Source organism: Sphaerodactylus townsendi, linkage group LG03 (genome assembly GCF_021028975.2).
Source record: "Sphaerodactylus townsendi isolate TG3544 linkage group LG03, MPM_Stown_v2.3, whole genome shotgun sequence".
In the NCBI taxonomy this organism is placed as follows: Eukaryota; Metazoa; Chordata; class Lepidosauria; order Squamata; family Sphaerodactylidae; genus Sphaerodactylus; species Sphaerodactylus townsendi.
The window spans coordinates 83619407-84772839 of record NC_059427.1 but is presented as its reverse complement, the minus strand read 5'-3'; the positions used below and the strand labels follow the sequence as shown (position 1 = coordinate 84772839).

Sequence of the window (1153433 nt, the reverse complement as noted above, 5' to 3'; positions counted from 1 at the left end):
TGTGCAAAAACATGAAAAATGCAGAATGGAAACAATACATGTGAGTTACCTTACATAACTGTAATGAGGGTAAATACACAGCATCACAAATAATAAGCAGTGGTGGAGATGGCTACAAACCCAGGTGAGAGATTACCATCATCAGTATACCTAATAGTGGACATGACACTGTGGCTACTCAAATCCACAGATTAGGCTGCCTTGACAGAAGGAAGACTTTTCTCCAAACATTCTCTGACAAGCAGAAAAATCCCCAAAACAAAACAAAAATATAGGCAGTGATGTTTAAAAACACTCCAAAACGGAAAGTGGTTGTCTGTGCTTGAACACAGAACTATCCTGGAAACAAAGCTCTGAACAGACAAGGGAGGACAATGGGAGCAACTTCCTCCTCTCCTGACAGCTGTTAACTACTGTGTTGGAGCTGGATGGACAGGATAAGGAAGTCTCTGATGCTGACCCACACACACACAACTACAAACCCTCAAACCTCCCACACTGCTACCCTGCTGTCAGGATCTGTTGACCCCGGCAATAAGCAAACTCTAGGATTTAAAAATCCTAGAAGGTAGTGCAGGATTTAGATGAAGAGAGGCCCTATGCTGTTCCACATGTGAGGCCCCTCCCAATCCCCCACCCTCATGACTCGAGGAAGATGGAAGAGTGTTTTAAACAAAAATGAGTAAAGTCAAGGATGACGTGTGTTTAAAATTCCGCATTCCACAATTCCTCCTCTAAACGACGTAACACGTTATTGTTAAATACCATAGTGCAGCGATTCCCAACCAGGGTTCCGTGGTACCCTGGGGTGCTGTGAGCATGTCCCAGGGGTACTGCAGCAATACTACCGACCTCCCTCACTTTTGTGGTGTCTCCCACCGGCACCAGCAAGGACATGGAGTGGCCCAGGGGGCAGGGCCTGCCACAAGGTTAGCAGCCACTTCCGCCGCCCCCACTTCCCTTCACCCTGGGAGGAGAAGGTGGGGGGGTGGCAAGCAGGGGCACTGGGAGGGGAAGGTTGGGGGGTTGGCAGGGGTACCATGAGATATGAAGAGTGAGGTCAAGGGTACCGTGACGTTGGAAAGGTTGGGAAACACTGCCATAGTGGTTGAAAAATGCATAAATGTATTATCCTGAAATGGAGTGGAGTGCAAGGAAAATTACTGAACGGTTGTTTAGAAATTACAGTGCCTTATGACAGCATATGTAAGAAAGGCCTATAACAGTGTCAAAAATATCATACAGCTTGGCTGGAGGCCTCCTAGATTTTGATACCCTAGGGTTTCAGTCTGCCAACCTTATAGGTAAATTCAGCATTGTTGACAGGACACTACAAACAACATACAAGAAAGTTTTGCTGGAACTGAATTCCACTACAGCACCTCTTGCTTGATATCTCTTTCCCAGAACATCCCTACAACCCCCACTCTTGGGAACCCAGCGGGCTGAAATCACCAAAAGCATTCCTTTGTTGTTTTCGCAAGTGGAACATGGCTGCCTTATTGTCTGTTTGTACTAGATCATCTTTCCTGCCAGGATTTCTGTGAATTAGTTGAGACAATAATGAAGAGCTCTTAATTCTAACACACTGATAAGCAGGGATGTCTCTGAATTTGACCGAACACTTGTGCCTCAAACTCCCCACACCAGGGTTTCAAACAGGAAAGGGATGCATCAGTTGTCACCACCATATCTTGTACCTTCATTCCAAACTCCATATTATCATACAGACATGTGTTAGGTCTCTGCACACCATGGCAGAATCCTCAGATAGTGAGTCTTCAGAAGAGGAGACTGTGGCTGGGCTATCTGGGACCCACAGCATGGCAGAAGCCTTGGATATGGAGTCTGATGTAGAGGAGGCTGTGGCTGGGCCATCAGAGGTCCAGCCAACTCAGGAAGACCTAGAGCCTGAGCCTTCAGTAGTGGGCACAGGCTCAGGGCCAGGGGCTCAGGCAACACCCAAGGAAGCAGCCTCTGGGATGGAAACTGCTACCCCAAAGCTACTGTCAGATCCCAGCTCTGTCCTTCCCCAGTACCCAGTTGTTCAGTCGGAACAGCCCGTCAGTTTCTGCATCCGCAGGGTTACCTGAACCCCAGGAATGATGACAAAGGCAGCTGCAGAGGAGCTGCAGGAGCTACACGAGAGGAGTCGCAGCAGCAGGTTGGCAGTTTTAGAGCAAGCAAGGAGAAAGAGGGAGTCCTTGCAGGAGCCAGACTAAGGGAGTACAGCTGGGGGAGGTTGGCAATTAGTGGGAAGGCAAATCTATATATAAGGCTGTAGGAATAGGGCTGCAGTGTGGCAGCAATGTTGTTTTGGGATGCTTGTGTGGGTCCTTGCCTTGGACTAAATAAACAGTTAAGTACCAGACTGCTGTGTTACGGCCTTAACAGGGGTAAGGATTTTATTAAAGGGATTCTCCACCAGCTTCTAAAAATATAACAGCACAAAAGTAGCAAAGGGGAATGAGCTCTCACGTTGGCAGCGAGAGGGGCCGAGAGGGGATCTTTTAGACTGTATCTACGGGGAAGGAATTCTGGCAATTGATATTCCACAGAGAAGCAAGAGTCCAAATTGAGTTTAAAATATTTATATAAATTTGTTTAAAAATACAAAACAATAACAGTGAGACAATACAAGAGCACATACATTCTAAGTCTCCTAAGATATAAAAAAAGGTTTTAAAAAAGATAGATTTGGATGATAGAAATGGAGGGGGGTTTTCAGGGAAATACTGCTACCTAAATTCATAGCCAGTGAAGAAGATCTTAGTAGAAGGCAAGCGATTTCAAAATGACCAGCATCTGAATCCAAGCTTAAGGATCTATATCGGTCTCAAACTGACCAGCACCAAGAGAGGTAAGTTAGGCTTAGTAATGAGCACATACGTAAGTTGGGGTGAACTGACCTTTCTGCATTTGCCCAGGAAGAGCGCGTGGAACAAGGCAGTGAAAGTTTAAGTTTCCTTTTTTCTAAATTCTGGAATTTTGCCATGCTACTTGCTGGTGAGCCACCATGACTCTTTCTATTGTTCCTACAACCTTGGGACAATGGGAGTCAATTGGTCCTAGATTAAGTCAGGAAGCACAGAATGGCTTTATGCAAAGTAATCCCCCTACAGCTCCTTTGCCTCTCAGTATTCAGATTTGAATGAGGCTTGACTTAGATTCAGGATGGGGTCTTCTTGTAGGGAGATCATATCTATAGGTTGGGGAAATGCAAGGAAGGAACCATCTGTTGCTAGAAGAGATAGTGAAATTCAGCAACTGATGCTAATGTAGCTTTCCATCTTCTTTGTCTTTAACAGTTTCTATAGCAAGGTGTGGTAATCAAGCATTCTCGTGACTCAAATGAGGCCTCCAAGTTATGCTGGAGTAACTCATTATCTTAGCTTTTGTTAAAGTAGTTTTGACCTTTTGACATGCTGCTACCTACACCCATAGGAGTTAGTTGACATTTGGCAACTGGCTTTTGCCAATATGATTTTAAAGCAGAAATATACTGCTGTGAGAAATATATATATTTTATAGGATTGGTCAGAGGGCTTACAGCTGTCTTGACTTCTGCTTGGCGGGGGTCTGGGCCATGTCATCCAACCATTTAGTCAATGACTTAGCCCTTTGGGTACCTTCAATTAAGCACCTCCACAAACCACAGCTGTAACAGCCACATGAACAGCTTGGCCAGTAAGCACATTGCTGTAGTTGATGCCATTAACCCCAAGAGACACTGAATCTGCCTAGTCTCCTGGTAAGTGGGTCTGAAAGACTTACAGTAGACTTTATTCGCTCCCCCCTTTCAAGAGGGAGAAAAGTCTTCCCCACCACTGAATCCAAACAGGCCCCTATACACGGTACCTGTTGTTTTGGATTCAGCTTAGATTTCTTCCAGTTAATGAACAAACCCAAGTCATCACAAAACTGTACCACCTTTTCCATGTCCCTTTGCAACTGTACCTCAAAGGAGACCCCCACCAGCCAGTCATCAAAATTGTACAACCCTGCAAATGTCAATACACAATTACAGGGGTTATACATTGCATAAAAATCTTAGGGATGGTAGATAACCTAAAGGACAACATTGTATACTGGTAAACTTTACCCTCATTCTTAAATTGCAGCCACTTTCTTTGGTTCTCTTGAATGGAAATGTGGAAATATGCATCCTTCATAATAAGAACTGCAAACCATTGTGAACCTTTTAATAACTGAATAACATATAACAGTGAAACCATGCAGAATTTCGTTACATAGAGATACTTGTCGCGTCACCTGGCGACTGTTCATCAGGCCACGTGGAGCAGCGGAAATGGCTTTTTAGTGCCTCTAGTCTAGGCAATGGAAGGAGGCCTGAACTGAGCAAGGTAGCAGCAGCAGACTTGCAGCAGCAAGCAATTGGGAATTAATGGATTGCGCCCGGCAGATCACAGTGCAACCTCATGCAGCACGTGAGGGAGGACAACAAGAGGCCTGCTGCAGTAGGTCCAGTAGTAACAGGGATCCCTCCTTGTTCTTTTTAGAGCTTGGGCAGGAGATGCCAGGGAAAAGGGCAAAGAAGCCCCAGAGGGAGGGAGGAGCCCCAATGGCAGGAGGGAACATCTGGTATTTCCCAGTCTGGGACTGGCAACCCTAAAGAAAAGATACAGAAGAGGCAGTCTCAAGAGAGGAGAAGGAATAAAGTAACATAACCATCTCCACTATCTGCTTTTGATATACTGATTTATAGTTCTCTTGCCTCACTCTGTTAAAATATATCTGTGTTTATTGTCTAATCAGCTCACTGAAAATGGAAAATGAACCATTTTTTCTTTAACTTGTTCTATAAAGTTGTAGTAATATTAATAAGTGTATTTATACAAGTCTATCTACAATATAGAATATAAAAAAAACTGTTTTAATAGCTTATCGATGCTACCTTTCCACCCAAATGGGATGCCCAAGGTAGCAAACATCATGAGTACTGGCACCATTTTTTATAAACAAAAGAAAAAGCATGGCTGATAGGTATACCAATAGTTACTTTATTCCTGTAGTTACTTTATTCCTACATATTCTGCAGATGCAATTTCTTATTATAAAATATAATTTTATTTTGGTCTTGCAGCATTCAAGAAGAGCATTTTAGATTGAGGCTAAGTGGAGATAGCAGAATATGGGCACAAGCATAACTAACACAGTGAATGACAGACAGCTAAATTATTCAGATATCAATAAAAATGTAAATTAAGTCCAAAGCTATATCAACTAACAATGTTGAAGTTCCCCCTCTGAAGGCTTGTGGGTATACAACCTTTTACTTCTGTGTTCCTTATAAGAGGCATCTGTTATATTTGCCTTAATGCAACTGGCAGTCTCACCCTAATGAAGGGAGAGTAGTAATTCTCTCACAGAGTTCCCATGACTGCAACATATGGGTGGACAGTCATTGTCAGCATTAGTCCTTAATTTTTATTACTTTTCACATGTGATATAAGCTCAATTCTAGAACTGGCCAAAGTGATTTGATTATATTACAAACATATGGTTGGATGGTAGTGGGAGGGATTAAATTCACAGTACTGGCTTCACAATTCATATTCTTATCCAGCAAAAGCTGCACATATTGCAACCTCAACCACTGATAATACTTCATGGCACAAATGTCCAGCTAAATGTTCCGTGCCTCAAGCTTTTGGGCGTTATTATTGACACTGACACATTGGTCAGTTAATTGCAATCAAACATTGTCAAATATTCCAAGAAACCAAAAATGCCATTGTGTAGGTAGAAGCTAACCTTATAAAATTCATTATGGTATTATTCATTATCAAGGGTGGGAATGAGGACTGTCTGGCCTCAAGCTCTGTGGTAGTTAGGAGTCAACCTAGCAGCAAAACTGTGGGCAAACTTGAACAAAGCTCTAGGGTAAAGGCAGACTGCCGCCAAAATGACCCTTGGAAAAGATAAGGTGATTGGTTACTCTTCTCCTAGTCTCAAATGATGTAGGACCTCTGAGGACTCCATCTTGCTTGCTGTAGGAGCCTGTTTGCCTGCTATTTAAAATTCCTGTGACTGAGTTCAAATTTAGAAAGATAGGCTGGCAGCCTTTAAAAGTGGACTTATGCTTTCCTAGTTTAATTTGTCTTATTTTTGTTTTAATTTTATTTTTACCAATTGGAAAGCAATCATTTTGTTGAGTTATTCACAGTTCTAGAAAACTCTATGGTGTCAAGAATTGTAATAGTGCATTATACGTTTAAAAATCAATTTTCTTTGACAATAACAATTGAGTAACATGTTTTGCTCTTAGCTTCAATATTAAATCAGTCAGTGACTGAACTACCTTTTTTGTTAAAATACAGTTCATATTTTTAAAATAGTTGACGATTATTTTACCAGCTAACTCTATTTTTAAGTGATGTCTCTGGTTCCTCATCTTGAGTGGAAAGAATCACCACAGGAGCATTTACATTAATAATTTTCTGCTGAAACTGTATTAAAGTGATGTATTTAATGCCAGAAGCAGTCATGGAATATGCTTTACTTAAATATAAATTGCTAACTTAAAACAGGGATTTAATTATCTCTTTTTTTCTTTGAGAATTTCAATTTATTCTGCAATTTAACACCTTCCCTGGAAGGATGGCTCATCATTGTGCACATCTATATGGTTTTGAATTTATAGGATGCTGTGTTCTACTTAACATAGACTGGCTCCACATAACTGACAGGACTAGCTTGGGATAGGAATGTGCAGTGCACTCTGGGGACCTCACTCTCTGTAGTGTTTTTAGAAATGTTCTACATTTTTTAAGACACTTCCTGCATTTTTCATTCTAAATTATAGAACTTAACCTTTCTCAAAGGAAGCTACTTAATTTTTCACACACTAATTTCAGTGGGAGAAAGGTAGGATGATTCTGTGCATGTCTTTTTAGAAGACAGTTCCAAGGAGTCCAGTGGAACTGTGTGTGTGTTTACGATGGTGAGTTTAAACATATGTTTAGCTCTCTTCTATTAGGATCAATGAAACTTTAAGTACTTGATTTTTGGCTACAAATCCATTTACAGGAAATCACACATGTGCGTACATGGTTTAAAGATGATAAAATGTCAGTCAAAACAAAGCATTCAAAGGGGTCGCTCATCCACTGTCCAAAGTAATTAATATAAAAAGTCATTGTAATGTGTGTGCAAGTGGCATGTGACTAGGAGAGAGTTGGGGGATAACCTGATTCTTTTTAGCAAATTAGCCTTCTTACAAAAAAATGCCTTAATTAGACATTACAGGTGTAAATACCAACAGGGAGGTGTCATTTGGGGCTGCAATCCTCACCACCTGCTGAAATCCTATCAAATCCTCTGGGAAAGGGTGGGATACAAATACGATAAAATAAATAAATAAAAATAAAGTCAATGTAAATATGTGCAGGACTATGTGCTTAAGTAAGTATGTGCACAAGTATTGCAGTCTTATGAGTTGTGGTGCCAGTTTTCCTGTTTTGAATGGCATGAAACAAGAAAGCCAACTGGACTTGAAAGGCATAGGGCCCTTTAAGCAGTTTCATTCAGGATTGAAATGCAAACACATTCTGCTCCAGTAAGTTTGGATGCAAGAGTAACTGCATATGACCCAGGATTCCATATCCTTCTGGTATAGTCTGTAAGAAAAAAATACATTAAATGAAATTCTTGTACATGAGTAAAGCAGCAAGAAGAGGGAACCACTTCATTTAACCTGTGTTTTTGGAAACAAGATTATGCACGGTTATGACTGCAATCGTTTGCATCTATACCTCTGAGTAAATGTACTTTGCTATGAGAATTTGTTCTGAATCTATCAGATGTGCGAGAAGGATAAATATTGTTGCAACCAGGGAGGAAGAAAAGTGGAACAGAATTTCAAACTCTGCATTCGCAAAGGTTGTTATGAAAGGAAAGAGTTATTAAACCCACACATGTGCCACAAAACAAGTGAGGCATTTGGTGACTCCACAGTAGCTAAGACCTTCTGAAATAGTCTTCAATTAGGCTGATTTTGCACAGTAAAAACTCTCTGTGCTATATCAGGGAGCACAGCTGCCGTGGCGCTCTTTACCCTGCTGTTGACTTCGCACTGCTCCCTGGCTCTCTCCACTTGCACTGCAAGGTCTTCGGCAAGGTCTTCTACGAATCCCCCCCCCCCCCGGCTCCCCCCACTCACTTTCACCAATTTAGTTGACTCGGCACAAAACAGGAACTGGGATTCAGCACCCTCCCCCTCCCCCATCTAAAATCCCTGCATGTGCAAGGGAATCGCAGTATTCCAACCCTCCCCCCATCTAAACTTGTGTGTGCAAGGGAATCGCTGCCCTCCCATTCGCAGCGCCTTCACATGCCGCTTCTCTGCAAGGTTTCTCAAGGTTTTTGCAAGGTTTTGTAAGGTTTCTCCCTCTGTGTTTTTAATTCTACTGCAAGGGAGGGGGAAGGCACCCATGCATTGGAGGAGTGGTCCAGGGTGCCAAAGAAGGAAAAATGGCCTCGTTCTGCTGCCAAGGAGGTTTCTCAGGAGTGGAAGCCACCAGATCAAGAGAGGGGCATTCCAAAAGATTCCCAAACTTTGTAGTTCTGGAAAGTCTTGTAGCAAATCCATTCCTGTGGGACTCTGCCGGGCAACAGCATGCCAGACACGCTGCAGGTGCTGTGGGTAACTCCCCATTGTGCTGGAGCATTCCCCGTGCCAACAATGGGGCACTTTTAACAAGCAAAATCAGCCTTAGACAACTTATTATTAACAGATGGAAGTCATTTTTGGCAGAAGATCCCTGCCTTGGTCATATCACATTGCATGTAGGGCAAATGAATCTTTGCATGGTTGGCAATGTGTTTCAGATTATTTCTAAAGTACAAGAGGCATTTCAAGTCAGAAATGTTATACCTTGACTGATGTAATCTGGCTTGATCTGAAAACTAATCCCCTGCTGCAGTCAGGAATGTACATTCCTTTATCATTAAAGCAGTTGTATTTCAAAATTACTGCAGAGATATTTTCTTAAGAGAGAAGCAAGTGCTGTATAGATAATAAAGCTCTCCTTGGATCAGGTCAGTAGATATTACCTGTGAAGGTCTAAATATCTTGCTGTGCATGGAATAGGCATTAAAGAGGCAGGTGGGTCTGTTCTATCCGAGAGGATAGCCCTTGGGCATCTCAAGATACTTGGCTGCAGTTTCAGCTTCCAAGTAAATTCAATGGGAAGAACCTATGCCAATTCTCCCAACAGGTCCTGGCTGACCGCCATATCACAAGCACAGTGGTGGGATCCAACAATTTTAGTAACAGGTTCCCATGGTGGTGGGATTCAAACTGTGGCGTAGCAGCAATGGGGCTGGGCGGGGCACAAGGGGGGGTGGCCAGGCATTCCGGGGGTGGGGCATTCCTGGGCAGGGCTGTGGCAAGGACGCAGCCGCTGTGCCGGTCCTTGGGCGGGAAACGAATGCATGCAGGCGCAGGCTGCCACGCACGCCAATGCACCTCCTGCTAGACTGCTTCAAGTTCTGCGCACTACTGCTGAGATGAGGGACGTAACTAAGGCAAAAATCATGTGGCAAAATCACCAATTAGTAACCCCCTCTCGGTACACACAAATAATTAGTAACCTGCTCTCGGGAACCTGTGAGAACCTGCTGGATCCCACCTTTGCACACATGGGGAGTGCTCTGAATGAACTCCTAAGCTACTTCTTTCTTTTAAAAAGTGGGGAGTGCTCTGAATGAACTCCTAAGCTACTTCTTTCTTTTAAAAAGTTGGCACGTGTGCCCCAATTGAGAGAGGAAACATGTCAAGGAGTGGCACAAGCATCCCATCAGTCTCATACACATCAGGCTGCCTTGTAGAGAATCAAATGTTTGATCCATCAAGGTTGGTCTTGAGCAATCAGCCTGGCAGCAGCTCTTCAGGGTCTCGGTTAGGGATATTTCACACCTACTACATGGTCCTTTTAACTGGAGGTGCCAGGGATCGAAACTGGGATCTTCAGCATGCCAAGCAGGTGCTCTACCACAGAGCCTTGGCCCCTGCCCAACATCCCTGCAGAGCTGGTATATGGACTACTGCAGCAAACAAATCCAAGTCCTTATGAGGATCTGTGTAAAGACCTGTGTGTTAAGTCCAACAAGGCAAAAACCACTTTGTGGAGTCAAGTCAGGTTAGGAAAACTGCAGGCTGCAATCCAAATATGAATATGTTTGTTATTTTTTAAAAAATAGCGTTTTGTGGTCTCATGCATGGAACTCCATCATGTCTGATTAGAACCTTCACGTCAGACTGGACATAATTCCAAGATTTCCTGCTATCCCAGAAAATAAGCTGTTTGTCCTTCAATAAAGCCGTTCTCTTTATTAATCCTACTATGCAGCTACCGAGCAGTTTTCCAGGTTACCATCAGCAAGCAAATTGAAAAGGTTCCCTCCTTTAGACCAAAAACTTCCTTTGCTTATAAGCTCAAAGTGGAGTCTAATTGGATAATCCAACTACCCTGTGCTCTTTAATGAAAGTACAGAATAATTACAGAATACGGCAAAGCTATCAAATAAACTAATTAGTAGATTTATGAGCCAAGCAATCCAAATAGATTGAGCTGATGAAGCAAACTCCTGTTTGCAAAATCAAGCCAACAAGTAACCATTACTCATTCCATTTTTCCTAAGCGGTGTAAAGAGCACTTTGAATTAAAGATTGATACATTCATTATTTCTATTAGTAAAATGAGAAAGAAAGCCAATACCATTGAAGAGAATTGGTCTGGGGTTTAGATATCCATGCACTTTTCATTAAAATCACTATTGCTGAAAGACTCCCAGCTGCTCAAACATTCATGGCCAAACTACTCATGGATATTGATTGCCCCTATGAGGCTGCAGGAAATTCAGCTACGCTGGTTTATACTAGCTGAGAATCTGGTCCAGATTTCAGTTTGGATGACTAGAACATAAAGAAAAGCCACACCAAACTTTGCACAGTTCTTGTAAAATTAGCACTGCGACAATAGGAAAAATATCCAAAACATTTGCACACGTGTTTGTTTTGCAGCACATGCTGCATATGTGCATTCTGTACATACCGTTCTTCTATGCAGAAGTGCCCTATCCATGTAGAAAAATTATAAAGTTTGACACAACCTTCTGTTGCAGGCAGCTCTGACATTCTAAATCTATGCACTTGAGCCTTTCCAGATGATTAAATTTCAGTTCAGTAACTGTGCAGCTGCTACCCATTTGTTAAGCACTTCTCTTGCAGCCATATTATGTTTTTCAGACTTAGATATCCAACCTCTTCTAACGGAAAGAATGTAATTCTTCCTCTGAGGGTGGGGGAAGATGTGGCTGTTGGCTCCTGAAATGGGCTTCTTCTGCCCCACTCTTACTGCTGAGTTCTAGCACATATTTTGCCATACATCATGTATTTATTTATTTATTTGATTTCTATCCACCTTCAAATGCATCCTAGGGCAGGTTACAACCATCTAAAAAGGCTTCTCACATTACATTATGGAGTGCACATGGGCCTGTTTTTATGTGCAGCTGAATAGGCACATACACAAGTGGTTTGTAACGTTTATTTCCTATAATGGAAATGTATTTCTATACCCAAAGAAGCCTGTTTTTATTTTATTGTCTAGTCCATGGCATTGAATTGAATAACTTGCAAAAGGGACTTGTCTTTACAGTATTAGTTCTATACATAGCCATAACACTTTTGTGCTTTACCACTTCTTGTGTTTGTGTTATGTGTCATCAATTTGCTTCTGATTTATGGTGACCCTATGGATTAATGACCTCCAAAATGTTCTATCATTAACAGTCTTGCTCAGATCTTGCAAACTGAGGGCTGCGGCTTCTTGATTGAGTCAATCCATCTCATGTTGGGTCTTCCTCTTTCCCTGCTTGTGGAGCTATTCCTCCTCCCAGCCTTCCTGCCTTCCCCTTCTCTGGCAGCCATTGGCCTGTCCTCACTCCCATTTGCCTGGGAGGGGGTGGCACAGCTGTCTATTTTATGGAACAGTTGGATCACCTGGGGGTAGCCCCTGGTGGGTAGCTGGCTCACTCACCCTGGGGAAGCCTGTTGCTGGCCCATGCCAGGGGCCTTTCCTCATCCCTCTAATTCTCCTTCCTTCCCCTCCCCCACTTCACTCCCTCAGTCCTTCTCTGTCTCTGCTCTTTTATTCCTAATCCACTGTCCTCTTCATCCCCTCCCATACCCCCCCCCACTTCACCATTGGTCTTCAGGCCATCTGTTGGCCTTGGCTGTGCTCCTGTGTGGCTGCCCAGCTCTTGGCCCTGCCTCCCTCTTTAAGCGCAGGAAGGGCAGAAGCCTCCTGCTCCCTCCCTTGTGGCTGCACAGAGGCAGGTGTCCTGTCAGTGGCAGGCCTGGCCACTGGGCCCAATGTGGAAGGTCCTGCTGCCCCATTCCAGGCCAGCCCAGACACTGCGTGCTCTTGTGCTAGGTTCTTCTGCCGCACCTCCCTACCTCCTGGAGGTGACTCAGTAGTGTTGGCTCAGTGTGGTTCAGCATCTTTGTCCCATGCCACCCTGGTGAGAAGGGGGAAGGTGGCATATCAGGTGATTGCCACGGCTTTCAGGGGCTCATGCATTGGATGAGTGTTGGATGAGTCCAGGGTGGCGGTCCTCCCCAGACATGCTGCTTTCAACTTTTCCTATCGTTATTGTCTTTTCTAGTGGCTCTTGTCTTCTCATTATGTAACCAAAGTACAAAAGCCTCATTTTAGTCTTTTTTGCTTCTAGGAAAGTTCAGACTTGATTTGATCTAGAACCCACTGATTTGTTGTTGTTTTAGTGATCCATGGTATCCATAAAACTGTCTTTCAACACTACATTTCAAATGAATCAACTTTCTTCCTATCACCTTTCTTCATAATCAGACTTTCACACCCATACATAGTAAAGGGAAATTATCTTGGACACCAGCAACACATCCTTATGCTTAAGAATCTTTTCAAGTTCCTTCATGACTGCCTTTGCCAGTCTCAATCTCCTCCTGACTTTTTGTTGCAATCTCTCTTTTGGCTGATGAGTGAGCCAAGGAAAATAACATTTTGACAATTTCAGTTTCTTTACTGTCATCCTTAAAGTTGTGTAATTCCTCACTAGTCATGAATTTTGTCTTCTCAGCATTCAGCTGTAATCCTGCTTTGGCACTTTCTGCTTTAACCTGATGCGGCTGGCCTCCACACGAGCCAGGACCTTTACGGCCCTGGCTCCGGCCTGGTGGAACACTCTCCCTCCAGCTGTCTGGGCCCTGCGGGACCTTGGTGAATTCCGCAGGGCCTGTAAGACTGAGTTGTTCCGCCGGGCCTTTGGAGTGTCCAGTCGCTGAGGTGTGCCCCCCCCCCGCTCCCCCTCCTTTGCTTCGCTCCTTGGGCTTTTGTTCACTATTTTATACTTTATTTGTATATTTATTGCTATTTTAAGGAAGCGTTTGGCCGCTCCCTCTCTTTTTGGGGGGTAGTTTAAAGGAATTGGGCTACGGGACGCCATCACCATCATTACTATTGTTATTGTTTTTGTCCGCTGCTTAAATGGTTTTAATTGTTTTAATGGATTTTAGTGTATTTGGTCACTGTCGTGCCCCTTGTTATGTTTTGTATACATAGTGTTGAATACCGCCCAGAGCCCCTTGGGGATTGGGCGGTTTATAAATTTAAAAAATAAATAAATAAATAAATAAATAAATAAATAAATAAATAAATAAATAAATAACCTTCATCAGTAGTCATTTCAAATCTTCACTATTTTCTGCCTGTAATTGGTATCATATGCATATTTCACATTGTAAATGTTCCTTTCACCAATTTTCACTTCATCTAAATCTAATCCAGCTTTCTTTATTGTATGTTCTGCATATATATTGTAATCCTTATCTCACACCTTTGCCAATTGGAAACTGTTACGGAAAATGTTCTCAAAGAAGATCTCCAAACAAGGCGGTCAGCAGTAAGCAGTTTATTGAATACATGGCTGCAGGCATGGAGAGAGGGCACCTGAGGTGCAGTCTCTGGAGGGGCTCTACAACACAGCTCCTCTTATACCTTATTCCTCCCTCTCACTCCTGTCCACCCATCAAGTCCTAGCTGATACGGAAGGCTCACAATCTCCAATCCCCTGATTTCTTTAACAATGTTTCTATATATGGTATATTATTTTTAGTTGTCAGCATGTACTAATTGCTGTCTCATCTCGACCTTTACACTTGTTTTCTATATGCTTTACTTCACTTCCCCATGACCCACTTCCCCATTTCTTGACTGGTGTGGACCTGCAACTATTAATTTTTCCTTTACATGCTGTTTCTCCCTATTCTGTCCTAACAGTAGCAGGAGTATAGGTTGCACATCCAAACCACTAGATGCTACAGCACCCCCATTTCCCTTAAAACCAACCATAGTTTTTCACAGTCAAAAACTTTGCTGTTAGATTCAAGTCCAATAGCATCGTAGAGCCCAACAAGAGTTTTGGAGTATAAGCCTTTGAGAGTCACAGCTTTCTTCTGTGTATATGCAACACAAGCTGCTTTTCTTTTGAAATTCTCTTGTATGTTCCAGTAACCAATGTAAATTTACAATATGATCTCTAGTTCCACTTCCTTTTTTAAATCCAGCTTGAACATATGGTATTTGTTGTTTTAAAAATGGTAACAGTCTTTGTTGTTATGATTTTGAGCATCACCTTGCTTGCATGAGAAATTAATGTGATGACCCAATAGTTACTGCAATCTTTGACATCTCCTTTTTTGGAATTAGAACATAAGTTGAGTGTTTCCCATCGGTAGGCTATTGTTTTGTTTTACATAATGGGTGGCATATTCTTGTTAAGATTTTGATGGCCCCAGTGATTTGGAATAGTTTTATTGATATCCCATCTACTCCTGTTGATTTGTTTCTCCCAATTACAATCAGTCGTGGATACTGAAATATCTTTCAGTAGTGATAACATGTGTTGTCATACTTTTTTTGCTTCACTCACATCAAGCTTTTCAGATGACAAGGCAGTTTCTCAATGGCCACAGTCCAGTACTCAACCCAAGGATGTAGGTAAGGGGGGTTCCTGGGTTTAAGCTCTCCCCATTACATGTCCGAAGCTCCGCTCCCCCCTTGTGGTATTTTGTATTTTTAAAGTTTTTTTTGTTTTTGGCCTGCAGAGGGCACAGTTTTTAGTCTAGCAGTACTGAATTTTCAGGATATCTTTAGGAGACTCTCCTGATGATACCACCCAAATTTGGTGAGGTTTGGTTCAGGGGTCCAAAGGAGGTGCCCCATCCCCCATTGTTTCCAATGGGAGCTAATAGGAGATGGGGGGCTACACCTTTGAGGGTCCATAACTTTGGACCCCCTGAACCAAACCTAGGTGGTATCATCAAGTGAGTCTCCTAAAAATACCCTGAAAGTTTGGTTCTGCTAGCTCAACAATTGCACCCCTGACAGCAGGCATCCCCCAAATTTCCCCAGATTCTCCTTTTAAATCCACCCCCTTCGGCATGGATTGAAAGGGAGAATCTGAGGTCCCCATTAAAGGGAGAATCTGAGGTCCCCATTGAAAGTGATGCTGTTTCAGGGTGCAGGAGAATCCACCCCAAAACAGCATCACTTTCAATGTTGTTTTAACTGAGGACCCCAGATTCTCCCTTTAAGGTGGATTTAAACACCCTAGTTTAAACACCATTGAAAATGAAGCTGTTTGGGGGTGGATTCCAGCATTACAGCGCCTGCCCATGGGGGTGGGGGGGCAAAACTAAGATTTTGCACCAGGCTCCATTTTCCCTAGTTACACCTCTGCCTGGAGGGGAGGGCAGAAGGGACTGCCAGCTGCTGGCTGGAAGCCCAGCTGGTGGGGGGCAGGGCAGGGCAGGGCAGGGCAGGGAGGGCAGGGGAGTCTGCTGTCCCTGGCCTTGGAGAGATGCTTTTATAAGCATTGAGGTTGGGGTGGGGCTTGAAGAGGCATGGCCATGCCCCCAGGGGCGGGTGGGGGCATGACCCTGCCCCTGAACCCCCCCCATAAAAATCTATACCTATGTCCCTGATACAAGCTATTAATTTCAAAGGGCCTAAGCATAGGACTATGGCCAATACTCTTCTGGCATTTGTGACGGTACAACTATTCTCTGTTTATTCACTGCTGGACAAGAAGCCAAAACCCACATCAAACCTTCTTAATCTCAAACTTACTATCATTTGGAATGCTGAAAAGTAGCTACTGTAACAATGAAACCCTTGCAACAATTTGTAATATCCCAATAATGAATGCCATCGTGTGCAGAGATGCTGCATGCTCCTGTCCCTGCTGCCTACAAATCAGACTTTTGCTTCAGGGCTTTGCTAATCATAATTACTGGCCTCCTTTCTCCTGTGCTTTCAGAAATATTGGATGTATTTTTTGGCCAAGATTATGAAAGTATACAAGGACTCATGGCAGTCCAAGGACCTTCTGTTAATTTGTTTTTGTATGTGTTCTCTGTCTAATTTTCATGTAACATCTCATTATATCAGATGGCTCTGTAATCGTGTTTAATATTGGCTTACCCAAGGTAGTTCAATCTGGCTCCAGGCTTTTAATTACATTTTACCCTCTTAAACCCATTGATTCTGTCTAGACTTCAAATATGAAACTTTCTATTGCTCAGCTTTTTTTGTTGCTCAGCTAACCTTTGAATTAGAAATCCGCACAGCAGAATTCTGTGTGACATTTTCAAGAGATTGTCCTCTGTTAGATCTAAGGGTTGATCCTTTCTTGTGTATATCATGGCAAGATGCAGAGATTTAAAATATGATCAAACGTTTTGAGTAGGATAAGAAGCAGAGGGGAACCTAGTCTGTATTATTGAAAGTGATGGGACTTATAAAATCCTGCTAAGCACTCTGATCCCAGAGTCAGCATAATTCCTGTGCCCTTGTGCAGATAGAGTGCTTTGATCACTTTAACCTGAACTTCCCATTATGATGAAACATCAAAACCAAATACAGATACAGCATTCTGTGAAACCTGCTTACAACTATATCTTGTCCATAGCTTACACAAGTTTGTATATCACTTGATGTACTTAACGATCGGCAGTGGAATGTGTGAAGATTCAACTGAAATGTGGTGCATGTTAGGGAGCCTTCTGACCCGCAAGTTCTATCTCTGTGTTAGGTGGCTCATTCACGTATGCAAGGCATAATTTGAGAATAAGGAACTCAAATTATGAACATGCATGCATGAACCACATAATACAGGCCTATTCCAGTGATTGCTCACAGCCTGTGGAATTCTCTGTCTGATCACATGGCTTTATAATGTTGTTCAAGACCTTTTTTAAAAAATCAGAAGGTTTTTGAAATAGGTAAGTTTGATTTTCTAGTGTCAACTGCTTTCTGTTACTTCTGCTTATTGCTGCTTATGGTTGCTCTTTTAAAAAATGTGCAGGATTGCACTACTAAAATATATCTGATTTGTTTTATTTGAATTTATTAAAATGTATTCATCTGTATTTGTTAGCTACCCTTGCCCAGCCATTCTCTAGCCATAATCATACAGATTTTTCAAAAAGTTTGAAAACAACCATTGGAAAACAATTATCTGAAAATTACTTATCTGAATATTACAATTCAACCATGAATGCTTCTTGTTTTTCTTCTTGTTGCTATACTTGTGCAATATTATATGGTACCTGCGAAAGTTAACTCTCCTAGTTGTATGCCATCAACTGTGACCCCTCCCAAATTCAGTAATTCTTTTCAGCAAAACAGAGGTCTCTGGCAGTCAAAACCTTCACTGTAGCTAAGAAGAAGGAAGATATCCATCTTTGGTTCTGAGTCCTTTCCTACTCTCTCATTCTGTCTTTATATATTCTCCCAGATTCACATTCCTGTGCTGCTTACCAGAATCCAGGGAATGCCGGCTGAAACCTAATGCCAAATCCACTGGGTAACCCTGGGCCAGTCACTCAGTCTAACAAGGCTCAGAAGGTAATTCTAAGGGGGGAAGGGAAGAAGAATAGTTTGAATTTATACCCCCCTTTCTCTCTTGTAAGGAGACTCAAAGGGGTTGACAATCTCCTTTCCCTTCCCCCCCCAACAAATACCCTGTGAGTTGGGTGGAGCTGAGAGAGCTCCGAAGAACTGTGACTAGCCCAAGGTCACCCAGATGGCGTGTGTTGGTGTGCACAGGCTAATCTGGATTCTCCAGATAAGCCTCCACAGTTCAAGCAGCAGAGTGGGGAATCAAACCCGGTTCCTCCAGATTAGAGTACACCTGCTCTTAACCACTATGTCACTGCTGCTCCCTATGGGACCCTAAATTCCTTGGGTGACAGGAATAAGCTGATAGGATTGATAAATGCTATGCTTTTTCAATCTGTTCTTCCTTTCTCCAATTATTCAGACTGCCCCATAGCAGGCTGTTCCACAGCCAAGGCCCAACAAAATAAGCAATTTCCACTATCAGCAGTTAGCATAGTAGCTTTAACTCTGTTATTACATGATATCTATGTTTCTGAAGTATAACTGTACATGGAAAAAAATGATGTGATGTTTGATCCCAAGGTGGAACATGCTTCCAGGCAAGGTATTTGTTTCCTCTTCTTTGTTGTGCTGTTCCTCATTTTCTCCCTTGCTACTGTTGTATTCCGCTTTCAAAACTATCAAGTGACTCAGAAAACTGGATCCTGTGTCATATATGTTTCTGAAATCTCCTCCCCCGCCCCGATGTCATTACATGAAAACGTTATCTTCCCTTCCTTAACATTCACCTAGTCCTGATTAGAATTTTTCATTTCTTTTCTGTTTGTACTGACAAATTGCTGTCTTTCACAAAACTCATTTTCAACATTTTCCTCTCATGCTACAATTTTCTTACTCCTATTCTTCAAACTTTAATCAAACTCCTCTCAATCTTCCACATATTCTCTTCTCTAGCCCCCATCCATCCATTTCCTCCTAATTTTGAATCTTGCCACTCTATCAACTTCTATTTCATCTGCACAGACAGACCATGAATCTGTAATTGTCACATCGCCGTGCACATTTTGTTTCATCATATAGTTCCTTCCATTCTTGGACAACCCCATCCATTCTTTTCCCTTTAGTCCCCTCTTACATGGCCCTTCATTGATTGATGATGCTTTATAGTGATGGATAGCTCAATCATAACTGCTATGTGCTTAAACCCTGCTAATATACTTTAATTCTCACCCTCAAATTTTAATGTAGGGAAGTACAATTCCATTTTTTTAAATGCCAGAGGTTACATAAATCATATTGGTGGCTCAATTCTTGTGATATGCTCTAGCCATAGAAGTGCACACAGGGAATTGTACCACTTCAATTAAAGTGGTATTCTGTATTGTCAAAAAGGGTGCAGAGCCATACAGTTCTGACTTATTTGTCACTATAAATCACTGTTCTTCATACACACACAAAGGGTATTATTAGGCGAATAGTACTAGAGTTGTTGCAGTGATTCTTTGGATTTTGTGCTACTATGCAATTATGAGGCTGCACTCTCCCACCCACTCTCTTGTTGTCCTTGCTCTTCTTCTGTTACACCTGTGACAGTCCTTTCCATTCCAGGTTAAACTGCATAGAGGCAGGTGAGAATAACCAAAACCAGAGTGGTGATCAAAGGTGGGAATGGGGCCCAAATCACCACCTGTATTTCAACTAACTGGTTTCCTTGGCTTTTCAAAAATCTTTTTCTTTTGAAGTTAAAAATTACATTGAAGTTAAAAACGATGTTTCTATCTCCATCATCAGGTGAAGTACCAGACATTCTAAATGAAACTACCAGAGTCCAACACACTAGTCAAAAATTATACATCCCTTATATACTGTTTAAAATGTAGCTGTTGAGAACAAATCAATTGCCTTTTGATTGCTTGAAAGGCAACCATTATTCGTGGATAAATAGAGTGGTCAACACATTTGATCGCAGCCCAGTTTCCTTTCAGTAGGTTAAATAAAATAAAACAGAAATGTCTTACTGGAGTTGGCATGGGAAAAGATAGGAGGGTGGTAAAAAGATTTATTGAAATCTGTGTTTAAAACATGTGAAGTGTTTGTCTTTATTTTATTGCATTTTATTAGCTTTTTTATTTCATTTTATTAGCTTTATTTTATTTCATTTTAAACTTTCATTTTATTAGCTTTTTATTAGCTTTATTAGCTTTAATACATATCAACATCTCATAAACTCCAGCAGGATTTTAAAACAACTAAACATGTAGTAGTTCTGATGAAAGTTACATGGCTAGAGAAGAACAATGGAGTCATGGGGAGTCCAAGGAAGGTCAGCCACTGTATAACGCTGTTGCTGTCATCAACCATAAGCCTGGCAGAACATTTCCATCTTACAAGCCATGCAGAACTGAACTAAGTTTCACAAGACTTGGCTCTCATCAGGCAGAGAATTCCATCATTCATGAGACATTTTCGAAAAGGCCCTGGCTAAGAACAGCTGGATAAACCTCATGCCAGAGACCACCAGGAGATTGCTCCCAAATGAGCATTATTCTCTCAGCAGAGGGGCATGTATTGGAAGAGACTGTCCTGTAAATATAAGAGTCCCAGACAGGTTAGGCCTTTAAAGGTGAGTACTAATACTTGAACTTGTTTCAGTATTCAGTTTGGAGCCAATGAAGCTGGTTGAGGCCTGGCTGTATGTGTATTCTCCATAAGACCCACCAACCACATTCTAGACCAGTTGTAATTTGCAGATCAGCCTCATGGGGTGCCCCTTCTAGAGTGAGATACAGCAGTCTAATCTGGAGGACATTGTTGCATAGAACATAGTAGCTAGATCAGGCTTGACAAAGCCAAAGAATGCTGTCCTATCAATGTTTGTGACCTGAATCTCCAATGAAAGGGCATGGATCAAAAAAGAAGAGGAGGAGGAGGAGGAGGAGGAGGAGGAGGAGTTGTTTTGATTTATATCCCCCCCTTTCTCTCCTGTAGGAGACTCAAAGGGGCTTACAATCTCCTTGCCCTTCCCCCCCTCACAACAAACACCCTGTGAGGTGGGTGAGGCTGAGAGAGCTCCGAAAAGCTGTGACTAACCCAAGGTCACCCAGCTGGCATGTGTGGGAGTGCACAGGCTAATCTGAATTCCCCAGATAAGCCTCCACAGCTCAGGTAGCAGAGCGGGGAATCAAACCCGGTTCCTCCAGATTAGAACGCACCTGCTCTTAACCACTATGCCACTTCTGCTCCCATAGGAGAGCTATGACTGTTTGCCTAATCACCATGATTCTTTCTGACTGTAGACAAAGGATAAAAAGCAAGCCTGGGTGTAGCTTGACTGCATTTCAATGTTGCTCTGGTCTGTTGGTGTCTTGGATTAATTTTGCTGCCTGTTGTTGCCTGCCTGGAAAGACTTTCTTCTTTGTTAAGTGACAAAACTGGTCTGTCCTTTGCTTTAAAAATAATTGATTGTAAGCCCCTTTGAGTCTCCTATAGGAGAGAAAGGAGGGATATAAATCCAAACTCCTCCTCCTCCTCCTCCTCCTCCTCCTCCTCCTCTTCTTCTTCTTCTTCTTCTTCTTCTTCTTCTTCTTCTTCTTCTTCTTCTTCTTCTTCCTCCTCCTCCTCCTCCTCCTAATGTGTGATTCCATTTGTCTGAAAGAGATGCCTCCCTTTCTCTCTTTTCCATTGCCTAGAAACCTGTTAGAGGAAGAAAAACGAGGTCTAGAATCATTAAAATGCTGGCCTCAGATATTCTAAAAAAAAAATTGGAAATATTTGGGATCCACCTAGCAGTATTTCCAGATTCCTGAGTACTACTCTGGATACACAGATATTTCCAAAAATACTGGTATTGTATTTTTCAAGTATATATTCAAACCAGAAATATCCAAATGCACATTCTTACCTTGCATGCCCTCAGCACCATAGGCATCATGTAGAAGGTGCATTGGGCTGCCAGTCCCCACTCTCCCCTCCCAGGAGCAAGGAGCACTGCAGTATTGTCTGCTGGCACCTCCTCCTGCACCCCCCCCCCGAGCCTTTGACTCCCACCACCTTGGGCTGTTGCTCCCCCACTCTGTTGCTGTCATCACCAGCTTTTGGCTGGGCTTCTGCTACACTGCCCAAATCTCTCTCAGGATTAGAGATGTCCTCACCAGGGTGCTCATGTGAGGGGAAGCAAGTCCACACTTCCTGGAGCTTCTGCCTCCCTGGGCAGGCAGGGAAGCAGAGCTCTGAGTGTGTGTTTGTCTTCTTCATGCTCTCAGCCCTGATGGAGATTGTGTGAAAACCCAAACAAGCCACCTTCCTTCAAAGAGCTTCCATTCCTGCTCCCTCCTCTCTGTACATCCTCACTCCCTCCGATCACACCTCTTCCAGGCTAGTATAGCCATTCCACCTGGAGAGTTTGGGGCCGGGGCGCAGTTGGGCAGGTGTGAGAGGCAAGGTAATCACCATTTTATTAATCTAAGTCCCTGCTCAGCACCTTCCATTTCTTCTTTCTTGTGGCAGCACATCTAGTTCATTGCATCGTTGTAGTATAATTTGGAGTATTAATGCCCTGACACTCTCGTGATGTTATAACTTGGAGTAACAGAACTGTGAATAGGTGTGTTCTGCCCTTGTCTCCCAGGGAAAGGGTCATACCAACCACTGGACTGAACCATCTCTCACTTTGAAAGGTGCCTGCAACTGCATGGAAAACCAGTTGGCTTAAGCAGCTGACTACGTGCTGAACTGAGCTTTACCACATCACCATGACCTACATTTTATATTAAATATTGCAGTGGTGTGGGTTTAGGAGTTCTTATATTGTTGCATGGCTAGATGCAGACGAAATAATCCATGTGTTTGTGAATTCACGTGGCCGCCATGCCACCAACAACTTTCTGAAACTTCCTAATATAACCATTATGCATCCTATTGGTGCAGTTTGATAGGGGCTCATAGAGGTCCCCTTTTCTCTGGGGAAGCACTTCTAATCCATACAGGTGTACAGACCTTCTCCAAAAAGAGGAATGGAGACATTCCTTCTGTTCTGTACATTACCAGAAATTACTTTCTCATAATACATGTAATACCACATATTCACCTGTTTATTGATTGTTAAGCCTGTGGTTTAATCTGTTTCTTTCAATTATTTATTCTTAAACAGTTATTTAAAAAATACTGTTTTATGTTGAATACCACAAAACAATTTCCTAACAGGCAAGAGTTGACTTTTCTGACAATTCATCTGATGTCAATGGCTTTCTATTGACTTTTTCAAGTTCCTTCAAGAACACTAACCTTGTTCAAGCCTGACAATGCATTTAATTAGTTATAAGCCCTTTCTACATTGCATAAATTGTGTTAAATAAATGGGAAAAACATGTCTTTCCAGGCATTGTAGCCCCTTTTTATTACAAGCCGTTTTTCCTCTCTCTCTTCTCCTTTGCAATATAATTGACTCTCCCTGTCAAATGCAAATCCAGTAATGCTTTACTTTAAAATCGAAGAGGTCATAGCTCAACAGTGTCTGCAATACTTTTCATGCATGAAGTTATAAAAAAGATTATGAAATGCAGAAAAAAATTCTTAAATTAAATATAAAAATAGAAATTCACTAACAGTCCCTTGCTTATTAGTTGGACTATAAGATGCAATCTATCAAACGCGTGTTGCAAAAGAAGTCCTACTGAATCTTCAGTAGTGGATTCAATGTAGTTGTAAAGAAATTAAAAGTATATTCATTTCACTGAGTCAGCCACAAGTAACTTTTGATGACCACTTGGAAGGCTACTAATCTCCATCGCGGTCAGCGGCACTTTAGAACGGTGGACGCAGACGCTGGAGATAACATCTGGTGGAGATCGCCAGCAGCGGGAGACCGGAGGTCCGTGTTCCTAGCGAGTCTCCCGTCTGCCGGTTCCTGGCACCTTTTATTGTTACTCTATCAAGCGTGTAGGGGGGAGGACTGGGGGTAGATCCGGGAGAGCTGGAGGTCGGGGGGAGATCATCAAGTGTGATGCATGATCTCATCTGGCTACACGTCGTCGCGGAGAGGAGCCGATGACCCAGCTGTCCTGAGCCTAATCCTTACCTGGGGGGCAAGATCATTTGTCCCTGCGCCCGGTGATTTGAGATTTCCAGACAGTCTCCATGACCCGTGACTCATGGGGGGGGGGATGAGGAGTGAGTCGCTGATGCGACCCGGCAAGGAGCCGCAGGGTCCGCTTGGCGTCCTAACGCTCTACTCACGGCACTGCTGGGTCCGGCAGTGCAATACCTACATCTCCTCCTTTTTTACATTTTAGAAAACAGGGGGGTCGAAACGCCTAAGGGCGCTTAATTTAAAGGGACGCTTTATCTCCTCCGCCGTTTGGTCAATGTTGACCAAGCTGCTTTGTGCAACATTAGAACTTGGTTGCTTGAGGGTAAGGGGAAATGCGAGGGTTTCTTACACACGTTACAGGCAATATTAGACACGCATTGAACTAAACAAGATCCGGATAACAAGGCACACAATTAAACCAATGCAGAGCTGTACAATAGCACTCAACCATCCTCCCGACAGCCAGCTCCAGAGGGCTGGACCACCAATGGGGCAAAACATCATACTTCAGATTAGATACAACTTCTTGCAGCCTCGCGACTTTCATATGAACTCAATTGGGAACTATCAGAAAGATTAAAACAACACATATTATGTACATTCTCACAACCTTGGTGATGTAATAACAATGAAGTAATCAATAGCTGCAACGCATTGTCTAGGGTCGCTTGACGGTTCCTGCTGCTCCGGAGGCCAGAGCGTCCAGAGCAATGGAGGTAGAATTGATGGGCTTCGCAAGGGCACAGGCCAGCCGGCCAATAGTCTTGGTGTTACAGGAAACAAGTCCGGGGCTCCACACAAGGGAAGGTGCGAGGGGGACAGGCTCCGCCTTGGAGAGGCTGCTGACCCGTCGTTTCGACAGGTGAGGGATCGAAGGCAGAGCGGAGCGGCGGCGGCGTAAGCGTCGAGGCTCCAGGGGTGGAGCCTGGGGTAGCAGAGAGTCCCGGCAGACAGACAGGCGGAAATGCAGCAATAACAAATAACATAACTTCAAAAACTAGGGCATGCAATAAATTTAAACAGCAAAACATGGCTAAACGATACATAGGCTGGATGATGGGCGGAAGGAAGGCAACCCGTGGTTGCATAATTGTCCAATGCATGGCTCTTGCTGTTTGACTACCAAAGCTACAGAGCGATGGCGTTAGAGTCCATGGATTTCTCAAGAGCGTAGGGAGAGCTACTGATAGTCTTTAGCATTGCAGGTTCAGTGATTCTCACGAGCAAGGTTGTGAGAGAAGGCGTGTTCCAACAATTATTCAAGCGGCTGAAAACAGCGGAGAGTTCCAAGGGTTAATCTATCAGGAATGTTCCTGGCTGCAATTCCAAGTTTCAGCCAGGGGGGCGGCAGAGAGGGAGAGAGAATGGCGGCTGTAGATGAGGAGCAGCGACACACAGCGTCAACCTTTGAGCCATAGCTGGCCCGAATGGCAGCCTGGGTTGCGATCTCCGTGGAAGAATGGGTGTACTGGTTCCAGAGAGGTCCCTCCCATCTTGGCCCAGGCTGGAGGGTGATCGGGCTCTCTCAACAGGGCGGCGGGGTCGGATCCTCCAGGGAGGCCCCGCTCCATCTCCGGGATGGGGCTGGCCTGGCATGGCGAGCTGGACTCCTGTATAGAAGAGAAAAAACAAGCGCCGCTTTTCCCCCAGGGGTTTTGCGTGCTGGCTGAGTTAATTCGTTCTTATAGATGACAATGGAAAGCCCGAGCCCTGAGTGGGGGGGGGCGGGCAATTTTGATAGAGAATAGAGAAGAGTACTTTGGATATGGTCTGCTGGATGAGACCTTGATTGGGTCAATAGGGGGAACTACTCCCCTTTTTTTCGTTTGTTTTGGCCAAGCTTTCGTTAGGCGCAGTTGGCCCATTCCGACAACGATCACTTGCAACATTCAAGGCGTTAAGAGATACAAGGCAGGGAATTGCCCGAAGGCTTAGGAGAAGGGAGAGGTCATATCCAGGTCGGATGTTTGTTTGTAAAACAATCCCAATCACCGTCTAAGGTGTGGGTTTTTTGCAAAGCAACTTGAACAATTCACAATTATAGTCATATCGTAATATAGCATCTATAGGAAAGATATAGAGAAGATGCAAAGAAAACAGTTCCCTGGGCTTGAGGTTTGATCACAGGAGCAAATTGAGAGGGGTTTGCAAAAAGCCCTTTATCAGATCCTAGATCTAGAGGTGGGGTGCGTCAGCCCATTAGAAAGAGGGAGGGTGTGCAGAAAGGAAGGCAGGGGAAGGGTTTGGAAGTCAGCTCTACCTTCCCCTCCCGTGAGGGACTTTGGCCGGTTTGAGCTCGCTTCCTACCTTCACAGCGGAGGCTGTGTAAGATAGGTGTGGCTGAGAGACCCCTTGGCACTGTGACTAGCCAGGGAGCCCCTCAGCAGAGAATGTGGGAGCATGAAAATGATTTTGGCTTCATATGTAAACTTGCGCCCACGCCAATGTGGCAGTGTAGGCTCAGATGGACGAAGGAAAAGGTTATCAAGGAGAGGTTTGAATAAAAGTTTGGAAGGTTTAAACTAAGATGGAGGCGGCTTGAAGCAGGTCCCATCGGTATCCTGGGGAGCACGCATACGAGCTGTGTCCCGCTTTAAGGCGGATGCTGTAATGGGCTAAGCCTTTCAAGGCATTGGCACACATAATCAGAAGGAGAAAACTTTAATTGAAGCACAAGAGCATAGCTTAGAAGCAATGGAAAAATCCCCTATGAGGGGAAAACTTTAGGGTCTCTTGAAAGGGGGCAAGACATACAGAACATACATAGGCATACAGAGCACATATAAAGTAACGAGGAGGATTGCAACTCTGATTTGAGATTTTGCTCTCTCTGAGGTGCTGACGATTTTGCTGCCACTGGGAGCTTTGAGCTTAGGGCTTTGCACAGGCTCAGAGGCTATGAGATCTGGTTTGAACCTTACAGCTGGAGAGGGCCAAGGGGGGCTTCTTCTTCACGAAGGACTTTTGGCTTAAGGCCATTGTGCGAGCATCTTCCCCTTTCCATGCCTCATTGTCCTGTAGATTGGCTATGGGGCATTCTGAGGAGGGCTCAAAACGGCAGTCCTCTTCCGTCAGCATTCCTTTCTGCTGCAATTCAGTGACTGTGGACTCTGCAGATATTTTTAAATGCGTGCCATACTAGGGCACTGTCGGAGGCACGGTGACACTGGAAGTAGAACGGACTAGCAGAGCAGGCAGGATAGACGTAGAGGGGTGGCGAGCAACGAGATTTAGATTAGCTGAACTTAGATTAGACTCAAGTGAGAGCATAGAGGCAGGGTGTTCCGGTGAACTTGGCAGTTTCTGCAGGATGTTTGTCCATACTTGGATGTGGATGGCTCCCTGGTGCATGGGGTCGATGACCCCTGGGATGATGAACAACCCCTGTTCAGCGGCGGAAGCTTTTGGCAAGACCAGCCTAATGGTCTCCGTGGGGATGGGATCACTATACTGAGCTGGAGCAGCGAAGATCTCATGGGGAGCTCGGGGAAGGGTTTGAGGTCGCGGATCTTGGTTCCGGGCTGGGGAGATGCCCGAGGCGGGCCTCCCCAGCGGGCATTGGGAGGCGCCCGGCCCTAGACTTTCCTGGGGGTCGCCGCCCTCTGGGGAGAGACCCTCCTCCGTCCAGGGTTGTAGGCCCCCCCGCCGGGCAGCCTACAATTCCTCCGGAAATGTCCTGGCTTGCCGCAATTGAAACACTTCGTCTCGGGGCTGCCTCATGGCAGCGGAGAGGCGGCGACTAGAAGGCTGGCTTGATGGGCGAAAAGACCCGATATCCTGGCAAGCTTTGAGCATGTCGGCCAGCTTCGGGGTTCCTTCCTAGGCCTGTGATAAACTGCGGCACTCAGCGGAGGCGTTCTCCTTGGCAAGGCGCTTAAGGAGTTCGCCCTGGGCCTCCTCGTTGTCAACCTGCCTCTTGAGGGCCTCCTGGAGCCTGTTCACAAACTCAGCATAGGGCTCTTGAGGCTTCTGCCGGGTGCTAGAAAAACTTTGGGTTGGCTGCCCGGCATTGGGGACTTTCAAAAACGCCTTGTAGGCGCATTCAGAGGCGACCGTAAGGGTGGCCACCCGGCAGGACGATCTGATTGTTGGGGTTACTGGAAGGCATCAAAGCCGTAAAGCTGAGCGGCTGTGTAGAGGCGCCGCCCGAGGCGGCTGCCCTGCTAAAGCATTGCCGGGCGGAACTTCGGCTCTCCCAGATCACAAATTGTGCAGGGCTCAGGAGCATGTGGAAGGTGGACTTCCAGTCGTCCGGAACCATTAAGTGATTCCCTCGCGACCGCCTCTAGCATGCCTCTCACATAGGGGCTGGTGACTCCTACGTCCCGCACCGCTTATCGCGGAACTCAGTGAGGATGTTATAGCTTAAAGGGCGATTTTCGACAACCCGCCGAATGACGCCACCCTCCCCTCAGTATCTGTGAAGTGGACGGGGGCACAATGCAAGAATCTCGGCATCGTCTTCCGTCAGGGTTTCTTTCTCCTGCAGATCGTGGCTATTACGTGCTGCGAGAGTTTTGAAACCCTAGCCATTACGTGGCGCTGACGGAGGTGCAGTGGCTTCGGAAAATGAAGGCGGAGCAAGGGGAGGGGGCGGCTGAGCCGCGGGAGAGTTTGAATTGGGTGAAGGAGCGAGGGGCAGAAGGAGGACAGGCGTCCAATTTAGTGGATAGAGAAAATTCCGGGGTTGAAATTGAAGGTGAAAGATCGAAAGGAGGGCGGCCTACAGCAAGGGAGCCATAGGTCCTGCAGGCTGATGGCGACAAAACATTGTCTCCATCGTCAGTAGCAGCGACATCGGGCGCTACGAGGCTCTGTGCGAAAGAGTCGCCGATGTTTTCCCAGTCCTTAAGATTCAATGTCCCCCCCTCTGGGTACCATGGACACTGAGCTTCAATCTCCTCAACCAATTTGCGCAGCTCCCTTCTCTTTACGGGGACCCTGCCGCATTTCGTTAACGCTTTCAGTTCGTCAACGTGCTTGTCATAAGCCCTGCTTTTGCAAGCTCCCATACTCACCGGTGTTCCGTCGGACGAGAGAGTGTCCTAGGACGCGTGTCTCTGGATGCGCCGATCCAGAGGACAGGCGATACCGAAACGGTGGTCCCTGGATGCGCCGATCCAGCGGACTTCGGTATCGCGGACCCTTCCCCAGGCGACGGTGAGCAGGGTGGAGGTTCGAGGATTCCCGGGTTTCGGCACCAGCTTGTAGTCGACCCACGGTCAGCGTAAGAACGAAGACGCAGACGAGATAACATCTGGTGGAGATCGCCAGCAGCGGAGACCGGGAGGTCCGTGTTCCTAGCGAAGTCTCCCGCCTGCCGGGTTCCTGGCACCTTTATTGTTACTCTATCGAGCGTGTAGGAGGGAGGACTGGACCGGAGCTCCGGGAGAGCGGGAGGTCGGGAGATCATCATGTGATGCATGATCTCATCTGGCTACGTGCGGAGAGGAGCGTACGCGTCTGAGCCTAATCCTTACCTGGGGGCAAGATCATTGTCCCTGCGCCCGGTGATTGAGCCAGACAGTTCATGACCCGTGACTCATGGGGGGATGAGGAGTGGGGGTGCGATGCGACCGGCAAGGCCGCAGGTCCGTTGGCGTCCCAACGTTCTACTACGGCACTGCTGGGTCGGCAGTGCAATACTACAACCACTGTTTTCAATTTTTCTATTCCGTTTTTTTGAAGAGTACTTAAAGAATAAGACTGAAGTTGTACATTTACATGTAAAGCCCCTCGGGGATAGGGCGGTATAAAAATCTAATAAATAAATAAATAAATAAATAAATAAATAAATAAATAAAGGCCACTGAATACAGTGAGAATTACTCTCAAGTAAACATTCAATAGATTACATTACAGATCAAATAGAAGATGAAAGAGACATCCTCATTTTGGAATGTGCATTTTAGGCTTGCTCCTGAACACTTTGTCTCCATTACTTGGACACACACACACACACACACCCCCTGCTAGGGAAGTGTGCCCAGACCTGGGCTATACTTTTCCATTTGTATGCCTTCCAAGAGTTGGAAACACTACAAGAAAACAGCTGTCCTTTGGGTTGCCATGACAACAGATACAAATTATGATCAAACTCTTATGAAAAGAAGGAATCTCACTCTCCATAGGGCATGTGAAGCTTGCTGAGCTGTTTTTAAAGAGGCTGGGGAAATCAATGAGGTATGGAAGAGGGAATTGAAGGAGGAAATAAGCAAGTGAACAGCAAACAAGAGAGAGAGAGAGAAAGAGAGAGAGAGAGAGGAAAGATCAAGTCAATTTTCCCATGCTAAATGAAAACTTGGTCTGAAAACCAGTCATAGACAATACAAATTTGTCTGGCCACAAAATGATGTTGTCTAAATCTAGGGCAGAAACCTGGTGATTACCTTTAAATCTCTTAATAGTTTGGAATCAGAATATAGAACAGTGGTGGCGAACCTTTGGCACTCCAGATGTTATGGACTACAATTCCCATCAGCCCCTGCCAGGATGGCCAATTGGCCATCCTGGAAGGGGCTGATGGGAATTGTAGTCCATAATATCTGGAGTGCCAAAGGTTCGCCACCATGGATATAGGACCACTTATACCCATATGAATCTGTTCATCTCTTAAATTAGTCTTCAAAAGCTAGGTCTCTCCTCCAACTTGCCTGGAGCTGAGTCTCTTGAGTCTCAGGTTGAGACTTAACCTTTTCCACAGACATTTTGCTGATTTCCTGGTTCCTACTTGCTATTTTCTACCATTTTTAGTTCCCTGTGTTATTAATTCCCCCACTGAGCCATATTTACTGCAGAATGAAGGCCACGAGGAGTATATACTCAAGTATAAGCCGTGGCACCTAATTTTACCACAAAAAACTGGGAAACTTATTGACTCGAGTATAAGCCTTCGAACTTGACTCAGTAGCAGCTAAAAACAGAAGGTTTGGGAGCAAGATGAGATAGAGTTGCTTAACAGAGTTTGCATTAGGGATGAGCAGCTTTCAAGCAATCTAGGAACACAAATGAACCACTGTTTTCCTCCAAATGCATAATAATTCTTGGATTCATAGCCATGCCAGCCTAAACTTTGCTCCAAAGAAAGTCTTTGTCTTCAGCAACATCAGTATTTGGCAGTAAACTACTGTATGAAGAATTGTATTCATCTAGAATGCAACTCACCGATAACCATTAGGAGAGAAATGCCTTGGTTTCTTTTAACACACACACACACACACACAACCTAGTTGTAATGCTATGCAGGCTGTCCTTACAGCTTGTTTTTACGGCTCTCTGGTAAGTTAGAAAAAAAGCAGCACCATGTTTACCGGATTCCAACAGCAGCCCCAGCTCCGGCCGCCATCTTGGAATTATCATATATACTCAAGTATAAGCTGATGCATAAAAAATGTGCTGAAAAAGTCAGCTTATACTCGAGTATATATGGTAAGGAATGCTTGTGATTGGCTGGCTGCTTGAAGGGGAGTTCTGAAGACAGAGTGAAGGATTTCTGAGAGGAGTTCGGCACAGAGCGGGCTAGTGAGCGGATGTGTGGAAAGGGCTCCATTCTCTGGTGGTTTTAATATACTCTGATTGAGAGACTAGAGAGTCAGATAAAAGGAAGTTGTACTGAGTCCTTGGTGTAAACAAAACAGTCACACTTAAGAAACAAACAGGTTGCTATTTCGATTTCTCCAAAGAGAATCCACACAGATACTAAGCAGAGATGCTTATGACAGCTGTGGGGTTTTAATAAAGAAAAAAGAGGAAAGTTACTTTCTGAGAGTTATAAGTAATTCCTGCTCTGAAAGGCAATGAAAATCGGCATGAGAAGAAATGGTTTTTAGAACAATTTAGAAAAATGAGGGCAAACAAGAAGTCTTTCTGGTTAAGAAAAGAAAAAGGTGAATATTGTTTCATAGCTACTTAAGTGTATATATCTGTCTATAACAGCCTGATTGAAACATCTTAAAGGAACTAAGCTAGAAACTTGAACTAAATTGTAACCAAATAAGGAGAGAGCTAAACCAACAACTTATATTTATTAACCTGTTGACTTGCCTGTTTTAAAGTTTCTTGATATTTATTATGTTTTTTGTAAATAAAAACTTCATTTTTCATCTTTTCTTTAGAGTTATCAAGTGTCTTGTGCCTTAGTTGTGTTTCTGACAGAAGAGAAGGGTTTATTTCAATTATCTCAAGCAAACCACTGCCTGGCTGAGAACTGCCTAGACTGAGCAGCAGAGTAACTTTTTTTTTCATTATAAAGGTGGGACAACACAAAGTGAAACAATAAACACCAACCCGTTTCCACTACCGTTTTATTATGACAGATAACCAAAGGGGCTGCTCAATAACAGTGTAAGTTGGCAGTTGGAAATTTGGAGGGAAAATCACCTCAGGGCACAGGCTACTTGTCTTAAACAGTTCTATTCAGAAGCTTTTGCTTATTAATACATGATGTGAATGCTTTTAAGATTTTACTTATTTTATATTTTAACTTTCACTGTATTTTTATCTTTTTTACTATGAGTAGCTTCTGAAGCCAAAGTGCAAGTGAATTAAAGTGATCCTTCTGCACCACCCATCTCTCATTTTTCATCTGATTTAGTGAGTGTGTTTACTTTTTGAGGCAGGTTCAACTGTAGCCTCTAACTGTGTTTCTTCCTTGTGTTCCCCCGCCCCACACACACACACACTGTCTGAAGGGAAGATAGGCTTCCTATTCATGAAGTGGGAGTGATCCAGCCCATATCTGATAGACTTGGGACCTGCATACCTACAGGACCATCTCTCCTGGTACATTCCCCAAAGAGCACTTAGATCTGTGAATAATAACTTGATGGCAGTCCCTGGCCCAAAAGAAGTTTGGCTAGCATCCATCAGGTCAAGACTTTTCAGCTTTGGCCCCAGTCTGGTGGAATTTTCTTTGCAATGAGACCTGGGCCTTGTGGGACTTTATTGCAGTTCTGATTCAGAGACCTTTATTGGGCATATACAACACGGGGACAGAAAGAAAGAGGCAAAAGTAAATCCAGTGGGGAACAGTGAAAAATATTGTGAACAAGAAGCCAAGGGAACCTAGTTCATAGTGCACAGCAAAACTTTGGCTAAGATTTCCATTATTTCAGCCTCAGGATTATTGAGCAACCAAATCATCTTTGCGCTGGCAGAGAGATCTGAGAATCCAGCTGAGATTAAGGCAGAGAAGTTGGGCCTAAAGCTGCAGAAGACCAAGATGTATTCAAGGGAATCAATATAGGAAAGGCAGAAAGACAATGTCGATCATGCCGAGGGATGTTTAAGAACCGACCTTGAAGTAAAGATGATGGAAAGGAATTGCATCTTGCTCTTGAGAGTGCCCATCTAAGTTTATGGTTTGGGAGTTGGTTCAGATAGTGGGCAACACAGAGCTTTCGGGGAGTGATCCCAAAGTACAAGAGTGAACCAACAAGAGTGAACCAAGAGTGTGCCTTGTTCAAAAGGTATTGAAATTCCTGATCAAATAATTTATTTTTTAGTTGGCAAAGAACCTCGTTGGCAATGAGCATGAACAGGGAGTCCCAGACAATGCCCAATGAAGAGATCTTAGCCTCAATTAGAAACCACCAGTCAGAGGTCTGGAGCTCATGCATCACTAGTTGGTCCAAGCTGTCTGGTTCAGAATGGAAACAGAGGTGTCCCCAAAATTTGAAAGTGCCGACCCACACCCTGGTTTCCAGAAGGTGCTGTCCTGCCTCAAGGCAAAGGACTGTTATGCAGTTCTGCAGGGCCTATAAGGCAGAGTTGTTCCAACAGCTGTATGGTTGATACAGCGATGATACCATCTGGTTTCCCTCTACCTTCTTTTCTTCAAATCTACCGTCAGTCCCTCAAGGGTACTGAACATCATTTATCTCCATCTGTGACTGTCAGAATTGTGAATTATAGGAATTTATGGATATTTTAAACATTTTATATTATTATTATATTGTTGTTTGGAATGTTGTGAGCAGTCCCAAGCCCAAAATGGATGGGATGGGATATGAAATTTAATAAACTAAACTAAACTGATGTTGCTGTGTCATTTGAAGCACCATCTACCATTCAAGAATAGAAATCAGACAGCAAGGCATGAGAACAGGCAGAAATCTTCCACCCACTCCTACATGTCATGAATAACTTCAAAAATATTTAGAACATTTTACAAATGGGTCCTATTTGGGTAAGATCTGGACTTGTAAATTTCGATCTGCATATTATACCTTCAACTTCATTCCAAACCCAAAGTGTTCTATCCTCTCCAAGTTTCTTTACCCAGGTGCGGCAGCTACTTACACTGTTCTTTCCTGTCTCCCTGGAATTATTTCCCCTCCATTCTATGGTTAAATAACAAAAAGAGATCCACTGTAAAGGGATGTCATTCTGGGATAAGACAGCCTAACTTCCTATAGATACTGGAAGAGCCTGATTGCAGAGGCGTAGCTTGGGAAAATGGAGCCAGGGGCAAAATCTGAGTATTCCACCCCCTCCCCCGCCCATATGGGCAGCCGCCCCCCTCCCACAACTAAAGAATGATTTTTTGCGCCAGGTCATCTCAAAGTCACCATCACATTATAGAACATGCCCCAGCTCACAAATGTCAAAATCCACTTGTCTAAACACACCCAGGGCTCCCTAGTTTAAACAACATTGAAAGTGATGCTGTTTTGGGGTGGGGGGAATCCACCCCGAAACAGCATCACTTTCAATGTTGTTTAAACTAGGGAGCCCAGATTCTCCCTTAAAACCCAAAGGGGATGGATTTAAAGGGAGAATCTGGGGAAATTTTGGGGTTGCCTGTAAGGGAAGCAAAGTTAAAGCTAGCAGTACCAAAATTTCAAGCTATATTCAGGAGACTCTCCTGATGATACCACCCAGGTTTGGTGAAATTTGGTTCAGGGGGTCCAAAGTTATGGATCCTCAAAAGGGTAGTCTAATCTACTATTAGCTCCCTTTGGAAACAATGGGGGATGGGGCAACCCTTTTGGTGGTCCATAACCTTGGACTCTCTGAACCAAACTTCACCAAACCTGGGTGGTATCAGAATAAGTCTATCCTGATGATACCACCCAGGTTTGGTGAAATTTGGTTCAGGGGGTCCAAAGTTATGGATCCTCAAAAGGGTAGTCCAATCTACTATTAGCTCCCATTGGAAACAATTTTGGAGGTCCATACCTTTTGGAGGTCCATAACTTTAGACTCTGAACCAAACTTCACCAAACCTGGGTGGTATCAGAAAGTGTGTCTCCTGAGGATTTCCTGAAGTTTGGGTGCCGCTAACCTAAGAATTGCGCTCCCTGCTGGCCAAAAATGTAAAATACACTAAAAATACAAAAAACCTCCAAACAAACATAATTTTTCCACGCCCCCCACATGATCAAATGGTGGGTGCCTGGGACATTTGTCCCCATATGTCCCAGATGCATCTACGCCCCTGACTGACTTGACACCAGCTAACCTGGAAAGAGAACTTAGTAAAGTTAAATTATGGATAGCTCAATAAAAAGTTTAAGTGTACAGCAGCACTGAAGAAATGCAGATTCCATGCAAGTAATCTCCGTATTCCAATACTGTAATATATAAATATACTAGCAATAAAACACATTGCACAAAAAATACAACAGGCTCTAGCAAACTGTTGCTAGTATGCCTTCCTTAAATAGAAGCAGACAGTGGGTTCTGCCCTTTTTACATTATACAACGCACTAACACCAGTGCAGCTTGCTCCCTCCACTTGCACGCTTGTGCAGTTCTTTAAAAAGCGAGTCATTGCCAATACACCTTGCCTTTTATATAGATAAGATGGTATGGTCACCTTTGGAATACTGCACACAATTCTGGTCACCCATTTAAAGACAATAGAGCTGGAAAAGAAAGAAAAGGGCAGCCAAAATAATCCAGGGGCTGGATAACCTTTCTTATGAGAAAAGGCCTTGGGTCCCCCCTTATGTTCATTCTATAGAGTAGTATATTCAGCAACTCACTTCAGGTTCATATTCTATCAGTTTTAATAAGTCTTTCTTCAGAAATATGTTTCATATATATATACTCTTAGCCATTACATCAAATTCCCTTTTATTACGTAAGAACTGAGCACATAAATTCCAATCACAGGCACAGATCTCCCTTAGGCATTTGCTCAGCACTAAATCAACTCTTTATCATCTCCTTTATTGTGTTTCAGAGCAGGCTCAAAACAGAAAGTGAGAAAGAGATAGGAAAGTTCTGAATGTTTGAAAATAGCCTGCAATAAAAATGCTTATGAATTAAGGAGATTTAAAACTCTAAAAGTTTCACTTTGGCTAAAACCTCATTTCCTCCAGGCTTTGCCAAACTTGGTATTCTAAAAGTTTATGCGGGAAGATGTTATGACATGCTAGGCATGTGCAAAATGGGTTGGAAAAATTAGACAAGTGGATAAAGTGCCCACCACATTCTTACTCATCTAGCAATTACTATATGAAGTAGCATGTGTAACTACTACCAATCCACTGGGATGTACTCATGTTACACTAGAGAAATAAAACTGCTAAGAAAGAAAAATAAAGAGATAGCAAAAACTCTATAGGAAAACAAAGAGATAACCAGAAGGTCTGTTCCTACCTTCAGTAGGTGCCTGTGCCTAGTATGGAGGAAACAGGGAGAATAAGGTGCAATTCTGTCCATTGGCCAAAATCACTCCCAGTGAACTAAAGCAGAGTTATGGCCAGTGAACATCAATGGATTTAGAAGGATGTAACTACTTAGGACTACAATTGTTAGTGAATTGGACTGGGGAGTTATTAGAGAGTACTGATGAGCCCACTCTCTATTTCTCCCTGACTTTCAAAAAGGAAGTGGACCTTAAAGAAAATCTCGGCATTCTATTATGACTTCCTCTAGTTTTGTGGTAAAACTGGGCAAGTTTTTTACTGCCTATCTACAGCAACTCAATGGCATCAAAAAGGAAGGGTTCAGAAGGCCTAAGAAGGATTCAGAAGGCTAAATGCATGTGGAGGTTACGTTAAGTGTGGGTTTTGAGATATGAAGTGAATTGCAGAAGATCTGTTCAATCCACAGGCCATCCTCCTCTGCCTTACATTACTGAACCTGTCCTGATATCAGTTTGTTGTCGGGTTGGATTAGGTTATCCAGCAGAAAGCAAGGATGCAAGATGTCAAGCAGATGGGTGGGGCACCAGTGTATTGAAGGAGTTAGCTTCCACAGTGTCAGGGACCCTTCTTCTTATCCAAACTGCCAGGAATTGATAAAAGCATCAGAAGTAACCTCTTACAACGAGATTGTGTCCCGCAAGAGGCATAGCACAACAGACTTCCACACACAGTGTTCTGCTGAAGCTACATTGGCACAGGACCTTGAGTACTTTGCAATGACACATTTTCAAATCATGGGTCATAACAGTATCTTCTTAAAGTAGGGGCAGATGGTGACAAAGAAAGACTTATCAGAACCTCTCAGCTCTTTTATAATGGGTTTAAAATAGTTTTCATCAGATTTAGAACATGTCAGCATGCTAGAGTTGTGCTGAAAAAATGGAATAAAAATTGTCTAATTACTAAGAGAGTCATAATTATGTAAAGTAAGTTAATCCTCCTGTTCCCTTGTGTGACGGCAAGTGTGTGCATGCTTACAGAGTTAGAAATAATGAAGCATACTATATAGCCTTAATTTTTACAGAAGAATTAAATTCATCCCAAAGCCCTGGTTATATTATGTGAAACTGGGACCAGATGATATTCAAAGTCAGGAAAATTTCTTCCAAGCATTATTTATGAGCCTAAAATGTACAGGTCCAGGAACTCATTTAAGAATAATAATCTTTCACATCTTGATCTTGCCTTTTCTCCAAGATCAGACAATAGACAATTCTCTATTTTATCCTTGTGTAATCCTGTGAAGTAGGTTAAGTAACCAAGGTTGAATCCCCACTACCATCTTAGCCAGGTTTCAGAACACAAACTAACCAGGTTTGAGGGACGACCTCCCTATTGCTTGTGTAGCAGATTCTGTTTCTGGCGCTCGTTCTCCCTGTTAATCCGCATTCTGGCAGGACCTGGTTGCAAGTGGCATAAACCCCATTAACATGGTTTAGAGCTGATCTGAGGGGAGGGATGAGGGTTGAAACCCTAACTTGTTTCCCGCCCTGGAGTGTGACGCAGAATTCGGGCAACCAATCAGCGATGTGATGCATGCGCAGCCTTTCCTTGATTTCGTTTCCACTTTTGCGATCGGCCAGCAGAAGAGGACGCAAACATTAAACAGTCAAACGTGTAACTTTGAATTGTTAATGGTTTACACAGGTAACGATTAACTGTTTGCACAGTTAAATGTTAAACTTTTACAAGCTGATTTTTTTTTAATCAAGCCCCTACAATGTACATTTCTGCAGTGGGAAAAGGTCCCGCCCCATCAAGGCACGCCAGCCAATCAGGGGAGACCGGCGAAGTGAGCTTGCCTGGTAGTGGGGATTGCTAAGAGTTCTGCAACTGGGTTTGTCTGCTGTGTGCTCTCTGTGGTGGGGTGGGAGAAACTCCGATGAAGAGGACGCACTTTCATAATGAACAGGTTTGGATCTGCATGCAGATTTCAAGTGGGGATTCGACCCAAGTTAATTTTATGGGGCTTAAACCTGTATCTCCCCAGCCCATTTTAATATACCACCTCTTTACCAGACTGGCTTTTTAATCTAGCCCACAGCTCTGACACAGAATCTACCATACCCCAGATATCTCCACAATTTCACAGAATCTACCATACCCCAGATATCCCCACAGACTATGCTACATGTAGGTGAATCCCATGGACAATTTTCTTTCGAAATAGAAACATTTCAAACGTAGTTCTGGTGGGTTTTCCAGGCTGTGTGGCCGTGGTCTGGTGGATTTTGTTCCTAACGTTTCGCCTGCATCTGTGGCTGGCATCTTCAGAGGTGTATCACACAGAAAAGTCTGTTTCACACTGTGTCTAAGTGAGAATGGAAAGTTTAGTTGGGTATATTGTCCATGTCCCAGGGTGGGAAAACAATCATTAAGTGTTTGGGTGGAACATGCTATGCAAAGGTGTGGTTGAGTGCATTGTATTGCAGGTGGGATTATCCGTCCATTTTTTTTAAGACCAAGAAAAACCCAGAGGACTGAGGAGAAACAGCCCACCACCGGAAAAATATTTCTACCATACATAAAGGGAATCACAGATCAAATAGGGAAACTGATGAAAAAGCATTACCTTCAGACCATCTTCAAACCCACCAGGAAAATACAGCAAATGCTACGCTCAGCAAAGGCCAAAAGAGACCCTCTCACTTCTGCAGGAGTATATCGCATACCCTGTAGCTGTGGAAAGGTCTACATAGGAACCACAAAACGCAGCATTCAGACCCGTATTAAGGAACACGAAAGACACTGTCGGCTTAACCATCCTGAAAAATCTGCAGTTGCAGAACATGTGTTAAACAAAACTGGACATAATATTTTATTTGAGAACACTGAAATTCTGGACAGTTCAGAAGCTTACTATGTCAGACTACACAGGGAGGCCATTGAAATTCACAAACACCAGGACAACTTCAGTAAGAAAGAAGAGACGTTAAAAATTAGCAAAGCCTGGCTCCCAGTACTTAAAAAATGGACTGATAACCCCACCCGCAATACAGTGCACTCAACCACATAGTAAGTTCCACCCAAACACTTATTGTTTCCCCACCCTGGACATGGACAATATACCCCACTAAACTTTCCCTTCTCACTTAGACACAGTGTGAAACAGACTTTTCTGTGTGATACACCTCTGAAGATGCCAGCCACAGATGCAGGCGAAACGTTAGGAACAAAATCCACCAGATCACGGCCACACAGCCCGGAAAACCCACCAGAACCAGTTGAATCCGGCCGTGAAAGCCTTCGACAATACATTTCAAACGTAGTTTGAACACACATTTTCAAAAGACAAACGTTTCAAAAGTAGTTTGAACACACATTTTCTGGGTGGGGGATGTCTTGCAGTAGGCCAAGAACATGTTCAAACCACACTTAAAATGTCCTGCTTGCACATTCAGTAGGAATTATTTTCATGACTCTTAGATATGGCAATGCTGACTTACAGCTGCAGTTTCTGTACTAGGACGGTCATGGCAATGCTGAAGGCATGTACTGAACTTAGCATTCATATATTTTTTTGATTGCCACTACGAGAACAGCATATTAAGAGCTCATAGTGGCATACAAATTACTGATCAGACTGAATTCAACTCATGCTCTTGACATTCCTTCACCTATCTAAATGCAGCGTGGCAAGGTTGGAAGTGAGCTGACTGAAGGCATTGTGAAAACAGGCCATCAGAAAACCTTGCTAGCGCACAAAATAGTTTAGGAAGGGGAGCAGGTCAGTGATGCCAGGTGGGCAGGAGTTTTCAGTTACAAAAGAGACTGGAATCTCCATTTCCATTTGTACAAGTTGCACACATGGATTGACGTTGACAATAAAGCCTGCCCAAGCAGTAGGATGTTTATTGCAAAGCTGCATGAGGGCCTCACATTCTTCGGCTTCAGTCCAAAGGTCATTGCAATGACATAATAAAGTATCAGAATATCCGATCCATAAAAAGCTTTATAATGGTATTAAAGCAAATGGACCTGTTCATAATTAACTACATTTCATTCCATAAAAGCACTTCATGGCTTCTGTGCTGCTATAAGGAAACTGGCCACAATATGTGATGTGTATTTGTCCTTAATGAACAATGGGGAGTTTAATTTGCATCAAGTCATTAGCCTCTGTTACCCAAACTACAGAGTTGAATAGGAATATCCTCCTGGGCAAGGAGACAATATAAGAGAAAGTAGCTTAAATATACTACCCTAGGTGACCCATCAATACCATAAACACTGTTCTGGAGGGGTATTTTGGTAATGTCCCACGTTTTATTATGTTCCATTATAGCTGTTGTAGTGACGCCTGACTGAAGAAGAAACTGATTTTGATTATGCATTTTAGTTCTAAACATCAGTTGACTATGATACTGATATGAAAGTTTTACATAGGTTTACATAAGAGAGTTGTTTGTTTTTATCAGAAACCCTTAAGTGCCATGTAGTAAGTGTTAGGAATAATTTATAAAAACAGTTCTAATAATTCCAAAGCAAACAGCAATACTTTACAGAATATAGATGTCTGTACTGAACCAACCCATAAAAATAGGTATATTTTCTGGTTTGAATGACCTACAGTCATATGCTGGGTTATTCTAGACAAAACTAATTGCAGTAATATAGACTCTAGTAATTCTGCACACAATCACACTATAAATCATCACATTAAATAAAATATAACATTTGTAGTCTTAATGATACAATCTCAGCTGGCCCCGGAAGCAGAGAAGTGACAGCATTTTCACAACTGATCCTACCCATGCGTTTGTACCAGTGGCGTAGGAGGGGCAAATGGCGCCCAGAGCAAAATGGCACCCGGGCCTATTCCCATGCACCACCACCACCCCCATGGCAGCCTCCTCACTTACCTTCTGCTGGGCCTGGGGGGAAGGGGGAGGGGTGTGAGGGTGATTTTCCACACACACACACACACGTGATGCCAATGGCATGCACCTGAGGCGGGGCACCCTGTGATAACTACTCGATTGATTTGTAGCACACATGCACATATTTTATTTTATTTTTATTTTATTTATTGGGCTTATAGACCACCCTCCCCTGAGGTGTGATTAGACTGACTTTGTTAGAGTTTGGTGGGGACTGAAGTAACTAATGTTATCAGTTGAATCTGTGAAACTGTCTTTCTCAAATCCAAACTCCTCCTCCTCCTCCTCCTCCTCCTCCTCCTCTTCTTCTTCTTCTTCTTCTTCTTCTTCTTCTTCTTCTTCTTCTTCTTCTTCTTCTTCTTCATAAGTGGATACTTGCATTCATTTCACTGTATTATTATTATATTAGGATTTGTCAGCTACCTTTCTACAAGAAAAAACAAAATATTCAAGATGACTCAAACCACCATATTTTCAAATGAATTTTTATTGTTTTCAATAAAACCCAACATTACCACCACTCAGACTCAATAATACTATAAAGCTATTGGACAAGGTGGAAATTACAATCAAATAGAAACACATGTGTAGGCTGGCTGTTGGACTCCAATTCTGTAAATCTTTCTTTGCGAACAATCTTTTGAATAAATTTTGACATGATTCACTAACAAAAATTCATATTGTACATCTAAACTGCAAACAATCATGGGAAAGGTTCTTTGAAAACACCTGAAAGCTGACTACAATCCAAATTGCTTTTCCAAAGAAAACACTAAAAAAATTCCATACCCATGCTCCACTGTACGCATTCAGTCTTGGCACTCAACATTATCTCTACAGGGACACATTATCACACAGACAAAAAAATGCATCTCTCCCAGAGATACATTAGATTACAGAACTGCTGTTTGTAAAAGGATGTGATACTTCTCCCACTTGTTCACTTTAATCTGAGCTGCTCTTCGCAGTTCTAATGGCTTTCCTAATTGAATTCTACTGGCAGTCTACTTTTCATTGTGATTCATATTGTAACAGTACCTGAGTTCGTACACGAATGAAAAGTAACCATCAATTCACAACTGCACCTAAAAAAACCTGAGTTTCTCAGAATGTTTGCTAACATTAGGTCATTCTTCAGGGTTCAGCTCTGTTTCTGCATGGTCCACATATTCCGGGCTGAGCAAGGGAAATATCCCAGTTTGGCCAAGAAGTTTGCACAGCTCCCTGTCCTAAAGCGGGTTTGTCCCACAACATTTCTCTCATCCCGGGATTTTCAAAAACAGCCAATTTGGTGAATCTTTTCAAAAATCCCGCAGTGAATCTGCTACCATGCAAACATCATGGGAGCAGAACCAGTTTATTTTTCTGGCCCAGCCACCAGATCGCCCCACCCACCCCTAATCTCCCCACCTGAAGTTTTTCCTCCAGGTTTTCACTCAATTCCTTCACAGAAACAGGCAGCCATGTGAAGGGAGAAACTGGGATAAAATAGACTTGGATTGTAAGATACCAACTGTCATCCGGTATAATTGTGCTGTGCAGAAATGGCCATATTGTAACTGTACCTCAGATCCTCTACGTATGAAAAGTAACCATTGATTCACAACTGCACCTTAAAAAACCTGAGTTTCTCAGAATGTTTGTTAATGTTATGTGAGTTGTTCTTCAGGGTTCAGCTCCATTCCAGAGGCGTAGCTGGGCCAAAGTGCGCCTGGTGTGCATGCTACATTTTCTGCCCCCCATGCCCCCAGGCGCCCCCCGTGGCACCCTGCCTCCCCCCATGGTGCCCCCTCCCCCCTTCCCACACTTACCTTAGTTCCTTTCCTTTTTCAAAACTTTTTCAGGCTGCAAAAGGCCTGTTCTCAGTAAAAACTGCCTGAGGAACTATACTTCCCAGGAGACCTGGTGAGCCCCAAGGTCTCCTGGGAACTGTAGTTCCTCAGGCCGTTTTTATCGAGAATAGGCCTTTTGCTGCCTGAAAAAGTTTTGATAAAATGTATAGGAACTATCAAGAATGTGAAGAGTACTACATGGGGGAGGCGGAGGGGCCTGGGGTGATTTTTCGCCCCCCAGGTGTGTGCCCGATGCATGGCGCATCCCCCCTCCCCCTTGTAGCTCCACGACTGCTCTATTCTCAACATTTCTAGAATTTAAATCTCTAAGAGGCTGGGTAGTTGTTGTCTTTACAGCACATAATGGTAAATGCATGTGCATCAACAGTCAGCTACCAGATGACAGCCTTTCCATTTCACAATCTGCAGCTATTGAGGATTGTTTATTAATTTAAACTATTTATCCCTTACCCCTCTCTTCAGGCTCAATGAAGCCTACAAAACATCAAAAACTGCAAAGATACAAAAATTAATGTCCAACAACAAATCGAAAATAATCCACAATTAAAAACAATATACAAAGTTAAAAAACAGCCCAAAATACCAAACCAAATCTGAAGTTTTATGAACTGTTGGAGGACAGCTTCATTTTCTAGTTTATCATAAAATAAACCATCGTTCTTTTGACTGTTAAATCAATAAGCTATAGAGGACGGAGCTCTTGTCCAGTAAATGAATATACCATACAGTAGGCAGTACAAAGCCTTCAACAATAAGTAATAATGAAAATGGTTGGAGTCTACAAAGTGATCTATTTACGGTTTTAATTGTTTTTTTATATATGCCTATGTTTATATATGCCAAAATAAACTATCAGTGCTGTCCTAAGTATATCCCTTCCTGGTGTATACTGCTTCAGACTGCAGATAAGGGTAATCTTAGTACTGTGGTACTGTGACAGGTAGCTTACCGGTACTTTGGAGGGCTGCTGATTAAATAGCTTGGTTCAGTTCCACAGAGAGTAATATGGAAATACTGATTTCATCTTCAATGAAAGGCTAACCAGATATGTCTGAGATTAAGGCATGGCAACAGGTTTAAACAGCAAAGAAAAGGAGATTGCAATGATTCATATGCACTGTATATTACTGAGCAGACAATTCTTCGCTATTTGATAATGGAATATATAATGCAATATATATATATATATATATATACACACACACACACACACACAGTTTTGAGCAATTTTTACACAAATATCACTGATAAATTACTGTATTATGGGAATGGAAAATTTCCAAGGTAAGATCCAGTCACCACTGATATTTCAGAAAGAGCTACAACTCACAGATTCATACACATTGCCTTACTAACTCATAACACAATGTAGATCGACATAGCATGAATCTTATCGTCTATGTTTGACACAATGTAGAAAATTGAAGAACTTGTTCTTCATACAGCACTATCACAACATTCTGTGTCCAAGGAAAGCTCATTATTATTGGTATTCCTATACAATTGCCAAAAAATAATTTGATTGGATTAACTGGTAAATCTGAAAAGACTTGGATTTTGTAATGCCCTCCTCCCACCCCCATGCTCAGGAGCTTCAGTTCTGAAGATGACATATTTACACAGCACTAAGAACACCAAGGGGAAAAAAGACCTTGAAAATTGTTTGCAAAATATTAATCCATTTTGGATTGGAAAAATATACAATCAGCCCAGTGTGCTGTCAATATGAGAAAATTAAGGATAAAACCTTAATTGAACACAGGTAATTTCTCCTATGGGAAAAGTGATTGCCCTGTGAAGAACGAGGAAACAGAAATAACCACGAAGACTCTGACTGTTGCCTTCACTACTGAGTTGGAGATAGGTAAACCAAAAATCTTTGTAGGTCAGGTGATACAATGTGATACCTATGAATAAAAAATCCCCTTCATTAAGAAGTGACCATTCGATATTTCTGTTATATGGCAACACAAATATTAGATTGAAAATATCCAGTGGACATTATACATTCCCACATGTATGTAAGCTAGAACTGCAATGTGTGCATGCATAGAAATTAATATGTAAACTATGTGAGTCTTCAGTATGAAAAACTAGTACCAGCAATAAAACGCGTTGTGTGAAAAAAAACACAACAGGCTCTAGAAAACTGTTGCTGGTGGGGCCCCACCCCTTTTACATTATACAATGTGCTCTCTTCAGTGCAGCCTATTGCCTCTGCTTGTGGCGTGCCTGCGGAGCTCTTTAAAAAGTGAGCTTTCAATATACTTTGCCTTTTATATTGATATCTGTGTGTGCTACAAATAATCACAGCAATATACGAGATAGTGACACTGATACAGAACAGAGAACAGATTAACAGCAGATTTACACTAAAATTCGTATTACAGGGGAAAACCTCAAACTGACTACATAGCAGTACTCTCCCATACATTAGTAAAAATAGCACACAAATCACACTTTGTCAAACATTGGACAGTTACGTAGCACAGCAGCTATGCAATTTGCAAAGCACCAGGAAGAACCTTACAATGCTAAGCCTCAGTACAAAACATAATTAACTCAGGCAAAGAGATGCTGTTTATGGGATGCTGCTTATACATAAATAAAGAACCATTTCTTCAAACATAGCTGACTTAGGGCAACCGAGTAGAGCTTTCAAGGCAAGAGATATTCAGGGGTGCTTTGAAACAACCTTTGCATATACCTGCAGAGCCCATGACTCTCCTCACTGCTGTTCAAGTTTAGCCTGCCCTCTGGAGTGAAGGAAAGGACTTCTCTACCTGCTTGCTCTCTCCTAAGCATAAGGTACAGAAGCTGAGATGACAGAGTGAGATTGCCAAAGCATTCAAAGAGAGCAACTTGTTTATCAGGGGTCTGAGGTCTCCCACTTTGGTGACCAACCACCCACCCCTCACTAGACATTTTTGCCAGTTGAGTGGCAGGAGAAAAAAGGTGATCACAGGTGTAGGCAATGCAATAATATCACTTCGGGTATGTCTGGCAGTGACTATTCTGTTCCCCAAGCGATCTAATATCAAGTGCCTTGCACTCAGCTAGAACAGAATGTAAGACCCACAGACAAAATGAGTAACAGTTCAAAAACAGTTTAATAACATTGCAAGTTTAGGACTCTGACTCCTCCCATGAAGTCTAACTAATAAAGAATACTTGCGATGCTGGAAACAATTGGACATTATTTGAAGAGTTTGCAGGTACCAATTCTTCCTTGCTTCCAAGAAAGTCCGCTCTGCTTCTTGCTTCTCCTGAGTTTTCCACGGTGTCCTCTTTCTGGACTCTGTTTTCCTGCAATCTGTTGAAGCTTGCTTACTCTTGAGTACTATGGATCTCTAATATCTTATACATAACATCTTAGACATCTGGGATATTGCTGTCTCCAACCTTCCACAGACACCTGAAACTAAAACAAACTGAAAAGGGGACTGCTAACCAATAAGAGATATTAGAATGCTCTTGCCTATGGAGGGCTTCTCAAAGGGACAGGGTTTTAGGTTCCCTCCCACAGAATACTGTACAAAAACAATTAAGCCTACTCTACCTATGGGTGTAACTGAGACTTAAACAAAGAAAATAGCAAGAGGGTCTCTAGGGGGCAAGACAGTGACATCTCCGCATAGCTAGTAATTCTGTATTGTTTGGCCCAAATTGTATGATTAAGCCACAGAGTTTGGGCTGAATGCCAGAAAGTTGCCTATAAAACAATGGGGTCACTCTCAGCCACACCAGAACTGACTCATCACCAGTGTTGTCAGACCATTGCCAGCAAGGGTCCCTCCTCCCAAGGACATAGGTGGGGGGGTTCTCGGGTTCAACCCCCCCCCCATTGCATGTCCAAAGCTCCACCCTCCGTTTGTGGGGGGGGTTTGTATTTTAGTGTTTTTCTGTTTTTTGCCTGCAGGGGGTCCAGTTTTTAGGCTAGCAGCACCAAACTTTCAGGGGTTGTTTGGGAGACTCTCCTGATGATACCACCCAGCCTTGGTGAGATTTGGTTCAGGGGGTCCAAAGTTATGGACTCCCAAAGGGGCTGCCCCCATCCCCCATTGTTTCCAATGGGAGCTAATAGAAGATGGGGGCTACAGATTTTAGGGTCCATAACTTTAAACCTCTTGATCCAAACCTCACCAAACCCAGAAGGTATCATCAGGAAAGTCTTCTAAAGATCCCCTGAAAGTTTGGTGCTGCTAGATTAACAATTGCACCCCTGACAGCAGGCACCCCCCAAATATCCCCAAATTCTCCTTTTAAATCCACACCCTTCAGCATGAATTTAAAGGGAGAATGTGAGGTCCCCAGTTTAAACATTGAAAGTGATGCTGTTTCAGGGTGGGGGATAATCCACCCCAAAACAGCATCACTTTCTATGTTGTTTTAACTGGGGACCCCAGATTCTCCCTTTAAGGTGGATTTAAAAGGAGAATTTGGGCTCTCTAGTTTAAACACCATTGAAAGTAATGTTGTTTGGGGGTGGATTCCAGCACCACAGCGGCCGCCCGGGGTAGGGGCGCAAAACTCAGATTTTGCACCAGGCTCCATTTTCCCTAGCTATGCCTCTGCCCAGAGGGAAGGGCAGAAGGGGCTGCTGGCTGCCGGCTGCCAGCTGGGAGCCCAGCTTTTGGGGGGCGGGGGAGGCCAAGGCAGGGTAGTCTGCTGTCCCCGGCCTCGGAGAGCTACTTTTATAAGCACTGGGGAGGCATGGCCATGCCCCAGGGGTGGGTGGGGGTGTGGTTCCACCCACCCCCAACCCCCCCATAAAAAATCTATACCTATGTCCCTGCCTCCTCCAGTGAAACTCCCACTGGTCACTACTGAGTCTTGAAAAAACTATCATAGGCCAACTTGATGAACAAATGAACTGCTTTAGAGGGTGGACTATATGGCATTATGCCCCACTGATTTTCCTCCCTTCCTCAAGCTCCATCCTCCACAGGTTCCATCCCCAAATATCTAGGAATTTGCCGACCCAGAGTTGAAAACCCTAATTCTCAAACAGAACTGTGAAGCATTAAAGTACCTATTTCCTCCAGAAAATAAACTTCAATCGTGTTGTTTCAAAGAACAGCACTGTAATATGCCTGTACAGACTACTGAGGGAATGATATAAAATGATACACCAGGAACTAAGAAAGTCAAATTATTTTCTGTGCTTTGATGTCTATGTGTGTTTTGCACTGTGGGGCACATGTGAAATGTACAGGGAAAAGCTCAGAGAATAAGTGAATCTGGGAGGTTAACATAGGAGAAAAGCCTGTTTGAACTCAGCCTGATGACAGATTGCCAAGTATATATAAATATATTAATTCTTATGCTGTCATTTTTGCATGGCATAGATAAGTGACTTTTCAAGTCATAAACATTACAGTTCAATTTAAATATAATTCTACAACCATAATTTTCCTAAAGAATAAGATAAAATAAGTAAATGTTAAGTGGAAAGAAAGAAGCATTTATCACATTTTAAAAAAACTTGATAAAGCATGAAATAGAATCCAGTTTCATCAGAAGTACAATTGTTTTTGCAATTTACAGCTACTTTACAGATAGCATCTATGGGACTGATAGTACCTAGAGTTCTTACAATGATAGTGGACACAAGGAAGATTTCTGATGTCCTGCTGTTGAAGGTGCTGGAAAATTAAAAGAGTATTTTATGGCCTAAACTGCTACCAACTTACAGCGCAAGGTTCAATTCTTCCTCCCTCTTATTTTCTTTATTCTCTCCATGTACACATGTTACTGCTGCAGCTCGGGTAACAATAAGTGATTTCATCTCAGCAACGTAATGAGGCACAGGAAGCCTATGATCTTCAAAGCACAAGATTTTATTCAGAGATGGTGGTCACAGCTCAGGCAGGAGAATCGCGCTCTTGCAACCCAGTGCAAGAACTTTTATTCCCAAACTTCAAAGGGGGCAAGGGGGCAGGTATTTGGGGGTAAGTCCCTTACCAAACACCAATAAGAAAACAACAATACAAAAGCAAGATACAATTACAACTTTGAATGGGATCACAAAATCCCGCTGTCAAACGTAGTCCCGCGAGATCTCGCAATGGTGCTGAAAGGAAAGCCGATAAGATCCATTCAGGAAATCCAGGTGGGCTCGCTACCACCAGCTATATCAGATGGCTGTTTCCTTCAGTAATGCCCTGAGGCTCCCGCTCCTCATCTTTGCAACAAAGAAAAGTTCAAACTGTTTTCCAAGGCTGGGGACCTCTGGGTGCTGCCAACAGATTTGATTTGCAAGTCCAAAGGGGGTCTGTCTTTGCTAAGGAGTCGGCTGGGTGTTGGTCTAGGCTGCATTCCAGAGCCAACTTCCTTGTAATATCAGCCTCTACAGGCTACTGTTTTTGCTGACAAACACAAATCTTGAGAATAACACTTTAAATTTAAACATTAGGGAACACAGTACAATACAAGCATATCCTAAATTAACAATAACAAAACCCTAAGCTAACTGGGGAACCTAGTCAAACTAAAATCCTAAGCAGAGGGCAAATCATAAATTAAACTCTAAAGGGGCTTTTATTACATCCTAGAATGGCATAAACAAGAGGGAAACCATACAACATTGGCATAATCGCACGTTCACGACCTTTGCAAGCCTTATGTAGGCTTCTGAGCCACCTACAAGTGCCCTCAGCTGGTCCAGGTGCATGCTGGAGTTTCAGTGTAGTCCACATAAACTTGACTCAGGAAAATATTCTTGTTTTATTTTTCCTGAAGCGTAAATACACACACACACACACACCATTCCCTTTAATTTTCTTCAGCATTCTTTTGTTGATTTGATCTTTGAAGGTAGAGCTCTCTTTTGCTTAGTATCATTTATAAGTCTGTTCACTAGAATGTATGGTTGCAAGCCCCAGTACTGGTAGTGGGGGGATCCCTCCTTTACTGCCCCATCCCACAACACTATTCAGCTGGCCTTTGGGGGAATTTAGGGCAATAAATTTACTCTGAGGCCTCTAGTGTCCAAAACACAGTGAAGTAATTTCCAATGTATACCGGAAGTGATATTGCACTGCTGATAACCATGGGATACTATAGTAGTTGACTAAAACTTTACTACCATAGAGTGTTGCCACAGTCATTAGCAATGCAATGACATCACTTCTGGTGCATGTTGGAAATGAGGTCACTGAATTTCAGCGTAAGTTTGCTGCTCTGAGTTCTACTCTGCCCCCACCCCCACCCTGCCTCTGCTGGCTGCCAGGAGGTACCTGGTAGCCCTATTGGAATTTTAGTTTTCATACTGCCTTGTCCAGCTGTTGCCGTTTTAATAAAACTACCAGTACTAGTTACTGAACAACCCTATTCACCTCAGTCTGAATGGTTGTGCCACATTCAAGTGGTAAGAGCTGTATTGTAACTGGTAGTCTTACTTAACTGGATTTCTGATAGTTAATTTGAACTGGTATTGGTGCCAAGTAGGATTTATAAAGTTGTTGAGTTGGTAATTTTGTCAAGTATGATTGATTTTAAAGTTAGAGCTAGATTGCCAACTCTGGGTTGGGAAATTTCTGGAAATTTGGAGGTGGAGACTGAGAAAGATGGGGCTTGGGGAGTGGTGGGATCTCAGCAGGGTATAATGCCTTCACCCTCCAAAGCTGTCATTTTCTCCAGTGGAACTGGTCTCTGTCACTTAGAGATCAGTTGGGATTCTGGGAAGTCTCCCGGTTCCACTTGGAAGTTAGCAACCAGGGTCACAACAGAGATTGAATTATATTATAGTAGATTTTGAATATTAAATTTCATTTGCTTACTGGTTTGCTAGAGTTTTCATTGGAAGGATTTTACATTGTAAGCAGTGCTAACATTGCTTAGATTTTGCACTGTAAGTTAGGTAATAAACAGTTGGTAGCATTGGAAGGAGTTGGCGATTCAAGTTAAGGATTACGCAGATTTACCATCAGGGATGTATCTGTAGAATATGGTACCCAGGGCAAGCACTACTACTGGCTAACGCCATCCCCCCAGCTCCATGTGGAGTTTGGATGCCAGCACCATTCACTGCTGAGCTCAGCTAGGCCAAGTCCAGCTTTGAGCTTACCGTTTAAAGTTCAACCCAGACAGGCTGACCTCAGCATCAAACTGAGCACTCTGCCCAGCTCCAGTTTTATACTGCTGGCTCTGCCCTCCAAGTTCCACATCTGAAGATTTGGGTATTGGAAGGCTTCTGAATTGCAAAATGGCAAGGATTTTGCATTGTAAATTGGCAATAAGCAGAATAGGTGTTGCGGGTGGATTGGTGGCCCTCCCGCTCGATCATGCTTCCCCCAAAGAAACTACCGACACAATTTTAAAGTGGATAAGTAAATGGCCATAGCCAAAGAACTTTATTAACAGAAAGCATAGGAAATATAGATGGCGCAGCATGGGGGGTGATCCAAGCCTCTGGGCAGCACAAGTGCTAACCCCAGGGCAAACCGATTCCTCAGCCCGGTGCTGGAGGAATAAAACCGGCGAAAGATTGGAGTGAGACAATGTCCAGGTCCTGCGAAATGCCCAATGAGCTGGAGGGCCCCATCCAGCTTGAAGCAAATTTTATAGAGCGCAAGCTTCTCCAGCCCCCCAGCAGCGTCCCTTCCTTGAGCTGTCTGCTCCACCCCTTTACACCTCTTAAGGAGGTGTGCCAAACAGGGGAGCTCCCCAGCTCCCCTTTCCATCAGATCAACTTCCCCATGCGCAACCCCGCCAATGGCTATGACAAAACAACAAGTAAAATACAACCCAACAAAGCAGGGACCGGGTGGGAGGGAAAACCGTCTTCTTGCCAGGCTCCGAATGGGGGCCTGGCCGCAGGCTGAGGAGCCTTTTAAAGGCTCCTGCCCAGCCCCCTTGACTTGATCGCTACTCTCCTGATGCGCGAGAGCACGGCCAGGTCACAGCGGCATCGACCACTCGGCTGGCCTCCCAACAGGCCAGCCGACGTCGCTGCCGCCAACCACGCATGCGCCCGACTCGGCACGCATGCGCGGAAGCCTTCCGCCGACCAGCCGCATCAGCGGCCGGGCAGCAGCCTCCCTCCAGGATTTTTAAATAAGCAATATTGTCAACATTACTACATGACTTCCAGTGATATAGGGAAGTGACAACACTTCCAGTGGTGTAACAAACGTAGGCACTGAGAACAGGACTTATATATGTTCGATGTGTGAAAGGCTAGATACTAATTAAGTGGCAAGTGTAAGATAAAACATCCCCCTTTAAAGAAAAGGTGTTGATAATTATACAGAAAATTATATATTACCAGCTGCAAGAGACATGAAAAAAATCAGCACACTTCTAACAACTGTACATAGCACCTTCCTGGATATTTCAACGGAACCCTTACGTTGGTCTGGAGGTTGAACAGGCTGTAGAATAATAATAAGAAAAAGAGTTTGGATGTATACCCCACCAAACAAGCTCTTTTCCCTTCCACTCCCCACAACAGACACCTTGTGAGGTAGGTGGGGCTGAGAGAGTTCTAAAGAACTGTGACTAGCCCAAGGTCACCCAACAGGAATGTAGGAGAATGAAACATCTGTTTCATGAGATAAGCCTCTGCCACTCAGGTGGAGGAGTGGGGAATCGAACCCGATTCTTCAGATTCGAACCCACCTGCTCTTAACCACTACACCAAACTGTAAAAATTATTAGAAGGAAAGCAATAAAATATACAAATGAATGAAAGCTGAATTAAACCAGGTCTTCCTCTCCCTAAAAGAGTCTTCTTTTATTGATTTAGAAAACAAACAAATCCAGTTTTTTTTCTTTATGAGTTGGTCTATATTTTATATCTGAGAATTAAGAAAGCATGCACTAACATGGATTACATTGGATTTTTTCCCAATGCTTCTCTTATAAGGGTAGATTTTTTTAAAAATTACCTTGGATGCCAAATCATGTTTTTGATGCCAAAACTTCCAATTGGGAGCAACTGTAGAAAATAACAGGTGGAACCTATTTGTTTTGATGGCAACCACACTTTTATTGTCATATTTAATTTGGTCCTGAGAAACCAAGAACACTGTTAATTTTACTTACCACAAGAACATCAAAAATGTTGCAATAAATCGCGTCCCAGGCTTCAGCCTGGGACGACATTGCAGGGGGGGAGGAAGGAATGGAAACCTCTCCCCGCCGGCCGGCTGAGCCTGTCACGTGGCCGGGTACCGGCACGTGACAAGGGCTTCAGAGCAGCCCATAAAAGGGCTGCGTCGGCGGGGTCTGGCATCTTTTCGAGGCCGGCAGGTTGAAAGGAGGTTGCTGCTGGAGTAGCGTGGTTCCTTTGCGGCCTCGTCTAGAGAGGGGATCGGTTGGCTGATCCTCTGGGCATCTTTGGGATCATTCTCACACAGCTTGAGGGAGCGTGGCTCGGTTGCTGCTGAGTTTGGCAGGTTTTGAAAAGGGGCGGGGGTAGCGTTGGGACGTTCCCTCTTCCCTACCCTGTCCCTTGTTGAGGACACCAGCGGACTTGGGCGAGTCCGTGGGTGCGGCGCCGCGCATTCCTTCGGGTTGCGCGTGGTTGGGCTTGCGGTCCCTCACCCGTCCATCCCGGCCGCTTCGTCGGCGCGCCGCCGGGCGTCAGTCGGAGTTCAGGAGTGCGGCCGTTGGCCGGCCGTGCACCCCGTCCCGGCCTCGCACGCAGTCCGTTGATTGGGCCGTTGCTCGATCTTGGCCTGCCGCTTGACCCGCGAGCGCTGAGTCTGCGAGGCAGGCGTAGAGCCTTGCTTCTCGGCTTGCGGCCGCGGGTGGGGAGCCGCCCGCGTGCCTCTCGCTGGGGCCTGACGGCAGCGGAGGCGGGGCGCCAGAAGAGAGCGGTGGCCATTTTGGTCTCTCGCTTACTCATTTCGTTTATCAAGGGGAGCGGCGGCCATTTTGAGCCTTCGTTTTTGAGACGCATATTCCCTCCTCAACCCCTCTCTCCACCCCCCCCCTTCCTTCCCATAAGAGAGCAGTCATTAGAACTATTTAAGGCTTTCTGTTTATGGAAGGGTCTGCTTAGGCCTTTCGTTTTTCGAAGGGTCTGCTCAAGAAAGTCCTTTTGTAATTTAGAATAAGTTTACTTTGTAACTTACAGTAGGTTTACTTTGCAATTTTAGATTTAGTGTGCATTCTGTGCCATGGCCTCAAAGGCAAAGAGTAACAAAAAGAGGGCACGGAACGTGGGCCGGGATACAGCCATCAGGGCTTTAGAGCAGGGCCAAATGGGACCCACTCTGGGAATACCCCGGGATCCAGCGGCGGGTGCACCCCAAGACGATCTGGGGGTGCCTGCCATCCCCACTCAATCGGAGGTTCAAGCCTCTCCTTCCAGCTTGGCGGGGGGTGTGGCACCCGCTGGGGGCCGACCGGAGCAAGTTCGGTTAAATACAGAACCCAGCAGGGCGTTGTTGGGGCCGGGTACTCCAGGCCCATCTCGGCCTCCTTCCACGCGAGCTGGCCCGAGCAATCCTTCAGGGTTCATGGCTCCTATGGCGCAGAGTGGATTACCTACAACTTAGGGTTCTGTTTTCATGCCATGTCCCTACCCATATGCCCCATTCGTGGGCATGGGCATGAACGTGAATCCTGGCATGTGTTGGCTGGGGCAATTTAACCCCGCCCCTGGATTTGGACAATGGCCAGGTGGTTTTGGAGTAAGCCAACAGGTGCACCCCAGTCTGTGGCCTCATCAAGGGCCCAGTTCTCCTAGCCCCCCTTTCCGGGGGCCTCAGATTCAGCAGAGCTTGGGTTCCTCGGTTTCCTCTTTTCCGGGACCTCAGGTCCAACCGAGCTTGGGTGCCTTTGTTCCCTCTTATACAGGGACTCAGTTACAAAGTTTGGGTTCCCCGGTTCCCGCCTTTATAGGGACTCAGGCTCAACAGAACTTGGGTTCCTCAGTCCCCCTTCTTGCAGGGATTAACACCCAGCAGGGCGGGACTTCCGATGTACCCCCTTTTGTTGGGACTCAGGCCCAGCAGAGCTTGGGTTGCCAGCCACCTTCTGGAGGCCTAGCTCCTTCAGTAGCGGCGGGCCCCATAGTTCAGGGTCCAGAGTTGGCAGGCTCTTCAAGCCAATCGGCCAGAGCACGCGCCAGAGCAAGACGTAGGGGGAAGAAGGCCTCTCGTCGTTCTCATCGTTCCCCTAGTTCATCCTCATCGGGTGAGTCGACGGATGAGGAGTCCGCCCAGGCGGCAGGGGATTACTGGGAGCGGGGGGAAAAGGTGCCAGCTCTCCCTCAGTGGATCATTCAAAGGAGAAAAGGGGACCTTGCTGTAGCGGACAGTGCAGGGAATCCAGAGCTGGCAGCTTTCTGTTCAGCATGGGATCCTGGAGATCCTCCGGGCTCCCATTTACCGAGAAAACTGAGAGAAAGAGCCCTGGACGGCTACTACGTGGACCTCTTCACGGTTTTGCGGCCGGAAGAGGATCCTGAGGAGTCCGGTTCCCGTTCGGCCAGAAAGAAGAGGGAACGCCCGGAAAGAGCCGAGCGTTCTTTTGACAACTGGTCAAAAGGGTTTGCGGAGTATATGGCACTTATTGCAGCCGCCTACCCTCTAAGGGCCTGGCACCTGGCTGCTCACTGGGCCAATGTTTTGAAAGCCCGATCCCTCTCAGGGGACGCAGCAGCATTGAAATATGATGAAGCATTTCGAAAGAGTGCTTCACATCGCCCAGGCCGTAGGTGGGACATAATCCACGATCAAACGTGGATGACAAATGTGGTCAAGGTCACCCCTGCTAGTGGGGAAAGGTCGAAGAAGAAAGGGGTTAGCCAGCGAGAACCGCCACGTCACTCCTGTTGGGCCTTTAATCAAGGCTCTTGTAGGAAAGATAAGTGCAGGTTTGAGCACTCTTGCTCTAGATGCTTCGGGGCTCACACCAGGATACAGTGCCCTCAACTGGCGCGGCCTCCCTTTCAACGTGGCCGGAACCCTGGCTCCGGCGGCGCTAAGAAGGACGGTGGTGGCCAGGGAGGATCCTTCCCCGTCCAGAAGGCTTGAAGTCCCGGAGGTCCTGCAGAGTCTCGCCCCCTCCCCGGTGCGTGTGCGTCTTTTATCCCAGTGGCTGGACAGGTACCCGCGTCGGGAAGACGCATTATACTTGAAGGAGGGATTCCAATGGGGTTTCCGCATTCCTTTTTTGGGGAACAGGGAGGCAACATCAGCTCCCAACTTAAAATCAGCCAGGGAATTGCCTGCGGTAGTGGCCGCCAAAATTTCAAAAGAATGCCTGGCGGGTAGGATTGCAGGCCCCTTTGCTGAGCCTCCGTTACCCAACCTCAGGGTTTCCCCATCGGGTGGTCCCCAAAAGACCCCCGGGGAGTACAGAATGATACAGCACTTGTCCTACCCTGCAGGGGGGTCGGTAAATTGACTTTATCGACCCAGGCATCTGCTCTGTTCGGTATGCGCCACCTTGGATGAGGCAGTGGGAGTCTCATCCGGGGAGATGTGGAAACAGCATCAAGAAGTTAAAGCAAAATGTGATATACAGTCAGCCTTTTCGGCTGCTGCCCATACACCCCAAGGACTTGAACTCTTTAGGTTTTCAATTTGGACGTGACGATGGTATGTTGTTGATAAATGCATGCCCATGCGCTGTGCGATAACTACTGGGCAAGGCTTTTGAAAAATTTAGCACCTTTTGGAATGGGCAGTCAGAGATCGCATGCCATCAGCAAAAGTTACTCATTACCTTGATGATTTTTTTTTTATCTCAGGTAGGCGCAGCAGACACACTGGTGACTGTGCAGCGATGTTTGTTGCTCAGCATTTTCAGGACTTAGCGGCAGAGTTGGGAGTTCCTTTGGCGGCCGTGACAAGACCAAAGGAGCCTGTGGCTCCTTTGCTTAATCCTACTTAGGAATTCAGTTGGACACAATAGCAGGAACGGCATCTTCCCTGCCCCTTGATAAGCTGATAAGCGTTCGCGCTAACATTGATTAGTGAAATCTCTGCAAAAAAAAGGAAGTGCCGACTACTCGCGGAAATACAGTCCCTGCTTGGGCAACCTTAATTTTGCATGCAGGGTGGTCTCCCTGGGAAGGGCCTTTTGTTCCCGTCTGGCCAGGTCCATGGCAGGCTACTCAGTTCCCCACCATCACATCAGAATTGGTGACTCCTCGGGTTTCGCGGCGAAGACCTAAGGGTTTGGTTAAGCTTTTCTTTGAAAATCTACAATGGGGTTCTCAATTTGGCAGGGTGCCTTAGGAGCTGCAAGAAAGTTTTCAAGTTCACACCGATGCAGCTGGCCTCTATAGGTTTTGGTATTTATTTTAGGGGCCAGTGGTGTGCAGGGAAATGGCCATCAAGCGTGGAATCAGACTGGAATTTTGCGGGATATGACTTTTCTCTGGAGTTGTTGTTTCCCTCTGTGGTGGCTCGCGGGTTCCACATCTGGAAGGGTGTGTTTAGCGATTACACAGTTAAGTTCTGGTGTGACAACCAGGCTGTTGTCAGGGTAGTAAACCGGCAGTCCAGCCGGTCAGAGCGTGTATCGCGGCTAGTACCGGAATTCGTGTTGGTTTGCCTGTCTAACAACATCTCTTTTAAAGCTGTTTTCTGCCAGGTATAAATAACAACATTGCTGACGCCTTGTCTCGTCATCAGGTCAGCCGCTTTCGCTCCCTAGCTCCCGAAGCCAGCCAGTTTCCGGAGAAGTGTCCAGACCATCTGTAGCGTCTTGGAGGACAGTCCATAGCCGAAGGTTGCGTCTTTGTGCAGCTCACTGGCCCCAGCTACCTGCGTCGCTACGCGTATGAAGGGGCTTTGAACGCACCTTTTTTTGCATTTGGTGCAGCTTCCCATCGCTGAACCACCTGTGCGGCAAGGGTTTGCTAAGGATTTGGTTCTCCGGTATCTGGTGGAATTGAGGGGACCGGTCGAATGGCTGCCAGGGACTATTAAGGTCCATTTGGCTGCCATTTCCTTTTCAGCCAGGCTCACTTAGGGATCACCGAAAAACCACTCCCGGTCCTTTGAAGCTAGACGTATCGCGGTGGCCGGGTGGCAGCGTGCTTCCCCTAGGCCACAGGGACAGTAGGCTATTCCCATCACCAGGGAGCTCTTAGGGGACTCTCTAATTAATGCTACAGAAACAGTATGTGACTCTGCTTTCTATGAGGCTGCACTATTTTCGAAGCCTTCATTTATTTTCTTTGGCCTTTTATGGGGCCTTTCGGTGTAGCGGATTAGTTGCTCCGTCATTCACCACATCATCGGCCCCTAAGGCTTTGTACAAAGAGTCGATGTTTCCATGGCCGATGGGAGCCTACTTATATGGTTGGCGGTCCAAGACTTCAACCAGCGGCGTCGAGGCACCAGAGTGACTTTGGCCCCTTCCCCTAACAGGGTCTCCCTGCCCGGTGGCACACATGGCTGTGACATTTTTGGCCGTTCGTCCTCGAAGGGCAGGGTCCACTGTTCATCCATAGTAAATGGATTGGCAGTGTCCAGGATACCAATTCTACAGCTGGTTCTGTGGCATTGTCTACAGTTTCCAGTGGAGCCTCCCCGCTGAACAGTTTGGTTCTCACCCTTTCGAATCGGAGCGGCAAACCCACGGCCTCTCCAGGGAAGCGACACTCTGTAACTGATGATTCAGGCTTTAGGTCCGCTTTGGAGGTCGCTAGCCTATCGCGGTTTATGCGTCCGGCCTTCACCTCCTCACTGTAACTTCTCTTGTTCTCTTTTTATAGTTCCGTATTGGCCCGTCGGTACTGGAAGTTTTGGCTGGTTGGTCACAGTATTATTGTCCACTGGGCGGGCCGCTATCGCGGAAAAGAACAATCTGGCTGGGGAGAACATCTGGGCCTGGACACCTCTGTGGATATTCGCTGGCTGGCGAGACGAGGCATGATGTGGCCTGCTCTGCTTCTCCGGTTACGGAACTCCGTCCTGCAATTTGGCTTCCCTGATGCAGGGCAGCTTGGGCTGCCCTATAACCAGGTTCAGCGGTTTGCTGCCTGGGGGCCAGGATGTGCTCTGATATGCTCGCCCAGCTTCAAGGTTTTGGTTATGTTAAATAAACATCAACTTGGCGAAAATGACATTCCTGCCTCTAAAGGGGTGGCGTTGCAGAACTCCATGAGGGACGACTTGATGCTGCTCCACCGTAAGATGCCGAAGACCAAACTGTTCTGGTCGTGCTTACTAGAGCCGCCAAGGACTTGGAGTGAACGCTGTGAACTCCGGCCAGGGTTAACACAAACCAGGTCTAAACTGTGTCAGGTCCAGCGGCCCGGCTGGTGCCTTGCGTTGAGCATGGGGGGATGTTATTCCCCATGTTGATCTATCTCATGCTCTGCCAGGCATTGTTTTTTGCCCTCGATGGAGAGTCCCATACTTTATCGGATTGGGGCCAGGACATCTGGTTGCATGATGTCCGGGCCCATGCTCCCTGCTGCAGTGGCTTCGCGGTTCACCGCACTGAGCTGGCTAAAATCCGTTTGCTTTGATGCAGTAAGCTTTGCGGCACGCACTGAGCGATGTGACTCTGGGCTGCGCTGAAGCTGGGGGGGCGGGAGCCAAGTTATTGGTTCAACAGCTCGGTGGCGGAGGGCATAAGAGCACATCCTATTTGGGGAAGGCAGTAGCTTGCGTGCCGGACCTTCCCCACCTCGGGGGCCTCCATATGAGGTCCGTGGTGGCGATAGAGCTCTGGTAAGCAAAGCCTTGGGGCCGTGCTTTTCGAGAGCTTCGCGTCTGCCGACGCAGGGAGGGGTGTCACAAATTGGATTTGCGTCCATGTGGCATCTAGTAACTTCCTGTTCCAGTCCCTCGGGGGATATGCCGGACAGGGGTTCTGTCCGAAGGGCCTAAGGGGTCAGCTTGGGCTGCCCTATAACCAGGTTCAGCGGTTTGCTGCCTGGGGGCCAGGATGTGCTCTGATATGCTCGCCCAGCTTCAAGGTTTTGGTTATGTTAAATAAAATTTGGGCTGCGGCCGATTTATTTCCAACAAGTATGTGTTAGTGTCTTGATTGGAATGAGTCTCCACACATCCCCATGCAAAGCATTTTTTCTCAACTTTAGTCAGTATCATGGGAGCTGGATACATTTATATGAGCTATCTGAAAGATGATTGTGCAAATGAAAATACCAGTCAAGCACTTGGAAATATTTCAGGGAGGTTTTGAGAAATTACTCATATATTATTTTGAGATAAGAAATGGGACATCTAGGAAGAAGCAATTATGTTTGGCCATTTTCCTCCAGAAGTATGTGAATACACTATTTTGTAGGCTTCAAAACATATATGGAATCTTAGCAATTCAAATAACTAGTTGCTGAGCCCTGATGACACTTTCTTATGGGAATGTCTTGTAGAGTTATTTTTTAAAGAAAAAATATTAAGATATGCAAGGCTTTTATCTCTGAACCCTGGAGGCTAAGAGAATGATAACAGGATGGTGACAAGAGTTATTCTTCAAATGTTCATAGCCTGTGACATCAGAAGTATGTCTTATGAACAACAGGAGCACTATTGTGGAAAAAAGTGTCAGAACCCTCAGAGAGGAGCACAGTCAGGTCATCTCTTGCCTCACAAAACACATTGCTGTTTTTTATCATCTTCAATCTTTGTGTCATCACATTACATCATAACTGTTTTTGTCTCCAAACCACTCTTTCCAGACACATATCTTGACTTGTACCTGGAAAAAATATCTCAAATAACTTACACATTTTGTATTTTTCAAATGACATAAGTGCACTGCATATTCTGTTTATTACGAAGTGACAACAGCAGAAACAAAATGAGACTACTTTGTACTTATCTGAACCACCACAATCAAAAACATTGATCTTGCTCCTGCCTAAGGTTGCCATTGCCAACTCTGCTTTGGGAAAATCCTGGAGACTTGGGGGCAGAGTTTGAAGATGGGATGAACCACAGCAGGAATGTAATGCTATGTAGTCCACTTTTCAAGCATGCCACTTCTCCAGGGAAATTGATCTCTATAGTCTGGAGATCTGTTGTAGTTCTGAGAGAACTCCTGCTCTACTCCAGAGTTTTAGGCATAGCGCTCCGTGCAGCAGCTATCTTCTTACCACAGGATTATGCATCTTGCTGACAGCAAGTGCTGCAAAACTACTATAGTAAGTCACAGCTATGTTTAAGCCCTCTTTACATCAATTTAGCATATGCAAGAAGCCACAAGAGAAAATGTTCCAACTGCAAGCAAGCATTTTCTTCGGGTTCATACTCCAAAAAACAGCAAAGGTAGCATGAGGATATTCATCTTCCTCAGTACCCATTAAAACTAGCAGCTGGTTTCCTTAATCCCAGGAGAGAAATCATGGATTTACAGAGCTTCTGCACCAGCTGCAGCACCCAGGCTCAGGCAAACCTCCACAGCCTACTGATTAGGGGAGTTAGGTGAATAGTCCTCGTGCCTGGGAGAGCTAAGTGATGTGATGCCCTGCCTCCTAGTACAAGACTACTGTGACTGGCCCAACCAGGCGGTGGTGCTAATAATATGTTCAACAGGGCACCACAAAATAGCTGCTTCCCAAAAAGGCTGTAACAATTCTCCAAGCTTAGTGTGTTGAAGAACAGTTGTCTTTATTGTTAGAAACAGGCACACATATGGTTAGGACTGAAATTGATTCATGATTAAATCTAAACTTTCTAAATCTAGCCACCTTGCACCATGAGGATTGACAGGTATCAATATTTTAATTAATAAATCAGCCAAGAAACCGAGGGAGGTACCATGATAATGAACTCAGGGAATTGGAATTAGAAACTTAAATTCTGTACCACACCTCAAATGAACGACGCATCTGCAACACACAATTCACACTCCTCCTTTGAAATGCACTTGATTCTAAACATGACTGACAGAACAAATCAACCAACCATCCATTCACTGAGTTGCTCTAGCATTTAGATGAAGTTACAGTCTAAAAAACTACCTGCAGAATTCAAATGCTTTAACACATGAAAGGTATAAGGGGAATTGTCAGGACAAAAGAACTCTTCAGATCTGTTCAGAGTAGCATTCTTGCCTGTGGGCTATAAAGGCTGTAGGTTTTGAATCTGCACAAGCACCCAGACATCAGTCTAGCTCAGAAGGAAAAAAAGGCAGCTATCAAAACTAAGAGAGAAAATAGTATTTCATACAGAACTGTACTAATGGGTTTGTCTCTGTTGCTTTCTGAAAGAAAGCAGGGGCCTGTCATTCAAAATCCCGTTGAGTTTAAAAATTGATGTATTTTATTCCTAAATTTTACCAAATGGCAAACAATTGAATTAAGTTAGTGGTTCCCAAAAATTTTCAGACTGCAACGCCCTAGGCTCCCAGGTCACATTTCCAATGTCCCCTTTCCCCCCATCCCACTCACACACACATAAAGATACACACCTCTTTCTTGATATTAGGTCTACAAATTCAAAACAACAGCAAAGAGAGTGATGCTTTTCCTTTTTAAAAAATCTTGCCTTGCAAAGCAGCTGTGATACGGCTGTTTGCCTTGGTTTCCCCAGGATACACAGAGAGTGCTGCTGCTTTTCCTTTACCACATGGCAAGGATGGAAGGACAAGATCTTTTTTCTCCCCAGTTGTTCCAGGAATCTCTGCCCTGCCTCCCTAACACCCCCAAAGATCCTCTGAAGATGCCAGCCACAGATGCAGGCGAAGTGTCAGGAGAAAATACTGCTGAAACACAGACATACAACCCAGAAAACCCACAACACCTCAAAGTTCCTCATGGCCACCATTGATGTTTCCAGGGGGGCGGTACTACCCACTTTGGGAATCCCTAAATTAAGTAGAGCAAAACATCATTTAAGTCTATTTTAATTTTAGTTAAGAAAAAGGAACATCTTTTTCTCAAGGTTGACTCAGCCTTCTATCCTTCCGAAGTTGGTAAAATGAATGCTTAGTTTGCTGGGAATATAGTGTGGACAGTGGAAACACAGTCTACCTAGCAAACATCATGATGTGACATCACCCAATGGGTCAGTAATGACTCAGTGCTTACACAGGAAACTACCTTTACTTTCTCTCCATGTGCAGAAGACAAATCAAGGTAGATCATTCTGTGATATGTTGGTGCATCAAGGATGATCTACATTCTTCTAAATGAGTGTGCTTACATAAACTTGTGTATGCACACACATACACCTTCCTTCACATACTGAAACCATCTAGTCATTGCCCTGTTTACTGGTTGTGCACCTGACCATCTGACCATCTGCCAGCCCCCTCCCAGAATTTGTCCACTCCCAGGTTTTGATCACTGGGGTGTGATACCAGATACCCCTTATTATTAATTATTAACTATTTATTGTAGGATGCTGCTGCCATAGTTTTAAGATTTGTATTTTAACTGGGGTTATTCGATTTGTTTTATTATGGTTGTTGTTGTTTTGTTGTACACTGCCCTAAGCCCTTCGGGGGTAGGGCGGTTTATCAAATCGAATTAATAATAATAATAATAATCATCATCATCATCATCATCATCATCATCATCGGTCAGAGATTAATTAGTCCATATTTTCAGTTAAAATTATGGATTTTGAGTTCAGCACCAAACTGAATAGTTGTGCAATCATTCGGCAGCATCTATTGCATACTATGTCTCTCTGTGTATGTGTGTGTAAAGCTCCATCAACTCACAGCCAACAGGGCAACTTCTTAGGGTTTTCAAGAAAAGAGACTAACACAGGTGGTTTCCTGTTGCTTTCCTTCACCTAGCAATGCTAGTATTCCTGCTGGTCTCCCATCCAAATATAATGACAGATGACTCTGCTTAGATTCCAAGATCTGATGAGATCAGGCTAGCCTAAGCTATCCAAGTCAAGGGATGCTACGTTAGAGATTTATAGATTTTCAAACGATGTGAAACGCAAGATGAAGCATTTCACTCCTGTTCCCTGCAATCTTTCTGCGATCAGCTACTCTCACATAATATATGTTGCGTTTGACTAATGCTTGGCACTTCAGTAAAGAGAACGACTTTGCTGCAGTTCTTCTCATGGAATGAAAGCCCAGCCCATTGATTTAAACCCAAACTCATATAGAGGAATGTTCAGCAATGTTTACTCATGTAGAATGTGCACAGAACATTAGCCACAGTCCTATAAACACACTTCTTCATGCACACAGTGTTAATCATGATCCCATAAACAAATAGCTGGAGATTTATGTGATATACTTTATGGAAAGGAAGTTATGGTACAGAGCAATAACTGTTACTTCTTCTCAAGTCTGATTATAGAAAATGAAGCTCTCTTATTTCAATTATTAGTTTATGATAACAGATTTATAGACAGAAAACTGAAGTGGTTTTGTTCAGAGATGATGCTTATAATAACTAAGTTGTAATGGTTTGGGTTCCACCTTAGAGCTTGGTGCACAGTCTCAAAAACAATCCCAAAATAAACAAAATTCACAGTCACATGCATGGTATCTGAATTACTGATCCATGGTCTGAAATTATTCTTTACATCCCCATCCAGAGTCCAAGGCAGTGGGACGCAGCACCACTGCCCTGCAGCCATGCCACCTCCAGAGGGCTTTCAGCCAGCTCAGGGAGGTGGGAAAAACAATAAACCTTCCAGCTGTAAAAGTTCTCCAAGGGGCTGAATGGACTTACACCACTCTCTTGGGTGGCCTACATCCAGGACACCAGCCACAGTGCCCATGACCTAAAAGCCCATGACAGAACCAACTAGCATTGACTCCTCCCCCAGGAATACCCCCAGCCCCCTCCCCATGCTAGTGTCCAATTAAATGCCAATGCAGGGTAAAACACCAGCTGCCCTCCCAGGTCGAGCATGTGGAGGTCCATGGCACCTCCCCAGTTGCCCACCTCACCGACACATTTGCCAAATGCACTGGCAGGGTGGGAAAATGCACTGGGGCAACCTTGCACCAGCTCTAAAGAGCCATTCGCTCCCTCTCCCTTTGGATGGGGCTAAAAAAATAAGTAGCATCATCTTAGAGTCACGGAAAATCATATTTACACTGTAATACTCAAAATGCTGTACTAATGAAATGTGTGTGGAAATCTACCGGTGATTGCTATCAACTGAAAAAGTTTGGAGTCTTTAAAAGCTATTTGTTATAGAAATTTAAAAATTCTGAAGAGATATTCCTCCACAGTTTAATGATATAAAATATATTTCAGTGTTGCCTTGCAGAGACATTCTGCCATTAAATTATTATTGGAACTATCCAGATTAAAGTTGACAGATGTGAAGTCTCGTTCCAGCTCAATCCAGTATAAATAATAGGAAATTCTTCAATCAATTCTAATTCAGCAGTTTCATGATGGAGTCTCTCTTCCAAGTCCTTCCGTTTAAGACCATTGATTTTCACCAATAACAGAGTTCCCTCAGAGACTCCAACATGAAACTGCTGAATTGGAATTTAAAAGTTTCTTACGACCTGTGCTCCTGGACGACTGAACAAGGACTCAATTCTATATGGCTCTATAACTATTAACTACTTGAGCAAAACCTGGGACTTCCCAGCTATTACAGGTAACAACCTGTGAACAGGCACACTGTGTTTCTCTTAATTCGATTTGAATGTTTACATAATTACTTGTTGAATTTCACATGAACACATGAATCTGCCTTATACTGAATCAGACCCTTGGTCCATCAAAGTCAATATTGATTACTCAGGCTGGCAGCGGTTCTCCAGGATCTTAGGTGGAGATTTTTCAAATCACCTACTACCTGATCTTTTTAACTGGAGGCACTGAGGATTGAACCTGGGAGCTTCCTCATGCCAAGCAGATACTCTACCATTAGACCATCAAGGTCAATATTATCTACTCAAATGGGCAACAGCTCCCCAAGATATCAGAGAGGTCTTTCACATTACCCGCTACCCAGTCCTTTTGACCAGTGGTGGGATTCAAATAATTTAACAACTGGTTTTTTACAAGCACCATTTTAACAACCGGTTCTGCCGAAGTGGTACGAACCTGCTGAATCCCACCACTGCTTTTAACTAGAGATACCAGGAATTGAATCTGTGACCTTCTTCATGCAAGCAAATGTTCTACCATTGTTCCACAGCCCCACTCTACCCAATTTCAAGGCCCCTTGGTCCTGTTGTTCATTTTTTCCCCACACTTGCTCTGTAAAATGTCTGTTTAGTGAGAATGCACTCGTAGTATCTGGAGAAAGTCAGCTCTAGTTCACAAAAAATTATGCTGGACTACAAAAATCCTTTTTTTTTGCTACAAATTTGTATTAAATTTGTTCTCAGAAACAGGGGCAAGTGTAAATGATTAACTCAAGGCCATCACACACATGCAATATCCAAAAGACTCTGAAAATTCTGAGAAATGGGATATTTTTACACATGACAAGCTAGTACTCCACCAGAGAAAACCAAATCTTCTTGTGGTTTAGAAAGGTGCCTTGAAGACGTTCTATTGCAGCTGCAAGACTGGAGTTGGAGGAGGGAATATACACCTATGCATGCAGAATATTAGCTTCATTTAACAGTAGAGATTGAACTCTCCATAGGGCTAGGCTGAATGTGTTACTGTCACAGTGTGACATCAATCTTCTTCATAATGAATAATGACTGTAGCAAAAGCATCACCTCACTGGTATCAATTGCTGTGTATGCCTGTGCCTCTGTTAAAGCTGATATGGATACTACAGTTTACTACTCAGAGCTAGCAGATGAATGAGCCCTTCTAAAGGTAGTGGCAATATGAGATGCTGGCCATTTCAAATCAGATTTGTTGTTGAAGTTTAAATAGAATTAAGTAACAATCCAGGCAGATCATGTAAATAGCCTGAAATACAATACAGAGGTGAACTTCTAGATCTGCTGTTGCTGGTACCTGCAATACCTTATATAGTCCTGACCAATATATTGGCATCTATAACACTTTATAAATATACAAAATCCAACAAACAATGTAAATTATTTTTCAACACACAAAATGCATGCAAGGTCTAGTATGTTTCACAATTGGGATTTTACCCCACGTGGACAGCAGGATGTCCCTTATGTTTTGGGGAGCAACCACATGATGGTGCATTCCAAGCATAACTTGTGGGACACTCAGAGCATTCCACTTTGAACTGGATCAAAGGAGGAACTACAGGATGGCAGCTGAGCTCCCTCTTCCAAACGGCAGAGCTAAACTCTGCACTGCCTGCCTAACCTACCCTACCCGCCGCCATGGTGTAGCAGTTAATCTGGAGAACTAGGTTTGATTCCCCACTCCTCCACATGAGTGGCAGACTCCAATCTGGTGAACAAGGTTTATTTCCCCATTCCTCCACATAAAGCCTTCTGGGTGTCCTGGAGCTAGTCACGATTCCCTCAGAACTCTCTCAGTGCCATGTACCTCATGAGTTGTCTGTTGTAGTGAGAGAAAGGAAAGGAGTTTGTAATCTGCTTTGAGACTCCTTATAATTTAGAAAAACGAGGCATAAATTCAAACTCTTCTTATGCTCTTTTAACCCTCTAACAGGCATTCCTACACCCCCCTCTGCACAGCTGAGCTGCAGTGCAGCTTTGCACCATGATTGAGCTAGGAAGGAACGTTGTCAGGCTGCAGGGGAAACACAGCATGACTGTTGTCACATCAGGGCTCTTGCACCAACATAATGGAGGGAAAGGGCAAGAGGAGGGAAGACATAGTTAGTCAGCAGACCACGGATTAAGCCTGTAGGTGCTGTCTTTGCCACTTGCTGCTACTTCCACAGTTGGGGCACCTTTCTCCCATCTCCATATAGAAGCGGCTTCAATATGCTTACAACACTGGATAGGCTGACAATAGATGCAGTGGGTGGGAAGAGAGTAAGGAATTTCCTTTGTAATATTCTCATCTCCACATGTTTCAGCCAAACAATTCTTGTTTCTCTTTGGGTTGTGCCTTGTCTTACTAATTGACACTTGAAAAACCACATATAAATTGGTTCATTAACAACATTGACCTGTTGTCTCCATTTCTTACCAACCTTTCTCAGGAGTATAGAATTAAGCCAAAATTAATTGTTCCATTAACAACATGCTGCAGGTTGAACCTGTATAACATTTCATCTTTCAAAAGGTTTCTCCTGGGTTTACTAGGCCTTCAAAGGGTTGTCCTTAAAGTTTCCATTAATCAGCATAATTTCTTGCTTACAGTTGCCGGTAATGACAGCTGGTATCTTTTTGAGTTAGTGAGACTACAATTTTTAAACCCCACTCCTCCCCACATCAAAAATTGTATAGAATGTATACAAAGAAATACAAGAAATCTTTTTAAAATATATGTAATGCACCCTTGTCTCTGTTGAAAAACATCTAAAGACTCTACACAGTTATTTCTGGTTCCAGAAAGGATTTTTTAAAAGTGAAAACAAAATCTCCTCTCTTCTCTCAAAAATCGTCATCTTTCTCCCTAAAATGGAAAGGAAACTTATTACAAGCCAAACAGCTAGATTTGAGTCCAGTAGCAAGGAGAGACCAACACAATTTTCAGGGTGTGAGCTTTCAAGAGTCAAAGCTCCCTTCATCAGATGCATCAGAGTTTGACTCTCAAAAACTCATCTTGTTGGTCTCTAAGATACCAGTGGGCTCAAATCTAGCCGTTCCACTGCAGACCAGCAGGCTATCCTCTGGAACTATAATTGCCACCCAATATTCCCCTCTCCAAGTCACCCATTTAAAGAACAAATGTGAATGAACCACAACACTAAGCATTTTCATTTAGGAAAACAATGTTAGTATCTCATGAATGGGTTCAGCCATTCCAAAGTGCAATAAAAATCAGAAGACTATGATTCTAAAGCTCAGCCAGACAGGTGGAGGAGGAGTCACCTTAGGCAGTTTCACCTCTCCTGTGATTGAACCAGGAAACACGTCCCTCACATAAAGTCAGCTCCAATGAATGTGAATTTGTTTTCTAACTGCCCAACAAGCAGTTATTATGTTTTCAAGGGGAGGGAAGCAGAAGAGAGATGAGCAGTCAAACTGGCAGCCAGAATTCTAGCGGGGAGAAAACAGTTCCCTAAAGGAAAGAGAGATAAAACAACCCTAAACCAGAGGTCCCCATGGTGCCCATCAACTCCTTTCCTGGAATCTTCCAAGTGTTTTTAAAAACTGGACAGGGCCGAGTGGAGATTTTGCCTCTCATGATTTCTGACTGGCCAATGCACATCTAATTGGGCAGATTTTTTAAAAAAAAATTGTAGCAGCTGCCACCAAAGTATCCTCACTGTGTGGTTGTGAGGCAACAAAGTATTTTTAAAATATTTTTAAATGGTATCCTTTTACATGACATCCTGTTAAACAGAGCTTCTGCCTGAAATGTTGAAGAATCCCTGATACTTTGTGGCCAGCATTGTGACTCTGTGTCATAGCCATGTTGTGGTTCTGCCCATCACCCTGTGTTATTCCAAAGTGCCAACAGGGTCAAAAAGGTTGGGGACCTCTGCTCTAGACTCACTATATGCTCTCCTTCCTCTTAGGTTCTGCCTGACTGCCAGTTTAAAAGTTGATGTAATTGTTCTATGCTGCATTCCTTTCTTCTCTGGATGGAAAACAACCAGTCTTCTGCAGTTTTCCAAAAAGGAACAGTTCTCACTAGTAACCATAAATGAGTAATTCTGCATCTGTGCTTTAAAAGAAAAACTTTATCAGTGGAGCTTAATGGTGGATAGTATCTTTAAAAAAAACACCTTGCTACAAATAGATCATACTTGCTAGATTCTAGGTAGGCTAGCCTATACCTTTCCAAAACTTGTCGCTTAAGATTAACTTAATTAAAATGTTTTTAAAAGCTTTAAATCACACACTCTTTTTGTGCCTGGCCAAACAGTATAAATTACAGTGCTGGTTCCTGGGCAGTCCATTCTATTCCAGACTGAGGTTAAGTGATAGTTCAAGATTTGCCTTAGGCTCTTGGATTTGTCCTCCCTCTGGTCCTTGGAGCAACTGTTTTCATGGGATCACCTGCAGTCCTGCACATGAAGACCTGCATGCATGCAGAAGACATTGAAGAATTTGACAGAACCACTTAAATTTTAAAAAATGTTTACCTTTTAAAAATATTTAATTGCAGTTTGTTTTAATTGCTTCTGATTGGGTTTGATGGTGAGTTGGTTGAGGGGAGGTTGGGTCTAGGTCCAAGGGTTCAGGCTAGACCTACAGGCCTGGTTTGACCTGGTTATTTAAAAGTTGGGGGTGGGAGTTGATTTTCTGCTGAGAAAGGTGATGTTAGCTGTAGGGGTGTGGGGGCATTGGGAAGGGAGGGCATGCCTCTCTGCTGTTATCCTGGAGGAAAAAATGCCTTTTCCCCTCCATTTGAAACAGTGGGAGGTTGGGGAGCGTGCTGTTCTGCTTCAATTGTACTATGCTGGAGATTTTATTGGGAGGTCACCCTTCTGCTGCTGGTGACTTTCCTCAGATGATCCACCCAAGTTTGTTGAAGTTGGGGGGGGGGGTGTCCAATGGTATGGGCACCCAAGTGAAAGAAAACTTGGGTGAGAATTACCACCAGCAGTGAGGCAAGTGAAGGAAAATTCTGAGGAGAGTCACTGGTAGCAGTGAGGCAAATTTGGTGCCCCCGCCTGGAACAACAACCCCACCAGAGCCTTAATAAAAACTCCAGCACAGAGCAGTTGAAGCAGAACAGGAAGCTCCATGTAAAATGTTGAGAAAAAAGTGACCTTTTCATTGTAATTCAAGCCAAAAGCATAATATAAATTGATTTGTTTCTCAGGGTTGGGTCATACATACACTCTATATGTGGCAAATTTATTTTTCAACTCTCCATTGTACACTGCAAACAAATAGTTTGAATCACCCATTATGAGCACAGATCACAGATCACAATTTGTTATGTTCTTAATCAACCCATATAATACACTAAATTATGGTTTGTGTTTAGGAGACGCAATTAAATAGTCAATTTGTTAAGTGCCCAGGATAATCTGAGCTGGGTGGAGAAGGGGATCTCCTACACATGGATTAGTGCTGTGAATCAATCTTTGTGCAGCATAATATTACATAGCAAAACCCTTTATATTATTAGCCTGCCCATCTACTATTCTACAGTGACTCTTAAATCCAAAAAGCGACTGCAGACCAGATTGCACACAATTTCTGATGTAACATTGGGTCTACTTCAAAGCCACCATGAGTCATTTGGAAACATGTAGGATCTTCAGCTTTGACCTGAACCACCAATTACTTTTGCTTTTTGAACTCTGTCAGAGAGATCGGCTTGGGATATTCAACACTACAGCAGTTAACAATGTATAAATTTCTCACACTTCTGCTGAGTGCATACATTCAACCCTACTATGGAGTTGGAAGGAACTCCGAAAAGCTAAACAAAATTTCTGTGAAGTACTTCAGCCATTAGTAAACACTAATTCTCCTAAAACATTTATTTTTTCCTAAATTGGTGTCTTAAAGGGTAATCTGTGCAACATATTTCTAAAACATGACTGGAGACTAAAATTTATAACCATGTTCAACTTGAAGAAAACAATACAATGCATTTCTTTCCAAAAAAGCAGATTCATTCAAAAATCTGAACTGCATAATCTGTTTTTCCAGAAGAAGAAGGCCCAAGTAAAGATATCACCATATCTGTTTTTGGTCTCTTTACTTAACACAAGCACAAATCATGCACTCACCATTATGATTTATAAAAATACAAATAGAATCACACAAGAACTGCAATAAGCTTTATTCCCAACTAAGCACTCACTACCCCACATCCCATCACCTCAATAGACACTCAGGAATGGGTTGAAGTGCTTTCCAGTACAGAATGGTGTGGTTTTTCCCTGATGTTAACCAGCAGGATTAATGCCTCCAAAGAACCAGAATGAATATTATAGCTTTGTTGTGCCTCTTTCCACAAACATTACACAACTCTTTGATTCAAAGACCTCATAGCAGATTTTATCTTTGCAATATTCTGGAGGATGGAAACTGCACATGGAACTGCCAAATTAAGCATCACTCTTCTCAGAACATTCTCTTCTCCACTCCCATGGGAAACCCTACTATGGCTTGACCGTTTTCTGTTTGAAGTTAGGCTTATTAAGTGATCATAAGATAAACATTGATATGGTAGTGCTGGCATATTTTTAAAAGGAACACACAAAACTGTCTTATGGATCAGACCATTGATCCATTATCTTGATGCTGTCTGCCTTAACCCATCCATATTCCCAGAGAAAGTCTTTCCCAACATCTGCTATTTAAGGTCCTTCAACTAGTGTTGAGCAGAAGACTTCTCTGTGTACATAGTACATATTCCCCTTTGAACCCAGCCCACCAATCCATTCCTCTAAGGATTTTCTATCCAAAAAAAAATTCCTATGAACCTCCAAGCCTGCAAAGTTACTTCAAGCTGTGAATGGCCTGTTTTCTTCCGGAGAAAGTACTTTGTCTGCTTATACCCATAGGCACTGGCACATTCAAAGAGTGTTGAAACAGAATACGGATGTATCATGTTAGTCCTTGATTTTGGGTCCTCCATCACATCTGAGATATGTAGTGGAACTGTTATTATGATAAGATTAAAGCATATGTTCAATTTTTAAAAATGCCCACACCCATTTAGAAGATACAGCAAATGAAAGCTGCATACACACACACACACACACACACACACACACACACACACACACACACATGCGAGCCAGGTTTTTACAGAAATGCTTCAGAAGCAGGTTGATCTCTTTCCGGCACTTGCTAAGAGTAAATCTAAAGTTTACATGCTTCTCATTTAATCAACAAAATGGCTCTGAATTCTGTGCCTGCAACAAATGTCAGCTTTTCAAATGTAAAGTGACAGGAAACAAGCCCACTGTCAGGACATGAAGAGAAACTACATGCTCAGTGCCAATTAGGGATGCTCAGATACAAAGAAAGATATTTATTTGTGTCCTTCAGGTCAAGGAGGGTTAACGCTTTTATTTTTCAGCTAAAATGGGTGGGGAAATATATGCTCTGCTACTTTAAAATCCCATGCAGGTTATCACAGTAATCCAGAAATCTGTGTTTTCTATGCCTGTGGGATTGCTCTGGGCTTAATTAGGTTTTGGTTTTACAAAAGCATCTGTTGCCTGTTGCGTGCTCTGCAAATCTGAGGGGACTGCTACAGGCTCTGTATACGTTTTGTTTTTATAGAAAACAAAAACTTTATCAAGCCTTGAGCAGCCATGCTGTCCCCGAGGCCTCTGACACTGCATGAGCATGCAAAATGGAGCAGTGGAGCACACAGCACAATGGACAGCTACAAACTGAGGGCACGGATGGAGCCCAAACCATCCAGATATTCCTTGGCAAGCATCCATCTATCTCTTTTTTTCAGCCAATTAATCCCAGGTGATTGGTTCCCCAGCAAAATGGATCAGGGTGGGGGGTACCAAAGGAGGAAAATAACCTTTGGAAAAATATGGCTGAATATTAACAAGCATTGTTAAGCCTAGACATGAAATACTTCCAATAAAGCACATCCTTATCATCAGTATGGCTGCAAAGGCAGAAGGAATTAGTTGTACTAAAGACCTCGGCTAAAAACCCTCTGAGTACCTTAAAGCCTCTATCATTAGAGAAGAAATATAGTAGCAACTTCATATAATCAATAGCACTCTCTGCTAAGTCAGGTTTGTAACAGCATTCACAGAGCGGGCACCCTGCCCAGTGTATTAACATAAATCACAGTGTTTGTAGCCAGACTGACCCCACAGCATGGGGTCATGCTTAGGTTTCCTGCATGATTGTGCTGGTGCTCTTGCAATCAGTATTAAATGCAGGAAGCACTCCTGGAATACTTTTTTCTTCCAAGCTACAATTGGGATGCTAGCCATGAACATTGCACAGCCTGCAATGGCTCTTCAGTTGCCCCTCTCATGTAGCTAGTGAAAAGCTAGTAGCAGATGGAACTACAGTGTTTATATATACTGCTTAAGCATATAAAAAACCCCAAATAAACATTATCCAACTGTGCCCCAGGATACTATGACTATGGCACTCTAAGCTAGGAGAAAAGAGGCTGTGTAAATGTAAATGCTCCCACTGAATTCAATAGAAGTAAAAATCAACTGTCCTCCACTGCTTCTCACCATGCCTATGCCACCACGGCTCTCCTAAGCAATACATAAGCTCTATCAGTTCACTCATACTTCAGAGGATGTATAGAGAATGCAGTTACACCTCTTTAACTTCATGTTGTGCATACTCTGGAACGGGTCCAGGGGAGGACAACCAAAATGGTAAAACATCTGGAATCCATGCCCTATGAGGAGAGACTTAGGGAGCTGAGTATGTTTAGTTTGGTGAAGAAGTGATATGATAGCCATGTTTAGATATTTGAAAGGATGTCATGTTGGTGAGGGAGCAAGCTTGTTTTCTGCTGCTAGGACCAGGAGTAATGGGTTCAAGGTGAAGGAAAAGAGATTCCATCTAAACATCAGCAAAAACTTCCTGACAGTAAGGGCTGTTCAACAATGAAATGCACTACCTTGGCATGTGGTGGAGTCTGGAGGTTTTTAAACAGAGGCTAGATGGTCATCTGTCTGGAGTGCTTTAATTATGCATTCCTGCATTGTAGGGAGTTAGACTTGATGGTCCTTGGGGTCTCTTCCAACTCTATGATTCTATGATACTTAGAACACAAGTGGCAACTTTGGAGATCAGAAAGTAAGAGAAGGGACATTTTGCACACACACAAAAGGAATAACTTTGCACAAGAGCCAATGAGGAGAACAAACATCATTCAAAGTTATTGCTAACACTGCTCTACTCAAGTACTGGACCTCACAACCATATTACAAGAGTCTCCACTTTATTCCTGGGGGAGCAAGATCAATATATCTATAGAATAGAAATCTCCTTCCTCAAAATGGGATTGCTGTCTCTTATTATTCTGTCGCCACCACAATATGTAGATACTGTCTATCATCTTAAGAACTCTTCATTGCTCAACCACTTTCAGCAATGCTTCCCACATAGGATACACAGAGAAGAAAGGAGCTCTTTGAGATATTTGGGCATCACTGTGTAGTGATATTGCTTATCACAGTGATAAGCAATATCATGCTTCTCTGACCTCACAGAAAGATGAGGGAAAGAGGGAACACTGCAACATTTCTAGGTAAATCCCCAACCTACTGGCCAAACACTGTGGTGTCATTATTCCCATTGTCTTGCATGGTCAGAGCATCTTGCATGGTATACATGGAGCAGTGTAAAACAAAACTGTAGTCAGAGTTCCAATACAGTTTCCTATGGAGCTGTGGTTCCCACCTGGGATAAAAGTACCCCCAGGGGGTATGCAAAATTACATAATGGGTTTGTTTATATGGGGGTAGAATTTTATGGAAATGGGTTGCAAAAGGGTACACAAGTGAAAAAGGTTGGGAACCACTGCAATAGAGGATGGGCAAGTACCGTTCCAATTACTATACTATGTCCTCTAACATGAATCTCAAAGTGTGGGTGTCAGAAATTGAACAGAACAGAGATGGTGCCATTGCCAAACAGATTTTGAAAGAGGACGGGAATTTCTTATGCTGTGGCATGGTATCGCTTTTCCTTTATTTCCTTGACCTAGCAAAAGTTCTTCCACCACTCCAGGTATAATCCCCTCAGCAGAATTGTCCTTAAATGGGAAGGGTTTCATATTTCATCAGGGGTTCCCTCCAGTGGTGGGATCCAAAAAATTTAATAACAGGTTCCGATGATGGTGGGATTCAAACAGTGGCGCCGCTGCACACACGCACCTCCAGTCCCTATTGGGCAGGGAGGTTGCTTTAGTAACCCCTTCTGGGCACTCAGAAAAAATTAGTAACCACTTCTAGAGAAGTGGTGAGAACTGGTTGGATCCCACCTCTGGTTCCCTCTACCAAGTAAGCTGTGGGGGTGGTAGGGTCATATGTGTGGACTACCTAGTTTCTTTTACTGTTTGTCCATGTGTTAAAAGGATATAAGTTTACAAAATGGTACTTGACTTGTCTTCTACAGAAATCATAGGAATATGGAAATCATAGGGCTCCTAGGAGTAGACCACAGTCCTTTATCCAAGTAAGGGTTCAGTGATGCCTTTGTTCCTTTGCTTGCTCTTTTTTGGAGGGAGGGGCATAGCAACTGCAATTGATAACTTTGGCACTGTTATTATGCTTTCAGTTCCTCCAGGCTAGGATTTTTGTATTTTTATTACCCTGGTGGTAGAATACAGGATACCAACCAGCCACATCATACTTCACCAACACTGCAGGCCTTAGGACTGAGTTACTTGGTTCTTTTTTCACATTTGCCACATTTGATACTATATTCCAAATACTAAATCAGTAATAAAGGATTCCCAAAACTAACACTTGGTGATTAAATGAAGAGTTTTTTTGAAGGAAGGGATAATAACCAGCATCATGGCGTAGTTACAGCACTGAATTAGGAAGGTCTGTGAGACCGAGGTTTAAATCCCCACAGTACTATGAACTTCTGGTGACCATGGGCAAGTGACTTTTTCCACTTAAACCTCTCTCTCAGAACTTGTCCTGCACTCTGGAGGCAGTCCTTGTCAGGTCTACTCTGGAATAGTGCCCTCAGGTCTGAATGGCATACACTAGAGCTGGAGGCAAGGTGCCAGAGGCAAGGAGTTTGCATCTACAGGACTGACTGATCCAGCAAAACAGACTGGGAGGGATTCAGACTCAGCAGCACTGCTAACAAGTATTGATGCTCTATCACTCTGATTGCATGGCTCTGGGGTGGAGGTTGCATGCAACTAGTTTGGAACTTTGCCTCCTTTGGACTACCTTAACCCAGGCCTTCTGCTATAACCCTTCCTGAAGTGGGAACAGGCCCTGGGGGACTGTGGGCCCAAGGTCAAGACCTACTCAGTGAAAGCCTGGTGGTGATTTCAGGGGCCAGCTTGCAGGTCCCAACAGGGCTCCTCTGTCATGCTAAGTTCTCCCTGGTCCCCCTGGTCGTCATCAGCTGGCTGCTCTTCCCCTGAGAATTCCAAGTCTGAGTGACTGAGCTGGTCAGAGGAGGTCAATTACAGGACTGTTGTGAGGAGAAAATGGCAAGGGTGAGAATGATGTACACTGTCCTGATCTCCTTAGAGGATATGATGGATAAAAGGTTTCACCCGATTCATTAATTGGTTGGTTAAAATAATTACAGGAAAGTTTTGCTGTTTCTGTCAGGAAAAGAGAAAGCTATCACAAATGAAGATTTCCCTCCCCTAAACCACTGGAAGACAAATTCAGAATGAGGACATATGCAAATTGACAGAACAACAAGCCAAGAAAAAAATAAAACAGAAGGGGTAGAGAATCTTAATCCTTTCTTGAGAAATTACATTGCAACTACTAAGGACCACAAAATTCAGCACATTGTGTTCTGAATCTTTCAGTTCTCACAAGGAACATCTGCTCGAAATACTGATAGGAACAGCTGGGTGATGAACTTTGATGTGAATTATTCAAACCCACTTCATCCTCTGCAGCTCTTTCAGATACTGGGTGGTAGTGTTACAGAGACAGAAACATTCTTGACTTGTTGAATAAATGCAATTTCACTGCATAAATATGGTCTGTTTAACTGATTCATTTGAGATCACAAATGTCATACATAGATAGTGTTGCTGTGTAGGAAAAATGTTTACAAAGTACACAAAGATCAGCCCACATTGTATGTTCATATAACTGCATGTATGCATACTGAGGAAAAAAATGGCAAATGAAGGATTCTATGCTTATGTGACAGTAAAATAAATGTGTACACAAATAAACATTGTATGTGGCAATAATCAGACATTTACAAGCTTTTTTTCCACTATGCTGTCATTTTAAGAGAAGAAAATTGATCATGTTTGAAGTTGCCTTTATCTACTGTGAGAAGAAATAACTAAAGAAGCTGGAATCCAAAAGAACGAACCTAAAGAAGGAAGCTTTACTGGGCTAACAGGTAATGGGAATTGTATTGTATTGTGCAGTATTCAAAAAGCTATGCATGGGCCCCAAGTTTTGTTTCTTTATGTTCAATATAAAATAGTAATTTCCCTCCGCCTTATCACATGAGTCATGAAATAAAACATTCTATGATTTTTGAAATGACATTAATAGTCCCTGTCATGGTAATGGGTTTGCAGACTGGGCCAGCTCCAGTAATGGGTATCCATTCCCCCTCCCAATGCTTAGGAACCCACTGTGCAGCCAGTTCCCAAAAACCAAGGCAGATTTAACTTTCATAGGCAGCAGTTCCTGCCAGACAGGTGGCAAACTACTCCGGAAACTAACATAAATTTCAGAAACAATGAATGACATAAACGTGGTAACCACAGATTAGAAATAGGCAGAAGGTCACTCTGGGGTAGCCAGTCACTCTTCAAGCTGTTAAAAGAAGCTCTCCACCCCTCCATCTTTGCTGCTGTAGACACTTGCTTCTCCCTCCCTATAAGCAACTGGAGCAGCATGTCTCCACTTGTGCAAAAGAGAAGGTGGTGCAGATCTGCTCTGAAATGCTGTAATTTTTTCTGTACAAGCCACCATTTTGTGGGTGGCTCCATTTCCCAAGCCACCATATTATTGACAGTAGTTCTGAAGGCTCTTGGAAAAATTTCTCCCAGAAAAAACAGAGCCTGCTCTCTCTCCCGCTGCCCTGGAATAATTCCATCCCTTGCTTAAAACAAAATTAACATATCACAGGCTAAAGTTACTATTTTATTCACCACATCAGCTTATAAAATTCTTACAGAAAGCTCTGTGCTTGTTTGATTTTCCCATGTCAAAATGAAAATTGCAACCCAACATCAATTTAATTAATTTTTTAACAAACCTAGCACCGCAGGTGACAAGCATTATTGTTGTACTTTGGAAAGTGGTTGTCTTTTACAATGTATCATTTGTCCTGAAATGAGCCAACAAATGTCCCAAACAAACAAGGCCCTTAAGACCAGTAATGTTAATTTCATTACTTGCATCTCAGCCCAAATGTCAATGGAATTTCTAAATAAGTATGCTAAAAATCCTTATGGTACTGAAGCTGAACGACAAAATGCCTTCCTTTGGAATAATGAGACTCGGGTCAATAGGAATACCTCTGACTTGGTTGGTTAAATGCTTTTAGGACTGCAATTTCTGAATAATTAGAAACTAGTAAATACAATTGAAGAGACTGGAAGATTGCCTAGTGAAACCCATGCCCCCCCCCCCCCCCCCCCCGAGGCACAGAAATTACAGTTTCATTGCAGGCAATACATTTAGTTGCGTCCCACTATTGGCTGAAGATTATGAATGCATTTTAAAGTATTCTTTAAAATATCTTTGAAAATTATTCATGTCCTGCGACACTAAAAAAAATTATTGGGGTCACAGCTAGGTAAATCAAGGTCATACATGAGATGCCAGTTTCAACAGTGGAAACCATGTACATGTCAGTGGCTCATGGCAGGAAGTCTGCCTCTTCTGTCTAGAGGGTACCATGTCCTATCTCATCAGTAACTTGAAATAAAATCTGGTTGATCTCATTTATGCAGCCCTACCTAAGCTCTTTGGAGGTGCTGTGGAGATACAAGCATTAGCAAGAAAATTGAATAGACCCTTGATCATTAATTGAGTCATTGCATTAGCTGTCTGCTAAGTGCCATCTGGCCTCTGTGTATCTTTTCCAGCATGCTCTTTGTTAAATCCCATTTTCACACCCAGTATCCAACACTTGGCAATAACAGGTGGCAATAAATCTGTTAGAAACTAATGCACTTTATGCTGAAACTTTGCCACATCACTTTCACCAGCTTGGTGCACACAAGAGTCCCATGTGTTCTCTGAAGGCATGGGGATGGCATGCAGGAGAAAATGCATTGGACCTTCCCTGTCTCCATACAATAACCTGATCATCAGTAGGGGCAACTGCACAGAGGAAGCAGCCACGTGAACTCTCCCTCCCTATGGTCAACAATGCTATTATTGGTGCATCAGTAAATGCAGGGAGGGAGAGTGAGCAGCTGCTTCCTCCTCACAGACCAGGCTATCATACAGAGGCATCATGCCCACTCCAGCTTCTCCTCATGCGTTCAATAAACACATGGGCCTGTCATGTGCACCAGAGTTTGGGGAACCAGCAATAAAGCACGTCTTTGGTGTGTGTAGCTGTAACAAGGTCAGAAATTCTAGCCTAAAAAGGCTGCCTTATCTATGCCACTCATGTCTTTGAGCCCACAATATTATCTAACTGGTTCAATGTCTTGGCAAGTGCGAGCTGAGCTGCGCTCAAGCTGCCATGTGTCTTGAAGAGAGTTCTCTTTGGATACCTTGATAACAATTCTAATATTCACAGATATACTGATTACTGAAATATGATGCTACTGCCATAGCTGTGTACTTTGTGATAGTAAAGACCTGGTAGGGCAGTACTTGAGTTAGACAATTAACTTCTCATGCTTTACCCAGCCTTCCTACTTTCTAGAGATGATTGGTCTAAAAATGAACCTTAACAACACAATTGCAAATTTTGCCATGTAATAAATTAGACTGTGAAAATTCTGGTGGTTAACAGAGTGGGGATGCAAATGGGCAGAAGAAGAGAAAGAATGAGGGAGGGAGGAAAGTGAGTCCCTTCCAAGAGGAAAATGTGAAGCTTCAAAAACTTTGTTCTTTGGCAAAAATTGGATCCTCTGCTTCTGAAAGGTCAGAACCTCATGCCTGCTACTGGGCTCAGGCAGAGATCATTACCTCAGACCTTTTTCCATGCTCCCCTCAGCCATTCTGATTCTCCCTGTCCAGAATTCCACATGTGACTCACCACCGAGACTCTCAGATTTGCTTCACAGAGGATCAAGAACTCTTTCTGCTCACCCTAAGAAGAGAGTGTGAATCAGAGGTGGGATCCAGCAGGTTCTCACAGGTTCGCGAGAGTAGGTTACTAATTATTTGTGTGTGCTGAGAGGGGGTTACTAATTGGTGATTTTGCCACGTGATTTTTACCTTAGTTACACCCCTTCTCTCAGCAGTAGCACGCAGAACTTGAAGAAGTCTAGCAGGAGGTGCACCGGCATGCGTGGCAGCCTGCGCCTGCGTGCATTCGTTTCCCGCCCAAGGACCGGTGCAGCGGCTGCATTCTTGCCACAGCCCCACCCAGGAATGCCCCACCCCCGGAATGTCCAGCCATGCTCCCATCATGCCCTGCCCAGCCCCATTGGCACTACGCCACAGTTTGAATCCCACCACCATGGGAACCTGTTACTAAAATTTTTGGATCCCACCACTGGTGAAGATTAGTTGGAGAAGTGTAAATGAGAGTGAACCCCTATTGGACCCCACATATGCTATCCCATCTGTTTAATTTCTGTGTCATGGAATTTTTTATGACATTCAAGTAACTCTTCTGTTTTCAACAAATTGATTTTTTTCATATATAACAGGATCTAGTCCACCTTCTTTTTGACATTCATAGAGAAACATTTTGGTGGTGGAAGTTGTTCTTGTGGAAAAGGTTATAAAGATTTCTATCAAAGCTGGTTTTATTCACTTTTTGTATCACCGGTCTGGAAAAAAATATGTAGCAAGGTGATAAAGAAAGGATAATGGTACAAACTGGAGGGGCAAATCATTGTCAATTTAAGAGGCAATGGTAATAAACTTCAAAATGATTTGGGCCATGCTGGAGTGGGTTGGTAAATGATTTATGTGGCTCACTGGAGGTAAATGGAAGATGGTGATTTAGGGCTGTAGTGGTTGTCACAGGATTGGTTTAGCAAAAAGCTACAGGTAAAAAGGACAAAAGTCATTATATGCTATTTTCAAAATACACAGATGTAGCTATTGCGTTGCTATTTTATTCCCTCTTTCCCATTTTAGTGCAAGCAATAGATATATATAATGCACATCCTAACATAGCTTTCCTACAGAAAAAGCGTGCATTTGTGTTGCCTACAGGGCAAAGATTTTATTGTGTGTATGTGGATATTGACTTCTCATATCAACCATCCAGTCTTCATATCCAAGACAAAACACGCAGTCCTATCGCTAGTCATATACTATAACATGCAGACAGTTTTATACCAGTTTTGTACTGGTAGAAGTTTAGTTTGCATTATAAAACCCACTCATGCTTTAGCTGATACCTGAAATGTGAAGTAACTTGACAAAAAGATGGTTCTTCTTTTTTAAACGAAGGACAATGAAATGTATTGGAAATAGTACAAACCAAGACAAGTATTAACAGGTAACAAAGAGATATAAGATTTCAGCATTTAAACTGTCCAAGAGGGGAATAAAACCCCTTTCAGGTACATTTTAATACTTTGTTAATACTTAAGTGGGTACGCTTTCACCTGCCAGCCCACCCCCCACCTCCAGGAGCAAGAGTTGGAGCATTGTGCTCCCTGTCAACTTCTCCTCCTGAGCCCTGCCCCCCCTCCACCACCAAAGCCTGAAGTGGCTTTAAAATTAAGCTTACTTTTCTTTCTGGCTAGCAGTGCTATGGCTGGGAGGAGACTGGGTGGGAGGAAAGGCCAGGGAGGGTGCTCCTTCCCTAGCCTTGTTCACACCCCCAATCTTCTTCCATCCCCAGTGCTGTTTTGTCGCCTGCAAGTAAGGTAATCTCAATTTTAAAGCAATGCAGGCTTTTGCAGGGGCAGCAGTGGGGGGACGAGGGCCAGGGGAAAGAACGTGGGTGACGTTTCCCTCCCATCCCCGCCACTGCTGCTGAAACTCTGGGAGATTCCACACAGCCAGTCTAAAACAGGATAAGGAGGCAAAAAAACATTTGGGGGCAGAGATTCACACAGAACACTCTCCCAAATCCATTTTAGAGAGCCGAACCTGGGTTAAATAAAGATCACTAAAAAGCTATCTTTTTCCTGTAACCTGGGTTTCAAAAGCATCCTGCTTGCCTGTGCAAACTACGGCAGCAGGAAGCGCCCAATTTCCCCCTTTCATCCACCATTTGAGTAGATTCTCTATAGGCTGCCATGGGGAGTGATTTTTGGTTTCAGGGGGAAATCTCTGACCATCCACCATTCCAAAGTCCCAAGCACAGGGTGGAGGGGAAGGGATACTTTTTCCCCCTTTCTTGTTTGAACACTGCATATCTGCGGAGGTCTCTTGGAGGCCTCCGTAGTTACACATGCTTCCTGGGAAGAAAAAAAAGTTCCTATGAGAAGGAGTTGCAGTGTTTACTGCCACTTCCTGAACGGGTGAGCTTCTTATGTGCAAAGGGGGAGAGGGGAAAATGGGTTCATTCATAATGAATGAGCTGTGCAGAAAGGGCCTCTCTCTGCCTCCTTTCTTTCTCCCTTTCTCTTTCCCCTTCTGATATGGCTCCTCTGCTTTTGAGGAGAAATAAGTATAAACTCATTTGGTAAAGCAGAAGTAGTGATGGAAAAAGCTTCACCTATACATGGATATTAAGACACAGGGCTGAAACTTCCCCTCCCCCTCAAAAAAACCTGACAAAATGATTGTGTCAAAAGATCACAGTTCCATGTCCACAAGAGCTCTCCTTTACATCACTTTTTCTTAGATTCAGGGGCTTCCAGCTTCCAATGACATGTCGACTAGATCTAGACTAGCATTCGATGTAGTGACATCTGTCAAGGTTTAATAAAAGTTAATTTTGTTACTAGGTTCATTCAACATCATACCTCTCCAGTGACGCAGATTATCACACCGAGTTGTAAATGTATACCTCATTACCTTGATTTTCTCAGTACCCTGTTTGATTCTGCACATATTACATTTGCATAGAAGTATGGCGACTGGCTGCCACAGACTATACTTGCCAAACTAATGGAAATCTCTGCTACCTTGAGTTTTTGAATTGAGAAAAAAAATCAAACGCTTATCCAACAGCATTCCATGGTTTTTAGTCTGCCAGTAATCTGGAGTTTTTTAGCCCTTTTATCCATTCTGGGGAGTACATAATTGATAGCCTAAGAGTGTTCACATGTGTGGCTAAATTGACGATGAGCCTGTTGCATACTGTCAAAGTTAATGTCTGTTGATGGGTCATGCAGAAGAGGAGGTAGAGCAGAGACCCATGGAATATAGTAGATTTCTTTATTTACATTATAAACCCAATTGAAATTAAAACTTATAGGTGTAGAAAAATCTTCCTAATATCCAGTATAAATATTTTAGCTATATTTTTGGACCCACCAGACCCCTATTGGAAAGGCCTGGCTGCGCTGCAGGGCTGACTGTGGTAAAGGTTGCCTACTCCTGCTCTAGTTGGCTTGGCTCCTGAGGAAGAGCTGTGGAAGCCTCACTTGGACAGCAAAATCTGGATGGGTGGGGAGGCAATTTCAGTGCTTGCCCTAAGCACCATTTTCTGTAGCTATATCCTTGGGTCTATCCAGGTCAGGGCAATACTTTTATTACACTCTGGTTAAATTGATATAATTAATCCAGCAATACTCTCTCAGTTTGTGAACAGGGAGAGCATCCCATTCTTTTGTTAAGCAAAACCATTCACCAAACTCCTTCTTAAGTTATAACATCCAACTGTCAAATACCAACTGTCAAATCGTTACTGACCTTGTGCCTCCCAACACACAATTTCAATTGGTTGTTAAATCCTGCTTTCTTTAGCTACTCGATTTCCAGGTAATAAAGCTGCTGTAGTCTATACTACTGCCCTTTCCAGGTTCTTTGCCAGAGGTGTCTAGCTCTACATGCATAAACGTGGTGCTGCGCCAGGGTAGACTAGAAATTCTGCTAATAGTCCTTTGACCCCACTGCCTCTCTACTTCACCTATAAGATATTGCCTTGGACATTTTTTGACATGATTAGACTGAAACCTGCTGAAGTTTAGACTGTTGGGGCCTTTGAATCTCTGTAGCATGGTCAGCCCCCAGAGGCTGTCGAATGTAGATGAATTCCTCATAAGCCTTCAGGCCTTTTGCTCCACCATGGCCAGCTCTCAAACTTCAGTCAGTTAAAGGATAGAAGAATCATATATCCGGCCCTAAAATAATTGGAGGAACAGTGAGATAAAAATGTGATAGAAAGATCTGAAATATGTGCAAATGGCCAGATGCTTTCTTCCTTCCCTAAAGCCTTCCTGTTCTTTGGTTGAAGGAAAAAAATGAAGCAGGTGGGCCAACACCTCAAGCATAAGCAGAGAAAAACTTGGAATATGTAAAATATGTGGATGAATTTCAATTACTGAAGTCTGAGAATGTGAACAAATTTCTTGGACCAATGCAGTCTCTTACCAGCTGGATCAAGAAGGTAGTAAACGTCTGAATTATAGGGTGGAAAAGTTCCTGCCATCTTGAAGAATGCAGTGGTACAAGTGCCCTGAAAAAAGTACCTTACCTGGATTCAAATCATTATATATTCAGGAATGTATCTATGGAAAACAGTGCCTATGGCAAGAACTGTCATTGTAACCCTGCTGACAAGCTGTGCATCTTGTTGGTTGAGGGCAGCAGGAGCCTCTCCCTAAAGCTCGGCTTGGTGTGGGGCAGGTCTGGTGCTGCCAGTGCCTGAGCAACCCAAGAAGTTGGACAGCGGGTAGAGCAAGGCAAGGTGCGCAGATGGAGAGGCTGTGGCAGATGGGCAGGCAAGCAGGGATGGCATCCACCATCAAATGGTGCCCAAAGAATGTGCCATACCTGTCCTACTTTAGATACACCACTGCATATATTGGCAAAATATTACCTTTGGCGGCAAAGCACTGATTAGATGATGGCAATGCAACTGCAAGGGGGCATTTATTTGTGGGGAGCTAATTATTCGAATCTGTTTCATTATTACCGGTATCTCAGGCTTGTTTTTGGAATAGGAATTGCCTTGGTCATATTGATAGACAATCTTCACTAGCCAAGAGACAAAGAAACTGCATCCAGTTTGATTTTCCTGGTCTCGTAGCAGCATTCCACACCATCTATCATTTGGCACTCTTGGACTGGCTAGCTGAGATGGGAATCAGGGTCAATGCCTGCTGGTCCAGTGTGCACCTTGTTGCTGGCTCAGTATGGTATGAGCCTCTCCCTGAAGCATGATGCAGCATGGGAGCAGGCCTGGTGCCACCGATTGCCTGAGAGAAACCAAGGGACTAGAGGCAAGGTGCATAGATGGTTCAACTGCAGTGCACAGGCAGGCAGACAGGGTTTGTGCCAACCACCAAGTGTCACCCAGGGCACCTGCCGTTCCTGCCATACACACACGCACACCACTGCATATATTGATTGCAAATATTACCTTTGGGGGCAAAGTACTGATTGGATGATGGCAGTGCAACTGCAAGTGGGTAGCTGGTGCTGGTGGGAGGGGGGAGGGGTAATTACCTGAAACTGTTTCACTGTAGTCTCAAACCTGTTTTGTAATAGAAACTGCCTTGGGCATTCTGATAGATGATGATGAGGAAGAGGTAGTAGTAGTAGTAGTAGTAGTAGTAGTAGTAGTAGTAGTAGTAGTAGTAGCAGTAGCAGTAGCAGTAGCAGTAGTAGTTTCAATTTATAGCCTGCTTTTCACTCCTGTAATGAGTCTCAAAGCTGCTTAGAAACTCCTCTCCCTCCCCAACAGATACCTTCTGAAGTAAGTGGGACTTAGAGAGTTCTGAGAGAACTATGACTAGCCCTAGACACTCCAGAAGTTCTGTTTCCTACAATGGATGGCCTATATGTAATGATGGTTACATGCAAATTTCTCCAGCAGGGCAAACAGTTGCTCTCTGGGATAGTTTCAGGTTGGGAAAAAAATATGAGGGGAGGGACCAAGCTCTTTCTCTGTACTTGCTGGAATTCTAATTTGGATTCAACCCTCACACACTGGGAAAGTAGAATTCCCAGCACACATGTGATCCAAAAACCTTGTGGAGGCCAAAAGAACTTTGTGCTGTTGGCTGATAATGATGGAGTCATCCAAGGAGTCGGGATTGAGTCCATCTTGGGTAGAGTTGCAGTCCCACAAAAAATGGCAAGCTAATAGCTTGGAGTGCTATTAAATCCATGTCTGCTGCAGATAGTGCTTCAACCAGCTCTATAGACCTTCCTTGAGAAGCATGTTTTGGCCATAGATAAACTTGCTCTGACTATGTCCAGGTTACATTACTGTAATGCGCTCCATCTGCAGCTGCCTTTCAAAACAGTTCAGAAACTTCATTTGGTCTAGCAAGTGGATACAAAACAGGCACTGAATCCCCAGTACATAACTTACAAAAGCTAAAAGATTTAGACTATTTGCCATTTTGCTTCTGACTCCAATTTAAGAGCCGGTTCTTACCTATGAAGCCCTGAAGGGTCTGGTGACAGGGTAGCTAAAAAGCTACCTGCTGTCATATCAGCTTGCCTAACAATTAAGATCAGCATGGTCCTCAGTCTCCAAGCCTCAGAGACAAGGTAATCTTTCACCAAGGAAAAGGCCTCATTATAGAATTCCATTTAGTAACCATGCACTGTCAGGTTAACACATTTGTTTTATCCAGCTCTTTTGATTTGATCCCCACCCCCCAGACAATCTTAAATACCAGTCACAACTATTTTTTTTCTTTTGCTACTTCATGCAAATTTTAGACCATTCTATTTATTGTAGTACTTTTCATGAATTAAAATTCAGGCAGCCCAATCCAGATGGGGGTGGGGGAATGTGATGGCTGTGGAAGGTGTAGCTGCATTGCAAGCAGCCATGCCTCCTCCTTACAGGTTCCCTGGCAGAATGAGCACAAGAAAAACCATGAAATTCTCCTGCCCCTGGGAAATTCCATGGGGGAAAAAACTTGCACCACAAAAATCATAGCACAAGTTTGGGGCCATCTGCAGCAGTGTCCAGGGACTGAAAGCTCGGCAGAAGCCATCTGCAGTCAGCTCCACCCCTGCCCCCCCCCCTCAGAATGCCTTCTCCCCTATTAACATATCATTCCACACCAGACAGGTGCTGCATCTACCCACACTTCTGGGTGCAGGCACCACAGAGCTCCATGGCACCCTCTGGAGGCGTGGGTGCCCTTTATGCCAGCAGGGTGGGCACCCATGTAAGTGCAAGCTCACACAACATCCAATGGGGGATTCATCCCCCCTCCACTCTGGATTGGGGTGTTAAGCTGCTGTAATGAGTGAAGTAGCATTTATTGTATGAAGCCAAGGCCCATTAAAATATATTGTTGAGATGTTTACTTTGGGTTGGATCCTATTGGATTTTTCAAATGCTGCCAGCTTTTTCTTCCAGTGCAAAGAGCATCCTACCAACATAAAAGGCTCTTTTACCAGCAGGCAAGGCTGTTGTGTGGGCGGAGCATTTCTTGTGCCAGTGTCTGCATCAACCCTTGAAGTAAGAAATAGTAGGAGCCAACACTGTAATTATTACAGGATGTTAGTGAATCTATTACTTTATGTTTCAATTTGTTCGTCACTATTAAGAGATATTATAGAAATATATCTAACAAAAATTAATATTAACTCAACTCAAGTGAATCATACCACATACTATACAGGAGCACATCAAATGCAGAATCTCAAAAATCAATTGAGTAATTGACATTTGATCAAATACAAGGCAGAAAAAAGTAGCAAGAACATAAAAGCATTCTCTATCATATGATTTTGTGTCTGGATAAAATGTTCATTATTCCATATATTATGGTAGAAATAGAGTACTTCCCAGAAAAGCACTGTCTTCCTTATCCAGTAAACTTCTGCAAACTTAAATGCAGATGTTAATATTTTAAAGATTTTAGAGGGGAAATCTGTTGAAAGATTTACAGTCCAATCTGATAAAATGTCTTTCACTGATGAGAAGTAAACAGAACTTGTTGGCACTGGGAGTATTTTTGCTAGTACAGCTAAAACAGCATCCTAAATTGGGCAAGAGATAAAGACCTGTTAGTTTACCAATCTAGGTAATTTATCACCCTGTGTATTAGTAGCAACACAACTCCCCCCCACACACACACACCTCCCAAAACACAAAAGTGCACACCATGCTCTACAACAGCCATCAGAAATGAGTCTTTCTTATTGTTAGAACAGCTACAGGGGTGATAAGTAGATAAAAGAGTTTCAATTATGAAAAATTGCTTTGGAGAGAAAATGTATCCTCTTATGTATGCAAAAACTGGTTTTGGCAGAGGGAATAATTAATACTGTTAATGAAATTACTTTTTCGTACAGATCAGTCATTATCATTGCTGGCAGTTAGAAAGAAAAAGAGAAAGCAAAGGCAAGAACTGAATGCTCATGAACTTCCTGCAATGAACTATCATGGCAAATCCCCATTGCTGAGGGAGGCACCCTCCACATTTTTTACTAGTTTTCTATAAAAATCCCTTGATTTCCTTTTGTAATCTTCACTCATACATCCCATAATTCTGCAGATATTTAGATTTAAGACATTTGAACAGGTCCCTCCATTTTAAAAAACCCTCCCTTTCTTCCATGGAAAATTTTCCATAAATGGAAATATAGACTGTCAGGGAGAACATTTCTAGTTTAGCTTTCTTCAAAATGCCAAATCTCGGTTCATGCAGTGAGTTATTTTATTGAAGGGGAAGGCATTAAACATGAGATTCCCAAGAGACAGATTGAAGATAAAAGTTCAGGAAAAGCTGTGCCCATTTTGTTGTATTGGATGTGATCAGATGGTTTCTTGTGTGGAGTATCTTTCAGCTTGTTCAGTCATAGGAGGCAGACAGGATTCTTGGAAGTTTGAGACCAACTACTTGCTTGAATGACTGGCTTAAATCTGTTGTGGAGCGGGGAGAGGGAGCAGACTGACTGGGTCCAGGAGACAGTAAATGCCTCCCTGAGAAAGAGGTGGTGCCTCTCAACTTCAAGCAGGTTCCTAAAAAAACCTACTCTGGACCCAAGAGTTTGAATAATTACTGTTCAATCTCAAATGTACAATTCATGATCAAGGTGACTGAACAAGTGGTGGCTGGCCAAAATCAGAGATTTCTAAATGCAAAGGATTATTTTGATCCATTTCAATCTGGTTTCATACCTAGCTAGACTTTGTTCTCCTTGGTGGATAACATGCACCAGAGGATAAGTGGGGAAGTGTGACCCTGTTAATTCCCTGGACTTCTTGGTGGCTTTTGGTACCATCAGTCCTGATATCCTTCTGGATCACCTTTTGGGACTAGAACAAAGTCACTGTTCTGCAGTGGTTCCAGTTCTACAACAAATACAACAAATACAAAACCTTTAATGGCATATATGTTCCAGTTCTATCTGAAGGGCAGGGGCATAGCTTCCTAAAATGGGGCCCAGGGCTCACCCTGGGTGCCACCACACACACACACACACACACACACACACACACACACACACACACACACACACACACACACACACACACGGGGAGAGAGAGAGAGAGAGAGAGAGAGAGTTGCAAGCAGTTTGGAGGAGGGGTGCATTTGAACACTGATGAGTGGGTCTTGCCCTGGGCCCCAATTTCCACACGGAGATCAGGAGTGGGGCCAGCCGGGTTCACCCTGCCCCCATATTCTACCGGGCTTTTGGTTGAGGCCATTCATATGTCCCATTGTCATCTGCCAGCCTCCCTTCAACAATGAACCATCAATGTATATTGTAACTCTGTGTTACCCTCCCTTGACTTCTCCCATGCTAGGACAGTTCTTTAATGGGGATTTATGTTGGAGCTGGGCTGAATAGTTTCTCATAGACTCTAACGCTTTTGCCATCTTGAGTTTTTAATAATATGTCTGAAGAATAAGTTTTATGTATTAGTATAATATTTTTAGATATATCTGTATGCTGCCCTGAGCCTGATTTAGGCCAGAAAAGATGGGATATAAATTCAACAAAATAAATTTAAAAATAAAAATGAAATCTCCATGTGGAGATCAGAGCAGCAAAGTCCTGTTTGATCCTGACCTTGGCGAGGATACCCGCCTGCAGTTTAGAGCTCAGTCCTCGCTCAGGCCAGAATCAAACTGAGCAGGGAGTCTGTCCACTTTATACTGTTGGCTCCACCGCCCCCAAGCCAGGTGAAGCCTATGCAAACATATGCATAAAGCCTCTGGGGAAAGTTATCTGGAGATCTGGGCTGAACTACCACCAATATGCAGATGAAATTCAGCTTTATGTTCCTATGGATCCCTTAGAGACTGGGGAAATTACAGACAGATGCCTGGAGGCAGTTTTGGAATAGATGAGAGCTTACAAACTGAAAATCCCAATCGAACAGGTGCTACTTATTGGGGCAGTGTGGGGAGGTCTGGCCCAGAATATTTATTCATTTACTTTATCTAAATTAAATTGTTACAATGTGCTTTATGTGGGGCTGTCCTTTAAGACAGTTTGGAAACTGCAGTTGGTACAGAATACTGCAGCCTGAGTGTTAACTGAAGTGAGTCCGGGTAATATTACTCCAGTCTTATTCCATCTACACTAGCATCCAGTTTGCTTCTGGGCAAAATTCAAAGCGTTTGTATTAACCTTTACAGCCCTGAAGGACCTGGGAACAACATACCTTAAGGACTACTTTCTCCTGTGTGAATCTACCAACCAGTTCTGGTCAGCTTCAGAGGCTCTACTTCAGTTGCCCCAAAGCATCAATAAAACAAAATTTAAAAGTATGTTAAATCATGAACAGATGGGATAAGGGGCTTTTTGAGCCACTGAGTAAAATCCGATGGTTGTGTGATTTGAGGTACTTGAGTGTCTGGAGTCCCTGCCATTGGACTTCCCGCTGCCAGTCTCCCCCCCTCCTCTCATTCTGGGCACACCACCCAACCCAGTCACCCACAGGACCCTACTTGAAAACCCAGGTATCAGGACGGTGAGGAGGGTGGTCCCAGGAATAGCAAGGACCCAGAGAGGAGCCAGGCTAGCCCAGGTGCCTCAGATGTTTGCTGCCCCCAGGAGCAACAGCAGAACAGCAGCCCTAGCACTTCCCTCTTGGCACACCACAACTGAAGCAAAGGCACAGATACTGGAAGAAGGGGCAGGGGAGGAAACGGGCCAGCAGGTCCCAGGTCCTATAGCCACCTGATGCCACATGTAGCAAAGAGCAGCTAGGTGAGAGACAGGGGTTTAAAAACCATCTGAGAGGATGGACCAGGACATGGGGGCAGGAGCAAGAATGGAAGCCAGGAGGTGGAGAGAGCACAAGGAGAGATATATAAGGCATAGGGGCCCGGTTGGTCGAGGAGGAGAAGCTGACCCTCTTTTCAGCCAGTTGAGGCCCTCTTTTCAGCCAGTTGGGTCACACTCTCTCCTCTAGAGAAGGCATCAGATTGAGGCCATAGGATGGATCCCGTAGGCCACAATGGGCTGGCACGGGCAGGAGCAAGGAGCCCTGGACATAATGTTGAGAATATCTGTGAACTAGCAAAACTGTGATATAATCTGTCTTCCTACTGAGGCAGTGGATGGGCTCAGTCCTTACTATAAAAACAGAAATGAGAGAACTTCTTCACCTGCAGATTTGCCAGGTCTTTATTCTCTGAATGTATTACCCGCCTTCTTTGCTGTACAGGACATCCAAAGGAAACACTGTGAAATTATCACTTATGATTGATCACCTACACTCCCATTTGGGGGGGGGGGGGATCCCGATTTCTCACACACCTTTGTTCAAGTCAGTTTTACATCCACAGAAAACAATCATGTTATCAGCTAAAGTGGGCATTCCAAGAACTAAGCCAAAGTGAGATTACTAAATCAAAGTGAAGCCCTTTGAAATGCTACTCTATTGCGCTCTGTACCTTTGCTGTCCTCTTAAGTGTTATCTTAGTCGGTTTTGACCAGCCTTTGCAAGAGTGAGCTGTTTAAAAAGCCAGAACATAGACCTGATGGCAGAAGCATGGCTGCTGTGTCAAACAGCATCCCTTCTCTTGCTTGTTCCACCAGTAGCAACACAAATGACAGTTTCCTCACCCTTGCTTCTATTTCTGATTGCTGCCACTTGCAAAGGATTGGGAAATCTGTGAAGTGATCAACCTACATATTTTATATTACCAGATGTTACCAGGGGAGGAGAAGAATGTTGGCTTCAGAAACAGACATGCATCTTTAGCAGTGTCTAGTTCCAGCCTAACTGTGTAGGCTCGGGAAAATGTGTTGATAAATTCCAAACCTGTATAGGTTTGACCCTGTGCAAACACCAGGTCATTACTGACCCATGGGATCACATCACAATGCTTACTAAGCAGACTTCGTTTACAGGGTGGTTTTCCATTGCGTTCCCCAGTCAACTACACTTTACCTCCAGCATGCTGGATACTCATTTTACCAACCTTAGGAGGATGGAAGGTTGAGTCAACCATGAGCCAGCTACCTGAAATTGACTTTCATTGAGATTGAGCTCAGATCTTGAGCAAAGCTTGACTGCACTACTGCAGCTTACCACTCCTGTGTACTTACTAAGAAATACTTTGCAATTCAAAATATAATAAATAACCATTTTATTCTACTACTTGGGCTTAGAATGTGATAACATGAACAATATGAAACCTTTTTACTTTTTGCAGCCATTTAAGAAGACAATCTGAATGAATGCAAATATTAAAATCTTTTCCCAATCCTCATGTTAACTTCTATTATGAGTGAAGTAATAGCCACATGGGTGCCAGAAATTTTAGGATCTGGAAAACAGCTGAACATTTTTGGTTAGCTGTATTCAAATGACATGAGCAAATATTTGTTTGTGAATGGCACCAACTGGCTTGTTGTGTTCACATATCCACTTCCTCCTTCCCCTACACATGGAACATGATAGAAGGCTTCCTGCATTCAGAAGCCTTCAATCAAACTCCAGTTTGTAGTGATATCCAAATGTGGATGCCAGACAAACTGGCATTTATTTCTGTCAGACCATAAGCTTGCAGAGGGGAGGGGATTGCATGTCTATTATTAGAGGCCACAGAAAGCTGGAGTTTGGTTGAAGGTTTCCAAAACCAGAAAGACTTCAGTGGTGCTTTGTGCACAAAGAAAGCAAGGAGGTAGCACACACACATGGCAAGGAGCCACATTTGTGTCCATCCAAGTGTGCATGTTTTGAATGCAGCCTAAACATACAATATGAGATGCAGAATTTAACTTCCCAACAATCTCAGTTTATTTCTGTTAAGCATGAACTGTTTTCCGGTCCTTAAGGAATGCTATGTTGGGGTATTTGCAGACAACGTACTTCTGAAATTTCAGAAGCTGAAGTGGCCAATAAGGTAGTCTCTCAGTGCCCTGCATAGCTCACTGGCTTTGTAAAGAATACCAAAAAGTGATGAGTGGTAGCTAATACACTGCACTGCAGGTACTATTGATGCTCTAATGATCTCCTCTGTATTTCAAAATACTCTCTGGAGGGGGTGGTTTTCAGTGCAGGAGGGTATGCTTAACCTTTCCTACTCCAGTTATTTTCCCACTTAAATGCCCCCCCCCCGCCGCCCCGCAACCTGCATTTGCTTTTACTCAGCAGGATGGGGGTAGCATCTTTCAGAAGAAAAGCAACTGACAGTGGGTGGTTAAGAATATCCTTCTCCCCTGTTTCTTCTTAACTGAAAACTGCTGCTTGTTAGGCATCTCAGCAATGAAGACAAAGGCATTGAAGCATCACTTAACCTGGTTGAAGAATAATATACATTTTAGCCTTGATTTTATTCTTGATCAAAATGTGCTAGAGAAAAAAGAGGCAATATCTTAATAATGGTTTTGTGACAACAAAGGCCCACGTGACCATTATATTCAAGTTGAGGTTCACGCGCAGCTTTGTTTAGCTATGTTAAACATAAACAGCATGTCCATAAAAGTAGCTTGTCTCCATGCTGCATATACATTTACAAATAAACAGATTCATTTTTAGCCTGGTACAACTATTAATGTTTTGGAAGCGCTGTTAAGTGTCTGTGGGCAGGAATCATGCATCCACAGCACCTGCAAAATTAATTACAGAGAACAAGAATCAGGTTAAGAATTTGGCTGCATAAAGCAGAAGATAAATGGGCATCTTTCTAATGGTTTCTGTTCCTAAAATTGTACACTCTGAGGTTGAAAATAATGTGCCAAAGAAGAATGAAACTGGAGGCAAATCTTTTGCTGAGCTACCTGGATGTAAGAAGGGCTAGAAATCTGTCTAGTGACTTCAGGAAATGTGAAGGAAGGGGAGGAGTGGAATTGTGTCATTGTCTGACACATTGAAACTATAAACCTAAATGCTAATGATTTCAGTTCTCCTGACAACCTCACTGTGGTTTTCCCACAATATTGGCATATCATTGTGATCTATGATGTAGCCTTTGTCCAGAACCAAGCATATCCCTAGCAAATTCTGTCTAACCATGAATCTGCCCCCAACAATGGAAATTACAGAAATCAGATTGAAGCATAGCAGGTAAGCCACTACTTAATGTCACTTAGTGATGATCCTGCATTTCATGGTGTATTCCAGGAATGGTCTTTCATGCAGCGCAACTTGCCTACTGCAGTTAGGAGACTGATCATTCTAACTCAGTGGTTCCCAAACTTTTTGAGTTTGGCAACCCCTTTCTAACATAAAAAAAAATAGACCTCCATATGGGAATTAATGTCCAAAGTAACAAAAAGTTATTATGAATTCAGTAATGCTTTCAAATGAATTTATATTTTATTAATAACAGCAGCATACACATACATTTGAAAAATGGGAATATGTGTGAGTCATGTTATTTAGCCCATATACTGCAGTTTTATTTACCTATTTCTTATACTGATTCATTTAATAAGATGGCTGAGCCTGTTTCCCAGGTTTAAAAGATTGGAAGTCTGGTTGAAGCATTCCCAGTATAAGAAAGCTTCAGGTTTATATAGTTTGGAGTTTCTGGTGCTATTGCCTAGACTCCTGTGCAAATGCAGTTAGCTTTCTGCACTCATGGGAATTCACTTGGATGCCTAATGAGCTTTTAGTTCTTAAGAAAACAACTGAAGGGTGCTTATTTATTTAGATTTCACCCTAGCTTTTCAGTGATAGGTTGGCTTATAAAGAAGCTCACTGGTATCACAAATGATAGTGCAAAATGTTCCTTATTGAGAAAATTCAATTGTGCTGGATCCAGGCATGAACAAGGAGTATCTGCCTCCACTCCTACCCATAGCAATTTTAGTGATAGTACTTGGGTTCGGAGGAAGGGGGACCTCATCTCCAGAATGCATTGTCAGATATCTGGGCACCTGTGTTGATCTTCAAGACAAAAATCTACAGATGACCAAAATAAATGAGAAGTCTAATGGCACTGTGATCAGTGACAAAATTTATTCCAGTATAAGCTTTCTTGAGTCAGAGGCGGAGCTACCAGTGGGCAGGGGGCACATTGCACTGGGCACGTGCCTGGGGGGCAGAAAATCACCCCCATTCCCCTGTGGTGGCCCTTCCCATGGCGGCCCCCCCACTTACCTTAGTGAAACAGTGCAGGCTGGGAAATTGGCCAGTTCCCTTCAGGCTGAAAACAGCCTGATGGGAACTACACTTCCCATGAGACCTTTGAGCCCCAAGGTCTCATGGGAAGTGTAGTTCTTACCAGGCCATTTTCAACCTGAAGGGAACAGGCCAATTTCCCAGCCTGCACTGTTTCACTAAAGTAAGTGAGGGGGGCAGGGGGTCATGGAGGGGGGCGGAAAACATAGAGTGCGCATCGGGCACAGTATGGCCCAGCTATGCCTCTGGTCAGAACTCATCTCAGATATATGAACTGACAAGGGATTTCACCATTCTATCTAACTGACCTCTTGATGCCCCCTGCAGGGTCTTCTTTTCTTTTTTGTACATCAGTCATTGCCTTTTCCAATAATATGTTCCATTGAGCCAGTAATGTCCATGTGTTAGAGGGGGCTTACTTGTTTTAACTGAATCATGGTATCATGTGATAGGAAACTGAGGAGTGAAGTATCCTTGCTCTCCACCCTAGAAAAGCTCCAGGTCTACGCGTGCACCCGTGTGTGTACCCACACATCGTTCATATATACTTCATTCAGGTCCAAGCACTTTCTACAATGTGGTACAGCCAAAGCTATGTTGAACTGCTGGTTTTTCTTTTTCACATATGTGACAAGTTTTATTTAAGTTCTTTTAGACATGATTTGTAATCACTTCCTTCCAGGATAAAAGCACAAATATTTCCCCAGCCACTTGATAATCATATTTACAAAACATTGCTTCCTACTCAAGCTCAATTACAACTGCTAAAATTTATTACATCGTAATAGATAATTGTTTTGGTTTAATTGGGATAAAGGTATCTGTTACAGAGGTAGCAAATGAATGTTCCAACTATTGGTGTGTAATTTGAAAACATGTGACAGCATTAGTCTGCTCAGTTAACCCAGTTTTGTATTGATCAACTACAGTCCTATTTAGTCAAATGTTGCTGAAACATACACTTTTCTTGAATTGTAACATCTTTCCACAGTTCTACTGTTTGTAGCTTTGATGGATGGCAAGAGGTCCTGCCCCTTTCTGTCAGCCACCAATTCCCTTTATGCCTGTTTGATTTATGTATGCAGAACAACTAACAGTCAATCAGGGCCCATGAGTGACCAAAGAAGCCCAGTGGGGGGAGGTGAAAGACAAAAAGCTGTTGCATTGCCAGCTTAGATCAGATAGCGGTCTGAACCTTCTGACAGAGAGAAACTGGAGAGATCCAGTCTCTGAATCTGCCTTGTGCAAGCAAACTAATCCAGTAAATGTGTGGAAATAAGGTTTGCACCTCCAGAATATTAGTTAGGGGAGGGAACCTGTCTGAGGAGACTATAAAGCTCAGTCTGCCCAATTCAATTACTCAAGCAGCCAGGGATGACAGAACTGCGGTGCCACCCTGCTGCCTTCAGAGGGCTTTCTGGTGGTGCTGGGAGGTGGCAAAAGCCAAACCCCTCCTCACCACCAGACAGCCCTCCATAGGGCTTAATGGACTTATGCCACCCAAAAGTGTGTCATAAAGTCCAGACTTCCGTGCAACCAGCCATAAATCCAGGTGGATGCTGACTAAAGTTGGCTCCATCCCCTGGGAAAAGTTTATCACCCCCCCCCCCCCCCGTCCAGTGTCCAATTGGGACACCAGTACAGCTCTGCAGCAGCCTGAACATCCAGATTTCGCTGCTGGAGAGCTAAGGAGCGGTCAGCCACCAATGCCTTTGCCCCCTCCACCAGTGCAAGGGCCCCTTGCACCAGCAAAGGAAGCAAATGCATCAGCGCACCCATCTGTTGCTCCCTAAGGACATCCCCCCCCATTTGGATTGTGCTCAGAGGATGCTTTGAGTACAAGCATGCTAAATCAGTGAAATCTTATGAAAATAATTTGTGCTTGCAGAGGGATAGGCTGATAATATTTCTCAGGAGACTTTGGAAACTCCAGAATCTGTTTTTTATGACAAAGCAGGCTCACATAGTAAATGATCAAGGAAGATTCCATAGTTCAGTAGTTTCTGAGGGAAACTAGTAAAAAAATTGTGATTCTTAGAGGAGCACACAATTACATTGTGAGAACCCTGAAAGTAAGGCTAATCTTTACTACAAGAATAAAAGCTTTGCTGTAACTGGTTCGTGAACTCAAGAATTCAATAAATAAGCAAATAAATAAAGGCTCATTCATTTATACCCTGCCTTTCTCCCATAATGGGGAACCAGTGAGGTTTACATCATTCTCCTCTTCTCCAATTTATCTTCACAACAATCTTATGAGGAAGAATATGTATTTAAATTCAAATGTATTTTATTGTGAATTGCTTGTACACCACCCTGAGCCCTTTCAGGAATGGGTGGCTTAAAAATCCAAAAATAAAATAAATAAATAAGCTGACAGAGGATGACTGAAATCTGAGAGTATGACTGAAGTTATAACATCTAAAATGTTGTAATTTAAGTGTCCAGCAAAAACTCTTAATTTATGTAAGTAGGTTTAAGCCTCATTACTGAACATCCTTATTTCTCCTATCTATGGTAGTGAATAAAGGTTATTGGCTTTTATTGTGCTTCCCTGATGTTTTGTATGCATTAACTGCATTTAAAAGGCCATTGTCTGTAGAAGACTGGGTTAGAGATCACTCTGGTTATACTATGCAGCACACTACCTCTGTTTAAATAGCATTTAAAACTCCAATTTTTACAGTAGCCACCAGTATAACTTCATTGCCCTAATGGATACTTCATTAATAAGATGAAGTGAACTCTGATTCACGAAAGTTTCAGCTGGAATAAATTTTGTTAGCATCTGCAATGTCATTGGACTCTTTCATTTTACTGTTTACAAATATGGCTACCAGTGTGACATCATCGTCATAGTGTCATAAATCCTCAATGTTAATCGATGATGGTCATCATGGAAAACCACTGCAGGCATCACCTCTGTCATAGCAGATAGAATGTTTTCCAAAGGCAAGAAAAGATCTCTGAAATCCAGTACTAGAAGGCAACATCAGGGTAAGGTGTAGTGGTTAAGAGTGGTCGACGCTAATCTGGAGAACCAGGTGTATTTCCCCACTCCTACACATAAAGCCTGCTGGGTGACCTTGGACTAGTCCAAACTCTCTCAACCCCAGCTGCCTCACAAGTAGGGAGAGGAAGGGAAGGAATTGTAACAGTGCAGTCATGTGGTATAACTCTGAGGCAGCATTCCCAGGCTGGAATGCCAGTGGAAGCTGATTAAAATCATCTCCACCCCCAGGAATGCCCCCCACCTCGCATGCCAACATGCACTCAAATGCTGGTTTAGCTTGCTGGCAGTGTCCACTTCCAGGTTTGGCTGCTGCAGAGCTGTGTAGCACTCAGACACAAGCATATTTGCTCTTTCCGCCAGCATGCATTCCTGTTACACCAGCGGACATGGCAAACACATTGGCAGGGCCTTTGCCACTCCCAAACGTCATTTCAGCTTCCTCTGGATTGCACTAGAAGTCACTTAAAGATTCCTTACAGGAGAGAAAAGCTGGGTAGAAATCCAAACTCTTTTCTTGGCCTTTCTGGGCATCTGGCCCCTGTGACAAACCATGTGTTGGACTAGATGGACTAGCATTATGATCCAGTGTAGTTCCTCTTGTGTTCTTTTTAATATCAAAAGACAGAAACTTACGGAAGGCAAAATTCAAACAAAACACAAATTCAACTCCAATGCCTATTAAGTCCAGTCATTCCAGCAAGCAGAAATAGGTAACTTCTGCAATATTTCCAGAAGGTGTTGAGGTTTGAATAACTTCATTTACAAACATAATTCTCAATCTATAGCTATTGCTTACATGAAAAAAAATACTGTACTGTGTACCATCTTGGTTTATTTTGAGAGCTAAAAATGATAAAACAGTGAGAGTTTTGTGGATGACTGCTTATGCACAAGGCATCTGCTGCTCGATGGGGGCAAATGTACGTCACCACAAGATTTCTTACGAACAAATATTTTCTCAAGCCCCACTTTCTATTCTTCCCACTTCTGGCATGAATTTAATTTTGCTTCGCAGGCAGAGCAGGCAAAATTGCCAGTGGGCAGAGCTTTGCCCAAGACCTCTTCCCTCTGCCCACAGCCAGCCCACCTAGTCTCACCACCCCCCACCAGCACACACACTCCCTCACACTGCTTTGTATGTTTTCTCCTCCACCTCTCTAAATGCTTGTATCGATACATTGATAGAAACAACACAAGCAGGGTCTCTTTTTGACTCCACACCACCTTTCCCATTCTGCTTCTGTCCTATCCAATGATTGGGAGGGCAGTTTTAAAACTTTCTTTCAGACAAGTTTTTATTTTTAAAACAAGCTTCTCTTTTTGGCTTTTGCAAAGGAACAACACAAACAGGGTCTCCTTTTGACTCCACCTCATCTCTCCTGCTGTGCTTCCACCCTCCTCGGTGATCTGGAGGGCTTTTTACAAATTTATTTCAAACAAGACAGTATTTTAAAACAATTTTCCTAGCTGCAGCAAGAAGAGGGGGGAGGGGAACCTAGCATATGGTTCCCTTCTTCAGCAGGGTGGGGTCCAAGGAATGGCTTTGCCTCTTTCTTTTGAGGAGAGTTATGCTGGGAAAGGGGCTACAGTATTGATATACTTGCTATCACAGGTATATCAACATAAATGCAGTTTAAAGGGCTTTAAGAAAGCCCTTTATCTTGCAACTACAGGTGTGATTAGATCTGGGCTTTTAAGGGAAGTTGATAGGCACAGTTAAGAGAACCAGTAAAAGCTGCAGAGACCCATTGAGACCAGCAAGCCAGCTTCAGGGCAGGCAGAGAATGGCTTCTCATCATGAATAAACAGGAAGATACGAGGAGACCCTCTGCAAGTCCACTGCACACTGAAAAGCCCCAGAAGAGCCCCAAGGTAAGCGTTCTATGCTTAACAGAATGATGAGTTCACAAACCTTTTTTTTCCAGTTAGCGTACAGGAATTAGATTCAAACTGGGATCATGTCACGGGCGGGGGTGGGGCAGAGGGGCTAAGTTCTCCCCCATGCTATTTTACCAATTTAAAATAGCCACTACTTCCATTTGCAGAAATTTGGACATGGCCCTCTGTCCCTTGTTTTCCCATCAAATTGAAGCTGACATGGCAACCCAGTCAGATTTTCAAGACAAGAGACATTCAGAGGTGCTTTGTCATTTCACTCCCGGTATTCCATGGTGGGCTCCAATCCAAATAATATCCAAGGCTGATCCTGCTTACCTTCTGAGATCTGTCCAGATTAGGCTAGCCTGGGCTATCCAGATCTAGACCTCTGTCACCTGCCTCAAAATAAAATAGAATCTTTTCATTTCACAACTTACTTCATCCTCAGATTAATATCTTAATGATAAAATCGTCTCAACATGAACTGAGTCATCTCAGGTTCAGTGATGAGATAAGAAAGTCTCCTGAAAGATATTACTGTATCCAAGGACAAGCTTTTTTTGCCATCAAGTCTCAGCTGACATCCCTATAGGGTTTTCAAGACAAGAGACCATCAGAAGTGGTTTGCCATTGCCTGCCTCCATGTCACAACCCTGGTATTCCTTGGAGGTTGCTTATCTAAATACTAACCAGGGCTGACCCTGCTTAGCTTCTGAATCTGACAAGGTCAGGCTATCCAGGTCAGGCCACAAGATGTTTCTCGGATGCACCAAATTTCCAAGCAGCCCCGGGGGGGGGGGGGGGAGTTCTTATTTCTTACACTTGACATTTTGTGCATGTGCAAATTCAAAATGGGCAAATAACTCCCCCCCCCCATCTGTTTTGCCCCAGGAACATGGCACATGGGGAAGTCAGGAGCATTTCTTCCTCTAGGTCACAGTTTTGAGACAAATTGGGGGAGGGGGCTTTAAAAGAATATTTCTTACAACTACTGTTGGGTTGCAGGGTTCCCCAAACCTGACTCATTTAAAAGGTCTTGTGTTATTGGACTCTAAAAAGCAGCTTTATATCCTGGAGACAAACTAGTAGTAGCAACATAGCCATAGATAGCACAGAATTTCAATGAATGGCAAGGAATGTGACACAATTTCCTTTCTCCATGACCCATTTATGATCTTCAACCAGGAAGATGGTGCCCACAAGAAGTCACTGAGGGTGCTGCGCTCGGCTGCTTGCCACTTGAGCAGAATTTCTGATTTACTGTCAGTGAAAATCATTCCTACGTGACTAAACTCCACACATTACTAGTGAAGCAGAACAACCAGCACACATGGTGCGTCTCGCCTTTGGCTCCTACATGGAAGCTATTATGACGGTTGATTCATCCATAGGAGAAGCCAAGACAAAGATAAATGAGGAAAACTCAGCCATTGCAACATCAGACTTTCTCTTTCATCTACTCCTCCAAAAGGAGATGTATAGGAAGTCAAGGCAAAGAAAAGAATCAGTTTTCAAACATAATGCCTTTTATATACAGTTTATAACTAGTGCATATAGGAAGAAGGTGAGGTAATATTTTCTTCAGGAAGATTTAAATCAGCAGTGTTTTTTATTAATTGCTTCTGGATACCTTTTATTGCATATAAATTTTAAAATACCACTGTGGGAATCTCAGTCCTCCAACAGACTAGCTTTAGCTGCACTTGAAATTCTTGATGATCAGCCTCCAGGCATACCACTCATTTTGCTACTTATACCTTCATTATCACTTGACTCATTAATCATACCTTTCGCTTGTACAACTGTCTGAGCGGCCAAAAGCATCGCATGGAGGGAGGCGGGGGTTAGGAATCATTTTCTTATAACATAGAATTGTAAAATGAACTTTCTTCCATCACTAGGATTTGTTTTAATTTAAACAATTTAAAAACTATTGATTTATTACTTTTGTGGGCATCATTAAAACCAATTCCATATACTTTGAGTGTGGTGTGTAGAAAGTGTCATTAGTAAGTTATGTGAGGGTAGGAAAGAAGGATTCTATGGAAATGATCTGAATTCAAAACAAATGCTGTGAAGAAAAATATGCAATAGTATCATTCACCTGCAAGCCTGACAGACCTACTCTGCAGCAGACTCAAAATAATAGCGACTGCCAGTCAGTATGAATGAGTACCTTAGAACTGAAGCAAGCTCTTAGATTCCACACCTGTCAATCTGAATTTTATTCACACTAATGCACTGAGAAGTCCTAACACTTGAACAGATGATGGGGCATAATTACTACAGAAAGCTTCTAACAGCCCAATTCTAGGCATGTTTACTTAGAAGGTCCACCAAGTTCTTCTCACAGTTGTCTGCATAAGACTGCAGACTAATAGGAACAGTTGCACAAACTTATAGCTGGACTATTTTTAAGCAAAAAAAATGTGCCTCTTACATATTAAAGAAAAGGTATATTCTTCAGGGAAATCATGTTTTTGGCCTGGAAGTATTTATGCCAGGTTGAAAAGGGCTCTTTGCAGTTACTTAGTAAGGGATACATTTTTCACATACTTAGATGTATTATTTTTCTCAGCTTCCTGTAACCTTTGACTAAATTTGACATTTCAGGTTGTCACCTTTTTGTAGATACCTGGCTGGCACAGAACTTTTATAAGGAAAAAATGACGTAGAAGTTGTAATGCCTCCCATTCCAGTCTTCCACTCTGGCTACAAAACAGAATTCTACTGGCTGCCCCAGGTGCACCACAACATGAGTGGAGGAAAGAGATAGCATGGCACATAAATAAAGGCAAGGCAAATAAAGCAATAGACATCATTCTCTTTGCAAGGACATGACCTGCCTGCCTGTGCGGAATTGAGCCTGCAATTTAAATTCTTTACGTACCTGTAGTTTTTCTTTCTTTATATGATGAAGAGTACACTTCCTATTCAGTCTCTCTCTGCTTCCACTTCAAAACTCCATAATTTTTGCTGCAAACATAGTAAAATGATGCTACAAGAGATTAATGAAATAAACTCCTTAACACTGTATGGCCATATACACACAGGTCTCCTTCACTTTGAGTGGACATTCCCCTTGGATTTGATTCTTGGTTACACACATAGTTCCCCCTCTTCAGCACTCACCCTGCTTTCAGATTAGAGAATCCTCACAGTTTCCAAAACCTGTCAGAGTGTAACATGTTACTGTTTCCTCCGGGTTTCTCTATTCATCTCCCCCCCCCCCCCCCCCAGCACAGTACTTTCTCTGGTTTTTCTGGCCATTTTTCTGGGTTCCTTTTTTATTTTCACACTTAAAGTCTACAGCTGGTGCAGTAGCCTGTGATAGGGAACCTGGTGAAATTTACAAGACTATTTCAGCAATCTATCATAAGTCAAAAGAAGCACCCCCACCCCCCAAGAAAAGGTGGCAGACAAAGGTTGCATGGGAACAACAAAGAGGTGGGGGGGCAAGCAAAGTGGCAGATCAGCTGGGATAGGGAAACAAAAAACATGGGGTGGGGGGAAATAGTATAAACAGGAAAACCCCACAGCAAAGACAGAGAATCAACTACTTCTGAACTGCAGGGTAGGTAGTATGTGCATATATGACCTGTATGACTCATTGTACAAACTTACTAGTTTCATACCGCTGTTTAAAAGTGTCTGCTGCCATACATTTCATGACCTGTATGCATTCTCTAAAAACCCACTCACAGCACACCTTGATTCTGAGCTCTATTATTATTATTATTATTATATTATTATTATTATTATTATTTTATTATTATTATTATTATTATTATTATTATTATTATTATTATTATTATTATTAATTGTATTTATAAACTGCCCTCCCCCGAAGGGCTCAGGCTATAACCCCTCTTATGAAGTAAAAACTGACCAAACTCCAGAATAATGTTGATTTAACATTTAGATATGTAAGAAAAAGTGATCAGGGCATTGTACTAATGGACTGTACTAATATGCACTGTAATATCTCTCTATGCATGTTCTGAAAAGTAACTTTTAAAATGTAGTTTGTTTTTAGTTATGTAAAGCAATAACCAGGAACTTTTCAGTTCCTTTAAGAAGCTATGGTCCCAAATTCAGCTGAAATCACATTCAAGGGCCCGGGGTCATAAGTAGTCAGAGGGAGGCTGATCCTGCTGGCTCTGTATGGGCAGTTGTATCCTGGAAGAGTTGGAGGTCAGGTCCCATAACCCAGCTAGAAGCAGGTGGCCCAAGAGTGGTGGGAAGCCCAGTGTACAGGCTGGGCAGGCCCAATGTGCCGCCACATCAATACACAGCACTGAGGAGGATCAGAGCCAGGGTTATGTTGACAATAGTTTAGCAGGGAATAATTCAAGAGATACCAAGTCCATGGGAGAGTTCAGAGCAACGTCCATCCAACCAGGAATCAAAAACCAGGAAGGTGCACAGCAACAAGGAGAAGCCAAGAATCAAAGTCAAGAAGCCAGTCTGTAGTCAGTCAAGGTCTGGAAATGACAGTGGCGTGCAGACAAGGTCAGGAAGAACACACTTTGCAACCACAACTGCAGTTTCTGCCAAAGGCCTTTCATTCCTCAGAGCTACTTACCTGGGACTGCTCCTACAAAGATAGGTAATGCCTAGCCTGTAATCTTGCTGAGCAAAGCATCTTCTTTAAGGACAGTCTCAATCTCCGTCTGCAGTGCTGGCTTACATCTGGAGATCCAGACCTACTGGCATTTTCCTTAGTCCTGTTAATTAGCTCTGAGCCAAAAGCCGGTACTGGTTCAGGCTCTACAAATTCAACTGGCGTCTCTCTGCAAGGCTCAGTTAACTCTTCTTCAAATGAGCTGTCAGCTGCAGCAGGGGGAGCCATGATACCCAGGTGAGTCAGACACACACTTCCGGTGAAAGCTACCCCACCCCTCGCTTACATGGCTAGGTTGCAGTTGGTCTCTTCCCCTCCCTCAGCCTAACTTTGCCACCCATCTTGGCTCTTGGTTGTTATTTTGCTCCTGTTCTCTGCCCAGGGTAATGCTGATCACCACTCTGGGGTGAGGAAAGAATTTTCCTCTGGCCAGATTGGCCAAGGATCCTGGAGGTTTTTCACACTCCTTTAGGCATAGAGCAGTTGTCATTGGGGAGTTGGGGGAAGGTACTTCTGAATGTCCTGCATTGTGCAAGGGGTTAGACTAGATTACCTTTGAGGTTTCTTCAGCTCTATTTTTCAATGAATTTTCTATGTCTTTGTCACAGCTGGGATGGCAGTTGGGGCACTGGGATGGATCCATGGGGGGGAGGTTGTGTTTGCAAGCCTGCCTCCCCCATTTTTAACGACTCCCTTATAGGTCTTGGAGATGGAGCCGTTCAGCAGCATGTTGAGGTGAGGGCTGTTAGCTGAATCACATTATCAGCAGCTTAAGCCCATGTGGGATCCCAAGAGTTTGCTACTCCATAGTTTCCCCCCCCCCCGGTAGTCTGGAGGGGATGGATTTATCAGGCAGCAAGTGGGTCACCTGATTCTGGAGCTATCCCCAAGCTGTACCAATGTTCCTGCACTTGTATTATTCAAAGTTGTGGCCTACTTTTCCTCAGTTGGTTATGCATGGTGTGCCATTTCCTCCCCTGCCCTGCTTCTTCCCTCGCCCTTGGGTCCACAATCCAAATAGAATGCAGGTGTATACTGCAAGCTTTCAATAGTATTCTAAGATAAAATTTTCATTCACTTAAGCTTAAAGGAAACTGGGATGTCTTATCATGAGTTTAGAATATAGTTCTATTCAGATTTGATTTTGTAAAATATTAAGTTTACAACTACTTCAAGCTGAAACTTCAAATTGTCCCTCATAAAACTCTGTGTTAACCACACTGAACCAAAGATGTCTCCTAGTAGAAACAGAATTTCAGTTCTATTACTGTTGAATTCCAGCATAGACTGCTTTTTCATGCTGAAATCCACTGAGCTCCCTCAAAGCCCATATGATTTTGTGTCCAAAATAAGCCACCTTCCAAAATTATGCAATATCTTGCCAATTTTCATCAGCCACTCCTAAATCTCTCTCCTTACCCTACTTCTACATGTGTCACCTCCAATTTGCAAATTAACAGTTCTGCCAGGACAAATGTCCAAATTTAATACAAGTAATTCCCTTTGCTGGAGATGATTACAAGCAGGAGACATATAAATACCTTACAACTCACATAATGGAAGGACAGACTTGAAAGAATCAAACAGTTTGTTCCCTCAAAAGCCGCATTAGTGGCTCTCAGCAGGATAGATAATTATTTAAAAGATTAATATTCACATCTGCAGACTATGAAGATATCATTATCACACCGTTTTTCCCCCTGTGGTATTTCCATTGCCCTGTTGACTGTAAGCAGTCCTCCATTTCTCCACTGTTTTCATTGTTCTGCAGAAACATACACACACATCTCTCTAGCAATCACCACTTCATATAAATGGAGGCCATTAAGCTAATCTCTAGCTCATCATAGAGCCCTTTCCAATTTGATGGCCTTTATTATTGTTATATGATACCATCAAACATATAATATATTTTTAATCAGATTGGTTATTTTTATGAAATTTCCTGTACTAAATTTGAGGACTGTGGAAAGGCAGGATAGGAGTGTGTGGAGAGGGAGTTATGACTAGATCTGGCTACTGTCTTCCCAGACATTCTGGATATCTTGGGGCCAAACTAGATGTGACTGTGAACAGATCACCTATTGTTTATTAAACTGTAAATTCCAGAAAGGGGTTGTGGCTGTGAAAGAATATGACCACTTTCCCTTTGCTGTTTTTGCAGCGTGAATCTCCCACTGCCTTAGGGCTACTGTTATATCAGTACCTGTATTTTTCTCTCCAAGCTACCAGGAGGACAAAATGATGTCAAAAAAGCACTGAGCCCATTCTGCTTCCCTTCCATGATGACAAGGCCTTAAACCAAACTGGAGCCCCACATGCGTATAATTAAAAGTTGAAGACAAAAGCCTGTGGGAGATGTATTCACAGATCTCTAGCCATCATTTCAAATTTGTCCTCACTGCACAATCCTTGTTTTACCATTATTACATTCTATTTGCATGGATAATGTAGTACAGGCTTGGCTCCTCTGCTTCGAATATTTGTATGACAAATAGGAATCCAAAAAGTGGAATTTGAGGAAACTTTACCTATTGAACTTCTGTCTCTCATGCAGCTGTCTTGCCAAGAAAAGTTGGCAAAATTAGTGTCACAAGCCACAATTTGCAATGACATCACCTGTCTTTATAAGGTGGCTATATTCCAAAATGAATGGGTCTTCTGCCTAACAGGGCAGATGGTCCAGATCTGAGCTTGTCTTGTTGCAGTGGTGGAAATCTAAGTTGTGGTGTATTGCCCTGTTTCAAAGCTTTTAAAGGGTCAGCAGCTCCATCAAAATATTGTAATATGATTATTTTTTCTCCAGAGTTTGTGTTAAGCCAATCATCCCTAAAAAGGGGACAACTGGTTTTGCCACTACTAGTTCCAAAAATCATGAGAATTTTTGGTTCCTTACATAGCCTGAGAGGCTTTGAATTCATTATGCCAATCACTTTAAAGAAAATCCTTCACAAGGCCAGAACCATTAAGAAAGTAATTTTGCACTCCTAATCTGCATTATAGGATGTTCAGCATTCAACACTGGCCAACTAATATATTGCACTACAGAGTATTTTGGATACAGAGTGGTACTGCAGAGGCATAATGTTGCTCCCAGTGACAGAACCGTTTCCAGGAAACTGGGATTGCAATGCAATGTTATCAAATTATTACTACTCTTGCTCTTCTTCATGGATGAGCAGTAGGTTGAAATTGATACCTGAGGGCCCCAATTGCCAGTATCCTGAGAGGATAGAAAAAAAATGTAGGAAGTCTGCTCTTACCACCCTTGAGCCACAAAATAAAAAAGAAGAGGCTGCGGAGATCTTCTCTTGGCTGCTCTACCCTCATTAGTTCATCCTTAGAAAGCTAAGCTGAGATGCTTTCTAGGTCACATTAGCTATCAAAACTGAATGTGATAAAAAAAAGTTGTACAGCATGTCCAAAAACTATTTGAGATTTCCCCACAGGATTAAAAATACCGGTAATCCCTGAGAAGAGGATAGAAACATTTGAAATAAATCCCATGACACAGGACAGGAAACAACTCTATTCCACATTCTCATCAGTGGAATTGCTGTAATGAAGTTTTAAATTCCTTTTTACCTTATTACCTTTAGCAGAATCAAGACTAACTTTCTCTGAACAGGTTGCAGAGTTCATATCACTGAAAAAAGGAGGTTGGGAATGAAGCTGTTGCCACAATGGAGTGAAGTAAGAGGTGGGGTCTTCCAAGGACTGGCCTTAAAACTGATACTAATTTAATTAGCTTGCAAACAATCTGGAAACTGGACTTAGTAATTATGTGGCTAAGTTTGCAAATATCACCAATTATTTCAGATGATGAAAACCAAAGCAGACTGTGAAGAGGTGCAAGAGGATTTGTCCAGAATTGGTGAGTGGGCAACATGTTCAATGTCTTATGTACAGTGATGGGTCCTGGGGTTTAAAAAAAGTCCTAATTTTATATATAGTATGATAAAATCTGACCTGTCAGAGACCAACCAGGAAAGATATCTCAGTTTCATGGTAGACAGTTTAATGAGAACATTGACTCAGTATGTGGCAACTGTGAAAAGGACAATGTTATGCTTGGGATTATTGGGAAAGAGTTTGAAAATAAAGTGGCCAGTGTCTTAATGCCTTTGTGTATATATCCGTTTGGAATACTGTGCACCACTCTGCTCACTCCATTAAAAATGTTATTGCAGAACTGAAAAGGTACAGAAAAGGGCAGTCAAATTTATTAAAGGTGTTTATTTGTTTACATTATTTATAGTCTGCCTGTCTCTCTGAGACTCAAGGTGGATAGCAATATAAATTGATACAATGAAAAGGCTAGGATATCCAATAAGCACTTCAATAGGATTTGCAATGCAGAAATATGAAAATGAACAGGTATCTCATACAAAGCTGAAATAAAACATAAGCATTTAAACATGACATGTCAAACAATGCAGAAATTCCCAGTAGAAGCATATACCTACAACAACAGAGGGTTGTAGTTAGTATAGTCTACTATACTATACACTATACTATACTACAGTAGTCTACAGTTCCTGTGCATTTACCACAGCATCTTTCAGAACCATTTCATTACAGTACATGTCTTATTTGTGCGGGTGAAACCCTTCCTAAATAATTCAGTTTTGCACAGTTTACAGAAAGCCAAGAAAGTGGGAGTCTTCCTGACCTCTTCAAAAAATTGGAGTTCACAACAGAGAATGCACATGGATGGGCATTTGTTGATTTTGACCATTTGCAGGATAGCACCTGTAGAATCCCTGCTCAGATGAGTAGAGCATGATGAAGCATAGGGAGACAGGCAGTCCATGATGAAGCATAGGGAGACAGGCAGTCCAGAGCCCCTTGGGGATGGGGCAGTATAAAAATCTAAATAATAAATAAATAAATAAATAAATAAATAAATAATATGAAGGACCAAGGTCATGAAGGGCTTTATATGTGATATTCAGCCCAGTGGTGGAATTCAGCAGGGTTCGCACCACTTCAGCAGAACCAGTTGTTAAATGGTGCTTGTAAACAATTAGTTGTTAAACTGGGGTGCTGTGTGGTTTCCGGGCTGTAAACCCGTGTTCTAGCACCATACAACCTGGAAACCACACAGCACCCCAGTGATTCTGGCCATGAAAGCCTTTGACAATACAGTTGTTAAATTATTTGAATCCCACCACTGGAACCAGTTGTTAAATTATTTGAATCCCACCACTGATTCAGCCCAGTAACTGATGGGCAGCCAATGGAGCAGCTATAGAATGGGAGTAATATAAATGTTTCATCTAGCTCCTCTTAATAAACAACCTGCAGCATTCTGTACCAACTGAAGTCTCCAAGTATCTTCCAGGAGAAAGCTGTGTACAGTGCATTACAGTAGTCTAGTCTTGATGTTACCATGGCATGAGTCCAGGTGGCCAGACCAGTCATGTCATAGTAGAGAGACATCTTGCAGGCTAGACTGGGTTGGAAGATTTTTATTTTTTTTTTGCTGCTGACTTTCATTGTAGAGAAAGCGTTCAAAGCATTTGGAGCTTTTTATAGTATGTATGGTTTTAAAAAATCATTATTATTTGAATCCAGATATTAGAGATCTGAACAGTATTGGTATTCCCTGTTTCCTGGGTTCCAAATACTGGTTGAATCCTGTCTCCCTGCCCATCCCACCCACCCTCACTTCTAGGATTCCAATGTTTTTCAGCTCCATTATTCCCTATAGGCAATATTTCTGAGGGGGGCCTGAAAGGGCTATTTTTAAAGCTACTGGCACCAAAATTTTGATGGAGCTGCTGATGCCTGTTCTTTAACTAATTCCCAGATTTCAAGTGAACCAAGAATCACACCAAACCAAATAGGAATGCTGTTGCAAGCCTAACAAATGTAAAATCAAGGACTAAAGCCAATGGATAACCTGCAAATCTATAGAATTCAGAATTCAGAGACCTTTATTAGGCACCAGGATGAAATACAGATAAAACTGTGTAGTAGTATAATCTGGGTACAAATTGACAAAATGACAACCACTCATCGTTTCTGAGTGTACAAACATCAGGGAAGAGACCCAAAGGATTATTTCACGATATTGAGCAGAAATTTAGCCACCGTTTCTAATAGCTTGGGATCCTCATTGTTCAGGAGGTGGTTCAAATCAGAATTTGGGGGGCACTGCAAATCTATAACGAAGTCAAACCCAGAATCCACCACAAAGAGCAAACTGGACACAGAGTTGTGTTCTTTGCTCGAGTTAGAATCTGTGGCAGATTCCACATGGGCCAAAAACAGCGGTGTGAAAATGGTGTGAAAATGTTTTAAAGAGTTTAAAATGTAAAAGGGTTTAAAATGGTGTAAAAGCATGTACACCATTTTAAACCCTTTTACACCATTTTCACACCGTTTTTGGCTCATGCGGAATCTGCCACAGATTCTAACTCGAGCAAAGGACACAACTTTGTAAAGTCAACAAAAACCATTTTAAAAAGTACAAGCTAAGAGAAATCAACCTGGCAAGCCAATACCAAGCTCAGGAAAACTCAGGCCCCTTCCGCACATGCAGAATAAGGCACTGTCAATCCACTTTCATTGCACTTTGCAGCTGGATTTTACTGAACAAAATAGCAAAATCCACTTGCAAACAATTGTGAAAGTGCATTATTCTGCATGTGCAGAAGGAGACTCTGGGGAGGAGAGGTGCAGAAAAAAGAAAGAAAAATAGTCCTGGGTGCCTAGAAATGCAGGGTCCTGATAATCCCTGTTAATACCAAATATTTGCTGGATTTGGGGCAGGGGGGATCCATTTACTGGTGTCCTGAAAAATCCCAGATACCAGAGACTCCAATATATCTGAAAAATACCAACATGTATTTTGGATACATATTGGACTTCGATATTTCTGAATGTATCTGAACCCATATCCCTAGCTTAGTTGGCCATGCTAGGCAAGATGATATCAGATTAGATGAGCGATTGGCATAGTGGTTAAACTGGGACACCTTGACCAACCACTCACAGCCTAACATAGTTCAGGGGATTGTTAAGAGGATAAAAGCTCCTTGAAGCAAGAGGTTCAGCTGATTGATCTCTGAAAAAACAGCAAGATAGACCAGCTTCAGAATTAGTATATGGTCTGCTATCTCCATATGGAATTTTTGCTCTTTTCTGAGAATATGACAACTTTCTCAGTTTTAACACAATTTCTCGTTCCAATAACCACTGAACACCTGTATGACATAGGTATACATTGATTGTGGTTCCAATCTCTTCACACAGTTCTCTGGAATTCGTGGCATTTCCATGGGTATGATTAACAATTATAACAATCTTGATGAGACCAAAGGGAAGTGTTTTCACAGTCAAAGCACATTGATGAAGCCTACAGTGGGCAAATGGGGGGGGGGGGCAGCCTGCCTAACAAATACTCAGACCTCAAAACAAATGGTGATTAATAGTGATCCATCAATACATATGCAAACTAATTTCTCCCACATCTCCTTCTTGTGTGCAGTATATTCTCCCAGCATCTTGAACTAAGTGGCCACGTGCCCACTTGGGGTGGGTGATCTCCTGCCCCCAGTGAGTCTTGTCTGCTGGCACTTCAGCAACCAACAAGAAAAAGGAAGAAAAAAATTAATTTCTCAGAAGTGTTATCACACCACTGCTGCTGACCATGTCCCCATGTTCATGTCCCCCCAGTTTCCCATTGGTTGGAAACCCTATCTTGAACATACCTATACTGAAGGCAGTTGCAACCATCAGTTCAGAGAACTGATCGTCCTCTAGCAGTAGGATTGCCAGATCTAGGTTGGAAAATTCTTGGAGATTTGGGGGCTGACAGCAATTGACTTGGATCTGGGCCAACTCAGTGGTTTTCTTGATGTCATTTCAGGGCAGGAAAACAGGGGGTAAGGCTTAATTCCCCTTCTCCCCCATGGGTCTCAATCAGTGGTGGGATTCAGCAAGTTCTCACCACTTCGGCAGAACCAGTTGTTAAAAGGGTGCTTGTATCCAGTCAGTTGTTAAATTATTTGAATCCCACCACTGCATATAGCCCACCCCTCCAAAGCAGTTGTTTTCTCCAGGGGAACTGATCTCAGTTATATGGAGAATAGTTGTAATTCTAGGAGATTTCCAGGCCCCACCAGGAGGTTGGCAGCCCATATTTCGGAAACCCTTGCTTCTTCAAATACTGAGCATCCACAAGCGATTATGCACTATGGCAATGATGATTCATCCAAATTAAAGGCAAAGTGGGGGCTTGTTTTAATTTTTGCATCTATTTCATATAAAACTTCATTCATCTCAAAGATCCAGCTTCTCACAGTATGATTCAAAAGTGAGTTCATCTTTCTGGCTTGTTGCTCCCCAAGGACAGGCCTTGTTGCTTCTATTCAACAAGATTTGACAAGATCTCCTTCCAACTGTATGGGGCTTCTTACATTCAGCAATTCAGAAAAGCAACGCAGTCAGAGGCTTCAAGAACAGCTTCGTTTGTCTGAGAAAAGTGTCCAGGTAAATTCACCTGGGAAGATTACAGAATGTGCTCCTCCTTTTTAAAGAACTCAGTATCTTTTGCAAATGCTGTTAGTACGAAGAGGTCTTTTGATTTGCTGGTTTTTGTACTGTCTGTACTAAAAACTTCCCTGCCAAGCATGTGTTGAGGCTTTTTCATGGACTTGTCAATAATACTTGTGAAGTCCCATTGTAAAAATACTTCTATGTACAACTGTTTCTTTCCTTAAGCCACGATAGTTATGTTTCGGTGCCTGCAGTAACCTCTCCATTCCAACTCCCATCCTTGGTTTTAGGCTATATTCCTAGGTACCCATCTGTAGGGATTGAAAGGAATCTACAAGCAATGCTTTTGGGTGCGTTAGGCCCTGGTCCATTCTTCACAGCACAAGTGACATCCCAAGGACCTTTAAAAAGGTGTCTTGGGAAGGAATTCTGCACAGCTGACCTCCACAGACCATGCAGTCTCATTACCCTCATTACCCCCAAGTTAGGAACTCAGATTGTGGTTCAGTTCAAGTTACATCGCATGCATGTTTAAGTATCCATATATTATTTTCTCACTCACAGGTTACCACATTTAAGTATACATGTCCTCAGACTGCCCACTGCAGTGTGACTATGGACAAAAGGCACTGGAGAGAGAATAGTTAGTGGCCGTGGGAACAAGAGTACTTAGTCTTGTTCTCATGACAGAAGATGAAAAGGTTAACAGCAGGACTTTTCCTCCTGTTCAGCCAGTTGAAAAATTGGAGTACCTGCAGTGGTTTGGACACCTCTGTACAGCTGTACAAGGGAAGAACTGTGGCTAAGTGGATGAGCTTCTGCTGAGCATGCAGAAGGTCCCAGGTTTAAACCGCAGCATCTCCAGTTAAAAGGATCCAGTTGTTGATGATGTGAAAGACCTCTACCTGAGATCCTGGAGAGCTGCTGCCAGTCTGAGTAGCCAATACTCACCTTGATGGGCCAATGCTCTGAATCAGGATAAGGCACCTTCACGTCTGTGTGTGTTCACTTGTGTGATCTTATATAATTCACCTTCTGAAGGATAATTCATGTTGTAAGTTAACTAAGCATCTGGCTTTAGAACCAGTTGTGGAAAACATCCCCCCTCCCAAAACCCTTGTCTATGTAAAAATGACAATTCCAATGAAGGTTATTATGCTAAACGTCAGTTAGAAGCTACCATTCAAATTTAGGCAAATATTAAAAGGTATTTTGAGGGGAAAGGCTTTTAGTCACAGCAGCTGATCTTTGTGGTACTGTTCCATTAGGCTACAGTGACCTCCAGTGTCCGATTTTAGATGGCAGTTTTCCAAGGCCAAATTTTCCTACCCTTATTTTTGTGTCAGTCATTCTTTTGCCACCATTTGTAAACAAGAGACTGGGGAGGATTCTCACTGGAGATGTTATTAGAGTTTTAGATTGATTACCTTCTAATTCAGTGATGTGAAGCATTCATTAATCTGCTGTTAGTTCTAATTGCTACATGCCCCTCAAACTACAAACTTAATTAGATAAAAAAATATACAGGCATGACAGAGCAAAGCATTGAAAATTACACCTGAGGAAAATGAAAGGAAAAGACTTGAGGAATTACACAGTGCCCCCTTGAAAGATTGATGCAAAAATTAAATGCCAAAATAAAAATTATGCAGCTGTCAATTTTTTAAAAAAATTAACACAAGCAACAGTCACTACTTTGGTCTGATCTAGGAAATCAGGCAAACATTAAATTGGCAGCAAAAGCCATCACCACTATGGACAGTCTGGGAGAAATGAAAACTAAGTTCCTGCATACCTCCATTTGTTTCAGTGGTTAAAAGCAACCTATGTGGTGATCTCAGTGAATGGAGTTACAAAACATGTTTCAGTCCCAATATTTGGCGGTTTATAGTTAATGTATCGTCCACAAGGTCATAGTGAGAATCCAGGCATTGTACCACAGATAATATGGTGCCAGTGAGGCTGTGTTTTGAACCTCATATAACATCAGTGGAATATCATTCTCTGTCCCATCTCATTGGGCACTGCCATGCTTGCACCCCTGAAAATGCTCCACTTTAGTTTTATGAACTTAAGGCCATTTGGTAAAGTGAGAGTATTATGAACTGTTGGATAAAACCGATAAAACAAAAAAATACTGATAGATCTGAATTTTAAAAAGTGCTTGTAAGAATATCTTAGAGACATTGGTAGTGAAATTTCAGAGACATTGGTAGTGAAATTTCAGATAACTTATCCCATAACTTATGTGTCAATTAAGCAGTTTATGTTCAACTCTCAGAGAGGCACAACATTAGTCACTGTAGGCAAAACCTAGGAATTCCCTGCCAGAAGGCTTGTGTTGTTGCCCGCTGAGATTGTCACCAAAAGTACTCAGAATAATCATTCTAACCCACTCTTAAACATTTGAGAAAATTCCAAACAACATTGGGCAATCAAATCCCTCCTTGCCAAGTTAAATAATAAAAGATAAGGCCATCTTCCTGGGTCAATGAACGTTTAACTCCAAAGTGACTATTGGTGTTGAAACCCCTATTCTTCTTCTCAAATTACATAACCAGAAATCCCAAGATTGAGTTTGAGAGACCCTAGTCCCCTCAAATGAGGTTGCTTTTCCCCAAAGAATAACATTCTCAACTAAACTGCTAAAACATAGCTCACATTCCAAGATCAGGCTCTTTATTCTACCTTCTCTAGATGTCACTCAGCCTCCCCTTGGGAATCTCACTCCTAGCCACTCCATAGCTCCTGTTACCAGCCAGACCTGAGATGGGGTGGGGCGTGCTGTTTTTAGAAAAGCAGTGTCTCTTCCTCTCACATGTTCCCTATAGGGTGCCCTGGGCCAAAGATGGGCACCATCTTCTGTGCTGGTTCAGGGGTACCAGTAGGGTAAATCTTACCAGGCATATCTCCCTGTCAGTCACTGAAATGCATAACAACCAGCCTCACCTTTCCTACAACAATCAGGAACAACAAAGGCTTATGCTTAGGAAACCAGTCTCCACCTTGGGACTGCAGAGCAGCTGCCTCTGGTTCAACAAAGGATATTCTAGCTAATATCATCTAGATTTCCTTTCAGTTATTCTTCAAGGCATTAATACAATCTTCCTTTTTCCTGACTAACCCTTAGGAAAGATCACCTTCATCTGAATTGGAATAGCTCCAGAGCTGTGATTCATCAGATCACTGTAAGATCTAATCATCTTTGGACATTCCCCAGGCTTGAGTCATTAAGCCTAAATGTCCACCTCCGGAGAACAAAAACCATGTTTGTCCTGGGAGGATTAGCTCTTTTAGCATAACCTGAGGGTCCGATTTTCCCTATGAATTAGCTGCCCACCTTCCAGTCAGTGCCCATTGGCTCAGTTACACTGTGTGCCAGCTGCTTTCACCCTGTGTCTTTGGAGTTCAATGCAGGCATTAAATTCTGCTTTCTCCAACCTTTCCACTCCAAGATAAGGTAATTATCATCTTTCCCTACAAAAACCTGATCTATTCCAGACCTTTCCCCTTAACACATTCTAAATCCTGGGACTGTGTGAACTCTTTGTGTGCTTGTTATCATTTGCATGTGTATGATTTTTTTTCCTTTTAATAAAACTTGTTAAACTTTATCCTGACTCCTGCATGTTTCTTTGGAGAAAAATCTACCATGAAAACAGGCAGAAAGATCTTATGGTTGTCCCCTCTTGCTTAGCAAGGTCTGACCCCACTAATTCCCAACTCTAAAAAGGGCAGATGGCAGCATGTTGCGTAACACTCCCTCCTTCCTGTCTGGATTACTGCCACTCCACCTTCCCAAGAAAACCCTATCTCCATCCAGTCCCTATCTCCATTCTCTAGCTGACCTATGCCTCTTTTTTATCCCTGACTCTTTCCGCACGGGCGGAATAGAACGCCCCAGGGACAACAACAACGCTATCCCTGGGCAGGGGTTCGCACGGGCGGCGCTGCTGCATCACAGTAGCAGTGGCCTCGCCACCCCCAAGTGGCGCAAAGACACTGCTTCCGAACCTTGCTTCCGTCCCTGAATGCCATACCTAGTCTCCTGGCTTCTGGCACGTCACAGAGGCCAGGAGATACACCCCCCTGGCCTGCGACTCCAGAGCCGCCGCTCCAGCCTGTGGGGGGGGGGGGGCGTCCCCTGGCTTCTGCAATGTGCTGGAAGCCAGAAGACAAAGTACACTCAGACTTCCTCACCGGGATCGTCCGTGCGGCGATCACGCAGGGGTGCGGCCAGGCACATTTATTTGACTCATCTTCGCTGGTGCCTCGCAAGGGAAAGGGCCCCTGAAACTTTCCCCCACCATCAGCCCCAGCTTTGGGAGTCTTCCTTCCACTTATTACTGATCCTCCCCTCTTTCTTCTTCCTACTTCCTTGGGGGTGGGGGAAGGCTTTCTTTTACTTTCTAAAAACTTATTTCTGTTTTCTCTTCCTTTTCATAATCCCAGCTACCCATCATAAATTAATCACCAACTCATGTCATCTTTCCTCAGTCATTAAAAGAGGTGTTTATCCATCCACTACTTTGAAAAGTATCACTAGAGAATACTGTTGTGGTCAATTGCCATGCAATTTTTAATATACCTTTTCTGCACAAGAAGATTAAAACAGTGGTTACAGAACAAGTCTTCCTGGATGACTCATCTGCTTTAGGCCTCATTAGGTCTTCTAGAGTCAGGCCAGACTATGGGGCAGAGTGGCTTCAGTAGATGATCTCCCTTTGAATGTAGACAAGAGCTGTGCCCTTGTTGTTGTTGTTGTTCTGTTTATTTACTGCTTCTGGTAAGATGCACCATGCCATCTTGCTAAGCTGTTTGTAGGCATCAGGGGTGTGCTTTGGGTGTGGTTTAAATAATTTATTTTGGATAGGATTCAAATAGTTGTTCTTGGGGATCAGCTGGCATCAGTGTGGAACCTGTCTTCTGGTTCTTTCAAAGATTAGTCTTATTCTCCATGCTATCTATTCCTTGTATAAAGCCCTTAGGAGAAATTGTTCACAACGATATACCAACATTGATATATCAGCCTTAATATATTGACAATGCCCAATTCTGGATTTCCAAACTTCCCAGGGCTGCTGTTTACGTCCTGAGACAGTGCCTGGCTACTGCGATTAAATGGTTATAGGCAAAAAGGCTAAAACTGAATCCTGGCAAGACAGAGGGGATGTTAATTGAGAAGACTGAGGCCTTGGAAGGCATTGTGCTTTTCACACTTCATTGGTGTCAACTAATTTTTACTGACAGTTGAAGAGTCTTAGGGGTCTTACTGGATGCAGCAGTGTTGTTGGAGAAGCAAGTTAATTCAGCAGCAATAAAATGCTTTCTACCATCTTCATTTAGTTCAGAAGTTGGCTCCCTTCCTGGACCAGGCTGATCTGGCCTCATGGATCCAAATAATCATAACCTCAAGGTTGACCTTTTATAATGTATTCTACATTGTCGCCAAAGACAGCCCAGAAACTCCAGCTGTTATAGAACACTGCAGCTCAGTTATTATGAGGAACTAGGCAAAGTATCCATATTACGCTAGTTCTGAAGCTGTTCTGTTGGCTACCAGTTAGTTTTTGGGTTTAATTCAAGGTACTGTCACCTACCAAGTCCTTCATTGTCTCGGGCCCAGATATCTAAAGAAAAGTGCACCCAATACTGCAGTTGCACTCATCTGATAGTCCAACCCTGCAAATGGCTGAAGGCTGGTCAGAAGAGCTCCCACAATTCTATATATTCTGCAGAACGATAAAACAGACTTGTTCAGGAGGACATTTTTATCAAGAGAACGGGGGTATAGTAAAATGGGAGCTGTTCATGAAAAATGTTTATATACTGCTTATTCTATGTATTCCTGGTTTTTACTGCATTAATTTGTTTTCTTTAATGTTGTTTTTTGTATTTCTTACGTCATTAATACTGTTCCTATTGCATAACATATTGAGTCTCAGCAAGCAAAGAAAACTATAAAAATATAAATAAGAGGTCACTTCCAAGCACACTTGTTTATACAGATATCCCACACCTGAGTTCAGCGTGCTCTTGTGAAGGTGTACACATGCACCTTCTCCTGTTGTAACAGTTATATTAGTAAACTATTGGGAGGAAAAGGTGCCAGTGCTGTCCAGATCAGAATGTTTGGTCTTGGAATTTGCAAACATTGACGTAGCTGAAGCCACGGGCAGGAATGGCATCATGAATGATGTGAACACTGGGAAAAAACGAATCTATTTTTTGTGGAAGTCTGGATATATTAAGAGGTTCCTTCTGGAAAGATTTATACATAATAACTTTGAAAAATAAATTCTAAAAATGCTACCTGATATGGAGCAAACAATGTACCTGCTGTTACATACTACAAAAGATTAAAACAATTATTCATTTTCTTTCTCCACACATTTCAGTTTTCATGCTTCTGGATCAATATGCAATGTAACTAAGCACATTAATCCACTTTCAGTGCCTAAGGACACAGAGAGCACAATCCAGCCAATATTAAGTTACTATTTATACCATTACTCTCAATGGACAAGTTAAACACATGCTTAACTTTCTTCATATGAAATCCACAGATCTTGTAAGTGTGTACTTTTGCTGGGTAGTGCATATATGCTCAAATAGAGCATGAATCAGATATTAAACTGATAAGGACTGATTAACTTCATAGTGAAAGTTTTCCCAACCAAAAGCCTGAGAATGATACACAATATTCCAAATGGAAATGTACACAACGTCATTATTATACTGGTCATTAAAATGGGTTGTAGAAGATCTGTAGCGATGGCCTGTCTTTTGACTTTTGATCAGGTAATTGTGGCTGTAAAATATATATATATTCCATCTTATTCCTTGCCATTTTGTTATGAGCATTGTTAACCTGATTTGGAACATTACACCCATGATCTTGAGGTCATGAGGCACAAGTAATAATGTTAGGTCATTTCAATGCCAGAATTAAAAATGGCAATTTAAGGGTTAGGGAACATGACAATGATGCTGACCTCTATAATAGTAAGAAGAATATAAAAAGACCCCTCCCCCCCATTTAATAAACCTGGAGTGATTCTCAGCCAATTGTTTAAGAAGCTGAAGTTTATAATATTAAAAGGTAATGTAGAGGATGATAAATATGGGGAATTCACTTACAATTAGAAGAGCAGTGGTATGATCTACTGTATATTAATATCATCAACTCTTTGTGATATTAGATTGTATTTTGAAGTAGGTCAATGTGGCCACAATTTGTATTTTTGAAACCTTATGGGATAGCCCATGTTAAAATTACTCATCTGAAATGGCCCCATACTTTTCAACATGAAATATAACAGGTGCTGGATAGTGAACCATTTCCTGAGTTTCAGTAAATAGTTCTTGAAGCACAAGAGATTGAAACTGCCCTGACACTATATGGTGAGTTAATAAAATCCTTAAGGCCCTTCTTGACTGAAAACATTAAAATATCAAATTGAACAGGGCAATTTAAGAATAACTTAAGTGAGTTAAAAAGTGAGTGCTCAAATGTGAAAAATCAACTGAGGTTTACTATTAGGTTGTATAAGTAGACTCAGATTAACTGCTTACTTTCTTTGAGCTCTTTAATAAATAAACTCTACTCTGAAAAAAAAACTTATCTCAATAAGAGAATCAAGACAGGACCTTCCTTTGGCCTTAACTCAGACTTGCAGAACTTTTGACACATCCTTGTGACTTCATTAGACTCTTATGTGTCTAAGAACTGCTGGGAAGAATACTTTTAAAATTATTTAACAGTCCAACTCAAGAGGACAACAGAGTTTACATTCTCATGATAATGCCATCAACTGATATACCAGAGTGGCCTCTTGTATCTATCAGTGAAACAAAAACTCTTATTTTTGCAATCAGGTATAATGAAACCTCAGGAGAAAATTTCATTCCACCACCCCTGCCCCGTTTGCTGAAAGCTATTCAGGACTGATAGGCACCTGTTTACCCTATTTACTTATATAGATAAGTCTGGTAGATTTTCCCAGGACCTCTTCTACTGTTCCGTCAATATGGAGGAGGAGCATACTGATCAGGTGGATGTGATAGGAAAACTCTGTGCAAGACATCTTCTACTGAAGCTGGAGGCATGCAGAAATGTGAACAATTTGTAAGCACCAAAGTTAATTACAATTAAACAGGGGCATTCAACCCTAGACCATTGCCTTATTGCAACATCTTATTAATAAATACTAGAATGGATTTTCTAAGCAATTATATATGCCATTTATCTATCTCAAAGCCAAATTTGATTCCATCACAAGATATCATTTGTGGAGAAAATTAATATAAGCAGTGATAATAGGTTGTTGGAGCATATTAAAGGCATTTACACAGACACCAGCTTAAAAATCAGATTAGGTGTCTATGATCAACTGTTTAGATCAGTTAAAACCTCAAAAGGAGTGTGTCAAGGTTGCATCTCAGCTCCATTACTTTTTAATTTATACATAAAGGATATGATAGCATATCAGTCAGGACCCCAATTTTTTCCAGCAAGAGTAAGTAAAACGGCCACCTCAATTTTACTCTGCACAGATGATATATTTTTATTTCCCACACCCAAATTGGTCTCAGGAGGCTGTTGAAATAGTTCAGTTCCTACTGCAATCTACTCCATGTAAATTATGATAAAACTAAGATAATGTTATTTAGAATGGCAACATAAATGGACAATGGATGAGAAGCCATTAGAAGAGGTGTCTGGTTTTAATTTTTAGGTGTGGGGTTCTATCAGTCAGGCTCTTGGGCAGCTCATATTGATTATGGCAAGCATTATTTAGAAAAGATTCTCCTTGGGATCCCTAGGTTTTATAGGAAGAGAGGAGGTTGCCTGATTTCTCCAACTTGGAAGAAAATGTTATTAAATGAAATTTTATCATGGTTGTTTGTTAGTGATAATAACCTTGTTAATTAATAGATGCTGATTTTTTCTGAGCTTACCCATCATTTCACTAAGCATAAAGAAAAGTAGCTGAGTTTATACCCACCACAATGTGTCCCGTGCACTGTATTTTATACTATTCATACAGAGTGAATGGTAGTAATTCCTCTAACTTGTGAAATGTATCAACAAGCTTCCAGCAATGAGTTCCCATGAAAAATTCAGTTGGATCAAAACACACTACACAGAAGTTTTCATTTGCTCAGTTTTACTCAACCAAAATGCAGTGTGCTGGCGAATTTATATTTACACTTAATTTATATTAAGTCTAACACTGAACTTTGCTGCTGAGAGGTCTGTCACAGACAAGGCTGGTCCAACTCCAGAAACCACCTATTGAAGAAGAAGAGTTTGGATTTATATCCCTCTTCTCTTCTGTAAGGAGACTCAAAGGAGCTGACAATTTCCTTTTCCTCCCCCCCACCCACAGCAAACACCCTGTGAAGTGGGTGGGGCTGAGAGAGCTCCGAAGAACTGTGACTAGCCCAAGGTCACCCAGCTGGCATGTGTTGGAGTGCACAAGCTAATCTGGTTTATCAGATAAGCCTCCATAGTTCAAGGGGCAGAGCAGGGGATCAAACCCGGTTCTCCAGATTAGAGTGCACCTGCTCTTAACCACTACACCTCCATAACATATGGAAGCTGATGACCTGGCTCACCCAATCTTACCAGATCTCAGAAGCTAAATAGGTTCACACCTGATTACTATTTCAATGGGGGACCACCAAGGAAGTCCAGGGTCATCATGCCGTAATAGACAATGATAACGGACCTCTGAATGACTTTTGCCATGAAAACCCTGTGAGGTCACAAGTCAGTTGCAACTTGACAGCAAAATACAAACAAAAAATTATCGATTGCATGTGTACTATGACCCCCAAAATGTAACGCATATTTTGGAAACAGTGTCTAAACGGCCATCAAGTTGCAGCCAACTTATAGCAACTCCATAGGGATTTCAGGGTGAGATAAGAAAATAATTGGTTTGCCATTGCCAGTCTCCAAATAGCAACCTTGGACTTCCTGGGTGGTCTCCCATCCAAGTCTTAACTAGCCTGGCTCTGATGAAAATGAGATTTATTTCTGAATATGTACATCATCATCATCATCACCACCTTTACTAGGCATTGAGAGAATAAAGGAAAGTAATTATGTACATGATCAGACTGTAAATTTACTTAGATCTTTGTATGCTGGTATATGGATCACAACTGCACTTACAAGGGGCAATTACTTCAATAATGATTTCCCAAAAACATTTTCAAGAAACATTTTAAAAGACCTTAAATAAAAATATTCTATAAGATCAATTAATTATTTAACAAGAGGGAAAGTAAATGTGTTTATTAGAGATTAATGATAAATAAAGTTGGGATGGTAAATTCAGATATAAAGATAAGAAATGGGGAATAAGAGAGGAAAGGGGAATTTATATTAAAAATCTTTGACAATGGAAAACTAGGTTAGAAGGATAGCTTTTATTAATTTGTTTCAAATAGTAAGTTGATAGAAAAGGTTTAAGAAAAAAGAGGAACCTATGCTGGGTTTGAGGCTTAATAACAATGAAAAAAATGTTATGGATAAGACTGACAGCAGGGTATGGCAAAATCAATTGGTTATATGTAGTCTATGTTTATGTAATACAAACCTTTCTTGTGTAAGTAGAATAGGGTGGCTGGATCACCCTTGTTGCAGAAAAACCAATAAAAATGAATTTAGAAAACTACATTTATTCATGATAATCTCAGTCTACTTTATTTTTTAAATTGTGTATCCAAGGAGAGCTCTTTACAATCTTATCATTCTTGAAACATATTTTATACAATGTATTTACAAATAAAACATCTTTGCATTTATTGCCACTCTACATAAAAAATAAAATAATTTAGAATCTGAACAAAAAGATGTGTCATTGATTTTTTATGTCTGCACTATATTTCTCAAACACTGTACATTTTAAGCAATGCAAAATTCTGATATTTACAGTTCTTACAGCACTGGCTGGTTACCCCTTTAACTGTTAAACCAAGCCAGTAAGTGGTAGGAAAGTGGAACAGAACGGTGATATTCAAATAGCACTATTTTTAAAAAATCAGAATTTCACATACAGATGATTCAAATGAACTAACTTGTATTACACTGTATTAATGTCTACTTGCCGTATGGGGTAAGAAAGAAAAATCCTGTAAGCTTTGGGGCAAATGCAGCTGTTTGGTAAGCTTCTTAAATAAATGTACAAGTAGTGCAAAAAAGGAAAACACTTCCATTCCCCTTGCTTTGCGGTGCAATGCTAACCAGTGTCACAGTCATATATAATCTAGGATCCAGTTGAACTGAGTGGACTGAAAATTAGCTTCCCACAAGCCAATTCAAACAGAAAATTCAAATACAGTAAGCAGTTCATTCAAAAAGACTGGAGCAGCAAAAATAGGTTCATTTCTGATTTTTTTTTGTATAAACATATCAACATATCTCCAAATATACATCTACTTTGGGCTGAGATCAAAAGGAACATGCCTACATAAACTCCTCCTTTTCAAAAGCTAACTTCACAGAACCACTACCATCCCACTCCAAGCTGTACTTCCGAACTCCGTCAAGGTCAAAAAGCAGATGAGAGATTTGCTATGAGAGCAACTGCATCAGAAACCTGGTGAAAATACAGTATCACGTATCTGCCAGCAGTTTACCTTTGCTCTTGTGCTGAATTCCCCCAATTGCTTTTTGAACTCAGAGAAATTAAGAGTCCTTTTTGCAGAGTACTGTGATGGAAGTTTGTGTGTTAAACAACACAAGTGAAGGTTAATAAAATAAAATAAATAAGCTTCTGAAAAGGAAGGTCCGCAAGCTATCTGCATGAAGCTGTGCAACATGAACACACAAGCAGACCTTTGGATACAGCTTTTAGGTTTATACCTTAGATAAATGGAAGGTGCTCTAATCTGAACAAAACAAGCCATCCTTTGGAAATCTAAGAAATCTACAACTGCCCATCAAATTCCATCAAAGAATATTCGTAGCACTTAAACCTATATCATAGAGATGTGTTCTGAGGAAACTTATAAAAATACTGACAGGACAGCCAAACCTAGTCCCCTTCGTAGTTGAGCTTATCTCATCAGCATGTAGTGTCAAAGCACAATTCTGTTCAGAAATGACTATATACAATAATCACTGTTTGGCATTTGAGCTGAACAAGCAAGCCACAGATCATAATAAATAAAAAATGACTTCATTTTCTAAAAAATTCCAGCAATTTATGATACTACTAAGAGGTAACGGTGCACTGTTAGCACTGAGTCCTGCAGTGTTGTTTTTTTAAATGAACTGAAGAGGAACTAAAGAATGTTCCCTCTTTTTCATGCAAAATATACAAGCCACCATACACAAATGGCTGATGAGAACTGGGCCTGTGGTGTAAGGATTAGACGCTAATCATAATGCCACCAAAATAAACCAAGATCCAAGAACTCTGTAGAACTATCTTACAAAAATAGCTATATTAAAATCTGTTAGATCTGAAGTTATATTTTCAAGCCCTATTAAAAGGCAATCTTTGAAAGGATCTGGCTCAGATGCTCAGAATCAGCACAGTAAAAACATTAAAAATGCACATACAATGTAAGGTACTTTGAAAGCGCTTTAAGGAGCTATTGCAGCTGGTTTGTTGTGTAGCAATTATTAATATTGCATAGCTGAAAAATGAGGTCACTTGACTTGCATTAACCCTGCAAGTTTACACATGGAAGGAGGGGCAGACACATTTGCTAGTGGTACGTGACTCTTGGCCAAGAACAAAACTATCTAGAGGAGTCCAGACTGCTTAGCAACAGCCAGCACATTAAGTGGTTTTAGTGATTGTTCCAAATGCTATGTGGAAATACAGGTGCTGTTTTAAAGTAAGAGCAAAGACACTCGCCACACTTCTAACAACCACTTTAAAGTAGTCCACTGAGTATAAGCCAAGTAAGCTCAAAAATTCACTACCTGTCAAAGCTGCAACAGGATTGGCATATAGCTTTGATAGTGAGGGAAACAGGCAAATCATTCACTGTCACTGTTCATGTACCTGTGAAGACACTTATGTCATCAAATGAAGTGAGGATGGTCTTTTAATGTATTAAGTGATTCCAAGGACACTGTTAATGAGGTGGATGTGTCATAAGTAATGTCCTTGAGTACACATAACATTATCCACCGAGAGTGCAGTGAAAACAGTGATTCCACAGCCGTAGCTCTGAAATCTAAAATGAATGACTAGATGTACTATGGGCATAACATGGAGAACCCCCACACCACCAGACATTCCCGCAACATGCACTTTGATCCTGGTCAAGAATGTAGGTGAGATGGAAATTAAGTGGCAGATTTCAGAGGAAGAAGAATGGCCTGAACCATTTCTGAGTACAAACAGAGAGCCACATTTTTTAATATGCCTTATGCTGCATATATAAATTAGCACATCAGAAAGAATGAGATAGCATAGCACATATTCTTTTTATTGGTGTGCTAGAACTTCATTCAGTCTTCTCATTTTGCTGTTTGGTTGACCATGCAGACAGGATGAAGTGAGGTCTCTAGGAAAGATTCCTCCTCCTTCACATCCCCCCCCCCCCACTGCTGGAAGAATGTCATTGTAAGAACAGCCATTTTCTTCCAAAAATACAGTTAGCAGACAAGGCTCAAATACATTATCAAGGGAACATGCCATTTCAATATACTCTATATCAGTGGTGGCGAACCTTTGGCACTCCAGATGTTATAGACTACAATTGGTCATGCTGCCAGGAGCTGATGGGAATTGTAGTCCATAACATCTGGAGTGCCAAAGGTTCGCAATAGAGTATATTTTGACATATGGTATTTGGGCCTCAGTACAATAATAATAAAAAGAAGCACTGAGATTTTAAATCAAGCATTTAAAAATCTAATTAATGGATGTAAGCCCTTTGCATCACTTTTTAAAAGCAACCGAATATATTTTCTTCCTCATTGTTAGTGTCTGAAAGATTTAAGAGAAAAGCTGTCTGCATCAGAAATAACTTCAGTGCTCACCATAATTTGCAAATATGGTGAACGGAGGAAAGACTGAAGGAATGGAACACTTCATTTTTTCACTCAAGTTTTTGGTTGGTTTCATATAGGCCAAAAGTAACAATAGTAACACTTGTCTGTGAACCCAGATTTCCAGTTTGATCATTGTTTTCAACAGAAAACACAATGAAAGGTTTCTAGACACGTATGTAGAGATGTAACTGGAAGTGGATTTTAAAAAGAAATCTCCTTTTAAAACAAAAGTCCAAGTAGCTTCTTTACATGTATGCAATAATGCAAACTTTGGAAAAAATAAAAGGGCAGCTGCTAAAACACGTTTTAAGAAAAACAACCATATGGTGGAAAAAGCTTTCAGTATCCACTTGGACAGCTGATGATGTTAGGCCAAATATGCATGAGGTATGTGAGGATGGATGAACTCAGTTGGTTCCACTGAATTTAGATTTACCACATTATTTGCTGGACAATCTGTTGGCCATCCAATTTGATAGTCTACAGTCCCTAAGCTTTGGCACATGGTGATGACACCAGCATACACCAGGGCTTGGACAACTCAGCGCTTGATGCACTTTTCAGAATGTGCTGCAGAATTCAGTAGCTTCTGAAACTGGTGGCAAATTGGTTGATATTTCAGAACATATGGTCCCTAAATGGCAATGAAAATAGACTTTGGATGTTCTGAACTGCTGGCAACAGGGGAGAGAAATAGAATTATGATACCCCCACATTAAAAAAAAATTAGCCTTGAGCAGAATTCATCTTGAAATGGTCATAAACCCCTTCTGAGCACAGATCTCTTGTGAGGTTATTGGTCTTTGGGAAGTTGAAGTACGCTTCCACCTTAGCAAAAGACATTGCCTGGCTCATCTTACCCCTATATACAAAATCAATGTCACGAATGTAGTTCTGTGACTAGGATGAAAAGTCGCTCTATGTACACTTTCAGTGCCCTACATCACTTACAGCAGTCAGTCGGTGTGTGTACACAGGACAAACACAATAAACTGTAAAAGCCGAAGCTCCCAATCTATTTCTTCCAGGTTCTTTCCATCAGTATTTTAAATATTCCAGTGTCAGTAGTAGATTTCTCTAGCAGGTGTAGTCAGTAAATAGCAAATGCTTTCTTGAATGTGTGTGTATGCAAACTTCAGTAGCGAAGTATTCCAATATACCATTTCTTCCAGCCGTATGCTCCCGACCTTACACTTGGGAAATTCAGTTCAGACTCAATTCAGGATCCTGGCTGTAAATAAAACAGCTGATTGCACCAGTGGAAAAAAAAATAAGCAACATCTTATTTCACAGGAGCGTGTTCACAGCAGGGCTTTCACATTGCCACACGGCTCACCACTGAGCAAAGGTTGACAGTCTTAGCATACACTTGTCCTGCCATCAAGTGCAATACCAATGGGCTGGCTAACAGTCAGGTATCTGTATCTTCCAAAAGCCACCAAAGTAGGCAGACATGAATTTCTTTTCCCTGCATTCACTTAACATGTGTCACAACGGTTTGTGAATCACAGCGACTCCTGCAAAACAATAGAACATACATTAACAAATTGCCCTCAATCAAATTTTGGAATCCATCAATTTAAATATTCATGTGCTGCCTAACCACAATGACTCAGAGTAGCTTGCAAAATCCTAGGTCAGACAGAAATGTACATTTCACTTCCCCACCCCCCGGACAATCACAGAAAAAAAAATCAGACACAGCTCGATCCGCAGGAATTAACTTGCCTTATAAAGTGGCTGCCCAATGCCCACCGAGAAGAATAGTCTTGGAACTCTTTCAGAAAGAAGACACTGGATGAGCTCTCCACTCCTTAGGAAGGATGGAGCCATTACCAGAAAAAGAGCACACATGTGCTTTCTGCAGAGCTCAAGCATGAGGGGTGAACAGGCTCATAATCTCTTGCCTGCACTGAGACTTCTAGAATGCACCGATCCCATTCCTGGCACAGGCACAGCAGGCAAAAATTCTACAGATTGGGCTTGGATTCTAGGAATCAATTCCACACACACAATATTTATTGAAATGCAAGACTAGGTTGTTTCACAGTGTGCCATCATAAAAGGGATATCATCTTATATTTGCACACACATTACACTTACATCCCATTATAATTTTGGGGTGCATGTAACATTAAGGGGTCATCTTCCTTTCAAGTAAATACAGTAGTCTGCCCTATGGACCACACTTCCCCTTCTGCTTGAACTTCCATTTGAACAAGGTCGATGGTTTTCAATTGGCCCTAGCACAAACAAGTTGTACTGGAACAGAAAAAGTGTTCCATGGGAGAGACTATCAAGTGTGCATGGAACTCATTCATAGGATCCAAGCCATAACTTCTACACATGGATGGGCATCAATAAGATTTCTGCTTGTCACCCAGAAGCTTGTTAAAAGCAAAGGATCTGTTCACAAATGAGGCTTCAGTCATCATTAAATAGAGAGAAACCCTATCAAGAAGCCACAGTATTGTACCCATCACAGAACAAGGAGTTGTCTGCTCACATGCTGTTCTGACCTGGTTCAATTTCCTGCTTACCTGCATAACTTCTCCCAGTGCTCATATTGGTTGGTAATAATGTCCACTTATCAGTGACAGGATTATAATATTCTACTGATGCTAAATTGCAAGAACCATCATCTCCTCCAACCACATAGAGAAGCCCATTGACTGCACAAACTCCTGTGGATTAAAATGAGATATTTTATATCTAAGCAACTCTAGAATTCAGGCTAGATGGACGAAAGAAACTCCAAGAAAATACAAGGCTGATTATAATGGTGATATGGTGGTGTTATTATTGTTGCAGATTTCAGAGTGGGTGGGCAGAGGGGACAACAGAGGAAAGGGGAGTCAGAAGCAGGCAATTGTACAAATAACAAAAGAAGTCTCCTGGGCAACCAAAAACCGTGCAAGCAAATGGTTTTGAAGCCAAAACATTTCCTATGCAATCCTAAGAGCGATGTTTTCTTGCAATCCTAAGAGCTAAAATATATATTATTAAGAAGAAAGGTGAGATTCCCTAGAAATCACATTATATGCTCGATTCTAGAGTCCTTGCTGCCAGTACAGGTAGCTAAAATACATGGGATCTTATTTGCTATCCAAACACTGTTTCTGCTTTTTACAGATCCCTTCAAACCTACCTGTCTTAATTTTTAAGGCAAAGTTCTCTAAAGGTTCCTTAAAACAGGATGATAAAATGGAGACATCATTAATAGCAACTACCTGCATTTCTTCTACACATATTCATGTCGGCCACTTGTTTCCAAGTATTTGTTCCAGGATCATATACTTCCACACTCTTCCTCACTAGAGGTCCATCGTGTCCTCCTGTAGCATACAATTGTCCACTGAGGACACCAACACCTGCAAAGCAGAGCACACCATTAATCAAGCCTTCCCTACACCGGCCATTCCTATTTGGCTATGTCAGACAATGCCCTCACTATAAATTTCAATGACATAAGCAGAATCCTACCATAAGAAGGACACTACTGTCCTTATATACACACATTAAGACACCATCCTGTAGGCTGTTTATTAGCCTGGAATTTGACAACATTCATACATCATTATATTACCGCCCTTTAATAGTTAAAAGGGACTAGATGTCATGATAACCGAGTCCCATGGCCATGCAAATGATAAACTGCAGAAGCCCAACACATTGTGTTCACTGCTGAATTAAAGCTGATCAGTAGAATATGGCTTTGGATACAACCATCTTTGTAGGATATGGCTTTGGATACACTTTTTGCCAAGCACACAAAGACTTCCTTGTTTGGTTGGTTGGTGGTGCAAAGTCATCATAGTTGAAAGGGAATTTGTGAAAGGAAGATGCACACTGTAGCTGCCAATACTGGATTGGATACACTCAGAGGTGGGATCCAGCAGGTTCTCACCAGTTCCCGAGAGTGGGTTACTAATTATTTGTGTGTGCCAAGAGGGGGTTACTAATTGGGTCCGCTTTTCCGTCTCCACACCCTCACCTCCCCCTCTCCTCTTCTTTCTCGTAGCCCGGAGCTTGCCGGCTAGGAAGAGGAGGGACCCTTTAACTACTGTTGGGTCCAGGGGACTCTTTACTTGCTTGGTAGGCTATTTATTTTGGCACTCTGTCTGTTCATTTTATGATAAATTGTCATTTACCATGATGCTTGGCCACTTAAAAGCTCTGTATTCCTGTATGTGAGAATGTTATGCTAATCTATGTCTCTAATCCTGGATTAATTAATGTGAAATATTTGCAGAATATACAGTATGGATTGTGAATTCTAGTTCACAATGGATGATGTTCTGGTTTATTTTTTACTTTAAACAGAAGAAAAAGAAGAGTTTGGATTTATATCCCCCTTTCTCTCCTGCAGTAGACTCAAAGGGGCTTACAATCTCCTTGCCCTTCCCCCCTCACAACAAACACCCTGTGAGGTGGGTGGGGCTGAAAGCTGTGACTAGCCCAAGGTCACCCAGGAATAAAAAGGGAGTGTTAATGACTGATTTTAGGTATTTATGGGGCTAAAGGATTACAAAGCATTTTGTATAAGTGAAAGGTTAAAGGTACTAACTACTAATGCTTACTCAATTTTTTAAAAAGTCATGACCTGTGTATCCTGGCAGTAGCCTTGATATCTAGCTCTTGAATATGCCTATGCAGTAGGAATGGTCCATCGGATCCATGTTTTAATGAATTTGTGTCTTAATCTAAAGTGCAAATTATTTTGAGTATTTTAAGTAACTCTAACCCTTCAGAATATAGTTAACAAACAGCGGTGATGGTGAATCTTTATTAAACTGTAGTGACCACTCATGATTTCACAGTTGGCATAAAGTCCTGTTGTTTCCTATGGGGCTGGTTAGCGAAGGTAGAAAACGGGATAATTCTCCCTGTTGGGCTGTTTTAAAAACATGTTTTAGAAATATGGTAAAGTTCCTTGTTTAAGGAAAGTATCCTTCTTTTGATTTCTAGAAACAAAATTAAGTATTTGAAAGTATTAAGTATTTGATAGGAAGTCAATTAGAGGAGAAGTAGTTGTTTCTGTTGGCAGTAGACGATAGGACTTGCTATAATGAGTTTAAATTATGGACAGAAAGATACCAGCTGGAAATTCGGAACTTTTTTTTTTTACAGTAAGAGTTTTTTTACAGTAACAAAGAAATTATTAATGCCTTGCCCCCGGAATGCCCGGCCACGCCCCCATTGTGCCCCGCCCAGCCCCATTGGCGCTACGCCACTGTTTGAATCCCACCACCATGGGAACCTGTAACTAAAATTTTTGGATCCCACCACTGGATACACTAAATACTTCTATCACAAAGTTGGACTTCACACTTTCAAAAGTCTGGCCTGCTCCACTCCATCTATGGAAATTCTACATAGGCTCCAACCTCCTTTGGATGTGGTAATCGTAATCAAGTAGAATACTAATTAAACTGAACACTCATAAACAGCCCCACCCACATGTTGGACACCCAGCTGTGGTGCCACAGTTGTGCCTGGCCACTGCCCCCAAAGAGCCTTATCAGCAACACGGAGACAACCAAAAGCTTCCCCGCCTCCAAGAAGCCTCCATGGGTCACACCACAGTTATGCCAGCCAAAAGACTGGTTTAAGTACAGGTTCCGGCCTGCCAGTAAAGGCCATGAGAGAGCCGACTAATGTCAGCTCCTCCCCCAGCTTGCCCCTACTATGCTGACAGCAGAGGCACAGGGACACTAGCGCATGTTCTGAGCTATGGCAGCGTTTTCACACCCTCCGCTGCGGTAAGGGCCCCAGAGAGTGCAAATCCACTGTCATGGCTGCCCCGCCATTCCCAGTAGCAGATTCGCCACCCCCTTTTGGATGGGGCTGTTAGTGAGCATTGTGGAATTGTCACACGAGTAAGCAAGCAGAGAATGTTCTTCTGCCATCCATAATCATGACAAAGCTGAAGAGAACCTCCTCATTTTATTTTGCAACCTTTTAACATTCTTTTCAGCTCCGTCTCTCAGTATAACAGCAAGGTGGAGTCACTCAGGCCTTACACCCTACACATTTTGCATGCGGGTGGGGGGGGGGAGTTGGAGGAGTTCTGATGGTGGGAACCCAGAGGGAAGGACAATTTCCATCAAAAGGGATAACTGTACATAAACAAATAACATTGATAACAAAAAAGAGAAGGAATACATGAACGACACTTGTCTTTACTAAGCACTTGGAGGTATCCTGGGTACTGGCATAAACAACCCTTCCTCCCTCAGTAGCTGATCAATCAATCCCCAGGAGCAACAATCAAACTCCAGCCAGAATTCCATTCCAATCCCTGTATGGAATCCACAGCAAGGATACTGCCTATTCCTACTGCAATGCACACAGTATGTGAAAATGCAAAAAGACCAGTAACACCACTTATCAGTAGGCATCCAGATGTCCCTCTGTGGGACTGCAGACTCTATGATCCTAGCAGGGTTCCCATGCCTTTGAAACACAATTGTCAGTCAACCACAACAAATGCAGCCGTTGCCGGCATGGGCTGTTGTGATGAGAAAGCTCTACTGGCTGCTTTGCTATCTTCAAAGGCACAAGTACCCACCTGGATCAGTCAGCAACTTGATTCCTATCTTTATCTTTTAGGACTCTCAACATTGTTACAGTTGGATAAAAGCTTTGCCTGTTATCCAACTATGAATAGCAGAATTAGTGGCTTCAAGTATCTGGCTGGAAGGTATTTGTGAGGTTGCATTATTTGTTCATTGCTGCTCTGTGATTTTGGTGTGCTATTCTGATATCATAATGATAAGCCACTTTGAGTCCTGCTGTGCTGGAAAAAAATATTTCAAATAAATAAGTGTGCATTTAATATTGCTCATATCAATATTCTAAGAAATATACACTGCTATACTGAGCAATGTTCCCAGCAATCTAACTCCAAGAAGACTAGATGTTAGTATAGCATGCATGAATTCAGGTTTACAGCATGAATGAATCTCTACTCAAATAACAGCAGGAAAGAGAGACCACAAGGAGATATTTTCTAGTGACCTGAAGCCTACTGATTCTTTAAACAAATTTATACTGTTCAGAGATTTAGTGATGGCAAATGCGGAATACCTGCACCACTGCGCCGAGTACTCATATCTGACACATAAGTCCACTCATTTGTGGCTGGGTTATATTGCTCCACAGTACTAAGGCACTGACGTGATGCTCCGTCATAACCACCAACAGCATACAGTTTCCCTAGAAGAAATTAATATGCACCATTGCACATCAAGAGGATCAGTTAAAAAGAGAAGATATATAGAAAGGTAGTATTTTACAACAAATATTTCATGATTGCTGCTTGGCATCACAAAAATGTGTGAAAGTGTCACTTGACTGTTACCTGTATGGAAAAGTTTGTATGCCAGGTTCACAGAACAATAACACATGGAAAAGTTTTTCCTAAGCAACAAATTTTCAAGAAGCTTTAATTAATGAAAATGGTTGGTCTCATTTTCTTCCTCTTACACAATGAGAACACAAATTTCTCTCTGATCTAGTCCAAACATTTTAAGACATCACTATATCTAATGAAGTTTTTATCTTGTCATGGGACCTTACCTGTCTGCATTAAGTCGCACACACATACACACACACGTTGGCACTAAGGAACCAGCCAAACATGAGAGATTTTTGGTGAAATCTGAAAAGTTACCTGGCTGAGCATGGGGTTACCTAGGAATAAGTTAGGATTTCTCTGTAGACAAAGAGACATGGGATTTTAAGAGCACTGAGGGATGGTTACAGAATGGAGCAAAGTATCCGATTTCCTAAAGTGGGAAAGAAGCCAGAACATCTCCGCTTTCCTTCCCCTCAAGAAAGTGAAAGGCTAATTTCACACTAGCTAGAGGTGTTCTCGACCTGCTATTGTACAAATTAAAGCTGCTCACAATATAGAATGCTGAATCACAGGTCGCATTATCAGGCTTCAGTGAACTCAGAGTCTGGGGTCATGGCAGTGCTTAGATCATTTATGATTTATGTTCCCAAAAATGCTTCTAGTATAGTCTTCTCTATAAATATATTTTTGTTTAGTGGTTTTAGGGGTACATTACCCCACAAATACCATTTAGTATTTATGAGGTACTGAATGGTATAGATTAGGATTCATACCTGCATGGATACCCTGAGCACCATTCAGCCAGACAGCGAAACACATTAGCATGACAAATAAGAAAATACTCAAAACCTGACAAGCAAGCTTCAGTAATCAATGAGTGTAGCCAGCTGCAGCTCAAGGAAGGGATTTCTTTACAGAACACTTAATTCCACCTGACAATTTTTAACAAGCTGAATTTCATTTATTGATTCTCAGAATGCAATTTTACACCTAATAGAGCTCCAGTGGCTGAAACAGCAGTTTGCTATTCTTACCTTCCACTACGCCAACTCCAACACTGCTCCTTCGTGTATTCATGGGTGCCACAAAGAACCACTCATTTGTTTTATGGTTGTAGGCCTCCACAGATGCCAGCCCTATTTCAAAAAGGATATCAAAAAGGATTTTCTGGTTCAACAGTTTAGGACAGTACAGTGTCCTCTTTGTCACAGGTGCAATTTTGTCTTAAGGAAAACCCAAAGCAGACAGACCTACAGCCAGGAAACTATATACTTAGGCACCAGAGACATCCTGGCATGTTCCCAGTGGCGTATCTGTCAGGGATAGAGGGGTACCCCTTGTCCCCAAGCGCCACTAATCTGGTCACGTGGTGGGCACAAAATTGGCCCCCCATGTAACTAGGTCTGGCGCAAAGATAACAAGGCAGCAGGAAGTCCTGCTCTTCGGGCTCCCTCGGCCCTGCCTACGTCATCATCATCAATGTGGGCGGAGCCAAGGATGCCCGAGGATGCTGCCCCCTTCCCCTTCCCCCAAGCTGCCAGGAGGCCAGCAGCCCAGCTTCTGCCCTCCCCTCTGGGGAGAGCAGAAGAGACTTCCATCCTCCGAGAGGTACTTTTATAAGTACTGAGGCTGGGAGCAGGGCTTGAGGGCATGGCCATGCCGCTGGGGTGGGGGCACAGCCTCCCTGAGCCCCGCCCCTGGCCTCAGTGTTTATAAAAGCACCTCTTGGATGATGGAAGACAGCAGTCTCTTCTCTCCTTAAACGGGGAAGGCACGGGGGAGGGGGGGTGCAGCTCAGTGGGGGAGTGTGGCTCAGGCACAGTGGACGCCATTCCCCCCAGATACTCCTCTGTATGTTCCGTTGCCAGTGCTAATAGGCTTAAATGTGAATCTACATCTGGGAATTACATCCCGGTTCTCCTCTCTCAATTTTCCCCAAAACAAAGGATTTTAAAAGCAGCACTTTTGATATTTTCTGTTTTCTGCATTTTGATATTTTAAATAACACAGGCTTCTCAATAAAGATGGCCTTCTGCTGAACGATGGCCTCTGCAGTGCTGAAGTGTCCTTTGAATAGATTACTTCTGCTGTGCACACTTTCCAAAGAGACTGCGAATAAATTAAGCCAGGTTATGGCAAGAAGTCTGCACAGACTGCCAGTTTTTCACAAAACAGGAAGCTCTGAAATTCAGAGATGGGAGCTTTGTGGAGACCCCTAGCCCTAGTACAGTGTTCTTGGCCTTGCGCAGGAGCATACCTGTGCTTCCATCAAATCCACCAACAGCATAAAGAAGCTCATTTAGCACAGCAGCCCCTAAAGTGCTTCGTCTTTCTTGCATGCTGGCTATTGATGTCCACTGGTCTTTCACGCCATCGTATACATCTACTGTTCGGACTCGTAAAGAGCCATTAAAACCTCCCACAGCATAGACTTTGCCTGCCATGAACACCACGCCTGTTAAAAACAAATGGAGAGAGACTTTAGGCTAGTTGTGTATGAAAAAGTCTGATCACGATACTTGCTGCCACAGATTCCTTTCATCCACACAGAAAAGCAAGATTTCAAATGTGATGGCATGCATAGAGTCACCACAATGCAAAGTAAGGTGGGACCTTAAATGATGGAGCAGAAACATTTCATTTGGGGGCAGGAGGAGTTCTATAGCACATTTATGAAAATCCAGGTTTGTCACTCAATAAGGAGATGCATACAATAACAGCTCCCTGTTTACATTTGCAAGATAGACAAATGTTTGGTTGTTGCATTCATATTGTACATTTTAAGGAGCATACTGAAAACATCTTAAGTGCTCGCACAAACACACAGAAACATGGCCTTCCATAGGCCACTTTCTAACCATGTCCATTATTTTAGATTATGAAGCCTAAAATAAATATTTCAGGGAACAGAACATTTATAATGTGCCCAAAATAATACATATTTGGGATTCTCACAGAGGTCAGCAAAGAAAGAAAAATGTTACCTGCTCGACATCTCCGAGAAGGAAGCTCTGCCACCTGATCCCACCTTTCCTCTTCAAAGTCATAACACTCCACACTTCGAATGGCTTTGGGTGCTTGCCCACCCACTACAATCATAACCTTGGTTGAAAGAGTGGGAAATTACAGGATAAAAGAAACTGGAGTACTAGCAACCGCAAGCAGATATTTGGAAAATAGAATCCCTGCTCTCCCAAAGCTGGCAGACCACACACAGCAGAATCAGAACTCACCCATGAAAAAGAAAGCATTTTATTGTAGAAGCATGAGAAGTTGGCATTTGTAACTTTAAACTTGGAGGAATGCCCAAGCATTACTGGATAAAACACTGCTCGCAGCCTTTGGGCACAGATTGTGCATTCTAGCTGTCACAGATTATCTAGCATGCTTTGCAAAGGTAATTAGTTCAGATCCCAAAAGAACTACATTTTCACTAAAAATGTGCGATAGTTTCCTAGAATTATATGAAACTTCTAGGAATAATAGGAACGCTGGTGGTGCTTAATTTCAGGAGAGACTTGTTAACACAGGGAGATTCGAATGAAACAAAGTGGGGGGTGGGGACCAATTCATTGTTAGCAAGTCTCACATCCATTTATATTCACGCATGTGTAAAACCTAACTTCCTTCAAATTGCCAGGGCCTTGAGCTCCTTTACAGCCTAGCTGTCCTAGATACTCACTGAGTTAGTCCCCAGGATAGACACTATTACACAAAATTCTGATGATATTCAGGATCTCTGAGTAGGGCTGTCGGGGCAAATGCTAATGGGCTTTAGAGTACTCACTCCTTGCTTTTTTTGCTTCTTTTGCACAATTCAGGCCACAGAATGTCTCCAGCGATGCAAATATCATGGTAGAGACAAATTCATAGCACACAGGATAATTTCAGTGGGTTCTGAATAGCTGCTGATGGAAAAGCTCAGATGGAAAAGTGTTTTGCTTGGATCCACCACAGCGCTTCTGTGAACTGAAAGATTTCCATCTGCACAGCACAACCTTTTTTCTTGCCTCACTTCTCATTCAGCAACCCTAAATGCTGTCTCAAATGCCCAGAAGGGTTGCAGAGGGAAGGAGACAAGGTCGTTGTACTCCACATGTGGAAATCTTTCTGTCTTTAGAAACTCCCTGGTGGATCCAAACCAGCAGGTGTTCAAGATGGAAGTCTTCCGCAGCCACAGAAAGTATTCTAAGCAATGTTGTATCAAAACCGTTCATTTGCTAACAAATCTAATCTTCTACAGGTTAGTTCAAACATGCCCTAATGTGAAAATCTCATATGCCGGTCCATCTATAGCATCTACGTGACTTTGGCACAGTTCAGACACTTAACCAGCTCAAGCATCCTGTTGTCATGACACAGGAGCATATAGAGTCCCTCTCCTCGAAACTGGGCAACATCTCTTAGAGACAAGAGCATGGCTTGCCACGCTCAAATATTGGCTGCGCATCTGTTTCAACCATGATGCAGCCTCCTTGTCATATAAAGCCCTCAAGACTTCTTGTCACTCGGAATGGTGGGGCATTATAGAAACAAAAATTAACAAATTAGGCTATTCTTTGGATTATCTGGCCATGCTACCATCTAAAGAGACTTTCCAGCTTCTGAGGAGAAGGCTGTTTGACCAGGAACGTCAGATCCTACTCGAAAAGGCTTCCAGGACTTGCTCTCCTTTAGCTCTAGGCATCACCTACACTGGTAATAAGGGGGCTCAATACCTGCACCAGATAATCGTGCCCAGGCTCCGTAGAGCAATGATGTTGGCCCGTTGCAATGCCCTTCCATCAGCCGTATCGACAGGGAGATTCACTAAAACCCCTTACCACCTAAGGCTATGCATATGCAATGGGAACTGTGTAGACTCTATAGATCATATTCTACTTTATTGTCCACTTTACACAGGACCCAGAGTCAAACACCGGTCACCTCTGCTACTCAAAAAAGAGTATGCAGCTGACTTGCAAAAGATTACCTTTCTGTTGGACAGATCCAGCAGCAATGTAAACGATGCAGTCACCAAATTTTTGGATTTGTATATAAAACAGCGCTTTAGGAGCAAATCCTGAACATCAGCCTTCTCTACCTGTCCATTTATTTTAGCTTCCCTCTACTTGGTTAAGTGGATCTGTGTATATAATGTTGTTATGCCAATAAAGGTTCTTTGTTTGTTTGAGTCCCTCTCCCCAACAAGCTCATAAGAGTACAATGAGGACAGTCCACACAACTATCCTCTTACACAGAAGGCCAAGTTGTACTTTTCCCTCTCACCACTGGGAAGGAAACAATTATGAAATTTGGGGCTCTGCAGACAGACCTCCTTAGAGATGATACTGCATTAGGAGCATAATGGAAAGGCATGCAAGTGCTTACTCTTCAACCACACAAGAAGTTTCCTAGTCCAGGAGAACATCTGAACTGGACCACTCTGTCCAAGGAGATAACGTCTGTACACTATGACTCACATAAGTCCAACTCTTGCAGCTGCTCCACCACAAGATGAAGACAAAAGGACTGGAACTGTCAGGCAGTACAGCACATGAAGGCACGTGTGAATATCTGATGCAGACTTTATATAAGCAGTGGTACATGGGAATATGGACCGTGCTCCGCTAAATATACTGTGCTTTTAAGTTTAGCAAATGTGTGAACTGCGCCTGGCCTCTTCTTCAACAAGACTCAGTTTTATTGATTTATTATTTGATTACCTTTGGCAGACTGACTGGTGTCCTTGGCTTTGTTCTAGGATTCTTTATCAGTTGCCTTTGATCCAGAGGAAGTAAGTGATACTTCATGGCCTCAATAAGAAAATCTTTACATGTATTATTATTCTTGATTAAAGCTTCTTCTTCAACCGTCTGAAAATTCAGGGTAAAAAGTCAGCATAGCGGTCACTTGTGAAAATAAGCTGTTAAACTTTTAAAAGTGCTACAGATGAACTTAACACTAATAAATTTTTTCTGATGTGACATAATTCATAAATTCTGTGCCACTTTATCCAGATATGATCTCATAATGCCATCTTTATATTTCATCCATGAGAGCAGTATTTAAACAGGGCAGTAATATTTATAACAGGATAGTACCGCATAGTCAAACATTGTTGTATTATCTAATTTACGTATTGAACAGCAGTCCTATGTTAAAATGCTCATGACAACTGTACTTGTTACAATATTAACTCAAGGTCCATAATACGTATGTCAAAAAAATAATTCAGTTCTGAACCTTATAGTCTGAGAAACCCAGTGCTTATTGGGGAAGCTACATTCATATACAGAAATTCATAAATATACATCAACACGTATTTGTTTTATATACAGAGGAGTTTTATTCTACATGTCAGTCAGGCAACTACTAAAACAATATTAAATATCATAAGAATAAAAGAATACAAAGTCATTTAAAATATCAATTTATAACAATAATATACTGGAACCATCTTATGAGTACAAGTGGGTCCAAGAGAAATCAGGATGGAAGAGCAAATTTAAAAAAAACCACTAAACACTAATGCAGCACAACCAGCCAACTCAAAGCTTGAGTGAATCAAAATGTTGAACTGATACCTAAAGCTTGAAAGGCTGGCTGCTCTGATGTTCCAGTAAAACAAACTCTAAAAACAGTGACTCCTAAATTTTTTTACCAAAATTCCATGCATCATTTAGGACACAGCTTCATATCCCACTAACCGCTGTGTACAACTGGTTGTGGTAGTTTTTCTGGGCTGTGTAGCAGTGGTCTGGTAGATCTTGTTCCTAACATTTCGCCTGCATCTGTGGCTGGCATCTTCAGAGGTGTACCACAGAGAGAAGTCTGTTACACACTGTATCCAGTGAGAAGGGAATATTTAGTGGAGTATATATTGTCCATGTCCTAGGCTACCAGTAATTAAAAACACCAGAATCAAAGGCCAAGGGCATGCTAGGTTCATGGACAATGGACTCCACCCAGACACAGGGTTTGCATTCACTAAGACTGTTGCTGCTGCAGGGAATGCAAATGTGAATCACTCCATGGACTGAAAAACCCCACCCACAATACAATGCAGTCAACCACACCTTTGCATACCAAGTTCCACCCAAACACTTACTGATTGGTTCCCCACCCTGAGACATGGACAATATATCCCCACTAAACATTCCCTTCTCACTGGACACAGTGTGTAATAGACTGTGATATACCTCTGAAGATGCCAGCCACAGATGCAGGTGAAACGTTAGGAACAAGATCTACCAGACCACGGCCACACAGCCCGGAAAACCCACCACAACCAGTTTAATCCGGCCGTGAAAGCCTTCGACAATACATTGCTGTGTACAAGTTCAACCCTAGTTCTGTTTAGCTGTGCTTTCAAGTTTAAAGGGCTCTAAATGTGTATCCCTAGTACAACAGCATGTTTAGAGACTAGAGTTATCCACTGTTCTCTTGTCTAAAGCCCATGCATGGTTGTCAACAAATAGCAAGTCACAATGAAAAGAACACAAGCAACCCAAGCATATAATGTATACATTTCAATCCTACAAGATTTTGAAGCTCACTAACCTGTACAAGGTAATCTCTGGGCAAGAGGGGGAGACGAACGTGCTCCATCAGCTTTGCCATATGTTCCAAGCGGGACTCTTTTTCATAATTTATCCAAGAAATGACAGATTCAAATACCTGAACAGAGTAAGAATAAAACTAGGTGAAGCGACATAAACCCAACATAGTAAACAGGAGTTTAGAAAGCCAGGCCATAGGTATGCAGAAAGTAACACAAAGAAGTTTCAGAGGTGGCTTAAAAGGAATCAGTGTAGTATATTTTTGTTCAATGTTCACTTGGACACAAATATATATTACTTCAATCAGCATTTTTATAGCTTCAAATTTCACACAAACTTTAAAAACACACCTGGGGAATTTCCTGCCTATCCCCCCATCCCACTTCTAATTAGTTACATTCATTTTTCTCCACAGCTTTGATAACTAACTCATTGTTTTATTTATTTAGGATAGTAACCCTCACAGAGATCTAGATAATTACAAATAAGATAATAAGATAAATAATTACAAATAAGAATATAATCACCCACAATCCAAATGCATCAAAAATTCATCGCTCCCATCCCTATTCTAAAACTCAAAAATGAGGAGGAAAATATTATGTGAGCAAAAATAACTATGCAAACAACCATTTAATAAAAGCTTGCAAGCAGCAGGTTAAGGTGATGGCAGCCATTACCTTCCCAGTCCCAGGCAGGCCTTTATGCGCTCTCTAGGCAAGAGGCCCGGATTGCAGCTCTGCAAATGGAATGAGCCACTGGCATTCTGAAAGCCAACTCATACTATTTTAAAATAGAGATTTTCTGTACATTGAAGGAATCATAAAACTTTGTGCTGAAGGCCACAAATACAATCTAGACCCAGTGAAGTCCCAGACACACAGATAGTTAGCACCTGGTAGTTAGCACCACAAGCAACATCAGTCCGAAATATTGCCCCTTAGCTGACTATTTTAAATGTCTTTTGACAAGGAATGCTACATATTGTGCTCCAAACTGAAAATACATCATGCAGGGTTTACTTGTGACGTTTTCAAGAGAAGGGGTGTTTGATTTAATGAGAGAACAATGGGATAAAGGAGTCCACTGGGACTTAAACAACAATCACACTTGTTCACGTAATCACTTGAAAAACCATATCATTTGACCAGAGTAAATTCATGAAGGGGCCTTTAATCCAAAGTGGCATCAACTACATTCTAATCTTGTAGCATTTTCTGCAAGAAGTTAATTAATTGCTCATTTAACTGTGGGTTAAATCATGCACTTGATGCCTTCTCATATCTCCAGCTTAATTAGTGGTTGGTTAAGGGGTGATCTTTGTCCAATTATACACGTTACTTAGATGTTTTAGGTGGGGCATTCTTGAATCTGCATTAAGTCTTTCTAGCACACTAGTTAACACCTATTTGAAAACCGCATATTTCATTCATCTCATATATTTTTTACATATTTTTTCCAGAAATTCCAATTATACTCTTGGATGACACAGGAGTGGGCATACTGTATTTCTAAGAAATAATAGCTGCAAAGTCAGTTGACAATGACAATATTATGGTATTGTCTTTTAATCTCTGTGCACAAATAAACCCTTGAAATGAAAGCTCTGAAATGAAGAAGAGAACGTCATAAGCAACGTTAGATGGCCACTGACAAAAAATAGAGTATAACTAAAGTAAATAAGCTTTTGCCTAATGTCTTTGATTTCCTCTTCTTCCTATCCAGGACCTATCTGAAATGTCCCACAACACCACCCTAAGCAGAGTTACACAATGCTAAACCCACGAACTTTCATAAACTTAGATGGGTATTTTCTCTATAATTATAAAGGCTAAGGGGCATTTTTTAAAAAATTAAGTTTTGTCATCAAATATTTTAAAACAATTTTGTAGTAGTTTGGGAATGGAAGTAAGTTTTTGAGGTGCACTCAGCACGGCAAGTTTGGATGGATGTGCAGAGCAGATGATCTATCATGGTTTCTGAGAACAAGCGCATCCCATAAAAGGCACATGTAAATTATTCTGTGAAGAGATGCTCTGAAACGAGTTTTCTTATGGAAGCATTTTCTGAGCAGCAGACACACATGGTATGAAGTTCCAAATAGGAGTAATCAGGATTGGTCGCTTTGAGTAATCATACATGCAAAAATTATTTTACTTGGCTTTAAAAGTCTTGAATGGCTCAACATAGAATTTTTGAGCCTCTTGAGCCATAATTGTGCCAGCAGACAAGTCTCCTAATGTTAAATTTCTACTAATTTCTGAAAATATTGCTTTTTGTAAATTTCTACAGGTTGTCCTTTCATAAAAGTAGGAGCCTGCAGTTGAACCTTGAACACCTACACAAAAACGACAGGTTCCTCGTGACTCTAGCTGGGTACCATCTCCATTAGAGGGTCAGCATCTGATTTGACTTCCAGGGCCTGTGCTGCTAGACTTGACATCACGCACAACACACACCTGCACCTGTGAATAAATCTCAAAACCATGGCTTCCAGATTATAGATTGGTCAGCAAAACATACCTTTTCCTCTGACGAAACTGTGAGCTTGTCACTAGATATTAAACTGCAAACTTGGTCCAAACTAAGGCTGAGAAATTCTTCACCAAGCATCACCTCAGGAAAGTGCTGCTCTGTTCAAAACAATCAGAGTTTAAGAAAAGAGAGATTATAATGAAATTCATGAATTAAAATCAACAAAAAATTAGCAACAGTCAACCTTAATGGTTGTGCTATGAGAGCACAATAACAGAAGAATAATCTGTCTGGCAGGAGCACAAGTATGCCCTGAATTAGCTAGAGAAGTAGGGTTTCCCAAGCACATCTTCAGTATCTCCAGATTTTAGAAAACCAATAAGGTCTCCTAGATGTGGGGCTGCCTTCTTCCCAGCTCCCCTCCAAAATCTAGTAGTTTAGAAATCCACACATAGAAAACTCTTTTTCATCTGCCAGTTGCTAGACTGTGCTTCTCCTCTACCCAACTGTTTGTTGTACATTGCCCAGAGCCCTCTGGGGGTGGGCAGTTTATTAAATTTAACAAACAACAACAGCAGCAGCAGCCGCCGCCAGTCCAGTGTAATGGTTGGTGATGGTCTAGTACTGTGGAGACATGGATTGAAATCCTCTCTCAGACATTGGGCTCAAGGGGTGACTCTGGCCAGCAAGTCACTCTCCCTCTCCCTCAGACTAAGCTCAACTGATGGAAGAACAAGATAAGAAATGAGGTATGAGAGAGAGAACAGAAATATTATGGTGCTACCTTTCCCCCCAAGTCTGCAATTTTTGCTGCTATTCTCATATTGTTTCTTTTAAAAATGCTGATATTTCTATTACTGTAGATCTTATATCTGTGTCGGCCAGCAGATGGCACTCAAAAATGAGCACGTTTCCAAAATCTGTGGCATACAGATCATTCTGTATAAACAAACATGTGTGAGAATACTGCATTTCTCATTAAACATTCATAATTTAACACAGAAATTTACCTATCCATTGCTCTATAATATCCATCAACCAATTCTTTATTACAGTTATAAACCAGCAGAATAAAACATACATTTCTTTCCTGCTGCTAACAAACTCAAACCATTTGCTTCAAGGCTCCATCTAGAGCCGTGGTGGCAAAACTTTGGCATTCCAATTGGCCATGCTGGCAGGGGCTGATGGGAATTGTAGTCCATAACCTCTGGAGTGCCAAAGGTTCACCACCGCTGATCTAGAGGATATTTTGTTTTAGGTGACCTCATGCACTCCTTGTTTCCCCTTTTACTCTCACTTTAACAGGCAGATGTTTGACTCAACATAGTTAATGTACAGCCAAAGAATTTCGATAGCATTTTTGAACGGCATTTCATTAACATCACATAGGATGTTGTACTAAAAGGGCCCCACAAAAGCCAATAAAACAACAAATGCAGGTCTTGTAATTACCCAAAAGCCAAATACAAATTAAATGCAAGAGTTGTCAAGTTAAAGATTGAACAGTCCTAACAAAAGAAAAGAAAAATCTTTTAAGCACCAGCCATTTGTCCCGAACCAGCTTTTCTTTTGCTGGGCAAACGCCAAACGAGTACATAAAAAGGTTTTATCAAGATTTGAAAATCATTTGAGACACACCCAGCCTTTAATACCAGCTAGTACAATTCATTTACTGTGTTTTAAATCTCACTTTGAGAGCATTGAAAAGGTTGGACTAAGCATGGATCTGAGGAGTCAGAAAGAAAGCAATTTTCTGCTTGCCTGGTGGGTTTGCTTTATCATGTGAACACAAGTGCATACAATAAATGGTGTCCTCTAAGCCAGCATGATCACATTTGAAATAAATCTTTAGAATAATCAGAATAATAATTAATAATGTGCAGTAAGATCATTACAAGTGGGTACCTGCAAGAATCTGCAGGGAGCATCTCATTTTCTCTCTGAAAGTTCCTATGGCCTGTCCACTTCCGTGCTCTTGTTTCCACTAAACAACCAACCTACCTTTTTTCAGTCCCTCTATTTTTATTTTTTCCTTCCTCACCCCAGCAATCTGTACCTGGGAAAACTATAACATAGTTGTGTGGTGCCAGCCTCTGGACCAGGGCTACCTGCATGGTAGGGAACCCTCAAGGATTTGTGGGGACACATCACTTTCCCATGTTCCCCCCCCCCACACACACACACACATTATTTACTCTTTCCCTTAGCCCAGCACCCCCGATATCCTCTCCCCTTCTCTGCCTCATTCTCACCTTCTCAGCCATTAACTAACCATCTTTTATCTGCCTCCCATCTTCAGCTATGTTTATTATTTATTTACTTCATTTATACCTCATCTTTCTCCAGTGGTTCCCCCATCTACTTACATCATTTTCCTCTCCTACTTTTTATCCTCACAACAACCCTGTGAGGTAAGGCTAGAATAAAAGTATGAGACTGGCACAGTATCACCTAGTGAGCTTCCATGGCAGACTGCTTTGAACAAGGTCTCCTAGACTCAAAGGGGCTTACAAACTCCTTTCCCTTTCCCCCTCACCAGAGGCGTAGCTGGGACAGAGTGCACCCCATGCACACTCTGTGTTTCCCCCCCGCCATGGCGCTCTCCCCCCCTCCCTTACGTTAGTTCAGCCTGCAAAAGTGGCCTGTTCCCTTCAGGCTGAAAACGGCCTAATGGGAACTACACTTCTCATGAGACCCTGGGGATCGCAAGGTCTTCTGGGAAGTGTAGTTCCCACCAGGCCTTTTTCAACCTGAAGGGAACAGGCTACTTATCCAGCCTGCACTGTTTCACTAAGGTAAGCGTGAAGGGGCGGGAGGGGGCACCGTGGCGGGTGATTTTCCACTGGGGGCTCCCAGGCGCACGCCCAGTGCAAAGCGCACACCCCCACCCACTGGTAGTTCTGCCTCTGCCCCTCACAACAAACACCCTGTGAGGAAGGTGGGGCTGAGAGAGCTCAGAAGAACTGTGACTAGCCCAAGGTCACCCAGCTGGCATGTGTTGGAGTGCACAGGCTAATCTGAATTCCCCAGATAAGCCTCCACAGTTCAGACAGCAGAGCAGGGAATCAAACCCGGTTCCTCCAGATCAGGGTACACCTGTTCTTAATCACTACGCCACTGCTGCTCCTGAACAACAGTATGCAGCTAGGCTGTCCGGGGGTCGCCGCACCAGCTCGCCCCGGACTTGGACGGTCGGGGGGCGGGGCCAACAGCGCGACGGCGGCAGGACCCGGCAACGACCGTCCCCGCAGCAGAGGCGCTAGCGGGGGGCCGGAACGGCCAGATGACGGCAGCAAAGAGGCGCAGCTGCAGCTTGACCAGCAGCTGCGGCTCATCACGCCATCAGCGGGGCGTGGACAGGATGCCGGCAAGGCCGGGAACGCCCCAGAGAACCCGGCGAGCCTATATAAGGGGAGGACGGACGGGAGAGAGAGGCTGGCCGCAACGGGGCTTGGGAGGGTTTTGCGGGCGCCCAAACAAGATGGGGAAAGAGCCGTGGGAGAAGGGTGGTGGAGTCGGGAAAGAGGAGCACGGAGGATAGCAAGGGGGTGGCTCGACAGAGTAGCAGAAGAGAGAAGAGAGAGAGAGCGCGGAGAAGCAGAAGAGAGAGGAGAGAGAGAGCGGAGAAGCGGAAGAGAGAGGGGGGAGAGAGAGCGGAGAAGCAGAGGAGAGAGGAGAGAGAGCAGAGGAAACGTAGGGAAACGAAAGGAGACGAGGGGAGGGAGAGAGGCTGACCGGGGAAGGGACAGCAGACCCCCTATAGGAGGGGCTGCAGACCCCAGGGGCAAGTAGGGAGAGTCCAGCAGAAAGGGAGGGGCTTCTTCCCCTCCTCCCTCTGAGGGCACCCTGTGGTTTAGGCAGCTGACTGTGTTGAGTGCCCCAAAGACCGGGGCTACTGACGAGGAGACCAGCACCTCGGAAAGGGATGGTGGGACGGCTTGTCAGCCACAATCGCAGGAGGGGGAACGCCACATAGGCATAGGTGAATCGAGTAAGCTGGGTGATATCATGTCACCCAGTAGTTGCTGCCAGGCCCAACCCTGGTAAGTCCTCCCACAAAGGCCAAAACAGACCCTGTTACTCCTGCCTGCCACTGACAGAAATCTAAGCCTAGAATGCTGTGGCTGCCTAGCAATAGTTACAGAGGGCTTCCATTTCTTAAAGCTACAAGAACTCCTTTTTATCACATTGAAGTTTTTTTAAACCCTCACAATGTTTCTTGTTCCCTAGATTTCAGATATTTCTGAAACCTGGGCATAGTTCAGGTTTGCAGAAACACCAATCTTGTCCATTCATAGCTACAGTCAGTGGATTTGTATTCTCAAATACGCCCAACTTGGCTATTAGAACATACAAGCAGGGGGACTTCTGGGAAGCATAGCATTTTTCCTCTCCCCCACTATTAAGTCTTTCTGTTCCCTGAAAACTCATATAGTATCTCCTCTCTCCTGCTTCTTTCTCTCCTTCCAACCTAACAGCCAAGCTATCTTTATCTCTCCCCCCAATCTTCAGCTTTCTCTCTTTCCCTCCCCTTGGCATGAAAGCTAGCATGGCCAGTGGTTAAGAGCTGTGTACTCTAATCTGGAGAAATGGGTTTGTTTTTTCACTCCTCCACATAAAGCCTGATGGGTGACCTTGAGCTAGTCTCAGTTCTTTCAGAACTCCATCAGTCCCACCCAACTCTCAAGGTGTCTGTTGCGGGGAGGAGAAGAGAAGGGCAATTGTAGGCCACTTTGAGATACCGTAAAGGTAGAGAAAAGCAGGGTAAAAAACCAACTCTTCTCCTCCTCCCTGGAAAAACTCTGACCTAGCTGTCTGGTGCTAGCTTCCAGGCTAGGCCCAGTTGGGAGGTATAGGAATCTGAAAGGACTTGTGGGGTGAAGTGCCTCACTTCCCCTGCATTCCTCTCCCTGCACTTTCCTTTTTCCCTCCCACTGTTCCCCAGCCACCATATCCACCACCTTCTGTCCTTCCCACCAATCAATTAATCACGTTATCTTTTATCTGCTCCCATGTTCAGCTATATTTACTATATACTTCATTTATGCTCTGCCTTTTTCTATAATGGCAACCCAAAGCAACTTACAACATTCTCTTCTCTTCCATTTTACCCTTACAACAACCCTGTGAGGTAGGTTATTCAGAGTCTGTGTGTGCCTGGCCCAAAGTCATCCAGTGAGTTCCCATGGCAGAATGGAGATTCAAACCTAGAAGACCCAGATCCTAGTTTTGCACTCTTAACTGCTAAGCCCCGCTGGCTTTGGTACAGTGGCTGTTGTAGAATAGCAGCAAACAGCCACTCCTGCAAGATGTGTGGTAGCAAGTTGTCCAGTGGTTGCTGCCAAAGCAGCCTTGGAAAGAGCCCCTGCCCTTCACAAATTGAAACTAAGCCTTAGAGGATGGTACTACTGTTGTGGTTTCCTAGCAATGTTCACTGAGGACATTTGTTTCTTAAAACTACATGTGCTGTTTCCAATACTGGAGGTGGGGGAGGTGTTAACATCCTTTTTTTAGGTTTCAGATTTTTCTGCAAGCCTCGAGCTTTTTTTCAAGTTTGTAGAACATCTTTGTCTATTCATGGCTCCAGCCTCCAAATTTAGGGATCCACAGATGGGCCATATTGAGAATGACACATATTGATGATTGTTCCATCAAAACACACAAAAGTATTTTTACTTGTGTCTTGCTACAGTTAAAACAAGCAATTAATATTAAAACATCACATTTTTAAAGCTTCTGTTCTTTTAATAATCAGCAACTTCATCAAGTTATTTAGTTTTCCCTCCTCCCTCATTGCTTGCTTATGCTGAAGCATGAAACTGCTGTGATCACCTGCATAGGCATTGGCCTGTTGCAGTAGTTCGGTGCATGTATGTACATCTGCAAAGGCGCGGATTCCAAGGCAATTTGTGGGATGTAGCTGAGACTGAAGAAAATCGCAACAGTTTTGTCGGACATCCATTAACTGCAATAGGCTGGCTGCTGGCAACAACACCTGAACAGCAGAGAAAGGAAAGCAAGAGTCACTAGTTGAAGGGCTAGACTGTATTCCCCAAAAAAGAACCTCTTGCAACTTGATGCAGCATTCTTTAACGAAAGACTATGAAACAGACAAAGGTGTTATCGGTACTGAAGGATCCTTGGACAGTTAGTATGCAGTTGTCCTTGGAGATTTCTCCTCCACTTTTCCATTAAGGGCAAAAAAAACCTTTCAGAAGCAGAACAGTACTGGTTATGCACATCAAAGCAAATTCACCCAAATACTAAGATTTCCCTAGAAAGCAGGCAACAGCTGGTGTTCCCAAACAAGGAATACAATAGAATACTATCTCTATTTGCCCATTTTGATCTTTTCCTGTACTCAATAAACTAACATGCATAATTCCTCAGTGTTTTGACTTCACTACATTTAGTCCATCATCCCAGTTACAGCTTTCCCCAATATAATATACAACCCTTACACTAGAGAACTAATGTGATGTAATGGTTAGAGTGTCGAACTAGGAAGATTCAAGCCACATTAAGCTGACTGGATGGACTTGGGCTGGTCACTTTCTCTCAACCCAGCCTAACTCAGAGGGTTACTGAGAGAATAAAATAAAAGCTGGATGAATTATGTGAGTCATCTTAAGCTCCTTGGAGTAAGGGCAGTATAAAATGTGACAGATGGAGACAGCTGTTGCTCCACATGCACACTTCCGTCCAGAACGTACATTTCAAATTAAATAATTGTTGTATATCTGCTAAGCAGCCACTGCATACTAACCCATCTCACTCAACTGTTATACAACAATGCTCATGTGCTATAATTGAATCACTGTAGCCCTCTGTGACATGAACTCAGAATAGTCATAACAGTGAGCCATGTCAGAAACATTCTTCTTAATAAGTTCCACTGATACATTAACAGGAAAGAGGTAGCCATACTGCACCTTATGACAGACAGCGGTAGAAGTATAATTTTTTTAAAAAAACTGCTGTTCTGTCTGCAGCCATTGTTGTATTCATTCAGAGAGAGGCATAGAGGCCTGGAAACAGGAGGAGCCACTTGATTGGCTGTGGCCTCCTACTCTCTGACTGAGCAAGTAATTGTATGATGCAGAGAAAGGGAGGATGTTAAACTCCTTGTTACAACAAGCTGAGAGGTTTTTGGTCTGAATCCTTCATGCTGTTAAGACCTGTCTTAACTGAGTGAAAATTAATCATCTCTAAGGAGATAGTTCTGTCAAAGAGTGTGACAAACTATTGTTATCAACCAGTGTGCTGGGTGAAAGCAATCAAATACACAGACAGAGTGTACTGGTGGGAAATGTTTAATAATAGGCCAGCTGAAGAGACTTTATAAACTAATTTAGCAATATCTCCTAGGGAGAGAAGTGTTCCAGTGTGCCAATGGGTCTGAAGTATTAGAATTTGCTTTGGTTTACCTCAGTAGAGAGTTTGTGTTTTGTTTTCAGGTTTTACCTAACTGGGAGGGCTGTGTGAGTGTACTGAGTGAATGTACCTAGCTATGTTAGGACCCTCTATGTGGGTACCATAAGCCAGAATATCCAGGCAAAGGAACTGTACAAACTGTGAAACATCTTTGAAACGTCTAAGTTAAACTGAACTAAGTAATCTTAAATCTGTGCTGAAGAAACCAAAAACTATTAACTCTCTGTGCCAAACTTTCTTGTGAATAGTATAAATATATTCCTCTTGCCTTATTTGTCTCATTCAAGTCCATCTCCAAGTTAATATTCCTACCATTACCATCTCCTCTACCTGTTAAATAAACCTGTGTTACTGTTAAGTTTAAGTAACTAATGTAGTGTGCCTTTGTGAAGGGAGTGCCTGTAGAAAAGAAAAATAAAAATCAGCGAATCTCCTTCTTCTGGTGTGTGATAAGAGGGCTGAGGGAAAGCACTTTCAAACAAACGCTGTCTTATTTCTGAAGTGCCTTAGACCCTGAAGCAGGAGTGAGTGGTTTCTCTTGGTGATTTAGAAGGTTGAAGGGGATGTCTTTCTCACACCCCATCCTCACAAAACCCACAAAAAATTGTATTCTGTTAAAGCCAGCAAACTGGTTACATATCTGAAGAATAAAAGTCATATCAGCATGTGACATGCTAATAGTGTAAAGCTGCCATCACCCTAATGTACCAAGCAAAGGCCCATAGAAATATGACCTGAGGCACTCACATGTGCTTATCAGTTAGAGGGCTCCTTTCACATTCTTATTAAAGTAAAAAAGACCCTGACAGGGGGGGGAAAAGTTCATGGTCCTCTAATTATCCACTGTTCTCAATTTAATGGTTGGCCAGTATTAATTTTGCTTTTTCCACCATAAAAAACTACTATTTTTCATTCTGCTGGAAATGATCCATAGAAACGTGACAAGTATAGTTACAATTCTGTGTTCAGAAGGACCAAATGTGTTTGACCGCTGCCTTAACTTGCTACATCCCAAGAGAACAGTAGTAAAAGTGAAACATGCCCTAAGGTGCACTCACTGTACAATTCCAACAAGAAAAAACCAATCCAGCTGGGTCACATGAGAACATTATAAATCAGTAACTTTCTCAGAGAGCACTGTAACCCCAACAGGCAACAATAAAACACAGAAAATTAATTAAGCTATGGGTTTCCAGAGCTAGAACAGATCCCTACAACAGATTAGCTGAAACTAATAATGAGTGTTCCCTTTACATCAAGTATCTATGAATTACTTTCATACCTTACTGTAATTGACTCCAAAATTTAAGTGCAACTTACACCATGGTTTAGGATAAGCAAATTATTCACAGTGGTGACACCTCATTCCAAATCCCCAGATGACATTATGAGAAATGTAATGAGAGGGGAAGAAAGTTTCAACAACCCAGCCACTATAACTTCCACAAAATCCACTCATTTTAAAGGAAAGCATTAAGTTACAAAACATGTAGTTTCCAAAACTTCCAAGTGTCGATGTTCTAGCAAAGCTATAACATTAGCAGAACAGCCATGGGTCAATGACAGAACACACATTAGCAGAACAGCCATGGGCCAATGACAGAACACAATTCCCAAGTTCAATCCCTGACATGCCTAGATGGAAAAAATGCCTCTGCTTGAGACCTTGGAGAATCACTGCCAGTCAGAATGGACAATACCTGGAATGAGGTTGCTTCATACGTTGAGTATCAAGTTTGGCATTAGTTTACAGCATGCCTTTACACTGCCAAAAAATGAACAACATATTTCAGATGTATTTTGCAGTATACAATGATAAAGCACTGCCTTAGATTCGAAACAAATCCATACAGATCTCTAATTTTAATAATCAGGTAAACTTTTAAGCTCTCCTCACCTGAACATTCTCTTCTGTGACTTCTATCTCAGCTGTATAGATGTAATCAATCAGCTTACTTAATGTCAGTCCATCAACATCTTTGATTTCAATCTTCTTTGCTTTGCTTTCAGTCATATCTCCTTAAAAAAGCAACACAACAAATTTATTCATACTCTGAATTTGACTTCTCCCCTCACTTCTCCATACGTTCAATAGGAATGTTACCCCCAAACCTCCCCCAGAATGGTCCAAACCTTCAGAATGATACAAGCAAACTCAATTTTGTCAAATCTAAGACACGCTCCCAAGTTGGTCAGTGCTACCTTCAAAGCTACTTTTAAGGTCTATTTGGCAATTGAAGGTTTCTCTGCCGAAGGGCTTGTCACACCTCAAAGAACTGAACAAAAATGTGAACCACTTCCTACTATTCAAAGAACTGAACATGAAGCATTTTAATAGTATGCTTGATAACAAGAGGTCCAGATATATATCTATTGATACTCTTCCACAAAGAAAAATGGGAAGGGGCTTTATTCTCTTTTCTACATTCTTAAAGGAACAGAAGTGAAGAGGTAGCTAGCTTGTACTCTCTCAACAGGATCTCTATTTGAAGGAAACTTCACCACAAAGAAAACTGATAATGGTACTTAAAGCCCAGCACATGTACAGTATATAGTACCACATACCTTCTGAATGCTGGAAAGTAGATAGGCTCTGTGTTCTGCAACAGCAGCCTCCAAACCAGGAAGCCTACATAAGGGACAGGCCAGAGAATGTGCGTACGCAGTCCGAACTGCACAGAAGCCTTACGCAGATTGCATAGGCATTTAACATGGGAAAGCAGGGACAAGAATGTGGGCCCTACAATAAGCCTCCATGCAAACATGAGTGGTCTATATGGGGTACACACATGCACAGTGCGTGCACACGCAGACTCTCCCTGTGAAGAATGCTGCAATATTGCTGATCACAGGGAGAGGGTGTGTGTGCAGACACTTCCTCCACGTTTGCCCCATGCAGACTACTCAGAGATTGCATGGAGACAGGAGATAGTGCCAGCATATTCATGCCTGCTCTCCCTCCTTACGTGGTGACTGCCCACATGATGGGGATGTCTGCATAGGTAAGAGGTATCCTTTAATACAATTATGCTTGTTATTGAGGGCCTTTATATTTTTCTACATGTGGGAAAAAATGGAGGACAGCATTATAGTGGAAGTTTCAAACGTATATTCTACTGCCTTTTAGAAGTTCTGCCAGTAATCCTGAATACTTCATAAAATACCAAGCTTCTCTCAATCCTGCATTAGGGCCATCTGAAGGAGTCCGTTTCACAGAAGCTGTTTTGAAGGAAAGCAGATTATGGATTTGAAAGTGCTTCCACCCACACACAATGTGTTTCCACACTGCAAGTAATCATGATTAATCTGCAGCTTTCCTCTGGCCTTTATATGAGGCTTTGGGCTTTCTTCATGTCTAAAGAGCAAGACTGATGCCATTGTTTAATGACTGTTGCCCACCCCTTCCCTTTAACTACTGAAAGTCCCATCCTCTCATTTTGTCACTACATATTTTCCAGATGCTGGGCTGCCAGAATAGAATCCTGCTTGCATGCCACAAACTGCTACAGAAAAGATTACATAACGTTGATAAGCTGCTTGATTTGTAATACACAAATAACTAGAACTTGAAAAGAAGTACAACAGAATGTGCCATTCTGTTACTTGAATTTTTCATAAAGCCAGTATTAATCTCACGGTCAGTGTAACACTCCAGTTCCCCGAACATCTGATTTTTCAGGCATCCTGGATGTCTCCTGAGAAGTCTGAATAAACAAGGTCATGCCACATGTATATGTACTCACTACTTACTTCCGACCCCATATTCATTCTAGGGTTTGACCTGATGAATTTTAACACTGGGGGAAGAGAGAGAGAAACTGCCTCTGTGTTCCAGCATCATGGCTCCAATCCAAATTGGGCTCCCCCATGGCTGCTTTTAAATGAAACTAAAGATACCAAGAGATCTGATCTCTGATCTCTTGCCTCGCATCTAGTTAAACCCCCGGAGACTTCTAAAGGTCCTTTGTTTCGCAGCCAAGAGCTTCTATGTGGTGCGCTCTGGCGGATGCTAGCAAAGGTTTTGTGTACCGTGTGCATATCATCCTCAAAATTCTGCACCGTGAAAGAATTCTGCACCCTGTATAATGTACGTGCAGATATTTGCCTGTTTTGTGCAATTTACTTTTGCTGAGCCTGACAGGGCCAAAGCACTGATCAGGGAGAGCATGATGGAAGCCGCGCACTACCAGCTGCTCAAGCCTGATTCTCACCCTAGGGTTGGCTTCTGAGGTTTAATCAGGCATTGCCTTAACAACCTCAAGCCCAAAACCACAGTTTAAAGGAGCTGGAACTTTCTCCTTGAAATAGAAAACGAACACTGAGATGCTGCAAATGCTGAGTTCTGTGCTCAAGACTGATCTCTACATGGAAATCTTCATGGAAGGAGTTGGCCTGTGCCAACCTTCCTTCTTCCCTCAACAGTCTTCTGCTTGTCTTGCAAACACTCTGTGAGGTTTAAGAAAGTCTCATGAACAAAATGCACCACAACATAAGGTACTGCAGTAAGGTGACAAAGATGGAAGAGATTTCAACCCATTCCCCCCTACCTTATTGAAGGTTGGCGCATGCTGTTCAGGAAGATCTCCCAACCGTCATAGACAATAAGTAGCAAGCAGCTGAAAGAAGGGAAGGACAGACCTGCTCTATGGAACCCGCCCACAAGCTTATTCTCTGGATCCAACTCAGGGTAAACACATAATTGAGGGATACATGGACACCTTGATAAAGTGACTAGACTGAAATACAGCAGCCACAATTGCACTCATATTAATTGAACAAATCTGTAGTCTTATGCAAAATTCCATGGGTTGTTAATGCATGGAGGCAGCAGCTTGAGGGTGGGAGTCTGAGTGTTTATTTTTGTTGGCTATGAGAGAGGGAATATCAGGCAAGGCTCTCTGAGCTATTTGTGTACTTGAAGCATTCATACATTAGCTAAATAGCTGTATTTTGGACCAACTGAGTATGCAGCCTACTTGATTCTAGTCTTCATTATGTCGGCAGCTAAATCAACACTGAATTGGCCCAGTCAAAACACTGAATGCAGGCCCAATCTTATCTTCCATATTCCCTTTCCTCCCTCAGATGGTGGCGCTGGGGGCAATGCTCCCTGTGCCCCCTATTTTAAACAGTAATGTGGCAGAAGCTGCTTCCTTTCCCTGCTATATTCATGGTGCCAAAGCGAAGAGGGAAATGGAAGGCTGGAGGGGGAAATGTGCAATCATGTAAGCTACTGCTTGGCAACAACACAGGCTTAATGCCTCCTGCTAATCCAGAAGCCTACAGGATGCCTGAATGGCTGCACTTAACAATCCCCTTCCCTTTCCAACATAATCTTTCCTCGCAGCCAGCATAAATGCAACTGGAAATGAAGAAGTTGTCATTACCACATCTTCATTTAAAATACCAGTGGAGAAAAGGAGGATTGCATCCCAATCTTTTCTCCCCTCCCCACTTCCTGACACCAGAATTTGTGTAGTAGATACTGCTGATAGGCTACCGGGAGCCACACAGATGTCACCTATATGTTACTGTCATTGAGATCAAACAGGTAGAAAGCACAGTGTAGATTAGGAACAATGTATTAGAACACAATTTATTATTCAGTGCGTCAAATAGGGGGTTTCATATTTTTTTTCAGAGTCACATGGCAATTGTAGGAAACTTCACCAAGAGCTGCAGAGCTCCATTTAGGTGGAGAGCCTGGCACCAGGGGAACAAGGGGCTCTAGTCTCCCCTCCCAGGCCACTTTCCCAAGCTGAAATGGACCCAGGGGCACCTTTTTCTCCTGACCCAACTTGTTTAAAAATGCACTGTGTATAGTTTAGCCCTCTAATAGGCTTCAAAATTATACCCTCTTGTGTCTAAGGGCCTTTTCAGACGAAACTAGTTTCCTATAGGTTATTTACTATTTTGCTAATTTCTGTATCCCACAGGAACATTGCCACACATGATAAATTCACACCTCTAGTTCGCTATGTGTGTCTTTGTCTAATAAAAATAATACAAACATAGACAAACAAATTTACTGGGGCATAAACTTTTGCAGACAACAGGCTACTTCATCAAATACACAAGGTATGTTTCCAGCTGGCATGTGGTAGAGACCAAAAGTCATATTGTTATGGAAGTAAACTTTTATAAAACCTTTATATGGTAAAAACTTTTATAACAATATCTCTACACACAAAGTCCCTGCCTTAAGTTCCGGGCTATGTTTGGTTGGTAATGGAGTCAGAGATGCTTTGCTAGAATTTGTAGCAAAAAGCAAATATTCAGTGGTAAAAGATACTGGCCAGTATCCAATCATGCAGCTCAGAAAATTTAAGTTTTCCTGAGGAGTGTGGTGGAAATTTTGACAATTGCCTATCTGCTGGCTGTTCTTGGTTTTGCAGACCGTGTGGCTATGGTCTAGTACAGGGGTAGGGAACCTGCGGCTCTCCAGATGTTCAGGAACTACAATTCCCATCAGCCTCTGTCAGCATGGCCAATTGGCCATGCTGGTAGGGGCTGATGGGAATTGTAGTTCCTGAACATCTGGAGAGCCGCAGGTTCCCTACCCCTGGTGTAGTAGCTTATGCTCCTAATGTTTTGCCTGCAATCTATGGCTGGCATCTTCAAAGACATGTCACAATGAGTTTCTCTCCATGGCACAGTATAGACTGACTGTGTGGTGGGATATACGTTTTGTCTATTACACATGGGGATGAGGCCCATTTGGAGAGCTGGTCTACCCAGTGTAACAAAGAACTGGTAGATCGGGCCTCCACTACCCATTTATTTCAACCTACCATTAAGCAGAATTGGTAGACCTGTTCTCAGCAGAGGTCAGGCCTACCTATTACTTTCAATTATGGGTGGAGAGCAGGTGTAGCCGCTGTTACGAGGAACTGGCCTCCGCAGAGGACCAGTCTACCCATTGCTACTTAGCAGCAGGTAGACCAGTGGAAGGAGGTGGAGGCTAGTGGGGCACTGCAATTGCATTGTTCTTTGCACCAGAGCTCATACTGGGGCTTGCCTGACCCTAAACAAGCCAATGCATTTACAGTTGCATTTGTTGTTGCATTAACTCCACCCAGTAAATGGACCTCATCCCATTAGGTGGACAAAAGATGTACCCCATCAAACAATCACTTCACACTATGCCATGGAGAAAAACACATCTTGCAGTTGCATGCCTCTAAAGATGCCAGCCCTAGATGCGGCTGAAATGTTTGGAACAAAAACTACAAAACCATGGCCACGCAGCCCAGAAAACCCACAACAGCCAATTGATTCCGGCCATGAAAGTCGTCAGCAATACATTAAATTCCCTATCCCACTGAAGTTGTGTCTTTTTACGAAAAGTTAATTATACTGTGTGCATAACACTTCCTCCACAGATCTGGGTTATGCTCTGTGCTGTTCCTTATATTCTATTTCAATAGAATTCATAAGGTCTACTTACAGCACACACAACAAGGCAAATTATATCATAAAACTTGGCAGCTTTTAATTTGAGACAAATTGTTCATGTGGAACAACCCACCATACGGACTGAGCAAGTTTCACTGCAAATGTTCAAAACAAAAGATCAGCAATACCTCAATTAAATTTGTCCAATCTGTGGGATGAACCACTTCACAATAACTGATCATTAGAAAGGCTCATGAGTGCCCACTTGTACTGCCGTAAACCTTATGTTTGTCCCTGGTCCAGAGGAACACGTCCATACAATCATTGGCCTCTACGCAAACTGTAATGGTTGATTAGAAGAAAATGGGGTTATAGTTGCATTTCCCATTAGTAGCAGCACCAAGCACAACACTGGTACTGAATGCGTATGTCAAGCAATAATGGTACTTTGTTAAGCGATACAAGGTTACCTGTAAACATTGCACAGAAATATGGACTGCAGGCTGATAGGACAACACGATGGGCTTCAATCTCAACATCTTCAGCGACTATCACCACATCACAGAGAAGTTGCTTGCTGTGGAGATACCAACAATGCTGGTTTTACAGAGTGTTCTTATACTGAAGTTTCCATAAGGCACACATCTGACAACATATTTGTTATCAAAGGGAACAAGATTGCTTGCATAATTAGATTTCAAAGTAATGTCTGTGTATCTATAATTCCTTCAAATGAAGTGGACAGAAATCTAAAATGTACACCTCTTACAGAGAACTGGATAAGGGAGAGATGAAATCAAATCTTTCCTTAATCATACCTTGGAATGCAAGATGATATTTTCTCTTTAAGAAGGAAATGTCTCTTTTGGTATATATGGCTACTCAAATTTGTTATAATGGGAATATGGAGTTAAACCAACAGAAAAGAAATATAAAATTCTTATGCATAGTTTGAAGACAGCCAAATATTCCTCCAATTGGCTGAGTTCATGATCCCGAACCAGTGGTGGCGAACCTTTGGCACTCCAGATGTTATGGACTACAATTCCCATCAGCCCCTGCCAATTGGTCATGCTGGCAGGGGTTGATGGGAATTGTGGTCCATAACATCTGGAGTGCCAAAGGTTCACCACCACGGCGATAGACAAATGTATTTTAATACTGTCCCTATGTTTCTCTCAATTGTGTGGCTTAGAACAAGCAATTTCATTAATAAGCTCATCTCTTATATGTTATGACAGTATTGGTTACCTGGGAGAGAAACAATCAGAATATCTGAGGAGCAAATGACATTAGCAATCCATAAGCAGAGATTTCATAAAACCCAATGTAACATTACTGTTTCGAGATCCAAATACACATGCAAAACAAAGTTGTTCAAGAGGGCAGAGAAAAGCTAGGAACATTTTGTTATTCATTGACTAATTCTGGGTTGAAGCCAAAGGTCGTTTTTTCATTCGTGGAAGAATTGGGGACAATGTGTTGATTTCCCCATCCTACCACAGGTAACCACTTCATACCCACTCCGCACTGTTCCTAAGGTCCCTTTGCCTCACACCATTTTCAGGAGTTCAGTCTGCTGAAACAGGAGAGGATAGGCACTGAAGTTACACTCCATTAGCAGAAGGAGATCTCCCATTCAGGCATTCACCAGAACCAGCCCTGCAAACTTCTGAAGTGCCGTTAGGTATCACACACTTGGTTTATAAGGTCAAACTGAAGCTACTATATACAATGACTTACATCAAGAAGGAAAAAATCCTTCAGCCAGCATAAACCCACAAATCTCAGGTTTGCAGAAACTTTAAATTCATGCTGGCTATTAATTAAAACATTCTTTAAAAGAAAAACTTAGAAACCCATTTCACTTGGCTTAACAGACAGCATATCTGCTAAAGGAATTTTTAGGGTACACTCTTATGAAATTTATTTCAAACAATGAGTAAATTAAAGAACCAAAAATCACAAAGGAGGTTGTCAAGTCCTCCACCTAAGCAAGTCACCTACTTACACCAGCCTATTTGCACTGTTTCTACCCTTTGCCAGAGGAAGATACAGAAAATTATGTCCATGATAATAACCAATCAGCAAGACCCAGAATTCTGGACTGGATTTGCAGGCAGCAGGGACATAGGTATAGATTTTTATGTGGGGGGGGGGGTTCAGGGGTGGGGACACACCCCCAGCCGCCCCTAGGGCATGGCCACGCCTCCTCAAGCCCCACCCCTGGCCTAGCACTTATAAAAGCAGCTCTCCGAGGTCGGGGATGGCAGACTCCCCTCTGGGCAGAGGCATAGAGGGAAAATGGAGCCTGGTGCAAAATCTGAGTTTTGCGCACGTGCCCCTGGGCAGCCGCTGTGATGCTGGAATCCACCCCTAAACAGCATCACTTTTAAACTAGAGAGCCCAAATTCTCCTTTTAAATCCACCTTAAAGGCAGAATCTGGGGTCCCTAGTTAAACAACATTGAAAGTGATGCTGTTTTGGGGTGGATTATCCCCCACCCTGAAACAGCATCACTTTCAATGTGGCATGGTTAGGTTATGCAGGTGCATTCTAATCTGGAGGAACCGCATTTGATTCCCTGCTCTGCCACTTGAGCTGTGGAGGCTTATCTGGGGAATTCAGATTAGCCTGTGCACTCCCACACATGCCAGCTGGGTGATCTTGAGCTAGTCACAGCTTTTCGGAGACACACCCACCTCACAGGGTGTTTGTTGTGAGGGAGCAAGGGCAAGGAGATTGTAAGCCCCTTTGAGTCTCCTACAGGAGAGAAAGGGGGAATATAAATCCAAACTCTTCTTCTTCTTCTAAACTGATGGCCTGAGATTCTCCCTTTAAATCCATGCCGAAGGGGGTGGATTTAAAAGGAGAATCTGGAGAAATTTGGGGGGTGCCTGCTGTCAGGGGTGCAATTGTTAAGCTAGAAGCACCAAACTTTCAGGGTATCTTTAGGAGTTTCTCCTAATGATACCACCCAGGTTTGGTGAAGTTTGGTTCAGGGAGTCCAAAGCTATGGACCCTCAAAGGTGTAGCCCCCATCTCCTATTAGCTCCCATTGGAAACAATGGGGGGATGGGGCACCCCCTTTGGGAGTCCATAGCTTTGGACCCCCTGGACCAAACTTCACAAAACCTGGGTGGTATCAATAAGAGACTCTCCTGATAGTACACCCCAGGTTTGGTGAAGTTTGGTTCAGGATGTTTAAAGTTATGGACCCTCAAAGATGTAGCCTTCATCTTCTATTAGCTCCCATTGAAAACAATGGAGGATGGGGCACCCCTTTTGGGAGTCCATAACTTTGTACTCCCTGAACCAAACCTCACCAAACCCGGCTAGTATCATCAGGAGAGTCCCCCAAACAATCCCTGAAAGATTGGTGCTGCTAGCCCAAACAATGCGCCCCCTGCAAGCCAAAAACCAAAAAAGCACTAAAATGTTTTAAAAACCTACAAATGGAGGAGCGGAGCTTTGGACATGAATGGGGGGGTTCAAACCCGAGAACCCCCCCTTACCTACGTCCATGGCAGGCAGTAGAACTCACTATTTATACAACCTTATTCCTCCCTCTCTCTCTGTCAAACCAACTTCCGTTCTCACAGGTCTCCATTTGTCATACAACATAATATTGCCAAGGAGCACTGCCTTGGCCAAAGGCAACCATTTCCAGAATCTCACACAAATGCCACTATATTTAATTCTATAACAATTCAACAGCAGTAGCAGATTGCTAAGAATCCATCATCTGTAAGTACCCAAATAAAGAGGCAAAAGAGGCTTAGGGGCAACTGTTGTCTGCTATGTTTAAAAGTGCAGTATGCACAAGGCAAACCATTAGCATCCACTGAGAAAGCTGCTCTGTCACTCTTCCATTATCCCCTATTTGCACACAAAAGGATTCATCTAATGTATATCAACCTACGCATGTTATACATAACTGAACTACCCAAGTGCTCAGGCATACACATAGTTTTATGATGACTTCCTCATGACTGTGCCAGCAGAAGGGAAAGCTCTTTCTAGTTTACCAGAACAAGGAATTAATAGGATGATTCCTATTTCCCCACAGAATTCTAGAGCCCTTTAGATATTACAGCAGATATTACAGTGTTGGGACCACTGTCCTTTGCCATGACCCCCCAGAACTGCTGTAATATTTAAAGTCCTACCCCCATCTGGGTGGAACAACCCGCATGTCTTTACGAGGCTAACATCCTCCAGCCAGGATTATTGACAGCCATTCGATGGTAATGATAATGCTTGATAGGACCCATCCACATGGCAACAACATTACAAGCAATGCAATGAGATAAATCTATGGCTGTTTCAACAGTATTACTATATCATCTAAAGAGATAAAGTAAGAGAATGCCACTCTCTTGTAGCAATGTTACAATCACCTTCCCCTGAATAATAAAAATACATTCAAATTTGGAATATTTGAAGAAGTTCCAGCTAAATGTAAGCACTTTAGTCACGCTGCCCTATTGCATTTAATCAGAATGAGGTCCCACTGTGCTTTCAGAATATCACTCAACTATTTGCATGGGTAACATACTTGCACAAAGCCATGTCTGAATTATACCATAAGCATAAAAAACTCAAAAACCTTCACTTGACCTTGCCCACTTTCTAAAAGGAGCTGGCAGGTGTCAGAAAAGACCTCAGTCCCTGAGCCCCATGTTGGAGATTGCTGCTCTAATAGATCCAGTGGTGGGGTTCAAATAATTTAACAACTGGTTGTTTATAAGCACCATTTTAACAACCGGTTCTGCCGAAGTGGTGCGAACCGGCTGAATCCCACCACTGAATAGACCCAAAGCCAGACCTGGGCATTATACGGCCCGCGGGCCACATCCGGCCTGCTGGATGACCCTGACTGGCCCCCTGCTGTGCTGGGGAGAAAGGCGTCTTTGAAAGCCCCACAGAAGCCGGTTGCCTTGGCTGCCAGGTTCTGTGGGGTTTTCAAAAGCGCCTCGCCCCCCTGCCTTTTGGCCCAGCCCTCCACAATATTTTCTGTTTCTTATGCGGCCCCATGGAAAAAATAATTGCCCACCCCTGCCCAAAGCCCTCTGATGCTTTGGTGTGGTTTTGCCTCATTTCCTGAGTCACAGAGCAGGCAGCAGCACAATGTGGGGAAGACAAGCGAGAGTGTAGGTCTGACTATGCGATAGCCAAGGCAGCAGACCCACCAGTTCAATATTCCCTTCTGAAGTCACAAAAAACAGAAAGCTAGTTTCCACTGTGCATAGATTAAAGTAGCTCCATTCTACCAAGGTAACATTCACAAGGTCACAGCTCCCACTTCACACACATTGATCACACTCATTGAGGCTGGAAACTTTAGTTAAATTCTTCCAAAGAACATTTAATAGCTGAAGGGGTAACTCCCTTGCCAATCGGTTAGAGTACATCTAGCTTTTTTCAACTTCTTTTAAACAAATGTAGGAACTCTCATTAAAGAATAAAAATCTACCGTTTGTGAAAACATAAAAGGTTTTAAAGTATGCCAGATGTTAACTAACTGATGTTGTGAAATCATCCACAAGCTCACTAATAATGAGGTATGTACATATCCATAAATGCAACATTTAAATGGACACAGTCAACCCCTTATTTAGCAATGTCATTTTGATCTATTTAAATAACTAAGCCTCTACAGAGAGACTCATCTTCAAGAAAAAGCAAAATAACATTTTTACTTTTTGCAGAAGCAAGGAAAAATATCCCTGCCCTGATATGTAATGTACTCTTTTGTTGTATTTCCAAGATGTCTGTATACAAAGATTTTATGTGTGGGTTAGCATGTACATATTTTGCACAATCCAGACAGACATGCATATGTACATAAGCATACAATTGGTTATATGAAATCACATTAAGCAGCGGTTACCTTTTTAATACATTTTCAGACCATATCATATACTGTCAACACTGCCCCATGATAAACAATACATATTGGACAGGTAAACAAACAGATGTAATTCTATGGAAAGACTACATGTGAATTCAACCAAATAAGACTTTCTTAATCACAAAAGTGAACATTAGTTCTTGTACAGCAATTGTTTACATACATCACATCCTGCTCTTCCACTGCATCATATGATATGAACTCATGCAGTGATTTGGGTCTGCCCAACCAGCCCTGTCAACCAAGCTTCTTCTTTGCCAGGTAAAGACATCAATAGCAAGAGCAAGGTTTTTTTAAGTAGCAACTCCAATGCTTTGGATCGGCAGCCAGGAGATATACAGAACGCACCTTTATTGCAAGAGCTTTGTGGGGCTTGCCAAGTAGTCCTTTCGATAGGTGGGGTTATTTTAGAAATTTCCTTCAGCTTCATTATCAGGTGTTCTGTTGGCGTATCAGTTTCTTTACATTGTCTTGATTTGACTGTCATGTTTATCATCCGTGATTGATCACAAGCCTGCTTAACCCAGGCAGGGTATAAATTCAAAAAATAAATATGGGCTGAGCAACACTTCATGATCCCTAAACACAAAACACTCTTCTCGCCTATTACTACAAAAATGCTCCAGAATGATGTAGCAGAAGGCACGATGGAGTGTTCTCCAAGCTAACATGAACATTTTAATTGGTCTGTAGGAGGGCTGGCAGTCAAACAGATTAGATGGCACCCTGGCAGTTTTTTTTTCTCTCTCTGTAGTTAGGTGTAGGTGTGATATTCCATTGTTGTTTTTTAAATCAGTTCCCATGCTGGAAACTTTGATTGTGTGGAGATTTGTGCCAAGTTAAAAGAAAAGAAAGTACACTGAAGCCACAGAGGACAGCTTATCTTTCTAGAAAAAATACTTTTAAAGAAGCTAGTGAGAGTGAGGTTTTGTTTGTTTTGAACCAAGTAACAACAGTCAGATGTACCTGGTGGAAAATGCAAGTCATTAAGTTGATAATAGTTCTCTTTCTTTCTATTAAATGACCTGTAAGCCATTGTGATTTGAACCAAAAGCATTCGTCCAGTGTGGTGCGGTGGTTATGAGTGCCAGACTAAGATCTAGGAGACCTAGGATTGAATCTCCACTCTGCTATGGAAACTTGCTAGATGAGTGGTTCTCAACCTTCCTAATGCTGCGACCCTTTAATGCAGTTCCTCATGTTGTGGTGACCCCCAACCTTAACATTTATCCATTTTACAGATGGAGAACACTGATGCAGAGAGTCTTAGACGACCCCGGTGAAAGGGTCATTCGACCCCCATAGGGGTCCCTACCCACAAGTTGAGAACCGCTGTGAGCCAATCACAAACCCCTCAGCCTAACCTTCCTTAGGGTTGTCATCAGGATAAAATTGAGGAGAGAGAGTAAGCTGTTTTGGTCCCAACTGAGGAAAGGGGTGAGATATAAATGAACAAACTAAATAAAATAAAATATATGCCACTTAAACAGAAAGTCCAGATGGCTCACAATAAAAACTTAAACATAAAACACAGCGCACAAAATGAATGTGAATACTCGCAGAAGACAAATGGTAAAAACCAGACAGAACAAAGGCGAGGTCAAAAATCTCTAATAAGCTTAACATGGGGAGGGGGTGGGACCTAACACAATGCAAAGGGACTCAGCAAAAATACTCCACATAACCTGACCCAAATGCCATCAGGAACTAGAAGTACTGGGAGCAGAACTCTGGCTCAGTTCAAGTATTTTCTTTGTAAGTTGCTTGCCATTCCCCTATGGTGACCTCAATGTCATAACAGTGAAGTTCTGCAGCAGGGGAGTCATCTGAACCACAAAAAGTCCTTTCCACACCAACTTCAGCCACCCTAATGAAGAGGCACTACAGATATGGAAAACAAATACCCATGTGATATGAAACTTTAAATGCTACTGGAACAATGCTTTAACAGGCCTTTTGTTGCTATTTTTAAAGTAAAACTCAAACTTGAATGCCAGCCAGCTCCAAGTAACAAGTGTGTGATGTGTGTAAGAGGATGCAAACATAATCCAAAAGAAGTACCTCCTTAATTCATTCATGACTTTGAACGCCTTTCCCATGTGACAAGGATTGATGGTCACTGTTCGGTCCTTATCTCCAGCTGCTTCAGGTGGTTCAGGGGACCTCTTGATGCTAGAGACAAGAAGGAAAAGCAATAAACATTTATCAATTTTATTTTATTCTCTCAAGATCTAGAAACAGACTGACAAAATATGACAGAACAGTACAAAACCACAATCTCAATCATGCCATCCATCTCAAATGTTCAGAGTTTTATTTGGCACAAGCAGCTGTTCATACCACATTTGTAAACTGTAACTGGAATACACTTTTAAGATTTCAACTATGCTGAAGTACATGCCTTCTATGAAACTATGTGAAATATGTGCTAGGAATACTTGAGTAAGTTCTTTGCCAAGATCAGTATTTGCAAACACCAGACACAGATTTGTAAAATCTACATTAGACCCACAGATATAGTTCTAACCACTTCCAAAAAATTAAGATAAAATTATATTATCTTAGATTTAAAATGCAAGAGCATAACCACATTGGATTTACCACTAATCCATTTGCAGCAGCCAAAATGCATTGTTTTGTTAATTCAGAGCCTCCTTGCAAACAGGCCAGAGAACAAATTTGCATTACAAGAAAGCAAGGACCACAGTTTTTATTACAAGTGCCTTCGGTGTCCTGACTGCCCAACCCTCCTCTCCGCTCCTCCCCACCCACCCCCAACACATGGCTCAGACAAAAGAAGCTATAGCTGGTTGTGATTTCTAAATCATTAACCATGCTTTATTTCATCCCTATACATCAGGATTAACACTGGGGCTTTCCCCACTGACAGAGTTGAACTGGTTTCTACCTAGGTTCATCTCAGTGAATCCCCACTGCCACCGAGCTCAACATTGTTTTGCCTCAGTTCCCCCCCCCCCCCCAGAACTGCGACATCCTTGTCGCAGTTATGAACTGCACTTTTCTGCCGGAACAAGGTCGATACTGCTTCGAAGTGGGGAAGCATCGAAACGACACCTCATCCATTCAACCAGTCACGAGCCGCTTTTGTAGCATGCGCAGAACAGGAGAGTCGTGGCGGGCAGAAAGCGCATGTAACTGTAAACTGTAAAAACTGTTAAAAAAAAAAGAACGCTCCCGTTTCCCACCATAACACAAGCGCCAATCACAATTGAGGAGCGAAACAGGCACCAAGATGATCCCGCCCACTTAGCTCGGTTCCAGGGGGCCAACTCAGTTGCTGTGAGGACAGCCTGGAATCGCGCTCCACTGAAGGGAACCAAGTCAACCTTAGCTCCCTTCTGTAGTGGGGAAAGCCTCACTGAATGGTTTGGAACCCTGGTTTGTACACAAACAATACCTTTTGGGTTGGAAGCAATGACAAACCTTACCCAATATTTCAGGGCTGTGTGAATTGGACTTTGGTTGGAACGTACACCGTGTTTAATTCAAAATGCATGAAGTCACTTTGATTGAAAATATTTTCTTAATCCAAAAGATTGTCTAAAGGCAATACCATTCCTCTACACAGCCCAGAAACAAACATAAAATCTTGCCAAACCAGTTACCTCACTAAACAAAAAATACATTGAGCTGAAGCACCAACTCAGTCATATGTAAACATTTCCTCAAAGAAGAAGCCTAACAGAACCATTTCCTAAAGAGAGAGGCCTCATTTAAATAAGATGCCAATCAACAAAGGATATACCCATGTGGATTCATTCTTGTTTGACCCTTGTCACAGTTAAATGGGTCACCTTGCCTTTCTTGGCAAGATCATTGAATCAGGAATCTGTGGCCAGCGGGTGAAGTAGCCATAGGGCACTAAGCAGGGGATTTTACATTTCCACTGGCCTTCAACTGGCAGCATATCTCTGTTGTGGCAAAGCTGCAGATGGAGGCAAGTGCCTCCACGATCACTGTTGGTAAGTCACTGTTACACAAAATGCCACACTGAGAATTAAATATATTGATTGGTAAGTTTTTCATCAATGCGGCCCCATCTGTAGACACTTAAATCTAAAGACTGGAGCCATAAACAAACAGACAGATCTTTCAACAGACCTATAAAATGCCCCAGGTTTGTAGAAATATCTGAAATCCTTAAAAAATATACATGGGGGGAGGTTTAAAACAGAAAGCACAAAATCTAAAGTTAAAAATGAGCTATTTGTAAAGAAACACTCTCACAAAGTTAGACATCAAGTAATCATCATAATAGTAAACACACTGAACCAGTCATCAGTATATCATCATGTACATTACAGTGTGTATTCCTAGAAGACAAAATTTAGCATGTTAAAACAATATACTCTTGAATAGGTTTAAATAGGCTTGCTGGAATTATCAGTCAGAATTATCATTATCTAATTCTGCAGATTTCCTGATATAAAATAATTGGACCCATTTCAAAAGAGAAATATTTCATAGGAGTGTTTTTCTTCCCTTAGCAATCCCTGAAATTTTTATTGGAAAAATAATTCTAAGTATTTAGGAAAAAAACATTTGTCCCAAAACTTCCCAGTTGTTTTTCAAACTTGCATATATTTAGCTGCAGCACCTCAACTCTTTTGCTCCCTCCATCGAATGCAAGCTTTTAATTTTCCCATATGAATTAATGGCACTCATTCAGTTACATAAGAAAAAGTAAAGAGATGCTTTCAAGCTAAAGCTGTATGCCATTTTCCAACATCAATCCTGTTGTTCTCCAATTGCACAGTTCTCTTCTATGCTCACTCTTAAGCATGTTGTTAAACATAAGGGCCTGCAGCTCAAGACCCTTTGAGATCACCGGTATACCTAATGGCTATCAGAACCAATTCAATATCCAAGCAGATGCCTGGGTCACCAAACAAGAAGGGGGCGCACAAACAGACTGGGAGGTGGCAAATGTTGTGACAAGCGCTGGCTGGCACTTTTTACCAGACCTGCACCACTCTTGTCTGGGAAGAACACAGGCTATAGAGATGCTGCATCCTCCTTGAGAGTCAGTAAAAGCAGCAAAGGAGGAGGCATATCCAACCATTACTTGTGCCAGCATTGGACTGAGTACCTCTGCAGCCCATCTTGGGGATAACACAGGCAGCCTGAAAGAAGGTATGATCCCCATACATGTCACCATCGGGCTCCACATATTGGAGCCTGGAGGGCATGAGAAGAGGTATGGCAAAATATGGTTGGCACCAGGGTAGCTTACCACTCTAAACAGATTATCAAGCAATCTTCAGAACCTTTTCTACTACACAGAAAGGGGTCTTCACCATCCATTGGTTCCCACAGAATGTTTCAAAAGAAACTTCCTCCCCTTCATTTAAATCAGTAACATAGAACCTGGAAAGTACAGTGATTACCATTTGAAAATACTTCTACCAAACTGGAAAAGGTAGTCTTTGGTCAGTGCTAAACAAGACTCAGGCAATGAAAGTGAATAGTCTTGTGGAGTTTTTTGGTATGCGAGAGGATTTTGGAAAGAGTTTGGAAATTGGAGCTGGTATTTAGGATTTTGTGGGGGTAGAAGCCAGCAGTTAAAAGAAAAGAGGAAGAATGACACACCAGAGATGGGCAGCAAGTGACATTTTTAGAAACCAACCTTGGTTTATGCTATTGTCCATCATCTTTTTGATGAAAAATCACAGGCATCTGCTGAATGAATTTGGCCCTGCAACTCATTTGATGCCCCAGCTCTATAGTGTGATGGAAGACTGGCACAAAAGGAAGGGCACCTGGTTTTCAGAGGGAAAGAAAATCAGCTTGCATTCTGTATTTTTAATGCTTTGAAACCATCAAGCACCATTTATTTCTTACTGTGCACTTTTTCCTTCTGCTGCCAACCTAATTATTCACAGAACCTGCACAAATATACCTTGCCTTGCAAGGGTTTCATTAAAGCCAATGCACAAAACATTTCTTCTTGATCCCTGTTGGTATACCCAAAAGTTGCAATTTGAAAACCAACATGCTGGGTGCCATTTGTACACTGCTAAACACAAGCCTTCCTGTTTCAAAAAGACTGCCACCTCCAACACCAGAAAGCCTAAGCAACAGCCAAGCTAATTTCCAACCTTGGCTGATGCAAAGATGCAACAGCATCAGTCAGAGAGACAGGCTGGAAAAAGGCAAGACCAGAACAGTACATCATGCAGAGATGTAGCCATCAGCATTCTCTGTGGGTGGGTACATTTAATTAGTTGTTTCTCTCTCACACTATGGTGCTTTGGCACACAATTTGGAAATTATTGTAATGTTTGGTTCAGAAATACAGTATGCTTTGAACGTGAAGTTTTTTTTCTCAAGGGGATGACTTGCTAGCTGTATGCTCTCTATTTTACCAACCAGTGAGAAGTTTCGGGACAGTACTCCCAAGATGATCCCTTTCAACTGAGACAGTACTGGAGCCTTATTGTGTTTCTGCAATATTTGCTATATTTACAAATGTAAAGGCAACGCATTCACAGGGGCAAAAAGGCACTCCTCAACAGCTGCAAATTCATTACCCCACACTGGATCCTCAGAGAGATCCTGCACTCCCCATGGATTTCACCCTTCAGCCAACACACAACTGTCTATTTTTCTCTTCCTGCCCTTGAAATTCTGCCGCTTCTTCATACATACATACATTCCCTCAGGGTCCAACAGTTATTGGGATATCTCCTCACAACAATTAGTGCCCATTAAAGGAAATATCAGTTGACAATTGGCCGTTAACTAAAGAATGGTCACCCTGCAGCAATGACATAATTATTGTAGAACAAGCCCATGTTCCCCATACACATACACTCATTTTTTCTGCAAACCCACATATATGGTTCTGTCACTCTTGTTACTTCCTTACATTGTACACAACACACTGTGCCCCATTAGCCTCACTGGATGTCTTAACAACAGTTTACCTTCTCTCTTGGGTCCCAATAAAGGTTTGAAGGAAGTAAAAACTTAGTTGATAAAGGACGGGAACACACTTACCTCAGACCAAATGAAAGTGTCTTAAATTCACATAAAAACTTTTGTCTATAAGTTTGTCTATAAGTTTAAACTTTAAAAAAAATTGTCTATAAGTTTTATGAGGATCATGTTACATTCAGGACTGTCAATCTTTCAGGTTAACACAGTAATTCAATTCTGCTCCAGAGCACAGACACACAATGGAATTTCCACACTTCTGAAAACGGTATTGGATTTGTTAAGCTGAGGTAACCTACACCTACAAAACTCTGAAGAATCTATTACTGTACTCTTGGAGATGTTATAATACAATAAAATATTATGATAATCAAAAGCAGGTATAATGCTGGACAAGTGCAGTCCAGGAAGTTTGGCAAAAAGATTTCTTGACAGTCAAAAGAAAACACAGTTCATTTCCAGGAAGTTTCTCAAGGGTTTTGCTTTTGTTCTGTGGAGGGGGGGGTGGGAACAGAAAAAAGATGCTGCTTACAAACAGAAAGAACAGTGTTGCCATTAAAAACGATCTGGATCAGCTCTCAGGAGTTCTCACTGCTTGCCCATCATGAAGAGGGGATAAGCCTTTTTTTCCAGAGTGATAACTGCCTATTCTACTTTCTACAAACCCGTGAGTTTTGTACCGCTACCCATAACCCAGAGCATATTATGGCTGCTCAGCTCCCAACTTGTATCACACCTGAGTTGTTCAAGTGCAGAAACTGATGGCAGCCAGAGATGGCTTTCCTGTTTGAAGAAGTCTTGACCTCATCCTGACTCAAGAGAGAGGCTAAATAGTGAAGAACCATCAGATTTTATGGAAACAAGAACCACTTCACCTGACATCTGTTCAATAGTTACTGTCTTCCACCTTAGTGACTATACACTGTTAGTGTTCAAACTCTTCAGCAAATATACTAAGTAGATTTCTTGCCCAGTACAGTGAAACAGGATGCAGCAGTCCAATGAACTGATGTTGTTTGAGGCAGGTTATCACAACGACAGTCTGAAGAGTACGATCGAAGTAAGGCAAAGGTGTAACATTTAAAGTGATTCTGCCAATATAACTGCCTGCTCACTGGCCCCATCGTTTAAGAGTGAAAGTATCAGAGTGAACTGTTAGACTTTGGAAAAATCATAGCTGCAATTACCTCTTGCACTGCATGTGAAAAGCTAGTTATTTCCAGTGTCAGTCATTTTGACATGAGGAAAGTTGCTCTACACAAACATGAAGAGAGACACAGACCCACAAGCATCAAATGTGGCTTCTACAGGCTACCACTTGAGAACCCTGATCAGAACTACCAGAATACCTGTGCCTGGGCTTTGTTACTGGGAAGAAGTTCAAATTAATATTGACTTGGGACCGAAGAAGGAACAATTTCATGAAAATGTTTATCAGAACTGAATCCTCAGTAATTCCAGCGGTCATTCTGAAATGTCTGGAAAGCAATTTAGAATTATTAACAGGAAGTACTAAATCCATCTTTAGCAACTTCAACATATAGATAAACCTGACTTGCATCATCTCATGTCCAATATGCAATCCTTGAATTATTTTGAAGAGAAAAATGATTGTCAAACCAGCAGTAGAAAAAAGGGGTGGTGGTGGAAATACTCCAAAAAGTAATGGAAAAGCCAGCATATTGGGGGTGGGGGGAAAGTAACTACTACTGTTACAAAAATCAAACCTCAAGAATATTCAGCTCAGTATTACTTTAGATACACAACTGTTCATGATGTAGCCATGAAACTTAGCAAGGAGAAGATTAAGGCCTCACTATGCTTTCCTGAATGTACTAATTGCAGAACTGGGTCATTTTGGGGAGAAAACAGAAAATAACACTGTGCGATATAGAACGGGCTTTCCAAAATTTCAAAGACATATTAACTTACTTTTACTATCAATTAGAAAGGAACTTAAGCAGTGGCTAGACAACAGCAAAATGGCTGCAATAGTGATTGCTTGGCAGCAAAAAGAGATGAGGAAGTATGGCTTTCGAAAGATAAAGCAACTGAATACACTCCACCAATGACAAACACCTTGCAAGGGCACTCTCCTATGTGCCAGCCACAAGACTGCTTGCATGGGAGACAACCACCAGGCGACCGACCACACATGACCAAAAGAGCCCCGCGCAGGCCAACTCAGAAGCCAGCCTGCATGGAGGTGGGGGACGAGGCTTAGCAGAGTGTGGCTGCGGCACCCGACTGGGCCGCCTGCTGCCGCTGAGCCCCGCCCCTGGCCTCCATGCAGGGTGGCTTTTGCCCTCACCAGGTCCTGCCAGCCTGCATGGAGGACGTGGGGACTTGGCCTACCCGAAGGCCGGGGCGAGCTCAGCAGTGGGCAGACTCGCCCCCTGAGCCCTGCCCCCCCGGCCTCCATGCAGGCCGACTTTTGCCGTCCCCAGGCCCTGCCAGCCTGCACAGAGGATGGAGGGTCTCAGCCTGCACAGAGGGTGGGGGGCTCAGCAGCAGGCGGCCCCGATATGCCTCTGTTACTCTTCCATGGGTTCAGGTCTGTTTTCATGAATTGATTCACCCTAGATGCATTTAAAACAGCTCTGGAAACTGTTTCTGCTAAAAGAATCAACTGCCAGTGCACAAATCTGCATCCCCACATAGGTCAGAATTAGCAAGGAATTTATGTTATGTTGTGTAAATGCACTACAACAATACACACATGCACCTCATTACAGATGTGACTGCTGCAGCCACATTAAGGCTACTCATTTTATTTCTTGTTTCCGCTGTTGGCAATGTTCACAACTATTTATTCAAAATCCATCACCTGAGTAGCCATTTTGGAAAATGCTATCATACCCAAAGTAGTACCAACCAAGAATGGGCATGTCATTATCAATTATATTTATAGCTCCATAATATTACCAGAAAGGGCAAAATAACTGGGATGGCAATATATTCAGTGTGTGAGTGCACATGTGCGTGCGGTCAATCAGCTTTTACTTATTTATTTTATTTGTACGCTGCCCTTCCTTTCATGGGCTCAGGACTCATTTGCAGGACCAATCTTTTCCTTCAGAACTTCTAATCAATAGCTAATCAATATTCTAATCAATTATTCAACCACTGCAAAGGACAGAATTCTCAAATTAGAAACACTATTAAAATTATTTCAGAAATTATTTTAGCTGATTTGATTTCCCTTCTTTTGCTATTAAAATCAACAATTTCCCTTTAACTCCCTAGAAAAGCTGTGTTTCTAGTATCTTGACAATCTCACTTACCTGTTGTTATGATGCCTCTAACATAATAATGAGTAAAAACAGTCAAGTCAACATGCTTTAGGTAAACTAACACTAGCTAGCATGGTGGTTAAGAGTGGCAAACTCTAACCTCGAGAGACAGGTTTGATTCCCCACTCCTCCACATGAGTGGCAGACTCTAATCTAGAGAACTGAATGTGTTTCCCCTGCTTTTACACATGAAGCTGGGTGGCCTTGGGCTAGACACAGTTTGTTCAGACCTCACTCAGCCTCATCTACCTCACAAGGTATCTGTTGCAGGAAGAAGAAGGGAAGGAATTTGTAAGCCACTTTGTGACTCCTTTAGGAGAGAAAAGTGAGCTATAAATACAAATTATTATTATTCTAGCAGCCACTAAGATCCCCAACAAAAAGAATGAAGCTTTTATTGTTGTATCATCTAGGTGAGAAGAATTGTTTCATTCTGACATGCAAAAAATCCTCTGTGGTTTATACCACATTAGAAGAATGAAGATGAGAGTAACTCTAGCAACTGATTTCTAGGTAAGGACATACTATGAATAAACTTTCATTTTGGTTTTCTTTCTGGTCAGCAGATATAATTAACGTACAAATCTTGGCTCCTGCCCCCTCTCTAGTTAAATCTGGCTTAATGTATCTTAACCCCATTAATTTACCCACTCCTTGCAATGGATAAAACTAAAAGATGTCAGGCAGAGGTGCTTTCCATGCAAGCTTTCAATTAAATCACATGTACAATTTGAACTCGGTGAAGTTCTATAGTCACAAATCTTCCCTTTAAAAGCAATGAAGTCTCTTCCTGATTAACATCAAGCAGCATAAAGCAGTCATGTTTACCAGACTGCCTATCCACATCTAACTGTCTGATACAGGATGGGGCAAAGCAAGCTATTTGCCTTGAAGAAATGTGTCACCTTCTACTAAGGATCAAGGCTGCTATGAACATAATATTGTCCTGCCACAGGTGCCATTGTCTAATACACACTACAGCACAGCAGCTTCTACACTTTGGAAACCAGAAACATTTTTTAATTCAAGTGATCTAGGCCTTGTAAATCTTCGTTCCTCTCTCTTTGTCACTTCCACTTGAAAGACTGTCCCTGCCCTGAGAAATTTACAAGCCTTTTTTTTTTGCTCTTCAAGTGCCACCAAAGAGCCAAGAGATGAAACAGGAAATCCTTAATTTGAATCTCTACCATGAACTTACTTAGACAAGCCACCTTTTCCTCATCTCAGTCCCCCTGTCCCTACCACACAGTGCACAATTAGAGGAAGAGGATGGAAATAACAATAATAATAGCCTACCTTTCAGAACTTCTGCAAGCCTTATAATAAGAGAATATATCTGAAGTGTTCTGAATTGCAAAGCTAAATAAATGCTAAATATTATTATATTATTTATGTTATGTTAATGGCACTGCAGAAGAAACAACTTCTGTTAGGAATCCTGCCTTCAGGCGACTTTGCTCAGCTCTGCTGCAAAATGAGGATGCATAAAGTACTGGAGTTTCTAAAGCTTCTTTCCATCTCCTAGTTACTACCTGAAAGGAAATGAATGTATCACTTCAGTTCATCCCACCTTTTCTTCTAATTTAAACATGTTCCAGTTCCATTTATTTCCCACAAACTAGAACAGGAAAAACCTGGCATGTTTACTCAAAACTACATCTCCTTCATAAGCACGTTTAGGATTCCAGCCTATACTCATAAGCCCATTAAAACTACCTAGGATATCAGAAACCCTCAAAATGTTGAAGACTCCAAGCTTTAAATCTGGTAAGGGTTTGTTCACTCTCTCCCTTCTAGCACTTTTTATAATTTACAGTTTTCACAAATTTCGTGTTTATAATTCACTGTAGTCATTCCCAATCTAGGGTATGTATACATCCATGGGTGCACACCAGAGCATTGGTGGGGAGGGGGGTTACATGAAAAAATTATGTAATGAGTTTGCTAATATGGAGGTACACTTTTAGAGAAATGGGTTACCAAGGGAGCAAAAAAAGGTTGCAAACCACTGATTCATTGGATTTTAAGAGATGGACTTTGTGAAAGTGCTATTAGATGTTACCCCCTGATCTCAAACTTCATACGCATACAATTTAAAAGTTTACTTCTAATAGACTCTCCCCCGCAGGAATAATCCAGAGACCAGGGACTCCATTCTTCACAGCCTCCTAACTGGTAGTAACATCAGCAAAGCAGACCAAGGCCCATGAAGAATTTCAAAACAAATACCTAATCAAGACCACCAATACACAACAAGTGACACTACTGACTGTGATTCTGCAACCACTGCCTTCAATAAAAGTGTATGCATTTCCCAGCACATTGTCAATAGACTGGAACATGCTGCCATGATTCTGCAATAATCCCTAGCTGAAAGTCAGCTCACTCAGCCAAGTTTTTATCGCTCTCTGACCAACAGTACAGAAGAAGAGAGATCATTCTGCAACACCCACATTCTTGAAAAAGTGCCCCCAGGCTATGAATCTGAGCCAGCAAATCTTTCCTCTCTATGGTGTGATCTATTGATCCACAGGTCTTTCCCACTGAATCACCACCAGGTAGATGTGCAACAATTATATGAAAAGGCCCTGGTAAGATCCAGGTTGGTAAGATCCAGGCCCTGGTAAGATCCAGGTTGGACTAATATACTCCAAGAAAGACCACCTCGGAAGAGTGGTGGAAAGTGATACAAAATACTGTGGCCAGATTACTAGCCAGAGTTTGCAAAAAGGAAAATATTATTCCATTTAATCTATAGTGGCTGCCTATTTATTTATATTCCCAACTCAAAGAGTTCATGCTGACCCTCAAAGCCCCAAATAGTGTGGGGGAAGAATGAAAGAACATTACTTACCAGATATATCTGCTTAGCCCCTTATATGTGAAACACTGCCACATGCCCCTGCACCACCAAGACAAAGCTAGTTGGAACATATGACAAGGCCTTTTCAGGGCTGGCAATACAGAACACCCTCTCTTGGAAGTCATCTTCATCATTACTTAGTTCTACAAGTGGTTTAGGAAAGGTCTTCACCTTTTTTTAGATGGTCACATTTAATTTCTCTGCCCTCACCTTCTTTCGTGTTGTTAACTCCTGTAATTATTTTTTATTGCTCAGGTATGTTTGTTGAGGTTATTCATTTTAAATGTCGCTTAATGGTGTTATAATATGTTGTAATCCACATGGAAAGTGTTTTAAACTGGGGAAAATTCCACTGATTTAAATGGGAACTATTCCCAATTAACATTACAGACTTAAAGTAATACTGGAAGCAGAGCTCCTTTACACCACCTGACCATAACCAGTGGCAGGTGTAAAGTGGATAACTTTATGTCTTGTGTGTCTACTTATCTATGTCTTGCGTGTCTACCTGTGTGTCTACCACATTCATGTGTAGCAAAGCCTGAAAGTTCTTTTTTTTCCCCCTTACATTACTTTTGTTCAAAATGTCAAAAGGAAGTAGTCAGCATATCCTGTTTTCAAGACAGTAAAACTGCTGGAATTTGTTTTGGTCATTACTTCAATCTGTTTGAGCCCTAACACAATGAAGCTGTGTTCAAGCCACACAAGAAAAGAAATCATTTGCACTTTGCCTAACAGGAAACACTGATGAGACTTCCAACTACAGTGTATTTGTTAACATAATAAAACACCCATAGTTCAGCATCACAGAAACTACAAGTGGACAATCCAATCCAAAAGGCAAGGCTCTATTACGATGCATCAGTCCTGTTATTATTGTTGCTTGCCTTGTCATCTGTCATAAGTTTCAGGTCACTGATTTTTTTTCTTGTTCTTGCTTTAAAGGATCAATATGTAATATCTTGACAGTGGATCTGTAAATGTTTTACATTCTAATTAGTTTAAGTGCCTTGGTAACTTCGAGCATGAGGCAATTAAGATTTAAAAGATTTGAAATAAACCACCAGAAACAGAATATACAAGAGGGGAAATTGCACTTTGTAATGTTTCAGCGAATGCCAGCTCACAGTTGAACTGTAAATACCAATTCACTATCCTTTTCTGTATAGTTAAGTATAACAGATTTCTAGAAAGTAATAGGGATTATCATGGGAGAGCAGTATACCAAGTGATCAATCACTGCAATAGTCCAATTATATCAAATCCTACTGTAAATTATCCTGAGAGATATAATTTGGCTATGACTGTCTATGTTTAATTACATCCAGGATGGACTACTGCATTGCATTCTACGTGGGGAAACTTTGATAAACTGCTTAGAAGTTTCAGATGGTGCGAAATACCCCAGTGAAGTTGCTTGCAGCAGGCATATGTTTATTACACCAATGTTAAAAGAGTTTCCTTAATCCTAATTTTCTTCTGCGCACTGTTCAACAGACTTGTTATAACCTATGAAGCCCTATATGGTCTCACACCCAAGTATCTGAAAGAGCATACTCTCACAGTTATGATCTTTGTCAGAGGCCCTGCTTGGTGTGCCCACAGGCTGGAATGGGCTCCTCAAAAACAGGTTTCTTACTCCCAGTAATGGCATCCAGATTATGGAGCCTCCTCCTCATGAAAGCTCACCTTTCACACTTATTGCAAAAGACAAAAAATGATACATAGAGAAAGAGAGCTGAGAACGAACAACCCTGCATTACGGTAGAATATCGGTGTGAGCCATTGTGGAACATTTTGACAGAAAGGCAGAAAACAAGTATGTCAAACAATAATACTGCACAATCAAAGAGATGACATAAAGATGAGAACATCAAGAAGCCACAGGCATCTCATGTGCAGCCACTACCTGACTGCCTGATCATTGAAATATTCCCAACCACAAATCCCAAGATAATTCAGTCAGCAGCTGTGGCCGAGAAAATCCCAGGTGCAAGAATAGCTTCTGGCACCCTACACCAGGAAAGCAAATTGCATGAATCAACCCTGTGTTACTTTAGTAAAATTCGAATGTGTTTCCATAGCAACCTTTTGGACTACTCCCACACATACACTTCCTGCACTTTTGAAATCCATTAAGCCTGTAACAAGTTAGCCTTTCACCTATGTTACTGCTATGCCAAGGAACCAAACAGGCATGTGTCTGTGGATTAGAAAGTGAATTCCACCATGGAGAAGGATCAGTTAGAAGTCCATACTCACTCTCATACTGTAACATATGACCAGGGATGCCTGCCTCCAGGTGATGCCTGGGGATCCCCCAGAATTACAGCTCATCTCCAGACTACAGATGTCACTTCCCCTGGAGAAAATGTATGTTTTGGAGAATGGACTTTGTGGCATTGAAGCCCACTGACGTCCCTGTCCTCCACAGGATCCATCACCAAACCTCTCGGAGTTCCCTAACCTGGATATGGTAACCCTACCCCCACATCGCCCATCAGTGGCCATGGGACAACTGGCCACCCTACCAGTTGGCCACCACTCCGTGCTCACAAGTAAGTTCACCTTTCTAGTAAGGTAACTCAGAATAAGCTTTCCAGAAGTTGTCCCAGTGAAAAAGCAGTGTTTGCTCAAACGGTTGCCTGTTGACATAAAGTTCCTGCAAGCTACAAACAACTGCAGGGAATCCCGGGTCAGATGCTGACAAAAGGATTTTCAATTATAAAACCCCACAGAGAGAGAAACGGAAAGAGGGAGGGTGAGACTTTTAAACAGAGGCCACCGGAGACAGGAAGTGGAGGGATAATCCATGGAACTGATGAAGGGGGGCTGCCTGGTGAATGAGCCACACCGAACGGGCGGCAACACGCAAACACACACCCCAACAAGAGCATGACAGCCGTCGAGTGTGCAGGGGCTGGACTGGGGGAGGCAGCCGTCGGGGCCCGTGACTGGGAAAGCTACGTAGATAATACTCCGCGTCGCCGGGAAGATTACAGCTAACTTCAGGGGGATGCTAACGAATCAAGCGAAGCTGTCTTCCTCGCTAGCAGAATGCCCTGTCATCTCCTCCACGCAAACACAAAGGCGCCGGCACTCTTCCAGTAGCGCCCCAACACACACACACACCTCGATCACAACAAACCTTTCGTCGTCCATTGTGCGTAGCCGGAGAGGAGCTTGAACTCTGCATGCACCCTCGTCTTCAGTCCTCAGGCTGTGCCCCTGGTTTTCCCCCCGTTCGTCCGGATCTGGGTGCAGCAAGCTGGGCGAATTAATCAGCGCCTGTGATTCAGCATGGCTGCAATCGGATTCCCCCTGTAGCTCCGCAGCGCGGCTTCCTCTTCACTCCTTCCTAAAGCAGCAGCAGCAGCAGCAGCAGCTTAACGTAGCAGCAGCACGCTCCTTACCCAGAGCTCCCCGCTGCCGCTCTTGCCCCAGCCTCGGCAGCCCACTCCCTTCTCGCTCTTTCCTCCTCCTCCTCCACTCCCTCCAAGCTTGCTACTCCGTCTCCTGGCAACAGCAGCTGTGGGCATAGGTACACTGCGCCGCCCCAGCTGCTGTGTTTGTACAGTGCATCCTTTTAGGCTGTCTAAAGAACACACACCAACAGGGAACTAGCAAAAATTGCAAAGCAAAGGACTCTTGGGCTCAGAACTGGCAGTTTCCCAAATGTTTATTGGATTCCTATCCCAGCCCTATCCACAATATAGCAATATTGTGGTAGCGATATACTTAATACATACATCTTGAAAAGTTACATGATGCAGCACCAGTATAAAAGTCTTCAGAGCTTGGATCTGGGCTTTCAGGTAGGCCTGCCTTTCAGACAGATGTGCTGTTAGTGTACAATGTTAGGGAGGATAGACACCATGCCTCTTGGGTCTCTTTGCAGACATACTAGCAGGAGTAGCAGGATGCTGAGGCACAGTCACTCAGTGTTTAGAATTCATTTTTTATGACAGTTTCAGAGATGCACTTTGTCCTGCAACACTCTGAACTTGCAAGTTAGGCACAGGCCGCCTCTGCAGGAGTGGGGTCATAACTCCAGCACTTCCTGTCATGCTGTACTGATACATGAGTGTGATGTCATGTGACTTCCTGTCACATGGTAGCAGTTCATTGTGACAAGGCAAGGATAAATACAAGAACAAGATACAGACTAGCCAGAACAACCACAAACTGAAGTAACATTATACCTTGGCTACACAATATATTAAGCATCACACAGGTAGTGCAACAAGTGACATGTGAATTTCATGTCCATGTGAAGAAATAGCCCTTCCCACCATGCAAATAGACAATATATAAGAAAATAGTTCTGTATTTTCAATTCAGATGGTTTCTTTTTTGGTTTCTTTTTTGTTCATTTGTGAAAAGCAATTATATCCATTTCCTCAGTGTGGCTCTTCGTAATCTTGTACACATTTCTACAGGATCATCCTCCCACTGATATAATTCATGTTCATCATTGTGACCCATACTGCCACAGGTTAAAGCTGGGTACCTGCTCTCAAAAGGATAAAGACTGATACATTAGAACAAAAATATTTAGGAAAAACTTAATACTGTAAGTGTTGCTAGGAAAAATAAAAAATAAATACCACAGAAAATACTAAGCACTCCGGTCTAATTTTTATTAAAACAAACTTTTCCCCCCATTTTAGAGAAGAGAGCTTCCATTTAAAGAATTTTTAAAAACTGGCTTTAAAAGTGAGCTAATATGCCCCCAAAAGTAACAGTATTCGAAACTTTATTCACTTTCCTATTCCAGCTCTGCTCCCCCATGTGGAATCCACAGGTTTGTACAGAGTGGGACTGTACCGCTTCCTTGGGTTGCTGCAGCCCACTGAACCACCTCCATTTTTTTTCCTGGGGATTTATTATTTATCCAATTGTGCTTCTTCTGAAGGATTGGCTAAGTGCTCCCGCTGAAATTTAGCTAATAGTCATAAAAACATTTATGAAATTATGTATTTTTAAATATTCAGTATCCGCTATGATTGGATTCTTAAGCATATCTGTTAGGATTCATATCTCTCTGAACTCAGTGGGAGCTGCAAGAAAACATACTAAGGATTACGTTCCTGGTGCCAACTAACTCTAAAACTATTCATGATGGCCTGGACAGCCAAGGTAAGTATTAGAATCAGTTTTTCATTGCAGAAATCATACTCAGAAATTAATGCACTTATGAACTTGTTTGCATGGAGTATTATTACTGAAGAATGCTCTTCCTCCTCCTCCTGGCACTTTTCCTAGATATTCCCCATTCTATTCTAAATGGACCTACATACCTGCAGGACCATCTTTTCTGAAGTTTTCTGCTGTGACAGCTGCAATTATCTGAGCAAAACCTTTTGAACATGCCACCCGACAAAATTGGCAACTTTCTATTAATGCACATTCTCTGTGCTGGCTCTGACATTATTGTTACCAACTAGCTTAACTGCACACATACTTATTGAACTCACACATCACAAAGTAGGGCCTGAGTATGTGTGTGTTACGCTGATCCAATGCCACTTCAGGAAAGCATGAAAGTGTCCTTTGTGTGCTCCAGACAGCCTTGATGAAACCTGAACCGGTGGGAAATTGTGCTAGAATTCTCATGCCTTACTAGCGATGCAAGATTAGTGTAACACTACTAAACAGACCTACCTGGATGTTAAATTGAAATCAGCATGACTAACTTCCTGGACAGTATTTTTAGGATTAATGTAGTTAGGCTGTTTTAAGTAGCTTGAGAAGGCATTCTGAGAAGACAAGAGGGGTCAAAAGGAAGGATATCCCTATCCATATTTACTATTTTTGCTAACCTGTTTTGGATTCCTTCTACCAATTTCTGGCTGTGATTTTAAATTGCATGTCAGACAAATTCAACAAGTGAATATTCTGAAGTATAATTCAGTGCCAGCAAAATCTGTACCTGTTTCACTGAAATACAAGGCACTAAAGAACTTCAGCTTTTTGAAAAGGGGGCAAATATAGGTCAAAACAATTAGCATGAGAACCAAAAACAGACTGGCCACTCCCCCATTTTCTTCCTTTCCTCCCATTATGAGGCATGGATATTGAATCAGTTGGGCAAAGGGGACAGGCGCTGACAATGTCACCTACTAGGAGCTCACACTTTCTGCCTTTGCATTATTTCTTTACTTTGCACATTTTCTTTCACACTTTCCCCCTAGAAGCTCAAGGTGGTGTGTATCTCCCTCCACTCCTCCAATTTATCCTTATAAGAAGCCTGTGCGACTGGCTGAAAGTCAGTCTGTGAACTTCATAGCAGAATGGAGATTGGGGCCCATCTCTCCCGAATCCCAGACCATAATGTAAACATACTACACTACATTTATTACAGACACAACCAAGACAGAGTCAAAGTTCCCATTGAACACAGAGAAAACACTAGGTTGCAAAATATTAACTGAAGGTATATTATCCTAAGAATGTACTGACCCAAGGTCTGCCAAATCTAAGCTCCAAAAGGAAATCAGGGCAAAAAAAAAGAGGAGTAGTAGTAGTAGTAGTAGTTTGAATTTATATCCTGCCTTTCTCTCCTGTAAGGAGACTCAAGGCAACTTACAAACTCCTTTCCCTTCCACTCCCTACAGCAGACACCTTGTGAGGTAAGTGGGGCTGAGACAGTTCTAAATGAACTGTGGCTAGCTAGCCCAAGGTCACCAGGAATGTAGGCAGTGGGAAAACAAATCTGGTTCACTAGACAAGAGGCTGCTGCTCATGTGGATGTATGGGGAATCAAACCTGGTTCTCCAGATTGGAGTCCACCTGCTCTTAATCACTATACCACAGATACATTATAGATGCATTTTTCCTACCACTCCAGTACTATTATAATAAAAGCTATAACTGAAAAAAATGAGCACTGACTGACCTGCTATCTATGGTTCAGAATCCCCCGGTGGGTTATGAGTGCCTACAGAGTCACCTTTTTGCCTACACAGTTGTGCAGAGGACAAGATGCCCATTCCCCTTTCAGTCTTTACACATGCCTGGAAAAAGTAGCTGAAGTAAGCAAACGATGGAAATAATTCCTTATTGGCTGCTCCTTGTCTCATTCCTTAGTACAGAATACCACCCCCCATGACCAGTTGTGTTCCTGCCCCTCTCTTGGCCTGCTGCCCACAAACCTAGCCTAGTCACTGTAAAAATGTCAGAACTGCCCATTTTCTGTCATGTGACTTCTATCATATGAATCATAAAATCATAGTGCTGGAAGAGGCCATATACATTTTTAAAAATAAAATATAGACCATCTAGTCCAACTCCCTGTTCAATGCAGGATCAGCCTGCAGCGTCCCTGACAAGTTTGCGACCCCCATTCACCAGGACTGCCATTTTTACCTCTGAAGCCATTTAATAGAATTCTAACAATTCTCAAGAGGCTGAGGCCAGAGGTGGAGTAAGGGGGGACTGCGCCCAAGGCGCGTGCGCACCCTGCACCGCTGCCGCGGTGCCGTCCAGCCCTGCCCCCGAACACCCCTTCCTCAGCCCGGCCACGCCCCCTCCACTGCTCTGCCCAGGGAGTCGAGCCCCACCCAGTCCCGTTGGTGCTACACCACTGGCTGAGGCCCTTGTCTATAGATGTCAGGGCAAAAGTACTCTTGAAAAAAACAAATAAAGGGCTGTTAGTTAAAAGATGCTTACTTATCCCATAAGCAGGAAGCTTCTAGTTGAGGAGCAAGGCAGCTGTCATTCAAACTCTGACAGTATAAATAGAACATGGAAATGGAACAGCTCCGGGGTAGGACACAATTGAAGTGATAAGCAGGGAAACGTAAACAGATGGCTATGCAAAGAACTACAAGTAATGCCAATCTTCCAGGGCCTAGCCCTAGGCACTAAATGTTACATAACAGCCCTCTAGTTCTGGTTACTATGATTTGCTAGATTTTGCTGATTTACACCTGCAAACTGTTGCTAAACAAATTTCATCATGTATACTGTACCACATTTTCTACCCTAGTGTATTTATGAACCTGGTATGAAACATCTCTTTGATACTTAGAATCATAGAGTTGGAAGAGAGCACAAGGGCCGTAGAGTCCAAACTCCTACCATGCAGGAACACACAATCAAAGCGCTCCTGACGAACAACCCCCCAGCATCTGTTTAAAAACCTCCAATGGAGACTCCACCATTCTGCGAGGAAGCATATTTCACTGTTGAATAGCCCTTACCATCAGGAAGTTCTTCATGTTTTCCTGTAGTTTGAATCCATTACTCCTTGTCCTAGACTCTGAAACAGCAGAAAACAAGCTTGCTTTGCTTTCAACATGGCTTACTCCCTATCTCTTCATCTTTCTACTAGGAAGTTCTTTGTCTATTTAATGTATGCGTATCAGGACGCTGTTAAAGGCACAGCAGCATCAGAGCTAGAACTGAAAAGTAGGTTACTAACACTGCAATCCTATGTAGAGTTATTGCAATCTAAGCAATAAATGGGCTTATAATGCAGTGACTCTTTTTCAGATTGCATTGTTATACCAGGCTTCTGTTAGAAGTACAGCAAAAACAGGCCAGGGCTGAGGAGCATAATCTTTCTATTCAAAATATCTGGAACCAATTCAGAAACTGTGGTGCTTTTCAAAACAGTTCTACTGGTGTTTCCTCCACAGGTTGACAAAAGCTATTCTCCAACAATGCAGCTTATTTTTTTCACAAAGCACTATTCCTCACAGGCTTCTAAAGTTTTAGAGAACCAGGATGGTATTGTGGTTAAGCTAGTATCTGGGAGACCCAGGTTCAGATTCCCTATTCGTGTCATGAAAGGTCGCTGGATGACTTTGGCCAGTCACATTGTCTCAGCCTTACCTACTTCATAGGGTTATTGAGAGAATAATATGGAAAAGAGAACTATGTAAGACATTTTGGGTCCGCATTGTGGAGAAAGGTGTACAAATTAATTAATTAATTAAATCTTCTTGAACAGATCTAAGTCAACGGCCCATTTCTCTATGATAGCATTCACCTTGTAATGTCTTCTGGTTGTCAAAGTCATCCCTTTGTGATTTTTAAATTGATAATTCGAAAACAAAAGAGTTTGGTAGAATGTGCAGTTACTGTAATCACATTCTTGCTCAGCAATGAACTCTATGAGAATTTAATTTCCCCCTGTTTTATGCTCCTGTTTTAATGACCTACCACACAGTCTGCAGGTGGTCAGAGAACTTGGTGCTCTAAAATGTTCAAAGACAAAACTGTGCATAGAGTTCAACACCAACTGAAACACCTTATTTTTATTCAAAACACTCATATTTTTATTGCCAGTAGCTGCCACCCTGTATGTGCAGTTAAACTGAAAACCTTTTTCATAATATATCTCCATAATATCATAGTGCAGGACTCAGAATATTGTGACCCAGGTTCAAATCCCCACTCTGCCACAGAAGCTTGCTGGGTGAACTTGTGCCAGTCACACACACTTAGTGTAACCTATCTCACATGGTCACTATGGAGATAAATGGAGATGAGAAAACATAAGCCACTTTGGCTTTCCATTGTGGAAAAAGGAGAGGTACAATTAGAGTAAATAAACATCAAGATTGCAATGTACGACTATTTATTTTCATAATGCTGCTCATTCAAACACAATTGCATCCATACATAAGAATCTTGCTGGCAGAGGCGTAGCTAGGGAAAATGGAGCCCGGTGCAAAATCTGAGTTTTGTGCCCCTCCACGACCAAAGTCCACCCTCCTCCACTACGACCAAAAAACAATTCTTTGCACCAGGTCATTTCAAAGTCAACATCACATTATAGAACATGCCCGAAACAGCATCACTATTAATGTTGTTTAAAATAGGGCAGGGGTCTGCAACCTGCAGCTCTCCAGATGTTCATGGACTACAATTCCCATCAGCCCCTTTTACCATGGCCAATCGGCCATGGTGGCATGGGCTGATGGGAATTGTAGTCCATGAACATCTGGAGAGCTGCAGGTTGCAGACCCTTGGACTAGAGAGCCCAGATTCTCCTTTTAACTCTACCTTAAAGGGAGACTCTTGGCTCCCTAGTTTAAACAACATTGAAAGTGATGCAGTTTTCAGGGAGGATTGCCCCCAACCCCAACCCCCAAACAACATCACTTTCAATATTGTTTAGACAAGAGAGCCCAGATTCTCCCTTTAAATCCACTCAAAAAGGGAGGTGGGGTTTAAAGGGAGAATCTGGGGAAAATTTGACGGTGCCTGTCAGGGGAGCAATGTTTAAGTTAGCAGTACCAAAATTTCAGGCTACCTTCAGGAGACTCTCCTGATGATAGCTCACAGGTTTGGTGAAGTTCGGTTCAGGGGGTCCAACGTTATGTGCCCTCAAAGTGTAGCCCCATCTACTATTAGCTCCCATTGGAAACAATGGGGGATGGGGCACCCCCTTTCGGGGTCCATACTTTTGGAAAAAGACCCAAGCCAAACTTCACCAAACCTGGCTGGTATCAGCAGGAGGCTATCCTGATGATAGCACCTACATTTAGTGAAGTTTGGTTCAGGGGGTCCTAAGTTATGGACCCTCAAATCTACTGCTCATTAGCATTATTGACTACCCTTCAGGAAGAAGACAGTTATTCCTGCCTGCTCTCTAAACCCCATGCATAATTTTATAAACGTGTACTGTGTTCCCCTCTAGTTGTCTCTTTTCTAAGCTGAAGTTTGACTCTTTGGCCTTTCCCAATAATTCCCAATACTGAATTTGCCTTTTTCAGTGCTGTAGCAAACTGGGTAGATATTTTCATCAAGCTATTCACCATGATAACCTCTCAGCAAGCTCAGACCCCTTTAGCATATTCTTAAAGCTGGGATTTTTTGTTCCAGACGTATCCTCATACACCTTAATTTGATAGTTCTTCCATTCTTCCTTCCTGCCTGTGGCCTGGATAGGTGTCCACAGTCCACAGGTATGCAATTGTACAACTCTTTTAAACTTAGAGCCTAGTCTCTCTATCCATATTACTTCTGTTGAGTTTATGTGTGCCCCCCCCCCCATTTCCTAACTTATTTAACTCTGTGGTCTCTGATATACGAAGCAATAACTCCCCATCCTGCCTATAGACACTCAAAATATCTCAATTGTCATTTAGCATCAAGCAGTCCAGCTCCTTGATCTTAGCTCAGGGGCTTTCAGAATAGGAAGCTATGTGCTTCCCTCTCCAACAACCCTCATCTCCCTCAAAACCTTTGCCCTCCTACGTTCACTCACAAGTTCTATGGTGCTTCTACCAATCATCCCTTTGGCTGAGTTGTCCCAAACCACAGGCTCCCCAGTTCCTGTCTGCTTTTCCCTGTTCCCTGTTCCCTGTCTGCTTTTCCCTGTTTCCCCAGTTCCTGTTTAAAACATTCTGCCATATTTGATCTTAAGTTGAATATCACTTGGATTAAGAACTGCATACAGGGTAACTTTTCTGAATTTGTATTATGTTGCTTTTAAGGTATGCTTAGCTACGAAGACACATTCTGACCAGAGTCATCATTAGTCATGCATTCAACTGCACATTTTAGAGAAAGTCGGAAAGTCTGTTTTTTATTTTTTTACATTACCATAGTTGCTTAACTCAGTACATTGGGGTACCTTAATTCATGAAAGAGGGTTACAACCTGCACACACACCCTGTCTGTGACAAGGGCTGAAAATGCAGATGTTCATGTTTGTCTTTTACTTTTCCAAGTGCATGAAAGAAATAAAGGCAAAAATAAAAACATGGTCTACAACTCAAATTAATTTTCCTCTGTTCTCTTGATGTACCTGAACTTTGGAAATGTGTCACCCCCTACTGGATAATGGTACAATAAGCCTTCCTAACATCAGCCTTTAATACCTAAGCAGAACATTTTAAAATAGTTATTATACCATAATGGTTAAAACAAATAAGAAATAACCTTGCATGTTAATAAGATTGGAAGTTCCCATGCTGTAGCCTGGAGAAAAATCCTGAAATTGTTTTGACAGAAACACATTAAATTATCCCAACATATTCCCAGACTGGAAGTAAGAACGCTTGAGTATTATACCAGCGTTAGACTGACACTGTCTCTACTGCAATTTCATTGTACCAGAATAACAAAGCTTTTGCACTGAGTAAAACCAACCCATGAAGATGAGTTCCACTGCAGGTCTTGGGATGGGGGTAGTTTTTCCCATGAATCAAGAAAGCTACTTACTTCATCTATTAAAAAGAAAGTAGCCATCTTGATCCATGGAAAAATATCCTCCTCCTCCCCCACAGCTGCTGTTTTGGGAATTCCTTCTTTAAACAGCCTATTGTTGGTCAGGTACAATACATTCTAGTGAACAGCCCAAGCGTCATTGAACTTCACGTAAAGCTTTTCCAGCAGTTTTAAAGAGTTTTTCTATGCCACCTGTTCAGAGTCCTGCTTAGTTCATGGCTTGAGCACAGACCAGTATTCATTTTAAGCCTTGTGGGTGCTTATAGGAGCTGCTAACTAAATGAAAAGGCATGTCCACTTAGCATGATTCCACAAGTATGCCACAAGAACTCTAGCCTCCATTTGTGTCATTTTCAAAATTCAGTATTAGGTGCTATAGATGTACAATTAAGTAGTTTGTTAAAGGCAGGAATTTTTAATTCAAATCCATTCATTCATAGAATTACTGGCCATGTGAAGGTTTTTAATTTATTTGGTATTTTGTGTGATAGGTTCATAAAAAGCTAAAGTTTCCCCTTCAGTTGTATCCAACCCTGTGGGTGCTTTTATAGGCAAGCAGTGATTTTATAGGCAAGCCGCTTTTGTGGGGTAGTTTGCCATTGCTTTCCCCGGCTATTCTTTATCCCCTAGCTATGACATAGGTACACATTTACCGACCAAGAAATGGATGGATGGCTGAATTGACCATGAGACAGCTGCCAGATGACCCCCAGGGGGATCGAACTCCTGACTCTGTGAGTGGCAGTGCAAGAACTTAACCACTATGCCACGCGGCTCCTAAGCTGGTTCATACAAACAAGTAATTAATCGTATGAACAAGCCAGTTAATAAAATATCAAATACATTGAGATTTAAGTTGTTGATGAACGAGTAACCCACCACTGGGTTTTAAAACTAGAACAGGTTTTCATATAAAAGCAAAATGTTATATGCCATATGAATACACAAGCGTATGTCTTCATTTATGGGCACGCATAACATTGCATACTATTCTGCCTATTTTGTAATAAAGTGATGGAAGTATGCTAGAAAGCCACATGAGATAGACAGTATCTTAATAAGAGAAAAATGAAAGTTCTGAGATTCATCTTGTAACATATTTAGATTCATGAATCTAGATATGGCTATTCAAGATTTCACTTTATGTTTCCAGGTAGTCTGTACTCATGTAATTATATCATCTTGTGCGAGCTTTTCTTCAGCCCAGATTGTGACACAGGACATTTTCACCTATCCATCGAACTACCGGCTAATTGATTGAGTTTGTCAACTGTGCAGGAACTACGCAAGTGAGGCTTCAAGATTAAAGATAATCTGGAAACAGCATTCACTAAGAAGATATGGGAAAACCATATCAATACACATTATCAATACAAATTATTGAATATTAACATGTTTAGGATTCAGAGAACCCTTGCATCACAGAAATTAAAACCACCTTTAGCCATTAGAATCTGATCATTTCACAAAGGCCAGTTTTGCTCTAGTGCATAATTTCCTACCCATAAAGATGGTTGAAAATGGAAAGGGAAAGGCAAGAGAACAGAGGATGTTCCTGAATAACTAGGGAACAGGCAGGTAGGATAACTAATTTACAATGGTAAACAATAGTCTACGCTTAAAGTAAGCACAAGATGGCTTATTTTTTCAAACATCTCATCAAGTTAACTTGTCATTGAATAATTGTATCTTAAACAACCAAGCTTCTTAATCATTTCAGTGAACATTTGCAGAAATGTTCACAAATTTAGAGCTCTGTAACTGCATCTTCATGACAAAAGAAAAGTGAAAACATCCATCCAAATAATGTTAAGGCAACTTCTGAATTTAGATTTATATGTGTATTCAACAAGATGTGCTCCAGCCTGATATAAGATATTAACATGCTACACATTCTGAACCGACTAATTATACAGTGGAGCCTAGTGGTTCATCTCAGGTGCCATGGCTTATTGAAGTTTTTTACTCAGGATTTTTTTAAAAAATGTGTCAGGTGTATATAATTACTAAAACAAACTAGAAACAAACTATACAATTACTAAAACAAACTAGGCCACTTTTGTATGGTTTATATTGCAGTACTAGGATTTGTCTATAAAAACACTTGCAGATATAAGTGCACTTTGTAACCTTGGCATTAAAAGTAAGCAGAAGCTAAAATACATAGTTTGCACAGCTTCTGTTCAAAAATTTCCCCAGGAATTAGCTTTTAGGAAAGTGGATTAAATTAGAAATATATTTGTCAGAGAATTTAGTATTAAGGATCAGATCAGCTATCATGCCTATTTTCCAATATGGATAAGTGCTTTATTGTTTCAAGATTATGCTAAAAGTAATTCTTTTGAAAAGACAGCTGGTGAAATCCACCATGGTGCATTCTCAGTTTTTACAGTTATACTACAGAAGGCACAACTATTTACATTTGAATGCCCATAATGGTAACAAAGCATAAACATATGGGCCCCAAGAGATATTCTGATAATAGAAATCAGAACTATTTCCTGTTTTCTTGCCTGAAGAACTGCATGACCATGCAGTAGTGAACTCTGTGGTGCTATCAAGGTCATCTCACACCCATATAAAGGAATGAGCACTAACATTATTTGGGGAATAAAAATGTTTAATCTTTACCTCTTTAACAGCATGTATTATTCTGCATCACATACTGCCGGATATAGACTTATTCTCCAAGTATTCCTCTAGACATGCATGTAGAAGTAAAAACCCCAGTACTATTACTGAATGTAGTTAACTGGCATAAATACCACTCATTTCACATTGATTTTTCACTAATTCCACCTCTTTCTAGTTTATCACCATTGGCCTTTCCCTCATGACAACTTGTCACACTAGCAGCTTAATATACATTCTTCTCAAACACCCTCTCATTGTACTGAAACAGTATTCTACAGCAAACAATAAACAAAATATTCCAGACATTGTGTCCAGACACCAAAGCTCTGCCCTATCTGTATGAAGTTTTACCTTCCCTCTAAAAGGGAAGGGCAACAGCAAATATGGAAAACCCAGGAACATTTAATGTATTGGAATTCACATTTCTCATTAATGGATACGCAGAATCCTAAATTACTTACAAGTACAGATGCTGCAAGAATTTCCAACACAGTATGTCTTTTGCTGAACAGATTATAGAGGCCTACTTTCACATTATGCTTTTCTTACACGTAAACTGTGCAAACAGCATGAAATCTGCACAAACTGCCATATTACGAACTAGTACTTTGCTATGAGCATGTTGCAAAACTGCAGCTAAATCAACATCGTTTAATGCTTTTCCTAGAGCGTAAGATACTATGAAGCAGACTTGTAATTGATATTTCCATTTCAAGTGAAGCTAAATTTGAGAACTGTGGCTGATCCACGTGCTCACTTTCAAAAATCAAAAAACCATAATACAAAAATCAAAATTATTTCTAAAATTAGTTAATCTCTTAATTTACAGCTGCAAACAGCTATATGAGTAGCCACTAGAACATGTGATGTAGAATATTTATGTGTTTAACTGTGCAAGTTGTCAGACTTGCTAGTTACTAATCCAAAGTTACCTTACAGTACATTTTTGCAAATAAGTCAAATATGCTTTGTCATAAATACTATAAAAAAGTTTGAACCAGAAATTTAACCATAGCAGAGGCCCTGTAAAATGCAGCAATATTTTGTTGAAGAAGTCTCAATACTTAAAGACCATTAACATTTTAGCCATTTCATACATACTCACTGAAGCATGTGAAGAATTGAATTCTTTATTTGCAATATCCATAACTATTCTATATTTCTAATCAGGAAGGCAGTTTCTGTCTAGAACATTGGTAATAGAACAACAAACTTCAATTCTACTGTGTGAAAGGGCTACAAATACATCAAGCAGGCTACAGAGATTTCTTTTTACAACTGGCACCTAAGTTGCTGGCTCATTTATCAATCACCTAACACAAAGTTGGAAGATTGGGCAGTTTAACTATGTACTCAAAATGCTTATTTTGCTGGGAATTAGAAACTTCTATCTGTTGAATCAAGTTCCACAAATTCTTTGACAAAATGTAGGTTTGACCTTTGCCATATATAAAGACCTAATAGACTACAGATTTGAAAGCGATTTTTTCATGTTGCTGGATGGTTACAATAGTCTACTCTTCTGCCAGCAGATGGCACTGTACAGGATTCTTTAATAAGGACAGTTTAGATAGTGAAGTCACTTCAACCAGATGCTATGCAAACAAAGTGTTTAATAGAAGGGAAGAAACTCTGGATCCTTTACAGGCAAGCCAATAAATAACACAGTGTGAAACTGAGCACTCTGAAGTTTTGAACACTTATATGAAAAAGCACATGCTTTAAATGTGTTAGAACTACATATACTGATAGAAAACTCCTTGCACAAAAAGCAGACCAACTATGTCAGCAAGGCAAATGGCCCACTTACAAAATGGTGGATGTACAATAAAGTATTTAAACAGTTCATCCACCAAGGGGCATGTCAAAATTCAGCCTATAACTCTGAAGTAACAATCCAATAATAGCAGGGCAGCAAAAATGTAATTGAAGCCTTTGCTAGAAATGAAGCATTTTACTCTAAACACGTGGAGAAGTTTGAGCAGACTCAAAGAGCCTTTGCTTTAACTGTATGGAATGAACTCTAGGAAAAAAAGACATGTAAAGGTCAATGAACACAATGATTTATTTAAAAAATAAAAATGTAAAAACGATTCCCCCCTTACAGCCATGGGATCAGAGTAGATTTTGTAGCAAAAAATGTGTAGGTATCCAAGTCCTTACAAAGTTAATTCCCCTTTCCCCTCCCAAGTTTTTACTCCGGAATCTGCACAACATTCCCTCCCAGCCCCAAACAAACCAAAATTAAAACAATCTTGTTCCTAGTATAAAAAACGACCAATGTCCAAGCAATAAAAAAATAGAGTCCATCAATGACTAACACAAAACCGCTGTGTGAGGCCCAGTCCATCTTCGGAAAGAAAGAAGAGTCCCGGGCAGCAGAGTAACCCCAGCAGGGGCATGGGAGAGCTGCTCCACCTCATGGCAGCTTTTCATATGGAGGTGCCCGCAGGCGAAGAGTAGGGGAGTAGGAATCCGGCCCGGTACAAACGGAGAGCGTACTCCATGCAGACAAAACTGACATTCCCCACAGCGGGCATGGGAAATCCCCGCTTAGAAGGGGCCTCCTCCGTAGCCTCCCCCGCCATAGCCGCCTCTGTAAGGTCCACTGTTACTACGGCCCCCCCAGCTGCCGCCCCCTCCGCCTCCGCTCTTCATAGGGCCATAGGACGACTGGTGCTGGCTGTAGCTGCCGAATCCGCCGTACCCGTTGCCATAATCGCTGCCGCCGCCGCCGCCGCCGCCTCCATAGGAGCCTCCTCCGCCGTAGGACCCGTAGCCGCCTCCACCGTAGCCTCCGTAACTGTTATAGCCGCCGCCGCCGCCTTTAGAGAGCCCGTTGTGGTCTCGGTTGCCGCCGCCGCCGCCCCTTCCTCGGCCCCTGCCGCCCCAGCCCGACCGGGAAGCCCCGCCGCCGCCGCCGCCGCCTCCCTGGATGTCTTCCCTGGGCACGGCCTTCTTGACCTCCACGCGGTGGCCCTGGATGGGGTGGAACTTGACCACAGCGGCCTTGTCGGCGGCGTCGTGGCTCTGGAAGTAGACGAAGCCGAAGCCGCGCTTCTTGCCGCTCTGCTTGTTGGAGATGATCTCGGCCTTCTCCACGGGGCCGAACTGGCTGAAGTGCTCCACCAGGTCGTTCTCGTCCAAGTCCCCCTTGAGGCCCCCGACGAAGAGCTTCTTCACTTTGGCGTGCGCCCCCGGCCGGGCCGAGTCCTCGCGGGAGACGGCTCGTTTTAGCTCCACCGCGTTGCCGTCCACGGCGTGCGGGGAGGCGGCCATGGCGGCATCGGCCTCCTCCACGACCGAGTAAGTGACGAACCCGAAGCAGCGGGAGCGCTTCGTCTGCGGGTTTAGCACCACCACGCAGTCGGTCAGGGTGCCGTAGGCCGAGAAGTGCTCCCGCAGCCCGGCCTCCGTCGTCTGCACGTTCAGGCCGCCGATGAACAGCTTACACAGCTGGGAGTTCTCCATGCCGGAGCCGCGGCCGCCACACTCCTCCGCGCCTCCTCTCTGCGGCCGCCGGCAGGGGGCAGCTGCGGCCTAGTAAAGGCGGCGGCTACACAGCAAGCGATCGTCACAGGCGGGAGGGCGGCCGCGGAGACCGGACCTACTTTAACCGGCAGAGAACGGGGGAAGGGGGTGGGGAAGAGGAAACGCACACGCACAAAATGGCGGCGCCTACTCCTCCTCAGGCGCGCTCACAGCCGGTTAGTGGTGCCCACACACAAAGGAAACGCTAGACGGCCCGCCTACCATGGCATTGCAGAACACGCCCCTAGTCTAAGACCTGAAGCGACTCTACAGCTACTTTTGCGTCAAACACTGTTTTGAGTGACAGCTCGGAAAGCCAATCGCTTTTCTTCCGGCCGCAACCGGAGTGTTTTAAAAAGTATACACGGGAAGGACGTTTGAAACACCCAATCCGGTTCACCTTAACGGAGTTGCGCAACAAAGAGGCGGGCACCTATTAGGGCTGACAGGGAGCCGGAAAAAGGCGACAGTTATGCCACTACGTTGGTGCGTAAAAACATAGGCCAATGAGAGTTCTCTTTTGCCGACGCGCGGGCTTTCTCGTCCGCGGGAGGGGGGTAGATAGCAGGTTTAGGGGTGGTACCAAAGTTCGTTTGAAAAGTTGAACGAGCGTGACCGTTACGAGTTTTTTGCGGCCGTTGCCGGGTTCTCATTCGAACTTGTTGGTAACCAAGTTAGAACTGGAACGAGCAAGCAAGCAGAAAACAAAACAAACAACATTCCTGGGAGGCTCCGTGAAGCCGATTCCCTCTGCTATATGTGGGGAAAGAATTTGAGTGCCCATCCGAAAAGCCCTGGCCCTTCCCCATGTCTCAAGCACTATGCGCCTCATTATTACTCGGGACTGTTGTGTCGCTTCGTTTAAAAGAACAAATCGATGTGGTTTTTTTCACTAACAACACAATACGCGGATCGTTGCTGAGAAAGGGAGAAGCTTGGTTATAGCCATAATTAAATTGCATTCAATTATTCCAAAGTTCTATCATTACAGATAACAAAAGCTACCCGCTGGTGACTTTTTGACTAGATGCCTTATATACCTGGCCTTTTGCGATTATTTTGAGTTTGTTGACATAGCACAGATCTGTCTTCGCTTTGCGGGGGGCGGGGCATCAAGTTGCCGCCAATTTATGGTAACTATAGAGTTTTCAAGGCAAGAGACAGTATGTAGTTGCCTTCCTTTGCATAGCAATCCTGTTACTACTTATTGGTCTCGCATCCAAATACTGACCAAGGGTTGATCCTGCTTAACGGTAGTCTCTGAGATCTAACAAGATTAGGCTAGGTTGGACTATCCGTATTTGGGCATGGCGTTTGGTAATGATTGTTTTGTAAAAACGTTTTTCAAGTAAAGAAAAAGTGTTTTAAAAACATTAAAACGGATGCAAAATAATGCTTGATTTGGGGGGGGGGGGGGTTACCACCAAGTTATGGCAATTCATGGGATTTTCAAAGCAAGAGACATACAGAGATGGTTTACTATTGCCTGCCTCCACTCATGACCCTTGTATTCCTTGGATTCCCTGATATTCCTCCACTCATGACCCTGGTATTTCTTGGATGTCTCCATCCAAATAGTTACAAGGGGCTAAATCTGTATAGCTTCTAAGATCTGATCAGATCAGGCTAGATCAGGGCTGCTATATTTTACCCCACCATTTTAATCTTTATTTTCTTAGATGAATTTTAGGAAAGAGGCATGGAATTAAGTTTTATTATATTTTGCAGTATAAAAGAATAACATTAAAAATTAGATGCAAGGTTAACTAGGAATATTACAGGCTTGAAGGAGTATTATTGGTAACATCTGTGAAATCTTCTGAATACGGCTGTTATTATTTTCTAATAGACAACTTTACCCTGATCTGCCAATACTTCTATTTGTTAATTGGGGCAATTTACACACAAGGAAGATTTTTGTGCAACCTCCCTCCACCCAGACTTGTAGAAAAATCTGAACTGGAGGATCATTGTCTGCCCTCGTGCACACCACATGTCTTCCCTGACCAGGCAGCATCCATCCTCCTCACCACATACAGCTGACATTGAAGGACTGAGAGCCGCCATTTGAGCTGGAGAGGGGAGGTTGAGATGGTGCTATGGAGTGCAGGGTGAAATGGAGCCTCCTGTTATGGGTACTTGCTTGTTAAAACTGCTGGTAAGCACAGGTGTCCTACTGAAGTTTTCCAGACTAAGCTGTAGGTACAGCACTGAGAAGCCATTGCTGCTGCAGCCCCTTTGATCTGGCCAGAATGCTTTTTCCTGGCCAGCCCCCATTATTTCTTTGGGGGCAATGGGGAAAGATATATACATGAACTTGTCGTCCTGTGCCTCCACAAACATTACAGAAGCTTATCTTGGGCTCAACAGGTGAACTCAGCAAGCCATATTGCCCTGAGAGCTCCAGGGATTCAACATTTGCAATATTTAGGAACTGAGGGGAGAAGCTTACTCTCTTCCCATTTGACACCCCCCCCCCAAAAAAAAAATGCCAAGGCTGGCTTGTGCTAGGTTGGAGAGAAAGTGATGAAATTGTCCTCAGATGATGTAGAGGAGTAAAATAATTATCTTTTCAATTTCCTGTGCCCTTTTAAGGGCTATGCTGCTCAACAAGGACAAATATCAGAACACCTGCTCTCCTTTGATCTTATTCCCTCTTCTAGGTAGCCGAGAAGTCATTCTTACTTGGGTTTTCTGCCAATCATTCAAGGAAGTATGAGGACAGTCACAGCTATCTTTGAACAGAGATGAAGGGCGTTTCAAAAATCTAAGATTCATCTGCGTACCTTTATTAATTTGTTTCTTTGATTTGGCCCATCTTTCTGTAATATGGTCTGAAGGCAGTTCATTAATCCCCAGGGACATATTCTACCCAGTCTAGCATCAGACAACTTGGTTTATCCCCTAAGACTTGGAGTCATCAGAGTGCAAGGAAAATTTGGTGCAGATGTTCTTTCTTGTGAAAATGAAATAATTGAGAAGCTCATATGAAATCATCAGGGGACTCTTGTACAGCTTCTGCCCCCACAGTGAGAGAAGAACAGCAGCAAGTAGATTGTGAATTACTGATTTGAATGGATTTCAAAAGGTTTAACTCTGGGATTGCATTGTAAAATATGCTTCTTTGGAACAGAGCAAGTTCCTGACTTTGCATCCCAGAAGGCAGGACTGCAAACAGCCAGCTGAGGCAAGTATTAGGTGTCTTCCCTAGTCTCACCTGGGTACCCTTCTCTTACTGTCAGCACATACACACAGCTTATATACCCTGCCAGGATTTCTTCACCCACTCAGTGTTCTATTGAAAGGCAATTAAGTCCACTCCCAGATCTAGAGTCTTCCCCATTCTTTGTTATAATTGCCATTTTAGTTAAATGTTTCCTGATCTCATTGCCTCTTGGTGGTGGCTGTTTTAAGAATGATGGGAGGAGGGGCTGTACTGCAGGACATTTAAAAATAGCATTTCATCCAGGAAATGGCGATGATGTCACCAACCTGGTCACAACCACTACCTAATAGGTTTATAACATTTCCCCATCTACACTAGGTATGCTAGTATTGGAATTCTAGTCAAAATGCAAAATATCTGAAACCCGCTCTGAAAAAATAGGAAAGACTATAGAGAAAACATTGTACTGTTTGCAGCATTGTCATTCAGATTCTCCTTAGTAATCATACAAACAAATGGTGAAAATTCCAGGCAAAACAGCTTGTGTCAAATCAACCAAAATCTAGCCCCTTCACTATCCAGTTTCAAGGTTCAATCCCCTCCCTACAAACAGACATTTTCAGCAATTTCAGTGCTATTCTAGGAGTAAAGGGAAGTTATAGAAGAAGGAAATGCATGTGAATTTGGAAAACAAAAAGGTAAGTACTGAGGCAGCAGGTAACATAAATGAAATATAACTGATAGGCACAGGGCAATAGCCCTGCCCCCGAGGCAAAAGCCGGTTACCAATAACCATCCAAAAGCTTCTTCAGTGTTCAGAGATTTATTGTTTTCTTTCAATTTTGTGCAGAAGAGGGAACTCTCCTTTGTCAAGCAGGGCAGAGAGGAGGTTCAAAGGGACTGTTGTTTGCGTAACATAATTTATACACCTGTAGAAACATACCTCCCTCTTACTCTGTCCATTGGCTAGATTTGGAATACGTATATATTACCATTTGAATTGCCCATCTGGTCACTTTGACATGGTGGCCATATCAACCACTAACTTCTTATATTTTAGTGAGAGGCCATTCCTAAATTCCAAAACGTGTTCACTAGACTGAACTAAAAAGTGCAGAAATCTCCACCCCCCTTCTCCCAAGCAAGGCCTCAACTAATGAATGTACAGCTCTTTGTTTAACTAACAGCAACTTACTGATCCTTTTTTGAATTACCTCTAATATACTTTATGTGATTAAATATATGGCTTCAAACATTATAAACTGTATGTTCATATCATAACTAGAGTGATATTTCTCACCTGTGTGTCTTTTTAAATTCTGTTACATTCAGCTTGATCAAGAGTTCAGTTGAGCTTAAAGGTTTGTACAGTATTTGGGGTCAATCTGATTGGTACTAATCAAAAGTATTACACTGATTTTAGGAAGTATTTAAGTCAGAAAGCAGCATTCGGAACCTTCCTGAAATGTAAGAAGGGTGCTGAGGTGCTAAGAGGATTTTTTTCCAAGGATTTTTATTTATTTTATTTATTTCCAAGGATTTTTAAAAAGTTATCAAGATAAATAAAAAAGATATGAAGCATCAAATGTGCTTACCAAAGCAAGTGTAGTTTTAAAAATGCCTGACTACAATGCAGAAAATTGACTCTCTGTGCATTCACAATCATCGGTTCAGTATGCTCAGATCCTGGTTGTATAAGCTAGTTGTTTGGAAATCCTAGGTGATAGATGGGACTTCCTATTTTATATCCTGCAAAGCTATAACGTTTTGGCTGAACTGCTGGTTCTGGCTGGCATATTTAATAATTTCTTTATAAGGAAATTTTCAAAGTGCACTGCTGTTTAGTTTTTCTCATTAACTTGACCAGATTCATTACTGATGCCTTGGAAGTCTCTCCCTATCTGATCTGTAAAGTTTGCAAACATTATTGTGATTCTTTTGGTGTCTGATCCTAAGTACATCAAACAACATCCCGCTGACTGTGATGGAATTCGCTTCTCAATAAATCTGCTTAGGGTTGCTTCAATCTCCCTTTCCAAAATATAATTTCATGTTAAATGTTATTGAGGAACCACATGGTGGCAGAGTAGCATAAAAGATCAATGTACATTCATGTAGACAATTCATAACTTTACCTACTAGAAGTCACAGGCTTTCTGTTTTCTCTTGATCCTACACATAATGTCCAAAAGAGGTTCTAACAGTGTTTCCTGTCATTTTGACTAAGACTGGCAACTGGATTCTCTGTACAGCAGCAACTCTTATCTAGGGCTGCTCCATCAGCATCACTGCTTATTCCAAACATTCATTACAACATCGCACACCTATATTCCATGTGAGAAGACCATCATTAAATGGACTAAGGGCAGAGTCATCTGTAAGATGCAGTTAGACTTCGATTGCTCTTTTAGGGTGGCTGAGTGCAATTTTAATTTCTTGCCTTATCCCCAAAAACACTCTAGAGAAGCTGTGAAGGTTGAGACTACTCTAAAGATACAAACATCTGTAATTTGAATGCTTGAACAATACAGTGAATTGCATCCAGAGAGATCTGAACACACAAGTTGAGGCGAGGGGCATTCTAGTTAATTTCGCTTTCCTGCAGCTGCCATTCAATTCCCCTCATGCTGTTCCTGGGTGTCCCCTGTCTCCCAGGAACAGCATTTCAGAAGTGGGTATTTGGGGCTGCAGCATGAGGAACTATATGGGGGGAGTTGTGTTTCACAGGAAGAAATTCCACCACTCATGATAAATTTCAACAAGATCCAAGTCACTATCCCCACCACAGAAGGGTGATCCTCAGGAAATAGGTGTTCATAATATAAATCAAGTGACTAGTTTGCCTCACTAATTTTAATGATCAGGATTGGATTAACTCTGCATATTTTGGTTTGTACCGTTGGTCATATTTTGGGGGGGTTAATGCTGTCTTTCTTCAGTCTTCACATGCATTTTTCCTGCTTCCCTTGCACACTCTTACTTAGCACAAAAATGACTTGATACTAGCAACTAATCTAGCACAAAAATGACTTGATACTAGCGACACAACTTTTCACCTGCCTTCCTCTTTGGATTATTGTTTTGTCACCATATTCAAAACAATAAGCAAAATAGAGCCTCTCCCTTTGAAAACAAACTAGCAGTTCATCTGTAGCTACTGTTTGTTCCTTCGGAGAAAGCACTGAAGCACTATACAGGCAACCTGTGTATTTAACAACAGGACAGATAGCAGGGTGGGGAAGCAGCGGTTGTTACTTCAGTTCCCCATACAATGATCCCAATCTTAGTTGAGGCCCCCTAAAGCTGCCATTTACACTAAAATAAAAACGTGTTGCAGTTAAGATCAAAAATCTCCCAGTGTCGCTTACCGGTAGCTTTCTCCTAAGAAAACCTCACTAACGGGATAAAAAGCCAAGAATGTATGGGAGTGTGGATTGCTTAAAATTTAACAACTATTTTTAAAATACGCTTGAGGTTGAACTTGATGGAGCACTCTGAAACTTAAAGACGCAACCTATCTGTGATGGATCCCAAGGATTCTAACACTAGGCTGTTGCTAGATATTCCACCTAAAAGGCTGTTGCAAGAACAAATTTGGCAAATAACCAATCCTCACTATTTTACGGAGGCTTTGAGGATGTGTCTGTACACTGCTGAAAATTAGTCAACATCATTCAGCTCAAAAGTCTAATAAAGTGGTTGTGCTGAAAAATGGCCATATTAAAAAAATGGTGCAAAATGAAGCTCAAACTTACATAGGCCAAAACTCAGTGCTGGGTGACCATCAATTATTTAATTTTGCAGGCATGAATTAACAGGCCATTGGATAAGGAGAGATGAGAATAGGTTTCAGCTGACAAAATAAATCTCTACAAAGCCTCTGAATGTACCATAGATACATTTTATATTTTGAACCTAGAGAGTAAAGTGATTGAGAAGAAGTAGAAGATTACTGGATTAGCTCCTCTCACTCCACTATAATTTCTAAACAGACATTATGATGTTGAAAGCAAGTCCATGAACTGCAGATCTGGTTTAAATTAAACATGGATTGGGTGTTCAGATACTAATCTATGCAAGAGGGTAAAGCGAAACATCAGAAGTATGATGATGAAGAAGTTGCGTACATCCTGAGACGCGAGGTCACATTTGCTCTGCTGCCATCCTATTGTAGGCATGTCTGGTGTCTAACACTTAGCATCGATTCCGCTTTGCCGGGCTTTATCTGCAATATGTGCTTAATCTTTTCATCAGATTGGAGCGATTATAAAATTAACTCTCCAATAAAGCTGTGACCGTGCCTTCTATTCAACCATCAATCTGTGTTTACCTAGTGCTGAAGGCTGCTTGGAGGTAGGTTTTTACTTGGCAATTTAAAAGTTGCACGAATATTCAAGTACTGCAAACACAGTTCTGCTATTCATTAACCATTACTGCAAACATGGTTGGTATAGAGAAAAAATATTGTTATTTTAGTGTTATTTTTAGCTGGTAAAATTATACTGACATCGATATGTTTATAACTGGTCTATCTATAATTGTTAGGAGTTGCATTCAAGTGCAATCACTTCTTTAAACCACCATATCATCCCTATGTTACCATCTAATGTTGCTGATTGGTCTTTATGGATGAATGAAGTCTTTTATTTGCCTTTTACTGTTATTTCTAATGCGTCTTCAGATGCTGTTTTCACTCAGAGGATTAAATAATGAGATTACGAACTAAAGTTGGGGACCTGTAAGGTGTCTCGATGGGCAGCATTATAAACAATTAGGAAATTTCCCCCATAATACAGTAGTATGCATTACACTGTTATATTTGGAGGAAAAGTACTGTTTAAAAGGGCAGGCATTTTCCAACCCTCATTTCATTCATACATCCACTTCGGGATGCCATAAGGTGTGAGGGGCTGCACACAACTTGTGCTGCTTAACAAATTGTAGGGCGGGGTATGTGTGTGTGTGTGTTTTTCTCCAGTCCTGGTCCTTCAAATCCAATTGATAGACTCCTGATCATGAACTTCAGTATGAGAACAATCTAAGGGACTGTGAGGAATCACAGAACGAGTGAATTGGTCATTCTGGCCAATAGGAAATATCTCAGTGGAGTGATGTTCTGAGTAAGCAACTCTTTGACTCCCCCAACCCAGAGTTACATATGGTAGCATCAGATGAGCCCCCGGGCAAGACTCACATGCTCTGGCCCCAAGTGAAATTCCTGCATGATGCCCACAGCTACTGCCAGCAGATAGTCCTCCCTCCATTGGGGAAGAGGAGAGATCCTTTTCCTGGGCTGTTTTTGCTTACAAGTTTTGCTTGAGTCATAGGGAGAAGAGCAAGGGATGGACAGTTTGGAAATTTCTTATGGTATATATATATTCCTTATTGTATGCATAAGATGTAGGATTGACATAGAAGGAGAGGCAAGGAGGACATATGATAGTGAAAAATGTTAACACCTCTGGACAGTCCAGAACAGTCAGATTTTCAGTTAGACTGGTGCCTGTCTCTTTCACAGTGGGTAGAAGGAAGACTTTGAACAGTTATTTCCTTTATAGTGCTGGAATGTGAGAAGCAGTACATATGTAAAATTTCAACAACAGCAGTATTTTACATCACTCCAATGCTGTGATGGGAAAATTTGTTGGTATTTGCAAGTGTCTGTCACAATTCAGACATGAAAGGGGTAACTGTGTGCATGCTAATTAGCTACTGAGGTCAGAGTTTTATGGCCAGTCCATTGATTAAGCTACTGGTTAGCTAACCCCAGCATTGCCTATGTGAGACAAGTCACGTAGTCAGAAGTTATAAAGTATGTTTCTTTGTACTACATGAGGTAAAAACTTTTTGTCTTGCTAGGTAGGCACCATGTGGGAGCACACGGTGCTAAGCTATGTAACCAACTGGTTCAGGTGGGTTTTCCGGGCTGTGTGGTCGTGGGCTGGTGGATCTTGGTCCTAATGTTTTGCTTGCATCTGTGGCTGGCATCTTCAGAGGTGTATCACAGAGGGAAGTCTGTGTGTAACTTCCCTCTGTGATACACCTCTGAAGATGCCAGCCACAGATGCAGGCAAAACATTAGGAACAAGATCCACCAGACCACGGCCACACAGCCCAGAAAACCCACTACAACCAGTTGAATCCAGCCGTGAAAGCCTTCGACAATATGTAACCAAGTTAATTTTTGGATAGGAAGCTGTTCTTTATTTTTCTTCCATGTAAACCTCCCTAATAGAAAGTACCGGTAAACTCTTTTCTAAAAACCAGCAACTGTCCATGGTCTCATTTGTGCTACTCTGCTAAATATATTAAGGTAAAAGTCCAACAAAATTCTACTAACTTTATTGTCTCTCCACATGTTCTGTTCTGTAATAAAGTTTTTATATGTAAATTGCAGTCACAGAACCGAGATGTTCACCAAAACATGGAACAGGAATGGGCAAATCTAAGTAAAAACCTTTACAGCTTGGTACTCCTTAATATTGCAGTCACCCAGTAGTGGGAGACACTGCTTGAAGATTTGACTAATGGATGTTTAACCTGTATAGCTTGGAACTTATTTATATGTTTAAGCTATAGTAGAATGTTTTGACTTAGAAGAACATAAGAAGATTCCCAGGCAGATGATTCTGGGAAGCCCAAAAGGAGGGTATGAAGGCAACAATTCATCCCAGTTGCTTCGGCTTCTGCAGTTGGTATTCAAAGGTATACTGCCCATGAACCTGGAGGTTCTATTTAGGTTTCAGTTCTAAGAAGTGTGGTTTTCCCAATATCTTGTCCTGAGCTTTGACTATTAGTAAAACTACTACTAAACATGCAGAGTTGCTTGTTTCTTCTTCCTAGTTTAAAAGATGGGCTTTTGTATGTCAAAGGAACTTCAGTTGTAAACAGGCTTCAACCTGATCTTAAATTTCGTGGCATTTTTTTTCTTGGAACTTTGAAAACAGCAGATTTGTGGCCTACAGGAGTTTCTTGAGAGCCCTAGCCATTCACACCGATTTAAGCTTACAGTGAAAGCATGCCCTTTATCTTCAAGGATATTCTGTGGCTGATCTAAAAGTCACTATTACACAAAAGAACTTCAAAAGGAGAATCTAATGGGTAAGTGCAGAAATAACTGGTTCAGTGCTATCATTCTTCACATTCCCCGCCCCCTGCTTTTTGAATAAAGATTTGGGATTATGTTTATTCATAATATTTTTACTTTCCCCTTTTATATTCTGCTTTTATCCCCAATGGGGATCTAAAGCAGCTTACAACATTCTCCCCATTTTTATTATGACTCAATTAGCATTTTATTTGCATCACTAACCCTGTGTAGATACCAATATTAACTAGTTATGCAGAGGCTGCAAGACAGAGATGTTCCACCAGGCTTTTGGTTGAGGCCATTCACTAGTCCAAAAGTTCATCTTGCCAGCCTTCTAATTTCTACCTAATTGTCATCCTGCTCATTTGTGCATTCCCTTCCCTGGATTTTAGAATCAGAGCAAACTAGGAGGGGGGCTAAAATAAATAGTTAGGCTTGGGGTTTCGGATTAGTATTAGATGGCCATTTTATGTATTTTAGATCCAGATTTTTGGGGAATCATTTATATTTTATCAATTTTAATGTTTTATTTCTTATGTAAGCTGCCCTGAGCCTAGGTTTGGCTGGGAAGGGCTAGGTATGAGTATAAATAAGCAAGCAAATAAATAAATAAATAAATTGCAAATGTTAATTATCCATTTTGTGAAGAAATACTTTCTTTTTTCTGACCTGAATCTATTGCACCTCAGCTGCTATGGATGCCTCTGAGTTCTAGTTTGGGGGGGGAGGGGGGGCAGAAAAATAACAGTGCGATCCTAGGCAGGTCTTTTCTGAATCCTACTCAGATTTATTCAAAGGAACTTACACCAGGAAGGTGTTGTTTGTTAGGATTGCCCTGGAAGTTTTCTGTCTCCCCACCGTGCCCATTTTTGTTTTCTAATTAGAAAAGCAACATAGTCTTTTAGCTTTTTTTAGTTGGAAAGGCATTCAACCTTTCTAGTCATTTTTTCCCCTCCCCCTTTACCTTTCTATAAATTTTCCAGATATCTTTTTAAAGCAATAGCAACAAGAACTGTGCAGAGTTTTTCAAATAAGAACATTTTTGTTGGAATGATTGAAGGAACACCATCACCTTCAGTGCCTGCCCCATCAGTGGCCAGCAGGGGCCTGACTGGGAGACAGCCAGTTGAGTTGCAGAGCTACGAGGAGATGCTAGTCCTCTCTTACACTGCTAACGTCTGGGAGCAAGCCAAATCTCCCAACTGAGGTGGCTTGGCTGCAGAAGTAATTTCAGTGGTTGTCTTTTGTATGTTTAATATGCATCATTAGTATCTGTGAGTTTCAAGTTTTTATTGTAATGTTGAAAACTGATGGTAGAAAGTGCCGTGAAGTCATAGCTGACTTATGGCTGCCCCGTAGGATTTTCAAGGCAAGAAACATTCAGGTTTGCCATTGCCTGCCTCTGCATGGGCAGAGAGAGTTCTGAGTGAACTGTGACTGGCCGAAAGTCAGCCAGCAGGCTTCATGTGGAGGAGTAGGGAATCAAATTCAGTTCTCCAGATTAGATTTCTCCCCTCTTAACCACTTCATGATCCTGGCTTTCATTCAGAACTAATGTACTATCAGTGGCAAAGTAATTGAGTTATGACCAGGAAGTTGCTAGCCAAAAATCTTGTTCTGGCCATGAGCTTTCTAGGCAACCTTAGTGTGGCATAGGCCAAAGGGCCCCATCAACATCAGTTATGGATGTATTCAAAATAACGTTTTTAAACTTTAACTTTATTTTAGATTTAACTTTATTTTAGATTATCCTGCTCTACCCCAGCCAAGCCTGGTTCAGGGTAGCGAATAACACAATAACAATAATACAATGCAATATAAAACTGAAGCCATGGGGCAGCATGACATCTGAACTTTAAAACATCAGGAATATGGAAGCACAGCGCACAAGAACTGTTGGTCTTAGAAATTCAGAGTCACTCTGTTCCCATACTCTTGATCAAAGCACATCACTAATTAAAGGCATTCTTTATATGGGAAACATCACAGAGCCCAGAAGCTGCATAGATACCTGGATTTGTTAGCATTTTGGCAAGTGTCTGCCACACAGTTCAGACATAAAAGAGTTAAATGTTCATGCTAATTAGTTAGTGAGGTCAGAGTGTTTGTACCAGTCTATTGACTAGCTATTGGGGAGCTAACCTAATGTTTTGTTAAGATAACAGTAGGAGCAGCATATAGCAGTCGTAGTGATCATTGCAGTCGTTAATGTGAGATTAGAGTAAGCTAGCTCACAGTTAGCATAGATAGAAAGGAGTTTCTTGTTTTTCCTCCTAAAGTAACTTTTTTCTCCCTTTATACCAAGTAAAGTTTTTTCTTATAACAGCAACTGACTCTGCATTCTCTTTTGCAACTCTGCTAATTTACATCAGGATTACTGTCCACTTTGAATCTCTTGCAATCCCTCTCACCTTCTTGGATCTAAGTATATTAGTTTGGAAAAATAAATAATCAAAACTATTTAGGTTTCCTTTACAACGACAGTTTCTGGAACTTTATAGTCAAGTCAGGAAGGACCATTTGCTCAGCCCACAGAGGCCATGAACGTATTGATGTCAATCTGAGTACCTACCCAGGTGCATTTTTCATACATAAAACAAGCACTTGTCGATAGGACAAACACTTATCATAGACCAGAATACTCCAGTAGGGCATGGCTCCAGAACTGAACCAATCTGGATCCAGCCCAAAGTTCACCAATAACACTCAGTCTCTAAAACTCTAGACCAGGGGTCCCCAAACTTTTTAAACAGGGGGCCAGTTCACGCATGGCCAGAGCCCAGCCGGGGGCCGGACCAAGTGCTGCCCGTGGGGGGGGCGCCATCCATCCGCCCTCGACCCGCCCCTGGCCGAGCCCCCCACCCCCGCAGTTCCCTTCCAATCCGGCCCTGAAGCTCCGCCGCCTTTCTCTCTCCCCCCTTTGCCACATTGGTACGGTTCCCTCCGGCCGCTTGGAATGAGCAGCGAGTCGCCCGCGCTTGAGGCTGTTTGTAAACCTGCGGGTCGGGGTGCCAAGCTCCAGGGGCCGCCTGGAGTTTGGCACCCCGACCCGCAGGTTTACAAACAGCCTCAAGCGCGGGCAACTCGCTGCTCATTCCAAGCGGCCAGAGGGGACCATACCAATGCGGCAAGGGGGAGAGGAGGAGAAAGGCAGCTCTGCGGCCGGAGGGGACCATACCAATGCGGCAAGGGGGGGAGGAGGAGAAAGGCAGCTCTGCGGCCGGAGGGGACCATACCAATGCGGCAAGGGGGGGAGGAGGAGAAAGGCAGCTCTTAATGCTGTTTGTAAACCTGGGGGAAAGGAGATAGAGAAGGGGGAGATCCGCTTCTGCCCAGCGGGCCGGATAAATGTCTTCCGGGGGCCTGATTTGGCCCCCGGGCTGTAGTTTGGGGACCCCTGCTCTAGACCAATGGCAAAAGAGATCACAACATCAGACCAATAGCAGCTCTTCCCATGGATGCCAAGGTAAATTCAGGTGCATAAGAGAGGCTCCTTAAGAGAATCACCACAAACACCTTGACACGGGACCTATCTACTTAAAGATAGACAGAGAGTGATTTTTCTTCCCCTGTTTAGCTTTCCTTTCCCTATGTAACCATTCACATCCCCTTTTATGTTCCCCTTCTTTTTTCTTTCCAATTTCTCATTGCAAACTGGTTCATCTTACTACAGTCTTGTTCTTCTCATTGCATCCTGGTTAGGAAATTCCTTCCAGTTATCCTAAACTCCATCCTTGTCCATATCCCTATACTTTCAAGTCCCGTTTCAGGCAGCCCATCACCTATTCTCATGGGGTTCGTTTCTTATAGAGTACCCAAGTGGCAACAACGTAATTAGGATCTAACAGTAACTTTATTTGGGAACATATCTTAAAATTATACAACTACACAATAGGATTGATAAAATTGGTTATTTTATTTGCTTCCAACCATTTCTATTTCTATTGTTTTGTTTTTTGTTTGTACCTTGTTAGGACAATAACGTTACTTTCTGGTTACTTCTCTTATTGCTCAGGGCAGGAGTCACCAGTGTGGTGCCCATGAGTGCAATGAACCTGCCACCCCTTTTCTGGTGCTTGCAAAATGAGTTCTTAAAATGAGTTTAGGAAGTAGGCAGGGACAGGTAGGACTTTCATCCAGCAAGGCTTTTCATTGACTACTGGAGATTTGATTGGTCATGCAGATTTTTAAAAAATGATGTTTTGGCAGCAGCTGCCACCACAGTACAAGGATGTGCACTGTGTGACTGAAGTTAAGTTGCGGCAACCATTTTGTGGCTGGCTCCACCTCCTGTGGCAACCACTTTGTTGCTGAGCCCTCCTTGCTGTTCCAAAATTTCAAATGTGCCCACAGGCTCAGAAAGGTTGGGGACCCCTAGCTGAGAGAACTGCTGTTTTAAAAAACAGGAATAGTGTATACAAGCAGCAAATTCAATTAGCTTCAGATGCTGTGTGTGGATTGTGTATGTATAGAGTGCACTCTGACATGTGTAGCCCTGCTGGAGGACTGACCTGGATTACATTAAGCAAGCTTCTGCTTCTCAGCCTAAAAACATTTGATCACCATTACAATATGGGAATAATAATAACGACATACATTACAAAGTTGACATAAGGATTACCAGAATAAGATATGTGGTGTGCTTTAGTCCTGAGAGAGTGCTATATATGTTAACTATTATTATAAGAACTATCTCTTGAATCTTATCTGTGATTCTAGAAGTTCCCCCAAATACTAGATATACACCACATTGCTTAGAAGCCAGTCACAACACTCCTGTTGATCTGATTGGGTTGTCGTGAAACAGTAAGGTAGAAAAATAAATATAGTTTTAATTTTGCCATCAGTAACACTGCAAAAAAAAAAGACTAACAATGTCTACTATATTTTGATACACCACATTCTACTCTGAAGTGATAAACATCAGCAAATATGCACAGCTCTGAAATCCAGCATGGATTTTTTAAAATGTAAACAAGTGTGCTATAAAACAGATAACTGCAAATCAGGTTGGAAGATAACACTTGGGAAAAAAAAGTCATGGAAAACATCATCCCCATGACTACTGGTCTCTCCTCCCAGTTGCCTCCTCATTGGTTTTCCTCTCCCCTCCGACTCCAGAGCTCACTTTATTTCTCCATTTCTCAGCTGTGGCTCTTCAGTGTGGTGGCTTCAGTTCCCAGAGGGAAATGTCAGTCAATCAGTTTGCTAGTTTATATCTGGTTTTAGTAAGAGAGATTATATACTTCTGATTTCTTTGGACACAAAATACAAGTCTCTTGATTCTGCCACAATTTAGCATGAAAAGGAAAAGAAGACCATTCAAAACAAGGGAGTGGAAATATTATTTGAAATTTCCAGAAGGTAAGATGTTGGAGAATTCATAGTAAGATTATCGTTTGTTTTCCTTTACTTGCCATATGGGTAACTGCTGGGATCCAATTCCCTCCTTATGAGCAAGTGGAAAGTGCTTTCACATGTGCAAAAGGGAAAGGACATTTCATTTCAGTGGCAGAGCCTTGCATCTCGTAGTGTGCCACTGTAGAAAACTTTAACTTTGAGGGGCTATGATGGGGTGCTGTTGGAAAGGGGAGCGGAAAACCTCTGTGTGCAAACACAACATTGTGTACTATTTTGGATCCCAGCAACTGCAGAATCATATGAATGTATATGACAAAGTATCACCTTCTCCAGATTATTTAGGAAACAAGTAAAACAGGATAGAAATAGAAAATTTATTTTCCGAATCTGATGTTCCTATGAAGACTTCTTTTATCTGTGGTCTTATTAAGGATTCTTCGGCATCTCCCTGAATGAAAGCTGTAGGTTGAATCAATTTGTGGTGCAGTTGTAATTAAAGATTTTTTTTCTTTGAGTGGCTGTGTATGACAGATAAACATTTATGCATGTATTATTTGTAAGGGAAGGAATTTGTCATGCAGTATGACAAATGTAAATTTTGTAAATAAACACAATTACCAAATACATTAAGTCTGAACTTTGAATAATATTATTTATACTAGAATGCAGATGGTTCTTGTTGCACAGTACAATTGTATAGATATAGGAGAAAGAAGGTGGGTGGGAGAAATGGGGTCATTGACCTTTGAAAAATGAGATTCCAAGAAGACTTTTGCTATCCCCACATTTTTTTAGCCCCCTTGGACAATCCTAGAACACTTTTGCATTTTATTTTATTCCAATCGTATCTTTAGCACTTGGAATAGTTTTGCAGATTTTTTACAATATCAATTAATTTTGTTGAGTTCTGTGGAGCCAGGATTTCATAACTGCAGACTCCAAAAGAACCTTGCCGATGCTCCATTCCAATGCTAAAATGTTTTGTATTGCAACTGTTGGACACAGGAAATCCTACAGAGACTCTGTCTGTTTAGAATGTATTTTCCCTCATCTTTCAAAGTACAAGAAATAAAGGGAACAAATCATGTAGCAGGAAAAACAGTGGACAGAGATATTTTTTTTAAATCCTGGCTAAGAGAAAAAAACTGGAAATAATAACCTCTGCTTCAGTGCCAGCAAAATGACTGAAACGGAGAGACCTTGCCTACATAATTTCTACCGGAATTAACAATTATAATGAAAGAAAACAAAGTGTTCAAATCTTTAACATATGTTTTGGACTGATTTGTTTAATAAAGACATGTCCCAAGCAGCTGCATTTATTACAGGTGGATATATTCTGGATTGCGGCCTCTCTGTTTTATCCTTACCTTTAATTATAGCCACCACTATTTTATTCAACGATAGATAGCTATGAACACACAAACACATGAAGCTGCCATATACTTAATCATTAGTCCATCAAAACCATTAGTCCATCAAAATCAGCATTGTCTACTCAGACTGGCCATGGTTGTCCAGGGTCTCAGGCAAAGTTCTTTCACATCACCTACTACTTGGTCCTTTGAACTGGAGATGCCAGGAGGGATTGAACTTGGGAACTTCTGCATGCAAGCTGATGCTGTACCACTGAGCCACCACCGTCTCCTCATATGGATATATAGAGTTGTTAAAATGGCCAACTCTTGTAGAAACCCTCACCAAAGCCACTGTCTGTCTGCACATCTGAACTGATTTACTTAATTCATATTTGCAAGTTACCTGATGCAGAACACTGAGAATTGGTTACTTTTAATCCAAGGTAATAACAGTATAAAATAGTAAATGGGCTTAGATGCAAAGTGAATAAGAATGCTTCAATTCTTGGAAGGTATTTTTCTCTCTCCCTTCCGTTGTCATCCACCTACACATGCACACATACTCATAACCAAAAAAATCTCCCAAAGTTTAAGGAATTCACTAGAGTGTTTGGGGTGAGGTGAAAACTGCAGCAAACACATCTCTGTGAATGCACCCAAGTATCTTCCACTTGTCAGGGGTGAAGGAATTGGATATAAGCCATTAATATTTTTATAATATAAAAGAATCCAAATTATGAAAATTTCCCCAGTATGAGGAATCTTGGATTTGGAGCAGAGTGTGGAAGAGTGCTTAACCTTTTCTGTATCCTTCAGTCTAAGTTGCCCTCCACAGATTTTCCTCTTGTGCACTTCTGAAGTCGCATTTCCATAGGAAAAGCAAATACCAGGTTTTTATTACGAGCCTACGTGTATAAAGTGTATTCCTTAGCAATAGTGTATGGAGAAATTACTACTAGCTGATCTAAAGCTTTATTTCCATTAAATTTCAAGATAAGTTTGCACAGTAAAATAGTAAAAAAGTACCTTATCTTAGAAGTGATACAGAAATGGAAAGGAAACATTGTAGCTAAAACTACATGTGTGGCCAGAGGAAATCCCTGTCTGCGTTGCTCAGAAGACTAAGGACCATTCACCCCTGTATGTTCACCATCCATTGACGGTAACATTATCAAGTGCTCACTTGCATGTTTCAACAAGCCATTTAAAATATTCATATTACCCAATGTTACTTTTTAGTGGAATTTATTGGCATCTTCAGCTGCAACATATTTAGTTGAACAATTTAAGTTACCCGGACTAGCAAACTCAGCCTAGCCTGTAGAATGGCCCATAACCTTGATATGGGTGACCTGCAATGTGTGATTACTCACAGGTGGCTACTAATTGAGGCTAGGATTTCCTCCTTGGGCCTTTCCTGGGACTCCTTGCTCATGCTTACTGCCACTGAGATCTATCATCAATTAAAAAATAAATTAATTCATCATGAATATCAATATCTTTTGAACAAAGAACAGAGTTCTTGTTAACCTCTATACTTTGGGATTATTCCCCAGAAGTTATGTGCTGCTAATTATGTGGACAATCATAAACTCAGATGGACATTCACAAGAGCAAGATGTAATTCTTTTCCATCACCATTACTTCAAGGTCGGTTTTCAAACATCCCTCGGTATGATTGGCATTGTTCTTTCTGCCCCTCTTATACCGACTCCCTTGAATACATCTTGCTCTTTTGCCTCAAATGTGACAGCTTTAGGCCTGATTTTTCTGCCTTAACCTTGGTTGGATTCTTGACTCTTTCTACTTATGCAAAAGTGATTTCTTTTGCTTAATAACCCTGAGGTTGAGATAACTAAAGCTGTAGCCAAATTTTTATTGTGTGTTCTGGATTAGGTCACCCTGGCTCTTGTTTATACTATTTACACTGCTTACTTTTGGATTTACCTTTTTTTTTCATTCTCATGTTGTAAATGCCTAATAAAGGTCACGGAAACTTCAAGCTACTAATAAAGTGGAACGTGCTGCTCAAAAGCTTATGCCTGCATGGGAAAAACATGGATAGAAATGATTGTCCAAGTAATTTGCTTTGTTTTCTGTTATATTTTTACAGCGTGTTTCCAAATCTTGGCTTTGCCTTGGAAGTGAAGAATACTTAATGATAGAGGTGAAGAATGACTGATCCAGGCATGTGTTTCAGTGTCACTTCTTAATGGACTATGGTGAGATGTTTTTCAGATATTTAAGGGGGCAGGAGGGGAGCAAACAACCTTCAGCAACGCATTCTCTTGCTGATGGCTATGACCATGCTGGTCTTCTATTTGCCATTGTATTCCTGGGAAGGTATTTGCACCTGATTCCTTGTTTTGCATATTGTTCTCATAATATGGCTGCCGTTTGTGAGGATTGACATTCTAGAGGGAAAAAACCTATGACTCTGGAATATATCCCTAAGCATATGTTTTAGGAAGAAAATTCTATTGAATTCATTGAGACTTTTGAGCAAACTTGTTTGAAAACTAGGGCCGTTTCTGCACCGACGCTGCTCTTCACGCCGCCAAGAGTGCTGGCGGCGAAGCGTATTCGCCGACGCATAGCGTCGCGAAAGCAGGCTGGGCGGAGGTTACCGCAGGAGAGGTGTGGCTCGCGACGCCTCTTCGCCCTCCTCCGTTTTCTACTCACGATGTCCTCGTCGCTAAGCCTGCTGGCTATCGCTTCGCCCATGCGCTGCCCCTCCGACCCTGGAGGTCGGAGGACAGTGTATGTAAACAACGCCAACAGGTGACGATGAGGACATCGCGGAGTAAAACGGAAGGAGAGGCGACGCGTTTTTCCGGGCGGGCGCTGGGTTCGCGACCGCTGGAAGATCTTTCCTCTAACAACAACCTTTAAAGGGTTGTTGTTTAGAGGCGACCCTGATGCTCGGGGAGGGAAGCGCATTCAGGTGCGCTGCTGCTGCGTTGCAGCAGCGGCGCTTCGTAACGGGCGGCCTGGGGCGGCGTTTTTACGCCCCAGGATGCCGTTTATGGGCCGTGCGGAAACGGCTAGGTGTTTGAATCTCAGATCAGCTGTTCAGCACACAGGTCGGGGCTGTCACACACAAACAGCATTCCCTGTAATTCTTCCTTCAGTGTCAAAGGCCATCCTATACATGATACAAGTGGCCAGGTGTTCACGCTCACATGAAGCTCTGTGCCTTGAAGCTCTACAGAGAAGCTTTGTATTTGGGATGACTGATGTGTCTTTTTTTTAAGATTTATGGTTTAAGCATAATTTTATAACTTTTGGAAAATCTTTAGTTAGCAACTTGTGTTTCTCTGAACCAGTTGTTCTAGAAGTATCAAATTCCTGGAGAATTTTAAAAAAAGCATAATTCCAAAAACATAATAATAAAATTGTTGCATAAATGAACTTCCCTTTCCCTCCCTTGTATTTTCAGAATTCTTCCACGATCAGATTGCTCCAAGAAGCAGCTCATGAAGAAAAAAAAATTAAGTACACTTGTTGAGTTACTCCAAGAAAATAATAAAATCAAAGGAGGTTTAAAAAAAAAACTGGCTTTCAATCTACAGTTATGTCTGTGGTTTCAAAGTTGTTTCATGAGTGGTGAAACACAGCCCAGCATGAATCTGTCTATGGCAAACAGCAGTAAATTACAGTTTCAGCACTTTGAATCCTGTCCATCATCTTTTCCTGCAGTCTTCTTGCTCATCACAGCTTACGCTATAGTGGTATTAGTGGGGTTTTTTGGCAACCTGTGCCTGATTATTATCATCAGAAAACAAAAGGAGAGCCAAAACGTTACCAACATTTTGATTGCCAATCTCTCCTTGTCTGATATCTTCATTTGCATCATATGCATTCCTTTCACCGCTTCATACACTCTGATGGACTATTGGGTTTTTGGAGACGCAATGTGTAAAATAACTAGCTTTGTTGAAAGTATGTCTGTCACTGCCTCCATATTCTCACTTATACTAATTGCTGTTGAGAGGTACCAGCTGATAGTGAACCCGCGTGGCTGGAAGCCCAACATTTCCCATGCATACTGGGGAATTGTCTTCATTTGGGGGTTCTCTATGATAATATCAGTTCCCTTTTTTGTGTTCATTCAAGTTAGTGATGAACCCTTTAAAAACCTTTCTTCCCACACTGATGCCTATATCAACATGGTTGTCTGCATTGAAGTGTGGCCATCTGTTGAAGAGCGACGGGTGTTTACCACAGCCATGTTGCTTTTCCAATACTTCTTCCCACTGGGGTTCATTTTTGCCTGTTACATCAAGATATACATGTGCCTTCAAAAGAGGCATGCTAAAGTTGATCACATAAGGGAGAATGAGAGCAGGCTAAATGAAAGCAAAAGGATTAATATTATGCTCTTTTCTATTGTTGTGACCTTTGCAGCATGCTGGTTACCTCTGAACATATTTAACATTCTGTTTGACTGGCATCATGAGGCACTAATGAACTGCCACCATAATGTGGTCTTTACCTTGTGCCACTTGGTAGCCATGATAGCAACATGCATCAATCCAGTGTTTTATGGGTTTCTAAACAAGAATTTTCAAAAGGATTTGGTTCTTCTGCTTCACAAGTTTAAATGCTTTGCATCTGTAGAGTTATATGAGAACATTGCCCTTTCAACTCTGAACACTGATGTGTCCAAGGGATCCCTAAAATTGAACAACGTGCCTGCAAATATCTGAAACAGGCAATTTCCCAACAGTTACTTATCTGTCTAGAACAGTGGTTCCAAACCTTTATTAATTTGCATTCTCCCTGGAAACTTGTTTCCCTAAAATTGTATCCCCATATAAGCAAACCCATTACATTATTTTTGTGTACCCCAAATGCTCTGGCTGAAAACATTTGTGTTCTTTGTATTGTACTGGCTTTAGTTGTGTTGCTTGGAACCTGAACTATCTTGCAAATAAGTAAAATAAAAATAATTATTAATAATTATTTAGCCCAGCAATTTAAGTTTCTGAAAATCTTATGTACTCTGCCTTGAGCTTCGTGGAAGAGAGGCAGGATGAGAAATGTAACCCAAAGATTACTGCTTCTCCTGGTCTGCCAATACTTTTACCTCTGATAAAGTTATACTAGTAGTTAGCATCTTTAAACAATTGCTCCTAAGTAATATATTTTCTCTGATCACCTAATCTATTCAGTTCTGTGCCAAATTGCATGCTCTTTTTCCATTCCTAATCTTTGCTTGTAAATGCTAATGTAGCTTCTTCTCTCAAAGTGGCAGCAAATCTGTCTGTCGATGTACCCACCTATCTAGTACAGTTTTATTCTGCTCTTCTTGCAAGGTGTCATATATGATTAGCCCTTCATCTTTTTATCCTCACAACAACCCAGTGAGGAATGTTAGGCTGAGAGAGAGAGGGTAGCCCAAGATTACACAGCAAGCTTCATGGAAGAATAGGGCTCTCTTCCAACATTCTGACTGTACACTGGCCAGCTGCTGTCTGTTGCTCTGTCTACTAATATGTAGCTTGTACTGGCAAATGATGAAGTTATTCTGTCATTGCAGAAGAGGCAAGAATGGGGGGGGGGGTGCAGAAGGAATGCAACCATTTTATTAAATGTCAACTAATGCTTTAATGACAACAATTAAGATATTTCCTGAGATCAGTCAGAATTGTTCAGGATAATGGATTTAAGTGCTTCACTAGATTAGACATCACTCTGGTGACCACTGCTTGAAGCATTCCTGTCCACTTCAGGCAAATTAGTTCAGATAAGTGCAGCTCAACAAGCACTTTATCTTATTTATCACTGGCACTGATCTCAAATTGACAAATGTGTGACTTCTCAGATTTTCAGTGGTTGTGATTAGAAACACAATGTTAGAAGCCCACGTCAGAGTACATATTGCTGAACCATACATGCTCATTTTGAAGCACATTTTGAGACATTGCCTTCAACTTGCCTTAGGAATGGCCAAATCAGACATGTATTAGCTCCCCTGCTAGTGTCTCAGATGTGCCTGGAGCCATATATGGGCTATGCTTATATGGATGAACCATTTCAATTAAATGGAACATCCACAGATGTTCACAGGCATGGGAGTCCTGATCCCTGGAGTCATGAGAGTGGCACTTTTTGAGCTGATCACTGATCACTTTTTGAGTAAATCAGTGGAGTGATGAGGATAGCACTGAGTGGCGGGAGTGACATTTTGTTAGTTGTTTCTGTACTCAGACCTGAGGCATTTTTGAATGGACAGATCTTGCCGAGATTTTTGTTCAAGCAGTTATTCAAGCAATATCCAAACTAACAGAACATTAAAAGCCAGTTTCTGTATTCCAAGGCCATTCTGTTATTTTGTCCATAGTGTGCGGACTGGAATTGCATTTTATCACACGAGTTGACCCTCTCATGATAGTGGTAATACTGTCTAGTTGTTTGTGCTTCACACTACTATGGTATGGACTTCTACAAGTGCCAGGAACATTGTGCTTGCTTCCACACATGTTCCAGTGTATATAATGGCTGCCCTTTTGGGTGCCTCTGATGTCATCAAATGATTCCATGTGAACAGAAACCAGCATAGAGGAGGCTGATCTCCCCACACATCCAGCAAGGAGATTTTAATTTTTGTCTCTGTTGATACTTGAGGTCCTCCTCTGTCTTTGTTTATAGCAAGTATGGTTGCAAGTTTTAATTAATAGCAATAGGTAGATTAATCAACTTGAGCTTTAATTGCAGGTCCAATTCCACCTTCTCATCAGTAATTAATTACTAAGACTGGAACAAGCAAAGACTCCTGAAAGGCAAGCCAAATATACAAGCTTCTTTTTCCCATTAGTGCTGTTGTCCTTAAAATGTGGCCCAGGATCACCACAGTTGGTCACAACTCTCTTGCAGGTGGATTGTGGGGTCAGGAGGGAGGAAGAAGGTGAGCTGAGAATGGAAACCCTGAAAGACTCAGTAGACAATTTGGATTTGTTTCTAGATTATGTACAAAAAGGCCATGATGAATGGATAAAATGTTCCTTGCCATCTTATGATAAATTAATGTGTGATCTACTGGGTGAGCATTCCGAATCATAATCCTTGCATTTTATGCCTGATTTAACCATGCTTCTGATAGGACAAAAGCATTTGGCTTTGTGGCTTTGCATTGGCATAATGACAAATTTAAACTGGGCTGTAATTTGAGCAAAACAAACAGGCGTGCTTAATTAGCATGCCAGTGCAACATCCATTCGGACTACAGACCCCTGGCATGCTAATTTAACAGCTCCCTTTCAATGAGATGCAGAGTGAATGCAATGTTGCACCATTAAGTGTTCTGTCCTTCCCAGCATATTATGTACATCAGGTCCAAGTAAGAGCCTAATACATGACTAACACTTTGCAAAAATGACTTGTTTTTTCTTATAAGGAGGCAACAGAATTTCATCGCATGCTGATCACCCACACAGTTGTTATGAATAGGGAACTGCCAAAATTGGACTTCAATGATAAATGTGAAATGAGTGGACCTAGAGAAATCAAAGCCTCCAACTAATCACTACAGAGTAAGGTGTGGGCTCGGAGTGCAGCTCATATATCATAGACATGTATCCTGGGCATGAAACTCTGAATGTATTCTTAAAGAATATAAATGACGACTCGGCAACTACATGCCAAAATCACATCTAACAGTAAACTGGTTGACTCCTGTGTGGATAAAGGAAAGCCACAAAACCGGGCCACTCAAAGATAAGGTAGGGTTGACTTTATAAATTAAACAAAAGTTTGGAGAAACCTGATGTGGACAAATGTATACCAAAAGGGACAGAATATTGAAAGCAGCTGAAAGACAATTAAAGGGGTAGGGGAAAGATTTTAAAGAGCAGACAACTCAAGCTCCTGAAAGTTTAATGCAGGCGTGTTGAACTCTTTTGGTTCAAGGGCCAAATATGACATGAAAGTAACCTGGTTGGGCCAGGCCCAGCAAGGGGGTGACTGTCTTGGCTGATACCAGAATGGCACTGAAGGGGTGCCTGGACTGGAGAGCAGCAGGGTGGGGTACTTGCCTTGAGAGAACTTCCCAGGCCTGTGAGCCAGCTGTGGCAATTCCCCCTTCATTCCCAATCTGGCCTGGTGAACCACTGGGCTCATCAAGCAAGGGTTGGGGGTGGGTTGCCTCAGCTGGCTCATGGGTCTGATAAGCCCCCTCTCAAGGGACTGGATCCAGCCCCCTGGGCCAAATATTTGACAACCCTGGCTTAGATAATCCTGGAAGGGGATTTTTTTGGAGGATGAACTGCTGAAATTTTCAAATTGTTGCCCCTCATGATTCCTTGAAATTCTAATGTATGTCATTTTATATTTGTTTAAAAAGAGGGTTACTGATGATTACATATTAGTCTTGTACTCTAACACCCTTAATATTTAAAGGTTAGATTTAACATTACTTTTGTCAACATCACATACTTTGATAGAGCCATTGAACATATTATCACTGGACTTTCTGGGCCAAAAGATATTTTAGCTCAATGAACAGTGCACAATAATCAGTTCCATATTTATGAATACCGGTATCTAAATTAGTCTACAGTTTCAACATTTGCTTATGAAAGGAGTAAGCCTCATAAAAGTCAGTGGGATATTTCTGAGAAAATTTGCTTTTGACTGTACAGTTATCTTGATTGTTTGTAGCTGATGGTCTATAGACAATGAGGAAGGAAAATCGTACTTTGCTGTGTAGAACATAAAACATACAGTAACAGTATTGTTTCATTAATAGTATTTCCATGTTTTTACTCACCCTGTAAAACTAGTGTGTTCCTAAACCTGTTCCTAAACAAGTTTGCTGTTAATATTTCTGTCTGCTTTCATAGGATCTGTTGTAAAATAAATATTCCTAGCAATGATGCCTGAAAGAGTGTAGATCATTCTAAATTTAGCCATACGATAAAGTATAAAAGCTAGTCAAATGTTAATTTCTTGGTGATTCGTCAGTGTCTTGTTTGTAGAAGATCTAGCTGTGATGGTGCATTGCCTGAAAACACCATTTGTGAGCTGTAAAAAAATCAAGAGATTCAGCCTAGATATGTGTCATTTACAGCTTACTCACTTTGTCTTCTCCAAATTATTTTTGAAAATGTATGACACTTTCTAAAACTTTGCTTGAAAATGTTCATATATAGAAGCATTTTCCAAAGGTTCCAGTTTGGTCTAGATTTTGGAACAAGATCCTGTTGGAAGCCATTGTAATAACAAGTTAAAGGCTTTGAAATGTTAAAAAGTTTGACAGATCTTCAAAAAGATAAGTTCAGTTCATATACTATACAGAATACTGCAGATGTTGAAGCGTGGAAGGGAAATAATCTAAAAATAATATAATGTCTATATATAAAATATGTTTGCAAGAGGCAGATTGCCGTCTAATTCAACCTTTAAAGGCATTTATTGAGAATACAACATTGTGTCTTAAATGCATAAAGCATACTACAATTATGTCTTTGATAATGTACATTTGACTAGAACTGTTTGTATCTTTTTCATTTGGAATTATAGATACACATTTTAACTGTGGATAAATCTGATCTGTACATTTCTGAGTTTGTATACCAAATGTTGTACAGTTTTTTTCCCTAAGTCTTGTACTTTGGAATGCTAAACTACTGTGATTCGCATTAAGCACATACTTTGAAAAACATTTTAAAAGTTCATGATTTCTCAGGAGCTAAGGAAGTTCAAACATTAAGCATTTCAAAGTACCAGGGTTGTCTGAAGATAAGTCTGGATGCTGCATAAAGTCTGTTTCATGTGACTCTGAATATGCATCTCCCCTGGCTCATAGGTGTTGACAGAATTATTTTCCACAAATCTAGCTTTGTATAAAACAAAGTGTTTCATGGAGAGACTTTCCACAACTTCGAAGTGGAGAAGATGGTAGTGACTGCCTATATTCCTTGTCTATGTTCTCCCTGCTGAGATGATCAAGTGAATAATTATGGTATAAGATGGAATCAAAGGGAAGAGAAACCACGAGACACAAAGAGTCTGGTGTTCAAAGCTAAACCTATTCATTGGAAGTCTTTGCATAACATTGTGCGCTTATAGTCACAGACAAAGACATAGGTGTATTCAGATATTTATGGCCCAATCCAGAGTGTGTGTGTGGGAGGGGGGTGAAGGCAATTGTGGAGGCAGAGAGACCTTGTGTTGGCAGATTTGCCCTCTCCAGTTCACTTACCCTGGTGGAGGGGCAAATCTGCTGGCAGGCAGCCAGTGCAGCCTCCCGGGACACCCCGACAAAGTGCAAGTGCTGCATTTGCATTCCCCCCCACACACACACACACACAACGCTGGCATAGAGGGAGCATTCTGGAAACATGACTGGGGGTAGAGCCACATAAGTTGGCTTCTACCTTAGCATTGCCTACTGGGACTTCGGCACCTGGGGCATGGATTTACCACTCTTTTGGGTGATGTAAGCCCAAAAGCCCAATGGAGGACTTTTTTGTTTTTTGCCACCCTGTGCCACCAAAAAGCCCTGTGGAGGCGGCAGAGTGCCCTAGGGGTCTGGATTCGGCTTCCCGCCTCTGTCATAAAATTTTGCATACTTTGGGGTTTGTGTATACAGCATTTCTAGCTGAAAATTTAAAAATTATGTGACTATTGTCCATTATAGCAACAGCACTGTGTTAACATTGACTGTTGTACTAATGAGTAATAAAATTAAAGCAGAATGAAATTATTTTGTTCATTAAGGTTATACACTATGGCTGTATAAACTGTTATTCATTAAAATAATGTGAAGACCAATAACATTTGAAGTATAAAATCTGTCTCTTCAGAGCTGAATGTGAAATTGCTGTGGACAGTGTGTCAGTGAAAACAAAAGTCTCACAAAACTTGGGGAAGTCTCCTTAAAAATGCCACCAATGTCACATCCTAAACATACCTCTTTTACAGGATAATCTGCCATCTGCTATCATCCATCCCTGGCTGTGGAACTTTTTGAGGTTTTTATGTCATTTGTGTCTTGGTCTGGTGCAGAGTTGAGTTAAGAAATAACTTGGGCCGTTTCTGCATGGGCAATTCATGGTGGCCTGGAGACGGTAAAAACACCGTCTCCAGGCCGCCATTCGCACGGGGGACGCAGCTGCAACGCAGCCGCGCTGCCCTCGCGCCGCCCGGCCGGCCTGAAGGCGGCGTTTCCCCAGAGCGCTTCCCAGCGCTCTTTTTTGGGAAACGCCGGCATGAAGCCGCTGCCGAGCGAACGGCAGCGGCTTCATGCTGCCTCCCCCACCCGGCACTCACCTTCTCCCCGGGCCTCCTGGCACAAGCTGCCGAGGCCTGGGGACACGCCCCCCTGGCCCTGCGCGCCTGCTTCAGGCACGCAGGGCCAGGGGGGCGTGTCCCCAGGCCTCGGCGACGCGCCAGGGGACAGGCCGGGTCGGCTGGGCGCCGGCGCTCCGCGGGGCCGGCTGCCCAGCTGCTTCAAGGACCGTCCATGCGGACGGTCCCAGCGTCTTCAGGTCGGCGCGCAATGCGCCGACCTCGCCGTTTCCGCCGCCGTGCGGAAACGGCCTTGGAGTTTGGCATTACACCTTTACTCATTGGATTCTAATTGAGGTTTTCAGTTCTGATTTTTAGGCTGTTGATAGCTGTCCTGAAATGGTTTATCAGCTGGGGCTGCAGCTTTGGACTTTCCTGACCCACCTCCAGCAGGTAGCCCTAACCCCCAGAGGACCACAGACCCAATCCCTGTCACCTCCTCCCACATGAAGGGAGAGCGGCACATCACTCACCCATCAGGTCAGCTCCACCAGTAGCAACCAGGTAGGAACCAGAGAGCAGGAGCACTGAGCCGTGGTGTAAAACTGCCCGGCTCTGCAAACAGTGGAAGCCACAATGGTGAGCTGCTCTAGTATGGGTGGGCCCCAGAAGCAGATGAGGGGACTGGTGGGCAGCAACAGAGGCAGTCGAAGACAGGGAGAGGCCAACGAAGCCTCGGTGTTGGGTGGGGCCAGTGATATATGTGTGGGTATGTGGGGGTTATATGTATATAAGATCTCCTACATTGTTTATGGATCAAGCTCAGCTAATCATGACATTATGATAATTATTCTGATAACCACCTACATGACTTTTACTTTGCTGGCAGACTAATTTGATGTGGTGAGATGAATATTTTACTTTTAACACAGCATGAACTGAACACTCTGCTGCCCCACTTTGCAAAGCCAGGATCAAGCTTTGAAAATGGGGTGGTGGGGGGTGCCTATGGTGATAGGGTAAACTCTCCTCTTCTTCACAGGTACCACCTGCTGAATCCCCCTCCCTTTGCAAATGGGGGAGTATGCCTATGGAGATGGGGATGCCCCTCCTTGGCATAGTTGGGATATTTAGGAGGGGCACCATTTCCTGTAGATATGCCCCATCCACATCTTTTGCCCTGGGAGGATTGATTGTCTAGAGCCTGTTGTATTTTTTGCACAATGGGCTTCATTGCTAGGAAAAATATTGCTAGTACAAATATTGCTAATCATAGCGTTGTGCTTTTTTGCTCCAGGTAAATGGTAAGGACCATAATCACCTCACCACATCAAATTTGTCCACCAGCCAAGTAAATGTCATATAGATATAATCATAATAACAAATGTCATGACTGAGTGAGCTTAATCCACAAACAAGGTTGGAGATCTTGTATACATATAAAGCCCCCTCCATACCCATACATATATCACTTGGTAAATTAGAAAAAAGGTGACTTCATTCTCATCACCACACCCTAAGTTATGATGAGGACTGAGCATACTCCTTTCAAGGAAGCACAAAATATTGGGGGTAGTAGAATATCAATCAGGGGTCAGAAATGGGGGGAAAGAAATAAAAAGTGGTATGATCAAGCCTGTATCAGCTTATGGTGTGCTGGCAGCTACATGTTGACCAAACACTCCCATTACCCACCCCCAGTTTCTCATTCTCTTATTCTCTGATCATTGTTCACTCCTTGCAATGGCAAACTTGGTGATTGAGTACTGGGCTATAAAGTTCCTACAAACCCTTTCTTGACTCTGCCAATTATAAAACACACACCCTCAGAGACTCTCCCAAGGACGTAGGTAAAGGTTCCCGGGTTCACACACACACACACACACCCCATTACATGTCCGAAGCTCTGCACCCGTTTGTGAGTTTTTTTGGATTTTAGTGTTTTTTTCAGTTTTTGGGCTCTAGGGGTGCAGATTTTAGGCTAGTTGATCAAGTTGCTAGTTAGGAAGAGCCAGCTTGTTCTGGATAGAGTTGCATTAAGTTTGAAAGAGCAGGTTCATATCTTGATAGTACTGTTAGATCTATGCCAGACTGCAGTAAAAGGGTTAATTTCAAGGTGCAGTTCTGACAGTAAAAATATGCAAAAAGATAATCCAGAGCTCCACCTGATTGGCTGGCTGAGCTGCAGCTATCTATAAGAGCCAGAGGGTGTGTGTTCATGAGAGAGATTGAGATAGAGTTTGAGAAAAACAGAGGGCCAGAAAGAAGGAGTTCTCAAAGCTGAGAGAAAAAGAATATTACTTCACCAGTGGCTAGAAAGCGGACTGCCATTTGTTAAATCTCTTTTTGGGTCTGACAAGAGGACAACAGAAACAGCAGACTCCAAAACACTGTGACCAAGTTCTGAAACTGTCTTGACTGATTGGATTCTGAGGACTTTGATGTAATTCTTATAGTGGGCCTATCAATATCTTTGCTAACTTAAAAATATTAGTTTCATCCTTTTATTATTTGAACCTTATGATTTTAAATTGTCTTTATATGCATATTATAGATTACTGAACATTTACACAGAGCTCAGCCAACTAGCCACTATTGGCTATTGTATGGACTATTGTACTGGAAAACTTTTTAAGCATTCGTTTATTAGTTTTTTACTGACTCCTGCCAGAACTTCCACTGTCTCACCTGAGCAGCTGAAAAAGAGAACTGGAGTTGATTGTCATCACCAGACAATCTCATGTAAATGTTAAACAGCATGGGAGGCAAAGAAAAAGTGTCGAATTTTTCCCCTTAGTGCTTCGTTTACACTAACATCCTCTATTGCCAATATTGATTTATCTTATTGCTATGTGTTAGCAGAAGGACATGGATAGCCTTATTGCCAGTGAAGGAGCATTGCCTTTTAATAATGGTGCAAAAAATCAGAAAAGGAGGAGATAGTCTGCTCTGCATCCTGCTGCAATCATTTTGCTGAGCACATTGAAGATAAAAATTACATTAGCAGTAACAGGATCAGATGGTCCCAGGGTATTGATTTGTCCAGTTGTGTAGGTCTCCTTTCAGCTTGGGCAGTCAGAGGATGCAAACTGGATTCTTGGAAGTTCAGTACTTATCACCTGCTTATGTGACCCTTACCTCTCCTGCCTGTTTATATTTGCTGGTGGACTGGGTCCAGGAGACAGTAAATGCCTCCATGGGGAGGGTCACTCCTGTCTTGCAGTGGGCAGTGGTTCATCACTCCTAAAGAAATCTACTCTGAGCTAGGAGAGTTGAATAACTACTAGTAGCAGTAATCTAAAATGCATCATTCCTGAGCAATTGATTGAATGAGGATAAGGGGACTACAATTATGTTAAAATTCATGGATTTCTTGGCACCTTTTGATAGCACCAATCAATACATCCTTTTTTGATTGCCTTTTGGCACTGGGAAGCACTGTTCTGCAGTGGTTTTGGTCCTGCCTTAAAGCTAAGTTTCAGAGAATGATGCTGGGGACTGCTGCTCTGCCTTTGGACTGGTGGAGTCCCACAAGCTTCCATTTTGTCCTCTATACATTTCAACATCTATGTAAAACCTCTGGGAGAGGTCATATGGAAAGTTGGGCTGAGTTGCCACCAATATGCAGATGGCACTCGGTGCTATTTTGCACTACCAGCAAATCCCAGGGATGCTGTGAGAACCATGAAAAGGTGCCTGGAGGCAATTCTGGAATGGAGGAGGACTAATACACTGAAAATCCTAACAAAAGAGAAGTATTACTGGTGGGGGACTGGAAAGGTCTGACTCAGGAAATGGGTTATTCTCCATTCTGGATGGGGTTGTACTGCCCCTAAAAAAGCTGTTTCATAGCTTGGGGGTGTTTATGGACCAAAGTCTCCTGTTGGATAAACAGGTGGCAACAGTGGCCAGGGGTGCCTTCCACCAGTGTTGGCTGGTGATCCAGTATTAACCCTTCCTGGATCATGCCACTGTGGTTGCTGCCCTGGTAACTTCTAAATTATATTGCTTTAATGCACTGCATGTAGTGCTGCCCTTGAATACTGTCTAGGAACTGCAGTTGGTACAGAATGCTGTGGCCAGAGTGTTGATGGGTCCCTAAGACCACATCACTCCATTCTTGCTCCATCTGCACTGGCTTTTTATTTGCTTCTGGGTTTAATTCATGGTGCTGGAATTGACCTTTAAAGTCCTGGATGACTTGGAGCCAGCATACCTTAAGGACTACTTTCTTCTATATGAATCTACCCACTCACTCCAGTCAACTTCAGCAGTACTGGTTTGGTTGCTCTTGCCATTTGAGAGTAGATGGGTGGCAACCCAAGAAAGGATTTTCATGGCACCATAACTTTGGAACTCCTTCCCACTGAGAATCTTCTATCTCCTTCTATTGGTGTCTTCTGCCAGAGGGTAAGACTTTTTTGTATTGCTTGGCACATCCTCAATTACAGTTATTGGCCCTCCTCCCTGATTCTGATGTAGTTTGTGTATGCTTATTTATCAAATTGTTTTACAATTTCAACATTGTTTTTAATTGTTCAAATGTTTTAATGATTTACGTGCGCTTTCCAGGAAACCCTGATCAGATAGAAAGGTAGAATTAAAACATTTTAAAATAAAATAAATAATCCATTCCCCCCTGGTTGTTGGCGACTTTAATTGATGATCATGTAGAAAAGCAGAATTATAATTACATTTCAACTTCCTGCCTTAAAGTTCACCTGCAGTGTGGGTCTTAGTGCCGTCAACTGAAACCCCTACAGAGATGGCTGTCAAACTAGAAGCAATACAGCCCTGACTTCATAGGACAGCCTTTATATTCTATTTTCTGAAAAGGTCAGAAATTACAGCTCTATAATATAGCACTCTTAGTTTCCATGGTAGTTTACAGTTTAACATAAGCAAAAAGATCCCTGCCCCAAGGAGTTTATTGTCTAATCTTAAAGATGGAGGGTTCCTCAACAGAGGAAGTAGAGAGTGCAAGGGGAAAGCAGCAAAGATTTTAAAAAATCTTCTCTAGGAAGCACATTAGACTCTGTAGCAAAGAAAGCATTAGAACTAGAGAGGAGAGGGTTATTTTAAGCCTTAATCTAAGGGATTAGGATGTAAATCGAGGTAGGTTGGGGAAAAGTTCTGCAACTGTCTTCTTTATGTAATTTTTTTATATTCTCAGCATACAGAAAAACATATATACTTCCACACTACTGTTACATCAATACAAAGCAAAAATATGAAATACAGAAGAAAACACACACAAAAATTAAAGCATAACTCATACATAAACTAGACTCAACCTAATTACACACCATAACACCAAATAATGACTTTGTGTTATATCATTGTTGAATTCTAATCCACTCTAAATTCATGCATCTATAATTAAACAATTTTCCAGTTACACACTGAATCATTTCTAATATCCTATTTCAATCTGCTGTTCTCTTTTAAATCTCAAATTCTGCAACTAAAACTATATTTTTGATAGTCTGTAAAAGGTTCCCAGTTTTCTGTATTACTGTCCTTTAATAAAGTTGTGAATGTTGCTATTTTTGAAACTTCTGTGACTTTCTGTATCCAGTCTTCATTTGTTGGGATTTTATCATCTCCATTTCTGTGCATACATTGTCCTTGCAGCAGTAAACAAATACATGAAAGCTGTATTGATTTGAGATGTCATCTCCCATTAGTCCCAACACAAAAACTTCAGATTTTTTCACCATTGTTATTTTCAGTATCTTTTTTATTTCTTTGAGTATCATGCCCCAAAAGGATTTAGCCACTGTACATACCCACAATGTATGAAAAAATATCCCTCATGTTTCTGGCATTTCCATCATCTATTAGATATTCCTGTATACATTTTTGCCAGTGGTTTTTTTTTTTTTTTTGGTGTCAGAAGAAGTTCTGCAGCTTTCTGATTGGTGGCATTTACTTCAGAAAGTTGAGGTAGCCATATATTATCATCACTACTTAGATTTTCTTGAAGGCTAATAACACTAACACTTCCAGAGATGGGAATATTATAATAGTGAACCTGGAACCAGTACTCCAGGGTGTTGCACAGTTGTCATCTCATCATCATTACTCCAGAGGATACTTACAGCTCTCACAAGCACTTTTGTGAGAGGAACATGTCTGTAGTAAAGAACACTGTGGATTCAATTCCTCTTACAGCATGTCTGCATGCAGAACTTATGAGGAAGTCAGCTATCTGTTACAATCCTTACAAACCAATGCACATGATGATCACATCAATCCATGCTAGTTTCCTGTCAATTGGTTGAATCCCCACTACCATCTTAGCCAGGTTTCAGAACACAAACTAACCAGGTTTGAGGGACGGCCTCCCCATTGCTTGCGTGGCAGATTCCATTTCTGGTGCTCGTTCTCCCTGTTAATCCGCGTTCCGGCAGGACCTGGTTGCAAGTGGCATAGACCCCATCAACACAGTTCAGAGCTGATCTGAGGGGAGGGATGAGGGTTGAAACCCTGACTCGTTTCTCGCCCTAGACTGTGACGTGGAATTCGGGCAACCAATCAGCGCTGCAATGCGCGCTCAGCCTTTCCTTAGTTTCGTTTCTGCTTTTGCGATCAGCCAGCAGAAGAGGACGCAAACGTTAAACAGTCAAACGTGTAACTTTGAATTGTTAATGTTTACACAGGTAATGATTAACTGTTTGCAGTTAAACAGTTAAATGTTAAACTTTTACACACTGGGGTTTTTTTATCATGCCCCTACAATGTACATTTCCGCAGTGGGAAAAGGTCCCGCCCCATTAAGGCACGCCAGCCAATCAGGGGAAACCGGTGAAGCGAGCTCACCTGGTAGTGGGGATTGCTAAGAGCTCTGCAGCCAAGTGTGTCTGCTGTGTGCTTGCTGTGGTGGGGAGGGAGAAACTCCGATGAAGAGGACAAGGTTTAACAACGAACAGGTTTGGATCTGCGTGCAAATTTCAAGTGGGGATTCGACCAATTCACAATGCAAATAGGGGCAAAATATAGAAGCACCATGACCAAAGCCTGGAAAATGTTGAACAAAGATAAAAGATAATTTCTACTTTCTGTACATAATTTCTTCTTTCTAAACTTTAATACTCCAGCACAGAGCATGATGTACTGCCATGCAGAGCCACTGGATAGGATCCTATGCTGCAAAGGGAAAGCCAGGGCCTTGTATACTGTTTATCCCTGTACAGGATAAACAAGGCTCTGTTTCCCACAGAAATGATAGAGAGAAATTAAGCGTCTGCATAGCAATCTTTGCACTTTCATAGCCTGAAAATTAGATTTTCAGATAAAGCATTCATTTAGCCACTTGAAATGGTGTTCTGCTGTTAGCACAACAGTAGTTAATTTGATTTGGGGTTGTGGTGACATAAAAGGCATTCATACTGTAGCTGCTAATTTGATTTCTGAAAAGGTATGAGATACACAGAAAGCAATTCAGTATTCCTGGAAATTGAATTTGATCCTACAAAATATTTTTAATATGGTTTGTCACAGGAGTTTGTCCTTGGGTTACTAGACATTAATGATAACACAAAGCTGGGTGACCTCAGTTACCTACTCCTATAGTTTTCTTATGTCAAAACAACTTATGCCTACTGATTTTATTACTCGGTATGTTTTGCAGGCTACAAATCCAATTTTTCCTCAGATGTCTGACTTCATGGACAGCTTATGCCCAGCTGTACCAGTACCACTGTATCATATTTTGACAGAACTGACTTTTTGATATCTGTTTTCTCATATTCTGGCCCAGTGCCTTGTAACCAGATCTCAGCTGTAAACCTGACTGATGCAGAATGACTCCAAAGGCAAACTTGATGGAAGCCCCAGTTCAAAGAAAAATCTGAAATCTTAAAAAATACATCAGGGGATTAAAAACCCCAATATATTAGAAACTCCACCTGTCACTTTAAGAAAAGAAGGCCATTGCATTCTCACAATACTACATTCGGAGACCTCTGTAAAGGATAGTTATTGGGGAGAGGGAGGCAAGAGAGGTGAACTGGGAGGAGGACTAACTGAGACCAGGCCCAGTAGAAACTACTGGCAATATCAACACAACTCAGCCAGGCTCAGCATCAGCCACCATACTACTTCACCAGACTTTTCCTGGGAAGAAGTTACTGGGGAAGGAAGAAGGGAAAGTTAAACACTGGAGGGGTGCAGAGTTGGCTGGTAGGTGGGAAGGAGAGAAGGAATCAGGGAAAAGGGAGAGACTATGGGGACTGCAGAGGAGGGAAAGAAGGAAAGTAGGGTAGTGGACATAGGAGTAAATGAAATCCCCCCACAAGTCATTTCAGGTGCCCTGCTCATATATGTGTAATGCTTTTATTCCTCTAACTAGGTTGACATTTACTTTATTATAAAAAAGAGAGACATTCTGCTGTCAAGCATGTCCAGAATGCCAACACAAAAATAGGATTAATGGCAGATATTTGTTACAAGAATCTTACTGGGTTCTTAGAACATTCAGGAGAGCAAACATTTTAAAGAACTGCATCATTTACCAGCTGTAGAAAGAATAGTGATGTTTTAACTAAGTAAACAGTATCAGAGCAACAGCATGGCTATACTTAGCAGCAAGCAACTTGTAGGATATTAACACCCTTCATTCCACTGATATATTCATGTTGCCATCCAACAGATATTGCTACCTATTGCTGATAATCAAAACTGTTCAAGCAAAGGTAGGCATGTGTTTTCTGCATCTCAGTGGAGATTAAGCACTATGGCACACACATTATAAGTGCCAATCTATACCATCACAGCTTTCACACAGACTGACTTTCAATTCACTTTCATGGCACTTTGCAACTGGATTTTACTATTTAAAATTGCAAAATCCACCTGCAAATGATGGCTAAAGTGCCCTGAAGGGATTGAAAATGAATTATTGAGTATGTGTGAAAGCATCCTAATCTGGTTTCATAAGCATTCTTTCTCTGCAGAAATGTATATTAAAAATATAGTTTGAGACTTTGTATAAGTAAAAGGGTATTCTTGTCACTTCATTGAATTACAATTCATAGTTAAATGCATATCAAACTATTACAAGCCTATAGTTCAGATATGCCCTCACCTGCTATCTGCAGCCCCATAGCCAAGATATCACACATTAGGTTTTTTAACAGCTGGCTAATACGCAGACATTTGCGATGGACATTATTATAGTCAGGGAATATCCATGCTAGGAAAAGTTTCATTTGCTAGATCTCCTCCTCAGGCAGCTGTCACAGGAATTTTGCCAGAAAAGTGTTGTAATCCTACTTTGTGGTCTTTTATTTTAAAAAATCTTTTAAAGTATTTTGAATTAGTGAAAGCAAGCTGTCCCAGAAATGCAGGGATGGCATAATACTCAACTTGCCAGTTATCTTCCCCGAGTGATCTTTTTATATAAATCAATATTATGGTTGCTAAGAACCTGGGGGGGGGGGGGGGATGCCCTGTCCCTGGAATAGAGGCTAGAGAGGATGTTATTTACCAGATGTTATTTACCCCCCTCTGTGCCATCTTCAACTGGCCATTTCTATAAACTAAGCCTCTGTTAAAAGGGCAAGGCATTTGTTCACAAGGTTGTTGGCACCACCACCCCATCAATATAAGGGCGTAAGGAACTTCTAGTTTAATTTATATGCTTATAGTTAGTCTTAACAGATATCTTTTGCAAAGAAGATTATCTTCTTGAAGTTTCCATCCAGACACCAGGTTTTGTATATGCCACCAAAACTCAATGTCTTAGCCAAAATGCATGTTATTGTATATTAAAAGCACACAGCTACTTTCTATAATAAACTAGACCAGCTGTCAGGCGGTGCTGAAATAGTCTATCAGGCATTTCTGCTTACTACTCTCTTGACTTCATGCTTGCAGTGAAAGCAGCAAGTGTTACCTCTCCTGCTTATCACATGAGAAATATATGTGGTTTATTTTCTAGCTTGGCTTGATCAACAACTCTGCCTTTGAGGTAAGGTATTTAGATTCATATAGCTTGTCTTTCCTTTATGAAGCCTACTCCTAATTGTCCAAACTTTGACAGCTCCTTCTCGAGGTGGCTAGGTATTTGATAAGGCAAATTTTTTTAAAGATATTAATGAAAAGACCTCTTAATCAAGTTTGCTTTTGTTCAAGATTGCTCCTCCTTGACTTCAAAGATGTGTCTGTATAAAAAATTATGTCAGGTTGCTCCTAATTATACTTACTGCAATCTTGCTGGTATCACACCTTATTAGGTTTAATTAACAACAGACCTGGAGAAAAATGTTCTGTCCCATTAATTTAATGGGATGTTATTTACCATGTGGGGAAGAAAGGTGGTATAGTATAGTCAGATTTTATCAGATCTCAGAAACCAAGCAGCAGACTTGGAAGGGAGACCTCCAAGAAAGACTCTGCAGAGAAAGGCAATGGCAAACCACCTCTGCTTCTCACTTGCCTTGAAAGACCCTTGCTGGGATTATCATGAATCAGATGCGATTTGACAGCATTTTACGGACACACATTTACCTTGTGACGTTATTCATCCCCATACCACGAAGAACTGCAGGTACTCATTTCCAAACATGAAGCCTCTATTTCTCCAGGGCTCATTCCGCACACGCAAAATAATGCACTTTCAAGCTGCTTTCACAACTGTTTTTGCCATTCCGCACAGCTTCAAAGAGCCCTGAAAGCAGCTTGAAAGTGCATTATTCTGCGTGTGCGGAATGAGCCCAGGTTTGTTGGAAGCCCTGCACACGTGTCTTCCGTAATTATCAAGAATTTAAAATCCACACCATAAATGTACTCTTGTTTGGAGTTGCGTCATCAACTATATCATGTAAAGGAACAAAACTGCCTTATCCCTCCTATGTCAACAACACTGGGGTAGATCTTACCCCATCCCACAATTCTGCTGAGCAAAGTTTGTTGCTTATTAAAATATTAGCGGGGCCCGGCCACACGTTGCTGTGGCTTATTGTGGTGAAATTGGAAAGGAACAGTAGCAGCAAATCAATTGCAGAGGCCAGCAGTACATGCTCATGCAAACATGCAGCCTGATACTGTGCGATGTCATTGATGTGTGTGCCCGCATTCCTTGGGGTGGGGAATGGAAAGGCACCCCTCCCACACATCTAGGCTGGCTGGGAGTAAGTTTGGTTGGTGGCAATGGGTGTCGTTTCTGAGGAAACCCTCTGAGGGGTGCGACGCAGCCATTCAAAGTATGTCATGGTTGCTGTACCGAGCTTACTCCTGAGTAATGCGTGCCTGGTTTTCTTAACTGTAACTGCAGTATTCAGGGAATCTAGGGTGCCTGGCTCCTCCCTCCTGTCCCCTGCATGTTGCCCCTCACTCTCTTCCCTCCCTCCCTTCTCTTCTCTTGCATGCCACCCCTCCTTCCCTTCCCTTTTCCCCCACTAGGGTGGGTCATATCAAGATGCTGGGCCCCCTGCCTCCCCTCCCTTGCATGCCACCCCTCACTCTCTCCCCTCTCTCACTTCTCTTCCCTTGCATGCCTCCCCCTCCGTCCCTTTCCTCTCCCTCCCTCTCTTCCCTTGCATCCCACCCCTTCCTCTCCCTCCCTTCCCTCTTCCTCGTGTGTATGTGTGTGTATGTGTTTCACTTCCACTCGAGTTACAGCCTATGTACTGTTTTCACTGCTCATATCTGGCCATCTGAGTGAACATTCTAAGCTGCATGAACATTCTAAGAGTGACAGTTACACACAGGCAGCTGCATGTCCTTCACCATGGAGCACCAGGAAAAGGTGTTTTACCTGGGCCAGGTGTGAAATTTCAGGTATGTAAACATCTAAAAACACTCTCACCTGGCTGACTATAGTGGCTGGGAATTTTCAGAGTTATACTACCACTAACAAATTTCAGGTATGTAAACATCTAAAAACACTCTCACCTGGCTGACTATAGTGGCTGGGAATTTACTGAGTTATACTACCACTAACAAAAACACTGTTAGCTTGATAGATAGATAGATAGATAGATAGATAGATAGATAGATAGATAGATAGATAGATAGATAGATAGATAGATAGATAGATAGATAGATAGATAGATAGATAGATAGATAGATAGATAGATAGATAGATAGATAGATAGATAGATAGATAGATAGATAGATAGATAGATAGATAGATAGATAGATAGATAGATAGATAGATAGATAGATAGATAGATAGATAGATAGATAGATAGATAGATAGATAGATAGATACCCATTTCCTTTCGGCTCAAGCGTGAAGCCTTCCTCCAGATTGTTGCTTTTCCACTTAACACTGGAGGATAACTGCTTAGGATTGAGAAAGCTTACTTGAAGGCTAGATTCACCCCACTGTCAACTGGAAGCAGCTTTGTATAATTGGGTTTGAGATTTTTCCAAAACTCAGTATCCCTTAGGTGAAGGATGAACTTGCAACTTTATGCATTCAACTCGTGATCTTTTCCTGTGAGGTATCAGTCCTCAGGATATTTGACACTATTAAAGTTAATGCATCTTCTGCCAAAGTTGTACTCAACTAGGACAGACAACACTCCTGTAGAAAGATGCTGCCCCTTTAATGAAAACTTAATGTGTCAAAATAAACTGGTGAAGCTTTTGATGGCATGTAAATAACAATTTGTTGCCTTGAAAACTCTATGGAGTCGCATAAGTCAGCTTTGACTTGACGACAAGTCACAGCATTGCTCGAAACCACAATAGACATCGAGGTCTTCACTAGACACACGCTGCAGTGGGGAGGGAGAAACCGCAATGAAAAGGTGCTGTTTCTTTTGAAACCTGGTTATATCCGCTTTAATTTCTCATTGGGGAAATGGCCATAGTATTCTCAAATCTCAGAAGCTAAGCAGGTTCAGCCCTTGAATGAGAGAAGGAAGTCCATCAGGGAAGTCCAGGGCTGCTACATGGAAATTACAAACCACCTCTGAATGTTTTCTGCCCTGAAAAAAACTATGAGGTCACCATAAGTTGGCTGTGACTTAACTGCCTTTCCACTCCCCATCTGCATTATGTGCCGTAAGTGCTGAAGCATTCTAATATGTGAAACTGGACCGCTACAGAAATGCCTTGAGAGATGAAACACATGATCTGAAGGGTCATGTGGTACAGCTTCTGTAGTATTCAGCTTCTTTAGTACTGTAGTGTTCAGATTAGACTTCAATTGGTGGAATTATGCCATTTTAACTGCTCCCCTGTAATAAAATAAAATTCTAGCTACTAAAAATTAGCACAAAAGGAAGAATATTTTAGCCTAATGTACTGTCTTGCTCTACCAGTTTTCCATTTGTAAAGAGTTTCTTAAATGGCCAGTGAATCACATACTCCACAAGAATTTGATATGTTTCACCCCCTCCCTCAAAAAAGGTTGATGTACAATATGATTGTTCTGTATATTTCTTCTGTAGTGCTACAATATTTCATACATTTATCTGGAAGTAACTCTATCTCAGTGGGATTTGCTTCTGTGTAAACATAAGATAGGACTGTCTGTCTCATTGCAGAAAGCTGATCCCGTTCACACAGTTCTTGATGTAATCCTTCATATTGGAGAAGATGTACCCAAATCACATTAATGACACTTCTATTTGAACTTTTTCTTAGTCACAGAATACGTGTGGATAGCATGCCAGTGATAGTGTGGACTTCGATACAGCTATCAAGTGCAATGAAGACATATAGGCTATATAGCATTCGAGTGATGTTTGCTTAATTATTCATATTTGAAAATAATTCTTAATACCAGCTGGTTGTTATATAAAGACAATGAAAAACCAAGTAGCAGAGATATGCTAGAACCTTTGACCACTAAACAGCAGAGCTATATCTACTTTCTTTTTCACCCCACTCAAGAAATGATTTGTTTTTTTTAATCAATGGCCAAGTGATCTGCTCAGAGCCATTTTTATGGAGTGACTATAAAATTCAGAGAGAAAATTTTTTTCCCAGTTCTTTTGAACTGGATATTCATCCATCTTCCACTTTGTGACAAGTACTACTCAGGCCGCCATTATCAGATATTGAAAAAGTTCTTCTAAAATTTTGGTGAATTTTTCAGCAATATGTTTAGTAATCTTAACATCCATCACAAATTTGATTTTTTAAATTTTCTGAATTTCTGCATGAATTTGTTTCTAATTTTTTAAAATTCTCCTGCATGTCCACCAGATATGGTAAAATGAACCATCCACTTCTTTTTGGCCGTTTCCACATGGCAGCGGAAACGGCTGGGTCGGCGCTTCTCGCGCCGACCCGAAGACGCTGGGACCGTCCACACGGACGGTCCCAGGAAGAGGCGGGCAGCCAGCGCCGCGGAGCGCCGGAGCCCGCACAATCCGGCTTGTCCCTGGGCCTCCGGCGCGTCGCGGAGGCCTGGGGACACGCCCCCCTGGCCCTGCGCGCCTGCTCGAGCGGCGCAGGGCAGGGGGGCATGTCCCCAGGCCTCGGCGACGCGCCGGAGGCCCAGGGACAAGGTGAGTGCCGGGTGGGGGAGTCGAAGTGAAGCCGCTGCCGTTCGCTCAGCAGCAGCTTCACTGCGGCGTTTCCCCAAAAAGAGCGCTAGGAAGCGCTCTGGGGAAACGCCGGCTCCAGGCCGGCCGGGCGGCGCTGAAGGCGCTGCTGCGCCTTGCAGCGCTCTCGGGCGAATGGCGGCCTGGAGACAGTGTTTTTACCGTCTCCAGGCCGTCATTTTCTGCCCGTGCGGAAACGGCCTATATTTCTAACATTTCCCTTTATAATTCTTATCCATCTACTTCTTACCTTTTGGAGTGATGTAATTGAGGGAATTTTCTTTTAATGTTTGACTGGCTATAACTTTTGTCCATAAAGTTTCCAATTATTGAAAGGAAATTTCTTCCTCGAAACTTGCATCCATCTGACTATACATGTTTCCACTTGTTATGTGTCTGTATCAAATTGAAGTAATAGTTTACAAATGCATCCACTATGGGAGTAGATACCTGCCCAGTGCCTTGCCAAGACGGATCTCTTTTTCCCCTTTTGTGGTGGGCCTGTTGCTAAACTCAGTGCATCCTGCCTGTATGCAGAAGCCAGGGTTGCAGGCCAGGGCCCCCAGATAAAGTGCAACCACAGTGCCAGGCAGGGGAGGAGGTGTCACAACCACCAGTTGCATCCTCTGCACCAGAAGCAGGGGCTAGGAAGCAGCACCAGGCAAGCAGTGGAGTCACCTGCGTGATAGGCAGCAGCATTACTTTCTTTGAGTGATAACGAGCTGGGGAGATTCAGAAGGGGAAGACATGAGGATGGCTGGCTGTGCTGGCACTCATCGGTAGAAATACAACTTCAAACGTCCTGTGTGCAGTTTCCAAGTATTGCCTTTGCAGTCAGCACAGTGACATTTGAATCTTCCTCCACAGATCCCTACAGCCCTTGGGCTATACATACACAGTTTCTAACTACTGGAATCTGCAGGACTGCAGGGAAGGATGGTCTATGGTTTCTTCAGCCCATTTGTTTATTGTATGGAGAAGAGAGTGTGGGGTGGGTTCCCTGAAGTCATTTTAGTGTTTCTTTGCTGTTAAAGCCTTCCTTGCAGGTTTACTATGTGGGTTTGCTGGCAAAAAGCATTCTAATCAGAGGCCATCAACAATGCTGACAGGAGCACTGCAGAATTCTTGGTTCTGTTGTGTTAGCTTTTGTTTGTATGGCTGTTCTTATAAGCACAGAACTGGGGGAGGGGTTCTGACTCTGTCCCTGTTAACCACCACAAAGGTGGGGCAGGAGGGCAGGCAGGGCCACTGGCCCTTGGCAGAGATAAGATATAAGCACCCCCTTTGCCTGCCACCTCTGCAGGATAAGTCACCTTGACCACATAGAAGTTGGGCTACCTTCAAGATCAATGAAGACACAACTTTAGCTTCCGTTTACATGCTCTATTTTTGGTCAGGCAATTAACATCACTCTGGCTATATCGAGCCCAGGCTCCACACATCACATCCTTCCCCTGCTTGCACACCAACCCACCTGGGATTCCCCACTTTTATCCATCTCAGGAGGTTCCCTCCCCTCTGGGAGCTCCCTGCTTCAGCCCACCAGTGACCGGTGAGCTGTCTGCTGAGCCCTGCTGACCTTCAGCTTTCCTGCCCCTCCCCCTTCATTGCAGCCTGGTCGAGGCAATTCCAGTTTCTCCACGTTCTCTGAGACTGCTGAAGACTGCTGATTGCAGCTTGGCTGAGGCTGTGCCAGCTCCATCCTTCACCATAGAACTGCTGAGGCTTGCTCCTGCTGCTCAGATCCTCCTGTCAATTCTCTGCAATTTCTCCCAGCTTCTGGCTTTCTGGAGGTCCCTGCTCTTGCTGGTAAGTCTGAGGAAAGGGCTGGCGGTTGTGGGGTGTTCCACAGTCCCTCAACAGGCATCTGTGACAGGGAGGAGGGTGACTGTTAAGAGGTGGGAGGCAGTCCCATCCCTGGACATAAGAGAAGTGCTTATCTGTGGCTCTAGAGCCAAGGCCAGTGGTCAGTGCAGCTGTGGGACCAGGTTGCCTCAGGTCAGCAGAAGCAGATGGCAAATTGCTGATGCTGTGAAGCCCTAGTAGTACAGTTGCCAATATCCAGGTTGAACCTAGAGACCTCCTGCTATTACAGTGATCTCCAGATGACAGAGATCAGTTTACATGGAGCTAGTGGCCACTTTAGGAGGTAGACTCTATGGCATTATACCCCATTGAAGTTCTTCCCCTTTCCAAACCTTACCTCCCTCAGTCTCCACATTCAAAATATCCAGGTATTTTTCAGTCTGGAAAACCCTATCTAAGGCCCCTTCCGGACACATGAGGCGACTCAGGTTCGACTCGTGTCGGCAGAATCGTACCTCAGCTCGAGTCCTCCCGTTCCTCCGCACAGCAGCTGACTCATGTCTCTGGAGCCGAGCTCAGAGGGCAGGACCACCTCCCTGCACTGTGTTCTGATTGGTTGCTGAGTCCTTCATTCTGCGCTTGCCCAAAGCTTTTCGCCGCCGCCACGAGTCTCCCCTTCTGCGCATGGGCGAAATACTGAACTGTGATTGGCTAGATGGCAGAGTCGAGTCGACGGAGATTCCGCACTCTGCCGGCTTCGGCTCGAGAGCAACCCAAGTCTGCCAGTCAACTCGACCCCCCAGTCAAGCTCAGAAATTCAACGGCGAGAGGGGGGTGAGTCGAGTCAGACACGAGTCCGAGGCTACGTCTGTGCGGAGGACTCGGGTCAGACTCAAATCGATCTAAGGTCGACTCCTACAATGCGGAAGGGGCCGAATAGACCAGAAACCAAAGCCATGTCTCCACAGCCCAGTGGGGTCCTGAGTGGTCAGGCCACAGAGTAGGCTAGAAGACAGTTGGTCACAAAAAATGCAACTGTTTTAAAGTCTTTTCCAGAGATGAGATTCAACAGCAAGCATTGGCTGTTTCCCCATGAACCAGAGAAAGGGGCAGGGACATGCAGTACTGTGAGGAATTATTGTTCTCTTCCAGTCAAGAGTCAAGAAAGATATTCTTCTCTCCTTCTAGCAGCTTATTCAGAGAGAAGGACAGGAGAGTGAAAGTGAAGATATCTCTTCCAGGTGGGAAGAGATGGATCAGATTGATGTTTCAATCTGCCTCCTTTCAGTCTGAGACCTCTGCGGGGGTGGAGAGTGAACTTGCAATGCCCTCTGGAATGCCTTATCTCCAGAGAGGTGCATGTGCAATGCTTGTGCTCAATGGTCTGTTCACTATTGGTTCTTGAACAGACTTAGGCCATTTATCCAGTCTCCTTCACTTTAAGCACATGTTCCATTAAAGTTTGAGTCTTGTTTATGCACACATTTCTCCCTCTTAGGCATTCACCCCGTTCTCAGATCGAAGGATCCCCACTATTTCCAAGAGCCCTCTAAATGTGTCTTTTCCCCCTCCCTTCACAGGGAAAGCAAATGAGATTCATATGCATTAACATTTCCTTTGGTTTTCTCGCTCCTATTCATGTTCCCTCCGCCCATACTACAGTAGTTCTCTCATTCTACTGGCCACCATTTCAGAAGGATCCGAAGGTTTGGGGAAGTTCCCTCCACACAGACACACAGACACACACAGGTTTATATTTTATTATTTTCATATTGCCTATCAATGGGGCAGTGAACCTAGCCTATCAATGGAGTGGTGAACTCGGTTAAATTAACAAGGTTAGGTTTATTAAGAAAATTCTAACCAGCCTTCTTCATCACTCTCCCACTCCCAGCTGCTACCTTCTTTCCTCCCTCCTCTCCCCGCCATGAGACTTTAGGCTTTTATTGTTCAGCATGGCTTACCTTGCCCTGGCTAGTGAATCAAGCCGTCTCTGCAAAGTATCAATAGACAAAAGATGTCAAAAGGGGGCATGCAATCTCCCAAAAAGGAGGTGGGTTGGCAACATGATGGATTGGCTCAGATGGGAAAACAAAAAACAACAGGAAAATAGAATGGGGTAGACAGGAAAACCCCACTGCAGAGTAAAGTTACAGAATGAACTGCTTCTCAGCCAGAGGGTAAGTAGTACATGCATCGAGCCCTTTGGGGGTGAGGCGGCCTATAAATCCAATAAAAATAAATAAACAGACAAACAAACAAATAACTAAATAACTAAATGGCATTCCCTGGGCGCTGCTAGCACCAACCCACCTCTTCACATTGTGCTTTGACTTTTCTGCTTGAGGAAGCAGAGCATCGTGGCATAGAGTAGCTTGCTTAGTGGGGCCATGGGATCGGCCTTTCAGATCAATGCTATCTTTCCAAGTAGGAATTTGATTTTAAAATTGAGTGCATGCTTATCAGATTTGTAGATGAAAATGAAACTGGTAAGGAGTTCATATGTTTTATTGGACTGACTAAACTAATCAATGTGATCTTAATAAACCATAGAGCTTGCCAGATAGCAAGAAAATTGAATTCTCCAATGACAGATATAAAGTACTACTTATAAGAAAGCAGGACCAAGACCACAATTATAGCATAAGTAATAACCAGGCAAAGTAACAGCGCTCATACCATCCACAGAATAATGATGCAGTGATATCAATTAGCAGGAACAACAATGATGATGGCGATGATACATTATAAAATGCCTCAAAACTAGACCGTGTATGGTGATTTACAGTGAGCAGGGTAGGCAGAGTAACAGTGCTCCAGCTCACATGGGTTGTACATCAGCCCTGAGTTCAATTATCTGAATTATAGAGAACAACAGTTTGAAAACATATCAGAGGAGAACAAAAATAATAAATAATTTAAGAACAATTCAGATAATATGGATTCTTCCCCCTACACTGACGCTGTTTAATTACTGTCTTAATGGCTGCTTTGTACAAACACGGAGGTCAGGTGAATTCTCACCATATGATTTAGTAATGAGTAGCCTGCAAAACAGATACTTTTCATGATATGAAAGTTCGCTCTGTGCTGCCTGACCAATGACTGTTTATTCACACATGTAAACCACCACCTGATGTAGTCATTCAGCGACAAACCTGCATGGGTGAACAAGTCACTCACACCAATAGAATCTAAGTAAAAGATGAAAGTTGCTTTAATGGAGTTTAGGAATTGTTAACTTTCATTTCATTGTGTTTTTTGGTAACTAGACTGCAATTTCTAAGTGCTCAATATAATTCACACACATTGTCTTAAAAATGTAAAGTAAGCCTGATATTATTATCTCAATATTTACTCTAAGGCTGAGAAACCATGCATTAGCAAGGTGAGATTTTATCAGTTTCTTGCTGTGAATTAAATTCTAAATATGAAATGGACATATGAAAATATAAATTCATGACTGCCCTGTCTGCTATACAATTAAACAATACTGAGGGGATAGATAACCACATTAAGATCTTTGCAATCTGTTTTCTAAAAAAAGATTCCAAAACAAACGTAACTGAAATGGAATTTTTCCTTCTCTGCACTATTTATCTTATTTTAATCTTAAAAGGCAGTGGTTCCCAACCTGGGGTGCATGATGTATCCCAGGGGTACATGCCAGAGTGGGAGTATGCAAAAATAATTACATAACAGGTTTGCTAACACAGGGATACAATTTAGGGAAATTGGTTGCCAAGGGGTACATGCATGAAGAAAGATTGGAAACCAATGTTTTAAGGCACTTTCAGATAACACTGAGGTGAGCTATAGTGGGGTGCGAACAGGGATCTCTTGCTGAAGCACTTCCTGGGGTGCTTTACAGTTACAATTAGAATGGGAATGTAGTTCATCTTCCTCTGCCAAGCCTACAAAATAGGACTAGCAGCAATCAGAACTTGTGCCATATATGCAACTGACATTCTAGTTTACCACATTGATCTCCAATGTATGCATTCGTGTGAAAGTTCCCTTGGCTTCATCTTTTCTGCCTACCTCTGCATCCTTTCTTGTTTAACTTTTCAAGTTTTTATTTCTTTTGCTCTCCATGAACTAACCTGGAAATCTACCAGATCTCATCCCCATTAGGTCAAAAAATGAGTTTCTGAAATCCTACCATGATGAGAGGCATGTCTCTCTCAGTTTGAGATGATCAGAGTTCTGAAATCTCCCATATGAATGCCAGACTTGCTCATTCTGTACCTTCTAATTGTAAACGTAAGAAGATATTAAACAGAAGCTGTCATAGTTCCAAACCCACCCAGCTCTTAACAATAACAAGCTGCTTTTACTGATGGTATGTTCCATTTGAGAAAGTTGATATAGGAAAATCTAAATCGTACACCATTAAGAGATTATTTACAGTTTTCCATCTTTACAAGCAATTCAGTTAACTTTATTTTTAATGAACTTTTGTTTTGCAACCTCAGGGCACCTCTTGCCTGTATATCCATTTTTTTTCCTGTTAAGCATTTATTTGGTAGACTCTAAAGATGGAAAATGCTAACAGCAGACTAAGGGCTATTATGCATGGAGAGCTTACCGCGACCAGAAGGAAAATTCACTGCCCAGTCTTTGCTTCAGGGCATGTTTGCTGTTATTACCCATTGTCCTGTTTTCCTTCAGTTCTCCAACTATCTGCAGCAGAGCAGACATTACCTTTTACCCTGGGGTTCGGTGCATTTCCTCTCAACAGCATCATGTTCATCGGATTGACAATTCCACCCTGTACAGGCCAGCCCAGCCGCATGTGTGTTCCCATTGGATGTGATCAGATATCCCCTCCCCCCACTCAGAAAAAATCACCTAATCTTAGTAGCTCATAGCTATAATAATTCAAATATCTTATGGAGCTGGGTATATTGCAATTTATACTGCAGTTTCGCTAGTGAGATTTCAGGAGAGAGTGCTCTTTTCACCAATGGGGAGGTGGACTTCAATGCAAGTACTTATCCAACCATGGCAGGAAAAATCCCCTTACAATAATATTGGTGCTTTTTAGGAGGGAAAGGAAAGCTTCCATCACGACACTGAGGGGACACCACCACAATCTAATGTGTCTACTGTAGCCTGCCATTTGCAATCCATCCTACAGACATCCTCTCCCAGCCTGTTGATAACTGGAATGGCTAGTGGAAGTCAGAAGGCAAGAAAAATGGCCAATCCACCATTTGGAGCCAAATACCATGTTTTCAAATGCAATAAAAGACAGCAATTTGCAGTGATTCTCTGTTTGTATTGATATGTCGATATTGTGCTATAATGAATGACAAATATTAAAGTAATAACAAATCTGAAAAGATTTTGCTCACTGTTTGCCCATCATTTCCATCCTTTGGTGTGAGGTAAGGGAGCAGTGATGGTGGGGCGCTGACAATCATTAATAGTGTGACCCACCTTTTGGCACATTCTCCCAATCCCCAATCCTCCCTTTTCTCCACAGGCTGCGATGCTGGCAATGTGTTCTGTTTAACACAAACTGATTCGTTTCCCATCTGTCCAAGCAGACAGCCCTAACAATCTTTCTGTGTCCAAATGCTACCCATATGGGTCAGAAAACAGTTGGTGGGAGAAAACAGGGGGGAGAGTGATCAAGGCAGAATGAGGATGAAGGAGGCAGCCACAGGGAGGGGGAAAAGGGAGAGGCATGCATGGGAGTGCAAAGGAGTGAGAGGGATGAAGCTAGGTAGGCTGGCAGAGGAAGATGTCTGGGGTAAAACTGTGCTCACTGGCAAATCACCATTGCTCTGTAGTGTTGCTTGGCATGGAGAAACTGAAAAGTGATAGTAGGGTGTGGGGAAATACGAGAAAGCAGGGCTCGGAGAAGTACAATAAGTCTTGCCCCAACATACATTCATCCTTGCCACATGGCAGAGACCTGTGCATAATTGGTCTTAGGATGAAAAATTTCCAATCTTTTTGAGAAGGATGAATTTACACAAATGGGCCAGTGCTACAAAGATATTCCTTAAAACCCTTCCCGTTAACAATTCAAAGCAAGTGATTAACTGTGTTGAGAGAAATCTCAGTGGCATGTCAAAACAATAAGGAAGATAAACTAAAGAACCTAAAGTCATGTAAAATTCTCATTTCCCCAGCATGTGACTTTTTTTTTACTTCTTTCTGAAGTGGGGTGTAGTTGGGGGTCAGTTTTTGAAAAAAATATTGGAACACACAGGTGATAAAATCTAAATCCTGTATCTAAACATACCTGGCTTTTTTTTTTTTTTGCACTCTAGTGATTTTTCCTCAGTATGGCTCCAATATCAGAAGTCATCTGGGCTGGGGGAAAATACTGAAAACACTGGAATAAAATGGGGGTGTTGATCTAGTACAGAAATATGAATACCAAATTAGGATGAAGAACGCACTCATCCCTGGAGTTCAGAATGTGATTTTGAGGCAGACATCATTTTTCAGCCTTTCACAATCTAATCAACCTCCTGGTTGTGAGGATAAAATGGAAGATGGAGGACTAGGACTGACCTATTCATTAGATGCACACAGATGATTGCCTAGACTGTCCAGAGGTGGTGGGCTGCCAAAACCAGCTCTGTTGTCAGCCAACCCACACTGTCAGGCCGATGATGAACCTGTTCCTCCTCCCCACCCCCACTCCCCACCCTCCCTGAGTTGGGGCAGAGACTTTTCCAGACCAGTTTTTGCTTCCAAATCTGTTGAGAGATGTGGTGCCTGTAAGATCCAGCTCCAGTGAGGGCGGCATAAGTAGCTGAAGCTTCACCATACTACACGGTTAAGGGAGTGGGTGACGGTGGTAGCAGCAGCTTCCCTGCAATTAGCTTTTTGACAACCTACAGGTGACAGCTGACAATCTCCCAATCTCCCACAGGTGATAGCTGACAGTCTCCCACAAGCATAAATTCCCACATCACACAAACCCACCTCTCTCCCTGACTCCCTCTTATCTCTCTCAGGAGGTTCCCTCTGTCCCATAAGCTCCCTGCTCCAGCCTCCTAGTGGCTGCTGATCTGTCTGTCATTGCCTAGCCTGAGACTGGCCCTCCTCCTTGATTGAAGCCTGGTTGAGGCTGTGCCACCCTGATCCCGTTCTCTAAGGCTACTGTGAGCTGCTGATTGCAACTTGGCTAGGGTAGTGCTATATCCACCCTTTTCCCTAGAACTGCTGAGGCCCTCCTGCCATTTCTCTGTAGTTTCTCCCAGCTCCTGGCTTATTGAATGTCCCTGCTCCTGCTGGTAAGTCCAAGGGTGGAGCTGCCAGTTGTAGGGTGCTCCAGAGTACTAGGGTGGGTGTCTGTGACAAAGAGAGGGGTGAAACAAGTTGACTGGTGCTGGGAGGCAGCCCCATCTCTGGGCATATAGAATCAACATTCTCCCAAAGCCTATGAAATGGTGCAGTGATGAGCAGAAAGTGCACAGAAATACCTGTTTGGCAAAAAGAAGAGACCACTGTTCTAGATGGACTTTATTTTTGACACTTAGCAACCTGCTGAGTCATCTGTCATCTCATTACCTTCCTACTTCCTAGGAAATTAAAACCAGACAACATGGCACCAGAATATTAATCAGATTGGAAAGCTTCTGCCTGCTCCAAAATGTTTAGATTCTAGAACATTTATCATATTTTCTAGTGGCGTGCAATTTGAGTGAGATTGTGGTGATTAAAATTCAGACAGCAGACACTTAAGTAAATGGGGTGGTAGGGAGTTTAATACACACTTCAGTCTTTTTCTGTAATGTGAGTTCCCATACTGTGCAATATCCTTTGCATTTAGGTTTCACCCAACCAAGTTGTTCAATGTTACAGTGCAGTCCATAACAGACTCAGGAGACAAATGCAGTGTACAATGCAATGAGTTCTGGCCACTTTTACATCAGGTAGAATGTGACTTTATGACTGAGATCAGATACAGTCTTCTTAACAAATCAGTGGGACTTAAAGGCTGCCAGCTTTTCTTTCTGGCCTTGCTCCTGTGCCTTTCAGTCACTCAGATTTCTGTACTTTAAAGGAACAGGAGTAAAATTAGTTAAACAAAAAAGACAACAATCCTATTCCTTGCAGAGCGCACCAAAAAGAAAAAAAATAACAACGAAAACACAAGAGAAAGCACCAACTTTGCAGCTACTACAAAGTGGTGTGGATAAATGATTTGAGCACTCCTGGAGTCATTTAATCTAAACAACATTAGCACTGTTGATGCAAAAGAAAACATTTCAGAGAACCCCTTGACAGGAGCTGTACATTCAAAAAGAGGATGGTGAGAGAGAATTTTAAAATGTGACTGCTTTCGTCTTCCCCATGATTTCTGTCACTGGGAATAAAAACAACACTTGCTTATAAGGAAATCAAAACAGATAATATGCTTTCCCAGAGACAGAAAAATCTGGCAGTCTTTTGATAGTGTCTGTAGTTTATGATTAGCATCTTCAGAGTTGGAGCAAGTTACTGAAAATTATACTCACAGTTGCTTTTATCTTGTTAAACTGCTCGGCTCAATTATTTCCCATTAGATGGCTTTGAAGACATGAAATTAGTTTCTGAACAGTGTAGTCAAACCACTGGTGATAAGCAATGGGCATCAACATTACTGGAGATTTCAAAGGACCTTAGCAGAATATTTTGCAGACATTTCTGTGTTTGGTCAATAGATGTTTCTGTGGGAAAATGTCTTTTGGATGCCTTCAGACTTCAACAAAGTTTTTTGACAAAGTCATCATCAGCTTCAAATAATTACACATAAGCAGAGATTTTAGCACTTAAAAATACAGTGACATCAACCATGACCCCAAATGCACCTTAGACAGATAACTACAGATAAATTAGAGAGACCCCAAACAAGCAAGTAATAGAGAAACGGCATTGTAAAAGAAGACCTAAATATTTAAAAGAACCACAAAATCAGGGTTACTAATGGGGCAGAGGAAATCACACAGTTATGGCTCTTTTAACAGTGTATGACTGTATAATTAATTTGACAGGAACGATATGTGTTCAGTTTTGGGAAGCTACTTAAGTTACAGGAGTTCTCTTTGGAATAGTAATCGGCAACCTTCCTTCTTAACATAATCATTATCCCCCACTCCACCCCCATCTTCCAATTTGACTGCTAAGTCCTACTGACTACATGGTTTCTTCAGTTCTTTACACTACTTGCCCTCTTCCTTGATAGTCCCTTTCCATGCCTCGTTAAATATTTGTTTATTCACTTCAACAAACTGTCTTCAGACTGTCCTGGGAATAGGTAATAGTTGCTGTGCATACATTGAAGCAATGCACTGCATTAGCAACTCAAGAAGCATGGATTCTAGGGAAAGTGCAAGCTCTCTAGAAGGGAACTGTGAGATTGCCCCATTCAGTCATTCTGGACATTCAAGGAATGTCCATGTGTAATAAGAGAGGTACAAAGGAAAAAAAATTGGTTGAACCTTGTGGAGCAACTAATAACAATAGACAGAATTTTGCTGCCACCTGCTGTTGGAATATAAGTGGAGAAAGTTATTTGAATGCTGCCATTGTTATGTCATGGCTATACTATCAGCCACAGGATGTGAGATGATATAGTATAGTCTGATCTCATCAGATCTCAGAAGCTAAGATGAGTAAGTACTTGGAAGGCAGCCCTTCAAGGAAGGTTCTGCAGAGGACAGCAATGGCAAACCACCTCTGCTTAATCACTTGCATTGAAACTGCCCCCCCCCCCCCCATAAATCAGTCACTATAAATCAGCTGCGACTTCACGGCACTTTCTACACAAACTCGCACACACACACACAAAATCAGTGTAAAACTTCCAGTTCCAGAAACAACTAGGTAATTTTGTGTGTAAGATTATTGACCTGGGGGTATGCTAGAGCTTTAGGCAAAACCTCTTAGGCGTTCCTCTCCTTTACATTTCACTTGCTTCTAGTCATCCCTTTTGGATTTGGTCACTGTAACCAGCTTTAGGCTTACTACGAAGCGCTTTCTTATTAGCCGAAAGTACTTGATGTGATGTTAGGTTGTATTGTGGATCTTGAAGAACTTCTTGTTAGCTGCCTTGCAGATCTTAAGGATAAGGCGGAGTAGAAATATGTTTACTCTATAACTAAATATTGGCTTCATCTGTATGGACTGCTTTCAGACTGCTGTAGTTTTCTGAAAGAATGCAAACATCATCCTCTAATTTTACAAACTTTTTTCATCCACTAATTTTCCAGACTTTCTTCATCAGTATCTTCTCCTCGCTTCTGGTGTAAAATTGTTATTCCTTAATTAAGAAATCATAGATATTCCCTATATATTCCACTTATTTGTAACATACTCTTAAATAAGTATAAGTAAATGTCTTCATATTTATTGACTAATTTCAGAGATTTATAGCTCACTTTTTCATTGCTATATTATACATATGTGTATGACACATAGGAAAATATAATTAAGTGTGCTATGAAATTAAATATGTCTTTATTTGCTGTTACAATGTGTTGTGTGTGTTCAGTGCCATCAAGTTGCTTCCAACTCATGGAGACCCTATGAATCAATGTCCTCCAAAACATCCCATCATTAACAACCTTGTTCATGTCTCACAAACTGAGGGCCATGACTTCCCTTATTGAGTCAATCCATCTCATGTTGGATTTTCTTCTTTTCCTGCTGCCTTCAACCTTTCCTAGCATTATTGTCTTTTTCTTTTGGTCGTTGCACTGGAAAACTTCAGTTTTGTGTATTTTAGCACACAGATGCATAGGGGGAAAGGGATCCCATTAATTTCATCTGATTGATCATTCCAGCTGAAACTAAATAACACAGACTTTTGCTTCAATGTACCAGCAAACAGATGTGGGTGGAGTCCACGGCCTAGTGGCAGAGCTTCTGCCTGGAATATAGAATATCCCAAATTCAGTCCCCAGAATCTCTAATCAAAAGGATTAGAGAGTAGGGGATGTAAAATACCTCTGCCTGGAGAAAGGCTACCAGTCATAATAGGAAAGAAAGACCTTGCTAGACCAATGGTTTGACTCCGCATACAGCAACTTTGTTTATGTTGGGAGCCCAGTCCTATCTGTATTTACTCACTAGTAAAGCCACTGAGTTCAATAGCCTTTACTATATGAGTACTTCTGTAGAGTATTACAGCTTTATGAACAGAGAATGTGTTTTGTTTGTTTGTTTGTTTATCATTTAAAATGCTGGTCTTTTTTATTTGACTGTCCCTGCTAATTTAAAAAATGATCTAAGGTGCCCAAAGGTGTTTTCATACAGATAAGCTTAGCAAGCAGCTGTCAAATGGAATCCCACACATTCAAGGAAGGTTTTGCAAGACCTAAAAACAGAAACCCTGTCTGTTAAGAAGCTAAATTAGTTTGATCTAACTTAAGTCAGAAGCTGATCAGAGACTATGCAGTCATGTATAAAGACTACCACATTTTTATCTTTAAAATTTATTCAGTTTCTCTAAAATAATCTGGAGCCCGGCAAAATTTGCCATGGACAGATTAATAACAGCGCATTATTTCTGAAATACACACGGAGGGCCCATAATTGAAATGAATTCTGCTTATTTAAGGGGAAAGCTTTAAAATGTTATCAAGAACAGCGGGACTGACCTCTTATACTTTCTCCTCCTCTAAGGAGGTGCCAGTAGGCTTACCAACACCAACTAATTCAGAGACAGAGAGCAGAAGCAGCAAAAGGGGCCTTGGATGAGGAATCAAAGATATGTGGTTAGCATAATTGCAGAATGCCAAAGCAAAGCAGGAAATGAGATGGTTTCCAGAATCAGAGGTCTGGACCAGCCATGTTCCTCTGGCAAATACGTTCCTGCTGGGGACAAAATGCTGTGTTGCTGTTTTTTGGATTTATACACTGCCCTCCCCCAAGGAGTTCCTTCCCAAAATGCTTCTTTTAATGTCCTCAAGACATTTTGCTTGTGCTGTTCAGAAAGGACCAACGTTTTCCATAAGCAATAGCATAAATAAAATGGTAGTTATGATTTGGCACTTATGAATCCAGTATATTAGATCTGAGAATTTAATCGTATGGGCTACAGTCATAATAAAAGCCATGGCTGGGTCTACTAAATTAAAATTGTTGAGATCCATACTGACTTTGATCATTAAAAGGATCCTGTAAATGTACAGAAAAACCTTTGGGATACATATCCACTGCAAAGACCTATAAAACCATCTTTCCAGTAGTACAGATCCAAAAGGTCAGTGAAGTGACACCTGGAATTACAGCTGCCAACAGGCATGAAGAATAATATCCTGTCCATTTAACAGGTGCCAGCATGGTATAGTGGTTAAGAGTAGCAGACTCAATAATCTAGAGAACCGGGTTTGATTCCCCACTCTTCTACATGAAGCCTGCAGGGTGATTTTGGGCGAGTCACAGTTCTCTCACAACTTGCTCAGTCCCATGTAACTCATAAAGTGTCTGTTGTGGAAAGAAAAAGGAAAGGTGATTGTAAGCTGCTTTGGAACTACTTTTGGTAGAGAAAAGTGGGATATAAAAACCAACCCTTCTTCTTAATATGTGGAAACGGGCAGCTGAAGCTTTTCATGGCATGGAGGTAAATAACATCATCTGATAAATAACATCTCTTTAAGCCCCTATCAAAGGGAAAGGACTTTTTCCTCCAGGTAGCTGGCAACACTACCTTGAATTAATATCAAAGAGTAACTGTGGTGGCAGGGAAAGGTTTAGAGTAGAAGTTAGAATAGGGGAAGTGTAAACTCTCTTTCTCTGATCCAGGACACACACATGTGCATTCTGCTGCTGTGAACTGAAAAAAGGAGGTGTATTCTGTTGTGGAGCTCCCCTATTTTCCATCTAATTCATCCTGTCTTAGGCATTGGACAGATATCTACTATTAGAATACAACTCTTAGTTGGGTATACAATAAGCACACCCCTATAGCTTCTGTGACCCTTCAGAGGAAAGCATTGTATGGCCCCAGAATCTGTTGATCAGTTCGGTCAGCGTTTATAAAAATGTTCTACTTTCCCTCCTCTTCAGTAATATTTAACAAGACTTTCTGCATCAGGAACACCTCCATTTATGTACCTGCAGACAAATCCCAGGGATTTGCTCTAGAAACCTGGAATATTTTAGTTCATGGAAGGCTCTGGACTAGCCAGGGCTTTCTGTGGCCAAACATGAGTTGGGAGTGTGATGTAGAATGCTCAGTAATTTGCTATATCTGCACACTGTAGGGAAGGACTAGTAACGGATGAGAGATTCTCAGTTGTTGTATCCTAATCGGGGTACCCCAGATAGGCTTCCAAGGAACCTTAGAGTTCCTCCAGAACAGAGTTTGAAAACCAGCTATTTAAGGCCACAGTCTAATCCATGCATACTTGTGATTTGGCAATCTGTTGGATTGAATTCAGAGGGATTTTTCTCAGTGAGCATTCATCAGATCAAGCATTTTGGCTCCAGCAGCTCTCCTTGTCTGTCAGGGTGCCTGAAAGGAAAGAATATGAAGTAGACTCTGTTGCACAAGCTGAGGGATAAGTCTTGGCAGATCAGATATTGCATGAAGGCATAAAGTCATATACCAGTGGCTACCACATGAAAAAAAAAGTGTGAGAATTGTTAAATAAAATATTTCAAACTGGGAAAATCAAGATATTTTACCAAGAAAATCAAATCAATATATACATTTGAATTTACCATACAAAGAAACCTATCAGGTTTTGCAGTAGTGTAAGTAGAAATTCTTTGAAAGAGACAGGGAGGGAGAGGATATGGTAAGTTTTTGGAAGAAATTGTTTTGTACACTGTAGGGAATAAAGCGCCCTAAAACAGACTGAAAATATTACAATGTAATCATGCAGTATTGCTCTGAATTGGCAATTATCCAAACATATCCCAACCCTTCTCAAAATAGCAGCAGGTACTACTTTCATCTTGGACTGGGAATAGTTTAAATTAAAACAGGAAATATATATGATGGGTGAAAATGCTTGAACTTTGGCACAGCCTGAGAGTATATATAAATCAGCAAATTACTTGATAGGCTGCCAGGAAGCATGCCTGTCATATCATTTAATAAGCGAAAGGACTTCTTGAATTAAAGATAGGAGCCAAACAATGAGATACATGCTCAGGGAAACTGAACAAGGTCTCTGAACATTTGATTCTGTAAGTCAGCTTTCATTAGGCAGATAACCTTGTGGTCAAGGTAACCATACAACTGTCTAGTTTATAAAACTGACATCATATGGAAGTGGAATTCCTTAGACTCTGCCTGGCAATGGCAATCTCTATAACCCTCTGTCCAAACAGCTTCCAAATTGCACCAGCCCTAAGCTGAGAAGTAACAGACTCTGTCCTTGTGCTCTTTCTAGATGGATTCCTTGATTATTTAACACTCCTCCCTTTCCATTATATTCATTTGTTTCTGTCAACAGAAAGGTTGCAGAGGCCCAACCTCTTGCTTTGAAGCAAGGGCAGGGCCTACTCCAGTTGAATGGTCAGACTCCTGACAGGATGATATGTCCATCTTGAAAGAAGCGTCCAGTTGAGCATCCACTGTCAAGTTACACTCCAGGCTGCAGTACATTTAAAGGGCAATCTTAGCTTGAATCATCTTATATCTAAAATCTGGAGTCTATGAAGAGGTTGTGATCAACATGTCAGCTATAATGACTGAGAAGCATGATTGTGGAATTTCAGACTACACTTTTAGGACAGGCAGTGAACAGCCACTGACACTAGCCCGGTATGGGCAACAACACCCATGTGTCAGGGGTGCGGCCCTGCCAGTAAGTTTCTATTTCCCAGTAAGTTTCTGTTTCCCCAGTTATTCTTGTTCCCGCCACTGGGAGGGACCGCCCCCAACAACCCCTATATATACTGGAACTGAGGGCAAGAACCCTCAGTTCCAGCACCCTGTAGCATAGGGCAACACAATTCAATAAAGTTCGTTTCTTTGTTCCAAAGTCGACTTTGTCTGAGTGTGTCCAGCCTTACACCATGTTGATTGAACATGTGGGGAAGAAGAACATGAGTATACCTTTGCATGATCATTGACTGGTAAGCCTACATATGGAGGAAGTACACATGTGTACACTCCTGCTCTGTTTTCAGGAATGTTGCTTTCTGAACGTTGCTGATCACGGACAGGAAGCATACATGCAGACATTTCCTTCATGCATTTATACTGTGCAGACAACCTGATGATCATGTAGAGGCAAGAGGAGGTACTAGTGCATCCTTGTTCCACACACGGTCAGTCAACATCCAAACAGGACTACCAGTAAAGCTGTCGAAGTAAAGGATTCAATAGGGAACTAACAGAAGAATAGAAAAATGAAGCTATTTTGAAAGAGCAGAATAGGAGAAAAGCCATGGTCCCACAAACACAACCATTGTTTAGAGGCACAGGGAACAATTATTTGGAAGCCAAATTCATTTCAGAAAAGATCAGTACAAGTGTTGTTTGTTGCTGACCTGTCCTGGCTTGAGACCAACAGTCATTGCTTCCTTATTGAGCTCTTCTTGAAGACACTGAGCTAAATTGCAACAGATCCATTCTGTGTGGCCTTAGCTAAAGCCAGCTATGGACTACCTTGTATTTACATGACAAACTCCTCCAAAATGTCAAAGCTTATGCAGAACTTACAAAATGAACGAATGCATTCACTGAGGATTTTTTAAATCTAGTAATGCTTTAAAGACTGACAAATTTTATTCCTGTGTAAAGCTCTATGGATTAGCGCTCATTTCACCAGATGTGAAACCAACTATTTTAAAATAGTTGGTTATCTTTCTGCAGGTGGAGTATATTTCCAAGATATGTTTTTGGTATAGGAATATAATTATTTCATAAAGTCAAGGCAATCAAAAAGAGGAGGGAAGACAGAGCCTCAAATACCAGACTTTATGCCAGCTTTGGGGCTTTTTGTTTTTGTTTTACTGTGTGAACAATCTAAGATAGTTGGAATAGCTGTTCTTTCCTTACCATCCTTGCATTCAAGCCAATGTCAAAAGTTCACTGAGTAATTATAATGCCAAGAGGTGAATAATAGTTGAAATTCCTCACACCAGACTATCCTGCCATAGGATCTAAGGGAATCCCATTGCCTTCAGTTACTGCCCAGGAAGGAGAGTGAATCTTAGGGCTGAACAATACATTCCCCTAAGCTCTTCAGGCATAACACATTATTTGAGAGACTAAAGTCAGGCACCGGCACCCCAGAACAAGCAGCTGCAGCACACTTGACATCTAGAGTTAATAGTTGGTAGCGACAAATGGTGGTGTAAGTTACTGAAATTAGTTGGAAAGCACGCAAGTGTCGCTTGCAACAGTCATGGACTGATGCTGTTTGCATATATGCTATGTATATGGTGAGGGGAGCTAGGGTGTGCTTAAGCCTACTGAAATAATGTAAGTTGCAAGATAGCATGTACATCAAGAATTTTGTGGAATCTTTTTTTCTTACTGTCAGTATCCATCTGAGTCTGTCGGACTATTTGACTATTAATAGCTGCTAACATTTCTGGATCTTGGGTAGCTCATGCATTCACATTCTCCCACCACCTCATGGGAATCATAGTTTGTACTCCCCCATACTATTAAAATAAATTGTTTTTAAACATATTTTACTGTCCTGAATAAATCTGAGGGAGCGAAAATACAATACAGTTTAAACACAGCAAAGTTTAGAAGACCTTTCAAATGCAAGGAGAAATATAAGAAAGTGCAACCTTTAAAAAAAAACACCCAAGCCCCAAGTAGTAAAATGAATGACCGGGTCCTCAGAGCCAATGATAAAACACAGATGGCCAGCCCTGATTAATGAAAACCTTATTTTTAATTAGTCATCAAGCCATTAATTTGTATGTCTCAGTAATTTACACATCTAGATGAGCTCTCCTGCATTGTAGAAGCACAGTGAGATGAACCAGACCTTTTTAAATTGTCTGTTAAAAGCACAAAAAACATATGCATGGGAAGATGAAGTATTATCATTAGCAGTTGGTGATGCCTCATGTATTAGCCAATAGTTGCCTGTAAGGCTGACCAATGAGATTTCAGTGGCAGTACTTTAGTAAACAGAAGCTGGAATTGCCAACTTCTCAGGCATTTGATTGTGAGATGTATTCATTCCCAACAGCACAATTGTTTCTGTAAGAAGTCAGGTAAATAAGAAGGGAAGAAAAGGCCTTGAGTTTGGCTGCACATCATTTTCTTTTCCTGCTGACTCACCTGCTTCTCACAGCAGCTGCTGGTGGGAATAAAAGTATCCCATAGCCAAGTGCCTGAGATGGAGAAAGAAAAACCACTTTGCATCTGAGGTGGCCAGCTGTCAGGAGGTATGTTTTCAAGGAGGAGAAGCTGAAGCCACAGATTAGTGTGTGTGTACATGAACAAACATATATGCATACACTCACACATCTCCCCAGCAGTGTCTAGATTATACAGCACCATTTGCCAGTAAGTACTTCAGATACATGTACCTTAAATAGAGAACTGTTAGCATGTTTACAGAACTGAGAACCCTTTTTTAATGTACCTTAGTTATAGGGAAATTCTGGGAAATTATTATTTTTTGTAGCTGCACTTCCTGGGCAAATGGGATCTAGGGCAGGTACAAGACTACCATTATGGCACCATAGATCCTCTGCAAAGCCATGTTTTTAATAGATTATTATTAACAATATTTTATTCTGCTTTTCCACATAACATAGGTCCACAAAGCAGTTCACATCAATGAACCTTTCAATACAGCAAAGTAAAAAACAGTGACAACTCAACAAAATCAACTGAATAATGTGGAGATTCATTGGGGGGGGGGGGTCTAATTTTAAAAGTTTTTCTCTCTCCCGGCATAAAACAGGCAGGAAGGTAGAAATCAGTTGCTTTCAAGTATCACCTCCAAGTACCAACCATCAAAACACTGGAAATGCTTCTGGCCATCCTGGCCAGAAGCAATGGTCAACTCACACCTTAATTGGAATTTGACACCTAGAAAGGACACAGAAACTTACAGGTGCAAAGGGCTACCTTTATCTTCCTAGAGATTTCAGGAAAGAGTTATTTGACCCACAATGGGTGGTAAATTGAAGCGATAAAATCCCTTAGAATGGAGGGAGAGGATCCAATTTGATAGCTCCATTCCAGCTGAATACATCTGGAGGAAAAAACTCTCACACCTGGCCTTGATTATTTTCATTGCCATGTACAGCAGACAAACAGCTTGCTGATTGGACAGAGATCCCAAGGTAATCGAAGGTTTTAGAATATTGTAACTTCTGTGTTATAGAACCGGCCTTAGAATAATACCTAATAGGATTTGTACAGAGTGAAGAACAGAGGGATTGCACATCTGCATCTTTCTTGTGTATTCCTTGCTCACTGTGTTGCTGTGTAGAGAGTATATCTGTGGCTTTTTACTTTTAATCAATTCTTTACTATTTTAAATGGTCCATGTCACATAGACCGCCACTGTTCAAACAAACTATTTAAAACAGGCACGGAGGAGGGAGGTAGTCAGCTGCTAAACCTGAAGTTCTCAACCTTCCTAATGCTGTGACCCTTTAATACAGTTCCTCATGTATGGTGACCCCCAACCCTAAAATTTAACCATTTTACAGATACAGAGAGTCTTAGGCGACCCAGTGAAAGGGTCGTTTGACCCCCCAAAGGGGTCCCGACCCCCAGGTTGAGAACAACTGTGCTAAACTGCTATTTCCCCAAGATTGTACAAGTGTGATAAATTGTCCATGCTGGGTATCAGAAGATGCAAGTACTAGATGGAGCCTTTGAACAAAAATGCAGAAGAGTTAGTTTTATATTCCGCTTTTCTCAACAATAAGGAGTTTCAAAGCAGCTTACAATTGCCTTCTCTTCTCCTCCTGCCCCCCAAAATAGGCATCTTGTGAAGTAGGTGGGGCTGAGGGAGTTCTGAGAGAACTGTAACTTGCTCAAGGTCACCCAGTAGGCTTCATGTGTAGGAATGGGAAAAACATTCACCATTCTTAACCACTACACCATGCAGTCCCATCACACATAACAACAGAACAAACAGACAGCAAAACAGAAAAGGGTTGACAGTGGGCCTTGATCATTTCAATGAATAGTTCAGTTTTCTCTTACCTTCTAAATGCCAACAGAGAGGGAGATCTAGTGGGAGATCTTGTTTCCAATGGGAGCTAATAGAAAATGGGGGCTACACCTTTGAGGGTCCATCACTTTGGACCCCCGAACCAAACTTCACCAAACCTGGGTGGTATCATCAGGGGAGTCTCCTAAAGATACCCTGAAAGTTTGGTGCTGCTAGCTTAACAATTGCACCCCTGACAGCAGGCACCCCCCAAATTTATGCAGATTCCCCTTTTAAATCCACCCCGTTTTGCATGGATTTAAAGGGATAATCTGAGATCCCCAGTTTAAACATTGAAAGTGATGCTGTTTAGGGGTGGGGGAGAATCCACCCCAAAACAGCATCACTTTCAATGTTGTTTTCACTGGGGAACCCAGATTCTCCCTTTAAGGTGGATTTAAAAGGAGAATCTGGGCTTCCTAGTTTAAACACCATTGAAAGTAATGCTGTTTGGGGGTGGATTCCAGCATCACAGTGGCCACCCATGGGGGGGGGGGGGCGCAAAACTCAGATTTTGCACTGGGTTCCATTTTCCCTAGCTATGCCTCTGCCCAGAGGGGAGGGAAGAAGGGACTGCCGGATGCCGGATGCCAGATGCCAACTTGGAGCCCAGTCGGTGGGGGGGGGGGCAGGGCAGGGCAGGGGAGTCTGCTGTTTGTGGCCTCGGAGAGCTGCTTTTATAAGCACTGAGGCTGGGGGGCAGGGTTTGGGGAGGCGTGGCCATGCTTCCAGGGGCAGGTGGGGACGTAGCACTGCCCCCGAACCTACCCCTTACAAAATCTATACCTACGTCACTGATTCAGGTAGATTTATATAAGAAGAGGCACTTTTCTATTTAAAAGTCAAAAAAGGCATTTTGTATTGGCTCCATAAACCAGCTGGAACCTAGCGCAAAAATTTTTGATCTTGTTTCCCCCAAAATTGGAGTAAAATGCTGCATTTGGCCTGGTCCTATAAACAGTCTGGTAATGGCATTCTGAACCAGCTGAAACCTCTGAAACACTATCTGAATACAGTCCCATGAACATCAATGTATAGTGGTCGAATCTGGAGGTAACCATGTTGTAGCCAGATCCTTCCTATCCAGAAAACCCATTTAAACCAGCCTGAATGATGGTGTGTCTCACCACTAACACTACTTGGATATTCAAAAAATAACACTTGATCCATGAACAAACCCAAGCTGCAAACCTGTGCCGTCAGTGTGAGTACAATCCCATCTAAAAGGAGCAGAATACATACTCCCAAATCTGGTAGGCCCCCATCTATTCTACTTTTCTTTGTCTGAGATAAGTCTCATCTGATTCTTCCAATCCATCACTACCCTAGATACTAATGCAGCATTTTGCACTGACTGCCTACATCAGGGGGTTTGCAACCTGTGTCTCTCCAGATGTTCATGGACTACAAATCCCATCAGCCCCTGCCAGCACGGCTAATTGGCTAATTGGCCATGCTGGCATGGGCTGATGGGATTTGTAGTCCATGAACATCTGGAGAGCTGCAGGTTGCAGACCCCTGGCCTACATGCTGATGAAAACGGGAGAAAGCAGTCAGTATTATGTACATGACTGCTTTTTTTATGATTTTGGATGATTATGAGAAATTCTTGCTCTCAGTTGCCTGATTCATAGCAGTAGCAACTTTGACTTGCTTTCACTTCCAAAAATGAATGCCAAAGCTTCAGATACTTTTTATTTTGCTTTGTTTTTTACCCTATACCAGATAAGATTTAAAGTGTAATTATCGGTTATTAATCTGCCATCTTTTGGGTACAAGAACTACTGCTATATTTTCAGCAACTGCTTATATATTTCTGATTCTAGAATATCACTCAGCAGATTTGTTTTCATTTAACCCCATACAGCTGACATTCCTACCATTCCATCACTCACAAGCAGGGATTTGTACATTAGAAATGTAGAACCACTCTAGACTCCAGAGAAGGAAAAGGCTTTGCTGCATTCTGGAAGAAGCTTTCTCTTTAAATTCAAATTATGGTTCAGAGAGGTGAGTGATGATTTCTGCTTAAAGCAGCACTCCGTATTCTTAAGACTTACAGTCCTTCTATTAAGTCCACGGATGAAGCTTGGCTTTTATGTTAGCATGGGATAAATGGATCAGTGGTGGCAACCTAAATGTTTGGATAAGATGGTCTTAGCTGCTGCTTGCAATGTTCCAAAAACTCTCCCTCCAAAACAAATCAAGTCTTTTGCATTGATCAGCAAAAAGGATTTCAGTGCCATGTTAATTTCCCAGGAGACAGGAGATTAGATTCAGGAGAGTTGAAATTCAATTTCTTAGCTCAAGGGTATAAGAGACAATCTCAACAAAAGTCGGATGGAAGTCAAGCAAATAATCTCTCAGTTTGTAAGAGCACTCCTTGACTACTCATAACCAAAGCTAGCTCCAGATTTTTGTGACAACTTTGACAAAGTGCTTCTTCCACTTTAGCACTGTAGTGGCTTGGCTAGCATAATTTTGTGTGTAAAATGTAGCAATTCAAAAGGCTACATGGAGTGGGCAAACTTCCATTTTACATAGGACACACCCAGAACAGAGACAGTTTGTTTTTAACCACACTGTTTTTAGTCAGTGTTCTAGTAACCCCCGGAGAGCTTTGTGCTGTAACAAAAGGATATGATACAACTTCATGTGAGGCCAAGCTAGTTGAAGACTGAAAGCAGTGCCTCTGTCCAGGCTTTATGCAAACATCTGTAGCACAACAGTGGAGACGCTCTGGTCAAACAGCCCCTAGGATTACTGTCCCACTCACCAAAGCATGTCATATAGACAGTACAGGTAGCTTGGTCCGTAAGGGAGCAAGTGAGAGAAACCATGACTCTTCCTACAACATCCTGGGGACTGAAGACTATGAACAGAGAACTGTCTCCTATAGTCCCTTTCCACTTGCATAGGTTTTCATGCAGAAGCTGAAGGACATTTCAGATTGGTGAAAAAGGATTGTGCATTTCATTGGGTCCAATCATTGTCTTCTGCTTGCATGAGACATAACACAAACACTGCTGTACCAGCATATAACCTATTTTGCAGATCATCGTATATCAGTCCACATTCTTTATTTGAAGTGAAGAGCCAAATTATTGTTTTTTAAAAAAATTATTACTCAGAATTGTCTTTTCCAGGCAATGTAAAATTCCCATCACTAATTAGGCTTCCAGAATGAAGAGTTACGATTTACTATACACTCCAGAATTCTACCTTCAAAACACAATTTAAGAAAAATTAAAAACTTACTAGATGAACAACATTCTTATTTATGATGTTGATGCTACATTATTTATGAACTTGCATCTCTGTCTAATGTTCCAACATACAGAGGCATTATCTCTTAGTAGATGCGCTGAGGATCAAACATGTACTGATTTGTTTAGTGTGCCTCATTGTAGCAATAGACAGGGACAGCAGCACCTGCATTTTCATTGACCTCATCATAATCTATTTGCTGCTGAGTTTGATTTTCACTTTCGTTAATGGAGAAGCTAGTCTCTGTGCCTCCAGCAACACCAATTGCATTAGAAGAGTATCATTAAGTTTAAGTATTGGTCCAATAATGTTTGGAGGGATTCTGAGAATACAATATGTATTATAACCTTTATTTAAAAAAGGTAAAGTTTCCCCTTCAGTTGGGTTCGGCCCTGGGGTACCGCTGCAAGCAGTGATTTCATAGGCAAGCTGTTTTTGTGGGGTAGTTTACCATTGCTTACTCAGCTATTCTTTACTTCCTAGCTATGTGCTAGGTACTGATTTACTGACCAAGGAATGGATGGATGGCTGAGTTGACCATGAGCCAGCTGCCAGGATATCTGACCTACAGGGGGCTCGAACTCCTGACCATGTGAGTGGCAGTGAAAGCACTTAACCACTACACCATGCGGCTCCTAACTTTTATTAGGACCAACTAAATTATACTTAACAATGTGCAAATGTCTGAATTATTCACAGCTCTTCTTCAGGCTGGATATTTTAAAATAATTAAAAATAGAAAAAGGAAGATGTTTCAGGATATAATATAAAATCCTGTGAACTGTAAAGTGAAAACCTTGGGAAGGCAGGTATCCTGGATGGTCTCTGTTATGGTGAGAGCCCCCCAACCCCATCTAACTTCCAGCACAAAACTATACAATTTGGGGTGGATTCTAGAATGTCACCCTAGCAATGCCTCCACTCATCGGTGCAATGCTGAAGACATTGTCTCCATCTCCCAAACTCTCTTATCAGATTGCCAGCTGCAGCTGGCCACCCTACTTAACTTGGTCAGGGCCTCACTACTAGTTAGCACTCATTGCTAGTCAGCTGTCCCTTAGAACTTGTCATGTCACCTACTGTGATCTGATCCCTCAGGGCAATTTTTGATTTTCTATAGAAATTAAATGCTTTAAGTTTATCATTAAACAGCAGTATGCTGCAGCATTACTTATATTCCCAGACAGTAGTACTGTGTGGAAATTTCTATGTCTACTTGTGATACTGTAGGCAAGCTGGAGAATTCCCTGTTGTCCATATTATTATTATTATTAAAAGTCACATCCTACAGTCACTTTCTAGTTGTATTTTATCCAAAAGGGCTTTAAACTTTACCCTAAAGTGTAATTTCTGCATTTTTGCAAATACAAGTAAAAGCAGGAAGACAATTTCTGTCAGACTTACAGAGAGCTACACATGATGTATGTTCCTTTAAATAAGATTGCTCTCCCACCACACCTGAAATGTATTTATGTATGGTGTTTTCTGGGCATTGATGATTGTTGTTCTTTCATTTTTTTCCATGTTGGTAGTTTGATGCAGTGGTTAAGAGCAGGCGGACTATAATCTGGAGAACCGAGTTTGATTCTCCACTCCTCCACATGAGCAGCAGAGTCTTATCTGGTGAATCAGGTTTGTTTCCACACTCCTGCTGGATGACCTTGGGCTAGTCACAGTTTGTTGAGAACTCTCTCAGCCCCACCTACCTCATAAGGGGTCTGTTGTGGGGAGAGGAAAGGAAGGCCACCTTGAGTCTCCTTACAGGAGAGAACGGCAGGGTATAAATCCAAATTCAAGTTTTTCTTGATGTGTCAAGGCTTTCTCTGATGATAATAAACTGATCTGCTGTTGTGTGAGACACCTGAACGTTATCCTGCTTACTGCAGCAAAAGACATTACATCCATAGTAGCTATTTTGTTTACTGGCCATCTTGTCACCAAGAGTTTACTAAATGAGTTTGCTCAAATATCTTCTGGCAGTGACAGTCCAAGCTCTGCTGTTCTACCTAGTAATCTTGAGTCAGCTGACAAAAAAGACAGAAATTTGAGCATACCCTGAGATCACTTCCTCAATTTATTCTTAAGTGATTAGAGTGACACCCAGTTACTCAGGGGGTCCACCAGCAGCTTAGTCTCAGATCAAGGAAGCAGCTCTTTGAAAACTTTTGTAGTGTGATTTGATTGCAGCATTCTTCAAGGAGATTGATGAATCTCTCACAGCCACTCAGATCTGTACTGTAGAGTTGCTTCTGAAAGAAAGAGTGTGTGACCAGAAAGATTTTTTTAACTGCTTACAAACACACGAACAGGTAGGTAATAGCATGTCATTTAACCATGGGGTAAAAGCTAAACAAAAAGAGTAAATTGATCATGTCTATGATGAATACCCTGCTGTTAAATGCTAGGACTCCGGGATGATACACACCATTTGTGTATATGGAGATTGTTATGCTCATTTCTGTTTGTTGAAATGCAATGGCAGCAAGCTTTAAAAAAGAAAAGCACTGCTTTCCGGCTTGCGTTTGTGCTGAAAGAAATACATTTGCTTTAGTAATGCATTTGAGCCGCTTGACAGGCCAGTAGATTTATACACCATCAGCTGCTTCTATATTGAATGCGACACATGTAGTTAAAATTAGAATTTAATAAGATCAAGTTTCCAAGGGTGGATTCTGCGATACATCCCTCAGACAGACAGGGCCCATGGCTTGGGCCTCCCGACACTAATGGATAGGTTTCTTGGCAAGAACATCGACCGCTGCTATTTGATTAATCCAGAAAATCTACATCCACTTGCTATCAAAACACCTCATTAAGTTTGATAAGTTACGTTTCATTTTGAGGCACTTGCACTGATGAAGAATTTACAGTGGGATAAGACACAGCAAATCAGGCCATTTGTAAACAATTCTTCACCTACATGAAATGGGACAATCACATTTTTATTGCATAATTTTTAGCACTTTTTTTGTAAAAGAATGATGCTGGCTTTTAAGCTAATTAGATTTTGAAAATGGGCTTTTATATAGAAGATGTGGATATAATGTTCTAAAATACAGTCTAAAATTAAAGTTTTCTTTTAAAAAAAACCCCAAGTTGATCAACAAGTCTAGTGGGCTGGATAGTCTAATCCAGTATCACTGTATCCTTTATTAAAAACAGTGTGTGATCAATTCAGAAGTCAAAAGGAATAGCTAATTTATATACTGAAAAGCTAATTTATATACTGAGTTCCTTCAACTTTCAGTTAATAGGCAGACTTCTGCATTATTCTGTTTTGAAATTCTGAATCATTCCAATTTTAACTTTGGGTGTTTATTTATTTATTTAAATATTTCTATACCACTTTTCTTTCCAATGGGAACCAAAGGAGCTTACAACATTTTAGGCTCACAACAACTGCATCCCTGTGAGGTTGGTTAGGCTGAGACTGTGACTAGCGCATGGTCACACTGCAAGTTTCCATGGCTGAACACGGATTTCAACCTACATCACCGAGATACCAGTCCTACACTCTAATCACTATACTATGCTGGGGTTTGCATATGATCTATAGCTGTGTTAAGAGGGAAAACCAGCATATAGGGCTCAGTGTATCCTTCTCGTATCCACCCTTTGCTTGGCCTCAGTGCACATGTATTGCAGCACACTGAGTTACATCTAGCCCCAATCACATCCCCTATAAACTGATCCAGTCATGATTCTCCTTTATGGGGCTCAGTAGCCGGGCATGAGGACAGATCATGTGCAAAGCCTATGTGCTAAATTAATTACATCTTAAAAATTAAACTGTACTTTAGAGGAACAGGGTGTGGGGGCACTGGGGGTTTTGTATGTTTTAAACTGCTATTTGTAAATCACCTTGAGCTACAAAGAAAAGCAGGATATAAATATTTAAATAATTTTAATAACATACATTCATTACTGTTTTCATTGAAATCTGCATTAAAATCTGCATTAAAATCTGCATTAAAATACAGGGCTTTTGGCTTGAAATATGCACATGTGAAGAATATATCTAATTAACCCTTTCGAATTTCTAATGTGTACTGCCTCTAAGTCTCACTTTGAGTTCTGAGATCAGTTCTGCTTGCAAGTACAGGATAGCATTGTAAACTTGTCATTTTCAGTGAGCTGACTGAAAACGTCCAAATCAAGGCCAACTAGATCAGTGGAAGAAGTTGCTTCAAGTGATTAAGGAGTCTCAAGAATGTCTTTGGGTTTGTTTTTTTTTAAGGGATTAACTAGCATGTCACATGCAGTAAATTCTGTTAGAGTGCAATGGATTGGACATGACCCATTCAGTCAGTTTCCAGGTCTATTGAGCCAACTGATGGTTCATCATCATGTCTTCAATGTACTCCCACATGGGGACTGTGCAGGCACTACAGAGCTTCCAGGAACTCCAGTGTGTTTGGAGTGCTCCCTCTCCCCTCTGTCTCAAGCTGAAAGCAGTGCAGCTTCCTTCCAGTCACGTGACTGAGGCAGGGAGAGCACTCCTCCCTCAGTTTTTTCTTTGCCACCATAGAGAGGACCTGTTTAATCAGAGCATGTTTATTTGCTTCAAAGCCATTTTCTTTCTCTTTGTTGATAAGGCATTGTTTAAAAAGTGCATGAAGTGTCAGACAAAGATGGCACAGAATGATAAGCATAATGAATGTTTATTTTGCCTTGGTGAGACTCATAACTCTGAGACATGTCTATCTTTCAGCCCTTTTACTCCAAAAGCCAGGCATGATTGGGTCTCCTAGATTAAGGCTGAGTTGTGGTGAAAATCCCTCCCATCAATAGGTGCTCCTACAGAGAAACCTCTTAAGAGGGATCGTATGCCTTCAGTTCTTCCAGTTTTAGTGGCTCCATCCAGCTCACCTTCTGAATCGGCCTTTGTCACCAAACAGGCAACCTCTGAGCCCCCTGTTAAAAAGGCTAAAAAGGTTAAGAATACTTCTCAGTCTAAATTTCTGTCACCTTGATGCAGAAGCTCATCTCCGATGCATCCACAGAGTAATGAGCCAACTGCTGTGTACTTAGCGGGACTCAGAGGACTCTGAGGCAGAACCTGAGGACATAGTGCAGCCAGAGTTGGCTGCTTCTGGGGAAGACCAGGCAGCAGAGCAAACGTCCAGTCCTTCCCTGCCTGATGACATACAGGTGGAGGAGCCTGCAGTTCCTCCTAGAGAATCCAGTGAAGCCAGCTGTGCATAGGAGGCAGAAGCAGAGGCTGTGACTGCAGAAGCACAGGAGTGCTCATTTGACAGCAAGGTATGGGAGATTAGAAATCTCTGCATCTGATGAGGACTAACTCCTCACAGAATCCCAGCCCCCTGAACAAGGTTCTCTATCTGAGCCTTGCAGTGAGCTTGCTTCTGCCTGGGTGCAACAAGTGTGTTACCTGTCACCGCTGTGTGCGTAGTTCTGCATTGATTCCTAGCCTGCTCCTCAGTTCTCCTTGACCTATTGGACTGTGACCTGACCACGCTTGTGCTTGCCACCTGCTTTGCCCTGCAGGGTCAGACCCAGCCACGCCCCTGCCTGTTAACAGCACACACAGGCTGATTGCATGGTTCCACAGCTGGCTGGTTCTTCTCAAAGCGGCTTACAATCACATTTCCTTCCCCTCCCCACAACAGACATTTGTGATGTAAGTGGAGCTGAGAGAGTTCTGAGAGAACTGTGACTAGCCCATGGCCACCCAGCAGGCTTCATGTGGAGGAGTGGGGAAACAAATCTGGTTCACCAGATTAGAGTCCACTGCTCTTTATCACTACACTATGCTGGCACGTCCCAATTTCTAGGTGGTTGGTCTCTGCAATTAGATTGGATTATGACAATGCAAAAGAGTGACTCTCTATTCCAGTTAATGCTCATTCCACCAGTCCTCAAGCCTTGTCATTGGCTTTCCTAATCAGTGTAGATCTCCAGGACATCTGTAAAGTGGCAACCTGGTCCACTTTTCCCACATTACTCTATTGATGTGGATTCCAGGAGAGGATCAGCTGTTGGGAGGGCAGTTTTGCGGTCATAATTTTGTTGACCAGCCCACACATGCCTCCAAGTATGTTGGCTACTCTCCCATGCTGGACTGCATTGAAGACATGATGATGAAAATAAAGTTGCACTTACCTGCAACTAATGTTCATTGAGTGTCTTCTCTGCAGAAATGTATCCTTTCCTTCTTTCACCGCTGGGAACTGCCATTTGTTCTGTTAGGTAGCAAAGAGAGAACTAAGGGAGGAGTGCTCTCCTCGCCTCCATCATAGGACCGTTTGGGTGGGAAACCCAGACACTCTCAACCTCTCTCAAAATGGAGGGGCAAGAGAACCCTCCAAGTGCCCTAAATCATTTAGAAGCTTTCTAGTCAGTTCTTTGTGGCCAGCCTGTGCATGCACAGTCTGCATGTGTGCCTGCACAAAAGACACTTGTTGAACAACAGTGTCAGGTAAGTGTGTTTTATGATTTCTCATTTTCAGATAAGAGAAAGGCAAAGGGAAATGTGTTCTATTCTGACAAAATTTTCTCTGTAACCATCAGCAGTAGGGGTGTCAGGTTTACAAGGAGCTCTAAAATTATTACAATACAATAATTTACAATGCAATCCTAAACTGAGTTATACCTTTGCCTAAATCTTCAGTCTCTTGGGACTGCAGGTTGGTGGGCTTTGGAAAGGTTTGTATTTGCTCAAAATCCTTGAAGTTGGCATCAGCAGCCAAAAGTGTCCTCACCATTTTGCATTTGGTAGAATGATTACTTTAAACTGTAATATTGATATAAGAGAGTATTGTTGATATATTCTGAATGCCATGTGGGCTTTAGAAACTTGAACATTTAGTACTATAGAAAAGCTCAATATCTAGTGTTTGTATCAAACACTGCAGCAGTGACCATGTCATTCCAGAACAGAAAAATTCTGAATTATACTTATAGGCAATGTACACAGTCCTTGCAATGTCTCCTTGAATGACACACTGGCCTTTATAGAAAAGTTCATCCAAGAGGTGCAATTGAGATGGGTGGAGTTGAGGGTGGGGTCTGGTGATGGTCATTTGATTATGTGTTTGTCCTCCTGCAACTTCCAAAGAACGTACTATATGAAGCAGAGAAGGACAGAACTGAACATAACACCAGACAGAAAATGTTAATAAGGATGTTGCTGGTCATGACTGCAGCCATTACAGTAATAATTGCAATAAGCTAATTTAAAGTGGAAGATGAAAATGAAGGTTTTCATAAACTGAAGGTTTATGAAATGAAGGTTTTAACACAGGGTGGCCAATTTGTTATGGCTTCCTAGTAATTTAAACAGTTGCTTAATGATGTGGAACTATTCCTTAGCAGCTGACAGAAAAGCTGCTCAAGAAAACAAGCAAAACTATTTCTGGTTCAGTTTTAAAGGTGGAATGGCAGAGGGCAAATGTCTCCAACATCTTCAAGATAGCTTAATTGGGACATGCTTAAACTGATGGTAGTAAAGAAGAACAGGAAAAGAATGTGCAGGATTAAAAGAATAACAATAGACAGCATATTTATTAGCTCTGGAAAAGAATTTGCATGCACAAAATGAATTGATTATATACTGAATATCTTTATAGGCTTTTAAGCATGTTTTTGTTTGCTTTTTATATCATATTTTTTCCAATGGATTTTTATGCCTTTAGTTTTTATTTGGGGGGTTTTCTCCCCACCTCCCACAAAACAAAACTGGGGGGGGGAAACCGGGGGGGGGGGGTTACCCTGATCAAAGCTGATTCTGAGTCAGCTTTTTCTTCATATGTAAGGTTTCTGTTGGCTTTCTTTGTCCCACCCAATCCCCTCCACCTCCAGCCCACTTTTGTGATGAAACCACTCCCTCAACTTCTACCCTCACCCAGAAGACAAGTGATTTCTTTTCTAACAGCACTAAAAATAAATCTCTAGTCCCTTCCATAATGGAAATATAAGGAAAAAGAGACTGGAGATTTTTTATTTAAATGAAAACTGGTAACTCAGGAATCTGCTAAACCTATTGATACAGTGCTCCAGCACTGTATATCAATATTTCAGTGCCATTTTTTAATTAAAAAAGAGGGAGTGCTGCTGTAATGCTGCCAGTGATACCACCAATGACAACAGTACCCTCCCACAAAAATCATTGTTGTTGAAGGCATGTGTGGAAGAAAATAAACTGACTCCACAACAGTGAAAATACAGAAGAGGGCAGACATTTAGGAGAACTGCTCCCAAACAGTTCTAATGCCTACAGATCAACTGCCAAGAAAATCAGGACCAAGTGGAGCATGTTAAAAAAGTCCAGTGTTTGCAGCACAGATTTACAAAGGAAAATAAATTTACATCCCAAATTATTCAAAACAAATTAATGGGCAAATTTTATATCTTCTTTTTATAACTTCCTGCAGTTAGTTTTGTTCTGCCCGCCTGCAAAGCAAGCAAAATGGAGAGCAGCACTAACTGAGTGTTGAACTTTTTATAATCCTATGGACACAAGTGTCTTGGCATTCTCCTCTCTCTTTTGTTTCTATTCTGAGGCAGTATCATCTACAAGCAACTAAGATCCAGGGCTTCGCCTTACATCCTTGGGGAAACCACCAACTCTCATTAATACCAAGGCTGCCAAGAGCCATCACCGGACAAAGATCCCCCTGCCCCTCAACCATACAAACCCAACTCAAATTACATTAATTCCTTGGCCTGGTTCCATGAGCCTCTAACATTTAGTTCCCATTAGCAGCCCTGATTAACACAGAGAAATTGTAAATTTGTCAGGGGAGGATATAGAGGAGCTAGTATCATACAAGGCACTGCTGTCATAGATGTGAAAGAAACAGGTAGAGAAAGGCAATATGTTCTTATGACTGACCAAATAGCTTTTGGGTCTAAACTTCTTTCGTTATGCTCGGGTGTTTAATTTCTAAACAGGGAAGTGCTGGGGCTAAATCTACTACTAGGTGGTTAGTTGTAGTGGTTGATGGAAGACTATTAAATGGTGCTAGCATGAAAGCCCTTCATTGCTTGATAGTTGTCACATTTATAAGATAATTAACATTAACCCTGCAGTTGGGTTGAATTCCAAAGACATGGGGGTAACATATTGCTCCTTAACTGAATAGAATAACTGCTATCCATGGTTAACGGGTCTGTCTTGGATTTGTCTCAAAATAAAACTTTATTCAGATTGTTGTAAGGATTCAAGGGATATTCTGACATTCTTGATCAGAGGTAATTGTTTTAGACCATTGTGAAACATAATTGTCAGGGAGAAGATGAGAAATTAGATCTCCCGTCAATGGTCTATAGTGCATTTTGAGCCAATATTTTATCATTACAAGTCATACTTAGGTTTCAATTAGTGACAATCAAGCTTCAAGGCGGAGAGTAGAAGAGGGGACAGTGTTAGGTACTCCCAATATTCTCCTTAAGAACAGGGCTTGTATTTGCTCAATGTAATTGTTAAATGCCTTTATTCATATGGGAATTCCAGAGAGGGTCTTCAGTACTACCTTAGCTTGGAAGACCTTTTAAAATTGGCCTTCCTGTAATAAAATTGGGCTACCCCTGTGGATGTATACTTGCCAGACAAGTTTATACAAAATCAATGAAAAGTCCATCTATGGTTATATTGGAAACTGAGCCCTAGATATTTAAAGGTCTTAATTTTCCAAGGAAGCAGGTGCCAATGCTTAGCAAATACAACCATTTTTTATTTTGAATAGTTCATTCTCAGTACATTAAATGGCAGTAATTAGCAAGAGCCTCTATTTTGAGATTTATTCTAGTACGAGAAAGAATAGTGGTATTGTCAGCATACAGCAGGAGTAGAATGGTACAACTGCCTAATTTAGGGGGATGACCATTGACCTTGCAGAGATGGACCTTCAGATCATTGATGTGCAGATTAAATAAGTGAATTGCCAGCACACAACCCTATTTAACACCTTGGTATGTTGATATCTTGTGTGTTAAGGAACCATGTTGGTCATATTTTACTTGGCAAGACATTGTACCATCTAGCTTCTGTATTAACATAAGTAATCATGGATCTATTTGCACCTGGAGTAACCTAGATCAGAGAATATTTCTAGAAACTATATCAAAAGCACTGCACTGCAATATACAACGTCTTCAGTTCATTATTATCAATCTATCTATCTATCTATCTATCTATCTATCTATCTATCTATCTATCTATCTATCTATCTATCTATCTATCTATCTATCTATCTATTTATTTATTTATCTATTTATTAAAAAGGAAAGGGTTGTACAGTGATCAACTGTTGATTTTTCCAATCTGAAGCCTGCTTGTTCCGGGCCAATGACATTATTTTCCACAATCCATTCCATTAGCTTCTTTTCAAAATGTTTGGCATATAATTTCCCCAGGATGAACAAAAGACTGATGGGTCTATAATTTTCTGGACAATCTGGCGGCCCCTTCTTATAAACTGGTATGATAACTGAAGATACCCCAAGTCTGGCATTATTCTGTGCTGGTCAATGAATGAGAAGAGTTTGGTCAGTACAGGAGTCCCCCAGTCTGCCTGTTCACATCTGACTTCAGCGCAGTCTTTGAAAGGGTGGGCGGGAAGGCAAGGAATTGGGAGGTCCTGCAGGTGGAAAAGGGGAGGATGCCTCAACCAATAAAAGAAGGGAGATTAACAAGGCCAAGGAAGGTTGTCTAAGGGTCTATGTTTGCCATTTGCACAAAATTTGACATTTTAAAAATCTCCTCAGGAACCTTTAGCTCCTCCTCTTCACTCACCATAGTCTTCCCTGATGAACATTTAAAACTGTTCAAGGGTTAAGACTTGGTTTAAATTAGCAGAGCTTCCCCTTGGAGCAAGATACATCCAAATGGTTTCTTGACTGCTATGGTATATTTTCCTGCTGCTATGACTAGCAATTGTGTGGGAAAGCTAGTGGGCCTCTGAATCTGGGATGCCCATCATGCAGTTTATGTGATTCTTCCTGAGCACCTTCTCTCTTGAGCTGGGGCTTGCCCCAGGATCAGATAGTGGAACCTTCTACAGTTAATTGTGACCATTTTACTATGTGTTTTGTGGATAAAATTGTTGGCATCTGATCCAATTTTGATTCTGCACTAACCAAGATTTTAAGTTCTCTAGTTCAAAAGGACACTTTTCAATTAATTAAACTTGAGGACATGAATAAGATAACTGAAAAACTGAAGCTTCCCACCAGTCTAATGTAGTTCACTAGTTCATGGCTAGTGTAATTTACCACAGAAGAGCTGCCAAACTGGATGGTGTTAATTATTAATTATTCACTGCAGGAAGATATTACATCTGCAATGTTAAAAGAGGCTACAGTCAACCCCCCTCCTGAAGAAACTAGCCTAGCTATACTGAATCTGGAAAAATCAACATTGTAGTAGTTTGATTTCTTCATGATACAAAGGTACTGTAAAGTTGTCATCAATAATTTGTAACATCTACATGAAGTTGCTGGAAGAGATCTATTGGAGATCTGGAGCACTATGTCATCACTATGCGAATGACGGAGTGATCTATCTGCCTTCCATCATAATCCTGGGAGGCAGTGGAAGTATTAAACCAATCTCTAGAAATAGTAAAGGAATGGATAAGTGTTAATAAATTGAAGCTTAATCCAAGCAAGACAGAAGTAGTGCAACTGAGTAACTAAAGCTGATCTGAGAATGGGGGTTCTTCAAATGCTGAAATGGGACTGTAATCCTCCTGAAAGATGAGGTGCACAACTTAGGTCAACTTTTAGATTCAACACTGTCTTAGATATCAAAAGATCAGAAATATTGTCAGATTTTAACAGCCAGAATCAATTGATTTGTGGGTTTTCTGGGCTGTTTTAGGGTTTTCTGGGCTGTTTTAGGGTTTTTGGGCTGTAAATAATAATATCCCATTTGACCAGAGATCAGAGATACAGAACTTGGATTTTTCCAAGCAGCTGGCAACCTAGTGAAGTCCTGTCTCCCTCTTGGCTTCCACTCCAGGAGAGGAGTCAGTTCATTATAATCCTCAGCTTCTGGCTGTAAAAGCTTAAATAGACCTTTGCTCAATCACTGATCATGAGATCTCTAGATCTGGGGACAGCTTCAATTTCAAGACAACCTGTTTAGAAGATCTGGCCTTGCCTTCATCACCTTGCCAGTTGCCACAGGTCCATAGAGCACCCCCCACCCCAATGCCTCTCTGGGCTGGAAGGTCTCCCTGACCTATGTCCAGAGGCGTATCTAGGCAAACTGGAGCCACCCTCCCGCACCGTGACCAAACCATTATTTTTTACACCAGGTCGTTTCAAAGTCATCATCACATTATAGAACATGCCCCAACTCACAAATCTGAACACAGCAATGGGCCATGCCATGCAGCAGGAATAAATTTTTTTGAAAGCATTTTCAAAATGCTTTCAAAATGTTTTATTACTGCTATGAAAACATTTTATGGTGTTGTATCCAGTCCCTCCAATTGGGGGAAACAGTGTCACTTTCAATGTTATTTAAACTGGGGACCCCAGATTCTCCCTTTAAGGTGGATTTAAAAGGAGAATCTGAGCTCCCCAGTTTAAACAAGTGATGCTGGAATCCATCCCCAAACAGCATCATTTTCAATGGTGTTTAAACTAGGGAGCCCAGATTCTCCTTTTAAATCCACTAAGGGAGAATCTGGGGTCTCCAGTTTAAACAACATTGAAAGTGATGCTATTTTGGGGTTGATTCTCCCCCACCTTGAAACAGCATCACTTTCAATGTTTAAACTGGGGACCTCAGATTTTCCCTTTAAATCCATGCCGAATGGGGTGGATTTAATAATAATAATAATAACCTTTATTAAGCATTGAGAGAATAAAGAAAGAGAGAGAGAGAAAGAAAGAAAGAAAGAAAGAAAGAAAGAAAGAAAGAAAGAAAGAAAGAAAGAAAGAAAGAGAGAGAGAGAGAGAGAGAGGGAGGGAGAGAGAGAGAAAGAGAGAGAGAGAGAGAGAGAGAGAGAGAAAGAACGAACGAACGAACGAACGAACGAACGAACGAACGAACCAACGAAAGAAAGAAAGAAAGAAAGAAAGAAAGAAAGAAAGAAAGAAAGAAAGAAAGAAAGAAAGAAAGAAAGAAAGAAAGAAAGAAAGAAAGAAAGAAAGAAAACAAGCATTGGCAGGAAAGGGGTGGATTTAAAAGGAAAATCTGGGGAAATTTAGGGAGTGCCTGGTGTCAGGGGTGCAATTATTAAGATAGCAGCACCAAAATTTCAGAGTATTTTCATGAGACCCTACTGATGATACCACCCAGGTTTGGTGAAGTTTGGTTTAGGGGGTCCAAAGTTATGACCCCTCAAAGGTGTATCCCCCATCTCCTATTAGCTCCCATTGGAAACAATGGGAGATGGGGGCACTCCCTTTGGGAGCCCATAACTTTGGACTCCTTGAACCAAACCTCACCAAACCTGGGTAATATCATGAGGAAAGTCTTTCAAAAAATTCCTGAAATTTTGGTGCTGCTAGCCTAAAAACTGCACCCCCTGCAGGCCAAAAATGAAAAAACACTAAAAATATTTTAAAAACACCAAAAAACCCTGCATTTTTGGCACTTGCCACAAGGGGGCACCGAGGGCAAGTGCCCTCCCTTTTCCATAGGCAGATACACCACTGCCTATGCCAGAAACTTGGTTACTGATGGCTGTTGGCATGGTTTGGAGGAAGGGTCCTAGTATCCAATTGAATTTTTAAAATCTAAATTGTGTCCTTTTGTGTGTGTTTTATAATCATTTTATTTATGTTGCTTTTAATGTGCTTTTATAAAGCCATCTTAAATTCTACAAATGAGAAGGGTGGCTTATAAATGTTTTAAATAAATAAAATTAATATCCAACAGAATATCAGGTCTGAATGCAAGAGGAGGAAACAGCTCTGGACAATTATATAAAAACCACCTTGTGGACTTTTTTAGTTGAAATACAGCATAAAAACAAATTAGCTAAACTTTGTCCCCATTCTACTAATCAGTACAACCTACACAACATACAAGCAACTGCACTGCAAACATACCCAGCTGCGTGAAGTTTATAGACTCCCACAAAGGCCATCTACTCTGTAAACTCCATTCTCCCCCTCGCAATTTTATTTTGTTCTCCTAGAAAGAAAGCAGAAACATTATTCTCTACATCCCATTGATTTTTTAAAAATGGACAAATCTAGCGATACTCAGAGTCGTAGCTGGGCCAGAGGGCACCAGGTGCACACTCTGTGTTTTTCGCCCCCTCGTGGCACCCTGCCTCCCCCACCCCTTACCTTAGTTCTAGGCTGGAGAAGTGGCCTGTTGCCTTCCAGCTGAAAATGGCCTTGTGGGAACTACACTTCCCATGAGACTCTGGGGCTTACAAGGTCTCATGGGAAGTATAGTTCCCACCAGACTGTTTTCAGCCTAAAGGGAACAGGCCACTTCTCCAATCTGCAGTTTGACAAAGGTAAGTGAATTTGGGGGGCGCCGCAGGGGGCGCCATGGAGGGGTACAGGGTATGATTTTCCACACACACCCCAGGCGCACATCCGGTGCAATGCGCACACACCCCGGCCCTCTGGTAGCTCTGACTCTGGTGATACTAGCTGTGTGTTGTTTATACTGAAAAGGGGTTCCCAAATATGCTTCCTTTCCCCAAATAATTCCCTAATCCAAAAACAAGTTGAACCCATTAAATATGAAACAGGAAGTACTTGTGGACATTTATCACACAAAAGTCTCCTAAGGGGGGAAATGTTACTATTGGAGGAAAGGACTAATTGAAACACTATGGCCAAAATCAGCAGTCCGTAAACACCTGACAAATACTAAGATCCAGATACTACTAAGAGGGTCACAATCTATGCCCACTTTGTCTAAATAAATAAAGGACCATACCCCTTAGTTGTTTCCTCTGTTTTTAATAAATAAAATAGATCTTTGAAGCAGAAAATCCTTACCACTAGGAGGCTCCCCAAGAATAACTGTGTCCTTGTCCTTCATTAAAGCATCTTCAATCACAGCACTAGAAATGGTTTAGCAGCCTATTGTTTCTAAATTTATAGACTTGAGTACAATTTACATAGGAATTGAGCATTCTTCAACAGACCTCCAATAATTCTGCACAGAAACAAAATTCTGTAGGCACCTAATCCCCCCAAATCATATACATTTTATGAAGGGGACTCTGGCTCTTAGAAGTTAATGCCACAATACATTTGTTTGTCTTTTAGGAACAGCTCGCTAACAAAATAGCACAAAGCATGAATTAAAGTTAAGAGTCTTCATCTCAGAATTGTCAGTTCCTTAAAGTAAAAATGATGAAGGGCTTTTATTTGGTATCTACAACTTGAGCAATATTTCTTCACACAAAAATCAGCAGATCTGAAACAAAGCCTATAGTTTTATATGTTGTTTGAGCTAGAATTTTTTTTAAAAATCCCACCATATGTTAAAAGATTTATTCAGAATCACAGCCACAAATCTCCTGCATTTTGAATCTCTTTGGTATACATGGGAGAACAAACATCTAATACATGTATAAGAAATCCACTGGAATATCTTAATCACAGAATCGTAATTTTGTTCCTTATCTATTGCTGCCTGCATGTTGTCTCATATCATTCACTAATTTGCTCTCTTTTTTAAAATTCTCATTCTGTAATGAAGGAATTCGATCAGTACGGTAATTATTGTACAGAATCACCCACCACATAAATTATTTCTAGCAAACTAAATTAAAGGAGCAACAAACTCTGCAGGGTCAGTATAAACTGGTGGCATATTGAAGGGTGGGGAATTACCTTTCAGCATTCCTGGAATCCATGCTCAGAATAATAAAGCCAATCCTTTTTCAAATAAAGAAAAACCACACAAATGAAAGCAAAATTAAGCAACAGTGATTAGCCTTTACAGTCTATCTGCATCATCAAAGGGCAGTAATAGTACTAATTATTTCTCATACATTGCTATATAAAATATGAAAATGACATGACTGATCTAGCCACACGTTTTATATTTAAGTGCTTTCTCCAGATGTTTATGTTAGATTGGTTACAGATTAATATAGATATTGGTGCAGTTTACATGCTTAAATCAATACATCTGTTGAGACTGCTTTGCATTTAAAATTTTAAAAGAATTTTAAAAAATCAAAAGTGAAAAAATGTATGCCCAATTTCTATGCTTCCATATGTTCTGTTGGGTTTGGATAAGAAAAGGCAGGATTAGAAGTCACAGAAGACAAAAATTGATAAACAAAATGTCCTTATAATCATTTTTGGATGACTTCATATTTATGTTAATTTTCTATATCAGTGTTGCACTTATAAGCTCATTTTCCATGAATGGGATTTTTGTTTCAGAGGTTTCTGGAAATATTGTCTATATATTGCTGACAAAGATTTTTGAAGTTATTTTTAAGTAATTTTTTCTTGGCAGATTCTCCAGCTTAGTAAACAAGCAAGTTGCAAGTCCCTAAAACAGTACAATTACTTCTATCATATTGTTCTGCTGATTCAAACCCAAGAAAATTACTTTCAAAAAGCACAAAATAGAATGTAAAATGCAAGTAAATGTTTAAACCATGGCTACATTATAAATGTTCTGAATTCATTTATTACATACAACAACACTACTGTTTGCTGAATTCATTGCATCCTAGTTGAACAGAAGGTGCAACAGATGGAGCATGTTTATTTAACAGCACACCCATGCATTAGAATTGAGCCAGTCTTACCTCTTTACTCGGAAGTTTCAGATATTCTTTTCCCCTCCCTCTGACCCCTACCTCATCCCAACAGCATTTATTTATCATCTACCCAAAGAACTCTTTGTTGCTGAAATAGATGTAATATACTGTCTACTTTTTAGATCTCTGGCAAAGTACTCCATGAAGCCTTACTGATATTTTCCTACCCCTCTCTACATTACATTTGTCCCTGCACTGGAGAGAGAATAATTGTACAAACATTTTAGCAATTCAGGTAGTTGTAATTATTGTTCTTGTCAACTGAGAGCATGACTGGTATGAACCTTATAATACTTCTGGTATTGGGTTGCAAAGATCCACCTCTCTTCATCTGGCAGAATCTAATTCAGTCATCTTCACTAAGATCTAGAGTTACACCAAGTAAAGGTTGCCATTTACGTGGCATACCGTGGTTGTTAAAACAACTCCCTTAGGAACAGTGCATGCTATTTCTTCTTTCAAGGACGAAACCATTTACAATACAGAGGTTTCTGCCAAATCAAATTATAATCTTTTGAAGCAGGAGAGCATAGCAAGAAGCATCACATTGTCTACGAAATACTTTGTGTACCATTGGACTGATAAAGCGGTTTTTGAATAACATGAAACAAGCGAGCTTAGATTTTTTTTTAAAGGTCAGCTAATGGAAGGCTGATTAACCTTCTGTTGTCTAAGTTGGTTGACAGTTGAAATTATGTTCTACAATCAACCACTGAAGTCTGCCTGAAAACTACATACCAGAAACCCTATTTCTTCATCCCAAATCCATGGAGTGTACTATGATTACTGAATGGAGACTGAAACAACCTTCATGCATGTTCAATGCCACTCTGAACATATGATTTTGCATGTCCTAGACATGAGATTTGGTATTCACAAGAAGCTCTAAAACTGAGTCCAAATTGTTCAGTCTTTGTAGGGCTGCTAAGTTTGCAGTTATTTTATGAATTCAGCATCCTCTTTTAGATGAATGTTCAATGGAAAGACCTTGATTCCTCTCCATAGAAGAGAATCCATTAAAAGATACCTTTTTTCCTTTCTCAAAGCAGCACTCAGAGCCACATTATATTCAAGAGATTGACAAAGATGTAAGATGAAATGTATTATTCTGACACAGTAATTTTCAGTATGCTTTCAAACTCTTTGAATGCAGCAGTAACTGCTATATACAGGGAATGACACAGGGTGGGACCAGATCTCGTAGTGTCATAATTTCTAGAAGTCATGGCTACACTCAATGCCAGCACACTTGCTGCTACAGCACAAATACTAGCAAGAATTACCTCCTCCCTTTCATTGGCCCAAAGAGAAGGATGTGTCCAGCATGGAAGTTAGAGATGTTGACCTGATGTCTCAGCAATCCACACCTAGGCTCCAAAGTGATCACCCACACTTCTTCCCTTCTCAGGATCAAGTTACATGATGCATCAGTGCTATATCTGCCAATTTGACCCATGCACATTACCTTTCTCCCCAGAACTTGGAGTTATCATCAACAGAGCAATTAGTATTATGTTTGTGTTGCTTACATTTCTGACAAGGCAAAGCTTTTGGATAAGAATGGACAGAAACCATCTTACTTTGTTCATCGATTACTGGACAACTTGTTTACACAACAGAATAGGTATTTTGGGAATAATGTCCAGTATTCTATAGAATGTCTTTTCAGCATAGGGTTGCCGGATCCTTCTTGGGAAATTCCTGGAAATCTGGAGGTGAAACCTAGGGAGGATGCGGAGGGACTTCAGTGGAGTATAATGTCAGAGAACTCAGCCTCCAAAGCAGCCATTTTTCCCAGGGTAACCTCTGCCATCTGGAGGTCAGTTGTAATTCTAGCAGTGCAATCCACATGGGGGGAGGGCTATTGAGCCAACATGACTCTGCTGCCTGCATCATTGCCAGACCATACAGTGTGGCTCCCAGGCACGAAAGCTCACGCTGTGTTGGCACTCCTCTACATCAGGAGTCCACACTGACACTGATGGGGACATTCCTCTTGCTGCCAGTGACTTATGCCTGCAAAAATGTAGGAGTAGCCCACTGGCATACAATGGGAAGTATTGGGCCATGGTTGAGTTTTTTGTTTTTCCTCCCTTGTTGCACCACTCCATTCCTCTTTGGAGGCAGCTACACCATCTTCAGCCACTAGGAAACTACCCCCACTCTCATGGACTGGGCTGTAAGAGAACTCCATGTTCAACCTATAGGTTGGCAACCCAATTTCAGTAACTGTCTGATCACAATACCTGCCTGATTAATCAGGAAAAGAAAATTGTGCAATAGTAGTTTTGTCACATTAAACAGGAGACATAAATATCTAAATCTGGTATAATTAAAGAGACAGATACCTTTTAGATTTTAGCTATCCTGCTGTCATGCTAATTGTTTAAATCTTCATTTTGATTTCTGATTCATGGCCAAGAAACTATCCTTAGTTTGTCATTCAGCCATAATCACAAACCGTGATTTGTGAGAAAAGGAAGTTGTCTGTTTCCAAGTTGCTTGCAAGAGGAAGGAGGAATAGAGCTTGCAACCAAGAGGAATGGCCAAGTTTGTTTATTTTTACATATTACATTCTTACAACCTTTACACTTAAGTCTGAACGTATGGGCGATCGGATAAACTTTGTCAATTGGATCAGTTTTGTCAATTTCACATAGAACTACCGATGTAACAGAGAGCGATGTTGAAGCCTGGGGCAATTGAAATGAGTACCAAGAGTAATCACTGCATGTAATTGAGGATGGTTGCAGTAACGATCATTCATTACTGCAGATCAAATTCTTCCTTAATCAATCTTAGTCTTCTTGCTTTCTTGTCTTTTTGGATTTCTCCACACTCAAATTAGTGAACCCCCTCCAATCCACACTGCACCTAATGTAACACTATAGAAAGAGGGTGAAATATATTAAAGTAAGGAAAAATAGACAGTCAGTAAATTCTTATTGAACGTATTGATCAATCAGAGACTTGCAAGCAGAACCTGCTGCTGAGTGTCCAACTGTGATATTGGAAAGTGAAGGCTAAGTCAGTGGTGTAGTGTTGCTTTGCAGGTCAGGCAGGATCTGGCCTGGCTGGGGCCTTTGCTGTGCTGCTCTTGAAGGACCTAGGTCTCTGCTGTGCTTTCTGGTAAGGAATAGGGGGGAAGGAGAGGTTGTAGTTGTTGAAGATGATGTGTGGAGTTGTTTCCTGACTTATTTGTCCTGACGAAGAAGATTTTGGTGTGGTGTGATTTTTATGATAAAGTTGAAGATAAGGAACACTGAGTTGATGGAAGTATTTGAGAGTATGTAAAAATAAGCAATCTATGACAATCCCCATAAGTCTCATTTTAACTCATTTTAAAGGAAGAACTGTTTATGTAGAGATATGGTAAAGAAATACGGTTTGCTTTGTTGTCCTGTTGTAACCTAGGATCAGTGTCCCCCATTATAACATTATTTTTCCTACAGCTGTTATACACAAAGGATGCAAAGAAGGTTGTCAGTTCTGGGAAGGGAAGTACCTGGAGATTTGAGGGTGGAGCCTGGGAGGGCATTGCTTTGGAAAGTAGGTTGTCAGGTCCGCTCTGCCCAATAGTTGGGGGTAGGGATAGGATTGCCAGATTTAGGTTGGGAAACTCCTGGAGATTTGGGGAAGGAGCCTGGGGACTACATGGACCTCAGCAGGATACAATGCCACAGAACCCAGTCTCCAAAGTATCAATTTTTTCCAGGGTAACTGACCTCTGTAGTCGGGAGATGACCTGTAATTCCAAGGGATTCCCAAATCTCACCTGGAGGCTGGCATGTCTATAAACAATGAGTCCTGTAGGCTCTGTTCTCAAATAAGCGTGGAAAGAAGTGCATGAAAAGAATAGTAAGCTTAATAAAGCTTATTATTGTTTTGTGTATACAAGAAATTAAATACACAATTGACAGAGAGGCCTAACTGAGTAGTATTACCAAACGGGTAGAGGGGCTGGTTGAGAATGAGGTGATTAGAAGGGGTAGTAGAAACCCGACCATTTTCACCCTAAGGGTATAAAGTATGACAGTACAGAGACCCTTAAGAACATAAGAACAAGCCAGCTGGATCAGACCAGAGTCCATCTAGTCCAGCTCTCTGCTACTCGCAGTGGCCCACCAGGTGCCTTTGGGATCTCACATGCAGGATGTGAAAGCAATGGCCATTTCATATACGTTGCCAAGCGTGAAATCGTGAGCACCTGTTTGGCATAAGGCATTTGCAATCTCAGATCAAGGAGGATCAAGATTGGTAGCCATAGATCGACTTCTCCTCCATAAATCTGCCCAAGCCCTTTTTAAAGCTATCCAGGTTAGTGGCCATCACCACCTCCTGTGGCAGCATATTCCAAACACCAATCACACGTTGCATGAAAAAATGTTTCCTTTTATTAGTCCTAATTCTTCCCCCCAGCATTTTCAATGTATGCCCCCTGGTTCTAGTATTGTGTGAAAGAGAGAGAAATTTCTTTCTGTCAACATTTTCTACCCCATGCATAATTTTATAGACTTCAGTTATATCCCCACTCAGACGTCTCCTCTCCAAACTAAAGAGTCCCAAACGCTGCAGCCTCTCCTCATAAGGAAGGTGCTCCAATCCCTCAATCATCTTCGTTGCCCTTCTCTGCACTTTTTCTATCTCTTCGAGACATCCTTGAGATGTGGCTACCTAAGGAACTGGAAACACAAGTGTACTCTAAGTGTGGTCGCACTTAATCGCTTTATAGAAGGGCATGACAATCTTTTTTCATGAAAACCCTTCTTCACTTCATTGACATGTCCTCTCTTAAACTGATCACTGTGATTGAGTATAAGGGGTAAGGATGGGGACAAAATCAGTTTGCTCTGGCTCTGCCCACCGCTTGCTGCCTGCCTTTAGCCCTATCAACCACACTGGGCAAATTTTTCCCTGCAACCAAGTGTTGCAAATTTCAAAATTTTATGTGCTATTATGTACATGGTTCTTCAGTGCCCCCACTCTTTCCAATAATAGTGGTTGGTTGTTTTGTGGCATCAGAGAAAGTCTGGAAAAATATTCTTGATAATGTTCCTGGTTGTCTGGCAGTAAATAGGCTTTCAACATTTAAAAAATGTTAATAGTAATTTAAAAACACAAAAAGTGCAATTGTAAAAAAAAGGTTGCACCTGATATAGTTTAAGTTTGTATATTTTAAATAGTTAAATGCTGACTTATGCATTAGTTGGTTGTGTGTATTGATTTTCTGACAAAAATAAACCTTATTCTTGTTATTTATATATTTTCCTTTTTACTTAAATAATTATTATGAAAGTATGGGAGGCACAATTTGATATTCTTGCCTTGGGTGCAAAATTAGCTTGTTACGGCTCTGGAGGTGAGGCAGTTTGTGTCCAGTGATGTGGCTTTTTCAGTGACGGCACCTCACATCTAGAGTTCCCTTGAGGTTGCCCTGCCCCTGCCATACTCTACTTTAGCTACCAGGCCAAATTGGGTTTTTTGCTTAGGCTTTTAAATTAGTATTCCATTTCTTTTGGCAGTTTTTGTGGTCTGCTTCTAGACTGAACGGACTGTCTCATGAACATCATTTTAACTTGCTCCATGTTATTTTATGTTTTTATGCCCCAGTTGTTTTTATTCTGTGACTTTAAGAGTTGTTTTCATGGCTTCTCTTACACTGTGGTTACATGATTTTATTGTTTGGTTTGTGAGTCACCTTAAGCAAATCTGGAGAAACAAATAAGCCATTTATAATGGCCATGGCAGCATTAGCTCTGTAAATTCATACAGATGCAACTGGACCTTTGTTCCAAATGAGCAAAATATTTGTTTTCAGTTATTGAAAATCTGCTGTTGGGGTAGCCATGCTAGTCTGCTCACTCACAGGCAAAGAGAAGTTTTATGGCGTTTTAAAGATTTATGAGATTTTATTCCATGGAGAGTAATATCCTTTTATGCAGATCACCTTATTTTAATTGCAGAGTTTCAAGCATCTGAATATAGGATCTCACTCCCCAGCCAGGTATTTTAACAAACAAACAAACCTTTCTTGCTAAGTGTTTCAGCATTCCAAAGTGAATGGCTAGGTCTCAAACCTTCATTTATTTTCAAAGGGTATTGTAATTTCTAAGGTTGTTTCTGCTGTTAAGACATCCCATTCCTTTGGATTAGCCAAGCTCATTTCCTCCTATGAAATTTTTCTTAAAGAGTGGAAAGTTTTCATCCTGTTAGCACATTCAATAAGGCATTAGTGTCTTTTAAATTTCAACTGACTGTTGACAAACACCATACAGGTAACAGTTGCTAAAGTGGTAATACTAACTGAATACCTCAATAGAAGTTAACCCAAACCTCTCTAGGAAATAAAGTCTAACAAAAACTGAAAACTAAGACTAAAGGACTCTCCACCTAATGAAGGGGCTGGCATATTACTTCTATTTGTACTCAGTGGCAACACTGCTAATTTTGGCATAGCACATTCCTTTCTATTACATGATGTCTGCCTACCATGCAGTTTGCACCTTATCTGTTAAACTTGCTTTTTATTACCCCTCAAGGGACGTAGAAGATCTTTGGGTCTAACATACAAGCCTGATTTATATGTTGTTTCCTGTACGTTTATAGGGAAATCTTGACCAAGCTCTTCCCTCTGAGTCCTGGCACTCAGGCCAGGCCACCAAGGAATGTCACAGTAAGTGCAGAGGCTGTTTGCTCCATATAATCACCCAATAAAATGTCTGTCTCACCCTATAGCCATGTGTATTGTTTACCTTTCTTATAGGACCAAGCGGAAAACCTCCAGTCTTTCCCTGACCATTGGTTCCCCAGCCAATGAAGAGTCTAGCAGCAGCAATAAAGCACGTCACAGTTATTTCACATTAATTCACCCATTTTCCATTGATCTTCAAAGAGTAGGTTAAACAATTCATTTTCTCTTCGCATTAATTGAAAACATGTAACAACGTTCTGCAAATATTGAGCCCCATATTGAGGCTTAAGTTTGTTTTCATTTGTTTATTCCTTTTCCCATTTCAAACATTTTTGGCATCACTCAGTGAAAGGATTAGAGCTAGTCATGTGGCTGTCCTGAAGCTTAGCCATTTGTCATATTCTTCTAAAGACATTTAAGAAAGGACAGTTGGATCAAAGCAGCTACTTAGTATAGAGGTGGAGAATTCAAAACATTCAGGGATTTAAATGCCTTTCAAGTGGCTGGGGAGAAGTACAGAGAGAGATTACATAAGCTTCTTTTTATATGATTATGCTAAAGCAAAAAGCAGATGCATTTTCAGCAATATCAATTATCTGGATTGTTTAGAACTTTGCTGAGCAATAAGAAGTTTCTGAGGTAGCCACTGAAGCAAATGTTTCCTTATGAGGTGAGAATATTAGAAATTTACAGCATTTTTGTAAAACTCATGTATCTATGCATGACTTCTTAGTAACAGCAACAGTTTCTCCAAAACATACAGCATGGATTCTTCCCTGATTACCTAGCCAGTTATGAAATGTTACAGTAGCATTTCTATTCTGATTGACTGTGTCCATATCCACTGTATTTAACATCAGCTCTTACACCATTACAGTTTTGATTAAATGAAAGATTTAAGCAGCCACCAAGGCTAGCTACTGCAATGCATGCCCTTTGTGTAATATACAGATGCAGACTCCATTGAAAAAGCAGACTGGATCTGCCTTTGAAGCAGCCCCTGTCTTTGTAAAGGTAAGCAGCATGATGTGTTTGGATCCAAGATCCCACTGCACAAAATGGAAAAAAACCCTTATTTACAGCCTTCAGGAAACTGATTCCAGAGTACTGGAAAATCCTCTTTTGTAGGGGGATCTTTATGTCTACGCTGTTTAATATGTCAAAGCACCATTTTTAGCAATCATTTCCCCTCGCAGATCAGTAGCCAAACTTTTGAAACTTCCATATCAACCACTGCAAAATGCCTGAACCAAACCATCATTCTCAACAGCGCGAATAGCTTAAATGTCTGGCTATACCAGCCAAAAAGGAAAATGTCCCCAGAATTGCCAGTCAAGCTTGCTAGGTAATGCATGCAAAGTGTTGCGGTCACTACTGATCTCAGAGAAAATTCCTCAGAACCTCAAATACATATTTTAAGTATTTTTATTAGTTATAATATATAATAAATGACATTAATGACATAGAAACAACATTCAAACAATTCATTACTGACATACAACTAGTAAGAGAGATGAGATTAAAAAGAGAGGAAAGAAAAGAGAGAAGAAGGTGAGAAAGAAGAAATAGTGGTTAGAGAATAGAAAATGAGAAAGTAAGAGTAAGAAGAAAGGAAAGTGAGTTTACATTTATTAAGGGTAACTATGGCCATTTCCAAGACGGGGTTACAATTAGTTGGGTCGGCGTTACAAGACGCTTGTACCTTAACCCTCTGGGACCATACACACGAACAGTCCCAGAAAACAACCGGAAGACGGGCGCCATGGGAGCTGGCCACACCAAGGTCGACCGCCGCTGCGGCCATCTGACGAGATCACCCAGTTTCAGGGACACGCCCTGTGCGACCGCTCCAGCGTCGCAGGGCAGGGGGGGCGTGTCCCCAGGCCTCGGCGACACACTGGACGGCCGCAGCGACGGTAGGTCAACAGTTAAAAGGGGGGAGGGAGGGCGCCTTCGAGCCGCTGCCGTTCACACGGCAGTGGCTCGAGGCCGCCGTTTTCCATAAACCTCACTGGGGAAGCGAGGTCGGAAAACGGCGAGGTCGGAAAACGGCAGCAGCTGCGCCCCCTGTGCGAACAGCTCCCTGGAGACGGCATTTTTGCCGTCCCCAGGGCGCTGTTAATGGCCCGTGCGGAAAGGGCCTATGATTGGCCCTTAAAATTTACATGATCGTTCTTATTTGTTATGCCACTGAAGAAAAGAGTCAAACAGTTTCAAAAACCAGCCTTGTTCAATATCTTTTTGAACATTTTACAGAAAGGGAAGAGAAAAGGTTGAGAGGGGAGAGCAGGGGTGTAGCTGCAATGGGGACATCTGGGGCGGCTTGTCCCGGGTGCTGCCATTGCAGTCACGTGGAGAGGAGAGCGGGGAGCGTGTGGGGTTGTTTGGAGGCCGGGGCATGTTGGAGACTGGGCATGTCGGGGTGCGGAGGAAGCACATGGGCAGTTGATGCCCTGGAAGCAGTTTCCCCACCCTTCATCACTGTGGGAGGGAAAATGTAATGATTTGAGATATCAATGAATTATTACTGTCATTAATTCCTCCAGTTTTGTTTAGCCTAATGAGATGGTTTGCCTTGGGATCAAATTATATGTCATTTTGGGAATCCGTGATTGCATTCTTCAACTTATAATTTAGCTTTGAAAAGCAGATATTGGAAAGAGTTTTTTCCACTGTTTCCCTCACATGTTCTTTCGTCAGTTGAAGATGCCCTGTCTTGCTTTTAGCCCAGGTATCAGTAATGAAATTCTAATAATTTAACATCTGGTTTGTTGTTCCCCCCTCCCTGCCTGTGCCCCCTGCCGCCCACTTACCTGGCTGCTGCATCCCCTTCTTTTGGATGTTGAGTTGGGGGGAGGTGAGGGAAGGTGGTGGAGGCGGCTCGGCCCATGTGCCACCGGGCCCGCCTGCCTGACCACCAAAGGGGCTGGGCTTCTTTCATTGGCCAGCCGTGAGAGGCAGCCAGCCTCAGAGTGGGCTGCACACCTGGAGGCTGGCTGCACAGCCCAGGGGGGCTTTCTCTGGCATTGATCGGGAGGCCTGGGTGGGCAGCAACTGCCAGAGGCCCCTTGGGAAGCTGGCAGGCTGCAGATCAGGCTGCGCACCTGGGCCAGTGGCAAGGCCTGCCAGGCTGGCCTTCCCAGGCTAGGATAGCAACTAGGAGGCCTGGTCAGGTTTCAGCTGGGCTGTGGCCACTAGAGGCCCCCATGGCCGCAAGCCTCTGGGCCGGCAGCACTGCTTTTAGAGGAGGCCTGCTTGTGCCCAGCTGCTCCGGGGCTCTGAAAGCCCCCTCACTCCCCCTGCCCTGGGGTCGTGGGATTCATTCAGCCAGTTCGCCAACCTGCACAAAAAATTAACTACCGGTTCTGCTGAACCGATGCGAACCGGCTGAATCCCATCGCTACCTGCTGTGTACCTGTGGCCAATTATCCAATGCAGGCTGTTCCCTGCTCTGATGCAAAATGTTGTGCCAGAAGTGCTCTCTTTTCCCACAGAAAGCAAGAAGCTCTGCCAGGGCGAGAGGAAGCGCATTGGGACAAGAAATCCTACTCTGATGCACCTCCTCTCTCAGCACGCTGCAAAGAGGAAGTGAATCAGGACAAGATTTCTTGACCCAATGCATTTCCGGTCCCACCACCTGCCAGATCACGGTGGGTAATCGGCCTGTGCTACACCTGTTCCCCTCCCCCTAGCACTGTGGCATCCTAAGAACACTTTCCTGGAAGTAAGCCCCACTGAATAAAATGAGACTGTCTTCTGAGTAGACATGATTAAGATGACTCCCACAGTTTCCCATTTCTATTTGTATTTTGTTAATTTATCTCTTACCATATTCAATTAGGTTGATGTGATTGTATGGACAAGTTTTTCATATATAAAAATTACAGCTGTTTTCCACCTTTTATAGGGCCTACAAAACATTAAAACCACCAAAGGACAGCTAGTGGTGTTTGAATGTCGAATACAAGCAACATCCACTTTTCAAGTTCGCTGGTACAGAGGGAATAATCAGATAATTGATTCTGCAGACTTCCGGATATTGAGAAAAAGTAGGATTTTTAAAATATATATATATACATATATATTTCCACTTCTAATGTAAGTGCTGTGTTTAAAAGAAAATGATCATTGTTCCTATTAGTGAAATGTTGATTAATAATTAGGTGGGTCTATAATTTGCAAGACTGGACTAAATTCTTTTATGCAAAAGAAACTTCCAGCCGCTTCCAAAATATTTGAAGCAAAAATATTTGAAGCAAAAATATTATCCTCTCTACTCTATGGAACTCTACTCTATGGATTTAGGATTTTGACAGCGATATTGATAAATTACAGTCCTCCTTTTACAGGAAAATTCCGGGAGCCCCAAAATGTGTTCCTAATACTATTATTTATGTGGAATTGGGCCTACATTATGTTGAAACTAAAGCTTGGATTATTTTCTTAAGATTTTGGTTAAAAATATTCTTTAGAGCAAATGCCAACTCTCTTTTGCCCTATTTCAAAACTGATCTGCTTGGTATTCCTGGTTTTCCAATTTAGAAATCAAAATAAAGTCCTTAGGTTTCTCCATGGAATTTTTTGAACCCCTAAATGATGATTACATACTTCGATTGCTTAGACAAAGAATCTTTGATATGGAACATCAAAAACTTCACCCATCACAGCCGGCCACATGCTCACCTGAGACACTGAATTTAACCACCTCCCACGGAAAAATGGCACAATATTTCTTCAATCTTGATAACCCATCTAATCGCGGAGCATTTATGCTTGCTAGGGTTAATGTTTTTCCCTCCAAAGTAATGGCTGGAAGATACCAAGGTATTCCAAATGTCTGTGCCCTGCTATTTCTGTGGACTCAATTCAGCATATTCTCTTAGATTGTCAACTTCATTCCACTTTACATAATACATATACAACTCCGCTTCTCAAAGCAAAAAATAGTCTGCCTATGACATATCTGGTGCCTTATCTATTAAATGATCTCTCCTCCAAGATAACACTTAAGATTGCTACCTTTTTAGCCGAGGTGATAAATGAAAGACATTAGCACTAACACATCTGTTCTGAATTAGTTGATTTAAGTATCGAAATATTTCGCCGTATAATTGAGGATTTTAGTCGAAGTGACAAATGAAAGTTGATAATTTTAATAATTCTGATCTTAATTAGTAGATTTAACTATTTAAATGTTTTGTCATGTATTTGCAGACTTGCATATATAGTATTTTAATATAACTGGTTCATTGGTTATTCCATTATTTTGTACCTATCTATATGACTATATCGTATGTAGCATTTTATATAATATGTCTAATAAAGGTCATACTGTATCAGTCAGGTTCTAATGACTATATCACATTACTCTTATCTGATAGTTACATCTCAAAATGGCATACTTTGATCCTCAAGAATGTTGAAACTATAGGTTTGCCTATTGATTCACTGCTCATGCTTACTTATTGGGAAGCCTTTAAATCAGTTAAGAACAGACTCCTGGATTTAGACTTTCAGAATCTGATGCTTGCTGCCAAAACAACATGTTTTCCCACCACTATGCTAATCCTATATGAGTGGGGTGTTATGACGTCATATCTCCGTGTACTAGTCAATTCCAATTAAAGAAGAACCTTGGCAATCGCAAGATGTAATGTATTGCCTTCGGCTCTACTGGAGGGGAGACATAAGAATGTGGAATGTTCAAACAATTCTGCTCCTGTAATACAGCCTCTATTGAAACATATATCCACTCTTTATTTGAGCGTTCCCAATTTGATAAAATCAGACTGAAATACAAGGATTCTATTTCATTGTACTGCCTATATTTACCAGATTGTTACAAAATTCCATATTTGAACAATCCTGAGGTATCATTCTGTGAAACAGTTGCTAATTTTTTCTTCTTAAAATTATGAATTGTTAATGTTTTTACTCTTTTTACTTTTTCTGCTGTAGCTGTTTTCTATGGATTTTGTTTTTGTTTTTGTATGTCAATAAAGGCTTATGTATGTATGCCTCATATGGAGACCTGTCTATGCAGCCATCCACATGATGCAGTTCTTCTCATTTTTTAAAAAAGGAGATATTATGTAAATCAAGTTTTTTGAGCCTCAGCATGTGGTACCCATATATCAAGAGGTCGGAGTGTTTTGTCTAAGCCCATGAATGAGCTTCTTTTCTGTTTCTGGCAACACAGAAGTGGAGGGCAAGGGGGGAGGTGTGCAGTGTGAAAGAGTGGGAAGGGTGGAGCTAAGTAAGCTGACTGTGGACAGAAAGAACATGTCTGGGGCAAAGCTGTGCTCACTGGCAAATATGCCCACTCTGGTGGCAAGGCAAATTACAAGTCATGCTAAAAGTGGTGTCACTTGCCATGGAGACAGTGGAAGGTGAAAGAGGGGCGTGAGGAAATATGTCCATATAAGAAATCTTACTGTGACAGACATTTGCCCCCACCACGCAGCAGGTACCTTGTGCATAACTGGGCCAAATTTCTGTGCTTTGGTTCTTTTCCATAATACTTCTCACATCTTTTCTCCCCAACTGTTGTCTAACAGGTGATGTGCAGAGGGTACAGAGAGGTTAAAAATAGGTGGGACAATGCAGAGCTAATGAGGGAAAGTGGAACAGGCATTAAAATTAGAACAAATGTGTTGTATTAGGTGATGCTGCATAGATTAGGATCTGATGAAATGATTATAATGAAATGCTAAGCCTTCGTGGCATTTCAGGCTGCATCAACACTGAAATCATACCACAAGCATCTCTCATATTAAGAGATTTTCCACATAAATCCGCAAAAGGCTCCATTGAAAGACATGCTATTGATTTCAGTGGGGCTATCACTGAGATTCACAAGGTTCATTTATTACGTTAGAACATGAGCATGTTATTTTTGTATCTCACAGTAATGTTTACTAGTATTACATCATTAAAAACACATGTTTGATTTTTAGCTCTCTAGTAGCTGAATAAGTATTTATAAGAGCCCGTTAAATCTCAGGGCAAAAGTCATTCCATCATCCCACAAGCTTCTTGTGTTGCATTGGGCATTATAAATACACTGCTTCTCCGACCAACATTGTGAGTCTAAAATGAATAGGGTCGTCAAATGGGCATGCCAACACACTTATTTCAGTAAGGGGCATGGTTCCCATTTGTTGATTCCACAACTTATTTATTTATTTATTTATTTGTTCCACTTTTATACCGCCCTTCCCCAAAGGGCTCAGGGCGGTTTACAACATGAATACATACAAGTGGATACATAAAGTAGAATGCGGTACTGAATTTATATACTCAGTTAAATGCAGCTTCCAAATTCGCATAAGATATTTAAAACAGATGGCGTTCAACCTTTAACTCCTCTAACTCTGGGAGGGGAACAGCGGATCGCAGTTGTTAATGGGCACCTATCAGCAGCCGGCCTCCCCAAAAGCCCAGCGGAATAACTCAGTCTTACAGGCCCTGCGGAATTCATTTAGGTCCCGCAGGGCCCGGACAGCTGGCGGAAGAGCATTCCACCAGGCAGGGCCAGGGGCATGTAAAGGCCCTCGGCCCTGGTGGGAGGCCAGCCGCGATCATGAGACGGCGAGGGGGGCGGGGACCTCCGAATGGTAAATTGGCCTCTGCCCTGACACTTGCAGAGACCGATCGCTGGTAGACATATAGGGACCCAGAGACGGTCCCTGAGAGGAATTATGAAGGTCCCAGGACCGCCGTAAGGCCTTAAAGCAGCGTTAATAATTCAAATACCTTGAAGGACGATTCCGGAATTCAACTGGGAGCCAAGTGCGCAAACGGCACAACATCGGGCGCGATGTGATCTTCTGGAGGCACCTCCCGTGAGCAGACGCAGTCCGCCGCTTGTATTACTTTAGGACCAACGTAGTTCAATTTCCGGAATCAACCTCAAGGGTAGGCCTGCATAGAAATGCGAGTTGCGTAAATAGTCGCTAATCTGGAGGTGACCGTTGCATGGATCAATACTGTGCAGCCAGATCCCGCCTGGGAGAGTGAAGGGGGCCAGCCCAGCCGGAGCTCATGAAGATGGAAAAAAGCGCGAACCAGGGTTACATGTGCCCCCTGGATCTCCATGGAAAGAGATAGAATCCAGGTGGACCCTGAGGCTGGGCGACCTGTGGGGCCAGGGCCACCAATGAGACCCCACTCTTTCCCACACCGGGCAGCGGGCTGGAAACCCCCCTCCCAGCTGCCTACAGCCAAAAGGGATTCTCAAAATCCTTGCTGGATTCAGTTTTAACCTGCTCTTGTGTCAATCTAACCAGCCAACCAAGCAGCTCCAAACAATGCTGTAGGAAGCTGCAGAGAAGTGCGGTGTCTGCTCCCCCCTCCATCGACAAGACCATGAGCTGGGTATCCATCAGCTGCATTGAGTGGCACCTCCAGCCCAAAGCTCGTACTCAGCTGAGCAAGGGGTCGCATCACTAGATCTGTTAAATAACAAAGCGGGACAAACAGCGCTCCTGGGAGGCAACACCGCCAACAAAGCTGGCACCTCCGGAGAAGCTTCGGGTCCCCCCGCGACCACTTACTTCTGCTGACCTCGGTCGGTCCCGAGAGAAACAGTAGGCAATCCATTTGAAGGGACAGTACCCAGCACCCCAGAAACGGCCAGGCGGTGGGTCAAGAAGGGTCGTGATCAACCACATCAAATCGCTTCGGTGAGATCTAACAACACCAGCAGCCGCCGAGTCCGCCTCAGTCAAGCTTGCATGCGGGAGCGTGATCTGTGGCACGGGCGGACGAGAACAGTCTCAGTCCCGTGCTCCAGCACAGAAGCCGGACTGGAAGGGATTCGAAGGCGTCGAATAGCCCTCCAGAAACCTTCACTGAAGCTGCCCAACACCCACTCTCTCCCTCTTTGCACTTCCCCAGAAACAGAAAAGATTCGGAGGACGGGCGGTAATTGGCCAGATCACTAGGATCTAAAGATGGTCTTTTTTTAGGAGTGGGCGGACCACTGCCTCCTTCAGCCCACCCAGACAAACTCCTTGCTCAAGGGAGCAGTTGATGATAGCCAACAGGTGGGGTCGTAGCTCCTCCCGGCATGCTTTAATAAGCCAGGAGGGGCACGGATCCAGAGGACAGGTAGTAGGTCTAACAGCAGCCAGGGCTCTGTCAACATCGTCTTCGGAGAGCAGGGAAAACTGGGCCAACTTGATCCCATTGTCCCATTAGATTCTTGTATGATTCAGTTTCCATGGGCCAACTTGATCCCATTGTCCCATTAGATTCTTGTATGATTCAGTTTCCATGGCACACAGCTTAAAACTGATTTTCCAGTGACAGAATTCTGCTGATCCATTGGTAGTTCCAAATGCCAGCTAAGTAGCCATGAATTATCATATGGGAACATGGAGATAAATTTTAGAGACAATCTACAAATTATATATAACCAGCTTTTTAAAAGAAATGGGTAGTGTGTGTATGTGTGTCTCTGCGTCTGTCTGTGTGTCTATCTGTCTATCTATATATTACTATACTTACTATCAATATTTTAAAAAGAAAAAACACTTTGGCAATGGGGGGGGGGGGGCCTGGCAGCAAGTGTGATGGGATGGGAAATGATGCCAGAGGTAGGCAGGGAAGCTTTGAGGTTTGCACCTTTCCATCCACATGACAGCTAATATGCTTTGACTCCAAGATTTCCAAAACATTGGATCAAAGCAGATTCTGGAAACAATGGAGGAAAGGAAGGAAAGCTCTGGAAAAGTAATGAGAGGAGGAAATGTCTTGTAGATACTCCTAAAAACGCACTTCAATTTGGGAGCAGGGGCAGAGTAAATCATCCATATGGAAGCAGAATGTGTTTGGCTGGCTGTTTTTGGAGACAGTTCAGAAACCTGAATTTCATTCATGCGGCAGTACAAATGTTGATTGAAACAAGCAAAACTAATCACTGAGTTTTAGAATATCTACATTTACTGGTTTTGGCCTTAACACCGGATGCAGCTTGGAACCAGCTATGAGCTTGCAAGAGTGCTGTGCTCATCCAGGCAGAATTTACTGACTTCATATCAGTGAGGGAGCCTAGCCATGATGTCTTTGCTGTTCCTTTGAAAGAGAAATAAAGCAAAATCATTTAAGAGATTCTTGGCTAGATTTCTGAAATGTTATAACATTGTTTCAAATCTCTTGTTTATATGATTGGTTTTTTCAAATCCAGGTGGAAAAACAAGAAAAATGGTATACAAATAAAATAAAATAAAATAAATATATAGAATATATATGTAGGCTTTTGCCAAAGTGATTTCTATAAATGTTAATACTTGAATATAAAAATATTTGCAATATTTAATCTTCCCTTGTTTCTCATATTTCATTTTGAGATATACCAATAAAATGGTTTATGTACCAAAAAATGTAATGTATAGATGCAACAAATACATTTACAGAGACTCAGGTATTTTTGTTTAAACAAATATACTGAGCAAGAACTGAACTACAAATAGCTCCCCTACCAAAAGGTAGATAGAGGAAACTGTCTTAGGTAATGTATATGGGGCACTCTTGGAGGTTGGCATTGGTAGTTATTTCATTTTCCACCATGGTGACTCCTTCCTTAGGGATGGGATCAGAGACAACAATAGAGGCAAAATGCAGTACTATGTGACCCCTGAAGTACTATGCTTTATTACATTTTTCCAATCAGAGAGGAAGAGAGCATAAGATTTTCTATCTCAGACTCCAAAATATCTTCAGCTGGCTCTGCACTACAAATAGGCACTCATTAGCAAATACAGGTATGCAACCTGGTAAAATGGTCCTGAAAACAGCACATAATTTGCAGCCAGTTAAGTTTGCCTGTGCTAAAAAAAAAAAGGCGGATCACATTTTACAAACAATCCATAATTAGATTCTCTCTTTTTCCTACAGAGGCCTGTTTATCCCTGGTCCCTGGTAAGTATTTGTAAATAAGTAGGCATTTGTGCCAATCTAGCTAAAGTTACACAGAACTGTGCTAGTACAACAACTAGTGACAATCCACATTCACATCAACACATACATTCAGCCATCCATTGCATGACCATGTGCCAAAGACTGTTTGATATTTCAGGGTCTCAATGCAGATGTGCAGTCTCCCTCACTGGACTGCACATTAGCAAGTTACTTATTATATTGTCGATAAAAATAAACAAATTACCAAAAACAGCCTTCCAGATAAAAGTGACAAAGCAGCACACAAATAAAGCTCACTTAGTTCTTAGGTACTTACATGTCAGACATTTAGCAGTAGTATTCAAAAGGGGTATGATTTGCTGCCCTGTCCCACTGAGTTGAATAAGCTTATGTAGCTGAAGCCTAGGAAACAATACATATTATATGGTTAACGATGCTGCAATCATATTTAGGCAGAATTCAGTACAGAGTAATGTACAGAATTCAGTACAGAGTACAGAGCACCGCCCAGAGCCCCTAGAGGATGGGGCGGTATAAAAGTTTAATAAATAAATAGGCCAATAGCTAAATGAAAAATACAGGCTGTATTTTTCCAAGGCTACCTTTACAAAAGCTGATAGTGTTCTGCATACACTCAGCTCTTTTTCATGATGCATTATGGAAATGCAGTGGCCATCCGACTTAGCCTGGAGAGCCAACAAGCCAAGGCAACGAGAAGCGAAAGTGCCTTCCTTCAAAGTGTTAGCTCTCTAAATTACGGTATCCAGAGGTTTACTGCCACTGAATGCAGAGGTTCCATTTAATCTTTCCTATGACCCTAGTCAAAGCCACCATGAGACAGCTAAATCCTTCCAGAACAATCATTAATTCTGTTCTAATTTAAAGTTTTAATCGTGCCTTTGGGCCCAAAGGATGGGGGAGAGAATATGGTATAGTATAGCCTAAGGGTGGACAAACTGTGGTTTGTGAGTCCCATGCAGCTCTTTACCACATAATGTGTGGCCTGTAGCTGGGTAGGCTGGTGGTTTTACAGGTGAAATTGAAGCCTCCCTCCTGGCACTGTCTCCTTCCACATATGTTCTCATCCATGCCCTCTGTCTTGCACTGCACGTTTCTTTTGCTACAGGACAACTTAAGGTCTTAGGGAGGGCAGATAGGCATCCTGCACAGAGCTTTTCAGAGGCTAGGAGAGTGCCTATCTCATGGAAATTGACACTGGGAGCAGACAGCAATTGACTTGGATCTGGGCCAACTCAGTGGTTTTCTTGATGTCATTTCAGGGCAGGAAAACAGGGGGCAAGGCTTAATTCCCCTTCTCCCCCATGGGTCTCAATCAGTGGTGGGATTCAGCAGGTTCACAGCACTTCGGCAGAACCGGTTGTTAATGGTGCTTGTAAACAACCAGTTGTTAAATTAATTGAATCCCACCACTGGAACTGGTTGTTAAATTATTGGAATCCCACCACTGGTCTCAATGCAAACTGTGCCCCCAAAAGTTACATTTTTAAAATTTTCTGGGAGGGTGGAATACCAAACTTCTGAGCATCTCTGGTTTTGTCCTGAGACTGGAATCCAAAGTCCTACTTTACACTCACCTAATGAGCTTTTTGGGTTTTGTTTTGTAAAATAGCTGAGTTTTAAAAGTGGCTTACCATGTAGGATGTGTAAGTAGGGGGCCTGTATGCCCAAGTGCATGCCCAAGCTCGAAGTCCCTGATGGACACACAGAAAGAATTCTAGTGACCAACTTTGTTTTACAACACAGCTACTTCTAAAGCATTTAGCCAAATTGTAACGGCAAGCTACTTTGAGACTCCTTTGGTAAAGAAAAGAGGGATATAAAAACCAACTCTTCTTTTTTCAAATTAAATTAATTTCCATCTTTGCTACTCATTATAATATTTTAAAACAATTTAGCAGACATTATGTATAGAAACAGAAGATGCATATAGAAATTATTTTTAAAGGAAACAGTATTATTTGGAAACAGTTTTTACAGAGCCCCTTCTTAGTGTTTAAAACCATAGAGCAGGGGTCCCCAGTGTCTTTGATCCTGCAGGCACATTTGGAATTCTGACACAGCATGGGGGATGCAGCAACAAAATGGCTGCCACAAAATGGCTGCTGCAGGAGGCTGAGCTAGTCACAAAATGATTACCACAGCTTAACTTCAGTAACACAGTGCCGATCCTTGTGCTTTGGTGACAATTGCTGCCAAAGAAACATTTTTAAAAATCCACACTGACAATTAAATCTCAATAGTTAATCAGAAGCCTTGCTTGCAGCAAATATGACGACTCACAATATTTCTACTAGCAGCAGTAATCAGTAACTATCTCTAATTTACACATTTTTCTCCACGTTTTGACCAAATATTTAGTTTTAGCCAAATAAGTACCATTAGCAATATATGTTTTTGCCCCTTTTGTTTTTATTTTTGGCAGTCTAATTTAATATTAATAACAATTATGTACATTAATTATTATTACATATTTGTATTTCTCAATATTTATATAAAAGGCTTGTAACAAAATGTGCATGTAATTATAGAAATGTGTAGTATTTGTTCATATCTAGTTGTTCTCAAACATCTGACGTTTATTCTATGTAAAATAAAGTTAAGCAGGTTTAACCACTGATATAACCTGAACTTGTCATATTTCGGAAGCTAAGTTGAGTTGAGCAATGTTGAACCACTTCTGATAAGTTGTTTGCCTTGAAAACCCAATGGGGTTGCCATATGTTGGCTGTGATTTGACAGCACTTTACATACAAATACACGCCTGTGGCCATTACTACATTCCTTGGCAAATTCCACAATTTAATCACTAGCTGTGTAAAGAAGTATTTCCTTTTCACCATTCTGAATCCACTGCCTATCCGTTTCACTGTACGTCCTTGAGTCGCCTGCCATGGTCAGTCTGCTATGATGGGATCATTGGAAGGTCTTCCAACTGAGGCCTAAAGCCCTAAGCACACCAATTGCAGCAGCCACCTTAATAACAGTGCTGCAGCTCCTTCCAGACACCACCAAGAGACAGATGTCTTCTCCAAATATTAACTTTTTATTTTTATCATCTTTGTAACTCTTTACCACAAAGTCCACAAAACTTTACAGCTCCATCCAAAGAAGGAGGGCAGATCTGCCTGTGGGAGCGGTAAGTGCTCACTTCGATGAATTTGCTATCCCTGAGACACTTATGCAGCCAACCCCACTTTCCCCAGCAGTGGGACATGGTGCAAGATGTTGGAACAGCATCCCTGCACCTGTGCCTTCACAGGTGGGGAGAGGAGCCAAGTTTAGTCAGCTGTCTCCTGGCCATTTGCCACCTTACGCTGTCAGTGGTTGGTTTACACTTAAGCCACCTAAAAGGTGATGCAAATCTATATAACCCCATAGGTTTCTTGGCAGCAGAAAAGCTTTTTCTCTTTGCAAGACTCCCGAGGTTGCCAGGAAGCCTCTCTGGGAGCAGCACAGCACTGCAGTCATCTGCTTGGCCATTTGGATTGGGCTGCCCATTGGCTTGAAGCTTGCAGAGGTTTCAGCAACAATATGGACAAGTTTGCAGAGAAGTCTTCACTTTCATTTGAAATAGAAAATAGCTCCACAGAACAAGTCCTTTTTACTTAATATTACCTAGTTTGTGGGGGGGAGGGGGGTTGCATACAAAACAGTTGTTTGCTGATGTTAGTCAACAAGGTTCATAAGTATGGCAAGATTCATGGGAGTTAGCCTTTGTTGTCTTCAGTGATAGACTACTGGTAGATAGGAATCCATGCTTTCCAGACACATTTGCAAGACTCAAAATAAGAAGCAGAGTAGAGCAATGCACAGAATTAACATTCCATACTGCACACAAACCTTTATTATATAAACAGAAGTTTTAATGAAATGGCAGTAGCACTTGTAAGAGTAATCAAGCACCAAGTATATCCAAGTATACCTGAGTTTTAATTACAAGCATGAACAGCAAAAGCTTATTGCATACTTTTGAAATATTTTTCCTGGTGCTGTTTTGTTTTCATCACTCATAACATTAAGTCCTGAATCTATGAGAAATTAGATAAATTTGCACTACTGGTTTCATGTGTGCGAGTGATAAAGCAGTGTAACCTTCGGCTCACAGGTTTCTGCCTCATGTATAATTTCCTCCTTTCAGAGGAAGTTTGCACGTTGGTGATCACAGAAGCGTTCCCTGAAGATTCTGGCTTATTTAGATGTGTGGCTGAAAATGAGTTTGGCGCAGTGGCATCCAGTGCATACCTTTTTGTTTTCCCAGGTAACTGCAGATTTCTCTCCCCCTAAGCAGTCCTTAGGGAGTACAAGACGTTTTCAGTGTTAAGTTTCTGCTTTAGAAACATGACTCTTTTCAACCTCTCCTTGTTTAACCTTGGGACAGACAGGGTTCAGTGTTATCACAGAATATAAGATCAGAACAGAAATACATTTAAAGAAATGAAAAACATGTCTTGTGGTGCAGATCAGTGTAGGGAACTGGTAAGAAAGTGTCCAAAGTGGTACAGCCCACCTTCTGATACGAGCTCCCTCAGACAGGCAGTAAGAAATGTAAGTTGCTGTCATTACCTGCTAAAGGGTTGACATTTAGCACAGTATCTACTCAAGCTAACATCCCTGACAAATTCACAGGCTCCTCCTCCTTTAAATCCTTATCTGTATCAATCAACTTGCTTGGCTGGTACAGTCTATGAGGTCATTGGTGGTGAAGTGCAGCTGTTCCCAGGCTTGTAGGTCACTGTCAGTGAAGATCTGAATTAAATCAGGATTGGTTCTGTTCCAAAAACAGTGCAGGGCTCTGGCATGGTTCATATGTCATGACAAATGCTCAGCCTTATGCTTCCCCTCTACTCCTCATGTATGGTTCAGAAATTAATCGCTTTCACAAAAAAACAGTTGCCATTTCACTAAAATTATAAACTTCAAATCCTGAATTCCAAACCACATTTTGGAAGCAGGAGAACAAACCTACAGTTTGTAGTTCTGACTTAAACTATGACTGGCCACAAAAGTGGAAATGCTTAATGTGAAAGGAAAGGGTTACTTGACCCTATGGATTTCTATGGCTTATTCTCATGAAGGGATGCAAAGAAAAGGAGAGAGAAAATAGTCTCATGTGACTTGTGCCTTTTAATTTCAAAAAAGTACTCCAGACACTTTCTATTTTCCCTTTATTGGCTCTAGATTATATACTAGATTCCATAAGGATTCCAATCTTAGTAAGCCATCTCAGGCAATTTTCTTGGATAGGCTGGCACCATGAAAGTTTTCCATCTAAATAATAGTTCCTCTATCCTGGCTGAAAATGTGATCCTAACTAGCTGCACAATGTCAGCCAGTTATTCAGGTTTCATTTTAAAGTACTGATGGCAACCAAGAGAGGATAATAGAACTTCTTTGAGTAAAGAATTGACAGATTAGGCAGTTTTACAATAAAGATTTTTTTTAATTGCCTTTCTACCTCCACAGAAGAATAATATAATGGTAAGAGTTGCTGTCATTGGTTTAATTTCTACTTGTGTCACTAAAAGAACTGTTTTCCAGGAACAGAAGAAGGTTTAAAAACCACTCCAGTATCAGTACCAACTATAATGAACATTACTTATGCACCTAAGAGCAATTACTGGTCCAATGCTGCTGGCCCAGCAAACCAAGCGGAGCATACAAATTCCTGGTGGCAGAATTATGGGGATGAGAGCAAGGATTTCTGTGGCATGTATGAAAACCCTTCAAAGAACTCAAGTTACTGGTAAGCCAATAAAACTGAATAGCCTCTCGAGCAGCAACTGCATTTCCAGAAAACAAACTACAAACAGTATTCCAAAAACCTGCCCTGAGTGTATGCTATGTATGCATTATAAAAGCCTAGCTGTCAGTTTCTTTGCATGCATGCTGTAAACTTACCCATGCTATGCGCAGGGAAGCTTTTGTGCCACATATCCTTTGCAAGAGCTTGCTTCAAAAGAAAGATTGAATGATATTTTGACAGACTAAAAAGACTTCTGCACAACCACAGGGCATGAACATACTAACCATGAAATGTAGCCACACAGATTTGCCAGAGTAATATGCAAAGTATGCAGATAATCTCTCCTGTCTGTAGCTACTGTGCCATCCATGGAACTGAAAATTCACATTAGCTCTGAAACTGTTGGAGATCAACACCAGAGCAAACTAGAACCAGTGCAAATACCCTTGCCAACTCTGCTAAATAGCTAATATTGCACTCTAACAATACCTAGGCATCCCAGTATCATATGTTTCCTGTTACAAAAGAGAATTTCAGTGGAATCAATTATTCCATTTCTAGATTTAGTAATCAACCTTCTAAGGCAAAATTACCTGTTCATAACACATAATTATCAGAAAGCCATACAAGGGTTTAGGTGGATTAATTAGAAAGATCCCATGGAATGATTAAATCTTCAAAACGTTATTTGTAATAGCAGGATTGTACATAAAACAGAGGTGCAGTCCTATCGGAAGATTTCAGTAACTCTCCCCCTTTTTTCATTTTGCTGGAACAAATTTTTGATATGTTACTTTAATTAATCTGGTTCTTCCAACTGAAATTTGCATACCGTGTTTCCCTGAAAATAAGACAAGGTCTTATATTAATTTTTGCTCCAAAAGATGCATTAGGGCTTATTTTCATGACTTTGCACCCCCCATGTGACCAGATCAGCCGCGCCGGAGAATCTGTAACTAGGGCTTATTTTTGGAGTAGGGCTTATATTTCAAGCATCCTCCAAAAATCCCGAAAAATCATGCTAGGGTTTATTTTCAGAGAAGGTCTTATTTTCAGGGAAACAGGGTATAAAACAGCTGTAATTAAAGGTAAAAACATAAAGGGATTATGACTCATTTCAGTTTAGGGTCATATCTATTTACTCTCATCAGTTAGCTTCCTCAGGATTAGGGAACTTGCACAGTGAAGAGATGGACTCGATCCTGTGCACATAGAAATATATAAGAATTATTCAGAAGTCCAGGGTACCATAAACAGCAGCCTTATAGTACCTCAGATCTACCTCACAGTAGCTCTAGACTGAATTCCCACTGAAAATTTAATCTAGCTACAACCAAATTTCAAAAGAATCGGCACCTTTTCATCCACGTTCCAACATCCTCACTGCAGCATGTTTCTACTGAGGACGTCTAGGCCTGCCTCTTGGGGGAGAGCCTGCTGTCAGGAGTGCAATTGTTAATCTAGCAGCACCAAAATTTCAGAGTATCTTTAGGAGACCCTCCTGATGATACCACCCAGGTTTGGTGAAGTTTGGTTCAGGGGGTCCAAAGTTATGGACCCTCAAATGTGTAGCCCCCATCTCCTATTAGGTCCTATTGGAAACAATGGGGGATGGGGCACCCCCTTTGGGAGTCCATAGCTTTGGACCCCCTGAACCAAACTTCACAAAACCTGGGTGGTATCAATAGGAGACTCTGCTGATGATACCACCCAGGTTCGGTGAAGTTTGGTTCATGGGGGCCAAAGTTATGGACCCTCAAATGAGTAGCCCCCATCTCCTATTATCTCCCATTGGAATGTTTTTTCAAAAAGGTGCATATACAAGCAGATCCAGGAAAATCCTGTGATAAGGGGCGGGGGGGGGGGGGGGATCAGAACCAGGACTGATCTGCGTTCCTCGGTTCGGCAGTGGGGAGATTGTGAGAAAACCTGGATATTTTGAGTGACTATCCCAGAATTAATCGCCAGTGGAAAATCGCCCCTAGCTATGCTTTTAGATACCCCTATGAAATATCTGAAAGCACAGCTACAGCTAACAAAGGAGCAAGCTAAAGGACACTTTTGAATTATTAGGGGCTTGAGCGGGCTGGTATCTCTGCCATCTTCCCCCACCCCTTATTTTAATTGCCATTCACTGCTCTCAAAATTCTGGCCTTTATGGAGCTTTTTCAGTTTTCATCATGTACTGTCCTGAAGGTATTTTTTTTCCCTTCTTGGTGAATTTACCTTCTTATCAGAAATAGTAGCTTGCAGGGGACTAAGAGGGGAGGGGAGGAATAATTTGGAAATGTCACACCCAAATCTCCCCCTCCTGGATTATGTAAACTTCTGGAAGGGCTTGAACAGCCTGGTTTATCTCCCCCACCCCCTCCCCCACCCCCCTTCCTTTTAACCAAGGCTAAGCAACTCAGCATTCTGACCTTCTGCTGCATATTTAGTCCTCATCATCCAAGGTTGGTTCTATAAGCTGGATCAAACTGGAATCTAGAATGCAGTCAGACCATATCAAAGTTTTGCCTCTGAACAAGCTGCATGGATGACATTGAGATGCACCTTCACAACCATGGGAATAATTCCAAACATCGTCCATTGAATGCAAATGTTTTGGAAAAGGAGAGAAGCATATAAAGAGGATATTGTCACAAAAAAGCCTACTACTGAGAATGTTTAGAAGACCCTTAAGAAAAAGCCGAACCATTACAACAAACTAATATCTGTGCTCTCAGCAGTGTATGCTCCCCTAAAAGAAGAAGAAGAGTTTGGATTTATAAAGAGACTCAAGGTGGCTTACAAGCTCCTTTCCCTTCCTCTCCCCACAACAGACACCTTGTGAGGTAGGTGGGGCTGAGAGAGTTCTGAACATACTGGGACTAGCCCAAGGTCACCCAGCAAGAATGTAGGAGTGCAGATACACATCTGCTTCACCAGATAAGCCTCTGCCACTCAGGTGGAGGAGTGGGGAATTAAATCCAGTTCTCCAGATTAGAATCCACCTGCTCTTAAACACTACACCATGCTGGTAAATCCTGTAGTGTTTGTTGAGGCTACTACATAGTAATTATGCACATTGTTGCATAATTCACTGAAAGGTCCTTACATCACTGTACTCCATTTTACCCTTGCAAACTTACCTCTGAGATAGGTTAAGCTAATATGACAGTCCCAAGCTCACCCAGCAAATAACCTAGGAAACCTAGGTCCTACTGATTCTCAGAACCCTTTTAAGATTATATGTTTTAAATGTATGTTTATATTATTAGCTTTAAGACCATTTTATTAACTGGTTGTAGGTGATTTGGATTGTGGGTTTTGTGTGTGAGTTGGTGGTTTTTGAAATGTGTCACCATGGTTTTATTTCTTTTTAGAGAATTAAATTATTTTGAAAACATATACAGAATTTGCCTCAGAAACATGCACAGGCAGGGTATACATCTTTTAAATAATAATTAAATGGTATTATGGTCAGAATCCACATATCACTGAATATTCCACTATTGTAATAACTAACTCCCTCAATTGCATTTTATTTATTTAGACATTTAGACCCCCCCCCCTTTTCTCCCCAATGGGAACTCTTTTTTAATTTTTTAATTGATGTCTGGGCTATCAAAAATGGTTTTCAACTAAGCATTCTGAATTCCTATTGGAATCAAAGGTGCTAGGATCTGACCAGAGAATGTGACCTTTAACACCCTCACAGCATTTTATGAATATGATTATTGCACTAAAAAAATTTTTCTCCTGTGAGGCTTCAGTCAGGACATATTTCCTTCTCACAACCACTTTTCTCGAGGAGGAATTTATGTTGATTGGTACCTAATTAACACACCACCCAGAGTGAGCGTCCCAAGTATTGGTATGCAAGCTGGAATCCAGAGGCGTTCCTCCCATTGGGCAAAGAGGGCAGATGCCCAGGACGCCCCCTTGTCGGGGGTGCAAAAACTGCAAGTTCGTTTGTGGGATTTTTTTGTATTTTCAGTGTTTTTCTGTTTTTGGCCTGCAGAGGGCGCAGTTTTTAGGCTAGCAGCACCAAATTTTCAGGGATGTTTCGGGAGACTTTCCTGATGCTATCATCCAGGTTTGGTGAGGTTTGGTTCAGAGGGTCCAAAGTTATGGACTCCAAAAGGGGGTGCCCCATCCCCCATTGTTTCCAAAAGGAGCTAATAGAAGATGGGGCTACATCTTTGAGGGTCCATAACTTTGGACCCCCTAAACCAAACTTCACCAATTCTGGGTGGCATCATTAGGAGAGTCTCCTAAAGATTCCCTGAAAGTTTGGTGCTTCTAGCTTAACAATTGCACCCCTGACAGCAGGCACCCCCCAAATTTCCCCAGATTCTCCTTTTAACCCCCCCCCCCCCACTTTGGCATGGATTTAAAGGGAGAATCTGAGGTCTCCAGTTAATGTCTGTTTAAATGTCTGTTTTTGGCCTGCAGAGGGCGCAGAGGGACATTTAAACATTGAAAGTGATGCTGTTTCAGGGTGGGGGAAAATCAACCCCAAAATAGCATCACTTTCAATGTTGTTTAAACTGGGGATCCCAGATTCTCCCTTTAAGGAAGATTTAAAAGGAGAATCTGGGCTCCCTAGTTTAAACACCATTGAAAATGATGCTGTTTGGGGGTGGATTCCAGCATCACTTGTTTAAACTAGGGAGCCCAGATTCTCCTTTTAAACCCACCTTAAAGGGAGAATCTGGGATTCCCAGTTTAAATAACATTGAAAATGATGTTGTTTCCGCTAACTGGGGGGACTTGGCACAACACCATAAAATGTTTTCATAGCAGTAATAAAACATTTTGAAAGCATTTTGAAAATGTTTTCAAAAAAATATTTCTGCTGTGTGGCATGGCCTATTGCTGTGTTTAGATTTGTGAGTTGGGGCATGTTCAATAATGTAATGGTGAATTGGAAATGACCTGATGTAAAAAATCATTGCTTGGTCACAGTGTGGGAGGGCGGCTGCTCATGTGGGGCCAAACTCCAGTTTACCTAGATACGCCACTGGGCGTAGCTACAAGGGGACCAGGGGGTACATGTTGCACCGGGCACATGCCTGGGGGGCATCAAACTCAGGTTTTGCCCAGGGCTCCAGTTTGCCTAGTTATGCCACTGCTGGAATCAGATTTAACCTTGTACCTTCATCTCTGACAAAAGGCAAACAATAAAAAAGGAGACAAGCAATCTGAAAGTTGGTCTATTTAGAAACGTTTTTTCTCTTCCCTAAATCTTAAGGTAGCCTTAAAAAGTAATATTGATTTTACTGTATTTTGAACCATTAGTTCAATTGGAAGAAAGAATTTCTTCAAAATATTTAGTTTGTAAAGGCAAACAGCGGAACAAATCATTGCATTCTTTTTTTGTCATTTGTGTTCAGGCTCTCTATCTTATAGGCGAAATTGCAGAACAGTATTTTGGCTGACCCCAAGTTTATCTGGGCCTTGCCATTTCCAGAAGTCAAATCAGAGTTACAAAAGAGGAGGGATATGTTTTTCTTAAAGTAAGCCATATATCCTAGAGAATCCTTTACAAATCTTTGTGACGATGCCCCACTGACTTCAGTAGAATTGTTTTCAAGTAAATATGTTTAGGTTTGTAACCTGATGATGATATTTTGGAGAACAGGCCCACAAAATCATATAAAGATTCTTCTTCCTTTTATTTTTTAAATCCCTTTTTATGCTGCCAACCCAGAGCAGCTTACATCATTCACCTTTCTTCCATAACAATCCTGTGAGGTAGGTTAGGTTTAGGGAGCATGACTGGCCCAAGGTCACCCAGTAATTTTTCATGGAACGAGTGGGGATTCAAACAGGGGTCTCCCAGATATTAGTCCAACACTCGTAACCACTACACCACACTTGCAATCTCACAATTCAAAAAATCTTAAGAACTCAGAAGAAATCATAGTTCATTATGTTCAATCATTTTTGCATTTATTATCAAGTTCAGGTTCAGTTTTTATTAAGGACTGCTAATCGTTTCTAGACCCACCCACGATTTTTTTAATGTAATGGCTATGTAGCTACGTCGTCACAAAGCATAGAGCTTCATGACCAAGAACAGCACACAAACATGTGCCCATTATTTGCATGCGGCTTCGTATGCAAGAAGAAAAAATTAAAAGGCGCATTCCTGCCCGCCCTGAATCTCCCGTTCTGCGCATGCCCAGGAGACTTAGTTGTGATTGGCTGACAGAACAAACAGAGACTCAGGGCAGGAAAACGATTCCCCATGATACCAGGCTCATTCCGTGTTCTCCAGAAAATGCCAGAAAAGATGTACTTTCCTGGCGGTTTCTGAAAAACCCTGGATGAGGGGGGTATTGCAGGGCTGGCACGGGACTGAGTCAAATTCGACTCAGGAGCCATGGGCAGTTCTCCCGTTGTGCCGGGACACCTACCAGGGCTATCACATGTTATTTCTCCTGTGGGGAATCGACCATTCACAGGTGGTTTGCCATTAACTGCCTCTGCTTCACAACCCTGGTATAGGTCTCCTATCTAAATACTTGCCTGGATTGATCCTGTTTAGCTTCTGAGATCTGACAAGATCAGGCTAGCCTAGGCTATCCAGATCAGGGAAGCATAACATTTTTCAGATTTTTACATAGGAGGAAATAAACATTTGGAGGGCAAGCTCCACCCACCTATGTCCCCTTTTTCATCTTTTCCACTCATTTCTTGGAAGGAAACCAAGATCAAAGCAGCAGAGTGCCACTTACCCATAATGTTGTTTGGAGTGGCATTCTTTCTTTTTCCAAAAAAATGTTCAACATTACAGTGATGATGACCAAAGGAAAATAAACCTGCAATAATATGTCATGAAAAATCTGTTACCAGGCAGATCCTGCAAAACAAATGTTGATTCTTTATTGGCACTCAAATTGTTATATAAAGGAAACAGTATGTTGGCAGTGCATTATGGAATCAATAGAACCCCTATCAAAGCATCCTTGTCAGCAACATAAATCTCATTGAAGTCAGTGGGACTTATGGGCAAACAGGTTTATCAAGGATTGAAGCCTTAATGCAGAAGAGCTAGAGAAGAATAAAGTCTGATTTTCACAGTGGACTATAGTTGCAGTTTCTACTTCAGTTTAAGCCGCAAAAACAATAATAAACTCAGTGGCTCCTGACTTTAAGATGAATCACATGCAATTATTCAGATTCCCAATTGCTGGGGTTGTGCTCAACCTTCACTGCAATTGAAATAAGTGTGAATAGTTGGGCAGCGCAAATCCCCTCCGTTGGTGACACATCACAGTGTCAGCATCAGCCTATCAGAGGGCACTTGTGCAGATTATACCTAACAGAACTAGGTAGGCACTAGGTCCCAAATGGCGCATTCTCAAACAAAGATGGTCCAGCATGTGGCGAATGAAGTTACAATTTTGTTTTTTTCTTTTGGTGAGCCAGAGTACAGGTGGTGCCCATCCTTCATTCTCCAAATTCCCAAAATGCCCACCGGCTCAATGACTTTGAGGCCCCTGACTCAAAATGTGAGCTACACAATCCCCCGCTCTCCATGAATCTTAAGAGGTGACCCTGGGCAGCAGCTCTCCCTAGCCTACTTCAGGAGGGTGCTGTGATCTTAAAAATGGGATGAGGAATGAACCAACACTGCTTGGAGCTATTTGGAGGAACGGCGGGAAACTGATAGGAAAGAAGCCTGAACTGTGATGTTCTTATTGCGATGCAGCACATGTAAGCTAAGAGCGACGGGGTAATTCTGTGGGGCTGGCGCGCCAAAACCTTCGAGGAGCGTGGCGTGCTTCTTGTGAAGGCAAGGGCGATTTGAAACGGCTTTTGTTTCGCCTGGCCGGCGCAGAGCAGTTTGCGCCTCTCGGCTGAGCAACTGAAACGTGGGCGAAGAGCAAACCTTTTTGCAGGCGCTTCTTGTGGCTGCGCAACCGAAGGGCCGGCCGTGGTTTGCTGAGGCTGTCTGAAGAGTCTCTTTGGGAGGAAGGCTGAGGGCTGTTTAAACAAAAGGGGCGCCGCGAGGATTCTTCCTGCAGCTGCAAACCTGGTCTGAAATCTGATCGCGTGCGCAAGGATTGCCGCTGGGCTCCTTCAAAATCAAAGTCTGCTCGGCGGGGAGGGCTCGCTTGTAAGCGCTCGCCGAGCCAGAGAGAGTCAAATCCAACACGGTGGGACCGGTCGCTTTGCGTCTGCAGCGCTCCTCGAGTAGTTCCGTCGAGGTCCTTCACCTAATGGGACTTTTTCGCGGGTATCGAAACTTCTTCAGGATTCCAGTCTTGGCAGTGGGCTTCCAGGCGCCGGCCAGCTGCCTCCAACTATTGCGGGAAATTTCGGTTTCTCTCCTCTCGCTTCCGCGTCCTCCTTTTTTAAAGGGGACTTTTGGCAAGCAGACCTCACTGCATTCCTGCCAGTTAGTTGGTGCGTGTGCGTTTGCTCCTCAAAATATTTATGCGCTGGTATTTATAGTTAGGTTTGCTGCTTGCAACTGGTCTCCCTTCTCTCTGCACCCATTCCCCACTCCATGGTGTGGAAAGATTTGTGCAGCTAAAGCTCCCTTACTTGGGAGTAAAGCCTGACTGAACTCAGTGAGGGTTGGTTCAAGCTGCCTGTCGAGAGGTCATTTCAGCTTTCGCTCGTTTGCCCCGTCCCGTTGTAAGGGGCAGCGTTCAAAAACGGCGGAGACTTTTATTTTGACACCTTAGCCTGGGTTGGGGGGACAAGCGAGCCCGTCAGATGTCATGATTTGGCAGCGGATAAAAGTCACTGGGCTTATTAATACTAAGATAAGGAGACAGCTATAATGACTGTAGGCTGTGCCAGTGAATGGTCAGCCTTAAACATTGGTTGAAAAGCCCTCAGGTGGCGCCTTCCTTTGGCTTAATAGGTAAGATCCTTTTTTGTTCCGCTATTCCCAGTTGGCTTTCCCGCGCTCCGTTTGTCCGGGGTCTGCAAGAAAGATCTGATTGAACTGTAGTAGTATCAGAGAGGCGAGGTTTCAGTTAAGTGCGTACAGTGTGTCGGGAAAACTTTGTAAGTCTTTAGGGAAGGGAGGTGTGGTGAAACGATTTCTTGAGAGTAGCGGGAACGCTTAACCTGTTGAGGAGGTCTCTCATTCATTGATGCGCGGGCGGTTGGAGCCTTTTGTTCTGAACTGGGGGTGGTTATGTGAAAACCTTCTGGCGGTTCTTCCTAGCACTTTTGAGGCAAGCCAAAGGCTTTGATTACAGTTCAGTTTCATATTCCTGGCTTTGGGAGGGTTTTTGTTTCCAGTTGCTGGAGAAGTCATATTTACCTGAAATTAGTCTGTGAGTTCTCTTGACAAAGAGAAATGAATTCTTGAATCAGTAAACTAATAACTTGATCTCTTGGAGGCTTCATGGAGGTTCTCTTATGAAAGGAATGTGGCATGGTGTACATATATAGCTGCTAGACAGCTGGTCTGGAGAAAGCAGCTGATGGGGTTGATTTTCCAATGGAAAAGCTGCTGGCAGGGAAGAGGTTAAGCATCCTCTTGCTCACCCCTGCTGCTTTGTTCAAAATAGCAGCCTTCTGAGGCTGCTTTTCTGGCTTTCCAAGTGTGGGGTGTGGGAGTTGGACACAGGAGGGTTTGCCCCACAGCCAAATTTTTAAAAATTTTTTAAAAAATTAGTTATACCTATGATCCTTTAAGTAGTTTCTGTTAGATTTCTTAAATAGTTTCTCTTTTTATAATCATTCCGTTAATTTTTTTTAAAAAGGCAGTAAGTACCTAAGGAGTTGACTCGTTTTGAAATACATCTTATTTCCAGGTATACCTTGCACAGCAACTCTTTTTCCATGAGTGCAGGCTCTGCTGCCCCACTTTCCTTTGCAGATATGATTCTAATTATTATAGCAATGATTCTGTAACAACCAGGATATAACAAGTGCTGCTATCACAGTGGAAATTTCTGTAAACTACCAATGCAGTCCTCAGCAGAGGTACATCCTTGACCTCATTCTATTTAGATTGATTTAGAAACATGTAACTCTGTTAAGGCTTTCACTGTGTGTCTGTGAATGCCCATGTATAAATAGCTGTATAAAGCTACTGAGAATCTTTGTGAGTTGCATAAATACTTTGGTTATCTATAGGTTGAATTCCATAACACTATCCTTCTTCAACATAGAATGCTTGTTAATTGGACAGAAGATCAGGAAATCTCAACGAAATCTTCAAGGGTGCCTATTGATCTAAAAACTCTAGATATTGGGAGGAAAGTAGGGATGGGGAGTCTAGTAGTGAGTTTCTTGCCATATATTAATGTTGATTTATTTCCATGCAAAATTCAGCCATCTGGGGAAAATATAGTGGGGCACAATTACTACCATTGTTACACAAAGTTAGTTTCTAATAGAGCATATGCAGCTGTAGTCATTTGCAGTATTGTATTGTTCTGAGGGTCTCTAGCAATTATGACTGCTACAGCAAATATGTAACGAACAAATACCTTTATTTGCATTATTTCTATACCTCCCTTTCGGGTTTAGGGCAATTTCTGACATTCATAAAACCATAGCATAATAAGTAAATTGATGACTGTTCCCCTTTTAAAAATAAGCAGCACTATATAACAGCAAGTTCAGTGGGAGAAGGATGTAGACTGTAAATAGACATGTAAATGTGTATGGATAATTGCTTCAGTTAACACTTGTGTAAACAAGTGAGATGCTGGTGGTGACTCATATGAAAATTCTGCTATTTCCTAAATTGTAGGTAGTAGTGGTCAAACACAATTTGAGGACAAAAACAAAGTATAAAGTTTTCAGATAGGAAAAGAAAATATTAGGTAAACATCTCTTAGGGAAGTTTTAGTTGCAGAATCCACTGCCAGAAAAAGGCTGTGGAGTACATCCTTCATTGATATCCTTCCAATTCTAGGACTGAAGAGACTCTTGGTAGTTGTTATGGCATGCCATTTATTTATTTATATTTTTATTGTTTTCCTAAAGGGATTATCATCATCAAGACAGCCACTCTTTCCTGAGGCAAGGGTTCCTTTCCACCGAGGAACCTAGCCAAGAAAGGCCACAAAATTTATCATCCATTTCTTCCAAACCACCAGCCCCAAACCCATTTTCACCCAAAGCACAGGAGAACTGTGAAAGCCTCCCAATGAGTGTCAGTAACCTCCCATCTGTATCCTCTATGTATCAACCAAGCATGTTTAACTATGAGCGTCCAAAACACTTTATCCAGTCTCAAAATGCACATCAAGAGAAACCACAGCCTCCAGGACCTGAACCATCTACTACGCTTCCAAGCAGGCAAACCAAACAGTCTTCCATTCTAATCCAGCCATGTCACCCTAGTGAGAAGAAATTCTCTTCCTCTTCATCATTGAGCTCGCCAATCTCGCTCTCCTCGCCTTCCTATAGCGCTTCATTTCCCGTAACACCTGCATCTGCACAGTCTCCTGCTAGCTCCTCATCTGGGCAGAGGATTTCATCCATGCATAACCAATCCCCTGCAGCATTCCTTTGCTCCATTTTGCCCTCCCACTTTGATTATAATAGCCAAGGTCCTTCCTCAGTGGAATCCAAGTAAGTATGCTTTCCCTTGCTTTGAATTGTGTGTATGTTTATGCCTCTTGAAACACTCCATATTGCTGAAATTGTGTGTCCATCTCAAGTCCTTTCCACACAGTCCAGGTGTTGACTCTGCAAATGGGAGAACAGGGAAACTGGGCTAGGCAAATTTTTAACTACCATCATTTTCCTAATATGGGATGCTTTTTACTGTTTTCCATAATCAAAAAGAGGTATGAGCTGTGGGATTTTCCCAAAACCTAGCAAAAGTGAAGATGAGGCTTTAAAAAAACAAACAAACTCAGATGCAAGATGTTACTAGCATTGGGAAATACTTGAGGTAAATGTCCAAATCAGTCTGGAAATACCTCGGCTTTATCAACAATTTGGTCATTTTGTGGTGAAAGATGCAGTAATCCCATTGATTTATGGTGAAAGGGGTTGCTGTGAACAGCATTGTCTTGGACAGTATCTTTTCAGTTAATGTTAATTGTGGGATTATTATATAAAACAAATGGGTTAACACAGGTCTGGAGTGTGATTACTGTTCTTTTGCTTAGAACAGGAATATCCAACTAAGCAGATTATAGTGAACTCCTAAATACACTTGCTGACCAAATCACTCAGCATAACTCAGTTTAGGGTTGCATTGCTAGGGATTCTTTCTATGTAGCATTTCCTGTTTCCATATTGGTGTATCTGGAGACTAAAATCCACAGGGATAGAGTTGTGTGTTTATCCTGTTTCTGGCATAGCTGTTGATTAAGCATGGCAGCAATGAGGCTTCCACATGGCAGGTTTCCCCACAGTATCCTTGTCCAAATCTCCCAGAAGTGGCCAACCAACAAGTTAGGCCAGCAGGGCTTTTGCAAATATTTAAAATAATTAGCACTAAAACATTGTTACATTGATAATATGCAGCAGTAATAACAGGTACAGCAGGTTTTCTGAATTTCCAGATATATTTTTTAATGTAAAAAGATGGTTTTTTTCCTTATATCTCTGTAAGGGAAGCAGATAGACACATCCTTTTGTAAACAAATAAAAGCTGGGAATTCAGAGAACCAACTGCACCCATTGTGACAACGATATATCAATATGATAATATTCTAGCAGTGATTTTATTTAAAACTGTTAAAAGTCTCTGGGTTTAAGGGAAGAAAATGGTTGTTATGCACAGTGTTAAAGAAAATGGCTGCTGAAGATCCAGAATTTCCTACACAAGCAGCTATCCCGGCTTTACTGCAATATTTTTCAAAACTTCAAAACAAAGCAAGGTTGAGGATGATCTGGGAAAACCCCAGGAAGTGCAAAGATGCACCGCAGTGCTGTGGGGAAATGGGGGAAAAAACCACTTCCCAAAAGCATTGAACTTTGTCAGATAACCTATGTAGAAGACGCCTAAGCCAGTGGAATGGAATAAGAGGCAGCATCACTTGGGTGCTGTCCAGCTCTGTATGGAAAATGCCTGGTGACTTTAGTGGAATCTAGATCCTGCTGTTCTCCAGTGTATTACACATTTGGCAATATATGCTTTGACTTTCAGCAGAATATGTAGAGGTCTAACTCTGGGAAATGAAAGGGAAAGGAACATTCTTGTTCCTCATCCTTAATGGAATGAGGAGAGCAAGTTTTCTTGAATGATGGTGAGGATGGGTGCAAACACTCAGAATGGGTGATAGCAAGAACTCTTTGTTATTTCACAACAAAAAAACAAATTATCCATACTTTTATCTACCCAACTTTCTTGCCTTCCTGCTTTAAAAAGCAATGACATCACTGTTCTGCTTAATGCCTGAAGGAAGGGCACAAAGGACAATGGTAGGAGGAATGGCAGGTACTAATAATAGGACTGAAACACAGGTGGCAGGAACACAAGAAGTCTGGGAACTTTAATACCAGTTGGAATTCTGTTTCAGAGAACGGCAAAAGGCTTACTGCATTTCTGAGGTTACCACCATAATACACTGTAAAATGTAATGCATTCCTTTAGTGGTTTTTAATGACAAATTAATATATGTCTACATTTTTATTAAATGATTCAGCATTAATAAAGAAATCCTTATTCATCTCTTGGGCTGCAATCCTAAAGCACACTTTCCCAAAAGAAATTCCACTGCAGTCTGTGAGACTTATTTCTGTATAATTGCGTAGGTGTAAGATGGAAATTGAATGATTTGCAAATGTGGCAGATTCAGAAGCAGATTCCCAGTCCATAAATCCTGCTATAACAATTAAGGGTTATTGATTTTATATGAAGGGCAGAAAAAGGAGAGTAAAATGCTGCCACTGGTATGGCCTGAAAGTTAGGTTAGATAATTCTGTTGATCTTCACCAGTGATTTGTATGAATTGGTTGTCTGACTGTAATCCTATGCAGAGTTTTCCAGTTTAAGCCCACTATAAATTGGTTAAAACAGCATGAATTTATATGAGTACAAATTGTAGTTCTCAAGCAAGATTCAGTCTTTGATTTTTAGATAATCCATGTATATGTGTTAGTGGAAGGAGAATTTCCTCCTTTTAATGGATGAGCTGTAAATGGCAAGCAACTGAAGTAAAAGTATTTTTAAAAATATTTATTTAAAGATACTCTCTTAAATGAATTAGTGGCAAAAAATATTTAATCTGATTAAATGTTGCAGCACTTCTAAAATGCTATGTTTTGAGAGCAAGAGGATTAATTTTCTTTATAAAAAGAAATAAAGTAGTGAGGATATTATTATAAATAGCTGTCCAGAGACTGAGGTACATTTACCTTGGCTCTCTGAGTTTAAAACAAATCAAGTGAAATCCCATTTTTGTGGTTCTGCTGTCTTGTGCAATGATGACAGTTTTCACGCCTTTTCATTATAAAAATAATTCTGAGAGAGAGGAAAACTCCATCCTAAGCAGCATTTTGCCTTCTAAAACCATGGAGTTAAACCCCTGTTTAGAAAGTGTTACTCTTATTAAAACTGATGACCTTAGATCAGAGCAGGGCTGTATAAGATCACATGTAAGATCTATCTCTTAAAATGTAGATTGTTTGGAAGCAAAGTTTTCAGTGAAAAAGCTGTTGGAAAAGTGCACATGGAACATAAGGCATAAGTCCCACAGTGGTCTGTGTTTCTGTTCCTGCAGTCTTTACAGTTGAATCCCGCGAGATACGTGGTACTCTGTACTACAGTTCGGTGAAACATAGAATTCTGTGCATAGTATTAGTGGGTGTCATCTTCTCTTTGCACATCAGCTGGATAATGAGGGACTTGTAATGGTGTTATCTTCAGTACCTTATATCAGTGCCAAACGACCAAATTGAGTCCCCTCCCTTTTCCCTTAAATTAGCAGTTATTCAAAGCCTATGTACAAGAAGCAAGCTAGCAGCACCAAGCAAGTGCAGAAGACTTCTGACAGAGAGATACAAGGAACGAAAGACGCTCTCATTCAAGACTTGGAAAGGAAACTACGATGCAAAGATAACCTTCTCCACAACGGCAACCAAGTAAGAAAGATATATATTGTGTATGCTGAAGACTTAGCAAGTTAACAACTGAATTGGATTACATGAAGTTTAACTATTCAAATAATTTTAATACATTAATGCTAAAAAAACTTTGAATTTTAAAAACAAATGAAGATGCACAAAGCTATTTGTCTTCTCTGACTTAAGTGTCAATCCAGAGGAGACTATCTGCTCATTTCAGAACTGCAGTGATTCTTCTGGAAGTCTGCTTTCCCAGGGCCATTAGATTCTACTGGCTGTAGTACTACTTGGGGATCAGATGTCTCTTGAGTTGCCAGTGCCTTCCTTCTGACCTAGTACCATTCTTGAATGTAGTTCTGTGAATCATAGATATCACCTAAGTTCGTGGGATGAGTGTGTGGAGAGCAATCTAAGTGCAAAGGTTCAAAGCAACCATGTGATCATGGACTTCTTCAAAGTGTGTGAAACTGTAGCACCACAGTTTGAATGATTTTCCTGAGTTGCATCTCCTTTCCCTCAATAGCATTTTGTTCAATTTACTCCATGTCTTGCTATCATTACAAGATGCATGTTGCTCTAGGAATTACAGAAAGGTGGGAAACTTAGGGCTGCTGTTTTCAGTGTCAAGTCCTTGTCTTTAAGGTAACTATGAAAACCATTGTTAGACAACCAGAGTCTTTTGAAAATGATGGAACAACTATAGGGTTTGGGGCAATGGCTTCTCCAACCTACTGAATCACGAGGGCCATAGGAGCAGGACAGTGTGGTTGGCAGGATGACTTTGCTTTAGGACAGTAGAATTGCACTAGATAATCTTATATCAAATTAATACGTTAGGACTGCAAAAGCATGAAGTCTCCTTTCCTTTCCTCCAATAAAAGTTCTATGATATATTGTTCTTGAGTATTAAGTAGTTTTTCTAGTATCTCCTTTAACATGACTATTCATTTTACTGATTTACTGATCAGATGTCCTCTTAAGTGCTGATTTGGTGGCTTTTGTGAGGAAAATAGTCTGCTGAATAGTGCTATCTATCTTATCCAAGATGATCATTTAGATCTGGTTGTGTAGATTCAAGCACAACACAGCTTCATGGCCAGAAATAAGTAGGTCACTTGCACAAATCCTGAGAAACCTACTAGTGGCCAAACATATATATTTATTACACATGAAACAGGCTGAAAGAATAATTTCATTTTTATTCTTTCTCAGTAGGAAGGATTTCAATAAGAACACTATTCCTCAAGTATATCAAACAGTGAAATACTTCAGAGTTTGGCGGCTGGTCTTGCAATACTTTGTGTTCTTACATAAGAGAGGTTGGGTGTGTGCTCCACAAACCTGCTAATGTTGTCAGTATTAGCTGTGCACTTTCAAGAGTCATCCTCATCTGCTTGGCTTTTTTGCAAGAACTTGTGGAGGATGACAAATACACAGCCTTGAAGACAAAATGTCAATTTTAAAAGGCTCTGGAAACCCTATTCTCCTTAACTGAAAGAACCAGACAGCTTTCTACAGTTGTGTATAGCTTGTCCTGAATTACAATGCTTCATATTTGAAAGAGCTTGTATTCAATTCGATTCTCATGGTGCTCCATGAGTTTGAGCAAATAGCAACTCTCTAGACAAACAGCAGCAGTGGAAGGCTTGACACCCCCTTCCCCAATCGAGTCTTGATCTGAATCATAGCTGAATGCTGGATTTTAAACATTGCTGGGAGTTGGAAGTCATGGAACCTTGCCTTTGGAGGATCAAATTGTAAGCTGCCACACTGTGTTGGTGTTGATATATTGCTTTATTTAAACATGACATTTATATTGAAGCAGTGCTGTTAAAGGAGGGGCTGTGGATCAGTGGTAGAGCAACTGCTTGGCATACAGAAGGTCTCTGGTTCAATCCCTGGCATCTCCAGTTGAAAACACCAGGCAGTAGGTAATGGGAAAGTCCACAGGCGGAGAGCCGCTGCCAATCTGAGTAGGTGGTACTCATCTTGATGGATCCACGGTCTGATTCAGTGCAAGGCAGCTTCATGTGTGTTCTTTGTTGCTCCTAATGATGTCTTGTGTCAGAACTTAAGAGTGAAACTGACTTCCAGGTGAAGTGTGTTTCCTTTTCCACCAGGGAGTAGAGACACCATGCGGCTCTACCAGCATGTTATCAGAAACATTTCCCATCGGCTACCAGCATGGCCCGAGTGGCCATGCACATGACAGAGGCGGGGTTGATGGGAATTGTCGCCTCTGAACTGATCTGGAGAGCCTATGTGTTCCTACTCCCCTGCACTAGTCCATTCTGTGTGTGAGTGGCTTGTCTTAGAACAAAAAATGAACACTTGTCAAGCTTTTGATGTGTGATGTGGTAATCTGGCAACATCTTACTCTTTGGAAATTTTTGGCTGATGTCTGTTTATAAAGCGGTGATCCTATTAATTCTTCCTTTCCCTTTTACCCCCTCTAAGAGTAGAAAACTAGCATTGCGGCTCAGATAGTGTTCTGTTTGCTTGGTACAAAAAAGCTTAGTTTGAAGATAGATGTAAAACTATTAGAGCAGGTGGAAAGAGCAGCCCTCCTGTAGTTACTTGGAATGTATCTTGACAAAAAGGGCCCACTGGGAATGAGGAGAAATAGTCCTTATGTTTGCAGCAATAGTCTATAGACCATGCTGAGTGTAGGCCCACTATAGAAAATCTCTTCCGCCCTGAAGCATCTGGCACTTAAATCAAGATCCTTTTTCTTCAGTTGATGAGTGGAATAATGGACACATTCATATGGTGTTTTAAAAGTGGGAGGGGGAGAGCAGTAGCTGTTCTGCCTGAAGCATGGTAGTAGGGGCAAGATTGCCCTCAGATCTTCAGTGGCCTGAACATCCGTCACTTGAAATTGTGGAGGAGGAGGCTGGGCTTGTTCCGTGGCTTAGAGATATGCTCTTCCTTCTAATATTTCCTTCCTTGATTCGTAGCTTGTCTCTCTCAGCCCCCCATACCTGATTATGGAAGTTTTCCTTTGTCATAATTAACAGGTTTTGCCATAAAGGCTGCTTCTATGCAATAAGTACTATCAACAGTTGATCCTGGACAGCAGTGGCTAGAGCTGCTGCTTAAACAGCTTGCCCCTTTGGTCAACATAAATTTTTTTTTATCCTTTTCTGTATGTTCTGCCATGAGCTCTGTCATGCCGAATAGAAATTAAAATTCAACCAAGTTTTTTCTAACTAGTTTTCCCTTTGCCCTGTTAAGCGTTTAAGCTACGAGGAGAGAATGGCTCGTAGGTTACTTGGACCAGAAAATGCCGCATCTGTATTTGAATCACAGAGTGAGGAAAATGCACAGGATTCACAGGTGGGTAGCCTTTATTGTATATGGCAAAAGGCTGTTGAGCATAAAACATAAATCATAAACCATAATTGGGATAGCCAGAGTTGAAGATGCTAATCAGATTTAAAAAAAAAAACTTTTCACCCTTAAGATACAACTTCAGCCTTTTGGGAGTTGGCAGGGGGGATGCCAAATCAAGCAACATCACTGCATATGATGCAAGTAAGTCAGTATCTGAAAGGGAAAAAAACCCAGCTTTTCTGCTTCTGAGGAGAAGTTTAAGCCTTTCAAGAACTGTGCAGAGGGAACTGTGCAGAGAGAACAATATAATCATACACATCTTTCAGAACCAGTATTCAACATAAATATACAGAGTTTCTGGGAGTAGCAGCCAGCAAGCAGAGCTGTTGGCCTTTGCCCAGGGTTATCCACTGAGGTCATGGCCAAGGTGGGGTTTGTATCCAGTTTCTTGTGCTGCCTGGTTAATGTGAGTAGGGTTACTCTAGCCCCTGGCTGACCTCCAGTGCCTCTCCGCGATGTATGTCTTGCCCTTGACTAGAGCATGTCCTGGAAACAAGAAGTTCTGAGTGACTTGCTGGCATTAGAAGGTGTTTGTCAAATATATTGGTTAGAGCATCTACTTCAATCCTACTCACAACTTTTAAAATTACACTGAGTGGTTGAACCCAAGAACAAATTTCTTAATAAAACTTAGTTTTTTCTCTCTGTACTGAAAAAAGCCTTTTCTGAACAGTAACCATTCTTAAGAGTGGCTACAGGGTTGTTGTTGTGTTGGGCTTTTTGGATGTAGGCCAGGGGTGTTCAATTCTGGCATCTCAGATGTTCATGGACTACGATTCCCATCAGTCCTTACCAGCCAATTGGCCATGCTGGCAGGGGTTGATGGGAATTGTAGTCCATGAACATCTGGGGTTCCAAAGTTGGACACCCCTGATGTAGGCAGTTCATTTAATTCGTATTGCCAAACAGAAATGAAATGATATATTTTATATACATACACATATTAGAGGACTTATGGTACTTTGTATTGACTTATTGTGAAATTATCATTTTAACTTCCTTTTAATGTGTGAAATTGCGCTGCATAAGTGGTTGTAGTGAGAGCATTCCTCCCTTGTTTCTGTAGGTCCTGTGGGTTAATGAATCCAAGCTGGTATGGTCAGTCCCTTTGTTTCTCCGCAGCAGTGTTTCTTCATTGTTCCAGGAAGTCATATTTGTCCTCTGCCAGAGGAACATGGTCTTGAGCAAAGGCGTGAATAACAGATTTGCTCCATTTATGTGTATGGAGAAAATCAGTTTTGCATTATATTTCTAGATAGTTGAAATAAAATCAGCTCTAGATATTGTTTTTGCAGAAATAGTGTCCAATATCTTTATCCAAATCGTAAGATTAGACTCTGGTGGCAACTCCCATATTAAAGTATATTTGTAAAAGTTTTTGGCTTGTAGTCTTGGTGGATGTGAAGAACTAGTTACAGAGCTTATATGTTGCAAATACTTAGAACTGTCAGTGCTGCACTTCCTATATTTAACTGTCCTCATTGTTGAAATGGTAGGAATACCACAGTGCCTGAATTATACCTGGTGTTGAATTCTATTACATTTGGTATGTTCTTCAAAACGCTAACATAAAAAAGTCTTGTTAGGGAGGGTAAAAACATTTCAGCTGCTGAAAATGTTTCTCTGATTTAGTGAAAAAGCTGTTGGAAAAGTTAGCTGGCGCTATGATCTAATGGGGAAAGTATTTTCCAACTTAAGATGTGTTAATTACCATTTGTACCCTTTTTGAGTGGATACGACAGTGTGCTGTTGCCAGTGCTGTATTAAAGTGACTTCTATTCCTGCTCAACTGAAGGACACCATGTCCCTAGCTCCCATTTCAGTTAGTCTAGTGGGATAATAGCCTTCCCTTTTTTCCTCTAACAAAGGCTACATCTTTGCCAAAATATTTTTGGTAAGCTGAGAGAATTGCATCATGGCACATATGTGTTTCCTGATGTCACTTGTTACTACTGATGACTGTGCGATAGAATAAAATTTACTGTTGCCCTAGAAAATTAAATGCTTGCTTTAATAGGGTTTCTTTTGAAAAGCAAGCTACTGAGATTGGATGTAAAGCTCAGACTCAGTTGTAACTGTTTAGCATGATCAGATAGTGGTAACGTCTTCTCTTGGTCTTCCCAGCAGCAGACTTTAGAAAGCACAAGACTGCAAGTGCCTTCAGTGCAAACCAGGTAACTGCTATGCACTGCTTTTCTGGTGCAATGTATTTTTTTGTGTATTCTGATGATACAGGACTGTTTTCAGTTTGTGTATGCATTTCATGTAGTTGGTAGAATGAAATACCTGAAGCTGTATTTAGTGGGGTGGCTGTCAAAATATGCCGGTTGCCTGATCAGTGGGGTGATACCTAATGCTTTAAGTAATGCATTTCAAAATGCATACTGATGACTTGAGGAACAGTGGCAGCTTATACAAAAATGCATATTATAATTTACTTGCTTCAGCATTTGTAAGGGAAAACTTTAAAGCGTGCAAAATCTGGACATTATACCTTTGAGTATGAAGAAGCCAAGAGCTCCATTATGTGAAGGTAGTTCTCTTATTCAACACGGTAATGGCTTTGTTTGCTACCATAGTGGAATTTCACATGCAGGAACATAATTTTGTCCCTTTGGGAATTTTGGTCCCTGGATGACTGTTTAGCAGTGGTATTAAAGCATACTGGGTATGCATGTATAGGTTGGGATTATCTGAGGATGGGCAATACAAGAAATATCATTTCTTTAAATTGGCAAATGTACTTTTATAGGAGCAGACCATCTTCAAGAGGGGAGAGAGGTGAGCATGGCTCCATCCAGGAGAAGTTTTTTCAGCCACGTTTTGTTCAAGTACCTGAAGACATAACAGTTGAAGAGGGACGATTCTGCAGGGTTGACTTCAAGGTAATAATAATTCCAAGTTGCTGATCAACATAAATGAAATTACAATAGTTCTATTTCCCATCCCATCCCCGCCCCCTCCCCCAAGTCATTGTGACACCGTGCAGCATTATCTCTTGTTCATCCAATGTTCTTGGGAAGCTCAAAAATGGAATATGAAGGTGGTAAAATTTCTCTCCGCCATCTGTTGTTTGGAAGAACAGTGCCTCTAATCAAGCATTTAATTCACTATTGTTAATAGCATTGATAAACCTAAATCCTCCATAAATCTTTCTAATCCTCTTTTAAAACACTCTAAGTCATTGGCCATCACATCTTGTGGTAATGAATTCTGTACATTACTTATGGAATTCCAGTATTAGGAATTAGTTAAAGCCTTGGGCAGTCTGATCACCAACAGTTCAACAGCTCTCTTATGTAGCTATAAAAATATGGAGCATTTCCTCTTCTATAGGCCAAGCTCTTCTATAGCTCCTTGTTGCTTTGGACAAGTGGCCAATATCGTATAGAAAGGAAAACATGGACATATATCTATCAACATTCTTGTTATCCTTCGCTTTTTCTCCAGTCTTGATTCATATTGACAGAATCTGCAAATGAGCCAAGAAGTTGGTATTTTGTTGCAAATTCTCAAATTGAATAGTTCCCTGGCTTGACTTTACTATCTTCACATTCTTTCTTGTGACCTAGTTTTGTGTTATACCATTTCTTTTATATGCTGCATACGCTACTGTGTATATAATTTGATAGTGACCATTTTTGTCCCAATCTTTTCTTCATCCAAAGTTAAGTATTTAGCTTTGTGCTCTAAAAACTTACAGGCCAAAATTTCCTTTAAAAATCTTAGTGACTATGTGTAAATGCACCTAAAGCCACAAGTCGCAAAACTAGATCAATTACCAATACATAGTTCTATTTCACATAATATGACATTTAACTGTTTTTCAGGGCTGTTTAATACATTACAAAATAGATTATATTTTATAAACTAGATCGAACTACAATTCAGAATCAGCTACCAGCATGGCCAATTGGCCATGCTGACAGAGGCTGATGGGAATTGTAGTTCCTGAACATCTGGAGAGCCGCAGGTTCCCTACCCCTGCCATAGATCATTCCACATTTTGATATACTTGTTATGATTTTCAAACATTAAATTCTCAAATACACTATATCCTGCTTGGAAATACTTTATAGAGCATGCCACTTGTTTTATTTTGGGACTTATATATTGGGACAGTCACAAGGTAGTCCCATACAGACATGATCTTGGGCATAAACTGTGGTAGTTTTCACACATGGCATTGCCCCACAGTATGTCTTGCCCTGACCAGGCTAGCCCAGCCTCATTAGATTTCAGAAGCTCATCAGGATTGTACTTGGATGGAAAACCACCAAGGAAGGGTTGCCTTAAGTTGACTGACTTGACATCACTTTCCTCCACCACTATCTTTCCTCTTGCAGGTCAGTGGACTACCAGCTCCAGATGTGGCATGGTATTTAAATGGACGGCTGGTTCACCCAGATGATTTTCATAAAATGATTGTATCTGAAAAAGGCTTCCACTCATTCATTTTTGAAGTAGTTCAAGTCTCTGATGCAGGAACATGGGAGTGTGTAGCTTTTAATCGTGCCGGAGAAGCTTCTTTCACAGTAAAACTGGATGTCATTGGTACGAGAGTGCTTGGATATTTCATGTGGTGTGTTTTTTGAACTGATTTATCTTGACTGTCTCTTCCTCATGTTCATTGTGATGGACATTTTGAAGCAGCAGAATTACTTTTAGGCTAAGCTTAAATGATAGTGATATATTCCTACACTAAGGATTGGGTTTGGAAACAATTTTAGTAACATTATTGAATGCCATTAGTTAAATGTACCTAATTTTGCTAAAGACAGAATAAATCCCTAATGGATTCTCTATTTTCCTCCTTCTCCATATCACACCTTTATTCAAACATTGGGACAAAAGATGCATACATGTCAATAAAGAATCCATGTTTAAGCTAGGGTTTCCCATCTGAATTGGGGCACCAAAAAGTTTATAATGGATCCATTGACCTCAGGCAGCAAGGAATATAATTTTATCAGGCTGTCTGGAATATATCTTTTATTGGCCTTCTGTTTCGCTTTTTTTGTTTGTTTTTGATCTGTTAATGCATGTTAAACATTCTAATTTTTTTTCTTGTTAAAATCTCCAGCACGAGAACACCGGAAAGCTCCAGCTTTCATATTTAAACCACAAAGTTTATGAGGGGGATTCAGCCCGGCTTGAGTGCCAAGTCTCGGCTATCCCTCCACCACAGATCTACTGGAAAAGAAATAATGAAATGGTACAGTTCAATACAGATCGAATAAGGTAGGTAGCTACCTGACTGGTGTACTCTCAGCTCATTGGAAGTCAAGGTAGAATCAGATTTTTGGTGGTCCTAGAGAGTTAGAAGTATTACAAATGCTCTTTTAATATAGGCTGTTGTCTCTGTGGTTCCATACACTAGCATAAGTATTGATTGGTTAATGGTATAGAAAAATTAATAGTAGAATTTGTCCTGGGTTCACTTAGCACTCTTTACAAAGTGTTGGTTTACAGAGTACAAAGTTGACCACCTTGCTTGCTTAAAAATCCAGATCTAGCTGCGATTGAATCTGGAGAAAAGAAAATGTCTGAACATTTCTGAAGAATGATTAGCATCTATGTGTTTAAGTACATTGATGTTTCATTGTGGGGAGAAAATGTAAACTGTTAATTCAATTTGTGTGCATATTTGTTTCCCCTAGTATGTTTCATGATGCTTCTGGGAAAGTCTGCCTGTTGATCCACAATGTAATTAAAAAAGATGCTGGCTGGTACACAGTATCTGCAGTCAATGAGGCAGGAGTGGCGACTTGTCATGCCAGATTGGATGTAGCCAGTAAGTAATCTTTTTTTTAAAAAAAATGTGAGTGTAGACCAGGGGTAGGGAACCTGCGGCTCTCCAGATGTTCAGGAACTACAATTCCCATCAGCCTCTGTCAGCATGGCCAATTGGCCATGCTGGTAGGGGCTGATGGGAATTGTAGTTCCTGAACATCTGGAGAGCCGCAGGTTCCCTACCCCTGATGTAGACTAATGTTTTGAGTCAACTTTTTGAGTACTTTCATCTAGCCTGACTTTAAATGCACATCCCCGGCAATGCAAAAATAGGACTAGGAGGCTACCTGCTCTGGAGATGGGTGCTGTAGCTGCCACTCCATGGAGCATCAGCAGTAAAATGTGGGCAGGGAGGCTGGTGTTGGCAATATCTTGACATCAGTCCAGTGCTAAAATGGAAAGTGACATCAGTGCTGAAATGGAAACTAACATCAGTCCAGTGCTGAAATGGAAAGTGACATGCTATGATTGCTGACTGCAATTTTTGAAGTCTTTACTACCCCACTTTGCTCCTGGGAACTGCCAATTAAAAACAATTTATACCCATTAGGAGTAAACTAAGTTGTTACCTGCATTGCTAAATTATAAAGGGGGGGTGGGTGGGAGTATTTGTTTCATAGTTGGAACACTAGGTAATAGGAAAGCTAAAAGTTGCATTGTCTCATTTTAACATGCACTTAGCATTGGTCCCCACACAAGTAATGGCCCTGTCCCATATAAGTTACCTATACCTAAATCTAAAAATTTCAGTAGGTTTAGGTCACTGGTATTCACTCCACTGCTTATGTAGAGCCACATTAACCATTACCATAAATCAGAAGACTGCTGACCACAAATCCATGAGGTAAGGGCCTTGACCTCATTTCTCATACTGAAGGGGCCACTACATTCTGGGAGGTTTTTTACATTCCTGAAACATGGAATGTGTGGCACTTTGGGGAACAGTGCTGAGAAGAGCCACATTTGCTCCTAAGGTACTACAGGTAACCTAAACCTGTGATACTAACCTGAGGTAGGATTAGGGTGCCTCTGTTCAACATGGACAGTATTGATGCGCTAAGCATGTGCATGTCTTCTGGGTGTGAGAGGCAATTATTAATTAAGTTCCTTAAGTCTATACTATGCAGCTACTCTGCAGTAGCAAAAAAGGGGATATTTCATTCACCTGTACAATAGTTTTTCTCCCCTTTATTGAAATGGTGATAGGAATTAATGCTTTAATATAATTTTCAAAATCTATTTCAGCTCACACGTACAAACCAGTTCCACATCCAAAGCAACTGAGGGTTCGACCAACTTTTAGCAAATACTTGGCACTGAATGGCAAAGGTTTGGATGTGAAACAAGCTTTCCTGCCTGACGAAGGCGAGTTTCAGCGTATGGCAGTGCAGTCCGGACTCTATGAGAGTGATGAACTTTAACTGAAACCAAGGGAGAAAAGTTCTAGAGCTGCTGCAACAGACACTTAGGTATGGCACATAGGTGCAATTAAGTGGTAGTTCCACTGATAGAAAACATATCTAATACATTTTTAATTTATATTTTGACTCCGGCTCTTACTTCCTGCTGTTGTGACTTACAAATTTGTGAAAATCAATCTTGTGTGACTGTCACAGTGGGAAATGGCAAATGTTTGTATTGTTAATTGTAAAGGCCAAGAATCCAGGCTGTGGATGACTATGAAAGTGCAGAGGTCTTGATGGCACCAAGACGAAGTCCCAAGATTTTTGTAAAAGTAGTTTTTATTTGTACTGCTTTGTTAATACCACTCCCAATAGTGTTACATTTTTCTGCTGGCTGAATACTAAGCATAACTTGAGTGTTTTCAATGATGATAGTAGTATACTGATGCAAATAAAGTTTTAAATACAACATGTGAATTTGCCAGTTATACTTTATGTTTAAGGAACGTATCAGACAAACTTAAATCTTGAGTTCTACTTTAGCTTGTATTTTAAAAAATGTTTTGCAGAGGGAACCTGTCTACATCAAGAAAACTAGAATTCCAGCCTCTTGCATACTCAAACCATATAGTGGATCTCTGGTTTGTTGGAAGTTAATTTAGTATCTGTAACTCTCCTTTTACAGACTTGATGGAATACCAAGGAGATTCAGATAACCAATCATAGTGCCATCTTAAGCAGAGTTACACCCTCTGTGCCCATGAACGTAGAAAGGAATAACTCAGTTTAGAATGGCACTGATAAAACATCACAACTTATGTTTCACAGGGAAAATTGGTCACAGCAAAGTTTACCCAGATCATTATTCAAAAGATATTTGTATACAAAGATGGAACGTGGCAGTTCTTGCTTGGATTGATGTCCATGGGAAGGGATTTCAGACACTGTATTTGGGAAGGATCTCCAGCAGGTACTCAAGGAGATTCTGTAACTTAGCAGCTCTTACAAAGAGACAACACTTGCTTCCAATGGGGGATGGGGCACCCCTTTTGAGGGTCCATATCTTTGGACCCCCTGAGCCAACTTTCACCAAACCTGGCTGGTGTCAGCAGGAGATTCTCCTGATGATATCACCTATGTTTAGTGAAGTTTGGTTCAGGGGGTCCAAAGATATGGACCCTCAAAAGGGTAGCCCCATCTACTATTAGCTCCCATTGGAAACACTGGTATTCACCAGTGGAAACCTCCCCTTTGGAGGTCCATAACTTTGGACCCCCTGAACCAAACTTCACCAAACTTGGCTGGTATCATCAGGAGTGTCACCTGACGATAGCCTGAAATTTTGGTGCTGCTAACCTAAAACATGCACCCCCTGCAGGCAAAAAACAAAAAAAAAACACTTTAAAATACCAAAAAACCACAAATGGTGGACAGAGCTTCGGACATGCAACGGGGGGCGGGGGGGTTGAACCCGAGAATCGCCCCCTTACCTACATCCTTCAAACTGAGTATTGTAATGCTCCTGTACAGGCCTGCGATATAGCCTCACTCTGACAAACTGACATCTTTTCTGAAAGCCAATTACCATCTACACTGAACTTTGCAAACACTTTAAAATCTGTTATACTAGCAATTCACACACACACACACACACACACACACACGAAAGCCAACCAGCAGCAAAGAAAAGATCAGCTCTGGGGAACATTCATTGCCCTTGGGTATTGGGGGAATTTCCCCCCTTGTTATCCCCGGTTTTCACAAAAACTTACAGCCCCCTTGTTATCCCCAGTTTTCACAAAAACTTACACAACCAGGGTAGAGCAATGCAACATGCCCCCTATTCTATGGGATAAAGAAAGAGAAAAAAAGGGAGAGAACAGGGAAGGGAAGGGAGGCCAGCCAAGATGGATACAACCCCATTGCTGGCCTCAAGTATAGGTCTGGGGGAACGGCTCTGTCTTGCAGGGTCCTGGTCTATCTGGCAGAGTGGTTCACCAGGGTGGAGCTAAGGCTGAAAAAAGTGAGTCTGGATACAACTCACAACACACTTGTCCTGATGCAAAGCTGCTCACACATTTCCAGTGTCAGAATGTGCGTTATTGTGCGAACTATGAACTACTATCCTGTGAATATGTATATAACTGTGTTTATATGCAATACAAAATATTTTTTCACATTCAGTAATACAGTACATGGTTGAACAGAATGTAAATCCCATAAAGCACAATTTGCAGCAACAGATGCCACCCTAAGTGTACAAATTTTGGGTTTTAGTAAGCAGACAGCAGGTAAAGAACAACCTTATTTGTATGTATTCTGTCAGCAAGCAATACCCAATTTAGGCACATGGACACTCTCCAAATACATCACATATAGTTTTTCCTTGGAAATTCACGTGAAGCATAAAATACAAACTGTGATCAGAACTTTGCCATCACTGTGAGGTGTACTTTCTATATATTATTCCCGGCTCAAACTCAAGTTTAAATACAAATTAAAATATATATCTTAACAACCAGCGTTCTGAGAGTATTATTCCACCTCCAAACTAACTCAAAGAACGTGAGAGATCAGAAACGAACAGGGCTGTTTCACGTGTAATAATTGCGGAGATGATTTCCACGGATGCCCTCCAGGGCTTTAGCACCACGATCCTGAAATATGCGTACCGCCTTGTTGATGACACTGCCGCCTTCCACCTGGTGAAACTCCGACATCCCCTCAACTGTTAAGGGGGAGGCGATTCTAAGCACTTAATTCCGCAGGGCTTGCATTTGAGGAAAGGTGCTTCGAACGGGGCTGCAAAGGTGCAGCAGCCTCTCCCTCTTAATATCCTCCAGGACAGGTGAATTATGGTCATGCGCTGCCCTTCCTCCGGGGCAGGGTACTCGGGAGGTTAGGCTGGCAGAAGCGAGCACAAGTTGACCTAGCGACTGCTGGGATCTCGGAGTCGACTCTCTTCCTTGCTAACTGCAAGAGGTTCTTCGTTGTTCGTTATCTGAACACGCTACATTCGAACGCCGAGGGGAGAAGAGGCGGCGGCGGCGGCGGCGGCGGCGCGGCAGCTCCTTTTCTTTCCAATCCTTTTCTTTCCAAGCTCCTTTTCTTTCCCGCCATGGATCTGCCGAAAACCACCAGCCAGGATACCAGCACGACAGCAGGACTAGGGAGACGAGGCACCGGTGGGTAGGGCCACGCTCACCTCCCGCCCTTTGGGGGCGAGCCCAGCAGCCTGCCATTCTCCACCCTGACTCTTTCCTGACGGATGGGGTCCCTTCTTCGCTCACCGCCTCCGCCGTCTTCCTCTCTAGCCTTCTGTTGGGAGTAATGTGGGGCCGATCAAAAATGTTACCCGAAGGGGCTTTAGCACCACGATCCTGAACCATGTGTACAGCCTGTTGATGTCACTGCCTGAAATATTTGTGAATGACAGTGAGGGGTGGCTCCCCCCCCCCCCCACAGGCGAATCAAGGACCTGTTAGTCATGGCTAATCGTGTATGTGCTGCTTTTAGATTCCTGGGGAAACCCTCAGCCATAGAGGTCAAAAAAGTCCAATCTGGAGTGTCCAAAAGCCATATGCCACCACCCACTTTCCCATCAGCATAATAATATGAAGGAGATTATGGTTGTTTTCTAACATTCTGGAACAGGGGTCCCCAACCTTTTTTAGCTTGTGGGAATGGTAGCTGCAAGAGATGGAGCCAACAATAAAATGTGTGGGAGTGAGGTTATGCGTAAATCTAATAATAACTCTTCACCATTTTCAATCAGAAGCTGTGTTTAACAGGATGCCTTTTTAAATGAACAAATTGTTTGAAACTATTTTTTTGCATACACATCTTCAGCTGTGCAGTGAAAATACTTGTGTTGCACTGGCAGCTGCTGCTGAAGCATCTTTAAATATCTGCACAATCATATCTCCAGTGGCCCGTTGGAAGTCCTGTTGGGCAAATGCCCCACCTGCCTCTGCCCACTTTCCAAAACACTTGGTGGGTACTACAGAAAGTGCTGATGGGCACCATGGCACCACAGACACCACATTGAGGAGCACTGATCAGAATGAGCAAGTATTGCCTGCTTGCTTTGCTCGTCCTCATATAATCTATTGTCCTCCACAATGATTCTTTGTCCTTAACATAAGGACATAAAAACTTAACTATCTTTCTGGCCTAGATAAAAGATCCACACAGCACAGCAGTTGGGGCTTTCCCCACTTACCTTCTGCTGCGCGCTACTCCAGGAAAGTAGTGCGGGGTCCAGCAGCGCTCCCTAATTCTGTAAGGGGCTGCAAACTACTTAGGCTGCCCTTAACACTGTTCTTTCTAGGACCACCTCAGTACGCGTCATTCCTGGCATTGAAGAAACGGCACCTTTTGGGGAACCCCGAGAGCGTGCCAGGAATGACGCGCACTGAGGAGGCGTGAAAGCAGCGCGCAGCAGAAGATGAGTGGGGAAAGCCCCACTTTCTAAGAGTTGTTAGCCAGAGTTTTCAGAGAACCTGGCAGACAAAGCAGACAGCAGCCTTTGCCTTTTTTACCTCCAATATTTGGCAGTTACCCTGACCTGGACAATCTGGGCTATCCTGATCTCATCAAATTTCAGAAGCTAAGCAGAATTGGCGCTGGTTAGTATTTGGATGGGAGACCGTGAAGAAACTCCAGGGTCATGATGTGGAGGCAGGCAATGTCAAATAAGGTTGCCAGCCTCCAGGTGGTGGTTGGAGATCTCCTGGGATTACAACTGGTATCCAGAGATCAGTTCACCTGGAGAAAATGGCTGCTTTGGGAGGTGGTCTCTTTGGCATCATACCCCATTGAAGCCCTTCCCCTCCCAAACTGCCATCCTCGGGCTTTACCCCCAAATTTCTAGGTAATACCCAACCAAGATCTGGCAACCCTCATGCCAAGAACGTAGGTAAGGTGGGGTTCTCGGGTTCAAACCCCCCTCCCCCTTCATGTCCGAAGCTCCGCACCCTCCTTTGTGGGTTTTAAAAACATTTTAGTGTTTTTTGTTTTTGGCCTGCAGGGGGCGCATTGTTAGGCTAGCAGCACCAAACTTTCAGGGATTGTTTGGGGGACTCTTTTGATGATACTACCCAGGTTTGGTGAGGTTTGGTTTAGGGGGTCCAAAGTTATGGACTCCCAAAGGGGGTGCCCCCATCCTCCATTGTTTCCAATGGGAGCTAATAGAAGATGGGAGCTACACCTTTGAGGGTCCATAACTTTGGACACCCTGAACCAAACTTCACCAAACCGGGCAGGTATCATCAGGAGAGTCTCTTACTGATACCACCCAGGCTTTGTGAAGTTTGGTCCAGGGGGTCCAAAGCTATGGACTCCCAAAAGGGGTGCCCCCATCCTCCATTGTTTCCAATGGGAGGTAGTAGAAGATGGGGGCTACACTTTTGAGGGTCCATAACTTTGGACCCCCCTGAACCAAACTTCACCAAACCTGGGTGGTATCATTAGGAGAGTCTCCTAAAGATACCCTGAAAGTTTGTTGCTTCTAGCTTAACAATTGCACCCTGACAGCAGGCACCCCCCAAATTTCCCCAGATTCTCCTTTTAAATCCACTCTCTTCAACATGGATTTAAAGGGAGAATCTGAAGTCCTCAGTTTAGAAGAAGAAGAGTTTGGATTTATATCCCCCCTTTCTCTCCTGTAGGAGACTCAAAGGATCTTATAATCTCCTTGCCTTTCCCCCCTCACAACAAACATCCTGTGAGGTGGGTGGGGCTGAAAGAGCTCCAAAAAGCTGTGACTGGCCCAAGGTCACCCAGCTGGCGTGTGTTGGAGTGCACAGGCTAATCTGAATTCCCTAGATAAGCCTCCACAGCTCAAGCAGCAGAGCAGGGAATCAAACCCGGTTCCTCCAGATTAGAATGCTCTTAACCACTACGCCACATTGAAAGTGATGCTGTTTCAGGGTAGGGGATAATCCACCCCAAAACAGCATCATTTTCAATGTTGTTTAACTGGGGATGCCAGATTCTCCCTGTAAGGTGGATTTAAAAGGAGAATGTGGTCTCTCTAGTTTAAACACCTTTGAAAGTGATGCTGTTTGGGGGTGGATTCCAGCATCATAGCGGCTGCCTGGGGGGGAGGGGGGCGCAAAACTCAGATTTTGCACCAGGCTCCATTTTCCCTCTATGCTTCTGCCCAGAGGGGAGGGCAGAAGGAACGGCCAGCTGCAGGCTGGAAGCCCAGCTGGTGGAGGGCAGGGCAGGGCAGGGCAGGGGAGTCTACCGTCCCCAGCCTCGGAGAGCTGCTTTTATAAGCGCTAGACCGGGGGCGGGGTTTGGGGAGGCGTGGCCATGCCCTAGGTGTGAGTGGGGGTGTGGCACCACCCCAAGCCCCCCCCATAAAAAATCTATACCTATATCCCTGCCTCATGCCAAACCAGTACCCTCTTTTACCAATCCACAGTTAATAGCATGTTGCTTGGTTAGGCCTGCCAATTATGTCAAGTTTTTAGTTATTCACATTCCCTTTGTGTTGCCTTTGAAAATGTCACATATTACAGGTGTTATGAAACCGCGACTGAGCCGTAGCAGAGAGCTAGAAATGAAAACTACCCTCCAAGAGCTATTGTTCTACAGCATTTTCCTTACTGATCTCTGTATATGTAAGTCAATGAGCAAAGAGGATCATTCAGAAAACCATATTTGCAAACTGCTAGATGTACCCAAGATTGTGTGCTGCATGTAAACTGCCCTGAAGCAATTTCTCAAGCACTGTCATATGGAAAGAGTTTAATAATATATGGTTTTATGTGGGATTGAATTGGTAAGAGGGGTGTGGTAGGAAGCAGCTGTGATCTAAAGTAGCAAAATGATAACTGGTGAACAGTGACAATGCTCATATACTGAAGTGATGGGATATTATTCAGTCATTATTAAAGGGCATGCAAATGCACATGTGATTTGGGCTTAATTCTCTCACACACAACATAATCCTCTGTTATCTGTTAGTGTTGGAAGCCTGTGAAGATGTGAATGAAGTTTCCCTATGTAACAGTGCCTTTCAAGAGTTTCATGTTATTAATGTAGCTGAAGCAGTGCTTTATTATATTTGACCTGTGTAAAAGAATAGAAAGAATGTCTGTTCTGAATTCCTATTAATAAATATGATAGGTAGGTAGGTTGGTTACTAATCTGAACAGGCCTCTTCTCTCACTTGGTTGTGTAGGATTTTCTAATTTCTTCCCTTTTAGTGACATTTGGAATGGTGAGCACAGATATGTATTTCCTAAATAAAGTCATGTCATCTCTCTTTCTGGACACCCCTGCGTCAGAAACAGATAATATTGACTTCAAGTCCATTTCAAACATTGCTCACTTTTGGCAGGTAAAGCTTTTATTTAATCTTTCCCCTGTTTGTTTAGGAACTGCGGGAGAGATCACTTTTTAAAACTATAGTTCCCAATAATTAATGATTTTGTTCAGAAGTCCAACGACATGTTTATTAAGAAGGCTCCAACAAAAAAGTAGTATTTGTTTCTCATACAAAAGTGTCCTCATGATTTGTTTTATTTAATTCATTCATACACCCCTTTCTGTCTAACGGGGCCCCAAAGTGGCTTATTTTCTCCTCTCCTATTTTATCCTCAGAGCAACACTCTGAGGAAGACTGGGTGTGTAGCCAGCCCACTGTCACCCCGCAAGCTTTGATGGCAAAGATGTGGTTTCAAATATGGGTTTCCCAGATCCATGTCCGATACTGTAACCACACCAGCATTCAGCATGTACCGTTCTAATTAGCACAGGCTCCCTTACATGCTCTAGCAATCTGCATGCATACTGCTGCATATGAGGGTATCCTTTGTTGAACAGATAGTTGATGCTATAGGTTTTTGGTGAGGGTGGGTCAGAATCAGTCTATTTGAAAGATATACCCTCTTAAATCAGCTTCTACCAACATTAAAGAACTAGTTTATAAAATTATGGGCCAGTGGTATCTCATGCCCTCTTGCCTTCATCAAATGATACCAGGGCACTAAAGTCTACCCTTGAAAGACTGAGGCGACACAGCTAATTTTCTATACTGCTGGTGGACATGCTTAAAAGTTACTTTGGGACAAGATCTTGTGTGTGTGTGTGTGTGTGTGTGTGTGTGTGTGTGTGTGTGTGTGTGTGTGAGAGAGAGAGAGAGAGAGAGAGAGAGAGAGAATTAATCATACAATACAAATACCATGACACTTTAATTGTCATTTTAGAAAACAAAATGATATTAAAAATCCAATATGTCCTAAAGAGGTAACTGATTTTGATACTGTAAGGATTTAAAATGCTGTGTGTGTTTCTTTAAAATGTGAGGTAAGTTGTAGAAGGAAAGGGTGTGAAAGGGGTTGAGAGAGTGAGGTGGCTGGTTGACACTGTAGGGTGTAAAGGGTTTTGAACAGAGAGAGAGTGTCAGTGTGTGCAAAAACTGAGAGAGTCTGTGCTGAACTGGAAGTGAAACTGTCTGTGCTAAACTGATAGTTAGAAGAGGGCTTGATGATATTAACAGCCTATTGTTATATAAAGAGTAGAACTAACCAAAGAAATAGGTAGAAACATTGAAAGATTTGGAGACAAATCCTAATATTATCTCAGAGGTATAATGGAGTGAGAGTATGGATTGTAGTGAAGTGAAAGTCACCTCAACAGAAGTTGTCAGATTGTTTTATTTATTGTAAATTATTTCTTGCAACCTTTAAGCTAAAGAACATATATAAATAAAATTTTGTTAAATGTAACCTGGAGTCCCACATAATTTCCTCAGGATCACATAATCTGGAATCCCACATAATTTCCTCAGGACCACATAATCCTTTGAAACTGCTTTAAACTTGGACATACTACTTTAGGAGAAAATAAAAATGTCTTTGAAATTAAATTCCTGGTTGCAGCTATATATAGATATGGAAAGGAATAAATGAAAATTATTTTGCACTTATCATATGTATTTACAAAGGAATAAGAGAGTGGTCATTGCAGATACTACTGGCAGCAAAATATCTGTTTGCCTCATACTGGAAAAAAGATCTTTCCTTGGGCAGTGGTATGAGAAAGTGTAGAATCTTTTAATTTTAGATAAAATATCTTCACAACTTAAAAGTGGCAAATAAATCATCTTGCTGTATGTTTGCTTAAAATAGATGGCTTCCTTTTCTAGAATATGTAGAGAAGGGGGCATCATAAAGTAAATTAAGCCCATTAAACTATCATATTATTTGCATTTATTAAATTTTGCTAAGTGAATACAACACATTGTGTGATTTCTGCAAGAAAGCACTAATGTATAATATGTCAAGTACTGGAATTTACCTTGACTGTACTAGAATGTTTAACTTACTGCTGTTGAATTTTTATTTTCTTGCTGCTGTTGTTATAAGCTAAACTTAAAAAGTTAAAATAAAGAAGTTTTGCTATGTTTAATCTAACATTAATTTCCTCTTATGTTATTTAATACAGTTTGCACAAGGACCTCTTATGGATGGCCTTTATTGGGACACATCTTATCCCAGTTCTTCTACGTTTGTTCACAGAAATACCAGTCATATCTACTATGAGAACTTACTGTTAGGAGTAGCCCAAGTCCGGCAGTTAAAAATCCGTAACGACACATGTGCTATCTATCCCTCGTTTCGGGCATTTATAAAAGAGTGCTATGGTCCGTACCGCTATCTGTCAGAGGATAAACAACCCTTTGGCCTTAAGAATAATACTGAGTAAGTATAGTGACAATGAACTTCCATGATGGTTCTTTTATGGATTTGAACCTATTTTGAACACAGTTTATGAAAAGTGAAACTAACAATGGAATTTGCCTTCATTGGAAAGGACTGGAAAATCCCACTGTTAATACTTTCTGTCCATGCAAAAATCTAACAGAACTTGACAGACGGGCTACATAAGGACCTACATGCAAAAAGGATTGGGGAGAGAACAGAAGTGTATCTAATCTCCATATTCACCCAAAAACCTGTGCGCTTGCAGTGGTTAAAATGTCAGACTAAGGCCCTTTCTGCACGGGCCTTTAACAGCGCCCTGGGGACAGCAAAAATGCCGTCCCCAGGGAGCTGTGCGCATGGGGGGCACAGCTGCATCGCAGCCATGCCGCCCTCACGCCTCCCCAGCGGTGTGAAGCCGCTGTTTCCCAACCTTGCTTCCCCAGCAAGGTTTTTGGGAAACAGAGGCTTCCAGCCGCTGCCGTGCGAACCTCTGGTGCATCGCACAGGCCAGGGGACATGGCCCCCCTGCCTTGCGACTTCTGAGCTGTCGTGCAGGGCAGGGGGCGTGTCCCTTGGCCTGTGCGACGTGCCAGAGGCCGGAGGACATGGTAAGGCATCTGGGGGACGGCACAGCCTGTGCGGATGCTACGCCGTCCTCCCCGTCATGTACGCCAACCCAACCCCCATCGTGGCCATATGGAAGCGGCCTAAGATTATGGGGAGACCCAGGTTTGAATCTGTATTGTGCTACAGGAGCTCACAGGAGACCTTGGCCCAGGCAGTCTGTCTCAGTCTCACAGAGTTGCCGTGGTGAAGATAAAAACTGAGGGACTGTGGATGATGAAAAGATGGGAGACTATAGTGACTGTGGAGACAGACTCAGAATGAATCTGATAAGGCATGTGATAGAGCTCATTTGAATGCCTAGTCCATGACAGTGCTGGCAAAGAAGCAATATTTTTCTGCCAACATTGCATCTGCACAAAATGGAGCTGCATAACTCTTCCGGGTAGTCAGGGACCTATAGGGCCAAAAACAAGAGGTGGACTGCAGCCTGCTGTGACAATTTTGCTAAGCAGTTTGCTGATGAAGTCTGTTGCATTCGTCCTGACATGGAGTCTACATTAGCAACAGCAGAACTGGATAGTCCAAGGATGCTGATTTGTCCAGTTGTGTGGAATACTTCTCAGCTTGTGCGATCTAAGAATATGGACAGGATTCTTGGATAAATCTGCTGGGGAGCTGGCAGACTGGGTCCGGGAGACAGTAAATGCCTCCCCGAGAGAGGGGGTGGCTGCTCCTGCCTTGAAATGGCCAGTAATGTGTCAACTCCTAAAGAAATTTGCTGTGGATCCAGGAGAACTTATAACTACCGTTCCATCTCAAACGTACAATTCATGAGCAGGTGATTGAATAAATGGTGGCTGGTCAACTTCAGAGATTCCTGAATTAAGTATATTGTTTGGATCCATTCCAATCTGGTTTCATGCTTGGTTAAGGGACTAAACAACTTCGATTGCCCTCATAGATGACATGTGGTAGGAGATGGCCAGGGGGAGAGCAATCCTGTTAATTCTCCTGGATCCCTTGGCAGCAGTCATGGTGTCTTTTTGGATGGCCTTTCGGGACTGGGACAGTGTTCTGCTGTAGTTCCAGTCCTACCTTGAGGATAGGTTTCAGAGTGTGATGCTGGAGTACTGTTGCTCTATCCCTTGGCCTTTGATCTGGGGAGTCTCCCAAGGCTGTTGTCCCCCATACTTTTCAACATATATGTAAAACTGCTGGAAGAGACTATCCAGAGATTTCGGCTGAGCTGCCACCAATATGATGGTCATCTGTATCTTGCACTATGTGCAGACCCAAAGGAGGCTGCAGAAACCATGAATAGGTGACTGGAAGCAGTTTTGGAACAGATAAAGGCTAACAACCTGAATCTCAACAGAGGTGCTTATGGTGGGGAGGAGGTCTGACCTGGGAAATAGGTTAGCCCCTGTTCTGAATAGCATTGTACTCCCCCCTAAAGGAGTAGGTACATAGCTTGGGGGTGCTCCTGGAGCTGGGCCTGCCATTGGATAAACAGGTAACAGAAGTAACTGGGGTCCCTTTCACCATATTTGACTGCTATCTTACCACTGTGATGCATGTCCTGTTATGATCTAAATTAGATAATTGCCATGCACTGAATGTGGGGCAGCCCTTGAAGACTGTCCAGAAATTGCAGTTGGTACTGCAGCCAAAATGTTGACTGGAGTGGGTCAAAGGGACCATATCACCACATTCTTCATCCATCTACATTGGTTTCTAATTTGCTTTTCGGCTGTATTCAAGGTGCTGTTGTTGATCTCTAAAGCCTTGTATGGACTGGAACCAGTATACCTTAAAGATTACCTTTTTCATAGAAATCTGCTCACTCCAGTCATCATGGAGGCCCTGCTTCAGTTGTGCTTTAGTTGCTTCGTAATCTGAAGCTAGACAGGTGGCAATCTGAGAAGGGCACCAAAGCTCTGTCATGGCACAAGGGGCATACCACCCAGGAGGACATATAGGATCAAATGCCGCCTGGCATGGGGGGTGTTCTTTCTACTCTTGCCCCGGGTGATATTTTTTATAGATATGCCCAGTGGTGGGATACAGCAGGTTCACACTTTGGCAGAACCAGTTGTTAAAATGGTGCTTGTAAACAACCAGTTGTTAAATTATTTGAGTCCCACTACCAGAACCGGTTGTTAAATTGTTTGAATCCCACCACTGCATATGCCCCTGCATGGCACCAAAATTTTAGAACTCATTCACCAGGGAGATTTCTCTTGCTCCCTCTATTGGTGTCTTTCATCAGCAAGTGAAGACTTTTTTGCTCCATCTGACTTACCGCTCCCCAATAACAGTTATTGTTGATCGTAGCTTCTAATGTTGTTTGTCTGTATATTTTAATTGAATGTTATATTGTAACTGTATTTTAATTTAAGTATTCTAATGCTTTTTATGTTTGCTGCCTTGTAGAACCTGATTGGGTGGAAAAGTGACATAAAATATTCTAAAGAAAGAAGAAAATATAGGTAGAAAGAAGAATGGTATAAGTCGCTTTGGCTCTCCATTGAGAAGAAAATAAAATATAAATGTAGTAAAGGCTGTTAATCAGTATCCTTGGGGAAGAGATTGCCCATACATAAAACATACCAGTTAACCATGTATATAAACACCATGCTAATATTTTAAATTTAGACTAAGACATAGTCATTCATTTACTATACCATGGGATCTCTTTGCAAGACGTGAGCCATGGCTGTTAATGGTAGTATGTTTTCGAGTTGCCATAGAGTCACTGTAAGTCAGAAGTAACTTGATAGCACATAACACACACATCATGGGCAAAATTCAGAATAGTTATTGAATTACCCAATGGGGGTGCACAATATTCAATGATTTGATGTAATGTGTTCTCAGATAGGTCTGTATAAGTAGCTCCATGCAAGTTTAGAGTCTTGCCAAGATAATTAGCAGTCTTACTTTTGATTTACGGTGGGCTTCTCAGCATAGAGTTCACTTTCCCAAATTTATTTGCTGTAGTTTCCCCTTTATCGCCTTTAAAACTAGCTGAGCAAAGGAATGATCTGGAAGCACCAGATGCTGCATTGTTGCTGAAGCTGAGTAGATATGGACCTAGTCAGGATCTTGGATCACTCCAACCACCAAATAAAAGTGGGAGATTATTATAATAAATATCTTTTAAATGCCTAATGAAATTTTAAAAAAACAGATTTTAGTTGAGCCTATTGGTTGCAAGATTTCATATTTCCCTCACTTGCCTTGTTACAATCACTTGTAGAATTGTTTTGGCACTAATTTGTCCCCTGTTTTGGGCAAATGATCACAGAAGTGGAATATATATGAACTAAACGTAAAGAGCATGATCCGTCCCCGTATTGGTAAAGTGCTCATGTGCAAGTCTGTTTCTCCCCTTTCCTTCCTGGGAACGTTAGCAGGCAATGGACCATTATGGTCATTGGAAAGTACCTGAATGCCTCCCATATTTTCCATACCATATCCAATCCTCCCCCTGTGCTCTGTGTAGTTACATGATGTGATAGAGGAGAGATGGAAACATCTCCAAAATCCTGCTTGATCTGCTCTGTTGCAGAGTTTGTGTACAGACTTATATTCAGGCACTAAGAAAGTGAGGAAGACAAGACTCCATTAGGACCACGCTGTGACTGGACTGGCACCGATGTAAAAAAGGACTATATTTTATGTGTGTGCTGTTAAATGCCATTCTGAGAAGAGGAGAAATCCCCATGTACTTTGAAAAGAATTTAGGTTACATTCCAAAGTGAATAAATCATGGGAATAGGAATGTGGTTATTGGCAAACCAACTCTGAATTTCTGTTGCCTTGAAGATCCTATGGAGTCACCATGTCAGTTATCATTTGACAGCAATAACACACACATGCAGGTACCCCATTCTCTTCTTTCTAACAGGTGGCGCTATTCCAATCCTAAATCACTATCCTTGTGGCATTGGGGCCGGATTGGTCTATACAGTAATGGGGGATTTACTTTCACCTTGCCCAAGTCAAAGAATGCAAGTATAGAGAAGCTCGCCTATCTCAAGGAACAAGGTTGGCTCACTCGAGGGACAAGAATAGTCTTCATTGACTTTTCAATGTATAATGCCAATGTAAACCTCTTTTGTGTAGTCAGGTAAGCTTTCATATTCACTGGTCTTGAGATACCATTTTTAACAAGGTATTTGTTTACTTTTTGTACTATCTGGAATCAGTATTTCAACTATAGTCAAATTGATATTTGCCTTATTCAGTAGCCACTGCTATACTTATTTCTTGTACTAAACTGTTGATTAAGACACTTGAGTCACTATTTCATGGGATATTCATTACTGTTATTATTCAAAATGTATTACTACTGCTACTCATCATCATCATTATTTAGTTCAGGAAAAATATATCATCCAGATTATGCTAATTGTGTTAGGTGTTAAAATAGACAAAGAGCTATCACATCCAGATGTAATACAATCTTCATGGAGTTTCTTCTAAAAACTGTTTGGAAACTTCAAATGGTACAACTTGCAGTAGAAGGCTTGTGTTGGTCATAGAAACGTTATTGCTGCCAGTTTGTTTCCAGGCACAATTTAAAGCACTGGTGCTTATTTCTTAAGCCGTTAAATAGGCTGGGTCCTACGTGTTTTAAGGAACACCATGTCCTGCACAAACTTGGCCAACAGATAAGATGAGCATCAAAGATCCAGTTCTGCATTTTCAAAAGTTAGATGGTAAGTGGCTAGAGAAATGGCTTTTTCCATGTTATCTTGACTGTGAAGTGTCTTCTGAACAGAGATTCACTATAAATAAGGTACCAAACAGTGTGTTAATTCTTTTGTAATATTGTGCCTTTTTAATTCCAATAGAAGTTGATTAACTGTACTTGCATATTTTTCTTTATATTTCTATTGTTCTGGTTGTAATTTTTATGTTCAATAATTTGAGCATTTTAAGAGAATGTGGCTAATATGCCCTCTAGATAAATTACCGGTAAATAAAAACTAGACTTTGAGGGAGGAAATCCTAATCTACAGGTAATAGTGAAGACTTTTGAGATTACAGTAGGAAACCTTCAAGGTTTTGAATCCACTTGTATGCATTTCATAATGCATTTTTAAAGAACCAGAGTGGTTGCATGTATGATAGTTTTATGGGACACCCCAGATGCTACTGCTTTTCTTTCCAGGCTGGTTCTGGAATTTCCTGCAACCGGTGGAATACTCCCTTCTTGGCAGTTCTACTCAGTAAAGCTTCTCAGATATGTCACTTACTATGATTATTTCTTGGCCTCTTGTGAAGTTATCTTCTGCCTCTTCATCTTGACTTTCATCATCCAAGAATTTATAAAAATTAAAACACAAAAAAAGGAATATGTTAAAAATGCTTGGAACTGGCTGGATGTATTATTGATCCTGGTAAGTCTCAGCTTTGTATGTAAGTTTGAAATCAACTGCAGGAAAAGATAACGATGATATCGTATTGGAAAGGTAAGGAACGAGGAAGATCTTTATTGTCAACATAGAGGGAAGTGAAAATGCTGAGGAAGGGGCCAGAAGCATGAAGGATGGGAGTATAAGGGTGTATTTTGGTAGGTTAGAAAATGAATTAGAAGAGTCTTAGGATTTGTTTCATTTTTGTATCTCTCATATGGCTGTTTTATGTAGCTTAAAGTGATACAATGATAAATATTAAAACCACCACACAAAGGCAACAATAAAGACCCCTTCTCTGGACATACCCATATAACTGAAGTGATGATGTTGGATTCAGAATAGCTCACGTGGAAATTGGGACTTTTCAGTTTCCTTTTTCCCACTGGGGCCTCTTGCATATGCCTCCACCCAGCCCATTAAAAGAAGATCCTAAGACTCTCTAGAATGGTTTAATGTGTGTATGCATACGGGGGAAAGACTTGTGTGTGGAGGAGAAGAGGTAGGAGAAATCAGAACTCTCTCCCCAAGCAAAAGCGTCTTCCATTTACTCCCTTTATGAATACTCTACCTCCATCAATTTCTCTTAAAACATAAAAGGCTTGCAAACACACATGATTTATATCCCATACTATTTTACTGATTAACCTCACATGTGAAGAAAATTTAAGAAGCTTCTGGACCTTACTGGTATAACAAACATTTTTGTGGATTTCCCCCCCAGTTATCTGTTTTTGCTATTGCTTTCAATGTTTACCGCACTGCAAAAGTATCCAGACTGATGGAAAATCTGCTCTCCAATTCATTTGCCTATCCAGACTTCTATTTTCTTGCATTTTGGCAGACGCGTTACAATAATATGATCTCAGTGAACGTCTTCTTTGCATGGATAAAGGTACTTCAGCTCATTATTTCCAAGCATATTAAAGTTTCTATTTTATACTGTGAGGGAAAACTTTAAAAGGTAAACTTAATGTGGAAGACAGCAACAGTTGAAGAACATTTTCATGGGTATAATACAGTGATGGCAAACCTTTTCGAGACCGAGTGCCCAAATTGCAACCCCAAACCCACTTATTTATCGCAAAGTCCCAACATGGCAATTTAACCTGAATACTGAGGTTTTAGTTTAGAAAAAACGGTTGGCTCTGAGGCATGCGTTACTCGGGAGTAAGCTTGGTGGTAGTCAGTGGCTTTGCTTTGAAGCCCCTGTGCAACTCTTCCAACAGGTGAATCATGACTCTAGGAGGGTTTAGTCAGAAGCAAGCCCCATTGCCAGCAACCGAGCTTACTCCCAGGTACAGGATTGCGCTTTTGTTCTTCGCATGAAAATCAGTGGGGTTTAACAGCGCTTAACAGGGTTACCTACACTGCTTCCCAAAACTAGGTCTTAGGTTTAATGCTAATAATCAAGCCCAGCAGCCCAGACCAACCTAGATATGTGTGTGTGTGTGGGGGGGGGATTCTGTTTGTGCGTGCCCACAGAGAGGGCTCTGAGTGCCACCTCTGACACCCATGCCATAGGTTCGCCACCACTGGTATAATAGGATCATTTCTGTTTCCTATGTCCAGTCATTATTTCTGACAAAACTTATTCTGAATAAAGCACTGTTACTTTATTATCAGGGAGAAGTTCAAAAACAGATGGTGGGACAGAGGGTGATTCCACACAGGCCCAATATAACAGGCACAGGCCTTCTAAAAAAAGTGTTATGGGAGAGAAGTTCCCACAGAACTCACCCCCCCCCAAACGCTGCTTACCCATTATATTTGCCTGAACCTGGGTTAAACAAAAGTTGCTAAATTATTGACTTGTTTCTTTAATGCAGGTTTCAGATGCTTTCTGCTTGCCTGTGCAAACTATGGCAAGCAGGAAGCGTTCAATTTCTCCCCCTCCCATCCACCATTAGGGCGGATACCTCAGGCGGCCACCATTAGGGTAGATTCCCTAGGCGATCGCCATGTTGTGCCAGTAAGTGTGGGGGGGATTGCGTGGGGGGATTCTCAAATGCGCAGTTAATAGGGAAACACAGTATTTCCTGCTTGAACTGTGCTGCCTCATGCAGCCGGGATCCCAGCGATCTCAGTTGGCCCCTGCACCCGCTGTGCAAACAGTGGCACAGGTAACATGGGTTCATTTAACCCATTAGTGTTGTGTGTGCAGAATCAGCCAGTGGCTTCTTCCATCACTGGAATTCCATGAGATTGTATCTGATACGTGACCCTCTCCCATAGCAGTTGATCATACAGTTTAGGATCTGGAAATCTCAACCTTGCTCTTACACCAGTGGTTCTCAACCTGGGGGTTGCGACCCCTTTGGGGGTCGAACGACCCTTTCACAGGGGTTACCTAAGACCATCAGAAAACGGTCTTTTTATATTTTATATATACCAATTTTATGGTTGGGGGTCACCACAACATGAGGAACTGTATTAAAGGGTCGTGGCGTTAGGAAGGTTGAGAACCACTGTCTTACACAATGCTTCTTAAAGATGAGGTTTTAGATATGGGACATCCTTTTCCATGACAAGTCTATAATATCAGTGGGCTGCTAAAGTAAACGTGCACTGTTTTAGAAACCCACAGTCTTTGGTTTGGTTCAGACTGGTGGCACAATTAAACCAACTTCCACAGTGTTTGTACACTATGCATAAATGAATGACTCAATCGCTACTTTCTCCTTTTCTGGGTAATGTGCAAAGAAAGAACAAAAGTATTTTTCCCTTCCGCCCATGAGACGTACAAGCCGAAATACATGAAATTTACCATGAGGAATATGTACAAGTTCTCCTTTGGCTCATAGGAAGAGAGGCAGGGTCTTGCAACACACCTGCCCATTTTTAGTTCTTGCCTCACATAATGTCTTCTCCATTTCACGATTGTACGGCTTATTTTTCCAGAATTTATGATATTAAAATTGAGTGAAGATTCAGTTCTGCCAGAATGGTATCCGTGGGTGTAATTTTCTGCTTTTCTGTTTTAGAGCCAGTTATAATATTCATTAAATTGCTTCCTATGGGAAAACTCTAGTGGCAGCCATAGAGAAGAAGTGGCATCTAATCCAGTACTGAGTGAAATGTGCTGCCATGCTCACAAAAATCACAGCCTTGGTGCAGCGGCTTATCTGTAAACGTGTTGAAAGAACTGCTGATACACCTACACTTGGTTACATCTAAGTACTAATTACCACAAGAAAATTCACTATATTATATGTTTACCCTCAAGGCTAGATTTATGTCCAGTACTTGGGATTTTTATTTGTTGACAGGGAAGGGAATATTATGGCCACTGCTCCTATTTCTTCTATACCCCCACTTCCTGCACACATCGTTTCCTTTGTTGCATGATCTTTAAAACTTAGAACTAGCCAGGCATCAAGTCAGCAGAATGCCTGTCAGACTTCTAGAAATCTCAGCCCAGGGGAGAGGTTATGTGTGAAACTGGGCTTAATGGTCCCTTAAGGCCAATAAAGCCAACCCAATCTACTTTACCTGGCTCTAGCTTTGTTCTATAGATACTTTTCACTTCTATCTGCTAATACTTCCACTTCTACACTAAGTAGTTTTGTACAATTGAATATTATTTTCAGCCAAATCTTAAGAGTGTTTTATTTCTGAATAAACTGTGCTGCACGTCACGCTGTATTAAATGGGACTTACTCTGAGTTTCTTGTTGATCAGTTTCAGGGGGTAGCTGTGTTGGTCTGCAGTAGAAAAGCTAGATTCAAGCCCAGTAGCACCTCATCTGTTTGTGTATATGTAAAGCACCATCAAGTCATAGCCCAGCCCAGTAGGGTTTTCAAGGCAAGTGATTAAGCAAAGTGCTTTGTCACTACTTCCCTCTGAAAAGTCTTTCTTGGTGGTCTCCCATCCAAGTAACAACCCAGTTTAGCTGATGAGATCTGACAAGATTAGGCTATACTATATTATTCAACATCCCCAGTAGCACCTTCGGGACCAACAATATTTTTGTGGTGTACACTTTTGAGAGTCAACGCTACTTTTGTCAGATCACCAACAGATTCCATATTAATTAGGTAGTTTTGTTGTGGGTTGGATCCAGTGATGCATGAACAGACAAAAAATGTACATAATGCAGTTCTGTTTGCACCAGCAATTGCACAATGGCAGCAGTAACACATAGCCCTTTAATATAATTTTAAACTAAAGAACAGTGTGTGAATGAAGTTATGAAATTGACAGCAGGTGGTTCACATGATTTCATTTCATTTGGTTTTGAAATTTATTGGAAGAAATGCCTTATGCTATGGCATGGCTTTCACCCGGAGAAAAGATAGTGGGGTTACTTGCACTAATTGCAATCAGACATAAGGGAATAAGTGTGTGTGTTTTTTGCCTGTGCAAGTACTGTTGTGCCTATGGAAATTTTATATGGGATTCAGTCCAATAAGTGAATCCCCATCATAATGTAACCTCGTCTATTCTCTTCTAGATATTTAAATACATAAGCTTTAACAAGACCATGACTCAGCTGTCTTCCACTCTATCCCGCTGTGCAAAGGACATCATAGGATTCGCAATCATGTTCTTTATCATCTTCTTTGCATATGCACAGTTGGGTTACCTGGTGTTCGGGTCACAAGTGGACGAGTTTTCCACCTTCCAGAACTGCATGTATGAAGCATTCCAAACTGTCTGGTACCATTCTATCATCAGTAAGAGCAGGTTCTCCTACAGTAGGTTGCTGGAGGCCATTAGCTGTTGGATGATTAGGTCCATGGGAGATGTTAGCATGTTGTGGATGGCCTGAACTGTTTTTGAATCTCATAGATTTTGCTGAAGTTTTAAGGGTTGACAGGAAATAGCAACATACAAAGTAAGAGAACTAAGCAGATCCTGGCTGGAAGCAAAGTTATTTATTTAGTTAAAATGTGTGTCCCCCTTTTCCAGAAAAGAGATATAATATCATTACAATTAACAAACATTTAAAGGGGTCATTTGTAACTCAAACAAAATAAATGGCAAAAACCCTGGTTTAGATTTTAATTGAATGATAATGTAATACAATATACTTCTTTAAAAACACCTATTTTATATTATTTCTTCCTCACTAGTTTTACCCAGTTTCGCATTGTGCTTGGAGATTTTAACTTTGCCAGTATAGAACAAGCAAACCGGATCCTTGGACCCATTTACTTCATTACATTTGTATTCTTTGTGTTCTTTGTATTGCTGGTAAGTGGTGTTTCAGGAAAATTAAATAGGAAACATAAAAAGATTTTGGTCTTTTAAATTTGAACTGGCTGAAAAATAAAAATTTACATCAAAAATGTTCAGGGGTCATTACGTCTGGGTTTTAATTTACACCAAAGTTATATTTTAGCAAAAATGTTTGCTGTGGCCTAGGAGTGCCAAGAACACAAATTTAACAATTATGAGATTGGAAGATGTTGGGAGGTCCACAATCTTAAAATTGTACTAATGCATTCTAGTTCCACAAGGTATAGTGGTAAGAGCGGTGGACTCTAATTTGGAGAACTGAATTTGATTCCCCACTCCTACACGTGAAGCCTGCTGGGTGACCTTTGGCTAGTTATACTTCTCCCAGAATTGTCTAAGCCCCACATACACTCTCAAAGGCTGTTTCCGCACGGGCGGTAAACAGCAGCCCAGGGACGGCAAAAACTGAGTCCCTGGGGAGGTGTGCTGCCCAAGCGGCGCAGAAACACCACTTTTGAACCTCGCTCCACAAGCGATGTTTTTCAAAAGTGGAACCTTCCACCTGTTGCCGTGCGAATGGCAGCGGATGGAAGGCTGCATTTCCCTCCTGCCTTCCCTGACTGGCTTACCTGCTCCTGCTGGCTTCAGTCGCATTGTGGAGGCCAGGGGACATGCCTCCTGCCCTCCGTCTCCAGAGCCGTCACTCTGGCCAGTGGGGTGTGTCCCCTGGTTTCCACAATGCGACTGAAGCCAGCAGGAGCAGGTAAGCCGGTCAGGGACAGCGTAGCTTGTGTGAAGGCTGCGCTGTTGCCTGTGCCCCTACAGGGACCGTCTATGTGAACGGTCCCAGGTTTACGCTCGCTGGCCGTAAAGAGTCTGTTATGGGGAGGGGAAGAAAAGGTGATTGTAAGCAGCTTTGAGACTCCTTTCTGAATGAAAAGCAGGGTATAAAAACCATCTCTACTATTCCTGTAAAATGTAGTATTTGTTAACTATTCACAAATGTTTTAATACAGATTCTTGCAAATTGCAAATTCTTGAGGTGTAGGGGGTGCTGTGAATTTGCAGAAGTTTACACCTGTGAAAGTGTCTCCATTCACTTCAGTGATTGAGCAGCTCTATAAAGGCCCCATTGCCTAAGTAAATAGGAAATCCTACGCACACCAGCAAGTGGAATCCAGTGCTGTGGTTCCAGGACATTAAAATTACTACATCAATTTTGAGGCCTCATGGACCTGATTTATATGTATATATTCCTATCTTAGAGGAGCTATTAATTCAGACTGGAACTACTAAGTGTTTTCTAGTCCAATCTAGCAGCCCAATCTACACTTGCATAGAACCAGTCAGAAGTAAGCTGTATTGTCAAAATAATCAGGAAGGAGAGTGAAGGGATGGATTTAATTCACTTGCAGCTTCCTCCTCCCACCTTTATAGCTGTTCACTACTGTTGTCAGTAACATGCATGTGTTTATAGCTGGTTTGTATGAGGGTTTATTTTTTTAATTTGTGTTTCTCTATTTTTAAGGACATCTCAGTAACATCCTGATAGATCTGAAAATCTCACACTTGCATTCTAAACATTTACCTTCATCAAATCATGAGTACTGGCATCTGTTTTTATCCCAGGGCTATGTCACCAGTACTATGTCCATCTCTACTAGAATGCTTTGTGTGTATATGTTTGTGTGTGTGCATGAGAAAGATTTATACATAGCTGAACATTATCACCTGCAGCATGAAACCATTCTGCTGTTGAAGCACTAGTAATGATTTGTTAATGAGTCAGGGAAAAGGGAGACGAGCTCAGGAAACAAGGATGTAACGAGGCGTGGAGCCAAGAGATAGAAAGTAGACTGCAAGTATTCTGTTGGGGAAGCCAACTGAATATGAAACCCATGTCCATCATTCCTGCTTAGCTAATCTTCTGGTTTCTGGGGAAATCAGAAGGCATGGTAGTCTGGCTGTGATATAAATGGAGTTTTTAATGCTTTGTTTTTGTTATGTAGCACTTCCAAGAAGAGTCTTGATACCTTTAGTGAAATAACAGAGAAAATGCAAAAAGTTTCTTCTGTAAAAGCAGGCATGAGTGGAAAATGCTGGTGTACCTTTTCATAATTGTCACAGTGACCTAGAAAGAGGAGCCAATCCAATCACTGCCAGACATCTTGACCTAACTAGCCTCAGATATAATTTTACATGTACAAATATGGAATATGACACAGGATATCCCATAATTTTTTCCGAAGTAAAAACTGCAGAGGGTCCCGAATTGGATTGTGCTTGTGCGACAAAAGAAAACCATTTTTAATCCCACCTTGTTCCTTGCAGAGTCTGTCCAAAAATCAATGGGAACATTGCAGTGAAATATTTCTTTAATGAAGCAACAACTTCCTACAGCATAGCTCCAAAGCGAACCCCTAATCTACTGATATAAAATACAGATTTTGAAAACCGTTATCTCTGTGATGATTCCTAGAATATACACTGGGATAAATAGGAGAAGGGGATAAATACAAATGTGAATTAGTAGACATTATCTGTGTGCCAATTATAAAGTAGCTGTTTTGTGGGCAGGTGTAATCCCATTCTAATGAGGATTGCCACTTTTTGTGATTTTTAGTCTTGATTAGTGTTGTTGTGCCATGTTACGACTTCTGAGTGAGATGGATCAGAGTAGATAACTTTTAAGATCCTACCCTTCCATTCATTCTCTGATTCTTTTTTGGACAGAACATGTTCCTGGCAATTATTAATGACACATACTCTGAAGTGAAAGCTGACTTTTCAATTATCCCTAGCAGAGAATTTGAGATCAGTGACCTTATTAGGCAGGTAAGTGTTTAAATGTTTTGGTCTTACAGCATTCTAAGCAACAGAACAGTGTATCAGATTCTTTCTCTATAGTAGCGGTGGTGAACCTATGGCATGGATGCCAGAGGTGGCACTCAGAGCCCTTTCTGTGGGCACACGTGCACAGAGTTCGTCATGTGGGGGGGGGAATCACCCCCCCACACACACACACACATCTAGGCTGGCCTGGGCACAATCCTTTTGCAGACCAAGCTGGGAGTTTGCTGGCTTAATGGGGCTTGCTTCTAGGTAAAACCTCCACAGAGTCAGTAGTTCACCCCCATTCGAAGTGTTGTATGGTTGCTTCACCAAGCTTACTCCGGAGTAACGCGCGCCTCTGAGCCAACTGTTTTTTCTAAACTAAAACCTCAGTATTCAGGTTAAATTGCCGTGTTGGCACTTTGCGATAAATAAGTGGGTTTTGGGTTGCAGTTTGGGCACTCGGTCTCAAAAAAGTTCGCCATCACTGCTCTATAGCATGTCAGCCATGATATTGACAAATCGGTGAGCAGCCCAATTCAGAGGGGGAGGGGCACAACCTTTTGCCAACATGGGTGCCCACCCTGCCTGTGCAAGGGGTAAAAGTGACGGGCACTCTGCATGAGTGGAAAGGGGCCTCATACCTTCAGCTACGAGCTTTTAATAAAATAATACACTATATGAACAGGCTAGCAATAAAATATGCTGCCTTGAAAGGCTGTGAAATCTCTTTGGGATTTTTTAAAAGAAAAGCTTGGGTGACTATGTATCAGGGACACTGGCGTAATGCCCATTGGGCAAGGTGGGCAGCTGCCCAGGGCATCACCTTGTGGGGGGCATCAAAATGCTGGGTTAGTTTTTGGGAATTTTAGTGGTTTTCCATTTTTGGCCTGCAGGGGGCGCAGTTTTTAGGCTAGCAGCACCAAATTTTCAGCGTATCATCAGGAGACTGTCCTTATGCTACTCCCCACGTTTGGTGAGGTTTGGTTCAGGGAGTCCAAAGTTATGGACTCCCAAAGGGGGGTGCCCCTATCCCCCATTGTTTCCAATGGGAGCTAATAGGAGATGGGACTACAGCTTGAGAGTTCCATAACTTTGGCCCCCCTAGAACCAAATCTGCACCAAACCTGGGGGGTATCCATTAGGGCAGCAACCTGATGAGACCTCCCGAAAGTTTGAGACTGTGCCTTCAGAAATATGCCCCCCAGCCTGCACCCAGCCCCATTTGACAGCAGTACAGAAAACTCAACGCATGAACAAAGATTCTTGGGCAAATTTCTAGGATGTTCCTTGCTTAGGGTGCATTTTTGGATGTATGCCGGCACCGGTAAAGGTGCAGGGATATCATCTGAGATGATGGCACCCCCCAAGCTTTGGTGCAGTTTGGTTCAGGGGTCCAAAGTTGCTTCAGGAGCCTCAAAGGGTAGCCCCCATCTCCTTGGGGCAAGAGGGAATTGGAGGATAGGGGCACCCCCTTGCTGAGGGTCTCATAGTGCAATCCTCTTGGACCCCCTAAACCAAACTGCACCAAAATGTGGGGGTACCATAAGGAAAGTTTCCAGATGATTCCCTGAAATTTTGGTGCCGATACATCAAAAAATGTGCCCCCTGCAGGAACATCCAATAAATTTGCCCAAGAATCTTTGTTCTGCATTGAGTTTTCTGTATTGCTGTCAATGGGGGTTGCTGGCTGGGGGGGGGGGGCATTTCTGAAGGCACAGTCTCAAAACTTTCAGGGTCTCATCATGAGACTGCCCTGATGATACCCCCAGGCTTGGTGCAGTTTGGTTCAGGGGGGCCAACGTTATGGACCCTCAAAACTGTAGCCCCCATCTCCTATTAGCTCCCATTTGAAACAATGGGGGATGGGGCACCCCCTTTGGGAGTCCATAACTTTGGACTCCTTGAACCAAACCTCACCAAACTTGGGAAGTAGCATAAGGACAGTCTCCTGATGATATGCTGAAATTATCAAAAGCTGATAAGGTTCGTGGCACTCCCTGCAGGTACCCAAAATGTCCCATGCAAAAAAAAAAATTGGTCGTGGTGGAGTGGTCACCATGGGGGGTGGGTGATCCAACTCTAGGGTTTGGCTCAGGGCTGCCAGTTTGCCCAGGGCTGCCTTGTTACGCCCCTGATCAGGGGTGCTGTAAGATACAAGATGTTGTATGGGGTATATCTAGATCAGGGGTAGGGAACCTGCGGCTCTCCAGATGTTCAGGAACTACAATTCCCATCAGCCTCTGTCAGCATGGCCAATTGGCCATGCTGGTAGGGGCTGATGGGAATTGTATCCCCCCCCACCCCCCCCCCCCCCCACCCCCCCCCCCCCCCACCCCCCCCCCCCCCCACCCCCCCCCCCCCCCACCCCCCCCCCCCCCCACCCCCCCCCCCCCCCACCCCCCCCCCCCCCCACCCCCCCCCCCCCCCACCCCCCCCCCCCCCCACCCCCCCCCCCCCCCACCCCCCCCCCCCCCCACCCCCCCCCCCCACCACCCCCCCCCCCCCCCACCCCCCCCCCCCCCCACCCCCCCCCCCCCCCACCCCCCCCCCCCCCCACCCCCCCCCCACCCCCACCCCCCCCCCCCCACACCCCCCCCACCCCACCCCCCCCACCCCCCCCCCCCCACCCCCCCCCCCCCCCACCCCCCCCACCCCCCACCCCCCCCCCCCCCCCCCCCCCCCCCCCCCCACCCCCCAACCAGCATGGCCAATTGGCCATGCTGGTAGGGGCTGATGGGAATTGTAGTTCCTGAACATCTGGAGAGCCGCAGGTTCCCTACCCCTGATCTAGATGAACCACCCCGGGCCTTTTCCATATCTACAGTTCTGTCCTACCAGATTAGTTGTTCACTGTCAAGAAAGTGAAGGGGAAATTTACAGAGTGTGATGTATTTGAATGGGACACACAACTCTCCTGGCCTCAGAAATCTACACATTGAATTAGGTTGCATGATTTCATTGTTCATCTGATTACTGGATGCCATTGTTCCGTTTTGAGATAAAGAAAAATTGTGCCTGCCCGCACAAAAAGTTCAGAACAGCAGCACTCTTTCACAGCAAATGTACTGTTTAACTCATATTTTGTATTTGTGTTCCCTGCATTAGAAATATGTAGCATATGTTTGGGGACTTTTGAAAGCACCCATTCTCTGTATTGTTCTTGTGCTCATTTTGAAAATATGGTGTTTTAAAGGTTGTCACTAGAAACGACTCTTTGGACAGACCTACACTTAATATGTGTGGGTGATGAAAGTGCAACGTCTCCAATAATAGCATGGACACCTCTAGTTGCGGTGAGATTACACATGGCATTAAAACCAGTTGGTTTTATATACTAGTGTGGTATTAAAAGTGTCAGTCTAGGATCTGGGAAACCTGGGTTCAAATCTACACTCTGCCATGGAAGCTTGCTGGGTGACCTTACACCAGTTGCACATTCTCAGCCTAAACTATTTCATAGGGATGTTGTCAGGATAATACGGAGGACAATAGAACATCGTAAGCAGCTTTGGGTCCCCATTGGGGGAAAAGTTCATTTAACATACTGCATGTACATGCATTGCCTTTATCACAAAATGCAAATCCTCTCTGCTCAGTGCTTGGACTGGAAGTTTCTTTCTCTGTTCAAAATCTAACATCCGACCACAATTCATTTAATTAAGCTGTTTGTTCTTTTATGCTCAGAGTTGCAATAAAGCTCTGGTGAAACTGAAATTGAAGAGTGCATCACAGACAGAAGATTTGTATGCAGTAAGGTAAGCACCACCAAAAAGACAAATAAGGGGATTCTAGATCAAATCAAACCTGAACTCTCCCTAGAAGCTAAAATGAGTAAACTGAAGCTAATCATACTTTGATTACATCATGAGAAGACGAGAATCATTGGAAAAGATAATAATGCTAGGGAAAGTCAAAGGCAGCAAGAAAAGAGGAAGACCCAAAGTAAGATGGATTCACTCTTTAAAGGAAGCTACAGTCCTCAGTTTGCAAGACTTGAGCGAGGGCTATTAACAATAGAATATTTTGAAGGATATCAATTTATAGAGTCGCCATGAGTCAGAAGTGCCTTGACACCACTTACCACACATGCAAGGCAGGAATTCTCATCCAGCAGTTTGCTTGGTTGAACAGCTTATCATGACATGGAAGGCAGTGGTGTAGCACCCACAGGACAGGGGGATGCCCCGGGCGGAGCAGCAGCGGAGGCATGGCTGGCCCGTCAAGGGGGCGTGGCAGGAGCATTCTGGGGTGGGGCAGGCAACGCTGCAGCAGGGGCACAGGGCACACGCATGCCCCAGGCAGTGGGCACAGTTTTCCCTCACTTCGTCACTGATGGAAGGTCAGCACAAACAGGAACCCTTCTTTCCCTGCTAAGGCACCATTCAGGACTGGTTTGATTTATGCATATCTGGGTGCGTTTTGTGAAGCAGACAGCATGGAGCACCCTAATGCAGACCACGAGTGGCTAACCTATCTGTGATTTCTGTTTAATGTGGCAGTTCTGGGGTAACTGTTCTTCCTCTTCCTCCAAGGCATGGAGGGTAATGTGAACAAGCATTAAGAATCATGTACACTTTTACATCATCTACTGTTGGTCTGGTCAGAAGTCCTACATAGCAGAAATCTTGTTCTTCTTGGTCATGGTTCCACCCCCTAATTCTAGTGTCAGTAGAAAGGAGAGGGCATAGTAATTTCATTTATTTAGGTGGGAGATACAGATAACATTGCACAAATTTGATAGAAAAAAAATAATTTTAAAAACCCACAAGTCCAAGGGATGTGTAGTGTGGAACAGTGAGTCACTGAAATAAAATGCGATAAGTGCTGCTCTAGACACAAGCTGATCAGAAATTTCAGTGGGAGACCTGAAAGCAGGATTTTGAATTATCTTTTTTTTCCCTGCATGGTGAGTGAAGTTGCCAACCAGTTTCCTTACAAAGATATAAGGAAAGATGCACAAAGAGCATTATACCCAATTGCTCAGTAAGAATGAAAGCTGCTCCTGGCTTTCAGTCAGTATTCTAGCCAATGAGTGCAAGGACATTATGATTGAGAAATAGAAACCATTGGTAGGATTGGAGTTTACAGTCTCCTGATAAAGCTGAGGCTACAGTTGTAGAAATAAATCCCACCAGTCAAGGCAAGTAAGACCAGAATATGAGACCATCTTGAGTACCCAGCTGTTATTAGTCTAGTTCTAACTGCATGACATTTGTGGTGCTTCTATAGTGGTACATTTACTGTATTACCCACTGCATATAAGGAGCAAATAAGCAATAAATGTGATGAGATGTCACATACCTATTTCAACAACAAGTTAAAGGGGGATGTGAGATACATACGTGGAATGGCAAGGCCACAATATTCAGTAATGCGTAGTTTTGCCCTTAGGTGGTAGAGCTTTAGGTAGTCAGTTATTGGAAGAAAAATTATGATTGTTTCCTTTCAGTTATGAAAAAGGTCTCAATATTTACCCTCTTCACACAATATAAAGAATTCAGTGACATTTTCCCATTTGGATTTTTTTGTTTGTTTGAGATAAGCCTTAGAAGAGGACAGTCAACTTCTAGAGCAAACATGGATCCAGATATTTCCAGAACCACTAGTACAGAGAGGGTAAGACTTTTATGTTGTAGTTTTTTCACTAATGAACTAACAATATCCAGTTGCAAGATAAGGGTATAGTACAGATTATATCTATTCAGGAAGAAGTAAAGAACAGTATATTGCAATAGTTTTTAAGATTTCAGGAGTACGTTTATAGTTTTGATATGGTGAAACTATTAATTTTCTTTTACAACAAAACATATTTACAATTTCCTAAGGATACATAAGTACCATAATTTTGCAATCTACAATAGGAGAACTAACTATTAGCTGGCATGGTAACCGTCTGAAGTAACACAACTGGTGGTTTATGAATTAAATCTGAAAGCCAGTACCTAGATCTAGATAAAATTCTATTCATAAATGTTAGTTGGGGTTTGTAACCCCTCATAAACCCAGATGGTGTTGTGATCTGGATAGTTTAGACTTGTCAGATCTTATCTTAGAAATTAAGCACGATCGGCCCTGGTTAATACTTAGCAGGGAGTCCACTAGGGAAATCTAAGGTGACACACAAAGGCAAGCAATGGCAAACCACCTCCGGCCTTGAAAACCCTAAAGAGTTGCCGTAAGTTGCAATTTGACAACTGTCCTTAGCATGGTGACCAAGAGTTTTCCTTGCCTCCAGTTCAGGGGGTGTATTTTGATATCTAATATTCTGTGCCAGGGTAATCAGAATTCTGCACCAAGCTGAATTATGCAATCTGCACAAGTTATGGATGGATCACAATTGTATAGATTTTATTTTGCATAATATATTTTGGGTTTGCTGGTCATGTCAAAGTAACCACCAGTTGCTGCAGACATTTTCAAGCACATGAAAGCTAAAAATGTGACTTTTTTTGTGTAAATGGAAGGTGGCATTGTCAGGAAGGTGAATTCCGGATCCTATCCAGTTTTTCTGTGTTCCTGCACAATCCAGTCCAGTTTTTCTGTGCTCCTGAAAAATCATTACATTCATCCTGTCCTTCATACTTTTTTCAAGCTTTTCCCTTTTGTTTGCACAAATTATAACAGACCTCATTGTAGTAGAAAGTATCTTACCCTCTCAGCTCCAACATATGGGAAAAAACCTGTTTCATTATGGCCATTTTTGCATTTGAAAATGATAATGGCTGTTTATTTCGGACAGGTGAGAAGGCAACGAGGTTCTTCTTCAAGACTGCATGATTCAGTTTCTCCTGAAGAGTTTCAAAGGTAAGCTAGGTGCCACAGGTACTATAGCAGTGATGGCGAACCTTTTCGAGACCGAGTGCCCAAATTGCAACCCAAAACCTGCTTATTTATCGCAAAGTGCCAACACGGCAATTTAACCTGAATACTGAGGTTTCAGTTTAGAAAAAACAGTTGGCTCTGAGGCGTGCATTTCTTGGGAGTAAGCTTGGTGGTTGTCGGTGGCTTTGCTTTGAAGCAACCATGCAACTCTTCCAACGGGTGAATCATGACCCTAGGAGGGTTTACTCAGAAGCAAGCCCCACTACCAGCAACTGAGCTTACTTGCAGGTAAAGGATCGCGCTGTAGTTCTTTGCATGAAAATCAGTGGGGTTTAACAGCGCTTAACAGGGTTACCTACCCTGCTTCTGCAAAACTAGGTCTTAGGTTTAATGCTAATAATCTAGCCCAGCGGCCCAGGCCAGCCTAGATGTGTAGGGGCAGGGGTGGGGGGGACTCTGTTTGTGTGTGCCCACAGAGAGGGCTCTGAGTGCCACCTCTGGCACCCGTGCCATAGGTTCACCATCTGTACTATAGTCTCTGGCTAAAGTTGGTAGCTTTTTAGCAACGTGTTGAATCTCTTTTTGATCCCACCCTTCAGGGAAGTGCACAAACTTATCCTCTTCTTTTTTACAGTGCAGTCTACATGCATTGAGGCAGCTGAGGACAGCAGTGCAAAGGTGGCACCACATTGCCTCTGCAGGGGCTTCAAGCGGCACAAAAAGAAGGGAAAGTTTAAATCTCTCTGGCTGCCTGAATTCCCTCCATAGGACAAACAGGCAATTCTACACCGTCGGGGGCCCAGTGTTTCCAGGCTGGAATACCAGTGGAAGCCAACTAATGTTGCCTGCCCCGCTCCTTCCTGTGATTGGATCCACTTGGATACCAGTGTAGCCCTGCAGCAGCCCAGACTTCCAGATTTCACTGGCATGGGGCAGTGGGATGCCGTGTGTTTTTGCACTCTCTGATTGTGTGGGTGCCCCTTATGCCCACAGAAGTGGCAAATGCATTGGCACAGTCCTCCACTGCTTTCACAGCACAATTCCCGCCCCCCACAAAAAAAATCTGGATTAGCTGCTCTTGTCATAATTCTCCAAAGTTGGATTGTTAGAGCAAGAACTTGATTGGCTGAGGCTCAAACTAGATGCTATGACTTAATGAGTTAGAAACCCAGAACCCAACTTACATTCTCTGCAGACAAACAGGAGCTGTGAGGAACTGTGTTTAAAAGAGCCACAAGAGACCAATTTCACTTGGGGCCACAATGTGGGAGGAGGAGGGATTTCCACCTCCAGCCCCAACAGACCATTTTTCTGAGCCAAAACAGTCCCAGGGATATTATTTGCTCCATTTAAGAGTTCCATGTACACAGAATACTGTGGGAAAACTGGATCCATCTCATTAAAAGTCATAACATCTTGCTTGAGCCAGAGATGGGATTTGAACTTGGGTCTTCTTAGTCTTAGTCCCGCATGAGAAGAATAAATGGCTCATGCCTGGACAGTTTTCCGTCCTAACATGTTTGCCTTTTAACATATTAATTTATTGTGGGTTCAATATGGAGACAGTGCTGTGTCCAACTTGACTATGGGCTGAGTTCCACATCAAAGAGGTCTCACCCTATTTCCTATGTAACAGTCATAAATGAGTGCCTCAATTCCCACATGTACCCCTATGGGGTAAAAAGAAAAACTAAAAAGATGTGAGAACCCTGATAGGAGAGGAGAGGGAACAGAACAGTACAAGTCTGGAGAAAGAAGCGATCCAAAGGGAACTGATGTCACATGGTACACTAACCACAGTCTAAAGGAAAACATGTAAAATGTCTCCTACATGCAATGCCAAAACAGCACAAATGGTTTTTGTAATGCTCAAGCAGCCTCGTAAGAAGCATGCTGAAAAATAATGTGCATTACTGGGCAAAAGAAAAAGAACCTTATTTTGATTTCCTAATGTTTGCCCTGATGTTCCAGGTTCAATCAAAAAAGGCAAGTAAAACCATGTAAATAAGCTGTATGTATTTCCATTATATTGAAGGGTTTTTTTTCTTTCTCCCCTAGGCTTTCCAGATATACAGCAGAACTGGAGAAACAGTTGACCCAAGTGACTACTAAGCTTGACTTAATTATGAAAAAGCTACCTGAAAGCACAGGATCAGGAGATAAGAAGTAGAAATAGAAAGAGGTGAGAGGAAGCAGCCAATTTTACAGCTTGGGCCCAAGAGGGTTCCTGTTATAGCAGGAATAGATTTTCTATCCATTATTGGATCAGAGCGATGTGTAGTGGTTAAGAGCGGCAGACTCTTATCTGGAGAGCCAGATGATTCCCTAGTCCTACATTAGCAGTAGACTGGATTTGTTTCCCCACTCCTCCTTGCAGCTGGGTGACCTTGGACTAGTCACAGTTCTCTCAGAATTCTCTCAGTCCAACCAACCTCACAAGGTGTTTGTTGTGGGGAGATAAAGGGAAGGAGTTTGTAAGCCACTTTGAGACTCCTTACAGTTGAGAAAAGCTGAGAATAAACCCAAACTCTTTTTCAACATGAGGGTTTATTTGGAGCACCATAAGTGATTCATTGGACCAACGGACCTCTGAACATCTTTTGCCAGGAGTTGGCATAAATCAAATGTGACTTGACACAGAAAAAAAAGAGGCTTTCACATCTGCTGAAGTAAATAGAATAGACTGGATTGTTAGCTGTATTTTGCCTCATTTGTACTTTGCAATTATCAAGGCACACAGAAGAGCCCTTGTGCTGATCCCCTGAATCCACTCTGTGCATTTACACTAATGCACATACTTTAATATTGGCTAACACCACACATGGAAGTGTAGCATGATAGGAAGAATGGTCCTTTTCAAGGTGGGCAGACGGTTAGTTCATTCTAATGCTTGCAGGTTATTAAGTCTATTTCTAGGTGATTCGTTCAAATAACTGGCACTTTAAAAATCCTAGTATTTCTCAGTCTCATATACTTTTCTCCACGCTTTTACGTACACATGCACTATATATTGCTAATGAGTTTTTAGAAGAAGAAGAGTTTGGATTTATATCCCCCCTTTCTCTCCTATAGAAGACTCAAAGGGGCTGACAATCTCCTTGCCCTTCCTCCCTCACAACAAACACCCTGTGAGGTGGGTGGGGCTGAGAGAGCTCCAAAAAGCTGTGACTAGCCCAAGGTCACCCAGCTGGCATGTGTGGGAGTACACAGGCTAATCTGAACTTACTGACAAAACAGAAAATTAATTCCCCAGGCAAGGGACTAGCAGAGATGGAAGACCGCCAAAGATTTAATCAACCAGAAGACTATATGAAACAATAAGGAGTTTAGGGAAGGCAAACCTAAGCATTTGTAGGCACCAACTAACATTGGACTACATGATTGTCCTGGAGAAATAAATAGAAGATAAACCCTCAGCTTTCAATTGTTACATCTTCCTCGAGTTATCACAAGTTGTTAAAACTGTTTTTCTTTCCCCACCTCTTTCCTGATACATGACATTCACAAGTTCATAAGTTTAGAGCTAGGATATTGCACTTTCATAGAAACCAATCAGGTTACGTTCGGAATCTTCAGTTTTGCTTTGTTCTTTTCTGGGTCTAAACCAGCTTCTGCAGTTAATTGCTATTCTGCATTTGTAAGACATATAAAGTGAAAAATCTATACTTCAACTTTTACACAGTAAAATATCTTAATAAATACCTTAATAGCAGTACAGTTGTTTTCCCCCAAAGGTACACTGATTGGGAAGTTGCTTCTGTGTTACCGTTTCCCCCCGAAAATAAGACAGTGTCTTATATTAATTTTTGATCCCAAAGATGCGCTATGTCTTATTTTCAGGGGATGTCTTATTTTTCTGTGTTCTGTTTGTCGGGCATGCTTCCAAACAAAAACTTTGCTATGTCTTACTTTCGGGGAATGCCTTATATTTTGCACTTCAGCAAAACCTCTACTACGTCTTATTTTCAGGGGATGTCTTATATTCGGGGAAACGGGGTAGTTCCTTTCTGTGGTAAATATGCCATCACCATGACATTAACATACACTTTTACAACATCTTATCTCAGTGTCAGAAAAAACATGGTGGGGTGATCTTAAGTCATCTCTCCGTACATTAAACCCCACTGTCAAGTATCCCAGACAGAGGGCTTAAACTGAAGATGTTGGGCCTGTTCCAGTGCTTTGGCAGATTTGCTTGTTGCAGCTAAATCTGCTTGATTGTGATGGAAGGACCAGCTGTAATCAAGAAGTCACAAATCCCCATTTGCTCTGTCTGATCCATTCTGTGAAAGAAAGAAAAAGCTAAAATTTTGCTTTGGATTTCCACTACACATAACCAGGGATATCAACTTGTATTCAGAGATGTATTTTTAATGTGGAATAGGGAAATGTATAAATGTATTTCATATGGAAGGAACAAGGTTGCTTATCTTTTATTACTGTATTCATTGACTGTATAGACCAGTGATTCCCAAACTTATTTGGCCTACCGCCCCCTTTCCAGAAAAAATATTACTTAGCGGCCCCTGGAAATTAATTTTTTTTTAAATTTTAATAGCAATTAAACAGAAAGATATATGTATTAATGTTTCTACCTTTTTCGTAAAATATAGTAAAGAAAGGTGTAAATTAGAAACATTGAACTTTGAAATTATGAAACTATTTATGAACTATTTATGAACTACGTTGTTCAAAGAAAAATTAAGCGTTATGAGCGGAATACATAAATCAATTATTCTAAATCTTATCTTCTTTCTTTTATGCTTTCACCACCCCCTTAGTTATTCATCGCCCCCCAAATGCACCTGTGGCTATCACCACCCCCCTGGATTGCTGCAGCACCCACCAGGGGGTGGTGGCACCCACTTTGGGAATCACTGGTATAGACCCATATGTGGGAGTATGTAGACCATAATACGTAAATTCTATTACTGTGACAAAAGAGCACTAGACTTTCTTCCGTAACCAAAATATTGTCACTTCTGCTTATGAGCCACAGGATGGGTGGCTAAGTTCTTAATGTTTATTGAAATTCCATGGTGGAGAGAAGGTACACGTTTTTTAGTATGGGACCACATAAAAGTCACAGACAACCAATCTCTTCTAGGTAATGTCAAGATTACAAGTAAGGCACAAATGCAGCTTCCCATAACTTATATCCAGTTTGTTTTGGAAATTGTGAGAATGACAAGTTACATAAAGCAGCTACTAAACTTGTTGATCTGCTGATTTCTACCTCCAGTGTCTTATTTGGTAATTTACTTGGGTTTAATGTCTGAGCTGTCAGACATGTTCCATGAGACAAGAAATTTTAAAGAGGGCCAAGGGCAAAATGTGCTACTAATTGTTTGGTTTTCTGTTCCTTTGGGCAGGAAAAAAGGAGCAAATGTTTCATTTCATACTGGAAGCTGGAATCCCTTCAGATAAGTAAAAAGAATATTGTGGAAGGATGGCTTACTAGCAAGGTGTTAGACTATCCAATGTAACAGAAAAATAAATTTCTTTTAATTTTGTACCTGATAACTACTTAAAAGTATTATATATTCAAGAGACTTTACGAAAGGAGGGCAAGACAGATGCCCCATTCAGAAAAGCTAATATGCTCGTTAAGGCAGGCTTCCCTATGAGTGCTGAAAATAAGTATAACCCAGAGCAACATCCAAATGAGAATGCAAACTTCCAGGTATGCACATGTACATCCTGTTGAAACTATACACAAAATGCATTTGAAATGGAATCCAATTCAACCTCTGTGTTCCTGCAACATGGGAAAAATCACAAAATAATTGTGATGCAGCCAGAGAGTGTTTTTGCCATGAGCAATATAATGCGCACATGGGCTGCCTTCTCTGGAGCTGAGAGGTAATTTCTGGAACTCATTTTTATATTCATAATCCTATTCTATTTTAAGTCTCTTGCATTACATTGAAAATACAACAGATGAGAAAAAATTAAGATAAAATTACAGCATTAAATGAGATCAGTCTTATGTTAAGTGCCAACTGTCATTTGAAAAATATGGCCCTATACTGCTTCAAAAAATGTTCAGGTGTGATCTGTCACTTCCAGACAACAGAGTGCAATAATTGTGATGCAGCCAAACAGTGTTTTTACCATGAGCAATATAATTCACACATGCAAGCAACAACGTGCTCTTAGTACCTTAATTGCAAAGCATCAAAATCTAGGAATGCCATTAAACAAAAGCAGGATGTGTCAAGAACAACTAAATCCTGCAGCTGGTATAAAATTAAAGAATCTTACAAATATACTTTTTTGTATAATCTATACTGCTTCTGCTGGTTGAAGAGAAGCAAGAAAAATAGGCAGGCAGATGTCTTGTCAAAAGCTTTTACAGCTGAAACCAGCTGGCTGTTTTCTGGACTGTGTGGCCATGGTCTGGTAGTTTTTGCTCCTAATCTTTTGCATGCATTTATGGCTGGCATCTTCAGATGCACATACAAAAAACCAAAGACAATACCTGAGTATAAAAAGTACATATGTGTGTGTGCATGTGCGCACGTGCACATTAACAGCACGGAAATTTATTGCATGATGATGACATAAACAATCCTATCATGCAAGTAGGCAAAATCTAGTGTATACAACCAAATGCATATAATGTCCATAAGAATTAGAAACAGTCCAAGACGAGCCCTGTGGTTCTAATGCTCATTTTGTGGAAATCTTTTTCACTCCTTCAGTGTACGTCTTACTTACAGTGTTAAGGATCACCTTCCCCCCCACATAATCTTGTAGTATAATCCTTTTAAAAATGATCATTCCATTGGATATAAATGTGCGCAGTGTAGTGCAAAGCTAAGCCAGGAAGGGCTTTCAGGCAGCCAGGTTTTTTTTCTTCTTTTTGGCAGCACCCCTGGCGCTGCCTGAAAGCCCTCTGGAGGTAGTGCAGCACTGGGACCATCCCTGGCGGCCTCTGGACTGGGCTACCCATTTGTGAAATGCAAAGGGAACCCTCGCTGCACTTCTTCACACAGAGTACAATAGCTGTCTCTTTAAGGGGTAATACCATGTAATACCATAAATATTAGGAAAGAATGCCTGATATGCAAATACTAGTTCCTGACTAATCTGCTGCCACTACTTGAGACTTTCTTTTCTTAGCCAGAACTGCATATTAAAAGAAGATGACATCAGGTTACAATTTGGAATCTCGTTAAATGCTATCTCTTAAATTGTGTGGACAGCGTTTACTGCTGATCCTAGAGAGGTACTGGCATCTGCAAGGAGTGAATCTGCATGTTTACTGGAAGCAGCTGATGTTGCCTGGTGAATGAGAATGGTTCTTAAAGGTGTGGGATTATCAATAGTCAAACTAAGAGCAATTCAAAATTCTAAGAATATTTTCAATGACAAAAAAGTTAACAAAAACTGGTTGCATTTTTAAGAAGCCCTTAAGCTGTTAGAAAGAAATAACTATGTACATTCTTTTATTTAATTTGGTTTTAATTCACGGACTAGATTTACAGTTTGCTATGTGTGCAGGCTCTGATTATGAAGTGCCACATTTTAATTTTTTAAGTGTGTGTCTGTGTGTGCGTGTATTTTTAAAAAAAGTAATCTTTCAAAATGATGCTCTGTTAGGCTTTTGTCTAAACCCCCACAAGAATATTTTTTGGAAAACACACATATATAATTGAATATAACAATAAAAGTTACTTTTATTATAAAAATCTATACAGTGAAATGCCAGACATAGCAATCATTTATATCTGGTTTATTTATATATATTTATATATCTATATATCCACATATATAGTTTTTACTTATACCAAAGTAAAACTATGTTATATCACAAAATGCCTAAGCCTACCATTTATTGCTCAATAAAAATGGTACAACACACACTGTCAGCATAACTGAGGCCATGCTAGCTATGATACTGAACAGCCAAACACTGCATAACACATACACAAAAGCAGCTGCTAATTCTGAATTTGAGCCAGGTGGATCACTCACTTTATAAAAATATTGGAATCATATAGATTTAAGTTTTATAAAGGAGGAATATATTATTTAAAACATTTAAATAGTGCATATTGACATTTTGCATGTGGTATATAAAACATTCATGTACAACACTATACAGTACACATAATGTTTGGATGCACCTGTGTCTGCAGACTGATAGAAAAGTAACTGAAGTGTACATTGCACAGTGGAGCTGAATAAAAGTCACAGATGATCTCCAGATTAAATTTCCAACCTTGCAATTTACTATGGTCCACTAAAAAAACCCTTCTAATTCTGTAAAAAAGCAAAGCATCAGAATATAAGATCATTTTACTGCTCTCTTTCAGGTTTCAAAATTACATGCCTACAATCACACACACAGAGAAAGCCTTTCCGTAGCGAACAGACGTCTGGAGTATCAAAACCCTACTTAAAAAAAAAACTATCCCATGTCAGCAGGCAGACTTGATGAATTTACATGCCAGTCGCTTCTTACTTTGCAAAAAATCATTTTTGGTCTTTCAGAAAGCAGTGAGAAAAAATGGTTGTGCTGACATCAGCTGATCATAAATACATGCAGCAAATAGGCACATGCAAAACATGGCCACAATCAACTCAAAAAATCCCAAAGCGCACCAATTTAAACACTTAGGGCTCAGCTAAATCCTATCACAGACGCAGTGCCTAATGTCATAATACAGATGATCCCCCTTGACTCCCACACAGCATTTGCCCATGGGTGTTCATCTGGTCTGGCTGCTTGTAAGGCCCCAGACAGATCATGTACAGACACTGTGGGGGAAGAAGATGAAAAGAGAGTTCTGTTATTCCCAAGCTGGAATCCCTCCATGGGCAGGTGGGATGCCCATAGCAGCACTGCCATGAACTCTTCGGGTTTTGCAATATTCAAAAAGAAATACATTAAAAGGCTGTTGTGTCATCTACATTAGACAAGGTAAACATCACCAAAAATGTTTCAGTTCTGAAGCTGTATCATGCAAGAATCATATATCTGCTTAATACCAAAAGTTAAATCACTTTGCTTTCCATTTCTCCAACAGTGACATAGTAGCAAGACTCCCTTCAAAGATGATTCTATCCATCTTAAGTCCATCATATTAATTATATTGGTTTTAGCCCTTGATAAAATACACTTATTTCAGATACAGCAGTTAGATAATTAACACAGGCCTGCTGAAGCTGTACAGCACCATCACATTCTCCCCCATCAAGGGGATGATGCAGAATCCAATTCAGACCACACATTAGGTCACCATGAGCTGATTAACTGATAAATTAACAGTAATGCAAGTCTTGTAGGCAATATGTGATATTAATGTTCAGTTTTCCAAGTTTTAAAAATACAACAAGCAAGGTCACTTTCTGGTTTGTCCATTGTAATCTGAAATTGAAGAGCAAATGGGAGTTTTAAGCTGCAATATCCACAGGCCACAAACCATTCTATTACATGACAGATGTCATTTGAAACCAAACAACGTTATTCCATAGCTGTCCTCTGAAAGGCATCTCAGTTCTGTTTTGGTGCCCAGGAACACAGTTGTGTTCTTAATTTGCTGCCATTGTTCCCCATAAGAAAAAGGCAACTGAGTAGTTCTGTGTTATACTAAGAAATGCAGACAAAACGAAGATTGCAGGTCCACAGTTTTGAACAGTTATTGTTCTACAGTTTTTTGGGAACAAGATTCACATGTAATAAAAAAAAGAGAAGAAAACTGGGTTTGCTAAAGCTGGACAGTCTCAAATGGGTAAGGTTTTCATTAGCTCTCTAGATTGGACCTACTTGCCCTTCAAATGTGGCACCATAATAAAGTGTACAAAACCAGCATTCTTTCAACTGTGCAAGACAAAGCAAACACCTAACAAGTACTATGACAGCATAAGAAAACAACCATTCAGTGTTATGAAGAAACATAACTTATATTGATTTTGAAGAATCTTGTTTGCTGATGAGAACTTCAAGAAGCCGAAGTCTGGCCTTAACTTTCTTGTACTCTCTGTACTCATCAAGCATGGGAGCACGATCTTCTTTCTGAACATTCCTGCAAAAAAGATAACCATATTAAGAAAATTCTGGCCAATTCAAACTGGTTTAAACCAATTCTGGCTATATCTAGGGGAGTCATTTTCCATGTTGCATCAGTGATCTCATAAGGTAATGCAGTCCACACCAAATCCTGTTATCTTTCAATTATTTTTGTTCATCTTTCTCAGCTTCTTGATACAAAAGCATGCAATTCAAATTCTACAAGTAGCTGTATTACTTTACTCTGTTTTAGACAAAACAGTGAAGTGTCTAATACAGTGGTTCTCAACTTTCCTAATGCTACGACTCTTTAATACAGTTCCTCATGTTGTCATGACCCCCATCCATAAAATTGGTATATATAAAATATAAAAAGACCGTTTTCCGATGGTCTTAGGTGACTCCTGTGAAAGGGTCGTTCGACCCCCAAAGGGGTCGCGACCCCCAGGTTGAGAACCACTGGTCTAATATCTTAAGATCAAATTTACAGCAGCATCAATTCTCATGAAATGGGCTCTGGATCATGAAAGTTTAGGCTGTAATACAGTTGTTAGTCTTTAAAGATGTGACAAGACACTGTTTGATCTCACTGAAGAAGTACAGACTGTCCCTTGCTCTGACTATTCAGAAGTGTATCACAGAAAATAAACCAAGATTAGGCCAAGAGAGGAAACAGAAAACTAAGCTAAACTGGAAGCTCTGGTTAGGGCATTCTTACTATTTTTACCATTTTTATTCTTACAATTTTTCTAGCAGGATGATAAGAATATGAAAAAAAATGGTTTGCTGTATTTTCAATAGTGACCTGAGTTTACAAATATGTCATAAAAGTTGTTTAACTTCTCATTTGCCCCTGAAGGTTAGTAATCAGAGGTGGTCACTGAATGCAAATGCTTCATTTGGGCATTTGATAGGTTTTTTTTCTTCTCAGCTAATTCTTCTCAGCTCATTCAAAGTAGATCTGCCTCTCCAGCTCTGCTCTCTGTGCCCCCACCTTCAGAGATAAAGCAGGTAGTGACTAGAGACTGGGGGGTACCTCACCTCTGGAACACCCCACTTTTGGAACACCCTCCCCCTTGAGGCTTGCCTGGCACCTACCTTACTTTCTTATAGGCACCAGGCCAAAGCTCATCTTTTTACCCAAACTTTTAATTAGCAGTTTTATCTTAGCTTTTTAATGGCATGCTTCTATTTTATGAATAGTTTTTGTACTGCTTATATCCACTAACTTGTTCTTGTGGCTTGTTTTTAATCTTGTGATGCGGCTTTAACTGTAAGCAGCATCAAGCAGGACTCTGAAGAGGCAGCATAGAAATATCCTAAGTAAATAAATAATTTAAACAAACAATAAATAACATGGTTCACATGGCCAAATTTATCTTCTGAACTTTAAATATATCATAATCACTCAAACTATACTTCACACAAGCATTTCAAAGCCAGATGAAACAATACAATCAAACCGGCAATCTTAAGGGCCATATCTAAATGAAAACAGCTAGATAAAGTATGATCCCAAAGTACAAATGAGTTCTATTGGCTAAGCCCTTTCCTGAATGTATGATCAAAATTGTTGTGACCTAACAACAAAACAACCTCTTGATCTTACTTCCCCAATATGATTCCTTCAGTTTTCCGGATAATCTGACACTGTTGCCAGTCCTTGATATTCTGTTTTTCCTGCTGCCTTCACATCTTTTTTCACAGTTGTTCGTGTGTTTTTTCTCTTCTCTTAGCACAGCCGTAGCACCACCTTTTCTAGTTTAATGGGGAAACCACTCCAAGAGACCTCTCAGGGTTACCAGCCCTTTAAGTTTCATTCTTCCATCTTACAGCTGCTCCCTACTTATTTCCAGTTTAGTTACTTTAATTATCTGTTCATTGGAAGGATTTAAAGTATAGTTCTTTTTTTCAGTCAAAGAGACAGATTATTTTCTCTTTTTATTTCCTTTATCACAATTGTGTAATTATAAAATGATGATGTGGCTGAAGAGAATACTTTTTTCTAGAGTATTTTTCAGGTCTACTTATTAGGGAAGGGCATTCAGTTAAAGTCAAACAGAAAAAAAGGGCCTTTTCAGTCGTAGCAGTTGGCACTGGGCTCGCTGCTGACTTACTTGAGATTTGGCTCAGGCAAAGAATAGGATAGCCCTGTAAGGACCCCAGAGCTTTAAGAAGTGTTGCTGGCTGAGTGAGAAAGATGTAATCCCATCAGCCTCTCTGTACATGAGAAATGGCACCATATGAACTACATTTCCCAGAGTCCTTTGTTTTTCATGTTCATCATTGAGAACATGCTGCTCCATTAAATAGTCAGATTTTGTTACAATAGACTAGGCATGGCATCCTCTTTGTATTATTTTATATACAAATTTTATTTTTAAGGGATGCTTATGCTGTGTCTCAACAGATGTTTCTTATGTGGCACATATTATAGAATGTCCAAAACCAACAATACAGCAGCAATAAAAATGCATAAATTCTTAATTTAAAAATTAAAATGCAAATTATTTTGCACTAAAATAAGATGGGAGAGAATCAGAAATTCACTTCTGTCAAAAGCAAGGAAGTATAAAACAGCTTTTTACCCGCTTTCTAAATCTCAAGAGAGACAGCACTATGGAAACAGAAATAATAAAAAACCTCCCTAAACAAGGTGCTACAACAGATGTCGCTGACAGCATACCCAACCTTCTTTCAGAAAGTGAGGGGAGAACAGTGGGAAGAGACATACTTCAGGTATCTTGTGATACCAAACCTTACAGGGCTTTAAACTGGCAGTCTGTATTGCATCTAGCAACAACTTGGAAACTAGTGAAATTCTTCCACAACTGGTAGGATATACTAATTGACATCCAAGTGAAATTTCCCAATTATTTTCAAAGGCAGGCCCACATTAAAAAGCACACTGCAGTAGTTTATACTCTTTTCCACCAAAAAATTTAAGTACAATTATAAATTCATCTGCCACTTCGCCCTGGACCTTATCTGTAGTAGAATGCTTCGCAGGGTCATAGTGTCTGCCTTGTTCTGTTCCCCACCCCACCTCTCCCCCACCTCCATTTGAACAAAGAAAAAAGAAAAAATCACCCTTACCACATTGTAGGAGATTGAGGATTAGGCCAGGGAGAGGCCTACAAAGTTGCATTTCATTTTTCCTGCCCCCTCCCCCAAGAGCTCTTCTTTCATTTTTCTAGCGTCCACCATTTTGTGTCAGCTTCAGGAACCTCTGTGCTGCCACCACCAGTTGCAGAATGTTCCCAGGAGTTTCCTCAGCTCATCTGATGGCCATTTCACTGTAAAAAGTTGATGAATAACAAAAGTGCTCTTTTTTTTTCCTCCCCTCCCCTTGGACAATCCTTAAAAAAGTTTTGGTATTTTTTTGATGTCATTTTTCTTTTGAGGAAGGTCTCTTTTGCTAGCTGTCGATGATACCTACCAAGAATCCTAAATCCATCTGCAGAAAGGAGATCTACCTCCCATTAAGAAGCAACAAGTAGACCTGTCTTCCATGGAGGACAGGTCTACCCACTATTTTCAATCGCTGATAGACCAGCCTCTGCAGAGGACAAGTCTACCCATTGCTTCTTAATGGGAGGTAAACCTGCCCTCCAAATGGCTGTGATTCTTAGATGGTGTCATGGTAGCTACAAAGACACCTTCCCCCAAAACAAAGAAGAAAATTGAGACGTGTGCAGGATCAACAGGAAAAACAAACTTTTTTCATCAACTTTTTATAATGAAATGGCCACTGGATGAGCTGCAAACAGAGGAAACTCTTGGGAAACATTCTGCAACTGGTGGCACCAGCACAGAGGCACCTGAAGCTGACAGAAAATGATTGATGCTAGAAAAATAAAAATAAGAGCTCTAAGGTGGTGGTAGGGGAGGCAAGTTTTGCTGATAGTCGTTCACTATAAATACTCTTTTATCAATCTATAATGTTTAATAGTGCACAGAATACTGGTTTTGACAAAATTGATTATTTAATGCTGATGGACATTCAGGACTATTTTCAACAGTGGAAACACAGTACTTTTACTTCCATCACACCACAACTGACCACACTTAGATCTTTTGGTAGAAAAGGGTATAACTATTTTTATCTCACTGTTTCCATTATCAACAATAATTTAATCTCACAATGACTGGATGTTAAACTGACCTTCCATTTTGCTGATAAAATCCCTCTTCAAATTCCCGTAGTGTTTTGCGCAATTTCTTTTTCTCAGCTCTGGCTTTCCAAAGTTGCTCCAATAATTCAGGCCTAAAATGCATTGTAAAAAAGAACATCAAAACATCAACAGCACAACAGATATTTCATTCAGTACAAAAGTGATTAGCTACATGACAAAAGACTTTTGATAAGAAGTTGTTTCATATTTTAACAGGTATCACAGTGGAAAAATTCCCTTGCCAATGAGACAGAAAACAGCCAAAGAAGGAAAGCAATTTATTTGAACTGCTAACATAGAACATCAATTCAGATAAAAATTCCTCTTTCACTGCTCCAATGTACTCCCATAAACAACTACAAGGCAGTTATTTTAATCATGAAATTACACTGCTGCTTTGTGCTCATATTTGCTTACATGGAAGCTGCACGGGTACTAGAGAGGCGAAGCTCTCGAGTCAATTTCTCTTGACTTTCTTCAACATCTGATTCTGAGTTTTCAACTGGACTAGCAGACTGTATTTGGGCACTAGATTTCAGGAGATCAGTGAGTTCTGATGATAGATCACCATCTTCTTCCTCTTCCTGCAACATAATGTAAAAGATGTGTTATGCATTTTATCATCCAGTCAGAGTCCCAGTATGCACAGTAGTTCTGGACAGAGTTACGTTTTTGCTGCTGTTAGGAAAAGTGATTAATGTGAAGTCTGCTCTAGTGAAACTCAAAAACTCATGCATTATTGGATTGGGACAATTGCTATCTACAGATATAAAAATACCTTAATTTCTTCAAAAAAGTGGGCTGTTTCTCCTTCTATGATAGGTTGTAACATTTGGCTGCGTCTCTTGGTTGATGGTGATCCCTAAAACATAAATATTTAACTCAGTCATCAATTATCCAAAATGGAGTATCTATAAAATAATTGGACTAAGAAATGTTCGACCAATTACTCCATAGCCTTGATACCTATCTCTTCAGCATACAAGTTAGTTACAAATGTCTCCTTATGAGAAACGAATTACATTACTGGGCTATCATTATTATTACACACATTATTTTGCTAACTCAACATCAAGTATTTGGCAAACATATGACACACAAACTAACACTACTCACAAGGATGGGAGTAATGCTTGCTCGAGTCAGCATTTGTTTCACAAGCCTGTATCTGTCATAGAGGGGTTTAACAGCATGTCTTTCTTCTCTGGAAACCTGAATGAAGAAAAGATACTCAACATGTCACTTTAGGAAAAATGAAGTTTGATAGTTCTTCCACTCTTTTTCTTTTTTGGGGGGTGGGGGAGAGAAAGGTCTCCCTGTTGTCATTGTAACTCTTAATCTCATAAATATATGCTTTGGGTATGTCCAGTTTTTCAGTTTTCATGAACCAATTCTGCATTAGAAAGTTCCTTAATTTTTTAGGATGCTTATGTATTTTAAAACTATCTGCCCATCTCTTGGAGACTAACTGATGGTCAATTAAATGGACCCCCTATGCCCTTATTGCTAAAATACTTGTATTACAATATTGGAGAGATAAATGCTTACCTGTTGTAAATCAATGGATTGACAATATTATAAATGTATCAGTATTAGAAAAAGTGGCATATAGAAAGCAATTCTGTATGAACTTATTTTTAGATATTTGGAAACCTTTTATAAAAAGCACCACTTCTGATATTTTTTTATTTCTATTATTTTTATGTCATTCCTCCTCTCTTTTCTTTTTATTATTAGTTACTAGATCCCCTCCCCTTTCACCATTTTTATTGTTTTTTGAAAGAAGAGAAAAAAGATGGTTCTTCCCACTCACTTTTAATTACGCATTCCAACACAAAATGCAAGTGAGAAAGATAGTTCCTATTAAAAGGTTTCTAACGTATAATTGTGGATGAAACTTGAAGATTAAGATGGCAACTGGACCAAACATCTTGAGATAAATACAGAGCTTTAGTAACCTCAGTCATTGGCTTGTCCTGCAAGGCCAAAGAAAACAATCTACTTTGAGGGTCCTTATCTCTTGTATCCTCAGATCCAGACAGCTCACCTTTCTTTTTTGGATTCTGACACACCTTAAAAGGTCCAACCTCCTGCCACTCCTATTCAGCATCAAGTTAAGTTTCAATTTTTGTAGCTGTGGTTTTAAAGTGCTGTCTTAATTTTAACTTGGGTTTAACAACCTTGTTATTGTACTTTTGTGATCGACTGAATTGCCCAAAGTTATCTTCAGCGCATAGAAAAACACATCTGTGACCAGAGGGTATGTGTGATTTCTGCTTATTTCCCCACCCACTGCCAATCATTTGCCTCCCATCACACCCAATGTTATCCTCAGGGTTCCCACAATCCCTGGGAGCAGAATTTTGCAAATAGGGTGTACAGAAGAGAACGATCTGGTCTGTAAGCTTTGCTCCACTTGTACTCCTTTGGATCCAACACTGTGCTTTGTAAATAAATAAGTAAATAATATTGGCATGCATTCTTTCGCCTAACAGTTGAAAAATTTGGAATTGTCAGGGTACTGTAATATATAATATTAGAATAATTCAAACTAAGTCAGAATCAAAGTATACAAAATCATCATTTGGATACTGAAATACATATTTATTAAATTAAATAACAGCATCAATATTTTCAGGTTAACCTTGAGGAGAAACTCCGCTTAAATCATTTGAATGCTGTGGCTGCAGTGATTAAGTGTGCTCCATGTGATCACTATTTTGCAGTTCATTCTCTGAGCATGAGCCATGTAGCAGGAATTCTGCCAACAGGCTTTTTAGGAACCAAATCCTAGAAAACCACTGAGGACAGCTCTTCAGTGATCTTGCATTGTCATGACAATTTCATCTTAAACAACTGCAGGCACAAGAAAAAAAATCTGAATCATTACCGGTCGCCCATGCTGACTTTCATAGTACAGGAGACTTTTTTGGAGTGAAGTTTTTTCTTCCACCAGATGGTCTTTTGTCATTTTCTGCAGTGCAAAAAAAAAAAAAAAAGGAGGCATTTAAACTTAAGTCTATTGCATCCTTGAATAACAATAAAAGATTTAAAAGGTTATGCTGAATAACGTCTGAACATTAGCCTTAAAACAAATTCCAACACAAACAACTGCTTTTTCTAAACATGCCTTCTCCCTTCACTCCACCATCAGGCAATGTTTCATATACCTTAAAACTGAATGGTCACTCTCATGCATACAAACTGAATGTATGCTTCTCAACTCTAGATCAGGGCAATAATCTGAAATGTTTGAATGCAAAAAGTAGTACAAATGATATCACTTTAAGTGACTGCATTAACATATCAACAATTTTAGAAGTGTCATAATAAAGCAAGCCTGAGATGAACATTTCCATTTTCTGATGCAGCAGTAAAGACAAATATACATACTTTTATATCATCTGGTAGGCATCCTTCAATTCGTTTTTCCTTTAGTCTTTTTAAAATGAGCTCAACTGTGGCCTCCTTGGTAGGTTTCTTCTCTTTCTGAGCAACTCGCAGGTCATCTTCATTTTCTTCATCTTCATGGTCCAGAGAGGAGCCAAAGCTTTTTGGAAGTGTGTTGCTTCGTGGACGTGACTGAGGTATGAATTCTCCATCTGAGCTTTTGTGCTTTGTATCTGTTGGCCAAAAAAATCATCCATCCTCAAATCAATTGGTTTGTGATTATTCTAGTTAAAAATAATTTAAGTCAAAATAGAAAGGGATGAGAATTCTCATCATGCTCATGAGAATATTCTTTAGGGGGATAAATTGTGGCCGCAGACTTACCGGAGGTCGCCTTCATGCCACAACACCAACCTGGACGTTGAACAGGGCTGGGCTGGCCATCCACCCTGCAGCTGCTCTGTGAGGGTGGGGACAGCCTCTTGGGGACAGGATGGGGTGGAGCATGACACAACCATGGTTGCATCATGCCCATCCCTCCTAAATTTAAGTCCCTGCCATCTGTCCTCAGCCTTAGTGTGCAAGCAGAGCAGACCCTCCCTCCCTCACTGCATTCACAGCTTTATGTTATGTTTTTATTTGTCAGTTTTAGGCAGTTTTGGGCATTGGGCTGAATGCATTGTGGGCCTTTGTACCTGCCCACCCCTTTGCGAGACCCCCCATAAGGATCCTGGGCAGTGGTGGGATTTAAATAATTTAACAACTGGTTCCGGTGGTGGGATTCAAATAATTTAATAATTGGTTGTTTACAAGCACCATTTTAACAACCGGTTCTGCCGAAGTGGTGCGAACCTGCTGAATCCCAGCACTAATCCTGGGGACCAAGTCCTACTTCAGATGCCCAACTCAGGGGCTGTTACATGGTTCCACTCCCAGGTGGTGGAGGTACAATCAGAGCTCTGTGCCCATGTGGAACCACTGGCTTCCCAACACTCCAGTTGGGACTGCGTTTCATCAGCCAACAGAGTAGTCAGCCAATGTCTGGATCCATTTGCTGTAATAAATAAACCTGTGGCCTTTTTCAAGCCACTTCTTGTGTTATTGTACTTTTTCTTCTACGCTTATTTTTCGATAGCACTGCCCCTGCCCCAGGGACTGCAAATATAAACCACCCCTTAGAAGGAGATCAAGATTCAGATATTCCACACTCTCCAGTGAAGATGACTGAAACACATTTTAGCCTCTCTTACCTTTTATTTGCTTTTTCAATTTGGTAAGCTCTGTCATCCACTTTAAAACCTTTGGATTTGCTGCAATATCACCATATGAGGGCTGCAAACAAGCAGGCATAATGTTAGCGTGTGGAAAAAAATCAGAAATGTCAAAATTCTACAAGGTTGTTGTGAGAATGAAATAGATAAATGTACATTATCCTTTTTTTCCTTTCAGGAACAATGAATATAAACATGGCAACACTGGAACATTATACATCTCCCTGTTAGCATTATATATAAGTAAATAGTAATTCCTGCCTAATAATCCTAAAAGAAAAAAGTTGTTGACAGATAAGGGGGTGGTTAGATTTAAATGTCACAGATGAAGAAGCCATTTTTAAAAAATAGATAAAATATTCTGAATGAAGTAGCTGGTTAACAGCATGCAGTAGTGAGCAAGCTTACCTTGAAGTTTTTGTCTTTTTCAAACTGTTCCTCAAATTGTCTGATTTTTTTCTGCAATTTTTTCACGAGCTGATAAGGAGTCTTGTCTTCCCTTCTGTCATCCTTAGAGCTACTAAATGACGCTCTTCGAGTTCTGAATTTTAGAAGGGGAAAAACACATAGATACTAGGCTGATGTATGTTCAAAAGAGAGCAGGCATACATTTACACCATAAATTCCATGCAGCAAAAGGAACAAAGGGTGTGCTAAAAGATGGCAGGGAGATTGCAGAGAAGCTGAATGAATTCTTTGCATCTGTCTTCACCCAAGAGGAGGTGAGGAACATCCCTGCACCTGAACCAAGCTTCTTAGGAGGCAAATCCGAGGAACTAGCGAACATAGTGGTAGACAAGGAAGAAGTTCTGGCAGCCATTGATAAACTAAATGTTACCAAATCCCCTGGCCCAGATTGCATTCACCCAAGAGTTCTTAAAGAGCTCAAGCATGAAATTGCTGATCTTCTCACTTTAATATGCAACTTTTCCCTGAAATCAGGCTCCATCCCTGAAGACTGGAAGATGGCCAATGTCACACCAATCTTTAAGAAAGGATCTAGGGGGGACCCGGGAAATTACAGGCCAGTCAGTTTGACATCTGTTCCTGGTAAATTAGTAGAACCCCCCACCCCCCCCACCCCACCCCCCCCCCACCCCCCCCCCCCCCCACCCCCCCCCCCCCCCACCCCCCCCCCCCCCCCCCCCCCCCCCCCCCCACCCCCCCCCCCCCCCACCCCCCCCCCCCCCCACCCCCCCCCCCCCCCACCCCCCCCCCCCCCCACCCCCCCCCCCCCCCACCCCCCCCCCCCCCCACCCCCCCCCCCCCCCACCCCCCCCCCCCCCCACCCCCCCCCCCCCCCACCCCCCCCCCCCCCCACCCCCCCCCCCCCCCACCCCCCCCCCCCCCCACCCCCCCCCCCCCCCACCCCCCCCCCCCCCCACCCCCCCCCCCCCCCACCCCCCCCCCCCCCCACCCCCCCCCCCCCCCACCCCCCCCCCCCCCCACCCCCCCCCCCCCCCACCCCCCCCCCCCCCCACCCCCCCCCCCCCCCACCCCCCCCCCCCCCCACCCCCCCCCCCCCCCACCCCCCCCCCCCCCCACCCCCCCCCCCCCCCACCCCCCCCCCCCCCCACCCCCCCCCCCCCCCACCCCCCCCCCCCCCCACCCCCCCCCCCCCCCACCCCCCCCCCCCCCCACCCCCCCCCCCCCCCACCCCCCCCCCCCCCCACCCCCCCCCCCCCCCACCCCCCCCCCCCCCCACCCCCCCCCCCCCCCACCCCCCCCCCCCCCCACCCCCCCCCCCCCCCACCCCCCCCCCCCCCCACCCCCCCCCCCCCCCACCCCCCCCCCCCCCCACCCCCCCCCCCCCCCACCCCCCCCCCCCCCCACCCCCCCCCCCCCCCACCCCCCCCCCCCCCCACCCCCCCCCCCCCCCACCCCCCCCCCCCCCCACCCCCCCCCCCCCCCACCCCCCCCCCCCCCCACCCCCCCCCCCCCCCACCCCCCCCCCCCCCCACCCCCCCCCCCCCCCACCCCCCCCCCCCCCCACCCCCCCCCCCCCCCACCCCCCCCCCCCCCCACCCCCCCCCCCCCCCACCCCCCCCCCCCCCCACCCCCCCCCCCCCCCACCCCCCCCCCCCCCCACCCCCCCCCCCCCCCACCCCCCCCCCCCCCCACCCCCCCCCCCCCCCACCCCCCCCCCCCCCCACCCCCCCCCCCCCCCACCCCCCCCCCCCCCCACCCCCCCCCCCCCCCACCCCCCCCCCCCCCCACCCCCCCCCCCCCCCACCCCCCCCCCCCCCCACCCCCCCCCCCCCCCACCCCCCCCCCCCCCCACCCCCCCCCCCCCCCACCCCCCCCCCCCCCCACCCCCCCCCCCCCCCACCCCCCCCCCCCCCCACCCCCCCCCCCCCCCACCCCCCCCCCCCCCCACCCCCCCCCCCCCCCACCCCCCCCCCCCCCCACCCCCCCCCCCCCCCACCCCCCCCCCCCCCCACCCCCCCCCCCCCCCACCCCCCCCCCCCCCCACCCCCCCCCCCCCCCACCCCCCCCCCCCCCCACCCCCCCCCCCCCCCACCCCCCCCCCCCCCCACCCCCCCCCCCCCCCACCCCCCCCCCCCCCCACCCCCCCCCCCCCCCACCCCCCCCCCCCCCCACCCCCCCCCCCCCCCACCCCCCCCCCCCCCCACCCCCCCCCCCCCCCACCCCCCCCCCCCCCCACCCCCCCCCCCCCCCACCCCCCCCCCCCCCCACCCCCCCCCCCCCCCACCCCCCCCCCCCCCCACCCCCCCCCCCCCCCACCCCCCCCCCCCCCCACCCCCCCCCCCCCCCACCCCCCCCCCCCCCCACCCCCCCCCCCCCCCACCCCCCCCCCCCCCCACCCCCCCCCCCCCCCACCCCCCCCCCCCCCCACCCCCCCCCCCCCCCACCCCCCCCCCCCCCCACCCCCCCCCCCCCCCACCCCCCCCCCCCCCCACCCCCCCCCCCCCCCACCCCCCCCCCCCCCCACCCCCCCCCCCCCCCACCCCCCCCCCCCCCCACCCCCCCCCCCCCCCACCCCCCCCCCCCCCCACCCCCCCCCCCCCCCACCCCCCCCCCCCCCCACCCCCCCCCCCCCCCACCCCCCCCCCCCCCCACCCCCCCCCCCCCCCACCCCCCCCCCCCCCCACCCCCCCCCCCCCCCACCCCCCCCCCCCCCCACCCCCCCCCCCCCCCACCCCCCCCCCCCCCCACCCCCCCCCCCCCCCACCCCCCCCCCCCCCCACCCCCCCCCCCCCCCACCCCCCCCCCCCCCCACCCCCCCCCCCCCCCACCCCCCCCCCCCCCCACCCCCCCCCCCCCCCACCCCCCCCCCCCCCCACCCCCCCCCCCCCCCACCCCCCCCCCCCCCCACCCCCCCCCCCCCCCACCCCCCCCCCCCCCCACCCCCCCCCCCCCCCACCCCCCCCCCCCCCCACCCCCCCCCCCCCCCACCCCCCCCCCCCCCCACCCCCCCCCCCCCCCACCCCCCCCCCCCCCCACCCCCCCCCCCCCCCACCCCCCCCCCCCCCCACCCCCCCCCCCCCCCACCCCCCCCCCCCCCCACCCCCCCCCCCCCCCACCCCCCCCCCCCCCCACCCCCCCCCCCCCCCACCCCCCCCCCCCCCCACCCCCCCCCCCCCCCACCCCCCCCCCCCCCCACCCCCCCCCCCCCCCACCCCCCCCCCCCCCCACCCCCCCCCCCCCCCACCCCCCCCCCCCCCCACCCCCCCCCCCCCCCACCCCCCCCCCCCCCCACCCCCCCCCCCCCCCACCCCCCCCCCCCCCCACCCCCCCCCCCCCCCACCCCCCCCCCCCCCCACCCCCCCCCCCCCCCACCCCCCCCCCCCCCCACCCCCCCCCCCCCCCACCCCCCCCCCCCCCCACCCCCCCCCCCCCCCACCCCCCCCCCCCCCCACCCCCCCCCCCCCCCACCCCCCCCCCCCCCCACCCCCCCCCCCCCCCACCCCCCCCCCCCCCCACCCCCCCCCCCCCCCACCCCCCCCCCCCCCCACCCCCCCCCCCCCCCACCCCCCCCCCCCCCCACCCCCCCCCCCCCCCACCCCCCCCCCCCCCCACCCCCCCCCCCCCCCACCCCCCCCCCCCCCCACCCCCCCCCCCCCCCACCCCCCCCCCCCCCCACCCCCCCCCCCCCCCACCCCCCCCCCCCCCCACCCCCCCCCCCCCCCACCCCCCCCCCCCCCCACCCCCCCCCCCCCCCACCCCCCCCCCCCCCCACCCCCCCCCCCCCCCACCCCCCCCCCCCCCCACCCCCCCCCCCCCCCACCCCCCCCCCCCCCCACCCCCCCCCCCCCCCACCCCCCCCCCCCCCCACCCCCCCCCCCCCCCACCCCCCCCCCCCCCCACCCCCCCCCCCCCCCACCCCCCCCCCCCCCCACCCCCCCCCCCCCCCACCCCCCCCCCCCCCCACCCCCCCCCCCCCCCACCCCCCCCCCCCCCCACCCCCCCCCCCCCCCACCCCCCCCCCCCCCCACCCCCCCCCCCCCCCACCCCCCCCCCCCCCCACCCCCCCCCCCCCCCACCCCCCCCCCCCCCCACCCCCCCCCCCCCCCACCCCCCCCCCCCCCCACCCCCCCCCCCCCCCACCCCCCCCCCCCCCCACCCCCCCCCCCCCCCACCCCCCCCCCCCCCCACCCCCCCCCCCCCCCACCCCCCCCCCCCCCCACCCCCCCCCCCCCCCACCCCCCCCCCCCCCCACCCCCCCCCCCCCCCACCCCCCCCCCCCCCCACCCCCCCCCCCCCCCACCCCCCCCCCCCCCCACCCCCCCCCCCCCCCACCCCCCCCCCCCCCCACCCCCCCCCCCCCCCACCCCCCCCCCCCCCCACCCCCCCCCCCCCCCACCCCCCCCCCCCCCCACCCCCCCCCCCCCCCACCCCCCCCCCCCCCCACCCCCCCCCCCCCCCACCCCCCCCCCCCCCCACCCCCCCCCCCCCCCACCCCCCCCCCCCCCCACCCCCCCCCCCCCCCACCCCCCCCCCCCCCCACCCCCCCCCCCCCCCACCCCCCCCCCCCCCCACCCCCCCCCCCCCCCACCCCCCCCCCCCCCCACCCCCCCCCCCCCCCACCCCCCCCCCCCCCCACCCCCCCCCCCCCCCACCCCCCCCCCCCCCCACCCCCCCCCCCCCCCACCCCCCCCCCCCCCCACCCCCCCCCCCCCCCACCCCCCCCCCCCCCCACCCCCCCCCCCCCCCACCCCCCCCCCCCCCCACCCCCCCCCCCCCCCACCCCCCCCCCCCCCCACCCCCCCCCCCCCCCACCCCCCCCCCCCCCCACCCCCCCCCCCCCCCACCCCCCCCCCCCCCCACCCCCCCCCCCCCCCACCCCCCCCCCCCCCCACCCCCCCCCCCCCCCACCCCCCCCCCCCCCCACCCCCCCCCCCCCCCACCCCCCCCCCCCCCCACCCCCCCCCCCCCCCACCCCCCCCCCCCCCCACCCCCCCCCCCCCCCACCCCCCCCCCCCCCCACCCCCCCCCCCCCCCACCCCCCCCCCCCCCCACCCCCCCCCCCCCCCACCCCCCCCCCCCCCCACCCCCCCCCCCCCCCACCCCCCCCCCCCCCCACCCCCCCCCCCCCCCACCCCCCCCCCCCCCCACCCCCCCCCCCCCCCACCCCCCCCCCCCCCCACCCCCCCCCCCCCCCACCCCCCCCCCCCCCCACCCCCCCCCCCCCCCACCCCCCCCCCCCCCCACCCCCCCCCCCCCCCACCCCCCCCCCCCCCCACCCCCCCCCCCCCCCACCCCCCCCCCCCCCCACCCCCCCCCCCCCCCACCCCCCCCCCCCCCCACCCCCCCCCCCCCCCACCCCCCCCCCCCCCCACCCCCCCCCCCCCCCACCCCCCCCCCCCCCCACCCCCCCCCCCCCCCACCCCCCCCCCCCCCCACCCCCCCCCCCCGCCACCCCCCACCCTACCCACCCCCCAGAGCACCCCCCCCCAGCCCCCCCCCCCCGAGACACCCCCCCCCCCCCCCCCCCCCCCCCAACCCCCTCCCCCCCCCCCCCCCCACACCCCCCCCCCCCCCCCCCCCCCCCCCCCCCACCCCCCCCCCCCCCCCCCCCCCCCCCCCCCACCCCCCCCCCCCCCCACCAGTCCTCCGACCTCCAGGGGTCGGAGGGCAGCGTGGGTGGGGCTGCGACGCCCCGCAGGCGACGAGGAGGACACCGTGAGTGGGGCGGGGGAGGGCGCAGAGGCGGCTCCGTGCGGAGCCGCCTGCCGCCTGCCGGCCTCCACTTCTCCCGTTTGCATGCTTGCATGCGAATGGGCTTGTGCCCCCACGCCGCCCGCACTCTTGGCGGCGTGGGGGCGCAAGGAGGCCGTGCGGAAACGGCCCAAGATGCAGGGTTACAACTAAGGAAGCCCTAGAGGGTTGCACAGCTCTCAAAATATGCTCAAGGGGCAGTGTAATCAGCAAAATATACAGGAAGAATTCAGGCACAGTGATAGTCCAGAGTCTAACAATCTCTTTAGAATTTTTTTTTTAAAAATGAAATGCATTATGAAAGAATACCGGTGCTTCACTCTGGTTCTGAAGCTCAACATTAGTTTTAAAAAATCACAGAAATAAAATCCTTTCTGCCACTGTAATATTTATGAAGCCTGGAATTCTTTGTAAAATTATAACCATTTTAAATTGCTCTTGCAGCTCACTATGGAGAAAGCTTATGGCAAGAAGATGGACAAAGCCCAAAAGAGGATTTACGCCTTGATTGACTATACTTTCCACACACATTCATCAATTCTTCCTCTTCAGAAAAACTTTGAAAATTTATATTGACCATTGTTAAACATACTGTGTCACTGTCCATATTTTTTTAAATAAAACCCTCATTACCAGAAAAGAATTAACATATCCCTAGGCACTAGAATTAAAGTTAGCCACAACTCAAGGCAAGTCTCCATCACAAAATTTGGTATTCTTCATAGCAGGTCCACTCGACCATAGAAGGTCTTATCTGGGAGTGGGGAATGTATGCTTGACACAACAAAAGCACTGCAGCTGCACCGCTGATGAAATCAAAACATATTTGTGGAACGTGAGAGCTCCTGTGTTTTTTTACTATTAAAAAGCAGCTTTCCTAGGCAGCTAAATCAGTGGAAATGTTGCTTACCTCTGAGCCTGAACTGAGCCCGATAAAGCAAATCCCTTTAACCTGAATTTTATGCATGGTTCGCTCTTAATATATAGATCTTTCAACAATGTAGATTTACAGAGCAGCTTCATAAGAGAGGTTTATATGATTGGTTGCGCAGTCATAGTTACACAGCACTCGCATTACAGCTGGACAAAAAATATGGAGGTGAAGATAAAGAAGTTCTCTGAAAACTGTATTCACTACCCACCGAACAAATGAAAGTGCTTTAGATGAATCTATTTTTTCTGGATCATGTAGAAAACGCTGGCTCTGCCCAAAATCCAGGCTCCGATGTGACAGTACTGGATGATTGTCCTCTTCCAAAGGATGATTAATTCTTCCAGCCTGTGGAGAAAGCTGAGCTTCTCCAGATTCACTATCTTCCTGCCAAGATTTAAAAGCAGGAAATGGCTCTACAAAACACAAAAAAATTGGAAATAAATGAAACTGGGCTATTAAAAAGTTGATTAAGACAAGCAAGTGTCCACCCAGTGCTTAAGTGCTACATATTGTGCACATAACAAAATGAACAGTGAAGTGCACTAGAAATCAACATATCAGCATGGAAAAGCCAAAAAAAATGTCCAGCATGCTCAGACTAAATGAACCTACTCGGTGTATAACACTTGTATATTTGTATCAGATTACAATTGTACAGTTTTGCACACTAAACAAAATTAGTGTGTACCTTCTACAAATTCTGGAATAATGGTAGTAGAGAGGTTTTTAATCACGCAACAGATATATTAAAAGATGACATACTGAAAATGCTGGAATGCAACAATCAGTGCTTAGATCTATCAGTATAAAATTTTACATAATAAAGTAAACTTTTACAACTCTAAAAAAATAAAGAAACAATTTTTATGCTGCAATATTTGAAGAATTCTGACCTTTGCTATCTATCACTGTGTAGGAACACCTCACTGGACTTTTGGAGTGACAACGAAGAAACAATTATGCTCAAGCATGGACTAAAGTAACTTAAAACACACCATTTTTCTGACATGTATGTCATATAAAAGAATGTAATTGTTCTGAAGATGCTCCAAATTAAAGTACGTAGGAGATTCCAAAAATTAAAAACCTTCAGCTGTTAGTCCCTTGAAATTTATTCACATTGGGAGGGGGGCATTCAATGTTCAGGGGCTGTCTGGGTGAAAAACAAGTACTACATTTCAATTTCCAGTGCAGATGTAATATTTGAAAATTAAAGACTAAAAGAATGCACCACAAAATGTCAATTAGCCCATTTCTACCTGTTTTCTGCCAAGAATAAAACTGTACTCAAGGGTGAAACGATGTACAAAACCTTTCTTAAAAAAAATATTACAACATGAACATATAAAGTTGCCCTATACTACATCAGACCATTAGCTGATTTAGCCAAGTTGGGTGAAGTCTGGCTGGCAGCATCTTTCAAGAGTCTCACGCAGAGGCCTCTCTCAGGCCGACCCCATGAGATCCTTTTCAACTGAAAAATCTTGGACTACAGCATAGGCTCTGTGACTGTGCTATGGCTCCTCAGGAGGCAGCAGGTAAAGGGGTAACTTGAAAGCAACCATGAAAAAGGCAGATAACTGAATGTATGGCGAACCATACTTACCCTCCCCTTCTCTCTGCAGATGCATTGTTTTGAAATCAATGAGGGGAAAAGTGATAGGGCATGGCGCTAATAAATGAAAAAATGGCAAAAAATACTGAAGTGAACATATCGCAGTTAGAACAAACCATATAAAACATGTAGGACACCATAAGGAAAGTCTTCCAATTGACTCTGGGCCAAGTGTGAGCACTGAGCTCCCATTAAAGTGTAGTAAGATCACACAGTGCTTGTCAGAATTAGGCCCTTTATTAATGAAAAGGCTTTCCAAAAATGGTAATCACAGCTCACAGACAAAAACGCCACCAAGTGTTCCCATCTTTTCACAGAAAACAACTTAAATAGGATTGACATAACAGCTTTTGCACACATTGGCTTAGCATTAATCCCATTCAAAACACAAGCAAGTTCATAGCCCTAAAGATTATTTTATGTACTCAACATGTACATTTGTTTGACTTAGAATGGCAATCATTAATATAAACATATCTGGACCTGATTCTTCATCGTAGGGTACTAAAGGATTCTTTATACCACTGAACTAGTGTGAATTTCCACAAGTTTACAGAGGAAATCTAGAAAGCCTTTTGAAATAAAGATTTCAGCACATGAGAACTCCTTTCCCAGATGATCAGATTTCGGCCAGGATCCAAAGGACCACACAAATACCTCTGCACAGGGGGTTTCAGCCTGTTGGCTTGTGCAGCAGTACTCATTCCCTCTACACACACCACCACTACTAAAGGTCAGGATTTCTTTAGCAGCAGCATCCATTGGTTCCAGAATGTGGGGGGGAAATGTACCCCATCGTTCCTCTGTGGATGCTGCCCCTAGATTATAGAACTAGACCCAGAACAAAATATTTTATTTGTCCCACCTTCATGGCTAAAAGCAAAGTCAGAAATGGACACCCCCACCACTGCAGACAACCAGCTTTCCCCATCCCTTTAAATGGATCAGTGGGCAGAAAGTTATTTCTTATGCTCGTATTTAAAATAAATTTAGTACGAAAGCTATTCACTCATTTGAATCTAAAGCATGGTTAACATGGGTATCCATCAACACTACTGCACGCTCAACACTGCAACAGTATAAACTACTTGAGGAGTGAGTTATTCAAATATACATAATTCAAACATGTACCAATTTTATTGTTCAAAAACTCACTAGACGAATAAAAATTAAACACCTTTAATTCCCCAAATGTACAATTATTTGTTTGCCTTTCAAGAGTAATTAGAGGAATCTTTGTTTTTGTTACCATACTATAGCAAAAAGTGTAGCCTGACATTAACATTACTAACAATACAGTCCTAAGGGGAGGGGCAAAAGGGCTCTGGAAACAGCATGACCCCTGCGCTGGATGTATAAGATACATCTATGCTGGTTCAGGAGCACATATGCCAGCACTGGGGAGCCGCATGGCTACCGGATGTCCAGGCGCTAGGGCAAATGTGGTATTAGCGCTGCACCAGTGCAAGAGTCCATGCCAGCATCAATGGGGGCAGAGATTACTTTAGTTGGCTTTTTGAGCCCTTTCAACCCACAAACACCCCCTTTTGCTGACATGCACTTACATCAGCAAAAAGGGTGGTACAGCCCATTGGACCACACAGGGGCCTCTCACAGATATCAGGGGAGGCTGCCTCCATTGTTTCTGGGCATTGCACTGCAAACCTCTGTGCAGTTAGTGAGGCTGTGCCTTGTCTAGCCACCACACATCTATCCCCTCCCCCTCAGAACTGGGCTGCCCTATCCATTTTATATTTAATACTGATACAGTTTATGTTGATTGTTTTGCTATTAGAATTTTTTTATTGTGATGAACATGATTATGTTTCCTTCGCTTTTTACTTTCCTTTTCTGTAACTTTTTTGTTGGTAAAATAATTTTCAAAAATTAAAAATGGATTGGGCTGCCTTTTTTGTTATGGCTACCTTTAACAGGAACTTGTGACAAAACAGAATTATGGTACCATGAGCACACAACAATTCTGCAATTAAAGGAATTATGTATTTCAAAATGTTAACTGAATTACAAATGTATTTCTAATTGTACATAATACTTTTAAAAAGATAGCAAATTTGCAAATACCTATACATACAGGGACATCACTAGGGTCTGGACTATTTCTCCTCTATAGACTTGTACAGGGATTCATTTTTTAATGCGCCAGCTGCATTGGCTCCCGGTTGAATTCCGAATCATCTTCAAGGTGTGGGTTTTGACCTTCAAGGCGTTATGCGGCTTGGGACCCTCGTATCTTCGGGACTGCATCACCCCATATGTCCCTACTCAGTCTCTGCGTTCAGCAGAGGCCAATTTGCTGGTGGTCCCCGGCCCCTCAATGATGCGGCTGGCCTCCACACGGGCCAGGACTTTTACAGCACTGGCCCCGACCTGGGGCCAGTGCTGGCACCAGGACCCTTCCTCCAGCTGTCCGGGCCCTGTGTTGTTCCATCAGGCCTTAGGAGTGTCCAGCCGCTGATGTGGTGCCCCCTCACTGATCTTTGCCCTTGCGCTGTTACATCAGGGTCCCCCTCATATTGAGGGGCCCGCAGTCGCCCTTCTTGGGGTAGGTTTTAATTGGGGTTTTCTGGACGCCTCTTGCTTATTTATTTATCTATTAATTATTAACCGCTGTTTTATAAGAGTTTTTAAGATGTTTTATTGATTATTAACGAGATGGAGCCTATGTGTTTGTGTACTGTATATTATTTGCTCCTGCTTAATTTTGTTTGATTCTTGTTGTTCACCGCCCGGAGCCCTTCGGGGATCGGGCGGTATAGAAATTGAAGAAATAAATAAATAAAATAAAAGCAAGGGCTTTCTTTGATCTGGAAGCCTCAACTGCAAAAAATATAACTCTCACTGTACTATGAACTTATTTTCCTGTCACTCTCACTTTAAAAAGCTCATGGTGAAGTATCAATGAAATACTGATAGCAAATCCCAATAGACTAATATTATGAGGAATCCAATGTGCATTTCTGAACCGTGTATATTTTAGAATTACTACGTTGATCAAAAAATATTAAGGCAGTCTGAATTACCTTCCCATTTATCACCATCATTCACATTCTTCAAATCTAGATGTGGCACAGGGACACATAGTGTTGCTTCTGGAGCATTATTATTTCTGTTTTTCAGTTCTCCTGATTCCGTATAAGCATCTGAATCACAAATCTTGCTATCAAAACCCTATAAATAAGTAGCAAAGATACTTTAATCAGTTTGTAACAGTTTCAATCAAACTTTTCTATGCTACTTGTGTGTTTTTCTTTCCCTAAAATTAAATGTTTGATTCAAATCTGAACTATAAACCAAATATTACACTAAAAATCCCTTTGTGCCTCTTCGCTAAAACCCTGCAGACCGTAACAAGAAAATGACCAAAGAATATTCAAAAGGCAGGGGGGTGTAGAGGAATACAATATTTACATTAGAGAAGACCTACTACATCTAGGCTATTGGCTACATTAGACTAGCTTGCTGTATATATTCTATAGTGTTGGTTAGTTTTTTTGTAATACATATTCTCTAGTGTAATACATATTCTCTAGTGTAAATTTGTAATACTTTGAGTTTTTTCTAGGGGCTGTGAGGGCAAACTCTCAGGCACTCCTGATGGACTACAGTTCCCAGGAGCCCCTTTCAGAATGGCCACGGTCATGCCCAACAAATGGGAATGGTAGTCCACACATCAGGAGTTCCACAGTGTTCGCCACCACTGCAGTGTAAATATTGACCAAGAAAACATCACTTCCATAAAATGGTCACCTTACCAATTCTAGGGAAACATGCATGCCCTTCCAAGTGAAGCCACAAAGTATAAATACATGTTTAAGATTTGCAGCATAAATGTACAAAAGAAACTGGGGTCGGAGGGAGCAAAGTCTTACCAGAACGCCCAGTCCTGAGGGTCAAATGCCTGTTGCCATCATCGAATGATGCACCATCTACTTGACCATAACATCTCAGTCTACTGCCTGAGCCAATGTCCCTGCCAAGCATGAATGAAGACAATTTATTATTTTATGCTACACTCTTAAGCCAGAAGTCCCCAACCTTTTTAAGCTTGTGGGTACCTTTAAAATTCTGACAGTGTGGTGGACACAGCCACAAAATGGCTGCTACAGAAGGCAGTAGGTAGTGGGTGAAGGCTGATGCAGGAGACAGGAGGTAAGAAGCAAGTACTGGGTCATTGTTGACAACACAATGTTTACTAAGCAGGCTATGTTAATAGAGTGGTTTGCCACTGCCTTTCCAGTTGCCAGCCACAAAATTGCTGCTGCTGTTTACCTCCAGTCACAAAGTGAAGATCCTTGTGCTGCCACAGCAACATTTTAAAAAAGCCTCCCGATCAAATCTCCATTGATCTGCTGGGCAAAAGCCACACCTGAACAAGGCTGCTTTTTAAAATCACTTGGTGGGCTCCAGGAAAGGTGTCAGCAGATGCCAGGGTGCCCATGGGAACCACATTGGGGGGTGCAAGTTTAACTTACCACTAGCATACAACCAAAAAAAAGAATACATTTTAATCTATGTGTTTGTCCATCATTCCTCTCTCTTGGTGTAATAGTCCCCAAAGGTTGAGCAACTTGTGCTGTGAAGACTGAGCTGTACAACTTTTGGTTTGTTAATTTAGACATCATGGAAATCACAATTTACAAAAATTATGGTTTACAAGCATACTTAGAAATATTGGTTTCTGCTTCTGGTTTGCTATTTATAGCAAATTGTTGCTTGGAAATTCAGACATTACAGATCAACCTGTGTGATAAACATGAACCTAGCTAGTGGTTGAACTGAACTGTGGTTTCTAATCCTGATTTGTGAGAGAGAAGAACTCTGGTTTGTCCAGGCATTCAAAGTCAGATGTTACCTGAAGACTTCAGTCTTCAATCTCCATGGCCATAGAATAATGAGCATGACCATGAACCAGGTTTGGACATACTACAAACTAAGGTTTATGTGTGACTCCTGAATGCAGCTAAATCAAGCCATGGTTGTCACTACCATAATTTAGTTGAATTTAGCCACAATGTACAACACTACCAAAGCTTGCTTGACTTCAGATAACTTTAAAGTTACCTTAAAAACGATTCTCTGACATCACAATTCATATGCTTGAAGTTATTAACAAAGCAGAAAAGGACATGAGGCCAGTTGGTTTTACATTAAATTATTTCCTTATATGCTTTGCCTTCCCCAACAATAATAAAAGCTCATTTACTTAAAATCAGCAAGCATCCCCTACCCCAATATCACAAAATACAGGCTTAATACTTTAATGACCTCACATAATAACTTTGGACAAAAAAGTATTGACATTTACACTACCTGCCAACAAATATAAATTCTTCACGCCCTGGAAATAGCTTCCAAAAGTAACTTTTAAAAAAAGAATGCTGTTTTTCTCTGATAGTCACAAGCATTTTGATAGACAAATGCAAAAGCTGAGGATTAGAATAAAACTGTCAAGACCATCTGGTTCCCCAATACTGTCACATATGTTGAAATACATACCTATCTCCAAGGGACCCCTCGGCTTCTCCTCCTCCATTACATGGCTTCAACAATATGCCTACTACCTGTTGAGGAAAAAACAGAGACCTCTAAATGATACTTCATGAAAGTTAAGACATCCATAGTTGCATGCTTGTAATAAACTAAGTTACAGTTTTATATGTGACTTGAAGTCTGACCCGAATAAGTTTCTATATTTCAAGAACTACAGCTCCTTTAACTTTATACAAACATGGCTAAAGTACAACATATCAAAATAGATAATCATACCATATATCATCCTTCTCATTTTTGGCTCATTTGAACAGCTCAGGCAAGCAGATTTTTGAAACCTAAGAACTGAAATGTACTAGTCATAGATCAAATCTGAGGCCTGGAGATCAGGATAAAATAATAGTGACAAACATGTTGAGGATTTGTCCTCAGCTTACGTAAAATGAAACAAGTCTGTTGGACTTTCTAAAAGGTACTATTAATCCTTGTTACTAAATAAAGCAGCAACAAGGGTAGAATGAGATGCAAAGCTGCTGGCAACAAGCACACTCATCCTGCCTAAAGCAGCAACTGAGTAGGACCAACCACATTTTGATCATTTATTAAACCCCAGTAACAAGGTCAAAACACTCCAAGGTTGTTTGCCAGTATACTCTAATAATTTTCATTCTTAATCCCTCAAACCTTATTTTCTTTAAGACTTATTTGGAAACTTTTTTGTAATTTCAACAAGTTGAAAACCATGAAAAATTATAAAACACATCAGCAGTGGAAAAATGTTACAGAGTCATTGTAGCCCATATTAAACTTTCCACAGCTTGTACAACCTATCTTAATAGTTTGAAAAGAAGGGGAGCTAACATAGAAATATATTAATATAATTAATTCTCAACATGGCCAAATATGTGCATGTTTAAAATCCAGAAACTGGAGCTATGAAATAGACAGTTCTTTCTACAAAATTGTGAAAAGTCTTAATCTGCAGAAAAATCTGAAATCTAAAAACAAATCTATTAGGGGCAAATCCCCCCCCCCCTTCCAAATGAGAGAAGCAGAGCCTGTACTTAAAAAAAAAAAGGAGATCCCAGTGGGCATTGTGGAGGCTGTCAGATTTTGATCCATTTTTTCATATCAGTAAAAGGCTGGGAAGTCTTGATCTAGATGGACCATGTTGTCACACCTCAAAAGTTATAAACAGGGTCAGCCTTTGTTAGTACTTGGATGGGAAACCACCATGAAGTCCAGTGTTCCTATGCAGAGGCAGGCAATGGCAAAAAAATCTCTGAACACCCTATGGGTCACTGTAAGTTGGTTGCAACTTGATGACACTTTCTACCACCGAAAGGTAGGGGGAGAGGGAACGGGTCTTTCCAAGGCGGTTCTGGCATTTGAGGGAGGATTCATCCTAGGCAGCATCCACCAGATGATTTGCTACTACGTGACCTACATGACTCATTCAGGCACAGCTGCCTACTACTATTCAGCAGCAGAATTCCCACAAAAGCCAGTGCGGTACATTTCAGTCTAAGATTTGGGAGATCCAGGCTCAAATTCCCATTCTGCTGCAGAGGGACACTGGGTGATCTTGGACTAATCAAACTCACAAAGCCTCATTTGCCTCACAAGATTGTTGTGAGGATAAAACGGAAGACAGAATGATGTAAGCTGCTTTGGGTCCACATTAGTGACAAAGGTGGGGTATAAATGAAGTAAATAAATAAATATAGCTGAAGATGAGGGGGACAGGATAAAAGGTAGGTTTGCTGGTTTGTGAGTGGGAAGGAAAAAGGAAAAGATAATAAGGGAGCTGCCAAAAAGAAGAAGAGAAGAAATAGTGGAGAAAGGATAAAGGGGAAATGAGGTTCCCCTTTGTGGGTTCCCCAGTGAGCAACTGTGGCCAGTCCAGAAAGCTAGCACCAGGCAATTTTTCCCAGAAACAGGCTGCCAGGAAGAGGAAAAGCTGAAGACATGGGAGTCGATATACGTAGGTTCACTGGTGGAGCTGAAAGAGAGAAGGAAGCGGAGAAATGGGATGGCTATGGGGGCTTTCAAGGAAGGGAAAGAAGAAATAGTTTGGGAGGAAAAAATGAGATGCCCCTTGCAAATCCCTGCAGGTTCCCCACTTGCAAAGATATAAATGCTTTAACAGATTTTTATGTTTGCTATTATGATATTTTATTGCTTATTCATCAGAACCACTGGAAATGTTATATTTATTGGAAGTAATGGAATATAGTTGTTACTAGCCTTAATGATTTTATTGTTCAGTTTTGCTTATTTTACTGAACTGCTTGCAAGAAAATTGATTATGAGGGGGCTTAAGAAAGTTATACAAATAATTAATACAGTTCTCAATATGTGTAGTGCCAGGAAATGGTCTGGGGTTTTTTGTTTGTTTTTCCATTTGTTGGTAAGACCTATATGTCACACTAGATCAGTGGTGGCGAACCTATAGCGCTCCAGATGTTCATGGACTACAATTCCCATCAGGGGCTGATGGGAATTGTAGTCCATGAGCATCTGGAGTGCCGTTGGTTCGCCACCACGGTCCTAGATACTGAGCACATTTTATGCTGTTTGAACACAATGTAGCCTCAGCAGGCCCACCAAAGTTGATGAATCTGCAGTACACATGACAATGCCTAATCTGAGTCTCTAAGGTTCACCATCACTGATCTGATTGAAAGACTGGGCAGGGCCAAGTACATCACTACGGTGGACCTGTGTAACAGCTATTGGCCTATTGGCAAGTGTGCTGGGATGAGGAGACTTCTCTAAAGCTATCATGATTACAATTTGTGACCATGTGTTTGGGCTGCATAATACACCCAAGTCCTTCCAGCAATTAATCAATTGTTACAGGGCCTATCAGAATTTGCATGTGCCTACTCAGTGACATGTGGCAAGATCACATGGTGCATATGCTTCATGTTTTCAACAAGATACAATCTGCTAGACTCACTGTTAAGGTGCAGAAATGAAGCTCCATGAAGAGCTCCCCTGCCGTCCCCCCCTTCTTGGGGTGAGTTTTTAAATTGAGCCTGGACGCCTCTTGTTTAATTTGCTAATTGTTAGCCGCTGTTTTTATGTATTTTAAGATGTTTTATTGACGGAGCCTATGTTTGTATTTTACTGGATTTGCTCCTTTTTATTGTTTATATATTATGTTGTTCACCGCCCGGAGCCCTTTGGGGATCGGGCGGTATAGAAATTGAATAAATAATAATAATAATAATAATTTGGATTGAGAATAAAGACTAAAGCCATCTTAATTCTGTACTAATTCACATTTTCACTTTGTACAATACAGATAGGAAAGTATTTACTGTTCAAAATACTTAAATCTAACATTTCCAGACTACAGCTATAGAACTTAGCATTCACATAGAGCAAGCATTCTGTGCTCCCTTACCTGATTATAGTCTTCTTCTTCAGATACAGAATCAGGTTGTACAACTTCATTGTCTAAACTAGTGCAATCCACGGTTTCAGAGCAGTCTCCAAAATTCTCATCATCTTTAGTAACATTCTTTTCAGTATTACCCCTTCTAAAAGGAACAAAACATATTTTTAAAATGGGAGAGGTAATCATAACATTTATTAACATTTGATTGACTATTGGTATTGAAACAAAGAATTCCATGTTAATCTTTGGAGGAAGGAGATATTATAATAATGGTATCTGAAGAACCTATAAGTGCAGTGTTGTTTAACAGTTAGATCAGTGGATGAGGAGAACCTGCTGAAATCCCTCCCCTGCCGTGAAGCAAAATGAGTGACCTGGGTCAATCCCCTCTCCCAGCCAAAGCTGTTGTGAGGATAAAATGGAGGAAGGAGAGTTATGAGCTCCATGAAGAAAAGACAGAATATAAACACAGTTAATAATTTGTCAAATACATTCATAGGAGTACATTTAACTACATTCAGAAAAGGGAACGAATTAACTGAACAGCCTGCTCTGCAACATTTCTAGGCAATACTCCCTCCAGTCTGCCACAAATAAGTTTGCTCTCTCTTATACCCACCCATGGGAGACATGGAAAGCTAAGATAATTCTGCCATCCCTCTTGCAAATGGAGCAGGTACTGATCAGGCAGTATCTACATAGATGTTCAACCAAGCCATTTTCAGATAGATAGGCTTGAATCTTCAGATCACTGCTCCAGCTTTTTCAACAGACTAGATGTAACACTTTGTATTTGCTTTCACCAGTTATGGAACACAATCTCCTATGTATTTAATTGGCCACAACAGAATATTACAACAGTCTGTTTCTTCCTTTGTTTGTGCCACTTCAGAGACTATGTTTTCTCTTAATATAAAGAGATATACAACTTTGCTGTGTTTCCTTTCCCGCACAACTTTTTTTAAAAAAATGAGATAATACTAAACAAGCATGTTAAATTATTATTATTAAATTGTTAAAGTGAATATAATTATTTAAAGTGAGTGAAGTAAATCACAGCATATCAACTTATTCACAGTCTAGCTTTCTCCCAACATGGAAAAAACACCACAGCTTCTTGATGTTATTGTTTTAAAGGTAAAGATGAGTTCATAATTCACTTTTTAAAAATTTATACCTGTAGCAGGTTTTAAGTTAAAAAAAGAGGACACAACACTACTGAACATATAATGGAGATCCATATGCGTGCCAAATACCAGCCCTACACAACTGTATTTTAACATTATAAAGAATACAATTCCATGTGTTTTACATTATATTTACACTAAACTGTAACCAATTAAACCATTCCATATATTTAATATAATTCCAGGTTTCTACATTAAACTAAATCAACTGACAAACAGATCCTACTTTTCTAGTCTATGAATTAAAATCCCAATGACCCTAACAACAGATTGATAAAATGCATTTTACATCATTCATTGTAATTTCAGTACTCAAACAGGCAATGTTATAAAATAAAATCTTACTGGTTGTTAGATCCTCCTTCATCCCCCTCAATATTTGCTTCATGACACACCATTATGTGCTGTAAATCCTTGAGATCTTGATCTATGCTGCTCTGCAGATCAAAGAGGTGTTGTTCTACAGCTGCTCTAATTGTTCTTTCCAAGATGCTTTTAAAAGAGAGATTATTCTTATTAATAAACTATTTTCTAAATTTGGCTAATTTTTTTAACCAGGATGCAGAGGTTATCGGTGCCAAAAGAAAAGCAGATTTAAAAGTATTTCTCAATGCATGGACATTTATAACGATCCACTATAAATTCTCAGGGAGCCAGGATGGTGTAAGAATGGCAGAGTCTAATCTGGAGAACTGGGTTTGATTCCCCACTTCTCCATATGGGCCCTGCTGGGTGACCTTGGGTCAGTCACAGTTCTCTTACAACTCTCTCAGCCAACACAGAGGCAGGCAATGGGCAAACCACCTCTGAAAGTCTCCTTGTCTTGAAAACCTATGACTTGATGGCACTTTCCAACACTACTTTACATTCTCAGCAAATGGTTCATTCAACTGAATAGTCTTCATTATTTAAACCACGGGTCTGCAACCTGTGGCTCTCCAGTTGTTCATGAACTACAATTCCCATCAGTCCCTGCCAGCATGGCCAATTGGGCATGCTGACAGGGGCTGATGGGAACTGTAGTTCATGAACATCTGGAGAGCCACAGGTTGCAGACCCCTGGTAAACCTTTCGAGAACTGCTGCTCTATAGTCAGTTTTGCTTACACCACCTTTTCACAAAGTTGCCTCTACCTCCTTTGCTTAGGCTACATCATTTTAAATCATGGGACTGATTTTTTGAAATGGCCTTGGAGATCAGGGCACTTTTACCACTTACTTTTAGGAATGCTTATAAGCCTTCCTCTTTCAGAGGTCTTTTTGTTGAGTTAATCTGATGATGCAGAAGAATGCACCTACATATTAATTGAAGTGGATGTTCTGTTGGTCAACTCTATTTTCTTGAATGTTTGGGTTATTTAATGCTATTTAACATATATATGTGGTCCCTCACTCAGCTAGTCTGGAGTTTTAAGCTGGGTTGTCATCAGTACACAGATTACACCCAGCTACATGTGCTGATGGATAGATAGATGGACACTGTCCCAGATAGACTGGCCAGTAGTCTGGAAGCTGTGGTGAAATGCTTGAAACAGTTGGATGAAACTAAATCTGTCTAAGGCTCCATCTAAGATAGAGGTCCTACGGCTGGCTGGGAAGCCACCAGTTTGGGTCAACAGCTTCCAATTTTGCACGGGGTAACATTAACACCAGCACCGACACTCAGGACCCTGGGGGTGATCTTGAATGCCTCCCTTTTTATGGAGGATCAGATCACGAATACAGCCAGAGTGGCATTTTTCTTTCTTTGTTAGTCTAGGCAGCTGCCGCCCTACCTGTGTCACATTTTTTGATCTGCAACTTCACAGACATCCAAGCAATATGCATCTTCACGCTTAGGATCCTTTTAACTTGGTTATGTAGAGCCGTTCTTGGGCCAGTTCCCAAAACTTTGAAGGGTCAAAATGTAGTGGTAAGAGACCTTCCATAGACCCCATCCATGAGGATATTTTACAACCAGTGCTCCGCCAGGTGCACTGGCTCTGGGTGGTGTACAGAAGCAGATTAAAGGTTTGGGTGTTAATCTTCAAAGCCTTAAATGGTCTGGGACCTTCATACCTTCAGGACCACCTCTTCCAATACATCCCCCAAAGAGCGTTATGCTCTGCTGGTAATAATCTGCTGGTGATCCCTAACCCTAAAAGTATCCAGCTGTCCTCAACCAGAGTTTTTTTTGGCTCCGGCCTCAATATCTATTGAGTGAGACCCTGGACCCGAGGGACTTGGCCCAGTTCTGCAATGCCTGCAAGACAGAGGCGTTCCACCAGGCCTATAGTTGAGGCAGCAGTGGTTCCATCTTGCTGAACACCCTACTCCTATCTTGGTTTCTGTTTTCAGTCATTTGTTAATTTATTTGTTAACTGTTCATTCTGATTAATTATTTCCATTGTGTGCCTTGTGTTTTCCTTGTGTTCCTTCTCTACTTTTTCTCCTTCCCTGGTTGTTTCCTGTTAGAGTTTAAATTTTATTAAGGGTGCCAGGGAGATCTAAACTTTTAATTATAGTTTTGTTACTGATTTGTATATATTGTTTTAACCATGATGTGACCTGCCCTTAGCCCAACTATATTCAGAATAGGGTGGGCTATAAATCTAATGAATAATAATGTCTTTATTAGATTTTTCTGCTATATTGCTAGAGTCTTTAAATCCTTAGAGGAAGGCAGAACACAACTATTCTACTAAATCGATCCATCACATTTAGGCAGCGCCTGGTATCTCACCTGACAATCCAGCACAATCCAGTACAAGACTTTTTAAGCAGCTCTGCAGGAAGGATACAACTGCACGAGACATGCATAAATCTTTCAATATGTTTCTAGATTTCTGCCAGGCTGTGCTTTCTAGAATATTTTAGGACAAGTATCAGTTTTTGATCCTTCCATAGTAATACTGTCACCCTTTTTCTGATGGTTCAAGTTCATTGGTGAGGGAAGAAATTCTAAAGTATAAGCCAGACTTACTGTGCTTGATTATAAAACATTTTGAAGCACTGATAATTTTATTTAACTTCATATTATTTGTAAGATCATTAACAAGGTTAAAAATACTAAGGAAATCTGTGTCTTGCTAGTGATCTGCTGCTATGATATAGAAAATACAGAAATATCTTCAATAATTAAAGGTATGAGCCATAGGGGGAGAAACAGCATTTGGTGAGGAAATGAACAATCAATTTAGATGGGAGACGGTTTCTTTGGAATACAAGGAGATCAGAAGCGTGTGTGCAATGTGCTAAGGAGCTGAACAAGAGTGGGCTCAAGGAACTGTTACTGAAGAAGCCAGTGGTCTGAGAAATAGGGACAGTGAGACTAGTAATGAAAAATGATGAGGGGGGAAATAGGGACAGTGAGACTAGTAATGAAAAATGATAAGGGGGGAAATCTCATTTTGAATCTATAAAAAGGGAAGGCTGTATATTCATATAGGGAATCAAGAGCATTTTGAAAGCTCAGGTGTTGTGGGTAAGATATGTGCTAACAAAATGAATTCAGTCTTGGGCACAACTTTCCAATTAGATCAAATCTGCCAGAATTTATCCACTGAAGGCTCAAACAATGCAACATTTCCATAATACAAAAAAAGTACTGGTTAGAAGTTCTATAAGGATTTTCTACTTACTCTGCAGAGGCTGGCAAGATGCTTAAGGGAGAGAGATGAGCACTGTAACAAAAAAGAAGGAATGATCTTTCTTTACCATAAATGTGCAATATCAAACAATTGTGGAACTTAAAAACCCACAAAGTGGTAGATCTTACATCTATCTCAAAGCACACTTCTAGTTCACCAGCTGACCTCTGCTTTCAGTGGAGAATGGAGAAAGCTGGAGCTAAAACTCACTCCTGGTTTCACTTCAAGCAAAGTGCTTGGACAATGTCTGAACATGACCTTAATTCAGTACTAAACATAATTGCTGAGAATGCAGAAATAAGACATAAGTAACTTTTATGCAGTATAAACTGTCCAGTGTATTAACCAGCCAATTCAAACTTCAAAAAAATGCCCAAACCATTTCCACTTAAAATGCCTAAGCCAATTACAATAACCATAAAGTTCTATCTTGTACATATCAAACTCATTTGATAATAATGTATCTAAACTGCCAATGTAGTTAACAAAAACAGAATTAAATTTCAGTGGCAAAAGACCTTCAAGTCACAATCCTAGGAAAAGGACAGATCATAAATCCAGCAGGCAACTTCTTTTTGAAAAAGTTGCCTTTCCTAATCCTTCAGGAGGCAACAACCTAGTCAGAGAAGAAGCCACACAACAACTTCATACCTTCAAAAATTTGTTAATATTAACAGCTACCAAAAAGTAACTCAACTGTAACATACATCAAACACTTATATAAATAGAGCTGCTTACGTCAGAAACGTTAACCTTTTAAGTTGATATATCAGAAATGCTTTGAAACCAACATTCAAAAACACATCAACATCGGGAGTACCAGAGGCAGTTAAGGCTGCAGTCACAGTGCCAGTCATCTCTTGCTCCATCCTAATTCCTTTGCTGATGATAGAAGAAAAACAGAGGAATGGGGCTGTAGGGGAAATCTGTGATACAGGAGGCATGACATTGATTCAGCCCCTACTATTGTATTCGTTAGGTTACAACAGGGGTTCCCAATCTTTTTGTGCCTGCAGGCACACTTGGGATTTTTACACAGCATGATGGGTACAGCAACAAAATGGCTACCACAAAATGGCTGCTGAAGGAGGTGAATCCAGTCCCACAGCTTAACTTTAGTAACATAGTACAGAGCCTTGTGATACAGCGGCAGCTGCTCTCAAAGCAATATTTAAAAAATTCTGCACAGCCAAGCAAATCTCCAACAGTCAATCAGAAGTCCTGCTGAGCAAAAACCCTACATGTTCCTGCCCACTTCCTAAAAACTCTTGGCAGGTGTCAGAAAAGGTGTTAGAGGGCCCCTTGTTGGGTTACTTACTATAGATGGGGTACTTACAATACAAGTGGTATCTTTTGTTGCCATTAATAGTAGTACCAACAGTTGACAAGCTATCAACATTGCACCAGAAAAACTAAAAAAATACATACACACTGGTCTCCTTTTACTCAATATTGGAACAAGAAGTTTTCAGAGGAACCAGTAAAGATATCAATCTTAAATTTGATACAGCACATTGGACTAGTGAAATTTGCCTATCACTGTAAACAATTTGCATATTACTGTAAGGTTTTTAAAGAACTGTTATCAATGCTCACATTAACAGCAATTCAAAATTCTAAGCCTATTTTAGATTACAAAAATTGGCATTTTAAAAAAATCCTTATGCTGTCAGAAACTGATGAGAGGAATAACTATAGTTATGTATATTCTCTTCCTTCATTTATTTAATTCATCAACTGTACGGGTTTGCACCATATACTGGTTGATTATGCACTGTTGCATCTTAATATATATAATAAAAAGAAAGGGTACTGGACCAGTTAATTAGATTTTGCAGCTGGACATGGGATTACATACATATTTATATAACGCTGATATCTTGATATTTATGTAAATCTACACATATGTTGATGAGATTCTTGTTGAACTGTTTTCCCATTTTCTATACTTTAAAAGGGAAGACAAAAAAACAAAACAGGAACTGAGATGTGGAAGGAGAAAACAGACACCTCCAACCAGAGAAACTCTCATGTCATCCATTTCTAGGGCAGAAGGGTTTAAAGCAAAGTCCAGCAACAACCAGTTGTCCACAAAGGGGGCAACACTTTCAGATTATAACAGCAAAGCATTCTGAGGTGCTAGGGTGAAAAATATGCTGTAGATTGTTTGGAAGACTGTAAGGCAATTGTCTGATACAGGTACACTTTGTGGTAAGGTAGGGGTACCACCACTATCCAGTTAGTAGCAGACATCTCCCAAGCCTGGGAGAAGAGAACCAAACAACCCCCTACTATGTAGTCACATGGAGGGTGACTTGTGGAATACACTGCCTCAGAGTGTGGTAGAGTATCCTTTCTTTGGAGGTTTTTAAACAGAGGCTGGATGGCCATCTGTCAAGGCTTTTTTTGATTGTGCATTCCTGCATGGCAGGGGGTTGGACTTGATGGCCCCTGTGGTCTCTTCCAACACTATAGTTCTATGATCCTATGATCACGTTAGTATCTACTCACAAAAGTGGTCACATGCTCCATTTGACTTTTAAGCTAGTAAGGTCAGGTGAGAAAGATCTCCATTCCTTCTTAATGGGTGCTGCCAATTCAGAAGCAAAGGAACCTTCAAGAAGCCATATGGATGGTCACCTGTAATTAAGCTTTCTTTTAAGTCCAAAGAAGAAATGAAGTTCTCCTTTTGGATTGTTTGCAAGATCATGTAGAGCAATTCCATTCTGAATTCTTAACTCACAGGTTAAGCCTTTTTAAGTTGAGGATCACTCCCCACTCTCCTGACTTCTTCAGCATCACAAATACAGGTGAGTAGATCCCTTTCCCCTGTTCTCGACTGGCACCTCCTCTATGGCCCCTTTCTCTATCAGATGTTGTACAGCTGAAGGATACCACTAATAGGACATCTCAATAGTTCTGTTTAACACGTCTACAAAAGAACTGTTTTGATCAACAGTGTGAATTACCAGTGATTCCATGATGCAGATACAAGTAAACTGAAAAGGAACATAATGTTACGCTCTTGTTCATTTTTGAAATGTGTCATGGCAACAGAATCTCACCTGATAATCCAACTGAACAAAATTACCCTAGACAAATTTCCCTACACAGAGAACCAAGGAGGAGGCCATCTTTGTCCACCATGACCACTGCATAGTTTTAATTAGGTATTTGTTTGAAGTGCAAGCTCCAGTGATCACCAAAGCTTGACTGAAGGCTCCCTCACCTCAGAGGAACACATTTGTCATGACTTAGATCTATGTGGGACAGAATTCTTTGCTGTACATTCTGGTAAGTTTCCAGGCAAGATATTCCAAGGAAAGATATTACTATCTGAAACATTCAGAGTAATTTGGAACGTATGTTCCAATGAAAATGGACACACCAGTTCTCTGAAGCAACTTCATTTAATGAATTATCTGGACAGGGACCTTGAAAAACCAGTTGGTTATAAGGAAGATAAGCCTAAGACCCTGATGTTAAATTTTATTCACCCAGCAGTGATGAGCTATGATTAGTGTCTACTGATGCAAATACCCATTATAGAAAGTAAACAAGGTTTTCTGAGCTGTTGTAGAATATTTTCATCTAGGAGCCACTTGCCTATATAAGGAAGACATAATACCACGATTTGGCACATGCTACTGTATCAGATATGATTACCACATCTTCTAATACAGGTCAGTCAGAGCCACCATCTTTACAAGTATGTCACTCCTATTACTTCACAAGACAAACAATGAGCTCCTAAGAAGTTTTTAGAAGTTTGAGTCCAGTGGTACCTTTAAGACCAACAAAGTGTTATTCTTGGCATAAGCTTTTGTGTGCATGCACACTCGTTCAAATACCTAAGAAATTAGTCACTAAGAATCTAATATGGAAACAACTGTACACACGTGCCAACTAGTACTCTTATTAAATAATTGCCAAAGCAGAGAAGACATACTCCAGACATAACACAAGTTGAATGAAGCTTTAGACAACTCCCTTTTGCTGTAAAGGAGATTCTCAATACCTGAGATAGATAGAACTGGTGAGTGACAACTGCAGCTATTTTCCCCAACCAAAAATTCAGCAGATCAACCTTTGCTGCTGCAGTAATAAAGATTTTGTTTCCTAAAGTCTACCAACTGGTTTCCAGGACAGAGGTTCAGGAGCTGTATTTTCAAATCTTCATGACAGTGTTGAGGGAAAAGGACAAAAAGATTTCTTGGGGTGCCGTTCTTATGGAGAGCATCTGTACACACAAACACACACAGCAGCACTGCAAAGTGCTACAGTTCTTCAAACACAGCTCAGTCCACTTCAAAGCCAACATTCACAATGGACTAGAAAAAGTAACAGCAAAGCAACAATTTCAAATTTTTCTTCCAGTCAACATTTCTTGATGCATCATTACATAGACTGAGGCATCTATTATTATTATTATTATTATTTATTAAACTTGCTATACCGCCCTATCCCCGGAGGGCTCAGGGGATATACCGCCCTATCCCCGGAGGGCTAATCTACTGCTTAATTAGCATACACATGATGTGGGGGGAAGCAAAATTATGAGAACAGGAAGACAAGCTATAGAGGAAATGTGTCAGGAACTACTTACGCCCTAGCATATGTAAAAAATTGGAGACCCAGTAAAGCACAGAGAAAGGATGGTTGATGGAAATTTGACCAGGCAGGGCCAAGAAACATAGAAACTACCTCAGTGAATTTTGAGATAAGAGCTAACTGAGAAAAGTGCCCCGTGAGTTAAACTGGGGTTGGAAGAGGAGTACAGCAAGGTGTAGAGTATATACAAGAGCACCACAGGGCTCACATGCAGAGGAAATTGCGATAATCTAGCAATATAATTAACTATGGGCTATATCTTGGGAGGAATACAATTAAGATTTCCTGTTCTAGACACAAATAGTCAGCTATGTCCATTCATGCTTTACAATATAAGTATTTAATGTACCAAAGAATATTTTACATATGCTAACATTTCATTTACTAGTACCAAAACGAAGTATCATAGTTGGACACATGTTTTCAAAACTCTGAACGTAAACTCCAAATATTATTCTTAAAAATTTACAGATAAATGGCAATTATGGCCAATTTCTATACCAAGACAATTCCTGTGTCAAAACAAATACAAAACCTGGCATGCTGTGGAAACAGGTGAAGTGGTAAAATGCTTAAGAAAAAAAACTGAGAGAAGGTTTGAATAATATTAAATAACAACATCAAATATAAACTTAATATGATCCAGATTAACTGTAAAATAGTAGACATCTTGTATTGAAACTAGTATATAAATGTTAGTGCAAAGTCAAGGATGACTCAGGGAAAGGGACAAAGCAAATCTTAGTAATGATCTTATGGAATGTGTCATTCTAGAAAAGGTACTATTTCAAACAGAACTTGGAAAAAATGGGACAACACATTTGGAGGAATTCACATCTAGAATTCTGAAATACTCAAATCATAACAGAGGAGGTGATAAATCTTCTAGCTCCCAATATGAATAATTGACAGTAGCCTAAGAGTACTTCAATACATTTTGCAGTTCTCTCCACACATACTCTTCCCTCTTATTGTACACATATGAAGGTTCTCAAAACATTGAGAATGGAACAGCATTACTCCGGAGTATAAAGAGTCGTTCCACCACTTAAAATTTATCTCACCAGTTTCAACAGGCTTTGGCAAATTTTAGTCCAAAAAAAATTTAGTCCAATATATATATATCTATATCTATATATCTATATCTATATCTATATCTATATATATTTTGTCATGCTCAAACTAGCATACTTTTTTTGTGTTTCAAATGCCATTACTTGGGGAAACTGCTGATGAAGCATGACACAGCAAAACTCAAGCAAACATTTCATATGCTACCTTAGTCGAGTAAGTTATTTGTTAATATGATTTCAAAGGTCTGAAATTTGCAGAAAACCTCAATTAGAACAAAATCACAAGCTTCACTGTAGATTATGTATGAACTATGTCATGCAAACTGTGTTTCACATTACAGTGAATAAATTCAAAGAACATTTATGTTTGTCAAATATATTCTAAAAGTTATTTCAATCATACAGAACTGTCCTTTTAGTATATTTACCTGTGCAGTAAAACTTTGCAGGCCATTCTGATTATTTTTGCTATTCCAAACGAGCATTTCATGTAAAAACACTTCATTTGAAAAACAATACAGTATGGAGTTCTCTGTTGGCTATTCATTCTGCTTTCTCAACGACTTCAATAGCTGCTTGCAAGATGGCACTTCTGGAGTGCTGCACTAAGCCCTGCAGTCTACATAGAAATAGACTGCAACATGAGGTCACTACTGACAATAAGCTGCCCAATCAACATTTTAGCTCTGGTGTGCTTTTCATTCTACCTATTCTTGATGCAAGATGGTAAATCCTAAGGATTCCTGAGAATAACATCAATCTTCCCAGTTTGAGTGCCATACAAGAAAATAATCACAAATAATCACAAGATAACATATGGTGAAATTTAAGACATTTGAACAAACCGTAAGCAGTAAGGGAACTGTGAGATTACCTTAGACAAACTATGACTGAACTGGGGGAGGGGACAGACAGGCTACAAAGCAGAAGAACTGAACACAACCACAAAGAAACTCTAACTAAAATAAAATCAAGCTTTCAGAGAATCTGAGATCAAATAAAAATCATATCAACAAAATTTGGAATGTTCTCAAAAGTGTTTAAAATGAAAATTACAACACACACACACCAAATGTAACACATGTAACAAATTCCCTGTGTCATGAATCCAACTCTCACAAACCTAAAGTCACTGCAACACAGACTATCAAACAGAAGTATCTGAATAAAATTATACACTGCTCTATTATTTCATAGTTATACTACCCAAATCTTTTCCAATGTTTTATTATTTTCCTTCTAAAGCCCTTTCATTATAAAACTGCTTACTTTTTGCCAATAAGCCTCTACCACTCTCACCACGGTAGATTTGTTCCAGTAGTCAACAACCCTCAAATAGTTATCGGTGGCTGATTATCCATGGGGCAGCTGCTGCGCGCTGTCACCTGGCATGCCTCGGGGCAAGAAATCTTGTTCTGACACACTTCCTCTCTGGTATGTGCCAGGAGCAGAAGCTCGTTGGGGCAAAAAATCTTGTCCCAACACGCTTCCTCCCTGCAGCACGCCAAGAGGAAGCACGTTGGGACAAGATTTCTTGCTCTGACTCGCTTCCTCTTGCCCTGCCTGTACTTCTATCTTTCCCCTCAGAAAGCAGGAGCACTTCTGGCGGGACTTTTGCGCCAGAATGGGGCAAAGGCAGGGCAGAGCTGGTTATGGGTAATCTGCCTGAGATTTCTGTATAAGGAAATATTAAAGCTATAGATAACTGATAAAAGGAAAGAAGTTGTCCTCCAACACAACCATTGAGTTAATCATGCAACTTCATTTTTTTCAAAAACAAGTCTTCTAATAGTTCAGTTACTATATTAGCACTATACATTATACATGTTAGTAATAACAGCTTCATCCTGCCCATATGGATAATGAAACCTGTGTGATCAGGGACAACCGCAGCTACCACTGAGGGTTCTGCAAATCTGAGGGACAAGTCTAAACTTCTCAAAATACAGTGGAACCTCAGTTTTGATTGCCTTCGGTTTTCATCTGTTTCGGTTTTCATCGATTTTTTCAGTGAAAAATTTATCTCGGTTTTCATCAATTTGCCTCGGTTTTCATCGATTTGCAGCAAGGTGCAGAGGGTTGTGGAGAAAAATCACCCGGACAAAGCTGTTGCAGGCCGTGTCTGCAACTTGTTTAATGACAATGTCTTGCCCCACTTCAGACAAATCTTAAAGAGCCATCAGAAACAGACCTCTTTGGACAGCTTGCTGATGCGACATTGGTCCACTGGCTCTGAACCTGGTCCCAGTGTTATTGTTTGTTACTGTTTTCAGCATTAAACACTATGTTTATTCACCAAAAAATGTGTTTTTGGTATGTTTTTTGGACTGCCAAGAACAGATTAATTGGATTTACATTGATTCCTATGAAAAAGTTTGCCTCGGTTTTCATTTATTTCGGTTTTCATCTATTCTTTTCGGACGGATTACCAACAAAAACCGAGGTTCCACTGTATTTTAAAGAGGGAAACGTTAGCTGTAATATCTGCATACGTGTAAATGTTTTTTAAAAAATCACCCTGGTCAGAGATTGGCAATTATAGTGGCCACAACAACCAGGCACTGCCAATCCATCTGCCTGGATATTTGGAATGGGGGTCTCAGAGGTCACCAGGATAGAGAAGAACATAATGGCAGTGGCCTGGGAAGGGTGGTGAAGATTTGATAGGAAGCCAGAACAACAGGGCAGAAAACTGGATCTCTTCTCACCTACTAAACCTGACAGGTTCCCCTCTTACATCTAATTTATTATTTAAAAGCCCTTCATCTAACATTGGGAGAAGAGGAAGTAATTCCCAAGTCATCCCAGGTAGAAAAGGCTCTTGCAAATGTAGGGTTGATCCAAACAAACAGAAGACCAATTCTGCTCACCCAAGAGTGGGGAATGACTTATAGCAATTTTGATTTCTCATGCAGACTCCCTGGAAGTAATCGTCAGGAACAGCTGTTTAGGAGGAGAAGAGTCATTTTGCAAGCTCACAGTTAAGTGGACTCAACTCACATTAAAGAGATTCTGCCCTTATCCTGTAACTCCTAATGCTATGAGTAAGACATCATTGCCTAATGCTATCCTCATAAGAGGCCAATTTTGAACTGAGACTGATGCCTAATTGCCTAAACACATACGGTAATAATCTGAAAGTTTTTCTGCTTTGTTTAAATACAAATAATTTCTCAAGCAAATCTTAAGCAGCAAGAATTTTGTGTGTGAAACATTCTGTTCTAAGGGCACATTAAAACATTCTGTTCTAAGGGTACATTAAGAAGAGATCTGCATATGATGAAATTTTGTTCCATTATAACTATCTTACTGTACTTTATTTTAATCCATTTAAAGAGTTTCAGTTAATGAAAGAAGCAACTATAAGTTCTGTGTAATTCAGTAAGTGTTTTCTCATAGCACAAGAGTAAACAAAGAAAATATTAAAAGCAGCTAGACTGACCTGTTTCTATGTACATTTTCCCACTACAGGAACTACAAGATCAGGAAAAAAAGCACTAAAAGATCAGGAAAACAAAGGACCAACTTGCAACAAGGCCACAAATCTAAGAACAAATTTTAAAGTGTTAAAAAGGTGTATTATATCTCCTCTCATGTGCTAGTTGTTTTGTACAACTGAACAATTATGCTGTCAGAAAAAGGCAGAAAATCTAAAAAAGTAAGAACTTCAAAAGAATCCTTTATTTATTTATTGAGCTTACTTCTTTGTTGCTCCCCTTCCAGGACAAGGGCTGTTCAAGGAGAATTACAACAATCTCCAGCATTTAAGACAAAAGGAAAAATCATACAATAAATCAGATGAGCAGCAATAGTTTAAAACTGGAAGGTCAGCACAAAACTTCAGCAAGTAATGAAATTTCAACCAGAAAGGACTCAAACCAACTCAGATTGTGAGCAAAGCCAGAATATGATTTTTAAAAATCCAGAGTTATATACAGCAATAAAATGGCCAGACATCACCGTACTAGAAGATGATCTGGAATAAAATTCAAACACCTGAACAAAAATTTCTTAAACCTGGCACCCAAAAGGCACTAAGCAAACCAGGAAGGATGCCATTAGGGGAAAAAATCTGATAGGCATCTACTTCTCCTCTGTGTGGGTGTGGCAATACCTTACTTACCCTGTATGCCCTGCTTCTATTTTTTTTGGGGGGGGAGGGGGGACTCCCCCCAGCAAAATGTAGGGCACACAAAATACAGGATATCCTTTAAAGATTCGGGTTTTCTGAAAACATGGGGCATTATTTTGAGTTTGTAGAAAGATTCATCCTGTCTATTCATAACTCCAGTCTTTGGATTTAAATATGTACCGAACTGAACTTATGGATATAGAGAAGAGGAAACAGTTTGGGGAGGGGGATACAGGTGAGGTGCCCTCAGAAATCCTTGCTTGTTCCCTACTGCACAACTGGGCCCAGTTCAGCAGCTGGGACTGCACAAAATTTTTCCAAGGACAGAAAGCCAGGGGGAGAGGAAAAGGGAAAGCTGGCAACAGGAAGCAGATAAATGTAGATTGGAGGGTGAGTGGGAAAGAGAGAAGAAATCACAAACAGGGAAGAAGCTAGAGGGCTTTTAGGGAGTGGAAAGAACAAACAGTGGGAGAAAGGGAAATGAGAGATGTCCCCTTGCCAGTCCATGAGGAACCCCCACTTTTATCTTATAAAGCTGGAGTCACCAATAATGAAATAGTCAGAAATTAATTTGTGTTTTATGTCATGATTATTTCTCTTGCAGTAAACTAATTTCTATTAAAATGTCAAAAAGGTTGGTAAATAAAATTTTAAGCTAGCATATATGGCATGATCTATCAAAATTTAAATGTGTTTAATTCCTGTTGACTTCAACAGAAGAGAATGAGGCATGTGCTTAACACATGCTCTGAAATTAATGGAGTGTTAAAGTGTTTAATTCTGACTGCACTTTGCCCACTGAATTCTAAACTTACAAGAGAATGAAAAGAAGTAGATGTGGAACTACTCTCTGACCGGATTCTTTGAAGTATCACAAGTAAGATACTAGATACATACATTTTGCCATTAATCATAGGGCCTAAGAACGATTTTGTCATGGTCAGCAACAGAAAAAGCTGGCGGGGTATTCATACATATATGCTGGAGCAGGGTGTGGGCAATTCATTTTCAACTGCAAAGCTTACTATCTCTCAGTTTGTCTCATAAGATACTTGTGGCTAAAATATTCATGCTAGGTCCTTAGGTAAGAAGATATAGATTTAATTAACAAAAAGGTCAGATGAGAGAACTCTGAATGGACGCTATTCCACTTGATGTTGACTGGCTCTCGAGAGTAAAAAAATACAACAATGTACTGCTTAGCTAATGCTGCCTATAGTAGAAATATCATCAATACCTTGTTGAAGCTGCAACACTGCATGACTCCAAGATGCTCTCCATCATATCTCGAGGCTCTATATCTTGCTTATATTCTGGGTCCATATTTTCTTCTTCTTCTGGCATTTCTGGCTGGTCAAGCTTTACATCATCATCCAATAGATCATTTATCTTTAAAAAAAATCAGTAAAAATCAAATGTCCCCAAAAATCAGATTAGTAACATCTCAAATCTTTAGAAAAAGTATGCTTTATGTAGTCGATAGTGGAGGAACAGGTGATAATAAATTTAGGTTTCCTAAAAATTCTGTGGTATAATGTATAAAATCCTCTTATGAACAACGGGGAGAAACTGAAATAAAGGAAAAGGCAATGCTGAGGACAAGTGAGCCACAGTGTGATAAAAGGGTGAAGTACCAATCCAATCCAATCACCTTTATTAGGCATAAAAGGGTGAAGTACTTGGGACAAAGAAAAAGGTATAAGAGGACTGACCAAGTGCAATGAAGTTTAAAAGCCCATGCAATTGAAGTCACTAGAAAGGGAAGACAAAAAGGAGACCAACGGGATAGAACACAGGTCAGTGAACTTGTAGGGCTACACAGCCAATGATGACATGAGAAGACCCTATTTTCACGAAAGTCAAAGCTCAAATGTTCAACATGCCGCAGCCAAGGATCTAGATTATGCTTTCTGAGGCCTAAAAGTGATTAGGAAAAAAACCTACACTCATAACAATTAAAACAGGTGAGGGGCTGTGGCTCAATAGAAGAGGCTCTGCTTTGCAGGTAGAAACCCCAGGTTCAATCCCTGGCATCTCCAGATAAAAGAACCAGGCAATAGACAATGTGAAAAAGCTCTACTTGAGGCCCTGCAGAGCTGCTGCCACTCTTAGCCAATGCTGATTTTGATGGATTAATGGTCTGACTCCATATAAGGTAGTTTCATGAGTGTTCATGTTACAGAATTGCTTAGCAATACCCTGAAGTTTGTATCTAATAAACAGGGTTTCACAAAGTTGCTCACAAGGGCGCAGAACCTCTACACAGCAGGACACACAGCTAAGTCAAGAACATATTTGTGAACTAGTGTTAATAATACATTTTTATTTACAAAATATTTAAACTTAAAACAGTACTTTGATATTCTTACCTGCTCAGTTATTGAACTTAAATTAGATGAGAAATCTTCCTCTTCATTTTCAAAAAGTTCATCATAATTCTCTAACAGTCCCGCCATAACTCTGCTAACTAGTTCTTGCTCTCTCAAATCCTCCACATCTGTGTAAATGCTAAGAAAAAAGGTCAAAATAAACGTTAAGATTTCTGAAACGCATTTTCCAAAGATTACTAACAGTTGCCTGCTCTGTAGATATTTTACCGGGGGGTGGGGGGGGTGGGGGGGGTGTCAGAAATGTACATATTACAAATTCTGATCCTATGTTTCCATCTGCATATCTCTCATCTCTGTTTCTAAGTTCATGAAAGTAATCTAGAACAATTTTATCTCCATCCTTTCCAGATGAGGCAATCACCATTATCACACAGGCTTAGGACCCAATCAGCTACAAGCAAGTCATGTAACATCATGCTCTCATGATATCAAACAGGAAAAAGAAGGAGGTAGAGTTATGATCTACAATTGTGGCAGCAACATAAGAGAACCAAGAACAGGTGGACACAAGCTGAGCACAAGGTGGGGGATGAGCACTACAGGAGGGACAAACCAGCAAAGGCAAATTCAGAAACCATTCTCACTGCAAAAGCTCTCCCTTGCCTTTTTTCTCCCTTTCCCCATACCCACCAGGCACCCGAGGCTCCTTGCCCCTGCTTGTGGCATGGGGTTCTTCCCCCATCTGCAAAATATCATGCTCTCAGACAGGGGCCTTTGGGCTGCAATGGAAAATAATGACCTGGAAATAGCAGAAAGCAAGGGAGAGCTTTCCCAGGCAGCGGAGGGAGACCTATGAATCTGCCTGTTCTAAAAAGTAATCCTTACTACAGAACAGTCTCATTGCGGCACATATATGAAGAAAGAAAAGACATAGTGTCCTAGCTCTGTATGCATACACACTAACACAAGGTTCTTCAATAAAACAGTCAACATGGCCTACAGGGCCAGGTAAACCACTAGTTGGAATTCTATGGCCCTCTTGAGGGTCATAAACCATGTGGTGAAGACCACTATGTTCCAGAGCTGTTCCCAGTGCAACATGATGAACAAATGACAGAAGCCCCAATATGTGCTCAGAAGCACTTGGTCACACACATTAATCTTGGGACAACAACCACGGTAAACAGGAACACCATTTGTTTTAAAAAATTATGCTACTTTTAAAGTAGTACTACTTTAATTTTACACTACTACTACAATTTTCTATTGCAATGCAAAATGCAATGTTTGAAAATATACATAAAAATAAGTTAAAACAATTAAAAGAGCTGTTGTTAAGATAAAATAGTAGCCACTGTGGTATGGTGATTTGAGTGCTGGACTAGGACCTGCCATGGAAGCTTGCTGGGCCAGTCAGACAAATACATTCAAACCTATCTCACAGGGTTGTTGTGAGGGGGAAAGGCAAGGTGTAAATGAAATAAAATAAAACTTGATTTTTAGATTAAATAGTTGAACTTCAAAAAACGATATGAACAGTGAACTTTTAGTCAATCATTTTTAATCAATGTGTTCACTGTAATAGCCTAAACAACAATAAAGCCAATTTTATGCAAAGGAAACTAAATTTTGTTCTGTCAAATAATTTAACTGCCAAATCATTCAGAAAAGTCTAAATGTATTTACTGCAAAGTTGCATTAAAAGCACATAACAAAATTCTGTAGTATCTAACTTACTGAAAGACATCGGGACCAAAAACTGCAGCCAAAGAACTTGCAGACCAAGTATCTTCATGATGTGATGCTACATTAGCTAAAAATCTACATAGAAATTTTAACAAACTGTAATTAAGAGGTGGAAGCTGCTGCAAGAGAAACCTCAACTTTCTTCCAAATTCATCTTCATTATAATCTGTAAAATGGAACGGAAGAACTGTTTAGTCAAATTGTGTGTGGGCTGCTGCACAACAACATCTTACAACATTTAACAAGATGACAAATTTCACTTCAATACCAAAAAAGTATGAAGGAATTTTTTGGCAATGCTGATTTCAAATTTTAAATTCAACCTTAAACAGTATGTAAGCATTCTAATGGATATACAACTTCCCACACCACATTATTTCAGCCTTTCCATACATATCTGTTCTATTGATTCTACATACCTGCTCTATTATTTCTTCTTATTCAGAATATTTATACTGATCAGTGCACAAAGAAGGATTACACCCAGTTGGTGTAAAATAGATTTACATAGACCTAAACAATGGATTTATATAGTCCTAAACACAGTCAACCCACTCAGTTTTGTAACCATTCAGAATATACTTTTAAAACTATCCTTATTAGCTATTAGTCCACAATCCTGACAACAATGATGGCACTGATATCAATAAGAGTAGTTAACATGAGCTAATAAACTATATTTTGCAGGAAACTTACTAAAACCACAGTAGTAACTTTTGTAAAAAAAATAGTACTGCAGGTGGACAGTAATGTGTTCCCACGAGCAGGGAAAGACAGAAAATATCCTTTGGGAACAAAGTCTGCACACAGACTACTAAAAACAAGTTGGTTATCTGCAATTATTTCTTCAAGTGGTCATTTCTAACATCAAATATGTGGTGTTTGTACCCAGAAAGAAGCCACTGATGAAAATTCTATCCTGTCCTTAAAACTGATGCTCAAATCTCCTCCTTTAAAGGGGCACAGGACGGGTTCCAAGAAGGGAGGAAAAAAGGGACGTGTCAAATTTGAGGGCATTTGTCACTTATAACAATAAGACTCAACAGACTGCAGTGTAAGATTCTTGTTAGCAGAAATAGTTTGAGCCTGGTTCCTACTGGACAGAGAAATGCGAAGACATGAAGCAGTAAGTTGGCTGAATCAAAGACTACATTTAGCTTTGAAAGAAATGCTGGTATTGCCACATTGCTTGTAATGTGGATTGCATTGATACTTGGTTGTGAATGGTCACAGATGGAAAATCCATAGCAGGCACGGTCAGCAGGAGACAGAAGGGCAGGTGGTCACAGAGATTGGGGGACAGCCAATTCTTAGTAACTGCTAAGATTCTTAGTAACTGCTAAGAAAACCCTGAATTCCCTTGTAGACTCAGAGGTTCTCAGCAAATCACCATCTGAGAACCACTGAGTTAGCAAATACACTTGAGGTTACATTTGAGGTTACAAACTGTCTATCACAAATCAGAAGTCGTCATCTGTCCAAAGGTGTTCTGTTGCAAATGACTGCCCTTTCCCCCCATTGTCCCTTATCCCTGGAACTTCCTGTCATAATTCACTTCTCAAAACGTACATTTTCCATGAAGCCTTTGGTACAGCGCCTTACCACTGAAACTAGGCTCAAGTATATGTCAGGGAACATATTTGTGCCTGATCACCCTCACATCCTTCTTCTTCGCTCCCACTAGAATCTCCCCACGTCTAATTTCAGACTGTAAGCTCTCCTATCTTCTTGTTATTCTGTAAAGTGCCATGTACACTGATAGCAGCCTATTAATACATACCATTTAAAAAGGAGATTAGATGTACAACCACGATTTACCAGATTACACAGAAGAAGAAAGGTCTTATGCTTCATTTTATCTTTCATATTCCTAGTTACGTATCAAGGTTTGGCATACATTTATCTCCCTTCCTATTGTAATGTAGACTGTAAATTACTAGCAACAGAAATGTAAGACAAACAGTTTTACTCATCAGGTAATACACTAAGCTGCGATTATAAGGAGGCTGATTTTCGTAGCAACGTAACCAAAGAAGAAAATTAGTGGAAGCATGCTCACCGTAACTTAAGATGACAGAAAGGTGAACTAAAATGGCTCATCTTTATTCCGGAGAGAAGTGACTAGTGGGGTGCCACAGGGTTCTGTCCTGAGCCCAGTGCTAATCAATATTTTTGTCAATGACTTGGCTGATGGAATAGAGGGCATTGTAATCAATTTTGCAGATGACAACAAATTAAATTCGGAAGGGTAGCTAATACCCCAAAGGACCAGGTCAGAATTTATAATGACCTGGACTGATTAGAGAGTTGGCTCAAAGCTAACAAAATGAATTTCAACAGAGATAAATGTAAGATACTACACTTAGACAGAAAAAAAATGAAATGCACAGATATAAGATGGATGACACCTGGCTTAACAACAGTACATGTGAAAGGGATATGGAAGTTTTAGCAAACCTCAAACTGAACATGAGTCAACAGTGTGATGCAGCAACCAAAAAAGGCAATGCTATTCTGGGCTGTATCAATAGGAATATAGTGTCCAGATCGAGTGAAGTAATAGTACCACTCTATTCTGCATGTATCAGACCCAACCTAGAATACTGTGTCCTGTTCTATGCACCCCAATTCAAGAATGATATTGACAAGCTAGAAAAGGTCCAGAGGAGGGCAACCAAAATGGTAGAAGGTGTGGATTCCTTGCCCTACAAGAAGAGGCTTAGGAAGCTACGTATGTTAAATCTGGAGAACAGAAGGTTAAGGGATGAAATGATAGCCATGTTTCAATATTTAAAGGAATGTCATGTTGAAGATGGAGCAAGCTTGCTTTCTGCTGCTTCAGAGACTAGGATATGGATTAGTGGATTCAAGGTGCAGAAAAACATTAGGAAGAACTTCATGATGGTAAGGACTGTTCGACAGTGGAATACACTGCCTCAGAGTGTGGTGGAGTCTCTTTTTGGGGGGGGGTTAAACAGAGACTGGGTGGCCATCTGTCAAGGGTGCTTTGATTATGTATTCCAACATGGCGGGGGATTGGGCATGATGGCCCTTGTGGTCTCTTCCAACTCTATGATTCTGTATATGAAACCTGGAGATACTTCTCAGAAAGACTGCCAAAGAATTTTGTTCTTCCAGATACTCCGGGGTTGTAATAATTTTTATTTCCTTGTTGAGCCATGTAAGGCTCAACTGGTTTTCAACTATACTTAGAAATTTGCTTTTATGGTTCTATGAGAAGCCACCATTAGAGAGAGACTGGTCTTACAATAAAGGAACACAGAGAAATCTCAGACTAGCAAAGAAAACAAGGAACTTTTCACCAAGATGTGAGTAGCATAAACTATGAACACTGCACCAACTTTTACATTGCCACTGCTCCCAAATCTATCCACAAGACCACCAAAAGGAAAAAAAACAACTGTGAAAACTGTGCTCTTTTCTCTAAAATGATAACCCCATTTCCTTCAACCTGGCATAATATATATATAGTTTAAACCAAAGCAATAAATTGCAGCAAAATTCTCTGCAAACATACGGAATGTGACAGTGAGATAAAATCACTTGTGAAGGGTTTGATTTGATCATTTCTTGAAGCTATTTAAACTTTATTAAGATTATTCTACTACCTTGAGAAAGTTGTATCAAATGCATATGAAGAGTGCCAGGAATAACTGGTTCTGGAAGTGCTTGAAGGAAAAATCTAAGAAGACTAATAGCTGAAGGTACATCTGCTTCTTTAACCAGGTCCACATCTTCTCCATTATCATATCTTTGCCGAAGCCACGCAACTGTTTCTGCATTCCCATTGACTTGAAAAAGTCCTTCTTGCTCTAGACCTCCTTAAGTTAGAAAGAAAAAACACACACACCCCAATAAAATTACTTACTCCATCTGAAATCCAAGGAGATGAGGCAAAAAATTTTAAACAATCTTTTAAACAAATAAATAAGTCAGGAGTGACTGAAGCAGCAACACAAACAGAGGTAGGCAACATCTGTAGAAAGACAGTCATCTAGCCAGGTAGTATCTGAAAAACCGGCCTATCTGCAGTTATTGCTAAAGTTCCACTTTTCCACAGAAAAGTCTTTTCCCATTTGAAAGGCAAGCAAGGTAAGACACAGACAACCCACACCAATTAATTAACTTTTCAGTCAATAAGAATATTTTTTCAAAGACAAACAAGGGCTGCAGTTCTGGCAAAATTGCTATCCCTTTGATAAAACAAGATATCAAAACAAGATATTACACTGCTGTCTCAATTTTCTTAATTAGGCCCTCCGCATGCCAACTCAACCAGATGCCGAAAATTATTGAGTTCCTTGAGTGAGTGACAGGTTGGTCAGGAACAAAACTACAAATTGCTAGAGTGTGAATCTTCACAGGTAGCATGCTACCACCAGACCCCTTAATTAACCCACCAACCAATCTAGCCCTTCCAAGTCTAAGATCAAGAAGTCAACCCGGAAAGGATGAATTCCAAAACAGTTATTCTGGTAGCTATAACCAATAGAGCTACAGTACTGAATTCAGACTGAAGCACCAAAACCCACAACACCACAAAATACAATTAATAATGTTTAATAACGAAACGTGCAGTAATATATGATAAAAGAGCAGTGAACAAGGATAAAATAATAAAAGCTGAATATCTAACCTTAGCACATTTAAAAGCATTGGTTCTTTACATCCAAATGTTACCTAATAAGACTGAGTCCAAAGGAGTTTTAAAGCCCCAAATCCAAGGGATGTGTTCCAGTCATTACAGCCCACTTGGTCTAGATGTAATCCAAACAGCAAAGACTGGCATGAAAGACCTTCCTTCATGACAAACAACCCACATGATTGGCATGATACTAGTTGACCAATCTAATCTATAGTGAACATTGTAACTTCACTAATCAGGTAAGTTGCTAACCAGGTGACTTAACCAATCAGGTGTATTGTCATCATGAGGCCATGTACTATAAAGGGCCTAATTAAACTAGCAGCTTCTCCCACCCATGGATCCTTGCGCTTACGAGATGCTATGTGTAGCCCTCTCTGGATTCTTTGGCCTTGAAACCACTAGGCCTAATAGTCTAACCGGAATCTGGGTGGACTTCCTTATCTTGTTCTCTGAAACTGCAGTCAGCATGACTTTGAGTTCTCAGAAAGAAAAACTGGTATGATTTTTATGCAGGCCTCAAGATTGAACTAATGTTTCAGAAATACAAGAGGCAGGTAGGCAAGCCAGTCTCTTGACAAGGTGGCATGTCATTCTCTAAAATCAATCGATCAATCAATCAATGAAATTCTTAAGATCAAGGCAAAAAGAATAAATGAATAATGCATATGTCTAAATACTTCAAGTTTATAATTAAGCCACTGGCTTAATTATACTTACCATGTTCCTCAATATAGTCCACAACATGGCGAACTATGAATGGAATTTCATTGCCTGGCTGTCCTTCCTGCTGCAGTTCATCAAGTGGAATTCCAAATATTTTGTTAGTGAGAACAGAGTTGCAGTTACTCAAGGAAGGGGAGGAGCTCTTCCTCATATCTTTATGTAGCCCAATATCAAAGCTGTCTTTCTGTAAAATAAAAAGTTGAAGATTCATATCCATATATTAAATAACATTTAGTTAAAGGATATGAATTAATATGGACACCCACTATTTGATGAATGCAACTTCAGGTTATGAGATGACCTGTATGTGTAACAGCAGAACACTGACCCCATGAAGGTCCTTCTGCTCTGAGGAAGGGAGAGTATCTTGTCATTGGAGACTCCCATTTGTCCATCAAGGAGGCAGGACTAAAATTCCTGGGTGGAAGTCACTTGTTAATTCAGATTAGTAACTCCCAAAGCAGAATCTGTGCTAGAAACACTTAAATAATGCTCAACCTGTTAAACATTAGAGAACCTTAAAATGGAAATACAAAATGGCCATAACGGGAGCCTCATCTGACTTTCTGAGAGCAGTCTGATTTACAATCCAGTTGGTCATGTAGGGATGATTCCAGAAAAGCTTGGAAATGTTTTACCAATGCCTGTCTCCACATCACAACCCTGGTAGTCCTTGGAGTGGCCCATCTAAATTCTGCCTAGTTTCTGAGAGCTGATGATATTTGGCTAGCTTGGGGCTATCCAGGTCGGGGCTCTTACTAATTAGGCCCCCTAATAAGAAAGTTACTACCAGGGCATCTACTAATGGAATCAACAAAACATCCATCACTTGGATTAGGTAAAGAGTAATATCTAGATTAGGATTCTGCTCAACAGAACGAGGATTAGTCCACTTTTCCTTCATTTGGTGTTCAAAGGATTTAAGTAGGGGCACTACCTTCTCCATTCCAGGTAACCTTCAGTTCTTTGGTTCCACCTTACTTTTTTTTTCCCTCTTCCCCAGAGTCAGTGGGTTCTGAGAGATGTAGAGCCACTACTGACTTGCCTAGCAACCCTTGATAGTCTTCCAAATTAAACAGGCACTTGGGCTAATCCAATACTATCCTCTTTTCCCTTTCTGAGACATCTCCTTTATCAGAAGAAGCCAATGAGCCATATCAGACACAGCCCAATTCTCTCTCCTGATGGGGGAAATGCATACTGCGGAATTGTCTTCTGAATTGCATTTGAGGGCAAAGTTGAATCTCTTCTCTATTTCTCATATTCATCTCTAACTCTTCTCTTATAAAAGACCTAGTTTGGGATTAAGAACAATGTATTTTTCTGCCTTTGCATATGGGAGAGGTTTCACTGTTTCTAAGAGTTTAAATTCTCTAGAATCACTCGTTTAAGCCAGCTAGATACTTCCTCCACAAAGTCCACAAAGATAATGGGGTTTACCCATCCCTCCTTTACCATGCTCTGCCACAAGTTTCTGTTTTTTCCATTAATCCTGCTCCTGGCCATGAAGTTCCCAAATTCCTATGGATATCAGTGGCTGTGAATGTTCTAGTGGGACTCAACTGACCCAGCTGTGTGGGGCAGCAGTTCCTGCTTCCCAATTTGAGAAGGAACAAGGGTCTCAGTCCTCTGTGCAGAGAACACTATTGAGAGTTCCTCTAAAAGGAACTTTGTGCTTTCTAGTAAGGCAGGAAACAAACTGAATCAATCGATGACTTCACAGGCATAGCAGGGGGCGGGGCAGAAGAAAGATGCAGGGACCATGGTGCCTTAGCAGAGTTTGGGGGATGGGAATCCTCAGGTTGAGGACTTCCCTGCCCAGACTCCAGCTTCCCCCACCCCCACTACTCTCATGGACTCAGCCACACCACAGCATGCTGAAGAGGCTGGAGCAGAGGAGTCCAGGTGGGCCTTTCTCTCTCTCTCTTTCCCTCTTTCTTCCCCTCTTTCCTTCTTTCTATTTCTTCCCTTCTTTCCCTCCTTCCTTCTTTCCTCTCCTTTTTCTCTTCCTTCTCATTAACACAACACGGTGGCTAGGAACCCCCTGACCCAGACTCCACTGCCCCACTGTGGAGGTTGTGCTGGAGCAATGGACTCCGGGGGGGGGGGGGATTTCACTGCTTGCCCTGGGTGCCATTTTCTGTAGTTATGTCCCTGGATGGCTTCCACTCAAAAAACAAGTTTGAGTTTTGGTTCTGCCTCCTTGATGAACAGATGGTAATCATCCATCACAAGATGCCCTCTCTCTCAGAGTGGGCACATTTACCTATCACATCAAGCAGACATTTTCAATGGAATCAATCTACACATATAGCTGCAAACCATTTATTCTTCCATAATTAAATAATGTAAAATCAAGTGACACACATAATCATGCAAACACACCTCAATACAGTACAATTTTATGCAAGCATGAGTGTATAAATTATGATATTAAATTATTCAGTGTTGTGGGCATTTATTTGATATTCTGTTTTGTTTTTTGCAAAGGTGTTTTGGAACAATTTGTTGTTGATTATACTGTTGACTCTATTTTCACAAAAAAACACTATACAGAAAATATTGAATATGATAAACATTTTGTACACTTATACTATTTTGAACATTTAATGACCAGTATGCAAAATGACCATTACAGAACACCTGTAGAATTCAGAAAATAAATAGCACATTATAGTGGAAAAAACTCAGTGGCAAAACCCATCATTAACTGCTCTGAGGACAGGTTAATTACGACCAATAAATTGCATGTAATGTTGTGAAGACTAACTGTTTTGCCACAAGAAACCTAATACAGCACTGTAGTATTAAACTACCGTATATACTCGCGTATCAGCCAATCCGAATATAAGCCGAAGCATTTAATTTTACCACAAAAAAACTGGGAAACTTATTGACTTGAGTATAAGCCTTCGAACTTGACTCAGTAGCAGCTAAAAACAGAAGATTTGGGAGCAAGATGTGATAGTGTTGCTTAACAGAGTTTGCATTAGGGATGAGCAGCTTTTCAGCACTCTGGGAACACAAATGAACCACTGTTTTCCTCCAAATGTAGAATAATTCTGGGATTCATAGACATGTCAGCCTAAACTTTGCTCCAAAGAAAGTCTTTGTCTTCAGCAACATCAGTATTTGGCAGTAAACTATTGTATGAAGTATTGTATTCATCTAGAATGCAACGCACTAATAACCCCTAGGAGAGAAATGCCTCGGTTTCTTTTAACACACACACACACACCCTAGTTGTACTGCTATGCAGGCTGTCCTTACAGCTTGTTTTTACAGCTTTCTGGTGAGTTAGAAAAAAAGCAGCAACATGCTTACTGGATCTCCACAGCAGCTCCAGCCACCATTTTGGAATTACCATACATACTTGAGTATAAGCCAAGGGGGGCTTTTTCAGCATAAAAATGTGCTGAAAATGTTGGCTTATACTCGAGTATATACGGTAGTTGCTAATGTTGTCTCTAACCCCAGCAAACTAGGATCAAATAAAAGAACTCTCCAGAATTTAATCCAGAGTGTACAGGAGAAAGCCCTGGAATGACTCATTGTCTTATCACTGCACAGTATTTTTTTTTTACTAATCCTGCACAATGTAGTAACTAAATGTGAAACATTCCATATGCATTTGAAAGCAATGGCAAATAATCTACCCTGGGGAAAATGTGCCTCTAGACGAAGAAGCCTTCCTCTAACAACCACTTAACCTGGACAACGGCTGGAGAATGGAACTTCATTCAGCGTAAGTTAGGATAGACACCCCAGTCTTCTTGACCCCACATGTTAAAACACCCAGTTAAGTACATGCTAACCTGCATTTACTTTAGGAAACCCTGCATTCAAAAAATTTTCCGTTCAGTTATGTGACAATGACAAAATTGGAGATAAATACAGAAGGGGCTGGGAAGGAACACAAGAACCAGAGGCCTGTTGCTAAACTGTCAGCAGGTATACTCCCAGAGGCTATTTCGCATGATTCACACCTGCGCCTATAGAGCAGATGTGCCTCAGAACCGCAGCCACACTTTTAACAAATGATTCATGTCAAATACATGAAGTTAATAAGCCCTCAAGTAATTTATTAGAAGAAAACATGTTAACAGCTTAGAAAACCTACCTCAGACCACTTAAACACCTATGTTTACAAAATATTTTCTACGCCAGCTACCCTTACTGACCAAGCATTCTTTTGTCATTTATGGTTGCTTGAGGTTATGGCAGAAGATCAGCCTGTAGTTCCTCATTGAAGAAGAGCAGAATTCGATCAGTACCTCAGCTGTTAACCTGAAAAATATATACACAAAAAAGATTTAAACACTCTTTAAGTTTTGAAATATCAAAAGAACTTTCAATATCAAGTTTGAAAACAGTGATGCCATCAACATCATTTCGATATATATATCAGCATCTTCCTGTTATAACCCCACTGAGTGGCAAAAAAGTGATGCCAGGGCTTGGAGGACCCACATGAATGGAGGCAGTGAAGGTGGAGAGTTTTAATCTACCTTTTTTCAACTTTCTGAAAACTTGCAGTCATTCTCAAAAATCCCTCCTGCCTCCTACAGCTCCATTATATAGATTTTTCTATCTACACTCTATGGCCCAGTTCAAAATTAGATCTACGATGTGCAAAGGAAAACATGTCCATGGAACATACCAAGTCCAGCAATTATGTCTTTGGGATATAATGTTGCAATGAGTGGCAAGGATACATCAAACAACCAGCTCTGTATAATCCTAACAACAACTGCTTTATTGTTTCATAAAGTATAATTGTCCATGGTATATGCTACAAAACAAATAGTTAACAATGAAAGTAATATACAATCAGGAAAAGAAGCATAGTTCATCAGATTGTTAATATGGTACTTTGTTCCACCTTTATAAAATTTATGTGGTAACAACAGATAAAGTAGTAGAAAATTAAACCAGGAATTCTAGTCATTGGGTTAGATTTAGTGGTCAACTTCACAAGTTTCTGTAAATATACTTCAATTACTAACAATCAAATTAATCAAGTACTGACAGAATTACTCTAAGCTTGCAAGACCAACCTGAAGCTGTTTATTTAATTTACTTGATTTATATCCCACTTTTATCCTCGACAGTAATGTAAACAGGCTTAAAAACAGTTTCCTTTCCTCAATCTTATCCTCATAACAACTCTGTAAGGTTGATTACGCCAAGAGTTTCTGACTATCCCAAGGTCACCCAGCAAGCTTCTACAGCTGAGTGCAGATTCAAACCTGGGTCTCCCATAACCTAGTTCAATACTCTAGCCATTATATAATGCTGGCTGTCATACATGTTGTGTGTTCTACATGCAAATGAAGAAGGAACATAGCACTATAGTAGTTGTAAACAGCTATGTTCTCAATTTATCTATTTGTTAACATTTGTACCTACTCCTTCCTCTACGAAAATTATATTTAATATATAATACACTCAATACTGGGTGTCAGGATCTAGCAAATCAACACCGGGTTTGGAATCCATTTCCTGAGTCCAGGAGAATCCACTCAGAATTTCACAAAGTTTATCCAAATAAAACAAAGCTGGGATAGAAAAAAACTAGTCACTGCAGGCTTACAGCAGATACAGCAGTTGTCCAAACTGCATTCCTTCACCAACTTGCTTACTTTTTCCTAAGTAATAGTTGCCATTCACTCCTATCAAAAAGAAAAAAAAGTAAACCACTTCGCTTGGGATACTATATCACAAGGGCAAAATCTTTACTCATAAAGATCACTAGCCTAGAGTTCACTGAGAAAGATCCAAAGGGGGAGGGGAGAAGCCCAACAATATAAAGACCTCCTCCCTCACTTGACTCCATCATAATGGGCATTTCACCATCATATACAAGGGTCAGGTCATCTGACAGCCACCTGCGAAAGACAGCCACAATGTCTTCTTGGAATAGAAGACTGTCATTTAATCGCCACCCTCCCCTTGTACCTTTGCTTTGCTGCCAAGTTATTGTGATCTGCAAAGGTCTTTACTTGTATCTTTACATTCTTTAGATTGATAATTACGATTTTTGATACCCAGCACATACCTATCCTTGAATATGTTTGGTGTCTTATCAGAAAAAAGTACAGTATCTAGTATTTGGATTTCTGATCCTCCAGGCATCCTCTAATTGTAAAATTTCCATAACATTGAAGACATTTTTGCTTCCTCCAGTTTTTCAGGATTTATCGGGGGGGGGGGGGCGGTCTATTACCCTGCTCATGTCCCCAAAAATAATTTTCTCTCCTTGAAAATCCTGTATGGATGGAAAGAAATTTTCATTAAAATGTTCCTCTTGAATGGTTTGGGGCATAAGTTGTGGCTAATATAGACATCTTACTATCCGGTAGCCTAATTTTCAAAATAATGTATCTTCCTTCTAAGTCCCTTAATTCTTCTAATTTGTGACTTGTTTATACAAACTGCAACACCTTTTTAATGCACTGATACCACAAATACTTTAACCAACTTATTATTTATGTTACGTTCATGTCTTCTTCACATGTGTTTCTTGAATGCAAAATATATTTTTGTTTAATTGATTAAATATTTTTGTTCGCTTAGATGGAGAATGTAGACCATTAATACTGAACAATAAAATTTTCATTTTGCCCATTTTATTCTAATGATGTGATCTCATCCAGTTTGTCATCTTCTTTTTCTAGTGCTCATTTATATTTCACCCCCCGCCCTTTTGTTTTCATAGAGTTTTCTTTTGAACTAGTAGGAAATTGTCTACAGGACCTACTCCTGTAATTGTACTACAGGACTCTCTCCTCTGATTCTCAGTTGATACTTTTTCTGCCAATTGCTTAGCTTGTTCTACTGTGGTGATTATTCATTTGCCCTTGGATAGTGCAACTTCCATAGCAAATAGAACTCTCCATCCATGCTTTACTTCTTTCCTTTGTAAAATCTGTCTTAAGAAATCAAAATTCCTCCTTTTCCTCAGCAAACTTTGGAATATCTGCACTTCTTTTCCTGCCACTTTTTAGAATGGGGGCTATCTTTTTTAATTTAGTACAGTGTCTCATGTTTTCTTATGTGTAAACTTTACCAGAATGTCCCATGGGTAATTAGTCTTTAAACACAACAACTGAATTGACTCTGAATATCTGGTCAATGTCTGGAAAGTCTCCTTGGATTTTCAGAGAAAAAGAGGGTAGGACTAACTATACCCAATATTAAATTATATTATCAAGCAGCTGGCCCAATTTGGATTGTGGATTGGATCAAAAATCAAGAACAAAGACTAATAAAATTGGAAATTGCAGATTTGGAAGAAGATCTACATAATTACCTCAGGAATAAAAAGTCAGTTCATATAGGCCCTTTCCGCAGGGGCGTAATACAGCGGCCAAGGGACAGCAAAAATGCCGTCCCTGGGCTGCTGTTTGCACAGGAGGCGCTGCCGTCCTGGCCACCAAGGAGCGGCATGAAGCCACCCCTGTTATCCTCGCTAAACAAGCGAGGTTTTTCCAAAGCACCGTCTTCCCGTCAGCGTGGTGTGAACAGCACCGGCAGGAAGACACTGCTTTCCCCCTCCACTCAACGTCCCGTCCAGCGTCGCTCTGGAGGGCTGCAGAGCCCTGCCCACGCTGCCCTCCGACCCCTGGAGATCGGAGGGCAGTGTGGCCGGGTCCCTGCAGCCCTCCAGAACGACGCTGGATGGGACGGTGAGTGAAGGGGGGCGCCTGGAGGTGGCTCAGTACAGAGCCGCCTCTCTGGCTGAGGGGAAAGTCGGGGCCGCTCGCACGCTAGCGTGCGAACGGTCCCTGAGCCTCCACAGGCATGATTCATGCTGGTGGAGGTGCGTTTCCATCCGTGTATGGAAAGGGCCATAGATACAATGCAAAATAAAAGCCAGGTAGCTCAGAGATGGTCTACTTAGAATTCAAGGATGCACCTGGAGAAAAATACCTCCCATTAACATATTCCCTGGAGGTTTTAAAACAGAGGCTGGATGAAAATACGTTGGGAGTGCTTTGATTGATCTTGTTCTCTAGGAGTTCTCAAAGATTATAGAAAGCGGTTCTGAGACTACTCCTGCCAGTTCTTTTAATACTCTGAGAAGTACCACATCAGGCCCTGGAGATTTGAATTCATTTAAAATATTCCGGTATTCCTGTACTAGCTCTTTGTTTATTCTATGCTGAATTTCCCCTACTGTATCTTCTGATACATTCCCCCTTCCCCTCAGTTGAACACTGTTTTCTTTTGGGAAGAAAACTGAGGCAAAGAAGGTGTTGGGTAGTTCTGCCTTTTCTCTGCCCCGTTAGAATTTCACCATCTTCAATATATGACAATGGCAGCTACAGTTATTCTTGCAGCAAAATGAAAAACAAAAGAATGTCAAGAGAATTAAAAAAGTAAACTAGCTGAATATTCAGTAATGGGAAAACTAACAAACTTTGTGAATAGGAGAGCAACTAATAAATTCCAAGAAAAATGAAAAGCATATTATTCATACTAGTAAAAATGAGGAGCTGAAAAGGAAGCTGATGAAATTATATATTTATATTATTATTAATCCTCATAATTTGAGCTCCAAAACACTTAAACATATTGTGAATAGATTTTAAGAATACAATATGTATTTTTTAATGTTGGGAATCATCTTAGTAATTTATATTAATTAAAATTATTAGTTTTTATTGTATTGTGTTATAATTTATCATATGGCACTGTTCAGTATAATTATCAGCTACATCAGATATTCTGAACATGCAAACAAACTTGAAAGATGCACATCACATCCACCCAAAATTCAGGGTGTGATTTAAACACACTGCACAGTGCATTTACATCAAATCCAAGTTTTAGGATGGATGTGATATCATGCAATGTCATTACCTCCCCCAGACCTTCTTTCACTAGTCCAGGGAGCAAGTGCAGGCCCACCAGTAAGATCCCTCCCACCAGCAGGCATATAGTAATCCTACTACTACCTCATTTCCTACTCATTTCCACATTTCCTCATTTCCTGCATATAGTAATCCTACTACTACCTCAGACCATAGGGTCACTAGAGGCAAAATTCAGAGGAATACATTTCAGCTTAGGATAATTCTGCGCAGGCCAAATATAACAGGCTCAGGCCTTTTTAAAAAAGCATTTTGGGGGAGAGGTTGTCACAGAAATCACTCCCCAAATGCTTTTGACCTGAAGCCGGGTTAAATTAATGTTGCTAAATTAGTACGTTTTTTTTAAAACATTAACTCAGGTTTAAAACACTTCCTGCTTACCCTGTGCAAACTACGACAAGCAGAAAGAGTTCTATGCCCACCCCCTTCCGTCCATCATTATGGTGAATTCTCTAATAGATGGCCGCCATGTTGTGTCAGTAGGTGGGGTGAATTCTCGAGGGAAGGGATAGATTCTCAGCTGAATCATTTGCACAGAAATACTGCATTTACTGTGCAAACTATGCTGCCTCCTGACGCCAGGATCCCAGAGATCCTCGCTGCCCCCTAAACCTACTGTGCAAACGGCAACACAGGCAACACGGGTCCATGTGACCCCTTTCACCTGCCTATGAAAAATCAGCCTAAGAGAGAATAAAAGGAGACTTCAGCACTTCTTAATCATTACCTTCTTGATAACAAGCATACCATTTCATTCCTATCTCATTTCTAACATCTATAAAGTTATTCTGTGTTGCGAAACTGTTCATTATATCGATAATGATGCACCTGCGCACAAATAAGTATGTGGCTACCACATGAGAAAATAAAGTCAATAGCGCATCATAAAGTTTACAAAATTAGAACACCTATGCAATAGTGCATAGCCTGATCTCGTCAGATCTCAGCCACTAAGCAGGGTGACTTCCAAGGAATGCCATGGTCACAATGCAGAGGCCAGCAATGGCAAATGACCTCTGAATGTCCTTTACCTTGAAAATCCCAAACAGGTCAGAATAAGCCAGATGTGACTTCACAACAAGGGGAAAAAAGCAACAACATGCATGTGTATTCTTAAAAAGGAACAATGACTACTTTTCAAATGGCTGTTTCTCTCTTTAATCTTCCCTCAACAATAAAGGCAAACAGTAACTACCAACAGGAATTTTTCAACAGCTTATTGTTTCCATGTCAGCAGACCAGGAACACATGCACATAAATGTAGTTTACACACACACGCGCCCTGAATCAATCTATGTACATATATAAACAAAAAGGGAGAGAATCTTTCCAGTTCAGAAAGCCTGAGCACATATAATTACTTAGGTTACTGGAAGTCTGTTTGTAGAATAATGATGGTTAACAAACATTCAAATAAATTGCAGAGACTGGTAATTAACAGAACTGATGGACTGCAGACAATTATCAGTTTCCCAATTCTAGTTAGAAGTTCTATGTGGAAGGTGCATGAAATACTGGGAAGGAGGGAAACCCTATGTAAACATAACTAGCAGAACCCAAATCCATAATCATAATTTTTAATGCTCCTCCTTATACTGTTGTTATACTAATTAAATAAATTCCAAAGCAGTAATAAAATGCATGGTCAATATTTGAAGGAGTGTATCAAAAGCAACCTGTCAAAGAACAGCAGGCTGCAGGATCATAACCAAATCATTACACCACTAAAGCTTTATTTCTAAAAAATACTCCTACTGCTAATTAAGTTTAATCGTGTTTTTAAACAGCTAAAATGTTTCTTATATTTTACCAGTTCCCCCTGCAGCTCACAGTTCTGCCCACGTTTGAGAAATTTCTAGCATCATGACCACAAATATAATGTTGCCCATATCACTACTGCTCACTATGTGACGCAAAGAAAATTCTACAGAGGTTTGTCGTTCTGTTCGACATCCCAGTAAATGTAAAAGTTCTTTCTTAAGAATCTATACCATACAATCCACTGAAAAGACAGATCAAACAGTCTGACATACAAATAGTCTCAAAGCTAAAAAAGAAAATCTTAATAAAATATGCATTTATTAAAGCAAGCCATAAAAATCTAATTTCCTTACTATAATAACTACATTGACAAATGCATACATTAAAACTATATTTCCAAACAGAAGATACAGATAATTATATTTCAGGTGAAAAACAAACCAGTTATAACACATTCCAGGATGAAGCTCAACACTTTTAAAGATATTTCAATGTAACAATCTACACTCAGGACACTCAATTATGCCATCTTTAAGATTTAGTATAATACTTACAACACATTTTGCCAAATCAAATCTCAAAATTCTCCAGTGAAAAGCAATGGGCTGAACCCAGTGCAAGGATCTTTCCTGCTTTTCCTGCTCCCAAGAGCCATTTCCAACCCCCATAAACCTTACTCCCGGAATCATAGAACCCAAGGAGAGTAACAGCCATTTAAGTCAAAAGGCTGCAGTAAGGTAAAAAGTAATGGCTGTCTGTCCCCTGTGTAAGTACCAGGTCATTACTGACCCATGGGGGGACTTCATATCACAATATTTACTAGGCAGACTATGTTTACAAAGTGGTTTGTCATTACCTTCTCCAGTCATCTATACTTGACTCGCAGCAAGCTGGGTACTCATTTTACGAACCTCAGAAGAATACAAGGCTGAGTAAGTCTTGAGCTAGCTCCTGAAATTGACTTCTGTCAGGATTGAACTCAAGTTGTGAGCAGAGCTTTGACTGCAGTTCATCACTCTGCGCCATGGAGCTCTCTGAAGTAGGGAAGGGGGCAACATTGCTTTCTTCCTCTTCCATCAGTGAAGTTCCACTGATATAAGGGGAAGAAGGGAAATTGCAACCATGAGAATAACTATACCAAGGGTTGGAAACAGCCACCAAGTATTGGGGGGGGGGGGGGGGGAAGGGAGAAAAGATGTACAACTATCAGCAGCTTTTGCTGACAGATCACTAAATCCAACTTAATGGAAAGCATATTACTCATTTACGAAAAGGTAGGCAAGTATTTCTTTCATTTAATAGTAATTTAAAAAATAATCCTCTACCTCTTAATTATTAGTAAAAAGAAATGCTGTCACATTTTATTACCTTGCTCTAGCAATTTAAAAGTTTAAGGATTTGTAAGAGTGATATTTTTCTTTAGAACATGAAATTATTTTAATTGTCATAACTTACACATTTCTCACTGCATATAAGCATTTATTCTCCTCACATACAGGAAGAAATTATCCTGACCACTTGAAATCTTTTGCTATTTAAAAAGTTAGGACAAATCCAAAAAGTAATGCAGTAGGGGTTTAGTAAATCATGATGACTGAAAGGTCCACAAGTTTAAATCTAATTTTGTTGGACACAATTCTTAATACCCTGCATTTCATTGCACCTGTTTTTAAGACACATTTATACAGGTCCTGTTTTATGTTATAATGAATGATTGAAGATTTGTATTGCATAAAACTGGCTATTCATCACTGAAAAGTTACCAATTACAATGGGTTCCATTTCTCACAGAATCATCCCTGCACCAGATCCTCATACAGGTTGCTGCCCCTTCAATTCCCATAAAACAAAGTTTCTACAAGCAGCCTTCCATGCAGTCACAAAGTCCTTTGGAGGTGTGACTGAATTGATGTGACTGAAGAAAAAAAAAACTTCTACAGTTAGCTGTATTAAAAGTTCCCTTCCCCTCTATTCAAAGGATAATGTCCAAGTATTCAGCACTTTGTGACATAATGATTTACCACCATTTCATCAAGAAACTACAAGCTTCAGTGTTAACATCATCATATGAATTTAGTACTCATTACAAAATGCATAGATATCATTGTCATAGAGAATTCATATGTCTCATTTCCATTACTAAATATATTGATATGTTAAGAAAACAGATGGGGGGAAACTGCTACTTGAACAAACAGGGGTTTCTTCTATTATTATAAGATGGTAATAGAAATAAATTAAGTCTTGCAGCTTTGGGACCCAAACTGAGAGAAACAATAATGAGCAGCCAGAGAAGAGATTAAGAATTAGGTGAGAAGAGCCCAGGTGAGAAGAGCCAAAAGACTCTGTACCTTTACAAAACTCTGGGTATGCAAGGCAAAGGAAACTCAGTGGCAGGCTGGCTAGGGAATCCAGTCACCAATTAAGCTTTAAGCAACAATACTACAGATGTTTGGGCTACCAGAAAGGTAAGGGGGTCAGGGACTGTAGCAGCTTCTAAAAATGAGCAAGATAAAAAATACATTCATTCTATATTGCTGAGTGTCAGAGAAAAAGAAGATGAAGGCTGTGGACTTGGCTGCTGATAAACAGAGAAGATATAGAGACCATACATCTGAGTAAATTAAAACAGGCACCTGGCACCTTTGCTTACTGCAATAGGGGATTCATACAGAAAATACAACAAACCCCAAACACCAATCTAAGGAGGTTTACATTGCTTCTGCTTTGGTATGCTTTTATTTGCAGCAGAAAAGTCAGAAGAGAACTTTAGTTTAACTCAAAACTCTTAACTCATAATAACTTAAGAATTCCTTAACTATTATTTTACACATAGAAGGGTTATTTTGCAGGCTGCCACAATAGAAAGTGACTTAATATGTACAACCTTATCTAATTTTTAAAAATAAATATTAGTATTATTTTCACACAGCAATAAGGCATACTCTATCATTATGGGGAAAACTGTTTTTTAAAAATGGGGACGTCTCTCCCCCAAGCAGAGCTTGGAAATCAATCTCTATCACAAGTCATAATTTGTCATTTTATTGAAACGTGGTTTATTCTCTTCCCTTCAACCCATGATTTAATCCTGGTTCAAAGACACTGGTTTATAGTGACTTGTTAATAATGCCACTTTGCTGTACTTTAATCAATTATACTTTTGGTCTGCTTTTTTTTACACAAAACAGGCTTTGTATTTCTCTGGTTTAGGTGATTGAGAACAACAGTTTGAATGAAAAGTAGGCCCTACTCCCAGATAAACCTATCATAAATTAGAGACAGGCACAAACCAACACTCAGTATTTATCTGGTCTCATACAGCTCACAGCAACATCTTGCCAGAAACAGTGAGGGCTGCTGAACCCAGATTGCCTGGAGAGGCAAGGACTACACTTCCCAGCAGCCTTTCCTCTCCTTTCCCCACATGTGCTTTTCGCAGGCTGCTGCGAGCCTTGGAAGGGGAAAAAAGGAAGCCATACTCCCATTCTCCCCCCATGGTGTGCTTCTCCCTACCAGGACTAGGTCCCTCTGGTGAACTTTCAAAGAACCTCCTGCCTGAGAACATGAGACAAACTCTATCAAGCCATAGAAGAGCCAGAAGAGCCCATTTGCAAAGTGAGAGGAGCCTATGGGGGTGGGGGGAGAAACAGCCCTTTTGCATAGTTAGGGGAGCTTGATTGTGTGTGTAAATAAGCCTTTTTTCCACTGAATTATTAGGCTAGGTTTTTGTGATCTGTGGTAAGTTGTATGGCCAAACAGAAAAGAAAAAGGGGCTGGCCCCCTCGATAAAAGCCATTTACCCACCAACAGTTTTCTAGAACCTGGTAGTACAATGGGTTAGTAAGTTAGACAAATAAAAGATTATCACCCGATACTTCAAACATCACGTCTCTTTTAACAAACTTTAATTTTCAACCATCTACATCATAGAACACCTTAAATGTGTGTTTTTAAGCTGAAGGTTTAAAGTGTTAAACCATTTAAAGTATAGAGAATGGAGTCTCTTGTACAGATAAATGTTATCACAGAGTATATATATTTTACATAGAGACAGTATATATTATTATTTAGTATAGAGAAATGTATACTAGTAGACTGAAAGTGCATTAAGGATCTTTTTTATTTTTGTACTATATTTTATTTTGTAACATTATTGTGCACTCTCCTCCCTTTTGCTGCTCTATAACATTTGAAATAGTCACAGAACCTTCACCGTCTCAACAGTGTTTTTTGTTTCTAAAGAACTGCCTACTACAAAGTACCCATTTCAGTTTCGATCCCACTAACACAAAACTTACCACTTTTCAAAGCAAACCAGGAGTAATATAAAGAAAATATCAAGTCCTTGTCCTTTGACGACATGACGAATTCTGTGATATTTGGCCTTTACAGACTCTTTTTGGCATCTCAAACTATGTCCTCATGTTACTATTATTTATTAAATTCTCACTTTATTTTTAAAAAGCAGGCCAACTGTATTAAATTCAGATATAATTTAAAATAACTTTATTTTTAAAGGACAATAATAATTGACATCATTTTTTTAAAGCGTCAGTTGATAACTTTTCTAAAAAGGATTGCTATTTAATTGTAAATAGTATTAATAAAGTCCTGGGATGTGACAGAGATCTGGGCTTAAATGAGAGAAACTTCAGCTGGATGAGACCTTGAGTAGGTCACTGTGGACAGAACCACAAATTACATGGCAGCATTACAGGAGCATTTCCTGCAAGAAACACTAGAACTGTGGATAATATTCCGGTATTTCCTTGTTCATTTGTCTGGGAAACAGAAATAAGACAATCTAACAGCACCGTACCCTCAGCAATTAGGTTTGAAACTAAACGACAAACCATTTTACTTAAAACATTTGAAATAACTCATAAATTTTAGGATGAAATAAAGTAAAATCTTTACACAGAACACAGCTAATTTATTGATGAAACACAGGCTACAGAGGCAACATAATAGTAATAATAGCAATAACAGCGGGGGAGCGCTTGATTTTGTCCATTAAAAGCTTTCAACTTCTCAACATCAGCGATCCCTTTCCACATTGAAGTGTCTGCTGAGAAAAATCTCTGCAAATTGGCCACAGAAGTGTATGATGCGGTAACCTTTGGGATCTGCTGTAAAGAACACAATTTGTGTGGCTGCAGGACCTCACTGTTGTCTCACGCAAACCGAGTGACCCCTGAGCAATTATTCAATACTTCCGTGCAGATCATAACTGCAGAAGATAATCAGCAGTGGTGAAGAAACTTGCATTCTGTTGGCTGTTGCGGGTTTTCTAGGCTGTGTGTCTGTAGCCTGGTAGTTTTAGCTCCCAACATTTTGCTGCATCTATGGCTGGTGATTTCTGAGACATGTCATGGTAAAATCATGTCTCTGAAGAAGCCAGTCACAGATACAGGCAAATTGTTAGATGAAACTATCAGACCATGGCCACACAGTCCAGAAAACACACAACAGCCAATTGTTTCATGTCATGAAAGCCTTCGACAATAAACTGCACCTCATTACTTGTCTCATCAGGACCTCAGTCCATAAATTCCACAGGAAAATGACTAAGAACCCTTCTAAATAAGCTAATATAATGACTACATCAGGAAGATTTCCAGAGATTCAGACTGGTGAATGACAGAGAAGATAGAAAAACCTTTACTTGTTATGTGATTTAACTTCAATCAGATAAAAGTATTTTGTTCTCTAATAATCTTTCTTCTCTGCACCTCATGTGGCAATAGCATCTGGTCTGTATTCAGTAGGTTCATCTCCAATAGCTTGTTGAGTAGATGGTCCCACATCATAGGTTGATACTTAACTGGAATCTCCATTCTGTCAAGAAAGTTTGCTGGGTGATTTTGTACCAATCGCTTTCTCTCAGCCTAACCTACCTCTCAGGGTGATTGTTGAGGAGATGAAATGGAGGACAGGAGAGAAATGTTATAAAGCACTTGGGTCCTCTTTAAGGAGAAATGCAGGATGCAATATCTTTACATTATACAAGAAGGCCTTCCTCAAAGATCCTTGCCATGTCATTTCCCCCAAGAAAATGACTTAAGCAAGACAAAAAGAAGCTTATTCATTATTACCCTTCCAAAGAAATACCTGAACTCGCAATGTGGTGGATGGGATACTTACACTTTGATCAAACTATACTTTGACCTGTTGTGGCATCTTATATAGAAGAATAGGTTTATTGAAATGTAGCCTTCACTAGGCCACATATCGCTCTTCACATACATCACTCTTAAGTTCTCTGGTTGGGGGTTCACAGAAAAGGGAAAACTGACAGGACTCTTTCGACTACCTCAACTTCCACGGAGAGTGCGGAACATAATCCTCTCGCCTGCTCCAAAGATGTCCTTCCTTCGCCCAGCCTCTCTTGCCCTTCTACGTCCCTCTCTGTGCGCATTCCCAAGCCCACCGCCCCTTCCCAGCCTGGAGCTAAATGCACCCTCCTCCCTTTGAAACCCTCCTCAGGGGCTGAGGTCGCTCCCCGCTCACAACCCGCCTTCCTCTCCCCGTAGAAGGTCTTGTCTCCCTCGCAAGCCCCTTCCCTTCACATTCCGCTCGCATCCATAACTGCCCCCCGCCGGACACTACCCTGGCGCGCATGCGCTGTTTGCAGTGCCCTCACCGTTGCCGGGTGACTCTGCCCTCGGCCCTCAGTTTCAGCAGCAGGTTTCTCCGATTCTTTCTTTTCGGGGCCCTTGCTTCGCCAGGCCTCCCTTGGCTCGGAAGGGCCGGTCTTCCAGCGGCGACAGTTGAGGGTAGGGAGTGTTGAGCTGCCGTCCCGATCCCGGCCCCGCCCCTCGCGGCCAGATAAACACACGATCTCTGGCGCGCGCGCGCGAGTGTCTATTACAGCGCGAGCTTCTCCGCCGACAGACGCCTCAACCGTAGTAGCAAAAAAGCGGCAGGCTCGGAAGGGAAGTGACGCATTCCTGACTGACAGCAGCGCCGCGCACGTTACCCCTCCTACCTACTTTATCTTCCTCCTCCCTCCTCAGGAGGTGACGTACTTAAGGAGGGGGCTTCAAAGAAGCGAGGAGAGATGTCTGTTGGGTGAGCGATGGAGGGTGGCGTATAAATAGATCCTGTGAAGTTTAAGGAAGGGATGACAGGTGTAGGGGAGAGACTCTTGAGGAAGGAAGATGCATGAAGCGGGTCTACGGGTAGGCTTTTTCCCCCTTAAAAAGGCTTTAATGTGCTCTGTCGGGCAGAAATACAACAGATGATGATGAACACTTCACCTGTTGGATTTTTGGAGGTTATTTGGCTGTGAGGTGCAATAACATTTACTGCAGAATGCTCCATAATAATCCAGAGTAACTGGTGTCTCCTAGTATTTTATTTGCAATTATTAATAATGATGGGATAATACATTTTGTCCATAAACAAAGATGGTGAAATGGAATGAATTCTCAAACCACTAAAACTGCAGCTGTGATACAAAACCAGTGGATATTGCAGTAAAGACCACATCATTGGTTTGCTGTCTGAAAAATGCACTGTTTGGCCATTTAATATCCAGTTAGCTATTAATAAATCCCCTTACATGATAAGCCAGGCCAGTCTGATCTTGTCAGATCTTGGAAATTAAGCAGGATTGGTCCTAGTTAATATTTGGGTGAGAGATCACCAAGGTATACTAAGGTTGCTATGCAGAAGCAGGCAATGGCAAACCATCTCTAAACATCTGTTGTCTTGAAAACTACAGCGTTGCTGAAACTGAACTACAGCTTGACAGCAATATAATAACACACATATGCACAGGCCTCATTGACAACAATGCTAGAATTTTTATTGCTCTCAGGATCACACATGACACAGCAAATTAGATATGTTGCACTTTGAGGGCACTTACATCAGAATAATACTGCCAATCACAATGCCCTAAGCACATGTTTCTGTATGGTTAACTTGGTGTGAAACAAGCTTTCTGCACCCATATGTTACAGCTTTTTGTAGACCCTTCACATGTACAGGGGTCATAATTTTTCATCTAAACAAGGTGTACACTGAGGTTTTTTGTTTGATGTTTACTGTCTAGGGCAGCATATCTGACTTACCATGCCCCTTGAGGGGTTTTCAAGATGAGACCTTCAAAGGTGGTTTGCCATTGTCTGGTTCCACATCATAACTCTTATTCTTTGGAGGCCTCCCATCAAAATACTTTCCAGATTGACCCTGCTTAACTTTTGAGGTTTGATGAGATCAGGCTAGCCTAGGCTATCCAGATCAGGGCTAAAAAGAGGTGCAGAATATCAAGTTATAGATTCCTTGGCTTGGGTTATTGCTGGCAGGGGATACTTTCAGGGCCCTAAAAAGATGAATTGACTTGCTTTGTAAAAATTATCCATAGCCACATTCTTACACATCAGAATTCCAGCAATTTATCAACATGATGCTGATAATGTATTAGCTTTTATTACTTTAGCTCTACGGAAGAGATTTTAGTGTCCCTCCTGTTTGTATTTATAACTCAGCAATCATCATTTGACTCCGTTTTACATTTCTGACTGCTTCAATTCAAAAACCTTCGTTTGCTGTAAAGCATGAAACTCATGCACCTCAATTACAGCAGCCTGAATAGGTTGAGGGTGGGGTGGACTTTGATTTGACTTAGGGATGACTGCCAAACACTTCCGCTTCAAAACAAAGGCTCCACAGTTTTAACTCAAGTAGTAGTGGCAAGAACAGGAACTGGAGGACAAAGGTCAGCAACCTGGAGCAACATGACCCACATGCTGTCTTTTCTACACGCCCATGGTCCATTGTCTCCTAGTCTAGAAACCTGTTTCTGTTCCCAAGATTAGATATTTTTACTGGCAACAAAACAGAACAAAAGACATGAAAAGGAATTAGATCCTTTTCTTGGAGGATGTGCTTTTTATTCTGTTTTCCTAGTTGTCGTGCAGAAATCTCAGGAAGCAGACTAACAATAAACCCAGGTATGGCATGAACTTAGTGGTATCCAAAGAAAAGCAGACCCTTTTATTTTCTATATGACAACATTTGACAATTGGTCAATCAGGGATTTTTTAAAAAGAATTTGTTTTTCCTTGGAAATTTTAAATATTAGGATTTCTCCCCATAGAAACAGAAGATATACCACAGCAGTTTTGAATAGCGTATTATTGCTTTTACAGTTGGGTGGGTGTATTATTCCAAGGCAGCACTAATGTGATTATAAAATCACTTGTGTCAGCTTATTGGCTGACTTGAAAATGCATTTATCTGCCAAAGTGTCTGTTCCTCTAAAATCCTCATAGTGTTCTTTAAAGGGCTTTGTCCCCTACATTTTCCCTGAAGAAGTAGTAACCACCTGGTTCATCTAACTTACTGCTACTCAGAATCTTGGTAAGCCTAATATGCTTTTTAAAAAAAGAATAGCTGAACAAAATGTTGAGCAGAACTACTATCAACTATATCGACACCAATCAAGAGAATAGCTATGGAGTTTACCATTTTAAAATATCTTGACTCTGATAGACTTCCTCTCTTCTAGTGTTATTTTGAGTAAGATGTTACATGGCTTTTGATTTTGGATTTTTCTAATGACTAACAAGCCTACCTTTTTAAAATCATTTTAATAGTCTGTTGATTAGTCTGTTCTAACTGTGCCTTTCAGAACGTATTTCTTCCCATTTCTGCACACTGACAGGGTCCCTCTTTAATTCAGCCCAACTATTTGGACACAATTATCAGCACAGATGTATATTTTATGACTGAACCATCGAATCTAAAAAAGTGTTCTAATATACATCCTACTTCAACTATTATTGGCTACTCTGCAAATATGAGGATAATTTTCAAACAAAGTTGAAAAGCGGAATAGCAATATCTGCCAATCATAAAAAATCACCAAAGATCAGGCAAATAGGATAGACTTTGCTTGGTACTTAAAAGATACCAGAGATGCTTCCAGGTGAACAATGAAGGGAATCCACAGTCTGCATGCAACTACAGAAAAGGTCCTTATTCCGGTACCCACCTCCAAAGGCAGGTTATCCCACATTTGAATAACTCTAATTCTCAATGTGGTCCCATCTGTGTACATTCAAATAGGGAGACTAGAACAGGAAACAGACAAGACATATTTTTCTGCAAACCTGAGAAGAGCCCCAGATTTGCAGAAAAATTGAACCAATTTTTTCTGCCCCCTTAATATTAAAAAAAACTTTAAAAATACATTGGGAACATTTAAAAATTCCAAAATAATAGAAGCAAGTGCCCTCAATGTCTACTATGGAAGCTTCTAGATAACCACAACAATACTGCCAGCCTTCCTTGGCTTCTATCCATAAAAGGAAAGGGAGTGAGGGCCTTCTCCCCAGGCAGTTTTGGCCTGTAGACCATCCTTGTTCCTTTCCCCTTTGCCTTGGAGGGAGGATTCATCTGGGCCAGTTCTGGCAGCAATGAAATGGTGATTCACTACCACACAACTTGCTTGATTCACCCAGGCCCAGTGACAACTGCCTGGCAACTCATTACTATTTAATAGCATGGAAACCAGTGTGGGGTAGAGGTAAGAATATCAGACTCGGGTTCACACCCCTGAGAGCCAGGATGGTGTAGTGGTTATGAGCAGGTACACTATAATCTGGGGAACTGGGTTTGGTTCCCCACTCTGCCACTTGACCTATGGAGGCTTATCTGGTGGCTTATCCAATACATGCCAGCTGGGTGACCTTGGGCTAGTCACAGTTTTTGGAGCTCTCAGCCCCACCCAACTCACAGGGTGTTTGTAGGGAAAGGAGATTGCAAGGCCCTTTGAGTCTCCTTACAGGAGAGAAAGAGGGGGTTTAAATCCAAACTCTTCTCTTCTTCTTTTATGATGCATGGGTGACCATGGACCAATCACTCTTTTCAGCACTTGCTACCTGACAGGGTTGTTGTGACCTTAATAATTAATACATGATAATACATTTCTTTTTGCTCTTTAGTCATTTGGATGTGTCTCAGTTCTTCAAATAAATCCAAAATACTGTTTATTAGTAGCGTGTGTAACAGCCAAGTCTTTAAGCACATCAGTAATTCAGTCAAACCTATAAATACATTAAACCAATAGAGAAAAATAGGTTTATTATTACAAAAATAGATCATTTGAAATTCAAAGCATAGAAAGAATAATGTTTTTTCTAATCCTTGCTAAAAAGTAAACTTTATTTTTTCCTTGATTATATAAAGAACACAGTACTTGCATGATTGAGTTGTCCAGTTTCAAAAGCATTTTTTCAGGCCATTTCAAAAGGCCCACATGCAATGTGGTTGCCAGACCACCACTACCTTGGAGCAGCTCCAGAAAGCCATGCACCATTTGAACAAAACAAACCAACAAAAACCATCACATGCCATGAAAACCTTCAAGTGCCTGCTTTTACATATTAAGCCTCTGTTAAAAGGATAGAGCTGTTTGGAACCCTATGGCAATTGTTACAGCACTACTGAATGTGTCAAAGCTGAACCCCTAAAGGACTGCTAGCATAATAGGGCCTGCCTGGACCCACCAGACTGTTCAGAGGAAGCACTTCTTGCTCCTGTATTATGGAAAACTTCAACTTGGTCCTGTATTATGGGAGGAGACAGTAAGTGTTCCTTGGACGTGTCTTCGCTTTTGGGAGGGGAGTATGGTTCAGTGGTAAAATGTCTACTTTGCATGCCAGAAGTCCCAAGTTCAGTCCCCAGCATCTCCCATTAAAAGGATCAGGTAAAAGGTTGGCAAAAGACTTTGACCTGAGAACCTAGAGAGCTGCTTCCAGTCAGAGTAGAGTAGACAATGCTTGATGGGCCATGGGCAAGGGTCCAATTCAGTACAAGGCAGCTTCATGTGTCCTGCAAGCCACAACATAAAGTTCTGCAATGGGTGAAAACCATATTTAACATGTGTGTAACTATAGGGAAGCTGTACATGTTAACCTCATAGCAGACAACTGGTTTCAAAGACCAGGAGTCCTGCTAGACTAATAAGGGTAGTACTGTATTCCCTTTCATCTGACTTGGTTTCAGAACTGTAGCTTTAATGCTACTTAAAATAAATTTGAATTGTTTCACAGCTGTGTTCTCTGTGTTAACAGACTTTGGTACATTTCCATACACTGTTCAGTGTGTCTTCTGGATGGGATTCTTGTTGGGGATGGGCAGTGTGTTTTGCTGCAGAGAGGGGATATGCTCGGAAACCACTCAACATGGAGGGGAGCTGAATAATAAAGTTTCCTGAAGTAATAAGCAGTAGACAACTGTAATCAGCTTAATGAAAATGGGAAAAACAGCTCTGTGAAAGGGGAGGGAGTGAAAGGAAGTCAATTAGGTAATTGGCCCATCACTACTGACTGATTCTCACAATATATTCAGGACTGCCTCTGGGTAGGGATGCTCCTTAGCTCTCTGCGGTTGGAGACCATATGTAAATTAAATGTTCGTTAGGGTTTGAGCTTTCTACATCATCTTTCCAATCCAATTTGTGTATATTGCTAGTTTCATCACCAGGGCTAGGAGACCATTTCAAAGGAACCAAAGACTGCAACTGTAGAAGAAAGAAACAACAAACTCTGAAAACAAATAAGTAGAAAAATATTGGACTTTGGGAATGTGCCATGGCATAATGACAGAGATCATGCTTTGCATGTATATTTCTCCAAGCTTGTTCCCTTGCATCCCAACAGAAAACATTTTTATCTGAAAAGCTTGTTGTCATAATAATGATGAGCCCGGTTTATAATTGCCTGACATGTGTAGGGTTGCCAGCAGATCTAGAGAAGAATGCCTTGTCCCTGTAATAGAGGCTTGGTGATTGGGAATGAACAGCTGAAGCATTTTATGACACAGAGGGAAATAAAACCACCTGGTAAATAAGTCCTCTAAGCCTCTGTTAAAGGAACAGTGCTTTTATCACAAGGCCAATAGCTTGGTTTGCCAACTGCCAGGAATAAAATGTATTGACTTTTAACAGGATGTAATTTACCTCCATGCCATGATAAGCTTCAGCTACACATCACCACATAGTCAGCCTCTACTAAATGGATAATACATTTTCCCCCAGATTGATATTATTGCCTGATAGGACTAGGAAATCAAACCCCCATTCTCATATGAAGCTCACTGAAGGACTTTGGACCAAATCATCATCTCTCAGCCTAACCTACCAATCAGAGTAGTTGTGAGGATAAAATAGAAAAGTGGAACAAACAATATACAGTGCTGGTGCCAGGGAGTTTTCTCTTAGCTGAGGTGTCAGTTGCAACTGGTGGATCTTGTTCCTAACATTTCGCCTGCATATGTGGCTGGCATCTTCAGAGGTGTATCACAGTGTGTAACAGACTTCCCTCTGTGATACACCTCTGAAGATGCCAGCTACAGATGCAGGCAAAACATTAGGAACAAGATCCACCAGATCACGGCCACACAGCCCGGAAAGCCCACCATAACCAGTTGAATCTGGCTGTGAAAGCCTTTGAGAATACAATATACAGTGCCTTGAGCTCCTAGGAGGAAGGGGGGAGTGCAAATGTACTAAATAAATCAACAGTATTCTTTTCTTAGAGGGTTTTTATCAATATTTAGCAATTAGTTTTGTTTTGTACTGGTTACCTTGATAGGACTTTTGGCGTCTGGCTAAATGTAAAAGCTACATCTCAAGGGGAAAGGACCCAATGGGGAAGCAGACTGAGACGTTATCAATAAAGGAAAAAAGGATTCCTGCAAGTGCATGCAAAACAGACAATACATCAAGTAGATCTGGAGAAGCATGGGAAGTTGCCAATGCAACGGTGACCAAAGTGCAAGTAGCCCCAGGAGAGGAGCTGCAGATGAGACCAGAGCAGCCCTTGACCCTAAGCCCTCAAAAACAAACCCTTAGCCAGTTGGAACCATGTAACTTTAATTCGACCTAGACCTTTGAGGGGAGATTCAAAGAAAGACGCAAAGTTGCAAACGGTCCCGCGAAAAATCATGCATCAATAATTAAACAGCTTCCACCTCTAACGCTACTATTGGTAACAAACCATTCAAACAGAAGATTATGAGATTGACAGGTATTCCACAAGGGTAGTGGGCCAAGCAACGGTTAAATCTTCGGAAGGCATATCTTGGGCACAAGAACTTATGGAGTATGCAGCACTGGAAGACTGTTTATTAGAACCAGATCTTGATCTGGTTCCCAATGACTCGCCCCCTCAGACGGTAGCAACGAACAACCCTATTGAGGGGATGGATTCTCGCAATGGGTGTGTATTTCACGATAGTAATGGGGTGTTAGACCAACTAAATGAGGCGGATTGACTGATAGGACTTTTGTCAGCCTTCTTGGCAAATAAGATGAAATGTAGGTATTTTCAACAAATAAAGTGATTTGCTACAGTTCAGAGATGCATTAACCTTAGAGATTTAGTTCAAGCACAGGAGAAATACTGAGCTGAATGTCATCAGCATATTGATGACACTCCACCCCAAAACTCCAGACAACCTTGGTCAGCATGCTGACTTTGATATTAAACAAAGAACAGAACCTTACAGTGTTCCACAGGATAAATCCCCTATAGTTTATCTGGTATTCCTAATGATTCTCTTGGAGCTCCTTCCTGCCAAGAAAGATTGAAACGCTAGAGTGTCATACCTCCTCACTCTTATAGTTTCTGAACTTTTGGGAGGAGAGAATGATAAATTATTTCAAAGGCTTTAGACAAATCAAGTAAAACCCTGGGGACTATTTCACATGGAGGTTCTGGTTAATGTGAAATAGAGATTGTCCATCAGGGTGAGTAACATCCCTTTTAACTCCACTAACTAAACTAGGCTAATGGTATAACTCAACTTAGGTGCCTCAGTCTCAAAATAAGCCCTGAAATAATGGTCGGTTCCACATGGTCGGTTCCACCCAAATATCCTGGGTACACTTGCAGTGTAAATACAAAAAAACCCAGGCTTGTGCGAAACAAATTGGAGCATATCTTCCCGATCTTAACTCAATTCCTTAACGGAAAAGAGCACCTGTGCAAAGGGAGAATCTGGATAAAATAGACCCAGGTTTTAAAATACCGAATGTAACCTGGTATAATTATGCTGTGTGGAATTGACCCACACTAAAAAAAAGTCAAGAGCAGCTGTGTCATCAAAGAAAGCTTGATAGTGCTTTTCCACTACCTGCTCAACTCTTGAAACCCAAAATTCGAAGGTTAGAACTAGTATTATAATTGGGCCAGTCCTATTTTCTAGATTTGTCTACCATCAATGGTTTAATTATTGTCTCCTTCAAATGTTTTGAAAAAATTTCATCCAGAGGTAACCCCTTAGTATCTCCCGGCTAGTTGCTTCATGGATAGGAGAGAAGCTCAGCAAATAGGAAAATCAAGAGAGAAATGTTGCTTCTCTTTCTGTATTTTTAAAAAACACTAGTTAATATTCCCATTCTGCCCCCCCCCTTGACTTTACCTAGCATGCTCTGTGAAGTAATCTGTCAATTGCTGAACTGCATATACTGCAAACATATCACATTCATTATTAATTGAAGGGGGAGAGGGAGGAGTGTGACCATTTCAAGCCCATATTGGCTCAGACAGCAGAGAAGCACAACAGGTAATGGCATGCTGCTTTAGTGTATTTTCTGTCATCATTTATTGCTTCAAAAAGCAATAAAATCATAGTTTCCCCAGAACAATAGATTCTATTGGGCCAAATTCATTCCTGGTTGAAACCATAACTCCGGGAAGCATTTTGCTCTCTGTTTCTACAGGAAAGAATAATCAGCAGTTAGCACAAGAAAGCTGAGATAAAGTATTTAATGCTGGAATGTTAGTCTAATCAAAATAATTTTACCTGAAGTACAGTGGAGAGTGGCAAGGGTGAAGAGAAAATAAAGTTATCCACGTGTCTGATGGTCTATTAAGTGCAGTTATTCACAATAGCTAATATACAGCGCAATTCTATGGGGGCGAGCTGAATCAAGTTGTGGAGGTGGTGTGGGATGCATTGACATGTTTGCTCCCTCCACTGCCACAAGGGACACCTCTCTGCCAGCGAAGAGGCAAAAGCTCTGGCGGCAGGCTCCACAGCAGTAAAATCCAGAAGTCTCTCACTGTGTGATTGGATACTGGCGTGGGGGACGGGGCATTCCTGGGGGTGAAGGTGATGCTAATCATTTCCCCCCATCTTTGCAGACAGTTGCGCTTTGGTCTGGAGGTTGGATTTATGTCACACTTTTACCCTAAGTCCATTTAGCCCTATAGAGGGCTTTCTGGTGGCAGGTTTTTTGTTTTTTTTTCCAACCTCCCCACACCACCAGAAAGCCCTCTGGAGGCAGTGTGGCAGCGGTGCCATCCCCGGCCGCCTCAGGCTGTGGATTGGGCTGCCCAAAATGTAGTCTATACTTTATGTTTGTTAAAGGAAATGGAAGTGTTTCAATCTTGTTACAAACAGTGTGTTCTAATAGATTTGAAAAATTGTTGAATATAGGTTACTTTAGCAAATAATTAGCCATGCCAGTAGAAGTCTCTATACATAAGCACTTTGATTTCATTTTAAAAAACATTTATCTCCCATAGTTCAACAAATTTTCCCCAAGACAAAAATACAGTAAATATCTTCACATACTCTTTGTTCATTTTAACTAAAAAAAGAGAAAATGAGTCTGATATCTCAATATGGAGCAGAATACAGTGACAGAATACAGTAAAAAACAATAACAATAGAGATGTTTAAAGTTAATCTCTGTGTTCTTCGTAATGGGGCTCTAACAAAGCCAAAGATCCCTCCACCTTTGTCAGAATCCGTTGTGTCTGACAAATAAAATTTTACAGAAATTGAAATATTTGGTATGACCAAATTGAAATAAAATTGAAACCAGGGAGGGAAATCCATTGCCAACTGAAAAAAGTTATTTTCATGCTATATTTGTGCATAACTGCTGCTTTGCTTAATATGCCTGATGAATAAATAAAAACAAGGGGTCCAAAATACTCCAGGACATATTTTAATAGCAATTTTAAAGTGACTAATAATTTGCCTTCATGATTGTATGAAGCTGTAATAGTTTAAATTAGCCAGTTAAACTATTAAATTACATTATTAAATACATAAATTATTGTGAATGTAATCCTTGCTCACTTAGGCCCCTTCCACACACGCAAAATAATGTGTTTTCAAACCACTTTCACAACTGTTTGCAAGTGGATTTTGCCATTCCGCACAGCTTCCAAGAGCTTTGAAAGCAGTTTGAAAGTGCATTATTCTGCATGTGCGGAATGAGCCTTAGATTCATTCCAATCTTATCATAAAACATCAACTATGAAGTTTCTTTTAGTAGTTTTTCCAAAAGCATGATTATTATATAACTGAATTTCAAGTCAAAGCTCTCCTCTTATAAATATACAAGTGCACCTAGTAGAGATCTATAGAAAGGTTAAAATGTCTTAAAGTTGCTTAGTGCTGCCCTCTTCTGAACTGTGTCTCTCACAGCATCTAATAAAGGAGATGCCTACAAAAAGCTTTATGCCACCATAACATTTACTGACTTTCAGATGCCTTGGTATAATTAAGCTGCCTCAGTTATATTTGTTGCATCAGAGCAACATGGCTGTTCTTCCAGAATGTAATAACAACTTGTATTTCATGGACCCTGTAAATGAAAGTCTGACTTCAGTTTTATTCTACAGCAGCAACCATTAACAATCTAGGCTCTGCAATGCTCATATAATTCTATTCAAAAAGGGGATTTCCTATACACCTGCACAAGCTATACAAAATGCCTTTTGTTTTGCCATCTACTTAATATTGAACCTGCTTTATACTGAATCAGACCATAGCAGCTCTTTGGGGTCTCAGGCTGACGTCTTTCACATCGTATTCCACCTGATCCATTTAACTGGACATGCCCAGGTTCAACTGTCAGCATCTGAAAGGATCAAGTAGACCTCAGCCTGAGACCACAAAGTTCACTGTACATGGGAAACGAAAGTCTGTTTTTTGCTATTTTCGAACATATATTTCGTCTAACTACAGATTTTCCATGTCCATTCTGAATGGTAAAGACATAGCCTTGGGAAAAACATAGATGAGTTTTCAGCATGTTTTACGCATATTTTTACACATATTTTACACATACCTTACACATATTTTTAAAGATATAACCTGTTGCTCAGTTGTTGTTCTCCAGATTAGTGGGAGTGGGCTTTTTTTCTTTTCCTTTTTGCTATACTGAGGTGTTCCACTAGAGGGTACTTGGCCATCATCATGCAAAACAGTTCCAAAATTTCTGAATAAAAGTAGAAATAAGGAAAATATATCAGGTTTTCAGATCTTAGGATGCTTTGTTTCCTTACAGATTCTGGGACCTTTTCTGATGTTAAAAAATTATTGAATGAATCCGGAAGGCCAAAACCACACAAACTTTGTGGTAAAGATAAACAGCTAGGTTTACTTGGAAAGCTCATCCTCCAGTCCTGTTTGACTGTATTTATTCATTCTGTGAAATCTGCCTTGAGTCCCAATGACAAGGGTGGACTATAAATAACATAAATAAACATTTGAAGATTAATTCCAAGATTTTTTTAATTAAAGCTGGGAATTTGGAGAAACTGCTTAAATAACACTGCAGCGTTATATTTTTATTTTAGGGCCATTTTAAAAATAAGGGGTGCTCTGACACCACTGATAACACCTATGGCAACATCACCCTCCCTTGAAAATCCTCATTATTTCAAGCCATGTGCAGAAGAAAATAAACAGACTTGTAAAAATGTACAGTGAAGCAGATGCGCAGACGAACCCTGCCCTAACCAATTCCAATGCTTGTGGATCAATGTCCAAGAAAATCAGGAGTAATTCCATTGTACAGAAATGGTCCAAACACCACAAGCTGAGAACACAGCAGTGTCACTGGAGTCCATAGTGACACTGTTCCCATCTACCAGTCATGGAACAATGTGCCAACAATGCCCTATGGCACCCATATGTGGAAGAGACCAATCAATGCTTGCCATTATACTTACCAGACTTCAAACTGGCCTTAGCCAAACAGAACAGAAAAAGAGAAGGAACAAAGGAAACAAAGCACGCATCATTCTTTGAAGGATTATGGATTGCTGTTCAAATCCCCTCTTGAAAACACATTCCCTTTTGAACGGCAAATGCACAGGCAAGAAAAAATGGCCACTCCAGCTATATTACATAGGTACTTCTACACTTATTTGAAAAGAGAAAGGGTAACATCTGAGCTAAGGTTTGGGCTATAACAAGAGATACACAATAGAATGTTCACCAAGTGCATTTCTTAATCCTCCCATAGTTCAGTAGGGAAAAGTGTTCCTGTGAGAAACACAAATTATGGGGACTGAATCCGTCCAAGAGGGAAGTTGTAAAGAGAGCAAAGAACATTTTTGAGCCAGCAACAACACAGAAGAAAGAGGCAGGACCAGAATCCTGTTGGGATTTTGCAAGTGTCACAACTCAGTTATAAAAGGGTTAACTGTTTGTATGTAAACAAGTTGCTGAAGTCACTGTTTGTGACCTGATCGATCGATTGGCTATTGGTCAGTCAGATAGCCATTGCTTACATGTTAGTGAGCACGTACATCTGAAGTTATAAAGTTAACTGTTTTTTTAGCAGATGACACCAGAGAGGAGACACAAGCATGAGACAGCAGATAGGTAGCAAGATGTAAACAAACTTTCAGTAATGTAGATGTGTAACAGGAAAGAAATGATTTCTTATTTTATCTCAGTTTAATCCTCCCTTACAGTTTGTAAACTCATTTATAAAAAGCAACTGAGAATCTGTCTCTTCTGTTCTATTCAGCTTATATTCTACTCAGCTTTTCCTTACATGCCGAGTTATGTGTGTGTTTATGTCCAACAAATCCATACCTCACATAGTGAGGAGAAACACACACACACAACTCGGCACATAAGGAAAAATACAGCATGGGGCATTTGGAACATTCTAGTGGCCCTGGAATCAAAACTGGCTATACCTACCAGAGAATGGCGTAGCAACACAATCTTAGCAGGCATGGGGTCCCTGGTTCAAAAAGCCCAGTATGTGAGCACCAACCAGATAATCCTGCAAAACGTTCCAGCCACAGCGGGGATTTTATACCATCCAAGCAATTCACTGGGAACAAACTATTCATGTACACCAACTGCATCAGACACCAATCCTTTTGCCCTAGCACATTCCCATCGCACCCCCCCTGCTGAATTCATGAAGATCATTCATGGTGCCTGTTGCTGTTCAGTCCAACACTCCTTGTGCTTCATCTGTCTTCTCTGTCATTTATGCTGCAAGGACAGTAATGAATAATGTTCTACAATGGCAACAAACCCATGTGGGTTCAAGCACTCTGTATCTATTCTCACCTATGCTGAGATGCAGACTTGAGAGTGTGGTACAACCTAGGACTTCCTTCAGTTTCTGTGCCCTTTTACGATTCCAGACTGTAGGTTTCATTTACTGGGGGGGTGGGGGGTGGGAACAACACAATATAGTCATTCCTTATAGAGAACTTACTTGGAAATTTGTCAGCAGATTTTGTTGGGAATCTTCCTTGTGGATCTGATCCTGCAAGGCAGTATCAAGAGTGTTTGACCAGCAATAGCATTGGTGGGAGTAGCTTTCTGACACCTACAAATATGCTTGCAGTCACTGTTTCCCCTGCTGGGATGACATCTCACCAACATTGCTGGGATGCCCTTCCAGTTGAGGGAACACTTTTTAAGCTGCATGTTATATATAAAGAGCAAACCGTGAGTTTGTTCCTGATGGTCTAGCACAGGAACTGCTGGGCCAATTCCTCTGAAAATTCCCAGCCACTGTAGTCAGCCAGGCGAGAGTGTTTTTAGATGTTCACATACCTGAAATTTCACACCTGGCCCAGGTAAAACGCCTTTTCCCTGGCACTCCATGGTGAAGGACATGCAGCTGGCTGTGTGTCACTATCATCCTTAGAATGTTCGTGCTCTTAGAATGTTTCCACAGATGGCCAGATATGAGAAGTGAAAACAGTACGTAGGTCATAACTCGAATGGAAGTGAAACACATACACACGTTGCCGTGTGAGATGTCAGGTGGGGTTCCCCCCTCACACGCAGGTACCTTTCACTCTCTGTGCCTCACCAACTACTACTACACAACACATATACTCTCATACACATTCAGCTCATCCTCACACTCCTCATTCTGCTCTCCCACACATCTAACCACCACTTAACTACTTCCTCACCCATATTCCACACACATATTGAACAAGCTTGAATGTAAAAGACAGCTGGAGGGAGGAAGAGGGAAGGGATGGAGGGGAGGGAGTGAGGGGTGGCATGCAAGGGAGGGGAGGGAGGGGACCAAGCATCTGGATCTGACCCACCCACCCTAGCGGAGGGAGAGGGAAGGGAGGGAGGGGGAGGGGTGGCATGCAAGTGAACAGAGGGAGGGAGAGGGAAGGGACAGAGGGGGAGGCGTGCAATGGAAGAAAAGTGAGGGAGGTGAGACAGGGAGGGGTGGCATGTAAGGGAGCGGAGGGAGGGGGCCCAGCATCTGGAAATGACCCACCCACCCTAGCAGAGGGAGAGGGAGGGGAAGGGGTGGCATGCAAGGGAAGAGAAGTGAGGGAGGGGAGAGAGGGAGGGGTGGCATGCAAGGGACGGGTGGGAGGGGCCAGCCAGCCAGCCTAGATTCCAAGAATACTGAGGTTACAGTTCAGAAAACCAGGCACGCGCTACTCAGGAGTAAGTTTGGTAAAGCAACTGTGACATACTTTGAATGGCTGCGTCGCCCCCCTCAGAGGGTTTACTCAGAAGCGACACCCATTGCCACCACCCCAACTTACTCTCAGGTAAAGGATAGTGACCAGCCAGCCTAGATGTGTGGGAGGGGTGCCTTTCCATTCCCCCCCAAGGAATGCAGTCACACACATCAATGACATCGCACAGTATCAGCCTGCGCGTTTCCATGAGCATGTACTTCTGGCCTCTGCAATTGATTTGCTGCTACTGTTCCTTTCCCATTTCACCACAATAAGAAGAAGAAGAGTTTGGATTTATATCCCCCCTTTCTCTCCTGCAGGAGACTCAAAGGGGCTTACAATCTCCTTGCCCTTCCCCCCTCACAACAAACACCCTGTGAGGTAGGTAGGGCTGAGAGAGCTCCGAGAAGCTGTGACTAGCCCAAGGTCACCCAGCTGGCGTGTGTGGGAGTGTACAGGCTAATCTGAATTCCCCAGATAAGCCTCCACAGCTCGGGCGGCAGAGCTGGGAATCAAACCCAGTTCCTCCAGATTAGATACACGAGCTCTTAACCTCCTACGCCACTGCTGCTCCCACAGCAACGCGTGGCCAGGTACTGCTAGTTTGATATATTTATACACCAACTGTCTGCCATTGCATTAAAGGTGGTTTACTATTCAGAACACCACCTACTGTACAGTATACATAACCCAAATGGGAAAGGGACATAAAGGCGGGGGGGGGGGGATTCAGACACTGACTGTTATATGATTGATCGATAATGACGAGATGGAGAGGGGTAAGGAGAAGCCCCTGATTGTCCTGTAGTCTGCAGATTTTCCCTGTTAGGTTTCCTGTGCAGTAGTGTTTTTAGGCATGGATATCCTGGGCATTGATAGGAGCTTGAGGAAAGGAAATAGCGCAAGGAAAACAGGCTTGCACTTAGTAGACTGGTTTATCCAGCAAGCTTATCTTCCCAGCCCAAGGCTTGAATGGGCTAAGAGGACAGTAGCTCTGGAAGCAGCACCCCCATGTGGGCAATGCTCCTAGCAGCTGTTGAGAGTTAAGCCACAATACCTAGTATAAGATTCCAAATGAAAAGGTGTAGTGGAGCTACAATAAGGAACAAAGGGGAGCCTACTACACCAAGGCAAAAGCAAAAATACAAGAATGCAGCATATGTTACATTTAATGTGAAACACAAAACAAAATTGTGTATACCACACACCCCAAAAAAGTGCATACATTTATTAAATAAAAAGTTATATGCCTTAATAAAAATATCAAGCAACTAGGGTCGCAAGACTGAGCCTGGCAACTAGTGAGAAAGTTGGGGTGAGGATATGGGAGAGCATGATGTCAGAGGCTTCTCTACTTTTCCAGCTGTTCCTAGAGCTACCTGGTAGTGACATAGCAACACCATCAAAATGCTGTTTTTTCTTCTGCTGCTTAAGAGTGGCAGTGAGCACCTGTGGGAATAGAAACCCTATATTACTTCCAGTAGTCATAATGAAACATACTTACACTGACAATTTAACCCTTCCATCCTAAACAGACATATATGTAGAACTCTTGTTAGGAATACACTGTTCAGCTTTCACAAGGATTCCAGTCAGTCACATTAAAATTATTTCTCTTCCCACAGAGATAGCCAATCTAGGAAATGCTTCTTAAAGCACTCTCTGGTGTTAAGACAACTGGTCCTAACATCACACAGAGGCAACAAAAGTGAAAACTATAGCAAGTTCCACTTTTGCGATGTGTGAAATGAGCATTGCTGATCCCATTTCTCATCATATTGATTCATTTCAAAAGGCAAAATATCCCTGCTGCACAGTGATACAAAAGTGTTGTGAGAATTCTTCAGCGTCCATTTTCTGAACACAGCACAAAAAAAATATGTGCTAGAATATAAGAAGTCCTTGGCCAAGTGAATAAAGCAGTTCTTCTTTTCGGACCCCTTATTCCTCTCTCCACCAGTGACCAGCGCAACATGCCCCAGAGGCGATACTAAAGAAATAGGGCAGTTGTGGGGATTTCCTGTGGTTCATTCCCATGCCAAGAAATCAGAATGACTGCCTTCTCTGATCACCTTGGCAAACTTAGTCAAAACATTTCACAGGATCTTAGAACAATTTCAGAGACAGTACTATTCTGCACTTTTAAACTTTCTGAAATTCTATCCCTGAAACATATGTTTGAACAAATCTTGGCTTGTAACTTCTAAAGCAGCCGTATTAAGTGTCAGTTAGTTTTTATAGCCCTAGAATTTCTAAACCAAAAGTCCACTCATCAGTTGAGATTGTTGTGAAATTGGAAGAATATCAATTTAGTTATTTATTTACTTCATTGATATCCCACTATTTTCTCGAATGAGGACCCATAGTGACATAACAGTCTCCCCTCCTCCATGTATCTTCCTGACAATCTGGTGAGGTAGGTTACACTTAGAATGTATGACTGGCCCAAAATCACCCATCAAGCTACCATATCAGAGTGGGGAATCCAACACAGGTTTCCCAGATCCTAATCCTATACTAGACTAGACCATGCCAGCCCTCATCATGTAAAAGTTTTAAAGACTGTAGAATTTTAGAAAAGTTGCTTTTGTCCCTTCAATGTGCTGTTTCACCATGAACTAATAACCAATGATACACCTGTCCTTTAGGAATTCTCCCATCTTTTTCATACCCACATATTTAAGGACTCTAAGAATCAGTCAAACACAAGCAGAGCTTCTCCCTGAGATTATGCTTTCTTTTCCCATAGATTTTCATTCCTTATCCCCTTTCCTTATCCTTTTGGATGCACAGAAACACACTTTCCCTGTCTGGCCATCACAGGACCACACTTTTGTCTTTGCAATAAGATGAGACAGGATGGAATTTCTCACCATTTGCTGTTGTCTGAGGCTAGCAATATTCTAAATAATTGTAGGGTATGATATGAAAAGGCACCAAGAGTAAATGAGTACTTCTAGTCAAGAAACAAAGGTAGGTTAATATTCCCCAAACTGTAGGGGAAATTTGGTAGAGATTATACAATGGTCTTCCTGGAATTTCCCCTGGATGTTCCCGGTGTCTGCTTTACATACCCAGATGTTATCAAGCTGTTTTAATCTGCAAGCCACATATCTGCTGATTACAACAGTCTGGGGAAAGGAAAGGAAGCTCATTTTTCTTTTGAGGGAGAAGGAAAGAGAGAGACTAGTAACAGCTTTGGAGTGGGAAAACAATTTAACTTGAAGGAAGGAACTGCACAAAATGGTTTCATATGGGAAAAAAATAAGAGAATGTCCTTAATCTTGTCTGACCTAGACTATCTTTGGTTTTAGCTATAGCCTGAGGCTGTTGGCTAGTTGACCCTAGGCCACAAACCGATACCCTTCAGAAGCCCAAGGATGATGAATGTTACATAATTCAATTTGCACACTAGATATGTCTTATCACAGACTTTCTTCCATCACCAAATCTTCAGCCCAAAGGTTCAAATTCCTGTAGATAACATTTACATAGAGTACATCTTCAGGGATAGCATATATCATCTCCAAAGACTGCCAGGGTAAAGAAGGCTCGTCACATATCATGTCACATAGCCAAACAGACATTTGAGGGTACAAACCTATTTAAAGTGATTTTTTTTAATTATGAAGAAGACAATTATTTCCATTTCTGTGTAAAAGCAGGTATATGGAGACCTAGAGGGACACTTTTAGAGCTACTGGTCCTGAAAATCTGGTCATTCTCGCCAGCTTGGTCAGGTGCAGTCCCATCTGTTGAATTCTCATTATTCAGAAGCTAAAATTGCCAGTTGGACCAGCCCAAGCCCTGCATCTCTTACTATGGGCAACCTTCAATACTATTTTAGTAGGCTCTTGGGAAGTGTTATTTGGCTTAACTATCTCTGGCCCCTTCCGCACACGCAAAATAATGCATTTTCAAACCACCTTCAGAACTGTTTGCAAGTGGATTTTGCTATTCTGCACAGCTTCAAAGAGCACTGAAAGCAGTTTGAAAGTGCATTATTCTGCATGTGCGGAATGAGCCTCTGTTTAAGGGTTGTTCTTGAAAACCAGTACTGAAATTCACAGAAACCAGAAAAATGACTGAGGGGTGTTGGGCCCCTCATAATCTCTCAGCCTAACCTAGCTTAAATGGTTGTTGTAAAGACCAAGTGAAATGGGAATAAATACATATGCCACCCTGAGCTCCCTGGGGAATGCACAGAATAAAAGTGTAGAAGACAGATTTCTCAGCGTCTCTCTGTGGCTATGTGCTTAGCGCAGCAGAGAAGTCTAATCTTCTCTGCTGCATTGTTTTGTTTATTATCAGAATTACCCATGTTATGGCCCTCTCTTAGCCTACTCATTGTCTGTTCTCTTTCTCCTCTCCTGCCCACACTTTCTACCAGTCATAGTCTTTTCCCTTGCCAACCTCCAAAAGTCCTGCCTGCCTCAGAGTGTATTGCTCTGAGTGAGGAAAATTTCCAGCACAATAAAAGTTGGTTTTTATATCCCACTTTTCTCTACCTTTAAGGAGTCTCAGAGTAGTTTAATAGCCTTCCCTTTCCCTTCGCACACCAGACACCTAGTGAGGTAGGTGGGGGTGAGAGAATTATGGGAGACCTGAGACTTACCCATTGTGGAGGAACAGGGAAAACTAACCCAGTTCACCAGATTAGAGTCTGTCACTCTCAGCTACTATGCCACAGTCTTAACTGCTATTCCAAAACTAGACAGTCCTCGCTGAAAATTCTCTTGCGCTATTAAGGGAGATGGTAGGAGGTTAGATTCAGCCCTGAATAAGATCAGTTTTCTGTAAAGGTTACTTTGTCATTAGTGTGGAGACAAATGTCACTAACCAAGAAGAATTTTATCAGTGAAAAGAGTAATACACTCTGTGCCCCACCCCTGCCTTCTACCTAAATTGTCCATCAATATTTCTTCCCCGGGGGCATCCTAAGAAGCAATGGAGGTTTCCTTTCCTGAACTTCCACCTCTAACAAGCATAGCAATCACAAACGGGAAAGGGCGATTACTGCAGTTCTCTGTGTAACATGAAACTAAAAATGAGATTTAGGTTTCTCATTTCAGTGCAATTAAACAGTAGGAGGCTAATAGTACAGTTGCTAACATCCAGGTGGAGACTAGAAATCGCCCAGAATTACTTAAAATTGATCTCCATGTGACAGAAATCAGCTCCCTTGGAGAAAATAGCTGCTTTGGATGCTGAACTGTCTCCCTTTCCTAAACCCTACCATTTCCAGGCTCCATCCCCAAATATCCAGGAATTTCTCAAGCTGGTGTTGGCAATGCTCAGTTACCATGCTATTTTTTGTAGTCTGGACTGAAGAAGGCATAAGATTTCCAGGCACTTTCCTGATGGTTGTGTATACGCTCTCATAAAGCTGGTTCCCTGACACACAAGATCTCAGAGTAATTATGCAGAACCCTGCAGAAACAGAGCTGTGACTTGTAATAACCAGATAGAAGGATTATAACTGAGGACAGTGGGGCGTAGAGCTTATGGATTTCATTTAGAAAGCCCCTGTCATGCTCCATCTCCAAATTTGAGCACTGATGCCTACATAGAAAGCAACCTCCTTTACTGATGATTTAGAACTGTTGCTTTAAATTGGAATGGTGAAATAAAGATATGGCAAGTAACCAAACTAGTTGGGATGTGCCTTGAGCCATTTTAAAGCCTTCTGTATGGATTGAGCTAAACCAGGTCTTTTGTTTGGACTATAGCGTAGCATCGGTCAGCCTCATGGAAACAGTCTTGGAGTCTAAGAACATAAATAGTACCCTAACATTTCTTTAGACAAGTTCCATCTGATTTTGTGATTTTGAACCTTTCCAGACCTGGGATTCACCATCAACCCCCAAAAGCAGTATCACTATACAAAAGGAAGTCATATGATATTTTAGTGACATTATAGAAACAGCAGGAGGCGCCAGAGAAGGATTGCAGGCTATGCAAGCAGGAGCAGATGGAAGGCAATGAAGAGAAGTGACTTAGAGAAGGAGGTGGTGACTTAGAGAAATGAATCCCTTACACCTGAAGTATGATTGTCTAAAACAAAGTCATGGTTCCAGATATTTCACACTTAAAAGCTGTCATGTGTAGCTTAAGCCCCAGTTCTCTCACCGATTTGTACAGCTCTTTTCATTGATTATTTTAGTGAGGTCTACTGATATTTACATTGTTAGGATAAATGATCATACAATTTTTGTACAATAATATTATTGAAAAATACATTTACATAGACTATGCCTGTAAGGGAGAGTGCTACGTTGAAACGGTATTTTTAAAATTTATTTATTTACTCAACACTGTGAGGTAGGTTAGGCTGGGAGAGAATGGCTGGCCCAAGGTTATCCAGCCAGCTTCCATGGCAGATTGGGAGTTCAATTCTGGGTCTCCCAGATCCTAGTTTGATACTCTCACCACTAAACCACATCTTACTGGTTCAGCACCTAGTTACCTAATAAATAGTTGGCAACTCTTGACAATTTTGGGTCCCTTTTCCCCTTTTGTGATTTTCTGGCACTTCAGGAACTTTACTGTTTCCCTCTTATCAAGGAGGAAAGAACTCAGAATCAGAATCTTTCAGTCACATGGCAAGATGAACTTCCGAGAGTCCTGTCAGGTTTGGAAATGTTAACTAGATGGGATAGTTTGTATTTACAAAGACAGTCCTTTTACGTGAGAAGATTACACATTATTCATCCCTACAAGGGGTTAAAATGGAGAGCAATACACCGCAGGGAAATGAGTCTTCCAATATCCACTCTTCCCCCCCCCCCCGCAAGTTGTGAGTTTCTGTATACAAATAAAGTATATGGCATCACACATAGGGGATGTATTCTGGCCTCCTGTGGAGGGTCATGCAGATGAACACAATAAAAGCAGGCCTTGTTACGTACTTCAAGGAAGAGACAATCTTTCTTATTACCCAAGTGGATTTTTATTGTGAAACCCTGCAATTCAAGATTTGATGCCACTGCAGAGAGGGAATGCAAAGTACAGTTTTTCAAAGTTCTTCTCAACTTTTTCATATGACTTGCCTATAATAAGGTTTTCAGGTAAGAATTTTTCTCTCTGTCACAGTGCTATAGGAGTGCAACCCTCTTGCTACTGAGGCTTTGCAATCTATATAACCAAACCAATGTCTGAAGGTTGGTTTAAATTGAAACATGTTTACTCGCTTGTCACATCCTGGGGCCAGCTAAGGGCTTACTTGTCCCACACACTCCCAGGGATGTGTGCATAGGTCTTGGCATGACAGCTTCTTCACGAGGCTGCCACCTTCTGTTCTACGTGGTGGGACACTTGTGCCTTTAGCAGAATGAAAGACAAAAAAATTCAGGAACTGAAGCCTCACCAGTCTCTGCATTGCCGTGTTAGGAATAGTGGCACCTGTTTTATGCCTCATTCAGGGAGCAGGCAGAGGAATGTTGCTGGGATAAGAAAAAACATTAGTCATTCCATTTGTCAGCAAGAACCACCTTTCCATCCAAAGGGTATTTGTGAAACTGACCTAGTTTCAGACAAACTGGAATAGTCCTCAAGGAGCTCTGTGGGTCTAGACAGCAATCATGTTTGCTACCATTACATCTGTGTTTCTCACAGTCAACATGGGAAGTATGAATAGCAGTTGGACACCATTAAACACCTGTGAACATGGACCTGGGAGCAAATGGCTGAGACAGTGGGTCCCAAACAGGTAATGAAGACACACATGTCTGTTATGGAAAACACCTGTTCAATGCCACATCAATGGAAAACACAAGTACAAAGAATGAGTCGTGTAAGTTCAAACATAAGCTAGAGATCACAAATAATAAGTATAATTTTATACAAAACCGCTTTCCAGTTAGTGGTAATATTCCCATTTGTTTATTGTGAATATTATATTGCTTTATTATACACTGAAGTCCTTTCTCAACTCTGTAGAAAGATAGTTGTCTTCTCCGGACATTGATGATTAAGAAAATGACTCAGGGCAGAGTTTTGTCTTCCCTGCAGGAATACCCACACTGCAGAAAGCTCTGTGCTCATTAAGAGACATCTTGCATTCATTACATTCTCACCAGCCCAGTTTAATCCTTTGATTGCAAATGCTTGTTTGCAGCTTTGCCAGACTGGCTCCAGGTTTCCCTTTCACATGATCTTGGGTGATGATAAGTTCCTTCTATCACTTGCTAATAAACTTGGAGTCAAGGAAGAATTGCATTCCAAGGGGAAATAAACAGGAATCTTGTAGTTCCTTGAAGAGTGACACAGTTTTGTTCAAGTATAAACTGTTTTGGACTAGTGACTATGTAGAAGTGGTTTCTAGTCCACAAAATGAACTGGTTCACTAATGTGGCTACCTTCTGGACCTACTTGGAGAGGAAAACAGTTTGGGGCATGTATGGCTTGTTCGGCAATATGGAAATGGCTACCATAACAATTTGCTAAAAATGTTGTCATTTCCGTGCTTTATAAGCAATGGAATGAGCCATGTTTAGCTGTGTATTATGAGGAATTGTGTCTTCCATATAGGGAATGTCACATATTTAAGAATATATTGGAGGTATTCTTAAATGCAGACTTACAAATCACTTTTCTGGAACAATTTAACTGAAGTCAGTAAGATGTCAGTGTTTTCAGGAGTTCAGCCAAGTGTGGTCTATCAGATTTGGCCCTGAGTATAAATCTCAAAGACCATATACTTAATGGGTGACATTGACAAGTCACTCAGACTAATTTTCTCTCGTGCAAAAGGAAAATAATAATGATGTGCTCCACAAATGTATGGAGCAGATACATGGGGAAAGGAAAATTGTTCACTCTACTATATTAATGAAGGGATTTATTAATTAATTATTTTATTGAGGGAAGTTATTTATTTATTTATTTATTTATTTATTTATTTATGCGTGCATGCCGCTGCTCCCCTCACGGGCTCAGGGTAGGTTCCAAACATCAATACATACAATGAAATCAAGATTAAAATCAACTTCAAATTCAGATGGTGATGAAAATTTCTCATAAATACTAAAAAAATACCACATAGCCCCCCCCAAAAAACAAAAAACCCAGACCCAGAACAAAACTGGAAATTAGAAAAACTGAAAAAGAAGGGAAACAAAGGTAGCAGAAGAGATACTTGCCTCTCCAGATCAGCCCAACTGGGCTCACAGTTAAAAACAATACCATTACACCAGCAACTTAAGTTATCAATACTAAAGATAAGCAAATGACATTAAAAAAAACAGCATAAAACAACCACTGAGCATAAAACAGTTCACAAGTTAGAAGTAGACAATAAAACAGCTGGAAAAGATTTTTTAAAATGATAGCTTTAATCTTGAGAAAAACGTCTCCATAAAAATCAGTAGCTGTTACTTTTGGGTAAACACTGATGAGAGATATCTGTAAGCTTACAATTCTTAGCACACATTAGAAATGCATCACAATAAATTCAGCAGGTCTTCTGAGTCCTATGAACACTTATTTGAGAGTAAATCCAAGTGAGTTCTATATGGTTTACTTCTGGACAAACATGCATGGGATAAGAACTGCATGACCAATTGGAGATTGCAGGGGAAAGCTGCCTCCCTCCCATTCTGTTTTTCATTTACCTAAGAGCATGTTCCATCAAACTTGGACACTGGTTTGGATTTCACAGAAGATTTCCACATGTCCATGTGTAACAGAAAGTTTTAAAGCAGTGGTATCAAACATTAGTCTGGCCTTTTGAGGGGGCTCATCCAACCCACGAGCCAGCTAAGACTCCTGATTGAAAGCGAGTGTGTGTGTGTGGGGGGGGAGGTTGCCTCAGCGGGCTGGGCCTGATAAGCCCTCTCAAGGGAGCTACACCACCCCTGCTTCAGGCTGGCTAGTCCAGGTACACCTCCCAGTTCCATCCTGGAGCCAGCCAAGGCAGCCACCCCCGCCCAAAACCCAGCCCAACCAGGTCACATTTATGTCATATCTGGCCTTTGTAACAAATGAGTTTGGCACCCCTGCTCTAAAATCATTCCTTGCTGTCTGCTAGTACTAAATAAAAATGGTCACATTCCTACAGTCGTTCATACCTGCACGAGATGTAATGCAAGGAATTTCTTCTTATATGAACTCAAAGACAAATTTAAAAAAATAATTACAACCACATCTCATCAGTGATACGTTTGGTATAACCGATTGGTATTTCGCTGAAAATTATACCGAAGCTCTCTGTTTGCTTGAGCTACTGCTTGTGCAAGTAGAACTAGACTAAGTACATTTTGCTTGCTGCTCACACATCACTGGATGCAAGCCTATATTTCTGATCCAGCAAGCATGTGTGATATACATGTGCTATGCAGGTACACCAAAGGAACAAATACATTTGCTTTTTAAAAAGATGCCTGTTCATCCTGCTTTGATAACACTACCAATGCTATTGTGAGCTATAAATCAAAATTATGACAAATACTGTTTAAAATGCAGCCCTTCCTCCTATTGTAACTTTGAATGCATCAGCTTTTGGATCTTACTGAATCTTGTCTCTCAAGATACACACTAAAATCTGTTTTTTCACCTCCCATGTAAAACTGTGATTTCTTCTCCTGATAGGATCTGCTCAGGATCATTAGGCAAAGTGTCCTGAGACAACTTCAGGATAAGTATATTGTACTGTTAGCTTCATAGGTCCAGCTGCATATTTGTGAGCATGAGAAACTCACTTTGTTTGTTTGTTTGTACTTTGCTGTTCCCTTGTGGCTCAAGGCAACTTGCAATTCTAAACCCACAATAAAATAAAGTTAAAAAAACACTCTTATCCCCCGCCAAAGAAAATGTCTTAACTTTTTTTATCTGCGAGGACAGATTGTTTTCAAATGCAGTGGCATTGCTCCTGACAATCCACCTTAAGAGGCCGCCCAGAGCCAGAAACCGTCCCAAGCCTGAGAGGGGAGGGGCAGTATAGAAATCTAATTCAAATTAATAAATTAAATAAGTTAGTAATAGCGAACAGATGAGCTGTGATGACTAAAATTGCCAGCTTTTATAGTAGGTCCCCAAGGCCTGTATGTGATGCCTGTCTAGAAAGAATGCATGAACAAAGCTTGGCCTGACAAGAACATCCCCATAGACAGAGTTTGCAGTGTTAAACCTGAGGGTACTGCTTCTCGTTTATTTCAGCCTAGCAGAAAGGTCTCTACAGTTCAGGTGCATTCCAACAAGACTCTAAAGCCATAATCTTCAAAACATTCACTTAGGAGTATTTTAGTAGTGACAACTGGAACTTGATTTGGAATGAAGAGCCTTGTAGGCTTTTTTCAGAGACACCCCCCACCTTGCCCCCAGCAAAAAAGATCACTGGGGGTGATAGGAGAGGTAGAGAGGGAGAGACCCTGATGAAAGCCTTTTTTTTCCTCAGGAGAAAGCAAGAGCATCTTAGCTCTCTGAATAGAATTCAAAGTTGTCTATTGTTAGGCAAGTTTGCTCTTCATCAAGCTCATTACAGAGATTCAGATGGCAAGCTGGCTCCCTGCCTTTTGAAGTGCAGCATCAGGCGTTTCCTTTTGCTATCTTGTCAACTATTGGATCAGAAGCTCCTTTATCACACAGAGTCATTGGGCAGCAAATGAATAAGGTTTTCCACCATTCAGGAACTCACCTTATAAATAACTGAGATCTTGGCTCCTGCAACTTTTGTTTGAACCAAGGATATATCTTTTTGCCATTGAGAGGAAAGGAGCAGAGTTATCCTCATTCAGAGCAGCCTATTGGTGCATGGGGTCAAAAGCTTTTAGGCCAGCTAGCAGAGTGTGGTTTTCACCATGAAGAGCAGCACTTTTGTCATCTTTGCTACTGTGGGCATATGCAGTGTTATTTTCAACACTTCTGCATGGTAAGACTTCAAGCCCCATTACCACCAGTGTATTTAAACAGTACTTTACAAGTGCTCTTCAGTTAGGTATTTTGTTCTTTTTCTTCTCTCTTTAGGTCTGTGAATAACTTTTTGATGACAGGACCCAAGGTAATTCCCCCCCTCCCTGCATATTATGCATCTAAATACAGCTTTAACCATGTGATATGTTTATGGAGCTGTGACTGCATCTGTAGCATGAAGGAAGATAGAATATAAATCATTGCTTAAACGTGTTTTGGAGACCTAAGAGTAAGTGGATACTTGCTTTATCTGTTAAAGGCATATTTGACATATTCTACCAGTGTGTCAATGGGTGCTCACAGTGGGATTGAAGAGTGTAAGCACCAGTTTACCTGGGAGCGCTGGAATTGCCCAGAGAGCGCACTTCAGCTCTCTACTCACAACAGACTTCGGAGTGGTAAGTAGATTTAAACATGTACTTTCCTATTGACAGGTACATTGGGATTAAGTTGGAAGCAATTCCTAATAAAGAAATGCAACATCCAGGACTCATTTGTGTTAGGAGTCATCACGGTTCTGCCATGACATTTGTTTCCTATATGAGGGCTAAATCCTGGAATATTTTAAAGAAAGAAGAGAAGATAATATTCTTTAACCTGTTCAGAATGCATTTTCCCCTCTGTTCTTAAAAATTATATGCTGTCTTTCTAAAATAAATATCTGCTTAAGGTGGTTTACAAAAAGAGGCATCTGGGAATAGGGAAAGGCTTCCAGAGCATAGAGCATTGGATGGTATTTCCAGATAAACTTGAACCCTGGCATTGCTTTTCTGTTTAAAATTGTACTTTTTTCTCAGAGGGTGTTGGTATCAAGTATCCCTCCACTTTCCCAAGGTTTAAAAAAATATTAATTTAAGTGTACCATCCAAAGATAGATGTGCCAACATTGTGAAGTCTAAAGTAAGGCAGTGAATATTATAGATTTATCAGCAAAAAAGTTGAGGTGGTTGTAAATGTTTCTCTATTCAGATTTCTGTGTGTGTGTGTGTGTGTGTGTGTGTGAATGACAGTTTCTTGACTCTGTAACAATGGTGATGCTGATATGCATGCCACCTATTGTGCTGGAATTGAAAACTGGCCTAAGAATATAGCGCTATGAATTAATACCCAGGTTGTAATAGATTTGTAAAAGAGTTGTAGAGCTGAGAAAAGTTCTAGAAAGGACAATCATTATGATTAACAGGTTAGAGCACCTCTAGCAGAGAGTTGGGAGGTTTTTACTTTACAGAACAGATAGTGAGAAGTGGGGGGGGGGGCATAATAAAGGCTTACAAAGCTAGACATGGTAAAGGAAGTTGGTACAGGGAACTCTCTCCCCCACCCCCCACCCCATAATACTCTATTTAGTGGTACACATACCACTTAATTTTCATGAAGTCAGAATGGATCTAAACACAAACACAATATTTGTTTGACCCTTCTAATTTCTCATCATACAAGCCTGGAAAAGAAAGAATGAAACTTTATGCTTTTACTTTTTCACTTGGTTTTTACTTTCAGCCCTTGGCTTCATGTCCTAACACCTTGTAGCACATAATCTTGTGAATAATTGGTTTTTGCCAATCTCAGTCATTATGGAACTCAAAACAGGCGAGTTATTTTCTCCAACTACAGCTACCAGGGAAACTTCTTTTGTTCATGCCATCAGCTCAGCTGGGGTAATGTACACTCTCACCAGGAACTGCAGCATGGGGGACTTCGAGAACTGCGGTTGTGATGATTCAAGAAATGGACATGTAGGTGAGTTTGGACTTTCTTGGGATAACAGTCTGCTGGAATCGGGGCATCGACCTCATTTGAACTCCTTCTCTGCTTAATAAATAGTTGTATTATTTATTATTTTTGTCCTTTCCTCATGGAGCTTCAGTTCCCTCCCATTTAAGTTCCACAGGCACTTTGTGAGGAGGGGTTAAGGCAAGTGGCTGACTCAGTATGTTTTGTGGCAAAGAACAAATCTGAATTCTGCTGTCTGACATTCTAACTACTAAACAACAGTAACTCTCAATAAGCACATATGCTGAACTAATACTCTAAATAAATAAATATGGCACCATCGATGTGCATGGTGCTTTAAAATGCAGAAAAAGACCATTCCCTGCCCTGAGGACCTTATGATTTAAAGTGTGACTTCCGGCAGACAACAAATCCTAGTGAAGGAGGTGAAGGTGGGAATAAACTGGGACATATGCTAATGTCAGTTGTACCTACACCTGCTAGGGCAGGGGAAGAAGACTCAAGGGCTGTGTCAAAGACTTCACATTTCTAAGCATTAGAAAACATGGAAAGTTTGATTTGCCACTCATTTCTTTTTGTCAGTCTGGCTTCACAGCATGACAAGGCACAATTTGACCTAGAGCATATGCTCCTAACAATAATTAGAAATTCAGTTCCTTAATCTTCCTCCAATCCCTCACAAACACACACTCCCTTTTCCGCAAGTCCAGGATTTGGTCATGTCTGGCTACACCCAAATCCATTAGGCCAAAGATTTTGCTCCAAATTATTTGCAAATTTTGGAATTTTTTCCCCCACAGGTGGAAGAGGCTGGGTTTGGGGAGGCTGCAGTGACAACATAGATTTTGGCGAAAGAATTTCTAAACACTTTGTAGATGCTTTGGAGACCGGTCATGATGCCAGAGCAATAATGAATTTGCACAATAATGAGGCTGGAAGGCAGGTAAGCCAAACATGTTTTTTATGCCAAGTATTGTTTTTAGAAGGGACACACGTGTCAACAAATGCAGCCTTGAGGGGCAATTCTGTAGAGCTCTTTAAATGAATTTTCTGATACACTGTATGGGCTGACCGGTTAGCAAAGGTTGCTTAGCCTGAAGGGGAGCACAGAGTTTCTTTCTCAGGGCATAATAGTGAGTTGATGGCTTATGAGTTTGCCCTCTACTTTTAGAAGTAAATCAGACATTAAGCTTGGCATATTAAGAGATTGTGGCTCCAAAGCCACTTTCTTACGCACCATTTTTAATTATTAATTTAAAATGATGTTTTATTCCAGGGCAACAAAACAAGGTAGAATTAAAAGAAATTGCATATTACAAATACATCAGCTTTGCTAGCAACTTGGGTACCCAGATACTTTAACCTCCGGCCGAAATCAATGACTATTCCCCATTAGAATACAATGGTAGATGAACCTGTTTACTGGCTCCTGGCACAAGTCCCATCATGTCCTTTGTCAGTTTAAAAACAAGAATTTTGTGAAAATCTTTATTAAAGGGTTGTAATTTTGATTTGTGCCCTCTGTTACACAAAACCATGTGTAAGCACATGCCAAATACACATAAAGGATTTTAACCAGTTATGTTTAGGGGTTTTTTTTTCCTCGGTGTAGTGAAAATGCATCTGAGAGTCAAAGGGCAGGAACTGATATCCTATAAATTCTCAATACTGAGAGGGTTGCTAGGGCTTAAAAGCTTCCCACATACTTGGAAATGTAGACACTGAAATATGTTTGCCAAGTGGGTTGCTTCACTCCTCTCAAACACCCTCCCTCAAGACCTGGCTGGAGTAAATACAGGGATAGCTGCTATCCTGACCGTCTTATCTGTATCTCCCCATTACTTTCATATGCTTAGGAAATTGTATTTATTGTTTTCTTTAGTATGTTAGGATGGCATGTCTTTTAAGTCTACTCCCATTCATTCTCTCAGAAGCATTCTCATTTTCTAGGTGGTAGGGACCAAGGAAGTCTGATTCAGGGTTTGAGCAGAGACTTTAGCCTAGATCAGTGGTCTGCAACCTATGGCTCTCCAGATGTTCATGGACTACAATTCCCATCAGTCCCTGTTCATTGCCAGACTATGAACTGCATTTACATTCTGATAAACATGTTATTTGATTTTTTGATTCTTGGAAATTCAACTGGTGTTGTGACATTTTGAGGTTCTCAATGTCACTTTAGGCTTTGTCACAAGTAATGGAGAGGGGAAGCTGAAGCAAAATCAATGTCCTTGTGAGCAACTGTCGATTGCAGCCACTTCAACTTTCATCATCAGTTCAAGGGATGTTGTCTGTGAGATATGTGGGTGTCTCAAGCATAATTCTTGCTTATGCCAATATAAGACAGTATAGCCGCTGGTGTTGGACCAAAACCATGATGATTCAACTTGCTGATTGATCAGCCAGCAGTGCCACTGAATGACCTTCCTTTCAATCTGTTCTGTGTTGTGGGAGTCTACATTGTGAAAATTAATTGGTGAACTGTGAGAATTAAATGGTGTGTATGGTGCATGTGTGCTACTTTTAACTTAATGGAAGAGAACTGAAATGTACTCAGTATTGTAGTTTTGATCATTTTGCTTTGAACAGTGATAGGGACCAATACTGTCAAAAGCTATGTGCTGATCTTGCTATTTTAACCCATAATACTTTGCTAGATGAAACCTTTTTTCACATTTCAGTGAATGATTGGATTTTTTAAGTTAACCAGCCACCTATGCAGCTTGAATCAGTTTGGTAGTATGATTCCCTAATTGCTCTTCTATTTCTCATCCAAGGCTGTGAGGGCAACAATGAAAAAAACCTGCAAGTGTCATGGGGTATCTGGGAGTTGCAACATCCAAACTTGCTGGTTCCAGCTTGCAGGCTTTCGAGAAGTTGGAAATTACCTGAAGATAAAATATAACAAAGCTCAGAAGATGGAGGTAGACAAGAGAAGGATGAGAGCTGGAAACAGCGCAGAAAGTCGCGGGACCACAGCGGGAACCTTCAGCTCTCTGCCAGCCAGTGAACTTGTCTTCCTGGAGGACTCTCCTGACTACTGCATGAGAAACATCAGTTTGGGCCTCCATGGCACTGAGGGACGAGAGTGCCTGCAGGGTGGTAAGAACTTGTCCCAGTGGGAGAAGAGGAGTTGCAGGAGGCTCTGCACTGAGTGTGGCCTTAAAACGGAAAAGAAAAGGACAGAAATCGTCACCAGCTGCAACTGCAAATTCCACTGGTGTTGCACAGTGAAATGTGAACAATGCAAACAAGTGGTCACCAAGTATTATTGTTCCAGGCGAGAAAGTCCCTCTTCCAATAATACCAATAACAGGCGAAGGAATAAGGGACATTGAGATAAATCATCAGCTCCTTGACTGTTACCTGTGACTGTCTTCCAACAGATTAATCCAGACACTTGTCTTTTCAGTGTATTGAGTTTCTTAACTGATCATCAAATATCAGGGTAAAAGGCATGGGGGGGGGGGGGAATGTCCAAAAAGCTTTATTTATCTGGATCAGACCTATCCAAATCCTTTTTTAAAATTCTGGATGCATGTTCCATTTTCCCACAGTTCTGATACAAATTGATACTCATTTGGAAGAGGTTTTACCTATTACCCTAAAGTTGTACACTTTATATCCTGTCCTATGAGATGTAGGACATTTACACCCTGGTATATGTAAAGGGGTTTACACTCTCTGGTGCTATAAGGTGCTATAAAGGGATTGACTCTTTGGGTCAGATGGCCATTTGAGCTATATAGTGTTCTTTGTAAGTTTGAATTGTAGACCTTGGGGGCTTTACAGATTGCTTCTAAAGCTTGTAGTTACCTATAACTCTCCACTGCCCCAAGAAGTCACTTTATTTGGGTGCTGTGTGGTTTCCGGGCTGTATGGCCATGTTCTAGCAGCATTCTCTCCTAAGAACACGGCCATACAGCCTGGAAACCACACAGCACCCAAGTGATTCCGGCCGTGAAAGCCTTCGACAATACATAGTCACTTTATTTCTTGTTTGAAGAAATATTTGCAAATGGCATCTTGTCAGATTTCCAAGTAAAAAGTCAATTTCTCTCACACTCCAGGCTGGTTTGCAAAGTCAGTGTCCTGTCATGTGAGCAGCAGCAGTCTTTTTTTAGCTGTGATAGTACTTGCAGTCTGATGGGGAATCATCCATGTGACCTGGGTTTTTAATGGGTAGGGTCACGGCTGTTTTTGTGATGAATGGGAAAAAATGCACCTACACTAGTTGCAGTGGCTGCCAACCAGTTCATGTGTACAGCCTGTTTCACACTAAAGTGGATTCCACACAGCATATTTATAATGAGTTACAGTCCCTAAAAGGGAAAACTAGTTCATTTATAACGACTGCAACTCATTATAAATACGCTGTGCGGAATCACTCTAAGATTCTCTCTCATGATTGCAGTGTCTCTGCTGCTTCTGTGCAGAGTAAGCCAAACTTGTGAACTGAAGCACAGTGACTTTTGTAGCTACTGATCACTGGATCACTATGGTATTAGGTTGTCTGGGGCCCAATACAATACAATGCTAAAAAAATTTCAATGATCAAAAAATGGAATGATTACAGAATTCATTTTTCATTCACCCATTTAGAAATCCAGTTTCATAAACTTCTAACCAAGCAATGGCAGAAGGTATTGGCATAATGGGGGGAAAAAGTTCTCTGAATCTTCACAAAAGCTTCACAAAATGTATCTCATGAAATTAATCCCAATTCTGAGTTCCAGAATTTCTATAACTTATAATTGTCCTTCTGTATGAAATGTAAGAAAGGGTCTTTGATAGTGCAGCCCACGCATGAATTATACAAATATATAAATATATATATATAATGTGAAACCTATGCACTTTTTGATGTAAATAGTGTTCAGAATCATAGACTTAGTTCTCTTGTAGGTAATAAGCTTTCATCTGGGGACTCACGTGACTAAATATACAATTTTTTTTAAGTTAACATAGAAACCAAGATGTTAGGTACCTCTGCTATGCCAGTTTTCCTTTGTAGAGAATTGTGTGTAAAAGCATTAAATCGAGCAAACCTACATTTGCAGTCTGAAGTGGTACATCCCAGACAGACCTTAACTACCTCAATGACAACTAAGCCATTGTTTTCACAGTTAGGTGGTCAACACTTTGCTCCGGAATTTATGAGCGACATTTGTGTACTTCATACATGTGCATTTTAAGTGTACTTTTTAAAAAGTATACATAACAAATAACTTTGCAAAGTACACTTAACATATGAAAATAACAACTTTAATTCTCTGTGTGCTTCAAAAGCAAAATAAAGTCAATGCTCTTCTATCAGTTTATACTGTTTTGAAGTGATTATATGCCAAGTGAATCTGGAGTTTATTTTGGATCCAGTTTTGCAATAAATCTTCAATGCAATGACTATTTTATTTTTGTTTTTTAAAGCCGAATCAAGCACTGGTTAAATGCATGTAGTTTCTGTTTTTGTGTGTGGGCACACACACTGCTGCACTTCTACATTTAAATGAGAATGGAAGAGTAGTTCTGGCTTGAGCTAAAGCATGTGCTGGAACAGAAAATGTCACTATTTCAGCAACTTGTAGCTGTGTATATATAACGAAGTCAAACTCAAGAGAATTGCGGAGCACTCCATAAACAAGTAAGGCCTCACAACAGTAGAGCAGCATAGTAGTCTTCTCCTGGAGGAGGGAAGGGGGCAAAATGCTAAGCTGCAAACATGAATCTAGTAAAGTAAATTTCCCTTGCCTCTCTAATTTGTCTATTGGCAAATGTTCTTTAAACAGAGCAAACGCAGATAGTGTTTGATGTGCTAAATATCAGCACTTGTTGCAAAATTCTTTATTCTAAGGAATAAGATGAACCCTTTGAACTAGAAAGTATGAGTGAAAACTTGGAGGCAGTTGTGAATGTGTCTGTGGACTCCCTGCTGTTGTCTCCTATAAACAACCTGATGTCATGCATGCCTGGGAGGGCAAGGGGAGACACTGGCTGCAGCCATCCTGGCTTCTTGCTTAAATGTGTATTCTCAATCTAAGCCTGGGATCGGTTTACTGTTTTCCTGTCTCAGCTGGCAGATTACACCCACTAAAGGAATCCAGTCATTTTTCTAGCAGAGTTTAATAGCCATTCAACTCCATAGATATTTGGTTGATGACGTACCAAAGAACAAACAAGTGGACCAATCTGACAGTTCTCAAACTTAATTTTCCCTCCGCTATTAGATTCCTATGATTTTAAAGGTTTTCTGAACATCAATGGCCAGATGAATATGCACAAACTTTGGTTCCAGCATGTCCTGTTTCTAAAATGCTGATCCAATGCAAAGCTGCCACTTGGCTGGATTTGAATCAGCTTGGCTGGTTTTTCTACCACCTAGGTGCCTTTTCAACTTGGTTTAGTTTGGCTTCAGTGTTAGCCAGGAAGCAAACATCAAATATGCAACTGCACATTTACAGTGTAAATGAACAAGAGCTTCTCTGTATTGTTAAGCATTTCTGGCAGATGTAACAAATTTATTTTAGTAATGGAAGTTTCCCATTGAACCTTTTAGGGTTGCCAGCCTCCAGGAGGAACCTGGAGATCTCCCAGAATAACAACTAATCACCAGTTTACAAAGATCAATTCTCCTTAAGAAAAATGATTACAACTCTCCTTGAGAAAATGTTTGCAGTGGTATCCAAACTATGGCCACCCAGATATTCATGGACTATGATTCCTATCAATACTGCCAATTAGCCATGCTGACAAGGGCTGATGGGAATCATAGTCCATGAGCATCTGAAAGGACCATAGTTTGGAGACCCTTGCTTTAGAGGATGGACTTTGTGACATTATATCCCACTGAGGTCCCTCCCCAAACCCTATCCTCTCCAACTCTACCACCAAATCTCCAGGAATCTCCTATCCCAGAGCTGGCAAATGTAGAACTATTATTTACAGTATGGGGTTGTGGTACTTTTATGTAGATAGATCGTGTGGTATAGTTGTAAGGGTGCTGGATTAATCTCTGAATCCCCATTCTACCATCAGTGTTCACTTCGAGCAGTCACTCTCAGCTTAACATACTTCACATGGTTCTTGTAAGGATCAAATGGAGGAAGAGGAGCAGTGATTTCGTAAGTCACTTGGAGTTTCCACTGGTGAAAAAAATAAGGAATAACTACGTAAATAAAGAAAATAATGAATTTGGAACTGCTACCTGTTCAAATGAAAATCTGTCTCATGCCAAGAAAGAGCAAATGTTCATTCCAACCTGCAAATCATGTATTACATGCTACTATATTCATTGTTGTAGTCTATTTGCTTATTTCACCATTCCATATATATTCACTACTTTACAGCTACTTTTATAGCTTCTATAAAACTAGAGTCCTTTAAACTCCAGTTCTGTATGTTGGAAGCCAGGAGATCTTATAGGAAAACAGGCAAGAAGATGCATGCTGGTTAGAGCACAAAAGTCCTATCAGACAAGTGATGACAACCTTGCTTTCTCTGCACTCTGTTCCATAGTTAAGGATAGAACAACACAGTATAAAGACCCCGAAGTCACTGTCATTCAGCAGCCTGCTCTCCCTTCTCCGTGATACTGTCTAGTATAACCCAATGTCTGAGACAATGTCACTGAGCAGTGAGGTTTTTTCCCCCTAGGTATGCTGTGTAGACAGTCAAAAATGTGAGGCAGGCAAATTTAAAGTGTAGTGATGTTACACTGCCAGTGCAGTGCAATGATTATAATGCTGGACCCAATCTGGGAGACCCAAGTTCAAACACCAACTCTACCATGGAAGATTGCTGGGTGACACAGGGCCACTTTCACATTCTCATCCTAACCTACTTCACAGGGTTGTTGTGAGGATAAAATGGAAGGTAAAGAACGATGTAAACCACTTCAGGGGGAAAAAGTGGGGTCATTAAATAGATAGATAGATAGATAGATAGATAGATAGATAGATAGATAGATAGATAGATAGATAGATAGATAGATAGATAGATAGATAGATAGATAGATAGATAGATAGATAGATAGATAGATAGATAGATAGATAGATAGATAGATAGATAGATAGATAGATAGATAGATAGATAGATAGATAGATAGATAGATAGATAGATAGATAGATAGATAGATAGATAGATAGATAGATAGATAGATAGATAACATTTGCCAATGGAGACAGGAGAACAAGGCACTGGATGACTCATATCCCTTGAACCTCTAGTTCTGTCTTAAAAGTTCAGCCTGAGAGGCTTTCATGGATACAGTATTTGGTTGGGATGTGAGAAACCAGCCTACAAGACAGTACTCCTGACTGCTAAGCCATATACTAAAGCATTTGAACCACTGAAGCATTGATAGTGCAATTTAATAAATAATTATAAAGTGCAACAATTATGCAAATGTGATACACACACACACAACATTCCTATATCATCATTATAATATCTGCACAGATAAATTAGTCCACTTAAGGTATAAACAGAATACGTGTACTTTCAGTCAGTGGCTCACTCCTCCCCAGCTTATCCACTGCTGCTGTCCTTTAGTTCAGCTGGTAGAATTGCCTAAAGCATAAATCTGGTGAATGAGTTCTCTTCAATGGAGATTCTTGTGATGACTCTCCGGTTGAGAATAGATGATATGGAAACAAAGAATTCCAATCCACATTCACAAAAAAAACCACCCAAAAAATCCAAAATGCGCTCCACAGTACAAGGTGACATTTTCAACTGTAGCCTTCATCAGTGGATTAATGCTGTATCACTGTTGCCCTTGCCTCAATCCAATCAAGGGAACCATCTAAAAATATATGTTCAAAGCTCATCATGACCAAATATACAAAAATAATGAATCAATAAATACAGAGTAATAAGTGCATGTTACTTACACGCAGAAAAAACCTGTCAGACACAATCCCATTTAGGCTACACCCCATGGATTCAGGATGGTGTGCTAGTATTGCTACATGAAAAGTGCTATAAATGGAGCTAATTGGTTGCAGTTGTGCTGTTTAAAGGTAAACGTACCCAAAGATGTAAACAGTATTGAATTGACAATTTTCTTTGATACAGATGATGCAACCTCAAGAACAAGAACAATTCAGATATCCATGCAAAGAAATTCAAACAAAGGGAAACATTAAAGTGCTTATAAAAAACATGTTAAATCTATGTCATTATTAAGACTCCACTCTAAACAGGCTTTTTATTGAAAAATCCATCTGGCTTCTGCTTGTAAAAGAATCTTCATAACATTAGCCATTCTATATTTACTTTTTTGAAACATTTATAGAACACAGAACTTGAAATCTCGATCTGTATAATTTTGCTCTACAAAATGCTGCACCATTGAGGCATCTGCCCATTTATTACAGATATTTGAGGAATGCTCAAAAATTCTTGCCTGTAATTCTCTGCAGGTCATTTCTACATAAGTGTTCCCACATAAACATTGAATTAAATATGCCCACATACACATTGAATTAAATTTGCCTGTATCTTACATATGTAAAATGTTGTAATGTACATTTAAATCCCATGAACGGGTGAGTATGTATCTTAATATTCATGGACAAAGCACAAGCACAGCAGTGTTCACGGAGATAACATCTCTGAGTTATTTCTTGTTTAGGCTGTTCCTACACAAAGTCTGACCTGGTATTCATCTGTCTGATGTTATTAATTTTTCTAAAGCCAATTCTGGGATGCTCCAAACAGCCTGGTACACCAGAAAGCAGATGCCAATGCTTATAAAGAATCTTTTTTTATTTCATTAGCATTGGCTGTATATTCCAGTGCTAAGGTGATTCTCTCATTCTGAATTCTTGATTTCGGGGATAAAAGCTGTTTCCTATCTATGGCCCTTTCCGCACGGGCCAAATACGGCGCCCTGGGGACGGCAAAAACGCCGTCCCCAGGGAGCCGTTTGCACAGGCGGCGCTGCTGAAATGCAGCAGTGCCGACCTGGCTCCCCTCCACCTCCCCCAGAGCGGCGTCAGGCCGCCTCCAAAAACCTCCCTCCTGGAGGGAGGTTTTTGGAAAACAGTGTGTTCCCGCTGGCGCGGTGCGAACGGTACCGCCAGGAACACGCTGTTTTCCCTGTCCCCCCCTCACCTCGTCATCCTGTGTCGCTCTACTGGACTACTGAGACCCTCCCTCGTTGTCCTCCGACCCCTGGAGGTCGGAGGGCAGCATGGGCGGGTCTTAGGAGTCCAGCAGGGCGACGCAGGGCGACGAGGTGAGTGGGGGGGATGGGGAAGAGGCGGCTCCGTGCAGAGCTGCCTCTCCCGCGCCGGCCTCTGCGGGGGCCGCTCGCACGCTCCCATGCGAACGGCCCCCACCCCTCCACCAGCAGAATTCCTGCTAATGCAGGGGCGCCCTTTCCGCAGTGCGGAAAGGGCCTATGTTTTGCATTTTATTGGAGGCACCAGTATATTCTGGATACCCCCATGTTCTGTACTGTTGTAACAATTGCCTATTCTCTCTCTCTCTCTCTCTCTCTCTCTCTCTTTCTCTCTCTCTCTCTCTCTCTCTCAGTCATGATTATAAGGTGAATTCCTATTATCTCTAATCTCTAAAAGGCAAGCTATACCAAGGAACAAGAGTCAACAACAAAAAGGCTGTATTTCTTGATTTCGGGGATAAAAGGCTGTATTTCTTGATTTTGGGGATAAAAGCTGTTTCCTATCTATGGCCCTTTCCGCACGGGCCAAATACGGCGCCCTGGGGACGCCGTATTTGCAAGGCATATATTATCATATATTATTTGCAAGGCATATATTGCAAGGCATATATTATCAAGTGTCATGAATATATTTCATTATAAGCAGTGCAAATTATATAACCTAATGTGCTATAATATAAATAAATAAATATATTACAAAACAACAACCCTATAAGGTAGTGTTGTGGTTGATGTCCAAAATATCCAACCAAACAGGACACTCTTATTTTGCTGCAGATTGCAGATTGTTGTTGACTCTTGTTGCTTGCTGTTTTCCTGCTGCATATATTCTATTTGATTTTCCTAAAAGGCAAGCTATTCCATAGATGTTTAGGATGGAGTGAAAAATAGTGTAGGGCTATATTCCTATCTGCTGGCTTATGATAGGGTTTAACTGCCCACTAATTATCCTTATCCACAAATATGCATGTGTCCAGAAAATTAATTTCCTTAGGACTTGCAATGTGCGTGAATTTAATGGTTGAGCCAGGTCACAAATTCCATCAGTATATATTAATCATCTAAGATAATAAAAAATCATCAAAAATCGCTTGTAAAGTGTGATGTGCTCACCACAGAAAAGTTCCAATTCCAATGACTCCACAAAACTATTTGCAGTGCCTGGAGCCATGCCACTGCCCATACCCACATCTTAGATACGCCTGTAAGACTGAATTGTATTGAAATGGGGAAAAAAACTGTTTTCTAAAATAATATAATCTAACTCAGTCAAAAAATAAGTGAGGGGATCTAAATCCGTTCTTCTTTCAAAGGTGCATATCAAGACATCCCTTGCCTCATTAATGAGGTATATAGGTGTACAATGCACCAACATCTAGCGTTACTAGAATGGACTTGGTTGGACAAATCATGCCTTCTACCTTTCTAATAAAATCTCCAGTATCCTTTTATAAGAACCCATACATGCTACAAAAGGTTGTAGAAATGAATCCACATAGATTGCTAATGGTTCGAATACAGACCCAGTACCAGAAAATACAGACCTGGTGGAGGGAATCCCTCCTCATAAATCTTGGGTAGCATGTAAAATACTGGTATCCTTGGAGAATCTGGTATTTGAAATTTAGCTACATTGTCCCCTATGATGCCCATAACTATGGCTTCCTGGACCACCTCCTTGATGACTGAAACTATGTGGTCCATGGGATCTGTAGGAATTTTGAGGTAAAATTCACTATTGTCTAACTGGCAATGTATCTCCTTAAAGTAATCATCCGTGTTTTGTTTTTGGAAACCCAGCTTAACCATGAAAGCTCCCTGTGCTGGCTTAGGAGAATTACTGTAGTCGTACCCACGAGGTCCCAGGGAAGAGACGACACGTGGAGATTTCATCTGGTGGAGAGAGCCAGCAAGCAGGAAGCGCGGGATCCCGTGATCCTGGCAACTCTGCTGTGCGCTCGCCCCTCACACCTTTTATTAGGGTTTCAATGGGGGCGTGTAAAAGGGGTCGGGCAGGCGGGAGAACGGGAGGTCGGGAGATCGGGAGAGCGGGAGATCATCATGTGATGCATGATCTCATCGGGCTGCTACGTGCGGGAGGAAGCATCCATGTCTGGGCCTAATCTTCACCTGAGGGCAGGAGACTTTGTGTCCCTTTGTGTGGGACACCTGGTGACTGCGGGTCAGGCAGTTCACGACCCGTGACTCATGGGGGAGCGGGGGTTGGGGGAGCGTGTGCGCCCGGAAGGCCGTAGCCGGCACCGGCATGCCTAGCGCTCCTTCTACGGTTCTGCCGGGTTCGCGGGCTCACCCCTACAAATTACATTCTCTCAGCCAGCCAATCTCATAAGGTTGCTGCTCTCAATTCTTTGGAGGAAGAAAATAATTAAGAACATAAGAACATAAGAACAAGCCAGCTGGATCAGACCAGAGTCCATCTAGTCCAGCTCTCTGCTACTCGCAGTGGCCCACCAGGTGCCTTTGGGAGTTCACATGTAGGATGTGAAAGCAATGGCCTTCTGCGGCTGTTGCTCCCGAGCACCTGGACTGTTAAGGCATTTGCAATCTCAGATCAAAGAGGATCAAGATTGGTAGCCATAAATTGACTTCTCCTCCATAAATCTGTCCAAGCCCCTTTTAAAGCTATCCAGGTTAGTGGCCATCACCACCTCCTGTGGCAGCATATTCCAAACACCAATCACACGTTGCGTGAAGAAGTGTTTCCTTTTATTAGTCCTAATTCTTCCCCCCAGCATTTTCAATGTATGCACCCTGGTTCTAGTATTGTGAGAAAGAGAGAAAAATTTCTCTCTGTCAACATTTTCTACCCCATGCATAATTTTATAGACTTCAATCATATCCCCCCTCAGACGTCTCCTCTCCAAACTAAAGAGTCCCAAACGCTGCAGCCTTTCCTCATAAGGAAGGTGCTCCAGTCCCTCAATCATCCTCGTTGCCCTTCTCTGCACTTTTTCTATCTCTTCAATATCCTTTTTGAGATGTGGTGACCAGAACTGGACACAGTACTCCAAGTGTGGTCGCACCACGGCTTTATATAAGGGCATGACAATCTTTGCAGTTTTATTATCAATTAAAATGAATACTCATATAAAGAGCACATTGTTGAAACAGGTGTGCCTCAGCTGAAGATTAATATCACCATCCTTTGGAATGCCATTTTTTCTTTACAACAATGTTTCACTTCAGCATTTTACATTAAAAATTGCATCCCATCATCTGTGTTAAGAAGCCTTAGAAACTCTGCAAGGAATCTGTGACACTTTACATTCTAGGATACTGTTGGTTATATTCAGTAAGAGCATTGACAGCCCAACCTACTACAGAGGAAATAATCAAATCTTACTGAAGTAATTAACGTCTCCTCCTGAATTTACATCATAAAACAGTTTGTGCAATTAAATGTTGGTGGTAGCATTTACTGTGGAAAGATTAAATATATATCAGTCACATAAAGCAGCACAAATCACCTGGCTTTGGCAAGTCTCTAACTCAGACAGCGCCCTAGACTACTTTACAAAGAGTTAATGAATCAGTGTATTTATCTATTTGAAAGCCATAGATTTCACCCACACTGATCATTCTAAGCACAGTACTCTGGCCCTCCAGATGTTCATGGACTATGACTCCCATCAGTCTCTTGCCTTACCAAATGTTTACACTCAATCAGATCTCCCTTTTATGCTATGGTTTTATATTCCAAGTCTGTCAGCATTATCCATAACATTACAGTCCCTGTTTCACCATAATTATTATAAATAAACACTTTTTGCTCTGACTTTAAATGAGTACTAGAATAAAATTTCTCCAAATGCCTTAAATATCCAAATAAGGTGTATCGAGCAGCTCAGTTGTCTGTAACACTATATTGCTGCTGACAAATTCTAACTTGTGTATCTACGGAACTCAATCCTGGCATTTTTGTGACCCTAAATCTTTTTACTTTTGCAATAGCCTTAGAGAGGCACATGACACTTTTTTTTAATGAGGAGCTGTCAAGTGCCATCAGGGGTCTTCGTTATGCATTAGTCTGGTCATAGGAAAGGTTTGCTGTGTCTAACTAGGGAGAAAGACAAATCATGCACAATAAGCTGAGAAGGGTAGGTAAAGAGATAGAGCTGGAGGCCAATTTTCCATTTATTTATTTATTATTTATTAATTACATTTATATACCGCCCTCCCCCGAAGGAAATGTCCATGAGCTCTTCCTGCACAAAAGAGTTTGGCATAATAAAAACCAGCCATGCTGTATCAGATACAAGGTGCATTTAATTCAGACTTCTTTTCTTCTCTTAGCAGATATCAGCCAGTTGGTGCCTGATGTACCTGGGTTTGTAGAGGTTTGTGCTTCAAGCCTCAGAGGCCATATTGCGAAACAGTAGCACTGACTTCACAGTGGCTGAATGACAAAGACTGAATAGTATCTTGAATAATGATATTTACAGAGCCAGACTTCATATTGGCCAAGAGGAGGAGGAAATAGAGGGCAAGGGTGTGATGAACTACAACAAAGGACTTCAGCACCCTCCTGTTTATAATCCAGGCAACTTTTCCCATTATTATAATCCAGGCAACTTTTCCCATTTTCATGCCCATTTTCCCATTTTCATGAGAAGTTTTCATTCAATGTTGTATTAGTTTTCAGAGGGAAGTCAAAAACAAACCCTCTGGTTTTTAACTCAACTGTGTGATCAACATAAGGTTTAGAGTATATTAAAAGTTTATAGTACCAGGGGAAGTAATTACATGAATAGTTCCTGAATGAGCCATTGCATAGGAATGTGATCTTTGTAAGAAAGCATAAGACATTGCTGCCACTATTTGCATAAGAAGTCCAGGCAGTCTGGATGTAGATTGACCAGTGTCTTTTCTCCTGTGAAGTAGGGGGAAAGTTGTAAACAGCCATACTAGGTTCTGTAGAACTCGGAGGCTTGCAGAATGTTTGGGATGTCCTCAATAAAAAGTAGTACATGATTTTGTTTCTTTTTCTCCTGTGATCCAACTGACAGTTACAAACCATCTGTTGATTAACAGACTGACACTTTATTGCTTATCTATAATTTAAGGAGGGAGACAATTTCTGTTATCAGTTTGCAAGCATCCTTCTGTATATATTCTAAATTTACTTCTTGATGTCAATGGCCCCACCAGGAATAGGCTTCGTTTTGTTTTTTACCACCCTTTTACACCATGCATTTCCACATGGGGTTGACAATTGTATGAAATGAATATTATGGCTCCCAATGCAAAGGCTCTCCATCACTCAAGCTGACATCTTGTCTCTTGAAGAAAATGTGACCTTTTCATATGCAGCTCAACTAACTGGTCACACCACAACTAAATTAGGAAAAAGCCATGGATCACATCAGTTCCTTTAGGCCTTGGAAACAGAAGTGAGAGGTTCCTTTCAACTCACAAAAATCTTCCTTAACATTACAAAGTTAGGCAGGGCGGGAGGGGGGGCATAATGACTAGGTTGATGGTCTCTTTTCTCCATGTATCAAAGATGGGTGAGCCACACAGAATGGCAGCTAGGGATAGTTATCTTTGTTGCCTAGGATTCTTGAAGTATCAAAAGGAAAATAAGGTATCCAAATCAAACTCACACTCATGTACGAGTCGTGAAACCTAATATATTCTGTTAGGTAAGCACATATGGAGAAAAAAACAAGCAGTGAAACTGGTAGGGGTCAAGGAACTAGAAAAGAAGAAGATGGAACCATAAACTAAAACAAGAACAAGATTGGGCAAGGAAATGAGTAGAATCCATGAGCAATAGGCTATTGCCAATAACAGATGTTTCTTTGCTCAGGAGGGTAAAATTTGCACAGAGATTGGAAAGATTAGTAACCAGTCACAGGAGGGAGGGGAAGAGTAAACATCCACTAAAACTAAATGTGCCCATAATTTTCCACAGAAATGTAGCATGTCAAGAAGCAGAACTGTAGCCCAGCTCTCAGTAAGCCTGTGCTTCAAGTTCAAAAAGGCTGTTGAGGCTGACAAATAATATTATTATGTCTAATTCTCAGTGTGGTCAATCTGTCAATATTTAAATATGTAGACTGGAGCCATTAACAGACAAGAAAGGTCTTTCTACAAACCTGGGAAAAAAATCTCAGGTTTGTGAAAAAACCCTGAAATCTTAAAAAAAAAAAAAAAGCAGCAGCGTTTGTACCTTTAAGAAATGAATTACCTCTGCTGTAGCCATTGTAGGGTTTGATTGGCAACCATGACAGTATTGCCAGCCCTCAAGCCTTGGTCTTGGGGGAGGGGCCTGGGGGTGATTTTCCGCACCCCCAGGCATGCCCCCCAGTGCACGGCACACCTCCCTGTCCCCTTGTAGCTCTGCCACTGCTCACAGTTGAATGTACACAGTCAAACCACTGAAAATCACAGTGCTTCAGTGATGCAAAGTGACAGTTTATTATTTAACTATATGTTCATCCTACCCTTTTCTCCACAGCAATTAGAACAGCATACCTGGTGTCATGTCTCCCAAAGCTCTCACAACATTCTAAAGTGTGTTAAATGGGAGGTTTATTTCCTCTCCTCAGGCATTAAAATGATCAGGTATGGATATGTAAGAAACATGTGAATGTAGAAGAGGAAGATGAACAGCACATTTATGTTCCTTCAGTGTTTTGTCTTGCCTTTAAGTGTTTGGATCCAGTGGTGGGATTCAAAAATGTTAGTAACAGGTTCCGATGGTGGTGGGATTCAAACAGTGGAATAGTGCCAATGGGGCTGGGCGGGGCATGACGGGCAGGGCCAGGCATTCCAGGGGCGGGGCATTCTTGGGCGGGGCTGTGGCAAGGATGCAGGGTGTGCACGTCCCAGGTGCAGTTCCCCTTCGCCCCGCCTCTAGATTCAAATAATGACTGTTTAAAGTATTAAAAAAGCAATATACCGAAAGGTAGTGTATTATTTCTGTTTTATATAATTATATTGATTGATTTTAAATAATAACATAAGTAAGGAGAGAAACCAAAAACTGTTTACAATTGTTAACATATTACAAACATATCTAATTTTCTATCTCTCTTAACCCCCACAACTAAAACATCTATATTGCCTCCCTCCTTCCCATATTTCCCTCCCTCCCTACTTTCTACTTCCCCTTCAGAATCCTATAACTACTTTATCTATTCCACTTGAAAGAAAATTAACAGAGGGAGAGATCCAAAATCCTTAATCTAAAAGAGTAGTTTAAACTCCTCTCTTTCCAATATAAATTTCAAGGGAAAAAAAGAAAATGAAAAATCTTTACCTGTAATACTTTCCCAACCTTTATACCAATGAATAAAAAAAATTAGAATTACTATATATTGTATTATTTCATACAGTTCATACACACGTGGGGGTGCCATGGGGGGCCGCAGGGGGCCCTGGGGGGCGATTTTGCATCCCCCACTTGATGGGATTTGTTGTACCCAGGGACAGAGATTACCCCCTTGTCCCTAGTGGAGTTAATCATTAATAACTGGTTCTCCGAACTGAGAAAATTTTAGTAACTGGTTCTACCGAATAGGTGCGAATAGGCTGCATCCCACCTCTGTTTGGATCCGAAAAAGAGTTGTTTTCAGCTCCTAGTTAAGCAGCCCAGTGGAAGTAATGTGCCTCAGACAAGAGCAAGGTGTATGGATGACTGATGGCTCTATTTAACTTGCAAACAAAATATCATCAATTTAAGTCAGAACTTCAGTGGTGACATTCAACAAAAATAAAATGAAAAGGCCACCTTGTAAACTGGCAGCAGGAGAGTTCATGTTAATTGTTAATTAATTTGCCTGTAGATTAATGCTGTCTAATGAGCTCCAAGGTTTTTTCATTTTCTGAAGTATGATGAAAATGTGAAACAGTGTGAAACAGACTTCCCTTTGGGATACACCTCTGAAGATGCCAGCCACAGATGCAGGCGAAACATTAGGAACAAGATCTACCAGACCACAGCCACACAGTCCGGAAAACCCACCACAACCAGTTGAATCCGGCTGTGAAAGCCTTCAACAATACTATGATGAAAATGTTTACAATTGTACCACACTGATGCACTGAAAGTCTGGACTGAAAGAACAGAAAAAAATTCACCTGTGCTCAATTTACAAAATAGTATGAACACTTCTTATGTTCAAGTTTAACTGACTGTATGGGAGAGACAGGGAGAAGTAGGGTGAACTGGATATGGGGCTTTTATTTGAGGGTGCAGTCAGGTAATATGGATGTAATGTTCTCCCACCTGAATCAGTTCTGAGCACCTAGGATTCATTCAAAACACTTAGTGCAAATATTTATTTATTTTCTTTATTTACTTGACTTTATTTACTTCAGATTTGCAAGAATACCCCTGTAGAAATGCATACTAAGTAACTCTAATAAGACATAGTTGATAAGGAAACAGGCAGCAATAAATAACCTAGTCCATATGCAAAGTTGTCAGGGAAAATAATTCAAAAACAAAGAGCCACCAGGAGGACCTTGATCCAGTGCCTTTGAAAGGAGAATTTTTATGAAGATCAATTCCCATTGTATTTGATGCCTTGTAACATATTTTTTTTTACAGTCTGCCTTCCTCACTGAAACTCAAGGGGGATTACAGAGTCTAACTCAAGTACAATCAGCAAAATGAGACATCTAATGAACAATATAACGGGGTTTGGACTACAAAAATCTAAAAACAAACAGGAATCTCAAACAGAGGTGAAACAACGCATGAGCTTTCAAATATGATGCAAAAGATCAGTGGCTATTCTCAAAGAAGGGCAGACCTCCTGCAAATGTTTAGGCAGAATCCCAAAATGGATTTTTTTTGTGGGGGGGGGGGGGGGGGGAATGTTGTAATTAATTGCAGACAAAACAGATTATATCCTTCCATGAAAATTCCAAAGAATACCTCATCCTAATCCCAAAATGGAATGGAGTTTCTAAAAATATATAGCTAAATTAGAAATTAAATTAAAAATATTCCTGAGTCTTATCACTAATTTTTTGAAAGCAAGAACATGAAGAAGATAATGAAGTGCAGCAGCACAATCCATACCCATTTACATGGGAGTAAATTACACAGAAAGTAAGCATGACTGAAACTGGGCTGCATGAAGCGGCAAGCTCTGGGCACTTGACCTGGTCATACAGTCCAGGTTGAATGGTCAGTCATAGTAAGTACTGCTTTATAAATACAATAATCCCTGCAGATAGGCCAATATTGATTACAACAGTAAAACCTGCTGTGGCAAGAAATACAGCGGGCTCTAGACATGGCAAGGGATTGGGGGGGGGGGGGGCGACTGTGTTTTATTTACCTGAAACGGTAAGGAGAGTGCCATGGAGAGCACCTGGCAAGTGAGTGGTGAGTGGGGTTTGAGGGCTTGGTCTTTGGGGGTTGGGACAGAGTGGGAATGGGGAGGTGTGGTGCTGGGGTTGATGGGGCAGCAGGCAACAAGGCACAGTTGCCCTGTCGGCCTGGCTTCCAACCAATTGGCACGCAGGACTCACTTCCATGGCTGGAAGTTAGTCCTGCATGCTGATTGGTGGGAAGTGAGTTGTCACGACATTCTATCCCTTGGGGAATTATATGTTAGGTGGTTTCTTGCCAAGCATTCCATATACATTACATTTATAGATCAGGTCCCAGGAGAGCACTGAACAGAGAATGGGAAATTGGCGAGGAAAAAGAAGATAATCTTCTCTATTATTACCATTGATGGGGAATAGAGAAATAAGAGTCTGGATTGATAGAGTGACAGTGTGGCATAGTGGCTAAGAGCAGGTGAACTCTAATCTGGAGAATGGATTCCCCACTTTTCCCCACTGATTCCCCACTTTTCTACATGAACATCACTCTTACCTGGTGGGATGGATTTGTTTCCCTGCTCCTATACATGAAGACTGCTGTGGTGGAATTCAGCAGGTTCGCACGACTGCAGCAGAACCGGTTGTTAAAATAGTGCTTGTAAACAAACCAGTGGTTAAATTGTTTGAATCCCACTACTGGAACCGGTTATTAAATTATTTGAATCCAATAGAGATGAATAGATCTCTAAAATTGGTCAGATTATTTTCTTAGCAACCTTAGGGAAGACGGCATAGCAAATTTAATTACAGACAGATTCCATTAAGAGCCAAAAGATGCCTTTTGCACTTAAGTAGCCTTTTCCAGTGCTATGCCTTTTTCACAGTTAATTTGCTAAGTGAGGCATTATAAAAATACTTGGGGTGATTGTGAGGATGTGTTAATTTTTGTGCTTTTCCTGCAATGACTGCTTTATGTTGGCTCCTTGGTAGAATGTTTTATGGTGCAGGCAGGAGATTTATCCACAAGTACATGCTAAAGACTCTTTGGAATTTTCCCACATAACAGAGCAAAGAGGTCCTAACTGAGAAACGATATACATTCAAATGTTGGTGTAATTTGTCCTCCCCAAACAAATGCCACCCAGCAAGGAGAGGCTTTTACAACACCTAAGAAAAGAAAGAAATGTCAGGGAGCCCAAATAAAGACATCCTTACCATTTATTTACTTATACAACATATAGCCCCCATGCATATAATAGAAAAAATGATCACAAAAAGTAACTTTCTTCCCACAAAGTGTGATCCTAAATATCAACAGACCAATATTTTCAACAGACCAATATTTGACCAATATGATCCTAAATATCAACAGACCAACAGACCAATATTTTCAACAGACCAATATAATATCAACAGACCAATATTTTCCCACCTTTTCTAACGCTTGAGGACTAAATCTCCTCTATGCTGGCTGCATTCCAATGTTAAGGTAATGGGGAGTTTTTATTTGAACACTGATGGAAAGTAGGTTCCACCCTTAATCTGGGCATTTTCAGAGAGATTATTTTTCTCTTGTTGCTTTGGAATTTTTCCACTTATCTTCCTCTCTTTCATTCAAACACTCTCACCTTAAATGTTCAGCCTAGGATTGCCAGCTGTTTTTCTATCAGGGCTCTTTAGCCTTTCATGGCTTAATAGTAAAAATAATTTCAGAAGAAGCAGTTTCTCCCCATCAATCAGTGTGCATGCTAGGAAAAGTGTCCCCAGCTAAATTTATACTTAAAAATGGATCAAAAATTATGCAAAGGTGTGTGTGTCAACAACCATGTTTCAACTACATATCTTTGAACTACTTATTTTTAAATTTTAATTTTATATTGATTATTGAAACAAGCTTTATCAACAGTTGAAGCAAAGTCACAGATAAAATCTTTATTACTATATACACTATATATACTATATACTATATATAAAATTTTAAACAGCTTTTCAAAGCACTGTAAACCTTTTAGCTATTACATTTTATCACTGGTTGATATTACACGTTTCTGGAAACACTGGAAATTAGATACTAGATTCAATGTGAGCTAATTTCAGTGGTGAAAGACCTGTGATTTGTATTAACAGGCAACATGAGGTCACACAGACAAGGGTTTTTCATTTTTGGATAAAAATACCTGTAAGATGTATTTCCAGATATGTATCTTTAACAATCTTGTTTGTATGTATGACCATGAAGGAAGGCCAAATAGGCCAAAACATGTATGGTCACTTGTTGGTCGCTTATATGATTGAATCATCAACAGTGTTTGAGATTTATTTATACCGATTAAGGTATTGTCTGTAGTGCTTTTAAGTAACGTTTTTGTGTATACTGCATCATAAATATAATTATTTTGTTACAAATTTTACAGTTTTCAGATCAATTTTTGAGGCTCCCCATACATTTAAACACAGGACAGCAGCAGTGTCATATACCAAGTTGTTTTGTTCCTCTTTAGCTTATCACTGACCAATGCTCTGAGAGGGAACATGGCAATCTGAAAAGAGGAGATAAACATAAAGGGAAAAACCAATATGCACTTGTCCCTGTTCAATGAGAGATAGGATCCAAATGGTTCTGGCCTTTGATGTGACCAATTTATAACAGAAGATAGCAAGTCATACACTACTTAACTGATAAAAGGTATAATATGAACCACTTAGGGCTGATTTAACTGTGATGCCTGCAGGCAAAAATATCCTGTGTAATCTTGAACATTCTGAACATTTTGTTTATGCTGCTATGCCTCTAATGTTTGAATTTCCTGTGTAATCTTGAACATTCTGAACATGTTGTTTATGCTGCTATGCCTCTAATGTTTTTATACATAAAACATCAGAATGCCACTGCAATATCTGGATCTCTGGCATGACACCTTTGCCTGCAAAGTAGATGAGAGAGTGGTTTAAATGAGATGTTGGGTGTATGAAAGATTACACAGGCAAGTTCTTTTTGCCCACCAATCTCATTTTAGATCACATATTAGCCTCCTGTTTTCTTTTGGGCCCAATGCCACCAACAATGAAACAATATTTCTGCTTAGATCTTTTAAGCGATTTTATACATCACCTTTCTGTAAAAGAAAATCCATGCAGAAAACAGAATTTTCAATCCTTTAATGTTATTATAAGCAGCATCATTCTCCCATTTGTCTCCAAGTTGCTGCTCCCCCCCACTTGCCATTAACTGCTGCCACAATGGTGGGAAGAGCAACAACAGACTCCCCTCTGAGCTGATGATAGTGTCACTGCATCTTCAACTAGCAGGGGGTGGTACCACAGCAATTTGGTTAGCATCCATTCTCTTGGACACAATACTTATCAATCATGTCTCTTGACATATTTGGGTCTCCAGGGGGCTGGATTTCTGATGGAATTTCTGGGGTAGAGGCAGACCTTGGTTTGCATGAAATTGAGAAACCACTCTACATAACCCCATTATGGGTTTATATATAGAATTCTGACCTTATTTCAAGAGGATAAGAAATCATTTTCTTGACCATGTTCTTTTTTGTTCTTGTACTACTCCTCTATGAGTTACAAAAGTACCCAGAATAAATTTCCAACAGTAAATTTTCAACACATGCATGCATTCTCTCATAAACAATCATTTATTACTTGCACACTTCATTTCTGACATTTTTGTGAAAGTTCAGGAAGTTCAGGAAGAACTAATGGCAAACATTTTGTTCCCATTTTCTACCTAAAGAAACACCCATCCAGAGCTTATTTCCTCCTTCTAACCCCTGCACACATCACTAGAATTAAGATGTTAATCTTTCCTGTGTTGGACAGCAAGTTCAATAAAACTCACACCTGTGTCTGTGGGTAGATACAATCAGTTGTTCAAATGTTGGCTTGAAAAGCAAGTAAGTTGGTGTTCTTACTCCAGTCCTCTCATATCAGCTACTTTGGGATCCTAATCTCCAAAGGGCGGTGAAGATTATTGTGCATGTTACTGGGAGGGAAGGAATAGGTGCGGTTAAATAAATCAAGGGACTAAACCTTCAGGTATTTCAATGACAACCATAAGCTAAAATGCACACTTTCTGATCTCACCTGTTCATACGCCGGTCATACCCCTTCTACAACTACAGAGGTTCTTGGAAAAGAGTGCCACAAAATTCAGTAAGGGAACAGAATTTGAGCAAAGGTGCAGCAGATAATGAGGCTCTGCCTTATTATTTATTTAATTGTAGCCTGTCAGTTCAACTGAATCTTTCCTGGTTCCAGTTATTACCAGAACTCGGGCAATTTTATTCAGAGAATGTATTTGCTGATAGAAGTATCAATAACAATACCACTAAAAATTGGCAGCTTTGCAATGGAAACCACTAAGCTTTGCAAAAAAAAAAAGAATGTTAGAAATCAACACATTAATAAGGAAGCAATGCAAGCAGAGCTACTCACAAGTAAACTCCATGTTATACAATGGGGCTTACTCCCAAGACAGTGTCCTTAGGATTGCAGCCATAGTTTAGCACATAATTGTAAAAAGTGCCTGAGGCTATACAAACTTCTGCTGTATGCTTTGTTTGTAAGGTTTATACTTTCTCTTGGTGTTGCATTTTTCTTTTGCATAGCTGAATGCTAACACTCCATATTTTAAAATCTTGAAATATTATATTGAGCATCCGTATAATTTTTTCTTTTTTAATGATTTTTATTTATTTTACAAATCTAAATAGCACATATATAGAAAGATAAAGAAAAGATCCCCACTCCCCCTATAATAATCTAGTCCCCCTTCCCCTATAATACTAATTGAAAAGAAAAGGGGGAAAAACACATAAACACCTACACATATATATGGTGACTTCCAGCTACCTCACTAAGGATCCAAGTATAAATCAAACTCCATGCTTATAATTAATATCTTTTTTTTTACTTTTAGTCCTTCTTAATCCAATATGCTGTTTTCATTTAAATCTCGAATCCTGCTGTTGTTTCTCTGTTTGTATATGTTTTCAATAAGTAGTCTGCAGAGGATTTCCAGTCTTTCAGAAAATTGTTTGTATTCTTGTCTCTTACAACCACCTTGCCATCTGCATGCTCTGTAACTTTCAAGATCCAGTCATGTTTTGTTGGAATTTTGTTGTCCCTCCATTTGTGTGCATATAAAATCCTTGCTGCAGTTGTCATATACATTAAAAGTGTTCTATATGGATCCTTTCCCTCATCAACCCCAACAGAAATGCCTCAGGGTTTTTTTAATTGTTATTTTCAAAAAATTTTGCATTTCTTTTAAAATCATACCCCATCACAATTTTGCCTGTTTACGTGTCTACCATATATGAAAAAATAACCATTCTGTTGTTGACATTTCAAGCATTTGCTTGATATTCCCTTATAGATACATTCTTTTGCATAGTTGAATGCTAACACCCCACATTTTAAAATCTTGAAATATTATATTGAGCATCCGCATAATGTTTTTATTTCGATAAAATGTGTTGTCCCAAAACTGTACTGCACAAATACATTATTGTAAATACATTAATTGTTAAGTGTGCTATGTGGAAAGAAGAGGGATAATAACAAATTGAATAGGTGGAACCAAAACTCTGAAACTTGCTCCCCAAAAAGACTTATCGGCCCCGTTCTGTTGCTGCCTTGAGCATAGAGTAAAGATTGTTTTTTGTTCCATCTGGCATTTTCTCAGTAATTTCTCCTTCCTGCTCTATGTTTTAATTGTTGTTTTTGTGCATGTGTACTTTAGCTTTTTTAAAAAGTGTTTTTGAAATATGTTTTTATTTGGTTTTAGTGTTTTTTAAAACATGTTTTTATTATGAATCTGTTAACCACCTTGGTGTCCCTGATCAGGCCAGAAAGGCATGGTATAAATCTTAGAACTAATACAAATAAATTGTATTCCCAAGAGTAAAGGTGAAGACACATTACCTTTCAACTGAAAGCAAACCTAAAACAGCTTAGGATAATGCTGTTCTTAGTTCTGATCCTATTTATTATATACCACTTATAACAAGCTCCAAGTACAGTTATTTTAGCCTGTGCTACTCCATAAAGAATTATCCTTCTTTGGTGAACTGATTATTTTAAAGTTAATACTTATTTCATGTTCAAATCAAATAAAAAAACCTTTAATGGCATTTTACAAATAATACAAAGGGAATATTTTTTAAAAATCATGTGTGGGTTAAAAGTTTGTTTAGCTTGAATTTCATGTTAACATTAGTAAGAGACAGTCAGTAGCGAAATATTTTAAAATGACAGGTTATTTTACAGATTTACCATTTTCTAATAAATGTTCTTTTTTAAGGCTCCTCCACGGTGACATTATGTCGCAGCCGAGGTGTGTTGGGATTATGTTCAATTAGCCAATCAGCCAGCCAAGTCTAAAGAACAATAATAAAAACATAAATAAATTACACCTAATTTCATTTGCACATGAACATAACTTTTTACTCGCATAAATCATTCAAAGTCTTCATTCCTACATATGAAAAACTCTGAGAAAGTACCCATTTACCAAATTCTTTGATAATTCCAGTGTCCTGAAGTGACTGTAATGGGAAACTGTTATCAAAACACCCAATAATGCAATCCTTCCAAACACATTGATTCAAATTAACTTTGAATATAACATTCTGTTTAGGACTGCACTGAAAGGCCCCTTCCGCACATGCAGAATAATGCACTTTCAATTCACTTTCAGTGCACTTTGCAGCTGTGAGGAATAGCAAAATTCACTTGCAAACAATTGTGAAAGTGGATTGAAAGTGCATTATTCTGCATGTGCGGAAGGGCCGGGAAGTGTACTTTATCAGTCACACTTTTGTTTTTCAAAATATGTCTGAGAAGATGAAAGGGAAGGAGGCAATCAGTCTAGACTGCTAGTGATACACAAACATTAATTGATTATGGGTATTTTGGCTTGACTGAGGTAAACTTAATATGCAAATACAGGAGTACTGCTCTTATCATCTGTCATTTTCATTCAAATTTCTGTCCCTTGTATAATAACTGCTATTCTTCACAGGCAACCAGACTAGATTCGTATCCAAAAACCAGTGGCATAGCGCCCATGAGGCGGGGGCGCACGCGATACCCTGGGCAGAGCAGCTGCGGAGGTGTGGCTGGGTCATCAAGGGCATGTGGCAGGGACATAGCTTCTGGGGCAGGGGTGGGCAATGCTGCTGCAGAGGCGCAGGGCACGCACTCTGGGCGCTGTTTCCCCTTGCTCTGCCTCTGCCAAGAACCAGCATCAGGGTTATCAGGTGTGCCCTCACATTAACTCTAGAACCCATCCCCTGAATACTATCAGTCACTGTAATACCTACAAAAGGATCTGCTGGTTTCCTTTTACACAGGGCTGTAAGTCCTTTTAGCAGTGTAGGAGTGACATAGCGGGTCAGATAATCTCTCGCAGCTTGTCCAGCTGGGATTGGTTCAATAACCACTACAAAAGAATAAAACATATTTTTAATTTCAAAGATCTCAAACAAATAAATTGCCCTCTAATGCTTTATTCTTTTTTTATCTGTATACTGAAAGGCAGTTAATTTAGATCTTTGTTTTGGAGATACAGAACATGGTACAGAAATATGCAGAGTTGCTCCTGATTTCTTTTAGGTACATTAATCTATGTGGAATTCATTATCTCTAGAGTTAACACATAGTAAAAAAAATTCATCAGACACAAACCATTTCTAAATTATTCTGGTACATTTGAAACCAGATCTAATTAATAAGCAAGCTAATCAGTAACTAAAGGTTTACCTGTAGTTGGTCTATAGCAGGGTTTGGTGCCTAAATAAAGAATCTTAATTTATCATATGGCCAAATATTTACAGATTTGAATATGACAGAAACAACTGTTTTAAACAACGAATTGTACTTCCTGTGTTTTTATTTGATGCAAACATCCTTACAAGAAAAACATTCTCCTTCTCTGTACCACAACAGGGAAAGAATGCTTCCTTCTAGATATCACTTGCTATATACAAGTTTGATAAGTACGTATACTCAAATTATTATTGCAGCTCTAGTCTGTAATGTAATAAATGTGCCGTTGTTACTCTTTTTTGTGCAAGAACCAGGGATCTTTCCTCAGAAATATCCCCTTCTTCCTGGAGCATGATTAAGAGTAGTTCTCAGATCTAATGTCATCCATTCTTACCATACACAGAATGTTACTCTTAAATGTGAGGGAAAATATGTTATTTGAATATTTCCTCCATTTTACAATTCCTGCTTTCAGGTGGGATCTGAAACATCCAAATTAATATATGCATTATACTCTGATTCAAATGTTATATTTTGTATATGGCAGGAGGCACATGCTTACACCCATGACTTAATCCTCTGAAGAATTGTTTAGTAGCAACTTAAATTTAAACAAAACTACATGCTTCCATGTTGATATTTCACTTCTATGTCATCCTCCATTTGCAAGTGAATGTGACTGATCTTCGCAATTTAGGGCACTAAAAATGTGCAACAGTGACACAAATGATTTTGTTTGTGTTGTAAACCATTTCATCAGACCAACAGGCTAGCCTAAGTAGCACGTTTATCTAAAGAGAATAAATAAATAGTATATTTTATTCATCCATAAAATCTTGTGCCACAATAAACCTGCTAGAGACTAATGTAACAGCAATCTTTAATTAATTACACCAGCTTGTGTTTGCCCCACTTCTTGAGGTACTGAATCAGAATCTCCAGGTGTCATCTAAAATTGTAAATATTGAGTATTGCTGGTGTAGAAAGGGGGAAAATATGCCATCCAAAATCCATTTGGTTCTTTAAGTAGATTTTGATCCACAATACTCCAAAGCAGGGAGTTGTAAACAAACAACCCTTAGCTGACTACATCTGAAAGGAGAAACAGCATAGCTCAGTGTAATGCAAATTCCAGATAGAAATTTCACACCTTCGGGAAACATGAACCGGATTTCCCTTTCAGCTGAGGCAAAACTGGAGCTGCCATGAAGTCCATTCCTCAGGTCATCCGTCCCATAGATTGCTCTTAAACTAGTACAATAGAGATACATATTATTATCATATTTAGTCACAACTGCAGCAATTAATCTAAATTAACTTGTTTTGATATTTGACAACATAAAGCAAAACTGCCCTATCCCAAACCTTTCTAAAAGAAAAATCCTTTCCATTCTCCATGAACAACCAGCCTCTAAACAAGTTCTATATGGCAAAAATAGCCCAGATGGAGGGGAAAAGCTTTATAAGCCTGATGGAGCACATTGCTTAGCCCTTGATTTGCTACTGAACTTAAATCTTAGTAGCTGAAAATCTGAAAAAGAAAGTTTGTACATTATTCCTAATGGCACTGTCTGGGCCTTATCCCCAAAATTTCAATATGAAGGCTGCAACCTTGAAATCATTGCTGCCATTAACTTCAGTGACACTGTTTTATAGTAGTTTTGGTGGGGGGTTTTTAAACATACTGTGAACCAATTGCGTTACCTGTCAGGATAATTTTCTTTCACTACTGCAATATTTGGTGGTCCAAGCAGCTCCTTCCAGTATGAGATAGCACGATGACGAGCAAGAATCATCGCAATTAGAGGCCCAGAACTCATATAGGCTGTTAAATTAGGAAAGAACATTTTCCCATACTGTTCTACATAGAAATTGCTACACTGCTCTGGACTTAGTTGGAGCTTTCGTTTCTACAAAAAAATATGGAAAAAACCTTTAGTCCATTGTTCTAAGGATAACAAATACTAAAATTTGCAGAAATATATGGCAATTTCGAACCTTGCAGCAAATTCTTTAAAATGCTTGTACAACAAAAAAAGACCTGTTTTTGCAGGGGGGTGGGTATACATAAAATATTATTGTTATTATTATGGCCTTCTGCTAGATGCAGTGAGCAGTATCTTACCATCCATGTGCAGAAGGAAAATTTAGTTTTCCCACATTTCTTTCCTTTTTGTTAGTTCTTTTCAGATCCCAAAATAACCATTGCTGGGTTTGTAGAACTGATGCAAAATAACCATTGCTGGGTTTGTAAAACTGATGCAGAGATACATCTGTGGGGCTTGGTGGGCTGGAGTAAGAAGGGACAAGGAGCTGCACAGTGGAAAAGGAAGGAGGAATGATTCAACTCCTTGTCTTTCTTGCTCCAGTTCCCCTCCCCTGGCCTGCAGGCAGTGGTGGGATTCAAATAATTTAACAACTGATTGTTTACAAGCACCATTTTAACAACCAGTTCTGTCAAAGTGGTGTGAACCTGCTGAATCCCACCACTGCCTGCAGGGCTGTTTTGTACGGCCTCGCAATCCTTAAATGCAGTTTAACAAGGCATTCCATGCATGGAGTGGTAGGATATTACCAAGTAATAGCTACTGCCCTTAAAAACACACACATAACAATTAGCAAAATGACACTAGGGAATTTATGTTTTGAAGCTACAGTTATTATGGATAGGAAAAGCCAGGGCCTTTTGAACAATGTAAAAACTACAACAATTTAGTTCATGCTTAATGGAGTTCATCTCCATTAGATGTATTATCATCTTCATATAAAATTTTCTTCTTCCTGGAAAGGGAAGTTGTGTAAGCATGGCTCCAGGCCAACCTGGATATCACTTAGGGTTCTGGACCTTTGCCTGTGTTTTAGCATACACAACAGCCCAGGAAACCCACCACAACTAGTTGAACTGAGTTCTTCAGCAATGGTCTCCCCCTACAGTTAGTAGGGAAAATTACAGTCGATACAGTTAGACAACTCTGTGTCTTTGATAGTATCGATCAAAGAACACTAGTAACATCAAAATTAAGACTTTTGCCTTAAAAGACAAGACATCTATTGCTCTATGTTCCTGATCAATCCTTTTAAGAAGTTCCTAAAGAGTAATGACGAGCAACTGACTCTCCCACCATACACACACTCTTATATGGTTCTATCCTCATCCTGTTAAACACGTACAGCCTAAACTGCACATCCTGCTCCATACAGAAAGCTGTCTGTATGAAGCGGCCTCCTATACAGCTATGACAATACTAATTGCATTGTGCCAGTTCCTATTTTCAGGGATCTGTTAGAACTTGGAGACCATTGGTGCAACTGTTTGGAGAATTACTTTATACAGCCTCAGTGTGCTTGCATTTTTAAGGAGAAGCCACACCACATATGTGAATCAGACATATATGAGAATAAACTTATCTAGAGATATGGAGCTTAATGCTATCAATAAACAGATGACATCCAACTCTATTCCTTGTCTTTATTTCATGTCACAAGGAAGACCGTAATAAGAGATTGCAGTTCTGCCATAAGTTTTCTTTATCACAATCTTTGGTGACTACTTTCTTAAAAAATAGGCATCTTTATACTGCCATTTGATTCCAGCGCTAATACTTTAACCATTGAAAAACATTTGCTGAAACGGGTCATTTCTGAGAATAAAATGATACACTTGCTTGCACTGAGACATAGTTTTAAAAGAGGCCAGAGCTGTATAATAGTGGCATCTAGTGGTCAGCTACAAGTTTTTTCATTATTGATGCCGTGGGTTTACTTCTCTAGAAATGAAATGGCATGTTTATGGACACAGATCTCTATTTTAGCAATAATATCAAACAACAGTAATTCGCCAGCATAGGATATTTTTATGATGTAATGCTATGTAATGAGTCCTAACAGACAGTCATCTTTTAGTGTTTATTTTTTTAATACTGCTCAGGAAAAATATTATTTTTACCTAATCAAAAAATGTTGTATGGTACTTTTTGGAGAAGTTTTTAAAACATAACTGGCAGAGCATATTTACAGATTTAGCATGTACTGTCTGTTTGCAATTCCATGCCTTGAACAGTAAAACAAATCAATAAAAGAGTGTGACCATTCAGATTGTAAAGGTGCATTAGAGGTTCAAAACTATCCGAAATGTTTTGTGTATCTTTCTTACTCAAATTCAAGGGCCTGTATTTGAGTGAGAAAGTTACATAAAACATTCTAGAACTATTCAACTTGAAAAAACTGATTGAAAGACAGTGGTTATAAAGACTGTTTCGACAGGAAAGCAAGTTTGATTGATTGATTGATTGATTGATTGATTGATTGATTAATTAATTAATTGTTTCAATTTCTATACCGCCCGATCCCCGAAGGGCTCCGGGCAGTGAACAACATAATATAAACATAAAACAGGAGCAAATCCAATACAACACAATACATAGGCTCCATCAATAAAACATCTTAAAATACATAAAAACAGCGGCTAATAATTAACATTTAAACAAAAGGCGTCCAAGCCTCAATTTCAACTCACCCCAAGAGGGGGCGGCAGGCCCCTCAATATGAGGGCTCTGATGTACCAGTGCCAAGGCAAGGAGCAGTAGGGGGCACCATATCTGCGGCTGGGCACTCCAAAGGCCCGGTGGAACAACACGGTCTTACAGGCCCTGCGGAACTCACCAAGGTCCCGCAGGGCCCAGACCGTTGGAGGAAGGGTGTTCCACCAGGTCGGGGCCAGTGCTGTAAAAGTCCTGGCCCGTGTGGAGGCCAGCCGCATCATTGAGGGGCCGGGGACCACCAGCAAATTGGCCTCTGCTGAACGCAGGGGCCGAGTAGGGACATATGGGGTAATGCGGTCCCGAAGGTACGAGGGTCCCAGGCCGCGTAATGCCTTAAAGGTCAAAATCCACACCTTGAAGATGATTCGGAATTCGACCGGGAGCCAATGCAGCTGGCGCAACACAGGCTGAATGTGCTCTCTAAAGGCGCCTCCTGTGAGCAAGCGCGCCGCTGCATTTTGGACCAGTTTTAATTTCCGAATCAAACGCAAGGGAAGGCCCGCGTAGAGCGAGTTACAATAGTCTAGCCTGGAGGTGACCGTTGCATGGATCACAGTGGCCAGGTCTGTTTGGGAGAGGAAGGGGGCCAACCGCCGGGCCTGACAAAGGTGGAAAAACGCAGTCCAGGTTGTAAGGGCCACCTGGGTCTCCATTGAAAGAGACGAATCCAGGTGGACCCCCAGGCTGCGAACGGAGGAGGCCGGCGCCAATAAGGCCCCCTCCCACACCGGCAGCTGGAAATCCCGAGCCTCTCCCTCATGGCCTAGCCACAGGATCTCCGTGACACCACTGTTATTCTGAGGCAAAACCTCTTGAATATTATGATTTATTAGCTGCAAATATACTTCAACCTACAGCTGATATTTTCACATTACCTGTACAATAGTGAATCCTGATCTGAGAATGATATCTTCTATTTCATCTTCTTTGTGGATGATATCTGGCTTAATGATTGCGAGGGTTCTTTCAACATAAATCTGAGGAAGGGGCATTAATGTCTGCATTGTTCCTTCAAAGATTTGAATCAAAGTTCCCTTTGTTTCCTGAAATAAGGTTTTATGCTCATTATATTTACATAGCAGATAGGAAAAGGATGCTGATTTTTTTTAATTATTCCAAGATTACATCATGTTGGCTAATCAGTATAAACACATACTCAAAGCCATACAAATTTAATCAGAAGTAAATCTCACTGAATTTGATGACAGCACAATGCTAAATTGAAGTATTCCAGTCTAACATTGTTAATTTCAGTTTATTATAGTATTTATTTATGAATTTAATGTATTAGACTTAATAGGCCACCCCTCCACTTTCCTGTCCAATATGGAAAACAACTTTATCCTCTCCTCTTTATTTTACCTCTGTAACAACAATTTTGTGATGCAAGTTAGGCCAAGAGAAAGACTGGACTAAGATCATCCAAAGAGGTTCCATGGCAGAATGAGAATTCAAACTTGGGCCATGGCAGAACGGGGATTCAAACCTCAGACCAAATTTGATGCTAACCAATACACCCTGCGTTTAGACTGGAGTAAATCTAGACAGCAGGTAATCATTACACTCAGTGAAGTGTATCTCATATTGCAGCCTTGAGTCACACTTTTTTGCTTTTGATAGCCACACAGCAGGCAGAAACCAATCAGTAAGCCAGCCTTGCCACATCCCAGAGCTTATAAAAAGTGCTTTCTTTCTTGACACACAGAACCTCTGTCCACAGCTGGCTGTTATGCAACACAATGCCATGTGCATTCACTAGAAAGTTATGTGGTACTGACTGGGGCATTTTGCCTTGCTTAAAGTGTACAGGACTTCTTGCCTTCAGGAGTGGATTTACAATTAACTTTACTGCGAAAAACTATAGCGGGCTGCCTGTTGAAGAGCCCACTTCCCTTGATGAGGCTGGGAAAGAGGCTCCCTGCTTCAGCCCGTACCGGTACTAGCTAGGTGGAGCGGGATTGATGGAGAGATACATGGTAGCATCCAGTTTAGCCCTCTGCAGGCCCAGATCTTTAGAGTTGCCAACTGCAGCCTGGAGAATTCCTGGGGAGGGTGGAGAAAAGAGAGAGCTCAGTGGAGGCAAAGGCTCTTTTAAAGGTCGTGACCACTCCACGCCTGCAACTATAAGATCTGCCCCCCTTTTTTTCTCTAGCCAGCTCTGCTCCCCGCGAGTGTGGGATTAGGTAACATTCAGGAACAGTAAACTATCCCTCTTCTGCTCAGCTTGCCTCAGATCCGTAGCTGAGCGACAGCTGGACCTCACCCAGTTAAAAAGTTTCCTGCTGCGCCACAGATTTCCCAAAAAGTGGGCTCCACTAACCTGCTAATTAGGTCTTCTGGAGCCAAGGCGGTTGCTAGGCGACCAGAAAACGGCAACCAAGGCCGGCCATCTACGGTAGCCGGTAAGGTCAGTTCAAAGTTCGCCTTAAGAAAATTTCTTTATGCTTCTCAGCTGCCATTTGCGAATGTATTTGGGTATTTAAGTGCTTGTATTTCCAACTATTTTCTTTTTGTGACCTCAGTTTTATTTCTCTCATCTCGGGCTGCTGACCCTGAAAAAAGCTTGTAAAGGAAGCATTTGCGGAGGTGGGAGCCCCTGCTTTTTAAAGAAAAACAACTCTGGGAGATGAGCTGCAGCTACACTTTTAGTCTGCATTCTGCACTGCATTGCAAACAGTATTATATTATATCATCAGGACCCAAGAACAGAATGTTCTTCTTAATTTATGGAGATTCTGTAATGTTCATAATTTTATAATACATTGTGATTATAGACATTTAGAAGTAAATGTATAGAAATGGGCGGGGTCGGGGGGTAGCCTGCAATTCTGTGCTGCCAAATTGATTCTGGTTTACATTTTGGGAGAGAGAGGCAAGTTAAAAATTTGATCTTAGTAGATAGTACTAATTCCCCTGTTTGAGTCCTTGGTCAAAATAAATATTTAAGTGTGATTTACAACTTCACAGGTGCTCCCTAATGGAAAAACTGTTTTTCAAGGAAGGTAGAATAACTAATCTGGATGGCTCAGGCTAGCCCACATCAGATCTCAGAAGTAAGACAACCAAGGAAGTCCAGGGTTGCTATGCAGAGGGAGGCAATGGAAAACTGTTGTGTGGACAAGTACTTAATTAGCAGAGTTAATGCAATAATGAGGCAGAGACCAGTTGCTTTAGTGAAATAAAGTTTACTTACTACAGGAAAGGGAAACTTGGAAGAAAAACAATAAACATCTTTCTTACTAGCTAGCACCAACAGCCAGCTTGCTGCTTAGACTATTACATGGCTACTAAGCTATGGATAGACTGAACTGACCACGTGCAGAGTGCAACACAAAGAAGATATATCTAAAGCCTACGTGCAGACCTGCATGCAGCCCACCCAACCAATAGGTATCAATTACCTGGTCACTGACTTCTGACCTCACTAACTAATTAGCATTCAACAATTAACTCCTTCATTACTGGATTGTGTGACTGGCACTTGCCAAATCCCATCACAAACCATCTCTGATAACTTCTTGCCTTGAAAACTCTACAGGTTGCCATAAGTTAAATGTGACTTGATGGAGCTTTCCATCATCATCATAACAGTTGATGAAAATCTGCCACGCCAAATGCCCTTTTGTCTGGCATGATAGTGGTAAGTATTCCAGTAAGAAGTAGGGGGTAAATGTCTTGCTCCTACTGTTCTAGCCAGGCCACAAGTGGTGAGTTTTGTATGGGTAAAAATAAATACTTATTGGTCTCCATTAAAAATACATATGGCAGCAGTAATTACTTCATTTTGTAAGCATGGTGATTATTCATTTATGTTCAAACCACTTAGTGGAAAAAATAGTGACTTGTTACATGTGAGCTCCATGGTTAAGATATATATACGTATATGTATGTATGTACACTAGCAGGGCATATATACATACACTTCATCACAGGCTCTCTATGAATTTTGGGGTGACATTCAACATACTTCTTTACAGCCTGTTTGTGTGTTTGGGGTGACATGCAGCATATTTCCTCACAACCTGTCTGTGGACTGATGGGTTTGTTTTTGCATATTTTGCAGCAGCTTCCTGTAGTTGTCTTTTTCTAATGCAATGTGTTATTGCTCTCTTTCACCTGGTGGGCTCCAAAAGATGTCACGTGGAAGCAGCCGTTGTATTTTTGGAATGCAGAAAGGAAGTGTTCTGCCATTGGATGCTGATGAGTGAGAAGGCTGTGAAGAGGTTCAGGGTAGGGTTGAAGGGCAGGGAGCTGGACTGTACTGCCACTGCAGCACATTCCTGGGGACTCATCCCGCCACTTCAGAGCACGACACCAAGCACAGGGTGATCGGAGGCCGAGAGCAGTAAACTTGTCTGCACAGTAATCAATCTGATGTCCATATGCAAAACCTGACAAATGTTTAGTAGTCCAAGTGTGGTTTGTAATCTGTTTTGATTGTATTTGGCTGTAGTGGTGTTGTTAACGTGAGGGTGGGTGGAGGAGTACTTTTTCATAGCCTATCTGTTAACTTCGGGGTGACATTCAGCATGCTTTTTGCAGCCTGTTTGTTGAAGCTGGTGGTGTTTAACTGTCATCCTTGGAATGTTCGTGCAGCATGTTTGTGGACTGAGGGGCTGGTTTGCCCTTAGAATGTTTGCGCAGATGGCCGGAGATGATCAGTTAAAACAGTAAATGTGTAATAACTCGAGTAATATTGAATATTTTAAAAAATCCTTTCTTAGTGAGCACCTAAACCACATAATGAACCGGTGTGCCAAATTTCAACATTTTAGGTTTGGTGGTTTTTTAGTTCTGTGCATAAGTCAGTGAGTGGTATTTCGCGTTTTTATATATATATAAAAAGCTAACCATGCGTTTGTGGGTTACAGGTCAGCTCCCAAACTGCTGGACCGATTGCTTTGAAATTTTCACACAACATCACATTCGTGTGCGGCCAGGTTTTCATACTGTTTCCACACCTCCTGTTGTGTACATGTCACAATTGTACCAGTTATTGTGTACATGCCACAACTGTGACAGTTGGAACCACAGTTCTGTTCCCCAACAGCGCCATCTGCTGGCCGTCAAAGCAACACCCTCTGATACAAGGGAAACAACCATGCCATCAGGAGTTAAAGGGACAGGGTCCGCCAACTGGACATGGCCCACCCATCCTAGTGGAGGAACGGGAAGGTGAGGGAGGGCCCGGGGGTTTGCTGGACCAAACGCTATGAAATTTGAACACAACTTAGCTCATGCCTCCCAGCGTGTTTTAAGCTACTTACCTAGCTCATGTACCACACCGGCCCAGGTAAACCATGATAACAAGCTACATTCCACCCAGTTCTCCACCCCCCACATAGGAACCAAAAGTCACGTAGAAACGGATAACCTTTCATACACACATCTCTTAGGGGTGCGTTTCAGCCGAACTGTGAGAGATATTGTGTACCTGCCACACATGTGACAGTTGGAACCATGGTATGGTTGCGCAACAGCGCCATCTGATGGACATCAACAGCAACACACTTCACCTTCAAGGGAAGAGAGTGAAAGGGATGGGGTCTGCCATCTGGACATGGGCCACTCACCCTAGCAGAGGAAGGGAAATGTTGAGGGAGGGGGTGGGGTGCCATGCAAGGGAATGGGAGAGAGGGAGGGGATCGAGGGGCCCCTTGTCCCTCCCCTCCCTTGCAAGCATTGTGCAGTGAACATTTCTGTGTGGCCAGCTCAGGACAGAAAAATTGGAAACTTTGTTGTGGGCAGTTATGGAATTTTTTGAAATAATATTGGGTGCCATCACAAAATGGCTGCCACCAGGGTGGGGCTTATTAAATCAGCATTTTGTTTAATTCTATGTCTTTTATTAATATTGGATGTTTTAAAGTTTATTCTAATCTACCTTTTTACTAGAAACTTGGACAGCAGTTTCAAAATAAACATTTATTTAGACTGTACCTTCATATCTATTGGGAGTAAGTTCCATTGAATTCAATGGGATTGACTCCTGACTAAACATACATACAATCTGGTTGTTAGTTTAACTGCTATAGAAGTTACAAAATGGCTGAAAGTCATACAATCTGTAACCCTTTACTAAAGTGAGTATTCCTGTGGTCTAGCATTAATTAAAGAGAGTCCATTGCTCCAGTGGTAGATTTACACTGCCACTGCCACTGTTGCTGTGCAATTTAAAGGTGGAACTACTATCTGCCCGCCACTTCCCTGCCACCTTTTTTGTTTGTTTTTTGTCTTCCAGCATTATGTTGCTGGTATGGTTCCTTGCTCTATTGATAGATCCCTAGGCTTATACAAAAAAATTTAAAGCCCTTCTGATCGATGTAAAATGGGTGGGGAAAGGCAGGGAGGAGCGAGAAAACTTAAGAGAGTAACGCATGCCCATTTCCTCCGCTTTCCCTGCACAGGCGGGAAAAGTGGCACTTTCCCCACTTTTGGGAACCACAGGGATTCTTTCAGCTATGGCGCCATGAGTTCAGGAGCAGGAAAAGTGTGTGCTCAATTGAGAATCTTTTTTAAAGGTTTAAAATAAAGACTTTATTTTCAATAATTTAAAAAACAAAAAAGGTTACAGACATCCTTCGTAAGTATGAACAACCAAAATAAGAGAAAAGAAAAAGAAAAAGAAAGAATAAAGGTCCAAAAACAACTATAAACATAATATAGCTCTATCATCAATAAAAAAATGTTGCTATTATATTCTCTATATTACTAATTTTATAATCATGACTTCGTCATCATTGTGCTCTTATCTCTATACAACTAAGGTGAGAAATATTTCTATCCAATAATTTATTATCATCTACAAGTCTCTGTTTTCAAAGGCCAATGCCTTGAAATTTAGTTATTCTAGTGCTTTTTTTCTATTTCAGTGTTATTTCAATTGATATTCAAAATTGAGTATTTCTTATAGTCTATCTTTGTTAAATAATTGATCAGGATTTCCAGTTCATTTCATAAGAGTCTAGAGTTTCTTTCCTTAAATATGATGTTAATTTGTCCATAGTCCTGAGTTCTTGTACTTTTAAGATCCAGCCCTCCATTGTTGGGATCTCTTCTGTTCTCCAAAACCTGGCCAACACCATCCTTGCTGCTGTAATCAGGTAATACAATATCAACTTGTGTTTCTGTGGTATCTTATCATCTGTATCCCAAATACATAATAAATATATTTCAGGCAATTTTGTGAATTTATACTTTATAATATTTTCAATTATGTTATGAATTTTATTCCAATACTTTTGTATTCGATTGCAAGTCCACCAGTTATAATAAAAAGGTACCTTCCTTTTCACTGCATTTCCAACAGCATGGTGAACAAGACCTATTTTCGATATTGCCAATGGTGTAATGTACCACCTGTGGAAAAGTTTTATATTGTTTTATTTTACTGATATAGCTGTCATTAAATATTCCATATTTATATTTCTCCCAATGTTTTGTGCCCATTTTATCATATTGTTTTACCTGTTCCTTTTCTGTTTTAATTTTAATAAGAGTTTATATACCTTATTGATCATCTTTATATTTTCTGAAAATAGTATCTGATCCAAGGTAGTTGGCTTTTTCATGAAGCCTCTAAGTTTTTTTAATCTTTTTCAAAATAATGTTTAAGTTGTGTGTATGTGAACCAATAAATTTACTATTATACATTAATATCTCTTCATGTTCTTTAATGTGATAGGACTGGTTTTCTTTTCGATATATAATTTAACCAATTTTTACTATCATTTCTATCTATTATTTTTAGTGTTTCTATTCTGAAAACCCACCTAGATAGTTTTGGGTATAGGATATCTCTATATTTTCCCCAAATCTTGTATGGTCCTCTCCTAATTGAGTGACTATTCAGTGTTAATTTTTTAATAGGGATGTTAGGCCTCAGAAAGAAATGTCAATCACTGTCAAAGCCCTCTAATTCTAATCATTTGGGGTCTTCCAGCATAATTGAGTCCTTTTCCAAAGTAGTGCACATGTGTCATAGTATGTTTCTAGATCTGGGCATGCTAAACCTCCTCTTTTGGGCTCATCAGTCAAATATAGGTATTTCATTCTCGGTTTTTTGCATTCCAGATGAATTTGGCTATTTCCTTTCTCCATTCCCTGAGTGGTTTTTTTAATTGATTTCAATCGGAATGTTTCAAAATAAATACAGGGACCTTGGTAATATAGTCATTTTTACTAACACTATTTTCCCTAATAATGACAATTTTATATTTTCCCAAATATTTAGTTCTTGTTACATTTTCTGCCAGAGTAGCAGAGTTGTTGTCTTTAAACAGTTGATTGTTATTATTTCTTAAATTTATTTCTAGGTATTTCACCATTTTCTCTATTTTAAAATTAGATAGTATTTCTAATTCTGCTTTTCTTTTTGCAACACATTTCTTGTCAACATTTTTTGTTATTTATCTTGAATCCTGCTACTCTGCCAAATTCATTTATAATTTTCAACAGATGTTCGACTTTTTCTGTTGATTTGTCTAGGTGTACCAAAATGTCATACATATGCTTTTAGATTAAATTTATACTTCTTGCTAGTAACATTTCAACTGTCATTATAAATAGGAGTGAATAAAGAGAGCACCCCTGTCTCATCCCTCTTTGGATTTGAAACTCTTCTGTTAACTCTCCATTCAATTTGATTTTTGTGTTCTATATATCGTTTCTATTGCTCTGATGAATGGTCCAGTGATACCTATGGCTTGTAAGTTGTTTATCATAAAGTCCCAATTAGCTTGATCGAATGCTTTCTCTGAATCAAAGGCTATTAATGCCATGGGTAAATCTGTTCTTTTTTTAGCACCTCTATAATGTCTAATGTTACCCTAATGTTCTAATTTCCCTGTCTTCCGGGCAAAAAACCCGATTGATCTTCATGAATATATATGTTTGCTATTACCTTTAATCTATTCGATAAAATGTTAGTAAATATGTTATAGTCGAGATTTAATAAAGAAATTGGCCTAAATTCACTTATGTCTGGTGAATCATTTGTCGTTTTTGGGATAAGGGAAATTGTTGCCTCTTTCCATGTATTGAGTATCTTTCCTTCTTGCAACGTACTATTAAATAAATCCTCTAGGTATGGCAGCATATTTTGATTAAATGTTTTTAGAATAGCGCACCGAAACCATCTGGGCCTGGGCTTTTGTTTGTCTTTCGTTTTTTAATTACATCTGTTATTTCTTGAGTTCTAATTGGTCTATTAAGTTCATTGGTTTAATTTAATTCCATTTTTTAACTTTCTAAGTATCTATTTATTTCTATGTTTGGTACTTTTGTTTCTTTATATAAGTTCCCATAAAATTCTCTGAACATCTTAAACATTTTATCTTTGTCATAAGAACATAAGAACTAGCCTGCTGGATCAGACCAGAGTCCACCTAGTCCAGCATTCTGCTACTCGCAGTGGCCCACCAGGTGCCTTTGGGAGCTCACATGCAGGATGTGAAAGCAATGGCCTGCTGCTGCTGCTGCTGCTCCTGAGCACCTGGTCTGCTAAGGCATTTGCAATCTGAGATCAAGGAGGATTAAGATTGGTAGCCATAGATTGACTTCTCCTCCATAAATCTGTCCAATCCCTTTTTAAAGCTATCCAGGTTAGTAGCCGTCACCACCTCCTGTGGCAGCATATTCCAAACACCAATCACACGTTGCGTGAAGAAGTGTTTCCTTTTATTAGTCCTAATTCTTCCCCCCAGCATTTTCAATGAATGCCCCCTGGCTCTAGTATTGTGAGACTGTTGAGAAAACTCAGCAATGAAGGAATAAGAGGGGAAGTCCTCCTATGGATTAAAAACTGGTTGAGAAACAGGAAACAAAGAGTGGGTGTAAATGGGAAGTTCTCACAATGGAGAGATGTCGGGAGTGGTGTCCCCCAAGGATCCGTTTTGGGACCAGTGCTCTTTAACCTATTCATAAATGACCTGGAAGTAGGGGTGGGTAGCGTGGTGGCCAAGTTTTCAGATGATACCAAATTATGTAGGGTGGTGAGAACCACAAAGGATTGCGAAGAGATCCAAGCGGACCTTGATAAATTAGGTGAATGGGCTCAGAAATGGCAAATGCAGTTCAATGTAGCAAAATGTAAAGTGATGCACATAGGGGCAAAAAATCCAAACTTCACATACACGCTACAGGGGTCAGTGCTATCAGTCACAGACCAGGAAAGGGATTTAGGCGTCTTAGTTGATAGTTCCATGGGAATGTCAACTCAATGCATGGCAGCTGTGAAAAAGGCAAACTCTATGCTGGGGATCATGCAAAGATTGTTATGCCCTTATATAAAGCAGTGGTGCGACCGCACTTGGAGTACTGTGTCCAGTTCTGGTCGCCGCATCTCAAAAAGGATATTGAGGAGATAGAAAAAGTGCAGAGAAGGGCAATGAGGATGATTGAGGGACTGGAGCACCTTCCCTATGAGGAAAGGCTGCAGCGTTTGGGACTCTTTAGTTTGGAGAGGAGGCGGCTGAGGGGGGATATGATTGAAGTCTACAAAATTATGCATGGGGTAGAAAATGTTGACAGAGAGAAATTTTTCTCTCTTTCTCACAATACTAGAACCAGAGGGCATACATTGAAAATGCTGGGGGGAAGAATTAGGACTAATAAAAGGAAACACTTCTTCACGCAACGTGTGATTGGTGTTTGGAATATGCTGCCACAGGAGGTGGTGATGGCCACTAACCTGGATAGCTTTAAAAGGGGCTTGGACAGATTTATGGAGGAGAAGTCGATTTATGGCTACCAATCTTGATCCTCTTTTATCTGAGATTGCAAATGCCTTAACAGACCAGGTGATTGGGAGCAACAGCCGCAGAAGGCCATTGCGTTCACAGCCTACATGTGAGCTCCCAAAGGCACCTGGTGGGCCACTGCGAGTAGCAGAGAGCTGGACTAGATGGACTTTGGTCTGATCCAGCTGGCTTGTTCTTATGTTCTTATGAGAAAGAGAGAAAAAATTCTCTCTGTCGACATTTTCTAGCCCATGCATAATTTTATAGACTTCAATCATATCCCCCCTCAGACGTCTCCTCTCCAAACTAAAGAGTCCCAAATGCTGCAGCCTCTCCTCATAAGGAAGGTGTTCCAATCCTTCAATCATCCTCGTTGCCCTTCTCTGCACTTTTTCTATCTCTCCGATATCCTTTTTGAGATGTGGCGACCAGAACTGAACACAGTACTCCAAGTGCGATCACACCACTGCTTTATATAAGGGCGTGACAATCCTTGCAGTTTTATTATCAACTCCTTTCCTAATTATCCCCAGCATAGAGTTTGCCTTTTTCACAGCTGCCATGCATTGAGTTGGCATTCCCATGGAACTATCAACTAAGACGCCCAAATCCCTTTCCTGGTCTGTGACTGATAGCACTGACCCCTGTAGCGTGTATGTGAAGTTTGGATTTTTTGCCCCTATGTGCATCACTTTACATTTTGCTACATTGAACTGCATTTGCCATTTCTGAGCCCACTCACCTAATTTATCAAGGTCCGCTTGGAGCTCTTTGCAATCCTTTGTGGTTCTTACCAACCTACATAATTTGGTATCATCTGCAAACTTGGCCACCACGCTACCCACCCCTACTTCCAGGTCATTTATGAATAAGTTAAAGAGCACTGGTCCCAAAACAGATCCTTGGGGGACACCACTCCCGACATCTCTCCATTGTGAGAACTTCCCATTTACACCCACTCTTTGTTTGCTGTTCCTCAACCAGTTTTTAATCCATAGGAGGACTTCCCCTCTTATTCCTTCATTGCTGAGTTTTCTCAACAGTCTCTGGTGAGGAACTTTGTCAAAAGCCTTTTGGAAATCCAAGTAGACAATGTCCACTGGTTCCCCCTTATCCACATGTCTGTTTACACCCCCAAAGAACTCTAGTCAGTTTGTAAGACAGGACTTGCCTCTACAAAAGCCATGCTGACTCTTTCTCAGCAGGTCTTGCTTTTCTACATGTTTTATAATTTTATCTTTAATGATAGATTCTACTAATTTACCAGGAACAGATGTCAAACTGACTGGCCTGTAATTTCCCTCAGCCTTGTCAGAGGCCGACCGCTTTCTTAAAGATTGGTGTGACATTGGCCATCTTCCAGTCTTCAGGGATGGAGGCAGATTTCAGGGATAAGTTGCATATTAAAGTGAGAAGATCAGCAATTTCATGCTTGAGCTCTTTAAGAACTCTTGGATGAATGCAATCTGGGCCAGGGGATTTGGTAGCATTTAGTTTATCCTTAGTTATTAGTTATTGTCCTTAGTTATTACTCTTGTTACCTTCTGTAAATGGCAAAAGATGGGCCACTCAATTCTGAGTCCTGGGTGGTTAGAGATGGCAGTGCCACCCTGCTGCCCCCAGAAGGCTTTTTGTGATGAGGGGAGGCAAAAAACAACAAAAACCCCTCCCTGCCACTGAAAAGCTCTCCACTGGGCTCAATGGTCTCATGCCACCAAAAAGAATGGCAGAAGTTTTAAGTTCCAGGGGCCAGGGTCCCAGGAGGTAAAGCCAGAGTAGAAGCTGACTAATGTTGGCTCCACCCCTGGCCACACCTGGCTGGCATCTTCAGAGGATCTGGAGATGCCAGCCACAGATGCAGGTGAAATGTCAGGAGAAAATACTACTGGAGCACAGCCATTCAACCCGGAAAACCCACAACATCCTTTCTGAACGTTGTCTGAGATGTTGTTTGAGTTCTACTGAATTCAATTAGACTTGTTCCAAGGTAACTTGTATGTAGGATTGCAGTTTAAACTGGTAGAGGCAGCTTGTGGTATAATAGAATAGAATAGAATAGAATCTTTATTGGCCAAGTGTGATTGGACACACAAGGAATTTGTCTCCGGTGCATATGCTCTCAGTGTACATAAAAGAAAATACATTTGTCAAGAATCATAAGGTACAGCACTTAATGATTGTCATATAGGTCTAGTAAGCAATCAGGAAACAATCAATAGTAATAAAAACATAAAATGTAAAATCATAAAATAAAATGAAATGTCAGCACAGGCTATAGTCATACAGTCATAATTGGGAGGAGATGGGTAATAGGAATGATAAAAAAGTAGTGCAGTAATTATATAATAAATATATAATAAATAGTTTGACATTATCGAGGGAATTATTTGTTTAGCAGAGTGATGGCATTCGGGAAAAAACTGTTCTTATGTCTAGTTGTCTTGGTGTGCAGTGCTCTGTAGCGACGTTTAGAGGGTAAGAGTTGAAACAGTTTATGTCCAGGATGCGAGGGGTCAGTAAATATTTTCACAGCCCTTTTTTTTGACCCGTGCAGTATACAGGTCCTCAATGGAAGGCAGGTTAGCAGCAATTGTTTTTCTGCAGTTCTGATTATTCTCTGGAAGTCTGTGTCGATCTTGTTGGGTTGGGCAGAACCAAACCACACAGTTATAGAGGTGCAGATGACAGACTCAATGATTCCTCTGTAGAACTGTATCAGCAGCTCCTTGGGCAGTTTGAGCTTCCTGAGTTGGCGAGAAAGAACATTCTTTGTTGTGCTTTTTTTGATGACATTTTTTGATATTAGGTGACCATTTTAGGTCATGAGATATGATGGAGCCTAGAAATTTAAAGGTCTCTACTGTTGATACTGTGTTGTCTAGTATTGTGAGAGGAGGTAGGATGGGAGGGTTTCTCCTGAAATCTACCACCATTTCTACGGTTTTAAGTGTGTTCAGTTCTAGATTGTTCCAGTGGCACCCACGAGGCTAGTTGTTCAACCTCCCGCCTGTATGCGGTTTCATCAAGTTGTCTCAATGAGACCAATCACTGCTGTATCATCTGCAAATTTCAGTATTTTAACAGATGGATCGTTTGAGATGCAGTCATTGGTATACAGAGAAAAGAGAAGTGGTGAAAGTACACAGCCTTGGGGGGCCCCCTGTGCTCATTTTACAGGTGTCTGATGTAATTTTTCCTAGCTTCACCTGCTGTTTCCTATCTGTTAGGAAGCTTGTGATCCACTTACAAATATGCTCAGGTACTGCTAGCTGATTTAGTTTGGTTAGAAGAATGTCCGGTCTGATAGTATTGAATGCTGAACTAAAGTCAACAAAGAGGACCCCTTGCATAGGTCTTTGGCGATTCAAGATGCTGTAGGATATAGTGCAAAGCCATATTAACAGCATCATCTGTCGATCTATTTGCTCGGTATGCAAATTGCAAGGGGTCCAACAGTGGATCCGTGATGGTTTTCAAATGGTACATCACTAGCCTTTCAAAAGTTTTCATAACTACAGATGTTAGGAGCAACTGGTCTGTAGTCGCTCAGTTCCTTGATGGAAGGCTTCTTCGCACTGGGACGATAGTGGAGTGTTTGAAGCAGGAAGGAACATAGCACATCTCTAGTGATTTGTTAAAGATTTGGGTGAAGATGGGGGCCAATTGGACAGCACAGACTTTTAGGCAAGAAGGTGTTATCTTGTCTGGGCCTGGTGCTTTTCCAGGCTTCTGTCTGTGAAATAGATCTTGCACTTCCTTTCTGAGATCACTAGGGTTGTAAACCCAATGAAATGGGTTCAGTTGTAGGAAGTTTGGCTATTGTTGGTGCATCTGAGATAGAGGTTGTGGAGAAAGGTGACTGTAGATTGTTTTCAAACCTACAGTAGAACACTTTCAGGTCGTCTGCCAATTGCTGATTTCCTTCAGCTTGGGAAGGTGGTTTACTGTAACCGGTGATATTTTTGAGAGTTTTCCACATGTTTGCTGCTTTCGGTTTGGTGAAAACTGATTTTTTAGCTTTTCAGAGTAGTTTCTTTTTGCTGCTCTGATCTCCTTTGTTAATACATTTCTGGCCTGATTGTACAGCATTCTATCACCCTTTCTGTAGGCCTCTTCTTTGGAACGACATAACTGCTTAAGTTTAGCTGTGAACCAAGGTTTGTTGTTACTATATATACGCAAGTTCCTGGTTGGTATACAAAGATCTTCACAGAAGCTGACATATGATGTTACAGTATCTGTGAGTTCATCCAAATCTGCAGAGGTGTCTTTAAAAATATTCCAGTCTGTACAGTCAAGGCAAGCCTGCAGCTTTAACTTTGCCTCTTCAGTCCAAGTTCTCACTGATTTAGTTATTGGTTTTGTGGCTTTAAATCTTTGTTTGTAAGCAGGTACAAGGTGAATCATGCAATGATCAGAATGGCCTACAGCTGCTCGTGGTAAAGACCGATAAGCATCTTTCAGTGTTGTATAGCAGTGGTCTAAGATATTCTTGCCTCTGGTGGGACAGTTGACATGCTGAAAGTATTTTGGTAGGTCTTCCCTTAAGTTTGCTTTGTTTAAATCTCCCAAAATAATAACCAGTGAATCAGGGTATTTGGCTTCAGCCTCCATAATCTGATCAGTTAGAGTTCTTAATGCCTTTTTTACAGACGCTTGTGGATGAATATAAACCAAAAAAAACAGAACTGAATTTATCTCTCGAGGGGAATAAAAGGGTTTGCAATTAATAAGTAAGGACTCCAAATTTTCATCACAGAATTTTTGAATTATTGTTATGTCTTGACACCAGCTTAGTGTTTAAATTACATCATGCTTAGTGTTTAAATTACAGAAGGTTTTATTCAGCAATATTAGGGAAGGGAAAGTCATATGCAGGAGTTTGTTTCAAGGAAAAATGAATCTTGTATTTATAGTGGCATAAGCTTTTGTGATTTAGAGTCCACTTCATCAGAGACATGTATGAATGTATACATGTATGAGGCAGATTACATGTATGAGGATATACAGGAAAAATTGTCAGCAGTGGGGCAAAACAATAATGAAATACGAGAGACAGAATCTGAAATTTCTGTGCAAAACTCACATTTGAAGGAGCAGAGTGATCATTCACAACAGGTGTACTTAGTGATAAAAAAGATATAACAACAACAGGCTACCTGTTATTAACCTTGTACCTAGGTCCTGCAGCAAATCTAAATGCAATTGCTATTCCCACATCCACTCAGACACACTATTATGGGATCTAGTAATAACAGTCCTACTACCAGGGTATATTCACTTGTTCATCCTCCAGTGTAATCTATATTGTTCTTTATCAGCCATGTCCTTTTGCCACTTAAATATGTCAATTTTTATGCAAAAGAATACAGAAATGGAAATGTTCAGAAACCAGTGTGAATATTTCTGTCTTCTAATAACCATTGGTGATGCCCCAAAAAGTCACTGCTGATCATTTATTTATACCATCTTTCTCTGGTTGCTTATATGACGGGTGTAGTCGACCCACGTGGTCAGCGCAAGAACGAGACGAGACGCGGAGATAACATCTGGTGGAGATCGCCAGCAGCGGAAGACCGGAGGTCCGTGTTCCTAGCGAGTCTCCCGCATGCCGGTTCCTGGCACCTTTTATTGTTATTCTATCGGGGGCGTGTAGGAGGGAGGACTGGGGGGAGTTCCGGGAGAGCGGGAGGCGGGAGGTCGGGAGATCATCATGTGATGCATGATCTCACCTGGCTACGTGCGGAGAGGAGCGTAAGCGTCTGAGCCTAATCCTCACCTGGGGGCAAGACCATTGTCCCTGCGCCCGGTGATTGAGCCAGACAGTTCATGACCCGTGACTCATAGGGGGATGAGGAGTGGGGGTGCGGTGCGACCAGAAGGCCGTAGGTCCGTTGGCGTCCCAACGTTCTACTACGGTGCTGCTGGGTCAGCAGTGCATTACTACATCTCCTCCTTTTTTACATTTTAGAAAAGGGGGACCGAAATGCTAAGGGGCGATTTAAAGGGACGCTTGTCTCCTCCGCCGTCTGGTCAAGCTGACCGAGCTGCTTGTGTAACATTAGAACTTGGTTGCGGGGTAAGGGAAATTCGAGTGGCTTCTTACACACGTTACAGGCAATATTAGACACACATTCAACGCAACAAGATCCGATCACGAGGCACACAATTAACCCAATGCAGAGCTGTACAATAGCACTCAACCATCCTCCCGGCAGCCAGCTCCAGAGGGCTGACCACCAATGGGGCAAAACATCATACTTCAGATTAGATACAACTTCTTGCAGCTCACGTACTTTCATATGAATCAATTGGGAATTATCAGAAAGATTAAAACAACACATATTATGTACATTCTCACAACCTTGGTGATGTAATAACAACAAGTAATCAATAGCGGGACACGATTGTCTAGGGTCAGCTTTGATCGAAGTTCCTGCTGCTTTCGGAGGCCAGGGCATCCAGAGCAGTGGAGGTAGAGTTGATGGACTTCAGATGAGGGCACAGGCCAGCCGGCCAATAGTCTTAGCATTGTAGGAAGCGAGTCCGGGACTCCCACTAGGAAGTTGCGAGGGAGACTAACTCCGCTTCGGAGAGGGCGACCGCGTCGCTCCGACAGGAGGGGTCGAAAGGTAGAGCGGAGCGGCGGCGGCGGCGTCCGGGCTCCTGGGGTGGAGCCTGGGGTAGAACGATGGTGAGGCGACTGAGGCAACAAAGAGTTCCGGCAGGGAGTCGGGCGGGAATGTAATTAAACGTTCTCTCCCGCGCGAGGTCCAGAACCAGCCCCTGGGGAGCAGGATGTTTCGAACACGGAGGGAATGTCCTCCATGTGTGTGCAGTTCCAGTTGGCCGAGCAGCGAATGGGCCCGGTCGGTTCCCGTTTGGCTGCGCCGGTAATGCGGGCGCAGGTGTTAGATTCGTGGTTAGCGACAGTCTTGGTGACAAGGGAGAGAGCGCCAGCCGGGAGGGTTTGGACGACGGGTCCCCAGTCGGCGCTCATAGAGTACCTGATGGATGAGGCGTTCATGAAGGGGCTTAGCCCAGACTCCGCTAGGAAGTCTCCGGGCGCTTTGCAGACGGGGAGCAGGCAGGAGCTTAGCAGGCTTCCGACTCCTAGGTACTGGCCCAGGCAGAAAAGATGAGACGTTGGCAGCGGCAGCAAACTGCTCCCAGATGTTGGTCTGGTGAAAGCTTCGTCAGGGGTGGCCGCATCGCCATCGGCAGTGAGGCGCAGCAGAGCAGGCAAAAGGATGGTGGTCCGCCCGAAGTTGGCGGTGATGATCAGCCGAAGAGGAGCGGCACAGAGGTTCTCGGGTGTCTCGGGGTGGTCCTGCTGGCGCCTTGCTTGCAGCTCTAGGAGGCTTGGCTGGTGAGTCAGCCTTGACGTCTCCCCAGGTCATTCCGGGTCTTTGGCGCGTTGGCGGCGGCGTTCTCGTTGAGACCGGGCATGGGCGGATCGCTTTAGAGAGATGTGTTCCATCTCCGGGATGGGGTTGGTTTCCTCCTGGCGCCATTCCATGCAGGTTAGGCCTGTCATGGCTTTAATCCGGAGTCCACAGGGACCTGTAGGAAGAGGGACTGAAACACCCCCCCCTTTTCCCAGGTTAGGGGGGGGGGCCCGGGTCCCGCCAGGCTCAGTTTAGAGCGGATGGCGGGAGATCAGGATCGGGTTTTGTTTGAGTTGGGGTTTAGAGTAGAGTCTAGAGTTTAATATAAGAAGGCTTGTTTTGTAGCCTGTGAAGGTTGCTTTTAATGCAATCCTCCTGAGGGCCGCCTATCCCTCTTTCTTTAATTGTTTGACAGGGAGGGCAGGAGGTAAGGGCGACCCTGGTGGGAATTCACCAAAGCCGCCATCAGTGGTGCGCCAAGGCTGGTGGGTCCGAATACCTCGAGGGGAGGGAACAGAAGCCCGAGGTCCTGGGGATTGTGGGTATGCATGCTTAATCAGCAACACAAAGGGGGGGCTTTGGAAGGCTTTGGGGATGGGTGCATCCGGGGAAGGAAGCAATCAGGCGATTAGGAGGCAGATTCCTCGCGACACAAACAAAAGAAAGGGGGGTTTCTTTGCAAAGGGTTTGCACTTTTACCGTGACCTTTGGTGGCTGGAACGCAGGAAGCTGGATGGTGCTAAAATTTTTGATCCGAATTATCTTTGGGTAAAATTGCCGCCGCCCGGGACCGGCCTCCTTAAGGGGCGGTTTCGGCTGGGCTGGCCTAATACTAACGTGGTAACTGCGAAGTAAAGTTGCCAGGCGGCTGGGCAGCCATAACCCCAAACGTGGTTTTGGGTATTAGGCGCATAATGGCGGCAGCCCCTTTTTAAACTGGGCTGGGGCCTGGTCCTGAGCAGTGCTAGCGGTATCAGGGACGGGCCCAGATTTTAATCCAGGGAGGGCCAGTTTCAAGCTAATTCGGGTCCCTCCCGCCTCTACTGGTCGAAAAACAGAGAGAGAAGAGGAGGGGAGGGGAAACAGTTTCCTTACGGAAATTCAGAAAGTAATTTTACCGGGAAGCGTAACGATTAGGATCAATGATCTGTGACGCGCTTTACCCATCCCAGACCAGAGTCGCTTTTAACTTGACCTCATGAGGTCCCTCTCCCCAGAGATTGACATGAATGTCTTAAAAGCGATGAGGCCCGGACTGTGATGCTGCCGCTCAAGTCCTGGGCTGTTGACCGTGGTAGCTGGCCGGATGCTCCGTCTCGCCGGGTCTGTCTCCCCCCCCACCCCCCAGATGTGCGGGCAAGCCTCGGTCGGCCCACTGGTCGAGGGCCAACTTGGCTGCTCTGATAGCCCCGGTAACATCAGCGCCGGTGTCCACCAGGCCCTTGAACATGCATCCTTCTCATGGCGAGGAAGCTCCAGGTATGGGCGGAGCTCCCGAGTAAGCGTCTCCACCGCCAGCTTGCGCTTTATCGGGTGAGGTGTAGGCTGCGCCCATGTTGGCTGCTTGGGCTTGTAGCGCTTTATTGGGTCGGCAGCGGGCGAAGCGATGGGGCAGAGAGAATCAACTGAGCGCCCAGCTGGCTCCGGCAAGGCAACTCCTGTGGAATGTTTGTCCAGACCTGGAGATGGATGGGTCGCTTGGTGCGTGGAGTCGAGGGACATCACTCCGGGGACGGCATGAACAGTCCCTGCTTCATGCGGCAGAGGCCTTTGGCAGCACTACAGCCCAATAGTCCCGGCAGGGATGGGCTCGTCGTGCATGGGTTGGGGCGACAAGAACCTCGTGGGGGAACTTGAAGGAGATGGGCTGGGTGCATCTTGCGAAAGTGAGATGCCAATGCAGGAGGTGGTTTCTGGCAGGGGCCTTGGTGTTTGGGTCTGCTCTAGTACTCTCCCTCCTTGGTCCTGGGTTGGGGAGACGCCCGGGCGGAGTTTCCCGACGGGCAGTCGCTTTCTCCAGTGGAAGCCTTTCTGGCAACGTGGGCACCGGGTTTTAGGTGGCCTTCTCCTCCTGCACTGGGGGAGTGACCTCTCCTCCATGCGGGGTTGTAGGCCCCCCCACCGGGCTGCCTACACTCCCTTCAGAAGTGTCCGGATCTGCCGCGAGTTAAAGCAGTGCCATTCACTGAGACTGCCTCCTCGCCCGGTGGAGAGTAAGCTGCGGCGAGGAGGCTAGGCTTTGGTGGGCGGAGGATCCGGATGTCCTGGCAAGCCTTAAGCATGGTCGGCCAGTTCAGGATTTTTTGCCCAGGCCCGGGTGATTGCCCTCGCGGCACTCCGTGGAAGCGCTTCTCTTTTGCGCAGGCGCATGAGGAGCTCGTTTTGGGCCTTCTTCGCTATCTACTCTGCCTCTTTGAGCGCCTTCCTGGAGCCTATGTTCACAAAAATGCGGCATAGGGGCTCTTTGGGGTTTTTGCCGGATGGTAGAGAAATCTCTGGGTTGGCTGGCCGTGCGTTGGGGACTTTGACAAATGCCTTATATAGCGACTCAGAAGGCGCAATCGTAAGGGTGGCCTCAGGCAGGACAATCTGATGTCGTTGGGGCTGGTGGAAAGCATGTCCGAAACCGTAAAGCTGAGCTGCTGTGTAGGCGCCGCCCGGCGGCTCCCACCTTGCTGATGGCATTGCTGGCGAACTTCGCTCTTCCCAGATCATACAAATTGTGCTGGGCCCAGGAGCATGCGAAAAGGTGGTTTTCCAGTCGTCCGAACCATTAGGTGATTCCTCAGCGATTGCCTCCAGCATGCCTCTCCACGTGAGGGGCTAGTGATTCCCCTCACGCCTCGCGATCGCTTATGGAGCTTCCAGTGAGGATGTTATAGTTCAAAGGGCTGCAATTTCTGACAACCCGCCGAATGACGCTTCACCCTCCCCTCGGTATCTGTGAAATGGACGGGGCAACAATGCAAGAATATCGGCATCGCTCTTCCTCGCCAGGGTTTCTTTCTTCTGCAGATCGTGGCTAATACGTGCTCTATGCAGAGTTTTGAAACCCGCGCCTATTATGCGATGGCAGCTTTGGACGGAGAGTGCAGTGGCTGGCTTCGGAAAATGAAGGCGGAGCAAAGGGGAGGGGGCGGGCTGAGCCGGAGAAGCTTTGAAATGGGTGAAGGAGCAAGGGTAGCAGAAGGAGGACGAGGCGTCCACCGATTTAGTGGATAGGAGAAAATTCCGGGTTGGGAAATTGAGAGGAATTGAAAAGATCGAAAGGAGGGCTGGCCTACAGCAAGGGAGCCACCATAGGGTCTGCAGGCTGGGATGGTATGACAAAACATTGTCTCCACGTCCCAGTAGGCAGCGACATCGGGCGCCGCCAGTGCTCTGTCGCGAAGAGTCGCGGCCTTCGATGTTTTCCCCAGTCCTTAAGATTCAATGTCCCCCTCTGGGTACCATGGACACTGAGCTTCAATCTCTCTCAACTTCAGTTCTTGCGCAGCCTCCCTTCTCTTTACGGGGACCCAGCCGCATTTCGCTAACGCTTTCCAGTTCGTCAACGTGCTTGTCATAAGTAAGCCCTGCTTTTGCAAGCTCCCATACTCACCGGTGTTCCGTCGGGACGAGAGAGAGTGTCCTATGGTAGGACGCTGGGATGTCTCTGGATCGCGCCGCATCCAGAGGACGAGGCGATACCGGAAACGGTGGTCCCTGGATCTTGCGCCGATCCAGCCGGACTTCCGGGTATCGCGGCCCTTCCCCAGGCGGACGGTGAGCAGGGTGGAGGTCTCGAGGATTCCCGGGTTTCGGCACCAGCTTGTAGTGCGCACTCCACGTGGTCAGCGCCAAGAAGCGAAGCGCAGACGACGCGGAGATAACATCTGGTGGAGATCGCCAGCAGCGGGAGACCGAGGTCCGTGTTCCTAGCGAAGTCTCCCCGCGATGCCGGGTTCCTGGCACCCTTTTATTGTTATTCTATCGGGTGCGTGTGGGAGGGATGACTGGGGGGAGTTCCGGGAGAGCGGGAGGCGGGAGGTCGGGAGATCATCATGGTGATGCATGATCTCACCTGGCTAAATCGCATGCGGAGAGGAGCTGTAAGCGTCTGGAGCCCTAATGAAATCCTCACCTGGGGGCAAGACCATTGTCCCTGCGCCCGGTGATTGAGCCAGACAGTTCATGGCCCGTGACTCATAGGGGGATGAGGAGTGGGGGTGCGGTGCGACCAGAAGGCCGTAGGTCCGTTGGCGTCCCAACGTTCTACTACGGTGCTGCTGGGTCAGCAGTGCATTACTACAGACGGGCAGCCCTATCTACAAGCCACTGCCCCCAAAGAAGCTTTTTGGTGGTGTGGGTAAGTCAAAAAGCCTCCCGGCCACCAAGAAGCTTCAGTGGTCGACAATGAACTTATGCTAGCCAAAAGACTGGCTTAAGTGTGGTCTGCGGCCTGCCAGCATAATATTGGCTCCCTGCCCTCATCTCTAGCCCACCCCCACTTAGCCGGCAGCTGAGGTGGGATGCTGACGCGGAATCCAGGGCTGTGTTCTAGCACCCGGGGACAGCAACTGCATGCTGGCAGAATTGTCCCACCACCGAGGTAAGTGCTCCAGGGAGGGCAAATCCTCCAGCACAGCTGGCAAACTGCTCCCAATATGCAAAGTAAAGAAAGACCCCCATTAACCCTCACTCTAAGAAAATGTCTGCAAGCCTCATTCAAAGGTCTTACAAACACAGGCCCTTTCCGCACGGGCCAAAAACGGCGGCCTGGGGACGGCAAAAGTTGTTCGCACAGGCGGCGCTGCTGAAACGCAGCAGCGCCGACCTGGCTCCCCTTCCCCTCCCTCAGGGCGGTGTCAGGCCGCCCTCAAAAACACCCGTTTAAAGGGTAGTTTTTGAGTAAACAGCATATTCCTGGCGGTGCGGTGCGGTGCGGTGCGAACAGCACCGCCGGGAACACGCTTTTTCCCCATCCCTCTGCCACTTACCTCGTCGCCGTCGTTGCCCTGCTGTCCTCCTAAGACCCTCCCTCGCTGACCTCTGACCCCTGGAGGACAGCGCCGGCCTCTGCTGCGCCAGCCTCTGCTGGGGCCGCTTGCATGCTTGCGTGTGAACAGCCTCCACCCCCACGCCGGCAGAATTCTTGCCAGTGTGAGGGCGCATAGAGGCCCGTGCAGAAAGGGCCACAATGATGGTACAGTGCCTCCTAGAACCTTCTAATCTAAAAGCAATGCCCCACTACCCTTCTGAGTGCAAGTTACATTGGAGAAGCAATGGGCTCCAGTTCAGAAGCCCCCAATCTTTTTGAGCCTGCAAGCACCCCTGAATTTTGACACAGAATGCCTGCAACAGGAGGCAAAAGCAGCCACAGAATGGCTGTCACAACTTACCTTCAATGATACAATGAAGTACCGGTATCTTTTAAAAATCTGCATAGCCAATCAGAAGCCTTGCTGGGCAAAATCTACATCTTGCCACACCCACTTTCTAAAAGTACTTGGTGGACATTAGAAAATGTGTTGATTAGCACTACTGCTGGGATCCCCTGCTCTAAATGACGCCAAGTGAGCCATCGTAAACAGAGGAATAACTAAAGGTGGCAATCAGAAGATTCCAGTTTGCACATGAGGACATATGGGAAGTACAGGCCTTTAGGTACAGTCCTAACCCATTAAGGATTTTAAAAGTTATCAACAGCAAGTTTAATGGAACTTGGAAGCAAACTGATAGTCAATATAGATGTTTTTAAATATGCAGTATGTGTTCTAGTCAGTTAGCTCCTGACAACAATTTCATTTCCAGATTTTCAAGAGCAGACCAACATAGACCTATTCTGTACATCTGGTTTTTGTCAATTTTGGCACCAAACTACTTTTTTCCCCACATAGGTTTTGTCTCTTAAAGAAGTAGCTTCGACTCTTCCTCAGCTGTTCTCCACATTTTAATGGGCACTTTTGCCAAGCCAATTCTGCTCTTTTAGTTTGTTTTTTTGCTGCCCATTGAGGCCCACCCAACCCCTACATCCAACCTCCCCAACTGATTCCTTGCCACCCTTCTGCCTTTTCCCTTCCCTCCAGTGACAAGTTTTGCACCTTTAATTTTTTTTTAACATGCAAGATTAGTGATGAAATGCTGAGGAATCTGTCTTCACATAGTTTGGTTCTTCTGGTCTTCTAGCTGGCTGCTATGAAACTGACCAGAAAGCTGTGTGACCCCGAAACTGACTAGAAGTAGATTGTGACAAAAAAAAAACCCATGGTCAGTTTAAAAACAAATAAAACAATAAAATATTGTTAGATTAGAGGAGCATTAAAGCAATAGCAGGTCTCTGAATCCCCAGCTTTCATTTTTTTAAAGCATATTTCTGCGAGGGAAGAGGCTAGAGACTTTCTTTTAAAAATATGAAAGCTGGGAATTCAGAGAACCTGCTAAGTATTGCTTCAGCACTTCAGCGATCTAGCAATATTCTCTACCACATGTGTGGTACCACATGTGTGCTGACTGTCCAGTTATTAAACACAGAATCTCCAGTGACAAATTTGGTGAAGGAAGACATCTCTCTAGTGTTTTTGCGCAGTAGTGCCAGACACCATGTGCAAAACATTCTGAGAGAGTTGGTACTGTGACACCACCAGAGATGCTATCACTGACATCCAGTACCCTTGCTGGATATTACTATTTATTTAGCCACGTGCAAAAGAAATACTCCAACTTTACAGCAGAAAGGATTCCGAGAAAGGGCATGCATGCAGAATGATTTTCCCAAGCTGATTTTAATGCTAACAAATTGACTGTTGATGAAATCATAGCCCATAGGGGTCTGCAACCTGCTGCTCTCCAGATGTTAATGGACTACAAATCCCATCAGCCTTGATTGGAAAGGGGCTGATGAGAATTGTAGTCCATGAACATTTGGAGAGTCGCAGGTTGCAGACCTCTGAAACCATGTATTAGTATGCCCATGTTGGCTGAGAACTGGCAAACCACATGTAAGAAAAGAACTTCAGAGACTCCGTTGTGAAATTGCTATGATTCTTAGAAAGTGTTATTGTTGGAAGAGGTCTTAACACTAAGGTTTTCTCACTCACTAAGGATGTTATTCTTAATGCAGTTTATGAACGTTTGGCTCCACTGTTTACATTCATCCTCTGCACCCTACCCTTGTGCCACCTGGAGAGCTACAAATCTGATGAAACGGGCTGTAGCATTTGGAAGCTTTCAATTGACTTTATGCCCCTGCTTCCCTTTTTACCAGTTTGTTCTAGACGCATACATCTCCTGTAACATCTATGAATTATGTAGCAGATATGATGCACTGTTTTAATTATATTTTTTATGATGGGCTCCGGATGTTATATTTTTGTGAATTCTGTTATTCATTTTAGGAAGGCCATTGTACTAAAACCATTTCTGTACACAATTGTTTGGAAACAGCCTCTTCTGCAAAATCACGCGTCTGTTAGTCTTTGCTGTAAGGCTCATTTTTGTTAGACGGCTATTTATGGTCACTAGTGTTTCCTGCAGCACCCAGAACATTTGTTTTATAGAAAGTCGCCGCTGATTTCTGGGAAACCGATTCTCAGCCTCTTGGCCTTCAGCGTTCCTATTTCTCCAGCCCATGGAGTAGCGGCAGGCCTCTCAGCCAGCACTTGGAGTAGACGGGAGAGGCGTACAAAGAACTCGCGGGCCAATGAGAAATACGCTTCTACATGAGTAACTGGTCCTGTTCTCCAATCAGGAGAAGGCTTGTTGCAGGATGTCCGCGCGACCCCGAGAAGTCTATAAAAGGAGGCCACGCGAGGCCGCGCGTTTCCCCTTTGGGTAGCGCTGAAGCGCCGCGTCTTTTCTGTCTCTGAGGCAAAAACCGCGCGGGAGAGAAGGGAGGAGCAGCGGCAGTTGACGACACTGAGGTGAGGGGGGAGCAGATCCGGACGGCGCTTTCGAAGCGGGATTCCGGCTGGCCTCCGATCGCAACCGGAGTGACATTTAACGTGAGTACTGAAAGCTTTCGAGGCTCTGAGGGGTCGTGAGGGGGGCTGGGCCTACTCCGCGAACTGAGGCGCTTTTCTCGCTCGTGAGGCCTCCGTGACGTGGGGGCTTCCGTTGTGTCTCTCGCCTAGGTATCAGCAGCGGCGCGGTCTCCGGACAGGCACCATGGCCGAGGTGGAGCATCAGTTGGGCGCCACTCAGAACGGGCACGAGGCGGAAGCGGCCGAGGGCTCCGCGGGTGGCGGCGGCGGCGGCAACGAGGAGCAGCAGCTGCAGCAGCAGATGGAGGAGGAGGAGGAGGAAGAGGTGGTGGCGGCCGTGGCCGGGGAGGAAGAGGAGGCGGCCGAGGCAGGGGACGGAGGAGAGGAGGGTCAGTCGGCCGCTCCGGCCGAGGCGACTGGCAGCCAGAATGGAGCCGAGGGTGACCAGATCAACGCCAGCAAAAACGAGGAAGACGCGGGGTGAGTGCGGCGGCCTCCCTTCCTTCCCCTGCGCCATGCCATGCGGCCGGCCGTGTGGTGGCGGAGGAGGGCCGGGCCCAAGGCCGCTTCCGCTCTGCGCCGCTGCAGGCTCCGACAAAGGGCGGCTGCGTGGCGCGGCGCGGCCTGCAAGTGAGCCTGAAGCAGACAATGAGCCGGGCCGGAGTCGCCACGACGGCGGCGGGACCGCTTCCTTTGTTCTGGAGCTGCCTTTTGTTGCTGCCATGTGGCGGTGGGAGGGCGGGAGAGCGAGGGAGCCGCGGTTTTTTGTTCGCAATGGCTGAGTGCGCCCCCTCCCCGCTTTGTGACAGCTGAATCGTCGGTGTATTTTAGGTAACCTTGAAAATTCATCTTTTCAGCTCATCGCTTGGGCTGCTTTTCTTTAGTAATATACCAAGTGGTTCCTTCCTAACCCTGAGGTTGTCTGTAACTTCTAAGGATTGTATCATAAGAGTAACATGCTGCATAGAAAATATCATTGCGTAATTGAGTGCATTTATGTAAATCCACAGATGCACAGTTATTTGTGAACTTTAAGTTGCCGTCCAATATTTTCATATGGTCGTTGGGAATCAAAAACAGATTTATTGGTGAAGAGTGGTTGAACTATTGATTGCTGTTATAGGTTTGTTGGCCCTTGAAGCTGATTAATTCTGTCACCTTTTTCCTGATCCTTGCAGTAGTAGCTTCTTCCCCAAAACAGTAAAACTAATTCATGATTCAGTGCCACATGACTATGCTACTTACATAGGTGTGCTGTTTCACAGTTTTGATACTGTCCTACCCAAACAGGTGTCTCCTCATTGTGAATATCTTTTTACTTTTAACAACTAACAATAGTTTCTGAGTATTATTCTGTCCCCATAGCATAAAGTGTGAGAAGCCTTACAATTTATTAATTACTTTGCAAAGCTACACCATTTTTTAAAGATGGGCATTGTCATTTCTGATTAACCAATTTGGGACTCATAAAAACTTTTGCTGGAATAAAATTCTAGCAAAAATTTTCTGGACACATGTTTGTTACAAGGAACTGACATAGTAAGGGGGAAAACAACATAGCAGAAAGAAACTGCATACTCTTGTGTTAGTGCATGCTCTGTTGAGATTTTGTTATTTATTTTAATGATTTATCTGCTAAAATGTTGCAATGAATGCCCCAAACTAGTACTTATAAGAAATGTAATTACCAGTTTGCAGCATACTTAGTTGTAGCTTTATCTGAGTTTTTATTGTAGATAACTGAAACTTTAAATTGAATTGTATTTTGTGTTGGTATAATAGTACATATGATATGTGTTAAGTTGAGTGATTAATGTATTATGAACTATTTGCAGGTCATAAAGAAATGGATGGTAACTGCTCATTTATTCAAACATTTTAAGATTCAGTATTGTTAATGATAACTGTTGTATTAAAACTCTGTTTCAGGAAAATGTTTGTTGGTGGTCTCAGCTGGGATACAAGCAAGAAAGACTTGAAAGACTACTTCACAAAATTTGGTGAAGTGTCTGACTGCACCATAAAGATGGACCCCAATACAGGAAGATCAAGAGGTTTTGGGTTCATTCTCTTCAAAGAGGCAGGAAGTGTTGACAAAGTAAGCTTGAAGGGTTAGAAACCTAAATTCTAAGTGCTCCTCTAAATTCTAATTTCATCCTAACTTCTTAAATTATTTGTTAGGTTTTGGAACAGAAGGAGCACAAGTTAGATGGACGAGTGATTGATCCTAAAAAGGCAATGGCAATGAAGAAGGATCCTGTGAAGAAAATATTTGTTGGTGGACTTAACCCAGAAGCAACTGAAGAGAAAATCCGGGAATATTTTGGTGACTTTGGAGAGGTGTGTATGGAAATAAACATTTCTGGAAATTTTGAAGCTGTGGGAGGAAAAACATGTTCTTCCTGTTGTTTTTTGAGTGGGGAAATGGAAATGTTGGGGAATACTGGAATATATGCAATACTTACTGTCCTAACAAAATAAAATATGTAGTGTATAACATACTTAAAATATAAAGTTGCAGTGTTTGACATTTATAAAATGTAAAAGTTATGCTTTAGTATTCTATAAGGAAAATTGCAGATATTCCCAGTGCTTGAGAAAAAACGGAAAACTGATTTCACCCTATGGTATCTTAGCATACGTACTTTAATTTTTGCTGTTTGGTAAACAGAATTCAGTTCTCACATGAACTTTCAAAGTTTTTTTCTGGAGCTTTGGTGTAGTTTCTGCCCTACTTCCTGATCTTTATTTCCCTCCAATAAGATAGCGCAGTAAGCTATTTGTTGCCCCATCTGTGGGTATATGTATCACAGTGGTTTGAGGGAGAGGTGAACAGGTGAACCACAAGTCAGGTCAAAAGTACAAAAGAAAATTGAAAAGCAATGGAAGCCCTGCTTGCTCCTCTCATTACGATTATGTATCCTTTGAGGTTCAGAAATGAATCCTTGATTTAAGAACTGTCTGTTCTACAGCATGCTCACCTTGTGTATAAAAGCATTCAAAACAGGAAAATATTTTGGAGAAGTTTTTTTTAGTACTCCCCAAAATTCCCAGCAGCCGAGAGGAGAGGTGAATGCATTTGTATTAAGTAGAAGGATTGTGGGAATTGGACACAAGCTCTCTACATCTTCTGTAACATTAGCTCATGCTGTTCTGAGGATACAACATTTCAACTTCTGACAGTGAATTAGTGCCTTATAGCTCTACAGCAGTAGCAGTTTTGTGTAATGTTTTGAAAACTAGAACTTAGAGGGAATGGATAGATCGGCTAGCATTTACAAAAAACTCATCTTGTCATAGTTAAGAGCACTAGCCAGTTAGATATGAGAATCTGTTGGGAAAGCCTTGTTCCAGAAGATCCAGAAATTTTACAGCAGAATTTGAATTTCTTAAAAAGAAACTATTATATAGTAAAGGTTCTCAGGTCTCATTTATCAAGTAATTTAATCCAATAGATTTATCCATCTAAACATTAATTATTATTGTTTTACTAGATTGAGGCAATTGAACTCCCAATGGATCCAAAGACCAATAAAAGAAGAGGGTTTGTGTTCATCACATTTAAGGAAGAAGAGCCAGTCAAGAAGATTTTGGAGAAAAAATTTCACAATGTTAGTGGCAGTAAGGTAGGAATAAGTGGCATTGAGCTTAATGGCTCATTTAACGATTGTCTATGTGGAAATATAGTTGGAGAAAACTTAGTGCTGAAATATTCATGATCTATTACATTATGAAAGGTTCCAAATTTCAGTAAAGTTCTGTATTACTGTAGTGTATCATGGTCACTGAGGAAGGTTTTAAATCCTGAAGAAAGATCAGTTTAAATCAAGACATGCTTTGACATTTTAAATATTTTTGTCTTATTCTCTGTCCCTCTCCATGTATCTTAAGCTAAAACATACCTGTTTTGCTGTAACTGAGTAGGGAATAAGGAATCTAGCCTCAAATCTGAACACTACAATTTGCTGTATGGTACAGTTATGAGGGAATAGGAAATTATGTTTGGGCCTGTATCCCTTACCGCCATGGTGGCGAACCTATGGCACTCCAGATGTTCATGGACTACATTTCCCAATTGGCCATGCTGGCATGGGCTGATGAGAAATGTAGTCCATGAACATATGGAGTGCCATAGGTTCGCCACCACTGCCTTACCTTAACTTCATCTATTGCTGAAAGATATAATAAGCCATTAGAGGCTTTGCCTCCTTTTCGGCGATTGATTGAACAAAATTTCTCATTTTTATAAATCCTTCTTAAAGCACATTTTTTAAAAAGCAAATTAAAATTGCCTACCACAGACAGAGATGGGAAGGAGCAGATGCATGATATTGTGCAAAAAAGAAAATACAGCAATTGCACAGCTGTAGTAAAATTAGTTTTTTAAAAAAGCTGCAGGATCTATCTGCTTTTAAATTATGGAGCAGTTGATCTGTGTTCATAGTCTCATTCGAAGGACACGTGAACAAATAAAATAACTTTGTTTCTCAACTGAAAAGCTACACATGCATTTATCTGTAATTAAGTTTAAAATGTGGCATTAAGGGTTGTTTGGCCCTAATGCAGAAATGAGGAATGAAAAAAATGTTGTAAATGGGAAGGTGATAAGGTTGCTGTTAAGATTTTTCAATAATAGTGATGGTGAGGGCCCAAGTTGAAGATGCTACCATGCCAGAGTCTATACTTTCATGTGTTTGTACCGGAATTTCTCTCAGCTCTGTTTACATATTCTGAAACCTTTTTTATTTCAGTGTGAGATAAAGGTAGCCCAGCCAAAAGAAGTCTATCAACAGCAGCAGTTTGGTTCTGGGGGTGGCAGAGGAAGAGGTGGAAGAAGAGGTGAGTATTGTACACGCTACTTTAGTATGGACACATTCTAAAACAAACTTCTATACTAAAATGGGATTTTGTGGATGGTTTTCCTTTCTATAGCTCAAAGTCAAAATTGGAATCAAAGTTATGGCAATTACTGGAACCAGGGTTATGGGAGTCAAGGATACGGCTATCAGCAAGGTTATGGTGGCTATGGAGGCTATGATTATTCAGGATATGGGTATTTTGGATATGGACCGGGATATGATTACAGTAAGTAAAGAGAACTGTATTGGGTATATGTAAGCATAACTAATTAGCAGTTGAACACATTTAATCTCTTGTCCACAGGTCAAGGCAGTTCAAATTATGGAAAGGCTCCAAGACGTGGTCATCAGAATAACTACAAGCCATATTGATCAAAGGTATTCAGGTATGCAGTGGCATGCAATGCAGGACTGCTGCATAAGTTTTGTACTTAATGCTGTAGATGGACATTACAATTATGTACCAAATTTAACTTTACAATACATTTCTATGGCCTGTTATGTGTATCAGAAGAGCTCCCTGGAAAAGTCTTTGTTTAATATTTACAGATAATAGTTGTCTAGACAGTGTGGTGTGTAAATTTCAGCCTTGCTGAAGATTAATGATTTTATGGATAGGTTAGATTGAAACTGATTTTGAGGGTCTGCTTAAAGCTGCAGCGCTGCATCTAGGGGCTGCCATGGAGCTAACTATAAACTATGTTATTCAAGTTGTACAGAATAAGATGCATCTTAGGGAACCAGTGTCACTTTCCACCTTTTTATTTTGTATTGGTTTTGTGTCATACATTTCCTGTAATGGAAGTGTTAATTTTACTGTACTTTTTGGTACCTTTTTGGAATCTAATGTATTGTAAGGTATTTTACATGTGTTCTGATTCACCATGACATGGATATTGATACTATCCTAGCTTTTGAATAAAAAAGCATAATCCAGTGCCGTGTGCCATTATTCCAGCTGTCCAGTTACAGAGCAGTGAAAAAATTGTCAAAGTTTAGTAGAAATGTTAGTGTCTAGCGCATAAATTTCAGTGGTTGAGTTTAGAGCATGTTCTAACGCTAAAATTGATGAGTGACGAGAAAAAGTTGATTAAAATAGTTAAAGGCGCAAAAGGGTAGTCTTATATTAAGCTAAGAAAAGAATGTAAGTGGAGAACTGTGGTGGGTGGTTAAAACTGTTCAGGCTTTCAAGAAAATGCATGAACTTCTATGCCATCAGTTGTGACTGACTGACTGACTGGAAGAATGTAGGGAGATTTCTTGTACATTTGGACATTTAGTATAGGGTTCAAGGCTGTATTTTACACACTCAGGGCAATGTCAGACATGAGAACTGCATATTAGAGTCTACTTTTTATATCTGATTTGGAAACCTGTTCAGCAATATTCACACAAAGAAGTCTTGGAGTATTTATGTAGTGCATGAATTCTGTCTGAAATGATTCTCAGATTTAAGGCGATAATTCGCTGACCAAGGGATTTCTTGTATGTGTTCACTGAAAATGTATTATCTATAGTCAAGGACTTAATGCTTGAAATACTTAAAAATGTCAGTTGTCTGAAAAGTTGATTTTTCAGTATCTGTGTGTTTTGAGGTTTTTTTTATGAACAATTCTCATGCTGATAATGTTTCTGTTATTTTTAATTAGAAACAGCATGGGTATTAGCATTAACTGGCTTTTCAGTGTGAACTAGTTGGACTCCACTGTTCTTCCTGACATAGAGAAATGCCATTTTAATATAGCACATTATTCTGTGTTGAGCCTCAACACTACTGTAGTTAAAATGCACACTAATTTAAGAATCTAAAACTTGCACCTAATGTAGAGAGCTGCTGCAAACTTAACAGTATGCTGTTTATCATACCTAAAAGGTGTGCAGAGCAGACTGAGAGAATTTGTCATTTCCCTCAAATAGAAATTTTCCCCTGCCTATATAGACAGTATCCGGCCTTTCCTAGACTTACAGTAGTTTACTGCTAAATTGTGAATCTACTTTTGAGTCCTGGTTAGTGTTGATTATGCTTACAATAGGTGCCAACATGACGTGAACCATTGTTAACATAGCAGGTGGTGGAGAGATGTGTATGGTGATGTGACTGGTCACATCTTGGCCTGCATTGGCCCATAAACTAATACGTTGAAAGAGAGATAGTATTGTATAAAGTTGTTACTGTGAGGTAGATATTCAAGCTCTACAATCTGACTCTTAAGTAGTTACTTTTAACGTCATATTTCTCTTGTTAAAAATGTCATAATTCAGATTGTCTTGAGAACAGATTATGGAAAAATGTACATATAGCCCTGCTCATTACTAAACTGTATATGTCCTGATAAAAGAGATTTGTCAGCTGTCTGCCCATATGCATTCTGATGCCAGAGGAGGGTTATGATGCTACCAGTTACTCCTGATGCAGCAGAAGTGTCTCTTCAGCATCTACATACCATAAAACTAAATACATAAAACCGAAATGGTCTGTGAAAAGTAGTGTGCCTCTGTCAGAATTCTGGAAAACTGATACAGCCAAATCTGGTTGTGTTCAAATGTAGACAGTGGTATCTCCCTGTTCCTGAATGAATAATAAAAGGTGAATATTCTTTCCACGTAAACTTCCAGTTGCTATTAGTGAAAACTTCATTTTTTGCAGGAAAACAAAATATGCTAGCTTCTTTAAAACATTGAAAGAAGTTTGTTGTTCCTCTAAATATTTGAGTTTCTGACGCAATTCAAAATGCTGACTTGTTCATGTGTTTTTAAATAGCTGCTAGCGTTATTGAATTGTATTAATTGAAGAGAACATGCACATAAGATTAAACATTGTTGATGTAATAATTATAGATTTGACCGCATAACAACTAGTAGCTTTTCTTGATATGCTAAGTAACTGAGATAGCAAGATAATGGATGAAGCACTTCAAACCTGCATCACTGCCATTTTAACAGTGATACCCATTTAATAATTAAATTAAGCAAAGGTGGAAGTTTACTATCTTTGATTATAATCATCAAAATTGTAGATTTCAGCATTTTATCTGTAAGAAAAGAATGAAAGTATGTATTAAACATTCACATTTCAAAGCTTTCTATAACAGTTTTACTTTATAATATGCTATTACAGATTGTTGAGACCTTAGTTGGTTAAATTAAAAACTTGAGCCTAATTAGGTCTCGGAAAACTTATTTTCTAGATTGATTTGTCAGTTTGTATTTGAATTCTGATACAGATGAAATGCTTACCATTTGAAGGAACTGAATCGCTCTAGGTATTTCCCATCTCTAATTCTGCAGAACAGTCAATATAATATAGTCAATATTACAGTTATAATCAGTATCTCAACATCCTCAGTGTATAAGCCACGAAACTCTTATTCTTACAAAACAAGTTACTGTAAATAGACTAGTCTCTAAGAATAGTTAATGTTAACACTATGAACTCTTTAACCTGCCCTTCATAATTACACATGCATGCCATTCTTACTTTCTAGTGAGCTTAACCCAAAAGCAGTCTGTTCATAGTCTGCACAGCCATATGCTGCAGGCATGAGTGTATCTTCTGTAGGAATAGTTCAAATGGCTTATGGTAGACATCTGAATTGCCTTGAAAACCCTAGGGTCACCATTAGTCAGCTGGCAAAACACAAACACATATGTATTCTTCTCACACAACTAGCATAACTCATTGAGCATGAAGATGTCAGCTTGTATGAGAGTACATGTGTATCAAATCATATAATAATAAAATCATAGTAACCATGTTTTTAGTCTAGCCTTTTGAACATTATATCAGTCAGCCACTGATCCATGTAGTTCCACACTGTCTGCTCTGACAGGCTCTTGGGTTGAGAAATGTCTTGCCCATCAGCAACGTCTAGAGATGACAGGGATTTAATGTGGGATCATTTGCTTGCAAAGTACATACTCTGCTAGTGAGCTGTGGTCCTTTTCCTTGATATGTATAGGTTTTGTATACTGCCTAATTTTTTTCTAGCCCCAATGAATTGGGGGGTGGGGTTGTATGAAATACTGTAGGTTTAAGGTAGCCTCAAGTCCGCCACACTTACCAGGCCTTAGCTTACACACTCTTGTATGCAGGGGAATCCTATCTTAATTCTGTCCCTTAAATTAATCTGCTTACTTTGCCAGCCTTCTTACTCTTGAACATCAACAAGCAGAACTGGGAATGAATGAGTACAAGTGAAATGTTTATCAGTTATATATATATTGAAGATCTGACAACCTTCTCTCATTCCATGGAGTTGCAACGCTTTATACCTAAGCAGACACCTTTCCTCTTTCTTACCTGTTAATAGTTTATCAAGCTTATCCACAACAAGCTGTGCATCTTTTTTATTAAAACATAGCGGGGGCTTGAATTTAAGCACATTCCTTCCTGGGCCATCAGTGCTCAATAGAATGAATTCTTCCTTCAACCTAGAATTTAGGAAATGGATTAAAATGACATAATATTAAAACCATTTTTCCTGTTGAATGTTAAATTTGTTTAGCTATTATATCATTGCTTTTGTTTGGTTACTTCTTAAAAACTAGGTTTTGTTCCCTGCCTGAAGATCCAATACATTAAGTTAGTAGGGATTTTGTGGGGAAATAGTCTGTCTTGCAAAGACCCATCAGGCTACATGCCACAGTCGTGCAATAACAGTAACTCTCTGAACCAGTATTGTTTTTACAAAACTCTATATGTGGGCTATGAGAACTTTGGTACAGAATTCTAGAACTAGCTGCTCCGATATTGGAGTCTTTCCACAGTAGTCTAACTGTGGTTGTTAGTTTCTGGAAGATTATCAGTTTGTTTACCCCAGAAAGTTTCAACCTAGAACTGGGTGCAACAGTTCCAGAGGAATCAGAGAACCCCTCTTATGAGCCATAGACTTCATAGACTACGGGAAAGAAAAACATAATTTTATAAAATGTCTAAAAGGTAAGTAACCATAGGGCCGGAGCCTCAACCCTGTCCTCTGCAAATGTCCTGATTCCACCGATCTGCAGCTGTTATGTCTTGGTCTCTTTTAAGAGCATGTTGCTTGTTTCTAAGAATTTACAGCTAATGCCTATAAACGATATGCAAAAAATTGTGCTGCTGTACACAACAGGAGCTACTATGAGACATTTGCGAAGGTAAAGGGAGAGGGAAAAGAACCTTCTTTCTGACCTCTGCTATCAACCAGCACAAATATATAACTATTTTAATCTTGAAAATACTCATACCAGCAGTGTTTATATTCAGAGGTACATGAAGATGTTCTAGTTTGGGGCATATATTCAGTTGTGTGACTGGGAAAATTTACCTTGTTGTTAGGAACTCAGCTTCTTTGGTAGCAGGAGTTCTTTTTGTTTGGTCTTGCACCAGGTCAACTCCAATGAACAATCCTGAACCCCTTTCAAAGAAATGAAAATCAGCAAGATGGCAGAAATCAGAAAAATGGCTTATGACATTATGCACCATTAACTGATCCAGTGTTGAATTGCCAATTTCTGTCTCTTCCCTCTCTTCTGCCCCACCAACTTTATTGGGTTGTTAGGTAGATTAAAGGGAAGAGGTGAAAACAATATAGGATGTTTTGAGAGAAGGGTGGAGCAGAAATGAAGTTAAAAAATACATCTCGGAGGTCCCATTGATTAAAAACAATTCAGGAGTGCTGACTGTTGTGGGTTTTCTGGGGTTTGGCCATGATCTGGTAGTTTCTGTGCCTAATTGTTTCACCCACATCTATCGCTGGCATCTTCAGAGGCATGGCACAGTGCCACAGAGAGAAACACGTCTTACTGTGAAATGCCTCTGAGGATGCCAGTGATAGATGTGGGTGAAACAGGAGCAAAAGCTACCAGACCATGGCCACACAGCTTGGAAAACCTACAACAGCCAGTTGATTCTGGCCATGAAAGCCTTCGACAATACTATTCAGAGAGTAATGGAAAAAGAACAGTATTTTTAAAAAGATAATAACTAGTTATATCAAGTAAGACTGACTTAAGAAGTCATCTGTTTTCTGCTTTACCATTTTTACTACCCTGGCTTTAAAAGAAATTTTGCAAATAGGAAAGTCTGCCTTATTACAATTCTGAGTAGTAGCATTTAATTCTGTGTACCACCAGTTCTTTATAAAAGCAGCTTTTCATTATTTACTTTTTGTTATGGTTGTCCACTTTCAGGAAATAACACCTTATGACTTCCAATTCATTTTACCTCTTTTTCTACAATTTGTTTAATTTTTTAAGTATTGAAAAAAAGATTGTTTAAGACAATTATCATAAATCCCTCTTGGATTAGTGGTCATTTTTATGACAGTTTCTGCAATTGAGAAGTTTTATCCAGTGATGGCTCAACAGAATGCTGTGTCAGAAGAAGATTTTACCCGCTTAACTCCTCTTCCCAGCAGTCATCCTGACCCTGGAAACGTTTTTGGGGGTTGTGAGACGCTCATGGAATAGTAGTTGCAAAATGGGTGGGCTGCTTGAGAAAAGATGAAATCAGCTTTGTGCCTTTTCAGCCAGCCAAGTACTGACTGATGTACAAGGGAGCAATTTTGCCCCTTTGTGTTGTGGCCCACGAACCGGTGTGGCAGTTTCTTATATCACATAGATTTTACAATCACGGGAAACAATTTTCCTGAGGTTGAAAGAGACAGCTCGTAGAAATGGAAAATGAGGATGATCCATGGTCCCTGTATAAGTGGAACACTGAAACCAATCCAGTGGGACAAAATGATTGATACCTGACATCACCAATTAGGCAATGTTTTTCTTTTTGTTGATGTAGTAGTTCCATGAGGAAGCTTCCCACTTGAAGAGAATGGGCTTGAAGCTGTTCCTTTTCAATGACATCCAAAACTGCTAAACCAATTGCACAAGACACAGGATTGCCTCCAAACTGGGCCCCCACGATTGGGGAGGAGGAAGAAAAAGAAAAAAAAGTAGAGATGCTTTCTACATTTAATGGTGTGATATGTTATAAAAATACTATTTAAATTTGATGTAGTTATACAAGCAATATGTTGTAAATGAAAATGCATTAAACATTATTCCTAGTAAGGCTAACATCCACATTTAGAACACAGGTTCTGTGACTGCTTGCTGTGCTAAAATACTTACTGTGTTAAAATATTCCACTCCTGTTGCTGAAAATGCCTCTGCAATGTCCTTAGTTGTTGCCACACAGGAGACAGGATGTCCATTGCCAATAGGTTTTCCCATTGTGACGATATCAGGGATAAAATCCTCTCCCTGAAGCTGAAATGCCCAGAAATGTTTGCCAACTCTCCCAAAGCCGACTTGAATTTCATCAGCAATGAACACACCTCCTGCCTTGTGTATGTGCCTATTAAGAGAGTTAGAGATCATTGAAATTCATATAGTGTAACCAATTATTTTGTTCCAAGTATTCCAAATGTCATTTTTTCTAAATATTGTTAGTGATTTCTTCATTGAACTGACACAGAAATATGTATGTTTTAACATGAGATGACTTGGCTCAATAAAGGAATCCATGATAGTCTTCAGTTTGCGAGACCAGAGTACAGCAGCTAATGATAGGACATGTTGGAGATCATTAATTCAAAGGGTGACTAGAAGTTAAAAGTGACTTAATGGCACTTAACACACATAATGTAACCCCAAAAAGCTTTGCCTAATCTATGGGAAAGTGCTTAATTTTCCTACTAAAATCAAATGGGACTTTGATTTCATGAGGAAGAGCTTAACTTGTCTGGATCATGTTCCTGATTAGCAGTAGCGGACCAAGGAGGATACCAGCAATCCAAGACCTCTTTCCACACACTCCTGATTTTCGTGGGATTTGATCCACAAGCACTGTGGAATCAGTTCATTTAGAATTGGGCAGGGTTCTTCCACTTGTCTGCCCCCTGTGCATTTTTGCAGTTGTGGAGTTAATTTTCTTCTGCGTGTCATTTAAATAATGAGGATTATCCAGGGAAGAAGGTTAACAGTGACTTCAGAGCACTTCCAACCATTTTTGAAAGGCCCTAAAATATAGAAATAACAATGTAGTATTATAATGATAGTATAAGCAGGGGCTCTGAATTCTCAGCTTTTATTTTTTTAAAAAAGTCTGTAGTTGAGATATAAGGTAAAAAGGCATATCTTTGTGAGGGGAAAGGACTAGAGACTTACTTTTTTAAAAAACAAAAGCTTGAAATTCAGATAAATTAAATTATCATTACAAAACCACAGTGTTATATTGATGTCTACGGGCCTTAAAAAAATCACGCCTTTTGGAGAGGAGAGGGATTGGTTTAACAATGCCGAGAGTCCAGCTATTGAAAAGTGGGCTGGAAGTAGGTGGGATAAAGAATATTGATAGAAACATTACTCACTAGAACAGGAGTCTGCAACCTGTGGCTCTCCAGATGTTCATGAACTACAATTCCCAATTGGCCATGCTGACGGGCTGATGGGAATTGTAGTTCATGAACATCTGGAGAGCCGCAGGTTGCATTCCTCTGCACTAGAAAAACATTGGGGTAAAAGTCTGGAAAGGTGTGTGTGTGTGTGTGGGGGGGGGGAATAAACCAAAAAACTTAGATGAAAACTGAAGGTGCAAAAATGTGTGGAAATTGGGATAAATTGAAGCAGTATGGGGCCAAAACTGACCAAAAAAAACCCCATGCAGAAAAGCCCTAGACAACCAGTTAATCTAGATCAGGGGTAGGGAACCTGCGGCTCTCCAGATGTTCAGGAACTACAATTCCCATCAGCCCCTACCAGCATGGCCAATTGGAGAGAGCCGCAGGTTCCCTACCCCTGATCTAGATCAAATGAGGAAAGTTCAAGAAAAATTTAGCTTATATGTACTACTTACTCTGCTGCCTTCTGGAAATAACCTGGTGGTGGAATGATTTGTCCAGCAACACTTGGTAAAGATTCAGCAAAAAATGCAGCAAACTGAAAAGTTAAATGTTTGTAACAATAGTGAAACTAGCTTTAGAAGGATAAATTTACATTGCAATTCCTTAAAACTTGAAACAGTATTTGAGAAACAGCTGTGAGCAATGTGCCTAATCTGGAAAGCTGTCAGTAGCAAGCTACATGATTGCATGCTGCTGTTCATAAATATCTCTCACTGATATCTGTATCTGTATCCAGACAGCCTTTCTGAGCACAACTCACACTTCTTGTTAGGCTGAAATATGTTTGTTGTGATGTACCCGATTTTTTTTAAGTTAATCAAAGGTTTCCTTTATTCTACCTTTCTACTTTTTTGGTGTCCTTGATCAATTATTTTTTTTACTTCATTGGCATATGCTGAGCCTGGATCCTTGTGGTCTTCTCTAAACAATCCTCGGTATGTATCGGGAAGAGGAACCTAACCAAATAAAGGGTAATTTGTTATTGAGACAGACAGGGTTTTTAAAAAAAAAATTGAAAAAGGTCAATGTTTTGTAGTCTCTTCTGCATACCACATGGACCCATTCCTTTTGTCCGTCTAGATTTCTGAACTTATATGGACTTATGTCAATCAAGGATGTCAGATGTCCATGATAAGCACTTAAAACAAAAACAAACAATCAGCAGAGCTACATAATTAATCCACACCTGCAATTCGTTAGGGCTAACATAGAGTTTGCCAAACTGGAGCAGCTGCTCTGATGTTTTAGGCATTTTTTCACTTGTTCTCTTTGTAAAAAACATGGTGAAGCATTAGTTTAAATTAGAGACAGTTTAATCAAGCATGGGATCTGAGTCATATCTAATAACAGTATTGTATAATTTATTGCAAAGTTGTATGCACTATACTTTGGTCACAACATGCAGTATAATTAGTGTGTCTGGTACATTTCTAATTTTGAAGTTAAGCAGGATACACTTAGTATGAGAAACCACCTGGAACCCATGTATTCTGCCGTGAACCTCTTGGAAGAAGTGCAAAGTTAACAAAACCAGTTTTCAGATGTTACCGTCCTGACCGTTTTGAATATGCATACAGAACGAACTTGCTAAAAGATGTCCTCCTGATAGGTGTGATCACCATGTCTTCTGAAAGGGGATTTTCCATGTTGGTACAAATAAATCAGAGGTCTGATACATGTGATGCCCCTTTCTGAAGAAAGTGATAATGAATATCAGGAGCATTGTGTGTATCACATTTGTCTCATATGCACAATCAAATAGATTACAGAACAAGATTATTTCGTTATTTACATTATCAATAGTCTGCATTTCTCACAAGGATTCAAGGAGGGTTAATAAGGGTGATTCTGCACAGGCCAAATATAATGGGTTCAGGCCATTTTTTAAGGCTTTATGGAGGAGAAGTTCCCCCAGAACTCGCCCCCCAAATGCTTTTAACCCATTACATTTGTTTGAACCTGGGTTAAATGAAAGCTGCTAAATTAGCGACTATTTTTCTCCAACCCGGGTTTCAGACGTTTCCTGCTTGCCTGTGCGAACTATGGCAAGCAAGAAGCATTCTATTCCCACTCCCTTCTAGCCACCATTATGGTAGATTCTCTATTAGGTGGCCACCATATTGTGCTGGTAAGTGGGTGGGGGGATTTTCAGCTGTGCGGTTTGCAGGGAAACACTTTCCCATGCGAATCATGCTGCCTCCTGCTGCTGGGATCCCAGTGATCCTGCCTGACCCCTACACCTCCTGCGCAAACGGCAGCACAGGCAGCATGGACTCATTTAACCCATTAGTGTTATCTGTGCAGAATCTGTCATAATGAGTCAGTACAATCAATAAAACGAGACAATTGATAAATGATGTATTAGATTGTAGAAATGTGGAATCATCAGAAAGAACCGAAGCATAGCATAAGTCTTAATATAACATGTTAAGCAGTGCAAACATTTTTACATATTAGGATTCTACTTATAGTAAGCTATAGCATTGTAGATCACAGACCTAATAATTTATCCTGTTACTTGCATAGAAAAGATCTCTTGAATAATTCAGTTTTACATAGCTTGTGAAAAGTCAGGAATGTGGGATCTTTCTTGACCTTCGCAATGGAGAAGGCGCATATATAGGCAGTTTTTGATTTTGCCCATTTGCAGGTTAGCACTTGCAGAGACATGCTGACATGAGCAAAGCTGTTGTGGTGGAGCTTATGAAGAGAGGCAGACCCACAGATATGAGGGACCAAGGCCATGAAGGTCTTTGATGTATGTGATAGCCAATACCTTAAATTGTGTCCAGTAAACACATAGGTGAGTGACTAATTTTTAATAATTTCTGAATTATAGTGAATTAAAAATGTTTTATATACTTACTGATCCATTACAATAACATCCTCATGCTTTGTATATTGCCGGGCCAGTCTCAGGGCAAGATCATTAGCTTCTGATCTACAATCGAAAAGTTCCATGATGGTTTTATTGTACATATACAGCCAAACAATGATCTCCCAAGCATTGTTTTATATCTGCAGTTTACAGAACTGAGTGGTCAGACTCTGGATTTACACATAGGCACAAAAATGAGTATGTACAAAAAGTAAACATTGTGATGTGATGCTACGCCATGGGTTGGAAACGATCCAGTGCTTGCAAAAGGGACTACCTTTACCTTATTACAAAAAGCACCACTGAGTGAACATTACAGTTTTTATATAGCCAATGTACACACTTTTCTAACGAAACATTTCAGTGTCACAGACTGCTTGATGCATTCACCTTGTGGTATATATTCCAAATTGGTTCTGTTTAAAAAATCAAGTGAAAATAAATACTAGTTATCAAAACAAAGGTAACAGAGTATAGTTTTTCTACTACACAATTCACTTCCATGGGTGTGTAGGTGTAAAAAATGACTATATGCTTTTGCAACAAGGTGTGAAAAGAGGTCTGTAAAATTCAAGTGTCACGACTGGTTCCAAAAGTCAATTTTTAATTTTAGTATTTCCAATACATAAAACAATCCTATGCATAGTTATTCAGAGCTGAATCCTACTGAATGCCATTGGCATCTTGTTTCAAGTAACTCCATAAAATATTTTTGCCTCAGTCAGTGCTCAGTGTAAATGAAGATGAGAAGGCAATGAAGAAACTGCCTTGCGTGATATTAAGCACTTACCCTGAATTCAAAAAATAGAAGGTACACAGTTTTTCAGGCAATGTATTAGAAAGCTTTTGTGCATAATCTACCAGGTTGTCATGTAGATACCGAGAGTTTGTATTTAACGCCTGGTTTTGTTGATGTGCTGCACGGACTACCTCAGGATGGCAGTGTCCAACTGAAAGACAAGTTAGATGGGGAGAGAAAGTCTATTTCAGTGTCTGCTCAAAAGGGATATTACCATACATTTAATAACCAATTATGTTGTTTTAAACTCTGACTAATTTATACACAGTTCAGTCCAGAAAAATTATGGGAACTGGGTCTCCTTGTGCCAATTTAAGATAATTTAATTTGATGGACGTGCTCAATCATTAACTGCAATACAGAGGCACAAGTGAAATAAATTTAGCAGTTTCCTTGTTATGCTTTAAATCAGCAGGACAATACACAAGGTATGACACATAGCCTTTTGTTACCTAGCTGTTCCTTAATTCTGTTCCAAAGTCATTAAGTTCTGGCATTGTTTGCTATGGTGTTGCATGGTGCCAGACCAATGGATGTATACAGGGTCTATCCATAAAGGCAGTATACATCTGAAACCTCAGAGAGAGTCAAAGCTGAGGGCCATGGAATGATATGTAGCAGGAGAAAAGTTAAAAATAAGGCCTTGCTGCACTTCTCTGACCCCAGTTGAACACACCAGAAGTAGCTTTCATGGTTTAAAATGTCCACTGAAGTAGCATATGGAACATGTAGTTGGGACTTAATGAGAAATCGAGTTCACACTTGCCATGAGCAACATTGTTTATACAGTCAAGGTACTCGTTTCCAGTTTCATCATACATATACTGGCCCTTTGCTCTTGTAATCTTCACTGGGTCTTCTGGAAAAAAAAGCCTGCAGGAGGATCTGAAGGAAGGGGGAAGAAATAAGAACTTTGTAGAACTTAAGCACTTAAAAAAAACAATTATTTTACTGCCAATTTGTGTATGTCAACTCCAGATACCTAAAAACAACAGCATAAGAATAATAACAATCATAAAAACAAATCATAGCGTAACAGAAGCACATAATATTTAGTAGCCTAAAATAATATTCATAATACATATTTTAAAAGCAGCTTTAAAAGAAAGAATGCTTGAGATGAAAGCCTGGTTAAAAAAATTGTTTTTGCTGGAGCATAAATGACAGTAACTTAGGTGTCAGGTGAGTTGTAAGAGGGCAGCCATTGTAAAGCCAAAGTGCCATTGATAAAGTCTGACTGGTTGCTGCCAGCTTCACTTATGAAGGTGGGCGCTTAACAGGTAGGCTGGACAGTATTGGAAAAGATGGCTGTTCAGGTGCCCTGGCCCAAAACCATTTAGAATCTTGAAATAACCAGCATGTTGAAATATGCCCAGAAATATACAGGCAGACAATGCTGAGCTTTAATCATGGGAATGATACAACTGCTGTATCTAACATGGCTGCCATGTTTTACAATACAGTAGCCTGGCTGCCACATATTTCTAAGGAAGCCCCTCAAAGTTTTCTAAGAGAGCCTCTCATAAAGTGCATTTCATTAATCTAACTTGAATATGATCAGCACATGAGTCACTATCGTCAGATCATGCTTCAAAGAATGGCAGGAGTCAGTTAATTGACTTGAGTAAATAAAAGGTGCTCCATGATGCTGTGAAGATCTGAACCTCCAACCATAGATCAGGATCCAACAGCACTCCCAAGTTACAAACCTACTCCTTCCGAGTAGTACAACCACCCAATATAGGCTGACTGCTTGAGCAGTTTTATCGAGGCTAGGCCCACCTGTAACCACCAGACAATTTAATGTCACCCTATTTGCATGACTCATCGAAGCCCAGCTGCTTGCTACTGTTCAATAGCAGCAACTACACAAAAGCTAGTGTGGTGTAATGCTTTGGGTTCACATTTTATAGAAATAAAACAGTAAATATAATGGAAAAGTGAGGATATGGTTGCTGCCTGTAGTAGAGAAAGAAGAAATATTGTGAAGAAAGGAATACAAGGAGAAGAAGAAGAAGAGTTTGGATTTATATCCCCCCTTTCTCTCCTGTAGGAGACTCAAAAGAGCTTACAATCTCCTTGCCCTTCCCCGTTCACAACAAACACCCTGTGAGGTAGGTGGGGCTGAGAGAGCTCCAAGAAGCTGTGACTAGCCCAAGGTCACCCAGCTGGCGTGTGTGGGAGTGCACAGGCTAATCTGATTTCCCCAGATAAGCCTCCACAGCTCAGGCAGCAGAGCAGAGACTCAAACCCGGTTCCTCCAGATTAGATACATGAGCTCTTAACCTTCTACGCCACTGTGAGGTACTTCACCCTGCCAGTGCCTGGTGGCTGGCACTGTGCAACTCAGCCGGACTTTTCCCTGGGAGAGGTTGTCAGGGGTTGGGAAAGGAAGGGTAAACTGAAGGAGGCAGCAAAGAGAGGCTCAGGGGGCTTTCAGAGAAGGAGAAGAGGAACTGGTAGGGAAGGATCCCCTGCTTGTTAGTATGTGTAATTCTCAATGCAGTCCAATCTGTGGATACTTAAATCTAGAAACTGGGGTCATGGATAGGCAAGGAAGATCTTCCTACAAACCTGAAAAATACTCCAGGCTTTCACAAAATCTTCACTCAGAAATGATAAAAGGAGCACCAAAAGCTTTAGGAATTAATGCCCTCAGTGCCTGTTACTAGGCAACCGCAACAGCATTGCCAACCTTCAAGCCTTTGTTTCTCTCAGGAAATGGAAGTGTGAGTGGGCAGGGCCCTTGTGAGTACTTCATTGGCCTTTGAGGGAGGAGTAATCTGGGCCAGGCCCAGCAGCAACTACCAGGCAACTTGATACCATGCAGGTTGCATGATTCCCCCAGGACTGACTGCTTGTTACCGTTCAATAGTAGCCATCTCATGAAAGCCAGAATGATGACATTTTCAGATGGTGAGTATGCTCTTGCTCTGATCTGTATAGCCCAAGCTAGCCCAACCATATCAGATCTTGGAAGCTAAGCAGAGTCAGCCCTGGTTAGTACCTGGATGGGAGACAATTAAGGAAATCAAGGGTTGCTAGAGAGGCAGGCAGTGGCACACTACCTCTCATAGTCTCTATGTTTGGAAACCCTACAGGGTCACCATAAGTCAGTACAACTTGATGGCACTTTCTATCACTAAGTATGCTTCTATTGTATAATTTCTGCATTGTTTAACTGTCATGTTGTTTCAACTATGTTTTAGATTTCTGCTTGTTTTCAGATGTTGGCAGTCCAAATTCTATTGCACTGTTCATTGGATGCCCCAACCTGTTGTTGGTTTTGACATACACTGTGTAATCCACATTGAGTCTTAGTCAAAAAGGCAGATTATAGGTAATGTAGAATAAACTCTGGCAGACCCAGATTCAAATCCCCATTCTGTTGTGGCCTCTCACTGGGTTACTTCAAGCCAGTCATACTCCCAGCCTAAAGTATCTCATGGGGTTGTTGGAATGATAAAATGGAGGAGCGGATGTAAATTGCTTTGAATCCCCATTGTGGAGCAAAGTGGGATTTAAATGAGCTTAGTAAATAATAAATGTAGCTTATTAGATGGGGGAGGGGATAAAATGTAGGCTGCTTGGTAGGTAGGAAGGGAGAAGAAAGCTGGTAAAAGTCAGGATATGGAGACTGCCTCAAGAAGAAAAAGAGGAAAGAGTGTAGGGAAGAGATAAAGGAGGGGAAATGTGGTACTCCCACAAGTCATTTTAGGTTCCTCAATACGCAACTGAAGCCTGCTGAGTTGGCACACTACAACTTGGAAAGCGTTTTCCTTGGCAGAATTTGTCAGGGACAGGACAAGCTGAAGAAAGCTAGATTGGCTGGTGAGTGGAAAGGAGAAAAGGAAGCAAGAAAAGGGGAACGATTTGAAGGGGGCTCTCAAAACATGGGGAAAGGGAAAATGAAATGCCCCCATAAGGCCTTGTGACTCTTCTACTTGTCTATTCTGGACTCTGTTCTGAATAGAGACCTTTATATCCACACCTCGAATATCAATATCACAATACCAATATCTGGTAATACCAATATTACAAGCATTCTTTAGAAAAAGGATTCATCTATCTCTGAATGCCCACATATTCAGACTCGCCTTACTTTTGCATCCATACCCAGTCTGTAGATTACTACTTGGGACCTTGCTCAAAATCACCTTTTTAGCCCTTGGCAACCTGCTTACTTACAGACTGGATTCTCCAAACAGCTTTCATAGTAAGTCTTGGAACATATCTTACTTCCATTAATAAAAAGTGATGCATTTGGGTGAGAACTAAATGGTGCTGAAGACTGACTGTCTTCAATATTCACTCATTTTTATATAGGTCTAATCATGTTGCCCCACGTTTAATCCAAACCATCCCCACTCATGAGGAAATAATATGATCTGGATGTGAGACAAGTTCCCAGTTTCTTTATCAAGTCGCTAGAAAAACAGAGGCCTTGTCCGTGGCTTTTAAACATTCATCACTTGGGGGAGGAGGGATAAGGGTTTCTACCATGACTCTTGCAAGATGACATGCAATCCCGGAGAAATCAGTGGGGTTAGAAGGGGATACCTCTGTTCAGGTTGACACACTAAGAGATTGTTTTGCAGTATTTAGTATTTTAAAGGCAAAAGACCACTGGAAGCATTACAGCCATTTTTTTTATAGCTCTCTAATTTGATCCACTGAAACCATCTGCAAAACTGCAACTTGGGTATCTCCACGCTTTCTCTAAGCAGTACAGAACTGACATTCACAGGTTGGGAGGTAAAATAATAATAAGACATAAAATAATAATAAGACATTTTGTTTGTAGCCTGTTATGGGCTTGGATGGCTGAAACCCAGAGGCTTGCAACCACATGGGCTGCTGAGAACTCTGGTTTAGGCATGTGGCAGAATGAGGTGGAAGAATGGGCTGTATCACTTCATATCACAGGTATGAAAATTCACATTTTAAAATACTTCCTTGGGTAATATTTCCCTGAAAATAAAGGATTTGCTTATCAATACAAAATGTTCTACCTAAGCTCATTGCCTAGGCTGGACAATGAAGAAAGCTGACAGGAACAAAGGTGGTCCATTTGAAATGTGGTGTTGGAGGAGAATTTTACAGACAACCCAAAGGACAAGTGGCTTCTAGAGCAAATCATTCTGGAGAGCCAGTGTGGTTGTCCTGGGACTAGGATCTGGGAAACTCAGGTTCAAATCATCACTCTGCCATGGATAATTACCTTGGCCAGTCAAACACCCAACAGGCAAGTCGTTGGATTGGAGACCTCCAAGGAATATCAGGAACATGACACAGAGGCAGGCAATGGCAAACCATCTCAGAATGTCTGTTGCTTTGAAAACACTATGGGAGTATCATCATAAGTTAGTTGTGACTTAACACAAATAAATCAGGCCTGAACTCTCTCTAGAAGCTACAACAACTAAACTGACACTATAATACTTCGATCATGTTATGAGAAGAGGTGACTCAGTGGATAAGTAAGTGATGCTAGTGGGGGGGGACGACGGACAGACGGACGATGCTGGGATGGTTTGACTCAAGTCAGCCACGGGCCTCAGTCTCCAATACCTGAACAAGGCTATTAACAATAGGCTGTTTAAAATGTTTTGGAGGATGTTAATTCATAGCGTCCCCATAGGCCAAAGAGACTTGATGGCACTTAACACCCCGCCCGTTAGGCTTATTGCCTTCTTGTGCTGGGTTACCTGAAGTCTCTTTGGACAGGGTGAGGGGATCTGAAAAATGTAATTCCACACCACCAATCTGAAGTGGCCCATTCAGTTCAGCTCTATTAAATTCTGAAGCCTAGGTAATGCGGTAATCAGGCTGCTCTGAAAGGCTTGAATGGTCTACACCAGATAGCAAGTGAGGTATTATATTTTCCAAAGATCCCCCTACATTAATAATTCCCTGTTAAGGGCTAACAGAAACTCATCCTGTGCGCTACACTTTTATCTGCAGAAAAGATAACTCCCCCACCCCCGCGCGATGGTTGACCGTCACAAATATAACTCCCCCACGCCTACAGACTAAAGTGGTACAGCTCGTTTCACCCCTCCACTCTGCGGCATGTTTGGAGTAGGCCAGCGCTTCTATTCAAGAGGACAGGTAACGATTCCACGAACCGCACAGGTCCTTCGGTGGCAGCCAATGAGCCGGCCGGTCTTTGAGCCGTGGCACCTACCCGATCAACCGCTTCCTCAGAGCCAAAGTCTCTAAGCGGCAACGTGGCTCGGCCTCCATGGCTTCTCCGGCCGGGAAAGGCGCCCCGAACGCGATAAAAGAGGCGGGGCTTCCGTCAGTGGTTTTTTTAAGGGACGTCTTTGAGCTCGTGCTGGGCCGGCTCAACTTCCGAGCGCAGGAAGCTTGCTAGGAGGTGAATCTGCCTCGAGGGCTTGTTGGAGGGGCTGGTTTTCAATGAGGCACTGGGGGGTAAAGCCACTGAACTTTCCTGCAGGGCTGCCTGGCTCGCTGTCTGAGATAATGGAGAACGTAAAGCACCTTTAGGTCTAAAAAGGCTTCCTCTGTTGGATTTCTACACGAGGTACCATCACCGTACTTGATACCCCATCACCGTACTTGATACCCTTTTGTAAATGTGCCTCTGAGGACCCTTCCACACATTCAGAATAATGCACTTTCAAAATTGTTTGAAAGTGGATTTTGCTATTCTGCCCAGCTGCAAAGTGAATTGAAAGTTCATTTTTCTGCATGTGCGACAGGGGCGTCGCTCTTCCGTCAAGGTGCTGAATTTCCCAGAGCGAAACCGCGAAGCCTTCTAATAAATGCAGATTTTTCTGACACATGTTATTTGAGAAGCCCATCTGGATAAAAACTTGCTTAAGCCTGGCCCTTTAAACAGCCTGGGTGGCAAACCACATGGTAACCCTTTTTTCCCCAGAATGCACTGCATTTTAGTTATCAGAGCTTTTTGGCATCTAGGAATGTATTCTGTTCAGCAAAATTTTACAGATAAACTCCATAAACTGACTAGAACAAGAAAAGGGAAAGGGGTGGTGGTTTCTAAAGCAGAATCTACCTAACACATAGTTTACATATGAAGATGTATGTTTCTTTATTATTCCTTTTTTCTTTATTTGTATAGCACTCCATGAGAAAAGCTTGTATTAGACAAAACCAAGAATTCTTAAGACAACCAATTAATAAGTACTTGCATTAATATATATATACATGCGCATATTTATACACATACAAGTCATGTAGAAGGTAAAGACGGGGCTAGGGCAGACAGACAGCTGCTAATTTAGCACTAGGTTTTTTTGGGGGGGGGGTTGGGGTTGCAAAAGACAAGAGTCATTGTCGGTTTCTTCCAGCCTCCTTTTTATACCATGCTCCATTTCATACTTACCCAAAGGAGAGGTCGTGGCAAACTGCATCCTCCACATGACCAATCCAAATGGTTCCAGTTTGTGATATTACTGCCTACACATATCAGGTTGTACATTTGGTTCTTCCCAGAAAAGTAATGTTTACAGCTAATCTTATTAATCCCCGATGAACGAATGGGAATTAGTTTAGAATGAATATGAATATCCGTCTGTTGTCAATTTTGCAACGCTAAGGAGACAAAAGTCAAATAATGGCACATAGAGGACATTTTTAATGTGTCCATTTAAGGCTGGCATGTAAGCAGTTCCTTGTTTCTCCACAGAGGCAGGAGTCCCGTTAGCCAAACACACATGCTTGATCTCTGGGGTATGAAGATTCTCTGTCAGCAAATGCTCTCGGTTCACAATGTGCATTGAACAAGCAAATAAGCCAAGTTCCAGCTTTGTCTCTGTCACTGCATGTATATGTGTATGATCTGTCACTGACAGAATATGTGTATGATCAGCCCATTTATTTCATATTAAGAAAACATACAGTACTTCCTGTGTTTTGTGATAGGAGTATATCCAAGTAAATGGTTTGAAATGTAGCTTTGGTAATCACAGCAATATACTTTTCTAATCAAAAGTAATAAAAACCCTAATCTTAATGCCAATGCTTTTATAATTCTGGTTACCAGTGCTGCAGCTTCATTTATATTCAGATCATAGTAAAATAATTTGTAAAAGAAGTTGTTTATTTTGAAAATGTCCTAATATCAGTCTGCACAAAGCAATGTCTGGGAACACAGTCAAGCAGCACATTGTCTGTTGGAAATGTACAAAACAGTAAAGGTATATTTTAAGTTACGAAAGTATAATACTGTATTAATGCCTTCATTAAAAATTAGCTGTTTCCCCATATTACAGCTAATTATAACACTTGCTCTGGCATATATATATAAGAAGATGTAATTAGTAACAGCTGAACATGTTCATTGCATAAAATATTCTCTAACTTTGAAAGCAAAGCTATACATTTTACTGATGTTCATAAGTTTTTTTTTCAATAAAGCATTTAAATACATTCAAAAATTCTTCATGAGGCCCTTATTTCTCTTCTCAACACACTTCCCAGTCAATAGGATTACTTGCATGAAAAGAAAGCCTGTATGAGTAGCTTGTAATATCAGCCTCAACTTTAGCTAAATATTAACCTGTCAGCCTCTCCTATCTACACGCTAATGCAACTTATGTATATTTCCTGAATATGTCAGAATTTTTACTTGATATAAAATAAAAGTTGTAGCAAGTTAATTTTATTGCACTTATGGAGTACAGCATATACTAGAACTCATCTTGGAACTCTGTACTAAGCAACAGAGATCAGTAATTGGAGTCCCCTTGGCTAGGCCAAATATAAGACCTTGAAAGATACTACAGATTACCCAGTTGCCAAAGTGGAAGTGAAAATGGTATAGCAGCAATAGTACTTGTAGTAACAGAACTTGCTGCCAAGTTACACAAAGGACGAGTTTTGAGATGCTAACAGAAGAATCCTAATCAGCTCCATTCAGAATCCTGAATAGTCAACACTCTGGAGTGTATTCTCAGGAAAGTGTCCTTAAGATTACACTGTAACCCACCACTGCCTTCTCGGAAACTTGCTGTAGTTGTTGACCAGAGCTGCAAACGTATGGTATAAGTACTTGTGCATCCGCAAGGCAGAATCAGTAAAACGTCACTGCATACTGTTTGAAGAAGTTACTTCTAAGCCATGGGGTGGTCCATGTAGCGATAAGATTGACGACACATTCCAATAATTACGTCTTTTTCAGATTTCTTTGAACCTACGTAAAGTGCCCAGTAAATTAGGCTAGAAGTAAATATTGGCAGTGTTTTCTCATGATTGTAGTACACAATCCTGTAGAAACTAATTCCCATTTTAAATAAGGATGGACATGTTACCAAAAAAGTTCTAAAATTTGTGATATGCTCCATTAATTTTAACCCAAGCAATATCTGAATTGTATGACTGCCTATTTTTCCAAATGAATGTTTGGATAAGGGCTGTTCATTCAGCATTTGAGAAACTACTATGTAAAGGGAGACACTGAACAAATGTCAGTGGCAATTATGTCTTTCTGCCTAATGCATGTTGTCAAATTACAGTTATTCAGTGGAATCATACAATGCAACGTTAACTGTGGTAGCATAGTTCTGTCAAATCAGTTGACGATTTTCTTTAAAAATGAAAACCATAAAATCTGAGTAGTGAAAGATGAAGGTGAATATCTTAGATCAGGGGTAGGGAACCTGCGGCTCTCCAGATGTTCAGGAACTACAATTCCCATCAGCCCCTACCAGCATGGCCAATTGGCCATGCTGACAGAGGCTGATGGGAATTGTAGTTCCTGAACATCTGGAGAGCCGCAGGTTCCCTACCCCTGTCTTAGATGTTGGCTGTTCTGGGTTTCCAATCAAATTAAGGACAATTTCAGGTGTTGTAAAATGAAGTCTTCATAAATATAGTTTACAGACCAAACACATTCATGCTTTGAAAATAAGCAGTGTACTCAAATATTCTGCAGTAATTATTTTTTTAAAAAAACCAACAAAGTCTTGTGGTGCCTTAAACACCAACAGATCTCCTGTGGTATAAGGTTTTCCCCTCCCACCAGCTGTGTTTCAATACTGCCACCATTGTGTATCTGGTACTTTGCAGATCGCATAAAAATAGATTCCTGCCCTAAGCAGCTTTTGGACTAAAATCTGACATAGGAAGAGAATAAAAAGAGGAAGAGAGATGGGGGTGTTAATAACAGCAAATTCATTCCAATCGCACATCCTTAGGTCCAGTAGCCTTCATGGTTTAGACTTTAGAGCCTAAAACTAGACTGCCATGAAAATGTATGCCACAATAAAAAATTAGCTTTAAAGGTACCACAAGATGAGGGCGATGCTTTTTGGAACAAACCAAGAGGCAACCCATTTGGAATTTATCACTTCTTCATATTTTGCTCCAGTCTGATCCAGAGGTGATGTAGTAGCATAACTGCCCTTACATACAAACATAGGGCATTTCCCCCAAGTCCCCACACTATGAAATGATGCATTTAGACAACCACTATTATGAGCGATTCTTTAAAAACGTGGTCATTCTGTGAACAATATTCTTCAGTTTCCTCTCAAATGTGTATACTAGATTAACCAATATCTCCAAGTGATCTATGATTTGAATTAACCATATGACTCTAGCACACACAGAATGGTAAAAATGAAAGCTGCAAGGAATATCTTCTGTCCACATAGAATATCTTCTGTCTATATCCAGGCAGGTGCTGTAAGTAGCTCACCTGTAGAGTTCTGTAGCATCCGACACCAGTTATCACTGCTGATGAATATTAACTATGAACACACTCCGCTCTACAGCCCATGACTTGAGTTTGGATGTCAGAAAAGCTGGTCACATACTCAGCTTAGGGGGCTGTCTTGGGCAAGTCAATTATCTACCTTCCTAATCAACATCACAGGATTAGGGCAATAATAAAATTACTATTCTATTTTTATAGCTAAATCATTTTTTAGTTCTTTGGAGAAAGGAAACAATAAAAATGTAGTTATACTATTAGGAAAAATGATGCAGAGTAATACATTTAATCCTCTTAGAACAGTGATATCTAAAGGTGGGAAAATTACCTTTGATGCATATTACAAATTTGCTGAGAACTTGCTAAACAAAGGGCTTCAAGTACAGATAAGCTAGTGGGAGAACTCTTCTTGCATGAAGAGAGTTTACCATCTTGCCAGTAAGGTGTTCTCAATTAATCCTTTGTAAACGAGATTTCAGTAATAATGAAGTACTTTTAAATATTTCTTCTGGATTCATTTTTGTGGTGCTACGACTGGTAATATTTAACAATTAAAACATTTATTATTTGGTTTTGTTTATGAACACAACCAAACAAAAACCTTAGTTTGTATTAGCCATATGGCAGTAAGATGAGACAAGACTGCATTAAGAAATGATCAAGGCATACAGGATTTTTTTGAGTTTTCTCTCCCAGCAGCTGCCCTTGCAAAGCCAGCAAATTATTGTTTAAGCTCTTCCACCTTTAAAAAAAAACATTCAAGAATATGGCACAAGACATTTTTAAATTGATGATGGAGAAACTTTAAAGAACAGCTGGAAGACTGCATGGTAACAACTTTTGAGAACAGGAACTCTCACAAAAATTCAAGAACACATGCATCCGCCGGGTTAACATTGTACAGGGTAACCATGTTCTTAGCATTTGCTATTTGTGAATGTGTGTATGTACCTCACAATCAACCACACCATAATCTGTTCCAAAGCCTTCACTCCATCATTAGCCCTGGACATTAGCCCTGGTAGCACTACATATTAAGCATAATAGTTTACACTAAAGACTGGAGAAAGACTGGAAGACTGGAGAAAGCAGTCTTCTGCAGAGGAAGACAAGTTGCTTTTTCCTTCTGTGGGCTAACAATTTTCAATGGTATGGCTCTTCCTAAGGCCTGGAAAAGTTACCTATATATTGACTTCCAAGGAAGCCTTGAAAGTTGGTCTCTTATGCTAGACGTTAACAACATTCTCCTTGACAAAACGTATTTAACTTGTCTTTCTGAACTCAGTGATGGTCATCTTCCTTTATACAACAGTTTAATATCATAAAGCAAAATAGTATCACATACATCTCAAAAGTCATAAAATAAAGCTATCCCATAACTCAAATTGTTGACAGATGAAGCAATGCTAACTTCATAATCTCAAAAAAATTGTGTAGTATGCATCTTCAGCCATGAAGACTTGTACACTGATTAAAGCATTGATAGCAGTTTGTTTAGAAGGCTTTAACAACCACAAATAATACAAATAGTATATGTTATCGATAAAGAGTCACAGGACAGCAATTCAGAACCCTTTGTGGCCTACACTCAAATGAAAGCACCATGTCATCCCCACAGAAATTAGCACTGGCCAGTAATGCAAACCAGCATTTTGGAATATGCTTCAATCCACCTCTGTGGAAAAGGAGGTGTTGCAGAAACTATGGCTGGGGGAATGAAACCAATTCTTAGCCTTTCCAACCATGGGGGAGGGGTTGAGGGAAATACACAGGGGTATTTGCTTAGAGTTTTTTTTCCAAATCTTGATGTACCTATTGGTTCCTGTAAATGTGCATATTCATGATAAAATTGCTAAAAGATCTGGGTTCAGAGGCCACAGGGTACAAATGCCCTATTGATACTGCAACATAAGCCTGTTAGTCAGCTTTGCCCAGTCAGTTTTGCAGCTCCTGAATGGATTATGGTTGCTGGTTTCTAACTCAAAGAGAGCTTTTAACAGTTGTGGGACAGAGAAGGATTCAGATGACATACAGCTACTTCTGTTGCAGAGATACAATATGCACCGCCTGCTGAACTTTTTCTTATCCTGCAGCTATTAAAAGCACCAGTTCACTTTGAAGCTAGATGTTAGCAACTCTTCCAATAAAGTAAGATGTTCTCAGTATGTTCTGTAGCAGCTCCTGTCATAGCAGCTGGTGTGGTATAGGGGTTAGACTGAACTGGGGAGATCTAAACTGAATTTCTATGCAGCCCTGAATCTGATTTATTAATGTGGGACAGTCACTCTTACTTCACAGGACTGCTGTGTGGATGAAACGGAGAGAACCATGAACACTGCCCTGTTCAGAGGCAGAATAAAAATGTCATAGACATATATGACTGCTGGATGCCAAACTCTCCTAAGTCATCCCAAAACTCATTCATATACATTACCATATATCACTTAAACATTATCCTCGTATCTCCTTCTTAGGAACTCAAGGAAGTTACTGGTCAACATGGCTTTGCCAACAGAACACCTGTTAAGATTATGGCTCTTCTGCATTTAATAAAGCAGAATACACGAATACCCGAGTTTGATGCCACAGCTTGAAATTTTTTTATGTCTGTTAAGAAGAGAAATCAATGAGGAGTCCAACTTACTATATGGGGGGGTATGCTACAGATAGGGAAGCTGATTTGTTCCTGGAGTATACAATACTAAATAGGTTCTGTTGTCATTGATGAAAACTGGGCAATTCCATGTGAAATGAAACCGCCATCTCATTCAAAATGATGCTGCTAAACAAAGTATTGTTATGAATGTGCTTAAGTTCTTGGAATGAGCAAGATGGAACTCAAGGACAGCAAGGCCAGTTATGACCCATATTCAGGACCATGTATCAGTGTAACTATCCTCCCTTGTTCACATATAATCATGAGCCATGGCACCAATCACATTTGAACTGGACTACATGTATATACACAGATGTCTAAAGATGGGTGCATGTCATATTTTGTTGAAGGAACCACAATGGGGGTATTGGCAAAACAAAATTGCACCTTTGCTTTGAAGAACTGAAGGTGAAAGAGCAATTTCCATGACCAATTGAATCACCAGTGCTATTCAGTAAACTGCTAATTTTACCATAGGTAATTCTACTTGAAACATGCTTACCAAACAAATTATAATACTGTTGTTAAAATTATCTGAGGTATGAATTTGGCTGTTACTATGGCAATAGGGAAGCAAAGTAAACATGGGGATCCAGTTGCTCAACGCTGATGTAACAAGCCCAACCCATCCAGGGAATGAAGTACTGCACTGCATACAGGAACCCTTTCCGGGTTTGCAAACAGGAGCTGTCAATTCAGAGCTTGATGAGGTTTAAGCAGAATCTGTGTTATGCCCTAATCTGTAAATGGAGATGAATATTATACAGTTTCCTTTGCTAGAAAAAGCAGTCTGGCAAGTGAGGCACTCCAAATTTTCTACCTCTGTGAGAGTTCTGCAAGAAAATCTTTCAACCTTTAGTCTCAAACTGTAAAACTTGACTGAGGGTTTCCCCCTCCCAGAGATAAAGTTTCTTCATGGGAGAAACATCCACAGACAGCTGAGTCAATCATATTGTGTCAGGTTGGAGGCATCTAGCAGCAAGTGTGGTTATACTTGTGTGATCTTTGCAGGTTGGAAGGTCCTCCTGCATCCATCCAGGGGCCACAGTTTGTCTCCTTTCTAAGGCTGTGTCTTTTTTTTCTTTTTTGTTTTCTCCCCCTTTTGCGTCTGCGTCTATGTGCAACAGAATCGCATCGTTGAAAGCCAAAGTTTAGAAAAGTCCCTTCATGCAACAAGGCACACTAGGCAAATTATCTCAGTGCTGTTAGTCCACACAGTAGCATTAGCAGCGAACAAAATTAATTCCCAACTACTTCAGCATGTCCAGTTATAAAACTCCAGACGGTGTGTGTGCATGTCCTGTGGGTCCTGGAAATGTTTATATCGTAAAAATCCATATGTGATAGCATTCAATATAAAAAAGATCAATATATTACTGTTGTAGACTTATTGTTTTTGTGGTTTTTCTCCTCTTTTTTCATATAAAAATTAGAAAAGGTCAAAATATATCACACTATTATTTACAGAGTTCATGCTTGTGGGATCACTGAAAAAGAACACAAACATGTTTTAAAAAACACAGGCACAACATGCGTCTCATTCTCATATACTATGGAACAGTTCTACTTTGTTAACATGCTTTTGCTATTCAAATCATCCTGAAGATTATCACAAGATATTTACAGGTCTCACTAACAAAAGTCAGATTCTGCCTGTACAGTTTGGCAGTCTTTGTAACTCTTTAATGGCACCATTTGTTCATTAATGTGATTTTTTGGTCATATACTGCATGGTTTCCCTTCAATGGCTGAGACAAATTAATATTTTCTGAACTTCTTGGAACTGGGATGGCTTGTTTTAAATATGGTTGCTTCAATCAGCTTAAGTAGCTCTCCTTTCTATGCAGTTTTGGTGCAAAGTATATCACCCTGTGAATTGCCCTTCTTTGTATATGTTTCCTTCACACTACAGGAAAACTGCATAGACTTTTGCAGAATACTATGAGTGAACATACACACAGAGCTCCAGTATTTAAGAAACAGGAGTTGGAAAGATGTGAAAATCTTTTCATTTCTCAGGCAATCAGACCATCTTTTCCTGATCTACTGTGATGAAAAATGTATGAGTGTTTGTGTTCCCTTCAATTCAGAGTGAGAACAATCAAAGGTTCCATTTGCCCTCAGGTTTACAAAGTTTAATCTGATTGGTTATATGATGCTGCAATGTCATCATACAGAAAATTGGCTGGAATCACACTGTTAGAAGCAACCAAACTTGGCATTGCAAAGATAGGGCTAAATTATTTATTCTTAAAAATTCACATATTTAATACATTAACAGTGCCATCTTGGGGGGGTGGGCAAATGAGCACAGGTGGCTCATGCTTGAACAATTACATTAGGTCAGCATCGCTGTGCCACTCTTGGTCACCAATGCAGTTCCTGAGTGGCTGTCCATCGGCACAACTGAAGCACAGGCCCTATACCAGCCTGTTCATTCCCAGAGCTATTAAGTTCCCTAAGCATTTTCAGCTTGGGGACAGACCCTCACAGAGCTGCAAAGTTGTGCTATCAAAAACACAGTGTAGCCCACAGGCTCCCACTGAAAGGAAAAAAGTCGTTGTGGTCACACCCACGAGGCCCAAAGCAGCTTTGGATGCCAATCATGGGCATGACCAATAGTTTCCCTCTCCTTCTCCCTTCTCCCCACACCCATCTGCACCCATCAGACCTACAAAAACCCCACCCAGGACACCATGAGGTAGGGCATGTGGCACAGAAATCTGCTTGACAGCTCCTTAGTGTGGGAACTTTAGAGGAAGTGGCGAGGCACTTTGGTGATGGGAAAAGAATGTGAGGAAACTTAGCATTACTGGGCAAATACTTTGCCCAACACCCAAAGGGGAGAGCAATGCCCACACTCTATGGCTAATCTCTCCCAGTTCTGAATGCAAACAAGTACCCCATCTCCAGAGGCAGGACCCAAAGGGACAGTCACACAGACAGGTAAGCAGGGACTTGTTCCTGCCCTAGCAATGCTGCATTCCACTGCTGAGCCCAGAAGCATGGCAGTCAAGTGAGAGTGGCAGGAGCCATGAACCCTTGCCACCAAGGCTGCTCATGCACAAGGGAGATTGGTGCATGAGATGGGCCCTAGGATAGATACTGGGGGAAGCGACCAAAGTGTTTGGAGATGCACTGGGCTGACAGCTCATCCAGTGGTCAGGCTCCCCCATGAAGAGGGCACTTTTGGTGGGGGAGGGCTGTGCCCCACCATTCTAAGTGGAGTGGTTTATTGCACCATCCTTAAATTCTTTCCTTTGCAGGAACAGAGCACTGTGGAGTACCTGCCAAAGTGGATGTGTGTGGGGGAGAAGCAAAGCAGTCCGAACTCCCTCCCATCCATTGCTGTATGCAGAAAATGTGGATCTGCTGCCATCTTGTGGAGCCCCATTCTAATCTGACCTAACTTGGAATTTGTTGTAAAATCACAGTAAAAATGTAGCATTATTAGAATATAAAGACAGGATGTAAAGTCAGCATGATAACTGAAGAAAAGCTGGATTTCTATTTTGGTATATAGGAGGGGTGAGGGAGCACTGTTGTTATTCTTGCTGAGCAAGAAAACAATATCAGAGCAAAAACAGCCAAAATACATACCTTGTGCCAACATCCTGGTACTGGTAATCCATCTGGTCCCTACAAAAAAAATGAACAATTTCATATGCTACTGGAAAACAATTAAAAATATCATTTAGAAAACCCCACCACATTCTTTTGAATGAATTGGCAAGATCCACAACTGTAAATCAGCTGACATAAATATGCATGCAAAAAAAAATCAGGTGCTGAGTAGATACACAGGAATGACAAAACAAATTCAATATGTAATTTCACAAAATCAAATAACTACTGGAGTTTCCAGGAAATTCTTTTAAAATCCAAAAAAAGCCTCCTGAATTATAGTAACTCAGACTCAGAATGTTTTGATTTATGCAATAGTAGCACTTTGATGAAAAGAGATAACTGTTATATACAAATATATCCCATCTGGATATCAATTTAGCCGTTTAAAAAATTATCTCTAAGTGAATATTTCTGAGCTTGAATCCAGAAGCTATATGTTTCTAAAAACGGAAAATACAGTGACAATAGTTAGGACAGACAGTCTTTATGACCCAGCCGAAGTACAGCATTTATGCAGCCTATGACAACCCATTTATTTATTTCATTTATTTCCCACTTTTCTCTACAAGGGTATCCAAAATGGCTAACAACATTTCCCCCTTCTCCAGCAATCTATCAATCGTGTGTCAGAGACAAAGTTCCCTTTTGAGCAAACATCATTTCCTTTTCACTGCTAGATGTCTTTTCACAGAAAGACATCTGAGTATTCCTAGAACATGGGACCAACTGATATGACTGTGCCTACCAAAATCACAAGACAAATGGTATATGTGAGATCATACAAATACACAGAGGCAGTTGCCTCTGTCTGAACATTCTGAAGCTACCCAGATGATTTGCACGAATGTGTGTTTCACAAACCCATGGCATCTAGGAAAGCTGAAGTAGTTGATGAATGCTATATGTAAGTTGTTGCCACTTTCCTCTTGGCATTTATCACTTTGTAGACAAATCTATCATATACTAGCACACAGAACATTGCAGGAACTACAATAACTGTCAGAAAATGTCAGAAGATAGCAGAGGTTCAGTGGGACCCTGAATAACACATTTTGTTTTTTCATTATTCCATGGTACTTTATATTCTCTGGAAGTGGGGATAATGGTACAAACTGTGTAAGGCACAATAAACAGCATGATAGTAGTGTTTAAATTTGGCTGTAAAAAAAGTCAGGTTGGCAACTCCTTTAAACACACATTGGGTTGAATCCAGAATAATTTTTTCACTAGTGGAAGGCACTCCCATCAGTAGAATGGAAGGCCTGCCCTTTGCCCCTCTCACTATAGACCACTAGTTTTCCCAAACTGCTGCTCCTTTGGAGTAAGGAATTCTTAGGAATGCATCAGAAGCAAGCTGGAGGTCTGCAGCAGGGAAGGAGACCTAGTAGAAATTATATCTCCTTTCACTAGCAGAAAATTTACTTTGGATACAGCCCACTATCTTTATTTAACCAAATACAGTGGCTTTCAAACTGTGTTCTAGTGAATCTTGAGATTCATCTGAGGCTTACTACAATTTTCTAAATGAGAAAATAAACAATGATAGCAAAATACTTTGAGATACACCTTATGTTTTATTATTATTATGTGTTATCCTGCTGTGAGCGGTGGATGTAGTCTAGAGTACACAGTTCACAAAAGGAAACATGGAAGCCTGACAAGGCAAATAAATAGTGCAAATAATCCTTTTAAAAACTGCACTGGTATGGAACAATCTAGGGTGGGGGAAGGAGGGGTGTTGAAACCTTTTCCTGATCACTGGGTCCCGTCCTCAAAATCACCTTCTCCAAGAATCTTTTTTCATTGTTGGGTTTCAAATTAACATTTGAAAAGTCTGCCAATATACCTTTTGTGTGTGTGTGTGTGAAGCCGAAAATGGAGAAATGGTAGTGAGGGTAAGGGTAAGCATGTCCTCCTTCACTTCTCTACTTTAAATAATCTTTCCAAAAGTGGGTGAACTTTTAAATAAGACTTTAAAGCACTGTTAAACAAAATGATAGAATGTAATGAATAGTTAGCCCCAGAGTGTGCTAACTACAAACTTCTGTATAATATAGAAGGGGAGTGGTACATAGAATATCTACAACAAAAGAAATGCAGTACCACTGTCTAATCAAAAGTATATTGTTCACAAAAACAGGTAAAGCTGTCTTCAGATAAATTTACTTTATATATACAGAGCATTGAATTTATAACATCATTATAAAGATTACATATATAACTCAACATGTAGCATAACAAGAAACTAAATTTTCAAAAAACTATCTTAAAACAATCTCACTAATATATATTTCTGTTATATCCACAGATCTTGCTTACTCAAGAAAAGGAAAAATTCGTGGTTCTTGTATGTTTAAATCAAAAGTCACTGTAACAAGTTCCTGCGGTTGGTTCTTGTTTCTTGTTGCTTCTTCAGAAGACTGCTGTTTTTACATTCACATTGGAGGACCACTACTGGTTTCCTCACTGTGTTAATCTTATGTAATCAAATCACGGGATTGGGCTGCTATCACATATGAAGGATCTCTATAATGTTATAGATTCAAAGCTCTGTATTTATAAAGTAAATTTGTGTGAGGATGGTTTCACTAATACTAAATTTTTGTGAACAGCAGACTTCTAAGCAACACACAAGTGTCCTTTGACAGATACATAGGGTTCCTCAGAAAATGATGCAAAAAGGTCACCCTGAAGGAAAAAAGGACAAAACCATTAAGCTGCTATGCAAATAGATCAGGACACTTAAAAATCAAATACTCATCTTTACCTTGATGCTTGCGAAACTGCTCTAATGCTTTCAAAACATTGCTATGACTACTACCTAAGCTCAAAAATTACCAAAATGGCAGTCCACTAGCTGACCATGCAGAATCACTCCAAACCAAGCATACTTTTCCAGGACCAAAGCATATATGGGGGGTGGGGGTTAGGAATTGGCACACAATAGTTAGAAGTTCAAGGACCCTGCAAGATGGAAGGAGGGTACAAAAGGTAATTACTAAGATAAATTATTTTAGCCCATACTGTAACTGAATGTGTTTGACATTATTTATAAATGTAGCTCAGTATGCCTATCATTGTTTGCATATATACTTCTCAGCTAAAAGGCTGCCTGGAAACCCTAGCTGGGCCACTCTTCAAAGTCACCATGCTCACTGCTTCTCCTTAACTTTTTTGTACTCTGTGGGATATTGGGGTGTTGTGGCTTACAGGTAGGGCATCTGTTTTGTTATCAGATAAACCCAGGTTCAATCTTTGATGTCTCCTATTAAAGGGACCAGGGTGCAGATGCTGCAAAAGGCCTTTGCTTGAGACCCTGGAGAGCAGGGATGTAGGTATAGTTTTATGGGGGGGTTCAGGGGCGGGGCCATGCCTCCCCAAGTCCAGCCCCCGGCCTCAGTGCTTATAAAAGCAGCTCTCTGAGACCGGGGATGGCAGACACCCCTGACCTGCCCTCCTCCCCACCTCTGGGCTCCCAGCAGGCAGCCAGCAGTCCCTTCTGCCCTCCCCTCCGGGCAGAGTGGTAGCTAGGGAAAATGTAGCCTGGTGCAAAATCAGAGTTTTGCACCCCCTTCCCTCATGGGCGGCCACTCTGATGCTGGAATTCACCCCCAAACAGCATCACTTTCAATGGTGTTTAAACTAGGGGGCCCAGATTCTCCTTTTAAATCCACCTTAAAGGGAGAATCTGGGGTCCCCAGTTAAAACAACATTGAAAGTTACGCTGTTTTGGGGTGCATTCTCCCCCACCCTGAAACAGCATCACTTTCAATGTTTAAACTGGGGACCTCAGATTCTCCCTTTAAATCCATGCCGAAGGGGGTGGATTTAAAAGGAGAATCTGGGGAAATTTGGTGGGTGCCTGCTGTCAGGGGTCCAATTGTTAAACTAGCAGCACCAAAATTTCAGGGTACCTTTAGGAGAATCTCCTGATGATACCACCCAGGTTTGGTGAGGTTTGGTTCAGGGGGTCAAAAGTTATGGACCCTCAAAGGTGTAGCCCCATCTTTTATTAACTCCCATTGAAATCAATGGGGGATGGGGCACTCCCTTTGGGAGTCCATAACTTTGAACCCCCTGGACCAAACCTGGGTGGTATCATCAGGAGAGTCTCCCAACAAATCGCTGAAATTTGGCTGCTGCTAGCCTAAAAACCGCGCCCCCTGCAGGCCAAAAACAAAAGCACTGAAAATGCAACACCCCCCCCACAAACGGGGGGTGGAGCTTTGGACATGTAATGGGGTGGGTTTGAACCCGAGAACCGCCCTCCCCTTACCTATGTCCTTGCTGGAGAGTCATTGCCAATAATATTAGACAATATTAACTCTGATAGACCAATGGCCTGCTTCAGTATAAGAAAGCTTCATGTGTTGTTGTCTTTATGATGGTACCTCTGATTATATTTCAGCACTGCTTTTGGAACTGCTCAAAATTTCCAGTGAGGCAGCCAGCTTAGTCCACTATAACAAAAAATAAAAAAAATCCAGTGGCACTGTGAAGACTAACAACATGGTATGAGTTTTCATGAGACAGAGCTCACACCTTCAGACAGCTCATACAAAAACAAATGTTGTTAGTTTTTAAGGTACAACTGGATTTCTGTTTTAAATGTCTTAATATTGCTTGGCTTAAGTGCTCCAGTTGGCTACTGTAGCCTGGCAAGACTGTGGTAGTGGGATGCAGCCACAGAGGCCCTGAAAGCAAATAGAGTTCATGAGCCAGTCACATGAACAGATGAAGCTGCCTTCTACACAGCTAGGTCATGAGTCCATCTGAGCCATTGTAATTGGTAGGACTTTACAGGGTCTTAAGACAGAAGTCCTGCAACTTAGGACATTCTTAAATGAAGAGTTCAGGAAGTGAACCTTGGCTTTTTAACATGTAAAGCATGCATGGTACTATATCGCTCTGAGTCTCCCTCCAATGTTAAAACAAAAACTATATCCTGAATGGTCCTCTCATGCTTTAAAAAATAAAATGTATAAATGATTTCTTTTCATTAATTAGAATGCCTCTGTTTTTAATGGAAAGAATTTTGGGCTGCAGGTTTGTCCTGGCTTGAGAAAACATAGTATAGGTCGGATTTATATCTAATTCTACTTTTTTGATCTTTCAGAGGTCGAATAATGTGTTCTGCAACAGTATTTTTTGCTCCTTTGACAACTGTATGCTTTAAAGGTTTATAGAAAAGAATGTGTGCTGACTTTCAGATAGAAAATAAAAACACTGATTTGTATTTTCTTTTCTCCATAAAACAAGGCAAGGAAATGCTCAGTTATCCACATCAACAGGGGTTTGCACTTTCCAGAGTGAGGATGAGTCATGAAGAAGTCATGCAAGAACGCAAAGAAAGAAAGGAGATACCGTACCAAAGGGTAGAGCATATTCACACCATCCAGTTCTGGTAAACCTGGTTCTCCTTTAAAAATGAACTGTTAATTGAGAATGGAAAAATACACAGTTAATAGGAAAGGAAAGGAGAGACAGAAAGATGGTAAGGAAATCTCTCTACCAAAATCTATTTAGGTATACCATGTATACTGCCACCTAGGAACTAATTTGTTCCTATTACTTTATAAGCTGGCTATTGTCCCATAAACTAATAATAATAATAATTAGAGGTTAGAATTCAGGTCTCTTATCATGCCGGGTCAAAAGCACAAATGTCCTCTTGTGTCATTAAACATGCTGCATCCTTCTGCTAAGTACCTGCTTAACCTGGTGGATGGAAATTAATAGAGCTTCTTCTTTTCTGTAGCAGCTGTAAAGAAGTAAAGCAAAAAAAATTGCTCCTGTGTCTCAGACGGTGACAAACTAAAATGGCATATGAAGTGTGAGATTTACAGGGTGTCTTATGTAAGGTTCTGAGCCATCAGTTCAACATCCGAGAATAGAGGCTGAGCCTAGACAACCTGCAACCCGCAAATGTAAACATAATTCACCATCCAACTATTGTTATGTTTGACAACTTTTCCTCCTTTGTTTTTTTCAGGTCCAGCCAGCACAGAAAACCAGATGCTTAATGAACAGTAATCATTCCTGGCTTGTCGACTTTCCTCAAACTGCTGGTCATAAGATGGACACACCTGCTATGCAGAGGTCGTTTATTTGATGTCTCCTGGCATTGGCTTTACTGACCCATTCTGTCTGCCATACATTGGATGTTTGATGATGTGCCATAAAGTCATATGATTTGTGCTGTTGTGTTAGCATTTGCAGTATCCATGGCACTGGCAAATCAAAGGTACAATACGTACCTCAATCCTTTCTCTTGCTTCCTGCCTTCATCATATTTTTAGTATTCTTGGAAAAGGACTGCATTACTGTGATGTGTTCCTTTTCCATGAAACTTCTTAAAACAGCTAATCCTGGCATATTAGTTTTTTTCACTAACATGCAATCATAATACAGCAGATACTGCTGGAAGACCAAACCTCTAAAGTCACAACTATTTGAGAAGTTTGTTCATATTAAGAATTTTTGGTTTTTTTATTCAACTCACTTAGAAGATTTCTACAGACCTATTTAGATGTTCCATTGCCTGGATGGCCCAGGCTAATCCAATATCATCAGATCTTGGAAGCAAAGCAGGGTTAGGCCTGCTTAATAGTTGGATGGGATTTTCCTTCAATGAAGTCCAGGGTTACTACACAGAGCAAGGCAATGGCACGCTACATCTGTTAGTCTCTTGCCTTGAAAACCATAAAGGGTCACCATAAATCAGATGCTACTAGATGGAATTTTCCATCACTGTTTGTATGCCAAGACAATAGACTCTTACTCAAACAATTTCCAAACACATCTTCACCATCACCACAAAGAGGAAAAGAACAAGTGCTAGAGTAAATGAACAGTATCGATAGTGAAGAATTAAAGAGGCATAAGTGACCTAATAATCCTTTGACCTAACAATCCACAGAAATTAAACTACTAAAATTATATACCTATTACTGTATATCAATGTAGCCATCTATGAATCCCACTGTAAAGAATATCTTTAGATTTATGTGGCCATGATCCTGCCATGGGACCCAGAATACAGTCACTAATAAACATTTGAGCAACTTTTTTTTTCAGAACAAGTTTCATGCCATTATGGTTGCAGAGAAACATGCAACATGTAGATATTTTCTGCTAAATATTTTGACTTTTATTCCCTTGTCTGTGTCAAAAAAAAAGAGAAGAGAATTCTTATCCTCCCTCAAAAGAAAACATGTAACTCAAACAAAATCTACTTTGATCATAAACACATTTGCATATATATTATTTTAGACCTGCTATATGGCTCATGCTTTTAAAGGTGATTAAAATGTAAAAGAACCAAGTGAACTTAACAGTTTTAGAAAATGCATCTGAGGGGCTGGATCCTACAAAATATGAATAGAAAGCATTCACAGTTCTTTTTTCATTTGCAGTCCATTCTTCCTCCCAAAATATTTCTCTAGAAGCTCGAGAAACCTCAGGAACACAGAAAGGACACAGTGCAGTCCGCTGAAGGGGGGGGGGGGTCTGCAGAAATCACCCCCTCCCTAATGGAAAAGCTTCAGCAGGGGGACTGATTTCTGAGGATTTTCCTTCAAGTCAAAGAGCACTATACTATATGTGGTACTCAACTCTCACGCTCTAGAGTTTCATTTTGGAGTATGCAGGAGGTTGCAAGAAGAACGGGCTAATTCATTTCTTGAACCCTTTACATTCGTGGTTCATAATAGTGAACTTGTTTTACCCAGCACGATCAGCAATTATAATGCATCTCTAGTTCAACTTATATGTTAATGATGTAGTAGATAAGCTGGAGGGTCCAGAATTTATGTCACCATCAATTGGCCAGACAAATGTGTCAATATGGCTTTAGTTTCTCTGACCAGAGTTGACTTGATGAGACTCTTGAATAAACTGGGGATGTACTGCGAGGATGAGGGACTGAATATAAACTACTCCATAACCAAGGTGGTGGTCTTTAGAAGCCAGCCCAGGAAATTTGTGTGTATAAGAACATAAGAACAAGCCAGCTGGATCAGACCAGAGTCCATCTAGTCCAGCTCTCTGCTACTTGCAGTGGCCCACCAGGTGCCTTTGGGATCTCACATGTAGGATGTGAAAGCAATGGCCTCCTGCGGCTGTTGCTCCCGAGCACCTGGTCTGCTAAAGTATTTGCAATCCCAGATCAAGGAGGATCAAGATTGGTAGCCATAAATCGACTTCTCCTCCATAAATCTGTCCAAGCCCTTTTTAAAGTTGTCCAGGTTAGTGGCCATCACCACCTCCTGTGGCAGCATATTCCAAACACCAATCACACGTTGCGTGAAAAAAATGTTTCCTTTTATTAGTTCTTATTCTTCCCCCCAGCATTTTCAATGTATGCCCTCTGGTTCTAGTATTGTGAGAAAGAGAGAAAAATTTCTCTCTGTCAACATTTTCTACCTTATGCATAATTTTATAGACTTCAATCATATCCCCCCTCAGACGTCTGCTCTCCAAACTACAGAGTCCTAAACGCTGCAGCCTCTCTTCATAAGGAAGGTGCTCCAATCCCTCAATCATCCTTGTTGCCCTTCCTCCTACACTTTTCTTTTCGATCCTCCTCAATATCCTTTAGCATGAGATGTAGGCTGACTAGAACTGAACACAGTACTTACCTCCAAGTCATCTCGAATTACTAACTGCTTTATATAAGGGCATAACAATCTTTGCATTTTTATTATCAATTCCTTTCCTAATTATCCCCAGGATAGAGTTTGCCTTTTTCACCGCTGCCATGCACTGAGTTGACATTCCCATGGAACTATCAACTAAGACACCCAAATCCCTTTCCTGGTCTGTGACTGATAGCACTGACCCCTGTAGCATGTATGTGAAGTTTGGATTTTTTGCCCCTATGTGAATCACTTTACATTTTGCTACACTGAACTGCATTTGCTATTTCTTACCCCACTCACCTAATTTATCAAGGTCTGCTTGGAGCTTTTCTTGGGTACACCACTAGAACAAAGTAGCTCCTACAAATATCTGGGATTAATATTCAATAAGACACTTTCTTGGAAAGCGCATTTGACATCCTTGCGTGCAGCAACTTTAAAAAGCACGGGGTTCATTGTTAAATTCTTTTTTTCTAGGGGGACTGTTTGGTAGATCCTGCCCTTAAGCTGTTCATCAGTAAAGTGATCCCTTGTATGTCATTCGGGATAGAAATTTGGGGCTGGGGAAAATCTATTGCGGACCCTATTGAGAAAATTCAAAACACATTTATGAAAAGAGTTTTGAGTCTTTCTAAGGGATCACCTATAACCCTTATGAGAGCGGAATTAGGATTACCCACTATAAGAGCACATGCTGACACACACATTTTAAAATATTGGAGGAAACAGTGATCCAGTCTCTTTGTGTCATCACAGTCTAATGTTGAATCTGGTCCAAGAGAAATGTCATTCAGAATATCTTATTTTAATTCAAACACGCTATTCTATACAAGATGATGTTCTCAATAGCGGCAGTCAGGGAACGGACCTGAGGGACTGGATCTTTCAGATGGATGCATTAATAGATAGAGATTTAATTAATCAGTCTAGAGTTGCTTCCTTCTTTAAACTTTTTAAGAAGGACCATATTAGCTCGCCATACTTTGAGAACTTGTCAACTTATATTTTTAGAATGGCCCTTACTAACCTGAGATTCCAGGCTATACCAATGGCAGTGTACAGAGCACTATGTAGAAATGTGCCGGTATCTAACTGTAGATGTTTTTGTGGCAGCAAGGCAGATGAGGACATTCTGCATTTTGTTTTGGAGTGTGCTCTACATGATGATAATAAGGATTAAATACATTGAAGGATTTCTCCCAATTATGGGGAATTCCGACAACACTGGGAAACTGATTTGTCTACTATCTGATGATGACCTATATATTTCCAGCTGAGTAGCACTTTTTGCTCATGCTGCAAGAAGAATTAGACTTCTTAAGGTTTCATGATGATGCATTTTATTATTTGACAGGGATTTTTTTTAGTACTAATTAGTTTGTTTCAGTTTTATTGGCATATGGGGTGCTTTTGTGTGTGTTTAATCTTTTTATGTTGTGTATAAGGAGATTGTGAAGGCTAATGGCAAAGACAATAAATTTACTACTACTACTATTATAATGCATCTGACAAAAATATTTTAAAACTGATCAGATTAAAGGTGTTTGCGCCTTATGTGCTCTTACTTCATGTGTACCATGTAGCAGAGAAGTAATTAATAAAAAGAAAAATATGTGCCAGACCTTTGTCTAAAACAGAATCAAAATTCTCTATATTTACAATATATTTCAGGTGATGTTTTAGAAATGTATGTTACCAGATAATGGTATCTGCTCCCAATAAGTATCAGGTGAACAATACCTATCTAAACAGTAGCTTATTTCATCATAATACTTAAGTGATTGGTTTGAGTCGCCAAATCCATTGAAACAAATGAGAATAATTTTAAAATAAAACTTGTTAGATATCACTGCTTAAAAAAAATAGAACCTACCGCTTGCTAGCTCATACATTTAAAATAATTGCATAGAGCCACTTGCCTTACAGATCCCTACTAATCATCCACCTAAGCTATTTCTTTCGATGGTCATCACCCAGAAACACACATTCAAGACACATAAAGAAATTAGTCTGAAGAGTAAAGCATGTTTCTGAATCTAATTTGTACTCAATTTTTTTTACTGCACCAGAAGTGGGCTGGAATGTTGAGCTGAGCCCCAACTGGCCCCATGTAGTTGAGTATACACTCATTGTCCTTGTTGCTATGGCTGAATTGGCAAATGATTCCTGTGGCTCTGCACACTCTTGACTGCTGGTGGCTCACTGGGAACTTGCCTGTTAGCTCAAGGGCCAGTCTGCATCCCCCATCCCATCTTACACTTTTCTGTTGTTGCTCTGAGTGGTTGGTGATGCCTGTTTTTGTTTCTTCCTTTCTTTGATTGCTTTCCCTACATTTGTGTCTATCCTTAAACACAATGGGAACAAAGATATCCTCCAGTGTCACATGAGGAAGGCCAATAAAAACAAACTATTAATTGTGATCAGTGCAAAATAGCCTGACTCTATAAATCTGTTTTTTCAACACTTCCAAAGAACTTGTCAAAAGCAGATGAGCTATTTTAAAAGGAGAAACTTGAATATCCCGGTAATATTAATCCATACCACTGGACAAGGCTGATCCAATCCAGGTGGGCCCGGTTCTCCTTTTTGCCCCTTTGCTCCTTTTCTGCCTGGCAGTCCTCTTTCACCCTGTTGATACAAAACAAGAACAAAGCCCTGATGATGTCAGGTGAAATGTTAGGAGCAAAAAATACCAACTCACAGCCACACAGCCTGGAAAACCCACAATAGCCAGTTGATCCCAGCCAAGAAAGGCTTCAACAATATAAAGCCCTGATATTCTGAAATATTTAAGTAAGAGAAAATAGCAATTGTTACGCCCTGAAATTCAACCGTCATCTTGAGAAACGATTTTAGAGTCTGAGAATCATAAAACGCTGTTTCTGTGAACTTACACTGTATGTTAGTACTCTTCATTCTCCTAAGAAACATTAGTCTTGTATAAGAAAATGTATATTTAATGTTGATCTAGTGTACTACCTGAATAAAATGAATCCACAATGGATATGGAAGACTTATACTTTTTATATCACGTACGAACAGAACGATCAAGGATTACATCTCTGCTTAAATCTGACTATAAATCAAATGGGCTATAACTATCTCCTCTTTTTTGCCATCAAGTTACAGCTGACTTATGGTAACCTCATAGTGTTTTCAAGGCAAGAGATATTCAGAGGTGATTTGACATTACTTGCCTCCATGTCACAACCCTGGCATTCCTTGGTAGTCTCCCATCCAAGTAGTAACCAGAGCTAACCCTGCTTAGTTTCTGAGATCAGACTAGTCTGGGCTATCTAGGCCAGGGAGTTAGCAAAAAGAAGGAAATCCCCAGCAGCCTCAAAAGCCCCCAATGCGGCAAATGGACTTACACCACCCGAAAGGTGGTACCGGGGGGATGTTCCCAAACCAAAAGCTTGGTGGAAGCCAACTAAAGTCAGCTGCACCCTGGGAATGCATTTAACTCACCCTCAGCTGAGCTGATGGCCAGGTTTAGGCAGGCGCAGCTCTGAGGCCAGAGCCTGCTTCCAGGTTGGGTGCTGTGGAGCTCTGTGGTGCCTGCCTGCCTCCTTGTTTGCCTTCCTTGCCAGCTTAAGTGCCACTCCAGCATGGCCCTGCGCTAGTTAGAAGACTGATTCACTCCCCCCTGAATTGGGCTGCCCACCAGAAACACAGTCTATATCTTTTCCAGCATTATTAACATATATCATTACAAAATACCAGAAAGTATCTAACACCATTTCAATTAGGACAATTGCTTATTTTGGAGAATGTTCTCTGGATGCATGCACATTTTATAATACATGTATCAATTAAAGCAGTTTCCTTTTAAAGTTCAGTTCACTAGAAGTGATTCTGACCTTTTCTCCTCTTTCACTTTTTTCTCCTTTTTCTCCTCTTAAACCTGGGAAGCCCTAAAAAACACACATCAAACATGGGCAAAAGATGTGTTAGTTCCAAATAGTTCTGGTAATGGGTGGGGGGTGAGGGAGAGATCAGGCTTTTAGGAAACATACAGTCATTACTAACACAAAATGAAATATTCTCAGTAGGAAAGCATGTGGTAGTTTATGCTAATAGCAATAATACTCTGAAATCCCTCAACATGTCACTAGGTGGCATACAGCCAGGATGTTTGGAACTGGAGACAGCAGAGTGACAAAGGCTTTCGAAAGACTTTACTTCAAAAATTATTTTGATCAACATTCCATTAACAATTTCCTCTAAAATCAGGTTAACTAATTTTTTCAGTGTACCCTGTGGACTGAGAAGTTGTACATGGTCTTGAACAACTTTCAGACTCTGTTCCCAAGCTGCAAAACAGGGCTGGTAGTGAACAACCCTGTATGTTGTTGTGAAGATTATGTCTGTATCATTTGCTAACACAATGATGACACAATGAAAGTAGCATATTCAGTACTTACATCTAATCCTGGTTCCCCTGGTTTCCCCTGGAATCATTTAAGAAAGGGAATGGGAGAAGAGTTGGACACAATGTTAATTGTAAGGTCTTAATAACATTTTGTTGAACTGAGGCATATAATTCTAGGCCAGGGGTCGGCAACCTTTACCACCCAAAGAGCCATTTGGACCCGTTTTCCACGGCCCTGAAGATCTACTGAGCCAGAGAGGCGACTCCGCATGGTTTGGCCCCTCCACTCACCTTTCCTTCCAGCACTGGGAGGCAGAGGCACCAGGCAGGGAAACCCCCTCTGCCCTGCAGCCGCCTGCTCCATGGGGCAGAGGGGGAGATGGCGGCTGCAGGGATGGCAGAGGGGGGATGGCGACTGCTTTGGAGGGACACACCCATGCTACCCTCCGACCTCCAAGGGTCAGAGGGCAGTTTGGGCGTGTCCCTCCACCCCTCCAGAGCAGCGCTGGAAGGAGAGGTGAGTGGAGGGGGATACGAAAAGCGGCATTCTCATGCAAGGAGCCGCCTCCGGTTCGGCCCCTCCACTCACCTTTCCTTCCAGCGCTGCTCTAGAGGGCTGGAGGGACATGCTCAACCTTCCCTCCGACCTCCAGGCCATGTGAAGCCGCAGTGTAAGGCTGAAAGAGCCACATGTGGCTCCAGAGCCACGGGTTGCAGACCCCTATTCTAGGCAAAGGACAGCACAGCACCGCCTCCAAAGAGGATTGAGGAGGCGCAGGGAGCAAGAAAGCAGGTTCGTTCCTCTGACCATGCTGCAAGCCCCCTATGTAGCCCAATGTGCTGTACCATCCTTTTTGCTGGTGTAAGTAGATGCTAGCATTGAAGAAGAAGAAGAAGAGTTTGGATTTATATCCCCCCTTTCTCTCCTGTAGGAGACTCAAAGGGCTTACAATTTCCTTGCCCTTCCCCCCTCACAACAAACACCCTGTGAGGTGGGTGGGGCTGAGAGAGCTCCGAAAAGCTGTGATTAGCCCAAGGTCACCCAGCTGGTGTGTGTTGGAGTGCACAGACTAATGTGAATTCCCCAGATAAGCTTCCACAGCTCAAGCGGCAGAGCGGGGAATCAAATCCGGTTCCCCCAGATTAGAATGCACCTGCTCTTAACCACTATGCCACTGCTGCTCTCTTTGAGTGGCATGTATACATTGAGTGGCGCAGAGGTCACGCTGCATCCAGAGCCCTTTCGCATACTCCCAAAACTCCAATGTTAATCAAAATGTTGTGCTTTCAAATAATGCGTACTATATAAGCCACCTGTGGCGCAGAGTGGTAAGCTGCCATACTGCAGTCAAAGCTCTACTCATGACCAATTGGCCATGTTGGCAGGGGCTGATGGGATTTGTAGTCCATGAACATCTGGAGAGGGTGCAGGTTGCAGACCCCTGAGGTACCCACTCAAGATTGACTCACCCTTCCATCCTTCCGAGGTCAATAAAATAAGTACCTCGCTTGCTGAGGGTAAAGTGTAGACAGTGACGTAGGTATAGTTTTTAAGGGGTGGCTCCGGGGGTCACGCCTCCCCAAGCCACGCCCCTGGCCTCAGTGCTTATAAAAGCAGCGCTCTCTGAGGCCAGGAACAGCAGACCACCCTGCCCCCCCACAAGCTGGGCTCCCAGCCAGCAGCTGGCAGTCCCTTCTGCCCTCCCCCCCGGGCAGAGGCGTAGCTAGGGAAAATGGAGCATGGTGCAAAATCTGAGTTTTGCCAGGGTCCCCCCCCATGGGCGGCTGCTGTGATGCTGGAATCCACCCCCAAACAGCATCACTTTCAATGGTGTTTAAACTAGGGAACCCAGATTCTCCTTTTAAATCCAACTTAAAGGGAGAATCTGGGTCTTCAGTTAAAACAACACTGAAAGTGATGCTGTTTTGGGGGGGTTTATCCCCCACCCTGAAACAGCATCACTTTCAATGTTTAAACTGGGGACCTCACATTCTCCCTTTAAATCCATGCCAAAGGGGGGGGATTTAAAAGGAGAATCTGGGGAAATTTGGGGGGTGCTTGCTGGCAGGGGTGCAATTGTAAAGCTAGCAGCACCAAACTTTGTGGGTATCTTTAGGAGAGTCTCCTGCTTATGCTACCCAGGTTTGGTGAAGTTTGGTTCAGGGGGTCCAAAGTTATGGACCCTCAAAGGTGTAGCCCCCATCTCCTATTACCTCCCATTGGAAACAATGGGGGATGGGGCACCCCCTTTGGGTGTCCATACCTTTGGACCCCTTGAACCAAACCTCACCAAGCCTAGGTGGTGTCATCAGGTGTTACCTGATGATACCCTGAAATTTTGGTGCTGCTAGACTACAAATTGCGCCCCCTGAAGGAAAAAAAGTGAAAAAACACTAAAAAATACAAAAGAAACCACAAATGGGGGTGGAGCTTCAGACATGTAATGGGGGGGTTAAACCCGGAAAAAACACCCTCACCTACGTCCTTGAGTGTAGATGACTGGGGAAGGCAATGGCAAATGACCCCAAAAACATAGTCTGCCTAGTAAATGTGATGTGATGTCACGCCATGGGTCAGTAGTGATCCAGTGCTTAACAGGGAACTACCTTTATGTCTAAAAACTTGAATTTCATTTAGTTCTTACCTTCTCCCCTTTGGTGCCTGGTAAACCAATAAGCCCATGGATACCAGCAGGACCCTAGAGAGAAAGGCAACTTATTATGTGGACTGCTACTGCTTAAAATAATGAATTAATGAAGCAAGGAGGGTGATTGAGGTTGAAATGATTGAAAAGAGCTCAAGCTACTCACCTGTGGCCCAGGGGCACCTTTTTCACCTCTATGGCCACTTTCACCTTTTGTACCTTTTGCTCCATCTGCACCCTACAGGTAAATAAAAATATATATCAAGCTTTCTACCAGTTACGTAATGTTTATTGTTTGATCATCTGCTTTATGACTAATTAAATAATCAATTAAGTTTAAATGAAGTTGCACATGACCAAAAGTTCATGTACAGGACTCAGAACACTGTAACTCTGTTTGACATTGCACTAGTGGAATAATATATGGCACCAAAAAAAAAATACAACCACTTCAGAGGACAAACACTATAATGTCATCTTACTATCTTGTTTATTGCTTGTAACTAACATATTTTAATCAGGAAGGAATTTTACTGATTTTAGATTGGGCAGTGATCTGGGATCTCAGCCCATATTGGATTCTTCCAATGTGAATTTCACCTGTTAAATTACTGCATCCCATAAATGGAATAAAAGTTATGTGGCTTCACTTTACAGTCTTCATCTGAAGCAAATATTTTGTATTAGCATTGCCTCTTTCTTTCTTAGTAATTGAGAAACCAAAATGTTAGTATGAATAAATCTTTGTCCTAGTGGGGTGCTGGCTGTAGAAAACAAACATAGAGCCAGGCAAAATCATCTTGTGTCTTCTGGTAGCCAAAGAAGCCAGTGGCTCAGTTAAGGCACTAAGACATGGTTTGCTGATGTGTGAATTATCTTTGAAGAAGCTTCAAACTTCCTTGTGTGGTTCCTGCTCCCCCCTTATGAAAAAAATTGAGATAATTATCTTATTTTGGGTTCACAGAAAAGCATAGTTTGTGTTGCATCTAAACTTGAAAATTATGAGTTAAGCTTGTCTTACAATCTATTGTTTATTCACATTTGAATTGAAATGCACTAGGGCTCCCACTAAAAAGGCCTCATATTTGTCTCACCAAGAAGTAAAATGGAAATACAGAACAATCTAAAGTTAGGTACACACAATTATGTCTTCCTGTTAAGATGCACATTTCGCAGACTAATTTTCAAATATTACAGGTCATTCTGATAACAGGAACTCACCTTATGTCCTTGTATTCCTTTAGGACCCTAAAGGCAGACAATCATTTATTTATAATAGAAGTTCCAAGTATGGTAATACATAATCTAAACTTTCATACTCAAATTGCCTCACAAAATCAGTGTAATATATATAGTTACCAAATTTAAATATTATCTTAAGGCAGAGTATCTCTATTTGCCTTCTACTAAGCACAGGAGTCCCTAGGAAAACAAACCCAACCTCTAACTGATGAATTAATTCATCTAAAACTGAAGAATATACTCTTGCATCCCTTTTCTCTCCATCAAATAAACAATCATGCCCTTTGATAAAAAGTCTTTGGGATCCCTAAGATATAATACTACAAACAAATCCATCATGCACATATGTAATATAGTATCTGTGACTTTAGTTTTCATTCTATTAACAAGTTTATCTATCTCAAGGAGAACCAAATTCAAATACAACGGCAGGTCAGAGACCAACAAAGTTTTTGGAGTATAAGTTTTTGAGAAGCAAGGCTCCCTTCTTCAAACACCCTAACTGGTATCTGATGAAGGAAACTTTCTCTCTCAAAAGTGTATACCTAGACTTGAATCTAGCTACTAGACTTGAAAATAACTCTTCTTCTGCTCAAAACCAATGAAGCTCTGGAACTACCTCAGGGAGTAATTTTCATAAAAACATGAGAAACATGTTGTAGATTTTGGGTCTCCAGAGCTTCAGCCACAAGTCTGTATTGATCTCCCGAAACAAGTATGATAAAAAAGAAAAAAAATGTAATATTGCTTGAACTCATGACATGGGTTTTTTTTACACCAGTTCAGTGATTTTCATTAGATTTGAATTCTAACACACTTGTGGAATTGGAATATGTCTCCCTGGGCAGACCCACAAGGACCCCAACCTGGAAAATATCACAGACACATTGAAAGTCTGAAAATAGTGTTTATGACTTACTGCAGGGCCCGATAGACCTGGTAAGCCTGGAGATCCTGGTAAACCTGGAGGTCCTGGTTCAGCTATGACCTGCACCTGTAAATTTCGTTATACAATAAAATGTCATGGCATAATACAGTCTATAGGAGATAAAAAATATTCAGTGTGCAGAGTGGGTTCTTTATTAAGAAAATAAAGTGATCAGATTAATAGAGGGAAGAAAAATTTAAAAGATCTCTTAAAAAGTTAAAGTTGCATTATAATAGGCATGGTCCACTTCACTTCAGGAACTACACTTATCTACAAAGATATCCTAATGATCCAATAAAAAGCTAGAAGGTAGTCATGACAGGAGGAATGTGTGGTCTGTGAAGATCTCCCATAGAGATCTATTGGAGATTCAGTCCTCCCACTCACCTCAATCCAAGTGACTTCTATTCAGCGAAGATGCTAAATGGGAACACAGGATATGTACATAGATTTATTCCCCCAACATCTTTTTTATACTATCTATGTGCAAGTTTGAATATGGGGAGAGAGGAAAAAGCATGCCTTCATTGAGCATATGGGAATCCTCATGGGCACTGTGCCCACAATGAACTGGATCATGCTCAACATGTTTAATCTATGCTATTTACAACTATCAGAAATTATAAAATCCAAAGTATCTAATCATCATTATTTAAATTTAGTGCATGGTATGGTCACTAAATGTTGGCCAGTTGTCTTGTTTTCATGGAACCACTTATAGTAGACTTTAAAAGTTCCTTTTTTAATGAACATATTTCGATGAACATAAAATAAAACTACCGGTATGTCTCTACAGAAGGAACAGAACAAATATATTGAGAAAGCTAGTCACAGCTTCTCGGAGCTCTCTCAGCCCCACCCACCTCAGGGTGTTTGTTGTGAGGGGGGAAGGGCAAGGAGATTGTAGGCCCCTTTGAGTCTCCTACAGGAGAGAAAGGGGGGATATAAATCCTAACTCTTCTTCTTCTTCTAAACTAGGAGGGCCAAACTAGATTTTCAGCTTTTCCAGACCTGGAAAGATCTCAGAGTGGAGTGGGCAAGACACAGCAAATTGCCCTCTCCCCTCCCCATCTACTAGCATCTTCCACTAACGGAGCGCCAGACCCAACTGCATGTTATATGTACCAATTTAACTGCAAAATACAGGAGCGACTTTTGCAACACAAATGCCTTAACTGAAAACACCTAAATGTGTCTATACATGCTTGTCAACTTTTTGAATTGATTTGACATTCAGGAATTGAAAACTTACAAGATCTGGTTCGCAAGGTGCACCACGTTCTCCTTTCGGTCCATCAATCCCCTATATAGTAAAAAAAGAAGAAATGAGGGTTATGAATGCATTGCTAGATAAAGAAATGAAAACTATCTCGCCCCTAGTCATAGGCCCTTTCCGCACGTGCGCTGAGTGGGGGTGCATCGGCATAAATTATGCCAATGCACCCCCCCCCCGGGACCGTTCACACAGACAGTCCCGGTTGGGGCGCAGGTAAAGGCACAGCCTTCGCTCAGGCTGAGCCTTCGCCAACCGGCTTACCTGCTCCTGCTGGCTGCCGTCACGTTGTGGAGGCCAGGGAACACGCCCCCTGGCTGCAGCGATGGCTCTGGAGATGGAGGCCAGGGGCGTGTCCCCTGGCCTCCACAATGCGATGGAAGCCAGCAGGAGTAGGTAAGCTGGTTGGGGAAGACGGGAGGGAAAATCTCGCCTTCCATCTGCTGCTGTTCTCATGGCAGCGGGTAGAAGGTGCCACTTTTGAAAAACCTCGCTCATGGAAACCTCACCCATACCAAAGCTGTGCAAACGCCTCCCCAGGGATGATGTTTTTGCCATCCCTGGGGCGCTGTATTCCGCCTGTGCAGAAACAGCCTTAGGTGCCTTACTTCAGTTCTTCCCTCACTAATTTTTAATGGGAATACCCTATGAAAGACTGAGCTCCTCATTGCTCCTATTTAATGGTAGCCACTGGAAAATAAAAAAAAACACTTATTTACTTGATAATGGAAGATTCTACCTGGGAAATGTGGCAGTCGGCCAACTTGTAGAACTGTTAGTGGCTATGTGTAATGTGTTTGATATGTCCTACATTGCATATAAAAAGACTGATTCATGCACACTGTTAATGTCATGAGAGTCATTTCTTGTGGTAAGATGTTGTGCATTGATAACTGGGATGCACCATGGTGGAAATAATCACACAAATCCTCCCCAGTCAATCATCACCATCCTTCCTGAGAAGGATTATTTATTTATTTATTTATTTACATTATGTCCACCTTTGTCACTGAGACTCAAGACAGATTACATGGTCAAGTCAATACAATCAACAGCTGGGGCATCCAATAAATAATGCAATAAGACTTGGATTTTAGAAATTTGAAAACAAACAGGAATTTACAATAGAGCTGAAATGACACTGAAATAAGGCATTCGCACTTACATATGACTTGCTAAACAATTCAGAAATTACCCAGTAGAAGCATGCTTATAGAAACAGACAGTACACAATAGTATAATTTACAGACCCCATTCCTTGTTCATATGACTCTGGTGTTCCGACCCATACCAAAGCTGTATAGGATCTCACCAAAAGGAAGTGGAGTCATTTGACAAACTGTATGTTTGAAAGGGTCTGAAATAGGGTTCCCAACCTGCAGGTGAGATCTCCTAGAATTATACCTGATCTCCAGGTTTCAGAGATCATTGCATGCTTTGGATGATGGATTCTATGGCATTATAATCTACTGAAGTCTCTCCTCTGGCCAGATGCTTTCTCTGACTCCATGGCCAAAATCTTCAGGAATTTCCTCATTCAGAGTTGGCAACCTGAATCTGAAGACATGCTTATCTACCATTTCAGGCACTCTGCTGTGTATATACCTCATGGCTGCCTGTGAATTAAGGCATCCATATTTATATGCACTATTGAAAGGTTGCTTTTATTTTGTTTTGAGTAGCTACTTTGGTATTCACTGCTTCCTGCATTAGTACTGCTAACAGAAAAGAGAAAATGCTAATTTGTTGACATCTGTAACGGAGTCCTTATATTCTGGGCAAGGGAGAGATATTATCCCACCACTAGCCACCAATTGTGTGGCCTACACTCAAGGTTCCCACTAAACTGACCAGTGGGGCTTCCTTTGCCACCCAAAATATCCCAGACTAGTGTTCAGGGATCTTCTTTTTACCCTGCTGCCACCATTAAAGAGAAGGAACTAGGAATCCCAAAACTGCTGCTGGCTGCCAATATAATAAAGGATCCCACCTCACATTTGCTCTTGGTCTGGGGGGAATGTCCTTCAGAGTCCCATATACAAAAATGGAGGGAACTCAAAATTGGCTGGGATTCTAGTCTCACAGACAGGCACTCTTCAATCGCTCACACACAAACGCAGACTGGCACGAGGGTAACTTGAACACAATGAATGAAATTTATTTTGAAAACAAAAGAAAGGCTTCTTAAACTGGCTCAGAGAGGTACTAACGCTTGATGGTTTCAGAGAGGTTCTTTTCACTTAAAAATTACAGAGCTTCAGATGTCACTTAGGTTTCACACACACACAGACACACGCAGGTGTCTCTTCAGGAATGATTTTGCTTTAGATCTACTAAATTTCTTCACAGACAGACACTAGTCCTTTCTGATCTACAACCCACTGAATACTCACACACATATTCTATGCCCAGTGAGATTCAGGCACACATATCCTCCCTCTCTCACACTAATCCCAATTTGGCTTCACTGCCTCTGGATCGGGCTTTTCCCAGACTGGTGTTACACAGGGGTAGGGCAGACTCTAGGTCTGGACAGTATTCACTGTCAAGCCACTGACTGGCGCATCACTTTGCACCCAACTCAGGGCCTAATCAAGCCTCCATAGCTTGTAGAGTAACTGGATTTCTCTAATCAAGCCTCCATAGTTTGTAGAGTAACTGGATTTCTGTCAGCTAACACTGCTGAGACAGAATCCTTCAGTTCAGATCTGCCAGACCACTCTCTGTCAAACTCTGGCTCTTCCTGAATCTCTCTCCCAATCTTGACTCAACTCTGACAGGCACTGCACTGTCTATTTATACTGCTAGCACTTTGGCTCCCCCGAACCCTGGCCATAGGCAACTGTGCCTCTGCTCGACCAATCAAGTGGGTTCTCTTGTATAGTGGAGCCTTCTGTATAACTCTGGCTGTCACTAAGGCCTTTTCATTAGGCCTTTCACACACACCAGCCCTTCAGTGTGGGCGCATCCACAGTCGGCCAACATCCTACATAGAATTGCAAGATAATGTGCTACTATTTTCACAAGTATTCACAGATCTTCCGTAGGCTCCTTGTGCTGTGTGCCTAGTCTCTCCTCTTTTGATTTAATTGTTCCCAACTTCATGTGAAAGAACAAGCAAGGTCACTGGCCTTTTTTTTGGCCTTATTTGCAAGTGAAGGAAGTTTAATTAATCCCCTCAGAGTGGTTCACTGAACCAAAATTCAGAAACCCTTGACACACAGTGTATACTTGTGGAAATGAATGTTTTCTAGAATGGAAGCAATCATTAGCAGTCATGACATAACCATAATGATGAATCTGTATTGAAGGCGGACATACCGGTGGACCAGACAAGCCCATTTCTCCTATCTCTCCTTTCGACCCCATTAATCCAGGGCTTCCTTGGTCTCCTTTCATTCCTTTAGGACCCTAAAATTTAAGCAAAACTTTTCATTAGCAGTATGTCTCCTGTTTTATTACCACAAATTGTTACCCTAACAGAGGAGCACATATATTCTGCATGTGCACTCAAACTATCTTTCAGAAGCTAGCCTTTCCCCAGGCCTCCCAAATTGCTCTTAAATCTGTAGCAAAAGGATCTGGGGAGATTAGTATGACAGCTGTTCAGAAGAGAAATCAGGGCAACATAGTACTTACTGTACATAAACACTGAGCCAGTTTCCTCTTTAAAAGCTCCTATAAACTGGAATAATGATTTGATAATACAGCCTTGCACATAAGACTAGAACATTTTCCAGCCCACAAGATGCCCACATGTGTAACTGAGGACCTTGAGAGTGGGTCTTGCCTCAAAAGAATCAATATGTACAATGGAAAGGTTGACAATAGCGGCACTAATTACAAGACTATTATGTATATTTTGTAGCTCCCTAACTAATAATCTGTGTCTATTCTGGGGTGCTGTGTGGTTTCCGGGCTATATGGCCGTGTTCTAGCAGCATTCTCTCCTGATGTTTCGTCTGCATCTGTAGCTGGCATCTTCAGAGGATCTGTATGCCAGCCACAGATGCAGGCAAAACGTCAGGAGAGAATGCTGCTAGAACATGGCCATACAGCCTGGAAACCACACAGCACCCCAGTGATTCTGGCCGTGAAAGCCTTCGACAATACATTGTATCTATTCTTCCTCCCCCTGCTCCCCACTCCCCACAACCTTCCTTGGCTGTGGAAATGCCATTTCAAGAAACTGTTTAAGTTCACCAACACATTCAAAGATCTAACATGTCAAATGTCAAAAGAAATCACTGGGCTGCTGTGATGTGTCAGGAATCTGGAGTGCCAAAGAATTCTGGCTTCCTCGAAGGCTTTCATTTTTTAATGGCTCCCAGTACTTTAAAAACTTACTTTAATGGCCTGGCTCCCAGTACTTAACAAATAGACTGATAACCCCACCCGCAATACAATGCAGTCAACCACACCTTTGCATAGCAAGTTCCACCCAAACACTTAATGATTGGTTCCCCACCCTGGGACATGGACAATATACCCCACTAAACTTTCCCTTCTCACTTAGACACAGTGTATAACAGACTTTTCTCTGTGATACACCTCTGAAGATCCCAGCCCTGTACAGATGCAGGTGAAACGTTAGGAACAAAATCCACAGACCACGGCCACAAGATCCACCAGACCACGGCCACACAGCACGGAAAACCCACCAGAACCAATTCTGGATTCCACTTATTAAAAAAAACCTGTGCAAATTCTAAGTATGATCTCTTAAAAAGAGAGTTACAAAATGAGAAAGGAGCAGATAGTAAGTTACTATATTGACAGTAAAGTGTCTGTGGGGAAACTGGCAAAGCACTTTCTGGATCTCAATCAGGATCCAACCTGCCAGTGAAGAGGGTTTATATTAACTGCTGTATAACACTGTATGCTACACAGGTGTTTGAAATGTTAGTGAATAGCAATCTGTAAGCTTTCTGTAAGCAGTCTGTAAGCTTTCTGGCTGGGTGTTCATGAGGTAGCTTTATCAAGCCTGATAAGAATCCCACACTTGTCAGGCCATCAGAAGGTGCTAAGATAATGATGGACATTTTGATGTAGATTGCCGCTGTTAGAGTCAACCTTCCCATACCCACTCTCTCCCTCAAGGATTTTCCATATTCGCTGGTTTAAATAAACTTCCATATTTATAACATGTACTGGTGGGAATCAGGATTTACTTAAAGTTATATACAAATATAAATGCATACTGGTAGACCAGTCATGCCAGCTTCTCCTATGTGTCCTTTATGCCCCATTGGCCCAGAGCTTCCTTGGTCTCCTTTTGATCCTTTATGACCCTGAAATTTAAGCAAAATAGATTAACGGGGTGATATATGTCTAATAACGTTTCAGCACTGCTTCCTGAGAGTATATTTGCTGAGAATCAAAGACTGATTATAATAATGTAATATAAATGAACAAAATCAAGTTAATATGGCAATTTAATTTTGAAGACATTGGAATAGCTGTTAAACATGTAGTCTTCAATCACAAATATACAGAATTATTCCTGATATAATAATGATTTTGATAGTCAGCGTGATTCTGATATGTAAACACTTATCCTGCACACAGTGATAAACATCCAAAATATTTTGTATATTTTTCTAGTCAGTAAATGAATTAATAATAAATATTTATCAGTGATATTTAAATTATCAAAATATCTTGGATGTTTAATAAAGACTCAGATGGGTAGGGTAATCTCCACTTCCTGTGTGAGAGATAGTAGGAGCAGAAACTTGCAACATAGCAGAGAAAGGAGCAAGAACTGCTATAAAAAGGTGCAGTACTCTACAGAAGGGCCTGTCACAAATCTTCTACTTAATCTCCCACACACTCCCATAATCCATATAAGGATTTTTTTTGGCAAAAACTCTGGCATGTACTTACATTTCAGCTGTGAAGAATATTTGGCATTCATGAATATTTTGTCTATTTGATGATATCTAACTAATAGTGTAATCCTAAGGAGAGTTACTCCAGTATAACCCCGGTCTAAGGAGATTTACAGAGCAATCTTTATTTAGACCTAGGTTTGAGTTCAGTATTTTAAACCACTTTAATAACTGCCTAGAAATTATTTCCTTTTACAAACTTCTGCCACATAATTTAATATCAAAATAAATATACCTTCTCACCATCAACCCCAGGTGGACCAGGTAACCCAAGCTCTCCCTATGCAAAAAATATGAACAGTTAATATAAAGAGTAAAGGATAATAAATATACCTAAAATCTGCCCAACAAAAATCATATTCATCAGAAGAACTGTCTATTCTTCTTGGACTAAACATCTGAGTCATCATCAATAGCATCAATAGTTTAAAGTGCATAAACAGCTTAGAGTAATTCAACAGAAACTGAAGTTACAACCGCAATCCTAAACAGAGTTATACTGTTCTGCATCCATTGAAGTTAATGGGCTTGAAAGAATGCAACTCTGCTTGGGACTGTCTTATTATCAATCAATAAAAATTTGTGTTGCTCCACATGAAATACTCTAAACTTGTAAAAATATAATAACTCATTACAAAATTTATTCCTAACTGAACATCATTGAGACTAAATGACATGAAGTCCAACCTTTAAATTCTGAATAAAAGTGTTCCAGGAACTAAAAAAACAAGATTTCATACATTAAAAGAAAAAAAAACCCCTACTAGACTCATGCTTCTCCAGAATAACGCACGGAATCTTTGTCACAGTCTCGAAGGTTCTAGAGTTATGACTTCTTGTAAACTAAAAGTACTTAACTGAACTTAATTCATACCACTGAAGAAGTTACAATGAGAAATAAGACATATTAGTTGCTGCAATATTTTATAATCTAATAATTCACCTTTTGTTGCTCTTTGAAAATTTAAATTCACTATCCACAACTCTGATCACCATTATGCTTCAAGAATAAATACCATTAATTTTAAAAATTACATATGAACTAACTGCAGTGCCACTGCATTCAGTAGATGGTACAGAGCAAAATATGATTTGAATATAGAGAATGAAATCCAACCTTCGGTCCTGGGGAACCTTGAGGGCCTGGTGGCCCTTGAGGACCTGGTGGCCCCTAGAACAAAAGAGAATAAGTTGTTTGTGCATTGCTGTTTAAAGTCTAGACTGAATTGCTGAAATAACAATGTATCATCTCATTCTCTAATGATCAAACAGCACTATTTTTAAACACATAAAAATGGCAGGAACAATTCGGTATTAATAAATCATAACATAATTCTATCTTAACAATGCAAAGAAGTAGCCAGGATCTCTATGATCCTCTCCAGCTTTCTCCATTCATCTTTACAGAAGCTGTCAGAACTTGCACCAATCAAAACCTGACTCACTCGGCTACTTCTCAAATGATGGAGTATGTAGCCAGGATCCAATTGTGAAAAACACCCTCATGATTTGCAAACATTTTTCTCTCTTTCTCACAATACTAGAACCAGGGGGCATTCATTGAAAATGCTGGGGGGAAGAATTAGGACTAATAAAAGGAAACACTTCTTCACGCAACGTGTGATTGGTGTTTGGAATATGCTGCCACAGGAGGTGGTGATGGCCACTAACCTTTATAGCTTTAAAAGGGGCTTGGACAGATTTATGGAGGAGAAGTCGATTATGGCTATCAATCTTGATCCTCTTTGATCTGATATTGCAAATGCCTTAACAGACCAGGTGATCGGGAGCAACAGCCGCAGAAGGCCATTGCGTTCACATCCTACATGTGAGCTCCCAAAGGCACCTGGTGGGCCACTGCGAGTAGCAGAGAGCTGGACTAGATGGACCTTGGTCTGATCCAGCTGGCTTGTTCTTATGTTCTTATGTTCTTAAACCAAGAATAAGTCAGGTATAAATGTTCACATCCCAAGCCCCAAATTGTAAGTGTATGGCTTCTGTTTCCCATAACAGACATTTGGGACCTGAACAAAGAGAACATCCCTTGGTAGCTCCATTATCTCAATACAACAGCAATAGGTGTAATCTGTCTCTCACAGATTTCAGTGGAAGAGTTAAACATGTGCTCAAATCATGCCCAGAGAGTTTACAAAGAATATACATTATTGCAGCATCAGTTTTGAGATTTAATAAGCCAGTGGAACTGTGCAACAAAGCAAGTAATACATTAATGGTTTCATCATCAGTATCACTTGATATACATCGATCATGTTGCAAAGGACACACGCTCAGGCATTATCAGTCATTATTTCAATAAAAACCAAACATCTGGCAAAAATCACTAAAGATCTTACACCCAGAAAGTGCAGCTCAGAATTACCTTGGCCGCCATTGCTGCCTGGGCAGGGAGAGGGGGAGGCTCGGCGTCGGCGTCCAGCCCAGCAGGTGGGGTGTGACAGATTAGTGTTCAAAATGGTTAATTTTAAAAAGTGCAGTTCAGTCAGAGCAGGAGCATCAAGAGCTCCACCTGACTGACCAGCTGAGATGCAGTAGTCAGGAGTCACAGAGGTGGTGTGCTCACTTTTATAAAAGCAGATAGAGCCTGTCAGATTGGGAGATTGGGTGACACAGAGATTGAGCCTGTCACAGAGAGGGTGAGACACATATCATGTCAGTCCTCAGATCCAGTCAGTTTGAGATCGTGTCCAGTGCCAGAGTGTGCCAGAGAGACAGAAAGAGAATGGCTAGGTGGTCAGAGTTCTCTAAGGAATCTTAGAGAATGAGAGGAAAGATTCTTGTTTTCATCAGAGGCCAGGAGGCCAGGTGTTGGTAGGACAAGAGGGATACTTATTTCATGGGGACACTCCTAAGGCCACACAGAGGACTTGGCTATTGTCCCATTAGGAGACCATACCTAGATATTGGGATCAGAGAGTTCATCAGGGTGTGTTAGCTTAACTGGCAGAGCTTACTCTGTCCCAAGCCAGAATGAAACCCTTTGGAGTAAAGGATGGATGCTTTACGAAAGTGTTCAGAACTGTGTTGAAAGGTTTACCCTTAACAGAGATACCTGTGCATATATGAAGGATAACTTGAAACTGAAAAAGTCATTTAACTGAAATTATCTGTAACATCAAAGTACTATCTGCCTAAAGAACAATAAATGCTTAAAAATATCTCTGTAACCCCTAATGGAGAAGAAATCAGTCTGTAAATAAATTCTTGTTTTGTTTACTGTTAAAAGCTTCTCAGAGTTCCAGTTTCCCTCAAAAAGGTGGCAGCTTATGATTCTTGACAGGATTTTGTCTAAAAGGCTTGTGTGTGCATGGGTGGGGCATGCATAGGCTAACAGCAGCTGTCAACTGAACCCCAACACACTCCCCCCTGCTGGGCCTCTGTCTCTGTCAGGGAGTGGAGCGTGTTGCACTGGGCCATTCTGCTGCCAGTGTGAGCATGAGATGTAGGTAGAGGGGTGGGGCTGCGGCTTTATAAAGGCAGGCTGTGCTTTCCCGTGCCTCTCTTCCACTCGAGTTACAACGGCTAAATATCTTACACCCAGAAATCCAAAGCACCCAAGTCACATGCTAGGCCATCCCAACAAACCAATTCAAGCAGGCATCTGGCATACAGCAATTACCGTCAATCTGAGTTTCCCTGTACCCTGTTATAAAACAATTAGGGTGGTTTTGAAATGCATCTGGAATGGAATATTTATGTTGTTCAACTGTTTTGACATTAGCTAAAACAGCAGGATTAATACACTTCTCAACCAAAAAAGAATACCATATAGACCATTCTTTTTAAAGGAAAAGTGACTGAATGTCTCCCCACCCAAACTACTATAAGTTTCTTGATAGTCTTCATTCATAGACAGAAGTTACAAATTGTTACAGAACAACTACCTAATAGTTTCATTTGTGAGTCACTTGGAGGTGCTGTTTATCCACATAATGCAAACAATTGTGTAAAAATACAGGCAGCCATAACTGAACCAGACCTGATTCTTTCTCGAAAGGTCCCTGGTTCTTTCCAGATATCTCTAAATTTGCCTGCAGTTTGTGTTAGCTGCTGCTAGAGACAGTTTGGTTGTCAGTACAGGGAACAGTGAAGTTTCTTTCTTCCACTAGTGCTCACTCATTAGGAACCAACACAGGGATCAAGATATGGAGGTATAAAAACAATTGTACTGGTCTGGTGCAGGCAAAACAGAAGATACTATATTTGAACCTCACTTCTTTACAGAACCACTGTAATACCATTCTGTCTCCACCATCAAGGCCCTTTGCCACTGATTGTCCTTTACTGCTAACAAGTGAATAGCAAGATTAGTGCACAAGTGCAGTTCCTGTTTATGCATGTACATGGATTCTTTAGACCCTGACGAACCCTCCCAGCTCAAGTTGGCTATATGCAAAACTTGCTGATCCTGGCTGTTGTGGAAATTGGTCAGCCAGAATCAGCAATGTACTGTCAAAGGCTTTCATGGCCGGAATGAACTGGCTGTTGTGGGTTTTCCAGGCTGTGTAGCCGTGGTCTGGTAGATTTTGCTCTCAACGTTTTGCCTGCATCTGTGGTTTAGCCTGTTCAGAGGCATGTAACAAGATGTGTTTCACTCTGTGACACAGTGTGGAGTGATTCTATGGTGAAGTACATATTTGTCCACCTCATAGGGGAGAGGGGGATGGTGCACATTTGCATGTGTCTAAGAAACACATCTTGCTACAATATACCTCTAAAGATGCCAGCCCCAGATGTGGGCAAAATGTTAGGAGTAAAAACTACCAGACCACAGCCCAGAAAACCCACAAAAGCCAGTTCATTCTGGCCATGAAAGTATTTGACAATACATTGCTGATTCTGATTGATAAATCCCCTCTATCACATTATAGCATAAAAAATTACCTTGAGAGCTTCCAAGATTCTACCATCATAATCAATTACTACAGTATCACCCTGTTCACCTTTCAGGCCTGGAGGGCCCTGCAAAAAGAAAAGAAAAGAAAGTTAGGTAATCATGCAGTGCTTTGCTGATCAGTCTTGATACTTGTTATCCACGGTAGGAAAACCCATGCAACACCTACACCACAACAGTCCCACTTAGTTCCATAACATCCATATCACAAGATGTCAGAGTCCCACTGTAAACCACATTGGTCAGGCTACAGCTAGATTACTTTGTGCAATACTGGTGGCCCCATTTCAAAAAGGATGTGGACAAAATGGAGAAATGCAGAAGACAGTGACAAGGACAATCAGCCAGGTTTGAAGGCCAAGCCCTATGATGATAGACTGAGGGACTTGGGAATGGAGAATAGGAAGCTGAGTGGGGACATAATTGCTCTCTTTAAGTATTTGAAAGACTGTTACTTAGAAGAGGTTAGGGAGCTATTCCTGTTGGTAGCAGAGAATAGGACTCACAATAATGGGTTTAAATTGTAGGGAGAAAGGTATTGACTAGATACTAGGACTTTTAAAAACAGTACGATTAGTTCAGCAGTGGAATTGACTGCCTAGGGAAGTGGTGAGCTCCTCCTCACTGGCAGTTTTCTTGCAGTGGCTGAACATACACTTGTCAGATGCTTTAATCCTGCATTGAGCAGGGGGTTGGACTAGATCAGGGGTCAGCAACCTTTACCACCCAAAGAGCCATTTGGACCTGTTTTCCACGGCCCCAAAAATCTACCGAGCCCGAGAGATTTGGCCCCTCCATACACCTTTCCTTCCAGCACTGGGAGGCGGAGGCACCAGGCAGGGAAACCCCCTCTGTCTGACGAAGCAGGCAGCTGCCTGCTCCGTGGGGCAGAGGGGGGTTGGCAGCCGCGGCCTGCCCTGTGCTGCCGTCTCTCGCACTGCGGGAGGCAGTGGCGCCGGGCAGGGAAACCCCCTCTGTCTGACGAAGCAGGCAGCCACCTGCTCTGTGGAGCAGAGGGGGGATGGCGGCTGTGGGGATGGCAGAGGGGAGATGGCGGCTGCTCTGGAGGGAAACGCCCACACTACCCTCCGACCTCCAGGGTTCGGAGGGCAGCATGGGTGTGGCCCTGCAGCCCTCCAGAGCAGCACTGGAAGGAGAGGTGAGTAAGGGGATGCGAAAAGCGGCACCCTCATGCATGGACCCGCCTCCAGTTCGGCCCCTCCACTCACCTTTCCTTTCAGGGCTACTCTGGAGGGGTGGAGGGACACGCCCACGCTACCCTCCAACCTCCAGGCCATGTGGAGCCGTAGTATAAGGCTGAAAGAGCCACATGCGGCTCCAGAGCCGCGGGTTGCAGACTCCTGGACTAGATGGCTTCTATGGCTCCTTCCAACTAAATCACTAGAATTGTATCCAGATAGGTGATATGAGAGTTGTTTCTCTAGTATGATTTGTTTGTGTTTTTTATAATCTGCCTTTCTCACAGGGACTCAAGGCAGATTACATATAGTGAGTTAGTACAACCATCAAAACAGGACATCCAGCAATTAATGCTTTAAGATTTTAGAAGTCTGGAACCACTAGAAAGAACTGAAGCACAGCATAAGTATTCACATGAAGCTGAACAGAAATGATATAAGTAGGATCCTAGTTTCGGTAAGCTACACACAGCAGTATAGATCACAGTCTCTAATTGTTCATCCAAGCAAGTTTGTAAAACCATTCTGTGCAATGAAACCCTATTAATTGCACAGAATAGTTCAGTTTTACATAATTTTCAGAAAGCCAGGAGAGTGGGAGTTTTCCTGTGCTCTTTGGGCAGGGCATTTCACAAGGCAGGGGCCACAACAGAGAAAGCATGTGTACAGGCAGTAGTTGATTTTGTCCATTTGTAGGTTGCAGAAGACCCTGCTGACTTGAGTGAAGCTGTTGAGGCAGAGCATGAGGAGAGAAAAGGTCCTACAAATAAGAGGCCATGAAGCGCTTTGTATGCGATAGTCAGCACCTTAAATTGAGCCAGGTAAAAGCTGGGCAGCTAATGGAGCATCTGCAGAATGGGTGTAATATGCATGCTCTGCCTAGCTCCCAATAATAGCTGAGCTGCTGCCTTCTGGAACAGTTGGTGTTTCTCAGTTGCTTTTGAGGGGAGAACAATGTATAATGCATTTCAGTAGACTAGTGTCAATGTTACTATAGAGTGGATCCAGGGGGCCAGGTCAGATGTATCAAGGTAAGGGTCCATCTTACAGGCAAGGCTGAGTTGGAAGAAAGCCTTTGTTTGCAGCTGTATTAACTTGCTTTTCCAGTAAAAAAGCTGGATCCATTATGACCCAAAGGTTTTAACTGAGTCAGCAAAGGGCAGTTGAACTCTATCCAAAGTGGGGAGAACAAAGTTCTTCAAAGACCTTCATCCTCCCATCTAACATTGCTTTTGTCTTTTCAGGGGCCCCTTCCGCACATGCAAAATAATGCGTTTTCAAACCACTGTCACAACTGTTTGCAAGTGGATTTTTCTATTCCGCACAGCTTCAAAGAGCACCGAAAGCAGTTTGAAAGTGCATTATTCTGCGTGTGCGGAATGAGCCAGGGTTTAGTATCAATTTGTTCACTGTTAGCCAGTTAGCCATCATGGCCAAGTAACAATTCAGGACCTCTACCATTTCACCCGCAGATTTGGATAAGGATATATACAGCTGAGAATCATCAGCATATTGATGAACAACCAACTCCAAAGCTAGGAGTGATTTGTCCTAAGGGCTTTATATAGAGATTGAAAAGTATAAGGAATAGAATTGCTCCCTGGGAATTCTTGGTGTTCAACCAACTGAAACCACCTCAGTATGAAAGGTAAAGATCAGTCACACAAACTGCCACTAAGGTATCTCAACAGCCTGTCAAAGAGCCATCACTAGTATCCATCCCCAACTGTATATCCACAAACAAAAGTTAAAAAGAAAACAGATTCTCACTAAACACTCTTCTACTGAATTTTAACATGGCTGTCAATTTTATATGGCTCTCAGTACCATCCCAATGACATTAAACTAATAATGTTGCTTAATGACTGAGTATCAACTTCAGCAAGTTAAAGAATTAAAGAAATCCATACTCTTGGCCCAATGTGTCCATCTGCTCCCATTTCACCAGGTTCACCCTAAAACCAAACAGTATTTATTATTTTAAAGTATTAATTCAGTGACAGTAATATCAATATTCAATGTGTCTTGATGTGCACAACACAATAGCAGCAGTTTCAAAGACTTAAAACAATTTAGCTACACCAGCCAAATCAGATAGAAGGCACTAAAATCTCCTGCAGACAGTTGGAACCCTTCTAACATTACAAACAACCCATTGCTAAAAAGCCAAGACACTTTTAAACTATTATGAAATTATTATGACAAATATCAAAACCAAACAAACAACCTCCCCAAAAGCCAACCACCCAACAACAGCCTGGCACGTTAACATTACAAATCAAGATTATCATCGCATTTTGAAAGGAGAGCTCTTGAGAACATTCTCATGCATAAAAAAACCATGGTCCACTAAAATTTATGATTTATGGTTGGATGCAAATTTCATGAAGCACAGACTAATGCTGATTTAAAAAATGGCAACTTGGTTAAATTGCTTTGCATAAACAAAGCTATTTCCCCTTTTTCGCTATAATTTGCTGATTTCTTGGCTAAAGGTCATGGGCAGCAATTGAATCAGTAACAAAATGTCACTCTTAGTGTGAAGACAGATGTAAAAGTGAATGAGTATTCACACCCGGATTTTTGTTTTCATTACATGAAGTCACTAACAAGCATGCCAGTGAACTGAATACTGGTTCAAGGAATCTGTCTTGCTGCTCCCCTATTCACCTACCACAATCTCCACTTTCTCTTTCACTGGAGAAAATTAACAAAGAATACAGGGAGGCTAGCATAGTGAAACAGTGTTCAGTTTTCTGGCATGCTAATCTGTCAGTTCAGTTATGAAGCTGGACTCATGGTGTAATTCATGGACATGCTGAGATTTCATTGCTTATATTGCATAGAATATGAAGCCATCAATGTAGAATTAGAAATGCATCATTCTGAAAACCATGCCAATATCACACTAACAATGTCCCTTTCTCCAAGTATTTGCAAGCAAAGCAATGGTTTACACCCTGGAGTCCAGAAGGGGGAGGGAGAGCAGACATAAAGCGTGGAATAGGGCCCCTTCATTACAATGTATCCTGGAATAATACTCTAGAAGAAGCAACAGTTATTCTAGGATAAAAACAGGGCTAATGTCCACTTTGGGGGTTATCCTGCAGATAACTCAGGGACAGCGCTCCCACAGTAAAGCAAACTATGGGGATGGTGAGTGGGTCTGATTTATAATATTTATGTTTAAAAGCTTTCATAGCGTCCCTATAAGTAGATGCTCTGCAAGGAAGAGATTTGCAATGCAAAGCGCAACTGTTAACAGCATGTATCAGAAACACTTTGAGTAACTGGAAAGTTAAAATTCTAAAGTGCTAGCTATTGTGTGGTTTACTGTATTCAATATGCAAATGGTAAAACTGACTAAAAACAGTTAAATTTGTATTTTCCCTCAAAGGTTCATTCTTCAGTTCTAATGCTTTTCTGACTGAACTGGGTGGCAGAGTCCTTGCCCAGAGCACTACAAACACTTGGGCCACATGTTAAAAGTCTTTGACAACTTCTGTATCCCAAGCAGATGCCATGGATTCAAGTCTGTGGGACAGGGGGAATGGAGGACAGTTATCTGGCTCTTTGATGTATGCTGGGTGAGTGATAACAATCCCAGTACACTGCCAGTTTCCCCACATTGTACTTGAAAAGTCTTCTAACCAACAGGATTGAACTGTCTGCCAATAGTGAACTGACTGACAGACCCTTAGCTCCTTATTCTCAGCTGGTGGACAGAAGGTGAGCTGCCCTGGCCAGTGCTCCCAACCATACAGGGGTTCTGATGAAGCGACACATGGTCTCACCCTAGCAACATACTCCTTTGTTGCTTGGCCATAACTCTGGTTGCATTTGAGCAGAACTCGGTTTGAATCCATGTCATGTACTACTGACCAATCTCCTAGGTGTGGATGGTTTGCCCCTCCCTTGAGACCTACATCTTTATGAATCTTCTCATAATCCATGATCTGCCAGGTAGAAAACAAGGTTGTCACAGAGACAGCCTTTTTAACAGTTGCCCTAATGTTGTGAAACTCACTGCTATCTGATGTCTGCTTCTCCTTTTTTGGTTCCTCATAGGGGCTGGCTATGATGACACTTTTTTATTTGATATTGGATTGTGAGATGTGAAACATTTTATGCTGCTGCTTGTGCTGCTGCTCATGATTTCATGATGCTTTATGATTTCATGGTTTAATTGTTTTAATATTTGTCGTAATCTGTACAAAGGTATATAAGTCTTGGGTGTTACAAGATACCCAACCTCCTGAACAGCTCTGATGTTCTCGTTTGTGAGACTGTTGCAAATTTTATACTGGAAATTAGTAATTTTAACTGTGTTTTTAAATCTTGTTTTACTTTAAAATTTTGTCCTGTTTTGTATGCCAATTAAGGCTTGTTGTTGTTGTATACAAGTCTTGTAAAACACTACGAGTGAATACATAAAACATTAATACACTGCTATACTGTGAACTCAAAGCAGTATGATAATAAAATTTGATAAACCAAATTCATTCAATGCATAAAACACGAGGGAACCAAGAATCCAAAAACAAATGCAAAGTATAATCCAGATTAATATCCTCTGAAAAACTAGTGTTCCATCCTTTCTGAAAACAAAAAACCCAACATTTTCAAAACAGTTTCTAGATGAAGATTGTACAGTTTGAGTTCCCAGCAGATGACATGGTGTTAGATGATGCTGTCCTTACCTGTTGCAGCAGCACATCCACCAAGGCCTGCTGCTCCCCTGGTCTTATGTGGCACTGTGAGCTTCCCTTGAGAATATTTAGAGTTGCCAGCCTCCAGGTGGGACCAAAAGATCCCCTGGAATTACAACTGATCTTTGGTCCCCCTAGCAAAAATGGCTGCTTTGAGAATGGACTCAATGGTATTATATCCCACTGAAAGTCTCTCCAAAACCCAATCTTTCCAGCTCTATCCCAAAATGCCATACCTACATGTGCCAGACATTCACTCTTTCCAAGCTAGAAATTCATTCCACTATATCAGTAGGTGTGAGTGGTTACACTGTAGTGACGAAAAGGCACTCTAAGCACCCACAGGTATATTTTCTTTATTCTGCAATGTGATTTCATTCTTGGCTCAAATTGATTTAGAATCCTCAGAGAGGACTACTTTTTCCTGTAATCAATGGCGTAGCGCCAAAGGGACAGGGGGATGGCGCACCAGGTGCGGGTCAGTGCGGGTGAAGTTGTTTTGGGGCATGGCGGGAGCATTCCAGGGCATGGCGGGGGTGGAGGCATGGCAGTGGCACAGGGCACACGCATGCCCCGGGTGCAGTTCCCCCTCGCTACAGCTCTGCCTGTCATGAAAGATGGCTGCCTTGATATTAGGTCCTGATAGTCTTTTGGTCTTCTTCACTGTACATCTTTCTTATTGTGAGAAGTTTTATATATAAGCATTAGGCTTTCTTCATCCTTTAAGCTTCATGCCAGATGTTGGAGAAGATGAGGACAATCAACTAGCAGTGGCTATTAATTAGTGAGTGAAATAATTCTGCACATGCTCAGAAGCTCACTTACCTTTTAAGCAAGATGGATTGCAAGGAATTATTAGCAAATACCAGACTGAGGAAGGTGGGACACTGGTCCCCCCCCACCCCCCCAGTTCTATGGCTTATGGTAATCATGAGGCAAATAAGATGGTCAGCCCCGTTCAAGAGGCTGTCCGCCTGTCTGAGGTGCTGCAGCTGCACTGGGCCACTGCTCCCATGGAGGTTTCCCGATGGCATGGGTAGGCTCAAAAAATGAAAAAGTTTCCTTGCTGCCGAGAAGCCCCCATTGGGCTGAAGGGACTGATGCCACCTTTTTGGTGGCGTAAGTCCGAACCCTGGTTGCTGGCATAACGTGGGCAATAGATGGGAGGAAGCTGACTAATGTCAGCTCCTACCCCGGCCTATCCCTGCTATGCTGGCGGCAGTGGTGGCAAAGGCCCTGGGATGCTGCCGAGGCATGTGGCACAGTGTCCCACCACTGGGGAGCAGCACAGCAGCCACACACCAGTGAACTTGTCTCTCCACCAGGGCAACAGACCCAAGGACGGCAAATTCATTGGTGTAGTGCAGTGCTGCTCCCACAAGAAGATTCAGCCCCTACCTTTGGATGGGGCTGTAAAACTAGTATACATTTCACTCAGATTCTTTGCCTTGTAACTTTGTCCCCACTGACATTCAGTGGGATAGTAGAAAAACAAGAAAGAAAAGGGGAAAGATAAAAAGAGTCTGGAAATTAGGTGGATTCAGTTGCCTGCACATTTAATGAAAGAAATTCAAGGAAAATTCCTAAGCAAGGATTTTACTGCTCTTGGCACTAGTGAGTATGTACCTACCTGTGCCCCTGGAAGCCCATCCATGCCTTTCTCCCCCTTTGACCCAATACCTCCTTGTTCTCCCTATAGCAGTTAAAAGAAGTTAAATGAGAGAAGTTCAAAGAAAGGTCCTAAGCAGGGATTTCACCATTGTTAGTACTAGTGAGTACTATCTCACATTACCCACCTGTGGCCCTGGAAGCCCATCTATGCCTCTTTCCCCCTTTGGGCCAATGCTTCCATGTTCACCCTGTAGCAAAAGACGTTTAATGAAAAAAGTTCAAGGAAAGTTTTTAAGCAGGGGTTTCATTACTCTCACTACTGGTGAGCAGGATACCTACCTGTGGCCCTGGATGCCCATCTATGCCTTTCTCTCCCTTTGGCCCAACAGTTCCTTGTTCTCCCTACAGCAGTTAAAAGAAGTTTAATGGAAGAAATTCGAAGAAATTTCCCAAGCAAGGATTTTACTACTGTTAGTACTAGTAAGCGTGATACGTACCTGTAGGCCTGGAAGCCCATCTACACCTTTCTCCCCCTTTGGGCCAACACTTCCTTGTTTTCCCTGTGATAGTTGAAAGAGGTTAAAGAAGCAAGGTCCAAAGAAATCCTTTAGTATCTTGAGAAGTACTTCGACTCTTAATATTAGTCTTTAAGATACTTACTTGAGGTCCTAGAAGCCCATCTATGCCTTTCTCTCCCTTGGGACCAATACTTCCTTGTTCTCCCTATAGCAGTTGGAAAAGGTTCAGGAAAAGAGGTTCAAGAAAAACTCACAGCTCCTTTTACTGATCAGAACACTGTGTTCCATAGATGCTTACCCGTGGCCCTGGAAGTCCATCTGTACCTTTTTCTCCCTTAGGCCCAACATTTCCTTGTTCTCCCTGAAAGTAGCACAAATCACAATGCAGTATCTTAAATGCTTAAAAGTTACATTTTAATAGCTGTAAACAATCAGTTCTAGATTATCAGTATTGTATTTAGAATGTATTTAGAATCTCTACTGAATACTATAAATAAGCCAAACACAATTTTGTGGGGATCTTCTTGCTTTTGTTTTTTGAATTGTTTGTATCCTAATAAATTTCTGTTTTTAATTCATTGATTAAAAATATTTGACTGATTCCGCCGTAGTGCTTTGCAGAATGTTAAAAAAAATACAGACACAATAAAAATTAAAAGTTTACCTTTAGCCCTTGAATCCCTGGTTCCCCTGGGATTCCAGCATGACCCTGATGAAACAGAATATACATTGGTGACATTGACATACAAAAGTGCATTATATTAGCTAAGGACAATGGTGAGAGCTCAGCTAGGCAATCTGCAAGCCAACACTCCCCAAAAGCCGAACGAGTAGAACTAGTTCTAAGTTAGAATTTGGGGCAGACTTCTACAGATTTTTTAAATCACTAAAACAAGAGTTAAATACCTGATCAGTTAGGTCAGTGCTGCTTGGTTTGCAAGAGCCAATGTGGGATAGTGGTTAAGAGATAGACTCTAATCTGGAGAACTGGGTTTGATTCCCTACTCTTCCACATGAGCGGTGGATTCTTATCCAAATTTGTTTTCCCACTCCTACACTCCTGCTAGGTCACCTTAAAATAGTCACAGTTCTTTAGCCCCGCCTACCTCACAAGGTGTCTGTTGTGGGGACAGCAAGGAAAAGGAGCTTGTAAGCCCCTTTGAGTCTCCTTACAGGAGAGTAAGAGGGGATATAAAGCCCAAACTCTTCTTCTTCTTCTCTTCTTCAATGTATCAAAATCAAGGAGACATTGCTCCTGTCAGTGAAAAGTAATAAAATGTAATGTGTTTATGAAATCTTGAAGCCATATGTTGTGTGTGGTTCTAAGAGAGTAGTGTGTGTTAGTCATACAGTGCCTTCCATCTTGGCCACAAATACTTGGTGGCCTTTATAAGGTCCATTAAGGCAGTAAGATCTTTAACTAGCTAACACAGTCCAACAAACCACACATGCATCTGTACACACTCAGCTGCCTTGGGGAAATTTGGCACTGAGATTCACTTCTTGGAGAGCCATGCCATATTTCAGCAAACCACTTCATGTGGAATAGTCCTGGGGACACAATAACGAGGAAAGATAAATATTTCATCCAGTATATCCATGGATATAATAAGTAGTTTGTAGAAATGACTCATGTGAGAATGGCTGTGGATTTCCCCCCCTTTGCCGTAGTCTTGCAAATGATTGCTGGGAAACAGGGCCCATAAGTAACTATGGTCCAGATCAGACATAGTTTACTTCATGGAAACAGACTTCAAAAAGGTGCTACAAAATATGTGTATTTATGGGTTTGCAATTTTATCCTAAACAGGAAACTGGAGCATGGCTGTTAACGATAAGACATTTTGGAGGTCATTAATTCATAGGACTGCCATAAGTTGGGAGTGACTTGACAGCACTTAACACATGCACACACCAATTTACTTCAATGCACTTCAAATCGTATAACTGTGCTTAGGATGATACTCCCACAGTTGCTATGCCTTGTACCTGATACATTTCAACTGAACTGTTTCCTTCTCTCTGAGAAAGAGTATCTGTATACATGAAATAATTCAAGCACAAGGTGTGCCAATTTTGGTGTTTTGTAATTTTGTGTGTGTGGCTCTCACGCACATTCACATATCACAAATGCAAATGTAGTGATCCTTCTATCTAAAAAAAGGTGGAAGAATCATAGAAGTGAAGTTATTATTCCTGCAAATATAGATGAAAATCACAGAGTGGGAGTTACATGCTTCCTGCTTTTTCATTGTACATATAATATTTCCAGTTTACAGACTGTGTGAATTTGTAACTTCTCAGGCAGACCCATCCAATGGGCCAGATGCCTAGCTGCAGCACACCAGCCTGCCACTCCCAAGGATGCTTCCCAGGGAGGTTTAAAATGCAAAAAAGCCTCCCTGCCACTGGGAAGCCACCATTGGGCTTAATGGTCTAACACCACTGAAAAGGTGGTATAAGTCCTAAGCCCTGGCACAACTGTGGCAATGGCCAGGTGGGAGTTAACTAGCGCCAGCTCCTCCCAGACTACTCCAGACTACAGCGGCAGCAGGGGGGTGGGCAGGGATACAGTCACGGTGTCCAACGCCATATCCCACCACTGTGGAGGGCTGTGGCAGCCCCCTGCACAGCCTCACATTCCTTCCATCGGTGGATTTGGCCTCTCCCCTTTGGATGGGGCCATAATACATTTAGGTACGCTTCTGTTGCAGAATTAATGTGTGTCTATTGTACAAACATGCAGGAAAATATAAAACCGTTTAATATTTTCTTAACATTCAAAACTATGCTAATCTGGGAGGAACCATTACAAATTGACATTTTTAGTTCGTCTCGTGGATGCAGTGATACCCATAAAAATCACCACATTTTGAAATATTTCTAGGAATTAATGTCCTATTATCTTTTCGTTGGTAATTTTGTATTTTTTAAAAAATGAAACACAAGCTGTGTAGTTGAGAAGTGGGGGAAGGGGAGACAGCAGCATCATGGCTGGGGATGGCACAGCAACAGCCAGCTCTAGGATGGCAGAGCAAAAGGTCATTCCACAAACCTGCAGTGACAGTCATGTGTTGCTGGCCTTGGCCTCCCCCCCTCCCCCACAATCCGGGAGGAAATCTGGAAAGGTGTTTATAAAGGGGGAGAGGCCTTGCTATTGGCTGCTGCTCAGGGAGCTGGGCTGACTTCTGCTGTTATTCCATTGCATGGCTGCTTGGTTAGCTTCCAGAGCAGACTGGAGGCAGAAGTGTGCTGGTAGGGAGCCTTTCCCACAGTCCATTACTATAGCTCTATGAACTGCACCACAATTTCTGCTGGGGTAACTACAGGGAAAAGTAGGTGTTCCTGGAACGAAAGAGCACAGGGAGCCAAATAACACCAGCCTTGCACCAGAGGTGTGATGCCACAATGGCTGCACCAGCACCCCTGTATTGCGCTCCCATGCCACTCCTTGACTAGGGGGCAAGTGGCATTTATACTGGCATCCTGGCCATGCCACCTCCGCAGCACTTGCTGCCCCCTTTTGGATTGTGCTGATTGTGCTTAGTTTCACCAAGTTATACTAATATAGTGCATTATGTAGCTCTCAAATATGGTTTCTGGTATTCCCAGTGTCACCAGTATGAGGTGTGATTAGCTGATCAAACTAATTTGAGCCAGTCTGAGAGTCCCCCATACTTAAAAGTCACTCACAATGAATTATACAAAACTTTTAAATTCTCTTGACATCCTGACACATTTTCAATCAATCAATAACATGAAGAACACAATCTCTGAATGGATAACTATGAGCTGCAACACTGGAGAACAACTGCTTTCAAAAGCAGGAAGCTTCAGGAAACATACCAAATGTGAATTAAACTGGTGCCACAAACAATTAGTGGTGCAAGAACCATTCCTCTGCAGTATGGTTCTTCAGCACTACATAGTGTGGTGCAGACTAATTTAATTAAAGCCCATATGTTCAGCTTTCTCTATGTTGTACATTCATACAACTTCATAATGAGCTGCAATTCCACCGTGGACAAGCAGCTCTTATGTTATTGGCTGTATGTGAGTGCGAGTGAAGCTTCTTTGTGGTTATTGGTACAAGTATTTCGTTATCACTTCAAGATTACAGATTAAAAACTTCAAGAATTATTATATGGGCATTGTATTATGGCCCCACAATGCTTTATAAACAACAATAGTAGTTTGATAGAAATGACCACATAGAAACATTTAACAAGATTAACAAGAGACACTGGACCCTGTGTAATCTCCACTTGGGAGGTTGCCTGCCACTTTTTTTTTTTGGTTGCTGTCTTTGGTCTAGTATTACTTTGCTAGACCTGGTCAATTTCATGCCTTTTCACTGAAACATTTTAACAAGCAGTCTTTCAGATTGTTCTGAAATAGTAGTTCACAGAGCGGGAGGAACTACTGTGGTGTGGGAGGGGAAAGTAGGGAGGAACAAGAAAGCCTGAAGAAAGCCTAATGTGTATCAATCTCCTTTGCTTTCCCTATGAAGGGAGATAAAAAGTCACACTTTGAGAGCTTTCAGAAACAGTGGGGATTCTCTGATTGGAAAGCGCAGTGAGTTGAAAAGGCAGGAAAATGGGTTCAATAACTGAGAATCTAACCTGAAGGGAATGTACACTCAATGCGAAGGAGATCAAAAGTACATAAATGCAAGATCTTACTGTATTTAAAATCAGCACTGAGACATTCTACAAAATATATATCCATAAGTGAGTTATGGAATTATATGGACCATTGCTCATACATAAAGAATTAAAATATGTTTTATTGAACTAGTAAATAGAATTAGCTTTAACAGCATCTGTCTGTAGTAATCACTGAAACTGGCCCAGGATAAACAGATTTAATACAACTGTACATTTTTCTAAGTACATGGAGCACAAATTCTTCTGCCTGGGACTCGGCTGGCACATACAAATACTTAGCCAGGCCATTATGGAGAACTGGAGACTTGTAGTTGTTTGCTAAGGTTTCGGGACTGTGCTTGGGGGCTGCCACATCTGATGAAATGGACTTTCTGAAAAAGTCTCAAGGTTATTCCTGTTTGAAGCAAGTTACAGTAGTCTAAACCTAAAGGTGACCATTGCATGGGTTGCTGTAGCCAGATCAGGATGAGACAGATAGGGGGCCAGTTGCTTTACCTGGTGAAGAGAGAAAAGTTCCACAATGGAACTTATTGTGAACTGTGCCTCCACTGATAAGGAAGCATCCAGGATCACCCCCAGACAATTGGTGGTCAGTGCAGGTATTAATTGCAGCCTATCAAGGGTGGGGAGCTGGCATCTCGATCCCAGATTTTCCCAACCCAGTCACATGACCTCCATCTTTGATGGATTCAGTTTCAGCTGCCTCTATCTCAACTACTTTGCCATGGCCTCCAGACAACTGGCCAATACATCTTGGGTGGTAGCCAGATGGCTGACCATCAACAATTATACCTGGGGGTCATCACCATATCAGCAACTCTAGATGGAGGAGGACATGGAAGAGTTTGAGAAAAGATTCATAGTTTAAAGACAGAGAATCTAATGTTGCAGTGGAAAGCCAACTCCTTGAAGCAGACTGTTTTAGGTCCTGGAAAATTATGCCATCCAATTTTATCTTAGCACATATGGTAGTAGTATACTTTGTGGAATAACAAATGAAACCATAGGCAATGAAACCAACAGTTATTATAAGCAAACAGGTCACAGAGCAAAACCAAAGCAGAAATGATACACACATCTGAGCTAGGATAGGCAATCATCCCATGCTTACTATGTGTAAATTTACTAGTATCAAGGACTGTATACTGACCTTGATACCTGCTTCTCCAGATTCTCCTTTCTCACCCTAGAAAAATATACATTCAATTATTTAATCAAGAACAAGGAATAAATTTCTAAAATCTGTTTTCCAGAAGCCTCCTTTAAAACCTAAAACTCAACAAGGATGAACTGAAACTTTAAGAATCTTTTAAAACATTGCAGTGACTGTGGATGTAGATTAGTGTTAATTCATTAACTAGTTTCAACATATGAAGCTACTGAACTATATCATCTTTATACTTAAAGTTAGTACTAACACAGGTGAGCCACCAGCACTACCTTCATCTTGATCTCCTAAAAGAAATGTAGATGAAATACCCCAACTCAATCATATCTGTTCAGTAGTTAATAACCATTAATCTGTTATTCTTCCAATTAGAAAACAGAGCACTCTTAGGATTATTTGCTGAAATGCATCATGAGGAGAATACTTCCCCTACCAATGCATGCATATTAGTCTACTATAGCTCCTTTTGCTATTAACTGCTTCTTACGGGGAGGCCTTGGGGTCCCCTTGGGCCATCTTTTCCTGTGTCTCCAGGGGGCCCTCTTGCACCTGGCTGTCCAGGAGGACCTGGTGGGCCAGCAGCGCCATCTTTACCTTGATCCCCCTATAAGAAGTTTAGACAAAATATTATATTGTAAAAAATGAAGTCACCGATTATAAGCTATAGCTGCAAACACTCTTTTCAGCACAATGAAGGAAATACCAGAAGACATGGCAAGGGAATATAAGTGTTATGAGAATAATAATTTAGGGTGAAAATTGACCCATATTTTCATAGTATGAAATCTCACTGAGAATATGTTTTTATTATTTTGGACTTAATTATCTGACTTAATTATTTGGACTTAATTATTGTTAGCATTTTTAACTCATCAGTACCCAATTTGTGTACAGGCATGCTTTAAAGTGGTCAGGCAGAGTGTACTCTATGACAGTGTCCCCAAACACTGGACTGTAATGCTTCAGGTCCACAAAACTACCACAAGACAGTTAAAAGTATTCCCTCTTTCAATGAGAAGCAGGTAAAAGAAATGCAGAAGGATTCAGGTTCTTTTAAATTCCACAGCAGTAGTATGAGAAAGCACAGAACGGAACAGAACTACTGTCCAAATTTACAGAACTTCTGATCCATACTTCCAGATTAAACAGAAACCCACCTCAAGAGACTAAAAGGTAATACAGAATCAATTCAATGAATAGGCAAACTTTGACATTTGTAAAACTGGATACTTTATCTGAATACATTTAGTGAAGTTCCAAATATCCAAAATTGTTGAGCCTCAATAAGCACATTCATTTATTTTAACATGCATCTCAGTGAATTCTTGCATCTGTAAGACCTGTTTATTTATTTGTTGTATTAAAATTCAGTCTTTCTTAAGGAAACACATACCAGAGAGTGGTAAGCTGCAGTACTGCAGTCAAAAGCTCTGCTCACAACCTGAGTTTGATCCTGATGGAAGTTGGTTTCAGGTAGTTGACTGAAGGCTGACTCAGCCTTCCATTCTTCCAAAGTTTGTAAAATGTGCACTCAGCTTGCTGAAAACAAAGTGTAGATGACTGGGGAAGGCCTTTACCCCATAAGCAATATTTGTATAGTAAATGTAGGGATGTGCTGTCACCATGGGTCAGTAATAACCCAGAGTTTGCATGGGGGACTACCTTTACCTTTTAAACTTTCTTAAGGCTATGTACTTAAGGTTTCAAAATGATTTTGTCCCTGAATGCTAATCAAATTGAGACCTGTTCAGTTTTAAGAAGGTTGCTGCTTATGTGCCTTTATGGCTATTTAAACTTTGTAAGGTCAAGACAGGTAGTAGTCTGCTGAAATATTAATAAAATTTTAATGCAATGTGTGCAGAAAATACAAAGTACTGTTTTAAAATGAAAAGGGGCTAGATGTTATAGCAAGAATACACACAGAATTGAATTGTTAGCGTAGATCTCATATCACGCTCACAGCGGGTTACTATTGAAGTCAAGAGAAAATAAAGATAAATTAAGACAACTATAATGACCGATTCATACTAACCACTCTCATGGGATTGAATCCTATGGAAGGGTAATGAAAGAATCACTGATCTTCCTAATTTTTCCCTCTCCTCAGCACGCATTTCCAATCCCAGGAAAGTTTATTCCTGGGTCCCAGGATCTATGTGGCGTAATAGCCATATGGGTTGGAAAACTGTAGTGGGAAGAGGGAAGATGACAAAATCACTTTCTCCTCCTCCTCCTCCTCCTCCTCCTCCTCCTCCTCCTCCTCCTCCTCCTCCTCCTCCTCCTCCTCCTCCTCCTCCTCTTGTTAGTGAAGCTCTCTTCACAGAACAGGCAGGAAAGGGCAATTTTACTCCTTCCTTCCCACTACAGCTTCCTGACCTATGCTGTTATTATTCCACACTGATCCCATGACCCAAGAAATAAACTTTCCTGCATTCAGAAATAACTGGTGGGGGGAAGGGAAAGTCAGGAAAACCTGCACCCATCAGCACTGCCACACTTGATTCAGCCCATAATGTATACAATAGATACAATCCAGACAAATGTGCAGCCAACTGTGTGTGTTGGCTCAGAACAGATTTTTTATTTTGTTGTTTTCTTTCTCAAATTCCAGTCCTCAAATGGCAAAGCAATTTGAAAATTCCAAAGCAGATTCCAACATAGTATGGACAACTATTCCATAAGCAGAAATTAAAATTCTAAAATATCACTATTCATTACTTTTAAAAAATTGAATGCTTTTTATCTCAATCCTGCCCACAGCATGTCTACAATGGCCATCATTACATCTATTCTGCCGATACATCTATTCTGTTGATAATACAGCTAAAAGGAAGGCTAGCAGAAGACTGAAACCACATCTCTGAGATATATAATTTGAATGACACTGGCTACCAATTATCATTATTTTAACCTGGATGATAATCTGCTGTGAAAAATAAGAACTCAAGCATCTAAGGTGGGGCTATTTCAGCACATGGAGATGACATTAACCACCTCCCCCACCCAAGACTGGACCATAAAATTCTTTATAACATCTGGACAGTATATTCACAATGACAGACTTGTATTTAATGTCATCCTACTATAAATCAAGAACTTAACTTTATGGGCCCAGGCTTAACATCCTTGGAAAGTTCCAGTTCAGAAAATCTCTTTACTGAGTTCTATGCTGAATAACCGAATCTAAGACAGAACTGGTTCCTATTAATCTATTAAAGGTTTTGCAGTTATCATTATTATTTGTGGTAGGCATACTAAAGCCGTAAGGATTCTGAAAATAAAACATTACAAGATCACAGCCACTTTCCAACATGGATCTATCAAATAGGCCAAAAACCAAGATCTTGATCAATTTTCAAATTTTAATTTTCAGAATCTAATTGCTGGGAAATTGTTGGGAAATAAGATAGGATCATTACATTTCTATGTTTTCTCTCTCTAAGGTTTATTACAGAAAGCGAAGCCCTGATGATGTGAAGTCATGACCAGAAATAGGATTTAGGATTTCAAATGCAGTGTCTTGGGTTATTTATATAATTCAACTATATTTACATTAATTGAAAAGTATATTTTTTACTTTTTATCTTTTATGCCTAATAAAGGTTTTTGGATTGGATTGGACTTTTTATCCTGCAAAGCTCAAAGGGTTTGATACAATAACTGCAGTTGCAAAGGAGACATATATAATCTTTGTTTTAAAATATTTGGTTATGTAATCTATTGCTGCATAGGTTTTAAGAGATTAAGTTTTTATGCGCTGATTCGTTGATTGTTGAATTGATTTGTTGATTGCTGCTCATTGGAATAGCCATGTTGTGAGCCGCCTCGAGCCCTTCGGGGATGAGGCGGCCTATAAGTTTAATAAATAAATAAATAAAAATAAATAAATAAATAAATAAATAAATAAAGTCTCTGAGGCCGTTTCCACAAGGAGGCGAAAGCGGCTAGGTCGGCGCATTTTGCGCTGACCCAACGACGCTGGGACTCTCCGCATGGACAGTCCTGGAAAGAGCCGGGACGCCGGCGCCGTGGAGCGCTGGCGCCCGGCCGACCCGGCGTGTCCCCGGGCCTCTGGCACGTCGCCGAGGCCTGGGGACACATCCCCCCGGCCCTACACGCCTGCTCCAGCGGCACAGGGCAGGGGGGCGTGTCCCCAGGCCTCGGCGACGCGCCGGAGGCCCAGGGACAAGGTAAGTGCCGGGAGGGAGTGGGGGGGGGAGGCGTCTTGAAGGCATCTTGAAGGCATTTTCAAGGCGGCGTTTCCCCAACAAGTACGCTTCTAAGCGCACTGGGGAAACGCTGGCTTTGCGCCGATTGGGCGGCGCGAGGGCGGCGCGGCTGCGATGCAGCTGTGTCCCCTGTGCGAATGGCAGCCTGGGGATGGCGTTTTTGCTGTCCCCAGGCCGCCATATTCCGCCCGTGCGGAAACGGCCTTAGGGATTTATGGGCCTAGGGTTGCCTGTCCCAGTGGGATAGCTGCCCTCAGCTTTCATTTCCTGCCCATTTTCAAGGAGGGGGCAAAATTTGATGTTGGGGAAAAAGATACAGGAGAAGCCAGTGTCTGGGTGCCCCACAGCTCTGCAGTGGCCAAATCAAGAAGTGGGCGCTGCCACAAAGCTACGCTGGTGCAGACTTTAGTGCATGTGGTGGGCATTGCCGGGCATGGAGTCAGCTTTAATAGACTTCCATCCAGGCTTTCAAGCCGGGAATGTGCAGCAGGGTTCTGCCCTATGGACTGCTTTCCAGGTGGCCAGGTTTTTTTGATCTTTAATTGCTCCTTGTGCTACCTGAAAGTCTTTGGAGGCTATGCAACTGCAGTGCTGTCTCCAACCATCATATAAACAATTTTGGCCAGTGGCCAAAAGGATTTCATATTATTGAGACATTCATTGAGGCTAAACTGTGTTCATGGCAAATAACATTCACTTTGGTGGAAACAAATGAAGTATTTTCTCAACATGATTACAATAAGCCATAAGTTCAAGGTCAGCAGGACAATTGTTTAAAATGGTAAAGTGTGATAGTTGCCAATATTATATTTTGTTTTTACTTTATTGTAGTTTAATGGCAAACTACTGAATAAATAAATAATTCTGATTCTAGTAGTCCTGTTACATGGTCAACTTTATTACTTACAATTGTTAAGAGGTATTATTAGAATGTAAAAGTGAAAAAACAGGAGAATAAAATGACAGCAATGAAAGAGACATTATTAGAACATTAATTAGAACAGTAAAAAAAGAGAAAATCTCACAAGAAAACACAGCAAACCACAGGTCTAAAAGCAATTCTACCTTAAGAATTCGTCGGCTAAAAATATGCTGATCAGAGAGAAATCCATGACTGAGGCGAGGAAAAGCCATCTAGTCAGTGTGTGGCAGGAAAGATAAAGAGGTCAAGACAAATGTTATGATGACAGAGTAAATTTTAAAATTTAATTCAGCATTAAATAACACAGGGATCCCAGTACTGAGTTAAGAACTGGTATTTTGGGAAAAGTAGCCAATAAACGGTAAACAAAAATTGCTTTAAAATACATTATTCACTAGATGGCATATTGGGTGGCATGAGACTGAACATTTCTACATTAAGTAAACATTCAGTTCACAGCTGCAAAAACAAACTAGCCATTCTTATTAATTCAATTATTTCATAGTGTTTGCATTCTTAAAAGGACAACAATGTAATTTTACTTCAAGTGTCATAATTTGATAGCAAAATTCTTGTATCACTGGTAAACCTTCTTTTGGAAGACTCCTCAGCCAAATTTCATCTGGCTGCTCTTGTCTGGAGAATGTTTTCTTGGGAGAAGGGTACATTTCTGGTTCACATTTTGATTAGAGATGTTGAATCTGAAAAGTTCAGTGTTTATACTTTTATAGTAATCAGGGTGTCTTGGAATATGTATGTACAAAGCATCAGTTTTCTTCATGTCAGATAAATTTAGCTTGAGGTCAAATGCCCCAAAGTGGCGTTTCTACTCTATCTCCCCATACTTTCAGAGATAACATGAATGGCCACTAAGTGTTTTGCTGACAGAATACCTTCTCAGTATCTTCCTGTCTGGCTCCAGATTTTATGACTGTTCAGCACCAAGTTAAAATTTTCCCTTTCCCTTTTGTTTTCAAGCAGATATTCTGAGATTGCCGATTTTTCTTGCATAGCGCTCTTATTCTTTTATAAGTGCTGCTGTTGCAGTTGCAGTTTGCAGTTGGTGTGTATTCTTATACTGCTGTTTTACTGTATTGGTTCATTTTTTTTAATGTTTTACTGACCATGTTATTTTAATGCTTTTCAATTACATAAGTCTCAAAAACTGTGTTGGCAATATAGTATAAAAGTATATTAAATGAATAAAACATTAAATACAATTTTGACTAGTCTAATGACTATCATATTGAGGTTTAAGCTAACAAAGCTTTCAATTTGTGGAATTATTCATAGGGCAGCACACCAAGATCACAGTGAATCTCAATTATATCAAAGTACATTAAGCTCTAAAATAATGTCTAACCTGAGTTACTCTGTATATATGGTTTATATAGAAAGAAATTTTAGCTTGGCTGCCTTAACAGACAACTCTTTCAGATAAAAATAATTTTTGACTGCCCAATAAACTTGTTTTTTTAATGTATTGAATAAAGTATGCAGTTTACACTATGTGATTGCAGATGTTTTTTGCATCTTCATGGATGAAAAGAAAAATGAATGTGATAGAAATATCTACATGCAACAAATCCTACAGTTCTCTCAAAGCTGGAATCCATAATTTACCACTGCCATAGAAACAAGTTGATGAGAAATGTGGACAAGATGCATGGAAGTGGAACCAGGCACATCACTCTTCAGGTTTGAAAAGGGATGGAATAGTTTGCTCTATGACATTTGGAAAGATGGCCAGCTGCTTACATGGATTTGATTGAGGAGGTCTGGTGATTCCCAAACTGCATTTAGCATATCTCACACAGATGTTTTCCAGTCTCTTCATCTAACTGCTGTTCTGAGGTAAGGAACCTTAAACTGAATGTAGAACTATTTGTTTAGATGAATTAATCAAATCTCAGCTGAAGGATAGACTAACCTCCCACTACTGCATATCTGGTTTCATATAACTACCAGCAATGTCAGAGTAGTAGCACACATTAAAAGGGATAAAAGATAAAATATTTAGTAGAAATATCAAGCTGGGGATGAGCCAGGACAATCTAGTTGGAAGCAAATAGTTGGAAACAAATAGATATCCCCTTAAGTAATCAAGGGCCCTTTCCGCACGGTGGTGGCAGTGCTTTTCCACCAGCATAATTTATTTTGGTGGAGGTGTGGGGACTGCTCGCACAAGCAGTCCTGGCTCCCTCCCTAGCCAGAGAGGCGGCTCCACACGGACCTGCCTCTCAGTCACCCTCCCCCACTCACCTGCCTCTCCAGTGTCGCTCGGGAGGGCTGCAGGGACCTGCCCACGCTGCCCTCCGACCCCTGGAGGTCGGAGGACAGCGTGGGCGGGTCCCTGCAGTCCTCTGGAGCGACACTGGAGAGGCAGGTGAGTGGGAGCAACAGGAAAAGGGGTGGCAGTTTTCTGAAAACTGGCTTCACACCGCCTGGGGAAAGGCAGGACGGCGCTGCTGTGATGCAGCAACGCTGGCCATGCGAACGCTCTCCCAGGGACGGTGTTTTTGCCATCCCTGGGAAGCTTCATTTGGCCCATGTGGAAAGGGCCAAGGACATAATGCTCAGAACATTTACCTTGGAATAAGCCCCATTGAATAAAATGGGACTTACTTCTGAGTAAACATGCACTGGAAATGTCCTTTAGAAGTCGGTTGCCAAAGGAGTAGAATCTTGAGTCTACAGATTCCAGCTTCCAAGTGGGACCTGGGGATCTCCTGGAATTACAGCTTATCTCCAGACTACAGTTTATCTCCAGACTACTGAGATCAGTTCTCTTGGAGAAAATGGATGCTCTGGAGGGTGGATTCTATAGCATTGTACCCTGCTTAGGTCCCTGTCCTTCCCAGGCTCCACACTCCAAATCTTCAGGAGTTTCCTAACCTGGATCTGGCAACCCTACATCCCTAATTGGTGGTCTCTTGCACATTACTTCTATCATTTCTGACAAAAGCCTTGTAACAAGCTCTTTTCTCTCAGCTTGTTTCCACACAGCCAAACAACAGTGCCCTAGGGACAGTGAAAACGCTGTCCCTAGGGTGCTGTTCACACAGCTGACATGCTCGCACCCCCCAAGCAGTGCAAAGATGCCGCTTTTGAACCTTGCTCATTGAGTGAGGTTTTTCAAAAGCGGTATCTTCCCACTGGGGCAGTGCGAACCACACTGGCGTTAGGGTGCCACTTTTGGCCTCTCCAGTGTTTGCAAGGCACTTACCTTTCCTTCCTGTGCAGCTCTGGACTCTCCAGGGGTTGGACGGCAGCATGGGTGTGTCTTTGCACCCTAGGCTGCTCCATATGGAGCTGCCCCTGTGGGCAGCGTCAGCGTCGGGACTGCCCGTACGAGCCGTGCGAGCAGTCCCGAAGCTCCACCGGCTTTGTTTAAGCCGGTGGGAAGCTGCTGCTATGGCCGTGCAGAAATGGCCTCAGCTGGTTTGAATCTTGGTTTGAGCAACAGTGCTGATACAATCACGCTAATGGCTCCATTTATTTTGACATTTTAAATATTTATATTCTATTCATCTGTTATATTGAAATGGTGAATCATAATCACAGTCAAGGTCAAATATATTGCTGACTTTTGGAAATACTTGGCTATCAGCTACAAGTGACATTATAGTGATAGTTAGACAAAAGGAATCCCACAGAAATATCTCGATTCCCTGTAATTAGCATTTACATTCATTTCAATTTCACTTAGTGCCTTATTAAGAAGAAACTAACTATTGATGGACTTTATATCCATATTGCACAGTTTTACTGTTACTTATTTTTCTGTAAGTCAGAAGTGATTTAATGTACTTAAAACAAAACACTTACTGCAGCAACTGTCAAAAAAGTTATGCATAGTATATTTATTATGCAGTCGGTCTCAGTTCCTCAAATTTTTTATATACAGATATCTTTTTTCAAACTCAGTAAAACCTGCAGTTAGGTACAAAATGAATGCTGACAGTTGACAGAGTTCCATAAAATAATGTAAACTTTTCTCCACAGAAAACTTCACTGTAAATGATGAATGTTTCAACCCAGAATTCTGTTCCATAAAAAGCCTTATCTAGTTTCAGCATTAAAACTCCAAATTCCATGTTTAGGGGCAGTTGTGGGAGGGATAGAGGTACTGGAGGAGTGCTCTCGCATTCATACCCAGCTTGTGAGGCCTTCCAAAAAGCATTTGGCTTGCCACTGATGGCCAAAAGATGCTCAACAGAATGGACTCATGGCATGACCAAGCAGGACTCCTTTATGTCCCTCATTTATGTTAAAAGCATAGACTTCTTTTTGCCCACCACACTTGCCCTCATGGCAAGTCATAAACTCATTTTTATTTTATTTTTTTGCAAATCACATGCTGGAACTTTTGTGCTAGGTCATTCCAACTGCATGTATGACATATCTGATACAACTGTGATTGTTCTGACTTTCAATCTGAAGAAGGAAATTTGGGGAAATCTGTTAACAATGACATGCCGAGGATAAAATATAGCCTGAGTGCTTTTCTATAAGAGAAGATTTGTCACAGAGACCAAATCCACCAGTGAAATAGTAAAGTTCTGCAGAAGTTAGAATAGTTCATGATGCATAAAAGAAAAGCGTTTAATTCAGTAGAACTACTCTCTCAGAAAACTGAATCCTTTAAAGCAATGGTTCTTTTTTGGAGTCATTAACAGTCACTAATTATTCTCCTGTTATTGTCACCAGAGAGTGAAATCCACAACAATGCATCCTTCCATGTACAGCCACAAAGTAATTTTAGGAAATCAGGTCTACTACTAGGCTAAAGAAAAGGCACTGCCCAAGCAAGGAAAAAGAATAACTCAGGCCAGATGGTGACATAGGAAAGAATGTCCCAGAAAATGTATATGAGAGAACAGAAGGATTGAAAAGCCAAGGCAATGTTCTAAACATCAAGAAACATTTTATTTTGTACTTGTATATAAGAGAGAGAACCAAACTGTTAGCACCATAATCTGATTATTTCACAGTCCTGCTGAGAGGCCACAGCTAGGCTTTTCCTAAGAACACTGGGGCATGAACATATTTCATAACATGAACACTTCTAAATGCAGGGTATTTTTATGTGTAACTGGTAACATCTGTGAACTGCTTGCACATGTTTTCCTTTCTGTTAAAACATAAGACAGTTTTTGAATAAATTATCTTAGAATGGTTTATGTTTAATGCATGACTATGGTGCTCCTTTAGGCACAATGTTGGATCTAGCACCAACAGCCACTAAACTACTTTTTGCTAATGTTTTTCCAGGTACAATCTTGATTCATGATTTTAAATTGATTTGGTTTTCTTCATAAACTACCACAAAGTTTTCTATGCGACTAGTTTGAAGATCATAGTACGTGTCAGACAGAAGTTTCCAAATCCTCTTTTATGAGGTGCTCACAGATATAATTTGGGCAGTAAAATGGTGCAATATATCGTAAGTAGTTCAGCTCTTCTGATAGTGTAAGGAAATAATTCCCACTCAGAACATATTTTAAAGTCACCTGTGAGCTTGTTGTACAACCTGGCAAACTAATTCCCCATTTCCTCAAAATTAGAGACAATGGAGAAGGCATAGTTTCTTTACTGAAAAGGATTTAATGTATAATGTTTTGAATTATATAGTAAAAAGATGCTGGAATGAATTCAGAGCAACAGCATGTAATATTTAAATATTTTATGTTAATCACAATGTATGTGGACCCAGTTCCTTCTGAATTACTCCCTGTGTGAGGGCTAGCATATTACTGGGAAATCCAGAAATATGCAAGATTCCAGATTCCTCCAGTTGGTATCCACCCAGTTTAGCATATACACAGAATTATTAACTTAACACAGTTTTTAATACAAAACCATAAACTTCAAAAGCAATTTTGAATTTGAACTTTTTTATCTCCTTCTCCCCATTTTCTTGCAAACATCTTTGAAGGTTTGAAACTCTGGCCCTTTCCGCACAGAGGAAAGGGCGCCTCTCCACCGGCAGAAATTATGCCAGTGGAGGGGAGGGGGTCGTTCGCATGGGAGCATGCGAGCGGCCCCTGCAGAGGCCAGCACAGAAGAGGCAGCTCCGCATGGAGCCGCCTCTTCTGCGTCCCCCCCACTCACCTGGTCCTCCAGCGTCAGTCTGGAGGGCTTCAGGGACCCGCCCATGCTGCCCTCCGACCTCCAGGGGTCAGAGGGCAGCGTGGGCGGGTCTCAGCAGCCCTCCAGATCGACGCTGGAGGACAAGGTGAGTGGGGGGGACGGGCCAATGGGAAGGCGGCGCTTTCCCAAAACCTCCCTTGGGAAGGGAGGTGAAAAGTGGCGCCTTCATGCCGCTTGGGGCTGCACAGGACGGCACTGCTGCATTGCAGCAGCGCTGCCTGTGAGAACAGCTGCCCAGGGGCGGCATTTTTGCCGTCCCTGGGCCGCTGTAAATGGCCCGTGCGGAAAGGGCCTCTCTTTTATTTTAAAAATGAAACCCCAAATCCTTACAATTCTGCCTAAAGCGTTGGCCAGCAGGCTTGCTAACACTGCTGAATCCATTGCACGTTGCCACACAATAGCTTTTAGATGGCAAAGAAGCAACCTGTTAAGATAGAGGTTCTGGTCTTATTTATCATCCTACTGCTGATCTGTAACTTCACTGCTGTTAAGATTTTTTTTTTAATTCAAAATAATTTCCAGGATACCTCTTTCTTATTATGAGGAAATATTTTATTTCAATGCTCAATTACCTACATAGATACAAATAAGACACTTGATAAAACTGTTTACCAATCTGGGCATGGGGAGAAGATGGAAAAGAAAAGAACTATTTTTTGCCTACAAACAAAAGTGGATCATTTTTAGCTCAGTCTCATGTGGGTATGCATATTGTTTGTACGGTCTCATGTGGGTATGCATATTGTTTGTACTGGATTCAGTCCCACTCTGTAAAATTAAGCCCAATGAGAATGAGTCACTGAAAGTAAGATATCCATATGCTAGATTGTAACCTCTTCAACAAAACTTGATTAAATTCTTACTTTTATAGTTAAATGAGGCAATTCTATGGATAAAGATCAAGAAAAGATTAAACAAGTTCACAGTCACTTCTCTGGTTACTATATGTTGTTTTGTTGCCTTTTAACATTTTATCCAACTGATTCTTGTTTCAGTTTAATATGAACAAACCAAGAAACAAGGAGTCTCATCTCATAAAGGCAACTGATAGCTGACTTATGAAAGCACAGTAGAAATAAGAGGCTTTCTTTGCTGAATTAAGATCCGTAAAGAACACTTGTAGTGCAGTCATAGTTCTAATGTAGAACCCAAAGCCAGAGAATTAAGTCAATAATTTCTTGCAATTGTTAATATGCAGTAAAGTTGAGAAAATAGGATGTTTTAAAGCATTAATGTGTACACAGTCATTGCATCTTCAATGAATTAGTGCTAGTTGTCCTCTTTAAACTCATGTACCTCTAAGTTTGAAGAGTAACAAGTTGAGTACACCTGTTTGTAATTTACTCTTTATAATTTGGCGCAATTTGGATTGAATGTTGGTTAACAACCAGTGCCATTTTGATTATTTCAAAGAGACTGGATGCTCTTGAAGCAGATATTAAGACTGCTGAGAAGCTTATAAGGTCCAATGTGATGAATGAATCCATTATGGTAGTCTGGTATGTCTAAGTTGTTTTGTGTAATTATGAGTATTGATGACCTTATTTGTATATTAGAAGGTTATCGAAACAGGATAGAACCAGCAGCCTCTCAGTGAACTGTTTTAAATTACTTTGGATAAAACTGTTGAACAGCCTGAACAAAATAATGAACTATGACTCCACTATAAGTGTTCTTTAAGGATCTTAATGACAAAAAAACCTCAGTAAAGAAAGCCTCTTATTTCTACAGTGCTTGCACAAGTCAACTGTCAGTTGCCTTTATGACATGGGACTCCTTGTTTCTTGGCTTGTTTCAGTTTAGGCTGTGCAGTTTATAATATATACAAAATAATTAAGGCACTGTATTTCCATCCCAAGAGTTTCAGAAATCCCTCACAAAGGCAGGCCTTGCCCCCTCCTAAAGAATTTACAGTCTAAACCAGCTGTCATCAGGCAACAGAGGGTGAGGAGAGAAAGGTATGGGTAGCAAGAGGTTAATATGAACAAAATGCAGCTTCACAAATTTAAGGATGGAGGGATGAGAACTGATGAACCTAAATAACATATTCTTATTTTCCACCAATTTTTTTCTTACAATATAAGTTTGAAGGGAAGAATGATGATGATCCAGTTATAATCTATTCTTTTTTCTTTTTCTGTTATCATAATCAAATCTCAGAGACTTCAGAAACGTTAATAACTATTAATGGTGCTTACCCTTGGGCCAATGTTTCCTTGATCACCCTATGAAACAGAAAAATGAACATTTCCTTTTGTTACTTTTCATTTGTTTATCATTTCCAGTGTCCTTTGGATAACGTCCCCCTCGTCACATTTTCCCTCTGTCACGGACTGACTTAACGTCTATTTTACCTCAAAGATCCTTGTGAGGCAAGTTAGGCCAAGCACAAGTGACTGGCCTTGAGTCATCCAGTGAGATTCATGGCTGAGTCAGGAGTTGAACTAAGGTTCCTTTAGTTCAAATTCAGTGCTATAACTACTAAACTACATTACATCCAGTACATATAGCAAACCCAAATTAGAAAGAAAAATCCTTAAGATGGAATGAGAACAGCATCTTAGTCTTCATGTTTCCTGTACATCTTACACATTGTTCTAGGTAAAGACTTGAGTTGGACTGAGAATGGTTTGTTTACAACAAAGAAGGTGCATGGAACACCGTGGAAATAACAACAAACTGTAGTACTCTCAGGCACAAAAAGACTGCAAAATAGTGATTCGCAAATAGTAGTTCAGGAACAATAAACTAGGGACAAATGTTACACCACATGGGATCCAACTGTAATTTAGCTACACTGAGCAACTGGTGGGATCCAAATCAGGACAGTATTTCAGATGTTCATCTCTTTTTGAAAAATATTTTCCCCTGGATTCCAATTGCTAATGCCAGCTTTTCTTGCTTTAGGTTCCAGAAGGGGGAGAAAGAGAGGTACTCATATTTTTTGCCATTATTTGATATAGTTTAGCCCCGATTTAGAAACTTTTCGAAAGGATCAGTATATTAATGACCCAAGAAACAACACGGCACAAAAGCCAAACAGAAGACTATATGGAAAAAGAATGTGACATCACTTACTAGAATGTTTAAGAACCAACATCATGAGGAACTTAAAAACAGTTTTCTGAATAAATTATCTTACCTTATCCCCTTTTGGTCCTGGAGGCCCCTGTAGAAAACAAAAAAAAAATAAGTTCATTGCTTATAAACCTATAGTTTTGCTACAACTTCCTCTTTCTAAAATGAATCAAAACAGATTGTTACAGCATGGACATTTACCCTAGACTCAAGTGTTTATTTCATTATTAATTACAATAATTACCAAATTGGGTGTTTTAAAATTATTGTAATGAATATGAAAACAAAACAAATTCCCCATCTAAATCCTCATGATTTTCTTTCATTTTGTTCTGGTTTCTTTCATCATTACAGTCTCTTCCTCTGTTCGTTCCATTTTCTAGGGCTGACAGAGCCCTGCTCAGGTCAAGAAATTCCCTGTACTGGAGCCCTTTCACCCAGCATCAATCTGCTGACCAGGAGGGTCTTACAGGCAGGAAAATTAGGCCTATGTTGCTGGTGATGTGGTGATGTCACTTCCAGTGCACATTGGAAGTAACGTCATCACATTGCTGGTGATGCAGGATGCTCTGGTATCTAGGCAAAAACTATGATAAAAACTTCTATCATAGAATTTTTGCCCTAATACCAGAGCACCCCTGAATTTTTCTCTGCCTAATATACAACCAACATTTTTTAAAAAAATTATTGCTATCTCAATGATAACAAGAGATGCCAAATCCAGGGTGGGAAATTTCTGAAGATTTGGGTATATTGTCTGGGGAGAGACTTCAGTGAGATATGATGCCACAGAAGCTACTCTTCAAAGAAGCAACTTTCTCCAAGGGAACTGTTTGCTGTGGACTGGAGATCAATTGTAATTCCAGGCCCAACCTGAAAGGTGGAAATCCTAGGAAATTTAACCAGGTTGTAATCAGGTCCATAGTCACAAGTAACAATCTAGAGGGGGGTACTGTCATTTTTAAAATTCACTTCTGTAGAATTCAGTTTGCTGAAGTGTGGTCTAAAGTGAATTGCACTTGATCTTAGCAGAATTGGGATTACCCTCCTTAAGAGCGCATGCAGATGTACGCATTTTAAAATATTGGAAGAAACAATTGTCCAGTGACCCAAACTCCTTGTGTCAACAGAGTCTGAGGTTGAATCTGGTCCAAGAGAAACCTCGCTCAGAATATTTGATCTCCATGCAAACACGCTACTCTATACCATATGATGTTCTCAACAATGGTAGCCAGGGACAGAACTGAGGGACTAGATCTTCCATTAATAGATAGAGATCAAACCAATTAATTTAAAGTTGCCCCCTTCGTTAAATTTTTAAAGATCGCCATATTGAGAGAATTTATCAACTTATATCTTTACAATGGAATTTACCAACTTGAGATTTCAGGCCATATCAACGGCAGTGTATAGTGCACGATGTAGTAATATACTAGTACCTAACTACAGATGTATCTGTGGTAGTGACACAAATGAGGACATTCTGCACTACGTTCTGGAGTGTCTCCTCTATGATGACATAAGTACCAAATACATTAAAGGACTTCTTCCAATTGCGGGGGACACTGATAACACTGGAAAATTGATCTGTCTATTATCTGATGGTGATCCATATATTACCAATCAAGTAGCACTTTTTGCTCTTGCTGCAAGAAGAATCAGGTTAAGTATGGTGTAATGATGTTGTGTTGTATTACAGATAAGGATATCTATGGTATTAATTTAGTTATTTTAGTAGGTTAGTATATTTGGGGTATCTTGCGTACATTCTAATTTTATGATGTGTACGAGGGGATTGTGAAGGCTATGGCCAATAAACTTATTACTACTACTACTACTACTCTAAAGTGAATTGTTTCTCCCAATAGTAGCTGAAGGTGTTAGGAGACAGAAAGGGAGTTACTATGGCAATTTGCTGAAAAAATCCTTGTCTTCCCTTTGCAAGGCTTCAAGCTGATTTTTTAAACAATGCAAATGGAGGCTTCCATATTTATTGTCCCAGCTCCATCTGTGCAAAGCAAATACAGGAGCTCAGAGAAGTTTGGACTGTAAACTCTTTCTTTTTCAAGACACTGAAATCATAAGCAGCGTATCTGTACATTGTATGTGAACTGTCTAAGAACAACTTCCAGTTGAAATGATATCTGCAGGATTTTGTTTTTTGCAACTGACATTAGAAAATTTCAAACAGTGTCCTCATCTGAGCATTTGAAAATAGCACAGATACCCAGGAGACCCAGTGCTGGAATAAAGAACAAATAGGATACCTTCTTTGAAAGTTATTATGTCATACTGGTAACATGTTTTTGAAAGTTATTATGTCATACTGGAAACATGTTTTTGAAAGTTATGTCATACTGGTAACATGTTTTTGAAATGAAAACACTCGCACGGTAGTAGGGTTTCATGTGGTTACAGAGTTGCTTGCTGCATCCTCAACTTTAGCCAACTGTGCTGTTTTTATACAGATGGGAACAGTACACTGAAGAAGTATTCAAAAGGGATGCAAGGATGACAGATTCCTTCCAAGAAGAATCTTTTGAAGAAGAGCCTACAATTTTAGAAAGTTAAGTGAAACCTGCATTGAAAGGAATTGGGAGAAATAAAACACCAAAAGTAGATGGGATATCAGTAGAGCTATTCCAAGCCACAGAAACAGTGTCCATCAAAATCTTAACAAGAATATGATAACAAATACGGAAAACAAACAATGACTGATAGACTGGAAATTCTAATTCCAAAAAAGGAGACATCAGACTGCAGCAACTATTGGACTATTGCAATAACTTCTCATGCAAGTAAAGTGATGCTGAAAATCTTACAACACTATTACCATACATGGAACGATAAATGCCTGCTGTTCAAGATGGATTCAGAAAAAAGAAGAGGTACCAGAGATCATATTGCAAACTTACTTTGGTCACTGGAGCATACAAGAGTATTTCTGACAAAAATCAGTTTGTGTTTTACAGATTGCAACATGTTTCATAGATTACAGCACAAATTAAAACTTTTTACTGTGTAGATCAAAAAACGCTATGGATGGTTTTAAAAGAAATGGGGGTGCCACAACATCTGATTGTTTAGATGTGCCACCAATACTCTGGAAAGGAAGTTAGGATAGTATATGGAGGAACAGAATGGTTTCCAATTGGATAAGATGATGTATTTTATCTCCATGCCTTTTCAATCTATATGAAGAAGAAATCACAAGGAAATCTGGATTAGATTTAGATAAAGGTGGAGTGAAAATTGGTGGAAGAAACATAAACAATTTGAAATCTGCACAGAATACTACATTTTCCACAAAAATTAGTGAAGAACTGAAGCAAGTCTTGATGAAGGTTAAAGCAGAAAATGCCACAGCAAGATTACAGCTGAACATCCTGAAGACAAAAGCAATGATTACTAGGGAATTATACAACTATAGGGTTGATGATGAAGAAACTGAAATAAAGAGTTTCTATTCCTCAGCTTCATCATCAACCAAAAGGGAGACTTCAACCAAGTAATAAGAACTGAGACTGGGAAGGGCAGCCTTGAACGAACTAGAGAAGATCAATAACTTTAAGGAAGTGTTGCTGATGAACAAGAGCTACTTAATTAATGCCATAGGATTCTCCATTAATATGTATGGGTGAGAAAGGTGGACAATGAAGAAAACAGACAAGAAGAAAGTTGATTCCTTTGCTGTGCAATGTTGCAGGAGAGTTTTACAAATACCATGGACCACTAAAAAGACGAATAAGTGGGTTTTAAATCAAATCAAGCATGAACTCTCTCTAGAAGCGATAATGACCAAACTGAGGCTATTGTACTTTGGTTACGTTATAAGACAATAATCACTGAAAAAGACAATAATGCTAGGAAAAGCTAAAGACAGCAAGAAAAAAGGAAGACCCAACTGAGATGGATTGACTTAATATGGGAAGCAGCAGCCCCCAGTTTCCAAAACCTGAGATTATTAACAATATGACATTAATTCATCGGGTTGCCATAACCTGAAGGTAATTTGTCACATGCTGTTAAACATAAGATCATGATCAAGATGTTAACTTAACAGCAAGGTTCGCAAAATACTAGTGTTAAAAGCACATTAACAAGTTCATATGGAAGTCTGTTAGTGAAAATTATGCAGCAGCACAGCAACAACTTTTCCTCATCATTCTGCGAAGATCTAAATTTGGACTCTTGTTTAGTTCATCCACATTTATGCTACTCAAAACATTACTTACTGGCTTGCCATCCAAACCAAGAGGGCCCTAAAACAAAAGAAGAAAACAGTGTATTATAAAAGGAAATTAGTTTATAACTCAGTAAATTTGGACTTACCCTAAAATCTTTTCTATACATCCATATCATTTAAGGTAATGCCCGGTTGAATTTTAGACTTTGTGTGATAGTCCTGAAAATCCTTTCCAATGTCTTTAGTACAATATCCCATCCTCAAGTAATAGACATGGATAGAAACATACTTGCTGTGGGTGACAGATACATCCACCTTTTAAAAAACTTTCTTAGAAGATCACTTCGGAACAGGAGAGTGGCTGGGAATATTATAATGTAACACACCGGTAAAAGCTGTATAAGAAAACTACATCTGGTATTTGCAAAATCAACAGAATATTCCTCCAGAGAGATCATAAAACATAGGAGACCAGTAGATGTGTGAACAAAATTAAGTAGGCAGAGAATGGAGGAGGTGGTGTCACTTGTTACTAATCCAGCCACATCAGATATACGTGACACTTGCAAAACCATTTTAAACAATAATAATATAGACTAATGTGCTATTAAAATAAAATGGTATGTTCTGGTTCTGAATAATGGGAAAATTTCATGCCCTTATAATAAAGGCCTTGAAAGACAACATGTAGACTGTGCGCTTTGAATGAACAAGTGCACGTTTATTGGAAAAATATGAATATACAGGAAAAAAAACCAAATGTATTTTTACTGGATCTTACTTTTTTTAGCAATATTCTGTTTCTTTGCCAGTTACACACACCAATTCTATTTTAGTACTTCTTAAAATTTTTAAAAACTATTCTACCTTGTTACATAATAAGTGGGTTCCTGCTCTTCATTTACACATTGCCCCAAATAACATCTGCATGTTTGTTTTTAAAAGATTAATCATTAAAAGTTATAAAAAGCAGCATTGCCATATTTCCCAGAAATCTGAATGTTAACAGGTAAATGGTTCTCAAGAAAATGGTCCTAAGGTTTTCAACCAATCTAGATTTTCAGCCTCCATCTTAAACAGAAATCTGGAATTTAAAATTTACAGTAGAAACAGGACAAAAATGCAAAATATATAAGCACTGATTTCTCCTTCCAACACTTTCCTTTGTTTTGGCTAATCTTTAGCTTCTGTAACTGTGCAATGCAAAGAGGGGCCATAAGTCGCACTGGAAGCAATGTGATCCCTGCACTGGTGTCATTCCCTTTACTGCTGCCCAAACAAGCGTGAATTCTGATGCAGGGGCAGTTACATTGGTGTCAGGGTGTTGCACAGTGACCAAATGTAGAAGTTTGCCCCTGCACTGCTGGTCCTCCACTGTTGGAAGCTAAACCAGCATGGATGGGGGGTATTCCAGTGATGTTCCTGGGGACAGAGCTGACTTCCAGGGCCCTTTCGTCCCAGGAACACCCCCTTTTCTGGGCCCAGACGTATGCCACCAAAAAAGAGTGACATGAACTGTTGCCCTAAATTGGACTTTTCATGGCTGACAGGAGTTTTCCTTGTTTTTGGTGGTGGCTGTGCCATCAAACGCTTCTTTGGATGCAGCATGGCTGTGCCATCCCTGCCCACCATGCATACCCACCCTCTGGATTGGGTATAACATTTACTTGTGAGTGCTACAGTGCACTGAGGGGCCATTTTTCTGCAAAAAGTGCTCTTGGCTGAGTACTGTAAGGACATACACATACTAGAAGGCTACAGCTGATAAACTCCCTACTTCTCTGCCAGCTATAGGTACAACTGTGAAAATTGCAGTGGGGAACAGGTTTTGCTCTCTGTTGTTTGGTATGTCAAGGGGCAGTCACTGCATTTTCTGTTTCTGCTTCTTAATGTAAGAACTGGAAAAACAGTCTACTTCTGACTCATTTGTTAAAAATGAACAGCAATTTTAAAAGGAGGTGAATGCCCATGAGGAATATGATCACTTACTGCCAGATCAAAAATGTTATAATATAGGACAGCAGATAGCGCTGACTAGAAGCAGGTGTTATGGAGCTGAGGTAGAAGTTAATTTCATCACTCAATGGAATTAGATGATTTTCACATATACTCTGAAGGTGTGATTTTATTATTCATATTGTATATATTTGGCAGGATAGATGATGTGTAAGGAGGAAAGTTGCCCAGGGGAATCAAATTGCAACAGAAATTATGTGGGCAGTAAGAGACATATCTAAATAAATAAGAAAGATTCGTTGGGAGAAAAGGGAAGGGGAAATTCTAAAACAACTTGGAGGCATCTCTGGGTATATGTAGTGCCTTTGTACTTCAAGCTATTAAATGCAGTGAGATACACACACACATGACTTTATTGTTTTGTGATAGTATTGGTTGCTACTCAGTTTTTTACTCTTGCAGATTATTTAATGTGCTGTTGTTGCATACTTGGGCTTCTGTAGAATTCCTGGCAGAGTTTTATGAAATCTACCCACCATATTGACAATCTGAGGATCAATCTGCTATCTGTGATCAGATCCTCTGATGTATTTTTAACCTTAAAGAACCACCACAAGGAGTCTCCCTTTTGTATCTGGACTAAGGACTAAGGAGCATAAGGTATCTTTCTTCTTGATTATTTTTCCTGTAAAAATCCCTGCCACCCAGTTTTTATCATAGTATTAGGGGAAAAAAGACTAAGGTACCTTATATTTCCCTCCTGGGGCTAACAGAAATTTAGAGGGACTAAAACTAAAATCTATAGAAAAATGCCACAGCCTAGTCTATATCTGGGGTCCCCATGGCTGCTTTTTAACATTCAAATATATCAGGAGGAAGAGTAGTAGTAGTAGTAGTTTGGATTTATACCCCACCTTTCTCTCCAGTAAGGAAACTCAAGGTGGCTTACAAACTCCTTTTCCTTCCTCTCCCACCAACAGACACCTTGTGAGGTAGGTGGTGTTGTGAGAGTTCCAAAGAACTGTGACTAACCCAAGGTCACCCAGCAAGAAGGTGCGGAAACACATCTGGTTCACCAGATAAGCCTCTGCCACTCAGGTGGGGGAGTGGGGAATCAAACCAGGTTCTCCAGATCAGAATCCACCTGGTCTTAACCCTACACCACTCTGGAAACCCAATCATATATTAAAATATGTAGTTCAGCTCTGTAAAAGTCATTTCTTTGGAATTTTGTACATTTGAATCAATATAAGAGAAAGTAATCTCGCTCTTTCAATCTTATCTTGATTCTTTTCCCCAGTACATAGAAATATTTAAAATTGCTTTACATGGACCAGATTTTGATCCATTTAGCTTATCTACTTGGGTGCTCAAGCCTAGGGCATCCAAAATCCTTTACAGGCCCTGGAGTCTGGACACATGTTGCCTCTACCATGTCCTGAAACAGCAACATTTTCTATATCTTCTCCTTTTCCTTTTTTTTTAAAAAATATTCAGCCTAAGGAAACAGTTCTGAGAAATTCAAAGCTACCTTACTACTTGCCTATACTGTTCTACTTTTGAAAACTGGAGTTGGCTCCTTAGCTCCATCTCTTTTTACCTTCCTAAAGCAAACACTGCCTTGTTACTTATTAATATTCTGAACTGTTTACTTCTGACACCACATTGCTATATTATACAATGAATATCTAAAAACCCTTTCCACTCTTTCAACAAGGCAGGTAATCTCCTGCAGTCAAGAGAAAGGTCATGAGAGTAGGATAAAAGAGTTAAGAACTCTGAAAATTACAGTGACAAAGAATCCTGCTTTCTTTGTCACTGTAAGATAGTCAGCCAGGAAACCTTTCTGTGGCTTCTTCCTTCATATCTTTATTACCTGGCTGATACACAGGCAAAATCCTTCTAAGATACTAATAAATCTGATTTTCATGCAAATAATTTGTCACCCAGATTTTTGGGACTGTATTATGGCAACTGCTACAATGGTAAAGTTAAAGGAACTTTGTACAAGTATGAAGATACAAAGACCAACATTAATGGCATGTGATTATTCTAAAAGTCTCTCAGGAAGCAGCAGAATTATTGATTTGGAAGAAGGAAAAAAGATGATAAATGGCAGCGCACAAACATCTAAAGCATCAAGAGAAATAGCAGAAAAAAGCAGCAGAAGCGCATGCTCGATCAGATCTCTCCTACTGCTTAGTGAAAGAATATGAAAAGGGGACAGTGTCCACCTACATAGTGCTACTCAATAAAAGAATATTGTAAACAGATTAAGAACAAACATTGTTCTCTATAGCAGAATAACAAGCAGCTCTGTTGCTACAGGTAGCTATTAGGAGATGCTAAAACTAAGGGTGTCTGGAAATTTCAGATGATGCTTTTACTATACACTGTTTGTACTGAACACCCATTTGTACGACAAAATAACAAGCCAACACAGCCTTCATATAAGACATTATGAATAGAAACATGGTTTCCTGAATGGTATTGTTTCCCAAGTGGCTACTGGAATGTCTTTAATTATAACCAATTCCACAAAGTACTTCCAGTAATGTCTGGCCTGGCACTCAACTGTCCTGCATACAGAAAAGAGGTCCTTCTCTGGCATGCAGTAAAATATATTCTCCACAGTGGTAATAAAGCCACAACCAATTATGAATACTTACAGATGAAGACATTAACTCAAGTATCTTTACAAGCAAGTCCTATATATGTTTATTTGAAACTATGTTCAAGACTTCAGTGTTTACTGACTCCTAAGTAAACATGTGTTTGACTGGACTGAATACACACACACGTATGTATGTATGTATGTATGTATGTATGTATGTATGTATGTATGTATGCATGTATGTATGTATGCATGTATGCATGTATGTTTTGTTTGTGTGTGTATCATATCCATTAAGTGCATTTTCCTCTTGGAATTTAGCATCCAAGTAATAAAGTATTTTTAAAAGCCTATAGATACAGCCATTCTTGTGCAGAACTGTCATAAAACATTAAAATAAAGTTTCAATCATCTGTGGTGCCAGGCCATGTCTGATCTTGAGTGACTGCACATGGGAGGCAGAGAACTGAAAAAAGTGAAGCCAGTGGAAGTAATTGTACCACTGAGTACACAGTCAAACATTTGGCAATTGCCCCAGCCATTTCCCATGCTGCCACTTTGAATGGTAAAGCTGAAATACAAGAAATCATTCTTTCTTAAGCAGAACAATATGGTGTGGAAGACCTCATTCATTGACATCAATCCTTCAGTTGAGACCTATAACATCCATATGTAATGCAGACGGAAACAGAATAGATCCTATGCTATGCTAACAGTGCACTTCTGAGGAGAGGGACCTCTCAGGAGGTGGTGTGACCACAGTATTATGCTGGTGCACGGGGCATTCATACTGGTGCAGGGGAACTTACTCTAGTGTCAGGGAGATATGTAGCAGCATAATACCCGGGCACCAATGAAGCCACAGTGCCAGGAGTCCTGGTGCAGGAGCCTGTGCCAGCACTGAAGGGGATGTTCTGGTGGGTAGTGCCGGCTTTAGACGGGTTCCTGAGCTTTTTTGGGTCATGAACACTCTCTTTTGGTGAAATTGATTTATGATATGTTGTCCCCAGTCACGCCACAACTACTCTCCCCACTCACCCACCTCAAGAGATATTATTTATTTATTTATTTATTTATTCATTCCACTTTTATACCGCCCTCCCCCAAAGGGCTCAGGGCGGTTAACAACATAATACATACAAGTGGATAATAGAATAAAATACTAAAATTTATACAAGTTAAAATGCAGCGGTCCAAACTTATAAATATTTAAAACAGATGGCGTCTAACCTTTCACTCCAGATATGAAGAATCATGTATGCCATGAGTAAATCTAGTGAGGATGAAAACTTTCAAAATTTTGGCAGTTTTAAAAATTTAGTTTAGATCTAGTTAGTTTAGATCACGTGTTGGTCATATGGGAGCCACCTTTGTTAAGAGGTGTATTAAGTGAGGAAATTTATAGCTAAGACCTGATTCACAAATTCTTTATTGGGTTTAAGTGTGTGGGCACAGGCTACAGTTCGTAACTACTTGACGTATTGAAAGAACTAATTGACAAGAATTAAGCAGAGGCCCTACGTTTTCCTGTCATTTAAATCTATGGTCCCAAGTCCTAAGCAAACCTAGTTATCTACCCAGGTTTTTTAAATCTAGGGTACTTATCATAAATTGCTCTAGGAAGTTCTGTACCTGGTCTGCTAATCTCATATCAAATTACTATATATATATCTGTGTGTGTGTGTGTGTGTGTGTGTGCGCGCGCGTGCGTGCACACAAGTGATGTCTTCACAGGCACATGAAGACAGGCAAGATGTCAGTCCAATGATATGCTCAGACCAGTTTCTTCTCTGACCAAGATCAACACTAAATATTTACTTCATTTAGATTTTGACCCCACCATTCCCCAGCCAAAGGCCGGGCTCGGGGTGGCTTACTACACAACCCATCAATACAACATTCACAATCCAAAGTACATAGTTAATAAAACTATCAAAATACACTAATCAATACAATTAAACTTATAAAACATAAAAACATTTAACACTCCATCATTCTCTGTTCTATTTCCCAAATGGGGGATATAACCCAGTAATTCCAGCTACATCAAATGTAACTTATCCACCACCTAAGCTCAGTTTACCCAACAAAAAGGAGAGGGAAGAGGGGTAGGGAAGGACAAAAAGGGAGGGAAGAAAGAAAAGTGAAGGAAAGGGATATCCAGGAAAGGAGGGAAACCAGGCTATCTACCCTTTCATAGGTTCTTTTATCCACATTAGAGTGCATCCTGGCTTTAAAAATAATGCTGAAGATATAGCCCTTACATATCTTTGACGTATTCTGCCCTCCTTAGCAGATATTCATACATAAGCTGTTTCACTCATGCCACTCCCCTCCTGCCTGTTCTTTGAGGAGCACTATGGCCTCCTACTTAACAGTTCTCCTCTTGGTCAGTCTTAGGATATCAAGAATATTTATGGATAGGCCTTCAGTTAAAGGTCTTCAGCCACTAGACTGGATCCAGAAATCTGTGAGAAGAAGGCAATTTTGATCATAGATCTATTCCATTTTTCTCTTCTCAGAAATAATTTCCAACCTTGGGAGAGCTGATTTGTGGGATTTCCCATGGCTAAGGTTGCCAGTTCAGGGCTGGGAAACTTCTGGAGATTTGGGGTAGAGCCTGGAAAAGGCAGAGGACCTCAGTGGGGTATAAGACCATAGACTCCATTCTCCAAGCAGCCATTTTCTCCAGGGGAACTGATCTCTAAGGTCTCTAATTCCTGGCGATCTTGAAGTCCCACCTGAAGGTTGGCAACCTTACACATGGATTAACAGATATACAGGTCAGGGGGCTGTAGGGGAGAGAGGCAAATATTATCCTTATTACACATCTTCTGGCCAGGCTTCCTGCTCATCCTGGTACCACAGGAGTCCATTATTCCATGAGGCTTTAGTTGGATAATGCCTTAGCAACAGAGCCTTCCTGCTCACTTGTGGTCAGCAAGACTTTAAACAGCCAGTCCCTGCTGAAGAACTGATCAGCGGGTGCTGTTTCAGCAGAGCTTCTTTCACCCAGCAAAGATGAAACACAACCACATTTTTCTTAAACACATCCAAACAGCTAACAGAAGAACCAGATCCTTGCTCCAACCAGCAAGCATGATGTGAGCCAAAAGGGCGGGTGATTGACCATAACTAGTTGCCATGTGTTTCACACATGTTACATCTGCCTCTAAATCTCTATAAATAAACTATGACAAATTCTGTTTTCATTTGAATTGGTATAAATCTAAAATAACCACCAATCGATTCATGGATTTTGGACTACTAATTGGAAAACAAGCTGACAAGCTGTACAGTTTGAAGTACTTCTGTGTAAAAATTGGGGGAAATTCACCCTCTTGAAGGGTTTGTATGACAAACAAAAGCAAATAGTCAGGAAACAAACTCAGGCAGGAAGCTGACATCATGTACAAGGTACACCATCGCAGTTGCGCCACCATTAAAAAACTGAACAGTCAAAGCATGAAATCTGGACTTTGTATTTTTAACTTCCTGAAAAAAAGCTAAGTACAAGAGAGTTACCTGTAGTGCACTTTACTACACAGATCTACTATCTGCATCTCTGTACCTAGAGAAAACAGACATTGAATTGGGACTAGGGGTATACTTTGTTCCCACCCCACTAGCAGTACTGTTGTTCAGTAACTAATGTATGAGTCATCTGGCGGTGTTTAATAAAAAGTTAATGATCAAGTAGTTTAATAATTGCAGTGAACAATGGGTTAGATTCAAAATTTCGTTTTTGTTATTCCTCTCTCCCACTACAGACCCATACATTGCACACAGTACTGTCTCTGAACATCCCCAATTTTTCTCTCCATTCTGGTACAATAGGTAACACCTATGGATAAACGTGGCAAATATGGAAAATAATTCTATCTAATGTAAGTTTAACCATGCTAGATTAATAGGAACTTTCCTTCCTCCTCTTTTTACTGGAGCCTGCTTGATCCTCTCAATCATTGCCCTGGAGAATGTGTCAGTAGATGCCCCAGAAGAGAGGGAGATCAAAGTGGGAATCTGAAGCTGGCTAGGAGGGGAATAACACAAAATCACCTCCCCTTGTCTATGAGTAGGTGCCTTTTGCAAGCAGAAAAAGACAGGATCTAATCCATAATATCCAACAAAAAAGCGTAGCTTTCATTCTCTTTCTCCCCTCCAATTGCTTTGTCTTACCCCTACTGTCCAATAGCTGTTTACCTAAGGATAGATGTCTCATTTCCCCGCAATATAGCCCCAGCTCTCTTCTACCAACCCCTCATGGCCATCCAAAGATATGTCTCAGATGTGAACTTTTTTATTATCATGAAATATCACACACAGAAGAGAAACATCACATAGGTAACAACAACTCTTCAGAACCGTAGTGCTGGCAACAAGATAAACATCTGTTACTGAATGAGGCAAAGTCACATCTGGCTGCTGGGTGGGGACAGAGACCTTATCCTAGATCAGGGGTAGGGAACCTGCGGCTCTCCAGATGTTCAGGAACTACAATTCCCATCAGCCCCTACCAGCATGGCCAATTGGCCATGCTGACAGAGGCTGATGGGAATTGTAGTTCCTGAACATCTGGAGAGCCGCAGGTTCCCTACCCCTGTCCTAGATACTGATCTCCTGAGATTTCATGAACTGATATTCAACAAACACACCCAAGGACACATGGGCTGCATCAAAGTGCTAATATAATGGGTTATTCATAGATGTATTTTGCTACATTTTTGATCACTTGAAATTTTTTAAAAGTACATCTTGAACTGTATTTAATAAAAGTACCCCATAACATGTTCTCCTATATGATTAGTGTCAGGCATATAACACCTCCTAAGCCATTCTGTCCATGCTCCTTTATTTGGGATACTTCTGCCTTTCCACTACTTAAAAATACTACTCAGATGGCTTATTCTTTAAACTCTTGAATCAGAGATTCAGTCTAGATATTCTCTGAATGGTTATTCTACATATTACGGGGCCGCAAGTCCAGGTTTGTACACCTGACATGCAGCTGCAGTTTATTTATTTCACCCTATAGCCCTCCAATAATCTTGACTTTATGAATGCTCCAAAAGGATCAATTACACCATTTCAGGAAACCCAGTTTGCAGGAATTTTTAGTTTGTTTTACATGGCATTTGCCCTATCAGATATATAGCCTTATTCTTCAAACCGTGAAATGTATTGTGCTGAAGGGGAACTTGGCACAAGTACCAGCTCTTGCTTACACATTCAGCAACATTAAGAAAAGCTAATTCCATAGTATTTTTAGACTACACAATATGGATGATATATCCAATTCAGCTTCCACTACCTGATGTTACAAAAACATATTTTCATGCAAAATCAAGGAATTGGGGAGAAGGGGGTATATTAATATTTAACTGCATGAGAAACAGAATCTGGGCCATTGGCCCTGAACAGTGAATACGCCAGGATTGGCAGACTGACAAACCCATACGCAACACACACGCAGCATAGTTTTGAATGAACATTCATTTCTTGTCACTGCATCATTATTCTTGTTCCCAGATGCAATACAGCACTGTTTGCTTCTACACTAAGCTCCTCCCAGACATATGGTTCTTATTAAGCACAACATCACACGTGCTGTAATAATTATATGACAAATTCCAATTGGTAGCAAAACACACACCCTATTTTAAGAATCAGGGTGGTTTTGTGAAACAAGAAGGCTCTGTGTAGCAATATGTAAACAAGGCCTTGACCTACACTTCACTTTAGTTTGTGTATAAACATGGTAATTATTATTAACACAAATTCCAGAACAACATATTTTTAAAAATATTTTTGTATACAGCCTACATTATAACAGCAAAATTGAATACAATTGTGCTGCTCTATATTATAATACCTGTTGAAATGTTTATACTGATCAATAGCTATCGCTGGAAAGCAGGATGAATTAGTTACAATTAAATCTCAAATGGGTCAAAGATACTAGTCACATTCATGTGTATGTTTTTAGCAGAACTTGCAGCAAAGCAAAGTAGCAGTTCATGCCTGTAGTAGTGTCAGCGAATTTCTTCCAGATAACATATTGGATCTGAACTTGGACATGCTCATGATCACTTGCAAGTCATTTCAGGGATTCCTGTAATTCTCTTTCTGAAGCCACCACAACCATGTGAATCATTAAAATCCTGTATGCTAGCAAGCATGTGTACCAGTGGTTCACACAGGATTCCTTTATGTGATTACACACAAAACTGAGGATGCCATCAAGTCTGATACAAATGCATAGTGGAAATTCAACAGTGTTTTACATGGGAACTAGCCTTATTCATATCTGGAAGCCTAAACCAATAATTTGTTACACATAAAAGAAGCTGTCCTTTGCTACAATAACATTCTTCTCAACTACATTATTGGTTTAACAACAGAAACTGTTGCCGTGCTGCCTGGATAACTTTTACTCTCCCAGATCAACCAGCTCTCAGCAGCACAGAGGAACAGAAACAGAACCCAACACAGTGAGAATTATTGAAAATAAAAATGAATTTATTGAGATGCTGACCTACATGTCAGCACCTCCGCACCACGGCAACTGCAACTGCCTAGCAGCTTTACAACAACTTAAATACCCTTTCTCCCGCCCGGGAATCCGGGAGGATACAGTACAACCCACAACCATTCATACACAGATACATAGAAACCAATTAGAGTCCAGGGGGCAGTCCCTTCTTGAATTTTGCGGCAGAAGCAGGGCGAGGCGATGACATAGGCACAGGCGGGAAGAACACAAAAGAGTCCTTTGGGTGCTTGAGGTCAGGAAGCGAAACCGAATGATGGCGGCACCCTTATCTGTCTGCTGGTGGGATTAGGCAGATGGATGTACTTCTTCCGGGGTTCCCTTTTGTCAAACGTCCATTCATGGTCCATTCATGGTTTTTGCAAATGAAAGGGACATGCCCAGGTGGAGCAGGGGTGGATTCCTGCCTTGAGCAAAGGAGTTTCCATGCAGATACAAATACAAATATAATTACAATCCCTACTTTCTACCTGATACAATTTGTTCCTACCTAACTTATACAGAAATAAAACATAGTTCCATCTTTATTTAAAAGTAAGATCAGAAATGGAATAAATCATTTCTGACTCCACTATCAATACTATTTTTTATTTACTAAAAACTTCAAAAGGTGAGTATATCATGTGAACTGCAAGCAGAGCACTATTCATAGAATGAACTTTCTCCACTTTCCCCCTTCATCTATATCTCCAAGTGCTCTCTAAAAAATGTTCAGAAGACTCATGGGAACTTGTGCAGAAGCATGCAGCTTGAAGGTGAAATGTACTCACAGAAGAAGCACTCATTATTCTGTCAAGATACAACAGGCTGACTGCTATCTTTATCTCTGCTCTGGGCAACACACACGCTCAAAGATCAATTTTGTAATTTTCTTTTACATAGTTTGGAGTATTTCTTTACAGGATGTGACTATAAGAATTTTACATATTTCACTTTGATGAGGTATTTCCTGGAGAAGTAGTTATCTGCGGTCTGTGGAGACAACTTTCTGACTCATGATTGCTGGGCATAAAAGAAAAAGTACAATAAAAGAGAAACAGAAACAAATGGTAACATTTCCTTATGAGACTGCCACTAAGTTGGAGAGGTATGCATTTTGGATGTTTAAATTATAGGACTTATCCTTCCAAAATAACAGCAAAAGCAAGATGCAACCCCCATTGACAGCAATGCAGAAAACTCAATGCAGAACAAAGATTCTTGGGCAAATTTCAGGATGTTCTTGCAGGGAGGGCATTCTTGGATGTATCAGCACCAAAAATTCAGGGTATCATCTGGAGACTGTCATGATGGCACCCCCAAGGTTTGGTGCAGTTTTGTTCAGGGGGTCCAAAGTTATGGACCCGCAAAAGGGTAGCCCCCATCTCCTTAGCAAAGAACGTGGGATGGGGTACCCCCTTTGAGGGTCCATAACTTTGGACCCCCTAAACCAAACTGCACCAAACTTTGGGGGTCCCATCAGGACAGTTTCCAGATGATACCCTGAAATTTTGGTGCCAATACATCCAAAAATGCGCCCCCTTCAGGAACATCCCAGAAATTTGCCCAAGAATCTTTGTTCTGCATTGAGTTTTCTGCATTGCTGTCAATGAGGGTTGCAGGCTTGGGGGGGCACATTTCTGAATGCACAGTCTCAAAACTTTCAGGGTCTCATCAGGAGACTGCCCTGATGATACCCCCCAGGTTTGGTGCAGTTTGGTTCAGGGGGGCCAAAGTTATGGACCCTCAAAACTGTAGCCCCCATCTCCTATTAGCTCCCATTGGAAACAATGGGGGATAGGGGCACCCCCTTTGGGAGTCCATAACTTTGGACTCCTTGAACCAAATCTCACCAAACTTGGGGAGTAGCATAAGGACAGTCTCCTGATGATATGATGAAATTTTGGTGCTGATATGTCGAAAAACTTCACCCCCTGTCGGCACCAATGTCCTGGTGTAAAAACAAATTTGGTCGTGGTGGAGTGGCCGCCCATGGGGGGGGGCATCCAACTCAGGTTTTGCCCAGGGCTACAGTTTGCCCAGGGCTGCCTCGTTATGCCCCTGTCTCTAGGTGCCACCTGGAAGCTGGCGACCCTAGCCACATGTCTTATACTGTTCTGTAATGAACTTTAGCAGAACTTTATTGTAATGAACTTTAGCAGAAACAGAAGTACCATTCTGAACATACTGTAAACTTGGAGCAGCCTATTCTCAGAGGAAGACTCCTCAGCCATGGGACTTGGTCAGTGAATCATAAGTAGGAGGCACTCTGAAGCTACAATCTTTAGCTAGCATGAAAATCTAAAACAACCTTTTGGCTCAGACAACAAAGAATTAGCTGAGAACATCCTTACTGACAGCCAGTGTGCTTGCTTAGCCAAAGCTATCCTCTTTGTTTTCCATTTAAGGCCCTTTTCCATAGTTACTTTATTGCACAATAAAGATGTGTATGTTTTCATTTGTTCCTCACAGTCCTTGCTCCTTCCCTCAACGTTATGTTTCTTACAGACATATTGTCCTTTCAGAGTGCACAACGTATTGTACTTACAGAGTGCACAACATAGAGCACTTGGCATCTGTGAAAATGCTATCTACTCGCAGCAAATACCACATGCACACTTTGAATTGCCAGCTCTGGCTTGGGGAAAAGCTGGAGATTTGAGGGTGGAGTCTGGAGAGGGCAAAGTTTCTGGAAGGGAGGAATCTCAGTTGGGTATAATGCCATAACATCTACTTCCAAAGCAGTCATTTGCTCCAGAGGAACTGATCTCTGTACCCTGAAAACCAATTGTAATTCCTAGGGTCCTCCAGCCACCAAGTGGAGGTTGGCAGCTCTACTTATTACAACAGTTGTGTGGGAACATCAGTGTGCAAGCATCTTAAGCAAGCTAGGGGAAATATTTTTGGTGTCATGGTTAATGGGAATATTTCCAGAGGGTTAATTATGTAATTACAGCAAAAAAAAATAAAAAAAAACCAAACCCAAAACCCAGGAGACAATAAATTGTATTTGTCTTTAAGATGCTCAAAGACTCCTCTCTTTATGGCCAGAGGCAGCGGTTTCCCACCGGCTTAAATGAACTGCATGCTTAAATGAAGCCAGTGGAGCGTCGGGACCGTCCGCACAGAGCCGCCCAGGGTGTGAGGAAGACATGGGGGTCAGAGGGCAGCATGGGTGTGTGTTTCCAGTTGTCCAGAGCTGCACAGGAAGCAAAGGTAAGTATCTTCCTCACACCAGAGGGGCCAAAAGCGGCGTCCTCGTGCCGATATGGTTCGCACTGCACTGGCTGGAAGACGGCGCTTTTGGAAAAACTCGCTCCACACAGCGACACCTGTGTGAACAGTGCCCCAGGGACAGTGTTTTTTTCTGTCCCTAGGGCGCTGTTTTTTGGCCATATGGAAACCGCCTAAGTGAGAAGAGACTGATTCTGGCCACCTCATTCTTTCACCTTTAAATAAGGTTTTTGAAACTGCATGCTCTCTTATTTTTCAGGTCTAGCAGTGACATCTAGTGTAGTTCCCCCCCTCCCTAATTTTAAAAATTAGCAGCAGCACAACTACTACTCTTTTATGTAACCTCTCCACAGCAATGCCTTGTGTTTGGGAACATTTTGTTCCTAGTAACCTGGTTTAAAAGAAATCACTTGAACTCTTAAGTTCACTGCTGTTCTAATTTTACCTCATTGCTTCATTTCTGTCATTTATACTGGTCAAATAATAGTAGACAAGTCTTTGGAAACAGATTTTAGTACTATAGGTTGTTTTCTCTAACATGGTTTGAAACAATGTACTGCATGTTAGCAGAAATATACAAATCTTTCATCCTCCCCTTCTGACTCCAGTCTAGGAAAAATTGTTTGAGTAGCAGACAACTTCTTCGTAAACCTGTCTGAAAAAGCAGACAATATAAGCCCTTTGGTACAGGAAAGTTCTGGACACAATCCTGCCTTTCACAGGTACAGTACCAATTTTCAAATAAGTCATCTTTACTGGGCTCTGGAGGGGTAGAATAATTTCTTAAATAAGTAAATTCTCATGAGACACAAGACCCTTTTTAGTCCTATTCCAAGGACGTGAAACACTACCTCAGACTATTAAAGAGAATTAGAAACCTGCATGAAACTTCCAGTTGTTTCCTCCACTCAGTCAAAGAATGCAAGCTCACTGTACTCAGGAAGGAGCATATTTATGTGGCATTTACTCATATGCAAGACTAGGGGCTTTTATGCACTTGTGGTCTCCTTTGCATTGAGAATCCATTTTGTTTGGATTGGATTCTCAGTTATGCACACTTTTCCGCTGCTTCGAAACTCGCAGTGCTCTCAGATCTGACAATATCTGTGGTTTTCGAAAGCTCTCTATGTACAACTTTTCAGGGTAAGTAAAGGGAATCAATATGTGTTTCCCTTTTCATTTGGCTTTTCTCGCTCTTGCAGGCTTTCCCCTTCACACAAAAGCAATTCATCCCACATGGATTGAACAAGGAAGTGGGGGGCAGGCTAAATGATGGCAGCTCAGCTATGGAAGCTTTGCAGGGTTTTTTTCTCATTTAAACAAACAAACAAACAAACAAACAAACAAACAAACAAACAAACAAACAAAAACCAGGGGGAAAACCCCACTACAAAGCACACCACTGCAATGTAAGCACTGCATGCATAAATGGCCTAGATTTCCCCTCCAGTTATTTTTATTTATTTATTTATTTATTCAATTTATAGACCGCCCCATCCCCAAGGGACTCTGGGCGGTGTTATGCCATCACTTGGGGCAGGAGGGAGGTATCATGTACATTAGTTACACTAATGTCCACTAATTTCTGTGGCATGGGTATGTGCCAAACATTTTTAACCTTCTTTTGGCATTTGGGAAGGTGTGGGGGAGGCAGACAAAATTGCCTGATCTTGACATGCCATAGGCCCACATGTCATTTTTAAACGGCCAATTTCATCTCTAAAATGGCATTAGAGTCAACACAACTGACCTGTGAATGCCATAACTGCTAGTTTGGCCTTGTAACAGAAAAATCACTTCAGAAAAGAAACGTTAACATCTAACATGTTTAAGACTCATGAATCTGAAATTCATGGTGCTGTATGAATCTGAAATGTGGGGATGAAATATATTGTATCTTGGGTGCTGTGTGGTTTCCAGGCTGTATGGCCGTGTTCTAGCAGCATTCTCTCCTGATGTTTCGCCTGCATCTGTGGCTGGCATCTTCAGATCCTCTGAAGATGCCAGCCACAGATGCAGGCGAAACATCAGGAGAGAATGCTGCTAGAACACGGCCATACAGCCCGGAAACTACACAGCACCCAAGTGATTCCGGCCGTGAAAGCCTTCGACAATATATTGTATCTATTTTAAAAATCACAGGCATTCACCTTCAGACATAAAAGAAGTGCTAGTTTAGGTGATACTCCATAGAAATACAAGTTTTTGATGGAGACATAAAATTATTGTCTGTGCAACATTGGCTTGGACTTCAGTGAATTTCTTTGACATGAAGAGAAGATTAAATGAATCAGAATCACAAAAAGAAAGAATTTCTTTATTAGGGAACAAAATAAAGCTAAATATGTGTTACTGGTTTCAGTGGGAGTTACAGGTTCCAGTGGGAATCATTTGAACACTTGGTTACCTCTCCAACTGAAACTTCTGGTACTGAAAGTGTTTAAGTGGTGAATTAAGCCTTGTGTGTCTATAATACTGCTTGAGGAAAAACTGTTGAATATTTTCACTTGAAATTTGCCAGAATCTAAATTACTACTTGGCTTCTCTCTCTCTTCTGGCACTTTATTCCCTTCCCTCTTCTCAGCTCTAGGAAGAATGGAAGTCTCTTTAAATGTTATATTTTGGGTCTCTTGTCTTTAGCCTGTGTCCTGTATCTTAAGTGGATTCCGCATGGGCCAAAAACAGCGGTGTGAAAGTGGTGTAATCAGTGGTGGGATTAAAATAATTTAATAAGCAGTTCCGGTGATGGGAATTCAAATAATTTACAAATGATTGTTTACAAGCACCCTTTTAACAACTGGTTCTGCTGAAGTAGTGCCAACCTGCTGAATCCCACCACTGGGTGTAATCCCTTTTACACCATTATCACACTGCCGTTTTTTGTCCATGCGGAATCTGTACAGTCACACATGATTCACAGGCTTTTGTCAACTCCTTTGTGCATGGTGCCCCATTTGGACCAATCCAGAAGAATGCCATTTGGCCTGAATACAGGGTTTTCCCCAACAAGCCAAATAGTAAACCCTCCGAGACCACTGAAAACTAGGGAAATGGCACAGGTGGGGAGGGGGGAAAGGCAAAAATCTTCTTCTCCACATGCACCAAAGTCATGATTATGTCAGGGAGTAAGTGCACAGGAATTGAAGAAAAGCTGAACGCTTCAAGCCATGCACCCACGCCGTAAGGTGTGAAGCAGTATTATATGTCTGCAGTCTGGGCACAGGGGAGTTTACAAATGTAAATTAAAATTTAATGCAACATGAAGGAGCCACAATAAAACCATAATATAAATACTGCGTAAAAAGTTATATTTTAATTCAAACCAAATAAAGATGGCTGTCAGTTAATAAATCTGACAGCAGTGGTGTAGGAGGTTAAGAGCTTGTGTATCTAATCTGGAGGAACTGGGTTTGATTCCCAGCTCTGCCACCTGAGCTGTGGAGGTTTATCTGAGGAATTCAGATTAGCCTGTACACTCCCACACACGCCAGCTGGGTGACCTTGGGCTAGTCACAGCTTCTCGGAGCTCTCCCAGCCCCACCCACCTCACAGGGTGTTTGTTGTGAGGGGGGAAGGGCAAGGAGATTGTCAACCCCTTTGAGTCTCCTGCAAGAGAGAAAGGGGGGATATAAATCCAAACTCTTCTTCTTCTAATGTTGGTCTCTGTCCACTTTCTATTATTTATGTGTGGCGGGGGGGGGGAGGGAAAACAGAAACAGAGAGGGCGAATGCACAAGGTAGAACTATAAATGGTCCTAATGATAGAAATATGGCACCAAAAGTGAACAGTACGGGAGGCCAGCTACTAGATGTAATACTCAACTCACAGAATGGCCTTAACCAAAAGCCTGGTCTTGCAGTCCCTGGGGGGAAGGGGAAAGAGCGGGAGGGAGGCTGTCATTTGGTTGAGCTCTATCCACCCTAGGAGAAGAGGGAGGAGGACTGATTAAGGTCCAGCAGGGCACTGGTGTTAGCCAACAGAGAGTTCCACCAGGCTAGAACCATAGCCAAAAAAGCTGGATATCCTTCGGGTCAGGAATAATGAGTAAATCCCTGGTTCAGGAGAATATCTCCAAATAAGGAAGTATATACACCTCCCATAAATTTAGAGCTAATTCTGGGGAAATACATTTTTAAAAGTTTTTAATAGTGTTACTTGGGAATCTCTCCCCATCTCTGTGTGTGTGTGTGTGTGTGTGTGTGTGTGTGTGTGTGTGTGTGTGTACACACAATAAGAAGCCACAGTAATGGGTTGTCTGTCAGTTCAAGCAGCTGTACTACTTTCTACTACTGTACTTATGGAATGCCTGCCAACCATTATCTAGCTCAGTGGTGGCGAACCTATGGCACGGGTGCCAGAGGTGGCACTCAGAGCCCTCTCTGTGGGCACGCTGCGCAACAGAGTTCTGCCATGGGGAGTAAGGGAATCACCCCACAATAACAATAACATCTTAAAGGGCTGGCCTACCGGGCACAACGACATGGGTAAACCCTGTTAAGTGCTGTTAAACCCCACTGATTTTTATGGGAAGAACTAAAGCACAATTCTTTACCTGGGAGTAGGCTCGGTTGCTGGCAATGGGGCTTGCTTCTAAACCCTCCTAGGGTCGCGATTCACCCATTCGAAGTGTTGCACGGTTGCTTCAAAGCAAAGCCACCAACTACCACCAAGCTTTTACTCCCCGAAAGTAATGCGCACCTTTGGAGCTATGCAACTGCTTTTTTCTAAATCTAAAACCTCAGTATCTTAGGTTAAATCTGCCGTAAGGGCACTTTGCAATAAATAAGTGGGTTTGGGGTTGCAGTTTGGGCACTCGGTCTTGAAAAGGTTCACCATCACTGATCTAGCTGCTATGCTTTATATCACTGTAACTGATGGAGGAATCATAAGTACACAAAGCAGATTATCATTCTCCTGAACCGATTCCAGTTGCTTACTTTTGTTATAAAAGAATCTTTGAACATTAACACAAAGAAGAGAAGAGTTTGGATTTATATCCCCCCTTTCTCTCCTGAAGGAGACTCAAAGGGGCTTACATAACTTCCTGTCCTTTCCTCTCACAAACAAGAGAGCTCCTAGATGCTGTGTGATTCAGTCCAGTTAGGTCAACCCAGCTGGCATGTGTGGGAGTGCAATCAGGCTAATCAGAATTTCAGATAAGCCTCCATTAGCTCAGGGCGGGCAGAGCTTGGGAATCAAACCCGTTCCTCCCAGGATTAGATAGCTACACAAGCTCTTTTAACCTCCACAATGCCCCACTGCTGCTCCTTTTTTGCCAGACAAAAGGGCCCTAGAGTACCCCATGGTTGTTTGCTGTTGTCAACCACTTAAACCTCTCCTGTGAAAGAGATAACATTCTGATAGAAAGCTTATATACCGCCCAGAGCCCCTTGGGGATGGGGCGGTATATAAGCTTAAAAAATAAATAAATAAATAAATAAATAAATAAATAAATAAATAAATAAATAGTCTCCTCTTAAGCAGAAAAGGCATACCAATCACCATGTTAGTCCTGAATTGTTCTTATACCAGTACACATTGCAGGAAACAGCAATGAGCTGAGTGCGCCCTGAGCTGTGGTTATCTTTAGCCCATGTTAAATACACAATAAATGGAGCAGGTCTAGAACAAGAAACTAGAAACGGTCTCTGAAGGAGTTCTACCTGTCTTGGGCCCTTTTTTAAAATTCTGAGAGCCCAGCAGGTTGAATATTTATTTAAGGCTCCTTTCCTTTCTAATTGTACTCCATGCAAATGTCATGGTATTTGCTCAGTAGAATAACATGTTTTCAAAATCCATCATATATGACAATGTGTTAATATATTAGTTCAAAAATGAAAGAAATCCTATTTGACACACTTGCAAAATATAGCACTCGTTCTGCAAATGGGATCCTCCTATTAATCAGGTTTTTTGTAATATCCAGAGAGATTCTGGAGAAAAATGGTTGGGAACACTGTCTGTCAGGAATCTGAACTGTGTCAATAAATATTTTGGCTGCTGTTGGTTGGGAGAGATGAGAAAGAAACAAGTTAATGGGCTATATGATGATTAGCAATGATTTCAATGGACTTGGAAGACGTAACTCTGCTTAGGATGGCACTGTTAACTTGCAGCTTGAACAAGCTACCGGTAATTTTTTTTCACTGAAGTAAATGCCCCGCACCCCTCTCCCCAAATTACTTCTTATCCTATGTAACAATTTCACTGAACAGCATTACAGCTCTGGACAGAACATGATTAGACCATTTCATACACTAAGACATAGTGGTATTTTGCAGTATTAATGTAGCCCTTTCCATGTATGACATCCACATCAATTGTTCTCATTGCCATCGTTAATGTTTTTGCTATTTTCTGAGACCCCTTACATATAATACCTGTAAAGGCATCACCTTGTAGGGTTCTCAGATGATGTGTGTAATGCTGTTTCCTTTACTCCCGTAGTATTTTCTATTTATTTTTGCTGCCACCAAAAGCTATTGCCTTGGAATTCTTTGTTGGACCCAAAAGATAGGATGGCATAGTTCTATATGGTAGAATGACAGAGCAGTGACAACAGAGAAGGTAGCTCTTTACTTTAAGCAAAACAGTTGATTTTACTTAAACATAAACAGAATCCATGCAGAATAAAACAGTGTTAACTGTTTCTGTATGGGTAATAAGCATGATGATTCTAGACAGGTACAAAAAAGTAATAGTAGGTACTTAAGATTAATGGTTTCAGATAGGTGCAGTTCCTCCTGTTTTTCTAAAATTCATTAAATAGACCTAGCCACAAAGGCTTATTTTCTCACTTGTCACTTAGGGTAATTATTTCCACAAAGCTTATTTTCCTATATTGCTACGAGCAGCCCAATCCAGAGGCCCTGGCAGTGGGACACAGAGCTGCTGCGGCACCACCCTGCTGTCTTAATTCTGAGTTGGGTAAGAGGCTTCCTGCCAGCTAAGGCATGAAGAGTTAAAAGGTTGGAAACAGTCAGTTGATGGTGTATAAATGCTTGGAGCTGGATTCCTTTTAATGGAGTCGGGTATGTGTGGGTGTGTCGGATTTGTATTTATTCCATAGACATCCAAGGAGAGATGTGGAGGTGCGGAAGCTTCACGAGCTGCATTTGTTAAGTTTAGTTATGGATATGGATTTTTTCCTGTTCTTTTTCTTAGTTTTGTGCAAGTAGTAAACATGGTAGCTATTTCCCTTCGTCTTGTGCTCTAGTTTAATAACCTGCAGCAATAAAATTTTCTATTTTAAGACAGCATACAGTGATTCATCTCCTCCCCATGCATCATGGCCACTTGCTCATTCTTGCAAACAAACAGAAGGAAAAGGGCTGAAGTAGCTGGGAAACTGCCCTTTGCACATGCTCAGAGACAGCCTTTACTCATGTGTCCTAGGTAATGTGAGAGGCTGCATTTTGCTTGGATTGGCGTCACTGAAGAAAAACACACATGCACACAAACACACTACATGCATGTAAACACTCATAAATCTAAGGCAGGTTCATGACAGCTTCATCAGCTGGGAATCGGATTGTAAGTAGCCTGTGAATGAATGTAAATAGGTTAACAGCCAAACAGTCCATAGATTAATCAATTGTTTGATTGCCATTAATAAACAGGATGTAATTTGAACTGCCAGGTGTTTGAGCATCCTTAGGTGGAATCAGCTGCCTGGTCATAGAATTTAGACCCTGGCCAGGAAGTTGAATCAGTTGTTGCTTCTACTACTGACATGCTAAGCCTAAAGAGGCAACACAGGTCTAAAGTAGAGGAGGAAGAACCTGAAGAGTACATTAAACTGATTAGCCAGTTTTTTTTTCATTTGCAGGATACTACTCCACTACTTTGCTCAGTTACCCCAAGGAACGAAGCTAAACTTAACTGTCCACATTAAGATATTTTCATATCTCTCAGTATCACTTTAAAACTACAGGAGTAAATGTTTTCAGTTGGGGAAGTTGTAGTTATACAACACAGGTCCATTTGTGTGTGAAAAGGATCAGACACTGAAACATAGATAAAAGCATTACAATGCCTGGTGGAACTACTCACACAGCTCATTATATTAACAGAAGTTTTTAGCTGGACACCATTTGCAGAAGATAAAATAGATAATTTTCCCAGAAGCAAACAGAAAACCCCAAAAGAAACACTGAACAGTAAACCAGATGTTCTCTACTACTTTTTTGGACCAAATGACCCATGGTGCTACAGGACAACCAGGTTCTGGGTAGACAGGCCTGTCTGAATGCTCTTGGGGGAATCATCTTACCTTGTTACAATGGAGTGATTAGCACACATGTGTTGACAATTCATCAGCTTTTCAGACTGTCAAGATTTGACTGACTTTTAAGGGCTCCCTTAGGAGCAGATTATTGTGGTATTGCTACTGATATTCATGTGTTTTGAAAGAGATTAGGTACCCATGTATATTCTTATATGTGAGGGTTTGGGCGGGGTGGGGAGTGTATAACAAGCGGCCAGCATTTAGGGGCAGGGCTTTACAGAAGATTTGTCCTTTGTAACAGTTTCTTTACTCCTTGCAGATTGGGCCAGCTGCGTCCTTGGCAGACTTACTAGGTTTTATAAGGGCTTTCCTGTGCTTAGTAATATGCACAAAGTGAAATTCCTAATAGATCATTTTAAATTAAAAGAAATTGTTGCAGTTGACAGTCAAAAGCTGCTATCAATTTGATTCCTTCTTTTTACTAGGCAAAGCATTTACATTGAGTAATCTGGATCAAATTCTCTTTCCTGTGTTAGGTCCCTTACCCTGATCTTTTAGCTACCACCCACAAACATGCAGAGCTGTGAAAGGTGTTGGTAAAACATCCCTACTTCCTTGATGAGGAAGACTCTAAGTGAATATGTGTACATGAATTCCTGAAAGGCAATACATATCATGAAAAGTTGATTTCTAACAAATAAATGCATTTTAATAGGTTTCTGTTGACATATTTTTTCAAAAAAATCTTGTACCAACTTTAACAAAATGTATATAAATTGTTCATTATCTAGTTTTAGGTGTTTTGGAAAAATAAGGCTGTCAATTTAAATATATTTAGTGAGTTATCACGGTCTTGTTGATATTTCTAGGAATTCACATCAGCCCCTGCCAGCATGATCAATTGACCATGCTGGCAGGGGCTGATGGGAATTGTAGTCCATGACATCTGGAGTGCCAAAGGTTCGCCACCACTGCTCTAGAATGATTTTGCAAACAGAAGTATTTGTACCTGTGGAGCACAGCATTCTCACATCTACCTTCTTATTCCATTTTGGAATTTAACAACCAAAAATTCTTCTGTATGCAGAAATATTCCAATGGATCCAAGCCAACGTACCAGATCATAACCTTTTAGAAGTTTAGTTCTTTCCAATTAGTATTTTAATAATTTAGAAATAATTAATATCATTGTTTCATTTAAAGAAATGAGGTTCTCTTTAGAGTTCATAAATTAAAAAAAACACCCAAAATACACTGATCGTAAAGTTCTGATTGGTATTTTTAGTTACAAGAACAGCATTATCAATCATCATCAACTAAAACTGTGATTATACCAAGAGGGGACTTGATTCTCTAGGCAATCCCAGTTGACTAATAGCTACAAAAATACTACTTCAGGTGGATGAATGATAGCATAATAGGAGCAATGGCAATGGTCACTTCTCTAGCATCCTCATTGCTCAAGTGCCAATCTTGGACTTGTGGCAGGATAACTGATTGGATGAAATTTTGGGGAGATTCATTGCACAATAAGCTTTCATGTGAGTACTACATTGTAGGGGAAAAGTTTCATTATTGCCTTTTTCAAAAACAGGGAACAGATGCGTCATCATACATTCAACTAACCCCTCCAAAAAATCCAAACCCAAAATAAATAAATAACTGTTTACATTTTAGGGCATTGTAAGAGAGAAGGGGAGTCTTTCTTGTGGCCCTATGTTTGAAGAGTTAGCTCTCCCTTGGAAAAAAAACTCTTCAAATCATTAAATGCAAAAAAGCAAAGAAAAACAAAAGAAATTCCAAACCCACACTTCTTTGAAAATGTGGAGCATTTTATAGGCACGAGGGAGTGGATGGCAAATGTGTCCCGTGTTATCAATGATGATCTAGATATTATCCAGTCAATGCCCTGTAAAAATGTTCATTTTACAGGTAAAAATCTGATGGAAATGGAAGGTCTGCTTGAAAGAAGAAGTGGAATTAAGCAACATTTTCAAATCCTTCTCATGCAAGTGCTGGCAAAGCAGCAGCAGAGGGGTGGCCTTGATGGAAGATGTCTTTATCCTCTGGAAACAAACAGGATGCCTTCACCAGCCACAAGCAGAGTTACTTCCATACAGTGAATTGCTTCTGTGATTGTTTTCTCAGTGCAGCATACCAGTTTTTTCTTGCGGCGTGCGAAACAAGCATGAAGGAGACAGCTTGTTCAAAACCAAAATTACAAACTAGAATAACAAAACTTTACCACCCATGTGGGACATTTAAAAAGTTGGTAATACAGCAAGGAAATCTTGTAAACAATAGGAGTCAACTTTCTTTTTCTGTCACATACTTTCCATCATTTCCTAGCAGTGTCTTCTATCAATAAAGAAGTTTGAACTGCATGCACTGGTTTATTTGTTTAGCCTCTTGATGCTTCTTTTCCACTCTGTGACACATTCTCATTTCCTGACACCTGTTAGTTATCATGAAAAGATTATGTTGACAAGAAAACAAATAGTGTATTTACTCAATAGGAAGGCTGCTCTTATTGTAAGACAACCCCTTTAAAAATATGATGCACACACAGACTGGATATAACTGAAACTTATATACAAATGTATGACAAGCCCCTGTTTTTTGATGGCATATCTAGGGAAAAAAGCTTAGTCTAGCACTGGAATAAATACTGTATGATTTCTAGTGGAGGACAAACAAAAGTAGTTACTAAGGACAATATGAGATACTTGCAAGCCAAGCAACTGGCCAGACAATTGACATACGAGTCAACCGAGAGAGAATCCCTCTCAATGCCAGAAATGCTTCTAGTGCTTTGGATAACATTTCAGTAGAATCCAAACTGCTGAAAGTGCACTATCCAAAATGATATCTTCACAGATCAGAAGGTATCAAGGCATCCCCGGGAACTGTTTCTCAGCACACAACTCACAGGATACAGACTCAGCATCCAAAACACCAAAGAAGGGTGAAAAAAGCAGTAAGGCAGGAAGAGGTTTTCTGCCTCTTCATTCAGCTGCCTTTACCAGCCTCCTGGAGCAGAACAGACCAGCAGCAACGAGGAAAGTAGACTTGTTGTGGAGATGTTGTGGGATAACTGACATGTTTTGGGGCCGAGGACGCATAGAAATTGGAGAATTCTTAGAAATAGGGATCCCCTGGAATAACAGCTCATCTCCACACTGCAGAGGTCAATCCCCCTGAAGAAAATGGATGCTTTGGAAGGTAGACGCCACACCTTCTGTACCACATTTGCAGTCCCTGTACTCTCCAGATGCCATTCCTAAATATCCAGGAATTTCTGAAACTGATTCTGGCAAACCTCTCCCTCTCCCATCCTCAGCCAATGGCCAGGGGGAAAATTCCCCTAAGTTTTTCCACAGTTGGTGATTATTAAGCTATGGACAATTCAATCTTGAGGAGTGAACAACATCACTATTTTTTTTCTCTTTCAGTGTTGTAAGAGTTTTTCTCGTAACTTTCCTGTGCCCTTCTCAATACTAAAATAAAGAGATTCATGAATTATCACCAAAGATTCTAGCATTCCTTTTCCTTTTGCACTGAAACCACCATTCAGCCTTGGTGCTGAACTCACCTAGTCAAAGTACAGCAAAAGTGCATGGAGGAAAGGGGGAGCTTGGCTGGGGAGAATGTGGCATCCTGGACTCAGAACACTTTGACTACTGGCTTTATAAAATGCAATCTGGTTTGAAATGTTAAAAAATTAAATCCTTTAAATTATTCTAAGGAGTACAGAAAACCAAGGAAATGCTTCCTTAGCAGAATTAGCTCTCACAAACAATGACTATCTGGGCACCCCAAGGAGAATCAGATTAATATTTTTTTTTCTAAAAACAGCAAATCTTTTTCTAAAAAAAGATAAAAGTTTCTTTCTGGAATTATTGAAGTTTCTCAGCTTGAAGCATCATTTGTTCCTCTTATGCATGGTAAAAAATATTGCGTCTTAAAGAGCTTGGATACTGACTCAAAGAAACTTCCAAAAAGTTAGGAAAGATGAAAACTGTGGATAACTCCTATTCTTCTTTAAAAAGGGGAATCCCACTCCTCCATCATATGTTAATTAAGAAAAACAACTCCCTTACTATTCCACAAAAAGCTCTGGCTTGTCTTGAAATGAAAAAGCCCCACTGAACTTCCAACGTGGGAATGTATTGACACACATCTGGAGTGTTTTCATGGCTATTGATGAAAGTTTAGAATGTAGAAGTTATCTTTAAGGAGCAGACTTTTGCCCATAGCAAGCTGTAGCCCTGATGCATATGATGAAGGCTCCTTTCCTTCAGCTCTTCCTTCCTTTTTTTCCTTACCAGTTCTCTGGATGCACCATAAACTTAATTTCACCTCATTTCTAGCATGCTGCTGATTGTGCCTCAGGAGATGTGACCAGGCTGACCAAAAGTTCACATAGTTTTTCCTCTTATATTGCCCAGTCCAAAGCATGGGGTGTTTTACTGGCCCAGCTCATATAATCAGGCCATCACTGCTTATTTTTTTCCATAAATAATTTGAATAAATGAAGGGCTGCATAATGGGAAGATCTGGCTGTATTTAAGGGTTAGCTGAAAAAGGTCTCCTACCATTTGCTCTTGCATCTGGTTTTCATTTTCCCTCTCTTTACTCTCTTCCAGATGCAGCTGTCTACAGTGCTAATATAAGCATCAGAAACTATCACCATCTTAGCTTTCCCTTTAACCCACTCTCTTTCAAATATATAGGTATTGCTGTTGCAGTTTTATGAGGATAAATGCCCACCAGCAACTTAAGACTGGGCAGCACATAAAATCAAAATTAACGAGACCATGTCTGAGGACCTTCTAATAAGCCATTAAATCAAGGAGAACAAAACTATGTGGAGAGCAGAAAACACAGACCAGATTCTTGCTCCAGCTTGAACCTGAATAATTTATTACTCCTTTATGGCACTGTTGACTCCAGTAGAACTACTTGCAGAGCGGGAACTAGATTCCACTTACTGTGAGAGTAATACACATTTTGGCCCTACACTTGCTAACATTTCAGTGAGCATGAAAACAATGTGCTGTGTTCTCATTCTCACTGTTTTCAAAAGCAAGTGTGCCAGCGTTTGTTCTTACAAATGCGAGCTGAAAACAGCAAAACAAATTTTAAGTACTGGGTTTTGTAAAAAGAGACCCAGAAAAAAAGAAAAAAAGAAAAGAACATGGTTTAACAGAGAGAAACAAAAGCAGGCATCCTGGAGTTTATGGTTAACGTGACTCAAGGAAGGCTGCAGTGTGCATGTCAGACACAACTTATCAGGCTGAAGTCATAAAGCCATGCAGAAAACTTGCCCACCCACTCCAACTGAGGGTCTGCCATACACCTAACTTCTTCTCCACAGCTGCTTCTTCTTCTATATGATCTGGAACAGTGACCATTTATAGCACTTTAGGAGCAAAATGAAACATGAGCAGGAAGCTGGTGGAAATACTCTCCTTAAAAACAAAAGCTCTCCTTGAATATATCCCAGAACTCTAGGAACGGGGGGGTAGGGAGATAGAAGGCAAGTGCAACAGAAAGTTAGTCAGACAAGGGAGCACCTTCCACAGAAACATGCTCACTAGTGCCACTACAGCTTCAAATCAAATCAGGTACTAATTCTTGAGATCTGGGCCCAAAAGAAACTGAGACTCTTTCAAGTGAACAGCCTGATACTAGACTCTGGACCAAATGAGTTTGTTAGTCCAAAAAAGCTGTAATTGAGGAGAAGCAGATCATGAGTCCAACTGAAAAACCCACTGTCCACCCTGAACCTTGAACCTAGCAATAGGTCATCTGACTGAGCAGCCTGAGCTAAAGATCTGGCTCTCCCCTGAGAAGCACTGTCTGAGGCATAAAAGGAAAATGATTGAGCACTGAAGCTATGCAAACTTAAGCTGCAGGCCAGATCACAGGTCCTAAATTCTGCTTACTGTTTACTAACCAGTTCTACCGTGTACTCACTCTGTGTTCTAGGGAAGAAGGGAGCCATTTCTGCCACAAATCATTCACACTGAACGTTGGGTCTTCTTCCCCTTTTTATTTATTTATTTTTTGTAAGCTGGGCATTTTGAATAACAGATGAAGGAAGAAAATCTGACCATTTTCTCTGAACAAATGTCCAAGCTGAGAGAACTGGCAAAATAAACTAGCGGAATATGCAGCAATGGCAAAATAGATGATTTTTGTGAATATCATTTATTTATTTAATTTGGAATACCACTGTAACCCCAAAGGGCTCTGAGCGGTGTACAACAAAAACAAACAATATGCAGCATAGAACAATCATAATCGGATAATACATTAAAAACCATTAAAATTCATTAAAAACAATAGCAACAACATAACCCACCCCATTTTGATTGACGGTATCTGGTCCTACTTCCAGGAGGGGACCAGCAAATTGCTGAAGATGGTAGAAGGGGGTATCAAGGGGGCATCAAGAGGGAGCAGACAGTTCGTGGCCAACCTCCCCAAAGGCCCAGTTGAACAGCTCAGTTTTGAAGGCCCTGCAGAACTCACCAAGGTCCCGCAGGGCCCTAACAGCTGGAGAAAGAGCGTTCCATCAGGCAGGGGCCAGGGCTGTAAATGCCCTGGCCTGGGTAAAGGCTAGCCGCATCATGGAAGGATGGGGAATCACCAGCAAGTTCACCTCTACCAAGCGCAGAGGACAAATCGGGACATATGGGGTAAGGCAGTCTCAAAGGTATGAGGGCCCCAGGCTGTGAAGGGCCTTAAAGGTCAACATCAACACCTTGAAGACAACCTGGAATTCCACTGGGAGCCAGTGCAGGTGGCGCAACATGGGGAAGATGTGATCTCTAACAGAGCTACCAGCGAGGAGACGGGCCGTGGCATGCTGGACCAGCTTCATTTTCTGGATTAGCCACAAGGGAAGGCCCATGTAGAGCAAGTTACAATAGTCTAATCTGGAGGTGACTGTTGCATGGATCACTGTGGCCAGGTCAGCATGGGAAAGGTAGGGGGCCAGCTGCCGGGCCTGACGAAGATGGAATTATTCAACCCGGGTAACATGTGCCACCTGGGTCTCCATTGAAAGAGACTAATTCAAGTGGACACCCAGGTTGCAAACCAAAGAGGTCAGTGCCAAAGAGACCCCTTCCAACACTGGCGGCTGAAAATCCCCAATCCCCTCCCTGAGGCCCAGCCAGAGGATCTCCGACTTCAATGGATTAAGTTTTAACTGGCTCGGCTTCAACCGAACAGCAACCGCCTCCAAACAGTGCTGTAGAGCCGAGGGCAGCGGCTGCCCCCCCTCCATCACCAGAATGAGTTGAGTGTCATCAGCATATTGATGACAGATCAGCCCCAAATTCTGCATCAGCTGAGCACGGGGTCTCATGTAGATGTTAAACAACAGCGGGAATAACAACGCCCCCTGAGGTACACCACAATAAAGCGGGCACCTCTGTGAAACCTGATCCCTGCACCACACTTGCTGACTCCGTTCCCGGAGAAACGAGGCAATCCACTGAAGGATTGTGGCCTGCACCCCGGAAACTGCCAGGCGGTGGTTCAAAAGGTCATGATCGACCACATCAAACGCTGAGGCAAGGTCCAATAATACCACCAGTGCCGATCCACCTCGGTCAAGCTGCATGTGGAGTGCATCTGTGACTGTGATGATGACAACTTCCGTCCCCTGCCCAGCATGGAAACCGGACTGGAATATGATTAATCCAAGAATTCAAAAAAGTTTGAAAGCATATTATTTATATTATTACACATTAAAAAGGAGAAATTTGAAGGATATGTGTAACGGGACGTGTGACCTACAATCAAGGTTCCTACTAAACTGACCAGTGGAGTTTCCTTTACCACCCAAAATATCCCAGACTAGTGTTCAGGGATCTTTTTTTTACTCTGCTGCCACCATTAAAGAGAAGGAACTAGGAATCCCAAAGCTGCTGCTGTCTGCCAAATATAATAAAGGATCCCACCTCACATTTGCTCTTGGTTTGAAGGGAATGTACTTCAGAGTCCCTTAATCAAAAAAATGGAGGAAACTCAAATTGGTTGGGATTCTAGCCACACAAACAGGCACTCTTCAATCTCTCACACACAAACGCAGACTGGCACGAGGGTAACTTGAACACAACAAATTAAATTTATTTTAAAAACAAAAGAAAGGCTTCTTAAAGTGGCTCAGAGAGGTACTAACGCTTGATGGTTTCAGAGAGGTTCTTTTCACTTAAAAATTACAGAGCTTCAGATGTTACTTAGGTTTCACACACACAGAGACACATGCAGGTGTCCCTTCAGGAACAATTTTGCTTTAGATCTACTAAATTTCTTCACAGACAGACACTAGTCCTTTCTGATCCACAACCCACTGAATACACACACACACAGCCTATGCCCTGTGAAATTCAGGCACACATAGCCTCCTTCTCTCACACTAATCCCAACTTGGCTTCACTGCCTCTGGATCGGGCTTTTCCCAGACTGGTGTTACACAGGGGTAGGGCAGACTCTAGGTCTGGACAGTATTCACTGTCAAGCCACTGACTGACGCATCACTTTGCACCAAACTCAGGGCCTCCTTTTTCTGACAAGCCGCTTCAGCTTGTAGAGTGACTGGACTTCTGTCAGCTAACTCAACTGAGACAGAATCCTTCAGCTTCAGACCTGACAGACCACTCTCTGTCAAATTCTGGCTCCTTCTGATCTCTGTATCAGAATCTCTTCAGAGGCTCTGACAGGCTCTGCTCTCTCTATTTATACTGCTAGCACTTTGGCTCCCCCTAACCCTGGCCATAGGCAACTGTGCCTCTGCTCGACCAATCAAGTGGGTTCTCTTGTATAGTGGAGCCTTCTGTATAACTCTGGCTGTTACTAAGGCCTTTTCATTAGGCCTTTCACACACACCAGCCCTTCAGTGTGGGCGCATCCGTTACAACATGCATATAAATAATCAATAACCTTCAAGATATATTAGACATTATATATGTTTAAAGGGGTTTAAAGGGAAATGGATAAACAATAAAGATGATAATATGCCAAAATAACTTTTATTTTGTGAAAAAAAATGTATAATAGAAACCATTTATTGGTGCTTTTTTACCTATTTTGGATTATTAAAATTTACATCAATAATGGCCATTCTTGGTAATTGTTCTTTAATTTTTTAACATTATTATTTGTATAATTTTGTTTCTTAGTCTCTAAAACCAACTGTAACTACAATTTGATTCCTTTTTTTTGTTAATTATATTTTTTAACCAAAAAAGTCTCAGCCTTTATTTCTACCATTGAAAACTACCCACACAAAATTGAAGCCCCCCCTCAAAAAAGTACTAAAGTAAGCATAATTACCTGAAGGCACATGAGTGCATAGCCCACCTTCTCTTTCCCCCCAAAAAACACATTTTTAGCCAAATTAGAGCTGAAGTAGGGCATTAAGGTTACTACGGCAGTCCCTTGTCAATTTCCTCCTGCAAAAGCAACTTCCCTTATCAATTTCACTGGCTTTTATCCTCACACCATGTAGCTGCCCAGCCCCTACACCTATTTTCTTCCCCATTCTCCACAGGAAATTTTAATTTTTTTCTCTTTGTCATATCATCACATTAGCAATGCAACATTAATGCAAAGATTTACTTTGTGTCCGTAGTTAGGATACCATCTTCTGATCAAGACCATGTGAGTGCACAAACAGCCTGACTGCTTTGTTGGTTCTCCACGACACCAAATACTCCACGACACCAAAACAGTCATTTTCAGCCCTCCCCACAATATTCCAAAACAAAATGCTATAAAAGTTTGTCTTCAAAAGCATTTAACTTATTTCAACTTTTTTTAGTTCTCCCCAAAATTTCCCAATTACCCCAAATTATCTAAATTATCCATTTTCTGATAGAAAAAAGTTCAGTTCTATACTATTTGAGTGAAATCTTATTTTAAAAGCATTTGATTCAATCCAAATAAAAAGATATTTCATATATTTTTTTCCCAGTACTAAAACAAAGCAAAACACCTTTCCAATCTTTTTTTCTAGGACTTCATATTTCTATACTTTTTAGGACCAATGAGAAAGTAATGATCATTTCAGATTTTTGGCCAAAGGAGGTTTTCAACAATGAACGATTTACCTCAGGTTCCAGGGTGATCTGCAAACAGTTCTTTTTAGTGAAGGATACAAAAAAGCAGATTAGGTTCATGAGGGAAGGAATGGATATTTGACCATGGGAAATTCTCAACAAAATGCTGATTCTCTGCCTCCCTCCTTTCCCACCCAAAAAAATCTGAAATGCTGAAGTGCTGTACTTATCTCTGTGTAGTGGCGTTTGTAGCTCAACTGAAAACTGAAAACAGGCCTGTTTTCTTTCTAAATTTAGGAATCCTTCCATAACACCCATTTCAGGCAATTTTATATGTAAAATAAATGTTTAGGTTAGAATGATCACAGTCTATGTACTGTTAGAGCACACTGATCATTGTGTGCAGCTCTCTACTGCATATGGGGTATCTAAATGGACTCCTCCTCCTAATGCTGCTGGTTGATCTGCCCTGATGTCACAATAGAACTTTATAGGCTACATTATCAGGACTCTATGGCTTTTTGGTTGGTCTGATGTCACAGAGGCAATTTTGGAACAAACGCATAGAATGTTTGGGGATCTTGACACGTGCTAAAATCTGAATTCAAATGCCCTTAATCAACATGTGTTAAATAAGCATTTAAAATGTTTTGCATCTGTATGCAGTGGGACTTCAAGGATTTTTCTTTTTCCATCACAGTCTTAAAAGGAGTCTTAAAAAGTACACAGTTCTAAAAACCATGCCCCACATAATTTTAAAAACACATTAAAAAAAACTCTACAGGGATATACAAGAATAGCAAACAACCCATGTTGCCTCAAACTGTTCTAGCCTTATGCCCTTCATGTTTTGTTCTCTTTCCAAGGAAGGCTGTTTTCTGTATTTCTTAACCAATGTACTCCTCCTTACCCTTAAGGGTTTAGAAACTCGGCCACAATTGTATCTGTGGAATAGGGTGATGCCAGTCTACTGCTTCGCTCATTCTAGTGTGCTTGTTGTTCTGCTTTCTGCATCTGCTTTACATCTCCTCTGTGGCTGGATGCTGAATCTGGGCATACATCAGGATACAGAAGAGTTGGGAATAATTACAATCTTTTCTTACAATCATTTCTTGTAAGAAATAATGGAATCCAGAAAAGATTGATGTCTATCTGTAGCATAACACTAGAGGGCACCATTGTGCAAGGACAAATATGCAAGGCACAAAGGCTCAAAATAGGATAGACTTGTGTTTATTACACTCTTATTAAAATTCAGTATGGATAATCTTGTGTCTTAGGACAATATCAGAATTGCATATTGAAGCTTTTTCTCATGTTGGGCCCCTTCCACACAGCACAGCGAGATAGGATTGCAGGTAGAATAAAGTAATCTGCTCTCCTGCTGTCCTGTTCACGTGCCTCCGTACAGGGAGCAAACGAAGCCCACAGAAGTAATGCAGGCTGCCATCATGCCTTTGCATGGAGGTGACTGTTTTTTTAAGAAAAACAAAACAAATCCCGCCTCCCATGCTGCATAGCTGTGCAGGGAGGACCTTTAAAAACCAGGAAGCAAGCGCTTCCCTGGGCAGCCGTTCGCTTGTGAGCGGCTGCTACCTGCAGTAAAACAAAAGATTTGATGAAAGTGCAATTCTTGAAAAACCTGTGTTGGGAGGGGGGAATGGGGAGCGGATTCATGTTAGGAGTGGGAACCATGTGAAGTTTCCCCCCAACACAGGTTTTTCCCCGTCCCTAGCCCGGGTTTATTGGCCTGTGCAGGAGGAGCCTTAATGGGATTTCAGCCATATACCTATATAAAAATGGGTAAAGGTGCAAACACTAGGTCATTACTGATCCATGAGATGACTCACATCATGACAGTTATTAGGCAAACTATGTTTACAGGGTGGTTTGCCATTGTCTTTCCCAGTCATCTGTACTTTGCCCTCAGCAAGCCTGTATTTGTTACCCACTGCCATGGGCAACTTTAATAGTGATTTCAGCTGGGCAGCAAATAAAATTGAAGCCACAAAATTCAAACTGAAAAATAAAATAAAGTTTTAATGCAGTCGAACAGAGTTTCGTTCAGTAAGAAGTGAATTCAGCAGCTCGGTCAGCACCAGGCAAGGCGCATGGCCAAGCCTGGCAAAAAGCACACTGAACACAGAAAAATACAGACTTCTTATAGTAAATTGTAGGGGTTACATCATAGATTGAATTATACAATGACAATACAGGGCCATCAAGAGCCATTCTTCCGAGATATCCAGGTCTTATCTTTGGTGAGGAATACCTCTGGATAGCTGTCCTTGTGATAATGCAGATGTTTGCCTGCTGGCTCTTATGCATATTGGGGTTTGGACGCCATCCCCAATATGGTTCATCTGAGTTATGATGCTGCTACTGTTTTAATGGATTTTAATGCACTTGTGATTTATATTGTTGTGTTATGTTTTATTACTACTTGTTGTTGGTTTTATTGTACACCGCCCTGAACCCTTTGGGGAGGGGGCGGTCTATTAAATGTAATAAATAATAAAATAAAATAATCATAATAATCATAATATTCACCTTGATGTTCCACCCTGTATCTGGCTGTTAATGCTTTGTTTCGAAACTTGCAGTTTTGGGATAGACTTTTAGTAAGGCTGGATGATTGTATTATTCTTATTATAAACAAGGAGGAAATTACTTAACATGGGATAGACTTTTAGTAAGGCTGGATGATTGTATTATTCTTATTATAAACAAGGAGGAAATTACTTAACATAAATTCTGCCATCAGCTGTGGTCTCTTCCTGGGTGTGTGTGACAATTACTTGGGGCAATGTAAAAATGCAAAAGGGGTTTGCCTGATTCATTAACTGTCTGCATCCTGTTTCTCTGGGTCCACCTTTAGCATAATCTAATCTTTTTTGTTTGTTTCAACAAGCCTGTGGCTTAGACAGTGGTTTCAGGGAGTAATACATTTTAAGCAGGAAGGAAAGCCTTTTACAGAAAACCAGAATAAACCTAAATTCTACTAACACTATGTTATCAAAAATTATATTTAAACAAAATAATTGTTATCTGTCCCTCTGGTTACATATTCACAAATACTAAATAGGAGCCATGTTCTACCTTAGGTGTGTAGGGCCTTCGAATGTTTTCCAAATATAGATAAGATTCTGTCACTCTTGTTCATGCTGACTGGTACCTCATTACTCAAATAGTTCAACATAAATCAACGGGGCTCCTTCAAGATGGCAGGAGGTTAAATGAGGAAAGAGAGGATATCAAATTCTGGCTGTAACGAAACTGATCCATCTCTCTCAACCCTTCGAAGCAACGTAAAGGAAATACAACATCTTTCAAAACCACATTTTTGAAACAAACTACAAGAGCATAACAGCCAGCAATAGGAGTTCATTCAATACCCCACTCCACAGCTAGAATATTGATATTTTAATACTTATGCCCAGCAATGTTATGTTCTTGTTGGGGGTGGTAGTGGTGGTTCGAGTTAGGTAATTCTGGGAGACCATCAGCATGCTAAATAAAGTTAAATATCATCAACCACTTTGCAAGAATCTTGGCTCCAAATGAATTCTAATATCTTCTGAGAAGTATATCTGCTCTGGTGGTAATCTGCTGATGAAGTGGTAGGACTGGGAAGAAAACATATGAACATGCTTTATAGAAAAAGGCAAAAAGAGTGAACAATGAAACATCATGAAATATGTTTAAAGAAAAGATCAAAACTCACTATTTGGCAACGTTATTAGAAATACTAGGCAAGAGATCAGATTCTGAAAATTCTTGTAAATTCTTTAAGAATTTACCTAGCTAAGGGAATCTGAATGAGAAAGAGAAGGAGAAGGAGAAGAAGAAGAGGAGTAGTAGTAGTTTGGATTTAAAACCCACCCTTCTGTCCTGTAAGGAGACTCAAGGTGGTTTACAAGCTCCTTTCCCCTCCGCTTCCCACAACAGACACCTTGTGAGGTAGGTGGGGCTGAGAGAGTTCTGAAGAACTGTGACAAGCCGAAGGTCAAGCAGCAGGAATGTGTAGGAGTGAGGAAACACATCTGGTTCACCAGATAAGTCTCCGCCACTCAGGTGGAGGAGGGGGGAATCAAATCAGGTTCTCCAGATTAGAATCTACCTGCTCTTAACCACTACAGAAATTGACTCTGAACTTTCTGAATGTAGGTGCTACAGTTATAGGAAGGATCTCACTTGAACAGCCTAAATTATAGGAATTCATCTAGTGATTGTGCTCTGGACCAAGGACCAATTTAAAGGAACAAACCAATATTTAGATTGCACATTGAAGATCCATAGCCCAGGTAGGTGCTGCACCAGCAAGCTAGCAAAGCACACAAAGCAGCCCAGTCTAGACAAAATACTGATAGAGTGCAAAAGTCATCATGTTCAGATCAGACCTAAATAACCTGTAGTAAAACAACTACCGTATATACTCATGTATAAGTCGAATTTTTCAGCACATTTTTTATGCTGAAAAAGCTCCCCTCGACTTATATGCGAGTCATTAATTTTTTTGTGTTTTTACTTTGCCGGCCAGCAGGGGGCGCAGTTTTTATGCTAGCGGCACCAAAACTTCAGGGTACCCTCAGAAGACACTCCTGATGATACCAGCCAAGTTTGGTAAAGTTTGGTTCAGGGGGTCCAAAGTTATGGACCCCCAAAGGAAGTGCCCCCATTCCCCATTGTTTTCAATGGGAGCTATTAGTAGATGGGGCTACCCTTTTGAGGGTCCATAACTTTGGACCCTCTGAACCAAACTTCACCAAACCTGGCTGATCTCATCAGGAGAGTCTCTTTATGATACCAGCCAGGTTTAGTGAAGTTTGGGTCAGGGGATCCAAAGTTATTGACCCCCAAAGGGGATGCCCCATCCCCCATTGTTTACAATGGAAGCTAATAGTAGATTTTCCATTTCTGATAATATCCCTCTTAAAATCTAAGTTGGAGTTACATTTTGGACATACAGATGATGATGAGGAATTCAGTTTTGGAGGATTTTAACTCTTGTGCTTTAGCTTGGTTGCTGGTTGAGCTAAAGTTTTTGTACTTTTAAAGTTATTGTTGATACCACATTGTTCTTGTTGACCCTCTTTTCCACTTACAGAGCCAGTTTACTGTTTTTCTTTGAAATAAATATTCAAAAACATTTAACCTACTGATGCCTCAATTGATGTAATTTTATTGGCATCTATTTTTATTTTTGAAATTTACCAGCAGCTACTGCATTTCCCACCCTCGACTTATACGCGAGTCAATAAGTTTTCCCAGTTTACTTTTAAGGTTTACTTTTAAGACAACCAGTTTGAAGGGATAGAATATGCGGTCCATTAACAAACAGTTTCTTCTCCTGTTTCCTGTGTGATGTTGATTAATCTTTTGCATTGAACTGGAATACACAAAAGGCTATGACTTTTTAATTATTTTCAGTGTGTCTGTGCGTATGTATGTACCACTGGCTAAGACTACCTAGACCAGTGATGGCGAACCTTTTTGAGACCGCGTGCCCAAATTGCCACCCAAACCCCACTTATTTATCGCAAAGTGCCAACCCGGCAATTTAACCTGAATGCTGAGGTTTTAGTTTAGAAAAAACTGGTTGGCTCCCTCTCCCTCCGCCCCTCCTGCTCGAGAAGGGGTCAGCCAGCTGTAGCCTCCAGTAAGTCCCGCACACACCGCTCTGTGCCTCTCTAGCATCTCTGCCTCCTCTACCCCCCACCCCCGGGCAGCAGCCACCCGGAGCACAGGCACCAGGCCCGCCAGCCAAGTCCTCCCTACCCACTGCGATGCGTGCACATCGTGCTCAGTGGCCCAGGCCAGCCAAGATGTGTGTGTGTGTGGGGGGTTGATTTTCCACCCCCCACATGATGAACTCTGTGTGTGAGTGCCCACAGAGAGGGCTCCGAGTGCCACCTCTGGCACCCGTGCCATAGGTTCGCCATCACTGACCTAGACTGAAACAAAATTACTTACATACTGCATAGTTCTGAGTTTGCTTTTTTGCCAACATTTCAACAAAAATCAGAGCTGCTGTTATTTATAAAAATATATGAAGGTTATATTTAGTGTATCATTTTAAATGCTTAGCTTTCCATTCTTTACAGACTGCGCAAATAGTATGGTGATAAGGTTTCACTTTACCTGAAGGAATATTTTAGGTTTTAATAGTAGTCTGGCAAATTATGTAGCATGTTGGTTTTTAATGCTGCCTATGCTCATATGTTCAGAGACTTCTGCAAGAAACATTCAAGGCCGCTGCTGCCGCGGCTGCGGCAGCCAACAACAACAACAACAACAACAACAACAACAACAACAGCAGCAGCAGCAGCAGCAGCAGCAGCAGCAACAACAACAACAACAACAAATCCCAGCAGGCATTCAGCTGGCAATCTGCACCACTTCCAGCTCATCTATATCAATAGCGCTTTGTCAAGACACTTGAAAACATTTCTCAAGACATATTGAAAGCTTCAGCTCAAAACCTCCCATGAGAAGAAAGCAGCTCCAAGAAGATAACTATCATGCCATCTATTCTTTAACTATGTTTCTCCATGATAGTCATAAAAAATAACTGCAAATATGCTATAAGGTACCAGAATGAGGTGAGAGCAGTGGATAAAGTTATGAGCCTGTTCCCTACAGCAAATCCTCCCACATCCTCCTTCTGGTGTAGCCATACCCGCAAACTGTCTGAACAATTAAAGTGTGCATCCTCTCTTTTTCAGTAGCAGTTCTAGCATTGTGGAATGCCCTACCTGAGAAGGGAAGGAGAGTTTCCTACGCAGTGGCATAGTGGTTAAGAGCAGGTGCATTCTAATCTGGAGGAACCAGGTTTGATTCCCTGCTCTGCCGCTTGAGCTGTAGAGGCTTATCTGGGGAATTCAGATTAGTTTGTGCATTCCCACACATGCCAGCTGGGTGACCTTGGGCTAGTCACAGCTTCTCGGAGCTCTCTCAGCCCCACCCACCTCACAGGGTGTTTGTTGTGAGGGGGGAAGGGCAAGGAGATTGTAAGCCCCTTTGAGTCGTCGTCGTCTCCTTCTTCCTCCTCCTCCTCCTCTTCCTCCTCCCCCTCTTCCCCTTCCTCTTCCTCACCTCCTCCTCCTCCTCCTCCCCCTCCTCCCTTTAGAGTTGTCAGGCCACTATTTTCATTTGAATCTATCAGTCTATAAAGTAGGATTACCTGGAGGGGAAGTTTTTGTAGCTGATCTTTTCCTTATTGTCCACATATAAATTTAATTTTTTTGTTCCCTGCAGGTCAGGTCTTTATGAGCTGCCATGGTCAATAAGAAAGGCAGAAATAAAAGAAACAATTAATTTCAAGTAGAAAATGCATTGGGTTTTTTTAAAAAAAAGAACAAAGGAGATGCTTGCCTCTACTTAATTCCTTGTGCACTTTGTTTCGAAGGCACTGGTATGAGTGGAAGGAGAAATACACACATCCTCCTTAAAAAAGCCCTTGAGATAACATTCTCTAACTTGACTTGCCCATTGTCGTAACTACACGACAATGGATAATTCACATACTCTAAGGCCAGGACACCAGATTGCTCTGGGACCTACATTATATTAGTTCCTAAATTTCTAATCTCAGAGAAGAGTCTAATAAACAAAAGTTGTATTTAGTATTAAGACACTGGTTTAAACTTGTAAAAAGATGTATATCTTGGATTTTTCCCCCTTATTATCCAAAAATATATTTTTAGAAAGCAGTCAGAACGCATTATGCTTGGAACCCCATTGAAAATATAGCACACTTTCTTCCAATGATGTAAATCAATCAGTCAGTCAGTCAGTCAGTCAGTCAGTCAGTCAGTCAGTCAGTCAGTCAGTCAGTCAGTCAGAGTTGTTTTAATTCCAAAAAATACAGCGTCAATTCTGAAATCTATATACCAGGAAACTTCTTGTCCTCTCCAATCATTAAACTATTTAAAAAGGTGGGGGAACTCCTATACCTCATTCTACAGTCTTCTGTTCTTGGTTGCCCAAGAAATCCTGTATATATTGTTTTAAAGGGGACTTCTGTACCCTTGTACTCAGCACACATGGTTTGTTCTCCAATGCATCACTGTATCAGGATATCCTGACCTATGTGCATACCAAATTTTAGATTTCTATCATTCCTGCTTTGTAATTCTGCTTTGTATATGGTGCTGGAATATAGATAAGAAAATTTTATTGATTTATTGTTATTGACCAATGTTGCCCTGAGCCCCAGAGCCATGGGGGGAAAATGGCACCCAGAGACAAGCTGTGGAGGGCCAGGAGGAGGGATGGGGTGAGAGGGATGGTGCCTTGCCCCCCCCGGTCCCCGCAGCCCAGCTTCTGCCCTCCCCAGAGCCTAGGGAAAGCATAAGCCACTGCCAGCCTTCGGAGATGTGATTTTACAAGGCTTGGGGTTGCGCCACACCTCTGACCCCTCACTCCCAGGGGCAGGGCTTGGGCCCCCCACCCCTGAGTTCTGCCCTCCGTGCTTTTAAAAGGACATCTCCAGAGGCAGGCAGTGGCTTCTGCTCTTCCAGGCCTAGGGAGAGGCGGGCAGAGGCCGGGCTGTGGGGGGCCCAGAGGAGGCAGGGGGAAAGAGGGGTGGAGCCCCCCATGGGCCCCTGGAGGCTGGCTCCTGATCTATCCAGGCCCTGAGAAGGGAAGAAGCTGGCCAGGAGGGGGGCAGGGTGCTGCTGATGCCTTGTCGTCTTCAGGCTCCCTCGGCCCACCCACATCATTGCTCCCACTATGTGGGCAGGGCCAAGGGAGCCCAAAGACAACATCGTGTTCATCATCGATGTGGGCAGGGCCAAAGGAGCCCGAAGATGATGAGGAAGCAGAACTTTTTTGTTTCCCCCATGTGACCAGATTAGTTGCACCCGGGGACAGGGGTTACTCCTTGTCCCCAGGCAGATACGCCACTGCTGAGCCCATATGGTGAAGAGTGGCCTATAAATTGCATGAATTAATACATAAGGGGACACACCTATAAGTGAATTAGATGTTCAGTACAGTTCTTAGAAGAATGATGTATAAGACATATATAACTTCATATTCTGAAAACTCATAGGTTCCTGTAGGATTTCTAATAATTAAAACATTCTATGGGTTTATCTAAAAAAAATAATATCCAGAACTATGCCAGGTAAACATTTTTGCAGTTAAAATACACTATAATATCATAAATATTAGACTCTGAGGGGAACCTAGGGTTCATATACAGCAACTTGCCTATATTTAGACCCAATAGAAGCTTTGCCAACTCAATACCTTTAAGAATAGAATCCTTGTTAGTTTTCTTAGCCTTCTCTGCTCTACCAGATGTAGCAGGATCTATCTTTCAGTTCTTTTGCACCTGAACATTAGAAACACATGCACTAAGGGTTGTATACTGCTGAACATTTCCACTGACAGAAGGGGAGGAGATTTTCACCAGTTTTCTCCAGTCTGCAGCATTTCTTTGACTCCTGCTTATGAAGTTCCTGGTATTTTCCTGCCCCACACCCCAAAAGCAACATTTTAAGAAAACTTGGGGCTGCAGAGGGAAGGGGAGGGGAGAAAGTTATGTTGCACTGACTTAAATCTTTCTGGGGTTTCATCCAGTTTCATGCCTAGTTGTGTAGAGAAGTGGAGGTTCTTACACTGACTATTGTATGAGCCTAACTATTCTTCTAGTAGAAAGGAAGGCTCAACTAATCCCTGGGCCACTTCTGCTATTACTGAAGGATACTGTAATCTGTAATTTCAGTATGTTACTTGTCTAACAACTTTAAATCCTATTATTACCCCTTTCAGCATGATAGTAAAAGTGTTTAAAACTAAGGATGAATGATTTCTCTTCTCCTTCCAATATTTTATGCAATTCCTTTTGTCTTCCCTCATTCTGGATATCCTTTACTTTTTGCTAACGGCTTATATCTAAAAGCCCCATGTACCAAATTCCATAATGCCTTGTATTGTTTATTATTTAGTTGTTGTTTCAAAAACTTTCGAGTAAACTTAATGGCCTCTCTAATCTTTTCTCATACTGTGATGATACCCGGAATCCAAGTATTTCTTAACTGTGCGTGACATAAGTTCATTCTTGAAGGACTGGCTTGACAGACATTTAGACACAAGGACAGTGTCTAGAGGTCAGCCCTGCATGCAGGGATGCCAGAAAGAAGTAAATTAAACTCAAATGGTTTTCATTCTCCGTGGGATGCAGAGGAGCAACCAAGGTCAGTAACCTTCTAACCCCATTCCCTGTAATTAAAATCCAATCAGGCCATTAGATTGATTCAAAGTGTTTCACAGTGAGCCCCTGGAGGATTCAGGGACACAAGACACAAGGAAAACACTTTTTCCTTCCCAGCAGTTGCAAGTACATAGCAAGACAAGAACACTTGATATGTTTGGCAATAGGCTAGGAGACAGGATGGGAGGGAATATGTTTAATCTATTTGACAAATGCTGTTCTCATAAATATAATTATAAGAGGAAACACAGTTTGTTGCTGTTTTGTCTTCCAAACTTTTTGCAGTTCTCTCGTTTTCAGTTGTAAACCAAATTGAAAAACAAAACGTAAAACACACAGCCCCAAGAGCTAACCAAAGAAAACAAATGAAAACTAATAAACAAATTCACCACTTATTAAAAAGAAAATCCATCACAGCAAGGAATTGTAGGTTTTTAATATCAGTATCCAAAGACTTTTTTAAAAATCGCAACCCTCTTTTCCACTTAGAACCACTTTGCTGCTGACCTGACAGAAAATTGTAATGGAAACAGTTCTGCCATTTGAACAGGGCAGCCATCTTTATTATGTGAAACAAAAATGTTTCTTTTTTCAGGAACTGATGATGTGTCATAGGCCCATTATATATGGAAGGTTTCTCTTGGGGCTCTTAGCTGCACTGTGGGGCTGAAGTGTGGTCTCCTTGTGTTTCTCTATTTACACACAAGGAGGCAGCCCAGTGCCTGCCCCACAGCTGCTTGCTGAAGTATCAATGAGCCTCTGCTTTTCATGCTTCTCTTAACTCCGCCCATCACCTCCCTCTTAAAGGCACAGATCTCATCACACCTGGTAGTAAGATAAAGGGCTTTGGAAAAGTCATTTAAATTGCAGTTATATCAATATATCTGTGACTGCAGATATTCTAACCCCTTTCCAAATTCTAGCCCCCTTCCAAACAATGCCAGTACTTCATCCTGGAGGCTGCCTTCCATCTGTGCCTCCTTTTCCAGCTACCCCTGGATGTGCGCAAGCATCTTGCATCTCTTTGAACACTGGCTTCTCTTCAGATTTGGTGTTAATATTGCTTACAAAACAGCAGTATGGGGGGTATCATTAAATGTTGCTCTAAACCAGCCTCGCTCTAATATCCCCCAGCCCAGCCCAGCCCAGCCCAGCCCAGCCCAGCCCAGCCCAGCCCAGCCCAGCCCAGCCCAGCCCAGCCCAGCCCAGCCCAGCCCAGGCTGTCTGCTGTCAATAACATAAAGTTGTTGAGCAAGTGGATTGACCCTCCACTCCACAGTGCCTGAGGATGTGAACCCTGGCTTAGAAAAGCCTGGTCTGGAAGGCATCCCTGAGCTCCTGTTTGCTTTTGTTTGGCTCAGAGCTCTCCTCCTGGCGGGCCCGGGCCCTCCCCCTCTAGCCGCCCCCTGGAGCAGCAATGGCAGCAGCTGTTTTGGCCACTCAGCTGCTCTCTGGGATGAGCTCTGAGTGTTTCTTGCCCCAGGATGACAGGAGTCACAGATGTGAGTCACAGTAGAGCCACATCCTGCAGGACAGCCGCACTTGGCCCTTGCTCTGGGACCTGTTTTTAGGGGCAGGGCAGAGGTGATGAGAATTCTCTTGAGTGTGTGCAGAGGGTGACCAAATGGCTTCAGCCTTTCAGCTCTCAGGCAATGGAGGGGCGGGGTCACATCCTGCAACCAGCTCACGGCAGGAGAGAATGTTGCTTGACGCAATGAGCTGCTTGCGGTGAAGAGAGCTCTGGGTAGGGCTCAGTCTGGAAAGATAAAAATACTCCCCAAAGAAAGAGACAAAGAGATTCCCTGAACCACACTCTGCTAAAGAAGGGGGACAAGTCCTAGATTGCTATCTCCCCCCTCCCCTCCACTCACACATACACAAACTTCCTGGTTTTCAAATGCAATAGAAGACAACAATTTTGCAGTGCTTCTCAGTTTATATTGATATATCAATATAATAAGTCACAAAAATTGAAGTAATAACAAATGTGAAAAGGGGGAAGGGAGACTTTTGTGAGGGAATGCGAGGGAGTCGGGGGGGCGGGGGCTGGTAATGGGCAGAGGGAAGATGTCCGGGGCAAGTCATCCCTGCTCTGACAACAAAGAAAATTAAAGTTGTGCCAGAAGTGATCTCGCCTGCCAAAGAGTGAATGGAAAGTGAAAGTGGGGCCTGAGGAAATACATCTGTACAACAAATCTTGCCACAACAGATATTCACATCCATCACACACCAGACACCTCGTGCATAATTGCCCATAAATTAGATCTCCCGTTCTGGATGCTTCCATGATCTCTCAAGCTTCCATGGATATTTGCAAATAAATAGGTCACAAAACAGCAGAGTTGTCTAGTATTCTCTCCTCACAAAGCTGTAGATTCTTTAGTGGCTGCTCTTGGAAAGTCCCTCTGCTCAGGAAAATAGAGACCTGCGTGCACAAAATATTTGGTTACATCTCTTCCTTGGCTGTCTATGACTCATTCTTATACATTAAATGATTCCAGACCAGCTCTCAAGTTTAACATTTAGCACCCAGTAAAATCAGGACTGGATTATGTCCCTAACTCATAGCAGTCTGAGAGGCCTCATAAGATATATGTTATGTGGCATACACACACATGCACACACAAAGGTGAATGGTATATTGTATATAATGTAGCTTTTTTCTTCTTTATGAGTCCCTTGATAGAGAGGCCCTAAGATGGAAGGTGGTGTCAAGGTAGTCAGTAAGGACTCTAGCCCCTCAACATGGTGACAAATCCAGGACACTACCTTTCTGAGCATTGTGGTGTGTGTCCTGGTTACATCTAGATTAGATTACTGCACTGAGGTTTAACTGAGGCTGTCCTGGATAAGTGTTCAGAAACTTCAATTGGTACAGAATGCTGCAAACAGGATTGGCTGAAGAGGGCTGTAAGAGCCATATGATTCCAGTCTTGGTTAATCTATAGTTGCTCCCAATTTGCTTCTAAGCACAATAAAAAATGCTGATGTAGACCTCCAAAGTCCTATGTGGTTTGGGACCAACATACCTGAAGCACTACCTATTCCCTTATGAATTTGCCTGACCACTATGGTAATCTTCAGAGGGCCTGCTTCAGGTGCATCCATCTTCTCAGATTAGGCGAGTTCAAACCCAGAAGAGAGCCTTTGCAGTTGCGGTACCAAAGTTCTCTCCCCAAGGAGAACTGTCTGTCCCCTTCTGTTGCCATCTTCCACCATAGGTTGAAGACTTCTTTGCTTCACTTCTCTGTTCTCTATTTTGGCCTTCCCTCAAAGATCCTGCCTTCCTGATCAATGTTTTAATTGCTTTTTGGGGGGTCTTTGTATGCATTTTAGCTCTGTTTTTAATTGTTTTAATGTATGTGTTTTTCTTTTGGCTGTCTTTAAGTGATTTAAAATTTGATTTTATTAAGAATGTTTTAATTTGTCAGCCACTTTGGTGGTCCTTGTGAGGGCTGAAAGGCAGGATATAAATTTTGTAAAATAAAATAAAAAGTAAACTGTATCTTACTTATTTTATTCTTAAACTTGACTGTGACAGGACAGAGGTGGGTTTTTTTTGTCACAGTCAAGTTTAAGACTGTTACACCACAGAATAATTCCAGTCAAGCCATAATTTACAATAGTAATTAATTTTCAATTAAATATGTGAATAATAAGTAAAACGGCCAAAACAACATTATAATTGGAAGAGTACAATTTAAAACATCACTTGTCTCATTTGCTACAAAAGACTGAACATTGGAAACACAGCAACTCTCTGTCTCTATTAGGCTCTAGATTTTTACCAGCAGTGGCAATGCTTCAGCTGACAAGGCCCGCAGGCAACACAGTTCATGACTTGTTGCCTTGTTGACTGCTACTTGTTGAAACAACAGCAGCAACCTTCCCTGCATTTTGGAGATAGCAAAGTCTGCCAAATGGCAGCCAGCTCTCCTTTCCCATGCCCTATTCTCTGGTTTCTGTTATGGTTTCAAAGGGGCAAAAGATCTCTTCAAAAAACAACTGGGAGGAAATAGCTGGCATTCCAACATAAGACTAGAAAGACACCAGGAATTTCTGAAGTTCCACACATCAGGAGCAGGAAGCACCAGGCAACAATATTGAATGCGTAGTGAGAGATCTCCAATGCCATTTCAAGTAGAGTTGTACTTTCCCATGTCCATGCACGTTTAAGGGCTTAGAAGGCTTTGGGTGCTAATGTTCATCATCCCAGCACTTCCCATTCAGTGTTTTGTGAGGGTGGCAAAGAGGATACATCAGTGCAGGTAATACCTATTTTCCTCATTAATTGTGAACTGAAGGATGAACTGAATAAAGAAGAAAAGGCGAAAGGATGAAGATAAATAAAGCTCCATTAAAATATGGGCTGCAGTAAGACAGAAGATTGGAACAACCTAGATGAGCAACCTCGAAAATTAGTGTAGTACCACTAGTTCTGATCTGTGTTACTTAGAATCATAGAGTTGGAAGAGACCATAAGGGCCATCAAGTCCAACTCCCTGCCATGCAGGAATACACAATCAAACCACTCCTGACAAGATGGTCACCCAGCCTCTGTTTAAAATCCTCCAAAAAAGAAGACTCTACCACCCTCCAAGGTAGTGCATTCTACTGTCGAAAAGGCCTGACAGTCAGGAAGTTTTTTCCTTATGTTTAGATGCAATCTCTTTTCCTGTACCTTGAATCCATTACTCCTTGTCCTAATCTCTGGAGCAGCAGAAAACAAGCCAGCTCTATCTTCAACATGACATCCCTTCAAATATTTAAGCATGGCTATCATGTCACCCCTTAACTTTCTCTTCTCCAGACTAAACATACCCAGCTCTCTAAATCTCTCCTTGTAGGGCATAGATTCCAGAACTTTTACCATTTTGGTTGCCCTCCTCTGAATCCGTTCTACCTTGTCACTAGCCTTCTTGCCCAGAACTGGACACAGTATTCCAGGTGAGGTATAGCCCAGTGATGGCGAACCTTTTCAAGACCGAGTGCCCAAACTGCAACCCAAAACCCACTTATTTATCACAAAGTGCCAACGCGGCAATTTAACCTGAATACTGAGGTTTTAGTTTAGGAAAAACGGTTGGCTCCAAGGTGCACATTACTTGGAAGCAAGCTTGGTGGTAGTCGGCGGCTTTGCTTTGAAGCAATCAGGCAACGCTTCGAATGGGTGAATCACAACCCTAGGAGGGTTTAGAAGCAAGCCCCATTGTCAGCAACCGAGCTTACTCCCAGGTAAAGGATTGTGCTTTAGTTTTTCCCATGAAAATCAGTGGGGTTTAACAGAACAGGGTTACCTACATGTCGTGCCCAGCCGCCCAGGCCAGTCTAGATGTGGGGGGGGGGGGCAATTTTCGCCCCCCACATGATGAACTCTGTGCACACATGCCCACAGAGAGGGCTCTGAGTGCCACCTCTGGCACCGGTGCCATAGGTTCGCCATCACTGGTATAGCTAATGCAGAATAGAGAAGTATTATTACGTCCTTCAATCAATCAATCAATCAATCCATCCATCCATCCATCCATCCATCCATCCATCCATCCCTCCATCCATCCATCCATCCATCCATCCATCCATCCATCCATCCATCCATCCATCCATCCATCCATCCATCCATCCATCCATCTATCTATCTATCTATCTATCTATCTATCTATCTATCTATCTATCTATCTATCTATCTATCTATCTATCTATCTATCTATCTATCTATCTATCTATCTATCTATCTATCTATCTTACTTTAGATTTCATAGACCGCCTCATCCCTGAAGGGCTCTAGGCAGTTCACAACAACAATATATAATAATAATTACTTAAAAACACATCTAAAATCCGTAAAATTCAGCAAGCAGCATAATAGTTCCAACAACAATCTAAAAACCCATGTTTTTAGACACTAGACACTATACTCTGATTGATGCAGCCCAGATTTGCACTGGCTCTCTTGGTTGCCACATCATACTGCTGACTCATGTTCAGTTTGTGGCCTACTAAGATTCCCAGATGTCTTTCATATGGGAAAGCTGACATCACCTATCTAGTATCTGTGCATTTCATTTTTTCCACCAAAGTGTAGTATCTTACATTTATCTCTGTTGAAAATTCATTTTGTTAATTTTGGCCCAGTTCTCTAATCTGCTCAGATCATTTTGAATTCTGGCACTTTCTCCGGAGTATTAGCTACCCCCTCCTAATTTGAAGTCATCTGCAAATTTGATTAGCTGGTGCAGTGCTGAATGGCACACACAGTTCACTGCTGGATTCAGCCAAGCTGAGCCTGCAGTTCAACTCCGGGCTTAGCCAGGCCAGGTCCAGTTTTACACTGTGCCCAAGTTCACAGGCAGTTTGGAGGCAGGCATATCTTTTTTTTTTGGGGGGGGGGGGGTTCAAGTGTAATAACATGATTTCTTTGGGGGGGGGGGGAAACAGGTTTTAAAAAGATTTCTAGGTCTATTAAACCCGAATCTGAAAAATACTGAAAAAGGTGGCCACCCCAATTGCCTATTGAGCTTCAGTATCTGAGAGTTCTGTTTGTGGAAATGAAATGAATCCCAGTTAACTCCTTTCTAAACTGTGGGTCTTGCAACCCATCACCATAGGCTAAACAGCTGAATAAAATAAATATAAATCAAGAAGAAAAATACAAAATAAATGACAATATTTTCTTATTGTTTGCATCAAGTTTATCAGTTTATTTTTCAAATATATTTGTCAATCTTCTGGCTTCAAAGAAGTGCATCTCAAATTAAAATCAATGTAAAATAAATACAGTTAAAAGTGTGCCTATCAAAAAGCAAAATTCAAGCAGTCAAGACACTAGATAAAACAAGCAAACCAGCCCATTGGTCACTAAATCATCAGAAATTAGAAAGCCTGATAATTTTTATAAAATTATGAATGTGTAAATTTGGTAAATTCATAAGGGAGTTAATTCCACCAAGTAGCTGCCAAAGGTAAGGTCTTGGCCCTGGAACTCATCAGCTTTGTGCTGCCAACGCAACAGAGATCAGTCCCAATGGAGAAATGGCTGCTTTGGAGGGTAGACTCTATTGTGTTATATCCAACAGAGGCCTCCTCTCCCCAAACCCTGCCCTCCCCATGTTTCACCCTCAAATCTCCAGGAATTTTGTTACCCTGAGTTTGCAATCCTAGCTTTTTCTGTGGAGATGAGGGCGGGCGGGGGGGTGGTGTTTTTGAGCAGATAATCTTGGCTCGTATGGGAAAGTAGATTGCTATCACATTCTAGTCATAATCATACACTAAGTGCCAAAGTAGGAAGAAAAACAGTTCAGAAAGAAGTTGTGGAACATGTACTACTTTTGAAACTAAAATGTAGCTACATTTTGATTTCCTGAAGAGATAACTAGGATTTTATCTTTTGCTTTGCATGGTGCACAAGTAACAGGAAGCAGAATGTAACCTCAGTGTAAGACATCAGCAGACATCCTTGCATAACTAAAATGAATATTTACCTTTCCAAAATATTTTTCTTAAAACATTACTTAACCAACCAAATCTGGGCAACATACTCTTTTTAAAAGAATCCAAAACACTCAATTTACATTTCAACTTTGAGGCAAACGGCTGAATCGACCTCCTCTGTAAGTGTGTCCCATGTGTACACATCAAACTCACTAGGAGGTGTTCTGACACTGAACACCGTGAGAAACAAATTCAGCTTTCTGCTTATAGCATAAGACACATCTCTTGAGGACAAAAAAGTACACATCAATTAAAAATAAATCACAAATACTGAAGAATGAATATGCATCAGAGACTCATTTCCCAGTTCCTGACAATTTTGACCATCTCAGTGAAAGGCTAACTAATTAGACCTGTCTGCTTAAACAGCTGGTTTTGGCAAAGATCATCAGCTGCTCTAACATAAAACCGGACGCAAAATTCACTTTTCTTTTGCATTCAATCAAATTCCTGGCCACTAACACTTACTTCTGAGCACTTGCTATACAGATTTAGCCTCATTACCAGAAAAATGCTGCTTAGTGTATTTTTTGCAGTTATTTGAAGCAAATATATGTTAATTTAGATAAGATTGATAGCATCAAAGCTAAAGGCACTGAGTAGGCTAACAGGCATGCCAAGTGCACAGAGTTGGCAGGTACCCCCTGGCAACTGGATGGGAATGAGTGGGATGAGGGGAACTTAGTGGCAGCAAACTAAGGCCTGGTGTCTGTCACCAGCAAAGAATCAGCATCACTTCTGGCATGAGGTTACCATTGCTGGTGATGCAGGGATACTCTAATAGTTGGGCAAAAAATCTATGGTAGAGGCCATTTTTACCACAGAGATTTTGCCCAAATACCATAGCATCCCCATGTTGGTAGTGACATGATGGCATCACTTCTGGTGCATACCAGATTCATATCACATTGATGCATTGCCAGTGGCAGAGGCTTAGGTCTCAATATTCTGCAAGTAAGTCCCCTGACAGCTGGCTGCCAAAGTAGGGTATCCAAAGTTGGGTCTCCAATGCAGTCCAAGTTCTTAACCCCTTTTTGTTTTCTGCCCATCCTGTCTCTGCTGCCTCACCCTTCTCATGAGTAAAGCTTTGCTTCCATTGCAAATAGCACAGGTATGTATATTCTGAAGCTGATATGGGCTAGGATGTTTTGATTCAAGTGCCATCACCATCCTGAAGCTAGAGGTCAGTTTTTAAAGCTCCCAGCTTTCTTTTCTGATGAATTATGCCTGCCACAAATAGAGAACCTTAGCTTTGACTGCAAATATTGATTGCAATGGGGCGTTATGGAGATACCCTTGGCCAGGATGCTTTACTTCATTGTTGCAGCTCCCACGATCATCCTGAAACTGGTGGCCAATTTTGAGATTCCTAACCAGTGGTAGGATTGAAATAATTTAGCAACCAGTCCCAGTGGTGGGATTCAAATAATTTAACAATTGGTTGTTTACAAGCACCATTTTAACAACCAGTTCTGCCGAAGTGGTGCGAACCTGCTGAATCCCACCACTGCTCCTAACTTGATTTTCTTATGCCTGTCACAGATGAACATGCAATCTATTTGTTAATATAGACGGGCTTCGTCTTTTTATGCCATAACAAAACTTTAATGGTAATATTACAAGTTGGTAAGTGTTTACACCCTCCAGCCCACACAGGTAACTGGTGAACAATGACAAAGTCCACCTATGGAATTTTATTAACAAGCTTAGAAGTAAGAAGGATTTGGGTTTTTTTTTAAGAAGCAATGGGGGTGGGGTGGGGGAGCTCTTTCATTGGTATTAAGAACCAAACTAGAAGTAGGGCATTTTTCACCAGTCGCTGAACTCCAGTCATGAAGCACCACAGCTGCCTTCCAGGGGAAGTGATCTGAATCTTGCCAAGGAGTTTTGTTTTATTTTCTTTACTAGGGGCAGATTATAAATGTATTATCAACTAATGGTGTGTAATTATAGGATTTAGAGCATTCCAGCATTTCCTGTATGCAGAGTTCTGCAGCTAAAAATAGAGCAAGGGTTTGCAAGAACAAGCACTTTCAAGGTTTGAATGGGCACTAGAAGTATTTTCAAGGCCAATTTTCATTCATAAATAAAGATTCAGCTTCCTAGTGATTGTATCTGGGCCAACCATTTAGAACAAACTCTGCTTCCTTAATCTTCACTGAATTAAATTTTTAGTGTTTGCAAGACACTTAGGCATTTTTGTGTGTGCTTTTCTCAAAGACAGAACTTGCATGGGGGCAGCTTTAAATTCTCCTAGTATGGGCAATCTTCCTACTTTTACTACTATTGTCGCCCTCTGTTTTCATGACAGCTCCCCTACACCCGATTTCGTTTGGCTGTCAAGACACATTGCGACATATGGCAACCCTTGGTGAGGTTTCCAAGATAAGAGACATTCGACGGTGGTTTGTCATTACCTGCCTCTGCGTAACAACCATGGTATTTCTTGGAGGTCTCCCATCCAAATACTTGCCAGGGTCAACCTTGCTTAGCTTCTGAGATCTGATGAGATCAGGCTAATCTGGGCTAAACGTTAGAAAAACCTACAGTAGAAGAACCTTTACAGTTCAAATCATACACCCACGCTCAACTGTGTTATCATTTGCTAAGTGGTCATGTTTCAATCACTTGTAATGATATTCCAACTTAACAAACCCAAGTGGGGAATCAATGGAAGGAGTAGTCATATTGGTGCCCATTCTATTAAAGAGTAATGACAGAAGTTATGTGCCAGTGATAAGTGAAAGGCAGTGCAATTTTGTTTGTTTAAATTTTAGAATGGTGGATGAAGAGCCACTTAAATTGGAGGAAGAAGTCATACAATTCAAACTTTTCTGAACAGAAGGGCTGGATTCATCTCAATTTTATGGTGCAATTTACAGTGAAATCAGAATGCAGCCATGCTGGGGTTCACTTCCCCTTGAACACCCCTTTTAAAAAAGCCTGGCTGTCATACCAGAGTGATGGACTTCTCAACTTCCAAATCATTAGCACATTATCAATTGACGGTAAACAAAAATGTAAAAAACTGACACGTGCATTGCGGAAGGAACATCGGATCATGATAGTTAAGCAATATATTTCACACAGAAATCACAAAAACAACTGATATGCTTTGCGGGGGGTGGGGAAACTAGTTATCAAAAATGCACACACATCCTTTTCTGGGAAACTAGAGTTGCTGCACAGTTTCAAGGGGATATTTCAAGACAGCACACTGGAAACAAGAAACATGAGATGATCTTCTGAGAAGCCGCTTAGTAGATTTCAACTCTAGCAAGTATTTATGCCAATTATGTAAGGGAAGGAACAACTACAAAATGTTAACACAAAAATAAGTTATGGTCCATTTACTACATTTTAACAATCAGCAGGTCACTTCTAAATGTAAGCCTTGCTGTGAGTACAAGTGAGTGCACTGACAGCTCTTGGTCTCTTTGTTTACAATCAAGCAGACACTGAGACATTTTGACAGGAACCTGCTCAACACAGGTCATCCTAAAACAAATCTCTCTGCGAACCTTGAATATGTCATGGAGCTATAATGAATACACATAGTCCTTGTGGGAAAAGGGAGTTGCCCATTGAGTGGCACTTTCACATGCATTTTCAGTTCTACTCCTGATATAGTTCTGTAACACTAAAGTGAGTAGGAAAGTCTTTGTAATTTCCTACATACAGTAAAGTTTACCTGGAACTTTGGGAAAGACCCCAGACAGAAACTGGGCATGTTATTCGTTCGTGCACTTATTCCACAGGAGGCTTACACATATTTAACATTTTTTCCATGTTTTAAGATTAAAACCCTTCTCACTATTATGACTTAAGGGCGAGAGACAGAGGCAGAGAAAGTGAAAGAGAAGATGGCAGTGATGAGATATGTTGCAAAGCTTGGAAAAAGATTGCAAAAAAAAAGGCAAAGTTACCGGGTAACCATCTCGTCCTGACTGCCCCTGTGATATTAAATAAGGAAAACAATAACATCAATAATTTGTACTTAGCAGCAAGACATTACAGTCAATATAAAGAAGTCAGGTGTTGATCTGAGCGGGACAGATACTCCACAGGCTCTTCCCCTTCTCTCTGAGTGACAGGAAGGAGAGCTCAAGAAAAGCAGATCATATCATGGTCTTTAAATCCTAATCTCATTGTTCCCTCATGACAATCCTGTGGTTTGGCTGAGAAGTTCAGATCTGCCCATGACCTTTATGGATAAGCAGCGATCTAAATCCATCACTCCCAAGCTTAAATGCAGCACAGTCCACAAAATTACCTCAGCGTTCAGCCATCAGTTTTTAAAAGGGGTTTTCCCTAATAAGAGGAAAAAATGTCATATTTAAGATGAGAACGCAGTTTCATTCCATGGACTTAATTTCTTGACTTCATGTGTATTTCTGCAAGGCTTTGATCTCTCCAATATCCTGCAGTGTAATCCCATTTGATTTTGTGGCTCATCATTTGTCACCATATTTAGATCACCTTGATCACATGGGATTAGCTTTCCTGTTAGAATACACATGATTGTAACCCAGAGTTCAATAACATAATAGATTAAGAAATTAAGAACAATTGAAGTATTTCTTTGTTTGATTTAATCCTTCATCATCATTGCTTGATGGTTTGATCACTGCAAGTGTTTCTTCTTCTTAGACTACAAGTAGGCTGACAGATGAGTAATAATGGAGGAGAAGAGTATTCTCCTGGGTCAGGGGACATGGCTTGGCCCCTTGACCCTGTATTTTATCACAGACTGGAACACAAGGCAATTTTGTTCTTGTCCAGAGTTGTATTTGGCACACATATAAGGGGGGAAAGCTACAACACTGACATATTCAATACTACACCCTTCACATACAGTTAGGATTGCCAATTTTCAGGTGAAGCCTGGAGATCTGGTATTACAGCAGAGCTCCAGATGACAGAGATCAATTCCCCTAGAGAAAATACTCTGGAGGGTAGACTCTATGGCATTATACTCTGCTGATGTCTCTCCACTCCCCAAACCCTGCCTTCCCCACTTTCCACCAACAAATTTCTGGAACATTCCCAACTAGCAGTTGGCAACCGTAAGTATAGTACAATATGATTAATTTATTAGGCTTATTTCAGTGAACTTTATGATGTAAACTCTATCTTATTTCTTTTACAGCTGTTGAGAAAGTAATGAAGTGGGCTAAAGGGGAAACATGTCAGTAGTAATTTATTTTCACGGGCACTGTTTTGATAAGTATTTGATTGCTCTTGGGTCACTGAATTATTGGCTATATTCTTAATCTCTAAAAAAGAAAATCATTTTTTCTCGATATTAACAGGCTGCAAAACTCTACAGTAACACTGTAGAGTCCTCTACAGTAATACTGACTTTTAGGATTGGACCCTGTTTATTTATTTCAAATTCTCTCCACAGTATACGTGCAACCACCCTTCTCAAAAATAGTAACTCGAAACATTGGAAGCTCAGTATCAGAGGATCAGTTCAGGGCTTGTCTCTCAGTTTTTGTAGCTACAGATGAACAGCCACTCCTTTGCAGCCACTCCCTCATTGGAATGGGTATCTTCAGATCACAGGAGAACCTCAAAAGGAGAGCAGGTTGAAAAAGGGTAAAAATAATGCCTTTATGAAGGCCTTCTAGGAACTAAGAGGTCTGATCCCACTACTGTTCTCATTGGGGCTGTGTCTGCTATTGTGGGCCTATAGACGAAGCTCAATAGGCTTACCCACTTATACTGGCCATGGGTCAGATGCAGAAAAGAATACTGGACTAAGAATGAACTGTTTAATGCAGAGTTTTCCCATGTCAGTGAACCTCCTCGGTTTCTACGTTACCATATGGAGGGCTTTAAAATATTTGATATGGTTAATGGTAAATTATAAGTTCATGGTAAATGTATCCTTCAGTTGCAGGAATTACCTACTCAGCATGTGATTTTAATATCCTCTGCAACTAATTCTTTTGAAACATATTTGAACAGCATACACATTTTGCAGACAGAACGGTCAGCCATCTCGCAGTCATAAATATGGCACCACAGCATCACATGTTTAATATGTGAACCCAATTTATAACAACCAAAACGTAGAACACCAGAACAAGGCAGACCTGGTGGCACAGGGAGTGGAGAACAAATTCTAAACATAATGTGATGCTATGAAGTCCAGAGAGTAATCATTTCCTTATGACTAAGGGGGTAAGGGAAGTGGGGGTTGCAACCCAGAAGAAACTAATAGACGCAAACGCAGTGCTGTCCAAATAAAATAAACTTGTGTTTTGTGAGTTTGAGGATTTAGAGTTTAAAGGAACTTACTCAAAGTGGCTGTAAAGGATACAGTTATAAGGCTCAGGAGCAAAACATGCTTTGTAAATAAAATATGTAAATTTCCCATATGAAAGGAATGAAGGCCTTATCTGACGAGAGAAGGCTTCCTTGCAACTCCATGGCAGAAGAGCGGTATCCGATTGGAGAAAATGTTTTTAATGGAAAAGCAAATCTTGACAAAAACACAATATTAGAAAATAAACAGAGTATGAAGGGGAGAAACTCTAAGGACCTGATCCTGTATCTGATAGCATGCCTGTAATCTAATGCAATGAAGCAGAGCCCTTTTTAATTTGTGTAAAGCTCCAGGTGGAAAGATAATATGGTGATTCACATGGGCAAAACAACAACTGATAAAGTAATTATTTTCAGTTACAATCAGGTGAAGTATGGTGAGCACCAGCAGCTACCATCTCTGTGATTTACAAAAATAATTACCATACATAAGTTAACCATGCTGCAAGCCAGTGTTTATTTCATGAATGCAAGAAACATATGTTGCATTCAATCACAGAAATGCCAACAAAACTAGATCATAATTTTAGAATGGAAATGTTATCAAGCCCATCTACCATTCTATACAACTGTGCAAATCCCAAGCACAAAGGCTTTAACATAGCTCTGATGAAAGTGGCTACATCCCCCAAACCTGGATACTCTACTATAATAATAATAATAATAATAATCAGCATCCCTAATATTGCTTTTACAACAAAAAGCAATTATATAGGCACAGGTTTGCACTGCTTCCATTTTTCATTTGCTCTTCATTAATCGTCTTCAGAATCTTGGTAGGTTGTTCTTTTAACAACTGGTCAAACAGCAGCTTCTGCACTTATTGTTTAATAAAGCTCTTCTATATGATGCAAAAGCAAAATACTTTGCAGAATGGCATCTTTTGAACAGATGAAATCCCACACAGAACCTCAATCAGAATAAAATGCATATTACTTGATGCTGAAGGATGCTTGATGCCTTCACAGATGACAGAGTAGTAGTTTATTTGTTTTTATGTCACACTCCTCTAGATTTTTCACATGCATATTGCAGCATTTAACTCTGATGAAACTTGAGGGTGATAAACATTTTGATCATTCATAAGTACACACAAATACCAAGAGAGAGTTTAAAAATGATATCCTTGAAAACAACAGATTCCTGTATGTGTGAAAAATATTTCAGTGTCAAGTAACCACAAGCAAGTCTAACTTTTTTGGGATTTGTGTCTAAATCAGCTCAGGTATTTGAGGAGAAATTCTTAATTTGAAGAAATATGTATAAATTTTTGCAGATGAAATAAGGGTGAAATGGCTATTTAGGTAGTTGGTGCCATATCATAGAATCACAAAGCTGGAAGTATCCATAGAGGTCATCTCGTCCACCCCCCTTGCTCAAGACAAGATCAGTTAGAGCATCCCTGAGAAGTGTTTGTCCAGCTGCTGTTTGAAGATTGCCAGAGATGGAGAGCTCACTATCTCTTTAGGCAGTCCACTTCCGACTCATGGCAACCCTATGAATCAATGTCCTCTGAAATGTCCTATTGTTAACCTCTCCTTGCTCAGGTCTTGCAAACTGAGTGCTGTGGCTTCCTTTATAGAGTCAAACCATCGCATGTTGGGTCTTTCTCTTTTCCTGCTGCCTTCAAACTTCTGTAGCATCACTGTCTTTCCCTTATGGGACCAAAAAACGTCAGTCTCAGTTTAGTCATTTCAGCTTCTAGGGACAGTTCAGGCTTGATCTGATCTAGAACCCACTTATTTGGGGGTTTTGGGTGGTCACAGTATTCGTAATAGTACTCTTCCACCACCACATTTCAAAGGTGTCTACTTTCTTCCTGCCAGCTTGTGTTCACTCCTCCTCCCAAATTGGTGTCATTTGCAAATTTAAATCCATTATCCAGATCATGTATTTAAAAAAATAAAAGTACTAGGTGCAGAACCAAGTCCTAGGGCACCCCTCTGTTTACCTTCCTCCAATCAGATGAAATACTATTGACAACTACTATTTGTGTGTGATTCTCCAGCCTCCAATCTACTTAACTATCCTAGAGTCTAGCCTGTAATGCTCCAGCTTGTCTATCACAACATCATGTGGAACCCTGTCAAAAACTTTACTGAAATCTAGGTAAACAATGTAGATGACATTCCCATGATCCAGTAAGCTCACCACTAAATCAAAGAAGGATACAAGAGCGGTTTGCCCCGTGGGCAACAAGTCCATGCTGACTCCTCCGAATTACTAAATTGTCTTTCAGATGTTTGCAGATTAAGCCCTTTACAATATTGACTGACCTGCACTATGCTGGGTAATCTTTCCTCCTTTTTTTGAAGATTGGAATAACATTTGTGCTCCTCCAGTCTTCATGTCCTCCAAGACATCTTAAAGACGATGGACAAGTTCTCTAGAAAGTTCTTTGAGCACTCTTGGTTCTCTCTCAACAATCTCTCAGTCCATGTCAAACAGCAGCCCAGATGCTGTGGCTTGCCTACTACCATCTCCAGATGAGCCCGTTCTCTTCTTCAGGGGAAAAATTAGGCAAAATAGGCATTGAGCCCTTCTGCTTTCTCTTTGATCTCTGTCAGAGTTTCTCCATTTTCACCCAACAGTGGGCCTATCATCTCTTTTACCTTGTGTTTGCTCCTTACATATCTGAAGAAGCTTTTTTGTTGTTGCGGTAAGCCTTCCTGGCCAGCCTCAGCTCACTCTGAACTTTTACCTCTCTAATGGCTTACCTACATTGTCTAGCAACCCTCATATATTCTTCTTTAGAGGGATGTCGTGGGCCCAGAGTAAGCTGGTCAGGATTCCTTGGATGAGGAATACTGGCAGAGTGACCCCGCCTCACCAGAGCCCCAGCTGGTTGAGTCTCAAGAACAGGCAGAAGCCTCACAGGACAAAGAGGGAGCTGGTTCACACACAAGCCAAGAGCAGGAGGTCAGAGAGCTTGAAGAAGCACCTCCAGCCACTGAGGCCAGAACTAACAGTTCAGCCAGCTCATCTACAGTTGGCAGGAACTGCACTCTAAAAGATGGCCCAGAAGCATCACAGAAACTGCTGAGAATCTGCTCAGGATCAAGACTGAGCCACAGCATAGACATATAAAAGACGGCTCTAGGAAGTGGAAGTTGCAGGAGAAATGTCGTTGAAAGCCTGTCAGCTTTTTGCCATGCCTGCTCACAGACTGATGATTTGGAACTCAAACGTGGACCAGATTGTCTGACCAGACTTACCTTCAACCCTTGACTGCCTCTTCTCAGATCTGCTTGGAACTTGTTCCTCTGAACTCAGAGTAAAAATGCTATCTCCCTCTCATGGATCTGTGCCTACTAGTGGCTGTAATCTGATTCCCTGTGAAGTTGGCAGGCCAGGACAAGGGATGTTATTTCCTCCATTTTTTGAATATTTCCTTTCTCTTTCTTAGTTCATCGTGGAGTTCTATGTTCATCCACATTGGATTCTTCAAACCCCTACCATATTTCCAACTTGCTGGAATAGCGGTGCAAGAGCTCTTCTTTTAGGAAAGCCAACACTTCACTTGCTCCTCTCCCTTCTCATCAAGTCTCTGAGTTCATTAAGTCTGCCCTACCAAAATCTAACAGACATGTCTAGCTATAAACTTTCTTGGTCTCCCACTGCAAAAAGGAATTCTAGGAGAACATGGTCACTTTGCCGTAGGGGTCCCACCATCTCCACTCCAACTACTAATTCTTGTCTTTTTGGTTAATATTGTTGAGTATGGCTGAACCCCTTGTAACTTCCTCTACCAGCTGAAAAAGGAAGTTGTCAGTCAGGCCGGTGAGGAAGTTACATAACTGCGGATGCTTAGCAGAGTTTGTCTCCCAGGGAAATTGAATTCACCCATAAATATAAGGTCACATTGCCTGGATTCTCTGTCAAGCTGCTCAAAGAGGACTATATCCACCTCCTCACTCTGGTCAGGAGGTCCACAGCAGACACCAACCACAATAATAGTTGTCCTTCCTGTATAACAGATGTGTATTTCTCTAAGGATCGATCAGAGTCTAGCGTTCAATTTCTGGTGGACCATCTGAAAATCCCACCAAGAAGACTAAGTTAGCCACAGGAGTCGGAGAAGGCATGTAGATTGGGGAGGGGGGCTGGAGGAGGTTTAAACCAGTTATGCAATTAGAAGAGAAGAAGAGTTTGGATTTATACCCACTTTTCTCAACTGTAAGAAGTGTCTAATCTGCTTCATGTGGAGGAGGGGGGGAATAAAACCCAGTTCTCCAGATTCGAGTCCACCTTCTCTTAACCACTACATTATGCTGGTTCTTGAAGGCAGTCAGGCAAGTAACACTTTTACTCTCTCTCCTTTCCCACTTGCAGGAGAGGGATTTTGGGAACATCTCTGCCAGCTAAGTAAGATCTTGGCTGACCTGCTGTTCCTTTTCTTTATTGCAGGTATTTATAGCCTAGGTTTGCCCATAGGTGAGAGTCTTGGGCAGAAACTAGAGGGCTCATCGCCTCTATTTCCAGTCTTGCCAGCCTCCTGTTGCTGCTCAGCTAGCCAGTGGGGGGAAATGAACCACAAGGTAGGGATACTTGCAGTGTCCCATCACACTGATGTCATTTCTCATGTGCTCAGAAGTGATATCAGCACACTGCTGGAAGGCACTGAGGCACTCTGGTATTTTGTCAAAATGTTAAACCATAGAGTTTAACCTCAAATGGGTGTTTGATGTCTTTTGGCGACACACTGACATTACTTCTGGGTGCATGGGAAATGATTACAGCATGTTGCTGGTGACATCATTATGGGGCCAGTGAAGGTCTCTATCATAAGTCCCCTGTCCCCTGCTGGTTACGAGGTCCTGCACGGCATCCCCTCATGGTTCTTAGCCCATGGTTTGCAATATGCAGCCCAAAGGAAGCCAGCAAGTAGATCCAGAAACAGTCCAGGATATTGGGGCATTGTATTTTTTTCCTGTTTATTTGGTGAAATTGTATTTTTATGTTTATTTTGTGAGCAACTCTGTGTCCTGCTATGGGAAAAAAGCTCTGCAGAAATGCATACATAAACAAACACATTGCCCTACTCCACAAATACACTACTGGTCTCTCCTCTCCAATAATTCTATGGCAGAGTAGGGCAAGGGCAAGATGATATAACAATAAGTGGATTGAGCTGTTTTATTTTATATCTAGGTTACGTATGATGTATCTTTGTAAAGTGCCCATTAATAAAAAGACATGTGCAAGTGGAGCTGGGATTTAGAAGGCTACACCATGGAAAAACACTTGCAAGGTTGGGTTGAAAACATTCCACATAAGTCTGGTTTTCTAACCACACACATACACACAGTTGTGCATTCATGAGGTCAATCACAACTTTATGCATTCAGCAACACTACTAATTATACCTCAAGCACATTAGCTGCTGGAAGAGAGAAATTAAAATTTGCAATAAACTACACCAGTGTAACATGCATATTATTTTTCAAAAGTTGAGGCTTGCAAAAAACATTTTTGAAAGAAAAGGAGAAAAATGTTTTTACTAGAGTTAAGATAACTGAAAAACCCTTTAAGCAGAAAAATAAGTATTATTCTCTTTAACTGTTTGTATACCATCAGAGGGAAAAGCAGCATCTGGTACCAATTTGTGTTCCAGGCATACCTCTCTCATTATGTTCTAATGAAATGATATAAAAAAGGAAATAAATTCCTTAACTTTGTTGATTCAAGACCAAGAGCAATGTCCATGGTACTTACTGGAGGACCTGAAAAATAAAATGCAACATGTTTAGCATTAATAAAAGAGGGCTAGAAACTCAGTGTTATTTCTATATAACAAAAAAATGCCTTTTAAAGTTACAGGTAACAGCCCTGCGCTCCTCCAAATGAGGAACTGCACGGCATGTAGGTGTTTCAAAAACGCAGGGCTTATTTAAGGCACATTATAGTATTTCATGTGGTTTTATCAAATCCAGGAGGCTGAGTTTACAAATGCACCCTCCTGAAAACACCCATCTACAGCAAATAAAACTGCAAGACGACATCACTGTTCAGTTGATTTCAACATAAAATCAGGTACATCAGTTAAAAACTAGAAAAATACAAGACAACACTAGGATTAAAGGAGTTGGGTGATATAATTATTCATCACTACAACCCTGCACTGGACCAGTACAAAATTAGAGGGAAAGACAAACTCGAGGCCATTGCCAAGATGTGAGGTCAACGGTAGAAGAATGCCATGGTGTGTAAGACTAAGGCTCTCTCGAATTTGACAGTGTCAATCTCAGTTAATCTTCCATCCAACTTGCATTTGATTGGAGCTTTCTGTATGTGGCATATTTGGAGGCTCTCAAGAATGCACCACATGTAAGCAAGAGTAGAACTAGAATCAGTGCAATGTTCCAAAAGAGACTGCCAGTGACTAAGGGGAAAAAATGGATCTCCAAATACAGTAGCCTTAAGAGCCACTTGACTCTTCCTACAGAAGAGTAGGAATTTTGTCCACTCTCAGACATTTATGTACCTGAGTATTTTCCCAAGTGCTTGTTTTGAAAAGCTGCAGATGGCAATGAGCTCTATAAATGGTCACATGCACAGTTTTAACACATAAGAATATACATATTCACCATGCACCTTTGTGTAGACAATGTATCATATTTTAGACCCCTTCCAACCCAGTTAAGCAATCAGGTTATCATCCGGTCAGGGACCAGTGTGCACATCAGTCACCGTTTCCATTCTCCATTCAGACAGATGATTGCCTGTTAAACACTGCCTCTTACTTTCCTATCAGGTTTGGAAGGTAACAGGGTTGCTTCTGATCACCCTTGCCTGAGCACAGCTAATGGATTCAAGATTGTGGTCTGAATACTAACTACAGCCTAGAGCCTGGCAGTCAGGAAGGGTGGGATATAAACTTAATAAATAAATAAAGCAAGCATATCCCTGTATCCCAAATTAATTAACCTAATACCTACCCACTTTTGTCTGTAAAATTCACATAGAACTGACAGAAGACAAATCCCTAAGCTTCTGGGTTTGTTTGTTTTTACTATTCTTGCAGCCTGTTCTTCCTCCACAAAATTCAGAATGGCTTAAATGGTTTAAATTCAGAATAGTTTAAATCCCAGTAATCTCTTTATCAAGGGGCCAATCAAATCCATTCCTGTTTAGCATCAATAATGCTACTGTCCTAGATGCTCCTGATCTATTCTCATTGATGTTTGACTAATCCATAGTATTTTTATTCTGTACCACATCAGAGTGCAGATGGGGGAATAAATGTTTAAATTGCCCTGAGGTCAGCATGTCAGAAAGAATGATTTCAGCACAGCCTTCTCCCTTATATGCCATCTTTTCACATACAGACGTTTTCATTGTGAAGAATTCATTCAAACATATGACCCCCTATTTGCAATCTGAAGTGGTACAGACCAGGAAAGGCTTTACCTTATACCCCCCCCCCCCCCATGCTTCTGTATTTAAACTGGCTATCAGTCAATGATAGGACAAGGAATTTATAGTTGCTCTGTTTGTTTCCTACGTAGGCTCTTCATACTGTGGCCCCAGTCTTGTTATATCCTCACAGAGACCCCTGTAACAGAGGTGAACATTTGGTCTGAATAGCCTAATGGAATCCATGTTTCACTCCTATTTACAAGAGACATTTTTACACTCTTTTCTTTTTAGTTTCTTCATGCTCCATTTCCTATGTGATCAAAACCAGAAGGATTAAACAGGGGGAAATGTGGGAAAAATTAAAGAAAAAACTGAACTCCCTGAAAAACAATTTAAAATTAGAAACATGCTTTTGTTTGTTTGTACAAGAATCTTCAAGAACTAAACCTACTTTAAATCCTACTTTAATATCAATGGAGACATCATATCAACCTGAAGTCCTGGAATACAATAATTATAGGCAGATTAAGGAATCCACAGGCCTCATTTTGTGTTCCTGCTGGGTTCTCAGGTCTCATGCTGAAAAGGTTCAGAATGGACATCATGCTACAACTCAAGGCAGTATGGTTGTACCTAAAGCCAGCCCCAACTGCATAATCTTTTGTGTTGAAACTTCACAGTAGTGCCATAAGGCCGTGCAGCAGTGGCACAGCAGAGTGCAAAGTGGAGCTGGGGTTGCTGATGATTCCTTTATGGCTTCTGAGGCTCACTGAGGCTAGAACTCAGACACAACTGTAATAATGCCACTCTAAACTGAAGGACTGAATGTTGGGATGAAAAGTTTCTTGGCAGGGAACAGAGCTGCAGAATGATGTCTTCTTTTCCAGGGACTGGATACTAATATAATCAGGCTGTCCAATGCAGCACATAAAGTACAATGTGAAGATGCTATTTGCTTCTTAATTCAAAAGGCATATTAGAGCTCGAAAGAGGAAATAAAGAAATGTTCCTAGTCAAAGAGGACAATATCTTGTCTCTGAGGCAAGTTGCTTAGTTTGGACTTGGCATAATTAGTTCAAGAGGAGCGTTCATTTCTTCCAAGGAGGATTTTAAAAAATATATCTTTCATGATGGGCCAGAATTGTTCAAAAGTTTGAATTTATTGTGTATACTATAGTGCAGGATAAAAAAATTCCAATAAATATATCCAATGTTTTTGAAGTTCATCAACTACAAGGTCAATAAAAACCCAACTTTAAAATCTCATGACTTCTTAAGTGTGCTACATTTGCACTGGTTGTTATTAGGCTGTTGGCCTGAATAATTAGCTGGGATGTGTTGCGTCACACATTAAGTTCCTGTTCCCTGATGAAAACAACCTCGACAGATAACAAAATATAGCTCCAAGCACTAATTAGTTCCCAGCCAATCCCTGTATTTCCAAACAGTATTTTTCCAGTGACTGCTAACTAGTTAACTCAGTTTATCTACATAATTTGTGTTCCTTCAGCAGTATCATTAGTGAGTTGCTGAACCTTTTCTCTAGATTTGGCAATGAAACACTTGCTGATATGATCCAAGTAAAGAAAACAATAATTCCAGGATTTTTGAAAATGTTTGGCAAAAGTATCATCAATGGAAAAAGGTACACATACTGGATATTCTCATATACTGCCTCTATTTGAAAGGAGAATGCTGGCACTTGAGAGAATTAGCCCTTTTTTGCCAATGCACCTCTGGGAAACGCATGTTCTCTCCTGTGAGCACTGGCATAGCTCATCATCATTGTTTACAGGATTGGATCTCTCATAAAAACTTGCAGAAGGACTTGGTGGAGATGTCAGTGAAAGGGGAAACAGAGATTTCAACCATTTTTTAGGATAAACAACAGGCTGCTGGGATAGGAGTAGAAAGTGGAAAAAATTTGCTCTGTTCCCTCCTTCCACTAGTTTATCTGCAGGTTGTAATCCACGGTTATCTTGTTTGGGAGCAATATTTTAAATTGTTTGATGTTTGGAATTCTTTGTAGTTTTCCCCTTGAAAACTACAGTGGCAGTGAGGGTCAACATCCATTTTGACAGGTGTGCAACTGCTTAAGAAGTACGGACATGCAAGTACTATCACTTTTACAACAGTTCTAACTTTTGCAATCTTTATCATATTTCTTTCTCCCTTAGAAGAACTAGAGCTTTGTTGGTCTGTAAGGGGCTGCTGGCATCAAATTTAACTCTTCCAACACCTTCCTGAAACTATCTTCACTCTTAATAAATCACTATTATTCTAAGTAAATCACTTAGTAAATCACATATACTCCGCTTGCTTTACTACCATCAGATCCTCTGAAGATGCCAGCCACAGATGAAGGCAAAACGCCAGAAAAAAATGCTACTAGAACACAGCCATATAGCCCGGAAACCACACAACACCCCACTATTATTATCTTTTTTTTGCTGAAATCTACATTCTAACAGATAATCATAGTAACAGATAAATGGCTGTACTAGGTTGTACATTATTTCTCCCATATGGCTGCATCCAACGAGTCACTGTATATGAAGGATTTTAGAGCAAGTGGATCCTAGGTCATGCCACACACTATTTTTGGAATTTCTTTAATTTCAAATGTAGATCATCCTGTTGCTATAAAACTTCTCTTGAGGAAAGCAAGATTGACAGTGCAATCCTAAGCAGAGTTGTATCTTTCTAAGACCACTGACTTCAATGGACTTAGAAAAGTACCACTCTGCTTAGGTTTGTTCAAGTGACATTCAGACTTCAGCGATCTAGTCAAATTATTCCTGGTTTCGATCTACTGAATCACTTTTGCTTTTGAGATGGTGGCAAATGGAAAGGACTAAAATTGGAGTCAAGCATTATTTTTCCATTCTTGGTGCTTTATTTTTATTATTACTAAAACAGGCAATCTTTGTAGGGGCTGTGTAATATATTTATGGCAAAATCATCTGAAATATGTTTAAAATGGGACATCTTCCTTGTTACTTTTATAGAACTAGTCTCCACAACTTGCATAGGATCTTGTTCTGTTGTGTGATTTGCAAATGGTGGCTGGGGAAGAGACCAGGGAGGAAAGCATTCTTTCCAGAGTTTATGACCTTGAGACTATGTTCTGCTGACACTTAAAAAGGCTTAACTTTGCCTTTACAGGAAAGAAGGTCTCAGATAAACAGTCAAGAGAAAAAAGAACAGGAACTGAAGAGTTGCAGTGAGCAAAACATAAGGATTTGCAGACTTACAATAAAGCTCACAATGGCTTGGTGCAGTGTCATTTTCAAATCCCCTTAGTATAACAAACGTTCAGTGTACCTGGGCTTCTCTCTCAGGCATAAGGACAAAAGGAAGCAAGTCTTTTTTCCTGAGATAGCTTTAGATGTATACTAATGTTGAAGTAACTTACCAGAAATTGTGCATATATGTGTAACCATAATGGGATATACCGAACTGGCAAAAATTAATGGACTCTGCTCTGACAAGTAGAACTGGACATTCCCATGGTGTGTACCTGCTAAAATAGTATAATCTGAAGGGGCTACATATTTCTTTGTTTTAAAATTGTGCATTTATGAAGGGTATTTTGGCTATAACTCACTGATTCATGAAATCAAAATTTTATTTACAACAGAAACGTAGCTAATTCAAATATCAAGCGTTATGCAGCTCTTTAACATTTAAACACTGAAAATGTGATGTGTGAAGTATTCAATATACAGAATGGTGCTTAAGACCAGTGGGGAAGAAAGGTCACTTACTTCCCACCTGCCGACTATGCAGTAAGTGCGGAACTGAAACAACACACAGAGAATGCCTTCTATTTCCTTTTACAGATATGAGACATGCTTCTTTATTTTCTGAGGATGCAAAACAACAAGGGCACTGCCAGAGAAAGCCTATAAAGAAAAGTTATTAAAGCAGATTCATTTCAAGTGCCATAAGTCCTCATTGTGTCTATGTGTGTGTATCTTTAAAAACAAACAATCTTAGAAAAGATCAAGCAGTAAAAGTGCTCAGTATTTGACCTCAGTATTTTCTCCCCTTTGACACTGCTGCTAGGATAAGCCATTTTTAAGGATATGTAAAATTTATGGCCACTGATGATTAAAACAAACTCATTACGTAATGCTTCCCACTTGCTTGTAGTATTTCATACATAAACATATCATAAAATGTGCAAAGGACAAGATCCTTGTCTCCTGAAACTTGTTAGATCTTTGTGTACTGGAACTTTTTTGTGAAAAATGGGTAAATAACAATACTGGAAACAATTAAGGTTTCTGAATACATATTGTTAATCTTCTTGTGTTTCTAAGTGTTGTGTTAAGTAGGTTTAAGGGCATATGTATCCACAGGGGAAGCTGACCCTGTACCACCGTGCCACATAGTTGAATGATTATTTTTACCACTCATCTGTAACTGATCCAAAATTTAAAGAAGCAGAGATGTGGTAAAAACTGTCTCACCACAGTGTGGATACTGGAGATGTGTGTCTTCCTATGCAGCCACCAAACTCTTAAGTAAACTTCCTAAACAGCAACCACATGGTGAGGAGCTGGCCATGGCCAACCGCAGACTGCAATCCTGAGTGAAGATCAGGCTGATTCACACACACACACGCACGCACACGCACACGCACACGCACACACATGCGTGTGTGCACGAAAACACACACACAGAGTTTTATGTGTATGGTTTCTTACCTAAACATCCTGGTCCTCACCCCTAAATCACACTGTCTGTTCTTCCTACCAATTCTCAAACATACTCCATCTCTGTATTCACCATTATCCTCCAGTTCTATTATCTGGGATTATCTTGTTGATTCTCTCCCCCTTTTTATGCCCTTTTAATTTTCAATTAGTCTCCCTAATTCATAGTCTCTTTTGTTTCCTTTCAGTTTTACCCTTCAACAATTATGACCAGATGTCTCCACTCATCTCTTCTGCTTCAGTGATTCCTTTTTAAAAGATACCATCTTCTACAATAATCTGGATCTGAGACCCTGGTTGCTACAGACTTCCCATTTGGAGCACAGGAATCCTTTCCATTTTGGGGGACATGTTCAGTTTACATGGAGCTTGCTGGGCTTCACAGTTGTTTGAGCAGAAAATAAATGCTAAAACAAAGTTACTGATTTAACTGAGGAACTTTTGAAATGTTTTCCAAAACATTTCTGGAATATTTTTTTTGTTTAAGAACCACTTCAGTATGCCACAGCAAGCCATTTTGAGGAAACTATTAAATGGCTGCTAGAAAAGTCAAGCACGGTACATCACCTTCATGTACACACACTGCAAAGTTTCAAGTGGGAGTATAATTTCTGAACAGCCATTTCAAGCATCTTTTAGTTTCACTGTAAACCGATTTTAAACAACAAACTCTTTCAGAAGAAGCTATCCCCATAAAGACCATCTATAAAGAGAACTCTGTAGTTTACCAGCCAGCATCATGAGGCACACATTATAGTGTCTGCTCTTGTAAGACATGTGGAATCAATTAAATGAAGCAACCAAATTACTACCAGAAATACATAAAATGGATCACGTAGAATCAAGTGACTCAATATATCTGCAGTTTCTGTCTGTACTCACCATGGAAGAAATACCTTCAAAATCAGTGCACAGAAAATAGTCAAAACTATTTCTTAACATTTAGTGCATTTATGTGACTGGATTTATCATTTGGGATATGCAGCTATACCACCCAAATGGGGTACAGGAATGCAACAAATGTCAGTCGGAAGACTGCTTGTACTAAGAGACAGAAAACTCTCCATCCAAGCTCAAGAACTGTAGGTAATGTCCTTTGTATTCACCTGCAATGAACCTTAGTGATGACTAATGCTAGGTCTGTAAAGAATATGATCTTTTCCTATATGATGACCACAGTGGAGGGTATTGTTCTGATTAGTGGAACCCAAACCTGGTTGGCTGATGCAAGTGTTGCACCTTGTTCCTTGTGAATCTTTGATCTTTCATCATCCCTGATTTCAAGGCAGGGTTTGTGATAATCCTTTTTGAAATATTTTACTTTGCAGATGCAGACAGTATCTGGTTTTGAATGTATGTATACATACATAGAATCATAGAGTTAGAAGGGGCCATACAGGCCATCTAGTCCAATCCTTCACTCAATGCAAGATCAGTTTAGAGCATCCCTGACAAGTGTTTGTCTGGCTGCTGTTTAAAGATGGCCAACAATTATATTCTTGCACAATTTTAATAAATTTCCTTTAATCATATTTTGTGGTGTTTTTACTTCAGGTGGCTCCAATCAAAATCCAGTCCTAGACCCTCATGGCTACATACCAACAGGTTAATTAGGGTTCTGAAACTCACTCTGCAAGGAGGCTATCATGTGGGGTTGACTTTCTTATTTGAACTCCCAGGAAGGTTGGAAGCTTGCCCATTGGTTTTTAGAATAGACAAAAGGGCTAATGGTAGCTACTGCCAATCTGGGATTTATGGATTTAGACCTCAGAGTTTTAAGTGTTTTGGTTTGGTTCTCCCCTTTAACAGGATGTCCTTGGACTAGGGCATCTGGAGCGTGGCATTTTGTATGAATACCTTGCTGCTTCTATTCAACAATTTATTATGATCAAATGACTCATACAAATAATCACACACAAATTACAAAATACAGTACAAAATCAATCAACTAAATAAATACGTTTTGTAAGTTAATAAATTGAATAAACTGCTTCTATGGTAAATGCTGATTTTTTTTAATTTTGTCTTGAAATATGGAAAGGCAAAATATAAATGAGTAAAAAGATATGAAAGATAATGGAGGAAGAAAATAACATGCCATGATTACGTCTGGTTTCCAGGGTCTGCCAGTTCCCTAAATCAGAGAACACTTCTTCAGAACAGAAGGACAAACACACTGATGACGCTGATGCATCTGAGCCTGGGAAGCCACAGCAAGGCCTACTGGCTTCCTGGATCCCAGGACTCTGGGATGTATCCACTGACACATTTCTGGCTCTGATTATACTCCCAGACCTTCACACAATCACCCTGTGAACCCTAGGAACTACAGTCACAATGAACAGCAATTCATTGGCAGCATGACATTGTTTCCCGGATCAGCTTTGGAAGAAACAATGCTAGCAAAAATGCTTCAGGAGCAGACCTCCACTGATGAATCAGGAAGGTGTAGTTGCCAGAACTATTATAGCTCATATGTTACCCGAAAGTTACCTGTGAGCTGCCCAGGGACTTTGGTGATGGGTGGGTAATAAATATAAAGAAAATAAATAATAAACAAATACTGGTGCAACATAAACATTTCTAGTCCCCAGTAATCTTGTGTTCAGCTCTCCTGATGAATTCTTGAATTGAGGCCAACCTCCGGCTATCTTTCTCTGCTGGACAGCTCCTTGATTTTATTAAGTTGCCTCCTTGGTCCTTGGAGGACAAGAGGACATAAAATGACTGCTAACTGCAGGTTTTGTAGCACAGGTTTTTGGCCCAAAGTCCCAGTCAGGTCCTAATGAATCATGAGTCAGGTTGCATCCCCACTCAAGCTGCAGACTAGGGAAGACTGCCACTTGAGGTGAAACTTGTATCCACTAATACATCTGTTAACTGAGAAATTCGCTTCAGTAAAAATAAGGCCTTGCCTCCCTGCAGTGGATTCTGATGAAAGGATGTAAAGTTTGATGTCCTCCACTGAGAGTAAACAGCAGACACTGTGAAGGGATGGAATGTGACAACTTTTTCAACATCTGTGGGAGCCTCTCTTTCTGAAAGCCTTGTACCAATATGGAAAAGCACTCCACTTCCTTCACCCCCCTCCTCTGTGAGATGGGATGAAGGCAGCAATCCAGTGGTGGAATTAAAATAATTTAACAACCAGTTCCAGTGGTGGGATTCAAATAATTTAACAACTGGTTGTTTACAAGCACCATTTTAACAAGCGGTTCTGCTGAAGTGGTGTGAATCTGCTGAATCCCACCACTGCAGCAATCCCAATCCATTCACTTTACATAGAATTCCTTGGAAGGGGGAAACAGCCCAGGTTCTTATTTTCTCAGGTGCCCTGGGCAAAACGAAAGGATCGTATTGAATGGTGCTTTCTTCCTGTCTGTACCTCGAGAAGGAAGAAGATTACAGAACAGTGGGCTGGTCCAGACTCCATGTGCTTAAGAAAGAAGTGTTTCTAATACATAAGAATTAGTACTAAGTTTCATATCACATTTATATCACTGCAAATATATTTTTCTCCAAAACATATATTTTAATTGCTTTAAACAAAAAGGAATGATTAATTTCATTCCTTTTCAGCATGTTTGTTTCTTCCTCATAATTGTTTTATGGGCCAAAAATATTCCAGAATTCTTTTATTGTTATAAATGCTTCCCAAATTGATTTGAACATTCTGGTAAATTATCCACAGAAATTCAAACTAATGCAGATTTCATGTTGCCTCTATGATGGAGTTGTATTTGTATTTAATCACTGTCCATAGAAGGAGCTGTATTTAATCACTGTCCATAAAATTTTGTTTTCTTTCATTTAGCATCTTTCTCTTTGAGATTCAGGTTTATGGTAAACTGGTAGAAAATAGGAAATAAACCACAGGTAGCCCACGCGGGGGTGAGGGGCAAAGTGGCTCCTGGAACTGGCGCAGAGCTGTCCTGACATATTTATCCACCTTGCTGGCAAAAGTGGCACCTGGACGAATTTCAGGTGACAAGTGGCCTCTGGATTGGGCTGTAAGTCATTTAGTATATTTTCCAGACTGGAGAAAACAGAAAAATGCTGCAAAAGGGAAAGGTTAGGCACTTCCCCTCTACTCCAGTACAAATCTGTCTTCCTCCAAGGCTGCTGTTACCTTTTAAAAATGGCAGGAGGTATCTCTCCCTCATGTCACATGCAGTTTGGCCTTCAGGAGGCAGCTATGGGTTACAGCTTTTAGCGCAGCTGGAGAATGGCCATAATCACCTGCAAGGATATGTTCTCACCTCAAAAGGAGAAAAGCACTGTGTTCACTGATGTACAAAGTGATGGAAGAGCTGTTAAGAATTCTGTAGAATATGCTATAAATAGTAAACGTGATGATGTATCTGAACAACTCACCAAATGATCAGTTCCCTGCCTGTGACCAGCAAGCAGAATGTGAACCAAACCACTGAGGGTTTGAGGTCTAATAGATGAGCTGAACCTCTATCAAAAGCAAGCAATAATTAAATTGCTGATGATACATGAATACTGGCAATGGCAAGAGGATGCACATGCCTGAGAGCAAGAACTTGGAAGGTCAAATCACTTTGAGACAGCTGTAGCAAGACTATCGCCTCTTTAGTATCTTGGAAAGCAGCTGTGCTAAAAGCAAGAGCCAGAAAGTTTCTTTATGACACCCCTTTCATGTGTTACAAACCCCTTATCTTTCCTGACCCTGACAGTAACAGGAGATGAGATGGGGAAAGGGGAGGGACATTCCCTTGAGAATGAAATGCTTAGCACCTGATAAGTGACAATTGCTTCATTCCAAATAGTCTACACTGCTCTTCTTTCTGTAGAGCTTATTTCTACCTCCTTGTTCGGCTTTGCAGTCAGGGGACAGTGAAATAAAAATAATCGAAAACAACAGTGATCTTGCTACTCCATAGCCTATGTTATTGTCATAAATGTTAAAGCATTAACTCATCTGAACTATAACAACAAGATCCCAGTTGATTATGGACTAAATTCAAAGTGAATATATCAGTACTGCTACCACGCTGTGCTCAGGATGGCAAAACAGCCTGGTTGTATTAAAGGCCTCTCTATATACATATGTTTAAAAAAGCTTTCAATGTGCTAGCTACAATAGCTGCCAAACAAAGCTCTTCTCATGCAAGCCAATCTACTGCTAAGCCTTCTGGCTCACTGACCACATTTATTTAGAGGCTGTGAAGCTGTAACCACAAAAGAGCTTCTAGAGAAGGATGCTATCACACAATGCAAACAAAATTCTATTTCTATTTATCAGCTGTGGCAAAGGAGCAAGGTCTTGGTTTCTGTGAGGTACAGTTTCAAAACTAAGCTATCTACAATAACAAATGTTAGGCCAAAACCACTTTCACTTACGCCAAAACTAGTCCACCAAGGGCAATCTGATCTTTGGTTAGGCTGTTTACAAATTAAGACAGGCATACTGCACAGCAACATCACAGAATTTATGTTTTACTTGCAATGTGTGTTTCTCTGTGTATATATTGCATGTATGTTTTTTCTCAACTTCAAAAGAACATATCACTATCAAAGGTGGCCAGTTTGTTCCTGCCGCTATTTCAGTTTTTGATCTAAAAGTAGGTGGTCAACTTCTCTACAGAGCTCTCGTACAGATCAATGCCTGTAGAGAGACAGTACATTCATTTTTGTCATTCCTTTTACAGAAAATCATGACACCAAGTTGCAGGGCTAATGTTTGTTTAACAGTGGAATTAAGGCTTTTGATATCTGGAAGCATAGCATATCTGGAAGCATAGCAAAGCCTTTAGGCTCTGGCTGAAAATGTTATTTGCGACAGAAGCTAATGGGTGTCTGTACCTATCAAAATATGACTCCTATGCTACCCCATGGAGGAGAATAATGAAGACTAGACTACAAATGCTCAGTTTTGTAGTGCGGAACTGGAAATACTGGGAAGATCAGTTGCATCCTCTGTGGTGGATAAATGTCTGTACAACTGGGACTTTATCAGCACCACAAAAAGGGCCCAGGGGTATGCTCCCTTTTTTGCTAAGAATTGTCTTAATCAAAGGCATCCTTACCATGTTTACTTTTTTTTAACTGTTTCTTGATACAGGAGAACATTTATGCTCTGTCCATTTCCATGTAATGTAAAGTCAAATGCAAAGAACCTCATGCTCTGATAGACTCTGTGCTTCTTGACAGATAGAAACTTCAGAGAATCACTTACTGGAGTGCAATAGCTTTTGAAGTATTAGAGATTTGTGGATTACCTCCTTTCTGTGAAAATGAAGGATTGTCAATATCATATGTTAAGAAACTGTTCGCAGGTATGGAGTTGGAAATAAGTTTCACTATAGCAAAAAAATTTTACTTACATAATTACATTCAAAGAAAACATGGTAACTGGTTTGTTATTTAAATTACTTATTTTTGTTTCATCTAGTGTGAAGCTGCTGAAGAACTGTAGGCTAAAATTGTAGGCTAAAGGAGCAGTACCATTAAAATATAACCACCTTTATAAATACATGGCACTCTGACATCCTCAGCAGGAACATTTATAATTGTTACTCACTCTTCCCTTGCCAGCAAAAGGAAATTCTAAATGGACAAAGTTAAGTCAAATTAGCACGTCATAATTCCTTCCTCTTGTGACATTCCACTGAAGGTGAAATATGTCATTAAGACAATAAATTAGTTATTTGAAATTTGTGTTTAATGCTTTGTCTTTCTACTTCCCAAGTAATTCTGGAAACCCCACCCCCCAAAAAAACTATCCCTCTCTTGAGGAAGAAGTTTAGAAAAGTTTTCAAAGGAAACAAAGGAAATAAAGAAATTTATGAGAACAGGGATACGGAGACAGATTTCATCACAAATCAAATTATTGAAGTCAGTCAAGGCTATCTATAAATAGCAATATTTCAGTTTGATATTTGCATAGAATCACCACTCTCACAAAATGAACAATGATCTTTGAATTGTAATCCTAAGAAATAGATTGGACTAGAACCTGTAAATACAGTTTTGCAAAGTAAATAGTCAAATATCCTAGGGTAATAATTGTGCCATTTTTCTCTCTCCAGGGAGTTCAGAATAACCCTCCCAACAACCCCTTAAGGGTAGGTGAGGCTGAAAAAACCCAATGGTCAAGGTTCACCCAATGAACTTCATGCCTAAACAGTTTTGAACATGAGCCTCGCAGATTCAAGTCCAACACACTGACCACTTGTACTATACTGACTCCCACCTTCAGAAACACAGAATTCTCATTTAAAAATGAACTCTGGTTATCTGTGTTGTGTGATGGCAGGCACAAAGCTTAATTAGTCTCTCTCTCTCTCTCTCTCTCTCTCTCTCTCTCTCACACACACACACACACACACACACACACACACACACCATTATTTTAAAATGGAATTAAACCTTGGTTTGAATCCCGGATTGTTGGAGGAAAACTACTGGGTAAACTGTCTACCTCATGTGAAGAGCTGTGGAGCAATTCAGAGTCTGGACTTAATGGTCTGATGTCTCCACCCCTCCCTTCATCAGGTCTGTATAAATCCCATAGTACTGTAGAGAACACAATGAGACATGGGCACAGTACTGTAGAGAACACATGGAGGCATGCACCTAACTTTACCTTAGAAAGTGTGTTGAGGAATCTAACTCTGTCACTATTGGATACTAAGTCTATGTGATAATGCAAACAAATTAAGACTTACCATGTTGATAGTACAGAAGAAGTGACAATGATACCGGTAATTAAACCCGGGTGGAGTGGCTTAAGACGTATCGGAGTTCTCTATGTTAAAAGATAATCCTGTATGGCCCTCATCCTCGCCGATGGATAGATAAATTTCATCTCAGGATTTAAGTATACAAATTTGAAGCATCATTTCACAAAAAATGGAGGGCTCACCTGGTTCTCCTCGTCGCCCAGCCTTTCCTCGCCTTCCGGGTGGACCTACAAGAACAAAAGATTTAATCATTTAGTTTATTTCTCTCCTACCCATTTATCTTTCGAAAAAATTGGAACAGGTTACACATGGCTTTGCAAGCTGTGACCTACCCAGGCACTGACAAAGTTGTAACTTGTTTGGCTATTTCTCCCTCTTCCATAACATTCAGAGATGCCCAGTGAAGTTGATGGGCAACAAATTCACAACAGACAAGAGAAAATACTAATTCATTGAACAAATAATTAAATGGTGGCATTTACTGCCAGCAAAGGCAGCGATGACAGGGTTTATGATATAGTCCATTGATAACTACTAACCAGGATGACTAAGTCAGAGAATTTCCACATACAGAGGGAATGAAACTCTATACCAGCATTAGAAATGGCTCCATCAGCAGAAAGGCTATAATGCATGCCACTTTCCTTAAACTATCAGAGGAACTGGTTGTACAGGATGAAGTTATTTCAATGAATCCTCTTGGTTCTTATTCTTATAACTGTGTAAGAACAAGTTATTTGAAGTAACATATCAGAAGGTCAACATAGAATAAAGTCAGCCCTGTCAAATTCACTAATGTGAACATATTCCAACCCAGCTCCAGCAAAACTATGAAGTTTAAGTGAACAAAGCACAGAGTTATTCTCCATCAATCCTATGCAATGCCTCAATATGGAGATTTCATCAGTTTACCATTTTTTTTTACTTTATTTAGGCAACATCTTCTCTCAAGCAAAGATGACAGAAGCATTGCCAAGATCCTTATTGAAACCAGGAGATGCTGTGCAAGTTGTCCTTGCAGGCTTATGAAACTACTCAAAACAACAAATTGTTTAGACAGTTTCTATCCTTAATTACCAAAAGGTGAATGACTCCCTTCCCTCCCAGTTCACTTGCCCTCACAAGCAGAGGGAACAAGGACATTCATCACCTAGTATCTGCCTCTGCCTCTAACATTTAAGTAACAAAAGTTCACTGCTTCAGAAGGAAAGAATCTGATTCTGGATGCCTTATTTATTCAGTACTTTAAAATATTTCATTATTTTCTTATTTAAGGCAGTCGGTGTGGTATAATGGTTAGAATATGGAACTAGGATCTGAGAGATCGAGGTTTGGTTTCTCATGCTACTATGGAAGCCTGCTGGGTGACCTTGGGGCAGGCAATGCATGCTCAGCCTAACCTACCCCACAGGATCGTTGTGTGAATAAAATGAAGGAGAAGAGAATGATGTAAGCTACTTTGGACACTCACTGGGAGTATAAATGAAGTAACGACAATAAATACATAAATTTATTTTAAAATATTATTGCATCTTTTTGAACAATCAAGCTTCCAAGTAGCTTAATTTGGTTACATTTAGAAAAATCCCAAAATTATAGTTTTAAATAATGTGTAGAAGATTTGAAAAACAACAATTTTCTTGATGACTTATCCACAAACTCTTGCTATGATTATGGCAGGTGCTTTTAGTAGCTGAATCACACACCACTAGTGTTATGTTTAAAGCTCCACAAGTGCAAGGATGGGGTTCATTGTGTGACTCTCAGTTTTGGGCATTTAAACATGATACTAGTTGGACTGGATGAATCTACTAAAGTATTACAGTTGATACCATTCAACAATGGTGTGAAGGACAAAGGAGACCTCACATAAGTACAAAAGTGTGATCAAAACTCTACCTGTTTTATCAGTTTTAATCAGGTCAAAGTTTGGCTACACAAGTTTGGCTAACATTGTCTTATCGTCACCTAATTCAGCAACATTAAATTATAAAAAAAGAAAACCACACATCTTCAATTAAATGAAATCAAGAGGGGTGGGGGAATGTGATTTAATTTTGAATTGAAAGAGAAATGATTATGTGATCTCAATGTGAGACAACCTTCCAGATTTTTTTTAAATTATGGGCATTCAGCTGCACATGGCATATACTGAACCATGCTATTGGTCTATCAAAGCCACTGTTGTCTATTCTGATTGATAGCAGCCCTCCAGAGTCTCAGGAATAGATCTTTCCCAGCATCTACAAACTAATCATTTTACTTGGACTTGTGAGGCACTGAACCTGGGATCTTCTGAATGGAAATCAGATGTATTACCATTGAGCCACTACCCATGTTTTGTAAATTTTCTATTCAACCAGTATTTACATTATTCAGAATCAAGTCTAGCCTCTTCAGTCTGTGGTTGGTGGTTCTGCTTATATAGGAGAACAAATATGGAGTCATTGCCATCAACAAGCAGTGAAGAGCATTATGTCCCTGTTTCTTTCATTTTCTATATGTAATGCAGTATGTTCGGGTGTTTTTCTTTACCCTACTGAACCTGTTTTTCAGGTTCCCTGCTGAACCATTTCAGAAAGAATTGTCAAGTTGTCATTTTTTTGCTTTTTTGCATATAAAAGATCTAGAGGTCACACTTCAAATATAAATAACACTTGTTAAAAGTTGGTTTGCATTATAACACAGTTATATAACTAAGGGACATTTCCTATGTAGAAATCAAAAGTTAAAATATTCTTCTTCATATGCTCTAGGAAACCCTCACACAAGTTTTGATGCATAGTAAACCTTCCTTTGCATTAATATAGCCTATGGAAAAGATTAAATAGCACAGAGGTCAGTGTACACATAACAGTGTTCCTCCTCCCTCTTCTAAAACTTAACTGTGTTACAAATTGACTTATGTGAAAGGTTACACATATGCAGTGCAGATTAATTTTTTTGGGTACTGTGTAAACTTGAATTACACCACCCAGTGGTTACTGTTGTGTCAGCACTTGGACTGAGATTAGGTGCCAAAGACTCACTCACTCGATCCCATGATTTGCTGAATCAGCTCAGTTGCTGTCATGACCATGAACAAAGTTCTTAGGTTGATTTTATTGAAAAAGCATAGAGTTATTGAATAGTCCTTTCTGTCTCACTAAATTTATACAACGAATTTTGTTAAATTTTGAGTAAAATTTGACTAAATTCATTTTTTTAAAAAAATGCAAAACTTGACAGAGCAAAATCTGACAGATATGCAGTATCAAAATGGGGGGGGGGGGGATAATCCCACACATCCCTTCTTCTAATGCCAGCTAAAAGACATTTGGCTGAAGCAGAAAAATACTCTTTTCCCATAAGTGAAGCCATATGATAGACATCTATTTTAAATAGAAAATGAGAGATGGAGACTGAAATAATATCAGTTGTTTCAGGCGCTCTCACAGAAATTTTCATACAAAGCAGTGCTTGTCCATTCTACAAAATTAGGCGTATGGGAGTCAGATGCGTGGGCTGGTTTGGATCAGACCAATTTTCAGAAAGATTCTACTTGACATCCTGAACTTTTATAAAAAGTGGCCATATGTGCATTATGCAAGTCTTGCTGTAGGCAGGAGGTCTGGAAGAGCAGGGAATAGCCATCCTAGGATACCATCCTAGATTTTTACAATTTTTTAAGCACAAACATCCCCTATCTTAAATCTTTGAGAAGATTGCTAAACTTAAAAGCATTGGACTTTGACTCATTTACTAGCTCTTTTGCTTCTGTAAGTTTACTTGCCAGACAACATCTAAATTCAATTAGGGATGTGAATTTGGCATCATTTGGGTACATTTAAATATCTGGGTAATATTTGAGATTCTTGGCAATACTGAGAAACTTTGGAAATATTTGGGAATATATAAAAATATTTTGGGCTGTCATTTTAAGATGCCCAGACCTGTTTTTCTTCCATTTTAAAAGTTTTCTGGGTGATGGGAGGGAGAGTAGAGGGAGCATCTTTCCCGAGCAATGGGATTAGATATTAAGGGGAATGCTTCTGTGCAGAAAATAAATACCATGCCAAAAATGTTGGTCTTGTTAGTCTTATAAACAAACAAAACACACAAGCATCACTGGAACAAGAGATGTTAAGAAAGTAAACAAGTGTCTAAATTTAAAACAAGCACAAGCAGATGTCACAAAAGCACCTAAAATGAAGTTCATATATGTTGTAATGCAGTTGTGTTTTTCTTTATAGGGGTGGGAGGAAACAACAGTACCAGTGATGAAAGGCTGTTGGTTTTGCTGGGCTTGCCACATTGGCCCTGGATTCTGCTGGGATTTTCTAGTTTGACATTAGTTGTGTTGGGCTTGCATTAGTGTTCCCTCTTTAAATTGGTTCTGCCACTGAATTATACAGATGGAAGGGATCATACAGGCCATCGAGTCCAACTCCCTGCTCAATGCAGGATCAGCCTAGAGCAGAGGTGGCCAAATTGCTGCTCATGAGCCTTATGTGGCTCTTTGCATCATAATGCGCAACTCACAGCTGGGTTACAGGTCTCCCAATTTCCTGACTTACTTCCAAGTCTTTGTGACTCTGTTGTCTTTTTCTGTTTGTAGGATATGCATCTGCACATGGGTCTCTTCCAGGGATGTGACCCAATTTCTTGAGGAGCACAATGGGCTGTAGAGTGGGAGAGGAGGCAAAGAAGGGGGTGGGTGGGAGAGAAAAGGAAGGCAGGATGCTGTCCAGGCACGGAGTTCTAACCAAGCAGCTGTAGTGACCACTCTAGGCAAGGCTACACAGGAAACTGATGCTTGCACCTCACCACCCTGGCAAACATTTCCACAGTGGAAGGAGTAGGGGCATTTTGCAAAATCTGCAAGCAGAGTACCTCTCACTTTTTCTTGCAATGCAATCTTTGAATTCGGATATATTTCTCCATGCTTTGACCAGATATTTAAAGTCTCAGACAAAGAAGTATCACTAGCAATATTTGTTTTTAACTCCTTTTGTTTTTTTTATTTTGGCAGCCTCATTTAATTTTAATAAAAATTACATACATGAATAATTATTACCTATGTGTATTTCTTAATATTTATAAAAATGATTTGTAACGTGTGCACTTAACAATCAAAACACATGTGCAATATTTGTTCATGTCTTGTGGCTGTCAAACATCTGAAGTTTATTCTACGTGGCTCTTATATTTAGCAAGTTTGTCCACACCTGGCCTATAGGAACCCTGTCAAGTGTTCATCCACCTGCTGCTTGAAGACTGCCAGAGTGGAGGAGCTCACCACCTTTGATGTTGGTTCTATTGGACTTCTTGGTACTGTTTGCATTTGGAGGTTTTTGGCCAGTCATTGCACTTGTGCATTTGGTTAATGACTTTTAAAACTTTTTTACCCCATAGGAAACAGTTGAGACAAGCAAGAATGGCCTGGGCATCTTAGTCAGGGACCCACAGAACTGGATCCCTTGGTCCAATTTGCTTGAAATCTAGGGTAGGGTCTCTAGTGAAAAGGCATAACCAGGTCTCCTGCAAAATTAGTGTCATTTGATTAAAAAACAGTCACTCCAGCCCCCCAAATTTGTACCGCACAGAGAATAATGGAATCGGAAATCTGGAACCTCTCCCCGCAATTCCAAAATAGTATCAGAATACTCAAATACCCCCAAATAGCAGCATTTTGGCCCTTCCTAAAATATGAATTTTAAGTATGTTTTAGGTGCACATTACTACACTGAACAATGCAGTGACATTTGGTATGTTCCAGACATCAATGGATCTCGAGTACATACTTCAGTTTTGACCCCCACACTTGTTTACAGGAAACATGGAACACACAGCACACATAGCAAGATCTGTTTTGAAGAATTAGATATCATAGTGAAGTTGGTGTGCATGAGCAGGACACATTTTGAAATTTCATATCCAAACCTAACCTCTGGCTTGGACCTTTTTGCAAGAGACCGAGAGTGAGTGAGGCCATCTTAAATTACGTAGTTTACTGATATACACTGTAGACTAAACACTGGCTGTAACCTGTTTGACCATCATCTACAAGTCTCAAGTTTCCAGCAGAAAGAAAACATCTGGTATAAAAGGACAGAGAAAGCTAAGAAAGGGTTGGTATATAGCCTCCACACTTTGTTAAGAAGTCAAGCAACGAAGCCCTAGAAAAGTCTCCATTGTTAACTTTATTCTCTTTCTGCACTTTCATAGTTTTTGTGTTAATGTCCAAAGGGAAGTCCTGGCAGACCACAATGAGATCTGTGAGAGTAAAGCATGGAAAAAAGAAATGGAAGTGGAACAGGGTATTTAAAAAAAATTATACTCAATGTTGAGTGTTCACAGAATGCTCATTCTAGTGCCTTGTTTACTATCCATTCAGAAATGAAGAGGAAAACACCTCAGTGCCAACTTATCAATTGGGCTAATTACCACAGTCCCCTGAACTTTTTACCTTGATGCCAGAAGGCAGCCTTTAAGTGTTCCATATCAACAAATTGCGATATGTTTCATGTTCAGTTCTTCTCTTCTAGCAAAGCTTGATCTCATATCCCACCCACTAGAAAACGTTTGTTTGGCTGGAATGTGACAAGATGTTTAGGAGTGAGCTGTTTTATGCTTTGTATTCATCCTGCCCTTTGAAAAATTCTTTCATAAAAATGTAAATAAAGGACTCACAGTGTGATATGGGGCATTTCAAAGGGCTGGAGGGGATAATCTTTATTTTTACTGCATTGACCTTAATCAGACAGAAATCAGAAATAGCTTGAACCTCAATGGGGTAAAGTATGTTTTGAAAAATCTGCTAACATTTATATTTCAGCGCATTTATTTTTAAGAACAAACTGAAATCCTTTCTTATTTCTTTTTTTTTTTTGTTCTTATAGCAAAATGCATAAAGTAGATAAGCTTTAAACCCAGGTCTTCTTACTAAACTGTAAAATAGACAGAAAGTAATATCACCATTTTAAGCATCCCCCCCTCTCTGTTAAGAAAGGAGACATTTTCAAATTGTTTCCTTCCTACCACTAGCAAAGGGCTTTATTTAACTAGAATTTAACACCATAGCTTACTGGCCACTCATATGCATCCTGCTCTGTAACTTCAGCCCTGTAGATTCATGCCGAATTATAACTGCTATGGTGTAGAAGTAGCTAGGGAAAGGTACAAATGGCCTTCCTAGACAATTTATTGCAGTCATGTGCTCTACCCTCATTTTGGAGTATCCAAACATTTTTCATCAAAGAATAGTTTCTGTTGTAGGCAAAATTCATTACTCTAGCAGTCAATTCACAATATTCTGCCACTGAAAAAACTGGGCGAGTGCCAGCAGTACTGGTGCTGGGCCACATATTAAGAACATAAGAACATAAGAACAAGCCAGCTGGATCAGACCAGAGTCCATCTAGTCCAGCTCTCTGCTTACTCAAGAGTGGCCCAACACCAGGTGCTTCTTTTAAGGAGTTCTACAATGTAGGATGTGAAAGCAATGGCCTTCTGCGGCTGTTGCTCCCGAGCACCTGGACTGTTAAGGCATTTGCAATCTCAGATCAAAGAGGATCAAGATTGGTAGCCATAAATTGACTTCTCCTCCATAAATCTGTCCAAGCCCCTTTTAAAGCTATCCAGGTTAGTGGCCATCACCACCTCCTGTGGCAGCATATTCCAAACACCAATCACACGCTATGCGTGAAGAAGTGTTTCCTTTTATTAGTCCTAATTCTTCCCCAGCATTTTCAATGAATGCCCCTTGGTTCTAGGTATTAGGAGAAAGAGAGAAAAATTTCTCTCTGTCAACATTTTCTACCCCATGCATACAATTTTAGGACTTCAATCATATCCCCCCTCAGACGCCTCCCTCTCCAAACTAAAGAGTCCCAAACGCTGCAGCCTTTTCCCTCATAAGGAAGGTGCTCCAGTCCCTCTCAATCATCCTCGCTGCTGCCCTTCTCTGTGACCCTTTTTTCTATCTCTTCAATATCCTTTTTGAGATGTGGTGACCAGAACTGGACACAGTACTCCAAGTGTGGCTACCCACTCACTTGCTTTATATATAAGCGGGCATGACAATCTTTTGCAGTTTTATTATCAATTCCTTTCCTGATTATCCCCAGCATAGAGTTTGCCTTTTTTCACAGCTGCCATGCATTGAGTTGACATTCCCATGGAACTATCTTTTAAGACGCCTAAATCCCTTTCCTGGTCTGTGACTGATAGTCCCAACTTCTGTAGCGCAGCATGTGAAGTTTGGATTTTTTGCCCCTATGTGCATCACTTTGCATTTTGCTACATTGAACTGCATTTGCCATTTCTTAGCCCACTCACATAATTTATCAAGGTCCGCTTGGACCTCCTTTCGCAGAACTTTGTGGTTCTCACCAATTCCTACATAATTTGGTATCATCTGCAAATCCTACACCACGCTTACCCACCCCTACTTCCTGTGTCATTTATGAATAGGTTAAAGAGCACTGGTCCCAATACGGATCCTTGGGGGACACCAATTTCACATCTCTCCACATTGTGAGAATTTCCCATTTACACTCCACTCTTTTTACAGTTTCCAGCTCTCAACCAGTTTTTAATCCATAGGAGGACTTCCCCTCTTATTCCTTCATTAAGCTGAGTTTTCTCAATAGTCTCTGGGTGAGGAACTTTGTCAAAAAGCCTTTTGGAAATCCAAGCACAATGTCCACTGGTTCCCCCTTATCCACATGCCTATTCACATCCCTCAAAGAACTCTAGTAAAGTTTGTAAGACAGGATTTGCTCCTGGCAAAAGCTTTCATGACTCTTTCTCAGCAGGTTTTGCTTTTGTACATGTTTTAGTAATTTTATCTTTAATGACAGATCTTTACCACTTACTCAGGAACAGATGTCAAAACTGACTGGCCTGTAATTTCCTCGGTCCCCCCTAGATCCTTTCTTAAAGATTGGTGTGATACTACATCTTCCAGTCTTCAGGGATGGAGCCTGATTTCCAAGGATAAGTTGCATATTAATGTGAGAACATTAGCAATTTCATGCTTGAGCTCTTTAAGAACTCTTGGGTGAATGCAATCTGGGCCAGGGGATTTTGAAGCATTTAGTTTCTCCATGGCTGCCAGAACTTTTCCCTTGTCTACCACTATCTTCGTTAGTTCCCTCGGATTCTGCCTCCTGTTAGGCTTCTTCTGTCTAGGTGCAGGAATTTTCCTCACCTCCTCTTTGGGTGAAGACAGATGCAAAGAATTCATTCAGCTTTTCTGCAATCTCCCTGTCATCTTTTAGCACACCCTTTGTTCCTTTGTCATCTAACGGGCCTACCGCTTCCCCTGCTGGCTTCCTGCTTTTGATGTACTTGACGAACTGTTTGTTGCTGGTTTTGATGTTCACAGCCATGCGTTCCTCATAATCCTTTTTTGCCTCCCTTCCAGCTAACTTGCTTCTCTTTTGCCACCATTTGTGTTCTCTCTGGTATTCTTTATCAGTTAAGTTGGACTTTAGCCATCTTCTTAAAAAAGATACCTTTTTTTCCCTAATACTTTCCTCAACGCCCCTTGTTAACTATGGTGGCTTTCTTTTGGACTGGGCGCTAAAAGGTTTTCCTAACCTGTGAAACACATTCCAGCTGAGCTTTCAAGACTGTGTTTTTAAATAACCTCCAAGCATCTTGGACATTTTTTGACTCTCTTTGATTTTCTCCTTTCAGCTTCCTGCAAGCACTCATATCCCCTCTTCATCTTTGAGAAATTTCCCTTTCTGGAAGAAGTGAATAAAATTACATTAGGTAGTTGTCACTTGTTCAAGATGCAGAGATACTGAATCTGATGGGTGCTATTGTGGTCGCTGTTCCTCATTACCAACAACAACACTGGGACTTCCCACACCAGGTCCTGGGTCCCACATAGAGTCAGATCTAGGATCACATCTCCCTGGGTTGGTTCTACAACCATCTGCTCTAAAGCCACAGTCATTTAGCATATCCAGGAACACTTTCCTTGCCATGACCTGAACATGCATTTTTCCAGCCTGAGGCGGGGATGCCAGTTAAAATCGCCCATTACCACGACACGTTATTTTGCTTCTTTGTTGGCCTCTCTAATTTCTTTTTTTTTCCATCCTCAGAATCCTCTTGTGCACTTTGGTCAGGGGGACTATAATAGCATTTTCCCTAATGTTAAACTATGTTTCCACCCCTTTTGGTATTGATATCCACAGTAAGCCTTTGCAGTAGAGGAATCAGCTCCTCCTTGCATTGTCTTTCATTTTATGTGACACTATGCTCTCTTTGGATGTAGAGGGCCACCCCACCCCCAACACGCTCTGTCCTATCCTTCCTGTAGAGCCTGTAACCTGGGGATAAATGCATCCCCAATTGGTTCTCCTCATTCCCACCATGTCTCTGTGATGCCCACTATATCAATGCAAGTCCCTCCCTTCAAAACTCTGTACTCTAGCTCCTAGATTTTAGGTCGAAACGCTTCTACTACAGCATAGGGTACCCTTGTATACTCTGTCTCTAAACCTCAACCTGGGATTTCATGTTTTTTGGTCTCTAGCCTTTTGTAGACACTACCACTCATCACATTGCTATGTTCCTCACTTGTATGTGGTTGGATTTAAAAAAACCTCCTTCTCTGTCTGCATCCCCATGGACTCTTTTGTATTCCTAACCGAAGTCAATTTCAGCTCCTGGTCGGCTTTCCCCCCAGGAATCAAAGCCGAAAAGCTGTTCTGCCACCTTTTTAATGTTGAGCGCCAGCAGCCTGGTTCCTCTTTGGTTAAGATGAAGCCCGTCCCTTTTGTACAGGCTCACCTTATCCCAAAAGGTTCCCCAAAGTTCCCGGACAAATCTGAAAACCCTCTGCCTTGCACCTCACCTTCTCATCTCACGCATTGAGACCCTGTATCTCCGCTTGCCTAGTCAGCTTGCCTTATGCTATGGGAACAGGTAGCATTTCTCGTAGAGAATGCCACCTTGGGGGTCTCTGGATTTTTAACCTTTTTTCCTAGCAGCCTAAATTTAGCTTCCAGAACCTCCCAGCTATACTCTTAACAATGTCATTGGAAATAATGTGGACCTAACTGCTGACTCTCCACTCCCAGCACTGCCTTAACAGCCTATCTAGACGTAGCGTGGACATCCTGCAACCTTCGCACCAGGCAGGCAAGTCACCACGCGGGTCACTCTCGTCACAAACCTAACTTCCCCTATATTCCTGATGATCGAATCACCCACTACAAGGAGCCCCCCACCTCCCCGAGGAGTATCCTCAGTGCGAGAGGATAGCTGATCACCAGTTAAGAAAGGGATCCCATCTAAGGGAGCATCTTCCCCCACCTCAGACTGGCACCCTCTGTCACCCAGACTCTCATTCTCCATGAGATCTGAAGAGATGTCACCTTGGGAGTGGGACCCGGCTGCTAGGTCCCTGAAAGCCTTGTTTGTTGCCCTCTCTGCCTCTCTCTGGAGCCAGACCATTTTGTAAATGTTATATAAATATATAAGCCAGTAGTATCCTATTCCATGGCAGGTTTATGTATGTAGCCTTTTAACATTTTAACCCCCCAGTCGAACAAACACTAGTAATGTCTCAACACAATGCTCTATATTTTCATGAATTGTCCAAATATTCTTTTTCAGTCATATAGTTCTAAACTATACACTTCTTCTCTTCACATATCTCCTTCTCTCTATGTGAATATACACATATGCACATATAAATACACACACACACACACACACACACACACACACACACACACGAAAACAATATTGCATGTACAGTCTTGTATACAATGATATTAGAAGAGCTGTGATATAGAATAAATGGGAGTTTGTAGGACCAATTAAAGGTGACTTCTCAATAAAAAATGTACACCAAATTGAAAGAGCGGGTGTGGTATAATCTGTAGGTCTTGATTTGGAAGATTACTCTTGCTCACCACCCAAACATGTCAATCACTGGTCACATAAAGTTACTATGTGGGTTAAGTCTAACAGGTGAGATTCACATTTATGACTGATTGCAGATAGTGATGGTAATCTTTCCATTACTTTCAAATTTAAACTTTTCAGTTACCACCTTGAAGTTAGACCACATATTACATTGACATCACTTCCTCAAGTCCATAGAACCCATAAAACAAAACTTTGTTTTTTTAAAAAGTTCTAATAATTTTTGCACATGTCTCTCAATTATGAACATTATCCAAATAGCTATAACAAGATGAGACTATGTAATACTATCCAGTTAAGTGCTTCCAGAAGTATTCTGTCACAAGACAGCAAATAATTTCAAAAGAAGTATCTAAAATGAAATCTTCTCATGGCATTAACAAGCAATCAAGAAAGGAAACACATTTAGGAGCCATGTTATTCCAAAAACCTTTGCCACCAGGATCAGACAAGTTCAATTACCCAACGGGGCACAAAGAAAGAAACTAGAATAGTTTTAATTACTCAGCCAACATCGAGCTTCTAAGCTTAAAAAAACCCTTAACTGTCTAGTTTACTATCCAATGAATTCCCACCTTGTACCTTTAAAAATAACATATTTACTTTTGTGTATAGCATTACAAATTATTAAGCATAATTTTCCTTCCATACATCATGACTGCCATCAGGACCCGAACAGCCCCACAGATCCCAAACAAGGGTTTTCTCAGCTCCCCTAATAACCCAGACTTACCTCAAACATAATATGAAAATGTCACATGACTTGCTGTTAACATCAGACAAACAGGGTGTCCTCAACTTTTTCACGTGGCAAAATTAAAGTGCAAAATGTCTTTTTTTACAGCTGTCTTGAATGCCATCCCAGCATGATGTGTATTCCCAATTTAGAGCTGAGGAACACTGAAATATAGCAGTAAGTGAATAGCCTGAGACAATTCAGTGAATCAATTCCAGAGAATTCCTAGGAACAGATTCTCTTCACAAAGAACGTGAGATACACAGAGAAAGCAAAATATGCATAAATATTCAAGTGTTATTTGTCCTGTTTGATAGAAGGTCAGAGGTCTAGTGTTTCTAGATCAGAGATAAGTGTTTCTAGTCATTGAATTCTTAACCACAAAGACACTAAATATCTTGTGAACTACTTCCTTTTGTCACCATGGCATGTGAATTTGCAGCCAATCTAGCACCATGAGAAAAACAGCATCTGTTTAACTAAACACCCAGAGAAGCTCCCTGACCCATTATTCTAATTCTCAAACATCTGAGATTCTATGTAATGATTTCATGACAAGGGTCCAGTTGTGCCAGACTCAGCCCCAAAATACTTTTCAACTCCATCCCAGCACTCTTAAAATAGCAAAGAAAAACACATCCTACTCCAATCTCAGGGACAGAGACACAAAGACAGTTGGGAATCCTTTACTGCCCCGCCCCCCAATTTATCTCAACATTAGTATGTAAGACCTCATTCAAAGGCACTCTTGCACTATGATGGATTCATTTCCCCTCCCCAAGTCAGCTACACAAAAGTATAAATCTATATCCCAGCAGCAGCTATCCTTTACATAGCCACCATGTGCTCTCTCATACACAAAAGGGTTAACCCAACCTACATCAATGTGCAGATGCACACACCTCACTCTCTACTGGTCATCCTGCAGTCAAGGAATACACCATTCCCACTGTCTACACCAGGGGAGGGTAAAGTGTTTGTTTTGGGGAATTAATTTTTTCAAAAGCCTTCTGAGCTACCAGGCACAAAATGTTGGCTCTTTGGGGAAAACCAGTCATAAAATGTACAAAATACTCATCGAACAACAACAACAACAACAACACAGCATTTCAAAGTAGATATGCAGTGATCAGGTCACACTTTTCTTTTGCAGGTGTGCCACAACAAATCAACCTTCCCCTCAACTGTAACTTGCCTTGCAGGAGAAAAACATACAGTTCCCAGAAAGAGGCAAATACTAGTTTTGATGCTGGGGTTAAGAGTCACTAGCATACCCCTTTCCCATCCACATCAAGGATGTGAAGGAGGAGAGCTGGATGCTGTCATTTCTCCATCCAGAGTGAAAGTGAGTGCATGTACTTCCTTCAACTTTCTCTTTGAGAAAGAGGAGAGAAGCTATTGTGGTAAACTTCAAGGGAAGAACACGGTCATAACAACACTGGAGGGTTTTTACTTAATGTGTCATGTGAATACTTATGCTACACTCCTGTTTTCTTTCTGGTGGTTTCAGACTTCTAATATCCTAATGCATGAGTTAAAGAATGTCCCATTTTGTTGATTGTGCTGACTCACTATATGCAATTGGCATTGAGTTATTGGGAGAAAGGCAGACTATAAATAACATAAATAAATAAATTGCCATGGTGCAATTCTGATTAGTTGGATGGCAGCTTTAAGGGGTTAAAACACAAAGGTGATGGGGTAGAGATCTTTGCAAGGGATACAGTACATATTAAAAGTTGGATGCAAGCCTCTTTCCTGTGTCCGTTTTAACTCATCCTGATACTCTCTGTGCAAAGTATTATGTTCCAAAAACATCTGGAGTGGCATTTTACTATTTAACTATAACAATTTATTTCTATTTTATGGATGGGAAACAAAGTCACACAATGAAGGAAAGCAGAGGTTGAGCTCAATTTCAGGTTCAGATTGAAGTCAGAATTCTCTATGCAAATAATCTTTGTTAAGAGGCCTCATAATTTCTTTCAGACTTTCTGATTCAGCTTCTTTGACTTTTGGTCAAAGTTTACTACAAGTAAAATGCAGTGAATTGCTAGAGAGGTTAAGGATGCACAAGGGATTATATACCCACATTTTGAAACAGCATAAACTAGTGTTCTTCTGTTTGCAGATTACTTTGAAGACGGTTCACTCTTCACTGAAAGGTAATGTTTATCCACTGCTTTGTGTAGGAAAGCATAGAGGATTTCATTTTGAAAAGGTCACGTTTCCCAATGATCTATGATCAGAAGAACAAAATCATGGTTTTCTTTTCCAGAATTATTTCCTCCTTTTTTCCAAACAACACAGAATAAACTGTAAACTACTGCTAATCTTCCAGTAGTAATAAAATGGCATCATCCTGCTGGCAAATCTTAAAAGTTAGCTGTATTTATTTGAAACTGGTGTTAAAAACCTGCAATTACACAGACCAACCTCATCTAAGCATTCCTCCTCTTCAACTGACTTTTTCCACCTTCACAACCCATCTCTGGAGCCCATACTTAGGTACAGACTGAGCTCATAGAAGGTTGGAGGAAGGGAAGTGACTACACAGAAGACAAGGTAATCAACATCTATTACAGTAAGTGCAGCCACAGTTTCATCATCATGATCTCTGGAAGATAAGCAAGACGTTTTATCAGACTGGATGGTGGATATGAACATTTGCATAGGCTATGAAGCACTGCTTTTTCAATCTCTGATTTCCTGGCATTGACATCTCCGGTATCTAAGGCCATTTCCGCACGGAGGCGGAAGCGGCTAGGTTGGCACATTTTGCGCCGACCCGACGATGCTGGGACCGTCTGCATGGACGGTCCTGGAAAGAGCCGGGACGCCGGGCGCCAAGAGAGCCGCTGGTGCCCGGTCGATTTAGTGAATTTCCCCGGGTCGCAGGCACGCCCGCCGAAATGGGGTCACTGCCTCCTGCACGCCTGCTCCAGCGGCGCAGGGCAGGGGGGCGTGTCCCCAGGCCTTGGCAACGCGCCGGAGGCCCGGGGACAAGGTAAGTGCCGGGAGGCAGTGGGGGGGAGGCGTCTTGAAGCCGCTACCGTTCGCTCGGCAGCAGCTTCAAGGCGGCGTTTCCCCAACAAGTACGCTTCTAAGCGCACTGGGGAAACGCTGGCTTCGCGGCGCGAGGGCGGCGCGGCTGCGATGCAGCTGCGGCGTTTCTGTGTATCGTGAGGCCTGGGATCGGCGCTTTTTTTGCCGTCCCCATGCCGCCATATTCCGCCCGTGCGGAAACGGCCTAATGTTGCCTAATAAGTGAGATGGAGGAACTATAAAACAGCATTCTTGCCTAAGAAATTTGAAAATCATCCCCAACAAAACTGGAATCTCTCATGTGTCCAGGGAGAAGAATTTGGTGGATTTTGTTGGTGCCCATGTGTGCTGCCCCACGATGGGTTAGTTAGAGAGGGAGCCAACATCAATGTGTTGGTGATGAGTTTAGATGGTTGCATCATGGCAAACAATCCTACTTCAGGAACCCTCAGATTCTGATCACAGAGAGAAAATAGTTTTCCTGTATAGCCGACTCATGATCTTCTGTAAGGTGCAGCTCAGTGTATCTTGCTAATGCATTCACCACACCTACAAGCCTGGGGGCAACTGATTGTTTACTACAGGATTGACATTTCTTCAGTTATGGCCATGGCTACAGTGATTCAGAGAGCTGAAGGTAAAGTAATGTCCCCAAAGATGTAATGGGAGTTTTCATCACAATAAGGACAATCTCTCTCATAGGTGTCCCAATCATATATCTTCCATAGTTATGATCAATTAAACCCATTTTTCCCTCAATGTAGTTGAATGAGACACTCATAGAAATTGTTGGAAGAGAAGGACTTTACACTGTTACGCTGTTTCCTGCCTCAACCTACAGAGGGGGTTTTACTTGAGAGCCAGTGGCTAGATAGGAATCTAGGAATTGACACCTTTACTCTATCATGCTGGTTCTATCCTTTTGATGTTAGACTGATACTCTCAAGGACTTCCTTCCTTCCGGCTTCTTCCTCAACCCCTCTCCATCTTTCTCCTACCATGCCTAGAGGAAGGATGGATGCTCCGTGCATCCATCCCCATCCAGCTAGATTAGGATAGCATAGTGAACCCAGTTTATTAGCCCGCGTTCACCCCAAAATTGCCCCAGGTACCAATTCTCTACCCTAATCTTCTACTGATAAATTGAACCCAAGTGGCTTTTCAGATGCAGTTACTTCATAAGAAACAAAAGGAAAACAGGATAAAAAGCAATATCAAGGATAGAAGAAAAAAGGATTGTTTAGGAAAGAAGCTTGTATTTACAGGTAACATCATTTTTTTCTGGGTTCATAATGTTTCAGTTGTAAACTCTTGGTTGTACAGAACAGTTATCAGCCAAGCTTGAGGTGAATACTGCCTTTCCAGTTGATCCCAGAGAGGATTCTCACAGGGTAAATGTGAGCTCCTCCCAGAAACTACAAATCCTTAGACACTTTCTCTCAGAAATTGGCCCCTGGACAACTACAAATTCATAAAGCATTCATTGTCCTAGCCTCTCTCCTCATAAAAAACAGACTGTGACATTCAATGTCTCTTGAGAAACAAATTTCAGCCTACTACTCTCTAATCACAAACCCTATCTCCAAATATTAATGATGTTAACCTGCTTACACTCAAGACATACTGACACAAATTCCTCCAGTCTCACTCTGAAAGCTCATACACTATCTCCAGAGATTCAGTGTTTTAGACTGAAATATCCCAAGTGTCCCGAGAAAGGATTTTCAGCCTACCCTTGGAAGGTTAGTTAGTTAGTCGCTTATAAATAGTTAGTCGCTTATAAATAGTTAGTCGCTCTAAGCTTATAGTGCAACAGTTTTTTCTCTCATTCCTCTCTTCCATCTGACTTTTTCAGCCATGTTGACTGGCTGATAGCTGCACCAAACAGGCATACAGGCAATTAGTGACTGACAGGACCTCTTCCCATCCATTACAACTGTTTACTCTGATTTATACCTACCTGACCACTATGGCCCTTCACTGAGGCCCTGCTTATGATTCACCACTGAAATTATATGATTGGCATCCCAAGAGGGCTTTTTCGATTGTGGCACCAACACTATTTATCTCCTTCCCAAGAGATTTTTCTCTGTCCCCTTTTTATCGCTGGGCGTTTGTCCATGTTTGGTCTCTTTGGGTCAGATTCTCAATTGTCCACATCCCCGTCCCCCCTTCAAATGTAATTGTGCCACAGATCAGAGAAGCTCTGCAGTTTTCAGGAGCAGAGAAAGCACCATCTTTTCCCTGCCTACACAGGGGAAGTGGAGCACGAAGTGAGCCTTTTGCTTCTCCCAGCTTTTCTGCTGCAACATGCCTTCCCCGACCCATGCAGGAGAAGTAACTGCAGCATTTCTAGCGGACTGGTGGGCCTCCTTTTAATATTTTTAGCAGACTTTAAATCTGTCAACCTTGCAACAGATCACTGAAACATCAAAAAGAAAATCAAAGGAAAGGGGTGGGGTAAACAACTTTCCAACCTGGAAAGGGGTGAGGAAAAATGGTAGCTTGATTTGGAAGAAGTGAAACACATCATCGTGTGTACATGAGGAAACGTGGGGAGACCCCGCTGCGAAGCACAGAGCTGAGCGGCAGATGGTGAATGCACAAGGGGCCATCTTCCACTAATGTCCAAGGACTTTTTGTTTTAGCTGGCATTTTCTCAATAATCCCTTTCTGCCCTCTGTTTTTAATTTCTGTTTTTCTGGAACTCTCCCCATGAAGATTGATCTATTCCCCTTTGTTGCCATCTTCCACCAGTGAGTGAATACTTTTTTTTTGTTTCATTTGGCATTCTCCCTACGATTCCTCCTTCCTAACCTAATTTTTTGTGTGTGTTCTGTATGTATTTTAACTGTTCGATATATTTTTAAACTATTTCAAAAATTGTTTCAAAAATTGTTTTAATATATATGTTTGGGAGAGGATTGCTTAACGGTTTTATAATACAATTTTATCATGTATGTTTTAAAGTAGCATGTATATTTTAAATTGCTAGGTACCTTGGTGACCACTGTATAGCAGGGTAAGGTGCGTTTATGACAGAGCAGAGGCACCTAATGCCGATGCTTGCGGAACTGCACAGGAGCATGATGTATGGGTGCCAAAGCAGTTATGGTACTCCTCTGGTGCAGGAACCCACGCTGGTGCTGAAGGGAGTGCTTTTGGAGGCAGAGTCAGCTTTAGCTGGCTTCCTCAGTTCCTTCAGCTTGAGAATGGCCCCATTTTCTGGCACAGACCTACACTGACAAAAAGGCAGGTGCAGCCCATTGTGCTGCATAAGGGCATTTCACAGAGGTCAAGAAACGTTGCTTTTGGCTTGCCGACCACGGTGAAACAAGCCTCCTAGGATGTCAGTTCGTCCAGTAGCCTTGGTTGGGCTAAAAGTTTGGATATAAAACTGGTAAATACATAAACAAACAAAATATGCTATATATAAGGGGCCTTTCTATTCTTACCGCCTGTGTACGGAGCTGCCATAAAACATTCTGTATCCACATACAATGATCTCTCATGGACCACAAGTCACCTTTTATTTAGAATTAACACAAGATGCTTGATGAGAACAAGAACAAAGCTTGTTACAGTGCCCTGCATCACCATGACCTGCTTCCTGGGATCCCAGTGTGGCTGAGACCCTGATAATTTTGTACCTCTAGGCCTCCTCTTGGCATCCCTGCATGTATGGATCTGTTGGATAATGTTCCTTCTTCCTCCCATCAAAACAAGCAATAGAGAATCTCATTCCATGATATATTCCCTTATTACCAGCATAACATGTGAACTGTTCTGAGATTTTTCAAAGCATGTGTGTGTACACACATATGTACACAGACACACTGTTCTATAAGAGAATGCTTATTTTTGGCTGTGGTTTATGCTCACATATGCATGAAGGAGGAAAAATGCTTCTAGGCCAGATTTCTATTTCAAACATATGCTTTTAGATAGTTGCTTTAGTAAAAGTTTAAAAAGAGAAGCTATTATAAAAAAATCAGAAAATCTCTCTCAAATGTAAAACATATGCATATGCTCTTATACTTTTTCATGCTTTATAATGTTAGTCATGGCAGGTATTTTACGCATAAGACTCATGCACGCACGCTATGGGTACCTCTTCAACATTCTGTTTTGTTACCCATCCATGTAAACACATATATCACAAAATATTATACATAATATAATACATTATATTATACATATATAATATAATATACATAATAATAAGTACTACATTACTTGCACTGCAATCCTACAAAGAGTTTCTTCAGCCCACTGAAATAATTAAACAATAAATGAATCTCCTTGACAAACACAGAATGAAGTATTGGAGCCAGTCATAGACTTCTAGCCTAATCTGAAAGGGAAATTGCTGCATAAATTGAGTTTATTCTGAGAAGAAAGTGGAAATGTCCAATTTATGCCTGTCCCTTCCACATCCTTGAGAAAAGGAATAGACATGAAAAAACTTTTTAAAAAATAGATTATCGTTAAATGATACTCCAAATCCTCTAGAACAGTGGTGGCGAACCTTTGGCACTCCAGATGTTATGGACTACAATTCCCATCAGCCCCTACAATTGGCCATGCTGGCAGGGGCTGTTGGGAATTGTAGTCCATAACATCTGGAGTGCCAAAGATTCGCCACCACAGCTCTAGAAGTTAATCACAGTAGTAAGCCTAAAACTTATCATCATTGATAGAAGTTGGGGAAAAGTACTGGAGTCAACTCTTCCCTGACTGAAGGGGATCTCTCTAGGTCTTTGGAAGAAACAGATGTTAGACGTCTGTTCAAAAAAACTTCACTGACTAGAGATGATGTAGCCAGTTATAGGTCAGTCTCCAATCTACCTTTTCTAGGGAAGGTGATAGTGCATGTGGTAGCTGAGAAGCTCCAGGTTTTCCTGAATGACACCTCTGTCAGTTGCATTGGTGGATGGTCGTTGTTTAAGGTTGGACAGGAAACAAGCTTCTTTGTCAATACTCTTGAGCGTCTCAGTAGCCTTTCACCACTCCACTCTTGACCACTCAATTCTTATCTACCAGTTTAAATACAGAGTTGATATTAAGGACATAGAACTTGGTTGGTTTTATTCTTTTCTGTCTGACTGGACATAAAGAGTCTCAACTTCACATATATGTATATGTGAGGTCACTGGGGTTGGGTGTCATCAATATGCAGATAACATACAGTTCTGTATATCATTATTCAAGCCTCTAGATGTGTTCATCTTGGTTGTGAACCAGCTGTTTGATTCTATGTAAGGTAGATAAGACAGAACAAGTTGAAGCTGAAACCAGACAAGGCAGAGGTAATGCCTTGGGAAGGCTGATATTTTAGAGAGACTGAACCTACTTGTCCTAGATCACGCAATATTGGCTTTTTCCAAGCTGGGTAAGGGCAGGAGGTGCTCGTGGACCCTGTCTTGCTGTTTGAAAGAGACAGGCTAGTTTGAAAATGGTGGCCAGGACTGGCCCCACTTCTCTTCAGCTTCTGCATCCGACCTTCACCCAGTCCTGGATTTACTCTAGACTGCTTCGATTCCTGGCAATGATGATCCATGCTTCTGTAACCTCACAGTTGGATTGCTGCAATGCACTCTATACGGTGGTGTCCTTGACAACAAGCCAGAAAATGCAATTGGTCTAGAATGCAGCAGCCTCACTACTGTCAGGGGCTATCCATGAGAAACATATGTTGCACATTTTGAAATGCTACACTGGCAGACAGACTACTTCTGATTTCAATTCAAGTGCTGGGTATGACCTTTAAAGCACCTTATGACCTGATACCCACATATCCAGCCTCTTTTCATATGTCCCTGTGTACCAACTGTAGTCATCAAGCAGCCATCTGTTGGCTCTCCTACATCTTAGGGTGGCTTGTCCTGCATCAACCAGAGCCCAGGCCTTTTCCATTGTGGCTCCCCCTCAAAAATCTTCAGGAGGTGCTGCAAGACCTGCCTGTTTGCCAAGACTTTCAAATGGCAGGAATCTTTTAAGCAGTACAGCCAGCATGGTGTAGCAGTTAAAAGTAGTGGACTCGAAGTTAAAGAACTATGTTTGATTTCCCACTCCTCCACATAAGTGGCAGACCCTAAACTGGAGAACCATGTTTGATTCTCTGCTCCTCTCCATGAAGTCTGCTGGGTGACTTTGGGTTAATCACAGTTCTCTCAGAACTCTCTCAGCCCTACCTACCTCACAATGTGCTGGGGGGGAGGGAAAGGTGATTGTCACTTTGAGACTCCTTATGGTAGAGAAAAAGCAGGTATAAAAACCAACTGTTCACCTAAAAAGGGAAGAGGTTTGGGATTTGCTATTATATTTTCGCTTTCTTGAAAGGTGGGATTTAAACATTTAAATAAGTGGTTTAGCAGGATTCTGAACCAGCTTCCCCCCCCCACCACCACCACTGTTCAATACTTTAAAACCACTGCTACATGCTGACTCTCCAGTTAGAGAGGCAAAGGATATACGTTCAGATGCCTGAAATATTATAAAGTGGAGAAACTAGCAGTTGTTTTGATGTAGTGATTAAACTTAAGCCAGCAGTACCATGCTTATACTACAAGTATAAAACATACTTCATGAACATTCCAAAGATGCATGAAAGTAGTCAGTACTTGACAAGAATATTCATCACTCCTACTCCTCACAAGCAATGCCTGGAATTGTACAAGTTCTTGTATACTGGTTGGCTTGTTACATATTTGTAAACTTGTGTACATTTCCATTTAAGTTTATAATGAAATATATAAGGCCCCTTCCGCACACGCAAAATAATGCGTTTTCAAACCACTTTCACAACTGTTTGGAAGTGGATTTTGCTATTCCGCACAGCTTTAAAGAGCACTGAAAGCAGTTTGAAAGTGCATTATTCTGCATGTGCGGAATGAGCCTAAGTTAAGTCTGTTGTTCTTGCACTCCAGGTGGATGCTTTATTTTGTCAGCATTAAGCTGCAACCTTGTGGTACATTTTTGTCCTTTACTACCTTGGAATTGTATTTCAGCAACATTAATAAGAAGCCAGAATTTCATTGTTCTTTAGTGTAAATAAGGTGTTATTCTGGAAATGCGATTACAGACAAATAGAGTTAAATGAAACTAAGGGCTGAGGCAAATGAAACATTTTAAGCATTACTGCTGGCTCAGCCTCACAAACATAGTGATGGTAGAAAGCCAAAACCTCTATCCAAAAACAAAACAAAACAAAAATCTAGCACGGGGAAGTTATTACATTATAACATGCAAATAGACTAGTTTAGATTTATTACCAATTACATAAGTCATTGGCTACAAATATATTTAACACACATTTGCAATCTAACACATGTGTAAATAGCTCACAAGATAAAGGAGGCCGATCACAAGGAAATTAGAGCATCAGCAAAGTCACAGATATCTCATCTATCACACTGCTTATAAATATCAGACAATCAAAGAGTCAAAGTCCTTTACTGATCTCACTTCACAGCAGCAAAAGTCAAGTGATGATACTAACTTCTCCATTTTTCAAAAAACTAAGACAGTGAACATAGCGGGGGGTTTTCAACAGGAAACCCAGAATCATCCAGCAACTCTAAGCATCCTTATTCAGGTGTCAGCCTGACGTAACTCAATGGGACTTACTTCTGACTACATGCAGTTATGATTACGCTGGAAGGGGATAAGTGGTTTATTACCTCCATAGGCAAAACACAATGAAACCACAGGGTTTTTTTTAACACAGTGTAACAGATCTGGCAACAAACCATTGGCTGCAAAATCATTATGTGCCATGGACATTATGAAAATTTTACTGAAGGTCTTACTAGTTTACCTATGAAAATTGATGGCTGGTGATTGCTGCATGGTGTTGGCATAGGTACGATACTTTATTTGATATTTAACCAATCAATCATTTAAAGTAATAGACATGCTATCCTAGGAGCATTTTGGGGGAGGGGGGGACAAGTTCTACATTGAATAGTCTTGCATAGGTTTCTGAATAGACTTGCTTAGGATGGCACTGTTAGACATACAACTTAACTGTGAACAAATTCAGTTAAAAACCTGCTATAAATATGCCTCAAGCAAGTTTGTTAGAGTGCAAAAGAGTAATGTTCTAAAACCTAGAGATGCATTTATGTTTCAGCATATTTGTTAAACAGTGAAATAGCAATAGGGCCAAATGAGGTCCATCACTAAAATTAAGCAGCTCTTCTATTTGACAATGTATAATAATCGACTAAAAATAATATTAGCATTATTGTACCAATATACCAAAAGAGAGTCAACAGGCAATGACAGAACAAACAGTTTGCTTACCATAGCCACCAAGATTAATTTTACTTACCTACTGCCTCGGCTTGAAGTTAAGAAAGGAGTTAATGACATTGTCATAAAAGAAACAAACACTAAAATGCCAGATAATGTCTTCCTACCATTTTCCAACAACATTCTATGGATATGCTTGATGGAAGGTTTAAGGCTGCCCAAAATAATTTTTCTATAAATATCTTGGCCATTCTTCATACTTCAGCTCCATGCAAAATTGAAATCTGTTCTTTGGTCTTACAATTAAAAATGGCCAGAATAATCAGACTGCCCCCTTTTTTTCTTGGGAATAACTATGTATTCTGCTTTCAATTTTGAAACATTTGTTCCAGTTCTTGTGGATTAAAAACAAATCCCCAGACCTCGAATTCTTTCTTTTGCTAGTTCAGTTTCATTACCTAAAACTGACCAGCAGGAAAAAAAACTTGACCGAATGGGGCTTGGAAAAAACTTAGTGGAAGGTGTTAGCATTAGTAGCCACATCTTTCATCTAGACTGGCAACAGTGGATTTTAGCTGCTGCTGAAGTATCATGCATCTCAACCAGTTAAAATATGGAAGCAAACGTGCAAATGTATTGTTGAAGGCTGCAAATACTATCCCGTAATCTCTGTAATACACAGGATTTGTACACTCCTCCTTTTGATGGATGGGTGGGATGGGGGTGGGAGATTTTAGATTGTGTCTTGGTTTTTAGAATTGAGTTTTTAGACAGGTTTTATTGTGATTTTAATGTTGCATGTTTTACTGTAAACTGCCCTGAGACTGTGGTAAAGAGTGAGTAATAAATGAAAATAGAATAGAACAGAACATCAACAATATTCAGGAACAGCATTCAAGAGTTTGCAGAAAAACACACAGTTGTATGATAGATCCCATATTCAGTGACACACAAGTCAAAGAAAATGCCATAGCAGTTGCAAATAACTCTTCAATATTTACTCTGCATGGTACAGACAGAGATGTGACTTTGGTTGAAGCTACGAACTACCCATAACAGAAGAAAATTGTGCAGTCAGTCAGTGGTGGGATCCAAAAATTTTAGTAACAGGTTCCCATGGTGGTGGGATTCAAACTGTGGCGTAGCACCAATGGGGCTGGGCGTGGCACGACAGGGGCATGGCCGGGCATTCCGGGGGCAGGGCATTCCTGGGCGGGGCTGAGGCAAGGACGTAGCCGCTGTGCCGGTCCTTGGGCGGGAAACGAATGCACGCCAGTGCACCTCCTGCTAGACTGCTTCAAGTTCTGCACGCTAATGCTGAGAGGAGGGGCGTAACTAAGACAAAAATCACGTGGCAAAATTACCAATTAGTAACCCCCTCTCGGCACACACAAATAATGAGTAACCTACTCTCGGGAACCTGTGAGAACCTGCTGGATCCCACCTCTGCAATCAGTAACGGAAATATGCCACGAAGAATCTTACCACTGACAATGTCTATAATCACATACAGGGTATGCTCATGTACATTCAAGTGAAGCTGTGATATGGGGTATATCTGCAAGCAACCCAGAGGAGATAGAATCTATAATATAAAAACTACCACACAAGCTATCTTAGTGTATCAAGCACTAGGAGTCTATATATCCAAGAACCACTAGATGTAATTTACAGAGGCGTATGGGGGCCAAATGGCGCCCAGAGTCAAAAACCACTTCGGGCGCCCCCCTCACTGCATGGAGCACTGCTTACTCACAAGTAAGCCCTGCTTCTCAGCCCAGCAGTCAGGATGCCAGTTTCTCTGGCGTCCTGGCTGCTGGGTGAGAAAGGAAGCTGATGGCTGGGTGAGAAGGGGAGCTCCCCTCTTCCCAGCCCAGCAGCCAGGACGCCAGTTTCGCCTGCATCTGTGGCTGGCATCTTCAGAGGTATATCACAGAGGGAAGTCTGTTACACACTGTGTCTAGTGAGAACGAAATATGGGGTATATATTGTCCATGTCCCAGGGTGGGGTACCAATCAGTAAGTGTTTGAGTGGAACTTGCTATGCAAAGGTGTGGTTGAAAGTTTCCTTTATCCCTCTTCAGCACTTCCCACCTGCAGCAGAGACATGGTACCAGTAAACATGGGGCAGGGGAAGGGGACAAAAGTAAGAGACCACAAGAGCAAACTTAGTTCCTAATCTTGTCCAAAAGCAGCCATGCTGGCTCTGTACTATTCTCATCTCACTCCCAGTCCAGCAAAATGCTTGGGCACTGTGGCTTTGATCCTATACCACTCTTCCATTTGCACAGTATAGTTATTCTGCAGAATATATTTCTCTAGCTTTAATATCATTTATTCATGCATTTATTTATTTCTGTTTATAGGCTGCTCTTCCCCTTGAGGGCATAAAGCACCGGAGGGAAAAGAATTGCTTTTGCAAAGGAGGATACTGAAAGGAAGATATACGATCCCAGCTGGTGATTCCACTATTCATCTATCCACTCACCTTGCCAAGCAAGTATCTGCATACTTATGCCTACTAGTCTCAGTTACCTTGGTTCTTTCACTCTGTTCCAAATGTGATACAAAGCGAGGAGGAGAGACACACAAAAATTATATTTGTAATTATCAGTCTTGGCCATGGATGACACTGCTATATTAGTAACCATTTTTTTACATGTTATTATTATTTCTTGGAAATAATTGATTTTCAGCATCCTTTAAACTCCAGAGATTAGCTTACATTTGTATGGAAATATCCTGATTTACTGAGTTAATTACTGAGTTAATTAGCTCCAACTCACTGCCAGGATTTGAGGCCAGGTATGGAGTTATGTTCTCTTAAAACATATTTATTATTCAAAATTGCAAAAGAAGAAGGAAAATCAATCCTAATTCAGTACTCTGTGAGGCAGCTTACCATGTACCATATGCATCAAAGAATTACATTACTCATTACAGTCCTTGGTTATCTGTGGAATCAACCCTACAACAGCTAGATACATCTTGAAACCAAGATTGTTGCCTGATTTGGGGAAAAATCGTCTTCTATATTGTGATATTTTAGAAAACTGATTGATGAACACCTGGACTATGACAACTATTCATGAAGACCAGAGTATATTGTTCTCCTTTCCTAAAAATGCCCAAATAGCTGAGTAGGGATAAGAATAAACCAATATCGAAGAGACTGGCATCTCCAGATGCCAAGTTTCTGGCTAAAGGTCACCAAAATATTTGTAGCAGATCTTTGTAAGTAAAATATCAATTTATGAGACATCTCTGAACAAAGAACATATTCCTTCTATTAAAAATAACAGTTATGAACAATAACTTAATTACATACAGACTGACCACAGCAGAAATCCATTTTCTCCTTTCAGTACTACAGTTGTAGTAAATCTTACAATACAATAAAGCCCTGAAACTTGTTCAACAATGCAGTCAGTACTCCATGTGTATGTAATGATCTCCTTTATTTTGTAGGAGTTTTTTGGAAATTGGTTATTTTTCTCTGCAAGGCATGTACAAAAGATTACACTACAGAGATACAAAATGTGACTAAGTGAGAATGCAGAATTGCTGCCAATTCTTTATTCAAGGCAGCTTATCAAACTGACCTACTCTAAAATAAGTTATCTAGTCTAAAATAGTCTAGTCTAAAATAAGTAATGAACAAATGGAATTGAAAACATAATTTTTGCAGAAAAGGAGTATGCACTGTAACACATAACAAAACTGTCGGCACCCTAACACGTAATGAATTCTTGTAATCGTTATGGTAATCAGTAGCTATCACCCAAATGTATATATCTTAAGCTTCAAATGGCACTTTCAAGCCATGTTCTTCTTTTAAAATCCTAGTACATTCCATGTTATACAACAAAATGATCACATAATTATTTCAGTTCACCAACTGGGCTTGAATGACAGAAGAATGGATCATTTGTGCCTCTCCATTTCCACCCAGCAACTCCTGAAAGTTGTGGAATCTTTGAGATTGTTGTCAAAAGCACTGAAGAGGCTTTTGCAGAGTTTCCATGCACATATTTCGGACCTCTTCTGTCAGTCCTACATAGGCAAGCGCTATTAAGTTGAAACTGGCTTAGGAGACACAAGCAAGGAGCTTTCAAGACAAGTGAAAAGTGAAAGTGGGTTGCCATTCCCTTGTCTGCAGAATTTTCTTTGGTGGGGTGACATGCATGCCTTCCTCCCCTCCCTTGCATGCCATTCCTCCCTCCCCTCCCCTGTCACCCTCCCCTCCCATCCCCTCCTTCTGTTAGGGTGGGTGGGCCATGTCCAGATACCGGGCCTCCCTCCCTCCCTGTCCCCACCCCTCCCTCTCCTTGCATGCCACACCTCCCCTCCCTCCACTAGGGTGGGTGGGCCATGTCCAGATGCCGGGCCCTCTCCCCTTTCCTCCCCTCCCTTGCATGCCACCCCTCACTCTGCTTCTCTCCTCCCTTGCACGCCACCCCTCCATCCAAGTACTGACCCTGCTTTGCTTCAGAGATCTTACAAGATCAGGCTATATTATGCTGCTTTTCCTGTCCCTGACAAACCCACTGAACTGTCAATTTTTAATACATAATATTTTAAAAAAAACTATAGTTAGTTGATTGTTGTGGGTTTTCTGGGCTGTGTGGTTGTGGTCTAGTAACTTTTGCTCCTAATGTTTCACATGCATCTATAGCTGGCGTCTTCAGAAGCAAGTCATGGTAAGATTTGTTTCTCTCCATGGCACAGTCAACCATAGATGCAGTCAACCACAGTCAGCCATAGATGCAGGCAAAACACTAGGAGCAAATATGACCAGACCATGGCAACACAGCCTGGAAAACCCACAATGGTGGGAAGGGTTATAGCATCTCCCTTGCCCCACTTCCAGCTATTGGAAATAGCTGCACGCCTCCTGCTATTTTACAGTGGGGCTTTGAACACACTTCCATTTGCACCAGCTTCCTCCACTCCTTGCTGGATCAGCACCCCAACTGCACTGTCACTAACTATTTTTGGGAAGGTTTCACCTATAGCTTTTGCATCCCATTTACCAACCCCCATATCCCCTTGGAGTAAGGCAATCTTAAATTAGTCCATGAAATATCTAATGTCATGGCTGTTACGGTGGCAAAGGAGTGTGCAGCAGAATGGGTTGTGGCCCCTTCAGTTCCTCCCCTATCCTGAATGTGAGGGTGTCCCCACTCAGGATCGTCCCTAAGAACAACCTGGGTGAATTCATGCTAATTTATCACCTAGCCTTCCCTAAAATTATGTCCATCAATGTGGCCATCCCACTGAAGTTCTGCCAGCGTAGTGTAGTGGTTAAGAGCAGGTGCACTCTAATCTAGGGAGCTGGGTTTGACTCCCTGTTCTGCCACTTGAGCTGTGGAGGCTCATCTTGTGAACTAGATTAGCTTGTGAACTCCAAGACATGCCAGCTGGGTGACCTTGGGCTAGTCACTGCTCTTCAGAGCTCTCTCAGTTCCACCCACCTCACAGGGTGTTTGTTGTGAGGGGGGGAGGGCAAGGAGATTGTAAGCCCCCTACAGGAGAGAAAGGGGGGATATAAATCCAACTCCTCCTCCTCCTCATTTGACCATGAAGTTAGTACAGTACAGTTTGGCAGCCCTAATTCCCTTATAGCTAAATGCTGCATTCACTCTTCATTCCGCCTGCTTTTACTCCATCCCAGTTATTTTTGTTTAAATTTTTAGTTAAATGGCCTGTGGTATGTGGACAAGGTCATGCTTATGGGCTGTCTTGTGCCTGTCCTGCCTTTGAGCTCTTTAGGAACATCTTTGAGTGGACTGTCCAAGACCATACCCACTCTCCTCTTGTCACCCACTATGTGTATGATTTCCTATCCACAGGCCCAGCAGACTCTGCCTGCACTGCCTGGCCTCGTTTTAGGCTTTGGCAGGAGCCTGGGGGTGCCATTTACCCAGGACAAAACTAAGGGGAGCCTATCAGTGCATCACTGAAAAGTGAATCATGAACAAAACAGCATGTTGTTCTTTTACAACATTCTGCAGCTACTGGTATGAGTTGGGAGTAGTAGAAGCAATAGACTCTCAATTGATTTCCCCATCCACTGTTATAGAGATGCATAGAGAAAAAGGGAACAAGGGAATGCACAATGTTTTTGGTCCTCACATTGAGGCTTAGGTTGCACTGAAATAAAAGAAAAACATTAATCCTTTGACCCACTGTAATAATGTCCCAAAATGTGCTTTGTTCTCACAAATTGGGACCAGGTAAGCTGGCACACAGTCTTTGGCACAGCAGTTATTCATCTCAACTGGAGATCAGGGCAATTGCATTAGATCGCTTAGTCAAAGCTTAGCTGCGAGCAGCTGTTTGGGCTTTCATTTCACATAAGAGCTTAAACTGTAAAAGGAATTCTGGCTCAAACTCAAATGCTGCATTTGTGCCTAAGTGGCATGCTCATTTTATTCTTTTATTCTTGATCATTTTATTTAGGATGAAACATTCTGAGCAACAAATGGACACAGGAAAGCTCCAACACAGATTTGCCTTTATGCTTTCTCTTGTGATGTTCAACCTTCACTTCTTCAATTTTCATTGGATTAAAAAACGTTCAGACTGATGACAAACATTAATTGAACAGTTGCATTACTTTCACACAAGTTGTATTCCAGTTTTAGGCAATTAAACTGGCTATAGCTGTATTAGATGATTCTAATGAACAAGTAAATGAACCTGGAAAAGATCTTATATGAAATGTATATTGCTATTTTTACTCTTGCAACAATGCCTGAAAGGTGGTTTTATTATTTGCATTTAGCAAATGGGCAGCAGCTGGCTCTGAGAGTGACTTGCTTAAGGCTACCTACTGAGTTCATGAGAGAGGGTTTTACAAGGGACTTCTGGCACAGCACACATCTGTCAGCCACTTCACTACACCAGATTCACATGTATGAATTATTAGGGCATTTGGCTTAAAGCATCAGCTCTGAAATGAGCAGCAGTGGCGTAGGAGGTTAAGAGCTCATGTATCTAATCTGGAGGAACCAGGTTTGATTCCCAGCTCTGCCGCTTGAGCTGTGGAGGCTTATCTGGGGAATTCAGATTAGCCTGGGCACTCCCACACACGCCAGCTGGGTGACCTTGGGCTAGTCACAGCTTATCGGAGCTCTCTCAGCCCCACCTACCTCACAGGGTGTTTGTTGTGAGGGGGGAAGGGCAAGGAGTCTTTGAGTCTCCTGCAGGAGAGAAAGGGGGGATATAAATCCAAACTCTTCTTCCCCTCTTCTTAAAGTGGAACTCGCTGCTGAACTTACTGTATTGTTCAGAACTCAATTCTAAATGTACTGAACACGTATCAATCAGTACATTCAGTTGTATAAAGAGAAAGAAGTGCTGATAAAACATTTATGACTATTTCTGCTATGATACAAAGGAATCATTCCAGTTCCTCTGTAAAATGACAGCAATAGCCATAAGCATTCTATCAGCCCTTCTTCCTTGTTATACCTTCCAAACTGACAGATACATGGCAACTTGGCCAGCCATCATCTTAAGAGAATTTTGATGAAGATAAAGGTGAACTTTTTCAGCAACCATGGATATTTTCTTAAATCATGGAAACATACATCCCCAGGGCATATGTTTTTTCCTCTGGTGTCCACCCTTTCAAATCAACTACTTTGAAAATAAAATGCAAGAGTGTGCGCATTCAGGCTGGAAGGGAAGAAAACCACCCAAGAACCTGGAAAACGTAACTAGTTTGGCTCTCAGCTATGGACCAGTTATTGAACCTTTATTCTCCAAAGGATGATATAACTTTTTATTATTTAATTTAACACTTCATTCAGTGAGGATGTGGTATGTAATGTTACTCTATTTTGAATGCATGCACTGCCTTGGAAATCCTCCCAACTAATGTGGGAAGTTTAGAACATATGAAACCAAATAATTTGAGTCTGATATAGGCTGAGAGCTCTTTACAGATCCAAAGATTATTTTGTAGTTGACAGGAAGAACCTGCTTTTCACATATACGAAAGAATCTTTTTTTCTCCAATAGGTGATATATCTTAAGAATACAAATACATATAGAACTATTGTGGAAATCTAACACTTTTGTGGCAAGTAGATTACCAATTCATATCAGTGCTATTAAACTACCAGCTTTAAAAACATTCACGGAATGCAGATGAAACTTTTGTATCCCTGTTATCCATACTGTACAAATTAATACACAAATTCCCCTAAGATCTTTCTGCCATGAATGACTTCATTTAATAATAAAGACTAAAGTGACTTGCTAGTCTGCAACAGCTGCCTGAATGGTCAAGTAGCTGCCATCAAAGCAACAGAGCTCAAATTTCTGACAACTGCTTCCATATCTTACACAACAGAAAACAGCCCCATAATTGATAGCAGGTATCTTCTTGGGCTGTGCTTCATCTGACATTTAAATTCAAAGGTAAAATAATCTGATAGGGACTAATCTGATTTGGAAGAGACTGGATAATAAACCTGGCATGCTCTCAAATCCTGTGTATTACAGAGATTACGGGATAGTATTTGCAGTCTTCAATAGAGCAACAATTAGTTGTGCTGACTGGTGACAAAATAGCATAAAAATATAATGTCTCCAGTCAGTACAACTAATTGTTACCCTGCTGAGTACTGCCAATAGCATTCCACCATCTCTATAATACACATTATCACTGCAACTATCATCAGAAATTTTAGTTTTAAGTTGTTTTTTACACATGATATGAAATATGTAGTGTCCCATATATGCACTGTAGGAACAATAGCAACACATTTTTCAGCATGTATATAGTATTTCAGCATGTATATAGTATATAGTATTCAGTAACAATTTTCTTGTCATTTGCTCGACTCAGTATGCTTGACCTATTCCATGGCTGCTACAAGTAGTATTTGCATGCAGTGATGCTTCATATGCAAAGCAATTATTCACACTGAACATGTAATTGGGAATATAAGCTGTTACAACTCATTTATATTAATCTATTCCTCCAACATTTGCAATTAAGTATATTATCCAAAGAAACAGTTCTTCCTATATACATAAAAAAGACACATGAACACTATGGGTTGGATCCACTTTTGAGCCATGTGTGGAAAGTTCTTCCACATACACAAGAAAGAGATTTCTGCTGGGGGCTGTCAAGTCACAGTTCACTTATGGCAATCCCATAGGATTTTCAAGGCAAGGAGCAGCAGTGGCGTAGGAGGTTAAGAGCTCGTGTATCTAATCTGAAGGAACCGGGTTTGATTCCCAGCTCTGCCGCCTGAGCTGTGGAGGCTTATCTGGGGAATTCTGATTAGCCTGTACACTCCCACACACGCCAGCTGGGTGACCTTGGGCTAGTCACAGTTCTTTTGAGCTCTCTCAGCCCCACCTACCTCACAGGGTGTTTGTTGTGAGGGGGGAAGGGCAAGGAGATTGTAAGCCCCTTTGAGTCTCCTACAGGAGAGAAAGGGGGGATATAAATCCAAACTCTTCTTCTTATTCTCACAGACCTATTTCATGTTATCCCTTTGGTTCTTAGAGAGTGCAGTGGACTGCAGTATAAATGGGTGAGGCACACTGGATCATATTGTAAAATCACATAAACCACTGATAATATCTAAACTCTACAGATTTTTCCAATTACTTTATTAGATGATGAAAATATAGACCTATCTTTCAGCAAAACTGAACTATGAACTTCAGAATGTGCCTACTATCGTCAGCCGCCATAATCTTTTTTGACTAGTTAAAAAAAATAAAGCTGACCTCTGGAAAGAGAGACAATTCCATATTACCTTGTGCAGCTTTGGAACTTCATCAGAGATGTCACCTGGCTTTAATTAGACCCGTTATATAGAATCTGGCAAGAATCACTGTTATCATCACAGTACAGTTGTCTCCTTTGAATGTACTTTTGACTACTTGGCTACTAGACAAGTCACAAGTATGTAGTGTATGTTGGGGGCACATGTCTAATAATAATGTAAAATGGATACATTCTACCAAATAAGTAAATGAACAAAATTAAGGAGCTGTACATCTATGGCTGAGGTGAGAAAGATAGCCTGAACACTTTTCAAGGAGAGATTGCACCACAGTCCCTGGGGGGGGGGGGGGAAGTGTCAGAATGCAGTTCACTTTATGGCTTGATCCCATAGGATTTTCAAGGCAAGAGACATACAGAGGTAAATTGCCATTGCCTGCCCCCCATTCCCCCACTTACCTGAGTTCAGCCAACTGAAAAAGTAGCCTGGTGGGAACTAAACATTCCCAGGAGACCTTGTGAGTCCCAACTCCTGCAGAGGCCTCCTGGGAAGTGTAGGGGGTGCCATGGGGGGTGAGGTCCAGCCACTTCTGGGAAGGAGGAGGGGCATGCCTGGGCCTCGGCGCGATGTGCGCATGCTGTCTGGGCAGGCCTTGGCCCAGGCGGCACATGCACGTCATGCCGAGGCCCAGCCACACCTCTCCTCCTTCTCAGAAGTGTGGGGATGATTTTTCTGTCCCCCATGATTCCCACGGGGGCGCCCAGGGGGTTTGTCCGCAGGGCAGATACACCACTGGGATGAGGCTGAGAGTGTGTGAATGGCCCACAATCATAGCAAGAGAGGATTTGAACCTGGGTTTCCCAGATCCTAGCCTAACACCTTAACCACTACAACATGTTGGCTCTCTCTTGATCCTTAAGAACTATCTATTAAATTCATTCAGAGGAAAAATACCATTTTTCCACAAGGGACTATATGAATAATCAGCTTTTAATTTATGCTGAAGAATTAGACACTGTATTGGGTTAATTACAACAATGTGTGATGGACATCAGTGACTATGAATTGTTCCAGGACAATGGAACAATTTTGCCAAATATCAGTAAACCTTTTGGTCTGCTATGAGTACATGGATATGAAAATATCGATCGAAACTAGTCTGCATTATGTAGAACCTGTAAACTATAATATTAATGTAGAATATTTCTCTGAAGCTAACAATTCACAAAATTTTGTTTGAGGACTATCACAAATTTATTTTTTCCATTTAAAAAAAAATTCACTATGTTCCATCTCAGTCCTTTATGTTTATTTACATTTATAACTTTTTAATTCACTGTATATTTTCTTTTTTCAGCTGCATGTATATGCAGACTCGCTAGCCTTTGTAGTAATCCAAACATCTACCTTTGCATTTGCCAATTAGCCTAACTTCAGCCTAGAAAGCAGCAAGATTTAATCCTCTTCCTGAAACATTTCCAGCAGATCCTTTTTTCCTGCCAAGAGAAAGAGTTTGTATTCCTTTGTTTCTAACACCCTCTGCTACATAGCTTGCCAACTTCCATTATCCAATTGTGAATGTAAGTGTTTTAGAAATATAACCTTTGGAGAAAAGCTGGCATTGTCTTACAGAACAAACTAAATGACTATAAAAACTATTATCTTAGAATATCATGTGCACTTAGACATATAATTGTTATGAAATCATGTATATATTTGCGGTAGAGAGGCAGGGCAGTGTTCCTTAGTTGTAGTGTATTCACTGGAAGTTAATTTCACCTTAAAATGAAGAAAAATCAACATTATGCTAAGACAGTTTTTAAAAGGAAATCCATATCATTAACAGGGCCTATAATGAACACATATAACAAAGATATACCCTTTTAGCCCATTGACTTCAATGGATTTGAAAAGGTAGAACACTGTTTAGGATTATATTGTAAACCCTTTTAGCACATAATGGCCAGAGAGTTGACTTTGCTCTCTATTTCACATGGCTCTGTGCTAACAATAGTGTCACCCAAAGTTGATTGCTAACATAATCCATTGCATAAAAGCAAAAATCAAGCATTTCAGCTAATAGGGATATTGATGGAGCTTTTAAATGGTATGTCAAAAGATCTATTTTGTGTTCCTGGGCCTCTTTCCCTTAATGATGCACTCAGGAAATTGAAAAAGAAATTAAATCATTTTGCCAACTCCAATGCTTTTCTCCCCCTGCCCCATTCTTTTTTTGCTCCCAACTAATAAATATACATTTTGATTGTGTTGTGAAGTCTTAACAAGACTGTGGAATAACTTGGGCTGATTCTCAAACACGTTAACTGCTATTGTAAGACATAATCATTGCCAAAAACGATTTAAAGTAGTGTCGAAGGCTTTCACGGCCGGAATCACTTGGGTGTTGTGTGGTTTCCGGGCTGTATGGCCGTGTTCTAGCAGCATTCTCTTCTGACGTTTCGCCTGCACCAGTGACCTTGCTATCTACAGGGTTACTCCCAGGCTATAGTCTTCATTGTTACTCATACTTCTATTCAGATGCCCTCAACTATTGACCTGGTTGCCGCCTTTGCTACTCACAGACAAGGTTTCCCCACCCACCCTGGACACTCCCCACACACCCTGGACAGATATATACTCCACTTGCTTTTCCAACATCAGATCCTCTGAAGATGCCAGCCACAGATGCAGGCGAAACGTCAGGAGAGAATGCTGCTAGAACACGGCCATACAGCCCGGAAACCACACAACACCCAAGATTTAAAGTAGTTTGAACAAGCTCACTCAAAGGTCTATTGGCACTTATCACATACCCATGTTCTTTGGAAGCAGTCCATTCACTTTCATTTCCTGCATAGCACTTTTTGTCTGTTGTGCATTGCTGCATTTCCCCACTGTTTTTCTTTATTCTGTTAGAGGTGTGATTCACACATTTGCAGATAATTTGCCTTTTCCTGCCCCTGGTTTTGCACTCTCCCCTGTGACGGGCAGCATGGGGTAGTTCCTCTTTTTTAGAAAATTAGCATGGAAAGGTCAATTGCAGATCCAAGTGGGTGGGATTCCTGCGGTTTCCTGTTCACTCATATACCCTCTTCAATCCCTCCTCCCCACTAAGATGTTTTCTCAGTGCTTCAATCCATCTCGTTGAAATGCCATCTCACCTGTATTTTGGAGCACTGACCTTTCTCCTAAGGTTGTTTTCTTATTTCCTGAATATTAAAATATTAAAAATCATTTTTCATTCTGCATCTGTACTATAGATGGACTGATAGATTGATCAACTGATAGGGTAATAGACAGACAGACAGGCAGGCAGACAAATGAATCCATACATCACCTATGACTGAAATCAAAGTAAGGGTAGTGAGGAAACATGCTACGGAAAATGTCACCAGCAAGCAATCACATAACATGATCTATGAATAAACCTCTATTTACTGGGGCTTTCTGCTCTGCATGGTGTGTACTCCTGTCTGTCTGTGAGGAGAGAGTAATGATTCCGATCATAGCTCAGATTTGCCATATGCAGGAACCCCTGGCTTGTGGGGGGGAGGGGGTCTTGGAAGGCAATATAGGCGTAGGTGTCTGGCAGCAGCCGCCTGATGCTTAGGTTCCCATTTGATAGTGGCTTGGGAAGTACAAAAAATGAAATGAGAGATATGTATGTGCCTACACCAGACCTGAACAGGAAAGAGGTGGACAGAATAGGACCATGTTGCTCCACCCTCAGCAGAGCTTTGTACATTTCACATTTGCCTGGTGGTCTATTGGAAGTAGCTCATGGCAGTAGCGAATGAATGAATGAATCCATGTTGAACCCCTGCAAACTGGTATTGGCAGTAAAACAGAGTTTGAAGGGAAACACAATGGAGAAGGGACTGGACAGCAAAATGGGAGGAGAGTACGAGGAGAAAGAGAGGAATGGTTCCTTTGCGGGAGGGGAAAGAGCAGGGAGGGAGAGGGAAAAAACCTGAAGAAGGGTTGGCACAAAGCCTTCCATTCTGCTTTCCCTGCAAAGGGGAAAAAAGGTTGGCTTTTTCCTGCAATCAGAAAAGGCAGGAATTCTCTTTCAACAAGTGTAGTGGCTTGGAACAATTGCATAATTGAAAATCTATCCCAAAGAGAAATTCCATTTGAGATGAGGAAACATTCTGTGCACAATTGGCCAAAGATCTAAAATCAGATATGCCATATACATGGTGGCCAGACATTCAGAAACCTTAGGGCCAGGCATCTCAGTCTCACCTCTCTTGATTTGTGTTGATTTGGCTTTTTAAAGAAGAAAATATCTGGGGTTGCTTTTGTCTCCTAAATTCTACAGTCAGTCAGAGGGTTGCCTGAAATACCACATATACTCGCGTATAAGCTGAGTTTTTTAGCCCTGTTTAAAGGCTGAGAAAAGCCCCCTCAGCTTATAAGCGAGTCATAGTAATCACAAGCCGCAGCCGGCAGGCTCTAATGAGGCTGGGGGTGGGGCTGGGACAACCTCCGTGTGGCTGCGAAGCTGCTTGTTGCTGCTTGTTGCTGCCCTCTCAGAGGGCTAACAGGGAACCCCCGCAGTGGCAGGGTCTTCAGGCCTCCAACGAGGCTGGGACGGGCTGGGACAACCTCCTTGCAGCTGCACAAGCAGGGTGAAGGGGGAACCCCGAGGCACCCTGGCTGGCTGGGCTTCCTCAAACCCAGGGAGGCAGAGGGAGCTCCTTATTTGGGCAGTGGCATCAGGGGGAGTCACTGCCCAAATAAGGAGCTCCCTCTGCCTGCTGGCTGGCTGGGCTTCCTCAAACCCAGCCAGCAGGCAGGAGGGCTTCCCACCCTCGGCTTATATGCGAGTCAATAAGCTTTCCCAGGTTTGGGCAGTAAAATTGGGTGTGTCGGCTTATACACGGGTCGGCTTATACACAAGTATACACTTTGGGGTGGTGTGGGCCAATAAGAGAAGCTGCACAGAATACATACTCCATTCTACTATTTTAAACGTTTTTTCCATTATCAATTTATTTTTTACGATGGATGTTAATTATTTACAATATTCTTATAATTTTTTTAAAGAAATAAAATTTAGTTTTGTTTTCTATAAAATATTGTGTTCACTATGAAGATGGCTGCACTGCACTGAACTCACAGAATTACTGTTTTAAAACAGTGTATATTCTAAAAATCTGATCTTCCAATCAAGGTTCAACAGACATTACTTTTAAAATTTTAAAATGCTGTCTGCTTTTACTATGATTATAAAAACAGACTATATTCCAGATAGTTCCTTTGCTAACTCTTGCCTATTTAATTATCTGTTAAAGAATGATCAGAGAATAAGTGGATAATGTAACTCATTTGATACGGTTGATTCGCTAGCTTTAACCAGAGCCAAGAACGTCACAGTACATTTGTATTGTCACAAATCAATCATGTAATATATCTTAATATGCCTAATCATGTCAGAAAGGGAGAAAGTTATACTAAGGATCCAAGACCAAGCCAGAAATATCTGAGTCTTTCTCAAAAACACCAATGCAGATCAGGGGCGGACCGGGGGGAAACTGCGCCCAGAGGCTTGCGCGCACCCTGTACCTCTGCCATAGCGTTGTCTGACCCCGCCCTGCAACATGCCCCTGCCGCTGCTCCACTTGGCCATGCTGGCAGGGGCTGATGGGAATTGTAGTCCTTAACATCTGGAGTGCCATAGGTTCGCCACCACGGGCCTAAGGCCTCTACAGCTGCTAGTAAGGCCCAAAGTAGCTTCAGACCATCATCAATGGGCTCCTGACCCTGCCACTGCTGCTACTGCCAGGCCCAGAGCAATATCCAGACTTTATTACGGCTAAAATAGGAAGTAATGGGGGATTTATTTTGGGGAGTTTTACTCCCCCCCCACCTGTATTATATTCAAATATTAGAATATAACATTAGGTTTAAACCTTGTTTACTTTCAGTAGCCACAGGGAACTACTGACTGATTGATTTGGTTTAAAGCAGTTATCTGGCATTTGAAAACTGTATATCAGGATTCTTTTAACTATAAAAACTATTCTGTGCATTTATGTTTTCCTTATAGTTACTGTATTTCATATCTCTTTTCTTTTTGTGGGAGTTTTTTGTGGGAGTTTTGTGGGAGTTGCCCTGAACTTTCTTTTCTTTACTAAATACTCCTTTTTTTCCAGAGCACTCTTCACATGAGGACTCCACCACTGATAATTGCCATCATATATTAAAATATCACAAGATCTAGAGGACAGGACTCCTTTAATAGCTTGTGTAAGGAGGAAATTATCAAAAGATGGACCACTTTGGGGTGGTGTGGGCCAATAAGAGAAGCTGCACAGAATACATACTCCATTCTGTATACAAAATTAAAAATACAACAGCCCTGATGTTTATTAAATCTGGAACACCTTTATCTGCATCAGTGGTGAAGCCCCAACAGGTTGGGGGTCGGGCGCGACGTCCTGGGTGGAGCAGCGGCAGGGACATGTTGCAGGGCAGGGGCAGACAACGCTATGGCAGGGGCTTCACCACTATGGCCAAAGGTTCGCCACCACTGGGCTAGGCATTACCCTAGAGCAGGGGTCTGCAACCTGCGGCTCTCCAGATGTTCATGGACTACAATTCCCATCAGCCCCTGCCAGCATGGCCAATTGTCTAGAGCCTTTGCAGGAGCAGTCCCAGGAAACTAGCTCTGAGAAATAAAAAGCTTTTGGTAGAAACTTCAGTCGTGGTTGCAAAGTGTGATCTTCCCAACCTTGCTTGCATGCCACTACTGTCTCCAGACCCTGACTGACAACAGACTGGCTTCTTGACCTTGATTCTTGGATTCTCCTTGCTGCTATGTACCTTCCTCACTTCTGACTCCTGGTTTGTTGGACATTGCTCTGGACTCTCCCATGGACTTGGTATATTTTGAATTATTTCCTGCTTAACTATTGTCAGCACAGACTCAGCAGACTCAGAGCAGCATACCAGCCCCGTCCAGCCTGCACAGCTGCTCTGATCTAGGTGGCAGTGGCAGGGGAGGGGTAAGGAGTCATGTCTCGATTCAGTGAGTAGGGGGAAAGTGGCACCCCCTTTGAATCTCAGAGGCCCCCGGTTGTAAAAACCAAATATGAGGAAGAGTTTTCAGTATTTAGCTAACTTTGAAAAGTGGAACAAAAATAAAGTGAGGGTTTTTTTCTTTCCCTCGGGCACTTCAGGTCACAATAGGCTATGATAAATGTTCTATTGAAGATCCAAAAAAACAGACTAAAATTGTTGAAATAACATGGTCAAAAGACAATGAAGGAAGTTAAAGAAGATGTCAGTACTTGGGTGGCGTAATATACCATCTTCATTTGACCTCACCCACATTCAGTCTAACACTAGGTAGACTTAAGCTTAAAATATGAGACACACATTTCTGACATATTCAAGCATTTTAAAAATAAAATTGAATGTTTGTTTTAACAGTCTTCAAACGAGAAAATTAATATTTCACAGGCACACCCATTTCTGCGGCAGCACAATTTGGTCTTCCTTATAATTATAATTCACAGCAACAAAGAAAATTGTGGTCCATTGTACAATAAACCATGTGAAAGCCAGATGACCTATAACATTCTACTACTAGCAGAAGTATATTTATAGATGTAACTTGTATTACATTGAGGTACAACCATTATTTTCTTTTGTATTTTAATGATTTCTAAGAGAAGAGTGTAATGGATGAACCAAGGTCCTGCCCCTTTCTGTCACCAATCCTATATATGGCTGTTCAATACATTTGCAGAGCAGTTAACAGCCAATCAGGCTCCATGGTTGGTTGAAGAAGTGAGAGGGAGGAGAGAGTGAAAGAGAAAATACAGAACTGAACTTACCTGTAACTGTAGTTCATCGAGTGGGTTTCTGTGCAGACACACATTGGGACTGTGCTTGCACAGGCCTGCCACAGAAAGATTTTCAAGCTTTTTGTCTGCTCTGCAGCTCTGAAGAGTACTCACACCTCTTCCCCCTCCCCTTGGGAGGGAAGATTCCTGCCCAAATGGTCATGTGATGGGAGGGGGAGGAATGCTATTCCTTCAGTTTTCCAACTGCCATTATGACTACACAGGGAGAATCTGAAAAGCCAGTTACAGCATGGTAAAAAATAGCAGTCCACGGGGGTGGGGGGTAAAAGGGAGGGATGTGTGTCTGCACAGAAACCCATTTGATAAACAACCATTACAGGCAAATGCAACTCTGTGTTTCATCTTTGTGAGTATTTTTTGCAGCCCCACACTGGAAGATTAGCAAGCTGAAATAGCTTGGCAGTGGGTGTGAGGTTTTCAATTTGATTATAGAACCGCTTAGCCCATTGCAGCCCCTCTGCAGGAGTCAACGTCCATGGAATAGTGTCAAACAGCGGACACCATCCGACCACCCTGTAAATGTTCTATGTGCATTCAATAGCCAGGCAACTGACGCTACCGGTGCTCTGGTGGCGTGAGCGTAAACTTCTAATGATTAAAGGAGCACAGATGAGCCATAGGTCAACTTCATGGGCTTGGATGCTCACATGGACAGTTGTAGCGAGCCTCTATGTGGCCTCCTACCAGAATGAAAAGGGTATTGCCAGTGGTGGGATTCAAATAATTTAACAACCAGTTCCAATGGTGGGATCCAAATAATTTAACAACTGGTTGCATACAAGCACCATTTTAACAACCGGTTCTGCCGAAGTGGTGAAAACCTCCTGAATCCCACCACTGGTTATTGCCCTTCATCATGTTTGCAGTGTGAAAAGCAATGCCTTATGTAGGTGTAGTGTTGTGCAGGGAGTGCTCCATTAAGAGAGACAGTTTGTGGAACAATACCATGTTAGATAACTTATCTTTGTCCTCAGTAAATAAGATAGACAATGACAAACAACCACTTTCATTTAAAGACACATCTCTGGAGTTAATCAGCTTTCACTGTCAAGCCACTGCAGAATGGCACAGTGATTGCTTACTGCAAACGTTTTCCTTTTACCTTGGTTAACTAGCATTCTTTTCTTCTTCTAAGTAAAACGTTAGGCTACAGGCATCTCTATACAGCCAATTATTTATTGCTTGTAACTTCCTCCAGCTCCTATTTTCACTCAAGTGAAAGAAATCACTATAAGTTACCATGCAACTGAGGTCTGTTCTTACACTCAATAACAAGAGTTATGCATTTCCTCTTTATACTGACCAACGTCTTGAGCAAATCAGCTTGCATTTAAGTTAATGATAGTTTCTGGGCAATCAAGCAATTTTTCATCAAAACGATAAGAGAACTACAAAGCGTATTTTGTACATAGGCTAAACATAGTTTGCCTAAAAGGGATACTTTTTAAATTTGTGCATCATGCCAATCACTCCTAAATGAAAATATACAATCTTCACATGAGCCATCCACACATAAATTGTATAGGCAGGGACTAGGTTTCAGTGCCCTAAATATAATGCAATATGAAATCTGATTGAGGATGCTGACTAACATTTAGTGGGGGAATTTTAAGACTTAAAAAAAAAGACCCTTAATGATAAGAAGAAATTCCCCTCTGAGTACTTTGACTTGGAAGGATAGGATCTGGATTAGTCTCCTGCATATGACAGATTGGTCAGGTAGATCTCAAAGGGTCTACACAGGCTGGATTCCACAACACATCAGTGGAAAGGTGCTGATAGCTCCCACTCTTTCCTGGCTTTCCCCTCCTCTCAGTCCTTTCCAACTCTGGGAAAGTTTATTCCTAGGGTTATGAAATCTAGAGTAGCAGCCACAAGAATTGGGAAGCCACTATTGGGAAGGGGTAGGGCTAAATTGTTCCCTTCCTCCTCTTCTATCAGCAGAGGTTTACTCACATTATATAGCCTTAGATCCAGGAATGCAGTGTGTGTGTGTGTGTGTGGGGGGGGGGGTTCTACTTCACACAATATTTTCCACTGGTACTTCTGCCTGTCACCTTTTTCTGGTGTGGCATCAACGATTTAAACCCCACTAGCTTTTGTTCTTTATTGTAGGAGGAATTGATCAAAGTTCTTTTGCTCCTCAACCACTGTATCCTCCACCAGCTCAGCTATAGGAATAAGTTCTGCCACCATTTTAGCTGAACAAAATGACTTTTGGCACCTTAAACACTAACAACTTTATTGTTGCCAAGCACTTGTGAGCTAGAGCCCACATCTTCAGTGGCACTAAGGGTGACATTCAGTTAGCAAAGGTATTTATATCCGTAGGTAAAAACTGCAGAAGGCAGAAGTGGAAGTTATTCCCAAGACAGGTTAAACATACTAATGGCCTCTTGCTGCCCATTTGCCTTTTTTTACCTCTAAGAGAGCATTATTCCCTATGTACAGTGGTGCAACGTGCCATGAGTTGCACATGACTCATGGGGTGCTACATGGAATTTTTCAAGTTTTAATCAATCAGTGAGAGCTGGTTTATTTTCACTCAGTTGGCAGTGCAACTGGAAGTCCTAGCTTTTGGTGTTTGCTAAAACTACCCTATATACTTAGATAACCACTATTCAGTGAGATCAGCTCTCTGAGAATGATGATCATGTTGGCCTCTTTCCATATCATGGGCACCAGCAGTCTAGACTCTGAACTTTTGCCTCTGTCAGATTTGAAATGTTGTCTGAGCACCTGCATCATTTCTAATCCTATGTTCTAATCTCTCGTCTGAAGCCTGACAGCTCAACATACCTCTCTTAAATGGGTGCTGCTTTCTTGCAATATGTTATTGAAATAATATAGCATTTCAAAAACAGTACAGCTGTAGAATGGGAGTCCTACCACCACATGCTGAACAGAACACACGCTAGTAGATGGCGTTTGAGTTGATTAATTTTCTCTTTTTTTAAAGTGAAACAAACACCACCCCAGTCCTCAGTGAACAAATACCAAATAGCAGTATTAAAGAATTTCAGTACTGCATAGAATAAAGAGACCTAATATGATTTATCAACACATGATTCTCCATACTCAGCATTCTTAAAGAATTAACACATAGGGAAACATACAACCCGCCCATCTATCTATCTTTTTGTTGTAAAGAACAAATGGAAAGCAAGACTGAACAAGTTATAGTACATAAAAAGTCTCTGGAGAAAATTTAGGACAAATGGAAAATCTGCATATCAAGTCCTTATTCAAGATTTATCCAATTCAGTAACAGCAACATACTCTACTGTTAAAGAATATTATTGTTGTTAATAATAATAAAAATAATAAAAATATTTAAAAAGAGAAGATTTCATCGAGGTGAACAGAAAGGATCTCAAGTTTTGGTAAAGCAAATGTAAGTTGACAATAAGGTGAGCAAAAAGAATTTGAGAAGGTCAAAAACATTAAGGCAAACAGCAAGCATTTCTTCAATTGGAAATAGTGTCAGAAGCCAGCTGGGCTGTTGGAAGACAAAATTATTAAAGGGTATAAAAGATGGAGAGATGTCATTTGCAACTGCTTTGGTGTGGAACATGAGTGGCATATATATACCCATGCAGAAGCCACTGGTTTTGAGAAGGCAGTCTGAAGAACTGAGTCAAGTTGAAGGGATGAGAAATGAATTTTTGAGTGTATTGTCGAAGGCTTTCATGGCCGGTTTCAACTGGTTGTGGTGGGTTTTCCAGGCTGTGTGGCCGTGGTCTGGTGGATCTTGTTCCTAACATTTCATCTGCATCTGTGGCAGGCATCTCCAGAGGTGTATCACAGAGGGAAGTCTGTTACACAATGTGTCCAGAGAGAAGGGAATGTTTGGAGTATATATTGTCCATGTCCCAGGGTGGGGAATTTTTTGAGCTTTGAGGCAAACTGAAAAATAGTCTGCATGTACAGATAACATAAAACTCAGGGTCTCAAAGAACTCAATTTGTGAAATTATTTCTCTACTAACAAGTATACTTAACTTGTTGCTGAAATTGGGCTCCCAACCAGATGACTGGAAAGTAGCAAAAATCACCCAGGTTTTTAAAGAGGGGACTAAATGGGATTGAGAAAATTACTGGCCAGTTAGCTGAATATCTGTCCCAGGTAAATTAGTTGAAGTTGTTATTAAAGAGAGAATTATTAAACACATTGAAGAACAAAGTCTGTTGAGGGAAAATTAGTATAGCTCTTGCAAAAGGCTGTCCTGCCTCACCAACATTTTGGAGTTCTTTGAGCAGATTAGCAAACCTAATGATAAGGGCAATTCAGTAGACATACTTGGTATTGTCGAAGGCTTTTACAGCCAGATTCAACTGGTTTTCCAGGCTGTGTGGCTGTGGTCCGGTAGATCTTGTTCCTAACATGTTGCCTGCATCTGTGGCTGGCATCTTCAGAAGTATATCACAGAGAGAAGTCTGTTACACGCAAATATTTTAAAATATTTGGAAACTGAAGAAAAAAGAACATTCTCCTTTTTGTTAATAGTACTGAAACCATGAGTTTGCTTTGGCAGCAACTTATATTTTCAAATACCAAGCATTGTGTCAAGCAAAGAAATATGCAACTGAAATATGTGCAAATCTGCAAATAATATAAAAGAAGTCAAACCATGCAATGAAGTTTTTCAAATATTTCCTTTTCGATTAAAGGAGAGGCATAAAGAGTGAAATGTCAACTCCTAAAAACATAGATTGAACTGTACATATCAATTTTTTCAAAGGACCCAGCAGTCTTTTGGTATTTGATAAGTACCCAACAATTTTCAAAATATCAAAAAAGCCAATTTCTGTCAAAATCTATGTGGAGTAAAACAAATATCTTAGTAAAGCAGGGGATCAAAAATGTTTGTAGAACATTTTATGTGACATATGAAAAAGGCCCATATAAGCTGACACAAGTTAATTGTTTAAGTGACAATCAGGGAGGCAGCCACCTAAATCTTGGCTCCTTCCCTGATTTCAGCTTTTTGTTTCAAATTTGTCAGGAGCCATTGTTCATCACCCCTTCCCTCAGGAATGATTCAGGCATTCTGGTTTGCTGTGTTAGAAAATTAATGGACAAAATTTTGAAAGGACCAATCAAAGCAGAAATCTTGACCCACCAAATGGTGACCTCGTTCTTCTAGCTGAGACAGGAAACAAGGGTCTCTGCTGGTTGTTCACTGACCATTTTAAAAGGAGAGTTAGTGTGGATCAATGAGTATCAGCTATCAGCAGAGGCATTGCCTCCTCCTCTTATACAAAGTCACTCATAGCAACAAAGTGTTCAGGGTGCTCCAACTCACAGCTCGCCTTGACTCTCAACTGTCACAAGTAGACTATTAGTGGCCCCTGGAAAACTCATCTTCAATCATTATTTAACGTATAATAAATTTCAACTTGTTAAAGCAATATCTCATTTTCCGTTTCAGAACTCATCAAACAAGTTAAAATGTAGAACAAAAAACAAACAGCCTTTTCTCACATTTATTTGTAAAACCTTTTTAGGGAACATGTGAACTGATTTGTAATCTCAAGTTTTCTCTAGCCTAGTACTGACATTGGAACTGAACTGGGCTGGAGGAAAATCACTTGGATCAATGCAGTCCAACTGACAAAGTGTGCTCCCCTTTGATATTAAAATTAGATCATACTCCATGATTTTATATATGAACTGGGCAGAAGTTATAACAAACGAACATGACTGCCCCATCAAATCAACCTTGGTCCTGAGTAGTGTTGCTAACTCTTTGGGAAATTCTTGGAGATTTGGGGGGTTTGAGACTGTGGTGGACAGGGCTTAGGGATGGGAGAGACCCCAGCAAGGCTGATTTGGCACTTTCTAAATGCTCCGTGGCTGAGCTGGGGAGCGTACCTGCTGCGGGGGCATCTCACGCTGCTTGTAGTTCCCCACTGCTGCCTGGCTCTTTCCTTCGCTCGAGTCAGGGCCAGTGTGGGAAGCCCCGAATGGTTCCCCACAAGCTGGGGCTTTCCCATAAGCACCGGTTAAGAACCCCAAGCTCTTCTGTAGTCTCTTTCACACATGCACAGGCAGCCTCAGTTTCTTGCATTTAGATTGGCTGGATCTCACCCCATTCCCCGCCCCCCCCGCACTCACTTTCACTATTTCAGTTTTACATGGCTCTGAACACAAATCAGGTGCTGAGAATCGGCGCCCTCGCCCCCCGTCTAAAATCCTTGTGTGTGCAATGAGATTACCGTTCTCCACCCCCCCTAAAATGTAAAACCAAAATCCTTGCATGTGAGAGCAAATCAACGCCCTCCCATTTGTGGCTCCTGCACACGCCACTTTTCTGCCCAAGGTTTCTCCCTCCTTTATAAAAACCATTTTTTCACTACAAGGGGGGGGGGGGGGAAGCTGCCACTTCTTGGTGCCTGTCCATTGGTGGGGTGGGCCAGAACGGCAAGGTGGGAAAACTGGCCCTGTTTATGCTTCGGAGGAGTTTTGCACACTGGTGGAAGCCTCTGGAGCAACAAAGGGGCATTTTAAAAGGACCTCAACTTTTGCAGTTCAGGAAATTCGTGGAGCAAAGCCATTGCTATGGGGCGGCTCCAGGGCAGAAACGTGGCAGCCATGCTGCAGCACCGATTGCATCAGAGGGGCATGCCAACATGCCCCATGCCAACAGAGGGGCAATTTCGGCGTGCAAAATCAGCTCAAAGCAGCTATTTTCTCCAACGGAATTGATCTCTGTAGTTGCAGGAGATCTTTAGGCTCAACATGGAGTTTAGTAGCCCTAGTTCTGAGTACGCTTCTACTATAATTAAATTTGCATTACTTTTGTAAAAGAAAAGGTGTAAGCACCAGGTCATTATTGACCCATGGGGTAACATTATATCACTATGTTTAGTAGGCAGACTATGTTTACAGGGTTTGCCCATTGCTTTCCCTAGGCATCTATACAGCAAGCTGGGTACTTATTTTACCAGCCCAGGAAAAATGGAAGGTTAAATCAACCTTGAAACTGACTTCTGTCAGGATCAAATTCAGGTCATGAGCACGGGGGGAGGGGGGGAGGGAGGCAACTGGGGGAATGGAGGGAACCTTGTGGCTGAGGGAAGGGCTGTCTTGGCACACCCCAATGTCTTTGCTCAAAGAGAAAGGGAGGATGGAAGGGAGGGAGGGAAAGGTAGGAAATGCACAGGTATGCAAGGCTGCTGGGTTGATCCTTGATCTAGTGGCCTTGGAGTGCCCCAACATCCTCACTCAAGAGTGGGGAAGAGAGGGAAAAGAAAGGAATGCATGGGACGGGGATGGAAGAAAACATTGTATTTGGGGGAAGAGAGGGAGCTGGGGGGAATGGAGGAAACATTGTGGCTGGGGAGAAGAAATGGAAGGGGACAGGGCTGCAAGGCAGCCTTGGCGCACCCCAACATCCTTGCTTGGGGGGAAAGGGAGGGTGAAAGGAAGGGAAGGAGGGAAAGGAAGGGAATGCACAGGAATGTGGGGCTGCTGAGTTGACCCTTGACCTGGTGGTCTTGGAGGGGAAGAGAGTAAAAGGAAGGAAATGCATGGGGATGCGAGGCTGCTGAGTCGAGCTTCAACCTGGTAGCCATGGAGTGTCTTGATGTCCTCGCTCGGACGGAGAGAAGGGGCAATGGAAAGGAATCACAGGGTGGCAAGGCTTCCAGGTCAAGTCTTGACTTAGTGTCCTTGACATACCCTGGCATCCTTGCTCAGTGTGGGGAGGGAAGTCAAGGAAGGGAATGCATGGAGCTGTGAGGTTGCCAGGTTAGGGAGCACCAAGGGGTTCACCCCAACCCAGCAGCCTCACTCCTGGGGAGGAGGGGGCCAAAATATGCCCCCTCTTACCTGCTAGTTACATCCCTGTGCAATACTGCAGCTTATTACTCTCCACCATGGGGCTCCTTTTCTATATACCTTTGGCAAGATAGGAAATATGAACTTTGATTAAAACTGGATTTAAGACTTTGCCATTCCTCCCTTTCTTTCCAACTCAAGTACATCTAGACAAGCAAACTTTATTAAAAGATATGACGTGGGAACTTTTTTCTCCTTATTTACTGGAAACCTGTGCATAAATTTGTTCTTTACCAACAAATGTAACATTTAATTCTCTAGTCCAACTGTGCTGTGGTATAATTGCTAAATGCAAGTGACTTGAGATTTTTCTAGATATGTTAGAAAACAGCCTACCTGCAAGGTAACAGTCATTCCTCCTGATAATCACTTTTTGTATCCACCAGTCACACACTGCAGCTTCAGCAAACCTCACAGATTCCAATATATATTTAAATCCAACAGCATGGAGATGCTATATAGACGTGGACTACACTTTTGGTGCTATAACAACAACAACAACAACAACAACAACAACAACAACAACAACAACAACAACAACAACCCTGCAGGGCATGTCAAAATAATATGCTGCATTTACTAATGGTACTAGAAATGTGAGTGTTTAAGAGGTTGTCCTTGCACATTCATTGAGACAGCGTTTCAGGCATGAGTGCCTCATTCAGCTAAAATAATTTTTTTCAGTTTGTGAGACAAAATGTTTTAAAGAACTGATTGGGGGGGAGGCTTTATACCATCCTTGGGGAATACAAAAAACAGGGCCAACAAACACATAATTAACACAAAATCTGGAGAATAGTGTTTTGGGAAACATCAATGCATTTTACTTAGAAGACTCACTTTATTGTATTTTTGATTAGGCTTTTGAGGCACTGTGACTGCCAAGTGATAAACTAAGCCAGACAGAAAACTATGAAATGTCTGCACTTGACTTTCCTCCTATTGGATTACTCTAGTGATTACAGATTAGATTGCTAGTGATTATTTTACTGACTATGAACACACAAAGTGTCACAACAAAAACAAAATTAAATACTAGCTATACCCCTTCCCCAAAAAAGATCTAAGTGTGGTCAGCAGTACTGCAGCTGAAACAATAGTAGTGTGCTTCCACAATAGAAAATAATCCTGAATGACTTTTAACATTATAACTTATTTTTAAATGCAGCATTTAGTGAAACTGCTCTTCACTGAATAAAGGGATCCTGGCAACAGGCCCCAAGGGACCAGCCCAGAGAGGCACAAAAGGAGGGGGGAGAAGGGCCAAAATTGCAGAGAGGGCAGAAGGAGAGAAGGCAACCAGGCTGTCTATGCTTGTATCGCGGGGGCGGGGGGGGGGGGGGTTTCTGGTTTGTGAGGACATAAGGCCAGTCAGTGGACAGTGAACAAACACAGGAGGCCAAAGGGAGTTAGGCTTCACATTCTCAACTGGGCTGCACGTGTTTGCGACCGTGGATTGTTGGCAGCAGAAGCTGTCTCATTGCCACTCTGTGAAGATGGGGTGGGGGGTTGAAAATGCAGTGCCAAGAGCAGTGAGGAGGAGGAAGAAGTGGCAGAGAATGATTGATGAGAAGGAGGCCTGGCAGAGGTAGAGCTGGCACTCAAGCCTGGATGGTCCAACCCTCACACAGCATGGTCATTGCTGCCACCACAGTTGGTAGGAGCAGCATGCTGTGAGTCTGAGTTGAGACTGATATTGTCAGCTTCAGACTGTTCTTAAAGCCCTGGTGGGAGGAGGAGGAGGTGGAGAGTGGGGAGCCAGCTGCATCTGGAGCAAGGGAAGTGGTGATGGATTCCAGTGGGCAAGTCTTCAGTTTGACCTGCCATGGCCCTAGATCCAACTCTGCTCAGCCTTATTTGCAGATTCATTCCAAGCTCTGGTGGAGAGTGGGGAGACACAGACCTGGAGCAAGGGAGGTAGCAGAAGCCTTCAGTGATCAACTCTTCCACTACACCAGCTGCGGCTCCGGGTTTTCCCACTGGCCTCTCACTGGCCTCCCTTTTCCATCCCTGTTATGACTGATATTTTAGCATGGGAGCATGGCTTCTATGTTTCTAATATCTTGTTTTCTGTGGTGACAGGGTGACCAGAATAGATTTGATTTTACTGGACATTTAAATTGTTAAACTGCCCTAAGCCTTTGGGAAAGGGCAGCCTAGAAACTGAATGAATATATGAATAAAGTAGAATTCCACTTTATTTGCTAGTCTCTCTCCTAAGAAGCTCAAGGAAATCAAAAAGTTGCACAGCATAGCAAACAAATGTCTGAACAATAAAAGCATCCTCCTCCAATTTAAAGGCTTCAGTAAAAGCACTGACAAAAACTTGTAACTTCCAAATGAACACAGTCGGACATCTCTCCCTTTAAAGTCTGCAGTGCTGTGGAACAATTCATACTAGCTCACTGTGTGGGACATCCAAATGAATAATGAACTTTGTTCAAGAATTGGAGCTCAAAATATTTAATCAGAGAAAAATCAGAAAATGCTCCAGGAGTTGAGACTGATATTGTCAGCTTCAGACTGTTCTTAAAGCCCTGGTGGGAGGAGGAGGAGGTGGAGAGTGGGGAGCCAGCTGCATCTGGAGCAAGGGAAGTGGTGATGGGTTCCAGTGGGCAAGTCTTCAGTTTGACCTGCCATGGCCCTAGATCCAACTCTGCTCAGCCTTATTTGCAGATTCATTCCAAGCTCTGGTGGAGAGTGGGGAGACACAGACCTGGAGCAAGGGAGGTAGCAGAAGCCTTCAGTGATCAACTCTTCCACTACACCAGCTGCGGCTCCGGGTTTTCCCACTGGCCTCTCACTGGCCTCCCTTTTCCATCCCTGTTATGACTGATATTTTAGCATGGGAGCATGGCTTCTATGTTTCTAATATCTTGTTTTCTGTGGTGACAGGGTGACCAGAATAGATTTGATTTTACTGGACATTTAAATTGTTAAACTGCCCTAAGCCTTTGGGAAAGGGCAGCCTAGAAACTGAATGAATATATGAATAAAGTAGAATTCCACTTTATTTGCTAGTCTCTCTCCTAAGAAGCTCAAGGAAATCAAAAAGTTGCACAGCATAGCAAACAAATGTCTGAACAATAAAAGCATCCTCCTCCAATTTAAAGGCTTCAGTAAAAGCACTGACAAAAACTTGTAACTTCCAAATGAACACAGTCGGACATCTCTCCCTTTAAAGTCTGCAGTGCTGTGGAACAATTCATACTAGCTCACTGTGTGGGACATCCAAATGAATAATGAACTTTGTTCAAGAATTGGAGCTCAAAATATTTAATCAGAGAAAAATCAGAAAATGCTCCAGGAGTTGAGACTGATATTGTCAGCTTCAGACTGTTCTTAAAGCCCTGGTGGGAGGAGGAGGAGGTGGAGAGTGGGGAGCCAGCTGCATCTGGAGCAAGGGAAGTGGTGATGGGTTCCAGTGGGCAAGTCTTCAGTTTGACCTGCCATGGCCCTAGATCCAACTCTGCTCAGCCTTATTTGCAGATTCATTCCAAGCTCTGGTGGAGAGTGGGGAGACACAGACCTGGAGCAAGGGAGGTAGCAGAAGCCTTCAGTGATCAACTCTTCCACTACACCAGCTGCGGCTCCGGGTTTTCCCACTGGCCTCTCACTGGCCTCCCTTTTCCATCCCTGTTATGACTGATATTTTAGCATGGGAGCATGGCTTCTATGTTTCTAATATCTTGTTTTCTGTGGTGACAGGGTGACCAGAATAGATTTGATTTTACTGGACATTTAAATTGTTAAACTGCCCTAAGCCTTTGAGGGCAGCCTAGAAACTGAATGAATATATGAATAAAGTAGAATTCCACTTTATTTGCTAGTCTCTCTCCTAAGAAGCTCAAGGAAATCAAAAAGTTGCACAGCATAGCAAACAAATGTCTGAACAATAAAAGCATCCTCCTCCAATTTAAAGGCTTCAGTAAAAGCACTGACAAAAACTTGTAACTTCCAAATGAACACAGTCGGACATCTCTCCCTTTAAAGTCTGCAGTGCTGTGGAACAATTCATACTAGCTCACTGTGTGGGACATCCAAATGAATAATGAACTTTGTTCAAGAATTGGAGCTCAAAATATTTAATCAGAGAAAAATCAGAAAATGCTCCAGGAGGTCTTCAGCAAAACATGTGATTCCTATGAACTACACTATTCTGGAAATTTTATCAACCTGGGTACAGTTAACTTAAAAACTGTATAACCTCCGAAAAAACAAAAATCTGCTACATTTTTTTTATCTGATCAATTCAACCATTTCAGCTATTTGCAGCTGAAAAAAAATCAGAATAATGAGGAAATCACTTTCAGAAAATAAAAAATTTTCAGCAGGAGAAGTAAAAAAATGGTAAACATTTAAGAGGAGGGAGGGCATCACTAAAACTACACTTTATTTGTCTGCTCTCTCAAAGGGATTAAATTGTTATGGCTTTCTAACTCCACTTAAGAATGAAAAATGTTATTGTATTTAAGCCAGTAATAGTGGCTATAATTAGATTATTCAGTTTTGAGGTTTAAAGATCAGAATTGTTAAATCAAGAACCAATGAGATGGTCATCATTTGCAGTGATTTGCAATCAGTATTTCCAACACATGTACACTCCAATTTAATAGAGTTTTTAATATTATTGTTTTAGAATGATGTAGGTATTGATTTATTTTCACTGTTTGAATTATTTTTTCTCTACTTTCTCACTGCTGTTTTAATACTGTTATTCTATTATACACCATCTTAGTAACAGAAAGATTCAGTCATTCTTGTCATCCCTGTTAACACAGCACGTGTGTTGCGTAGTCAGGGACCAATGAAGGGACCAATGAAGGCTGATAGGCACTGAGCACTCCAAGATGCTTATCCCATGTTTTTAGAATGTGTCTGAAGATGATGTAATATATGCCAGTCATACTGTGAACTGGAACACATCATTCACCAACAAATAACTAACAGGATGCCAAGAAGTTCTTTTGCTGAAACAGTAATCCCTCGCTTTAAACTATAACTGTTTATATCAGATTCATGCTACCTTGTATAAATAAATCCAGTTTCCTCTAATGAAATCTCTCTGCTCTGATGATAACTGTGCAAAGAGTATGTACCAGTATGACCTGAAAAAAAACTCTGAGGAACAGGAGAAACAGATGTCTATTCCGTGAAGTGAAACAGACTAGCCTAGAGCTATTCACAGTGTAGTTAGTTACAGTGATCATGCCAGAATTGGTCATTTGTTAACTAAGCTCCAGTTTTTTGACAATTCTGAAGACGGTGCCACAGTAGATAAGGAGAGCAGGCTGGAGGGAATCATAGGCAAACATAAAGGAAAGGAGCTTACTTTTCTTCATCCGCTGTTTCTCTGCTCATCTTACTACTTCTTTTGTGACTAATTGTTCCTTTCTTCTCACTCCTACGTAGGGCAAATTAGCTTTGAACAGAGAGATAAGATCAGAAGAGATCAACAACAAATGGACAAAGGCAGTTAGTGGGCTGCGTCCAGGAGAGTTCAAAATTCTCAGCAGTCAGAGTCTGACTCAGGCCCCTTCCGCACACGCAAAATAATGCGTTTTCAAACCACTTTCACAACTGTTTGCAAGTGGATTTTGCCATTCCGCACAGCTTCAAAGAGCATTGAAAGCAGTTTGAAAGTGCATTATTCTGCATGTGCGGAATGAGTCTGACTTACACCTGGCTACTTTCGATGCTATGTATACAATGTAGTCAGACACTTAAACCCTAATCATACATGAATAAACCATTTCTTTTTGTAACACTAGTTGCCCCATTTAAAACATCCAAAACAGTTGCAGACTCAAAACAATTTCATTGGAAGCTTGGGGTGGGTTAATTCCATAATCACAAAGACTGACACATAATGGCTATGACAATTCTTCTACAGACTAAAAATTGCTTGGATGAAGCTGGTTCCAGTATTGTCTAAAACTGTAACATTGACAGTTATGATTTATTTTTAATTTGGACCATGCTAATTATAGTGGATTTTGAATAAACAGTGCGATTAAATTATTACAGAGATCTTTATGAGCCTCTGCCTTCCTAACCACTTTTAATCCTCCCAGATACAAAGATAAACCTCTCTTACTACTTTCCAAATTAATCTGTTCCTTTTGCAACTAGGCTCAGGTTAATGTACAATGAGATACAGTTTTATTATTTGCTGATTGACCAGTACATGCCACTACTTCATTTGGACTGGAAGGACACTTCCATTGTAAGAACATATTGCTTATCTGTGACTGATATTCTTTTGAGCGGCCACCTCTGCAGGCACATTGATGAGAACTGAGCTTGCACAGATTCAATTGGAAAATATTCTAGTACTAAAGCTGCCACTGGAAAGAATGAGGCCATGCAGGATTTTATTGTGAATGGGAAGCCCTTAGCCATCCCTCTTCCTCTTCTAGCTAGCCCCTTCAACCCTGGAGCAGACCAGGAGGCCCTTGGCTGTCTAACATGACTTTGGTTGTGGGGCTTGACTGGGAGGGCACAGAATATCCTCCCTGCCCCCTGGACAGCTCCTTCTTCATTGGGGCCATACTAGTAGTTCCAGGTCTACCACTTCAGAAGGAAGCCTCCTATTGGCAGCCCCAGCCCCCCACACCTCAGCAGGGCAGCAGAGGGTGAATGGGATGGTTAATGGTGGGTATACATGACTTCAATGTTGAAAAAGAGCCAAGTTGGAAGTGCTGCCCTGCCTAGGCATGTTATCAGCCAGTGCTCCCAGCAGGTAGGCTCAGTTCCAGTTTACAAGTTTCTCCAGTTCCCATCTCCACATACTCAGTTCCCATCAGAGTGATGCACACAGAACATAAAGAAACAGAGTTGCATTCCTCAAAGTCAATGGGCCTAGAAGGGAGGAACTGCACAGGATTGCACTGTAAATCTTCCAACAAAACATGAGCACGTAGGAATGAGCAGATGCTTCCAAATGTTGATACAGAAAGAAAACAATGGTAAGATCAATCTGGCTTCATCGATGCCCTGGTCCCCCTGAATTGCATTTGGTTTCCTTTCCATGCATCGTTCTCAACAAAGAAATCAATCAGGAACATGGAGCCATTTAGAACAAGCCTAGGAGTTTTCCTAATAGCTGAAATGAGTGAAGCAGAATTTCTTTCCAACAAACTTTGCTTTAGAAGACAGCATGGGTATGATGTAGATATTTAACAGGCAATGACATTTAATAGGCAATATCAAATTTCACACAGTAGAAAAATGGTGCAGGCATTTCTCCCTCACAACTCTACAGTAACATAAAGTTAAGAAGTCCATACAGAGCCCCTAGTATATGCAGTCATCTAATCTGCATAATTATTCTCTCCCTTTAAAATTTTTTGCAAATTGTACAAATCAAGTAATTGCATATACAGGCCTTTCTGCAGACATGAAAAAGTAAAAATATGTACATAGCAACTCTTGTAGATCCAGAATCACATTTAGTTTGGACTTAAGATTGTTTTAGAAAGAATCATGTAAGGGAACATTCTGATAACTGAATAGAGCAAAGGGCCAGGATAGCTAAATTCTAATGTGAATATTTTATCCAACACTTCTAAAAATAGTCTTCCCCTACTTTCAACTAGATAGCATTTTTGTACTTTGTTGTCACACCAAAGTAACATGTACTGGTGTCAACACCTGCTACATTTGTTCATCTCTTCTCTCTGCCACTACATTTTAGTAGTGGCAACTAATCTGAACCTATGCAACTTCTAGAGTGCTTTAAGATGAAAGGCACCATATAAATGCTATGTAGCTATGGCATTTCCAAGCCCCTTCCAATCCCACCAGCTGTTCCTGAACAATCATCACGTAAAGCTCTGGCTTGGGAGAAATTTAATGACAGGCACTTAAGCCACCACTGAGACAAATAACTTGCTAATGCAGTCGATCGTAGGCTTCAAAATTGCATCTTCATACCCCTCCTGAATTCTGTATTTGAAAGTGAAATAAAAAAATCCTTGAAAGCAGCATTCCAGATATCTCACAGTTCTAAGCTTGTTGGGGAATTCTTTTCATTCCAGTCCTAAATCATAATAAGCCACAATATTAAAATACCAAATTGCTAAGAAATACATATGAACCAGGAGAGAGAGAGAGAGAGAGAGAGAGAGAGAGAGAGAGAGAGAGAGAGAGAGAGAGTGTCTCCACATTTTAGAGAGAAACTGTGTTTGCAGCAGCAGTGTTATAAAATAATTGGTGGTGGTGGAAAGTGCCAAGTCACAGCTGACATGCAGCGACCCTGTAGGGTTTTCAAGGCAAGAGATGTTCAGAGATGGTTTGCCATTGCCTGCCTCCACATGGGCCAAGAGAGTTCTGACAGAACTGTGACTGTCACCAAACAGACTCAGCGTGTGTGTGTGTGTGTGTGGGGGGGGGGGGGTCAAACAGTTCTTCAGATTAGAGTCCACCTCTCCCACTAACCCCACTGACTCATTTAGATTGGTCTCCAGTTTATCACCCATAGTTAATTCAGAAGAAATACATCTTTATATCAGAAATACACAGTATTATTAAAAGACAGCTCAGCTTTGTTTATGATTGTCCCATCAATGTATTTTCACATTTTAATGACTTCAGTTATCAAAGTTATTCTTCATAAATAAAACCCAAGAAAGTGGCCATTCAAACTATTTACAGCAAAATCACTCCACAGGGTTTCATGGGTTAATTTATCTAGCGATTATATGTCTGTGATATTAGTGCTTAATAAATACTATGACAAAATAGTTTACACTAAAGTAAATACAGTATAAACAGAATTATAATGGATTTCAATGGCTTTTTAAATGTATAAAACTTACATTTCCCACCTTATGTATACATTTATGTGACTTGTTGGTGCACTCCAGCTCTTTATTAGTGTTTGCATTTTTATATGAAAGGACTAAGAGGTGTCTGCCCTCAACATAACACTGGTCTTAATCCCATAAATTATCTTCTTCCATTTGGAACCCTTCATACACACTATTCATGGCTAAATTAATGTCTCTTTAAGAAACTGGCAGAAAGGTGAATAAGGACAAACATATGCAATATGATGACAGACAGGACGATATTGAGTTCTCTGGGCCAAATTTTAAACTGCCACTATTTCTCCTCAGTAAAGCACCAACTTTCCTGGAGCCAGTCTGTATGCAACATTTTATATTCCAGTACAGATTGCTTGCATTACTTCTGATGACTTGTGCACATTCAAACCACTTCTTACTGGGCAAAACATACAGAAGTAGTTACAGGAAAATGATCAACTTCCTCCTTCCATGTATTTTTCTCAAGCAATTGTACATATACGACATAGAACTGGTCTATATGTTTCTCACTTGGCTACCTGAATCTGAGTACAGCAAGCATTATGAGAAGAAGCTTCTGGATACTCCAGCCCCTGGTGCTGAACAGTAATCAAGCTCCATCTGTTTCAGCTTCTCTTTGTATTGACTTATAAAACCTTAACTACAGCGGGAGCTGGGCAGAAGAAGGGATGCACAGAGCTGAAAATGGTCAGCTGAGAATTAGACTGACTTACTGTTGGGACTCTAGCCAGACACAGGTGAGACTAGACGACTTTCAGGGTCACTTCAAAATGTCACATTCCAAAACTCAAAGCTGCTGAAAATTACTTCCATGTGGCTATCTTCCACATGGTGAATTGTATTCTTTTTTAATAAGATTTTCACCATGTGTAATTAACAGTTGCATGGGGATGTTTGGAGACTCATTTCGTCAGAAAGAATACTAACACAACTTGTTGGAATAGAAATCGGCCGCAGCCCAAAATTTATTTAACACATAACCAAGAAACCTTGAAGCTGGGCGAGCATACCAGAGCACATCCTGGCCCCCAGGTAGCAAACCGCTGAACCTGGTTATAGGGCAGCCCAAGCTGACCCCTTAGGCCCTTCGGACAGAACCCCTGTCCGGCACATCCCCCGAGGGAACGGAACAGGAAGTTACTAGGTGCCACAAGGACGCAAACCCAATTTGTGACACCCCTCCCGGCCGGGCAGCGGGCTCTCAGCGCCAGCCCCAGGCTTGGCTTTCGAGCTCTATAGCCACCACGACCTCATAAGGAGGCCCCCGAGGTGGGAAGGTCCGGCATGCAAGCTTCTGCCTTCCCCAAATAGGATGTGCTCTTATGCCCTACCGCCACCGAGCTGTCACTCCAACAGCTCCCACGCCCCAGCTTCAGCAGCCCAGAGTCTCACAGCTCAGTGCGTGCTGCAAAGTCACTGCAACAGAGCAGAAGGGATTTCGGCCAGCTCAATGCGGGCAGCGAAGCCACTCCAGCAGAGCATGGCCCGGACATCGTGCAACCAGATGTCCTGGCCCCAATCCGATAAGTGGACTCCGTCGGGCAAAAACAATGCTGGCAGAGCATGAGACAAATCAACATGGGGAATCACATCCGCTCCCATGCTCAGTACCACCCGGACTGCGGACCGACAAACCTTGGACCTGACTTTGTTAACTCTGGCCGAGCCACGGGCGTTCCTCCAAGTCCTCCGCTCCAGCAAGCACGACCAGAACAGCTTGGATTTCGGCATCTTGCGACGAAGCAACTTTAAGGCGTCCCTCATGGCGTTCTGCAACGCTACTCCCTTGAAAGCCGGAATGTCATTTTCCCCCAGCTGAAGAACTATTGCGTCTGGGAAGCCAAACTGAAGCACCGAGTTCCGCAACTCGAAGAGCAGAGAAGACCACCGCATGCCTCGCCTCGCCAGCCAGTGAATGTCCAGGGAGGTGTCCAGTCCAAGGTGTTGTCCCCAGCCCGACTTCTTCGCATAACGCCCAGCCCAGTAAACAATGCTGTGGCCAACCATCCAAACAAGGTAACAACAGGCCAACGGAACTATAAAGAGAACAAAGTTACAAGGAAAGGTGAGGCCGGACATAAACACGATAAGCTAAAGATCTCCAGCGGCCTAAAGCCTGAATTTCGGTTGCAGATTGTCCCTCTTGAGAGGCCGTGGTAGCTGCCGAACTGCTCTGCTGGGAGTCCTAAAAATTGTAAACACAGCCGTAACACAGCCGTGAATTGAAATCTGGACACTGATGCTCCATCGTTGTGGATAAACAGGGGACCCTGCCCTGCAGGGCGGACAGCTAAAAAACGCAGCTATCCTAGCGACCGGACAGGGTGCCCCTGGTGGGGAGGGGGGCCAATGTCACTCTCGTTCCTCGACGCCGCTGGTCAGTCTTGGACCCCGCCAACCATATGAGTAAGTTCCCATCGGCCATGGACACATCAGCCCTTTGCAGAGCCTTAGGAGCCAATGATGTGGTGGACGGGGCCACTAGCTCACCACACCGAAAGGCCCCATAAAAAGCCAAGGTAAACAAGGCCTGGAACAGTGTAGACTCATAGGCAGAGTCACAGACTGATTCTGTGGCGTTAAGTAAAGTTCCCAGGAGCTCCTTGGTGATGGGACGCCTACTATCTTGGCGGTCTGGGGGAAGCGCGCTGCCACCCGGCCACTGCTCTTCTAGCTTCGAAGCAGCGGGAGTGGTCAGTGATCCCCAGGGCCTGGCTGAAAAGGAAATGGCCGCTAAATGGACCTTAATCGTCCTGGCAGCCAATTGACGGTCCCTCAAGTCAACCAAATACCGGAGCACCAAATCCTTAGAAAACCCCTGTCGAACAGGCTCGCCCGATGGAAGCCGCAAAAGCAAAGAAGGTGCTCAGGGCCCCTTCATACGCTGACGGGTAGCTGGAGCCAGTGACTGCAAGACACCTTCGGCTATTGACTGCCTCCAAGACGCCACAGATGGTCGGGACACCTCTCCGGAAAGTGGCTGGCTTCGGGAGCTAGTGAGCGAAAGCGGCTGACCTGACGACGAGACAAAGCGTCAGCTATATTGTTAGTTATACCTGGCAAGAAAACAGCTTTAAAGGAGATGTTATTAATCAGGCAAACCATTACAAATTCCCTTACTAGCCGCATCACCCGCTCTGACCGGCTGGACTGCCGATTTACCACCCTGACCACAGCCTGGTTGTCACACCAGAACTTAACTCCATGGTCGCGAAACACATCCTTCCAGATGTGAACCGCCGCCACCAGAGGGAACAACTCCAGGAAAGTCATGTCCCTCAAAATTCCGGTCTGAGACCACGCTGGTGGCCACTCCCCTGCACACCACTGGCCCCTGAAATAAATACTCAAAGCCCTATCCGGAGCCAGCTGCATCGGTGTGAACTTGAGAAACTATCCTGCAGCTCCCAAAGGAACTTGCCAAAAGGAAACTCCGTTATAACGGCTCAGAAAGCGTAACCATACCCTAAGTCTTGGCGAAGACCAGAAGTAACACCCTGGCGTGATGATGGGGAACTGGAATAGCCCGCCAAGGACCCTCTTGCTAGGCGGGAACAAAAGCCCTTCCCGAGGAGACAACCCTGCAGAGCAAAGGTTAAGGTGCCCAAGCAGGGACTGTATTTCCGCAACCTGCATTTCTTTTTTTTGCACAGGTGTCTGCGATCAGTGCACGTAATGTTGTCAGCTTGTCGAGGGGCAGGGAAGATGTTCCTGCCACCGTGTCCAATTGAATGGTCCTAAGCAGGTTAAAGGCAAGACACAGGCCTCTTCCAGTCTTGTCGGCCGCCAAAGGAACCCCAAGCTCCATGCCCGCCAAGACCTGAGAATGCTGACAACATCATCGCGACATTCGTCAGAGCCAGCTGCACCTACAAAACAAAAAATCATCCAGATAATGAGTGACTTTCGCTGATGGCATCGCGATCCTTGATTGCCCATTCAAAAAGCAGGTGCTAAATTTTTCAAAGGCTGCACAAGCTATAGAGCAACCCATGGGCATGCATTTATCGACATACCAATGTCCTTCAAATTGAAAACCTAACAGTTCGAAAGTCGCTTGGGGTGTATGGGCAGTAGAGGCGAAAGGCTGACTGTATGTCACATTTCCGTTGCCAACATCGAGGCAGTTCCCACCTCCCCGGATGAGACTCACTGCTTCATCCACAGTGGCATACCGAACAGAGCCAGATGCCTGGGTCGATGAAGTCGCTTCACCCGATCCCCCTGGCAGGGGTAGGGACAAATGTTGTATCATCCTATACTCCCCGGGGGCCTTTTTGGGTACTACCCCAATGGGGAAACCCGGAGGTTGGAGTAACGGAGGCTGTGCAAAGGGACCTGCAATTCTGCCCGCTAAAGCATTCTTTTTTGCAATTTTGGCAGCCACTACCGCGAGGCAATTCCCTGGCTGATTTTTAAGTTGGGAGCTGAGGTTGCCACCCTACACCCTAAAAATGGGATGTGAAAACCAAATTGGAAAATCCCTCCTTTGAAAGTACAATGCGCTCTTCCCGACGGATACCTGTCCAGCCATGGTGGCATAAAAGGTTGCACACGCGACCGGGGAAGGCCGGCGAGGAACTCTGCAGAACCTCCGGGACTTCAAGGCCTTCTGGACGGGGAATGATCCTCCCTAGCGCCACCGTCCTTCTTAGAGTTGCCGGAGCCAGGGTTCGGGCCATGTCCCGGGAGGCCGAGCCAGTTCGCGGGCATTGTACTCTGGTGTGGGCCCCAAAACAGCGGGAACAGCTGTGCTCGAACCTACATTTATCCCTCTTACAGAGAGCCTTGGTTAAAGGCCCAGCAAGCCTAAGAATAGGGGCGGTAGTCCCGTGACTAAACCGCTTTTTTCCTCGGCCCATCAGCCCCAGTTAGGCGCAGTAGCACCAGATGGCCGCCTTGGTTTTAATTACATTTTTGTCATCCCACGTCCTGATCAAATTGTAATTAGATCCCACCTGCGTCCCGGAGACTGATGTGAGGCACTCTTAGCGGAATGCCTCATGCATTACTTGATAGCAACGCATCCCCTGATAGGGATCGTGCCCTCAAACATTAGCCCAGTGAGCAGACAGATGCCAAGCCCTTAGTGGGTAAGCAGCTCCTATCAAGGGAGCCATATATTCAGCCCGAAGACCCTTTCAGCCAGTTGTCCGGAAGGCACGGCTCAGCTCTTTCTGAAGGCGTTCTGCTCTTTCTCTTCTTAACTGACCCGGGAACTACCTGTCTCTTCTGGATCCTAACTTCCGGCCTTGGGAGAACCGTGAAGATATCTACGCCATGAGCCACCCATCAGGAGCCACGTTCTCTTAACTTCCTCGGCAGAGAAATGGGAGCCTGGGGGGGTCCCCAGGGTCCTATGCCGAGCAAAAGGCCTGAAGCCCCTAGAAGTTCCCGTCACCGTCCTCCACTGCCAGCTCCCCTTTTCTCCTCTGAGTAATCCAGAGGGAAAGAGCCAGCACCTTCTCTCCCTCTTTCCCAGTAATCTCCAGCTGCTTGGGCGGAATCCTCATCTGTAGACTCACCAGGCGAGGATGAGCTAGGAAGAACCCGCCCGGCGAAGATCTAAGCAGCGACGCGAGGCCTTTTTTTCCCCTCCCGTCTGGTTCTGGCTCTGGCCCCGGCAGACTGGCTGGCAGAGCCTGCTGCAGCTTCAGCACTGCCCGTTGGTCAAGGCAGAGTACAAGCCCCAGTCGTCGGCTCTGGACCACGGGCCTAATGGAGACAGCGGGTCCCGAAGGAACCGCACGCTCGGGGGGGGTGCCTGGCAACCCAAGCTCTGATGGACCTGAGTCCCCCCAAAATTGGTGGCAGAGGAACCCAAGCTCCTGCTGGACCTCACGTTCCCCTAAAGCCCGGCTACCAGAAGAACTTTGGGCTTGAGAAGGCCAAAAATAAGGGGGCTGGTTCCCCATGAAACCTCCTGGCCATTGCCCAAAACCAGGGGAGGAGTTGGTGGCCTGGCCATCCCATACCGGGGTTAACATTCATGCCCGCCTCACGGAGAATATGGATAAGTATATGGCATAAAGCAGAGAGTTTCCAGATATGGGCAGCCCACTTTGGCCATGAAGAGGCATGAAGCACAGAGGGACTATTCATCCCGGTCGAGAATAGAGGCAGAGGCCGAGACGGGCCTGGAGTTCCCAGCCCAGGCTGTAGCACCTCTATGCCCGGACCCCTGCTCCAATCTTACGGCCTCTGGCCGGTCTACTGTAGGTGCTCCAGGCATGGCAAGCGCCCCTAAGCTGGAAGAGGAGAGGATTGCACCTGTTGGAGTAAAAGAAACGGCCAACTCCCTGTCAGGGTGTGGCATGGCTGACTCAAATTCGGGAAGGGGGGGAGGAGTGGGCCCCACCTGCCCCTAGTCTGAAAGGCCCACCAAGGAGTGGCATGGTTTGTACACCCTTCCTTGCTCTGCTCTTTATTGCCTTTAGGCTGCGATGCCATGGCCCTGAGCTAGCTCCACCAATGTCATTGCTTTTGTTAATTCAAACCGCTCTCTCTGCCCTTGTTTGCTGTTTGTCCCTTTTTTTATATATATATATATATATATATGACTATATATATGTATATTCCAGTTTGACACAAGTGCAGGGGATTCTTGCAAGCGTTAAAAAGTGCCTAAAAGAAATCACACCCGCTGATTGGACTTTGTAGCAGCCTGTAAAAAGCAGCCCAAAAGTTTTCCAAAAATGGCCGCTGCCTTGCGGGGCCTTAAGCTATCTGAAGAATACCAAAGAAAATGGCTGCTCCTTCCAGTCCCTCCCCACGGGCAAGGGGACAAAATGGCCGCAGCACTGCCTGCGTGCTTTGATGCTGGCCTAAAGATTGTCCCTATGAGCTCACCAAACTGCCGGTCAGCAGGCAGCCCCCCAGAGTAGTCCCAAAGGGAAGGACAATGTCGGCCGACCCCCTCGTTCTTAAAACAGGCGCCCAGGTCCCTCCGGGAGCGTTTTTCTAGTGCGCCGGGAGACTCACGAGCAGCAAAGGGAAGGCAAAACTGGCAGCTACTCGCAGCGGGCAGCAGGGGGGGCCCGCGAAGAAAGGCAATGCCAGCGGGCGCCGGCTGGCCCGGCCGAAGCCCTTGATATCCCTGCAAGCCTCACGGCCAGGCAGCCAAGCGGCCGCCGCGATAAATCCCGAGGACCCGGGCCGGGCTCCGATGAAAGCCCTCCGATGAAAGCCCTGCGCCGCCCAATATCTCCCCCGCCTGCCTGAGAAGCCGAAGGCAGATCGCCCAGTCACACGCACGCACCGCCGCACCAGCCAAAGGCCGGCGCAGCAGCCGCGCGCCCTACAAACGCCTGTCCCGGTGAGTGGGGAGGGGGTGAAAAGCCCTGAGAGTCACCGGCGAGCCCGATCACCTCCTCTCACAAGGCCGCAAGGAAGCTCCGAAAACAGTCTCCCTTAAAACGATCTGGCCTTGAAAGAGGCCCAACCCCCGCCGACGCAGCCTTTTAAGGCTGCCAGAGGCCCCTGTCACGTGCCGGCACCCGGCCACGTGACCGCCTCATCCGGCCGGCGGGAGGAGGTAGAAGCCTCCAATTGTCCCTCCCCCCTTGCAACGGCGCCTCCAGGCTGAAGCCTGGGGAGCGATTTATCAATGGCACAGACAAATTTGAATGGATGTTGGAGTGATCACATGATTGAAAAATTGCTATAACAGTCCAAATTAATAGAGATAATATGGAAAGGTTTTCTGGTCTACTACTACACTCTGATTGCTCTGACCTATGGTCATTTCTATAACTTTTGCTATGATTATTTGTTTTGTAGGAGATCACAGCCTAGGACTAATCCTACAAGTGACTCAGTTTTCACTCTAGCTTAAATGACCTCTGGCCCTATGGCTCCGCACAAGTTGAAGAAAGACAGAAGAACAGAAAAAGTACTTTGAGGAACAATATTCCTTTTTGGCAAGCTGGAGGTTCAGTGGGTTGTCACTGGTCTAAATTGTAAATATTACTATGAATACATTCATGAGCTCAGGTCATTAAAGTGCATCATTTACTATTACACATGCAAAAGAATACAAAAAAGCATTTATTGGCATACTTAGGCTTTCCCACCTCTCTCATATGGGCTTCAAACACTACCAGGAAATAAAATCTTGGAGGAATCTCTTCCTTTTGATTAAAAACAACACACATACAGATTTCTTTTAAAAAGCCCCACAAACCTGATCCTAGCATCCTACTCTTTTAGGTCTTTAGATGTTTAACATTAGACAGGTGCTTACAACTCATAATTTAATCAGGCTCATTGAGTTTAATCCTTGGCATGCCTATATTCTATATAAGATAGATAGAAAAGATGGTGAAACATAGAGGAAACCCTATCCCATCCCACCACAATTACAGTATGAATTTACTGTGCCCCATTCCTGCAAGCAATTCTCAGTACTGACAAGTCATTAACTGTTCATTAGTGCCATATTTTCAGAACCTAAGGTCTAAGAGTCCCTTCACAATACAACTATCTCCAAGTTAGGGGAGATCATCAAGTCACTGCTCAGCCTTTGTCAAACAGGTTCTAATCAGTGTGCTACTCAAGTAATTCACTTTCTCACTTAGATCATCTAGCTGCCCCTGTTATTTCACCTAGCACAGGGGTAGGGAACCTGCGGCTCTCCAGATGTTCAGGAACTACAATTCCCATCAGCCTCTGTCAGCATGGCCAATTGGCCATGCTGGTAGGGGCTGATGGGAATTGTAGTTCCTGAACATCTGGAGAGCCGCAGGTTCCCTACCCCTGATCTAGGAAGTTCAAAGTTGCTCTACAGAGGCAAGCAATGGCAAACCATGTCTGTTTGTCTCTTGTTTTGAAAACCCTATGAGGTCACTTTACAACATTTTTTTAAGCAGTATGTCTCCACTTCACATTTATGAGTTAAATACATACTGGAAGTATTGTACATAATGGTATTTAAATTCAAGTAGGAGATAAGAGTAATTAAACCAAAATATACATTAAACCACAGTAATATCTGCATATATTTTAAAACATCTTTGCAGTATTTGATGCTTAAATATTTAGATCAGAAATGTGGGATGTGTGTGAGAGAGAAAGGAAGGACAGCCAGAGATGGGAAAGGAATATGAATGTATTCCTAGTACAGAGATAAATTTGAACACCTGAGGCACATTTCAATAAACATCAAAGGAAAGAAGTACTTTGCCAACAGTAACACTGGGAGACACATATTTGCTGTGGTCAGTACTTCTGGAAGAACTGCATATGCTGGCATGCTTAATATTTATGCTTGACATGCTAGCAGAGTGTCAATTTATGAAAGTCAACTTCAGAAGATGAACTGACAGTACTAGAAGCCAGATGTTCATTCTAATGAGTCATATTTTTCTAAAGTAATGAGTGTACTGTAGTTGCTTTCTCGTGCAATGCTGTTTTGTGGCAAAGGATTGTTCCATGTAGTGGTCCACCAAATCCGTTAGGGAATTCATGCTAACTTGTATACAGAGAAACATAAAGGTGGGGCAAAACAGACAGGCCTATAAAGCCAATTTGCATTTAGTTGCTTAGTTTTATAAGCAAGTTATCCACCCTAGTTTTTTACATTTCCTGTTACAGTCATATAAAGTATGTTTCCTATTTAGTTTCTTCATCTTATATTTCTGTTCTCCGTCCCTACTTAAAGCAGTTTCAGAACATCTATAGTATATAAAGAAACAATAAGACCAAAAGATACTCACTGCTAAAGTGAGCTTGTGTTTGCGATTTGTGTCTGAAAATGCAATACTTTGACCATTTCCGTCTCAATTTGTACATTCTCATCCCCTGTGACTTGGGTGGGTTTTGTCAAACCCTGTCCAACCCTCTTGGATGAAATATTCACCCCTCTCAGATTTATACTTGTTCTTCTCAGATCCCAAGTCAAACAGGCAACTTTCCTTGTTTCCCTTTACATCTGTTCTAGTGATATCATCACCCTATCTTCATTTCTCTGTAGCTGTTATAATGTGATTGGCATTCAAACTTACCATGTTCAAAATGGCGATTTTTGTCAAATCAAGCTTCTCTTTTGATTTGTGTGCAAGTGGCATTACAAGCCACAAACAGTGGCAGAAGTTGGCACAGTGGCAGGTATATTCCAAAGGTGTGTACTATTTTGGCTAAAAAAGCCTTGGTCAGTTTCATTCCCAGGCTCAGTGCTGACCTTCTCTAAACTCACACACTGAATTGTGTGTGTGTGTGTGTGCGTGCGTGCGTGCGTGCGTGCGTGCGTGTGTGTGTGTGGAGGGGTCCTATCAAGTCTTTTCAGAAGTAAGTCTGTTGTTACTTAGTGTAGCTTCTTATCAGAAAACTGTTTAAGAATGCAGCCTAAGAGCAGTCACCTAGTGCACTGATGATGAAACTGGTCAAGATTTCCTTAGCCATCAAACCCTTGGTTTAATTTCACTGAGCCATCCATCAGAGGACCACCAGCCAGCTGCCGCAATCCTCTAATGTGTGTGAGTGTTCCTGCACTGCTGGAGGCCCCACCAGTGTAGCGGGGGCATTCTGGAGATGTGAGCTAGGGAATGAGCCAATATTAGTCAACTTCCACCCTGACTTTCTCTCCTGGTCCTGCAACCTATGCCACCCTTTGGGGTGATGTAAGTCCATTGAACTTAATGGAGGGCTTTCCAGCAGCAGAGATTGTTTTTTTGGTTTTGCTTCCCTGGCCTTCTGAAAAGCCACCTGGAGACAGCGGCGCCATTCCTAGCAGCCTCAGGGCCCTGGATGGGGCTCCCCAACAAAGGTTTGTTTATGTCTCCCTTTTACCTCAATGATGGCAGTTTTTATGTAGATTTCAGCATCTGTTGTCTATTTGTCCAGTGCAGGCATGATGACTCCCCAGTGGACACTAGACTAGAGCAGGTTCTTTTGCAGGGGGGTGGGGTTAAGAGCAGTATTTGAGACATTCCAAATCACAGAAATTCTGATTTTGGTATTACAGTGATATTTGGATATGATTTACATAATCCGTTTTGCTCTAAAGAGTTTGTTCTCAATATTATATCTGGCTTCCAAAAACAGTCCCTTCTCAGCTAATTAAGCATACTGCATGGTTTTTAGGGATGTTTAGAACATCAAATGCAATAAAGTGGTGTTTTACTTCCAAACTGCTGTGCTGAATTTGTTCATGGAAATTGTGGAGCAAAACTTCCTCTATCCAGAATGTCAGAAAGCAGAAAGGAGTTCAGTGGAAAAAGGGTAGATGTTCTTTGGATAACACCTTAAAAGCAGATTTAGTTTTACTAATTGTGCATGGCTTGTATGCATATGGTTGCATTCATCATCCATGAAAATTAAATATGATTCAAACAGATGAAGAGGTTGGCTAGGTTTTCCCTTTGAATCTTGGAAGTTTTCACTTCAGCTAAGAAATCATGCAAAAAAAAATCTGTTCACATGTTCTAGATTGAGTCTGATAGAACTCTTCTTGTAACAGTGGTACTTTCTTCTGGCACTAGGAGCTCTGGCATAAGAGGAAGACTCCAATGCTATTAGTCACTATGTTGCATCCATCCACTTTATCAAATTCAAATCTATCAATAACTCCAGAGACTTAAAAATATACATATGTACTTTAGCCATATTAGAAATGAAATAGACAAAAATAAACAATTTCAATACAAGAAATTTCTAAGAGAAGACAAATAAAATACAGTCATTGTCGAACAAATAAATGTTTTCCTCAGACATTACCCAAAGAACTTACCTAACAGTCTTTCTTTCTTGCTGTAAAAACAAAAAGACACAGATACCTCTTATTGGCTATTTGTCCCAGCAAGAATCCAAAAGATTGCTTGTCAGTCAAATACCAAGTCTCACTGCATCTTGTTACAAGCTTGAGAGTCTAGTGTCATTTGGTAATCTGACTAAAGGGCCAGACTACCAGTGCAGCCACCCAGAAGCCCGAAAAAAAGATTTTTAAAAAACAAAACCTCCAACTCTCCCATAGGGGAGAATAGAGATATACTTCAACAAGTGTATGGGGGCTGAGAGGGGTCTAGAGGTTGACTAAGGTCAGTCTCGCCTCCACAGAACACTGCTGTAGTGGGGAGGGGCATGCAAGTGCCAGCGCAAAGCAGGTATTGTGGCCGGGTTTTGTGGGGCACTACAGTGGCCAGGCTCCGGCAGATTTGCCCTTTTGTTGGCATAAGTGCCCTGGAGAGGGCATTTACACTGGCAGAAGCCATGCCACATCCATAGGGGAATTCATCCCCCCTCCCCCGGATTACACTGCCTATATATTTTCTAAGAATGCTATTACTGCTGCCATATCTACCATGCCTAAATGGAACCTCCATGTTCAGAAGCAGTAACCTCAAACTTCCAAACATAGGGTAGGGAAGCAGCATGGGAGGTTTGGGACACCATTCTCTGCATGTAGACGCCTATTTGTCTATTTCAGGGGTAGGGAACCTGCGGCTCTCCAGATGTTCAGGAACTACAATTCCCATCAGCTTCTGTGGAGGCGAGACTGACCTTAGTCAACCTCTAGACCCCTCTCAGCCCCCATACACTTGTTGAAGTATATCTCTATTCTCCCCTATGGGAGAGTTGGAGGTTTTGTTTTTTAAAAATCTTTTTTTCGGGCTTCTGGGTGGCTGCACTGGTAGTCTGGCCCTTTAGTCAGATTACCAAATGACACTAGACTCTCAAGCTTGTAACAAGATGCAGTGAGACTTGGTATTTGACTGACAAGCAATCTTTTGGATTCTTGCTGGGACAAATAGCCAATAAGAGGTATCTGTGTCTTTTTGTTTTTACAGCAAGAAAGAAAGACTGTTAGGTAAGTTCTTTGGGTAATGTCTGAGGAAAACATTTATTTGTTCGACAATGACTGTATTTTATTTGTCTTCTCTTAGAAATTTCTTGTATTGAAATTGTTTATTTTTGTCTATTTCATTTCTAATATGGCTAAAGTACATATGTATATTTTTAAGTCTCTGGAGTTATTGATAGATTTGAATTTGATAAAGTGGATGGATGCAACATAGTGACTAATAGCATTGGAGTCTTCCTCTTATGCCAGAGCTCCTAGTGCCAGAAGAAAGTACCACTGTTACAAGAAGAGTTCTATCAGACTCAATCTAGAACATGTGAACAGATTTTTTTTTGCATGATTTCTTAGCTGAAGTGAAAACTTCCAAGATTCAAAGGGAAAACCTAGCCAACCTCTTCATCTGTTTGAATCATATTTAATTTTCATGGATGATGAATGCAACCATATGCATACAAGCCATGCACAATTAGTAAAACTAAATCTGCTTTTAAGGTGTTATCCAAAGAACATCTACCCTTTTTCCACTGAACTCCTTTCTGCTTTCTGACATTCTGGATAGAGGAAGTTTTGCTCCACAATTTCCATGAACAAATTCAGCACAGCAGTTTGGAAGTAAAACACCACTTTATTGCATTTGATGTCCTAAACATCCCTAAAAACCATGCAGTATGCTTAATTAGCTGAGAAGGGACTGTTTTTGGAAGCCAGATATAATATTGAGAACAAACTCTTTAGAGCAAAACGGATTATGTAAATCATATCCAAATATCACTGTAATACCAAAATCAGAATTTCTGTGATTTGGAATGTCTCAAATACTGCTCTTAACCCCACCCCCCTGCAAAAGAACCTGCTCTAGTCTAGTGTCCACTGGGGAGTCATCATGCCTGCACTGGACAAATAGACAACAGATGCTGAAATCTACATAAAAACTGCCATCATTGAGGTAAAAGGGAGACATAAACAAACCTTTGTTGGGGAGCCCCATCCAGGGCCCTGAGGCTGCTAGGAATGGCGCCGCTGTCTCCAGGTGGCTTTTCAGAAGGCCAGGGAAGCAAAACCAAAAAAACAATCTCTGCTGCTGGAAAGCCCTCCATTAAGTTCAATGGACTTACATCACCCCAAAGGGTGGCATAGGTTGCAGGACCAGGAGAGAAAGTCAGGGTGGAAGTTGACTAATATTGGCTCATTCCCTAGCTCACATCTCCAGAATGCCCCCGCTACACTGGTGGGGCCTCCAGCAGTGCAGGAACACTCACACACATTAGAGGATTGCGGCAGCTGGCTGGTGGTCCTCTGATGGATGGCTCAGTGAAATTAAACCAAGGGTTTGATGGCTAAGGAAATCTTGACCAGTTTCATCATCAGTGCACTAGGTGACTGCTCTTAGGCTGCATTCTTAAACAGTTTTCTGATAAGAAGCTACACTAAGTAACAACAGACTTACTTCTGAAAAGACTTGATAGGACCCCTCCACACACACACACACACACGCACGCACGCACGCACGCACGCACACACACACACAATTCAGTGTGTGAGTTTAGAGAAGGTCAGCACTGAGCCTGGGAATGAAACTGACCAAGGCTTTTTTAGCCAAAATAGTACACACCTTTGGAATATACCTGCCACTGTGCCAACTTCTGCCACTGTTTGTGGCTTGTAATGCCACTTGCACACAAATCAAAAGAGAAGCTTGATTTGACAAAAATCGCCATTTTGAACATGGTAAGTTTGAATGCCAATCACATTATAACAGCTACAGAGAAATGAAGATAGGGTGATGATATCACTAGAACAGATGTAAAGGGAAACAAGGAAAGTTGCCTGTTTGACTTGGGATCTGAGAAGAACAAGTATAAATCTGAGAGGGGTGAATATTTCATCCAAGAGGGTTGGACAGGGTTTGACAAAACCCACCCAAGTCACAGGGGATGAGAATGTACAAATTGAGACGGAAATGGTCAAAGTATTGCATTTTCAGACACAAATCGCAAACACAAGCTCACTTTAGCAGTGAGTATCTTTTGGTCTTATTGTTTCTTTATATACTATAGATGTTCTGAAACTGCTTTAAGTAGGGACGGAGAACAGAAATATAAGATGAAGAAACTAAATAGGAAACATACTTTATATGACTGTAACAGGAAATGTAAAAAACTAGGGTGGATAACTTGCTTATAAAACTAAGCAACTAAATGCAAATTGGCTTTATAGGCCTGTCTGTTTTGCCCCACCTTTATGTTTCTCTGTATACAAGTTAGCATGAATTCCCTAACGGATTTGGTGGACCACTACATGGAACAATCCTTTGCCACAAAACAGCATTGCACGAGAAAGCAACTACAGTACACTCATTACTTTAGAAAAATATGACTCATTAGAATGAACATCTGGCTTCTAGTACTGTCAGTTCATCTTCTGAAGTTGACTTTCATAAATTGACACTCTGCTAGCATGTCAAGCATAAATATTAAGCATGCCAGCATATGCAGTTCTTCCAGAAGTACTGACCACAGCAAATATGTGTCTCCCAGTGTTACTGTTGGCAAAGTACTTCTTTCCTTTGATGTTTATTGAAATGTGCCTCAGGTGTTCCAATTTATCTCTGTACTAGGAATACATTCATATTCCTTTCCCATCTCTGGCTGTCCTTCCTTTCTCTCTCACACACATCCCACATTTCTGATCTAAATATTTAAGCATCAAATACTGCAAAGATGTTTTAAAATATATGCAGATATTACTGTGGTTTAATGTATATTTTAGTTTAATTACTCTTATCTCCTACTTGAATTTAAATACCATTATGTACAATACTTCCAGTATGTATTTAACTCATAAATGTGAAGTGGAGACATACTGCTTAAAAAAATGTTGTAAAGTGACCTCATAGGGTTTTCAAAACAAGAGACAAACAGACATGGTTTGCCATTGCTTGCCTCTGTAGAGCAACTTTGAACTTCCTAGATCAGGGGTAGGGAACCTGCGGCTCTCCAGATGTTCAGGAACTACAATTCCCATCAGCCTCTGTCAGCATGGCCAATTGGCCATGCTGGTAGGGGCTGATGGGAATTGTAGTTCCTGAACATCTGGAGAGCCGCAGGTTCCCTACCCCTGTCCTAGATGATCTCCAAGTACTGTCTTGCTTAGGGCTAATGACATTGGGCTTGCCTGGAATATCCAGGTTACGGCAGACACCCTACTACCCAATAGGAAACCACAGTTTACAAACTGGGACCTAAACTCCTGAATCAACATTCACTCTCTCCTCCTTGTCCTCTCTCCAGAATAACTTTCCTCCTATCTTCCTTTCCAAATGCCAACATATTACTAAGGTAACCCTGGTTATTATAAGATACCATTATCACATTTGTCCAAGCTTCTGACACTAGAGCAGTCTTGTTTATCATTGTGAAAAGTGCAGCAAGCAAAGGCGCCCACCAGTCAGGATTTACTTTTAAGATTTCCAATATTAATACATTGGTGCCTGGAGCTTTCCCTGTTTTAAGTTGGCCAATTAGTTTTATTATATCAGTGGATGTAATAGGTGACCACTCTTGTAAATTATCTCTAGGGGGATTTGGGTGATCCATTTCACACATTACTTCCTCATGAAATAAATTTGAAAAATGTTGAAACCATGAATGAGCAGAAATAATTGACATAAAGGGGACATTAGTACAAAAGGTTCCAGTTACTACAGCCCAACATTGCTTTGAGTTATTTGAAGAAGTAGCATGGAAAAGTTGTTCTCATTTCTTATTTATGAATTCATTTATTTTTCCTTTAATGAGTTGTTGTAACTGGTTATTAAGAGCAAAAAATTCAGCTGGAGGAGATGCGGCCTTAGATTCATGTTAGTGACTATAAATAGTATGAATGTAGCTTTTTAGATCTTTACATTATTTGCCAAACCAGCTGTTAGCATGCCCTCTCCTTATGTTCCCCACTGCTTAACACTGTGCTGCTAGCAGGCATGGGCGTGGCCGGGCATGACCACTGTGCTGCTAGCAGGCATGGGCGTGGCCGGGTCTGACCCTACAAGGCAAAGCAGGTGGCAAGCACAAGTGTGGTCAGTTCACGGTCCAATGGGTCAAGGCAGGCAGCAGGCAAGGCGTAGTCAGGTCACAGTCCAAAAGGTCAAGGAGAACCGAGGAGCAGGCTAGGAATCAATGCAGAACCAGGCACACAGCGGCAACAGATAACAGGCAGAAGCAAGCTCACAGCAAGGCTTATATAGAGAGCCTTGTTCAGGGGGTTGGGATTCTGTGAGGAGTTAGTCCTCATCAGATGCAGAGACTTCTAATCTCTCATACCTTTTGCCTCTAATGCACAGCTGGCCCATCACTGGGTTCCCTAGGTGGATCTGCAGGCTCCTCCACCTGTATATCATCAGGCAGGGGAGGACTGGGCATTGACTCTGCTGCCTGGTCTTCCCCAGGAGCAGCCAACTCTGGCTGCACTGTGTCCTCAGGTTCTGCTTCAGAGACATTTAAGGGAACAACTGAATGAAAAACTGCTGGTGACCTTCTACCACTGTGCTATAGAGAGTGTTCTAACATACTGCATCTGTGCATGGTTTGCCAGTTGCACAGTGGCAGATAGGAAGGTGCTCCAAAGGGTGATCATTACTGCCCAGAGAATTATTGGCTGCCCTCTCCCCTCTTTGGAAGAACTTAATAATTCCTGCTCCCTAAAGAAAGTTCAGAATATTCTGAAGGACCCATCTCATCCGGCATACTCTCTTTTTGAAACGTTACCATCTGGCAGACGATATAGGATTATAAAAACAAGGACAAGTATGCTTAGAGGCAGCTTCTATTCTAGAGCTGTGGCTATGCTGAACTCCATGGTTTCGTGTTGATGTGGTTGGGGCTGTGTAGTGATGGTTGGAAAAAGGGGAATGTGAGGATGGGGTTTGAGGTCTGAAATAGTGTGCATCGGGGAATGCTTGTAATTTTCGTTGTGCATGCACAATGACAATAAATGCTTATTATTATTATTATTATTATTATTATTATTATTATTATTATTATTAACTGATTTTAGATTTTAGTTGAAGGAAACAAGAATAGATAAAACACCTTGTAAGCAACCTCTTTGATTTGTCTTGAATGCTGGTAAGGAATATTAATTAAATCTCTCCAGATATATTGGTGTTTGAACCCAAGTTTTTCTGACAAAGAACTACATCGAAGCTTTTAACATATTCTAAAAAATCCTAATCCTTAGCCTTATTTTTCCACCTCATGTATTATAAAATATGGTCTCCTCATAAACCAAATATTGTAGCCATGATTTGAAGAAGGTTTTTAAACCATGGTTATGAGAACCTGGTTTGTATTATCCATTATTTCCAAGGTGCACATGTATATAATACATGGTTAATTCCAGGAAAGGTTATCTAATTTCCAGTCTGGCTAAATTGCAGCATTACATCACACAACCTGGCAAACAAACTGATGTAGAGAGAGGGTGAACTGCAGTGTATGACCAATGGTACCTCCAAGCAGAGGTACACTAAGTTGTGCAGAAGACAAAAATATCACATGATCAGACCAATACTCATTGCATCAGTCAATCATATCTTAGTATTTTGGAGCCTATGGTATGCTTAATTCTTTTTATTTGTACTTTTAAACTCCATCTCTCACATAAATTGGCTATTGAAGGAGCTTACCATTTCCTCTAATCAAAATAATTAAACACAGAAAGCCAATGATATAGTTAATAAAATACACAAGATAAAATATAGACGGCTACATACAACACTTTAAAATACTTAACAGAAGCAAAGCTCAAAGACAATACTTGAAACACAAACTGAGGCTCATAAAATCAGAAAGATTTGAAATTATGTGTTTTGGGGAACAGTACTAAGCAGATCTTTTCAGAAGTAAGTACAACTAAATGAATGGGGCTTATTCCTAGGAAAGCGTTCACAGAACTGCAGCCTTACAATACAATACAATCCTATGAACACCTCCTTGGGAGTAAGAACACAATAGATCTGAGTAGGATGTGGAGTAAACATTATTAGGATGACACTATTAGACACCTGCATAAGTCACAGTCAGTTTGTAACAATATTCTGCCATTTCTGGCCCAGACAGGACAGGCAAAAGGAGGCAAGAGTACATGTGCTTGAAAGAAGCATGAAGAGGACTGGGGCAGTCTTATGGTGTCTGCCCACTCCTTTTTTCGTCATGCCTCCTTTGCCTCCATCTTTTCCCATTATTCCATTCATTGTCGTGTGTGGGCCATATTCAGCCTAGGAATGCCATTTTCCATTTCCAACTATATTCTGCAAAGTCTCTATCACTCCGCAGCTTCTGTGGCAGGAGGTATGACAGAAAAACATATATAAAAATGCAACCTGAAATAGAGGCTGGGTGCTTTCACACATGCTGAATAATGCATTTTCAATCTAATTTCAAGGTACTTTGCAGTTAGATTTTACTGTACAAAATGGCAAAATCCACTTGCAAATTATCATTAAAGTACACTGAAAGTGGATCAAAAGCATATTATTCAGAATGTGTGAAAGCACCCATATTAGCCAATCTGCTGTAAGTTACTGAACTTCTTGTTTTGATAGACTAAAAAAACCATGAGTAGAACAGAATTCTTAAACTCATGTTTTCAATAGCTCTTACTCTGTACTGTGCTGACAAGTATTTAGTCATGGGCCAAACTTTGCATTTTCTTCCTATTTATCATTATTTCTACCCCTTACATAGTGTACATGAAAATTTCTAAAGTTAATAGTCATTTAGCTATATAGAGCATTGGATCCTATTACTGCAATATGCCTTGTAGCAAATGTAACTGGCACCTATCCTGCTGTACTGCTGGAACAGCAAAGGCACACGTACATTTGTGCATTTTTTTGGCATGTAGATAAATCATGTTGTATTTAAAAGCTAGGTACCTGGAAAATGACTATGCAAGAGTGTGGGGAAATAGTTATGTGAGCAATGGGGGGGGGGGAAATAACCCCCAGATTTTCCAGAGACGGTGATAGATAAATGTTCCACCCGCTATGAAAAAGAAATGTAGATGTCAATAAATGCTCTACACCATCAGAGGTGGATTCTTCTTGGCACAAATTGTAGGGTCAAAGGGAGATTTCCCACAGTGGAACTAGATATCCTTGAATGGCAGAGGGAGCATGATCTCCTGCCAAAAGTACAGAATGGTGTGGCCAGGATACATAAAGCAGGTTCACATGGCTAGCGTAACAATTCTATTAGCACTAATGAGGACAACCTTTCAGTTTAATGCCTCTCTGGGTGGTTGCAAGCCAGCTTGTTGCTTCACCAACCTACACACAGCTATGAAATTACTGACATTGTCACTTACCAACAAAGTATTTCCATTCTGAAGATCCACAGACAAAAGGGAACGTCCTAGCTCACATTTCTAAAGGGCTCCTATTAGACCATTCTTAAGAGATGGCTTTTCTTCTTTTTGAACGTCACACTTAGCTTTCATTTTAGAAGAAATTTCTTCCAACTAGTTCAATTTGTGATTAAATTGTAAATTCATATGAAGCTTTTTTCTAAAACACCTCATTGATACAAGCAGAGGTGGAGCACTCACGGGGGCATGTGGGGTCACATGTTCCCGGGCACATGCCAGCTGGTCACATTGGGGGGCAGAGAATTGTCCCCACACCCCTCCCCTTGGCCTCGCCCTGCCAGGCTGCTCAAGGGGTGATCCGCGGTAGGCTCCCGCCAGCTAAGGTAAGTGGGGCTCAGGGGGCAGCCAGAGCAGGTGTTGCCCGGGGCGCCATTCCCCCTCCACACCTCTGGATACAAGCCAGGTTAGGAACTCAGAGAGGTTTGAAAAGCCAAGCAGCTCCAGTCAGAGATAGAAGTTCAAGGCAGATCCTGGATCTCTCCACTAATGCTAAAGTAGTTACTGTTTAGAAATGCAATGGTAGGTTTTATTTCCTTGTTTTGATTATTTTTCATATTGCCACATTGGCCTTCTCATCTAATATACATTCCCTCCAGCATTAGAAAGAGTGTTTTTACTTCAGATCGTGGGAATACTGCACAATAAAAAACTTTGAAAAGCCGATACTATTCAGATGCTTTAATAACGGGTTTGTAGAATAGGAAGTTACCCAGCTGTGCTTCTAGAAGCTTTTAAAACATCTTTTAAACCAAGCTGACTTGCAGTGAAACTGTTCTAAATGTTGTCTTTATTTTAGGCCGTTTCCGACGCCAGCAGCGACGATGACGCCGCGAAATTGGCACGATCCTGCTGCCATTACAGATAGGCGGGAGCTGCGGGCGACCTCAGAAAGCCCCGCGAGAAATGTGACGTTCGCGACCGAAGGCCATGAAGGGCGTTCAGCGACGCTATGCTTCATGACGCGTTTGCAGGTTCGACGCCATTTGTGACGCATGAAGCCCGTATGCTGTTCGCGACGAAAAGCCGAGCGCGGCCACATGGGGAAAAGAGTGGTTTTGCTGCTTAATACACTGCTCGCCGGTTGGCTGCTACACGGCGCCGACTGGCGCGATCTTCTCCGCTGCTGCTTAACGCCAGCTTCTGACGCTTCTTTTCCGCTGGGCGATCATCGCCATATTTTGCCCGTGCGGAAACGGCCTTAGTTAGATGTGGAAGTCTCAGTGGGATAAATCAGCTCACACCAATAAAAAAAACAACGAATTAGCCTTTATCATAGATCTTTTGTTTATTTTCTATAGATGGAGTAACAGAATGCTTATGTAGCTTAACTATGCAATCCTACTAACTAAAAATCTGGTAATAATTTATATCACACTGCTAAGATTTTAATCTGCAACTAGAAGCAAAGAGAAAAAAAATCAGAAATGAACTACAATGTGTACTTTTGTATCTGTCACAGCACTTTAGCTGAAATGGAAGGTTTTAGAAGACTGACTGGTTGCTACAGAGTATATACTATGTTTCACAAGAATGAAATATAAAAATCTGAAAAGAGTTTTCAAGCAGAGGCCCTTTCTGCACGGGCCATTTACAGCGCCCTGGGGACGGCAAAAACGCCGTCCCCAGGGAGCCGTTCGCACAGGCGGCGCTGCGAAAATGCAGCAGCGCCAACCTGGCTCCCCTCCCCCAGAGCGGCGTCAGGCTGCCTCCAAAAACCTCCCTCCTGCAGGGAGGTTTTTGGAAAACAGCGCATTCCCGGCGGCGCGGTGCAAACGGCACCACCGGGAATGCGCTGTTTTCCCCGTCCCTCTCCCACTCACCTTGTCGCCTTTGTTGCCCTGCTGGCCTCCTAAGACCCTCCCTCACTGTCCTCCAACCCCTGGAGGTCGGAGGGCAGCGTGGGCGGGTCTTAGGAGGCCAGCAGGGAGACAAAGGCGACGAGGTGAGTGGGAGAGGGATGGGGAAGAGGCGGCTCCGCACGGCTCTCTTGCACCGGCCTCACCGGGGGCCGCTCGCATGCTCCCATGCGAACGGCCCCCACCCCTCCACCGGCAGAATTTCTGCCAGTGCAGGGGCGCCCAAATGGCCCGTGCGGAAAGGGCCAGAGTTATAGTACATGGGTTATACCAAGTAATTTATATATAAAACATGTCGGAGTCTTGCAAAGACTTGTGGGGAACATCTCATTTTCCCTTCCTCCAGTAATTTCTCTTTCCCTTTCCTGAAAGCCCCCATAGCATCTCCCCTTTTTTGTCTTGCTTCTTTACTTTTGACCTACCACCCAATCTATCTTCATCTGTCCTCCATCTTCAGATTTCCTTGCTTCCCTCTGACTAGCAGCCTGTATGTGAGAAAACACTTGCCCAGATGGGCAGAGCTCATCCACAGGTCCAGTTGTGTAATGCAAACTGCTGCCCCAGTCTAGGATGTACAGTGGATAATGTGGAAAGACTTGACCGACTGTTCTCTGTATAACCCCAACACACACCACTATTTCTTCTTTCCTTCTATCTGGCAATCCCCATAGGCTCATATTTTGCTGCTTCCTTCTCTCTTTCCCATCCACCAACCAATCTTTTTATCTGCCCTCCCATTTTAAGCTATATTTACTATTTGTTCAATGAGAAGAAGAAGAGGAGGAGGAGGAGTTTGGATTTATAACCCCCCCCCCTTTCTCTCCTGTAATGAGACTCAAGTGGGTTTACAATCTTCTTGCCCTTCCCCCCTCACAACAAACACCCTATGAGGTGGGTGGGGCTGAGAGAGCTCCAAAAAGCTGTGACTAGCCCAAGGTCACCCGGCTGGCGTGTGTGGGAGTGCACAGGCTAATCTGAATTCCCCAGATAAGCCTCCACAGCTCAAGTGGCAGAGCGGGGAACCAAACCTGGTTCCTCCAGATTAGAACCCAAGGCTGTTTATATCATTCTGCTTGCCTCCATTTTATCCTCACAACCACCTTGCAAGATAGAGAAATTACTGAGAGTGAGTGACTGGTGTAAAGTTACCCATTCATGCAGAGAGGGAATTTAAACCTAGATTTCCCACATCTTATTTTGATACTCTTACATCACACTGTCCTTAATGCAGTGATGGCTGTCAAATCTGTAAGTTGCCAGTTGGTTGCCACTGGGCCTGAGTGAGTCATGCAAGTCACGTAATAGTGAGTCACCAGTTGGTTGTTGCTAGGCCTGACCATGACAAGTCCTCCATCAAACAAAAGGGGGAAAGGAGCAGGGTGGACTGGGAGACTAAACTAGCCCTGGAAAGGTCTCTGTCCCCAACCTCTTGTATTTTATTGAAAGAAACCAAGGTCTGAAGACTGGTATATTGCTAGCAGCTCCCAGAATGGTCACTGAGGACATTTATTTCTTAAAGGTCTACTATTTTGAAATGTTTAACCACCACCCCCCCCGCCGCATTCCCTTGACTTTTACTAACAGAAATCCAAGGCTGGAAGGCTGCCAATACTTTGTGGTTGTGTTGCAATGGCCACTGAAGGTATTCATACTACAAATGTAGGGATCTGCAGATGGGAGGCACACTTGGGAATTAGATATATATTTATAAACCCAAGAAAAGGCAAGTACCTGTAATTTAGAGAGCAAGTTTTATTTACTGACTTAATTTATATCAAATCTTTTCTCCTAAATGGGCCCCCAAAGTAGCTTACAACATTCTCCCCTTCTCCATTTTATCCTCACAACAACACTGAGATACCTTAGGCTAAGTATTTATGATTGGCCAAGGTCACCTAGCGACTCCATGGCAGAGTACGGATTCAAACTTAAATCTCCCAGATCCTATCATTCAATCTAACCTCTGGGCCAAAAGCCACAGACTGGGCCTTTGAGTCATGGCATCTCCAAGCAGGTGGGTCTAAACCAGAACTCACAGATGTAAAATTAATTAAAGCTTTATTGAAGAAGTAAATAAACACAGACTTAAAGCACAGTGATTTGCTGTATAGTAACATAGAAAAACAATAAAGCCTTATTCTGTACATAATACAGTAAGATCTTACAAGCATTAGGCACTTCAATTGGTTTCAGTACATGTGCAGAGTTCCAATCGCAATGGCAAAAAAAGTGGGGAGAGAAAAAGATAGTGAAATAGGTAGTGGAAAGGATAGCAGAATAGGCAGATTACACCATAGGCACTAATTTATGACTTTTGCCAGCTGCAACAGGTCACTCATAAATAGCCAATCAGCACACACTTTGATCAGAACTTTCAAGATTCATCAAGGAGCAGAATCCCCCTCCACACTGAGTGACATTTTCTCAGACTGGCACGTCCAGATGTTTCCCATTAATGCTGATGTTCCAGCAAAGGCTCAGAGACTATACTGTGACGTTGAATAGATAAGGGAGGCTCACAACAAGTTTGCACCTAGGAACTGAGTTTATCTCGCCCAAAATAGAATTTTCCAGACTCTTAGTTCTCAAAATGGACACTCTCTTGACTGGAACACTGTCATTAAGGAATTTGCAGGATAGTCTTAAGGACATTTTCTTGGATGTAAGCCACACTGAATAGACCTGAGTAGAATTGCTCTTGAAGTGACTGAACTTAATCACATCCTGAAGACAGCAATAAAGAGCAGTCTCCCATCATTTATTGAATTAACGTGTAACTACATATGGAATGAATTTTCAGATCACATATCGTTAGGGCTACATGGTAACTAGAATCCAGTAAACTGTTCAATTCATTGTTAATTATGTGAGTGAAGTATAGTGGGCAGAATTCTATATAGCACCAGCAGAAAAAAAAGCTATTTTTTCTTGTCTAGTGATCTTTGAAATCATTATATTGAAGTCTGGTAAATACAAAGCAATGCAATAAAGGCAGCTAGATTGAGGAAGGAAAGCCCACTGATGGAACTGGCAGAAAGGATAGGATTCATTTACTTTCTCTCCTCAAAGGGAAGGGCAGGCATAAAAATCTATTTATGATGGCCTCTTATGCTAGTGTAGCTAGTGTAGAATTCAGAATTATGCTAGTGTAGAATTCAGCCCAAGAACTTTATAATGTTGACCATGTATTTTTATATACAGTAGATTGTTTAAATGTGTTTTAAAATTGCATTTAAAATTTACTGAATTCTAATAAAACCGAAAAAGCCATTTATCAGAGCAAGGCAAGTATTGGAAATGTGGCAGTCCCCAAGCAGATGGTTTTTATTTATATGGGTATTGAGAAAGGTTGATACATTTTTGGAAGGAAGTAATTAGCATTATCAAAGAAATGGTAGGATATGAACTCTTAACTTGAATCCTTTAATTGTACTCTTCGAATATATAAATGAAGGGCTTAATAAGCAAGATCAGGAACTGTCATCTAACTTGCATATAACTAACTTGCACAAAGAGCAAAGGATACTTAAAACATTTTAAAACGTCTTCATTTGGTTAATTGTATCTGAGCGTGACCTCTCCCTCATTGTCTTTTTGTGTACCTTCTCTTTTAACTTCCATTATGATACAAAGCACAGTTTATCATAATGTCCAAATTAAAAAAATTATAGTTACTAATTTATTCAAAACCAGAAATGCAAATAGATTTGGCCTCGTTTCCAAATTGTTTTGGAGGGCAGATTCATAGTGTGTTTATCTGGACATAATAGCAAACTATAATTAGCACTAAAATGGAAGTTGAAAGGGATATCATTTGAAAAAAAGTCCCAGTTTGTATCAAAGCCTCAAAGTACGGTTTGAAAAAGTGCCAATGTCTCTAGCAACAACTGGGACAAAAGTCTTGAATACTACGTTTTGTGTAATATTAGCAAACTAGCAGGCCAATTCTATGCATAGTTGTATAATGCAATGAGCTTTGATTGGAGCAATTACCCACAGGAGTGTACAGATAGTTAATTAGATACAGGGACTGCAAAGAACTAATTACTATAGGATTTGAATTCATATGAAAAATTAAGAAAGTGTAAACATGAATAAGAGATTGAAAACAGATGTGCTTGAAAGCAATATCCATGCAATCACATGCAACAAAATCACTATAAAGGCACCTACCGGTGCACAGTTGACATAGTTGGAAATGCTAAAATTATTAACCAATATGTTAGTCTTTGGGAGCAATATTATGCATTTAACTAACACAGGACAGAGTTCAAATAAGCACCCAAAGCTTAGCAGCATAGATCAGGTTTGCATGGAAATTCTCCTGGATGCATCCATCCTGATCTCAGCTTACTGTGGGAACATAAAAATATATGTACTTTTACAGCTGTGCTCATGACATCACACTCAGGCTCCAATACCACCTAGCATGTATGTGGAACCAAAAAGAACAAAGGCAGTTTCTCTTTCCTCAAAACCTTCCTCTACAAGCCATTCTCCTGTCTGTAAAAGCAAACATAAGCTCCTTTTTAAGTAACTAACTCAGTCTTATTATTTCTAACATTACACAGTCCTCCTTATAAGAAATTAATATGTATTCATTACTCAAGGTTTGGTGCTTGGCAGATGCTAGAAACTTACTTTCAATAGTAGTCCTTCATTTTGTCTTAGATGTTCAGAAGCTTACATATAACTTCACAGATGTGTCTGCTGATCGGAAGCATATGACTCTTCATACATAGAAGAGATAACTCTGTAGCTAGAAAGCTGCAAAGGAAAAGCAGTGTACAGTCTGCCAGTTTTGCGTCTCTATATTACATTCCTGTATTATATTCCGGACTTAAACAAGGGACAAGGAGGATGTCTTTCCTAAGTGTGGTGCCAGCATCAAAAGAATGACCATATGGGTCGCAGTGGAACCATGACATGTGATGTCTTCTAAATAATGGAGTCTCTGAGAACATAATATGGGTACCACAGAAACTAGGAAGAGCAGATGGCATAAGGCAGAAACATGTTTAAATATGATACTGAGGTCACTTCTACGTTAGCTGTCTGGAATTGCCAATATTATCCATGCATTTATGTAGAATTCAGATGATTTTGCTACTAAGTTGTTGAAGTCCAGTATTTTCGAAGAGTATGGGCTGGTGAGATAGTTGAACATAGCCTACCTATGAGAAAAAAAGTTTAGGAAGTGTTTAAATAGCCAGTTTAAGGGTGAATTGTAAGGAAGAATTGTAGGCTCACAATGAGGGCGTTGCTTACAAGCATGGCATTTTTAAAAATATCTTATTTTGCTAGAGTATAACAATGAAATTGAGTGACTGACAGAATCAATTTTTTTTAAAAAAGCAAATGATGGAACTGAAGAGAAAACTGAGATCAAGGATATTAGATGACCCTGCTGGATCAGACCAATAGTCCATCTAATCCAGCATACTGTCTCACACAATGGCCAACCAAGGGTTTCCCCTGATGTTGCCTTCTAGCACTAATATTCAGAGATTTGCTAGCTCTGAACATGGAATCATCATTTAATCACCATGGCTAGTAGCTACTTATGTGAGTATCCTCTATGAATCTTTCTAATCTCCTTTTAAAGCCATCCATGTTTGTGACCGTTACTACAAACCCTGGCAGTAAATTCCACATTTTAATCACTTGTTAAGTAAACAATTATTTCCTTTTGCTGTCCTGAAGTATTGTCCATCAACTTCACTGGATGCCTCCTTCAATCTCTCTCTGCCCCGTATACAATTTTATATACTTCTGTCACATCTTCCCTAAGCAATTTTTGATTGAGGCTGAAAAGTCAAAATCTCTCCAGCTTTTCCTCACAGGTTGCCCTCTTTTGTGCCTTTCCAACTGTATTAATGTCTGCTTCCAGACACAGTGACCAGAACTGCATATTGTATGCCAAACGAAGCCACCCTATAGATCTAGACAGTGGTATTATAATATTGGCTGTTTTATTTTCAATCTCGTTCCTTATAATTCCCAGCACAGGGTTTACCCTTCTCATTGCTGAGTTGACATTTTCTTGGTGTTATCTGCAATAAACCCAAGGTATCTTTCTTTCCAATTCTTAGCAAGTTCAGCCCCTATTAGCATGCATTTAAAGTTGGCACTTTTTGTTGCAGTGTGCATCACCTTACACATACCTAAACTGAACTTTATTTGCCACATAGTTGCCCATTCAACCAATTCGTGGAGATCCTTCTGGAGCTCTTTACAAGTCAGTTTTGGTTTTCACTATTCTGAATAATGTGGTATCATCTGCAAAGTGTCATCTGACCAATACACTGCTCACTCCCAGGTGCAGATCATTTATTAAAAAAATAAAACAGCACTGGTTCCAATACTAACCCTTGTGGGGGAGCCCCCCTTACTTTCTTCAACTGACAGAACTGTTATTCCTATTTTCTGCTTTAATTTCTTCAATTAGTTTTTAATTCATAAAAGCAGAAGTATACAATGTATCCCAGTTCACCATTATCTACCTGTTTGTTCACTTTCTCAAAGAACTCCAGAAGGTTGGTTATTCTATCTTTGATTACTGTTTCTAATGATTTACCTGTGGCAGGCTCTGGAACCTTAAAAAAAACAGTGTAGAATCACAGAGTTGAAAGGGGCCATACAGGTCCAACCCCCTGCTCAATGCAAGATCAGACTAAGCATCCCTCAGAATAGTTCATCCATTCACTGTTTGAAGGTTGCCAATGAGGGGGAGCTCACTAACTCCCTAGGCTTCCCATTCCACTGCTGAACAATTCTTAATGAAACATTTTTCATAATATCCAGTCAGTACCTTTCTGCCCATAATGTAAACTCATTGTTGTGAGTTCCATCTTCTGTTGCTAACAGAAACTGTGCTACTCTCAGTGACAGGCTTTCAAATACTTAAATAAAGTAATCATGTTTCCTCCTCAGCCTCCTCTTTTCCAGACTGAACGCTCCCCAGTCCCTCGGCCTTTCCTTGGTCTCTAGGACTCTGATACCTCTATTTGACTCAATTCTTCAGACTCTACCCCACGCCCCCCGAAAATAGTTATTTGACCTGGGTACATGTTCCACACTTTCCACAGTGAACAGAGACACAAAGAATTCACTGAGCTTCCCTGTCATATCCTAGTCTTCCTTTAGAAAGCATTTTATTCCTTGGTCATCTAACAGCCCAACTGCTTCTCTGGGCAGTTTACTTTTCCATTAAAAAGAAATGTCTAGTATTTGTCTTGAAGCTTTTAGTGATCCATTCCTTAAATTCTCTTTTTGTTTGTATAATTATCAAATTGCACTTTCATTTTCTTACACATCTTCCATTTTCTTAAACTTCCCTTTCAGCTGCCTTCCATTTAGTCCCCTCATTTTTTGAAAGATCCCTTTTTTGAAATGAAACATTACTGTTTTGAATTTTAGAGGTAGTTTTCGATTGACATGCATGCTGAACTTAATAGCACTATGGTCACTGCTCCCAACTGCTGCAACAACATCTGTATATTTCACCAGATCTAGATCCCCAATCAGAACCAACTCCAAGGTCACTACCCTTTTGGTTGTTCCAGTGTTCAGTCATTTATGAAGCCTAGCAATCTTATTTCAACAGCATGATTTGAGTACCAGTTTGCCTACTCAATGTAAGGGTAGGTGAAGTTCCCTTAGGCCCTTTCCGCACGGGCGTTGTATGGCGCCCTGGGGACGGCAAAAACGCCATCCCCAGGGAGCCATTCACACAGGGGGCGCAGCTGCGCCGCCGCTGCGCAGCCGCGACGCCCTCGCGCCGCCCGACCGGCGCCAAGCTTGGAAGCGCACTTTCCTGGAAATGCCGGCGGGGAGCCGCTCCCGTGCAAATGGCAGGGGCTTCCAGGTGCTCCCCCCCACTCCCTCCCTTCACTTACCTGGTCTCCGGCCCTCCGGTGTGTCGCTGGGGCCTGGGGACACGCCCCCCTGCTCTGCGACGCTGAAGCAGGCGCGCAGGGCAGGGGAGGCGTGTCCCCAGGCCCCGGCGACGCGCCGGAGGGCCGGAGACCAGGTAAGTCCACTGGGCAACGGCGCCCAGCGGCGCCGTCTTCCCGGTTCTTTCTGGGACCGTCCATGCGGACGGTCCCAGCGGCGTCGGGTTGGAGTCGACTATGCCGACCCGGCCACTTCCGCCTCCGTGCGGAAGCGGCCTTATTTTCTTTTCTATCTCAATGGTTTGATCAGGTGGGTGATAGTACATTCCCAGTTTTAAGTAACTCTTAGGGCCTAGGATCACCGATAACAAATCTGTTGCATTCATTCTACTAATGTTTTCTAGCTTATTTGACTTTATGTCCTCTTTGATCTCCCCTAACACATTACTCCCTGTCCTGCCTATAGAACCGATATCCAGGGACAACCACATCCCATAGATTTTTTTTCCATTCCACAATGTTTCTGAAACAACAAATTGTCAGTTAGTTAGCTCCAGGCTTGGAGCTTCTAGCAGTGGCATATTACCCATTTACCTCTCCAGCAACCTTCACCACCCTTGACCCCTTTGTCTCTACACACAACCCTCCTTTGTGATCCTGGAACTTGAGAGTTAAAGTTCCATTTTGCTTATATCAATAACACCCTGAAGGTTTAAACTGGACTGAGTTGTCCCAAACTAGGGGGTGTGGGGGGGTGCCATTTCCCCCTGCTACGCCTCTGCCAAGAGGGGTATTTTTGGTACAAGAGAATATTGGTCCACTATCTGCAGGAGTCCCTTCTGAAAGGGATCACTTGGAATTATGAAAGAATCAATAATAATATTACCAGTGGCTATGAATTCAGTTCCATTGCACCAAATGAAATGCATTCCTAAATATTCAAAGTCTTACAGAGTGGGGATAAGCACTGCAGAAAATTGAGTACATTATGTGTAGCACCAAAACTTTAATTCTGTTTCCAGCTGACTGCTCTATCATAATCCCTCAGTGCTCAGTGGAAGCAATCAAGAATCTTACAGTATCTCAAAGATATACAAATGGTGCCCCCCCCCCCCAAAGCTCCTGGAGGTCAAAGCCTGTTTCACCTGGCTCTTGAATTCAAAAGTGATGTCACAATAAGTGTGTTAAGACTTTAAGATACCATAAGTGTCTGTTGTTTTTATCACAACAGACTAACACACTTATTCGTCTAGAATTTATCACTGTGGATGTCAAATTACTCGATAAACATGGTGAAAGTAGCAGACCACCTCACAGATAAAAAGCAAATTTCCACTCAAATAAAAAAATCACTTGGCAAACTAATGAACTGTAAATAATTCATTCTATTAATAGCTTAGTCTTTGAATAAAACACTGTACTGAAGCAAGCTATTAAACAACACAAGAAATAATTCAGGAAGTTATTGGTAGAATTAGTAAATGCCTGTAAAAATAATCTATTTGCCCAGAATATATTTTAAAGAGAAAAATAACCCAGTGTGATTATAATGCCTCGGGTATGTAATTAATCTTTAGATTGTGAATTTCTCTGAACACTTCTCTGACAAACCCTACAGGAAGTGACCCGGTAGACTGAACATCCCAGTTGTCTGAAGTCTTGGAGAGTTCTTAAACTGTCTGGACAATACCACCTCTAACATTTTCCCTCCGAACACCAGACTGTGACCTTTTATCCTCATAGGGGCCTTTTATTCTTGCCTCATCTTACAAAAGAAAACAGTTTTTCTCATAAAAGAATTAGGCAGCCAGTGCAGCATTCATCAAAAATGTTGCCAGCCTGATGCTGTTTTGCAATCACGTTCAAACTGCTATCTGGTAGTATCTAAACAGGAAATAGACTAAGCAAGGTCAACTACTGAATTACATAGAAATCCCAAATGGAGATGATTTAACACACAAATCTTTTAATGGCAGTTCTGAATAAAAACATGTTATTTCTTACACAAAGAGACAGAAACCCACACATCATAAAACCACAGTTATTTGCAAGTTTTTCTAATAAGCATATTGTTATGGCCTATATTTTTGAATATATTTGGCATTCATTAGAACCAAGTAAGAACTAGTATAGCATTTGTGGATGGTAATGTTTTGTATATGGACCAAAGATATCAGATTCTAGTCCCTTCTTAGGCTTTGAAACTCATAGAGTATTCTTTCTCCTTTGACATAACCAACTATATAGGAATATTGGGGAAAAATAGATAATTCCATCCATTCAAGACTCCCTTAAGAAGTTCTTCTCTAATAAGTGCCCGTTCATGTTTTATATATTTGCCTTCAGTATGCTCTCCTCAACATTTAACACTTGGGAAAAAAAAGAGGGGGGATTTCCATAGAACAGGGGTAGGGAACCTGCGGCTCTCCAGATGTTCAGGAACTACAATTCCCATCAGCCCCTACCAGCATGGCCAATTGGCCATGCTGACAGAGGCTGATGGGAATTGTAGTTCCTGAACATCTGGAGAGCCGCAGGTTCCCTACCCCTGCCATAGAAGGTCTTCTGGCCAATGCAAGTTATGGGGGAAAAACACTGAATACTAAGGATTGGATCTATATGAAGCAGAACACATAAAACATAAACTTAATATTACAATAACTGTTCTATGCTACACTGAAAAAATAAGTTAATCTCTTGGGATTTAATTTAGGGTTCATAGCAGGGCATAAAAATTCAGCATGTTGCTATATCCTACATTCTGTTTAATATGATTCAACTTTCCTAGATGTCGAAAAATAAAACTACTATTCCTGTTTTGAATTAACCTAGGCCTTAACTGAAGCACAGCTTTTTAAAAAGTGAAGTTTTGAATTAAAATGTAAAAAGTTACATTTTACTCAGGGTAACTATATACGTCTCTTGGGTGGAACACTGCTCAGCAGTGGAAGCACAACATTAATATGACTGCTGCACCCCAAAATATAGAGCTGATTAGACTTGCTTAGGATTGCTATCTGAACAAACTTAAGGCCAGGGTTGGGAAATGCCTGCAGATTTTGGCAAGGGGAGCTTGGGGAGGGGAGAGATCTCAGCAAGGTGGAATCCCAGAGTTCACCCTACAAAGAAGCCATTCTGTATACGGGAAATGACCTCTATAGTCTGTAGATCAGTTATAATTCTGGGAGAGCTGTAGACCATACATGGAAGTTGACAACTCTACTAAAAGGCTTACAACCTATGGTGAGATATAAGTGACTGTATAAATCACAATGAAACAGTCTGCTCACCCTCCCGATATTTGTGCGTGTTGGTTTAGTCTCATGGGGTTGTGCTCCAACACTGGCAATTTAAAATGCTGTGATGGTCTGATCAGAGGGTGGCAGGACCAGGTGCTCTTGTCATCCCCCCTCCCCCATTTCTGCACTTTTTGAACTGCTGAAACATCGTAACATTTTTGAATCACCCACATTAGGCTAGTATGGTTAAGAGGCAGACTGGTATCTAGAAGAGCCAAGTTTGAATCCTTCCCAGGCCAGGAAAGCTGGCTGGGTGACTTTGGGCCAGTCAGGCACTGTCATCCTAACCTACCTCGCAGGGTTATTATAAGGATAAAGAGTGGAGAACAGAATGATTCCTGAGGTGGCAGCAGAAGGCCCAGTTAGACCAACCCACTTTGGATGCAACAGAAACAGTCTCTGAAAACTGGTTCTGGTGCATTTTCCAGGCTGTGTGGTCGTGGTCTGGTAGATCTTGTTCCTAACGTTTCGCCTGCATCTGTGGCTGGCATCTTCAGATGTGTATCACAGAGAGAAGTCTGTTACACACTGTGTCTAGTGAGAAGGGAAAGTTTAGTGGGGTATATATTGTCCATGTCCCAGGGTGGGGAACCAATCAGTAAGTGTTTGGGTGGAACATGCTAAGGTGTGGTTGAGTCTCTGAAAAGCCAGAGAGGGGAAAGAGAAAGTATTTCCACCAGCCCACTGACTGACCAGCTGGCAGTCTTCACTGCTTTGCTGGCTGGTCAGCTATTATTAGCTGTAGGCATCTCAGGGGTGTAGCAACACAGTAACTGCAGGGAGAGAATAAAATTGGAGGGGTGAAGGTCAAAAATAAGGATGGAAGCAAGACAGAGCAAGAGCAAAGGAAAAACACAAAAAAATGGGCATTAATTCTTTTACTTTTTAAAACATCCTGCTTTTCTCCCTAATTGAGACAAAAGAGGTTTACCCCATCATTCTCCTTTCCTCCACGCAATCTTCACTACAACCATGGAGCTTCCATTATTAACATTTATTTGATTTTATTTCTACCCCATCCCCTTCCTGGCCAAGGCGGGGTTAGAGCAGATTCCGGCACTCAATATAAATAATAACACCACATACATCTAAAATCATAATTATAATCTAATATTATAACCTCCCAGTTTATAGTTCACAAATTCAGATGGCATTCTATGCTATGTAGATCCCGTATATGCAGGGGTGGGATTCAGTAGGTTCACACCACTTCGGCAGAACCGGTTGTTAAAATGGTGCTTGTAATCAACCAGTTGTTAAATTATTTGAATCCCACCACCAGAACCGGTTGTTAAATTATTTGAATCCTACCACTGCGTATATGGGTGGACTATCTTTCATAGATGAGGATGGCCTGTCAGACTGATAACAACTAAGTAGAAACAACCAACCTATGAAAGCTCAGAGGCCCAAAGAATACACAGGGGAATGGGAAAAGGAAAATTAGGGAATGGAAGAGAGAAGAAAAAAGGGAAAAAAAGAAGAGAAAGGAAAGAACCCAACTAGAAAGGATGGGGGAAGGGAAGAAAGGAAAAAGGGGGAAGGTCAGCTAATCTATATAACCATGGCTGTCCTCCACCATATGTCTGGCAGAACAACTCTGTCTTACAGGACCTGTGGAGCTGAGCTAAGTACCAAGCTGAGGCCAGATACAATTTGGGGGGCACTGAAAGGCTGTTACTAGACAAATGCAGTGTTCTCTAAGAGGTACATAGGGAAAAGCATTCCTGCAGATATGATGGTCCCAAACTGCTTAGGGCTATAAAAGTAATGAAAATTTTGCAACCGTCAGCTTTCTGCTCCATACATCTAGCACACAAAAACTTGGCTAACTTGAATTAAAGAAAGCAGTGGAAGATCTATCTTTTTTCTATTACCAGTTGGAATCTACTTATGACCAGGCCAAAACACTTATTTGCAAAGTTGACGATGGAAACAAATAAAAATGAATAGCTTTCCCACTGTTGTGCCTCTGAAAATATCCCTTAAGATCTGTAAAAGTTATAGTTAACCTAATATTTGAACTGTAACCATAAGGGTACACCTAGGCTAGCGTTTTGTATATGTTAACTCAAATTTAAAACCACAAATAAGCCACCTGGCCACTGGCTTGAACAGAGTTAGACAGATTCATGGAGGTCATGATATCCAAATAGACCCTCCAGATGTTGAGGATACTAGAAGCATAAAATACTATTGTCTTCATGTCTGGCACATGGGCTTTGCTGAAGCATCTGATTTACAAATGTGGGGATAAGAATGTACAATTTATATCCAATTGGAAAAACCTCATTCTTACATTAGGAAAATGAAAAAAGGTACCCCATGACCGGACAGTAGGTGTGGCACAGTGTGTAGAGACTAGGACTAGAGACAATTAGGTCTTCCTATGACTGGAGGCTCAAGGTTTCAGTACTTAGTCACACCTCCAAATGTTAAACACAAATACTATTTTCAGGCATTTTATATAGTTCATGAATTTTATTTAAATATTCAAAAATCACAAATTGATACTTAGCCCACATTTTATAGAAGGCTAAAAGAACAGTGTTCTATATTAATAAGGAAATATAATAAAGGGATGTAGATTCAATCAAGATATCACTTAATACATATGTGTATAGCACCTTTCTGTCTTTATTAAAAAACAAGGTAGACTTCAATAACACTTCGTTACTGAAGGGAGCTAGGGTGGTAGGGAGCCAGCGTGGTTAAGAGCAGGTGGATTCTAATCTGGAAAACTGGGTTTGATTCCCCATTCCTCCACCTGAGTGGCAGAGACTTATCTGTTGAACCAGATGTGTTTCCGCACTCCTACGGAGAGAAAGGTGGGTATAAATCCACACTCCTACGGAGAGAAAGGTGGGGTATAAATCCAATCATCATCATCATCATCATCATCATCATCATCATCATCATCATCATCATCTTCTTCTTCTTCTTCTTCTTCTTCAATTTTAGAGTTCAATAAACATTTCAAACATCCATAATTAGGGGAAAGATGAAGGAAGTGTGTGTGTGTAGGGGGGGGAGTTGTATTTGTATCTCATGTATCTGCAAAGGTTGCTCCTTTCACTGACCTTGCCATTAATAGCAAAACATCTCTTCCCATTTACTGAACAGTCAGCACAGGATCTTCCAAGTTGTTACGGACACACACACAGTGGAACGTACAAATATTTGAAATATGAGAGAGGATAAATGACTGTGAACAAAACAGCCGCCCCATGATCTCATAGCAAAAACCTAAAACATGGAATGTATTAATGTATTTGCTCAAGGAATATAATACCACAGTGTCATCTTCAAAGAAGATTGGTTTCATTATTTAAAAGAAACAGACCTATTAGCAATGTAAAATACTTAAAAATGTGGCTCTGAATCCCCTTGGTATTCTTTTTCTTTCTGAGCCACACATGAAGCACTGGGATAAAATCTGTCATTGACTTGGAGTGGAGAATTTTTGCAATGAAGGAACTAAAACCAAACAAACAGGGGCGTATCTATAGAAAATGGTGCCCAGGGCAAGCACTGAAATTGCACTCCCCACCCCCCAGAGAGCATAAAATTGCACCCCTGCCAGCCAAGGGTCCTTCTAAAGGTTCTTTAACTCTGTATGAGCAAATCAAATTTTCTCAAGAGATTCAAAGTACTCCTCTCAAATACAGATAATTTCCATGTTGTATTTCAACTTTAATCATTCAGAAATTTTGTTTACAAAAAATGTACTTTCTTCTAAATTAATTATTTTAATTTTCAGTTAGGGTATTTTTCTGTCAGTCAAAAATTAGAACTACTTTCTTCAACCTCGAACAAATACCATTAAAAGGAGTAGTTTTTGAAGAAGTTTCGGTTTCATGCCCTAACATGGTCCCATAAGTTGCAACAGATATTCTCAGCCTAAGGAGCTTTTCTTGCAAATAAATTCCACTAATTTCAGTGAAGCATATATCCTAGGATCAGGATAGTAGTTCAAAATTTAAATTAAAGGGAATTATTTCCATACAGGTGAATTTGTGATTGAGATACAAATGCCTGAAATGGAATATTAGCCCATGACCTTAAATCACTCATGTCCTATTATGACATTTTAAATATACAGTTAAGATTAATGTAAACAATTTCATGGCAAATATTGTAAATATGTAAACCAGTTATAACATATCATTATCAAAATGTCTGTGAATTGTATTGTTTTCTCAGGACAGCCACCTATAGAAAAATATATTTTTCCTCTGCACATAAATATTCAAGACCACACAATGACACAAATGTTCACAAGCCTGGATTCCTCCCCCTCCACAGTTGCTTAACTACTGGCAGATCTACCTGAGAAAACAAAAAAGCTTACAGAAAGGCCCTGAAATCTATCCCCTCAGATGCTCAGGTTCAAGATCACTGAACCTTTAAGAGTTTTAAAACCTCCTAGTTTTGGGGCTTTTCTTCCACGGCACAGAAAGAGACTGCCACACTTTTCTTTAAGGGCCAGAGGGGAAAGCAGAAAAGATTTCTGATCTCTCATGCACTTAACAATAGCCAAAATCCTGGGGTCAGGGAGGTCCTTGCAAAGTGATGTTACACTGGGGCAGGGGAGAAAGACAGCAACTTCCTTAATAACATTACAAGAGACACACACACCATTCTCTTCTTTTCGGATCTCTCTCTCTCTCTCTCTCTCTCTCTCTCTCTCTCTCTCACACACACACACACACACACACACACACACACACACACACACACACACACACACACACACAAAGATGTCAAGCTTGTTCAGCACCCAGGCAGTACCCTTTCACCAAAGCTGGCATCAATATATACTGCCCCTAAATACCAGAAAGCACCTGAGGCTGGCTTGGACTACCCTGCCTACTTCTGGCTGCCCTTCCTCATCTGCCAGCCTCCTTCCAAAGGATGGTGCTGAGTGCAGCAATTTTTGGCAAGCCTCCTCCAAGGCTTTCCCAGCTAGCTTGGCCCCTGTGCATGTTCTGGGACAGGTGGTGTCGCAAGAGGAATAGTACCACTTCAAGTGGTGCGCAGAGTTTTTATTAACAGAAACTGCTATTTAAATGGACTGTCAAGCGCTGGTATCAGAGACAGCAGTGTGATAACTAATGGTATGCACAGACTCTGTGTACACAAGGTTTTTGGCATGCCACTGCCATTATAAATTTCCAGCTGTTTGTAGAGGTATAAGAAATTTTGTAGAGGTATAAGAAATTGTAGTATATGACAGTGCTGCGCATAACACCAGTTATTAAAGATTGCCAAACTGAAGATTGGGGCTCGAGTTCTCCCAGGATGACAATTTATCTCCATACCAAACAGATCAGTTCCTCTGGAGGAAATTTACCTTGGGAGGATGCATTCTGTGACTTCACACATCCCTGATGAATTCCCTCCCCAAACTTACCCTATTTAAACACTGCCTTCTCCAAACAGTCATGAGTCAATCAGTGGTGGGATTCAAATAATTTAACTGGTTGTTTATAAGCACCGTTTTAATAACCGGTTCTGCTGAAGTGGTGCAAACCTGCTGAATTGCACCACTGGGGTCGATCTAATCTGACAGCAGCCAATCAAATGCCCCCGCAAGCTTACAAGAAGGGCATGAAAATGATCAACACCCCTTATTCATTTCCAGCAGCTAGGAACTAGAGATATATTCTGAAGCCCATTTTGTGCCTTCAGTGGGGAAAGGAAAAGTAACATAGCTTCTATGTGTGAAAAGCAAGCCACAACATCACTGAGAAACCTACTTCCAACAGTTTGTCACTATAAGGGCAGAAACTCCTCTATTATAGCACAAAGTCTAATTAATGGATTGAGCCAGTAGGACAAATGATGCAAAGAAAAGGTAACACAGGGCAGGACTTCTAGTCTTCAAGCAGTCCTTATTGGGGTGTGGCTGTTAATTCAATTGCATTCTGTCCACAACACGGATCAGTTCAGTCCAATACTTGCTAGAGGATCTCTCCTGAAAAATTTTTGAGCTCACTAAGTGCAACAGATTTTCTGGCTATGTCCCCTTATCCTATAGAATGGTTTACTAGAACAAGCGCATACAATTTTTTCTGGTTAGATTCCACAGAACAGGCCAAGGGGTTCTGTTTCAGCACACATTTGCCAGCAAATTTTGACAGGTTTGGTTTCTGGAAGTTTCTTTTGTTGGCACTGCTGGTTTCTGCTCCTGAGTCCTTTGGTGTTGCAAAATTTTGCAGTTTCTGAAGTGGACTGAAGGGCTTGCTGATTTTGTTTAATGTATTTTATTTTAGTGTTTTCATTTTCTGTTATAAGCATTATTAGAAGTGGTGCAAATATTTCTTTTAAAAAAGATGGATCGTTCGACAGGATAGGACATTTCAGAAGCAACAATGATGTCTGTTGGCATGCCCTACTACTGTGTTCCTCTCACTATTCCTCAATTGCACTCTGCCACCAGGCACAACAGGGCTCCCTCTGCAGGAAAAGCACTCAACACAAACAGTTTTTTAATTATATGCTGTGAAACATGTTTAAAGTGCAAAAATTTCAGTACAATTCCTCCAAAAATAAATAAAAATTTATTCCACAATAATTTGTATTAACATTTAACTATGATGTGGAATAGCAAAAATAAATAAGCTAGAATTACCACAATATAGTACAAGCAGAAAACAAGGTATGGGAAAACCACAAAACAGCATTCAGCAATGGAAACAAAAAATAGAAAGTAACATCTGAAAATGTACTGTTCCCATTGCAGTGTGTGCATTCATTTCACATCACTTATAGATGCACATTATTCTGGAAATAGATAAATTATATTAAAAGTTGTGAATGCAGTCTGAGACCTCTGCTCCTCCACAGTCTGAGACCTTTGCTCTGGTTTTGTATGTTTGTTTACAATAAGAATCAGACCTACCCTGGGTGGTACTAAAACAGTATATGCTCATCAGGTACCATATGAGACATCATTTTATTTGATTCCAAAGAGGAAAGAGGTTGGGAGGAGCAGCGGGTGTTTTACAATTACTTCTTCCCTTTTGCTGTCTCTCAGCTATAATGCTGTTGGTTTTTCTTCCACCCATCATTCCAATGTATTTCCTACCAAAGGGTGTCTCCATGCTCTCATGGATATATGTTCCATGCCTCTAGAAAAATACTGCCATACCCAATTTAAAACACAGACAGCAATCTGTTTTCTTGTATTGTAGTTATGAACTGCATCAAATGGGTTAAGCATGGTCATCATAGATCTTATGAAACACTCTTTTAGTCATTATAAAAATAATATAATCCACCATGATAGCAATACTATATACAGAACAGGAAACAGATAGTTATACTATTATTCAAGAGCTCAAACTGGCTGAGTAAGTAAAAAACAAAATAAAATGTAAGTCTGAGGCAGAACTGGGTCATGGCAATGGAATACATTTCTTTAACCAATAAGGTCTGGGTCTCCATTTTTAATCAGATGTTTTCTCAGTTTCATATTTTCATCATTAATGCCAAATTAGGTTTCAGTAAAGATGATTTATCTATTTAACATGCAGACAGAGAGGAATTCTTCTAATGGTTTACTCAACTAGAATCATTATGATTTATTGCTGTCATCAACAAAAGTATACCATAGTGTGTTCAATTTTACTTTATCATTCTTATTAGGCTAAGGTAGCCTTCATCACACACTCCATAAATTTTTATAATAGAAAGTTTTAGAAAGTAGGAACCTCAACTAAAGGAAAAGGCCAATGCATGACTTATTAGTAAGAAGACTGAAAAATCAGGGAGTAAATCATAACATAAGGCAAAGAGTTGAGTGCTGTGGGAAACAGTTACCGGGTTGCAGTTCTAGTATTTCCCGACGTTATTGCCTGAATATGGTACGGAGCATCTTCAGTTAGCATCTGATGTGGGAAAGCAAGTGGAGTATATATCTGTTGGAGTGTCCAGGGTGGGTGGGGAAACCTTGTCTGTGAGTAACAAGGGCGGCAACCAGGTCAATAGTTGAGGGCATCTGAATAGAAGTGATGGAGCACAAGCATGGAGCTACTCATACTTCTATTCAGATGCCCTCAACTATTGACCTGGTTGCCGCCTTTGTTACTCACAGACAAGGTTTCCCCACCCACCCTGGACACTCCAACAGATATATACTCCACTTGCTTTCCCACATCAGATCCTCTGAAGATGCCAGCCACAGATGCAGGCGAAACGCCAGGAGAGAATGCTGCTAGAACACGGCCATACAGCCCGGAAACCACACAGCACTCAAGTGATTCCGGCCGTGAAAGCCTTCGACAATACATTAAGGCAAAGAGTATTAATTCACTATTTGCCACTATGCATTTAAACAGGAGGAAATATAATATACAAGGTTTCACCAAAAAACAAAAACTATGTAAAAGAGACAAAATATTTTAATACATAAAAAGATTGACAAGCAACTAAAGGAATGATGCATCAGTAGGTTTGCCAGACCCTTGCCAGGAGTAAGGAATCTCCTGCTTCATTCCCACCCACCCCACTCCCCAGATGTTGATTCTCTAGCCAGCAGTGGACTTACTGGCAGCAAAAGGAGACCTAGACCTGCATCACCAGCAATGTGGTGATGTCACCAGCAACTGCAGGACTACTCTGGTATTTGGGCAAAACATCTGTGCTAAAAATGACTTCTACCATAGAGTTTTTATCAAAATACCCGAGTGTCACTGCATTGCCAACAATACCGTGGACGGCATGCTGCACATGTCACTGGCTAGGTAAGTAAATTCCAGGTAAGCCCTTCATCTCCACTAGTTGCCAGGGCGTACTTGACAACTCTATGCATCAGTAATGGCAAACAACAAATTAACCAAGTGTGTTCTTTGAACTGTAAAGTCCCAACTAGCTCATGCCTTATAGATCTTAGAAACTTCCTACTTCTGGTGTCCCAGCTGGGGTGCCTGTTCACAAAATAAGTGGTTACCCAGGGTGCAAAATTTAGGCCAAGAGGACCAAGGGTCCCAAGAGTTCTTCTCCATGTGTTGAGAGGTGTCCCCTGCTCTGTTTACCACTGTCTCTTTTCTATACTAGTAAATTCCTCCCTACGCAGGACTGTGTGACTAGGATTTTCATCTAAAAAATGCCCTGTTGGTGCTCTTGGAAAGGGAGCTATGTAAACAAAAGGAGTTTGATGATTCCCCCAAGGCTGCACCTGGAGGAGGTAACGAAAAGCTTTCCGAGACTGGACCATTGGCCAGTACAGCATTGTAGCTAGGCTACAGTCGGTCAGTGCCAAGCCTTTTGATTAGCTCTAGAACAGGCTTCCCTGGTAATGTGGCAGAGGTTTTATAAAAGTTGCGAGTGACTGGCCTTGACTTTTTTTAAAAAAATCACCCAAGTGTTATCATTTTACTTTTAAAAAGCCAATCCTTTAGGTTTTTTTCATTCCAATTTGAAAAGGATGGGATAAGGCAGGGCTATAGCTTTGAGCAGTGGTTCGCAACCTTCGCGACCCTTTAATACAGTTCCTCATGTTGTGGTGACCCACAACCCTAACATTTATCCATTTTACAGATGGAGAACACTGATGCAGAGAGTCTTAGGCAAATTCCTGTGAAAGTGGGTCGTTTCATCTCCCCTGGAAGGGGTCGCTAATTCACAGGTTGAAAGAACCTCACTGGCTTTGAGAGAAACCCTAAGCAGCTCTATACTGAATTATGTGCCATTTTTTTCAGTGGGGCTTACTCACAGGAAACTGTTATCAAGATTTCTGGCAACTTGCCAAAAGGTAATTTTTTTCCTATTGAAGAATTTTAAATGATCCCTTTTCATATCATTGAAACATATTGATGAAGGAGGACCAAGGGTGTTTTTTTTAATTTTCCTATCAAGTTGCAGCAGACTTATGGCAACACTATAGTAACCATAGTCCCTGCATAGCAACCTTATACACCCTTGGTGGTCTCCCATCCAAGTACTACCAGGACTGACCCTGATCAACTTCCAACGTCTAGGATGCCAAAAATTCCAAGGCCAGTTCCTGTGACAGTGTAATTTCTGGACAGTAATTGCTTAAGGAACTTCTTCTATTTGTCAAATATGATTAATATGGGCTCACAGTGCTGATCTCATGGTGGCTTTCCAGGACTCTCTTTCCCCCCCATCAAACACCAAAATAACCAAATGATAAACATGCAAGCATTTAACAGTTATGTTGGACGGAGATATGGCAAAGTACACCCACTCTTTATCTCTGGTGACATTCTCTCTTGAAACACAACCTGTCTTTTTAAACCTGAAAAAAACTTCTTAATTACAAACAAATGAAAAAGCAACTTCAATTCTACAATGACTAATTTTGGCTCTAGTTTTATCCCATCCTTCCACCCCCAAACCCAACTAAACAAAATACTGCTGCTCTGGTTTAATGAAAACAGCATGTAAGTTTAATGACCCGACTGCAAAATGGCCTAAACATCCATGTTTGGCCAATCAATGTTACATAAAGGGTTGCTAACACTTACACCGCAGCTCTGCTTTAGTTGTGCAGGAGGGAGAACAGTGACAGACAAGTCATGCTGCTTGAACTCAACCACAAGCTGTACTTTCAAAACAATTCAATCTGCAAGGACCAGTAGGAGACATACAATGTTAAACTTTGTAGAAAAGTTTACATATTTATGTTGTGTTTCCCAAACAACTGGTTAAGACATCACACGCATGCTACTTATGCCATCTCAGAGGTTCAGGGAGGCCTAGGCTGCTTCCAGTCTTTGAGGCTTGTAGATTAAATAAGAATAAGCTAAAAATGTCACACTTTGATATGATAGGGATAAGCATGAAACAAAATTATAGAACATCAATTGCCAGTGTCTAAACTTGAAGTCTTTGAGCTTGAGGCCAAGACCAAATGGCTTCCCTGCTGACTGACCCTGTGAATACTTGCTCCATTGTAGATGGAATCTGCAGAGACTCTCCTTCCTCCCTATGCGCAGTGGAGATAATGTAAGGCTAGTTCTAGGCTCTCCTTGTTGAAACATTTATGTGCTGGAAGAGTGCAGTCCTAGATGAGCTAGCCACTTACTTGGTGAATTTATTAGAGAGCGTTAAACTTTGCATGATTTTCTACAATGTTCCTGTACATTTTCTCCTGAAACTATGAGAGCAAAGAGCGGAAACTGATTAGTTTGTTTAATGTCCTGGTATTTATTACATGCAATATTTTTACTATTGTTAGAAGCCTCTTGTGAAGGATATAAATGTTTAATGTTTAATATAAATGTTTAAAATATAAATGTTTAAAATAAAAAATAGAAAATTAATGGAAAATTGACTTTGATTTGAAAAAAATGAGGACAATGAACATAAGAACGAAGTTCGCTGGATCAGGACCAATCGTAGTCCGTTAGCATTCTGCTACTTCGGCAGTGGCCCACCAGGTGCCTTTGGGAGCCTACATGCAGGATGTGAGCAATGGCCTTTCTGCTGCTGCTGCTGTTGCTCCTGAGCACCTTTGATCTGAGATCAAGGAGGATGACTCAAGATTGCAAACAAGTAGATTGATCTCCCCTGCTCCATAAATCTGTCCAAGCCCCTTTTAAAGCTATCCAGGTTAGTGGCCATCAACACCTCCTGTGGCAGTTATTACATTCCAAAACACCAATCACACGCTGTAATGAAGAAGTGTTTCCTTTATTAGTCCTAATTCTTCCCCCCAGCATTTTCAATGTCTGTCCCCTGGTTTTAGTATTGTGAGAAAGAGAGAAAAATTTCTGTCAACATTTTCTAGCCCATGCATAATTTTATAGACTTCAATCATATCCCCCCCTCAGACGTCTCCTCTCCAAACTAAAAGAGTCCCAAACGCTGCATGCCTCTCCATCATAAGGAAGGGTGCTCCAATCCTTCAATGTCCATCATCCTCGCTAGTTCTTCTTCTTCTGCACTTTTCTATCTCTCTTCGATATCCTTTTGGAGATGTGGCGACCAGAACTGAACACAGTACTCCAAGTGCGGTTGCACCACTGCTTTATATAAGGGCATGACAATCTTTTGCAGTTTTATTATCAACTCCTCTTTCCTAATTATCCCCAGCATAGAAGCGTTTGCCTTTTTTTACAGTTGCCATGCATTGAGTTGACATTCCCATGGAACCACTATCAACTAAGACTAAATCCCTTTCCTGGTCTGTGACTGATAGCACTGACCCCTGTAGAATGTATGTGAAGTTTGGATTTTTTGCCCCTATGTGAATCACTTTACATTTTGCTACATTGAACTGCATTTGCCATTTCTTAGCCCACTCACATAATTTATCAAGGTCCTTGGAGATTCAAGCATCCTTTTGTATTTTCTACTCAATCCCTACATAATTTGGTGCACTTTCCATCTGCAAACTTGGCCACCACGCTACCCATCCCCTACTTCCAGGTCATTTATGAATAAGTTAAAGAGCACTGGTCCCAAAACGTGGATCCTTGGGGACACCACTCCCTACATCTCTCCATTTGTGAGAACTTCCCATTTATACCTCAATCTCCTTTTGTTTCCTTCCGTTCCTCAAATCCAAGTTTTAATCCATAGGAGGACTTCCCTCTTTAGTCCCTTCATTGCTGAGTGCTTTTCTCAACAGTCTCTGGTAGGAGGAACTTTGTCAAAAGCCTTTTGGAAATCCAAGTAGACAATGTCCACTGGCTCCCCTTATCCACATGTCTGTTAATACACCCTCAAAGAACTCTAGTAAGTTTGTAAGACAGGATTCTGTTCTACAAAAGCCATGCTGACTCTTCCTCAGCAGGTCTTGCTTTCTACACATGTTTAATAATTCTTATCTTTAATGATAGATGCTACTAATTTACCAGGAACAGATGTCAAACTGACTGGCCTGTAATTTCCCGGGTCCCCTAGACCCTTTCTTAAAGATTGGTGTGACATTGGCCATCTTCCAGTCTTCAGGGATGGAGCCTGATTTCAGGGATAAGTTGCATATTAATGTGAGAACATCAGCAATTTCATGCTTGAGCTCTTTAAGAACTCTTGGATGAATGCAATCTGGGCCAGGGGATTTGGTAGCATTTAGTTTATCAATGGCTGCCAGAACTTCTTCCTTGTCTACCACTATCTTCACTAGTTCCTCGGATTCACCTCCTAAGAAGCTTGGTTCAGGTGCAGGAATTTTCTTCACCTCCTCTTGGGTGAAGACAGATGCAAAGAATTCATTGGTATTGGTATTCATTGGATGTTTGGAATATGCTGCCACAGGAGGTGGTGATGGCCACTAACCTGGATAGCTTTAAAAAGGGCTTGGACAGATTTATGGAGGAGAAGTCAATCTATGGCTACCAATCTCGATCCTCCTTGATCTCAGATTGCAAATGCCTTAGCAGACCAGGTGCTCAGGAGTAGCAGCAGCAGCAGAAGGCCATTGCTTTCACATCCTGCATGTGAGCTCCCAAAGGCACCTGGTGGGCCACTGCGAGTAGCAGAATGCTGGACTAGATGGACTCTGGTCTGATCCAGCAGGCTAGTTCTTAAGTTCTTAAGCACACCTTTTGTTCCTTTATCATCTAACGGGCCTACCGCTTCCCTAGCTGGCTTCCTGCTTTTGATTTATTTGAAGAACTGTTTGTTGCTAGTCTCGATGTTCGCAGCCATGCGTTCCTCATAATCCTTTTTTGCCTCCCTTACAGCTAACTTACTTCTCTTTTGCCACCATTTGTGTTCTCTCTGGTATTCTTCATCAGTTAAGTTGGACTTCCATTTTCTAAAAGACATCTTTTTTTTCCTAATAATTTTCTCAACCTCCCTTGTTAACCATGGTGGCTTTCTTTTGGACTGGGCGCTGCCTTTCCTAACCTGCGGAACACATTCCAGCTGAAAAGACAATACTGTAATTATGCTACACAGTGCTTGTACACTGTATAGATTATGCTTTACAGTGCTTGTGAACAGGCACTAAAATGAGTTCCTGTAGAGTATTTTTGTCCAAAATTAAGCATCAATTTGGAAAAGTGGAATATATTATTTTCCAAATTGTGGGCCTGAGTGATGACGGCAGCTTCCAGGTCGGGTGCTACAGGGCCGTGCAATGTGTGGCCACTGGAATAAGTACTCCTCCTGATGGTGCATTTGCCCTTTGAACTGGTGAGTGAGCACCCTTGCCAGACCTGCACTGTACCAGATCCAGAGGGGGATTCGCCCACCTTGGATTGGGCTGCCCAAGTATTATTAAATAACAAGTTGGAATCTTGATTGTGTGAACTAAAATTGATTACATGGGAAACGCATAATACTTGTGTCATTTTAAGCAAAAGACAAAAGCGGTATCCTTTTCAGTGTACTTTTGACACCATTACTACATACACATGCACACACAAAACACTGACTTCAATGTGCCTAGAGCACATTTCTAGAACCATAAGGACAACAGTTTATAAGGCTGGGGCATTAAGTCACCTTGGCAGGAGAAGATATTCTGGAAGTGTAATTGGTTTGTTAAACAAAAGCAGACATGTCGGTTTCAGCTTGCCTGGTCTTCAAGCCTCACAGAATCGATTTAGAAAGAGAAACGAGTTCCTTAATTTTTGTAGTGAAGAATCCTATAACAACATTTAAAACCCTTCACACCTTGACTACTAAAAAGTATCCTGTTTTCAAAGCCCTCCTCCTCATTTATCAAAAATCCCACCTTTCCCCATAGCTCAAGACAGCATATGATACATAACTAAAAATATTCAAGCAACAATAAAACCCCAATTCACCCCATCCTAATAAAATGGCTGTTGCCTACACACCATTAAACATTGTAGCAAATAAAATTCCCTCTTAGCACCTTCTTAAAGTTTCCAAGGACACTACACTGAGCGTAGTATTTGATAGGGAGGAGACGGAGGGGAGACTTGACCCCGCTCTTTCCCTCCCATTCACATTTTCATGTACATGCCCTGTACTATACATGGCTAAGGAAAGAAATGGAAGCGACAAGTTGCTTTGCCCACCTTTTCCCATGCTCATTTTGTATGATTAACCTTCTAGATCACTGAGCACATCTGCTAGGGAGTGAGGCAGATGAATACATTTTCCACAGTTACGGTAAACTCTTGCTTTACGTTTTCAATTTTTATTTTTTAATTGAACTAAAATGAGAATTCTTAGGACTATCAGATGTACTCAGTAGATACTGCAGCATAGCAATACATTACTGCTCAATTTCCTGCCATGTAGCAGACAAGCATTCCTGGTTTTAATTTATGATACATGCTGGAAGTGCCAAGAATTACAGAATCTCTGTCTAGTTTAGGAATTGAATTTCACAGCAATATACTTTTTGTTATTACTTGTTTTTTTAAGGAAGTGCCAAGAGCTTTCAGTAGAATTCTGCCTCTATGGCCCACACAAGTGTAATCCCTGAACGGACAGGTGCATGAACATGATTCTCCAAGCACACAACAGAACAAAATGGTGAAGTTTTAAGATTAAATACCATGTTTTGGTGGGTCATTTGAACCCAATCATTTGCATGTTTCTACAGACACAAGGTTTAAAATTAAACACATAGTACAGCTTTTGGACTATTTACGATTCCTTTTTGCATTAATATTTCTGTCTCTGAAGTATGAAGTCCAAATGTATGAACACACATTTTTAAAAGTCCAAAAATGTAGGGGTTGTTCATTCCCACGGAGATATACAATAGAACATCAGCTCAAAAAATGGCCCAGATAACTCTTCTTGCTCCACAGCACTCTTTTTAAGGGTTAACAACTGTTGTTACTGCAAAGGAGGACATCTTTGGGTGATTTGCACTGTTTGCTAGAGAGGCAGGAATTAGAATTCTTCTCCTTCTTGCTTTCTGTGGAGATCACCCTCCTCTCTTTCAGTTTTGGGACTCTGGCAAGCAGTTAAAAAACTCAGAGAAGAAGGACCTTTTAAGGTTAAGTAACCATTGGTCATTCTCTCTCTGAGCACTGAGGACATCTTTGAGACCTCCCATGGTAGTGTCCGTATTTGTTAAGTGGGTCATCATTGTTGGGCTCTATCATGTGCTGCAGAATTCTTCTCCCAAACACCACTGTATGTGCTGATCTTGCAATGTCTGATAAATGTGGAGATTGATGACCAGGTCACCGCCTTGCAAATTTCCGCTATAGAAGCATTTTTTCTAAATGCAGCATTGGTAGCCGAGCTTCTTATTGAATGAGCAGTAATCCCAGAGGGTGGATCAAGTTTTTGAGCTTTGCATGCTTCCACTATACAGTCTTTTAGGCATCTGCTGATGGAACAATCAAAGATTTTGTTTCCTAGATTAAATGGAGAAATCGCTATGAAACCACTATTGGTTTTCCTAATGTCTTAGATCTTGATGATTTAAGCCTTGAGGGTTCTTCTGACATCAAGTTTGTGTCAAATGACTTCCCTGGGGTGTTTCAGTTGAGGGCAGAATGAAGGAAGGCATATTTCTTGCTGTCTATGAAAAGTAGTATTCACCTTGGGAATGAAGGTGGAGTCTGTCCAAAACACTTCTCCTTGTGAAAAACGCATAAAGAGGATTTCACTGACAAGTCTCTGATTTCCAAATCTGTGTGTAACAAACTTCCCTCTGTGATAAACTCTGAAGATGCCAGCCACAGAGGCAGGCGAAACGTTAGGAACAAGATCTACCAGACCACGGCCACACAGCCCGGAAAACCCACCAGAACCAGTTGAATCCATCCGTGAAAGCCTTTGACAATATAATGTAAGGTTATTACAGCCTTAAAATTTTCCAGGATTGTGCCATCCTGGTGGTTGCACTCTCAAGAATCACAGGCATCAGATCCATACACATAAGCCCTCTCTTCAATATTATATGAGGTACGTTTATTTTGTTTTCACTGGCAACAGTTCACAGTTCAGCTTCTCCCACTTCAGTATTATACACATAGAAAGGAAGAAGTAGAGTTAACGTCTTTGGATGGCTGGACTGAAACCTTTTAAACACAAGGAGTTCGAGCATACATGTAACAGAGAAAGTCAACCCCCTCTTTTTCATGCTTCTAAGATTTGCTATGTTGTATAATAGTTAATATTAAATAACTGTGACAGTTGCTTTAGCAATATCCTTACATTACTCCATTGATGTGGCTCACTATGTTCTCACTATAAGAAGAAATGTGGAAGAGCTTTATGACAGTATTGTTGTTTGGTAAAGAAAGCATATGAAGACAATAAATATATAAGAAATGGCATTGTGAAGCAGCACCTGTTTATCATTTAGCAACACGACACTAGAAAATCAAAGCTGAGCAAGCCATGGATGAACTTTACAAATTACACAAAGATCAATCTCTGCATTAGCATACACACAGATATTTTGTTCATTCAACCATACCCTCACTGTCGACCACTATGTTTCATGGAACTTCATTTTCATTCCTACAGATTTTTTGTGCGTGTAACAACCTCACTTGACATGTTAGTTCTCAAATGCTATTTACCCTTGTATCACCCTTGTATCTCTGCATATTTCCTGTCATTTCATCTTCCAGACTACATCTCCTTTTCCCTCTCTTCCCTAATCTGAATTTATTTATGTAGTGACAGTATTTATATCTGGCTCTTCATCTAAAAATAGGACAGTTAGAACAAGTTGAAACAGAAATCATAATATTAAAACAAAAACAAAGACATTGGCGAATAATACAACCGTAACTTTTCTTATTTGCAACATTAAAAACCAACATTAAAGAATCCAAAAACTAAGCAGCAGCTTAGAATCAAAGGCCCCATTAAAAAGGACTGTTTCAGTCAGAGCAGAATGCTGGCAAAGAAAAGCAAGATAAACTCTTTCAGGAGGGAACTGGCGCTGCTACAAAGAAGGCGCTGCTTTCATAGTCGCTCATTATATGGAGGAGGCATATGGGGAAGAAAATTTAACAAGAATAAGAGGTGCTTCTTAAGATGCTTTGGTCCCTGGCCACTAGGGTTTTAAAATCAGCACTTCTATTCAGTTCCAGATAATAACTGGGAGCGACTGTAGATTGAACAAAATAAAAGCAGTTTGACTTTACCGTTAATCTGCTTGGCATACTTTGGGCTAGTTGCAGTTTTCAGAAATGTTTTCAATGGCAACTTCACTTATCAGTAATCTAACCTGGATGTCACTAGCACATAAGTAAAAATGACCAGAGCACTCCTATTTAAGAAGGGACAAAATCAACCAAAGCTAGTTAAAGGAACTTCTGGCCACATATGTTGCTTGATCAAAAAACCTTCCCAAGCTGCAGACTGGGGTTCTAAAGAGGAGAGAAATTCCGTTAATCTACTTTATAGATCTACTATAGAATCTACTCTACAGAATTTCATCTTTCTTCCCAGAGTTATAGGGAATAGAGATTATTATTACATGTATATCTATAACAACTAAGCCCAAGTTTCCAGATGACATTCCACTGCAGAACAATAGTAACCTTCGAGACCTCTACCCTAGGACAGTTTGGAATCACCAAAAATGCCACCTCCTTCAGTCCAGAAAAGACAGAAAAGACAGCGATCCAGAAAAGAGCTGATGGTATCATATGCTAGTGGGAGTTCCAGGAGAACAAACAGAGGCTGATTCCGCATGGGCCAAAAATAGTGGTGTGAACATGGTGTGAAAACAGTATAAACCCTTTTACACCATTTTAAACCCTTTTACACCATTTTCACACCGTTTTCACACTGCTGTTTTCGGCCCATGCAGAATCAGCCAGAGCTCCTTATTTTTCTTTCAGCAAAGATGTGTCAGAGTGACCAAATCAGTTTCTGTCCCAAAATGTGGTAGAAGTCAGATGAGAATGGTTTTAAATAGTTATTTTAATTCAGAAATCATCTCACAGAAAATATAGGCTGTTTCCGCACGGCCCTTTTATGGTGTTCTGGGGACGGCAAAAACGCAGTTCCCAGTGAGCCATTCGCACAGGCGGCGCTGCTGCAACGCAGGCCGCCCTAAAAAACAACCCTTTAAAGGGTTGTTTTTGCCCCAACAGCGTGTTCCCGGCGGCGCGGTGCGAACGGCACCGCCGGGAACACGCTGTTTCCCTTTATTCACCTTTGTCCTCATCAGCAACGGTTACGAATTGCCTATTGGCTCTCCGAAGTTCTCACTGTCCTCCGACCCCTGGAGGTCGGAGGGCAGCGTGGGCAGGGCTTCGGAGGCCAGTAGGCCAACAACGGAGACAAGGTGAGTGGGACAGGGAAGGGGGCAGAGGCGGCTCCATGCGGAGCCGCCTGTCGTCCGCCAGCCTCTCCTGTATCGGCCGCTCGCATGCTATCAGCGTGAGAACGGCCTCCGCCCCCACGCTGGCAGAATTCTTGCTGTATGGGCGCCTTCGGGGCCAGTACAAGGAAACGGCCAGTAGTTTGGTAAGTAGTTGGGGTGAGTAAAATTAATAAACACGGTCATGCACCAGATAAATGACTTCAAGTGCTTATGAACGCCTTATTGTTCTAGAGTGACTTGGAGGGCTGACATACACATGTAAGTTCATCACTTGATGACTACAATACATGTGAACAATTGATTACCAATCATTACAACCGTCATAGTTCAAACTTGATAGCAAAAAACCCCTTTTCATCTCATATCCTCTCAAAAAACACTTTTCAAACATTTGACTAAAACAGTCAAGAGGTGTAATCAAGTGGTATGTAACCTCTACCTAGGAATGAAATGAGCCATGAAGAGGTGGAGCCTCTAGAGGCAGAAGGGTGCAGAATGTAGGGAAAGCAGAAGAAGGAAGAAAGGCTGCCTGGCTGTTAGCCTGACATTTAATTATAGCTCTTAACATCTTGTTTAAGGTAAGTATGATATTTATATGAGAATTAATAAGGGAGGGGGTCTTTTGTCCTGAATTGTAAATTTTAGAATTTATTGTTTCAGGGCTGTGGTTATTTGATGGGTGTTTCTTGGGACCTTCATCTTTTGAGGTCAGTGTACCATGCGTTCATCTGAAGACTTCCTGGGCCACCTATAAGAGGAAAGAAACGAACTTGGGGTTGACAAGATGTAAAAAAGAGAAAAATAAGATCTTGGTTTTGTTGTACTACTAAGTTCAATGTTGATATATGATTTGTTAAGTGGTGCTGCAAAGGTCACAGAAGCTTAGTTCCCAAAAACCAATTCAGCAAAGTCCATAAGGTCAGGTGTAACACAAGGTTCAGCAAAGTCCATAAAGTCAGGTTTATCACAAGGTTCAGAGCAGGGCAGCCAGCAATGTGAGCTGTTGTTGTCTGCAAAAGCATGAAGCAGCAACCAGCCCTCTTTATCCATGTGGGACTAATTGCCAAGCTTCAGGGAGCCAAGTCTAAGAGCAATCACATCTTGCTTAGGGGAGTCGAAGGTCTCAGGTGGAGTATCATCCTTCACATGACGCTTCGGCAAGCAGCCAGTGGGCCCGAAGCTGATTTGCCGGCACTCTGTCAGGTCCTGCTGCAGTCATTACTGGCGCTGCTCTAGCAGGGTAAGGGAACTAGGAAGACTGCAAGCTGGGGGGACTGGAGCCTGTTCTGGGGGTGCTGGCTGAGATGGCCCTAGGTTTTTAAGGCCATCAGAGGCCGGTGTGGCCACAGCTGGTTCTTCATCCTCCAATGAGGTACTGCAGCTAGGTGTTGCTGAGTCAAAAGACCAGCATGACAGGCTATCATCCTCATTGTCATACCCAGCGGGGGAACAGACCCTGACATTCATGTAGATGTTGAACAGCATATGAGAAATCCTACAAGTGAGCTCCCAGGACTGTGAGCATGAGTCTTCCAATACTATCTTCTGCAACAGACCCTGAAGATAGGAGGAAAACCACTGTAAAACAGTGTCTCCCAACCCCTGGGTGATAATAGGGTTTAAAGAGGACCCTGTCAAAAGGTAGTAGACCATCGGCTTTTTCAGAAGTGATAGCACTACCTACTCCATCAAAGAGGCATTTACCACCTCTTGAACCTACTAGGCCAGCCCCCACCCCCCACAACCCAGCTAGCTTTGATCAGCCAAGATGGACAAGTCCAGGGGCCTATTAGAAGAGAAGAAGAATTTGGATTTATATCTCCCCTTTCTCTCCTGTAGGAGACTCAAATGAGCTTACAAGCTCCTTTCCCTTCCCCCCTCACAACAAACACCCTGTGAGGTGGGAGGGGCTGAGAGAGCTCTGAAAAGCTGTGACCAGCCCAAGGTCACCCAGCTGGTGTGAGTGGGAGTGCACAGACTAATCTGAGTTCCCCAGATAAGCCTCAGATAAGCCTCCACAATTCAAGTGGCAGAGTGGGGAATCAAACTCGGTTCCTCCAGATTAAAATGCACCTGCTCTTACCCACTTCGCCACTGCTGCTCCTAGTAGTAGGAATGGAGTACAATCCTGTGCAGATGTTGACAGCTTTGTATCAAAAATGTGTAGCAAAATCATCATAGCAGATACCAAGGGGCTCCCCAGCCACAGTCCTCCAGGTTATATAGGGTGGTTTATAACTCTGCTGGAATCCATGCCGTACAAGGAGAGACTTGGGGAGCTGGGTATGTTTAGTTTGATGAAGAAAAGGTTAAGAGATGACATGATAGCCATGTTTAGATATTTGAAAGGATGTCATGTTGGTGAGGGAGCAAGCTTCTCTTCTGCTGCTCAAGAGACTTAGATCAGGAGTAATGGGTTCAAGGTGAAGGAAAAGAGATTCCACCTAAACATCAGGAAAAACTTCCTGACAGTAAGGGCTGTTCGACAGTGGAATGCACTATCATGGAGTGTGGAGTAGTTTCCTTCTTTGGAGGTTTGGTAGAGAGAGGCTGGATGACCATCTGACAGGAATGCTTTGATTGTGTATTCCTGCATTGCAGGGGGTTGGACTTGATGGCCCTTGGGGTATCTTCCAACTCTATGATTCTTTGACTGCTACTTGTGGATACAATAAGAGTGGGGAGATACACCTTCTTTGCCACCGCCATTGCCACTTGGTAGGCCTGACAAGTATCTAGTCAGATCTGCCCTACTATTTCCATCACCTGTGCTCAAGTCATCACCCCTCCTGCTTCATTGCTTTCAGATTCCCAGTATTCCATGGGGCCCAAAGGGCTTTGCCTGCAGGGCAAGAGTGCTCAGGAGGGTGCTTCTATGAACACAGAATACCTCTACTACTCATGACTGTAATATGAATATGCTTTTGCAGCAGTGGCGTAGGAGGTTAAGAGCTCGTGTATCTAATCTGGAGGAACCGGGTTTGATTCCCAGCTCTGCCGCCTGAGCTGTGGAGGCTTATCTGGGTGACCTTGGGCTAGTCACAGCTTCTTGGAGCTCTCTCAGCCCCACCTACCTCACAGGGTGTTTGTTGTGGGGGGGGGAAGGGCAAGGGGATTGTAAACCCCTTTGAGTCTCCTACAGGAGAGAAAGGGGGGATATAAATCCAAACTACTCCTCCTCCTCCTCCTCCTTCTTCCATGATATCTGGAAGCCGTATATAATTGATACGATGCGATGTTATAAGCTGTGTGAGCCCATGAAGCTGACTTATCTTGAATCAGAACATCAGTCCATTAAGGTCTGTATTGTCTTCTTACACTGGCAGCAGCACTCAGCTGTCCATCACATCACCTATCACCCAAACCTCTTAACTGGAGATCTCAGGGACTGAAGCCAGGACCCATCCGTATGCCAAGCAGATGCTCCATCATAAGCCATGGCCCTTCCCCTCATACCAAATCAAAAATTATGACACAGACAACAATTCTGTTGCAACAAGCTAGCTAAAAATGGAGACAAATTGAATCTATGGTCATTTCAGCTCATGATGGCTTTCATTTCTGGTTGAAAAATGATAAATGGTGTAATAGCAAAATTGCCCACAAAAATGATTAACATTTATATTACATGCATAGTTGTGTTTAGAACTGATGCCAGACATCACATTTTGGCAGTGCTTCTATTTTCTTGTTTGTTTCTGTTTTTCATTACAGATGCTGGGAACAGGATTTAAATTGTTGATTTTCGTTACTCTAAAATACACCAGTTTAAAAAAAACTTACAAGAAGAGAAACTTATAAGAGGGGCTGGCCTTGAAGACTGTCCAGAAGCTACAGCTGGTACAGAATGCTGTGTTCAGACTGTTTACTGGAATGGATGGTAGGGATCATGTCATTCTAGTCACGTTCCATCTACACTGGCTGCCAATTTGCTTCTGAGCTCAGTTCAAGGTGCTGATATTAACCTTTAAATCTCTGTATGGCCAGCATAATTTAAGAACTGCCTTCTCCTATATGAACTTTCCCATTCAGTCTGATCAACTCTGGGGGTTCTGCTTCAATTGTCCGCCCCATCTGAGGCTAGATGGGTGGCAAGTGTCACTCTGCACATGCCATAGCATTTTCTAAGGCAGGCAAACTGTGTTTTAAATGCTTCCCATTACTTTGGATTGTTTGTTCAGGCCTATAGTTCTCCTCCCCATGTCAATGGCGTCCAGCAGGAGCCCAGGAGTCCATTCCTCTTAGATGAAGTCTAACAAAGAGAGCCTTTTCCCTCCTTGTGCCAAGGGGTTTTATCATCTCTATTTACTCACCCCCATGGGTCAAATAACTCTTTCCTGAAGTTTCTAGGAAGATGCCTTCCATCTCAGACCTCCCCAACCTCTACTCCTAGCTAAATATCAGTTTCTAGTCAAAGTACTATCTGCAGCCTGGGAGGCCATTAGCATTTCTAAAGCCTGGCTGGGTGAGGTTTGATATTTCTACCTGTTCTTTGCTAAGAGAGAAAAACTTTTAAAAGCTCAAAGCTTTATACAGTTCAAACCTCCAAAGTAAAACCCACTTCTCACCTGCCATAAGAGAGTACATCACATGTAATATGCTTGTCCTAACAAGAACAGAGGCAGGCATAGATGCATGTAGTTAAAGATGATGAAGATATAGCTGATGCAAATGTGATGCAAGACTCCAGTATACAATAACTGTAATACACCATTTCAATAAAAACAAGAAAATTGTTTCTATTTACTGAACAGCGACAATGATCTGCCTACAGAATTTGAAGGTGCATATAGTGAGAATATTACAAATAAAACAATATTACGAAATGATTGTTTCATAATTCCATTATAAAATAATGGCAAAACAGTGCCAAAATACTCGGCATACACAGGAGCTTAAAATCAGAGTAAATTAATTGACAGACAACCCCTTTTAAAGACCATTTTAACTTCTCGCTGAAAGGCTAGCAATGGAGTATTCAGATAGTCAAAAAGTAGGCAAGGAATATATCTTGATGGCATTTCTGACATTACATTTCTGATGGCATTCTGACATCAGTGAGCAAGTGGTAAGGGAAACCCATAGCAGGGCATAGCTACAGAAAATGGTGCCCTTGGCAACAACCAAAATTGTGCCCTCCAATATCAGACACGCATTTATAGATAACTGTATCAAAGCAACACCCTGAAATACCTGTACATATTTGTGTTTCCATTCATATGCAGAATAGGCATAAGATAAAGATAATCTCTACAGCAGACATAACTACTCCAAGGAATATTCTCAATTATTGATAATCTCCCCACCATAATTCTTCTTCTCCCCCCCTCCGGCAAAAGAAATCAGTTCTCATACTTCTTTCCCATCACTGGAAAAGGAAAGCCAGTGAAAGCTAGGATAATGTGTGTGAGAGAACTTTCTTTTGCACTCTTGAGATATAATAATATCAGTAACAATATTATGATGTTCTGGGAGAGATAGGATCCGCAACTGTGGGAAAGGGAGAAAGAAAAAAAAGGTGGAGATGAAGATATTAATGAAAAGAAAAGTAGATGAAAATGGAAAATTAAAAGAAAGCAGGAAGGAAGGAAGGAAGGAAGGAAGGAAGGAAGGAAGGAAGGAAGGAAGGAAGGAAGGAAGGAAGGAAGGAAGGAAGGAAGGAAGGAAGGAAGGAGAAAAAAGAAAGAAGGAGAGAGCGAGAGAGCGAGAGAGGAGAAAGAAGGAAGGACGAAAGGGAGACTTCCAGATATTTCATACATAGGCAAACACACTCACACATAGCAGTAATGATGCACAGGGGATAATTTATATAGGTACCTTATCTTGTGCTAAGGACAAAGAAGGGCTGCCTAAATTCTTCCTCTTAAGGGATTTGCTCCCAGCAAGAGGGAGATGCCCTCCTATTCCTTCTCTCTCAGCCCTTTCTTCACCACGCTCCCACACATGCCCAATTCACCCTCCCCCCAAAATCTCACCCTCAAACTCCCACTTCTTTCTCCCTTTTTGTATCTGTTCCATCCTCCTCACTCCCAAATTTATCCACCAGCAACTCCACCCTTCCTGCATCTGGTCCCTCTTTCTTCCCCCACCTGAATCTCACCCACAGCCCGCCACCTCTCCTCCCTCTCTTTCCCAAATCTGCCTCTGGAACCTTCAGCTACATGAGTCCTCCAAAGGTCTTGCTCTTCATGTCGTTGAAGGACCTCTTGGCTCTGAACAAAGTGGCCAAGAGGGGGACCCATTGAGAAAGGGGGATTGGGGGGTTCTCTGTCACTAGTCTCATTGTGTACCCACTTGCAACATTGCAGTGTGTCAGGCTTAGTAGCAGAGCTACAAGGGGGTGGGGAAGTGCGTGGTGCACTGGACGTGCACTTGGAGGAGGTCGAAAATTACCCCCGGCTCCTACCTTCCACACCTCCACCCTCACCCCTTCGCACCCCCCCATCTTAGTTCAGGCTGAAAAAGTTCAGGCTGAAAAGCGGCCTGAAAAGGGCCTGGTGGGAACTACACTACACAGGAGACCTTGCAAGTCCCAAGGTCTCCTGGGTAGTGTAGTTCCCACCAAGGCTTTTTTCTGTCTGAACTGAACAGGCCTGAACTTTTTCAGCCTGAACTAAGGTAAGTGGGGGGTGGCAGGGGGTGGGGAATGGACATGCACCTTGAGGGGACCAAAAATTACCCCCGGCTCCTACCTTCCACACCTCCATCCTCACCCCTTCGCGCCCCCCTCATCTTAGTTCAGGCTGAAAAAGTTCAGGCTGAAAAGCGGCCTGAAACAAGGCCCCGGAGGAGAATCTCCCAGGTAGGCCAAGGCATGGCTGCTGGATAAAAAAAGCAAGAGTACTCCCTTGCTCACCTGCCTAACACAAGGGCCATGCCAAGCCACCTTCCTGGCCTGTGAGAGGGAGGGAGGGGTGGGTTGCCAAACCCGCTCCCACATGACCCACATGAGTGGTGCTAGGGGCTCCTGCCTCCTAACTACACATCCGGCTCATAGGCACCATGGTAGCAGTCAACTTCTTTCCTGGTGCCCACCAAGTGTTTCAGAAAGTAGTGTGGTCATGAAAACCCTGGCTTTACCACAGACAGTCTGGATATTCCTAAAGAGGCGTGATGTCATTTCTGAGTTTTCCCTGGAACTGATACCACATCATGAGACCAATGGCCTATTGGAGATGGGGATGGGAGACTCCCTGTCCCTACTGAGGGGCAGAAGAAATATGTATTTTATTTATTACAATATTTATGTAATAGGATTAAAAAAACAAGACCTTTAAGGCAGCTTAAAATCAAAACCAAAGAATAAACAGTACAAAAGAGCAACCAACAAAACTAGATTAGCAACAGACCCAACAGAGAAAACCTTTGCTAGAAAATTACAGCAAATACCAAATGTCCTTTGGGAGTGGGGGCGATATCTGGAGAAGGGAAAGAACAAATATCCTCTTATGGACGGAATCCCTCCCTTGGCCCCAGCCAATACTAGTGCTTTGAATTGGGCTCAGAATTAACTAGGAAGCCAATATTGTTGGGTATCGAAAGAGGAATAAGGCGGCTACATGTAGAACACATTGTTGTAAAATTATCATGGAAAAGATCACAGTGGCTTTTCAAAAAATAAAGTGGGATACAAGAAAATGGTTTTTTAAATAGGAAATCATATGATGGCTGGGTAGAAGGCTGGGTCAAAGACAAGTGTCCTTCTCTAGCAAAAACATAACTAGAAACAAGGAGTTTTCACATGTGCAATTTAAAAGCAAATGGATGAGGGTATAGCCAGAGAATGTAGATGAGTGTCAATAAAAAGCTACATATTAATTTGTAAAGCCGCTAGTCATATACTCAGTCATGAATAAATCACAGTATGTTAACTTACACTTGTAGTGATATCATCTACTAAATCTTTCATTTAAATATTCATTTAGGAACATGTGCATCACACAGATACAGATATTTACTCATGAAGAAGTCATGGCTAGCTTTAACTTCCTTACTGTGCCTTTTCCACTGTGTAAAAGGCCTTCAGCTGAGACCGTGAGAGGCACATCTTTCTAAAATTAATAGAAGCATTTTGCACATCTACAATGAAGTACCATTTATACACTTTTCAAGATATACTTCAGCTGGACATGCAGTGATATATGTTTATTAAAATTATTTGCTTGGATCCACACTAGCATTTCTGTGAGCAGAAACAAACAAACAACCCCCTCCCACTTATTCTCAGGTGTGCAACTTTCCTGCCCTCCCCCTCCCCCACTACAAACTCAACCTGACAAATCCAGGGAATAGGATTGCAAGGGACATTTTAGGCCACCATTGGAGGGAAGTGTCAGATTCCCCGTTCAGACAGTAATTCACTTGATTGGCTCAAGGATTTTATTGAAGACATGTCAGGAGCATAGAAAGAGAGTTCTGGTGAAAAGTGTGCCAGACTCTTGATAATATGAGTGTAAGACCCCAGCCCCACATGAGAAGCAAACAGTTCACATTGTCTGGCCTGGAGTCTCTTCCCAACCACAGAACTCCAAGGCCACAGTCTGAAATGATAACACTGTACTCACTGCAGCTGCATAAGCAAAAGAAATCCCCCCCCCACCCGCCCCATCATGACAGGGAGATGTACTCCCTGGGTTCAAAAATGTACCCATGGAAATACTAGAATGAATTGAAGCCATTAAGGAGTTAAAGATTAACATTTTTCTTTTCAGAGAAGATTCTGGGGGGAAAATAATAATCTCGTAACTGAAAACATTATTGTCTTATTGGTTTAAAGAATCAGATTTGTAAAGCCGCAGACTGATTTCAGAATATTTTTAGCAGTGCTTTTTTAAAAAAAGAACTATCAACCACTAAATTCAATAAAATCTCTTTCATCCCAGCAATAGCTGAAGACCACTAATCCTTTACATTGGAAGGAGAGGAGTTAAATGGATTCATCGTATGCCCCTTACAAGAAGTCATTAAGTTTCGTTTAGCAAGTTAAGTGGGTAAAAAATTATACAACCGGACAAACTCTGTCATTGCTAGTCACTGAAATGCAGACCCTTTATTTACCATTACACAAACCTTCAACAAAATTGAAAGCAACAGAAACATTTTAAAGGAACCTGAAAGCACTTTTGCAGGGGATTGCGGCAGAGTGTTGACAAGTGTCTGGTTCATTCTTTCACACTTATTTCACCGAACTTACAAACCCACCCACCCCACATCCAGCATTTTTTTTAAACTGTGCACTGTGACACACTAGTGTGCCATGGGTAAAGTGCATATTCAATTTGTACCATGTCTTTCCCCCAAGGGGAACCAAAATGGCACATAACATTCTTCTCTCCTCTATTTCACCTCACGACAATTCTGGGAGGTAGGGTCAGGTGAGAGTGTGTGACTGGCCTCACTGGCTATGCAGTAAAATCACATCTGTAATAAGTAGCCCCAAAGAATCAACCCCCAAGAAGAATGAAGCAAGTAATTCCAATACTGTCCCTGTACTGAATGTGATTGACTTCTAATTACAATATCTGCAGAGAAAAAGCTATCCTGAGAGAAATAGTTCTCAGACCTTTGGCCTGAAGCAATATTTCAGAGCATGCCTCTGTCCAGTCGGAGATGATGGCATAAGCTCTGAAATATATCTTTCAAAGAAATACAAAAGTATAAATGTGTGCTTTGGTCTACTTCAGCCCAGTTTCAAAATAGCTGAGTAAGTGATACACTTGTGTTACAATGGCATTATACTAGAAATCTGTTTACAAGATTAGAACATTTACTATAAATTTTTTTCCAGTGAAACACTTGGATCTGTCCAGTAGTTAATTTGTACATTCTGATTTTGGTACTACATATTTGTACACATTTTTAGATGAAAAGTTGACTCAGAATGTTTTTTGAAATGTAAGTTGAAATCCTAAACATATGCATCAGTGAAAATTTCATGTAATGAATGCACTTATCTTGTTATAATAGTAAAGATAAAGTTCCACATTTTAGTGTTTCTGGATCAGGCTTGGGAGGTCGCCATAAGAAAGATATTTCACAATTTAATTTGACACTCAAACTTTACACACAGAAAGTAGACTGTTTTAGACATAGGAATTAAAAAGCAATTTTAATTAGGGGATCCTGAGAAATATTGATCAACATAATTGCATAATGTAAGGCTGATGAAGAAAATTGGCAGTGGTGGGGGACACACACCAACACATGATGTAACTTGCAGTGAAAAACTGGAAGTAAATTCATAATAATTCATAAAACTGGAAGTAAATTCATAATATTATGAAGTAAATTCATAATATTCATAATATTCATAATATAATGTGTATGCATGTTTAATTCCTATGTCTAAAACACCATGATGGGGTGGGGGGTGGGGGTGTGTGTGTGTCAGATGGTAAAAATAAGAGATGAATTGGTTTACATTTAAAGGAATCCCCAGGCTGAGCGGGGGGGGGGGGTACTCGTTTGCTACACTAAGATTTTGGAATTTGACATCAATAAGTCTGCATTTTATACTTTGAAAGCTTCCTTTGCCAATAGCATGGCCAGTGAGTCAAGGAATAGACCCACAGATGTTATTTTTTGCTCCATGCCTGCTATTCAAACTGAGGATGAGACTCAGTAAGCAATTTGTGGGCATTGCCCACTGCTGGTAGAATCAAAGTTGAAAAGAAGGAACATTCAGAACTTAAAAATTCTGATTTAATCACAGAATTTTCATTTCTGGGCCTATGATGTTTTGTAAGTTTAAACTAACAAATGTTAAGTTTGTAAGTGCTTTTCAAGCCAAAAAGCTACAGGGTAGGTAAAAGCAGAAGTCAGGAATGTGTTTTTCCATAATGTAGCTGGTGGCACAAATTGGACATTTGTTTCAGCTTCCCTGTTAAGGATCAGAACAGAAAATTTCATAACAAAAAACTGCAGCTAGCAGCTTAAAAAAAGACAACCCCATGTAACCTGTGCAACTTATAAGTATCTGTCTTGTCCTGGTCTGGGTAAGAGCTGAATGTGTGGGAGAATGAATGCAAGACTTAGGCCCTTTCCGCATGGGCCAAATGAACGCCGTCCCTGGGAGAGCGTTCGCATGGCCAGCATTGCTGCATCGCAGCAGCGCCGTCCTGCCATTCCCCAGGTGGCGTGAAGCCATCCCTGAAAACCTCGTTTATTGAGCGAGGTTTTAAAAAAACCTGTGTCTTCCCGGGGCGGGCGCTAGGTAATGAACCGCGATCTCAGCTGGTGGGAAGCCAAATTCCCTTTCAATCTCGTCAGCCTCGCCACTCCACCCTTGCCCTGTCCAGCCGGTCAACGCCAGGGGTCGGCTATAAGGGCAGCAAGAGGTAGTAGGTCCCTGCAGCCTCCTGGTTTAGCTGCATCGCTTGGAGAGGCAGGTGAGTGGGGGAGGGCAACCAAGAGCCGCCTCTCCGGCTAGGGAGGGAGCCAGGACTGCTCGTGAGAGCAGTCCCCACACCTCCACCAGCATAAATTATGCTGGTGGAGGAGCGCTGCTGCCGCCGTGCGGAAAGGGCCTCAGTGTGGGACCTGGGTCAGTTTGGGCCAGGAATTCAGGCCAGAAGAACACAGGCAGTAGGAGTGAAGACTACCAGCAGGATAGTCTCCAGATGACCTCCACCTTGCAATGGTGAATGGTATATTGCCAGCTAGCGGAAGATATGTAGGTCATGATTAAAAAACATTTATGAACTACGGTGACCTGAGGCTGTGAGGCAAAATTACCAAGTCATGGGACCTGAATTGACTGGGGTCAAGATAGTCATATATGCAGAAATGGGATGCAGCCTATTCGCACCTATTCAGTGGAACCGGTTACTAAAATTTTCTCAGTTCGGAGAACCGGTTATTAATGATTAACTCCACTAGGGACAAGGGGGTAATCTCTGTCCCTGGGTACAACAAATCTTGTCAAGTGGGGGATGCAAAATCACCCCCAGGGCCCCCTGCCCCCCATGGCACCCCCAGGTGTGTATGAACTGTATGAAATAATACAATATATAGTAATTCTATTTTTTTTGTTCATTGGTATAAAGATTGGGAAAGTATTATAGGTAAAGATTTTTTATTTTCTTTTTTTCCCTTGAAATTTATATTGGAAAGAGAGGAGTTTAAACTACTCTTTTAGATTAAGGATTTTGGATCTCTCCCTCTGTTAGTTTTCTTTCAAGTCTAATAGATAAAGTAGTTAAAGGAATCTGAAGCAGAAGTAAAAAGTAGGGAGGGAGGGAAATATGGGATGGAGGGAGGCAATATAGGATGTTTTAGTGGGGGGGTGAGAGAGATAGACAATTAGATATGTTTGTTGGTTTCACTCCTTACTTATGTTATTATTTCAAATCAATCAATATAATTATATTTAAAAAAATAATACACTACCTTTTGGTATATTGCTTTTTAAATACTTTAAACAGTCATTATTTGCATTTAGAGGCAGGGCGAAGGGGAACTGCACCTGGAGCGCACGCACCCTGTGTCCTTGCCACAGCCCCGCCCAGGAATGCCCCGCCCCCGGAATGCCTGGCCACGCTCCCATCGTGCCCCACCCAGCCCTATTGGCGCTACGCCACTGTTTGAATCCCACCACCATCGGAACCTGTTACTAAAATTTTTGAATCCCACCACTGCATACATGGCAAAACCCTGGACAGGTCACCAAAGGTGGGGAGAAAGAAACTAGACTACAGAATATAAAGATACTTGAGGCAAGACAGAAAATTCTCTTGAAGATCTCTTTTGATCGAGCACACCAAAAGGCCTGGCTAGTCATTGGGTAAGTGTGTATGCATGTGTTAGTGTGGGTGAGCATATGTGAACCTAATGGATAAGTGTGGAATCTGCTTGTTGCTAGGCCACATTCTGTAATTAGTAAAGATCCAGCTATGGTTTTGATGTATATCAGTGTTTTGTTTCTTTCCTGGTACCTTTGGCTCTAAATAAATCCCAGAGCAAATTAGACAGGAGACAGGTAGAGTCTGATCACGTCCCCCTACTCTCAATACCCCCATTAGATTTATATCTAACACCCCCAACAAAAGGACATCAATTCTGGTGTCCACTGAAAGTAACACTGCATGCTGGTGTGACACTAGCACACCTGGCTCTGCCTCTCCCCACATCCCGCCAATTCTCAGAGAGTAGGCAGCAGCAGCAGTCAGCTACTCTACCTCATGGTAAACCTATAAAACTGTTCAGCCTAGGATGAAATGGCTGCTTATTCTGTCTCCTGCCTTTGCTCATGAGCTTTGCATGTAAAAAACAAATGCCCCAAATACTTACTTGTGACTGAAAAATCTGTCTTATGTTCAAGATTGAACAATTTTTAATGTGTATGCAAGGTATTGAAAAGGCACATTAACATGGCTGACATTTTTGCTCTGAACAGCAGGTTCATCTGTCACCCATCATTATTCTCCAAAATTTAAACATTGAAAAAAACCTGATTCCTCTTGGCATTGGCTGGAGGTTTCACATCTAGTAACAATGGAAAAACAAGTCTTGGATAAACAAAGATTTTACAATGACTTTAGACAATCAGATTTAAACAATGTGGTTATTTTATGAATTCCAACAGGATAACTGTGGTTTATGTAACTCAAATGAATTTCTCATAGGGTTTCCAATAAGTGGTGGATTACATTGATACATATCTGAACAAATGTCCTTTATAAAAAGCAAAGCCAGATTTCCCTTCGAAACCTTTACATACAAATGGGATTGTCCAATTATTCTGAGGAAATGAGGAATAATTTTGCTTTTAAGTTACAGGCAGAGTTACAGGCAGAAAATTTTTTAAAAGCAGTGGGGTAATGTCAGACTTCATGGTTCAGGGTAGCAGAAATATTTAAAAATTCACTATTGAAAATGTTGGCCTACATAGCAAAAATGCCATTTTAAGAAAATGTTGCTATTGTTTCTAAGGCATAACGACGACAGCAATATTATCAATACAAAACAAATAAAGCAAAGGGATTTGTATTTTTAGTATGTACATATTATATACATGACCACCAGGGGTGTGCATCTGGCAAAGCTGAACCACTTGCTCATTTGGGAGTAGGTGGTCCTGGAAGTATGCTGGTCCCTAGTCATACAAGGGTTTAAAGATCAATACCACCATGAATTGGGCCCAGAAGTAAACTAGAAACCAGTGTAGATGGAGCAGGACTGGAGTGATATGGTCCCTTCAACAGTCCAGTCAACAGTCTGGTCACAGTATTCTGTACCACCTGTAGCTTCTGAACAGTCATCAAGGGCAGCCCCATGTACAGCACATTACAGTACTCTAATCTAGATGTTACAAGGGCTTGCACCACTGTGGAAAGATGTTCCCACTCTGTGGCTGGCTCACCAGTTTTTGCTTGTGAAAGGCTCCCCCTGACTTCCTGTTTATCCAGTGGTAGTTCAAAGTCCAGCACCCCTCCCAAGCTACAAACCTGTTCCTTTAGGAACCATTCAACCCAATTTTAATCAGAAGATATTCTAATTCCTGATTCAAACCTTCCCACCCGCAGGAGCACCTCCATTTCGTTAGGATTAAGTTTCAGCTTGTTAGCTCTCATCCATTTGAAAGATGCCTCCAGGTACCTGTTCATTGATTTTTGGAACATGACGGAACTGACTTTCATCTTTATATGTGGTGGTAGCTCAGCATAAGTTTCTGGATCCTAACAATCCACTTTGTTCAGGAGTCCCTGAAACTATCCAACTACCACTTGTTCAATCACCTTGCTAAAGAATGGTACATTTGAGATTAGACCTACAAAAGTTGTAGGTCTCAAACTTCCAAGAATCCTGCTCATATCCTCAGACTGAACAAACTGAAATGGATCCCATTGGACAAATCAGAACCCTGAGACCATCCAGTCCTGTCACTGCTAATGTAGACTTCAAGTCTGAATGCAAGCAAGAAATTTTATCTGTTTAGTAAAATGATTGTAGGGGATGCATCCACCTTCACCTGTTGGCCAGAACCAGACCCCTGACTACCCAGAAATGTTCTGCAGATCTACATTGCAATAGTGGCAAAAATATTATTTTTTCACTGCCATCACCACCACGGAGAAGGCTCTTGAAATGTGCTCTAAACCATGCCTTGCTGGATTCGTCCTGAGTCTTTCTTCACTGTTGCTCTAGCTATCTCCCTTGTCTTTTCACCATCCACAGCCTTTAAGTAAATCTGTTTGGTTGCCTAGCACTGAAATCCTGGATGGTATTCATTTCTTAAAAGAACAGGTGCTTATTCTATTAGTTTGGGTGGAGGTTAACCCCTTAGGTTTTTCTGCAAACCTGGGGCTTTTCTCTAGCTGTAGATAGGTCTGTCATCTGTTCATGGCTTCAATCTCTGGATTAATGTACCCATAGATGAGATCACGTTGAGAATTAGCTATACTGACTTATGTTCAAATAAGTTACCTAAATTGGAACAATTATACTGTAATCTCCCAAACCGCGTAATTTATACAGAAAATAAAATATATTTTTGCAAAATATATACACCCCCCCTACATTCTTCAGCAAGTACAGAGAACCATCAACCATTTATTAGACACACCAGTCAGTTTCATTTTTATTTCTAGATCTCATGGGAGGCTCATTCTATTTTCTGAATACATAAAACTTGATTCAAGTACCTTTTCTGCTTCTCAGATTATCTTTTCACTTGTGAGAACTTATTGTTAACCCTTTCATTGATTTTCTTTCCAGGTCATTCATATTTTATTAGTTAACTTTGCTTACTGATTGTGCTAGTTCTTATTTGTGCTAATACTGATTGTGCTAATTGGTTAACCACAGTGGCCTCCAAAAATAAATGATGAAGGCAAAATTGTGAGTGCACAATGTTTTGTTTCCCACCAGCAATACTGTTGCATATTAATCAATTTAAAGTGAGAGTTCCTCATAGAACTTCCCATATATTAAAAGCTGCTTTTTAAGAGCCAAAATCAAAAGGTCTTAAGGATTCCCATCCACTTTCTCGTCCCCAGTTCCAATCTTGTTTTTTTACTTATTTGTTGGAATTATACAACAAGTGCCTGTGAAGTTCATCAGGAATCCATTATAAACTACTTTTAAACTTTGCAGAAATACTGTCTTTCATACTAAATGTGTTAGTTCTGTCACCCAATAAAAGAAATCATAGTCAATTAATCACACGAGTTTAGCTGATTTATTAAATCAGGTTTTCTTCTGACTAAAACAATGCTTTTGAACAAAATGAACTCCATCAACCTTAGAAAAGACATTCTGTCTTGCACGGATTTATGTTCCTTTGGAATTCAGTTGAACATAGGCTTGGATAAAAAAACAATTATATTAGAAGAAGGAGGAGGAGGAGGAGGAGAAAAAGAAGAAGAGGAGGAGGAGGAGGAGTAGTTTGGATTTATATCCCCCCTTTCTCTCCTGCAGGAGACTCAAAGGGGCTTACAATCTCCTTGCCCTTCCCCCCTCACAACAAACACCCTGTGAGGTGAGTGGGGCTGAGAGAGCTCCGAGAAGCTGTGACTAGCCCAAGGTCACCCAGCTGGGCTGTGTGGGAGTGTACAGGCTAATCTGAATTCCCCAGATAAGCCTCCACAGCTCAGGCGGCAGAGCTGGGAATCAAACCCGGTTCCTCCAGATTAGATACACGAGCTCTTAACCTCCTACACCGTCAATCTCCCTTAGTCCCTGATTTTTTTCCTTAAACAACTTTTTTTCTAAACAATGCACACTGACTCCAAGCCTCAAAACATAAGTGTAAATTCAATGGAATCTACACTTGATGGAATCCTACAGCTACTTAATGCTGCTGCCATTATAACTACACAAATTGTACCATCACCACTGCTTGGATGCTGAAGACATCAGTATGTTACAAGTACCATTTGTTTCAGTGAACGTTAAAGACCACTTGCCTGCCTTACTCAAGTGAGAAAAAAGAGGTTAACAAAATCATGGCTTATTCTCATTTGTTCTTACTCTCAACTTTTTATTCAATGACAAAATGCATATAATAGGCAGCAATACTTAAAGATTGTGGAAAGGAGTTTCTTGTGGGAAAAAGGAAAAGGGTAAGTATGTGGAGCTTGCATATAGTAGAGGGAATGTTTCACCCCTAACCCTCACTTCTTGAAGCTTCCATGACTTTCCTGTTCAGAGAGAAATTAGACCAAACCCCAAAGGAACAAAAGACAAGACCAGGCAGTGTCAAACATGATTCACAACTGCCTAGTTCCTCTTCATCTCATGAGTGACAAAGTAAAATAAATTAAAACCAACTGACTAGAACAAGCCAAAACATTCATGGATGAACCTGGAGAATCAAAAGCTTATGACAACATTCGCAGGATCTTGCTTCTGCATGCAAATAGTCCTAACTGTGTAAATGGTCCATTAATTTATAAGAGCCAGATGTTCTTGTATATCAGAGATATTTACCTTTCAGGGAGGTTCTTTGATGGACTGATACATGTCACCATGTTACAGCAGCAGGGAAGCCAGAGGAGAAGTGCTCACAAACTAAATATCAACCCATTTCAAACCTGACATTTCAGGAACTGCCTCAGTAATTTCCTCTATTAAAAGATTATGGGCTCAGAAGATAAATACATAAATGCTGTAATTAAAACAAATAGGGAATTCCTTTAAACAAATCCCATCACTTGAACAAACGTTAAAATGAATTAGTACAATAAGGTTTATACTCCTTGTATTCAAACAGTAAATGAATATCATAAAACTTGTGCAAAACTCACAAAATAATCAATAGTACTGATGTAGAATATGCAAGTCAAACAGTTATACATAACAGAATGTACAAAAAGTCCTACTGAATTAAAGTGTGGCTCCACTTAGGTCAAAAACCTTCCCCAAAAGGGTCAGCCCATTCATTGCCTCTTGAAGGCAACATTATTTCCTCATTGCTTATGGTCTGCAGCCACCTAGCATCTAATATATTCCCTCTGAACATAAGAACCATCCAGCTAGACTGGTTCATCAAATCCAACATCCAGTTTCTCATAATGAACAATCAATTGGAGGACCAAAAACATGGCACACAGGTCCAGGCCTTCCTCTGGTTACAGGGTCAGTCTGAGGATTTTGGTCACCTAGGCTGGCTGTCCCAGGTATACCCCACTAGCTGGCATGGGAACTCCCACTCCCCTGCCAAGTGGGTGTCATCCCCCACCCCCCACTGCTGCAACTGACAGCTCCTCTGAGATTTTAACCTAGTCAATAATTTAACCATTCATCAATCAATATCTGCAGATATATATCCAGTGCAAGATTGGAACACCATGCTCCACCCTATATTTCTTAACTATATCATGTAAGTACTTTTGCAGAGTGAGACTGAAAATGGCAGAAAAGAGAAATACTTTATGTCAGGGGTGGCCAATGTGATTCCTGTGGGCACCATGATGCCCTTCCTGGAACCCACCAAGTGCTTTTAGAATGTGGACAGGCCAGGCAGAGCTGTTTTCCAGCAGGGTTTCTGATACTGGCTAGACAGTATATAATTGGCTACATAGATTTTTGCAAATGTTTCTTGGGCAGCCACGGCTGCCACAGTCCAAAAATCTTCATTGTGAGACTGAAACTTAGCCATAGCAAACATTTTGTGACTGCCTCTGCCTCCTGCAGCAGCTATTTTGTGGTTGGGCCCACCTCATTGTGTCAGAATTCCAAAGGTTCCCACAGGCTTAAAAAGGTTGGGCCCCCTCCTCTATTTAGAACCCCAAAATTAGACCTGCAAGCCCTGATTGCTTCTTTAATGCCCAGCTAGCCAGGTCTGCTGTTTCTCTCAAGCCGCCTTCTTACTGCATTTTAGAAGCTCCCACCAAGTTATGTTGCCTAGTTTACTAAAAGACCTTTGAAGGAATCCTGCAACTAGTTTCCTGGGAGTTAAGTTCCACTGAATAAATTGGGATTTATTTCCAAGCTAATATTGTTTCCTTAGGATTGCTCCCTTACAGAACAACTGTATAGGGACTTACTTCAATGTAAGCTCATTGTTTAAATGGGTTTTTACTGGAGTAAATCTGTGTAAGATGAACTGCCCATAACCCACCTTTTGTATACCTCTCTTTAACCATTTTCTTACAGGTTGTGCTGCTGCACACTTGTCTACAACTCTTGCCATGCCTCTTTCAGTGACTTGGAGAAAAGAAGATATGTCCACTTTCTTAGTTGTTTCTTTTAGAATACAGTCCTAAATGCTTTGCAGTTGTTAGACAAACTGGAATAAAGATGCTGAAATTGTTTTTTACAGCCAAATGTCAGCCAGAAAACAATGTGACCACACTTGTCTGTTTGCACATATGTGTAGAATCAACATGAGAACTAAGACCATTAGGCTCCAAACAAAGAACACAAAAGAAAATCAGCTGTGACTTTTGTAGAGGGACTATTAGAACTCCATATTCTTAGGAACGTCATTTGCAGAACTCCACTGTACTCTTTGGGGGTAGGGGGTGGCAGTCTGCTATTACCTGATGATCATGCTTGCATCTTAAAACATTTTCACATGGTGAAATGAAAAAGGGGACTTCAGACCACATTTCACCAGAGACCAACAATTATTAATTCAAGATTATAGTGGAATGTCAAAAAGATTCCTGTCCCCCACAACACCTAGGGATTTCTACCCAGGAATGGCCACAACTGGTTAAGAAGTTAAAGCTGGCAATAAGTACCTCTAGACTCCACTGCCACCTGCTTATCCAGATATAGACTTGGGGCCAGCAGCAGGCCCAAGCCATAGACCTGTTCTTCAGGCCCTAGGATCAATTCTATCAATCTCCCAGGCCTTTTCCTCATTCCAAAAATCAATTGCAGCATCAACAGGAGCACCATCCACGTCCTTCGTGCTTTATGTGTTAATTTGCTCCTTTTTGTTTCATATATTTATTTTCAATTTTGATTTAATTGATTTTATTATGTATTTTTATTTTGCTATTTTAATCATTAGCACCCTTGGTATGCTCAATTGATGGAAACGTGGGATAAAAATGTTCATAAACAATGTTTGTCCTTTATTTGTTTTACTGGAATGTTTAGTGATTTGGAAAGTCCCGTAAGCTGTTTTCAGTCCCTTCAGGGAGAAATGCTCTAATAAAATAAATAAATAAAAATACATTGATATTTAATGTTAACTGCCTGAAAGGTAGATCCCCTTTAATGACTCTGGAAGACTAATAAAAACAGGGTTAAGCAAAAAGCTTGTTCTTGTCAACTCTTACCACATGGAAACTATATAGTTATTTATTATTTAGCTTATGAGATGACAAACTTGTCAACTCTGGTAAAACGAACTCTTGAATTAAAACTATGGCTAAACCTTGGAGCTGCCATAGCTTACTCCCTTCTTAATGTATCATTAGAAGTTGGGGAGAAAGAAACAGAAATCTAGTCAAAGACTAATCCAGAACTAAAACACAAATTATCTTGCTTTTTCCATATGGCTTCATAAATAGCAACACACATGGATTTCTCAGTCTGTACTGTGGAAAGTTTAAATATAGAGGAGAAAAATCAAAACATTTTAGAGCAAATGTAACTGACACAGGAAGGAAGGAAGGAAGGAAGGAAGGAAGGAAGGAAGGAAGGAAGGAAGGAAGGAGAGAGAAAGAGAGAAAGAGAGAAAGAAAGAGAGAGAGAGAGAAAGAGAGAAAGAGAGAGAGATGAGGGGAGAAGGTATCCTGATTTGGCCTTCTAAAGAAATAACACTGCCCAATGCCTCAATTGCAGCTGGGAGACTCCAGTGTTCCTCGACTGTTCCTCTTGAGAATTCATGAATCCCTTTCCCATTCTCTTTCATTTTAATAGTAAGTATGGTTAGAATTATATCTGCCCTGTATTTTTCACTAACCACAATTAGCTCAAATAACAGAGTTCTAAATCCACTTCTAACCATGCTTCTGAAATATGCTTTCAAGCTAGATGTAATTTTTAATGCAAAAACAACATACCAGTGAGGTTTTGTTTTTTATTCAAATGTATGTATCAGGTAGCTTATACTTGTAATTCCTTCTCAACACACATGAGTCAAATACACACACAGCCATTTTTGGTCACAGTGTGCATGTGTGCAAATGTACACAGATATAAAGACCAACTTCCAACAAAATATCAAAATCTTCACCTGGATCAATTTTTATCCTAATTCACTTTACGATTTATACAGCTGCAGTTAAAGATAGAATTCACTGCGGATTTTAAAAGATAATGCATACTATAATAACAGACAGACAGAAGAAATAGCACACACCCCCATTTCTGATCTAGTAAAAAAAAAAACAACCCATCCAACCCTATTCCCATGTAACTAAGAAGAGGTCCAACATATAGTACAACTGCCAAGAACCCAAATAAGAGTCTGTGGCTTAGAAACCAATTCTAGAAAACCAAATTCAGTCTTATGTTCAGCTCTGCTTTGCACTGTGGTTTATAATAGTTCCCAAAGGGCCATCTGTTCATTTAAAACATCAGTAGTTCATGCTGTCCATCCTTCAATATAGTCAGTTTGTGATAAATCTGGCAGTCTGTGCCAGCTATGCCAAATCCAGAGGCTGCCTGGATTCTCTTTTTTAATTAAAGGGAATTGTTGATGTGCAAGTTAAATGGTCATATTCTCAGCATCTCCACAAGTAAGCGTGGATGGAATGTAACCCTCTTCCTATCTTGCATGTTGCAGGCTGTCTATCAAAACCTACTCTTTATAAATAAATATGACTGCACTTATGTATAAGTATTGCTCATCTGGTATTCTTCTGTACAGGCACACATGGGAGTTTCACATGGCCTACCATGAATGTTCAAAGAGTCTCCTAAAGATACCATGAAAGTTTGGTGCTGCTTTCTTAACAATTTTACCCCTGACAGCAGGCACCCCCCATGTTTTCCCAGATTCTCCTTTTAAATCCACCTTTGGCATAGATTTAAAGGGAGAATGTGAGGTCCCCAGTTTAAACATTGAAAGTGATGCTGTTTCAGGGTGGAGGATAAACCACCCCAAAACAGCATCATTTTCAATGTTGTTTTAACTGGGGACCCCAGATTCTCCCTTTAAAGTGGATTTAAAAAGAGAATTTGGGCTCTCCAGTTTCCCTAGCTACTCCTCTGCCCAGAGGGGAGGGAAGAAGAGGCTTCCAGCTGGGAGCCCAGCTGGTGGGGGGTGGGGGAGGGCGGGGCAGGGGAGTCTGCCATCCCCGGCCTAGGAGAGCTGCTTTTATAAGCACTGAGGCCAAGGCTTGGGGACGTGTGGCCCTGCCCCCAGGGGCGAGTGGGGGTGTGGCCCCACCCCCAACCCCCCATAAAAATCTATACCTATGTCCCTGTCATGTGAATTATTACCCCAATAGAGTGGTAAAATATTACTAAGGCCTTTACAAGTCCTCTAAACTATTGTTATTTTCAGAAAAGAATAAATATTGTTATTTCCAGAACAGAATACACATGTGGTGGACCATTGGTACTTCGGCAGGTGGGCTATCTCATTTGCCCCTCCCCTACTATTTCCTTTTCCCCTTCTTTCAAAACTCCCAAAGCCACTATCATTTTCTTGCTTTCTTCTCTTCTTCCCACCCACCCACCAGCCAACCTACCTACCTTTATCTGCCCTCAGGCTTCAGCTTTCCCTCCTCCCCTGCCCCAGCAGCCTCTGCCTGGGAAAACTATGGCCAAGCAGTGCAGTATGGGCCTTATGGCTGGGCCCAGTTGGGAACCTACAAGACTTGAAGTGTACCTCACTTTCCCCTGTAACCCCCTCCCTATACTATTTCCTCTTTCCTCCGGATAACCCTTCTTCACCTTTCCCTGACTCCTTCTCATTCATCAAACAACCTATCTTTTAACTGCCCCCCATCTTCAGCTATATTTATTATCTATTTACTTCATTTATATCATACCTTTCTCCTCAGTGGGGACACTCAAAGCAGTGGGCACTCAAACAGCTTACATCATTCTCTTCTCCATTTTATTCTCACAACAGCCTTGTGAGGTAAGTTGGGCTCAGAACGTGTAACTGGTCCAAGGTCACCCAGTGAGCTTCCACAACAAATTGGTAATGAGAATCTGGGTCTCCCAGATCCCAATCTGAAACTCTAAGCACTAAGTAGCATTGGCTTTCATGGGATGGCTGCTATTGAACAGTAGTAAGCAGCTGGGCCTGGATAATCTTGCAAACCAAGTAGACCATGAAGAGTCTTCCCTCAATGGCCAAAATAACCCTGGAAAGGGTGATGACCCCTCCCTCCCTCTTCGGTTTGCTAATAGAAACCCTTAAAGGCTAGGACTACTGCTATGGTTGCTTAGAAAAGGCACATCGGTTTCTCAAGGCTACAGGAGCTTCTTTTATCATTTGCGGGGAGGTTAACCCCTCAGATTTTTCTACAAACTTATTTTTAGTTTTGTAGAAATATTTATCTTGACTGTCCTTTTCATGGTTCCATTCTGTGGGCTTAATTATTCACAGATCTGGCCATGCTGAGAATTAGATAGATTGATTGAAAATATTAGATAAGTCTATCACTTTTAAAAACTATTTTGGAATCATATGAACACGACCAATTCTGAACAGATGCTACCAAGCTTGAACAGAAAAAATGTAAAATACAGACTTTGTAGTGCATCCAGGATAGTTTTTGGCCAGACGGGGCTCTTCCTACAGACCTAGAACTATAAAAGCAATTCAGTCTTTCTAAAATATCTAGCTGTGATGAACTTGATGAATAAAAGTACTTTGATTATGTGTTCCTGTAAGGCACGGTGTTGGACTTGATGGCCCTTTTGGTCTCTTCCAACTCGCTATCATTCTAAGTGACTTTATAATACTTGCCAAGCATTTTTCAATAATGCACTGCAGTAAGAAAACAAGAAAATTAAGCGAGTCATTTGATAAGATTGAAAAGTCACCCTGTACTCCAAGGAACTTTGGAAAATATTATTTTATGAAGACAACCAGTATTTTAACCAAAAAAACCCCCCTTCAACATTTTCATAAATTGCATTTATCAAGCGCTATTAGCATCCCTGAGAATTCCACATTTGAATTAGTGATCTGAAGTAGATATACTATTAATTTCAATTCATCTTGCAGCCACCTCTGGGACTGGGAACTTTGGCGCTCCTGTATTTACAGTTGTAACTACCCACAATATTAACGAACTTTTAAAGTAAAAAATCCCTCATTAAATCAATGTTCCTAATCATTATTAAAATGAGATCATTCATATCTTTTATGAAATTTCTGATGGAAGCATTTCAATGTTTGTAACTATAATTAAAGTCCTGACAATGCTTAAAATGAATTCAGAAATTTCAGTGATTACTCTAAAACTAAGGATTCCACATGTCCTTTAATGATCCATAGTTTTGTGCAAAGAAGTAAGATTCTCAGTAAATTATGCTGTGGGATGATTTACCCCACCCCCAACTTGATTCAAATGAAGTATGTGGTTCCACTGGCTGTGGAGAAAACAGAGCAACCAATCAGATGAGGGCAACTGGGTGCTTTGCTAGGCTCACCTTAAGCCTTCTTGCTGTGGTTGACCCACCCACCATCCCTGGGGGCAGCACAAGAATAGATGGTTGCTGTATAGGACTGAGCAAGGATTTGGGGGGAGGGGGCATTGGGGAGATCCTGGTGATGCCAGGACCATTTTTCGCCTGCTCTATGCTGTTTCTGTGGGATGGATTTTTCCCCATTAAATTGGCCAGGTTTTAATAACTGGTTATGCCATAACTAGCTGGCAGAAATAGGGCAGGTTGCTTTGGATAAATAGAAATAATCAGTAAGCACCCTGATGGAGAGCATGTCCTGAACAGGCCAACACATTCCTTGAGGCTGAGTATAGGAGCGCCAAAGGAGCAGAACAGCATCTTTTGAACCTGGTAGTAGCCTTGATGACATCAGGGGAAGGGGTGAAACTGGGTACCTCTCTGCACACAGGGAGATGAAAGCAGTGATAAGAAATGTATGTATTTTCATGTAGGTTGGATAGAATAAAGTCATTAGTTCATAGTCCTTTAAAGTGTATAATTTCCTCAGATGATGATTTGAAGAAACAGGGCAAAATTGCATTTGTACAAGAAACATATGTTTTTTATTGTAAATTGTGTTATTAGTTTCACATTCTGACCTGTTACATATGTTCTACCACAAGTTTCTCTGGAATTTAGACACAGCAAGAGTTTTATTCAGTAAAGGGCCTCCTAGTGATCATATGCATACAAAGCTATGAATACAAATGCATTTGCACACGGCATTATTTCTTCAAAAGGTTCTGCAAACTTCTAATAACTTTAAAAGCCTGTGGTTGTGCCACCAGGCTTTGCAAAACTGTAATGGAAATTATGGGATTATAGCATATAGATACAGTTGTGAAGATTATAGATTCAGATCTTAAGGAAAAACTGGTTTTTGGCAGCATGAGAGTGATAGAAGTATGTAGAAAATAAAAATAATATGTGCTGCAAGAATATGAAAATGTGCTACTTTCTATGTGGTTCCTCGATTATGTGAAATATGAAGAAAAAAACACTTGTTCTAAATTGCCATTGTAACACATGTAGGTTGCTTTCAGTTTAATCTGGTTTATAAAAAGGCCTTAGATGCAATATTATCTTTTATGAACAGCTAGATTTGAATCCAGTAGGACCTTAGATAGCAACAAGATTTTGGGAATATAAACTTCCAAGAGTCAAAACTCCCTTTGTCAAGTATCTGTTGAAGGAAGCTTTGATTCTCAAAATCTTAAAGCCCAAAAATCTTGGGAGTTTCTAGGGTGCTGCTGGACTTGAGTCTAGCTGTTCTACTGCAAATCAATATGGCTATCCTCCAGAACAAGGTTTTGGCTGTGAAGACCTGCATAGAAATCTACAAAAAAAGGAAGAAACGAGATTAAGTCTACAACCCTTATAACCTTCCTGAGAGTCCTTCCAATGGAATAAAATGGAACACTTACAAATAAGCATATTTAGGATTTCTCCAATAAGCTCACAGGTTTATGGGACAAAAGTTTCATGATAAACACAATGTGAACTTCTGTGAGGAACCACAGAATATTGCCCTGTACAACAATTTGGATATTACTCCAGTGTCCACATTTTTATGTGAATAATGATAATACATCTTTGTATGTTATTGTGAAGTTTTGCATACCCAACTAGTGAAATGTAATTAGACTTAAAAGTAAGTTTTAAGAACACATTTAAAAATATATGGTCAAAAGACCAAGGCTCATTTCACACATGCAGAATAATGCACTTTCAAACTGCTTTCAGTGCTCTTTGAAGCTGTGCGGAATAGCAAAATCCACTTGCAAACAGTTGTGAAAGTGGTCTGAAAACGCATTATTTTGCGTGTCCCAAGCTTCCGTTGTATCTTAAACAGAAGAGGCATGCACAGAAAGATAGCTTTTTACTTCACAAAAAATATTAAAGTTCCTCGTCAGATAGTGTAGACCTAAACAGAGTTATATCCTATAAGAACATAAGAACTAGCCTGCTGGATCAGACCAGAGTCCATCTAGTCCAGCACTCTGCTACTCGCAGTGGCCCACCAGGTGCCTTTGGGAGCTCACGTGCAGGTTGTGAAAGCAATGGCCTTCTGCTGCTGCTGCTACTCCTGAGCACCTGGTCTGCTAAGGCATTTGCAATCTGAGATCAAGGAGGATCGAGATTGGTAGCCATAGATCGACTTCTCCTCCATAAATCTTTCTAAGCCCATTGACTCCACTGGTTTCTTGAATGGGTAGTAGTAAGAGAGAGCAAATAAACACACCATACAAAATGTATTATTTTCAATGCAAGTAGTTTTGATTTAGCTGTGTGTACAATACATTTGTGACAGAGTTGCAGTGCAGTGCAACCCTTTATACACTCACACAAACGCGACTATGGGCCACTCCCCACTTACCTCTTCTGATTGCAACCCCGCAGCAACCCCGTGTAGAAAAGCCTCCGTGGCTTTTGACCACGGAGACATTTGTTTCCCACAATGTTCAGGCTCCCTGGCTTAGGCGAGAGGGGCGCCGAGGGAGAAGCGCTCCCCCAGACCTGCTCTTGCGGCCGCGCGCGCGCCCCCAGCCCGGCCCTCGCCCACCTGCCTGCCCTCTTGCTCGCGCGCCCACCGCGGCCCCCACCGACATGCCAGGCTGTTGTAGCAGTCGGCCTCTGCTCGTTGCTGAGTCCGGCCGCGTCGTCGTCATCGCAGCGCTCCTCCTGGGCCAGCAGCAGCAGCAGCCCCTTCAGCTCCAGCAGCGCCCGGTGGTACTTGGTGCGGGGTTTTTGAAAATGCTGCTCTTTCTTGCAGCCCTAATTTGCCGCGCAGCAAGGAGGTGGGAGAGCGGCAAATTCCGGGCAGCTGTGCAGTGGGCGCTGGTGATGTGGGGAATGTCCAGGATCCCCGTGTCTTTTAAAGAGGTGACCCCGCGACTTATGGTGAGTGGGGAGTGGCCCCATGTGCTGGGTATACTACTAAAAGTGTACTTTCACAAGTTTGGCGGAGTTTACAAGAAAAATAGTTTATAGTACATGTACATCTTTCATGATTCTTTCGAGCATGATCAGGAAGAATAGTGGTATAAAAACATTATACAGAGTAGAAACAACAAAATCACTGTGGCTTTTTCTGCATGCACAGTTTCCCCCTGGTCAAATCATGTGGCTTGGAAATGCGTTTTGGAAAATCATTCTGCACCTTCCCTCCCCTCCCCTCCCCTTACTTTTTGGGTTTTTCCTCCCTTTATTTCAGCTGCATTTATTCCTCATGGTCTTGTAAAAAAAAGTAGTATTTCTGGTGTATTAATCTATTATCTATGGTTTTATATTATTGTTAGGCTTGGTCAATACCCAAGAAATTCAATAAAATTCAGATTTGGATTTATTTGGGCATAAAATTATCTGTATGTCCGAATAAGACAAATAACATATTCGGGTATACCCAAAAAATTTGGGTCCGTCTGATTTTTTTTGTATTTTTGGTGTTGTTTCACGTTTGTGCCAGCAGGGGATGCAATTTTAAAGCTAACAGCACCAAATTTCACATTATCACCCGGAGACTGTCCTGATGATACCACCTGAGTTTGGTGAACTTTGGTTCAGGGGGTCCAAAGTTATGGACCAAACTTCACCAAACTCAGGTGGTATCATCAGGACAATCTCTGGATGATACTCTGAAATTTGGTGCTAGTAGCTTTAAAAATGTGCCCCTGACAGGTACCCCAATAAATTGCCCAAGATTCTCTGCTCTGCAGTGCCTTGGCACCATTCTACCCAATGAGGAATTTCTGTGCAGGCTGCACATTTTTGAAGACAGAGGCACCAGACTTTCAAGGTGGTTCCAGGAAGTCCTCCTAGTAATAGCATCCAGGCTTGGTGAACTTTGCTTCTCGGGGTTCAATTTTATGAGCCCTCAAAAGGTTTATTTTGTTTCCCTGCTCCTACACATGAAGCCTGCTGGCAGAGTTCTCTCAGAACTCTCTCAACCTGCCCCCCACCACCCCAAAACTTTTGACCTCCAGAGCCAAACTTCACCAAACTCAGTTGGTATCACCAGCACAGTCTCCGGATGATTCCCTGAAATTTTGGAACTGCTAGCTTTAAAAATGCACCCCCTGCAGGCCAAAATGCAAAAAAACCCAAAATACCAAAAAAAGCCCCAATGCCTTACATTCGGATTCATTCATCCGGGATTCGGTGCACCCAAATCTCCAAGCCTAGTTATTCTTATTAGTTTTATCTTGTAAAGTTTTAATATGTATATTGTACACCGCCTAGAGCCCTTCAGGGGTGGGCAGTATATTAAATCTAACTAACTAACTAACTAACTAACTAACTAACTAACTAACTAACTAACTAACTAACTAACTAACTAACTAACTAACTAACTAACTAACCAACCAACCAACCAACCAACCAACCAACCAATAAATAAATGTCACCCGTGACATGGAGGTGACAGCTCAGGACAACACTTGTCTTCTTTCCCCCCAGGCATTCCAGTATTACTGCAAAGTCTCAGTAAACTTCCAACTCAAAATGAATGCCCAAATCCAGACCACCAGCTGCCGCATGTTTAGGAACACCAATGCATATTCAGCAACTCTCTTAACACTAAAATCTTGATCCACATTGTCATTTCAAGTCTGTTTTGCTTTGCCCTAATACATTAAAAGTGGCTAATGCATGCTGATGTCATCAGTGAATTATCACACCTTTGATAATACAGTCCAAATTTGTCATTTTTTTTCAAGTAGTATTTTGTTTTCTAGGGAAATCTAAGTGGACGCATTGGAAAGGGATGTGAAACTGGATAATGAGCATCGTGTATTCAAGACTGTCCAGATAACAATCCGCATATAACTATAATGTGTTTACACTTGTAGCAGTTTGCTTTTTTCTTTATAATGTATTGACTCTTTAAGTTTTAAGTAGATGTCTGCTTCATTACAATAATAATAATAATCCAGGCTTGGAGGGGGGGAGGGGCTGGCTCCTTTTCTATCTCCTCCTCAGTGCAGAGAACGTGTTGGGGAGGGGAGTACAAGAACTGCTGAAAAACATCCCTCAAGTCTACTTCATCTTTTTTCTGACTTGCTACCATTTCCATCTTAATTCATACCAACATCTCACCAAAAGACCAATGAGAGAAAGGAGGAAAGGGAGCTAGCTAAGCAAATGAAGGGGAGGAACAGGACAACCGGACGGTTGTGGAGGGGAAGAGACTCTTGATCACTGCAGCCTGTTCATTCTTTGCTGTCACTGGCTCCACTAAGACTAGATGAGCTAGTACCAGGACAAAGGAGGAATAAAAGCCGGGTGGTAGAAAGAAGAACAGAGAGGAAAAGAGGGAAGCCTACATAAATGTTACATCGCAACATTTCACTCCCTCACTGAGCAAAATCAAAAATGGGGGTATGGACAAGGGCTGGCCATTTGGTGGGGTGGAGCAGAAAAAACCATTTAGGGAATTTTGCTCATGCACTGGAAGTCAGCTCTGAAATGGTTGAAATAGATGAAAAAATGCAATTAAAGTGTTTGGAGAAAACAGAGAAAAAACTACGAGAAAATGTTTCAAAACCAAACTGAGGAAAACATGTGCAGAAATCAAAAATTATTATGAGACATTTGACAGCATGAGATGATGTAAACCATTATTGAGGAAAAAGTCTATGTCTTGGATACTATGATACTACAGATTGAAACAGAATCATGGCATATTGTAAATCTGCATTTGTTTTGCCTTTCAGACATAAAACCAATAATTCAAACCAACTGGGCAAAACAGGCAAACTCCTGTATTTAATGCTTCAGGATAAGCAAACTTTTATACAGCAGAAATATATGTAGTTATAACATGTTCCTTCTCTGGTGGGAAAGGATAAATTTTTACCAAGGTGTTATTATTTTTTTCAGACATGCATCAACAATGGTAGGAATTATGAATACAAAGTTCTTAGTTGCCTCGATGCCTAATCTGTTCTCAAACTTTCTGAAAGTTTGTTAATTAGATTTTAATCTTTAACTTGATCAAACATTATTTCTATCTTTCTATTATACATTTATTACCTGCCCTTTACCACAGTTTCAGGGCAGATTACAATAAAACAGTTGTTCTAGGTATGAACGTTGTAAGTCAGTTGAAGCCAATTCAGATCTGTTATGCTTACACTGGAATCTCCCAGAGCAGAGATTCTAGCTTAGAGATAGCGAGGGCATAAAGACTTGCCATGTCTACTCCTTGTGAGGAAATCATTGACAAATGCAGCCAGAATCAGAACTCAAACACGATTACTACCATGGATGAATCTAGTGCTGGTAAAGGAACAAGCAGTTTCTTTAGCCTGACCAAGGAGACTTCTGACTAGGCTATGTCAGAAATGGCAAAAGCAAGGTCTTGTGATACTTTCAGAATGATCAGTTTTCTATTCTAGTATAAGCTTTTGTGTACTAAAGCCCACTTTATTAAACACATTATGCTAGAATAAAAATGAAGAGCTAAGACTTCTGCATTTGCTGCTACTTCTCTGGAAAGTCAAGCAACAGAGCTGTCATGGAATTAGCAAGTTATATCTTGACACTGCATCATCAAATGCATCATCTAATGAAGCCACTGAACAAGTAAGGGACAGAGATGCTTTGATGTTGCAGGGAACTGATTCTTTTACAGAGACTCAGCTAGTTTGGTCACAGGTCAGACTGGATGAATCCTTCTCAGACTCCTTATTCCGAAACACCTGAAGGCTGTAGGTGCCAGATCTATCTTTGGCCATGGGAAGGAGATCCCTGACAGAACTAAATTTATGTTAATGCTCGCAAAAAACCACCTGCTATTGTTTATCTCTAATCATCTATTAGATATCAGCTCTACTTCACTTTGAACACTCACCAATGGACAAGCCGCCACCTGGCAACTACCACTGCAAACAATATTTTATAGACAATAGCTAAGAAAACAATTCTTGCTTCAAAATGTTGACAATATAATTAGAAGATGTAAAACCATTCAATAGTATGATATAATCAGAAAATGTTAAACCAACAATGAGAATAAAATGTAATAGTTACAGTGATTAAATTACAAATGAAGCAGGAGTGCCAGGTTCTCCTATCCCTTGTGATGATCTTCTTGGCTACCTTTTTGAAAGCTACCTCAAGGACCATCACTGTTCCCTCATGTCAGCCTGCATCTCTCCACCATATAGCATCTCTGGCTATTTCTCTGGCTTAGGAGGGCAGCCTACTCTACGGCTTTGCACTGCTTGATTCATGCATTTTAGGATCCCTGGCTGTCCCTCTCCCACAATCAGAATACCATCCTATGAGTCCTAGCTGTCTCACAATCTACTGAACACATTAGCTGAGAGAAAATGGAAAGTGCCTCACCAGTCACTTTATAGCTTTCTTTATGAGCAGGTGAATGTCAGAATCCAAAAACAAAAAACAAAAAACCCTGGCAAAGTGGACCTGTGCACATTTTTTAACTCCAGCAACAGTAATGAATGGGACAAGACTGTGGGAAATCCAACTAAAGTGGCTACACAGAACCACACATAGGAGGTCTGAATCTTGCCTGGCTTAGTCAGAGACATCTCTTTGGGGAGGAGCAAAATGTCTACCACAGAAATGCCATGGCCAAGCAGATCTCTGTGCTTAGTAAAAATCCAGAATGGAGAATAAAATCACTGAGCAAATCCTGAAAACTTCTTTTTATTCATTGCATTATATGCCATACTTCCTGCTGACAATACTGGCTCAGTGGGGTGTGGAAATAAGTGGGTGGCATCATTGCCATCCTAACCCATATAATCTACATTTCAGTTGACACCCAATTCTTGGTGGAGTATTTATTTTTGGGAACTCAGTTTTTTTTTGAGGGGGTCACAATGTACAATCATGAAAAAGACAGAGTTGCAAAAGACAATAATAATTTTATATAATCTTTAAATAGGAATGTAGACAAAATTTTAAAATATATTTGAACATACCTGGATAAAGGTATATTTAAAGATACCGTGGGACATGAGGCATTGAAGAGGTCAGAGAGGGCAATTGGAAACATGCAAAGAAAGAAAGAAAAATTATATTAGCAAATCCAGTAATTCAATATTAACTCAACTGGAACAGGTTCTCATGAACACAACGTATCTTGAATGCACTGCTCATCAAAACTCATGCAAGCTTATATACGAAATGTGTATTTCTGGCAAACTTTGATAGAACACTACTAATTGTAGCACCACATGTAGCACCATAGCTACATTTTTTTTAAAAAATCAGTTTTTGACATAAGTACATATTTAAAGCTTCTCTCAACATCTAGCGTAGCCTAAAAAACACAATGTTTACAATTATTAAATGCAAATATACAGAGGGAACATTATACTATAAAGTTTCTATCAATTTTTTACTGTTCTGAGTTTAGAATGCAGAATGCTTTTGAAGCTATTAGGAATAAATAATATTTCATCCCTCCCTCCCTCCCTCCCTTCCTTTTCCTGGTCCATTTTGAAGTCTATTACTTAGAAACATGTTTGCATTCTGCTGTGCCATACCCACCATGAAACATCTGGTTGTTTCAGTTTATTGCTTTGTTTTTAAGTAACACTCAGCCCAATTTCTCCGTAAGCACATTTCAGACAATGCAGCTTCATCCCATGAGAAAACACATGATGAGCTGCTTGATTAAGAACTATGCATTCAACATTTATAACTCTGGGTCTGGGCTTGCTATTCATCTGAGACCAACAGCTAAGCACAAAGGTCAAACAGTCATAATCCTTTAGTGTAAGACAGCTAAGTACTCTCAAACAATATATGACCAATTATTTTGTACACCAACAGTTCTGGAGGAATTGGCATGCTGCAACACTTACACTGGGCTGTCGTTACCAAATTAAATACAGCATGCAATAAATCAAGACTATTTTTAGTTACCTATGTGCATGACAAAATGGACTCTAATCTGGAGAACCGTGTTTGATTTCCCACTCCTCCACATGAGCAGAGGAGTATTATCTGGTGAACCAGATTTGTTTCCCTGCTTCAATATTCCTGCTGGGTGACCTTGAGTTAGTCATAGTTCTTTGGAACTCTCTCAGCCCCACCTTCCTCACAAGGTGCCTATTGTGGGGAGAGGAGGAGAAAGGAGTTTGTGAGTCTCCTTACAGGAGAGAAGGGGGGGGGTTATAAATCCAAACTCTTTTTCTTTCAGTGTGTTACAGTGGCAAAAGTGTTGGGCTAGGATTTGGGAGATCCAGGTTCGAATTCCTGCTCTGCCATGGAATTTTGTGGGAGAACTATGAACCAGACATATACTCTCAAGCTAGCCTACCTGTCTGTGAAGGTAAAATGCAGGAGAAGAAAATGATGTAAGTCACTACAGTTCACCACTGGGAAGAAAGGCGTGGTATAACTGAAGTCAATAAGTAAATAAATAATTTAAAGACAAACTTTTATTTATTCTTATTCACTTTACTTATACGCCATCTTTTGTCCAAGGTGTCTTATACCATTCACTTCTCCTTCATTTTATTCTCACAACAACAATCTGCCAGGTAAGTTAGGCTGACAGCATGTGAACTGATTCAAAATGCCTTCCCATGCCAGAATGGGTATTCAAAGCTGCTTTTCCAAAATTCTAGTTGGACACTCAGAATGTAAAGTCAGAATGTAAAATTTTCAACATACAATCAAACATAACTCTACCTGTGACCTCAGAGTGCAGATAGTTTAAAAAAAAAGTAAATGTTGACTTAAATATACCAAGGGATATTGTCAGAACAAAGCGGCTTCATGTGTTCAAACAATTCTAACAACGTCATCCTAAGTGAGTTAAGACCTTTTCAGTCCATTGGAGTCAACAGCGTGGAAGGGTATAATCCCACTTAGGATTTTACTGTAAGAACATTAACTCCGCATTAAGAACAGTCTGAGCAACTTGCACTGATGATGGTTTTAGGCCAATTCTATATTAAGAAATTCTATATTCTATACAATTCTATATTAAGAAAAATGACAGTTGGACTAATGTGATCCTAATTCACCTGTATGCTATGAGAACAGAATGAAAATAACTGGAAACATTTTTTAAAAATTAAAGTTCAAAAACATTATTTATAATACTGCTAAACATTTAAGTGGGCCTCTTTATCCCCTACAGAATAAAAATACTTTGGCACTATGTGTATGAAAAAATCTCACTTCTGTTTCATGAATATTCACCAATGGACCTGTGTGTCCCTTCAATTTAGAGGAACAAGATCCAAGTTTTCCCAGAAAACCCACATCACTGTCTTCTGTAATACTTGGACAAAGAAATCAGCATTGTCTTCCAAGTCAAAGAAAACTCGTCAGCATTTATTTCAAAGGGGAAGTGAGGCACAATCTTGTCAAAACAATAAAAATAACTAAATTGTCTGGGAAGGGCAGAGATTAATGCAAACTGGAAATTACTACCAGTCAAACATGTGCTTTCAAAAGACAGCTTCCCGACAAGGAAGAAAAATAAGTGTCCCTCCACCCTGCACAGGCATTATTAATTTTTATAACAGCCATTTGCCAGTTCATATTGTCTGGTTTTTAGTTACAGCACTGACAGTCGCTTGCATTTAGAATATGCATAGAAGATAGTTATGTTTCTTTCCACATATATTCTTATGCCTCCATCTTTTCTTCATCATTTCCGAGCAACACAGTATGTGCTATTTTTGGAGCATGTGTATGGTAATGAGCCAAGCAGGAGCTGACATTCAAAGCATAACAATGCCATCAGAATAAGAAAAGCATGCATGTGTAAAATCTCTGGACTCACATAAAACATACACACAGAGCTTCACTGATCAAGAGTATCAGCCTCTATAACTTTGGCAAGCAAGTAAGAAAAAGCTGGAAACAATAAAAGCTGGCAAACAAAATCTCATAGTACAAACAAAAATTGCTCAACAAAATGACATGGATTTAGCCTTTGATCTCCAGCCCATAATGGAAATGATGCAAAGCTGCTAATGTCTGATGCATCATCACAGTACCATCATCCCAGTGGTGCTGTATCCATTTGTCATAGAAATCATTCTTAATTGCTCCTGATTCCTATTTCAAGTCTCCTAATATTTGTGAAATGTACTACACTCAAGAGTCCAAAATCTGCATCTCAATATTAAGTTTTAAAATACAATTTGGATCCTAAAATAAATATCCATCTTTCTCACTGCTCTAGACTAGTAGTATATACCTTACTTAAGAGAGAATTCTGCACACATACATCATAATCATGTATATTGTCTCCATTAAATTTTTTTAAAAAAATCTAAAACATAAATAAAACATGTAACCCAGGTATGTAAAAAACTGATGTAAGTGTATGTGCGGTCAGGGGCAGTGGAGTGGATCTTTCTCACCCTTCTCTGCCCACTGTAGCCCAAAATTCCCTCTAAAAAGATACAGGTATATAAGACACAGAAGTATGATAAAGTTTCATCAGCTAGGGGCTATTCTATGGTATACCTCTATTATACATGAGTCAACTCGTACAGTATTAAAAATGACACAACAGTAATGATCAATAACTGTACCTTGATGCAGTGAAGAAAACTATGCTGGGATCTAAAGATGCATACTAGTGGGGATAAATAAAGGTATGTTTCCTACCAGTTCATTAAGCAAAGCTTGAAGCCTTCATACAGACCAAGGAGCTTTCCTCCAAATTAAGTTGCTCCTCCTTCAACAGAACTGGATATATTCCAGCGTTCCCAGAATATGTGATGTGGTATCCTTGCTGAAGGTAAGCAAATTTAGGTCAATCAATGGATAAAAGACCTGGAAACCTACATCTACACCACTTTGAGTTCCATGAAGAATATTATGCAATACATATCAATACATTTATATATAAAAGCAACACATGCCAATAAATTAAAAAATTCCCTCTATGCCTAATAAAGGTTTATATATATATATAAAAAATTCCCTATACATGCCTACGTTTGAATGTAGGAAGGGCAGTGACATGTAGCAAAGTATCTCAGTAACATTAGGACAGAGAAAAGATTTTGATAAGAAGTCTTTTGCACCAATTGCTGTTTCTCATATTTTTCTACATCTCAGGGCTAGCAAAATGGTATTCACATATTGTATGCATCTGCTATACCTATTTTTTTAAAGTCTTTTTCCATGGTGTTATGAAGCATCTTGAGTTTTTGCTTTCAACATATCTTTAGAATTACAACTGGAATATAAGCAAATGTTGTAGTTCATGCCTTGTCTTTCTTGCCTTCACTTTCATCATGAGACTAAAGGTATGTACAGGCTGTGTGTGTTGAGTTTCCAATTTAAGGCAACCTCATGAGTCAATGTCCTCCAATGTCCGATTGTTAATAGCCTTGCTCAGGTCTTGCAAACTGAGGGCTATGGCTTCCCTCACAGAGTCAATCTATTTCATGTTGTGGCCGTGGTCTGGTGGATCTTGTTCCTAACATTTTGCCTGCATCTGTGGCTGGCATCTTCAGAGGTGTATCACAGAGGGTAGTCTGTTGCACACTGTGTCCAGAGAGAAGGGAATGTTTGGGGTGTCCATGTCCCAGGGTGGGGAACCAATCAGTAAGTGTTTGGGTGGAACCTGTTATGCAAAGATGTGGTTGATGGTATTGTATTGCGGATGGGGCTTATCAGTCCAGAGAGTGATTCACAGTCCTCTGGGTTTCTCTTGGTCTTAAAGATCTTCTTATTTCTGTTGTAGAGTAGCCATTAGACTGCAGAGCCCAATCTAGATTACTGATTTCATCAGGGAGGAGGTGAGGTTCACAAACACCAACTTCAACAGGAAAGAAGAGACTCTGAGAATTAACAAAGCTTTGCCACCAGTACTTGAAAACACCCAAAGCAAACTCCAAGGACATGCTAAGTTCATGAACAATGGACTCCACCCAAACACAGGATTTGCATTCAGCAATACTGCTGCTGCAAGGCATGAAAATGTGAATCACTCCCCGGACTGATAAGCCCTACCTGCAAAACAATACTAATGCGTTCATAGGTACGCAAGGCTTAATGGCAGCTACTAGGGGGATGACCCCTCATGCCTTTCCTCCCTGCTCTTCCCTTTGTCACCAGCTCCCTCCTCCTTCTCCTCCTCTTCCTGGATGCCTGCTTCTCTTCCTGGATGCTTGTATCAGCACAGTAAGCTAATGGTGCAATTGCAGCTACCAGCAGTTGTGATTCTTCCACAGGGAGTGGCTGTTGCCTGAGCCTGCTTCTCCTCAGACAGCTGCAGACAGTACAGTGACTGTAATTATTCAGCAGCAGGGGAGAAGGGCGAGTGTATGAGACAGTAACTACCACATTCCACTGCTTTGTCCATGTTGTTATTTACCCATTCTGTGTAAGACCTGTTTCCAAGCTGTGTGTTCATGGCAGTTGGCTGGAAGTGAATTGTCGCCACCAGAGCTAGCCTTTTATATGATAGGATGAACAGGACATTGAGCCTAAATTTCCTTTTCTGAATTTTCAAGTGTTGACTTGTATGTACAGAAGAGCAGTTCACTCATTATGTACCTGTAATATTTGTACAGGTTGTTACCTAAGAGCAAATTACCTAAGCACTGTGAAACAATATTGTTTATCTTCTAAAATAACAGAATTTACTATCATTACCTCAAAAATACAGATGAGAGCAAAAAATAAACAGCCAGCCTAAAAAAATAGCATTAAACATGTCAGTAAAATCACATAACAGGTTGAGCTTACTGATGACACTGGAATGGAAGATATTTTATAACTGGGATCTATAAGATGCCCAGATGAACTGTCAGGGATAACAAGTCAAAATGTAACTTGACTCCTCTCAGCTAGACCTAATGAAAATCCTTTCTCCTGGAAAGAAGAAGCAAATGCAACCCAGATTCCAAATCAAAACCATCATCAGAATCTGTTGGCTGTCGATATATCTTTTCCAGAAATAGCAAAGCCACTTGTGTATTGGTCCAGCCATTCCTGTTCTCTGCTATCTCACTGAGGTGGTCCAACCAGGTGCTTCATCATACTTTATTTTACTGTTTTTTTTAAATTAGTCCTTGGGACAAAAGAAAACTGAAGCTTAATTGAGTTCTAGACACAGAAGAAGAACACAGTGAGGAAGGTAAGAGCATATCATCCCAATGGAAGGAAGCCTGGTGTGCTCTTTCGTTGCACTCCTTCCTTTGTCAGGTGAAGACATTTTTGTTTCAAACAGTTTTTAACATCTAGATTTTAGCAAGCAGTGATATAGGTTCTATAGCGATATAGGTTCTATAGTCTAATTTTCAGTATTAACAAGTCATAGTCTGTGCCACAGTAAGCTCCTTGTCTTGTTTTAGCAGAGAAAATAGAGCTTCTCCATCCCCTGCTTCCAATTATGTAGTCTATTTTATTTCTATGCTGGCCATCCAGTGGTGTCTATGTATGCAATCGTCTGTCTGGTTGCCTTAAAGATGTATTCGCAATGAATAAATTGTTGCCTTCATAAAATTCTATGAGTCACTCTCCTGTTCATTTTGTGCTCCTAGCCCAAGTCTGCCAACAATATTTCATTCAATTTGGCTTGGTCCCCACACCACACCTGCTGACTCTGATCCCGGAGGAACGAGACAATCCATTTAAGGACAGTGCCCCGCACTCCGGAAGCGGCCAGGTGGTGGGTCAAAAGATCGTGGTCGACCACATCAAATGCTGTGGTCAGATCTAACAATACCAACAGCGCCGATCCGCCTCAGTCAAGCTGCATACGGAGCGTATCTGTGACAGCGACAAGAACAGTCTTCATCCCATGCCCAGCACAGAAGCCGGACTGGAAGGGATCGAAAGCCGATGTGTCATCCAGGAAACCCTGAAGCTGCTCCAACACCTCTCTCTCAATTACCTTCCCCAGAAACGAAAGATTTGAGACGGGGCGGTAATTGGCCAGATTGCCAGGATCTAATTATGGTCTTTTCAAGAGTGGGCGGACCATTGTCTCCTTCCAACCTGAATCTGAAAGGCTCCCTTTGCCTGGCGGTTTTCATTGATGATCTTCGCTAACAGGTGGGGTCGTAGCTCCTCCTGGCAAAGTTTAACAAGCCAGGAGGGGCACGGATCCAGAGGACAGGTAGTAGGTCTAACAGCAGCCAAGGCCCTGTCAACAGCAGCTTCGGAGAGCAGGGAAAACTGGGCCAAACATGGACCTGAAGACGGCAAGGGAGCCTCTAGTTCACTCATCAGATAAAGTGTGGGGAAGGGTCCCCTACGGGCGATTTTATGCGATTTTATCCGCAAAAAAAGCCTATAAATGCCTTTACAGCTATTAGTCAATTGAGAATTTTACAGAGCTCCTCCTCGGAATAAGGAGGTCAAAGATCTAATCATTACCTTTTAAACAATTGTGCTGGGCTAGAGCTAGCAGATGTGAGAGAGGAAGAGAAGAAAGCTCTCTTCGCCTCCTTCATCGCCGCCTCATAGGCCTTCAAAAACGTCCTATAAGATGCTCGCGCCACTTACGAGATTTCCTCCACGCTCGCTCTAGACATCTGAGCCCCCGTTTCATATGGCAGAGCTCCACCGTATACCACGGGGCCAGCCGAGAACGGGGGTGCAGAGGATGCCAGGGAGCAACAGCCTCGATGGCATCGGAGAGCCGGGAATTCCAATCCTCCACCTGCTCATCGAGTGTGCCGGCAGGTTCAGGATCCCGCAGAGCATTCAGCAAACCAATTGTATCCATAAGTCTACGTGGGCAGGCATAAATTAGCCCGTGTTTCACAAGGCAAAATACAACAATAAGATTGGTTAATTGCTTCATAAAGTTTCTTTGGTTTAACTGGGCAGTGAGCAATATTTAAAGTACTTAAAAGATTTAGAGGAATATTTTGAAGATTTTAAAAAAATTATAAATGTTTTACCATACTTCAAATATGAAGACAAGACCCAGAAAGTGGACATATTCATGCAAGAAATGCAACTGGGAACAAAGGCTGCTTCCGCACGGCCACGCTGGGACCGTTCGCATGAATGGTCCCAGTAACTACAGGGAAGACGGCACCACAGAGCGCCATCGCCCGATTGACTATCTTCCCTGCGACCGTCCGGCGTGTCACCGAGGCCAGGGGACACACCCCCTGCCCTGCGCGACCACTCCGGAGTAGCAGAGGCAGGGGGGCGTGTCCCCAGGCCTCGGCGATGTGCTGGAAGGTCGCAGGGAAGGTAATGTATCGGGAAAGGGGGGAGGGATGGTGGCTTCCAGCCGCTGCCATTCGCACGGCAGCGGCTGGAAGCTGCTGTTTTCCAAAACCTACTTTCGAGGAGCAAAGGTGCAGGAAAGCCATGGCTCTTCGCACTGCTGGGGGGAGGATTGTGAGGGCGGGCGTGGCTCTTGAGCCAAGCAGCGAAGCATGCCCCATAAGCGCAACAGCTCCCCTAGGGATGGCGCTTTTTTGCTGGCCGTCCCTAAGGCTTGCTAATATCACGGCTCCCATGGAAAGAGCCAAAGTTTCACTGACAGACAACAGAACAAGCACATGAAAACAAAAATTGCTGGTCACAACAGGTCGGGCACTACATTTTGAAGAAAACACTGCAAGAGAGACAGCAAGAAATAGAACTAAAGTACAAAATGAAAAATTTCCAAATTAACCTCAGAGGACAACAGTTAAAAATTATTTTACAAACTGTTAGAAAACACAAACAAATGTTGTACAACAGCATCTTCCTTCTAAATCACATCACATCACAGCAATGAAATCCTAACATAATAAACTGCCTCATGTGTTCTTCAATTTCCATGTTTTTCTACAGCTCTAGGAAATGAATAGTAAAAAACAGATTGTGTGAACTACTCAAAGCAAAAGCTGTCATTTTGCACATTACTTTTTATGCATGGATCTGCTGATTAGCAAACCTGACGCTTTTGTTCATAATGAACAATTCAGATTGCCCATTCACCATGAAGAGGAAATCCTATTGCACTGTTCTTTGGTGTGATTTGATTGGATTATTTTTGTCCTGTAATCTGCCTTGAATCTCAGAAAGCCAGACAGGTTTATCAAACCAAACTTTGGTTTATATTGGTATAGTTAAAGTTTACCTGACTGTAAGTAGCAACTTCTATAATTAGCATGATGTCTCTCTGTTTTTTTTCAGGTGCCCTGTGTTGTCAATATCATCTTTATCAGAAATCCCAGTAATTTAACAAAATTAGGCAGTTTCCCATCACTCTTTTAAATTTTGCTCATTGTTGCTTAGTGTCCAACTTGAAAAAGAGTTCTTGGGGAGTTAAACTTCTTTATTGCTTTGTGACATTTTTGCTTCTCCTAATAAATTGCACTTTTTTATTTTCTTCTATAAATTTGCAATGTCAATCTAATTTGGAAAATTCTGGATTTAGCTGTCCTACTGTCCAAGTAGATGCATCTTCCTTTTTGGTTACATATTCAGACTGCAAATTTCCCATCATGCCCCAAAACTTCTTTTTCTCCCCTTTTCTTTCTGTTTTCTTTTGCTTTATTCAGTCCAACTAATTATTTTGTGAGTCCAATTAGCTCCAATTATTTCTCTGGGTTTATCTGCAATTTAGATGCCAGGAACATTCTTATACAATAACACCATTCAGTGCGCTATGAACAGGCCAAAGAAACAGTTAAACAGCGTGTGACAGATATAGAGCGCAAACTGGACTTAGCTAGGTCTCCATCCTTTATTGTCAGTGAATCTAATAGGTACTCCATCTCTCCTATGGTGTACCTAGCTAATCTTGAAGTAGTGGAGAGCTTTTACTTAGGCTCAATGCCAGGCTGTACTGGAAGGCTGTTAAAAGAAGATTCCTTATCAGGAAAGAAAAATTTCCTGTGGATCTGGGCACATAGAAACACTACAACATATGGTTATCCATTGTCACTATTATACAAATATGTGTGGTGGTTTTACTTCACCTCTGCTGTATAAATTCCCAGGTCACACTGAACAATTTTATATTTCCATGCTGCTCACAGATACCAAGCCTGACATAGCATATAAAGTGACCAAGTTCTGTGTAGCAGCACTTGAAGAACACTGCAGAACGATCTGTGAAATAGAGGACTCCGTGATTTGATTTGATAGCTACAGCCTTCAAACTACCAATTTTATTGTTTATCAGATTTATCCCCCTTTTATAGTTTTTATTCTGCTTCAGTATTCATGCTTTTATTCTGCTGCAGATATATGGAGGATTTTCAAGCTGACCATAGAATTAAAAGACTCATTTTAACTAAACATGTATAGTAACAGGTAGAGATAATCTATGCTGTGAGATAAAATGCAATTCTTAAATATACCTGAGATGAAATAAGTTACTAGAGGAATAAATATCTGATCTAACAATTCCTGGGAAATAGCTGCTTTCCTATCATGTAAGCACCCACAGAAAAAGTTTACTTCGCTTATCTGAATTTCCACACAAATCCCAGTACGTTAATCATGTCAAACACTTGAAGAAAACTAGTTTGTGGTTTAATTGTGTTATGGCAGTTGTTTTTGGTTTCGTGTCGCTTTATTCTGCGTTACCAAGCCTAATTCCACTTTGTAATGAGATACTGGTTTTATCTTGTAATCAATTTCTTGATTGACCAATTATAAAAAAAAGAATAAATGAACCAGTGACAAAACCAAGACAGCTGATCGCATACCAAGATACCTTGCATGTGGCTTTCCTGTTGAAACAATGTAATGGCAATAAGAATGTAAGTGATCAGCCCAGAGACAGGAGTCTTGTATCTCTTCAATTATTCTACAGCCAACACAATGTGATAACTTAACATGACTGCTTAACTACCCAGTAGTCCTTTTAATTAGTCATTTGCTGGTATATTTGCAGAAATAAGTACACATGTAGCCGTAGATAAACTATCTCAAAGATTACTGAATATTATGCAGAAAGTTTATGCTACAATAAATCTGCTAGTCTTTTAAGTGCCACATGATCCCTTTTTGTTTTTCCATTTGAAATACAGCATATGAACTACAACTGTGGGTGCATTGGGAAAGGAAGATCTTTGGAAAAGATATACCTAATGACAAGGAAATTTGTACAAGCTTTTCTACTTTCTGGATTATACAAAAAGATATTTTGAAGTTTAATTTTTCAAAAATACACAGAAAAGGCATTCAATCAGTAGGAAAAGCTGGCTCATCTTCATACCCTAAATTTAGCATAAAACGAATACACATTTTTTTTCATCAAATGCAGAGTTCTAATTTCAATTCTGCTGTGAATTATTCTACTTTCTGCTTAGGACTATTTAGTGTTCAGAATAGGAAACAGAATTTGGAAACTGATGGGATTGTTATTATTGGAATTTTATCCAAAGACAACCTGGGCAGTTAAGGTAGCACAGGATACCTTGATATTATCACATTAACAACAAATGCCAAGAACAGCAGAACTACAAAGCAGAACATCACACACATTACAGACAAAGACAGAAAATGAAATGTAGGATCAAAACAAGGCAAGACTTCTAAGTGAGTTATAACTATCACAAAGTCAGGCAAATCAGTGTAAAAGTGATATATGTAGCAATAACATCTGGAGCAGAATTACAATCAATTCTGTCTTTCAATGCAAAACACGTTGGTGCAAGTTACTGCTATGTATATGTATAAAATGAAGGCTTCTTTCAGATTGCCTGGGAGTAGACAGTTTACCTCCAATGATCCAACTTATACTTATTTCTCTGAAAGGAGCCTCATACCTGATCAAAAATTGCATCTGAGCTCTGCAAGCACACTGTTCAAATTTGTGTGCACATGAATATCCAAACACACATGGCATAAAGTAATATCATGGTTTAACATTTAAAACAGAATTGCAACATCAAACTATTGACTATAGCCACTTGAGTCAATTTTACAAATTGTGGAATGCTGACAAAATAGTGATATAGTAAAAGACAAGATGCAGCTAAATAAGTAGGCAAGTGCTAAGCCCTACTTTATTTGCCATCTGGCATTGCTCACTTCTGTTTTCATTCATCTCTATTTCTTCCCTGTTCTCCTTTTAGTGGTCATGTGTGTCACACCGGGCACTCCTTGACTCTACCCCTTCTCCCATGTCCCAGCCTGTAGGGTCCGTCCTCTGCCCTTAGACAGGGCTGAATCCTTTTCTCTAGAGAAGAACAGCCCATGCAGCTGTGACAAATCATGCCTCGGGAATCAGCCAGCCCCAAATTATCAGGATCCCTAGCGTCTTACTGTCTCCTCTCTTGTGCCCGTCCCCCTGCCCCTGGGCTCGGGCTTTTCCACCCAGTATGCCTTTAAGGCTCTTTCTCCCTCCTGGCTGCTCTTTGCCAGTCACGGCTCTGGGAGGCTGCTGCTCAATCAGAGAATTCAGGGGCCAGGACATCAAAAAGAACATTTATTCCCAAATGTTGAGGTTCTCAAATATTTTTTGCTAGTTAGGTCAATATAATCAATTTGTTACATGGCTCATTCTTCCTAGCAGTTTGACAAAAACAATTCCAGGAAAATTTATTGTTAACAGATTACTGTTAGAGATAAAACAGAACACCACTCTTCTCCAGATGGAGTGTTCATTTCTGGGACTTTTCTTGCATTCTTCCAAATGCAAGTCAACTATGTATTTATGGTTATAGAACAAGAACAATCACCTACAGAATAATATGTGAACTATTTATCTGTACTTTCTCCTGTCCTGTTTTCCAGTGATACACAAGTTCCTACATTCTGTCATTCAGGATAGTTGCTTTTTCAGCATCAGCATGTTGTGTTGCTTTATTCAGGAACAGCTGCCAAAAAATATGCACAATCTCCATACATAAAATCTGGTTTTTTAATTCTACTGTCACTCACTACCCTCAAATCAATGATCACCTGCCAGAGATATCAGCTATCTCTACTACTTTACTACTTAACATTATACTTCACTATAACTATGCTTAATATGTCCAACTGCTCATTCTGGCACCTGTGTCTTCCTTCCAGCCACAGTCTGCCGGGTGCCTTGGGTTCTGGCTGAGTGACTTGTGTGCAAGTCTGGACTTCTCTGTGTTCATCACAGTGTGGCTTGCCAACATTCTGGGGACATCTTCTGACCCTTGCCTGTCTCATCATCCTCTGGGGGCCCCCTGCGACTTTGATTTGAAGGTAGGTTTTGTTCCAGTTGGGGTTTCCAGTTGGGGGGCTGGATTTCAGGGCCAGTGTGACACTCTGGCAGCACAATCACTGGACAAGGTGTACCATTGACTGGAATAGATACAGCATAAAAACGTTGCATGTGAATCTTGATGTGCTTTGCCACTCATATCACATACATAGTTGGTGATCTAGCAAATGCACATTTAAAACTTTATCTAGTTTCAACCAAATCAAAATATGCTTGTTTGGTGGGTGGGAAGGAGAGAAGGTTGAAAGTATGGGGTTATCAGGAGGAAATAGCATGAGAAAGGGATAGAGGGAAAAGTAAAGTGACCTGTGTAAGTCCTTGCAGGTATCCCATAAAGCAACTCAGCTCAGTGTTGCCTGGCTGACAATGTGCATCTGGGCCCTCCCTGATGGTTTACATTGCACGACCTGGTCAGAGTTTTTCGCAGAAAGCCCGCCAGTGGGAGGGACAGAGAGAAAGCTGAAGGCTGGGAAGAACATTGGCTGGTGGATGCAAAAGAAAGGAAAAAGCAGCAAAAGGGGAGAGGCTAGGAGAACAGAAAGAAGACATAGCAGGGAAGAGAAAATGAGATCCCCCCACAACTCTTCCTGGTTGTTTCTGTATATTAAGCATTGTTTTGAAATGTAGTGTTAAGTAGTAGTAATATGTTTATGATATAAGGGCCCCGTTCAGACTTCTCAACAGACCCTTGGACAGGACTGGACATATTTCATTTGTTTTGCCTTCTTCCTCATGAATGGAGTACAACTGAAACGCAATGGCATACCTTGGGTGAGGAAAGTTAAGGCTCATGCCCTGGGCACCAGTTGACTAGGGGCACCTGAGGGTACCCTTGCTGCCCCTTCTCATAGCTGAGCAGAGTGTAGTTGCAGGCTGGGGTGCATGGGAACAAAGTGTGGGAGGAGTGGGCTAAGGTGTGTGAAAACAAAGAGGGAGCAGGGTCAGGGCATGCCCAGACTGGTGTGAGAAGAGGGGTGTTTTCAGGAAGCACTTAAGTATTTCTGGGCAGCAGCAAGGCGAGTGCAAAGCAGTGGCCTGCCAGCAACCGCTGGGTTCCTGCACAGATCCATACTCCATTACCACAAGCCAACGGCAGCCAGAAAAGAGCCCCATGCACTGCCCCACTCCACAGCTTTCCAGTTCAGGAAAGAACAGTGAGCCGACAAAAGGGCCAGAGCCTTCACAGCAGTGGCAGAAACAAAGTCTGCACTTGGCCAAGGGGGGGAGGTGTTGCAGGGTCCTAGTACCACCCTGCTTCAAGACAGACAGACAATGTGGTACCAGTGGTGGGACAAGAGGGGTCCTGTCCACCTTCAAGCCACCTGAGGCCAAAGGCCAGGCATAGATAAGGCTCTTCTGGACAGCAAAGTTGATGATAGGCACAGAGGCTGCTGGGCACAGAATGGGGCTGTGGGCTGCCTGCCCGGGACATCTTTCATCAGAGGGAGGAAAGCTTCAGCCATAACCTCCCCAGTTTAGGAGATTGAACATGTGCCCAGAGATTCTCAATTGACTTGGACCTTTGGAATGTGGTTAAAGTACCCCGCTTGTTAAAACGAGCTTGGAGGCATAATATCAGCACAATCCCAGGCCACTGTGCAGTTTTGGAGGGAAGCAGATGGAGTCAACACTTGCTGCCTTAGATTCTGTAGCCCTTTCAAAATGGGCAACAAGTGTACGAATTTTCGGGGTACTTCCTATGCTATAATTTTAATTGCCAAGAACCACTGCTCAACTTGGTGCATCCCAGTAGCAAATACATGGCCATGCCCTATAAAATGAATGAGGAAGGTAGTTGCACCCTAGAATAGGGATAAGTGGAGTCCTAGAGGATCTCCCTGCATACATTATCCTCCTAGGCAATAGGAAATTCTATTCCTCCTGGTAAAACAGCTGCTTCTTGGGAGAGGATGGACCTCCTATGGCACTGTAAGCTGCTGAAGTCCCGCCCCCCCAACACTCAAGTCCCACCATCTCCAGAGTTTACCTCCAAAATCTCCAAGTATTCCTCACCCTATCAATCAACTATGTAAATTACAGAACAGTTTGAGAAGACCATCCATGCCAAATAGTACAGATGGAAAAGTGCCTAATTCAACTTTAACCCAACATCATTTGTGGCCTGGCCCACATTCTCACTTGGAACTGAAAGTAGAAAACATTTACTCAGTGTTTGGGATGCATTTATATTATTTTAGCTTCAAATAACTACATAGCTTAGCATCCTCATCTAAAGCAAATTCCCCAAAAGATTCCTGGACTCCAGCAAGTCATTCATCATAATCACCCTTTCCACTTTTAACTTCGGGCACTTAGAAAGTGTTCAGCATACATCATTTCATTAATCCTTACAAGATCCTGGTAAAGTAGCGTTATTATCTCCATTAAGCAGATGGGAAATGGGGGATGAGATGGTCACTGGCATATTACCTAGAGCCGTGATGGCGAACCTATGGCACGCGTGCCAGAGGTGGCACGCGGAGGCCTCTCTTTGGGCACGCGAGTGCCTAATCTCCCCCTCCCCCTTCACCCTGCCAGAGGTGGCTGCTAGGGTCCTTCAGAGGCGCCCACAGAAAGGGCGCCCGAGAAATTTGAGTCTGTGGCGTTCTGCCTCCTGCACTGCCTGCTGAGGCGTTCCCCTCGTTCCCGCCCTAAGCTCTTTCAAACCTCGCCCCACCAAGTTAGGCAGAGCGAGGAAGCCGGAAGACGAGACGATTTATGAGTGGCTCTTGGGGGGAGGGGAGGGGATGGGATGGGGCGGGTGCCTGCTTTGTATCTCTCCCTGCACCATGCATGCGCTTTCGTATTCAGCATCTCGGAAACCTGGGAGATCCTCAGCAGCCAGGCACACCGGAGGGGTTGTGAAGGAGAGGGGGCTGCATGCAGAAGCGTCGTGAAACAAATCAAAGCCAAAGCAGCTGCAAATGCAGAAGCACTCTTCCTTTTTTGCAAGCCCCTAATACCCTTTCCCCCCTTTCTTTGCCCCCTGTGTTTTACCTCCCCCAAAGCAAAGAGACACCTCCAACACAGGTCTGCAAGGGAGCTGAGTGCCTCTGGGCTGCATCTACTTGCCGGATGGATGCTGCTTCTGCCAGCTGGCTTTGACTAGAGCTGTTCGTGCATTGATCGAGCAATATAGAGGCCACCTCTCTCCCCTTCTCCTCCCCCCACCGCCTCCAATTTACCTCCTCAAGCTTGCACTCACTGGGTTGAAAGTAAGGATCAGTACGCCTGGGGAAAGAGAGGGGGAAAGAGAGGGGGGGCGGTTGAACTGCGAGTAAACTTGCAGCTCATTTGGAGGGGGAGGATGGTGAGATGCATCCTGCCCCAAAACTGAGGCAGCAGGAGAGAGGTATTGTCTGTAGCCGGGGGAGCAGAGCCCTGCCGGTGATAGCACAACCGGGTTCCAACGGAAGACGAAGGAAGTTCAAGAGTGGGAGCATTATGAAGCTGTTGCCATGCCGGGCACTGGAGGTGCTTTTGACTGGGGGTGACTGAGTCCTTTACACGTTTGAATGGCTTTTTAAAATTCGGTGCGCATCTTTCAGATCTATTACGGCTGGGCAAAGAGACACGGGGGGGGGGAGTGGAATTTCAAGTCTTCCTCCTTCAACATGTGGATTTGGGAGAGCCTCATACTGAAGTGCGAGCTGAATGGATAGTGGGGCTTTGGGGGCAAACTGGAACAGCTAGATGGCCTTCGAGCATTGATCTGCTTCAGGGCACGTATCTGAAGGCAGGTTGAGATTGGGGCTATTTCCAGATTTAGAAGCCCTTTCCCCAGGCTGTCCTTTCCCATCAGTAGGGCTGGAGCGGGCAGGTGGGCGACGCTGGCTGTGCACGCACATCTTTGCAGCCTCTTTCATGTTATTAGTGGGAGGGGACATCTAGGGAAGGATGGTCCTTGTTCGCTTGGCTATTTTGTTTACAGCAGCTGTAGGTGAAAAGGGACCCCAGAGAAAGATTTGTTTATTTATCTTGCGGGCTTTACTAACTTGCCAAGTCATCATTCTCGTACTACATTTCTCTCCCTATCCACCCACCCACTTTGGTTTCTTCTCTAGAGTTACATTCTCCTAGCAGAGTTCAGGAAGTTAAAGACACCTTAAATTACTATAATAATGCAGACTTCCTTCATGTGCTTGGTGATCTCTCTCTCTCCCTCCCTCTCTCTCTCTCTCTCTCTCTCCCTCTATCCCTCCCTCTATCTATCCCTCCCTCCCTCCATCTTCTACCCTCCATCTACCCTCCTTCTTCTACCCTCCATCTACCCTCCTTCTTCTAACATATCTAATTTTAAGCGTGGTTTTACAGTAGGGTTAGGAAGTCAGTCTGTACTAAAACCTCAGTATTTAGGTTAAATTGCCATATTGGCACTTTGCAATAAATAAGTGGGTTTTGAGTTGCAGTTTGGGCACTCGGTCTCGAAAAGGTTCGCCATCACTGACCTAGAGAGTTCACAGCAGAGTTGAGATTTGAGTGACAGATTTTCCAGCATGAGTTCTTATTTTTAAACATTTCCTCGCTATCAGACAAAAACTATCCAGGTTTAGCTCCGTGTCTTTGTTACAGACTTTTATGAATTTGTGTGAACTCTTTTACTGATTTATCTGTTTTATTTATATCCAACCTTTCACTCCAATGGGGACCCAAATTGCAAGTTGTCTTTTGAATTGACCAAATTCAAATGAGTAAAATATACAAGTGAACATTATAACTGTAGTTATCCAAATAATATGAACAATTTAGTCTTCACGCTTGTAACAAGATAAGCTCCCAATTCTTACTATGAACCAGGATGCATTAAATGGTCTTAACTACGCCTTGAAAATCAATTATGTAAGATTTATTCACAAACAAATTTAAGTTCTCTCTTGTTATACCAAAGATATACATAATAAATGAATAAGAGGTTACTTTTTCAATCTTGGTACAGTCACATCAAATGCTAGAAGAGGGAATTACAGGTGGACATTGTAATACAATTATGTCTATTTAGACTTGATTAAAATAGATTTTCATTTTGTTAACCATGAGAAAAATCTATTTATTCTACCATTAATTGTTATTCTGGTCCTTTAAACAACAGAATGGTTGCAAATGTGATCAGTACAGCATGGCTATCCCAGCTGAGTCACTTTCTCTCTCTCTAATGGAATGGCACATCCATTCCATTAATCATGTTCAAGGACTGCCCTCTGTGGCTCTGCACAGTAACCAAAGGGCAATGTGTATTCATGGGTCTGGCATACTGGGATCAATAAAGCATTCCTGAAGGACCACCAAACTTAAGCCACTTGACAAAACAATCCAACTCCAGTGCCCAGCAGGACAACACAATGGAATCAACAACTTCACTTTACACTCCACTCTTATTTACTCAGGTGTCAAAAGGATTACAAAAGCAGTGACTATCTGAGACTCAACAGTATTAACAGATGCCATGATACCAAATGCTACAAGTACCCATAGTCTCATCCACCAAGTTCAGCAGGAAGCGAAGCCTTCTCAGTTCCATTCAGAGATGTTTCATAGCTGAGAAATGATATTTCCTTAAACAAACACAGCACTCAAGTGCACACTCAACAGCACATCACATCCAACTAAATCTGGGGATTGTCCTCCTTGGATATGTATAACGATATTTGTTATAAAGGCGATCTGCTTGAAGTAACATAAAGTTAGGGCTTTGATCTGCTTCCCAGTTATTTATTGAGATTATCTATAGCACCCTTAGAGAGTACTAAAAGTGTATGAACCAGTGGGAGAAGGCAGATTTTACATTTTACTTATTTTACAAAGTACAATGAGGAAGGGGGAAGAACCATCTGTATTCTGTCCCTGACATGTGCCGAATAGTGCTGAAAGTCACAAGTTAACCTCTACTCAACAAAAAAACCTTGCATAGTTTCCAAATATTCCTAAATATCTATAATAATCTTCTCTGTACTAAAGGAAAATAATTCACTGCTTACAGATCTCCACTGATCACACCCCATTGACAACTTTTGCACTCACTGTCTATGAGGATCATAATAGAGTAATGCCTCTCCGGTACGATTCATGTCTAATCTAATATATCATAGAAATAGCACAGAAGGGAAAATGAGACCAGAACACTCCTACCCCCTCCTCAAGAATTAACAAGCCATCTGTAGTTTCAAAAGAGGTTCTAGACAACACAGCTCACATACGAATCCAATTAAAGTCTAATCTGAAACAATTGCTATTTGCCTTTTCTTGTTTTTCTAAAGACTGTCACTTTGATATGTATCAACTGACAGGATACCTAAGTGGCAGGTATGAAAATAATGAATTTTCAAAAGGAATCCAATTAATCCTACAGATCCATATCAAGTAAGAGTAAATGCTAAATATCTCCAAATTCAAATATCTCCAAGCCCTCTTTCATACTGTAATAATAAACTCAATGAGTTTAATTCTGACTGATGAGAAATGTCAAATTAAGGAGTTAGTTCTTAGGATAGCAGATTCTTGGAAAGCCATTTCCCTATTAATAGGGACTATTACCACTATTCGGAATCTGTTCTGTTCTATGCCAAGGCACCATACCCAGTTTATCAATCATATTCTTTTTAGGGATAAGTGAACCCCCACTAGTTTGGCTCATATTCTGCTTGTCAGCTGCACAGAGCTGTTTTTTTGTTGACTAGTTTAACTGTTAGTGAGTAGCTTGAGTATATTCAACAAATTACTTTACATGGATTGCAACTACCAGAAACATGTCATCCATGCAACAGCCTGATGGGAGCTTAGGTTTCTTTCCCAACAGATCTATCCTCCTTGCACGCTATTGTTTTCATTTTCAATCAATCATTTATAAACAGTCTTGGTGTTTGGTGTTCATCTAAGTCTGCATTACTGCTATTATTTTCCACATGCACAGTTTTGCACAGTGTTATCAGAATTACAGTCCCCCTCCTGATGTCATTCATTTACATAATCCAATCATCCGTGACCCCAGGGGAGAATTTAGTTCACTTACTATAGAAATGCAAAAGGGCTACTATGCAGAGGGATATGAAGCTCCACCACTACAGCTACTGCACTTTATTGCAAAGCTGTTTAACAGCTGCTTGAGCTAGACAGCTGTGAGGTGAGGAGATCCAAACCTTGGGTCATGAATGATCACAGCTGTCGAAACCAGTCTACTAAGCATGTTCACAATTTTGTGGTATCTCTGATTTTGATGTACTCCCTCTTTTTATCTCTGTCTCCCTTAAACACATGAACATACATATACACACAATATTTACCTAAAATTTTCATTTGGGGCATGATGACTGCTACAGAAGAAAGCAGTACATATATTACCAAAATGGTATGGTTGCTACTTCCTTATGGCTGGATTTCATGCCACTCTAGAAGCAAGGTCACTAGAGTTGACATGGTCACAGGTGTAGCTACCAGTGGGGACATCAGGGGACAAGTGCCCCAGGCGCCACCTTGTGGTGGGCACATAAATTGCAGGTTCGTTTGTGGCTTTCTGTATTTTGTACTGTTTTTTTCAATTTTGGCCTGCAAGGGGCGCAGTTTTTAGGCTAGTAGCACCAACATTTCAGTCTATTGTCAGGTGACTCTCCTGATGATACAAGCCAAGTCTGGTGAGGTTTGGTTCAGGGGGTCCAAAGTTATGGACCCCCAAAGGGAGTACCCCATCCCCCATTGTTTCCAATGGGAGCTAATAGTAGATGGGGCTACCCTTTTGAAGGTCCATAACTTTGGACCCTCTGAACCAAACTTCACTAAACCTGGGTGGTATAATCAGGATAGTCTCCTAAAGATATCCTAAAATTTTGGTACTGTTAGCTTAAACATTGCTCTCCTGACAGGCACCCTCAAATTTTCCCCAGGTTCTCTCTTTAAATCCACTCCCTTTGGAGTGGATTTAAAGGGAAAATCTGGGCTCCTTAGATTAAAAAAAACATTGAAAGTATTGTTGAAGGCTTTCACAACCAGATTCAACTGCTTGTTGTGGGTTTTACAGGCTGTGCGGCCGTGGTCTGGTAGATCTTGTTCCTAACGTTTCACCTGCATCTGTGGCTGGCATCTTCAGAGGTGTATCACAGAGAGAAGTCTGTTATAAGAGAAGTCTGGACACAGTGTATAACAGACTTCTCTCTGTGATACACCTCTGAAGATACCAGCCACAGATGCTGGTGAAACATTCAGAACAAGATCTACCAGACCACAGCCATGCAGCCCAGAAAACCCACAACAACCAACATTGACAATGATGCTGTTTGGGGTGGATGGGTGGGAAAATCTACCCTGAAACAGCCTCACTTTCAATGTTGTTTAAACTAGAGAGCCCAGAGTCTCTCTTTAAGGTGGATTTAAAAGGAGAATCTGGGCTCTCTAGTTTAAACAACATTAAAAGTGATGCTGTTTCAGGGTGGATTCCCCCCTTCAAAAAATAGCATCACTTTCAATGTTGTTTAAACTAGGGAGCCCTGGATGTGTTCAGAGTTGTGTGTTGGGGCATGTTCTATAATGTGATGGTGACTTTGAGATGACCTGGTGCAAAAAAATGTTGTTTGGTCGTTGTGGGGGAGGGACGCTGCCCATATGCGGCGGGGGGGACACTCAGATTTTGTCCCGGGCTCCATTTTCCCTAGCTATGCCACTGGACATGGTCCCTACAATACCATGGTTCCCCTTCAATCTGCGATGCTGAAAATGACACAAGTAGTACCCATGACATGTAGCGAACTCAAGAGATTCAGTCATTCAAAAATTTGCAGAAAGCCATGGGATGCAAAAACTGCATAAATCACTTTAAGTAACATTAATCAAGTCTCAGAATGCATGTCAATTTACAATTGCAGGTAAGTGAAGTATCTATATAGCATAATCACAATTGTGCTGTCATTTTCTATTGTATCCAGGTGGAGAAGAATCAATTGTCATTTTTTGTTACATTGTTTAATCTATATGTGTTCAAATTCCTGAGTAATTTTTATACATACTCTGTTTTACAGTCCTACAAAGGATTAGGAAGAACCCAGATAAGGAAGGTACAATCGGCCTATAACTTTATGAAGTGTGGTTTTCTAAGCACTACCAAATGCTATCAAATGCTGACAGGGCCTCTGTGAATCCAAGAATTCCTCAGTCAAAAATCATCTTGATACTTAGTAAATTAAACTAAATAACCAGACATTTAGCATAAATAAGTAAAGTATCATTTACAAGATGACATTTTTGAGACAGTATAAACACATGCTTGAAAGTGCATTAGTGTAGGCTGCTAGAAAACGCCATCTCAGTTTCATTTTCCCAGTTGATGAATGTGTTCATGTCTTCAGTGTTCTGTATGTGACAACACTGCATAACAAAATGGAAAGATGTTTACCAACTTCACTCTAAACCTTGCTTAAAGTCTCCAAAGAAACGACATACTAAATTATTAATTTTGTGTGATAACTTATAATGCATTTTGGACTTCAGGCTAGAGATATTTTTCTCCCTGCTCCAGTTACTTATAAACACAGTATAAAATAACACAAACCCCTAATGATTTATTAAGTAGTTTTCACTCAAAAAACCAAAGGATTACCCTCCCCCTCTCCATTTCCATTTTGATTTTTCGATGTTTTATATTGCGTCTAGATGTGAAGATTCCATCTGGTGAATAACCACAGGACACGTCTCGGAATGAAAATGGGCCGCAGCCCTTTTATTGAGGCAGATCGGGCTCGATTGCAGAGGCATGCGCCATGAGCCCGCCTCACTCCAAGCCTCTTATGGAGGCCCCCAACTGTGGGGAGGTCCAGCACACAAGCTGGCCCTCCCCATAAGGATGCACTCCTCTGCCCAAACCACCAAGGCTGTGACAAATTAAGCAGCAAACCCTGCCCAAATTGGGAGGGAGGGTCAGTTTGCTCCAGGCATTGAAGAAGGCTGGAGCAGCTTAGGGAGAGGGTTTTAGATGGTTATTATGTGGATATCTTTCCCCTCCTGAAGCCTGATGGGTTCCATGGGGCTACGGGAAAATCTTCTGCCAAGGCACCCAGAAAGAAGGGGGCAAAGTGTGCATTTGATAACTGGATGAAGGGTTGTGGGCAGTATCAGGCCTTAATCTCAACTGCCTACCCCAACAGAAGCTGGCATCTCACGGCCCATATGTGTAATGTCTTACAGGCCCAATCCACAGCAGGGGATGCTGCTGCCATTAATTATGATGAAGGATTTAGAAGCAGCGCATCCCATGATGAAACTGCGTGCTGGGGCCTTATCCATGACCAGGTCTGGATGGTCACCGTTCAACCATACACCAAGCCTCAGGGCGACGCCTTATAACGTCGCCTTCCTATTAAAAGAGATGATTTTGGCTTGTCTGTTGGGAATTCAACCAAGGGAAGTGTCAGCTCAACTCAAATGCATGGCAAACTCTAGGCTGGGGATAACTAGGAAAGGAATTAATAATAAAACTACAAAGATTGTCATGCCCTTATATAAAGCAGTGGTGTGACTGTACTTGTACTGTGTTCAGTTCTGGTTGCCACATCTCAAAAAGGATATCGAAGAGATAGAAAAAGTGCAGAGAAGGGCAACAAGGATGATTGAGGGATTGGAGCACCTTCCTTATGAGAAGAGGCTGCAGCGTTTGGGACTCTTTAGTTTGGAGAGGAGACGGCTGAGGGGGATATGATTGAAGTCTATAAAATTATGCATGGGGTAGAAAATGTTGACAGAGAGAAATTTTTCTCTCTTTCTTACAATACTAGAACCAGGGGGCATACATTGAAAATGCTGGGGGGAAGAATTTGAGAAAGAATGCAGAGCTGACCGGGTTGCTGATCTGATGAATGATCCTCATTCATCATCTATCCTATCCTAAGGGTTCCTATGTTAATCATGCCATTGACCCTGACATAGGCTCTATCTATGTGCTATGCATCCCTAGACCACGCCATGTCCATCATTCGCTCCTGCAGCCCCAGGGCCCTCCTGGCAAAGCGTGACACACAGTCAGCTTTCTGCCCATCCATCCAGATGATTTCTGCCTACTGGGCTTTAAGTTTCAGGGTCTATGGTACGTGGATAAAGATATGCCCATGGGCTGTTCAGTTGCCTGCTGCATTTGATGCATTCAGTTCCTTCCTTGAATTGGTGGTAAAAGGTTGCACGGCCAGTCTCCATGTCACAAGCCACCTGGATGATTTTCTTTTTGTGGGCCCAGCAGGGACTGACACCTGCCATCCAGATTGGCTGCCTTCCAAACCCTTGCCAAAGAACTGGGGGTGCCACTGGCAGGGGAAAAGACGGCTGTCCCCACCACTCAACTGGCTTACCTGGGTGTTTTGTTAGATACCATTCAGGGTACTTCTTGCCTGCAAAGGGATAAGTTGGATACCCTACGTTCACTCCTCCGGAACCTCTTGGGCAAGAGAAAATGCCCTCTTTGGAAGTTGCAGGTGGTCCTCGGGTACCTTAACTTTGCCACCAGGGACATGGCACCTGGATGCGCATTCTGTGTGCAATTGTCCAGGGCCACCACGGGGGCCTCCTCCCCACACCATTATATCAGATTGGACAAAGGTTTAAAGTTGGATTTGGCTGTGTGGCTGGAATTCAACCACTACGATGGTGTCTCGCTTTGGCAGACGCCACTCAACCCTGGGAGGGCCATCAAGGTGAACTCTGACACCTCTGGCAGTCTGGGTTTCAATGTGTTTTTCAAGGGGTGGTGGTGAGCACAACGATGGTCCAGCAGCTGGGAGGGCTCTGGTTTACTGCGGGACCTCACTTTCCTGGAGTTTTTCCCCATCCTGGTTGCAGTTTATTTGTGGTGTGACCTATTTAAAGACAAATGTGTTCTTTTTTGGTGTGACAACCAAGCAGTTGTCAGGGTTATTAATCGCCAAATGTCCCACTCCGAGCGGGTCATGCATTTACAGCGGTGCTTTGTTGTTATATGCTTGGTTCACAACATCTCTTTCTCAGCTAAGTATGTTCCAGGCACTGATAATGGCATCGTGGATGCTTTCGTCTTGTTTCCAGGAAGAGAGATTCAGAGCCTTGGACCCCGATGCGAGACCTCACCCTGACGTGTTTCTGATGGGTCCGTGGAGCTCTGGCAGCACCTGATCATCCAGGGAGTTCTTGGGTTCCTGGACCCCACAACGTGGCAGGCATACCAATGCGCTGTGTCTACCTTCCTGGCCTTCTCAGCAAGTCACCTTGCCCTGCCAACAGCCTCCCCATTTCCCCTCCTCCCCCGGCCCAAACACCAAGCTGGGCCTACCATTGTTCTTACCTGCTCACCTACCACCACCCCCAAGACACTGCTCAGTCACCCAATACTGTTCCTGTTTGCCCACTTCCCCTGTACTCACAGCTCTCTCACCCACCACTTCTGGTAAATTAAACTCTCTCTGGGGCAGTAGAGTTGGGAGACAATCTGGGGGACAGTCTATGCCACTACTAGTACCCAAGTTATAATGCTCATAGTCGTTCGGGACTATTTTCTACTGCAAAAGTACTCTAGTCTCTCTTCTACCGCATTACAACTGACTACACTTAGATCTTTAGGTGGAAAAAGGTATAGACATTCTGGTCAACACAAGAACTGAGTAGATGTGCTACTGAATAGATGTATTTCCTCATCACACAATGAACAAAGTTTCTAAGGCAGATGATTGTGGGTTCAGATTAGCTGATATCAAAAGTGTTCACCAAAAGAGGAAAGTTTTGAAAGCTACTATTTGTAAATACTGAGGCAAAAATGTACAAGTACTTACATTTATAATTCAAATCTATGGTCTGAATATTATGATTCTGTATCCAAGATTGTATGGAATTTGGATGACAAAAACCTAGTTAAATTTCAGTGTAAGAATGTTTTATTATGATTCAACAGTGCAGTGATGTTTAGTTTTTTAATATTATAGCCATTTTTTGTTTTTCTTATCTAGAAGTAACCACTTGGGTTTTCAAATACTTGGGAAAGCTTCCAAATTAAAATCTGACTCTGGCACTCCAATGAGGCTGCATTGTGTTGCAACTGGAGATGTGAAGGCGGGGGGGGGGGAACACCTTGAACATTTGGGGGAAGGTTGACAAAGAACTTCTATGAAATATTTTCCCTCTTTACAAAATACTTTTAAAGAGAAAATTTTACACAAGATGTCTTTATGTAAAGCAATCTACTACATTAAAGGTAAAGGTAGTCCCCTGAGCAAACGCTGGGACATTACTGACCCATGGAGTGGTTTCACATCAGGCAGAATATGTTTATGGGGTGGTTTGCCATTGTCTTTCCCAGTCATCTACCTTTACTACCAGCAAGCTGGGTACTCACTACCGACCTCGGAAAAATGAATGTTGAGTCAACCTTGAGTCACCTTCCTAAAACTGACTTTGTTGGGCTTGAACTCAGGTTGTGAGCAGAGCTTTTACTGCAATCTACATAAACAAAAATAACTCCTGAATATGACATATTACAGCATGTTTTCAAGGATATTTTAATTGTTTAGCTGCAACTAATTTTGTGTATGAATAGTTGTTACAGTGTGTACAATGATATTACATTTATTTTCACGAGTTTAAAGTGCAACTGGTATCAAAATATACTATTAGTTCTATTGTGATTGTATGAAACTGGTTCTGTACAATTGTTTTGCTATATTTTCCCCCTATATCTCAGATAGGAAAAGTTAACAAATATGTGTCATGATAACACAAGGTGCAGTGTTTTACACCATGCTTTCTCTATTTCCCTAGTATTGGGGATAGCCACAATTTTGCTTGTATAAAACTAAGGCATTTATATCTTTAAATTTCATACATGTGTTACATAGTATAATTTTATATGCTGAATTAATTATGCAATAATTTTAGGTTTGAAGTATTGCATATAATGTAATTTTCATCAAAATGTTTTTTCTCAGCAACAACAAAACTCACAGGGGAAAAAAGCTTCTTGAATGTTTACTGCAGATTCAGTTGACAACATAGTTCCTAAGCATTGTGGTTTATTAAAGGATGGTTTGACTTAAGGCACTTCTAAAATGTCATATGGTTCCTAATATTTGTAGCACCATAACAATTGAGTTTAACACTTCTCCTTCTTACTTAACCTTCCTAAATAATTTATGGGTTGGATCAAGGGAACCATTGGCAGAGCTGTTTACTATGGCCCCCACTGTTTACTATGTTCCCCACTGCTAGAGCCCCCAGAATGTTTCTTTAAACTATTTTTTTGAGGATTGGAAGAGTCTTCGAACTTTCATGGAACACAGTATGGGAGGTTGCAGGACAAAGAGGAAATTAATCACAGGCCTTTCCCTTGGCACAGTAGGAGGTGCTTCCCGTTCAAGCCACTTTCAATCCAAACATATAATATCAGAATTGACAATGTTGAAATGGAGTTAACTTGTCACCTAACAATGGAAATGGTCTCTTTTTTAATTTCAAGCAATTACCTAGAATTCACTTAAAAATTATAGCTGAAGTGCCACTCCTAGTCTGAATGTATCAAAATCATGTCTATATTTTTGTGAGAGCTAAGATAGTGAAATGGTTAAGCTGTCAGGCTAGGACCAGGGAAATCCTGGTTCAAATTCCCATTTGCACTGTGGAAGCTCAATGAGTGACCCTGGCCCAGTCACACAGTCTCAGCCCGGATCATGGCAAGTATTTGGATGGGAGATCTCCAAGGATAGTGACACCAGGAAGTGACACGAAGACTGGCAATGGCAAACCACCTCCAAACGTCTCTTGCCTTGAAAATCACATTATTGTAGTTAATATTAAGCAAATATCCCAGTAATTCTGGATTTAAGACCCAATGTTGTTTTTGTACTTCTCTATGAGAAAGGCGGACTATAAATGTAGTGAATTAAATAAATAAGAAAAGTTTAAATACAGTGGGAAACATATCTTTGTTCTTTTCTATAATACATGCAATCTAACGAGTGCATATAGCCTAACAGGGCTCCCCATGTGTATTGTACAAATTTGTTCACATTAAAATACATTTATACAACCACACCAAATAAAGGTGAGCCACATGCCACCAAAATTATGGGAACTGAGGATGGTAAAGGAGACTTTGACAGCCTTCAACTGGTGAACAAATGGCACAAATATCTTTCAAAGGGAATTTTTAAGTGCTTATTTAATCTCCGTGGGCAACTGGCTTTGTGTCTATTCTTCTGGCAAATGTGAATTAATAGTTAATCTAATGAATGAACAATGCATGGTGTGTATAAAAAATAAAGAGAGGCCATTTCTGATAAAGAGAAAACTAAAAGCTTTGATCCAAATTCTTATAACAACACAAATCTGTAAATGTGCACCTCTATATGCTCAAAAATAGACACACATGATATTAAAGTCCCAGTGTTCCACAAACCTTGACAACTGCACTTTAACAAGCAGACAGACCTACTAGCAAAGTTGAAAAAATTGGCACAACCATGTAGTAATACAGGCATTTCATACTGTAACCCAACACAGAGAGAGACAGGATGCACACTGTACAATTAAAATCAGCTTTCTCACAGACTTCACTTGGCAGATGGAACAACTAGGGAACAAGTGCAACATTTTTATCGTATTTATATTTCATGCAGAGGAAATAGGGAGCCCTCCCTTCCCCTTGTTGTTTCTGTCTGTCATTTCTATTTGTCTGTTTGCCTATTAAAAGGTGTTTTTTAATTATATGTCTAAGGTTACACACCTAACAGTTCTGATCACACTATAAGGAGTTACAACCTAATACTGGGAACAGAGTTGAAATAACATAACAGGATTCTGAAATAACCAAATATTATTATGATGTTTTGCAGGTAAACTACTGCCAATCAAAACTATCTATCCTACCCCACACACAAACATTCTATCACACACAAACATTCTATCACTGTACCAACATTAGCCTTATGCAATGAAGATTCTGGGCTGAAATGATTATACAGTGGAACCTCAGTTTTCGTTGGTAATCCGTCCAAAAAGAATCAATGAAAATTGAAACCAATGAAAACCGATGAAAACCATAGGAATCAATGTAAATCCAAATAATCCGTTCTAGGCACTCCAAAAAACATACCAAAAACACATTTTTGGTGAATAACCATAGTGTTTAATGCTGAAAACAGTAACAAACAATAACACTAGGACCAGCTTCAGAACCAGTAGAACAATGTCACACCAGAAAGCTGTCCAAAAACGTCTCTTTAAGATTTATCTGAAATGGGGCAAGACATTGTCATTAAACAAGTTGCAGACACGGCCTGCAACAGCTTTGTCTGGGTGATTTTTCTCCACAACCCCCTGCACCTTACTGCAAATCGATGAAAACCAAGGCAAATCGATGAAAACTGAGACAAATTTTTCACTGAAAATATCGATGAAAGCCAAAACCGATGAAAACCGAAGGCAATGAAAACCAAAGTTCCATTGTATTTCAAAATTTGATAAAATGACAGACTCTCAGCTTTCACATCAATACTGTTCAACCACATAACTGCTTTGGGTGAACTATGAACACCTTGTAGAATGACTGAGAATGCAGAAGCTAGGAGAGATTTTTGTTTTGCAGATTTTGATTGTGTTACTATGTTTATAATTTTGAAAAGCAAGCAAGCAAACAAAGAATTCCAGGTGAAAAAACAGTCCACCTACACACAATTATACTCATCTCCCAGTTACTTTACTTGAATGGAAATGTTAAATAAATTATAGAAAGATGATACCTCCATATTTACAAACAAAATAGCTCAGAGGTGGTCTAAATATCTGACATATTCTTCTGATTTCAGAATTAGAAGCTGAGAGAGGGGGGGAAATAGAAAGAGTGTGCACATGTTGTTACGTTACATGGAAATGTAAAGATACACAGAATTTTAAAATCAGTCTCCCCATCCCAAAATGCGTTACATGAAAATACTTGTTAGATAATAAAAGCAATTTCACATATGTTGTATTTAATGGCCCAAGCTGCACAGAAAGGATAGAAATAATGGCTGTAAACAAACACACAAACATCTATTACTAATATTAGTTTGTGATGCTGGAATTCACTAGACAAAGTCTAAGAAGAAGACCAAGAAAAAGCAGTGGTCATTTCAAGAACCCTGAGGTCCAAAACAAATGCTTCAAATGAGAAGAAACCTTCCTGTAGAGAGAAAATGATGACGAGTTGTACGAGTAATGACTTTTGACAAAACAATTACAAGTGACACGTGCACAAGCAAAAACAGTGAATCTAAATGTCGGCTTGGCTTTTCCTTTATTTGTTCCTGGGAATTTCTAGGTAGCTCCAGGCTCTCATCTGTTATTTCATAATGGAAATATAGGATAGTCATTGTTTGGTTAGCAAAAACTGACCCACTTCTGACATTTTCCATAATTTAAAGTGACAACATCCTTCTGGGAAACACTAGTTAATTAATAACAGGAGTAATTAAAATTCACAGTGCCTGTGTGTATTAGTAGAACAAAAAGAAATTATAACAGCTGCACAAAGCCAACTTCGGGACAATGGTGTCTAATAATTGCAGATATCTTATTATATAAAAGGCTAGCTGTGGTGATGACAACTCACTTCCTGCCAATCGCCAGCATGATTCACTTCCAGCCAGTTGCCATACACACACTGCTTGAGGGAGGGCTTCCACAAAACAGGTTAAAAAAACAGACACACAAATGAGAAGAATGTAACAGTTAACTCATTCTCTCACATGCTGCCCTTCTCCCCCAGTGGTGAATAATTACAATCACTGTACTGTCTACAGCTGCCTGAAGAGGACCAGGCACAAGCATCTGGGAACTGCTAGTCTGAGATAAAAAGTTTAGAACAGGGGTAGGGAACCTGCGGCTCTCCAGATCTTCAGGAACTACAATTCCCATCAGCCTCTGTCAGCATGGCCAATTGGCCATGCTGGTAGGGGCTGATGGGAATTGTAGTTCCTGAACATCTGGAGAGCCGCAGGTTCCCTACCCCTGGTTTAGAACATAGAAGGAAGGGGAGAACAGACATCCAGTGAATAATAGGTACCAAAGGGTCACAAACACCCCAGGTCTTTTCTTCCAACTGGTTACTTTTTTAAAAAGTATACCTTGACAGGAAATGATTGGTCCAAGATCACTAAGTAAGTCTCATAGGGAAGGACATTTGAACCTGGGCATATTGTCCCAGTCCTTGTCTTAACACTTTAACCACTATACCATGCTGGGTTTCAATATAGGAATAAAGTATTTTTTATTTATTAATTAGGCTTTTATACCGCCCCATCCCCGGAGGGCTCTGGGCGGTGTTTGAATGTAGCTGTTTGAATGGATGTCAATAACATGCCTAATATGATAAACAAGTTGCTCTACAATGCAGCAAGTTGGGAAGCAATACATTTCTCTTAGCTGAATTTTATATTGCAGAAGATTGCAATCAGACTTTTTTGCAACCTAGAAATGACAACAAAAAACCCCACAGAACCTCTTGAAAAGCAGCCCTTTTTGTGTTGGAAAAAAGGAAGAAATTATCACTTGATTCAATAGATTAGTTTCAAAGCTGTTTCTTTTCTTTTTAAAAAGTCTGCACTGAAGCACTTGTCCTGTTGGGTATATACTGAAAGGCAACAAACATTAAAGAAAATGGATTTTGCTTTTGGCAAGGTAATTTCTTTCTTTAAAAATTAATTTACAAACCTCAACAGGATGAACTTTTTCCTTGCATGAAATCCATTATGAACTTCCAAAATTCTCCTGTCTTCTGGAACACAACTGAAGCAGAACCCAAGTCATAAATGGAACAGCAAAATCATAATGTAGTGGAACTGAGATAATTTGTGCTTGCTCAGTTTTGAAGTCTTCAGTAAAAACAAAACATTAATAGCCCAGACTGGCCTGCTCTTGTCAGAGCTTGGAAACTAGGCAAAGTTGGTACTTGGATGGGAGACCACCAAGGAGAGGAAAGCAATGGCTACACCATTTTTGCTTATCTTTTGCCTTGAAAACCCGACTCAATGGCACATTTTACCTTTTATCCTTACCTGCTTATTTATTTATACAGTCATTGACGACGATAAAGTAAAATATAAAAAAGACATAACAATGTTTACAAAATGAATGTTAAAAAACAATGCATATTAATGAATACCCATGTATTGTTTCTTACATTAAAATTCTGATGAACTTTAATCACATAAGCTCAGAACTTCGCAGTCTGTATAAAAATGTGAATCCATCGATCAGTTAAAAGCATTTTGGCCCATTCTATTTCAGGCTAACCTATAAACTTATTAAAAAAGAAATGAATAAAATTAATACAAGCCTCTTCATACAGAGGACAATGGATTAGAACATGGTCAATGAATTCCACCTTCTTTAACACACATGGACAAACCCTATCTGATAGTGGAACTTTATCCACCCTCAAAACTGCTGTTGGCATAGCCAAACATCTGCGAGTGTGAAAGTTTTTCTGTAATTTTTTACCTCAATAGAAAAAATTAGGCAGTTGGTGTTAAGCTGTATCTTTCAGATGATAAGGACAGGAAGGCAGGAGAGCTTACAACATCATTCTGTCTTTTTATGGCCCCTTCCGAACACACAAAATAATGCATTTTCAAACCACTTTCACAACTGTTTGCAAGTGGATTTTGCCATTCCGCACAGCTTCAAAGAGCACTGAAAGCAGTTTGAAAATGCATTATTCTGAATGTGCGGAATGAGCCAAAGTCTTCGATTCTTTGCTTCAAGGCTTACTTCACCTGAACTTTGCCTAGTCTGATTATCTCATAGGGAGAATACCCTAAAAGTGCCAGGTTTTGCCCAGTAGCTTTTAACCATCTAGATTTAAAGGTGCCCTGAAGGATCACGGAAAGCAGTCCTGGTGATCCAATATTTATTTTGAGCCAAAGATTCAGAGATAAGAAGCAGTTACCTGTCTTGAATGTTAAAGAGTTTTAGACACATCTATGTATTTAGAGACAAGCTCTTAGAAATTTAGATAGAGTTCATTCTAAGAAAAAGCATGAGTCAGGTGGCCCGCAGAATAGTTTTAAAGTCACAAACTTATAAGTTTTATTAGTTAAAAGTTGTATGTCAAATTCCTTTTGTAAATAATTATAACTATCTCAGTTTCTAAAATCCTAAGCCAAATTCCCAGTTAAAACAAAAATGATAAGCAAAAAGCAAAACAAAGCCTTGGGATGTTTCTGGGCTGTATCACCCCAGTGATTTCGGCCGTGAAAGCCTTCGACAATACATAAAACAAAGTGTGCTCAAAAATTTCAAAGCACTTCTAAAATCAATTAATGCTAATAGTGAAGGAGCGGCAACTTCCTTAATTCTTTAAACCATCAACAGTACAGGACAAAAGTTACCATGTCCATGATGCATATGAGAGACATTTCCAATGTCTTTAGGCACTTAACAGCAACATGTGTTTTTAGAAAAGTAAGATGATATCTGTGCACAAGTATTTCTTTATGCTTAAGCCAACTTCCAAAAGGTAGCAGGACTGTGCTAGGGTTGCAAATTGTTCTAGGGAAAACAAAAAACAAAGCGATTTGCATAAATGTTTCACATGTTGACCTGGGAGGTAGGAATTCAAGTTCCTTTTTTTTTTAAAAAAAAAAAACAGGTTTCTAGACCACTTGATTATAGTTTAGGTTTATAGGTTTAAAGGGTAACTGAAATACATGGAAAAGTCTGGCACCTCAACCACAGAAAGGGCAATTTGTGCATAAAACAGGGTTTTGCTCAAGGACTGCTCTTTTGAAAGATTCCCTGCTCCACACACATAACAGGATATGGAGGGGGATCTCAGCATTCAGCACCCCAGCAGTGCACATATGTATACTGCCGAACAGATGATTTGGCATTGTGTCAGCTTAGACAACACTGATTGCATATTTAGTGGTGGGAGGAAGGGAAGAGGATTGAAGCCAGGCCATCCCAGCAGGTCGGCAGTGGATATTATTGCTTGCAGAAGTGGGCACACAGCCACTTCTGTGCACAAGGATCCACTTATCTGGACCTGGAACTACAGGGAACTGGGAAGAAGTTTTCAATTAGCAAGTCAAGAAATGTTTTCCACTCTTCATGGTGCTCTTTCTTTTTATTGACATAACATATACTATAATGGGAACACTGAGAAGATCGGCCAGGCTAGCTCAATCTTGTTAGATCTTGGAAGCTAAGCAGGGTCAGGCCTGGTTGGTACTTGGATGGGAAAGTACCAATAAACCGAAGATCTCTACACAGTGGCAAGCAATGGTAAACCATCTCTGAACCTCTCTTGCCTTGAAAACCTTACAACTTGACAGCACTTTGCACCACATAAAGAGACATCAGCAAAGGGATGAGTCTCTGTTTCCTTTTTTTCTCTCTGTCTGGACCTTTCCACACAGGCCAATAAACATGGGTTAAGGGTGGGATAAAACCCATGTTGGGTGGGAACTTCCCACAGTTCCCAGCCCTAGCACGGGTCTAACCCACCCCTCACCTGCACTATTGGGCGCACAGCAGGTTAAACAAGAATCACGTAATGTGCGATTCTTTCATTTTAACATGCTTCACAGCTGCCGCCGAGCAAATGGCGGCAGCTGTGAGGCACATTTAGGGGCTGTGATCAAACTAGAGAATCACAGGCCCGGCTCTCACCTGTAGAGCTACACAGAGGAAAGGGCCATAACATGGCCCTGGGAGTGGTCCTGCTCCGCAGGGACCCAAAACAAAATGTGCCTCAGTGTGAAGGCTCACGCTCTATTCGCATGGCTGGCTATCCACGAGACAGCCAGTCATGCGAATGCAGGGGTCAGCAACCTTTATCACCCAAAGAGCCATTTGGACCCGTTTTCCACGGCCCCGAAGATCTACCGAGCTGGAGATGTGGCTCCATACATAGCCGCCTCCAGTTCAGCCCCTCCACGCACCTTTCCTTCCAGCGCTTGAAAGTGGAAGCGCCAGGCAGGGAATCCCCCTCTGCTGACTCCGTGGGGCAGAGGCGAGATGGCGTCTGCAGCCTGCCCAGTGCTGCCGCCTATCGAGCTGCAGGAGGCAGCGGCGCCGGGCAGGGAAACCCCCTCTACCAGATGGAGCGGGCAGTCACCTGCTCTGTGGGGCAGAGAGGGGATGGCGGCTGCTCTGGAGGGACACACCCATGCTACCCTCCGACCTCCAGGGGTCAGAGGGCAGCATGGGCATGTCCCTCCAGCCCTCCAGAGAAGTGCTGGAAGGAGAGGTGAGTGGAGGGGACGCGAAAAGCGGTGCCCTCAAGCACGGAGCCGCCTCCAGTTCAACCCCTCCACTCACCTTTCCTTCCAGCGCTGCTCTGGAGGGCTGGAAGGACACGCCCACAGTACCCTCCAACCTCCAGGCCATGTGGAGCTGCAGTATAAGGCTGAAAGAGCCTCATGCGGCTCCAGAGCCGCAGGTTGCAGACCGCTGCTCTAGAGTCTTGAGGCAATAACAAGAAATCACAAGAGAAACCAGAATTTGCTGGTGCCACTCTCATCCAGAAGCTCCCACTAGCACTAACAGCTTTTTACGACTTCTCCCTTCACAGAAAAAATGGCAACAGGAAGCAAACTAGGATAACAGAAGTATGTGCTGAATACTTCCCATCTCCACCCTTTAATTTCTCTGACCTTGTTTGCTGAGTTGGTATTGGTAGTTTCTGTCTAGCAGTCATATGCTAGAATGGCCAAATTTAGTTAAAGGAAATATTTGATGAGTATTTTATAGCAAAACGAGTGAGTTTCTAGAAATAGTAGAACTGCAGAACTGGTTGTCTAGATTGCAGAATTTTTGCCAAACAGCAGTTTTACATGAATATCCAGAGGAGGGGGGAGGGAGTCTATATGTCAGGTTTCCTAAAAACAGACTAAAATCTGGACCAGAGGAAGGGACTGAATTATTCACCCCATGGAACAAAGCACTCTAATCCAAAATCCAAATTAAACATCCAATTATCCCGCTTCTGACAGAAATTTATTGCAATGTATATATTTTGGGTCAGAGTTATACTGAACTGCGATTCAGACTGTGGGGGATCACATTTTAGTAACTGCTTTCAGGGGAACACAATGACTAGAAGAACAGAGATGACCACCTACTTTATACATGTTTTTATAACTCCCTGCTTCTTGTAATTAGGTCCAAATGTCCCTTTATCTGACTTTTCTAGCCTTCATGGCTAAAAAAATTCAATACTGGGAAAAGGCACAGTTTTCCTCTGACCTTTCAGTTGCTGTAAACAACTGCAGTTAATTGTACATACATATAAGCTTATTCTTTCTTTTCTGTCCCTTTCTTTCTTGCTTCCTGTGCATTCAGTTACATTTCCCTCTACCAATGTGGCCTCCTTAATTTCAGCTTTATTTCCCTCATAGCAAAACTGACTACATGAAAAAGGTAAGTCCATCAGGAGAGAGGACCAGCCATTTTTGTTTGCCCGTGCTGTGAGAAAATGACTGAGGTAGAACAATCTAAAATTGAATCCAGGCATGGCAAAGGTTATATTGGTTAGTAAGACAGAGATTTGCAAAGGGAAGGTTTTTACCACCTTAGATATAGTAGGGCTAAATCTGACAACTTCCATAAAGAATTTAGTGTTTCTATTGTGAGAGACCGTAATTGTTTAATTAAAAACACAAATGTTGCAGCTCTGATTATCAAAAGGATAATAGATAACCAAATACACTGCAGATAACCAAATACTTCCTTTCTCCCTTCTCCTCTCTCCTCTCTCCTGCCTCCAGCCAATGCACCACATATTACCACTACATTAAGAGAGGTATATGCCAATTAAGCTAGAACACTGATGGCTTTGAACTAGTCCATTCATAGATCGTGGATGCAGTGGTTTCCCAATGCCAGAGAGCCAGAGATATGATGAGATATTGAAAAGATTCTACAACAGTGAGTAGAAAATGCTCATTAACTTAAATGGAACCAAGGATATTGGTTCCAAAGTTGTAAGTCAGAAAATATATGTGGCCTCCTTAATTTCAACTTTATTTCCCTTATAGCAAAACTGACTACAGAAAAAAGAGACCAGCCCATTATGAGAGAGGCCCAGCCATCTTCGGTTGCCTTATTACACAGTCCATGCAGTGAGAAAATGACTTTTTACACCCTAAAATCACATAGTCAAGATATGCAGACAAGATATGCAAAGACACTATGCATCAGGGTTGCTAGCTTTCTTGCTACGGCAAAAGACTCCAGCTGGCTACGTGCCCTTTCTAACAATTCTCTTTCAGATGGCAGGAGAAAAATGTTTAAAAAACTGACTTCACATCACTCTATGTATTGCAGGAAATTCTACAGTTTTACTATAGAGTTTTCCAGTGTTTCCTAGAGACATCACTTTTGGGTTTCACTGAAAGTGACATCATGTCACAAACAATGATGGGTGATATTGACTTGCAACAACATTATGCATCAGGAACAATCATGATTATTCATTAATCCATTATGGTAAAAAGGGGCAATCTGAGAAATAGTTACAAGGGGTAACTTGCCTTGCCCCTCACTACAGACTGAGGGGTAAGTGCAATCTTAAACAGAGTTATGCTCTTCTATTTAGGATTTACAGGGAAAATACAGAAAAGGTTTAGCCTCCATTTCAGCGATGTCTCCAACTGGACCCCTATATATTTTGTTTAGGTAACTAGTTGCCTTTTGCTTTGTTTTGCAAATTAGGTACTGACACCAGTCTTAATGAATTTCACAGTTAACAGAAACCCTGTAATTTTCTGAGTCAGATTGATTATTTGGAAGCAAATTCCACTGTGTTCAATGGGCTTATGCTCAAACTGTCTGGCTGAAATTCTATGTATGCTTTCCCAGGACTAATCCCCACAGAAGCCCTTTCCTTCAATGCACAGTAGCCAGTGTCAGCTGAATAAAAAGTATTTTTGCTTGTCCTTCCCAGAAGGAAAAGCAGAGGGCTTTTTATATGTTACTTCCTGGTAGAAATACTAAGTATTTTCTCTCGTCTCCTGTTTTCTCCTACTTTTGTCAACTTCTAAATTCAGGACAATTGTTTCATACCACTAGCTTTAAGGTTGCACAGCTAAAGAATTTCAGCTTGTTTGTTTGTTTTTAATGTAACCTGACAAGTTAAAGTTGTGGACTGCCAACTTTCTTGGTCTTATTTGAAAAGAAGCCTCATGACATTTTATTTTAAGATTTAAGATTCAAATACTTGCCATGTTTCTCTATCATAGCTATCAGTTTCAGAGAGGTTCACTTCATTTAATTTCGGTTCTCTTTTGTAGGCACAGGCATTTGTATAAAGTATTACTTAATGCATGTTCTAAAAAGGAAGTTATTAAAGAACGATAATGATTAATTAGTTGGGAGTTAAGGCTAAAATTGTCTGACCAGAATCACATGGGATTGGATTTAATTAATCACTCACAGAACTATCCTTAGCTCCTTCCTCTTCCCACTGCGTCTGTCTCCCTGTACCCCTGAAAAGCTGTTCTAGAGAACAGAAGTACCTTAGCTCACAGAAAGGAAAGTTTGGACCCAACACACTGTACTTCTAGGAGCTTCTCTTTTGCAGAATTTTTAAAAATCTTAAATTCGGATAAAGCAGAAAAATCATACCTGGTGTGTAAACAGTGATATGGTTTATATTTGTAACACTGTTTCTGTATTATCCAGTCCATTTAGTAACTTCAAACATTCTTGATGTAAAATTGTACAATAAAAACTGACCATGTTATGAAACATATTTTGGTCAGGTCTTTTTGGCCTTGCTTTCTGACTTTTACATTTACCAGGATACCATGTAATAAGAAGAGGGACTAAACACTGTGCATGCAGACTTACCTGAATACAATTAACGTTCAGTGAGATTGATGCACTGAGATGAACAATATTTACAACAGAAGCAGCAATAAACAAGACTCCTCAGTGCTGCCTCTGTTCTAGCAAGACTGAAATGGAAGATTTATTTCAGATGTTTGTGTGATGCCCATGAGTATAACTGCCTGGGCATTTTAGACACTTCAAGGTCACAATATAAAATGATGGATTTCTTATGATTGCTGCTTATTTCCAAGCAAAATTAACCGAAGCCGTAGCAAGCAATCTGCAGTATGTTATAGTATCTTAATTTGAAGAGACAATTGTATATTCCTTTCCAAATTGAGAAGCATAGAAATTTTAAGACAAACATACTGATTGCAAGGAATTTCTTTTTTTAAGAAGCTCATTCTAGATTTCCCTCCCTAGGCACCATCCCCTTTTAAAACCTGAATATGGTTGGAATATCAAATAAATGTGCTTCATTTGCGGACACAGGCAAATCTATAAGCCACCAAGGGAACATATTACATAATAGCAGTAAACAAAGGACAACATTTTATTCTAAGACCCATGTGGCAGATTTGAGTTTTTAATACTTAGTGTTCCCTACAGATGGGAACTCCCAAAGAGAATGGAATATCTGAGTCAAGATGTGCCATGCATATTTGAAAGACTTTTTTCAGTTCTGTTTCAATGGCGGAGGATTGCTCTCCAGTTACACAGTTTATCTTTATTGACAGAAACACTAATTATTAAGGGATTGTCAACAAACTAAAAAGAATTATCAAACAAACTGTACTGTACTCAAGCAGACACTGTGTCTCTTCTTGGTTATTTCCTTCTAGAATGGCAACAGCGTTCATTGCTGGGAAAGGCATACAGTCTGCCCCATGTACATGTCTAGATGGAAGGAGTCCCAGGAGTGCTGAGAACTCCATAAAATACTGTTTTCTTTTGGCAAGTAGCCTGAGTCAGGTTGATGATTTTCTGCCATTTCTCTTGTGTCAGAAAAACTGCCCACAGCGGTGTTTATCAAATCTCCCAAATGTACCAGCTCCCGCTGTGGAACTAGAGATCTCTTTTCCTTGTTCATCAGAAATCCATGGTCACCTGGTTGGTCTCCTGAGTATATTTGGACAAGACTTCCGCTGAGGAAGCCCAGATCCAGAGATCATTCAGGTAAGGATAAATATGGATTCCCTACAATCTCAGGTGGGCTATATGCAGTGGTGGGATTCAAATAATTTAACAACCAGTTCTGGTGGTGGGATTTAAGTAATTTAACAACTGGTTGTTTACAAGCACCATTTTAACAACCGGTTCTGCGGAAGTGGTGTGAACCTGCTGAATCCCACCACTAGCTATAAGTCCCACTAGTACCTTGGTGAATATACGTGAGGCTGTAGACAGTCCAAAGGGTGCTGATCCTCCACACAGAAGGAAAGGTACTTTCAGGCAGCTGTATGGATAAGCATATGTAAGAGGGCTCTTTTAAATCAAGAGAGGTCAGAAAATCCTGCTGGTGGATTACCTGTAGAATTGATCTGAGTTGATTTCATACAGAACTTTCTTTTCTGAATCCATTGATTGAGTCTTTTTAGATTCAAAATTGTTCACCATTCTCCCAATTTTTGGAGACTGTAAACAAGGTGAATACACTCCCCTCCCTTGGTCATCCAGAGGCAAAACCTTTGCCCCAGCAATATCCAAGAGATGTTACACAGCTTTCCTGAAGAATAGTCCTCTTCTGTGGGTCTTTTTAATGAGTTCTTTGAAAAACTCTTGGAGGAAGGGACACAAACTCTACCCTGTAACCCTCCCATACTATGCTGAGCACCCACCTGTCTATGACAGTCTCCCCCCAGGCCTGGGAAAAGGCCAGTCAACCCCCAATTTGGCAGTCAAACAGAGGCATGTTTGCTGTTTCTTCTGTCTTGCTTTCTAGGAGGATACTGCTTTTATTGGGATCTGTTTCTAAAGGAATGGGATCTGGAAGTGCTTTATCCCTTCTGATCTCTGGAACTCCAGTAATGGAAGGGATGAAAGGAGCAAAGGTATTCCGGTTTTGACAAAATGGAGGAGGAAGAGGACATATCTTTGAAAGTACCTTCCCCAAGTCCTCTTTACCAAAAAATAGCCTGCCTCCAAACTGTTTAGTAGACAGATTTGCCTAAGTTAAACTGTCCATGGCACCTTGTGTTACTTCTTTACTGGAATACCTGAAGCACAAGCAAATCCAGGAGGGGTCATTTCAGCTTTTAATACCTTAGCAAACTGATCAGGGAAGGGGCATCCAGCAATGGGTTTAGTTGGCTGCTTGAAAACTCTTGCCTCCAATTGTGATGTTGGGAATAGATGAAGCTGCAGATTGCTCCTCCTCCGTATTGTAATTGAGTGTAGCTGTAACCTTTTTTAACAGTCTGGGAAAGTGTTCTCCTTGAATGATTCTGGCAGAGTCATCCGCTGTGTCTTCCTCTTCCGCTGACTCGTCCCCCTTCTCTCTGTCCAATGTGGCAGGAGCTGAATCAACTGAGGCTGTTTCCTCTGTGTCTGTGAGGAAGAACTCACTGATGAGGTAGAGCTTTCTCTCTCTCAACACCTGTTTTTGGTTGGGAGAGGTAGCTGGGGATCGACCAGCTGACTCCTCCCCACACTTCAATTCTGGTTCACCTGATTGATTTTAAATGGCAGCCAGAAAGCGGGAGCACCTTTTCCGACATGGCACCATACTCTGGGTATTAGAGGTCATGGCACCAGCAATTCCCACCCATGGCTTTGGAACTGTGGCAGTTGGAAAAGGGATGCACTCCAGGAGAACCCCCAAAGCAACATGTGCCAGGACAGGCACCGCACAGGCAAAGTCAGAGGCAAGCAAGTCGTAAGCCACCATATTAACAGCACTCACCAAGGGTGAGAAAACAGATGTTGGGGCAACCCATCACTTTGGACTGGGAGAAGGAGTCTGCCCCCAAGGGAGACAGACTTGTCCCGAGGTCAATCGCAGACCAGTACAACCTCCTGGGTTCTTCCAGTACAATCCATGTAATGGAGGTTGAAGCCTTTTCAGTCAGCACTGCTGATGAAATGCCATGTCCAGCAAGATCAAATCTCAGCCCTCACTTTTTGCTCCATAGCTGGGACCTCTGGAAGTTTTGGACAGATCCTGCTCAAGGGACCCTCCACAGGGTCATCTTGCAGACCCAGTTTTTCTGGGTGAGATTTGTCCATCTTCTTTTTCAGGCTCGCTGATGGTGTTGCGGCTCAGGAAAAAGAGGACCAAACATTCTTCTTCTTTTTTTCATTGTCCAAGTAATTTTTTTCATGCCTACTCAGTTGTGGAGCTAACAAGTTAGCACACTACTTGAACATCAGGGCTATTCCGACTGGATAGGGACAGCTCCCTACAATCTAGTAGAGGACGCAAAAAAAATTGCATAGCCCTGCCTGAACAGTTGGAGGTGTGACCAAACCAGCCTTGATGACTGAGCCCACTGTTGGAGAACTATGCAGAGACAGAGTAGATGCAAACCCCCATAACAGTATTTATCTTTGGAGATCATGGTGTCTGAATAAAGACTGTATGTACCAGCAATAAATGTTTGATTTCATAAAGAGATAAATACAAATGTGGATAAATACATAAAGAGATAAATGCAAATGTAGTACATGATGCTAGTACTGCTCCACTGCTTTTAGCTAGTTGCCAGTTATATATAGGCACTTAAAATTTGGTGAAAATCTCAAAAATATAGAAGGAGAAACAATCCAGCTCGTACTACCTCTAATCTATTAGCTGAATTACGTCAGCCATAGGAATTAAAAGACACAAAATGTCACTAGCTTACCTTAGAACTGAATTTACGCTTTAGAATCAGCAGAAACCCATTGGAAAAACCCTTGCCATCAGTGTGGGCGACAGTAATCAGTGGAGAGAAGTATTTGCTAATGAGTTGAATCTACTTTATAATTCATCTTCCCATTAGGAATAATCTTCTTCCTATAATAGTAAACATATAATCTCCCCATAGAGCTGAAAGGGTACTACGTCCGTCCCCATTACATTCAGTGATTCAGACTTCTAAAAACAAATCTTAAAAAGCGATCGAATTAGTCCAGCCCTTCTCCTTTACCAATTTGTTTTACTTCCAAAATTACATAAATTGCATTTTCCCCTCAGGGTGTTATAAGAAGTTTTACTTTCATTCTTTTATATGAACAAATGACACACAGAGAAATTTAAACCTTTACTGGTTTATTTGTTTAAGAAATGAATGATTGGATGAGTGAGTTGTTTCCTCCAGGGAACACAGGCAAACTGCTTGAAGGAACATCTCTTAGACATGTAACACTTAATCCTCATAAAAGGGCCAGCCTCATAGGTTTGTAGTAAATACCTCCCTCCAACTGATGAGAAACTATATGCTGCTCCCCAACATAGCAGAGAGATGAAAATGATCTGTTCTGGAAACATAATCCCTTTTAACATTACAGTTTCAGAATCTAGGGGTGCCCTTGAACGCATATTGATCCTGGATGGTCAATGAGAAATTAACTCCACCTAGCACAAGTGTAAGCTGCACATGTTTGCAGAAAGAAAGCACAAGAGCAGGTCATCATTTTATGGGCTAGAGCACACCAGTTTTCCAAACCAAGATCTACTGCCACATAGCATGGGGAATTCTCATTGTCAGTCCTATCCACCACCCTTCTGATGGTTGCTGATGGGACTTCCAGTGGTTAAGACTGCAAAAATGTTATAGATTGTTAATTAACCAATGTGAAATATCAGTAAAGTTAAGTGGTAAATTTTCTGTTCCGTAAAGGGACTTTCTTACACTGGCTGTTTGTTGATCTCTTGCTCCAAATTTTGATGCAGTTTGGCTCTTTGATTGTTAAGGCTGCTGACCCCTCCTCTAGTTTCACCAGTCCACCACAATGGAACTCAATAGAACTGCCATTCTATGAATAAATATGTTACATCAAAAGAGATGCACACAACAACAACTTTTCAAGCTATATGCCAGGGAATTGTAACCTTGTTTTTCTCTTCCAACGTCATATTTTGAAAGCAGAAATCCTAAAGGAATAGATGGACTGTGGTACTTTCTGACCTACTTTCTGGAAAAAAATAGTCTTCCTTTAGGACTTTGTAAAGACTACCATACTATCTTACAATGGCAGCAAAAGCAACTACGTGGGCATTTCAGTCACCATAATTCCAAAGGTCACATATTCAGGTGGAATTAATATTTTCCATGTCTAAAGCACTCTCAATTAAAATAAAAATTATATATACCTTGATAACATTTCAAAAACAAAACCTGAGGCTATGAGGAAATACTTTAAGAAAAGCACACCAAAGCTTTAATAGGTCTGTTCTTTAAGATTCTTTTTCTCCCAGCATTACACTGTAATTTCCTCTCAAAGGTATTCTTTATCACTAGAGATTAAAGACACATTCTAGTGCTGTTTAATTTGGCCTTTGCTTAGATAAACAAGTAAACTGCAAGACTGCAGAAGTTGACAATCAAGATCAGGCAAATTGACAGCACCAAGATAAGAATAAGCAGGTCATTGTCTGCTTTATTTCAGCTATTTTTTTACACATCTGGAACATGGCTATAAAAGCTATAGGAAAAAGCCCTACAACTCATTTAAACATCCTTAATTTGTTGAAAAGGCACATAACAGCTATCTCAAATCTCTAAACTAAAGACAAACATACAACATGAAGAAATTATGTTATTGGGAGGAGTATGTGTTTCACAAATGCATTCACTGGTATATTGTTAGCAAGGGGGGATCTCTTCCAGATGAGCACATCCACAGATAATAATGAAGCAGAAGACTCTCCCTCCTCAAACTTGGAACAACGAGAGGGTGCTTCACATACATTCCACCCACACAGGATGGAATGGCTTCACTCTTCCCACAGAATGTCTGAGAAACTTTCTTGCCATTTCTGATGTGACCCAGCCCTTCCAGAAGACCAGGGGAAGGAAGAAATCAGCATCTCACCTCATGCTGGTTTGCAAATTCATATGCATGAGCATGTCCCACCATGGTGTCAGAAGACTGGACAGAAAGAATGCCAGGATGCTGGCAAACATGAAAGCAAACAGCAATCTGGGAACCCTGGCAAAAAGGTGTTTCTTTATTTTTACAATGTAAAATGGGTTGGGATTCAATGAAGCACCTTAAGATGTGGCATTTATTGATCTTGTGTGCTGCTTGAAAGGAAGACCACAGGGAGCTTTTTGTAGGAGTGCAGTAGAAGTATAATAAATATTTTGAAAAAAAAATAACAGTTTTGGTGTGCTTATATAGATTGGGCTAAAAAATGGATTACATTTCAGAATCATAGATCTGGAAAATTGCCATTGCAATGTTCAAAGAAGTGTTTCATTAGGAGCCAATTCCTATGTATGCTCATGGAATAGCTATTGGAATTACTCCAGTGCATGTATACAATTGAAAACGTTTCGGCATAATGTTGCACCCATGTAGCCTCTTTGAAGATAATTCTATCAGTTGGATATATTCAGAACCAAAGGTCACATCATTACTGGTTGCTGGGATGATCAATTCTGATGAAGTGTTTTAAGTGCATATATCTATGGCAACTATTCAAAAAGTCATCCATCACAACATTAAAATGGTTATGAGCGAACTGGTCCTAAAATGGTAATTTTTGGTGGTTCATGCAAACATTATTTGTAGAAGCGTTCCTTATGTACGATCATCTGCTGCTTACATTCAATATATTTATCAATACTGAATGTACTTCCACAAACATATTATTTAGGGATTTAATTTAAGAATTTTATTGTTCCTGAACATTTCACCATCCTTATCTTACAATCCATTGTTACTGTGATGGCCAATCCCAAATTCTTCCTTCATAAGACAAATGGTGCTTGCTCTGCTGCTAAGATAGTTATTTGTGGCTTTGGTAGAATTAGCCGCAAATAAGGGCATAATTTTCTAAAACATTCTTCTGCGCAAGCCTAACTGAAATTCATGAGGTATTTCGACAGCAGAAATCCAAGACAGATTCCCAGAATGACTGTGCTCTTGCTTCACTAAAGTGAAACTTTAATTGCTAATTATAATCAATATAATATTGTGAAGTGTAAGCACTGCACACTAATTCCATCACTGTAATTTGAAACCTATTTCCTTTTATAGTCCGAGAACTGCTTTGTGAACAATTGAACCTGCACTGCATTATTTCAGGTGTAAAAAAACCCCATTTTACAGTTACTAAGTACCATAGAATCACAGCTAGGTGCTATGAAGATGACAATCAATGGTTTCAGAATTGGTTCTCCTCACATTGCATCCCTAGATTAAAATTACACTGTATGACACATTTCACTTGAAGGAATTCATGTTTTTTAATTAAAAATGTATCTCATGAACAAAATATAGGCTTTTCTGCACAAACCTTTAAAATATTTTCAGGCAGAAAATAAAACATTTCCTTCCCCCCCCCCCTCCCCTTTCGTTCCAAAAATGTTTTATTTCCAGCCTGGAAATGTTTTATCCGAATGCCCTTTTAAAATGATTCTTTGGTTTAATGTTGAAATGTCTTTCCTTGATGTGCAGGCACATTTAAAATGTTTTATCTTTCCACACCTGTGGCTGTTCCCAAACTTCCTCCTCGGAGCCATTTTATCATATCCCTGAGCTCAATCCATTCCTCCTTGCCTCTTTATTTTTGTCATTTCTCTTTATTTTCGTCATTTCTCTGTTTTGGGGGGCGGGGGTTAAATCTTTGAACCATTCCATACATGTAACTTCAGAGAATTACAGCTAGGAATCATTGACGTAATAAAGTATGAATTTTACAAATAACCAAAAGGGGGGGGGACGCCTCATAGTGGCCATTAATTGTCTTGAGGGGGTTGAGTGTGGACAAACATCATGGTAAAGGGGGCGGGGGAAGGACTGAAAACATTTTGCAAACAATTTAGTTGACATGTGCAGAAAGCGCCACAGTGCTTGAAACTGCAAGAATGGTACAGGATTCTATTAGGTTTTTGATATTTTTTCACTGTGAGTATTCCAACTACTAATAATTCTTCAAATACGAGTAATTTTAGCAACAATTTGCATCAAATGGACTTTAATGTGGACCATTTCAAACAAGCACTGCCTAGGGTTGGGACTCCAGATGGGGAAATAAGTAGAGCCTGGAGTTAGAGGTTTGGGAAGGGATAAACTTCAGGAGGGTATGATGCCATAGAGTCCACCTTCCAAAGCAGCCATTTTTCCAAGAGGAACCAAATACTGTAGTCTAGAAATCAGTTGAAAATCTAGATCTCCAGGCCCCATTTGGAGGTTGTCAAACCTAGCACTGCCTGATACCAATGCTTTTTGAAAGTTACTTCCAAAATGTCTCATGAATTCGAGACCATTACTTGCCAGGCATGATGCAACTTGTAGAATAATGTGTATGATTTAAAAATAAAAAGTGTTTTTGCTGGCTTCTTTGGCTAAGGAAAATGAAGTTTCTTAAAACAGAACCTGAAATGCCACAGCCCTTCTATGTTACAGATACACAGTAAAGCGTTCTGATATCAAAATTAAGTATTTCTGGTCAATTTATTGATAATCTTTAAAAACTACCTTAACTAACCTCCTTAGCAAGCAAAGTACAATTTGTCAGTAGCTCATGGTAAAGAAATGTGAGCTTTCAAAGCACCCAGCAAAATGTCAGAAAGATAATTGGTACTTAAAGGTAACAGCCCATAAATGCTTCTAACAACTACTTAGTAGGAAGCCCATACCTTGTACTTGTCTACTACAAGTATAACGCCATTACTAAAAATACCACAACTTCCTTTTTATAGATGAACAAACGTATATATAATACAAAGTCTTTAAGGAGGCCATGGCATATATGAACTCTTAATAAGGATGCCAAGTACCACAGATTAAGTTCCGGTCTTCATCCTATACCTCAACAGAAGATATTGTAAGCATGAATGTCTTCATAACAAAACATCTTGTTTACTTCCAGGATTTCTACAGCAGAAGTTATAGCAAAATAATAAAAAGGAGAAGAAAAATGATGTTTCCATAAGTCTTTTCTTGTGCATGTCAGGCACCTACGGACTTTTATAATCATCCAGGGTTTATCTTTCAGCAGTAATTTCCTGCTGTTTTGCTTGGATGTTTTCCAAGCAAAACAGCAGCAGAAGTCAAAAGAACATTAGCCATGTCCGTTCTTCCTCAAAAATCCCCAAACACCTGTGATTGCAGAAAAACAAACTGCAAAAAAAAATATTTCAACTATTGCCAGTGTGCATTTTAGTTTTTACAGCTCACTTGGGTATCCAACTAAAATATTAATATGAACCATTGGCTTTCATTGTTTTCAAAAAGGAAATATAACAGTCTGAGAACAGAAAAACTTATTGCATAGAAACTGTAACACGTTTTATTGGTTGACCATATACCAAATTATTTTTGATAAAACCACATTATATTAATTAACAGCCCCCCCCCCCAATTTAGTACTCCAAAATCAAGGAAAGACAAAGCACAAACTAAAATAAAAGATAGCACGTAGAAAAATGTTGATTTGTATATATTTAATGTTGTTAGTTCACTATAGCAATTGCACAGTTTCCCATGTAGCTTTTATTGTCATATGTGTATCACATTTGGTTTAATGTTGAAATGAGCCTTCGGGGAGAGCAGTATATAAATGTAACAAATAAATAAATAAATAAAAATTTAGGGGGAATAGTTGATTTTTAAAAAATTGGTAATTGACACATCATTATAGCACAGCAATGTTTTAAGTAACTCGTTTCTTACAGCACCAAAATTAGAATAACTATACCTTACCTTTAAAAAATTAAAGCTCAGACTAGCAAATCAATAGATTATTATAACATTATTGCAGTACAGCAGTGTGTCAGGACAGCTAATACAATATTTTATAACCATGCCTTTAAAAAACATCTCCCTCTTCATTCTAAGAAAACAAACATTTTCTAAAAAAAATGTCTTCCATTTCGCCCCAAATTTATTTCCCTAACTGGAAAAATAGAGGGATAAAGATATAACTTCTCCATCTTCTTTATCTGTTTTTTCTCTTTTCTCTTACACCTCTCTTGCACATCTATGCTTTTCTGCAGCCTACATCTAGAGCAAATTAGAATTGAGCAAAAGTACTTACATTTCCATGAACATTAAAACTCCAGAAAGCATTTCCTCCCCCCATTTGCCAAGCTTTCTCCAACTGATTTGACTGTTTGCTTAGTATGGAGGTGCTGCCCTCAGACTCAGTTGGCTTTGTTTATGCCCCATGAAACCATTCCAGAAGAGAGAGGTCCTGATACAGAAGAAACTACAAAGTTAAGTCCTCTACAAAATAGAAAAAATAACCACACATAAATATAAGTACATATATTTATGTAATAAAACCAAAAATCCAAAAGTGTGTATCAAATCTAAAATGTGTTGCAAAAGTACACACTATAATGAATGACGAAATAATAACCATATATATAATATGTGACCGTTTGAAAAATACCATTTAAGTACACATTTTCAGTTTACATTAATCTGAAGGTTACATAAATTACATAAAGAGCTAGAGACCGTGCATAGTTATTGGTAGCATCTTCTTTGCAATGCTCTAAGCACTAGAATTGGCCCATATGAAGGGAGATACACTTATACATGATTCTCTAAAAGAAATATTCCTTACAATGTCCTGTGTGGCGAGTACACCACGCCACTGGCCACCAAGTATAGTGGATTGGCCGGAGAAAAGGGATTCCTGGTTATTGTTTTCAGGAACCCTCCTTTATTTTACTTTCGCTGCCACCGTTTACTTAAGGAGATCTAGAAAACCCCACACTGCTTCTAGCCACCAGTATTTTCAAGGATTCCCACCTCTCTTGCTTGAGGGGAAGCTTCTACAGGGTCCCTTAATTAATAATTTTGGAGGGAACTCACGATGGTTGGGGTTTCTAGTCAGTCACCCACGTTATCAATCACACACTCACAGACATGTACTGGCACGAGGAAATTTGAACAAAATAAATAAAAATTTATTTTTGAAACGAAAGATTCTTCTTTAAGGATAAGAGTTACTCTTTCAGAGCCTGGACCTCACAGCCTTACCATCCCATCATCCACTAGTGGCCAAGGAAGACCAGGCAGCCCTAGTCAGCAGGCCAAGACTAGCAACAGGGCAGGTTCAGGTAGGACCCAGTAATTAGGGGAAGGCAGTAGAATTCCAGAAAGCCCGAAGTGGGCTCGAAGAGCAAAGGAGCCCTGTGGTGAATAGCTGGAGTAAGGGGTTGGTCACCCAGTTACAGAAAGGAATACTGATCTGGGAGGAGGTTCATTGACAGGCAGAAGGTATGATGGACTGGGGAAATCATGGGGCCATCACCAACTGTAAAAGAAAGGTGGTCATGTTGGGGATGGTTAAACTGACTGGCCAATAAGGAACTCATAGGAACCCACTCCCAGAAGCAGAAACAGAGGAATGGTCTTAGGCTGTAGGACCTTAATGCAGAGTTCAAAAGCAGATGTTTCAGTATTTTCCTGAATAAGTTATTTGTGAAAACACCTGCTCCTTTTCAACACTGTGGACTGTCATATTTCTCCTATATGCTGCTGCTTCTGCTCAATTAATGCTACATCCTATATGGAGAATAGTTGCATGGTAAGGAAGAAACTGCAAGCTAAGACCTTTACAAAATATAAACAAATAACCACACATAAATATAATGTAACATTAAGATCAGGAAGTCCTGGAGACCTCTGCAGAATCAAGAGAATTATCTCCTTGCCAACGGTGTAGTACCTTCATGGATCGTCACTGGACACCTTCCAATCAGGCTGGATGCCATGTTCAAGGCAGTAGACAAGATGTAACGGACTTGCCCCACCTTGAAGGGTTGGTGTGAAACAATCCTGTCCTGGGTGACACTTAAAGTAATGCAGCAGGCCCCAATTTACATAGAAGCAATGTGATTGGTCTTTGGGAGGCACTGTTGCCTATGGCCAATGTTAGGAGGCGATATAAGGCTGACAAGATAGAGCGGAGCTTGTCAGAAGAGAAGGAGACAGCAGAACAGTCTTGTGTGTGCTGAAGTGAACAGCTTGGAGTTCTGCTCAGTACAGATCAGATCTGAACAGATCAGTTTGAGAACAGCTTGTGTTCAGTTTGAGAGCAGAGTCTGAAGAGTGGAGTCTCTCAGTTCTGACTCTTGTGAAGAGGGATTCTGATCCAGCTCAGATAGCTGGCAGAATTCTGGTAACTCTCTTCACGCGGAAGAAGCTTGAAGAGGCCAAGGAAAGCCCTGGCTTTTGGTGCAGAGCGAAGCGCCGGCCAGAGGCTTGTCAGTGGACACTGACCAGACGTAGGAGTCTGTCCAGCCCCTGTACCATACCAGTCTGGAGAGGGCCCCAAAACCACTAGCCAGAGAGGGTTTGGTGTGTGTGAGTGAGGGAGGCTGTGTAATGCCTGAAACTCACAGGGCCAGGACAGAGGGTGTGTGAAACAGTGGGTAGTGGAAGAATAAGGTTAAGGGTGTGTCTGTGGAGAACTCCTGGATATTTAGGGATGGAGACTGGGGAGGTCAGAAACTTCAGTGGGGTACAATAGTACACAGCCCACCCTCCAAAGCATCCATTTTATTCAGGATAATTGATCTCTGTAGTCTGAAGATGAACTGTAATTCTGCGGGATCTCCAAAACTCACCTGGAGGCTGGCATCCCTACTCCTGATACCCTGAGTCTCCTGGGTTCCTGGGGCTCTGTGCCTGTCTAGACCACTATTGGACCTTGATGGTGCTTCTATATTATCTGCCCCTGCCCTTCTGCTGCCACAGGTCTACACAGGCCTCTACAGGGGTGCCTGTTCTCCTCTCCTGCTGGCCCTCACAGCATTTTGCAGGTTTGAGTGCAATACCCCAGCTTCACTTCCAGCCCATCTGTTTTTACTTTCAGAGGTGTCTCAGGAATGCCCTGCTGTCGTCCAGACAGCCACAATCTCAAATCAAAAAATAGGCAAAGTTCACACATTCTGGTATTAATGTACATTTATGATAATCAATGTTCTTATTCCCTGAATGTTATAGCTTGGATGGGACCTGGGAAGCCTGGAAGAAGGGTGCCAAAAGAGGTGAAGCAAAGCCAGGTGATGATGGCAGCTTTTTGGAAACCCCGCAGCACTGAATTCTTCACTGAAAGTACTTGGATGCCATGGGAGGAGACACATTCTCTGAAAGGGATCCCAACAGAGTGTGGACAAATGGAGACAGGATACTGAAGATTCAAGATGAAAATAAGAGCACTGCAAGATCTCTGGCATAATGTTTTCCCCCTCAATGCAAACACGATCCAAATCACTATACCTGGAGTAAAATTTCTACAATTAAAATAGCTCAGATATGATTGCACTTGTCTGTTCTGCCTAGGTCATTTCCTATGGAATTTGACAATACGACAGCAGACTGCTAGCAGACACATTGGAGTCACACTTCCTGTCTGAACTAGGTTGACCCCAGAGAGCCAGGGAATATGTCACTACTGTGATAATTCAGTCAAATGTGCTCCATGTTATAAAACCAAAACTAACAGGGTGCTCTCATGTTTTTTTTATCATAAAGCAGTGTGATAAAAGCAAAAGTACTTGACATTGACACCAAACAATAACTTCAATGGACTGAGTGTGTAATCATTGTTCTGCAGCAGTTTAAGGACACATCTGTACAAAAAGGTGAGGAGAGACTACCCTAGCGCTGTAATATTTCAGACTAGTACAAAGATTAAAAACCACCCAGAACTAAACAGGATTAACTGATGTAGTGGTTACAGAGATGGGAGATCCACGTTCAAATAGTCACTTTGGAATCTTACTGGGTGACTTTGGATGGAATCTTTGGATGGAATTTGATGGAATCTTACTGGGTGACTTTGGGCCAATCATGCTCCCTGGGTCAGCTTCCTCTAATGAGGAGGAGGGGGAGGACGTCAGTCTCAGCCCTAGGCTGAGAACAGAGGAGCAGGAATAGGCAGCTGTTGCCCTCAGGTCTCCAGCTCATTAACTGAAGCCGTGCCTGAAGGCCAGCAACTGTCAACCTCACCTTAAGGGTCACTGGAGCCTTTGGAGCAGAGGAGGAGTTACTTATGCAGGGAATTCCAGGAGTGACATAGAAATGTACTATTGATGGCTCAGAGTAGACTGATTGCTGATTGTGACACTGAAGCAATGCAGGGCTGATGAATGACACCTGGCTTGGAATCCTGGAACAGCACAATTAACTAGAGCTAGCATATCTGTCTCAGCAAGATGATTCCCTATTTAAGCAGCCAGGAAAGAGATGATAGCATGGGAGCAATGTACCACCTACCCCCCCACCCCCTTGCATGTCTGTCTTTGCATCTGGGCTGCACTCCAGACTCCCTGTTAATCTGAATCTTTTTGATTGGACCTGACCTAAGCCTTTTGGATTTGCCCTCCTCTGCTTCATTGCTTTGGACTCTGGCATATTTACATTTTGATCATAGACTGTTTATACTGACCATACTTACAGTCTTCTGCCTTAGCTAGCTGCATGACTCAGGACACACACAATCTCAAACTAACCTACCTCCCAGGACTGTTGTGCATATAAAATGGAGCAGAAGAAACTAATGTAAGCTGCTTTGGCTCCCCACTGGGGCTCAAAGTAAATAAATAAATAAATAAAATATCAGGCATTATTTTCTTTAAGATAAATAGCAAAGCAGGCTACAGGGGAGTCAGGTTTGGCGGGACACATTCTAATTGCTTTGTTCTCCCCACCACCATTTAGCCAGGCAGCAGGAGAAAAATTCCTGTGGAAATGCTGGTGGAGTGATGTGTCACCAACAACACCATTATGTCACTTCATGATTAAAAATGATTAAAATGATGATTAAATGATTAAAAATGATGTCATTTAAAAATCTGATTCAAAATCGATGTCAGCAGACCATCATGTCACTTCCTAAATGATTCAAAAATGATGTCATCGTGTTGGATGAAACTCTATGGTTAAACCACAGAGTTTGGTGCAAGTGCTAGAGTGTTGCTTCCAGTCAATGCCATCAGTTCTAGGTTGCACTTGAATTGACATCACTGTATTGCTGGCAATGTCAGAACATTGCTGTTAGGGTATCTACAAAGGAAATGTCTTGCTGGTTGCCAGTTGAACAGGCCACCAGCCAATTGTGCTATACCTTCCATAAGTTATATTTGGGGCAGGCAGCAATCTCTGGTGCTTTGAGACTTCACAATAGCACAGTATTCCAAAAGGTTATGTCATAAAAAGAATTATCCTTCCTTGGAAAAAAGGCACCTGTTATAGTGATTACACAAGCCTAGACTGACAAACCCATGTATACACATTGGAATTAGCGTATTGAAAGAACTGTTCAAATTTCATGTAAGGCCTTTAGAAACTCTTTAGATGCTCTTTAAATTCCACAAATTATTTATGAAATATAAGATGATTACAAGATTACTTGTGCACTCGTAATTGAATTTGATGTACTGATGTACAAAATAATGAACCACAACAATGAATGAGCTAAACCTAATTCAATTATGTAAGCACTTCCAGAAAACTTTTAATTACATTATGAAGTCACTTAATAGGCGGCCATGTGTTCAAAACACAAATATTTTCCATAATTAATGTAGTAAGATCCAGCAATTAGTTCGAGAAGCAACTTTACCCACAAGGTATGGGAAACTGTAGCTTTCTCATTTCTATCTCAAGATCTGCTACAAGCATTGAAAAATTCTTATAAATGTACAAGTATAAACTAACCAACAGTTATTCGTGATGGAAATGAACCTGGTTGACATCTCCTGCTCCTTGCATGGACTTTCTCATTTCAGATACCGTCAGTTACACCCCATGTGAAATTTAAATACAGATACCTGCTCAAACTGGACTTTGTTCCTTCTCCACAAATTGGGATTCTAAATAGCAGCTTACCCTTGGTGTAGAACTCTGGATCATGAGGAAGAAGAGTGTCCACATTGGGACCTTATAACAAAGTCTTCTAGAACACTTCACACAAAGGAAGGAGAGAGGTAGAAGTCAAATGCAGCCACTGACAAGATCAGTATGACTAGACAAATTTAAAGTTCCATATGATTTACATGGACAGAATAGCAATTCCTCTTAATGCAATTACTCTAGAGCTGCTTTATGCTAAACAGAGAAGCACATTCTGCATTTCCAGAACACTGAATTAACACAACATGTATCTTTATTTTTAAATACCATTCTATACATACGTACTTAAGGGAGAACTGAAAATAATATTTTTACTGAATAGGATACACAGTTGCGTAAATAGAGTGAGACATATTAGCTAATATTCAAACAGTGGACTGGGATGTAGTAACTAATGCCCTGATGCTAAATCCAGATCCATAAGTGCTTACACAGATTCACCAATATCTAGAAACCAGTATATAGTTCCTAACCTCAGAACAAGACCCATGAGTACATCCACAATAAATGAAGGTTGGAAGAGGATAGACATCTAGAAGCATATCGGCATTACCGTGCATTACAGAGTCTACCTGCTGCAAGCAATCCACATAAACTCTACACAACATGACCTTCACATCCCTTTTGCTATGCAGAATGCAAATATGCATCTGGACTGGGCTCACCAACAGCAATTATTATGTGCGAATTACTCACTTGCCTTAATATTTTGGGGCACAGAATTATTTGTGGATAATAATTTGTAGGTACAACATTTTGTGAAAATGTCAACACTAACAAAACCACTGAAAGCACAAGAAATTGGTCATTCTGACTTTTAGAGACTCATTGTCTGCTTAATGTCAAAGCACCTTTTCAACTACACAAGAAAGCCTTTAACACTGCATGTTACATAAAAAGAATAGTTTATGCTCTGAACATACAATTGTAATATAACAACTCTACTTCAAACTATTGTAAACAGTCTCCAGACTACATGTATTTAACAATGTTTCCACTTACAGGATAAAACACTGTGATTTTTCATAACATACAGTAGCTCTGGAAAGTTTGTACTCAGACAGACTCTACTAATGTTATCTAGCAAGTGTAGTGATACAAGGTCACCTTGACTTATTTTTCTCTTGACATTCGAGGATATCCAAATGGAGATAATGGATTTTGTAACAGACAGTTGTTAAATGTCATCTCCTGCCTTAGCTGTGCTATTGCATTGCTAACAAATGCCATGCTACAAGGGAGGAAGAACAGATGCAGAACAAGAACACATTAAATTCCTTGCACGTCTGAGTTAGCCAATGGGAATGTTCTCTTTGAAAAACCACAGTGGAGGTCCAGATTTGTGGAGGTCCAGATTTGTTTTTTTGGTGAATAATCAACATTTTTAGCAACTGTTTTTTGATACCCAGTTAAAATCTTCTTCGGGTTCACAGAACAATTTTAAAACTCTGTTCAGCTGCACTCTGCTTCATTTTGATGGGGTGATTATCAGGTAACTACTCATCATGCAACCTATTTGTTCTGTGCTTACCGTGTTTCCCCGAAAATAAGATAGTGTCTTATATTAATTTTTGCTCCCGAAGATGCGCTATGTCTTATTTTCAGGGGATGTCTTATTTTTCCGCTCCACAGCTGCATGCTCTGGTGTTCTGTTTGACGGGCATTCTTCCAAACAAAAACTTTGCTACGTCTTACTTTCAGGGGATGTTTTATATTTAGCACTTCAGCAAAACCTCTACTACGTCTTATTTTCAGGGGATGTCTTATTTTCAGGGAAACAGGGTAGTTGGATTTTAGAAAATTTGATTTTTATTATTTATTTGAACTCATTCTATTCCTCAACAACAACAACCAAAACCAGAAACAAACTAACAGGAGAAAAAGGGGCAGGGAAATACAAAACAGGTCTTTCCCCCTTTCTGCTAGAAAATCTTTCTTTCAGAGTGGACTATGACCTTCAGGCCAAGAGCACGTCAGTTCCTGCCTCTGGTACACCCAGCTTGTCAATGTATTTGATAAGGAATTAATCCATAGGACCTCAGAGTGTATGAACATTTGCCTGCTGATACTAAGCATTGAAAGTAAATATTAATTCTCTGCACTATATAAAAAAATTGCCTTTTGGAACTCCCACAATCAAAGCCATTGAGGAAACGAGCCCAAGACGAACAATTTTTAAAATTTGATATTGGCCATCTACATTTTTTAAAATAATCATTAGCATGTATATTAATCAATTTATTATGGCTTTTCCCAAATAAAATCCTCTAACAAAATTTCACTGCTCTAGACTCCAAAGAAGGCAAGCTACTTCCAGCCTTAACACAGCAGTGGCTACACAGCTATGAGCACCTCAGAAAGTGTTTTTAAAAACCAGAATGCAGTTTCTTTGCTCTGTTCTTAATTGTACCATGAGACATCAATACATAACAACAGATAACTTTACTGTAATCATAGTTGAACAACCATAGAAACAAAATGCTTGCAAAAGTCAACTGAACTGGAAGTATAAAGCATCACTGTTTTTCCTGCTCTACATTATTTCCTAGCATGGCAGTGTGGGCAGGGGCATATCTGTTGAAAACAGTGCCCAGGGGTAGCACTATGGCTCACCCTGCCCCCAAATTCTGTGTGGAATTTTGGGGCAGGGCACACCTGTTTGACACTGGGTTTGGCTGAGTCAGGCCTTTGAGTCTGCACTTTAAAGCTCAATCCACCCTATTTACTGCTGGCCCCCTCCAAGCTCCACCTGACCTTTGGAGTGGAGTTTGAGGGGCAGAGCCAACAGTATAAAGCTGGAGCCAGTCAGAGCGAATGCTCAGTTCAAGGCTGGGTTCAGCCTGACTCAAATCAAGATGGAGCTTTGGGTTGGAGCCTGCTGGAGCTGGTCAGACTGAGTGCTCACTTCAATGCTGGATTCCATCTGGTTGGGATGAGTTTCAAATTGCAGGCTTGAAGCTTGCACCTTAAAGCTGGATGGCCAAGCCAAGTCCAGTGTCAAACAAGTGTGCCCCAGCCCCAAACTCAACATGGAGTTCACAGGCAGAGTGAACCCAATTGAATGCTGGCTGGATTCAGCAATCAACTGCGTACCTGGCCCCAAAGTCCACGTGGAATTTGGGAATGGAATGGAGTTGATTCCAGAGGCTGAGGGGTGCAGGCTGGTACCCCTTGAGGAGCAGTTCCCAGGGCACATCCCCTGCCTTGCCCCACCCTAGATACATTTCTGAGTGTGGGAAGGTCAATACACAGCAGATAGCTTTATCACAGCGATATGATTTATTTCCAACACAAACCTTTTAATTTTCAAATTTGGACAAACAGTGTTCTGACTTACAAATGCTACAGAGTGAAGCATCAGATAAACCTTGAGCAAGGTGCATTTCGTTTAGTTGGTCCCTTGAGAAGGCAGAAGAATGTGGGAGATTGATAAGGTTGTTAGCAGGCAGTCTTTACCTTGTCGTTTTACACAATCTGGGCCAACTGTGCATATTTCCAAGCTAATTATAAATATAATTATAACCTAAAAGTGTTAATTATAATATCTGCAATCTTAAAGTATATTCCATTTAAAATGTATGATTCTGATACAATAACATTGAAAGTATTATTTTTATTGTTTGACAATAGACAAAAATGCCTGCAAACTGGAGCTAGGAAATTTAGCCCTTTTTAAACTGCTAATCTGTCAGTAATCTGTATAATCTAGAGATTTAGGGAAAGAGCAGAATGAAAAAGGTCTATTATAGAACTACCTTAAAACTTACAATGACACACTGTTTAATAAGATAGCACAGATAACATCTTAATTGTTAAAGCGATGACAAACAATGCAATTCCATTTTTTAAAAAGCAATATCAGCCTAAAATTTAAATTGGGTATCAAGTGCATACTGATCTTAACAAGACATACATTTCACACACCACACTTTTAAAACAAATATTTTGTTATATGAGCATTGGAACTGTGGATATATGATTTAAAATATAAAATAATTGAATTGTATATGTATATATAGTATCTTTTCAGTTACAGTGTGAGCTACACAATTTTTCAGAGACTCAAAACAATTCATAAATTAAAATCCAACAGTAAGCAGGGCGAAGAGATTATCTTCAAAGATACAGACCTCCATAAGGCTCTGGGACATTTCAGGAAAATAAAGATGGCCCAGGAGGCCTTCTGCTATAACACTTCAGGGTTTCAAGGGAAGAAAGAAATAGTTGAACTAACTTAAGTTTAAAATCAAGATAAATACTTCCAGTTCGAAGATTTATTTTTAGCAAAGCCATCTGGAAGTAAGCCAACTGTGCATGGATTGTCTCTGAAGACGGCAGTCTCTCAGCAGGCTTTTCAATGAAAACATAGTTTATATATGTGCACTCTCCAGAGGTCTCAGTGCAAGGTTCTAGGGAGTCCCCTTCAACATACTCTATCAATACTGGTCTGGTGCTATAAATGAGGCTGTCAACGATGATATATATGTGAATGTTTGCTTTTCAGAGCAAAAAGGAACATGGATTCTAATACTGATTTACAGAAGGTTGAGAGCGCACGAAAGAAAGGGATAACTAAACATTTACACAATATGACACAATGATGTGGTTATACAGCATGCAATATGTGTTGTAATAATCCCAAAGATCTATTAAAATTTCATTAAAACAAATATAAAGATACTGTCTACCAAAGCAATTTAAAATGATCCTTGATACGGTAGTAGCTGATGCATGTTCATGTATACATTAATAAAATGACACTAGCTGTTTTTTCCAGTGATGTACCCAAGACCATTATACACTGCCTTTCCCCAGGCTCAAGAAAGCTCAGGTTTAGGGAATTTCCACAAAATGGGCACAATTCACACGCACTGAATGCTTTGATATTTTATTTATTTTATTTTATTGAATTTCTATCCCATCCATTCTCAACTGGTGTCAGGCCTAGGGAGGATTACAGAAATAAACATATATTACAATAAAATTACCATGTTAATAATATTAAAACCAAGATTAAAATATATTGATGGCAAATAATAACAACAATATCATCTCATAGCCTACAATATAGACATACAACTCTCCTTCCTGATAGGTCTTCACAGCAGTTCTCTTAATAAACTTATCCAAGACAAGGGAGGGCCAGCAGCCAAAAAACCCCAACAAAACAAAAAAGGGAAAATACCCAATTTGTAGGCTATATTTGTATTTGTAAAGAGCAAGCTGATGGATGACAACTGGTGTTTGGTAGTAGGGAGGTCAGCAAGATAAAATAACGGACAACTGATGGCCTCAACCAAAAGCCCGGTGGAACATCATCTTGCTGGCCTTGCGGAACTGATAAAGATCCCCCCAGAGCCCAGGTGTCAGCACACAGAGAGTTCCACTAGGCTGGAGCCAGGGCCAAAAACGCACTGGTTTTGGTTGAGGCCAACCTAACATCCTTGCAGCCAGGGATCACCAGAAGATTATTGGTAGAGGACTGAGGTATCCTCCATGGCAATATGGGGCGATGTGGTTCTGGAGATATGAGGGCCTCAGACCTCTAGGCCTTAAAAGTCAAAACTAAAACCTTGTACATGACTCAGAATTCAACTGGCAACCAGTGTAGCTGGCATAAGACAGGTGTAATATGCTCCCTCATTGGAATACCGGTGAGGAGTCTCACCACTGCATTCTAGATCAGCTTTAATTTATATATCAGTCTCAAGAGCAAGCCCACATAGAGCAAGTTGCAGTAATCCAATCTGGAGGTGACTGTTGCACGGATCACTGTGGCTAGGTCAGAATGGCATAGGTAAGAGGTCAACAACCTGGCCTGCCGAATATGGAAAAAGGCCACCCACGCCATGTGTATGACCTGAGCCTCCACAGACAATGAAGACTCTAGAGTCACACCCAAGCTTTTGACAGATGCGGCAGGTTGTAAAGTCACACTGTTAAATTATGGCTGTTGGAACCCCTCCACTGGTTCCCCTCAACCCGGCCACAGGACCTCCATATTTGATGGATTCAATCTCAGTCTCCTCAGTGACATGAGTTAAAGTTAGAAAGAACTGTAAGACTAGTGACACATCAAGATGAATACAGCCTACCAGTTGTGTACAGTAACCCATTAGAGGCAGAAAAACCTTTCTGCTGCCTGACAAGAACTGCAAAGAACAGTAGGGAAGTCAAACAGCTTAATTTCATGAGAACTGTTAAACAAATAAACTATCAGGCCACAATACAATGCTGGAGGATCACAAGATGTATACACCAGTATTAAGCTTAAGTCTTTACCATGCTAATTTGGCAAGGAATATATCCAGTGGTCAGTGAGCCTAACAGGAACCTAATATTGATCATCTGTGATGCCTCTGATAAATCAGTCCAACCTTTCTTTTTTGTAATTTAAAAATTGTTAATTTACTGACTGCCTAAACTTCTGCACCAAGCAGTGGCTCTCACATAACAGTACTCAAGCATAAATAGAACATAACTTCATTCAAGACATATCACCAACTGGAACTGCAGAAATGGTCAATTTTAGTGCTTCAATCCTTTCGCTGGTCAGTTTCATTTTTAACCAAAAGCAAAGGAAAGTACCTAACACCACCAAGTAATGAAAATAGCAGACACTTCAAACAGACTTACTTTACCTCTGGAAGAGAAAAAAGAGAGAGAGAAGTACAGAAAAAATGTTTAACTCCAAAAAATAAAAAAACAAAAAGTTCTCACGTCTGTGATAAATCATTTTAAATGGCTGACGTTTAATATTTCTGTAAGTAAATACTATACCAAGGGTTTAAGATGCCAATAAATCATGAAAATTACACAAAATTGAGAATCCACTGGTTTTTAGTTCTAACATGACACAAGCATTCCCCCTCTCCCCCGCTTACTGGTCACAACCAATTAATAAGTAAATCACAGACCCAAGTTCAAGTATTGACTCTCCAGTGACATTGATATTTTATGTCAAATATATGCAACTACTCATGGTTTACAATTTCAATTCTTTTAAAAAATCCAATGAAACATCTGGACTTTATAGACCTGTAGGGCTGAATGATTTGTTTTCCAGACTACAGCTAAAACATGTGCTTTTCAATTTTGATTTCCATGTCATATCTGAAATGTATATCCTGAGTTAAACCAAATAAAATACAAACAAAAACAAGGATGTTGTCTATCAAAGAATGGCTGTTTTTAATATGAACTCTAACTCCCCCTCCACCCCGCAAGTAGAAGAAAACTGTAGCCTATGATGTCAATCATATGGGATCCAGACCAATTTCCTGACTGACACAACCCAAATAAAGTGAGAAATGATAGCAAGAAGCAAAAGTCCATGTATGTATTTTATCTGAAGATGACAGGAAATACAGGAAGCTAGTTTCAGAGATATCTGACAAAGGAAGCTTTGACTCTGGAAAGCTTATACACAAAACATCTTGTTGGTCTACTGCTACTGGCCTCAAATTTAGAATATATAGGAAAATTTATTTTCAGAATTGTGATTGGCCAGCTACAGCTGAATATATGATTTCCAATAAAGGAAATGTCATTCATTTGCTGAAGCATTGGCATACTGCATTACCAGAGTATCACAAAAGGTAATCAACAGACCATTTTTTAAAGGATACTTACTGTGTCTACTTCTCAGTCATACAGTACAGTCATACAGATTTCCAATGGAAGCTAATAGTAGATGGGACTACCTTTTGAGGGTCCATAACTTTGGACCCCCTGAACCAAACTTCACCAAACCTGGGAGGTATCATCAGGAGAGTCCCCTGCAGGCCGAAACTGAAAAAACACTAAAAAATACAAAAACCACAAATGAACTGGGGGGGGGGGGGGGGGAGCGCAAAACTCTGATTTTGCACCAGGCTCCATTTCCCCTAGCTACGTCTCTGCCTGGAGGCTGGCAACCCAAGTATGGTGGTAATAGTTCCTGTCTTCACTCAAAGGTAACTGTGTTTAATATTTTGTTATTAGATTTTATAAGGCCCATTTAGAGCTCTTCTTAAATGACATCCCTTTCTTCCCATCAACACTAGCTTTTATCTTTTGTTTTTTAAGCAGAGACTGACCTCTTTAATCAAATCATGAATGATGCTCTTCTGGGGAGACCTGAGGCACATCTGCAATCCAATCCAATCTAGTAACTATTGCTCATCAGGAATGTACACAGGATGTGTGACATGGAAGAATTGTAAATCAACATTTGTATAATGTATCACTATCTGTGGTAATCGTTGTATCCAGAAAGTTGACCTAAGAAGTGAATGTTTTCTATCAACAAATTTTCTCTCTATAGACTCTTGCTTTGGAAAAATGTATCTTAGAATGCAAGAAACATCTCCAACTGAAATGGATCCTCAAGGCAATGACCTCAGTGTCTTCACTGAGCAGAGTAGTAACAGTAATTTACAGCTTCTATGGTAAATATAAGCTTGAGTGATAAACTTTCAAGTACAATTAATTAACAGTTAACTGCTCCATAAACATTTAATTGCAAAGTGAATTGCAAAAACGTTAGGTATGTAAAAACTACATGAATTTATGTCAGAAGAAATTCCAATGACAGCCGTAAACATTGAAGACACAATAAATAAATGTTTGGTAAATAAACAGGTCATTGATTTATGCATTCAGGAAGTGTGTAGCCTTTTTTAAATTAACAAGTTTGAGTCATACATCTACAGTCAATTGTGAAAGAGTTCTGTCATTTCTATGCAAATTATTCCATCGGATAAGAGATTTATAAATTCTCCAAACTCTAGCAAAAATATCAAAGAATGGTCTTAAATCCAAACCTGGCTTAAAACAGGAGCTCCCACCTCAAATCCAATAAGCCAAATGAAGCAGTTCATTACAGGAATGCATGCTTCTTCTGTGAAAGGAACATTTTTATATGGGTGTGGGATCATGTTTGGGAGTTATTTGGATGAATCATATAAAGTGGGACTCATAGGAGGTCATATCTGTGGGTCCATTAAAGTACAGATTATGGGGGGGGGGGGAAGCAAACTCCCTAATGCTTCTGTTCCCCCCCCTCCCCAGTTTAACATCTGATTAAGTCCTGAGACACCAAAATATAGTTATCAGTTTCCTTATTGCACAATAAAAAACCATGCAAAATTGGCATTCTGTCATGTAATTTTGAAGTATTATATCCCTAGATAATTACTGAGACATGAAAAACTGAGAGAAATGTGATACTCATATTTTTCCACTACCCAACATTTGATAATAGATGCAACTCTGACTCACCTCAAAAGCTGCTCTTGCCGCCTGGGAGAAAGCAGGGGTACTGTCCAAGCCCACTGCATGGTTCCCTTGGGATAGTTGGGTGGCTGGGTGGCTGGGAGGTGAGCACATTCACAAATCAGGATGGGATCTTGAACCTGGCAAGGTTTGAAAAGAGATTCCTCTGGTCCTCCAGCCGTCACTAGCGTATCTGGGGAGAATGGGGGGAACATTTGAGCCAGACACTGTTTGTGGGGGATGCGTTTTGGCCCCCCACACTTTCCACTCTTCGTTGCACCACCAGCAGCAGAATGCCCAGCATGGCCCACTTGCTGCTGCAGTTTGCCTGCTTGTCCAAGATGGAGGCTTCTCACAGGCTGCCATTCATGCTTGCAGATAGCCTCTGTAGTGTGCCACCTGGAGTGCCTTGTGCAGGGCCAGCTGGTGCTGGGCACAGGTTCATTGCAGCAGTGCCTCCAGCCATAGATGCGCAGCTTTCCACTCAGCTCACCCAAGCATCACCAAGCCACCACCAAACTGAGGTGGAAGAGCACAAAGGCCAGTGGGACACACTAGGCCACCAGTGCAATTGCCACCCTTTTCAGCCCCACTGCTGTTCGCTGGTCTGCCATGGCTCTCTGATGCAGGAAGTCTCCAGCAGCCTGCGCAAAAGTCTCAAGTGCAAAAATTTCCAGCAGCCCCCATGGCGGTGATTCTCTGGTGCACTGCTTGGCCACCAACAGCAGCCACTTCTAGCATCCAACCCTGACATGCTCCACCAGCACCTCCAGCGCCTCTTCTGGCTCCATGCAGAGGCTATGTTGGCTGCCTCTGCCACATTGCTTTTCTGGGGAGGCAGTCCAGGGAGCCACACAATTTTACTTTTTGCCCCAGGTACCACTTTGCCCAGGACACCCCTGCCTGCAGCTTCCTTCTGCCAATGCTTCCTTCTGCCCTGGCAGGGGCTGCTGTTGGCCTGCATCTTCTAGTAGCAAGGAGATGCCCACACAGAAACTAGGCCCACTGGACTCCCAGTACTTTCTACTTCAGCAGGCAAGCTGGGAGGAGAAGAGTGGTGTCTACGGGGTTGGCATATAGGCTACCCGATATTAGGCTCTATCCCTATGATGTGCCCTAACTCCTTGTGCCTGAAATCAATAAACAAAGTGTGGCCAGCTATTTTACCAAAAATGGGTCTTCTTATATTTTGTTCTGCACTGAGCTTCCTCTGCTTTTTCCCTCCTCAGCATGGCAACACATCTACAGAAAAGAGAACTAAAACTGTAAACTTTTCAATACCATTTGGAATATCTGGTGCCAGCCAAGACAGATCTAGAGAGATGGATGTACTATGTTGTTTCTAGCTCCCCGCGCCAAAAAAAATCCTGGGATATATAATATTATGACGTGCTCATCTTCCTGGGATGAAGTGCTTGAACAAATAAGAAACTGGATAGACTTCTTATTAGAACCAATGGATTTAAATCCCAGAAGAAGACCAAAGCTATGTTACAAGTCCATGCAAATGAAACATTAATGAATAAAACGACTTGCACAGAATCCCAGAATTGAGCTTTATTTGGTATAAACTTATTGCATAACATGCAATAGAAATATTTTCTTTGGCATTAAGATAGCTTGGTAATACAGTCTTCAAGAAAACCACAACAGTGCAAGTATGAAAAATACAACTCTGTAGGCAGCAACCAGTTAAACTAGATGCAGACCTGTAGAAATCCCCAGGCATTGTGCCAACCCTCTAGAAATTAAATGTGATGTTCAGCAACTTATATTACTTTTCCACAAACTAATGTAATCCTCCCCCCTCTAAAGGACTGCTTGTTAAGATAAAGCTACACATATAATATAACGAGACATTCCTCAGTTCAACATTATTTTCTTCCCCATAGAGTTCAAGAAAAAAGGTAATACACATTTTCCAGAATTCATAGGCATTTGGTCTGTGTGAAAAGGTATGAAACCAAAGCTGCAAGCATTTAATATTGACAATAGCCTTTCGCCCCAGATCTCCCTGGGCAGTTTCAATGTCCATAATTAGTACTGTATGCTATATTAGTGTGGACATGATAGCAGTACAGAGATATTCAATCCATTTCCAGTGCAATTGCTATCTTTTTACAGGACTGTTAGCACATAAAGTGTATTAAATGATTTATTTTATTCATTCTTGAAAATAATGAGGTAGGTAACATAATTAGTTTTCTCATTTTATACAGTAATTGGAGCTAAAGAAATAGTTACTTGCTAAAATGAGTTCATTGCTGAGATGAGTTAAATTCCAAGCTAATGCTTAACTTTAAAACACGAATCAGGCATTTTAATGCAATATTGTTCCACAATACTTATGGACTCGTTTATGCTGGAGGTTCACAGAACTTCGCATAACATGGCCTCTCAACATCAAAAGAAAAAGAAATCTCTGAAAAAGAAAACTTGAATCCTTATTCAAACAAAGTCAACAGCATTGGGGTTTAAGATGTGAGAAGGCATGAATGGATGGATGGATGAATGGATGGATGGATGGATGGATGGATGGATGGATGGATGGATGGATGGATGGATGGATGGATGGATGGATGGATGGATGGATGGATGGATGGATATGTCTCCATCCATGGAAAAGCATGAAAAAACTGATTCATATATGTGAAGGGGAGGAGCTAGCTAGGTAAATAAAAAATGCATCTTGAGCCACAGATTGTATGTATGGACATTTTTGCTGTAGTTCCTTAGATCTGACTAATAAGGATTCTCAAAATAAACAATTTCAGTTAGTATTAGAAGCAGCCTTGCACAACCTTTCCCAGCTAATTATATCCTAGTGACAGGATGCAGTCGTACAATTTTGTGAGAATATGAGGGAGTAAAAGTTCAGCATACTCAGTAAATCCTTCTACCAAATGCTTTCAACTTTCACATTTCATCCATGGCGTTAAACAAAGGCAAAATTAAAGGTGGCATTGACATACATGAGGGAATGACATACATTTTCTGGCCACAAGATCTCAGCAGTACTTATGATTCAACCACTATGTCATAATATTCTTTTTACACACACATATACAAATAGCCCAGACACATGCAAAAAGTTTCTAATTATTTACAGGGGGTGCAGAGGCATTTTTCTATCTGACTATTCTATTTTAGAAAATCAAATTAATCGAATTAATAATAATAATAATAATAATAATAATAATAATAATAATAATAATAATAATAATAAATCTGTTGTTCGTAAAGTCCAAGAATAACCATTAAACATACTGCCATGGTGCATCTTACAGGTTTACTGTACCATCAAGAAAATAACTCTCATTATACATTCAGGGACAACCTTGTACCCAGTCTTCTAAGAAAACAAATAATAAAACAGAGGCTTCTGATTCCATTGGTATTTTCCTACTAAGAAAATGCATATATCACTAATTATCTCTGTTGTCCCATAATTTCAAAGACAATAATACAGAATCTAAAGAATACACTATAAGCTACCCCAATATAACAGGGTCTGTCTAAAACACTGTGGGAAAGTGTTGTTCTCTTCTAGAAATCACTACAAAAACATCCTGTGCAACAGAAGATGTTAGCAGGCTGATTCTGACACTAGCTATGCCAGTAGTTTTAGTGCTTAGAACACAACATACCATAGTTACATAAATGCACAGGCACTGTAGGGGAACACAGTAAAGGTTCATGTGTTTTTATTTACAATAAAGGCCTACCTAGGTAAAACCCATGTTCCATGTTTCCAGTTTTTAAAATGCACACATGCGTGATTTCAGTTCAGATGAAAATTATACAGGAGAAAATGAGATATAGCACTTCCACCCATGTACCACTTCACCATTCGAAAGTGAACCACTAGCCCACGTTGCTAGTTACTTTATAAGAAAAGAAGAAAAGCAAGAGACAAGCACTTGTTTCAGCTATTGAAACAATGCACAGATTGACTTTAAACACGCTACCCCCCATGACACTGATCCAAACCAAAGCACCTTGCAATTATTATTTCTGCTTAAACATCTGCTTAAAGATCTGATCTGTAAACTTGACCCCCTGGGAGGAGCATTTAAAGAACCCAGTGGAATGCAGAAGAAAGGCATGAAAATTCTATTGCATGAATTACTGCCAGTTTGTTGGATGCATCCCAGTAGGTCCCCTATTTCCCAAATTATTCAAACAAACTTAACAAAAGGAGTTCCACTTCATCAAGTGCTTGAGAGGCTAAAATGTTCCAGTGCCGAGAACCAAAGAAAGCTGGCCTTCCAACACTGGTTGCGTTCTCAGTTTTCGTGAGTGGATCCTGCATAAGCAGGAATGCATTTTAACCGATTCTATCATTCGTAATTTGAACATCTCCCTTCTTTGATGGTATTAGTATCTTCTTAAAGATTATTTGTAACTGGTTTCCCTTTTGGTTCAGTTTAACATTTCTTAAACACTAGTTACCCCAGGACCTTCATTTAAATTAAACGTTTCTCATGGATAATTCTTCCCTTCTCTCTTGCTTGCACATACCTGGCAACCGCTTTTCAAAAAGTATACACCAAACTACATATGCATCATTAAGTTTGCATCTGCTCATATACTAACCATATAGTAAGAGTTTTTGTAAACATTAAAAGCAAAGTTAAGAACAATGTTTTCTACATGGTCTACAAAGTCAGACCTCAGAATGTTGATTCTGTTAGGTAATAACTCCAAAAGTCCTAAGTTCTAATCAATCACATTTTATTGGCAGTCCTTTCCACAGGAAATGGTAAGAAACTTCCTTATTGGTTAACAATTTCTCTCAACAGGTCAACTGAGGGATAGAAGTAAAAGGCGTGGAAAAACTTTCATAATTGCTCATAGTAATAGAAAGATCAGCATCACACATGTACTATGAACTTGCTGGGAACCCTGGGTGGACTATGAAATCTCTTTCAGCATAGTCTATTACATAGGATTGTTGTGAAGATGGTGTATATTATCCTGAAGTGATCAAAACTAAATCAATCACATGTGGCTAAAATACCAAACTATTTGACATTTTTGTCAGCTAAAGGTGCTTATACTTGCTGTGTTTAAGTTCAGCCACACAGACGAATTCTACGTTAAACTGACTAGTTCTCTTGTATCTACTTGAAGCTAATGATAATTGCAAGGTTTAGAAAAGGGAAAAATATTGGTATGCTGTTGTGGTGGATATGTACAAAACAAAATATAAAAAGTGTCTTGCAAAGGTAGGTCCTTGCAACGACTGCATATTATGTCACTTTATAAATCATATTTCTTGAACTGAGAGTAGCAAATTTTACAAAAATAATTCCTATTATCCCATGAGAGTTGAAATTTCTGAACTTTGACCATTATGTTTGCCCTCCATTTATGAACCTTATTAAATATAAAAACTGACAGATTAGTACAAATTAATGGCAGACTATGCCAAAAGGGCTAGGAACTTAAACTTCACGAACACCATATTAGAAATGAGTTCAATATCTCATTTTTAAGAGGTTGACCAAATTAAAATAGAAATAATAATGGATGCTAAAATAAGCCCCATCCATCAGGACTTGGGAGCAACCTGGGGGGAGCAATCTGTCTGAATAAAAAAATAATGTTGCAGTTTACATTGTAATCCTTTGCAGAGGCTTGAGTGCAAGCCTACTGAAATCAATGGGTTTAGGCTGCAGTAATTCTGGATGGGATTGTACTGTTAGTGTTTAAATTTTAGAGAACAAAGGGCATCATCTGGAAGAAATACTAGAAGTATATATTAATTCCTGCCCACAAAGGTCAGATTCAGAACCATACTATGGTTGGGAAAAATTTCCAACAGGCCCCAAAACATGATCATTTTCAAGAGCAAAAGATATTAAACAATATTCCACAAATGTGTCAGATTTGTATTCCTAAACAAACAAACCCAACAGAACAACAGATCCAAGATTTTCGGAGGGTCAGCTCACCAAGAATTCTAATTGAAGGGGGAGGGGGGAGAAATACATCTGTTTAATATTATATAGAGTAATTTACATGAAAATATCATAATTGCTTCAATGGATCTGAGCGAGGATTGATTTTAACAACTTTCCTTTCCAAACAGCAGTCCAAAAAATGCTTCTCAGACTTCACAAAGAATTAAAGTAATGGCCACTGCCCATTGTTTCTTTTTGGGTACTAAGTGATATAATCTACATTCAAACATCATTCAAAATGGAACAAATTATGAAGGGAACCTTTAGTCACCTTTAGAAGTAATTGCAGTTTTTCATATGGCCCGAACAGTAGGATTTAAAAAATTGCTTTTGGGGTTTTTGCCTACAAACCAAGGTAATCCTGATGTATACAAAAGATGCTAGACGCATTTGAATTAAGTACCCAATCCAGACATCATAAGTAATTGTGCTCAGTTCCAAACCATGAAGTCTTCAATTTTGGTGTGTGCCTCAGACATCAGTCTGCATGTCTGAGGACTTCTGAGGCTTATTCGCAGGTGAAACAAACCATGCTTTCTTTTGTCATCTTAATGCAACCATGATGTCCTGGTGAACAAAAATTCTATTTAGAGCTTATGGACATATTCTCCAAACTGTTTCAGACATACCATGTGAAACTTCCTTATAATTTGTCAGACCAATGGTCATTTACCCCCAGAATGTCACTAACTGTAGACCACTATCCAACGTTTTGAGACAGCCCTGATAATGAAAGTTCATTTACCTGAGAAGCCTAATAACTGAATCAGAGATTTCTTCTGCACAAAGTTCTACTTTTGAGCTGCTTCAGTGTTTCAAAGCAAAGTTTTTATGGAATTCCACTGGAACTGGAATCCTACTGATTCCTGTGCAAACTTTAAATTACTAGTCACTATACTGAAGGCTGGGAAGGAAGGCAGCACAGTATAGCTTGATGTCGTCATATCTCAGAAGGCATGCAGGGTTGGTACTTAGAGAAAAGGCCATCAAAGTAGGCAATAGCAAACCACCTCTGATTCTCATCTGCCTTGAAAGCTCCGTGCTGGGGTCACCATAAGTCAGCTGTTATTTGATGGTACTTTACACATATATACATGCTGAAGGCTACTCCAAATTTCTTCTCTTCTTTTTAAAAACATTTTAATTATTTTAATCCATATAAAAACACACATAAGAAAATTATAGAAAAAACATCAAACCATACAACAAACAAAATAACAATAAAGTAGATGTCATCAAAAACAATTACATATAGACTTAACTGCTAATATTAATAATACTAACATATTCATTTTGTTCCTCTGAATCTAATTTTGATCATTAGTATTGTTATTATATTTTAAGTAATTGATTCAGCAGCATATGTATTTCTTCTCTTCTTAAGTCTTTTCTTATTAACCTCATAACCTTTGATCCAATTTATCTGCATTCTGTTGCTTTTTTCTCTTCATTTCTATTTACAGTCCATCAGGCTATCCCAGTAATTGACAACGGTCCATTGGTACTTACCCTGAAGGGGCCTTCTCCTGGACGGCGATGAGGGCATCTTGGATGGGTGATTTCCAACCTATACTCAGGGAGGCAGGACTAAATGATGTCACTTCCTGTGATGGGTTGGACTCTCTCTCTCCTCGATCTCCAGAATCCAAATGGCTTAGCAGTGAAGTAGTATAGAGATCTCGGAATAAACAGGAGTAGTGACAACAACATAGAAATATAATACAGAACATGGGATTAATATACCTATAACGAACTCCAAGAAGACCTAACTTTTAACTATAATTCTAACAATAAGTGTGATGCTGTATGATGGAGACTATGACCTCAGGGAGGGCCATGATGCCCTCATCGCCGTCCAGGAAAAGGCCCCTTCAGGGTAAGTACCAATGGACTGTTCTCCTGGAGGTGATCTCGGGCATCTTGGATGGGACCTCCCCGAGCAGTGTCCCTTTACCGGGTGGGTGTCTAGTCTCCAAATATATGTTCTAGCACTCTGGTGCCGAAGGCTGTCTCATTAGCTGACATGGTGTGTAATCTGTAGTGCCTAATGAAGGATGTGACAGAGGACCATGTGGCTGCCCTACATATGTCTTCTAGGGGAATGAGACGCCTGAAAGCAGCATTGGCTGCCGCGGACCTTGTAGAGTGGGCCGTAATGCCGGGAGGAACCGGGATATTGGAGGGCTTGTATGCTTCAGTGATGCAGTTTTTTAATGTATAACTGAGAGACGCCTTGGACATTCTGGCCCCAGTATTTGGTGCGTTGACGTTGATGAAGAGCGACTCAGTTTTTGTGATAGATTCAGTACGGATAATGAATGCCTTGAGTGTCCTCCTGACGTCAAGGTGATGCCAGAGTCTTTCCTTGGGATGGGAAGGAGAAGGACAAAAGGTCGGAATAATGAGTTCCTGTTTGAGATGAAATGTGGAGGCAACCTACGGAATGAAGGTCGGGTCGAGATGCATGACCACCCTGTCTTTATGGAAAATGCATAACTGAGAGTTGATTGAAAGAGCTTGAATTTCTGATATTCTCCTGGCAGTGGTGATGGCGATGAGAAATAGTAGTTTCATTCGTAACCATCTGAGACTTATGGACTGGATTGGTTCGAAGGGAGGCTTGGTAAGAGCTGACAAAACCGTGTTAAGCCTCCAGGCCGGGAATCTGTGTACCACCGGAGGTTGTTTCTGGGAGACACCTTTAAGAAACCTTAGAATGTCCGGGTGTCTGGTGACTGGTACGTCATGGATGGTAGGCCACACGGTAGCTAGGCCTGCTAGATATCTACGTAGTGTTGAGCTCCTGAGGCCCTTTTCGAAGCCACACTGTAGGAATAAGAGTATGTCTGGGATGGAAGGGTGGAGAGGGTCTATCTTACTGTTTTTTGCCCATGAGACGAATTCCTTCCAAGAGGAGTTATATATGCGTGTGGTGGACGCTCTTCTGGATGCGATGATGGTGGCTATCACTGTGCTGGAGTAACCTTTGCTCGCTAGTGCTTGGCGTTCAAGAGCCAGGCGGTCAGATAGAACCACCCTGGTTTGGGGTGGACGATGGGACCTTGAGATAACATGTCTATGGGTGTGGGTAATCGAAGCAGTGGAAATGTTGCCAACTGTAGTATTGAAGAGAGCCATGGCCGTCTCGGCCACCACGGTGCTACCAGGATGACTTCGGCTTTCTCTAGCCATATCTTCCTGAGGAGTCTTGGCAGCAGGGGGACCGGAGGGAATGCATATAGGAGCTTCTTCGGCCAGGGGGAGGTTAGGGCATCCGTTCCCTGGGCCTCTGGATGGAAATATCTGGTGAAGAAGCAAGGCAGTTGGGCACTGAGCGGTGACGCGAACAAGTCCAGAGTGGGGTTCCCTAGCTCTAGAGTCAGCTTGTGGAAGATCTCGGGGTGTAGTTGCCACTCTGCTTCGACTACTGACTGTCGGCTCAGCCAGTCTGCTTGAGGGTTGAGAGTTCCTTGTATGTGTTCTGCTGACAGCGATAGGAGATGACTCTCCGCCCAGGACAGAATGGCCGTAGCCTCCCGATGAAGTTGACGGGATCTGGACCCACCCTGATTGTTGATGTGGGCCTTGGCGGCAATGTTGTCCGTTCTGACCAACAGATGACAGCCCTGGAGAATTGGCTGGAAGTGTTGGAGGGTCAGCAGAATGGCTCTCATCTCCAGGACGTTGATTGGTAGTTTGGCCTGACTCCTTGACCAAACACCCTGGGCGAAGTTTTGTTGTAGTGATGCTCCCCAACCGCTGAGGCTGGCGTCGGTGAAGATCTGCAGCCTGTGTGGGTAGAGGTAGACTTTCCCTCGAGAAAGGTTCTGATGATGGGACCACCACCGAAGGCTGTCGCGGAGCTCTATGGAGATCTGTAGAGAGCGATCCCTCTTCTGCATGATGAGGTATTGGTAGGGGCGAAGGAACAGTTGTAGTGTCCGTGCGTGGAACCTGCCCCATTGCAACATGTCTATTACTGAGATGAACAGTCCCATGAGCTTTGCCAGTTGTAGGAGGGAAGCTCTGTTGGCGGGGAGGAAGCTGGCCACAAGTTTCTGGATCTTGGTGATCTTGTCTGGAGGAATGAATAGGCGATTGAGAGAAGTGTCTATTATGGCCCCTAGGTGCTCCATCCATTTGGATGGGTCTAGGGAGCTCTTCTGAAGGTTTACCAGGAAGCCGTGTTGGCGAAGTGTGTTCATGACGATCTCCAGGTCCTGTAGTGCCTGTTCTCTGGAATTTGAACATACAAGGATGTCGTCCAAGTATGGGTGGATGTGAATTCCCCGTTCCCGAAGGGCCATGATGGGTGCAAGGAGCACCTTCGAGAAGACTCGGGGGGCAGTGGCAAGTCCGAATGGAAGAGATCTGTACTGGAAGTGATCTGGCCCCACCGTGAACCGAAGAAAGCGTCTGTGTAGGGGGTTGATAGGAACGTGCAGGTAGGCCTCCGTAAGGTCCAGTGAAGTTAGGTAGTCGTCTGGACAGAGGGCCTCCACGATGGATCGAAGAGTCTCCATTTTGAATCGACGCAGACGGATGAACCGGTTCACATATCGAAGGTTTAGGATGGCACGCCAGTCTCCGTTCTGCTTGGGAACGGTGAAGAAATGTGAATAAACACTGCAGGAACGTTCCAAGATGGGTACCGGTTCGATGGCCTGAATCTTGAGTAGGTGTTGTACGGCCTCTCGGGTTCTTTTTAATTTGTCCGAATTGCATTGGGATGGATAGACTCGAAATCGGGACCTTGGGAGGCTGGAGAATTCGAGGAGGTAGCCTGAGGTGACGACCTCCTTGGTCCAGTGGTCGACGTGGTCGCCTGTCCACTGGTGGTGAAAATGTTGGAGGCGGCCGCCGACTAGAATCTGAGCATAGTCAGGATCTGGAGGTTCTGTCAGGTTGAAACTGTTTGGCTCCTCTGACCTGTTGACGGTTGTAGGGACGAAAGGAACTGGAGAAGGTGTTACCTCTTCGGAATTGCTGTTGTGGTTGTTGTTGCTGCTGTGGGAACCAGCGCTTGCCGTCCCTGGGTGTACGGGCAAGGGTGCGTTGTGAACGAAAGGTGGTGTATGGCTTAAAGGAAGATGATGCTTGGTCAGATTGAAGAGATAGAAAAAGTACAGAGAAGGGCAACGAGGATGATTGAGGGGCTGGAGCACCTTCCTTATGAGGAGAGGCTTCAGCGTTTGGGACTCTTTAGTTTGGAGAGAAGACGTCTGAGGGGGGATATGATTGAAGTCTATAAAATTATGCATGGGGTAGAAAATGTTGACAGAGAGAAATTTTTCTCTCTTTCTCACAATACTAGAACCAGAGGGCATTCATTGAAAATGCTGGGGGGAAGAATTAGGACTAATAAAAGGAAACACTTCTTCACGCAACGTGTGATTGGTGTTTGGAATATGCTGCCACAGGAGGTGGTGATGGCCACTAACCTGGATAGCTTTAAAAAGGGCTTGGACAGATTTATGGAGGAGAAGTCGATCTATGGCTACCAATCTTGATTCGCCTTGATCTGAGATTGCAAATGCCTTAGCAGACCAGGTGCTCGGGAGCAGCAGCAGCAGAAGGCCATTGCTTTCACCTCCTGCATGTGAGCTCCCAAAGGCACCTGGTGGGCCACTGCGAGTAGCAGAGTGCTGGACTAGATGGACTCTGGTCTGATCCAGCAGGCTAGTTCTTATGTTCTTATGTTCAGATCTGACGTATCTGGGCATGGTTTTCTTGTTCCCTTTGGTTTCTACTAGAACAGCGTCTAGCTCCTTTCCGAAGAGTCTTAAGCCATGGTAATCGTAGGTGGAGACCACCTGCTTGGAGTGGAAGTCGGCCGACCAGGCCCTCAGCCAGGCCTGCCTTCTGATCATGGTGCCGAGCGCCAGAGCTCGTGAGACTAGCGTGAGTGCATCAAAGGTGGAGTCTGCCCAATAGCATACTGTGGACAAGATCCTTTCTACCCCTTCATGCAGACCTTGGGCCTCTGGAGGGATCATGAGGAGGAGGCGACGCAGCCACACGATGGTGGCTCTAGCCATGGTGGAGGATGGGGCTAGGGCCCTGATGGATAAGGATAGTCTATCGTGTATTCTTTTAAGGAAGACCTCCGCTCTGCAGTCCATCGGGTCCCTCAGAGTCCCTTCTCCATCCTTGGTGACGAGGCCCCCTGATTTGAGAGCCACAACTGGAGCATCGACTAGGGGGGTCTTAATGATGTTATGGATGTGCTCTGGAAGTACATAGAGGTTTTTTAAGGAGGGGCAGCTCTTGCTAGCGTCTAGGTTGAGCCACTCTCTTTTAATTCTTCTCTCAAAGAATTCCGGGAAAGGGAAGGCCGCTGATGTTTCCTCAGACTGAGGGAACATTCCCTTCTTCCCTTTAGGGCATCCTTTGACTGTCTTTTTGGAAGTGGAGGGGCCCTCAGGGTCCTCGGCATCTGCCGGGACCTGCAATTCCAGTGCGGAGATGGCCTTTGCCATGAGAGGAGGGAGATCCTCCTTTTTGAAAAATCTGACGCACTGCTCTTTATTTTCCTCCTGAAGTTCCTCTGTATCAGAGAAATGATCTGAGGTTTCATCAATCTCCCCTTTGCTGGCACCTTCCTCCTCAGGGAGATTTAGGGGGTCCCTATAGCTGGTGTGGGACTTCGGGGACGGGGCGGGATAGAAATTTAAAGTATAAATAAATAAATAAATAAATAAGGGCTAAGCGACCTAAGGGAGGAACTAGATTGGTGGCTATGCCTGTGTGCCCTTTTAGATTGGGAAAGACGTTTCTGTTTGCGCTTAGCTTTTTTATTTTTGTCATGCTGAACTATTTCCTGTCTCATGGTTTTTCTAAATAAACCCATTAAGGCCTCTGGGGAGGTGTTAGCCCAGGAAAAAGGCTCAGGGAGAATGGAAACCGAGGCAGACTGAGAGGAGCCCTCCCTCTCCTTTTCCCCTCGATCTTGCCTTGCACTGGAGAGGGGGGAGGAGTCCCTGGAGACTGGAGCCTGTGTGCCCTCTTCTGCTGCGCGTTCATGGCGGCCCGCCCCCTCTGACTCGAGGCGTTCTCCCCGCGCCTCTTTTGGCGTGCAAAACGGCTCCGCAGGTCCTCGTCGTTGCGGGGCCTGGGGGGAGCTCCACCAGCCAATTCCCAGAGAGGGACACTGGTGCTCCGTTCACTGGCGTAATGCCCATTGGGCAAGGTGGGCAGCTGCCCAGGGCATCACCTTGTGGGGGGCATCAAAATGCTGGGTTCGTTTTTGGGTATTTTTAGTGGTTTTCCATTTTTGGCCTGCAGGGGGCGCAGTTTTTAGGTTAGCGGCACCAGCGTATCATCAGGAGATGCGTATCATCAGGAGACTGTCCTTGTGATACCCCCCAAGTTTGGTGAGGTTTGGTTCAGGGAGTCCAAAGTTATGGACTCCCAAAGGGGGTGCCTCTATCCCCCATTGTTTCCAATGGGAGCTAATAGGAGATGGGGGCTACAGTTTTGAGGGTCCATAACTTTGGCCCCCCTGAACCAAACTGCACCAAACCTAGGGGTATCATTAGGGCAGTCTCCTGATGAGACCCTGAAAGTTTTGAGACTGTGCCTTCAGAAATGTGCCCCCCCCCCAGCCTGCAACCCCCATTGACAGCAATGCAGAAAACTCAATGCAGAACAAAGATTCTTGGGCAAATTTCGGGATGTTCTTGCAGGGAGGGCATTCTTGGACGTATCAGCACCCAAATTTCAGGGTATCATCTGGAGACTGTCATGATGGCACCCCAAGGTTTGGTGCAGTTTGGTTCAGGGGGTCCAAAGTTATGGACCCTCAAAAGGGTAGCCCCCATCTCCTTAGCAAAGAATGGGGGATGGGGCACCCCCTTTGAGGGTACATAACTTTGGGTCCCCTAAACCAAACTGCACCAAACTTTGGGGGTACCATAAGGACAGTTTCCAGATTTTGGTGCCGATACATCCAAAAATGCGCCCCCTGCAGGCACCAATGTCCTGGTGCAAAAAAAATTGGTCGTGGTGGAGTGGCCGCCTGGGGGTGGGGGACATCCAACTCAGGTTTTGCCCAGGGCTACAGTTTGCCCAGGGCTGCCTCGTTACACCCTGACTCCGTTGCTGCGGGCGCTGCTCGGCCGCGTTGGGCTCCTGGCGCACTCTTTTATCGGCCAGGGCCTTCGCGCCTTTTTTGCCGCCTGTTTTTGCCGCTGCTGCGGCTTTGGAGGGAGCCTGGGGGTTTTTTTGGCAGGCATCCGAGGTGGAGGGCTCTTGCAGACCCCGACGGGTTGCTGCCCTGGTGCTCTCCGCCGCTGACTTCCCAAAGGAGTCAGGTGGGGGGGAGAAGGGGCGGGCATAGCCACGCTGATCCGCCATTGATCCTCTATTAAGAGGCTTGGGTGCGGAGAGAAGGCTCTTAAAGCCGCAGGAGTTTAAAAGACACAGGGAAAGACAAAACGGGGGTTGACAAAACTCACGAAGGAACAATGGAGAGAAGAAGGAGAATGTAGCAGGTCTAGGGCTTGGAGTCCTAAGCAAGCACTGCTCTCCCTGCTCAGGCAGGAACAATTCTGGAGATCGAGGAGAGAGTCCAACCCATCACAGGAAGTGACATCATTTAGTCCTGCCTCCCTGAGTATAGTTTGGAAATCACCCATCCAAGATGCCCGAGATCGCCTCCAGGAGAACTCTCTTCAAAACGAATCTTCCCTGTAACCCAAATTGCTTTCATTGGCCCACACAGCTTTATTAATTCTGTATCATCTTCTTTTCCTATCTGTTCATCTCTCTACTAATTGATCTGCCTGATTTTGCCTTTCACTTTTGTTCTGCCATCAAAGTTAGAACGTAATATTGCAATCTTACCATATCACATTTATTCCAAAGTAACATTAGCATAGCTAATGAATAGTAGATGGAAGACAACTAAGCAAGAACTAAGGCCAAAACTACGCCAAGAACCTCTGATACTCTGCTTATACAAGAAGTATCTTCCTTTTTGTTGCACCCACCTAACTGCAGAGTGTTAAAAACTGAATCGCCTAAACCAGGCCTTACACGGTCATTGGTGGCAACAGGCAATTAGAAGTGAACTGTGTGCATCCACTATGCTAGACTGCTTAGGCATGCTTAAAATGACTGGCAATAGCAATATCAGTAAAAATAAGCAATATCGCATCAACTTGCAACCTTATCTGAACGACAAAATGCAAAGGAGACTAATAACCGATTTTATGCACAATACTATCTTACATAATTACTATCCACTGGTAGAGGGGGAGTTTAATCGCCATCTATTTTTTAACATTTGTCCTAGTATTGGTTTTAGTATCGTAATGTATTTTTGTACTGCTATAATATTTTTAATGTTTTAAAGTTTATTGTTGTATTATTGGGAAATTGTGATGTGACCTGCCTTGAGCCCTGCGGGGATGGGGCGAGATAGAAATGGAAGAATAAATAAAATAAAATAAAATAAAATAAATGTACATATGCATAACAATAAAAAGTAGACAAATCTTCACTAATATTCAACTGATTGCTACTGGACACCTGTAGTAAGGTGGATAGGAGAAGATATAACGGTGGGTAATGCTGATTGAGTGGGCACACACCTAAGGCTCCTCAGGAGTTCCTGTCAGCCTTATTCTTACTGCCACCTCTTGAGTTTACAGACAGCTCTATAAGGGTTTTTTTACATTTCCCTCCAAAATGGACTATTCTTGCCAGGCTGGATTGGGGCACTCTTAAATCTCTCCTAAGGCTTGTTAACAGGCAAACAAAGATGAAATGTTTATTTATAGCATTATAAGAAAATAAGTTACAGAGTTAAGATTTTTTTTTCTTTGGCAGGAATATTTCACTAAACACTTCTTTGTTTCAGGTATTCTTATGGTTTCCAGATAGTTCTCTGACTCAGGCCCTTTCCGCACAGCGGAAAGGGCGCCCCTGCACCGGCAGGAATTCTGCCGGTGGAGGGGCGGGGGCCATTCGCACAGGAGCGTGCGAGCGGCCCCCACAGAGGCCGGCGTGAGAGAGGTGGCTCCGCACGGAGCCGCCTCTTCCCCGTCCCTCTCCCACTCACCTTGTCGCCTTTGTCGCCCTGCTGGCCTCCTAAGACCCGCCCACGCTGCCCTCCGACTTCCAGGGGTCGGAGGAAAGCGAGGGAGGGTCTTAGGAGGCCAGCAGGGTGATGAAGGCGACGAGGTGAGTGGGAGAGGGACGGGGAAAACAGCGTGTTCCTGGCGGAGCCGTTCACACCGCGCCGCTGGGAAAGTGTTGTTTTCCAAAAACCTCCCTCCAGGAGGGAGGTTTTTGGAGGCGGCCTGATGCAGCCCTGGGGGTGGAGGAGGGGAGCCAGGTCGGCGCTGCTGCGTTTTGGCAGCACCGCCTGTGCGAACGGCTCCCTGGGGACAGCGTTTTTGCCATCCCCAGGGCACCATAAATGGCCCGTGCGGAAAGGGCCTCAGTTTTAACAAAACTTCCTTCACAGGGAAAATCTTTTCTTCAGAGTACTTGGTAGATAATTAAAAATCCAACTCTTTTCACTAAAAGAGAGGCACACTGGGCTTACCAGAGCAGGCTTTGGGGTATTCCACCTGGAATACCACTCCTGACTCTGTTAATTAAATAATACAGACCCTCAGAGATCTCACTATCCCATATTTAGGTGCTTTTTCTGCAGTGACCTAAAAACGAGCCCTCTCTGTGTTTTAAGTATTGCCCTTGTGTTATGGCTCAGTCTGGTCTGGCTGGGGACCTCTGGAAGGAAGACTCAAGATGTAGAGGAGGGGACAGTTTTGGTATCAGATTCCCAGGCACTGCCTGAGCAGTCAGTAGTTCCTGCAGGACCAGGACCAGAGGCTCGGGCAGAGCATTCAGGCTGGGATCCACAGCCAGGTCCAAGCTCTGAGATTCCCCAGCCAGGGTCTAGATCTGAGACTCTTCAGCCTCGTGATACTAAGCCAGTGGGGATCCTGTCACCCTCTCCCCGCCACGTCACTCCCCGTCTCCAGAGCCCCAGGAGCAACGAAGAAGGAGACTGCAGCAAAGGAGACACAGCAGCAGGTTAGCAGCAATGGGGTGAGCTGGATTAGATGCAAAGTTTTTGCAGGAGCCAGACTGAAGTAACCCAGCTGCAAGATGTTGTTGCATTAGTGAATGGGAGGTTAGCTATAAAAGAGAGGTTGCAGCTGGGCTAGCTTGTGGCAGTTTAAAGCTTCCTTTTGCTTGACAAAGTGGTTTGAGTTTCTGCCAAGGACCAGTGGAAAACTTTCCTATCTGTACTCTGCCATTAAAATGCCAAGCAATATACCACAGTTGGAATAAACTTACTTAGCCAATGTTACGCAATTACTTTATCTACTGTGAATCTCTAGTTGGTTTTGCGGGGGGGAGTCTGTTGATTTCTCTGAACTACATCATGATGCACAAGTTATTATAGGCCATCGAGAAAGAACGTCTCTCTTCTCACAGGCTATGAATTACCTATTTTTTATTGTAAATTCACTATTTAGGGCTTTCATTTAAACCTGCATAGTTATAGTAAAAAACACAAACTCTATAACTTGCATTTTCACCATGTATTTGTTTTGTAAAGCCAACTCAGATAAATTGTTTTCTGAAATGTTAAATAATATCAACCAGTAAACAAAATAAATAGATATCAGAACATTTTGACATTAATCCTCCAAAGTCTGTGATTTCATACCTGAAGTACACCTCACTGAAATATATTGGTAAATAGTTTCAGAATCAAGGCACTAAGTATGATATTTTCTTCACCCATAAGATCTGGTAAGCAAAGCAGTGGTGTACAACTTAGAAATAAAAAACCCTATCCTCTGGTTGTTTTAAATATTATTATTTTTTAATTACAAAAGTAAATCTTGGGAGGCTTTTTTTCAGTGAAATTTATCTAAAGCTTCCAGGTATCACACTATAGTGGGGAGACCTCCTGGGGATTTTCCTTGACCCCACTATCACTTCACATGGTGGTGGGAGAAAATGGCTGAAAATGAGACTGGGATCATGCCAACATGTGCTATCACTTTCAGCAGCAACCGGGAGAGATATTATCACATTGAGGACAACAGTCTAGAATTCACCCAAAACTCTATGGTTAAATTCCTTGTGTGAGGAATATAATTGCTGCACTGGTCCATAGCAGGTGATAAAGTCTTTCAAGTATGTCCCTCCCTCTTCCCTCCACCCAGCTCCTGAAGGGCTTTCAAGGTAAGCACCAGGACCTTATATAGGACCCAGAAACAAACAGGCAGCCAGTGAAGAAAATTCAGGACTGGTGTAATGTGGACCCAGAAGTCAGCCCCAATTATACCTGGGCTGTTTTTTCCCCCTTGTGCTGAGATCGCTTGCAGCTCTCACAGAATAATCAGAAAAAATAGTAATAACTGTCTCTAAATGAACTTCTTGCTGGATTAATACTCAAGTGACAACCTACTTCATCATTTCCAAGAGATTGTTTGGAAGGCCTGACCCAAGGAAGCTAAAGTTCAGAGCTAAAGCTTGAGCTGAAAAGGTCATCATGGGAAAAAGATAACTAATGTTGAACTTCTGCAATCTGCTTTTGGAACCATTCAACTTTTCAAAACAGCATGAGATAATTTTCATTGTTTCTTCCAGTTGACAGTGTTTATTTTATTTCTTATTTCAGTTTCAAGCATTCAGCACTCTATAAAAAACAGGAAAAATTGGAAACTGGTATACCAAATACTACTAAGTAAAAAAAAGAAATCTCAGTACCTTTGCATTATCAATTACAGGTAAACCAAATGATTAAAGATGTACCGCCCACCCCCACCCAAGAACGCTGTTCTGCCCAGGGCGTCAGCCCCCCTGCCCTGTGGGCACTACGCTACTGCTATGTGGAGAACTCTACAGATCTCATTTAGCTTTTCAGCTTTTAGCTGAATCATTCATCATTAGAAAAAGCATAATTAATAGTGAGTATATAATAATATTTATTGCTAAAGTGAACATACTTTTAGTATGGAAAAACTTTTGAAGTAGCTAACAATCTTTAATTACTATGAAATTTTTGACCAATAAAACAAACAGTAGAGGACTATAAGATAGCCAAAACTGGATAAAATCAGCCATCGTTTTACTATGAATAATCCAAACACCTTCCTAAATGTAAGGATTTTAATCAACACCCTGAAAAACAAGAAGGAACTAGTGACTGCTTGAACAAGGAGGCTGACTCTGCATAAAAGGCCCCAATCTCTAAAAGTAACATGGCAAGGGTACCTAAAGCAGGACCTTTCCTGAAGACCGTAAGACATGAGAGGTGATATTTGGGGGAAAGTATTTCTTCACACTGTAAGCTGTGTAGCACATTTGTATCCCACCCTTCTTCCAAGCAGCTCAGTATAGTATATAGGGGTGTCCATTTCCCATTCTATATTCACAGCATTCCTCCAAAGTATTGACTAACCCAAGGTGACATGGGTCAATTCCCCATGGGGGAAATATCCCGCCAGGAAAGCAGTGTTTTTGAGAATCCTGGGATGAGGCTTGTATCATGGGGAATCATCCTGTGTTACTTTTCCCCTCCCGAGTCTCTGTTCAAGTCATCAGCCAATCACAGCACAGTGGCCTGGGCATGCTCAGAACGGGTGACTCAGGGTGGGAAGGAATGCACATTTTTTAAAAAATATGTTCTACTTGGCTACAAAGCTACAACTGTGCAAAGGAAAAAACTGACATTCAATACGCCTCCTAACGCTCTATGCTTTGTAACAATGTAGCTACATAGCCGCTACGGAAAAAAAAGGGGGGGGAATGCATGTTCACGTTCCTGCCCCAAAGCAACAGCCAATCATGAACTAGCAACAAAAGAGCCGTTGAGGGGATCCCGGGCTCGTGGAAAGGAAGTGGACGTCTTGACCCCAGTTTCAACTCGAGACCTCTCTGCAGCCATGACTGCGGTGTGGAGGGCCAGACTGGGAACAAAAAGTACTGGTATTTTATGGCCCCAATCCAATTCCAGGATATTTTTCCTGTGGGGAATCGGCCAAGGTCACCCAGCAGGTTTTGTGGCAGAGTGCAGATATGAACTTAAGTCTCCCATATCCTAGTCCAACTAAACAAGGCTTCATTCACAAAGGTACAAAAATACACCTAGTTAAAATCACTGGTGGCAGCAGCAAGCAGAGCAGGAATGGCATCTACAAACACATGTTTTTGCACCACTTTCTGTTGCTACCCCCTTCTTTTTTTCCTGTTGTGGCTATGCTGGGTCCTCACACAGCCTTGAACCACCTGCCCCTTGCCTTTCCTTATTCAGAAAGAAAACAAAGCCCTAAAAGAGGGAGGGGGGGAAATAGTTTGTGGTAGTAAGCTACCGCACGCCATCTTGCAGTCATTCTGCAGATCCTCCTTTAAACTGGATTCAAACAGGTTTAATTTTTAATCTGTTTTGAAGGAGAGAGCTCCAGGTTATGCTCAGAATAAGCAGAATGTTATCTAGATGATCTCCATTAATATGGGGCCCTTCTTTTCATACAGAAAAAACATCCCATGTGGACATAAACATATACCCACACTGAAGTGAATGCTTCAATTAAGACATATGAGGTAATTTACAGTAGATAAATGTCCATATTCTGAGACTAGAAATCAACATTAAAGACAGTTTTAAGAAGTGAGACCTTTTCTTCAATTTCCAATTTGTGTGGAAGTTATAGGATAGCAAACTGTAACAGTCACTTACTTTACAATAGAAAATGATGGGGTAGACAAGAGTACTGACATGCCACATTTCAATTAAAATATAGTCAGAGCTCTAATGATTAGAAGACTGTACCAAGTGGGTGGTGTGATATCCTCAAGAACAGAAATTTATCAGTAAGAATTTTCATTTCTTCCCTCATACACAGGTCATTCAGAAATAATTCAAAGTTCTAAGAGATGTAATAATCCCTCGATACCTTCATCATAGCAAGTCTCTATTTTAAGAACTTTCTGGGTTATCATCAGCTCAAAGGCAGCTTTAATTGAGATGAAAATGTCAATTTAATTCTGGACTGCAGCTGGAAGGGAAATGGGAAAGTTGTGCCCCAGGCAAAAATCCTTCTATACACAGAAAAGCTCTGGTGGATCCAAGCTATTATATTTTGGTTGTTCTTGTGAGCTGCCTTCAGCTTCCTTTGTGTTAGGAAAGATAAGAGTAAATTTTAAACTTAGCAGTTAAAATAAACTGCTGGAAATATTGTTTCTAATTCCCACGGACACCTATTTTTAACATTATAGATGAAGTGACTGTTGTGGTCTCAGCAGCTTCTTATTTCACAATTTTGAGCATCTGACATTAGACAGATCCCAGCTCTGAAGTCCTGCAAACATATATAGTTATTATGAGAAAGATAAGAGCAAAGCAAGAGAATCGGTTTTGATGCTGCTGTAAAGGAAGCTAAGGCTTCCTCCCTCTTTGTACAGTATTCTGCGGGAAAGGGGAGGACAAAAAAATGCAGAACACAACAAAGGTGTGCAAATGCACAAACTGCACCCTAATTTTCACATATGGAAAACTTATCTTGTTTTAATGAAAATCAAAGAAAGCACATGCAATGATCAGGTATAAAATGTTCCAATAAAGCCATAATTCAAAGAAGAAGAAAATATGTCTAAATAGCTTATTAATGTACACAACAGCACAAATGTTATATAAAGCATCACAATAAAGTAATCTCATGGCTTTTTCTAGATAAATGGAATAAATTTATAGCACTTAAATATTTATAAACTCCTTTATAACTGTTCTATTTTCCATAATTTTGTATGCAGATACTTATAAAAAGGATTACCAACATAATCTGCAATTAAACGGGTTACTATGTTGTATCTATATACCCTGTTCAGGATAAAGATGACAGGAGATCTGTGAATTCATCTACCATTTCCTGGACCGTCTTTGTCCTAGAATGCTCCAGTTGGGTATTAATGTTTACCTAGTTCTGTCCCCAAGGAACTAGGACCCACGACCCAAGCAGAACATTCTAGAATGGTCCAGGAAATGGTCAAACCATTTCAACTACAGCACTATTTAGCTTCAAACTTAGGTGAACTTCCCAAAACAGAATGTATACAATACATGATACAAATAAAGGCATCCAGTTTTGGTGCACCAAGATATTTAAAGACACTGCAGATTTCCTCAGTGAAGCGGCAGGCCGTTAATATTCAGAATCTGGGGGAATGGGATTAAAGATAAACGTATTTGTTGTTTAATTAGATTTAATATGCTGCCCCTCCCCTTTGATTGTAATGTAGCAAATGTAGAAAAAAGAGCAAAGAAAATAACAGAACAAATTCTAAAAAGAGTTACTCCATTTTAAGTCCATTCATTTCAATGGGTTTAAACTGGAGCAACTCTCCTTAGGATTGTACTGTAAAAACTGCTAATGCTTTATTTGTAAAATAAGTCAACTTATTCAAGTAAACATTCCCTCAGATGAATGCCATCAGTTAACTGGATCATTATAAAGAGCACAGCATCTGCTCCTGTTATATTTGAACCATCATACCTCAAATTCACATTTTAAAAGCAGCTAAGGACTATATAAAAATATACAAAGAAGATGAGATGTTCTGTTGCAATAGACAAACAAAAGCCCTACAGCACTGAATTATTACAGAATCCTATTTGGCAAGCAGCAGCTTATTCCATTGGATCTTTCTATCTAATGTAAACTATGCAAATTTATTTCTATTTGTAACATTTTGGGCCTTTTGTTAAACATGCTTTTGTGACAAAATTGTATTTAAATAAAACTGGATTTTTTTAAAAAAGTACTTTAAAATGTAATTTATGAACAACAGCACTATCTTGTTTCTCAGTAAATGACAACTTGCTGTGACTTAACATACCTGAATACCCAGACTGGTAATCATTTGGCTTGCATGAACCAAGCGTATGCCAATTAGCTTGCTTTCATCCTTCCAAAATAGAGTGAGAAAATGCCAAAAAGTGTTCCTTCCTGCTGCAATAAGTTAGGGCCTGCCTTTCTTTGTGTTCCAGAAAGAGGACAGGGTTGCTAAAACACTATTCTTGGACATTACTTTAGATTTAGGATCCTTTCAGCACTTATGGCACAGAAACACAGAGATAGTGATAACTCTATGTGTGTGTGTATTATTATGATAGATTTCACAGCTGCCAGATCTTTAGCTGGTTGTTGACCTTTCATTACAACTTGAGCCTCACCCAGAGGCATAGGAAGTTGTAATGTATTGGCGTAGTATTTGTGCGGATCCCAGCAGGACTGCCTTCTGAATTTGACAGATTTTAATTTTGTCAATTCGAAGATGTTTCAAGTGCTGCCCTAGTGTTTTTGGGATGGCGCCCAGTGTGCCGATTATCACCTGGACAACCTCAGCTGGTTTGTGCCATAGACGCTGAAGCTCGATATTCAAATAGTAGTATCTAATGACATTCTTGTGTTCTTTTTCAATGACCCTGCTGACACCGGGGGGACCAAGCTATGTATCAAAAAAAAGATGCAAATGGCCACTTCTCTATCGCCCCTCAATCAACGGTGATGTCTGGTGTGTATTGGTGTTTCAACACTTCTGTCCGCTTTGATTCGGAAAAAGTCCCACAGGATCTTGACCTTCTCATTTTCCATTACTTTCTCTGGACAATGTTCCCACCAGTTCTTAGCTGTTCTTATGTTGTAATTCTTGCATAAATTCCAGTGGATTGGCCACTGAGTTGTGTCTCTGTTTGTATTCAGTCTGGGCAATCTTTTTGCAGTAGCTGAGGACATGATCTACAGTTTCATCAGCTTCTTTGCACAATTATTATTATTATTATTATTATTATTATTATTATTATTATTATTATTATTATACACATAACAACACAGCACAAGTGTCTGGAATTCATCTCTGAATATCGAGTCCTTCCCAAGGACCTAGGATATTAGAGGTATTTGCGTAGAATGTGTGCAGTTCCTAGAAGTTATCACCTGGAAGTTATTACCTAGAAGTTCCTAGAAGTTATCACCTAGAAGTTATTATTATTATTATTATTATTATTATTATTATTATTATTATTATTATTATTATTATTATACTATGGTTGTTGACCAAGGTAACACTGGTGAGTAGGGCTTCCAACTTGGAAAATTCCTGGAGATTTGAGGGTGGATCCTGAAAAGGGCAGTTTGGGAAGGGGAAGAGGTAAAATGCCCTAAAGTCCACCCTCTAAAGCAGCCCTTTTCACCAGGGGAACTGATCTCTGTCGTCTGGAGATCAGCTGTAATTCCAGGAAATCTCTGGGCCGGACCTTGAGGTTGACAACCCTACCAGTTAGTTATCTGCATATTTGGCACAATTTGAAGAATTGCTGGATAATTATGGGACATGCACTTGTACTGGTTTATAATTAGAATGTTTGAACATTACAAGCCATTAGTGTTTTTTAGAAGCTACTGTTAACAAGGTCATCATTTTGAGGCAATATGCATTGTTTTCCCTGTCTGACAGTTTTGAAACACCTTTTGCTATAAACATGCAGCTCACAGGAAATGCGATTAGGTCAAAAATATTCAAAGAACTTCATCAACTGTAATGAAATCATGTTTATACAGAGGCTAATGGCAGCATACTGACCCTGTTATATGAATGCCTGGGTCCCAAAGTGGTAACCTCAAAAAACACGGGCAATTTGAGCAAAACAGAACTGAATGCAAGATAAAAGCAAACTGTCAACAATAATTGGGCTAAATCAAAAGCCAGAATAAAACTAAAAAAAGAAAAGAAAAGTTTATTCATCGGGGCAAAAAGGAATGTAGTGGTTGGTTTCTCTGCTCTGTTTTTAGTTCATTTTCTTCTGCTCATTTTGCTCTAATAAGGCCTAATGAGTTCCTCTTTCCAGAGTTCCTGTATTACCAAAGGGAGCATTGAATTCCTTTCAGAAATACACAGCAGTGCTTAAAATTCATATTTCAGGGTTATTCAGTACGAAATGATGTTTTTTTGCAAAGCTATGAATAAACAACTGACCACTGTTTTCCTTGAAGGACTTAAGAATCATTAAGGACAGGCAGATGAACTGCAGCTTTAATACAGCCATGAAGTATTCTCTAATAACAATTTCTTCACAATTGCTGTAATAGCTGTTAAGCCAGAAAACAATAGCATTAAAAAAACATGTTATGTGCTAATTACTAATAGGGGGATATAATGTGGCCTAACTAGACCTTGCTCTAAAAAGTTATACTTAAAGGTACCTTCCTCCTCACCCACAAAGTCTCTTAACAAGCAATGTGTATTAATAGCACCCACAAAGCAAAAGAGTCCTTAATGAATGCAGCTTTTTTGCCAAAACTAAAGTAGCTGTTTTATTGAAAGCATAGTGGCCTTTGACCTCTCCTTCAACCTTTCGGTGCTGAGCAAGAGTCTAATAAAACTGGTTTGTTTCAGATACTCCGAACCAAATTAGTGAGTCAATAAACAAGGTGAGGCAAGCCAGTGAGGTTATTATGATATGACCTCCCCAGCGAGAACTCACAAGTTATATTACTACTTTGGTACCAGTTGATGAATTCTAAAGCAGGTAAGCCTTTCATTGCTAAACAGAATGTAAGCAATATTGAAGAGTTTTAAAGCAGAGGCGCCACTAAAACATCTGTGCTACTCAAGAATATTTTAAAACCAGAAAATTTAAGTTGTTTTATAGTTATATTAGAAAAAAAACCTTGTGTAAGCCAGACATAAAGACAGAAATTCTGTTTAACATAAATGCATCATCCAAACAGAAATGAGAACTCTGACACGGACTAGAACTGGATATGTGTAACTGTGACACCAAATCAGGAGGAGCAGCAAACACTCAAGAAGATTGAAACAGAATTTAGTGAGATCTGAACACTGTGGGAAAGTGAGTGGATATGAACAAGATTCAGTTCAACAAGGAGAAGTGCAGAATTCTACATCTGGTTAAAAAAATGAGACGCCCACATACTAGCTGAGGGGATATACCACTGGGTAGCAGTGTGCATTAACATAAGAACATAAGAACAAGCCAGCTGGATCAGACCAGAGTGCATCTAGTCCAGCTCTCTGCTACTCGCAGAGTAGGTGACCTCGGGCTTGTCATAGTTCTTTGGAGCTCTTTCTGCCCAACCCACCTCACATTGTGTTTGCTGGGGGGGGGGGGGATTGTAAGCCACTTTGAGTCTCCTTACGGAGAGAAAGGGGGGATATAAACCCAAACTCTTCTTCTTCTCTAAAGGATACAATGCATGCTGAGCCAGCACCATTTTCTTGTTAATGACAGGACCATATTGCAAGGGGTGCTGTTTGAATGCTTTCTTTCCACTCTATTGTCTGAATCGGAAATGGCCCCAAGGAACTGCTATCTGCCTACCATGGTAAACACAGGTATCTCTATCAGTATCTGTGCGGCTCCTCTGGGACAGTTCAAGTCATAAAACAATGCAAGAGGAAATGCTTCATCATCACTACCTCCACATAACTATTCCCTCATTAGAACCCTTGCTTCGTTGACCCATTCTGATAGAAAAAGTCATGTGACTAGTATGCAAAAAGTAATTCAAGATGGAAAATTACTGAACATTCTCTGAAGGAAAAAAGCTCTCTTCCAAACATGATATTGTTTCAGCACATTATTCTGGCCATTAGAATCAGAAACATACAACAGCTGGAAACCCTACATAATTTCCTTTTAATAAAAATGTAACTTCTTTGAACCTGCAAGGGTGGGGAAGGGTGTTGCTTTACTATAGCTCTGTGAAGTGCTGCCCCAATTCTGAAATTTATATCATTGAAATTATCCAAATATATGTCTGGCCTCTTTATGGAGCAACAGCATTATGGTGGTTTTAGAAAAAATACATCAAACAGATCTCCATCTTTTTGGCAGGATTACACTGAAGTTCTGCTGTGTTTTGAAACAATGGAAAATATTCCACCAAATCCACATAAGAACATCAGAACAAGGCTTTACTCTGACTTTAGTTCTGTACTCTGTTCCACAATGTATCTGGATTCAGCAGGCTTTAGAATGACATCTACATTATTAATATATGAGAACCTTCAGTGAAGCATGAGATTTTGAAGCTAAGCAGTGTACCAAGTCCCATACAATCGGCATTCCCAATTTTTCATGAAACAGCATCTTGAAATAAGGTAAATCTCAATTCATTTTAATATAAATCTGTCTAAATCACAAAGATTAAAACAAAGTTTCTCACGAGCAAAATAGAAATGGAAGTTCTGCAGAGATTTAATATTAATGTAAAGTACACTGAAGTGAACTGAAAAAAACTTTTAATGGTGTTGGCAAAATAAGAAAAGATAACATGTACTGAAGACTTTAGTTCAGAATTGTCTTTAGTGTTGAGAATCTCACAGTCTACTCCCTGTCCTGTTTACAATAAGAGTACCCAACCTCAGCCTATGGGTACATTGGGAATTCTGGCACAGCATAGTGGGTACAGCAACAAAATGGCTACCACAAAATGGTTGCTACAGGAGGTGGAACCAGCCACAAAATGCCACAGCTTAATTTCAGTTGTACAGTGTAGATCCATGTGTTGCGGTGGCAACTTCTGCCAAAGCAACATTTTAAAAAATCTGCACAGTGAATCAAATCTCCAATAGTCAATCAGAAGCCTTGCTGGGCAAATGCCCTTTCTGGCCCACCCACTTTCAAAAACACTCAGTGGGTGCCAGAAAAGTGTTGGTGGGTACCATGTATCAAGGTATTTATCTCCTGGGATAAACCAGTCTTTTCTTATACCCTGCAATGAATCCTTATCTAGTATATGGGAACATATAATGAGGTAAGTAGAGAAAAGAGGGGTATAAAAACCAACTCTTCTTCTTACATAGTTTCCTGGTTCTATTTTTTTCCCCAAGACAACAAAAATTGACAGCAACTTTATACTATAATTCCAGGGTAGGTCACCTTTTTTATTAGGGGGGGGGGGATCAGCATCTATTTGTGAAGATGTTGGAGTGCAATGGTGGTGACTGTACTTTGCCAGACACACTGTGAGCAAACCTGTCCTCTGAGCCTCTATGTCTTTTCTCAGATCCAACTAGCAAAAGCAACAGTCTGGGAGATGGTGACAGGTATAAGCCTGTCCCATGCTCCCTCTTCCCACTACATTGCCAGTGCCTCAGGGTTTGCTTTGGTTCTTACGAAAAAAACACAGGCTGTGTGAGATAAACCCCAACGGCTTGGCATGTGTGCCAGGGGTTGCGTACAACTGTTTGAACTGATGCCTAATCCCTATACATAATTTACTAAGGGTTTGGAATGTCCGACAATGAACCCCCAGCCAATTGATGTACAGGACTCCCATTGGTTGGAAATGCATCCCTCACATTCCAACCACCCCCCACCTCCCTTTCCATAATCTTCAGGCCTTGGAAGGCAAGGCGGTCAGGGGAGAAGCACAAAGGATTTCCCCCTCCGTCTCCCTTCCCTAATCACTTGGGAAACAAAGGGGGGAACAGCCCAATCCTCCTTGCGGGATTCAGCTAGGAATACCCCTTCCCTGTTTCTCACACTCCACAGGGTTTGGAAAACAAGGGAGGGATTAGCCTTCTCCTGCCTGCCCTCTCTCCCCATACCCTGCCATTTAAAGCCCATTTTATTTCATTTTAAAATGGCCTTTACTGCTAGTTTGTATATAAGCAGCATAAATATGGTATATAGTTAATGAGTATAAATGCTATTAAAAACAAATCAAAACAGAAAAAAAAGCAAAGAAAGTAGGCAGGAGGAGTACATTCACTACTAATACGAATTTAAAAACTGAAAAAGCAAAAAGAATGCTGAGTTATACTGCTAGGATGATTTTAAGATATGCCATCTCCTGTTGCCATTTCATGTTGGGAATAGCTTCAGTCTTATTCTCTGCAATACTTTCTATGTGTTTCAGGCATGTAACTGAGGAACTCCAGCTCCCTGAATCTCGTAAAAGTCACAGAGATTTTGGACATATTGTTTCTGCCAACTTTTAACAACATAAGCATCAGTGGAACAACTTTCATCCTATCTATATATATAAAAATCTATCAGTGTGTTTTTCTGCTGACAGGTAATCTCCCAAACTACTGGACCAATTTTCACACAACGTCGCATTTGCATGCGGCCAGGTTTCCATACTGTTTCCACACCTGCTATTGTGTACATGTCACAACTGTGCCAGTTATTGTGTACATGCCACACCTGTGACAGTTGGAACCTCAGTTCTGTTCCGCAACAGCGCCATCTGCTGGCTGTCAAAGCAACACCCTCTGATACAAGGGAAACGACCATGCCTTCCTTGAAAACAGCTGCCATCTGGAGTGAAAAAAATGTGGTCCGCCATCTGGACATGGCCCACCCACCCTAGCAGAAGAAGGGGAAGGTGAGGGAGGGTCCGGGGGTTTGCTGGACCAAGCGTTCTGAAATTTGAACACAACGTAGCTCATGCCTCCCAGCGTGTTTTAAGCTAGGTAATTCGCCTGCAAGGGAAGGGAGTGAAAGAGACAGGGCCCGCCACCTGGACATGGGAACAGGAGAGAAGGAGGGGAGTGAGAGGCCCCTTGCCCCTCCCCTCCTTTGCAAGCATTGTGCAATGACACATGTTCGAACCGTTCGCTTCCCCATTTCTTTCTTTTCCACTTCACCAGACTGAGCCACAGCAACACGTGGCCGGGCCCGCTAGCAAATATGCAATTTGATAGATCTTATTATTATTTCTGTTAATGTTATATTTCTGTTTTAATACTGTTACCCATGCCAAGCCCCAAGTGTGCAAAATGCAATATTTCACTTGATGTTTTCTTTCCACCACATTCTCCCCTCTCTGCACATCAGACACCTCTTTAGCCTATTATCTCCACTCATCCTAATCAGATCTGGATGACTCCTGTCCGGAACCACTGCAATGGGAGAAAATCCATTTTTTAAACTGGGGGCGGAGAAAGAAAGGCAAGTTTGTCAGGCAACCAAGGTCAGAATAAGGACGACAGTCCATGTTCTGCAGAGTTCAGTAGCTGTTCATGTAAAACTTCCTGCCTGTACATGAGACAGAGAAGAAACTGTGCACTAAAATGTATTTATTTATTCATGTCTAGATTGTTTTGTTTTTATGGATGTAAGCCAGATTTTGCTTCTAGTACAGAGAACAGGAAGTTTGAAATTACAGATAATGAGGAACAACAATGAGTCTGTGAGTATACAAAAGGTGTACATTTAGAAGAAGGGAATAACACCTACAGAAAACAGATTTTCTAAACTACCTGCAAATTTCTAAACAACGTGCATATTGGAAGTCATGCAAAAATGCTACATAGGGGATACAATCTACCCAAGTCTCCAGAATCAACATTTTAAAATTAAAAATTCATAGCAGGATGCATAAATGATATTTACAAAATGCCTAGGCAATATCTGTGTTATAATAATAGAGTCCAGCCTACCACTTAATAACATTGGGAGGTGGAGTAGTATGGGAAACTAGCGTGTGAGCAAGCGCGCGCTCTGTGCCTCTACAGCAAGTAATTCACCTCACCCCAAAATGCCCCACCACACCCCCTCGACAGCCCAGCATTGCCTCCTCCTCATTGTTTCCCCTCTGTCTAGGGTGCATTTGCCCCTGCCTAAGTAAGTACCTGATGCCACTGCACTCTATTCAGCTGAGCACAGAGCTTTCCTCTAGAATAAATGCCTCTGAAAAACATGTTCCTTTGGAGACAGTCTCCACACTCCGCTGAGCAGAGTGACAGCAAAGAAGCCCCCAAAATATGCTAAGATTCTCATGTTAAATCCGCTGTGTAAAATCAGGAACAACGCTCCAAAAATATTTATAAAATTGAACAATATTCATACTGCAGAATGACAATACTGTAAAACTGAATGTGGAATCAGATTTTTTTATTGGTGGGTTACGTTGCGTATGATATCTCACATCACTTGGTTTCCTGTCCTCTCCTTCTAAATGTCAGCAAATAAGGATTAATTCAATTTCTAAACATTTCTATTATTCAGAAAGCAATTATTTAAACTTATAATTCTGTCAATTTGTAACCTACCAAGTTCAACAACTTGCATTATCTGATGATCTAGAAACACAAATTGCCTTTATTATATCCAACACTAGATTTACTGATGTCGGTCATATTGGCTGTTTGTTTTATGGATTACATCTACCAACGAAGTATAAGTTCTGCTGTTTTTTCTAAATTTTGTTATAGCTTTCTGGCTACATACCTGAATTTAATCATTTAAATCAAACACTGGATTGTATGTATATGCACAGACTATTCACTTTTACCATAAATAACCCTAGAACACAGCACTAATTATTGAAGTAAATACCGTTCTCTAGGATTTATGTTATAGGAAGATCTGCAAAGCAGGGATGAAAGTCCAGTGTTTTTATGTCAAAGGGTGCTTTTTACATCACTTTGACAATATGTGTCAACCTAACCTCGGCTTCAGCCTGTCTCACTGACAGCTCAATAACTTGACAGGATTCCTGGAGTGAATCAAGGCATGACCTGTTAGAGGTCAATTTTCAGACTGAGGCACTGGACAAGATCCCTATTTCTGTGTGCCCCCCCCCCCCCCGAAAGCTATAGTTCAAAGAAATCCTGTTGAGAAACTGTTGCTAGTATTGCATGCTAAGTTATTTAAGGCACACAAATTCCAATGATATTAATTATGCAGTAGCACGTATCTCCCTATCTCTTCATATTATAAGGAAAAGTTGGATTAGATTTAGACGAAGGTGGAGTGAAAATTGGTGAAAGGAACAGGAACAATTTGAGATATGTAGATGATACCACATCACTGTCAGAAAATAGTGAAGCCTTGAAACAGCTACTAATAAAGGTTAAAGCCAAAGAGGACATCTGAACATAAAGAAGACCAATGTAATTACTACTGGGGAATTACACAACTTTAACGGTGACAATGAAGAAAGTTAAATGGTTAAGGAGGTTCTATTATTTGGCTCCATCATCAACCAAATGGGAAACTGAAACCAATAAATCAGGAGACTGTGACTGGAAAGGGCAGCCATCAAGCAGTCATGAAAGATTATTAAGTGTGAGGATGTGTCACTGGCAACCAAGATCAAGATAATTCATGACATAGTATTCCCTATTACCATGTATGGGTGTGAAAGTTGGACAATGAAGAAAGTTGATTAGTTTGAAATATGGTGTCGAAGAAGAGTTTTACAGATATCCTCTTTGGGGATGAGGCGGCCTATTAATTGACTGATTGATTGATTGATTGATTGATTGATTAAGTTGATTAGTTTGAAATATGGTGTTGAAGAAGAGTTTTACAGATATCCCCTTTGGGGATGAGGCGGCCTATAAATAAATAAACAAACAAACAAACAAATAAATAAAAAGCGGGCCCTAGATCTCTCCCTAAAAGCTAAAATGAGAATTCTCCCAAAAAGCTAAAATGAGGTTATTGTACTTTGATCATATTATGAGACTGTTAATGATAGGATGTTTTGGGCATTGTTATTTCATAGGGTTGGTGTAAGTCAGAAGCATCTTGACGACACTTATAACACATTCACACACACACACACACACACACACACACACACACACACACACACACACACACACACACACACGGTATGTATAGACTCATCTTCTTTCCTACAGCATACACAGTATGGCTGAACACAAACATGGCTATAGTTACAGCCAGTCCAAAATAGGTACAAAATAGGTACTGAATAACAAGTACATACTAAAAAGTCCAACCAGCTGAAGATCAAATAAATTAAATAAGGGCTAAACTCACATTTACAACCTAGTATGACTTACTACACAGTAGAGTCACTAACTTTTATTGGAAAAATACATATGTAAACTTACAGTAAAATCCTGTGTTGAGTAACTGCAGTTTAAGTCCACTGGTTTATGCTACTAACATATGTTGCCTTAACAGCTGAACTATAAAAAGTCTGTGAATGTCTTACAGAGATCTTTTAGTGACAAGATTACTCTCATACTTCTTCAATAATTAAAGTCCTAAGCAAACATCAAGGGGAAATCTTTCAAAACCAGGACTGGTCTAGGAACCATTCACAGAAAGTGAAGAAAACAAATTTGTCCAAAAATTTGTTCAAGCTCAAGTACTTAAGGTTAAAGATGGTTCTCTGTCAGCAGAACTGTTTGTTAAAATAAACGTTTGAATAAGGTGGAAAGTAAAAACCACATGCTGTGTGTTCACAGCATATTTCCTCTATTTAAAGATAGGGCTACAACTCAACAGCAAAGCACATGTTCTCCATGCAAAAGGTCCCAGGTTCAATCCCAGCACATCAAACTAAAAGGATTTCTGGCAAACACCTCTGCCTGAGACCTCAGGGAACTGATGCCAGCTTAGGGAATTAGGCTAGATTGATTAAAGATCTCACACAGTATGCCAGTTTCCCATTTCCTCTAGCAAAGTATTTTGCTTGTGTGAACTCTGAAATAGCACTTTGTGTTCTTCGACCAGCAGCTGTGTATATGGACTGTTGTAGGTGTATTAATTTAGCCAGTGAGATGCTTTTCACAGTTTACTTGCAAAGCTCAGCACAGTACTTCCCTCTGTACATTGACCTGATTGCCACCTACACAATTGTCCCTATTGACCCTAATGAAAGGTGAATATGTATCTGGCAACAAAACAAATGAGGAACACTTGCAACCCTGCAATATAAAGTAAAGAGAAAAAAAATGGGGGCACCAACATCCTTCAGTCCTTCCCTAGAACCAGAAGGATATATTTTATACATTTTAATGAAAAAATATACATTATAACTATTATGACCAAAAACCAAGTAAATTGTTTTCATCCCATTAGGTGCCTTGCCTTTTAAGGTTAACAAATTAAAATAAACACAAAAAAATGGTCACATTTGAACTTTCAGGCAGAGCAGTAAAAATCAAACTGGGTGCGTGGGTGCTTAGGAGGTCTATCTCTAATTCTAATTCCACTTTATTCCATGCATCTTAATAGGAATCAGGGCTGACAGGTCTCCTGGATTAGCAAAATACTTCCTACTGGCATCCCTCTTTATCTCCACCACACCACACAGCTGACAGAGGACCAATGGAGGCAATCACGAGGTGCCAGCGATATCATGTCATTTCTGTTCCAACCAGAAAGTGATGTCATCAAAAGGGGCAACATCACTTCCAGGTAGTGCTGGAAGCCATGTTACCATGCCACTAGAGAGGCCCAGTGCTGTTAAGTCTTTTCCGATTGGTTGCTCATCTCATGCTGATGCCCTAGAATCATGGAACATAGAGTTAACCAGGGCTACAGGACATCTAGTCCAACTCTCTATTCAATGCAGGATCAACCTAAAGTATCTCTGACAAGTAGTTGTCTAGCCCAGGGGTCTGCAAACTGTGGCTCTCCAGATGTTCATGGACTACAATTCCCATGAGCCCATTTCCAGCATGGCCAAGTGGCAGGGCTGATGGCAATTGTAGTCCATGAACATCTGGAGAGCCACAGTTTGCAGACCCTTGGTCTAGCCGCTGTGTGAAGGCTGTCAGTGAGGGAGATTCACCATTTTCCTAGGCAGCTGATTCTACTGCTCTTACTATATTTTAACTACTCTTACTATATTTTAAAAATCCTAATATCCAGCTAATACCTTCCCACCCATAATTTAAACACATTATTGCAAGTCCTAACTTCTACCAACACAGAAGTTAGGGGGATACACTGTGAAGTGCTTCAAGAGGGCAGTATCCTCACCCTGGTCTGTGGCAGACTCCAACCAAAATATTTGTTTGTCTTTCCCTACTTTCCCTTATCCTCACCCATTCCTATATCATTCCTATATCAGATATTGTTCCTACTTATATCAGAATATAATAGGAATGAATACCAGTAGAAGAGATGCTAGCTATTCATTTGTTTGTTTGTTTATTATAAGTGGGGTACACTGCTTTTGAGTGTTGGATTTGAGTACCAGCTTGTTTGCTGTCCTTGGACAAAGCATTGGGCTTTTGTGCACTTACTGCTTGCCTTGAGACTGCTTCCTTCTCAGTGTGGTTTTCCCGCAGTTTTCTGATTACAGAAGGGTTTGGGCCAGAGTACTCACTCAGTTCTCAAGTCCATTCAGCAAAGAAAATATGGCCCAGTTTTTATTTGCAAGGAAGGCATCTCCTACAATTATCAGCATTAGCTAACACAAGAACTAGAAACTGAAACCAAGAGCTTCATTCAGTAGAATCAAACTAAATCATATAAAAAGGAGGAAGAGTCTTCTTCTCTATACATACATACACTAGCAGAGCTCCCTTTTCCTATTTGCATTTTAAAAGATTTCTTTTCTACTTATCTAAAGTACTCCTGCCAATCCAACAGAGCCAATCCAACAGAGCCAAATCCTGAAAGCCTTGTTGTTTTCCTGCAAACTCCCCCCTCTTTTTTTTCCTGGTGTTCAACAGACAGGTCCCTTGCTGCAGTGTTAGACTGCAACATTTAAAACACACACACACACACACCTCTCAAAACCCTGATCATTTGGAAATGATGGCCAGAAGGCTGCCTCCCCCCCCCTTTTTTTTCTTGGAGTCCCACAGCTCAGTAGACTAGTCCCTTGCTCCAGGAGTAGCAGTGGCGTAGTGGCTAACAGCAGGTGCACTTTAATCTGGAGAACTGGGTTTGATTCCCCACTCTGCCACTTGAGGCTTATCTGGGGAACTAGATTAGCCTGTGCACTCCAATACACACCAGCTGGGTGACCTTGGGCTGGTAATAGCTTTTCGGCGCTCTCTCAGCCCCACCCACCTCACAGGGTGTTTGTTGTGAGAGGGGGAAGGAAAGGAGATTGTAAGCCCCTTTGAGTCTCCTTACAGAAGGGGGGTATAAATCCAAATTCTTCTTCTTTTTTCAATATTAAACCTGCTGTATTTTTAAAAAAATACACAACTCCCCCCCCCCCTCCTTCTGATCATTTGGAAATGGCCAAAAGAGAAAAAAAACCTGCTTCCTGTTTAGCTTTTTTGCTATGCAGAAAAAAAGCAAAGCAACATAAAAGGTCGCTTTTTGCCATCATTTGGAAACTACACAGCTTCTCTGCTGTGCCCCATAGTGGCTTTGGAAAGGGCAAAAAACAACACATAAAGGAAAGGTAAGCTCATTGAAAGGCAGAATCCAAGTGTGTCAGTGATAACTGTCTCTCAACCTAGCATCTCTAGGTTGAGATAATACCACATATACTACACTGAACTCCTTGTAGGAAAAGCAGGAGACAAATGTAGGCTTAATGGGAATTGAGGTTTGATAGCTAAATGTCAAATACAAACTCAGATATGCCAGGTTTTATTCTTGGGCATTTTTGCAGATTGCAAAAAGGGCTTACTTTCCTTTAGCTACCAGGCCAAAATGCTTCTTTTACCCAGACTATTATGCATCTTTTTAAAAAGGTGTTTGATGGTATGCTTTTGGACCAAGTGCACTTTTATTAATATAATTTTAGAGTGCTGTATTGTGTTTTACGCCCTAACTTGATTTTGATTACTTGGCTTACTTTTAAAATAGTTTTTTTAATTGCCTTGTTTTATTGTTAGTTGTAGGCTGTCTCTGGGGGTCTTTAGAGAAACTGCATCTATATTTTTTGAAAAAATGTGCATGTTAGAGAAAGTTAGTAACTTAGGAATGTATTAATAAATGAAGGGGGGGCTTACCCTGTCCAATACCCTTAGCCAGGGAATCTTCTTGAAGCAGGTTGAGCTATAGTGTCAATTTTGCAGCCACCTTTCTCATAAATATACAGCCTTTTATTAAGAGTCTTCAATTTTGAGTTAGCAAAAGCTAATCCCACACCCAGATTCCTGATGGCATTGTTTGCCAGGGACATCAGAGTGGACAATGTTATACTCCAAAACTGAATCCTGAAACATACTTGAGCCAAGCATATCTGCTGTAAGGGTGAAATTAAAGCAGCACACTGTATTTCAGCACACTGCCAAAGTTTAATGTAAGCGGAGAATGTTGGCACAAAGTCACACACAGAAAAGTTGGTCTGCGACAGACACAGATCTTGCAACGACAGGTGCCAGCTTAATTTTACCTTCAAAATAGTTCACTACTCACTAGCAAGGATATGTACAGCAATGCAAGTGGGTTGTGCAGGAAGATAGTGTCCTCTCAGAAAGCTCATCTAAACGTTTATATGTCTAAGCAATACAAACAAATATTCTGATTCTGGCATAAAGAACTCTGGGCCAACATGGGCATTCAAGGATGGAAATTATTTATACATGAATGAAATCAATATAAATCATCATGCTAGTATAGCATATAGGATCTCATATGATGAAGGATCAGGCTAACAGAATAAAATATCACACAGTGTGTTATAATAGGGGCTCTCAGGCTAAATAGCCTGATTTAAGGAAAAACTGAACAACCTTTCATGAAGGTGCCAACCATTTCAATTGTTGGCATTCATAAAACTAACACAGAGGCTACTGGTTCATAATGTGATGTTAGTAAGGGTTCATATTTTCATCATAAACTTTGACCACTACTCTTGTACAAAAAAAGTGGCTGCCTCAATAACCAAAACTACCATATATACTCGTGTATAAGCTGACCCGTGTATAAGCCGAGGCACCTAATTTTACTGCCCAAACCTGGGAAAACGTATTGACTCGGGTATAAGCCGAGGGTGGGAAGCCGAGGCAGAGGGAGCTCCTTATTTCGGCAGTGACATCAGGGGGAGTTAGCAGGGCTTTGTCAAACCCAGCCGGCAAGCAGAGGGGAGCTCCTTATTTGGGCAGTGAGCTCCCTCTGCCTCCCCGGGTTTGACGAAGCCCAGCCAGACAGGGTTCCCTCTTCACACTCCATGAGGGTAGCAACAAGTGGCTTCTGGGGCAGGGAGGTTGTCCCGGCCCTGCCCCCAGCCTCCTTGTGATTAATAGAAAATGGTGACTCGGGTATAAGCCGAGGGGTCTTTTCTCAGCCTTTAAACAGGGCTGAAAAACTCGGCTTATAGGCGAGTATATACGGTAGTCTCTGGCCCCATCTTCTTTCTAAAAGACACTTTGCGAAAGCCAGCAAAGTTGGGTGCAGTGGAGCCTTGGAGCCACACTGGAGACCCCTCATCCAAATACTGGTAATATTGAGTTGATTATTACAGTGTACTAGCTGAGTATCTAAGTTTTTTTTCTGACATGGCACGTTTCAAGATGTGTATAGATAACTTTCTTCTTGTCTATTGCTGTAAATGTTAAAGATTCACAACTTTTCATGATAGATGAGAGTGTTTGTGGCATGCTGTTCTGGTGGCATGAGAAATACAGAGATTGATTCAGTGCCATCGATTAGTCAAATCCTTATTTTGCATGCCAAAAAAAATGAGACAGAAACTGAAATCTGAATTAGTGCTTCTACTAAGGTGAGGTTACACATCCATCACAATCAAGTAGGAAAGCTTTTCCTGGACTGAACCAGTTCAGAATTCAGGCAGGGGGACAGTAAATTTTAACCAAAGCCCATTAAATAAACTACATGTATGTAGAAAGCTGAAATATGGAATTATACAATAAAGCCCGATTTTGTGAGATCTTGAAAGCTAAGGGTTGACCCTTGATAGTACATAGATACAAGACCACCAAGGTATATCAAGGTTGTTCTGAAGAGGAAGGCAATGGCAAAACACCCTGTTAGTCTCCTGCCTTGAAATCCCTACTGGTTTGTCATGCTGGCTGCGCTTCATGGCAGCTCACACACAGAAAGAAACCTGAGGTGTGGAGTGGTCACTAAATTTGGCTGAGACTTAATGGCACTTTGCACATTATGCGTACACACACATGCATGTGTACACAAACACACACACACAGAGAGAGAAAGATCTAATGTTTTATGTCTTATATCCCACCCTATTTCCTCCCAATAGAAACCCAAAGTGGCTTTACGTTGTTCTCTTCTTCACTTTATCCTCACAATAACCACACTGAGGTAGTTTAGGCTAAGAGTGTGTGACTGACTGAAGTTTACCCACCCAGCTTCTATGGCCAAGGGAGGATTTGAATCTGGACTTCTATCTGCAGTGTGCGTCTCTCCTTCTCCAGCAGCAGCCTGAACCTCCCCTCATTTTCAAAGAGCAAGATTTTAGGGGGAATTTTGAGCTGCCACAGAATTAAGCGAAGGAAGTCCTGACACCTTGGGAAACACTGCACTGCACCCAAATCAATAATACTGTAAGACCTCTAACTGAACAGCATGCCACAATGCCAGCACAAAAACGTGTTACAAGACAGCAGCAACATCAAAACCACAGCAACAACCCACATACCGCAATTAGAACCTGAGTAAGAATCTGGATACAAACAGAAAGACATTAGCATCACACCTACATCACTGGCCAATGAGAAAAGCCTTCCACAGAGGCATGCCATTGAAGAACAGGTGCTTGGGGCAGACACATACATCACTTCTAATGATAGGGGACATCAAGAACACAGTTTGAGAAAGAACCCTCAGTTCTAAATCAGGGTTACATCACAGTAAATAATCCTTCAAATGCGTGAAAGCCATTTAAGGCTTTAATAGTCATATCCGGCATTTTGAATCATGCTGGAAGTGAATATGCAACAAGAAAAGCTGGCAAGACATGATCCCAGTAACAAGCATCTGTTAGCAACATTTTCAAAGACAGCCTGCACAGAAGTCACTTTGCTGTAATCCACTCTAGATATGATCAGAGCATGGATAACTGTGATCAAATCTTGCTTTTCAGGGAAAGGTAGCATCTGGCACTTAAACTGAAACTGGACCAAGGTGATTCATTCCACAGCAAGATTTGGGTCTCAGTCTGTAAACAAGGATCTATTAGTATCTCCAGATTGCTAACTTGCTCTTTCCAAAGAAGCATAACCCCATCCAGAACAGGCTTAATCTGCAACTGGCAATGTGATCAACCAACATCTCCTGAACTGTCTGAACTGAGCTTCAGCTTATTAGACTGAATTTGTTCCCTTCCTAGCATGAGACACCATTCTGTACATCAACCATCTCACCTGATTCCAATTAAAAAGAAAAACAGAGCTGATGTCATCAGCATGTTGATGATAACTCATTCTACATTTCCAGGCAACAACGCTCATATCTAGACATTAAAAAGCAACAGAGGCAACAGAATAAAACCTTAAAAAGCAACAGAGGCAACAGAATAAAACCTTGCATAAATGGCAGGAATCTAAGAAACAATCAACCAGCACCACCTTCTGATAACAGTCCACAAAACAGAACCAGAACCACTGAAGCACACTGTTGCCATGCCATCCATCTGGGTCAGAAAAGTTACATGGCTGGCAGTATCAAAAGCTACTGAGAAATCCAGGAACCTCAACAGTGACACATTCCCTTTTCTCTCTCAGCAATCCAAAGAATATTAATAGCAGATTGATAAGTACCCATATAATCAGTATCCTCAAAGAAACCAAGGATTTGCTTACCTGCCACAAATTCAGACACCTTATTCTCCATTACTAGAGATGTTACCAAATTCTTTAGTTCATCATCTTGTCTCAAATACCTTTGATTTTATTTTTAACCTTTTGCAAATCAAACCTAGGACAGCTCGATCCAAAACCCAAGACAGCCAGGAGAGCATCGCTGCCACACCATCCTGACGCCTCCAGTTGGCTTTCAGGCAGCAAGGAGAGGCAGAATCTGACTCCACGTTGCCTGAAAGTCCCCCATGGGCTTGGGGGGCGTAGGTCCAGGGGGGCCAGCCACGGGGCTTGTGATGCAAAAGCCTGGGCGGAAGCTAACTGTAGTCAAATTCACTGCCAGGAATGCCCTATCCCACCCATCCTCCATGCTGGCGCCTGATGGGATGCCAGCATAGCTCCACAGCTGCACCCAGGGGAGGGAGTGAGGGGTGGCATGCAGGGGAGGGGAGGGGAGGGAGAGGGGGCACAGCATCTGGACATGGCCCACCTACCCTAGCGGAGGGAGGGAATGGGGGGGAGAGAGGGAGGGAGGGGGAGGAGGGGGAGGGGCATGCAAGGGAGGGGAAGGAGGGGGAGGGGCCCTGGCATCTGGACATGGCCCACCCACCCTAGCGAAGGGAGGGGGAGGGAGTGAGGGGTAGCATGCAAAGGAAGGGGAGTGAGTGAGCGGTGGCACTGCTATGGAGTTGAGGAGTGCCTAACCATTGGTGCCTTTGCCCTCTCTGTTGGCAGGGGCATTCCTTAGGCCAGTGGAGGGGGTGAAGGTGCCAGCATGGCCCCACACCCCTCCGTTGGCCCATTCACTCCCATAGTATTGAGTCTCCATTTTTTTTGGCCTTTTCTATTTCCTCACACCATATTTTTTCTACTATAGTTATGTACATTTTAATACTATTTTTGTATAAATTGGATAAACATTGCATAAAATAAATGGGCAAATCAGGAATAATAGCAATGAAAACAGGCAAAACAAAACAAAGATTCACAATGACAAAATAACACACTTAAAGAAATAAAGAGAGGGATATAACAACCTAACCACAATAAGAACTGTGGCCTATAGCACAACATTTTCAGCAGTCCAAAATATTTCGTTGTTATTTCTCATACTGAAAATAGAGATGATTATGATATATTTGATACACTTTCATGTACTTTGTTATTTAACAGGTTTTTATATAATGGCTGGGATTTAAAAGCAAGTTAAAGGAGTTGCAGTAAAACCTAAGCAGGGTTCTGTTCTTCTAAACTTCTTCTTGGGCTGCACATGGGTTTAATAGAAAAGAAATAAAGCACAGTGCAGCATAACATCATTGTATTTATTGCCAACATACTACTGAGAAATGTATGATTTGAATTAATTCTGTGTTCCAGTGACAATCTCTAGTAGAGTTGTGTGCCCAAAACTATTACTTTAAGGAGAAAGGATTATTTTTTAATCTGGGAAGAGACAAGAAATTATGAGTGGGAGCTTCTTTTCTCTCTTTTTATTTGAGGCTAGCTCTTGTGAAATAATTATGGAACAGCATACACAATCATTTCACAATAAACCCCACCACTTCTCTAAGACTTCAGGTTTGGGAAAGAATGCTTGTGATGGAATCAGATGCTTCTACAGGGAACAGCCCACAAAGAATAGCTGGAGAAAAAGCCAACATGATAACACTGTGAAGACACACACAGGCACATACATTAATTCTACTAGTAGTGCTGAAAAATGTGTCAGAATGTCTGCTACTACAAGAACCATAATATAATGGCTGTCTGTGATGTACCAAACGAAAAATATCATCGCCGCCTCAGAATGTTTGAAACAAAACCAGATTATTTTCTACTGTATAAACTGTAAATAATGCTTTTCTTCACCAGGTGTCAGGGGATTTGTTTTGGCAAAGTTGAGATACTTGTCTATGTTGAATTAGATATGAGACAATACGGACAGTAACATAACACAACTTTGGCCAGTATCCCAACTTTGCAAAAAAAAAAAAACAACCTTGTTGCTATACGAAGACAGGCCTCTTATATCATAGATTACTACAGAGGAGAAAAAGATTGGTAGTGTATATAACATTCTTTAATTGTAGCATTCTCTAGCAACTTTTCAAAGCAAAACAGTATTTGTTTTCAAATGGACAGGCCAAAGGATAAATCATTGTATGGAAGGATTTATGTGATCTGAACATTTATACATTTAGAATTCCTTCGAAGTTTTAAGCTAACAACTTCAGCATAAGACAAGTCTTTTAAATGGAAGTAAACTGTCCAGATGATCCATGTGATGACTTGTGCACAATATTAGTTATTTCCCTTATTTGTGGTAGTAGCTCTCATGATAAAATATATCTATCCATCTGGGATAATAGTGAAAGACTCATTCTGCTAAATGATTAATTAGATTTTAAAACTGTCTCTCTAAATGTAAGATTTGCAAAGTAATGCAACAACTGTGTACACTGTAGTACCTATTTCAGATGTTTGGTTAGACAACAGGTCTTTAATCACTAGGTTTCTATGGTATTCATGAAACAATATTAGCTCCCTCTTGTGGCCAGTAATGGCAAATGCTCTACTGTTGATAGAAAATTTCAGCATTTCAATTTATACATGCACACTGCAAGTACTGATAACACTATGTGACCTGTTACTTTAACTAACCCTATAAGACTATTTTAAACAATGTGCCTTTTGTCCATTTTTCAACTTGAGACTGAATAAAAGTCTTCATGTTTCCTTTATAATATAACTTGTATGATTATTTAAGGTTGTTCCTTAACGTTTGAACCCAGAAGATTTGAGTTTAATATAACCAGAAAGCAAACAATAATTTGCAGCTATATGGGTATAGGTCCAAAGCCTAGCTCCAAATTCCCTGTGGGACTCTGGAGTTGCGTTTCTTGAAAAGAAGCTTCTCCATATGGCAAAACTGTTTTGAAATGGAGCAGATTTTCAGGAGCAATTTGTGTTATGACTTAGATGTTTGCTACCTAGGGGAAAAAATTAAAAATTAAAATGGACATGCCCAAGCCTTTGAGTACACCAAAATGGCAGCTCTGGAGATGATGGGCACAATGGTTAATCTCATATACTGACCCAATGAAAAAAGAATCTAACTCTGGATAGATCCCAGACAGGATAGTTTCGAACTACTGTCTCTCTCACACAAATCTATTCTGCTTGGTAGAAAGATCCACTAAAACAAACAAACAAACAAACAAACAATATCAATTTGAGTTTGCATTTTGTTGGAATTTAGTTTTGTCCTGTCCCAAGGATTTTGTTTTGTGGCTGCTATTTTAAAATGAGAAACATTGGCACAGAAGCTCCCGTACTAAAATCCACTGCCACAGATATTCTTTGCCCAAGTGCCAAGAGACAACAGAGAGGAGCAGGGAAAGGCGGGCAGGCAAAGTAGGTTCCTCACTCAGCAAAGAACTCAAAAGGAGGGACAAAACAATGAAAAAGGGACATTCCTAATCTTAGGTTTCTGCCCCCCCTTTTTTCCTCCTGCAAGTCAACAGTGCAAAAAAACAAGGAAGGAGGCTGCAAGAAAAACAGCTTGTAACAAGAGAATTTAACTTCTTTGGGTATTAAAACATTTGGTTTTATTCTTATTTTTTGCCGTCTAGTTGCAACCACCTTATGGTGATTCCATAGGATTTTTAAGGCAAGAGACATTCAGAGATGGTTTGCCATTACCTTGCTCTGAATAGGAACTCTGGACTTGGTGGTCTCCTATTCAAATACTAGCCAGGGCTGATTCTGCTTAGCTTCTGAGATCTGACAAAATCAGGCTAAGTCTGGGCCATTCAGGTCAGGGAATACCAGCCTCTAAATGACCACTGGGCTGCTGCATTGTTCTGCCAATATGGCAGTCTTATTTTTCTCATAATTGGAGACCTCCTTGCCTTCATCTTTCTCCTGCTCTCTTCATTCTCTGCTGTTGTAAGGAGAAAGATACGTGGTTCTGGATTACATTCTGCTGGGACATGTCTTCAAAAAAACTGGATGGTGTTCGTATTGTATGGTCAAGAGTAAAATTTAAAACAAACAATCCCCCAAGGAAAGCTAGAACAATTAACAGTCTAAATTCCCAAACAGCTATCATCAGCATTGCCAGCACTTCATATCAAATATGTCTGCTCTGGTAGAAATCTAAACTGGCAGTAGGGTAGGATAATTGCCTGAGCAAAATATTACATGACCAGACTGAAATCAGAAACTCCAAAGGAGAGAAGTAAAATTCGTTCTGCTTCAAGGACCCAAGCATACATTTTAAAAATTAGGCTCTCTTCAAGAAAATCAGTCTAGACTTTAAGCATAAAGACAGCTATCAACCTATTTGCTAGTGGTTAGCTAAATAAGCAGACTGTAATTACATTGTTATATTTAAAAGAGCTATGAGTATAATATTTAAAACTATTATATATAATTTAAAGGCTAAGATCAAAAGAAGTTAAAAGTCTTTTTCTGACACCCCCCCTCCCCCCAACTCATGATGCTAAAAATTACACTGAACCATGTATGTTCTATTTAGGTCCGGAAAATCCCAACATATAATCTTTTTTGTTTGTTATTGTTCCAAATGCTGGAACTTTGACTGTTTTCATTAAAAAATAATAATGCAACCAATGGTGCATAGGTGGACTTTGATGTCCATATGGAAACATTTGACCCCAACATCTACAAACCAATTCTATTCCTATAATGTCAAGATACTTCCAATATCATGCTTCATGCTGTTCCAGAAATTATAAGACAATATTTATAAAACCAAACAACTGAGTATTGCATACTTTGTCCATACCGAAAGGGATTATACCTGTGTTCACTGATCTAACAAAACCGCAACAGAGTAAAACACAGAATATCATCAATAAGCAGAACCTCATCCCCTCAAAAGTTTTGCTGCTGTTCATTAAACATTGGATCAAAATGCATGTACATTCTTGTGCATGTATATTCTCACATTACTCTCCTCATCCATAATTTTTTTGTAAGTAAAAATCTTTTTAGGAAGAGATGTCACAATCCTGGGTTGGCAGAGGGGCAAGCTGCATGGTTTGTATAGTTTATTATGTGTGGATGATTCAATAGTTTTCGATGCAAATTTTATCACGTGTCTGCCATACACACTAGAGAAGTGTAAATAAACAGTATAGGGCCTATGGCTCAGTTGTAAAGCATCTGCTGTGTATGAATCCCTGGTTCAATCTATGGTATGTCCAGCTAAAAGGATCAAGTAGGAGGTACTGTGAAAGGCAATGTCCCAAGACCCTAGAGAGCTGCAGCCAGTCTGAGTAGACAAGACTGGCGCTGAAAGACCCAAGGATCTGATTGACTCTGAGATATAATGCAATCCAAGAAAGATCCTAAATTGTGATCAGGCATTAGCAGAAGCCATCTAACCAGCCATCATGAATGCCAGCACTGCACAGATGCAAAATCTAGTGAATACTGTTCGGGAGCAAAAATGTTGAGGTGAACAACTTGACACAAAACAGGCAATGTCAGTTCAAAGGTTAATCACATTTTTGCAAAGTTCTGAACTTCCCTGCTCCTATAAAAGATACTTCTGAAAAAAACAAAACAGAAGCATAATTTATCAAGTACCAAAAACATTAATAAAGGACAGTGATGCTAGAAATCTGAAAGAACAATTAATTTTCCACAATGGGAATCTCAATTATTCCGTGTTGCTTGCCAGATATGTCAGAAAACTGTTAAATGACTTTTAAACAGTAAACATTCTTTCTACATTTAATGTTTTTTTACATTTCTATAATGAAAAATGACAGTCGGCATAATAATTAATAAATAATAGTTGGTCATGTATCAATTCACTTTCTTCAGGAAATACAATATAACAATGCAACAGCAATGTATTATCCTTCCACATACCTGGTGGGCACCTGCATTCAGATGGAGCCTCTCGTGCTGTTCGTAGTTTAGCTAATCCTTCACCCAGTTTCTGTTCAGAAAAAAAAGAAAAATATGCATTTTTGTAGAACTGTAATATATAATATTACATATATAATTTGTAAGCATATTATTAGCAATTGGATTGATTCAGACAAAGTTAACTACTTTTAAGTCTCATTGATGGTTTCAGAATAGTTTTACAATCCTTACTGAATACTTTAATTTTGATTTTTTTAATGATTTAAATGAGATGTGTTAGCCCATATGAGTTGAAATTTCTGTGGCAGGGATTCATGGAAGAAAGGGATTTTCATTCACCGAGTATGAATTCCTGTCCACCTTACTCCCACTGCAGTCCAAAATACCCTCTGAATTGCTGCTTATGGAGGATAGAGGATTGTTGGGAATAGCACGGGGAGGGCGTGGGGGGGCTCAGCTCTTCTCTACAGGAGGGCGGAATCCTGTCTCCTTTCTGTCCATGTTAGTCCTCCGCTGGAGACAACTCCGTATGAGAAAGAATGAGTGGAAAGACAGCATGTAAGCATCCGAAATAAACAGATTTCAGCAGTTAAAGTAAACACATGCTTAGCAGAACAAGCCACGGTTAGGACTGCACTTCAGATCTCTTCCACTGAAACTAATGTACCATAAATGTATTTAACTTTGGTGGACTGTATCATATGCATATTACACACAGCATTATACATGTCTATATAAGTCTTGCCCATTGCTTATACATGCCCTTTTAATTCAAGTATTGGAGGTGGGGGGCGGGGAGGGAACAGCTGAAAACTGAACAGAAATCAGAAGTACATTGCAAAGGAAAAATGCCAGCATGGATGTTCCCAAATAATTATTTGAAGTATTATCATTAGAAGATTTGTTGCACTCACTGACATCCCCCACGACAGTCTGAAAGATTTAAATGTGACTCCTAAACCAGGGATCTCCATCCTGAAATTCTGATATGGCATGGTTGGCACAGTCACAAATGGCTTCTACAAAATGGCTGCCTCAGGAGGTGGAGCCAGCCATAAAATGATTGCCAGTTTAACTTCACTAACACTCTGTAGATCCTAGTGCTCTGGTGGCAGTTACTGCTAAATAAACTTTTTTAAAAATCTGATCTGCCAATCAAATCCCCAATAGTCAATCAGAATCCTTGCTGGACAAAACCCCAACTTGGCCCCATCCACTTCCTAAAAACATTTGGTGGGCATTAAAAAAATGTTGGCAAGTATCATGGTATCCATGAGCCCCAAAGAGGGGAACCTGTCTTAAACATTTAACTCTCCTTTTGGAATATTTCAAAGTATGTTTGATGAATATATAGACTACTTTCACAAAATAACAGTAAATAAAATTTTGTACCAGAGAAGACTCACTCCACAGCAACAGTTTCCAGGACAGGAAACCTTTTGAGATCTATAAATGTAATTCTCAAAAATTAATCAGCAATTATGTATTTTTTCAGATTGCTCTCAATGTCCTTTCCTGCTTACTGAAGTATTAAATTAAAGCCCTTTTATAGATATAATCTGTAGGTGAGATTATGACAGTTTCAAAGAATTCTCAAAGAAGAAGATTCTCAAGAGAGTCAGTCCTGGAGTTTGTGTAAAAGCATTTAACCATTATATCAATGTTATCTCAGAGATACACCAGCAAAAGTAGGAGTTGTATTGGAACAGTGCACCAGTGCCACCATACTGGTCTGATCTACCAACACTGCACCACCATTGGTGGGTTACAGGTGTGAATCCTTGCATTGGTGTAGAACTGGGTGTGCCAGGGGGCGTGGCAAAAGCTATTCCAGCCCTGGAATGCCCCCGACAGCAGGGGAAAATTACACCAACAAAACACATGGAATAGCAATAGATGGGCATGCAGCAGAAAAGGTCATATGCCCACCCAACAAGCACAGTCATGTCCAAAAGCAGATCACAGATGGCAGCTATTGCTACAACCAATCACCTCTCTTCTCAGCAGCAGACAAACCACTTCCTCAGCATCCAAACATTGTCCGCACCAGCACTACATAAACACACTACATAAACACTACATAAAAGTCTCTGAAAAATCTGTAGGTGCAGCATATGGCACAGGACTGTATTTTAGAGCTGTCTGCCACGAAGACTTAATATCACACAGTATTGCACTTCGGAGTCAAGAGAGTCACAGAGAAGGCACTTAGTACTACTAGAGAAGCACTCAGCACCAACATTCATGGGGGAGAGCAAACCCTTATAAGTTCCTCATCTCTGGAGGCTTAGTTTGAAGGAGGAATCCAGTTGCCCCAACTTGGGAATCTTTATCTGCCTTCTCCACTCCCCTTGTCCGGGTTGGGCAAGTGTATTTACTGCACAGTCTGCTTGCTTCCTCTGGTGAAGAAGAATGCTTTGGATTTGATTTTTGCAAAGAATCCCGAACTGGGTACTATGACTGGTCATTTCCAGTATCTGCTCCAGAACTGCCAAAATTCCCAAAGGTCACTTCTAACCCAGGATGAAGGATATCCATCACCTGTGCAAGAAACAGCCACTGACAGGCATGCCAGAGCACTTCCTGATCAGTGATATCAGCACTCACTGGAATTCTACTTGCACCAGGATTGAGTGTTTGTTGGAACAGAACAAACCTTTGCCATTCTTGAGTGCTTGGTGGGGCAGAAGAGCACCCTGGCCCATTCGACCAAGGAGGTCCACATTTTGCATAGGGAGGGGGGAGAGCATTTTGCAGTAAGGAGTGACTAATTCTCTCCCAGACAGTGGAGGACCTTAAAACCTTTTAAGAGTCCACCAAAGCACTTCTGTCTGACACAGCAGGCCTGTGTCACTTGATTCCAATCCCTTGGTACAAATGCTTTAGGAAAGATGGATGCCCTTCTGAACCCAGGCATCGGACATACATTGTTTCAGCAGTGTTCAAGCTGGTGCAGAGGCTGCAATCTGCTGTGATTCTCTGTTTTGACATTGGTTCTGTTGGCGGTGCTGGTTTTGTTTGCATTAGCAGGCTTTTAGCCAGTGATTGCTCTTCTATTTTGGGCTGTTGGATACTTTGCCCTGGGGAAAACAGTGGAGACAAGGAGGATGGACTTGCTCAGTGGTCCATAGAAGTGGATCCCTTAATCCAATTGCTTGAAATTTGAGAGGCCTTTAATAGACAGACAGAATTAGGTTTCCAGCAATTTCAGGGTTACTTTTTTAAAAAACAAACAAAAACTGCCACTCCAGCCGCCTGGAAAGATTCCCATACGGGCAATAATAAATCTGAAAATTTTGGGATTCCAATAAGTCTCCTGAATACGAATACCAAAACTGTACTGGGGGCAGTAGAGTACCAGTGTTTATGTCCTTACCCTACTCCAAATCTGAAAAGCATCAGTTTTTCCCCCTCGGGTGCACATTCCTAATCCCAGTTGGTACAGGTTGATCACCCATTCTTTGGTCAGTTTTATCCTCAACTCTCAGCCCTTCCCTTTTGTCATGGTTTAATTTCACCTTGTTTACCCTCCAAACACAGTTGAGCTTCTTCTGAGCTTTCCTGAAAAATAATCTTTTCCAGCAGTTCCAGTAGTTTTGAAAGGCATAAACAGTATGGAAGACAAGATGGAAACTTATGGAAACCCATAGGCCGAAGAACCTGAACTGTTTCTATGCTATAACCTGGATGAAAGCCAAACACAAAAAGGGATCACAGAAATTAATTTCACCCAGAAACTCCTGCGGCAGTATGGTAATCGCTTTCTTCTGGAGGCCTGTAATAATTTAGATTATTCAGACTGGATGGGAATTATGTTGTGTTTTTCAGCCAAGTCCTGAGAACTGCTTTTTTCAGAGATGGGGAAACTGACATTTCTATCACAGGTGCATTGATATTTGTCATTCATTGAGATAACAGCACACCCTTAACTAAGAACTGAAGAAATCCTGTAATCTTGAAGTAGGCATTAATGTTCTATGTATTCTGTACATATTCTCGAACTCCACCAGCTGAAATGAATCTATAGATAACTACCAATAGAATCCAAAGGAGCAATCACAACTTCTGTGGACAACATAGATCTTTTAGGCACTTGTGATCTGACTTGCAGTGAGCTTACATTCCCTTTGGTTTAGATGCTTGGTTACAAATTCATTTGGACCTCTTCTGAACTCACGGTGCCTTAGGTCAGAGAAGCCCCACAGCTTTTGAAATCAGAATGTGTTTCTCTTCCCTTGGGTTTTCTCACCTTCCCCCACCCATACAACTACTTTTCTGGCCCTGCAAGGTGGAGGAGAAGGAGAGAAAGCCCTGGGGCCCCTGCTGCGGATGACCTACAGGTAGCCCCAGCAGACCTAAAGTCTGTTGGACAGATTAAGGGGCTGCCTGTGGCAGAAGGAAGCTTGGAAGCCAAGTAGGCAGCAGCACCTTGAGAGTAGTTGCCTGAGCATGTCCATCCTTTCTGGGCCAGCCTGCAATCAGTTCAAAACCCCACAGAATTTACGAATAGCAGAGCCAGGGCAAGGAAGGGCAGTGCTGCAGGGAACAATGCTCCCCCTTGCTGAACTGTCTGTTCAGTACACGTTTGTTGTATGGTGCAGCTAGGAACACTTCACAGCAGAATTTCCCTATAAACAGAAAAACCCAGGAAAACTCCACTGTGAAGAAAACAGGTGGGCAACAAGCAGTAAGTGCACAAATGTACAAGCTAAACTGGGTGCTATTTTACCTGCAAAGTGTTGGAACAAATTGATTCTAAACACCTTCGAAATCAGCTGCAGTTTGAAGTGATTCCAGATGAAACCCACACACAGCTATATGGAATCCATTTCAACCTATCTTTCTTCGGGGGTTGATCATTCTAATTTATCTTCTATACATGCAAGAATTCAGTGCCTCCTTTAGGCTAATGCTTGCAGCTTTCCTATTATAAAACCATCTTTATATTAAACTGATTTTCTTTTATACAAGATCAATTGTTCCTACACTGAAATAACGTATAATTCTACACAAGTTTGTCCTCATGAATTTTCCTAGACCACAAGTCTTACTGCACCCTTAGTCCTAAACAATAGTGCCAATGTCTCTGCTTGCGACAAATTTAATCCATGGTTTGCTTAATTGCACTGGTGTTGCTGCAACTGTGCTTTATTCATGTGACCATTTACAAAATGTTGGGTGTGGGTGTTGATGTACAATGCCTACAAAGCTTCCTGGCTTTCCCCTGTGAATGCTTACCTGTTCCACTTACCTCTCAGACAAATGTATTGACAATTTTGGAGATGGCAGGGGGAAAGTAAGGCATTTTAAATTGCCTGGGGGGATTTATTTTATCAAATTATTTATTTTATCAAATTTATAAACCGCCCTCCCCCAGAGGACTCAGGGTGGTGAACAACAAGAATAAAACATAAGTCTCAAAACATAAATTTAGAGCACAGTATAAAATACCCCATATCTGCTGGGTGCCACTACTACTATTTCTTCATGCAAATATCTACCCAACTTTACATTAGCATCATTAGCATCATGTGGAAAATACAGAAATGGGAATCCCATGATCCCTTGGAATGTTCAGCTGGCACTTAGATGCCCATACCTCAAGTCTTAAAGCTAGTCCCTAACAGCTATAATGTTTTAAGGCTGCTAGAAAACAATAGAGCTATTATGAATGAAGCTATTCTGGTCTGTTTCTTTCTAAATATTTCTTTAAACTGTACTCATTAACATTTTTACTATAGCCTGCAAACTATGCACTTTGAATTGAATCTTTTGTTATAGAACAAATAGAGGTACTGCTACATCCTGGCCATGTGGTTTGGATGTAAATGGTGCTGGGAGTATAAAGAATTGATGTATTAAAGGGTTACATGGTCCCATAGTAAAGTCTGTCAGAAAGCTTTTGATTTTTATGTTCACTAATTATTTATATCTCAGAATACCTTCAAAGCCATGCATAAAGTCATTAGACAACTGAACTGGTATACATTTGAAAAAAATTCACATTTGCACACCAAATGTGCAATTACTTTAATTACTTTGCAACTAACATTTGTTTAGAAAAATGCATTCACTGCCTCTACAAAGACCTGTTCAAGGTGACTCATAAAATACAATAAAATAATTAAAACAGTATGAAAATTATCTATTGTAAACAGCCAAAAAACAAGCCATAAAACTAGTTGGGCATAAAACAGCCAGAAAAGAATATTAATAAAAGAGACCTGAGGCTAGAAGCAGACCGCAAAAACTGCTTTAAAATGATGGAACACCTTCGTCTAGATAAAATAAATGATTTGGCCTGGCACCTCAAAGTCATTGTGTCAGGTATCAGGCAAGACTCAAGAGAGAAGCATTCCAATAAACAAGGCTGTTTCCAGTCACCATCAATTTCATCAGGGTTGAGAAGATCTTAACTGGCAGGCTGAATAGTATAGGAAGAGTAGGGGTCGCCAGCCCACACCACCCAAAAAGGCCAGAAATCAGAAGGAATCTCTATACCACAGGCGCCAGCTCCTCTGGGAAAAAATGGCTGCTTAGGAGGGTGGACTATATTGCATTATACATTGCTGATGTCCCTTTACTCTCCAAATCCCACCCTCCCCAAGCTTTACCCCCAGATCTCCTAGAATTTCCTAACCCAGAGCTGGTAACCCTAAGGAAGAGGCACTTCTTCACTACAGGTTTTCTATTGTTTGAGTCACATTAAAAAAAATTTATTTCAGCAAGCACTCTGAAGGTGAGCAGGATGCTATTTTTGGTTAACTTTTTAATGTCTCCAAAGTTGTGTTGTGTTTCGGGGCAATTAGTAATTGAAATGTGAAGGTCTCAGCAAAATCTACCCAATGAATTTATTTGCACAGGATATAAAGTTGCAAACAAACCAACTATCAGAAAATACTGAAAACATAATAAAAATAAAAGATGAAAATCTGCCACATGTAGTGAATAAATTATAAGGGCAAAGCACCACATAAATAACACTTTAAAATATTGCATGAAATGACTATTTGATATTTCAGTAGTTCTGTCTTTAAACAAGAATGCAAAATAACTATAAAAGGATGAATTTTTTTGCAAGTCTGAAGGTAAGTTCTCCCCGTAGCACTCTCAATAAAACACACTCAAGCATGCTTTAAAGATCTAAGTTCCAAATGTTCACTCTTACTTTATTAGTATTTTAACAGGAAAAGATGGGTTTCCTCTTAAAATTTACAGATGGACAGATAGCCATAATCTTAATTTTTACCTCAAAGTAATCCTCACAAAATCTAGTATGAATAACCTAAGATTGAAGGAATTTGGATAAGATTGAGGCTAAGATTTTAGCTACCTTTGTGCACACCCGGAAGAGGCACTGGTGTGGCCGGGGGTTGGCCAGGGGATGGAGCCAACTTTAGTGCGCTGGTGGGGCTGGCATAGAGATAAGCCATATTTTTTTGTGGCATCTCTGTTATTCCCTATGGGGGAATTTCGTGGCATTTGTGTGTGTTTCTTTGTTTTTGGGCTTCCCACACCATGGACAAGCCATTTGGAGAGGGTGGGGTGGCACCACCATTCCCATCAGCCTGTTCTATATTGGGCTTCTAGATTCATAAATGATTACACACTGGAACAGTTGGTCACAGAGCCAAAAAGAGGGGTAGTGATTTTGCAACTGGTTCTGAGCAGAGCTTGAGACCTGGTGAGAGCTGCAGATGTCACACCAGTTTACAGCAGTGATCAGAAAGCTATTAAATCCAGCTTTCATGTCAATAGAATATTACTTCTGAAGTGCAAAACTGTAACATTTGATTTCAAAAGGGGGAACTTTACACAAATAAAGAGAAAAGGGAAACTGGAAGGAATGAACAAGAGAGTCAAGTCCACAGAGGATGCTTGGAAGCTATTTAAAATATTAACAGAAGCCCAGATAGAATGCATCTCCCAAGTTAGGAACAGTACCATCAAGACTAAAAGGATGCCTGCAAATCAAGAAAGTCATAAAAGGCATAAAGACTCCTTCTAAAAAGTGAAAAGTATTCCCCACTGAAATAAAAAGAAGGGAGCACAGGTTCTAAATAAAGAAATATAAATTAATAATTACACAAGCCAAAAGGCAATTAGAGGATCAGAACAGATTATTTATAACATCTAGACAAACTATAAGCATTTCTTTAAATTTACATTGAACAGGAAACTGTCCAGATAGGCAGCCAGGTTGTTAGATGACCAAGGAATAAAAAGATTGCTAAAGGAAGATGGGGAGCTGGCAGAGAAGCTCAATGGATTTCTTTATTTCTGTGTTCACTGTGAAAAGTGTAGCTGTGTACAGCCACTATTTTCAGGAATGGGGTCTGAAAAACTAAGGCTCATTCCGCACACGCAGAATAATGCACTTTCAAACTGCTTTCAGTGCTCTTTGAAGCTGTGCGGAATGGCAAAATCCACTTGCAAACAGTTGTGAAAGTGGTTTGAAAATGCATTATTTTGCGTGTGCGGAAGGGGCCTAAGTCAAATTGAGATGGTGAGTGATAAAATACTAGATGGACAGAAAAAATTAAAAACCGATAAATCTCCAAGTCCTGATGGTATACATCCAAGAGGTCTTAGGGAAATCAAATGTGAGATTGTTAATCTACTAACATGTATCTGTAACCTATCACTGAAGTCATCCACTGTACCAGAAGACTGAAAAGTATCAAAGGTTACACTGATTTTTAAAAAGAGGTCCAGAGGGGAACCAGGTTATTACAAATCAGTCAATCTAACACCTGTCTCAGGCAAATTAGTAGAAACTGTAATCAAATATAGGATTATTAGATAAATAGAGAAACAAACCCTCCTGAGGGGAAATCAGAATGATTCTGCAAAGGAGAGTCCTGCACTACCAACCTTTTGGAATTCTTTGAGAAAGTGAACAAGTGTATAGATGACAGTTACGCAGCAGACATTATACACTTGAACCAGTGTCAGATTTACCTATAGGCTTGGCAAGCTGATGCTTAGGGCCTCAAAATCTAGGGGGCCTCTGGCCAAGGTATATTATATTTTTGACAAATTCCAGCTTATTTCACAAAATGTTTACAAGGTTTAGTTATGGCAAAAGTTTTTCACAGCGTTTATTATAACATTTATGCATTTTTTTCAATCACTACATATACCAACCTTCGGGAGTTGAGCGGTATCTGAAATATAATAAATAATAATAATAAATAATAAAATGTTTAATAATAACATCTTATGTCCTTTAGAGGAGGAATTGTGAATTGTGGAATGTGGAATGTTAAGCACCTGTCATCATCCTTGGCTTTACTTAATTTTGTTTAAAGCACTCTCCCATCTTCCCCGAGGTATGACAGTGGGGGATTGGGAGGAGCCTCACAAGTGGAATAGCCTAGGGACTCTCTTCATCTAAATCCAACACTGAACTTTCAAAAAGGCTTTTGACAAATACCTCACCAAAGACTCCTGAGTAAACTTGTCAGTCATGGGATAAAAAGATAGGTTCTCTTATGGATTAAAAAAGGGTTAAATGACAGGAAGGAAAGAATAGGAATAAATGGACAGTTCTGACAATGTAAGGAAGCAGTGGGATCCTTCAAGGATCAGTATTGGGGTCAGTATTGTTGTTTGTTCAAAAATTATCTGGAACTGGGACAGAGCAGCATAGTTTCCAAGTCTGCACATGACACAAAATTATTCAGGATGGTGAAAATCAAGGATGACTGTAAAGACCTCCAGGAGGATCACACTGGATTGGGTAAATGGGCTGCAGTGTGGCAAATGAAGTTCAGTGTAGGCAAGTGTAAGGTGATGCACACTGGACCAAAAAAATCCTAGCTTTAAGTACAAACTAATAGGGTTTGTATTTGCTGAGGATCAGAGGAAAAGAGACTTTGGGGTTGTTGAAGATAGCTCAATAAAAGTGTCAACACATTGTGCCACTGTGGTGAAAAAGGCAAATTCTAAGATGGGGATTATTAAGAAAGGGACCAATATTACAATGTACACGTAAAACTGTATGGTGTGGCACCATTCAGAATGTGCACATTTTTTCCTGACATTCAATGATTTGGGGAACAAAGATGTTTCCCACAGGGAATCAGTCTGGCAAGAGTTATTGCTATATTCATCTACAGTATTATGAGTTTTTTTTCAGTGCCCCTCCCCCCATGTCCTCTGATTTTTCAGGCTATGTATTTGACTGGACAAACCTTACCTCGAAAGGCGCTTTACTTGTTCTAAAGGAGAACATAACTTTTAGGAAGTTTTTTCCCCCAACAGTCTCCCTTATTTTCCAGTGGAAAGTCTTTAGAACAACACTATTTTTGCCCTTGAATTTTTCTGGGAGTTCACATGTCCCCCAACATGTAGCTTGGTTTTATATAACCACAAGTAGGAAGCGAGAATGAAGGACATTAACTTTAAACTGAAAAAGCATGCTGCTTTCATAAAAATGCGCAAACATTAGAAACTGATGGAAGTTGCCTTTTTCTCCAAGTAATAATAAAGCTGCAAGTGCTTGTGATGGTACAGATGCCAACCCTACAGAAATAGCCCTTCCAATGATATGTAGCTTCTTCTGGCCCCAACAGATAACATGTTCCATGCTTCTATCTTAGGAGGAGGAACTCTTAGCCAGTAATGTACATTAAATCTGAAGCCAGTGGCCCACTCCAGTGACTCAACTGCTACTGGGATAAATGTAAAAAAAAGTGGCTTATTTACTTCACTGTTATTGCTGATTATGCCATCTGCATGAACTTCAGAAAGTCTGCTTGTATGTCACAGTGAGGAGCTTTGAATTCTTTCATTCTTGTTGTATGCATCCTTCCAAAATCAGGACGCTCCATCTCTCTGCCAAAAGAGATGCACTTGTTAACAAGTTGCTCTTTCATTTCAAGTTAGTTTGTCCTTACTTTGCTTTAAAAAAGTCTCCATTCTCAATGTATACTTGCTAACTTAGGCAACCCCTTCATGCATCTGATGCACTGGGTCCTAGGTCAAAAGCTCACCTCTGTGTTTAAGGCATCATGGGTGTGTTCTATAGTTTCGTGGTGTTTTCATTTCATTCCAATGCAAAAATCATATGAATTCATGAGAATCTGTTTAAAATCATCTGGATCTGGCTTTTACCCAGATTTGTGAGTTGGGGCATGTTCTCTAATATGGTGGTGATTTTGAGATGACCTAGTGCAAAAAAACCATTGTTTGGTGGGGGGGGCAGTGGCGGCAAACTCAGATTTCACCCCGGGCTTCATTTTCCCTAGCTACGCCTCTGCTCACAAGGTGTCTGTTGTGTGGAGAGGAAAGAAAAGGAGTTTGTAAGTCCCTTTGAGTCTCCTTACAGGAGAAAAAGGGGGGTATAAATCCAAACTCCTCTTCTGCTGCTGCTTACAAAGTATCTGCTGTGAGGAGAGGAAGGGAAGGAGTTTGTAAGCTGCTTTGAGACTCCTTAAGGATGAGAAAAGTGGAGTATAAATCTAAACTGTTATTATTAGTCATTGCAGAAACGTATCTGTGTCACTTTCATGCTTGTGTCACATTTGGATAGAAAAGCAAGCCCATAACCTTCTTCTCCTTCTTTTTTGCACTGGTCAATCAGAGCACACTGAACAGATTGTGGCATAGCAGAAAGCAGTCACCTTCAATGAGAGCTGAAGATGAAATTTATCTTAAAGCGGAATTAATTTCTATTAAGATTTCTGAAGCTTCATCTTTCCGGCCTACTCACTATTATTTCCTAGAAAAAAACTCTGTTCTGCTGAATTAATTTGCAGAAATGTAGTCCATGATAATTCTCATTTTACTCCCCCACCCTGAACACAATTCTTGATAGAACAGCATAGCATAGGCTTACATTCTCCTCAGGTTGGTAGCTAGGCATGGGTATTCCTCACACCCAGCCCTTCTTTGGCTTGTAAGTTTATCTGTATGATCTTGCTGCAGTATTTACACTTGCAAGTACAGGATGCAATGCTACCTCAGCTTAACCTATACCGTCTGTTCTGCTACATATGCAAATAATACAGCAAGATCATAAAGGTTATTTCTGCAATGGAGCAAGATTTCTATCATGCTATGCCAACTTTTTACCTTCCACCTCCCCTCCAATCATTTCAAAAGAAACAGAGCATGTAATCATTTATTTTCGAGAAAAGGACAAGGGAGGAGTTTGTCTGTGACCACACAAAATCCTCAAGAGTATAGCCAGCCAGCTAGGACACTTCCCCTATTACTTTAAAACAGGAATGGATTTAGCAAATTTGCAGATTTAAAGCCTCCCTCGTTTGCATGAGTAAACGATGACGTATTTATAATCCCTGAATAATGCCTTAGAATAGAATACTAGTCTGAGTGTTTAAGTGGTAACAGGTAGGAATCTAAACTGTAGATGGTAAACCAGCCAGATGTCATGGTTGAAGTGGAGGTCTTGGCTCTGAAGGACCTAGGGTTAATCAAATCCCCACTATGGCATGGAGCTTGCTGAGGGACCTTGAGCCATTCACATATTCTTCTCCTAAATTACCAAATAGGGTTGTTGCAAGAGTAAAATGGAAAACCCTGTGTTCCTGAGAAGGATAAAATATGAAGTAAATAAACAATGTGATAAGATCACCAGGAGAGAGAAAGAGTGAGTATTATGGATCCAACTATCTCAGTCTGCAAAAAGTGTATGTGCCAGAGATTTCAAGTGGAAGAGGGGTGGAAGGTTCTGAAGGAGGACAATTACACTCAATCCTCACACTGAAACAAAAAGCAAGATCTGAATTTTCACATACAGAATGGAAACAAGCAATTCACACAAACATATAGAATAAAGGGTAGAATAAACTGGCAAATAAGCCAGTTTCTATTCAGCTTGCTTCTCCTATGTTCTCTTCTGCAAAATATTCCTTTTTTATATATTTCAACATCATTTAAAAGAAGCTTCTTTCAAGACAAGGACTGAGAGGCCACAGCGGAGCATCCTAAAAGAAATGTTCACCCATCAATTTCAAGTTGTTTGTACCCATAATCATTTGTCTATGCAGGTTCATTTGAGACCTGTTGACCTGTTGATAATCTGAGGACGTTTTGTGCAGTTTGAGAGTGAAGTATACCACATGCTGCAATGCCCTCCTCTAGAGCTCTCCTCTTTCAGCTTGCATGCCATCACTGATCTGTCTTCAGTGACATCTACCCCCTCCTTTGGCACCTTACCACAACTACTAAAAATAACAAGCTAACCATATTTAAAAAGCAAAGAGCAATATTTTAAAAGTAACAATGTCATTTGCTTCTCTCAAGAAAACGTTTCAGCAAAAAAATGTTTTATTAGCTTTCTGTGGTCTTCACTGTCACCATTCGGTCATTTATCAGTCTTTCACATCCTTCAAATCCATACTCCATTAAAGTGCATATACCATATACACAAGACTTCCTATTAGTTTCAGATAATTCATTGAAGACTTGTGTTTACAACCATACATTTTGTGGTCAAGAACTGTGTACACAAACCTTACAAATGTATAGTAAGTCACACTGGCAGAAGATTACGTGCACTGGTACCCAAAAATACAATCACAATATACTTGGATAAGGATTGGAACTCCTAATTAACAGGAGATTTTGTTACCCATTTTACTGTCACCTGAACTATGATTGACCTAAAATAGCCTCAAAGATGCCCTTTCATTAGTTTCCCTGCTTCTCCAAAGCAACTGCATCATTAACTGTTTGAAAGGGGGGGGGCTCTCCCATGTTTCTTGCTTTAGATTCACTCATATCAGCACATGGTTTCAGCTCTCTTCTAAACTCCCCCACTCATCTATTCTAATTCAAGTTATTAACAAGTATTCTTGGTCTGAAATGATACCAAGTGCGAATCTCAAGTTCCAAATCCAACATACAGTGGAAACTTTTAAACCAGCATCCATGGGAAATGGGATTTGCTGATCAACCAAACATGCCAGTTAGCCATGCTGAAAGGGCAACAACACTAAGCAGGCAATAGCTATGGCCATAACCTAGCCAGGATGCACAGCCAGCTCCAATGCTGACCACTTGACACTACTATCCTCTTGGCAAGCATGTCACGGGGCCACAGTCTGCTGCTACCTCAGTCCAGTAGCAGCCAGAGGGCAGCAGTGACAAGGGGACAGCACATGAGTGACTTGGGCGGGTCCCTAGGTCTTGGTCATGCAATTAACCAAACCTTTACTGTAATGCTACTGATATTGCTATATTAACCAAGCTTTCATTGTACTGCAACTCAAAGCAGGACATTCTACTCCAGGATGAACTTCAAGTTATCTTAGGGTAGCAGAAAGATAAGGAGTATGTATGACAGCTACTAGGCAATTGCCTTATTGGAATGAGATCATTAGCAGTATAGCAGATTGTATTGAGAATTAATGGTTGACATGAGCCCTGCAATTCCAGTGGGGCAGCTGTGCAACAGTGGAATCCTAAATGGAGTTCCATCATTGACTTCAACTGACTTAGAAAGGTATAACTTATGCTCATGATTGCACGGTTAGTCTGTTTTTGCAGCAGAAAAAAATAGGAGTCTGATGGCATCTTAAAGACTAACCATGTTTTATCTCACCCCACAAAAGCTTATTGGTCACCTGCTAATTGGTTGCATCTGAAGAAGTGGCCTGGATAATAGTTTATGTCACAAAGGAAAACAACAGCTGGGCAGATTTGGTCTTCATTATACACATGCTCAAGAAAGCTTATGGTGGAATGAAAATTTGTTTGCCTTCAAGGTGGCACTACCACTGCAGAATCTGCAACTCCTTGATATTCCTAGCTGTTCAAAAGAGCATATTAAATAAAAGCAGCATCTAGGCCAGGGGTGGGCAATTATTTTTTCCATGGGGCAGCATAAGAAACAGAAAATATTGTGGAGGGCTGGGCCAAAAGGCAGGGGGGCGAGGCGCTTTTGAAAGCTCCGCAGAAGCTGGCAGCCAAGGCAACCGGCTTCTGCGGGGCTTTCAAAGTCGTCTCGCTCCCCAGCACGGCAGGGGGGGCCAGTCAGGGTCATCCGGCAGGCCGGATGTGGCCCGCAGGCTGTATAATGCCCAGGTCTGATCTAGGCACTGCTGTCATGCTCTGTTCCCGGTAATGTTTGAACCTTAAGCAACTGAATGTCAATTTTCCCATGCTGAATATATATACCAAACATAATGAGAAACAACATTATGCACGTGCTTCCTAATTTGCTCCAATTTTGCACAGATTTTGCATTAAGTATGAACAACTCAACTATTTCTGAAATGTCTCTTTAACAGCACTGTGCAGTCTGTACACTGTTAAGTCAAGTGACAAATACACAGGACTGGTTCTTAAAACTTTGTTCATGGCAGACACACCCCACTCTGGCTAAACAGCTTGCAACATGGGCCAAAATCTTGTGGACAAAAAAGTATCAAAATTAATTATGTTACATAAAAACAATCAGACCCCAAAAGTTTCTAGATTTGCAGCCGTGAACCTATGCACAAGGGTTCAAAACAACCAAAGAGTTCTGACATCATACAACCGGGAAGATAGTTCTATCTGAAGAAATGCATTCTTGCTGCCCACAAAAGTCTGGTGCTTATCTTCAGACATCACCAATGTAACAATCACAACCTGCAGGAAAAAACTGCAGCCTTATGAAAATATGCATAATAAGGAAACTTTGTCCCAAAATCTTACTTTCTATATATAGTGTTATATAGTGGTTAGAATGATGAACTAGGATCTGGGACACCCACTTTCAATCCCCATCTGCCATAGAACTTACTGGGTGACCTTAGGCCAGTCATGCACTCTCAGCCAAACCTACCTCACAGGGCTGTTGTGAGAATAAAATGGAGAAGAAGAAAATAATGACATTTGGTTTATCCACTTCTCAGTGGGGAGATGTAGGTGGGATACTAACAAAGTAAATATTTTTGTATTATTCAGGGTAAGGTTGTAGAGATTAAGCTAAGGGACCTTGTTAATTACAAAACAGAAAATCAATCTTCTTTCTAAACTACCTTCCAGCAATCCTTAACAGAGATCACCACTGTTGTGTACTTTTCAATGTTTAAACTTCACTAATTCCCTCAATGCTAAGCAGGTAGTGAGAAAGCTTGCTCGGATCATATTCTTTGATACAGCGGCTCTTCTCGCTGTTCCCAGATTGCACGAGTCGGCTCCACTGATTCAGTAGCGATAAAAGGCATTCTGCACATGCTCAAAGACGCTCCTTCCCCCTTATATTCCAAGGTCTGCAATGGCTCAATGCATGCCCTGCACCCAAGAAGGGTAGTTTCCAATCTGCCTCCAGCAGCTAAGGGTCACGAGAGGTAACCCTGTTTGTTTTATCACAAGCCAGAAGAAAGTCTTGCGGAGCACTTCCTAACTAACCAATGTCATTCATATGTTGCAGGCGACAGTCCCGCGCCGTTAGGCAGCAAATCCCGCCCATGTGTTACCCTTTAAACTTAACTTAGCCTGGAACGGCGTTTAAGCCTCTTTTAAGTTGTTTTGGGTCTCAGCCCTACCAATTCGAAGCGGTTTCTCTGGATTTCGCCCGGTCTGCTCTTTATTCCGACCGGGAACAGGAGCCAGCCGGTCCCTGAAGGCGATCCGCAGAGCGGCGAGGCGCCCTCCGCGCCCTCTCCCGCCTCACTCACTCACTCACTCACCTCCTGCAAGACTTTGTCCACCTGAGGCTGCAGCAGAGCCAGCAACGGTTCGGCGGCGAGCGGGTCTCCAGGGCTCCAGGGGCGGCCGCCGGCCAGTTCTCCCTCGAGGGCCACGAGCCGGCCCTGCAGCTTGGCGGTCCTGGCGCTGAGCAAGAAGCAGGCGCCCACCGAGAGCAGCGACAAGAGCAGCGAGAGGACGGTGGGCGCCCTGCCCACTCCCCCGGCGCACCGGCAGCCGCTGCCTTGGGGCGAAGCCGCCGCCGCCGCCGGTTCCTGAGGCTCGCTCATCGCGCGCCCGCTCCGCCGGGGAAGAGGCTGCAGTGCAGGCGCTGGAGGTGGCGGTCGCCCGGCTGCTCCTGCCTCCGTCCCGGTCGCTCAGCACCACCAGCAGCTCTGAGCAGCCGGCTGCTGCGAAAGTGAGGCAGGAAGTTTGGGCAGCGTGGCCTTTTCCCCGAGCGTGGCCCTCCAGCGGCGCGGGGCGGGGGCAAGAGCGGAGCCGGAGTGGGTGGGTTGGTAGATAGGTGGGTGACTCTCCTCCCTCGCCACTATGGGACCGGGGAGGGGAGCTCCTGATCGCAGCCCTCCCTGGGGCTTCCAAAACGGATCGCCTCTCCCAACCCCTCCTCCGTTTGCTCCTCGCCCCCTAGCCCTGCAAATAGCCCCAGACCGAATTAAACGAGGGGCATTGCCAAGGACTGAAACCCGATGCCCTTTTTCGATGGCAGTCCGAGTGGGGGGTTGGGCTAGGTGCTTAAGGATCTTCTGCGTTGGAAACAGGATTCGTCCATCACTAACATTACAACTGACTACTTAAAGCCCCCTGGACTGTTTCCGAGGCTGGAAACGACTCCTACATTGCTGCCGTCGGAGGTCTCATCGAATTACTCTGGAGCCCCTTTGAAAGCAACGGGTTATCCCGGGCAAATTACTGGGCGGCCAGAAGGCTACCCACTTCAAAAGAACCCGCTTGCCTGGGAGAAGCCCCCCCCCCTCCTAGAATTGCCTGCTATAAGGTTGCATTTGGCTATGTCCCCTTCCACACATGCAGAACAATGCACTTTCAATTAACGTTCACAATTGTTTGCAAGTGGATTTTGCTATTCCACACAGTAAAATCCAGCTGCAAAGTGCATTGAAAGTGCACTATTCTGCATGTGTGGAACGGGCCCATATCTGTTGGGGGCTTCCCTTCCCGCATATGTGCTAGCCCTGTTCACAATTTACATTGGGCACAATCTGTACACTTATTAACTGAGTAACAAGTTATACAAATCCCATATTTATCCACGTATTGGTTCCTCGTTTTGAAATGTGAACACACACGGTCTGCTTTTTAGATAGATGTACAAGTAGGGTGTACATGCATTCACTGTAATATGAACAGGGTTACTGTCGAATAGTGGCTAGTATGGGTTGTGGACATTCAAGATGGATATTTTACTGTCCGCAGCTTGCTTGTCTGGAAACAAGGTCCACAGTAGGAATGGGTCTACTTTTGAGTAAGAATGCATTGACTAGGGCTCTCAAAGTTCATAGTGTGGTCTTGCTTGATCCCATCGCTATTATTCAGTTGGTCTTCAATACATTGAAGTCTAAAACGCACCTCTCTGAGCTCATTGGGGGTACAATTATGAAGTCATTTACTGGGCAGGACATTTCATTGGACCAAATGAAGTTTCTGAATGTGTTGGGCATTGAGAAAGGGTTGGATATAAATATAACATAATAAAAGCTCTGGCTGGCTGGAAAGAATTTAATGCCTCTGAGGATTTGCAAGGTATTCATTTCCCACCACTGAGTAACCAAAATTGTTTCTAGCAGCATAGAATTAAGGGACAATACCTCCCCCGCCCCCCGGCCCGAATCACACAGGGCAGCTTCTGAGGATATCTGTGCTCTAGTGCTTTGCTTCTACCTAGGCCTCTTTGTGTTGTTTTGCAGAGTTCAATTCTTGAAAGTAACAGTGCAATGCTAAGAAGTAAATCCCATTAAGATTAATCAGATTTACTCCTTAATGTCTTTAGGGTTGCAACCTAAGTGATACTGCTTTTTGCTCCATAGATACATGTCCTGAAACTAATATTTTAAGAACAGGCCAGAGGCGGGAATCTTAATTATTTGAGAAGCAACACTATATATTGTAGAACAGGGGCTAGTATTGGACATGGGCACCCTGCATACGCATTCATGCTCAGCTGTGCTCTGCATAGCTCCTTGTTTACCAGAAGGTTGAAATTGTTCCTGTGTTCTTCTACAGAGTGTTTAGAAACTTAGAAAGCAATAACAGCAGATGTTCAAAAGAAACTTAAAAGATTACACTTTCATGCACACTTGAGAATGTGCCACTGAACTCTTAAAGGACTAGGCTGCATACATCATGGAACACACTTTGGTCCCTTCGTAACAAGAACTCTAGTGCCAGGCCCAATCAAAGGTTGTTAAACTTAGCCCTTTTCTCTTCCTTTTTCCTCCACAGCCCTTGGCTCTTTTTTAATTTTGTAAGCCTGAAGGCAGAGGGCCATGTCTTTTGATTTATGTAAGCCAATCTGGGAGACAACTGTCTGAAAAGTGGGATTTAGATACAATAAAGTAACCACACCATGATGGTGTAATATTCATACCCAATATCCAGTCATGTGATCTTTTAATTGTGGGGTTAGTTTGTGAAGTGTTGCAGTGTAGTTTTTTTCCACAAATTTAGAAGTTCTCTGAGGCGTCATTGGCCCATACTGTTGCTTTTTTACTATAATATAGATGTTAACAGCAACATAAGGGTAGAGGAAATGGCAATTCTCCTGCAAAGCCAGAAACACCAGCAAATCAAGATAATAGAAGCCTTTTTTATAACGTACTTCCTGCTTAATTTCCTGGTTTGACAATATAGTGACTGGGAGAGAGGGGGATAGACATATGAAAGAGCTTTAAATACCTCTACATATTTAGATCAATAAAGGTTACCAGCACTCTAATTAATTGGATGTAAGGACCAAAAAGGCTTTAACATTTAGATTCTTTAAAGCTTAATGTTTTTTCTAAGTTTAAATAACACACTACAATCTACATAGTACATGGAATGGCATGCGTCACCTAGAAGTAAACTGAAGTCTATGCTTGTAGTAGAAGTAAACCAAACTAATAACTACAGAAACAAGAATGATTAAACTGCCACACCATTGATCACAGAAAAATACTGTTAAAGAAAATCAGTCCATAAAGAACAAAAATCATTCTCCCCTCCCCCAGTCAAATTGCTACTTAAACACAGATTTTGACTTTTAGTCTCTTTATGTTTTTTTTCTGATCTTGTAGGTAGCCATAATGGTCAATTTAAAAAAATGAAGAAGCAACATATCTCAACAGAAAACCTATTACTGATGTTTGTGGATTCATATTTCAGGGTTCTTTTATCGACTGGTATATAGTGCCCCCTAATGGGAAAAAAGAATACTCTAGTTGCTACTGCATATCATTTACTTTTGTGTATACCTTTTACTGTATTACCTATTTATTGATTCTGTTATGTAACATCACAGCTATCTTTGTCTACATTGGAAATACCACTATTTATCTGCTGAAGAAGAACAAAAGAACTTACAATTTTCAACGCATAAGAACACTGAATTTGGCTTCGACTCTTTACTTTGTGCAGCAGTTTAATATAATATTAATATAAAGATTACTTCACTGCTCCTGTTCTCAGGCTTATAAAGGAGATATGAATTCCATCTGGTATGAGACATCTAATCAATTACTGGTTGTTAAAAAGTTGAGGGTTTTCATTTTTTTTCTTTGGTCGCAGAGTACAATCTGACAGCAGTCAAACACTAATGAAACCAACAAAGCATCCTGCACAGGATGTAGACACAAAGCCCCCTTCTTTTTAACATAAGCCTGATGGAGTTTTGGAAGTTTTCACATTGTTATTTGGGTTACTCTTAATAAATATCCCAATTTTTAAAAAAAGATTGTTAACATCTTAAACCTTACTGACCAGTTATTTCTAAATCCCCCTCTCCCCCCAGTTTATGATTACAGGACTGACTAACAGTCTAGATGGCCTGTTAACATTAATTTTAAAATTGATGTGTTTTATTATTCATACTTCAAACACTTTTTCTAAAACACCATCCATTCTGTTTGATTGTTTTAATTATTAGGGGATGGCTCAAAATAACTGAGTTCAAGGAAAAAGTCTTATAGGTGTATGAAAGTTACAACATAGTTCATTAGGAGTTTATAGAATGAGGATTGTTCTATCAGATATGGTTTTAATAAATGATAACAAGTAACACAGTTTTATGAGAGATAATTTCTTTCAACTTATATTCTGCTTTGAAAAAAATTGATTTTGAATATGTTATGAACCATTATGTGGAGTAATGTCTCTTTATTGTCACTGCAATTTGAACTTTTATACAGCTTGTATGCTGAATGTTACCCTGGAAAGCTAACTTCTGATCAAAAGACAGAATATAAACTAGGTAAACAAAACACAAAATATTGATGTGGCTACATACATCACAAATTAACAGGTGGACAACAAATCTAAGATGGGACAGCTGTTTTCCAGGATCTCTTTCTGAACCTGTAGCTTGGCCTATGTTCTTATGCCATGAGTAGCATTTCAGGGGCTGCAGCTCTAGTAGAGGTGAGGAAGTTCTGTTCTATGGAGAGCATTCTCTATTCAGTGAAAATGAACCTAAGCCAGTGAATAAGATGGCTGGTAAGCATATTCTGTAATGGGCAGTGAAACAACTAATACAGATTTAATGTCAAATATTTAGTATTTAAAAATATTGTACAAGTGTAATTCTGCATAAGCATGACATTAAAGAACTGTACCTAATGCTTAGCATGAATGAAGTACTTATTCTAAATGCTAAATTTAATCCCAAAATGGTTGGTACCAATATGTATAATGGTGACCTGAAAATCTTATTGTGTTTACAAATATTGATGCAAAATATCAGTAGCAGCTTATTTTTCAAAAGCAATCCCTGTGTAAAATTATTTTAATATTTACAACAATCCATGATCATGGCTGCAACTGTTGGACAGACATGGCATAAATACAAAATGAATATATTTACAGAACCAACTGTATAAAATAAATGTACAAAGTCTCACACATATATGAAAATGTCCTGCTAGCTGCTGACTGACACACTCCGCATCATCTTGAAAGCTAAGATCAACTGAGTGTATTTTTAAGGGCATCAAAGAAAGGATGCTCTAAGGCATCATCTAGGGTAATTCGTGTGGTTGGATCATATTCCAGCATCCTTCGAATGAGGTCAAAAAGATTCTCATGATCTTCATCATGGCAGTGCATGAATTCCTGGAAAAGAAAGACCAAAAGAGAGGAGACAATATTAAGCTATATCCCTTTGAATACCAGTATTAAGAGGGAAAAAATGGTGCTATTCTTACCTTTAATGGTTTGCAGTGTCTTTTGACATAGCGACCTGCAGAACTATGTTCATCCCAGTCCAACTGGTCACAATCAAAGTATAATTTCCTGCACATGAAATAAGTTACATGAACTCTCTGCTCCAGTTTTGATACACTTCTCTCCCCCCAAAAGCATTAGAATCATAACGTTGGAAGAGACCCCAAGGGCCGCTAAGTCGACACCCTACAATGCAGGAACACACAATCAAAGCATTCATACATTCTTTTTCTCTGCCCATTGTGAATGGTTTTATTTTTCCTGCTGGGCAGTCCAATCTGGGGGGTGGGAGTGAATTCCTTTCTGAAGCCAGTGCAGCCCGGTGCCGGCGTGGGTGTCCACCTGGTAGTGCAAGGGGCAAATACACAGGCTGAGGGGTACTTACTTGGCAGCTGGGCACCATGCAGCTCCTAACTCGGAAGCTGCCGCTGCCTAGGCCAGCCGGCATGGCCAAGGGTGGGCTGGGGTGTGTGTGACCTTAATTGGCCTCCACTGCCAGGCAAGGCCCTGTGCACTGGTGGGAGTACTGGTGGAAATTGTGGAGTATCTCTATTCTCTCCATGGAGGATTTCTGGGGGGGGGGGGGGGGTCTTTTCTGGCCATCCCGCATTATGTACATTTAAATACAACAACATTTTGGAAGGGAAAAACCACCCTTTCTTGACACCCAGGCCCGTTCTGCACAGGCCAAAAAAAGCGGACTGCAGTCAGTGTAGATGAAATTGCTGCTGCCTCGGGGCGTTCGTATGGGTGGGCGTCCCATGGACAGCAGGTGAATCACTGGGCCATGAGAACCATTTATTTTTTGTTGATTGCCCATTTCTGTGTAACTATGCAGGAATGCACACATGAACCCCCGCAGCCACGTTGACATCCTCCAAGTCCCCGAGATGACCCTGTGCGCCTGCGTGGTGACACAGAAGTGAGCCGGGAATTTTTAAAAATGGAAGCGCGGCCAGAGCAGAAGCTCCTCCTGCCTGGGTGGTCACTCGGCAGCAGATGCAGAATGGCGTTTTTGAAAAGAATCACTAGTTTAGCGATTCTCAAATATGTCGATTTGGGGGAAAATTGGATGTTGCAGCTTCGTTTCAGCAGTAGTGGCTGTGCAAAGTTCTCCCCCAAAACGGTGTTTTAACCATCCCCACACTGCTGCTTTTGGCTAGTGCGGAACGTGCCAGAGGGTACCAGGCTACACTAATGCTGCTTTTTTCTAAACAACCCCTATATCTCTGTAAAAAATAAAAATCGTAAAAACTTCCTTCTGAGTTAAACAAGGGAACAATTGTAAAAGTCATTTGTAAATCTACCTATTTCATAGAAAGTCAATATAATTCTAAATAGATTTACACCCCTTTAAACCCACTGATTTGCTACTCACAAACTGAGAAAAAACTATAGAGGAGCAGTGCTGGATTCTCTTCCTAAATATCAACAAGTGAGGCTAAATTCAGTAAATTCAGGAGTGGGCACTCATGGCCCTTTCCTCTTTTCCAAGCCTCCAGCATTCTAGCTTTGGAAACAGTAGGTCTTTCAGGCTAATAATGTCAAATGGGCCAGTTCTTACTGGCTGCTGGAAACCAGGCATGTGAATATTTGCAAGTCAGCACTAGTCTATTACAACCCATTTTTTCCTATCCTTCCTTCTTTTCCTCCCTAGCATGTTAGATTATGACTTTCTCTTTCTCTTCCTAACTGTTCCATCCACTGCCACAGTCCTAATCCTGATCCCTCATTATGGAGACTATTGCTTTATGCCATTGATAAGGTAGTGATGGTGCTTCCTGCAGCTCCTACACATTTTGGTATTATCCAGGCATAATCCATTTCAACTTCTGGCAAAAAGGGTGACTTGGAAATGATTTACACTATTAAAAATACACTTACTTTGATTTTTTAATCATGTGCACTGGCAAAGGCCCCAGTATCCTTTCCATCATTGCCAGGTGTTCCTTACTGTCATGTGTCTGAAAGAAACAGAACAAACATTAGAATATATAATATACTCTATTCCAAATATCAGCTATCAAGACTGGAATAAATTCCACTTGCACAACTTCATACACAGTAGCATAAAAGACCTTTTCAAACAAAAAGTGTGGGGGAACTCTCTGGCCTTCAGCAGGAACTCTCTGGACTTGCCAAAATACTTGGCAGCAGCTGTATAACTCAGAGGATCAAGAGGCTGGAAGATCTATGAATGCTTTTAACTCTGCATATACCATCTGGGTTTGTACAATCTGTGAGTGGCTTGCTGACACACCAAGGTTGTGGCACTCAGATACAAGCCGATACTTTCCTCCCTGTTGTATTGTACTCTAGCAAAGAACCATTTATTTGCTACACTAGAGGAAACATACAAGTAATGTGGATAAGCAAAGTATTGCTCAAATTTATGTAACAAACTAAGATTTAATCCAGAAAAAGACTGAGATATTGTTAGTGGTTTTTTAAAAAAGAAATTGATGTACCTAAACTGGATTGCATCAAGTTGATCAAAATAAAATAAATGTATTCCACAACTAAGTATTATTTAAAACATTGATCAGTGTTATACCCATAAGTAACTTTCTATTATCTACATCATTCAAAAGGCCCCCTTCTTTTTGACCCTGCCAATACAGCCAATATTAAGTATGGTGCTTCCATGCCTATTCAATAAATGATACTGATCAATACTTCAGAGTCCGTTTATTGCCTTAAGGTTGCCAGGCCTAACACCATGGGGCAGTCCCACAGTCTCAGCCTCCAATACTTCATAGGGTTGTTGTGTGGATAAAATAGAAAAGAGGAGAATGATGTATGCTGCTTTGCATCTCCACTGTGGAAAAAGGCGGGGTATAAATGAATGTTGCTGAAGACAGGGGACAGATATAGGTAGGTTGGCTGGTGGGTAAGAAGGGAGGAAGCAGGAAAACGATAAAATCTATGGGAGGGATTGCCAAGAAAACAAAAGAAAATAGTGGAGGAAGGAAAAATGAGACCCGACCCCCCCCCTTACCAGTCCTTGTGGGTCTCCACACTTGTATATTTATGCTGAGCTCTAGTGGAGTTTGATGGTTGATAATCACTGTGCATCTAATTTCTTTTGCTGATCTCAGGCTATTGTTATTAAGGCAGAAGATTCTATACCATTATTCAGTGGTTGAATCTTTAAAACAAGGCTATGTTTATTACTTTATTGTGGTGTTTATTAGTTTTTTATTTTAATGTTTTTGGAATCTACTTCATGCATAATTAGAAACAAGGCACTGTTTTTTTCAACATCCCCTCAAACATAATGAAATAATCAATTTGTTCTCTAAACAGTGTTAGCGCATTACAAAAGGGATCAGTGTGCCTTTAAAGTTTTTGATATATAAGTATATTACAAGTATTTATAAGAATGCCATAAATCAATTCTAAATACTCATATTTAATTAGACTTCAGAGAAGTCCCAAAATAACACAATATATAATTATATACCTGAAATACTGTAAAACCAAGGTAATATTCAATCAGAATGCATCCTATGCTCCAGACATCACATGGCTGGGACCATCCAAGTGCTAAAACATGAGATACAAATTCTTGGTTAATAACATTCAGGCTGCCATGTTCAGCACATTACTTAAACAATATCGTGGTTACATAGATTTTCCCTGAACTTTTAGAAACAGATAAACAAAAATACTATCCTTAAACTCATTTTAAAATAATAATTAAAAAGATTTTCTAACACATATATATATCTTACTGGAAATTTTTAAAAGACTACAGAAATGTCAATTCAACCAACCTAATATAACTTCAGGTGCTCTATAGTGTCGTGTTGACACCAAAGTACTGTGATGTTCATTATCATACGTTGCACTTCCAAAGTCTACAACTTTAATGTCTGTGTTTTTCAGCGTACGTTCGTCCCGCTTCTGTAACCAAGTAAAAATATGTATCACTTAAAAACTCAAACAGCTGTACTACTAGAATCTTCCAAATATCTAAATTATCCATGATCACAACATATCCTTAATATCAACCTTCCCTCAACTCAAGGACTAAACAAATCAATTTCCTGGCATATTAAATCTGACCTATTTTATTGTTCATGGCCATGAAGCCAGCAAAACTTAATACCTTTTCCACTGGTCTTATCTTAGGTAAACTCAGTTTGTAACATGCACATCTGCTTCTAATAAGAAAATTATAGAACAGTAGCCTAAATAGAAGGTATTAAGCCCTAAATTATATTCTCGTAATCCCCCAGCTGTATCACTATGATTATGGGATTCACAATAAAGAGGCTTCCAAGCCTCAATTCAGACTACGGATATAATAAGCAGCATGCACGTTTTAAAAGAAAAAAAATGAATACATCTATGAAGAGTTCCTTGGAAAAGGGAAAAAGACGACTGATTCTTATTTGGACAATAACTTATTTAATAGTCGTATTTTAATTTTTATCTCACCCTTCTTCCAAGGAGCTCAGGAGGCAGAGATCTCTCCTCCTCCATTCTACCTTCACAACAATCTTTGAAGTAGATTAAACAGAGGCGGTTTCCGAACGGGGAAACAACAGTGCTCCAGGGACGGAAAAAAAACGGTCCCTGGGGCACTGTTCGCACAGGAGACGCTGCTGCATCGCATCAGCGCTGTCCTGGCTCCCCTGAAGTGGCATGAAGATGCCACTTCTGAAACTCGCTTGGGGGGCGAGTTTTTTGGAATATGCCGGTTGCCACCTGTTGCCAAGCAAACAGCAGCAGGTGGAAGCTGGTGTATTGCCATCGCGCTCCAAACAGCTGCCTACCTTTTCCCTGCCTTTCGTCACTCTGAGGAGGGAAGGGGACACGCCTCCTTGCCTCCATCACTTCAGCCGCCCGTTACTCTGGCCAGGGGGCGTGTCCCCTTCCCTCCTCAGAGCAACAAAAGGTAAGTGCGAACAGCCCCAGGGCTTGCATCGGCATCAATCATGCCGATGCAAGCCCGCAAGAGGCTGGTCCGAAGGTAGTAGGTTATTTCAATTGATTGTTCACAGTCAGTTACAGATTGATCTCCTTGTTCTCTCTTTCCCCCCTTCCCACTACTGCACTTGGCAAGCCCGCAAACCTGAATGTGCAGAAACCGCCTGAGAGTGTGACCAGCTCATTGAATTTCATAGCTGAGTGGCAATTTAAAACCAGTTGGATTTGGTGCCTAATCTAACACACTATCTATCCATTATACTGCACTTATTCAAAAGACACATAAATCCCACAAATAACACATGGCATCTCAATGTCACATATATATAAGGAGAGAATTCAAATATGCAGCATGTTCAACTATCAAAGACACACAAAATGCAAAGATCGCACACTAGGAAGTGCTTGCCTGCCAAGAGACTTTAATCAAAGACAGAGTTATTACTACCAGTTCTGTGCCCCTCCCCAATCTGTGGAGTAGTCTTCTGATGAATAGTAATCCTGTTAGGCAACTTGTATTTTGGGGAATTTGATGGGCTTTTGAGTCTTTGTTGTGAAACAAAAAGAAGGCTTAAAAGTACCCAAATAAATAAATAAACATTACCAAGCAAGTGAACTTACCATTTTACCATTGTATTTTATTACATAATCAGACTCTACAAATAAAATGTTTTCAGGTTTCAAATCTGTATGAGTCAACTTATTGTGATGTAAAACTGAAAGAAAAAACATGGTCGAAGTTTAATATTCAAACTGATCCTCAAAATCTGAATTTAAAAAAGAATTTAAAAAAATTACAAGTACTTACAGTTTATAGACTGGCAAATCTGATAAGCCATCTTCCTAATAAGTTCAACACGAAAGGGAAAAAAACTATTTTCTTTAATAAAGTCATAGGTACTGTGTCCCAGTAGCTCAAACACAATGCAAACATGGCCATGATGATCAAACCATTCCAACATCTGTACACAGCGGCTGGGGAAAAGCAAGCAGTGAAGATTTCATAAAATAATCAGCCATGTTATAATACAACACAGTATTCTTATTCTAGTTTACACTTACTATGTGCTGTTGGGATCCAAAGCATTTAAATGCTCTAATACCTGGACTTCTGTACGAGCAGCTTCTCGGTATCTACCAACACTTTTCACAATTTTTATTGCAACATGCATGTCTCTCCTATGTAATAAAATAAAACATTAGTTACTCGCTACTTCACTTCCAACACCAGCCTCTGACTAGCTCATACATCCATAGCTGGCACATTAACCTTTTAAGTATAATGCTGATCACTTGGAGTGACTACATCGACAAATGTTTTCTGGTCACATCAGCTAAGAAAGCTTGCAAAATCAGTTTGGTTGTCGTTGATTTTCAAAGTCCTAATTAATGACTGCTTTGTAAGTTTCATTCATTCATTCATTCATTCATTCATTCATTCATTCATTCATTCAATTTCTTTGCTGCTCTCCCCTGTCATGTCAGGCTCAGATATATCTCAATCTATATATCAATAAAATATACATAACAATAAAACAATGGCTGATTCCGCATGGGCCAAAAAAACAGCGGTATGAAAATGGTGTGAAAACAGTATAAACCAGGGGTAGGGAACCTGCGGTCTCCAGATGTTCAGGAACTACAGTTCCCATCAGCCCCTACCAGCATGGCCAATTGGCCATGCTGACAGAGGCTGATGGGAATTGTAGTTCCTGAACATCTGGAGAGCCGCAGGTTCCCTACCCCTGGTATAAACCCTTTCACACTGTTTTAAACCCTTTTACACCATTTTCACACCGTTTTCACACTGCTGTTCTTGGCCCATGTGGAATCAGCCAATGTAAGAGTAAAATCTGGTGACTTAAATACAATATCCTATGAGAGGGAGTGATTAAAATGTCAAGATTCACATATACCACACAATAAAGATCTATACACAGCAAAAGGGGAGAGAGGAAAATAAAGGGAGACCAATCAAGCTGGAACAGCTGTTGCTGTGCTTAGCTGGCAGAACAACTCTGTCTTGCAGCAATTCAGCAGGCTAAAGCCAAAGCAGAGAAGGCTCTGGCTCAGTCTGAAGACAGCCAGATATTTCTCGAGCCACAGATCTCCAATGAGTTATTTGCTGAGCGTAATGCTCTATGGGGGACATATAGGGAGAGGCAAACTCACAGATATGAAGGTCACAGACAATTTAGGGATTTAAACTTAAGTACCAGAAACTTGAATCTGATTTGGTACTCCACCCAGAGCTGATAGAGCACTGGCTGGATGTGGGTCCCCCATTGCGACTCAGTGAGGACCCATGCAGACACATTCTGCACCAGCTGACGTTGCTAGATCAATCTGAAGGGAAGTCTTGCGTACAGCAGTCCAGCCTAGAGATGACCACTGCATGAAAATTAAGTGTTTAGAAAAGGCTGAACAAACTGCTTGTTTGTGGGTTATGTCCACTAGCATCTCAAATGAAGTCTTGACATACAAGCCACTATTCTCATTTGCTGCTAACTACTGCTTTCACTATTTGGTTGAAATGGGGCACCATAAATAGGCTGGATATAATTTCATATTAATATAATTAATATTAACTAATTAAAGTAATATCATTAACTAGTGGTCTGATTATTATTATTTTTTTCATAAAACCAAATTGCAAAAATGCTTTCCACTTCAATATTTGAGTTAACAGGTTTTGCTCATACCAATTGGCAAGATATATTTATAGAGTGTTGTTAACCATACCTTCTTTCAAGTCAGACAAAAGCCACTTGGCATACTTCAGTCTGAATAATAGCAGTTGCATTAGAATAAACTGTGACGCAGTTCTAAGCTTGAACTAGCAGTTCTACAGCACCGTCATTTGCCTGGAGCAGCTATGACCCACACCTTACAGAATCAGTGCCGAGTACCCCATGGCTCCCAGAAGCAGCCCCAGGAGCCCCCACACTCTGTGGAGCCGGTGCCAAGAGGCCTGACTTTGAGAATTGGCCTTCAGGGGCGGGACTGCCTTATAAGAGTAGGGGGGTGGGGGCTTAGGAGGAAGCTGTTAGCTAGGAGTTCTCATAGAGCTGGGGAACTTCCCAGGTGACGAGGAACAGAAAGCCAGTGAGTCCTCTTCCCTCACTTCTGAGGCCTTAAGGAATATTGGGGAACTGGAGATGCTAGCCAAGGATCCCCATCAACAGGGGGCACCACACGAGGTAAAGATAGCTGGGTGGGTAAATAAAAAATCAAGTTGATGATTTGTCATACATATTTGTAAATTCCCTAAATCCTGAAAAAAAGGCTTGGATCCTGTGATTGATTTCTGCAAATAGAATTGGGAAGGCAACGTTTTTGTACATCCCTTTTGACTGCCCCTGCATTTTTCAGAATTTTTAATTAACAGCAACAAGGAAAAGTGTTTAAGCAAAGTAAAACAGATGATCACTTGGGTTTCTAACAACAATTTTTATCTTTAGTTAGCATCTATCCAAAGAACTACAGTCTCCCTCATAAAACAGCTGAAAAATGTATGCTTTATTTGAACATGATTTGGGGTCAAGTAATACCATGTGTTCCCGAAAATAAGACCTACCCCGAAAATAAGCCCTATCATGATTTTTGGAGGGGGCTTGAAACATAAGCCCTACTCCAAAAATAAGCCCTACCGGTAGTTACAGATCAGGATGGTGTGATCCAACAGGGTGCTCCCTGCCAATAAGGATGCAGCTTGCATCACAGGTGAGAGGGAAGCAACAGGGCTGCCAAGAGCCCGCCTTAATGAATTGTGAAGGTACCGTATTTCCCCTAAAATAAGCCCTACCCCAAAACTAAGCCCTAATGCATCTTTTGGTGCAAAAATTAATATAAGACCCTGTCTTATTTTCGGGGAAACATGGTATGTGTTCTATGGTTGACAATTTATTTTGAAAATACTCTTCTGAAATCCAGAATACTTACATATGACGATCAATACATTCTACTACTTTTCCAAAAGCACCTTCACCTAAAGTAGAAACAATTTCATCTAAAAAAAAAAGAGTATGACTGCTATTATTGAGATAGTCAAATAAAGATGAATGCTAGAAAATATATCATAAAATGTTAATAGTCATTGCCTTTGATATATTATTTTATTGGAAAAGTGTCATGAAATAGCTATCTAACTGCCAATCTAATTTAAGCTTTACTATTTGGAAGCTGAATAGGAATATTTAAGTATAAGAGGGGAAAATGCAAAAGAATACAAAAACAAAACAAAACACAAAGAAAGCAATTAAGATTTCTTAGCCCCCCTCCCCTCTTTTCCTCTAAAATACTATTCTAAACTTATTTTTTTGGTAGAAAGGCTTTAAAAAAAGTGTTGAAAAATATTCTATACATCTTGCTCTTAGTACGTCTCCACTTTGATAGATCAGGTGACCCTCCTCATCATCCTCTATACTCCTGGATCTTTTCCTTCGATGGCTCTTCTGGAAACGGCACCAAGATCGTCCAGCCAATCAACATATCAGAGTGAATTCAGGGTAGAATACGCAATTCATTCAGCAGGGATATTCAGGCATTCAGTTACACACCAGGCCACGAACAGTTGGCAGGAGCAATTTCAAATTCAGTCCCCAGAAATTCACAGGGCACAGTTTATGTTACAGAAGAAAAACATGGCAAGGAACAGATTTTCAGATAAATACTTAAAAAGTGATAAAACAACAGAAAACACAACAGAATTTTGTCTCTCAAATACTGGATTAACAGTAATTGTAGTTTCAGCATTCAATATTAAAACTCGCTATTTGAAATTTATTTTGTCCTTCGAATCTACTTTTATGAAGTTGCAATTCGGACAGAGCTCTCTGAATAGCTAGAAGACATGTTAAAATAAGTACTGTCAATTATTAACAGCAATAGCAGACTTTTCAATCAATCTACTTTTTATTCCATTTTTAGAACAACGAAGAAATATTCAGCATGTTTAAAATGCAAATTACAATTTAAAATTTTCACTAGAAAATGCAAGTACTCTTGAACCTCAAACAAACTTACAGCAAAATATACACATTGGTACAAGCCAACTGTTCAGTGAAATTCAGACTGTTTTCCTTGCTTAGTGGCAATGTGTAAATAAACAACCACTAAGTGAATTGTCACAAATTAACGTAAACTAACCTACTAGGTTAATGCAAAATGGATTTATTATAAACATCAAGACACTTTTATTTACTTTGAAACACCTACCCTGCCTTTGGGGATAGAATGAAGAGTTGTTCCATTGTGCTGTAAAACTAATTCAAGTGAAGCAGTGCTTGTCTACTGCTCTTTTACAGATGTAGTTGAAAAAAGAGCCCAATTTAACAATCATCTGAGTTTTTCAAAGTACTGGACAAATTAGGGCCAGTAAAAACTCATGTGTTGAACACCACTGACTATACAAAGGTCCTCAAATATCAAAGTTCATACTCTACCTATATAACAGGACCTATGTTTAATTATTTGTCATACATTCCCAAACATTTTAATACTTTGCAAGGAAACTTCATTCCTCTAATACAGATTTTTATTAACTGAGCTTAAAAGTACACATACCGAATGAGACTGGTGATGTTTCTTATGCTTTCTTTTATGACTACTTCTCCTATTTCGACTAGATGATTTGCTATGATGATGGCAGTGACTCTTTTCATAATCTTTGTGATGGTGCCTGTGGTCATCTACATCTGAGAAGTCATTTCGGTATTCCTCAACGTATCTCCGGTTGTTACGATCTCTCTCAGGAATGGATCTATTATCTAAGTAGTTACTGAAAACACATTTCACATATTCAAATCTAGCGAACAACGACAATGTGTTACACACCAGGCTATGACAAATTATTGCAACTTTATCAATGGCAACACCTATTCAATATATATAACATATAATTTGGTAAAGTAATATTGTAAATGTCATCAAATGGACCACTGCCCTAAATGTGCAAAGTGTAAGTATCAAAAGCATTCAAGTATATACAAGACTATACAGGAAATTAAATTACACAGTGATGCATCCAAAACTTACATGGAAAGAAAAACACATAAAGCAATTCAATGCAGTTCATTCAATCGCAAATTTCATGGAAAGAGTAACACATAAACAATTCAATGCAGTTCATTCATATATTCATGAACCATAAGTCTATATTGGCCGAATTGTATAGTCCTAATAACGAAGGATCTTCCAAATGGGTAGAAAACATAAACGTAAACGATAACCTTGCAAATTGTAGATGGAAGGAACCCTTATCTTCAGCTGTGAGGGAGTCCTTCCAAAAATGTAATGAAAATATAGAGCTGAACATCCAGTACTTGGATGACGTTTTCGAAAAGAGTTATCCTCTGTATTTTTTAAATAAAGTCCACCATGGAAGATGTTAGGTCTCTCTGAAGAGCTAATTTCCCTTCCGTGGCTCTGACTGTTAAATTAAATTCTCCCATCACGTAAAACAGTTGATCAAACCATATTATACAGTCTAAACAACCCAAAAGTAAAGCTAGTAAATTTATATTAGGAATCCTGTTCACCTAGAAATAGTTCATGTTATTCATGCAAAGCCAGTCTAGCAATATGAATATCACTATCAAAATGATCTGCACAAGTACCAAAATCAGGATTTGCTCTGTCCAGATTTTCTAATTTTCAAGAAAGCCACAATCAATTAATTGTATTTTCTGTTAAGGAAGAGGGACCATTCAAATCAAGTCAATCTAGTATCAGTCCCTGTTTGGAGACCTCACTCCATCTCACCTGGTGACATTCCAAAGCTCCTAGACCAGATGATTCCAAAGCCAATAACAAACTTTGGCAAACACTCTTTAACAATGATGCAGGGCACAATTTTTTTTTAAAAAATGCTCTAAGTATATAATATGCAGGAAACTTTCTATTTCTAGAAATGAACTGTTTTGTTTATTACTGAATTAGTAATAAAGATTGGATATTGGTCAATGTTAGCATTTGCTAAGCGGAGATGAATTTTTGAAGGTGTCTTTCCCTAGAAACCATTTATTTCTCACATATAAAATCCTCTCTTTAAACTACACTAAGTGCACTTCACTGATTTTTCCCTAATAAAATATTTCAGTTAATTGCTTTTTCTAGAATGTTTTTTAATGTATCCATATAGAATACAAAATTAACATGGCATTTTCATTTGAAATGCAAGACAAACATATCAAATCAGGTTAGGGACAGTTTGTAAAAGAAAATTCATGGGAAATCCCATTTCACTCGCCCTTATCTAGTTTTCAAGGAAGCAAAAAAAGCCCAAGAGATGCTCCACAGAGATACAAAATCAAAATGCCACAAACTCAAAACAGGACTGAAGAGGCCTTCATCAGGCAAAAGGCCTAGGGCTGGCCAGAAAGAAATAGTAGACCCAATTACTGAAGGCCAGAGAATCCCACTGCCTCCACTAGTAGCAGGAGTGACAATGAATGGCACAAATCTTAGCCCATTAATTAAATAGCCAACTCCAGATTCTTAAAGAGCCCTACACAAAATATTTAATGTAGTTTTATAGGTACAGTGAAAATTTAGAAAGAAAAGAATCCTACCTCTTTTATGCCACTTTCCCTTCTGTTGACACATAATTTAACCACATTCCAGTTCTGAAAATCTGCTATTCTGCTATCATTCAAATAAGTAAGGTTACAGGACTACAACTTTTTCCCATCTCCCACCAAGATGAAAAGTAAAAGAAGATGTCTTATAATACTCATCAGCATTTAAAAGTGTATATTTTCTTGAGTAGTCTATTTAGCTCAATAAAAGAAATACAGTAAATACATCTTTGAATAATCAAATAAAGGTATACATGAGAGTTCCAAAGCCTTTATTACCCTTATGATGAAGGAATAAATATGTATCAAAATATAATTTTACTGAACTGATCCTCATGATATCACATCACTTATTATTAACTTTGTTTTACAGGAACTACTATTAAACAAGTAGGGATGTAAACCACTATACAAATTACAACAAAAGGGGAATTATGAAGATCTGATATGTCCCTGTGAGCCAAGAGAGATTGAATCTACAGAACATGTCTTACTCGGTTGTCCCTTTCACTAGGAAGTCTGCTTAAGATCTGTGCTCAATAAATTTCCAGGACGTTGGAATTCGGACTACAATAAATTTCTTCTTATAGATGAAAAACCACTGCTTACAGTAAAGACTGAGCAGTTCTGTGCAGCTACATAAAAAAAAACTTGGTCATGGATGGGTTAAGTAATTTTTACACAAGGGAATTTTATTGATGTTTTAAACTTTTTACATTCTTCTTGTTTAATTTAATCCAGTGCTGCTATGTTGGTCTATGACTATATTAACAATCTAACTACAACCAAAAAGTAGCTGACACTTTTAAACTGTAATCTGTATATTCTGAAACTGGCTCTGATCTAGCTAGCCCAGGCTAGCACAATCTCATCACATCTCGGAAGATAAGCAGTGTGGGCCCTGATCAACATTTAGATGAGAGACCACCAAGGAATACCAGGGTCGTGATATAGTGGCAGGTACCGGCAAACCACCTCTGAATGTTTCTTACCTGAAAAACTCTACAGGGTTTTCATAAGTTGGCTGTGACTTGATATACCCCCTCCCCCCAGCAAAGTATACACTAAACAATTTAAATTGACTTCCTCCTTCCAGGTGTGGTCAAAGCAACTAACACTGGAAAATTACAACAGAAATTGAAAATTCCAAGACAAAAACCAACACAGAGCCAGACTTCTAATGGCAAGCTATTCCAGAATGTAACTATCATCGCTATTAAAAAAAAAATCCTAGGCCAACCAAACTTGACAACACAATGAAAAAAACAAGGGCGCCCAAACTCTTAACAAAAAATTGTCTGCTGAACTAAATTTGCTTGGGGCATAAATTACAAACTATAAGTTGCTTAACAGTCATTCCTTTAAACAAAATCAAAACAAGCAACCGTTCTAGCCAACACAGGATTCTGTCAAGTTTAATTATTATTACATCACTCACTACATTAGTCAGAAGTCATTTACCTGTCAGATACTTTATGTGATTTATAGTGTTTGTAATCTCTTTCACTGCTGTAAGATCTTCTGCGCTTTTGACTACTTGGGTTTTTTTCTTCATCCGAACAGTGGGTTCTTTTTGAATGCTTCATCTATCACAAAAGAAGTTCAAATGCAGAAGTGTTACACGCTTTAGCACATAAAAATGTAAGAACTATCAATGAAGGCTACAATCCTACGCACTTGAGAACATGCCCTGCTAGTATGAATGGAACTTGACTCCAAATTAATATGCAGAGCACTGAGCTCAAATGTCACCTGTGCCTGTAAACTGTGCTTAAAGACCAAATCATGAAGGCTTTTTGAGAGACATATAATTAGCTACAGTATTTTTGGAAAGCCATGTTGATTACATGTTTCTCTCATAATTCCCCTTCATTACCCTTAGTGTAATGAGATTGCTCTAATGAAAATTCAGAAAAACAATACATCTCTATAACATATTTTGATTATGGCACGTTTCCAAAGTGGAAGTTTAACAACTGGCACACAGACAGGAGCACTGTAAACAGACCCAACAGTACAAACCATCACTGTCCTGTCTCTCCAGTAATAGGTCCACAATCCATAATTTGTAAAATATTCGTATTTGTAAAATAAAAAGAAATGTTGCCACTAAACAGATAAAACATCCCTCCAAACACAGAGCTTTTATTATTTCCCAAGTGCTGGGTCACATCTAGTAGGCTTAAGCCACTCTACCTAGTACCTTCTTTTCCTTCTCAGCTCCCCAATGACATCCTATGCTTTGCACTGGATTCAGCACGAGACGCTGAGCCAATGCAAAATTGCAAGGGGCAACTGTTTGTTCCCCCATTCTGATTTTTACAGCGCTCCCGTGGGGTGGGAGGAGATTTTTAAGGGTCAAAGCTTCCCTCCTCAGACACTAACCGATCTCCAGGTTACAAAGGTAACCTCCCCAACACGAAATGGTAGCCTTGGAGGACAGACTCTCTATGGCATGCCATCCTCTCCACAGTTCCCTGCCCCCACCCCCAACTCCGCCCTCTTCGAGCACCAAGTCTCTAGGAATTTCCCAAGCAACTCGGGCTAGTAGGGACGCTGAGAATGCAAGCTTGCAACTCTCCTCTCTTCCTCCGCCAGAGTTCCTGCAGCACCCCGACATGGAAGAGTGTCAGAAGCCAGTCCACGGGCAACAATGGACAAAGGACCTCATACGCTCACCTTTCCAAAAGGGCCGGGAGAAGAAACAGGCCTCCTGAGACCCCCGATACTTACAACAGACGGCAATCAAGGAAGAAGGCTTTCCCTTCCCTGCTCACACAAACAAACAAAATGGCGGCTCCGTCTTTTCTCCTCCTTCATTCGGCTGTCACAAGTGGCGTGATGACGTCACACGGGCGCACGGCGGTCAGGAGTGGGCGGAGCCGGAACTGAAGTTTCCGTTCTAAAAAAACGACGCCACCACAAAAGCAAGGGAAACTGCATCTCCCAGTTTGCCGCAGCACTAGGCTGGGTGTCAAATGGGGATACTGAACGAGAGTCCTGAGTTCAAAATAAGAGCTGTCAGGCGCATCTCCCTATTGCACATTCATTTTGGTGACTGGAGTGCAAGTTGTTCAGGATTGCAAGACTAAGGGAATTAGTTGAGATCCAGCTACAATCCCCAAGATGGTTTGTAACGTGTAAGTTTGCTCGCGGATGCCCCTTCCCACTCAAGTAGGATGTCGCATTGGTGTAAACATGTGATTATTCTACTGTGATACACTCAGCGATTCGCCGGTGACGCTCATTTATATCACAAGACATCTAAGAGTGCCAATTACTGCGACTGGAGAATGAAGAAGCAGCAGCCTACACTGGGAGCAGCTTGGGTCTTCTCAGGAGCACAGGAAAGCTGGATTGTAAAAGGGAAATGTGAAGAAAAAAAAAATCTGGCCAAATTTCTGGAAAATAAATCACCACCACCAGGAAACATGACGGTTTTTATCTGCAGCTGACCATGCGAGCTGTCAAGATCTTGCTCGTTAACAGATTCGCTGGCAAGAGAAGAAAACTTCCAAGATGATTTTTCTTGGATTGGTGACACACTCAAATGTCTCTATCAGTGGAAAAATGGATTCAGAAAGATTTCAAGAATGTATGGATTAATCGTGACCAAAAGCAGCTTTGGTCCTTTCAAACAGAAAAAAAGTGGCAAGATGTATAGGAGAGAAAGCTATCAGATTTGCAGGATGTTTGAATCAATTTGATAAGGCTTGTAAAAATCTCTAAATGCTATATTGTTTGCTCTCTTTCTTTGTCTCTGTAAATAATATTGGCATAGTTTTAGCATTAGAGCAGGGCCTCCCAAGATGGTGCCTCCTGACATTTTTCTGGCTTTTCCAAGTGTTTTTAGGAAGTGTGTTGAGGCCAGGTACGGCTTTTGCCTTGCAAAGCTTCTGACTGACAACTGATTGACTCTGCAGATTTTTTGAAAATTATTCTGGGAGCAGCTGCCACCATAGCAAAGTACTGCTGAAGTTAAGCTGTGGTAATCATTTTGTGGCTGGCTCCATCTCCTGCAGCAGTCATTTTGTTGCTGCATCCATTGTGCAGTGTCAGAGTTTCAAATATGCCCACAACCTCAAAAATGTTGGGGACACCTGCATTAGAGGATGTTACATATTACACACATCACCAAACAAGGAAATAATTTATTTCTTACTTCTGCACTACTCCCAGAAGTGAAAAGTCTCTGAATAGTTGCTTTTATTGGAAACAAAAGCAAACACCTGGAGTGCAGTTCTATGCAAAGTTACTTCAGTTTAAGCACACTGATTTCAACAATTGGGCAGCCCAATCCAGACCGGGGTGAGTGAATGGGGGAGCTCCACAGCAGCCAGAGATGGTGAAGCAAAGGCAGTGCCTCAAGACCTCCAAAGGAGCTGTGGGTGATGTGGAATGGAGGGGAACTGAAAACCCTCCTGCCACCTGAAAAACTATTGTAGAAAAAGACACCACACTTTCTGGTGGTGTAACTGTGCAGCCACTGAGGCAGGTGTTCCTGGGCTGAAACCCTGGTGGAAGCTGACTGGTCAACTCCATCCTGGAAATACTCGTGCCTTGCTCCACTCTGTGCTGCCTTGCTCTCGGACACTGATTAACTCCTGGATGGCAGGCGCTTCCAGGTTTGGGTGCCATGGAACGGTGTAGTGCCCACATGCCACTATCTTTGCTCTCTCCACCAGCATAGGTACCCAGAGGTGGGATCCAGCAGGTTCTCACAGGTTCCCGAGAGTAGGTTACTAATTATTTGTGTGTGCCGAGAGGGGGTTACTAATTGGTGATTTTGCCACGTGATTTTTGCCTTAGTTACACCCCTCCTCTCAGCAGTAGCACGCAGAACTTGAAGCAGTCTAGCAGGAGGTGCTCTGGCGTGCGTGGCAGCCTGCGCCTGAGTGCATTCGTTTCCTGCCCAAGGACCGGCGCAGTGGCTGCGTCCTTGCCACAGCCCCGCCCAGGAATGCCTATCCACACCCCCGTTGTGCCCCGCCCAGCCCCATTGGTGCTACGCCACAGTTGAATCCCACCACTATGGGAACCTGTTATTAAAATTTTTGGATCCCACCACTGTAGGTACCCCTTACGCGGGCAGAGTAAGCAAATGTGCCAGCACGGGCCTTCACTTCCACAAGCTGTTCCACACCCCCCATATAAATTGGGCCTTTAGATAATTCTTTGCAGGACTACACTGTTGATCACTTCTGGCTTGGCCTCTTCAAATCAGTTATTTCTCTTTTTATGACTTTCTTTGTCAAGTTGAAAGGGAATATTTTGAGTTAAAGTGCTGGAGTCCATCATTTCTCTAAAGAAATCGGTTTCAGTGCTCACTCTGCAGCTAATAAATAGCTGTCATGAGCCAGCTCAGAAGAGCCAAATAATAAATCAGCTGCACAAAGCAAAGACAGAGGCTACAGCTGCAGAGTCAAAGGAAAAGTGCTTGCATTGCTGCAAGGTGTGGCAGAAGGCTCTGCAAGATGGAGGCATCTGCATCTGAGGAGCTCTTGCAGAATCCCTATTTCATTACCCAGGACTTTGCATATAAACCTGCCTTGGACTTCGCTCTGCCTGGGTACTGCTTGGTAAGCTCCTTGTGCCTGGTCTCCCTCTGACCTTTGGCTCTCAGCCTGCCTGCCTGCCTGCCTGATCTCCTGCCTGTGCTTTGATTTCGGACTGCCTTGACCACATATTTGCTTGCAGCGTGCCCTGATTCCGGACTGGTTGACTATACCTTACATGCTCCCGCCTTGACTCTGGCTTGCCCAGCCACGCACTAGCTCCTGCCTGCCTCTAGCACAATAGCTGAGAGTGAAATATATTGGAAAACCTTGTATATAACTCATAAAATCAGGTCAACTTTCTTAAAACTCCTAACAGTGACACCCCGTGGGTCAGTAATGACCCAGTACTTGCACAGAGGCTTAGTACTGGGTCATCCCCCCTTTCCTCTTTTATTGGGCAGCAGAGCTCTTGCTAGTACCTGGTGGCACGTGACCCTACCTTTACTTGTTTGATTTATTTGTTGCCATCTGGACACATTTATAGGTATTGAACTTTGTACTGACTCCAAAGATCAGTTGTTAACTCCCTTCCCTTCTTTCATTTCCTTGCCACTCCTATTTGCTTGAGTTAGGCCTTTGGTGCTTAGAATCAAACTTTCATTGATCCAGATAGCTCCTTCCTCCTACTGTAGATGTGCTATATGATTTCTCCTTAACAACTGGTTTCTGATTTTCTTTCCTATCTGGGGTTTTCAGTATTCTTTCCAAGTTTCTGGTGGTTCTTCATCTCCTAATCCTAGAGGCTTCATATTCAGTGTGAGTCATTGTTCTGAGTTAAGATGAGTGTTAAAAATCTAAGCCATCAGCTTCATAGACAATAGAAAGTAAGGACTGTTACACTGGACTATTTTAATGTGGGTTTCAAATAGAAAGTGGGTCATATCCACCCTGTCATGTGTCTAAGGTACACATGTCTCTCACCATACATAGCATCTTAAAGCATGATTATGATGACTTCCCTTTATTGTTTGACCCTGACGTTTGGGAACACTGCTCTGAATGTACAGGCTGTTCTTAGATATTATGGCTTCTAGCTGTTCATATACCTATTATCCCTGAACTTGTCCAATCTATTTTAAGACCATCTAACACAGTAACCATCAGCATACCTTGTGGCAGTGAATTTTAAACAAACTGAAGTCATTTTCACAGCTTTTCCTTGGGAGGCTATCTGAAGTTATTTTTCCTTGTGTCTGTGGGTCAAAATTCAATAATTCATAACACAAATTCACAAAACTTCCACACAGTTAGATTCACAAGTGCATGATTTGATTCACACTGAAACATCTGTCAGCCTTAAACAATGCTGCAAGGGAGCACTGCAGGGGAAGAAGCAACTTCTGGTTTCCTTCCTGCATTTTCCCTGTGGAAATGGTGGGGAAAGGGTGCTTTTCTCTGGCTCACTCCATTTACTGGCTCCATTGCTGGCTCTGGCTGTCACATGTTTCCACCACAATGCCAACCCTAGAGTTGTCAGCTCTCTCCTGGCCAGTGGCCACCAACAGGGAATGGGGGAGGAAGGTGGCCAGATCCAGGTTAAGAAATTCCTAGAGATTTGCAGGTGGAGCCTGGGGAGGACAGGGACTTCAGTGGGGTATAATCCTAGCCTGCCCTGACACAGTACGGTTTGCTTTTCAGCCACAGCCTAGGCATGTGTGCTTAGCGCTAGTACGTTTTCACATATAAACCCATCGTGTGCATAGAATTGCAGACTTTCTGCATATTGGATCTTACGAATTTGTTAATAACTGTTGAATTTTGAATTTCTTAAAAGTTTTGATGTGCTTTTGTCACCAAATTCTAACCAGTTTTTTGGTTGTAAGAAAAATATATTTTGCCACTAACAGTACAGTGATTAGATTTTGTGAATGGACTTGCTTGCTATGATATTGTATTTATTACAATACTCCTGAACATATTTACTTTGTGACAAAGAGTTGTATTTTTTATTATTAGGGCTGATATGCACCCTACCTGATTAGTAGCAAGTATTATCTGATCTTTCTCGTGAAATGACCTGCAATCGAACTATTTTATATCCAAGCCTTGTAAGGTTTCTATCTTTTAAAAAAATCTAATCAGGTATTTTTATTCACTGGCTAGAAACAGGGTACAGTAATTACTGCTTCCATCCTGTGCCCTTGATCTGAATATGAACTATGCTATAAATCCCTCAGAACATTATTTTACAGACTGTAATGAAATGTGTTAATAATGCTTTGCTATTTAATTTCTAAGGCCTTGGTTTCAAGTGGCATTTCAATAATGTGTAAGGTCACAAACTGGAATTATTTTTTCTTTCTACATTCTCTTAATTCAGCTCTGGTTTTATTAAAATGAGAAATTAATGGAAATGTTGCTGTAGTTTGAAATGGCAATTACTTATTTTCTTTTTGTTCAGCAGATGGCAATAGTGGTGCAGCCATAAGATGCTGACATTGTAAGCAAAGAAGGCTGTTATGAAGCTATTTTTCCCAGTCACAAAGAAAGTTTGCAGTTATTGTGACAAAAATATCCCTCTTGCCACTGGTAATTTTTGAAAGGATTGTTACCTAAAGACATAAAAAACAGAGTTTTGAATAATTCTTTACAGAACAACAGAAAAATATAGTAGCTTCTCATCAGAAATGCTGGAGATAGATTTTGTACACTATATACAAAGAACGAGGTATCAGAATGGGAGGTAGTTTTATTTAATTCTCCTCCTCATGACAACCCTCATATTGTGGTATTCACGAAGGCCACATTGCTTTCAGAGTGAATTTTCAAAAAACACACCAGGCTGCTAAGGAAAGATGAGAAAGGCCTGCTCGGTCAATTCCCTTTGTGAGCTTTTCTGAGAATTCTAACCCAATTAATTTAATATTTTTGTATGGATAACTGAAGTCAATTAATAACCTTGACATATCAGGTGAACTAGTTAAACCAGGCTGCCCAATTTCAATGGGCAATGCTACATGATGTTTATACTGTATGCATTTACAATAAAAATAGCCTTAAGATATTTTTTGCTAGGTCTACCTGTTCTTTCTCAAGGTTATAGTTTAGCTCTAGTATTTATGTAAAAACCTTCTGATGAAGAAGTGCATATGTATTGAAAAAGCTGAAAATCTGAATCAACCATGTCATTTTTTAAAATTTTACATTCACATTACAAAATTTAGAAACCATAGACAGTTCAGGCAAACTGTTAAAACACAGTATAAATTAGGCTTATCATACAAATTCTGTACACAGGGAAATTAGCTTATATATGAATGACAAACAGTTTCATAACAATTTCACCACAGCTGTATAAAAAATGGGCACAATATGAATGCAGAAAACATGAACACAGTATAGGATATTTTCATCACCACAGCTATTTTTTATGATCATGCTACTTGGCAACATTAATGAAAGATACAGGAATGTTAACATTTTGCAGGAATATGTACAATCACAAAACTGTGAGATACTTTTTTCAAGTACCTTAGTGTTTGGTCTGCCAATGCAGGCAAAATATTAGGAATATTCTGAGAAGTTTAAATAGCAAAGACGCATTAGCAGTCATACATGGATTCCAGTTTGACCTGGAAATGCAAATTTAAAGAAACCCAAAAGTCAAAAAGGAAAAAAAAAACCCTGTTAATCATTTTCAGTATTTGCAAGTTCAGAAAACAGCTAAGGTGTCAGAATTGTATAACTTTATTTTGTCAGTGCTGGTTTTTTAAATAGGTCTGTTGCAACATGTTTCCCACTTTTGCAAGAAATATTTTAGAGATAATAAACTGTAATCCTGATAATGGCTGTAATCCAAAGAACTATCAAACTAGTTCCGCATGTCAATGGCAGTTCATATTTTTTTGTTTTAACAACAGCCTTCCAGGCCCCATAATAATTCTAAAACTATAATGTAGTCTGTGATACAATAGGAAGCTATACTGAACAGTGCAGGAAAAAAAATCAGAAATCCATCTAGGCAATCATATCCAAGTAGCTCTTTGGGTCCTGGCCATGATAAATTTTGGAATGTACTATGTTCTGGTCAAAGGAAAGGTTTATTTTGTCAACAGAACAAAGTAGGAAGTGCACCCGCCTGGCCATCAGACCACAGAGCCTTTACCTAGTAGCCAAAGTGGCCAATCTGCTCACTTTGCCAGATACTGTAGAAGAGGGAGGGCTAGCCCTCTCAATTTCCCTGAAACGTTCACGTTTGGACTCTCAGAGAGAAAAGAGGATTTTCAGGAGGCAGGGATGATAGGAAGATGACTGCACAACTCCCCCAGACTGTGAGGGGCAGCAGTGGCTGTACAACTGAATTTAATCAATCTCACCCCTCCATTTGGGTTGGCCTAGGGGACTCCTCAGAGGCCAATCAACCGGGGGGGGGGGGGTTCAACTGGTTTACTGCTCTCTCTGAAGGCTGGTTCAAGTCTCTCTTGCAGTCTTAGGCTGCTGCCTCTTCATGGGAGCCTAAGTTTTAAACGTGATCTTTTAGGGAGCAGTCCTAAGCTGGATTGTTTGAAAGTCAATTCCATTTTAGCCAATGGGGCTTGCTCCCACGAAAACGTTTGCAGCCTGAATAACTCACCAAGTCCCTTTGGGGTTATGTTGTTGTACTCTCTCTTCAACAGGAGGGCTGGCCATTCTTAGTCCCACTTAGGACTCCTAGGAGCCTGGCAACTTGGGTTGAGACTCCCCGTCCCCCTGATTAGTCTGTATTTGGAAGTCACAGTGCTCAATTTGTTGGCTGTAACAACTGGCATGGGCCAGTGAAATCACCCAAAGACTCTTCACAGAAGCTACATTATATTTTCATAAAGAGCCTTTATACAGAAATTTTACTTCTGTTTGTGAAGTATTTATCCTCAATAAAGTTAGTAATAGCACATTTGTAAGAATAATGGCTGGGATCCACTGTTGTATGCAAGCAGAAAGTGCTTCCATGGACACTGGAGGAATGTTGAAGCTACATTTTCCTCTCTAACTTTCTATCAAATGGCAGTGGCTTTTTGGAACACACAAGGGAATGCATTGGAATAGTGGGGACAGAAAATCACTTGTGCACAAGCAGAGCACTGCACATGGACCATTAATTTCCATCTTTTAAAGAACAGCCACTGCAATATATTTTCTGTGAGTTTAAATTTTAATAATGATCAATTCAGATCTTATATTTTTCAAGTGCATGTTCACTTCCGCAAGTGATTTTTGTGGCTGGGTGCTCATGAAAATGTATTTTGCTTTATGCATGCTATATGATTTTTCTATGTACTGTGTAATGCAAGTTGGCTCACAGGAAAGCAAGATATACTGAACACATTCATAGCTAGAGTTTCAAAAACATCATAATATATAAATTACTCAAGGGAAAAAATTCAATGGCTAGCTAGTGTAACATATATCCTTAAGAATTAATAAATTAAAAATTGCTGGAAATGTACACATCTAGAATGAGATGATGCTCACACTTTTTGCAACACCAATCCTCTTCTTCCATTCAAACCTTTAGCACATTTACTTGGAAATCAATCTCATTTGGTCTGCAACAGAACAGCCCAAATTAGACAAGTTGTCACCAGCGTCTGAAGTCCTGCACTGAACTGCCAGCTAGGGAAAACAGAGACTGAATAATCCTGTTTTTAGGTAAGGTGGTAGTGGCCATTACAATTGTGGCTGCTACCCAATGAGAAGAAACATCGGGGATCAGCTTCAGAGCCTGTATATTAGGAGTTACAGCAACATTCTATAGTGACGTTCGCCTGCTTACTGTCAGCCTGTATTGGCATCTTCAGAGGATCCTCTGAAGATGCCAGCCACAGATGCAGGCGAAACGTCAGGAGAGAATGCTGCTAGAACACGGCCATACAGCCCGGAAACCACACAGCACCCCAGTGATTCCGGCCATGAAAGCCTTCGACAATACAGAAGAAACATCTTCTCAAGTCGTAGTTTATAAATCTTGAGAACACACTAGGATTAAGGGGGAGTGCCGGGCGTGTGTGTATTCATGGATGGACAACAACATGTACGAGGGCTCCTTAGTTTGCATATGCAGTTGCTTTGTCTAAACTGCCCGGCAAGCACACAGTTCATTCTGATTTAGGTGGATCGTAGCACGCTGTCCATGCACTTTAATTTAGCAGGCCTTTATATGATACAGTGCACAAATTCAAGTTACAACAAAATGAGTGACTTTTGCATGACAGTAAATTGAAATTTCCTAATGGAGTCCTAACATACAGTAATTGCTGCATAAAAGTGCATTTTTTAACATTACAGCTTAACACATTTTTGGACCTGTATTTTATTGTCTTGATACTGATTTAAAAAATAGCAAGGTTTCCTTTTACTTGAATGGCTTGACTGGGTATTTTCACAATTATCAACAAGAGCACAAAACAGAATGATGACATTACTAAACATTTTAAATGTGACTGCTTTGGGTACTTTCATAGTTCATGAGTGTTCCAGACTCATAGTAGAAATCTAATGTGATGCAGGAGTTTTTAAAATATAATTTAGTTTCTACTGGTCCAGTTGACATTAACCTTCACGTACAAGTTACAATGCTCTGGCCTCTGTGGGTCAAGCTAGTCTAATTTTATTTTATCACACGTTGCAAGTTAAGCAGAGTTGGCCTTGGATAGTACTTGGAAGGGAGCTAACCAAGGAAGTCCAAGGCTGCTAAGCAGAGGTGAAGAATGACTAATCACTTCAACATCTCTTTCATAAAAAAATTGATTGCACTTCTTCCAATCATGAAATGAAACAGACTTTTATCCAGCCACCAGTGATTAATCTTCTTCCATGGTAATACATGGGAATTGTAAGCTGCCAGTGAAGTAAACCTTAATTTTAATACACATTTTATATTACTGGAACTACCAAAGGGCCCAAAACAATCTCATGCAAGTGATTTTCATTTTTAAAATCCTAGTTTTTTGATTATCTCACCTCAAAGTCAACAGTGACCTGTGAAGACAACTAAGGTTACAATAGTAGAATGTTGTGTATACAGCTACAAAGGAACATCAAATGCAGCTGCAGGTTTCTTTGAAAATATCTGCTGCAGCTTCTTGCTCACTGAACAGGCAAAATGATTTAACTGGAGAAATGACTTGACCATTCAGATGTGCCAGTAGCTACAGGAAAGGTTTCAATGACATTTCTGTCTTTTCACATAGTTCCCTCCAGTTTGCAAATGCAGCTTTCTTGGCTTATGGGTCAAAGAACTTAATTCTTTTAACTTTTAGTTTGAGCAGTAGTACATGAAGTTAGGTTTGTATGCATTATAACTCTGGCAGAACACTCACATAACAGAATATGTAGATCGCATTTAGCGTTCCTGTACTATGTGCAACATAACAGGCACAGGTGTATTATAGGTTCTCCTTAATTCCCACACTGAATAGTGCCTGCTGGAACTATTTCAAGTCAGGAAAATAGTTTAGGCGCAGGGGTAGGAAACCTGCGGCTCTCCAGATGTTCAGGAACTACAACTCCCATCAGCCCCTACCAGCATGGCCAATTGGACACTGCCCATTTTATAAGACAACCTGTGAACTCCATAATATGTAAAAAGGTGGTTAGACAACCAGGTCACTAAAATTGGCCAATTGGCCATGCTGGTAGGGGCTGATGGGAATTGTAGTTCCTGAACATCTGGAGAGCCGCAGGTTCCCTACCCCTGGTTTAGGGAGAAGGTCCTCTCTGTATGTGCTACAGCTGTGATCTGAATTGGGTGCTAAATGTACAGGAATTGAGAAAAACCCATAACTCACATGGAACTTGACATACAGGATAAAGACCCCAAATACAACCTGTGAACTCCATAATATGTAAAAAGGTGGTTAGACAACCAGGTCACTAAAAATTCCTGCCAGGTTTCTGCAAATCAGAATCAGGTAATCAGAGCCAAGTAATCAGTGAGGAAAAACTGTACCCCCGGGTCCTTAAATGTTAATTCCCTGGAGCCAGTTAAGCAATTCAAATACTTAGGGCTGCATTTCCATCATGGAATGGGCTGGGCAACTCATTGTGACATAGCGATCTCAGCAAGCAAGAGCAGTGTTGTGGTGATAATCTGTTTTTTTCTATAACAGGGGCCACAAATATGTCCCTGCTGTTCTTAAGGCCTTTAATGCTAAGGTAGGTCAGCAGTTGCTCTATGGTGCTCCTATATGGATTGGTGCTTGGAACTGCTCAGTTGAACAGATACAATCCTGCTTCCTATATAACTTATTCAGTTTGCCATATTGTGTGCCCTACTCAGTCCTTTGTCTTCAAACTGGTCAACACCTTTTAGAGACCAGAGCCTGGCTTGCTACATTTAGGTTCTGGCTACATCTCAGTTTTAATTTTGAGGACTCAAGCCTTACATACAAGTTTCTTGTAGATCTTCAAAATTCCGATTGGTGGACCTTAATAGAACAAAAAAAAATACCATTGGGATTTACACTAGAGTTACCAGCTATGCTGCCCACTCATGAAATCTTTCACTCCTTAAAGCAAAGATTGAGCAGAAAGTTTAGTATCTCAGCAGTGCAGCAAATAAGTCGTGCTCTCCCCCTTTTTAAGGAATTCCTCTTAACATAGCTAGGAGGGCCAAATACCTGAGTCAATTAATCTTATCCAACCAGTGAAAAACTCTCTCTTTGGCAAGGTGCAATGTACTTCCTTAACAACAGCAAGATGTCTAAAAATCCTCTACCAGGACAGAATCTGTGATTGCAGCATGACACAGACTGAATCTGTAATTCATATGCTTCTACACTGCCCATTTTATAAGACAATCAGGTCCAACTTATAGACCCCTCTACTCATTAATAAAAAAGGTCTATCAGACCAACAAAAATTTCTTATCTTTTAAACAATTATTCTTCTGCTACCTCTGAAACTGTGGCTAAATACCTGTGTTATGTCATTAAGTTGCAATCATGATTGTATTACTCTGTGATCACTACTAATCCGTATGGTTTATTATGCCAATAAATGGTTTGGAAGGGGAAAGTCATGCATGCTATATAAAGCCATCTCAGTAGATTTCAGTTGAGTTATTATTTTAATAAAAACAACCCTTGTTTGGGTAAATTTAAATCCATGCGAATAGTTCATTTTTAAATGCATGGACTGTCACCAGATTATACTGAACATTAACAAAGACTAGTACCATTTTAATTTATGTTCACAAAAACTGTGATCCAAAGTTATACTTTGTCCCTAAAAGGATGAATTTGTATATGAGAAGGCAAGCTCTGCCCCAACCTGTCAGATAATGCAAAACCACTCATCACATAATGATTCTTACTAGTGTGAAAGTATTAATTGGCACTTTTCTAAGCTGTGTGTATCACTCCCCTAAATTTCAAATGTCTTCTAAGCTAGGTAATTAATGATACTAACCTTTACTTCTTTTTACAATGTTATGAATAGCAAAGATACTTGAACTGCTGCTAACAAATTCACTTTGTATCTTTGTTTTAAATAAATATCAATTACTAAGCAGGTTGTCTCAAATTATGATCACTTTATGACAAAGGCAATGTTCCTGTTTTAAACAAGGCTTTCAACAGATTTGCAATTTAAAATATAATGTAATGTGACTATAATAAGGGATTGGATTACTTCTTGGTTGCTGCAGAGGATGATTATGCTTTCTCAAGCAACAACTATTTAAAAATGTATCAATATGAAATATATATGCAACTTTTAGATTACTTGTCAATTGTGACTGAAATACTGAAAGTCCTACCTGGCACATCATTAGAGCATGTAAAGTTTATAAATTCATGGTGTGACATACTAATTACCCCTCTCCAAGATTTTGTGAATAAACAGAATAACTGTTCTGTATAAACTAGACACACTGGTATACTTCCATCCAATAGCAAGAGCCACATGCATAATAAGATTTTTCATCCAGATCTATGTAGAAATGTAGATGCATATCAGATGTGCATCTATGTTCACTGTGCATCAGGATGTTTAGAATCTACATTGTTGCTGAAGATGTGCATTTCCAATACCCTGCCATGTGAACAGGAATGCACATTCCTATCACATGCAAATTTTATACAGCACATCTTGATCAGAGCCATCCCAAACAAGAGTTATGCCCTTTTGGAGCCAGTGTGGTATAACAGTTAAGAGAAGTGGACTCTAATCTGAATAATCAGGTTTGATACCCCACTTCTCCAAACAAAGCTGGCTGGGTGACCCGGGGCTAGTCACAGCTCTCTCAGAACCCTCTCAGCTCCACCTAACTTACAAGGTCCCTCTTGTGAGGGGGAGAGGTGATTGTAAGTCGCTTGGAGACTCCTTACAGTAGAGAAAAAGAGGGGTATCACAACCAACTCTTCTTTTAAATCCATGGAAGTCCATGGCTTAGAAGTTTTTTTATTCTTTTTAGTATGGCATTGTAAATCCACTGCTTAATTAAATAGCTTGGTCTATTTTGGAACTGTGGCTACTGCTACTATGATGGTTGCTTTCAGCTGATGAAATATATTCTATATTCACCCCTATTTGCTGCTCACAGAAGAATTTATGTTAATACTTGCTGAAAGGATTTGTATAATAAATTCATGTTATATATCTGGAGCAGACATTTACTTTGTTCCTCACACATAGCATCTGCAGAAGTAGTTGTCACAAATGCAAATCGGATGGAAAATAATAGAGCTAGAAATCTGCAGAGGTTGTTAGCTAGCTGATGAGAGGTTAGGCCAGCCTCTGAATAGTTTAAAGCAGATCAGGATGTGGTACTTTTAGCTATTTTTTTCTTCTAGATAGGAAAAACATTTATTTATCTGCTTGTTTTAATTTTAGATTAATCTATTAATTGCTTTGTATGACAGATGTTCTGGAAAATTCCATTTTCCAGGTACCTGCGAAAGGGACACATACACTGAAGTATCTCAGCTGCCAGGCTACTTTGAGCTGCTTCAGTTAATGTGTGGCAAGTATCACTGCAACCAAATTACTGATACCAAGTTACAACTCTGTGCAATAGAACACTATCACACTTTACTGCTTCTATTATTCTAGGCTGCTTTCTCCATTCATGCACAGTCTTGGATCAAGGGTGAATAAGGGGAGGACTGGATCAAGAGTGAATAAGGGGAGGCAGCTGCAGTGAATGCCACACTTTCCTGAGCAGGTTATGCCCTCCCATTGACCAGAGCAGGATCAACAAGGAGTAAAGGAAGGTGGCTGCATTATTGCTCAGAGGACAGCCAATCATGGGGCAGGCGAGTGGCAGCTTGGTCAGCCCCACAGCACCCAACTCAGCACATTAGGGAAAGAGGATTGGCAGAGTGGTGTGAGATGCTTCCCAGGTGACTGTCCTCAATGGGCTTGTCCCAGCCATTTCCCCCTCCCCCTGGCCGCTTCCACCCAGCTGGATGAGTGTCTCCAGCTCCTGGAAGTAAAGGGCTGCAGAGGAAATGCTGGAGGCGGGAAGAAGGAAGCTCCATTAAGCTCCATTTTGTGAATTTTGTGAATAAACAGAATAACTGTTCTGTATAAACTTCCTCTATATAGTGAGGGAAGGTTGCTAAGCAACAGGCAGGCTTGGACATATTTTCAAGTTGGAAATGATGTGGGCTTTTATTTTAGTTTTTCAGGGTTTCTTTTGGGTGAGTGTATAAAAAGAATCAAATTAACAGTTGCAAACAAGGAAATGTTTAAAAAAATTAAGATTGTCAACTTCCATGTAGGGTTTGAGTCCTCCCAAAATCACAGGGGGACATCATTTGCACTTTTGCCCCCCTTTAACAAAATGGAGCTCCAGACCTGGACAACGGTTCGTGGTTGTCTTATTAGCGGGCAGAGACAAGAACACATCATTCAAGGGTTTCTATTTTTCCAGTCAAAATCTGTGCCAAGGATGCTTGGATTATTGGTTTGAGTAATTTATATAAAATCAACAGTGTAAATAAATTAGTTCATCTCACAACAATATTTTCAATCTAAGTTCTGATTGCAATGTTTGTATTTTTCCTCAGGATTCAGCAAGGAGTGATATACAGTGTGAGTCCATTAAGAACAGAAAAATAGTTTCAAAAAAGAGAACACCAGGAATGTCTGAGAAGGCAATTATGCACATCTATATGTATATCTCTACTACTGTGACTAGGCCTTTCAGTGCAGCTGGCTAAATAGGCACAAGGCGGGGCAGTCTGGCACCATGAACAGTGTGACACAATCCCCGGGCCCTACTCTGGAAGACCACAGCACCCCCAGATCCCATCTGTTCCCTGAGCCCCACACTATTAGCTCAATGCCAGCAGGGTGGCTTCCCTCCATGCGGTCCCAGCCCTGGGCTGCAAAATGTGGTTCCTAATAAATCCTGGGGCCTTAGCAGAAAATATTTTTTTCCAAATGTTTTTGACTGTCTTGAACCTCAGGCTAATTCCAGCGGCCATCAGTGTTAGAAGAAAGGATGCTCAGCACATTTGAGAAATAAGGCCACTTAGATTTAAAACATATGGCTTAATCTAATTGTACAGCTTCAGGACTTATATTTTTGGTGCAACTTCTGACATTCATAACTCCCAAAAATGTCCTTAAACCCTGCTGGAGTGGAAGAATTCTTTTGATATAAGTTTATCCTAGTCCAAATACTTGTATGTTTTATAGGTGTAGAACACTGGCACAGATACGCCTAGATTAGCCTGTCAAATGTCAAGAAGCATGGCATTACCTCACATCAGCATCTGAAGCAAACAGAACAGATACACAGAGCCTAAGTTATCCTTTTGGAGTGCTATTGTGCAAACCTGGCTGGTCGGCTGGTAACTAGGCTTGGCTTCTGCAAACATTACATCTACTATGGATCACTGAAAATAAAAGAGAATTTTCACTGTTAAAAAGCAAGCCCATTCATCTACTTCTGTGTAATCTAATGTCAGCCAGTCAAGTCATAAATGGGCAATTCAAAACATGTATATTTTTAAGGGAATGGCCATTCAGAGAATACACATACTCTTCTGATAATTATTTGTGAATGTGTCTACCACTTGCTGGTTAGAATCTATAAATGCAAAACAGAAATTGTTGGTGCAGAGGCTGTTATTAAATTAAGGGAAACTCTTTTCATCCTAAGTACTCAAACATTACACAGGAAACTTCTTATGAATAACATCACACTGTCTCCTGCAACCATATAATTTCCACATTTCCCCTTGCCCATATCTTCTTGAGACGGAAGCTTTAGAATCATGTAGCAAAAAGTCAAAACGTCAGTCCTTGGCAAACAAGGTTCTGTTCTGGAAGAAGGAGTGGGTCTTGTAGCAAAGAGGTTCTTTACAGTAGATGGTTCACAGCTGCTGATTTCCCAGTAATATGCAGCCACTTTGGAAGGGGCCACTTTACAACTCTATGGCCATAATATGCAGGTATAAGCGGCCAGAAGAGATCCACAGGGTACCATAGACTGCAAATCATCTATGATTTCTCACCTCTATTCATATTCTAAAGTCAGTTACAGAAAATGCCACAAACACATAATGGTTCACACAGCACAAACCCACTGACTTCCACATTGTAGTGCTACCTAAAAGCTATGAAGTACACACAATTTGGCTGGGGCTGACTATGAGACAGACTTGTATATAGCTAGTCACTTGACTGTTTGTGGCCCAAAGAACTTCCCTTTTGTTAATCAGACAAGCAAGCCTATCACATCTTTTATTTCCTTTGTCCTTTTAGACAACACATAACAAAGAAAAATGTCTAGGCAGTCAAATGAGTGTAAATCTTCCATGACCAAATAACTTCACAGAGAGAGAGAATAGTGTAGTGGTTAAGATGTCAGACTAGGATCTGGGGAGTCCCAGGTTCAGATCCACACTCTGCCATGAAAGCTTGCTGGGAGACCTTGGGCCAGTCACACACACTCAGCCTCAATGGTGCCAAGAATTTGGATGGGAGACCTCCACAGGATGTGATGAAGAGGCTGGCAAAGGCAATCCAAATTCACAACAGATTTTTGCAAGGCTGACATGAAATGTTTTAATGCCAGCAATAGCTGTCAAGGGAAGCAGATTCTATTATAGAAAGGAAACGTGTGTGAGAGTAGTTTTTTCAAGCAGTGGTAATACAGGTTGTTGTAGATATAATCACTGAGTTGCATCCCAGAGGTTAAGATGGCCTTATTCAAGGAAAGCACCAGTAATGGCTTCTGAAAGCCCTCTGGAGAGTCTTATCAGACTGTGCTGTTTATACACTCAGAAATGGAAGTCAACAGACTAGCCAAATTACTGTTTAAACATACACAATGCCTAACGACTGTTTTGTTCAGCTAAGGGCCAGGTCAGACATTGATTGCCGTAGTTAAACGCTATACCTAGCAGGGGTATATTTGTGTTGCAATATCTGAGCCGCTGCACGTGAGAAGTAACATGGGACACAATTCATTTGCATGATCCTCCAAATTATATTTTTCTTTCACCTTTTGGGGAACAGTTGAGGGAAGTTAGGCCAACTGCTCACAAAACTCGGCATTTCATTCAGTAGAGAGAGCAGTAGAGAGAGCATGTGCAGTAGAGAGAGCATGTGATTCTGACACCAAGTCCACTGCATGTAGGAAATTACCAAAGTGGTCAACATCTGAACTGTCTGAAAAATAACATCTATGATATAATTTTGACCCTGCTAAGCAAAAAAGTCCCAATTACTAGACTGAAAATCTGGATATTTCCCCTTTGTTCTTTTTATAGTTACCCATATGATGTATGCTTTTTGGCATCCCTTCCGTAACTCATATTTACATTTTTAAAACCTGAACTGTTACTTCTGCTTCCTATGAAAGTATAGGTAAACAATTAGCACTTAAGATTTATATTATGGAACACCACCTTGATCTCCATAAACACCACACTAAGACATAATAAATGGCTTACTGTTTCCTTGGATGAAAAGCAGTGAGCCTGGGTTCAATACAACAAAAGGAAAATCATAGAATGAGACACCCATCTGATGAATAGTGTGTTGACTATTCTTCCACAGTGCAATGTTTAAAGAATGAAAATGTTCACCTCTAACACACTAGATGTAAGAGCCCTAGTATCCTAATCATTCTCCATGACTTGAAGATAAAATGAGTAGATGAAAGAAAACCATCACTTTAACCTGTTAGAGCCCTTAATAGATTTGTCTTCTATCAACAGTCAATGACATAAGGCCTCTTCCTCTCAACTATCAGTCACCAAAGCTAGAGAATATGCTACATGCTTCATATAGAGGTAAGTCAAACTGAGAGCCATTTATAAGTTGACGGTTTATATAGTGCTAGGAAAAAATTATGCCTCACACCCAGACAGAAGGAGAAATTACAGATGTTCACCTCTCAAATGATTCTGTATCTTTTTTAAAAAAACAGGTGAGGTTTGAATGAATTTTCTACATGAACGTGGCTTTGTACAAGTCTTTTCTCCTGCTGTCAGAATACTGTTCAATAAGACTGAAGTCTGTGGAGAGAAAATGGTTCCTTCTTATGCAGAAAGTAACCAGAATAATGCTGTGTTTGGTAGAACTAATTCTTGACAGCTGTCGGAGTCCAATTCACCCTGCTTCTGAGATACACACCCTGTACCTTTCCAATGGAGATAATTTTGTGTTTGCAGCATCACAGCTCACATCCTTTGCCCTTTCTTCAGAGAAAGTTCTACAGCGATTAGGACTTGGTTCTGGTCCAGAAGCCTTGCAGGCTTTTGTTGTTGAGAGTTGTTAGAAAACATCATTGTGCGTGCAGTAAAAAACAACAACAACAACAACTCATCTGTTAAATCTGGTGGATTAATCCTCTTTATCCACATGGTCCAAAAATGCACTCAAAAATAAAGAATAAAATCTCTTAAATCCCAAACAGGCATCTTTGGAATCAGTAGTGCAAAGTAGTTTTGCTGATTTATTTTATCCTACTGAGTCGTATATCTTTATCTTCAAGTCTTTCCTAAGATAGTAGACCTGTAAAGAAGAAACGTAGTAACAGTAAAGGGGGCGGGGAGCGAAGACAGAGGGAGAGAAATAACAAGTGTAGCATAGAATTATTTGGAGTAAGCCTGGCAACATTTCTCTGTTTTGCACTGAAGCTGACTATGCCCAGTGAGGCTGACTATGCCACAGGGCAATTACAGCAGCAAAGATGAAACTCAAACAAATGTTTTTGAAAGGTGCAGACTCACTTTTAAAAGTGAGGTAAGGGGAAATGACATGCTGGGAAAACTAGGCTACACAGGGGTTAGGATAAAACACATGCTCATTTTACTATGGCTGTTTCTGCATGGGCGGAATACACTGCCACAGGGATGGCAAAAATGCCGTCCCTGTGGAGGCGTGCACATAGCAGGCACTGCTGCAATGCAACAGCACCATGCTCGTGCCACCCAAGAAGCACAAAAATGCCACTTTTGAACCTCACTCCATGAGCGAGGTTTTTCAAAAGTGGCACTTTCCACCCGCTGCCATGCGAATGGCAGTGGATGGAAGGCGGTGTTTCCCTCCCATTGCTGGCTTCCGTCACAGGGGAGGCCAGGAAACATACCCCCTGGCCTTCGTCTCCAGAGCTGTCGCTCTGGCCAGTGGGGGTGTCCCCTGGCCTCCACAACGTGACGGCAGCCAGCAGGAGCAGGTAAGCTGGTTGGGGAAGGCGCAGACTGTGCCTTCACCTGCGCCCTGCCCCTACCAGGACCATCTGAGCAAACTCCCAGGGAGTTGCATCAGCATAATTTATACCGATGCACCCCCGCTCAGCACCCGTGCAGAAAGGGCCTAAGTTTTATATAAATCAGGCGCTTCTGTTATTTTTCCCAACATACATTTGTTTGAATGAATCACATATCTGAATGTTCCTTCTGAAGTAGTAGAGAAATGCAACTTCCAATAGTTGCCATGCATGCCTTTCAGAGTCATGTATAGCCAAATAGAACTTCATTAAAATTGGCAGTGGTTTCCACGTGTCATTAAGAGTATATTTATACTTCCAGCAAAGTTAGCACTGTTTAAAAAGGGTAATCCTTAAAAAAAGTACAATCCTAAAGTGACTTACTCCAGTTTAAGTCAGTCCTCCTCAGGACTGCATCATAAGTCATCTACTTTAGATTGCCATGGATGCTTTCACATGTTTGTGTGATGGCAGCTAAGTTAGTTTAATTTATTCGACTTGATATTCTGCCCTCACTTGCCATAGTGAGGCTTAGGGCAGCTAACATACATATTAAATTACAAATAAACACTTTCTCCAGAAGGCAATAAAACCATATTACCCATAAAACATGTAGAGGGATTTCCCTTAACAAAAATCCTATAATTTAGTAGCTTGAAGACACAAGATACAAACTTGATTAGACCATCCCAAATCCCTTAGCTCACTATCTAAACTAACAATTTAGCCCAGCAACACTCCTCCTAACCCCCTGCTGCATCTCTGGAATTCTGTCAACAATCTGGCAGTCAAACATAGATCCTCCAGTAGGGTACCACAAATGGACTAACTAAAAAATCAATGACCCAGTGACCAGCCGAGATACCAATAGAATCACCAGGATTAGTATGGTAATACAGTTAACACAAAGATTTGATAATGTGTTAGAGAGTCCCAACTAGTCCAATTGTGAATGGAATCATTAGCTTGCTTACAAGCAAACATTCTATATTACTGCTACTTTGGATGTAATATGCAGCATGGTAAACACATCAAACTGTGGTAATCCCTTCACTTTGCTACTTCTCCAACCCAATAATCCACTGCTGAAGAGCTTTTTCTGATTTAAAAACAGCTATAAAACATGGAATATAAAATCTGGTTCTAAATCTTTCCTATGGCATTCTGATAAATTTATGCCTGCTATGGAAGACAGACAATGATTTTCTTCGATATAGTGCCCATTTATCTATACCCAATCACTATCAATGTTGGGAACCTATGGCTCAGCAAAAATGAACTCATACCTCAGTGTTTTCCACCTTTCCTTTTCAGTTTGGTTTTCTGGACTTTCACTTTCATAGGAAGCCAGATACAAACCTAAAAAGGGAGAAGGGACAAGATTGGTTATGACCCCATAAGCCCAGGGGGCACACTAAACAAAGAACTACAAAAATAATGCTGCAATTTAATGCATATTAACTTGGTAACAAGTATTCCTGTACTCCGAGAATGAGTTCTAAGTAAACATGCCAACATGCACAACTACCTTTTACATTTGTTTCAAGCTAGCAAATTTTTGAATTAAGAATCCAATACTAGATTCTGACGTTCTGGAACATGGAAAACAGCAAGCACTGATACTGTTATGCTTTTGCTAAGGACAACCTAGACCTGTAATGCCATATGTGCAGTGTGCAGATCAACAGCACAGTGCAAGGAATATTTTGAGGGAAGACCATGGAGGCAGACAGGCCTTGATTGCCTGTGACCTCTGGTCCTTAATCCTAAGAGCAGCAGAGGCAATCCTGTTCCTGTTGTACTGGCAAAATTACTTTAGCACATCAAACAATGATGGGTTACAAAAGAATTCTTCAACAGGAATGGAAGGGGTTTAATGTGACAAAGAAGACAAAGCTGGAAAGTCCACCAGCTCTACCTCAAGTAGGATATTTCTACAATTCAATCAGAAGCTTGGGCCATAACAGCTGAGAAAGTCACCCCTACATGATATTTCAGACCACAATTTTTTCCCCGTTAGGAACTCACTATTTATCATTAGGCATAACAAAGTAGCCAGGACAAATGTTCTTAATATAATCCACTTTTCTGAGATACTGAATAAAAAAGAACATGAAAAAACAAGGACATATAATATGTAGGAAGCAGGCTTTCAATTGCAAAACTAATGTGGATAGAGATGACCACTGGAATATGGGTCTACATCCACATTTTAGTTTTTCAAGCTTCACTACATTGGGTGGAGGAACTTATTTTTTACATGAAGATGTATGTATACACCCACTGGGATCATTAGTTGCTCTGTATGGTTTAATGCCAGACTAAGGCAAACTCCGCACAAGTTCAAAACAGCGCCCCAGGCACAGTAAAAACAGCACCAGGTTGGAGGCACCGGTTTTAGACGCCTCCTGTTTTTTTAAAGGAGGAGGCATGCCCACGCTGTCCTCTGACACTTAGGGTGTCGCCATGGCCGTGGGCTGCAGCAGGCTGCAGCAGCTCCTAAGCTGCCTGCACAGAAGTGTGTGAATGGTCCTTGGGCTCCAACGGCATCATGTATGCCAATGTGCAGCTGTTTCACTGGCCCGTGCAGAACGGGCCCATGACCCACTTCTGTACTGTCACAGGTGAAGAATGCTCACTCTGATTATCGACATATGGTGAACACATTTTTTTCCAAGAAAGAAGTGAAATTATATATGAAGAAATCCCAGGCTGAGGAAAAGATCTGGAATCACCTGGAGACAAGAAGAGATGGCTTCAATGATCTACTCAAAGCTAGAAGACTACGGTCCCTTTCATTTGGGCTCTTTCACCTGGCCACTCCAGAAGACTACAGTGCCAGAGTTATTCAGTCCTTGTCCTCTTCTCATAAGGTTCACTGTAATTGTTTCAATTATTTTTACCTTTTGACAGTTACTCCTTGTGGGGATTGAGAGTAATTTTCTTTGCTACAGCATCACTTCATGTGTGGCAAATGAAAACCCAGCTGTCTAATATGATTAATGCAGAAAAGATTTAAAGGCAGATATTTAAAAGTAGAAAGTTCAGAATGAAATCAGAAGTCAGCCAGGCTTATGGATAAGTGCAGGAGAAGGCAACAAATTCACCCCTTTTCTTTGACATGATGATAATGGGGTGTGATTGAATTAACTTGTTATGAAATTGCAGGAGGTTGCATGTTGGTTGTGATGGGTAGGAAGAGAGGCAGAAATTAATCTGCAAACAGGAATGATAAATTACTCGATGAAAGGAAAGCTCAGAAAGCTTTCCACCCTCCTCTAAGCACATTTAAAAAGGTAAATATCCCTCTGCTGGGAGCTGGGCTCTGCTTTCCTTGCTTGCAGCCATCAAAACTGCATTTGGGGAAAGATGGCCTTGTTGACTTGTGGAGAATAGTAACTCAGCTCAGAACGCTTTCAGCTAGAGCGTGACTGACATTCATGACTGCATCTCATGGTAAAGCTGCAAGGCCTAATCCTTTGTGGGTACTGGAGAGATGATTTCCTACAAGCAAGATGTCTGGTTGAAAAGTTCTGGGAATCATTCTTACAGCTGCCTATAGACAATAGATCTGTAGGAAGACATTTATGAGTATCACAATACATTGCTAAAAATAAACTGGAATCCCTTACCATCCTCAGTAAAGATGGGCGCTGTATGTAAATAGTGGATGATATTATCATCTTGTTCAAATGGACATTCTACTTGTTTCCAAGTTATAAATTCTCCTACTTGTTTAGCCAGTTCCAGGAATTTCTGTAAAGATTTTTTTTTAAAAAAAAAACACACATTTGGGTACAGAGACACTGTTTTTTGCTTTGTTTGCTTTTTTGCTGTGAAGTCACATCTGACTTATGGCAACCTCATAGGGTTTTCAAGGCAAGAAACTTTTAGAGGTGGTTTGCCATTGCCTGCCCTGAGATCATAATCCTGATATTCCTTGGAGGTCTCCCATTCAAAAACTAACTGGGGCTTCCCTACTTAGCTTCTGAGATCTGATGAGATCAGGCGACCCTGGGACTATATCATTAAGGCTTCTATAACTGCTAAAAGTGAATGTAATACCAATTTATGTATTAGCTTATAACTGAGGACGCTTGTGTTCAGATACCACTCTTTCATTAAGCTAACTAAGCAATCTTGGATTAGTCACTCACTCTTAGTCTAACCTACAATATAATGAGTAGAACAGACCATGTATGCTGCCCTAAGATTCTTCTTTATTTACTTCATTTATAGGCGACATTTTTCACTGAGACCCAGGCAGATTTCACAGGGTACATCAATAGGTCAAACATGTAATAAGCAATGTAATATGACTAGGATTATAGAAATCTGAAAGAATGTATGAAGCATTAGACATGATATGTTATTAGACAGAGTGGGAAAGTGGCATGGTATAACCTGATCTTGTCAGATCTCAGAGGCTAAGCAAGGTTGGTACCTGGAAGGGAGGCCACCAAGGAAGAAGAAAGCAATGAAAAACCACCTCTGTGTCTCACTTGCCTTTGTTGGGGGTCACCATAAGTTGACTGCAACTTGATAGAACTTTTATACACATATTATTAGATGTTCTATGTTAAACCAGTTGTCCCCAGTTTGGCCCCTGCAGGCTCCATGGCAGCAGCTCCTTCCAGGGTGCCCACAAAATGTTTAGAAAGTAGGCATGACTAGGCAGAGCTGTTTAATTTTTTCATATTCATGGTATAATCAAATAGTGGCTTTATGTAATGTACTTTGCCTGTGAAGAAAGCAGAATGTTATTATAAAAACACAGTTGGACTTTATTCTGTCTAAACATGATTGTACTGCACAGCTAACATTGCAAATGTACCAAACTGTAACCTATAATGCAATTGTCAGATCTTCCCAGTTTTAATGTATTTTTAATTATTCAAGTGGAAATTGATAATATTACAACATTGTTTGTGTTCCCATCAAAATCTGCCCAAAATCTCTCTCTGACTGTCCACATGTGCAAGAAGCTCTCACCAGCCCTTCAACACCAACTGTCATTGTTACAACGTTGCACAGGTTTAAATTGGTTGGGCTCATGAGAGGACATTTAAACGAAACATTTTTTTTATTTTTGCATAAATATAAGAAAGAGCCTGCTGGATCAGACCAGAGTCCATCCAGTCCAGCACTCTGCTACTCACAGTGGCCCACCAGCTGCCTTTGGGAGCTCACATGCAGGATGCGAAAGCAATGGCCTTCTGCTGCTCCTGCTGCTCCTGAGCACCTGCTCTGCTAAGGCATTTACAATCTCAGATCAAGGAGGATCAAGATTGGTAGCCATAGATCGACTTCTCCATAAATCTGTCCAAACCCCTTTTAAAGCTATCCAGGTTAGTGGCCATCACCACCTCCTGTGGCAGCATTTCCCAAACACCAGTCATGCATTATGTGAAGAAATGTTTCCATTAGTCCTAATTCTTCTCCCCAGCATTTTCAATGTATGCCCCCTGGTTTTAGTATTGTGAGAAAGAGAGAAAAATTTCTCTCTGTCAACATTTTCTACCCCATGCATAATTGATAGATTTCAATCATATCCCCCTCAGACGTCTCCTCTCCAAACTAAAGAGTCCCAAACGCTGCAGCCTCTCTTCATAAGGAAGGTGCCCCAATCCCTCAATCATCCTCGTTGCCCTTCTCTGCACATTTTCAATCTCTTCGATATCCTTTTTGAGATGTGGCGACCAGAACTGAACACAGTACTCCAAGTGCGGTCGCACCACTGCTTTATATAAGGGCATGATGATCTTTGCAGTTTTATTATTAATTCCTTTCCTAATGATCCCCAGCATAGAGTTTGCCTTTTTTCACCGCTGCCATGCACTGAGTTGACATTCCTATGGAACTATCAACTAAGATGCCCAAATCCCTTTCCTGGTCTGTGACTGAAATATACAAAATGAAGGCAGATACTGCCAGATTAGGGTTTCTTAGGTTGCTTCGTATGTATACCTATTTTGTGAACATGCAAGAAAATATTTTTAACAGTATGTTAATTTGAAAAGGCACAGCTACACACATCACCTTCTGTCAAAATTCCAAAGTTGCCTGGAGCCTGAAAAAGGTTGGGGACCTCTGTGTTAAACCATGCAGAAAAAGGGTATTTTCTAAGTATAAAAATGAAGTGAGAGCAATATAATACATATAGCAAACAGATATACATATGTGCATATTGGTATAGTTCACAATCTTTTTTCTTTTATAAAAGCACCCTTTTGAACCATTAACAAAATAAAATTCCAACAAACACAAATAGTTCATGGGAAGTACTATTTTCCCTGAGCTTCTATCACAGAGATTGCTCCAGCAAGTATCAGAGCTGGCAGCTTTTAGAGTCTTTACATGGAGGATTTAGGAGGCACTTGCTTGTAGGTTCCTGTTAGAACCAACTGCTAATCTCTGTACAATTAATGTTTTACCTTCAAACCATATCTTCAGTTATTTCTGACACTGCGTTTGCTACCTAACTGACAGGCCAGGCAGGACAATATTCAAATCAGAAACTCTGGCTGGGATCCAGAAAACCCCCATGCATGAGGGGCACTTGCGCAAAGGAAGCTGGCAATTTTCTCCCCTGGCTGCATCCCTTTGTGCCTTGCTCAATCCTGCCTGCTCCAGAAAGACCATAATTTTCAGGAGCTGGCTTCCTAAGCAGGAAAAGTTACCATAAATTTGCAATTATTGTCCGAGACATGGTCTTGGGAGACTGAAAAAATCTGTTCAACTGATGTATTTTGTGAAAAGATATGTTGGTGTTTGACTCTGCGGCAATAGTGGCTCTTTTGGGGGGATGATGCAGGCTTTGTTACCCCAACTGAAATGTAAACAAAGGGAGCAACACTCTATGAACTTGATGCTGTTATTCACATTGCTTACTTCAAAGTTGACATGTCCATTTGGGAGGCGGTTAGCACATCCTTCATTCAAAAAATAAATGTCTTTGATCAACAGGCTGAAAAACGGAATCACAATCTGTGAAGAGAATGACATAACTATTATCTTTGCAGTTCTATGCTTTCTGCATGAGAGAATAACCCATTCAGAAGAAGAAAAGAGAGATTAACTTTCAGCATAATACTCTAATGAAGCAATACTAATTCTGGCAAGGCCTCGAAGAGACAGGATGCAAAAGATAACTTTAAAAAACCCATAGAATAACTGAATCACTCTTAACAGATTTTCTCTGCATACACTGGCAAAATAATAAAGCATATTCTGAAGTTTTTGTTGATTTTCTATTAATATTTTAGTAGCATTAATTTTTAAGCAAAGATAAGATCTTTTTTTGCAACAGAGACATTTTATAAGCAAACCGATTAACTTTCTACACACCACAGAAAGACACGAGAGAGACAAAAAGTACAATGACGTTGTGGGATGCTACAGATATGGCTAAGTGAACATTAATAATTAAACTCAAACAAGCAACATATGGCACAATCAGCTCTTGTGGCTTAACAGGGCAAAGGCTTCCGTAGAGAGCAGAAATTCCAGTGAAGTGAATGAAAGAGGATGATTTATGTTGCAGAGCTGGTATCTGGGCAGTGGATGTTTTATCCAAAGCATGGCATACACTCCAAAGACATCTAGAAAATCAATACAAATTTACACTGAGGCTGCATCATGATAAATCATGGTTTGATTAAACTCTAAAGAGCACCGCTACAGAGCATTACTTAGCTGTGACAACTTCATGTAGAGTACCTGACAAACTGGGGCTTATTACTTGGCACCAAACTGGGATTTCAGACTAGGGTGTGTTCACCATGGTTCATACTAACTGCACATTGTGGTCATGTCTCGCCATAATTCACAAACCATAGCATATTAAGTATGTTCTTGTTCTCATGATTGCCAGACTACAGCTAACAGGAGAAGAAGGATGCCTTCAGAGAGGCATACAGAAGGTGAGAAACAGAAGGACAAAGCAGAATTTTTCATTTGCATTTGGTAGAATAAATATTGCTTGTGTTTATGATAGTACTGATCAATCTACTTTTACTGGCTTCCTGTGATCTTGGCTGAAAACTGAATATGTGATGAAAGAATGGCATAGCCACCAAATGCAAGCCACATTCTACATAGCTCAGTTCAAACCAAAATCAGCTTTACAGTGGTGTGAGGTGAAGTGTGCTATATAAGACAGCAGAATGTAAAAGCTGGAGTTTGAAGAACTTAACCTGGACACACAGAGCCATTTCTTTCAAGATGGCATTTCTTTCAAGACAACACTGTTTTAATCACGTAGTTCCATCTCAGAAGAGGCAGAATCTCGTTGTTTTTCTCCCTCCCACTGGAAGGACTGCATTTGGGGGGCACTTAGATTCTGATGACACCGTGTGTGAGAGTACAAAGCAAGGAAATGACATTTCTTCAAGATTTTCAAGGTGGTGAGGATTCACTCATTGTATCGGCACCTAATCTTCCTTGCAAGTTCCAGAAGGAAATCATGCTATTACTTGAATTGTGGGGAGAGAAAGACTGGGTATTTGGGTGGCATTTAAGAGGCAGCACAGAAATTTGTGTTTCTGCATCTGGTAGGGTGGCTGAATTTTAAAATACACACAGCAGTAGATTTTGAAAATTCTATGTGTCTGTCATTCCCTCCCTACTGTGCAGATTCAATACACTCTAGTGAGTTACTGTGTGGAACTTGACTGCAGACAGTAAGCATTAGCTTATTGTCAGGCAGCCCCTTTTCTTTTTCTTTCTTTATTCACAGCTGACAAAGAGGTTTGTGTTTTTTCCTAGATAGGAAAAGGACTGGATTGTAAAATGCAAGGGGGATGAATGGCCACAATACCAGCATATGGATATAACCTCGCTCCTTTTGAAAAGGAACATACAAGACCAAGTTGCCTTTGGAGAAGATTCCAGAAAATACCTGCTACAAATGCTGGGTTGAGTGAAATAAATGTTTTTAAAAGACCAAGTTCCACATGCCTTGTGTTTTCAACTAGTCTCAGCTTTTCCAGGAAGAAATCAACTCCCTTGCTCTGATTTATGTTCAGCTTTTCCCCAACAATCTTCAAGCTATGTCTCTCCAGATGAATCTGTTTCTCTCATCACTACTCTATGGCACTTTGGTTTTTTTAAATTAATCTCTCACAAGATGGCTCCATGGTGCACTTCTAATGCATTGAAATCTGTAGTTCAACCAGATTTCTACGCTGTTTCCCCAAATATAAGACATCCCTGGAAAATAAGACGTAGTAGAGGTTTTGCTGAAGTGCGAAATATAAGGCATCCCCAAAAGTAAGACGTAGTAAAGTTTTTGTTTGGAAGCATGCCTGACGAACAGAATACAGAAATATAAGACATCCCCTGAAAATAAGACATAGCGCATCTTTGGGAGCAAAAATTAATATAAGACACTGTCTTATATTCGAGGAAACACGGTATGCTGGCTGCTACTACATAACAGTTCCAAGAATTGGTCAACCCTGGACTGGTGTCCGAATTCTCATGTGATGTAAGGAAGATTTCTTTCAGAATTAGCTGGGCTTGTAAAAGATATTTGTACAATTGATAAAAGACATTTACTGGCTTTAGATCACTGTGAACAGACTGTAGCTCATGGAAGGAATATTTGCCAATTCCCCTTTCCCACTGGGGTCCCCCTTTCAGTCTCCAAAAATTGCTCCTGAAGGTCAGGTCAGCAAGAGCAATTTCTGTCTGTTGGCCCTTCCTATTGCACCTCCTTCTCCAGTGCAGCCTATGCCATCTCAGAAGCCCTTGTGGCCTTCAGCAATAGCTTCTGAAATGGGCAGGGACCACAATAAGAAGAAGCTATTTTCCAAGATTCCTTCTGCTAGTTTGCCAAGTCCTTCCTGACTTCTGGCTGGGATAGGGTTTCCATCTGTAGGTTGGGAAACTCCTGAAGGTTTAGGGATGGAGTCTGGGAAGGACAGGGTATAATGCCATACAATCCACCTTTCCAAGCATCCATTTTCTCCAGGGTAATTGACCTCTGTAGTCTGGATATGAGTTGTGCCTCCGGGGAATTCCCAGGTTCCACCTAGCAGCTGGTATCCCTACCTTCTGCAAAGCTTCATTCATCAATTAGTAATTAAATTGTGGAATTCACCACCAGAGGGTGTAATGATGATGACAAGCAGAGATGACTTTAAAAGGGTATTCGATTCACAGAGGACAGGTACATCAGTGGCTACTACCCAAAGTGCAAAGCCTTCAAGGCCAAAGAAAAGACGCTTGATATGAGTAGATGCTTGATATGTTGTGACTCCCTCTTTGGTTTGGGAGTTTCATTACCCAACTTGGACCTGGGGGAGGGAGAGGTATATCTTGGGGGGGGGGGGGGGGTCAAGACCCTGTTAGGATTTAGATTTTTCCTGGTTCTTGCCATGAAACGTAGGGTGAGCCAAGAGAAGGTGAAACCATGAGAACCTAGCTTGTTATCCTGTTATCTCTGGCCTTTGTATTGCTGCTTTTAGGCCTGCATCTGGACTTTATCTTTTCTCTGGTCTTGAAGGCTTTGCACTGCATGAGAACGCTTTTGGTGATACTGGGATAGTAAGGGCGGGGCTGAAGGGGTGTTTGGGGAAGGAGATATTAATCAAAGAAAGTGTAAAGGTAAAGTTTCCCTTTCAGTCGTGTCCGACCCTGGGGTACCACTGCAAGCAGTGATTTCATAGGAAAGCCGTTTTTGTGGGGTAGTTTGCCATTGCTTTCCCCGGCTATTCTTTACCCCCTGCTAGGTATTCATTTACTGACCAAGAAATGGATGGATGGCTGAGTTGACCATGAACCAGCTGCCAGGATATCTGACCTACAGGGGGTTCGAAAGCTCCTGTTCACTATAAAAATATTCCACTGAGCTGTCTTATGCAGATTCACCTGGATGGTGAATTCTAGTCACTCCTACTACTGGTCTTTCTATAGTAACTGAACTCCTATAGTGTGAGTGGCAGTGCAAGCACTTAACCACTATGCCACGTGGCTCCTCAAAGAAAGTGAAGTAAAACTTAATTCCAGCAAAGACTTGCTTGTGTATGATTCATGGTATCCCTTCAATAAACCAATGAATGAAATCAAGAGTTTGGTTATTGGGGGAGATTGACAGATCCTGACAGTTATCAATATACCATATATACTCATGTATAAGTTGAATTTTTCAGCACATTTCTAATGCTGAAAAAGCTCCCCTCGACTTATATGCGGGTCATTAAAATTTTTGGTGTGTTTTTACTTTGCCGGTCAGCAGGGGGTGCAGTTTTTATGCTATCAGCACCAAAATTTCAGGATACCCTCAGAAGACACTCCTGATGATACCAGCCAAGTTTGGTAAAGTCTGGTTCAGGGGGTCCAAAGTTATGGACCCCCAAAGGAGGTGCCCCCATTCCCCATTGTTTTCAATGGGAGCTATTAGTAGATGGGGCTACTCTTTTGAGGGTCCATAACTTTGAACCCTCAAAACCAAACTTCACCAAACCTGGCTGGTCTCATCAGGAGAGTCTCTTTATGATACCAGCCAGGTTTGGTGAAGTTTGGGTCAGGGGATCCAAAGTTATTTATCCCCAAAGGGGGTGCCCCATCCCCCATTGTTTACAATGGAAGCTAATAGTAGATTTTCCATTTCTGATAATATCCCTCTTAAAATCTAAGTTGATTTGGACATACAGATGATGATGAGGAATCCAGTTTTGAAGGATTTTAACTCTTGTGTTTTAGCTTGGTTGCTGGTTGAGCTAAGGTTTTTTTACTTTTAAAGTTATTGTTGATACCATATTGTTCTTGTTGACCCTCTTTTTCACTTACAGAGCCAGTTTACTGTTTTTCTTTGAAATAAATATTCAAAAACATTTAACCTACTGATGTCTCAATTGATGTAATTTTATTGGTATCTATTTTTATTTTTGAAATTTACCAGCAGCTGCTGCATTTCCCACCCTCGACTTATACGCGAGTCAATAAGTTTTCCCAGTTTTTTGTGGTAAAATTAGGTGCCTCGACTTATATGCGGGTCGACTTATACACGAGTATATACGGTACTTTTATACCCAATTCTTCTGAGGTACCTTTTGTAAACAAGTCTGTAAAGAACAGGATAAATTGGTCCTATATATAATGCTGATTGCTGTGACACGTCCCTTCTTCTAGGCTTTATTTTTGGATCCCACTTTTTAAACTGTTTAGCGTTTAGGACATAGCAAATTTAGGAAAAGTTTGATAATTTAAGTTAGTCCAAAAATTCAACCCTCAAAGCAAGTGAAGTCTATTCATCCCAATGTAATTTCTCTCACACTGCAGCTCACATGACCCATCTATAGAAAGCTCCTGTTCACTATAAAAATATTCCACTGAGCTGTCTTATGCAGATTCACCTGGATGGTGAATTCCAGTCACTCCTTCTGGTCTTTCTATAGTAACTGAAATCTGTCTTGTTAATTATATGAAGAAAGGCAAGGGTCTGGGGAAAGGTGATGATAAAATAGTAGTTGAGCAACCAACCACACACATAAAACCAGGAAGACATTTTCTTTCTTTAAAATGTACAACAGTGAGAAAGTATGTAAAAAAAGAATGATGTGGCTGTTCCCCCCACCCCCCACCATAAACTGAACATCAACATAAGAGAACCTCCAGTATTTAAACATTTACTATAGTTGTTTCTAGCATGGCGGTCAGGATCTTATCACACTACTGATCAGCAAATCTTGTGGAGTACACAGGTGCAGGTGCAGGATGTGTCAGTTTAGTTCTAGGTCTTGCCAAGTAGTTGAGCCATAGTTAATCCGTATTATTGCTTTCCTTTGTAGGGGAAAAATATCAGGCTACTACAGGGTGCCATTTTGTCATCAGTACCGTTTGATATAAAGCTACTGAGAAACATCATTCAAAGTTTTGGATGGCAGTATTGGTGAAATACCAGTGATGTTTATGTACATCAAATCCAGGTTTAGGACTTCAAACCCAGAATTGGTGCCTGGGGACTAAAAGGGATACTAACATAATGAAGACAAATATGATGATCACTGGAAGGAAATAGGATTCACAGGAAAGGAGTTTACCTGTAATTTATTGAGCACACTCCATGAAATAACAGGTTTACAGTCTGGGGGTACTTCTCGATCCATTCCTAATCCTAGATCCTACAGGCATAAATGCCTAGGAGCAATTTCTATAACCAGATACCTAGCTGTATATCTTGCTGGGCCATGACCTCAGGATCGTAACAAATTGTATACTCAATTTAAGGATTGGCCAATACAATGTGATAGATGCGAGGGTTCCTCTCAACAATCTAGTGTAAACATTATTGCTTTTCTCCACATAAGAGCAAAGTATTAGAAGCATACAATATGTCAGTTAACTGTACTGACTGCCTGTTACTTGGTGGGTACACTGTGAAGTGACACAGAGCCTTTGCCGAGCACACTGTGATAAATAACTTTCTCATATGAACATGTAAGACTCAACCACCCCCTGCCTCGACATGAGGGTCCCCTATTCAAATCACACCTGTCTGCAAGGGACTTCTCAGCACTAGCATTATAGCGATGTATCTTCCCTCCAAAAGGAAAGCACTTCAAATAATTTAGAAGGCATGCACAAATAGGCAAGTATTTCATTCATAACTTTATTTCATCAGCCTTTCCATTGTTTTCTCTCTCTTTTTTACTGTTATAGACTGATTTGGGCTTGCTAGGGGTAAGGGGAAGGCAAAGCAAGACATATATCCTAAAATAAAATAAAATAATAAAATAAAATAAAGCAAGACATGCTGAATTTTATGCTAGCCTATAAAGAATACAGATTGCCTATATGCACCTACAGGATGCCATTTTGGCTTTTCTGTGCCGTTTCTGTTCATCTGAATTCCCCTAAATTAAATTCTCCACACAGTTACTTTTTGATAACAGTCCATTGGAATGCATGACACATTAAACGTAGTCTACTGTGAGCAGTCACAGTATGTGCCTGAATGTGCTGAAAATTTGCAAGTCAAATCAGATAGTCAATTAAGTCTTACGATATTCATCTCCTTCACTTGCCTGGAAAAAAATCCACACCATGATGTAATATACACATACATTCAGATAGCCTGGCAGTGGGGGAAACTGGAGTATATGTCTTTCAGAATTTCACACCCAAATGCTGAGTTTAACTCTATTAAAAATTACGTTCAAATCACTGTCCAACTTAGAACACCGGTGAATTTCTTTCTTCTTTATTTGAAGCATTATTATAAATATGTTTCAAAAGAACTTTGCTATATGACCCCAGTATATAATATTGTCCTTTACATAGGCAACAGCTGCAATCAACTGAATTTTACCTAGTCTGAGTGAAATTAAATATTGTATTGTTTACTTTTATGAAGTGGTGAAATTCTTGGAGATGGGAATTACTAGTCATAGAAGCAGTGGGACTTGAAAGCACCTGGCAATAATTAGATTCCAGCCTTGATGAATAAACATTTTCTCAAGCCACAATTATGTTAAACGTTCACTTAAAGAAGAAATCAGTCTTTATACCTTGTAAAATACATTTCTATCTGGCTATGAACCTTCAGTTGCCCTTGATCTTAAGGAGGTATTTCTATAAGTCATGTAACCAGCAGGAATGAGTTCCACAAGAAATGAGATGAAGGCCAGAGCAATAGACTTACATATCTACACCAAAGGGAGAGACTGCGCAAGTATCTCAAAAGTATCTGATTCTTATTTCAGCACAAATGAGCTTCATATATGAATTTCTTTGCTCTTCTTTATTATATTATTCATCACCTCATCACTTACCAGAAGCTCAATGTTCAGGGGGAAATGATCTGTGTGGGTTTAATTTTTTTCCCCTTGCAGCTGAGGCAGCCAATGAGCTAGATTTATATTCTGCCTCAGTGCACAATCTTAATTTTGGAAGAACTGCACCACATTTTCCTAGATACAAGGTGTACATTTGTTCTGTTTCCTCCAATGGGCTTGAATCCAACAGAGGTTTCCTGTAGACAGAAGGGGCATTTTTGCTGATATCCCTTCTCAATGAAGATTTCCCTCTTGCTTTCAAAGGACACTCCTACTCTCCAGGAGCAGCACTCCAACAGGTATTTTAAGGTGGAAGGGTGTGTGTGTGGGGGGGGGGGCAGGGGGGAAGGCACAGAAGTCATGTCACATCCCAATACATCTTCCACTCTTGTTTTTAATAGGTAATTGGGAATCTTCTGGGCATATTAAAGGGAAGCTTTCACCAGAATAGAATAGTGGGCCCAGAAGGGTTGTTTGTTGGAGGTTTCCCTTTTGTTCTGCCTAAGGATACTGAGAGGGGTTAACAGGTCCAAGTTAATCTCTCTCTCCCCATCTTTAACAGGTAATTGGGCATCTGTCATGCATATTATGGGGAGGATTTTGCCAGAGGTGTCAGCCAAAGGGCAAGGATACAAGAGCTCATGGCTTGTGGCCTTTTGGCTGGGTTGCACAGCTGGGGCTTAGACAGTATACATAATGAGTGGAAGAAGGAACCCCACTGTGGAAGGGAGAGCTATACCAGTTACATATTAAGTAACCAGGAGATTTACAGACATAGAACAGAGCCTGTTGGACAATGCTGATTGCTGATACCTGAATATCATGACTGAACCTCTGTGACTTATTTGCAATCATTAGTATGTTCATTGTAGGATGTGTGAGGGAGTTTATTAGGGGTGCTGCGGACAATCTTTACCTGGAGCAAGATATTTCATGAGTGCACTATTTCAGCGCAGATGCAGCAAGGTTGCCCTTCTTCCTTTGCCTACACTAAAATTATGCAACACATTGGTAAAGCACAAAACACTACCCACCATGTCATTTTGTTCCAAGCATGTCTCTGTTACAGAAGCCAGGCCAATTTACTCTTTTTATAATATATCCTAAAGGTGTAGTATTGTTGTTTTTTACAGTACATCTTCAAAGACTCATTAAAACACTGCGAAGAAACTGTCCTATTGTATCAATATGTGGAAAAGTAGTGTCCAAGACTGATAACTATTCTTTGTTTAGGTAATTTTCAGACTACTTCATACTCAAGGTTCTGAAAGTGTTTTATAAAAATAGAAACAATGCCATCATTCATTTATCTAACGCTCTATCACTCAGTCATTATCCCTCCCCTAAAGTCCAATGCATTAATACATTTGCATTCACATGAAATACTCCCATGTGTGAAAATCAGGTCTAACAGAGTTACAACTATTGCTAGAAACTAACATGGTCTAATCTTCTCTTCTAAACTGTATGCTGTGGCGTCATAATTCATTTCAATAAAAAGTAGTTCATACTCCATCCTGGATTCAGCAATTCATCCAAAGCAGGTAGCTTTTCTGTATCTTGTTTTCTCATCCGCAAAGTAGTAAATCAGAATTACAATTGCATCCCACAAAAGAGTAACATCTATGGAACTATCAGAAAACTTCTGAAAAGAACACACAGACACAATATTGCCAGTTTCGTTCTACCTACCTTTTCTCTGTTGCTATGTGCCGTTAAGGACCGGTGGGCAGCTCCACGCAATGCAGTTCTGTAGTTATAAAAGTTCCCCGTTGGGTCCATCTGATGCTAGAGGAATAAGATCACATGCAAGTTAATGGATCAGAAAGGTTCTAGATTTTCTTTGCAATATGAAGTTTAGAATTTGCTAAGATAGCCTATCAAAAGGACACAAATAAATGGAACACGATTCTGTATCTTTGGGGGGGGGGGAGATTTGTTGGTCTTTTACTCCATCATCTCTCCTGTTGTTGATCGTTTCATGATTCTTATTGAAAATAAAATCTTTTAGTTCTTAAAATTTGCTTCTGAAGATGCTGTCAGATAATATTTTTTATGGAACATCAGCCCATATCTTATTTTTGTTGGGCACTGATTGGTTCACCCAGGGCACCTAATGTTTATCCAATAAATAGTGATTGACATGCCTTACTTAATCTGGCTCTCTTCTCTACAATGCTTAGTGCAAGATAAATAGCATCACTTTACCCTGAATGCTAAACATTTCTGTTCAAGTAATTGCACTTTGAAGTACTTCAGATTAGGATTGCTCTGTTGCTTCGTAACCTGAGTTCCCTAAGTATTCTCCCCTATTCCCTTGCCCTACACTTATATGGTTGACTCACTACCTAATGGAAACATAGTAGTAGTCAAGAAGCCCCCTAGAAATATCCAGACTTTTGAAATAATAATCACCAAAGATAGTTATACTTTAGGCTCAGCATACTGCACGGGGTAGAAGTCTAAAAACAAAACTCTGTACGCAAACTGCAAGTAGGTGAGGGTAATATTTTCTTGTCTGGTCATTCTTCTTCAAACCTGTCTTATCTATTACAAGCTTGGCCTGCTTACAGTCTTACAAAACCTGTTCAGCACTAAATTTTCTGTTAAGCAATATTGAAATCTGAAGCACCCACAGTGCTGCTACAGTGTTATTTATTTATTAACTTACTTCATTTATAGTCCACTATTCTTGCTAAGACTCTGGTGAATTAAAATTTTTTCAAGAAAAATATAATTACATAAAACACTTGAGTATGTGTGAGAGTGAGAACCTAACTGAATGACACATTTTTCCACATCACGGCAAAGGATATGGAATGCGAACTCTGTGTTCACAGGCACATGCCGGTCAGATTTTCATCAGTATTGTGGCATGCAGGGGAAATGGGCTTAAGCCACAAGGAGTCCCTATTTGTCCCACTGGCTGGGTTGTACATTAAGCTTCTACCTTCATGAGGGGAAAAGGCTCCTTGGTTCTGTTTTAAGCCAGGAAAATGGTGCTGGAGTGTGTGTGTGAAGCTTCCTGAATTGACATGCCATGGTCCCAATATGAATCTTGCTCCTGTACCCATGGGAAACATGGAACTCCCAAACCATACCTATGGACACAACACAAACATGGGCATCCCGGAAAAAAATTCTGTTGGAGTTAGACCAGTATGGCACTGGCATAATGCCCATTGGGCAAGGTGGGCAGCTGCCCAGGGCATCACCTTGTGGGGGGGGCATCAAAATGCTGGGTTCATTTTTGGGTATTTTTAGTGGTTTTCCATTTTCGGCCTGCAGGGGGCGCAGTTTTTAGGTTAGCGGCACCAAAATTTCAGCGGATCATCAGGAGACTGTCCTTATGCTACCCCCCCACGTTTGGTGAGGTTTGGTTCAGGGAGTCCAAAGTTATGGACTCCCAAAGGGGTTCCCCTATCCCCCATTGTTTCCAATGGGAGCTAATAGGAGATGGGGGCTACAGTTTTGAGGGTTCATAACTTTGGCCCCCCTGAATCAAAATGCACCAAAACTGGGGGGTATCATTAGGGCAGTCTCCTGATGAGACCCGGAAAGTTTTGAGACTGTGCCTTCAGAAATGTGCCCCCTCCCAGCCTGCAACCCCCATTGACAGCAATGCAGAAAACTCAATGCAGAACAAAGATTCTTGGGCAAATTTCGGGATGTTCTTGCAGGGAGGGCATTCTTGGATGTATCAGCACCAAAATTTCAGGGTATCATTTGGAGACTGTCATGATGGCACCCCAAGGCTTGGTGCAGTTTGGTTCAGGGGGTCCAAAGTTATGGACCCTCAAAAGGGTAGCCCCCATCTCCTCAGCAAAGGATAGCCCCCATCTCCCCCAAAACCAAACTGCACCAAACTTGGGGGAGGGGCAATCAGGACAGTTTCCAGATGATACCCTGACATTTTGGTGCTGATACATCCAAAAATGCACCCCCTTCAGGAACATCCCAGAAATTTGCCCAAGAATCTTTGTTCTGCATTGAGTTTTCTGTATTGCTGTGAATGGGGGTTGCAGGCTGGGGGGGGGGGCACATTTCTGAAGGCACAGTCTCAAAACTTTCAGGGTCTCATCAGGAGACTTTCCTGATGATGCCCCCCAGGTTTGGTGCAGTTTGGTTCAGGGGGGCCAAAGTTATGGACCCTCAAAACTGTAGCCCCCATCTCCTATTAGCTCCCATTGCAAGCCTTTATTGGCATAGACAACAGTACAACAATAATAAAAACAGATTTAAAACCATATACAATACAGGAAATACATGTTAGGTCGAAGGAAATCTACTGGCGTTTAGTAATTTCCAGGAGAAAGTCTGCCACTATCATACAGAGAGAAGGATCAGGATTGTCCAACAAGTAGTGTAATCTAAATCGGGGAGATCTGGTAAATGTAAAGGAGTAAGATTCACATACTTGGATCTGATTTCCTTGAATCTGAGACAGTGTAGTAATTGGTGGGCCAGAGATTCAACTGAGCCATCATTACATGGGCACAATCTTTTAGCCTTTTCTTGCTTATTAAATCTGCCATGTAACAAGGCAGAAGGCATAACATTAAACCTGGCAAGCATTATGGATCTCCTTTGAGCAGGGTTTATTGAGCAATACAGGTAGTGTGCCAAGTGGCCCAGTTCAAATGGGAGAGAAAAATACAGGGGGGAGCACGTTTTCTTGGCTGCGGTGATTAGGGTAGAGAACTCTCTATCCAATAGTTGACCTTTTAATTTTCTATAAGCTTCTGAATAGGACAAAGGGCAAAGTGAATCCACTGACAGTCCAATAGAGGTCATTTTTTCTTCAATTATGGAAAACCAGAGGTTGGAATGGGTGTCAGAGAGCAGACGGTGGACCAGGGAATTACAGTCTGAGAGAAAATGAATTCACAGCCAGAATCTAAAAGCCCTCAGCCAAGCGGTTGATTCCAAGGAGTTTTGACCTAACTCCAAAGGGCTGCATAGGGCACGCAATTTGGGGATTAGCTCCCATTGGAAACAATGGGGGATGGGGCACCCCCTTTGGGAGTCCATAACTTTGGACTCCTTGAACCAAACCTCACCAAACTTGGGAGGTAGCATAAGAACAGTCCCCTGATGATACGCTGAAATTTTAGTGCCGATACATCTAAAAATGCACCCCCTGCACGCACCAATGTCCTGGTGCAAAAAAAAAATTGGTCGTGGTGGAGTGGCCGCCCATGGGGGGGGGGGGGGCATCCAACTCAGGTTTTGCCCAGGGCTACAGTTTGCCTCGTTACGCCCCTGCAGTATGGTGCCCATTATTTATAGTGTTAATTGCCTATAAAGGAAGACCAAAGTATCATGCCAGGAATATAGAGAAGTGGAATGACAACACATGCATTTTTAGGAGTTAGCCCACTTGATCAAGAGAAACAAAGGTTTTTCCTAGCAACAGAAAAAAAACCCAGCAATGATGACAACATTAGAATTGAGGCCCTGAGAACTGTTGCAATTTTAGTTCGTGAAACTGTCACCTCAAAGTCCCCTAAAAGGAAATGGTTTGCCTGTCAGGAATTACTACAGGCAATGTCAATAATGAACTTTGCAGTTTTATTCCAACCAAGCATTCACATTTTCCACTTGGGGTGTGGACAGTTTGATCTGTTCTTTGCTTTAATGGTAGAATCCTGATTGGCACTGGCTTTTTAGATTACTACTGGTCTTGATGTATGAATCACTATTTCAGTGAAAACAATGACAGAATTCAGCTCTTATGCCACTATTAGTTCTATTCTTAATGGTCTGAGCTAAAAATACAGAGCTTGAACTGTGTTAGGAATCAGTGTGTACTCCTCTGTGGGTCAGGAATTTTGTGTTTCTTGTGCATTTCTTCTCTTGTGTATTTGGTAAGATATGAATGGCCTATTTTATCATTCAGTATCTTTATAGAAATATGTTATAAACTAAAAATGCAGAAATATGAGCAGCAAGCATTCTCCACGTATTATACCTCAAGAATAAAAAATTTAGCTGTTTTGACTTTTGACCAGGTTTTCTTTAATCTGGAGACTGGACTCATGTTCATACCAGCTGAAGAAAGAGAAGAAGAAAGAGGGAGGTCATAAAGGAATCAGCGAGACCCTTTCCACATCTGTAATTCCCTGCAGAAATGGTACCAAGACACTTACATATGATGGCCATCAATGAATTAAAATTCCCTATGTTAAAACACTCTCGAGCAACATCAATGAAGAACTCAATAACTTGTGCTCGTTGCTTCTTTTTTGCAGGCTGCAAACAGACAAGGAAAAAACAGACATGAAAGGCAAGTGTAAAAAACCCTGTGATATATCCACTGGAGATGATTCTACAGCTCAATCAATTGATTTCAAAAAACATTCAGTTACAAAATTCCATTGAAGCTGTTTGATTAATGATGCTCACTACTAGAAGATTGCCAAAGCAATGCCCCCATTACAGAGAGTGACCAGAACCTATTATACCTTAAGAAATGTATTCACTGATCCAACACTAACACCTAAACCTATGCTCTTGTGACTAATGGATACACTGTCCAACTAGCTGTCAATAAAATGCCAATTACTATAACTTTTTCTGGGCTTCATGCCAATAACAGCATCTTTTTTTTCTGGGCTTGATCTTAAAAGGAAGAAAGTTAAAAGCAGGCTGTAAATTGTAAGTGAATGTTCTTTTTTTTGCACTTGCTGTGTTTCTCAATAATCCAGCCTTTATTTATGGTAACAAATGCCTACTTGGACACTTCTGAAATTTAATTTTAAATCACAGTGATTATACTGAGAAAGAGGTTTAGTTTTTTAAAAAAGGATATAGAGAAGTTCTGAAACTGAGCTGTTTGAACTCAGTTTGAACAATCTATCAGATAATGCCAGCTGTCAATCTACTCAGCAAACCATTTCACACATCAGCCAGTTCTAGATGCTCTAAAATAAGTCTTTAATAGCAGAAAATCCTGGCAAGAGACAGGCTATGCTCCACTATCTCATTTAGGTAAGTTCAAACCAAGAACTGAAGGCTGGCAATACTGCAATACTCCTCCTCCTTGCTCACCTGTCTACCCTTGGGCTCCAGAACTTCTGCAGGAACCCACTACATTCACAGTAGAGGAGGAAATTTTCCTGACTTATCCTACCTACCTGATCACCTAATTCTCACCACTCTGTCTACCTGCTCACCTGTCCCCACTGCAGAGGCATTTCTCCCATTAGGCAAAGTGGGCAGCTGCCCAGGGTGCCACCTTGTGGTGGATGACAAAATTGCAGGTTCGTTTGTGGGGGATTTTGTATTTTCCATGTATTTTCCGGTTTTGGCCTGCAGGGGGCGCAGATTTTAGGCTAATAGCACCAAAATTTCAGGGATTTTTTGCGAGACTCTCCTGATGATACTACCCAGGTTTGGTGAGGTTTGGTTTAGGGAGTCCAAGGTTATGGACTCCCAAAGGGAGTTCCCCCATCCCCCATTGTTTCCTATGGGAACTAATAGGAGATGGGGGGTACACCTTTGAGGGTCCATAACTTTGGACCCCCTGAACCAAACTTCACCAAACCTGGGTGGTATCATCAGTAGGGTCTCATGAAGATACTTTGAAATTTTGGTGCTGCTATCTTAACAATTGCACCCCTGACAACAGGCACCTCCTAAATTTCCCCAGATTCTCTTTTTAAACCCACTCAGGTTTTACCCACGGCTCCAGTTTGTTTAGGTACGCCTCTGCCCCCCTGTTCTGTCAGGAGAAGCTGGGAGGTGATAGCAGCTATAAACCTTCCTCCTTACTATGTCTACCTGCTACCTCTGCCAGGACTGATTCACACAAGAACTGATTCACACAGTGGCAGCAGTTCCTTGTTCTTCTCCTATGCCGGGCTACGCAAGAACAGAGCTAACACCTCTATCTGGGGGGATGTGACCCCCTTCCACTTTTAAGTTTTGGCATTTTTCTGCAAACCTTCCCAGACCTGCAGAAAAATGTGAAATGTGTGTACCGGGACCTTTTCTCTAGGTATATCAATCCATACAGAGGACAAGTTCATTCTTAGAAACATGATGTGTGTGTTGACTGTAGTAATTATGGCTGGAAACATGTGCATTGGGAAACTCAGGTTCTAGTACCCACTCTTCCACAGAAATTTGGTGGGTGATCTTGGCCCACTCATATACTCTCAGCCCTGATCCTGACTGGTATTTGGATATATGACGCAGAGGCAGACACTGGCAAGCCACTCCTGAATGTCTCTTGCCTTGAACACCCTATGGGGTCACCACAAGTCAGCTGTGACTTGACAGTAAAAACAAAATCAGTGAATATATCAGAGGGGCATAGTTGAGCAAAAAATCTCTCATGCCTGCAAGACTTTCCCTTACCATGCAAATTTCTGTTGCGACAAGATAGCACAGTCTGTTGAACCATTTGACGTAGGCCTCAAGGTTACTAGTCTTCTTCTGTTCACTGAAACAAGGCTGAAAAACAAAAATATGAAGTGATGCATAATTAAATTTGGCTTAGCTCTTAACACAAATTAATCAGAACAACTGTCAACATTTTGTTGTCGCCAATACTATATAACTGTTTGAACACACACACCTGACGAGGCAGTACAGACAGTGGGTAAGAAGCTGCAGATGTGTTGGGTTTAACAGAGTGAGACGCTTCCTACAAATCAAATCAGCGCATGATGAACAGCCCCATTTTGCCTACTGCAATTGCTCAGGAGGCAATTTATTCCAATCCACACTTACTAGAACATGAGGAGCCAGGATTTCACAGTATGCAAAGAGCAAGAAGAATCTGTGAAAAAAATAAAACCCGACAAGCACGCCTTCCCATAGTTCAGCAAATGCAATTGCACATGATGCTGCCTTGCATGAAACAAAATTACTGATCAGGTTAAGGCAGAAGACGATTGCAGTAACAGTACTGAACAACATTTGTCTAAAAATATTATTTCTTTCATACCCTCTTTTTTTGGGAAGAGCAATATCTTCACTGCAGATTTCTTTATCTCTGACCTATTTCTGTACCATTGGTTGCTGTGAAACAAGCCATTCAGATGGCAAAATTCATCAGAAAAATGTCACTCTTGTGACATATGCTCTTTAGATGGTGGTTATTAGGAGATATCATGTGAATGAGAACTCTACCCCCACCCAAGCATTAAGTTTAGTCTGGTGCCTACATTCTGTAGATTTTTTTTAAAATCACATCATAATCTTCCAGAGAGAGCCCATCACTCTGAATTGCTTTGAATTCTTATATTCATTAGCATCCACTAGAGGGTATCAGGAGTTACTTTCTTTCATTATTGTCATAATTTCCAGTTAATAGCTTGAGAATATCCTAAAGCCAGATGGGTAAAAGGGAAACTTGAGTGAAAAAGAGGTTTTTATACTGGGGAAAAGGCAATATAGAAAAGTGTATTTTTTGTTTTAATGCTAAAGATTAGGAGGTGGAAGGAGAAATGAGGAAATTTGCCTTTCTGGTCACAATATCTTCAAAAGAATTTTGCAGAGCTGGAAATAGTACATAAGGGCAACCAAAATGATTAAGGGGATGTGGCACCTTTTCTATGAGGAATTGCTGTTCTAAAAGTCGAACAGCAATTCCTCATAGAAAAGGTGCCGACTTTTAGAACGGGAATACTATACCCTGTTGGGGCAAGCAAATAAATCATGCTCACCCCTCTCTGTCAGAATAATACCGGAACAGGGGCACATAGCCAAATATCTTGAATTATTAACTGAACCCCAAGAGATGGATTATCACAAGGGCCAGATCCAATACTTTCCCATTGGCCATTACAAAGGGTCGTTACTTATCCATCCCTCTCCAGGATCGGGTTTGTCCACACTGTAAAAACCAAGTGGAGACTCTTGCTCACATTATTCTTGACTGTCTGAGATATGTGGGCATTAGGAATTTCTCTCCCAAACTGGCCCTAGACAAATCTGAAAGAGACTCTGACAGTTCTGTTGTGGAGCTTCTGTTAACAATACAGATGTCATGCTCTTGGAAAAAGTAGCAAAATTTCTTTTGCAAGTGACAGAACTTTCTAAGTAATGTAAAGTAATGAAATATTACATGTGTGAAAAAAATTCATAATTTTTTTAGTTGGATCCCACTCAGGTCACTTTTCACTCTCTGGTATTCACACACTGCAGTCTGTCATTTCCACCTCATATTTTCCTGCATTAATTACTCCTTGTACTTCATTCTTCCTTTGCAGAGTCTTTTCTTTTTAAATCAAAATACATTTCATGCTGCATTGCATGCAAAGCCATACAGCACAAAAAACCATTTTGGGCATAGCACACAACATTCTTTCTCCATTCTCCATGCTTTTTTCCACACCTTTGTTGATTTACCCAGCTCAGCAGCACACAAAATGTATTTTTTTCTCCTTGAATTGACTGCCATGTTCTCATTTCATCATCTCGTTCATAATTGTTTCAACTATTCAGTAACTCACTCCAAAACCCTCAAAACACTGGCTTCAGAATACACGCACAATCAAAAGTAAGTGTTTGAATATGCAGCTATACTTGGTCCCACTGAAAGAGCTCAGGAGATCTGTGAATTGATCTGCCATTTCCTGGACCAGGACCCAAGCGAAGCAATCTAGAACAAAGACAGTCCAGGAAATAGCAGATCAATTCATAAACCTCCTGAGCTCTTTCGGTGGGACAGAGTATACCTTTGCACATGCAGGAAGATAGGAACACAAAAACACTTTCAATTAAGTGATCTCCTGCATCCAATTCTGAGGCAAGAGATTCCCATTATGCCTTGTCTGCAACTACAACAAGCATTTGCACAAATATGTGATAATCAGTTGCATCAAAAAGTACTGCAGAATGCCCAGAATCCCCAATATCTAAAATCTGGTAGTCAAAATTGCCCAGTGTACCCACTGCCAAAATCTCAACCCAACCCTATGTATTCCCAAAGTAGTCCTGTGAAGATGAGCTTCTCTCAGCAAACATTTTAGCTGTTTTTCAGCATATAAATGATGTATGGGATTAGTTGAAAGTTACAGACTGTGTTGCTAGAAAAAGAAAAAGGCTGGTTTGAAAAAACAATATTTCAAACTTTTTTGGGTGAAAAACAAAAGAACAAGCCTGACAATTAAACATCCTGGGCTATATGTAGAACACCACCATGCACTACAATGTGCTTTGCACTCAACCACCACCATATTTTTGTGCATGCCAGTTGTTAACAGCAGACAAAAAAAAGGCTTTAAATATGTAAATAAGGCCACACATGAAGAAGCCCAATAGTTCTTAAAACTATTCAGGCATTTTATGGAAAACAGTGAATTCTCCTGTTCTACTAATTTAGAGTTTGTTATGTGTTTTTTGTTGGGGGAGAGGGGTTGTTCTTTTTTGTGCTGTGAAGTTCACAAGGATTTCAGATGTATTCAGTGTATGGCCTGTGTTCCAATTGTTGGATAAGCCGTCACAAACTATAACTGATGTTGTATGTACAGTCTCATCTGCTTGTCAAGGTTTGTCTTACTCCTTTTTGACCCAGTCAAAAGTGGGAGGGGTTATCTGACAAACTACTTGCGGCCTCACCTAATTCTCTTATCTGCACTTCATCCTGTGTGACAGCATCAGGCAGCAAATCAAGAGAGAGGCTGTAAGACTATTAGTGACCCAAAAAGGAAACCAAGCTGACTTTGAAATTGAGCTTGTGCTTCGTTTGCAGAATATAGTTAATTAAAAAGATATAATCATAGTCTGTTTTCATTTTAATTTAATGATTTTTAAAAGATGTTGATCTAGAGGGACTTCTTTGCACTAGAATATCATTATACTTATAACAATATCTATATCAAGTTCTCTGGATTCCCAGCTTTCATTTTTTAAAAAGTCTCTATCCTCTTACATTGTAGAGAGACACCCATACTCTTCTATCTCTGCAAGGGAAGGAGCTAGATACTTTAAAAATGGAAGCTAGGAATTTAGAGAACCTGTATAATGTATAATATGTCCATATAAACATATTCTAGAGCCATTTTTTTAAAAAAGATCTCGTTGTGTGAGGAAAGAAACAGTCACCATGAGGACATTCATATAGCACCCATCTAGATTTTGGCACTACCTTTTCTCCACATTTCACAGCAAAATAGGTTTGAGAAAGATCATGGAGAAGTCATGGAAACCCCAGGAGATGCATAAATGCACCACAATGTGCTGGGAAACAGGAAAAAAGCTGTTGCCGTACAACACTGAACTAAAGCCAGATAACCTGTGTGGATATGGTCCAGCTAATGCTTCACAAACAGGTGGAAGAGGCAGGAAAATACTAAAGAATTTAAATCCATAGCACCAATATCTGGGTTGCAAAAGGGCAGTCAACAATTACAATAAGCCCATAGGAAAAAGGCCCTGAATGTGTCTAAATGGGCAGCTGAAATTTCACATGACATGGAGCTAAATAACATTAAGCCTGTATTAAAGGGACTGGCCATCTTTCCTACATGCAGTTGGCAACTGTAATCTACCAAGATAAACCCAACAACTGCTGGGGGAGGGGAAGGAGGCAATCTTCCACAGCTAATACAAATAAGGCAGCCTACATTCACTTCAGTGCACTTATGGACTGAATCACTGCACCCCATTTATTCCATTTTATATCTCATTAGAGACTGTTTGGCAAGTTTTGACAACATGTTTAGCAGCTGGTTTGTTTTTAGATCTTGCTGAACATATTACAAGAAGAATTACCAGTTTGATATTACTGAGCCCCAGGTATTCAAAATAAATTTCTTTTTTACTGCATGGAAAATAAATACAATTTCCCAAGCACTTGAAACTATAGCAGCAATGTTGCCACTTACAAGTCTTTTTTCAGTCATTTCAAATCCAGTGCACTACCTTTACAGGTGTAAAGAAATATCTGTTTGCTTGGAAGAATGCTTGTCTTTTCTTTTCTTTTTTTGTACAATCCAATTGCTTTTACTAGCCAGAAGATTTTTCAACAGCAAAAACTTCTTTTGAAGAATTAATTGTGCTCTGCCACTACTGGTCAGGAAATAGTCCCTCCCATCCCTTTTTTTTCACTCCCACAGTTGTTAATAGGCACATTGTTCTTGATGTTATCAAGACTGCAACATAGTCCAGCAGCAGGATGAACTTCTCCAAGGAGGAGGCTAAAATAGCGCCTGCTAGAACAACAGCACAGAATATTAAAATATGCACACTCTAGCTACAAGTCTAAGCTATATGTCTCTGTTTATTCAATTCCTTGCAGATTTATTACTTTGCATTAAAAAGCATACAGGGGCATCTGAAATCCAAAAATAACATCAGGTAAAATCCCTGGGAGGGGATTATGATGATATTATCACCATCTCCTTGACATTCAACAAGTATTCTTTAGTTGTATGTGGATCTAAAACAGATGCTTTGGTAATCCAATAACTAAATGCCACTAGTGAAACAATGTCTGTTTGTGGCACCAGATTTCATACAGCCGACTCTTAGAATACTCATCTAAAATATGTAAGATAAGATAATATTTTCAAGTTGTACCTTTGTGCTTTCCAAAGGATCCTTATGGACAAATGCCTGAACAAATTCTTCCGGGCCAATGTGACTCAGTCTTTCCTTTTGCAAGAGAAAAAGTGAGGAAAAAATATAACAGTATATCCAAAGAATACATTACCAAATTTGTAATGTTCAAAACAAAATTCAGATCCAGAAACTAACTTTAAATGTTCTTTGAAACCACTGGCAGATTGATTAGCTTCAACCAGTGTTCTCTCCACAGTTAATATTACAGAAGCAAGATAATCTAGAATTGGATTAGAACATTTAGTTACCAGGATAAAAATAACCTACAATGACCTGCAACTTCATGGAAACCTAATAAGAAGGGAGAATGGGCCCCTGAAAATAACATGGAATGATAAAGTTGCCCCACTAATTGTGACTGAAAAACAACAATGAACAGTGTAACCAATTATTGAAAAACTGGAAGGCTTCAGACTATGTTCAACTGATGAAATATTTATTTCATAGCAGTACCAATTAAGTAAAATAGGATCTCTGATGGAATAGCTAAACCTTTAAAAGCCTGCTATTTGCATTTATATGTCCCAAAACAGAGATGTGGGATGCGTTATCCTCAATTTACAGGCCAACCGATTACTTATTAGTACACTTTTGCAGTTGGCTTAAGCCCCCTCTTTGTTACAATTCTTTAAATTATTTTATATTGACAAAATATTTTTATGTGAACAAATACCTAAATCTAAGGGATGTGTACCTTTATTCTAACATTGTTACAGTCAGAATTTATTACTCTTTTTTAGAAGGTGAAATTTTTTTTAAAAGCTAAAATGATTGAAGGAGTGAACCCTTCGAAATTTCCTTGTACCACTTTGGTATCTTTATTCTCTGGGCACTATACTTGCCAAATACCTGGAGGAAAAAAATGTCCTGTCCCTTTAGTAGAGGCTTAATGTGATATTAACTAAGTGGTATTATTTATCTGCATGTCATGGAAATCTTCAGCTACCCATTTATTCCTCTGTTAAATGGACAGCCCATTTTGTTCACTAAAGTCTTTGCCTTCCACTTACCAGTTCCACATGTGTCAGTTGCTGGGCCAAGGTGTAGGGATCACTGCAGACACTCAAAATTTCTCTTTGAATGGATGGAGGTTTACTTTTAAAAGCAACCACCTTGTCAGAGACAGCTGCATTGATTTTGACTATCCCTTCCTGTCCATGGTTTAGAGCTGCAAGTTTCTGGTTCAGCGTTTGTAGAAGCTGATTCATTTTTTTCCAGTATGCCTAAACAGAAAGAAAGCAAAAGACAGGGAGAAAAAACAAACATTACAAATCATAAACTGGGAAAATAGGTTTGGAATGAGTATCTATATGCCAGTTGTGGTTTAGAATAATAATTTTAACCAAACTATTCCAGAATGTTCAGTCAGTTTAATTAAACCTCCATTCTATGCCTAGCTATCACAAGTCCAGCTTCCATCCGAACGTTAGAAAAACTCTGCCAAGCGCCAGCTCAGACCAATGACCCCAATGTAAGCACCTTTTGTGTCAGTATAGAGATGGCATGAAACATATCCATACCAAGCTACTGCTGCATGATTTATCTTTCCTTTTAGTTGCAGGGAAGAAAAGCATCTTGTACAAGGAGCCATTGTTAAATACTACTGTATTTATTCTGAAATAAATAACTGCAAAAGACTGTGCTTATTACATATGACTTACAATGGTCACTATTATTATTTCTGGTGACCTCAGTTTTAGATATCCCTTTTGGTATAAGCATTTGCAGTAATGGCTTCACTATGATTTTTCTACTGCATATCGATTATTGTCTTGATTCATTGTCAAGATCTCTAATCAAGTTAGTAGGTCAATACAATGTATTACTTATTTACTATATTTATAGTCTACTTTCTGTATTGATACTAAAAGCAGATTACACAGTACAAAATGATGCAATCAATATGAAGAAACTTCTAATAAGCAATGTGCTAGAACTAGGATTACAGAAATCTGGATAAGCACATTATATTAGATATTAGCATTAGTTATAACCATTAGAAGCAAAGAAGCAAAAAAGCTCCTGTGCAGTTGTCTATAGTTCGTTGGGTGTTCAGAATGTATGCTGCACCAATGAATAATCCTGCAAGTGGCCCAACAGAATTTCATCCATCAGTACATGGCACTAACTTTACCCGGTTTCCTGGTCCTTTTTCCCTTTTCCTGTACCAACAAATAATGAAGAGAGTTTGGCTATTCTGCTGTTCACTTGCTGTCTAGTACACCATAGGATTCCCTGTTGAGCCTGCTAGAGGTCATGTCAAATTGGGCCTCCAAGTTTCCCATAGTGATGGTTTCAGGGGACTTCAATGACCATGCAGATACAACATCTTTAGACCTAGTATCTTCCATTGTAGCACTGGGACTCTATCTGGTTATATCAGGTCCCACACATCAAGCTGGCCATACACTGGATTTGATCTGTGACATGAGGGTGGATGTAGATCTGATCTCTGTTGATAGTGCCACAGACAGGTCCCAATACCCTGAAGGCCCATCTGGGTTTCTCAGCCCCTCCCTGCATAGGGAATGTACAGATTTATGCTCACTTCTGGAGACTAATGAATCCAATTAGTTTCCAGAATGCTAAGTGGGATCCAATACCCCGCAGCAACTAATTAGAGGTGCTGGCAGAAGACTGGCATAGCCATCTTTCTGGAGCTACTGATGAGATCATGCCCCAACAACCTCTTCACCCCATATCAACCTAGCTAGCCCATGGAGCTTCAAATGATGAAATGGGAGTTGAGATGAGTAGAGTGAGTTTGGTGGCGTACTCATGACGAAGTTGCCAAAGCATTTGATAGGACACTTATGAAATCCTAGAAGATAGCAATGAAGCCTACTAAAAAGAAATTTTGGGTGACCTCCATTGCATCCAAAAACTCATGGCCAGTACAATTATTTAAGGTAATTAGGTCTCTTTTGTCTCTCCCAATGGGGTCTCAAAATGTTAGCAATCTGGCAATCAGCTGTGAAGCTATTTTGCTGATAAAGTCCTGTTGCTCCATCAAGACCTTCCATTAGTAGTGATTCAAACAGCAAACTGGAGGCCACTTGGTCAACTTTAGGTCCTATATTGGGCCATTTCAGCTGGTTCTCCTGGACTGATGTTGACAGAATTCTGGTTGCTTTGACCACCTGCCTTTTAGACTCAGGCTCAATATTGAAAGCCAGTGGTGAATGGGTACGGGACTCTCTGGTGGGCATTATCAACCTGTCCCTGAGTTCATGGGTCTTTCCAGAGTGATTATTAGATCTCACAGCAGTATTTAACACAGTTAATCATGACCCTTTGGCCAACCACCTCAAGTTTTCTGGATTGTATGAGACAGTCTTGCAGTGGCTGGTCTTATTTCTCCAAGATCAAGGACAGAGGTTAGTACTGGGAAAGATGGTATCACCATGGCATCCTTTGGTGTGTAGAGTCCCTCAGGGGGTGATCCTCTCTCCAATGCTATTTAATTTCTATATACAACCCCTACCCCAGTTAGTTTGGTGTTTTGGGCTGGGTTGTCATCAATATGCAGATGACACCCAGTTGAATCTGTTGATGGAGGACTGGCCGGATGCCATCCCAGTTATACTGGCCAGGTGTCTGGAGGTTGTGAATCACTGAAGCAGAGTCAATGGAAACTCAATCCATCTAAGACAGAGGTCCTGTGGCTGAATCAGGAAGATTCAGGACTGTGACACTAGTGGCCATACTTATATCTTCACTTACCATCAAGAGCCTGGGTGTGACTCTGAATGCCTCTCTTTCTATGGAGGCTCAAGTCACAAATACAACCAGAGTGTTGTTGTTTTTTTAATCTTCACCAGGTAAAGCAGTTGATGTCCTATCTTTTTTGCCCTGACCTAGCCACTGTGATCCATGTGATGATAACCTCCAGACTAGACTACTGCAACTTCCTCTATGAAGGGCTGCCATGGAGGCTGTTCCAGAAACTTCAGGGGTTCCAGAATGCATTCAGGTGTTCCAGAATGTTCTTGCGGGGACACCTTTTACACTGTATATTCAGTCTGTGCTTCACCAGTTGCACTGGCTCCCAGCTGACCACAGGATCAGGTTCAAGGTTTAGGAATTAACCTTCAAAGCCCTAATCAGTCTGGGAATGTCATGTCTGTGGAATCATTTTTCCTGATAACCCCCCCCCCCCTCCCAAAAAAAACCTGGAAACAATTTGCTGGTGGTCCCTGGCACTAGAAGTGTCTGGCTACCCTCAGTCGGTGCCTTTTCAGCTCTGGCCCTGGCTTGGTGGAATTTTCTTTCAACCGAGACCCATGGTCTGCAGGATCTGGCTCAGTTCCGTAGGGCCTGCATGACAGAGATGGCTCACCAGGACTATGGGTGAGGAAGCAACAGCTACATCATGACTGGCATCATGACTGGCCACTCTATTCTTTACAGTCTATTTTGTTTACATGATTCCTCTAGTTGGGGGAACATGTAAGAAAACAGCCTCAGAGGTGAAGAAAGCTGCAGTGGGAAGCAGGGAAGTTGCCATCTTCCACTGTTTATAATCTAAAAACTCATGTGATTATTTCTAACACAGAAAAAACCTGCTAATGAAATAAATATGATTTACTAGATTTGTTGATAGAAAAATCATATGGAGTGGCTGGTAATCAGTATTTTATTGCAGGTAGCATTCTGAGAGTGATTTAATGATTATAAGTTCCTTAACTAAAATAAACCTCTGTGGATTGGAAATCACCTGATACCTGTTCTTTGTCTTGTTTTTTAAATTGCATGTACTGTTTGTGAAAATGCCACTTCTGAATATCTATCACAGACAGCTCTGCTTTGATTTTACTGCTAATGTGAATGAAGGATACTACAGAAACATGAAGTACTGGAGAAGTTGGTAGCAGGTTTGACACAAGTAGCAAGGCAGGTCAGAGTCACAGTGCCCACAAAAGATGCCATCCAACTACACATCACCTAGGACAAGTGAATGCATATCATCACAGACATTATCAAGCTATGCATCAATGATGCTCTGGAGTAATTCAAAAAGACCAACAGTGGAGAACATATTAGTGCTCTAGGAAGAGGCAACAAAGATCACAGGAGAAGAAGCTTGACCCTGGATTCATATCAGGAAAGGAGGTCTATCATGGAGAGCAGTTTCCACACACAGCACTTCTATGGAAGACAAAGTTTCAGTCCCCTGTAATATTTCCCCAGATAAGCAAAGACAAGAGAACAATCCTGAAGGTGCGCAAGAATTCAGCTTACATGATGAAAGATCAAAGGTGGGGCACAGTCTGGTATTGTAGTTTAAAAGATGCAAAAAAAATTTCCTCAGCTATTAATATTTAAAGGACTGTACAATTTTGCTTCTCAATAGCATTTCCAATTGTACATAGTCCTCTAAAAGTAATAACTGAATCCCATGTCTTTTAAAATACCTAGTTATGGAACCAAAATGTACTTTTTAATATTTAAACAAACCATTTAATTCCCAAGCAGGAATTCAAGTAAGAAGATAGCAAGCCACAGCAGGCGACTTAGGAATTTTAATTTTAATTAAGCCTTGTCTTTCATAATGCAGAATTGGAATGCTTGGCAAAAAATATACCTCTCAGTATGCATACCTTTCTGAGCACCACAATGGGTCTTGTGAAACTGGGCAGGACAAAAGAATATGACCTTAAGCAACGGTTTCACACTATTTTCTGTTAGAGAGAGAACCCTGGCCTAGATGCCTTCATATGCTTCCTTTTGATGGCATTATTTTATCAGACATGCTTAAATTCCCCAGCATGGCACAATGGCTGTTTCCAGCTTCCTTTGCAAAAGACCACAACCGAACAAGTTTTTCCTGCAATCAGCTACTGATCTTCATCAGGAAGCATGGATTGCCATCATGACTCCTATCAATAGTTGAAAAAAGAACAGCAAAACTCTTGCAAAGGACATCTAATTTTAAAGCAACGGGAACAGAATTGGATGATAACAAGTTTGTTAGGATTGGGGTTTGTTTTTTGGCAGCTCAGATAGTTTTCTATCTTTGAACTCTCATGATTGCACCTGCATCCTTTTTCTGTTCCACATAGCCAGATACTAGGATAAACTTGTTCAAAGAGTGTGGAGCCATCTGGACACAAAAAGAAAACATCCAAAAGGATGGCTATTTGCTTAAGAAGTTCAGTCTAAAAAATACAAATAGTGCATATTCCAGGAGTGTGAGATGTCCAGTGATAATGAACCAGATGGCCAACAGAAATTTACCAAAGCAATTAAGTAACTAATGTGGCAACAAATAGATGTGTTTTTTAAAAATACTTTGTAATTCTGCAATGTATCTCTGCTACCACCCTACTTATCAATACCATGCCATTCACATACTGAGTAAGGTAGAAAACAAAAGATGATCCTTAGTACAGGTTTAGGTGTTTGGAGGTGTAAACATGGGGAGTAGCTGCCTCTCTGTCACCCTTTGCAAAAAATGATGCCAGAGTCAGTGAGATCCAATATACAGCAGTGGTGATATAATTAAATGGGTGCTGGATTCAAGTTCCATTCTGCTATGGATTCACTCGTATGGCTTCAGACAAGGCAATCTTTTTCAGTCTTTGTTTCCCATCTGTAAAATGCACAAAATATACTTAAGTTGCAGAAATGCTTCTCTATAGATGCTGGCATTGGCCAGTGTAATTCAATGCTACTATAAATACAGAAAAGATAACATTTTTTCACCCCTTTGTACTACCTCTGAACTCTCAGATATTATTTCACAGCACTAAAACATGCACTCCAAGCCTGTGCAGCCATGGATTATGTATGTATGTATGTATGTATTTATTTTATTTAATATCCTGCCCTCTCCAGCCTAGAGAAATATTAATTTCTCCATTAATATACCAAATTCTGGGTTCCTTTTATAAAACTGGGAATACATTATTTTATATAGTTTGACTTTGTCACTGACACTCAAGGCTGATTACATAATGCAAAACAATGAAATCAAATAGCATGAAGGATACAACAAGCAACACAATAGGACAAGGATTACAAAAATACCGTCTCTCCCCTCTTTCTGGGATTAGAGGAACTGATAGTAGATGCCATTCTTGTTTTAACACTAATTTTAACGCTGCTTTTAAGATGAGATAGGGTTTATATTTTAATGATTAGAGCCAGTATTTATTGTCATAGTGGTTTGAAATGTTCTTGTGCTCTATCTGTGTGTGTTCACCGCCCTGAGCCCTCTGGGGGAGGGCGGTCTATAAACCTAATTAATAAATAAATAAAAATAAATAAAAAATTACAAACCAAAAGGATGAACATTGTTATTTGTATCTGACAGTGAGCTTTAATTCATGAAAATGTATACCCTGGAAATTTTTATTGGTTTCTACAGTTCTAATAAACCCAAATATAATGGGCAGGATTACTTGTGTATACTAAGGTATACTTGGGCAGTATTTTTATACAGGGAACAATACCAATACACTTAAGACAGAACTCTTATTGCAGAGTTCTATATTATATAGACAGAACTCTTATTAAATTTCTTTTTAACAATCCACTCTCAAAAGTAAAGTAAAAACAGAAACCTAAAGATGCTTTTCTTCATTGCTCAGTTTTTGGCAGAGCAATGCTTTAGGTAGATGCTTTTTATTCATTGCTCAACTAAAAATGCAATTCTAAACAGAGTTATAATACCCTTCTAAGTCCACTGAAGTCAACTGGTATAGAAGAAGATAAGTCTGCTTAAGACAGCGCTGACAATCACCATGCACAGCAGCACAAACTTACATGTTCTAAGAAGCTATTGTTTGGAAAAAGTCCAAAATGGCTCTGACTGCATGGCTTCGAAGTTGCCCCTGACTTGGAAGAAGTCCAGAGAAGCTATACATTCCAAAGCAGATGTCACACAGAAAAAGCACAGAGAGAGCTGAAATTACCCAAGAAACTACAAAAACCAATCTTTACTAGAAGAAACCTTTAATGATTTGGAAAAAGGAGTCAAACAACTTTTTGAGGCTTGGATCAATGTAGTGCACATTTCCCAGAGAGAACAAGGAGCAAGGCTGTTGAAAAACCAATCTGGTCTGAGTCTTCCCCCACAATTTTCCATTCTAAAGAAAATGGATGTCACTTAAACAAGGATAGAAAGAATTTGTCAGTTGCATCTTCCAGGAGATTGGACTAGTTCTAGGTGCTTATTCATGGACAAATCATTTCTGTTTGACACAAGAAGTGAAATTGTATGAAGAGTTACATTCTTCTAAGCCTGTTGATTTTAAGGGACTTAAAAGGGTGTAACTGCTTAGTACAACTCCAACTGCTACTATGTCACACTACACAGGAAAGCCACTGAAATCCACAAGCAATGGGACAGTTTCAACCAAAAGGAAGAGAGTCTGAAAATCAACAAAACATGGCTATTAGTACCAAAACACCACAACTAAAAACAGGGACATTCAAATGCAACTGCAAATGAACACTCAGACAAACTGCAGATGCAACTACAAATACAAATGCAATTGAGTTTCACCTGACACATGCAAATATGCCTCACTGTGACTCCACACCTTGTAAGGAGGACAAAACAAATATCCCACCCCCAGCCACTCCACACTGTGTCACGGAAAGAAATGCATCTTACTGTGACATGCCTCTGAAGATGTTAGCCATGAATGCTGGCAAAACGTTAGGAGAAAAAACTACCAGACCACAGCCACACAACTTGAAAAACCCACAATGGCCAATCTGTTTAGAACTTCAGTGTTAACTAGTGCTACCCTCACCTCATCACAAGGAGCTATCCGGTGGATAATATCTTTCAAACAGCCAATCATTCTCTCTTCTTGAAAGTCATAAGGGAATGTTTCTGTCCATTCTGTCAACAACTGTAGAATTTTGGGTCCAAATTTTCTGATTCGGGCCTGCAATCAGAAAACACAATTGGTAGATGAAAACTTCAGTTCAGCAGTAATGCACTGAGTTTAATATGTATCACTAACAACCTCAGTTCCTTTCAAAAAGTTCATATGTAACAAAAGCCTGGATGAGAACATTTCTTGCTTTATCCTGTGGTAAGCACACCTTCTGATCAAGCAAAGTTATATCACATGTACAAAAGTTCCCACCTATTTCAACAAAATTGGACAAAATGTTTATTTCAGCTTTTCTGAACAACTGTTGTTTTCATACTGTCAGTTACCATTATATGATACTTATTGAAGACACATAAATTTTTTTGTGCAGTATATGTGAAGGAGATAGTAGGCGACTCTCTCCGCTAGTTACTTTTTGTGTCCCTGTACCATAATAATGTATAACCAAAGACAGGTTCTTGGGGAAGAGAAAAACTGGAAACACATCACATATGCTTTCACTTCCCTTCTTCCAAAGTCAGATCATGTATAATGAAGCCTGCCTGCCTTCTGTCTCTTTATCACACTCTGAACAAGACAGCCTTGACAGGAGAGCATATTGGAATCAAGCATTATGTACTAGAAGTGTGCAGACGCTTATGATGGGGGTAGCACTGTACGGATTGAGGGACATAAAAATGATAAAAAATCACATTAATACCCATATGAAACCTTCAGCAGACAGTAGGTAGCTCGGAAATAGGAGGCTCCCATTCCCGGGTGGGTGTGTGAACTTCGCCTAGCACCTGAAAACTTGCTAATATGGCTCCAGGTGAGCTTTAGTAGGGTTGGAGTCCCATAGTCTAGGTATCCAACAGAAAATGCCATGTGTCTTATGTTTATCTACCTTGTTTTTGCCAGTGAGAGTACACAGAGTAGGGCACCCAAGGACTCTCTTAACTAATAGCCAAGCACATATGAGTACTTCCGGAGCCCTTTCCTCAAACCCATGAACACAGTAAACAAAATTACATTCTATTAGCTTACTAATTTTAAAAAATGTTCTTCTGAAAATAGGAAAATATGTCATGTCTTCCTTAATTGAGTAAACAGCAATGGAATTAAGAATTACCTAAGTAATCTGCTCATGGTTGTAGCAGACTGAATATTTTCATGTGAGTTTAGTTCCTTGCTGAGTCTCAACATATGCTATTTTTCACAAAATGTGAAAGCTGAACCCATTCACTAAATAATCACTCTTAATTCTAGGCTTACCTTTTAGTGGCGGAATCACCAGATGTGATAATATAATCTTTTTTTTCTTTTCATAGAGTTTCCGTAGCCCAGGCGAATTAGGACGATTGTTAATCATCAGCCCCTGCCAGCATGGCCAATTGGCCATGCTGGCAGGGGCTGATGGGAATTGTAGTTCCTGAACATCTGGAGAGCCGCAGGTTCCCTACCCCTGCTCTATGGTTATTTGTATAGAGGTATAAAAATGTGTTTATCAATGCACAGCTGATATTTTTACAAATGTTGTAGCAGTGGCTTAGGCCCCTTCCGCACATGCAAAATAATGCATTTTCAAACCACTTTCACAACTGTTTGCAAGTGGATTTTGCCATTCCGCATAGCTTCAAAGAGCATTGAAAGCAGTTTGAAAGTGCATTATTCTGCATGTGCCGAATGAGCCCGAGTATCTGTTTTAGACCAGTTTTCAAAATGCATTTGTAATTTAATTGTCCAAAAAAGACGATGTTGGTGCCAGCAAAATCTGAAGATCTGAAGAAATGTAACTAATGTAGTATGTACTGTATCCTAAACACCACTAGTGTGAGGTAGGGGAGAGTAGGTATTGCTGAAAGCTACAGTACTGTCTCTTACAATGATAAGAGACAATGTGATGAGCAAAAGCAATGAGAATTTGCAGCAACTTGTTAGGCAGTCATAAACAAAACATAATACCAACATATTGGTGTGATGCACTAGATATACAGCAGTGCTATTTACGTAATATACTTTTGCCCAAGATGCTGGTCCAGATATAATATGGTGCAAACATTACTGAGCACAAGCATAGAAGATAAATGGGTAACTTCCTTCTGCTCTTGAGAGTCGACAGTGACACCTAAAACAGTTTTAAGCAGAGCCGAAGACAAAGGAGAGATGCATTACATGAAATCAAGTGACATGTTGCTGAACTGACATTTGCTATTGACAGTGCACAGTTAAAATCTTGGCACTATGTAGGCTTCTGCAAAGCCTTAAAAGAAAAGACAAGGAAATCATGGGGATAGACTAGAATAGGAAAGAAGAAGGGCTGCTACATCCTGTGCCCGGAGCTGTGCTCCGGGGCACTGAACATTCTATTAGAATGTGACTGTGACAAACACTCAGTGTCAACAAAAAACCCTGAGGGTGTGGATGCACACAGATGGCAAGGAATCAAAAGGGAAGATACACTGTGAGTCAAATGAGAAGCCTTCTGCAATACACTCTAGCACTGTCAGTTCCTTGCAAATGTGACAAAATTCTTCATGCTGTCAGCAATACCAACCTTATCCAGCACTGGGTCATCCAGCTGCTGCTGCTCAATGCACTTGTGGCAAACACGTGAGAGAAGTTCGTGAGGTTCAATGAACAGTCGTGAGCTGAGCAGGAAAGTAAAGATATAGGCCTTCTGGGAAAGAGAGGAGCAAGCTTAGTTAATGATAAGAAAAGAAAACAGGCCACATCGTTTCTGAAAGTCACTCTCTAGCTAGGCTATGTAAAGCACAGCGTTTTCCAACTGCTCATAGAAAAAGGACAGACGTTAATAATTTAGGCATTTGTTGTATAATTTAACTTAATATTTAGCAGAGTAGCGGAATAAGAGACCATGAGACAGTTGCTGGTTTTTTATAAATGAGTTTACTTACTAATAGGAAGGGTTTACATGGAAGAAAATAAAGAATAGCTTTCTATCCTATCACTAACTTGGTTACATTGCTTAGCACCATGTGGTCCCACATGTTGCCTATTTAGCAAGGCAGAGATTCACCTCTTATGGTGATCTCAACAATGTGGCACCATGCAGAGAGTGGTCCTCCTATGAGTGAGACAAAGAAACATACTTAACTTTATAACTTCTGACTACGTGACTTGCCTCACAAAGGCAATGCCAGGGTTAGCTGACCAATAGCTTAATCAATGAACTGACCATAAAACTCTGACCTCAGTATCTAATTAGCATGCACACAGTTAACCCCTTGATGTCTGAATTGTGACTTGCAAATCCCAAAAGCATTGCTTTACATGTGCTGCAATGAATCTCCAGGGCCAGGCAGTCCAATGATTAATTGTATTTCCTACAATTGGCAGACATTCCTGACTTGCTGAACCCCTTCTTTCATAGAATGAGCTTCTCAGATATTCAGAGCATCCTTCTTCGCATTTGACTCATAGATTAATGAAGAATTTTTCACTGCCATTAGAAGAGGGGTTAATATTTCTCTTCCCATTAGTACCATCCTAGGTAAAAACTCTATCTCATGATTGGCTCTGACCACCTTTCAGCAAGAAGCAGCATCCCATTCTCATGCAATGAGGAGATGTTTTGGAAAGCTGCTCATGTAGAGAGCTCTGATGTGGATTTCCTAAACTTGTTGAACCATGGGAGGTGGGGGGCACTGCTGTTTGAATGCGTGGTCTCAAGTGGGGAGCATTATCTATGTTCAGTTTAGTTTAGTTGCGCTGGGACATTTCTGTGGTTATCTTTGAAACTGTTTTGTCCAATGTTTTGTTTTTGGCCAAAATGCCATTGTTTTCCTGTTGCTGAGTGCAAGTGCACAGTTGTTGCTTTCTTGCTGTCCCAGTGAAAGCTATCTAGACAATCTGCCTCTGAGCATCTGCACAGAGCTTTCCATTGCCTTGTGTTGCCCTTTGGGCAAATTCTAATCACTTTTTCCTTTGATGATGTGGGTGAGCTTTCCAGTGATTTTGAACTTGTTTTTATGAACTCTGCTGGAGCTGTCTGATGTCTTAGACGTGCTTGCCAGACCAGGCAGTGCTCTTCTCATGATACAGGAAATGCTGCTAAGGAAAAGGAAGAGAGAGAAGAAGGTCTCCAGCTTCATTCAGGGTAATCACTCTCCAAACAACCAGAGGTGGTGGAAATGTGTTATCACACCCAATCCATCCAGAAATAACTAGAATGTACAGAAGGGAGGAGAGGGAATGAAGAACTGTATGAAAATCTGTTGACCCAAGGAGAAGCCTTCAGCCAGAACCCCTTGTTCCAACAATCTTCCACTATAGAGGCACAGGACACCTGTCCATCAGTATATATACAAACAGTGAAAGGAGTAACTTGTACAGAATTATGCTCATGAAGATAAATCCAGCATCATTGCAGCCAATAGAACTGTACCAGAGCAAATGATTAAAGCATTGTAACATAGACAGTCACAATCATTTTCAACATCTTAGCCCTGCAAAGAAGAAATACTATAAAATGAAGAATGGCCTTTGGTTTCATAACCATCAGATAAATTAACAGATTAGATCATTTTGTCATATTTGTGGAATTACTGATTTTTTTACATACTTCATTCATAGGGAAAAGAATCTGTAATACATACAGGGCAGAAGACGAAGTTGTGTTTGTTGACCTCTTTGTATTTACTAGCTCTGTAGAGTTAGCTTGGACAGTGCATTTGCCTTTCTGCTCTTGCTGATTTTTTTTAATAAAACCATTGTTTCCGTGGGTTACAGCTAAAATCTCTTTCACTTTAATAATGTTATTTGGAAATCATTGACATTTCCAGGCAAAAGTGTTCAGAACTGAGGGTTACAGCAACTCATTTATTACTCATTTTATGCCTAATAGATGTGACAAGAAGAACCAAGCTAAGACTGGCTATAATTCAGCCTCCTATTATACGTGCTTAAGACAAACTGAAGTAAATGTAACTTAAGAACCCTTAACTGTGAATTCAACTGTAGTCAGTATTGGGAAGCAAGTTAGCAATGCTAAGAACATCTCTCTGATTTTTTGCCAGTTAGGACACTCTTGGTAGACAAGGTTTGTACAACCTTCCTATGGCATTGTCTCAGCCATTGTGATAAAGCCTGGCAAAGAATAGTTACCATCTATACCTAAAGTATGAAGCAGACTACAGTTGACAAAAGTTTTTGTTAAAATAAATCAGTCCTCACTTCCCTTGGCATGGAGCCTACTAACAGCCTCTGCTGCAACAAGTATTGAAGGCTTGTACCAGGGAGTCTATCAAAAAAGTATGTGGGTCCTAGGTCCGTGATGACTTGAAATGTCAAAAACAGCACCTTGAACTGAACCCCATAACAATGTTTCAGGATTTCACTAATAAGGTTGAAAACACCAGTTTCTTTCAACAGCTGCATTCTGTACTAACAGAACTCTCCAAATTGTCAGTCTATGCAGAGAAGCAACCATTTGTATGGTCTCATTGTGAGATGATGATGATGATGATGATGATGATGATGATGATGATGATGATGATGATGATGATGATGATGATTAAAATGTCTTTACCATTTCTCCCCTTATGGGTTCTGAGCAGCTTCCAACAGAAAATAGATAAAAATAATTTACTCACTTTAAAAATATACAATATAAGAACACACAATAACAGATGGCGAAAAAACTCATTTTTCTGAAGAGAAAATTTAATCAGCTGGAATGGCTAGGTGGAACCTAAATGGGGAAGGTCAGATGAAAAACCATAATTGCCTCAACTATATGCCTGGTGAAACTGCTCAGTTTTACAAGCCCTGTGGAACTGTACTAGATCCTGCAGGGTTCAGGTCTCATTATATTGTTATGTTTGCTATATTCTGAAGACTTGTGTCCTGCCACAGATTAGGATTCTGTTTTCTATAAATGAATGGTTCCCACTTAGAAGAATATCAACAGCTGTTGAAGATCATACTTCCTCTCAGGTCCAGAACAGTAGCACTTAGTGTAGTATATGAATATTACACAGTCCTTACAAAATGTCTTTGTTTAAAATAGAAAAAAATATACACAGTTTGCATAAAGCAATGAGCGAGTTCATCAAAATTAAGAAATTTACAGTAACAAAGATCTTACCTCAGGGTAGTACTCAGCTGTAGGTATAAGATGCTGGATCAAAGCATCAAGAGATGCTGAGGTAAGGTTTCCATCTTGAAAAATCAGCCCTCCTTCATCATCTTCTTTAGATGGATGAAGATTATGAGGGCTGAAGCCACAGGGGGTAAACATGCTGGTAGAGCTAAGCGTTTGGGGCATGCCTTCCTGCAACAGACGGAAGACAGATAAACAAGATATTAATGTGAGGAGACAATTTAATCAGAGCAAAAGCCACAAACTGAAATGTTGCCTGACAATTAATGAGGCAAAGGAAGATTTGCATTTATAAACCCGAGAAAATAAGTTTGGCAGCGGATTTGGTCTTATCTTCTGTAGGAATTTGCTTTCTAAGTTTAGAACATGGCTATGAAGGATAACAAAATCTTCTCCCTCCTCAACTGGAATTTCAACACAGAAGTATTTTCAAAATTTGGGCACTTGTTATTTATTGGACATATTTTTACATTTTATTAATTAAATCAGCTAAATCCTGTGTTCCCCCATGGCTCAAGGTAGCTTATAATATATTATTGCAGTATAATGCAATGATAAAAGCACCCAAATTCCTTGCCAAAACATAAGATGCAATAAAATGCTTACAACCTAATAGTATATTAAAAGCTTTGGTGAACACAACTGCCTTGCAAAGCCTCCTGAAACTTTCCAAGGACAACCCTTGAGGGTAATTGACTCCAGTTTGGGAAATTCCTGAAGATCTGAGGGTGGAGTCTGGGGACGGGACTGTTTAGGGAGGGGAAGGAGCTCAGCAGGGATGTGATGCCATAGAATCTGCCGTCCAAAGCAGCTATTTTCTTTGGGGAACTGATCTCTGTGGTCTGGAAATCAGTTGAAATTCCCAGAGATCTCATGGATTCATCTGGAGATTGGCACTCCTACTCCCCACATCTCCTTGGGGAATCCATTCCATAAAGTAGAAGCAACCACTGAAAAGGTACAGACACTCATTGATAGCAGGGGACACCTTTAGTGAGGGAGTAACCAGAATGTGGCAAACTGAAGACTGGAGATGACTCATAAGGACATATGGGAAGACTGCATATGTGGAAGATGATGGGGAAGATTCTGGGTTCTAATTGTTGTGGGATTCCATGATGGCCAGAAAAACTTTATGACTAAAATGGTCACATCTTTGTGTCTTTTGAAATTAAAGAGCAAAAGTTGCACCTGTTACTTGTGGGTAAAGTAGTTGACACAATGTGGTCTGGTAATTTGCTTGGAAGCCTAGCTTCAAATTTTACATTCGGGTGTGAGTCATCTGAGAAACTTAGCAAAACTGGTCTCACCCTTCACTCTCTGCTGAAGTACACAAGATGTGTCTTACTCTGCAAACTGTGCATTTAATAACAATTAAAAAATAACAGAAATATTTAGGATAGGAACTTATGACAGACTGCAAGGAATTTTTAATTTTAAAATGCAATTCTGACAAAGCAAACCTACTGTTTACCTTCAGAGTGCAGCAGGAAAGGCTTAGGATCAGAGGAGCCACCTGATTGGCTGTGGCCTCCAGCATTATGATTGGGCAAGTAACAGTTTGATGCAGAGCGAGGAAGAGGATATTTCCCTGTCAAAGACATTCTAGAGGGCTTTTGGTTGGAATCTTTCCTACTGTTAACAACTGCTAAGTGCTGTCTGTCTTAATGGAGAAAAAACTAAAGTCTGAGGGAAATAGACTAGCCCAGAGAGACTGATTGGTGTGAGCCTGAGTGCTGAGTTTAAGCAGTCATACACAGACACTATATACTAGTGGGCCAGGTGAAGGGCCAGGTGAAGGCTTATTAAACCAGGATATGGACTTCTCGAGAGAGGAGAGTTCTAGTATATCAGTTTGTCTGGGGTGTAGGATTTGTTTCAAGTTTACCTCAGGAAGAGTTTGTGTTTTGTTTTACAGGTTTTATCTAACTTGAAAGGCTGTGTGCGTGGGTAGTGAGTGAATGTACCTAGTTTATGTTAGGAGCCTGCATGTGAAGTCATAAGCCAGAATATCTAAGCAAAGGAACTATACATACTGTGAAACATCTTATGAAACAACATATAAGCAAAGATGAACTATGTAATCTTAAGTGCTGTGTTAAAGAATCCAAAACTATATATCTCTGTGCCAAGCTCTCTTGTGAATAGTGTAAATATATTTCTCTAGTCCCTTGCCTTGTTTGACCATCCATCCATCACCAAGTTGAAATATCCACTCCTTTACCATCTCCTTTGCCTGTTAAATAAATCAGAATAAATCTGTGTTCTTGTTTAAGTTTACTTCTGCCTCAGTAAACTTATTTTAGTGTACCTAATGTGGACAGTGTCTGAGAAGGAAAGCAAAATAAAAGTCAACGGGCACCCCTTTACCTTCTGGTGTGTGATAACAGGGCTGAGGGAAAGTGGCTACCTACTTCCCGCCACCATATTTTAGAAAAGTCTTCTGATTAAATACCATAATAGACTTTATGAAGGCTTGTTCTTAATTTCAAAGGACAAAATATTTGTTAAGAATAATTGAATTTGTGTTGCTCTAGCTATAGTAGAGTCTTTTTTTAAAAAAGGAGTGCAATATATTTGTTAATGAAGATCCCTCCAGTCTTAAATAATTGGTATACTGTATTTCAGACAGAAAACATAGTTTATAAAATCTAAAGATGGCCAAATTCCATTTGTTATTTTCAGCTTTCCTAACCATCTTAATATTTTGTTTCCATGGCAGTAATCTCAATACATGTTTGGATAAACTGAAAAATAAATCTCACAGATGTAGAATTATCATAGCCAAATGTTATTTAAAAAATTTTCAGTACTGAATATATATGACAGAATTCTGTTCTGCAATTTATGCGGTGCAGTTCTTTCATCATCCCCCATTTGTATTAGCCAATGGAAACATACTTGCACAGAAAGTTCCTAGATATTGGCAAATTGTATATTATGCACATTTAAATGTCCTTTGAAAGCTAAACCAAAATGACCCATTTCTAAAGTCACTCCTGATTTTTAATTCTAAATTGCAAAGCATGCTGCGCAAACGTGTAGATTTTGCCTAGAGTTGTCAGACTAGATCTCTATCAAAAAGAAGCATCACTATTTGTTCCAAGGCGGGTGAGTCATAGATCCACCAACTGAGAGGACACAGTGCTGCCACCAGCACTGATGCTCGAGGTGCATGCAAATTAGACAGCATTTGCTGACATTCAGTGTCAATAGGAGTTGTTAATATCTATGCAGGCATTTATTTTTTTGGTACATGGATAAATGACCTTATTCTGTCACATACACTTGCCCAACACTACTTTTGACTTCTCTTCTTTGAGTATATAATTTTCTATAGCTACACCATATCTCATGCAGCTGTTGAAATAACCCTAGGGATTATGAAGAGGTTGGCCATGCAGCCTAATTGGCTTAGTACAGCACAGTGGTTAAGAGAATGAATGAACTGTGAGTGGGGAAACCCAGAAGCTCCTCTGGGGACTTTAGGAAAATCACTATTCCTCAACGATATTATGTTTATTAAAGAGGCACTAATCAATGAGATAATATGATAGTATTAAAAAAAACTCAATTCTAAAGCTCTTCAGGGTATATAAAGACAATTTCAAGGTAGTTTTTCACTCCAAACAAGGCATAATTTTCTCTCCATTCCCACCCCTGTTAATTCCAACAACACAGGTACACATAAAGTAGCATAGGACAGTGGACCCATGGGCTTCTCTCATTTTCTCTGTCCTCTCTACTCTCATCCTTAACACTTTGAATCAGTGCCACAGTACATTCTTCCTGTCTCAATACTGTGAGTCAATTTGTATATGAAGTGGATGGGTCGTTATTTGATGAGGTTGTGAAAACAACCAAAATGGTGTCTGAATTTTCGGCAGATGAGGGCACATGTCTCACAAGACTTTGGAGGAGATTCACAGCTAGCCATTCAATAGCGGGATAATGAACAAAGAATATGTGATCTGGTTCTCATCTGAAGAGTAAGACACAACAGAAGAACATAGAAAGTGAGTGACCTAAAGATGTGTTTCGCTCCCCTCTTCAATATTAGATCAGATTTATACTTAGGTTGTCCTCTGCTGGCTCAGCCTGCTTTTGTTGCCAGCCCCTGAAACTCCATTCTGCACCGCTGCCGCTGCCACGGCCGCCACAGTACTGCCCTTGCCATGCTGCTTCAAATCATTGCTTAGGTAGCTGGGCAGAAGAAACTTCTCCACATACATAGCTAGTTAAAATAATTCTTTGGATTGTGACCATAGTCATAAAATACACATTCAGCTCTGTTCTGTTCTATTGCAAAAGAACTTACATTGGTTGGTTCAAATTCATTTGGTGAAACCATGGCTCCTTCTGTACCACACATGCAGAATAATGCACTTTCAATCCATTTTCAATGCACTTTGCAGCTGGATTTTACTGTAGGAAATAGGAAAATCCTCTTGCAAACAATTGTGAAAATGGATTGAAAGTGAATTATACTGCATGTGCGGAAGAAGCCTTTGAGAAGCATGAGAGAGATGTTCAAACTACTGTAATAAGGAATTAATATAAAGTGAGGTCTATTTCCCAATAGTTTGGTTTAATTGAATAGTTTAATAAGATATCTAGTCAAAGACAAACACGAGACTGCCTATGAAATTCACTGAAATTCATCACAGTCCTAAAATACCGAATAGAAATCAAAATTGGGATTACAACATACATTGTGGGTTTTAAAATATTCTTAACATAAAATAATTTTAAAATTGTATCCTAAAAGTGTTTATTTCCAATTTAATCCAGCAGTTTGCCACATCTTACACATTATTGTACAATATTTGACAACCTGGCATGAAAGATGGACATTTTCTCAGGAAGCAGTCTTTTAAGCTGATCTCCTCAGCCTCTGGAGATTTCGATCAGCAGAGGGGCAAGGATCTTAGATGAGGCTGCATTATAAAAGGGGAACCTGGGAAAAAAACATGCTCAAGGATTTCTATTTCCCTGGACTTGCATGAGTATACTCCCTTTTTACCCTAAGGACTTTTTTGAATCGACGCTCTAACACAGCGGATGGTGAGGTGAAATATCTGTTTTCCTACTAAACAGTAGTAGTTCCTATGGTATGTTTCACTTTTAATCTCCATCCCAGGAATTCAGGGGAACATGAATAGTCAGTGAAACATTATCCCATTTTAGTCTTTCCCAAGCGCCTCTAATGAGTAGCATGCCTGAACCCAGTTGACTTTGTCCCAAAGCCATTATACTATCCAATGCATTATAACTTATTATTAGCTGTAATATGCAGCCCATTTGCAAATATACTTATTGCAAGGTTAGTGTTCTCCCCATGGAAAGATTGTATATTTATATTACATAATGGATTTGAAAATGTTACTTTTAGGGATATCATTTGAACTTCACTAATTTTTCCCAACCAATAAGATAAAGAGATGTTAGATTTTATCTGAGTAAATGCCTAGAACTTCAGATAAACATGAATATTTTAGAAAATTAAATCCTGCTAAAACTTTATATGGCTAGGGGTTTTTCGTTTGTTTTTGAGGAGAGGAGTTGCTTGTAACAACAAAGACAGAACCTATAGTCAAATCTACATTTTTATTTTCTTTTTATATCCATTGTATTTAGCAGTTTCATTAAAATTATAATATCCTTCCGCTGTCTTCAGTGGCAGATGGCTTTAAGATTTTCTTGAACCGAACAATATCTATTGTGAAATCATTTTATTACTGGTATATAAGATACATGTAAACCAGAACCACAGACAGATTTGTTTTTCTTTTTTTCTTTTCAGTTCCTAGTTCTCCATTTAAACGCACTTTCATTTTTGTTGCCATTGAAAACAAATTTCCTCCTGTAACCTTTATGTTGCAGTTCTCACATGTAGTTCTCACAGACTGCCATCTTGACACATGGGACACCTTTCCCCCCTTCATCAAATCTCATTCGCACAGAATAAAAACTTATAAATGCATCATCTCAACTAGAGCACTGTATTCATACAGATAAGGAAATATAACATTATTTTGCTAGCTTACATAGAATCCATATTAGAATCTTTCTATGAATGTCAGGTAATGTTATGTTTTATTCATTATATTTCAACTGATATAGCCCTATATGAATACATAGTAAGTTGAACTTGGGCTGGGGATACTATTGGTTTAGTATATTTTTATTCTAATCTCCCTCCAAGGAGCTCAGGGTGGACTAGGTTTCACCCTCAGAACAACCCTGTAAGGTATGTTAGGATGAGAGTGACAGACTGGTCAAAGGTCACTCAACAAACTTCATGACAGAGTGGGGATTTCAACCTGGATCCCTCAGATTATATCCCTCTCTCTCAGAGTAACCTTGGGTATGTGATTCTTTCTTAGCTTAAACCATCTGGCAACTGTGCAAAGTCAGCATGATATGAAGTGATTAGAATACCAGAGTAGGATCTGAAGAACAACATTTGAGTCCCTTTACTGCCATGAAAGCTCACTGAATAACCTTTGGTCTTTCACTCTTCTTCAGTCTAACTAAACTCACAGAATTTCTGTTGTTATGAAGATAAAATAGAGGAGGAGAAAATGATGTTGTAAGCCTCTTCGGGTTCTCATTTGGGTGAAAAGAGGGGTATAAATGGAATAAATAAATTGGGAAAAGGCTTTTTGCATCTAATAACATTGGCCAGTCCTATACAGTGGGGTGATATGAAGGCTGGAGAGGAGTAAAAGGAGGGAGGCAGTGGGCAATAAATTCACTCACGAAAATGTAAAAATAAGAGATTATTCTAATTATGACAAAAGGGAAAAGGGACATTGGCTAAGCAGAAAAGCAGCATGAGATCCCTATTCAGATCAACAGTGCAAAGCTTGTATCTTTTTAACAAAATACAGAGGCTATACTTAAGACCCAAAGGAAAACCAGTAGTGACAGACTGTAAGATAAAGTGTGGACTCCAATCCTTTCCCACATGAATATCAATGGCTGCAGAAGAAAAGGTCAGTCTAGACAAACTGTTAAAACTGCATGTGAGGTGATCATCTGTAGGTTGTCACTTTCAGTCTTCACTGAGTGCAGCTTCACAAGGTAATAAATTAAAAAGCTTGCCTTTTCTTATTTGAGCATTAGGACCATGTAACAATAACTATATTCCTATTTTACAGACACATGTGCAGCTAATATCCTCTTCCACAAGTTCTGCTATCTGTGAGGAGGGTGACAGCCAAAAGTCAGAGCTCATTCAGTGGTGTCATTCTGCCTTGGAACGCTTACTTGAGGCTTGTCTGGTGCTTACTTTTTCTCCACAGTTTTAACTGCATGGAAGGACTATTTCATAAATATAATTAAAGGCTCCTGAGGTCAGTTTTATACTGCTTTTAATGTGCCTGGTTTGTTTTTTTATGGTTTAATAGTCATCATTTGTATTTATTTATTGATATTTTATATTTATATCCTGCCCCACCCCTAATACAATGGGGCCAAGACCTTCCACAAACTTCCCCAAACTGGGGAAGGGAATTGAGAAGAAGCATCTATAAGGAGAGGGGTTCTGCCCAGTGACTGTTAAGATGTAATAGAGAAGCCAAAAGTGATTGCCTTATCCAAAGGGCTGGGCACACAGTCACAGCGCCACAGCCACTCCGCCCTTCCATTCCCAAGGGAATTTTCTGCTGCATGGGAAGGCAAAAAGCTCAAAAAAAAACCCCTTGTCGCCAGAAGCCCCCATTTAATGAATTTGCAGAATAAGTCCAAAGCTCCAGGCACCAGTGTAGCAGTGGCACCAGCTGGGTGGAAACCAACTAGTGTTGATTCCCCCAGCCTCCGGACTGCCCCCGCTATGCTGGCAGTAGCACCAGAACACTGACATGGTGCTCTGTGCCACATTTGAGTGCTGTGGAGGGCTACAGGGGATGCCCATTAGCAGATCCGACCCCCATTGGGGCAAGTGCCGCAAAGAGATCAAATCCACCAAAGAAGCCCTGCACAACCTCTAGTGGCAGATTCAGCCCCCCCCCCCCTTGAATGGTGTTATAAAATATTTAAGTGTGTTTTTTACTTTGCAAGCTGCAAGCAAGACACCTCCATTTTCGAAATGAACAATACAAGAATTTGTGAGAAGAACATGACTAAGATATAGAAGAATTTCAAAAGGAACACAAACTTTGCTTTGGGTTGAGAAACTAACGTTTGAAATGGGCAGCCCCATCCATTTATCTGAAAGAGAATGGATCACTGGGCAATACTCAGTTCAAAGCTATTTCTCATTTTGAAGTGAGTGAAAAATTGACAATGCAAACAGTGTCAGGACCATCTTCATTTATCACAACATATTACCTGGTGATGGGTATATCAACAGCAGTGACCAAACTGCACTAATATGAATATATTTCATCTGGGAGGTGGAATTTTTTGGTTAGAAGTCATGAATGTTTAAAATGCTGCCTCCCTGTTAACCTTCTCCTGCTTTCCCTGAAGAGTTGGACCAGGTACACAGTGCTGTTATGATTTTGGTTCTATATTCTTCACAAGGTGAAAATATCTAGATCCTGATATTTCCTAACACTTGACTAGACTAATCTTCACAAAGCCATATATTTCATACCTATCATTTATTTTTTTCATCAATTCCTTCAGTAAATTGTGATTCACTGTTTCTTGCCAGGACTGTTTTTTGGCTTTTTTTAATTCCACCTCTCAATATAGTCTGTTCTATTACATGAAACTCATGGTTAATTATTGCCAAGAGCAAAACAGCTGCTTCTGTTTTACTCATGTTACCAGGTTATCAGTATCTCAGACATCAATTTATAAATCAGTTTGGAACACAATGAATATCCTACTTCTTTTTTTTTAACAATCTGCCTATTTAAGATATCTGATGCAGAAAATCATTAGTTGCTGTCAAATTATCTGTAGGGCAAAAACACTGATGAAAACCCTGCTGTGAATGATATAAGGTTTTCTAGCTAATATAGAAACATCTATGTCCTCTACCAAAAGAATTACTAATTACTCTGGAATGAAGTATGTCTCAACCAAATAATACTGTTACTGTGAATCCTCCCCCATCTACATTAATGAAGAACAAGAGTCATAAATGGATAGGTAGTCATTTTACATCTACTTGTGGATCTCCACCAATGTAACTGCATATCAGTTGCTGAGCTCCATTACTCAGGCACTGACAAATAGTGCCATTTAGATGTCAAAGCTAATCGCCAAGTATTTGAATTAAATTTAATGGGCATATTTGAACAACACTGGCAATATTCCAATCTTTACTCGAAATGTAGAAGACTTATGACTTGATCTCCCAATTATTTTAATTGTATTTAAAGGCAAGGAATTTAATCCTTCTCCCACTTTCTCTAATCTAATCCTCCTTCCTCCAACAACATGCTGGAGAAGACATACAAGTACTTATTTGTTTTCTCCAATGTAGCAAGAGCAAGTTGGGGAGGCAATTTAAATTGGGAAAATGATATGAGCGGACTCTACTCCCACATGCCATATTTCTGTTCTAATTCTACAGCTGCTTTTAAATAAAATTACAGGTGGTAGAAAACACAGATTTCCTATGATCCATCTAGTTGCATCCTAAAGACCCGCTCAAGCTGGTGGCAGTCCTGGTGGCTGGTGGCTGGTGGTGGCAAGAATGACCATTATCAGTAACTTTAAAACCTTTTAAAAAACCTTTAAAAATTATATATATATATGTGTGTGTGTGTGTGTGTGTGTGTTTGTGTGTATATGTATATGTGTATATATGTATGCATATGTATATATGTATGTATATGTGTATATATATGTATATGTGTGTGTGTGCACGCGTGTGTATGTATGTATGTATGTATGTATGTATGTATGTATGTATGTATGTATGTATGTATGTATGTATGTATGTATGTATGTATGTATGTATGTATGTACAGTCAAACCTCGGTCTTCGTTGCCCTTGGAGATCAACGGTTTCAGTCTTTGCCGGTCGCCCCCGTCCGTTGGGTTGCCTCGGAGATCGGCGGTCACCTCAGCTTCCGTCGGCTGCCAAGGCGACTTTTGAATATCTCCGGTGCGCCATTTGCATTGTGCATACGCAAATGGCATTGTGCATACGGCGACCTCGGAATACGCCATTTTCGGCTTTTGCTGCCCGTCGTTGGATGGATTAGCGGCGAAAACCGAGGTTCCACTGTATGCATATAATTTCTAAAAGTTATGATTTGCACACTAATTAAACTATACTATTCCTCTGCTTGTCAGAGCTGTTTATATAACTGGCCCTCCAACCTATGAGGACAGTGTTTAGAAAATTGTTATGCATTTGATGCTAAAATTGATAAGAGATAGAGCTTTCTCTTCAACCAGTCATAAAACATTAAAATTTTCAACCTGTGAAGTTTTAAAACTGCTCAAAAGTCTTCCTGGCAATCACAATCAGAACCTCTGGATGCTTGAATGACCAGCATAATCAAGTACACAATATATTAATGCTTGGGAATCATTAAACAGAGTTTGAGAAGGTTAGTGAGAAAGGAACAAAATATGAAGAAACAGTGATATGAAGAAATTGTTTTGAATATCACAGTTGCAGAGTAGTAATATTCTAACTTTATTCCTTGCACTGGCTATTTTTTTAACCCATTAACAAGCAGGACGAGTGAATCTGGATTCACAAGAATCAGAGATGCCACATTCAAAAAGCCTTTGCTACTGTACCACTATTATACTTTCTGAAATTGTACTTTCTGTAAATTGTGAGTCAAACTCTAAAAGCTCAGAAATATAAGCTTATTTTAATCAAAACCTGAGTTCTGCAAACTAGAAAAGAACTGAAGGCTTTCACGGCCAGATTCAACTGGTTGTGGTGGATTTTCCAGGCTGTATGGCCGTGGTCTGGTGGATCTTGTTCCTAATGTTTCGCCTGGATCTGTGGCTGGCATCTTCAGAGGTGTATCACAGAGTGTAACAGACTTCCCTCTGTGATACACCTCTGAAGATGCCAGCCACAGATGCAGGCAAAACGTTAGGAACAAGATCCACCAGACCATGGCCACACAGCCTGGAAAACCCACCAGAACCAGTTGAATTTCAGTTGATCCACAGTAAATGAGACAGAGGACAAGTGAAGGAGTTAGTTGATCAGTGGAGGAAGAGGTGGAAGTTCTTTTAAAAACATGGGCATTAACTCCCTGTGGTAAATGTTATTTTACAGAAAATTGAGGAGAGAGAATTTAATAGAAGGCTGTCAGACTGATGTAGCTTTAATAATTGTGGAAGAGGGAATATCGGCAGGTGTAGGCTTTCTTACCCCTGTAGTACTAGGATACAGCACCTGCCAGATTTCTCCTCTATTAAAGTTACACTCCAATCTGAATGGTTGTCATCTTCCACTGAGCACGCTTTAGGAGGGACTCACATGGAACATTGAGGAAGGGAGGGCACACCAGTCTAGCCAGCCAGATCAGCCAAATCAACCCTGGTGATCTATGAGGTGTTGGATCTTACACCCAGATTGCCCTCGCATCCGAAAATATAATAGAACTATGCATAACATTTAATTTGGCCTTGATGAACCACTCAATCCTCAATAGGTAATTAAAGATGTTTCTAATCCAGATGTTTTAACTCTACCTTCCCAAGGGTTGTGAAACTCAAGATGAGGCCTGTAATTCACCTGGAATTATAACCGGCCTATAGCATAAGGCAGTCATGAAGCTGCCATGGTGACATCTGAGGACAAATTTCCCAGGCACATGTGTCTGTGTGTGTGATTTTGGGGTGACCAAGTGCAAAAATCAGGAGGATCCATAAGGATCTGTGTGTTTTAACCACATTTTTGTGCCACTGTGGTGCCATGGAGTATGGGATGCAGGATTATTGCGTTCAGACATGTGTCTAGGGGTATAAGTGGTGATGTGCAGGAGATTTTGGGGTGACCAAGTGGAAAAATCATGATGATCCATGTTGTTCAAGCAGGTTTTTGCATCACTGTGGCGCCATGGAGCGTGGGATGCATGATTGTTTTCGTGCTGCCTGTAGACTAAGACATGTTTTATCATTTCATGCTGATTTCATTTCATTCCAATGCAAAAATCATATGAATTCATGAGGATTCGTTTAAAATCATCTGGATCCAGCTTTTAACCAGTTTTGAGAGTTGAGATCTACAATGTGATGGTGACTTTGAGATGACCTGGTGCAAAAAAACTTTGTTTGGTTGTGGTGGGGGAGGACAGCAGCCCATGGGGGGGGAAAGGGGGCTGAAAACTCAGATTTGCCCGGGCTCCATTTTCCCTAGCTACGCCTCTGGCATAAGGAGATCATTTCCCATGGAGGAAATGGCAGCTCTGGAGGGTAGACTGTAGTGCATCACATCCCCTTAAGCTCCCTCCCCTCCCCAAACTCTGGTCTTTCCATGCCAGGTTCTGCCTCCCAATCTCCAGGAATTTCCCAATCAGAGTTGGCCATGCTAATTTTCCCACTGCTGGAAAATCTGAAGAAGACAGTATATATGCACTCTAATTTCAAATGAACAAAAAAAGCTCATTTCATGACCATCTTTACAAAACAATTCAACGGGCAATTAAGAGGAATTATGAAAAGCTAAATTGGTCAGATCAAAGCAAAAGACTTTATCAGATAGTTCTGATGCAAGACAATGAAAATGTAACTGAATAGGGCCTTCTCCACAAAATCGATTACACCGTTTCCAACCTGGTAATTTGTATTTCCCAGGAAGGGAAATACATAAGGATAACTCATCCTCTAAGGTTAAAGCTAAAAATACACCCAAGAATGACGGAAGGTGACAGAGAATTTCTGATAGCCAGATCACAGTTTTGTTTACTTAGAGGTCAGTCACCCAAATTCTGATTGCTGTTATAAGTATTTAGTATAAATGGACAAGAACCAAAGAATTTACATTTTAAATGATCTTGCTATGGATTAATTTTCTATAGGCATTTTAAATGCTTAAAACACACAAGCAATGTATGAGAGAAGATACAGTGTGATATTGTAGCCTATGGCCTGGTATTTCAGAAAAACAGTGCTGTGCTTCTTTCTCTAAAGTTTCAAGGTTGTTACTATGGAAATGTAGCTGAGTAACTCAGATAAGAAAGCTTCCAAAGAAAGCCAGGAAAGTCTTAATATGCAATGGATAGAGAGCTCAAGAAGAATGTTCTCAGCATGTACTAATATTGCTCACTGCTTTGAATAAAAGGGCTGTCCCCAGAGACTGGATGAGCTACTGCCTTTTCTCTTGCCTGAGCTCCCTTTATTCAGATAAAGACCATTTTGACGTTTCTCCTGACTGGCGTCCTTTGCTTGGCTGTAAGTGTAACCTCTAACTGTGGGTTCTGTGGGGCAGTACTTGGAATGAGTTGCAACAACAATTTTTAAACAACAAAATGGTTTACTTTTCTTTACAATTAACACTTTTAAAACATCAACATTTAACGTTACAATTCAAGGTCCTGTTCAGGTTGCATTTCAAGTCCTTCTATTTACAGTCTACTGATATTGCCAAGTCCAAATTCTTCTTTGCAAGTTGGCTGGCTCCTGAAGACTCCAAGGGCTTGATGAACAGGTTGCAACATGATGAAGGTCTCCAGGAGAACTCTCACCCATTACAACCACAAAAGAAACCCTGAAACAATAAACTCCAACATTTACAACACAGCAAAAACAAACAACTACCTTCCCAGTAGTTCCCAACAATATTTCAATTACCTTAACAAGGTGTTAAGGGCTTATAGAAATCAAGGTCCGAGTCTGGTAGCCTTGTCTTCTGCAAAGAGCTCTTGCAGCCTTTCTGCTGCTGTGAGTCTCCACCCCCTTACTGGGTCAACCCATTCTGGGCATGGGGGTTACATACAGCTACCCTCAGGAAACAGTCCAGTTTGGCTATCAGCATAAATATCAGATTCAAATGTGTTGAAAAAGGAATTCATGGCCATTATTGCTGTGGACTGATTTGCCTCAGTCCAAATTCAAATACAGCTTGAGGCCAGATTGCCTGGCTCAGGGAATAGCAACCTATAGGAGAAGCAGCAGGCAGAGACTATTTATTTCCTGCATCAGCTTTTGTTGGCTGCTGTCCACTCACGCTAGAATATCATGGGATTAACTGGCCACCATTTGGGGTCAAGCTGGGCCTTTTGGGGCATTTCCTAGATTGGCAAAAGAGGGCAGAGCCTTTTTTCAGCTTCTTCAGGATGTTAAGGTTGGTGGTAACTATAATGGTAAGTTATGAGAAATTATGACAATAACTAGCAGTAAAGCCCAGTGTATGAGCAAATACAACAGGCTCTAGAAAACTGTTGCTGGGCTAGCAGTGCCCATTAATGAAGCCAACTCCTTTGGGCTTTCTTCCCCGCTTGGCCCTGAATTTACCATACATAACAAAAACCTAGTCTAGTTATTCAATGGGGAAAAAAGCTTATTTACAGATTCTACCCCACACACATGGAGCAGAGGCGTAGCTATAAGGGGAGCGGGGATGTCCATCATGCACTGGGCGTGCGCTAGTGGGAGCAGAAAATCACCCCGATTCCTCCTCCTTCTCTACTGCCCCTCCGCTCTTCCCCACTTACTTTAGTTTAAAAGCAGCCTGGTGGGAACTACACTTCCCAGGAGACCTTGCAGGAAGTTCTTCACAGTTCACTACAGAGATTCAGTCCTGGTAAAGAGAAGCACACCATAGGAGTAGGAGGGGAGTATGGCTTTCTCCTGCACTTTCCCCCTTTTGCAAGAATCACCACTGCCAGGGAAAAGGACACCATGGGGGGAGGAAGGGAATATGGTTTCCTACTGCAAGGGCTGCTGGGAAGTGTAGTATTTGCCCCTCCAGGAGGAATTGAAATCTGGGCCCTCCTGGATGGCTGAGGACTACACTTCCCAGCTGCCCTCACTTTTTCTGGTTCATTGCTGGGAACATGCTGAGTAATAGCTCTTCAAACCTGGTAGCAGTTTTCTGGCACATCAGAGTAGGGAACTGGGGCTGGGCACCTCTCAGCATTTTAAGAGCAAGCTAGGATAAACTAAGGTAACCATTGGCCCCATGGGCATCCAGGGTTTGCCAGAAAAAGAGGCAGCCATTGGATGGGCTGTCTAGTGTGGCCCATCCTCAGTTAACAAATCAGCATAATTTAGTTGATGACGTATATCAGCTGATTAAAACAAACTTGTTAAACCCAGAACATTATCTTAAGTCTTTATTTGGGGTATTGGGGCAACAAGTAAAATCCTAGTAGCATCCGCGATGGCGGATCAGCTCCAGTGATTTCTGGATGAAGCACAGGTATTGGATCCTTTCCAGTCCGGTTTCTGCGCTGGCCACGGGACTGAGATGGCACTGGTCGTGGTGGTGGATGAACTCCGGCTTCACTTGGACAGAGGTGGTTCGGGGCTGCTGGTGTTGTTAGATCTCACCGCAGCGTTCAACGCAGTAGATCACGGCCTTTTGGTCCACCAACTGGCTGATATCGGAGTCTGTGGGTCAGTCCTGGACTGGTTGGCCTCATTTCTCCAAGACTGGGACTGCTGGTGGCATCAGGGGGTGAGAACTCCTGGCGCTACACCACTGAATGTGGGGTGCCACAGGGGGGATCCTCTCCCCGATGCTTTTTAATATCTACACGTGCCCTCTGGCAAGTCTAGTCCAGAGTTTTGGGCTGCAGTGCCATCAATATGCTGATGACACCCAGCTCGTGTTCATGATGGAGGGCAGCTTGTCTGCAGCCCCTGGAGCTCTCCAGCATTGTTTAGAAGCTGTGGCTGGTTGGTTGAGAGTGAGTTGGCTAAAGTTAAATTCTACGAAGACAGAGGTCCTGTGACTGGGATGAGGGGAGAGAACGGTGGACTTCTGCCTGCCTTTGCTAGACAGTGAGGCCTTACATCTAGTCTGTTAAGAGCCTGGGCATGACTCTGGACCCAACATTATCGTTGGAAGCCCAGGTCGCTCAGACTGCCTGGGTAGCTTTCCATCACTTGCAACAGACACGGCAACTAGCCCGGTATCTATCCTGTTTTGACCTGGCCACTGTGATCCATGCAATGGTCACTTCTAGACTGGATTATTGTAACACACTCTACGATGGCCTGCCTTTGACGGTGATCCGGAAGTTAAAACTCATACAGCATGCAGCAGCCAGACTGCTTATGGGAACATCTAGTCAGGACAAGATTACTCTAGTTCTGTACCATCTGCACTGGCTGCCCATTAAGTTGTGGGCCATTTTCAAAGTATTGGTTTTGACCAGGGGTAGGGAACCTGCGGCTCTCCAGATGTTCAGGAACTACAATTCCCATCAGCCCCTACCAGCATGGCCAATTGGCCATGCTGACAGAGGCTGATGGGAATTGTAGTTCCTGAACATCTGGAGAGCCGCAGGTTCTCTACCCCTGGTTTTGACCTTTAAGGCCATAAACAACATTGGGTCGACATATCTGTAGAACCATGTCTCCTTGTGTTGCCCCACTAGGTCCCTCCGTTCCTCGGAGGAGTACCTGCTGGAGATCCCTGGGCCAGAAAAGATTTGGCTGGCCTCTACAAGGGCCAGTGCCTTTACGGCCCTGCCCCCTACCTAGTGGAACAGGCTCCCTAAGGAGACCAGGTCCCTGCAGGATTTACAGAGTTTCCGCAGGGCCTGTAAAATGGACCTGTTCCACCAGGCTTTTGGCTAGCTGGGTTAGCCATCAGACCCTCATACCATCTAGGCCTCCCATGGGTGGGGAGGCGGGGGAAGGTCGCCATCAGTTGCTGTTCATTAATCTGTTGTGTTGCAAATTTTAATTTATTGTTTTATGCTGATTTTACTGAGATATTTATATGTGATGTACACCGCCCTCAGGGGAGGGCAGTCTAAAAATGTAATAAATAAATAAATAATACATAAATAAAACATCATGGGGATATGTGACTCATTTCCTTACCAGCTTTAATCTTCACATGATACTGTTCATCTCAGTGAAGACCAACTGTGTGGAATTTAGAATTACAAGGGCCTAAACTAAAATGGCAACTTTAGCACTTCACACTCACATCATCTTTGATAGGACAGGTTCTGGCACTAATAATAATAATAATTAGAAAATCCTTATGGACATGCATCACTGATATGGCCTGCGAAGAAAAGAAGATCTGTACAGCAAACAATTAGTGTCTGGAGCCTTCAGTTCAAAGTTGCATGTCATAATGTTTCACTCACAAGCTCTTCCCTTTATTAGCGCCTCCTGTTACTTGTCTCCACGTTAAAGAAAAATCAAAGTATTTTATGGGTGTTAAAAATATTTAAGCAACAATCCATCGACAGCACCAACCCAGAGTTCATTTCTATGCACACAACTCCACTGAGAGCTCTGAGTGCATGTGCATGTGCATCTACAGGGAGATTGTAGATTTTTTCCAAGGGTTTCCCAGTTAGTAAAGGTGAAAGACACTGCTTATAATACATGAATATTTATGGCCAATCAACAGCAGCGCAAGCACTGCCAGAGGCAGAACAACTCACCACTATTGTTAATGGAACTGCATTGCAATTAATAATATTAACAAGCACCTGATCAATTCAGACAGATTTTAAGCATTTGTGATTGTGATGTGGAAATTCGATTAACTTGATTTATTTTTCTAGCTGATGTAATGAATCTTATAAACAAAGAAACAAATTTCTGAGATAAGGAGATCATCTTAATAATTTGTAGCACAGGAACCTGTTTAACCCATTACCTTTAAATTGAAAGAATGGATGGATCAAGCCAAATGACACCCAAGTAGATTACCAGAAGGGAGCAGAGCTCCTCCTCCAAGCAGCAGAGCCCTTGTTCTATGCATTCCCTGTCAAAAGGGTAGAATGTGAATCAGCTCTAGCATAAAAGATATGTGCCATACAAGGATACACAGTTTAGGATGTGAGATAGGCCAATCTCCAGCCAGCAGACGGAGATGTTCCACTGCTGAGGTCCTCTGAAGAAAACAGTTGCTTTAGAGGGCAAATTCTAGGGCTTCATGCCCTACCAAGGTCTCTACCTTCCTCAAATCCTGTTCTCCCTGGATTCTACACCCCAAATATTCAGGTATTTCCCAACCCTAAATGGTAACCCTATATGGCTCCTCACGCTATTCTCCTTTCTGTTCTCCTGTTACAAAAACAAGCTTTTGTGGAAAAACACACATGAAGACTTTGACCTTTTTTAAAAAAATTATATCTTTAAAGGAAAGCTCCTGAAATCAACTCTCAGAACTCAGGCTGATTCTGCACAGCAAATGTACAGTGGGTTGCAGTTGTTATAAAGGAACCTGTTTTCCTTTTTTTTCCATTCACATGTGTGCTGAGGATGCAGCAATTGGAGTCTATGGAAACAATCCAAGTGCTTTCGCATCTTCCCACAGAGACCCTTTTTTATTTCCAGCAACACATGTGTAGCTATGCAGACATGCAGAAATGAACCCCCACAGCCATACTGATGGTTCCATGATATGATCAGCTGCACCTAAACAGCTACCTAGATGCAACCTGCAAAAACGAAAAGAAAAGAAAATGGGGTTTCCCTGCAAGGGTAGGGCAATGGCAAGTGGATTCTCCCTGACCGTGGATGGTGTGGTGGAAGAGAGAGAAATAAAGTGCCTCTTGCCTGTCAATTCGTGTGAGAATGGCTGTAACCTGAGATTTTCAAAACGCTGGTTTAGCGATTTTTGAAAAATCCAGGTTGCGAGAAATAAAACGGGCAGTCCGTTTTGGGGGTGGGACCTGTGCAAAGTCCCCCCCCCCAAATGGGTTACATAGCATTCTACACCTCAGTTATGAGGCAGAAAGGGTTTATGAAGGCCAAACTAAATGTGGTTGCAATTTGTGTAAACCCATGCCTTCCGAATCATATAAAAAGCAGAGTGAGCCTGCAATGCTGGTTCTCCATTTCTCATTCTTTTTGTTTGTCAGTATAGGAAAATGATACTTTCCCTGGTTCTTGCAAAAAGATGCAGGGGAGAAGACCACTTGAGAAACTGGAGTCCAACGACTGAGTGCTTGCAGCCTTGTTGGGAGTATTCAGGCATTTAAATGTGTTACTACTGTTCACTACTTATCCAAGTGACTATCATAGAAACAAAATAATGTAAATGAAAATCCAATTATAATAAATTATTGCACCAGAGAAATCCCATTGGAATTTGCTAGCAGAACTGGTGATTTTCATGCCCTCTCTTTGCCATCTAAGAGTTCTGGAGCATTTGAATTATGCAGAATTACCTTTTTTTCCTTTGTTTTTCCATTTCCAGCCTACTTAAGTGAGTGCTTGGTCTCAGGAGAATCAAAGCTACCTGAATCTGCTCAGCATGATTGCACAGTTTCACTTGCAGTTTTACTATGTTTCTCCAAATACACACAAGATAAATTGCAGACCTGCTATTTAGTTGCTTCAGTTTTCTTTGTTTCAGATATAAATTCTGATAGCCTTGTACATATCAGGAAACACCATAATAAACACAAGGCACAGCATAGAACTTTTTAAAGGATAGGATGCACAATGCTGGTGCAATGACTGACATTTCTATACACTCCCAAGGTAGGTTATATATAATATATATATTAGATATACTCTGTGAATATGTATGAGGAAAATAATGTGTTTAGAAAGATCATGGAAAACTTCATGAATATAAAGTGTCTGTCAGCCTAGGGACAGATTATGGCTTTACTGGCAGTAATCTTTTTTTACACTACCGTCTGTGGTGACATGAGCCTGGGCTGAAAGTTAGAGTTTCCCCTTATCTTCAAAGTGACAGCCCGAAAAATCATTTGTGTTTCTAAGTTTCAGAATTGCTTTTATAGACAGAATTTCCTTAATGATACTCAGGAATATCAAGTCATGCTTAAAACCAAACCAGTGGGTAAAGAAAGGTTTGTTGTCTTTTATTTAAAAAGTCAAAGCTCATGACAAAATTGTTTGCACATTAATAAAATCCAGTGAACAGTATGAAAAACAGCTGAACAAAGGCCATGTGTTTGCACATGGAGAATATTTTAGCTTCAGTTGCTAGTATCTCCAGTATAAGCATCTTGTGTAACAGGGAGGACCTTTCCCTACCCAAGAAACTGGAGAGCTGTGGCCAGTGAAAGTGTAACCCTGAGTTCACTGTGAGGAAGAACTAAAAAGTTGGGGTATTCCATATAAGGAAGAAAAGGCACAATCTTCCCTGAGAGACTGGAAGTTGCAGGTAGCTTATCTCAGAAGGACTTTAGCCTTGTTATAAACCTACATATTATTATTCTAGGTGTGAGAATTTCTTATACTGATTACTGGAAGGGGGGTTATGTTGATATTGATTGGCTATTAGTCTGTATTTTGTCTTTTGTTGTGAATCTTTCCAATGGATGTTGTATGAATCTTCCCTGAGTGAAGTGAAGGTCTGAAGATTCAGGCAGCTTACCTCAGAAGGACACCAGCTGTGTTATAAGACGATGTATTAATATTCTAGGGCTAATTTGGAACTCCTAAAAAGAAAGAACAGATGGCTCATCAAGGCAGAGGAGAGCTGCAAGTCTTTAAGGGACTGGCTAGATAGAAGCAGGTGCATAATGAGAGTGGGGAAAGCCAGGGCATGTGCCCCTTCCCAAGGCGGCAGCCACTGCACCTCCTTTTCCTGCTCTGCCAGTCTCCACCTCTCACAGCCCACCTCTATCCTGGGTCCTGCCTGCCAGCTGCCTCCTCCTATGTCCCCTCTCAATCCCTCCATCCCTGATAGAACGGGCTCCTCTTCACCGTGGTTAGGTGCCTCACTCATGCAATGAGGCCAAGGTTGGAGTGGGGTTTCCTTCAGGGATACTGCTGGAGAAATCAACCCAAGCGTAGAGGTGGCACATAATAGCTGGAGTGGAAGGTGTCCAGGGCAAGGCAGGGAAAAGGAAACTCCTCCCCCCAATCAGTTTTGCCATTACCAAGAAGAAACCTTTGGGGTAGGGAGGCAAGAGAGCAGCTGATCCTGAGAGAACTCCTACGAGAAATCTCACTGGGCAGGATGGTTTTTAGAAGGATCTTCTAAAGCCATTCAAGGTGCATGGTGGGAGCACTTAGAAAGATCAGCAAGCTAGTTTTGCAGGCGGGTTAGGAGAGAAAACTCCTGTGGGCAAATCACCAGCAAAAGAGGCCCTATGGAGAGATCTTGCTTAGAGACGCCACCCAAAGTAAGTTGCCTGCTGGCCAAGCCTATGGCCTGGTGGGAAGTGAGTGTATGTACATGCACACCAGCCCCTCTTCTTCTTGGCACCCTACATTCACTTCTTGCCTTTGATTGGAACACCAGACTGAGGCTTCACGCCCTAGAATGGCTAACATCCATTGATAAAACTGGGCAAAGCATACAAGAGCTCTGCAAGGTGGCCACGTTATACCCCTCCTCTCATGACTAATTTCCCTGTTAGTTCTACTTAGGACTCAGTGGTCTCCTTTCACTTTAAGAGTTTAGAAGACACAGCCCATTTAAGGGCCCCTCCGCACTGTAGAATTCGACCTTAGTTCGACGTAGGTCCGACCCGAAAGTAACTCCGGCACAAGCCCGTGGCTGTTGGATCCTTGCGTGTCTGTCTCGGCTTACCCCCCCTACTCACCCGTTAAATTTTTTGGGAGGCTTGACTGGGAGGTGCAACTTCCTGGGCGAACTTCGGGTTGCACTCTTCAGAAGCGCCGAGAAGCCAGCTGGCGAAGATCGCGGAATATCCCTTCGTCTCGACTCTGCTAGCCGAAATGCCAAAATCCACGAGAGTGCAAAGTATTTTTAGCCATGCGGCCAGAACAGGAGACTTCGTGGCAGCAGCTGCAGAAGCAATGCACGCTTTTAAAAAATCCTCCCTCGTAAGCTCCTACTGCGTCGATAAACGGGGAAAAAGGGACGTGCACTCACGTTTCCCGCCATAGAACGGCAGCCAATCGGGAATGAGGAGCGGAAGATGCGAGGAGGTAATCCCACCCTCTGAACTCGGCTCCAGAGACCATCGGAGTGATCAGCTGCTGTCAGCTTGGAGAAAATGGAGTGAGTCGAGGCTCAGGTAGCGGTTTCCACTGGACCACGAGTCAAACCCTGAGTTAAGCCTTTGTCGCCAAGAGAGGGCCTAAGTTTGCTGCTCCTCCCAGGGTCAGGGAAAGTTTCCTGCCAAAGCTGTGTAGGCAGTCTAGGCAGGAGCTTGGAACTGGCAGGTTACTGGCATTTTACTGCATTTCCCAACAGTGGAATACTGGGCTCAAAAAGCTTTCTTCTGTTGCCTAGGTGCCCAAGCGCTGGATGCTGATATTTATGTCCCCGCTGTTATTTAATATCTATATGCGACCCCTTGCTCAGCTGGTGCAGAGCTTTGGGCTGATTTTTCATCAATATGCTGATGACACTCAGCTCATTCTGTTGGTATTGATGGGGGGGGGCACAGGGGCGGCTATTTCTGCACCTCTGCTTGGCTCTACAGCATTGTTTGGAAGAATGTGGTTGCTGGTTGGATTCTGGAAACCCAGAGCAGGTTAAAACTTAATCCAGCAAAGCCGGGGAGGTCCTGTAATGGCTGGAGCGAGTCGGGGAGGGGACTGGGGAATTTCAGCTGCCAGTGCTGGAAGGGGTTCTTTTGACACCAACCCCTTCAGTTTGCAACCCGGGTGTCCACCTGGACTCATCCCTCTCAATGGAGACCCAGGTGGCACATGAAACCCGGGTTGCTTTTTTCCACCTCCGTCAAGCCCGGCGGCTGGCCCCCTACCTCTCCCAGACTGAAGATCCTGGCCATGAATTGATCCATGCAACTTGTTGGTCACCTCTCCAGGGCTGGATTATTGTAATTAAACGCTTCACAGCGGGCCTTTCCCTCGCGGCTGATCCACGGAAACTGAAGCTGGTCCAAAATCGCGGTGGCTTCGTCTTCTCGCGCGGGGGTCCCAGCAAGAGGATCATATTACCCCCGTGTTATGCACGCCTGCACTGTGGCTCCCAGTGCGGGATTCCGGATTGTCTTCCAGGTGTTAGTTCTGACCTTTAAGGCCCGTCGCGGCCTAGGGCCCTCACTACCTTAACACCGGGACCGCTCTTCACCCCATATTATGTCCTCGGAATTACGTACCCCTCCGCTCCGTGGGATGGCAAAGAGCTTCGCTGTGGTGGTCCCCTGCCCCTCTATGATGCGGCTGGCCTCCACACTGGCCAGGGCGTTTACTGCCCTGGCCCCTGCCTGGTGGAACGCTCTTCCTCCGGCAGTTAGGGCCCTGAGGGACCTTGGGGAGTTCCGCAGGGCCTGTAAAACTGAGCTGTTCCACCGGGCTTTTGGGGGGACCGGCCGCTGATTCCGCCCCCTTCTTATTGCCCTGTTTACTGGCTGTGCACCTGACCATCTGACCATCTGCCAGCCCCCTCCCAGAATTTGTCCACTCCCAGGTCTTGATCGCCGGGGTGTGATGCCAGACGCCCCTTATTATTAATTATTAACTATTAACTATTTATTGTGTATTGCTGCTGCTATAGTTTTAAGATTTGTATTTTAACTGGGGTTATTCGATTTGTTTTATTACGGTTGTTCTCGTTTTGTTGTACACCGCCCTGAGCAGGTTATCAAATCGAATAAATAATAATAATAATAATAATAATAATAATAATAATAATAATAATAATAATAATAATAATAATAATAATAACAACAACAACAACAACAACAACAATATTTGGAAATTCACTCTATGCAGGTTCAGAGATGTCACATGCCTTTGTTGCTAATTAAAACAGCTTCCAGGTGAGGTTTGCTTGGTTATACCTTGACACACACTTTCCCAGGAAGCATGACCCCCAACCCCAACCTTTGGCTTCAGTGTCTGCATGTTTGTCCTTGGAAAGTGATGTATTTTGTTAAGCTGATTCTGACTCATTTAAATAATCAAGTAATGGGTACTGAGCTTGTTAAAAAAAAGGCACACCCTCTTGTTCTGGTAACTGTTAATCTTGAATGTTTATTGTATTGGTCTTAGAGTTTCACTAAAAGCCACGATTTGACCCTGATTTAAATTACTATATCACTTCCCCCCTCAATGGTCCTCAATGGGGAACCAAAGTGCTTACAGTTTCCCCTTGTCCATATTATTACAATAATGGGTAGAGCTGGCTGTCAGTACTTAGTAGGTCAGTTAAGGTGGGGAAGACCTGTTAGATTTGGGGGAGGTATGATTTTAGTGCTTGCCCTGGGCACCATTTTCTGTAGATATCCCCCTGACAGAAATCAGAAAAAACTGAGACCCTGCTGGTCTGCTTGAGCAAAGCAAGTCTGAACTGTTCCATATTAGCTATTGTTTTATATATTTGATTGTTGTTCTATACATTATTTCTTATTTTAAAAAGCAAAGAACAAATTTTGAAGTCTGTTTACTGTTATTTCCATGAGTGTTAAGTGCCACAAAGTGGGATCACACTGTCAAAGATGTATACTCCTTCAGTTTTTAATTGAGAACAATATTTCTTTGATATCCCTCTTAGAATTAAATAGGGGTTACAAAAGCAGGCAATATGGAACTAAACTGACCAACAATTTGATGCAATATAAGGCAGTTTCAAATGCTCACATAGTGTAGCCTGCAAAAGCAGAGCTTTCTGTAAAGTTTATAGCTCTAACGCATGCAGCTTAACCCTTTATACCAGAACTCAGTTCCCCAACCAAACTACTGAGCAACCACTCCTGTTCCCCAGGGAGTTTGCACCACAGATTTTAAAGGACTCACAAACCACTGGATTATGGTCAAATCAAAGTAGATAACATAAAAAGGGAAACAGTGGCAACTTCCAACAAACCTGACTTAAATACAGCATTACTTTAAATTTAAATTTTAAAGTAGCACATCAAAAACCATGTGTGTTAAGCCTACAGCTATGCTCATTTCAAGTCACTGAAGCTGAAACAGATGTGAATTTTAAGTAGCTTTATTGCCTTATCGCTAGCAAGTTGATGCTCACCGGAGAGTCTGCCAAGTCCTGGCATTAGTTGTTCTTTTCATATTTTACTGTTTATTGTAGAATTACAGTATTAGAGTTTGAAGAGATCAAAAGGCCATCTATGCTGACAGCTCCAAGCTTCTATGTCCAAGCAACAGAATAAGGGAGTTGGCTTGTGACAACCAGGTGGCCTACTTATGACACTGGATGCTGTCTATCCTTTGTTATTCCTCTACAACAATCTCCACTGTGACATCATTTTGAAATTCATTGTGTATGGGGAAGATATAAGTAATGGAGGGCACAATTGGAAAAAGTCCTACTCCTTGATGTATTGAAGACTACATTGCAGAAAAGAAATACATTTCAAAGAAACTGGTTTTGTTTGTTTTTCATGTTATACTTTTGTGTTCTCAGTCACTCTCATTTTTTGAATCAAAGATGTGAGTACCATTGTCATACTTACTTTACCTAGCACGGAGGTCTGCAAACTTGGCTCTCCAGATGTTCACAGACTACAATTCCCATCAGCCCCTGCCAACATGGCCAATGTACAGCGCTGATGGAAATTGTAATCCATGAACATCTGGAGAGCCAAGTTTGCAGACCCCTAACCTAGCACATTGGCTGATTTAACCACCAATGAAAATCCTGGCCAGAGATGAAAATATGGGGTCTCAAAACTAGGGCCAGGAAAGAGGGAAGATTTTAGTATCTTCTGTACTTGATACAATCCACTTCAGTTATGGGTTCTGAGAGTCTATGTTCCACGTATGGATACATATACCAGGTATGGTGGTATACAGTTGTCATAAGCACAACAGATTGCGTTCTTGGCAAGGTTATCAAGCTCTGCTTTTAACACCTCCTTTAAAAGCTGTTAAATCTTCCCTGAGTTTGCTGGAGAACAACTATATCACAGATTAAGAATAATGAACGCTACTTGGCTTGCCAAGAAATACTTCTAAAAGAGGATTAAGTAGCTGCAAATGACTCCAAAGAACAATAAAGCTGCATTTTGGAGGCTAAGAGTGGAATGTTCTTCTACTCCCATCCACAGTTTGCAAGACTGCAGCCTCAGCACATCTTGTTATATTCCGACAATGTTGCTTTTGTCTGCTCTCCTTCCCATCTGTTTTGCAGATAAATTAGTGTTTCCCCAGACATAGGATGGAAGGGGAGGATGATAAATGACAGTTCTAGTAGAGAACTGTATTAGTAGGACCAGAGTCTTCTTTCTTATTTGGGACCACCAAAACATGTAGATAATCCAGGACTTTGCTTTTTGGTGTCTATTGGCACTTTTCCTATTGTGTCTCTACGTTTATTGTATTTCCTATTGTATCTCTACTTTTATTATTGTAAGGAGTACCATACTCTTTTCTTCTGGTCTCTGCCTTACAAGACACTCATATGTTCTGTGGAAGGGCCAATTAACTTTTGATATTTATATTCTCAAAGGGTTGTTTTTTGTTTCTCTATTCCAGTAGCATTTGGTGCACCACAAATCCTGTTTTTCACCTTCCACCAATATTTCATTTAATCCAGTCAAATGAAGAGTCCTGGTGAAGTCAAAAACTTGTTCACCACTGCTGAAGTTGATCTTAACCTTCTGCCCTGGTATTTTTCCCTTCTAAGAAGCTCTAACAATAGGGTAATTAATCAGGAGTCACTTGGGTGCTGTGTGGTTTCCGGGCTGTATGGCCGTGTTCTAGCAGCATTCTCTCCTGACGTTTCGCCTGCATCTGTGGCTGGCATCTTCAGAGGATCCTCTGAAGATGCCAGCCACAGATGCAGGCGAAACGTCAGGAGAGAATGCTGCTAGAACACGGCCATACAGCCCGGAAACCACACAGCACCCAAGTGATTCCGGCCGTGAAAGCCTTCGACAATACAAATCAGGAGTCACTTTTTTAACCTCTGTCTTGATTTTAACCTGGTTCCGCTTAACAGATGACTTAAGTTAGAGTTTGGATGGGAGACTACCAAGGAATACCAAGGTTGTTTTCCAGAGGAAGGCAATGACAAACCATCTCTGTCTTGAAAAAGCCTACTGGATTACCATAGCTTGGCTGTGTCTTGATGGCACTTTACACAAAATAAAAAGTATTGCACTCCTGTTTCTCTCATCCCATGGACTAACGCAGTCACTATGACAGAACTTCTCTTGTTCACTTGGTTTTTAAAAATTGTTCTCATACACAACAACTGTCAAATATCTCTCTTGAGATTTACAACTTGTTATGACACCATTGTCACCAATTATGATGGATCTCTTATTTTCTATAAAAGATAAAAAATATATGGCACTTGAGGCATTCTTTGAAGTACAACTTAAATTGATTTTATTTGTTTCTTTTGGGGGGATTTAAGAATCAGGTTAACAAAGTTTCATAACAGGAATATGGTTTGTAACAAAATATCACAATTGAGGGATCTGAGATGATTATTTTCAAATTATATGTTGAAATTCCAAATGTATCAAGGTTGTTCACATAGAAGTGTTAAAACATTTATTTTCTACTGAGAGTAATTTCTCTTGGCAGTCATGACTGTTTCTTAAATTTCTTTTACACAGTTTTTCTTGTGATAGAGGATTTAGGAACATTAACACACTTCCCCAGTTTCTCCTTTAAAGTAGCCTGGGATCACTGCTTTCAACAGAGCCATTTCCAGTTAAAAGACTTAGGAATCTCTCTATCAGCCTTAGAACAATGTCCTTAGATAACTTATTATGGAACCTTCCTGATCCGAAACCCAAATGTGTCCGTCTTCACTCCAGAGGAGAATGCTCCACCAGACAGCTTGAAGCTCACACTGCTATCTCCAAGTTTTGTCTGTTAACTTCTCTCTCAGTCAGCTATCAGAACTTTCTGTCATTCTCAGAGTTCTATTTGAACTCCCTGTCAATCAGGAGGTTCTATGACCAGGATAACTCCCTGGAAGTTAGCTGCCTGTCACAGCCACCGATAGTATTTGCCTTTGAGGACACAAGATACTGAAGCTAAAAGGGAGCCAGGAAAGGCTTGCCATGCACTTGCAACTGAACTGATGGCCTAGAACTGGCCACAGGGAGCTGTCCAGAAAGAGAAAGGGAGGGAGCTGTCCACATTCAGATAACTGAGATGAGTATGGAGAAACTGGCTTTTTATACAGATGGGAATCAAAGGCTGTAACATTCTTTTCAGCCTTAACTATGTTTGGCTCTAAAAGACCTGTTTCTTTCTAAAGAATTTCTGAGTAGCCTTCTTTTGAAATGCTTATTCTCTTTAGAGATTTTTCAAGATATGAGTGCCTCTTAAAGGTTGCCTCAACTAGATGTACTTTCTTTCTGACACCCTCTTCAGAACCTTACCTACAACAGTACCCAAATAATGCCAAAGTAGATTGCTTGGATTTTCAAAGTGTGAAACATGTTCCTATGGAACCACGAAGAGATGCAAATACTCTTTTGACATGCAACATGGTAATCCCCTCCCCAGAACTGTACCAGTCAATAGAATTATTACTATTAGAATTGGCTCTCTTTTGAATACAGACGGTATCACAATGCCATCAGAAACAAAAACAAACCAAGAATGCCAGAATCTAAAATTAATGTAATAAATAATTTCACAATGACAAGATTTTTAAAAATGAGGAAGAACACATTTGGTTCCTCCTGCCTTCTTACATGCACTTTTCAATGAAAAAATGTGGTATCCATCCAGACTACATAACTTCTGAGTAGCTTTCAAACACACCACTTTTTTTCAAGCACAACTGTCAAAAAACATTATCAGTAGATCCTACACATCAGCCTAACATACATTTTTCTCATAATGTAAGAATTTTTCCCTCCCTTTCATTCTACTCTGAACTTGTACATTATTATGCCTTTTATTATTTTTCACCTTTACAAACTGTTTCTTGCAATAGCTAAAGAGAAAAAAAAGTATTGGACTGAATGCATAAAAGTTTGTTCTGAAAGTAACTAGGAAAACATAAAACCTTTTGAGGGAAGACCTAAAAACTAAGAGGCAGTTGGCAGAATTCCAAAAGAAGTCATTCTAGCTCTCAATCTGGCAATGTCAATTTTCACTAGTTTTTAATTATGATGAGACCACACACTTTTTAAAAAGAATCACAGATTTTCTTCTTAACCTTCATGTCAGTTGCTGAATTCAAGACAACTACTTCATGCCATTTTAAATGCCCCTTTGCCATTTATACAATTTTCCACTGCCTTTCTTTGTAATATACAGACTTAAATGCAGTTTTCCTGTGTGCATAAACACAACTACCACAACACATGCACAAAATGAAAAACATCTATCTGAAAACAGGTTACATGGGATGAATCCATGAACAGCAACACATTGTCCACAGAATCCTTAAGGTAGTTTGACTGGTGTACAACCCCCCCCCGCTCTAAAGGCATCCCAGTTTGCATGATCCACCATGACATTCCCTCTCTGTAAGCTGTGATTGGCAGGAGGTCTGGGCCCTGCCACACATCACATGGTCTGGTTTCCCATGGGTTCTAAATCTCTCAATCCTCATCCTTGTACCTCTAAAAATAACTCTCAAACGTATTTACTTTGAAGCTACCAACTTGAAAGACCCGCACTCAGCTTTGCTTCTTTTGTAGCTGGCTGCCTTAATATGACTTGGCTTCATATTGCTCTGCCTTTGGCCTAGACTGGATTCCATGCTATCTCTTGCTATCAGCTTATGCAATCTTCCTTGTCCACCACTCAGTTTGCTAGAATCATTCCTCACAAGGAATACATATGACAATAATGGATATTCCTCACTAGGGTAAAACTATTTACATTCTTCTGTTGAATGTTTGGCTGCTCCAGATATATTGATTTAGACTTCTTGGCCTCTCTTTCTTCTATTACACCCAGCAGCCTTGGCTTGGTTTCTTCCCCCCTCCACGCCCACCCTCCCACACACAAATCATGTCCTGAAAATTTGAAAATGTAGGTCTGACAGATATTTGCAGACATGTTAATGGCTCGGAAAAGGAATTTACCTTTTTTTTCCTATTAGGTCTTGGTCAAGGATTGATATGATGTGGGCCTCCCATGAAATACTAAAGGATGTGACTCAGGCAGAATTTTTTCAGATTCTGTCTCTGATCACAAACCAGTAAGAACAGAATTTAGAGGAAGCAAAGAGAATAATGAATTTAGACGGGCTTTAAACAACAGATTAATATGTGATACTTTTATTGTAGAAGACTGTAAAAAAGAATTTGGGAATTTTTTTGCATACAATATTCATGAATATCTGGACTGGGGTACAATTTGGGATACTTTTAAAGTAATTATACGAGGGATTTTTATAGAGAATAATTGTAGGGAAAAACAAAACAAGATTAAAAATGAGACATTAACTAAAGAAATACAGTTCAAAGAAAAGAAACTGATAGAAAACCCAAAAGATGTTAAGATTATACAACAATTTTAAAAGCACAATTAGACTTACTTGCCTCTGAAGAGGTTAGTAGGTAGCTACTTCAAATAAAACAATATAAATTCGAACAGGGGAATAAAATTTCCAAATGATTAGCAAGGAAACTGAAAGCAAGAAATCAAGAGAAATGGGTCACAGAAATTAGGAGTAAAGGCAAAATTATTTACTGTAATAAGAAAATTAAAGAGGAATTTGTTAATTTTTATCAAGAATTATATAGAGAAGATTCAGAACAGGATCAAAACATATTAAATTATTTAGATAATTGCAATTTTTAAAATTGAGATAGATGATCAATTTATGCTAAATTAAGAGATTATTACAAAAGCAGAAATTCTGGAAGCCATCCAGAAACTGAAAGTAAATAAAAAACCATGGTCCCAATGGCATTACAAATTTTTTTACATGACATTTAAACACAAAATTGTAGATTACATATTTAACTTATTTAAAGAGATTGGGGAAAAAAGGAATCCCGAATCCATGGAATTATGCCAATATTTCTTTAATCCCTAAAGAAGGAAAAGATAAACTAGATGTGAAAAACCAGACTGATTTCCTTGCTGAACTCTGGTTATAAAATCTTTACGAGTATTATAGCCAACAAACTTAAAATTTTTAGTTAAAATAATTCATCTGGATCAAACAGGAGCACCCCCAAGCTGCAAACCAAGCTGCAGTTTTCAAGGGGTGTGCTACCCCATTCAATGAGGCTTCATCAACTACTTCCAGATTAGTCATTTTCCATCAATAGATCCATCTAGCCTTCCACTTAGGGTAGCATTTTGACAGAGTTGGTCTCATGTAGCTCTATAAAACTGTTCAGCAGACACTGTACCAAGCAGCTTCTTGGATTCTCAAGGGAATTTTCCCATCACGTTCTTCATCTTCAGGAAGTGGGTGGTTAGATAGTGGATCGTTTAAAGGAATGGCAAATACCAACTACCTGTTCCTCAGCAAGAAGAATTTCCAACCAGCAGCATGATCTAAAACTTACAAGTTTGATACAACATTATTGAAATGCTTCTCATACTTGCACAACAAATGGATTTTCCAAATGTCTTTTTTTTCCTGCCCAGCAATGACAGGCATAGAAGCCTCATCCTCCTATGCAGCTGTGTCACTCAAGACGGCACATTCTGCATTTTGTCATAGTTGGCATCAATGGCAAGAAAAGACAGTTGCAGATCTTTCCGCCAGGTTTTGCACAACCTCTAGAAGGTAGCTTACTGGCTAGGAAAAGAACACATAGGTCCACAACTGTGCAAAGTCATTATTATTTTAAAAAGCTGAAACTGAAAACGGTCCATTGGTACTTACCCTGAAGGGGCCTTCTCCTGGACAGCGATGAGGGCATCTTGGATGGATGGGTGATTTCCAACCTATACTCAGGGAGGCAGAATTAAATGATGTCACTTCCTGCGTTGGGTTGGAGTCCGTCCCAGATTCCCAGTATCCGGCTGACGTAGCAGTAAAACAGGACTTAGACTCTCGGGAGAAAAACAGGAAGTAACAAGAATATATGAAAGAGAAAACACAAACTTGAACACGGACAAGTGTAAGGAATTCCAAGTCAACCTAACAGATAACTATAACCTCTAACTTGTGTACTGTGGTTAAAGGATGGAGACTATGAGTCCAGGAGGGCCAAGATGCCCTCATCGCCGTCCAGGAGAAGGCCCCTTCAGGGTAAGTACCAATGAACCGTTCTCCTGGAGGCGATCTCGGGCATCTTGGATGGGACCTCCCTGAGCAGTGTCCCTTTAACGGGTGGGTGACTAGTCTCCAAATCTAAAACTCTGGTGCTGAAGGCTGCCTCATTGGCTGAAATGGTGTGAAGCCTATACGTTCTTCTGACGTCCAGATGATGCCAAAGTTTTTCCTTCGGATGGGAAGGGGAAGGACAAAATGCTGGGATAATGAGTTCTTGTTTGAGGTGGAATGTGGAGGACACCTTGGGGATGAAGGTCAGATCGAGACGCATGACAACTCTGTCCTTATGGAATATGCATATTCCTTATGGAATATGCATAACTGAAAGGGCTTGAATTTCCGATATCCTTCTGGCAGTGGTGATGGCAATGAGGAATAATAGTTTCATCCGCAGCCACTTGAGGTTTATAGTCTGGATGGGCTCGAAGGGTGGTTTGGTAAGAGCTGACAAGACTGTGTTGAGTCTCGAGGCGGGGAAATCTGTGTATTACCAGAGGTTGTTTTTGAGAGACACCTTTCAAAAATCGTAAAATGTCCGGGTGCCTAGTGATCGTTACCCCTTGGAATTTAGGCCACACTGTGGCAAGGCCTGCTAGATATCTACGCAGGGTAGAGCTCCTGAGACCTTTTTCGAAGCCGCTTTGCAGGTATTGGAGGACTTGTGGAATAGAAGGATGAAGCGGATTGATTTGGTTGCTCTGGGCCCACAAGACGAAGTCCTTCCAGGAGGAGTTGTAAATGCGTGTGGTAGAGGCTCTTCTGGATGCTATGATAGTGGAAATGACTGTGTTGGAGTAACCTCTTCTCACTAGTGCCTGGCGTTCAAGCGCCAGGCGGTCAGACAAAACCATCCTGGATTGGGATGAACGACGGGTCCCTGGGACAGCATGTTTGTGGGTGTGGGTAATCGAAGCAGTGGAGAAACTGCTAACTGTAGAATTTATGAGAACAACGGCTGTCTCGGCCACCATGGTGCCACTAGAATGACTTCGGCTTTCTCCAGCCATATTTTCCTGAGGAGTTTCGGAAGAACAGGAGTCAGGGGGAATGCGTACAGAAGCTCTGCCAGCCACGAGATGGTTAACGCATCCGTTCCCTGAGCCTGTGGGTGAAAGTACCTGGTGAAGAAGCGAGGTAGTTGAGTGTTGTGTGCCGATGCAAACAAGTCCAGAGTGGGGGTTCCCAGTTCCTGAGATATTCTGTGGAAGATCTCGGGATGCAGTTGCCATTCCGCCTCGACTACCGACTGTCTGCTCAACCAGTCTGCTTGAGTGTTGAGGGTCCCTTGGATGTGCTCCGCCATCAACGATTGGAGGTGAGTCTCGGACCAGGACAGAATGGCTATGGCTTCCCGATGAAGTCGACGGGACCTGAAGCCACCCTGATTGTTGATGTGGGCCTTGGCCGAGATGTTGTCCGTTCTGACCAGCAGGTGGCGATCTTGCAGCTTAGGCTGAAAATGTTGGAGAGCCATGAGGATGGCTCTCATTTCTAAAACGTTGATTGGTAGCCTGGTCTGAGCCGGTGATCACACGCCCTGGGCAAAGTTCTGTTGAAGTGATGCCCCCCATCCGGTGAGGCTCGCATCGGTGAACATTTGTAGTCTGTGTGGATAAAGGTAGACCTTTCCCCAGGAAAGATTCTCCTGATGGGACCACCAGCGAAGGCTGTTTCGGAGCTGACTGTTCATTTGCAGAGGTCGATCCCTTTTTTGCATGATCTGGAATTGGTGGGGGCGAAGGAACAGCTGCAGGGTCCGAGCGTGGAATCTGCCCCATTGTAACATATCGATGACGGAAATGAAAAGTCCCATCAGTTTGGCCAGCTGAAGAAGAGAAGCTCTGTTGGCCGGGAGGAAGCTTTTTACCAGGTTCCGAATCTTGGCTATCTTGTCTGGGGGAATGAATAAACGACTGCATGACGTGTCTATTATTGCCCCCAGATGTTCCATCTGTGTAGAAGGGACTAGGGAACTCTTTTGCAGATTTACTAGGAAGCAGTGTCGGCGGAGTGTGGTCAAGACAACGTCCAGGTCCTGAAGCGCCTGTTCTCGGGAACTCGAGGGGACTAGGATGTCGTCTAGGTACGGGTGGATGTGAATCCCGCATTCCTGAAGGGCCATGATGGGTGCTAGGAGCACCTTTGAGAAAACTCGGGGGGCGGTGGCGAGCCCGAATGGGAGGGATCTGTATTGGAAGTGGTCTGTTCCCACTGCGAACCTCAGGAAGCGCCTGTGCAGAGGGTTGATGGGGATGTGCAGGTAGGCCTCCGTTAGATCCAAGGATGTTAGGTAATTGCCAGGGCGGAGGGCCTCCATGATGGATCTGAGAGTTTCCATTTTGAAACGACGGAGGCGGATGAATCTGTTTACATACCGAAGATTTAGAATGGCCCGCCAGTCCCCGTTCCTCTTGGGAACAGTGAAGAAATGTGAATAAACACCGAAGGAACATTCCGAAACGGGCACAGGTTCGATGGCCTGAATCTTGAGTAGGTGCAGTATTGCCTCTCGAGTTCTTTTGATTTTGTCCGGATTGCACTGAGGGGCGTAGATTCGAAATCGGGACCTTGGGAAGCTGGAGAACTCCAGAAGGTATCCTGATGTAACGACCTCCTTGGTCCACTTGTCGACATGGTCGCCTGTCCACTGGTGGTGAAAATGTTGCAGGCGGCCTCCGACCGGAATCTGAACGTAGTCAGGATCTGGAGGTTCTATCAGGTTGAAACTGCTTGGCTCCTCTGCCCTGTTGTCGATTGTAGGGACGAAAGGAGCTGTTGAAGGTGTTGCGTCTGCAAAATTGCGGTTGCTGTTGTTGCTGCTGTTGTGGAAACCAGCGCCTTCCATCTCTGGGTGTACGGGCGAGGGTGTGTTGTGACCGAAAGGTGGTGTATGTTTTGAAGGAAGAGGACGACTGATCCGATCTGACATACCTAGGCATGGTTTTCCTGTTTCCTTTAGTTTCAACTAGGACGGCATCTAGCTCTTTGCCAAAGAGTCTAGAGCCGTAATAGTCATATGTAGAGACCACTTGCTTCGAATGGAAGTTGGCCGACCAAGCTCTCAACCATGATTGTCTTCTGACTACTGTGCCAAGCGCTAGGGCTCGAGACACTAGCATCATAGCATCATGGAGGAGTCTGCCCAGAATGCCACTGCAGTCTGGATCCTTTCAATCCCTTCTCTCAGACCTTGGGCCACAGGTGGAATCATGAGGAGGAGGCGGCATAGCCACACGATGGTGGCTCTAGCCATGGTGGAAGAGGGGGCTAGGGCCCTGATGGATAAGGCCAATCTATCATGCAACCTTTTGAGAAAAACGTCTGCTCTGCGGTCAATGGGATCCTTCAGGTTCCCTTCTCCGTCTTTGGTTACCAGGCCGCCGGATTGGAGAGCAACAACTGGAGCGTCGACTAAGGGGGTCTTAATGATGTTGTGAATGTGCTCTGGAAGTATGTACAGGCTTTTGAGGTGTGAGGGGTAGCTCTTACTGGCCTCAAGGTTAAGCCACTCTCTTTTAATTCTCCTCTCGAAAAATTCTGGGAGGGGAAAGGCAGCCTGCGTGTCTTCTGATTGAGGGGACATTCCCTTGCTTCCCTTGGGGCAGCCCTTGACGGTCTTTTTGGAGGTGGAGGGCCCCTCCGGGTCCTCGGCATCTGCAGGATCCTGCAGTTCCAGGGTCGAGATGGCTTTCGCCATGAGATGGGCAAGGTCCTCTCTTTTGAAAAATCTGACACACTGTTCTTTGTTTTCCTCTTGGGTCTCCTCTGCATCAGAGAAATGGTCAGAGGAATCTGCAATCTCTCCCTCACTGGCACCCTCCTCCTCAGGGAGGTTGAGGGGATCCCTGTAGCGGGGAGGGGAGGGCTGTGGGACCTAGAGGAGGAGCTGGAGTGGTGGCCATGTCTGCGTGCTCTTTTTGGGTGGGAGAGGCGCTTTTCCTTGTGTTTGGCCTTTTTATTTCTATCATGCTGTGCTATCTCTTCCCTCATTGTTCTCCTAAAGATGCCCATTAGAGCTTCTGGGGATGTATTTGCCCATGAGGAGGAATCAAGTCCCAGGGCAGTCTGGGAAGGGCCCTCCCTCTCCTTTCCCCTGCGGTCTTGCCTGATAATGGAGACTGGGGAGGAGCCTGCTGAGGAACGAGCGTGTGCGCTTTCTTCGGCTGCGAGCTCCAGGCAGCACGCCCCCTCCGTCTCCCGACGCTCTCCGCTCGTATCTGCAGGGGCGCGAAAGGGCTCCAATTGCTCGTCGCGGGGCTCGGGTGGAGCTTCACCAGCCACATCCCGGAGTGGGACGCTGGTGCTCCGTTGGTGGCGTTTTTCAGCTGCGGGAGGCTCCCGGCGCGCTATTTTGTCGGCCGGGGCTTTTGCGCCTTTTTTCTCTCCCTTCTTTGCCGCCTTCGCGGCTTTGGAAGGAGCCTTGGGCGCTGTTGCGTCGCTGGCTCCTGAATTAGAGGGCTCTTGCAAACCCCTGCAGGTTGCTGCCCTGGTGCCCTCCGCTGCAGACTTTCCGAAGTCAGGGGGGGGGGGAGAAGGAGCGGGCATAGCCTCGCTGGGGGTCCATGCTTTTTTCCTCCTCTGGGAGGCTTGAGGCCGTGAGAATGGCACTAAGCCAAGAGGGGGGGGACAAGGGGAGAAGGACAAAAACAGGGGTTGTATACAAAACTCACGAAGGAAGACTGTTGGAAGAAGGAAGGAATTGTAAAGAAATAGTCTAGGGCTTGGAGTCCTGACCAAGCACTGCTCTTCCTGCTCAGGAAGAAACAAGACTGGGAATCTGGGACGGACTCCAACCCAACGCAGGAAGTGACATCATTTAGTTCTGCCTCCCTGAGTATAGGTTGGAAATCACCCATCCATCCAAGATGCCCGAGGTCGCCTCCAGGAGAACTCCTGCAGACAAGGTGAACTACTCAGCACAATTAGACTATGCCATACAAAACCTTTCTGATTCTTCTCTCTGGATCTACATTTTGAATTTTTTTCCCCACTGAACTTTTGCATCACATGCACAACTAGGTAACAGCACCTGTAAGGACACTGTGGAGACCAGATACATACGAGCTCATTAGCCTGTTGACAGTATTTTTCTACTGTCCTGTAAGATTAAATGTGAATGGGCTTACCAGAGGTGGAGTTGGAAGAAGTTTTGACCTCTGAAATGAAACCCTGGGTTGTGCCAACCGGTGCTACGTTATACATGTCAAACAAAAACTGTCAACTCCACACAGCATTAGCATGCGGCAACACAACCTTCTCTCATTGCCTCAGAGAACAGACCCCTGCTTTACATAAATCTTTCATGAAATGCTCTGCCTCCAGCACTAATGCCTAATCACAAAAGGCAGAGTTGAAGGAAAACATAGTTTCTGCCTCCAAAAACAGTGTCAGTTCCACAGACAGTAAATGTAATTTTTATAAGCTGTGTACTCACACCATCCCAGGGGCTCTATTAAAGAGGAAACTACACCATTAACAGATGTGAGAAGTTGGAAATAATTGTAAGGACTTTGGGGGACAGGGTGGGGGAGAAACACTATTGAACCACTGTTAATGTTAATACAAAAGAGAGCAGAGTCTGTTTTCTGACATGTAGCATAACAAGACAAAACATGCACAGAACAAGATTCTCTAGACAGAATATTTTTCTTCTGATATGGTGCTAACATATTTTCCAATATGGATCAAGAGAATGAATTTCAGAGAATCCTCTTGATAAATATTATGGACTTTTTTCAAAAAAAGAAAAAAGCCCAGACTTCCTCAGGCTAATTCTACACTGAAAAGTAAACCTATGTTTCATCAGGCCAGCAAAACTTTAAATCCACTGTTCCAAGCACCACACAACTGCCATGCACAATGGCCAGATGGTTCTTCAATTTTTAAAACCCCCAACAAGCAATAAAATCAAGAGGTTTATCAAGTTCCTGGAGAAGCCACTGTACCCAGCCGGGTGTATGAAACTGTTGTTGTATCTCTCTATGAACCACTTCAATGGTCACTTAAAGTGAAACCCTTAGGCCTTTTCCACCAAGTCATTTGCAACATTTCCAGCCCACTAATGCCTTGATTTTTTCTGAGTTCCACAAGTTTTTTCCCCTGCTTGATTCGGCAAATGATTCCAACAAGCTTTTGTCTCCCTGTTTCTGAAAATACTTAGCATGATCATACTAAAATTATCTTTTATTTCGGGCCAAAAACCTTAGATGTTATCCATGACCCAACTCTACCTTCCATACTTGGTCAGCCATATTTAGTGTCTGTCACCTCGATCCTTTCTTCCCTCCCTCTACTGTTGTCATTTCATGCATTTTCTCCTTTTTGGGGCCATTTTTTCAGATTATTGAATCAACGAAGCTATATTGCCTGTTAAGAAATCTGCCCTTTTAGCAAAAACAAACTCCTTTGATCCAGAATAACATGGAATAAATCCAGTCATAAATATTCATTTGAATTAGGCTATGATGTTAACAGTAAGCAAACAGATACAACCAAGCAATCAAGAAGGCAATCTGCAATCTGATTTCTACAACCAGCCAGTGTTCTCATCCTGATCAACAGGAAGACATCCCTTGCCATTCAAAAGGGAAAACTTCACAAGGAATGTTGATTTTTTCCAGCATCTATTTCAGCTTAACTGAGCCTGGAATTCCCAACTTAGGCAAGAAACATTGGAATCTACATTAAAAATGGACACAGTTGTGAATCAATAACCACCACAATCATATTTATATACCTTCATCCCAATATGTCTCAGCACTGATCTATGCAAAAACAATAATGCAGGCAGACCACTATTTTGCTAGTACACTCCCCTCCACTTACCTATCCAATCATAAAAAAACTCTCTCCCATACTTGAGGCATGCTTTCCTGCAATCATCTCCCCCCCTTCCGCACACACACACACGCACACGCGCGCACGCGCACACACACACACACACACACACACACGCACAGATACATAAATCCCTTGTCTCTCCTGTCTGACCTCTCCTAATAGTTCAGCACCACAGGCATGATACAATATTAGATTTCTACATTTCCATCACAGCTTGTATTACTTGTTAAAGTGGATAGTTACTGAACATTGTTCCAGGTTGTTAGTTAGTATGCATGACTGTGCTTCAGAAGTCACCATTATTAGCACATCAGCAGGAACCAATGTTATTAAGCAGAAAGGGAGGGAGGGAGAGTGTGGAAGTGACCTGGAAATTATGAATGGAAAGCTAGACAAGGGGCAAAAGTGAGTGCCATTAGCCGAGTTATCAAGATAATGGATACCTAAACTAATGCTTGTTATATTACAAACTACAGTGCTTCGCTATTTCTTGCTTGGACAGCAGCTTTACAGACTGACTGTCGGATGATTAAGTGAAGTCACTTGAACAGCAGTGAGCGAAACACATGGAAACAAGCTACTTTAGTTTTTCATCACGTAGGATTTTGCATCAAATGGTAGAAATGTGAAGTCCTGACTGCACCAAAGGCTTTCTGTGAAACTAGATTTTATCTCAAATAATCCATTGCAGCTAGCAAAATAGACTTTGAATACAAAATACCTTTAAAGTAGAAGCCAATGGATATTCAATACAAATGGTTGCGTATTTTAACAACTATTAATGCCTAAAATCTAATCCAAAAGGATCAAACACTAGAAAGACATTCTCATCAAAAATGTGTGTATGCAACTCCACCTTAAACAATAGACAAATGTCTTTTTTATCTTGTAACCCAGAGAAAGCGTTAAAGATTTTTTAAAAATGAAAAAATGAACATTCTCTGGATGAACACCTTGACTGACCCTTCCCCATCATATTAGAGTGACAATACAAAATATAATCCAAACCCCAAAAGTTCAACAGATGCACCATGGGAAGGCCTAAGTTGAACTGGTCACAAGAATACAAGATAAACTGGGGTTCAACCCTATTGTTGGAAGAATGTAAGGGGCCTTGTAAATTAACTGAATAAATCTAAAACCAGGTTTGAAACTTTGTATCTAAGGAGCAGTCAGTATCCCATCACCATGGCATCTGGCTATTACATAATTTACTTAAGTCCTTCATTATCTTCATGCTGACCTAGTTGTGGCTGACCCTTCAGCAGACCATAACAACCATTTTGTAAATGTTCTACCGTACACAAAACTCAAGGATTTTTTGCACTTAAGATCAATTGGGATTTTTATTTCTTCATTTATTTAATCTCACTAGGGTGATACAAGTCCAACCCCCTTGCTATGGCAGGAACTACAACTATAATGTCCTTGACAAGTAGGTATCTAATCAATACTCATAAATCTCCAATGATGAACAATCCACCATGAGGATTCCACCACCCAATCCTCATGAGGGAGATAGTTGCCAGCAAATTTTTCCTTAAACTTAAATGAAACTTCATTTGCTGTAGTTTAGATGCATTATTCTGTGTCTGTCATCCAACATGAATAAAAATATATCTGCCCCATCCTCCACATGATATCCCTTTAGGTATCAGAAAGAGGTAACAGTATCACTTCACAAGGATCTTTTCTCCAATGTACAGATTCCAAACCTCTCCTCACAAGACATGGTCTTCAAGTGCTTCACTGGTTTTGTTGTCCTATACAGGACTCATTCCACCTTACAGACAGACTTCCTAAACTTTGGTGCCCCAAACCAAACACAATACTCCAGCTGATGTCTAGCGGGGTACACCAGCATCAATATCTCATGTGACCTTGCTGCTGCATCACAATGCTGCATCGCACACAAATAGTCACAAAAATTAGCCAGTACCTTGCAACTGTGCATGAAAATTTGCACTCATAAGCTAGTGGTAGGTTTTAGATATCATTAGGCATGTAACCCAGTATGCACAATATTATCTTTTCTTGTCTTTTGCTCTAGCTCCACAGCAAAAAATATTTTCCTATTTAAGAGAGCAGACTGTGAATTTGTGCACCTTAGATGACTTGCACATGCTAAACATGCTTAAACACACACACACACACACACACAGGAGAAGGATTAAAGTAACTAAGAAACTCTTTCTTTGTGCTTGCTCAGAGGCAGTCTTTACTACTGTCTCTCCCCCCACAAGTCACTGGTAATGTGGGAGGCTGGAGTTATAATGAGAACATGCAACACACATGCAAGCACACATATACCTAGGGCGAGTTTATGACATGCAATATTTAATAACTTCAATGCTTATTCAAACACTGACCATGTGTATTACATACTTGCGAAAAAAGGAGGGGGCAAACTGAATTGGTCCCAAGCCAAGTTATGAATTCTTTTGAAAGCATTTAGCACTGCTACTACATTACTCCCTCTCATGTCAACAGAATGATCTATTTTGAAATGGTAATAAGCACATTTTTATTGTGCTTGTTTCTGACAAGTACAGGAAAGGAAGCATGAATCTTTGATACGAACAATTCTACTAAAATCAGAAGCACACGAAATTATTCTTCTCTATATTGGAATAGCAGCCTGTAGGCAATTCTTTGCTGATGCCCTCCTTGCAACTGTACATACATGACCCATTGGCATAGAACTTCTCCACAGTGCAGATGGACACTAGCTCAATAAGAGCAACATGAGTTGGACTTTTTTCTTTTTTTGCCATCAAGTCACAGCTGGCTTATGATGACCCAATGAGTTTTGAAGGCAAGAGACATCAAGAGGTGTTTTGCCATTGCCAGCGTGGTGTAGTGGTTAAGAGAAGTGGACTCTAATCTGGAGAACCGGATTTGATTCCCTGCTCTGCCATTTGAGCTGTGGAGGCTTGTCTGGTGAAAAAAACAAACACATTGCGGGGAAAACCAGGGAAAAAGAATTAGAGCTTAGGCCAAGGCTATAAGACCCAATGTCCCGCAGGGAAAAAAACGAATGAATAAACAGTTAGATCAACAACACTGTGCATATAAATAGTTCTTCTAAACATCAATTGTATTGTGCAAATAAACCAATTAGGTGATAAACTATTAAATTAGGAATACAGATGCAAATCTAAATCCCACAGCCATATTCTGACAAAGACCTCAAAAGTCCAGCAGATGTAGACAATGAAGGTTGAACCACGATTCTTCTTAAAGGGATAGTACAAATTAAAGTGGTATCCTGCAAGGGATGGCTGACAGTACTCACAAAAGGTCCACAATCTCAACCCAATTTTCTTTATAAGCAGGTAAGGAAATGCTGGAACCGAGGTTGGGTTGAGATTGGGTTGAGATTGCGAAAAGAAGTTTGTAAGCTTCTTTGAGACTCCTTACAGCACAGAAAGGCAAGTTATAAATCCAAATTCTTCTTCTTCCTGCCTCCACAGCCCTGGTATTCTTGGTGACCCACCTATCCAAACACAAAGCAAAATGGACACTGCTTAGCTTCCAAGATCTGACAAGACCAGGCTAATCTGGGTTATCCATGTCAGGGAAGGTTGTATATATACCATAGCAAATATGATGCATTCCAGATCCTTTAAAGTTCATAGTAAAGCAACTACTATCTACCTGTCATAGAACACTGACCATATTGTTTGCCTCTAGAAAGGTAACAACGTAATAATTCCAAGTTAATGATCTTAGCATAAAATTATAGTATGAATCTATTCTCCAGGTAAAACATCACAACTCAAATATAATTAATCAAAAAAAGAACAAATACAAACACATCCATAGACTGATTTGTCTAGATTTTATGCACAGGGATTACAATGTCTTTGTAAAGTGCACAGCCTTTTGGAATATTCATCCCCTGTTATAGCTTGTACCAAGCTTTAATGTATTGTTTTGGCCCTTTTCATAGCAGGATGTTGTCATACTGAAATTCACTGGGCAGCCAGAGCAAAGCTGCCAACTGTGATAAAAGACCCTGGGCATTACAACAAGACCAACAGACAATGTCTGGGGGAATTAAGTGATTTTGAGTGACACCAACTGCTGAATGACAAGTTGAAAGAACTGCTCTATGTAGGTTTATTAAATGAAATAACAAAGAGTTGTGTTATCTGCTGCCTTCCCTGCTCAAAGTAACTGATGCGAAAATACAGTTATCAAAACAATAACATAGGCTATAGCCAAATTCCTTCTGTTTTTTGCAGTGTGATAAGTCTTCAAAACAGACCATAATTGTCTTTGCTAATTTATTGAAGGATAGTGGGATAGCAGTGACAAAATCAACCTATTTTAATGATGGTTTGCACTCTCCATCTTAACCTGTCTCTATATATCTATCAATCAAGTTCCATGTTCACCAGAGGGTTTTGTGCTTCTACTGAGTGCTTCTTCATGGGAAAGGGGAAAATAGTGTCCTTGCTATGTCCTGGACATAATGAGGTAGAGGAGGAATGGATATTGCTAGCTTAGAAGTATGCAGCTGTGTGACACTATAGCTCTCACAGCACTGCTGGCCACTCAAAAGCTGGATGCTGTCATAGACTTAGTGGGAAGCTGCCATATGGCTGGAGCTCCTGTATCTCCCTTTGCAATGCCAACTAGTGAAATTCTTAGCTCACCCTCCTGATCAAGCAGAAGTCCAATAGCTGAAGTCTGGTATCCCTCCAGCAAAGCACCATTGCAAAAATTGTGCACTATTCATTGCTTCAACTTAAGTTGGACTCGACATGATCACTGTTCCGAACCATGGGATTCCTGTCACTGGTAGCCATGACCAGGATTACGGACCATTTTTTTCCCTTATCACAATGTTGCTCCAAGTCAAAACTTTATGATCCACAAGGATCAATTATGACCACTCACTTGCATGGAAAAAATTAAACCCATCAGCTATTGGACTACAGTGATATAGGTTCTAACCTTGATCTTATCTTATCGGTTCTAACCTTGATCTTATCCCTGAAATCAGGCTCCATCCCTGAAGACTGGAAGATGGCCAATGTCACACCAATCTTTAAGAAAGGATCTAGGGGGGACCCGGGAAATTACAGGCCAGTCAGTTTGACATCTGTTCCTGGTAAATTAGTAGAATCTATCATTAAAGATAAAATTACTAAACATGTAGAAAAGCAAGACCTGCTGAGGAAGAGTCAGCATGGCTTTTGCAGAGGCAAATCCTGTCTCACAAACTTACTAGAGATCTTTGAGGGTGTAAACAGGCATGTGGACAGGGTGAACCGGTGGACACTTTGTCTACTTGGATTTCCAAAAGGCTTTTGACAAAGTTCCTCACCAGCGACTGTTGAGAAAACTCAGCAATGAAGGAATAAGAGGGGAAGTCCTCCTATGGATTAAAAAACTGGCTGGAGAAACAGGAAACAAAGAGTGGGTGTAAATGGGAAGTTCTCACAATGGAGAGATGTCGGGAGTGGTGCTGTCCCCCCAAGGATCCGCTTTGGGACCAGTGCTCTTTAACCTATTCATAAATGACCTGGAAGTAGGGTGGGTAGCGTAAGGGCCAAGCTTTGCAGATGATACCAAATTATGTAGGGTGGTGAGAACCACAAAGGATTGCGAAGAGCTCCAAGCGGACCTTGATAAATTAGGTGAGTGGGCTCAGAAATGGCAAATGCAGTTCAATGTAGCAAAATGTAGAGTAATGAACATAGGGGCAAAAAATCCAAACCTTCACATACACTTACAGGGGTCAGTGCTATCAGTCACAGACCAGGAAAGGGATTTAGGCGTCTTAGCTGATAGTTCCATGGGAATGTCAACTCAATGCATGGCAGCTGTAAAAAAGGCAAACTCTATGCTGGGGATCATTAGAAAAGGAATTGATAATAAAACTGCAAAGATTGTCATGCCCTTATATAAAGCAGTGCAGCGAATTACAATTTGAGTACTGTGTCCAGTTCTGGTCACGCGATTCTCAAAAAAGGATATTGAGGAGATAGAAAAAGTGCAGAGAAGGGCAACAAGGATGATTGAGGGACTGGAGCACCTTCCCTATGAGGAGAGGCTGCAGCGTTTGGGACTCTTTAGTTTGGAGAGGAGGTGGCTGAGGGGGGATATGATTGAAGTCTACAAAATTATGCATGGGGTAGAAAACGTTGACAGAGAGAATTTTTTCTCTCTTTCTCACAATACTAGAACCAGGGGGCATACATTGAAAATGCTGGGGGGAAGAATAAGAACTAATAAAAGGAAACACTTCTTCACGCAACGTGTGATTGGTGTTTGGAATATGCTGCCACAGGAAGTGGTGATGGCCACTAACCTGGATGGCTTTAAAAAGGGCTTGGTCAGATTTATGGAGGAGAAGTCTATCTATGGCTACCAATCTTGATCCTCCTTGATCTCTGATTGCAAATGCCTTAGCAGACCAGGTACTCAGGAGCAGCAGCAGCAGAAGGCCATTGCTTTCACATCCTGCACGTGAGCTCCCAAAGGCACCTGGTGGGCCACTGCGAGTAGCAGAGAGCTGGACTAGATGGACATTGGTCTGATCCAGCTGGCTTGTTCTTATGTTCTTATGATGCTGTTGGGGAGAAGGGGGTGTCTTACTAGTAGCTCTGGACCATGTTCCAGATTACAGCCTATTTATTTTATATGACAAGACCTGAATGGGAAGATTACACTATCCCACTTTCATAGCTTTTCCATTTGATTCGGTCATATACAAGTGCAATAGGACACTGAGAGAAAAGAAGAGCATTTTGGGAGCTAGATTGTATGTGGCCAGCTGTAGGAAGAAGTGAAAGAGCCAAAGGAAGAAGCCAACACACAGAGAATACTTTTGGAATACCAAACCTAAACACCCACATTTTTGTGAGCAACTCATTCGGGGACAAATAGAAATTTGCCAGGTGTAGTCCTGAGTATTGTTTACAAGTGTGCCTCAGTTTCAAGATGATAAAGTGAAATGGCTTTCAGGAAATTAAATTGCAAATCTGGCTTGACAGGCCATTATAAAAAACTCAACCCCTGTGAGACTCCAACAAATATGCTACTCTGCTTATTTCTAGCCTTAAGAAAAATACCAAATCAAAGCTAGCCAGGTTTCAGATTTTACTATGGAAATTAAGACTTCAAAATGTACCCTCAAAGATACCACAGTGAGGTTATTATTTTAATAACTTACCCTGGTCCATATGTGTAAGTTTCCTTGAGTTGAGGATTGAAGGTTCAGGGCTTTGCTAATAGAATGGTATGTTGCTGGTTCCAGTGTTCAGCAGAGGTCTGTACACTTTAATATTTTACAGGAAGGCACCATATTTGAGCATATAAAGCATGCAGGATGGGCTTCATTTGGCCACAAAGTATTGTAAGACAGTAAGGGACTCTTGCAGTTACAAGAGGGAGTTTAAGTTTTGCCACCAACATAACAATTGGCCAGAAAAAGAACTGTTCTCTGCTGTGCTGCACAGCAGGGATCAACTCATCAGGGGGCATTAGAGTTGTATGTAGATCTACAAGGCTACTGATTTGGATCTGGACCTTAGTCTGAACCACTTTAAGCATCCACTGAGCCACACTTTGATCTCCAAATCTTGCTTCCCTGAGTGACTGCCCAAATGCATCCAGGCTATTGGCTTTTGATGGTTGCTTATCTCAGGAAAAATAGAAAATCTCTTCTACATTAACAAAGAGTATATTCATCTAGAACTGAGACAATGAAAGCTGACAGTTGGCTGCAGGAGTATGTCAACTGCCATACTAACTGACTTCATCAAGTAGTTGTCTGCATTTTCTCATTTCTTATTTCTCAGCCATCTGTGCGGAGACCTCCATCAGGCATGTCTTGTTATAGGTTGCCTTCCCTATTCTCTAGCATTGCATAACTGCCCGTTTTTCCAGTTGGCCCGCATTTCCCGCCTGATCTCACCTCATTCCCTCTTTGCCACCCCAGCTTGCTACGTTTCCAGTTTTTCCCAAATCTAGATGCTCAACTGTCAAAGTCATGCTGTTATTTTGTAAGGAGCATCTGGCAACTTATTGAGCCCAGGCAGTAACTGTGCAATGCCATTGCCAGGGCTATCTGGCATACAATCAGCAGAATCAGGGATCTCTTCCTCATCATCCATATGACAGTGTTACCCAAATCAGAAAAACTATCTGCTGTCTGAGGTGTTCTGCATAACTCTCACATACGTAGGTGCTGTATTTCTATATGTGAGTGTATACACACACACATTTAGAAATATGACCTTGATCTCACAGGTTCAGGATGCTCAATAACATGTTACTTTTAAACAGCTAATAATATGCACTAACCATACCAAAACTGAATCCATTTGTCACTTTCCCAGTACCATCTGCTCCTCAGAACAAATGTTATTTTATGAACAGCAGTTGTCATACATCTGCTCTCTCCTAACTATCTGAAATAATTTCAAATGGATACACTCTTCTGTCTATGTGAAAATAAAAATGTACATGCTGATGGGGAAATCTGACCCTCCCTTTCAAAGTTACCAGAGGACAATTACCATTATTCTCATCACACAGCATTAGAAACATAATTTTTACTAATATAAATTTGACAGTTCTTGCACCAATGTGCCACTCAAAAAACTATGCCTGAGTAAGGGACCAGGATATTCACAAAATATTACATTGAATCTTTGTTGCTATCACACCTTCACACTTTATGTTGGCAAGCATTAGTACTAACAAGCTCTTTCAAGCAAATAAAAAAACCTATATGCTGTTATGTAGGGTCAACAGGGAAAGAAGATACATTCATTTTAATTACATGTACTTGGCATTTTTTAGTAGACAAGGGACACTGTGCCAAAAGCTCCACAAAAAGATGATTTTGAGACAGGTCTTGAAGGAAATGAGAGAGGTGGAATCTCACAAGTATTCTGGGAGGCAGTTCCAAACTTGAGGGGAACCAATGAAGACAAGATGAGGTATCTGAGGGAGGATGGACCTTCAGATAACGAGAATGGTACAACTGAAGCAGCAGAGGTCACAGGAAGAAATGTGCTGGATATGACAAAGAGGAAGGGTCATAAGGACTTTGAAAAAACCCAGTTTGTACTTAATAGAGCATGAAAGGTGAAGAAGATGAGGTTTCTAATAGTTTGTGTGAAATAGGATGGTATAGCAATGCTACATAGCTAGGCAGATGAGAGAAAAATGAAAATACATTTGTATTGTTGAAGGCTTTCATGGCGAGAATCAATTTGTTGTTGTAGTTCCTCCAGGTGATGTAGCCATGGTCTGGTAGTAATTGCTTCTAACCTTTTATTGTATCTATGGCTGGTATCTTCAGAGGCCTGTACAGGTAAGATGTGTTTTTCTCCATAGTACAGTGTAGAGTGGTTATGTGGTGGGGTGTGTATTTTGTCCACCTCACAGTTTGTGTGTGTGTGTGTGTGTGTGTGTGTGTGTGAGAGAGAGAGAGAGAGAGAGAGAGAGAGAGAGAGAGAGAGAGAGAGGGGGGGGCACATTTGCATGTGTTCATTTACAGTTTCATTGCTGTTGTATTTGCAATTGTACCTAGACTAGGTTCTACAAACAAATGGCTACTTCACAACAGAAATCAGAAGAACTAAAGAGAAGAAAAAAATGCAGGACTGAGTGTAGTCGTGCCCACGAGGCCCCAATGAAGAGACGAGACGCGGAGATTTCATCTGGTGGAGAGAGCCAGAGGCAGGAAGCGCGGGATCCCGTGATCCTGGCAACTCTGCCGTGCGCTCGCCCCTCACACCTTTTATTAGGGTTTCAACGGGGGCGTGTAAAGGGGTCGGGCAGGCGGGAGAACGGGAGGTCGGGAGATCGGGAGAGCGGGAGATCATCATGTGATGCATGATCTCATCGGGCTGCTACGTGCGGGAGGAAGCATCCGTGTCTGGGTCTAATCTTCACCTGAGGGCAGGAGCCCTTTTGTCCTTTTGTATGGGACACCTGGTGACCGCGAGTCAGGCAGTTCATGACCCGTGACTCATGGGGGAGCGGGGGTTGGGGGAGCGTGTGCGCCCGGAAGGCCGTAGCCGGCACCGGCATGCCTGGCGCTCCTTCTACGGTTCTGCTGGGTTCGCGGGCTCACCCCTACAACTGAGGAAAAACATCCCCATCCCCAGAAGGTATTTCTACCTTACATCAAGGGGATCAATGATCAAATGAAAAAAAACGATGGAAAAACATAACCTTTGAACAGTGTTCAGACCCATCAGAAAAATGCAACAAATGCTACAGCCAGCAAAAGACAAGATCCCTTTACCTCTGCAGGAGTCTATTGCATACCATGCAGCTGTGGCACGAATACATAAGTACTACAAAACACAGCATTCTGACAAGAATTAAAGACCATGGAAGGCACTGCTAAGTAATACAACCTGAGAAATCAGCAGTAGCTGAACGTGCTCTGAACCAAGAAGGGCACAGGATCTTATTTGAAGACACAGAAATTCCTGCCAACTCCTACAGCTACTGTATCAGTATACACAGGGAAACCATTGGAATTCACAAGCACTGGAACAATTTCAACAAAAAGGAAGAGAATCTGAAAATCAACAAAACCTGGCTACCAGTATTTTTTTAAAAAAAATCAAAACCAGAGACATTCAAATGCAACTGCAAATTAATTCTTCACCCGGACACAAGCAAATGTGCCTCACTCCCCCACCACCCCCGCACATGAGGTAGACAAAATATATACCCCACCACAATCAATCCACACATTGTGATGGGGAGAAACACATTTTACTGTGAAACACCTCTGAAGATGCCGGCCATACTTATGGGTGAAAGGTTAGCAGCAAATACTACCATATCACAGCCACACAGCCCAGGAAACCTACAACAGCCAGAAGGGTATAATTTGGTGCTGTGGATGAGAGAGGTGAATTGTTCATTGGGAAATTATAGCAAATAAAATAAAAGGGATGAGTTGTAGGCAGAAACTTCAGAGTTTAAAGGTGTGATTAGAAGTGATATAAAAGCAAGAAGTCATAGCTTTCAACACTTACAGAGAAGGAGCAAGAGGCCAAGAGTGAAAATGGTGGACAGTGTGCAAGTGATAATATAACTATCTAATACAGGCTATTTTACAGTAGAGAATGAGTAATCCAGAAGGACTACTTGATACCTTGCAAGCAAGGACACGTGTAACATTCATATAATATGGAAGTATGTCATGAAATGTGTATATGGCAACAAAGATAAAGTTTTGGTTTTTAGAAGGAGTGTCTTGGGAATTCACAATTGGATTAAAAAAGGTCAGAAATTCATTCTTCAACCCATACACAATTATCACTCATGATATGAAATGCATTAGTGCCAAGAGTCAAGAGAAAGTTACTCTGTACAATGAGAGCTGCTATCATATTTCATAATCCCAACTAAATGAGTACAATGTGAAGATATCTCAAAAATAAACTACAGAGTTGATCATATAGGCTCACCGGTGACTTTAAAAGATGAGTTACTAAATGCAAAGCAATCTGGATAAAAATAAGTATATTTCATTTTTGTAAGGAAAATCAGTGTCCAAATTCAGCATTTGAAGAGGTGCAAGGGACATTGCTAGAAAAAGAATGCATTCTCTGCATGCCCTATGCAGCATAGCATGATAATTACATTATTATTAAACAGAAATTTAAAAGAAATTTAAAAGTCTCTGTTTATGGATGAAAAAGATGTCAGATAAACATATTACTGTGATCAGGGTTATGGAAGTATCACAAGCCAGGAGAATTTGAAATGCTGCAAATTGATAAAGGAATATATAATCCTAAAATCCTAAAAGTTTCCCACTTACCAATTGTTGTGGGCCAAAGGGCGTCTACCCCGCATTTGTTAGACTCTGCAGCTTTTGACCACGGAGAAGTTGTTCCCCACATCATTTTGCTCTTCGGGAAATCTTCCCTAAAGAACATGGGGTCAGGATTGCAGCATTCCCCAAGAGCACATGTTCCGCAGCAATCGCAGCCATCGGAGGGCGGGTCTCTGTTTTGATTGGCTGGCGTGCCATTTTGGAGGTCGGACTCTTTTTTTTCATCGTCGACACCTGCACACGTCATCATAACGTCACCGGTTGCATTTTGTTCACCTCCTGTTCTGGCTTCTGATTGGCTCATTCCTTGCAGCGCACTAATATCTGCCGATGTTCCCCACAACCCCGTGCTCGGCGCGGGGTACTCCAAAATGTTGCTCTTCCAACCAGGTCCAAAAATGATGCATGCTAAGGGGGCGGAAGAGCACCAGAATCGGGGTGGCTGCGTTGCTGTCGCTGGTGCCGGGGGGAGCGCTGCAGAACCCCAGGTCATTTTGCCAGATTGGCCCGCAACAATTGGTAAGTGGGGAAAGGCCCTTCATTAGAACTTCTGGATCTTTGTATACAAAGACTAGTTCAATTCTAGACATGATGAAAAATTAGATGAAAGTGATCACTTCATGAGTTTTGCTTTCATGTAAGGCCTCAAGAAAGGGAAAGTTTGTTCATCCTGATACATATCAAACTTAACCTACAACCAGAGGTGGGATCCAACAGGTTCTCATAGGTTCCCGAGAGTAGGTTACTAATTATTTGTGTGTGCTGAGAGGGGGTTACTAAGTGGTGATTTTGCCACGTGATTTTTGCCTTAGTTACACCCATCCTCTCAGCAGTAGTGCGCAGAACTTGAAGCAGTCTAGCAGGAGGTGCACCGGTGTGCATGGCAGCCTGCACCTGCGTGCATTCATTTCCCACCCAAGGACCGGCGCAGTGGCTACGTCCTTGCCACAGCCCCGCCCAGGAATGCCCCATTCTGGAAAGCCCAGCCACGCCCCCATCGTGACCCACCCAGCCCCATTGGCACTACGCCACAGTTTGAATCCCACCACCATGGGAACCTGTTACTAATTTTTTTAGATCCCACCACTGCCTACAACACAATTTTGTGACTGTTAAAATGGCTGTCTGCCCAGGACACAAATGTTACTGGTTAGAGACCTGTATGGATGCTTCAAAAGGAAGATTTTTTCAACTATAAGGTTAAGACATGCCAGATGGGGTCAGTGACACTATGTAAGAATGTTTGCTAGTTCAGTTGCAGAAGATTAGCCAAGTCTCCTGCTGCTCAAGCCGTGTTCAAGGCAGGGTGTGAGTGAAGTCTGGAGAAGACTGTGTTTGAGAAGAATCCTCCAGCAGCGAGAGACAGGTTCTAGTTCTGCAGGACTTGGGAGAGGTCCCAGACAATTCAGTGGTTGCTTTAACTATGAACAGAACCCAGTTGACGTAGTGGAAACCTGTGCCTGAGGATGCAGACACAGCCTGACATACAAAAAAAACTCCCTCTAAATGGAAAACTGACAGGGAAAAGAACATACATGAATCCTTGTCCCGATACTCAATGCTCTATGTAAGGATTTTTTTTACTGAAGGAGGGTTCTATCAGGTAGCTTCCACCTGAAATTGGATGCAGGTTTGGTGTCTGAGTCAGAATTAGTTCTGAAAAGAGTCCATAAAGTTCAGTGCTTAAGTCCTAAGCAGAATATTCTCAAAGTATTATTCGTTGAACTTTGATTACATTGTTACAACGTGTAATGCTGCATTTCCCCCTGCAAGGATAAACCTGAAAATTATTTTGAATGGGAAAAATGGCTGCCATGGAAAGGATTAAGCACAATTCCCACTACCATTTATCTGTTCAAGATCACAGCCTTCCAAAGGCCCCTTCCCTTTTTTGCAAGGAAAAAGCATCATGGTATACAAAGAACAGATTGTTCCTGGGCTGAGAAACTAAATATTCACACGTTCTTTGAAGTGCTCCAGAAGCCCTTGTGAATGGAATGACCAAGGAAACCCTTAACCTGGCAGTAAGGAAGTCCTCTTCTTTTTAAACATCAGGAATAAACACTGTGAGAAAAATGTCAACTGAATATTTCTCTATTTCAATTTTAGCCAGGCTCTATTTATACACTGTTGGGAATGTGCTGAAACAAATCAAAATAAAACCAGGCAGAAAAGGCAACATCTGAGTCACAAATGACATTAGTTAAATGTCAGAATTTTGAAGCAACCATTAAGATGCAATGCACTGCCAATCTAGCCTTAAACGAGTCCACCATAAATCTGTCCCCCTTCTGCCTGTTCTAGTACCTCATTCTTCCGGTATCATTTTTGCAAGAACAGAATTCTGTACCTCAGGGTACTTTTGAACTTGGGATCAGGGAGAAGATAAAGCTGAGTGAATATCCTTCAGATCCGATTCCCCACTGGCATAAGGTTTATTTGTACCATCTGCTCTGAAAATAGATGAATTTTGTTTCTTTGAAACATTTCTATCCTGCCTTGGAAACTGGGATCTGCCTTTTAAGCTTACAAAGTACTGTAAATTGCAGCATCCATCAATGACCCTGACTCAATGGATAAGTAAAGAACCTTATTTTCTTTTACCAAGTGTATTGCAAAATCATAGGTGAACCTGGACAAGGAGAACTGATGGGCATAAGAGGGAATTAAGCACCCTTCCATCCTTTGCATGGTTTATTTCCTTTCGGCCTTCCATTCCTTTACCTTAGCAAATGTAGTACTTTGCCCACAAGTTGCTAATTTAACATCTAATGCCAGTTTTAAAGTGGTGAGACTTGGTGTGCCAGATCCCCCCTTTAACCTGATCCCTCACCTTCTTACACTCTTTCCTATGAGAGAACCAGATGCACATTTGCCTGGATTATCAGCACAAAAGAATATTAAAGATAAAGGCTCAAAGAGCTCTTCAGCATAATGAGATTTCAATCTCTGACCTTTCCAAAATACCTGGTTATAGTGCATTCATAACAGCCCCCACAGGGATTCTCATTTTTTATAATACAGGCTCCAAGGCTCTTAAAAACCAATGCAAGCACTTTCAAATGTCAGCATGAAAAAGAGCACAGAAAAAACCAGAGGGTCAGAGTCACATAAATGCACACTGTGCGGTCAGGTGCCAAAGAAAATCCTGGGATGAAAATAGGATCTTAATTGATCACCAACACTTCAATCACTGTCTCAGCCAAGAGTATTCAACTGGGACAGGAAGGATCCCAGAGCAACCTGTGGCATCAGCTGTCACCCACATACATGTTGGCTACAACCCTGAGAGATCACTTATCACTCTACATCAGGGGTGGGCAATTATTTTTTCCATGGGGCCGCATAAGAAACAGAAAATATTGTGGAGGGCAGGGGCCAAAAGGCAGGGGGGCGAGGTGCTTTTGAAAGCCCCGCAGAAGCCGGCAGCCAAGGCAACCGGCTTCTACGGGGCTTTCAAAGACGCCTCGCTCCCCAGCATGGCAGGGGGGCCAGTCAGGGTCATCCGGCGGGCCGGATGTGGCCCACGGGCCATGTAATGCCCAGGTCTGCTCTACATCTTCTACTAAGAAACTGAGGCACTATGATCTTTAAGACAAAGATATTCGCTCAGAATCGGTGAGGTTAACAGAGGCGAAAGTAAGCTTACCCATACTATTATAAAACTACATGTGAATAATTTCGATTGATTGATTGATTGATTGATTGATTGATTGATTGATTGATTGATTGATTGATTGAATTTTTATACCACCCACCCCCAGAGGGCTCTGGGTGGTGTACAACATAAAATAACATAACATAACAAGAAGAGCACAATCATATAGGAGCCATCTTCAAACAGAAGATGTGTAAAAATAAATGCAGCATTCCAGGATTATTTATTTAGAATATTTATGTGCTTTTCTTTCTCAAATCATTTTCCTCCAATCATATATTTATTTTATAAAAAGTTTACTATGAAGAAGAAGCATATTATTTCTGCAGACACCATGTATTTGTGATAATATCTTCTACATGGAAAAACTGCCCAAAATAATCTTACAGAAACATCTGGAAAAACATGACATTGTGAATGGATTAATGGAATTTATTTACAAAAAAAATTAAACATTGCATGAATATACAGTCTTATGTTATATAATTAAAAATGTTTCCTTATTTTATATTGAACAATTTTTGGACTACAATACATCTTAAATAGAAAACTATTTAGATAGAACGTTTGGAATATTTAGATAGAATTCTTAGCCCGAGTCCCATCCCTCTCTCCTCCCACCCCAAGAGCAAAAGTGGCAGCAGCAAGCAAGCCACTCAGGCTTCCCCACCCCCCCAGGTGTGAAGCGGCAGTGGAAGCAGCCACGGCACTTCCAACCCCTACTGCATTTGACTGGGCTCTTCATCCCTCTCCAGCCTTAGGCTGCTCCTCCTGGGATCTCCAAGAACTGTGAATTGGGTGGGACTGCCACTTTGGGGTGCTTTTTGGGCTGATGGGGGAGGGGAACACAAGCAGTAGACTTTTTTTAACAGCAGGACACTTTCACTGTGCCACTTACACCTTTCTGTGAGACCGAGTATAAGAGACCGGCCTGGCCCTCGACCTGCAGAAGGATCCATAAACATTTTAGTCATAACAACAACTGCCCCCCATTATTCCAGTTATATCCATGACAAGCAGAAAGAGGGGGAGTGAGCATGTGTGTGTTGTCCCCGCCCCTCATCTAGACATGATCACTGGCTCATAGGCACAGTATCCACACATGTAAAGATAACAGGCTCCCTCCTCATGCTCAAGGCAGCACTCCCTAGCACAAGAAGGAAGTCTGTACTCATGTACTCCATACATGCATGAAGGCTATGCTCACAAGCAATTACACATGTCTGTTCACCAAAGATGGCTAGACAGAAATGAAAACTGATTGGGTGGAGCATAATTAATTAAAAAGGTGAAATTTAATTTTGTCTTGTTTTTCAACTGTTAAACCTAATCTGTTTTATGCATTTTTACTAAACACTTCAGATACTGCCTTACTGGAATTCCATACCGACTCTTAATGGCTTCTTTTCATTGCTACAAGTTTATATTATCCCTGGACTGTTCTGAACAGTCTGTAAAGCCCATAGGTAAATAGCTGAGCTGCCTGCGATTTCATAAAACTAATTAGAGCCAGATAGATCCCCTGGTATTCACTCAGTGATCCCAGATCCAGGACAGTAAACCTTCTAATATATTTATCAAATAAGTAATCAAAACATTTTAGATTATTTCTGTATGCTTCAGAAATCTTTCAGCTAATTAAAATATACTTCTTTTTATCTTCAAAATGCTTTGCAAACTGTAGTTAGACTTCTTAATACTTCCCAAAGTTAAACAAGCTATTATTAGTTCTCTTATCCAGAAGGAGAAATTGAAACTCCAAAAGCAGGAATGGCTAAATTGCCTAAGCCTAGACCCCCAGGAGGAATAAGAGTTCATAACCAGACTTACCATTTTCATAAAGAAGTTACAATGAAGGGGGAGAAGAAAATAATTAAATTATGGGAAAGTTTGTGTATGTCTCTTAGATTCAGGAACAATGTCACTTGTATTGCAGGCCAATAACCCAACTGTTTAATAGGGGATATAATACAATAATATACAGAGTGAAAGAGTACAAAAGGCAAATTCAAGGATGGAATCTAGCTAGTGTTGCCAACTCTGGGTTGGAAAATTCCTAGATATTCGGGGATGGGACCTTGGGAGGGGAGGGAACTCAATGGGGTATAATGCCATAAAGTCCACCCTCCATAGCAGCCATTTTCCGCCGGGTAACTGATTTCTGGATATCAGCGGTAGAGATTGGCAAATTCAGATTTAAATCCAAATATAAACTCTTTAGTATTCATTTTAGTACAGAAATCTTAACGTAGGAGGGTCTTTTCTCTAGAACACCAAGATCTTCCTTAATGATATTGGGCAGTATTCATTTTGCAGAAAATGCATCTTTCATATGTGGATTGATTACTACATTAGAAACATTTTCCCCCTGGCACAAATGGAAAAGGCCAAAAATCTCAACCTGGCCCTGCTAGATGTTAGGGATCTTATGCAGGTATTTGACTTGTGGACGACCAGCGAGTTCTTGCCAAAGGAAGAAACTGTCCCAAAGGTAACAGGTCAGAGCAAGGCATGTGACAAAATCTATGTCCTATGAGAGTTTATAGGAGAGCATTTCCTTTGAAGGAGTCAACAAACGTTTAGCAACTTGCAGGTGAGGTATACCAATGCTTCTTTTACTTCAATTAACTTTCAGCCACATTACAGAATCCTCCATGTTTGGCAGGAGCCCTCAGCCAAATACATATGAAACAGCCAAGTGTGACAGATTTATAACTATATTAACATTACAGACAGATTGAATGTGCCAGTTTAATATAGGCATGTATAGATAATATTTAATATTAACACTGGAAAAACATTAATCTTTGTGAGTATTTTTGTTTGTGTGCATTTTATTTTTAAGAACTTTCTTATCGGAGTCGTTATATTTGGTTGAGCATGTTTCTGTCAGATCAATACCAACAGCACAAAAAGAAAATTAGTGTCCACATGTGACTTTAGAAAGTGATCACTTAAAACAGCATTATATCTCAAGAAAACCTGGACTACAGTAACACACTTGATTAGAATTTTACTGATATTATGCTTCGTGCCATCTGTAATATCACATGTATAGTGATATGAAAAGAATGACTGAACTCAACATCCAAAACTCAATCTGTCTGACTCACAGTGGCATGCCAGGAAAGGAAGGCTCAGGATTACAGCAACTGAAGAGTTAGTGCTGGGAAGATGAGTTGCCCAATTCAGGCAACACCCATGCTTCCAGTGGCTGTGGAAGTGACACAAAATCCATCTGCATGGAGTAAATGTGTATGTCATACTGTTCCCAGTCCATCCAGATTTCACTGTAAAAACAGACGAGAACCTCAAATGCACCTTCCCATTCTAATCTAGCTGAGAGGCACACATACAAACTAGATAAAGAAGAAATGGGAAAATTAACAACATATTGTATATCTAATCTAGAAACTGTCTTTTTTGATCTTGAATCTAACTTTCTGAGTCACACCTTGGCTCTGATATCTGAACACAAACACCTCTATTAATTAAAATATTTATAAGCTATTTCTCTATCACAAGTCTCTTAAGACAGCTCACAACAACCTAGCTTAGGCTACTGCAAAGCCCAGAACATGGGGTTATTCCTGAAGAGTATTTGAAGGTATAGCTAATATGGTGTTGCGGTGACAAGCAGTGGAGTCTAATCTGGAGAACTGGGTGTAATTTCCCACTTTTCCACATGAAGCCTGCTGGGTGACCTTGGGTCAGTCACAGTTCTCTCAGAAATCTCTCAGCCTACATGGAGACAAGCCACCTCCAAAAGTCTCTGGACTTGAAAACCATATGGGGTTCAACATAAATGTAACTTCGTGGCACACACACACAGAGTCCCTATGCAGTCTTGCTCCATCTATGCAGGCTCCCAATCAGCTTTGGGGCCCAATGTACCTGTACTGATTTTTGAAATGATGTATGGCTTAGGATCAACATACTTTGACCACCTATACCAGGGATAGGGAACCTGCAGCTCTCCAGATGTTCAGGAACTACAATTCCCATCAGCCCCCACCAGCATGGCCAATTGGCCATGCTGACAGAGGCTGATGGGAATTGTAGTTCCTGAACATCTGGAGAGCCGCAGGTTCCCTACCCCTGACCTATACCCACATGGACATAACCGATCACTAAGGACATCTTCAGCAGTTCTGCTTCTAATGTTCTTGTCATCTGAAGCTAGATGGGTAGTAGCCTGAGCAATGACATACTCAGCTTTCTGAAACAGTATGACATAACTGCCCTGACTCTATCAATGAGGGAAGCATTAACCGCTCCATTACTTACTTCGCCATACCCTCTCAGCACTGTTATAACTCAAGACCAAAAACAACAGCTTCTATGCTTCAATTTTTTTTTTTAGGTAACTGTCAATACCTAAGAACATTATCCTGGAAGGAAGCCACATAGAGTAGACTTGAGAGATATTCTGTAAGTCTATGTCAAATTGTAAGTCTACCTCCAACACATCTCTTTTGTTCCTCAAGACTTACCCTCCTTCACTTATTTGATCATTTTCCCAGGACACCGTAACTTTCTCTGTCTTACCTGCCAATCAGGAAGCCAATCAGGAAGCACTTTTCTAAATTCACCTGGATTTTCCTTTTTTCTTTGCCCAAGCATGAGGACAATGTGCACTTTTCTGAATTTGAGTCCAAAACTTGCATCCAAACTCATTCACCAAATCATAGTCTGTGCTCTGATTTGGCTACGTGGTCTGGCTGTGTGCCCCTACTGTGCTTATATGGTAAACTCCATTAGATTCTTATCCTCTTCATACCCGCTAAATCTATCTCTGAAATTTTCTTAGGTCATGGCCACTGACTCAGGCAAACCTCTCTGGTCAGTTCTTAACCCTCCAGAGTTGTGCAGTTCTAGCGCTTCCTTTGGATTACTGGCTGTTGAGATGTGATGCAACCCCTGGTCCAGTTCCAGATTTTCAGCCTGAAACCCTGTGTTGACAACTTAATATAAGCCTCTGTTCACCTCTCTCACTCCACCTTTATTTCTTTATCTCTTTTATCAGCGTAACATATTGCACAAATGTCTCAGTGTCTGGTATATTTGCACTTCAGTGTGGTTGTTTCAATATTTGGTGTTATTTCACATGCATGGGATAGTAGTCCCCTCAATAAACAATCTCAGTTCATTACACCTCACTTGTCCATGGTCTGTTACAACTTGATTAGCAGCTCTGTCATTTGGTTGTAGATTTTATAAGTTGTAACACAATAGTCTTGTTCAGAGCTCAACATGCTTCTGCCTAATCAGGTTTACAATATAAGGCAGCAGCTCCTAAGACTAAAAGGTGCCAGTTATGTGATACTCATGTTATTACTAATCAAATCCATCAAAAAAGCTGGGTAGTTTATTTTTAATTTATTTATTCATGCAATTGCTAGCCCATCTTTCTCACTTGGACTCAAGATGGATTAAACAGACTGTCAATACCAAGGTGGATAAAAATCACTGCTTTTTAACATTAATAATCATGTTTTTTTATTTAAATCAGATTTAAAGATTTTAAATTGGATTTTTTAAAATAAAGGCCATTTATGCACTTGCATTCTGTCAGACAGCCAAGTTACCTTTCTTTTAGTCATAACAGAGAAGAGAAGCTACATGGTTTCCAAATGCTGGCAAAACATGACCCTTTTTGTTGCTTTGCTTTTCCCCACAACACAGAACAGCTAAACAGGAAGCATAATTCTTTATCTGAGTTCTTTATTCTTTCTGCCTTCCCCAGCAAACCCAACAGCGATTTTTCCCACTCTTCTGGCCACTACTTACCAACAATCAGAAGGGTGTGTGTGTGTGGGAGTGTATTTAAATGCTGCAGTTGTAATGTTGGAGCAAAGAACTGGCCTGTTGTGCTATCAAACACCGGGAAAAAAAGTGGGGGAGTTTTCAGCAAAACAACAAGATGTACAGGATTTAAACTTTTGCCCCAGTTTGACTGGCAGGAGTACTTTAGATAAGAAAAAGATCCCTTTAAAATGTAAAGGGGCTGAACTAGTATGGTACCTTTATTGTGTATGTGTATAACATACTGCTCCTTCCCTATGTGTGATTTAATTTGGTCCTACAGGGTGGAGCTCTTGGTTTCAGTTTCTAGTTCTTGTACGTTAGCTAGTTTTTAATTTAAGATACATTCCAGTTCAAAGGTTATTCATTGTGAAAAAAATGATTAGTTTTTAATTGTGTAGCATAAGATTGTATATTCATGCAATGTTAATTTTTTTGGTAAATGATTTCCATTAATCCATTCACACTGTCATGCTCTTCTAGAGTTGAGAGAAAGACCTTAATCCCATTGTCCCTTTGCAAATCTACATACACATAATCAACCACTTACCTCTTAAGTGCTAAGTTCAAAAAGTTCAATAAATAGAAGATTGTTTGGAGTGGAAATCGATTTGCATAAGGAGCTAAGTGTGAGGAGGGAGGGGCAAGCAAGTGAAAAACTTTTAAGCAACGTATTCCACAAGTCTTGGGATCTTTGTGTGTGTAACCTGAGGTTTATCATATTATTCTGTCCCTGGAATAGAAAAGCAATAATGGCACTAAGCAGTAAAAGAGACCCAGTTTTTAATGAAGTTCCTCTACCTATGTGTATGGCAGGCATGCGTGCAAAATACAAACACTGCAACTAAGAAATACAAGGCCTGGTCGTCTGAATGAATCTGAAGATAATTATGAAATTATTGTGACATGAACGCAAATAAAACTTTCATCTGGTTGTAAATATTAAGATTATATTAAACAGGAATTAGTCGTTATATAGAAAACCATGAGTTAAATCTAGTTTTACTGAGTAGCAATTTAAATCATGATTAAATTAATTTGATTTAAATCAAATCCACTTGGGTCAATACAACTGATGGATAGGACAGTCAATAAACTGTGCAACAAAGTTAGGGTTGTAGATCCAACCAGCAGTCTAAAAACGAGTATTCTCAGATACGGCATTTTAAGGATCAGGCTCTATGGAAGACTAAGGCACAATGATCATACATGCTGTCATCATATTATCAAGTTTAATGAAGAAAACCTATAAACAGACATTAATTATAGCACCTGAAAAAGAATCAATGAGATGGCTAAACTATTTCGTCAGTTAAGTGTTGACAATGCTTGCACCAAGAGCATAAATGATTATTATACTTGATACAAGAAAATACATTTGCAAAGTCCAGAGATAAGAAAAGGGGTACCTCTGAATCTGTAGCTTTAAACTACTGCTTGATAACCTCCTGCCTTCAAAGACTGGTCACAAACAAGTGTTGTGCATTGGAATCCTTGCCAGGACCCTCCTGAAAGTTCCTGCCTTCTATAGGGTCCAGTTCATGTTTGAAGTAAGCAGAGCTCATTTGGACCAAGTCAAATGGTCCACAGCAGACATTTCAGTTTAGAACACACAAGGACAACTCCCCTATCTCCTGCACAAAAAGAATTCTCATATGTAGTTCCATTCTTCCTAATTACTAGCCTAGGCACTGAACTCTTTACGAAAGCATATAACACTCCCTTCCGTAAATACCTTGCACAGATTTTTACTCTTATGGAAACTAGGTAGTATTCATCCACCCATTCTTCCCAGCATAATTCTACTTGGTTTCCAATTTTTCACCCAGTCTGGGGGTACCAATGAGATATGTGCTTACCTGTGCTTTCCACAAAAGGTACACTTAGCCAACAATTTCCGTACTTCAGGATTACCTCAAAGTGTCAACCATTTACCATGGTTTCCATGAATGATCAATATTAGTACCCAGTCTTGTTTCTGTACCACAAGCAAAACTATCCTGCAACTACCACTACAGATGCATAACATCCGCCATGATACAGGCAGATTTTACATGGCTTACATGTTAAAGTCAGTAAAAACTTAGTATTACTACTACCAAATTAACATTGACCAACCCCCATTGCTGTGATACAAGTGCAAATAAAGCATGTAATGCATTAACTATGGAATCCAAAGGGATGGGGACTGAAGCAGCATTGGAAACAGCAGAAAGTTGCACTGGCATGCATGCCAGCAGCTCAGTGGCTAGCAGCCACAGCACCCAAACCCAGAAACAGGGCACTGCAGTGGCTGGACATCACCGCAAATGCCAACACCAATGTGGTGTTCTGGGGGCATTCCTGGAGGAACACTCCCAAATGCATTTTCAGCCTGGGAATGCCTCCTCCCAGTGGCACAGATTTACACTACCAAAAAAAGATGACAAGTCATTTTACACTATGGATTTCCCCAGGGGAGAAAGAAATTTCTCCTCCTTCCCCATGCTGCCAATTGCCTCTTTAGAGGTAGTGCGGCAGTGCTGTTCTCAACTGCCACTCTACAACTGCCACTCTACACCCCGCCCACCCTTTGGACTGGATTGCAAAGAGACCAATCATGTTATGGCATGTTGACATTAAAAAACAAAAGATGGTCAAAAATGTCAACTGACAAAATGTTCTAAGCAGAGGCATATCTGCCAGGTGACATGGGGTACCCAATGTCCCCGGGCACATGCCATCTGGTCACATGGGGCACAAAATTGCCCCCCGACCTGACCAGTGAGTTAGCAGCGCTCTCTTCCAGTGCCGCTGCCGCCACACGCCTCCAGCAGCGACCACTTCCCTCCTTTCTGAGATGCTTGGAGGGAAGAGAAATGGTGCAGTGCACCGTGCAGAGACGAGGAGAGAAGGCAGAAGGATTCTCTCCCCATCCCTCGCGTGTGCCACGGGTGCTGCTGGGCAGGGAACCACGCAGCTGGCTTCTCTTCCCTGCCCAGGCAGCAAACCTGACGCAAGAGAATCCCCCGCTCTTGCTGGCTCAGGTAAGTGGGGCTTGGGGGGAATGGGTGGAGGAAGGGTTCCATGCCACACAGGGGGGCGGGTACCACGCCATGGGTGGGGGTGGCACCCAGAGGTGTTTTGCCTCCGAGTGCAATCTGGGCCCCAAACATCTCTGGTTCTAAGTGATGTCAATGTTGAACAAGCTCCGACCCTACAAAGCAACTATTCCTAGTTTAAGGCACAATGCTTCGTTTTGACAAAAAAAAAAGTACAATCGTGATTTCATTAGTCCTTGTAATTATATGTAATTATGCATCAACTACTACGTACAAGGCATCAGGGGGCTTAATCTAGCGTGGTTTAGTGGTTAAGAGCGGTGGACTCTAATCTGGTGAACTGGGTTTGTTTCCCCGCTCTCACACATGAAGCCTGCTGGATGACGTTGGACTAGTCACACTTTTTCAGAACTGTTCAGCCCCACCTACCTCACAAGAGTTTGTTGTAGGGCAGGGGTCTGCAACTTGCGACTCTCCAAATGTTCATGGACTACAATTCCCATCAGCCCCTGCCAGCATGGCCAATTGGCCCCCGCCAGCATGGCCATTTTGAACATTACCATTCAAACTAAGAAACAATCTGAGATTATAATTAGAAGTCACAGAATTTATACACAAGAGGTCCAAGGTCTTTCATATTCTGAATATGTTCTTCACTTACCAACTACAGATCAATGCCCTGCAAAATGTCACCTTTTGAAACAGATATTTAGTTGTCTCCAAAATTGACAGTGCAACTCCTGAAATAAATTTTCCCTCTCTGGTGTTTTCTGACCACAGCTGGATCAAATAGATTCTGTTTTCAGCAAATTACTCCTGAATGGAGACTGTACATGCCATCTTTCAGATAAACAAACATTTCAAAACCCAAACTACAAATGCCTGATAAATAGGATTTACAGAGGAAATAATGGCAGCAAAGCTCTCAGGTGCTTTTCTACATCTCATTTAGAAGGATCCAATGAGCCCAAATAAAAGCAAATATGCCCCCTCTCTAGAACACAATATATAGATGGAAGTCCCTAAGACTTCATTAGGTTTACTTTGGTAAGATGATTTAAATTTAGGATGTCAAACAAGTGGTCCAGAAACACAGAAAGAGGCAGGCATCTTATAATCATAGTCAAAGCTGCAAGCCTAGACACACTCATCAGGAAGCAAGTCACGCTGTGGAACTTACTCCTGAGGAAACAAGTATAAGGTTACACCACTGTGTGTCTGGAAGATTTCAAAACTAAGAATCATCAAGGAGCTCTCCTGTCTGGATCCTGGAGCTATAGTGCTTAGAATTGTATTACCTTATGATGCCCAAATAAAGGATAGCTTTTCAACAACTTTTAATCCAACAAAGCAATAAAGAACAGCAGTCCTGTTCAGCAGTTTAAATAGTACCAGGAGATTGATTCTCTCTCTCTTAGATTTAACTTAATTCAATGAACATTACAGATTTTCCAGTCCCATTCAGTTCAGAAGGGATTCCCACCACCTTTCTCTCAGAACAGCCTCATTAATCTCAGACTGACCATCACTACTCCCAACCATAAATTCAAGCAAACACATTGGCTCCCTTTCCCTAATCCACTTCAGGCTGCAACTTCAATCGATGGGCAAGTGCATTATTAAATTAAAAGTTTGCCACTGAATAATGACAGAAGACTAAGCGGCCCCTAGATCTTACCCCCCGCTCCGCCCCATGCTTGATGCGCACGCCATTCCAGCGTTGATGGATCTGCAATCCAACAGTTGGAAAGGCACAAGCCCCCCCAATGGTTGGTTACTCGCTCATCCACCGCAAGGTGCATCCACTCCCGATGCCATGCCAGCGGCTTCAACGGGAAACCAACGCAGCATCCCTTTGGCAAACAACCCTTAAAAATGAGGGAAGCATACAACAGAGGAGACAAAAGTCCGGACCCGGAGTTTAAAAACGGCATTCTCTCTAATGGCATGCATCTGTTGCACAGTTTGGGGCTATTGTGAGTCGACTGGTTTCCTTAAGTCAAGGGTCACTCGCTGACTGTGCTCATAAGAATAGGACAGTGGAAACCAAGCGGGTTTTTTTAAAAGGCAGCGAGAAGGTGTCCGTACTCACCACAGCTATGCCCCCAGTATTCCAGTTTTCCAAGCCATGGAGGTGGACCGCAAGTCCCCTGCCGTGTTAAATCCGTGGCAGATCCTCTTGCAAGAATCCTCAAATTCCCTGCCGCGCCAGGTACCCTAGAGCACAGTTCTGTCCAAGCACCCGCCGAGCAGAGATCCGCTTTTGCCTCCACGGCGCGCGCCGCGCTATTGGCGTTGCTGCAAAAGCTGCGTTTCCCCTCGTGCCGCACCTCTACAGTCGGAGGAACCGAGCCCGAGACTCGAGCGGTTACAGCGCCACCTGGCCACAGAACGCGGTAACGGCACAGAAAACAGGCCAGCGTGTGCCCCTCCCGCCCTTTCAAACAAACCGCCGCTGGCTCGGGGCGCGTGTGGGGTGGTGGCGACTCAGCGGCGCAAGGCCACGGGTAAGGGCGGAGGGCTGCAAGCCGGGCCGCTCAAGTCAGTCTGGAGGCACTGCCAGGTGCAGAAGCAGCGCTTGTGGAGGCTTCCGTGCAGCCGAGCCCAGTTTAGCCTCCAGAGACGTGGTGGTGGTGGTTTCTGAGGACCCTCGTTCCCTCCTCTGCCGCCCTGCCGTCGGTGGCTTTCCCATTGGTTGGAAGAGAGGAGGACGAGCAAGCAGAGGCTCTGTCCGCCAGGAGGAATTGCTCAGGGCTTTCCAGCTGGTTAGGGCAACCATAATAAGCAGTCAAAAATGGTTTGTGCTTATGTTGTTTGTGTCCAATTGTTTGTTTGTAGTGATTTGATAAAAAAAGCCACTAAAACAATTGGACCCAAGCAACATAATCACAAATCTTACCATGTATGTTGTGGGGGGGGGGGGGCTGCCTTGGGAACTGTGGCTTTCAGCTATGCAATGCTTTTGCTACTCGGTCTTTTTCCACAGCTGGCTTATCAAGTAACCTTGGATGTCTGGAGATGTTGCGGGGAACTGTTCTGCTGAGGGTTTCACATGTGGGGTGGGGGGGATGAAAAGTACAATCTATGGCCCTTTCCCCACTTACCTTAAGCCCCGCGCTACTCTCTGCAAGTAGCGCGGGGTCCCACTGCACTCCCCACGTCAGGGGCGGCAACAGCGCAGCTGCCGCTCGTGCACCCACTCAGCGCGCGGCATCCTTGGCGCTGGCGAAAACGGCGCCTTTGGATGACCCCGCGCAGAGCACGGGATCGTGGGGACGCCCGAACGCGCGCCAGGGATGCCGCGTGCTCAGAGCAGCGTGCAGCGACGGCAGCAGCAGAAGTGGGGAAAGGTCCTATAATAGCACTGGTCTGAGAGCTTGAGCTTCAGAACAGTCTTCTGTTGCTTTCCTGTCACTTGCAATAAAATCTGAAACTTTTGAAGTTTGACTGGTTCATTGTCAATGCAGGGGAATCCTGACATATGTTTTTGTGAGTTTTCCGGGCTGTGTGGCCGTGGTCTGGTAGATCTTGTTCCTTGTGCCAGGTGAGCTCAAGACAAACAGTGTTAAAACATTTATATCCTTAGACTCAAGGCAGCTAAGGAAACAACTAAAGTTGCACCAAAAATTCTTCCTGAATCACCTGTTTAAGCCAACACACCTGATCTCAGGTCAGAAGTCACATTAGTAATTATCTAAGCCATGCCTTGGGGGATGATTAAAGTGTTGCCTACTCACAGGCTGATTCTCTCCTCCCTTTCCTTGTCTCCCTAACCAGAGCTTGCTGTGACATTCAAATAAGGCAACCTGTTGTTGGCGCTAAAGGTACCTGCTGTGATCTGAAACCACAGTTTGGAATGGATTTGCAGGCCATAGCTTGGAGGCAACTATTTACTACATTTTAATTGAAATGTTTAATTGAGAATGTAAGGAGGAGGAAGAGATTTTATCCAGTGCTCCCTTGCCAGTATAGTACTCTGCCTTACACATTTTCCTTGCCATACTCTCTGAGAGGATTTTCAGAGCTGACAGCATAGTGCTTGGGGAAGAGAAAGGTAAGGAAAGATCCACTTCACCAGTGCCTCAGGGTCTTGCCATGATCCCTTGGCCAGAGAATCAGGACTGTTTCAGTGGTGGGATTCAGCAGGTTTCAACCACTTCGGCAGAACCAGTTGTTAAAATAGTGCTTGTAAACAACCGGTTGTTAAATTATTTGAATCCCACTACTGGACTGTTTACCAGTGGTCTGTGTGCTGCTGTTCAGGATGCATGGCAGGACTGTCTGTCCCAAGTGAGTTGGGCAAACAGGCAGAATTCCCCCCACCCCCGTCTCATAATACCAGAGTTAGGATCACCCAGTCCAATCAGTTATAGGGTTGGGCCCAACAAAAGGAAGTAGTTCCTCAGACAATCCATGAGATTGGATGATGACCACTAAAGGTAAGAGATACTTATGAAGAAAAAAAATCTGTCAACAGCTATTACTTGTGCGGGCTGAACAAGTAGCAGCCAGCAACACATGTGGACTCTGCATCTGTAGATCTACTCAGAAAGGCTGAGTTCCAAGGCACTGTGATCACTTCGTATTCAGGGGCAGTGAGCTTCTCAAACAGGATGAAAACTCTTACCTTCAAACCCACTATTGGCTTCTCAGGTCCTTTCCCCACTTACCTTAAGCCCCGCGCTACTCGAGGAGAGTAGTGTGGGGTCCCTCGGCACTCCCCACTGAGAGGGGCGGCAACAGCGCAGCCGCCCCGACGCTGCTGCTGTCGCGCCCCTCAGCGCGAGGCATTCCTGGCGCTCTTTCAAAGGGCGCCTTTTAATGACCCCATGCTCTGCGCGGGGTCGTGGGGACGCCCAGGCGCACGCCAGGGATGCCGCGCGCTGGGAATTGCGCGCAGCAACCCTTGGAAAAGGGTAAGTGGGGAAAGGGCCTCAGACAACTGGTTGCCTTCTACTGGAAGCAGAAGGCTGAACTAGAAAGTTCCTTTGTCCTTAAATAAAAGACAGGAAGGAACACTGATAGTATATGTGTGCATTTGAAACTTCTCCTGTTTTGTCAGTTTGTATATTCTGTTTTGTAAATGTAACAAGTACATGTTTTAGCTATTTTCATGTTTTATACAAAAGGCATCATCTGAAAGGAATGTCCTTCATTTTATTTCTGAGGTTTAGACCATGACTTTATGCTACTAGTGTGACCATCACTGTCCCGAGCTTTTCATGTCAATCTATAGAATATATTTTATAAGATGTAATTCTGAGTTATTTACCTGCAGCTGAATTCAGAGAGAAAGGACAAATGCAAATCCATACTTATACTATCTTGATGTAGATATGTGTATGAATAGATATGCATGAATTTACATATGCAAATTAACTACACAAAATATTTACAAATTAATGGTTTGAGATTGAGCATAAAACCTCCTTTATCAATAAATGGGTATGTGAGTAAATAAGATGTAGTTGGCTGTGCTGTCAATCTAACTGTAATGCCACAATTGTCATGTCAGCATTAATATAGAGATCCTGGTTTCTTTCTTGAGTTCATAAGGTAGTGTGCTGTGGAAACTGTCTCAGGTATCTACAGGTGCAGAGTCTACCTATGTTTCTGGCTGCTGCTTGTTCAGCCCAACTCTCTATATCATCATGCACTTTTGCAGAGCAGAGCAGATCTACTCAGAAGGGCTTAGTTCCAAGGCACTGTTAATCTCCCATGAAGAGCAGTTTGGTAATCTATGTGACAGAGGGCAAAAAGATTTTGAGTGAGCAGTGCCAGGCCTTGCCTTTTCTGAAATGTAGGACATTAATAAAATTTACCCATCCTTTCAGTGATTGATCAGTTGTCTTGTTTTAAATATATCCTTTCAAGGATATATTAATATATCCTTATCATTATTCACTGAGTGTCAACTGTATTTGTGATTCTGATCATAAAAGCAGAAAAAAATTGCCATGCATATCAGATTCATAAATTATTCCCAGTGCCAATCTCTCTGCATCATATACATTTGAACAGCAAGCATATATTGTCAGCGGCTACATCAGATTTTGTATAAAAGTTTGCCTGGGTCAAAGGTAGAGCCGTTGTTGTTGTTGTTGTTTGGACTGATAACTGGATACTGGGGCTGAACTAATGAGGAGATGATCGCTGCTCTGCAGCCAGTTGTACTCACCAAGGGATTGGAAGGCCTGTTGAAAATGAACCCACTTGGCAGCAGAAAGCCATTCTTGAACACAGGCAGGTTATAAAGATATTACATCTGCTACAGCCTATATTACAACCTCTATTTTTCTACACCACTGCAAAGGCCTTGGCTTATGGCAAACCTCATGATGAGCTATTGTATGCAAACTGTGCATTATTGTGTGGATTTAGTTTTCCTCCACACTGTTAGTTAGCCTTCACACTGTTTAGACTCCACACTGCTTGCTGTTTGTCTGAATTAGGCTTACCACACTGCTTCACAGTTTTATGCCTGTGTTGCAATTAACAGTTAGAGTTACCTCAGGACTAAGGAATATCACCTCTTGCTTTTGTTCCTTTGTATATAGCTGTCTTCTTATTAGATGCTACAGAAGATTGTGTTTTCTACATTTCTATAATATACTTTCTAACGAGGTTTAAATATTGTACAAGTATCACAGGTATCTCCATACACAGAGACTATTTCTTTAGATATCTGTAGGACACAGGAATTCATGGGACACAGCCTGGATGCCTTACCTGTCTGCTGGGAAATAAGATTAGCCTTCTACCTGAATTGTAAAGATTGAAGCAAGCAAGCATTGCAGCTGTGTTCTGTACTGTTAGGAAAAGAGACAGCTATTTAGAGAGGAATAGAAGCAAATGCTGATGTTCCTGAGTCTTGTGAGGCAGAGTGTGCTAATTGCAATGCAGGCAGCAAACTGTGAAGAAAAGGCTTCTTCACAGCAGGCTTCTCCATCAAGGATTTTTGACAGCAAATCCACCACTGGGGGATGTTTTTGGCAATACAATGTGAAATACACATGAAATTAGCATTGTGCTAGCTATGATTACTTACTCCAACAGTTTATCTTAATTTATTTTCAAAAAATTGATTATGTGCATTTCCTTATGACTCAAGAAGGAACATCCATTTACAATTAATATTTACTTGCAACAACTTTATTTTCAACTAGTTTTGTGAAAGGCAAATTTTATTTTCTATATATGATGTTGTAGTACTAATGCCCCTGCCTAGTGCCTCATGTGTGCCCTGGATCAAACATGGCAGCCCTGCATGCTATATCCTTTCCTTTATTTCAGTGAATAGAGTAATTCTGTCACTGTGCTTATAAAGGGAATGATGTCGCTGTGCTTACAAAGGAAATGCTGCCATTTTGCTATGCCACTCCACTCATTCTTAGTTTTGATCTCCATAAACCACTGTTGAAACAGCAGTTTGATTAAACCCTGGTTATCATGGCTTTTATTTTCAGGCATCACAGGCAAACCACTGTTTATGATGGATCTGAATGCCACCTTCATTCCCCATCCTTCTCTCCTCATTCAGAATTCAGTTCAAATAATCTTGGCTTGGAGTTTGATTCAAGGCTCACAAAAAAGGAACTCTTTAAAATGTGCTGAGGAGACTTACAAATGTAGGCCAAATCTCCTCAACACAAATCAGGGTTCTAAACTATTTCAAAGAAATCTTACTTACAATCACATGTTCACTATCCCCTAGGCATCCCTGCCAGCATTCTCTTGCTTCTTTGCTGCACAGTGGGATATGGAACATCAGCACTGTTTGCTATTGCTACCCTCAATGTAAGGTAGACAGAACCATCTATGTAACAGATAGAACCATCTAGCACAGGAAGTGGTCTGTTTCCATTAGCTTCAAGAATCTATTGCAGAGGTCCCCAAATTGGTGCCTCTGAGTCCATGGCGCCCTCCGACACCTTTACTAGCAGAAGTGTACTTGGAGAAAATGGTGCCATGGACAACCCCTGCTCCTTCCGCCTGCCCCACTTATGGCTGCTCCTTCAGACTTGCCAGTGGAGGAGGAAGGCGGCAATCCTGGGCAGCCTGGCAGGGCGAGCTGAGGGTTGCCCGGAGGGCCCACAGCAGGCTTCCCGTCTGGTCGGGCTGCTCCTTCAGACTTGCTGGCAGAGGATGAAGGCAATGGTCCAGGCAGCCTGGCAGGGCGGACCGAGGGGTGCCCAGTGGGCCCAAGACAGGTTCCCAGCCCGGCTGGGCTGCTCCTTCAGGCTCGCTGCAGGAGCAGTGGGGGGGGGGGATTTTGCACCCCCCATGTGTGGCACCAGGGGACATGTGACCACCCATGTTCCTCTGGTAGTTACACCCCTGTTTGCTGGTGCACACCAAGTGTTTTTAGAAAGTAGGTATGGCTAGGTGAGGTTTTTGTCCAGCACGGCTTCTGATTGGCCAATGGAGATCTGATTGGCAGAATTTTTTAAAGTTGCTTCAGCAGCAACTTCCACCACAGCACAAGGAGCTCCACATCATGACTAACTATAAACCGTGTGTATGCAAGAAAATATTTAAAAACAACATATTCATTTTGAAAAGCATACTGCTAAACAGAGCTTCTTCCTGAAACGTTGAAGAGTTACTATTAGAGTTAAGCATGACCTCACTTTCATGCATTTTGTTGGTTCCTCCTGCTGCAACTATTTTGTACTTGTACCCATCACCCTTTGTCAACCTTCTAAAGGTGCCTGGAGAGTCAAAAAGGATGGGGGTCCCTATCCCTACTGGATCTTTAACCACACAGGATAACATTGAGAGTCAGTAGATATATATGAGGGATACACTGCTGAGATTAACTCTTGAGTAGTCATGAGGATCACTGAAAGCAGGCTGGATTGCAGTATAGGGCAACTGAGCTTGCTTTCCAGACTTCATATACTCAGTTTTTTTTTAATTAAGAGAGAAGATGCTTACATAGTTATTCAATATGACAAGGAATAAAAATAGTGAGGAAAATATTCCAATAATTTAAGAAAAGTTGTAACAAGTTTTATCCATTCTCCTGGATAAAAATGGAAAAATTACTGGATAGACTGCCACTTTTTATCTTTAGGTATGAAGTCCAGTGTTAAAATGGCAACATGCCCTGAAATAACAAGGATGAATAACTCAGAAGTAATCACCTCAGTAGAGTCTGTTGATGACAGCTGTATTGACAAGTCCTGTGGACAACTTGTTTTCTTCATAATGGCATTCTATTTTTGTCATTGCTGCTAGGGTCGTCATCTGGAATAAATCCCATCTTCACAGTACAGTTTCTATTTTCTTCTAAACTTGAACAATGGTACAGTTGAGAAGGATGAAAATAACTAGCTGCTTCTCAGGCCACTCAACAAAAGTCTTCAGTCGGGTTATTTATAAAAAAAAATACAGACTGTAGCTCTGAGCTGCCCCATTGCGTGAAAGTCTTGTTCTCCAGGGCAATGTTTCTATGGAAAGAATCTGTTGCATTGCTGCTGGCTGGAATTTGTGGGATGTGATTCACTGAAGCTGAACATTATAATACAGAATGGGACTTTAGTTCCTCAAGCTGGACAAAATACAGCTAGTTTGGTGAGTATGATGAAACTGTGAATACACATCAATAAACCTCATTGCAAAGGCTTAAATAATTAAGGAATTACCAATGAAGCTAACAAACAGAGTGAAAATATAGGAGATCGGGTCCTATTCATGATTCAGGAAAAAGGTCAGGAAAAAGTGAATACTGACAGCATTAATCAGGTTCAGAGAAATGTTACATAATACTAAAACACACATGTATATATCTCTTTTTCAAGTTTGGTTCCACCCGCAATTATCTAAATTCATGGATTGGATGCCACTCAGACCCCTCCCCACACACACTTCTGAAAACTAAAAACGTTGCACCCCCCCCCCCCCCCGCAGAAAAATTCTGAAACTAAAAATAATGGGGGTTTAGTCCCTGCAAAAGCACTGCTTGAACAATGATCTATACCAGTGGTGGTGAACCTTTGGCACTCCAGATGTTATGGACTACAATTCCCATCAGCCCCTGTCAGCATGGCCAATTGGTCATGCTGGCAGAGGCTGATGGGAATTGTAGTCCACAACATCTGGAGTGCCAAAGGTTCGCCACCACGGATCTATACTTACTCAGAGGGAAGAAACCTGTCAGAGATGGAAGCCTTAGCAGGCAGGCAAGGAGCCATTCCAGGCAAGCCACTGAGAGTGGCGATGGTGGGAGGAAGGGAAAGCCTCTGTAGACCCCTCTGCTGCTGAGAGAGGGTCTACAGAGAGAGCCTCTGTAGACCCCACCAAGTATGCTGCTGAGAGAGGTGATCATTGGGGGGGGGGATACTCAGGGAGCCTGGTGGGGGGAAATACTTGGTGGAGGGCAGAAAGAGAGAGAAAGGAATAGTGATAGAGCGGGATGCAGAAAGACTGAGAAAGTGATGAGGAGGTAGGGGGAAGAAATAGAGTGATGGGCTCATTCCGCACATGCAGAATAATGCACTTTCAAACTGCTTTCAGTGCTCTTTGAAGCTGTGCGGAATGGCAAGATCCACTTGCAAACAGTTGTGAAAGTGGTTTGAAAACGCATTATTTTGTGTGTGTGGAAAGGGCCATAGTGTTGGAGAATCAAAAAGAAAAAGTGCTGGAGTGGGTAGTCAGAAAGATAATAATGTGGAAAACAGAGAGAAAGCGGCAGGTATGGGGGAGAGAGTAAGAGAAGGGGTGGTGGGAGGAAGAAAGAGTGAGAGGCAGAGAAATATGGGAAGATGAGAGGGAACAAAGATGGGGGTGTCATGGATGCTGCTGCAAGTTTCTTGTGGGACCCCATTTGTACAATGTACGTGTAAAGTAGCAACCAATTTATGGCAAACCAGTAGGGTTTCCAAGGCAAGAAACTAACAGAGTTGGTATGCCATTGCTTTCTTCTGCATAGCAATCTGACATTTCCAAGTATTAACCAGGACCAACCCTCCTTAGCTCACAGAATCTGACAAGATCAGGCTAGCCTGGGCTATCCAAGTGAGGACTACTTGTATAATAATAATAGTGCACAAATATTACAAAATAATAAAATGCAGCAATACAATCAGAGTTCATGGTCCTTCACATGCATTACAACAGCCCTGTGTACAATGAGACACTAGGCATGGAGGTACTGCTTTTCCTTTCTCTTGTTTCTCCATCCCCACCTCCAGGGGTTAGCTCTTGCTCTCGCCTCAGAGCAGCAGTGGAAGGCAACCTTTTGGGCCCTGCTGGGCAATGTCCTTCTTGTCAGTCCTGTTTCTCCTTCCTCACGTGCAAAGGATTGGTCCTGCTCCTCTGCCTTGTGGCCACTTGGGAATTAAGAAAGGAGCAAGCAGATGTAGGTTGCAAGACTTGCTTCCTACCCCCTCCCTAAGACTTCATTACAATAGGGATGAGGGAATGGCTTGGATGTGAAGGGAGACCCTGGACACTTTCTTAGCAAGAAGATTCCTGTGTCTGTCCTTCGCTTTTACAACTGTCTTCCATTTGAGGATTCCCAGGTCAGTCATTCCCAAACCCCTTGAGGCAGTGTTATTCAAACTCCAGAGGTATTCAAACTCTTAATCAAACTTGGGTGCTGTGTGGTTTCCGGGCTGTATGGCCGTGTTCTAGCAGCATTCTCTCCTGACGTTTCGCCTGCATCTGTGGCTGGCATCTTCAGAGGATCTGATGTTGGAAAATCAAGTGGAGTATATATCTGTTGGAGTGTCCAGGGTGGGTGGGGAAACCTTGCCTGTGAGTAACAAAGGCGGCAACCAGGTCAATAGTTGAGGGCATCTAAATAGAAGTATGAGTAACAATGAAGACTATAGCCTGGGAGTAACCCTGTAGATGGCAAGGTCACTGGTGGGAGCATCTGAATAGAAGTATCTTGGCCTTTGTTTCTTTTGTCTATGGTCATCCTGTGTTTGTGTGGAGCTGGTTTGACACAGTCTTGACCCTAGTATTTTTCAACACTGGCAGCCAAGTTCTGTTCATTTTCATAGTTTCTTCCTTCCTGTTAAAATTGTCCATGTGCTTATGGATTTCAATTGCTTCTCTGTGTAGTCTGACATAGTGGCTTTCAGAGTGGTCCAGAATTTCTGTTTTTTCAAATAATATTCTATGTCCAGGTTGGTTTATCATGTGTTCTGCTATTGCTGATTTTTCTGGCTGAAATAGTCTGCAGTGCCTTTCGTGTTCTTTGATACGTGTCTGTCCATGCTTGGTGGTTCCTATGTAGACTTGTCCACAGCTGCATGGTATGCGATAGACTCCTGCAGTAGCTAAAGGATCCCTCTTATCCTTTGCTGAACGTAGCATCTGTTGAATTTTCTTAGTGGGTCTGTAGATGGTTTGTAGGTTGTGCTTCTTCATCAGTTTTCCTATGCGATCAGTGGTTCCCTTGATGTATGGTAAGAACACCTTCTCTCTAGATGGCTCTTTATCTTTGTTCATGTGGCTTGTTCTTGGTCTTGCAGCCCTTCTGATTTCTGTATTAGAGTAACCATTAGCCTGTAGAGCCCTGTTTAGGTGATTCAATTCATCTTGTAGGAGGTGAGGTTCACAGATTCTGTTTGCGCAATGTACCAAAGTTTTTATGGTGCTCCTTTTTTGCCCTGGATGGTGATTGGAGTTTTTGTGTAGATATCTGTCTGTGTGAGTAGGTTTTCTGTATACCGTGTGTCCCAATTGCTGGTTTGGTTTTACGGATGACTAAAACATCTAAAAATGGCAGTTTTCCTTCATTTTCTTTCTCCATAGTAAATTGGATGTTTGGGTGGATCTTGTTGATATGGTCCAGGAACTTGTTTAGTTCTTCTTCTCCATGGCTCCAAATGGTGAATGTGTCATCCACATACCGGAACCATATGGTGGGCTTTTTTGGTGCTGTTTTCAGGACTTGTTTCTCAAAATGTTCCATATAAAAATTAGCTATTACAGGGCTAAGAGGGCTACCCATGGCTACCCCATCTTTCTGTTCATAGTATTCATTATCCCACTGGAAGTAGCTGGTAGTGAGACAATGTTGAAACAGGGCTGTGATGTCTTTTGGGAATTTCTGGTTAATGAGTGTCATGGTGTCTGCTATGGGGACCTTGGTGAATAGGAACACCACATCAAAACTGATCAGTTTGTCATTGGGGTTGAGTTTGAGTTTGCTGATTTTTTCAATGAAGTGAGTTGAGTCCTTAATGTAATATGTAGTAAGTCCAATATGGATTTGCAGTTGTGTGGCCAGAAACTTTGCCAAATCATATGTAGGAGATCCGATTGCACTCACAATAGGTCTGAGTGGAGTGGAGTCCTTGTGGATTTTTGGGAGTCCATAGAGTCTAGGAGGGTGAGCTTCAGATTTGCAGAGACGTTTGCGAATGATTGGATCAATTGAGGAGTTTTTAATCAAGGTGTTGGTTTTCCTGGTGATTTTGTTGGTTGGGTCCTGTTTTAACTTTTTGTATGTTGTGGGGTCCAAAAGTTGTCTGATTTTTTCCTTGTATTGGTCTGTTTCCATGATAACCGTGGCATTACCTTTACCTTTACCTTTACATTACCTTTACATTACCTAAGTATCTTAATCAAACTGTTAATCAAAAACTCCACCTGGGCCCAAACAAAGTAAAGCAAACTAAAGAGATCTGGAAATTTCAACATGCTCCTTCCCCAAGGTGTACAAAAAAAACACATTCGCTCATGAGGTCACCCTAGCCGTCCAATTAAAGACACTGTAAAAATACACACACACACTCCTCTCCTTAAAACCATTTTCTTGGAGGTTTACCCTTCAACTTCTAGCTGAAATGAGAGAATCACGGCCTGGCACTTCTAGATGGGTGCTCCAATAAGGTTCAAAAATGTGCAGGATTGGGAAGGAGGCCAAATGTCTTATAAAGGTCCCAGCTTTTGCTGGACAATATAAGTGGCAACTTCAAGTCATTCACAGTAACAAGCAGAATAGGGGGAGTGTATTAAAAATTGCTTTGAGCCTGAGGGCAGGAATTATAACTTCTTATGATATCTCTATGGGGGAAAGCAAACAGGGTTCAGGGCTTATTTGTGCCAGAAGTAAGCATCAAGTGCATCACAGAACATCCAGAGTTTGGACAGTGTAAAGTCACCAAGGGCAGAGGAAAGGCCCTCAGTGGGCCCCATTAACCCACCAACAGTTGTTTAGAGTCTGTTTTCTTTGTTCATAAAACTGACTTTACTGCTAGTTGCAAATAAAAGAAAGAATAGCTTACCACTACTAAGGCTATTAACAGTCTCATCCAAAGCAAAGCTACCCCATTATGTCCATTGAAGTCAATGGCTTACAAATGTGTCACTCTTCTTAGGAGTTATACTGAAAGTGGGTTTGTGGCAAAAATGAGATTTGAATTAGGACTTCCTTTTATGATAGCAGCTATGCTTCACTGGGTCAATAGAGGGTAGAATAAGGTAGGAGGATTTTAATATGGAGAGTTGGGGGGGGGGAACTAGAATCTTAAAGTCTCTCAAGATTTATAAGAGGCTGGCAGGGAGTTAGAATACAACGTACAAATTGCACTTAACATACCTTCCTGTTTTTTCCAAAGATGATAGGGTGGGAGGGAGAAATATTCCTCTATACTGATGGTTCAAGAATGTGGAATGAGGTGGGCAGACCATAAATCTATTTTTATGTAGCTTAATTCTACCACCCTCCTGTCACTTAGGAGAGAAGGGGGCTATTGGGAAAAATAGTATGCAGAAACTCAGCCACATTTTACAAGTACAAGGAATGTGCCCCCATACTGGTCATATGGAAAAGAAAAATCTTATATTGCAAAACCAAGGTATTTTATGTAATTTAGTTATATTATGAACCTGTGAACACAGTCTTACAGGCAACAATATTGGCCACTTATATCCTAGAAAGTATGAGTGTGTCACAATTGTTTGACAGTCAAATTCCAGAGGAAAAGCCATGCTAATTTGGTATATCATACCCCAAAAAGAAATTGTGTGGCACCTTAAAGATCTGATTGTAGCATTCTGAATAAATAAATTATTCTTTAAAGTGACAGTTCAAGGGTTAAAATTAAGCCACAAGAGTCCTAAGTATTTTAGAGTGTTGAATAGTTGCATTGTTTTCTAACCTCCTTATTTCAGTGTACCACTCCACTAATGTTAACTTGATTATCAGAAAATTTATCCCAGAATAATATTTATCCATATTCCACTAAAAAATAAACACATCTTTGAAATGTTCAGACATCAGGTTATACTAGTATGGATAGTTTGTGTTTTTTTGTTCTGTAGACTGTAGCTAGGTCCGTGGTGGCGAACCTTTGGCACTCCAGATGTTATGGACTACAATTCCCATCAGCCAATTGGCCATGCTGGCAGGGGCTGATGGGAATTGTAGTCCATAACATCTGGAGTGCCAAAGGTTCGCCACCACTGAGCTAGGTGATCCTAACCAGTCTGTCACTAAGTATGCAATTTGAATGGCCATGATAAGACACAAAAGATTGCTTTTTACATTGTTAATTTAATTTATTGATAAGAAACTTAATGAAGCTGTTAATTGGAGAGCTTGTTAAGGTGGACCTCAGCTATCATTAAAAGCTCAGGTTAAGCATTCATTTTGCAATGGTTTGGAGTTAAATGAAATAAATGAATAAATGTTGCAATGAAATAATGCATGGATAAATGTTGCATTGAAATAATGGGAAATTATTTAAGAGAAAAGAGACGGGGGGCTTTCTTATTCTTTGATGAGAGTCCCAGGTTGGCATGTTCTCCCTCCTAGGAAGGAAATGGAGGCCAGAAGGAAATGTGGACATATGTGTTCCTAGAACCGTTGTTCTGAATGACTATGATCAGGCCTGATTCAGATTTGGATATTCATTTTTCCATTTACATGTCATGCATGTTGGCACTGAGAGCCTCTCACTTTCGAACTGATGGCATAAGAACTGATCTTTGGACCAGGAAACAGTACTTGGAGAGCAGAGTCTTCTGTATGTGGGGGTGTATAATTTGTGGCAGTCCAAGCTTTATTTTAAGGGGCAGAGTCCATGCAGTTGTTCCGTTTCCTTATTCAAATGTTCTTCATAGTACAGACTTCTTGGAGGCAATCCAAATAGAAACTTGAAGTACCAGATCCAGTGTTTGGACCTCTTAATGTCTTCTTGCAGGGGCCAGTCTTGTTGGAGTTTGGTTAATTTGTGGATCAGCCCAGCCTTGTGTGCGAGTGTAGCAAAAGAAACTCTCCTAGAGAGATAAGGAAAAACACTTACATATATTCAAGTAATTTTCAGTTCACAGCTTTGTTTCAAGTGAGAGGTAGATAGGAAGAAACCCTGTACTAAAGAGATAATTTTCCTATAAACAAGTGGGCACTCTAATGCACTGTCATGTGCGTGGGGGTAAGATCTGCTCTGTGGGAAAGGGCCATGGAGGAAGGGAGCCATTGTCCATGTACTCAGGACAAAGGGCAGGACAAAAGTGGCTGCAGTATGGAGACGAAAGGAAGTCAGTGGGTCGTCTCCTGGCCCAGACAAGGAGGGCAGGCAAGAGAGGCAACAATATGCTTAGAGAGACACAACACCCTCCCACCCATTGTCCAGGCATGCAGAAGTTGCTCATTTCAACAAGTCTCTGGAATAGGTGTGGGGTATCTGCGATTTGTGGTGGTTCAAAGATTGTTTTGGGAAGCAGTTTCATCCCAGTGATTGCATGTACATTTGCCCTTAGGTAATCCCACTTAGAGCAATTCGTTCAAGAACTGGACTTTGGATCATAAAATGGCTTAAGTCTACTTGGAGGGCACAATACCCTGAATATTGGGGTGTATGATTTGTGGTGGTCCACGCCTTCTTTTGGGGTCCAGAGCTTTTTAATTATTTTCAGTAGTTGGAATTGGATTCACTAATAAGGAATCAGGAAATGTAAATAAGGAACAGAGAACTGGGAATCAACTTCAGCCTCTAAAAATAATTCTGGATATGGATGAAAACACCATGAATACTCAGTATTCATCCCAGGCAACCAGCAAACAGCGCAGCACTGTAAGATAATGTAGGCGATAAAATACAACAAAGGGGGAGGCTTTAGTCAATGGCAGAATTTTAATCTTGCTGGACATTATTAGTGGAAGTAAGGTTTGTGACTTTTAAAAAAATTCATAATATCACGGTAGAAATGATGAAGCACCCAGAGTTGATTAGGTAACAAAGACATTAAATGGAAACCATAAAAGCATGAAGGAATCTGGACAGTGCTAAACACAATTTAGTTAAGCCTTAAATGAATAGCAGTGTTAAAAAGCAAAGACAAATAGCAACCATGCAAACCTTTCAGCACACATTATTCTATGTTGATGTGATCATAAATCCATTGCCCATGCTGTTCTAGTTGTGTTAGTAAATGTGCGAGATGCATTCCAAAACAGAAGAGACTTGTCCCAGGGAGATCACAGTTTAAAGAAAAAACGATTTGCAGACAAATCATAGAGGCAAGGATAGAACACATTAAAGCCACTGAAGTCAGGGGTTGATCAGGTTTGGGAAGCACATAACTCTTCTTATGCAAAAGAGTTTTAAATATCCCTATTAGCGTACATTTAGCTTGATCTCCTTGATTTAGCAGATCTCAGAAGCTAAGCAGGGTGGGAGACCCTGGTGGGAGACCACCAAGCAATATCAGGGTTGTCATGCAGAGGTAGGCAGTGGCAAACCACCTCTTAGTCTCTTGCCTTGAAAACATTACTGGGTTGCAATAAATTGGCAATGACTTCATGGCACTTTACACACACATTAGCCTACACTGTAAGAATCTCGGTGCCTATTATTAACTTGTCCTACCACAGCATGCACAACTCTTTCAAAATGGAAGACACCAAATTTATCCACAAATAGCTGAACTCCTAACACATTGGCTGGAGAGTTGAAATTTGGTAGATATGTATTTTGTGAAAAGTCTGAACATCCATGTTTATATCTAGTGGTCAAAACTCAGGACATAAATTTTAATATTATAGAGTAATATTCCAGTAGAAACCAGACAAATGTTACCCAAAATGGTGGGACGCAACGACCCTCTTGGGGAAATTAGCTGTAGAACACAAGGTCACTTAGCGTTGCTTAAGGAGCGTTGGGTATAAGGACGTAGGTAAAAAGGGGGTTCTTGGGTTCAAACCGCCCCATTACATGTCTGAAGCTCCGCCCTCAATTTGCGGGTTTTTTTTGAAATTTTTAGTGTTTTTTGCTTTTTGGCCTGCAGGGGGCGCAGTTTTTAGACTAGCAGCACAAAAATTTCAAAAATTTTGATACCAACCAGGCTTTGTGAAGTTTGGTCAAGGGGGTCCAAAGCTATGGACTTCCAAAAGGGATGCCTCCATCCCCCATTGTTTCCAATGAGGGCTAATAGAAGATGGGGGCTACACATTTGAAAGCCATAACTTTGGCCTCCATGAACCAAACTTCTCCAAACCTGGGTGGTATCATCAGGAGGCCCTCCTAAAGATATCCTGAAATTTTGGTGCTGCTAGCTTAACAATTGCACCCCTGACAGCAGGCACCACCCCCCCAATTTCCCCCAAATTCTCTTTTCAAATCCACCCCCTTCGGTATGGATTTAAAGGGAGAATGTGAGGTCCCCACTTTAAACATTGAAAGTGATGCTGTTTAAGCAAGGGGGGGATCCACCCCAAAACAGCATCACTTTAAATTTTGTTTTAACTGGGGACCCCAGATTCTCCCTTTAATGTGGATTTAAAAGGAGAATCTGGCCTCTCTAGTTTAATCACTATTGACAGTGATGCTTTTAGGGGCTGGCTTCCAGCATCACAGTGGCTGCCCATTGGGGGGGGGGTCTGCAAAACTCAGATTTTGCACTGGGCTCCATTTTCCCTAGCTATGCCTCTGCTCGTAGGGGAGGGCAGAAGGGACTGCTGGCTGGGAGCCCAGCTGTTGTGCGGGGAGGGGAGTCTGCTGCCCCTGGCCTCAGAGAGCTGCTTTTATAAGCATTAGGGCTGGGGGCAGGGCTTGGTGAGGCATGGCCATGCCCCCAGGGGCAGGTGGGGGTGTGGCCCTGCCCCGAACCCCCCCATAAAAATATATACCTACATCCCTGGTTGGGTAACTTGATCGCTGTATATTGCCTGTGTATATGGGTTTCAGCTCACTATAAGAAACCAGCAGAGAAAATAAATTTCTTTTTAAAAGGATTTTATTGGGAAACTAAGAAAGGGAATAAAAAATAAATTCCCACTCACAATCACTCATTTCCTGGGGTAAAAACACACACACACACTGTTTCCTAGGATATAATTTAGAGGTGAAAGGCACTTTTTGGATATATATAGAAAGAAGGGATGGGGCATCAAAGATTATATTTACCAGTCTTGTAGTGGATGTCCAGGAGACAGACACCTAATGACCTGTCTCTGGATGATCAGTGCTGTTGGAACAATATTATCGAGCACCATGTTGGTGTGATAATATTGAACACCTGAGTGGTGTCTGGGGTGGACTTTTATAGGGAGAAACAGGTCTTGGGGTCAAGGACGTAGGTAAGGGGGTTCTCATGTTCAACCCCCCATTCATGTCCGAAGCTCCACCCCACCCTCCGTTTGTGGGTTTTAAAAACATATTTTGTGTTTTTTCGGTTTTTGGCCTGCAGGGGGTGCATTGTTTAGGCTAGCAGCACCAAACTTTCAGGGATTGTTTGGGAGACTCTCCTTATGTCATCATCCAGGTTTGGTGAGGTTTGGTTCAGGGGGTCCAATGTTATGGACTCCCAAAGGGGGTGCCCCCATCCTCCATTGTTTCCAATGTGATCTAATAGAAGATGGGGTCTACACTTTTGAGGGTCCATAACTTTGGAGCCCCTGAACCAAAATTCACCATACCTGGGAGGTATCATCAGGAGAGTATCTTACTGATACCACCCAGGTTTTGTGAAGTGTGGTCCAGGGGTCCAAAGCTATGGACTCCCAAAGGGGGTGCCCCATTCCCCAATGTTTCCAATGGGAGCTAATAGAAGATGGGGTCTACACTTATGAGGGTCCATAACTTTTGAGCCCCTGAACCAAACTTCACCATACCTGGGAGGTACCATCAGAATAATCTCTTACTAATACCACCCAGGTTTTGTGAATTTTGGTCCAGGGGGTCCAAAGCTATGGACTCCCAAAGGGGGTGCCCCATTCCCATTGTTTCCAATGGGAGCGAATAGAAGATGGGGTGTACACTTATGAGGGTCCATAACTTTGGAGCCCCTGAACCAAAATTCACAAAACCTGGGAGGTATCATTAGAAGAGTCTCCTAAAGATACCCTGAAAGTTTGGTGCTACTAGCTTAACAATTGCACCCCTGACAGCAGGTACCCCCCAAATTTCCCCAGATTCTCCTTTTAAATCCACCCCCTTCGGCATGGATTTAAAGGGAGAATCTGAGGTCCTCAGTTTAGAAGAACAAGAAGAGTTTGGATTTATAACCCCCTTTCTCTCCTGTAGGAGACTCAAAGTGGCTTACAATCTCCTTGCCCTTTCCCCCTCACAACAAACACCCTGCGAGGTGGGTGAGGATGAGGGGGCTCTGAAAAGCTGTGACTAGCCCAAAGTCACCCAGCTGCCATGTGTGGGAGTGCACAGGCTAATCTGAATTCCCCAGAAGCCTCCACAGCTCAAGTGGCAGAGCAGGGAATCAAACCTGGTTCCTCCAGATGAGAATGCACCTGCTCTTAACCACTACGCCACATTGAAAGTGATGCTGTTTCAGGGTGGGGGAAAATCCACCCCAAAACAGCATCACTTTCAATGTTGTGTTAACTGGGGACCTCAGATTCTCCCTTTAAGGTGGATTTAAAAGGAGAATTTGGGCTCTCTAGTTTAAACACCATTGAACGTGATGATGTTTGGGGGTGGATTCCAGCATCACAGTGGCCGCCCATTGGGGGGGGCAAAACTCAGATTTTGCACCGGGCTCCATTTTCCCTCTAAGCCTCTGCCCACAGGGGAGGGCAGAAGGAACTGCCGGCTTGTAGTAATGCACTGCTGACCCAGCAGCACCGTGGTAGAACGTTGGAACGCCAACGGACCTACGGCCTTCTGGTCGCACTGCACCCCCACTCCCCACTCCTCATCCCCCCTATGAGTCACGGGTCATGAACTATCTGGCTCAGTCACCGGGCACAGGGACAGTTTTGGTCTTGCCCCTGCGTGAGACAGGCCCAGACGCTTACGCCTCCTCCAAGACGAGCCAGGTGAGACATGCATCACATGATGATCTCCGACTTCCCCTCGGCCCCGGGCCCTGAACTCCCGTCCCTCCTCCCACTGATAGAATAACAATAAAAGGTGCCAGGAGAACTGGTGCTAACGAGAGACCTTAGGAACATCGACTCCTCCGGCTCCCCGCTGCTGGCGCATTCCACTAGATGTTATCTCCGCTGCCTCGTCTTCGCTCTTACGCTGACCACGTGGTCGCACTACAAGCTGGTACAAAACCGAATCTCGAACCTCCACCCTGCCTTCCACCGTCAGCTTCTGGGCAGCCACGATACTCTGTCCGCTGGATCGGCGTGATCCAGGGGACTTTCACTGCTGCATCGCTTCTGTCCCTGGATCGAAGCAGATCCAGAGACATCGCTATTCTAGACACTCTCGTCCGACGGAACACCGGGTGGGAGTATGCTGGGAGCTTGCAAAGCAGGGCTTATGACAAGCACGCTGATCTAACTGAAAGCTGCTAGCTTAAATGCAGAGGTCCCAGCAGAAGGAGCTTAAAATTGGTTGAGGAGATTGAAGCTCAGTGTATCCCGCGGTACCCAGAGGGGGGGACATTGAATCTTAAGGTTTACAATTGAAAACATCGGGTAGCACTCTTCGCATACACAGAGCCCTCACGATGTCATCCGCTACTGACGGCGGAGACACGGCGTCGCCATCAGCCTGCAGACCTATGGCTCTCCCTTGCTGTAGGCAGCCCTCCTTTCTCGATCTTTCTTTCACCTTCAATTTCAACCCCGAATTTTCTCTATCCACTAAATTGACGCCTGTCCTCCTTCATACCCCCCCTTTGCTCCTTCTTCGCCTATTTCAAACTCTCCCGCCGCTCAGCCCCTCAGCCCCTGCTCCGCTTTCATTTTCTGAGGCTTTCACTGGTGCACCTCCGGCCAGCCATACGCGTACGGCGCTGGTTTCGAAAACTACTCGCAGAGAACGATAGCCACCATCTGCAGAAGAAAGAAACTTGACGGAAGACGCATGCCGATATTCTTGTGCCCGCCCATTTCACAGATACCGTGAGGAGGGTGGAAACGCTATTCGGCGGCTGTCGAGTTAATGCAGCGCCTTAAACTATAACATCCTCACTCGAGCTCCGCGAAAGCGCATGCAAGACGTAGGAACTACTAGCCCTACGCGGTAGAGAGCATGCTGAGGCAATCAAGGCGCGAGGAATCACCCCAATGGTTCCGACGACAATTTGAAAACCACCTTTCGCGATGCTCCTGTAGGCCCTGCAATACCGGTGCATCTGGGGAAAAGCGAAGTTCCGCCAGCCAATGCATCAGCAGGAAGGCCCGGGCGGCGCTCTACACAGCCGCTCAGCTTTACGGTAATTTCGATGCTTTCGCCAACCCCAACGTATCAGATTGTCCTGCCTTGAGGCCGCATACAATTTTACGGTCACGGAGTGCCTCTATGGGCGCATTTATCCAAAGTCCCCAATGCCGCCAGCCAACCCAGAGTTTTCTCCACCATCCGGCAAAACTCCCAAGAGCCCTATGCTTACGAAGTTTGTGAACAGGCTCCAGGAAGCGCCAAGAGGCGTAGGCGTTAGATAGTTTAAGAGGCCCAAGCGAAACGAGCTCCCCGCGCGCCGCAAAGAGAACGCCTCCACGGGAGTGCCGCAGAGCAATCACGGGCCTGGGCAAAAATCCTGAACTGGCCGACATGCTTAAGGCTTGCCAGGACATCGGATCCTCCGTAGCCTTCAGGCTAGCCTCCTGCCGCAGCACTTCCACCGGGCGGGAAAAAGCCTCTGGATGACATCGCGACCTTTCGCGCAGACGGATACTTCCCAGAGGGAGTGGGTAGGCGATTGGGGGGGCCGGCAACCCCGATGGAGGAGTGGTTCCTCCCCCAGGAGGAGAAGGCTACAAAACCCGGTGCCCAATGATGCCAGAAAGGCTTCCACTGGAGAAAGCTTGCTGACTGCCGGTGGCTGGAAACTCCTCTCGGCGCCTCCCCAGCCCAGGACCAAGGAGGGAGAATACTTCAGAGCAGAATTCCCAAAACACCAAGGCCCCTTCGCCAAACCACCTCCCTCTGCGCGGCATCTCGCCGCGATGCACCCAGCCCATCTCCTTTAAGTTCCCCACGCAGGTCCTTGCCGCCTTCCAACCCAGTATAGCGATTTAGCCTATCCCTACCGGGACTCTGGGCTAGTGCTGCCAGGCCGCCTCTGCCGCTGAACAGGGACTGTTCATGCGCCCCCGGAGTGATCGACTCCCACGCACTAAGGACCCACATCCATCTCCAAGTCTGGACAAACATCCTATTGTGCTACTCTGCCGGAGCCAGCTAAGTTTCAGTTGATTCTCTCTTGCCCCATGCGCTGCCCGCTGTCGCACTCCAATAAAGGCTAAGCAAGCCCAGCAGCCAACATGGCGGCATTTCACCACCGCCGTGAGCGGTGGAGACGCTTTATCGAGCCCTACAGCATACCTGGAGCTCGCTATAGAAGGATGTATGTTCAAGGGCCTGGTGACACCGCGCTTGATGTTACTGGCTATCAGAGTAGCCCGAAGGCCCACTCCAGTGGCTTAATTCTGCGCTGCCTGCACCATCTGGGGGGGGTATGTCCGAGGGCGAGATCGGCATCCGCCGCTTTCACGTCAACAGCCCAGGACTCGAAGCGTGCCTCACAGTCCTCTACCGCTTTAGACATCCATGTCAATCTCTGGGGAAGGGGACCTCATGAGTCGAGGGTCAAAATCTACTTTTGGTCTGATGGGTAAAGTCAGCTACAGATCATTGATCCTAATCGTACTTCCAAAATTACTTTCTACTTTCCGTAGAAGAAAAACTGTTTCCCTCTCCCTCTCCTCTCCTTCTGTTTTTTCGACTAGTAGAGGCGCGGAGGGCCACTGGGTTGACTGGCCTCCCCTGGATTAAAATCTGGGCCCGTCCTGATGCCGCGAGCACTGCTAGACAGGCCCTAGAAGGTGTGCTGGCTGCCACCATTATGCCCCTAATACCCAAACCTGTTTAAGTTATGGCTGCCCAGCTTCTGGCAACTTTATTTCAGTAAATTAATGCTAGCGTTAGAAGCGCCAGTCAACCAAATTTCAAGGAGCCGGTCTCCGCAGGCTGCAATTCCCAAGATAATCCGGGACGCCAAAACTTTAGCACCATCCAGCTTCCTATGCTAGCCACCTAAGGTCACGTGCAAGTGCAACTCCCTTGCAAAGAAACCCCAGCCCTTTTGTTTGTGTGCAAGTGAATCTGCGCCTCTAATGCAGCTTCGATTGCATCATTCTCCGATGCACCATCCCCAAAAAAAGGCGCTCTTAAAGCCCCTTTTGTGTTAGTTGCTGATTAAGCATGCATACTCCACAACTTCTAGGACCCGCTTCTGTCCTCCTCCCCTCGAGGCTCGGACTCTACCAGCCTTGACGCACCCTGATGACGCTTCTGAAGCTAATTCCCCACTCAGGGTGCAGCCTACCTCCTGCCACTCCTGTCAAACGAATTAAAGAAAGAGGAGTAGGCGGCCCCCAGTAGGATTGCATTGCACAGCACCCTTCACAGGCTGCAAAAGGCAAGCCTTCTGGCAGATAAACCCAAACCTAAACCCTAACTCAAACAAAAAAACTCCGACATCCTTCCGATCTCCGCCATCCGGCTCCTAGAACCCCTGAGCCTGGCGGGACTCCGCCCCCCCCCATAACCTCGGGAAAGGGCAGTGTGTTTTCAGTCCCTCTTCCTACAGGTCCCTGTGGACTCCGGGATTCGCCATGACAGGCGCCAACCCGGTGTGGAATGGCCAGAAAACCAACTCCTATCCCGAGATGGAAACCACATCTCTCTAAAGGATCCCGCCCCAGCTGTCTCAATATGAACGCTGGCCGCTAATGCGCCCAAGGACCCTAATGGACTCCGGGAGACGCCGCCAAGGCTAATTCTCTCACCAGCTGCCTTGTGAGCTGCTGGGCGCCAGCAAGACCACCTCCGACACTCCGAGAACCTCTGTGCGCCGCCTTCTTTGCACCACCACTAACTCGGGCGTGTTACCATCCTTTGCCTGCTCTTGCTGCCTCCCTGCCGATGGCGATCGGCCACCCCTGACGAAGCCACCAGACCAACATCTGGGAGCAGTTTGCTGCGCTCACAACGCCTCATCTTTCTGCCCGCCAGTACTCTAGAGAATTCGAGGGAGCCTGCTAAGCTCCTGCCTGCTCCTCGCCTGCAGTGCTTCCGGAGACTTCCTAGCGCCGGAGTCTGGGCTAATGCCCTTCATGAATGCCTCTCATCCATCAGGTACTCTATGAGCCGCCGACTGGGGACCCGCTGCCCAAACCTCTCGGCTGGCGCTCTCTTTCCCTTGTCACCGCGACTGTCGCTAACCACGCATCTAACACCTGCAAAGCCGCATCGGGCGCATTAAGCTAAACGGGAACCGGACCGGGCTGGCCCATTCATCGCTTCCGGCCAATTGGAACTGCACACACATGGAGGATACATTCCCCGTGGTTCGAAAACATCCTGCTCTCCCAGGGGCTGGTTCTGTGGACCCGCGGGGAGAAGAACGCTTTAACTATATTCCCGCCTCAATTTCTGCCGGAACTCTTTGTTGCCTCAGTTAAGCCTCGCCACCATCGCCCTACCCCAGAAATTTGCGGCTCCACCCTTCGGGAGCCCGGACGCTGCCGCCGCCCACGCCCGACTCCACAGCTCTGCCTTTCTCGGGGACCCTCCTGTGTCGGAGGCTTATCGCTGTCAGCCCTTCTCTCCGGGCGGAGTTCGCCTCCCTCGCAACTTCTAGTGGGAATCCCCCCGACTCGCTTCTTACAATGCTAAGACTATTGGGTCCGGCTGGCCTGTGCCTCATGCGGTCCATCAACTTCTTACCTCCATTGCTCTGGATGCTCTTGGCCTCCGAAAGCAGCAGGAATCCTTCGTCTGCTTAATTCCTAGACAATCGTGGCCGCTATTGATTACTTATTGTTATTACATCACCAAGGTTGTGAGAATGTAAAGCACATAATATGTGTTGTTTTTAATCTTCTTGATAATCTCCCAATTCGATTCATATAGGAAAGTACGTGAGCTGCAAGAAGTTGTATCTAATCTGAAATATGATGTTTGTCTTCATTGGTGGTCAGCAAATCTCTGGAGCTGGCTGCCGGGAGGATGGTTGAGTGCTATTGTACAGCTCTGCATTGGTTTAATTGTGTGCCTCTGCTATCGGATCTTGTTTCTGCCTAATGTGTGTCTAATATTGCCTCCGTAACGCGGTGTAAGAAGCCCCCTCAATTTTACCCTTACGCGAACCAAGTTCTGTAATGTTACACAAGCAGCCTCGGTCAGCTTGACCAGACGGGCGTGAGGAGACAAAGCCAGGCCCCTTTAAATCACCCCCCTATAGCATTTCCGGGTCCCCTTCTAAAATGTAAAAAAAAAAGGGAGGGAGATGTAGTAATGCACTGCTGACCCAGCAGCACTGCGGGTAGAACGATTTAACCCGCCAACGGACTCCACGGCCTTCTGGTCGCGACCAAGCACTCTTACCTCCTCATCCCCTAAGGAGTCACGGGTCATGAATCTATCTGGCTCCAGTCACCGGGCAGTGACAATGGTCTTAGCCCTCAGGTGAGGATTAGGCTCAGACGCTTTACGCCTTCCTCTCCTCAAGACGTAGCCAGGTGAGATCATGCATCACATGATGATCTCCTCGACTCTCCTCGCCTCCCGCTCTCCCCGAACTCCCCCCGGTCCTCCCTCCTACACGCCCCCGATAGAATAACAATAAAAGGTGCCAGGAACCAGCACGCGAGAGACTCGCTAGGAACACGACTCCTCCTCGAGGCTCCCCGCCAAGCTGACATGCGATCTCCTACCCAGATGTTATCTCCGCGTCTCGTCTCGTTCTTACGCTGACCACGTGGGTCGACTACACCGGCTGGGAGCCCAGCTGGTGGGGTGGTTGGGGCAGGGCTGGGGAGGGGAGGGGAGTCTGCTGTCCCAGCTGGGCTGCAAAGTGCATTGAAAGTGGATTGAAACTGCATTACTCTGCAAGTGCGGAAGGGGCCTTAGTCTGATTTTGAAGTAGAACTATGTATGAATGATTATCACATTACATCCAACATGGGACTTACTTCTAGTTAGACATAGGATTGCCCTCTTACTGTGGCAGAAACTTCTGTGAGTCAGAGCCCATTGTTTCAGATTTATTTAATATTTCACTCAGTGGTCAGGATATATACATGTGACTTCTGGATTCCAAGCATAACCCTTCGTATCTATAGTGAAGTGGTTCACAAAAGTTTGTGTCCTAATAAATTCAGTCTTTAAGGTGCTACATGACTCTTTGCAAGGAGTTTAATATAATGTTCATGGCTACTTTTAAGACAACTTGACTTATTCTTAAACAAAGACTCCAAATATAGCCAAAAAGATTTGGTTAGTTATGCAGACATTCAGTTGGCTGGCCAAGTTAATTAGGAATGCCATCAGACATTGGCAAAAACACATTACTTGGGGAGTATAAAAAGGTGTGATTTAAAGATTAATAGCAAAACAGCTTGCTCAGCCAGACAAGATATGTTGGATGGAGACTTGCATGCACCCCAAATGGATTGTCTGGTAGCAGAGACAAGTGCTGACATGAGCAAATGGCTGTGAAAACAGCAGGGACACATGTCCCTGTAACAGCTTTTAATGTCTTTTCCCATATTTCACTTATGCCTTTTCAGTGAAGGTGCTACTTCTATGGTGACCAAAGACAGAAAATACTATCTGTATCTCCATTTTTTTGTTTAAATGCTTAGTGCCCTAATTTTTTTTGTCTGTTGTGTTCACTGTTAGCTCTGTGGCTACTTGAAAGTCATGGGACTTTTCTATATCCCAAATTTTGTGAAACAGAAGTAATTAGTGCCCTAAGTGCAACTTTGAGCAATGCATCATGGTAGGAAACTGCCATCATGCCAGCTCCACCCAATGCACCTGTCCCACTGTGAACTGAATGTAGACCCACGTGGATAGAATTCTATACAGATAAGCCACAGTTGGCATGATCTGTGTATCATGAACAAATCTGTGCATAGATTATACCACATGTGCACTAATCCCTACAACAAATAGACAAATGAATAAAATAATTTTCAGATTTTGCGGCTGTGAATGATACTGGCACTATGATACTCAGCTTTTACCCAAACATTGGATGGAATGTCTGCACAGGGGAAAAAAATCATAGGAAAGCATCACATACCGGGTTGCCAATCTCAAGGTGGGGCATGGAGATCTCCTAGAATTACAATTGATCACAAGATGACGTTGATCAGTTCCCTTGCAAACAACGTTGATCAGTTCCCTTGCAAACAATGGCCTCTTTGAAGGGTGGGCTCTATGGCATTATACCCTGCTTCACAGCCTCCCCAAACTCTGCCCTCCCTAAGCCCCACCCTCAGATCCCCAGAAATTTCCAGATCTAAAACTGGCAACCCTGATACTTCAAACAATTGTAAATCTGCAAGTATTTCATGCAGTAATGAGCAGTAATTTTTAAACAGGAAAATTATGAGCAATGTAGCAATCCCCACATTAGTGCAACACAATGGTTTAGAATAATAATATTTAGTTGCATATTTTTAATAACTAAATACTAAAATGAAAACAAGCTACTGAAGCCTATGCATCAACATAGCCCTGTTTCATCATGAACAGCACATTTCAGCTTTCCGAGTGGATATGACTAACAAAACAATAACAAGTTCTGGAGGGTTTTCCGGGCTGTGTGGCCGTGCCCGGAAAACCCTCCAGAACCAGTTGAATCCGGCCATGAAAGCCTTTGACAATATGTAAAACAACAACACATCTTGCTGGTCTATAAAACAAGTAACATGTTACTTTTTAAAAGGTATCACCTTTTTGTTGTCTCCACAAGTTTATTTTTGTTCAAAACATATATTTTAAACTAAAGGCAGGACTGATTGAAGTTGGTTTAGATACACAGTTCTGTCTTTACAGATGACATTCCATTCCATTTCATATGAGAAATAATTCACAAGAAAACATATAGAGAAACTCTGTCTATAATGCATCTTCTGCTTACTCTGGGCAGAACTACTGAAATACAAACAATTTATAAACAATGTGATTAGGTGGAATCTTTTGTCATTGTGAGGTTCAGTTCTCACCCTGTACAAACAGACATCGGAAGGGCATTTACTAAGGGCAGAGTGAAGTGTAAAATTCTGCAAAGGGAAAAAAATAAGTTGTGACACTTTATAGATAGCAAAAGTTTTCACTAGACCTGCTTCATCAGATGCATGAAGTAGATTTTCAGTCAGCAAATAAATATACACATAAGAAATATTATTGCAAATAGTGGGGTTAAAATACTATGAAATGTAACTAGCAGAGTTAGTTATATTCCTTCAGCAGATTACAAGGAAACAAACTGAAAAAAAGTTGTTAGAATGAAGTTAAACATTTCATCAACTAATTCTGGACAGATGGAATTAAAAAGGAGAAAATCTTGGTAGGCTCTTCCATCTGTTAAGATGGAATGAGAGCAGAGGTTTGTAATGTCAGTTTTTACTATTCTGATTTTTAAACTTGAGAAGTCCAACTCTGGATGAAATAAAGCATTCAAAAATTAATCAGTTTGCATAAATATTCAGGGGGTTTTCATTCTAGACAAGTTTACAGGCGTGGCGATGGCATTTCTTTCTCATAGATTAGAACTAAACTGATTTGAGATTAAACAAAAATGATAGGCAGAGGGGAAGAACATAAATTTGAATGTGTTTGCATTTAATGATAGCCATGCAGGGTAACCTCACAGATTTGCAAAGTGTAAAATAAGTACCCTTTGACAACAAGAACTGCTTTTGCAGTATTAAGACAGAATGTTGGTAATTTTTTCAAGCTGTTTGATACACATTTACAATCCATGTACAACTTTCTTGGTATGTGTTCAGTAATTCCTACGTCATATTGAGAACATGTGGCTGAATGTGCAATTTACACCCTACATTTACCCAGGTACTGATCTGTGGTTTTATTTTAAAAGTAAGCTAAGGATAAACACATTCACTGTAGCACATATTCAGGGCTGCTGTCTGATTCTATCAAGTTCTGCTGACAACTGCACAAATGGAAACTCCAGTGGAACAGCACAAGCAAGCATGTAAGGTTAAAAAAAGAAAGGAAGTAGCATGTCACACTGGCAAGCAAGAGAGGGGCTTGTCAGACAGGGGGCAACCATGCCTCAAAGCTGGGGTATGCAACAATGGCCCATGGGCTGCAGTGTTCTGAAACCCATTCCCCAGAGCAGAGACACTACAGAAGTTTCTTGAATGGGGAAGCCTTCAGAACACTAGCTCTCAGTTGAAATAAGTAGCATTCTGAACTTCCCCTGGGAAATTTCTCCATTAAATCCCAGATGCTAGCAGATACAACTCCCTAGAATGCAATGGAGATATTTCCCTGGTATGTGTATATGTGTGTGTAGGGTATGTGTGTGTTAAATGTTGCCCAGAGAACAATTGCATTCTGAATTTCCCTCTTAACAGTTAAGCACACCATAATGGAGCCCTGCAGTGTCACAGAGAAGCCTACTTAGCTCAAGAAGATCCATTAAAGGTCACATAACTGGTTGTTGTGAGTTTTCCAGGCTGTGTGGCTATTGTGTGGTAGTTTTGCTCCTAACGTTTTGTCTCCATCTATGGCCGGCATCATCAGAGGCATGTCATGGGGACATGCATTTCTCTCTATGGCACAGTAGTGAAACACATCTTGCCCAGAAAGTCCACAACAGCCAGTTGATTCTGGCTGTGATAGCCTTTGACAATACCTTTTCTACATGTTTGAGTTGTGTATTCTCAAAATAAGGTATCTGAATGTAATCAGCCATCCCTCAAAAATATGTGCAAAGCCCTGCCTCAATATTATAGAGAAACTATGTGCTGGTTAAACAGCCATCTCTTCACTTGGTGCAGTATCTCTCAGCATGGACATAAGACAAATCTCCATTGTGAGTGTGTATGTGTGTGCGCGGGGGAGTGTTGCCAACAATTTCTTATGCGCTGGAGAAGAGAACAGGGAGAATAGCCACTTTTTTATTGAACACACATTCCTTGCCCATTGATATGGTTAGCCCAATGACACCTCTGACTCATTCTTTTCCCAGGCTCAGAGCCAAGGAAACAGAGCAACAAAATGAACAGTAGCTGGACACAGAGTTCCACTGTGATTTCCTCTGATAGATGGGTGACCATAACCCAGATCATGGCATTACCTTCCCCAATAGGAGTCATAGCCAGGGATTAAACCTTGGACCTCTTAATTTTTATTGATTTATTAGGATTGTATCTTGCCCTTCCACTAAGGAACTCAGAGAACCCCCTCTATTTTGTCCTCATAGTAACACTGGTATGTTAGGTGGAAAAAGAGTGACTGGGAAAAGGCCAACACCCCCCACCCACTTCATAGGCACATATAATGGACTTAAAAGGAGCAACTCAAGTTAAGATTGCACTATCAGTACGAGACTACATGACGGAGATACGTACTTGGGAGAGGGCGAGGCGCATGCCATGACCTGAAAGGCTCCAAAGGCTCCATTAGGAATCTTTCTTGTGTTGCACTGCATTGCATTTTTAAGTGGAAAGTTTATACTGGAGTCCATCCAAAATAAATGTTGCTAGCAGGTCACCCAAAAGTGTGCTGTGCCTTATAGAAACCATATTCAGCTTTTCTGGGTGGGAACTGAACCATCTTTTGTTTCCCAGTGCACCCTTTCTTCCCCACTGAACCACCAGTAAGGTCATTGTGCTACTGATTATGACTTTACTGCTGTACTGTTTCGTTCTGTATCTGTTTGGCATGGTTGTGCCCTTTACAAAATGCTTATTTCTATCATATATGCTTTGTGAACAGTGTAGCACCACAGCTAGGATCAAACCCTTTCCCTAGGATGCTTATAGCCTTTCACATGCAATCTACCTCTAGGCTAAAGAAGTGCTTGATGTGGATACTTCTTGGCAGCTTACTTGTGCATTATGTGGGAGCACCTATGAAATGCTCTTGCTGCTGACTTCCATGCATGGCTAATGTGGAGTGTCATTTGTGGGAGTCATGAATGATCAGAGGCAACATAATTGCTGGCATATCTGTGAGAGTGGCTGTCACTGCTGCTCCACAAGCTTTTTGTGTGTTCATTTAGATACTATTTTGCTTTTGCCTCTGATGCGAAGGGAGTCTTGGATCCCAACTGAACTGCTCTGCCAGAAACACTGGTACAACTGCACCTATCTTAGCTGGACCACAGCATTGTAGTGTCTGAGATTTATGTTAATGGCTTGACAGGGGAGGGAAGCTGAGCTACTGTGGGACAGCCATCAATAACATCTTTTAATATGATATATGGATGCGACGTTCTAGGACATCACAATTGAGTACATCATAGTAATAGAACATTCAGTTCTTTCTGATATTAAAACACTGTCATAGAAAATAAAGGAAGAGATGTAGCTTAATACATGTAGGATTTGTATTGTGTAGTGAACTGTGAGATATAACTCTTAATCGTAACATTTCATTCCTCTCAGAGTATTTTTATCCTGCATCACCTCACCTTAATGAGTCTTTCTATAGCATTTAACTAATATTGTTGCTACAGAATGTCCAGAGTCTTTCAATTGCCTCTCGTGGAGACCACATTTAGTTTTTCAAAAGTAGGAACCAAAGCCACATCTCCTGTTTCTCAGTGCAGCCTTCTTTCCCTGTGGAACCACCCACCACACCACTGTCTTGCCATAGTGTTATCTTTCTTTGGCTGTAGTTCTTTGACCTTTATTTAGAATGCCCATTGAAGTGTATAACATAACTGAACTGATATTTGAAATAATGGAACTGGAGGTAATTTATGTATTTGATGAATGGAATATTGCCCCAGGATGCTGAGAGATTGCTGTAATTTTGAACAAGACAGCTGATTTTCAGGGGGAGTTTCTTTTACAATTATCGGAGCTACATTACAAGAAAGGGAAAGTGACACAATGGGGATCATGCTCAAGGGAAGAAGCATTTTTTTGCCCAAAAGCTGTCACTCCACACCAATTCCTTGGGGCAAAGTAACTACTAAAAGCTAAAGATTGCCCTTGGAAGTAATAGGGTCAGCCCTTGTTAGTATTTGGATGGAAGGCCACCAAGGATGTCCAGAGTTGCGACACAGAGCCAGGCAATGGCAAAGCATTTCTGAACATCTCTTGCCTTGAAAACCCTGTGGGGCTGCAAGTTGGCTATAACATGGCAGCAAATTTCATATCTTCCAGATGGAGTAGTTCAATCTATTTTTCCACCTTAATAGTCTATCACCCCTTTATGCCACATATAAATACTTTTTAAGAAGAGGAGTTGCCAAGGGATCATCTGCTTCCTTCATTGCAATGGCAAAGCTGCTTCTGACTGGCTAACAAGCCTGAACCCAGTCTTGGTGAGAATCGCATTAATGAGACAATACCATTAGTTACACATTTTTACTGTACTAAGTTCATCTAATGGAAAACCTGTTTGGCATTTGAATGAAGGCAGACAAAATCACCAGAGACCACAGCTCTGCATCTTGCTGCATATATGAATCTATCTGCTGAAAAATAATTTCCTGGAGCAGAAAAGAACCTGGTTGTCCAGTCCAGCCAGGAGAATAGTGCCATCACTCACAGGCCAGTGCGCTTAATATTGCTGGGGAGATCTTAATCTTATTTACATTCATGTTGCTTATGCAGTTCCTAGTACAATATAAGCATATTTTCAAATGCTGATTTGCACAAGGTGTGCGAGTTTGTGTATTAATCTTCTTTGATCAGGCATTCCATTTATCCATGGTTATTTGTATTTTACTCCCTTACAGTTTTGAATTTGTTTGAAGTAGAAAGATGAGTGATATATATATATAACTCAGAAATCCAAAAACACTACAGCATCTAAAAATCAGTTATTCTGACCAACTGCTGAGAACCAGTGCAGTGTATTGACTACTATATGGGACTGTGATTGGGAAGACCCAAATTTCAATTTATACTCAACAATGAAGCTTGTTTGCTAATTTAACAGGGCTACTGTATGGATAAAGTAGAATAACATATGTCACCTGGGGACCTTTTGAGCAGAGTGAACAATAAAGTGATAGAAGTGTAAAAGAAGGATTCACACTGTCTAAACTTGGACATTGAAGATATGTAAGCATTTAATGCTAGTAGATGAATCCTCATAGGATTTTTGTAACTAGTGGTAAAAGACAGGTTTGTTGCTGTTAAGAGTCTGAGCCACACATTTCAGAAGAAATGTCAGACTCACATGCTTAATGACTTTCAAATTCAGGGCCTACGTTGAACTACAGCCTGTCACATATTGACTTATTTCAAATCATCCTGCTATCTCTGTAGAATGACCAGATATAAGTGGTCTCTTCAGAAGTTTCATAGAATCACATGCAAAGGATCATCCAAGGTAAGAACAACTGCACCTCCTGAAATTCTCTTTTCTACAATGAAAGGTATATCAGGCGTGGCTTCCTTTCTCACTGGCTATCTGTCTTCCTCTTGAAAAAATAAATGCAAAGGAAAAATGGCAGTGATGGCCAACTACTGTGACCAACCTTTGGTGGTAGTAAAACTTACCTGTATTCCTACTGTCCAAGCCCACCTGTGAGAGACCACAACAAGGAATCCAATTGCAGAAAAAGTTGCCTTGCAATCCAGAGACACTGTTGCTGTTAGACTTTGTAAGACACATGTGATGGACAAGTGTCATGGATCCTTTTATGACAGGAAGTGTGAAAGAGGAAAAATCCCACAGAATTGTACAGTTGGCAGTTCAGAGTCGATAGAAACTGACAGAAGCTGACAGTTACGAAAAAAAATATCCCAGGGACTTCTGGTGAGTGACTGAGAGAGCCAGAAGCTTTGCCTCTACAGGTAAAGAACATCTTGGAGAAATAAAGCTTTGCAAATCCCAAAATAACAATCCTGAGTAAAGGAGAGGGGTTCAGGGGAAGCCTAGAAGCACCGGGGCTCAAAATGCCGTCCTGCTCCTCGAAGCAAACTGTGGAGAGGAAAAGGAGACGAGACAGAACCACAGCCATTCATCAATTCCCCAGAGGGGAAACAAGTCAAAAATATTGACATTCAACCTCTCAAATAAAGAAAGATTCAAATTAGAAAAGAAATTGGGTATTAAGATTACAAAAGAAGTAAAATATTTGGGCATTATATTAAGCAACAATAATTTCAGCATTTATTAAAACAATTATGGAAAATTATGGGAAAAAATCAACATGGATCTTAAAAAATGGAACAAGATAAAACTCTCTATGCTAGGAAGAATTGCATTAATTAAAATGCAAGTCCTACTAAGAATGATCTATTTTTTTCAGAATATTCATTTTGTTAGTACCGTAAAACCCTTTAAACAGTGAAAGAGAGCTATAATAAACTTTATTTGGGAAAGCAAAAAACCCAGGGTAAGATATAAAGTTCTAGTTTTACAACAGAAAGAAGGAGGATGGTCACTGCCAGATTTAAATCAAATAAAAACCAAATACGTAAAATATACCAATTTTTATTGCAACATGCAGAAGATGATGGAGTAATTAAAACAAGCTTGATTAACTGGAGTCATGATATCAACAGGAACATAATCTTAAAAGAGTGGAATCAAATTTGGAAAAATGCCAATTTTCAGATAAGAAGTATTAAAATAAAAGAAAATGTATTTAAAATGATCCACCGATGGTATATCACACCAACTAAAATAGCCAAAATAGATTAAAAATGCTCACCCTTGTGCTGGAAATGTGGGAGGACACCGGGCTCACTCTTTCACTGTTGGCGGTCCTGCAATAAAATTAAAAATATTTGGTCAAAAATACACTATCAAATTCAAAAGATCATACAAGTAAAATTTGAGAAACTACCTGAATGTTTTTTGTTAGCACTTTACACAGATAAGAAACTCGAACCACATACCAAGCTATTGGCCTTTTTAATTACAGCAGCAAGGATTGAAATAGCTAAAAAAATGGAAAGTTAACCTGTGTTAAAAAATTGGTATACAAGAATATGGAATTATATTGATTTAGATTTACTATCTATATCTTTGCAGAATGAAATCGACCATAAGCAAGAGAAGGCTTGGGATCCACTGAAAATCTTTTTTCAGGAAAAGTTTGAACTAAGTCTGTCATAGATGAATGAACCATGTGAATATATGTACATTACAGGGTTATACTACAGTTTCCAAACATTTGATTTATTTGAAATTTTGATTATTTTGATAAACCTAGCTGTATTAATATAAATTATGAAACTAGAACTAAGATAACAAAATTTAAGTTGGTATGATTCTGTCATAAAACTAGTCAAAGTGAATATTAAGTTTTTAAAAATTATTTTAAAGAATATAGCCTAGAGATATGCTAGATGGATGGGGAAGTCAACTGGGGAATATATAGTTTAATATTGTAATTAAGTACTCCTGATTTGAGGAACAACCAGCAAGTATGTTATGTATGACTATCATGTTGAAACATGTATACATTTTTTAATTTTGTGAGAAATACATTTGTTTTAAAACTTAAAAAAAGAAGAAGCTGACAGAGGCTGGGAGAAGGAGTGAGAAGAACATCGTTGTATAGGATTGAGAAGGATCTTGTGTTAGAGAAGTGAACTGTGTGTCCTTCCTTAAGGGAATAACTACAAAGTAAAGGGGGTGATCCCTAAACAATTTTTAAAAAGAAAACTGGAAAAACTGTGTGTTTTGTTCCTGACTCCATAACATTAGAAATATTGTTTCCAAGAAGCCTTTTTCTGTCCAATAAGCAGTGACTGCCAAGCGTTCTCTCTCATTCTCTCTCAAAAATATCAACACTTGTCTGTAAAAACTACATCTTGAACATAAAATATATATTGTTTATAAATATACTAAGTTTCCTCATTCCTGTTGTTGTTTTACCTGAGTTTTATTTTCTGAAATCTTCCTAACAACTTTACCATCTCCCCAAAAGAAGAAAATAAAACAGTTTTGAGTTTATTAAGCCCTCATGCCATATTCTGTCTTACATAAATAAAGACTTTTGGGCGGATTTCCTCATCATCTTAAGTGTGGGACAGAAAAACAACAAGAGATAGTGGTAATTGGTGAGGAAAAATAATTAA

The 1153433-nt window shown here is 41.7% G+C and overlaps 13 protein-coding genes and 2 long non-coding RNA genes across 44 annotated transcripts; 6 read left to right on the top strand and 9 right to left on the bottom strand.

Annotated features, from left to right (window-relative positions):
- Positions 1 to 125446: 125446 nt before the first annotated feature.
- KLHL3 (kelch like family member 3) lies at positions 125447 to 183479 on the bottom strand. 2 transcript variants are annotated; one of them, XM_048490007.1, is made up of 15 exons: positions 183165 to 183479; positions 168965 to 169075; positions 161460 to 161566; positions 155492 to 155613; positions 151993 to 152155; positions 146206 to 146315; positions 143684 to 143800; positions 141847 to 141996; positions 139126 to 139243; positions 138399 to 138596; positions 137176 to 137277; positions 135871 to 135999; positions 132012 to 132152; positions 131322 to 131465; positions 125447 to 130298 (listed from the first exon to the last, which is right to left on the bottom strand). In XM_048490007.1, the coding sequence occupies exons 1-15, from the start codon at positions 183176 to 183178 to the stop codon at positions 130270 to 130272; spliced, it is 1755 nt and encodes a 584-aa protein (XP_048345964.1). In that variant the 5' UTR covers positions 183179 to 183479; the 3' UTR covers positions 125447 to 130269. The 2 variants fall into 2 exon arrangements, with proteins under 2 accessions (XP_048345964.1, XP_048345965.1); XM_048490008.1 differs by lacking the exon at positions 151993 to 152155 and having other exon boundaries at positions 146206 to 146310.
- Positions 183480 to 196882: 13403 nt separating this feature from the next.
- On the bottom strand, positions 196883 to 198642 carry HNRNPA0 (heterogeneous nuclear ribonucleoprotein A0). Its single transcript, XM_048490004.1, has one exon. The coding sequence runs from the start codon at positions 198305 to 198307 to the stop codon at positions 197390 to 197392; it is 918 nt and encodes a 305-aa protein (XP_048345961.1). The 5' UTR covers positions 198308 to 198642; the 3' UTR covers positions 196883 to 197389.
- A 160-nt stretch (positions 198643 to 198802) lies between these two features.
- LOC125429157 (neuropeptide Y receptor type 6-like) lies at positions 198803 to 220304 on the top strand. 2 transcript variants are annotated; one of them, XM_048490003.1, is made up of 3 exons: positions 198803 to 198853; positions 217456 to 217564; positions 218782 to 220304. In XM_048490003.1, the coding sequence occupies exon 3, from the start codon at positions 218819 to 218821 to the stop codon at positions 220049 to 220051; it is 1233 nt and encodes a 410-aa protein (XP_048345960.1). In that variant the 5' UTR covers positions 198803 to 198853; positions 217456 to 217564; positions 218782 to 218818; the 3' UTR covers positions 220052 to 220304. The 2 variants fall into 2 exon arrangements, with proteins under 2 accessions (XP_048345960.1, XP_048345959.1); XM_048490002.1 differs by lacking the exon at positions 198803 to 198853 and adding an exon at positions 213865 to 213987.
- A 32310-nt stretch (positions 220305 to 252614) lies between these two features.
- LOC125428457 lies at positions 252615 to 314014 on the bottom strand. 5 transcript variants are annotated; one of them, XR_007243839.1, is made up of 9 exons: positions 313260 to 314014; positions 312103 to 312186; positions 307798 to 307930; positions 303877 to 304002; positions 301266 to 301325; positions 299930 to 300015; positions 281053 to 281097; positions 279298 to 279382; positions 272905 to 276843 (listed from the first exon to the last, which is right to left on the bottom strand). It is a non-coding gene; the product is annotated as an uncharacterized LOC125428457 (long non-coding RNA). The 5 variants fall into 5 exon arrangements; XR_007243838.1 differs by having other exon boundaries at positions 307798 to 307905; XR_007243842.1 differs by lacking the exons at positions 272905 to 276843; positions 279298 to 279382; positions 281053 to 281097 and adding exons at positions 252615 to 253045; positions 256249 to 256355 and having other exon boundaries at positions 307798 to 307905.
- On the top strand, positions 267389 to 331433 carry MYOT (myotilin). Its single transcript, XM_048488587.1, is given in 18 exon segments — positions 267389 to 267578; positions 288606 to 288672; positions 288763 to 288892; positions 289642 to 289704; positions 292598 to 292739; positions 299590 to 299613; positions 303773 to 303892; positions 305173 to 305377; positions 316331 to 316921; positions 320233 to 320389; positions 323606 to 323707; positions 325889 to 325938; positions 326517 to 326649; positions 328111 to 328318; positions 328848 to 328887; positions 328889 to 329005; positions 329425 to 329558; positions 330803 to 331433. Coding segments are annotated over 17 exon segments (2400 nt in total). The 5' UTR covers positions 267389 to 267578; positions 288606 to 288664; the 3' UTR covers positions 330979 to 331433.
- A 6059-nt stretch (positions 331434 to 337492) lies between these two features.
- On the top strand, positions 337493 to 363677 carry PKD2L2 (polycystin 2 like 2, transient receptor potential cation channel). The gene is made up of 13 exons (XM_048487373.1): positions 337493 to 337589; positions 338178 to 338311; positions 340420 to 340676; positions 345157 to 345378; positions 346426 to 346654; positions 347394 to 347564; positions 351123 to 351304; positions 351745 to 351865; positions 354584 to 354685; positions 358370 to 358435; positions 360224 to 360301; positions 361425 to 361489; positions 363566 to 363677. Exons 1-13 carry the CDS (start codon positions 337493 to 337495, stop codon positions 363675 to 363677), a joined length of 1836 nt encoding a protein of 611 aa, XP_048343330.1.
- Positions 363678 to 369159: 5482 nt separating this feature from the next.
- Positions 369160 to 439684, bottom strand: FAM13B (family with sequence similarity 13 member B). The gene is made up of 24 exons (XM_048487372.1): positions 439390 to 439684; positions 426288 to 426393; positions 422101 to 422290; positions 420344 to 420556; positions 416706 to 416880; positions 415008 to 415146; positions 413876 to 414027; positions 403561 to 403704; positions 402814 to 402855; positions 399540 to 399686; positions 398014 to 398149; positions 394608 to 394672; positions 392946 to 393081; positions 392132 to 392279; positions 387684 to 387888; positions 380770 to 380902; positions 380341 to 380422; positions 379094 to 379323; positions 378591 to 378674; positions 376817 to 376912; positions 376479 to 376562; positions 376118 to 376284; positions 375691 to 375792; positions 369160 to 371541 (listed from the first exon to the last, which is right to left on the bottom strand). The coding sequence occupies exons 2-24, from the start codon at positions 426303 to 426305 to the stop codon at positions 371418 to 371420; spliced, it is 3012 nt and encodes a 1003-aa protein (XP_048343329.1). The 5' UTR covers positions 426306 to 426393; positions 439390 to 439684; the 3' UTR covers positions 369160 to 371417.
- Positions 439685 to 466281: 26597 nt separating this feature from the next.
- On the top strand, positions 466282 to 471465 carry WNT8A (Wnt family member 8A). Its single transcript, XM_048490828.1, has 6 exons — positions 466282 to 466352; positions 466448 to 466481; positions 466653 to 466791; positions 468008 to 468133; positions 468928 to 469070; positions 470905 to 471465. Exons 1-6 carry the CDS (start codon positions 466282 to 466284, stop codon positions 471463 to 471465), a joined length of 1074 nt encoding a protein of 357 aa, XP_048346785.1.
- A 19802-nt stretch (positions 471466 to 491267) lies between these two features.
- NME5 (NME/NM23 family member 5) lies at positions 491268 to 502375 on the bottom strand. Of its 2 annotated transcripts, XM_048490770.1 has the most exons (7): positions 502269 to 502375; positions 500824 to 500991; positions 497112 to 497317; positions 496558 to 496658; positions 494963 to 495081; positions 493914 to 494017; positions 491268 to 491619 (listed from the first exon to the last, which is right to left on the bottom strand). In XM_048490770.1, exons 2-6 carry the CDS (start codon positions 500950 to 500952, stop codon positions 493937 to 493939), a joined length of 636 nt encoding a protein of 211 aa, XP_048346727.1. In that variant the 5' UTR covers positions 500953 to 500991; positions 502269 to 502375; the 3' UTR covers positions 491268 to 491619; positions 493914 to 493936. The 2 variants fall into 2 exon arrangements, with proteins under 2 accessions (XP_048346727.1, XP_048346725.1); XM_048490768.1 differs by lacking the exon at positions 491268 to 491619 and having other exon boundaries at positions 492637 to 494017.
- Positions 502376 to 525861: 23486 nt separating this feature from the next.
- Positions 525862 to 531832, top strand: HNRNPAB (heterogeneous nuclear ribonucleoprotein A/B). Of its 2 annotated transcripts, XM_048491197.1 has the most exons (8): positions 525862 to 526057; positions 526187 to 526516; positions 527966 to 528134; positions 528218 to 528376; positions 529531 to 529662; positions 530788 to 530875; positions 530969 to 531121; positions 531200 to 531832. In XM_048491197.1, the coding sequence occupies exons 2-8, from the start codon at positions 526221 to 526223 to the stop codon at positions 531265 to 531267; spliced, it is 1065 nt and encodes a 354-aa protein (XP_048347154.1). In that variant the 5' UTR covers positions 525862 to 526057; positions 526187 to 526220; the 3' UTR covers positions 531268 to 531832. The 2 variants fall into 2 exon arrangements, with proteins under 2 accessions (XP_048347154.1, XP_048347156.1); XM_048491199.1 differs by lacking the exon at positions 530969 to 531121 and having other exon boundaries at positions 525865 to 526057.
- A 118-nt stretch (positions 531833 to 531950) lies between these two features.
- On the bottom strand, positions 531951 to 549227 carry PHYKPL (5-phosphohydroxy-L-lysine phospho-lyase). Of its 5 annotated transcripts, none has more exons than XM_048491190.1 (13): positions 549144 to 549227; positions 543723 to 543841; positions 542948 to 543107; positions 542146 to 542220; positions 540330 to 540417; positions 540119 to 540235; positions 539732 to 539814; positions 538006 to 538231; positions 537630 to 537784; positions 536202 to 536291; positions 535196 to 535326; positions 534133 to 534177; positions 531951 to 533927 (listed from the first exon to the last, which is right to left on the bottom strand). In XM_048491190.1, exons 1-12 carry the CDS (start codon positions 549200 to 549202, stop codon positions 534155 to 534157), a joined length of 1326 nt encoding a protein of 441 aa, XP_048347147.1. In that variant the 5' UTR covers positions 549203 to 549227; the 3' UTR covers positions 531951 to 533927; positions 534133 to 534154. The 5 variants fall into 5 exon arrangements, 2 of the variants coding, with proteins under 2 accessions (XP_048347147.1, XP_048347145.1); XM_048491188.1 differs by lacking the exon at positions 549144 to 549227 and adding an exon at positions 548178 to 548275; XR_007244044.1 differs by having other exon boundaries at positions 534133 to 535326.
- LOC125429773 lies at positions 539683 to 542619 on the top strand. The gene is made up of 2 exons (XR_007244046.1): positions 539683 to 540214; positions 541930 to 542619. It is a non-coding gene; the product is annotated as an uncharacterized LOC125429773 (long non-coding RNA).
- Positions 549228 to 554954: 5727 nt separating the features above from the next.
- On the bottom strand, positions 554955 to 969959 carry COL23A1 (collagen type XXIII alpha 1 chain). Of its 14 annotated transcripts, none has more exons than XM_048491177.1 (34): positions 969229 to 969959; positions 952580 to 952649; positions 698935 to 698979; positions 684679 to 684686; positions 676557 to 676583; positions 622333 to 622359; positions 618162 to 618188; positions 617218 to 617244; positions 604203 to 604319; positions 603698 to 603733; positions 598545 to 598589; positions 598179 to 598241; positions 598023 to 598085; positions 597860 to 597922; positions 597702 to 597764; positions 597548 to 597610; positions 592953 to 592997; positions 589834 to 589911; positions 588569 to 588592; positions 586049 to 586102; positions 585167 to 585211; positions 584242 to 584331; positions 582362 to 582451; positions 579020 to 579070; positions 577759 to 577833; positions 576819 to 576845; positions 575764 to 575835; positions 575598 to 575651; positions 573005 to 573031; positions 572441 to 572494; positions 571122 to 571208; positions 565311 to 565373; positions 559915 to 559953; positions 554955 to 557801 (listed from the first exon to the last, which is right to left on the bottom strand). In XM_048491177.1, the coding sequence occupies exons 1-34, from the start codon at positions 969514 to 969516 to the stop codon at positions 557799 to 557801; spliced, it is 2010 nt and encodes a 669-aa protein (XP_048347134.1). In that variant the 5' UTR covers positions 969517 to 969959; the 3' UTR covers positions 554955 to 557798. The 14 variants fall into 14 exon arrangements, with proteins under 14 accessions (XP_048347134.1, XP_048347130.1, XP_048347133.1 ...); XM_048491173.1 differs by having other exon boundaries at positions 554955 to 557428; XM_048491176.1 differs by lacking the exon at positions 676557 to 676583 and having other exon boundaries at positions 554955 to 557428; positions 969229 to 969958.
- A 3563-nt stretch (positions 969960 to 973522) lies between these two features.
- CLK4 (CDC like kinase 4) lies at positions 973523 to 990031 on the bottom strand. 5 transcript variants are annotated; one of them, XM_048491192.1, is made up of 13 exons: positions 989923 to 990031; positions 988651 to 988775; positions 985178 to 985391; positions 983976 to 984066; positions 983555 to 983621; positions 980675 to 980791; positions 980421 to 980587; positions 980234 to 980328; positions 978454 to 978583; positions 978141 to 978223; positions 976562 to 976641; positions 974659 to 974746; positions 973523 to 974566 (listed from the first exon to the last, which is right to left on the bottom strand). In XM_048491192.1, exons 2-13 carry the CDS (start codon positions 988773 to 988775, stop codon positions 974420 to 974422), a joined length of 1404 nt encoding a protein of 467 aa, XP_048347149.1. In that variant the 5' UTR covers positions 989923 to 990031; the 3' UTR covers positions 973523 to 974419. The 5 variants fall into 5 exon arrangements, with proteins under 5 accessions (XP_048347149.1, XP_048347150.1, XP_048347151.1 ...); XM_048491193.1 differs by having other exon boundaries at positions 989869 to 990001; XM_048491194.1 differs by lacking the exon at positions 980675 to 980791.
- An 11211-nt stretch (positions 990032 to 1001242) lies between these two features.
- On the bottom strand, positions 1001243 to 1118268 carry RASGEF1C (RasGEF domain family member 1C). The gene is made up of 14 exons (XM_048491191.1): positions 1118100 to 1118268; positions 1052694 to 1052879; positions 1049142 to 1049264; positions 1046516 to 1046653; positions 1038764 to 1038976; positions 1037712 to 1037786; positions 1032540 to 1032635; positions 1030328 to 1030430; positions 1030150 to 1030229; positions 1025871 to 1025966; positions 1016290 to 1016385; positions 1013031 to 1013154; positions 1010685 to 1010757; positions 1001243 to 1008701 (listed from the first exon to the last, which is right to left on the bottom strand). The coding sequence occupies exons 2-14, from the start codon at positions 1052871 to 1052873 to the stop codon at positions 1008677 to 1008679; spliced, it is 1422 nt and encodes a 473-aa protein (XP_048347148.1). The 5' UTR covers positions 1052874 to 1052879; positions 1118100 to 1118268; the 3' UTR covers positions 1001243 to 1008676.
- Between the last annotated feature and the right edge of the window lie 35165 nt (positions 1118269 to 1153433).

Coding starts and splice junctions, on each gene's coding strand:
- PHYKPL (XM_048491188.1), bottom strand. CDS start 548,272: ATGGTTTGCCATTGCCTGCCTCTGTGTCATGTTCCTGATATTCCTTGG. Junction 540,236..540,329: donor AAAAGGAATGGGTCCATGTG/GTATGCAGAAGA, acceptor TTATTTGGTTAG/GTTCCTCTTCCCGATACATA. Junction 538,232..539,731: donor TATTTCCAGAAGGCAGCAGA/GTAAGTAGTACA, acceptor CTCTCTTAATAG/GCACATACACAAGGCAGGAG.
- LOC125429157 (XM_048490003.1), top strand. CDS start 218,819: ATGAAGAAAAAAAAATTAAGTACACTTGTTGAGTTACTCCAAGAAAAT.
- NME5 (XM_048490770.1), bottom strand. CDS start 500,952: ATGCAGACATTAATGCCCCTTCCTCAGATTTATGTTGAAAGAACCCTC. Junction 497,318..500,823: donor CAGGATTCACTATTGTACAG/GTAATGTGAAAA, acceptor ATTTTTTTGTAG/AAACGAAAGCTCCAACTAAG. Junction 495,082..496,557: donor CCGGTTCATGTTTCCCGAAG/GTGTGAAATTTC, acceptor ATTCTTTTGTAG/TGGTTATTGAACCAATCCCA.
- HNRNPAB (XM_048491197.1), top strand. CDS start 526,221: ATGGCCGAGGTGGAGCATCAGTTGGGCGCCACTCAGAACGGGCACGAG. Junction 530,876..530,968: donor AGGAAGAGGTGGAAGAAGAG/GTGAGTATTGTA, acceptor TCCTTTCTATAG/CTCAAAGTCAAAATTGGAAT. Junction 531,122..531,199: donor TGGACCGGGATATGATTACA/GTAAGTAAAGAG, acceptor TCTTGTCCACAG/GTCAAGGCAGTTCAAATTAT.
- FAM13B (XM_048487372.1), bottom strand. Junction 393,082..394,607: donor GAGGGGTCCCTTGGAGATAG/GTATGTATTTCA, acceptor CATGCTTGGCAG/GGACATTGGCTCAGGCAGTA. Junction 380,903..387,683: donor AAAGCACTTTCATTTGTTCG/GTGGGTAGTGAA, acceptor TCTAAAATTCAG/AACTCGAAGAGCGTCATTTA.
- WNT8A (XM_048490828.1), top strand. CDS start 466,282: ATGAAGAGCAGCACTTTTGTCATCTTTGCTACTGTGGGCATATGCAGT. Junction 466,353..466,447: donor ATTTTCAACACTTCTGCATG/GTAAGACTTCAA, acceptor TTCTCTCTTTAG/GTCTGTGAATAACTTTTTGA. Junction 466,792..468,007: donor TCACAACAGACTTCGGAGTG/GTAAGTAGATTT, acceptor CTCCAACTACAG/CTACCAGGGAAACTTCTTTT.
- HNRNPA0 (XM_048490004.1), bottom strand. CDS start 198,307: ATGGAGAACTCCCAGCTGTGTAAGCTGTTCATCGGCGGCCTGAACGTG.
- PKD2L2 (XM_048487373.1), top strand. CDS start 337,493: ATGAAACCGCGACTGAGCCGTAGCAGAGAGCTAGAAATGAAAACTACC. Junction 337,590..338,177: donor CCTTACTGATCTCTGTATAT/GTAAGTCAATGA, acceptor CTTCCCTTTTAG/TGACATTTGGAATGGTGAGC. Junction 351,866..354,583: donor TTGTGTTCTTTGTATTGCTG/GTAAGTGGTGTT, acceptor TTTTTTGGACAG/AACATGTTCCTGGCAATTAT.
- COL23A1 (XM_048491173.1), bottom strand. CDS start 969,516: ATGAGCGAGCCTCAGGAACCGGCGGCGGCGGCGGCTTCGCCCCAAGGC. Junction 598,242..598,544: donor CAGGGATTCAAGGGCTAAAG/GTAAACTTTTAA, acceptor TGCTACTTTCAG/GGAGAACAAGGAAATGTTGG. Junction 571,209..572,440: donor AAAGTGAAAGAGGAGAAAAG/GTCAGAATCACT, acceptor TTGTATCAACAG/GGTGAAAGAGGACTGCCAGG.
- CLK4 (XM_048491192.1), bottom strand. CDS start 988,775: ATGAAGCATTCAAAAAGAACCCACTGTTCGGATGAAGAAAAAAACCCA. Junction 978,584..980,233: donor TAAAATACAATGGTAAAATG/GTAAGTTCACTT, acceptor ACTTGGTTACAG/AAGCGGGACGAACGTACGCT. Junction 974,747..976,561: donor CACATGATTAAAAAATCAAA/GTAAGTGTATTT, acceptor TTTCATGTGCAG/GAAATTATACTTTGATTGTG.
- KLHL3 (XM_048490007.1), bottom strand. Junction 161,567..168,964: donor GTCATGAATGAATTAAGGAG/GTACTTCTTTTG, acceptor GTATCTCCACAG/CAAGCAACTTCTCTGTGATG. Junction 152,156..155,491: donor TCACAGAAGAGAATGTTCAG/GTGAGGAGAGCT, acceptor TCTGCTGTTCAG/GTGTTGTTGCCAGCAGCCAG.
- RASGEF1C (XM_048491191.1), bottom strand. CDS start 1,052,873: ATGCCCCAAACGCTTAGCTCTACCAGCATGTTTACCCCCTGTGGCTTC. Junction 1,013,155..1,016,289: donor ATGGACATGTCAACTTTGAA/GTAAGCAATGTG, acceptor AAATCTTTACAG/AAATTCCTGGAACTGGCTAA. Junction 1,010,758..1,013,030: donor GCCCATCTTTACTGAGGATG/GTAAGGGATTCC, acceptor CTCCCTTTTTAG/GTTTGTATCTGGCTTCCTAT.